The sequence below is a fragment of the Drosophila santomea genome, chromosome 3R, assembly GCF_016746245.2.
Source record: "Drosophila santomea strain STO CAGO 1482 chromosome 3R, Prin_Dsan_1.1, whole genome shotgun sequence".
NCBI classification, from domain to species: Eukaryota; Metazoa; Arthropoda; class Insecta; order Diptera; family Drosophilidae; genus Drosophila; species Drosophila santomea.
In genome coordinates, this window is record NC_053019.2 from 24862818 (window position 1) to 25768565 (window position 905748).

At 42.5% G+C, this 905748-nt stretch overlaps 147 protein-coding genes and 2 pseudogenes across 220 annotated transcripts; 73 read left to right on the forward strand and 76 right to left on the reverse strand.

The window, feature by feature from the left end:
- Positions 1–963: 963 nt before the first annotated feature.
- On the reverse strand, positions 964–3304 carry LOC120453049 (alpha-taxilin). Its single transcript, XM_039637570.2, has 4 exons — positions 3133–3304; positions 2609–3009; positions 2355–2501; positions 964–2137 (listed from the first exon to the last, which is right to left on the reverse strand). The coding sequence occupies exons 1-4, from the start codon at positions 3202–3204 to the stop codon at positions 1210–1212; spliced, it is 1548 nt and encodes a 515-aa protein (XP_039493504.1). The 5' UTR covers positions 3205–3304; the 3' UTR covers positions 964–1209.
- Positions 3305–3657: 353 nt separating this feature from the next.
- LOC120451762 lies at positions 3658–4533 on the forward strand. Its single transcript, XM_039635690.2, has 2 exons — positions 3658–3920; positions 3978–4533. The coding sequence occupies exons 1-2, from the start codon at positions 3762–3764 to the stop codon at positions 4230–4232; spliced, it is 414 nt and encodes a 137-aa protein (XP_039491624.1). The 5' UTR covers positions 3658–3761; the 3' UTR covers positions 4233–4533.
- A 6773-nt stretch (positions 4534–11306) lies between these two features.
- On the reverse strand, positions 11307–13590 carry LOC120454156 (lactosylceramide 4-alpha-galactosyltransferase). The gene is made up of 2 exons (XM_039639219.2): positions 12414–13590; positions 11307–11757 (listed from the first exon to the last, which is right to left on the reverse strand). The coding sequence occupies exons 1-2, from the start codon at positions 13583–13585 to the stop codon at positions 11715–11717; spliced, it is 1215 nt and encodes a 404-aa protein (XP_039495153.1). The 5' UTR covers positions 13586–13590; the 3' UTR covers positions 11307–11714.
- Positions 13591–14494: 904 nt separating this feature from the next.
- LOC120451812 (accessory gland-specific peptide 57Db) lies at positions 14495–14721 on the forward strand. The gene has a single exon (XM_039635770.2). It carries the CDS (start codon positions 14535–14537, stop codon positions 14655–14657), a length of 123 nt encoding a protein of 40 aa, XP_039491704.1. The 5' UTR covers positions 14495–14534; the 3' UTR covers positions 14658–14721.
- A 417-nt stretch (positions 14722–15138) lies between these two features.
- On the forward strand, positions 15139–15320 carry LOC120452840. Its single transcript, XM_039637268.2, has one exon. The coding sequence runs from the start codon at positions 15166–15168 to the stop codon at positions 15268–15270; it is 105 nt and encodes a 34-aa protein (XP_039493202.1). The 5' UTR covers positions 15139–15165; the 3' UTR covers positions 15271–15320.
- Positions 15321–29298: 13978 nt separating this feature from the next.
- On the reverse strand, positions 29299–30405 carry LOC120452136. The gene is made up of 2 exons (XM_039636222.1): positions 29862–30405; positions 29299–29798 (listed from the first exon to the last, which is right to left on the reverse strand). The coding sequence occupies exons 1-2, from the start codon at positions 30306–30308 to the stop codon at positions 29355–29357; spliced, it is 891 nt and encodes a 296-aa protein (XP_039492156.1). The 5' UTR covers positions 30309–30405; the 3' UTR covers positions 29299–29354.
- A 2372-nt stretch (positions 30406–32777) lies between these two features.
- LOC120453713 (calmodulin-related protein 97A) lies at positions 32778–33282 on the reverse strand. Its single transcript, XM_039638536.2, has one exon. The coding sequence runs from the start codon at positions 33271–33273 to the stop codon at positions 32827–32829; it is 447 nt and encodes a 148-aa protein (XP_039494470.1). The 5' UTR covers positions 33274–33282; the 3' UTR covers positions 32778–32826.
- Positions 33283–33427: 145 nt separating this feature from the next.
- Positions 33428–34043, reverse strand: LOC120453712 (calmodulin). Its single transcript, XM_039638535.2, has one exon. The coding sequence runs from the start codon at positions 33927–33929 to the stop codon at positions 33435–33437; it is 495 nt and encodes a 164-aa protein (XP_039494469.1). The 5' UTR covers positions 33930–34043; the 3' UTR covers positions 33428–33434.
- Positions 34044–34937, reverse strand: LOC120453711 (calmodulin). The gene is made up of 2 exons (XM_039638534.2): positions 34294–34937; positions 34044–34129 (listed from the first exon to the last, which is right to left on the reverse strand). Exon 1 carries the CDS (start codon positions 34814–34816, stop codon positions 34319–34321), a length of 498 nt encoding a protein of 165 aa, XP_039494468.1. The 5' UTR covers positions 34817–34937; the 3' UTR covers positions 34044–34129; positions 34294–34318.
- A 4286-nt stretch (positions 34938–39223) lies between these two features.
- On the reverse strand, positions 39224–39800 carry LOC120452452. The gene is made up of 2 exons (XM_039636682.1): positions 39704–39800; positions 39224–39521 (listed from the first exon to the last, which is right to left on the reverse strand). The coding sequence occupies exons 1-2, from the start codon at positions 39771–39773 to the stop codon at positions 39268–39270; spliced, it is 324 nt and encodes a 107-aa protein (XP_039492616.1). The 5' UTR covers positions 39774–39800; the 3' UTR covers positions 39224–39267.
- Positions 39801–56846: 17046 nt separating this feature from the next.
- Positions 56847–57590, forward strand: LOC120452287. Of its 2 annotated transcripts, none has more exons than XM_039636420.2 (2): positions 56847–56979; positions 57048–57590. In XM_039636420.2, exons 1-2 carry the CDS (start codon positions 56934–56936, stop codon positions 57467–57469), a joined length of 468 nt encoding a protein of 155 aa, XP_039492354.1. In that variant the 5' UTR covers positions 56847–56933; the 3' UTR covers positions 57470–57590. The 2 variants fall into 2 exon arrangements, with proteins under 2 accessions (XP_039492354.1, XP_039492355.1); XM_039636421.2 differs by having other exon boundaries at positions 56879–56979; positions 57054–57590.
- A 400-nt stretch (positions 57591–57990) lies between these two features.
- LOC120454055 lies at positions 57991–59474 on the forward strand. Its single transcript, XM_039639061.2, has 2 exons — positions 57991–59023; positions 59151–59474. Exons 1-2 carry the CDS (start codon positions 58018–58020, stop codon positions 59360–59362), a joined length of 1218 nt encoding a protein of 405 aa, XP_039494995.1. The 5' UTR covers positions 57991–58017; the 3' UTR covers positions 59363–59474.
- Positions 59475–60503: 1029 nt separating this feature from the next.
- LOC120452099 (receptor expression-enhancing protein 5) lies at positions 60504–61183 on the forward strand. The gene has a single exon (XM_039636175.1). It carries the CDS (start codon positions 60572–60574, stop codon positions 61097–61099), a length of 528 nt encoding a protein of 175 aa, XP_039492109.1. The 5' UTR covers positions 60504–60571; the 3' UTR covers positions 61100–61183.
- An 8317-nt stretch (positions 61184–69500) lies between these two features.
- Positions 69501–70542, forward strand: LOC120453035 (probable palmitoyltransferase ZDHHC24). The gene is given in 2 exon segments (XM_039637554.1): positions 69501–70084; positions 70087–70542. Coding segments are annotated over 2 exon segments (903 nt in total). The 5' UTR covers positions 69501–69582; the 3' UTR covers positions 70488–70542.
- Positions 70543–70566: 24 nt separating this feature from the next.
- Positions 70567–71658, forward strand: LOC120453037 (probable palmitoyltransferase ZDHHC24). Its single transcript, XM_039637556.2, has one exon. It carries the CDS (start codon positions 70639–70641, stop codon positions 71488–71490), a length of 852 nt encoding a protein of 283 aa, XP_039493490.1. The 5' UTR covers positions 70567–70638; the 3' UTR covers positions 71491–71658.
- LOC120453039 (probable palmitoyltransferase ZDHHC24) lies at positions 71658–72492 on the forward strand. Its single transcript, XM_039637559.2, has one exon. The coding sequence runs from the start codon at positions 71661–71663 to the stop codon at positions 72489–72491; it is 831 nt and encodes a 276-aa protein (XP_039493493.1). The 5' UTR covers positions 71658–71660; the 3' UTR covers position 72492.
- Positions 72493–72583: 91 nt separating this feature from the next.
- Positions 72584–73627, forward strand: LOC120453038 (probable palmitoyltransferase ZDHHC24). The gene is made up of 2 exons (XM_039637558.2): positions 72584–73418; positions 73493–73627. The coding sequence occupies exon 1, from the start codon at positions 72584–72586 to the stop codon at positions 73412–73414; it is 831 nt and encodes a 276-aa protein (XP_039493492.1). The 3' UTR covers positions 73415–73418; positions 73493–73627.
- Positions 73543–74531, forward strand: LOC120453036 (probable palmitoyltransferase ZDHHC24). Its single transcript, XM_039637555.2, has one exon. It carries the CDS (start codon positions 73543–73545, stop codon positions 74443–74445), a length of 903 nt encoding a protein of 300 aa, XP_039493489.1. The 3' UTR covers positions 74446–74531.
- A 10735-nt stretch (positions 74532–85266) lies between these two features.
- On the forward strand, positions 85267–107986 carry LOC120452386 (very low-density lipoprotein receptor). 14 transcript variants are annotated; one of them, XM_039636588.2, is made up of 12 exons: positions 85267–85448; positions 89259–89765; positions 94396–94536; positions 99739–99858; positions 100998–101120; positions 102018–102244; positions 102867–104279; positions 104380–104578; positions 104727–104903; positions 106793–106926; positions 107003–107164; positions 107307–107986. In XM_039636588.2, the coding sequence occupies exons 2-12, from the start codon at positions 89378–89380 to the stop codon at positions 107337–107339; spliced, it is 3117 nt and encodes a 1038-aa protein (XP_039492522.1). In that variant the 5' UTR covers positions 85267–85448; positions 89259–89377; the 3' UTR covers positions 107340–107986. The 14 variants fall into 14 exon arrangements, with proteins under 14 accessions (XP_039492522.1, XP_039492529.1, XP_039492533.1 ...); XM_039636589.1 differs by lacking the exon at positions 85267–85448 and adding an exon at positions 87837–88329; XM_039636590.1 differs by lacking the exon at positions 85267–85448 and adding an exon at positions 87837–88301.
- An 870-nt stretch (positions 107987–108856) lies between these two features.
- Positions 108857–142302, forward strand: LOC120452384 (very low-density lipoprotein receptor). Of its 10 annotated transcripts, XR_005616463.2 has the most exons (13): positions 108858–109093; positions 109727–110261; positions 117954–118094; positions 126805–126924; positions 130739–130861; positions 131384–131610; positions 132727–134124; positions 134189–134387; positions 134644–134748; positions 139313–139452; positions 139529–139675; positions 140999–141123; positions 141426–142302. XR_005616463.2 is itself a non-coding variant. In XM_039636579.2 (12 exons), the coding sequence occupies exons 2-12, from the start codon at positions 109739–109741 to the stop codon at positions 141038–141040; spliced, it is 3162 nt and encodes a 1053-aa protein (XP_039492513.1). In that variant the 5' UTR covers positions 108858–109093; positions 109727–109738; the 3' UTR covers positions 141041–142302. The 10 variants fall into 10 exon arrangements, 9 of the variants coding, with proteins under 9 accessions (XP_043862273.1, XP_039492513.1, XP_039492511.1 ...); XM_039636579.2 differs by lacking the exon at positions 130739–130861 and adding an exon at positions 127150–127269 and having other exon boundaries at positions 140999–142302; XM_039636577.2 differs by having other exon boundaries at positions 140999–142302.
- An 11043-nt stretch (positions 142303–153345) lies between these two features.
- On the reverse strand, positions 153346–153880 carry LOC120454308. Its single transcript, XM_039639507.1, has 2 exons — positions 153722–153880; positions 153346–153666 (listed from the first exon to the last, which is right to left on the reverse strand). The coding sequence occupies exons 1-2, from the start codon at positions 153785–153787 to the stop codon at positions 153346–153348; spliced, it is 387 nt and encodes a 128-aa protein (XP_039495441.1). The 5' UTR covers positions 153788–153880.
- A 156-nt stretch (positions 153881–154036) lies between these two features.
- On the forward strand, positions 154037–154981 carry LOC120454309 (accessory gland protein Acp29AB-like). Its single transcript, XM_039639508.1, has 2 exons — positions 154037–154304; positions 154358–154981. The coding sequence occupies exons 1-2, from the start codon at positions 154206–154208 to the stop codon at positions 154979–154981; spliced, it is 723 nt and encodes a 240-aa protein (XP_039495442.1). The 5' UTR covers positions 154037–154205.
- A 1392-nt stretch (positions 154982–156373) lies between these two features.
- Positions 156374–158288, forward strand: LOC120453570 (probable cardiolipin synthase (CMP-forming)). Its single transcript, XM_039638327.2, has 5 exons — positions 156374–156534; positions 156654–157205; positions 157570–157785; positions 157853–157988; positions 158050–158288. Exons 2-5 carry the CDS (start codon positions 156705–156707, stop codon positions 158163–158165), a joined length of 969 nt encoding a protein of 322 aa, XP_039494261.1. The 5' UTR covers positions 156374–156534; positions 156654–156704; the 3' UTR covers positions 158166–158288.
- Positions 158289–159050: 762 nt separating this feature from the next.
- Positions 159051–159584, forward strand: LOC120451730 (60S ribosomal protein L27). The gene has a single exon (XM_039635638.2). It carries the CDS (start codon positions 159088–159090, stop codon positions 159493–159495), a length of 408 nt encoding a protein of 135 aa, XP_039491572.1. The 5' UTR covers positions 159051–159087; the 3' UTR covers positions 159496–159584.
- A 192-nt stretch (positions 159585–159776) lies between these two features.
- On the reverse strand, positions 159777–162689 carry LOC120451729 (isocitrate dehydrogenase [NAD] subunit gamma, mitochondrial). Of its 2 annotated transcripts, XM_039635636.2 has the most exons (7): positions 162517–162689; positions 162342–162419; positions 161495–162274; positions 161247–161433; positions 161107–161182; positions 160159–160479; positions 159777–160071 (listed from the first exon to the last, which is right to left on the reverse strand). In XM_039635636.2, exons 1-6 carry the CDS (start codon positions 162571–162573, stop codon positions 160449–160451), a joined length of 1209 nt encoding a protein of 402 aa, XP_039491570.1. In that variant the 5' UTR covers positions 162574–162689; the 3' UTR covers positions 159777–160071; positions 160159–160448. The 2 variants fall into 2 exon arrangements, with proteins under 2 accessions (XP_039491570.1, XP_039491571.1); XM_039635637.2 differs by lacking the exon at positions 160159–160479 and having other exon boundaries at positions 162517–162688.
- Positions 162690–162934: 245 nt separating this feature from the next.
- LOC120452802 (S-adenosylmethionine mitochondrial carrier protein homolog) lies at positions 162935–164303 on the forward strand. The gene is made up of 4 exons (XM_039637201.1): positions 162935–163151; positions 163204–163470; positions 163533–163948; positions 164060–164303. The coding sequence occupies exons 1-4, from the start codon at positions 163056–163058 to the stop codon at positions 164172–164174; spliced, it is 894 nt and encodes a 297-aa protein (XP_039493135.1). The 5' UTR covers positions 162935–163055; the 3' UTR covers positions 164175–164303.
- LOC120452803 lies at positions 164185–164868 on the reverse strand. The gene is made up of 3 exons (XM_039637202.2): positions 164657–164868; positions 164382–164567; positions 164185–164326 (listed from the first exon to the last, which is right to left on the reverse strand). Exons 1-3 carry the CDS (start codon positions 164780–164782, stop codon positions 164300–164302), a joined length of 339 nt encoding a protein of 112 aa, XP_039493136.1. The 5' UTR covers positions 164783–164868; the 3' UTR covers positions 164185–164299.
- Positions 164869–164890: 22 nt separating this feature from the next.
- LOC120452801 (zinc finger protein 32) lies at positions 164891–166403 on the forward strand. The gene is made up of 2 exons (XM_039637200.1): positions 164891–166047; positions 166108–166403. The coding sequence occupies exons 1-2, from the start codon at positions 165017–165019 to the stop codon at positions 166274–166276; spliced, it is 1200 nt and encodes a 399-aa protein (XP_039493134.1). The 5' UTR covers positions 164891–165016; the 3' UTR covers positions 166277–166403.
- Positions 166404–166535: 132 nt separating this feature from the next.
- On the reverse strand, positions 166536–176902 carry LOC120452800 (relaxin receptor 2). Its single transcript, XM_039637199.2, has 10 exons — positions 176717–176902; positions 174458–174739; positions 174200–174380; positions 173738–174022; positions 172994–173065; positions 171950–172021; positions 168082–168153; positions 167475–167918; positions 167150–167424; positions 166536–167090 (listed from the first exon to the last, which is right to left on the reverse strand). Exons 1-10 carry the CDS (start codon positions 176802–176804, stop codon positions 166552–166554), a joined length of 2310 nt encoding a protein of 769 aa, XP_039493133.1. The 5' UTR covers positions 176805–176902; the 3' UTR covers positions 166536–166551.
- Positions 176903–178288: 1386 nt separating this feature from the next.
- Positions 178289–182183, reverse strand: LOC120452371 (protein kinase 4). 2 transcript variants are annotated; one of them, XM_039636562.2, is made up of 5 exons: positions 181487–182183; positions 180943–181328; positions 180074–180794; positions 179696–180006; positions 178289–179643 (listed from the first exon to the last, which is right to left on the reverse strand). In XM_039636562.2, exons 1-5 carry the CDS (start codon positions 181556–181558, stop codon positions 179289–179291), a joined length of 1845 nt encoding a protein of 614 aa, XP_039492496.1. In that variant the 5' UTR covers positions 181559–182183; the 3' UTR covers positions 178289–179288. The 2 variants fall into 2 exon arrangements, with proteins under 2 accessions (XP_039492496.1, XP_039492497.1); XM_039636563.2 differs by having other exon boundaries at positions 178289–179634; positions 181487–182182.
- Positions 182184–182682: 499 nt separating this feature from the next.
- On the forward strand, positions 182683–191032 carry LOC120451495 (poly [ADP-ribose] polymerase tankyrase). The gene is given in 7 exon segments (XM_039635246.2): positions 182683–183403; positions 185943–186725; positions 186800–188680; positions 188742–188899; positions 188964–189256; positions 189328–189484; positions 189544–191032. Coding segments are annotated over 7 exon segments (4563 nt in total). The 5' UTR covers positions 182683–183207; the 3' UTR covers positions 190639–191032.
- A 3045-nt stretch (positions 191033–194077) lies between these two features.
- LOC120452566 lies at positions 194078–206683 on the reverse strand. 3 transcript variants are annotated; one of them, XM_039636845.2, is made up of 6 exons: positions 206488–206683; positions 197665–197726; positions 196752–197071; positions 195214–195440; positions 194829–195141; positions 194078–194762 (listed from the first exon to the last, which is right to left on the reverse strand). In XM_039636845.2, the coding sequence occupies exons 4-6, from the start codon at positions 195425–195427 to the stop codon at positions 194276–194278; spliced, it is 1014 nt and encodes a 337-aa protein (XP_039492779.1). In that variant the 5' UTR covers positions 195428–195440; positions 196752–197071; positions 197665–197726; positions 206488–206683; the 3' UTR covers positions 194078–194275. The 3 variants fall into 3 exon arrangements, with proteins under 3 accessions (XP_039492779.1, XP_039492780.1, XP_039492781.1); XM_039636846.2 differs by having other exon boundaries at positions 206031–206683; XM_039636847.2 differs by having other exon boundaries at positions 206525–206678.
- An 11211-nt stretch (positions 206684–217894) lies between these two features.
- Positions 217895–220025, forward strand: LOC120453004 (succinate-semialdehyde dehydrogenase [NADP(+)] GabD). Of its 3 annotated transcripts, none has more exons than XM_039637511.1 (3): positions 217895–218072; positions 218135–218458; positions 218661–220025. In XM_039637511.1, the coding sequence occupies exons 2-3, from the start codon at positions 218165–218167 to the stop codon at positions 219894–219896; spliced, it is 1530 nt and encodes a 509-aa protein (XP_039493445.1). In that variant the 5' UTR covers positions 217895–218072; positions 218135–218164; the 3' UTR covers positions 219897–220025. The 3 variants fall into 3 exon arrangements, with proteins under 3 accessions (XP_039493445.1, XP_039493444.1, XP_039493443.1); XM_039637510.1 differs by having other exon boundaries at positions 218154–218458; XM_039637509.1 differs by having other exon boundaries at positions 218157–218458.
- A 118-nt stretch (positions 220026–220143) lies between these two features.
- On the forward strand, positions 220144–234009 carry LOC120450841 (nuclear protein localization protein 4 homolog). Of its 2 annotated transcripts, none has more exons than XM_039634032.2 (8): positions 220144–220238; positions 221455–221688; positions 221755–221912; positions 221975–222503; positions 222566–222764; positions 222825–222985; positions 233075–233490; positions 233562–234009. In XM_039634032.2, exons 1-8 carry the CDS (start codon positions 220221–220223, stop codon positions 233719–233721), a joined length of 1875 nt encoding a protein of 624 aa, XP_039489966.1. In that variant the 5' UTR covers positions 220144–220220; the 3' UTR covers positions 233722–234009. The 2 variants fall into 2 exon arrangements, with proteins under 2 accessions (XP_039489966.1, XP_039489965.1); XM_039634031.2 differs by lacking the exon at positions 220144–220238 and adding an exon at positions 221083–221380.
- On the reverse strand, positions 224278–226642 carry LOC120450840 (histone-lysine N-methyltransferase 2D). Of its 3 annotated transcripts, none has more exons than XM_039634030.2 (2): positions 224976–226642; positions 224744–224908 (listed from the first exon to the last, which is right to left on the reverse strand). In XM_039634030.2, the coding sequence occupies exons 1-2, from the start codon at positions 226527–226529 to the stop codon at positions 224885–224887; spliced, it is 1578 nt and encodes a 525-aa protein (XP_039489964.1). In that variant the 5' UTR covers positions 226530–226642; the 3' UTR covers positions 224744–224884. The 3 variants fall into 3 exon arrangements, with proteins under 3 accessions (XP_039489961.1, XP_039489964.1, XP_039489962.1); XM_039634028.2 differs by having other exon boundaries at positions 224744–224911; positions 224976–226640; XM_039634027.2 differs by having other exon boundaries at positions 224278–226641.
- On the reverse strand, positions 226773–233063 carry LOC120450843 (putative uncharacterized protein DDB_G0291608). Its single transcript, XM_039634034.1, has one exon. It carries the CDS (start codon positions 231118–231120, stop codon positions 230620–230622), a length of 501 nt encoding a protein of 166 aa, XP_039489968.1. The 5' UTR covers positions 231121–233063; the 3' UTR covers positions 226773–230619.
- Positions 234010–236131: 2122 nt separating the features above from the next.
- LOC120450842 (alcohol dehydrogenase-like) lies at positions 236132–237842 on the forward strand. Its single transcript, XM_039634033.2, has 4 exons — positions 236132–236313; positions 236381–236420; positions 236487–236557; positions 236762–237842. Exons 1-4 carry the CDS (start codon positions 236251–236253, stop codon positions 237548–237550), a joined length of 963 nt encoding a protein of 320 aa, XP_039489967.1. The 5' UTR covers positions 236132–236250; the 3' UTR covers positions 237551–237842.
- A 3005-nt stretch (positions 237843–240847) lies between these two features.
- On the forward strand, positions 240848–259162 carry LOC120454584. Of its 7 annotated transcripts, none has more exons than XM_039640016.1 (9): positions 240848–241030; positions 241098–241137; positions 241204–241274; positions 257691–257855; positions 257918–257993; positions 258190–258212; positions 258274–258664; positions 258716–258830; positions 258884–259162. In XM_039640016.1, the coding sequence occupies exons 1-6, from the start codon at positions 240968–240970 to the stop codon at positions 258192–258194; spliced, it is 420 nt and encodes a 139-aa protein (XP_039495950.1). In that variant the 5' UTR covers positions 240848–240967; the 3' UTR covers positions 258195–258212; positions 258274–258664; positions 258716–258830; positions 258884–259162. The 7 variants fall into 7 exon arrangements, with proteins under 7 accessions (XP_039495950.1, XP_039495948.1, XP_039495947.1 ...); XM_039640014.1 differs by lacking the exon at positions 258190–258212 and having other exon boundaries at positions 258274–258499; positions 258567–258664; XM_039640013.1 differs by lacking the exon at positions 258190–258212.
- On the reverse strand, positions 247805–337195 carry LOC120454583 (poly(U)-binding-splicing factor PUF60-B). Of its 4 annotated transcripts, XM_039640009.1 has the most exons (7): positions 336980–337195; positions 333551–334037; positions 287476–287523; positions 276488–276526; positions 254907–255444; positions 250144–250847; positions 247805–250072 (listed from the first exon to the last, which is right to left on the reverse strand). In XM_039640009.1, exons 2-7 carry the CDS (start codon positions 333655–333657, stop codon positions 249595–249597), a joined length of 1914 nt encoding a protein of 637 aa, XP_039495943.1. In that variant the 5' UTR covers positions 333658–334037; positions 336980–337195; the 3' UTR covers positions 247805–249594. The 4 variants fall into 4 exon arrangements, with proteins under 4 accessions (XP_039495943.1, XP_039495945.1, XP_039495944.1 ...); XM_039640011.1 differs by lacking the exon at positions 287476–287523; XM_039640010.1 differs by lacking the exon at positions 276488–276526.
- Positions 268006–269591, forward strand: LOC120453456 (lipoprotein lipase). Its single transcript, XM_039638172.1, has 2 exons — positions 268006–268605; positions 268784–269591. Exons 1-2 carry the CDS (start codon positions 268061–268063, stop codon positions 269589–269591), a joined length of 1353 nt encoding a protein of 450 aa, XP_039494106.1. The 5' UTR covers positions 268006–268060.
- Positions 337196–345297: 8102 nt separating the features above from the next.
- LOC120453946 (NEDD8 ultimate buster 1) lies at positions 345298–347328 on the reverse strand. The gene has a single exon (XM_039638891.2). The coding sequence runs from the start codon at positions 347228–347230 to the stop codon at positions 345386–345388; it is 1845 nt and encodes a 614-aa protein (XP_039494825.1). The 5' UTR covers positions 347231–347328; the 3' UTR covers positions 345298–345385.
- Positions 347329–347623: 295 nt separating this feature from the next.
- On the reverse strand, positions 347624–348394 carry LOC120451726. The gene is given in 1 exon segment (XM_039635635.2): positions 347624–348394. A coding segment is annotated over 1 exon segment (687 nt). The 5' UTR covers positions 348368–348394; the 3' UTR covers positions 347624–347680.
- Positions 348395–348698: 304 nt separating this feature from the next.
- Positions 348699–351106, reverse strand: LOC120454310 (annotated as a pseudogene).
- LOC120452110 (probable salivary secreted peptide) lies at positions 351103–351642 on the forward strand. Of its 2 annotated transcripts, none has more exons than XM_039636188.2 (2): positions 351103–351325; positions 351380–351642. In XM_039636188.2, the coding sequence occupies exons 1-2, from the start codon at positions 351131–351133 to the stop codon at positions 351548–351550; spliced, it is 366 nt and encodes a 121-aa protein (XP_039492122.1). In that variant the 5' UTR covers positions 351103–351130; the 3' UTR covers positions 351551–351642. The 2 variants fall into 2 exon arrangements, with proteins under 2 accessions (XP_039492122.1, XP_039492123.1); XM_039636189.2 differs by having other exon boundaries at positions 351383–351642.
- Positions 351643–359286: 7644 nt separating this feature from the next.
- On the forward strand, positions 359287–360393 carry LOC120454660. The gene is made up of 2 exons (XM_039640163.2): positions 359287–359669; positions 360135–360393. Exons 1-2 carry the CDS (start codon positions 359387–359389, stop codon positions 360146–360148), a joined length of 297 nt encoding a protein of 98 aa, XP_039496097.1. The 5' UTR covers positions 359287–359386; the 3' UTR covers positions 360149–360393.
- On the forward strand, positions 360251–360889 carry LOC120454658. The gene is made up of 2 exons (XM_039640161.1): positions 360251–360350; positions 360462–360889. The coding sequence occupies exons 1-2, from the start codon at positions 360335–360337 to the stop codon at positions 360785–360787; spliced, it is 342 nt and encodes a 113-aa protein (XP_039496095.1). The 5' UTR covers positions 360251–360334; the 3' UTR covers positions 360788–360889.
- A 250-nt stretch (positions 360890–361139) lies between these two features.
- Positions 361140–363045, reverse strand: LOC120454657 (fatty-acid amide hydrolase 2). The gene has a single exon (XM_039640160.2). It carries the CDS (start codon positions 362847–362849, stop codon positions 361278–361280), a length of 1572 nt encoding a protein of 523 aa, XP_039496094.1. The 5' UTR covers positions 362850–363045; the 3' UTR covers positions 361140–361277.
- Positions 363046–363450: 405 nt separating this feature from the next.
- Positions 363451–368742, forward strand: LOC120454655 (dihydroxyacetone phosphate acyltransferase). The gene is made up of 4 exons (XM_039640157.2): positions 363451–363710; positions 365313–365895; positions 366181–367457; positions 367516–368742. The coding sequence occupies exons 2-4, from the start codon at positions 365328–365330 to the stop codon at positions 367846–367848; spliced, it is 2178 nt and encodes a 725-aa protein (XP_039496091.1). The 5' UTR covers positions 363451–363710; positions 365313–365327; the 3' UTR covers positions 367849–368742.
- Positions 368743–369265: 523 nt separating this feature from the next.
- On the reverse strand, positions 369266–371034 carry LOC120454656 (putative GTP-binding protein 6). The gene is made up of 4 exons (XM_039640159.2): positions 370793–371034; positions 370288–370738; positions 369789–370229; positions 369266–369729 (listed from the first exon to the last, which is right to left on the reverse strand). Exons 1-4 carry the CDS (start codon positions 371032–371034, stop codon positions 369277–369279), a joined length of 1587 nt encoding a protein of 528 aa, XP_039496093.1. The 3' UTR covers positions 369266–369276.
- Positions 371035–371063: 29 nt separating this feature from the next.
- LOC120454659 lies at positions 371064–371509 on the reverse strand. Its single transcript, XM_039640162.2, has 2 exons — positions 371316–371509; positions 371064–371260 (listed from the first exon to the last, which is right to left on the reverse strand). Exons 1-2 carry the CDS (start codon positions 371428–371430, stop codon positions 371064–371066), a joined length of 312 nt encoding a protein of 103 aa, XP_039496096.1. The 5' UTR covers positions 371431–371509.
- Positions 371510–371854: 345 nt separating this feature from the next.
- Positions 371855–376952, forward strand: LOC120451396 (transcriptional regulator ATRX homolog). The gene is made up of 4 exons (XM_039635063.2): positions 371855–371996; positions 372337–374343; positions 374491–375372; positions 375432–376952. The coding sequence occupies exons 2-4, from the start codon at positions 372375–372377 to the stop codon at positions 376523–376525; spliced, it is 3945 nt and encodes a 1314-aa protein (XP_039490997.1). The 5' UTR covers positions 371855–371996; positions 372337–372374; the 3' UTR covers positions 376526–376952.
- A 54-nt stretch (positions 376953–377006) lies between these two features.
- Positions 377007–377810, reverse strand: LOC120453533 (mediator of RNA polymerase II transcription subunit 28). Its single transcript, XM_039638285.2, has one exon. It carries the CDS (start codon positions 377700–377702, stop codon positions 377133–377135), a length of 570 nt encoding a protein of 189 aa, XP_039494219.1. The 5' UTR covers positions 377703–377810; the 3' UTR covers positions 377007–377132.
- A 62-nt stretch (positions 377811–377872) lies between these two features.
- LOC120453531 lies at positions 377873–379186 on the forward strand. Its single transcript, XM_039638283.2, has one exon. The coding sequence runs from the start codon at positions 377961–377963 to the stop codon at positions 379050–379052; it is 1092 nt and encodes a 363-aa protein (XP_039494217.1). The 5' UTR covers positions 377873–377960; the 3' UTR covers positions 379053–379186.
- LOC120453528 (vacuolar protein sorting-associated protein 33B) lies at positions 379063–381428 on the reverse strand. The gene is made up of 4 exons (XM_039638279.1): positions 381248–381428; positions 381092–381192; positions 380716–381034; positions 379063–380652 (listed from the first exon to the last, which is right to left on the reverse strand). Exons 1-4 carry the CDS (start codon positions 381302–381304, stop codon positions 379207–379209), a joined length of 1923 nt encoding a protein of 640 aa, XP_039494213.1. The 5' UTR covers positions 381305–381428; the 3' UTR covers positions 379063–379206.
- Positions 381429–381725: 297 nt separating this feature from the next.
- Positions 381726–514754, forward strand: LOC120453524 (furin-like protease 1, isoforms 1/1-X/2). 6 transcript variants are annotated; one of them, XM_039638273.2, is made up of 14 exons: positions 381727–382371; positions 416576–416643; positions 424934–424998; positions 439184–439210; positions 459844–460726; positions 503940–504185; positions 504329–504457; positions 504523–505397; positions 505463–505636; positions 505696–505814; positions 505981–507126; positions 507716–507882; positions 509959–510034; positions 513772–514754. In XM_039638273.2, the coding sequence occupies exons 5-14, from the start codon at positions 459926–459928 to the stop codon at positions 514509–514511; spliced, it is 4473 nt and encodes a 1490-aa protein (XP_039494207.1). In that variant the 5' UTR covers positions 381727–382371; positions 416576–416643; positions 424934–424998; positions 439184–439210; positions 459844–459925; the 3' UTR covers positions 514512–514754. The 6 variants fall into 6 exon arrangements, with proteins under 6 accessions (XP_039494209.1, XP_039494207.1, XP_039494206.1 ...); XM_039638272.2 differs by lacking the exon at positions 416576–416643; XM_039638276.2 differs by lacking the exons at positions 416576–416643; positions 513772–514754 and adding an exon at positions 511018–512629 and having other exon boundaries at positions 381728–382371.
- LOC120453526 (mucin-5AC) lies at positions 457046–459569 on the forward strand. The gene is made up of 2 exons (XM_039638278.1): positions 457046–457061; positions 457123–459569. The coding sequence occupies exons 1-2, from the start codon at positions 457046–457048 to the stop codon at positions 459567–459569; spliced, it is 2463 nt and encodes an 820-aa protein (XP_039494212.1).
- LOC120453532 (collagen alpha-1(I) chain) lies at positions 473030–473887 on the reverse strand. The gene is made up of 2 exons (XM_039638284.1): positions 473863–473887; positions 473030–473793 (listed from the first exon to the last, which is right to left on the reverse strand). Exons 1-2 carry the CDS (start codon positions 473885–473887, stop codon positions 473030–473032), a joined length of 789 nt encoding a protein of 262 aa, XP_039494218.1.
- LOC120453530 (carboxypeptidase N subunit 2) lies at positions 474857–476567 on the forward strand. Its single transcript, XM_039638281.2, has one exon. The coding sequence runs from the start codon at positions 474973–474975 to the stop codon at positions 476386–476388; it is 1416 nt and encodes a 471-aa protein (XP_039494215.1). The 5' UTR covers positions 474857–474972; the 3' UTR covers positions 476389–476567.
- Positions 501998–503829, reverse strand: LOC120453529 (NADH-quinone oxidoreductase subunit D). Its single transcript, XM_039638280.2, has 2 exons — positions 503549–503829; positions 501998–503494 (listed from the first exon to the last, which is right to left on the reverse strand). Exons 1-2 carry the CDS (start codon positions 503739–503741, stop codon positions 502116–502118), a joined length of 1572 nt encoding a protein of 523 aa, XP_039494214.1. The 5' UTR covers positions 503742–503829; the 3' UTR covers positions 501998–502115.
- A 546-nt stretch (positions 514755–515300) lies between the features above and the next one.
- LOC120452215 (myogenesis-regulating glycosidase) lies at positions 515301–517475 on the forward strand. Its single transcript, XM_039636337.1, has 2 exons — positions 515301–517102; positions 517160–517475. Exons 1-2 carry the CDS (start codon positions 515329–515331, stop codon positions 517357–517359), a joined length of 1974 nt encoding a protein of 657 aa, XP_039492271.1. The 5' UTR covers positions 515301–515328; the 3' UTR covers positions 517360–517475.
- Positions 517357–522111, reverse strand: LOC120452214 (centrosomal protein of 128 kDa). The gene is made up of 6 exons (XM_039636336.1): positions 521833–522111; positions 521325–521770; positions 521202–521273; positions 520787–521135; positions 517713–520734; positions 517357–517661 (listed from the first exon to the last, which is right to left on the reverse strand). Exons 1-6 carry the CDS (start codon positions 521945–521947, stop codon positions 517493–517495), a joined length of 4173 nt encoding a protein of 1390 aa, XP_039492270.1. The 5' UTR covers positions 521948–522111; the 3' UTR covers positions 517357–517492.
- A 152-nt stretch (positions 522112–522263) lies between these two features.
- Positions 522264–526959, reverse strand: LOC120450904 (zinc finger protein 850). The gene is made up of 5 exons (XM_039634153.2): positions 526785–526959; positions 526397–526710; positions 526261–526341; positions 524687–526208; positions 522264–524633 (listed from the first exon to the last, which is right to left on the reverse strand). The coding sequence occupies exons 1-5, from the start codon at positions 526911–526913 to the stop codon at positions 522393–522395; spliced, it is 4287 nt and encodes a 1428-aa protein (XP_039490087.1). The 5' UTR covers positions 526914–526959; the 3' UTR covers positions 522264–522392.
- Positions 526960–527148: 189 nt separating this feature from the next.
- On the forward strand, positions 527149–530883 carry LOC120450905 (zinc finger protein 420). The gene is made up of 6 exons (XM_039634154.2): positions 527149–527286; positions 527369–527874; positions 527939–528196; positions 528345–529194; positions 529316–529864; positions 529930–530883. Exons 1-6 carry the CDS (start codon positions 527167–527169, stop codon positions 530461–530463), a joined length of 2817 nt encoding a protein of 938 aa, XP_039490088.1. The 5' UTR covers positions 527149–527166; the 3' UTR covers positions 530464–530883.
- Positions 530884–531017: 134 nt separating this feature from the next.
- On the forward strand, positions 531018–532689 carry LOC120450907. Its single transcript, XM_039634157.1, has 5 exons — positions 531018–531248; positions 531303–531799; positions 531850–532024; positions 532078–532269; positions 532350–532689. The coding sequence occupies exons 1-5, from the start codon at positions 531074–531076 to the stop codon at positions 532538–532540; spliced, it is 1230 nt and encodes a 409-aa protein (XP_039490091.1). The 5' UTR covers positions 531018–531073; the 3' UTR covers positions 532541–532689.
- Positions 532690–532909: 220 nt separating this feature from the next.
- On the forward strand, positions 532910–534545 carry LOC120450906. Its single transcript, XM_039634156.2, has 4 exons — positions 532910–533167; positions 533235–533728; positions 533797–534163; positions 534224–534545. Exons 1-4 carry the CDS (start codon positions 532993–532995, stop codon positions 534418–534420), a joined length of 1233 nt encoding a protein of 410 aa, XP_039490090.1. The 5' UTR covers positions 532910–532992; the 3' UTR covers positions 534421–534545.
- Positions 534546–536305: 1760 nt separating this feature from the next.
- On the forward strand, positions 536306–537957 carry LOC120453510. Its single transcript, XM_039638255.2, has 4 exons — positions 536306–536564; positions 536621–537114; positions 537183–537549; positions 537609–537957. The coding sequence occupies exons 1-4, from the start codon at positions 536390–536392 to the stop codon at positions 537800–537802; spliced, it is 1230 nt and encodes a 409-aa protein (XP_039494189.1). The 5' UTR covers positions 536306–536389; the 3' UTR covers positions 537803–537957.
- Positions 537958–538864: 907 nt separating this feature from the next.
- On the forward strand, positions 538865–540386 carry LOC120453660. Its single transcript, XM_039638454.2, has 4 exons — positions 538865–539113; positions 539172–539656; positions 539720–540086; positions 540144–540386. The coding sequence occupies exons 1-4, from the start codon at positions 538906–538908 to the stop codon at positions 540326–540328; spliced, it is 1245 nt and encodes a 414-aa protein (XP_039494388.1). The 5' UTR covers positions 538865–538905; the 3' UTR covers positions 540329–540386.
- Positions 540387–540875: 489 nt separating this feature from the next.
- Positions 540876–542496, forward strand: LOC120453780. Its single transcript, XM_039638627.1, has 4 exons — positions 540876–541124; positions 541181–541665; positions 541732–542098; positions 542159–542496. The coding sequence occupies exons 1-4, from the start codon at positions 540917–540919 to the stop codon at positions 542341–542343; spliced, it is 1245 nt and encodes a 414-aa protein (XP_039494561.1). The 5' UTR covers positions 540876–540916; the 3' UTR covers positions 542344–542496.
- Positions 542497–542847: 351 nt separating this feature from the next.
- LOC120451723 lies at positions 542848–544422 on the forward strand. The gene is made up of 4 exons (XM_039635625.2): positions 542848–543044; positions 543106–543596; positions 543664–544036; positions 544102–544422. The coding sequence occupies exons 1-4, from the start codon at positions 542855–542857 to the stop codon at positions 544293–544295; spliced, it is 1248 nt and encodes a 415-aa protein (XP_039491559.1). The 5' UTR covers positions 542848–542854; the 3' UTR covers positions 544296–544422.
- A 604-nt stretch (positions 544423–545026) lies between these two features.
- On the forward strand, positions 545027–547787 carry LOC120452826. The gene is made up of 6 exons (XM_039637231.1): positions 545027–545130; positions 546140–546351; positions 546426–546916; positions 546989–547171; positions 547243–547426; positions 547482–547787. The coding sequence occupies exons 2-6, from the start codon at positions 546147–546149 to the stop codon at positions 547667–547669; spliced, it is 1251 nt and encodes a 416-aa protein (XP_039493165.1). The 5' UTR covers positions 545027–545130; positions 546140–546146; the 3' UTR covers positions 547670–547787.
- A 73-nt stretch (positions 547788–547860) lies between these two features.
- LOC120452828 lies at positions 547861–549275 on the forward strand. Its single transcript, XM_039637234.2, has 3 exons — positions 547861–548806; positions 548868–549051; positions 549103–549275. Exons 1-3 carry the CDS (start codon positions 547961–547963, stop codon positions 549273–549275), a joined length of 1203 nt encoding a protein of 400 aa, XP_039493168.1. The 5' UTR covers positions 547861–547960.
- Positions 549276–550686: 1411 nt separating this feature from the next.
- LOC120452827 lies at positions 550687–552175 on the forward strand. The gene is made up of 3 exons (XM_039637233.2): positions 550687–550897; positions 550958–551824; positions 551882–552175. Exons 1-3 carry the CDS (start codon positions 550687–550689, stop codon positions 552076–552078), a joined length of 1275 nt encoding a protein of 424 aa, XP_039493167.1. The 3' UTR covers positions 552079–552175.
- Positions 552176–552844: 669 nt separating this feature from the next.
- On the reverse strand, positions 552845–554404 carry LOC120453724. The gene is made up of 3 exons (XM_039638552.1): positions 553841–554404; positions 553256–553781; positions 552845–553194 (listed from the first exon to the last, which is right to left on the reverse strand). Exons 1-3 carry the CDS (start codon positions 554216–554218, stop codon positions 553013–553015), a joined length of 1086 nt encoding a protein of 361 aa, XP_039494486.1. The 5' UTR covers positions 554219–554404; the 3' UTR covers positions 552845–553012.
- Positions 554405–554755: 351 nt separating this feature from the next.
- LOC120453723 lies at positions 554756–556293 on the reverse strand. The gene is made up of 3 exons (XM_039638551.2): positions 555590–556293; positions 555004–555517; positions 554756–554948 (listed from the first exon to the last, which is right to left on the reverse strand). The coding sequence occupies exons 1-3, from the start codon at positions 556109–556111 to the stop codon at positions 554791–554793; spliced, it is 1194 nt and encodes a 397-aa protein (XP_039494485.1). The 5' UTR covers positions 556112–556293; the 3' UTR covers positions 554756–554790.
- A 72-nt stretch (positions 556294–556365) lies between these two features.
- Positions 556366–560977, reverse strand: LOC120451584. 2 transcript variants are annotated; one of them, XM_039635396.1, is made up of 4 exons: positions 560866–560977; positions 557259–557332; positions 556659–557124; positions 556366–556600 (listed from the first exon to the last, which is right to left on the reverse strand). In XM_039635396.1, exons 1-4 carry the CDS (start codon positions 560906–560908, stop codon positions 556416–556418), a joined length of 768 nt encoding a protein of 255 aa, XP_039491330.1. In that variant the 5' UTR covers positions 560909–560977; the 3' UTR covers positions 556366–556415. The 2 variants fall into 2 exon arrangements, with proteins under 2 accessions (XP_039491330.1, XP_039491329.1); XM_039635395.1 differs by having other exon boundaries at positions 556659–557127.
- LOC120451580 lies at positions 558106–559822 on the forward strand. Its single transcript, XM_039635390.2, has 4 exons — positions 558106–558465; positions 558580–559082; positions 559142–559511; positions 559578–559822. The coding sequence occupies exons 1-4, from the start codon at positions 558261–558263 to the stop codon at positions 559784–559786; spliced, it is 1287 nt and encodes a 428-aa protein (XP_039491324.1). The 5' UTR covers positions 558106–558260; the 3' UTR covers positions 559787–559822.
- Positions 560978–561297: 320 nt separating the features above from the next.
- On the forward strand, positions 561298–563288 carry LOC120451581. 2 transcript variants are annotated; one of them, XM_039635391.2, is made up of 4 exons: positions 561298–561508; positions 561734–562233; positions 562300–562663; positions 562716–563288. In XM_039635391.2, the coding sequence occupies exons 1-4, from the start codon at positions 561304–561306 to the stop codon at positions 562907–562909; spliced, it is 1263 nt and encodes a 420-aa protein (XP_039491325.1). In that variant the 5' UTR covers positions 561298–561303; the 3' UTR covers positions 562910–563288. The 2 variants fall into 2 exon arrangements, with proteins under 2 accessions (XP_039491325.1, XP_039491326.1); XM_039635392.2 differs by lacking the exon at positions 562716–563288 and having other exon boundaries at positions 562300–562378; positions 562438–562612.
- A 261-nt stretch (positions 563289–563549) lies between these two features.
- Positions 563550–565192, forward strand: LOC120451582. Its single transcript, XM_039635393.2, has 3 exons — positions 563550–564503; positions 564567–564783; positions 564857–565192. The coding sequence occupies exons 1-3, from the start codon at positions 563661–563663 to the stop codon at positions 565048–565050; spliced, it is 1254 nt and encodes a 417-aa protein (XP_039491327.1). The 5' UTR covers positions 563550–563660; the 3' UTR covers positions 565051–565192.
- Positions 565178–566613, reverse strand: LOC120451583. The gene is made up of 2 exons (XM_039635394.1): positions 565504–566613; positions 565178–565439 (listed from the first exon to the last, which is right to left on the reverse strand). The coding sequence occupies exons 1-2, from the start codon at positions 566567–566569 to the stop codon at positions 565255–565257; spliced, it is 1251 nt and encodes a 416-aa protein (XP_039491328.1). The 5' UTR covers positions 566570–566613; the 3' UTR covers positions 565178–565254.
- Positions 566614–567053: 440 nt separating this feature from the next.
- On the reverse strand, positions 567054–568584 carry LOC120453870. Its single transcript, XM_039638775.2, has 3 exons — positions 567970–568584; positions 567377–567905; positions 567054–567312 (listed from the first exon to the last, which is right to left on the reverse strand). Exons 1-3 carry the CDS (start codon positions 568522–568524, stop codon positions 567128–567130), a joined length of 1269 nt encoding a protein of 422 aa, XP_039494709.1. The 5' UTR covers positions 568525–568584; the 3' UTR covers positions 567054–567127.
- Positions 568585–569048: 464 nt separating this feature from the next.
- LOC120452968 lies at positions 569049–570709 on the reverse strand. Its single transcript, XM_039637461.2, has 3 exons — positions 569967–570709; positions 569376–569904; positions 569049–569306 (listed from the first exon to the last, which is right to left on the reverse strand). Exons 1-3 carry the CDS (start codon positions 570513–570515, stop codon positions 569122–569124), a joined length of 1263 nt encoding a protein of 420 aa, XP_039493395.1. The 5' UTR covers positions 570516–570709; the 3' UTR covers positions 569049–569121.
- A 150-nt stretch (positions 570710–570859) lies between these two features.
- On the reverse strand, positions 570860–572400 carry LOC120452967. The gene is made up of 3 exons (XM_039637459.2): positions 571764–572400; positions 571175–571703; positions 570860–571096 (listed from the first exon to the last, which is right to left on the reverse strand). Exons 1-3 carry the CDS (start codon positions 572316–572318, stop codon positions 570912–570914), a joined length of 1269 nt encoding a protein of 422 aa, XP_039493393.1. The 5' UTR covers positions 572319–572400; the 3' UTR covers positions 570860–570911.
- A 298-nt stretch (positions 572401–572698) lies between these two features.
- On the reverse strand, positions 572699–574294 carry LOC120453296. Its single transcript, XM_039637926.1, has 2 exons — positions 573129–574294; positions 572699–573061 (listed from the first exon to the last, which is right to left on the reverse strand). Exons 1-2 carry the CDS (start codon positions 574246–574248, stop codon positions 572862–572864), a joined length of 1320 nt encoding a protein of 439 aa, XP_039493860.1. The 5' UTR covers positions 574249–574294; the 3' UTR covers positions 572699–572861.
- Positions 574295–576100: 1806 nt separating this feature from the next.
- LOC120453475 lies at positions 576101–577523 on the forward strand. The gene is made up of 2 exons (XM_039638208.2): positions 576101–577187; positions 577253–577523. Exons 1-2 carry the CDS (start codon positions 576152–576154, stop codon positions 577456–577458), a joined length of 1242 nt encoding a protein of 413 aa, XP_039494142.1. The 5' UTR covers positions 576101–576151; the 3' UTR covers positions 577459–577523.
- A 1155-nt stretch (positions 577524–578678) lies between these two features.
- LOC120452494 lies at positions 578679–580138 on the forward strand. Its single transcript, XM_039636743.2, has 2 exons — positions 578679–579782; positions 579872–580138. Exons 1-2 carry the CDS (start codon positions 578714–578716, stop codon positions 580069–580071), a joined length of 1269 nt encoding a protein of 422 aa, XP_039492677.1. The 5' UTR covers positions 578679–578713; the 3' UTR covers positions 580072–580138.
- Positions 580139–580323: 185 nt separating this feature from the next.
- On the reverse strand, positions 580324–582056 carry LOC120452495. 2 transcript variants are annotated; one of them, XR_006356506.1, is made up of 3 exons: positions 580963–582056; positions 580648–580907; positions 580324–580575 (listed from the first exon to the last, which is right to left on the reverse strand). XR_006356506.1 is itself a non-coding variant. In XM_039636745.2 (2 exons), exons 1-2 carry the CDS (start codon positions 582026–582028, stop codon positions 580711–580713), a joined length of 1263 nt encoding a protein of 420 aa, XP_039492679.1. In that variant the 5' UTR covers positions 582029–582056; the 3' UTR covers positions 580645–580710. The 2 variants fall into 2 exon arrangements, 1 of the variants encoding a protein (XP_039492679.1); XM_039636745.2 differs by lacking the exon at positions 580324–580575 and having other exon boundaries at positions 580645–580907.
- Positions 582057–583511: 1455 nt separating this feature from the next.
- On the reverse strand, positions 583512–585019 carry LOC120452443. Its single transcript, XM_039636673.2, has 2 exons — positions 583826–585019; positions 583512–583766 (listed from the first exon to the last, which is right to left on the reverse strand). The coding sequence occupies exons 1-2, from the start codon at positions 584880–584882 to the stop codon at positions 583570–583572; spliced, it is 1254 nt and encodes a 417-aa protein (XP_039492607.1). The 5' UTR covers positions 584883–585019; the 3' UTR covers positions 583512–583569.
- A 5-nt stretch (positions 585020–585024) lies between these two features.
- On the reverse strand, positions 585025–586522 carry LOC120452445. Its single transcript, XM_039636674.2, has 2 exons — positions 585424–586522; positions 585025–585367 (listed from the first exon to the last, which is right to left on the reverse strand). The coding sequence occupies exons 1-2, from the start codon at positions 586478–586480 to the stop codon at positions 585171–585173; spliced, it is 1254 nt and encodes a 417-aa protein (XP_039492608.1). The 5' UTR covers positions 586481–586522; the 3' UTR covers positions 585025–585170.
- Positions 586523–586608: 86 nt separating this feature from the next.
- On the reverse strand, positions 586609–587997 carry LOC120452446 (annotated as a pseudogene).
- Positions 587998–588402: 405 nt separating this feature from the next.
- Positions 588403–590348, reverse strand: LOC120450734 (serine/threonine-protein kinase RIO2). The gene is made up of 4 exons (XM_039633853.2): positions 590052–590348; positions 589617–589995; positions 589370–589561; positions 588403–589315 (listed from the first exon to the last, which is right to left on the reverse strand). The coding sequence occupies exons 1-4, from the start codon at positions 590257–590259 to the stop codon at positions 588478–588480; spliced, it is 1617 nt and encodes a 538-aa protein (XP_039489787.1). The 5' UTR covers positions 590260–590348; the 3' UTR covers positions 588403–588477.
- Positions 590349–590421: 73 nt separating this feature from the next.
- Positions 590422–592904, forward strand: LOC120450733 (probable glutamine--tRNA ligase). Its single transcript, XM_039633852.2, has one exon. It carries the CDS (start codon positions 590491–590493, stop codon positions 592825–592827), a length of 2337 nt encoding a protein of 778 aa, XP_039489786.1. The 5' UTR covers positions 590422–590490; the 3' UTR covers positions 592828–592904.
- LOC120450739 (peptidyl-prolyl cis-trans isomerase NIMA-interacting 4) lies at positions 592877–593444 on the reverse strand. Its single transcript, XM_039633857.1, has 2 exons — positions 593289–593444; positions 592877–593225 (listed from the first exon to the last, which is right to left on the reverse strand). The coding sequence occupies exons 1-2, from the start codon at positions 593362–593364 to the stop codon at positions 592909–592911; spliced, it is 393 nt and encodes a 130-aa protein (XP_039489791.1). The 5' UTR covers positions 593365–593444; the 3' UTR covers positions 592877–592908.
- A 237-nt stretch (positions 593445–593681) lies between these two features.
- LOC120450735 (3-ketodihydrosphingosine reductase) lies at positions 593682–595222 on the forward strand. Its single transcript, XM_039633854.2, has 3 exons — positions 593682–594009; positions 594081–594649; positions 594714–595222. The coding sequence occupies exons 1-3, from the start codon at positions 593793–593795 to the stop codon at positions 594936–594938; spliced, it is 1011 nt and encodes a 336-aa protein (XP_039489788.1). The 5' UTR covers positions 593682–593792; the 3' UTR covers positions 594939–595222.
- Positions 595223–595446: 224 nt separating this feature from the next.
- Positions 595447–597318, reverse strand: LOC120450737 (protein RER1). The gene is made up of 2 exons (XM_039633856.2): positions 596777–597318; positions 595447–596714 (listed from the first exon to the last, which is right to left on the reverse strand). The coding sequence occupies exons 1-2, from the start codon at positions 596843–596845 to the stop codon at positions 596172–596174; spliced, it is 612 nt and encodes a 203-aa protein (XP_039489790.1). The 5' UTR covers positions 596846–597318; the 3' UTR covers positions 595447–596171.
- A 377-nt stretch (positions 597319–597695) lies between these two features.
- LOC120450732 (E3 SUMO-protein ligase RanBP2) lies at positions 597696–607194 on the reverse strand. Its single transcript, XM_039633851.2, has 6 exons — positions 606829–607194; positions 603251–606257; positions 600152–603195; positions 599363–600092; positions 598231–599298; positions 597696–598169 (listed from the first exon to the last, which is right to left on the reverse strand). The coding sequence occupies exons 1-6, from the start codon at positions 606898–606900 to the stop codon at positions 597811–597813; spliced, it is 8280 nt and encodes a 2759-aa protein (XP_039489785.1). The 5' UTR covers positions 606901–607194; the 3' UTR covers positions 597696–597810.
- Positions 607195–607331: 137 nt separating this feature from the next.
- Positions 607332–608572, reverse strand: LOC120450736 (nucleoporin Nup37). Its single transcript, XM_039633855.2, has 3 exons — positions 608329–608572; positions 607854–608262; positions 607332–607796 (listed from the first exon to the last, which is right to left on the reverse strand). Exons 1-3 carry the CDS (start codon positions 608470–608472, stop codon positions 607387–607389), a joined length of 963 nt encoding a protein of 320 aa, XP_039489789.1. The 5' UTR covers positions 608473–608572; the 3' UTR covers positions 607332–607386.
- A 257-nt stretch (positions 608573–608829) lies between these two features.
- LOC120450740 (40S ribosomal protein S27) lies at positions 608830–610508 on the forward strand. The gene is made up of 3 exons (XM_039633858.2): positions 608830–608977; positions 609756–609975; positions 610054–610508. The coding sequence occupies exons 1-3, from the start codon at positions 608972–608974 to the stop codon at positions 610080–610082; spliced, it is 255 nt and encodes an 84-aa protein (XP_039489792.1). The 5' UTR covers positions 608830–608971; the 3' UTR covers positions 610083–610508.
- An 844-nt stretch (positions 610509–611352) lies between these two features.
- Positions 611353–613113, forward strand: LOC120454650 (protein bag-of-marbles). Its single transcript, XM_039640152.1, has 3 exons — positions 611353–611968; positions 612034–612404; positions 612467–613113. The coding sequence occupies exons 1-3, from the start codon at positions 611490–611492 to the stop codon at positions 612934–612936; spliced, it is 1320 nt and encodes a 439-aa protein (XP_039496086.1). The 5' UTR covers positions 611353–611489; the 3' UTR covers positions 612937–613113.
- Positions 613114–613200: 87 nt separating this feature from the next.
- Positions 613201–614992, reverse strand: LOC120454653 (protein takeout). Its single transcript, XM_039640155.1, has 4 exons — positions 614441–614992; positions 614136–614373; positions 613832–613971; positions 613201–613769 (listed from the first exon to the last, which is right to left on the reverse strand). Exons 1-4 carry the CDS (start codon positions 614508–614510, stop codon positions 613465–613467), a joined length of 753 nt encoding a protein of 250 aa, XP_039496089.1. The 5' UTR covers positions 614511–614992; the 3' UTR covers positions 613201–613464.
- A 137-nt stretch (positions 614993–615129) lies between these two features.
- On the reverse strand, positions 615130–616508 carry LOC120454654 (protein takeout). Its single transcript, XM_039640156.1, has 4 exons — positions 616357–616508; positions 616028–616268; positions 615827–615966; positions 615130–615769 (listed from the first exon to the last, which is right to left on the reverse strand). Exons 1-4 carry the CDS (start codon positions 616415–616417, stop codon positions 615465–615467), a joined length of 747 nt encoding a protein of 248 aa, XP_039496090.1. The 5' UTR covers positions 616418–616508; the 3' UTR covers positions 615130–615464.
- Positions 616509–617685: 1177 nt separating this feature from the next.
- Positions 617686–618982, reverse strand: LOC120454652 (protein takeout). Its single transcript, XM_039640154.2, has 4 exons — positions 618812–618982; positions 618516–618753; positions 618120–618365; positions 617686–618059 (listed from the first exon to the last, which is right to left on the reverse strand). Exons 1-4 carry the CDS (start codon positions 618876–618878, stop codon positions 617858–617860), a joined length of 753 nt encoding a protein of 250 aa, XP_039496088.1. The 5' UTR covers positions 618879–618982; the 3' UTR covers positions 617686–617857.
- Positions 618983–621011: 2029 nt separating this feature from the next.
- On the forward strand, positions 621012–622996 carry LOC120454651 (nucleotide exchange factor Sil1). The gene is made up of 2 exons (XM_039640153.2): positions 621012–621278; positions 621341–622996. Exons 1-2 carry the CDS (start codon positions 621143–621145, stop codon positions 622489–622491), a joined length of 1287 nt encoding a protein of 428 aa, XP_039496087.1. The 5' UTR covers positions 621012–621142; the 3' UTR covers positions 622492–622996.
- A 1536-nt stretch (positions 622997–624532) lies between these two features.
- LOC120454646 (protocadherin gamma-B4) lies at positions 624533–632808 on the forward strand. Of its 4 annotated transcripts, XM_039640147.1 has the most exons (7): positions 624533–624599; positions 624689–624856; positions 625878–626195; positions 628835–629136; positions 630400–631443; positions 631506–632235; positions 632422–632808. In XM_039640147.1, exons 3-7 carry the CDS (start codon positions 626135–626137, stop codon positions 632643–632645), a joined length of 2361 nt encoding a protein of 786 aa, XP_039496081.1. In that variant the 5' UTR covers positions 624533–624599; positions 624689–624856; positions 625878–626134; the 3' UTR covers positions 632646–632808. The 4 variants fall into 4 exon arrangements, 2 of the variants coding, with proteins under 2 accessions (XP_039496081.1, XP_039496082.1); XM_039640148.1 differs by having other exon boundaries at positions 624546–624856; positions 631509–632235; XR_005616642.1 differs by lacking the exons at positions 628835–629136; positions 630400–631443; positions 631506–632235; positions 632422–632808 and adding an exon at positions 626251–627695 and having other exon boundaries at positions 624546–624856.
- Positions 632809–632909: 101 nt separating this feature from the next.
- On the reverse strand, positions 632910–635434 carry LOC120454648 (alpha-1,2-mannosyltransferase ALG9). Its single transcript, XM_039640149.2, has 4 exons — positions 635187–635434; positions 634766–635128; positions 634226–634703; positions 632910–634170 (listed from the first exon to the last, which is right to left on the reverse strand). The coding sequence occupies exons 1-4, from the start codon at positions 635342–635344 to the stop codon at positions 633298–633300; spliced, it is 1872 nt and encodes a 623-aa protein (XP_039496083.1). The 5' UTR covers positions 635345–635434; the 3' UTR covers positions 632910–633297.
- Positions 635435–635572: 138 nt separating this feature from the next.
- LOC120454649 (synaptic vesicle glycoprotein 2C) lies at positions 635573–637701 on the reverse strand. Its single transcript, XM_039640150.1, has 9 exons — positions 637605–637701; positions 637369–637530; positions 637145–637307; positions 636935–637056; positions 636460–636874; positions 636274–636400; positions 635930–636213; positions 635745–635872; positions 635573–635688 (listed from the first exon to the last, which is right to left on the reverse strand). The coding sequence occupies exons 1-9, from the start codon at positions 637675–637677 to the stop codon at positions 635642–635644; spliced, it is 1521 nt and encodes a 506-aa protein (XP_039496084.1). The 5' UTR covers positions 637678–637701; the 3' UTR covers positions 635573–635641.
- Positions 637702–638300: 599 nt separating this feature from the next.
- Positions 638301–640749, reverse strand: LOC120453973 (synaptic vesicle glycoprotein 2B). The gene is made up of 9 exons (XM_039638925.2): positions 640590–640749; positions 640360–640521; positions 640080–640242; positions 639716–639837; positions 639352–639658; positions 639177–639284; positions 638981–639113; positions 638466–638877; positions 638301–638400 (listed from the first exon to the last, which is right to left on the reverse strand). The coding sequence occupies exons 1-9, from the start codon at positions 640687–640689 to the stop codon at positions 638366–638368; spliced, it is 1542 nt and encodes a 513-aa protein (XP_039494859.1). The 5' UTR covers positions 640690–640749; the 3' UTR covers positions 638301–638365.
- Positions 640750–641751: 1002 nt separating this feature from the next.
- Positions 641752–642581, forward strand: LOC120451915 (SAYSvFN domain-containing protein 1). Its single transcript, XM_039635928.2, has 2 exons — positions 641752–641974; positions 642036–642581. The coding sequence occupies exons 1-2, from the start codon at positions 641831–641833 to the stop codon at positions 642423–642425; spliced, it is 534 nt and encodes a 177-aa protein (XP_039491862.1). The 5' UTR covers positions 641752–641830; the 3' UTR covers positions 642426–642581.
- A 41-nt stretch (positions 642582–642622) lies between these two features.
- Positions 642623–657253, reverse strand: LOC120451913. 4 transcript variants are annotated; one of them, XM_039635922.1, is made up of 7 exons: positions 647346–647502; positions 647183–647284; positions 646310–646673; positions 646138–646249; positions 645943–646082; positions 644465–645692; positions 642623–644407 (listed from the first exon to the last, which is right to left on the reverse strand). In XM_039635922.1, the coding sequence occupies exons 3-7, from the start codon at positions 646623–646625 to the stop codon at positions 643294–643296; spliced, it is 2910 nt and encodes a 969-aa protein (XP_039491856.1). In that variant the 5' UTR covers positions 646626–646673; positions 647183–647284; positions 647346–647502; the 3' UTR covers positions 642623–643293. The 4 variants fall into 4 exon arrangements, with proteins under 4 accessions (XP_039491856.1, XP_039491859.1, XP_043862266.1 ...); XM_039635925.2 differs by lacking the exons at positions 647183–647284; positions 647346–647502 and adding an exon at positions 656956–657253; XM_044006331.1 differs by lacking the exons at positions 647183–647284; positions 647346–647502 and adding an exon at positions 647865–647879.
- LOC120451914 (tyrosine kinase receptor Cad96Ca) lies at positions 648876–659547 on the forward strand. 2 transcript variants are annotated; one of them, XM_039635927.2, is made up of 11 exons: positions 648876–648987; positions 650027–650207; positions 652246–652505; positions 652561–653385; positions 654454–654721; positions 655456–655544; positions 658099–658238; positions 658300–658405; positions 658476–658615; positions 658679–658820; positions 658880–659547. In XM_039635927.2, the coding sequence occupies exons 2-11, from the start codon at positions 650072–650074 to the stop codon at positions 659102–659104; spliced, it is 2331 nt and encodes a 776-aa protein (XP_039491861.1). In that variant the 5' UTR covers positions 648876–648987; positions 650027–650071; the 3' UTR covers positions 659105–659547. The 2 variants fall into 2 exon arrangements, with proteins under 2 accessions (XP_039491861.1, XP_039491860.1); XM_039635926.2 differs by having other exon boundaries at positions 648878–649038.
- A 1270-nt stretch (positions 659548–660817) lies between these two features.
- On the reverse strand, positions 660818–661765 carry LOC120452447. Its single transcript, XM_039636676.1, has 2 exons — positions 661577–661765; positions 660818–661507 (listed from the first exon to the last, which is right to left on the reverse strand). The coding sequence occupies exons 1-2, from the start codon at positions 661737–661739 to the stop codon at positions 660960–660962; spliced, it is 711 nt and encodes a 236-aa protein (XP_039492610.1). The 5' UTR covers positions 661740–661765; the 3' UTR covers positions 660818–660959.
- Positions 661766–663583: 1818 nt separating this feature from the next.
- Positions 663584–689760, forward strand: LOC120452124 (coiled-coil domain-containing protein lobo). The gene is made up of 9 exons (XM_039636206.1): positions 663584–664131; positions 664235–664363; positions 687184–687543; positions 687614–688328; positions 688390–688571; positions 688632–688847; positions 688916–689137; positions 689199–689393; positions 689453–689760. Exons 1-9 carry the CDS (start codon positions 663718–663720, stop codon positions 689708–689710), a joined length of 2691 nt encoding a protein of 896 aa, XP_039492140.1. The 5' UTR covers positions 663584–663717; the 3' UTR covers positions 689711–689760.
- Positions 664499–673262, reverse strand: LOC120452125 (protein distal antenna). Its single transcript, XM_039636207.2, is given in 2 exon segments — positions 664499–667524; positions 672396–673262. A coding segment is annotated over 1 exon segment (2373 nt). The 5' UTR covers positions 667472–667524; positions 672396–673262; the 3' UTR covers positions 664499–665098.
- Positions 689761–720463: 30703 nt separating the features above from the next.
- Positions 720464–722349, reverse strand: LOC120454038 (protein distal antenna-related). The gene has a single exon (XM_039639030.1). It carries the CDS (start codon positions 722180–722182, stop codon positions 720932–720934), a length of 1251 nt encoding a protein of 416 aa, XP_039494964.1. The 5' UTR covers positions 722183–722349; the 3' UTR covers positions 720464–720931.
- Positions 722350–724020: 1671 nt separating this feature from the next.
- Positions 724021–729137, reverse strand: LOC120453328. 2 transcript variants are annotated; one of them, XM_039637989.2, is made up of 12 exons: positions 728704–729137; positions 728017–728178; positions 727544–727908; positions 726704–727476; positions 726411–726577; positions 726003–726349; positions 725778–725939; positions 725525–725713; positions 725315–725444; positions 725144–725242; positions 724937–725087; positions 724021–724880 (listed from the first exon to the last, which is right to left on the reverse strand). In XM_039637989.2, exons 3-12 carry the CDS (start codon positions 727903–727905, stop codon positions 724750–724752), a joined length of 2511 nt encoding a protein of 836 aa, XP_039493923.1. In that variant the 5' UTR covers positions 727906–727908; positions 728017–728178; positions 728704–729137; the 3' UTR covers positions 724021–724749. The 2 variants fall into 2 exon arrangements, with proteins under 2 accessions (XP_039493923.1, XP_043862315.1); XM_044006380.1 differs by lacking the exon at positions 728704–729137 and having other exon boundaries at positions 728017–728191.
- Positions 729138–729308: 171 nt separating this feature from the next.
- Positions 729309–732888, reverse strand: LOC120452463 (nuclear export mediator factor NEMF homolog). The gene is made up of 5 exons (XM_039636694.2): positions 732654–732888; positions 731860–732589; positions 730908–731791; positions 729724–730845; positions 729309–729665 (listed from the first exon to the last, which is right to left on the reverse strand). The coding sequence occupies exons 1-5, from the start codon at positions 732707–732709 to the stop codon at positions 729467–729469; spliced, it is 2991 nt and encodes a 996-aa protein (XP_039492628.1). The 5' UTR covers positions 732710–732888; the 3' UTR covers positions 729309–729466.
- Positions 732889–733156: 268 nt separating this feature from the next.
- On the forward strand, positions 733157–733453 carry LOC120452081 (molybdopterin synthase sulfur carrier subunit). Its single transcript, XM_039636144.2, has one exon. It carries the CDS (start codon positions 733181–733183, stop codon positions 733451–733453), a length of 273 nt encoding a protein of 90 aa, XP_039492078.1. The 5' UTR covers positions 733157–733180.
- Positions 733454–733463: 10 nt separating this feature from the next.
- On the forward strand, positions 733464–734922 carry LOC120452079 (molybdopterin synthase catalytic subunit). The gene is made up of 5 exons (XM_039636143.2): positions 733464–733592; positions 733654–733960; positions 734085–734360; positions 734425–734693; positions 734753–734922. The coding sequence occupies exons 1-5, from the start codon at positions 733464–733466 to the stop codon at positions 734873–734875; spliced, it is 1104 nt and encodes a 367-aa protein (XP_039492077.1). The 3' UTR covers positions 734876–734922.
- On the reverse strand, positions 734917–737210 carry LOC120452078 (ribosome-binding protein 1). Its single transcript, XM_039636142.2, has 3 exons — positions 737154–737210; positions 736515–737001; positions 734917–736015 (listed from the first exon to the last, which is right to left on the reverse strand). The coding sequence occupies exons 2-3, from the start codon at positions 736987–736989 to the stop codon at positions 735198–735200; spliced, it is 1293 nt and encodes a 430-aa protein (XP_039492076.1). The 5' UTR covers positions 736990–737001; positions 737154–737210; the 3' UTR covers positions 734917–735197.
- Positions 737211–738039: 829 nt separating this feature from the next.
- LOC120450978 (tubulin polyglutamylase TTLL5) lies at positions 738040–747957 on the forward strand. The gene is made up of 5 exons (XM_039634274.1): positions 738040–738176; positions 744866–744911; positions 744972–745757; positions 745815–746028; positions 746089–747957. The coding sequence occupies exons 2-5, from the start codon at positions 744874–744876 to the stop codon at positions 747802–747804; spliced, it is 2754 nt and encodes a 917-aa protein (XP_039490208.1). The 5' UTR covers positions 738040–738176; positions 744866–744873; the 3' UTR covers positions 747805–747957.
- On the forward strand, positions 738043–743594 carry LOC120450977. The gene is made up of 2 exons (XM_039634273.2): positions 738043–738176; positions 739788–743594. Exon 2 carries the CDS (start codon positions 739904–739906, stop codon positions 743426–743428), a length of 3525 nt encoding a protein of 1174 aa, XP_039490207.1. The 5' UTR covers positions 738043–738176; positions 739788–739903; the 3' UTR covers positions 743429–743594.
- Positions 747958–748461: 504 nt separating the features above from the next.
- LOC120453255 lies at positions 748462–751701 on the forward strand. The gene is made up of 11 exons (XM_039637875.2): positions 748462–748632; positions 748708–749065; positions 749131–749527; positions 749585–749877; positions 749930–750097; positions 750157–750240; positions 750300–750575; positions 750637–750893; positions 750956–751011; positions 751076–751460; positions 751518–751701. The coding sequence occupies exons 2-11, from the start codon at positions 748823–748825 to the stop codon at positions 751615–751617; spliced, it is 2259 nt and encodes a 752-aa protein (XP_039493809.1). The 5' UTR covers positions 748462–748632; positions 748708–748822; the 3' UTR covers positions 751618–751701.
- A 28-nt stretch (positions 751702–751729) lies between these two features.
- Positions 751730–757403, forward strand: LOC120453253. Of its 6 annotated transcripts, XM_039637872.1 has the most exons (17): positions 751730–751811; positions 751874–752189; positions 752250–752394; positions 752453–752635; positions 752691–752905; positions 752959–753056; positions 753109–753767; positions 753843–753956; positions 754010–754712; positions 754773–754892; positions 754964–755376; positions 755443–755754; positions 755808–756179; positions 756239–756492; positions 756554–756736; positions 756786–757049; positions 757104–757334. In XM_039637872.1, the coding sequence occupies exons 2-17, from the start codon at positions 751941–751943 to the stop codon at positions 757317–757319; spliced, it is 4500 nt and encodes a 1499-aa protein (XP_039493806.1). In that variant the 5' UTR covers positions 751730–751811; positions 751874–751940; the 3' UTR covers positions 757320–757334. The 6 variants fall into 6 exon arrangements, with proteins under 6 accessions (XP_039493806.1, XP_039493803.1, XP_039493805.1 ...); XM_039637869.1 differs by having other exon boundaries at positions 753109–753956; positions 757104–757403; XM_039637871.2 differs by having other exon boundaries at positions 753109–753956; positions 754964–755373; positions 757104–757401.
- On the reverse strand, positions 757284–758696 carry LOC120453256. The gene has a single exon (XM_039637876.2). It carries the CDS (start codon positions 758424–758426, stop codon positions 757380–757382), a length of 1047 nt encoding a protein of 348 aa, XP_039493810.1. The 5' UTR covers positions 758427–758696; the 3' UTR covers positions 757284–757379.
- A 159-nt stretch (positions 758697–758855) lies between these two features.
- Positions 758856–760851, reverse strand: LOC120452075. Its single transcript, XM_039636139.2, has one exon. The coding sequence runs from the start codon at positions 760783–760785 to the stop codon at positions 759253–759255; it is 1533 nt and encodes a 510-aa protein (XP_039492073.1). The 5' UTR covers positions 760786–760851; the 3' UTR covers positions 758856–759252.
- Positions 760852–761674: 823 nt separating this feature from the next.
- LOC120452076 (alpha/beta hydrolase domain-containing protein 17B) lies at positions 761675–763440 on the reverse strand. Its single transcript, XM_039636140.1, has 5 exons — positions 763328–763440; positions 762566–763211; positions 762322–762501; positions 762118–762250; positions 761675–761815 (listed from the first exon to the last, which is right to left on the reverse strand). Exons 2-5 carry the CDS (start codon positions 763027–763029, stop codon positions 761732–761734), a joined length of 861 nt encoding a protein of 286 aa, XP_039492074.1. The 5' UTR covers positions 763030–763211; positions 763328–763440; the 3' UTR covers positions 761675–761731.
- Positions 763441–765182: 1742 nt separating this feature from the next.
- On the reverse strand, positions 765183–766261 carry LOC120452261 (fork head domain-containing protein FD5). Its single transcript, XM_039636391.1, has one exon. The coding sequence runs from the start codon at positions 766129–766131 to the stop codon at positions 765307–765309; it is 825 nt and encodes a 274-aa protein (XP_039492325.1). The 5' UTR covers positions 766132–766261; the 3' UTR covers positions 765183–765306.
- A 10604-nt stretch (positions 766262–776865) lies between these two features.
- Positions 776866–779359, reverse strand: LOC120452282 (fork head domain-containing protein FD4). The gene has a single exon (XM_039636413.1). It carries the CDS (start codon positions 778016–778018, stop codon positions 776894–776896), a length of 1125 nt encoding a protein of 374 aa, XP_039492347.1. The 5' UTR covers positions 778019–779359; the 3' UTR covers positions 776866–776893.
- Positions 779360–786146: 6787 nt separating this feature from the next.
- On the reverse strand, positions 786147–787577 carry LOC120453677 (U3 small nucleolar ribonucleoprotein protein IMP4). The gene is made up of 2 exons (XM_039638492.2): positions 787326–787577; positions 786147–786915 (listed from the first exon to the last, which is right to left on the reverse strand). The coding sequence occupies exons 1-2, from the start codon at positions 787510–787512 to the stop codon at positions 786206–786208; spliced, it is 897 nt and encodes a 298-aa protein (XP_039494426.1). The 5' UTR covers positions 787513–787577; the 3' UTR covers positions 786147–786205.
- A 233-nt stretch (positions 787578–787810) lies between these two features.
- LOC120453675 (glucoside xylosyltransferase 2) lies at positions 787811–789725 on the forward strand. Of its 2 annotated transcripts, none has more exons than XM_039638488.2 (4): positions 787811–788105; positions 788168–788286; positions 788561–788858; positions 788916–789725. In XM_039638488.2, the coding sequence occupies exons 1-4, from the start codon at positions 788091–788093 to the stop codon at positions 789582–789584; spliced, it is 1101 nt and encodes a 366-aa protein (XP_039494422.1). In that variant the 5' UTR covers positions 787811–788090; the 3' UTR covers positions 789585–789725. The 2 variants fall into 2 exon arrangements, with proteins under 2 accessions (XP_039494422.1, XP_039494423.1); XM_039638489.1 differs by having other exon boundaries at positions 787814–788093.
- Positions 789726–789778: 53 nt separating this feature from the next.
- LOC120453676 (trypsin-1) lies at positions 789779–791162 on the reverse strand. The gene is made up of 3 exons (XM_039638490.2): positions 790765–791162; positions 790307–790693; positions 789779–790250 (listed from the first exon to the last, which is right to left on the reverse strand). Exons 1-3 carry the CDS (start codon positions 791021–791023, stop codon positions 789895–789897), a joined length of 1002 nt encoding a protein of 333 aa, XP_039494424.1. The 5' UTR covers positions 791024–791162; the 3' UTR covers positions 789779–789894.
- A 385-nt stretch (positions 791163–791547) lies between these two features.
- Positions 791548–792662, reverse strand: LOC120453678 (zinc finger protein 830). The gene is made up of 2 exons (XM_039638493.2): positions 792434–792662; positions 791548–792272 (listed from the first exon to the last, which is right to left on the reverse strand). Exons 1-2 carry the CDS (start codon positions 792517–792519, stop codon positions 791594–791596), a joined length of 765 nt encoding a protein of 254 aa, XP_039494427.1. The 5' UTR covers positions 792520–792662; the 3' UTR covers positions 791548–791593.
- Positions 792663–792819: 157 nt separating this feature from the next.
- LOC120453674 (dolichyl-diphosphooligosaccharide--protein glycosyltransferase subunit STT3B) lies at positions 792820–795749 on the forward strand. The gene is made up of 5 exons (XM_039638487.2): positions 792820–794299; positions 794358–794548; positions 794605–795075; positions 795130–795328; positions 795383–795749. The coding sequence occupies exons 1-5, from the start codon at positions 792908–792910 to the stop codon at positions 795452–795454; spliced, it is 2325 nt and encodes a 774-aa protein (XP_039494421.1). The 5' UTR covers positions 792820–792907; the 3' UTR covers positions 795455–795749.
- Positions 795732–796668, reverse strand: LOC120453679. Its single transcript, XM_039638494.1, has 2 exons — positions 796510–796668; positions 795732–796445 (listed from the first exon to the last, which is right to left on the reverse strand). Exons 1-2 carry the CDS (start codon positions 796571–796573, stop codon positions 795814–795816), a joined length of 696 nt encoding a protein of 231 aa, XP_039494428.1. The 5' UTR covers positions 796574–796668; the 3' UTR covers positions 795732–795813.
- Positions 796669–796842: 174 nt separating this feature from the next.
- On the forward strand, positions 796843–798048 carry LOC120453680 (protein lin-7 homolog C). Its single transcript, XM_039638495.1, has 4 exons — positions 796843–796995; positions 797058–797324; positions 797464–797597; positions 797662–798048. The coding sequence occupies exons 1-4, from the start codon at positions 796959–796961 to the stop codon at positions 797809–797811; spliced, it is 588 nt and encodes a 195-aa protein (XP_039494429.1). The 5' UTR covers positions 796843–796958; the 3' UTR covers positions 797812–798048.
- A 62-nt stretch (positions 798049–798110) lies between these two features.
- On the reverse strand, positions 798111–806190 carry LOC120453673 (protein unc-13 homolog 4B). 3 transcript variants are annotated; one of them, XM_039638485.1, is made up of 15 exons: positions 806084–806190; positions 804644–804923; positions 801916–802256; positions 801805–801852; positions 801339–801498; positions 800460–801280; positions 800177–800391; positions 799843–800120; positions 799693–799783; positions 799561–799634; positions 799135–799500; positions 798815–799075; positions 798590–798759; positions 798348–798529; positions 798111–798288 (listed from the first exon to the last, which is right to left on the reverse strand). In XM_039638485.1, exons 1-15 carry the CDS (start codon positions 806134–806136, stop codon positions 798197–798199), a joined length of 3432 nt encoding a protein of 1143 aa, XP_039494419.1. In that variant the 5' UTR covers positions 806137–806190; the 3' UTR covers positions 798111–798196. The 3 variants fall into 3 exon arrangements, with proteins under 3 accessions (XP_039494419.1, XP_039494418.1, XP_039494420.1); XM_039638484.2 differs by lacking the exon at positions 806084–806190 and adding an exon at positions 805374–805622; XM_039638486.2 differs by lacking the exons at positions 804644–804923; positions 806084–806190 and adding an exon at positions 802946–803435.
- A 235-nt stretch (positions 806191–806425) lies between these two features.
- LOC120451722 (transforming growth factor beta regulator 1) lies at positions 806426–807519 on the forward strand. Its single transcript, XM_039635624.1, has 2 exons — positions 806426–806556; positions 806707–807519. Exons 1-2 carry the CDS (start codon positions 806494–806496, stop codon positions 807451–807453), a joined length of 810 nt encoding a protein of 269 aa, XP_039491558.1. The 5' UTR covers positions 806426–806493; the 3' UTR covers positions 807454–807519.
- Positions 807520–807947: 428 nt separating this feature from the next.
- On the forward strand, positions 807948–809175 carry LOC120451215. The gene is made up of 4 exons (XM_039634692.2): positions 807948–808250; positions 808426–808563; positions 808626–808667; positions 808729–809175. The coding sequence occupies exons 1-4, from the start codon at positions 808107–808109 to the stop codon at positions 809005–809007; spliced, it is 603 nt and encodes a 200-aa protein (XP_039490626.1). The 5' UTR covers positions 807948–808106; the 3' UTR covers positions 809008–809175.
- A 363-nt stretch (positions 809176–809538) lies between these two features.
- On the reverse strand, positions 809539–812764 carry LOC120451216 (myotubularin-related protein DDB_G0290005). Of its 3 annotated transcripts, none has more exons than XM_039634695.1 (3): positions 812352–812762; positions 811088–811517; positions 809539–810122 (listed from the first exon to the last, which is right to left on the reverse strand). In XM_039634695.1, the coding sequence occupies exons 2-3, from the start codon at positions 811352–811354 to the stop codon at positions 809970–809972; spliced, it is 420 nt and encodes a 139-aa protein (XP_039490629.1). In that variant the 5' UTR covers positions 811355–811517; positions 812352–812762; the 3' UTR covers positions 809539–809969. The 3 variants fall into 3 exon arrangements, with proteins under 3 accessions (XP_039490629.1, XP_039490628.1, XP_039490627.1); XM_039634694.1 differs by having other exon boundaries at positions 812072–812762; XM_039634693.1 differs by having other exon boundaries at positions 811088–812764.
- A 170-nt stretch (positions 812765–812934) lies between these two features.
- LOC120451213 (thioredoxin domain-containing protein) lies at positions 812935–815053 on the reverse strand. Of its 2 annotated transcripts, XM_039634688.2 has the most exons (6): positions 814843–815053; positions 814402–814726; positions 814152–814313; positions 813965–814090; positions 813845–813874; positions 813355–813480 (listed from the first exon to the last, which is right to left on the reverse strand). In XM_039634688.2, the coding sequence occupies exons 1-5, from the start codon at positions 814973–814975 to the stop codon at positions 813865–813867; spliced, it is 756 nt and encodes a 251-aa protein (XP_039490622.1). In that variant the 5' UTR covers positions 814976–815053; the 3' UTR covers positions 813355–813480; positions 813845–813864. The 2 variants fall into 2 exon arrangements, with proteins under 2 accessions (XP_039490621.1, XP_039490622.1); XM_039634687.2 differs by lacking the exon at positions 813845–813874 and having other exon boundaries at positions 812935–813480; positions 814843–815052.
- A 140-nt stretch (positions 815054–815193) lies between these two features.
- On the reverse strand, positions 815194–816966 carry LOC120451214 (extensin-1). 2 transcript variants are annotated; one of them, XM_039634689.2, is made up of 4 exons: positions 816826–816956; positions 816258–816756; positions 815512–815991; positions 815325–815450 (listed from the first exon to the last, which is right to left on the reverse strand). In XM_039634689.2, exons 2-4 carry the CDS (start codon positions 816361–816363, stop codon positions 815371–815373), a joined length of 666 nt encoding a protein of 221 aa, XP_039490623.1. In that variant the 5' UTR covers positions 816364–816756; positions 816826–816956; the 3' UTR covers positions 815325–815370. The 2 variants fall into 2 exon arrangements, with proteins under 2 accessions (XP_039490624.1, XP_039490623.1); XM_039634690.2 differs by having other exon boundaries at positions 815194–815450; positions 816189–816966.
- Positions 816967–817522: 556 nt separating this feature from the next.
- Positions 817523–822199, forward strand: LOC120450983 (inositol polyphosphate-5-phosphatase A). Of its 4 annotated transcripts, none has more exons than XM_039634282.2 (9): positions 817524–817709; positions 817924–818154; positions 818400–818579; positions 818637–818809; positions 818868–818955; positions 819010–819165; positions 819222–819461; positions 820018–820054; positions 821757–822199. In XM_039634282.2, exons 1-9 carry the CDS (start codon positions 817632–817634, stop codon positions 822032–822034), a joined length of 1461 nt encoding a protein of 486 aa, XP_039490216.1. In that variant the 5' UTR covers positions 817524–817631; the 3' UTR covers positions 822035–822199. The 4 variants fall into 4 exon arrangements, with proteins under 4 accessions (XP_039490214.1, XP_039490216.1, XP_039490215.1 ...); XM_039634281.1 differs by lacking the exon at positions 820018–820054 and adding an exon at positions 821664–821704; XM_039634280.2 differs by lacking the exon at positions 821757–822199 and having other exon boundaries at positions 817523–817709; positions 820018–821605.
- Positions 822191–823301, reverse strand: LOC120450985 (transmembrane emp24 domain-containing protein bai). Its single transcript, XM_039634286.2, has 5 exons — positions 823040–823301; positions 822854–822974; positions 822690–822760; positions 822486–822612; positions 822191–822423 (listed from the first exon to the last, which is right to left on the reverse strand). The coding sequence occupies exons 1-5, from the start codon at positions 823217–823219 to the stop codon at positions 822302–822304; spliced, it is 621 nt and encodes a 206-aa protein (XP_039490220.1). The 5' UTR covers positions 823220–823301; the 3' UTR covers positions 822191–822301.
- A 307-nt stretch (positions 823302–823608) lies between these two features.
- On the forward strand, positions 823609–828663 carry LOC120450982 (YTH domain-containing family protein). The gene is made up of 10 exons (XM_039634279.1): positions 823609–823751; positions 823817–823850; positions 824028–824049; positions 824188–824283; positions 824386–824493; positions 825984–826078; positions 826148–826291; positions 826358–827022; positions 827088–828000; positions 828062–828663. Exons 2-10 carry the CDS (start codon positions 823833–823835, stop codon positions 828101–828103), a joined length of 2103 nt encoding a protein of 700 aa, XP_039490213.1. The 5' UTR covers positions 823609–823751; positions 823817–823832; the 3' UTR covers positions 828104–828663.
- Positions 824744–825828, reverse strand: LOC120450984 (purine nucleoside phosphorylase). Its single transcript, XM_039634285.1, has 2 exons — positions 824895–825828; positions 824744–824836 (listed from the first exon to the last, which is right to left on the reverse strand). Exons 1-2 carry the CDS (start codon positions 825729–825731, stop codon positions 824801–824803), a joined length of 873 nt encoding a protein of 290 aa, XP_039490219.1. The 5' UTR covers positions 825732–825828; the 3' UTR covers positions 824744–824800.
- Positions 828664–829204: 541 nt separating the features above from the next.
- Positions 829205–833276, forward strand: LOC120452304 (telomerase-binding protein EST1A). The gene is made up of 10 exons (XM_039636446.2): positions 829205–829538; positions 829601–829980; positions 830045–830494; positions 830556–830935; positions 830996–831138; positions 831195–831330; positions 831387–831482; positions 831551–832348; positions 832587–832723; positions 832781–833276. The coding sequence occupies exons 1-10, from the start codon at positions 829328–829330 to the stop codon at positions 832921–832923; spliced, it is 2874 nt and encodes a 957-aa protein (XP_039492380.1). The 5' UTR covers positions 829205–829327; the 3' UTR covers positions 832924–833276.
- Positions 833277–833450: 174 nt separating this feature from the next.
- On the reverse strand, positions 833451–837499 carry LOC120451820 (nuclear hormone receptor HR96). The gene is made up of 6 exons (XM_039635789.2): positions 836520–837499; positions 836395–836451; positions 835521–836329; positions 834267–834476; positions 833995–834207; positions 833451–833938 (listed from the first exon to the last, which is right to left on the reverse strand). Exons 1-6 carry the CDS (start codon positions 837175–837177, stop codon positions 833738–833740), a joined length of 2148 nt encoding a protein of 715 aa, XP_039491723.1. The 5' UTR covers positions 837178–837499; the 3' UTR covers positions 833451–833737.
- A 223-nt stretch (positions 837500–837722) lies between these two features.
- On the forward strand, positions 837723–838266 carry LOC120451823 (ER membrane protein complex subunit 6). Its single transcript, XM_039635791.1, has 2 exons — positions 837723–837943; positions 837997–838266. Exons 1-2 carry the CDS (start codon positions 837811–837813, stop codon positions 838203–838205), a joined length of 342 nt encoding a protein of 113 aa, XP_039491725.1. The 5' UTR covers positions 837723–837810; the 3' UTR covers positions 838206–838266.
- LOC120451822 (beta-1,4-galactosyltransferase 7) lies at positions 838252–839475 on the reverse strand. The gene is made up of 3 exons (XM_039635790.2): positions 839268–839475; positions 838583–839204; positions 838252–838520 (listed from the first exon to the last, which is right to left on the reverse strand). Exons 1-3 carry the CDS (start codon positions 839362–839364, stop codon positions 838271–838273), a joined length of 969 nt encoding a protein of 322 aa, XP_039491724.1. The 5' UTR covers positions 839365–839475; the 3' UTR covers positions 838252–838270.
- A 348-nt stretch (positions 839476–839823) lies between these two features.
- Positions 839824–877981, reverse strand: LOC120451761 (titin homolog). Its single transcript, XM_039635689.1, has 7 exons — positions 877579–877981; positions 861675–861781; positions 850994–851032; positions 849844–850041; positions 849522–849776; positions 841652–849455; positions 839824–841569 (listed from the first exon to the last, which is right to left on the reverse strand). The coding sequence occupies exons 2-7, from the start codon at positions 861766–861768 to the stop codon at positions 841467–841469; spliced, it is 8493 nt and encodes a 2830-aa protein (XP_039491623.1). The 5' UTR covers positions 861769–861781; positions 877579–877981; the 3' UTR covers positions 839824–841466.
- Between the last annotated feature and the right edge of the window lie 27767 nt (positions 877982–905748).

Consider the following 905748-nt stretch of genomic DNA (forward strand, 5'->3'; position numbering starts at 1 on the left):
GCTGGCAAATGGGCAGCTTGGGGTGGGGACAAGTGTTTGGAGCACTTGGCGCACGCTTGCGCGGCTTTCAAATTTAGCGTATTAACTCATTAAATGTTCAAAAGCTCATTGCCTGCGAAATGTGCACACATTGCTGTGTGTGCGAGGGTGTGAAATATGCACAAGTATGACGCTTTGGCAGCGAGGGGCAGACAGTTTTAATACCGCTTAATGGGCAATCGGGCGGAAGAGGCTTTAAATAAGTAGAATTCCTAATACTCCCAACAATATCAACATTTTTAATTAAATTTATAATGACCATAGGACGCTGTGGGAACTAACAATAAACGTAACAATATATATATGTATACGTACATAAAATATCCTGTGAATAAAGGAGGTAAAAACAGTTGTTGCCTTGAGAGCTGGCATAATTAGTGCTGCTTTCGTATGCACCTCTTTATGCAATTTAAATTAATTTGTGTAATTATTTTAGTGGCTTAACTGGCCTCATTTCAACACCCTCGGCCGCACCGAGTGACCGCTGGCAGCAGTTGGCGTTACGCATACGCCACGTTGCATGCGTCTTAAATATTTGATGGCGCAAATCTGGGGCCCGGCAAAAATGACAGCTGCGTGTTGAAAATAATTAAGGCGCAATTATAATGACCCTGGCCAAGAACCACAGGCACTCACCACTGAAACCACCCCCATCCGTTCGCCTGTTGGCATTGCAATGTGTTGCATGCAACACTAGACTTTGTGGCGTCGCCAACAATGACGAAAGCAATCCATGGCCATCGAGCTTGTGCGCTCTGGTAGCTTCCCACTCCACTTCTCATGCAAATTGATGCGAAATGTGGGCTAAGATTTATGCTTGAATCTTCGGAAGGACATTTTATATTTACCCCAACAAATACTTTTAATATTCTTAAATGCTGTTTAAGAATGTCCATTAAAAGTTTAAATTAAACATCAACATAATCTGTTTGCAGGAAACACGTTTTACTCAATTTGTTGTTGAACAGCAATACACGATCACCGACGACATCCTTTTAAATAAATACAATATACAAAGTACAATAAATAACTAGTACAAAATTCTGACCATGTTGCTTTTGTAATTGATGACATTTTTCAGTTGAGACATGGATGACACAAAATGCTTTGCAGGGAAGGCTTGGTGGCCGCCCGAGATTTGGATGGGAGTATGGGCGAACAGTCAATTGTTTAGTTTGCATTGGCATCGATTAGGGGAGGCACTTCGGATATATCAACAAGTGACTTGGCGATGGAAGCGTCGCCATCACCTACCAGCTCCTGGGTGTCTGTCGCAGTGTCAACAGTCTGCTCCTCTCCGTTCTTAACGTTCGAGGCATCACCCGCTGCCTCTAGTTCGGCATTGGAGTCTGTGGCGGCTGATTCCTCAACGCCGTTCACCTCTCCGTTCGTTGTGGATGCTGCAGCCTCTGCCGCTGCTGCAGCAGCGGCCTTTGCCTTGGACTTCTTCTCCTTCTTGCGTATATTCTTCTTGGCATTGTTCGCCAATCGCTGCTCCTCGGCCTTCTTCTTTTCCTCGATGGCTGTCTTTGATTCATTCGTCGTTAGCAGCTTCATTTGGTTCTGCAGATTGGCCAGCGTTTGCTTCAGTTCCGCACAGTTGCGAGACATCATTTCCATTTTAACATTTTCCGCACTGACGGGCTTTACGTTCACTGGCTCTGGCTCGGGGGGCAATTGTGGCAGGGCGGGTATTTCGATCTCGTGGTCGCGCAGGCACTTGTGCAGTGTGGTCCTCTCCAGCTGTAGAGCACGCAGTAGCTTCTGCAGCTGCTGTATCTGCTTCTGCAGGCGCTCCGAATGCTGCGACTGCAGACTCTTCTCTGTGGCCAAATCAATCACCATGGCATTGGCTTTCTCGTACTTTTGCCGCCAGCCCAGCGCCTCCTTCTCAATCTTCTTTGTGTGCTTGGACATCTTCTCTAGCTCCACCTTGTAGCTGCCGAATACCTCATTGGACTTCTGCAGCGACTGCTGGAAGTCATCGTACTTGGCTGTGTAAATGTTCAGTTGCTCCTTCAATTGGTGCTCCCGATCGGTGAGATCCTTGATGGCACGTTGCGCTTGCAGCAGTTTCTCCAGGCCAATCTGGTTTTCCCTAAAAGAATTATGGAATTTAGATATTTTTCATGACACTGTGCTATAACAGGTGTAATATGAACGAAAAGGATTAAAATGTAATTAAATGATAGCTACTCCGCGAAGTTGAATCAAAACCAGTAATCTCAGAGTTTCCTCAATGAAAACTCGTTTTCTAATGTGTGACCATCTAAGGTGCGTTTATCGCGAGATGACCCGGCTTTTTGTGCACATACTTCTTCAGTATCTCCTTCTCCATGGCGGCCTCCACCTGGCTCTTTTGCAGCTTGGCCTGGTGCAACTGGGCCTCCAACTGAACCTGTTCATTGAGCTTCTCCAGGTGCTGCTCCCTCGTTTGGTACTGCTCGGCCAGCAGCTTTAACCTAAAACGGGAGACCAGATGGTTAGGGAAAATCAGAAAACAGAGAACGTGCGTGTGCAGTGTCTATATTTAGAACACGGATCCCCTCTGAGTTGCGGCGATGCTTACTTCTTGGTCATCTCGATGTTGTAATCGCGCAGCTTGATGTTCTCCTCGTTGTTCTTGGCGAGGGATTTCTGGACATCATTCAGGGAGCTTTGGAACTTGGTCTGGCTCTCCTTGCGTCGCTCCTCCTCCACTTTGATTTGCAGCAGGCTCTCGTTCTTCACGGACTTGATGATGCGCTGCTGTTCGCGGCACACCTCCTGCAGCTTGTCGCGCATGAGGACGCTCTTGTTGAGATCCCGCTGCACCTGCTCCTTCTCCCGCTGCTGGGACTCCATTTGGCGCTGCAGGACGCGCAGTTCCGCTGTCAGCCGGCTTACATTCTTCTCGCTGTCCACATGGCGTTGCAGCAGCAGTTTCACCTTCTCCTCGGGGGAGGGGCACTCGTCGAGGGATTTCATGACCTAAAATAGATACAATTCAGTGTTAAACTTGACTATTTATCCCCGTTTCCATGGATTCTTAAAGTTTGTGGAAATAGGGTTTTGTTGCGGTTTTGGTATTGGTTTTGGCCACCACGCTATTACCAACTCCTCCAACTTCTGGTCGCGCTGCTTCTCCTCGCGCGCCACCTTTTTCGCCTTGCTTAACTTCTCCATTGTCTATTCAGAGATCGGTGCTATATTTAACTTGTATTCTATTCCTCTTTCGAATTTTGACTATATTTGTTGTTGTTGCCTTGCTTATATTTATAAAACAGTGAGACTGCTGCGTTTTCCGGCAAATACACTGAAAGTCGGAATAAATCTTCTAACTTTTCCATTTCGTCCGTGGCTGGCCACACTGTATTTAGAGTGCTGCCAGACCGACAGCCGGCTTTTTGCGGGCTACCAATACTAGCTCGTAAAGTGACAAAACCTTTTAAGAGTTTATTAATATTTTGTAGTTTCTAAAATTTAAGAATTTTAATTGTTTAAAGGACATAAGCAAATTACCGCCAAAATACATTTGAATTGTAGCCTTGCGTGCAACAGCCCACTGTTAGGAGTTAACAGCACCAGTACCCGAGTACCAAAATCTACCGCCAGGTGCTGCAGAATGTGGAATGCAAGTGCAGCCCTAGCTATACAGTTATCCCGCGATCGCAAGTTTAATTCGTTGGAAATTTCGCAATTTGCACAATTTCTTAGCAATTTGCTCGTTTTAATTACGCAACATGTCGGAGAAAGAAGAAGAATCGATTGCGTACTTGACGGAAAACGGGATTTTCCCCCGACTCCTGGAGATTTTAAAGCAAATGGTGGAAATCGATCCGCTGCCAGCGGATCCTCTGATGCACATTTTACATTCACTGGGCTGTCCGCTGATTCCGCAGGTTGGAATTGCAATTTTCAATATATAAAAATGATAAATGTATATTCTCGATATGCAGGCCCAAATGAAGGCGCTGGAGCGGAAGGTGTCGCGTGCCCACGATGAACTGCGCCATTTGCGTCGCCTGATCATCGATTTGGATGCCGAGGATCAGCTTTACGATAGCGAGAGCGATGTGGAGGAGTATGTGGGCGATGTGTTGGAGACCAGCTCCTCGTCGCACGAAGTTTCCATGGTGGAGAGCAACGAGTCCCGGGAGGACTCGTTTCCATCCATGTTCTCGCTCAAGGACTCAAATATCTCAGATCCATAGATCCATACATCCATGTCGCAGTATCGAATCACATTAGCCGTTGAGCCTATTTTATGTACGGCATACATATCCTTGGCAACTGCATGTGAGTTTTGGACGTTTATATTACATTTCCTATTACATTTTGTTTATTCGACGCATTGTAAAATCAATTATCGACTTTTGATCAAGCAAACTTATAATTTTATATTGTGCAGAGACATCAGCCCTTATTATCCATTAAAAATTGTTATTCAGCATGAAATATTGAAAATGCTTTTTCATATTAAAGATACCTAATGCGTTTCTTTCAAAACCAAAATATTATGTCCTAGAATACGAAAACTTAACAATCCAATACCTTGTTACCAAGCTTTTCGATTTGATTGATGTATTGTTGAAAATATTTCCATTTTGAAACAACTTTTTAAAAGGTTATAAATGGGGCTTACCTTCTTAAGCTTCTCGCCATGTAAACAGTTGATTAAAACAGGGCTTCCCTTTTCACCCATTTCGAGTTGAGTGCCATTAAACCTCTCAACCTGTGGGAAATCAATAACTAATATATGCTACATGTTTGCCGGCAATATCTAGGGCCAAATAAAACAGCATTTCAATTAACTTCGACATCGTGAGGTGTGTAGCTGCAGTTTGGCTGCAAAACGGCAGAATTTCATTTGCGACTAACGCCATGGATTAGAAAATAAAGGTTGCAATTTAATTTAAGGTTCAGGGAATAAGTTAGTTCATAACTTTTGGGTGCGAAAAAGCGGCAGCTAATTAAGTCAGGCCTTTGGTAAAACGCAGCGAATATTAATATTAACATAAATATTTGCATTTGACAGCCAAGCTGTGTTTAAATGCAATTTAAATAATAATAAGTTACATAAAATAAATTAGTTACCGCACGATAGTGTTTAATTAATTAGGTTCAGCGCTTTTCTTACTTGGATATCCTTTACAACAGAAAAACAATACTTTTGTGGGTGCAAATACAAAAATATGGAAACTTAATAAATAATATGCACATCATCTTGTCTAAAATACGTGAAAGGTTATCCCAAATGTGAAAAACACCTTTCACATGCATTTAACCATTTTTACGACAAAGCCAATAAAACTTTCGTTTTTATGCTGCACGCCTGCATATTTAATGCAGCATTTCTTGCGTCAAATTCAACACGTGTGGAGCTGCCTGTAGAGGCGGGCAGCTCAATGATTTACACCGTATATTTGTCACAGTGCGATAAATCCATCTAATCCCCCGACATCTGCATGTCCGGCTTGACAAATAAACTGCTGCAGAGCTTACATAAATATTGCTGCCGAAAAGAAAACATATTTTGCCACATAAAATAAACATGAACTTTCTGGGTGGGTGGGCGTACCGGAAAATGGGGCGTGGCTGGGGCAGCAGCTGCTTTTAATTGCTTTTGCTGGTTTTTCAAACGTTTGTGCAACTTTTTAGTTGACATTGAATAATCGCTGCGGAAATTGTCGCTTAACGGCAAAAGGCAAAATTGTGGTAAAAGCAGAGTGGACTCAACTTGATAATTGATTGGAGCTCTTTAAAATTGTTTGTTTGACCGCTGCTGCAGGCTATTTTCCTGTATTCCCATTTTTTTTTCCCCTCTCTTCCCGCCGTTTAATCTGTGCACGCGTGCCAAACTGCAAAGTGGCCAACGGCCTGCTCTTTTATTTTTTTGTTTTGGGCCAAATCTGCATGTCAGTTGGCCGGGAACGTACAACTTTGACCACGTAAAAAACCATGCAAAGCAAACAGGAGGCGGAACCAAATGAAGTGCAGTATGCCAAGTTGGCTCCAAAGGACTGCAGGCGATCAGTGAAAAATCGCGAGGGATACCACGAATTTAGGAAAAGCTATGACTATTCCGGAGATTCTAAGCTTACAACAGTTAAAAATTATTTTTAATGTATATAGTAAATAGTTATAGGCTGTGTAAAACAGAACTTTCAGCGCTCGGAATTAATTCAGTTTTTTCAGTTAGTTTTTTAAGTATTTTATGTATTTGTTTTTATAGTAAATGCATTAAACATTTGACTGTTTATTTATTTCCCTCCAGGGTGCTTAACAGCCCATTATAACCTCGCAATGCTATCATCAAAAATTAATTTAACTTTCCACTTACATCAGAAATTAATGGTTCACTACAATTTGTAAAACCCGATTATATATCTTGCGCAAAAATATGAATTTATGCCTTTGCAGTGATATTTCGGTGGGGACTGCATTCGCAAGCAGATTGAATGAACTTCCACGGAAAATGCATGGGAAAATGAAGGAAGGGTGGCAAGGAGCAGCTCAGTGCCGCTTCAATTTCGTGTCGAGTAAATTTTAATTTACTGCTCTTTTGTGACCGCATGCAAGCCAACCAAACTTTGTGTTACTGGGGCGCTTCTCCTCTTTTTTTTGCCCCCTTTTTTTTTTGAGGCTTGTGTGTGAGTTTGTTTTTTTGGCTTGTTGGTCAAATGATATATCCGGTCGGTCGGTCGGTCAGTCAGTTGGTTGGTTGGTCCATTCGACCCGAGGCCAAATGTGGAATTTTTAAAGCCAGCGGATCGCCGAGCTGCCATTTGTTTTAATGACCGCAAAAGGCAGCCGAGAATAAAAAATAGAAAGTGCTTAAAAAACAAAACACAGAGGGCGAAATAGAAATTCAGCTATTGCTGGCGGGCTAATTGCAGTCTGTCTGAGAGGGCGGTGGTCTGTGTGGGGGCGTGGCAAATCTCAAAACTATGCTTCATTAGCCAAGGTCGAAGCTGTAAACTCTATTTGCCTAATGGGCCACAGCCCAACAGAAAATGCAAATAAATTGTAGACATTTCTGCAATAAAACGTGCGCGGCTTGAACAACGAATTCGCCCCCGAAAAGAATTTAAAATTTCAAACACAACAATTAAAAAGCGATTAACTATGCAAATTTGGCGCTGTTAATGAGCCGGAAAGTGTATAAACATACATATATCTTGAGTATTTTTCCGGGGTGTTTCCCTCCTTTTTTGGGCAAACGGAAAATATCCGCCCAGCTTCTGACCCAAATACATCAATGTCAGGGAAATGTTTTGGCCAAATGCCTCACTCTCACACTCACGTCCGAAAGCGTTTTATCATTTCATGTCATTTTTCATGCCACGCAAAAAAAGGGTTAAACAATTTTTATGTGTCAACAAGAATAATTTCTGTCACTAACACGGCAACAAAGCGAAGCAACTTGGCTTAAATTTCCAGTTGGCAGAGTTTCTGGGAATGTGGGTGCCAAACACAAAAGGCATTTGTCGTATTAATAATAAAAACGAGTAGAACTGGCCGCGATATAAACTAAAACCAACAAGACAACAAAGTGCCACAAATGTCAACAAGAAGTGTTGCAACGAAAAAAATAGCAGGCAAATTGGAAATTAATACTTTGCACCTGCGTTCGTGTATAAAGTGGCATAAAGGACACTTTTCCCATCCACATGCAACTGTTTGCTACGTGTCATTATCCTTGGCCATAAAGTGCTGCGATATGTGAGCCAACGATAAAAAGTTTGTTTGATTATGTTTAATTCCAAAGTAAACTAGAGTTTTGTACAAATGTATTACATCGGCTTTTCAATAATTTCCCCCTGGCCAAATTAATTGCAATAGTGATAAAAGCAACCGCTGGCTACAATTTGTAAACTTAATTTGCAGCACTTGAGAGTTCTGCAGAGTCAATAGTATTTCATCTTGGGCAGCACTTCCCTTCCTCGGCAGGGATCTCAACTTCAACAAATAAATAAGCAAATTTGCGTAGAAAGCAGCTGAAAGACTTGCGAAGTACAAAACAATGGGGGCAGCCAACAAAGAAGTCCCTCGCCTTCATTGTATTAAGTTGCTGTGAAATAAATATGCTGTGAGCTATAAAATTGCAACGTTTATCAAGGCATTTGCACTGCTGAGCATGCCAATGGCAGAACTAAACTACTTAGCGATGACCTTCACAGGTCCTGTGACACCAGCCACCCACGGGTGCACTTAGAAAAAGGGGGGATTTATTTCAAAAATAAAAAGTTAAAACATCTATTTAATATTTTTGCATGAGATTAAAATAATCCTTTCTTTGTGTTGTTAAGTTGTATATGTTTGTAAATAGCATAGAAACTGGATACATATTCTTATGCCCATTATTTATGCCGAGTGTTAAGCTAATTCCCCATCGAAGCACTGCCAACCACCCCAATTCTCAGCAGGTTGCACGGCAACAGCTCGGCTCTGGGTCCAGAATCATAATTAATACCAATTAAATGGGCTTAGGTCTGCTCTGCGATGCCGATCATTGAATGCTTATTACGCATACGCCGCGTGGCCGTGGAAGCCTAGAAATTTATTGCGTAACCATGACAAGGGCGAAACTTTTTAATTGAAAGAAGTGAGTGGAAGCATTGGCGGCTAGAAGATAAGTCATGCGGGGAATGAAGAAAACCTCTAATTATTCGGCATAACGCTTCATTGGAAAGCCGCGTTAGGAAAATGGCCTCTTAGACTGCCGCCTGATGAATGACTTAATCACCCAGAAAAGCGCCACACAAATCAACGGGGCCCGAACGAGATCGTACTTTTGTTGTCACAGAACTTTTTCCTGGCCCAAGCAACTCCGCTCAAAATTAATGGAGCAAATCAAACGAGCAAAAAGCAGACACCACCAGTTCGGCCTCAAAGTCCAGTTGAGGTTGAGTCTCAAAGCCATGGCCTTTTAATAATGACTAGATTTGTGTGGGCTGCATACCAAATTAGCGAAAAGACGCCTTTCCATCGCATCGCATTGCCTCCAACTTTAAGTTCCATGTACGGAGCTCATTTATTTTCCTCTGGACGAACATTTCACGGCTTTCGCGGGCCGCAGTTACCATTTTTACTACTTTGTTTCTCGTTTACCCTGTCAGAGGTCGAACACGGAATGTACGGATATTACATCGGGTTTAAGTAAATAATTCTAGATAATAACAAGCGTATATAAACATTTCACTGCTCTATAGTTAATCAGCTTTCATATATTTACTGAGCCACAATAAATATATTTAATATTAAAATGAGAGAGTATTTGATATTTTGAGTGGCAGCAAGAATTGGTGCGTCTTTGAAATTAAAGGCAGGCGAAATGGCAAAAATATGAACATTTTGTGCAGTCGACAGACAAACAGCCGCGAAGTCGGGTCATCAAGATTTTAAAACTTCATTTTTATGGCATACTCTGTGGCGTAGTTTAAAAATTATGGCCGCCATTTTCGGCTCAGGTCGGTGGCTTTAATTAGGCCAGGGAAAACTAAAGTTTTCGTCCGTATTCCTTGGCTGAAGCTGCGAAATGCACATGGAAAATGCGCTGAATTGGCATAAAATGTAATAATAATTTCGCGGCATCTTCTTGGGATTTCTGTGGGTCGGGGGGTTCCGGGGATTCGGGGGTCGTGTCTGTGTAAAGGAAACAGCTGTTTCCGCAGGGAAACCCACCCCCCCAACGCCCAGATGGGATAATATTCGGAAAAGCCTTTGTGGCATTGCGCGAATGAGCGTGTGCCGCAATTTGCTATTCATTTGAGTTTTCAGCTGGCTGACTGCTTGTTTCCCACTGCCGACCATAAACTGCAAGAGATTATGAAAAGTGCGCTTTTGGCCACTTCCTTGTGCTGCCAAAAAATAAAAAAAAGTATTATTTGGCTTTATATTTTCGCGCTGCACGCTTTTCTTCAGCTGGCATTGTTGTGAGCATGGCCACCGCCACCGCCACAATAATAATCATAATGCAAATACGTGCTGCATTTCGAGGCACTCATTCGTGAAATTTCAATGTGCCACAGCGTTCATTTCGTTGTGCAATCATTGTTGAAATTTAATCAACTCCTTTGCAAGTTTCATTTAAAATTTGGATTGTGTTTTCCGGTGCACAACATAAAGGTGTGGGTTCAATTTGCTGCAAATTATGATTTGGCTGTTTGTCACCATCTAGCCAATAGAAATGTGTATCCATAACATTTGGAAACATGTAATAGTTTATTATTTCGAACGAAAACCATCCCCGAGGTATTTATCCTTCAGTTTATCTTATTTAACATTTTAAAACAATAATGCTAACAGCATTTCTTAAGGCTTTCATTTATTTATAAATATTTTAAGAGATTTATTTCCTGTTATTTTCTGCTTCACTTCAAATCATCTTCCTTCCACGAAGTCCTTTTTGTGATCAAGAGCAAGTCAGACTTTCGCTTTATCCCATTTCCAGAGCTTAGGTAAAGCCAAAGGATTTCAGCCCAGAGAGCTTTTCTTGGGTATTTATACGAGTTACTCTGCCTGCTGCCAAGTACAACCAGCAGCTGAAAACTATTACAATAATTTTTTATATTTATTTATGAGCTCAAGGACCAAGAGTCCCAAGTCCTTGTGATGTTGTCGCTTTTGTGTTACATTTTTAAAACTACATTTCTATGTCTGCGTTCCGGCGAGAACAGAACTTTTCAGCTTAGTAAGCATTACTTGAACTTCGCTCGGCATTAGTTTTTGTTTTGGCCCAGTGAGGAATTCCGGTCACGTGACTGTCATTGGATATCGAAAACTACGTACTTCCCATCGGGAATTCCGTAAGACTAACGAGCGTGACAAATGCAAATGAAGTAACTGAGCCAAATTACATGTTGACCCTGTGGACAAACACAGGCGAAAAGTAAAGAGCCCGAGACTAAAAGGGAAAAATCTAATCAAGTGTTTTGATTGCTTTAGTAATTGTTATGAATGTAAGTGCTAACCTGGGATTTCCCGAGCCATCTGCAGTACTAAAATGGGTGTAAGAGGAGAAACAGTTTATGCTTGTGTGTCGTGTTTCAGATGTTTAAATAGATGCTGGATATTATATATAAAAGGTAACAGTAAACGGAATTTATTCATTTTATTTACGGATCCTAATTCGATTTTTCCAAAATTTGTTTATACATTTTATTTGTTTGTCTATACATTTTCTACATACTTTGTTATTAAAAGAAGGCGACCAAAAAATGATTGAGCATTGAATTTAGCAAAAACTAGCCAACTTTAAACTCGAAGAGCTGTGCCATTTGCTCAGTCAACGAGGTATAAACGAATGGAATTCCTTGCCTTTTCCAAATGTTTTTGCCATTTTTCACATGCCAATTTTTTGTAATTTTGTTTTTGGGCTGACTGTCGTGGTGCCCCAAGGGACCGCTGCAGTTGCAAATGCTTGAAATTACATTTTTCGCATTAATAAAAATGAAATAAAAATAAAAACCCAGCTCCTCCTGTGCACGAAATATGCAAATGTGCCGCGTGCAGTGCAGCAGATAAAACTGAGCATGGGACCCATATGTGAGTTTTGGTTCTTTTTCACCATTTTAGTTAGTTTTTTTTGTTTTTTGACTGGTTGGATTGGAGTTTTGGATGACACCCCATAATGTGGAGCAGCTGTTGCAGGCAGTGGCAAAAGTCACAATAAATTCGGGCATTAGTTCCCTTCACGTCTGTTTGCCCAATCCACAGTCCATGGTCCACTGGCATCTGGAATGTTTTGAATTTATATATACTATATATAGCCATAGACAAGGTATAAATAAATTGGAAAATTGCGTCGAGCATAAATAAAGCTTAAAGTTAATGATGCGAAAATATTTATTCAAAACTTGAAAGCGCCGCGAAACATCCTCGAAAATGCTAATAATACTCTGCCTGAAATTGCCTCCGGCTATTTACTTTGGCTTTATTTGGGAACAATTAATTAGTTCTTCATGGCGATATGACAACAAAAGTGGGAGTAGGAATTTGAATGGCCCTCGGAATTTATAATAAATATTTCAACAGACAATTAGCTCCGCCGGTTATGAATCAAAAATATAATTCGCTTTATTTCATTTTAGCATATTTAGATTTATGTCTGCTTGCCTGATCCGATTCACTTTTTGGGCCTACTTTAAAAAGTTTTAAAAGCTATTACCATTAGTTCGCTCCATTTGGGGAATTTAATAAGCTATCACTATGATAATTCAGAAAGATGAATTTGATTGCCAAATTGCATCTATAATAACTAGATATTTATATTTTACACAGCTGAATTTTATAAATTTAGTTTTTCTAAAATTTGTACTTATTAGTTACTTATTCCGAACCAACTGAAGCTTAGAATTAATCAAAAAAAACCTCCCGCTGCTGCAAATGACCTGGGGCAGTGAGTTTTGGCCAGGTTGATGTAGGCACAGCTGTCCTTCGTTTTTAGTTTCCATCCCTTCGAGAATTTGTTCCAAACATGAACCACCGGAGACTTGGATACTCTTCTCATGGTCACGTTGAGTCTGTTCGGCAGAAAGAAGTCCTTCCACTGCAACCAGGGTATGGCATAGAATGCATTTGGATCGTAGACCCTGAAGCCATTGCAGCGTTTCGGATTGTTAATCATTGCATTGACATTCTCGGTTTTGCATTGCTTCTTGGCCACGCGGGTTATGACCCCGGGTCCATTGGTGCCCCACTTATCGCCATTGTAGTTGGCCTCCAGATCCCGCAGACACATGGTGGTTATCTTATGGCCCAGACCGGCGGAGGACATTTTCATGACGCCACAGGCCAGAGATTTGTTGCTCTCCGCACCCGTGAAGTTCGGTGGCATCTTCTCCAGATTCTGCTGAACCACCACATCGAGATCCAGGTAAAGACCGCCGTATTTGTACAGGGTAACATAGCGCAGCAGATCCGAGACATGTGGAAAGAGAAATTTCGATTTAAATAGCTTGCCAGTGTTTAGCCATTTTGCGATGGGCGTTCCAGCTGCATAGCGCCACAAGTTAAGGTGCCTCAGTCGTATATTGTTGTACTTATGCAAAGCCTTGATCAGCGGATCTCCACTTAATGGACGATGAGTGGCGCCGGCGAAAAGCACAAATACAGTGAGGCCTGGATTGTGAAGGGCGGCCGATTCAATGGCACAGGCCGACCGGGCCTTCAATTGAGCCAGTGCGCTCTTTTCTAGCCGCCTGAAGTTCGTGGTTTCATGGAAGAATATACTCTGTCCACGACTTGGCTGCTTTCTGGCCGTGAGCACATCGAGCAGGGGAATGACTGGAATTTTCCTGCTAATCTTGTTCGTTTTGAACTTGGGTTGGTTGGCCACCGACTTGGCGACTTTTTTGGGTAAGGTATTCTGCACTTGCTTTTTATTCTTAACTTGTCTTTCGATGGGTTTTTTCTCAAGTGGAATTGCTTTCGTCGTTGAATTCCTCGGTTCTGTGTGTGCTTTGTGGTCAGCTCGATTGTATGCTATCCATTTGAAGATCAAAACGATGCTGAGAACCAGGAGCAGAGAACCTACAGCGCTTAGAGTTCGTGACACTTTCATTTCATTGTAATTTTAGACTGCACTTCACACTCGAAATTTACGGTTTGCTAACATTCCTTACTTTTCTCGGATGAATCATGTAAATGTCGAGCGTATCGAATGTCAAGATTGGTTTCACATTCACTTGCCGATCTCCTTTGCCTATATAAATGGATGTTGCTTTTCCCCAATGCTTTCATTTAAACTTCTAACTGGCTAATATGAAGTTCCTGGGTCTTTTCGTCACTTTGCTGGTTGTTCTGGCCATGGTCAATGGCCAACAAAAAGCCAAAAACACAAATCACAACGTCATCGTCATTGGTGGCAAGAAACCCGCAGCTGCACCCAGCGCTCCTGCTCCTGATGCTCCTGCACCCCAGTAAATGGCATGAGTCGGGACTTATTTACTTCTAATAAAATGGAACGCTAATTACAATACATGTCTTTCAATATATTTAATATATGCACTAATAATTTAAACTGCATGCGGTGCTTCACTGACTTTTAATACCACAACAAGTCGTGGAAAACTATAGTAGATAGCAATCAGACAACCTCTTCTTAGATTGTTCTGAAATGAGTATGATTATGAATGGGAATTAAAACCCTTTTATTAGGTTAGGTGAATTCCGTTTACGTTTTCGAAATATAGTTTGTATAAGAAATCCAGCAAACCATTTGCTTGTTTTTGAAAGAGACTTTGCCTTAATCCATTAAAATGTTTCTTGCATTGCCAGGATATGTCAGTTTAAAAGTATTGTTGGTTTGCAAATGGAATCAAAGGCTGATTAAATTTTATTCGGTCAGTAAAGTCTGAAGGTAAGGGAATTCGTTCCGCTTTTTCGTGCTTCATCGTGCAATGACTTTTGAAAATTGTCTGGCATTTAGATTAGATTCGCTTACGCAACCCCGGCCTTATAAAGAGTGAACCCATCTAGCTGGGCACTATTCACAATCCCAACTGGCCGACATGAAGATCATCGCTGGAATTGTTCTGCTGTTCGCCGCTACGGCTTTGGCCCAATCAGGGGATCCTAACACCAACGAAAACAAGAATGTGATTCACATCAACAATCCCAACTCTGCAAATTAGATGAACTTTTGAAATTTGCATACCCAGAATTCAATAAAACATTTACTTAATTGCTTGCATGTAATAGAGATGGGCTATTTATTTTAGTTCAAGGTTGAAAACTTATAAAAACTCTTTTATATCCAAGAAAATGCCAGTTTTTGCATAAACTATTGGCCAATTAATCATTTGTCTAATAGCTTTAAATGTATTTAAAAAACTTATGCTTAAAATGCTTATAAAAATAGTCACAGACTGCCAGTATGTCAGATATCTGTGCCTTATTTTGTATCTAATTGGTTTTTTGCTTAAAATATTTTGTTTTATATATGTTTCAAAAAGCGCTAGTACCAAAACCATTAGTACCGAAGCTAGTTTTTTAAAGTTTTGGCGAAAAATATTATTTAATGATAATGAAATCGGTCACCCTTTAAAACAATTAAACGATTCTCTTGGCTTATGCAATACTTGGCTCATAAATGATATAAAAGCCGAACTCACGTTTTATTTCTATCCTCATCTGATAGACATGAAGTTCCTTACGGGTTGCATTTTGCTGTTTATTGCCTCTGCTTTGGCCCAAGATGATGGTAATAATGTCAATCATAATATAATCAATATTGACAAATTCTAAATTATTGTGAGGCCAAAAGGATTCAATAAAATGTGTACCTTTATGATGTATTTATTTTCGTTTTATTTTTGCCCAATTAAATATATATTCATTTTTGGAATTGATTGAAAAAAGTTGTATAAATATCCTATATCTATCATTTTTCTGTATCACTGGTATAATCGTTCTATAAATTCGAAGCAGCAGAAAAATGGATGTATTTGTCATATATTAGATGATATAGTTCTTACTGGAAAAAAACCGTTTACTTTAACCAATTCAATTTGTTATGCAAATTAACGATTTGATCTCAACTTACTTAAAGCAACTACTCAGATTTAAATCGTTAGCATTCGCCAAGTTGCAGAGATGCGCGGAACACTTTTTTTAATCACACTTTTGGTGTGTGCAGTCCTGGCATCTGGCACCAATAATACTTTGGTATACATTGACAATAATTCGACACCGCCTACGAATGTAACTGTTGATGCTAAAAATATGCACAACTTTTTGCTTTGTGTAAAAAAGAACGAGCTAATTCGCGATGGCAAGATTCTATCTCTTCCGCTTGCCTGTCAACGCCATTTTCTCTTGATCCACAAGACTTGGTATCCCGGAATACTCGGGAAAAAATCGAATAACTAATGCCTAATTACACCAAAAAATGTAAAAATAAATGTTTATTAATGTGTGCCACGAACTGTATACAGAATATAATCGTTGTTAGCAATCCGCTTTTCATTACGAACTAGATTGCCATATACCTTGATGTTTTTTTCCAGTTTGGTTTAGAATGTTTATATTTTATTTTCATCTTCTTTTTTTCATAGCGGCATAGGGAGTTGTCCACGATACACGAGTATCTGTATTCAACAAACTTTTTATTGTTGTTTCAAGTGGCATTGTTGTTCCAGTTGCTGCCATAGATAACTACGTGCTAAGAAACGTATAGCAAACTGCACAGGCACAATATATATTATACAATATATACGAGTATACTCGTTCGGAAGGCGATAGGGATTCATGGAGGAGGCTGCCAGACAATGGCTGGCGCCCACGTCTCCATGGACGCATTCTAATAAAAAGCAAGCACAGAGAATGCCGTTCTGTGTTGCCGTTTTCGCCATTGCCTCGAATGTTTACACAGTTTCTTCATATTCCTGCCATAGTTCGTTATTCCCATTTCCTTCAACAGAGATGCCTAAAGTTTTTCTAGCGCTTCAATATTTTCCAGAGTGAACTATCACTGATTTAGCCAGATATAAACTATCACAAATGGTGGTACTTTTTAATTGCTTGTAATTTATTTTTTTATACCCCTTTACATAAGTATACTTGTAGTGAAACAAGTAAAATTATTCGTTTCTCATCACTAATGGCTGGCTGCAAATCCTTCTCCACACTTGAACTCCTGCCGTTGTGCTCGAGTTTTTAGGCTTTTTGTTACTTGGGCAACATTTGAGTTATAAATGCCGCACTACTTGAATGAATCTCCTGGGCGTAATAGTTTTCAAATGGCTCTACGTATATGACTGTCTTCTCCCTTCCATTCAGAGATTCGTTTCTGTCTTTGTGGCAAACGTATCGCACACAAGTGGCTCGCTGTCTTTGGGCCAAAAGCGCTTGCCAATGCGAAAAATGGCCCAATGAATCTGGCCGGAGTAAGTTGTTGCTGGCCAGCAAATTTGCCGTATTATGCCGTATTCAGTGGACGAGACTCCTTCAGGCCCATAAATAATTAAAGTTTGCCTTATTTCCTACCGATTTAATGGCGACCAGAAATTGGAAACGAAAGTTGATTGGGTTTCGTTGTTGGCGTTTGGTGGCTAATCAAATGATACAAATTCATAAACTAAGCCAACTAACGAATTTATGTTCATTGTGATTGGTAAATTTTATAACCAGAAAAAGAATATGTTTAATCTTAACGAACTAGTAGAACTCTATTTCTATTTACTAAATTTAATTTAATTTATTAAATGCTCCACTTTACTTGGCCCTTAAACACATTAATTCGGATCAAGGTCTCGACAAATTTATAAATTTCCTGGCTTACGGAAATCGCTTTTCAAACAGCCAATTGCCCTTGATTATGTGCCCAGCTTTTATCGCAATAATGAGACCAAGACGGCCCAAAGCCCAAGCAAATAAATCAATTTTTCTCGTTTCCGGTCAATTAGTGGCGTTCGATGGTTGGCAAAAGGTTGAGAAGTTAAACTAATCGCCTGATTCTATGAAGTGAGCAAACAGAGGGCAAGTGAAATGTTTACATTTCTGCTTCGGTTCATTGCTATTTATTCTATTTCTTTCAACTTGTTGCACTTTCCTTCTGCCTTGCAGTCCGTTTTTGCCGCCTTGGCTGGCCAGTTTCCCTTTTTGAAGACACTCGGGCGTATTAGCAATGTTAATGTTCATGGCCCTATGTCCCATATTAAATGCTAATTCGCATACGGCACACGATCCCAAATGGAGTACTACACTCTGGCATTTTCTCCCCTAGTTTTTTTGTTTCTTTTTTTTTTTTTGATAGAGGACACGGTTACGCTACATGACATTTACAAGTTATTATTATGCAAAGGACACGCTGCGGAGTCTCTTTTCCGTTTGCCCCCAAACGCTGCCATCCGCTTTTCTTTGCTCATATGTTGCAAAATCTGCTGTGGCGTTGGGAAATTTGCATTTATTCATGGCATAAATAAAGCATCCGCAGCGTGGACGGGATGCCGAAAAAAGGGATATATTTAATCTGGTCACCCCGCCCAGGCAGAGAGCTTGTGTGCTTCGTTCGGCAAAATCATGACAGCACTTGGTGGCCATGTGGATGGTGATGGGGATGGGGACGTCGATGTGTTTTATTTATAATTTATTTGCTGGAAAGTGCAGCTTACGAGGGCGAGGAAACACCTGCCGTTGACGGCCGCAGGTGCAGCCGCAATAGTGACGCAAATTTTGTTTGGCCAACGCTCGTCTCTATAACAATTACATGCATTTAAAATCTGGTTTCGGTTTAGAGATTCGCGGTTGGGCTGCATCGCCATTTTTCGACATTTGAATCAGGGATGTTAAAAATATTTAGTTTACAAGTTTTTAAGAGAATAAATGATTTTAATTAGGATTTATTAAGACGCTAGTACTCACTTAAATCAAAAACACTTTTAGTACATCGATTTCTTTTGGCAAAGTTTGTAAAATATTATTTTGAGCTTAAAGTTTATTTAACAGTTAAAGTTTAGTTATATAATATTTTAAATGTATTTCTGCATCCCTGGCTAAATCAGCATGTTGAGCAGTTTATTCTGCGGCCTCGAAATCACTGATTTGCATGTGCACGGCTTAAATCCCAGATTAAATCGCTGATAGTATCGAGTTGCGAATTACGCACCCATTTGTTAATGGGTCTAATCAATGTGTATTGTTGACAGCGACCACCGTTTCTATTGGAAGAGCCCCCATTATTGGGCTGTAAAATCATTAACAAGAAAATAAGGTCACAAAACGTATATACTTGTATTTTATTTGCCCACAAACCTCAAAATACACGTGGGGCAGCTGGTTCCTTGCACAGCACTCAACCCCACAACCGGAACATAATAATCGCATAATGCGAAGTTAGAGGAGCGTAAAATTAGCCCCAAACCGATGTGGGTGTTTCCCCTCCTTATGCGTGCATAAAAGAGTATTAAATCGAGGGGAGCATTAAAGTGAAGCCCATCGAAGCACCAATGTGCAAACTTATTATACCATTTATAAATTTAAATTTAATAAAATGTTACCTCAACTATTTGCTCATTTTCGCCGTGTTTATCAGCGTTGTTTACTGAGAGCGACAGTTGGTCATGTGTTGTCCTGAACTCAGTATCCTTTATAGCCTTCACTCTTTGTTTTTCACCCATTACACTTTTCCTTATCCCCCAATGCGTCTCCTTTGAGGCGGTTTATTTTCCCGGGAAAGCGTCATCTTTTGTATGGGCACCGGCACCGATTCCTTTTCCATTAGCACTTTAATATTTAATGACTTCTGTTTATCGCACATAATTGAATTCGGCGCTGTGGTTTGGGGCCCTGGAAGCTTTTTCTGCAGATGGCCTTTATTATTTGCCTTTGGCTTATTGCTCATTATAGTATTATCTTTCGTTTGTAATATCCGTAATATGGGCTTGAGCCCCGCCATTTTTATGAGGCATCATTATTTCGGTTTTGTTTCTTATAAATAATGCAAAGGAAAATCCCTCTTCTCGCATTCGTTCTCTTTGGCGTAATTCTCAATCAGAATTCAGACACACATGGCCTGGCATGATTTTCTTTATAGGTCTCATGGTTTTTACCCAGTACTTCCCGGTTTTCCCCTGATGATTACCGCTTTCAGTTCGTTAGTAAAAGTTACAGCGCCCTTTTCAGTTTCCTCTTGGCCGACGACGGGCATTACCAAAAATTTAATTAATGTATTTCCTTCGTGTTTTCGCATATTCATGCCTCAAAAATTTGGTGCATGTGTGGCACGTTTTGCTCATTAGCCATTTAGGTGGTATAAATATGCATTAAACCATCTCGCCGAATCCTTGCCATCCCGAGACGTTAGTTACGATTTATGGCCAAGACATGAAATGGACAAAAAACTCACACACACGCTCTCTCGCAAGAAAACTCTAGCGAAAATTCAAGTGCAAGGCAAACTTAAGGATGCTGGTGGCGGGTGGGGTGGCCAAGGACAGTGGCCTTTTGTCCTAATGAAAAGACAACAAAATGCGAAGGATAAACGACAGGAGAGAAAGCTCCAAGGTTGTCTTTTCGGCACCTCCAAAGCTTGGCCAAAAGCTTGGTGGTACCGCAATTGTCGAAATGTACATTTGACAGCTAAATAATTGGCCGTAAACATGGGCTCGAGACCGAAAAATAAAAATTCACAAAATTTAACCTGCATAAATTAAACGCAAAAGCGTTGTATCAAAAGGGACAAAATGCGTTCACATTTATTTATTATGCGGTGACCCGCAAGAAAATATATAAATAATAAAGCAAAAGAGTTCTGTTGAAAGCCAAAAGCGGAAAAGCAAAGGGAAAAGGTATAAGCCGCCCACAGCCATAATTCAAATTTGTATAAAAATGTTAGCTATTTCTAGAGCCACAGCGGCAACCACAAAATGGCCAGCGACACGCCGCCCCAGTTAACTTTGCCTTCAAACATCATTTGTCAAGGCAAGCGCAAGCATCACACAAGGCCAAAAAGGGAAAATGGCTCGAAGGGAAAATAACTAGCAAAGCAAAGGCGAATTTTCACGGCTCTTTAAGCTTTGGCCAGACGCCCCGACTTTGACTTCGATACAAAAATGTGTTTTGCTTATTAGATGAGCCGGGCAACCCTGACAATCCATCAGCCATGCAGCAACACTGACGCAGCCGGCCTGACGTTGATTGCCCACCCGCTGCTGCTGCTCACATACGAGTAAGTGAAAGATCACACCAAAGCAATCTAATCCGGTGCCGGGCAAATTGTCCAATGCTTTTTGTGTTGTGTCTTGCGGTTGACAGGCGGGCGAACATTTTGACAGCTACCCAAAACCAGAGGAAAAATGGAAAAGCGGCATCCACCAGAGATGCAATTCGCTTGGGTTTGCCAGTTCTTTAAATCCATCCTCCCTTGACCAGATGCCTTTCGTAGCCAATTAAAGCGCCTACAATTATTTGGAATTCAGTTTACCAAATGGTTTACATATGATATGTTATAAAATGAACCATGAATAGTTAGTAGGGAGGGAATATGATGCTATCTCATTAGTTTAACCACTTTCGGGAATTAGTTTTTAGTCGATTTCAAATCAGCATCTCTGTTGCAGACAAACTGTAGCTGTGAGCAGACTCTGAAATGTATGCTATGCTTTTTGCAATATTTTTCTTTTTTTATTCCACCTAATCAAATGCAAGTGTGGACGCCGTGAGGTAGTTGCTGCAAAACCCCATAAAGTGCACACGTGTGGATGAGAAGTCGCAAGTGCCACGCCCAGAGTTCACAGTTCAGAGTTCGGGGGGAATCCTTGACATGTTTAGCATAAATTTTGCTGATGACCTCAATTTTGGCTTTAAGGCAAATGCCGAGAACCGAGAATATGCTGTGCTGCTTATCCATCCAGAAGGCCAGAGCAATTAATGGCAAGCATTTGCTGGGGCATTTTAATAATATGATTAAAACTTATTTGCCAGCTGACAGCTCAATTTGTGACCTTTCGCTCAAAGGCATTTGCCATGAGGCTGACCTTTCGGCTCCCCGCATTCCCCGCTTTCCCCGCACTCACAACCTTTTGGATCCGTGAGCTCTTAATTTGCCCCTCGGGCGGATAACTGGCGGCAGTCAGTGCCATAAATAAGCCCCAGATCCCAGTTTCCAGTTCCCAGACCAATGCAATTATGCGCTTGAGCTGTCATTGCATTGGCCCTGCTCGTTGGTGTGAAAATTGCATATTGGCATAAATTAATCAGCAGCGACAACGCCTGCGATTGCGAGGCCATCAGCTGGCCATGATTGCACTGGCCAAAACCAGTCAGTCCATTGGTCCTTCAGTGTCCACACAGAATGCCTGAATCACGGATCCATGGAACACCTGCAGGCTTTTGCTGCTGCTGCTCCTGCTGCACCGGAATTAATATACGTATCGCCCGTGCTGCGAAATGTGGATAAGAAATGCGAATTGCCGACAGATTGAGTTGTGTTTGATTTGAATCAATCAGCAAGTTAATCACGCTCGCAGCTACGGTTTTGGCTCACGAATGTGGCACAAACTGAATATCTGTTTGATACAATTGAGGCTGAAGTCCTAGCAAGAGCCTTCTCTTGACATGGATATTTTGATTAATTAATTGAATTGGCATCTACGATTTGTATTTCTTTTTGCTAGAAGCTTAACTAACGTAAAATATAAATGCTTGGTATCCATGAGTTTGTATTTTCCACATGAATTAATTTAAATTTAAAATTGTTTATAGTTCGTGGGTTTTCTACTTTTTTTTGTGAGTTGTTTTTGCACACAATACAATTTAAAAGTTTTTTACGTCTGCAATAATGTTTATTAAATCCGTCTTAATAGCTTAATCAATGCGCACGCTTTTGCATGATTGGTTTGTTTACAATTCACAGATCGTGTGTTTTTTCCACATGAAAAATCAACTTTGTTTAAAGGGTCATCAATGCAGCGTTTAATGGCGTTGATGAGCAGCATTAAACACAATTTTATTTCAGGGTCAGAACTATTTTATTGAAATATTTACAGCATAGATAAATAGTATTGGGATACTTTAGCCTTTAATTGCATATTTCTTTTAGACAAACTCTAACATCACAGTGCATCATTTTAAATATTTTTAAGTAAAGAAAACCTTTCTTTGTGCACATGACAATATTTAAGCAAAATATTACGATCGTAACTGGCTCTTCTTTATAGGAGAAATTTCTTCTGAAGTTTCAATTTCCTCTTTGATGACAGTTACACTACGGCAGCTTGCTCTTCAATTTGCGGCTGGCTCAGCTTAATTGATTCGCTTTAAGGCTGGAACAAAAAACTAGTTGCAGTAGGCAAAAAGCAAAACTTTGCCCCAACTGAAAGAAAACGGCAGACAATTAAGCCAGGGGCTTTACTCTGTGTCTATTTGTGTGTGTTTTGTATGTGTGTGTGTGAAAAAGGGTGGAATTTTCCGGCGATTCGAAGAAGTCGGGGGAAATTGAGAACTGCAGCAATTACTTACACGAAATCTGTTGGGCGAATGGGTCCTGGGGTCTCGAGTCCCGACTCTTGTGGCTGCGGCGTGAAAGTGAAATACTTTGCCAAGGACTTTGCCATTGTTGCGGTTTGGCTGCTGCATCTGTTGTTTGTGCAAAAAGATTGTGCCATCTTCCCCCGGCCACTGCCATTTATCGTGAACTGTGTCAAGCGTTTGGTTTGGTTTCGTTTCAGTTCGTTTTGATTTGCGATTTTAATGGACTTCTTTTTTGTCAGCGTGCAAATTGCGTAAGGTTCTTCCGGAGCTTCGGTTGCTGCGGCTATCATTTATAATTACAACAATGTCACCGAAAGTGGCTGGCACTTAAAACCCTTTTACCCCTCGCAGAAAAAAGTGCTCATTGCAAAATGAACATCGAATTAACAATTTTAAAACGAGGCGTGGAAATTGCATTGGTTAAGTACACAATAACGCACAAAAAAGCGCATAAAGCCGGATGCCGGAAAAAAGACATAAAAATCACTTAAAAATGTGTGAGAAATTAATTGCAATTTCAACCCGAAATGATAACCACAAACAAAAGCGCAGAATGGTCGATTTTATTATGTGGTCACGATGGAAAAAATAACAAATGGCCTGAAAAAGTGCAGCTCAACCAGTTGAAATTATTTGAGACACTTTGATGCAGTTATTTTGATGATATGGTAGATATACATATGTATGAAACTACAAAAAACTGTGTTTACTTTTAAAGAGTTTTGCACTGTAAACAATGGTTGCTTCTCAGTATACGAAACAATTAAATGAACTGCTTGTTTGTTTTTAAAATATACCAATGTTTTTTTTTTTTGACAAACATAAATGAAATAAATGGTTTTAAGCTCAAGGCAATCGTACATAAGCTGACAAATTTAAGGCTTAGTCTTTGTTTTACTTCATCGCACGTAGGAGATTTGGCAGCAATTCAACAATGTTTATTTATGGTATCAGTGAGGCAGCGGAGGTAATTTGAGTTAACCAAACATCCAGCCCACGTTTATGCAAACGATTTCGAATCAATTTGGCCGCAGATGTTTTTAAATGGCTCGATGCCATTAGATGGCTGCCATTCCTGCCAGCTTTCGGCATCCTTTGGCATTCCGCCAAGAAGTGGCTGTCAAGTCAAGTTCCTGTCTTTTAAGCGCCTGCCGTGCAATCACTCAAAGTTGTCCGCATTTGCATAAACACTTCTAATCCTAATGCCATGCAAGCTGCAGCCGCCCGAGTGCTCAGACCCAAGTCCTGAGTCCTGAGTCCTGCGTTCTGAGTCCTTCGTCGTTTAAACATCCGGTTGCTGCCCCTGCCACAGGTCCTGCTCCTGGCTACTTACAGTCAATTGCCCCACCCGCCGGCCTTTCGAAGTTGAAGTGACATCGCCAAACTGACTGACAGCCAACCGGAGTGGTGGCCCCTGCTCCTCATCAACGGAACTGGTCTGTGGTGGGACAAATGTTGCGTGCCAGGACAGCGTTTCCTTTTTCCTTTTTGGGACCCCATCCACTCACTCAGCTGCGATTTCGTCAAACAAACGTCGAGTGGGCTGAATGGATCACGCACACAACAGCCATGCATGTCATTCATTCTCAGGCGGATGGAGCGCCTCCGCAGGACTCAAGTTCGCAGCACACTGAGATAAATCATACTTAGGCTACTCATACATATATCCCATCAATTAGCATCATCAAGATATTTATATTGTTATTCCCGTGAGCGAGAAAAGCAATTTCAAAGTTTTCATTCATATCATAAATTTCAAAATAAATTAAAGCAAATTATCACAATGCTAATACAACCGTTTAATTGAATAGAGCAGTTGGTAATTTATGTGGGTTTTTATTGTATGCTATTTTTGTTCCGTGGAAGGAGCTGGCGCACATCCTGGCCAAGGATCTGTGGTGCAAAGATGTTGGATGCTGGGGAAGCGCTTAGGCTGTCAGTCAGAGTGTCAGTTGTGCGGCATTTCATTGGTTTTGGCTCCTACACGATGGCCTCTGCACCAAAGTTGCGGACAATTGACAGCAGGGCAGGTCCCTTCCAGAAAGTGTCCTTTGTCTCTCTTCAATTTGGCCCCCCCCTCCGATGCCAAAACTCGTCTTAAAGTCAGCAACTAGCCCGGTTTTTGCCCATTAGCTGGCCTTCAGTTGCAGCTGCTGCTGTTGCAGCCATTTGTTGGCTGCTTATTAAAAACTTTTTGGGGCAGCCAAAAAAAATTTGATTAACTCTGGCAAACTGCGGCGAATTTAATGGCATGACTATACTCTAGCTGAAACTTATTTTGTGCCAAGCATGTGAATGTTAAGGTCATGGCTATAGGTTTCATTTGTTGCGCATGTTTCGCTAATATTAAAACTGACTTTTAAATGACTTTTTAAAAAATGAGTATATGTCCTAATTTCTTCTACCACATGCTCAGTTAATGATAAATTAAACTAACCCTTATCAGTATGTTGTTTGAGGGCGCCAGTGCCATTCGTTTAGCCTAATTTTTTTTTATGAAAAACTTTTGCATAATATTTCCAGTTAGTGCTCGGAATTCGCCCCCTCAACTGTCGAGCTCGCACTGAAATTACAATGCATTCGAAGTGCTTTTGGCGGGTTGGGAAGTGGGGATTGGGGATTGGGGAATGGGGGTTTCGGATGGTAGTTGGAGTACTTGTCCCCTAAACTGGCGCACTTTGCATAAATTTCAACTTGAAGCATTGCACTTACTTGACACATTTCGTTTACGAAGACCGAGTCACCCACCTGCCTAACCATGCCTAACCTTTCGACCCGCTCTCACCTCATTCAACTTTGTTGTTGTTCATTTGGGATGGAGAAAAAAGAAAGTTTTGTCTTTTGGTCTTTGGTTCTAGCAACAATTTACCGTTAAAAGCTCAACATTGTTACACTGGTTTTTCACTTTTCACTAAGTACCGGGTTTGTGTTACACATAAAAAAAAAAAGAGAAGGTAAGCGGCACGAGGAGAATATAGCCGCGGGTGGCATGAGATCCGGCCAAGTGCGTTGAGTAATCTGCTCAAGTTTTGCCGACGTCTTTTGTGCAACGTGCGAAGTTTGTCACTCCGTCAGTGAAATGGCAAAGGGAACACCCAGCAACACTTTGTCCATGTTCAGTCCAAACCCCACCTATCCTCATCTTCACTCACTCACCTTTCGTAATCCACTTGCCTGTAGAGACATCAGCATACACCTGGCGACAGCGAGGACGAAGGGTCTAAGGATGCACGGTGGGGCGTGGCAGTTGTCGTGTCAACACAAGTTTTGCATTTGGCGATGTGTTTTTCCTCGGTATGTCCCCTATATTTTCTTTTTTTTTTTTTTTTTTTTTCTATTTTATTTGTTGCACCCTGCAAGTTGTTAAATGAGTTTTCATAGTTTTTCGTGGGTGGTAAGTGCACACCCTTTCGCTGTCTCTGTTTGCTGAAAATTAATATTTTCCCTTAGCCCATTTCACTCTTTATAAAGTTCACCATTGCCACTGGGGTGCATTTGCTTAGCGTCAAAGTTTTCTGTTATAGCGGATTTTTATTAAAACCCCAGGAAGAAGTAACATTTTCCAAGCGAAAGTTTTCAAACAAAATGGAATTTATACTTACCAGAGGGGCGCTCAATTTATTAGTGGGAGAATATCTTAGTAACATGTGTTAAGTATAGTATACGCATGGGAGTGAATTATTTCTTCTTATATCCGTATATCAATTTACAATAGAGCTCTTAAAATGTACAGTGATAAATTCAGTTTACAAAACTACGATTTGTTTTGTTTTCTGTTGATCCCTTAACCGGTAACTGGGCCATTAATCAACACATTTATAAACTTTAATCAAGCTAATAGCCACCGACGGAACAACATTGGCAATAATTAATCAGTGGAAATATAATAACCGTCATTAAACTAAACAAACACACATTGTGCTATTCACTGTTCGCTGTTCGCATCAATTTCAATATGCAACCAGGTACATAACACTTAACCCATGATACCCATTATACCCACGATACCCCACCACCTGAATACATTTCCAATTAACTGGGGAGCTCCCACTTTGCCCAACTTCCGGTTGCGTTTGGTAAATAACAATGCGCGTGCAAATGTTTAATGATATGAAATGAATGCGTAAATATCCGAGGCTTCTTTGCCATTAAAGTGAATAGTAAATGGGATACAATTTCCCGGTTGGAACCGACGGGAATTTTCACAGCTGCGGTGGGCGCCGCGCCGCCAGGTGAAAATGTAAATGATATGCCATGATATCTCGGCCCCAAGCCGAGAGGAATAAATTGACTCTTTGACTATTCAAAGTATTTTTCGTTTCTGTCAGTTTGCCTGGGAGTTTTGCAACATTTCTATTTGTTCGAAAGTCAATTTAAGACCCAAAAATTGATGCCATTGTCGGGTATTCATTTGCATGTCAAGTCGCACAACTTGAAGAGCTGGTGAAATGAGTATAAATTCACAAATTATGTTGTTCCTCGAGATTTTTACGGTTCCTTGCCATACACACACACACACTTAACGCCCATTTGCCACATCTAACTCAACCATAAATACAATATTCACGCAACTTTTCGGGAAAACAACAACAGATTTGATTTTACTCAGTTTCGGTTTCGTTGCGAGGCCGAAAAATTTTTATTGTCCAGCAATAAAGGCTGGGGAAAAAGCTGGGCAAAAGCGACGGAATACGCATGAAATTTGATTTGCTTCATTGAATTGATTTCATTTCATTTGTTTTGATTTGTTTCCCCCGAAAAACGCAAGAACGCAAATTGGAAACCGGACCCCGGATAACAAAAACTGGCGCCATCTGAATTGGTGTATTCGAGTTCGAGTATCGAAATGAATACATTTCGCTTCAGTTTGAGGCGTGTCTGGGTGGCAGGCATTTGGATTTGGATTCCGATTCGGATTCAGATGCGGATGCGTGTTCGGATGAGGGGGCGTGGCATTGTGGTTTATGCTGATACTGTTGACTGACATTGGGGCTCTGGGCCTGACTTTTAGTAGTAGTTTATTTAGTTGTTGTAGCGATCAACACTTGCCAGATTGCTTTGGCATTAAAGTGTCAGCAAATATTTCGGATTCTGGTTGGCTGCAGAGTGGAATGTTGGGTCTGGTATCTGGCAGCTGGCTGCCCGGAATGGGGAAAATGGTCCGGTTCCGGTGATGATTTGGCCACATGCGGCTTAATGCTCCCTAAAAGCTTTGACTTCGGTCTGCAGTGGGAGAAATGCAATAGCTGAATCAGAATGTATACGCAAAATATACAAAACTTATTTGAAACTAAAACATTATATATCAATAATGATTTTAGAGCACTAATATAGAACTGGGTATTCTATAACAAATAAATTTTTATCTCTACAACTCTAGCGATTATTCTTTCAGTGTAGCAATAGAGTAGGCTTGAGAAAATCCCACTGTTAGAAAGACAAAACCTGGCTCTCAATTGAACCCTTTTAGTTGGCTTGTCAACGACGGATGGCGGAGCTCTTAAAACGTATCCAAACTATAAATTGGATAGTTATGTGGGCTCAGTTTGCTATCCTAGATACATTGTATTGAGCCAGATCATAAACCGAACTGGCGATGGCTTCCATCGATTGCCACTTGATGGCTGATAACTCTTGTCTCAAGTACCAATCGCTTGTTTTCTCTGCGGCATTCGTGGCCAAATGGACGCCGAATAAATAACCAAAAAAAAAAAAACCCGCATCGTAGCTTTAACCGCTCCCCGATGAGCTTTTTACGGATGGAAAAACCTTTGGCTTTCCCAACAACTTTCACGATATCCCAACTGATGACCCAATTAACCGTGACAAGCAACATTTATTTATTGCCATTTCTTCGCATGTAAGTAAGCTTTTGCAAGCCAACGAGAATCGAAAAACTTTAAACCTAATGTTCTTGGCTCATTCTTTGTCAATTCCCCAAAGAGAATACCGAAACTAATCATTATTGAAAACGTGTGGTGAAAACTTTAGTAATGCGCACCTTTTTCCACTGTCACTGTGAAAAATATAAAAATAGAAGGGGGAAAGAAAAATGTGAAAAAAAGACCGAAAAGTTATAACAAAATAGCTTTGGTCAAATTGTTTTACAAGCCAATTGGGTTTCGTGTCCCTTTTTGGCTCTGTCATTTTGCCTCTTTGGTGTCCTGTGCTTCCAAACGCTTCGATTGGCATGGCAAAATCCCCCAAGGCGTTTGGCCGAGGAAGTTTCAAAGTGCCCTCGCTTTTCACTCGCAAAATGGGCTCATGCTGCTGATGAACTTTAAAATAGAGTCTGAGTGTGGGTTCTTTTAATATTTGTTGGTTATTTAAGCAAAATAAAATGTATTGAACATGGGACATTAGTTAGAAAATATAGCTTTACCCTGCTCATTGTACTCCCATTCCTCCGCCGGTCCTTTAACTTCTTGTTGTACCTGCTGCTCGTGCTTTTGCAGCATTGGTTGCTGCTGCTGCCCGGATGTGCCAGCGATATGCTCCTCGTAGGATCTTCGATCCCTAACAGCCTTGTTCCTGGCTTCGCTGGCGGCACAGCAGGCCCTGTAGGCCGCCTTCTTCGTGTTGGTATAGTCCAGTTTGGCCGAGCGGAGTTGCTGCATCAGCATCTCGGCTCGCTGGCGCGCGGTTTCCACCAGCTGATTCTTTTCGCACAACTCCTGCTGGGCACCGGATGCAGCGGCCTCAGCATTGCTCACTGCATCCTCGGCAACTTTCACCGAACCGCGAAGCGATTTCAACAGCGTTTGACACTGCTTCGCTGTGGCCACAGCGGCATTGACATTTGACTGTAATTATAATTTAACTTATCAATAACATGTAATTGGTAGTGAAAGGCTACAGCAACATACCTGTGAGCCCACCAGTGAGTAGGTCTCCTCCTGCACGATAATCTCCGCCTCGTGCACCTCATCCTGCAGCTGCTCCATGATCTGTTGTTTCCCCGCCAGCGCCGCCTCGGCGGCCTTGGCCGCAGTAATGGCCTTCTCGGCCAGCTGGTGTTTCACCTGGCGGGCGGCGGCCAGAGCCGCAGGTGCCTGGGTGTCCGACGCCTTCTTGGCCTCCTGGGCCGCCTTCTGGGCAATGTTCGTGGCGGTCTGCTTGGAGCTGCCATGCCTAATGCTGCCCATGGTAAGGTCGTCGGTTTGGTCCAGTAGCTGGGATCTGCACGGCTGCGATTGCTGCTGGGGCTGCCGGCAATTTGGGGCACGTTGATAGCAGGCTGCAAGGCTGGACGAGATCAGGAGCAGGTGATAGAAAAGGATGTGGCACAGGATCCGTGGCAAGGCAATGCGCATAATTATGTGAACCTTCGAAAGTTGCTGCCAAGTTTGACTTTTCAACTAAGGCTCGAACATTTTTACATTTCAAGTAGTTCCGCTAAGCCAACGTGGCAAGCGTTCTAGGGAATAAAATGTTTAACAAAGTTTTTTTGTTAGAGAAAACTCTGGGTAACAGGGCCGCATAACTTTTCCGCGCAATTTAACTTAACGTTCACGAGTTTCTCATTTTTATTTTCTTTTGTACCTTATTCACTTAGTTTTTCTCCTTTTTTCTTCTCAGCCGTCGCTTTGCCTTGACATGAAAAGTAGACTAGCAATGCATGTGGCAACATTTTCTGTTTTTTTTTTTTTCGGCCTGTTGTTGAACAAGAATTAATTGGGTCGTCAAAGTCCTTCAGCCCCGATAAGCTACCAGCCTTATCGGAATGGCTGAGAAAATCAGGAAAGAAAAAACTGGGAAAACCCAAGACGATTGCTCGGGTCATTTGTGCGTTGATCTGTTAATCCGAAAAGGGTTTTTGCCGGCTTCCCATGACGAAAGCCCCGACATTTTCCTACCATTTGATTGAGGGCCCTCGAAAGCTCCGTCATTAAGCGGGCAATGTTGGTTACGGCCAACAAAAAAGGCCATGGCTAGGACCACTAGGCGTATGCGTAATAAAATCAACAACTTAAAATTTAAGCCCCCCAACACGCACACATTTCTCACTCAATTAGAGATAGCAGATAACTTTAACTGCTTAAACTGTGTATATATGTGGGACCACAGGACCACAGTCCAAATTTGACCAGAGTGCGGTTGTTCACCAAAGTCATCCCCTGGCGCAAAAGTCCGTATTTCGGACAGGACACACTCTCGGCCTTGTTCATGGACCTCGTCACTTGCATTCGCCTTTTTGCGTATCCAAGTGCCTGTGCGGAAGTGCTCCATTCTAATACCCATTCCCCCGTGTGCTCTACATACCGAGCCCACCCAAAAATGACACTCCAAGTGAGGAACATGGGCGGCAAGAGCCGCATGAAAAAAGTATCCTGGAAGAAATTCATGTGGATGCCAGCAGAATGCTTCATTTTTCGCATACACTTGGAAAAAGTTGTGTACTTCATATAAATATGAGAATATGTAATTCTAAAACTGCATTTTTCATATTAATCTTATTAAATACGAATAAGAAATTCTGTATTCCAAAGTAAAGTTAGGATAAGTTTCTCCTAGTGTACGAAATGAATCACCCAAAACGAAGTACAGATGCTCTGATAAAAAACACAAGCCATAGTTTCAGATAGGATTTTCATGGAATATGAAGTTCTAAGGACTGGCAAAATGAATGCAAACAAACACATCAATTTTCTGAGAGTCTGGTCTTCAGAAAAAACACATAGATCAAACTCAAAGAGTGCCCTCTTGTATGCGATGTGATTTCTTTCTTATTTCTGATTTACTTGCTGCCACTCAAATATCCCTCCCCGATATTGCACCACCCCCCTGCCCCGCCGCCGACGCCAGCCGATGAGCCATCATCTGAGAAGGGGGGGGAGGGGGGGGGGGAGGTCCTGCCCACAAATTCAATTTCCTCTGCAGCCAGTCCATCGAACATGTCCTGTGCCTGCTGCTAACTGAAAAGTGAAGCTGAAAACCAAACTCGTCTATGCGGCGAGGTGGCGAAGTGGCGAAGTGGCGATGTGGTTCTGCTGTTTGAACCGCATATAGACATATATATTTGCCAGCTCTCGGAGTATATATAATATTTATGCCACTGTAAGTGCTTATTGATGTCAGATCTGAAATTGGAATCTGCTTGGGCTTTTGTTCTTATTCCGTGAGGATGCACATTGCAGTTAAGGTCTCGATACGATTCAATTCAATTCGATGCAATGCAATGCTCGATGTTTTGCGGACTCTCAATTAAGCAAGTTGGCATTTTGACATGTCTGAACTGAAACCGAAACTTGTAACCCAAAAAAAAAAAAGAAATTGAAAATTCATACATGCGCGTACACCCACGAACACACACACGAAATATTTTATAAAGTCAGACACAAGCCCCAAGAACCCAAGAGGCTGCTTCCAGCAACGAGTACGAGGCGGGCCCGTTGAGACCACAGTAAAATTTAATTTTAATGCATAAGCAAATTGAATTTAAGCAACAGGAAAATTGTTCGTCTGGCCACAAAGGTGCCGCATGTGGAAGCAAAAACCACTTGCCAGGGAAACGGAAAGGCGGACTAAAACCACGTCGAGTGTTTCATGCTAAAAGTTTTCACTTAAAGGCGAGACGAAAATTCCTTAAACCAACCACAATTACGGAAATGGGGTGAACATTTTTGAAGGACATGCTTGAAAAATTCTTGGTCTCCGAATTAGGCAAAGCACAACGCAAATTTGTAATTGGCGGTGTATTACAAAATATTTGAACATTTTTAGACCGCAGAAAAGTGAAATTGTATGCTTTAAAGTGCTAGTAAGAGAAAAACACGACCCCATGCAGTGACCCCAAATATTTTATTTCAGTTTGAATAGTAGCTAGCTGTACTACTTCTGGCTTATCATCCAAACGAACTCCTCGTAGTTGATCATCCCGTCTCCATCAAAATCCGCCTCGCGAATCATCTCGTCGATCTCCTCGTCGGTGACCTTTTCGCCCAGATTTATCATCACAAAGCGCAGCTCAGCTGGCGATATAAAGCCATCGCCATCGCGATCAAAAATCTTGAATGCCTCACGCATTTCCTCCTCAGTATCCGTTTCGCGCATCTGCTTGGCCATAATGCCACAGAACTCACTGAAGTCCAGTTGGCCATTGCTGTTGTTGTCGGCCTCGGCAATCAAGTCCTGCAACTCGGCCTCCGTGGGATTCTGGCCCAGGGTGCGCATCAAAGTGCCCAGCTCACGGGTGGCTATCTTGCCGGTTCCCTCCTTGTCGAACTGCACGAAGGCATCCTTGAACTCGGCAATCTGCTCCTCCGTTAGTTCCGACATCTTGAGCAAATTTCAAGGGTTTTCCGTATTTCGGTACTATCAAGATATATCGAATAGCTTTTAAGGCTATAGACTGTTGGAATTTACGAACGGGAATGAGCCGAAAGTGTTTTGATGTAACTGATAGGTCGGTTTCCCAACCCCCCTAGCCTGCTTTTTCCTTATGTGCTGGACATCATTTTGACAAATCGCACATAGTCAATATTGCCTTCCAGATCAGAATTTGCATCCCGGATGATCTCCTCCAGCTCATCATCCGTCAATTGCTCCCCCATGTTCTGCATTATGTGACGAAACTCCGTTTCAGATATGAGACCGGTTCCTTGTTTGTCAAATACTCTGAATGCGGCTATAATCTCATCCTCGGTGGACATGTTTGCGTATCTCTGGGACATTATGTAAAGAAAATCGCTGAGATATAACTCACCGGTACCATCAGCATCGATCTCGACATAAATGTCCTGCAATTCTCCATCACTGGGATTGTGGGCCACAGTTAGCATTAGTGCCCTGAGATTTGTTATGGGAATAACCTTGGTGTCTTGGTCGTCAAATATGGCAAAGGCAATCTGCAGATCCTTGACCTGTTCCTCGCTCAGATTGTGGCTGCGAATGATCCGTTCCTCTGGCGGCGGAGTAAGGAAGTCGTAATCCATGGCCAAAAGGGGTTGGGGCTGGGAAATCTTTGGAGTCACTGAACACTCACTACAAATTTTCGAACAACTTTATTTCAAAACATTGTGATTCAAAAAGAAAAGACGCCTACTGTTATTATTTTTATTGGCTTTTTTATAATTTATTGTATATCTGCTTTTATTTTCTTGCACTATGCTATAAAGAATAGTCCAGATGAATTCTTGTTTTTGATCCAAGTATAGTTCGGCCCAAGTATAGTAGAAAAATTCATCCGAGTTGATTAAACCATGCCAAAAGGTTCATTTTTGAAATCCATGCATAAGATTTGTAAATCGGTTATAGTTCTATGCAATGAAATCTTTCAATATATTTTTAGAAGCCCACCTTATTGTTAAATTTTTCAAGAGTGTTATGTCTCCATCATCATGTTCACAAAGCGAACGTAGTCGATTTTGAGTTCCGTGTTGGCGTCGGCATCACGTATCATTTCCTCGATCTCATCCTCTTCCATTTCTTCTCCATAGTTCGTCATGATCTGACGGAACTCGTTCTCGTGGATAAAGCCAGATCCATCTTTGTCGAAGACTTTGAAAGCCAGAATAACCTCATCTTCGACAGTAGAATTCTCGTACCGTTTGGACATGATGTATAGGAAATCGCTGAGATACAGCTCCCCAGATCCATCCGTATCTATTTCGGTGATGTAATCTTGTAACTCGTTTTCCGGCGGCGTGTGGGCCACGGCTCGAAGGCAATCCCTCAGTAACTTGATCGGAATGACCTTGGCATTATCGTCGTCGAAAAGGGCAAAGGCCGCCTCACAATCTTTCTGCTGCTCTTCATTCAGCGTGTGGGTGTGAATTGTTCGTGCCTCCGGTGGTGGGGTACTGAAATCAAAGTCATCCATGGCAAATTTTAAGTAATTCGAGTTCCAAAATTTTAAGGTGTTGTTTTTCAAAATTTTGATGTTTAAATGTTGTCTTTTCACTAAGATGTTTTATTTACACTGAATTTGTGTGAAACTCAAGGCATGGACAACTAAAACTTTTCAAGTCAGTTTTTAAAAATATTTGTTAAAAAATATGATGTTTGTAAGTACTTTTCTGAGTGTATGCTAATTGCCAAATTGACATGGTTCTTTAACTTATTGTCAGTGAGATAAATTTGTGACACGGAAAAAACTGCATGTGACCACATCTCCGTAATGCAGTAACACTCCAGTAAAATATACCAGCATTTAACAATTAAATTTGCAACAATTTCCCGAATAATGTTTTTACAGCCTAAAGGCAAACGCTTCGAGCATTGTGGCTGCTGAACAGCATGGGTAATTACATTTTTAATTAAATGCGACGCAGTTTGTTTCTTTTTAATATTATTTTTATTTTTGTAGCTGCATTTATACAACTGTTCAGTATTTTTTTATTCTGCGCAGCCATTTTCTGCCATCGTTGGTCTCTTGGGGCATAAAATGTTTTTTGTTTTGGTTTTTTTTTTATTTCGTTTTTTTTTTATCGAGCATTACGGGCAAATAGGGAAATTATCCAATGCAAAATTTCGAGCAATTTGCATAATTTGGGAGCGGAGCAGCAGGCGAGTAGCAAACTGCACAAACCCATGTCCCTGGCCATCATCCTTTCTCACACGTGCGCTCCGCTCCCCAGTGGAGCCAACAATGGGGGTCTTCTTGGTAATGAGAAGCAAATCCTGGCCACGAAGGACACGAAGGATTTAGGATTGGGGCCAAAGTTGAGCCACACAACAAGGCACTGTCAAGCATTTCTCTGCATAGATTAGAGTGGACTTTTCGGGCCAGAGATGCGGGATTATATAGCTGTGTGAAAGACAATAGTTTCAGGTACTATTTAGTAATTGGGTCAACCAACTTGTTTACATATTTTATTTCCAAACTAAGTAATAACAATTTGCTTGAACTAATTGGCAGATGTGTCTTTAAATTAATTCTCGGGACTAATAGACAATTCTATTCTTATGGCCACATGTGTATATGTTTATACGATTGTCTGGCAAATGCAGCTCAGAATATGTTTGTTGTTTGACTTTAATCAGGCATAAACAGTACGATAGGGCAACAGCCGAGCCGCAATCGAAATGGCAACAGACCTTTGGGGGATTTGGATAATTTGCATTTCTGTAGTGAGACAGGACTCACATGCAAAGGATTTTCATGTGCAAATCCCCTTATGCCTTCATATAGTATTACGTATACGCTTGTGTAAGTAGTACTTAGTATTTCTTGTCTTCAACTAGATCAGTTATAAAATGAGATATTTGAAACAGTTTATTGGCATATGTGAAAATTAAAATTACAATAAAACTTACGTTTCTACGTTTTGTTATTGAAAAGCAAGCAACTCAATACAATGATTTATGGAGATGTAATAGATGATTGACGCATGAATGCCGGAATACCCATCCGATTTCGACATGCGCCGTTTCAATTAAGCATATAAAGGATGAGTCTGGCCAATGACCACTCAATGGATGCCTTTGGATGCCTTTGGAATCCAATTGAGTGGCCATTGACAGACGGACGTACAGCAGCTGCATATCGCAAATGTGGAGCCCAGTCGAACAGTTGACCAGTCGACCAGTGGCAAAGTAATGCCATTCATTCACCGCGGGACGCAATCCGGGTCGCAGATTTGTCTATGCCAAAGCATTTTCAGAATGAGAATCCGGGTCGAAGCCGAGTCGCAAGTGCAACTATGTGAATGAATTATAGCCACCGGTTGCAATCAGTTGTGGGCCACAATGAACGGAGGCATTTGTGAGAAATGAATGCCGGAGGAGTTGCGTTTTTGTTTCCGGTTTCAATCTTGTGCGTTGCAGCTGTCGCTTTTCATCAGGGGCCAACATGAAGTCCGAGTCCTAGAGGTCCTTGGTTATGGATAACAGGCAGCTTCTCACCTTGGCCATTGTATGCACTATATATACGTATGTATATATACCCAGACTCGGCGACTGGGCAAACAACGTACTTAAGCCAGATGGCAAAGAAAGAAGCGAGTAGAACAAGCCTGGCTCCTTGGGATCCCTGGGTTCCTTGGCATCCCATTGCCTATCCTGTTTGTTTCTATTTCACTTTGATGGCACGTGCGTGGAGTGGTTTTCAGACCAGGTGAGGTGGTTGTAGGAGATGGGTGGACTCGACTGGAGTGGAAAGGCAAATATGCAAGTCAATAGCAGAATGTTGCCCTGAGGCGAAGTGAAAGTGATGGTTGGGAGTACGAAAAGTAAAAGCCACAGGAAAGGTGTCTTTAAATCGGGAGTAAAAGGGAAATTTATTGACTATGTCCGCATTGCATAAAAAATTAAAAGGATTACAACCAAATTATTAGGCAGAAAGTGTAGAACATATAACAATTCACTTTAGTTTATGCCTAACTAAATAAATAATTATTTAAACTAAATACGATCTTCTTTGAAACCCTTATCCAGACTGATTATTTAAGTATGTTAAAGGGCTTACGAAACGGTTAAAATGGAAAATAAACTTGTGCAGATATTTTTCTTTCATTAAATTTTAATGAAATTTAATGGAGAAACTCTGATGGTGTAAAGAATTTTACAGCTCAGTAAACATACGCACTATCCTGTTTTGTGCCTTTCGCTCTTATTATGCTAAAAGCATCTGCCAAGCTGCAACTAATCCGAAAACTTAAAATCCAATCTGGAATATAACTTTGTTTGACTTTTGCTTGCCGCCTCGTATTTTCCCCCATTTTCTAAGATTTTCTTTGTTTGCTTTTGTGGCGCAAATTGCATTTTGTGGGTGTCGTCAACAAACGCAGCGCTCTACACCGCCTCTTCTCTTGGCCAGGACAGCATGAAACATGATTAAATTACTCATACGCCTCGTGTGTGCGCTTGGACAACAACTTCTATGGCGATTTTGTTTTAGCTTTTGTTGCGCTTGCACTCATTTAGTTAATTAAGTTTTACAACAGCTTGCCACATGCCCACCACTCGTCCCCTGCCCTTTAATTAGTTTTTAATTATTTTCGAGTTGAGCGTTTTCCAAAAATTTTCCGGTAAGCTTTTGGCCCAAACGAGAATTAAAACAACAGCAACTATGGGTGGATCCCTGTGTTGGACTTTGGCTCAGAGTTTGCTTTGAGTTTGAGTTTTTGTTAATTTTATTTGTATTTTGCCAGTTTTTGTACGCCCCCTACAAAAAAAGGAGGTGGGGCTTTGTTCATTTAGCACATTATTTCTACACGCTTTGTTTTTACTGCAGTTGGTTTGTTTGTTGGCTCGTTTGTTTTGGGCCGGCTAAAGTTTTGTGCAAGCCCATTAGGCTAATAGCCCAAACAGAAGTCACCGTCAATCTTTGTTTATTTATATAGCATAATTAACTTTTCTTGCATGTGAATACGGTCAGGAATTATTTCTATGGCACAACGTGTTTATATGGTTACTTACACTTGCTTTATGGGGATTTCAGTATGGCAACAAAGACTTCAAACTTTCTAAGTAGTTTTATAACCCAATAAATGTGCTTTTAAATATAATTAACTATATCTATTGTAATTGAATTCTTAAATAATGTCAATAGTTATATCACTACAAATATATTTGCATTGGTTTATTTTAAAATACATTCAGTTTTCCAACCAAAAACCCACGTTGCTTTAAATAAAGTATTCTGTGTGGAAATATACGAATATTACTTAGCATGCACATGGTTTTTGCCTTTTTATAGTTCGGTTATCAGCATAAAACTGATTGAAATGGGCCAGCAAACATTTCACTTTATCAACTTGTGCATATTTAAGCATGCTCCTGTATCCTGTACGAGTATCGGTGTTTGTGTCTGTTTCTGTGCCTGTGAAAATTGGCTCAAACGAAGCCCTGATGCTGGGCGAAATGCAAAGGGAATTGTGGGGGACACAGCCTAGAACAAATATTTACACGGCTCGTTGTATGGCATTTGCCATAAACTACCGTAAAACAATAAAATTCGCAATAAACCAAATGGAAAGCGGCAACTGCCGGCTCATGTGAAATGCATGCAAAGCAACAACGCAAACAAAAGCCACAATGCAGAGCAGTTCAACAACAAAGCCAAACGAAACGAAACGAAACGTTTTTCATAACTTAAATTGCAAAATGCAGTCAGCAAGGGGTTATGAGTAAAAAAAAAAAAGAAATCACAAAAAACAGTGAGGAAATAAAAGCGTGCTACTGGCTGAATCGTCAACAGAACAGTTTGGAACAAAGCCGTAAAACAATAGCTGAAGACGGAAAGAAAGACTTGACTCGAATGTATCCTGAACAAAAAACAAAGCTATTTCATTTGCAGGATCTGTGAACAGATATGCCCTAGCGCCTTTATTATTTCCAATTTATCCACATACTCAGCACCTGCCATATAAACTTGAAAATCTTTATTATGTTTCCAAATAGTGGGAACTGAACTTCCGCATTCGGGCTGACATTTTTTACCACTTTCTTTTTTGATTCCACTATAATTGGTTCATTTTCAATTGATTCAAATTCGTCACCATTCAACGAGGTTCGAGCGCAAGTTCCTTCGTCCAAGTCCGTGTCATCCTTCCATAGATCAGATGAGTCTGCTCCGCAGTCAGCTGTGAAAATTCGTTTCTTTTTTACATTTCATAGTTTAAATTACAACAAATAATATTTAAGCTGTATTAAATCATGAGAGCATGTGGATATCATTTAAAAATCCAACTCAATACTATAGTTTCTAGTTTTATTAGGTAACTTTATAACAATTTATTTAAATACAAACGGCATATGCACTCACCAACTGCCTCATGCGGCGCCAAAAAGGAAAATCCGCAAAGTACTAGAAAAGTCAATACAACTAGCGACATGACTGACAATTTTGAATAAACTGAACGACTTGGCTATTTTTGAGTTCTACTTATAGGTATGTGCTATATGTACAATTCGTTGCGCTTGCGGTGCAGACTAGAAATAATTGTGATGCCACGGTTTCGTAGTTTTCTAGTTCTAGAGTAAACTTTTTGCCAACTTTCTGTGAACTGCATAATCTTGTTAGCCTTCCGCCTGGCAACACTCTATTTTTAGCTGCTCATCTTGATGCTGATTTATCTGTAATCCAACTTACGTTTCAGCCACTTAAGGCCACAATCTGCCTTTTGCCACTTACCAACTTCCCTGACCCCCGCTGGGTTACAGGTGGCTTTTGTAGCAAACTTAGTTCAATAAAGTTCGCCCTTGTCTGGAGCCTTGCGCTTTGATCATCGCATCACATGCGTCTAAAGTGGCTTTCCCCTTCTCTCTCCCTCGAGAGCACTTTTAAGGCCTTTTTTGTGCCATCACAACCGGGGTAACATATCCCGACTTAGCGGCTCTTTTCCGGCAAAACTCTTTGAAGTGTGCTTTTGGGCTTGGATTGGAGGAGCATGCCCATCGAAAGAAGTGACTGTATCAGCTGTTTATATTTAGGTCCTTTAATTTATTGCCTGTCAGGCTGCTGGTCAGTTCGGTTGATAAACGGCCTAAGCCGTTGGCAAGCAATTCCCTCTTTCATTGGGCTCTGCCTATTTCGACATTCAGTAATTTGCCTTTGTGCAAAAGTACACAAAGGAAAATACATTAAAATATAGGTCTGTTAATAACTTATGAACCAGAAAGTTTGAAAAAGTGATTTTTAGGTCAGCAAGACTGAATTACTGTCTTCTTTGTACTGCATAAATGTGCACCCTTTTATAATTATTTTGAAATCCTGCGTTGCATATTTTATTTAATTTGTATAGGATTTGCGTTACTTTCTCTCTGTGCTAGCTGCTCATGTGAAACTCGCTTGCCTCTGCAGAAATTAAAGCCATGGAGGTGCCTCCTCTATAAGTAGGAAGTTGTTAGTTGCTCGCAACATGAGAAACAGCAGCAGCAAGTGCAACAGTAGTGCACTCGTTGTTGCTGTTGTCGAGTGCACGTCGCCGTATGCAATTATCACCCGAAAAAATACTACAGGGCCAAGAGTGCTCCTGCTGCTGGTCACAGGTAGGAAAAATAAAATGGGGGAAAAAGAAAAAAAAAAAGTAAAACTACTGGCTACAAATTCTGCCAACATTATGTGCTCAAAATGTAAATGTCATTTGTGTGCCGAGCTTGGGGCAAGACCAACGGCAATGGCAACAACCCGTTGCACAAGTGTTGCAACATTTGAGAAATGTGTGTTGCCAGTGAAGTGGCACCAGCACCAACACCAACACCAACACCAGCAGCACAGCCAGGACAACCAGGACACGGTTCACAGTCCACTTGCCCACACTCTATGAATAAATGTTAAAACACAATCGAGAGCCGTAAATTCTGAGCAGTCATCAGCTGAAATAGGTGTAAGAAAATGCAAAGGCGAGCGAAACCCAGGAATGAAAGGGCCAACACACAAAGCAGAAATGGGAAAACGAGAAAATTCCATCCGGAGGGAACAATGGACGCGGGAAATGTCTGTCACGAGACAGGAGAATGAAACAATGCAAAGGACGAAGGCCTAATTGGTATAATAAAATGTCATAAGACGAGTGAGCAATGCAGCAGGTTCAGGCATCAATAATTCGCCGGGGACAAAAGGGAATTACTCTATGATGATGTCCCCTGATGGGCCGATTCCAATTGATTGCAGCCACTATCCCCATTGATTTGGCTCCGATTAGACAGCTCCACTGAGGTAATTTTGCCCAACGAGACAAAGAGATTTCAATCAATTAAAGATAATTTCACAACAGCTACACTTTCTTCCAACATCTCACTTGACAGGCAACATAATGGAGTGGGATTAGTGAGAATAGTTGTGAGTGACGCATCCAGATACCCATTAATAAACAGTTGTGAGTGATGCACAGTTACCCAGTAGTAAAAAGCTTTTATAAAATATATTTCAAATATTTCCTGCCATATATATATACATATTTCCTAGTTAGTTGAAGTGAAATCTTTGCACCACCTCGCAATATTTTCACTTTCCATTTAATATACCCATAAAGCACTGGGTATATGCACGAAAAAACGAGAAAAGATTGCTCTAAACTGGCAGGAGCCACTAAAACCCGATGCCACGCCCCCAACCGCCCATATATCAACTGTCGATGGCTATAAAGCTTCGCATCCTCGCATCTGCTGGTGCTCCATTCCACCAGCGCGAGTGTACAATCAACAAAATTAGTTTCATTTGGGCAAATGGCATGGCTAGCAGTCGCAGCATTTCGACCCACATAACAAACTTGGCTTAGATAGGAATTTAGGGGCCACCGAGTACGGTGAGAAATTGCAAACTGAAGCCTCCTTTTATATATAGTATACATATATAGTATGTATCCCTGCTTTTGACGGCTCGCCTCGCCTTTTGATCTTCCCCCAATGCTGATAAATGATAAGATGCCGGAGCTGAAAGAAAAATGCTGAAAAGTGTGGAAAATGGCGCGGCAGGTGTGAGCCCATCATCCGTTTCATCGAGCTGCTTCAAGGATACTGCTTAGAACTGTTATACTAATTAAAAAACTTCTCAATCTTTAAAAAAGAAAAGTGAAATTCAAAGGAAAACCCCAATGAACGGCGGCCTGCCATTGCCAATTAGCGGAAAAATATACAAAAAACAAGAGAGAACGCTATAGTCGAGTTCCCCGACTATCTGATACCCGTTACTCAGCTAGTGGAAGGGAGAAGGAGAGTCTTAAACACAATTTTTGGCGGTTTGTAGGCGTTATAGTGGGCGTGGCAGAAAGTTTTTTGGCAAATCGATAGAAATTTACAAGACCAATATAAAAATGAAAAAATATCAAAACATTTTTCAAAAGTGTGGGCGTGGCAGCTTTGGGCGGTTTGTGGGCGTTAGAGTGGGCGTGGCAAAAAGTTTTTTTGCAAATCGATAAAAATTTACAAGACTAATACAAAAATGAAAAAATTTCAAAACATTTTTCAAAAGTGTGGGTGTGGCAGCTTTGGGCGGTTTGTGGGCGTTAGAGTGGGCGTGGCAAAATTTTTTTTGACAAATCGATAGAAATTTACAACACCAATACAAAAATGAAAAAATATCAAAACATTTTTCAAAAGTGTGGGCGTGGCAGTTTTGGGCGGTTTGTGGGCGTTAGAGTGGGCGTGGCAGCATGATTCGACAAACTTGCGCTGCGTCTATGTCCCTGGAGTCTGTATGCTTAATGTCAACTTTCTAGCTTTTGTAGTTCCTGAGATCTCGACGTTCATACGGACAGACGGACAGACGGACAGACGGACAGACGGACAGACAGACGGACGGACAGACGGACATGGCCAAATCGACTCGGCTATTGATCCTGATCAAGAATATATATACTTTATATGGTCGGAAACGCTTCCTTCTGCCTGTTACATACTTTTCAACGAATCTAGTATACCCTTTTACTCTACGAGTAACGGGTATAAAAAATTAGAGGACTTTGGTGAAAACTGTCTAACCTGTAGACCCCCAACGTCTGATATCCTGTCCAAACAGGACGCTGTGCAAACCAAGAGAAAACGGTTAGCGAGTAAAGGGGAAATGTCTGTCAACCCGCAGCCATAAATTATGGCCAACTGCTGGCTGCTGCTGGCAATTTATAAATCTGTTTATTGTAACATCCTGTGAGTCGCGCGCCCTTAATTTATGTATCTGGAATCTAGTTAAGTCCGGTGAAAAGCAGCTAATGAGCGTCCGATTGCAGCTGAGATGGGTTAAAGAATATATTTGCATGAAAAACCCAAATTACTACATGTGGTCAACCAAATATATATCTTCTATCTTTTTTTTTCCGCTGTCGTGTTTACACAAAGTTTTCCGTTGGCTACGTTTTGGTCAACTGGCTGTCAATATTTTATTGGCTGCATTTCGTTTTTATATTGCATCTCGTGCACGGACATAAAGAGGGAGCACATATATGTATGTATGTATATATAAATATGCGGACCCATACGAAACGAATTTTTCGCAGAACCGTCCAAATGTGCAATTTAATTTCTGTCATGCAAAAACGGCTGAAAAATCAAGAAAATGCCATATTACTCGTACATATACTTTGCTCAATGACGCGATGATACTAATAGTTCGTTGGTTGGTAATATTTCAAGATGCTTAATTAGGGTTTTTGAAAATAATATTAAATAGTAGCAAACGACACACTGGGAATACTTAATACTTAACGGGAGACTAAATTAAAACAGCTTTTCCAAACATTTCCCTTTCCCGTTTTCCTCAATTTTCCGTCTTCTTTTGTTCCCTGTTTACGTTTGCTCTCTAATTGTATATTTTTTCCGTATTTAAATGAAATATGTCTTCTCATACCCATTACTCCCGCATTTTAACCCATTTAATTTATTTTTCCATTCCGTTTTTTGCCTCAACTTTCTGGGCTTTCTTTTGGTTCTGCATTATCTTCTAGTAGTTCTCAGTTCTCGGCTTATGGCGAGTGCATTGCCACTTCGTTGTGCCTCGTTTTCTGAGTCCTGTGTCCTTGGTTTCCATCAACACTCTCATCATTTCTTTTGTTTTGGAATTTTACTTTTTCTTTTTTTTTTTTTATGTATTTTTAGTCATGTCATTCAGTAGGGTTCTTCTTTATCGCCCATTCCAGCCAGACCCTATATTTTTTATGTCCTCCCATTGTCCTTTTTTGGATGGCGGTGGTGGAAAAATAGAAGAGAAGAACTGGAGCACTTTTATATGACGGTACCCCGGCTGCAGCTCTGTTTTACATTGGCATACATATTTGCATTTTTTCGAATGCTTTACAACCCTTTAACCCTCCGCGCTTTTCCGTTCCGCTTTCTACTTCTTCCTTTTTTCCCCGGAATCCTGCTGCTTGTTTTAATTTCTTTGGCCAGAGTTTTATTCCTGGCTGCCCCATTTTTTTTCATTTGTCAAATGGGCGGGGTTTCGATGACAGCATTGCAGAACTCCATTTCAGCCCCGCCCACCGAAGTTGCATTTCAATTGAATTGTCAGCGTTTTGCAGTAAAAAATGTGTCATAAAATGTTGGCTCGTTAGGCATTCAATTTGTAGGAATTTTATTTTTCGGCCAACGTAAAGTTTTTGTAAATGAAAATTGAAATTCGCTGATTAAGTATTCCCACTGTAAGTTGACGATACAAAAAATAAAGCTGTTATGCAAATTCCACTGATCTCTCTTATTTTTTTTGTGTTTTATAAAACTCATAAATGAATTAGTTGTCCACATGTAAACAATAGTTTCAACAGTGTTATTAAGTTCTTGTTCCGCTTTTGTTTGTGGTTACTATTTCCTCGATTTTTTCCCAATTGCCCTTTAGACCCACACACAGCACAGCTCAATTAATTTATAATTTAACTGCACATTGTGCGGTTTAATTATGCTCATTATAGAGTCATCGGCGGCATTGTTTGCCGCCTGTCATGAAAGTTGGTCGGATTGGTGTTACAGCAGAAATAATTAATGTTTTCATTGGCACACTGGTAAGTGGTAAGTGGTAAGAGTGCGTATCTATGGCCCTGCATTTCGCTGTCAGCTATTGGCCAACTTTTCCGGGCAAAACTTTCAAGCAATTGAACAGCGACCAAACTTCCACACAAATCCCAAGTGCAGCTGTCAAATCTTCCTCCGAAAAATCGACAGCAAAAATGCTATCTCGCAAAAAGAGGCAAAAATACAACAAAAAAACACCGATAGCAAACCAAGTGTCAAGTTGAAATAAACTTTAAGACAGACTTGACATATTGCCAGTTGCTCGCTTCCAGTTCACAACATAATTTTCCATTAGTTGGATAACTAGCAGACGACATGCTCGAAAAAGCTGAACTGACACTTCGTGGTTTTACCAGCGTTGGCTGCTCTGACACATAAATAAGTTAATAAGCGCCAGCTGAAAAATGGTCCGGACCAGGTGATTTGGCCAGCTTCATCATGGCTAAGACGCAGACAAGTGGCGACCACAGGCGAGCTGGCCAATCGAGGTTGGCGAAAATGGCACCCTCAGCAAAACGTTATTTTCCACCTGCGCTCAGCCAGCGCCTGTCAATTTCAGATCCATGAATTTAAGATTTCATTGCAGCTGCATATTGAATAATTTCGCAAGAAAATTGAGATCAAAGTTTGTGATTTAAGATTTAAGGAATTTACAAGAATATTTCTACAGTTACTCAACTGATACAGGTATTAATACCATAAGTTAAGTTATATCTATGTTTTTTAAATATAAACTGTTTAAAGCTTTTTGCTTTAATGAGTGACTTTGTGAATTCATTCAGCTTGTCCATCAATCATAAATTATGCGTGACATTGATATCTTAAAGCCGTGCTTTAAGTGGCACGCCAATGGAAATGATTTGGAAATTTCAAACAATTGTCAGATGTAAAACAGTTATTCATGCACCGAAGCGGACATGCACACACCGCGCACGCACACAGTCGCACTCAGTGGCATAAATCACACAAGTATTTGTGCATTTCCGGTCAGCGCACGGATGTTCCGGTGATCAATTTTCAAATGCGCTGTGTCAGTTCAGTTCAGACCCCTTTTGTTTCGGTTCTGTCCTAGAACCCCACACCCAACGCAACCGAACTGAACCGGTCAGCAGGACTCGAAAGCCGGACAAGTGAACAAGTGGACAGGAACTGCTCAACCTGTCGTTGAATCCTCGCCATCCACTTGGCCACCATTTTTGCGGCTGCCCGCTTGGCAAGTTGTGCGCTACAAAATTGAAATACAAATTCACAGTTTTTGCATATTTGCCTGTCCGAGGGAACGGACATTTCCTGGATGGATCCTAACTAACCTACCACTTCGGTTTTTTTGTCGGACTTGCATGTTATGTGGCTTTTATTTGTGAATTTTAAGCACAATTTTGTTTTTCCCTCTGCGCCATAGTGAATATATATCTTTTTTATTCGCCTTGCAATTTGTATGCTCTGGGGATTACTATTTTTCTACCTCGTTTTCGATTCTCTGACTGTGCAATTTGTAGTCCGGTTTTTTGTCTATCGACTTCGATTTTTAAGGGGAGAAAAACCGCAGACATTAGGACGGTGGGTACAAAAGCTTTACAAAATTTATGGCAATCATTGTTGTGGAAATTATAAGCAAATGAATGCAAATTTCAAGAGCGAAACTAATTTGGCAATAATTGAGCAAATGAATTATGCAGCGAGTTACGGCATTTAATAGACATCAGTATCGTTTACGTTCTGGGATATTGCACTGAAAAAAGGTACTTATTACTCTATGTGATTAAAAACCATTTCAAAAGAAAAAAAAAAATATTTAATATGAGGAGATTGAAGTAATATGATAGTTTGGATATACTTTCCTTTATTTGACTTATATTCGTGCAATGCGGTTAATTTTCCCTCAGTGTGCGTATGCTCCTCACACAATTTCTAGCAATTTCCGTTCGCAGCTGTCGGAAAGTTTAGCGAACTAATTGCGATGCCCCCGCCCCCGCTGCCGCCCATCAGCCGATTCTCGATGCTTGCCTTGTCTAATAATGAAATTAATTAACGGTTAATCAAATTGGCAAGTAGAAGCATTTGGCCAACTGCCATTCGAGTAGCAGTGCCTTCCCAAGTCGTTGGCAAATTGTTTAGCTCAACTTAATTAGCCTCATTTTAGCCATTTGATATTTTTAGTTGCTTTTAAAATGTTTGCCAACGTCTTGGCCATTGATGCCGTTGGGATGCCGGCAGTGGCAATGTGTGTCAGCAGCTCCATTTGAGTTGGCTTAATGGCAATTTTCCAGGCAACCATTTAGTTAAAGTTCCGCCCTCATTTTTTTCCAAGTCCACCGGCGGCTCAGAGACCATTTGCGTGATCACCTCTGTCATTGTGCCAAATGAACCTTTTGTTTGCCCAACAGCCGTTGCATACGGGGAGTTGCAACAATTTGCCTGACAATTGTTTAATTATGCAGGACAAACATTAAGCAAAGTGCTGGTGGAGAACTGCAAGTGAACTTTGCATAGTTTCCCAGGGCATTTTGCCAACAAAGGGAAAAGGTAAATAACACTTTTGGCTGCCCTCCGGCGAGACACAGAAGCAGACGACGCAGACGCATTCCTCATTCCTCATTCCATCAGCGCCTTTTCTTCACTCTTCCACCGGCCAAAAAGATGCAAACTTTGCACTAAGGAACTTGCTCAGATTTATTTCAATGCTTCCCAAGCCCAAGGCAACGAGCAGCCAGCAAGGACCTTCGGCAGGACGAAGGAGAAGTGCATGAGTTCGCTGGAAAACTATGTCAGTCAGCTGCTGAATTTACCCTCAACGATTCCCACCCTGCGCTTCTCTTGCCAAGTCTGCCTTTATTCTGGCTAAGCGCAAAGAAAAACACATAATAAGTAAAGTGTTTGGGGAGGGGAAACGGAAATTTATGTTATTTCACCAAGTGGTTGCGCACAAAAAGCGTACCTCAAAATAAGTAAAACATAAGTCATCAAAGCGCAAAAACGTAATGCTCCTCCTATTGACATGTTTTAAAGTGCCGATAAATATTTGGTTAACTGCAAACTTTACTTCTTAAGAGACTGATAATACAATTACTTCTTTTAATTTTAATATTTAAATATTCAGTTTTCATTGAAAAATGTCGTTCATTACTTCAAGTGCATCGAGAGAGCTTTTTTGGCAGGGAAGCTAGTTTTTTGTGCAGCCAAAAATTGACTTAAAGTTGCATTCCTTGTTTGCTGCTGAAAGCGATTCCATATCTGGCAAACATTTAATTTGCAACAGGAGCCGCGAGCCGCGTGACGAGATCCTGGCAGCTTCCTCTGCAGGATGATGGGTCCCTTTGGCTTTCGCTCAACTCATTTGCATGCAACATGACAACAACATAGAGTCCCTATGACTCGCTGCTTATAAATTATGCTCTTTACTGACGCTATCACATCCATTCCCCCACTGGCACTCCACTGTTGGCCATCCCATTGGGGATTCAGAATTAAATCCAACACCATGGATCCACCAAAAAATTTGCATCTGCAGATGAAGTTACAGTTTTTTTCCGACAAATTTTCCACTTATTCAATTCTTTTTTTTTTGGTTGTTTTGCGATTTTGACAGCGGACAAAGGAATCGCCTTTTAATTAGGCAACTGTCAACAGTTTTCAGGGCGCTTTCCTCTGCAACTTCAGACCTCTCAAATTTCTATCAAAATCTCATTAGCAGAACGCGTGGCGCAAACCGCAAAATGGCTTCTGTGAATTTCCGGTCTCTGTGTATGTGTTTGTGTGTGTGTGTTTGCGTTCTGGATTCTCTGTACTTCATACTCGGTACTGTGTTTTCTATGGTATCGGTTTCGCTGTGTGTATTTATTTAGCCGAAAAATGCCGAAGCATCAAAACAGGGCCGCCTGTCGAAAGTTGGAGGGCAAAAAAGTTTTTTTAATTAGTTTGCCTGCCATGTTATTGTTTAACCTTTCCTCATTTCTTCTCCCTCCCTCTCGCACACACACACACACACACATATAGATGCCTGTCATTTTGCACCTAATTGCATTAACCAAAGAGAACAAAGTTCGGCCAGGTGTCAGCTACAATATTGCATTACTCATTCGCCCCGTTCACCCAATCTAGTTTGCTTGTGTATAATTCTCATGTTGCTTTTACGTGTGCGTTTTCCAGGATTTTGGTTGATTGTTTGTAGTAGCTCTTCTTTTGCTGATATTTAAAACGAGCAATCAACGTCAGTCGTGTAGGAAAATTTAACTGATGGCCACTGGATGCTAGAAACTAACAAAGCGGAAGACATGATTGCTTTAATTTTTGGTATGCCAATTAGAAATAAATTGGTATAAGAAATGTTTGGCATAAACTGCGCAATATGACTACCTTGCTTATATATGAATATATATTTCTGCATTTTTATATAGCTTCACCAAGTTTTCTGTGTAATATTTTGTATTTCCAGTTAACTAAAAGCCACATACTGTTAAATTAAATTCGCCTTCTTCGCGCTGATGCTGATCTCTTTGAAGGCAACTCGGCTCTGGTTTTCGCTAAAAAAAAAACTTAAGTGCGGCAGTAACAACAATCAGAGTTTTGGTAAGCAGAGGAGTTGATGGCTGGGAGAGCAGGAGTCAGAGGTCAGGGGTCGGAGGTCGCATTCCCTTGGGCGATGCGGCAGTGGGAACAGCGCAATTTGCGAGCCACAAAATGTGTAAGGTAATCACTAGCCGCAAATGGTTGTTGTTTCTGCTCGTTGCTCCGCTTGTTGTATTATTATTGTGCATTATACGGAAATTGACAATGAAATTTTCCCTTTATTGTTGCTACCAACTTGAAAGTAGGAAAAGGGAAACAGGCAAAAGGCCACACAAAATTCGACTTCGAATGCCACTTGAGAATTTAATAAAAGAACAAAAAAAACCAGCGGGGCAAGGGAATGGCAATGAAAATGGTAGATACAGAGAGAAAACTTGGAATTGTTGTGCACAAGTGCCGGTTAAATATTTTAGGCAAATGCCTCAACCTCTGAGCCCCAAAACTCCATTCTGGCCCCAAGGAAGCTGACGAGTTGCCGGGCCAAAATAAATCAGCTGGGGCGTAGGCACTTGAGTTGATTTATGGCAATGACTGGTGGCATGAGGCAGAAGTCTCATCATGGCGTAGAATCATCAGGTTAGCTGGTTCCACTTTTCCAAATTGCCTTGAGCTCAGCTTTTTGGAGCTTCCGCAGCCTTTGACAATATCTGTGGAACCCGAACAAAATTTGTTACATTGTTACATTAAGGAATGAACTATTCTTTCGTTGCCAGGCTGGTTGCCAAACACAATATTCATACAAACAAACAAAAAATAAAAAACTGTTTTAATTATTAAGTTAAATTTTGTGGTTGTCTTTAATCCACAGTGTGCTTACAAACAAAATGAAACAAAATGTTTGCTTGTTTTAAAGTTGGAGCCTCAACGCCTTTCAGATCTCAGACACAGACAATTCTCGTTTCAACTGCAGTTCATCAGTCAACTGGAAAGTTACAGACTCGGCCAGTTTGTCAGTCAAGCAATGTGACATTCAGTCAATCTCAGGCTCGCATTCTTGTTGCCACTCCAAGCCTAAAATTGTCTTTGAAATTTGTAAGCCAATTCTGCAGTGGCTTCGCATTTCACACACAGACTCATATTCCTTTCTGCTGCTCACCTTTTTTCTCATCAATTTGGCTACTTGGCCTGTCCGCATTTTAATTACACACTCATTAAAAAAATACAACGAAACAAAATAAATTCTTGCAAGAGGCTAAAAAGGTGGCCCAAATAAGCTTACAAGCTGTCGGCACGTGGACAAACTTGAGTTGAAATGGAATCGAAGATATCAGGGGGGTAGTCACGAATTGTATATACACTTCTTAAATGAAACTGGAGATTTTGCAGCAAGAAGAATTTACAGAGAAGATTAAAACTTAAAAGGTTTTAATTTTAGGAAATTCGCAATATAGTGTTATAAAAGAAAAAAAAGGATTATCAAAAAGGAGAGTGCAAAGATTATCTTCTTTAAGAAATCTGACCAAAATGTAAAAGTACCCTTTGAAAGGGCAAGCAATATATTTATGGCCGCAATTAAAGTTGAATGTCTTTGGTGGGCCACCTGAAAGTAGGCAGCACATTTTAATGAGCCCTGTGTCCCCGAAGACAGAGTCAAATATAATTAAAACAGTTAGTTGTGGACCGATTCCGGTTGGCCAGAGCCATCGGGAAATTGTGCCGGCCAGCCACTTAAACTTTTATGGGATGAAATAATGGTAGGTTTTATTTTTTGGAGTGCTAATATTAAGGTTGCAAACCTTTTTAGCAGGCGGCTGCAGACATGGAAAAATTTCATTAGTCTAATGTGTTGCATGTCACATCAATGTCAGGCGTTGCACTATGTGCAAACTGCATGTGGTAAATGTGAAAATCCCAAACAAGCTGGGATGCAGATGGCCAGGACATCCCGGAGCCACGGATATGTAGACCGGGTTGAGTGTCGTCTGTTTCTGTTTCTGTTTGTGGCTGTCGCTCAGGATTCTTCGCAGCTTGTTGTCACTGTTGTAAAAACAGGCGAATCCAACAGCTTCACCTGCTGCTCCCTTTCTATTTCTTTGGAGTACGTTCCCCTATTCTTGTAGCCATACATCTTCGTCATTTCATTGCAGTTGTCAACCCTACAATGCAATGCAAAGTGCCACAACCTCCTACCTCCGACAGCGTGATGCATTGTTGTGCTACATTTGTCATACCCTGTAGTGCATACAGTGGGTGCCATGTCCTTCTTTTACGAACCTAAAGAAATGAATTTCTTTTATTTATAAAATTAGTCATTAACAGTTGCATCAGCAATGTTTCCCAGGAATGCATGAGAAATTATAACACTTGCGATAAGCCGTGACATAAGTTTATTTTAATTCACTTTAGGTTTATTACCTTTAGGGCTTCCATACTTTATTTTCTTACTTAATTTCACTTAGCTGTTCTAGCTCGTATTTGCCCCTGTATAATAAAATGGCTTATAGAGCAGACAAGCAGGACTCGGTGGATTACAAACATATATATAGGGAGCAAAACCACCTCCAGACTGTGGTGCACTCGAAATCCCAGAAATTGCAGCCAGGATGAAAGCCAAATTTAGATTCATCTTGGTTACGAGACTGTAGATTAGTTTATAGTATTCTTATGGTTAGACATTTCAAAAATTGTGAATATATGCGGCGAAACTGATTTAATTAACAGTATGAAAATGTAATTTAAAATGGTTGTTAAGAAATACAACTAGCCATATATGTTGTTCTAAATTTATTGCAATTTGACACTTCTCGTTGCAAAACAAAACAGATTGCTGCTCTGAAAATCAAAACATAATTTTTGCTTTTAGTTGAGGTATTTGGCTTTGATCAATTTATTGCTGCCACGTTTCGACGCTAACTGACTCAAAACAATTTCGGGCACACGTGTTCTGGCTGCCATGGCGGAATTAAAAACAAAACCAATTGGATGCGGGAAAAATGGAGCAAATGGAGCAAATGGCCGCAACTAAAACAATGGCGCCTGCAGGTGGCTCGACTTTTGGGATAGAATATCTGATATCCGGGCGGGTTCGGCACTGAATCCCTGTTGTCTTTATGGAGCCACGTGCTCGCTTTGCTGGCTGCCGATGCTCACTGGCCGGGAAATTCATGGCCACTTAAATGCTGTAAAATGGACCAAGCTGCCGGCACTAAAAACCAAAAGTTGCTGTACCAAAACTTTAGTTTAGCTTTCATAGACACACAGAGGCCAGGCCCACACACCTTGGTCGCTTTTATGGCTCATAATTTTTTTTCTTTTCCTGCTTCTCGACATCATTTTTTCTGTTTGGGTCAGTCATAAAAAGTTAAAGTTGAACTTTTTCTAGCCGAACGGGTAGCCATCGGTAAATCAGTTTTTATTGTGCATAAATTAAAAATGTTCAATTAAAAGCAGATGAAAGAAGAAGTTTCTGCTTGGTTTTTAGCCAGAAAACGAAAACACGTGGCTGGTGGCTCAATTTGAGAACAGTTTTTCCCGGCAAACTTTGTCGGGCTTTGGGAAACAAAAGACTAAAATTATAACAAACTTTCGAACATACATAGATCAACAAAATTTAGTTACGCAAACATGTTGAAATTGCGTGGAAAAGCGAAATTGAGAACATATGGCTGGCGCACATGTCGTATGCGCAATATTCAAGGCACAACCAATTGTCCCAGCAATTATTTATACATTTGTTGCCGATTAATGCATAATTATTGTCAATAATTAACACAATAAAAAACATTGAATACTGCTCCGAATTACAATTGGTATTTTTTTTCAAGCTGATTCATATGTGCTGCCATAATCAGTTGCAAATACATTACGCTTTTTATTATCTTCATTAATAATGCAGGGCGAAATCCAACTCTGGCACTTAATTTTGTTTATTCTCGTTCATTAAACGTGTTAAGCTTAAAATGGCTGCCATTTTGTTGATTAACAAAAGAAGTGCTTGATCTATGATAGCTGTACAACAGAAAAGCGGATATCGCCTGAAAAAAACTACATGTGCATGCTGTTAAAAATACAATAGTTAAAGCACTATTTAATCTTGAAGAGCTTAAAAATGCTATCTTTTATGATGTCAATTTCAGATAAAATGCTGTCAGCTTGGGTAATTAGAATTTAGCTTAAAAGTCATTTTCATTTTTCAATGCTGCCTTACATTTTTTGACATTTTCAAGTCGAAACTAACAAACTATAAAATTCCAACTGAATATCTGTCAACGAGTCGAATGCATGTCCCCAAGGCGATGAAAATCAATTTGCAATGCAGCGTACTAGGAAAAAAGCCGATGGCAAAAGGAAAAATATCCAGAGACACATGCCAAGGCGCACAGCCTTTGCATCTGAATCTGATTCTGATTCTGCCCCTGCATCTGCATCTGCATCTGAATCTGAATCGGATGGAATCAAGGAGCAGGAATCAGCGAGCTGAAGGAATGCCAAGGAATGCAAATAGCTCTAAATGCATTTGACGATGCTGTGATTTGATTTCGATATCCACCCATCGTCGATGTGGGTGTCTGTGTTGACTTTCCATTTCTGTTCGCGAGCGTAAGTTTTTGCTCCGGATTTTCGCCAGTTTTCCCAAAGCCAACCTCATTATAATTCGAATGCATCGACTTCTGGCATTTGCAAAAATGTCATTCGAAAGTTGGAAAACTCAAGTCTGCTGCCTGCCAGCCAGCTTCCGCTTCCGTTTAATCATATTCCTTGCTGTTGTTATGCCGTTGGGCTGATTGTCGTCGTTCACTTAGCTGATTGCAGTAGCTATCAAAAATTCGCTGCGACAACGTGTCGTATGCGTGATATTATGCCAGGTCGTGCTCATTCGCACTTGTCTCGCTGGCATCTTCATTCATATTGTGTTCTGCACTGAAAGAAACGTTTTAAAACGTAAATGAACTGATGTTGCGCAATTAAGTATAATTTAATACAAACCATTTAATAAAATATGTGAATAATAGTATCAATGGGAGTTCCTTACCTGTTCACAGTTTTACCTGTGGTTTTTTTTAGTCCACGAATTTTTTTGAGTGCCTCAAACGAAAAAGAAACAATGAAAAGTGGAACCTGAGGAAAAACTTTGTTAATTTTCGAGCAGCTCACGCAATAAAGCAAGCGCAGGCAGCGCATCACGTGCGCATTTAAGTTGCAAGTTACAACGGCAACGTGCGGCTTCCAAAGATACACAGATACCGTACACCCGGCACAAATACACACACACACAGAGCCCAGAGATACTCACTCACACCGGCACAAAAACAGGACTAGTTAGCTCATGTCAGTGTAAATTTTACACACAGGCGAAACCTGATGCCGCATACAAAAAGCCAAGGCTCTCCGCTCCTCACCTTTTTGCGGTTTATATTCAAGCGCGCGTGTGCAATAAAAAGATATACCCAGTCGGTTATATACCCTGCATAACGGAAGTCGAGGCAAGTTTTTGGCATCCATGGCGGATGCAGGACCAGGAGGCAGGAGGCTCCACAACGGTTGGTGGCAGTCGGGCAGTGGGAAAACACATAGCTGGCTGCGCTGCATAATCAGGCAAAGGCGACGGCGACAACGACAACGACAACGACAACATTTATCAAATGAAATGCACGTGCCAAGCGTTTGCCTGGCCCGCTTCCGTGTGGCACCCCGTTCGGATGGGATAAGGTTCTTCGAGGTGCCACAACTCCGGAACTAGCTTGTGCACGAGGGGCGGCAGAGAAGTTGCGCAAAGCTGAAACATATTTACGGGGTGTTTGCGAAAATGGTACGCCGTACTTGATAGCAACACTAAATCAAATGTAACACATGAGTTTGTTTATGGTGAAGATCCAATAATTCAAATTTATGAATCACATGTGTAAAAGTAAATGACTTCTTACTATAGATAATAATCATTTGTTTATTTTAAATTCAATTTTCAACTTGCCACTTAATGAGACGCCCCTCGATCTGAAAGTATCTATTTTCAGGCTTTATATATACGCATCTATTGTATATATGTGCAAAATCAGCTGCCAAGTGCAGTGCATTTTAGTAATTATAATGAGCAAACTTTCTGGCTTCAGTTTCTTATTCGTGAATTAAATGAGAAAGGTGATATGGCTATGGATGGGTAAATGGTTTGTTGTTGAAGTCTCTCGCATTACGCAAATACGCAACCTGAGATATAAATTGAAAATTTGACTTTTATGACGCATGCGAACCGGTAAATAACGGAGAGGAATCATAGAATGTCTTTAAAATTCGTTTATAATCCCTTCGACAAGCAGCGACGTCTGCCGCCCTTCTTGGCGCCCCTCCAGAAATTGCATTCTGCTGTCGAGGCGGGTTCTGCACCTTGCAACCAAGTGGCTGCCACTGTTGCCACTGCTACTTCAGCTGCTTAAGTGCCATGCATCGAGATTGAGTTGTTTTCCTTGTTGCCACATCCCCACTTCGCATCGAGGCGCATTCCACTCGAGAAAATCGATGATGTCTTGGGTGCTTTTGTTTTTGCAGCCGCACTCCAACTTGAAAATGTTTTGATAAACTAGCTCTCTGGCTCTGGCTATGGCTATGCAAAGAAGGGAAAAGTGCTGGAAAAGTGGAAAAGAAGACGGTACCGGCAACTTTAATCTGCAACAAATGCAGCAACAATGCTGCATTTCCATCAGCAGCAGCTTTAGCAGTTGTCAAAACGTTGCTGGGTTTGGAGGATACAAACTTTTTGGCCAACTGTCGAAAAACAAGCGAGATGAAATTGGTAAAACAATTGTCAATGCGTCAATTTGAATGGCTTTCAGATGCAGCAGAAGATGCAGCCTCAGCGGATAAAAAACATCAACAAAAACAAGTGTCGAAAGTTTGGCCAAGAAACTTTACCAAAGCAATGCACAAAAAAGGTCTAAGTGCAGTCCAATTTTGTATACCCAATTTATGTGAAAGTAGTCCTTGAGCCAAAAGTCTGTAAATAAATCGGCAAAACAGTGTGAGCTATTCAACTGGCATCAAGTTAGAATATGAACTGCATATTTCTTATTTGCTCCCTGCTTTGGATCTCTTTCGGTAAGTGGCCTTGGGTGCTTTAATTAGACCTTAACAAACGCAGCTCAAACCCAAACTAATCCGAGCAGTTATAGCGATCGAGGCCAACTGTTTGCGGGGTACAGGCCACATGTGGCAGCTGAAGCCACCCACCAGCACAAACAGTTGCAATCGACCGTCATCTCTGGCCAGAAATGGAACATCAATGGGAAAACCAATGGGAAAACCAGCAACGTCTGCAGTCGACATTGCAGTTGCTACAATGGTAGCACCAGATCCGGAGGTTGGAGCAACCGTAGCTGCCCCTCCTGTGGTGTTTCTGGCCAACTACGTCTATGAGTGCGCCAGTCGTCGCACTGCAAGCAGTTGCAGTAAGCCACCAGGGACGGAGCCGTTGCCGGAGCCGGAATCGAAGCCGGAACTCGAATCCGGACGGGAGCCGGAGGTGCCTAAGCCCCGAACTGTGACACTGGCAACCGGCGAACTGGAAGGGCTTGGGCCAACTGAGTGAAAGGGGTTTTGCATGCGATTAGACCAGCTGATGGGACGGGTGATGTTAGCCCGATTTATACATTTATACATCGTATGGCAATATATTTCGTACGGCAATAAAGTTAGCCAAGCCATTCCAACTTATCTTAATCAAATTGGGAAACTCGTGGGAGTAGTGAAGATTAGTGGTATGTTCTTCTACCGGAATAGCTACAGCTTCGTCACTAATTTGTTAATGGATAAATTATATATGTTATATATTAGTAAAATTCGTAATAGTTTTCTAGCACTTGGCATTGAACTGTGCCTTTGCAAAGGGGTATGCTTACAACTAATCAAATCTGTTTTCCATGCAAACATCTGTTTGCATTTATTTGTTTTCTTTTGGTTGTTTTTAAACCAAAAATATAAACAGAGTGACTGTAATCACAGCAACAGCAAGTGTGCTTATATAGCGATAAGACCTTGTATTATTACTGGGTTGTAAACTGAAAGCTTTTGAGTTATCAGTGGCTGCTACTGATCTGTGCAGTTAAGTCTCACACTTTTAGTCGGATTAGGGCAGTCATGGCAGATTGGCTCACTTCTGAATACCTGGAAGCGGCACTGCGTCGGTATTACCAGGACAACGAACTTCGAGTGGAATCAATGGTTATAAGTCCCGCTCTAGGGAAGGGAGAAAACTATGGAGCTATCCTAACGCGTATACGCCTTGTGTACAGCAGCAAAGTCGAGGAACATCTGATTACCAAGACTCTTCTAGAGAATGAAGACGCGGAGACCAGAAAAAAGAAGGCTCCATATGATATTTACAATCGGGAACTGGAGATTTACGAGCAAGTACTGCCCAGATTGCAGGAACTTGCCGGCGAACAACTATGTCCAAAAGTACTGCACATAGATCGTGAGAGAGGAGCCCTCATAATGGAAGACTTGACCTACCAGGGATTTGTGATGGCGCCACGACTACAGAGATTGGATGAGCAGCATGTGAGTTTGGTTCTGAGGAAGCTGGCTAAAATGCAGGCAGCATCGGCGGTTTTGGAGAACAATTCTTTGGAAAATACCTTCTCCCTAACTAAATACGATAAAGGCTTCTTCAATCGTTATACAGAAAGCTATAGTGCCTACTTTCTGGGCTGCCTTAAGTCCTGTGCCGCTTACCTGAAAACTCAGCCAGGCTATGAACGCCATGCGAAACTATTAGACGAACTGGCTCCCTATTATATGGGACTGGGACTTCGCTGTTTTCAGCCCGAGGTGGCGCACATTAATGTGCTCACCCACGGCGACTTGTGGACAAACAACATGATGTTCAAATACGAGGCGGGCGTGCCAAGCGATGTCCTTCTGATTGACTTCCAGTACGCTTTCTGGGGCTCGCCCACGCTGGACATCCATCATCTGCTCAACACGTCGGCCGTGGAGCAAGTGAGGTGTGAGCTGCAAATGAAGATGAGAAGTGTCTACCACGATGTCTTCGTGGGGGAGCTGCAGAGGCATGGCTTCAAAGGTCAAAGGTTGCCCAGTCGAAAGCAGTTTCACCTGGAGTCGGAGCAAAAACGGTTTTACGGTGGGTAAACTTAATTTCCAGCGCATTAGGGAATGAAAATGGAAAAAAAAATCCTAATATATTTACACTTCCGAGCACGAAATGGTTTTTTTTTAAAGAAATAAAGTGCTTATCTATATTCCTTCAGCTGTTCATTGTGGCCTGCTGCTGCTACCTGTGTTGTTAAACACCGATGAAACGGATGCGGATTTCGCGGCCCTTCTTTCGGATCAGCCGCGTGGAATGAATATGAAAAGGCGGCTGTATCTCAACCCTGGCATCCAGGACTCAATTAAGCAAATGGTGAAGCAATTCGAGCTGGAAGGCCTCCTGGACCCGTGGCAATTCGAATGCCTCTGAACCAGGTGGAAGCGGATTTTCAGCTTCTTTTTTTTTTTCATAAACTCCCCCATTAGACATTTCAATTAGACGAGCTAATAAACATAAAGCATGGCAGCCACAGCCGCAGGAATTTTAAAGCCAGCCGTCAGAGGCTTTTGAATTATGAACCGAGTTTCGACTCGAAAAAAGAAAATAAGGAGAAAAAGGCCGAAAGGAAAACACATTCAGCTGGCCTAGACAAATGCGCAACACATTTAGCTGCTGCGAAATGGAAAAATATAAAGTCGGAGGCGGCGAATGGAAGGGCGAGAATAGTTACACACATTTTTTGAATTGTTTAGCATTTTGAATGAGTGAATGAATGGAACCCATGCGGAGCTGTGAGTGCGTGTCTGCCACAGAAAATGGGTCTGAAAAGAAATGCAAAATGTGAATGTTCATGTTCATGTTGATGTGGACGTGAATGTGGATAAACGAAAAGTCGGACAAAATGGGGTTGGGGTATTCTGCACGTGCTCCTGGCCTCAGCTTAATTAAAACTTTGGCGCGAAATGGCGGGCCAAGCTGTTGGAAAATAACCAAATTATGACGTGTCTGCCGTTGGCGCTGCTGTATTCACAACTGCATTAAAACAGAGTGCAATTAGGCTAAGCTATGCCATTTAGCCCGGCCTGCGCCAAAAACTAGGCAACAGTTTATTATAGTTAATGGATAAGAAATGAAAACGGAGGAACGAGGGGATACCATCACAAAATGGTTAACAACAATATTTTTCGTCTTTTTAAAGCTAGTTGTAGAAAGTGTTTTTTCTTAGTATGTTTCTCCCATAACTTTGCTGAAGAGTCACCTACCGTTTTCGCACACACATTTTTTTACAGCTGAAATCCTCGACAAACATAAAAAAAACATTCTCAAACTATTTCCACAAAAAAAATTTTTTTGACAAAATTTGGATTTTGAAAGGGGTACCATCATATAATTTTCAAAAAAAAAAAAAAAAATTTTTTTATTTTTTATTTAAATGCAGTTTTGTTATGGAAGTTTTTCTGAGCTCACCGAGGTATACCACTTCATATTTGTCCCATTTTCTACCATATTAAGCGCCTATTAGGCTGACTTTTAGGGCGTTTTTCTAATGCAAACAAACAAATATCGAAAGTTGGAAAGTTGGCGGCGCAATATATTTTTGTTTGACAATTTGATATATTTAAATACAATTTTTGCAAAATGGCCGCCCAGGTGACTCAGGTGCAGCGGTTCTTCAACGGGTACAAGCAGGAGGTGAGCCGATCACTGCGGGATGCGTCCAAGCCGTGGACCAAAGTCTTCGATGCCGTGGAGGAGAAGACCGGCGTGGACAGGGTCAATATTTTCGCAGGTGCTGTTGGTCTGTGCGCCCTCTACCTGACCTTTGGCTGGTGCGCCCAGATATTGTGCAACATTATTGGCGTTTTGTATCCTGCATACATTTCCATCCATGCCATCGAGTCGAGCACAAAGCAGGAAGACACCAGGTGGCTAATCTACTGGGTCACTTTTGGCATCTTCACTGTGATTGAATACTTTTCGGGTCTGCTAACCTCGCTGATTCCCTTCTACTGGCTGCTGAAGTGCACTTTCCTCATCTGGTGCATGCTGCCCAACAAACATAATGGTTCTACCATCATCTACCATAAGCTGGTGCGACCGTACTTGCTAAAACATCACGAACCCGTCGACATGACCATTGATAATGGCACGATGACGCACGACTAGGACCTCGTATTGGTTACGTTTAGCAATAAATTTAGATTTTTTTTTTTGAACCAGAAAGAAATCTCCGTTTGTTAAACATAAAAACGAAATATCTCTCTTTTTGTGGACTTGGATGAAAGCTCAAACTGGGATTCCGGATCAGAACGGCATTCCCATTCTTTAAGTGACATTCGGAAAGAAGATATATATTCTCGAGGTTTCACATTGATAATGTATGAAAAAAGAAGTATATGATGGCGGAAGACCAACTAAGCCTAATGCAAGCCATTTACCCATAGTTTTCCATTTTGTGAGTGTAAAGAGATGTCCTTGACAATGCTACATAAATGTTGCGCGTAAAAAGCATCCTGATGCCACAAATTTTTTGTTCTCACTCGAGTTTTTTTGTGTGCCAGTGCATGTTTGGTCAATATTTATAGAATGGAAAATAGTACTGTAAATATGGTAACTTATGCATCTTAAAAAAAATGCATCAATAACACCTTTGAAATATTTAACATCGCGTCATAATAATTTTTAATAAATATTGTTTTGCATATCACTTATATTGCTTTCAATATTTCATTCTCTTACATGAACACGCACTTAAAAAATGTGTAAATATGGTTTCAATTTAATGAAACCCCGAGTACTTACTTGAAACAGTTTTTTCATAATTGCCTTTTAGTTAAACTTGCAATGTGAAAATACGAGCTTGTTGCATTTTCCTCAATTTAAAATGGCAACATGTAAACATCATGCATTTTTTATAGAAAACTCGTTTTACTTTTAACCCATGTGCTCTATGTGGTATCATTTTTACGTACGATTGCATTATCCTGACTGGCAGAGTGGCAATTTTGTATTTACCTTGTTTAATTGTATTTCTGCTGAAATGACAAGTTCAGGCTGCAAGTTCTATGCCACAGAGCCGAAATTTGATTTAAGCCATTCCATAGATTAAAACTTTGGTTGGCCCAGAGCACAACTGGCAAAAAAAAAAAAAAAATGAAGCAAAATTAAAATCAAAGTTTTCTGGGCGCTGGAGGGGTGGAGTGAAAATATTAAAATTGCTGTCCAGCCATGGCCAGGATTTATTTTCTTAATCCAAATAATGTCAAAAAGCCACAAACAGGCGACAGCCACATAAAACAACTTAGCAAATGAGCACACACACTCTCGCATGAGGGGAAAACGCAAAGAAAAATGTAATTTATTGTTATTACGAAAATAAATAAGAAAGGCAAGAACACAGCAAGGACCAAAATGAATCTGTTGGCTGGAGGAGGCGTGGCCACACCCACCTCACACACACACACACACATACAGCCATAGACATAAACACACACCCAGATTCATGTGGCAATGCTGAAATTGTGGCAAATAAAAGCGAAGAAATTAAGCAACTGACCGCTGGCAAATAAACCTGCAAAAAGTGGAGCACAGAGAAAGAAAAAGCACAAGAAATGGCAAAAAGGCAGCCATTTTATATGCCATTACATTGTAAATAAAGTATTGTTTATTCCTGAACGCATTTGTGCGAGTGTGTGTCCGAGTATGTTTAGTGAACTAGAACAAGTGAATTTATGGGAAACCGAACTTGTGCCAATACCATATTTACTTAATAACCAAGCAGCCAAACTCAGGTCATGACTTACTTGTCACCAGTTGGGTGGAAAACAACTTATTTGGTATTAGCGAACTGATTTTTCGAGTGCCGGTTGGAGGTTTTAATCCAATCAACTCGATACCACACACAAGGCCGGAAAAAAGGCAGTGGCAAATGTTTTTCCGCAAATTGCATAACTTCATCAGCTGCGAATTTCAGCCGCTTGCAACATCGTAATGCATATTTGGCTTACAACTCACCGGGTGCTCTGTACAGCAAGACCGGAAAATTTCAATTTATCTGCATCCAACTTAGCCATCGAGTTGATTTCGGCCGGCAGGATAACCCTTCGGGTCAAGTGTGAGTAATTACCGCAGTTAGGCCGATCCGGCCGAAAGGAACCTGAGCAGGCAAATGAAATTTCCATGAGTACAAGGGCCATGCTTTAAAAATAGCTGCCTCCGGGGGAAAATGGGAAAAGCGCTTGTTTTCCCATGTATTTTCTGCTGCTCAGTTGAGCATGTGCTCTGTGCCAGTGTATGTGTGTGTGTCTATGTGTGTGAGTGTGAGCAGGAGGTCAGGCAACACTTGACTAAACATTTTCATTTTGGCCAAGGGTGGCCAGAAGTCAATGAATTTTGCCACATGGCGTATGCTTGATGTTGCGTGTTATGTTTTTCTGGCGCCAAATGATTTCATTAAGTGCGAGCTACAACACGCTGGGAAATCAATAAAATCGAAGTTCTAATGTCTTGAATATCAACACCATTAAATGAACATGCATTTTTAATTAAGATTTGGGATTGCTAACCTATGATTTTAATGAGGGTAAAATATATTTTAGAACCCAAATACTGCCCAAAACACGCATATGCAGTTTAATTGGCATGAAAATCGAATTACCCTTGTAATTAAATATCAAATCAAATATTGATAAAGCAATAAGTGATTTTCCCATGCCGGACAAAGTCAAAAGTCATGAACTCTCGAGGGAAAGGGCGGCGTCAATGACACACGGAATGCGACATACATTTCGAGCAAAAATGTAATTTATTCAGTGCTGGAAGCTAAAAGCTGAAAGCTGAGGCGAAAACAAAGACACTGCCACGCCCCAACAAAGCCCACATAATGAAAGACAAACAAAGCATTCTTTTAGGCGCCGCTGCAGCTGTTTGACATGGATAGCTGTCTTCGACTGTGTCCGTGTCTCTGGGCGTGTCAAAGTTCAAAGGACGAGGCGTAAGAATTAAAACGGATTAGTTGAGCAACGACACAGAGAACGACCAGCCAACGGCCCCTATCCATCATTTTGGCACCAAGGGGTTAATGTCCTAATTGTATTAACGGTGTGCGCCCGAGTCTCTAGTTAAATCCATTTTCCAGACAGTTATTGAGAACTTATTAGCCTGCAGGCCAGGAAGTTTGTGTAGGCAACAAGAACACTTCGATATTCCCTGGCTATGCCAACATGTAAGTAAGTCTACAGCACGTCAGTCAAGTGGAAGGTAGATAAATTTGATATTGACTAAATTAATGGCTACTGAATGGAATTGCGTTATTCAAAATGGATTTTAATTGCTGCCAGATAGCTTGAGGATATAATGGGAAAATGTGAATTAATAATTGAAATTGCTACATTGCTTTACAATCGCTGTAATAAGTATGCCACCTTAAGGAACTCTAAGAGCACCGGCCAGTAAACAAATTCATTCGAAGAGAGGAATTTATTATTCTCCCAGAGAGAGAGAGAGAGTGAGAGTAAATGTTTCTTCCACTTTCTCTGGCTCTCTTTGCAGGAAAGCTTAGCTCTACAGCTTTTGCCTCTCTCCGCTCACAGGATGCTGGGCAGAAAGGACTCAAGCTCTGGCCACATGAGTCCTGCCATTGAGTCCTTATTGAGTTAAGCACACTTCACACTTGATGTCCTTTTGCATTACTCTTGCTGTGCTTGTGCCATCCCACTTCGCTTAAATTTCATTTTGCCATGTCTTCAGCATTAGCCAGCACATTCCGTCTTTCTTTGCCCACAATTCTGTTTTTGTTGCCACTTCATTTTGGCCCAATGAGAGCAAAAAGGACCTTCACAGCCCGTTTGCCTTTGTTTTTTATCTTGCTGTTTGCCCTGCCTTGGATTACCCGTTTGCCTTCTGCTCCTTATCTCTGCCCCTTTTATTTTTTGCTCAGCTCTTGGATCTGTTTTTGTTTTTATTGAACAGCGCTTTCATTGTTTGATTTTTGTCAACGCTTCCCTGGCTGGGCTACACTTTGCTTACATAAGTGCTCGTCCTTTGGTCCTGCTAACTTGGCCAAGATGGGCTCGCTCGAGGATTGAGTACCATTTGTTTCAGCATCCTGCGTGTTTGATTCCTTTTTTTTTGGTTTGGTTTTTTGTTTCTTGTTATTTGGCTTAGCCAGTGGGCATTGTTAATTTCTCGGTTAGTTGGTCTTTTAATCGCCTTGCTTAGTTATCCTGCCAAATGATTTTAGCCATCTTTAGCCGGGCTTTTCATTTCAATTAGTCGAAGAGCAGTGCTTAAAGTGCCTTGCCTGTCCTGCGAGTCCTGCCGACTTAATCCTCCGTGCTGATGCCTTGCGTTTGAGTTATTAGGTTAATATTTAATTGACATTTGCGCAGCTCAAAGTCGGGGTTGGCTACTTTATTATTTTTACCTAGGCTTAGCTGCTCAACGTGCCGTGACTTTGTTTTATCGCCATTGATACGCTAATTACAAGCGATAATTTATCAAGCACAGCGCACACATGCTCACACGTTTTGCCAAGCTGCTAAAAATTCAGCTGCAGTGGCAAAAATTGCTACTTAATTATCGCATCCTTTGTGCTACATCCCTTCTACCCGCCTGTCCCTTCCACCTGCAATCCTTCGCCATCATCCTTGGCTCATCCTCGTCGTCAATGTCACGACTGCATGCCGCCGTTTTCCCCTCACTTGGGGTAACTTTACAATTAACTACTAATTGCTCATACGCCACGTTGCCCGGATAGAACAAAGTCAGGTGTGCGTGGCGGCAGCAGTTTTCCCGCCTTCTCCCCCTCTTCAGCCCCCCCTCGTATTTTTCTTTCCACGCCTTTTCCTCTAATTATCCGCGTTGTCACCCACCTGACAGCGTTGTTGTTTTTGTTGTTGTCGCCATCGCTATCTGGCATTTACTGAATTAAGTTTTAAATTTTTATTAAATGCCTTTGCGCATTTTTCGTCCCCGGCATTCAGCTACTGTAATTAGTTTTTAATTGCTTTTCAGCAGGAGTAGCGTGAATGCGAGACTACGCGACCCAAACGTAAATAGTTCAGGGCTTTCTTATGGATTTTCCCGTCTCGGCCATTTTCACAACTTTTACGCGCCATCCAGCTGGGGCAAAGTCAATCAGCAATTGGGTCTGATCCACATCCACATTCACTTGAATGCGAGAAAAATGCCATGAAAAATATGCGAACAAAAAATGAAAATATCCCCCAGCAGACGGAGGCTGCCGGGCTAAAAAGGAAAGTAATCACAAAACTTTCGCAATAAATCTATGAAAATAATGAAAAAACCCAAAGTGCTAGCCGACATTCTCCCTCACTATTAGGATTTCAATATTTTACACATATTGAAGGATGTCAATATGGAAATATATAGGTTGCACAAGAGGTCAGGACGACAGTAAAACACTCTCAGTTCAGGACTAACAATAGCAATCAGCTAGGATTGGATAGAAATAAGGAAATGCATTGAATTATTATTACAATTATTTGCATATATAACTACATTTGTTATAACTGAGTAGGCGTTGTAATAGCTAATTATATAGAACCATTCCTGTTTAATACCATTGATATTGGCCTCATTAAATTGTGAATAATTTAAATGTACAACAGACTCTTCGTAAATCAGTCACAACACCCAATTTATCAGTTTACAAGTATTTTGCATGCTAATGTTCAATCACTGCAGTCCGTATAAATCAAACCAGAGCTCAAATTCCTATCATCTGTATACTTGTAATCAAATTATGCTCTGCCAACGTTTGGTATCAGGCAGCTTTAATCACACAAGGTAAATACTTTACGCCCACAGAGTATCAATCATCAAACATTGTATCCGAAAAGGTCCTGCACACAAACACAGGACATGTTCGTTCCAATTTTTGCTGCCACCAAACCCAAACTCACCTCATGCAAATTGCAAACACATGTCGAAGGCGCAAAACATTGACAAACGAAATGAAAAATTTATGAAAACGAAAATGAAACACCAACATGAGCAGCGAAAAATATGTCGCAACTGGCTACAAAAACGTAGTAACCAAAAATATAAAAAAAAAAAACATATTTTGCAATGGCGAAATGAAAAAAGTACAATTTTCGTTTCGTTTACGTGAAACTTCCAACTCATTTCGCCCAAATGACAAGCCATTTTGTGTGCCAAGTGCCAAATATTTTACATGCCATCCAGGCAAACATATTTTGGCACCGAAACAACTCAACAAAATGGAGTTCTCGTTGGAAAACATCCACTACGAACGAGCAGAGCAGCTGGCTCGCCTTTGCAAAATCACTCATACGCAACGTTGCCGCCGAGCATTGAACAGCTTCAATTGCCGTTTGATGGTTCATTAAAATTTTGCTTGCTGCATTGGCTCGAAGCAATCGAGCACAATAAATCGAGACCAGGTGCCAACCGAGCACTCTGCTGCAATATCTCCAGAGCAGCTCAAACGTTTTTGGAGGCAGGAGGAAGCCCATTTTCCTGGGGCACATATGTTAAATGAATGTTTTGCCGCAAGCTTAGATAAATAGCAAAATAAATTAAAGTGTGCAACTTGGCCTGCACCTTAATTGCCGAGTGTGCTTGAGACTGCAAGGGATCTTAACCTAAAAAAAAAAATATTCCCAAGGTAGAATAATATTAATGGGATACTTGGCACACGTGCGCCAGTACTTACAATCATTACTTATCCCGAAATGGCACAACATTAAATGGAGTACTGAGAACGCAATGCTATACGCTTGTGACATTCGAAACTGCGCAGATTTTATTTCCCTTCTACAAATTTGAAGCCTTCTTTGTAAGTTAATTCCTCTTAGTGTAAAGTGAATGGGAGTAGTAAGTAGCATATTAGTATTTTCAATCATATTCATTTTGGTTTCAGTTATACTTATATACTTTTATACTTTTTTTTTCCTATAAACAATTCATCGCTAGAGTCAGTAATGGCCGAACTTTTAGGTATTACTGTGTACTACGCGGTATTTCCCTGTCGATGATATGTGGTTAGATCTTTTGGCTCTCCGCTTTTGGCACTCCACTCTCGCAGGTGCTTTTCCCGGCTCGAGCCACGCACATATCTAATTTTACACATTTTCCAAACTCAATTACATTCCAAGAAGTCGCGCCGTGGGATGTGGCAGATATGGGATAATGGGGGATATATTTATGTGGGTGCCCCTACCAGGTAATTGCTTGCAAATTACACAGTAATACTCCCCGTCCTAACCCCCGGAAAATAAAAAGCAGGGGAGACAAAAAGTGCGAACTCCGAACTGCGAAAAACTTTCCGGCACAGCTGTCTGAATTTGAGAGTCTTCTCTCGTAATGAAATCAAACAAAGACACCGAATGCGAGCTGACTGCCATGGGGGGCAAATCGTCTTAAATTAGCAGCAAAACTCGGCAATTATGCGAGAAGTTGGCCAAAAGCAGTTGCCAACTCCACGAACCATACTCACATTTTTTTTGTTTTTGTGTAAGTAGAGGTACAGAATACAGCCAGTAAATGCTAATGACTCGAAGTGCCCGCAGAAAGTCAAAGAAAGAGCTAAGCGAGAGTGGGTGAAAGTCAAGCCACAGGTTGACTGACAAACACATCGACATCGGCGCCGAGTGGCTGCCGGAAATGGCTGCGTCGAATGGCAGCACAAAATGGCTGTTTGTTTGCTTCCGGTCTAGGCCAAAGACGGCAAACACATTTAGCCACGAAGTGGGGAGATTCCCCGCCCTGTCGTCGTACATATTTTATGCAAACGAAAAGCAAACTGCCACTCTCTACTTTACTGCGAAAAGAAAAGAGAACTACCTCTATAGGTGTGCCGTACACTTCAGTGAACTTAAAATGAAAAACCGCGTCCTCACCACCGTTCCACTTGGGCTGGCCGCATTCAAAATGCTTAGTTCATGTTAATAATTCATAAAAATTTATGCGAAATAGACAACATTCGCTGCTGCGGTCTAAACCTGGCCGACAGCTGCCATTTTGCGGTTGGTGGGCTGATGAAGTCGACTCTAGCCAGCTGTTTCCTACATGTATTTTATATGCATTCTCCGTTGTTTTTAGTCTGCTCTTTGTTTACATAACATACAGCTGCTGCAAAATACTTTGCTCATGCTGATGCGCTTGCTCACTCCATTGTTATATTTTTTTTATTCCAATTTATTGTCTGCATATAAGCTTGCATTTATAAGCAAGGTTTCGCCTTTGCTGCAGTGTGAATGAAGTAAAAATATGAGCAACTTTAAGTTTATTTTTCTATATAATCCATTAAAAACCTAATCTTTCGAAGTGTAGATTTTATTTAGAAGAGATTAAGCTAAAGCAACACATAAGTAAAAATGTTCTTCCCCCACCTTTTAAAATGTTGCCCCATAAGCCTCAAATGAAGCCAGCAATTATAAAACGTATTTCGCATTAATCCGCTTAAAAAGGAAAAGAAATTGAAATTGAAAGCACCCACCAAAGTCCACATACAATGTCAGATTTTTCCAATTCACTGAGTGATGCGATTATGCCAGTTAGATAGACATATTTCCAAATCGTGGCAGCTCTGGTGCCCAAAGTCTATTAGGTTACAAACAATTTTTTTTTTTTGATAAATTTAACAATTTGTCTGTCATTGGTAAATGCTTCGATTTCGAGTTACACTAAGATCTGCTTGCGCTTGGGCTAGAAGAATGTGTTTTCGAGCCGAGGAAGTGTTTCATCGATACTTTCAACTGCATCGCATCAAAGTTGTCGGTCTACTTCATCCTCTTTCGGCAATATTTTTACTTTGTCTGATTGGATTCATGTTTGTATACGAATTATGCTACGTTTTGCCGGCAATAACCGATCCCCATGGGATATGGCACAAATTAAGCTGGTTTATGGGAATTTACACAGTCCTTAATATCTTGGGCAACTGGTGCCTCGGCTTTATGAGCAATACTTCAGTTGAGGGCTTGCCTCTGGATAGACAGCATCCTGCGGTGGGTGAGGCTCACCTGTGGCACTACTGCACCACCTGCCAAAAGGTGGTGCCACCGAGGTCCTGGCACTGCAGATTGTGCAACATCTGCATTCTGAAGCGCGATCACCACTGCACCTTCTTTGCAAACTGCATTGGCCATAAGAATCAGAGGTATTTCCCTTCTTGTTTCACCTGAGTTTTGGCAGTGGACAGGCGCTCGTCTACAATGGCATTTTGAACTGGAAAAACCATGCCTTTATGGCCTCCGATCCACTGTTGCTAATATCCCGAGATCGAACACAAGACGCGGATTTCAACTGGAAGTACACCATCTCCAGCCTCTTCAAACTGAATTTATTCCTTTTTGTGGTGCCCGTCGGTATGTTCGTCTTTCAAATGATAATGGTCCATCGGAACAGCACATGCTACAAGATACTCGATCGCAGCTATGATGTTGGTTATGGGAGAAATATTGATATGGTGCTGGGAAAACGGCGTTTCTGGATTTTTTTCTCGCCAACGATCGCAAGTCCTCTTTCTAACGATGGCACACAGTGGCGCCAAAATCAGATAGTGTAAATTATTCCTATAAAAACTGTGCATATAGGAAAGCAAATATATTCGAAAATAAATAGTCGGGTTGGCCTTTCTTCTTGTGTGACATGTATGTTTCTATTTAGTCTACATTTTGCAATCATAACAAACAACATAAGTTTTCAAAATCCTAAAAATGTGCTACGTAAATAGATTTTGTCAATACGTTGCCAATCGCTGCCCGAGGAGATTTGTGCAGATAGTTCACCCACTTTCGGCATTCGCTGTCTTGAGCTGCATTGCGTTCTTCTTCTCTCTGCAGATGTTTTATATTGCGCCCAAAGTGTTTAACGATTTGGGTTACAAGCTCTACTGGATATTCTTCACCTTCATAACGCACAACATCCTGGGTAACATGATGGCCTGCTATATGACCAGCTCATCAGTGAACACATTGTCCAAGGATTCCCGATGCCCAGCTCCAGAGGAGGAGCACCTGTGGCACAAGTGCGAAGTCTGTAAGAAACTGAGCCCGCCACGATCCTGGCACTGTGTTTTGTGCAACAGCTGCACTTTGAGGCGCGACCACCACTGCATATTCATTGGCAATTGCATTGGACACAATAATCAGCGATATTTCTTCTGGTTCACATTTTATTCAACGCTCGGCCTACTCATAAGCTTTGCTACCCTTTGTATGTATGTGCTGCAGAATGGCGGACACTTCAAGAAGCTATCGTTTTTGATTGTGGATTTAATAAGCCAGATTTTTTCCCAACCTCATAGTGGTAATAATTTTGAGACCCTAGCCCTGCTCCTTAGTATAAGCGCCAGCTATATGCCTGGCTTTATGTTGGCATATCAAATGCAGATTTTAAGGCAAAACTCATCGTACTACAAAATCTTCGATTGCACCTACGATCTGGGTTTCCGTAAGAACTGCCAGTCTATTATGGGCCAACGAGGACTCTGGACTTTTGTATCGCCCTTGTTGAAGAGTCCTTTGCCTCACGACGGTGCACGGTGGCAGATGAAGAAGTCGCACTAAATTAACAGACGTCTCAAAATAAATTGTAACTTATTAGTAAATATAGGAACAACTTTCCTAGCTGTGTACATTTTAACAAGCAATCGTAACTTATTTGCAACTTTTGTCAAGCTCTGTATAGTTATTGTATCCAAATTCCTACAATTAAACCTCAACTCACAACTTAAACCATGTGTATTGTTAATGATTGGTGCCGCGAATATGCCAGTCTCTATCCCAAAAAGGCCGTGAGCATAGGACATCCATTGTCAGTGACCTTTTTACTGGTGAGCACGGCTTTTTTCTTCACGCTGCAGGTCTTTTATGTGGCGCCCGATGTTCACGATGGTTTTATGTACAAGTTCTTTGTGATATCTGCGATTTTTACCACGTACAATATCCTGGGCAACTTGCTGGCCTGCCACCGTACAAGTTCTGCAGTGAAAAGTCTGCCCAAGGAGCGACAAATTCCGGAACCGGGAAAGGAGCACCTGTGGCACTATTGCGATATCTGCCAGAAACTGATGCCACCAAGATCCTGGCACTGTGCACTGTGTAAGTGCTGCATTCTGAAGCGCGACCACCACTGCATTTTCGCAGCCACTTGCATTGGGCACAATAATCATCGATATTTCTTCTGGTTTACGTTCTATTTGGCATTTGGAATTTTCATGAGCTTGCTCACCTTATTTGTTGATGTGGGTAGGAGCGTTTATCTTTTGCACAGAATGAAGGCTGGTTTCGGTAATACAGTAATCACACTGAGTTACCTTCGTTACGTGTTCTTGATTCTCAATATATTTGCACTCGGATTTCCTGCCCTCATGCTGCGATTTCAAGTGCAGATTCTTAAGTTCAATTCAACCTACTATCAAATTTCCAGTCGTCTTCACGATCTGGGCTTCCGAAAGAATTGCCAACTTATTATGGGTCAGCGGGGACTCTGGACTTTTATATCTCCCTCGCTGAAGAGTCCTTTGCTGCACGATGGAACCCACTGGCAAAATAAGCAATGCTTTTAAATTACAAAATACAAGTGTACCGAAAATTTCTACGTCATTATAGCCAAACACAAAAGTATACTGTTAAAATCTATAAAATTTTTAAAGCAAATATGTGTTTCATATGGCCCTGCACCAAATACTTGGCTAGGAGAAACCCGAAGGTTTTCGTCAGAATTTCCCATCCGATTGCAGTACTTTTCGTCATCTTGACCACCTTCTTTTTTGTGGGGCTGCAAATGTTTTACGTGATGCCACAATTGTTTGAAGTCGGAGGAATGACGTACAAGCTCGGCTGGCTACTGGCCATCTTTATAATGTACAATATCTTTGGCAATATGCTGGCCTGCCACATTACAAACACTTCGGTGGAGAGTCTGCCAAAGGATCGGCAAGTTCCGGAATCGGGAGAGGAGCCACTGTGGCACTATTGCGATATTTGCGAAAAACTAATGCCTCCAAGATCCTGGCACTGTATCTTGTGCAAGTGCTGCATTCTGAAGCGGGACAGCCACTGCCTTTTCACTGCCAGTTGCATTGGACACAATAATCAGAGATACTTTTTCTGGTGCACTTTCTTTATGGCATTGGGAACTGGTGTGGCCTGGGTAACCCATACTATTGCTACCTTGAAGTATTTCATTTATTCGGATCTGAATACGGACAACTTACCTCCATTTTGGCTTATCTTCACCCTAATACTCAATACTTACACACTGGCAGCTCCTGTATCTTCGGTGATTTTGCAAATATCGGCACTTGGATATAATGCCCCTTTGCACGACTTGAACAGTGATAACCTCGATATAGCCTTATGGGAGAATTTCAAAATGATTGTGGGCAAGAAAGACTTGTGGACCTTCCTCTCACCCACCGTTAAGAGTCCTTTGGCCCACGATGGTACCCAGTGGAAGATAAAAGAGTCTGACATCAGCGAGTATTAATAAGGTTTTGAAAACCCTACTTACCATTCATATCAAAACTGTTACATAATATAACAACCTTTTATATTCTCATCATAGTGTTCAGCACCATTCACTTAAATTTCAGTTTTTTTAAATATTTTTGATTAATGAAAATTTCCCATGAATTTATACATCTTCGGGGCATTATGGAATCAGTGGATCAAGTGGAGACCATCAGCGTCCCAAGACGTGTTGTAAAGAGCAGAAAATCGTGGGCAGATATCTTGGCCGTTTCACTAAATGTCTGCATTATCCTGTTCTTCTACTTCTTCGAAACTTTTTACGTAATGCCACAGTTTTTGGGATGGTTTGGACAGGCGGTTCATTTTTTGCTGACCACTTGGATTGCCTACAATATTCTGGGAAACTTATGGCTGTGCACCAAGACATTGAGCACCGTGGGCTCTCTGCCGCCGGAAATGCAGCAGCCGATGGAAGGTGAGGAGCATCTGTGGCACTTTTGCAACACATGTCAAAGGACAGTGCCGCCAAGGTCCTGGCACTGCAACACTTGCAATGCGTGCATTCTGAAACGCGATCATCACTGCAATTTTGTGGGCAACTGCGTGGGGCACAATAATCAGCGATACTTCATATGGTTCTCATTTCACGCGGCCATCGGTAGCGGAGTGGCCTTGTTTGATAACTTCTTGTTGGCCGATAAGCATGGTATTGGATTTTTCGATTTAATCACCGCCAATTTGATTATTTATAATGCGTTTATGAATCCTGGTACTCAGGACTTTGTGATTTTCTATCGAATAATCAGTGTCTTAGGTGTCAACATATTCGCCGTTCTGTTTCCAGCAGCTCTGTTCTGCTCTCAAGTGGTGACTGTTCGCAATAACTCGGTAATGAACAATTATTGTGATCGCACTTATGATCTTGGAATCAAGAATAACTTGACTCTGATCCTTGGAAGTCGTCGACTGTGGACTTTCCTATCGCCAAATATCAAAAGTCCACTGCCCCACAATGGCACCCAATGGAAATCGAAACGTGCCGTCTAGTCCAAAGTTTGATATCATCTATCCATTCTTGTCCACTGAGATTATATTGTATTATACCATGCCACGCAATCGTGTCTTTCACTTCATTTCATTTTGCTAATTGCCATGGGAAAACCAGTGGGTGGTGAGTGGTGGCTGTGGACAGGGATCTGCCACGTGTCCTAGTTCATCTGATGCCATCTGTGGGGCTTAGCAAAAGTTATTTTTGGCAGATTTTCCAGGAATATTCTGAATAATGATTCCTGGCATTTGGCATAAGGTAGTGCTTGTGGCGAATAAGGAATGTAATGGACTATAAATAATGTACAATTTAGTAAACTGAATGCAGACAAAGCACAATTTGTTTGCGCATAGAAAAATGAAAACCAGTCGCCCAGATAGCGAGTCCTTAATGCAAACCTTAAACTCTCCACATTTGCATAAATCTTCGGCCACGAAAATCGCTGAGGAGTACATCCTGTCCATCGAAATCAACCTCAAATCTGTCCATGGCTTGTGACACCTTCTGCCGCAAGTCGAAAACACTTGTCAAGTGTCGGAAAAAGCTGAAATCCGTTTTGAAAAATGAAAGCGGCTAGAACAACAGCACCGGTATAGACAATTCAATGGGAGCCCAGCCCAGGGGGGCTGTGGAAATGGGGAGAATTAATGACGGCGCATGCCAGTGACAAGCCCCAAAACATGGAATCAAAGTCCATGAGTGGGCGTTTCCGTGTTTCGGTGCATGAAAAATGTTCGAGGTGTGAAATCTTCTGCGAGGTCTAAACAACATAATTGCCAAATAAAAAAGTCGCCGCCGGCTCAAACCGCCTAACCATTAATCAAAACTGGCTGAAAAATGAGCAAAACCATTTGAGAGGATTCATTGAGATGCCCAGATGCCTTTGGCCTTAAGCGGGAATGTCCGCCCGGTCCACTGAGAAATGGCATTGTCAACACTTTTTGGGCCAATCGGAAAGGGCGGCGATTCTCCGTCAGCGACATTTGTTCCGGCAATCGCTTATTGCGACGGTCATATCTAAGTTCCCGATTTCGATTCTCATTCCGGCATTGCCCTCGACTCCTCCGGACAACTGATGTCTGATGACCTCTGATTCCTGATTGCAGCGCACTCAATTGGGTGACTTCCTCCCAAAAAAGCAAAAAACCAGCAAAAGTGGAGGAGAAACATAACAGCTGATACGTGTGCCTGGCCTTAAAGATGTAACCAAGACCGCAAAGCAGTTTACCACACAACTCGGAAGACCAGTAATCATACGCCGCATTTGCCTTCCCCTCGAGAGTGGGAATTTAGAGGAGAGGAGCCTGTCCTGGCATCTGTTGTGGATATTTGAATGTGCCATCAAGGAGGTCCATGGAATACGTTGGCATGGCAGCAGGCGGAATGAGTTCAGATATTCGATGTGGGTTTGAGGAACTTTAACTGCGGGCCCAACTCCAATGGAGACATGGAACTAAGTCCTTTGGTCCTCTCACACACAGATAGCAACCACTGCCAGAAGCCGGGTGCCGGGTTTGCTAACTGGTTGGCCAACTGTAAATGTCTCTCAACCCAACAACCCAAATGTTAAAACTCAGCATCGTCCTGTGTGCAGGACTAGAATTTACCGCTAGGCATTTGCCAACATTTGCGAGTGCTCAAAGGACAAAGGGGTTTTTCATCTGCGAGCAGGGGTAAGAAGAGCTGGAATGACACAGGATCATGGGGGTCATTGTAATCATAACGGCGGCTCTCCTCGCAAAAGGAAAACTTTCAATGCTCGCTAAAGAGGCGCCAAATTAGTCATGGCTTAAATACACGCTGTGTCAGCAATTCTAAACAATTTCATATGGAAATTAAATCATTTCAGCCCTGACCAGTAGCAATTTTAATCCCAAATTCCCAGCTTTTTTGGCAATCTAACGAAAGCAATCGAGTGAAGCGGTTTTTTCTGCAGATTTTCACACAGCATTTTCTCTGCTCGCTGAGCAGCTGACTGCGCTGTTGCTGCTCTGCCATGGATGTGATTTTTCTCTGCTAGTCCGCTGCTTTTCCTCTGTTTTTCCCATGCTTTTCCGCTGCCTTTGGATGATGGACAAATGGCATTGCCAAGTGAGCAGCTAAGCAGCGACAGTTTTTATGATTTTTCGGTTTCGGCGCGTTTTCCTTTTGTTTGCTTGGCAATTATTTCCCCTGACGGGAAAAGTGGACTCTAATGTTACTATAGCCATCTCTTTCGCTGCTGCCTTTTATGTTAACTCACCCCAATTTTCCACAGTGCCACAATTGTCGCATTCTTTGTTATTTTCTGGAAGGGGTTTGTCATATTTTCTTTGAAATTCGAGAACTTCTTTGGTGGCATTCTCAACATTTGCATACATTTCATGTGGCTTGCACTTAGTTTCATGTACATGCATATATGTTTCACTGTTTCTCTCGGTCTTTGGGTCTTTGGGTAATTTCATTTGCACGAAGTGCCTCACCTTTTGCCATTCAGTATTTCTTGCCTTTATTTGCATTTTCCTGTACCGTGACCCCTTGATATTATTCCCACCACCCATTTATTTGCCCGGCACTTCACACGATGCCACTTTCCCATTTCCCATTTCGCATTTTCCACATCGCACTTTCCACCACCCCCTCGCACGTACGCACATTCAGTTTCCCACCCCCTTCCCCTTTTTGCTCCTCTTTGTGGTCATTTAACTGATGTTTCTATCTCGTCCAGACTTCCTTTGTCTCCGTCTCGCTTACACAATCGCCCCATCTCGCTTGCTCTCGGCCTGCGGCCTTTTCCGGGCAGCAAACGGCAAATGCTGAAATCGTGCGAAAAATTAAATAAATGACCAGCTCTCGATTTGCCCATTCCCATTCGTATTCCCATTTGGATCGGGTTCGCCTTTATTTCCATCTTATTTATGGCTTTAATGTGCTATAATTCTGCATTGATTTCCATTTACCTTTTAAATTTATAGCCCAAGGGCACCTGAGCAGCGTTAGCCGCTTGAATATTTGATATTTCCTTTAAGGACGTTATCAATCGAAGCTTGGCCCCATTTCATTTATCACTTTATTGGTTAACTTTCGAGTTACGCTGAATAATGAAATGGATTTGGCTTATTTAAGGTGAAAGGTAGCAGAAATTCGATAGTTTGGACTTTGCCAAGTATATGTAGGGCTACATTCTTAGCCCCTTTTGCACTTTTCAAGCATCTCGTTTTGCATTCAGCAGCAAATTGGCCAACAGCCTTGCTGCTTGCAGTCCGAAATTGCCTTTCATAGCGTCAATTCCATCAGCAATTTCCGCGCCAATTAAAAAATTGTTGCAACTGGCCGTTTTCGTTTCGTTTTCTGGCCCTTGGCATTATTCGCCACTTTTCCATGCCGAGCACGCACTGAATTGGGCTGCGAAATGGTGGGAAAATTCCAAAAGGGTGTGTGGAAAATGCGTGGAGGGGGCGGAGGAGGGGGTGTATTTTCAAGCGAGGCATTGCGAATGAGCTTCATTGGGATCGCCATTCTTTCTTTTTGTTGTTCATCATAAATAAATACTGTTAATTTTTCAATTGTTCGCTTGGGCGCTTAACGCCCTCCGCTTTCCCTACCCCCCCGCTTTTCCACCCCTCACCTACGAAAGCGTGGCACGTGCAATGCCATGCACATGATGGAGGCTTCTCCCGGAAAATTTCTGCCTGGAAAATCCGATTCACCATATGCCGGAGTCAAAATATGTGCTGTCCGGAAGTTTTGGCTACGTGGCGACGAAGATTGACAGACGAGACAATCACTACACTAAAATAACTCTACTGAATATGGGATAAATGGTTATTTTGACACAGAGGCAAAACAGAATAATATTAATAATAAATTCCTAAATTGTTTTAGATGTTTTCTATGCGATTTAAGCAAGGTTCTATTCGAAATATAACAATAAAAACAAATTTCTTTTGATAAATGCTTTCTTGCTTAAAAATTGTAATTATATACATAGCATGAAAGTTAAAAATAACTATCTAAAATTACAACGCAATTCGTGCTGTGTACGAGCAATAAAGTTGACAGTTTTCCATCAGACGGGGACGTGACAGCTTGGAGGAGGAACAGAGCTGAAGGCCAAGGATCGAGGAGCCCGAATTGCGGAGCAGGACGGCGGAAGAAGTCCTGGAGGGCACGTGGTGTTGTCTGGACGACGGAAAAGTTGGAACCGGCGTCGCAGCCGGATATAAAACAGTTTTGCCTGTTTGCTGGAATGTCCTGTCCCAATATGCAATATACAATATCCAAATATGCCACACACCCACACACACATATATATACACACAGATACACACACGCACACATGCCAGCAACAGCTGTCACGCTGGGAGGTTGATCTCCTTCTCGCGCTTATCGCTCCAGAACGGAACTTGATGAGCAAAAGCCATTTTAATTTCAAACGCTCCCGCCTCGACTTAATATAAATCTGTCAGCCATGACAAGGCACATCTGTCAGCTTCCCCCACCGATTGGAATGCCTAATCGAAGTAAATTGAATCACATAAACGCGGCAATGCGCCCGAAGGATCTCGAACGCAGGGCAAGGAGCAGCGACCTTAGCGAGGTCCTTGTGCCAACGGGAAGTGAAAGCTGTTCGAATGAAAGGGAATCAGCCTTTGGCTAAAGTAACACGCTAAAAAGGATGAAAGGTTTGAGGCTAATATGGAAAATATTGGGGAGACTAAACGCTTAAATGGAAACTCACGAATTCTTTCCAATATTGCACCGTAGTAAACATTATACAAAACAGCTTGTTTATTTAAGATGCTATTTAAATGCAATTTTAAACAAATCTTTATTTATTTTTAAGCATCATTTTTAAGCACATAGTACGCAGTAGACATTTTCTCTTAGCATTTATTTAAAGCCCAATAAAGGACTTTCAGCCATTAAGCTTCAAGAAGCTTAAATGTTCGGTGCACACATGTATGCGTACAATTGCATTACAGAAATAAATCAAAGGGCCTTAAAATATATCCAATCAATAGTCGGTTGTAGCTCACACCAATAAATGCGAAAAACCATTTAAATAATTTCGCACTCGTGCCGGTAATCCGCAAATGAAAATTAGCCCTGGCCAAAAAAAAAGAAAGAAACAATTTGCATATTAAACAAATAAAATTATCAAATGAAATAATCGAAATGCAAATAACCAAACAATTTTTGGTTGAAATATTGGTCGTTTCGTTTCATTGTTTTATGTTCGCACTTTATTTTGCAGTAATTTTGGGATGGTGGGGTAATTAATTAGTTCCCAAATCCCTTTGACCTTTTGGCGTAGGTCGAGTTGTCTTGAGTTGAAACTTCCTTCTCCCCTTGTTTTTCCAACCCCTATACAATCACACAGTCACACACACTCCAACAAAATGTATCTGCTTCGCAAGAGGTGGAGAAATTAATTTACGAGGTGAAACTTATTTGCGAAACCCTTTTTGCGCTCTAACGGTTCAGTGGGGTGGGCAGTGGGTAGTGACTTGAAGGCCAGCGGGCGGCGGCAGTCCATTGAAGCGTTTAAATTGCTGTCAACAAAAGGCAAACAAATAAATAAAAGCCAACAGCCAAGGGCTGCGTGGGCGGTGGGCGCTGAACGTGGACTGCAAAGTGACAAAGTGGGCGGACCGCACGACAAATATGTCTACAAATGGACGACAACCAAGGGGCAAGGACATGGCATTGGGGAAGCACAGGGAGATCTGGCCAAAATTAACGGATTGGGGAGCATCTGAAAGGAAGACCCTCAAATGACCCAAAACAGCCAAGGCGAAACGTGCGCCAAGTGAAATGATTAACACATTCTGTAAACCTGAGGGGCACACAGAGAACAAAACTTGTCTTAAAACTTTTTACAGTATCCACAAAAGTAACTGATAATAATAATAGTAAAAATAATAATCAAAATATTTTTTGATAGAAATATAGGTGTTTACAGTTTGTGCGGACTGTTTTCTTACTGTGTAGAATACCGCACTGCAGGAATGCTGATAACTAAGATCTCGTGAGTGTCGGAGTGGCTGAGCAGCTTTGGATAACTCGCAATAAATGCAAGCTACTAACCGCAGATAGCGACAGGCTTTAATTACAAGCTAGTTGGGGGAAATAGGAAATTCCGCCCCCCGCCCCAAGGTCAATGGAAAATCTGTGAGCAGCATCAATCGAGCAGCTTCATCGGTCCGACAAACATGACAGGCACTCAAATGGCATATAAGCAGGGAAGGATTCCAAGGATGCGAAAAACGGAACACACGGAGGACATGCAAGAAAATGGTACCAAAGGTGGCCAAAGACGAAGGAATAAACTGAATATATGCATCGCCAGACTTTCGCATGCGGAAATACTCTTTCTGCTTAAAAATAAAAAAAGATTTGATCGGAAAAATGATTGTTAATTAACCAAAAAGAGAAATAAGTCTACAGTTTTTTGCCAATCAAGGACAGGAAAATTATTTATACAGTAAGCAGTCCAATGGCATCCCAAAGTGGCAGAACTCTTGCACTTAATCGTCTTGAAGTTCTCTTAGCAAGAAAAAGGGAAACATGTGGCAAGGCCAACGCAGGTGGGCGGTGGGTGTGCCTTTTTTTTATGGGTTTTCGGCCAAGGACTCTGCAATCGAGTTAACCGAAGACTATAAATAGACGAGCATGGGGCATGCATGCAAATGGGCAAACGAAAAAAAAAAAAAAAGGCAAGCGCTAAAAGCGGAATCCACTCATCAATAATGCATTCCGCATTGAATCAGATACAACAGCAGATTGAGATACAAAGGCAGATGGAGATTGGATGCTGGAGATGGCGATGGGCAACGGAGAGTTGACATTGATATGTCAACTAATCCGGCAGCACTTTCGTTTGGCGACCTGAGGTCACCTCTTCGCCGCTCACCTCCCCCCCACTGCCTCTTTCCCAGTTGCTGAGCTGGGTCCAATTGCCCAGTTTTCTCTTGGCGCCGAGTGGCTGGCAGGACATAATCGCTTGTTGATTCTTTATAAATACCGGGCGAGGACAGCAGCTGCCGCAACATCCTGCCCAAAAGTGAGTGACTACGGGACTGAGTGGCTGAGTGTTTCGAGTGTCGGGCCAGCGGGTGACATAATCAAATCAATAATTTATGAGTCCACTTCGCTGTAAGCGGATTTACATTGGCCAACACTTGGTCGAGCTCCCTGGGGGATCAGAAACTTTTTGGCCACTTGCCGCTGAAAGGGAATCGGCAACTGATATCAATTAGGTGGAAAGTGATAAGTTCGCTGCTTGTTTGTTTGTCTATTTGCCTAACTTTTGACTGGTCCTTGGGGATGGGCCACAACTACTACTTCGAAGGGCTGATAATAATGGTGCGCACACTCGGTTCAACTGGAGATAATAGTACCAGGACACCAGACACCACCAGAAAAGGATAACAGAACCGGCAAAGTACGGCAAAAGCAAGCTGTTACCGTGAGGGGAAATAATTGCAAAACAAACAACAGAAATGCGGGATGAAACCGAAAAATCATAAAAACCATCGCTGCTTAGCTGCTCACTTGGCGATGCCATTTGTCCATCATCCAAAGGCAGCGGAAAAGCAGAGGAAAAACTGCGGGAAAGCAGCGCTGTCGCAGAGCAGCAGCGGCGCAGTCGGCGTCGCAGCGAAAAATATCAAGAAAAGCCGCTCCACTCGATTGCTTTTGTTTGTCTGCCAAGTGAGTTGGGTATATATAAATGGTATAGCGCTTAATATTGGCAATGTTTGGGGAAGTAATTCGAATCACTAGCTTAACATTGCGAAGATATTATGCAGCATGCACCCTGTATGCCCATTATGCGATTTGACTAATTTGGCGCCCTTTCAGTGCACTTTTTGTGTCCTGTTTGGGAAAGTCTCAGCCGGAGGGCAGGGCCACCGTTATGATTACAATGACCTCCATGATCCCGACCAGCAGTCGCGTGTCATTCCAGTTCCTTTTTCTCCCCCCCACCCCCAGCAGCCCCTTTGTCCTTTGAACACTCGCACGTTGTTGGCAAATGCTTAGCGGTAAATTTTCGTCCTGCACACAGGACGAGGATGCGGTTGAGGGACAGCAGACTACTGGCTCCTGGCAGTGGTTGCTATCTGTATGCGAGAACGCACTCACCTCCAACCATCCAAAAGCAACCGCTCCTTTGGAGATAGGCCCGCAGTTTAAAGTTCCTCCAACCCATACCACCGATTCATTCCTCTGCCAGTCCTCTGATATTCTGATATGAAAACGTTTTCCATGGGCCCTGTGTTGATGGCACATTCAAATATCCACAACAGATGCCGTGACACATGCCTTCGCCTCCACACATACCACCAAATTCGTAGTTTGAGGACAATGCGGCGTATGATTATTTGACTGCTAATGCGAGGGAAGTCGTCGCTTTTCGGCTGGTTTGTGGTCTTGGTTAGTTCTTTGTGTCCATCGTGTGGCAGCCACAGCTTTTTTGATGCCCCACCTACCTTCAAGAAAAAAATGCTGGCCTGGCAAACGTAGGTGGTAGAGTTGGTAGCAGCTGCTGATGCCCCACCTACCTTCAAGAAAAAAATGCTGGCCTGGCAAACGTAGGTGGTAGAGTTGGTAGCAGCTGCTGATGTCCCTTTTTTCCCCATCGAACGGGCAACGGATGTGGACCAATTGAGTGCGCTGCAATCAGAGTTTCGAGATTTGAGGAAAAGTGGCAAACGGGAGAAACAAGAGGAAATCGAATTAGTGCACAGCTTTGCTTAGATATCCGTCATCAACGAAACATTACGTATCACACTTTTTCTTCCGATTTATTCCAACGTTAGGTTTTTAAAGTAATAATAACTAGACGGCTCTTTAAAATCTAAACTACAAGTAAATCGCAGGGCACACCACTCATAACCACTCATTTATTCTATGTAATCAACTAACTTATCTAAAGTGATCTGCCGCAAATGCCTGGGTAGACAATTGAATTCATCATACGCCACGTTGGCCGCAACTTTTTCGCACGGCTGCCGGAGGGGCATGCTACGTATGTGGGCCACAACACACACACAATGCATGCCACAAATACCAGCAGAATGCCCTAAACATACAGTGAGCACATTTGTTGAATAAAAATAAGAAAAAAGTTACCAACCACATACATTTAAATATTTCGAGATTGCAAGGGAAATCGAGAGCTTACTGTACGTTGTAAGTTGAAAATCCGTTTTCATTGGCGAGCTACCACTGCCAATTCATATATGTACTATATTTATTTTTAGCGATTTATGGTTGAAAATATTTTGTCCTGCTTATTGAAATTCAAAAGGGATAAACTGCTGGCACCCCTCCCGTCATCTCCCCTATGTCCTGTGGCATAACTACAAATAGTTGGGTGAGTGGAAAGTGGAAAGTAGCAGAAGCGACCAAGTCGCCGCGGGGCAAAGCAAATATACTACCAACAAATACCAGCCAGCAAAAGCCAACAGCCGACACTTGGCCAGGACTTAATACTGCTGCTGCACAGGGGGAAATGTATTATACTCGTTTTTAGAAAGAAAGCAAGAAAAATAGTATTTTTAAATAAATTATAAATAATAAATAGTGAACAGCTAAAGTTAAAACAATGGCTGTACACATGCAAAATCAAAGTTAATGAATTCAAATGTTCAGAAATGATTCATAAAGGATTTCAAAAGTACCAACTAGATCCACTTGCAGTTCACAGATACACAATGTATCTTTTGGATACAAATGCATCTTAGCAGCACATAAGTATCCTTATGGAACTCAGCCACATAACTTGCTCTTTTCGCTCAGTGCACCAACTCCTTTTGCTTCTGTTACTACTTCTGATTTTGCTGGTGGTGCTGCTCGCATGGTTGTTGCTGCCCTGCAGCGACCGCAACGCCTCCTGCCGCAACTTTTGCTGCCACACTATAAATATAACATTAATTTTTATGTTTTCATATTTAGCAACGCTTCGCTGGGCAGACAAACACACACTCGCACACACACACATAGTTGAACACCCCGAAGCAGTAGCGGCCATAAAGATATGGCCATTGAATGACGTTTATGAGCGATAACGCTGACGTCGCCGCTGCGCAACACTCGCTGTTAAGCGGTTAGCAGTGGCTTAACAGTGGCTTAACAGCGCTTTTCCAGCAGCATCCACAACTGTTTTGCTGGAGGGAAAAACCTCTGCTAATGCGCCGCGGTCGCTGCGACTGCGACTACAACGCCGACGCCGACGTCGGCTGTGGCAGAGGCTGCTGCGTCGGCGACTTCTATTGTCATTTGCCACATGTGAAATTTACCGTTACTTCTTCGCTCATTCATTCGCTGTTTACATTCCGATTCGAAGACTTTTCCCAATCTCGCGCGACTTTCGAAAATATATTCCATTTGAATTTTCGATTACAGCCGCGCCACTGTTATTTCCATACGATCATACGTTTAAGTTTGGATCGACGAAAAATATATAAGCTTGCTTAAAAAATCGTATTTCTCACAGTATTTTAAAAGTGGGAAATCTTATAAAAATTTTTAAAAACTAGTTCGAATATTCTTATTTAGAGAACGCAACAAACAAACATCGCAAAAAAAAAGGCAAAAAAAAACACGTGGAAAACTTTTCGTTGCTACCTAATGCGTTTGACGTTTTTGTAATCAAACTCACTGCACTATGCTAATTAGCTAAATATGGTAATAGATTATTTATGCAACCCTCTGTGGGGTGATGTGATTGGAAATTGTAAAGAGACAGACAATTGATATCCACTACGAAAAAAACCAACGACGAACATTCAGAACCGCGTCGATAGTCGAGTGAATCGGAACCAATAAAGTGCTAAGAAATATATTATGAAGATACAATGAATGATATGAACTGTGCAGTGCAAGGACCACACGAATTGTTCATAACCAAAATAACAAATAAACTTCAAGTTCTCGGTGTATATCAGTGCAAACAATAATAAAGAATTTCCAGGAAAAGCGCAGCAAAAGTTCAATTAGACCTACCACAATTGAGGTGTAGACGCCACTGAGTTGAGATCTTCAGATATTGTCTATGAGTAGACCAAAACGCTACTTTGGCCATAACAACAGTAAACATGGGTCATGTAATTTCCCACTGAGCGTATAATGCCCTGATATTGAAAGTGTAGAAAGGGCGTATGGATTTTAGGCTCAAATTTGATAAAGACTTAAGTCAGAATTTCCGCTGTGAAATTACTCGATCAATGCACTTAAAATATTCATTCTATTCAAGTGCAACTACAGTCCTACTTAAAGAACATTAACTTTTATTAAAGTGTAGCTACAGTCCCAGCTAATGAACATGAACTTTTATTAAAGTGTAGCTACAGTCCTACCTTATAAACATGAACTTTTAATAAACCTAAACTTGAACTGAAGACAACTACTTTTATGATCCTTTTTTCGATTAGATTAATTTATTATGCTACGTAGTGTAGTTATAGTAACTCTGCTTGAAGTTTATTATTTTTGTTAAATATTTTTTAAATTTTTATTTCAAAGCCAAGGGACTCCCATTTCGGTATCCGAAAATAGCGATTACAGTCAGGCCACTCATAGATTAAAGAACTCTGATCATTATCTGGCCCAGCGATTGATGGTATGGCCCTTCACGCCTGCCAAAACCACAAAAGACGCATATATGTATATATACGAGTATATATATATTTCTGTATTTCTAAACTCACACTCGACAAAACTTGAACACACGACACGGGGCTGCAGGGCGATAAAATGCAGTGTCAATTGAAGTGCTTGATTAGGCGATTTGCGAGCGATTCGCCAGCGATTTCCAACGCCTGCAATTAGAGACGGCGGCGCACTGCAAAATATATGGAAATGGCTGGCAGGGGCGTTGGTTTACTGAGGGGTTTTCCTCGTTTCTGTCATTCACAAGCATCGCGGGGTGGTGCTTGAAAAATGATTTACACGCGCAAATCATAAATTATGCCCATTTCAAGTGGCCCGTTATGCCGGAGAATCCATGACAAATGCAGATGACGCCCAAGCACCGATGACGATGGCGATTGCAATGCCATCTAATGGCTGATATGATGGTGATTGTCATTGCGGGTTTGATTGAGATTTTTATTGGGGATTGGGATTTGGATGCTGCTAGTGCCGATGATTGTTGTAAAAATGACGCATGTTAGCACTGACCCCAACCGAAGCCATTGTCTGCTGGCTGCGGTTTTCCGCCGCCTCTTATCAGCGACGTCAGTCAACTCTACTCTAACCAAGCCAATGAAATCAAATCCACGACACTCCAATTCAATTTCGAATTTCACACCACTTTCAATCGGACACACACACCTGGTCTGATTGAAAGCGGCGACACTTTCAATGCTAATGAGCTGCGATTCCGTTTACCAATCGCCCAAAGGCAATTCAGTTCGCATTGGTCTTCGCTGGGCATCACACCGTAAAACCTTCCGGGTCTCAAAAAAATAAAAAGAAATTAGTATTGGCAAAATACCCTATAGATACCTGGATTGAGTTTCGGTGGGCCCATGCAGAACGTCACGACTGTCGTACGATTATCGCACCATTTTCACGTCCGGTTGTCCAGCCTAATTAAAATATATCTTTGTTTTTCGCACTGATAAACGCGGTGGCAACGCAAAAAGGAAGTCTAGATAAAGTCTGAAGAACGTATTTCGGCACAGTACGATGTTTAAAAGTGATCTCTGTGTGCTGATTGTGATCTCCTTGGCGTTTTCCTTGCATTCAGGTTGGTACTGTAGAAAGTAGGATTCTTTCCGAGGTCTGTCAAGAAACTCCTTCCAATGTGGAGCCCTTAACCACTTATTTTTAATTAGCCTTTAATATCAGAATAAATGTTTGTTACATGTACTCTAAGTACACTTTGTGCAATTAACTTTTTAAAAAACCTATATAATCTTCTTTCATTCGCAAACATCATTCTCAAGTTAGCACTTGAGTCCTTATTTTGCTTTCTCTGTGGACATCTGTCCACTTTTGAGTACAAAATAACAAAAAGTATTTTATAAATTAAAGTGGCTTCTTGGCATTACGACAAGATAATTATCACTACTTATTCAATATATTTCCACGGAATTCTGTCTAGTTGTGAAATCAGTCGCAATATTCCAAAAGTAGCGTGATAAGGGATACATAAAAAGTACTTTAATTAATATTTTTTTAGTGCGTAGATGAACAACTTAAGCAAAGGTTGATCGATTCTTAATGATTTTGATTAGTTTTTAAACATTTTTTGTAGTAAGCCACACTTTTAATTGTTTCATATAAAATTTATTAGTTTTGAAATGCATTGCTTTTCTTTTAATACAAAACATGTAATTTCTAAACTAAATTCTTGTAGTTTTTAAACATATCAGCTATAATAGTTGTTTTTATAGATCGCCCAACGATTCCTTGCCCAATCTATCCATTCACATGAAAGTACGCTCCATTGATCACTGATCAACAGGTTTGCCTTAAGAGCACCTCATACATCGGTAATCTTTGAGGAACCTAAGAGTTGCAATACAGCATCGGAAAAGTCAGAGAGTGCTGCGATCTGCTGAAATCACTCTTTGTGTATCTCTTCGTCGGGGCCTGGTCGTTTTCTTGTCAGTTTTGATAAGGCCACCTTGAGACGGTGCAAAAACAAGCACAAACGCAAAACGACAGCGACTCTCGGCTCTCGAATTAAAAACGCTGGCGATTCGCTTAAATTTGCAGGCCAATTCTCTAAACGAATTCAGTTGAAAAAGGCGCGTTGTGCGAAACGGGCATCCACAGTTTTTTAGCGGTTTATTTTCAACTTAAAAAACAAAACAAAAAATAAACTAGAAAAACAAAGCTAAATAAAAACAAACCTCATGTAATTGAAACATTCTACCAATTTAAACGTAAATGCAATGATCTGTTTCTGAAGTAAATTTGGAAAGACGCGTTGAGCACGTGCCGCACATTCGCAGACACCTTGAAAATACCGCAAAAATAAATCAAAATAAAAAAGCAAAACTGATAAGAGTTTATTTATCGTAGCGAGTAAACGCGTGCTACCTAAAAATATCGGCAACTATAATATTTAATTAATTCATTTGCGCTTTGCGCGCTCGAGGGGGCGTGGCTGTTCGATCAACAAAAATTTTAATTATACTTCACCATTATTAATTGCCAACGTCAACAGAAATGCTTTTGCCCCTCCTGCCAAACACATTAGTTAAAAACTTGTTTTTCTTGCGGATTTGTATTTAATACCAAATATTTTACATTTCGTTTGAATTTCTCATATTTTACTCAACATAACTGTTTTGTTTTATCAGGTTTATATAGTGATACTCAAAGTTTAATACAAACGAATTTTCTGTGTATTTTTGTGCGTTACTTATTTTGCTCTCTTCGCATTTTTCGGCAATTTTGTTGTTGCTCGATATTTTTGCTTAAATTTGTATTCGGCCTTTTCGGTTTTGTATTTATTTCTTTTTTTTTTGGCTGCGTCGCGTTTTTGTGTGTCGCACGATTTTCAACCAGTTTCTGCGGTCTTCTCAGCTCGAAAGAAGAAATGAGAAGAGAGCCGAAAGTAAAAGAGAATTGGCCAGATCGTCTGTTTATTTTATTTTTATTTTTTGGCTGGCAAGCGATTTTTCAATGTTTTCGCGTTAATTCTTGCGTTTATTTTTACGTTGACGCTTTTTTTTCGATTTTTTTCTGTTTTGGTCATTTCTTTGATTAGATAATCTCTGGCGAAGATCTCACGCTTCCTGCTTAGATAATCTACTTAGCCAGGGTCACCAAAAATCACCCCACCTAATTTCCCCCCTTTCCAATACAGTGTAAATACAAAAATACCAACATTGTAAGATCGAAGTGAATAAAGTGTGACAAAAAGCGTAAAACAAACAGCAAACAACTAAGGCAAAAGAAGAGTAAAGACAAGTAAAATACCATACCATGGCCATAGAGTCACGCTCTACGAGCACTGCAAGTGAAACAAACACAAAAACCGCCATCAAATCCACCATAAGCTCAAAATCTCCAGTAACATTCGCTAATCTTGGCGAGAAAAGACGCGCCGAACAGCTGTTCCGCTGCGCCTGCGCCAACTTCAATCTCCTGCTGCTGACTTTGATACTCGGTTTTGGCAAATGCTGCACTGCCACGCCCACGCCGCTGAGTACGCCCTCAACGGACACGCCCACCGCAGCAGTTAGCCCACATAATGCACAGGCGCTGGACGAGGGAGGTTCGCTGAGCAAGCTGATCGATGGCAAGGCCTTCATCCACATGGGATTCAAGTTCCTCAACGTTTCCGGAAAGATTGGCACACCCCTCGGCATAGGTGAGAACGCAGGCCATTCTGCATTGGGTGTTGTTATGCGATTGAAAAACCGGCGAAAATAGCGAGAAAACCTGAATAGAAGGTGGCAAAAGGGGAGGGGGGAGTCGCAAAGTGCGAAGTTTGTTTTTAGCCTAGCTTGTGCTAATTTTAGACCACAGATGTCGACGAGGCTGCATTCGAAAATGAAGTTTGGATACCCTGCACTCGGGCATATATGTTGGGCTTCCATTTAAGTTTTGTTTCATTCTAAAGAAAAACTCATGAGATCTTTAAAAAGTATGTAAAATGAAAGGAAACTGCGTTTTAAAACCCACTTAAGTGCCTAACTTGAGCAGATAGTTTAAAGCACGTGCAATCGAACTACAGTTTAATCGCTAGAGTATTATCACCTGGGGCTAAGACGCTTTTCATTCAAACGCATTTAAGCTGATAATATTCGAGTTTTAGTTATTACGCGATTAACAAACAAATCGATCATAATCTTGAGAAACGTAAGCTATTATTTAAAAATACTACATTATCTTTGCAATTGCAACCAACCCCCGTTAAAGAAAAAACAAACAACACTGACGTAGATGAGTCAATGATAACATTTAAAATATATGACCTCTCCGTAATATTACTTAATATTGCATTTCTTCAAAGATGATTTATAGTCTGAACAATCTTGATTACAAGGGTATCATCCAAATGTCGAGTCATTCAAATAGCTTTGCTCACTTCACACATCGTGCACTTGAAATGGGCTCAGTTAAAAAGATACAGATACAAGTACCAATGCAGTTGCAGATACAGATGCAGATGCAAGCACTCTTGCACCTTCCACTTGTTGCACACACAGACAGAATGCGGTTACCGTGGTATCGAAATAGCCGAGAATTGTTTATCCACTTCCGCATTGATTTCCGCCTGGCTGACCACCGAGTATCTGTATCTGTATCTAATGGCTTCGAGATAAGAAAAGCGTTTGGCGTCTGTCTGTGACGTTTTTTTTTTAGTGGCACGGGGCATTCCAATCATAAATCTAACTTTAAATCTAACCACCTGCTTTGGCCAATACGGATTTGCGTTTAGTGCTAGCCCTGAACTGGGGATTATCTTATCGGTCAATTTTACGATTTGTTTTTATGCATTTTTCGACCGCCGGGATTTCGCAACTTAAAGATAAGTGGACTATAAAGGGCAGTCAGACAATAGAAATTTCCTTCTATAAATCAAGAATTAATGGATTGATAGTGAAACGAGCTTTCAATTGGTGCATAACGTCATTCAAATGATCTTGAAATTGTGTCAATTAAAGTACATGAAGCATGAAAACGACGTTTTTTATGAATTATTAAACGTATTAGAACAATTCTCTTAACCCAAAAAAATATTATTTTACAAATACCGTGTTCAACCTATTTTTAAATCGTTAAATCTTTTTTAAGCAATTCGCACTTTCGAAAATCAATCAACGTGTTGAGTGCCAAAAAATAAGTCTTAAGGCTAAAATTGTCCCATTTACTTGCATTTTTGTACTTTGCTCTTGGGAATCTTGGACTTTGCTCTATATATTATAATTTGTTGACAAAAAAACACATCTTTTCCTAACCAGCTCACAAAAAACAAGGCGCATTTCGAATTTATTTGTATCTGAAATTGACGTAGTCCAGAACATCGGTGCGCCATCCTACTGCGATGCCTGAGTTAAATTTAAATATTTTCTTTAGCTTTTCAGCATGCAGTGTACTAGGAAAATTCACATAAATATAGATCGAGTCGAGCCCCCAATTCTCTGTCAATTCGCGTTGTAATGCTGCCTATCGAAGTGAATTATCTCTTTGATATGCTCTTTTTCCCTGTATTTCCCTGCTTACTTATCATTAATTCCATTTGCTTTTTCACGCCTGAGAGTTGCTGTCAGATAAATCAACATATGCTTGATATGATAAATATGTTTGTGCACATATATCGCATCTATATGTGATGTGGCAAGGTCGCCGAAGAGAGGCAGAAGTTGATTCAATTTTTATTTGTACGCCCCATTTCGCTTCAGTTTTTAATTTATTCGCTGTGCCAACAGATTTCTCTAGCATATAGAACTAGTTTGTGCCAGAACCGATGGCAAACAAACAATAACAATAACAAATTAATAGTGGGCGTGTGCTCATCTTACGTAGAAAGAATGTTGATGCAGTTTAATTGTTTTGTTTGCTTACAGTAAACATGTTTTGATTGACTCAACTATTCTGGGGAAATTGTTTATGCATCAACATCATTCTAGTATAAGTCCCAAATCATTCTCAATATATGTACCGCATCCCCCAGAAATCACGTGTTTTGTCAATTCTCACACAAAATTCAATTTAATTCATTCAGGCAATTATCAATTATCAGGTAATCCATTAACCTTGATTTTGACGCAATCGGGTCGCTGTGGTTATCAAAGCATTTGCTCGCAACTGAATTAATATTAATTTGTGTTAAATCGGAAAATAGAGTATAATTAACTGATTGCAATTTTTTCCCAGCGCTTAACACCTTGCTCAGCCAATATATTCTTATCAATAACATATATGCTCATTTTTTCCCACAGTTATGATTAATTCTTAGTCTAATGTATGACCATGTGATAACTGCTTATCAGCATTTTTTTTGGCTGACAGTGTCTATTGCTTTTGCTTTTTGGTTTTTTTTTGTTATTTGGAATCGAGTCTCGAATCGTATGATGATGACAACTTGCAGTTTCTGATTTTCGAGCGGCGAAGTGAAGTTTATTGGGTTAAGCCAACCGGATTGTGAGTGGTCTTGTTTTCGCCTCTACGATTAACAAAATCATTAGCTATGCTAAGCAGTTTGCTTTTCGATATGGTTTATTTATTCATTTGGCCAAAGTTGCCGGCAGACAAACTGTTGGCCATAATGGTAATACCGATCTGGTTTTTTCAATCTGTGGGGTGTGTCTGCCTCATTACGGAACCTCTGTCATCAATAACCGACTGGTTCAGTTCAATCAAACTCAGTGGGTTAAGATTGTGACAAGGAAACAATAGAACTTAATTGCTGGAAAAACTAGCAGTTTGTTAATTGATAAGCAAGCTGACGTTTTAAATAACTTTCAAGGATTTTTTCGTATGTTCTTTTCTGTATTCATCTTGAGTTTCCTACCAATATTTTGCAGAGTTCTTTTAAGAACGACCCTTATCAAACTCAAAAAGCTATGCTAATTTATATGAAGACGCGTTTGGGGTCACAAGTTATAAATACCCCCTTCCATTTGCCTATTTATACTCGTAGAACCTACATATTATTTTTTCATTATCCTATTCAAAATCCTTCTCTGAGCCGCAAGCAAATATTTATTTTTGGACTTTTTCATTCAAACAAGCGCCGCATAAGGCAAAGGAACTCATTCATTGTCAGACTTGACGTCATCTGGAATTATTTCAACGAAATTTCCCCCATCTGCCCCATAAATACATATATGCATGCATTTGCTCGAATTATAATTTGCCATTTTGTTTACTGTCATCATGCATAATTGAAAACAATTCCCGGCCAGCCAGCGCGGCGACACCAAATCGGAATTGATTTGACCTTATTGATTGACGGCTGGAAATTGGAGATATCCCATTGTTTATTTTGCCACACGCACTCCACATTGCTGGGAACTTCAGTTACAGCAATTAGCAAATTTATGCATATGGCAATTTGGGAATTGAAATTTCAAAACAGTGCGCCATTCAAATATGCAAAAGTGTGATGGATCACGGGCGGGATAATGGAGCGGGTGGAAAGGGAGGTGGAGATGGAGGTGGAGGTCATGTGAATGGGTCAAGCGAACAGCTGTCAGCGACAGCCCGGTCGGAAAAACCCTTTTCAAAACGGCTCCACTTCAATTTCGCCTCATTCTTTATTATCGCTTTTCCAGGCCCTCTGTTTGTTCAATGGCAATCTATTACATTCATTTTTTGTATGTGTCACATTTTGTTTTAGGTTCTTACACAAAGAAAAAATAAAGAAATATTCCAACTAAAGGAAAAGAAAAGAATTTCAGAAATAAATATTTAAATTTTAAATTAAACTATGCCTGTTTATATGAATGTTTTCCCTTTAATAAGTTATTTGAGCAACGTATTATATTATAGCATATTAAGATACGAAATTGTTCTCTGTGTAATACTGTTGACATTCCTTGGGTTTTCTGGCCATCATGATGGCTTGTTTTGTTCCGAATATGTGTATTGCATATTTTCAAGGGCTCCTATGTTTTGGATTTCCCGGCGAAGAGCCCAAAAAACTTTGTGATCCATTTTGTTTGAGGCTTTTCTGTTGATTAAAAGCTCCCCCTCCCCACCCATTTGCCTCCATTTTATCGTTTAGTATGCAAATTACTTGTCACACTCACACATATGTATGTCTGTACCTACACAAGCGGATATATAAATTTGTCTGTGTCTGCAGCTGATTGTTTTTGAAGTTTTTAGCCCTAATCAATTTGAGCCTTTGTTATTTTTCCTTTAATGAGAAAAGTTTGCTCTTCTGCGGGAGAGTGGCCCGTTGAGCCAGTAAGCCCGTAACTCTGAGTCCTTATAATTGGCTTAAAGCGCTTGTTTGCCCATCTAAATCAGCTCTGTTTATGTTGCAGGCCAATCCCTGGAGGCCAAGTGCGATGAGAAGCAGTTCCAGTGCCACAGCGGCGACTGCATTCCCATTCGATTCGTTTGCGACGGCGATGCGGACTGCAAGGATCACAGCGATGAGCAGATTAAGGAGTGCAAGTTTATAGGTGAGTCCAACTGACATCTTTACTCTACTTAAAATATATACATATATGACTGCATTTGATAGATAGATATAATTAATTTTAAATGAATGTAGCATAAAAAAATTGTTTATTCTGCACTTGTGTTAATAGTATTTATTTTTGTGGCGAACAGATTAGCTTTAGCTTATTGACAATTTAGTTGACTAATATCTAATCTATTAGCCTACTTGGCCGGAAACATTCAATTGCTTTATAATTAGTTTTGCTAATAGCGTATTTCAATTAAGACTATAAATATGATATAATAATGCCAATGGCTTTCAGTGGGTTGGTAATCAATAAATGGCATTTAAAACAATAGGTAGCTTATAAAATATCATTATTTTTTAGGTATCCCTTAGAAACGTTGCAATTATTTAGCAAGAGAAGATCCATCATGATTGCAAGCAAAAACGTGAATCACTTGCAATCGTAATTTTGGCGCTGTTTTTGATTGCATACTTTGGGGCGGTCGTTGAAATAGAGCGCCCACAATGGCGTCCGCGTAATTAGGCATGGTCAGCATTTGGTCATTTGTCGGTTTTCCTTTTGTTTGAATCAAACCTGAAACTGCCATCGAAATGGAAACCGAAACTAGTTTGCAACATTTACGCATCGCAATTGTCGCTGACTGCTGACCAAAAACTGTGCCATGGCATTCGCCCTGTCGCGAGTATCTTTGTATCTGTGCATCTGCGAGCGCTTTGTATCTGCAACGCACTTTGCATTTAGCTGACTGCAACATGCCGCTCTGTTGCATCAGCAATTTTTTTTTTTTTCTTTTTTTTTGTGTGCCACTGTCTGGCGCTTTATCATCTCGACTCGCACGAGACTTTTGCGACTTATGGCGGGCCCAATGATCGTAAAAGGAAACTATGTGAGGTCGTTTGCTCTGCTTGCCGTTTATCTTCCAACTTTAACCAGCCAACTAGTGCCAGACACCGAAAACTGAGCAATCGAAATGAGTGCATCCATTTTGGGATTCTTGCGACGCATAATGCAATGTGCCTTTATGTAACTCTCGCTGCTGATGCGAAATGCAGTACCCTGCAGAGAAATTGATAATGAGCAGCAGGGATGAGGCAGCAAAAAATAATAATTGCATTTCTGTTGAACTTGGGGGGAATTCGATAAGAGAGAGCTTGGATTTCCCCAAGAATGCAACCCGTAATTATGCTAAATGCCATAAACGGAACTGCACTATCTCGGTTTATTAATGTTACTGCGACATTAAAATAGTTTTCTGGCGCAGCGCAAATTGTGTCGAGGGGGTTGGTTATTAGGTTCGAGTTTGCAACATAGTAAAAATAAATTAAAAAAATATAACTTTAATATATTAGAAAATGTTTAGTTTACTATGGCACAAGGATAAAAGGATATTAGAACTCATCATGTATTGACTCCAAATTCGCACTCATAACAACAAACGAGAGTGACTCCAATCGTTCTCATTTCGAATGCACTCAACCAGCGATGAATCCACTCAACTCGAGTCGGATTTTTGCACTCGACTCGCTGAGTTTGGCAAGCTTTCGAATTCTCGGCTGCTGCGGAGGCTGCAAACAACTTTGGGCGGAATTGTTTTTAAGGATAGCCGCTCTGCAACCAACCACTCAGTTGGCGGCGAACCTCTCAACCAAACGGATGTAAACGCGCTTAAGTGTGAAAGGACTGCCTTCTCAGCTAAAAGGGGAATTTGCATATAATATATATAAATATATATACTATATATAAATATAAAAATACGGGGAAGTCCGAAAACTCAAAGCAACGTGTGAAAAGTCAGCGAACGAAAGTGTGCCAAGTGTGTAAGTGTGTGCCAGAAAAAGAAAGGATAAAAAGCCGAGAAAGGATAAACAAATTCAGCGAAAATACTTAAGGCTAATCGGACGGCGACCAGACGTGGTCTGCGTTGCCAAGATTCGTTTTATCTTTGACAAAACGCCAGCAGCAGGACATGGAAATCCTGGATGCCACCAGGCTCCCCAAAGGATGTGCCAAGAAAGCGCTGTCTTGCTCGGCTTGTGCGGGCCAGACTTATCCTCAAAGTCAATCGGTGACAGTTGATGGGGCTCACTTCCCCAAAGCCCCCAAACAAAACAGCCGCTCCACTTGCCATTTATCATTTAGTTGAACATTAAATGAGTTTCCGCCATTTGGCCCGTCTGAACCCAAAAATGGATTATCATGTTTACAATTTCTATGCGAATGCTCGGTCCGTTTGTCAGTTTGTCCGTTTGTCCGTTTGTCCGCTCTGCTCGTAATGAACTTGAAATGTGCTGCTCGAGGGCAGTTTTTGTTTGCGGAAATTATGCAATCAATTTGTGCAAGTTGGCTGGACCACTTAAATATGTCACCCGAGTGTCCTTGCCAATTCATGGCTGCAAATTGTTGTGTTTTGTTTGTCAATCATAAGCGTCAATCGAAGTGCTCAACGTTTAATCTTCTGCAGCTCCACAAGGAAAACACATTGTGAAAGTCGCGAGAAAATCTACGGAAAATGGGGCGCATTTGGTGTTTATTCTTCGTTACCAGTTTGCTGCACACGCAAAGCCAAAGTTTTCGCGTTCTGGCCATCAACGGTACGAAAAAAATTATAGTGATTATTTCGATTGCCAAACACAATATTTAAGTTGACACTATTATAAAATAAGTGAGCTGCTTATTTATGGACATTTAATAACTAAAATAATCACAGCAATATCCGCTATACTAAAGTTATTTGAATAGAAACTACACACATAGCCAAAACACAATTTATGCATATCATGCATAATTCCAGCTTATTTGCCAAAATGAGTATTCGCCAATAAATAAACAAAGAGCTCTGTGGATTTTATAATGCAAAATATTTTAATATGCATTTAAATGTTATATATCCCTCTTGATTTTCAGCACACTGTCACTACTACCCCAAGTCTTAAGTACTCCTTAAAACTCTGTAGTGTTGCTATCATGTCCTTTTATCAACCTTCTTTAGGAGACCCAAATGGAAACTGTTGAAATGCTGAAGAACACTCGGTTAAACTAGTCGAAGTTCGTGGGGAAACTTTTAACTATTATCAGGTGGAAAAGTTTTCGACACCTTTTAACTTAAATTAAACACACCAAAATCCCAATCAGCTGGATTTACAAAAATCCCGACTCTTCCTCTGGAGTTTTACACCAATTTTTCCCGCATTTCCCGGAGCCTGTATCCTTTATGCAGGATTCCGGCTATGCCTCGCATGCAACAGAATATTTTTGCATTTGCATACAAATTGACTGAGTGCAGAGAGGGAGCGCCAAAATACACGGAAACATCAACTGCCAAAGGCCAAAGTTTTTTAATCAACTGAAAAGCCGTTTAAACTTAGTTAAAACATAAATTATGCTGCAAAATGCTGCATGACAGCGCAACTTTCATATTCTGTATATTTTTTCTATTTATTCCATTATTTTGTGCTGTTCTTTTTTTGGGACTGGCCCCACTAAAATGCAATCAATGAAGGATTCGCCCTGTAATGTCAGACATGAAGCAAAAAGTGCTGTCATTTAATTTTTAATTGGAGACCGAGGTGACATCCCAGTTTAATACGAGCGGATCAGCAGATATTACCAATTTGTCCGCTGGGCACAATTTCCAGAAAATAATGTCACATATTAGCAAAAACGAGACGCAAAGCAAAGAATAACAACATAAAACCGAATCGACAATCATTGAACCAAAAGTGGGTGGGGAAAATGTTTTTCACTCCCCTTTTATTTCACTTGTTTCCTTTTATTTCGTTTTATACATTTTACTCTCGCTCGGGTCACACATGTGGCCAATTTTTATTGTTCACTGAATGTGTATTTATATTTGCCTTTTTTGTTTTGCTTCTATTTTTTTTAACAAATATTGGCGCACATCAAAGTTTTGTTTTGCGCCAGTTCCCTGCACACACAAACCATTCATTTTTTTTTGGTTGCCACATTTCGTTGGAATTCATAAAAAGTTTAGAAAAGTAATCATATAAAATGTTATTGATATGGCCAACACAGGCCTGACAAGCATAAAAATTGATTAAACTTTAGAGGACCAAATAAACGCATTTCCTTTTTGGCGCTGGCCAAGATTTGCATAATCAACAGCAATTTTCAAAAGCCACAAGGCATTTGCCAATCATTTACAACAAAAATATGCGGAATACCATTTTATAGTGATCGTAAAATAGCACAAAAGTGCCCGAGGAATTTGTTAAATGCCAGAGTTTCGCCTGCCACAAAAAGTTGAAGGCAAGGCACATTTCTAATTGCCACGGCTGTTTCCCGAAAGTATGCAATAGAATTTTGCGACCAGCTTTTCCGGCTGCGTGGCGTTACAAAAAAAAATAGCTGCGTTTCATAGCAACAAGTCAGCGGAATCTAAAACCGACTAATCGGATTACAAGCCATACACGTAGCCTACATATATATAGTATATATATGTATGTTTATACATATATCTGTGTACACACGCGGTGTAAAATAAAAATGACACATTTTTGCTGCCCCTTGGAGTGGCATTGAAAAGCCATTGCAGCGCTCTTTTTGTTTGTGCTTGTGGGGTATTTTCCCTCCTCAGCACGTGCTCAAGTGCGTGTAAATACATATGTGTGTGTGTTTATAAACAGGGCGTGTGGGCGCGGCCACACATATACTCACAAACACGCGCATACTTCTGAGTGGCCCCCATTTCCTGTGCCGTTTGTTTGGGTTTTGTTTTTGATACGGGTCGCCTGCAGAGTTCAAAGCCAGGCAAACATACAACTGCGGTCGCAGTAAGACCTGAAATTCGTCAAATTTCAAATATTTTTGTGTGTCAATTATGCGTATTTAAATACGGCTATACCAAGTTAATCAAGTCAAGACGACATTTTACTTAATATGGTTAATTGATGAATTAAAGTGAGAAGGCAACTGTTAACTTTCGTAACTTAGCTTAGTTTAAAATCGCATTAAACTCACGATTACAAAATATGTATCTAAATAAGTTCAACAACTTTTAAAGTAGAAAGAGTATAAGTTACCAATCAAAATAAGTTAATTTTAAGCGATAAAAGCATGTGTAGTTGGAGCACCTAAAGTGCCTCAAAGTAAATCACTGAAGCGCACCTAAGTCTATTTATACACCTGCAACATCAGGAGCACCATGATTTAAGCCGACTTTTTCCGCTTTTGCAGAGGCCACTTGCTCGTCGGACCAATTCCGCTGCGGGAATGGCAACTGCATACCGAACAAATGGCGCTGCGATCAGGAGAGCGATTGTGCCGATGGCTCCGATGAAGCCAACGAATTGTGCAGTAAGTATTACCCAGCTGGGTAAACCTGGCGGCGAAGTCCTTTGAATCCGCATTCGCAAGCGGGACATCCCGCGGAGAATGCAATCCAGTCATTTAGCTAACCGACGACTATTTCGATTGTGTGTTTAGTGAACGCCTGTCCCAACAACGAGTTCAAATGCCAAACGGTCGACCAGTGCATTCCGCGCAGCTGGCTCTGCGATGGCAGCAACGATTGCCGCGACAAGTCCGATGAGGCGCACTGCAGTAAGCTCAGAACTTTCGAAATTCAGAACTAGTACCACTTCGTCCTTGCAATCGATACGAAACAAAGCAAAAGCTAAAGCAAATGCCACACACACTGTACTAAACATACAACCCACCCAAAACCACCCACTGTGTGCCGTTAAATCGCTTTCACTAACCAACTTGCCGCATAAGTCATACGCACCCTTAATGGAGTGGCGCGCTTGCATAATTTTCGCAACAATTTCCCCTTTCCCCCTTGTGCTTAGAAGTTTAATCAAGTCATTGAGAGTGAGAGTCCTGAGAATGCGTGTGTATGTGTATGCATACGTAGTTTGAGCATCGAGTGTGCTTGTGTGTGTGGGTGTGAGTGCGCGAGTGTATTGTGTACTTATTCCCAGCGGCACTTGACAACAAGTATACGACGCGTTGTCGCTGGGGCACGGCAATATCGCATGAAATTCGTTTAATACCCGCCCGCAGACAAGTGTGCTGTTGCCACAGGATGCCTGCCGCTTTCAGGGTTCAAGTACAGTCGGGCTTCTACGAAAACAACTTGATTTCTTCTTAAATAAAATAGGGTAAAGACTTGTGAGCTTGTTACCAGAAAAGCTTACTGTTCGTTAGGTAAATTCGAATGCATCTTAAGATGCTGTTGTAATTTATCTTATTGAAGTTTTTCTGTACTTAAGTGTCACTGCATAAAATCCGATGCTAGTTTTGTGACACCAAACTCTAAGTTCGAAGGCCAAAATATTTGGCCATATTTTCCCATTCCAGAAGTTAGAATAGCGCCAAATGAATGGTTATACATGGCGTATGCGTGATGCGTCGAAAGTATTGACATCTACAATCCGATGCTTTCTCTTTCCTTTCTCCCACTTTTAATAACCGCCATACATCGATATCGCCAGGAGCTCGAACCTGTTCGCCGGATGAGTACGCCTGCAAGAGTGGCGAGGGGCAATGTGTTCCTTTGGCCTGGATGTGCGACCAGAGCAAGGACTGCAGCGATGGCTCCGATGAGCACAACTGCAGTAAGAATAATCCAACCAGTTTTTCTTTCTTTAAGTTTGAGAAATTCTTCTTGAAAATTTCTTTAAGTTCTATCTGCCATTCTGACAATCTGTATTTTTTTTGCGCCAAGCTTCTTGAAAATATTTATTTTAATTTAGATTTCTTTGAAATGTTTTCCTCCACCTCAAGTGCAAATATTTTGTTTTTATAGTTGTTTTCTACCCACTGCTGCAGCTTATAGTCAGCTATTTACCTGCTTCGATTCAACTTGAGCTAAGATAAATGGCTGAAGTTCTATTTGAGCTGCTCCTGGATGTACAAACACAATTTTAGTTCCATTCCATTTTAGTTCTATTCGTTCATTCCGCAACCAACAGTGGCATCGCCCTCTGAAAACAAAACCTCATTGCTAACTTATTCCAACTATTGAGGCAACCGCACTTCATTTGGCTTTTGGTTTTTAGTTGCCTTCCATTCGTGCTTGCAGCTTGCAGCTTGCTGTGGCAAGGACTTCGATGACCCCGAATGGAGTGCGGATAATCATTTCATACCGTACTTGCAACTCAGATGTGGAAGTACGATATACGATAGAATAACACAGCATTCGTATTTGATTTGTGAATGTTTACTTTCTTTGTTAGAAGTTCAATTAAAAGGTTCCACATCATTTGAAAATACATTTTATTGTTTACTCATGCAGTCCTGCAAGTTTCTCGTTTTACAATTGCATAGCAAACTAAACTTACCTAAACTCCATCTACCAACTCCAATCCTACGCCATAAAGTAACTCCCATTTGCAAGCCATCTTAACTCACCAGTCACTTCATTTTCGCTTTGGTTTCTATTGTTTGCCTCGTACTAGTTGCAACTCCCTTTGTGGCGAAGGTAAGCTTAAATATTTTTGATAAATTCACAGACCAGACCTGTCGTGCCGACGAGTTTACCTGCGGCAATGGCCGGTGCATCCAGAAGCGCTGGAAGTGCGACCACGACGACGACTGCGGCGACGGTACCGACGAGAAGGAGTGCCCAGTGGTGCCCTGCGACTCCGTGGCGGAGCACACCTGCACGAATGGAGCCTGCATTGCCAAGCGGTGGGTCTGCGATGGTGATCCGGACTGCTCCGATGGCTCCGATGAGCGGGTGAGTGAATAATGCCAGCCATAAATTTCCATTCTCCGCCAGTCCGCAAAGAAACTTACCCTTATCCTTAGCCAAACCCAATTCCCTGCCCCCCGCCTTGCAAAACATCCTTCCGTTTTTTGGGTGCTCGCCTAAGCCACATGAATTATGGCCAAGTTGGGCATAACTCAGCGCCCTGCCAGCTTTGGCAGCTTTTGTTGTCAACGCATGGCACGCATAAAATTGCATTTTTGCATGCTTAGGGGGTGCATAATTTCCCCTGTGTACGGCCATACCCTCCACCTCCCTCTTGCATAGTTTTCTGCAGGAAAACTTCCCAAACTGAGGGCCGGAAACTTTGCCTGCTTCCGCAGCCTGACCCTTGTCTTATTTTGCACCTTGGCCGCAAATGGAAAATTTCAGCAATTTAAGCTATTTAAGTTGGAGTGCATCCTGAATTCCTCAGCCCTCAGCAGTACTATTTAAATGCTTTTGTGCAAATTGCTCTTAAATGAAATCAGCACTTCTAATAACAATAGCTTTCAGAAGGAAGTGCATACATTTTGCAGCTCTGTAATTTAATATTTCACATTGAACCACACTTCTATAAATTGCTCTCTTCTTATTATCCTTGTTATTTTAGTCCTGTGCGAATGTGACCAAGACGACCACGCCCTGTTTGTCGCACGAGTATCAGTGCAAGGATCGCATCACCTGCCTGCATCACAGCTGGCTCTGCGATGGTGACCGCGACTGTCCCGACGGCGACGATGAGCACACGGCCAACTGCAAGAACGTCACCTGCCGGGCGGACCAGTTCCAGTGCGGCGATCGCAGCTGCATTCCAGGACATCTCACCTGCAACGGCGACAAGGACTGCGCCGATGGCAGCGACGAGCGGGATTGCGGTTTGAGTCTCAGTCTGGGCGTCAACCAAGGTGGATGCAACGCAACCAGCGAATTCGACTGCGGTGGTGGTCAGTGCATCGCCATCTCGAAGGTGTGCGACAAGAGGAAGGACTGTCCGGATGGCGAGGATGAGCCGGCTGGCAAGTGCGGGATAAACGAGTGCGCCTCGAAGAACGGCGGCTGCATGCACCAGTGCATCGATCTGAAGGTGGGCCACCACTGCGAGTGCCACGAGGGCTACCAGTTGTCGCCGGACAAGCGCAACTGCCTGGACATCAATGAGTGCGATGTCCCCGGCAAGTGCTCTCAGATATGCGTGAACGAAATCGGGGGCTTCAAGTGTGAGTGCGAGGCGGGCTACATGAGGGACCCCAAAAATCACACCAGATGCAAGGCCAGCGAAGGACATGCCTCCCTGCTCCTGGCCAGACGCCATGACATCCGCAAGATAGCACTCGACCACATGGAAATGACCTCCATAGTGAATAGTACAAAGGCAGCCACCGCCCTGGACTTTGTGTTCCGCACAGGCATGATCTTCTGGAGCGATGTGACCACCCAGAGTATATACAAAGCACCGATTGATGAGGGCAACGAAAAGACAGTGGTGCTGACCAAATCCTCGGTGACCTCGGATGGCCTGGCTGTGGACTGGATCTACAACCATGTCTACTTTACGGACACCCACAAGTGCACCATCGAACTGACCAACTTCGAGGGCAGCATGGGCAAGGTCCTGGTGAAGGACTCCCTGGACATTCCGCGTTCCATCGCCTTGGATCCCATCGAGGGCTGGATGTACTGGTCCGACTGGGGCGCCTCTCCGCGCATCGAAAGGGCGGGCATGGATGGCTCCCACCGCACCACCATCATCAGCTACGACGTCAAGTGGCCCAATGGCATCACTTTGGATCTGGTGAAGAAGCGCATCTACTGGGTAGATGGCAAGCTAAACGTCATCTCGTCGGCGAACTATGATGGCTCGCAACGGAGCCAGGTGCTCTACTCCGGCGAATACCTGCGACATCCCTTCTCGATCACCACCTTCGAGGACAGCGTCTACTGGACCGACTGGGACAAGCAGGCCGTCTTCAAGGCGAACAAGTTCACTGGGGAGGATGTGGAGCCTGTCACCGCAATGCATATGGTAAGTTATATTACCAGATTTGATCAATGGCTCATATATAAAACAGCAAACGCACTTTCTAAGCTTATACTTATATTACATCAATTTATTTCCTTTTTAGCTCCAGCATCCGATGGTGGTGCATGTGTACCATCCTTACCGCCAGCCGGATGGCGTGAATCACTGCCAGTCGGTGAATGGCCACTGTTCTCATCTCTGCCTGCCAGCTCCCAGGATCAATGAGAGGAGTCCTCGCATATCCTGCGCCTGTCCCACAGGCCTGAAGCTGATGGCCGATGGCCTCATGTGCGTCGAGGATCGTAAGTACTCCGAGAACTTTCCATAACTCTTTAGCCATTTGCTTTTAACTTAACCAGCATGGCTGTGATTTTGATTTTATGCTTACTAATATAAAAATCCCTAAACCCGATTCCCCCCATATCCTGCATGACTTGCATCCGCATGTAGCACTTTATTTGCCTCCAGTCACGAGACCACCGCGAGCCCGCAAAACGAAACCGAGGGCAAAATCCCCGAGGAGGCGACTGCCCACGGGTGTCCAAGTGGGTCATGTTGACACTCGGAAAGAAATTAACGATGATCTCCAGCTGAGCACCAGGCTGCCCCTGTTGCCCGCGACTTTCGGTAGGAGTGACCAACCCGTTCTGTGTCATGTCCTTATGTGTCCTTTTGTGGTCCTCCCCAAGAAGGGGGATACCCATCTACGTGTTGTCCTTCTTTCGTTTTTATTGTGTTTGTGCCACCTTAAAATACTTGCTTATTACTTTATTCAAAGTATTACTTCATCACGTTTTCCATAGATGTTCCCTGTTATTGTTCTGTCATGTATAAAAATAAGTGGATTTGTCACTTTCATTCTAACTATAAGTTGAAGAAATAACCAGATAATTATATAAAGCTGATTTAAATTGGTTTTGACACGCCAATCAGTCATAGATGCCCCAAAAAACACATTCGACAGCCACACACATTAACCCCATACTGTCGCTCACCTTTAGATTTTCAACTGACAACACGGAAAAGCGAAGAAAACTTAATCAGCGTCATGTCAACGGAAAATTTGATTAATAAGACGCTCGTGCAGCTCGATAGTTATCCTTTCGGATGGGTTGACAACCCAGGGACTTCCTCTCAATTTATAAGTTTGACGTCTTCGCTGTCACCGTTTCTTTTTCGTTTCTCAATCCACGCACTGTTTATAAACACTTTCGTGGGATTCTGATTCAGATTTATTGCAAGCGTATTAATCAAATTGCTCCACAAGATCCCTGCACCGCACTCCACCCCTCACTCAGCCGCCTTTGTGCGGGTGCAGCCAAGCCACAACATTGGCTTTGTCATGGCCCACATTAATCATCATCAGGAGTAGTTCGGTGGGAGTGTATCCCCATATATCCTTGACAGTTTCATAAATGCCAACGCCGTTGAGCCACTTGCATTGCCGCCAACCGCAAGTAGGCCCTCGCCTGGCCCAACACTGCAATTGAAACCTCTAAAGAGAAGCCATCAAGTGCCGCCCCCAATCCTATACCATCCTGTGCCATACCTTCATCCCCAATCCCCAGCCACAAAGTATGAGGTTAATATCGGGGGACTCGAGTGACACGCCCCCCTCCCAGAGGAGAGTTTGCTTTAAAGTGCGGCTCAACTTAATGTTGATAACTTTTAATGTTTTGACTAAGAAACTGACGAGGACTTCTTCTCGCACGACGCCTGACAAAAATCCCATTAAATGCGCTGCGTTAACGATGTCATTAGGTTGCCATTCCCATTGCCATTGCCATTGCCATTTTCATTCCCAATCTAAATCGGCGGCAGGCCGCTTCTTTCGCATAAAAGTTTGCGCCATCAAAGGCGCGAGCGCGTTTAAGTGTTTATTTGCGCCTAAATGCGCACTTTGAGCGATTTGATTGAAAATTCCTTGGATTCTGTGAAGGATAGTAGGAGTTTTAGGGGGATTCTAAGCGGCTTGGATTTTGATGTTGATTCCCTTTTTCGCTCTGCTCTTTTATTGCAATGATTTCCGTTTTCCTTTTTATACACTTTTCCCTTTTGTTTATCATCGCCGAAGGTGAAGTAGCGTATACGCCCTGTCATCCTGAGACTGAATCCGTATTAAAGGGTTTGAAAAATGTCGTAGTTGCCCAAAACATTAAATTCAGCATGTTGTAGAAGGAATTGTTTAAGATACAATTTTGTTTGGTAATTTATGTCCTGATTAAATTCGCTTTTGGTATTTTTTTTTCAATTAATAACAATTTTAAACTGTGTGGCTTGTTCGCAGTTTAAACTATTTTAACTTATTTTAGTGCTGTAAAAGTTTATTAAATGCTTACGTGGTTTTTGGTTTTACGTGTTTCATCATACGTTTAAATATGTTTAAAAATTATATGTAAGTTTGTGTAAGTTGTGTGCATATTTGTAAGCTATGTTATGTTATGTGATTTATCGTTTGTTTTTTGTCCATTATTTTTTTGAACTTTTATCTAATTCCCAACTAATTATGCCCGTAGTTGCCGACCAGCGTCCAGTGAAAAACCATACTCAAATCGAAAAGACCACAACGCCCAGTGAGCAGCCGGATTCCGGCTTTATTGCACTGGTGGTCATAGCCAGTCTCAGTGGATTCGCAGTCCTGCTATCGGTGGTAAGTTGCAGAGGGGCAGAGAAGTGGGGTGAGGGGTATTCAATTAACTAATTAATTTATCCTGTGACTCTGACAGCTCCTGCTCATTGGCTACCGCTACTGCAGCAAGCGACGCATCAACTCGATGAACTTCGAGAATCCCATCTACCGCAAGACCACCACCACAGAGGATCACTTCAGTTTGCGCAAAAACCTGCCGGCGCGGATCTACGACCACACCAGTGTCATGGATGAGGAGGTGGGTTTCCAATCCAATTACTTAACTATTAATCAAGTATAATGGCAATGAGAGGTGTTAAGACAGACCTTTCTTCCTTCATATTTATAAGCTCCAAGTTACAGTTTATAATTATTATAACTTCTGTTACTTTTTCTTACAGTACTCACCTGTCATAGGCATATCCTCGTATTAGATGGATTCCTCCGGAATCGTGTGAAATGTGGATTGGATGATTGTTGCGCTTGGTCGCTGGGAAAATTGGATGACCAATGCCAAACTCGAGACCCGCGGCAGAAACACACACGCCTGAAGACTGAGCAACTCTGTGTATTGTGTAAATTAATTATTTTAAAATTTTAAGGCACGGCAAGGACGGCGGGTCACCTTGGAGCGCATCCTCAAAGGATGCTGTACAAAATACTATGTCGCAGAGTTCTATCACAAAAAAAAAAAAAAACACACAAAAAAATGAAACAGAAATAGTTACGAAAAAACGTAAAAGAAAACGAGAAATCTAATTGCTAATTATAAATTACATAGTTCCAAACTGTATATAGCTGTAAGTGTGCATTATTTTTAAATGAAAGCAAATTAATATTACTATACGTAAACATGACAAAAAGATCATTGATTGCTGATGGTCTACTATTAGAGCGAGTTGAGAAATTATATTTCTGTTGACGTGGAGCAGAGTCGTTTTATTATTATAAAATTATTACTACATACGTATTAGCCTTTTGTTAACTATATTTGTTAAGTGTACATACATATGTATATGTTTCCCCACTAAAAAGAAAATACGATGAATAATAAACTCAGAATATACTTATGTGTAGCGTACTCCTGTGATATAATTACCTGACTTTGTGGATGGGATTTTAATGCGATTTATTCCTTAATATAGGTGGTAAGTAATTCCTACGGTTGCCAGCTATTTTGCCAGTTTCTATTTGCTGATTTTGCTGAATTTATAACATTTTGTTTCATCTCCAGGTGCAAAGGTATTAAAAATGCACATATATTTGTGTTCCCTAAAGAAATCCCACTGAAAATGTTCCTATGAGGAATTATTCATCAAAGTTTGATGGTTTTATTTACACTTTGATGATTCCCAGACTTGTTAAAAGCCCTTCGTTTTTCTCGAGCAACTTTGTTATTCAAATGGCAAGCATATTATGAATTGGAATTCAGAGGCACAGGTGCTGTGCATTGATCGATTTCCGCTCAAGTAGATTGAATCAAGTGTGTCTAAGCTACAGAGCACATTACTAGTTTCAATCGCAAACCTTGACTGATTGACCCGGGCCAATAAACAATTGAGACCTATAATTTCAGAAATTGCTACCTCACTAATTGGAAGCCGAAACGACAAATAGTGGAACACACCTCCAAAATTAATTGACTTGCGTGCTAAGAGAGCGGCCGAAGAGAGAACCACCTGTTTCAATGTCAGCTTGGTTTTGGTTGCGCTCTGAATTCTCTTAGTGTTGGGGGATCGATGCTTTTGTTACTTTTTTAACTCTTTAGGGCTCCCCCGATGATGACGTCGGCGCATGTGGCGCTGTCATTTCTTCGCTCTCTTTTTTTCTCGATTTCTCGACAGGTAAGATATGGTACGCGTGGCGATCTTCGGTTCGTCGCCGAACGAAAGACGAGCACTGCCGAAGTTGCTAAAACAGTGCCATTGGTCACCGCTCACTTGGGAACCGATATTCTGCCGGCAGTTTGTACTCGCAGTGCGTGTCGCTAGGTCGTCGCTGGTCGCTTATCGCTCATCCGCCCCATGCTTTGGATATAACTTCACCGTTAAGACCGAGAAATTTCGGAATGCGAAAAAAGTTTCGGAAAGCAAAAGTTCAAAGCAAATAAAAAAAAAGTTCAAGCCGGGGCTTTAAGGCCAGCTCATCGCATTTGTCGAGCGGAAATAAGTGTTAATTGAAAAATAATGTATGAATCTATTTTGGCCGAACGTTACGTCAATATGTCATGTGAAAAAACAGCATAAATTTTTAGTCGTACATGTGTTTTGCCATGAATTAAAGTAAATAAAAGATTTGGAAAAGCAGAACCAATAACGATACCGAACTGTAATAATGGTGTCAATGGGTAGCGGCTGCGCATGACTTACCAGACCTACCTGGCTTATCGCCCGTTACTCCACTGATAGCAGATATATTCAAATAAACATTAAATGAGAGCAAACAGTAAATGAGCGAGACAGCATGAGGGCCTAACCCTCGTTTTGACCAAAGTCGTCGCCCTTAGCTTGCAGTTTTTTGTGTGTGTGTGTGTGTGTATTTCGTGTTTTCCTTGCTCTTATGCTGTTTTTTCGCAACATCGTATGATGTTTCTTCTTTCCGTCGTGGCTTTTTCCGCATGTTTATCGTACCTACGCCTCGCACTCTCTTCCCGATACATTCGCTCACATTTGTGAACTTTTTTTGGCAAACGTTGCGTGTATTCTCCTAAACTTATTATTTAATGGACGTTGTATATAAATAAGTTGGCAAATCGAACCAGAGTGAAAAGCGTGTGTGACCCACTGAGCCTAAAGTGCAATTTCTACCGTATATATTCTAGCAGCTGCAAAAGATGGCCACAGCCTGCATGCCGCAGTTCACGGAATCTTTTCAAACCACCCACTTGGAGTTACCAACAAATGAAAGTGGCAATAGGGAATCGTCCAAAACAAGTGGCTTCTTCTACAGCGCCAGCACACATTACCACAGCAAAGTGCAGCAGCTGATCAGCTTCAGCTTCACCTCATCGTTTCACCTGCTCTTCATCACCTGCATATTGAGCATCAGCAAATTCTGCAATGCGGCGGCGGTAAATGCCGCCCATGTCACCGCTGCCACGCCCACTGCCAGCGAGATAATGCACAATCTGAGCGGATCGGCGTGGCTGGAGCGTCTGAAAGCCAGTACTCTGGGACCCACCCTCGATCAGCTGAAGCACTTGGCTCCTGCGGCAGCCAACAGCATTAGTCCTGCGACAGGATCTGGCATGGGAATCGGAATGGGCCACTTTGGCAGCTCCATCAACTCGGTGCTGAACGGGAATCCCCTAAAGTTCCTGAATGTGTCGGGCAAAATCGGCACTCCTTTGGACATATGTAAGTTACTAAGCCAATTAATTTATTACTTATCATAATTGCGGAGAATTTCTTGAACGCATGTTTTTTTTTTTAGCGATAAATTGATTAGTCACGCTTTTAAAACGAATTTTTGACTCATTTACATATGTATTTTGTTTTAACATTACTATTTTACTTTGTCCTCAATTTTTTAATTTCTTAGATTTATGAGTAAAACAATACAAAAAACAGAACTGAAATACAAATATAATGACGCTCTAATGAAAATCATAATTATGTTGAAATTTCAATAACCAGTGTATGAGGTTTCCATCATAGCAAAATATATATAATTTTTGGAACTCATACTTCTAATGACGGTGTCTTTGAAAACTGTTAAAAAAGCCATCAATACAATATTATAGCTGCAGTAAAGCTGTTTAGAATTATTGACCTGAAGTCATTTGAATAACAATTTCCTTTTCAACCTTAATAAAAAGTTAAAGTCACCTTAGGTTGGCGTTCATAATCAATCTTAATTAGTTACTAATCACGATTTGACTTTATCGGATCTTCTTTGATTTCTCCGAGTGTAAGGGGAGGCGGTGTTTATAGTTGCTGCCGCCGCCTCTCGCATTTCTGGCGATCATGCCACCAGCCACGGCTCCATGTGTACATATATATGTACATATATACATATGTATGCATACCCCGTTTTCCAGTCCGACTCCGATTTTAGCTAAGGCTCGAGTTTTATTTATGTGATTTTCGTTGCCAGCCGAAAGCCAAAGCGTCTGGCAATGCCAGTAAACTCCACTTCCATTTCCATGTCTCAGCATTCCACAACGTCATACGATTTCCAGACTGCAGAGCTCTTCCCCTTTGCTCCCCCCGTTCCGTGCTCTTTTTTGTCGGCAGAAACCTTTTACTTTCCTCTGCACTCGCCTCTGCTTACACTGTAACCAAATTTCCAGTAAAACTCGTAAAATAAACTTTTAAGAGTAAAGGCTTAGGGTGATTGACGTACCGGCATAAAATATAGCATACTTTTTGGCGTGCGACATATGACATAAAATTGCACTGAAGGATAGTTCCACATTAAGGAATTTTCTTCCAGTGCACACTCTTTGCTTGTTCTGCTTCCCCTTGTAATTATTCCGTTTTATGCTTATTTTTTGTACCGGCCGGCTTCGCTACATGAAGCGAATGGAGCGCCACTTGAAGACTGAAACTCCGGCGGCTCTCGTGAAACTCAAAGAGAAAATACCGAGAAAGAGCGAAGAGGAGAGAAACCGAGTGGTAGGCGGGGGAGAAGAGAACAAAAAGAGCAACAAGTGTCCGATTCTTGGAGTTTCTTGGCCTTGCACATTGGTCAACGTTTTTTTTTTCTTCAAAACGATCCCAGCACGTGGCAGATATATGTATAACTCGTATAAAAATGGAAATATCCCAACCTATTTATAAAGATTTCTTGTTACCAAGCTGATCTTGATCTTGATATATATTTTGATTATTACCCATTCAAAAATAACTCTAGCATTTTAAAAGCTAAGCTTTTACTTACTTTGCTTTTATAGACTCCAAACTCTGAACAGGACAGAAGATTGACTAACGAAGTAATTTAGGTGCACTTCTATTATTTTGAACGCGACTGTTTGTAAATAGTATTGAATTAGCAAGTAGTTTACATAAAAACCTACGTAAAACATTTACACTTATAACTATGAGAAAGTTGCTGAATAACCAAGTTTTTGAACAAATTAAAAGTTCAGTGTAGAACATACAATACAGTAGAACTTAATTTAATTTTAGGGCACAGTATCAAAGTGCTTACCATTGTGATTAACCTTATCTCTGAATTTTAAAACTCGATATGATGAATGAATTAGAAAGAACTTTTCATTATGTTCGCAGTAGGGGAATCAGAAATCGTTGGACTCCAAGCAAGTTTGTTTTTAATCTTTAATGAAACCTTCAACTTGGCTAAAAGCGGAGGGTTAAAGCGCTTTGCGTTTATGCCAACGAATGTTAAAGGTAAAAACAAACTGAATAACGCTGGGTCATGATAATCGCCGTAACTTTAAGGTTAAAAGCAGATGATTGAAAGTGGAACTAGCGAATGATAAGCCGTTGCATCATAAGATATGTAGCTTGCCATCAATCTATGTCAAATGGATTTTAGTGCTTTTTAATGGTTTCTACCCGAGGATTACCCACTCCTGTGTCTAAATGCATTTCCGCTGTACTTTTGACAGTTTTAATACAAACCAATATCTCAGGTGCCAAATAAATGGTGAGACAGGATTTAATCCGATTTATAGGTCATGGCATGGCAGTAATTTCCGCCCAACAAAACTTGGAGCAAACCCAATCGAAATCATTGCAAACTACTCGGGAGGACAAAATTGACAACACTTATTTGGCAGCAAGTTCTGAGCACGTCCTTGACAGCTTTAATGACTGCTTTTAAGCTGCGACAACGTAAGTTTCCCAAGGCATCGACTTCCTGGCCGAGTTGATTTATTTCAAAATCGAATTTAAACAAGTTTCCAGGCGACGATGGCGAGGCAAAAAAACTCCTCGGCCAGTCCCAACTTGGCCGGGACATTTATAATTAACTTGGCTAATTACGCCTGGAATTTGCACGTGCTCTCTGGACTCAACTGTCTCTGATACAAACTTGGTCCCTTAACTGGAGTTGGTTGCATTGCAGCCAGTCCAGTCCGTCTGCCTTAATTACAAAAACATTTGCCATTATGTATAATTATGGGGCACGAAATAAAAAAAACTGATTTTCTTTTGTGCTTTTGTTTGAAAACTGGTTTCCAGCACTAGCACTAATGGAAGCCAAATAAATGCACTGCAATTGTTCGTGCTCCAGTGACAAATTTCATAAGCGATCCATGCAAAACACAATCAGACGGTGTTAACTGTATTTCAATGCTGGCCTAATGAGTACTGCCAAAAAAGTGCGAAGGTCAGACCTTCGTTAGCCATCCAATTCCCAGACAGCCCAGCAAATTTCTCTTTTCTAATTGGTTTTCTATTTTCGGGCATTCAATTGAAATATAACGCATACGCCGCGTTGGCGCGCCGAATTCAATTGCAAGGCAAAAAAAAGGTGGCGTGATTTGTTGGCTAACATTAGCTGGGCTGTCAAAAAAATCCGACAATAGATACTGCAAATGTGCATTCATTAGAAATTCAGTGGCGCTATATACAGCGCTATATCTCACAACAAACAGGTGATGACGTTGGCGAAATTCCGTACAACTGTAAGGAACATCATTCATTATTAGCAGATAGTACTGAGTCATCTTAATGCCATTTTCGACGCCCAAGCGACTTTGGCCAACAGATGTGTGAGTAATTGTTATTGTTGTTAATAATGTTGTTTGGCTGTTTTCGTCGGCTATGACGTTAGCGATCAGGCCACCTTTTTTTCCCATTAAGCAGCAACAACTGAAGCAGCCAGCAACAATAACAAGACACTCGTACTGAAGCATATCGAACGAATTCACATCTCTTGCCAACATTTAAGAGCAGTTTCAATAGTTTCTCTTATCTGTTTTTTTTTTTAACTTTTAAGAGCTCACGAAAAAAGTTCAGAGTTGACGATCCCCTACAGCGAGTGCAAACTGTACTGGTTGGTATCCAAAGCGCAGTGCTCACATGATTATACAATTATATTTGTTGATTACTCTTTATCGTTGTGCCAAAGGTAACCATTTTTATCAGCCCATATGTTATCTCCACAACAGTGGAAAAAAATCACACGAAATTATTATAATTATGAGATAATATTTATCGTGATAAAAATTCTAAGCAACTACATTTTTCAATCCCATGTCATTTGCTTAGAGTAACTCTGATTCATCTAAACTATTTTATGCTTCTCATGCTAGACTAGTACATTTATTATTAAAACCAACTACGTAGCTATGACTTGTTTACCATATGGTGATTATAAGATAAGAAAATGTATTAATCTTCCGCTTACTTCGGAATTGAATTTATGAGTAATTCGAAATCTATTTTTGCAATAAAAACTATAGTAACTAAACTATAGTATACCAAAACATTACGTGGTATAGATAAGGCGTCTGCAAAATCGTAGTACTCGTATTTGAAGATAGTGCTGTTTGGCTTTGGTTCCCCCACCCAGAAGGTTATCTGTCTTATCTGAAGTGGCTAGGCAGGCGCTTACAGATAGTCCAGATAACTAACTAATAGATAACTAGCTAATCTACACATAGTAGTTGTGATTAAAAATCGAAGACGAATCCAATTGAAGTGAAATTTGTACAACCATTAGGTAGCAATGCAATAACACTAGTCAAAAAAGACATTAAAATTAAACTGTGTACAAATTTGGGAAAATAATAAAAAAGACTTTATGTGCATACCAAGAACTTAACAGATAATAAATCTAATGTATTTGTTAGCACCTAGTTAAGTAGCAGACCCCTATTACTGAACTTCAAATAGTAGGATTAAAGATTAAGTACATGAATTCAAGCAAAGTTTTAAGACACAATTAAGTTGGCACGAGGCACAATAAAAACTTACATTTACTATACTTACGCAATTATAAGCTGTTTAATTTTGGTAACCCAGCCTGCACTAGTCGATAAAAAATGAGCAGTCACCAAATAATGATGCAACTTTTTGAACCCATGGGTAAAACAATGTTATCACTTTGAACTGCTGTTCAGGTGCAAAGTGCTCGCTATCAAAATTGGCTGGCTTCATAGTTTATCTAAACTGAAAATATTTCGGTTAATTTGCGTAATGCCATGCTGTTATTGCGGTGTAGTTGACCATGGTCGAATCAGTGATTAATCACCGACTATTAATAGGATTGCAGGCGTAATCAAATCAGAGAGGGGTGGAGTTTGTGTTAGGCACAATCGCCGACAACCTTTCGGGCCATTAATAAAGCATTTATATTGATTTGAACTCTGATTGACTTTTGCGCTGATTTCTGATTTCTGTTTATTATTTCGCCCTCTTGGCTAACCAAGACAGCCCTCCTGTCATGCCCTTTGCTGTCATTGAATTAATGGTGCGAGATTTTCATGTGAAAATATACTCTTGACCAGCATTTTCTTTCCTGATTGATTCCTGCCCCAAGAAGTAAAATAAAACTGTTCAATGAACTTCGCATTAAGCATTTAATTGGCCAGTTGCCTTTGCGCTGGACGGACATTCGTGATTCTGTCAATCAAATTGGCGGCTATTACCCACGAAGGCAGCTGCTCCATGTTTGCACTCTTTGTGGAGCACACCGCAAATTATTGCCCCACTGATTTAATTTGTATTAAATAGGTGGCTGTGAGAATTGGGTGAAATGCGCTGGAAATAAATGCCTGGAGGGGATAATGATAAGGCTTCACTAAAAGACATCAAATTGAATATTAAAAAAACCATTTTCCGTATATACTTTTCTAGAAAGCGATATTCAATATTCAACAGAGAAGATTTACAAGAGTTACAACTGTACGATGATTTCCTATAATTTGTTTGAGTATTTCAAATATTTAAAGCAGGTCTTTTCACAAACAAAAGTCATGAATTGAAACTGAAATTGAAACCAACCAATTCTAAAATTCCGTTAGCAGGTTGATTTCTCATTTTATTAAGAAAGTCGATTCAAATGCATTAAGCTGTTCAAAAGTATCCGCTTACTTAGCTTTGGGAATAAAAATAAACTTACCGCACACAGTTGAAAGCGATGATAATGAATTAGAGAAAATAATTTGTGGGTGTCCCATTTAGCAATTGCCAGCTATAAAATACATTTCTGGAAATGCAAAATAAATAGCTTGCGAAAAACGGAGATGTATAAATTTCTTTTTGGTTTATAATCCAAGCTCTGTCAAATGGATTGGATGGGGCATTCTCTTTTAATATTTATTTCAATTAAGCTACTAAACGACTCACTTAAAATGCAAATTGCATTGCACATTTACATACAGATTTGTCTACAAAAGCAATTGCAATTTCTGAGCACCAAACAAGTGCAACCCTACACACACACACACACACACACATACATTCAAACACAAACACGTACGACAGGAGCAAACAAAACTCTTTTCATAAATTCAAAATGTGTGCGCACATTTTTAATAATTTACGGGGACTAATAAAAAATTTCCACCCAGCAAAAGAATGAAAAGCTGCAGCTAAAGGCAGCAAGAAATATACATATATTTTTTGGCAAATAAATACACATGCTCGCATAAGGAAAATGCAAAATGCAGGCGCAAGTTTAAAGCAAGAGCAAAAAATGCAGTCAGCGAAAAAATTTGAGGCGATGAAAGTTGGAATTTGAAGCCAGCATGCCTTGAAGTTCCCATGGTAATGAACCACTAACACACTCGTCAAATGCGTGTCACTCGGTCTATCTATGTGTGTGTGTGTGTGAGAGAGAGTGTGAGCGTGTGACCGTGTATGTGTTAGTCCTCCTGGACATGTGTGCGTGCCGAGGGCAATGCATGACAGGTCTGATTTCGTAATTAAATGCGTGTGTGTCCAGAGGAGTGGACCAATGTCGGCTAAACTTGAAGTTCTTAACAGAAGTTGTACTATATTTTCACATTCTTAGCAAACAAAAACTGCATATTCAACAATTATTATTATTAAAACAATTTTCACAAATATTACTCATACGACCAGTGGACCAGCTCAATATTTTGTTCGTTTGTTAGCACTACACAATGTTATAGATTAATCTGGGAAAAGGGAAAATAAGTGGTTTTTATACAGAATGCACATTAGCGGGAATACTATATACATATATCTTACAATTTAATATTTTATTTATATAAGTCCTAAGTCCTAAGTCCGTTACCTAAAATTTGGGTCCACTCTTAGGAGCTCCTGTGAGTGTGCGTGACTTTTTGGGTGAGCTCGTGCGTGATTTTGACGCTGCCTAAGCAATTGTCAATTTGTGTTAAATGCGCGCAATTAAACGGTAAATGCTACGCGGATAGACCGCCTCACACACACACACACACACACGCACACAACCACAGACACACACACAATTCAAGACACTTTGGCATAATGGCGTCACATTAACCGAAGTCGGTTGACTCTAGCATATATGCTAAGCATATACTAACATACATACGTGCATATGCTAATCGGTCCAAAGACACAGAAAATGAAAGATAGATTAGGGCGGCCGAGGAAAATGTCAAGTGGCCCGTAAAACGATTGATGAAGCCATCGCATCCGAAACTTTCCAACTAGCTGCCATCAAATTCTCGCTTATTAATTTTGGCCCCCCCCAAAAACTTGCGGTCCTTCGTTTGGGATCCTTTTGCGGTCCACCACAAGGACATAGACCGCAGAAACAACACCCACTTGGCCACTTTTATATACATAGACATGTGTAAGCCTCGCCCTTCGGCTGGATTTCATTATTTACAAGTTTTTGTTTATTGTCAAGTCTCGGCTTTCATTAAAAAGGGTTTTAAGGCTTGTCAACAAACGCCTTTTCTCCACAATCCCCCCTCCGCAGTAAACCATCGCTATCTCACTTGCTCAGTGTGTGTGCTTAACGAGCCAAAGTTTTCAACTTAAATTTTAGTTATGAATTTTATTAGGCCCTCCCATTGGGATGTGCAAACTCCAACCCGTTTTTCGCTTTCCGTTTAATTATAGTCTGCGGCTAACCCGAGGATTTCAACTTAATTAATTAATATGCATTTGATTTTGCAGCGCTCGGTCTGTCCAACTACTGCGATGAGAAGCAGTTCCAGTGCTCCACCGGCGAATGTATCCCCATACGGTTCGTGTGCGATGGCTCCTCCGATTGCCCGGACCACAGTGATGAGCGGCTGGAGGAGTGCAAGTTCACAGGTGAGTGCACAGCGGGAAAAATCCCATTAAAATCCGCGCATAAATTACTTTGATTTAAATCAAAACTGGGTTGGTTATAATTGCAAATTAGCGTTTAGGCACTGACTGTCATTCAATTGTGTCAAAAGTATGTCATATTTTAGTTATTATAAATTGTAATTAGGTATCTATGAATAAATAGCTCTTTTTTTGAGTGTTTAAATGTCAAAAGTATGTCATATTTTAGTTATTATAAATTGTAATTAGGTATCTATGAATAAATAGCTCTTTTTTGTTTTGAGTGTTTAAATCAATAACACTGACATTTAAATGAAGTAACCTGTAAGTTTCGGTTGAGATTTGATTTTTTGTGTGACCAAGCCAGGGTCGAGTTCATCATGGTGCTTCCTGCATTTGTGCAAATAAATCACCCGAAATTCTATGGAGCTCTTCTGAACTTGCCATTCTCCATTTCCATTCCATACAATTTTTATCTTTCCGGCTCTGATTAGGCCTTCAATTCAGCTGTTGTCTTATACAAATACACTCGAAAGGTTGCACGGAACCTCGCACTTGAAAGAAATCAACAGCCAAAGCCGCAAAATGTATTTGCAGTCCGATTTCATTTTTTTTTCTGGCTGTATCCTTTGCTGCTGGAGCCATTTCACTAAAGGAAAGAAAGTTTTACTCGTAGCTGGTGTTGCTTTTTCGTCTTATTTACTTTCCTACATTCACGAGTGAGTGTGTGTGTGGCCATGGGCCAGAACTGGACACGGAGTATCTGCAAAGTCAAGCGCTGGCTCCGCAATTGGGTTTGGGTTTGGGTTTGGGTTTGAGTTTGGTATTGGTATTGGGATTTAAAGGATCCCTCCATCCTGGAGGTCCTGGTCCTGAAAACGCAGCTGTTGCCTGCGAACTACGTGCGCTCTCGCTCTAATCTGTTGTCAGTCATTTGTAGTTTTTCAATTTAGAAATGTCACAGAACTAACCATTTACTTCGCTCTGCGTGTGCTGTTTGCCCTCGTATTGGTTTTGGTGTTTTGGTGTTTTTGTGCTTTTCTATGTCGGCCGTTTGTTTGGCTTCGCTGTTGAGTAAGTAACAACTGGCTGTTTATTTAGTGTCATGTAGGCAGGACTAGAAATTCCCCCAAAATCCCCGTGACTCCCCAACTTTATTTTCATTTAATTTTTACACTCTGCGTGCGTGTATGTCAGTGTGTATGTGTGTGTGTATTTTTTTTATTAGCCTCACTACATTTAATTTAAGTTTGGTTAGCAGACCAGTCTGTTTCGGTCCACGGTTCGTTGGTTTCGTTTGGCCTGGGGCTTCCCAAAAAATTTAACATTGCCTACTTTTGGGCAGCAGTGCTCAAAACACTGCCGGCCGTAAATATTGGGCAAGGACTTGGGCTTGGGGCTTAGTAGTGGTCTTTAAGCACAGAAACCAGCTGAGCCGCAATTATATATAGTATAGAGGGTCTTATGTCGAGCACACGCCTCCTAAAATACCAACAACCCAGTTCCAGTTGCAGTTGCAGTGCCATTCGAGTTGAGTCTAATTGGAGGCACTGCAAGCAAGTCAAGTGCAATTTAACTAAGCCATTGCATCAGCTTTGGGTGATAAACTGGACAGCGGGCTCAAGAACTCAAACTCAAACCAAATGCATTTAATCACTCAAAGAATAAAGAGCTACTTGCAACTTGATTGCTTAAAGTATTCAATAAGTCTCGCAGGTACGAAGTCTTTATCACCAACACATATTTGTAAATATATTACACATATACTGATAAGCTGAATTTGCAAATTTATATGTCAAATCTTAGACAATATAATGCAATATAATGCAAGTACACAGAAAAAAGTGTAATATAATATTTGTAGTTAAAGATATTTTGCATAATAATTTAATATATGTCAATATTAAAATCACTGCCTCATTAAACCATATTTACACGATATTTTAGATATTAATTTTTTAATTAAAAAAAAGAATTGGTTCAATGAATACTTAATATGCGCCTTACACTTTTTATCAACCGGACAATTGAGAAACAACAAAAACACAACAAGGAAATCCAGATTAAACTTGACCCAAAAACTGGTATTGAAGTATAAGTGCTACACAAAGGCAGTTCAGACGGATCTCTAGCTTATAATCAAGAAGCTTCTGCAGTAAACGAGCGTTATCAGTGACTTATAATTCAAGTAAACTAGCAAGGCGTCACAAAAACACATTAATTTTTAGTGACATAGGGTCATTAGGCTAGCGTGCTTTTCCCATCGTGACAAATTACGCATAAAAATTTGGATTATTATTGAATACGGATTCAATTTAAATTCCGGAGCGTCCTAAACTCACTTATTATTTGAGTGCGAGCTATTTGTGAGTGAAAGCTCTCGGCGAGGCTCTCAGCGAAGTCTGCAAAATACTGGATTCTGCCACATCGGTTCAGCATCCGCTGAGGACCAAACTGCCATCAGTTTGCTTCGAGCTCTGCAAAGAAGCGGACGTGTGTGCTCTGCGGCCAGGATAACTGAGATTTCAGGACTCCGAGGCGGCAAAAATAAAATCACTCTCGTAAAACACAAGTCGAGAGGAACTAAAAAAAAATAAAGTGCATAATTCTTTCAGCTTAAAGTGATTTGTAAATGCATATTATAAGAAAATCAAAATATTTAAACAAATTGATTTAAAGAAATCTAAATAAACAGCAGTGGTCGGCTGGCAAAAATCAATGGCAAGGCCAAATTGTGCCGACAAACGCTAGCAGACAGATTGAAAACAGTTTGCTGGCGTCTCTTTGGCGGTAACATCAAAAGGCAACAGCGCTCAAAGCAACAGCAGCTTTTCCCCCAAAACGCAAGCTTTTCCGCAGGATAACTCTCTCTGTGTGTGCGTGTGTGTGTCTCCGTGTTTTTCCCTTTCCGTTTTTTTGTGTTTTGTGTTTTTTTCACGCTTCTGCGCGCCACTTTTTATTACATTTTTACTTCGCCCTCTGGCCCGCTCTTTTTGGCCGCATCTCTTACAAACGCTCTTCAGTTGAGATTCGGCCAAGATTTGGCCTTTGTTTTGCATTGCATTGCATGAACTTGACACCGAATCCGCATGCAAGTACTTTTGAACTGAAGAAGACTCTTGAATTGCAGTCCAGATGAATCATAATTAATCTTCACACATTACCCGCACTTTAATCTGTTATAATTGGTTTTAATATTTATTAATTTTCATTTCAAATTCACAGTTGTGTGTGAGTTTGCGGGCGTCATAATTCCTGTCGACACATCAAAGTACGAAATTGCTATTTAATGTAAACACTCAACTCGGCTTAACTCAACTTCCCTAAAAAAAAAATTATTCCATGCGGGGATTATGTGAAATTCTGAAAACGCAACCGCATTAATAATAATTGAACAAAAAATGTACAAGCAGACGTGAAAAAAGTGTCTTAATTATAGCATTAAATGCGTGGAATCTGTGAATGGTGGAAAAACAAAAGGGGTCACATAAAACATAATTAAGAACTTGACCATGTGAAAACCTTTAACTACATAACGTAAATATATGAAGTGCAAAATGTTCCACACTTTGACAATATTCAACTATTCATCCATTCATCATTAAAACTCGTAGCTAAAGAAGTAAAACCGAAACAAATTGCCTTTTTAAAATAGTAGAAAAACTTACAAAGCAACCGCAATTCAACTAGTTTTAAACCAAACAATTAACCATTGGAATTTCACACAATATTTACAAATATTTAAAAGCGAACCCATTGATAAAAACAGTACATAAATTCAATTTCCACGCCTGAGAGGAAAAACTTTAGTGACTTCGTTGAATATGAAACCAATTAAAATGACATTTTCGCCAGAATAAATTCGCATATTATTCGCGAGCGGGAAACAGTTGCCTACTTTTGAGTTACTGCCAATGATGTTGGCCGTTCTGATGTTATGATGATGTTTCCGCCATTTTGCTGCCATTTTTGCTGGCAGACCACTTGACTGCCATTTAAAATAATTATGATTACACGTTCGCAACAGAGCAGCCCAGTGCAAACATTCGCGCGACGACAAAACCCGAATAAACAGTAATTTAATTTAATAATTCAGCGGAGCACTTAGGCAAGAACATTAACACACTGCCCTGCATTGTACAGTAGAGCCTCCAAAGAACCAACATGGGACCAATACGCCGCATCCTGGGCGGCTCCATCCTGCTGCTCATCGCCGGATTAGTGCCGCACCACGCCTCCAGATTCGAAATAACGGGTATGATGGGAAAGTCTGTTGTGGTTATGTAACGATAATACCCGCAAATCAGATTAGCAATCAGATTAAAATGGGGAATACGCTGGTATTCGCTTACTATTATTTTGTATACTTTTCAATGCCGATCTATAAAGAACAAAGTATCACTTTTTAAACAATACGCCACAATAACTCTATTCAAACACTTGTATATCTGCATATTCCTATCGTTTTCTATAAAAATGAAATTATTAAAAGATACCAAGCCGCCCACATTCAAGTATGAATATACTTAGGGCTGATATTATTCCGAGTATTGTAGTGCAGTAAATGTCACTTGTCCATTATCTTAATAATGTAAATCCGCAATGAAGCTGAAAAAAACGCAATCGGGAAATGTTCGGTCCAAGTTTTTCCCCATTAACCGCTTCAAGTGAATTTCAATTTACTGTTATTGTCTGTTCGACGTAATCGTTGAGTGGGTGTTATCCTTTATGCATGGGCGTTGCACAGTAGGTGGGCGAAAATCGATGCCAATTCCATAGAGATGACAAAAAATAATGTCTTAGGAGGCAGTAAATAAGTAAATAACTTATAGGCAACTAAACTGGCTATGGCCATTAACAACAGAGCTGATCTGAGACATTAGAGGAGCTCTAAGTGCCCCGTTCCCTTGGCGTTGCTCATACGCCGTGTTGCCAACATACAGCACATTACCCATACGCCGCGTAAACAGAGACAAAAGACAGAAGACGAAAGACGACGCCGTAAACGCTTCCCGACTTTTAAGCAGCTTTTATGCCATGTGGTGTGGATGCCATACATATTGGGCATGAGCATGCTAGTGCTCGATATCGGGGGCATAAATATTCATGCAACGCATTTGGAAAAAGCAGACAGCTGATAAGCCTGCCACCCAACGAAGAAAAAAATCGAAGAAAAATGCGACGAAGCGCAGGAGCTGAATCCTCTATATATGTGTGTATTTTCTGTGCGCCGAGTGCGGTCCTTAGATAACTTCAGTCACATATCCTTGGCCTTGCTCCTTGCTACCCAATCCGTGTCCTTTCCCGAAAGCCATAAATTATGTATTCCGCACATTTTTAAGCGCAGCAATCCATCGAATTGGCTGGATCCTAAGTTGGCTAGGAATTCACAGAAATGGGAATTACTTTTCAAATACTTCACAGTGCCATCTATTCTTTTTCCACTCCGCGAATCAATTTGTTTGCGTCGCTTCCTGGAACAAACTTATTTAACATATAAATGGGCAAACATTTAAAGTGCAATTGCACTGTACAAAATGTAAAAATGTAGCAACAGTTGCCAAACCATGTGTAACATAAAACTTTGCCTCATTAGAGCGACTCGCAGCCAGCCTCGGTTCTGCGAATGATTTATGATGCCGACATTGTCTCATGTACACCAGACCAAAAACAAACCCTTAGCTGCCCCATTTGCCTGGCTGCTCCTTTTTTCTTTTTATTGAAATACTTGAGGCGGAGTACGACTTCAATAAAGTGGAAAAAGGTGCCATAAACAACGAGTGGCGAGCCTTTTTTTTTACGACACAACCCGCTGTGTGCGGAAGCAGATACTTCTCTAAACGAAGGCCGAAAATAAATAAATAAAAAACCGGATGGGGAAAACAATTGTAAACAGTGAAAAAGGAAAATCCCCCTAACTGTGGCACAAATTTTTCATTTATTTATTGAGACGAGACAGACGAGCGAATGGCCAGTGGGTGATGAAGGTCAGGTGGATGGAGTTTTGGGGGAAAAGTGAAATTCACTTTCGCATTTCTCGTATACATTTTGTTTTCGCTTGCCTTCCGCCGTTTAAATGAATCGGACAATTCAATTTATGCTCTGCCAGACAGACAAACTTCATTAGGACATCTTTTTTTTAGCCGCGCAACTCAGGAATCAAAAAAAGTAATTTCATGTTATATTTTTCTGTCTCTGCGGCTTTGTGTTTCTATGAAGAGGAATATTTGATTTGGAAAGTGTTTAAGTTTAGCCAACTTAATTCATGCAGTAATTTCACAAAATATATTGGCGCAGAAAGGGAACTGGAAAGGATATTGGAAAACGGCAAATATCAGAAAACTTTTAATGCGCCAAATCGATGAGTGACCGCAAAAACTTTACCCCATTTCCCGTGGACACTTCCCAAGTACAAGGCAACTTTTCTAGCACTAAGCTTTCGGCCTGTAAATGAGCTTGGGGACTGTTGTCCTGGCAGAGGAGCAGACAAAGGACCTGCATTGTTACCAAACTTTGTCGAGGTTAGTTCTCGGTGTCTGTATGGCAAGATGGAAAGTTTCCGATGTATTTGCTTTGGCTTAAGTCGGCTGACTTTGTCACTTTTGTTGTCGCCAGTTGGGAACCTCAATTTGTGATAGCCCGCTCCCCTCCCCCGCGTCACGACACCAAAGTGTTGCAGTTGGAGTTTAATAAATATGGGCGAGCCATTCAAATTCGCCACCAGGTGTGCCATTCATTATCGCACGGTCGTGTCGTCAGATTTTCTCACCTCGGCGAAAGGACTTTAAATGAATTGCACAATCTGCAGTCGGGATGCTGAGGGGCATTAAGAGCCTGTCTGGCAGTAACACCACACACACTTTCCCGCCCACTTGTAACACCCCGAATATCCCACACCCCCCACAACCTTCTGCTCCACGTTGTCGCGACGCGGCAGACTGTAAATAATGAAGTTTGCATCTGGGTGGCAAGTGGCAAAGCAGCTGCGAAAAGTGCTTTTAGGCACAGGAACAAAAAAGTGCACACATTTATTTAGATTTATGTATGTAATACAGCAAACTGTTGGCCAAATATCAAGAGCCACTATTTGCGAATATGGTATTCAGGCATAAAAGTAGCACTATTCGAAACACTATTCTACTATTTATTTTCTCGCTTGTATTGCCTATACAAATCATTAATAATTCAAGAACTTTATTTATTATGTTTATGGTTTTTTATTCTCCTTCTGTTTATTATAACATTTCTCACTGTGTAACAAAGCAAAACAAATTGCTTGTGCAAAATGTCTATTTGTGCATTAGCTCAGAATAATGTCCTTAATTCCGTGTGTAATATTCTGGCGATGACATACTATTTATGGTTTCATAAATAAATCATTCAGATATTTACATTTTGCATCAAAGACTTGTACAAAAATCAGAAAGGCACTTGAACTCACACCGCAGCCGGCCCCCAAGTCGATAATAAATATTTAATCATTGCCTTTGACTCCCGTTGATGCGTTAGCTCATTAAGCCCAGACTAAATCAAACCGAAAACCAGACTATATCCCACACCCACACCCAAAACCCTGGGAAACTAATCCCCCAACCAAACCCGTTTTAATGTACTTTTTTGGCCGCTAAATGCCGCTGTCTAGGTAAATACGCCCCAGAACGTTTTCGCCATTCCAGCTCACTGTTTCCATTTCCCAGCAGTTTCCCAGCATCGCAGCATCCCAGTTTTCGCAGTTTTCCCCACTTTTCCCGGATCCCCAAACGCAAAACGCAAAACGTGATGCGCATTTTTCGCACTGCGGCGGCTGTATGTCTGAGTCCCCTGAGTTTTGGCTTCCACTTTTGGGTGGGGCTTTCGGTTTGGGGCTACCGGGGACTACTACAGTTTGTGCCGGAGTTTGGGACTGCCACAAAAGTTGCGCTTAAGTTTATGGCAAACGACTCCCGGCAGAATGTGGGGGAAAACTTCACCCAATGGAGCAGCCAAGGATCCCCTTAAAGCCATGTCAAACCGAATGCAGATGTCATTCAGAGGAATTCGTTTGAATTAAGCGCCAAATTGTCTGCACTCTTGTAGAAGCTCACAAAAAAAACAAAGTAAAGGCAAGCCGAAGAAAAGTTTTTAAAAATCCTGAAAACATACTACATAAATTACTTTGCAAAATCCCAAGACTATTATTTCAATTCTATTGCCTTAATTGGCATTTTACGGCTGCTGAGTAATAGATAACCTCTTCAGACAGTAGCATTCATCACATTCCCGCGTCAATTGGTTAACAAGCCAAACCTAACTTGATCAGGAATTTCCTTTTATCTCTTAATTGCATTACCATCACTCAGACAGCCAAACAAATTGTTTTCCCAGCAGCAAAGCATCCTGAAATAATAGGAATATCCTTTAGACCTTTAAAAGTAAACTAAAAAGTCGAAACGAGCAAAGTCATAAAATAAAGTAAGCATAAAACGGCAGAAAAACTATTTCCACTAAAGCATAAAACAAAAGCTGATGCGGAAGCCGCAGGAGCATAGAAATCACATTTATTTTTGACACACTTAACCATTCGAGCATTAAAAGTTTTGAAAGCCATGCTCTGCGTAAATGTGTGCATATATACTCATAGTATATATATATATTTATGGCAATGGGAATATTCTATCGAAGCCATTATCTTCAGCAGTTATGTAAAATTGATTTCAAACATTTACCCTTGCAGAATCGACTTGCAACCAGGACCAATTCCGATGTGGCACCGGAAAGTGCATTCCACAGAGATGGGTCTGCGATTTGGAGAACGACTGCGCCGATGGAAGCGACGAATTGATGTCCCAGTGCCGTAAGTGTCAGCCCATTATCTTTGATATAAACAGTAGTTATCGAAGTATATGCGATTGAAAACGTTATTGAATCGGGAAATTGCGACTGTGTGGTTAATTCAACGAATTGAATCACAGCTTAAATAGTATTCCACTTGGAAATTTCTACTTTTAAGAGTAATTTTTTATTTGTAAATACTTATACTTGTAAATACTTATAACCGAAAATATGATAATGTGCACAGGGGGCATTTGTTCCGCATTCATGACTATGTGTAAAAATGGTGAGCAATGTATACACATGGAATTCACCTGCGATGGTGACAAGGACTGTCGCGACGGATCCGACGAAATGGATTGTGGCAGTAAGCTAAAAAGAATGAATTATTCCATCACACATTTGCATACTAACCGGAGGATTTGTCCATCACTAAAACGAGCGAAAAAGCGAAGTCACTTAATCGAAATTTAAATGCATGGAAGACCTTTGCGGGCCTCCGAGATCTCGGATGGTCTTTATGACTTGCCTGGGACTGACCAGGCCATAAATTAATGTCACTTCTTGCGGACAATATCGCGACGTGACCATCAGCGGAACTAATTTGTATTTATGCATTAGGCTCACTTTGGCTCACTTTTCCGTTTTGGGCGTAGTTTCCGCTTTTCATTCACTTTATTTCTCGCATTTTTTTCTTGCCGCCGAGTAACTTGTTTAGTGGTTTATTGTCTGTGACACAATTTTCCAACTATATAAAGAGAGTGCCTGGCAAAAGGAGGGAAAGCAGAAAGCAGGGAAAATGTTTTTATGTCGGGCGGAATTTCAGCGCTGTAATTGAAAAAATGATGCGATTTTTATGATGTTATCCTTGATGAAAATAAAAACCGGTAATCAAAAGCCGAACGCAGCGCCAAATTGAGCCTGTGGTTTATACGCGGGTAGTCGTGGCTCAGTGGTCGCCTACCAGGATGTACAGTGGTCGTCAAAATACTAGTGCCTTGCTTTGAATGTAATACTTTAACGCATTTCCATACATATTTCAATAAGAATAACCTGTGCTTCATTATTTAGTCTTAAATCTCTCTATAAAATTTTAAATTAAAATTTAACTTACTTATGTTCTTCAGTCGAACACTATTGAGTTGATTACAAGTGTGTGTTGTGTGAGCATAAAGCCACGTCTGCTCATGTGAATGGATATGTGTGCCTTTTTATGAGTTTTATGTACTTTAAAATTGTCATCAAACCTTGTTGACATTTCTGCTTTTACCCAGTTACCCTTGTGAATCTTAATTTAACTTGCTTTTTGAGGGGCCAAAAAAAGTTCAGCTCACTGCTGCGGATTTCTCTCTATAAAAGTGGTATTTTCAGTTATGGTGCCCGCCCCGTTTATTTAATTCCATTTAACACTCCGCTCGGACTCTTCATTTCGTTGTTTACCATTATGGCAAAAGCTCGGCTGCCCATCTCACAAAGGAGCCAAGGGGGTTGAGGGGGGCGGAGGGAGAGGGGGTTAGCTGAACAATAAACAAAACGCAAACTGCCCCACAAAAGCATTAAGCTTCATTGGCTTTCAAGTGCTCGAGAGTTGAAGGCGGGCGGGGGGCGTGGCTGCTGCACTCGACCAGGACATGTCTTGTACATGGTCCAAAAAAGCATTTTAAATAAAATTAAAATCAAATTGCAAGTATATGGGTTTTAGCGTCAGATAACAAGAAAATGCTATTGAATACAATGCCAAAGTTCTGCCAGGATGCGTTGTGTGCGTTGAGCAAGGAGCACCCAGAGCGGAGCATCCTCGGCGGTCCATTGACTGTGACCCCACCACGATAGCAAATTGATTCTGCCAGGACTCACAAAAGCCGAAGCTGAAGCCGAGATGGAAGCTGTGTCCCCATGGACACCACACACGAGAATGAAACGTCCATTCAGCCAAGTAGTTACCTTCGAATGGATAAAATGGAAAGTTCTACATATACTCACATACATATAGTTATACGTATATGAAAGGACCCCAGGCGAATATTTTCCTCACCAGCGATGGAGAATTTAATGAAGCCATAAATTATGGTGGGGCGAAATGATATTGGATAATTGAATTTATACCAGGCGAACGGTGAACGGGGCAAACGAAATAATCGAAAAGTATTTCCCACTGAATATGAACGATGCTTAACAGGAAATGATTTTAATTATGAAAAATGTAAGAGAAAGTCAACTTATCCAATAATTGTGAGGAAACCATATACCCTGAAACGTAATTCACTGGACACCCGATGGAGCAATTATAAAATAAAGCTAGAACTGCTGCTGGGGACTACAAGTATTTAAAGCCATTTAAATAGACCAATTACAACGAATACATTTACGGGAATAATAGCTATGAAATTATTGGAAAATAGCTATGAAATTACTTGGAATTAAATAGTAATTTTATTTATTTATAAAAGCGCTACATATGGAACAAAAATTACCTAAATTTGATTAAATATTTCCGTGGCTACCGAGCAATTTTAGTAAATATTCAGCCAGCGAACGACGAATAATTTCAGTAAGCTGGTCACAGTAAATTCCAATTACAAGCATATCGCGCATACGACCCGTTGTACATGCTAAGCAACCGCCAAAAATGGCGAATACCAAGAAGAGAATAATAATAAATTAATTTATTTGCAACGATGTCAGAAATTTCCGCCGAGCGTCGTGCACGTATAAACGGTAAACAAATAGACGGGATGAAGGAAGGAAAAGGGAGGGAAGGAAACGAAGGAAGGCGGAGGTAGGCAAAACGCCAAAAAGCATATTCAAATGTGCGGCTCAGCCATAAGATTTTATTGCTAACACGCACACACACACAGCAAGACACACACAGAGTTACCGCGCCGATGTATGTACATAATCATATCAGGGAAAATCACTCCCACACACACGCACACATACACACAGACACAGCGTGAAACAAAGGACCGTGTAGTAGGCAATGAAAGAGAGAAAGAAAGCGAAAGAAAGCACAAAAGCGAGGCGCCAAGAACTGGCATACTAATACGCATTAAGGGTTAAACACAAGCGTTTTAATGCGCCAGTGTGTCTGTGTGTATGTGTCTGTGTGTGTGTGCGTGTCTGTGAGAGTCTATGCGTTTGTGTGGGAGTGTTATCAGCTTTGTTTAATGTCCGTTCCTTTGGCAAGGATAACTTCAATGGAACTTTCAGAGTGTGAGTGTGTGCGATAATTGCTTTAATGCATACGCATGTGTGCGTTTTAACTTTATGGAGTGTTGGCTGATAATGTCTTGATTACTGCCTAGATAAAATGCCAACTGTTTAGCCCCCGAATGGTTGTTGGTTGTTGGTTGTGCCACTATGGTGTGGTGTCTGTGAGTGTGTGTGCTTGTGTGTGTCGGCATGACAACTATGTTTATCACTTGGAGAACGGTTGCTGCCCCACCTCCTCGTATGCGACAGCTGCTTATAAACTTAATTACAGGACATCCCTCGCTTGCCTTTAAGAAGCGCTTTCCATCTCAGCAAGACCAAGTCCCATTAGCTAGGCAATTAGTGGGTTTTTTCCGGGGTCCTTTATGATTATGGCCTTGAAGGAGGTGCTCTGGAATTTATTACATTTTTTACCCATTATAAGTGTTAATTCTAAATGGTGATATAAAACCAAAAACATAATTTATTTAATAAAAAAAATTATTTTTAAAAATTCAATCATATATTTTCTGTTTATAGGATTAACTTAGGTATGAATAAAATACCCAAAACTGTCTTATATGTTGAATATATTAAAACTTCGGCACTCATCATGAATTTCTCCTTGATCTTGATCTTTTTAGGAGGCCAAACGTGTTCGCCCGAGCAGTTTGCCTGCAAGTCGGGCGAGGGCGAGTGCATTCCCTTGTCCTGGATGTGCGATCAGAACAAGGATTGTCGCGATGGCAGCGATGAGGCGCAGTGCAGTAAGCCATAAACGAATAATTCCTAGCTACCGCTTACCTACCTGCTTTGCTTGGTCTTGGTGTTGCTTTTAGCGTAATAACCGAAATAATCGTAGATTTCTTCCTGCTTCTCTTTTTGGTGTTGGTTGATATTTATATCTAGATACTATAGTGCACTATTCCCTGCACTTGACTGTGCCATGAACACACATGTCCCTGAAGACTTGTGTTGTGCCATGGTGAAGCTCGTATGCAATAATGTACAAATATTTACGCACACACAGAGGAAACACTTTGGTTTTCTGTGTGTGTGTGTGTTGTTTCTTTTGTTGTCACTTGCACATCTCTCGCTTTCTCTATATGCTTTCTTTGTTTGTTGGCAATCTTTGTAATGGTGTTGGCTTTTCCCAAGTCTCAAAGACTTGCGACTTAGGCTTTTCCTCATCCCAACCATGCGCACACTAATCACACTCACCAAATCCTCCCAATTCCATTTAAACTAATTATATGAATTAAGCTAATCATTGGATTTGACTTTGGCAGATAAGACATGTCGCTCCGACGAGTTCACCTGCGGCAATGGACGTTGCATCCAGAACCGCTTCAAGTGCGACGGTGACGACGATTGCGGTGACGGATCGGATGAGAAGAGCTGCGGGCTCAAGGCGAAGTGCAATGCCGATTCCTTCACTTGCCGGAGCGGCAATTGCATTCCCAATCAATGGGTTTGCGATGGAGATTCAGACTGCAGTCATGGCGAGGATGAGATGGTGAGTAAACTAAACAAAAAATCCACACATTTATATTTAAAGCCAATCTTCAAGTTAATAGCAAGAGAAAAACCAACGTAATTTTTCCACAAAAATGTAATGGGCCAGCAAGGCATTTACTTTTCCGTGTAAGGTCCGGAAATCTTTTTCCCTACCTTCAACTTGCAATGAAAATTGATATAAGCACATTATCAAACCAAACACTCACATCCACGCACACATACAGATGGCAAGTTGTTTAACAGCCCTCGCATATAAATATGTATTTATATGGAGCAAGCTAGGCAGCATAAATTATGCAAGACGCGAGCATTATTCAAAACGCAACGACGACGAGGACCATGTCGGCAACTGTTTCCCATAAACATTTATATGTATGACGCATGGCTTTTGTTGTCCGTTGGGTGGTGCCCGAAATTGCATGGCTCCGAATAGCAATAAAAACACAGCACCCACTATCCGAATAGTTCGCAAAAAAAATACCCTTTCGCAATATACAAATTTAGTAAAGCAAAAATCGTATTAAATTTCTTAAGCTGTTTAAATTTCTTCAATATGGAATATTTGTTAAATTGTTTACTAGCTTACAACGCAAAAACATCAAACATAATCGAATCACTACCAATACCTTTTAAAAATCCCTTTAATTAAATTCTTAAAAATAAACTGGCTATTTACACACAAGTGTACTCCTTTTCGCAAAGCGTATAAAATGTGAAAAATGCTTTCTGGCATCTCCTGAAAGAATGCAGTACAAAAAATGCAGGCAATGCATTGCCACAGGGTCCTCCATATAAGTGTGCATGTACGTATGCTCATGTGTGTGCGTCTGCTTGTGTGTGTGTGTAAGTGTGTGTGCGTGCTGGTGCATAAGGGCTTTGCGTGTGCGAGAGTGTGTTTGTGAACCGGGCTTAGCTGCCTGAATATTTGGTTGGCACTTAACAAGAAAAGCAAACTGTTGTAGCAGCAGCAAAGTTAACTTCCTTTATCCTCGTCCCGGGTAGAGATTCATCTTTTAAGGCAATGTCTCTTAAGGGACGACCTTGTATAAAAAACTTAGCATTAAGCTCTGACTTTCAAGTATACTACATTATGTCTATAATCATTCCCCTTTAGCAAAACTGCACGGTCAATCCATTGAACTTCTGCCAAAGGGGAGAGTTCCAGTGCGCAGATAGAATCACCTGCCTGCACACATCGTGGGTTTGCGATGGCGAGGCCGATTGTCCCGATGGCGAGGACGAGTCTCCGTCCAACTGCGTGAAATCAGCATGTCGTCCCGATCAGTTCCAATGCGATGATCACACCTGCATCGCCGGCCATCTCACGTGCAACGGAGACAGGGACTGTGCGGATGGCAGTGATGAGAAGAACTGCAACATCAGTGCGCCACCGAAGACCTGCAATGCGACCAGTGAATTCGACTGCGGCGGTGGTCTGTGCATCCCGAATGCCAAGGTCTGCGACCGCAGAAAGGACTGCCCGAATGGCGAGGATGAGCCGGCCGGAAAGTGTGGCATCAACGAGTGCTCCACGAAAAACGGCGGTTGCATGCACCAGTGTGTGAATCTGGCGGTGGGCTACCGCTGCGAGTGCCACGACGGCTACAAACTGGACGCCGATCAACACACCTGTGTGGACATCGATGAGTGCCAGACTCCGGGCATCTGCTCTCAGGTGTGCGTCAACGAGATCGGAGCCTTCAAGTGCGAGTGCGAGGCGGGCTACATGAGAGTCCTGAAGAATCACACCAGGTGCAAGGCCAGCGAAGGACATGCCTCGCTGCTGCTGGCCCGGCGCCATGACATCCGGAAAATAGCACTGGATCGACCGGAAATGACCTCCATAGTGAATAGTACAAAGGCAGCCACTGCCCTGGACTTTGTGTTTCGCACAGGCATGATCTTCTGGAGCGATGTGACCACAAAGAGCATATACAAAGCACCGATTGATGAGGGTAACGAAAAGACAGTGGTGCTGACCAAATCCTCGGTGACCTCGGATGGCCTGGCTGTGGACTGGATCTACAACCATGTCTACTTCACGGACACCCAAAGGTGCACCATCGAACTGACCAACTTCGAGGGCAGCATGGGCAGGGTCCTGGTAAAGGACTCCCTGGACATTCCGCGTTCCATCGCCTTGGATCCCATCGAGGGCTGGATGTACTGGTCCGACTGGGGCGCCTCTCCGCGCATCGAAAGGGCGGGCATGGATGGCTCCCACCGCACTGCCATCATCACCTACGATGTCAAGTGGCCCAATGGCATCACCTTGGACCTGGTTCAAAAGCGCCTTTACTGGGTGGATGGCAAATTGAACTCCATCTCGTCGTCGAACTACGATGGCTCGCAAAGGCAGCAGGTGCTCTACTCCAGCGAGTATCTGAAGCATCCCTTCTCGATCACCACCTTCGAGGACTACGTCTACTGGACCGACTGGGACAAGCAGGCCGTCTTCAAGGCCAACAAGTTCAACGGTGAGGATGTGGAGCCCGTCACAGCGACGCATATGGTAAGTGTATTTCCCCATTTGCTTCCACTTAAATTAATCTGAAATTTATTTTCCCTATTTCCAGTTGGAACACCCCATGGCGGTGCACGTGTACCATCCGTATCGCCAACCAGACGGTGTCAACCACTGCCAGTCGGTGAATGGCCACTGCTCCCATCTCTGCCTGCCAGCTCCGAGGATTAACGAGCGGAGTCCTCGCATATCCTGCGCCTGTCCGACGGGCCTGAAACTGATGCCCGATGGGCTAATGTGCGTCGAAGATCGTAAGTAGATTTCACTGTGTCCTTTTTGGGAATTTTACGTCGGACTTCGTAATTGCATTGGAACATTCCGGCTCGATGGCAATGTTTTGCGGTTCAACTGGCCAACGGCGCCAAAAGCGCGAAGCGTAGAGATGCAGAACGCTTTCCCGCTGCGGTTGCGGCCTTTTAAGTGGCCAACTGCACTGCGCATTTCATTGAATTGCATTTTCACCTTTTCGAATTTCATTATACCTATGAAATAACCTTTTGTTTGTAGTGCGTATCCCAACTGTGCATCCCACTGCACCGATGCACCGGTCAACCAAACAGTCGTCCACTTCAACCACAAAACTACCTCAAGATGGGTACAGTGAAGCGCCGGGTATGCTACACTTTTCTACGAAACTTATGGTGGTGGTTGCCTAGGGTTAAGTGGGGTTCGCAATAATTCCCATAAACTAAAATTTAAATTTAATGAAAGCCGACCAAAAATTATTAATACCTTTATATTATTGGAATTCTGCGAATCCTGCGAATCTTGCGAACTAAGAAAGAATATAGATTGGTGTCGGTTTTATCTAAGCTTCTCTGTTTCATGTTCTCATGTGCTGTTATATCCCTGTGAGCATAATTTTCACCTGTGTTTTTCCATGTTTTAATTTCATTTGACATTTTTTGCGACAATTTCTCGTACAACACTCACGGGTATATATGTATGTATGTACAGCCATCGTCATCATTATAAATCAACATCAATGATATCGACGTAATCACTCAAAATGCACACGCCAACACACACACACACACACACACACACACACACACACCACACACACACACATACATTAACACATGAACTTTAACCCCAACACTCATGCAAAATGCGGAGCGTAAAACATAAATATCGGGCTCACACTCACACACACAGTGCAAAAACCACAAAAGGGACGCATTGGTGACATGTTTAATGGCAACAGGACCACCCAGATTCCCACCAACCGATTCCCGTCGCCGCCGACTCAAAACCAGCACATCACTTGCCCGAGCTCGGGACTCTGGGACTTCCAGTACCAGAACCAGGACCAGTACCAGTACCAGTACCAGTACCATAACCAGAACCAGACCCGGATCCGGGCGAATTTCTCCTTGCAATTTGCGAACTGCTCCCTGACAGGCATGACATGGATTCGGATGGGAATGGGAATGGAACGGAACGGAACGGAACGGAAGCGAATGATGAACGACTGACAACCGCAACGGCAGCAGGACAGCATGGTAGAATGGCAGCATTTCAGCGGCAGTCGTCAACAAATCGCCATGAAATTAAATTGTACATAAGCAAGCGCAAGCGAAACACGAACGCATGTGGATTGATATGGAGCCTGGCAAATAGTTTAACCAGAAATTCGTCATCCCCACTGCTATCATACCCATCATACCCATCATCCTCATCCCCATCCCCATTTTCATCATCATCATCATCATCGTCTTCATCATAGCGATGCTGATCCGGCCAGCAAATTGGCACTGTCAACACCTCGAAACTGTCGACATTGGGCCAAAAATGTTTTCGTTGGCCGTGTGGCGAAAGTGAGTTACAACCCATCTAGCCTGCGGTTTATCCCTTAAAATATGTCCCACCACAAAGTCCATTTCACAACGCCATTTCAATGCCAAAAGATACTTGTCCAGTGGCATTTTGGGTACTCGTTTCGTTGTTGCTATTGATTTGGATTAGAATGCTAGGCTCCTTTTCGAAATGCCGTATCATTATTTTTAATAATCTCACATTTAGCAGACGCACTTTGATCAGTGGCGAATGCAAAATTATACAGGCCTCGCATTTTAAAAAACGAGACCCAGCGGCACGAAATCAGATATTTTGCTATGGCAACCAGATTATTTTCTTATTTTTCGTTCAACAAATGAGGCCAATAAAGGGTATTTTACTCTGGCTCCTCGGGCACCGAAAAAATACTTGAATTTTTAACGAGTATAAATATGCTTTCTTGTTGTTATTTTGCGAAATATTTTATAAATAAGCTTTCGCGGCAATCAATTTGGTAAAAAAAAGCGTAACTCTTTATGCAATTAGTATAGCAAATTAGTTGGCCACAGAAGAAATGAAACAAATCCCCGGTTTACTGAGTTTCAATTTTTATCTCGTCCGTTGCCAGTCGTTATCCTCTTTCGTTGTCCTGCCGGCTTAGAAGTGAAAAGTGGCCAAACTTCCGGGAGCTTTAAAACGTTGTCATGCCTACGGGGTGAAATCAAGTTTCCTGGAAGTGCTTAGCGAGAAGCCCACACAATTGCGTCTAATTACGCCAATTTGAAGAAGTCATAGTGGCCCCCTCTTTGCAGATGGCCCCATGGCTCAAGACGAGGCTGAAGGTCGCGCCATCTGCGCTCTTCTTGGCCTTCTTCAGATAAAAAAAAAAAATTGCTTCAACATATTTGCGGCCAAAGAATGGCGACAAAGAGGGCTTAAGTAAACTTGGTACGAGCCCGAGAAGCGCGGGTCAGTAAATAACTATAAACTAGTTAGGGACTATTTCAATTAGATGGCCCAGTCCGGCATAACTGCAATTTCAATTAGCGGTTTGTGCTACTTTTTCTATGGCCATCTTTGCCCACTTCAAATTGCTTAATTAAGCGCAGGCAGCAGGCAGCAGGCAGACAGGCAAAGTTTCGCAAATACCCCAGAGTCCAAGAGAGACATACGTATCTATATGCGCACAGAGCAGGACTGCGAAATGCCAGGGTGAAATCCAGATGGACGGAGCCCCAGTAACCATAAACTTTGAGCCGTCGAAGTAACGACTGCGTTTTTAATAGCCAGCCACAGCAGGGAGTGGGGAAAAATCAGGGAAAATGCGAGGAAAACTGGGTGAACAGCTGCTGCTCCTTGCAGCATTTTATGACTTTCATTTGCCTGCACTTCGGTCAGTCCAGTCATTGGCAATTGTTATTGTTCGCCTCTAACTTTACTGCATATTGCCACCGAACGGAAGACAACAATGGGGGTCAAGAATTAACAGGAAAGCCGCCATTTTGTTTATTTGCATGCCACACCATTTTTGACTTGAAACTTTGAAACTTTTTTTTATTTGGTTTATCTAATCTGTTTACAACCCCTCTCGGATACCCAAAACAGGTGACGGAACATATTTTATGCGTTTTTATTTCATTTGGGAGGCGATACGGTGGCACGGCAGCCATTTTGTCGTACTTTTTATGGCACTTCCGGTGGCGGGGGATCTAGGGGTTCCGGGTTTCCTGGGAGTTCCGGGAGTTCCGGGTGTTTTGGGTTTCCCGAGCACCTGCTATGCGTTATCCTCAGTTGGAGTTTCGAAATAAATATGAGAGCACATGTGCGGGATTATAAAAATGGGCGATGAGGCATAACTCACTCTTATATGTCTGCATGTTTTCAGGGGGGTGTGTGTGCACGTGTGTGTACATATGTGTGTGTGAAGCACGGAAATTGCATTTTGTATAGATTAGAAGTAAGCAATCATATGTGACATTTATAGGCAAGCATTAAAGCAGTCGTTAGAGAAATGGATGCCATTTACCGAAGAGAAAATGCAAAGTTTGTGGAGCACTTTCCCGGTACAGAAATAAATTAATCTCTACGAATGCGAATACGAATATACGAATTCCATTCATGTATTTTAGTATAAAATAATTGCATTAAACAAAGCAAAATATCAAGAGGTCTGAGTAAATTTAAAATGTTACCGAAAAATGTAGTTTTTGATAATACATACTATAAAAATAATATAACTACGATAACTTAGTGTAGCGAATAACCATTGCTGCTTCTGAAAATAAATAGCTTAGGGAAATGAAAAAAGATTAGTAAGAAGTCTGAAAAAAATGTTTTAAACAGCTGCTGGCAATTTCATGCAGCCTTCGCCTCAGAAGAGATAAACAACCACACGCTTAAACCGTGAGAAAATCGCGCAATTAATATGCCACAGCAACGTGCAACTTTTCAAATGTTTAGATGTTTGCCATGCCATTTGACTGTCTGTTAATGCCAGCAAAATAAATTTGCAGCTTCTTAACGCGCCTACGCCGAAATTTGCCACGAATCGATGCCACACAGCTGTTGCCGCTATCAACTTTTAATAATAATTCCCTGCCACACGCTCTCGCGCGAATCAAAAAGTCCTCCTTGCGGCCACTCGTAGAGCAGAAATTAATATCAACAGCAGAAGTGGGTATCCTTGGAGGAGCAGTGGGATTTAAACGCGTGGGTGGGGGGATGGATAAAACTTGGGTAGCCTCCTAGAAGGCGACGCATATCCTTTGCCAGACGAACGCGCGCGACTCTGGCGCTTAACTTTGTGCGCGCTTTTTTCTGCTGTTGAACAAATTCTAAACGGAAAAATATGAAAACGAATTATGATGACAGCGGAAAAATCCTACAACTTCCTGCCAGAACAACAGCAAAAGGCAAAAGGCACCGAATAAAAGCGCCCAGTAGCTGACAGCAAAAAACACAGCGAAGCCCCCGAAAGCGGAAACATTCGCCACGGGATGTAGTCGTCCTCGTTGTCCTCGTCGACTCCTTCTTTTCCTATTGCCCCACAAACTCACAAAAAGACAACATTTTAATTATATTTGGCCATGGGAATTATCAAATTATGGGTAAAAGCTGAAGCTGCGGCAGGCATATTTTATTAATATTTGGCAAGAGTGCCTTTGATATTGGAAGTTGTGAAATGTTTGCGGAAGTTTTAAAATGTATCATTTATTGGTGGTAATGGTTTCATTTTTTGCAACATGTATTTAAGTTGAAAGACAACCTGAAAGCTCTGAAAAAATGTCATACTTTAAGAATAATACTTACATGCTTGTGTATATTTGGTTCTATATGTGATAGCTCACTTTTTCTATTTGTTTGACTTGCGACTAAAATTTTCTTTTATTTTCTACAGTTGCAGGAAAAACTGAAAGCAATAGCACAGACACGCCTAATAAGGACCAAGACATATCTGAAACGAAATCAGAAAAGGATTACGGCCAAATAGCGTTGATTGTGATAGCCAGTTTAACGGGCACCGCTCTACTAGCATGCGTAAGTACCGCAAAATAGTTACAATCAACTCATAATGGTATATACTAATATTAAATAATATTTTATAATACAACAGGTCATCTTTGTCGTGTACCGACGCTGCACGCGCGCCGTGAACTCGATGAACTTCGAGAATCCCGTGTACCACAAGACCACGGAGGACCACTTCAGTCTGGAGAAGAATGTGACGCCACACATGTACGCCACTGCCATGGAGGAGGAGGTAAGCGGGTCGGCCCCACCGATGGCCACGAATCCTAACGACTTTAGCTATGTCAGATTCTAGGCGGTGTTCTAAGTTCTAGGTTCTAGTAGGCAGCTAGTTGCTAAGTTAATGTTGTACATAGATGGTTTAAGTGGTCGTATCATAGTTGTATTTAGTGTTAAGTAAGTTGATGCAAATAAGTTTAGGCATAAGTACCAAAAACTGTTGTGAAAGTAGCCGCCAAGTTTTACCATTTGTAATCCACTTTAACCGAATTCATTTTTTTGCAATTACTTTTATCTGAAAATGCCGCGAGTGAAACGAAACCGCAGTCCCAATTTAGATATTGAAAACGGTAAGTTGTGGCTATAAAATCCATATAGGAACATTATTGGCGTATTGTATTACATAATTACTGTCTCGTGTGCGCAATTTAATTATGATTTTATTGGACTTTAATTTAATTTAATTTACCGTCGATTTGAGCGTGGTGTCCCGCTTTGAAATGCGTGCTCTTTGAATTCACTGCCCGTGCCCAAATGCAATCAAAATATGCATATCAATTGGCCAATTAACTAAAAGGCCAATTAAATGGCGTCAGTGGAGCGTCAAAATATCCCACAGACCGAAAGCTGCCCAACTAAAACATTAAGCGACTCAATTTTGCAGGACATTTTAGTAAAATGTTTCAATTAAATTAGTTTTTTTTTGGTTTTTGTTTCCACCTTGACGCATTTTTGCAGCTGCTTCGTTGACAATTTTAATTAAAGCGGTTAATTAATAAATAAAAAATAAGACAAATCCATGCGGAAACCGACAAACAATGCATAACAATAATTACGCAAAATTAAACAAAATGGCATTAAGAGAGATTTTCTGTGTGCCTGGCAACCAATAAATAACATCAAAATTTGCATACCAGTATAAGCAAGCAATTTTGGTGGCTGAAAATTCACAAGCCACAAGCTTAGCGGTCGGCTGTTTTCATTAAGGTTTATAATTAAAGTGTTCGGTGGAAATCTCTTTTTTATTGCCATTTAGTGGTGTTTATCGCCTGGCAATAGGTTTTCACAAAAAAACGGTTATTTGAAAAATAAACTAATAGGATTATTTTGATTTATTTCGATAAGCGCAGATTATCTTTGTTTTTTAAGTACTTTCAACAACATTGCTGATAGATTTATATTGATACACTTTTTATAGTTGCTTCCTTTATAAAAAAAACACTTTTTTATGTTAGTAATTATTAACTTTTTATTGTCTATTTTTATTTTACTTGTTGATGCAAACACGAAAGATTTCGGCTTTACTAACTAAATATTCTCTTTTAATCCCATTTAGGCCAACAATCCCCTCTTTCAACCTGGCACCGAATGTGTTTAGGGCACCGCCAAAGACCATGTTAAATGCATATCCAGCTAATACTGGCCAGCTGACCGCGAATATCCACAAAGTAACTCCTAATGGTAATTCCTTGTTGGACAAAAAGGCCCAAAAACTGAACTATTGAGTGCAAGTTTGATGTGAGAAATGCGAAGAATATGAAACTTATGTGTAGCAGTAAGAAAAGAAGAATGCCAAAAAGAAAGTAGAAAAGACAAGAACGACATCAGCATGGGGAAATTGAAAATACTCAACAAATTCAATTTGTTGCCTAGTTTAAAGTTTAATTTAAATGTAACAACACTAAACACACGCACACACACATATACACTGAACACACACACACTCACACCCATAAACTAATAACAACGTAAAACTTTTCTAGGCGCAACGTTTTGACATCAACTAACGTCGCACCCACACTCACACACAGACATCAACGCATATCCTTCCACCCACACGTATACCCTAACACACACACACACACACACACGCACACACACAGAAGCCCAGAAGAACTCAGAGAAGGAACGAGCCAGGATTCAGAGCCAGAAGTCCAACTTTCCTTTCACGTCCATGAAATCAATTGTAAAAAGTTAAGACATTTCGTTGAAGTTTTGGTATCAAAAGAAACATTTTGTGAATTCGAAAAAAAAAAAATAGGGATAATAGCTAAACTGAAACTGTTTATAGACCTAACAAATATTGTGATTAGGTATAGTATATTTTTTGTTATCAAGGAATTAATAAAAAAACAGTTATTATCTTGAAAGTAAAGTTTTTAGCACCAAGTTGGATTACTTTTTAGCAAAATATTTGAACAGAACCCCCACTGTAAATATATAAAACTAAAATATTTAGACAAAATTTATAAAAAAAAAGGAAAGATTTTTAGAGTATTTGAAATTTTATTACCTACATACGTTGCTCCTTTTTCTTTCTTGGGTATTCAAAACAATTTGCTGTGATCAGTTTAAAAGCATTAAACCTGCATTAAATCATCTAATGTGTAGTGATTTTACTATTCTTCTCATTTATTTAGTGTGTAAAGAAGCTTTCAATCATTTTAACTTATTTACAAGTTTTACACAACAAACAAACAATTTTTAATGTGTATTGGCAATTTTTGGTTCCTGTAAAATGTATTTTAATTTAGGCATGAAAAGTATTTGCTTTAATGCTTTTTTGAAACAAAAATATTTAGCTAACTATAAATGGTATGTGTGAAAATTTGAATAAAGCAGTTTACGCTAGTAACAAAACAAGAATTATATAGAATATTTTAAATTAATGTTTATTCATAGAAATAAAATGGAATTTGAAAACATGAAACAAGAGTCTATTTTATTTTTTTTTGGTTCAAAACCTGCAGGAAATATCAATTTCTGCAAAAGCTATGGAAACATAGATCACAAATCAACTGACTACGATTATCAATCAACGGCATTCGATTAGTGCAACTGAATTATCATCACGATGATAGGCGAACCGCATATCATACAAGCCAGTATCGTGAAGCCAATCGTGTTTACACACTGAGCCCGATGGCCCGAACTTAATAGCCGCAATGCCAACACACAGTTTTGACTTTTGCTGGCTCACACACACACACACACACACATAAAACACACCAACACATTGACACGCAGCCATGAATTATTAAATGCTAATGGACAACTACGGCAATTATTTCACATGAGAGGGCATCAATACGTAATGAGCTACGTCCGGCGACAAATTCGCTTCGAAGTCTGAGACCGAACAGTCATCAATGGGTCGGTTTCGGTTGCTTTTCGGTCAGGTTAATCGCCAGTCTCTGCCAGGATAGGTTTTAATTTGATATCTAACCACCCTATGTATATGTATTTAAGAGGCTCCAACTTTTGTTTGCCTAATTTATGGCTGGGAATTATCGGTATGGGGGAAAAGTGCGACGCAGCGATTTCCGGCGAATAAATAAGAGTTTTATGCCTCTCGGGGTGTCCTTAATGTTATAATTTATGTAGCTCCCTCGCAAGCAGGACGACATTATTTTCGTTTATTGCCTGCCGGACAGCTGGCTGTCAGCGAAATGTTGGCATATTGTGAGCGGATTTCGGCAGTCGCATCGATTTGAATCGATTAACGTGCAGCACGGCTCACGTTTGCCATGAAAATAAAATGTAAATAAAAGGCGACAGCAATGGCGATGGCGACACATTTGACACACGGCACCGATAACTTTTTCAATTTAGATATGATCCCGAAAGTATGTCGCAAAACGGCTGGGATAATCCCAGATCCCACATACCATATCCAAATGGGACAGGTGGCATGGCTGCTTTCCATTAGCAATATGCGAGCAAAACCAAATGGCAAAACACTGTTTCTTGGCGCCGCTCAGCTCCCCAGTTTCGCCCAGCAAAGTGAAATCAACGAGGAATCCCCCCACACCAAACATTTTGCACATAAAGGCGCACGGAATAAGCGTGTGTGTGTGTGTGTGTGTGCTTGGGGGCGCAGGGTGCCAAAGGATGAAAATCTGCAATTCAGCCGGAACATAGCATACATTTTGTCGTTTTGCCAGCCGCAGGCGGCCACCAAACAAAACTCCACACAACCCGCTCAAAGTCGTGCACTGAGCGAAACGAGCACTCATTGTCATGCAGTTTTATACAGTTTTATTAAAAATGTTTCCATGGTCAAACAAAGTATGTTTAAGTTGCAGCAGTGCAGCATTTCGCTACGTGTATTTTCGAAAAGCCAATGAGCCTCGGCAGTTGAGCAAAAGAAATAGAACGAGAAAACGTGGCCAGAATTGTGTGTGGCTCGAAGGGATGTGGATGAGGATGTGGATGAGGATGTGCATATGGAGTGAGATGCGGGGGTGCAGTGCAACTGAGCGACAACTTTGTGCAACTCCTGATGCAGGAAACATGGCTGTCATTGGTCACGGCGACGCCACTGTACTTTGTTAGCGATGCGCATCCAACGATAACTTTCCCTCTCGGTTTCATTTATGTCCTTTTTTCCCCCATTTTTCCTTTTTTTTTTTTTTTGACTGCCTCTTGGGCTTGTGTCCTTTGTCAAACGAAACTGGAAATGCAATTGCGTTTAACGTTCGAATGAGAGTGAATTTGACGTCTAAAATGGTTCTTCTATGAATGCCAGACTCGCGGTGTTCATGGTAACAGATATGAGCATACAGCTGCTCTAGAAAGGACTCTTCGCAACTTGGGTTTTCTTAATCCAATAAAGTAATTACAACGTAAGACATGCAAGTCCTGGCAAATAAGGATCTTCTGCGGCCACTGTACCTGCAGCGCCAAGCGGTTATCGAGAGTGGCAACTGAGGGAACTTTAATTACAGGCCAACTCCAGTGGCCACCAGCCCACCGATGCCCAGCGATGCCATTGCAGGCGAAAGGACCTCGCCATGTTTGCACATCCTTGCAGTTGCAGTTGCTGTTGTTGCTGTTGACGATGCTGTCGTTGTTGTTATTATTGCCAGGTTATCCTGGGGCCAATTGCATGGCACATGCACACAAGGTTAGTAGGCAAGTTCACAAGCCAAATATGCTGTGCGTATGCCATGGAATGTGAATGTGGGTGGTGGTGGTGCTGCTGCTGCAGGCGTGCTTTTCAGGACGAGAAGGTAGAGGGGGAGAAAGTGGAGGAGGAGCAGAATGCACCACTGTACCCAGTGCGTCTTACACGCAGCAGGACGTTGTTGGCTTGTCGGTCGAGTTGTTTGCACCACGTCCTGAATAATGGATACGTTTCGTGCCACATTGAATGCCCAGCTGTGAGTGACATTGGCCGACGACGACTCCGGCTTTTTCGGGGGCATGTTTTCCGAATTGTTAATGTAATTACGCCTGAGAGCCCTACGTTTCCACCTTTCCAAGTGGCGCCTAATCAAAGCCAAAGTCGATAAGCATGTGGGCGTTTAAAATGGAGCCTTACAATTTGCCTAATTGCCCTGCGAGACACGCAGCTAATCAACTGACGAATTTCATTCCAAGCTTGCGAGTTTTCCTCCAAAACAACAACCTTTCAGACGCTCGTTGAACATGAATAAAATTCATCAATTTCAAGTCGAAAAAAATCGAAAAAAGAGGGAAAAACTTAGAACAGAAGACAGAAGAAGGCCAACGGGAGGCTGTAAGCCGCTTTTGTTTGCCATGATAAAATGGCTACAAAATGGCGGCAGCTGACTTAACACTGTGTGTGTGTGTGTGTGTGTGTGGGGGGGAGTGCATGTGGCACACACTCGAGTCCCGAGTCCTTTGGCCTTGGCGCAAAACTGTCGTCTGTCTTCTGCTCTGCGTGTGTGGCTTAAATTTCACTTTTTTATTCGCTGCCCTGGAAAAAGTTGTGCGATTTTCTTCCCTGACCTTGTGGCGGGTAAAATTACTCTAGCGCAAAGGTTGCCGCTCGCTGCAGGGAACATGAAAATTGATGCTGCATCACAATGTAGAAAAAAGTTATTATGAGCGAACAAAAAAACAAAAAAGAGTTAATGTGTGGCAGCAAGCAAGCTGCAACCATATAAATTGCAATTTATATTAATTAATGAACTGGCATTTGTTTAAAACTTGGTAGAAGCGTTATAATTATGTGCTGATTTGACAATATTTAAAATATAAATTTCCAATTATAGTTTTTCACTTTTTTCCGACGTAACTAGTCTTTGTTCAACTTGAAAAAGGGTATTCAAGCAACTGCATAAAATAAATCATTTTAATTTATTCCATTTTTTATTTTCCGTAGTATGCTCGCGTCGACCACAACTTAATTTCATTTAATTTCTGTGCGTCTCTCGGCTTGTTTGCAAATTTTCAACTTGAAACGCCATCGCCAGATGTCGACTATTCGAGTTCCCAGCGCAGCGGGCAGGATTTCTTTTCGCTTTTCCATTACTTAAAGCAACAGTAAGGGCAAAAGCAAAAGCAAAAGCGAGGGAAAACTGAAAAGTTCACATTGCGGTTGGCAGCAGATTGCACTTTGTGTGTGTGTGTGCGTGTATTAGTGTGTGTGGGTGAGCGTGAGTGTAAACGAGTGTTTCCGCCATTTTGTTAACATGCTAACTAGTGTGCGTGACAGGATATGCAATGCCGATGACAGAATAGACCGAACAGGACATATGCAAGTAGCGAGTTGAATGCTTTTTCCGATAATGCATGGCTTTCAATTCAAGACCAAGAATCCAAATATAAAAAAAAACAATAGAACCCTGCACCATTCGCCATATTTTATATGGTATATTACACTCTGCCATTCAGCATTTAATTATTCTAACTCAATAAAACTGGAAATGATTAGTGTATGAAATACACAATTCAAATTAGTTCTCCATTTTTCGAAATGTAACAAAATAATGGATTTAGTGAACGAAAAATTCAATCGACCAAAATGTTATTTAATTAAGTATTATAATTGCTGACAGTGTGCATTGGTTTTGGCAAATAATGCGATATATTTTTGTACTGGTCAACCAATTAATGGCAAACAAACAAATCCGAACGCTATTAGAGAGCACATGCGAATGGACGACATGGGGAGACAAACCAATTCGCAAATCGTGGCGTTGTGCTGCGAAATTAATTAGATCTAATCGAATGCCAGTGGTCTGTCAACATTAGTTTGCCAAAGTTATTGAAGGAACTCCCTAGCAGATCCTCTTTACTCAGCTGTTGCCACAATACCCTATGTGTTGCAACTGCGCCGTAGTACACCAGACTTATGGGCGGATAGTTAAACAATAATATTGTGTATCTAAATTAAATAAGAGAGCACATACTTTGTTGCCAAATAATACTTTGTGGCATTTTATGATTGAAAATCTACCATTTGCAGTTAGGCAGTGAGTACAGGGTATATTCTAGTTGAGCCTGGCCCAACTATAATGTTGACGTGGATTTGAGTGCGTGTGGCAGCCTTTGCAAACAGCAAAAGCAGGCCAAGTCCAGTTTGCGAATGACAGTCAGACAGAAAAGAAGAGATATGGGACACTGGGAGACTTTGGAGGCTGGGAGACTGCGTGGCTGGCAGGCGGAAACAGCAGGTGAATTGGCAGCCAGCACGTTTAATACCAAAATTGACATTAAATTGCTTGTGACCCGAATAGCAACCCAGTCAGCCAGTCTCCACCCTCAACCCCACTCACACAGTGCGCCGCGCCTCCAGGCTCTGTTATCGACTTTTACGACAATTCCAATAAAGAAACATTGCAGACGTTGTCCTGCCTGCTCCTGTCCCATGCTTCTCCTGATCCTGATTGTGACAGGGCGCAGAGCGGTGTCACCTGTAGTGAGCGGAGGCTTACTCTATACAAAGTGAATTTGCTGCGAATTTATGAAGGATTTGCAGGGATACACTGGCCAGCAGATAATGAAGAAGCACAAAGGACACGCGGAAGGGGCAACTTTGCTGATGGAAACGTAATTGAAAAGGGAACTAACAATTGAGTGCAACAAAAATATATATTTAATGCAGGTAGAAATATGGTTTAATTTAAAATTCTTTTCCATTCATCAATTTTGTTTTGTGGAATAAAGCTAAGCAATCAAGTGACAGGTGCCAAAAAATGGCACGCACCACCTGGCAATATTATTTTATTATCATTTTTCTGAGCTACGTTCTCAAGAAACAGGGGGACAAGCACAAGTTGCCAACAATTGGAGGTGGCAAGCATCAGCCAACGGATCACCCGGGAGTATTGACAACCATTTTCGCCGAATGAAGTTGTTGATTATCTCGCATACCGTTACACGTGGCTCTGCAAACACTCGTACCTACACCTACCTACACCAAATACTACGAATAGCATACACACACAATGACAAGAACAGGAGGTATATGCACAGGATGAGCCAGCGATTCTGTATTGGCCCAGTCGGCATGAGTCTGGGATTTCCTCGCTCTGGCTGCTGCTCGCTTACGTGACGCAAATGTCTAACGTAATTGTCATAACGGCAGCGCCGGGACCACATGGCGTATGACTATTTTAGTCCACGGCGCTCTTACTATGTAGAGGGGTAAGTCCCGAGGCAGACGTTGTTAAAGATCTGCCAAGCGACACCGGCAAGGACTAAGCGCAGAAACACATACACACACACTCGAATCGAAGGATGCGGCAGAAAAAAATAAACACAACGAGGCAGGAGTAAAACTAATTTAAAATGACCTTCGACATGTGGGCCAGGCGGCACAATAGTCCGGTCATGTTACAATGTAGTACAATATGTCTCCCTGGATGCGTGGGCGGCTGCCTTTTCCGCCCGCAATGTATTTAACTTTATGCCGGAGGGCGAGGGCCGCTACAAGAGTATAAGATGATAACGAAATATTCTTTGATCGTATTGGTAAGTAGTATTTTAACGATAACTTAACTTGAACTTTAGGTTGGATAATAAATCCATTTTGTTGCTTACTCAGTGCTGTAGCAATATATTTAGTTAAACTTTAAACTATGTATTTGTTTCCAACTACATTTTCCACCCACTTTTGCCCTCGCTAGTTTTTGTAGCCTACTTTTTGGGGCCCAAACAGCAGGGACTGCAGTGCAGCAATTCGCATTCATAGAGCAGTGCCTTCTTGAGAACCCCCGCCTGTGGCCAAGACAAAAACAGAGTCGCCTCAAACCTGGCTTTAAGACTCATCCAGTTGCCTTTTAACATTTTTCCATTTCCCCCCATCGTTTTCGGTCTTTTTTGGCCAAGCACCGAGAACAGCGAGTGACCAAACGGATGCGCCCCCAATCCACATTTTCCGCCCAACGTTTTTTGCTTGTCCTATAATTTTTCCTGTTTTCGCCTTACTTTGCGGTGCTTTCCTCGCTGCTTTCCTCTACTTTGCTTGGCCATGCTGGCCTTAGTTATATTTTCCCTCCTTTCTGGTGGCTTGCTTTTGCTATTTTAGTTTTCTAACCAACAAAACAAATTGAATCACGTTCGCCTAGGAGGAACGTGAGTATTTTATTTTTTCCGTTAAACATTTTCATTTTTCTTCCCCAAAAATAGATGACGAATATGGGGCTGACCGAAAACGTTAATACCCTTTGGCTTATATAAGAAAATCTGATAGGATTACTGCTGTTTACGTAAGCTTAATGTTTTCTCTATACATTATATGTTCTTGATGACATTTAATACTTTTGTATACAATTAATTGCAACAGCTTCTCCAATAAAGGGAATATTGTACTACTTGGTATGTACAAATGTCTTCATATTCTTGCGAATTTTTCTTAGTAAACTGAAATACATTTTAGGTTTATAATCCTTAAATGCAATCACTTTTCGTTGAAGACAGCTGGTTTTTGTGGCATAAAAACTGTGTGGCAACTGTTTTTTAGATAACCCAAATAAACACCACTGAAGAGTAGTGCACAAAGCTAACTTTTCGTATACAAAGTCCGATCTCGTCGATGCAGGACGTTTTCCCTGATAATGATGCCGCTGAGCCATCGCCATCGCCATAGCCATAGCTTTTACTGCTGTTTTCCGACTTGCCGTTGAGTGTTGGCTGCTGGAGCATACCAAACACAATCACTTTGTTGCTGTGTGTTTTGTGTTTTCTTGCGTTGTGTTGTGCTGTGTTTATTAAAAAGAGATTGGAGTGCAGAAAGCTGCCCAGTTTTGTCATGGATGCCGAAGGATGCCTCTCTGCCACTGGTGGCCACTTGGGCCTACCGGGCGACCAGTCGACCAGTCGACCCAGCCGGCCATTCATCATCATTCCGGACTGATGATTTTATTTTGATTCCGTAACGTTTGGGGGATTACCAGGCTAATGATTTTATTATAGTTTTTCATACGGCCCTCGTCGAAATTTTGATTGATGGTTTCCCGCTGCCGATGCCTTTGCAACCATACCGATTCCAGATTCCGGTCTCATTGTCTTGACATTTAAGCGGCTTCATTATATTAAAAGCGAATTAATGTTGTCGCCATGGCAATGCGAGGACTTCAAGTTGAAACAAAATTACGCTTTTATTTTCCCCACTCGCAAGAATTTCATTTTCAGGCACCAACAGACGAGAGTTTTGCTCCTATTTTTGGGTTGGTGAAATTACATTTTTCTGTATGCGAGACGAAGTTTGAATGGGCTTCAGAGAATTGTCGACGAATGTTTGAAATGAACAATTTAGAACGAGTTGTAAGCGAGGCTAAGCTGGCTACTTGAGAGGTTTTTAAATATTGAGGAAGCCATGTTCCCTATTTAAAATATATAAAATGATTCACCTTTAAAGCGAAATATTTGGCTATAGCAAAATATGTAAACACGGCAGTACTTTGAACTTTCCCTTATCAGTAGTAGTAGCCCTTTCTTAATTTGTGTGCGGTTTCTCCTGCCCTTCTTTTGCGGTAACACCTATCATCCTGCGTGAAGGACCCGCACATTATGGCCTGTATCCCGTGGCTCCCAGCATCTGATTTTAGGCATAAACTAAAGTAGGTCCCTCGGCGGAAACCACGCCCAACTTCAGCACACTCTCTGGAGGCCCGCACTTTGCTATAATTACGCGTAACTTTCGACAAGTGTCGCCGGAAAATCGCCAAACGTTCTCATTTCAAGTGCCGCTGTCCAGGCAAAGTTGTTCGCTACCCTTGCCATAAAAATTGTAGTAGGGGAATCCCCCGGCAGCTGCGGTTTAATCTTCTTTTAAGTTGCCCGCCCCGCCTCCATTTTCATCGGGAAAAAAGATGGCGACACCGTAAAGCAAAAGTTTGCCGCCACTTGTGGGTTTATAACTTAGAACAAAGCAAAGTCGTGCTTTGGGAGGGGGAAGGAGAGGGGGGGAAGGGGTGGACGTTTGGAAAGGGATATGGCACTGGGGGGCGTGGCCGTCGAGGGAGGTCCTGAAACGAGGGCAGTCCTTTGCACTGCTTGGAAATAGTTGGAGTTTTCTGAAAAGTCATTGTTACTCTACTCTGAAGTGCTGCCTTCGTCCTTCGTCCTTCGTCCTTCGCCCTTCATCCTTCGCCTTCTGCTCTCTAATTAGTCGTCATTGGCGTGTGATTTGTGGGCGGGCCGTCGAGCATTTTCGAAATTGGAGAAGCAAACTTATTTCCCAAAACCTGAACTTCCACTGGCCACAAAACCAAACTTGTAATTGTGCTCAGATTTTTGATTTACCTCAGCATGGAAATTGGATTGCCTGCCACTGGGAAATAGCACATGCCTTGTGTTTCAATTTAGAGAATAAAATTGCATAGAAAATAATACGATTTTTCCATTAGCTTAGTTTAAAATATATACGAAAAATTGAGAAACTTTACAAATAATTTTCGTAGAAATAAGTAAATTAAAGCCGATTAGAGTAGAAAATCTTGCCTCAGTGTAGAAACACCTTTATTGAGAACCACACCTGCTTGAGAAAGCTATAAAGAGCGGTCCTTTCTCTCATTAGTAGTTGAACCAATTGGCAGTTCATGTTCATGTTCATATGGTTTATATATTCGGGCCATGGCGTTATAGCTGGCCGCAAATGATTTAAAGCCAAATGAGCTGGCCACAATTTATGCTGACCACATTAACCATTCTCTCGGCCAACAGAGAGAGTGGAGAAAGAGGTGGTGCAAAAGTGCAAAAGTGCAAAAGTCCAGGCAAGTATTTAATTAAATTAAGCACAAAGGAAAACACCAAAGTCCGAGTAGCGAGCGGCCAGATGAAGTTGGCTTCGGTTTTTATGGCCCCGGCCTTTAAAGCACTCGTAAATCATTTAAGGAAAACGCCAAAAGCGGATGGACCATATAGCAAAAGTAGTAGTACAGAGATGGCCGCTAATGGCCAGCGGTTCTTTATTGTCCGAGCCGATCACGCCCGCCAGCGACGGGAAGCGCATTAAAATAGGCTAAAATGCCCATCGTTCGGCTGCCTTTATGGCCACTTAATGTAAAACAGTTAATTAGCCCCACTCACCCACACACACACACACAAATACACTTATACACCCACACACGTATAGCAAATGTCCAGGCTTAATGCAAAATGGCTGCCATCATTTTGTTTTTTTTTCCAGCCATTTCCTTTCCGGTTTCTTGCGCCATCGCCGCTGACGTTAGACATCTTCACTAGGTAGCATTTACCAGGTGAAATCGGGGGGCTGACTGCCGTGAAAGGCGGAAAATTACTTTTGATTAATGAAGCGCAATGAGGCGCGCAGGAGAAAAAACCAATAAAAATTATAAAAAGCAGTGGAAGGACACGGGCTAAGGTCGAACATCAAGCGGGAATTCCCTTTTCAAAGGCATGCTTCGCTTGGCAGTATACATTACAACCAGCTTAGAGTGTATTTATGGAAGTTCAATAAAAAGTTGAATGATGTATCGTAACTACAAAAGCATTCAGAGTATTGTAATCTAGTTTCTAGCACAAAGCTGCACATCAGTAACAGCTTTTATTAGCAGCATTCAGTTGCAAACTGATATCAATAGTTTTGCATATTTTTTTGCGCCATACTCGTGCCCATTGAAAGGGCATCACAAAAAGTTGTCAATCTCTTATGCTGTCGCGCATTTTTCGCATTTTCCGCATTTCCCGCCCTGCTGGAGCTTCCTGTTTATGGCAGACAGCTACTGAGTGGCCATGAGTGTCATTCAGTAAAATCGGGAAAAAAGGAAGGAGATTTCTCGAAATTAACATGCGGACTGACGGTTGACATGCCAGGGACATTATTGAAGCGAACACCCCTGCATGCAGTTCATTATTAATGCCGATGCATTGTCTTGCTGCCCAATGGGCGGAAACTCCGTGTAAGCGTCATCACCTTGTCACCCCCCTTCTCCTTTAATTACTGGGTCACCCGGGAGACGTGACTCGCCCAGCTCACAAACAAGAAGATATATATTTCTAAAAGCTTTCCTCCGGCGAATGAATATGCAACCTGGCAGTCTTTCATAATTATTTGCCAGGGCTCGTCTTTATTAAGCGATGTGATGGGATGGGATGGGCATGTCCATTATGGTGACCATTAAACGTGGAACAGATTCGGCGTGGCAACTTTCGGGAAAATTCATTAGCCAGCTGATGGGGTCAGGTCATGGTCGAGCCGCTGCCAAAGTTTATATTAAGTAATAAGCGTTAAACGCGGCTTAATTTGCATATCCAAGAAGGGCGGCGAGCGGGGAGTGGCATTCTCCTGGTTTAAGTGGCAGTGTAATTAAATTAAATCCAATTAAATGACTGACAAGTCCAGAAAAGCTTGCGGTCAGCCTGATTACGGTGACTTTATTAAATATATACCCAGCCAAACTAAAAAATTGAATAAACTAATGATGATTCCCGCATAGTTTGTGAATATATTTTATTAAAATCTCCTTAAGGTTTCGGCGTGGTTAAATTATACGCATTCAGCAATTCCTTAAGTTCCATTTGCACATTGCTGAGCCTCTCTGGTAAACTGCCATATTTCGTTACAAAATCCTTCATCGATTCCTGAAGGTTGTCCCAATTCTTCTCAGTTTTTTTCAAAAACGCCAGGGTCAATTTCTCTCCTTCTAATGGTGTATGTTTTTCGCTTTCTTCGGGTTTCTTATCGATATGTGCTGCCTCACTTGTCAGTTTTGAATTGTAAAACTTTTTCATGATTTCGAAGATGACATCTTTTTTGTTTGGTTTTATTTCCTCATTTTGATCAGCCTTTGGGATTGTAGCGATAAGAAAAAGTATTTTCTTTTAAAGCAAAATAACTTACCTCCACTTCTGCGTTGCTAATTTGCACAACGATTCCCAACATAAAGAGTACAATTACCAGCTTCATAATGTCCACTATCCTTAAGTGCTAAACACCAATAAAATATGTTGACTGTGATTTCTTCGCTGCTGCCTGGAGTTCTTATAGGCCGTGAAAGGGAACTTTACAACTCGGTGATAAAACATGTGACGCAGGAATCGTAGATAACATATCATTAATCACTATGCTTTAATTGTAAAGTCACAGAAGGCTGTGAACTTGTTATAAATTAATTACTCTTATTTATTTATGGTTTATCTAGTGATTAAACAAAGAGCAAAGAAAGCGCAGAGAAAGCGCTATTCTAGCAATTCTGATAGACGCAAAACTACTTTAGATAAATAGGACGAAGTCTTGCGTCAAACTGTTATCATCAGCAAAAAGGACTTTTGCTCGTTTGCTGATTGATTGATTAGCCCAGGCTATAAATTCGCTAGCCTGCAGAATGAGAAATCAAAGTAGACATTCATCATTGAGCAAAATGAGCCGCATTCTTCTGATCATTTTGATCGCAACTTCATGTCAAAATTGCTTTACAAGAGGAGTAAGTTTATATATTCAGTAAGAAAAGAAATCTAACGCAACTTTGTTAAACAGGAAGACGTGGAACAACAACAAAATAATGATGAGAAATTCGATCAGGATCAGTTTTTAAAAAGGATTGACCATATGACGGGTCTTTATGATAAGCTAAAAGTTAAAATATACAAATTTGTGGACTATCATAGTGAGCTGTTGAAAAATATGGCAAGCACAGAAAACCAAATAGCAAAGTTACAAAGACATGCCAATATCAAAAAAGCCGCCAAGCCAACTGTGCAGTTTGAGAAGTTTGGAGCAAAGTATTACCATATTGAGAACGAGGAAAAACTAAACTGGTACGAAGCAGTCTCCAGATGCCGAAGCTTGAACAGTCACCTCATTAGCCTCCAAAACCTGAAAGAGTGGGAAATCATTACAGCCAACTTGAAATATCTTAAAACATATTGGGTGGACATCAATGACGAGGCAGCTGAGGGCGAGTTTATATCACGATTCACCGGAGAGAAAGCTCCATTCCTAAAATGGTCCACTGGAGAACCAACTAACCAAGCAGACGAGAATTGCGTTCAGATAGAAGAGGCATTTGGTCTCTTTTATATCGTTCCCCATTCTATGAACGATGTCACATGCACAAAAAAAAACTACTTCATATGCGAAGCCAAGGAAGTGGAAATGTAAGCCACTTATCACACAACAATCTTGAAAATTGTGAACTAGAAATATGAAATCAATAAAACCAATCAAATATATTACAATAGTAACACTGAAACGTTATTTATTCCCAACACTCCAGCTATTAAAATTTCTAGGATAATGACTTCCATACGGTCGTAATATATGTATCCTATAGGTTTCAACTCTTTAAATAACAGGTATAAATATGGATGAAAAACGGAAATTCATTTTTAATATATTTGGATAATGTCAAGTCAAGTTATTATAAAATAATGATATATTTTTTCTCTCGATTAAATTAAGGCCTTAAACTTTGGGTTTGGGGTACAAAGTAATTTTGTGACACGTTTCAATGATTTCTTGTCACCACTTGGAACATTAGAACTTCAGTATACATATATTTAATATGTTCCCCCTTTTAGTTGGGGTCTTATGTGCTTGAGTTTAAAAACAAATTTGTTAAATATTTTTTATGTACGCTTTTTGTTTTGTTTATTTGAGAATAGCTAGTTAAGTTTCAATCCATAATTTGAAGTAAATAAATGAATATATTAGTTTCTAATTTTTTGATTTTATTATCATTTTTAACACAACTTTCAGCAGATATTTTGTTTTTGGTGGGGTATTGTAATTGTGTCCTTGTATTTAGCCTTGTCTTCATTGTAAAGCCATTTTTAGTGCTAAAATGTCTTGTTCCATATTTTCAAGCCGGTCGGAGAGACGTTCGAACTTGGGGATCAGGTCTTTATGGAGCTTGCGTGACAATCTCGACCAAGAATCGTTTGCATCATCAATTTTCATGTTATTCAAAGTATTTCTAACGTCCAGATTCTTTAAAGTAAATAATGTAAATTTTAATTTAACAAATTTCGAAAAGACATATATTTACAGCCGCTGAGTTTTGACAAGCGATTCCGATCCAAACCACTAGAAGAAAAAGTTTTATATGTTTCATTATTATGAACTATCCAGCACAAACAGCATACAACGACTGTAATGTTTTTCCCGTTTGAACTGAGTTTTTATTACTCGGAAAAGGAGCACACAACTTGCTAATATCCTGTGTTCTTCTGCGCTTAATGTTGGCGATAAAAGGGCATTGACGCACAATTGCTTTTAAAATATCAGTCATTATCTACATATAGCATGCCTATTGCGTCAGTAATGCTGATAATATTACAAATATTAACATAAAATCCATTTCTTTAGTAAATTTACAATAAAATATGTGTAACTTGTGCTTAACAATTTGATTGACACATAAATAGTTAACTATTTTTAATTTTAGTTAGAAAATTCAAAAAACCGGTAAAAAATAATTTGGTATTTTTGGTATAAATAAGTAGCATTTTTCGGCACATTTTGTCCGTTGCAATCGCTGAAATCGATAGTCCTATCACCGTATCAGCAGTGTTATCGGAGCCGACTTGTGTAATAAAAACAAAAATTGAATTAAAAATTTCCGTAAATGCAGTGCAGTAATTTGTAATCAAATAATAATTCAGATTTCGTACTGCACCCAGGTGCCATCAGTGAGCAAGGATTCCCGACCAATGGTGGGTGTTTCAGCTGGTGATAACAAGTGGCCAAGGGTCGGTGGCCGATCAATTTGGCATCAAGGTTACGGATCTCAATGAATTGAAACTGATTGTGGGCATATTTTGTGTGATTACAGAGCCCGCGAACAAGTCTGGACTCGAGACAGGGATCGGACGTCTATTAACCCATGCTGCCCGCCATCATTTTCCGGCAGGTTCAGCGGCCACTGCACCATGGAGCCGCCACCTTGGAGCACGTTTTGGGTGGCGGTGGGAGCAGCTTCGTCAACTGCCTGAATCGCTATGCGGCCGCCACGGGATTCATACGGATCTCCTTTCTGGACATTAAGCGGCGCAGGAACTATGAACTGGCCAGGCTTCGCCTCTTTGCCGATGAGAAGAAGCAGTCGCTCCACTTGCGCACCTTGCAGGGACGACATCTGCTGCAGGGCGTCATCGAGAGGAAGAACTTCCTGGTAGATGACATCCGGGAGGCCAGGCACAAGGTTCAGGAGCGGGTGCGCGAGAAGATCGACGAGATACGGGAGGAGCGAGAGAACATTATGACCATACCCAACATGCTGACCATCAGTCGCGCCGTCCTCTCGCCCTACATCGGATATGTAATAGTCCAGGGCGACTTCACTCTAGGCATGAGTCTTCTCGCCTTTGCCGGCATCACAGATCTGGTGAGTTTCCCAGGACCATCACTTTAAACAAAAATCCTATACACTTAAAGTGAGAATAGGTGCTCTAGTATTCAAGCAAAACAAAAAAGATGTGATGTGTTCTATTGCATTATTTATTGTCTTGTTTTCCCGGTCTGTGTTTTGTTTTTCTCTACATACATAGTACCTTTCAAAATCGAAATATCTATATATACTGTTGCATTTTTTACCCGAATTGCTCAGACGAATCCCAAAAATAGTTCGTTTATCTAAACAATACATGCGCGTTTCATTTCTGCATTTGTATGCCAACCAAGCTACCTAAAAACATCTTTTGAGCATTCTACTTAATATTTATTTAATATTTGTGTTCCTGTTCCTTTAGTTGGATGGACAGATCGCCCGACGGTGGCCTTCGCAGGCGAGCAAGTTCGGCTCTTTCCTGGACCCCATGGCCGATAAGTTGCTGATGGGCTCGCTGGTCATCTCGCTGTGCTACACGGATCTGCTGCCCATGTGGCTCATGGGCATCGTGGTGTTCCGGGATGTATTCCTCCTAGGAGCTGGATTCGTTATACGCTACATAAGTCTGCCACCGCCGGTGAGTTTATCAACATTTTTATGCTACTGGTTGGTATAATCACAATTTAATTATCATTCTTCGATAGAAAACCTTTTCGCGCTACTTCGACGCCACCCATGTTACTGCCCAACTGGAGCCCACGCTGCTCAGCAAGATCAACACGGGTGTCCAGTTGGCCACCATTGGACTGAGCCTGGGTGCTCCCATTTGGAACTATTTGGGTAAGCTTTGAGAGCACACTTTTCAAGATGGATTAATCACATCTATATCATTCCATTCCAGATCATCCAGCCTTGCAGGGCCTTTGGTATCTGACTGGCCTGACTACGGCTGCCACTGCCCTCAGCTACGTCATGAATCGGCATAATACCTTTAAGATTATCCAGAAAAAGACGTAGAGTCGGGCATTTCCGCTAAATATCTGAGTACTATGAAGAAGTAGTAGCTCTCCTTAAGCAATGATTAGTATGTATTGTGTTTTCTAAATGATTACCATAAAATAAATCTATTTTGTTAATAAATTTTAAGTGTTGTTCCACAACTATTCGTGTTATAAAATTACAAACGGAAATATTCAAAATTGAGGTGCTAAAAAAAAATACATGTGCCAGTGTGACCAGATATGCGAAAACACCGCCACACTGTAGAGTGACCGCACCAAAAATACCGGAAATGTTGCCACTAAGTATCGATAAAAAGACGACGTCTTGCCATCTCTAAAATCTCCCCTTCTTTTCTTTTCGCCCGTTTCCGGTGAGTGGTGTGTTCCGCGTGTAATTTTAGTTAAATTTTAGCCAAAATATTATTTTCTGCGATTCGGTAGGACTGCGAGTGGTGTGCACTGTAAAGGCTATGCCCCCTCAAAATGGATAATGTTTTTAAAAGAAGTGAAACGACGTTTTCAGTCGCACAAAGCAGAAAAAACGATTCTATGGAGGCTCTGCCTCCATCTCTTCTATGAAAAAAAACACAATATCTGGTTATAACTTACCACATGGTTTAGGCGACTAGATCTTTTAAGTTGCTTACAACTTGTGTATTCCAGTTGGCTTATATTAATTGTGTTAACAGATAATAAGTGAATTCAAGACATCCGGCAACCTGTGGTACTATAACACTTCCTCCACAGTGGCCAAAAACGTGTTACTTGGAACACTTATTTTGGTTTCTTTCTTTTGTGCCGTGATGTCTTCTAAAAGATACTAGCAGATAATACCATGAACTTACCCGCCAAATAGTTATAAATAAAAGTTATGAGATCTGACAAATTTACTAACGTTCTTTTACATTTTCGCCTAATTTACAGAGCAAGCCGCCAAGATGAGGAAAATCATGAAGCAGGGCAAGATCGTAATCGTCCTTAGCGGACGTTACGCCGGTCGCAAGGCCATCATCGTCAAGACCCACGACGATGGTACCCCGGAGAAGCCCTTCGGACACGCCCTCGTTGCCGGCATCGATCGCTACCCGCGCAAGGTGACCAAGAAGATGGGCAAGAACAAGCTGAAGAAGAAGTCCAAGGTCAAGCCCTTCCTGAAGAGCCTGAACTACAACCATCTGATGCCCACCCGCTACACGGCGCACGACATCAGCTTCGAGAAGCTGTCGCCCAAGGACCTGAAGGATCCCGTCAAGCGCAAGACGCACCGCTTCCAGACCCGCGTCAAGTTCGAGTCCGTCTACAAGGAGGGCAAGAACAAGTGGTTCTTCCAGAAGCTGCGTTTCTAAGCTGCCCATTCGCTACTTGTGGTTACTGGATTGTCGCTCTTTTTTAAGGTTTAATAAACAAAGAAGTAATTCTGATAAAACTGACCGAAGTGGAACCTCCGCCTTCTTATTGAGTGTTCAAGTGGGGCAAATATGCCTACGGTGATGATAGTTAATGCCATACATTGAATAGGATGTGCACAACAGGAATTTTCGGAAAGTTTGGAATGAAGCTACACCTGTTCTTCGTAATATAGTGCAATTCCCGAGCCTTTAACCGCCAAAATCCAAAACAAGATAGATACAGTGTCTTTTTTTACTTTTTCCTTTACTAATAAATATTCGAACAGAATAATACATTTTCAATATTACAAATCTTTTGGAAAATTTACAATTTAATATCGCTTTGATTGACTACTTGTGGAACTTGCTAGGCTTTTGAAGAGCGCAAAGTGTGTTATTCTTGTTGTTCATGTACTGTTGCCTTAGGGTATTTTGCATAAAAAGTTAAATAAAAGAAAATATACAGCTTTCCAGTAGGAAATTTAGAAGAAAGAATCAGAGTGCAGAAACATTGGATAGGGCCGGCAAGAAAATCTGTGGAATATAAGATAAAACCGTATTAGTACCTTCTCAAACAGAGCTGGAGAAATGAAGCTGAAAAATATTTGGAGTTTGTATTACCTGAATTATCACACTTGGACATCGAATGAACACACAATGGACATTTAGCCGGGGTAACATATTTTGTTTGGGTTAAGCAGCGGAATATTTCAATCTCGATTTGATTACACCGATTTTTCTGGGCATCACATTTAACGCTGAATGCATTGGCTTGGGGTACAAGATGTCTCAAATTGGCTTAGTTGTGGGGTTAATATAATTTTGACTGGTTTTGGTATTAGACTTGGTTCGATTTGGCTTATCTTGCTGAGTTTGTTAGCAGTTGGTTGAGTTCGGTAGTGCGATAGTGCCTAAAATTGGCTAAAATAGTTTCCATGTGGCCTGCGGAGCGGTAAAGCGTTTCGGATATTCGGGGAGAGGAGAAAAAACAGAATTTCTTTCATTAGAGCTGCACGAGGACAATTTGGTTACACGTTCAAAACGAAAATACTACATACTTGTGTACTGAATGTGTGTGGTGGTGTGTTCTACTAAGGGCACTACTTAGGACAAATATACAACAGAAAATAGTTCAACGAAGCAATTGCTAAACAGTTGTCGAAAAATTATATAAACACATTTTAAGTGGCCTCTTATAGGTAACCAACTAGCATGTGTTACCCATAATGAAGTACTTAAAACTAAAAGATATAATTAAACTAAAAAGTTAGTGGTTAAGTGGAGTCTGTGGTGTGCTGGTTGGTTAGGACACAGTTAGGCCAATTCGGCAATATCACTTACAGTTTTGCTGAAGTAATAAGTAAGTAATTAAAATAATACATACAATAACAGCATGAAATTATAATACAAGAAGGCCCGCCTAGGCTGGGCTTATCGCGACAGTGAAGTAAAAGGGGACAAGCGATAGATGTTTGTTTGCTTAAAACGTAATAGAAAATACAACACTTGGTTGTGACAGCGAAATAATAGAACAAATAGAGCTACTCTAAATGCAGACGATTATTTTACCAATTCACGCGCTTGGCACTCAAGATCTTGAGTATATTTTCAACCACATCGGTACTGGAGTTGGTGCCGCCAATATCTGCAAGAGTTTGAGATGATAAAGTTGATTCTGTTTATTGAATAACTATGGGGGTCGTGATCACCTGGCGTGCGAATGGCATCGTTGACAATGGTCTGGTAGACGGCCTCCTGGATGACGTTGGCGTGCTCCTTGTGACCCAGATGGTTCAACATGTCGATACTGGCACTGATCATGGCCACAGGGTTGGCGATGTTCTTGCCGGCAATGGCGGTTCCGGTGTTACGGGTGCCCGGCTCAAAGATGGCGTACTGAAATTAATATCGAAAAAATTGAGGATAATGCGTTAAGTAAATGGGCAAAGAGACTTACATGGTCACCGTAGTTCCTGCCGGAAATGAGGCCAGCTCCGCCCATCAGGCCGCAAAGAACGTTGGACACAATGGTGCCGTACAGGTTGGTCATGTTCATGACATCGAACTGGTGGGGATTCGACACGGACTGCATGCAGGTGTTGTCGATAATCATGTTGTTGTGCTCCAGTTCGGGATAGTCCTTGTGCACACGGTTGGCGACCTCAAGGAAGAGGCCATCGGACAGCTTCATGATGTTCGCCTTGTGGATGGTGGTAACCTTCTTGCGATTGTTTTGGCGGGCGAACTCAAAGGCATAGCGAGCCACACGCTCGGCATTCTCGACGGTCACCACTTTCATGCTTTCAACGATTCCGGGCACGGACTCGTGCTCCAACATGGCGTACTCGCCATCGGTGTTCTGGCGGATGAGCACCACGTCGATGTCGTGATGGCGGGCCGGAATGCCCGGATACGACTTGCAGTGCACCACATTGACGTACAGATCCAGTTCGTTACGGATGGCCACGTTGCGCGAAACTTCGGTCAAGGTTTGCGACTTGGTCTCGATGTTGCCCTTGAGTGCCACTCCGTTCCTCTTGATGGATGTGATGGCGTAGTCCAGATCATCGTTGCCCTCGGTGGAGGGATCGATATCGATCACCTCGAAATCGATGGGTGCACCGCAGTACCGGAAGATCTCGCGCACATAGCCCATCAGTTCGGGACCAATGCCGCCGCCCGGCAGCATGGTGACGGCATGACGACCTCCGTACTGTGCCGAGGGAATATCGGTGCCCTGTTCTCGAAGATATAAACGGATGCTATAACCTCAATTGCGGATGAACTCCAGCGGTTGGACTCACCGTGACTTTCTTTTGCAGCGCCGATTTGGTGTGGGCCACATCCTCGGTCTTCTCCTTGGTCACCAGCAAGGGATAGCCCTACAATTGGAATAGATATGTACGATCAATAGGATCTCGCAGGCGCGCATTATGTAATTTGCATTTGTGGGCCAATTTTCCGGCCGAGAAAACTTACGCGAGTGAGGAACGGCGTCTGCGTCTGCAGCAATCTCTGGGTCAAGCGAAGGGCCATGATTTGATCCTTGGATTATTGTTTTCTACCGCTGCAGTTGGGATTCTACTATCAGTTAAATCACGGCCAATTTTATTCCACTTGGCCAAAATGGTGCTGCTGCTTCTTGCCAAGAACCACGGCTTTTTAGGGTTGTCAAGCCATTATTACTGGTCTTAAAATAATTACTTTGGTTTTTAAAAAGGATAATGTTAATGTGTTCAAATTAAAACTCTAATATTTCAGTACCACACATAGTTTTTAAAAAAAAACCTTTTGACAAAATAATAATTAGTTTTTTGAAAACAATTTTATTGATTTGGCTTCCAGCATCTTGACAACTCTTCAGCAAGCAGCTGTTATTTGCAGCCTTGCCAGATCTGCAATAAGCAGCTGACTGTTACGTTAACAACCACATTTTATGTTTTTGTTTACTAAAATAATTTTAGCTAATATTCTGAAGGGATGACTTAAAGTGAATGTACCAACAGCATTTATAGGACATGGCAGCGGAATTGGATCTGGACTCGGCCGCGGGGTCCTTGGAAATCAACATGCAAGAGCCGGTCAATAAATTAAAGTTCCTTCATGCACTTGTTGTAAGTATTTTAAATCAAAATGAGGATTCAGTTCTTAAATAATGATTTTTAGGCTGGAGGCGTGGCTGGCATGGTGGTGGACATTGCGCTCTTTCCCATAGACACGGTAAAGACCCGACTGCAAAGCGAGCTGGGCTTTTGGCGGGCAGGAGGATTCAGGGGCATCTACAAAGGACTCGCTCCAGCGGCTGCAGGAAGTGCACCCACGGCGGCTCTGTTTTTCTGCACCTACGAGTGCGGGAAGCAGTTCCTTAGCTCGGTCACCCAAACCAAAGATTCACCCTATGTTCACATGGCTGCGGCTTCAGCAGCAGAAGTGGTAGGATTCCATTTAAAACTGTGCACCTAATATGTAAATTGACGAATCTCTGTATTCCTTAGTTGGCTTGCTTGATCCGTGTTCCCGTGGAGATTGCCAAGCAACGCTCCCAAACATTGCTGGGCAACAAACAGTCCGGCCTGCAAATCCTGCTGCGGGCCTATCGCACTGAGGGATTGAAACGCGGTCTGTACCGCGGATTCGGTTCCACTATCATGCGGGAGATTCCATTCAGCCTGATTCAGTTCCCCCTCTGGGAGTACTTTAAGCTGCAGTGGACTCCCCTGACCGGCTTCGAATCCTCTCCTTTTTCGGTGGCTCTCTGTGGAGCAGTCGCTGGTGGCATTTCGGCGGGATTAACCACGCCGCTGGATGTGGTCAAGACCCGAATTATGCTGGCTGAAAGGGAGAGTCTCAACCGGCGTCGCAGTGCCCGAAGAATCTTGCATGGCATTTATCTGGAGCGAGGCTTCAGCGGGTAAATATTTCAATTTTTGACTAGACTGGAGTTGATCCTAATAGTTTAACCCACGTGAACTTTATAAATTGTTTATTACATTTATTAATGTACATCTATATTACATTTCAGTCTGTTTGCTGGCTTTGTGCCGCGGGTGCTGTGGATCACACTGGGCGGTGCATTCTTCTTTGGCTTCTACGACCTGACGACGCGAGTCCTTGGCGCCACCAGTACGGATAATTAAAATTAGGGCTATTTTCGTTGTACTTGTAGTAGAGGCACGTAGTTTGCAGTAGTAACTTAACCGATGACAACCACCGTTTGAAGACAACGTGGACAATAAAGTGTATGGAATACTTTTGAGAATCACTAAGCATTGGATGCGTTATTGGCTCCCTGTGGAAGAAGTAAAACTATAATTGGAATGGGACATTGTCATGACCTCACTGACATCCTGAATGTGAAGACGACCAGTGAGCAAACTAGCTGTAGTCCGTTGATCTCCTAGCTCATCTCCGCAGGCCATGGGCACATCGGAATCCTCCTCATCCACGTTGATGTATCCACTTCGCTGGGCCTTTCTGCATCTAAGGCAATCCCAGGAAATCCGGCAGCGACTACGTGACATGGCGTAGACCTGGGGAGACCCAAATGCATAAATTAAACAAATGTTCATTCATTCACTTGAACAAACAGACGGCGGCGGCGATAAGGAATGTAACGCACCAAAGCAGCGAGAACAAAAATGCCAGCAAGCACCAAAATTGGCAGCCATATGTACTGAGCGTCGTCCGGATGCAGTATGTCCGCTTCAGGACTCATGGTTGTCTCGGGCTCAAGAACCGGCTTCATTTTTAGGGGATGTACAAAGAAATCACAACAACTGCGAAGCAATAAAGTTCTTAAAAATTTAAGCGCTATCAAGTGATGCCAGATCCCTCGAAGAATAGGTGGCAACTCCATAGCAGCTATGTTTAGTTTTTCTTCGCATTTAATGTTTTGAGCGGGGAGTTTCAACTGTAAACAAAGAACTATTAAGTAATTAGAGTAAAATTTACAAAGTTGGTCAAAATCAGTTTGCCACAGATGGATCTCCAAACGTCAAAAGCGTGCAAAACGCTTAATTTTACAATAGGAAGAAGAACTGCAGAAGCTCCCGTGAAACTTGTGTCCCAAGAAGTCTCATTTTCAGGCAGTGCTACTTCCTTGGAGCTGACCAATTGCTGCCGCTTGTGTTTGGAGGAGCCGCATCCTAACCAAATGCTGGACATGACCGTCATCTATGATCAGGATGCGGTACTGAGTTACTACGACTGCTACGAGATCTGCACCAAGGAGGACCTGCGACAAAATCCCAAAAACGAACCACAAACCCTGTGCAAACGATGTGCGGTGGAACTTCAATGGGCCTACGACTTCCATAAGAAAGTGGCCATTGCCAATCAGCAGCTGAGGGAGATTTTTGGGGCGACCGAATTCAATGGCGATACGGAGCAGGAAGAAGACGAGGAGGATGAGGCGGATATGAGTGAGGAGTTCTTTGTGGAGGATATTGAGGAGGGGCAGGATGAGCAGGAGATGGTGGAAACCCCCGATACTGCCCAAAGCTTAGAGGACATCATGCCTCGCCATCGGCACTCGGGTAAATTCAACTGCAATTTCTGCTACAAGGAGTTCAGAAACCATTCTCGCATGGCCAAGCACCAGTTGATTCATTTGGCCAATCGTCCCAGCTTTCCGTGCAGTCAGTGCGACAGGGTTTACCTTACGAAGCAGGCGCTCAAAGTCCACGTCGATTCGAAGCACAGGCAATCCGGAGTCCACTGCGACACTTGCGGCAAGGTGTTTGCCATTGCCAAAGCCCTAGAGATTCATAAACGCTATCATACCAGAGACTTTCCCTATTCCTGTGATCTCTGCGATCGTCGATTCGCACAGCGATCCCATTTGACTGTCCACCAGCAGGTGAAGCACTCTGGATCCCGTTTCATTTGCGAGTTTCCCGGCTGCCAGAAGTCCTTTACCTCGTCTTCATCCCTCAGGAATCACGAGTGCACACACACGGCCATGCCATTCGAGTGCGCCTACTGCCAGCAGAGCTATCCAGCTCGTAACAAGTTAGTTATCTGGATAAACGTGTACATAATTTAAAAGTAACACTTGTTTTCATATTTTAGACTACGCCTGCACCTGGAACGTAAGCACAACATGGTGGTGCAGATGGAGGACCTGGAAGAAATGCGCAAGTTTCACGTAGTGCGCTCCAAGTTGGTGATGGCAAAGATTTACGATGAGCAAAATGAATCAGACAAGGCCAGGAATGATAGCGCTGCTGTTTCTAAATGAAAAGTATTTAAAGACATTATCCAAAGTTAGAAAACAATATTTATAGTTGAGAAAAGTGAAAGTTATTGCAAACATTAGTTTAAGTAGCATCCATTATAAAACCGGTTAAATTGCCTTACAAATATCACATTCAATTTATTTCACACTTTCCTTTGGTTATCTTACACGGATAGGAATAGATATTCACATACATATATAGATATTCGATATCATAGACAAAATAAATGCTGTTAAATCTGATGGTATACAAGTTCGATCTCCGCCACAAGAATCCTTCAGTTCGACAGCGTAAGGGCTAATGGCATGGCTTTGGCCAAGGTCGTGGAGTCATCCGGATGCTGAGAGGAACCTGTTGCCGTGCCTGTCGTGGTGGTGGCCACATTCCCATTGCCCGCCTCCGCACGCTTTCTAGAAGTAATCTTCTTCCAGCCCCGCAGGAAGATTTGATTTCGATACTTGGGCGTGGTGAAGGTGTACAAGAGAGGATTAACCGCCGAGTTCAGTGGCAGCACAAAGACCACCAACCAGGCGTAGATGTCATCGGAGATGTTGTAGTTGAAGAAAACCCAAATCTTCATAACGATAATGGGCACCCAGCACAGAAAGTCGGTCAGCACGATGAAAAAGAATCGCACAGCGAATTCGCAATCCAACAAAGTGAGCGGAGTGGCACTCCGCGTCTGCCATATCGAAATGAGGAGTGCCGTGTAGAGCATCGCAATCATCACCAGCAGCAGCAGATTGACGCCCAGGAACACAAACGCCGAGTAAAGCCAGCCCATCGGAAAGGCCTCGTGGATGTGCAATGGAAAGCCTGTTAAGTTTAAATTTCTTATGAGTAAACTTACTTTTTATCATAAACATTGTGCTTACAGGTTCCGGAGTAGGATCCGTAGTAGGGTAGGGTGCTGGTCCGCCACAGAAGCACTGGTGCCACAGCCAAACCCACGCCCGTTATCCAAATGCAGATCAGAGCCAGCCACATCACACGACTGCCAATGCTGCGGTGGCCGCGGAAGGGATCGGCGATCAAGAGAAATCGCTCCAGCGACATGAAAGCCAGGATGAGCATCGAAACCTCCGAGGAGCTGACGGCCAGGGTGCCAATCAGTGTGCACTGCCACGAGGTTATCCAGTCCAGCACAACCCTGCACGATTGGGGATTAGCAAATGCCATAATCAATCGGATGTACCTTACTTGTAATACTCGTTGCGGTAGCGGTAGTCCTGCACACCGATGGTGACCAGATAGAAACCCATCAGCATATCAGCCAGAGCTAAATTCCGAATCACCATTGTCACAGCCACATTCTCATCCCGGTAGATGAAGCGTCCCCACAGCACCAAAACATTCCCGGCTATTGTCAGAGTGGCCATCACCCAGGCGGAGTAACGTAGTACTGGTTTGCTCAGCAGATCCTGAAAGGAGCTGACTCCATCGGTGGATGGTTTGCACATTTTCACTCGCGGCGTCATCGAGCAGTAGAAGAATCGATCGTAGATGATGTACGTCAGGTTGCGCATTGAGTTGATGGCCTCGAAGTCGATGTGATCATACCGAATCCCCGTGAGATTCAGGAACGAGATGTTCAGCGGCTCCATCAAACTGCGGCTGATGTGGATCGGCATTAGGGCCAGCGAGCTGAAAAATTGGTGAGTGCTCAAATAAATTATCATTAAATTATTAATTAAAGGAAACCATAAAATATTTCAACACTAATTAAGCTTAAGCCCCTTTTACTACTTGATGATATATTTTGTGATTTTTAGGAATTAAAACAAGCAAATGTTTTGAGTATACTCACAGTGCCTCCAGTCGAGTGTTGTGCAAAAATGTTTCGCCAGATAACTCCTTAATGGGATTACCGACAAGGCGGCTGTAAAAAGAAACGCACGTCTAAGAATTATTCGCAGATTTAACGTTGCTCATACGCCGCGTGTGCCACGCATAATGGCCCTGCATTTGTTGCTGATAAAGCCAAAGCAGTTGCGTTCGCGACTTTAAAAGTTGAATGGCGCGGCTTTAAGTCAAAGCCACAACAAGTTGGCCGGGGGCTTTTGAAAGTCACATAATAAAATTCTGGGCAGCGTAATAACGAAAAATCTTATTTAATAGCTGGCTGAGTATAAATCAGTGCGCAAACATTGTCTATCAGTGTGTGGCATAGATGCAACTGGCCGGGGCTTTATGTGCTCGCAGGAAAGGTCGCATCATTCATGGAAGACAGGATGCGGCACAGTGGATCCGAAACCACAACTTCTGTTTTGATATAAACTTCCTTCCTTTTTACTTCCTTTTAAACTCCGCAGGAAACAACCCATTTAATGACACACACTCCGTGTGGAGAAAGTTATCCTGCGTTATTATAATGCTCATCGCGTAGGGGCATAATAACTTTAATGTTTTCCATGGTTCGCAATTGGTGTGTTGGCTCCACCGTGTCACGTCCATGGGAATCGCCGCAGCTGATGTGAGATCTAAGGAACTGAATCTGATGGAGATGATGTTGTGAGTGAGGATGAGGATGTGGATACTGACGTTGAGCTCCATTGCTTGCACTTGTCTGGTCAATCAATGGACGAGCGCCAACTGTTAACAGTTTGTTTTTATGGTTTGTCGCCCAAAGACAATGGCCACGCCCCCCTTCCAACAACCACCCACCCACGCCCACCAGGAGCCACCACACAGATTGCTGGTAATTGTTGGCTGGCTATAAAGTTGCAGCGCGGGTAAAAGCTTCAACTAAATATTTAACTTGGCCACAAATTGAGCCGTCGAAAAATTGGTTTCTACCCTGATATTTATTATGTAAATTTCTAATTAATTATTGAGGGACAGGCCTCTTGGATCGACTGGCCTCATGATTTTGTCCAGCTGAAAGCAGGACGCTCAAAAGACCGCACTTAATAACTTCATAAATATCCGGACCGAGCCAGACGACACACACGAGCACAATTAACATATTTCCCTGGCAGGGCAACAAGTTGCAGTGCCTCGATTGTGGGCTTTCGTCCCCCTCCAAAATAAGCCCCCAGTAATGCCCATTGTTCATGGACGAGCACATCCTCCGGTGGCCACATTCACGTGGCCCATTTCGGCGAGCATCGCAAGTGCGTCAGCATCAAAAGGCCTGAGTAAACGTTGGAGGGCCGGATGGCGGTCATTGCGCATTTAAGAAAATGACAAATAAATGCCCCTAGTTGTGTTTCTGTGCTACGTGCAAGAAGCAAAAACCATGACGCTGAAATATCTCCAAGTATTACATTTGCTAGCTTCAAACAGGTGGATCTATGGTATACACTTTCTCCAAAGTTTTGGTTTACACAAAAATCCAAGTACTTATTTTTTAGAGTCGAAGAACTCTTACAGAAGCTAGTCCTGTATGAAAGTAGTTAATATTAGTATTTTATACTTTACTATTAGGGAGAGTATTTTAACTCTTATATATCCCCGCAATTTTCTCCACCTGTTAACTCATTCAACGCACCCCATTTCCAGCCAAGTGCATATTAACCAAATGATGCCATTTGCGCTTTCCTTGCAAATGACACGTTTCAGTTTGTGGATTCTTTTGGGGCAATGTGCTTCACAGAGCAACTGCCGCATTTGTTGCACTGCTGCGGGGGGGGCGGAGGCGGAGGCGGTGGCCAAGGGCTTATGTTGACCATAATTAACGTCACGGCCGTGTCCAGTGGACAATGCAGCAGTGGTGGGTCTTTAAAGCCAATGGAGCATTCGAATATCTCTGTAATGACCTGTCAGTGGCTCAGTGGCGTGACAGCAGGAATCAAATTAGTGCAGCGATTTCTCAAATATTTTCGCATTCGTTTGTTTTATGGCCACGTTCCCCCCTCCCTCCTGCCACACTTCCGAAAGCCCTGGGGGATGCTATACCAAAGACAAAACAAATCAGCAGAAATTGCTGAAGGAAGACAGATACATGAGCAGCATTTAGATGCGTATCCGATAGATACTATACACATACACGGATACACGGATACGCTGGCCAAAAGTAATTTTCGTGCAGTTTATTCTAGTCGATGCACAAAACAAAAATTGAAAACAATGCATTAATGTTTCAAATTTAACTAAGAATATAAATAAATAAAGAACTTTAAGTTATATCAACGCAGCAACACAAAGCTATTTTCCATAAGTATTAAACCCAAATCGACAGTTATTAAGTTGCACATTTTCTTTCCGTGTAGCTACAAAAGTGCTACTTCTCGCTGGAATGCTGAGAAATTCCTAGCACGCCAACAAAGGGCAAATTATTTGCATGGCTGAGGGGCGGGCAGGCTACCATGTGGGTGGTATGTTAGGTTGGCAGAAAGATGGTTAGATGGTTAGATGGTCAGATGGTAAGATGGTAAGAGGTGTCATCAACAGGCGTAAAGGATTTGCAGCTCGGATGGGGGGGAATGGCTAGATCTAATGAAGCAATGACGATTGGGGAATAGCGCCCCGAGTCGATTTCAATAAACTCCTTCATTATTGGCCCACAACTTGGCCCGGAGTTGCTTACTGGTAGTGGCCAAGGCTTTGGCGAAATTGTTTTCACATAAAATACAAATTTATTTGCATTTTTATTTGGTCGTAATAATGTTTGTTTATTTGTTGCGCTGGCTGCGCTGTGTTCGCCAGAAGTCAAAGTCCCAAAAGATACAAAAATGCCAAAGCCAAAAGTTCGCTTTCCATTCTAGCCAATCTGGTCAAGAGTGGTGTGTGTGTGTGCGGTGTATGTGGTGTGTGTGGTGTGTCCGTTATAATCCTTGATATGCTGATGTATGTATGTATATATGCTGGATGGGTTTTGGTTAAATTTATTAAGGCCACAGCTTGATGCTAGACGATGGATGCTGAGTAGCCCGAGACATTTATTGAATATGCCATTGATATATGGTTATGAAAGCAACCAGAAAGCAACATTCCATTCCTATTCCAACCACACACATTCTACACAAATCCACGCTTAAAGCTCTCTTCAATATTGAGCATACGCCATGTTGTCTGAGGCCCATCAAATTCCTTCCTCAAAGCGTTAAACAATTTGTTTTCGTTTTTACGACTGCCGTTTATAGATTTACCCCTCTTACTTTACAGTTTGCTATTACTTTCATCAAAATAAACTATGACTATAAAGGTTAGATTAGTTGGCCCAAGGGGTAAACTTTTTTATAGAGTGGGCGTGGTCAAGTTCATAAAAATATTTCTATCCTCGCAATTGTAGGGCAGTTCCTTGGTTAAGCAGCCAGCAGCCAACTTTCCTATCCCTTGTGATTATTTATCTGTCTGTGGGCTCGAAAAGTTTTCAACTTTAATATTTCATAAACAGAGTGAGAGTCGTATCGTATTTCGTATATGTAATTGCGCATTAATGAACTCAAAATTAATATCATTGACTACGATTTGGAATCACAAAGCAAATGTCCACTGAGGGATGGGAATTTCTGGCTTGGCTGCTTGAAATCCTTTGCCAAATTAGGATTTACTCTGGTGGCATTCCTGCGGCTTTGTGCTCGGTGCTGATTCTTTGACCAGAGCGCGAGTTCATTAGCTTCTGTCCCAGCATTATTCGTATTATTATGCTAATTAGCTCTGTGCGCCATAACTCATGCTTAGTGTCGGTGTTAAACTTTCAGAAATCCACCCAAACCATTCGGCATACTCACATATCTCGCATATTCTCTAGATTCGCAAAGGCTCGTCCATGGATGTGTGTGATGAGGTTGTGCTGCAGATCTCTGCGAATAAATAATGATAATGGTAAATACTGAGCGTAGAATACAACTAACTAAGCTTCTCTAACAAAACTAACTAACATCACCCACTAATATCCTTGTACATCTTTAGTATCTTTTCTTGAACTTCCCATATGCTCCAAATCACCAGATAAATTGCCAACACATATGATGTGATGATGGGCACAAATATTGCGACACAATTTATCCCATCTAAATCTCATCGCTCCCACTCGTTTGCACTGTCTGTAAAGGTTAACACATTTATTTACGTTGGCCAATTTGGGTAACTGATTTATTTTCAGTTAGCAGCAAGGCGTCGGCCACCCAGACGACCCATTGACTTATATTGTCAGCTATTGATGCATAAATTAATGATTATGTATGCTCCGTCAGTCGGGGATTTTGAGGGCGAAGCCTATAGTCTATGACCCCCGAATTCAACTCTCTTTTTCTCTTTTTTCACAAAAAATAAAGACTGGATAGGAAACCACCTTAGAAGAGTATATCTATCGTCGGCCATTCACTTTACTTTTTCGCCTTGTCACTCTTCGTTTAAATATTTGTTTAGCATATGTTACGGGCGTACACAATAAAAGTGCCAATTTATGGTTATTTGTGCATAAATTCCATTGTTTTTGGTGTTTCTTTTGCCGGTAAGAAGGTGTCGTAGTATCGAGTATCCACCTCAGTGTCATGTCAACAGTGCGTATACGCAATGCTCCATTCCTCTTTTTCGACTGCCTCAGCAACAATGTAACCCACATAAATCTCTCGAAATAAACAAGTAAAAAAACATCCGACTGAAAACGAACGAAAGCAAAATGCAACGAAGAGTAAAAATTACGCATACGCACCATAAAATCTAAGTACAACATATTTCAATAGACTTTTCGACACTTGCTGGCATCTTTTCCAATTTTTTTTTTTGCTTTTGTTGTTGCTGGTGGGTGAAAAGTTGATTGTTTTACTTACAGCAAATGTAAATTATCCAATTGGGAAAAAGTTTCCTCGCCAATGTATTCGATTCGATTGAAATCCAAATAGCTGTAAAAGTAAAGAGATATTTATGCAGGCATCCAGCAATCTGGCTAAGCTCTAGGCCTAGTTTTTCCCTATACATATATATATTTTCGGATCCGTGTACTAAGACTTCCCTAAGCTTTTTGTGTGTGCTTGTGTGGGCAAGTGAGGAATGTTTGCTTGGGGCAGACGGCAGATAATCAAAGTTGATGCAGGGCAACTAGGAATGGCTTTAAGAATTGATATAAAAATGTTCCTTAGTAGTAAAATGAATGAGTTAAATGGTACCAGTTCTAAAACTAGATGAAGAGCACTTTATGAGAGCGACAAACTTCAATGTTGCAGCCTTAAAGGGTGAACTTCAGAACGCGAGTAAACACCACTAAAGGACATCAAACGAACACTTTGGGAACAAAGTGAGTGCAGCCACGTTGACAACATTGTGTGAGTCCTTAACGGAATGAGCTTATGGCGAACTAGCTATCCAGGAGTCCACAGGAGGACACCCAATACCCGAGTAACCCAATGAGCGGTTGCAACAGCAGCTTTTAGCAGCATTTTACGCTTGAATACATCAGCAGAGCTGCTTCTCCGCAAACCAAACCAAACTGATTCCCTTTCTGTTGCTGTTTCAGTTTCAGTTGCTGTTTTTAATCTAGCAAATAGAAGAGCGACTATACAATTCGATTTACTCACACTTCGTAGAGCGACGGGATTTTCGGCAGCTGCACATTTCGCAGAGTGAGGCGATTCCTGCTCAGCACCAGCCACTCCAATCGTCTGAAGAAGCGCAGCTGCTCCATGGGCAGGTGGTGCAGGTGGTTGTTCACCAGGAACAGCCACTGGAGGCTGTGCAGCCCCACAAAGACGCCGTGTGCCAGGTGGCTGACATTGTTGTGGCTCAGCTCCAGGCGCTCCAGGTGAAAGAGGCCACTGAAGCTGCCCAGCGGCACACGTGATATGTTGTTGTACTTGAGCGTTCTGAGGGAGAAGGGAAAGTCAGGTGTTTCTACACAATTTAACTAAATTACTGCCTAGATTGATTTCACTTTCCTCAGCAGAAGAGTGAAACTAGTTTAGATTATTCTACTGCTTATATTTGTTAACTGTTTAAAGTGCAGTTTTCTTTAAATTGTATCTATATATTGCTTAACTTACAGCTTCTGCAGACGCGTCAAGTTGGCAAAGATATTGTCCCGCAGGGTCAGATTGTTGCGGATGATGATCAGATTGGTGACCTCCGAGCTGAGACGCGGAAAGCGACGCAGTTTCGCATAGCGACCGCAGTAGAGGATGGTTCGTTGGCCGCACTGACAGCCCTTCGGATATGTGACAATATCTACGGGATCACAAGTAAGTTATTGCTCAACTAAATAGAAATTTTGCGAGTGTAATTAAATTGGGACAACCACTCACCACAAGTCATGTTTAGAGTTAGGCTCTGATTCCGTGGCACCATCGGCGTGGACAAGTCCGCACCACTCGCATTCGCAGCGCTGGAGATTAGGCGCTGTTGCTTCTTTTCAATCGCATTACGCACAATCTTGTCGGCAATCTCCTTGCTGCCATAGAGGAGTCCGCACTCCACCGGATTCTCGTCGCTGCTGTCGGCGCAGTCCAGCCGACTGTCGCACATCTGGCGCCTTGGAACGCACAGCGTGCCGTTGTCGCAGGCGAAGCTGGCCGCGGGGCAGGGTCCTGGGAAAAGGACAACGCAGCGAACAGATCCCAAATTAATTATCACTCAAGGACAGCTGAGCATATTGCATTTGAGTCGCACACAGAGTTTAGTGATTTTATCCAAAACATATGTATTTCCTACGAATGCTTTGTCTTTAAGAAACCATCTTCACCTTTGCTTGAACCTCTGATAATTTCCATGCCCACATTGCGTATGAGTAATTATTTTAATCTCTAACAAACAAACTTTAAGCTCCAGCTGACAACTTAATTGTCATAAACTCTATCAAACAAAGTACTTCAGTTTATGGTTCGCCTTTTTGTCAACACATGGCAATTAAACTTAATGTGCAAAAAAGTTGTGCCTTCTTTGATTTTTGAGAGCTTTGCTTTGTTAACAATATGTGTTTTCAAGCGTTTAAATCCAGTACTTGTATCGAAATAAATTAATGTGCCATTGTAGCTAATTTAACTTCAAAAGTTAAGCTAAGTTTCTATTCAATTGAAATTTCTTATGCTTGGAATTAATTTATACCGAGATTTTTTCTGCCTGAATGCCTACAACTTTTTTTGGGGTAATTGTCGTAAAACGAAATGACATTCTTGTTTTGCATTTTATCATTTTTACGATTTGTTTGGGTACCACGCGTTGCGAGTGCTTCCAAAAATTGAGCAATTCAAATTACTAGATTATGGAACATAGTTCGTTAGACAAATGAGCAAATAAAACTGGAAGTGGAGCACCTTGAGCAGCTTTTAATCCGATTGCACGGATTGCGTCAGAAACGTATTTTTTTCGGCTGCTTTCATATTTAGCTCATAAAAACTTTTCGCCTTACACGGTAAATGGTATAAATGGTTTTAATTAAACAGAAGACATTCTGATAATCTTAGCATTTTCAAGGAATTTGATTTGATTTACAGCCTTTTAAACAAATTAAATCCTTCATGTGTTAAGCCTGAAGTCGAAATGCATTTCCTCCGGCATAATAGCCATATGAAGCTGCACAAATATATTTTCTCATATCCTTTTCCATAGACTCATACATGCATATGTGTAACTTCATTAGGAAGGACTCGGCCACACACAAAAGCATTGTGCATTAGGCGAGACTTTCAATTGCATTGTGTCCAAGACAAGGACACATGTTCACACACAAATCCTGGCTGCTAAAGGCATCCATCTCCCCAGTTGCCCGCTTTAAGTTTCCTGCTCCTTCTGGCTGATTTAAACCTAAGCCGGACAAATTGTATCTGGCAGATAAATAATTTGTCGTGATGCATGTACTCGGAATGCGAGGCGACAAAAGGGCATAAATCAAACATGTTTCGCCTATATTCCATGGCTGCCTATGGCAAATCAATACGCAAATTGGCATAAAAAAAATATATAATATTCTGGCAGCAAAGAGCAGCGCGAATTTCTCGATATTGATACTCGTAAAACAAGATAAAAGCCTCGAACGAGGAAGCAAAACATTCAGCACCCAAAAGGCCTCAGATATATATTTATTTATACTCATACTTCGATGGTTCCATCGATGTGCGAAAATTGTTTTGCGCTCAAGACAAAGTTTGTGCCGTACTCGTATTTATTTTTTTATGGTCAGCCGTTTGTTGTTCTTTTTGCCACTGCTTTTTTTTTTGCCTGATTTTTTATCGTATTATACAACAAATTACTTTCAAATACTTTTGAGTATAAAATTTATGGCCGCTTTGCAGTTTGGAATTTGATTTTGGTTTTTGCTCGAAGGCCCAAAGGAACCCTTTAAGGATATACAAATATATTCACAGCAGCTGAAGAATGTTGAGCTAAATAGTTTTGAAAGAACTTTAAGTAATACCATAAATTGTATTAGTAAGTAACTAGAGTTTAGTCTGAAAGCCAAGATATATACGAATTACAATGGGAGCTACAATCTGCATTTAAAAGTTATACAGATAGGTGTGCGAATGATGAAGTTTTTGGAAGGATATCATATGAGAAGGACTCACCCAGACTCAAGTAGAATATCACGGCGGCCAGCAGAAGGACGACGGTCATCAGACAGACGCCTACGGCGATGCTCCTCCCGTAGACCATTGCGATTTATCGGTTCGCTCCTGTTTATCCTGCACGCTCGCTTATCTAATTACTTGGCCACCATGGCTGCACTGGCTCCTTGACCGAGTTCATCATTAGGAGCACTCAATTCCCACTCCGGCCACGCCCCCATTCACCAGAAACAACAACACCAGCAGTCGTTGCGGTGCTGACTCATTGAGTTTTTATATTATTATTTCTTATATCGCAGCGTTCCTTTTTTTTTGTTTTCGCGTTAATTTCTTGTCACTTCATTTGGCTAATGTTCACAGCTCGGCGAGAAGAGTTTTAAGTGCCAGGATTACACAGCAGATGAAGCGGAAGGATGAGGATCTGGAGTTGGGGCTCAAAATTAATATTTTGAATGGCAAGTGCTTTCCACTTGGTGAGGTTTCGATTTCAGCGCTGGATAAAATTGATTTGGTGTCCATAAAAAATATGCACAATGTGCCACTTTGACAGACGCCGCGCTAAAGTTTCACAGGCGGTTTTAAGTTATTGGGTATTTAAATGTTACAAAAATATGCATTTAAGCAACTGAAAGCTGCTTTAATGAGTCGAGTTTGTATTAAATAATGCTTATTTGTGTTACAAAAAAAGAAATAGATATAAGTTGAGAGGAAGTCATAAAGCTTGCCCCGCTGAGTCTAGCAAATCGAAATGAATAATTTCAGTTGGCTCCAGTCGCAAGGTTCTATTTTTAAGCAGCCACTTTATTCCCCGATTTATGCAAGACATTAAGCCAAACTCAAGGTTACGAGTTTTGCCAAATGTACTACGAAATGGAAGTGCAATATGTGACCCCCCATTTTTCTGATTAAATTCCGCTTAATTGAGGCGGCGGCGGGGAGGTAAGGATTCAAGGGCTCAAGGTCAGCCGGAGACAAATCATAATTTCCGCAAAAGGTCACATTGTCTCTGCGATGCATGATCCCCAAAGCAAAACTGAAACTGGGCCTCTCATTATCGCAATCATCGCAATTGAACATCATTTGGTGTGGAAAAGGGGCCATAAAAACGGAGCGGTTCCTTCTTTGCTTCGTTTGCTGCCGGGCCACTTAATGCTCCCTTGACCACTTTGCAGATTGTGTCAATGGGATAGGATGCGCCCCAAAAAACCAAACAAAATACAGACCATTCAAATGTGTGTTCCTTTGCCACTTTATTTCCAAACGAGCCACTTTCACTGACCCTTTCACGGGGCAGACACTTTTTGAAAATCGAAAGTCGCGCGCGCCTCGCCAGGAAGTCGCCTTTTAAGGATGCAACGGAAATCGACAAGGACAAAAAAGGACCAAACGCGTTCGAGCACAGCGGCCAACTGAAGCTGTTGGCAGCATGTGTTGCTGATTTTGTTTTCCACCGCCAAAAGAAAAGCGGCCGAGCAGCTTCGTGAGCCACAGGACTTCGGCTGACCGTGCGGAAAATTCGTGGTGCTTCAAAAAAGAAAATCCCACAAGTAAATACAGACGGCTAGTTTCGAGTTTTAAAGAGAAAATCATAAAAATGCATTTATTAGCTAATTAGATGTAATGCAATTAGAATTTGTTCTAAATCGTTTGTTTAGTTTAAAGTTAATAGTAATGTATAATATTCGATAAATTGCATTTCCGTTGGTGTTTCTTGTAGTTCACTATCAGTTTGTGTAAATATATTAAATATTGCTAATTAAAAACATAATACATCGAAGCGACTTGTGTGTTGTCTTTTAGTTTTACGCTAGTAATCATATACTACTGCGTGATACCTTTGCAATTGTTTATGTTTCTGTCTTTTTCTGTTTCGATATCCGGTGGCTAAGGCTAAGCACTTTAGAAGTGAAACTTTTCAACAAAGCATTGCTAATTTGTTTTTTTTTAAAGCTGCGCTAATTGCTAAGTACAATAAGTTTTGTGTAATTCGAATTGTGAATTCTATAATGAATAATTCTGTGGGAGACAAATCACTAAGTGCACTACTTAAACGTTAGAAAGGCGTTTTTAAACTACGATACTCTCGAATTATTGCAACAATTAAAATTCATTGTCAAATTAACAACTAATGGCGAATTGTAGAGATTGGAAAGGGTTTTTTGTTAACATGTAGACTAGCAGCAAAAATTAAACAAAAGTATAGCACACAAAATTAAGATTAGGACATGTGAATATGGACTCATTAACTAATTTAAAATACAAAGTACAGTGCTGAATGTGGATACATAAATGGGCTGTGTTTTCAAATCTGTAACACATATCATTGCATTGAGAGATCCATAGATTGTGATTGGAATGTAAACATACTAAAACAATAATCAAGCACGTTAATCATTGTAAATTTTGTAAGAATATTGTTTTAAATTGTGATATTCATAAGGAATCCATTTCGTGTCAACTCCATTATGCATTCAAGATATGTTCATCAATTTGTTCCCAAAAAACATTATTTTGTTGGAGAGGAGAAATACGTTTAGAAAAATATTTTCAAGCCCTAAGGCGTGTGTGTGACTTAAACCCACACGCCATGAGGATTTTTACTGGTTGGAACCGCCGTTTCAAGTTGCCTGGGCGAACCGATGATCCGCCGGCTGCTGCCCTGCTTGTTGGGTCCCTCCAACAGATGCTTGATCTCCTCCGTTGTGGTTACAGTCAGACTCTGCAAATTCACCTCCTTCATCTCGTTTACCAGCTGTTCCACCTGTCGCTTCTTGTCGGCAATAGCGTGCTCGATCATCAGTAGTTCCTTTTTCAAACTATCTGCTGTTTTGTTTGAAGTGTCAGTGTTGTGCAGGGCCTGGTCGATTTCGCTCTGAATGCGCTCCATTTCCATTAGGAAGTCACGCTCCACAGTTTGCCTGAGACAACTAAGAAGCGTAAGCAAACACACATGAAGCAAATATCTTGGCAAGCACTCACCTATTGGTCTGCTGCTGCTGTTGCTGCTCCAGCTCAATGTCATCCATCAGCAAGCGCATTTTATTCTTGCATTGCAGCAGCTCTGTTTCGCAATTGGCCAGCTTGGATCGCAGTAGAGCAATTTCCGATTTCAACGTCTTCTCCTGCTGTTTGACCAGTTCGTTTTCCTCCTCCACATACTGCAGTGTCTGCAGCTGTTCGCTTCCTTGCCGAAAGATTTGATCCGCCTTGGAAATCTCACGCGAAATGGCATCCAGTTCATGGGCGTGGTCGCGTTCTTTGCTTTCCAAATATACTATTTCCGTATCGAACTAGGCAGTTAAATTAAAAATGAAATGTTAGCATTGCAAATCAATTTAGAAACTTGTATATTTATACCTTTTGCAATTCCATTTGCTGGGCTGTGATCTTTTCCCGCTGAAACTTGATGAGCTGCAGCAAATCGTTGTACTGCGTGCTCTGGAACATGGGCTCACCCTCCTCCATGGCCTGGCTATTGTTGTTCAGGTTGTTACTGTTGTGGCTGCTGTGCTGATCGTAGTCGCTGAGGAACGGATTCGTCGAGGAGGAGGCGTTGGACATGGTGTCCGCATTGCTGCTGGCCAAACGCTGGCCCTGGCACATGGGGCTGTTTCTCGGGGGCGGCGGGTCACGATATGGAGGTGGCACTAGGGCTCCATTCGCGGAAATCGTCGGCGTTTGCTTGTACAGCTCCGGTGAGTTATTATTGTTATTGATATTATTGTTATTATTGTTGTAGTACATCTCGTTGGGACTGGAGCGTCGGAGTTCATTGCTGGATTTGCTCAGCTGGCTGTAGATATGCTGATTACTGCTGCTGTTATTGTTGTAGAAGTCATTGTAGCCACTTGCAGGTGCGGGTGCATTGCTACCCGTGCTGCTCATGTCCAGCGGATTCGACAGCGATTTCTCATGCTTCGGCACTAGTGGCGCTACATTATTGTTATCCTGCGGTGTCAGCTGCTCCTGTGGTGGACTCGCCGGTGCTCCAACGGCCGTTTGTTGTGACTGCAATTGCTGCTGCTGCGGAATCCCCTTGACTATGCCTATGTTGTCGAACTGCTTGGCATCGTAGCCCCTGAAAGAGAGAGAAACTTTGTCAGTGGAGGGTAACCACACAGGTGAATATTAGAACGCAGTTTGCTAGCTTATTAACAATTAGGGCTAGGTAAGCGCTTTAAGGGTTAGTTTTCAAACTAACTGACATACATATAAAATGCACCCACCCAAAACTTTTTTTCAATTCCTTTGTGCGGTAGCTGAGTTCGACGTTCGACTTTTGCTTTTGCAAAGTGGGCGCTGGCTTATTATTATTATTGTTATTGTTGTTCGGCCCCAGCGGCTTTTTTGTTGTCATCACAGCATAGTTGTTGTTGTTATTATTATTGTTCTGCTGCTGCTGCTGATGTTGTTGCTGCTGCTGCTGCTGTTGCGTTTTGTTTTCCGAACGTTGTAATATAAACTGCACATCATTTGCATACTCGCCCCATTTGAGCAGCAGCTTCATTGGATTCTCATTGGGGGCCAAGTGGCGTTCGTTATTGCGCCACCTCTCGATTAAAGTGAATCTTCCCACTTTCCCAGTGGCATGGGCCAAAGCAAAAACCACATCCTGCGGAAAATAAAATTATAATTAGACCAAAATGAAAACCAAACAGAGAGCATACAGTTCGTGTCACAATAACAGCACTGCCGCAATATAAAATTGCTGTAGCATTTAGCTAATAATATCGGTTGCTATTGTGTTGACCTCGCCTGTAGCACACATACCTGACATGTGGTGTTTACTGTAACGCCGCAAACTATTCGCTGGATGCCCTCGACCCAAACTTTCAGCTCCATTCCGGCTAATTGTCGTCGAGTCTCTGAAGATCGGCCAATTAGTTTCGTTTCTTGGTGTTTCTGCTACCAGAAAATTGCTTTCTTGTGCCGCTCCAGCAGCAAATGGGGTTCTACTAATGGTTTTTGGCGCTTGACTGGCGTTCTGCTGTCGCGCGGCCAGCGAAGCGTGTTAGCTGCACTCCGCCTTTCCACTTTTCCGTCTGCTTTTCCCCAACCCCACTTTTCCAAGCTCCCCTTTTTCTTTTTTGCTTAATTTTCCGATCACAGCTCCTGCTTCTTCTTCACTTGCACTTATTCATGGCAACAGCAGCAAAAACAACAACAACACGACTGGTTCCATACGCTTGCATGTGTGTTTGCTGGGCGTGCGGGAATGCGCGTGTGTGTGTGTGAGCTGGAAAAATTCTGATTCACTTTTCGGATGTCCGATTTTGTGTTTACTTTTGTACTTCCGGCGGGGTACTCTCGTGGTTATTCACTTTACAGTAGGCACGATGCTCTTGTTATGAAGCAGCTACACTGCTTTTGATTTAATTTCACAGATTTGCAACGGATTTAAACTAAATATTAAAGGCAAACATTGTTGTTGGCATGGGCATCCAGTCGATGCCAAAAATCGATTGCAGCACCAGCCAACCAGGGATGGCCAAACAGGTGTTTTCGGGGATATCGATAACAATGCTGATTGGGAATGCATTTTGTTGTAACAGGTATTTGTTCTTATTTGAAAAAGGTTTGGTTTACTTAGTAAAAGGTGCTTGTTACTATTATTAAAAAATGGGAATTGTAATATTTTATCTTCTTTAATTATCACATAAAAGCAATGAACTAAGTTTTGGACTACCAATTTTCTCTTTTGTAAGCAAGTTAGTTTTTCTTAACACAATTGTGATGTACAAGTCATGTTGTTTCAATGAATTACATTCTAGTTTACAATCCCTTACCAGATAGTAAGTGCATATTGAAGTACAAAAATTAAAAAAACCATGTGAGGACACAAGTTTATTAATTTTAAAAATATAGTTAAAAGAAAAGCTCACTTGATTTGTCGACTTTAGTATTTTTCTAGAATGGCCTGTCCCGTCGACTGGTCACACCGCTCTACTCAAACTGGAATATGCGACCACCCCGCGAACGGTCACTCTTATTCGGTCACAAAACAATGCAATATTTCGCGGAGCAGTGAATTAATCCGGAAATAATCGCCCGTGCCCAGAGCTTTGGAGGCCAAGTACCAGGGAGCTAGTCCCAGAGTTGGTCCGCGTCCCAGTGCAAACGAATCGAAGCCAACCGCGATCCTTGCAAGCGTGCAGTGTCTAACCATAGAAATCCTATTGATTTTGGGTCTGCAATTGTGCATTAAATATTAAGCAAAAACGAGGGCTGGTCGCGTGGCAGCCAGTGGCAAATTGTTGCTCCTGCGGCACAGGACACCTGGGACACAGGATGCGGCCAAGTCAGCGACGGCCAACAGCGAGGCTTGTGTAGGACGGGCAGAGCAACTGCTGGAGGAGCAACTGGACTACTGGGTGTAGTGGAAAACCCGAAAGCCCACTGAATATTGCGCTTGTTTTTTCGGTTTTTTTTTTTGGTTTTGTTTTGGGGCGTGTGTGTGTGTGTGTGCCAAAGCGTAGCAAACAAGCACAACAATGGCCAACAGCAGCCGAAGTCGAGCCATTTTGAGTGTTAATCTCGATGCGGTCATGGCCAACGATCCGCTGCGGGAGCTCTTCGAGGCCTGCAAAACGGGCGAGATCGCCAAGGTGAAGAAGCTAATAACGCCGCAGACCGTGAACGCCAGGGATACGGCGGGACGCAAGTCCACGCCATTGCATTTCGCAGCGGGTAAGTTGTGATGCGATGGGATGTGATGTGATGCCATCCATTCTCTATTCTCTATTGTCCCCCCTCAAAAATCCCTTCCAAGGACGGGCTAAAAACGGCTGGGTATCCCCTCGATACTTACACCCACCCCCATCCCCCATTCGCTACTCTGAAAGGTTGAAGGACTCGCCCAAACCGCCCCGCTGCAGTGCGGATTTGGCCTTGAGCTAGTTGCGCCTGGGTGTGACGGGCGTCATTGTCGTCGCTCTCGGTCGGACACTCGCCTGCTCCAATGGCGTCGAGAGTTGACCTAGTTTCCATGTCGCTGCTGCTTCTGCTTCTGCTTCGGCTTCTGCTTTTGGCTTCCACCTCTGCCTGTTCTGCGTTCTATGTGTTCTATATGTTCGGCTTGTTTCCGGAAGACCCCCTCACCATGAAGGGGAAGGGGAGCTACCCCTCCTTTAACACTGCATGTGTGTGCGTGCTGCATTTAAGCATTTTCTATTTTCAAAAAAGCATTCATACACCTGCGGTCGAGATAATAGCACTCAGAGCCAACGTAATTAGCCATTTCAATGAGAGCTTTCACTGTCTCAGCACTGGAATTCGAATGTTTAACATACGAGTATAGCCAATGGTAAACAATGTTTCTGATTAGCTGTGTTTACTCACCCGTAGAATCGCCATGATAAAGGTTTGCAGCATATGGTCTGATTATATGGCTAACCTGTTTCACAGGTTTCACTTAAATGTTTGGCCTTTAAACACTATATTAGGTAAACAATAATACTTCATATCAGTGATTAATCTTGCAAAGTCCTGCCAGCCTTTTAACTATTGTCTCGACTGCTATTGTAAGTGTCTGTTTTCGAGGGGGTTGACAGTGATAGTGGTTTCTGGGCGGTGTCGGCTGTGGGCGGGGCAGTGGGTGGTGGGGCGACTTGTTGTGGCTGCTGCGTTATATGCGCCATCCTGCTGACGTCTTTGGCTCAATATTTTCGCTTCTTTTGTTGTGACTTTGGCCTAGTTAGCATTTTATGCATTGCGATTTATTTAGTCACTCGGCAGCATCAAATCAAAAGTGGTAAGAAACGTCTTCCCCTTTCCCTTTCCCCTTGCCCCTCCAACACAGCCAAAAAAATAACAAAAAAAAACACCATCAAGCTTTTCTAACCGTTTCACTCGACGCCCCTTGCATATCAATTTCGCCTTTTGGCCATTTGTGACTTCTTTTTAACTTGAGCACTTTTTATTATCTGACTATCTATGATTCACTCGCTGGGTCTTTCTTTCTATAAACTGGTTTCCCATTATTATTATTTTCGTCTGTCTGTCTCTTTGTCTTTTTGTCACGTTCTGTGCACCAAAAGTGAGATCTTCGAGGGGTCTGTGTTATTGTCCGGTTGCCGTTTAAGTTATATTTTATTGTGGCTTGCTTTTCACCTCGTCGAGTGTATGACATTTTTTTGGGCACTCGAATTTTTACAATACCTGTTGCGATGGAAACCAAATCGGAGCTCACGTTTCTTCCTTCCTTTCCTCGCAATCGTGACACATAGTAAAACGCAATCGCTTATCTTCGCCCCTTTGCTTCTTTGGCGACTATCAGATTTTCTGACATTGGCCCGTTATCATGGTTGTTTTTTTTATACATACATATATAGTCGATAAACCCGAAGAGACCTTCCCCATCATATCTTGGCCATATGCGAGATACTTAAAACGTACTTTTATCGCTGACCAAAAAGTTAAACAAATTAACCTTCGGGCCAGTAGTTGCAAATCAACTTGGTATTGCATATATGTACATATTTCTCAGGTTTTATTCATATATTGTTCACAGTCCCAAGGATCACAAGCGAGCAATTGACGCTTGGCGGCTCCAAGTGCAACAGTTGGAATTAAGTTTTCCATTCTATTAATTTTTAATGCAAAACTTTCGTAATTGTTTGCCCACAGAAAAGTGAACGGCACAAACGTTTCGCAAACCACTCTTTGGTGTGGTGGGTGGCTCAAGCTTTTGTTTGCCCAGATTTGTAATTCGATCCGGTTCTCCCTTGCAGTTCATTATAAACGTAGCTATAAGTACGACCATAAACATTTATGTTGATCATCTCCAATCTCCAGCGTGACTAATTCCGGTGCCCAATTAAGATGACTCACATTTCTGGCATAGACAATGCAAGAGTTGCCAAAAGTATGTTTATAAGTCGGGCGCTTCGGATAGATCACATAAATAATTACAGTTGTCATTCGCTTACATTGATTATAATGCGATTTATGGTTTATTTTTCATTTGATTGTGCTGTTTACTTACAACTGATAGTTGAACATAAGCCGATAGAAAAGTTATTTATGATTTTCTTGGGTAACAGTTCTGCAAATGCGGAAACCACATCTTTCTCGCCCTTTTCACTTATCGTATGCCATGGGCAAGGTTGAAATATCCGAAGGCTAGACCTTTCCGTTCATTTGTAGGGCTTTCCAATCGACCGAAACATGCCTACAAAAGTGACATTCATTTAATAACCTTTTCTTTGTTACACTTGTATTTTACCAGGTTATGGACGCCGGGAAGTGGTTGAATTCCTGCTGAACAGCGGCGCCTCCATCCAGGCGTGCGACGAGGGTGGGCTGCATCCGCTGCACAACTGTTGCTCCTTTGGCCACGCCGAGGTGGTTCGATTGTTGCTGAAGGCGGGCGCCAGTCCGAACACCACCGACAACTGGAACTACACGCCACTGCACGAGGCGGCCAGCAAGGGCAAGGTGGATGTGTGCCTGGCCTTGTTGCAGCATGGCGCCAATCACACGATCCGAAACTCGGAGCAGAAGACACCACTGGAGCTGGCGGACGAGGCGACGCGTCCCGTACTGACCGGCGAGTATCGCAAGGATGAGCTGCTGGAAGCTGCTCGCTCGGGGGCCGAGGATCGCCTGCTGGCCCTGCTCACGCCACTCAATGTCAACTGTCATGCCAGCGATGGACGACGCTCGACGCCGCTTCATCTCGCAGCCGGCTACAATCGCATTGGCATCGTGGAGATCCTGCTGGCCAACGGAGCGGATGTCCATGCTAAGGACAAGGGTGGATTGGTGCCCCTGCACAATGCCTGCTCCTACGGACACTTCGATGTGACCAAGCTGCTCATCCAGGCGGGCGCCAATGTCAACGCCAACGATCTATGGGCCTTTACGCCGCTCCACGAGGCCGCCTCCAAGAGTCGCGTCGAGGTCTGCAGCCTGCTGCTCAGTCGCGGAGCGGATCCCACTCTTCTAAACTGCCACAGCAAGTCGGCCATCGATGCGGCGCCCACCAGGGAGCTGAGAGAGCGAATTGCCTGTGAGTAGTCATTGGAATGGAAGCGCTTTAAAAAAGATCTTCCGTAATCTAACATTATTCATTCTATTTTGCAGTTGAATACAAGGGCCACTGCCTGCTGGACGCCTGTCGAAAGTGTGATGTGTCCCGTGCCAAGAAGCTGGTGTGCGCAGAGATTGTGAACTTTGTGCATCCATATACAGGAGACACACCGCTCCACCTGGCCGTCGTCTGTCCGGATGGCAAGCGCAAGCAGTTGATGGAGCTGCTGACCCGAAAGGGATCACTGCTGAACGAGAAAAACAAGGCTTTCCTCACGCCTCTGCACTTGGCTGCCGAGCTGCTTCACTACGATGCCATGGAGGTGCTGCTGAAGCAAGGCGCCAAGGTAAATGCATTGGACAGTCTGGGACAAACGCCTCTGCATCGGTGTGCACGCGATGAGCAAGCGGTGCGGCTGCTGCTCTCGTATGCCGCGGATACGAATATCGTTTCGCTTGAGGGACTTACGGCCGCTCAATTGGCCTCGGACAGCGTGCTGAAGCTGCTCAAGAATCCGCCGGACAGTGAGACACATTTACTGGAGGCGGCTAAGGCGGGAGATCTGGACACTGTGCGCCGAATAGTGCTCAACAATCCGATTTCGGTCAACTGCCGGGACTTGGACGGACGACATTCCACACCCTTGCACTTTGCTGCTGGGTTCAATAGAGTGCCAGTGGTTCAGTTTCTTTTGGAGCACGGCGCCGAGGTTTATGCGGCTGACAAGGGCGGACTGGTGCCCCTGCACAATGCCTGCTCTTACGGGCACTATGAAGTAACCGAGTTGCTGGTCAAGCACGGAGCCAATGTAAATGTGTCGGATTTGTGGAAGTTTACTCCGCTTCACGAAGCCGCCGCCAAGGGAAAGTATGATATTTGCAAGCTGCTCTTGAAGCATGGCGCTGATCCAATGAAGAAGAATCGGGATGGCGCAACGCCAGCTGATTTGGTTAAGGAATCCGATCACGATGTTGCAGAGCTCTTGCGAGGACCATCAGCTCTGCTGGATGCAGCAAAGAAAGGGAACCTGGCACGGGTACAGCGATTGGTGACGCCGGAATCAATCAATTGCCGGGATGCGCAGGGCAGGAATTCCACACCACTTCACCTGGCCGCTGGATACAACAACTTTGAGTGTGCCGAGTACCTGCTGGAGAACGGAGCGGATGTTAATGCACAGGACAAGGGTGGACTAATACCCCTGCACAATGCCAGCAGCTATGGGCATTTGGATATTGCGGCCCTACTAATCAAGCACAAAACGGTTGTCAATGCCACAGATAAATGGGGATTCACACCGCTCCACGAGGCTGCACAGAAGGGACGCACTCAATTGTGCTCGCTCCTGTTGGCCCACGGTGCCGATGCCTACATGAAAAACCAGGAGGGTCAGACGCCCATCGAGTTGGCCACGGCGGATGATGTTAAGTGCTTGCTCCAGGACGCGATGGCCACCTCGTTGAGTCAGCAGGCGTTGAGTGCTTCCACGCAATCGCTGACAAGCAGTTCGCCGGCACCCGATGCAGCTGCTGCTGCGGCACCGGGCACGTCTTCGTCGTCCTCATCCGCAATCCTATCGCCCACCACAGAGACGGTGTTGCTGCCCACCGGTGCCTCCATGATACTGAGTGTTCCTGTACCACTTCCAATCTCTAGTAGCACGCGCATCAGTCCCGCCCAAGGAGCAGAGGCCAATGGGGCTGAGGGCGCCTCGTCGGATGATCTACTGCCGGATGCGGATACCATAACAAATGTATCCGGATTCCTGGGCAGCCAGCAGCTTCATCATCTAATCGAACTGTTCGAGCGCGAACAAATCACCTTGGACATTCTAGCCGAGATGGGCCACGACGATCTCAAGCAGGTGGGCGTCTCCGCCTACGGCTTCCGCCACAAGATACTCAAGGGAATCTCCCAGCTGAGATCCACCACAGGTGAATATTTGAAAACATTTATAAGTGAGTTGCATTAAGGATAATTTTATTTCACCCCAAGGCATTGGTAACAACGTGAATCTATGCACTTTGTTGGTGGACCTGCTGCCGGACGATAAAGAGTTTGTGGCCGTCGAGGAGGAGATGCAGGCCACAATACGTGAACATCGCGATAATGGACAGGCTGGAGGTTACTTCACGCGATACAACATCATACGGGTAAGTCTTTATCATTGTGCATGAATGAATTCGAATCTAAAACATTTGTTTGTTTTGGAAACAGGTGCAAAAGGTACAGAATCGAAAGCTGTGGGAGCGGTATGCTCATCGGCGGCAGGAGATCGCCGAGGAGAACTTCCTGCAGTCCAACGAGCGTATGCTCTTCCACGGTAGTCCCTTCATCAACGCAATCGTGCAGCGTGGATTCGATGAGCGCCACGCCTACATTGGCGGCATGTTTGGGGCTGGTATTTACTTCGCCGAGCACAGCTCAAAAAGCAACCAGTATGTGTACGGAATTGGCGGCGGCATTGGTTGCCCCTCGCACAAGGATAAGTCCTGCTACGTGTGTCCTAGGTAAAGATATTGTAATCATTTTGAGAAGAACTTCCGAGTTACACAACCCTTTCTTCTTTTAACAATTGCAGACAATTGCTGCTGTGCCGCGTGGCGCTAGGCAAATCCTTCTTGCAGTACAGCGCCATGAAGATGGCCCATGCGCCGCCGGGCCACCATTCGGTGGTGGGAAGACCCTCGGCGGGAGGCCTGCATTTCGCCGAATACGTTGTCTATCGGGGCGAACAGGTAATTACACACAATCAACAAGTGTTCAGTAATGCTACAAATATATTATGGTTTTGCAGTCTTATCCGGAGTACTTGATAACCTACCAAATCGTGAAGCCCGATGACAGCAGTAGTGGAACGGAGGATACGAGATGATGGATGCCCTCTGTCGGGTCCACGCCCACAACCACGTCGCCAGCGCTGCACCAGCCGCAACCGCAACAACAACAGCCGCCGCAGCAGCAGCAGCAGCCGCAACCACAACAACAGCAGAAGCCACCACTGCCGTTGCCACCGCCACAACAGCAGACCTCAGCTCCAGTTGCCAAGAGGCGGCCCAAACATGCCAAACCATCGCTGCAGTTGCAGTATCAGCCCTATCAGCCCCAGCACCACCGCCCGGTTGTTGCATCCACAGCTGCTGTCACCACCACCCAACCTTCGCCCGCTGGCGTTTTTGCGCACAGCAATAACAACAACAATACGAGCAGCGGAAATGTGAATAATAACAACAATGACATGTCGCCGGTGTCGAACAGCAATAGCTACTCCTCGGTGGACACCAACCAGACGCTGCTCAACTCGCTGGCCAATCAGCAGCGTAACCATCGACAGCAACAGAATCATCAACAGCAACAGCAGCAGCAGGCGAATCGCAGCCAAAAGTATAGTCAATTTATGATCATCACACCCGCCGTTTCCATTGATCGCGACTTCGAGTACGAGTCGCATTTGGATTTTGAGGATTTCGCCAATGCGGCGCACAACAATGGGAATCTCTTTCGGCTTGGATTGCGGCGGAGTGATAGCAGCAGCGACGACAGCGGCCACAGCAGCGATAGCAGCAGTTTCCGCTCGAATTACAATCCCTATTTGCACCACAGTCGCCAGCATTTGCTATCCAAAGGTGGCAATGGTGGTGGCGGTGCTAGCCGTCACTTTTACGCCTTCACCTCGTCGTGGCGCTGGTGCAGTCTTCTCTGCGCCGCCATGCGTTGCTTTGGGGCCGGTGGAGCCGGACATGGGAATGCTCCGTACAGCAGCTCGCTGCAACATCACCGACTAAGACGCTGTTCGTCGTACAATGCAGAGAATGCCTACGAGCACTTTGCGGCCCCCTTTAAGGCGCGCAAGACGCGCGACCACATGAACAACATCACCTACGAGTTGTGACGGTGGTACGACATGCTGGTGGTTATTGATCTCTATGTCTCCGTTGGCCTCCCGTCTATTTTATTACAATTACTAGCTATAGATGTCGTGTCCTGTGTGTCTCTCTCTCTCTCGTTGTTTATTATATTACTCTATAATATATCACGTAAGGGCGAGCTAGCGAGATTGGTTCGGATCGAATTGGGATTGAATTGGATTGGGTTAATCAAAAGTGAGAAGCACAGTTTTTGAGTGATTTTAATTCGAAATACGAAAAATGCGATTATACGAGGTTAAAAGTTCTTTGCCGATGAATGCATTACATTACATTACATTACGCTCGCGCGTTTATTTAAGTGTTTAAGCTTAGTTAATTTAAACAATAATTAAAACTCCAATTAAATTTAAATATACAAATACATATACATCAATCGAAAAATGAGTTTCTCTTCGAAATTTTCTTTTTCTGTGCTTGGTAAGCTATTCTAATTTGGAAATTCACAAATTTTGTTTCCCTATCACTGGAATTTAACTGTTTTGAATAATAAATATTAATTTAATAATAAGTACAATAGGTTCACGAAAATGATAATGACGCCTAAACATTTTCAGCAGGCAATCCGTGAAGAGCAAGGTTCAGAAACTATATACGCTGTTCTATTTATAATCCGACCATATGGAAAAAGACTCCCAGTCATGGTAGCATTGTATAAATGTGTAAACATATGTTTATAAATTTTAAACCTAGCAATCTGCTTGACATTGAACTTTTAGTTGAACAATTTCGGACTCTTCAATTTGTTTAAAATTTTGCTTTTATGATTACCTGATAATTTGACCTTTCATCTCTTCACCTTTGTATATACATGTACATGTATACGCGCAAGATTTACAAATCTCAAGGAACATTTTTGCTTTTTCATAATAATAGTTCTACACATTATATTATGCAGCTTTATCCATACGCCCTCTATTATATTCATCTTTATTCCTTTGCTAGTTTATTTAATTATCTCTTAATAATTTAAATACCATTTAATAACTACCTTTATATTTCATTTAGTAACGCTAGACAGACGAGATTACTAGGCTATTAACTTTGAACCTAATTGATGGTAATGAAAGCTCCTTCCTAACGATTATTACGCTTGTACTTAACGATTGCTGTCATTCTTAATTCCATTTTAGAATGCCAGTATATTTAATTAACTTAATAACTATTTATTTAACTTAGTAACGCTACTTAGGCGCAATTACTGGGTTATTAACTGTGAACCCAATAGATGGTAAGGTAACGAAAGCTCCTTCGTAACGACTGTTGCGTGCGTAGCAGTTAGCTTTTGACCGCCTGCAGCTGTGCTTGCAATTTGCAACTGTCAAGTCGACCGACACGTTAAGAGCTGCGCCTAAAAATTTAAAATGCAACCGCAACGGAAGAATAATGATGATGAATGCTAAAATGCTAAAGTACGCAAATATCTTTCTTTAACCCCCCTTTCTCTACATTTTCTCAGCTGCAAAAAAACGCACGCAGGCACATTTCACTGTCAAAAATGCGGCTATAAACCATTTTGGAGCCGCCAGGAGCTGCTGTCGCAGGCATTTATTTTTATTTTTATTCTCATTCTCATTTCGGTTGCCACTTATGTTGGCCCGCATTTGGCCATTTCTCAAGCCTTTCGGCCCGCTCGAGTGCGTCTCTTTTTCGGGTCTTAGTTGTTTTTTGGCATTTCCTCCTTCTGCTGCTTCTTTTTTTTATTTTGGCAACATATGCAAGTAATTTGATTAAATTATATAATTACAGGGCCAGACATTCGAGATGGCGAGATGAGAAGACGGCATGACGGTCCTGACTTTGACGAACAGCAGCACGCAAAACGCCGCACAATCGCACCACTGCACCACCGCACCACATTATGGCCATGGTGGTTAGCATTAAGTTCAAGTTAGGCTTAATGGCAAGCTGCTACGCAGCACCGCAAAAAATGGGCCTCATTTTGGCGTTGATAAGATCCACTTTAAAATATGTAGATCATTTTGAAAATTTGTTGAAAGATCAGAAAGATCAAAAGTAATAAACATAAAAGTAATAGTCACCACTACCGAGTTTGATATAAGACACAAACTTTAATTATAGTACAATTTAGAGTACAATTATGAACCTATAACTTTTAATTCTTCGCACTAATCATTTCGCACTGTGCAGATCGCTGACTGCGACACTCACTGCAGGCCGGGACTAGTGCAATTTGTATTTCTAAAAGGCAACAAATAAGCACTGGGCACGGCCTACATCAGGTGACGTTTTAATGTACCACTGCACTCTCATCTCGGATGCACTCCACTCCACTCCACTCCACTGCACTCCACTACCCACTCCACACAGCACTCACCTTTCGCGGTCCGTGGGCCTTGGCCATATCAATAAGCCAAGTCAGCTCCAGCTCCAGCTGGAAAGTGAGGAGCCAGGAATGTCCAAGTGCCACATAAACACTGTAATTACACACACACACTCACTTCCAAATGCGAGGAGCTGTAATTTAATTAAGAAATATAGACGCATTATTAAGGAAAAAAGGAGTAAACAAGGGGGCAACGCACATAGAACTGGCCTAAAGGCCCCACCCAGTTTTGGCCAAATGGAGTTGTGCCTACTCAGACGGCATTCGACTCCAGGTCCAGTTATCCCGGCACACATTCTGGCCATATGCCGTGAATGGAGGGAGGTGCATTGGACGTCCCACGACATCGATCAGCATCCGAAATGGAAACACCTCCAGTGATTCTGGGTGGCCTTAAAGACAGGCGTGAATTTTAGGTGCTAGATATCTTATAAGCATGGCCAGCTATCTATTGCATTCTTCATGGCCTCCAGTTCAACTGGCTGGAATAGGTGTTCCTCTAAGGAACTATTTCCTTGGGTTAGTAATCAAAGTTTAGCTTGAGTTGTAGCTTCAAGAACCGAAGGAGGAAGCTTTTAGAAGCTTTTGGGTTGGTTCTGGCATACAGAAAGTAATAAAACTTAAGGACCTTTTTGTTTGCTTTAAGTTGGCCAAGGGAAAAATATATGTGTATATTATCATAGGCGTTATTCTCGAGCCCTAAAGCGGGCAGATTACCATTGTGTAAGACAATGAAAGCATACTATGACCCTTTGGAGCTCGGAGATGAGCAAGGGGCTCGCAAACTTAAAGACGTTCATTTCCGTGGCAACGTCATAATTGCGTCTCATCCCATAGAATTATATATGCTTTTGCATTTGAGTTGACGCCTTAATGAAACCATGAAGTGAATTATTGTTTAAAATATGTATGGTCCTTTATGTAGGATTTATAGGATTCTATACCATTACAGATGTGCATCTTACAGATAGAGTATTATGCGTTTGCCGAATCTGAAAATTAATCAATTTTGGATTAGTCGACCCGTTCCCCTGCCTTTAAAACAAAGCAAATGTGTGTATTTTTCCATTATGTTAATAAATGAAATGCTTGTATCTTCCACCCCGGTTACTGCGAGGCTAGAAGACTTAAAAGAGTATAATTAAATCATAAATGGAGTAATCGAATTTGTCATTAATGCGGCTATTATGCTATATGCATAGATGTAGACACGCGTGCCAATATCCCTACCCGTAATTTAAAAGTGCAACTTAAATCTACTCGTCCTCCTCCTGCGACTCGCTGCTCTGATCAACCGGATCAACCTGATCCGTCTTTCGTTTGCTGCCGCTTTCCTCGTTGCGAAGTGAGGACTGGACCAGTTCGCGGGTGAACTTCTGGACCAGTCGCAAGGCAGTGGGCGCTGGCATATCGCAGAGGGAGTGGCACATGAACTCGCCGAATCCCCGGAATTTGGCGTACGCTGCTGGCAAGGGGGCTAGAGGTGGTGTTGGATAGAATCCCGATATCGACAGACCGTCGTCGACTCGACGCTTCGACGGATGATCGTCCAACGGCTGTGCTCCACGCTTATTGCTCTTCATGGGATTAACAATCGGACTACTGATGATGTATTCCGGCTGGTGGTTTCGTTGTTGTCGGTGATAGCTTTCCGCAAAGTGATTGTAGCCCTTGCCATTGGCCATTTCTCCATTCGCGGACCGCTGGCTCTTGTTGGCTTCGTCAGAGGTATTCAGGGGAATCCTATAAAGAAATGACGTCTTGTCATTAGGAAATGGTGTTAAGCAATAATGGGTGTTATGAACTCACCCCAGCACTGTGGTCACGGGAAGTGCTTGCTCGCAATCAAAGATCTCGCTGTCGTCCTCCAGTTCGTCCTTAATGCTGGTCAATTGCCCGTTGCTGTCGCTCTGGCAATCGTCACCCTCGTAGGTCTCCTCATCATCCTCCTTAATGCTCATGTTCTTAAAGCTGCGCCTGGGCCGTATGTGATCCCCCAGAAACTGGAGGCTTTCGAATAGAGGCCATTGTGAAGACTGTGTGGAAAGGCCATTCTCGAAGCGTCGCTTCTCGATGTTATAGCGATTCCTCAACGTGGTCATGCGTTCCCTTATACTGGTGGCTAAGAATCAAGTTGGGAATATATCTAGAATTATTTCCTGCCATCTGAAACCGAATGAATCCGCTTGCTCACCATCGTAGCCCAGTTTGTGGGCTATCTCTTCCCATATTTGGGCCACATACAGCTTGTCCTTGAATCGCTTGTTGGTCCTATCGTAGAGCACTGAGTGCGATCGGTATTCCCGGATCAGACTCAAATCGAACTCGCCCGTTTGGGCGTATGTGGCTCGAGGGCGGCCACGCCCCTTTGGCAACTGCGGTGGATACAAGTGCGACATGTGCTCCATTCCTCCTCCAGCCCTGTATGTATTATTTTGAGCAGAGAATAAGTTGTTATTTTCCATTTAAATAGATTTTTTTGTGATTTGTTCAACTTTTGATTATTCAGTTTTCTCCCTTTTTTTAAAGTTAAATACTGCATAATGCGATACTAACGAAATATTTCAGGCGAACTGACTTAAAAAACTACAAACTAAAAATATATATGTTTCACAAGAAAAGTTTAATGATCATATTCTTTATTTTTGACCACTCTTTTTCTAAACAATATTTGACGCAGCACAAAGGTCTAAAAAAAAGTTAATCGATCCAGCGAAAGAAAAGAACACAAGAAAGAAGGCACCGTTTTGAGGATATACATACACACTTACGTAGTTACCGGTTTTTCAACAAAAGGGAGCATAAACAATTAAAAAACAACGTCCGGCAAAGAAGAAGAAGAAGTCTATACAACGAAGCATTGGCGCGTTGAGAACTACTGGATTTTCGATAGGCAGCTGGATCTTTTTTTGCTGGGTGGATCGTATCCTTTATCGTAATCACTTCGATAAATCGATGGTTCGTTAAGAATACGTAAGCCAGTTTCCGGCATTTCAATACACAATAATATGTCTACACAATGAGGTGCCTATAAAGATTGGAGCAGCATAATAGCTAAGCAACATACTAATTTGGACTTCGGTCGGGTATTACAACAACTCACAAATTCTAGGCTAGTTAGTAATTGATTTTAACGATAAACGACCGATAAATCGATGCTTGCCATCCCTAATCTGCATCCGCTTTCACGACATGTACAGGCATTTTACACAGCCGCAGCCGTTTACATGTATATATACGCGTGCGTAGGTGTGTATATAAAACAAAACTGCATCTTCAGTACGCTCCATCTCTCTCTAACGCTCATCTGTGGTGCTAAGCGAACGACGCGCACTGTCGGCGTCGACGCCAGCAGCGCAATAAAAACAAAGCCAGCGAATACCGTAAAAATATCAAACTACCCAAATAAAAAAAAAAAAGTACAGAAGCGCTCGCAACTGCTTGATTTTAATTTTAAGCGACGCCAGCTGCGCTGCTCCGCTCTCCTCACACAGATAAACATAAAGAGTCGCCTTATAAACTTTAAATAAACAATTGCAGACTACCACTAATTTACGTTGTGCGAACGGAATAAATAAATAACAAAACAAAAAACAAAAAAAAGAGAAATAATAAAACTAAAATAAAAAGTAAGCAGACATTACTGAGTAATTGAGAAACTGGCATTATTTTTGGCTGCCTGGCAATATCGAATTAACAAATATCTTAATTTATTTTTATAGATTTACTCACCTCGGGAAAAACAATTTAGATTCGCCTCAGGTTGGTTTTAGTGTGTATTTTTATTTTTATACCTATTAAAACGCGCGCTCTTTGCTCTGCCTTACGCTTGGGTTTGCCTCTGCTTTCTAGTAGCTGGCTATTATTGCTAACTGTAGCTGTGGCTGTTACTTTAAAAAATCAATATAGACGTAAATAAATTAATTAAGATTGCCTGCGCAACACACGACGCTCCGCCAGTGCGATGTTCGCCGCTCTCTTTCGCTCGCGATGCTCTGTCTTTTTGCCTGCACGCACAACTAGTCGCTGTGAGAATATTTTTTAAACTGAAACTGAAAAAATTTTTTATTTTTATATTTTACGAATTATGGACGAGGCAAGCCGCAAGAGAGCGGCACTCACACAGAGACAAGCACTCACACAGACACACAGCCACACGCACACGCGCGCACCCACCCTCTCGCTCACACAGGCGCCGAACCCCATGTAGTAGAGATGCGAGCGTGAGGCGATTTCTTTCGCGCGTGACCGCCGACTTTGAACATGTAGTCAAACCAGTTAGCATCACTCGTATTTCTGCTACGTTCGGTTGGTATTATTGTATTTATCAGTTATAACTTTTTATTTTCATTCATTTTGAACTGCATTGCACCATTGCGACACTTTTTACGCGTTGCACAGACCAATCAATTGCACATCTCTAGCAGATAGCCAACCGGGTGGCAGCGCTGTCAACTCCAATAAAAGTGGCAACCACGAGTCGGACATTTTCATAACGGAAAAGGGTTGAAAAGTACCAGAATAGCGCGCGCGTTTGGGACATTTTTAAATATCGTATGTAACTATGAATTCTAGGAATAATGAGCACGGATTGAAGATGAAGAAATACATATAAGAACATAGAACAAACAGGAAGTAAACTCACCTGGATATATACTAATATATAAATAAAATTTCACACATGTTCTGGTATTGCAAAATTGAGATCTGAAACAACAGAAAATATTTCATAAGTAAATATTCAAGGCATGGCTTTAGTAATAATATATTAATAAAATTCATTCTAGTTGTTTATTACAAACCGCCCATAGGCCGGGACAAGTGCAATGTTTATTCAAAATGCAAAACGTTGACACCTTCCCGTCCTACGGGAAATTCATATTCATATTCGACCGAAAACAAGATCACGAATATTGAGTTTCAGCAAGTACAGGGAACATCTTGATAAAGACTCAAAAATAATACCATCAACAGGTAGGCAGGTAGGCAAACAATAGGAGCACTGATCAAAGCGCAAAATATCTCAAAATCTCGAATTTCAAAAGCAAAGTACAAAAAATAAGCAGCAGTTCATATTAAATTTCCGCCCCTACTTGAGTGTCCTTTGTGCGGGTCTGTGAAATGTCCAACAATAGTCCTGGTTTGGGTCCTCGAGGAAGGAGTGGGAGTTTCGAATAGCATTGGATCGGGGATCGGAGATCGGGAGCAGGTAAAACTAAACCCTGGACAAAATCAAGCGTTAAATGCCTTTTACTTACGCCTCACATCATTTCGCAAGAGGAAGCTTGTATGTATGTGAAAGTATGCTGCGGGGTCCATTAACAGTTGGCTAACATCAACAAAATTTGAAATCCAAAGCGTGACAAATTCGTAGAAACCAGAACCACTCGGAGGCGGACAAAACAAAAAAAAAAACAACAGAATGAACAAATCTGCTGAGCGGGGAAGAATTGCCAGGGCAGCAAAAAGAAGTCTACCGAAACACACCCGCGCTACCCCCTTTTTCCGGACTTTTCCAGAGATTCTTTACGACTCCAACGGTTTCGGAGCCTCAGCGTATTTTGCTTATCTGCCCCAAATGAAAACTACCATATAATAATACTAATAATATCTCTTGCGGGGTGGAGAAGCGGAGTAGAGAAGCGGAGCTTTGCTCGGTATTTGTTTATTTGATCGCTGCTGGCGGCGCTTTTCGTGGCCCAAGACGGCATTAGGTTTTAATGTTGTTACCCTGCGACACAAAAACGAATTCCGCACTGAACAAGCGCTGCAATAAATTCATATTTATTTATTTTTGTTAGGCAAATACGCCCCCAACGGCACGAAGACTCTCTTCAGTCTTCGGGCGCTTCTGCCCTCGCCTTCTCCATTCAGCAAACGAAAGGAAAGGCCCACCAGAGACCCCAAGTCCGAGTCTTGGAGATCGGAAAGCGGAAACGCAAATAGTAGACGCACGATAAAAAGAAAAAAAAAGAGCTGAGGCAGTAGAATGAGGAGCAGAACATAAACAGCACGGCACATAAATTTGAAATAACTAATAATTCATTGAAAAAGCTGCCAGGGAATGGGGCAGGCATTGGGGGAAAAACTGGAGTGACTCCGGCGGTGGGGATCAAGTAATAATATTTGCTCAAGCCAACAGCTGACAAGTCAGCAATAACACACTCTCCTCTCGATATCGCGATCAGAAATCCCCGAGAGAATCGAAGGCGCGCGAGTTTGGAAAGAGGAGGCCTTTCGGTTTTGGGCGATGGAAATGTAAGTTGGGGGCTGGGAGGAGACGCAAAATAATAGCCAGTTTGCAATTCGCCTTGATGTAGGAAAAGGTAGATTAATTGCAGAGGTTTTCAAACACATCCCATTTGGATATCTATTATTTGAATTCATCTACTATGGTGTAATTGTCCATGGCTACTCATTGCTTGTGTATATCTTCTCCTTTTCTCACATTTATTTTAAATGCCCATTTGTCTTTTCCATGTGATTTCTCTTTGCACATCTGCGCTCATTAAGGGCATTCAGAGTTCGGTTAGCGGGCCTTTCTCCTGCACATTTATGATGGCCATTTCTCCGCCTCTGCGAAAGACTTGCCAGCTTCTTTCGTTGCTCGTTGGTCTGTTCTAGTTCGAGTAGAATCATTTTTAATGACTCGAGAGCAGGAGCCGCAGTGGCAAACCAAACCAAACCAAACTTAGGAAAGCATCGAAGCCTTCGATGGCAGCCAGGGATAAGTGAACGGGAATGGTCATGGATGGCCATGACTTCCAGCCAAAAACCGTTTGCATTTCCCATTGTTGATGTACTTGTTGCTTCTTCGAGGGAAAGAGCTACAGTGGACGCAACTGGAGTTGATCAAACTCCTAAAAGCCAAATAATGTTCGCAATTACAATTATTTTATGAGGCGTTTCAGTATCTATAGACCCGCGATAGGATGTGCAATGGTTTAATGTGCTAATAAGACATCGGTATGCTATAAAAAACAAACTAATTATTTTACAGACCACAGTTTAAGAGCTGAATGAAAGAAATGAACAAAAATATAAAATATTAGGTTAATACCTGCTGATAAGTTAAGAAATCTGATCATAAAATGAAGTCAGCTTCAAGATAATAATTAAATTTTTTTCCAGGCTAATATTTATTTCTTTTCTTTTTTTTTTTTAAACCATAAATGTCTAATAAGCAAAAAAAGTTGCTCCCATAGAGTTTCCACTGTAGATCGAGCGAGGGCCGCGAATAAAAATAACTGTATTAAATGGGCGCAGGACCAGTGAGAAAGGTCTGCCGCCTGAGAAGCGAACCTCCGCTCTTGGTTGTTACAATTTCTAGGCTCCGGCCGAGGCACTTGGGTCGCCAGACTTGGCCATCGTTTTGGCCATGGTCGAAGGAACCTGTTCCTCCTGTTCGAGGGGGGAGGGAGAGGGGGCCCAGCAGCAGATCGCGCATAAGGCGTTCCAGAGATGCGGACTGGGCCGTGCCTGGCTGTCTCATCTGTTGTCTATTTGGCAGGCTCCAACTTCTACCAATTGCTGGGGGCCTGTTCGCAAGTGCAACATGTTGCCAGCAACATTTGTTGCCTCGGCAAACACTCACAGATTTGATTTGCTCTTGCTTCCAATTCTTCTACATTTGCTAAGCTATTTTTTTTGGTTGGTTTGTTTTTGCAACAGCAGCGTAATCGAAATGCAATTAAGATGCGGCCACAGAGTGCTGCAGAATTTTTGACTCGCACTCACCAAAGGAGCGAGAACGTGGCTGCAATTTATATTCCCGGACAGATTTTTAGAAAGTAGCAGAGGAGTTATACTCGAGTCCAGACCAAAGTCAAAGTCAAAGCCAATGCTAAGACCAAGACCAAGACCAACCCATAGTGCCATTCTAAAGGCGTTGACGTGGAGAGGTGAGCCCGATCCCGATCCCGATCCCGAAATGCGGCTTAGAACGATCTCGGTGGATTGTAGACTCACTCTGTTGGTATTCGTATGTGGCATAATTAAAGGGTTACGCCACGGCCACGCCAATCTTCATTCGATATGTGGCGATCTGTTCCCCTGCTTTCTTCTCTTCTCTGCTCTGCTCTGCTCTGCTGTAGAATTCAGTTCTGTAGAATTGTGTGGCTGATATGCATAACGGTGGTTTAATATGAGTTGGCGCACTAAGAGCGACTGCGCTACAAGTGGGCATGTCTCCGGTGATCCAACCCCTTTTTTTTTTGTTTTTCTATTCCATCCTTGCACTGGGAAAAAGTCTCATTTGACTTGCAGAGAGAACTATCTCAAAGAATTTGATTCGGAAGTAACGCTTAGGATGATAAATTCAAGTGAAAAGAATTGTAATTGAAGACGCTGACTAAAGAATTGGCGAAAAAAGAAATGTAAACGGAAGAATGGTTAGATTCGGTTTAAAAATAAAGCAGAAAACAAGCCTGGGAACAGCGAACTTGATTTTTCGTAACCCTGAGCCAATTAATTTCCTGAAACTACCCTGAATAATTTATGAAATTTTCCCTCAATGTAAGAGGCTTCTCTTGTAAGTCGAAGCACATTCATTTCGTTGATATCGTTATGGCATAATATGGGCCACTCTCCCTGGACGTGTGCAGTCATCAGTCCAAATGGTCGGCCATCAGCGCATCGTTTATTGGGGTTTGCTCCACGAGTTCTCCAATTGATTGCCCACATCTGTGGTGGCTGTGGAAATCTAAAGGAATCTTCGCCAGACGCACGAGGATGACCAGAAATTATTGTTCATTGGGAGAACGTGGTTTCGAGTGGTAGTCTCTGTTTAATGGCATCAAACTTTAAAAGCAGCCAGTGTCTTAAGGCAAATAACCACACTCAACTGGAATTTTGACTTGATTCAATTACGCTGGATTGCAAAATAAAAATGATCTCATTTAATTTCCTACTAGACAGGTGCAGATTTGCCAACAAACTCTAATAGCCAACTATCTTTATCTTTTTGCTGGCTGGTGCGATATCCTGCTTCTCTAAAATGAGTGTGTTTTCCGCAGCTTATGGACTCTGGTTTTTTCTAAGAACTATGATTTCTCAATTTGTAGTTTCATTCATATCAAGAATATGATTTCTTTAAGAATTGTTTCACTTCATATAGTTCCACTGGGGAATTGTCTTTGGAGAATTGGGAATAAACCGGACATGGCATTTAAATGTTGCATGTGAATTGGCAATTTCGCATTCAACTTGTATACATTCGATTAACTGAACTTTTTGCGATAACCAAGTAAGAGCTCTAAAAAGCTGTCTTCACTTTACGCTATAGCAGAATGTCAGAATCGTGTCATAAAACCATACACCTTTTACAGGACGCAACGCGTAATGCGTAATCTTTTCATGGCATCTCCCCAGAAAGTTTCTCATTATTTCGCGAATGTGTAACCAAATGTTATTATCCGCTAATTGCCAAATAGTTTGGCGTATCTCGTTAGCAATGGCAGGCAGATTGCCGACTGAAGCCTAGAGACTAGAGACTAGAGACTGAAGACTGAAGACTGGGCCTGGACGAGGCTACAGCTACAACGGCTCAATTACTCCGCGTCTTCAGTGGCTCACAATCGGGGCGCTGAAGAAATCGGGCTTGTTGCCAAGGAGTCTTCGCTCTAATAGCTAATGATCGGCGGTAAATATGCGCCATCTTAATCCCCCCGTCGTACCCTGATCATCAGCATCTTTAAAGTGAACGAAATCCCGAAGACCGAATGGGGCCAAGTTCTCACACAAATTAAAATTGCTATTCTCTTTTATTTTCGGGCTGTTTCTACGCAAATGTGTAGGGTATGGATTGCGGTATGGGTTGTTCTCATCTCATGGGCATCTCTTCGAGAAGAATTTAAGCCTCGAATTTCGCGGTGTGGAGACCGAGCTAAGCAAAATTTTAAGCTTGTGCTTCATAGTTATATGGGGCATTGCCTATACATACATACATACATATGTATGTTGGCCCGTGTTAGGTATTCGATAGCGCCAATTTGATATGGCGGCCAGGAGCACAAATTAAGTTTCCCAGAAACGAAGAATACTACCTGAACAGCGTAGAATCCCCATCCTCCATTCTTTTGGCACTGGCACTGGCCATGGCAGTGGAGTGTTATCTTCCTTGGCTGCGAGTTTTATGTCTGCTCAGATCGTAAAGCAGTTAGCGACGCTATAAGGAAGAGAATCTCTCAAAAAGAAAGTTGGCAACAACGCAAATAAACTGTGTAAAGTGGCTTATCCCATGGAGAGAAAGAAGCCAAAGCGAATAAGATGTGTTGCGGCAGGAACTTCATTTTGCTCAGCGGTGTGTTTTTAATGTCCCCCCCCCAAAGATAGTTAAAGGAAATTAATGAGTAGTAAAAGCGAAACGAACGGGCCAAGTTGCCAAAGAGAGACGATCCACTCAGAGCAGAGGCCGCAAAAGCGAAATCAATATCCAATCATTAATCGTTAACTAATTCCATGAATTCTGCCCGACTTTGGGATCCCATTCCCGGGTCCAGCATTTTTTGGTCAGGTCCGTCTGTTTGCCGGTCTGCCTTTGCCCCATTTACCAAGTTCCAAAAACGCAACCAGACATGCCACACTAAAGACATATATTTATGCCCCGAAAGCAACTTTTGGCGTATTTAGAACAGCAACAACAACAAACAACAGCGGCGCAAAAAAAAAAAACAGAAATATCAAGATAAAAATATTTTTCGGGCGGCCCTTTGTGGCTCTTCGATGGGACAGTGGCTACACTGCAAAATACCACGTTCAGTCATAACGTTCAAATAAGTTTTTTTTAACAACCTAAAATATTGTCAATAGTCTAGAACCTCTCAAAGTGCTTTTAGTTAAGGTGGCATGCCATGTCAATGTTAGTCTTGATTGTTTCCGGTGTATTGGTCCGCCTAAACCAAGTATTTGCTGATTGCTGCTTTGTTGTTGTTATCGCCGTGGCGCGTCTCAAGTCTGGAGTCGTCTCTTTGGGCCCTCTTCAGGGATCTTCTTCTGGGATCTGGGATCTGGGATTTCCTCCCTCCACACACACGCGTTTTGAATTCGATTTGCCGATTGCCGGATTGCCGTTTGCTTCTTGGCGAGATTTCGATTTCGTCGGCAACAACGGCAAACGGGCCTCGACCATGAAACAATTTTATATTTTTGTGCAGAAAAAACGAAGATCAATAAAATTTTACCGACAACTGTATTTCGTTCAGACAGAGTAGAGTAGAGGGCCCTAAAATTAGTGACCAAATTGTCAAAGTGTGGACCCATGAGAGGGGGTGTGTAGCAGGGGGGGAGGTCACATTTTTGGTTACAGTAATCTGGCCAAAATCGAACAAAAAGAAATTGAAATGAAGCAGCTGGTAAAAATTTGAACTTCATTTTTTGTGTGCTTCGGTTTCGTAGAAGTCGAAAGTGATACAATAAAATGTTGAAATTATTTATTTGGGAAATGGGGAGCTATGTTGCGTATGGAGGTTATGTTGCGTCTGTGGGAAATTAATGCGGCATAAGGCAGATTGTGACCGATTGATATGGAATACGATAAATGCTTACATGACCCAGAAAAATGTTTTAATTGTGTGTGTAAAAAAAATACATTTCACAGCAGGAAAGTTTTTTGTTTTCTGTAGCATTTTCCTTGATTTTCTATTATCTGCATTAAAGTTGAAAAGGTCCAGAAGTTTTGCCTATCAACTGTGAACCGAAAACACACACAAAAAGAAAGTTGCCCCAAAGCCTGGTGCATAATTCTGTAGAAAAGCGAAGAACACGAAGGCTTTGAAGGAAGAGGGGGTGAGAAGAGAGGGCGCCGTGTGAGTTCCTGCAGAATCCGCTGCAAGAAAGGTGCTCCAGCAACAACGACAACAACAAGAACAAGAACGATTCCCAGAAACGAGAGTGTGTGGGAGGTGGAGAAGGTGGAGTTGGAGTTGGAGAATTCTTCCAAAGGAGCAAGAAGAGCGAAGAATACGGGCCGTCACTAATGAATTTGTATGCAGAGACCGCAATGATTTGGCACAAAAACAAAAGCAACAGTAACGGAAATGCGAGGATTAAAAAAAAAAGGAAACGCGGGTCCAACGCGAACAACATTTTGTGAAATTAGTGCAGACAGTCGAAAAACGCACCTTTTATGTTTTGTAGCCTCTCTTCACATTTTACGATTGCCAGTTGTTTCTTTTTCCATGATTTTTGATTTATGCAAAAGCAATAAAAATTATTATAATGAAGGCGCTGACATGGCTGATGGCCAGAGCAAAAAGCATGCACAGAGAGAAATAGCTTATACGAATGGCAACAACATCAACGTACGATCGTGTGATTCTTTTTAAAAAGCAGTAGTCAATGTTTAGTCTATTACGGCAGATAACGCAATTATTCTACTTTTTAAAAACTATAACTGCGTGGGAAAAGAATTAATTAAGATCCTCCTATTTTATGTCTGTGTAGGCGAAGAACAGAGTTGGCGACACGTGATGATTGTGGGGATAAGGAGAAGAACTGGGGGCGATGACGATGCTGATGTTCCTTGTCCGTTACTTTAACTTTACTTGCTCTTTCTCCCGCGCTGGGGCTCATGTTAAAAAAATAAAAACACAAATAAAAGTACAACAAAAAAGAGCGCGAAGAGCATGAGTCAGAATGTTTGTTTGACTTCTGCACAAAGAATGGCTTCTTATTTCTTTGTGCTTCTGGCCCCCCCTATTTCAAAATGCAAAGGCAAAAGCACATGTATGTAAATAAATCAAAAAGGCGACAGGGAAAATCGCCATTTTCCCCGCCTATATGCACAATCATTTGGGCGCAAAAAGCCTTTTTAGCGGAGCGCTTTAGTTTAACTCCTAACTCCATAACTATGAACTATTTTGATGGTCAGCATAAATTCTTCACCTTTTTGCCGTAATTATCTACAAGGGAAGGAGAGAGAGTCACTCGTTGCGGCTGCGCCCAAAAACAGTTAAACATAAAAAAACTAACGGCAGTTTTATAACGCTGCTCTTGGGAACTGGGAAAGATTACCTTTTGGGAGGCTGCGCCAAAAATGAGCGAAAAATGCCCGCAAAAAGAGTGGGCGCAGAGAGATCCCCGAAGATGATACACAAGCAATCAAAAGAAATGCAACGGCCTCTTCGCGTTCCTCATCCTTCTTCTTCCTCCTCTATTCCAACTTCACCCATTTCTTCCTGCACTTGCCGATGCACCGTTACGCGGAGTTGAGCCCGGGTTCAAGATCACCGCACCCAGCCAAATGTTTTTTCTGTTTTTTTTTTCTCCTTGGATTTTTCGGGCGCATTCTCCGCCTTGTCTCTTTGCACTTTTACACAGATTCTTTGGGGGATATTTCGTCGGTTTATGATGTTTCTTTTCCTTTAGTTGGTTATATTTTTATCTCTTTTTTTTTATTTGGAGTGCACTTGGGGACTAACGGTTCTGTTCTGCAGTTAACAAATAAAAATAGCGCGCGCACTCAACTCACCGACAAACAAACACGAGCACAGAAATGTTTAACACACCATCGTCGTGCCGGAGGCTCAAGGCTTTAACTTCCTCGATCCGCAGTAACTTGGTCACTATTTACTTTAAATTTTTTTTTATGGTCAATAGTAGTCAGGAGTTGGAAGGGTTTTTGAGCCACAACCGTCGCCGCCGATGGATTGCGCGCAATTGAATTTCCTCCACAGCGGCGACTCAGCTCATCGCCTCAACGAACTCAACTTCAGAACTCAAACTCGACTCTCTGCTCTCACTCCTGAATTTCTCTGCCGACGCGGGCAGAAGCAGCGGCTGCAAAAAGGAACGCAGCTCGCAAGGGTGGCAACATTTAGATACCCACTACTTGCCGTCTTAGGGGCATAGATCGTTTGAAGTGACTCTTGAAGTAAGCTAAGCATAAAACGTAGGTGTGTCGGCGTTACTTTAAATATATATGAAAATAGGAAGTTACGTTTATTTAAATATTATTATTATTTGTAATAGTGATCGTTTTATCTAGTTGTTAGCAATATTTAAATTTATTAGCAAGTTACCTAAATTCACAAGAAACAATATACCCTTACTTCCAAAAATACAAAGGGTAGCACAAGGCAGCAGCAGCTACAAGGCGACAGCGACAAGCTCGATCTTTGTTCTCTCTCTGCGCCGAATCGCTTGATACTCTCCCAGAAAGGACCAAAGGTTTCCTTAATACGAACAAGGCTTCTGGAATGTCGTAGAACAGAGGGATGTTATGTCATACAAGAAAGGGATTGTCTAAATAAGGATGCAGCCATTGATTTAAAGAATTACAAAAGCCTCACTTAATGGATTTTATATATACGGAAGTTTATACATTTTTTTAGTTTATGAGATGCATATTGATACGTATACGATGGTTTTGCGTAGAGGATCTTCTTTATATGAGGTGAAGCATGTATATTTAAGAGAGCTAAATGATTGCTTAGCCTCAACATCACCCTTAGCTAATTCAACTCCAAATTTGAAAAAATGTTTTGTATCCTTTCGAAATGCCTAGAAGATCCACTAACTTATAACGTTTAAACTAAGACATAACGCCCGAAAAATTTGGTCCATCGAGTGAGGCCTTCTGCCAGCTAATGATCGCCCAGAGCGGGCTGGTAAAAGTTGTGAACCTTGGGCCCGGGGACAACTCCATTAGGGCGGCCCACATTCGGGGGCCAGTTGGTTTTGGTTTTCGTTTTGGTAGATGAGCAGGTGCATCGGCGGCAAGCCCTCTCGATCGACCGAGAGTCGCAAGGAAAGTTACGGCGCGTGGCTAGAGATCGATGAAGCAGCCAGAAGACCCGCGCTGCCCGCATATCGCATCAGGACAATCGCCGAGGCACGAGGCATGTCCGGACACATCTGGAGTGGCACAGAGTCTCATAGTCACACCTTGAGCAGCGCTGATCGCTTGGCTATTAAAAAGTTACATTCAAATTTATTGCATTCCACTCAAGTGGGTCCTTTTTAGGATCCTTTCTTCAGGCGGTCCTTACAGTTAAGGATATTTGGATAAAAGTGAGTACTATAAATACATTGATACCATTTATTCATATCATTTACAAAAATGTAACAAATAAAGACTTTACATTTACTATCTTCCTATTCGACTTGTATCTTATGTTTTTAAAATTATCTTCAAAGTGTTTTCCTCACTTATATAAGAAGCACTGGAAATTTTTCAGCTTTTTGGCAGCACTGCATAAGAGTTGGAGCCGCAATTTAGCATAAATGAAAACTGAACTGAGATCGCCGATGGCCAGGGCATCATTAAACACATTAACAGACAACAGACGATGGCGATGGCAGGTGATGCCAAACAGAGACAGGTTGGCAAACTGACTGAGTGGCTAAATGACTGACTATATGACTGGCTGACTGGCTGACTGAGTGACTGACTGACGTACTGAATGACTGACCAACTGAAGGAGCGACTAAGAGAGCGACTGAACGATCCCAATGGCAACTGTACACACAAACGGGCTCGAGTCGTTGGGGACTTTTAATGGGCTTAACCCGTGCCTCGAGGTCTCCTCACTCCGCCGACTCCACCGCACTCCTTTGTTAATTACAAAGGATGCGCCACAGGACAACATCTGCCGAATGCCAATTGATTCCCCAGCCCCTGGCTTCTTAACCCTTTGTGTTAGCAAATGAGCCGGATAAGTATAGAGATGCACTACATTTTTCACATAAATTAAACATAACATTTGGACATAAATACAGTTGTTTGATATACTTTACTTTTATGAGTACTTCAAAACATACTCGTGTTTATTAATATCCCATCATAGGCTTCACAAGTATTGTATCTTAAGTAACCAAGAGGTCAAAGTTTATTTGCAAAGGAACCCCTATCCTGTGCTTAGTGGGTTAAGCTTTGGTCATGAACGGCGCAGCTGTACCACAATTTCCAGATCCTTCTGATCCTTGCGGCTTACGCACTCTCCTGCTTCCTCTTTTTCCCCTCGGTCCCTTTCCACTGCTGCTCCTGTTTTTGCCTGAATTTTCCACTTCTATTGTCAGGACGAAGGTAGCGCAGAACATTGCCATCGAAGGCCAACTATCCAGCGGCGAAACTAGTTTGCCACCTTTTGCGTCTTTGAGAACCGGTAACGGTACAAAGGTGCTGCCCCACCCACTTTCCTTACGCCCATTTGCGAAGCGTTGGCAATGATGTTTTGATATGTTCTCCGTTTTGGCCAAGCCGAAACAAACCATACCAAATGGTCTTAACTCAGCCATTCTGACGAGTGCTTGTGCCTGGAAAGGAAAATTCGGAAACTCCATGGCATGGCATTTTCCTCCCCATTACATTATCGTTTACATGCCACCACCCCGATCATGAGATATATGTTTATGTGTGCTCCGTACCATAAACGGCGATCCCCTCTTCTACGGTTTGCCCTCTGGCCCATTAAACAACCGTCGAACGGCTTTATTAATTCGCTGTAATTTGTTTATGTTTTCTAAGCAATTTGTTTTCCACATGCGGCTGCCACAGTAGCACCCAAGGGGGAACAAGGGGTTAAGGTTAACTATGGGACACACACACAAACGATCGTTGCAACTTATCACCTAACATTTTCGAATCAGCACCTAGGGTAATATCAGTAGTACATATATCAGAATAGATGATTTAACAAAAATTACAATCTTTACTTCTCAATAAAACTAACATAAATTGGAGAAACCGAGTTGGCTTAGTTGCTCGATATAATTTATTCCTAGCAATAAACCGCTTTATAGGCTCGTTAATTTAATTTGCATTTCGTTTATTTGTATTACACACTTTGATTGCTAAATGTGCCTTTTGGCCAAACAGCGAAATGCGTAATTCAAAGTGTCAGCAAACATGGTCATAAACGTAGGTCCTCTGGCATGTTTTTAATAAAGTTATAAATCTGAAATCAGAACATAAATGTGACATTGATCTACAACTGGTGAAAAGGGCTCTGTGGTGTGTGAACCACTTCTTGTTTCTTGCCAAAAAAAAATCGGCGAACAGAAGGCGATTTTTCAATACATATTTTTGGCAATCGTTTTCCTTTTGGCTTTCGTCGTGGAAGGCAGATAAACTTTATGACCACAAGAGAGCATCTAAAATAAAGCAAAGCAAATAAAATCGGACAAGAACAGCATGTGAACGATTGCAAATTACAAGCCCAAGCTCAATTCTGCTGGGAAGCATCTTTGTCTGCGTCTTTCGAAGACTGAAGACTGCAGACTGCAAACTGCAGAGTGCAGATACATCCGAGTATCTGGGGATCAGGACCAGGCCATTTCGCTGCTGTTGTCTTGGCCATGTTTTTGGAACGGCAGCTGCTTCTTTCGGCTTTCTGTCGTCATTACCAAAAGGAAGCTAAAGACAAACGGATATGCGCTGCACATCAAGCAACTGCTTTTTGCTGCCCCGTTTTTTGTTTTTTTATATTTTTGTATTTTTTCGGTGGTTATTGCATTGCTTTTTGGGCTTTTATTTTGTTTTTTGGTTTCTTGGGCGAAAAATAAATTGTGCGACAGGTGCGACAACGACAGCCGTCGAAGAAGAAGAGCGGTCCCAAAACACAGAGATGCATCTTCGGACCAGAAGAGAGTCTTCCACACTGTAGAAAGGCTTTATACTAGTTTTTAAACTGCATCCATAAGGTACAAGTCCTGCCTTCGAATTCAGCACTCTAAGAACCAAGTATACTTCGAAGTAGCTAGACTTTTTGTGACAGTGCACCGGAACGATCGTAGCCGCAGGAAGCTTTTTGTGTGGGAGCGAAGCTTTGGCAGTGATTTCGGCTTTATGGGTCGCTTGTTTTTCGGCCATTTTACAGCTGCAGCATCGATAATTGCCAGCCCGTCTTACAAGGAACCAAAGAGATGGTGATCACCAAATCACCAGATCACAAGAGCCAGGAGCAGCTGTTACTTCCGCCCGAATGGATTGCAATGGACCAACGCTGTGTAAGGGCTTCCACTTCGATTGGCGATCGGCAAGATCCTTGGCGCATTCATCGATCCTTTTTTCTAACGCTAATCCTGTAGACGAGCGGCAGACAGAGGATTTTGGACTACCTGTACCTGTTTTTAGGCCTGTTTCCAAAGCCCTCCAGTCTGCAGTTCGATCTTTATTTTGATCCGCTGCGGTGATCTACATGCATGAGCGAACCCACGATCCTCCTTCGTGGCCTATTGAATTAATGTGCGGCATTAGGCGGACCAACAGGTTTGGCTTAAGCCTTTTCGCTATATATACATATATATATATATATATACATATAAATGATCCTATGTGGTCTTGGCATTTCTTGAGTGAAGACTGCGCGGTGCGCTCACGTAGCTAATAGTGTCCTAAATAACAGGTGTGGAGTGATCGGTTCCACTATGATCCTTGCACCGATTCCTGGTAGATCACGTAGCAAATTGATGAGAAATGAGTGCGATCTCTCTCTCTTTCTCTCTGTGAAATCCTCGGTACAGTTGCGTTCAGCGGTGTGGAGTGGTCGTGGTCGAAAGGCAAGTAAACAGGGCCAATGGCAGATGTTTGCATATCGCCAAAAGATCGTTGAGCATTTCTCCTCCTCAGCCTCTTGCTCATATTTTGCATTTCGAAATGCAAACAGTAGAGGGTACAAAATAAAAGCCGAAAGAAAAACAACATTTCGAGCACAATGCCAGCGCAAAGACAAAAGGACACTGGTCCTGCACATCCTGTCGTGATTTACGGTCCCTCAAAATGATCGATCTCGAGCGGCAAACAAATTTTTGCTCTTGCGGCTTAGCCCAAAAAAGGACAATAGTTGCAGCAGCAAACTATGCGATGGAAATCCCTCTGTGGCAAATTGCATTTACAGGATTCTTCTTGCGCAAAAGCGAATTTCACGACTCATTTGAGCCAAGGTGAAAGTATTTTTGATCGATCTTTTCGCAATTTGCAATCTTGTCCGTGGCGCAATGAAGTTGTTAGCGCGAATAACGCTCCCCAGGCAACTGGCCCATCATCCATCCGATCGATGGTGTGCAAATTTGGCATTATCACCCATATGGCGGTGAAGCGATCTAAGCCCGCCATCTTCCAGTTGTGAGGCAGTCGAGCATTGAATCTTGATGGATTTGCATTCTCAGCTGGGGGATAAGCCGCCAGATGAGCGGGAACATCAGCTTAGTAGCGGGATTTATAACTCATTTAAAGGATTGCAACAAATGAACAATCCTTTTAGCTGTAGAAAGTAAGTTAGAGGATGAAAAGCGTCATTTTAGTACACAAGATACCAGGAAGGGCGTCAATGAACTTGACCCACGCTTGGAGTTGAAGGTATTCCCAACTCGCAGCGAAGATGCCGCCGATCTCAGGCGATCTCAGCCAATCTTCCACTGAACTCCAATGATCGCCGTTGTTTTACGAGTGCTGATTTATTTGTTTGCAGTGCGATCACCTCTGTTTGCCCAATAACAACAGATGCCAACTTGAGCTGGACAAAAATGTAACAGAAATCGTATTTGCAGCGACTTGAAAGCAAATCAAGCGATCGCCAATCGAAATGGCACGCAAAGTTCAAGATCGCCAGAGAGTAGATCCTTTTTTTTTTGGTCCACTCAAGGGCGTCGTGTGAGATGATCTTGCAGTGCAAAAATGTTAAGAAATTTATGAGGATTTGCGTGTAAATTAAAATAATAATAAGAAAATGAAAAGAAAATGCCGCCTGTGAGCTGGGCTTTTGTCTTTCGCGTTTCAAAAAGCCTCAAAAACTTCCGGTTTTTACAAAAATTCGATCGTCGTAATTTGATATGTTTATGCGTTTCGGGCGATTCGCATAAACTTGGCGAAAATAAGAGACAACAGCTGCCGTAAGCTTTTCGAATGATGATCGCGATCATCTCGTCCTTCCCCGCTCCTCCCCGCTTCCTTTCCATTATATTCCCCATCCTTGTTGGCCAGTTACAAACGCAGACAATTAAGCGGAAATGCGATGCGAGAAATGCGAATTGAGAAATGTTGCACTGCACCGGATTTGAATGTGAATGTGAATGCAACGGAGGCATAATTATGCCTACCCAAATCAGAAACACAACAAGCCAGCGAGGAAAAATGCTAAATCCCTGAGCAAACGGTCCAGGGATCAGGGATCAGGGACAAGGACAAGGACAAGAATAAGGACACGGATGAGGGCAGGGCCAAGGACAGAAACTGGGAAAATCCAGCGTGAGAATCCCTCGGCGACGCAATTGAGCCAGGACTACGCAACGGAGTTTTCTGGTATCCAACAGAAGCAGCAGCAGGCATGCACTCAGAAAAACTGACTACTTAAACTCAAGAAATGTCCTTAAATAAACATGGTATTATAGTAAAGCGTTGCCCAAGTAAGGCGTATTCTATAGCATTTATTGTAGTGAAAGGAAGTATGCTTGGATTTACTTTTCTTTGGCATATCTTCTTTTCTTCCTGTGTAGCATCCTGCCAGCGAACTACCCCATAGATGGAGATGCTGCAGGGCCACCCCATTTCCGCCCTGCGAATGGCATTGTGCGTTGGGGTTGGGGTTGCATAAATTATACAAAACAATGCTGACACACATGTATGATTCATGCCAGGATCGAATCCCAATGCGTAGTTCATTCGATTGCTACTCAAACTAGGTTTTACGCGCTTTTGAGTGATTTTCGGTACAGTTTTTCCAATCCTAGCAGTTGGTGAAGAGCTCATGTCTTTCATTTGATGTTGATTTGCTTTTACACTGCAAGAAAATAATAGACAACTGCATGACAGTACGTAACTCGAATGTATGTACTTTAGTTTTAGGAAATTTTATTTTAAAACTCATTAATCTTCTTTGATAGTAAACACCAACCTTCTGTTGATAAATAAGTTCAGTGGCAGTAAACAACTAGAATTACAGTGTAATTTTATTTTCTAGTTCAAAATCCACCCCGAAATTTTGAGATCCACGGACCAGGTTTCGCGATGAGTAAGTCGCAATAAATGTACCAAGTTTTCGGATGTTTTGGGGAAGGAGAAGCGAACGGAATGCGCAATTTAATATTTCCTATCCACAGACAACAGAAGGACGAACCAAAGGATTATGCGCAGATATGAATGAGAATGCTCGAAAGGAAGTTCGCAATTAAAATGGCCTAAGATAAGAGTATCTATTAAACATCCTGTATTCAGGATAATAGATCCCAAACAGTAGCAAAAAAATAACTTTTAATGGTAAACTGATATGCTACCAGGACTTGAAACATAGCACTCAACTTCTCTGCGGGATGCCATTATCCCACCAGAATCAATCAAATTATGGGAAATGAGAAACTTTTTGACTTGAGAAATTTCCAAATATTTCGTTCACATAACAATTTTCATTGGATGCGACTGAAAGAAAGGTATTTTCACAAAAGCACTCGTTAGGAAAGCAATTTTCACTTCATTTCGAAGGGTATTATGTATGATACGCCTAGATTTTGGGAATCTTGAATATTCCGGTGTTCGGATACTCGGGTGTTCGCTTTGTGTGCATTTTATGGGGTTGGCGAGGCGTATTTTCGTACATCGAAGGACAACAATGGATACGGATAAGGGATCGCTTTGTGCGGCCCAAGGACAACGAGATCGGGTTCCAGTGCATGCCAGGACACGCCGGGGAAAGTGGAGAGGTGAGAGGTAAGAGGTAAGAGGCACACACAATGGGCGGCGGAATTATGAAATAATAATCAAGTAGGGCATAATCATAATGCCGTAACCTTGATGCCAAGGTAAACAATAATTAAGCTAGGCTGCGGGAACCTTCTACTTAACAAAAAAAAAAAAGGATATAGGCTCGTCATAGGGGAATGGATAGGGTATCCTGTGCTGGGATCGCAATCGAAATCGCACACGTGTTGCTTCCACCCGGACAGAGCTAATCTGCTGACGCATTGAGGACGCCTCGTTCAGTTGCGGGATGGGACATTCGAAATTAAGGTATCCTGGCAGCTGCTCCGTCTTCATCCACATCTTCGTCCTCGTCTTCAGCGACGTCTCCATGCGCGTCCTGCTTCGATTTCCCTGCGACTTGACTTGCCAGCAGCTGGCGATGCGATCGTTAAGCACACGTGCCAAGGTGAGTCAGCAGGATCTCCACCAGGATCCGAATCCGAACCGGTCAGAGGGACAGGAGCAACAGGAGCGGCTGAAGCCCACATGCATATCTGGAAAGCTGTTATCCTGCCAGCAGCGGCCATTTGCGATGGTTAACCCTACAAAAGCTTTAGCTTTGCCCTCTTTAAAAAGATATCTATAAAGTGAATATTAAGACCAAACCTCTTCTATCATGTTACAGATATATAGACGAACCCTAGGTAAATAAATATATAATACTTATAATAATAGATAATAATATTAAAAGTAATAAACCATTCATTTATAAGTTCATCAATAGAACTTGAGGCATACAACTGAGCACCAAGTAAGGAAATTGCTGTTTAGTATATAGTTTGAAATACAGTTCGAAATGGGTTTGGTTTGGGTTTCAAAGTCCTCAATGGGTTAATTTGTAACCCATCCTCAGATGGTTAATTCCGAGGAGCAGCTGCCGCTGTTGCGTGAGTCGATCACGACATTTATCTGTTCGGCGGCTGTTTTGTTTTCGTGCCACATCTTGCCACATTGCCAGGACAATTGGCAACCAGTTTGCGCCCTAAGCTTGCGAGTCCTTTCCTTTGTCCTCGCAAGAAAGCTGCCAGGCAACTCAACCAGATCAGATCCGATCCCAAAGCGACAGAAACAGAAACCGAAACAACAGATGTTTTATTCTTATTCTTATTCTCGCGTTAAGGAACGTGTTTCCAAACATGATTTATGGCTCGACTGCTTTTGCGTTAGAGAGTGCCTTGGTATCCTCCCGAAATCTGAAAGAGATGGCGTTCTTTGCAACGAAAGAGAGAGAGAGAGCGCTACTGCCACACATCATTGTTCCCATTGACCAGCTGCCAGGGCGGCGTCTTGGTTTTGGGCTTCCACAGGGCCGCCGCCTCGAAAAGACATAGAAAACAGCTAAACAGCAAATAGGGACCGGTTTCAAGACCAAGATCCTCTACGATGCGATCCCATCTCTCCAGCTTTGTGTCGTTTTTATGGCGTGTTATGATTTCGTATTACAATTAGCCGGCACAAAAGGCACACGGCTGCCTTATTTTCTATTTCTGGGTTGTCAATTGTTTGCATTCTATAATAAAAACGTGGGCCCCATAAATTCGCCGGCCATGGCAGCGCATTAAAGCTGTCAAAATTGTGCAGTTAAGTAGACATTAGATTGGTTTCCACTGCCAACGAACCAACTGACTGACTGACTGCTTCATTAGATGGCTTGCTGATGAGCCTTCGCTGAAAAGGCAACACTGACAAAATGTTCAACTAATAATCAGCGCCTTTACATTACTAATCAATGATTAACTTTGAAAAATTCATATATATATATGGCTTGTTAAATCATAAGGGATCTATGGGTTAGAAAAAAGAGAAGCTCCTAGTCAATAGTTACAAATAGTAACTCTATTAACAGTAGAATTGAGGCTATATCTCAAAGGGAAAATTCCTAATTCATATCCAGTATAAGTTTCTATGATATATTTGTGACTGACTGAAATATTTCTCGCTGTGCATCCCGATCTCGATCAGTCTGGAATGGGACATGGAAGCACACCTCCCGGCAGCACTTAAGACAAATAACTTAAACACCTATCGACAGGAGCCGGCAGCATTCACGATTGCTTCCGAGCTAGACGCATTTTCAATTAGTTTTAAATCACAACTAATTGAATTCATTTCGAAGCAGCACTACTTCTGGTTGCCGGGATGCTGGGATCCCGGGATCGCCGATCTAGGCAATCTTATCTTAACAGTTATGATGTCCGTGTGGTGGCCGCCTGTTTTGGCATTCTTAGCCAAAATTTATTGACAAAATTTGCAACACAGATTGCGAGCAACTTGGGCGAAGGGAAGCGGCAACCAGGTGAGTCGCCGGAGGAGGAAGCTGCATGACCAGTAGCCCAGTAGGCAGAACCTGCCGCCGTCTAATGCTAAGTGGCACTCAGCAAAAAAAAAGTATTACAAAAAAGGTGCATGCAACTCATATTCCATTAAAAAATATTCCAGTAAAATATAGAAAGTTCCTAAAAATACAAACACTTTCTGACATCCTTAAAACTAAATTAGATATAGTTAGATTTAACTTAATGTTGCCAGAATATATGGATATTTGTACAAACTGGAGCCGTTTTTCTAAGTGCTTTGGTTGGGTTGGGAGACCCACCTTCTGCCAGAACCGCTGCCGGCATATGTGAAATCTATGGTCGTGATGCCTGGCTACAAAGTCATAATAAATGGAGCACAGTGCTCCACGTTGGCGGCGCATGCAAAAAAGATCGGGCAGATCGGGCGAAAGGCAGCGATTGTCCAGAGATTGCTTGGGACAAGTGGCGCTGCCTTAAAATCGCTGAATAGCAACGACTTAAAATGGGAATCAGGAAGCTTACTTCAAATGGACTTTCTTTTTCTTGTCGTTCCCTTTTTCTTTTTGAAAGTCAAACGGCTGCCGCCTAGTCACCTGACAGAAGGTGATTGCTGCATAACTGCAGATCGAAAGAACGAAATGAAATCGATAACAGCAGGGGAAATATTTATGGCAAATGTTTATAGCATGGCGCATATATTTTTTCATATTTAACAGCTTTGAATGTCCTTTAATGTAGCAATTATTAACATTTAATAAAAGTTTGCTATAACAGTTTCCCATCCGCTGCTAGAAAATCGGCACATAAATGTCACTAAGCTGTTTTGTTATTTAAATGGTACATTTTTCGCGCTTTGTCAGCAGTTGGCAGTTCTCAGTTGGGGAACAGCTGCTGCTGATAACGTGAAAACAAGTTGGCAGTTTCAAGGCTCTGCTGGTTCGGAGCGCATCAAATTAAAATCAATTAAATCCAATCAAAGCGCCCAATAGAAGCTATATCTACAGCTGTGGACAGCAGAGCGACTTCCCGATAACGTCACAGATAAGATAAACACCTCACACTCCCCCCACAGGTGAAAAAAAGGTGATAAAGAGAGCGGCTACAAGCCGGTCAATAATCGATTAGTAGCCAATTGTTAATTGCAGTTCATTTGTTTATTTGTAGCAGCCGGCAGAATGTGGCGACAGCTCAGCGGAGTCGCACGAACAGGAAGCAGCCTAAGCCTCTGCAGAATGCGAGGATTCTCGGCACTGGTGCAGGATAAGGCGCTGGTGGATGGCGCCTGGGTGGACTCCAGCAATGCCAAGGCGACCTTCGAGGTGCGGAATCCAGCCAATGGTGCTGTCATCGGCAAGGTGCCCAACATGACGGTGGCGGACGCCCAGAAGGCCATAGACGCCGCCAAGCAGGCGTACGAGTCCAAGGAGTGGCGATCCCTCACGGCCAAAGATCGCTCCAACCTGCTCAAGGTGAGTGCCCGGGATCATTTCTTATCAGAGGAAATCTGTGGGTCAACCATTAGCACCCATTTACTATATTATAATCCCAAAAGTTTCAAGTTCCACTTATCATAATGCATTATACTTAGAGTTCGACTGTGGGTCATTGTCACCATTTCTCCCTCCAGTCTCCAAATAACCTCTGCTGATCTTATCTAATCCCGCCTTGCAGAAGTGGCACAAGCTGATCGAGCAGCACACACAGGAGATAGCCGAGATAATGACGGCCGAGTCGGGCAAGCCGATCAACGAGTCCAAGGGAGAGGTGGCCTACGGCAACGCTTTTGTCGAGTGGTTTGCGGAGGAGGCACGTCGCATCTACGGCGAGATTGTGCCCAGCGGTTTGCCCAATCGCGAGATCATTGTGATGAAGCAGCCCATCGGAGTGGCGGCCCTCATCACGCCCTGGAACTTCCCATTGGCCATGATAACGAGGAAAGCTGGAGCCGCGTTGGCCGCAGGATGTACGGTCGTGGTGAAACCTTCAGAGGATACTCCTCTGACTGCTTTGGCGGTGGCCAAGTTGGCAGTTGATGCGGGCATTCCGAAAGGCGTGATAAATGTGGTCACCACAAACAAAGCGGCTCCCATTGGCGAACTCTTTTGCAAGAGTCCCGATGTGAGGGGCATATCCTTCACGGGCTCCACTGAAGTGGGCAAACTGCTGTTCCGCAGCTCTGCTGATGGCATCAAACGAGTTTGTCTCGAACTCGGCGGCAATGCTCCCTTTATTGTCTTCGATTCGGCAGACATTGAGAAAGCAGTGGACGGCGCCATGGCCTCAAAGTTCAGGAACTGCGGACAGACCTGCGTCTCTGCCAATAGATTCTTTGTGCAGGATGGCGTCTACGATAAGTTTGTTGGGCAGCTGAAGAAACGCGTGGAGGCTTTGAAGATCGGAGATGGTCAAGGATGCGATGTGCAAATCGGACCACTGATCAACGAAATGCAATTCAACAAAGTCAGTGGCTTCGTAGAGGACGCCAGGTCCAAGAACGCGAACATTGTCCTGGGCGGAGCGCCATTGCCCGATAAGGGATCCCTCTTCTACGCACCCACAATCATCACAGATGTGCCGCCCTCGGCTCGACTCTACACCGAGGAGGTCTTTGGTCCAGTGGTCAGCATCATTCGGTTCCGAGACGAAGAGGAGGCGGTGAAGAAGGCAAACGACACCAGGAGAGGCCTGGCCGGTTACTTCTACAGCGAGAATCTGCAGCAGGTGTTCCGGGTGGCCAAGCGACTGGAGGTGGGCATGGTCGGTGTAAACGAAGGCATCATCTCCGCTGCCGAGGCACCATTCGGTGGCGTCAAGGAGTCCGGTGTCGGACGGGAGGGCTCCAAGCACGGCATCGACGACTATGTGGACATCAAGTACATTTGCATGGGCAACCTCAAGTACGACTGAAGTCCGATGGAGGAGTCACTCCCGCTGCTTTCATACGCTGTCTTCCACTAGAATGCGATTGGTTTATTGTTGTCTAATTGTAGAATAACACGCCGCTACTTTAATAAATGTGCACAAAGTCTACCTGAAGCTGATGAATAATTCCCATTTTTTTAAAAAGCGCGCCACACTCATCGATTAGTTGGGACTTTTAGCAATCGCCCTAAATGGACAACAAACCCATCATAGAGACATCGATATCTTGGATTAATCGATTTTTCTCCACCTCTAAGCAGACTATCGCCATCCCCACAGCTGTGCGAAAGAGACAGAGACAAAATTACAATGCCAAATGACAAAATTGTAAGTAAATTGTTGATAACAAATTGAAAAGTGCATTTAAGGTGCAAACTAAACGTATGTCTTGTTGGTGCAGTGCGTGCAGTGAAAAGATTCAAGTGTTTCCCCCCATGTACCCATAAAAAAAGCCGGCAAACAAAGTTGGTTGCCCATTTCGATGGCGTTTGTTGTTGTTGCCTTATGTGTGGAAAATATATTTAAAGTGCATTTAAGCCGGCAAAAGTGCAGCATATAATGCATAATACACCCATTTGGAAACACTGGTGGAAGTGCACATCCACTGCAAGTCCCGAATTGCGGCCAAAAGTGCTGGCCGTGAAATTAAATGGTACCATGACTTGTAGATTTTCTACTGAACCAGTGCAGTCTAGGCGGAAAGTGGACAGGGGGGAGTGTGCGGGGGTTTTGTGTCCAATAAACTATCTAAAAACCAAATAAATTATTAACAATTGTTGGCTGCAGCATGCTAAGGGAGATGCATTTGAGGACATGTCTGGTCAATTAGGCCATTTCTGCTTGAAGGGGTGCTACACTCAGAGAAATGTCTCAAGCACTTTTACTTGCAAAATACATGGCGAAATATATAAAAAATATAAAGAACTGCAGATAGCAGTGAAAAACACAAAAATAATTTCAAATAAAAACTAAAGTTCATTTTACATTCTTTTGCAAGTGCATGTAAATAATGGGATAAAAAAGCTGTTTTCTTTTTTATTTAGATCCCACACAATAACAGATCCTAATAGTACATATATGTACATGCATAGGTTCTCTTTTAACTATGCACTCATTTTGGCAACGAATTGCATTTCCTTTTAATTGCGATGCCAGCTAAATTTTCGCAGTCAAGTTCGCGCCTTCATGACGTACAGTTCGAAACACTAAGCAAAAAGCCCTACAGGCTTTGGTAGCTCATAGCTACACTTGACAACCCCCCTCATCCAGTCTACCAGCACCCACCACCGCCCACTCAAGCGCCCACCCAACCGCCCACCCAAAGACCCCTCCACACACAAAAAAAAGAAGAAAGAAAAGTCCATAAAATGGCCTGTGCACCACTGCTGCTCGAGCAATTCATCTACAAGAAGCGCAATTTCGCCTACGCCTTTGTGCGCCATCGTCTGTTTGTGTTATGCAAACAATCGGTTGGACCAGAAATTGCCAGCATTCACCAGGCCCAATACTAATTGCAAACTGATATCCATTCTGTGCATTCCAGTTGATACGCGTTCAGTCGGCGGAGGGCATCAAACGCATCGAGATCTCGCCCAAGTCGAATCTGAAGCATCTGTACGACAGCGTTCAGAATGCCCTCAAGGTGGATGGCTTTGGTCTCTTCAAGGAGCGCAACTTCCTCACAGAGCTGCAGGCCAGTGGCACCCAGCTGGTGGGCACTTCCTTGAAGCATGGCGACATGGTCTTCTTAAAACAGATGGCTGGCACATCATCGCGCGTAAGTTGATCATACATCATAGCAGATCGATCGGGGACTTAACTGCATAATTTAACTCTTTTTCAGCGCACTAGCACCACTGTTCTGGACAGCCAGGCGTTCAAGACCAGCACCGTTAGCAATCCGAACAGCGCTCGTCCATCCATCAACGTGGTCGAAGATGACGTGGACCAGGCTCTGAGCAAAGCTGATGGCACCATTAAGCGCGAACGTGATAGCAAGCTGTAGGCTTTGATTATAGTATTCAGTGTATCATTTAACTCATCAAGCAATATCATCTTTGTAGGTGCCACCACAATGCCAACGGCCGTTGCGTGCACTGCTCCGCACTGGAGCCCTATGATGAGTCCTATCTGAAGGAGCACAATATCAAGCACTTGTCCTTCCACTCGTACATACGCAAGCAGACATCCGGCATGGATCAGGGAAAGTACTTTGTCTTCGACGATATCAACTGTCGCATCAAGCCGGGATGTCGCGAGCATCCACCATGGCCCAAGGGCATCTGCTCCAAGTGCCAGCCGTCGGCCATTACGCTGAATCGTCAGACATATCGTCACGTGGACAACGTCATGTTCGAGAACACCAAGATCGTGGAGCGCTTCCTCAACTACTGGCGCACCACAGGACACCAGCGCATGGGATATCTGTATGGCACGTACGAGCAGCACACTGATGTTCCGTTGGGCATCAGGGCCAAGGTGGCTGCCATTTACGAGCCGCCACAAGAGTCTACCAGGGATTCGATCAACATCCAGCCGGATGAGTTCGCCGACGATGTGGATGCCGTGGCCAGTGCGCTAGGACTGAAGAAGGTTAGTTAAAACTATTATGCGAGTTATGTTGTTTGATTGTTGACATTTGTTTGTTTCATTAGATTGGTTGGATTTTCACTGATCTCATCACGGAGGATGCGAGCATTGGCACTGTCAAACAGATCCGTGGCATCGAGTCGCACTTTATTACGGCCCAGGAGTGCATCACAGCCGGCGAGCTGCAGAATCGCCATCCCAATCCGTGTAAATATGCCTCCAATGGCGTCTTTGGCTCAAAGTTTGTCACCATTTGTGTAACAGGTAAGATTCACATTGATTCCGCTTAATGATTTAGTACCAAAACGGTTTTGAACATTTCAGGAGACAAAACCAAACAAGTGCACATGGAAGGCTATGCGGTCTCGGCTCAGTGCATGGCTCTGGTGCGAGATAATTGTCTGATACCCACTAAGGATGCGCCCGAGCTGGGCTACGTGCGTGAATCCACGGACAAGCAGTATGTTCCAGACGTCTTCTATAAGGTAAGTTTTGTCACTCCTCCTTTAAACAAGTTGATGAGTTTAAAAATCGCAGATAGGATGAGAAAGCTTGTCCGTATATCCCACAAACAAGTAAACTCAGTTAGTGGGCAACCTTTATTGAATTACGTTCACACATTTACACAAACAACTTCCATATTTAGACATCGATTCGAATGCGATATAATTTTTTTTTAGTTGGATACATGCAAAGAATATCTGGGTTTCACGAGCAACGCCAACTCAAACATTTCGACATCAAGAGGCTTACATTATCTTGAATTACTTTGATTTATTTATGCAATAACTTCATTATATTCCTTTATCCTTCTCGTTTTGTACTTCTCATCATTGCTCTGGGTACGCCTTCAAAATTTCATAATATTTATCGTATACCTAGGACATTCATAAACGATGCTATTATTCAATGCATATTCCATTGTTAAAGTAACAACTTTCTGAGCAGCTGCCAGCCAATCACAATTTTCCTCTTATTCTTTTTACTTGGCGCCTATGTGCCAAACTCTTTCGTTCTATCTAATGGTTATTTGTGATACGAATTTGCATTGTTTTGGAAAATATAAGATTTCGATTTCAATTCGCTAAACCTAAAACCTAAAACATAAACTTTTCGCCTGAAGTCATTAGGGTTTTTCTAAATTCCTAAACATAATTTAAACTATAATGTGGCAATTTTCTATAGTTTACAGATTTCGTATAACTTAGTTCGATTTGTTCTTAATTCGATTCCATGCCTTCCTTTACTTCGCTAAGGTGCTATTATTACTTGATTCCCTTATTTTATGGATGGCTACTCTTGGCGTTCACTGTTTCTTCCATCACAAACATAGCCTCAGTTATGATCACATCAAATGCATATGTAGACACCAAAAACTAGCTCGTTTTTTTGACTTAAAGCTAGTAGATTTATTTCGTATATTATTAACTGAATTGACCGCAATTACATGTCAGCTGTGTATTGGGATTTCACCTTTTTCTTGGTTTCAAATTTAAGTTTTTATTGTAGCTAATTTACTATCTCCAGGTAACATCGTAGCGCTTCAACGCACATTTAGTGTCGTTTTCTTATGGCTAAACTTAATTTAAATATGCAAGGTCTGTTACAATTTCCACCTTGTCCATGAATCTGAAATGTTTATAGATCATTGATAGTCTTGTTTTTGTTTTATTTAAAATAGCATCCAAAACGTTTGTTTGAGTTGTAAATTGTTTATAAAAATTCTTTCTGTTTTAAAAAATTGGCTTCGGTTGCGTACTTCAACTGTCTGTTGTCGTTTGATCGTTTAAAGTAGTGCGTTTATTTCTACAAAATTCGTACCAAGATTTGCATACCAAGAATTATGTATATAGATAGATATAGATATCGGGTGGAGTTGTACATTCGAAGTGTGTAGGAGCTTTTGGTTTAGATCTGTTGGATCAGTCGGACTTGTTATCGGTTTAAATGGTACTCGCCACAATTCCGGATGCTGCTCCTCAGAGCCGGTCGTCCCAAGGCATTGCCACTGGCCGCAATCCGGTCCACCAGCTCAATGCCCTGCACAATGTAACCGAAAATGGCGGTGAAGGAACGCATCTCGTTGAGCACCAAGCGGAACTGGCTGCCCACGAATCCACTTCTATCCTGTCGCCGCTGACCCCGGCGCATGCCAACTGTTCCCCGATGTGCCGGCAAACCGGTGTCATCTGGCAAAAAGTATCTGCTCTCGAAGGCCGAGTGTCCACCGCGTCCGCTCTGCGACTCAAAGTCGCCGGTGATGATGCTCTCGCCACCCCAGGCCTGGAAGACGGCGCAGCCTCGATAGCCGTAGCCCCGCTCGTGCCGCACCAGCGCCCCAAAGTTGTCCGCCATCCGGGGAGCGGCATCCGATCTCACCTCGATTAGTACCCGGCCGGCCAGTTCTCCTGCTATTTCCATGTCCAGAAAGTAGATGGGGTAACAGTGAACGGTGGGCTGGCGCACAATGCTTACCGAGGAGGAACTGGTACCGCCATCCTGCTGATGCTGCTCCTGCACCGGTTGACCCATTAGCGGCGACTGCACTTGGTCCACTGCGTTGATAAAGATCGCTTCTGCCTGGTACATTGTGTACGCCAGCTGCTGCTGCTGCTGGTGCTGCTGCTGCTGCTGCTGCTGCTGCATTTGCTGCTGCACTTGTTGCGGCTGCTGTAGATCCGCTTGCCACTGGAGCACCAGTTCACGAAGTCCATGGTCCAAGTCCGGAGCAATCATATTGCTTTGGCTGTTGCTACTGCTGCTGCTGCTGCCCGGCGACGAGGAGGATTCGGGAGAGCCATCATACGGAGGACGACTGAGCGCTTGATCATGTACCTGTTCGATCTGCTGCATATAATCCCTGACCTCCGCCTCCCGCAGGCGATGATTGAAATGCGGCGGGACCACAGCTCGTCGGGATTGCGGCAGTAAGTCCGGCTCCGGTCTCTGGTTGCAGGTGCGTGGTGGTGTCATTTCGCGCTGCACCTCGCACCAGTAGGCGAACACACAGTAGTTGGTGAGGATGAGCGCCTGCGGTGGTTCCACATTGGCCGGAATAGCGCCAGGACGCGGATGACTGCGTAGCCGCGCGATCCTATTGTTTAGTGTCTCGAAGTCCAGCACCTGCATGCCGTTCTCCTGGACAGCGGCACGCATTCGACACTGGAAGTGCACCTCGCCCAACTGGCGCTCGTATTGCCGCCGCTGTTTGGCCAAATGGGCGAGCAACTGCAGCATTTCAGCACCACTCAAATTCACGGCTCGACTCAGATCCCGCTCGGCGCGTCGATGCCAGCCCATCATCGTGGCGGCCACCATGCTGGGATGGTGCTCCAGCAGCACACGCTTCACATGCAACTGGACGTAGTAGCAGGCCTCGCACAGCTCGCGTAGTAGTTCCATTTCGCGGGTGGCCAACTCGGTGGCATGCACGGCTGTGCCCTTGATCTTTGCCATCTCGGAGTTGAGCAGATGGCGTATGAGGTCATGGTAATCCACTTGACGCACCAAGATGTGATCCTGGTGCAGCGGAACATCCGAGCAGGCGCGGCACAACAGACGCTGGCAAGTGTGACACCACGTGGAGTTCGGCATGGCATGGATGAAGCAGTGCTCCACGCTGGTGGCCAAAAAGCTGTCCACGCTGATCTCTTCCAGCCAGTTCTTCGCTGCAGCATTGGGCACATCGTCACTGGAAATTTCAATAGTGCTGCTGTTGCTGCTCTTCTTGTCCGAGAAATCCAGCATGGCTCTGCCGAGCATCAAAGCTGGCAGCTCACGTAGCAGATACATGATGGCCATGGATTCCGGCAGCTTCTGGCCATGCAGCTGGGTGCGATAGCCGCACAGATAGCAGATGCACTCGGATGAATTGCGATCGGTGTTCCTGTACACGCACTCCTCGCAGAAGCTGTGCTGGCAGACGAGCTCCTGGGGCAGCAGGCCGGTGGCCAGGTCATAGGGACGATGACAGAGGCCGCAACTCAGCAGCGTTTTCAGCTCCTTTGGCACCTGGATGGACTTCTCCATTTTTGTCAGTACTGAAAAGTATAAAATTTGAACACAAATATGTAGAAATTGAACTGTTTGTTCGGTGTTTTCTACTTCTAAGCTACTAATGTGTACGACAGTGCAAAACCATTGACAATTTCCTAGTTTACTCTGATCATTTGGTTGGCACGAAAATCTGTTCTACAAATTAGGCAACCATTCGAGTTTAATTTGCGGTTCTACACAAATCAGCAACAGACGTCGTTAACTTTGTTTGCACTTAACTTGAGCATCTTGGGCGCCATAAATAAATACGCCAACTAAACGCAATTGAAAAGTTCCAGTTTTGCCAAATAAATAAATATGACCTTTTCACCTACTCTCGTTAAAAGTTGAAAGAGACTTTAAATTATTATTGGATTTGGCAGTCTCATCATTGCGTCATTGCGTTTTTTGTCGAATACATCTTACTGAATTCCCTGCTTTGATTCTTGATTTTTAATCCGCAAAAAAACTTTGTAAATTTTCAAATTGTTTATACTTTGCTGTTTGAGATTAACCCTCCCTACTCAGAAAAAAAAACGAAATCAAAGTTGTTAGTAAGACTGGGCCTAATTCTTTGGGCGACCCCTTGAGAAAGTTTTTGCCGTGTGGCAGCTATTGGGACTTTGTTCTAAGCTGTGTAATCAAACTTTCTTTGGCGTAGGACTTCCAACAGTGGAAACCCCAATTTAATAAGTAACAAGCGGTTCGGGCTCCCAGCATTTTGGCCCTAGCAACCCACAAAATTCTGGCCATTGGCCAGTGGAAATAGCATTTGGATAAAGTGTTGCCCTAAGGCCAAAACTTTGCTCTATTTATGTGCAGTATTTTGGCTTCAACTAGGCCAAACAAATTAATTAATATTCAAAAGAGATAATTGCGACTGCTGCTTAGCCAGATTTTGTGCAAATCACTGGTTTGATTGAGTCCGTTGAGGCAATTTTATTAATCGCTTGGAAACAGAGTAGAAAAAGCTTTGCATTAAAATTAACATATGCAAGAAGTATGTATGTGAGCAAATTACTTTAACTGCGCATCATGTATTATGAAAAATGTGAGCCTATTAATATGAAGGGAGTAAAAAATCACATGTTGAATTAGCGCCCTTTTTTCTGTTGTCCGGCAATTTGTCCTGTCCGGCAGCTAAAACAAACAGAAACCAACTGGCAAACATTGTTGAAAAATGAGTTGTGAAGTGACCTTCTGTGTTATTTGTTTCCTCATTTGCAGTGCCACCTGCCCAAGGTGAAGGCTTCAAAGCGTTTTGCTTTTCTTGTCCATCTGGAATTCTATTTTCTTCCATGCCATTGGACAGCCAGGAACACGTTTCTGGCATTCTTTACGCTTATTTTGCTTTCTGTTTATTATTCACTCTTGGTCGTATGTTTGCCTTTCACTTTTCACTCCACTCTCTCCCGCCCTTTACTTTCGCCCTTTCTCCGAAATTATGCAAATTCCTTAAGCTGCCTGCGAATTCAGCTACAGCTCCAATTACAGGCGCAACTTCCTTTTGCATCGACAAATAAAACATTGCCTACTTTTTGGGGTCGTCTGTCTTTTTTACTTTTTTTGTCGAACATTTTCGCCGTCGCAGCGAATTTTGAAAGGGAAAAAGCAAATTGCTTGGCAGACTGTCGCATAAATTCATATCTTGCTGGTGTGCTGTGTGTTTAGAATAAAAATGCAAAAAAGTGCGCAAATTCGTTTCGGTAATTGTTAACTGTAGCGAAAATGATGTGGAAGTTGAAAATTTGGTGTAAAATGCTTTGCGCTGTATTCATGACAATTGTTCATGAGACATTTGTGTGTTGTCTTTTGTTTTTAAATAGGGGAAAGTAAAGCCACTGGCAGCCGGTGGAAGACAATGACAGATTTCAGTCCACAACAAATTAACGGCCCCACGTCCATTATTCAGGCTTAACTCACATTTAGCCACATTTAGTAACATTTAGCCACGTTTAGATGGGTGTAAACCCACCAACCCGCAGTCGACACCTTGGATGAACTAATTAGAGTAGCAGTGCGTTTGACATATTTTGATCCTAAATTTTATTTGTGGGGCTTAATTCAGCAAAAACAGCTGTAATTGTCCCTTTATTCTTCCATTATTGTCTTCGTTTGTGTAAGCCTGGCTTAATTGGTTAACTTTTACGCAAACCTATTGGCTATCAAGTGTCATTGGTGGGAAATATCATTTAAGTTTCCGATTCAGTGCACTTATATTGGTCGAAAAAACTATAGTTTATTATGCAGCATTTAAATAGTTATTTATAAAACTTTCGTGGGCGCCCTAACTTGGTATATTTGTTAACTCTTTAGCTCTGAAAGCAATCCGCTTTATTTATTAAAATTGCCAGCCTGTGACCGCATTAATTTATAAAGAGTTCCATGTTTGTCGGGTTGTTTGCCTTGGGGATTTCGCCGAAATTGTCATTTGTCTGAGATGAAATAAATGTACGTGGGAATACACCTATGTGTGCCACTTGTTGAGGCCTCCCTCGCTTAGCATACGCAATTCCCCAACGAAATTAAAACTTCTCCATGGCACATAAAACACCAGCTTTGTGTTTAATGCAACAGTAGTCACAGTTGGCTTAATTCATTCACAGCGAATTGAAATGCCTTGGTCACAGTTTTGCCCTTTGATGGAATTCCGGGAAAATCATTGGCAGCGAATCTTATGTTTCGCAATGAACTAAATAACCGAGAATTTTCCATTCCACTGTCGGTTGAATCAATTTGCCAACTGCGTCAGCGAATTCGGGCCAAGCATTCGGCTTAAAATCATAAAAAGTGGCGAAGGCAAATCTGCGAATCGATAAGCAATTTGCGGCCTGGTTCGCCTCCATTTGGCCCACTTCCTCTTCTCCTTGGGCTCATTGTCAGTGCCGCTGGGCGTTGGTCTGACCCATTGGATATTGGACATTGGACATTGGACTTTGGCCTGGCTTTTCGCTTTTATGCCGGGCAATAAAAATTTATTGCGTGCCTGTGTGTCACCTTCGATGTGGTGCAGGATGGTTGGTGGCAGGAGGAGGAGTACTCTATTCCTGGACGAACTAAACCGCACATTTCCCTTTGCTAATTGCCATAAGCGGACTTGGGCCAGGACGATAATTGGTTTCTCCACTTTAATGGCGGCTTCAAACGTGCTGAGAATATCCACAGCCATATGGTAAAGTGTGCAATTCATATTTGCAGGCAAGTGGCACTGCGATTACTGGACTCTAGTTAAACAACAGACAACGCTTCCCATCGACTCAATGCCAAGTTTTTACCTTCCTCGGCTTCCTATAAATTCCTAATGCACTTCAACTTTGAGCGGGCTTAGGTTACTTTTCTTGCAGCGCAATTCAAAGAACCAATTATAATGCTGTTAAGAGCAAAAGTTTTCTAAAAGCCGAATGAAGCGAAAATCAAAAGGGCAAGCAAATTGCTTTCCCAAAGTTCGCTTAAAGTTGAAAAGAAGCTAGAAAAAGTTACTATTTATCCAAAGGTGCAACTCAACTAGTAAACCAAGTACCTCTCCAAAAGTAATGAAGAATTTATAGGCAAATATGTAACATGCGAGGGTTGCGAGCAGAGTTGACAAATAATTATCATACTTTGGCCGGAAATCGTCCTTTTTTGATTGATGGCCTCTGCCCCGCCGGCCAAAAAGCCTTTCTGGCCAACTTCAATCATGCAAATTAACCTTCGGCATGTCAAATCATGTGCTAATCAAAGCCAAACTTTGATGGATGCGAAATGGAATGTGGCGAATATCTGACAAATGTGTGAGACTGAAGGTCTGCTTCCGCTGAGATATGATAATAAGCTTACCATAGAAAGTATGTTTTATTCCTTAAAACTGGCGCACATTACATGTATTCAATGTTACTTTGCTTCTCTTAAATATGCACAGGAACTTGTACGTTCTTACTTGTTATTTGAGTGCCTTTTGCTTTGTTTGGTTTTAGTTTTGCAATGTTTCTACCTTGAAAATGCATCAAAAAATATGTCATATCAGTTTCGATTTGTTCTTGGGTTTTTCAGTTGTTTGGTTGTTATTCTTTTGTCATTTGTACACTGGCACGTGAACCAACTCCTACTTTTGGGTGCACTTGCAGGAGGTGAACGCTTTGAATATTTTACTCTCACTCTTGGGACTGATTTTCTTTTTGATGTTCGCTGTCTGAAGCTTGGTCTTTTGCCCCACCGCCCGTCTGTTGTCCTCCCTACTCGGTTGCACTTCCTGCTGGGATGCGTTCTCCTGTTGCTGCTGCTGCTGCAGTTGCTGCTGCTGTTGTTGCTGCAGCTCCTGTTGCTGCTGCTCCTGTTGCTGATGCTCCTGTTGCTGTTGCTGCTGCTGCTCGTGCTGCTGCTGATGCTGCTGCTGTATCTGTTGCTGGTGCTGCTGCAGTAGCTGTTGCTGTTGCAGGCGCGACTTGAATGCTGCATTGCTAAGCTGCCAGCTGCTGGCGGATGCTCGCAGTGGCGATGGCTTCGTGTGCTGCTGCTGGTAGCTGGGCGCCGCACTGGCCAATCCCGCCGAGCTCTCGGCGCTGTTGGAGGAGAGTGTGGAGGAGGCTACCGCCGTCCAGAACATGGTGTGTTAGCTGGCTAATGGGTCTACGCATCGGATGGGGCTGCTCCTTCTGGCCAGGCATGTTAGCCAACACTGGGTTAAAACTACATGGGTATATTCGGAACACAAATAACCGAGAATGAAACGCGTGCCGTTTGGACTCGAAGCTCGAAGCTGGGCTCGTCCTGCCCCTTTCGCGATTTGTTGGCAAATGCAGCCTGGACTCGCCAGGACGTGGCTTTTATATCGCTCCGAGAGAGAGAGAGATAAAGAGAGAGAGAGCTTGCAAAGCTTCGATGTCCTGGCTGCGACTCACTCTTTTTTCGCTGCCTTTGGCTCTTCCAATGTCAATGTCAAGCTGTTTTTCCTCTCGTTTAAGCGTCTTTTTCCTGCTCCACAGGACATGCAAATATTTTCGCATACCATCTTCTGTTCCTTCCTACTACTCCAACATTGTTACACAAGAATCAGCATATGCCTGCTCTTAAATGGAAAAGTGACCTATATACATGTAGTAGAATATTTAAACACAACCACTATCTTAACAATAATATTGCAGTATTTGTTTTATGTTTAAAGCGCTCGTGTAAGTTACCATTTGGTTTCCAATTTGCATATATTGAGTGCATATATTGAGCGCACTTTAAAGTCAAATCGTGTGTGTGTCCTTTGTTGGCATTTCGCACAATTGATAAATAGATTTGTAATTGTTCGTGTGACATTCAACAAACAATCTGATGACAAACTGCAGTGGCTCTGGCTTGCAGGTCGAGTAATTTTGCATTGTGCCAAAGGGCAATCTGAATTCAACCCACATGCAATTATCCTGCCTCCGGCTTGTTAATTGACAAAAGATTGACAAGCATGCCGTAGTATTTGTGCTGCAGTATTTGAGTATTTGTGGAAAGAGGCACTTGGCTGGCTGTAGACCAACTTTAGCTGCAAACTTAATTTGCCACCGCTGCTGACGGAAATTCACTCGTAATGCAACACATTTTGAGTGGCTCTGAAAGTTTAACATCGTTAAAGCGGCCAAAGGACCTCGTCCAACATCCTGCTCAACCTCTATTATGTACGTTCATTGATTTTGTTTGTCCAGCTTCTGCTCCATCACACATTCCGCCACCCGACGTTCGCCACCTGCCACCTGCGATAGGTGTGCACTTTCTGGATGCCGGAGCTAATTAACTTATGCATGTCCTGGATGTGCGAGAGCTATGTCCTTCCAATTGGATGCACTGCTGCTGGGTGGGAAGGAATTGTTGTCATGATGACGCCTCTGCGCGTGAAACGCACCCACGACATGCATAGCCACCCAACCTAATTGCGTTTGTCGCGGAACTAAAGCCATGAAGCCAGTGGGGGCGTGGTACGTGCACCGCCTTTATTCCCGAAATCCGGAGTCCCTTTTTCGATTTTATCATGATTTTTTCGCTACAAAGAAGGATTTCCTCATCAGCCACTCATGCATTTTGTTGAATGTCGACATTCGTTTGCCAATTAAAATCGAAATCGAAATAAACCATGTATGTATAAACCCGTGACCTTTTTCGCAGTCAGGGGAATCCCGGAACGAGTTTCCACTTTCGCAGCATACTTTCAGGGATGCAGAGGCTTGTGCTGGCTTTGCGGGCTCAGTGGAAGCCATGTCGTCTCACGTCTTCACTGGCGCCCCTCTGCGTCCAAGACCAAAGACCAAAGACGAGCACCGTACCGCCGGCCTTGATGGCTGTGGGCAAGGTCATTGCCGAGCTAACAGGTTGCTCGCCAGCGAGCTTTTATACCAAGAGAGAGTATAGAACAGAAGTCGGGGGTACAAGAAGCAGAGAGGAGCATGTCAGACGTCAGCAAACGGTTTTTGTCTTGCTTTGTGGCCCATATCTAATGTAGGTCACTGGGCCAAGTCTAACTAGGCTAATCTTGGTAAAACCCAATTTCTAACCTTCTGCCGTTCCCCTTGATTTCTCGCCACCAGGAGAAGGATCAGTACGGCAACGAGGTGCAGCGGCTGGCTCGCCCACTGCCCGTGGAGTATCTGCTGGTGGACGTGCCCGCATCCACACCGCTGCAACCCATTTACACCTTCACCGAGTACGACAAGCGCCAGCCATTCCCCATCGAGAACCGCTACATTGATGGCCACCTGCAGGATTTCAATGCGCTCAGCTGCTATCTGTCCGCTTGGGGCGATGAGGAGTTCCTGGAGGCCATCTCCGACTTCCACCTGCTGGTCTACCTGTACAAGATGGACATGCTTCCGCTGCGACAGCACATGGGTCCGCTGCTGGAGGCGGTGCGCACCAAGAATCCTAACCAGGCCGCCCAGTTCAAGGTCGTCGATGTGTGGAAGCTGCTCGAGTCGCTTATCCAGGCCAGTTCCGGCGGCAGTGGGTGAGTTTTCTTTCAACCAAAAGCATTATCTCACCGAGAAATGTTTCTAATTGATTATTAATCCTTTGCAGTGGGACCACCAGCTATCCCAGTGGCGGGGCTTCGGCCAGTGCCGGAGCCGCTGGATCGGAGGCGATGGACCTGGACGCCAACACCTGGACGTGCAACCACTGCACCTTCATCAATCGCGGCGAGCTCACATCCTGCGAGATCTGCTCGCTACCCAGATAAGAATCGCAGACACGAAAATTCCACAATTTGCAGCCTAGATGAACCATTCGAAATTCCGGTGTAAAACAAACTAAAGATTCAATCATACTTACTTAGAGCAGCGGCTGGCAGGCAGACAGGCAGACAGGCGTGTCCTGCGAACACACGTACACATGCACACTTAGAGGCGGTTCGTGCGAATGTCGCGCATTCTCTATATGTAATCCTTGTGTAAGAATTTTATAAAATAAAACGAAATGATGGAAGGAAAATTTAATTTATTTTTAAATAAATTTCAATTGTTGTGCACATGTTCATGTTCTATGATTTTAATTTTATTATCCTCTTCTGGTGGCGAAGGATTTTGTTGCAGAAAACTCTGTGGGTCAAATGATTGCAAGACTTCCATCAATGGCATCCCTTTCCCTGGAAAGAAAACAAAACATTTTTGTATTTAATATCAAATATTTCTAGGCTTGAATGATTATTTTAAGCAGAAAATCGGTTCTTTCATAATACGAAGTTTAGGGGGTTTTTATACCCGTTACTCGTAGAGTAAAAGGGTATACTAGATTCGTTGAAAAGTATGTAACAGGCAGAAGGAAGCGTTTCCGACCATATAAAGTATATATATTTTTGATCAGGATCAACAGCCGAGTCGATCTGGCCATGTCCGTCTGTCCGTCCGTCTGTCCGTCCGTCTGTCCGTCTGTCTGTCCGTATGAACGTCGAGATCTCAGGAACTACAAAAGCTAAAAAGTTGAGATTAAGCATACAGACTCCAGAGACATAGAAGCAGCGCAAGTTTGTCGATTCATGTTGCCACGCCCACTCTAACGCCCACAAACCGCCCAAAACTGCCACGCCCACACTTTTGAAAAATGTTTTGATATTTTTTCATTTTTGTATTGGTCTTGTAAATTTCTATCGTTTTGCCAAAAAACATGTATTTAATCATATGAACTCCGCACCCAGCACCCCGCACCCCGCACCATGTACCACGGACCCTGCACCACGGACCCCGCACCACGGACCGCGCACCCCGGACCCCGCACCCCGGACCACGCACCCCGGACCCCGCACCCCGGACCACGCACCCAGCACCCCGCACCCCGCACCACGCACCCCGGACCCCGCACCATGGACCCCGGACCCAGCACCCCGGACCACGCACCACGCACCCCGGACCACGCACCCCGCACCCCGGACCACGCACCCCGGACCCGGACCCAGCACCCCGGACCCCGCACCCAGGACCCCGCACCCCGCACACCGGACACCGGACCCCGGACCACGCACCACGGACCACGCACTCCGGACCCCGGACCACGCACCCCGGACACCGCACCATGGACCACGCACCCCAGACCACGCACCCCGGACCCCGCACACCGGATCCCGCACCCCGCACCCCGCACCACGCAGCCCGCACCCCGGACCCCGGACCCCGGACCCCGCACCACGGACCCCGCACCACGGACCCCGCACCACGCACCCCGGACCCCGCACCCCGGACCCCACACCCCGGACCCGGACCACGGACCCCGCACCACGCACCCCGGACCCCGCACCCCGGACCCCACACCCCGGACCCGGACCACACCCCGGACCCCGCACCTCGCACCCCGGACCCCGCACCCCGCACCCAGGACCCCGGACCCCGCACCCCGGACCCCCCACCTTGTTTTGCTTAAATTTTTGTTACATGTACTTCATTACACCCCGCACCCCGGACCCCGCACCCCGCACCCCGCACCCAGCAACCACGCATCCAGCACACCGCACCCCGCACAGAAATTGATAAAAAACAAGAGAGTACGCTATAGTCGAGTTCCCAGACTATCTGATACCCGTTACTCAGCTAGTGGAAGTGCAAAGGAGAAATTTCCACACTGACAGTTTTTGGTGCGGTAGCACCCCGCTGAGTAACAAGTATCAGATAGTCGAGAAACTCGACTACAGCGTTCTCTCTTGTTTTTATTAAAGCTGGCTTAAAAATCATCACAGAGATATAAAAAGAACTGAAATTTCCAATTTTTTTAATTTTTTGTAAGGGGTAAGTACGATTTTTTGCGAAAAATGTCATAAATTTGACATTTTAAACAATAAATGCCATTCGATAGGAAATTTTATTGCGAGTTCAACGGGGTATGACATTCCATATTTAAACGATTTCTTCTATTTTTTGTGATTATGATACCATCATAATTTTTTGCAAAAAATGTGAGAAAGTAAATATTTTCAGCCTTGAATGCCATCTTTTGTGCAATTTAATTACGAGTCCAACGATGTAGAACATTCCATATTTAAACGATTTCTTCCATTTTTTGCGAAAAAAAACTTTTTTTTTTTGGGTAGAAAAGGAACTTTTGGTTGCAGCCTATGAAAATGTTGTCAAGAGACTTCAGTATCAAAATTTCAATATCAAGAGACTTCAGTATCAAAATTTCATTTGTATTAGAACAAACATTTCAAATTCGGCAAACATTACAAAATAAAAAAAATAAAAAATTCAAAATTTACTGTATTGTGTTAACCAATTTGATTATAATGCCGCTTCGTCTTACGACCATTGCTCTTCTAAAACGCACTCCTTTATTACTCGTGCAAAAGGTGAGGCCAAAAATCCCTATTAGATCCTGTTCATATGGTAATTCACTATTAACAATGCCATTCGCAGTTAAAAGCAGCTCCGCCAACACGCACTCTACTTTTAAGAAGTAAGTAACTCGTTGGCAAAAGTCCAAGTCAGGATTGCTAATGTGCAAACCCATGTCCTTTTGCAGGGAATCTGGTACCGTTTTTAGATGATGATTCTTGTGTTTTCTCAAATAAGGCCATCATCCGCCATGGGGGGGTAAGTAGTCTAGAACACCAAAACTTACCACATTTGCCTAATAAGCGATTCAAATGAGACAAATACATAACTATCCAGGAGCATCTGCTCCGGGTTCTCTTCTCTTCATATCGATCATATGGTTATTGTCTCAGTGCAGTTGTCAGTTGCAGTTCAGCGAGTAATTGCATCTCTTTAAATTTACTTATTTGATCAAATCGACAGAGCCAGTGCAACCAAAAAGAAGCGTTTACCTTGAGCAACAAGAACGTAATTTTCGTAGCCGGTCTGGGAGGCATTGGTCTGGACACCAGCAAGGAGCTGGTCAAGCGGGACCTGAAGAACCTGGTGATCCTCGACCGCATTAAGAACCCGGCTGCCATCGCCGAGCTGAAGAAAATAAATCCAAAGGTGGCTGTCACCTTCTACCCCTACGATGTGACCGTTCCCATTGCCGAGACCACCGAGCTGCTGAAGTGCATCTTCTCCCGGCTGAAGACCATCGATGTCCTGATCAACGGAGCTGGCATCCTGGACGATCACCAGATCGAGGCCACCATCGCCGTCAACTACACCGGCTTGGTGAACACCACGACGGCCATCATGGAATTCTGGGACAAGCGCAAGTGTGGACCCGGTGGTATCATCTGCAACATTGGATCCGTGACTGGATTCAACGCTATCTACCAGGTGCCCGTTTACTCCGGCACCAAGGCTGCCGTGGTCAACTTCACCAGCTCCCTGGCAAAACTGGCCCCCATCACCGGCGTGACCGCTTACACCGTGAACCCCGGCATCACCCGCACCACACTGGTGCAGAAGTTCAACTCCTGGCTGGACGTTGAGCCCCAGGTGGCCAAGAAGCTCCTGGCTCACCCCACCCAGCCCCCGTTGGCCTGCGCCGAGAACTTTGTGAAGGCCATCGAGCTGAACCAGAACGGTGCCCTCTGGAAACTGGACTTGGGCACACTGGAGGCCATCAAGTGGACCAAGCACTGGGATTCCGGCATCTAAAGAAGTGATACTCCCAAGAATCTGGAAACTGGACTTGGGCCCTTGGTGGCCATCCAGTGGTCCAAGCACTGGGACTCCGGCATCTAAGGATGTGATACTCCCATGAAACACCACACATATTCTTGGTTTCAATGGGTGAAGTATTTGCCGAATGCAAAATCAAATGCAAATAATTACAAAATAATATTCAATATGCTACAGTAGAGTAATGTTAACTGGTTCATAAGCTGTTTGGATGGTTATGCAAATAAAAGATTCTTGGTGATTCGGAAATAAAGTAAAAGATCTAAAATATGAGTAGTGCCCTTAGGACTCGTTCTCGGTATAATATCTTAAGAACTATAAATGAAGCCGCTAGTCTTGAGTTAACTTATAGGATTCATTCCTTGCTCTTGCATTTTATAAATATGTATGCATATTTATATATTTACGTTTTGTTTTTATTTAGGTTTATTTTAATTTAGGTTCAGGTTTAATGGTTTTCTTTTATGCACTAAAAATTATATATTAACGGCTACATTTAAACCCAATCACAATCGGTGGTTTTTTAATGTGTTTTCCTTCCTTCTTTTGCTTCTCTAACGCTCCGTAATTTTTGTGTGTGTGCTGCTGTATCTGGAACATGGTGTGTTAGCTGGCTAATGGGTCTACGCATCGGATGGGGCTGCTCCTTCTGGCCAGGCATGTTAGCCAACATTGGGTTTAAACTACATGGGTATATTCGGAACACAAATAACCGAGAATGAAACGCGTGCCGTTTGGACTCGAAGCTCGAAGCTCGAAGCTGGGCTCGTCCTGCCCCTTTCGCGATTTGTTGGCAAATGCAGCCTGGACTCGCCAGGATGTGGCTTTTATATCGCTCCGAGAGAGAGAAATAAAGAGAGAGAGAGCTTGCAAAGCTTCGATGTCCTGGCTGCGACTACCTCTCTTTCCTTGCCTTCTTTTGGCTCTTCCAATGTCAATGTCAAGCTGTTTTTCCTCTCGTTTAAGCGTATTTTTCCTGCTCCACAGGACATGCAAATATTTTCGCATACCATCTTCTGTTACTTCCTACTACTCCAACATTGTTACACAAGAATCAACATATGCCTGCTCTTAAATGGAGAAGTGACCTACATACATGTAGTATATTATTTAAACACAACCACTGTCTTAATAATAATATTGCACTTCTCTAAACTTGCGTATTTGTTTTATGTTTAAAGTTACCATTTGGTTTCCAATTTGCATATATTGAGTGCATATATTGAGCGCACTTTAAAGTCAAATCGTGTGTGTGTCCTTTGTTGGCATTTCGCACAATTGATAAATAGATTTGTAATTGTTCGTGTGACATTCAACAAACTCCAGTGGCTCTGGCTTGCAGGTCGAGTAATTTTGCATTGTGCCAAAGGGCAATCTTATTTCAACCCACATGCAATTATCCTGCCTCCGGCTTGTTAATTGACAAAAGATTGACAATCATGCCGTAGTATTTGTGCTGCAGTATTTGAGTATTTGTGGAAAGAGGCACTTGGCTGGCTGTAGACCAACTTTAGCTGCAAACTTAATTTGCCACCGCTGCTGACGGAAATTCACTCGTAATGCAACACATTTTGAGTGGCTCTGAAAGTTTAACATCGTTAAAGCGGCCAAAGGACCTCGTCCAACATCCTGCTCAACCTCTATTATGTACGTTCATTGATTTTGTTTGTCCAGCTTCTGCTCCATCACACATTCCGCCACCCGACTTTTGCCACCTGCCACCTGCGATAGGTGTGCACTTTCTGGATGCCGGAGCTAATTAACTTATGCATGTCCTGGATGTGCGAGAGCTATGTCCTTCCAATTGGATGCACTGCTGCTGGGTGGGAAGGAATTGTTGTCATGATGACGCCTCTGCGCGTGAAACGCACCCACGACATGCATAGCCACCCAACCTAATTGCGTTTGTCGCGGAACTAAAGCTATGAAGCCAGTGGGGGCGTGGTACGTGTACCGCCCTTATTCCCGAAATCCGGAGTCCCTTTTTCGATTTTATCATGATTTTTTCGCTACTAAAGAAGGATTTCCTCACCAGCCACTCATGCATTTTGTTGAATGTCGACATTCGTTTGACAATTAAAATCGAAATCGGAATATACTGAAAGTGCGCTCTTAGCCAACATAAACTATGTATGTATAAACCCGTGACCTTTTTCGCAGTCAGGGGAATCCCGGAACGAGTTTCCATTTTCGCAGCATACTTTCAGGGATGCAGTGGTTTGTGCTGGCTTTGCGGGCTCAGTGGAAGCCATGTCGTCTCACGTCTCCACTGGCGACCCTCTGCGTCCAAGACCAAAGACCAAAGACGAGCACCGTACCGCCGGCCTTGATGGCTGTGGGCAAGGTCATTGCCGAGCTAACAGGTTGCTCGCCAGCGAGCTTTTATACCAAGAGAGAGTATAGAACAGAATGCGGGGGGTTAAAAGGAGCAGAGAGGAGCATGTCAGACGTCAGCAAACGGTTTTTGTCTTGCTTTGTGGCCCATATCTAATGTAGGTCACTGGGCCAAGTCTAACTAGGCTAATCTTGGTAAAACCCAATTTCTAACCTTCTGTCGTTCCTCTTGATCTCTCGCCCCTTTTCCGCAACCAGCTGGCCTACAAATCATCACAGAGATATAATAAGTACTGATTTTTGCAGCTAATGATCCCAGCTAAAAAGTCCTATCAATTTCCTAATAATTTTGAAAAAAAAATTTTTTTGGAATTTTTTGTAAGGGGTAACATTATGATTTTTGGCGAACAATGGCAAAAATTTGACATTGTAAACCTTGAATGCCATTCTATAGGAAATTTTATTGCGAGTTCAACGAGGTATGACATTCCATATTTAAACGATTTCTTCTATTTTTTGTGATAAAAAATCTGATTATTTTTGGGTAAAAAATAGGGATTAAGCCAAAATTCGTATTTATTGGAGGGGTTTTCATCATAAGATGCTTGAAAAACGTCATACAGGCATAAAAACTACAGTTTTGTGTAGCTTATGATCCCAACTAACGATGTCTATCAATATTTTACTGCTAAACAGAAATAATTTTTTTGCCGAATTTTGAAATTTTTACAAGGGGTACCATCATAATTTTTTGCAAAAAATGTGAGAAAGTAAATATTTTCAGCCTTGAATGCCATCTTTTGTGCAATTTAATTACGAGTCCAACGATGTAGAACATTCCATATTTAAACGATTTCTTCAATTTTTTGTAAACAAAAAACTGATTTTTTTTGGGGTAGAAAAGGAACTTTTGGTCGAAACCTATGAAAATTTTGTCAAGAGACTTCAGTATCAAAATTTCATTTGTATTAGAACAAACATTTCAAATTCGGCAAACATTACAAAATTAAAAAAAATATATAAAAAATTTAGTGTATTGTATTAACCAATTTGATTATAATGGCGCTTCGTCTTTCGACCATTGCTCTTCTAAAACGCACTCCTTTATTACTCGTGCCAAAGGTGAGTCTAAAAATCCCTATTAGATCCTGTTCATATGGTAATTCATTATTAACAATGCCATTCGCAGTTAAAAGCAGCTCCGCCAACACGCACTCTACTATTAAGAAGTAAGTAAGTCGTTGGCAAAAGTCCAAGTCAGGATTGCTAATGTGCAAACCTATGTCCTTTTGCAGGGAATCTGGTACCGTTTTTAGACGATGATCCTTGTGTGTTCTCAAAGAAGGCCATCATGCACCATTGGGGGGTAAGTAGTCTGAAACACCAAATCCCAAGACTTACCACATTTGCCATTAACCTATAAACGGAATTTAAAAGTTGAGATGTAGATATTTAAAATGTTCTATCTTACTTTTAGTGCCTCTAATGGACTATTAGAGCAGTTCTATGTAGGTTTGTTTAAGGGTCTATAGAAGTTTTCAGAGGTTAAGGAGTGCCAAATGTATAGACAGTTCTTAGTTTGTGTGTTTGTTAAAAAATATCAAAAAAAGTTCAATTTTACCGAACTAACTACGCGCAAGATTCATAGATACAAAATTAACATGTATAATAATTTGTGTGGGGTGTGGAAAATGCACGGAAATAGAGTTGGTTGAAACTACAGAACAAATTATTTTATGTGAAACATTTATTGTGGTATATATGTATATAGTATATATATATATATACATATATATATAATTAATTATATTAATACGCTGCAACATTTAAGATGAGTTTGGTTTTGTGTTTCGTGTGGGTCAAACAGCAAATTTTTACGCAAATTCAAGTTTACACATTACCAACTGATGTTTTGTCTTTTTGTGTGAATGAGTGTGCATGTATGTATGTATGTACTACGGTCTAATCAAATCTATACTTTATCTATGAATACTTTATATAATATTTGATTTTCAATAATATATTTATACTGCATAAGAAGCGAAGGGCAACCAAGTTTTGGAAACAGCAATTCGAAAACTTCTCGAAATCCTACTTTCTTTTTGTTTTATATAATTTTGTATTGCACAAACACGGGCAACGTAAAACATTAAATTTGTTTTTGAGATTCGAAATACTCTTTTCATATACGCTACTACTTTCTTTGCTTAAAACGACCAACACAACAACACAGTGTGCATCAGTGTATCTTTAAATTGGTTCATCTTTCAACTCGGCGCTTAGGGTTCTAATGTTAGCTTTTCGGGTCATCGTTTTAAGTTCAAGATTGCGCTTTATGTGGCGCATCTTTAAAATACAAATATATATGTATTTATATGTATCTATTACTTGAGTTTGCCTCAACAGTAACACATCGGTATCAAAGTTATATATGTATGTATATATATATTGCTTATATGTTGTCCTCTCTCCAACTAACTACTATACCTATAATATCTGACTGTTAATTGTTGAATCATATGATTTACCTTTCGCTTAGAGAATACTCTCTAACAAACTTTTACTTCACACAAATAGGGTATTGTCGCATATATATTTTCTTAAAAAGAGTTTTCTTAGCTTCTTGCTTGCTGATCATCGGTTTCGATTCAGATATCTTCGTTTATCAAAAACCATGCATTGCCTAAGATAAAGCAAAAAAATGGAATCAAAGGTAGAATTGGATACCACTTGTGTATGTACAACTTAGAATGACGGAAATCATAAAGCTGGCATTACTAAAAGCATCAATATTGTACACTATAACTAAAGCTAAGAACTAAATTAAATTTGGTATCCTTGAATGGAGTGTTGAGTACTTAAATAAAAATTTGAATCAACTTTCAAAAGGCTGCAACTCAAATAATATTTGTAAGGAAGCGGAAAAACTAGACTGACTAATTCAAATTACATTGAGCACCGGAGGTATGAAAAGAAAACAAACTAAAGTAAATAATCTACAAAGAAAGAGTGAATTTATGTATAATCAATATCGATATTGCTAAGTATCAATCTTTTACCATTACTTTTACGATTACGTGGTAACAAGTTCGAAAACGGAGAGTACGTTATACGAGTACATTTTACAAAGTCTAATATGACGGTGGTTTCTAAGTCAACTATGAACTAATTAGTACCATACGAATGTAAGAGTATTTATGTTTAATTACAGCTAATCTTATGCTAAACATTAACAATACAATATGTTGTACAAACATTATTTTCAATTTTTCGCTTTGTGCATTGTACAAGAAAAAATTATTATTTCGTGCAACTACTTTCAAATTACAGATATACTTTTCCAGAGGTTACTTTACTCGTATGCCACTTAATTCAAATGAAGTACAAAGGTTCTATGTGTAAAATGGTTTTTTTTTCCACATTTCATTTATTCATTTCAATTCAATTCAAAAAGGGATTTATGCCAAGAAGTATTTCAATAGGAAAATTACACAAAGGGTTCACATTACATTTTTGTCAGCAATTGGTTTGATTTTCGGATATCTCGGTTTGGATTCTGGGGGGTTTTTTTTATAGGCTAAAAGAGTAAATACCGTTTACATGTCCATTGTATATATCGAAAGAATTATATATGGTGTTTCAGTATATATATGTTAGTGTCTAAACATCGCTACAAGTATAGAGCGAGAAGTAGAGCGACAGCAGTTACGTGTTACAGTTACAAGATACAGGTGTTGTATATAATATATCCGTTTCTCGTTACAGGCTAAACAAATAATAACCATTTCGGAAACAAATGTATACAAGGTTGGCTGTCATACTTTTTGATCTATGGATACGTTTCTCAGCCCAAGCCAAACTCAATTCAAAGAGTTTTATACTGGTTTGCTTATGGCCTAAAAGTTATATCGTTATATATATATATATATATATATATATATATATGTATATATATTTATATGAAAACTTATGGCTAACCTTCGTGTTTACCAAATCGTTCAATATAATGCACTTGCTTATCGTTTACATAGTTTGTTTTAATCCTTTCGCGACCTTTGTTCCAATCCTTGCAGAAACAAATGTACAACAGTTAGTGAGAAGAGCTCTTAACACGTCTGCGATTTTTTCTTATGAATAGGTCGAAACGATCTGTAGTTTGGGAACCATAATCAAATAATTAAAACTCAAAACAGGGTTCTAAGCCATTTACTCTCCAAATGGGCGAGATTTCGTTTAAAATTCCTCGTTGCAAAAATTGTACTGATTGATTACGTGTAACAAGTATAGCCAAAAGCTGAGCTCGGTCTGCCCAATGAGGTGGTTTTGAAATCATCGGGGGCTTTAGACACAAAACATAACCGAATTTTATTAACCCATTAACCCTAAAATTTCTGCCGTTGCCACTATTGGTGTAAGAACTTTTTTCATGTCAATTAGTTGCTGGAAGACGAGTCTAAGTTATGTTTTTCGTTTAGGAAAGTCTTAGCAAGGCTTTCTGCTAAAATTTCGTTAGCGAATTTACTCACCTCAGTTTTTGGAGTATTTACTTCACAATGTTTATCGTATTTAGCCTTAATAAAAAAACCACGTTTGTATCAATTGAACTTGGTGTTGAATTCGTTCGTTTCGATTCCATTTTCTTTTTTTTTTTTCTTTTCAAAATACAGCTCAGTAGAATTGATATGTTACGAGCCAATAGAAGTAATCATCCTTCCTTGCTATATAAGAAAACATGTTCCTTTTTTCAATATATATATGTATATATTTGTTTGTGTTTTAGTATATTTGAATTTTTTTTTGCTTAACACTTAAATTAGGTTTGAATCCGACTTTTGTTGTCTTTGATCTTAGCATTTTGTTAAGCATTTGAAATGAGCAAAAGTAGCCATTCACTGTTTCTTAATTAATATGTGTTATGCATTTAAATATAATTTTAGCAATTGATAAATATATAGCTTGTTCGTCAAAAGTATCTCTTGAATACTTTTACGCATTGCTTCGAAATTATTTAACACCTTGACTTAAGTTTAAGCTTAAATTAATGTTTTTCTTAGAGCATTTTCAATGTGATTTATATGTTTTGTTGTTTTTTATATTTCCCAGAATTAATCAAAGGAAATAATTGCTTTTAGATTTTATTGTGTACGTTCGATTTTTGGTTTGCATTTTCACTTAAACATTTATTGTTTGGTTTGGTTTTTCGCTGCGTACTTACCACCATTTTCATTTTCATTTGTTTATAAAGAATTAGTTTGTGCCTATGCACATCAATTGACTAGCTTGTTGAGAGTGTGTTGGTGTGTGTTTGGTTGTATTAGTGTCGGTGTTTTTTTTTGATAGCGCTTGGTTGATAAGAAAACATATTGGTACGCCAAACAATAAGCAAGAAGCCAAAAAATGCCAGGTCTCGAAATAAAAATACTTTAAGTAAATTAATTAACTTTGGGTTTCACTTTCATTTTGTTAGGATCTAATAACCTGATTTCGGAATTTTGCTACAAATTTGGTCCTCATTAGTCACTCAAATCAACAATATTGGATGCACTTGTATGTTCGGTTATCTAAAACCATATCCAAAATGAAAACTACTTGCTTGCGCTGTTTTCAGGATATCGATGATCGGTTCAAAATATATTTTCTGGAGAATTCTTCAGCAAACCGATTTTCAAAAAATGCAGTTTGGTTTTCTTGGGTAAATCTCGAAAACTCTTGGATCTGACACCATCAAAGTGATATGCGTTGTTTTGTAGCCTTCACAACAACAGTTGATGAAATGTTTAACTTGTTTTTCTTCCCTGGTTTTCTCTGGGTATACCAAAAATTCTACTCTAAGTATGCAATTTGACACATTTTGAGAGACGCGCCTCAATCAATATACTCGTATAATTGATATATACATATAATATATAATTTTTTGGTTTCGGTTTTACTAATTGAATATATCACGGTCTTGCTAAATATCATCGTATATGTTCTATCTGTATATATGCATGTAAATATCTATAAAGTTTTCGCCACTATATGTCGTTCTGCGGTAGAACCTGTTTCAAAGGCTATCTAATCCAACTATTTCAATTTCTAAAACGCTGCTCGATCCGAATCCAAATCCAAAAGGTTCCCTAGGATTGGTTTCCACGTCGATTGCATAGTAGTATAAGTACTTTTCTCAGTTTGTTAGGTAATTTGGTTTACGAATACTGACACTTGAATGCTGAAACACAGTTGATCTTATTGTCATATGATGTATGTTGTGTGTATGATGTAGGTATGTAAGTAGTTAATATGCTAATGTCTTCCTAATGGGGGGAACTTCGAGGGAATCTCGGCTGGGTTTTCAACTGTGACAGATGATATGAGATTGCCGTTGTATATATAAAGGTTTTTACTCAATTGACTACTGTACATGTTTCATCATGCGTTTGGTTTTATAAATGGGTGTATATGTATATCTATTAAAAAGGTTTAAGTAACTATGGTTATCTAAACATGTTGTATGTCAAAAAGTTGGTTGTAAACCTACAAGTAGAACGAAATGATAATGCCCAATTCGGGGTGTCTAATGTTGTTACTATATTACAGCAAGTTCTTATGTAGTTTTTGGCCCGATAAATAATGCTTAAAAACTGCGAATATTATTTGCACAGAATATGAAAACTCTTGATGAGACTAACCACACGAAAACAAGTCAAAAATACAGATATTTTAATTTGTTTATAAATGTTCGAGGACTGGTGGATAAAAAGTTCAATTTATGAAAGATAAAACTTGTAAAAAGTGAATTATAATTTTTGTTTGACATGACATACATATCAACCAGTCCTTCATTTTGAGCAATTTGTTGTATTCTATTAATATTGGTAACAAAAAAAAAGATATATGTATATGTATATATTTTATAGAGAGCTACGAATGTTCGATCTGTTTACTATATATCAAAATTAGCAAGCTACTACTTTGGGTATATATCTTTGGTACGAGTATGGGAAATAAAACATTTCATTGGATATATAATATATCGAATTCAGACTGTTGAAACTGTAACGAGTACAAATATCTAAGTAGTTCGCCGACACTTTGTCGCTCTGAATGAATATTGAAGCATACGGATAAGTGAATAAAAACTATAAGTTATTCGAAAGGAACTACAATGAACATAGGCAACTATGGGAGCATTTTTTGACTTCTTGCTTAATCGGCTAATAGAAATAAATGGAAAATGCAGTAATCAAATATAAATATTTTTATTTGGTTTTGTTTATAAATTATGTCAATAGAACAAAGTGTGTGTAGTCATTAAAAAAAAAGGAATTCGTATTAATCATCTTGGATTGGCAGGGTAAAATCAACCTTATGCTAAAAGCAATTGTTCTGAGATCGAGATCTGACAGACGAGTTACAAAAATTATAAATATTAATATGGTTAAGTAAATGGCACCGTAGCATGTCTGGAATGTGTTATTAGAGTCTTAGGCGTAAACAATAAATAAATAAATTAGTTTCTGCAAATGGAGATGGGGTAATTGTTGAGCCTCGACTTTGGCCCAGGCAAATGTAAAATGAATTTTGGTTAATATGCATTATCTTTGGTATACGAAACAATATTACATCATACTCACCCCCCGAGTCGAAATCGAAAATCTACAGGAATTAAAAACAATTCTCCACAATCGCACAATCGTTAACTTTTTTGGTACTGGCAAATGCATCGAAATGTAATAAGTTCTACACATGGCTAAGAGGAGCAGATAACAGATAGTAGAGAGAAAGACAGCACAGCACAACAACAGATACAAAAGTGTGTGGATTATACGAGGTAAATCAAATCAAATAAAAAAATACAGATAATTGTGGTCAAGTATGTACAATCAAATTAATCAAATCATAAGAAAACACAAATGTTTGCTCAACTCATGGCAAAGTTGCTTGTTGTTTTGTTCGTTGGTTTTTATTAAACACAAAAATTACTTCAAATGTTTCATTGTTTTCCATATAATGTGTGTGTGGTGTTTGTGTGTGCTTGTTTGTGTATAATGTATATAAACTAGATATTTACATACGCAAAATATTACTTTCCAAATGATAACTAGTAACTAAAATTAAACTTCAAGCATGCAAGCGATTCAAATGAGACAAATACATAACTATCCAGGAGCATCTGCTCCGGGTTCTCTTCTTATTTCGATCATATTCTTGGTTTCAATGGGTGAAGTATTTGCCGAATGCAAAATCAAATGCAAATGCTACAGATAAGGGTAATTACAAAATAATATTAATAACTAAGATTGTGCCATTTAAAACAATAAGCTACAGTAGAGTAATGTTACCTGGTTCATGAGCTGTTTGGATGGTTATGCAAATGAAAGATTCTTGGTGATTCGGAAATAGGGTAAAAGATCTAAAATATTAGTAGTGCCCTAAGGACTCGTTCTCGGTATAATATCTTAAGAACTATAAATGAAGCCGCTAGTCTTGAGGACTTTTCGTCGCTCGAAAGTATAATAATAAGAATATGCAAATGCCAAAATGTTCAACAAATGTTATTTAGTTACTTGCTACAAATGGTTGAGATTGAGTGCAGACTAAACTAGTTATAAAACTAAATCAAATAAGAGTCGCACACATAAAACACAACGAAATTTTGTTCAGTTCGTTGTTGTATTTGTAATTGTTATTATAATTAAGTACACAGAACAGATTTGGGAAAAGATAGAAGGTTGGATATAGGAGTAGAGAGTTTTCGTGTTGGTGAGTTTGGTGATGTTCGTTAGTGATTGGTTAACTCTGTTGTTGTATCCTATGCTGGGTGAATTAAATTCGAACTCAACTAAACGTCTAAAATAATAGTCTAATTTAGGGTTTCATCGCTGATTTAAACAATAATTAATAATTCTTTGTCTTGAGCAAAACGTTTTCCTTCGCTGTTTCATTCAATTAATTAATACTGCCCTTGCAGGAGTTTCTCATTCATTTCAGCTGAGTTTAGGGCTCCAGAAAAATGAACAATTTTTCGATCTTTAATTAGTGAGCGCCATTCTTGAGTTAACTTATAAGATTCATTCCTTGCTCTTGCATTTTATAAATATGTATGTATATTTATATATTTACGTTTTGTTTTTATTTAGGTTTATTTTAATTTAGGTTTAGGTTTAATGGTTTTCTTTTATGCACTAAAAATTATATATTAACGGCTACATTTAAACGCAATCACAATCGGTGGTTTTTTAATGTGTTTTCCTTTCTTCTTTTGCTTCTCTAACGCTCCGTAATTTTTGCTTTTTGGTTTTGAATTTTGTTTTTCCTTGATTTCGCTTTGCTTTGCTTCCGTTTTTGTTCTTTTTTTTCTCGCTTATATTGCTTATGATTTGTTATATTTATATATATATATTAGTTAGTATTTATTGAACTCGCCCGGGGGCGCCTTAAATATAATACTTAATTTGCCTTCCGTGTATCGGACTACTAACTTAGCCAAACTCAAAGGAAAACCAACTTCGTATGAGTGTTTTTCTGTGTGGTTCTATGAATATTAATGGATTTGGGGCCATGTGGATTTCGTATGGATCTATTACTAGGGGTGGTGTTCACATGTGGATGTGGTAGGGTGGTTGTGGTGGTGTGTGGTGTATGGTGTATGGTGTATGCATGGTGAGAGTGTTTCATTCAAATTACCAAACAAAACGCGCGTCTTAGACGTACATGCCCATGCCGTACATGGTGCTCCAATCGACGCCCTGGAAGCTGGACATGTCCACGTTGGCCAGCGCATAGTTCGAGTAGGCAGACGCCGGATTGGCAGCAGCGGCGGCGGCGGCAGCAGCGGCATTCAGGGGATTGCCGGCCATTAGGCCAGCTTGCTGGGCGGCAGCGGCCAGGCTGTGAGCTCCAGCGGCACCTGCCCCATTCGCAGCATTGGCCGCCAGGGCGGCAGCCGCTGCTGCCGAGTGCGCCTGCGAAGCGGGATTCGAGACGGCGCTGTGGTGGCTCTGCTGCTGCTGCTGGGCGGCGGCCACATGGGCATTGTGGGTCTGCTGCTGGTGATGATGCTGCTGCTGTTGCTGCTGCTGGTGATGATGGGCAGCGGCGGCCACGCTTTGCGCCTGATGAGCCTGCATCAAGGCGGCGTTGGCAGTGGCGGCGCTGGCGGGGATCGAGTAGGGTGCGTATCTATATTGGGAATTAATCAGACTTTAGTTCGCTTCTAAAAAGTCTCCAGATTATCTAGCCCTTTTACTCACCTGACGCTGTGCAGCGCAGTCTGCGGATATGTGGTCAACAGCTTCCCGAAGCCAGCCTGATTGGCCATCGAGGCTGCTGCGGCGGCGTTTTGTACTTGAAATGGATTCTGTGATATGAGGGCGGCCTGCTGGGCAGCAGCGGCTGCTGCCGGCGATTGCAGTAGCTGTGTGGGATTCTGGAGCATGGCCAGGGGGTTCATGGTGGCCACGCCGGCACCACGGGCTCCAATCAGCTGGCCAGGAGCTGTAGGCAGCTGAACGCCCAGGGTGCCCAACATAATGCGCTTCTGGAGGAGCTGGGCAGCCGGAGTGACCGCTTCCTTGGGCTGTGCTTTCTTGCACTCGACCTTCTTGTTCTTGATGGTGTGGAAGTGAATCTCACAGACGCGGTCGACCACATCCTCGTTCTCGAAGGTGACAAATCCGAAGCCGCGGTGGCGCTTCGTCTGCTGGTCCATCAGCATAACCGTCTCCTCGACGGGTCCGAACTGGCTGAAGTAGGCCTTGACCTCCTCGGCGGAGGTGTCCTGCGAGACGCCGCCCACGAAGATCTTCTTGGTCTTGTTGGCCTGGCGAGGTCGGTTCTTTGGGGTGGCATGCTTGGGATCGATCTTCTTGCCATCGAGTGTGTGAATGGGCACCTTGAGGACCTTCTCCACGGTGCAGGGTTCTTGGAATGTGATGAAACCAAAGCCGCGACTGCGCTGTTGGTGTGAAGGTTGAGGTTCGTGTGTGTTTTGTGGGTGGGGAAGAGAAACAAATAGGGACGGATACATTAGTTTGGTGAAGTCATTTGATTTGAGAGAGAGAAAGAGCTTCGGTTAGAGGCGACTAGGTCTAAGTTGCAAATGTTGTAGTTATATAACTAGGATTAATAATCGTAAAATGTCCTACGAAACGTTAGCAAAAGTCCAACAAAGTAAGAATCAATCAAGTCGATCGGAACTCGATCTTCCACAAGTATATAAAAATGATATATATAGATATATGTAAACACAGATACGGATACAGTTTATATGCATGTATGTAGATGGCTTTATTGACTGAATTGGGCGTGCCATTTTTACGCTTTTTGCTCATCAAATTTGCATCGTTCGTTTTTTTTTTGTTCTTTCGTGGAGTAAACACAAACAAGTTTTAATTAAAATCCAAACAACACAAAATATGTTTCAACTAAAAACTAAAATTCGTCTAAGGATACATTTGCTGTGTTAACAGAATACCAATATTTATACGCAAGTATAAATCGATCGTAATATATATGGTCATTTGCTAAACTGGAACATACATATATCATAGAAACATTACGAAATATATGCATTCAACGTGTTCTCCATACTGATGCGACACCCCACTAGATCCCAGATATATGTAGTATACGGGAGGCATAGATATATTATATACACGATAACTGGAGGATACCAAAAACATTCGTTCACTCTGCTGCGAATGCGAACTCAAGGATACAAATGTGGCAATTACATATGGTGTATGTGATAGTAAGGCTTTAACAAATAGAGTAGTACGAGTAGTGCGTTTCAGAGCTATAATACAATTGTAGCAATTTTAAATCTACTTGGCACAATATTTGTTTCAAATACAATATATATGTAAGCTATTAAATATTACTGCTAGTAGTTATGTTGTCAAATAGCTATAAAACGCACTATTGGAAAAGTTGGGAATGCTTTAGATGTGCGTCTTTTTTTAATGATTACACCATCTTTTGTTTGGTTTTCTTTCAAGTTAAGTTAAACCCCCTTATACCATACAATTCGTTTTTTTGGTTAGTTTTGCTTAATAACTACTTAAGTTGTTTTTACAAATAATGAGATTCGAATGTGTGACTTTTGTTGCTTAGTCTAGTTAATTATTCTCGTACCAGTTACATATATTACAGTAATGGGGAATACAATTTTGTCTTAAGCCTAGGGCAAAGAAGAGTCAAATGGCCCAGATACAATTTATGGTACATTATTCGAGATAGAAATATAGAGAAACTATGAGACTACCTACCTAAAGAGAAAAGTATATAGTTGCTAGTGTATGATTTAAACCTTTCGTATACGATTCCTTTAAAAGACGAGCTTTATTTATGGGCTTTGGGATTGGTGGGTTAACACAACTAGCTACTTCCATTTACCGGGCCTAGGATATTTCCTATGAGTTGAAATCTATAATGTATGCCGATTTCGGGAGATGTTCTAATGCGATTACAAACAGGGTAAAAAAAAAAGAAAATTACGACGCAACACAACAGAAAAAACTTGATTTCTTGACATATTTAAAAACTACTAAAATCAAAATATATGGTTTACGTATTTGGTTGGTTAATTTAAGTGATTCGGTATGCGAAATGAAATTAAGAAGCATTAACTAAACACACATAAACAGAATGTCGCATAGTGGTTACTTATAAGGACTAAAATTTACGGGGTCTCGTAAAATGGTAATAAATACGTTATGTATTGGGTACATTATGCTAAGCTAAGGTTCTTATTTATGTTACACAATCAATTCAACAGTTGCCAGGACGATTTTCGGATCCATATTACGCTAAAGTGGGAACATGGGCATTTGGATAGTATTATTTGTGGGGTTAAAGCACGCCTCTTTAAAATATATAAGTTTTAATTGAGTTCTAGATCTAACAACTGTGTACGATATATGGCAGGAAAACTCGTTAGTTTAATTTGCTTTTTGAGGCTTGCTTTTTTTGATATCAATGCGTGGAGTTTTAAGTTCATTGAATACGTTTTTGGTTTTTTTTTGTTTTTTGTTGGGTGAAAAACGCTAAGGTAAACCAAGTACACAATACGAAGTACGAGTACAAGAACGAGTACATTCAATTAGAGATACGAATACAATTATGCAGCTGTTATTATTGCTCAGAGTTATACGATATACGAGAGTTACGATGCGCCAGTATTGGTATTGAGTAAGTCAAGTACGCTAAACGTTCTCTTTTTTTATACAGTAGTTAAAATTACTTGGCGATTGCTTTTTTGTTTAATTTGTTTTGGGTTTTTTTTTGTATAAAATGTACCTAAGCCGTCGCTGGTTCGTCATCCTGTGGTTGCCATCGTGGTCATGGTTACCTGGGCCAGGTATTCGCTGATTCCTTTATCGGCTGCTTTGGCTTCCGGTCTTGTCCTTGACTCGAGATTCCTCACTTTTGTGGTCGTGGTCGTGGTTTTGTGTTCATTAAAATTATGTTATGTTTAGTAGTAGTTTTGTACATTCGGTTGACTACATACATATGACTAGCTATATAATTGACTGATCGATCCTAGGTGCTTATGGACTACAGTACTCCCCAGATCATCGCAAGGATCGTCTTCACAGGCGATCTGCGCACCGAAGACAGTTGGTAAACCAGTTTTCTTCTCGCTTCTGTTGTTTTTCTTCATTCTTTTGTTTGTTTCTGGTTTCTTGTATACTCTTTTTTTTCTTTCTTCTTCTTGTTTTTTTTTTTTTTTTGAAGGGGGGACGGAACAAAGGTGTTTTGTGTGTTTCTGTGTGTGTGTACATCTTTCGGCGTCTACTTGAGGGGCAAGGGGCAAGGGGCGAGGGGGAAGGGGCCAGGACACAACCCCGTTAGTCGATCGCCGCGAATATAACTGCCCTATCATGCAGCCGTAATTGCGCAATTGGCTCGGAAACAACCCCAGGTGCACACACGTATGTACGTACGAACAGCTATAGAATTTGTCCTGTGCCGCATCCATCCACATCGAACCCTAGTGGCTGCAGAGGTCGCAGGAACAGCTGCGCCGAGGGACCAGGACTCGGAACAATGCGCCAGTCAGCATATCAGCCTATCAGCTTGCCAGCCAGCGAGCAGCTGCTGTTTTATAGCCCGAAAGCGGCGCGCGCGCTCTTTTCCGCTGGGGAGCAGCCAACTCAAACATTGTATGTAGAGTCAGTCGCATTGATATACATAAATGACTATAAATTACTAAATACTAGTACATGTAGGATGTGTGCTTATCAAGCGGACAAATTGCTCGAAGCATTAAGCATTGGGGAAAAAGTCCATTTCCGCTGCAATAGGGAAAAACTCCTATCGATGGGTATTGGTAATGTTTCATTACTTTTTCCTCTCTCTTAGAGGAAAGGTCAACTAAAAGGTGGTTTGAAAAGCCATTTGTCTTGATGATAAAATAGTTTGGAATCTAGTTTTGGGTAATAGTAATCCCCTGCTGAAGTTCTTCAAGCGAAATTCTACCAAATTCTGTGGAGAACGGTGGACAAAGTAGTGGCCATCATGCTTATAAGAAAACTGATACAGCCTGCATACAAATTATGACAGGGAAATTGGTACTCGAATTCGTGTCTCAATAAACAGTTCCGAGTGGATCAACCCCGGCTCAACAAGCTGATCTGCATTTTAAACCTGATTAAATTCAATTTGGGTTCGGTGGTCCCTCGTCCTCGTCCTCTTCGTTCTCCTCCTCCCTTCCGATTTTCTTACGCCGATTCTTTTGTTTTTGGCACGTAACGCCGAAAGAACTGTAATTCTAAACCTCGGCTGGAAGAAGAAGACGATGAAGAAGAGGATGCCAAAAGGGCGACAAAACCTGCAGTTCTGCAGCTGTGCAAAAGGTAAATCACAAAATGGTAGCTGTAAACCCGAAGGGCAGGCGGCGGATTATGGAGGTACATCATCATGTGCGACAGATACATAGATATACATATACCATGATGTACATTGTACAAATGGTTTGGTGATGGAAATGAAAATAGAGGATATTTCGGCTTACCTGGGTGACGGGATCCTTCATGATGAGCACATCGGTGACGGTGCCAAACATGTTGAAGTATTCCTTCAGCTTGTCGGACGACGTCTGCCAGCTGAGGCCGCCGACAAAGAGTTTGCCGGGTGCCGGATCGGAGCCACTGCCTCCGCTCAGGCTGGGCGTGGATCTGCCAGAGGAGCCGCTCTTGTTGCTGCCCCCCATGGCCGGCTGGCCGTTATTCTGTCCCGCACCGGCGGAGGCATTGACATTCTCCTTGAGCAGCGCCAATGCCGCCTGTTGGGCCTGCTCCTGTTTGGGCTGCTGATCCTGTCCAGATGGCACCACCACCACGGCGTTCTGGTTCTGTTGCACCGCCTGCTGTTGTGACTGCTGGGCGGCACTCTTCAAGACCGCCGCCGTGGTCAGGCCACCACCGATGGCGGCCACACCATTGTTGGCTATCGATGCCACCAGCGCCTGGTGGAGATCGCGATTGTGGTGCGGATCAATCAGGCCCGCTGCTGCGGCGGCTGCTGCTGCGGCCGCATTCTCCATGGGATTGCTGCGTGCGTAAAAGAAACTATCAGCGGTGAGCAGGTGATCCTCGCCAGAAGTGGGCGGCGGTGGCTGCTGGCGGTGCAGCATGGTGGCGCCTTCCTGAAGCGCGTGCATTTCCTGCTTTATCTGAATCTTGAGGGCTTTTCCGCAACGGTTTCTTCACTCAAAAGTTTTTTCTTCGCCCTTTTGCTTCTAATATTTCGCAGAATTTGTTTTTAGCTGTTTTCCTTGGGTTTGCGCGGTTTTTATTCTTATATTTTTATTTAAGCGGAAATCACTTGCATGGCTTCCAAAAAAAAAGCATAGACTTTTGTGCTTCCTGTTAATTTTCGGACTGCCTTTCGTCGTTTTTTCGTTTTTTTTTTTTGCCACTTGCTTTTACTACGCTTCCTTTTTTTCGGCTCTACTTTGTTGTTGCCAATGGCAATGAATTGCGTTTTCTTTGTTTTTTTTGTTTTTTGTTGCTGCTCAACAAGCTCGTGAATTATTGCAAAGCCATAAATAAATGCCCAAAAACGTTTACGGAAATGTTCTAGTTACACGACACTATATTTATATAAAATTTCGCTCTCGATTTGTTTCTTGTTTAATTTGCGGTTGCGACTGCGCAGTTTGAAAACTGAAATTCGAATGTTGTCGTGTTCGCTGCTTTGGTGCTGCCCTTCCTCTGCCCGCGCCGACGTCAGGACTGCGGAAGCAGCGTGCGCAGGGAAATGACAAAAAAGAGGGTTGCCGAGCAGCTGGCAAGTGACAGCTGATACTCACAGTTTCTTTGCGCAGTGTGAACGTTTGCCAACACTACCGCATTACCACTAAAGCGGCATCTACTTCTTGAGTTTGGGATATGGGAGTCTGACCTAATTACATCCTAATAGATTGTTTTATATATTTAGCTCTTTTTCCATAAATAGTCGCAAAGAGTGAGAGAGAGAGGGAGGGCAAGAGGGGTAATAAACAAGATAGTGCAAAGTGATGTCGAGAATTGTATCATCCACTTGAAGTGTTAGGATATAACCAATTCGAATGATTTACGATAGAAGGGACAAACCACTTGAAAATGTATTGGGTTAATTGGAAGATTGAGTTTTTAACACCTCACATTCTATTATTTGCCTGACCCAGACCACTATATCAAGCCCTAACCGCAAAAATACGATAAGCGATATAATTAATTTTTTTTTTTAATAATTGTTAAAATGAATTATGATGTACATTTGCAAAAATACTTTTGCTATCGCATTTAGATGCGGTTAGGACTCGAAACGGTTGGTTTCTCACACGATCGCTTACGAATTATTGCGAGTATGGCTCAATATAGTTGTCTGCAAGGATATTTTAGTATTTTAAATCCTGTGCAAGACTATTATTTTGAGTTCCATTCCACAGGCAGTACCCATTATTGCGATTTCGGTCTTCTCGTTTACCGCCGAAGTGATAACCTGGTTGGTGCTCGCGTTAACCAGACATGATGTTTCCTACACCGCCAATTCGGCGCACTGCGAACGCCTCGAGACCCGCAGTAGTTTGCATTACCCAGCGAAGTACCTCAAGGTGAGTCCAGTTCTTGACCCACTCAGAGCCACCTAAAGCCATCCTTCCCAAACAGTTCATGAGGTTCAATCAGAAGTGCGAGGTGCCACAAGGTTTGATTCAGGCCTATCAAGGCGACACAGCAGGACCATCATGTATGTTTTCTTGATTATAAAAAGGATCTATGCATGTAGCTTATGTAATGACCCACTTATTTACATTTGTCTTCCGCAGTTGAAGATAAGAAAAAGAAGTAGTCTGCATAGCCAATCCCAATCTGGTGTAGAATTACACCCCGGTTACTTGATATGGATTCATAGGGGTTCGAGTCGACTAAGCTCGACATATTTAACACTTGCTGGCCGGAAGGAAATGAAAGCCCAGGGAAAACCCTGTAGCCACTTTAGGTAGGAGACCACAAAATCGGAATAGGATATTCTATGCTCTCACTGCAGGATCTTACTGGGTATTATGTTTGTACTATATATCATTTTACAATCCAAGTGAATCATTTAATGTGACAGGCGCTGCGGAAAGTCAACGATAATGCTCAATGGAAATACAAGTTTCAGTTTTCTTTTCTTTGCAAATGGAGTGGACAGTATAATAAAAAAAAAATAATAAAATAAACCAAAAGCTGTTTTTTTCTAAGATTTTCTTTTTAGTTTGCTGACAATTGGAGTGCCTAATGTGAAGTCACTCCTCTACTGTATTCCACAGGTCCTTCCGATTTTGTTCATATCAATCGTTGGAGGTATACTTAAAGTGGGCGCCATGATTCGCCTGGCTTTGGTCAAGGACGATGTGTTCTTCACCAAGGATTCGGCTTACTATGAGTACTTGGAGACGCGCAAAGGACCCTGGTACAGGCAGAAGAGTCGCAAGGTAAGTAACTTAATCAAAAAACCAAGATTACTATTCTATAATTCATATTTCCTTTACTACAGTGGGGTGGTCGCGATGAGTATCCTATGCCTCCCGAATTGCTCCTGGCCAAACAGGGTGATGTCAATGGTCCCTCATGTAAGTTTCTAATTACAAATTGCAGAGGGACATGTCAAAAAATTGATCTTTAAGAATTAAGTTTTAAGCTTTTGACGGTGTACAAGTTTTTAGCGCTTCCCAGAAACTATTTTCTAAAATTGTGTTTAAATATTTTTAATTTAATGTACTATTTGGCCGGACCTTCGTTCGCTTTTGTCACTTGCCAAACTTGCAGTCTAGGAGGCGTTGAAAATTCTGGTAATTACCACAAGTTACCACTGCTAAAACCAACTTAATGACAACTTTCCATTTATTGCAGTTGCCGAGGACAAGAAGCCAAAAAGTGACGAGGGTCCGGATATCAAAACCATTGCAGGACATGCAGTGATCACAGGAGTAGCTTTGGGTTTGGCAACAATGCTGTAGAAAGTCGTAGGACGCAGCAGATTGACAATCTCAGGATAGAGCTGTTTTAGTTATAGTGAAGACGCATGTTTCAGTTTTACTACGATCTGTAGTACACAGTTGAAAAGGACGACAGAAGGGTAAAGGAACAAATAGCTTGGATTGGACGTGGTGGTCAGATTAGCATCGAAACTATGTATTTTATAGACTTGACTCTACGTCTTCCGTCTGTTCGTCTGGCCTTGAGTTTTCGGATCCGCTGAGGAGGATTCCCAACTAGACTGATGGTAGAGATCTTAGACAAGGTAAGTTTGTATGCCTGCAATTAACGTTGATTGATTGAGTTCTATTCCTAGGTTTACTATCTGAGGTATTTGAGCACAGATTTCGGAGTGCAGGATACTGGGCTATTTAAGCTGGCACGAAGAAGGGCGATCCTTGCTGTTTTTCTTAAATAGTGAACAAACATACGTATGCTATCAATCAATTTCTATGTTCATCAGTTAATTTCATACTTTTGACAGCATTTTTTGCACGCAATTTCATTAGAGGCGCCCCCAAGTGGCGAGTAGCTACTCCTTTCGTATGGAAAGTAAAGAGGTCCTCGATGTAAAATTTTCTACGCTGTGTAGAATGCAAATGGTGGATGTAAAATGGAAGCCTGTTTTTCGTAACTGCCGTTTTGAACCTACTTTGATCAATAACGAATTTTTACATCTCTAGCGCCCCAAATTCCTCAAGTTTAAATCATACATTTTTAAAAACAATTTGTACAATAAAACGATTAAGCTTTTTATGAACAATTCCTACGTGTTTAGGCTTTTAAAGCGAAGAAGAGCAAACAAATATTTGGTAAAATAAAGGGCATAAGTTATAAATGAAAGCAATTTGTGGACACTGAGAGAGTCCTTCAGGGCAGCAATGACATGTAGCAGGATGCACGACGACAACCGGTTGTAACTAAGTAAAACAAAATAAATAACTCGCTTAAATATGAATATGTTTTGATAATGCCCCTAGCAAATTGCTGTACCTTTTGTGCGGACATCCCCCGAATCGAATGTCCTTTCTTCTCATTGTCCTTCCAGCCCATTTTCCAGCGCGCCTGCGCCTGACGTCAAAAGCCCAAAAAGGAGGAGAGTTTTGTCGAAAAGAAAAATCCCCAAATAAAAAAAAATTTGTCGCTGCTTGGGACAATTTTCAGTCTTAAATTGGGACCATGTTTTTTTTCTTTGTGTGCCAAATGAAACGCATGTGTGTGTGTGTGTGTGAGAGTGGGTGGGTGGGCAATGTGCGTTATTGATTTTTGGCCCAGGAAATGGGAAATAATGCCAAAGGATATGAAATTTATTAAAATAGATTGCAAAATAATTCAATGAAGATGTTGAAAGGCGAACTTTGACACGGGCAGGGAAGGCAGCGCAAGTAGCTTGTATTTTGGGGGTGGGTGGGGTTTTTCATCAGCACGTGTGTATTTGTGTGGCTTTTCCGCCGTCGGTTGTTGAACTTTCCGAAGCGACGTCGTCTGCAGGATTTTTTTTTTTTTTTTTGCCGTGTGAAAGACGTCTGTCAATTTTATGGCTACTGACCCAGAAAAATGGAATGCTAAGGAAACCTTTCGATGGCAGCAGGACGTCCCAAAAATACAGCAAGGATTTGCTCGTGTGGGAAAACCCCGAATATGATGTTGGCGATGACATCAGCAGTCGTCGTCGCCGCGATATGTAATTCGATTAGGCGCACTTAACGTTCGCCCTCCTCCTGTGGAAAGCCCTACACTTCCCCCTCCTCTCACCATCAGTGCCACGCATTTTAATTGCGTCAAATAAACGGAATAAACAGCAGGGAAGGTGCTTGGTCACGAGCCATCATCCAACTTTTTATGGCCTCCCCTCGGACTGATGGCGCACACATTAAGTTAAGCACTCGGAGGTGACTTGATATATATACTTAGGGACTCAATAAACTGTGGAAGTCAGCCCATCGGCCACTGGCATAGTTTGTACTAGAAACGAAAGTGATATAAATATAATAAATCTGGTTTTTACATAAATATATGATTTATGATTAGAGAGAGGCTAACGTAAGCTTCATCTGTGAGTTAGTTAGTGTATGTTACACCATATCATAGTATTACCAAACATTCAACCAAATTATCCTAAGAGAAACACTAGCTAAAATCATCAATCCATTTCCCAATCGTCCTTTAACGACTCCCTGGCTCAAAGCAGCTTGTCAGGCAAAAGTAATTTCTAATCCGCAAGGGCTATCCGATGACAAACTGCAATCTGAAAACCGTAGTCGTTTGAGCCTTTTCCCCCGGGGGCCAAAAATTGCAATGCAATTTACCGGGATCCATTGCCAGAAACAACAATAACAATCGGGTGAAAAAACATGAGAATGAACGAAAAACAAATTGCTCGGCTTTGCTTTTTCAAAAGCCTCCCAACAATTTCCCACTCTCTCTCACCTGTCGTTTGTCCTTTGCCCTGCATTTTCCACCCACCAACCCCCCCTCAAGTGCATCAAATTTATGTAGACACAAAACTGCAGTTGGGTGAAAAGCATCAGCGAGAGAGAGAGCGAGAGAGAGAGAGTGGTATTTTCATTGAGAAAAATGCCACAAAATGAAAATGACGGCAACTCTTTTCGAGCTAAAAGCATATGGCGCAACTTTATTGTTTTTACATTTGATTTTTCCACAACCATGGAAGCGAAGGCAGCGGCGTGTTGAGCTGGGCAAAATGAAATGCACTTGCACACGGGCAAAGTGCAGGGGGCCACGGAAAAACGCCGCATAAACTCGGCTCTGGGAAAAGTCTATATATCATATATGTGCGATTTACGGGGTGGGTGGCATTCGTTCATCGCTTTTCGGAGAACTGGAAGCAGCGTTGGCAGCGTTGGCAGCGACTGGAAGTAACCACCCTCGAATGTGAAGCGTCGACCCGACGTACACCGAGCGAAAATGTGCCCCCAGTCAGATGCATTTCCACCGGCGGCATATGTATAAATTAAAAGAGATAGAGAGAGAGAGAGAGATGGGCGAGTGAAAGAGACGGCTGGCAGCAACCCCCTGAAATCGGGGGAGATATATTTCGTATTTCGTATTTCGTATTTTGCAATTGGAATGCGCGCGCAACCCTCGGAAAGCCGACGAAAATCGAAAATCGAGACGATGGTGGCCGCTACCCTGGGCTGCCTTTCAGTCAACTTTGGGTATCCGTACGTGCAATTTATCCCGGACCGATGACGGATGACGGATCACACGTACCTCGAGAAAGCGGGCCACAAACTAACCCAAATCCCCCATTGGATAGTCCCCATCTACTGCAAACTATAGAGCACCCCCGCCCCGAATAATGTGTTTCAGCCAGTGAACAAACTAACTAACAAAGCAACTAACTAGGAGTTCTAAAAAGGATATACGATTTGGGACGCTTGCCATTGATATTGTCCTGTCACAGCAGTATTGTAACACTATATTATAGCTTACTGCTGGGTCGGGGCATTAACATTGTTGAGCGTCATTAGCAACGAGAGGCGGCCAGGAAAAAAGGCGAGAAAAACGCAGCAAGCTTTCTTTTCCGGCTTTGTGGAAAACACACATGCACACACCCACACACACATGCACGCACGCAGGAGCTCGTCCATTGCGATTGTGTGTGTATATGAGCGACCGGAAAAATCAATTTTCCATTTTTAATTCAGAGCTCACACAGCACAGGACACTCGCACACACACACTTACACACACGCACACAACGCACGTGCATGTATATATGAAATGTACTTATATATATGTGTATGTGTGTGTGTATCGGGCCAAAAAGGGATAAGCAGGATGCTGCAAATTCTGCAGGACGAGCGAGAGGGACTGCGCGTGAGAAAGGGACAGCAGCATCCAGAGAAAGAGAGTGAAGAGAGAGAGATTCCGCATACAGGGATAAATCGCATTTTGTGTAGACAAAAGCTGAGAAATTAATCAAAATCAGTTTTAAAAATTAAACAAAATTATAGTTATTAATCTAAGGAGTAGAGAGCTTGCTAGGACTTTTAAGGACTTCCAACTATTATTTGTATAAAAGGATTTTTTAAATAGCAGGCAACGACCACTCCCTGATTTTTCGTGGGAGTTTCTGGGTGGGCTTAAGAAAGGCATTACGGGGGATGCAGAGGCGTAGCATCCGTTCTTCTTTTTTCTTTCCGCCCGGAAAATTGTTGCCAACCCGAAAAGCCGTAAAAGTTGGGAGAAATGCCCAAAAAGTTGCACCAAAAAGAAAAAAACATCAGAGCAGAGCAGCGCAGCCGAGCAGCATCTTCATCAACAACCCCTAAATATAATCCCACTGCATTATCTGGGCAAAAGGGGCCTGCATAAGGATACCAAAGCAAACAACTAAATCCACAAGGATGACAAAGAACCATGATGAATTGCGATATTGAGGGCAGGCCATAGCAGAGCAGAGCAGAGTAGAGCAGAGCAGGGACAGCTGAAAAATGCGATTTAAATGCAGTTTCAGTTCAGAAAAGGTCCTGGGGGGCACCTGGGAATCTCTCGCTAGGGGTGGCTCTCGCTCTCTCTTTCTTTCTCTCGAGAATCTCACGTTTCTGCAGTTCGCTGGCAATGATGATGATGGCCTAGCTATATGTGATTTAATCCGCAAGTTAGGGGGTGAGATGCGATACTTGCCGGCGTGCTATGCACATGCTGTTGCTATTTCATCATTGCTGTTCTGCCGTTTTGGGCTTATGCCCCTGTCAGCGAGGATCAAAGCAGTTTTTGGGCGTTTCTCGGCAGCTGTGTGGCTGTATGCGTGTGTATGCGTGTGTATCTGTGTCCTGTGCCCTGTGTCCTTTGCCTAAATACTTCGAAATTGGCCAAGCGTTTGTTGTGCACATTCAATTGACAACGCTTAGCTGTGCTTGAGGTAGCCAAACTGTTTCCACATGCGAAAAGGGTTCAGGCCATCATCCTGTTCTGTGCATCCTTGCCGTGCCATGATTAAGGATTAAGGGTTGCTGCATTTAATATGCACCGACGGATGTGAAGTGCTTTCGTTTGAAGCGAAAATGTCACAGTTGACATGCAAGCCATATGAGTTGGAATACTTAATTCGTAGAGGATTACTCATCTACATTTTGCAGCATTTCATAATAAACATGTTTATTGGTACACAAATGATCAGTATTTTCATATAAAGTGCCCTTTATTAAGAACGACGTCATTTCACCAAAATAAACTTGTCAATGAGTTGATTTATTTTTAGTCTTAAATCTTTTCTATGTTGCCTCACAACCTATATATGTAGAGAACCCTCCATTAGCCCCTTTAAATAATTAATTGCCACAACAAAATAATAAAAAAAAAACCAGGAGCAAGTCTCGTACACGAAAAAAACAATAAACGGAAGCTGGTGATAAAAAGTGCGGAAATTACGTTGACCTAAAAATAAAATTGCCAACCAAGTTTGCCGGCATTGCCACCTAGACCCACACACACCCATATATAAAAGGGTACAAGAGAAAAAGAGGGAGAAAAGGGTACAGAGAGAGAAAGATAGAGAGAGGGCAGGATACGCACTTGCACTCGTGCACCTCAAAAATGATGAAAAAAAAGGTAAACGCTGAACTCACACAAACGCACACGACATCAAAAGACCCGGCGTAAGTGGCAGTGGATTCGTCAGGGATAAGAAGGATATATGTATGTGGACAAGGGTCCTTTCGAGGCTGGCTGTGCACGTAAATGCGTGGAAGAGCTAAAGAGCTGAAGAGCCGAAGGGTTAAGGTAAGTGCTTCCCAGTAACCACCAACGACGTGTCCTCCACCCACAGCCATATGCAAATTGTCGGTGCTTTTGTGAGCTTATTAAGTGCTTGAAAGTGCATTACAAAAAAAAAAATCATACACCCACACGCAGTGCAGAGGAGGGGCTGCACGGGGAAATGGGGGTATGGGGGATCAAGGACCTGCAGCCGGAAAAATGCTTTCAAGTCAAGCCACTCGGAAATGAGAACCCGGCGACGGCTGCTCCCTTTTCTCGCTCTCTTACGCCGAATGACAGCATCGAAATGAGCGACTACATGGAGAGAAAATTCAAGTCAAATGTTGTATCTTCAACAAGAAAAAACCAAACTATAAGTTAGTAAAGTATTCTTAAAAGAACTGTCAATTTACACCATTTAGTATATGTTAAAATTATGCAAATTAGGTTGTGTCCTGAATCCAACATATCAAACACAATAGCCGAACACACACGAGTGTCGCTTTCAAAACTTACAACTTGGGTGTAATTTGCTAATTAAAAGGTGTGACAAAAGTGGGACCAGCGCCCACAAAAAGTCTCAAATTACCGAAAGCATCCTTCAACAAGTAAGTGACAAGGACAGTTGGCCAGGAGTCATAGACCACAACCCAGATGCTTGCTCATTTGCATACAATATCCTCTCAGGTGAAACGGCGAGTCCTTCGTGGTGAAGCAAGAGATGGGGGAGGGGGGAAAGCGCCATTGAAGACGCCACTTGAGGATGTCAGACAAGCCAGACATCGCTGGCAAGTGGCCACTTAGGCGACTGAAGGACTCTGCAGAGCCGGAAATTCCTCTTGGCTCCCTGATTCTCTCAGGGAAATTAACAAACAGGATGCTTGTACTAACAACTTGCAAATAGAAGTATTTACCGAAAGTCCGCAGAGCTGTATAGTACTTGTCTTAATTACAGCTACAGCAATAATTAGCATTTCGGAGAAGAGTACTAACTCAGATAAAAAAAAAATATTTAGTTCTTCCAAGAAATGATGAACAAATAATAAGACATCTAAGTAACCAACAGAAAAACATCGTTAAATATGTTGAATAAAGGACACCCAGAAAACTTATAGAAAAGCTCCAAACCTTGCGAGCTTATTTGGAGAGCTTTTTCCTGATAGGGAAGTTTACTTCCAGCAAGGATAACAAATATCCAGGACACCTAACAAATCAAAGTTCAGATGCTTTTGAAAAAGCTTTTAGTAGAGCTTTGCTATCCGTCGTTGGATAAAAGGATACAAAATGTAAGCTTTAACAGAAGCTGATAAGAGTTGCTACATAAATTTAACATTTGCAACATTATTTTTGTTTTATATAAAACTAAATAATTTTGGGGGAATTTAAAATTGAAATATTGCTTACATATATCTCCAATTTCTAGGTCAGCTTTTTCGTCTCTGCCTTGTTTATTTTTAATGCAAAATATTCTAATTATAATTTTAAGCAACGGTTATCATTTGAATTTCTGCTCCAAAACTAACAATGATGGATTTATTGATAGAAATTTAAATAGCCACTATAGTTCCCATTTTAATAAACAATTTGAAGAGGCACTTCCGTTGCTAGTCATCAAATTTGATGTCAGAAGCCTCACTCAGCCCTAACTGATGTAACAAATTCGTTTATGCCGCTCATTGTTTGCCCACAAGAGCAACAAAGCCACAAAGGGCGTGTGCATGGGGAATATCTCGCTGAGTCAGCATCTTTGAGCCGACGCATCCTGCTTATGCTCGCAGGATGCACTGCGACAAGTGCCACTTGAGAAAATGCTTCTTTTTTTAGCGATGGGTTAGGGGTACCAAAGAACCCAACCCAACCGGCGGCATGAAGGGTGCACGGCACACTCGACTGGTAAATGCTGACACCAAAGAGCGGCTCAAGTATTTTGCGGGCAAATAGTCCAGAGGACGGGACACTACACCCATGGACACCCATCCGGCTCCATCCACACCCATGGACACCCATCCACATCCTTAACCAGTCTGAATATGCTCGTAATAAAAGTCACTCGAGTGACATTTTTGAGCTTGCGGCCATAAAGCAAAAGGCAAACAAAGCTCAGACTGCCGGCGTTCCTTTTCCAGTTCGCTGTTTTTAATCGATTATTGTCGCGTTATTGTTTTTTATCCCCCCGCCCATCTCGGCGATGGAAAACAAATCCTGTCTGAGTGTCGCATTGCAACAACAATGGGCATGCTGCGAAAAAAATGCAAATGCAAAAGTCCCAGCACAAAAGATTGTACATTGAACTTGTGTCGTATCATCATCATCTCTTTTGGGGGCGGAAGTGATTTCACAGGACGAATTGAAATGTCCTCGCATGCTCCGTGACATCATATTCAATATACTCGCACATAATCCCGATAAGAACGGGGTCTGAGATATGGTTACCTTCGTTTATCTTTCCCTGCTCCTGGGGGCTTGTTTTTTTTTGTTGTTTTTATACCCTACAACACGCTGTTCTCGTTGTTTTCGTCACGTTTTGCGATCGGCGATAAACCCAATGGAAAACAGCTATGTCCTGCAGCAGGTCCTTCGTCGACGCTCCTTACTTTGCAGGCAAGAAATGCACGCGCCGGATGTCGTTAAAATGGCGACCGCCACTTCCGGTGGGCGGAATTCGCGGAAATATGTGAACTTACCTGGAAAGTAAACAAGCAGAAATGTGCAAATTTTCGATTAGTATGTTTATGCCGCAGGCTTAGGAAAATATTTTTTTTTGTGGGGAAACGCAATCACGAGATTGAGATACATAGTGTCTTAAATAAGAATGAATAAGAGAATGTTTAAGCCAACGTACAATGTATTTAGTTCCATGAAATCAAAAAAGTTAAGAGCACGTGTTAAAACGATTTATTTTATCATCAGTCAATGGCGAAATGGACTTTTAAAGACTTTGGTTATTTACTGCCGTAATGAACGAGTATTTGTGTTATTTAACAATACTTTCGGAAATACTTTAGGCCAGTTTATTGACCTATCCCAAAAAAGATTGAACTCCCATCGCCGTGTGCTAAATGGTAAAATAACTTGGTCAGTGGCACAGATGCCTCTCTTGCACCTGCTCTCCCCTTTTTTATGTCCACTTGCTACCAGAACTTTTGTTGACCCAACAGATTAGCAGCTAATGGGAAGGCACTCTTCCAGTAATTCCCGTCCACTCAGGCATTAACAATTACCTCTCGTTAAGAGAAATTGAAGAAATTGAAGATGAGAGTGAGAAAAAGTGTGAAGTTCTGCATATTAATAAGCCGAAAAATGAAACTGGTCATAATATGCTGCTAAATGCCTGACTTTCGTTCAGTTCGATTCAGTTCTGCATGCCAGTTGGTGGAGCAAAGATCAGATTTTGAAAATATGGCAAATGCTGGACATTTGGCAGTCGTTTTGCAGGCAGGTGACTATCATCATCTTCACGAACTGCTGGAGCATCAGTAATGTACACAGCCAGAAAATATCAGAAATTATATTGTTATGTGGTGAAAGATTAGAAACATTTTTATTTGTTGCAATTAAACAGTAGAAAATGTGAAAAATGTGTCTTTAAAACCACCCTTTTGTGTGCGACTACAGCTCCTTAATAACAATGATTTCTGGTGTTTTTCTTTGTGTGCCTTACTCATTTGCGGATTGGTCTAGTTGCACAGTTTCGAGCCTAATGCACTTTCATTCCGTTGACACCAGTTTGTTTGTGGCTCGCTGCAGCAAAGCTGAAAGCGTCTGATTACAGGCCAGGTTCTGAGGACTATAATGTCGCTGCAGACAACAATCAATTGCAGCCGGAGGAGGAGCTGATGACTATGGCGATGAGTATGGCGATGGATATGGCGATGGCGAATCGAAGACCCGCAGTGCAAGTAAAAGTGGCAAATGAAGTGGAAAGTGCCCTCAGAATGGGAACAATGATGATGCGGATGAGAAATCGGGGCGGTGAGCGGTGGCAGACGAACTACTTTGACACACAAATGCCACTGCTGTCGTCTGGCCTAATGAGTCCCGGCCTGCTGCCAATATTGAATGAACAGTCGGTGCAGCTGGGGCAGCCTGGGCAGCCTGGGCAGCAGGAGCAGTCAAAGAGGCATTACTTGGCCCACGGGCCCAGTTCGGTTGAACAGCAATTACTCCGCCTGCAGCCGGACTACAAATTGCTGTACAGCGCCGAGCACCACACCTATTTCCATCTACACACCCAGATCCCGCAGGACAATGCCAGCCGCCAGACAGTAGCATCGAAACATAGGACATCGGAGAAGGCATCGCCAAATCGCAGGCTTTTCCAGCAAATTGTGGGCAACACGCTGACCGCCGCCTTTGGCCTGAATGTGATGAACAAGGGCCAGGACCAGGAGCAGAGCCAGCAGTTCACCAGCGAACCGGTGCAGCTCTACGATGCCGCCTCGTTGCGTCGGTCTCGCTTCAGTCCCTTCAATCCCACCAGGTGAGTGCAGCCGGTTAAAAGCTACCCGACCATTATCTACCAGTTTGGAGTGCCATTTCGATGGCCATTTTTGATTTCTGAAAGCCCTACGGCAAATGGAAGCTGGTCGTACTTCTTTAAAATCTATTTGGGTTGTAGTCAAGAATTTGACTAAAACTCCTAATCTTATACCTTTTAGAATCCTCATTCACGGCTGGCTGGGCAACGAGAATGCCAATATGTACAACGAACTGTTGCCAGCTTATTTTGGGCTCAGGAATGGCAACTACAACATCTTCACCGTGGACTGGGGACGTGGTGCCATAGCGGACTATATAACGGCCAGCTATAGGGTCAAGCCGGTGGGTCAGATTGTGGCCAAGTTCGTGGACTTTCTGCATGAGGAGGCGGGTATGCGTTTCGAGGATCTCCAGCTCATCGGATTCAGCATGGGCGCACATGTGGCGGGACTGGCTGGAAAGCATGTGCAGACCGGTCGCCTACGGATGATCCGAGCTTTGGATCCGGCACTGCCCTTCTTCCGGTATGCCAAGCCAAAGGAGCGACTGACCCGCGAGGATGCCGACTATGTGGAGGTGCTGCACACCAGTGTGGGCAGCTATGGATTTGATCGACCTGTGGGTCATGTGGATTTCTATGCCAACTGGGGCAGCCAGCAGCCAGGTTGCTTTTGGCATGAATGCAGCCATTGGAGGGCATTTATGCTGTTTGCCGAGAGTCTCGCTGGGGATCAGGAGACGGGCTTCTTAGCCCAGGGCTGTCCAGCTGCTGAATGGCAGCAGTTGACCCGATTCCATCGCTGCCCAAAGGACACCGGAGTGCTGCAGACCATGGGCGGGGATTTGGCCAATGTGACGGCGGAGTTCTTGGCCCAAAGACAGGGTGTCTATTATTTCCAAACAAACGAGCAGCCACCCTATGTTTTAGCACAAAATGCCAGCACACACATGGAAAAAATAAATAGCGAAATGGCTGAGAGAACGTAATGAGCAAAATGCAAGTGCAGTTCGCGTTTTTATTTCTAATTAGTAAGTGCATGTGTACTATACACACACACACACGTGCGATTGTGTGTGTATGTGTGCTGTCCCATTTCTAAAAGCCGGCTGGCAAAATTAAAAAATGCTGCCATGTGTAAAATGCTTTTCATGCCAGTCGCAGGCAGTAAAAATAGCAAAAAAAAAGGTAGTAAAATTTATGAAAACATCCGTGCCGGAAAAGGGAGGAATAACACAAAAACTAAGCTTAGTTCAGTCTGGAAAATCAACTAGAAATATGCGCGCCCAACGAAAAATTCGAACCGAAAAATCTTGTCTGTCAGACAGCTTGGAAAATTAAAAAATTTCATTCCAAAACTTAAGCTCGTGTTAAGTCTTTTCTTGTAAAAAAAATTAAGAGAAAATATAACAAAGGTACTATGCTGAATTTGACTAGCATTTCTTTCACTAATGAAGCTGTATCTCAGATGAGTTAGAAGTGATAAGTAAACAAGCCGCATAACCCCGAGCAAAACAAAGAACAACTTCTCGTGAGTGCCATTAATGTTTCAGCCTGCATGCTGGCATTATAAATTCAAAAAACTTGGCTTAGCTGGCGAGTCAAGGTTTTAAATGGCCAAGGTAACACACTCCGCCAAAAGATATAGCACACTTTTGGGGCCTTGAGACCTTGGTTCTGGCCAAATTGTCGCACGGCTGCCGCTAATGTGATTTTTACGCATCATTTGAGTGAACAGCAGGCCATTGGCCAAAGGGCACAGAAACGTTGAAAACTTGGCAGCTGCGGATGGATGCCATAGGAAATTACGAGTATAAATATTGGCAAAAGCAAGACAAATATTGCGCACAACATTCCCTGGAGTTGATAAGAGGAATGGGAATGGCAAGGGTATTTTTTTTTCTCAACATTTTTGTAATTTGTCAAGTGTATTTGAATTATTCAACCAGAGGTTGCATATAAAATGTACTTGTTGAAATTTCACCAAACTTCACTGACCAAGAAAAGGCTATGAAAATATTTAAATAATTTGTATAAGCCTTGCACAAGTTTACCAATTGAAATGTATGTGAAAACTTTGATGAATTTTCCAGCAGATTTCTTTCTTAACCGCATTGTAGTTGATAGGTACAAGACGTAAACATATTTTCAAATTATTCATCTGTACTAATTCTATACGTTCTTACCACAGAAAGGGCTCTAAATAATTCATTTTCAGCTGGCTTGGATTACGTTTAACTTAGTTAACAATCTTTGCACTGAATTTAATATTTTCCCTTCCACTGACTGCCCAAACCGAATTTGCAATCATTCGTTTAAACTTGATCTCTTTTCCAGCAGCAGCACTAATAATTAAATTAGCTTGAGCGTAGCCAAGATATTCACTTTGTGACTGGAGAATTCAACTTTTTTCCTTGTTTAACTGCTCGAATTATTTCCTTCGGGGCAGTCCAAACGAATCGAGTGCAAAAACGAATCGAATAAAACGAATAAAACCCGCCGACTGTTGCCAGTTGTGCACTGCAAAGCAAACTGAAAATGTTCTCAGCCAAATGGAAAAACTACAAAAAAAAAGAAGGCAAAAAAGATGGCTAATTTGTGTCGCGTCTTCCAGCGAAGGGTTGTCAAGCGGGGAGGGGGAAGTGCTTGGAAGTGGGTGATTGGAGGTGGAGGTGGTTGGAGGTTTAGTCGGAGGTGGAGGTTACTCTGGGAAGCCTATGAAATGTGGCCCGCACTTGAGCCAAAGAGTTGACGCACAAACTGCAGCAACACTGAGCTGAAAACCCGAACGGAAAACTGAGCTGAGCGCTGAGACAATGCATTCCTAATTCCCGCTAAAGGGTGGCAAATCGACAGGAGATGGGGCTGGCAGCCACGCCCACCAGTGCACTGGAAACAAAACTATAGTTGTAAGAATGCTATATGAATGCTACATGAATACAGTATGAATGCAATATAAATACAGTATGAATGCAATATAATTACAGTCTGAATGCGAGCGCAAGAACATAACCTGTTGCAACATGATCTTTATTATCATATAATTAAAATAAATTTAAAGTCTTATTTTATTGCCAAATGATTGGAGATCTTTCAATTTGAATTGTAAAATGTTTTCGCTGTAGTAAGAGTTTAGTGCTTGTTCCTTTTTGGCACTGGCAGCACATCAAACCGAACTGAGTGCAGGTCCCCAAGAAGCCGTCATAAAGTGTCGCGTTCCGGGCTTCCGTTCCGTTCCGCTTGCCTCCTTCCGATCACCACTTCCACTTCCAACCACCCACTTTGAACCACCCACCCACTGTCCCACCTGCCAGCCAGAGTCCACCCTTTAACCCGCCTTGGCTTCCGGCGCACGCACCCAAACGGAGGGATAAGTTTGCCAGCTGTTTGTCTGCGGCAGAAAGCGCATATTACTTTGCCCGCAGGCAGCACTGCTCACGGTAATAAGCAGGCGGATTAGCCGGGCTATTCAACTGCTCATCTCTGCGGGGAAAGACCGGGAGCACTCTCGCATCCTGGGCATCTGTCGTGCATTGGCAGCTTAGTACACACAAAAGCCATCGTTGGAGCACTTGGGAAATCTCAAGTCTAGGCCTGTAATACGTCTGAGCCCAGTAATGCCCACCCAGCGCCTCAAACTAAACTATTTATTTGACTTCTACTACTTGTCGTTGTGCTCAAGCTTAAACCTTAGCAACCTCATATGCATGGCATTTTAAGTTATTAAATTGTAAACCATTTTCACTATTGTTTTTAGCACAAAGAATTAACCTGGCAAAAAACCAGCATTTGTCTTGTAACTTGCAACTGAAAAAACTGCATGTGAAACTAGGGGGAAATGTCCGGTTGAATGGGGCGCAACCAATGTTTGACAAGATTGTGGCAAAAACAAAAAAAAAGAGGGGGGAAGAGACCCCTCTTCCATGTGGGTGTGAAAAGATGCCCGACAACAGCAACTGCAGGTGGCCTTGAGAGGTGGAAAATTGTGGGTGCGAGTGGGTGGGTGGAGCTCCGTTGTCAACACACACAGTTGGAGGTCCTCTCGGCCAGGTGACCAACGGAACGTTTATTTAATTGAAAGGTCAGTCGGTGGGATACAGTTGCCTAAACCATTTAGGGGAGCAGAACGAACAAAAGGTTGATTAAGGGCAAAATGAAGAGCACAATGGGATGGTGGAATAGGATTAGTTGCTAGAAAGGATTTCAATGGCTGTGGAAATAGCTGAGCGCACTCAATTCAATCGCTCGAAATATGGCCAGCAAGAAGACTACATAAGTGGAAATGCTGTAAGCCAGCTAATGAAAAGAAAATAGTTTCAAGCCAAGCATATTCAGTATTCACTTAAAATAGTTGCACTTACAAAGTGGGTCAACTTATTACATGTAAGAGAAAAATTCCCAAAAAGGGGGTCGCCTCATAAATCTAAAAGCTAAGCTGAAAACAAGCCCAAACCACTTGCAGCTAACTATGAAATCAAACTAGCTGGTAACAATTACATCACTTTGCAGACAATTACGAGGGGAACAAGGACTTTTGAATTTTCGTGGGGGGAGGCAGGACGCTGTACTTATAGCCAAAACTCACTCAAACAATTAGCGCAAAAGGTGAGGTTGAGGTCGATGGGTGGGTGTGACTCACAACGCGGCGTCGTCAACTGAAGCCCTATGAAAAAGTTTCAGTTTTTGCGCAAACAAATTGGATTATTCGATTACGTGTTTGTACAAGCGCAGTGGAATAACGTTCACGGGGGTTGTCGACGGGTTTTTGGGGGGCGGGGGTTGGCTGAGGTGGGGAAAACCAGGTGAGTTTCAGGTGGAAGTGGGGTGTGAGGGGTGGCTACAAGGTGGACTGAGGTTGGATTGTAAAGCGGCCAAGGGAACAAGTTTTTAAGGGCACCTCTGGGGTTCGGTTTCTTTCATTGTACGTAGGGGTTGCAGCGCTCTTGTTTGATTTTGATTTATTTGGCATTTGTTTGCCAATTGGCAAATGTTTGCCAATCTATAGAGAGCAGAAATGTAATCTATTATGGATGGACTTCATCTTTGCTAGACGGGTAAACGGAATTTCAAATTCGATTTCAAAACATTGTAACACATTTTTAAGGTTTTCAAAGCGATATGCTAATCATTTTGTTAGCTGATAAAAGATAAATTTATTCAAACATTTTAATCGCCAAAAATATCAGTTGTAACTTTTAAAACCAATGCAGATATCACCTTTCCCATACGACTTTAGGCCACTGCATTGTTGGCCCAGAAGGGTGGCTAAAAATAAAGTCTAACCAACTGAGCGGCGCCCAAATTGAAAGTCAATATAGTGAACAGTTGGCAAACACCTCGTGCTGCCAGCAACTGAAATTTATTGTTACAAACTGGCTTAATTGCTGGCCAACTGGTGGAAGGGGCTTTTCAAATTCTGCCCAACTCTTTTCTAAGCTTTTATATTGAACGTGGTGTAGCTGGGTTGAATTGAGTGTGTGGGATGTGCGGGGCACTTTGATTGCTTGCTTTTAAAATGAATTTTATATACTCGTATAGTGGTCTTGGCCAGGTGTTTGACACTTGTGCCATATGTGTGTGGATAGTGCTCTTATTTATTTTGCTTTTAATTTCTTGTTCGCCATTGAGCGGCCCGCAGCTGTCGGTGTTCACCAGTCAGATGGTGCGTATGAGTGATTTTTAATTTAAATTTAAATCAAACATAAGGCAAAAGGCCAGCACGCAAGTGTGCCGCACATCCTTGCTGTAATGAAACTCAAGGCAGGCAGCCCGCAGCTAAGAAGAACACCAAAATCAACAAACTAGTGGGAAAATGGCGCAAAATGGACGTCCGAGCAAAGTGTGAATGGTGTAGCACCAAAGTTTGGGGCACTGGGTAGCTGAGAAAAATACATGAACAACATGTGCGAGTTATGTACAATCGATAAACTCGAGCGGAGCTTATTTTGCTGACGGCTGACAATTAACCCCTTACGTGCCAATTGGTAGCTAAATAAATTAACCCCCCCACACACAGGCACACTCACACACATACACACGCATACAAACACTGACGCATCGTTGCCAACAACGAAGTCAGCAAAAATCTTGGCATTTTAATTGGCCCTGCCGACGCCTTGAAGTTGGCCATAAAAAAGTTTACTCACAGCCAACTTGAAAGGCTTTAACGGGAGCATAACCTTAATGCAAAGCGCCTTGAAAGTTGGCTAAACTTGAATGGCTATGCAGAAGTAAGGTAATTAAATTAGGCCCTTTGTTTACATTTGCCACAGCACCCTTCTCATGTATTTTGCCCGTAAACTAATGTAAATTTATCAAGCATACGCCATGTGTGACACGGGCAAAGGTCAGAAAACTTTGAAGGCACTTAAATTTAAATACTAATGGTTATTGCAGAAAATGTGTTGGTAATATAAATGCCAGTTTTTTTTTTAAGAGGAATATAAAACTATACCGACACTCAGCAAGATGATTGCTTACCGCACAGAAAACTTCTGATATCCCAATAAAAATGTATAAATCGCCCCAGAAAAATCCACACAAGAGTCGGAAAAGTTACTTTACTTACCATTAAGCTTGACAGTCAATTCCGGGCACTCTTACACTCACATGTGCTCGGTCCTTTTCCCTTTGTATTAAGCAAAGATCCTGGCTAGCAAACCCAGTGAATTTTCCGCCCATCGCCTGACACAATACGGATTGAACGATTCTACATTATAATTCATGGAACGAGCAGCGCGATTTTTGGCATTCCTTAACAGAGCTACACAATTCCCCGGAAAGTAAAGTAAAGTGAAGTAAAAAATGGAGGGAATGGCGGGAGATGGAGGGAACCCCCATCACTTTTAACAATGACATTCGGTGACCCCACAACGGCCCCACCCATTTCCCCCTCTGAGGGCAAACATTGTGCAAAATGTGCATATGCCAGAGGGCTGCTGTGAGTTTTCCTGAGCTCCACAAACTTTCCCCACCGCAATTTTTGTCGTTTGTTGGCATTTTACTCCCCAGTCTCACTCACTGGCTTTCTCTGTCACTTTTTTATTTACTCTGATTTTTATACATGAGTTTGTATTTCATTTCATGTCATACGCACACTACGGTAACGAACAAAGCACTTGGGAAAAAAATTAAGCAATTTAAAGCGGCATCGCTTTTTCTCGATTGCTTGCACAAAAACATATGCGCGAAGTAAGCAAATAAACCCATCGATTTACACTAATTGTTTGATTGTTTTCACTATGAAATGGTAGTTTAATTGCTTGCCTTTTAAATCCGTGAAATATTTTAAATGCTCAATGCATTAATGTGTCTCTTTTTCAGCTGATAATCCAGTCAGTTTTAAAAATGGTAGGAAGTCTGCAAAATCTATCTTTCTTGCTGATAATTTATTTAGAGTTCATTGAAGCGAGACATTTAAGCATTAGAAATGTAATGGCCACTCGAGTTTTAAACAAAGTTGAGCTCAACTTCAATGCTTCCACTTTCCCCGGGGAGTTGGGCCAAACTTTTGTTTCGGTTTTTATTTTGTATGCCAATTATAAAGGCCGCACGAGCTGCCAAAGGCGAGAGCCAAGTTAAAGCGGGGTTTTTGGATTTTGGAAGCCACTTCACTCCACGCCACTCCACGGCGAAAGTTTGATTAAATTTGTATTTGAATTTTTGCTCCTGAAGTTTGCTTTTAAAGTTTCGCGCCCACAGCCCACATAATGAATCGATAATGAATTTAATCCGTGTGGGCGAAAGGATACATTATGGCAGCGAGTCAATCACAATGTAAGGATAATACGGTCAGGGCTTAAAGCCCTCTGTGTGGCGCACCCTTTACTTGCTACTATTATTAAATAATATATGGGCATAATTAAGCGTAAGTCCCACGGCTTACCCGGCATATAGAGAAGTGGCGTTCATCTCCGATACTGACCTGCAAAAGACAAAGAGCAGAGCGGAAAAGAAAACTTGATTATAGTACGGTCAATTATAAGTTTTCAGTTCATCTAGGGTCTAGAGTACGGGTAAAAGCTAAAGATAATGAAAAACAGCAACACGAGCAACAATTTCAACTACGTTTAACTAGGAAATTAACTTATCTGTTTATCTATTTTTATTTTTGTTTTTTTTTGTTGTTTTTGTTTTTTCTTTGCGAGTGAAAGGGAGTCCTGCATCAACAGCTTACGGGCTAAAGTCAATTTTTGCTGTAAATTGCATTTCCCTTCGAGGGTTAGACGATATCCCCGGCGATTTCAAAGAGACAAGAGTGAGTGGAAAATCTGCACAGCTGATAGGTAAAGCGCAGCAACAAAAGTGCGAAGCCAAAAGGACGAGTATAAAATGTAAAAGCGGAAGTTTAAGTTCTTCCATTTCAGCGACGGATAAAAGTTGATCAACATCAAGGGTCAGACGGCTGCCTACCTGATGTCCATCAAAAAGTCGTAGCGATAGCTACATAAAACCATATGAAATGCCAAGTTGAAGTGGTAGTTTTCACGGAAATATATCAATCAGTCAAGTCCACAAATGGGGGCAATTCATTAACAGGATGTGAATCCAATAATAAACATTACTTTGCTCAAATATTTATAAAGAGAAACTTTATCAAACTAGCAAATGAATAATCACAACTTTCAATTGTCACTGCGGATTAGCTTTGTGATAAGTACTTACTAATTAGATTAAGTTATTACTTATATTTTTTTTATTAGGCGCCATCTTACTTCTCAATTGAGATAGCAAACTATATACTTAAAACTTGGCCAAATCTGACAGTCTACGGCAAGATTTCCACGACTTTTCCAGCACAAACTTCTATAGGGCTGTGAAATTGTGTTTCAGATAATCTCTGTACTCCGTCGTTTCTTTCCTTTTCTACAAATCAATATCGCACTTTGACACAAGTTTCATTAGAGAACATATTGAGCCTGGGAAAGCAGAAGTTACCCTTCGGCCCAACGAGATGAACAAGAAGCTGAGCTGGCCAAGTGACGAGATGCACGTGCCAAAAGTCTCAAGTTTAGCTGTTGCTGTGGCTACTCACAAAAAATTCGCCCAAGGCGCTTGCAGGGAAAACGGCAAGGTGGTATGTGGAAAATTGAGGAAAAGCCGAGTGGGATGAGCAAAAAGATGACGACAGCTTGGGCTTGTCATGGTAAACGCGATGTGAGCGTTTGCTTGGCCTTTGGCAAAGTTTCTTATTGCATGCATGTGGTGCTGAAAAAAAGTGGAAAATGGGAAAAACTGGGTGGCGGCGAAAAATAGTGTTGCATATTTATGTGCACACCGACCAACGGACCGTTTGAAGGCTTTTGTAATTAAAAAAAGCAAAATCTTCACCCCAACCGAGCACCTGGCCGTTTACAGTGGAACTGCAGTAGCCGGAACTTCAAACTTGAATAATTTTATCAAAGTGGATTTATTAGATCATAGCTAGATGTTAAATATAGTACTTTTTAATCGTTATTGAATCATCATAGATTTTTGACTAACTAAAACTAAAAAATATACAATATATATTCATTTCAGTTTCTTATAGACAGAACTCATACTAAAGACTTAGCTGGACTCTACTGTAAATCTTGCGCCTTTTATGTGGATGAGTTTCCAGTTTGCAGTGGCGCTGGAAGGGGGCGGTGGGCGTGGACTGAAGGATGGAAGAGTCGCAACGCTTAAGGATACTTGTGCAAGATTTATGATGTGTTAGTTTTTTTCGAGTGGAGTTCCTCGCCCAACATGCATATGCATATGCTCAAGCATGCAATTTCTGTTTTCCACTGTTTCACCCTCGGTTTTTTTTTTTTTTCCCCTCAGTTCTCTCACGCTGTTTCCTCGCATTTGGCAAATGGCGCTCAATTTTTTAATGAGCGCGCCGGAAATGTGGAAAATGTCTGCGTGCCTGTGTTGGTAAGTATGTGTGTGTGTGTGGGTGTGTGAGCGTATGGGTGTCACTTTGATTTATGAACATCGGCCTGGCATCCGACAGATTTTGTCATTTTCAGCTGTCGCTCTTTGTGGTGGAAAGTGCGCTTTTAGCGGGACGCAAAAGAAAATTATTTTTAATGGTCACATGAAGGCGTTGGAGTGTCCTCCAACTCGTCCTTCCATTTTGGATATTGATACGTAAGCCCTTCGCCGCAGCACTTAAACAGTATTTACGCACATGCGTCCATTAATCAAACAATTTATCAAAACATGTCATTTGACGCAGCGCAGAGGAGTGTAATAATGTGCGAATACTTCTACTATTATCGCTCAACCAAACCGGAAGGATGCGACTTGTGGGCTCAGATTGCTGCCATCGTGTTGGGGCTGTCAATCATGATGGCGACAAGGATCGTTTATTGTCATACTCCCCGGGGCCAATTATCTGCAGTCAGGGAAATATAAATAATCACGTACATAGCAAAAAAAAAGTATTCTGTACTTATTTAAATTGAAAAAATGAACCAAAACATAGGGAATGTGCGAGCAAAAACATTTTAAGTTGATATCATTAATCAAAAATATATATTACCACTTAAAGTCTTAAAGTATCTCAGGCATATATGCATATCTACACAACCGATGGGACTTGAGCTTAGCAAGAGGGGCAAACAGGATTCACCAAGTCGAAAGGAGGTTAATAACAAGGCGTTCCACACACACACTCACACACGCAGGATGGGAAATGTGGAGAGATCTTTAGTGGGGCCACTCTTGTGTGCTCTGTGCTCTCACTTACAGCAGGATAATGCAAAGTTTGTGATAATGTTTGAACAAAAAGAGCACGCAAACAAGTCGAACGAAGGACTAGTCGCATAAAAGGATATGGCAGTGTAAGCAGGCATTTAACCTCTCACAAGTCGAGCCATCCATCAAAAGATTGGCTTTCACTCCATTGATAGTGCGGCAAATATTTAAAGTGCACGTAAGTGTGTCAATTAGCTTAAGGGGAAATGGATCAAATGACGCACAAGCTATAATATTGCTTGTATTAACTTGGAATATATCAAAAACTGTGACACATTTTTCATTTCAATTTACAACCGCCAAAGATGCATTTAATTTAACTTTAAATGGGGGAAAACTCAACTGTGTTTACTTGTCTTCACCCACGCATTTGTATGACATCTTCAACTTTTGGCTTCATTTTCATAAGAGTATTTGTGGAATGTTGCCAGTCTCTTCTCGTTTCCCGCTTTCCTGGCTGCCTTTTAGTAAACCTTTTTCCGTCAGCGCCGCCGGATGGTGCTTCGCATTTTCCTATTTTCCATCTCTCAGCATCCGTTTTGCATAGTGGGGGAAATTTAAAGCGCACTTCTTGTGGGGCTGCTCAAGAGTTTTCCTACATTTTGGCAATTCTTGTAACGCATTTGGCATGGTTGAGAGGATGTGCGTGCTCCTTACTTACTTACTTATGCATGTGTGTCAAAGCCATGCAAAATAAAAATGAGTAAAAAGTTGCGATGGCATACTTTTGGGATCGCACTCAGACACACTCCTTTTAAATCAGGATTCATTCGTTTTTACGGTCTCTCAGGTTTTTTCTTCCATGTGCTTCCTACATCTTGTGCCAGCACGCCTTCTTCACCTAATTGAATTTTTATGACCCAGGCGACAAGCCGAGAAACCAAGAAGCCGAGGAACAATGAGGTAAGGAAACGCCGGAAGAAAGTATGAACAATAAACCAAACAGCCATAAAATAACCATAAATCCACAATTTTGAACGCGCCTAGGCCGCGTAGCACAATGTTTTTTTTATTAGCTGCCATAATCGAAGTTCGGTGTTCGAGGCTCAAAGTTATCCATGTGTCGGCTTACTGCGACCAAACATGCGACATTTTCGATCCGCCATTGCCACACAAATTGCAACTGCAATTGCAATTCGAGATTTCGATAGTTGCACACAGGAAGAAATGCCAGTATATCATGGATGAATATTTTATATATCCCAAAACAAAAATGGTCAAAATAATGCAAATCGGATATGAAGTCTGTAACGAAATATATTTCTTTCGAAGAAATTTTTATCTATGCAAGTATTACACGATTTTTCCATGTTTGCCTTAACTGGTTCTCTAGCGATTTTTTTTTCAGAACCAGAACTTTAACCGTCTAGCCCGAAAAAGGCATTTCCGGGCAATAAGAGAGCGGCGCGTTGCAATTTCCATGGCACAGCACTGCAGTGCAATGAACCGGAGACCCGGAGACAACAGTACGGCCAACTTTTTGAACATGGCGTGATTTGCGCCTAAAAGTATGCACCAAACTGCAAGAACAAAGCAGTCCGATAAGCAGGAAGCCCAGACAGTCGGAGAGGATTGGAGGTGAAATGCTGCAAGGATAACGGGCAGGGGGAGCAGATGGTGGGAGGAGCAGGATGAGCAGGAGGTGCGGACACCGGGACAGATGCCCAACTGACAGCCGTCGGAAAGAAGGGCTTTGTTTTGTCCAAAAATGCCCAACGAAATGTCTGGTTTATGTTTCTGATTGTTGCAATTCATTGTGCAGAAACAGCATGATGAATAGGCACAGATGCAAAAATGCAAAAGCTTTTAAAATGATTTTTAAGCAGTATAATTTTTTAAGATTTTCAACGTTTAGTTCTAAACTGCACTTGCTAGCAAATCTAGCATAGTATCCTTTTATCTATTCCTTTAATTCCTCACAGTTTCTGTTTTTTTTCCAGCAACCTTCTTAATTTATGCTGAACCCCAACGCTGAGTTTCCGGTTTTGGTAAAAAATTTATTTTCATTTCTCTCAAAGTGGGAAAAAATGTATCACGTTGGGTTTTTTGTTGCCTGTTGTTGCTTAATGCTATCTCTTTCCCGCCAGCTTTCTGTCCCTCTTCCTCTCTGCGAAACATTTGCGAGTGTGTGCGTGTGCGAATATGTATGTGCATATTTGTCTGTTTTGTGCAGCTTGTTAAATATTTATCTGCCCTTTTTTTGGCTTTTCTAACACCAAGCGAGAGGGCAAAGAGAATGTCGAATTTTCCGAATTTTCATACTAACAAACGCTTGTGAAAGTCGTTTTATTTATTAGGCTTGGCCTAAATCTAAAATGTTATTAAGCGTTATCAAAGAGTTCTTTAAATTCGGACGAAAACTAGAATTTTCACAGCCCCAATGCTATTTTGCCACTTTTGGTATGTGCTTTATATTCCGTTTTGATGCGTTTTTTTAATTAGCTGCAATTAAAAATTTAAGTGGCCTTCTCAGACCAACGAAAAAGCGCATGGTCAAGGAGCTTAAAGTGAGAGTTAAAGCGTTGATAGACACATCTGCTGGTATTTCAGTAAAATTTCATAACCTAATTAACTTGGAGGGCCGCCCGTGGTGCTCTTGTAATATAACTTCTTAAATTTGGACAAAGAAATTTCCATTTCACCGGCGAACTGGAATGAGAGCTTCAAAACTTTGGAAAGTTGTTCTCATTCGGACTCTTCTCGCTGGACTCTGCTAATTGCACTTTCGAGTTTCCAATTATAGTACGTTAAATATTTATTTAAAGCCAAATTGTGGAGTAAGCTGCAAATGTGAAACGTGGCCAGAGCTCCGCCCACAGAAAATGGACTAACGTGACTTGCTATTTGTGTAACCTGGCCAAGGATTGCGGTGGCTATTCTCTCTTCCATCCTCCACCATCCTCTATAGTGTTAAACAAGGATGCGGGTGGATTGCTTGGTTCCAGGGGGCTGTGTGGCTGGAACAAAAGTTTAATTGAATTTCCTTAGCCTGTTCAACGGGACTGACTGACGTCAAATGGTCCACCTTTCCGCTATATATGTATGTCTTTGAGTTATATCGAGCTGTTCTGGGGCTTTGCTAAAGACTCCCATCGTAACTTTAATTTAGAGTAGTTACAGCTGAAAATGTGACAAATTTAAATTTTTTTGTAGAAGTTTTTGAAGTTACAGATACTAGTATGAAAGTCAGTTAATGTGGGCAACCTGCTCCTCTGCTGTTATACGGCATGGAGATAGGTATAATCGCATTAATCGCAAAGCTGCACATCCTGCACGTCCTCGTTGTTAACGTTAAGTTAATTGAGTCCACATTAGCTGCTCAGCCTATGCATTAAATTCCCCCCAGCAAATGCAAATGGCAGGCTGCTTAAAGCGCTTCCGTCAAATTACGCCGCCAATATGAAATGGTTATAGTTATCGCTTATCGTGCGTGTGCGCCTTTGGGTCATCGAATCCATCCGCCATGTCCTTGATCGCTCCACTCTGACCCACCACCTATCACTCCACCCCAAATATCGCCCAATACCGCCCATTTGCAACGTTGCCTGCATATTAAACGCTTGACTTGTGGCTGCGTGTATCCGTATCTCGTATATGTATCTGGAGCTATGCATTTGTATCTGGCTGCGTGTTTTCGTTTTCTCGGTTCGTTTTTGCATCGCAAAATTTATTCATAGCTTCCGCTTGCTGACTCATTATCATTGACTTGCCATGCATCCTTGAATATCTGTGGGCGTGCTTGGCGTATCTGTAAGATACGCGTATAGCTTTAGCTATTGATCTTTGATTTTGGTAGTCATACATACATATATACATTTTTAATAACACTTTCTTGAAAATTGTTTTCAAAAGAAGTGCTCAATCTAAAGATTTCTGCAGAATTTTTGAACATTCATAAAATTCATTCATGATTTATCGATTGAAGAACGCATTAAATGCTTAAATCATGAAATTTGCTCACTCGTTATGGCGGCACAGATTTACTTTGCGACTTGGGCCTGTTTGTCCACTTTCGAATAGATAAACGCATTTAAATTGCAAGGAAGTGCAAACTTTGCCACCGCCGCTGGCAGTTCATGGCTGCTGCCCCGAAAATTTATGTTGACAACGTGCTGGGCCACCACGTCACCACTGCACCACCACCCCGCATTACCCCGCCCACCCAAAAACCGCCCCCATTTTCCCACTATTTTCCACGACGCCCAGCTGTGAAAGTCGAATGAAATGACCAAGCCAAACCAGAAAGTGCCGTGCGCTTATTAATGGGTCATGTGTGCAGGGCAAAAGTTGTTCTTAGTCCCACTCTACACTTGAAAACTAGTTTGGCTAGAATATCGAATTTAATATTTTTTCAATATTTTTTTAGTTTTATATTTTTAAAACGAAGGTGGCTTTGAAAAATTTAAGTAAACTATTAGCAATTTTTATTGAAGCATTTTTCGCCTACAATAAAATTAAGTATTTGCTTTAGGGAATAAAGATTTTGAATTAGATTTTGAAGAATTTTCAAAATATTTATTAATATTTAAAAAAATATGTGTCTTTATTATTTTTTTGAGTGTTCCAAGAGCTGCATCGTGAGAAATCATAGGGCATGGAGCTCCACGAAGTGGAAAGGGATGAGCATCCTATCTTTCACTACTTGGTCCGAAGAGTTTGCACTCAAAGCTTCTCTGTTCTTTTGTGGAAAGTTTTTTTGGGGTGGAGATCCCTTTACGTTCTCAGCCTGTTTCACATTCGCCAGCTATCCATTCTTCTGGTCGTAGTTCATTTTTGGTAATTTCCCGCCTTTGGCTTAAGCAAATTATGAGCTTCATTTGCATATTCGCATATCCAACAAAGAGCTGAAATTGAAAACGCGATTTGCACGAATTTACAATCCCAATTTACATAAACCCCAACCGCGTTCCCTTTTCAAAAGGTGTTGCCGAATGCATAAATCATCAGAGTAAACTCACACACACACACACCTAAATCAAGGACTATTGTACAACGGTGCGTATTGTTGATTTGAATTCGAAACTCCATCGGCAAGTGGATCAAAAATGGAAAATGCCGATGTAATTCTAATGAAGACAGCCGCCGGAGCTGCTGTCGTTTCGCTGCAAACAATAAATTCTGTTTGCCATCGAAGGAGAGGAAATTAAGCCAATATTGCGTATACGCAGAGTAGGAAATTAAGTGGTTTGACTTTGGCGTAGTTGAGTCTCTGAGTGCTTCGGGTGAAAACAACTTTTTATTTAGAGTTTTCATGGTAAATTCTGCCTCCGCCATAGTAATTCAATTCAGCGAAATCACCAATCCTACACAACTTGGCCCAAAACGTAGTCAAGTGCGAACTGGAAACGCAACAGAGAAGATTTTAGCCAAACTGAAAAAAGGAAGAAAAAAAACCGCTCGGTCCCTGACGTAATTAAACCTTAGGTCCAGGCGGAAGTTGCTTAACAAAAAAAAAAGGAGGATCTGACAAAAAATTTAGGATGCGTCGCTCTACCGTAACAATACACATCCTGTTGCAGGATGGCAGCAGCTCCTTGCTGCTTGTTCGACTGGGAAATTAAAAGTACCACAGCAACACTACGTAACAGAGCTGAAAAACAAGCCGAAAAAAAAGGGAAGCGAATCAGGTAAAAGGGCGACAATAATTGGAACAGTAGAACGAAGCCCTTCAAATGTTTTCGCATCTGTGCAATATCGCAGCAATGTGTGCTGCAACATGGCGGCAACATCGCAGCAGCAGCAACAACGCAGCAGCAACAACAATGATTGCAGCTGCTGCCGCGCCACAATAACCGACTCGCGATGGCGACAGCCGCAGAGCAATTTTAATTGATTGTGGTCTTGAATGGCGAAAGTGTGCTCCCAATCGAGCAGCCGAATTAAACGTCGAAATTGTGGTGTAAATAACAGAAAATTTGGTTGGAAAACCTTCCTACTTTAAATCTTTATTGTCCTTTTTATTTCGCTTGAATTTATGATAGTATTTTATTAATGCTAATTGAGATTTACTAACTGAATTATTTTTTAACCATTGCAAGTGTGCGAGTAAGAGCCGTGTCCAATTTCCATTTAATTAAGCCCGTAGTTTATGTAGCATACTTATCCGCGCTGCGGTTGCATTTGCAGCCAAAAAGGACACGAATGCCCGCTGCCAGCTTCAATTTCTAAACGTAAATTCCACTGCAATTAATTTTCCACAGTTCTTATTGTTGTTGTTGTTGCGTGTATCACGCCATTATTTTTTGGCGTATATATGTATGTTTTCTTCTATTTGTGCAACTTTTTGTACAACTTTTTCGAGTGATACAATTTTTAGCACCTTGCTTCACGATTTTCCGGCTTGTTTCGTATATATCGCAATATCGCATATCGCGTATCGTTTGTCAGTTTTGGAATGTGGCAAATGTGCTGGACTCACGCATTCCGTCGACATTTTTCAAATCCCTTTGCCACGCCCACCGCTTCAGCCACCCCACACCCCCCCGCTTGCACTTGGAACAATTTTCCGGCGATTGTTATCGCGAGTCGTTTGTTAAAATTGCACCCGCACAACGCGAAAACACAATGGCTGAAATAATAATGCTTGCACAATTACATAGACAGACGGCTTAGTTTTTCCCGCTGCCATTTTTCCATTTCATTTCCATTTTTTTTTTTCAGCCGCCCACTGCGCTATTATAAATAACAAACAAGAAAATTGTTTATAATTACACATTAGCAGATAAAATATTGCATGTTGCCGATGTTGGCAGCCATTTGCAGTGCACTTGTATGTGAGTGCATGTGTGTGTGACCAATTTGTTGGCCCGACTTCCAAAACATGGTTCTGTCGTTTTTTTTTCTGGCCGTGATAATTGTTTCAGTTTCTAGTCCACTCAATTCCTTTTTTTATGATGTGTTATATTGCGCTAAAGTGTTGTCATTATCGTTGATTACGAATGCGATTATATAATAATAGCTTTGAGTTGCGCCCAGGAGGCGAAAACGATTACGACAAATTGCAGGCCGGAGGACTCAAAGAGTTTATCCTTGCATCGAAATGTGCACTTATGATTGAGAAATATATGTGCAGTTAAGTTATGGCAATTAAATATTTCACAAACGGCAGTTAATTCGCTCCTGTCGAATGTTAAATACCTGCATGAATGATTTTCAGGTGCAAATAACTCAAATGTGTGCACTGAAAATTATAAAATTGTAACAAGTAGAATGCACTTTAATGTTAAGTTGGAGATTCAATATCAAGCATTTATTGAATACAATATTATGCAGAATATTTTCCCTGTAGAAGTCATACAGACCATAAACACGTACGCTAAAGGTTCCGTTTCTCCCCATTTAATGTTTAGCAAATTGTGGAGCAAATTTATCCAAAATACCCACATGTACATGTGTGTGTGTGAGCAATAAAATTATAACAAACATGGACAAGAAAACAATATAATTGCAGCCCAGAGCACAGCAGGCCCACATTGAGGGTCCTTCGCCTGGCGAAAGCAGCCAAATGCAACAGGATTATCCTTGGCTTCCAAACTCTCTCGACCCCCAAAAACACCACAGGCCATTGTTTTGACCATAAATACTTATATGTTTCCGTAATATGTTTCTAATTGTTGCGTTCGACAAGCAACAAGAGCTACCATGTGCAACCAGAGATTTAAGATATTGAAATAGGCCGGAAATGGTATTCTCATTATCTTTGATAGCATTTCATCACATTTATTTACTGTAAAATATTGAAGTGGTTAATAAATACGAAATTATAATTACACATTACTAAGGCTAAGTGTACTGCACATTTTACTGCTACTAAACAAACTAAAGTATCTACGAGCTGACAGGAAGATAGATAATTCAATAAAATTATAACAACTTTAGTATGCAGTAATAGCCAATTTGGAAGATAATCACATGAAATACCAACAATAATATTTGCTAATTATAACGATTACACTTTGTTATTATTTTTAGCCAATTAAATAGTGGTGGGAATTTAGTACGCTTTTTTTTTGGAAGAGGACACACACACACACACCGAATGCAACACAACAAACACAATTGAATTGGGCTTTTGGGGTTTCATTGGGATGGTCGTTATAATATGGGCATATGCTGGGTATGGGTGGGGTCGATCAGCTGGTTAGAGCTTACCTTGTGGCTGCTGTCAGGCAGGCAAACGCTTTAATGGGTGTCTGAAACCTGCAATGTAAAAGAAAACCGGAAAAGAAAAGAAGAAAAGTTCGCCACTGGTAAGCAAATGTTTCAAATCGATCTCGCAAAAAGCTGCTCTCGCATTATTTTTTGGTATTTTGTGTTTTTTTTTCCTGCTTGGTTATTGAGTAAACACACTGGTTATGGGTTTTAGAGTTTGTTTTGCTTTTTCTGTTACTACAAATGGTTGCATCAAAACTAGGTATGTATATGGGAGTAAAAACGAGTTGAAAACAGTAGTTGTAGTAATAGTAGTAGTGGATTTTTGTTTTTGATGGCCGACCACGTGTCAATTAAAATGCATGGGTCGTTATTTGGTGGTTTACTCAAGTGGGATGTGGGTCTGGTGTTTGTAAAATATTTTTGTATTTACAAAATGCACAAAACGCTTTTAATGGCCAGTCAGAAGCACGCAGAAAATTATTTACATGGGTTTTCGCAAATACTTCTGTGACCTGTCAAGTGGATTATCATTGAATTTGATTTGTTTAGGAGCTCAACTGTTTTCCGATTGTATAGATTAAAATACGCATTCAATGTCCACTGTGACAGGTTGAGAAAAATATAAACAAATGCAACCTGAAAAGTGGTTTCATCTACGTCTCCAACAACAACTACATTTTAAGCTATAGGTAATTTACCGATGACTATGATGTTCAATGCAATATTATATAGTTCTTTTTTTTTTTAAATGCGAAAATTATCTTATTACACATACCAAAACCATTGAATCGGGAAAGTTATGTACAGCACAACTGGGGACCATGTTAAAATGCATAAATGGAATAAAATACATATAATTAAATGCGCACGAAATTAATAAACCAATGTAAGCCACACGAACAACAAGGACAACGGGTTTCTGGGGAATGGAGAGGTTTACACAGAAAATTCCGATGATGCCAACCAACCAACTGGACTCTGATTTACGCAAAATAACAAACTTTGCTCGAATTATTTTTAATTATTAACGGCATGTTTTGGGTTATTTATTTATGCTGCGACAGGAAAAATAACAAATAAAATAAACAGCAGATCGTACAAGTACAAGTATTTTGCTAGAGGCACACGACATAAATTACACAGCACTACGACACACCGGAAGATAAACAATAAATTAAAATACATCAACCAAATATCATTTGTAAACATATGAATTGTTTATTATTTATTCGAAACTACGCTTTCCATGTTTGTGTTTCTCGTGTGGGTGATAAAGTTTGGGCGCCGCGGGCTTTTCTGCAGTTCTAGAAAAATGTAATTTGTGTAATTGGAGCTGATAGGAGTTCAATATATAAAATGGCATTATTTATTCATGTATTTGGCCTCTATTTTGTTATTTTTGCATTATTAGCCCTGAAGCTGTTTTGCTGTTTATATAGTCGTTAGCCTCAGTTTCTATCAGTTCCTGTGTTTCTCGGGACCCTTACGTTTTCTATTTAGCATCGTTTCGAAATTTTACACTTTAAATTGAAATGAGGTATCCTTCAGCCATTTAATGTATCCAAACAGCACCTTTACTTCCCACAGGCTCTTCCTCCTTCACCTTTCACTTGTGTATATGTGTGTGTTTGTGCTGGCATTTCAGTTCTCTGCCCACGAATCTAGGCCAAAATGCAAGTTTTGCTCCTCTAGATGTGACACCAAAATGTCAACAAGTCGACGAGGCGTGGAGGCTCGACTGAAAAGGCTAATGAGAGAACGCATCAGGCGGAATGGCCCGAGGGACGTACTCATTTGTAATTAAGAGCAGAGGCATTCAACCCCCCGCCCATATCCCATATATAATATGTAGGATGGAAAAATATTCCACACTAATATATATAGAGAGAGAAATGTAGATTTTTAGCCACACCTAATTAAGCTACTTTCTCCTGGCCATTCTAATTAAATACAATTCAGAGGCAAAGTTAAATGAATAAGTGATAAGCCGCCAGAAGGCGAGTTATGCACACTGGCACCCAAAAGTCTATATCCAGTCTATATCTCATTGCCCCCAAAATGTGGGGGGATATTCAAAACAGACAGCGACAATCGGACGGAAAGAATCTTTGGCAAATTGTCAAAACAACAGGCACGAGAAGGAAAACATTTTTAATTTCCTGCTATAAATTGTATGCAAATGGAATAGATTTTTCACTGATAAAAACTTGCACACAAAATGCCACAAAATGCTGTTTTTCAATTTGGATTTTCTGATATGTTAATTTCGTTTTCGTAATCGTGGTTGGATGTGGCTGATGGGTTAAAATGGTTGTTAAAACTACTAAATACGAACACAAACATGTATAGTGAATCGATTACAAGTTGGTAGTGTGAAGAGAATATGGTGGGTTAAGCTTAGAGAAGTATATGCTAATACATAAGGGGAGTACATAATTACGCAATTGGTGGATCTACATGGGGTTAGGGCTTACACGCACACACAGACACTACGATGGCATCTATGACTATCCCTTAATCACGATGTTTTCGAGCTATATGTCTGATGTCTAGCCAGGTTGCTTACCTGAAAGATAGAAAATAAGTTAAATTAGTTTAAATAGTTTGAAAATATATATAATCTTTAAAGTAAAAGGTTAATATTTATTAACCTTTAGGTAAGCACTCCTAAATCTTAGATATGCACTAGCGTTTTTGCATATACCAACACTCTCTCAACATTTGCATATCCTGAAGCACTTCCTTTGCCCCCCTTGCCCCCTTGCACCCCGCAAATTGGCACAAAAAATGTACACGCAAGACTTTTAATCGATTTAAGCGTGAAGGAAGGGAAAGCAAAGGGCTGCAAACCGGAGTCTCTGGGTTACCAGGTGCTTTATAAAGCGTTAGCTAAACGTTTTTGTCGGTTTGTGCATCAAATATGCATATGCAAGTAGCTGTATGTTCACGGGGCTTCCCCGAGATGTCGTGGTTAATTTCCCGTGGTTTCAGCATTTTACTGTGGCAGGTGATTAAGCGCCCTAATTGCCATGATAAATTTACTCAAAACTTAACTCATTTGAGGGATTTATTAGTTTTAGTTACCTGCTTGAGCTAAAGAGTAAGCAACTATTATAGGAATAAGTGGAAGTACATTTTTTAAAGTTTCAAGAAACACGAGATATTTATGGCATATAATAAAACACTTTCCTCTACGTTCTCATATATTACTTCCAATTAACAATGACAGTTACCGCAATCTATTTAAGCCGTTTGGCATGCAGATTAAAACAAAAAGTTATCCACTCTTTTGACCAACTTTTTTTTATGACACAAATCGGATTTAGTAGATTTTTGCGCACCGCATATGCGAGTTTTTGGGCATCAGCATCTCACTCACTTTCGTTTTTGGGCCGTCGCTGAATTTGACAACTTTGGCGGGCCATATAAAAGCCGTTGCAAATGTCGGTCTATTACAATTTTTCGCTTTCAATTTTTGTGGCACGGCTGGCAGAGCTGGCAGGGCTTAACTCATAAATCTGACACTCGGACTGGGAAAGAGCATGGCCCAAACCGATCTATAAAATACATCGATATGACGAATTGTAACTGCCACGACTTCCGCCCTCTCCTTTTACCACATTGCATTTTAATTGTATTTTTTTATGTTTTTTTATGTTCACTCTTCGTTAAACTACACCTCACGGTCACCTTGGGGTTAAAATTCGAGGCCCAGCTCCACTGTAGGCTGGAAAAAAATTTGCATTTTAAAAAATACGCAGGCATCGGTCATATACAGTTTATAAATTATATAGAGTGTGTATATATTTCGCTCTCGAAACGGAAACACATTTATAATTGCGCATAAAACCAAAGCCGTTTACAGTGCCTTTTGGGTGTGGATGGGTGTTTCGCTTTTCCGCCTGACTTTAATGTTTTAATGATTCACTCACATCGAGCCCCGATATGCATACGTAATTTCCTGCTCGATTTTAACGCGATGTGAGGGACCGACACTCTCGACTGGCTGTCCATTTTAATGGTGACATTTAATATGCGTTAATTATGCCATTTATGGGCCGTTTCGTTTGGTTTTCGGGGCATATGCGCTAAATGGTTTGTCGTTAAAAGGCCTCATCCATTTTTTATCACACAGCTACCCAATGTTACACCCAAATCAAACGAAATTGTCTTCGACTGGTTTTCATTCTTTTGCAATTTAGCTCAAAGCATTTGAATAAACTTCGCTTGAGGTAGGTATTATAACGTAAAACTTTTTAGATTGGCAGGGGGAATCCCTTTTTCCAACAGGGCTTATGCAAATTGCTAGCCGCTTGTGACGTGTGTATCTTTTATTCAACTAAGCCGAAAAAGCTGCGTGACAAAAATTGTGTCAATGGATCAAAGTGCTATAATAAGTTGTAAAAGTTCACACTCTCCTAAAACATGTTAACGTTTGAACTCTGACTAAGAAACTCTTATCGTACACCAATTACGGCAGCAATAGTGGCAAATAATCGAAGTCATGGTAGAAATTGAACATATCAGCCACACACAGAATGCGAGTATAAGACAACCCCCTTGCACAAATAGGTATGGTATAGTCTACTTTTTGGGCAAAGCTTTCACGCTGTCGAAGCTCAGCAAATTTTTATCCCATGCTGAGATTTTACAAATACGAAAATAGTTTCATTTTCCCCCAGCACACACACACAAATATTTTTCTACATACTTATATGTACGTATTTTGGAGGATAAGGGAACACTGTGGGTCAGACGAAAAAGAAAAACCTAAAACGGAAACGGAGGGTGTTTGCCTGTGTGTGTATCCGAGTATCTGTGTATCTGAGTATCTGAGTGTCTGAGTATCTGTGTGTCTGTGTATCTATGTATCTGCTTGTGGGGGCAGATATGCGAGGCGTAACGAATTGCCGCTGTGCTTTTCTGCTGTTGGTGCTCCCATTGCCATTATATTTGCGGCAGGAGAATAACTGAAACGGCAGTCCCAGGCACAAAAGTTGGCAACAACCGCAGGGGAAGTGGCGAAAACCAAATGTGAACTACAAGTAAAATAAAACAAAAATGCGGCGGAATTTCCACGAACTGTTGATACTTTGGAGGATTTTTATAAATATTATAAATTCAATGAAGCTTATCGATTAAGTTAGCTTTTTGCAAGATTGATTCTTACCAATTTTTGAGGATAAATATTTTAATATTCTGAATTTTGACTTTTTTCATTTAAAAGTACAATTTTGATACCTATTCTATTGGGGTTGCTGGGTATCCCATCAAAATGAAGTTGCAAACATACGTACATACGTGTGCTTTTGTCTCAATTTTCAGGACTAGACCCCTCATTAACCTTAACTGTTAGGCATTTCTCTATGCCACAAAAATCCTATCAAATGGCCAAAAGAGAACAGGCGCAAACTGTTCAGACATTAGAGGGTGCCCGAAAACACAAAAAAAAATCGAAAAGGGTTCTTCACACACACATGCAAGTGGGGCCGCATTCTGATACACTGTAAATATAATATTTTATTGTGTAATAAATACAGCAACAAAAACGAAGAAGGAAACACAACAAAAAATACTAAGTAAAATGGCGCGCTACTTTGCCTTGGCCAAAAACGGATTCATAACATGAAATTGCTTTTCATGATGGGGCGCACACACAAAGAAAATCCGCAGCACATGAGGGAATTTGGGGGAATGGGGGGGTTGTGTCTATGTTAATGGTTATATTTTTACTGCATCTACATTTCATAGCTATTACATTTCCTTACCCAAAGCGACCCTCTCAAAACACGAAATTGGGTTTGCATCATTCCAACGCGTCATATTACAACAGAGGTCACGAGTTTCTGCATATGTGGATATGCGTGTTTCTATAAACAAAATGTATTGCAAGTTGTTAGATGCAACCAACTTTGCTTATTAAATTTCTTTATTACAAACTTTAGATTTGTTTCCAAATTGAAAAGCAGAACTTGCGAGACATGCAATCTTGTACTTGTACAAGGAAAAATTCAATTAAATGGAAATGCAGTTGAGCAAAATTTCTGCCAGAACATCGAAAATATTTAAACTATAAAAAAGGATTTATGATTTACTGAAATTTTTTAAAAATTATTTTTACTAATAACTGCACCCTACAAACACCACAAACATACCAGAACATAAAATACATCTACACAAGTATTTCAGTTTTTCAATGCCCTTGACTGCTGTCATATTCGTTTAGTTCAGTAAACAAAACTTGTGGGAATATAAATTTTTCTATTTGCGAATATTTTGCACAAGCATCGTCTAAATATTGGCAAATCTAAACTAAACAGGAAAGTAAAATATATTCAAATATTCAATGATAGATTTCTTATGAAAAACAGAAATACGAGCTGAATTAATTCAAAACCATAATGGAAAAACTGCAACAATTTCTGACTTCCCAAGCTGTGATAGGAGATAAAAAATATGCCAGCTATTAACAAATGCAGATTGTTGGGGCAAAACAAAACCCAATTTTCTTGGCTCTTGTCGAGCTGCTTTCATTTTCATTTTGAATCCACAGCTGCTCTACACGAATTACAGTGTTTATTGGTTTCGTATCAAGTTGACTGCACTGTGTCATGCGTTACGGTTGCTTTCATTATTGAGCAAGACAACGGGGCGAATGAGTAACGGCGATAAACACTGTTGCCTCGCTTAACTATGGGCAAACACTTTGCCCACTTAATTGACTATTTGCGGTGGTTTATGGCATCGTCTCGCGCTCTCGCTCTCGCTTTAAACACTTTTAATTAATATTGTTACACACAACTGCACACCCTGCATCGCTGGTGCGTTGAAAAGTTTAATTGAAATTTAATTACACGTGCGAGCATGTGTGAGCGATATTGTATAGCATCTGTTCCTTGCTGCTTGGGCCTCCAATTCCACCAATCCCTCCAACTCCTCCAATTCCCGATACCCAGATACCCAGATACTTAATTCCCATTGGGCAAAGGCGTCCATCCAGAGCATCGGCCCCACGAACATAAGCCAATTGAGCGTAAACAACAAATTGTTGATTTGTTTTGTTTGCCCCTTCCGATTTGATTCGACTCAACTAAACTCAACTAAACTCAACTTGACTCGACTCTCGAATCAATTCGATACGATGCGATACGGATTGTGTTGGTTTTTGGACGTTGCCACTTGAAATTTTATGCCATTATTTGGCTTTGCGCACGATTGATTGATTGATTTACGAGTATATGAATGAAACAGACTCGCTGAGTGAAGACTAGATGGCCATTTGATTGCATTACTCTACCAAAAGGTTTCACATGCAAATTGAGGCCGTTACTACAAGTTATAGATGCTCAGATAACTATGGGCCATAAATATTGAATATATATTGTTTTCACCCGCTTTAAAGTTGGGCTGATTTCCACGCACCTTTGTGACCTTCTTGTGTGCAAACATTTTTTATGTTAATACGCTTAGGTGAACAACACTCGCATCGCATCGCATCGCATCGCCTCACTGAACTCAACTTCAAACTTCAGCAGTCTGCACATAAAATCGAGAGATGAGTCGAGGTGTGCAAAGTTGAACAAAAGGCTTCGCATTTAAACTTGTGATTTATGGAGCATACTACCCTTGAGGGCAGCGAATGATCTCATATATCTATCGCAAACATTATGCGACCTATTATTATCTATGAAGTTCATTTCGAAATGTGTCTAATCCACAGTTTGCATTTCGCAGAACTCAGCCGAACATTGGGCATGATTTAATAAGTCTTTATTTCTGAGAAACGCAATTTGTTGCAATTTGATGTCTGATGAGACACATCAAATGATTCACTTTGAGTAAATTATTAATTTGCCACTTGTAATGGAAATGAGTTCTTTGAGGGCAGCATTTAGAATTCCTTACTGATTATCTAAAACAGTAGCTTCAAATTACCCATGCTAATTGAATTTACTATTTAATGCGTACAGGATGCGTAATTTGTTTAATTTACTTATCTTATGCATTAACTTCAAGCAACGTGCCCCAAAATATCTCAGTACGTTTGCCTAGAATACAGCATTAATTATCATGCATTATTTGTCTTCTGCTCGCAATCATTTTTCACTCCCCAACTCATTTGGGACTTCATTTCTTTTATTTTCTTTGGTTTTTTTCTTAAGGAAAGAGGAGTCGTGTAATTATGTGCCACTAAAGATGGCAACGAAGCAAATGGGGCCAGGCACATAAAGAATGAAAGGGAATATAAGGAAGCCACAGATCCAAACCAAAAACAGGGCGAGTTAAAGGCAGTGACATACGCAAAAAAAACGAAGGAATATATAAAGAATCTGGGGAAAATGCGACCACAAGATGGAGCTGGCAAGGGAACTGCCTGTGGCCGATTCACCTTGAACTCGAAAAATGAACTTATCGAGACTGCTCTCCACTCCAACTCCAGCTCCTTTACCATTTACCATTTTTTCAGTTCCGCCGTCTTGCGCTCACAGAGTCTCCACTCGTTGGGGCGTTGGAGCGTTATAGCCGGGTGAGCGGAACGGGGGGGAGGAGTCCCGGGGAGCAGGAACTGGTAACAGGTAACTGGTAAGGTAACCTGGTGCTCCACACCCGTACAATCGCATACACATGCCTTTGTACGCTTCCACCGACTGACGGACGGACGTCGAATGGCAGCCAGTTCTGCCTTTTCAGCTGGCTTCCTTCCACTCGTTTGTGATACCCTTCTCTTGAAGGGTCTTCTTAGCTGCACGGCCAGTTGGTAAAGTTCTCAAGATAGCTTGGGAAAGTTAAGGAGTGTCAGCAGAATCGAAAAGGTAGTACACTACAAAAAGATGTGATGATAATACATACACATATGTATGTATGCAAATATCTCCATTAATGTTTTATAACATAAAATAACGTCATTAAAAGAAACTGTGCCGAACATTTTATTTCAAGTAATTTATTGCATCTTTTAGATTCATTTTTGTTGAAATAAATTCAAGTGCATTTCAAGTTTCGGTCTGCACGACTTCCTTTGCAGTTTTTTGTGATCATTTTTCAACTGGAAGTTTTGTGCGTGGTTCCTTCGGTTTTTTCGCCTCTACCACTTTTCCCCACCCAACTGCTTCCTCTCGTCTTTTTTCTCTGCCTTTAACAGGTTTTCATTTAAAGTTGGCAAAAGCCACTTCTGCGGAAATTGTGTGTGCATGTGTGTGAACCTTTAGATTTCACTTGTCAAGGTTAGTTCACATACAAAAAAGGGGGGCGGGGGCGTGGTTGGAGGCGACCCAGTTAGTGGCCTTGGTTCCTTTCGCGAAAAGCTCTCATATTTGTGCCAGCGATTTCCGATTGACTTTATTTCACCTCCCAAGGTGAGAGAAAATTTGTTATTTAATTAACATTTATTCCACGCCCCATAATGAATAATGAAGCCAAAAAAAAAAAAACAATATATGTGCCTCTGTATATTGAAATAATATTTATTGTAGCAGGTTCCGCGAGGTGACGACATGTTAACAAGTTACCCAAGGGGAAAGTATCCACAATGACAATTTAAATTTGCTTTTAAACGTTTTTATGGCTTCATCTGCACTTAATTGCAGTTTAATTTGCCATAAAGCAATTGCCCAAAAGGGTTTCAGCCAAATTGAAAACGTGCCAAGCATCCTTAAGATGACGCCCCATGGCATAAACCAGAAAAAATGTCATCCTGTCTGGCACTCATACTCAAGCTCCTTGATCTATTCCCTTTATACCAAGCAGATGTTACTCCGTGTTTTCTTTTCTTTTTTTTTGTAGCCAAAGTTTGTTGACCTGAATTAGGGGTAACGCATGCAAAATGAGTTTATTTGTTTAACTTAAAAAATAAAGCACGCAACTGCTGTTGCGTTTTGCTTTTCGCTCTTTGAATATTTATTTGCGGAATTGGAGTATGAATAATATTTACGAGCTCATAATGAAAGGCTTGAACCTGAAGTTCAACAGCCGAACGAGGCAAACGCAAACTGCAATCGCCGCTTGAATTGATAAAGATGATAAATGGCGTTGACAGTATAGGATTGTCTGTCAGGTATTACAGGCTCGCCTTGAGTCAATGGAGCAAACTCAATCAAGGTTCTTGCAACGTGATTTACAGCTAAACAAAACCGAAAACCGAAAAAACCAACAAGAGCAGTAATAATAATAATAATAACCATCATAGTCAATGTTGTTGGGGCAACTGCATGTTGTGAAGTTTTCGGTTCCCATCATCGAATATGTATGCCCACAAAAAAAATGCATTATTTATGAGCGAAAAATTGTACGGCGAACGCCAACAACTTTTGATCAATTGAAAAGAAATATTCAAAGAACACACAAATGCAGTTTGAATACTAAGAGCTTTGTACACCTTACACCTTACACTTTTCAACAGGATTGTATTTATGTGATGGTCAAAGTAAGAAAGAGTACACTGATATATACTGCAAACTGAAGATACGTTTCTAGAGTATCGAAAATTCCGCTGGTGAAGCAAAAGAAAAACCCGTAAATATAGATTGCATAATGGCGAAAACACGATGATGATTGGCCATATATGGCGGCTACTCCTCAAAACCTCGCCGCATTCATTTCATTTATACATTTATACAGATATCAGATGTGCAACTGTGGCACGATTGAACGAGTGGTTCCGCCTTAAAGCAGACATTTTGCGATGTTTGCTGGCAAATCGTTTTTCGACTCTTATGGAAATGCCATTGCACAATACTATACCATATCTGTTGTTTGTTATTGTGCAGCTGCGGCTAATAAACATTTGGCGGCATATTAGCCGTGGCAATAAGTACTCTTCGATTTGGTTTCTATTTTTTTTGCATTTTTTTTTAGCATTTTATGCTTTTCTGTTTCAACGGATAATAAAAGTGCTGGCCCAATGGGTTCGGTGGTTCGGTTTGCATTCAGCCTTTGTGTTACTGTGTGCAGCTGAATGCTGATTTCTGCCTTGGCATTGTTTATTTTGCAATCATAATGCCGCAGAACAACAACCAAAGCCCCACACTTTCCACCCAGCTACTTGGCTTGCGTACAATGGAATATGCATGTTTCAATTATGGCGCTCAGAAGCCAAAACACCCGCCGCCGCCACCCGACCGATGAACAATAGATTTCTACATTTGCAGTGCAAATGGAAATTTATATACATACATACTCGTACATCGAAATGGAAAGCACAAAAGGCGCTAGAAAAATGTTTTCCTAATGCATTTTCCACTTTTTTGCTCTTTATTTCATACACTTGTGCTCAAAAGAATAGCGAAATGGCTACAGTATATGCAAAAGAATTTCTCTTTTTGCTTGTGCTCACAAACTAAACAGCTTTTTCATCAAACTTCATTGCTGCCTAAACAGTTGCTAAACAAGAAGTGTAAAAGTATTTTTGAAAATCTTTTCAACATTTTAACTTCTTTTCTACTTTCTGTTTGCTATTGCTGTATATTTCAGCACTCTTGACATGGAAACAAGAAAAATGCGAATGCATTTGGCTGAAGATATTAATGTATCTGCCCAAGTGTTGAACAAGGGAATGACTTCACAAAGTATGCTATAAGAAATCGTTGGCCATCAAGCGAAAAATCGATTCTCAGCTCAATCGATGGGATTTGCTTTCAACTTAAGCTGTTTTCGGCACAACTGGTCACCACCTGGTCAAGTCCACCCTCATATCCGCTACAGTGAATTGCCTTCTCTTCCAAATAACTGGCCAAGTAAGTCCATTTACGCACGACCTACACAGAATATGTCCAAAAGAAGGAAAGGGTCAGCCCATGCAAACGGAAGTCATTAATTTCGGCTCACGACATAACAATGAAATTGGCATAACAATTGTTTGGCCAAAGCGGGCGAAGTGGAAAGAAACCGTAGAAATGTAAAAGGAGCCATTGCAGGAGCAACAAACTCGGCTAAAATCAGACATCATTATGTTGACGTGCACTCGAAATAATATTTATTTCAGTTTGAGATTTTAATTCCCATTATAGATTATCTTAAAATATGAATTTGGTTTAAATCATTTTATTTCTTTTCGCAAGCTTTTGACACATTTTATTACATTTTTCTCTCAGTGCATTTACATTTATTTCTTTGGCTCACTTCCTGAGCTCCAGCTAGTTGTTATCTAATTTTGCTTAAAAGCCAAAGTCACTCAGAGCGGCCTGGTTTTCAACATTCCCTTTTTTGCTTTTTGTTTCCAGCTAAATATTTCCGACTGCAGCAACCGTTATTGTTTGGGCCACAAAAACATAATTGCAATTGGGGGGGAAAAGGAGAAACAGGATGGGCTGGGTCGAAATTAGTTTGGATACAACAACTATTTCCAGTCATTAATTATGCAAATGTTTTTTAATATTGCTAAAAACCCGAAAGTGTCAGTGCCCAAAGAACTGCACACTGTCTATTTGTCTAATGGTTACCAGAAGTAATTTCGATATTGAGGCCATTCAAGGAAGCGAGTTTCGGTCTTTGATGAAATAAATAATTAATAATACCAAATACTGAAAACATCAATTAACCCACTTAATATTGGTTCATTCCTTTTGTTTTTGCTGGTACATTAACCTTTAAAGCCAGCGAATTCCGATGCCAAAACAAAAGCGAAATCCGTAATATGATTCATGCCAACAATATTCGTAATACCTTTGAACAAACCGTGTCTTCAGTTTCAGTTTCATATTTAAATGCATAAACAATAAATATGTCTTTTATTATTTTCCCTTTTTTGTTCATCTTGTAATTTATTGCATGCGAAATGCGGGTTGAGGGGGTGTTATGGCCATTAATACGATTTTGGCCAATTGTGCAAACCTGAAACTGAATGGATCGACTCATATCCGATTTTTGCTTTGACTTTTTATATAAACTTATTTTTGATTTACAAAGCTTTGACAATCGCGAAAAAGACGATTTTGATGGCTCTTGACGCGACGTCATTGTCGAATCATCATTGACAGTTTTTTTGCGAATCCGTTTGCAAAAAATGTAAATTTGGTTTAACACGTTTTTTTGCGGACTGCTGACAAGAGGAAATTAAGCGCATTGAATTTTAATTGGCGATTACTTTATTTTGGAAAAGAAATAATACAGCATGTGGGTGGAGTTTATAATAAAGTTTAAGAATACGGCTGGGTAATAAAAATGCTGCTTTTAAACATTGTTCCATAAAAGAAAGACCTTTAAAACGCAATTAAAAAGTTTAAAGCAAATGTTCATTAAAGTTTACAGCCATTTGCTCAACATCTCTTGCCAATAATCGCAAATTAAGCCAAGCTATGTTTTCAGGAAAATAATTCCGTTCGACACTTTTATGCAAGCCAATATGAACTGTGAAAAGTGCATGAATGGACAAAGAGTTCACAAAACGATTTTCCTAGCTGTAAAACTGTTGGCACCATTTTCCTACCGTAATTTATGCAGCAAATCGGGACTTCAATGCGGAAAACAAGAAAGTGCATTACCATTTGTAGAAAAAGTCGACAATAAATAACGTATTGCGTATATCTTATGACTTAATCTTAAAGACACCGTTTTATATGAAAATGATAAATGGTGTGAACAAAGCTTTGAGCAAAGATGGGAAACTCTTGACATTTATCAAAATGAACTCTCATTGGGCCCTATATCTCAACACAAACTTGTTGACCAAATACAAAAACGAATTATAACTAATAAGCGTGCTTAATGCCATTGTTAGGCAAATCATCAGCCACAGGGCAGGCGAAGAAAAATATAGTTTTTATTCGATTCGCCTTCATTACGGGCTTTATGTATATTTTTTATCTTTCCACGGTTGGATATCGCATTGAGAAAATAAATATCACTGGCTACTTTATACGCCACAGAATGTGCAGAAGAGTGAATGGAAAATAAATTTGAAAATTATGCAAATTAGCGCATTAATATTTGTGAGCCAAAGCATTTGTTTAAGGCTGTCGCTTTTAGTTAATGATGATTCTCCTTTGGGATAAGCCAGCCCAAAACCACTTTAATAAGAAAGCCAAAAATAGCAAAAAGTAAAGCAGAAAATAAGGTTACTGAAAAGGAAAGTGCTGAAATTTATTGCTGATCTATAAATTAAAATTTAAGGCATACGACTTTTTAAAAGGTTAGTTTCAACTAAGACAGTGCATTTTTTAATGGATGGAAGTTATTTCTTAAACTGGATATTTAAAGTTAAAAATGTTTATTTAATTATTAAAAACGTTATATTTTAGAATAAATTGATAGACGATTTAATGCCATTCAGCACTAAAGCCAACATATTTTATAAAAAAGTTAAAAAATACCACCAACGTTTTTGAGAATTTTCATTAAATTGGTTTTCAGCAAGAGTTCGTTCAGTGGGAAAAATGGAAAATAACTTCGGACAGGGCTGCATATGGCGTTGTCAATTAACCCAATTAACTTGATATATGCATAGCATGCATATATAATTTGTTGGTCCAATAAGCCAACTCCATAAGAAGAATCAGAGCTGGCTCACAATGAAATTACTTTAAGGTTTTTCTCCGAGCGTTTTGTTTTTCCACCAATCATTTGCATAAGAGTATCATAAATTATGCTATGATTTTGTTTATGACAGGTGCGCGTGTTGTGTATTTTGTTGCTACGATTTCAACTTTGATGATTTTGGCTCTACTGACAAATGTTTATACCCGTTACTCGTAGAGTAAAAGGGTATACTAGATTCGTTGAAAAGTATGTAACAGGCAGAAGGAAGCGTTTCCGACCATATAAAGTATATATATTCTTGATCAGGATCAATAGCCGAGTCGATTTGGCCATGTCCGTCTGTCCGTCCGTCTGTCCGTCTGTCCGTCTGTCCGTCTGTCCGTCTGTCCGTCCGTATGAACGTCGAGATCTCAGGAACTACAAAAGCTAGAAAGTTGAGACTAAGCATACAGACTCCAGGGACATAGACGCAGCGCAAGTTTGTCGAATCATGCTGCCACGCCCACTCTAACGCCCACAAACCGCCCAAAACTGCCACGCCCACACTTTTGAAAAATGTTTTAATATTTTTTCATTTTTGTATTGGTCTTATAAATTTCTATCAATTTGCAAAAAAACTTTTTGCCACGCCCACTCTAACGCCTACAAACCGCCCAAAGCTGCCACGCCCACACTTTTGAAAAATGTTTCGATATTTTTTCATTTTTGTATTAGTCTTGTAAATTTCTATCTATTTGCCAAAAAACTTTTGGCCACGCCCACTCTAACGCCCACAAACCGCCAAAAACTGTTCTTCGCACTTATGTACACTAGCTGAGTAACGGGTATCAGATAGTCGGGGAACTCGACTATAGCGTTCTCTCTTGTTTTATTTGGTGTCCGATAGTTTACACTTCCCCGCCTAATTTGGTCTTTTCAGACTTTGTGGTTTTGTGCTGGTCAGCCGCAAAGCCTTGGATTGATTGAAAGATTACGCAAATGAATGTCAGGTTGTGAGATGATCTTGTTAGGTGTAATTGCCGGGTCTTTGAAGCGCCATTAAACCGAAACTTGGTGGTAGAAAGTGGCCGTCAATCAAAACTAATTAGCTTTTGGGCGGAAGTAGGGCGGGAAAATCTATTTCTAAGGTGAAATGCAAACTGTTGGGGAAATGTGTAAGTGTTGGTCGGTGGCAAATGGTTTTCGTTCCAGCTGTCAAAGTCGTCTTGGCGATAGCGTCAAAATGTTTGAGTTTGTCTATTATTGACAAGGAGAGTTTGAGCCGAAAGTCGCCGGCAATAGACTGCAACTTTCAGTAATAGTAGTAAAACAATTAGGTAATGCACTTTGAAATGAAGTGAATCTGAGTTTTTTGATTTCATTTTTTAACTGATGGAAGACGAAACCGGGTGACGCCTTGGAACCCATTAAATCAGCTTTCAAGACAGTTTACTTTCAGAGCCAGCCTGCAATCTTTGACCCATAACTTTCAGAGCACCATCTCGGTTTCATTCTCTCAGTTGAGGATGATGAAAATGGGAATGGGAATGGGAATGGGAATGAGAATGATTTTGCTGCTGCTCCCTGGAGTATGTTTGGCATTCACTTTATTGCTTCCACTTCACTTTACCCGCACAGCCGCTTGACAACATTTTTCCACCCATCCTAAACTCACTTGCGCAAAAAAAAATCCAGGCTCTTGGCGGTACAAATATTTTATAGTTTTTTCCGTAGCTCAGTTGTGATGGAAGTTATGCGTGCCATAAGCGCCCCCGGCACCCGCAACTGGCAGCTTTCAACGATGCACCACGCCTCAAACAACTTGCAACCAGCAACCTGCAACCGTTGACAAATCCATCCCCAGTGGGTGGAAAAGTCGGTGGCGAGTGGGTGGTGGCGCTGGTAGCCCGATGGCAGTTGCGGTGGCTCTGACGCCGTTGCAGCTTCACTGGTTTACTTTCCTTTTTTTTCTGGGTCAGAGATTGCAATATTTTTGTGTGTTTATTTGCCTTTGGCAGCGGCATTTAAATACAGGTGCTGCCAGGAAAGTGTTGCCCAATTGACCATTTTTCAGTCCAATATTCTACTATTTCAAGTAGAGTATTATACATTTTTAGCTTTATTTCTGTGGACAACACCGATCATGGGTGAAAAAAAAAGTGGGTGGCTTGGCGCCTGTGGGTGATGGTCAATTTGCTTCTAGCTGATGTGAAAATTCCGCAGCACTGATTTATGCCACCTCAAGTGCGAGTCTTTCCACATTTGCACTCTCAAATTTGTACTAACAAATTAAAATTCGTGCGTATTTTCCATAGATTTCCGTGTGAGAGCAGAGGAGACGAAAAATTATTTAGCTCGCACTTTTCCAAGATTTATTTTACTTGTCATTAGACAAGAGGAAATCGGAAGGGGAAAATCGAAGAAGAAAATCTCTTTGGTCGCTCGGTTAACCATGAAAATTGATTGCGACCAGCAGCTGTAGATGGCTCTTCCTCATTTTCATTCCTCATCTCTTTTTTCTTTTCGGTTTTTAATGCTTATTCCATTTTCCATTTTCATGTTTTGCCGGAAGCATTATGTGTATTCAGTTTTTTTTTTTTCGTTTGCGTTCAATAACGTTTTGCGTACATGCAGCTTAATATATCAAACGAAGAAAATACAAAAGCAGAAAAGTTGTTTTTTCCATCGCTTTGCGGGGCAACAAAAGTGAGTTGATGTATGACACTCGGCTGCTTAAATTAGTTCATTGTTGTCCAAAAGCTGTCAACTGTCAGCTCCTCCTGTATTTTCCCTTCTCAGAACACGCATGGTGAAATGTGCTTATAAATAGCCATTGAGAATATTTGAAAAGTCGAAAGTAACGAAACACTTTAATGCCCATTGAGGATTTAATCTCTTCAAAGATCGAACGCACTAATTTCAAGGTTTGTGGTTGTATCACTGTAGATTTTACATGTTCTTTTATTTCTTGCCTTAGCCTTTAAATTTGGCAAGTTATTCTTTCTTAAATCCCACAAATGGAGGCAAAATTAGTAATTGCATTTGTGCATTAAATCAATTAAGAGCTCTACAAATAATACATACAATTATTCATGAGACCGTGAGTGCTTTGAGTTAAAGATTTAAAAGTCTTTGTGCACAAACATTTCAATGCACATTAAACACTTGAGAAATGAAAGCAATGTTTGTCACAGACACAGCAAAGCACTTTCCGAATTGAAAAAGCGTCTTAATCACTTGTTTTCTTGATTGCAAAGATTGGTCGCGTTTATGAAAATATCTTCCGCATAACGCCAGCATTACGTGACCGCTCGAAAAATGTCAGTAATTAAAGTCGAGCATCTTGGGAGGCAAACCAATTAAATGCAATCGACACAAACAAATGCCACTTTGAGCTGTAAGCTAAAGCAAAAGTATGACAGTATGTGTTCAAAAAATAATTAAAAAGTATCTGTAGGTTTTATTATACTCAAACTTCAAATAACATCTGGCATGAGATTCAACTTTCTTGAGTAAAAACATCGGAAGTAGAGCAGGTCCCCTAGCAATAAATCAAATTGTGGCGCATTCAAATACCCTTTCTCGCAGCAATGCGATCCCATTAAAATGGGAAATTAATACAAATAAATGTGTTTCGGGATCAGCTCGGTCTCAATAAAAAAAACAGACTTTCCCAGCACTTTTCCCTCATTCGTGAATGCACTTTCGAGTGCATGAACTTATGGCCACTTGAATATTCAAAGAGGGCAAATTGACACCGAGAGGGGTTCCCCTCCACTCGAAATAAAACATGATAAACGACATTCACAGCAGCGGATATTTTTCAAGTCGCCCGAATGGACGGCAAATTAATTTAAATGCGTTGAACAAATTGTTTTTGGTGGGCATTTCGTCTGAATTTGGTAACGATTTCAAGTAGCCGCGACGTCATTAACAGCCTTCGGAAATCACATTCCCAAATCGAATGGCATCCGACTAGTGAAGACAGCAGCCCAAAGCCCACACTTGCCACCAAAATCACAGACCCTCCATTTAGTCGGTCTGTGTGTTTTCGATTTGATTTGATTCGATTTCGTGCGGTTCGTTTGATTGAAAGTCTGTCAGTCAATTGAAAGGAAAGAAAATCTCAGCATCTCAGCATCAGTCGCAAAAGAAAAAATTGTTGCCGGTCAAATATTTAATTGCTCGCCAAGAAGTCATCAAAATCATGAGCCACTGGGGCGCAGAGGAAGCAGAAAAATTCAAAAATCAATATAAATCTTAGGCAAATAGCAAATATAAATAACTTTTGAATATGCATGAGCTACTGGCCATATTTGGCCCATAAAAGCACTCCAACTGGTTTACCTTGGCTGTGGATCGGAGAAAACGGGAACGGAATTCGGTATCTGTTTCAATTTAAATTGTATTAGATTAATCCACACTTTTACTTTAACCTTTCATCAAATCGAATGGTGAATTCGATATTCTGTCGGTCAAGGTTGAGTAGGAAATAAATCATGAAGGAAGTTGAAAGACAGTTTAAAGAGTAGACTAATTTAATTAATATGAAAGTACACCCTATACTTATCCGTAAGTTATTTATCTATTTTCCAGCTTAATTTAAATTCAAGCACATATTTGAATTCAAATTCAGTACTCATTCCAGTAAAACTCGATCTAAGAATTGATGAATGTAGATCGCTTACCTGAAAGAAAACAAGTAGAAATGATTTTATTAGCTAAACGCCCATTAAAACGATATCAAAAAATGCAAATAAAGTTATATAATAAACACAAATAATTTCAAAGGCAACATACTACTGTTAATAGTTAAATAACTTGATTGTTGGTAATTCCAAGCAAATGCTGATTATTCAAAGTGTTATATACATATATAAATTTGAACTTTTCAATGTGATTCTCTATCAATAAAATCTGCCCTTGTTGAGCAAATATCTTAATTTCAATGTTTCGTCTTTCGGCAAACAACCAGTTCATCAAATTTTAGATCTGTGCTCTTAGATTAAAATTAAGCTGGCTTTGTTTTCGGGCATTTAAATGTCAAAACTAGATTGCCCAACTTATCACTAGCTTCAATTTAATCTGAAATGGCAAAACCAGTTAAATGAAAATGTAATACAATTTAGAAAAAATAAGGGTTTGCTGACCGAAACCCACGGCTCTAATTGCACATCAATAAATTGTACATTAATTTTCCTATGTGGTATTTTCAATTAAAACGTCAACAGAGCACCTCATTAATTACAAATTTATCGCTAATTTGGCCGTTTGTATAAAATATCTTTAACATAAGCTAACGTGTATGTGTTTTATCCCAAGCAAATTCGCTCACATAACTCAGTGTCTATATTTATGTGAGGTTCAAACTTGCGGTTCGCCTACACTAAGAACAAAGCAATGGCACTTTAATTAATACATAAGGCTGTTTCTAACATCTAGCACAAGTTGTGGGCGTGTCCGCTCTGAAGAACGCTGGAAAAACGTTCTTAGCCACTCAAAATCAATTAAAGATACATTTAAGATAAATATTTATATACAGAAAACTGGGTTACGAAGTTGACGAACCGCTTTTGGCATTGTTCAATTTTATTGCCTTTGTCTTGAGCTCGAGAACACATATAAAAGAACCTATTTTGCAAGGAAAACACTGAATATTATATACCCTGTTACTAAAAATATATTAAAAAAGCTCTTCTTAATAATTTATTAGTCGTGCTCAGAACAGTTCCTTAAATTTGCTTATATTGCTCATTCAAAACTTGATTGAAGGAACCTTCTGCTCCGATATGCATATCTACTTGTATGTAGCAGTATTATGTATCAGGTCTTACCCATAAAAAGTTGATAAACTTTTCGCCAGCGCCATAAAAACTTTAGTGATCAGGTATATAAATAATGCATAAACGAGACTAGACACAAACGCTAATTTGACTGTTTTGTGACGCAAAAAAACGGCTGATACGTGAAAAAAGAAGCTTATACAACAGCGGAATAAATTAAGCAATTTAGTTCGAAGCTCAGATTTCAATGTTATTTAATTGAAATAACAAAATATTAATGACACTTAATCGAGAACAGATTAACATCTAGCATTCAGACTCTTAACACAGACACAATAGCACTCCATTCAGTCAAATTATGCGTATTTCAATTGTCCATTTTATTCGCTTCAAACTATTGCAATTTGAGTCGCTTCGTAATTGGCGTTTTATTGTGGAAACTATTCTTTCACGAAGCGTCGGTGAAATAAATGCGATAAAATGGATTTTCCCTTGCGACCGCATTTCAATTAAACTATCAAACTCAATCAACCGAATCAAAGTAGATTAGGTTTGCATTTATAGTTTCGACTCGATTGAAAGTATTAAAAAAGTAATTTACTTAAAAGTCATCATGTTGAAAAGAAATGACAGCTTGGCACGGGACTTAATTTCCGGATGATCTGGTGTGAATTTTGAATTACAAATAAATTCAATTGAAGGCTTAAAACAGATGCGATGTAGTTAAATACTACATTGTTGATTTTCGTATTTTCATAAATAGTAACTGCAGTGAATATACGCACTATAAAAAGTTATAAATGTAGCTCGAAATGCCTGTTTTTTGCTACCAGAAACGCCAGTAAAGTGATTGCATTATAGCCCCCTCCATAAAGATAAGCCTCCAAAGTTGAGAGACAGTTGATTGACAAATAAAACTTCACACAAGGTGGCGGAAAACAATCCACACTTGGAGGTGTCGTTGATGGGCTTTAAATATTGAGTGCGTAAATAATAAATATTAATCATTAGAGCCCGCACTCATTGACTTTAATAATTGAATTGAATTGAGTCGACTTCAGGCCGAAATAGGCAAAGTTAAACCCGGACCTGGCACGCAACTTTACTTTTTGTGTGCCTTCAAGCTGTCAAAAGTGGCGTTGGATACCTTATAATTTTCAAATTTATAGTTGTTACCCTTTTTCACTGGCACACACTCGTATTTTTGGCTAAATGGTTTGGTAATGTTCTAATTACGTGGGCGCGTGTCTGCTTTTCTGTTTTATCATGCCGCCGAATCAGTTGCTATTATTTATGGTGGTGCCTAGGGTTCAGTTGGTTGTCAGTTATATTGGGACAGTTATTGTTGGGCATGACAATGGTTCATGTTCATATCGGGCATTAGTAGTTGGAACATGTTCTCTATTTGATTACCAGGTTGTGTGGCGCATTCATAATTGCTGTATGTTTTGGTACTTTACTCACTTTGGGTGATAAATGGACTACAGATTGGATGGAATGTTTTTTAACGATGGGTTAATCAACGAAATCGAACAGGAGGAAGTGTAAAAAATGTCATGTTATAATTGTGCTTAATAAAACTATCAAAAGGAATTAACAAACCTCGAGTTTCTTAAGAAATACACATAAAACGTGTTTTCTTTAATCGTGCTGATTACGTATATGAATTTTTATGATTATTTTAATCAACTATGTCACAGAGCTGGTTTAAATACTTAAAAAAAGGGAACTTTTATAATGGTTCAAACCATTCATATCTAACAACTTAACGAGGTACTTGAAAATCTTTTAAGGCAGGAATTCCGCAACTTATGTATTGTTGTGCCTAATAGCTTGCGATTCGTACAACCCACTACCATTTCACATGTATCCGACAGATACATTATCCGCTCGGCAGCAAAAAGCTCTCACGTGGCCAAATCCACCGTCAAATGAAATGCGATACTTATAGCGAAAAAAAGGGGAAAAATAGCGCGAGCCTCAGACTAAGTCTAGCAAATGCTCAAAGACAATAGCACGCCATGTCACATATCATAAAGAAGTCGGACCCAAATATTTCCATAGAAATAACAGAATGGGTGAAAAAACAAGGGGAGAAAACAAAAGTGAAATTTAATAGGATGCCACAGTTTACACGCCACAAAATGAGCTACTTTCGACTCGAATTACAAAACTAAAAGTGCAACATCTGCTGACGAGTGCTGAATTCCGCAAGCCATCCATCAAATGCGTGAGGAATGAATCCGAATTACAGGTTTCGTTGATGAATGTGCAAACAAACCGAATGCAAACTAAGATTTTCCACTCAATTGCCAGCCGAATGCCAAATGCCAAAGTGCCACGCCAAGCCTTGATTGCAGCATTCAAGCTCTTTGGCGGCTGCCAATCTGGGCACACAAAAAACTATCAAAGATAAACGAATACTTCAAACTGTCAACGCCGAAAGCATGTCGAGTGCCATGGGAAATGAATGAATAAATAATAAATAAATACACTATGCTCCGTCCGAGCAGAAGATTATAATTGCTTATGAAAATATTTTTCAGCTTCATCTGGATCCTCTGAAAACATTTTTCCCACTGCCTGCCTTCTTTCCCTTGGCCATCGGATCAAATAACGCCATCTCAGAAATTAGCATAACAAAGCTAACAAAAGTTGATTTATTAATTGGCTTCAAAGTCGCACACTTCTTGGCAAATTAAGTTCAAATTAAAAGATACATAAAATACTACAAAAGTAGAACAAAATATCAGACAAACAATGATATCAATCAAGCTGAAATACATTAAAAACAAAACTAAATAAACATCAACCACTGCTGAAGGCAAACTAAAATATCCAGTTTTTCACGCGCCAGTTGAAAGTTGAAATAAATAAAAATTAAAAGTAATGCCGACAAAATTGTTTTACACACAGCCCAAAGCACACAAAACATAAATTGTGGATACAAAAAATCGTGTAAAAAACAAACAAGTTGTTTTGCACTAATTGATTGTTGAATTTTTTTTCAATTTCGGGATGGCAAAGAAAAAAGCTACAAGCAAACCAATTAGTTACTTTTATGGGGTCAAGGGTTAACATCGACCACATACTCCTCCATCTCAGTAATGGGAAACTGTAGCTATTGAAATGTTTTCAAAGGACTGTGGCCAATCAGGTGAAGTTAAATAAAAACCAGGTCAAATAAACATATTTTTTCACAAACTTCATCAAATTGTACAACTCATTTAAAGCTTTTGTAAACTCATGAATGCTTAAAATCGATTACAAATACCTCGGTTTTAATTAAAACACGTACGCATTGTCCTAAAATTGCCATATTATAAAGGTTTAAGTTCAAAACTATCAAACTTTACTATTTATTCAACTAAACAGCTTGCATAAATTGGCATTAATTAACACGGTTAAATGTGTTGATCCTAAGCAAATATTTACTTAAATCAATAAACCGTATTTGTTTGCAATTTATTGCAATTTAATAATGCACATATTTCGCCTAAAATATAAAGAAAACACAATTTGCATAAACAAATGTGAGACGAGCCGTTTGGAAAATAAAAAATGCCAAATTAAATCATATAAACCAAACCGACATGAAGGAACGCATGTAAATATATACAAAAATACGAACGAATTCCAAGGGGGATGGTAACTGGGACCCAGATAAAGCCGCCAAACTAAATTGAAAGTGTTGTCAAAAAAAAAACAACCGACGGCGGAATAAGAACAACAATTCGAATCCCCATAGAAGATAGGTGGATATGTCAGGATGATGGAGGCCCCCTGAACTCCGCCCATTACGTGCCGACAGGGCAATAAATATTTATATATATATATATATGTGGGCATATACGTATAACGTATACGTATATATGAGGGCTTTTGAAAAGCCGTAAGGCATTGAAATTTAAATGCACAACGCATAGCTGCTAAAAGGAAAATGGATGGGGATTTGGCAGGGGTTTGGCCAAATAACACATGGAAAATGAGTGAGCACACGCAGGAAATGTAGCCACCACCCGCCACCCCTTTTTTTCCGCTCCCCCAAGCAGGAAGTGGGGTATGAAAGGTAAGTCAACGCGGCGTATTAGCAATGTAATTTAACCCAAGGGCAGCCATTTCCACATATAAATGTTTCTCTTTTCCAAATGGCAAATGCAAATTGCGTACATTTTGTAAAATTTATGCCAACACTTGTATTTATTTTTAATTTTATAACCGAATCGATCAAGCGGCTCGCTTGATGGCTCCCAAATGGGATTGCTTTCTGATCCTGAGATGTGGTGGCTCACATAACACCCCGCACGAATTATGTATCTTTACAGTACTAAGCCGCCTTGGGACCCACACAAACACATAAGTTTTAATTATAAGCCTGCCAGGATGCATAAGAAATCCTGCTGGAAAAAGAAAACGGAAACAAGGCAAACGCGAAGTAAGATTGGCAGGCAGCTGAAGTCTTGGCTCAGGTAGCACTTGGCAAATCCCTCTAAGCACACCATAAGTACTACATAATACTCAATACATATGGGCATAAACATATTTAAGCACTGCAAGAAAACAGATATGCATATTGCCCAAAAAAAATATATAGAAAAATGATAGAGTGTCCTGACAAAACTTTAAATTTTATCTGGATATATAATGCTATTGAATAATTTATTTAATATTTTTCCATCATGTATTTACTAAGCTTGGCGGTGGTTACTCCCATTTCCTTTCTATTTTTAGCGAAAATTTCCCCAAAGATTTCGGTCCAAAGGATCAAAAAGGAGCAGCTGACGTCAGAGCGCCAGACAAAAGCCGTCGCGGCTTAAGCAAAACTTTGTGCTTAATGTGCTTGCCCAACCTGAAAGAAATAAAAACCCATAAAAAGAATGGATAAGCAATTCCGGGGATCAGAAATCTGAAAACTAGCAGAAGCCAAAAGACGCATCAACAAAAAGCTGAAACACATACAGTGGCCCACAACAAAACTAGCAGCTGACAAACAACTGGAGTTCCATTTTACGACTTGTTATGATGCCTAAATATGGCCAACAACAGCGACAGCAACTGTTACGTTGCGAAATTGCGTCGCCAATAAGTCTGGACACTCTCCCAGGGACTCGGATGTCTCCTCATCCGAGTGGTTGGAAATTTATTTGGTTTTTGGCTTGTTCTTGCTGTTGGCGTTGTTGTCATCAAGTCTGAGCGCCTTGAAGTAGGCAAAAGAAAAGGTCCTTTCAAAGCGAAAAACTAGTTCATCGACGGCGGAAAATACTCAATGTGGTTTACCAAAACATATTAATTAAAAATATACTTTAGCCTATACTAATATTGTTATCTTATCTAACTTAAAAAAGAGGAGAGGGTTATAAATAAATTATAAACAAATTTTAAATAAATTGTGACTTTAACAAAAACCAAAATGTTATGACGCATAAAATCTAGCAAAATACAAAACATTCTCATGACAAGACTCCAATTTCAACAAAACCGATGGGAATGGCGTGTTTCCCAAACGAAAAGAGGACTGCGCGGAGTTTTTCCAGCTCAAACAGAAAAAAAACGGAAAATCCCCCAAAAATCAACCCCCTAGCGACGATGCCGACGAAGACTACGACGCCACACGCAATCCCCACAACGGGGAGTGCTCCATCCATCCCCAGTTGGGTGGGGGCCATCGCAAGACCCACCGCCCATCCTTGTGCTGATTACCTTGGCGTTCGATGGCGACGCCGTAACAGTTGCCGCTTGGTATTTTGGTATTTTAAGAGATTTACGGCGGCGGCGCTGCTCCCAAAATGTATGCTAGCTAATTTTTATTCAAATATATATGAAAGTGGCTGAATGTGTGCTGGTGTGTGTGTGCTGGTCTGTGTGTGTGTGTCTTTCGCTTTTGGGAATATTTCGTGTGCGCAATAAAAATTAATGGCGCTTCTCTTATCCTTCGGTTTTGGCTCGTTCACTGCCGTTGACGTTGATTTTAGTTTCATTCCCCTGACTCCCTGAATTCAAATGGACTTTTATGACCGGCTTCTTGAGGTTTAAGTGCAGATAGATAGATACGAATACATGGTTACCGATTTCTCAATGCCGAACGTTAATTGCTCTGGTTATGGCGATCCCAGGAGGATGCGGCCAAATCACAGGACATGCAAACAGACAAAGCGAATCTGGGTTCATTCCGGTTTTCTGTGTTTTTCGAAATCAATCAATGCACCAGGGATGTGGCCACAGCTCCTGAAAAGCCTTTTTGTGTGCCCGATTGACCATCAAATGGTTAACAAAGCCCTCGGGCAGGGACTCTTCCTGTGGCCCAAAAAAAAAATAACCAAAAATAGTTGAACCCTTTTCTTTTCGGCTTTTCGTCGTTTACGGCCACCTGAGCAGGTGTGTGTGAGTGTAGGAAGGCATTTAAAGCTGGTTATTATTGAATGTTATCCGGTTACCAACACAGGTTCGCCGCACGTGATACGGTTTTATGTGCCATAAGACATCTCCGCCATAAATTGTGGTTTGAGGTCGACTTCATATTTAGATTGCACACTCGTCTATCCAGCAATAATATGGTTTTAGCTTACAAAGCCGTTGTAATGGGTAGCAGGGTAAGTTTACTAATATTTTAAGTGGATAAAAATACTTTAGGTAAAATTATATAGAGCACAAAATTACTTAGTATTGGTGCATATTGCATCATATCTAACTTTGTGAGAAATCATTTAAGGAATATTGGTCAATTGTATGATCATAAAGGTTAATGCTTCCGAAATAGAGTATGTCATAGTTGGATAATAAAAATGCGTGCTTCTTGCGCTTTTTATTTGACATATAAAAAGCAGCCATTGCCGCTTTCTAAGCCAAGAGCACACGGCAAACATTTTATGGCTTGTTTATTGTTCAGCAAAGGACCTTGGAGTGGGGTTGGAAGGGGAAAGCTCTGCTCGGGAAAGGATCAGGCGACTTTTGTATTTATACGCATTTTCTATGCTAAACCAACATCCCAGTACTTATTTGTCGGGGCTTTTTATGCTTTTGTTGATTTTTTATATATGTATTTTTTTTATGTCAACGGAATTTGTTTATTGTTTATTTCTTTGCCCTCACATATAATCACATATGGCGGGTTTTTTTTTCTATACTCGTATTTTGTTTTTGACGGTTTCTAGGCAACCCCACTCGGCCGAGTCCTTGGAAATGGAAAATGGAAATGGAAAATCCTTTAAGTCGGGCGTCAGTAAATGAAGCTAAAAACACGCCAGTCAGGCAAAAGTTTTGACCCGCCACTGCAGCGCAGATATGCGGAGTTGAAACTCATTAAAAAGAACTTAGACAAGGTCTAAGTGGAGAATAAAAACAAAATCCATTTAAAACTCACCCGCTGCTACAATAAAAATATGCTTGCAAGCCAACAACTGAGGACCTTGTAGGCGTGTTTCTTACCAGGCGTGTTTCTTACCAGGCCCGAAGTGCCTTAGGCCATCTAAACTGCGCCAAAAGCCACTCGAACGCCCGACTTTGGGCCACTCGAGAGTTGCTGCTGTTTGCGGCTTACAAGTCCCACTGTAGTGGCCACAAGATATGCTGCCAAGATATGTTTTTGGACCACGGCGTGGGAAACAATTCCAAACCACTGCACCACAAAACGATCGAAATGTCAAAGGTAGCCAAAAATTGTTTGAACAAACACTATACTTTGGATCATTTCGATGAGATTTTCGATTTACATTTAACATTTATATATGTAAAACGTAAGAAGTCTTTAAGTAAGGCTGTTTAGGTGGTACACACATCTTAATAATTTACAATCAGGCTGTGAAACTTTTCACCACTGCCAACTAGTACTTGATCAAAATTATAAGAAAAACTAACCTTTAGATTCTTCCTTCCTCCCACTCATATTCTGCAAACTTTATGCTCCATCCTGACAGCAAGTTGGGCGAAGATTTTGTTTTAGTTTTAAAGCGTTTCTCATTACATGAATGGCAAAGAGCTAAAAGTTTACAAGATTTCAAGTGGTTGCCCCACCCAAAAAGGGAAAAACTTGTCGCCTGGTCAGGCAGATGTTCTGTGTGAAAAATAATAAACTTGCTTGCTAATAAGAAAACTTCGAAGGGCAAAATCTTGCAGCAAACTTGCGAACAAAACCAGCAAACCGCAATTGCTTCAACCAATTTTAGAAAGCATACAAAATAGTATTATCGATGTGGACAGTTCTGTTTTTTTCTTTGCTTTATGGCCGCGACCAAGCAAATGGCTTAAAGCAAACTGACCTTTGTTAAGAGTGTCAACGCCCACACAATGCCACTCATTAGGGCTCTACTTCATTTGACTAACTACAAATGCCGGAGACTGCTCACATTTATTTATGTATGTGTTAGCCGCTTTTTTTGTAGACACTGTCTTATTTTTTTCCACCGCAGTTTCGGCTGCAATTACGCAGCTGGCAAATATTTAGGCAGACAGCAGCCAAAGCTGCTGACAGCTGATGGTCGCCGACGCCTTAATGTCTCCGCGCGAAGCAGAAAGAAATAAATAAAAATAATAACTGAAAAATATCAGCCAGCTGACAAACAGTCGAAGGTGCAAAACCGCCCCAGCGACCCAACAACACGCTCCTCGGGCGATCATTAATGGCTGATAAAAGGCGAAAGACCCCAGATCCGAAACACAACCATATATCATTTAAAACGAGATAAGAAACCTTTTTTGATATTTATGTTTGGGTTTGGCAAAGTTAAATGTTGGCCATACAGCTGGCCATAACTCATTTGGAGCGGGTCAAGTAATGTAATGCAACGCATAAGGGGAAATTATTAAAAAATTTAAAAAAGTTATTGTAATAAATAAAAATAAGATGAATAAAAATATATATGTTTTTAGGGACCCCAATAATGTTTTACTATGTTAAATATATCCTATAAAGTACCTTCATTTCAAAAAATAATAATAACTTTTCACTTGAATAGCTTTAATTACAAATCTGTATGCCCGCCAGCACAGCACTGCGTATACGTAATATGACCTTAATCGATGGCTCGCATTTGCTTTTGATTTATTTGAATAGCATACCTGCAAAGAGAGAAAGAAAAAATGTTCGCATTAATTAAATGTTTCAAAAGGTTTGTGTGTTTTTAAGAGTGCCACGCACTTTGCTAATTAACTAACTGCAGATATCCTTATACAAGTCCATTACCCCAAAATGTGCCTCTTTTTGGCCATTTCAGCTGCTTTTGTGCCCATTACGTCAAGCTGCCAAAATGCCAAAACTGTACATTTTGGAGAGTTTTGCAACATTCTTGGCCACCAATCCAAACGATATGCAAATGAAAATTGACCAATTGACCAGATGCCAGTTGCCCGATGCCCGATGCCTGATGCCCAGATGGCCAGCTCACCGCATTTCCATTTGGCTTGGTTTTGGCATCAAAGATGCAAACTGCAAACTGCAGATGCGGCTACTTTGCACCGGCCTGCTGGACAGGATTAGGCCAAGTGTCTGAGCCAGAGTTCGCAAATGGTAATTGATTCGCCGCACTTGAATCTGTCAAATCTGGGCGGTTTCTGCCATGTCCTGCCTGCTCCTTGGCATCCTGTTCGCTGTGGGACAATTCAATTAAGAATTTTGTGTCTCTGGCCCGCAAGTGTAATTAAATTTTTATATTTTCAAATGACCTGCCTAAGCGCCACCGGGGAGTGGTGCTCAAATAATTTTACGATGCCAACTCAACTCGAAAGATTTTCTGTACTCTGAATAATTAAAATGAAATCTCATAACTTTAAGTCGTTACAAGCAGCCAATCGCATTTAAGTCTATAAATATTGCAAAAAGTACCTACAAGAAAGAGAATTGATTTGTATGCAGCTGAAGCCTTTGTAAAATATGTGTACTTGTACTTATTACTCATAAGCATTAATCAACGATCTTAATGTATATATAACAGCATTGAAGTGTATTTTTAAAACAATATGCCCCGGATTTATCTTAAAATGCAGTCGCCTTTAAAGCAGAGATTCTCGAAGAGCATTCAATTTTCGTTGGTTTATCCGAAATGCCATCCATATTTAAAAGCCTGCCTTACCCTTTTGTTCACCTGGGGGAATTTGCCAAGCAGGCGCTGGGCCAGGTGGGCGGCTGATTGTTCGGCTGGGCGTGGGCGTGGCCGTGGCAGGACATTATGAAAAGACGTCACCTGCCTGGGGGACATTTTGCCTGATTGAGTTCCGTTCTCTCCATTCTGCGCTCCTTTCTCCTTTCTTCGCCGCCCAAGAGAAGCTCTTTCTGATGGCGGGGGGCTTTGCATATTTAATTAAAATTGTAATTGATTTTGTGTTATGCACGAAATTGTGGGCCAAAATGCGTCTGTTTTTAATTTAATGCCAGCCCAAATGTCCCAGTGTGCCTCATAATTTTTGCAGCTAGCTGCTAGCTGGCACAGAATTGAGCACACTCTTTTGCCCGCCATCGTTGTGGCTTTCCTAATTTGACTTTAGCTACAGCATTTCATGGCAATCTCAGGTGAGATTGGCCTCGTTGCGGTTGGCTAATGGTGGTGGCCAAAAAGGCAAAACGGAAAAGGGGTGACAAAAATTCGGAGGGGTATTATTACGTCAATGTTTTGCATATGGCAAATGGCAAATGTATGTAATCGCTGCAGCTTAGAACGAGTTTCATATTGATTTTGTCAGACTGAGAAATTTACTTTCATTCTCGGATTCTCGGATATTACTCATCCGCCACCGGGGCCCACGCCACCAAAAACTCCTTTTTTTTCGTGCAACAGCTGCCGAGGCTTTCGTTGGTGGAAATCAATTTTCATGTCGCCTGTCAAAAGCAGGTTTTTCGGTTTTTCTCTTTCGTGTGTTTGTTTGCGCTGGAAAAGTTGAGGGTTCGGTGTTTCGTAGGTGTGTGTAAAAATAGCAGCCAAGTTGCTCATTTTTTTGGGTTCATTTCTGTCGCGTCACGACTTGTGAGTTTTCCACTCGAATCCATTTCTTTTATTAATAATTAAAAGAATAGATTTCGGGCCACGCCAAGCTGACCCACTGAGGCCCAAAGAAACGCGAAACTAATTAGCTCTGCCATAAATTCTGTTAATTAAACTTTTATAGCATAATTACATATCATCTTCCAGCATCTAAGCTCGAAAAATTATACACGAAACACACCCAAATACGAAATAACATTGTTTTTGGCCACCACTGACCTTTCCCATAAAGTATGCAATGATGCAGAGAGACCACCAGGTAAGCAAAATAACTAAAATAAAATACAAGATAAATACAGCACAAACATATTTGTTTATATTTTACAAAACTAGAAAAGAAGCAACAATAGCAAAAAAAAACATACACAAACGCAAACAACATGGGTATTATCAACAGATTTGGGTTTGGGTTGTTCGAAATGTTAAATTGAAAGCCGAAAAAGAGCGACCAACATGTTGATTTTCGGTTGATTTTTAGTACTTTAAGCAGAAAATTTGTTTTTTACCGAAGGTTGACATTGTTTTTATATTAACACTTTCTGGCATTGCTTTTCCAAAAAGGCTTATATGTGCGGGTGTGCCAAACGCATTGGTAAGTGGTTTTAAAAGAGGCTTAACCAACAATCATGAAGGCTATCACAGATAACCACGAAATAATCCTTAACCTTTTATTAAATTGTTGCTTGTCTAGAAAAATGTTTATACATAGCAAATATTGTCATAGCAAGCACAAACAAATATATTTAATTTTACTGAAGGTTTTTAAAAATTCAGCATTGTGTGTAAAACACAACTTGCTCAACTTGATCATCATAAAAAGCAAACAGCTTGTGAAATTAAATTTTCATATGAATCACTGAAAGTAAAAACCAGAAACTCCAATCCCATATAAGTTTATTAAGCCATAAACAAATTCTTTCAACTCCCACACACTGAACGCGAAAACGCCGCACATCAATGCATTTATTTTTTGCAGGAAATGAAAGTCACTTTATGTAAGTACATTTCTACATATGTATGTACATACATATATACCAACGAAAAGACCAACGATGTGAAATTATTTATTTAATGTGACATTATTTTTGCCACCAAATAAAGACAACGCAAACGGCGGCAATAACAATAACAATAATAAACTGCCAACATTTTCGGCCAGCTTCCCATTTATATAACTCTGCGAGCCGAGTCAATTGGTCGTCGTTGTAATGCTATTAGATTCGAACCGATATACCCTGGTATTTTTCATGATCCGGCAAACGCAGGAAGAGATTTAGCCCCCGGGCAGCGGACCACATTTCAAGATCTCCGACTTAAAGCCGGGCCAAGAAACAATAACAACCAGGGCAGTTCGCTGCTCCACTCATTTGGTTTTAATTTTGCGCTCGTAAATCGAAATGAAAACGAAACGAAATGGAGAGCTTTGCCCTGCGAGTGGCTGAAACCGGTTGAGTCGTGGCCAACAGAGCTAAAGAGCCAAGCCAGGCCAGCAACTCAAGTACAGTGGTGCTTCCCTAAAGCACACAGTTGATTCTGTATCTATTTCTAGTTTTCTAAGATTATTAAACGCTCTCTAAACATATCAATTATGTGAGTTCCTTAGGAAGTGATTTTCTTTTTATATCTAAAAAATTATGAAGGAATTTTTAGTTTCTGTACTATATAAAATTTTAAGTTTTAGTGTATGTAATTTGCCATGATTTAATGACAGTTGTATAACAACAGGATCGTTTATTTTTTAAGGCATTTTTAGGCATTGCAACAACTATTTTAAGAGTTGTCAAATATGTCCAATTTTAAACTATTTTAAAAACCACACACAGAAAAGAAATAATAAACGATAAAGTTTGTTCAGCGGTTCAATATTTTTTCAAGGGTTTTCTATCAAAGAAAACTTTACTGTGGAAAAAAAATCTATAAAGCCTGAACCAGCGACCGGAGATACAGATAAAGATCAACTTCAACGTTGTGGCAGACAGCCAGCAACAACAACAACAATGGCAGCGGACACGTTTTGTGGCACAGCCGGTAAAACAAAAACAAAGCCAAAGTCTCAGCGGTAAAAAATACAAAAAGGCAAACAAAAAAAAAAAGAGAAGGAAAAAGTAGAAGTAGACTGGCAGCAAAAACTGAAACCAGAAACCTGAAATTGTAACGCAATCAATGCGAAAAGGGGGCGGCGCCACGCCCCCATCGCCCAGTCGTGCTGAAAATGAAAATCAACACAGCTGGCCGTCTGCAGATACACAGTACAAAAAAAAGTGCACCTAGTCATTAATAACGATATTAACTTAAATACCTGGCCATATTATTCAAAATGTACCTTTCATTTTTAAGCTTGCCCATAATTAATAACCATTTTTTTTTGCCGTGCAGTGGCTCACCAAAAGGGGGGCCTGTGAGTGGGGCTCATGGGCTTGGTGTTCGGGGTCAGTTGGGGCCAGCAGCAGTCGGTTATAAGTTGCAGCGGTTTTTCGCTCATTTTATTTCACCCATTTTTCTGTGGCGTTTTGTTTTTTGTTAGATTACCACACGCAATCGGCGGATTACATTTTATTCACACTCCATGGCAGGCGGGTGGGCAAAGTGCGAGGGGGTTGGCTAGTGAGATGTGGGGAAAAGGTGTGGAATCGGGATGCATCTGTCGATATGTCGGAAATTGTCCAAGCTCGAAAGGCGACACGTAATTTTCCTGCAAAAACGCTTTTTTTGTGCGGTCAACAAAGAGCAGTTTTTAATGAGAAGAAAAGGGAAGATTAAGTTAAGCTTAATATATATCTTAAAGTGACTAAAAGACTTACTAACAAATTTGATTCATTTCGGTGATTTTATTTAAACAAGCTTTAGGCTCGGAGTTTTCACAAGCGACTTCAATTGAAACGTAATTCATGCAAAATACTATTTTTCAGCTGTATCTTTAATGACTTTATTAAAAGCCCTAAGGGCACTGCAATTAAAGATACATTCTTAGCGTTAGGCATTCCACCTTAATCGGTTTCATGGGAATCCGTTGACTATAATTTCAGTAAAGAACTCGTTAATAGGCAGCAACTTGTGTTCTGTCTTGTGTAAAAGCCTTGAAAATTATTAGAAATTTGCCTGCTTATAAATGCTATTATTAAACTCAGTGCTTATGGTTTTAGCAATTTAAATTTGCCATTTTGCTCTTACTATAAATGTGTTACTTTCCATAGAATTTTAAAATTTCAACATTATGTTTTGTGACCTCATAAAAAATCAGCTTCGCTGACCAACTTCAAAAGCGAAAATTTCGTTGAAACACAATTTTCTCCCGCTTCAATTTGAAAAGCGCCCCTCCTAACAAAAAAAAAAAAATACGTATGAAAAGCCAACAGAAAATGGGATTTGACTTGGCAAAAGGAGCCACACCGAAAATATAAAAGCAAACAGCCCGCCATTGCCCACTTTGGGAGCCTTTGTCTACGTGTTTTTCGAGTGCTCGTGTGTTTTTCACGCTACACCGAGTTTTTTGGCAATTTTTTTCCAGCCCGGGCCGCTTTGTTTTGCTTTTGCGTTTGCCATTTACCAATTTCTTTGTTTATGGCCGCAACACGTGTTTTCATTTCGATACACACGCAATGGGGGACTGGGAAAAGCGGTGGGTGGAAATGGGCAAGTTTTATGTCTATGCTAATGAAATGGTAATGGAGCTTTTGCCCACTGGCGGACTCTCTTCCCAGGCTCCACATAATTAAAAACTAAAGCTACTAGGCAATTGCCATAGCTTTCCAACTGACCAACAAAACAGCCGAAGGTCGTTGACTGTTTACACTCGGAATTGTTTACAGATGCAAAAGGCGATCTTCAACTCGAACTTCGGCGCGTTCTCAAGTCCCCAAAAGCCTATCGTCGTCGAGGCATCAAGTTTTGATTACCACTGGGTAACATTATTCTCTTCCGCCGAAAAGAGCCAACTGCTCGGAAATTAAGTAAGCAAATAAAACTTGTGTGGAATCTACGATTGCGATTGGAAAGGTTTTCTGTTCCCATAAGAAAAAAGTTCATATGGCAGGGGAATTTGCAGAGTTGGATCTTTAAGATGCACGAACTTAAATGTTTACCAGAAAATGTGAGTTGTGCATCGTAAATTGCACTTCAGGATATAAAAAAACGACTGTTTTAATCTAGTTTTTATTGCAACCTATAATTCAGTAGGTTTTATCCCGTTACCAATTAGGAAAACAACCAGCATGCAGTGACCAAGTAAGTCACTCAAGTCAATTGCGGCCAACTTTTCACTTTCACATGAAAGGCCTGAGCTACGGCCAACAAAAACAAGTTATTCAGCAGCTCTATACAAACACGAGGCTAAAATGATGTGGCAATTATGTGAAAGTGAGACCCATTGTTGGTTGTTGCACTTAAAATACTTTGCGATAAGCAGTTCAATTGCCTTTAATCATAGCAGAGTGTGGGATACAAATTGCAAATATAGATGCATCGTTTCCTGAGTACCGAGTATAAGTAGCATTAAATATATAAATATAATCATATTGAGCATTGCATTCCAGCACCTGCTGCAAAACATTCAAATTCTGCCAACTCTGAATTGGACCCGAACTAATTGCATTTACCATTTGCCATTGCCTATTGACATCTTTTGGCCAGTTGTCAGTTGGCCATCGATTGCGTTCTCCTCGCGCCATTATACAAGTTGGATATTTGGCCACTATTCATGCCGTTTTGCCAATGGGCCAGGCATGCAAAATAATGTATTTCGCACTCGTTGGCTGAGATGCCAGCAAGTCTCATAAATCCCAATCCGTTCAGGCGAAACGAATCAGATACAATCCGTAGAGAAGGAACACAAAATCACTATCCACCGATGCCAAGTAAGGCGTTCAGCCTGGGCTTGATTTTGCTATAGACCAAGTTCTTTGTTTTCGTTATTCTCGTTTTTATTTTTTTCCTTTTTCTTCATCCATTTTTCAAGCGTGTGGCTTGGATTCGAAGGGAAACTGAAAACTGGTTTTCACTGCTCCACTCTTTCTGCATTTTTTCGATTTTTCGAGATCAGGGGGAGGGCGGAGATTTGCTAAGCAGATATCTTCTATTTTTAAGCTCTTCGGTTTCTGAATCTGACACAGTTGAGTGGCGGCGATTGCATAATGGCCGAAAAGAAGATTTCAATTATGATTAGGCCATGGTTAAGTGACTCGATTGATTTCCCACGGAGCCGCAAAAAAGATTCGATTTTATGGCAAGTTCTTGATTATTATTCTCTGGTTTTGATGGATGTTCCAAGTGTCTTTTGATTGGCTTTCTATCATTTGTTACAGTCAACTTAATGTTTTGCCACTCGAGAATATTGTTAAATTAAAGCTTAATTGTGGTGTCCATTTGACAAATTTCCATAAGTTAATTGGATTTCGCATGAGTAATACATATTTTTAATTCTTGTTATTTTATTTCAGCAATATTTTAAAGGGGAAGGGGTATTTATGCCGAAAATTTCACACAGACATTTTCAATGTCAACTCGATTAAATTTACATAAAAAACCCTGAGGAAAAAGCATTGCCCAATAAGATATACATCTTCTTGCTGATAAGCAGACAAATCTGCACGTATTATTTTTCATAAACTGATGCCGGAAACTCGAAAAAAAATAAATAAAAACATAGCGCGAAAAAACACTAGCAGAAGCCCCGGGTTTTGTCACTTATTTATGCATCCGCTCGCCAGAGGAATATACATATATATATGTACAAGAAATACAAAAAAAAAGATAAGCAGATGATGTATACCGGGTATGACATGATAATATGGCTGAGCTGAGATTTTCTCAGCATGAGCAGCACGAAAGTTTCGCGGGAATGTCAAAGTTAAAGTGAATATTACAAAAATATTTGCTTGACGAAAAAAGTTTTGCAGGAATTTTATTTGCACTGCGTAAGATGAGTATTTGCGCATATAATATTTATGTTATATCCAAGGATATTTGTGCAGAACAACTTTTCTGCATCGAAGGTAATAGATACATTTGGCATGCGATTCCAAGCAACTCCTTCTAGTCATGTCGATTAAAACATTTTCTTGGTACTTTACTCAGTACATTCCAGACATAATTATCTGAGAATTCTCCCACAAAGACAGTAATCAACCGCAAGAAAAAAAAAGGTGGAAAGCAAACGGAACATTTTCCAACTGTCATGCAAATCGGCACGACAAGCAGCCGGGCAAAAGTTGATCTATCTCACAGATACATTCCCATACTGGCTTACAGGATCTGGCATTTCTGTGGTGCTTTTGGGTATTGCATGTTTCACAATTTTACGGCTGTTTAGATACTCAAATTGTGCAAAAATTTTGCACAATGGCAAGTGGCTGACTTTCCGTTCTGGTCTGGTCTGGTCTGGTCTGGTCTGCATATTTGTTTGCCCAAGCGAAATTGAGTTCGTCTTTGATAGTTGTAATGGCATGAGAATGGACACCATACCATCCTCGTTTTGGTTCGTGATATTTGATTACAAATTATCTATGAAATGGAGGAAAAAATACTGCTCAATTCTTTGGTGGTTGGCTCGAGTTCATTGCATTTGACATGCCAAGCCGACTTATTTGTGTGGCCACAAAAAAATAAAAATAAGAGCTCAACTTTTGGTTTGATAAATTCTATCTGAAATGTCTGCATTGTATTTTATTCTGTTGATTGATTTTGCGGTTTTGGTTAGAGTAAGCCATGTCAAAATTAAATTATTGGCAGATAAATTGGGAATAAAATAAATAACAGTTCGATTTGAAGAGTACTAGTCGCATTTAGAATGCAATTTTCAAGAATAAAATACTTGCAGTACTTAAAATAAATGCATACATATATACCACTTAAAATTTGCATCTTTGCATTGCGTCGAAGAAAAATGAAAACCTTTTCCATCTTGATCCATTTTCAGCATACATTTTTCATCCCTCGCCAATGGCGATTCCCAAATCCAAAGCAATCTGAATTGAGATTTATCATCATTAAAATAATTGCACACAGGCGGCGAGCATCAAAGAGTAGAAAAAAGATTTCAGGGCACAGCAGCCTTCAAACGATAGGTGTATAGAGAAAAAAAGGTTATTTACGAAAACTATATACGCTCATGACAAAATAAATTGCCATAAAATGTGTGGCTATTGCAAAAACATTTTGCACGGCTTTTAGTACGATCAACGCGAATGCCAAAACAGAGATTCAAACAAAATGAAAGCGAAATATATACAAAGTATTTCAGAAGGTGTAGGTGACAAATCGCATTGGCACCAATAAACTGTATATGTATAGAAATGGAAAACTATGTTTGCCAAAAGCAACAAATTTGAAATTTAAATATGCATCATAAATAATGTTCAGCGATCGATAAAAGGGGGCGAACTAAATAGAATAGAAATCTAGTCATTCTTTGCGACAACCGCATAACGTTGGCATATCTTACATGACACAACAAAAAAAAAAAAACAAATACAAATAGGAATGGCTCAAGAACCGGTCTTGAAAATTGAGCTATTTAAAATGTAATTATAGGTTTTCTCCTCCGCATCTAGAATCTAGAATCCAATCCCAATGCAGTTCGAGTGCGCACACAAACGGGGTCAAAGTATTGCAGCAAATGCCTAACGAAGCACACCCAACACCCAGATGCCATAATAATGCCCCCTATCCCCCCCTGTTCCCCATCCCAGCCAGTCGCCTCCACAGACGTCTCAGAAATGCCAATCAATTGATTTCATTGTCTTCAATTTATAACCTATCGATAATATAAATTCCTTCAGTCAGCCAGAAACCAGCAGCAGCAGCAGCCGCCGTCGAACCCGTTGCGACTTATGATAAATTTATATATCTATTTTTCCACATATATAGTCGCATGTGTAGATATATGCAAGTATATACAAATATATACAAGTACGTATCTGGGCAATATGCATATATAAACTTGAAATATATCTGTGCGCACTAATGTAACTGATAGATACGCATGCCAATAATCAGATACTGTCACAGCACATACATCAAACTCAGATATACTCGGTCATATCTATACAATGGTATGCATGGTCTATGGTGTGTGTGGTGTGTGCGCTTGTTCTTGACATTAATTATTTGGAATTGTTTTGTCACAGTTATTTGAATGGTTAGCAGGAAGTGGAGAAACGACTGTTTGCATGGGAAACCCTCATTGATACTTTAGTTTTGAATAAACAAATTGCTAGTGAATAATACTTTCCTACAAGGAGTAAGCCAGCTAATTATGGAATAAATGCCTTAATTAAGTCTACTTCACAGCGCGCGAATAAGAAACATTTTCTATTCAAGAGGATAAACTTGTTACCGCCCCCGAGAAAACTTGAGTTTTATCAGACTGATTTTTATGGCCGTTGCCCGGCTACTGGCAGCTAATTTTAAGTAATTGTTAGCCGTAACCTCGAACCAGGCTAACAAAAGCAGCGAGATCCAGCCGCTTTGGGGGAAAGCACACGCCCCCAACAAGAAAGAGAGAAGACGTCGAGGGCCCAGCGCTCGGTCGCACTTTAATTGGCATATCGGGCCATGGGTAGCAAACAATTTAGTACTTTTTATAACCATTTTGTTAGGCCAACTTGCGGCCAGGCCAAGTTAGCCAAGTCAGCCAGGCCAGCCAGTCAGCCAAGTCAGGCAGTCGGCTTTCTTGGGGGCCCAACAATGAACTCGCCGAGCGAAAAATTTACAACAATTGTAGTTGGAGAGGTTAATGAACTAAATGCGCAATGGGCCAAACTTATTTACCAGCCAAACGGGCCACCACCACCAACTACCAACTCGTCCAAAAATACAATAGACCATGGACAAAAAAATACGTCTAATGAGACTCATTACCCGTTTCTTGAGAGTTTTATGCGGGATGCTTAGGCCAGAAGATTGATAGAAAATCGCGGAGGAGCGGACGAAAATGATGGCTTTATTTAATTTGGCTTGGCAATTCGATTCGCTCATTTATTGCTGTTCTCTGCAGCATTCGCAATTGACACATTAATGGGAAAGTTTTATTGTAAACTGGATAAAAACTGCGACAATTTTACAGCCTTTTTGCCACAAATCAACATTATTAATTGTCGCACACACGCCAAGTGCGAAAAATAAATTTACAGCATAAACAAAAATATTTCATACATAAAAATACTTGTTCAATTTGTTTGGGGCACATCAGTAATAAAAACAGAAAATTGCAAATATCTTGTCGCTAAATTTCGTTTTACAAATGCCTCACAAAAACATTTAACAAATTGACAGCGACAAGCGGTCCCCAAAAATGTTTTAAGATTGACCCAGTTGGAAACGAAATTATATCTTTCAGAGGGCGATTGGAAAAGGAAATTGATTCTAATTGATTATGAAAATGTAGGGCAAGTCTTTGAGTTTAATTGCAATATGTTCCACTTTTTGCACTCATTAATGCAAGGTGAAATTAGGTGAGTCATGCTATTTGATCTTAGGGATTGCAAATGTCTCTGGCAATCTTTGATATTAATCAATCTATTTTTGCAGAATGCGATTCGAAAGAAATCAGTTTGTTTTTCCTCAGCATTGCTGCATTTTTATGGCTGGGAAGAGCATTTCGCATAATGTCATATTTAAAACCATCACTTGATGTAAATTCATTTCGTTTTCACTTGGTGCCGCCTTTCTGCGCTCGGTGCTAAAAATCTTGAGAATGTCATGCTCGGAATTTTCTGAAATGTTCCATTTCAAAGGGAAAGGCGCCCTTCGTTTGTGCATAATTTAATGCGGCCCTGCACTTGAGAAAATGCAATTTTCCCCCATTCGCATGGCAAATAACAAACGAAAGAGTTTTCTCCGCACATATGTATGTACATATGTACTTGTATGCACATATGTACATTTATTCACCCATATCCATCCTGTAGTTCCACTATTTATCGCTACTCAAAGACATCATACCGCACCACGGTTATATAAATAATTTTAATAGTTTGCCATTTTAAAGTTAATCAGTCATGTGGAAAAAATTTAACCTTTAAGTTGAGACGATTTTGTGCTGTTTTTGTGGTCATTTCAGTGTTTAAATCACTAGATTTCATACTACTTGGTGATTCAGTGCTGAAAACGAAGTGAATGGAACTGCAGGGCAAGTACATATTTGTACGCATTTGTACATAAGTGGACTGCTTCTTGTACATGAAACGAATTTACATATAAACCTCTTGAAGTTGAATATGTACTCGTATGAAAGAAATTGAGTGAGGACTTGGATGCATAAGTCGAGAAATATATGCGAGTTTACTGGGGGAAATTTCTGAAAAAGCAAACACAACAAAATAAACAAGTGCCCAAGCACCTAATGATATCATTTCACATAACGGTTGAGTTAAATCAAAATGTAATAATATTAAGTATAAAAGTTCACATACAACTGGTGTTCACCATACTGCGTACACATAACTCGGTCATCAAATCACATGCAACTCATTAGACATTAAAATGTAGATAACAAAAACAAATAATCTACTGAAATTCAAATTGAAAAGCTACCCAAGATACACACTATCTGCAATGTATACGAATCTCTAATCTTGGGGAAAATATTTACGCGGCATGCGTTTCGAGTGCCTTCAACTTTCAAGTTGTGCGATGATGGCTTTTCAATTAAAGTGCAAAAACACACGCAGTTTTGAACCCGGGATCATTTCCCATCATTCGGCGTGCAATTCGTGCAAATAATTGAAACACGCCCACATCGTGGAAAACCGAGATAACAGAGGGGTGCGGAAAATACTCAAAAGTTGCCGACTGCATAGAGGAAAATTCCACGTCGGCGGCAGCTTGACAGTAAAAGCAAACTAGACAACTTTTACAATTTTATCTGCTGCGAGGAAAAAAAACACAATCTAGATAAAATCATGTGTGCATTCATTCATTCAGCACTATTCATCCACAATTTTAAGTGGAATGCGAGCTGCAAGCAAATGCTTTCCACATATATCATGTTCCAAGCATGCAACGCAATCAAAAGCAACTTTATCTAGGAATTTTTCACATTCGGCATCACTTCAATAATGAGTCAAGTCACTTGAAGAACTGCCGACAATCAGCGGAATTTTAATAAATTATTCAACATATTCTTCCAAAATATTAGATATATATAAAAATTATTCTTTAATAACCATTGTAATAATATTTTTAAGTTTCTTTCTCTGCAACCTAAATCGAATATATATGGCATCGAAGTCAAGGAACTTTAAGCTGCTTTTTACCCGCACTTTTTTTTTGTTGCCGTCTATGTTTTCTTATTTTCATTTCGGCTTGTCATGGCCAATCTAAATGAGAGATGAGTTGTCCATTTGTACATTTTCTGGCTGGTCAATTTGTTGCGGCCATTCAAAAGGCGAACATGTGAGAACAATTGAATCGAGACTCACAGTTATAACTGCCAACGCAGTGCGTGTGGGTAGATAAATTACGATGACCGGATAATGAGTTTGTTGGATACGTTCGTAGAAAGCCAGAAAAAACGGGAAATTAGCACACAAACTTGGTTTGGCTTACAGGCAAACATTGGTGAAATTTATATAGAAGTATAAATACTTAAACATGCAGCTTGTTTCATTGCAGAAGCAAAGATTTTAAGAGATAAGTTACTTAGATACAAACTGCAGAGCTGTGCTTTAATATATCTTCTCTAACTCAGTTTAAATGATATAAGAACAAATTATTTCCCAAGGCCAGTAAAAAGGCAAGTAATATCCCAAAGAAACCCTGAAGAGCCGTCGGATTGGAAAATTCCCGGCCAAAGAAACCCGCCAGATGTAATCAGCTTAAGTAAGTACCCAAAAAGAGAGCGCTTGGGATACGCAGTTAAATAAATCTGAGATGTGGGTGGTTGCTGCCACTATCGTCACTGGTGGTGCTCTGCTCGGTGGTGCGGTGGCTCGGTGGTGCTACCTTAATAAGAACAGCCGTTGTAGCTGTCAGTCAAACGCCCCGGCGCAAATCTCTCAGCGAAGTCTTATGAATAATCACTTGGCGGCAGTGTAAAAACTTGGCAAAAGTGCGAGCATACCAAATAAAACGAAACCAGAAAAGAAAAATTTATTTCGAATGCGCAAAACTAAAATAACAAAAAAAAATAAAATAAGTCAAGTATAAGACCATGAGGAAAAGTGTCTTTCAGGCAACATCTTAATAATGATGGGAAATCGAGGGAAGAAAGCGTGAAAGGGTTGTGGCAAGAGAGGCGGCAAATACTGCTCACATGTCTGCCCCGAAAAGATTGGCATTTTTAATTTCTAATTCATGTGGCATTTCATTTATACACGAGCGCAAAAAGTGTGGCATTAAATTGTGATACCTCAAGCTGGGCACTTAACTAATTCTATCGAGTAGGAAGGAAGGTCATTTGCCGACCACGTATGTCAGCTTACTTGGAGATAAAGATACAAATTACAAGGGGGATTTGGAGGGGCTTGCCTCGATTAATATGCAAGCAGTGCAGCGAATAAAATATATATAATTGCTGTCTGATTCTTATGGTATTTACCAGCCTGTCTGATGCATAAAAAGCGAATGAAATGATCGACCTGGGCTTTGACTAATTAAGGCGGAACTTGAGCTTGGCTTTACTTCAATGTCAACGGCAGTGACGGTAAATTAAAAATTAATATATTAAGTATACGTTAAAATATAATGTATATTTGATTTTTAATTGCAGAGCCCACTGTGAGACGCTTAGATGTCTATAATTCACAGCCATTTGCAAAGCAAACTGTGCGTAAGATGCCAAAAATAATTAAGTTAACAATTTGGCTAATTACGCCTGCACTAAATGCAGTTAAAACAACGCACAATTAAGCCGCCACAACGAGAAGGGACGAGAGCCAAGAATTTGTGCATTTTTCAATGCCTCATATTACAGTGGGCCCCGAATACGAGGAAATCAATTTGCCTGCTCAGGGAAAATGAGCGGGGCATCTCGAGTTCTAGTTTTCCCGGGTACGCTGTCATTTGTTTTTCCTGTCAGTGTGTTAAATCGAAAATGTGGCGACGATGTCTGTTTATTTAGCACGTTCTTTGGCTTCTCGCTTCCCTCGGATTTCATCTGGTGCAAGTTCAGTCAGCCAGCCAAGTTCTTCTTCCATTTTTTTTTTCTAGCCACATATTTTTTTCTACCATTTGCTACAAGTATTTTTAAAAGAAACTTGCCTTTCTTGTCATTTATTACTGTCACTTTAAATCCAATCAACGCTTTGTCTATGCTCTCTGACCATCGATGAGCGATTTTCGCTGGCGTTTTCTGTTTTTCTTACGATTTTTGCCTCTAGTTGTGGTTCTCTGTCAAGTGTCATGGGGATAATTTTAAATTTCATAATCTATTTTGGCACTGCTGGACGATGAAAATAGGTACACAATTGTTCTTCCAAGTAATTCAATATGGCAGAGTATTACATAAGCTATAATATCGAGAAAATGTATCAGCAAAACACTTAAAGAATGCCAGAGTTTTGCCATGTGCCTCAGATAATTTTAATAGTTTCCCAAAGCAAAAGAAAAAAATGCACACACGCTGAGAGAAATAATTATGAAATGATAAATAAATTGCTAATTGAAAAGCAAACACTGAGGAAGCGAATAATAAAAACTTAAAACTCTTAATTGCCTGGCGCCAGACGATCGTTTTTTAATATCAAAAGTAAAGCAAGTTCCAATGACGCTGATGAACTTGAATGTCGGCTTTAATTTTTTCGCCAGAAAAGTTCACTTTTCGCAGAAAGGCTCCCTTTAAAAGTGTTTACTCTCACTTTTTCGTCACGAAATGGTTCATTAAAAACGTCACTTAGGGCAAAAACAGGGCATTAATAAAAACGACCAAGCCTACAATCATTTATTACCGGACTCAGGAAAATTACGAAAAAATACAAATTTACAAAACTTGACAATGACTCATAATGGAAAAATATTGCGGACATTCTGGAGTGCAGTGCAATTCATTAATTTTCATTTATTTGTAGAGTGCTTGAAATTAAGGACAATAAGTTCGCATAATGAGCGCAGACTTTATAAATGTAATTGCATCATTTCTTTAAGGTTTTTTAAAACCTTCCTAAAATAGTGACTTTGTCTAGATTTATTTACTGTAATATTTAAAAGATCTCACCAAAATTACGCAGGCCTAAGTGAATATTAACAATTCAAACTTAAACATCGCCCTAAATCTTATATAATAAATGAATGCAATTTACGGACAGCAACTTAGTGAAATTATAGGTTGGAAAATGTGTCCGCGTCTCAAACGGCGGCTGAGTGTCTGATGAAAAATTTAAAAACAAGCAAAGAGCAAAACAATTTTCATAAATATGCCACAGAGGCAAAAGTTGGAGAAAAGCTGGGCGAAAAAAAAAACACAGAAAGTAAAAAACCTCAAAGCGCATTAACGCCTTTAATGGCCTTGAGACGCGCAGAGTTCTTACTTTTCAACTGCACGTAGAAAAAATATTTCTAGCTTTTCTTTGTATTACACATATTCGACCAAAGCAGTCCCATAAATATTTGCCCAATTTCACTTTTTTGTGGAATTATTCTATCTATTGAACTCATTTAAAGGCCTTTGCCAAAATCACTCTTTTGGAAATCCATACTGGTGCGCCTAAAAGTATGCAATTAAATATCGAGTTTTCTTGAAAGAAATCTGCTGTCTTAAAAGGAATTTGCTACATATATAAATAAGTGTGTATAGATATGCAAAGATTTTTCAGATACATCTAATCTCGTATCTATGATAAATGACAACGCAAGCAACGCAGACGTGTTACTCTTCAAAATTAGTTTTTACTGTAATATCTCAGGCTTTGCCGTCGTGGAAAGTGGAAAACTCACCTTAGATTTGGGACAGCCGCCGCTGCTGCCGCCGCCGCCTGAAGGGGCGGGGGCACGTTGTACGGAAAGGGCAACTTGGCCGCAACCGCCGGATTCTCGAACAGCATTCTCGCACTGTTTTGGGGGTGGTGCTGCGCCTGGTGGTGCTGTGTCTGGAAGTGGGTGGTGCTGCTGCCGCCGGGGGGGTTGATGGTGTTGTTGTTGTTGGTGTTTATGTTGAGAGCCGAGTTTCCAAAGCAGTAAATTTTGCTGGTTTTTTCGCTTATACCAAAAACACACGCTGAGAAAATCACTTTAGCTCGCACCAAATACTTTGTTTTTTTTTTCTCGGTTTTCTTGATATTTTTACTTTGCACTTTTCTGTTGACTTTTTGCCACTATTTTGTTAAATATTTCGTATTTTATAACCGCACTGATTTATTTTTGTTTTTCTTAGGTAATACTCATTTTTATAACACCAATATTAGCTGGCAAGGTTTTAGATTTTCTAGAAAAAAAAATGTAAGTATGATTAGACTCTTCATAAAACATTTTAAATATATAATTACTAACTATTTACTATAAATTAATGAAGTTATTTTATTAGTCATGCAATATTTTTATACTGATTCATATAATTAAATTAAATAAATGTGCGGATATATAGCTTGTGTTTTTATCTTTATTTGTAGCACTTTTTAAGCGCTTTTCCATTTCCCATAACATTGATTTTCATTATTACAGCATTATGCTTATTATTTTTTCGATTTCTCGGTTTTCTTTGGCATTTCTTTGTTTTTGGTTTTTCGCTTTTACTTTCGCTGTTTGGCATTCGCTTTTGCCTTTTGCTTCTCGCCTTTCAATGCTGAATTCTGAATTCTCTTTTGCCATTGCCGGCTTTTTCGACATATACACACACGCCACTGCACACGCACACACACACACTAACACTCAAGCACTCACACACGTGCGTGCTGCTCTCAAAATGGTGATAAAATATTGTTGTTTTTGCGTTGCGGTTTGATAAAATTTCACACACGGCTTTTAATTAAAAACATTTGAGTCTTGGACCGTTCGCATAGTTTTGGTATAGTTCGCTGCCGGTTTTCGTATTAATTTTTCATAAATTAAATCGATTTGCTTGAACAAAAACACATGCACACGCATACACATAAACATAGATTCATGGCATAAAAACAAATTTCTGCGACGTCATTGAATTCGCCGCAAAAGAATATGCGAATATGTGAAAAAGAAATATAAACCAAAGAAGCGTCCCTCGAACAAAAGAAACAAAAATGTCTTCGAGTTGAGTCACTTACACACACACACACTCATACTAATACGTAATACACACACTCACACAAACTGGCTGGTGCAAATAAACGACGCGTGACGAGAATTACACGGGAAATACTCGCAAAAATCCACGAAATTCGACAATCCGTCCGCTTCGAGCAAGGAATTTTTTTTAACTAACGGTGAAGGAGCGGCTGCGAACTGTTTAAGGCGAGCTCCGTGAATTTCGCCGAGCTGCGCTGAAGCTCTCACGCTCTCTTTCGCGCTCCCACTCTCTCTCGCTCTCTTGGTTTTGAAACTCTCCTTGCAGGACTTGAATAGTGAGCAGAAAAAGGAGCAACAAAAAAAGCTTGGATGCAACATGCGGCTGAGTCAGTTAATGACGTACCAACCTCTTTTCTCCCCCCTTTTGTGCGTCTTTTATCACGTCGCTACCTCTCCATCTCCCTTTCGCCATGCTGGTAGTCCCCCCATAATCATTTCCGATATGCAGTTCCATGCAGTTTCCCCAGACAATAGGCCTACAATATAGCCATATAGTCGCATATAGCCAGCAGACTGAGTCGCCGAACGAGCGTCTTTATAGCCCGCTTTGTTCTGCCCCCAGTTTACAGTGGGCACTCGAATAGTGGAACACCATCAAGGATGACTCCTTTATCTACCATTCAAGCATAAGAAGTTTTAAAAGTGTTCTAAACAACTTTGCAGATCTTTATAACATACGTACTCTAATAAACAACAAATACTACGCTGAAATAACAGATTTGAAAACTAAATTCAGTATCTCATAGTAATTGTTATTTACAGATTCTAACTTACTGACATAATTTTGAAGTTAAAAGCACAGAAACAATCGACTTTAGATTTTGAAAAAAAAAATTTATGACTTATTTGTAAGCTGTCGTTTTAAGCAATTTGCACTTTACTTTATTGGGAAAATCCCAAAATATATTTGTGGGTTACAAAATTGGAGCACTGACTGTACTTGACTTTCTGTGTTTATCTTATTCTGTTTGCTCAGCTCGTATTTCTTTTAAAGCTCAGCTCGCAGCTGACGCATTTTGTTGATTTTGATTGCTTAAAGCTGCGAAACAAAGAGTAATTGTTTAATTCAGTTGAATGGAAGGATTGCCAGCTATTTCGCTTTGATTTATGTGAAATTTACAAATCAAATTTATTTCGGTTGCAAAGTGTGCAGTAATTGTATCTGTTATTTAAGCCCAATTAATTTAATTGTAACATATTCCATGGGTTTTTGAACTGCAAACGGGGTTTGGATTTTTTATTTTTGTCGATAATATTCATGTACCCACATCGTCAGTTTCCTAGAACAATTTTCTTCAAGTGTTATGTCGTCTTTTATTTCTTATCGTACACAACTCGTTGAGAAATTCACAAAACCAAAACGCAAAATTGTTATTGATAAAACCGAGCTAGTCACCGACGACAACCACAGTAAACATTAACCACAGCTTGTAGTTTGATAATGGATTTTTCCGCCTTAAACATTGAAAGTAGTTCTGTTTTTTTTTTTTTTTTGTAATTGTAAGGTTTCCCAAGTGCACGAATGTTCACCAAGCTCAAATCGAGTCGAATATTTATTTTAATTTATTCCAGTTGAATTGAGTATTGTATCCATTTATTAGCAAAGCACTTATTTAATTACACATGTTTTATTTAGTCAATTTACTGGACATTTTATCTTGAGCTGAGAGTTCATTGTTTCATATTATTCATATACACATATCTTAAACTCGTCTTTTGTGTGGATTATGGGTCTCTTAGTCATATCCAAATAAATTGCCTTATGTTTTTGGATTCATTAGTTAAACATATCATTAGTTAATAAACCATGAAAGTTGATATTAGATTTAATGATAAATATGGTTTATAATCTTAATAGCCATGAAATACATATTTTATTTAGTCGCTCAAGTCATTGATTTGAATAAAGCTTGATGGGTTTTGCATGCATGTGTAGAGAGATTTCGAATCGTATTTTTAATTAATTTGCATGCACTCGCATCCGTTTTATGGATGCGGTTTGTTCATTTAGCTTAACAATTTAACACGTAATTTAATTCAGTCATGCAACATCCCAGAAACAGACTTTCTTATTATTATTTTCTATGGGCGAGATATAGGAATTACTTTTAATGCGCGGCAAACAAAATTCGAGCTTTGTTTGTTTGTTTACTTTCCATTAGCCCACTTCTCGGTTTCGATTTCGATTTTGGGCCCAGTCCAGAATCAAGTCAAGACCTGGCTTTATCTGCATGCACAAACGGAAATCAACGACAAAACGACGACGACACGATGAAAACGAATTCACGAATCGCTCCGCTTCGAATCAACTGGCTGTTGTAACGGTCGCAGGCAAACTGAATCCGAAAGATATGCCTGAACCGAACCGAAAGATACAGATACAAGTACAAGCGGCCCCCGCGAAAAAGTTCTCTCGCCGCCTCTCGTTTTTTATACCTCTTCCTCTCTTTGTCGCCTTGCCTCTCTCGGTTGTTTGACGTTTGCGGCAAGCATAATAAAATAAAACAAGTGGTCGAGTTTTGCAACTTGAAGATACCCGGTTCTTAGATACAATAAGTTTGAGATACATTGAGCTCACTTTGCAATAATTATTGCAATTATTATTATAATATAATATAAATATAAAACTATATTATAAGTGGAATATTTTATTAATAAATCATTATTATTAGATTAAAGTCAAAAAGTAATTCCTGACTTGAGAATTATAAAATGATTCTTTTTTAAACATTAAATGTTAAAAAAAAATTGTTTTTAAAAATTCATTTTTCTAAGTTTACTTTTAACTTTTTTTTTACTTTACAACACGACGAACACAATATACTCCAGAAAATTGCGAAGTACAGGGTAATATGAAAGGAGAGCGGAATCGTTCTGTATGTCTCTCTCTTGCAATGCGATGGCAACAACCACCCACAACATAAACGGTTTCCGCGCCCCACCACACCTCCTGCCCAGCAACAAAAACAAACCTAAATGCTTGCTGGCTCTCCTAAAAACTGAGAGAGCGTTGTTGTTTTGCGGCGAAGTCGCTCAAAAAACGCCATTTGGGGAGACGGCAACAACTTTTGGGGCTCATACTGTTGTCCCGTTCGCACTTGAGCGCTCTCTTACTTCCGGTCTCGTATGCTGCTGCGTAGTGTTGTTGCTGTTGCTTTTTGCAGTGGGGAAATGGAAATGAGCATCATTCGGTATTTACTTGGTATTTTTCGGTAGTTTAAACAGTTATATTTTAATTTTAATTAAAATAAAATTTAATTTTATGATTAAACAAACGGAAAATGGTTTGCAAAAGTAATTTCCAAAAGTAATTTGAATTTAACAGGCACTTTATTAGTAATATTTTATGCCATTTGACCATAATTGTTAGTTTATACATAAAACATCAACAACGACTTAATCCCAGCTTATATCTTATTTTATGGCACTTTTGTCGCCTGTTGCACACACAGCAAATTACCAATTGCCAGCACGCCCCCACAATATCCAAAATTTACACAAATTAATTTTTGTTTTTTTGCAAAATCGCAGACTGGCGCTCCCAAATCTGCAGAAAAAAAGATCTAAAACAATAACCTCAGCGGCTTATTAGACGGCCTAAAAACATCAAAGGCCTACCCATTCCTAAGCAATATTTCATGTAATTTGCTCCCTTTTTATTTTCTTTATAATTCACAACAAAACGCGCAACAAGCGCAACGAGTTTTCTGCAATCGAGCAGCTGACGGCGAAAAGAGTTTTTTTTCTGTAATATATTTTCCCTTATTTTGTTTGGTTCATTTTTTCATGTTGGTTCCTTTTTTGTCGGGACACAAGAAACTTGTTTGCAGCGCTTCGGGCGATAAAGAAGGAGAAATATATAACAATAGCAATAGCAACAGCAACAGCCACAGTGACTGAGGCAGACAGGTCAAAGGAGCAGTTCTTGCCCCTGCCACGCCCCCTCTCCGTCTACATCTCAGCCGCCCACCGTGTGCCACGCCCCCGCAGAAGCAGCAATAAATTCTGCCAGAAAGCGTCTTCGATTAGTTCGGAAATGGCGAGAGAAGTGACTGAAACGAATAAAAAGAAAATGCTCTAAGAAAAAAGAGTCATTCATATTCCCAACTAAAAGATACCTCTTATTTCTTAATAGAACATTTTCTAATAGGTTATTTGAAGCTTAAAATTAAAGAACAAGTATGTAAATACATCTTAGTTTGTTGACACTAAGCAACTTTGTCATTACTAAATTTGATTACAGTGTAATAATAGCAATACATTTAGTTGTACACAGTAGACCCCAAGATCCAACAGGAATATAGGGTATTAACAGGACAAAATCACTGACCGAACCATTGATGGCAATATCTAGTCTGCAACTGATGTTCTCGGAGTTTATTACCGCTCAAAGGTGGAAATTTATAGCAAACTGCGCATTCAGCAAATTTGGGTCATAAAAGTAATTAGTGAAATCTGTTTCATTACAGATTGGTATTGTGGGTGGATTTTAATTACCGGCCAGAAGTTCATGAAAGTGCCAAGAAGTTTCCCAGACCACCGCCATTGGCTAATTGATTTAGCTTCCATTTTATTGATCAGCAGAAAGGAGTGAAACCCTTGGCCGGCGGCAGTAAAGTCGAACACGTGGGGCTCTCTGGGGTTAAGGGCGGAGTAGGGTGTTAACCAGCAGCGGGCAACATCGGTTATTGGCCTAATAATGAAACAGCCATAAAATTAAACAGCGATTTCAGAGATTTAAGGCTCAATAGAAGAAATATATGCGGCTTTCATGCAAGATTTATTAGCAATATTTTAATGGGTTTAAGTTTTAAGATAATTAGTTATTTTACAAATACTCATACTCATTCCTTTTCAACTAAATTTTAGTTTATTCAAAGCATGGACTATTCCTCAACGGTGTATAGTTATGAGCACATTTTCATCTCAAGTGCTTAGTCATACAAGGATCCCTACAATTTCATTAATGCTTACGCTAGCAAATTTTAGTCAGGACACTTTCAGCTTCATTCCTCACGGAGATTAATGTCCTCGGCGAGCCCTTAAGTCCGATTTGAGTCGTTAAAACTACTGCCAAATGAAAATTTTATGACTCTGCCATGGTCTTTGGTCCTATATGGTCTCTGGTCCTTGGTGTGTGTGGTATGGTGCTTGTAGGTCTGCAAATCACAGTGCTGTTTATGCTCGTTGCCTGTGCGAATTGTGCGCATAACAATTAGGCAGCTTAGGCTGCTCCTCCTTTTGCCACCGAGAAACTGAGAGCCCGACTGCATGTATCCAATGCCATAAAAATATCAGGAACACATGTTGCCTGCCGCTGATTTTCTGCAGCTCCAAGAGGGGGTTGGCAGATGATATGGGGGCGGTCGGCATTATACGGTGGGGCAGGCGATACGCTGTCGTCTGCCAGGCATGCCACGTCTAGTTAATGAGCACGTTGCATTCGTGGGAAAGAGGCGCACAGCCCATATACAGGATTTTTTGGGAATGATTGTTCGTTTGATGATGTCAGACTGTTTCTGAAAATGCCTCTTAACACTTTAATTTTAATTTTTTTACTTTCTAGGTAGATTAAGAGGAATTAAATTATTTTCTTTTAAATTTATTTAAATAAAATGTATTATCAAAGCTAAATAAAACATCTTTTAAACCAACTTCCTCCCAAAACGCTGCAATACAAAAGTATCTTTTACCCTGCAGCCGCAAAGTATGCAACTCTTTTCACTGTGCTTTTATTCCCTGCCACTTTGAAATTCATTTCCCGTATGGAAGAGCCATGAAAACGGAAGAAGTGCGAAAGTAGAGGGGCGACTTTGGCAAAGTGTGGGAGTTGACCTTAACAAGCGTAATATCATCAATCAGTGCACAAATTTGCATTCCATTTTAGCCTATTTCTGGCGGACAAGGGGTAACACACATGCTGCCCCTGCCATAGCTATCTCTAGCTATATCTGTATCTGTATCTTGTCGCCGATGTCCGCCTGGCGGTGACGCCGCAGCAACGCGCTTCACTGGCCAGCGGACTGATATGTAAATCTCATAAATCATGCACACCTGTCGTCGATGGCAGCGACAGTTCAGCTCGGTTTTGCTCAGGTCAGTCAGGACGACAAGGACATTGTCAGCAGCCGAACAGAGAGTGGGCGCAAGTGTCCTTCATGTCCAGTTTTTGCAGTGGCCAAGCCTTTTCATCGAGCAGATGCACCATCATTTGGATAGTCTTTGTAATAAAAATGTATTTTTTAAAAAATTTATAACAAGAGCTTAATAAATTTAAATGCCAACAAAAAGCCCCTAAGCTCCCATTCCCCATTCTTAAGATGGCCATCGAAAAAGCGATTCTGGTCGGAACTCCCACTAATTGGTCGGCCACAACACCTGCTGCCTGCCGCTTTTTAAGGTGGCCTTTTTTAGCCAGGCTCTGAAGAGAAGTTCAACTGGCGGCAGTGGGTAAAAACCACAAATTTACATAAATATGCCACAAATCATAGAGCTGCGTCGTTACAGCAACTTGTGGTCCATGTGACAGTGTCTCTGGTTATTATGAATGCATAAAAAGCGCTCATAAGTTCATTTTTTTCAACCACACTTTCATTGCAATTAAAATGCCGAAAATAAAAAGGCTAAAAACAGCTTCGAAATATATACCTAGCCCATAAAAAAATACCAAGGAAAATTTATGTGCTGCACATGCCACGCCTGAAACTAAAGGGTTTTCCCTTAGATTTTGCATGATTTTTTGTTTTGTTTGGCGGGTTTTTGCGGTGTGAAACGCACGTTGCATAATAATAAAAGCTGGAGTGGTGTGGCAGTAGTGGGTGTGGCACTTTGGTTCTTAACTCCCACCGCCACAGTGGCAAACTGCTGCAATTGTTTGTCATTAGCAAATGTTGCCTCTTCCGGGGACTTTACGAGCTCATTCCCACACCCCAAAAAATATCCTTATAGGCCTTGTCCAACAGCAGACAAAATTTGTGACTGCGACAGTTTGTCCGGTTGCCTGTTGTCCTCTTCCCCAATGAAATTTGATTCTGCCCCCCGAAACGAAGGTCTCCTCTCATTTTTAACGCATCATTTAGCCATTGTATGTAGGTGCAACATTGCAACACAAAACACAACGAAACATAACCTCAGGCTGTTGCCCGAATGAATGCATAAATGTGGGAGGTTGCAAGTGAACAAGACCGCAAAAAATCCCAAAACTACACGGAACACAGGGAATGAGTGGAGCTCAGATATTACAAGCTGAACATGGGGATAATTAATGAATATTTGTAAAGTATACATATGTATGTAAATAAATATGTAAAATAGAAAAAATAATTGTTTCATATGGACTAGGAATTATTTACAATTTTCCATTCAGTTGACAATGTAGTCAACTAATTTTCCTCACCTTAACTAACTTTTCATGGTCTCCGCTTGATGGAATTTCATTAAAAGTCCGTTTAACTTTTCACTTAAAACAATTTGTGAACACACATCAATTGGAGTGAACTCAAATCAGTTTGCCAAATAAAACCCCAACCCCAAACACAACCATTTTAACAACCATTTTCACAACCCCTTTGGCTCAACCCCTTCTACATTTCCAGTTTTTTTTATTTGACAAAATAACGAACTCGTTGACTGAGCGTATCCAACAACTGTGTTTATTTTTTCGTCCTTTGGCGACAAATTAATTTTAGTCTTCGGAGGGATAAATACTTATAGCACCAGAGGCGACAAAATAAAAGCTACATGTTTCGCAATCCATCCATCCAACAGGAGTGTCTATAAAGTGAGGTTCGCTTTTAATTTGTGCATTTTTTAAACACACTGCTCAGTGCTAAACGGTTCACATAATGAAATGGTAAATTACGGAAAAGTTATGTACTCATTTTGGAGCTCCAATACGCGATGCGAATGGCGATGGAACTTGGCTTTATGAGCACATAAAGTTCGCCTGTTGCCACATGAGACTTCGGCCTCATCTCATTAGGAAAGCTTTGCCGAGGACCCAGTGAAACGTAAATAGATTTCAACTCAAATTGCATAGGCCCTAGTACAGCTGAGCATTATGGGATTGCATGGAATTTAATAAAAGAACAAGGGAAAAACACGCTTGACTATTAAACACTCTTAGCTTAGATGAGATAATCCCGAATATTAAAAAATATATACGAAATACGCTTTGCTTAATACCCAAAAATTCCCAATATTAAAAAATATATACAAAATCCGCCTTGCTTATTACCCAAAAATTCCCAATTTTAAAAAAATATATACAAAATCCGCCTTGCTTAATACCCAAAAATGCGCAATATAAAAAAATATATACGAAATCAAGGTCAGGAATATATAAACATGTAATAGCAATTTAGTCAACTAAATAGCTTTGATTAAACGGGAATAAAAGCCAAAAAAATGTGAGGCAAGTATTTTTGGCAGCGATTATTTGTCCTTTGCTTATCAACGCACTTCCGCATCATTAAATAATTTTATCATTTGCATTATTTTCACTTTCCTAAGCACAGCAGATAATGTTGGCCATAATGATGAAGCTGCCTGGTGGTAGAAGGTTACAAAGTTCACTGGGAAAGTTATGAGGGATGGTTGGTTGTGGTGTTGTTCGCAGGCTGAATTAACTAATTTGTAATTTATGCGGCACTTCTTGCGGCTAAGTTGATGAGCAATCTTTTTTTAATTAACTTTGGAATAATGCTAAGCAATTTAGAGTTTTTAGCAATTCGAAAACTTTTTGTTTTCGGTGGAAAAGCACTTGAGACAAAACATTTAAAAGCATGGCTTACATTTTTAGTGCAGTTCTCAAGTCTTTTAAGATCCAAATCGGAGGCATATATTTTCCACAAAAGGACAGCCAGAGTTGAGTTCACTTCAGCTACATTACAAACCCATTAAAGTTGCCGCGAAAACACGAAAAAAGTTTCTTATTATTATGGAAATGCAAATGCCAAAAGACATGAGAGGGAAAGAAGAACATGGGACAAACGATAATGAGGACAAACAGCAGTGGCAGCAACAACTGCCACTTGCAGCTACAATGATAATGTTGCTGGCTGTTGATGACAACAACATCTAGCAACGCCAACAACAGCCAGCAACAACCGCCAAAGCAACTGCACTGAGAGAAAAGCAATCTAAATCACATGTGGTACTATGGCTATGCAAATCTATCAGTTTGTAGCAATATTGCTTGTAGAACGCTATACTTGTTGCAACACTTGATTACCTTTAAAACATTTAGCCCTGGATAACATTTACTTGTAATATCCCTCATATTTTCAGTGTAGTTGCAACCTCTACTAACAACCAGCGGAAATCAGCCAAAGAATGCGCGCCCCAGTGAAGCATTCCCTTGCCCCTTTTTTTCGTTTTTCCTCAGCCCCTTTTCCACATTTTGAGTCCCTGGGCAAAGGAACAGAATCTAAACGGTGTCCTCCGTCTGCCAAACCCACTTCTTCTTTTTTTTCCCATCAAGGATATGCCTGCCGCTGCTCATTTTCGCTACTAAATAAGACAGACCGCCGCGTCCTCGAACAATATTTTGACGTTTCTTACTCTTTGTCGCGATTTTTTGTGTGATTTTTGCTTCAACATTTTTTGCACTTTCGTGCTACATGGCGAGGTCGCATTGAAAAAGAAACATGTGGAAAAATACATCAGCCGAACTCTTCAGTAAACTTATTAATTTTATATATACCTCAGTTTAGAGAGTCCTTCTAATAAAATACACTGCCACATTAAATTCATTATTTATTATTAAAAAGTTGGTTACAAAGATTAATATTACCAGACAGCTGTTCACCTATAAAAGTAAAAAAAACCATCTGGAAAATGTCTTTTCGATGCGGTTATATTTTTGTGGAACCACTGAATGCTCCATTTAGTAGAAGAAAAGCGAAAGAAATCGCAGTCAAGTGAAAATGTCAGCCACTCAAAATGTGTGCGCCATTTCGCATATATAATAAATCTACGTAAAGAATGGAATGGAAGAGTGAAGAGCGAAATAAGCTGAACGGAGTTTATTTTAGGTTTAACGATTTGGAAATAACGCCACAAAACAGGACGACAAATTATTTGGCCATCATCTGCAGAACTTTCGCATGGCATTGGCAGATTGGCGAGGGTCTGAAAACTTATTAATTTTCACAAAGTCAGCCACACGCAAACAGTACACACACACACATAAACACACCCACAAAATTGTGAAAAACTGTGACGTTATGCACATGAGTGAGCAAATAGCAGCAGCCACATCAGCAACCAAAATGCATAGCATACTTTGTCGGGCATTAAGTAGTTGAGTTTCTGACAGGGTGGATATGAAATTAAATGGTTCCCAAGCGGAACAAAAAATATATTAAAATATAATATAAGCTAATAAATCAATTTTTTAATGTAACATATTTGAACCATACAAATAATTATTATTATGTATTTATTGATTACCTGTGACTTACAAATATATTTTTTTAAAAGCATATATTTGCATTTTCTGATTAGCTTATCTTAGCGCTCCAGCAGCCGCTTATACTCGATCAGGATTTGCTCCTCCTGCTCCAAAGGCAAGTCCAAGTAGTGCAAGCTGTTTTCGGCGAGGTTCTCGTTGAATCTCTTGAAGGCATTGTAGGACTCCATCTCCGTCTTGGCCTGGCCAAGAACGGACTTGAGCATGTTCATCTTGCTGGTGGATAAGCTTACGAGGGGTGTGGTGCTATTTGTGGATGCACTAGCTGAGCTCGAAGGTCCTTGGACCTCCAGAATCTTTGTCATGGTTTCAATAACAGCAAGTAATTCCGCTTCGGTGGCGAAACTTTTCAAAAGATATTTTACGGATTTGCGGAAACTGTTGCCCGTAGTTTCCAATGCATCGCGAGCGGAAGTTTCCGAAAATCCAAGTTGTTGCAGAGTGGTGAGTAACGATTCATCGACAGGCGGAGTTGGGGCCAGATTAGCCCTGAGTTCATCCGAATGACGCTGCAGTAGATCCAAACTGCGATCGAGATTATTTTTGGTCCTTTTCAGAGCTTCCACAACCAAACACCTTTCGTAGCCCATTTCCATGAGGCGGCAAACGCTGCGCGGATTCACCCATTGCTCTCCGGGATTGGCGTCCATCATCTCCTGGTTAACTTGCCTCTCGGCAGCCGAGCTCTTGCGCTCCTCACGTACTTTCTCCCTGCGCTCCTGGATAAATTGAACAGCTCTATCCACTTGCCCGGCACAGGATCTCAGGGCCAACCTGGCATCCGATTCCTCATAGCCCATTTCCACGAGAGTGGTCAGCTCAGTGTCATTCACCTTCAGCTCATGGAAGTCCTTAGTCGCCTCCTCCAGTTTTTCGTAGGACTCATCCCGGCGATTTTGGTGAAAGAAGAGCACACCTTGCAGCAGGTGCAGCCTCATGATCAGAGCTCTTTCCGGGCAACTGGGACCCTTCATCGCATACAATCGCATGAACTCCTCGCCGTAGCTCCGGAAAAAACCCCTCTCACAGATATCCAAACGTCGCTGGGCATCCGTAAGTTGGGTGATGTTCTTGAGGCGCAGATAGCACCACACAATATCCAGATTGATTAGAGCATAGTTATCCACTGTTTCCAGCAGCTTTGAGTTACACAAGTTGAAGAGTTCATCGCACTCGAGCAGCAAGAGTAGAGCCTCATCGAAGTTCTCCTTACGAATGGCAACTTTGGCCACTTCGTACATGCTCATGGCCATCAATAGCGAGCGATTTTCCTCGGGCGGCAGGAAAATCGGTCGTCCATCCTGGTCCTCCATTTCCATAAAGCGATTATCTGCATCCGCAACTATCTCCAAGTCCGCCCGTATCTTTTGGATACGTTCGTGCAACTGACCATCATTCGCTCCGCCCACAACCACCATGAGCTGTTGATTGGTTTTCAGCCCCTGCGAGGCCAGTGTCTTCTGCCCATTGATGATGCGTCCGCCGGAGATGCACTTAACATGACTGGCATCACCCAGGTCCAGCTTCTTGGCCACCTCCGCCTGCAGATCCGAGCCCAGTCCACCCAGCGAACACTTGATCTCCAGCATCTGCGAGGTGCCACCCTTGCGATCCACACAACGCACATTGAACGTGGCCAAGCCGGTGTCATTGAACTCCCGGCGAGCAGCCAGCTTCCTCAAGGCACCATCCTGCAATTCGGTTAGGGCAATCCTGCAGTCCGATACGCTGATGCCCAGGTCACCACTGATGTCCCTGGCCAGGCGCTCCATCTCCGCCTCGATGCTGCCCACCTCCTCGAAGTAGTACGGCTCCTCCCACAACTTGATATCGCGCTCCCGCAGACGGGCTCGCAGCTTAATGAATGTATTGTTTATCTGGGACATGTTCCGTGCGGTCAGCTACCGAATCGAACTAAATAATTTCTAAATTTATCACAAACATTTTTGACGTATTTCTCTGGGTTTGCTCCTTCTGTATTCCAAGTAAAGCTCTCAAGTTTCAGCTCCCTAAAAATTATAAAGCTAAGCCTATCGAAAAAGTATTTACCATATACATTGAGTTACCATACAATGAGTTAGATATTTCTAATAGCAATTAAGCTTTGATTGATACTTCACTTCCCATATCAGTAAATAGTGCTTCAAAAAACCTATCTAAACATCTCAAGATATAGATTAGATTGTTTAAAGTACCACTTACGGAAACTTAATTAAAACAGCTTCAGCTATCTAATCATACATGTATAATATAACACTATTAAATAGAATTAAATCACGAACTCTCAGATTTTTTGTTTATTATAATACTTCTTTTAGTTAGCAATTATAAAAAATTTACATAGACTCGATGCAGACATCGATGTTGGGCAGAAAAGAGTTAAAGGAAGCCGTGACTTTATTGGTGGCACTTACGAAGCAGGAACTGGTATCAGCTGGCAACTTGGCAATCAGTTTCAGGGTCTTATTAATCTTTCGGGTCAGCTTCATCGATGCCTTGAACAATTTCCAAAAGCATTTGGAAGAGTTTTTGATGAACGAGCCACCGGATTCATCTGTGGCACAAAGTTTCGAATGCAGGTGCAGAATATCGTCGCTGATTTTGATGATCTGCTTAACAGAGTCCACGATCTTGGCCACATCCTTGGGAATGGCAGTGCCACAGTCATCGATGGCATCCACATAGCTGGTGCACGCACTCAGGATGTTAGTCACTTCCTTGATAATGCAGTTGGTTCCGCGCACCGTTTTCAAAGCCTTGCGAAGGATTTTGCGGCAGGTTGTAATAAAGCCCTGTGCCTCCACATCCATGTAGTCGGTGTCATTGTCCAATGCATCCAGCAGCTGCTCCAATTCCGATTCAAAGTCCAGTTCATAGTCCAGGTTTTCGTCCAGTAAATCTATGGTATAAATAGTATATAAAGTATATAAAAGTTAAATTTATTTATTCTGCAAACCTACCCGAGTAGTCAGCAGACAGGTGGCCGAAACCAGAACCAGAAGGCAAACGGTGATGGCTTTCATTTTAGTGTTCAATCAACGAATTTTTTCTGCGCCACTATCCACGATCAGTTTATATACCCACGGAAAACTATGTCTTATCAGTACTTAACATAATCAAATTGGCCCCTTAAACTATCTCATACTTTTAAATGGTTATCATCTGGACATTTTGAATCACCTACCTTAAATACCTACCTCAAAAGTACTTGTTTCTACCTATCAACAAGTGTCAATAAGTGTCAAGGCCATGAAGAAAAAAATATATATATTAAAATAAAAAAAAATATATATATATTTTTAAATATACACCTCTTATCACTTCATTTATGTATTTATAGCTCAACGGAAGTATATTTAATGAATACAAATCCAAAATGATTTATTGTATACCCCATTTAAATGCAAACGAAATGTTCGATCGCAAAATGTCGAATTTTTCTGTTGGCAATTAGCACACAATATCCGGTATTGTCAGTGCGAAATCCACTTGGGCACCCTTAAGAATCGAGGCTCAGAACGAATTAAAGGCCATAAACCGCAGACAAAGAGGAAAAAGTACCACCACAATTGAATGGTGGCTGCCACCAGATTCCGGGCACAAAAGACGACAAAAACGAAGAAAAAATTTGTTGCCATTGTCAGCTTAACGCGCTCGGTTCACTTTGTTCCGGTTATAAATGGTAACGTGTGGTTAAGGGTTAATAACTCCCACTAGGGGTGTGTGGTGAAAATAAGACACTGCGACCAGATCCAAGACATTTTCCGGATACAAAAGAAAGTTTCTGGCTCCCCGCGACAACGGCAAGTGTGGCTGCTAATGAAAAGTGCCGTAAAAGTCTGTCGTAATATCGTTTGTATGGCCATTGGTAGGGTGTTCGGGTGGTCGGTTTGTCATTAGTTTGGCACGCGGGTTCTTTCCAATTTGGGGGAAGGCAATATCTCTCTGGGTGATAAAGTAGCTGACTGAGTTATTTAGGGTGTCGATTGCGCATCCTTAATTTGTTCTTCCGGAATGGCTTATTTGCTCGGGAAATGCGTTTTGGCACGAAGGAAGTATTTTTAATCCGAGGATGATTCATTTGGAAAATGGTGGCTCATTCTATGATTCATTCTATAAAATTCATTCTATGATTTCCTTAAATCGTAAACGCTACTTTTTCAACCTAACTATAAGTATAACTAACTAGTTGGTCGCAATTCATTATGCTCAGAACCTCAGCCTTTCTGTTAGAGAATTACATCCTTTCACATCCTGGCTTCCAGTTTTCCTGCTCGTGTCCGTCGTCTTCATCGCATCTGCACTTGGCATAAGTTAAATGTCGAGTAAATGTGGCTGACAACCATGATGATGCATCGTTGCCTGCATGCGGCACTTTTTAAGATCCTTGTCCTGTCCTTTTTGTGTCCTGAGTTCTGAGTCCTGAGCTCTGAGTCCCTAAGTCCTCAGTCCTGGGCATGCAGCGTGTATGAAATCAATGACATGTTGTCGGCAAACTTTTCTCGGCACTAAGTGAGTTTTATCCCACCCTCGGGGCATTAGACTAATATGAACTGATTTACCCCCTCGGCCAGGTTCCGACCAAAAAGTTGACAAGTGACAAGTCACATTGTTGTACATTAAATTAATGAAATCATTCCGCAAGTTTTACAGGTCATGGCCGTGCTCATTGCTCTTCTTCGATTACGGGAAACTTGAAGTGTCTCTCCGGATCTGCGGCTCATAAATATCGAGCACATTATGTCAGGAGCAGGAGCAGGCAAACAAAAAAAAAAAGATACAAAAAAAAAAAACGGAGGGCGGAAGGATGCGGGCCTGCAGTCAATTGTTGGTCATCAATCTTTTAAACAAATGCGGTTCAATGGCAGTGACAGCAGCCAAGAGGGTTGAAATGTAATGAAGAAAAGGGGGCGGAACTGCGATGCTGAAAAGCTGACAAAAGGCCAGCAAAAGCCAGATAAAGATGAGTGGTAAAAATCAAGTAGAGCTCGACTAACACATACCCAATTTGTGTATACAGCGTAATTTTATAACAATCTTTTTAAGCGTTAAATAAAATTATCAACGGTTCAGCTTGCCGATTACTGAAAACTAAACTGGAATTAACTAAAGAAAGCGTTTGGTTCTAAAAATGTAAATTTAAATTTCTGAAATTTCTTTATAAATTTTAAAAGTTATAAAATGATATTTCAAAAGTCTCTATGGCACTTTACTATTGGTTTGATATTTCTCCTTTGCTTGAAACTTAATTTGGGAAATGCCGAGCACGTTGCAACTATTGGACACTGGAAGAAATCGGATATTCTCCTGCTCAACCAGGACATATTCGTTCAAGGACGAAAAAGAGCCAAAGTGTCGCACAAGTTTCATTACACACAAAAAGTGACTAGCAGTCAATTGGTGATTCAATTGATGATGATTAATATATTTTTTCAGAGCGATCCGAGAGTTATTAGTGCCATTGTACTAACAAACTATGATAAATCCACGTTTGGCACCGAGGGAAGTCTACTCGAAGGTGGCCCGAATAATGTCTACTGCTCCATTCGATTGTCAGCTAGAAGTAACCATAACATAAACTTTAATCTCAAAATTTATAGCAATAACAAAGTTTTAAAGTAAACACAAAAGTCTCTGTCTTCATCACTAAACCAAACTTAAATTTTAAAATGATGACCAATAGGGTTAAACTGTGACTAACATGATTATTGTTTGTGACAAAGCGTTACTAGAAATAGAACAGCTAGTTCGACTTTACTCATTTCTCGATCAGCCTCTGAGTAATCATGCCGCATTCTATTAATAGCATTTTTGTGGCAATTGCAATTGTGGCAGCGGTAAATGTGGTATTTGCTGGCCACGATGGCACTACCACCTTTGGGGTATTGAAACCAGGTGCCAAATTAATACACAAGGAGGAAATTGTGGAGGCCAAAAAGTTTTTGCGCGTCGTCACAAGAAAAGTTCACTTTAAGCCTCAGGTAACAGCACTCAATAAATAATTTAGTTCATTAGTTATTCATTAGTTTTCCCAGCAGCCCTACAAATTGAGCGCAATTGTGATCACCGATCACAGTGAATCGAAAGGAGGAACAGCTTCGCTGCTCGAAGGAGGACCACCTGGCAAGTTTGCCGTGATTGGTTTCAGATCCGATCGAAATCACGGTCTGAATTTCACACTGGAGATATACAGCGCTGCATTTTGAGTCTCAAATGATAAAATCGAGTGAAAATCTATCAACCTTTTCTGTGCTACTATGAGATACCGTAAAATGCTGTAATAAATTGTTTTCTGGCATATCTGTTTTATTTAAATATTTTTCGCTGTGCACTTGACTCGCAGCGGGACGAACCATCCCTCGTCTGGTTTTGATGGCCATGGCGGCGACATATTACTTCCTTATTTTTGTGGGCCGGCGACCTTTCACCTTTCACCGTCACGCTCCGAAAAGTGAAACATTAGGCCCACCAATCGCATTGTGTGTTGTTGGTTGAGTGTGTTGTGTGTGTGTGTGCTGTGTGAGTGTGCGTGTGTTTTGTGTTTCGCATTAAAACAATGACGAGGCGCAAACATTTTTAGCGCTGACAGCGAGCCAAACATCCGCCAGATAAAAATGCCCGCGAGCAAGCACACAAATTTGATTGAATCAACGGCGGCGCATCGTCCTGTTCCGTCTGTATCCATCGTCCTGGCCATTGTTTCCCCCACACCCACTCCCCCGCCTCCTAGCTGGAGTCCTGGCCGTTGGAGTCCTAGTCGTTCGTGGGATGATAATGATAAGCGCATAAAACCATTAAGTGATTCCACTCAAATGAGCACGTTAGCAGGACTGCGAAGCTTGTTGGGACCGAATTATTCGCTTACTGGCTGATCTACCATCGCGTACACTCAAAAAAAAGCATAAACTCATTGCTAAAGTATTAAAATATTATAGGGTAGAAAATGGTTCGGGCAACAGAACTAAGTTTGTAATTAAAAACATACTTTTTATATCAATTAAAAGTCTATGATTGCTAGTGCTTACTTTGTTGCATCCACTTGATTACATGAGATACATTTTGCACTTTGTAACTACAGTGAAGCCCACATGGGTTCACTGTAGTCGCATCCACTAATTGAATAGCTCACAAGGGCAAAATCCTCGCTCTGAACCCACGGAAAGTGAATCTATCGAAAAAAGAAACAAGCGAATCGAGGTTTTTTTTACTTTCTGCCAGAACAACCCGACATGGGAGGTCGGAAAATGGGAAAATGGGGGAGTGGCCGTAACTGTAACGATGACAGCGATGTCCTTAAACCGCCGGTAAAGCGGAATACGAGGGGGGAGGGCGGGGCCAGGACTCGGAATTGGAAAGGAAAGGACGCCCCGTTCATGTTAAATGGCCAACAAGGTGACAATGCAGATATAATGCTCATAAGCAGACGCCATAAAGCGACAAACGTGATGCCGACCAACGACCATTATGCTGATGATTTCGCAGGACATTTCGCGATTGATAACGCTCACTTACTGGTGAAAAACAAGAAAAAAAAGTTCGCTTATCGGTTGACTTTACGCACAATATAACAGACAGATGTCAGTGAATTGCTGAGTGATGTCGCGTAATGCTATTAAATGACAAATGAGGAACTTCCATGAAGTGGCACTTTATCACCGAATAACGAGTATAAGTTTATTATATTGCATTAAAAGTGTAAGCTGTACTAAGAAATAGTTTGTTACATTTTGAAATGTTAAAAACTCCACAATCAATACTATTTATGATTTCATTTGAGTTGAGTTACATTTCTTTCTTGTTTTTGCAATTTCCAAATGAAGTAACACAGAGTCATAAGTCCAAAAGCCACCCACATCTCCGAACGAAACTTTGTGCGGCTGACATTAGTTAATTGTCAGCCGCTTCAGTTTGCAAACATGCATTTGGCCAAAAGCCAACAGGGCCAACAAAAAAAAGAAAACGAACACGCCGACAGTGTGGAAAAAGCTGTGACAACGATAGTCGACTATCAGATACCCGTTACTCAACTGAAGGCAAATGCAGAAGTTCATTTACCCATTTTACTAGTCTAACGATTCAGATTTATGCAGTAAATAGAATCGAAAAACCCACTAACTGCTTTCCAACGTTTCGAGCATACCCTATTAATCAGCGCGTAGGGGGTGTAAAAAATGGAGAAACGGTTACAATTTAATTAAGTTCTTGGAAGGCAATTTGCGCCAACACTTAAAGTTGTTCCCTCGACTTGTTTTCACGAAGCTCCCAGGACTTTTTTTATGTGGCTATATGGTGTTGCACCTTCGGGCTGGCAGCAAACTAACCAGCGAACGGAAAAGTCGCCTGCTAATTACGCAAATGTTTCAACTTTAAAACGGCGATGCCATTTCACGCGCCCTGCGTGTGAAATTTATAAATGTCAACTGCAGGAGCCACCCGCCTTCACTTTGCACTTTGTTTTGTCTGTTTAACTTTTGTTCATAGCTGGGTGACTTTTGCTGATTGTGCAGAGGCTGGTGGAAGTGGTGGTAAAATCCACTCGAACCTTTATCTCCGTCTATTTTTTCTTTTTTTTTGTTGCACCGCACTTGCAATTTGTTATATTTGCTAGTTTTTGAAATTAAAAAACTCTTCTTATCCGGCAGAAAGCAAGTGAGTAGGGACTAAAGACATTATGCTTTATGCGAGTGCAACAGTGCGTATGCGTGCTAAAAGTCCTTGTACTTCACAGATGCAATGGCAGATGCAGGAAAAGCGCATTTTTATGCATGAATATTAAATTGCTGGTGTGCAGACATTTCGCTTTAAATTATTTTTCTCTATTTTCTACCTTTTTTTTACAGCCAACTTTTAGTATGAACACTTAACTCAACAACTTAAATTTTAATATAAAACAATTCTTTACTCTTACAAATTTTTATAAAATAATAATAGTATGCAATAGAATCGCTTTCGAAAGGTGAAAAATTAAATTTGACTCAAGGTCTTGCCAAACTTTTCCAATTCAATTTGAGACGTCGGACATGTCAACACACGGCTTTTCCAAGCAGTTATTTCCAAAGGAAAAACTCAACAGACTTAGATTTGCAAAAGGGTAAAGCCCACACACACTCACACACACACGCCCACACACGACCACACACGAGCCAATATATACATATATAATATACACGAGTACACATAAAATTGCATTACAAACACAAATACGGGTAGTACGCGTATAAAGCTCCGGAACACATTTGGCAGTTACTGTCACTCAATCTCCATTAAGTCCATCCCCAACACCTTATTGAATTTTATTGTAAATTGGAAAGAAAAAAAAATTGCACCGACTGCAAAAGGCCAAATGGGAGCTGGAAAAACCAGGCAAAACGAACAGCAAACGTGGTGCAAAGATTTGTGGAAAAAAAAGAATGGAAAATGGAAAAGAAAAGGAGAATGTATGGCTGGTGTTTGCATTGGGACTGAAGTTTTCAATTAATTTGCATAAACGGCCAAACGATTATGTAATTTGTATTCGCCACATAAATTATCACGCAATGCAAATAGTTCTCAAATATGCGCCCCCACAGACAGCAAGGACTCAAATGGGCGGAGGTCCTGCGAGAGGGAAGGTCGGCTTATTAGAAGCGCATGAAACGGCCAACTATCAATAAATTACCAACTGGGGCGTGGTAACTCTAGTGTCCCAAAAACCACAAAAGGCACTCGCATTAGAGTTGTAACTTTGCTGGCTCTTTTGAACTAGAGATAAATTAGTAAATTTAATGTAATATTTTAATTAAATTTATTAAACATTATCCTGCCATTTAGCTAGGTACATAAAGTAGTAAAGTAGTTTATTAGGAACATAAAATTTTGATATTTTATATAAATAATTTGTAAATAAGATTTACATTTGATAGTATATTTTTATATTAAATTCATAATTGTTGCATACAAAAACTAGCCATTTAAGGCTAACTAACTTTATAAATCATTTTTAAACATGATTTTTAGTATATATTTTATTAAATTCATCTGGTTGCATACAAGAGCTAGCCTTATATGGCGAAAGGAAATGAATATGTTACCTCCAATCCCAATCAGTTTATCAACCACGAACCGAACTAGCTCCTTTGGGGGCCTCAGCTCCATTCGTGATGCCCTTTGACAAATTTTTGGGGCTCTGGCATTTGGGTTGGTTAGGTGCTTTGCCAGGGACCGCAAATTTTATGCACGTTATAAATCACGGCCAAACAACGACGACAGCGCCGACGACGACTGCAAAACTGTTCGCATTAATTGTTGCAACGTCATTTTCGGGCCTATTGTGTTTTGGCCAGCACCACACCCATTGCCATTGCCATCGCCACCACCAGGCCAAAAACCCATCGCAGCCAAATCCCCAACTCACATTCGGTGGAGCTGGCCAATAAAAGGCGCATTCTGTATGTGCTCCAGACGCCTTTGTGTCACGTGGCAATTTTCGCAAAAGGAATGCCAACAATGTAGACGTTTTCCCTACAGCAAATAATCTGGGGGCCAAAAAAATTGAAAGTCCAACTACTTTATACTCGTTTTTTTTTTTTGACTTTCCGGAGTGCATAAAAAACTGCTGTTTAGTAGCTGGATTTGTGGATTTGTCAAAGGCTCGTCGACGAAACGCGATACTGAAATTCTGCTCATTACATTATAACAATGAGTTTTAAGCAGATGATTCAGAATCTAATCAATTTCAAAACAGGAAACGTCACTTTCTATTAAAGACTCACACTATTTCACAATTTTGTTTGCCAGACATTACATTATAACAATGAGTTTTAAGCAGATGATTCAGAATCTAATCAATTTCAAAACAGAAAACGTCACTTTCTATTAAAGACTCACACTATTTCACAATTTTGTTTGCCAGAGATTTATCTTTAGTGCATTCATTTTCATTCGTCGGCATATATAAGTCGCAAAAATATATTTTTTCTTAGAATTATTTGGTTATTCGCTCATAATGTTCGTCTGCCGCTATTCTGCCGCTATTATTGGGATCTTTATCCTGCTCCTTGGATATATTTCAAGCCAACCCATCGTGCCCTCATGGATATTCGATCCTGAAAAACTGGAAAATACTTCCCGAGAGAAACGCTCCGTTATCTTTTATCAATATCCATGGGCACATAATTACAACTCGAACGAACAGTAGTATGACATCTGGAAGTATATAGTTTAAGATATTTTCTGAATGTGTAAATCCCTTAAATTAAATGTATATTATATAATTGATACAAAAATTATCATTTAACGATTCGTTGTTCATTTGTGCCCAGAAAGGAATAATATATAATATGTAAAAATAAAATAAATAAAATATGCAGACGTCTTAGCAACTCGATATTCGCAGATGGTCAAACAAACAGAGGAAAAAGTTAAACAATTTCGTCTTTAATTGCTTAATGACGAAGCGATAAGAAACATATGATTTAAACTAATAATAAACATCGACTTGGTATAATTTTAAATACAAAAATCGCATGTGAGAAGGCGTAACTGATTTCGCCTTTGTGTCACGTGGCAATTTTCGCAAAAAGAATTTCAACAATGTAGACGTTTTCCCAACAGCAGAGATAATCAAGGGCCAAAAAATACAAAGTCCAACTACTCTATACTCACTTTTTTTGTTTGTGCTCCGCATAGGCAAATGGTTACTTGCCGGGGTGCATAAAAAACTGCTGTTTAGGTGCTGGATTTGAGGATTTGTCAAAGGCTCGGCGACGAAACGCGGATACTGAAAATCTGCCACGGTTTTTCCTGCCCATACTCGTAATTTCACATTTGCGGCACAAAAGAGCAAAGTACGGCAAAGGAATGCCTGAGTTAATGGGACTGGGATTTTGCTTTGGGCAATATACAAAATATTGAAAAAAATGAGCAAAATTTTAAAAAATATTTGGATATTAACTTAAAAATCTTAGTACATATAGAAACGGTTTAGATAATACTCGAATCAGCTAGAAATATGATTTTCGTATATCTAACGAAGTGAAGTAAAAGTATTAACCATTTAACAGCTTTGCTATCTTTTGCAGCCCAGTCTGTACGCATATGTCCATATTTACATACCAAATTTCGTAGCGTACGGATGCGTATCCATTGTTAAAAGATAATACCGGCAAATACATAAAATGCAGGCCCAAACACTTGAAAGCAAAGTTATGAACTGAGGTGCTGGGGGGCCAGGCGGGTGGCCCAAAAAAACAGCAAAAGGGCGTCGTTAATATTTCAAAAACAGAAACACAACCGAAACGAAACGAAACGAAAACACGACAGAGACATAAACACAGGCAGAAGCGACAAACAACAGGAGCAGCAGGAAATGGGAGTTGTAATCTCGAAATACTTGGGCAATTGCACAAGGAGCCCACACACTTGAGTTTTCCGGGTCCATTCGGAATATTAAGGCATATTTGCCGCTTGGTCAGCGATTCCGGGCGGAAAGGTAAATGAGTAAGTGAGACACAGCCAAGCAGACGAGACGAGGTGAAAAGTCACCTTCGTGTGGCACTGAATTTATGGCCAACAAGGACACCTTTGGTTAATCAGGCTAGGGATACCCTGGAGGACTTGTAGGTTGCATGCCAACCAGTCAAGTTACCAAGAAGTCACATACACTATACAATAATTATTTTATTAAATAATATCTCCGAGCTCAAATCTTAGAATATGAACAAACAAGTTTCACCAAAAAATGGCATTAAAAACAAGTTGTTATTTTCAAAGCTTAGTCCATTGCATAGTTTATTAATCTCTATTATGAGTTGTTATTTTCAAAGCTTAGTCCATTGCATAGTTTATTTATCTCTATTATTAGTTCTCGAAACAGTCGGTTGTATCTATGAGTGCGGTGCAAGCTTCCAATCGAAATTAAAATACCTTATGGCAAGTGTCTTAGGAATGGGTGTTCAGGATTGCAACTCCTGGAAAAGGATGCCCAGGATGTCAAGGATGTGTGCGTGTGTGAGGACAAATTAATTGTTGACAGCGCGACATCTTCGAACCCCCCAAACTGCGTTCCATACAGGAAGTTGTGGGTTAAGTGTTTCCTGACACCAAACGCATTTATCACCGCCCGAGCAACAAAGTTCAGAGGTCCCACCAGAGCTATGGATTGACCATGATGGCTCCGATTTGTCTAGGCTGAAATTCATTTCTTTCAATTTAAAAATCTCTTTCAAGTTCCCATGCAGATTAAAAAAAATATATAGAATTTCGCAATGGCATCATAGCAATGAGTTTGAAGCTGATGATTCAGAATCAAATCAATTTTAAAACAGGAAACGAGCATCCATTTAATGATTCAAACTATTTCTTACAACTTTTTTTGTTAAAGTATTAATTTTAGAGCATTCATTTTCTTTCGTTGGCATATATAAGTAGGAAAATATATATTTTGCTCAGAATCAATTGGTTTTTCGCTCAGAATGTGCGCCTGCTACTTTTCTGCCGCTGTTATTGGGATCATTATCCTGCTACTTGGATATATTTTAAGCCACCCTATCGTAAACTTAAGTATATTCAACCCTGAACTACTAAATCTCACCCAAGAGGAACCCAGCGCTTTGGGCGCTCTTAATAATTTTCCATGGTCACAAAATACAGGATAAGATTAAACCGATCGAAGTTAAAGTAATTAAAATTAGTGCAAGAGTAATGGCATCTTTAAATGTACATTAAATGTATTAATATAAAAAATGATCGTTTATGGTGTATGATGATTGTGTACTGTGATTGTGCTCAAAAAGGATTAACATTTAAAATGTACAAATAAAATAAGCAGATAAGATGGAAAAATTGACTGAATAATATGACTGCCTAATAATTAACATATACGAATAATATGCGAATAATTTAAAATACAAAAACAGAATGTGAGAAGGCCAACTGATTACCAGACATCACTCCCAAAATAAAAAGCCTCGAGTGCTCTTTCTCTCTCCAATAAAAGCAGATTTGTTTACGATTTCATAAACAAGCAGATCATACGAACAGAATCACTTAGTTGGCGTTCCAGAATGCACGCGACTTTCATCTCGGCTCTTGGGACAGTATATCTGCTCTACGTGTTCCTGTTCCAGGTACACCTCACGGCACAAGCCACCGTGAGTCCTTCGGTGTACGATCCTTCGAAGGTTGACAGCACCCCGGAAATAGGGTGCGGAAAGGGTGCTGTAAGTACTCCAAAACGGCCAATAAAATTTACAATTCAAGGAAAACCGACCAGCACCAGAAAGAATTCAACAAATACAAAAACCACAAAATGCGACCACAAAAATGTTTACTACAACTATTTAAACGGTAAGGACTCTTTGGTTATAATCAAATACATATGCAACCGAGAAACAATATACGAGTATATACATATATCCAGCATCAATTAAGCAAAGCACTTATATAGTTGCAATATTATTCTTTTCAATGTGTACGCACTCGTCGTCTAATTACAACTAACTCAACTACAGCGCCGTAAAGCTAACGCAGGCAGTAAAGACAATCCCCAGATCAGACAATCCCAGATTAGATTGCCCCAATCTAATTTCCGCTAATCAATGAGGCTTTTGCATATGTCCATATATGTAAGGTCATGTTAAATCCATTATCATGTATACAATTATACCACAGACTTATACAAATTGAATGCATGTATGTTCCATTTGTCGACGTATGTCCATCAGAGAACGTAAAGTATTATATAGGAGCGGCAATGTTTTGTTTTCTTTTTTAATCAATATGTATGAATATATTTTCTTTTTTATTCGATAGGCTACCAGTACTGATTACGAGGCCAGACGAGTCCACGATGTCCCCCTGCACAATCGCAAAGTCCACTGACTGACTCTTCGTTCTCGAATCGCTTATCACGGAGCCGTAAGCAACAGGTTTTGAGGTGCTGAACGCATGCCCCCCATAGGGCACTAGTTCTGTAGACTAAAACTTGTTTAAAATCAAGGTCCTTGCACAGCATGCTCTTATCAAAATGTATGCATTAAAAGTGTTTAATAACATTAAAATGTAAAATGTACGATGCCTTTTTGAGTGTGTTTTGTATGTGAATAAGGCGCCATAAAAATGCGCCGTCATCTGTTTCAGCACACAGTCTGCCTTCTGGAGTCACCATGATCACTCGCATCGCGTTTTGTATTCTCCCTGTCTTGATCATTTGGAGTCTGGTGGCGATTGAGGGACTGCCGAGCACAGAGGATTCCCGGAAGAACCTGCTCCGCCAGGACGACCTGTTGATCAACTGCTGTCGCAGCCTCAGGATAACTGATCCCAGCAACAATTGCATGTCCTGTGAGGACCAATTTAAGGCCATGGATCCAGTCACCGAGGACTCGGGCGATGTGCCCAAAACCCCACTGGGAGTTCCGTGTTCTCTCACTCATAGAGGATGCATTGGAAAACAAATTGCTTAGGCAGCCGGTAACAATCAATCATGAATTTAATTTGGACCAATACAATACAAATATCAATAAATATTTACTCCATAATAAAGCATAAAGCAAAAATAATTATATTCATAATTTTTGCAATTTTGTGTACTATAAATTATTTTGTTTAAAAAATTTATATGTAGCGTGGACTATTTGGCGGCTTAATTTGAATATGTTTATCGATTAGGCAGCACTGTGCAATTCGAAAGAGCTGCCACATCAACGCACAGCTGATTTTGTTATGGTTTGAAAAGTGATAGATTTGAATTAATTTAAAAGATTGTTGTAAACTGCTTTTAACCACCCAAAAGCAAGTAAGCTCAAAAAACCACGATTAAACGATTAAAAATGAGAGCCACATTTATTTATTTCCTGTAACAAAGGCCACAAGCGACAGTCTCCAGCGTTACCGACACCCTAAGTTCTCCAATAATAACATATCATACCAATGATCATACATCTAAAACATATACTAGTTCTTTAGCGGAAATGGAGGCACCCAGCCGCCAAAAGTGCGCTCCAGTTCCTCGGCGACCGCCAGGCAAAGGCGATCGTTGTTTGGATTGGCCACCACTTGGATGCCCAGCGGCATGCCCTTGGAGTCCAGACCCATGGGCACCTGCGTGGCCGGCAAGTGGAGCACATTGAAGAGGCTGAAGTACGCGAAATCATTGAACTTGATCAGCGGATAGTAATGGAATGGCGCTGTCCGCGGGGAACTGTGAAAAAACAGCACACCATCGTCGCCGAGCAGCTCCTGGACAGACTTCCGGCACTTGGCCGTGGCTTCCCTCATCAGCTTCTCCTTTTCCTTGGGCAGCACACTGTCAATCAGGCCATAAATGGCCGCCATGCTGTAGTCACTTTGTCCCAGTATCTTCTTGAAGAGCTCCATGAATGGATTGAGTTCGGCGCCGTTGCCCAGCAACAGATTAAAGTTGGCCGGCTCCTGGGTCATCCAATAGCGCCACATCTTGCCGGTCAGCTTGGTATGGGGTAGGTCGGCGTGTCGCACGTCCTTTCCGCTCACGCCCTCGAAATGTTTGCGTATCTTGTACATAACTCGTTCGGTTTCCCGGCTGATGGGATTGCACTGAGCCATGCCATTGGAGGGCACATAGAAGTAGCGCAGTCGCTTCAGATCCACCTTCTCATCCAGTCTCAGCTGGGATTTCAGCGATGACTCCACCAAAACCCGCATCATGGGCAGTAGATCCCGCGCAGAACGACTCATTGGGCCGGCACACACCATTGTTTCCTTTTCCTTGCCGGTTCTGAACGTGCAACCGGCCATGTTGACCGCACCGGAAGTTGGTTTGTGCCCGAAGATGCCGCAATTGAAGGCCGGTATGCGTATGGAACCGCCAATGTCTGTGCCCAAACCGAAGCCCGTACAGCAGGCGGCGATCAGTGCGGCCTCACCACCCGATGAACCGCCCACGGAACGCCGCAGATCGTAGGGATTGTTGGTGCAGCCAATTAGCATGTTCCTCGACTCAATCCACTTGTTGACCTCCGGCACATTGCTGGTGGCAATGATGATGGCGCCACTTTCCCGCATCAGGCGCACGCATTCCGCATCCGTGGTCGAACGTTCCGATTTCCGGCTCAGCAGGCCCAAAGTGTGTAGCTTGCCAGCAACAGCGGTGCTATCCTTGGTGGAGAAGGGCACGCCCAGGAAGGGCAGACGGCGGAGCTTCTCATCGCTGTACTCCTTCTCGTCCAGCTTGCGATCGATTTCGCGTGCCTGGTCCAAGGCCTCCGGAAATGGACCGTCGACCACCGCATTCAGATCCCGATTAACGCTCTCGATCCGCTCACAGTAGGCCTTGACTATGTCGTAACTGCGCAGCCTGCGTTCCCGTATCTGTTGCGCCAACTCCACGGCGCTCTTCGTAATCAACGACTGCTGTTCCAAACTTGGTGGACCCGCCACCCGTTTGTGCTCGCCCAGATACCAGCCCAGCACGAGCTCCAGCAGGCGATCGCTCAGGATGTGGACCAGTGCCAGCAGGGCAGACAGTACGTGGCTCCAAAATGACATGATGACGCCCTTTTCAATTTCCGCTGAGTTTTGCACTTTGCGCAATGCATATGCAAACCGAAACCGAGCCAATGACCAAAACCACTGTGGTTGCGATAAACCCAAGACGTCGGGTTGCCACCCGATATGGTGGAAAGCTGGCGCGGCGAGCTTTGCCGCCAAACCAGTTTCAGTAGCAGGTAAGGTGGATTTTTTATCTTGCACACTGGTTGGAATGTTGTAGAAACCCAAAAACTATTTGTTTCCTTAAGCTTGCAAAATCAATTTGGAAAATAAGCCGGAAATGAATACTTGTAATACTTAGTTATATAAACATTACATAAATAGAAAAAATAAATACATTTTCATTTCTAAATAGTTACTCCAATTTCATTAAATATTCCGATATCCGTTATCCGCCTACCAAAAAAAAGTTTTTATAAACAAATTTATGTTTTTTTCTCTGTTGCTGCTGCAAAAACTGAAACCGATAACTTATAACGGTAATCGAGCGTCCTTGCTGGAATACCACGCACATCGCCCCGGCTCGCGCGCATGAACAGCTGAGCGCGGAGGCCCCCCAACGCCCCGGTCGCAACGTGCAGAGGCCGCCGCGCACTCACCCAGCCGTCAAATCGTCGAATATCGATTCGCAGCTGCTGCAGATGTTTTTTGGTCAACAAAACAAATCAGCCGCCGCTGCGCCGCCGAGCAAGCAAAAATACGTGAAAGTCGGTCAGAGAGAACCCGAAATAATCGCGAATTGTGAATTAAATGCTCTAAAATCGCGGTGGCCCAGTGCAGTGCGGAAATAACGTGTAATAGCCATTCAACTAGCAGCCCCAGCAGCGCGTATTGAATTTTCGTATTTGAGAGTGCAGTGTACGTAGACCGGTAGCTCGAATAGCAGATACCCTGCGTTCGGTGTTCGCTCACCCCGATAAGAGAGGCGGCCGCAACTAATCAAAAAAGTTACGCTGTTATATGTACAGTGAATCATTTCTTAATTGGCATTGCTCATAGAAAACGACCTTTCTTGATAATTCGATAGTGTGTGCCATACGTAACGCATTAGTCAGCATGCTCTTGCTACCCTGCCCCGTCGGCGGGTAAATAGAAAGTTAGCGAACATACATAACATAAATGTGCATTTGCCCAGTTATTTACCATTTTTGCGTTATTTACCACTTGCAGCCTATTTACAGCGAAAACCAAACAAAAAGCGCATTTACAAGCCGTGTAAAATGGCAATTACCGGTTAAAAGGCTGAAAAAAAGCAAGTGTTAAATGCTACCTACTAAAAAAATAAAATGTGGAGTGTGCGTTTGTTTGTTTGCCTGGGAATCGGCGCAAATGCTCATTTTCCAACGCATTTCTTATTAATTCGACTGCCCAGTTGCCATGCACATTTATTTCTATTTTTTTTGCCAATTATTTTTCTTGGCATTATCTTTGCCACTCGAATTTAGAGGGTGTGTGGTTTTATGGCTTAGCCAGTGTTGTTATTTTTGCCTTTTTTATGCCCGCCCAGGTGTTTTGGGCTCACCTGATGAGTGACGTTATCAGTAGAACTGCGAACGTGTCGTGACACGAGCGAGCGTGTCTTTATTTGCGTAGTGTATCTTTGAGATAGGTCAGCAATCTTTACAATCCCAGCCCCAGTTTTACGGCCACCACTTAAAGAAAAGTCGGGTACTGTGTAGCGACCCGAAAATGCCTTAAAATTCTTTTATTTGTTTTATGTACATTTAAGTATCTTAGCTGAGAGTAAAACTGAATTTAAAAGGCCAAAAAAACCATTACAACCTTATTGGCATACAACTAAGTTCATCATGCCACCGAAAATGACAACCATTTAGAAAATTCACAGACTCGGCTTTGAGTTAAGCGTTGTTTTCCTTTTTTTTTATTAACTTAAGGCTTTATCTGAGGGTAAACACGCGCTCACCTTTAACACGCAACATTCGCGGCTAGCCGCTGATTGCCTTAACTGCTTATGAATCCGCCAGATAATCAACCTTTGGGATAGCAAGGCACTCAGAAAAACTTAAACCTTTCATGCACACGATCCCTTGGAGCAATGAACCTGTAATCTATCAGATACAAAACTTCAGCTGCACTGCACATTTCAAAATGCCCACTGAATTTTTTTTCAAAACAATTCATTTTAGTTTTAGAGTAAATAGGTATTGCGAACGTAGTTATACTTAAATGGCCAATTGTGAAAATTAAAAAAATGTATATTCTTATTGCTGCGACACTTTGGGGCACACATTTTCTTTCAGTGCACGCGATATCTCAGCAAACAGCGAGTTTATGGCAGTGTGTTTGTGTGTCATGTCTGTTAAGTGGGGCCGCCTGCTTGACAGTTGATTCGTCAAATAGCAGCGCACTCGACGCTGTTTTCCCCTTATTTTTTTGGTCAGTCAGCTACCTCTAGAGATTCTCATTGGATCCGACGCACGTTCTTTTCCATTTCCACAGGTGAAGCGCAGCGCGATGGACAGGAATCCAGTGAGGCGGTCGGCAAACGGCGCCGTAGCAGGTGCAGGTGAATCCAGTGAACAGGAGGAGCAGACGACGTCCAGTGCCGCCGAGTACATGAGGAACTTCAAGAACATCATAGCGCCGGGAAATGAGGCATCCATGACCAGGGAGTTCAATCCGCAGGTGGCATACGAATTCGAAAAGTATCTCAATCCGCAGAAGCTCAAGCAGCACGTCCTCAAGAGCGAGAAACTGCGCTCCATACTGGAGCACTATGCCAAGGAGTCGGGCACGCCGTTGAAGCAGATGGAGCGACAGGCCAGGGCGATCATCGATGAAATTGGTTTGGACCGGAATATGGCCATCATCCGGTGGTGCGGCATAGCCATCACGGCGATCGGCAAGCGCATCTGCGATGGATTCTATGTCAACTCGGCCAGCATGGCCAATGTGCGCAAGGATATGGGCAAGTGCCCGGTGCTCTACCTGCCAAGTCATCGCAGCTACATGGACTTTATCCTGATGTCCTACATCTGCTACTACTACGACATCGAGATACCAGGCATAGCAGCCGGCATGGGTATGTATCCAAAGCTATGAGAAGATACGTACAATCTTGCGGAAAATGTGTTAAAAATATTTAACGCGTTTATGTGTTACGCTAAATATACGCTACTTCACAACTGTGCTTGCCAAGTAATTAGCATGAATTAGCAATTTTGAGTGTCCACGGATTTGTTAATTTTTGTGTGCCATTTCTAAAATAGTCGTTTACATTCTTAACTGCCCAATAATATTAATTGTTATTAGCAGGTTAATTGTAAAGTTACTAATTATATCCGTTATTTATCGTTTATTTTTATAGATTTCCACTCCATGTTTGGCATGGGCACCATGTTGAGGAAAACGGGAGCCTTCTTCATGCGCCGCAGCTTCTCGAACGATGAGCTGTACTGGGACATATTCCGGGAGTACATGTACGCACTGGTGGCTAACTACCACATCGGCGTGGAGTTCTTCATCGAGGGCACGCGCTCCAGGAACTTCAAAGCCCTAGTGCCCAAAATTGGACTGCTATCGATGGCTCTGTTGCCCTACTTCACCGGCGAGGTTCCGGATGTGATGATTGTGCCAGTGAGTGTGGCCTATGAGCGTGTCCTGGAGGAGCAGCTCTTCGTCTATGAGCTGCTGGGCGTGCCCAAGCCCAAGGAGTCCACAAAGGGCTTTTTCAAGGCCCTCAAAATCATCGACGAGCGATTCGGCAAGATGTTCCTCGACTTCGGTGAGCCCATCTCCGTCAAGGAGTTCTTCGGACACGACAGTGCGCAGCGAATGCAGCGGGCAGGCGTGGGCGGTCACCTGCAGAAGCTGAACCGCCAGGAGGTGGAACTAGTCAAGCAGCTGGCCAATGAGATCATCTACCAGCAGCAGCGACGCATTGTCATCTCCACGTTCAACCTGCTCAGCCTCTACTACGCCAGTCAATTGTATGCCCAAAAGAGTGTTACCCTCGACGAGCTATCACGCGGTGTTCTGCATCTAAAGCGCATCTTCGAGCAGCTGGGCGCCCATGTCAGCACGACTCCCAGCAGCATTAAAGCGGATGTGATCGATGCTGTGGAGATACACTCGAATATTTTATATTTCGCGGCGGGGCGATTGCAGTTTACGCCAATGGCAGCCAAGCAATTGGCGGAACAGATCGATGTTAAGCGCCTGAAAGCACATGCCCTGTGTCCACAAACCATGGCGGTGGCTGTGCCCATGCTGGCACTGCAGCTCTACATCAATCCCTGCATGTTCTGGCTGGCCAGACCCGCCTACCTGCTGCTGGCGGCGCTCAAGGAGCAGAGGAAACAGGAGAGGCAATCGACGGACATCTCATACGATGCCAGCTTAGGTGCCCTGCATGCGCACGTGTCCACCATGGACGCACTTTTCCAGCACGAGTTCATCATTGAATCGAATCGCGAGGCAGCCGAGTTTGAGACGCATCTGCAGCTGCTCCTGGACGAACGGGTTGTGGAGGTGGAGAGCAGTGGCCGAATCAAGGTGCAGGACAATGAATGCTCCCACGTCATTCTGGCCGCCCTGGCGCCATTCCTGTGCCTCTACTACCAGCTGGTGGTCACGTTAAGAAAGGTGCTTAACTTCTCATATCTGCGATAAATACATATTTAAAATACATACTTTCTTGCAGATCCCTTTGGAGCTGGAGTTCAGCAACAAGGATCTGCTGGTGCGCGTGCAGCAGCATGTGGAGCAGCTCCTGCAGCAACCCGGCGCTTCTGCATCTCATGTGCACCCGTATTGCCTGGCCCTGGACAATCTGAACATTGCTATCTATGCTCTGATCCAGCGGGGCTACCTGGCGAAGTGTAGAGAATCGGGACAAATGAAGATCGCATCCAATCCAGGAAAGTGCCTGCGAGAACTGGAAAATCAGCTTCTGGAGTACTGTCAACTAATGCCATTTGCTCAATACTCGACGGCGGCCAATCAGCAGGCCCAGTTCCACATAGCCAAGTTATAACTGGCAAACGGAAAGAGGCCGGCGGGGGAGGCGACAAGGGAGCGGGACAGCGATTCGAGCACCGATCCCCAGTTGAGTCCCAAACAGTGTAGTACAATTACAATTTCATTGCCCATGCAGTTCATCCAGTTTGTTGTCGGCCTGCTCAAGAATTGTCGCATCATCTGCATCCTTTTCTTCATTGTGGTGGTGGCGCCGCTTTGGCAGCTGCTCCACTGGATCATCGTATCCACTCACTCATTCACTTAGGTTTATGGGGTGTCTGGTTAGGATGGGTCGATTCTAATAGCATCCTCTTATTAACCCGTCTGATGATTATTTATATTGGCATCATTATTTTTAACATTCCCCATTTTCCACCTGCTATTTAAGATTTTTGGATAATGTACATAACGATTGCCATTAATGAAAAGTCAAAAGGGCTCATCAAAATATAAATATAGAAAATCAATGCTAGGATAAGATTACCCTAAAGTTTTTTGACTAGCGAAATCGATCCATCCTTGAGTGTGAGTGTATCTGAGTGCTAAGAGAATCTTGAAGCCTAACAACTGATATTTTATGTCCAGTTCGCCATTAAGCAAACGAAATTCACCAAACCGCCAAGACATACATTTGCAAAAAAGTAGAATTTCTAGCTAAAAATGTTGTATAGATAAGCCGGTTAGTGGTAGATCCCATCGAAATATATATCCCATATATTTTTAGCCGCGAAATTCGAAGAAATGTTGCCAACAAAACATAACATTGAAAGCACACTCACATTTTTGAACGATGTTTAAACAAGCAAGTCACTGTTTATTACTTAGTTGAGATTTCAAAAATGCTTCTTTAACTAGCTTCGCAGTTTTGTAAAATTCACCTGACATAAATGGGTTTAAACTTTTTAATTTTTGCATTAGAGTGATGAACGCATTTTTGTTTAATTTTAAGGCATTTTATCGTATAGGTTTCTCTTAGTTTAAGCTGGTGTTAAGTTTGTTTCAGTTTTGTATCTTAAGTTGGTTAAGCTCATCAGCCATGCACTATTGTTTAAATATTCCATTGTGCCAATATAAAAGTCAGCACCACACAAAGAAAAATAAATAAAAAACTTGCCCTAGTTATAAACAACAACGGTTGATACGAAATCTAATCCCACAAGGATTTAGTTTCGATTATTTCTAGAGAAAATAACACAGCACAAAAATGTCAGAGAAGTGCAATACCAATATTATGCTTAAATATATTTTTAGAGATTGTTTCGTTTTTAGTTTTTGGTAGATACTTTTATATTTGTATAGAATTTTAAACAAGAAAAGAAAACCAGTCCTAACTACACCCGCTAATAAACCAACAAAAACGAGAGCAATAATAAACATTTAGTCGGTGCCAGTTGCGCCTCAGAAATTTATACGTAGGCCTTCGAATTCCAACGACTTGTGTGTGTCAGCGGCAGAACTGTCGCTTGAACTGATCCAGTGTGCGTTGGCTGATGACCACGTGCATCATGAGGCGTTCGGGATTCTCCGCATCCGCTGTCGTTTCCACCACGGCTGCGTTTTTATAGAGCCAGGCCATTTCTGGTCCGCCGCTGGGCACTCGCATCTGAAGTTTTCTTCGCCCGGTGGCGCTCAATATCTGCTGCTCGATGTCAACCAGCAGCGGTTCCAATCCAGTCTGTGCTCTAGCTGATATTTGATGCACTGGGTCTGCAGAAGACGTATCCTCTAGGGAAACAAGATCGCATTTGTTGCACACATTAATGATCGGCGGCAACTGGCTGGTCGTGGAATCTCCGCCAGCCACGTTGAAAGCCAGGGAACGAAGCGTGGCCTCCACATGGCTGCGCTGAGCAGCGTGACACGGGTGTGAAAGGTCCTGGACGTGCACTATTACGTCCTGCGGGGATAATAGGTTGTTATATATAATACTTTTAATACCTAAAGATGTTTACGTACCGCCAGCATGGCGTCCTCTAAAGTGGCCACAAAGCACTCGAACAGACCCGTTGGCAAATCGGACATAAAGCCAACCGTGTCCATGTAGATCACTTCCAGATTGCATGGTAAACAACCGGCATGAGCAGTTACATCAAGGGTGGCGAACAACTGATTCCTGGGCTGCAGTGCATCCTCGACTGTGAGGGCCTTAATCAAGGAGGTCTTGCCAGCATTTGTGTAGCCCACCACGGCAACAATGGGATAATTTTGCTGCTTTCGTTTCTGCCGTAGCAACTGCCTCTGCCGCCGGACACGATCCAGTTCCGCTCGCAATTTTCGCTCCCTGGTGCGCAGAATCTCCTTTTGCAGATCGGTCAAGGCGTATCCTTGTCGACGCGTCTGCGTCACACTGGCATCCTTAGCCTGCGCCCAAATGTAAGGCAGCTCAGCCATGGCTACCTATAAAGCACGATAAGTGTTTAATTGGTTCTAGCGCTTATTTAATAATTGCAGTAACCTGTAGTTTGGCTTCAGCGCTGGTGGCATGCAGTCTTAGTATCTGTATAACAACGGAATAGCGATCCATTACTGGCAACCGAAACTCCGCCTCCAGGAATCGTTTTTGGGCGAACGATAGTGTTCCCTTGCTGACGAACAGGCAAGTTAGCTGCCGTTCCTGTCGCAGTTCAGCGACCAGTTCTTTGAGTTCCACCAGTTTTCCGCTGCCAAAGAGGGTCTTCTTTTCGAGGCTTTCCAGGGGAACCTTAAGAGCCCTGGCCACCTGCCAGTTGGGCAGGGAGTGGATCAGAGCAGAGGCCTCCGCAAGTTGATCCTCTGGCCGGACATCGACGGGTGTGTTCTGCCGTTTTGCTGCCCATTTTACGTAAGGTTGAAGGATGAGCACTTGCTGGGAGCTGGCTATGTCACGGGTGATTCTCATAGCTCCTCCAGCCACCTCGTCGTAGGCCCTGAAGTAATAGGTAGCTATTATCTTATAATTTTGTATTGGTTTTCAGACCTACCGATCATCTAAGAACCGCATATCCGCCAGATCGCTACTGGCTGTCCGCTCCAAGTCAGCATCCTCATCCTCCTCACTTCTTTGACCTGCCTGTATTTGGGCCTCGAAGAAGCTCTTCCTGTTGCGGATGCCCTTAACTCCTTGATGTTGGGTGTACTTGCAGCGTGCGGGCATCTCCACAATCGGACGTATTTGCAGAATCCTGGTGCTGGCCAATCGGGAAAATAGTCGAAGAGCAGACATGACTAAAGCTAATTGGGATTTTGAAGGTGTTAAAAGGTTTCCTCTTTGAGCACGGAATGCTTGTCCTCAAAGGCCATAAACGCCGCTTGGCAGGCTTTGGTGCGAGTTGATGTGGTTTGGTAGGACACCGCGGTGGCCACCAGTGAGGAGATGAGAATGTTGTACTTGCTCGGGTAGCGAATTCGGGACTGCACGATCTTCTGGGCGAAATAGGTGCCGGAAAAACCTGTAATATGCGCAATTATTATGCAATTATCGAAAAACTAAAGCTAAGTACGCACTTAAACAAAATGTGGCGAGCCCTGTGAAAAGGGAACGGGTCATGCAGTCCATGTAACCATCGAATCCGGGATGCTTCTCGCGCTGCTGATCCTTCAATCGCTTAATATCGTTCATAATAAACAATCAGAAAAATAATTAAACTTTTATTTTCATTAGCTTTTTGCCGGTGCGCGGAAATCAGCTGTTTGCCAGAGGTGGGTAATACCGTTTGAAAATAGTATCGATTTTAAGTTTTAAGTCGATTGTTATTAAAATTTCTAATACGTTAAAATTGTAATTTTTAAAAGCGCATTGATATTAATAAATATTGCATTTGCAAAATAAATAGATTGTCATGCTTTCTTCGTAATAAGAGCCTTCTAAAAAATAATTAAAATAAATAATTCTGATTTTAGTAACGTTTATATTGTATTTACTTTCTATATTCTGTTTATAGGAAATTTATAATACGAATAATTAACAATTTGATTTAAACCGCCACAGCCCGATAGCGTGAGTCAAGCCACCGATAACAGGCCGCATCGATAACTCGTCCGGCGGCCTGGCAACCCTAAAGAGTTTAGTATACCCAACTTGCAATTGCGGCGGCTTCACGCTGAAAAATAACAATTAAAGGGTCGCGAAAAGGAGCAGAAATCGAGTGGCAGGACGCAATGAAGCGCCCACGCAACCAGTAGCAGGTGAAAACAGCTGAAAAAACCGATCTAGTGCTTATATCCATGTGTAAATTGAAGGGTAATCGGATAAATAATAGATGTATCACTGGTGCCGAAGCGACACACAAAAAAAAAAGAGAGACAGACGCAGATTGCAAAAAAAAAGGCGAAGAGAGCGAAAAGAGGAAGAGCGATAGGTGGAAAGAAGCAGAGGAAGCGAAGCGAAGAACGCGCGGCAAATGCTGACAATAAAAATATCAGAACGAACGAAAAAAAACAAGAACATTACCTTTTGCAGGGTTAAAAAGCTCAAAAACACAAAAACACAAAAACCAGTAACGCAACAAAATCGCCTTTCTTGCAGATCTTTGCAGTGCTGGGCGGACAAACAGCCGGTTACCTATGGGAAAGAAAAACCCCAACGCCCGTCACACAGATGCCGCAACACCTTTGACCACAGACGACTCCAACTGCTCATCCGTATCTGGGCGCGAATCCGCAACAGAATCGAAATCGAAATCAAAATCGGAATCTGAATCTGAAACTGGGACCGAGTCCTTGTCGGCTAGATCGAAAACCAAGCAGTCCAGAACGCATCAACATCAAAATGTCAAAGCATCCAGAAAGGCCACAATCAGTAGCTCCAGTGATTCCGATTCCGATCAGGCAGTAGCCAACAGTTCAGCCAACGACGAGGATAAGGAGCACGTTTGCAAAATACGCATTGTGCCGCTGGAGAAGCTGCTGGCCAGTCCCAAAACCAAGGAGAGGCCTTCCCGCAGCAGCCAACAGAAGAACATTACGATCAACGATTCCAGTGACGAAAAGCCTGTGAAAGGAAGCAGTAAGCTTGTGTTGCCGCCTCGCAAAAGTCGCAACAAGAACGCTTCTATTATAGAACTAAGCGACAGCGAGGAAGAATCCGAAGACGAGGAGCCAACACTGGTGGTCAATCCTTTGCGCAAAGAAGCACAACAGACGAAGCCAGAGAAGAATAGCAGGAGGGCAACCAAGGAAGCCACCTCATCAGCCAGGGCAGGCAGAAGCGTCAACGGCGGACGAAGAGGATCCCTGTCTAGCGAAAGATCGTCCAGAGCCAGCTCCTCCCGAGCAAAATCACCGCCGAGGCCAAAACGCTGTGTTGTGCGCTTAAAGCGAGTCAGTCTGCCCAAAACGAAACCCGCCCAGAAGTCAAAAACAATGAGCACGGATTCGGAAGAGGCGGCCACCACCTCGAAGAAGAGCAGGCAAAGGCGCTCCAAAAGCGAAAGTGAGGCTGATTCAGACTATGAAGCACCAGCAGCGGAGGAGGAGGAGGAGGACAGAAAGTCGTCTGGGGATGAGGAGGAGGCCGAGGAGGCGCCCAACAGCAGCGACAGCGAGGTGATGCCCCAAAGGAAGCGGCGACGAAAGAAGAGCGAATCCGACAAGGGTTCCTCCGACTTTGAGCCCGATGAGAAGCAGAAGAAGAAGGGTCGCAAGCGCATCAAGAAGAACTCAAGCGGGGAGAGCGATGGCGACGGGGATGATGACAAGCAGAAGAACAAGCGCAAGCACATTCGCAAGATCATCAAGACCAAGGACTTGGATCTGACAACCAAGGAGGCGGCCAAAGAGGAGGATGACCGAAGGAAACGTATCGAGGATCGTCAGAAGCTCTACAATCGCATCTTTGTGAAGTCCGAGAGCATCGAGATCAATGAACTGGTGCTAGACTTTGACGAGGATTCCAAGAAGGCCCTGTTGCAGGTGGACAAGGGACTGCTGAAGAAGCTGAAGCCCCATCAGGTGGCTGGCGTGAAGTTCATGTGGGACGCGTGCTTTGAGACGCTCAAGGAAAGCCAGGAGAAGCCCGGTTCCGGTTGCATTCTGGCCCATTGCATGGGTCTGGGCAAGACCCTGCAGGTGGTTACCTTGTCGCACACGCTGCTGGTCAACACAAGGCGAACCGGCGTGGATCGGGTACTGATCATTTCGCCTCTGAGTACGGTCAACAACTGGGCACGGGAGTTTACCAGCTGGATGAAGTTCGCCAACCGCAACGACATCGAGGTGTACGACATCTCGCGCTACAAGGACAAGCCCACGCGCATCTTTAAGCTCAATGAATGGTTTAACGAGGGCGGCGTCTGCATCCTCGGCTACGACATGTACCGCATTCTGGCCAACGAGAAGGCCAAGGGTCTGCGCAAAAAGCAGCGTGAGCAGCTCATGCAGGCCCTGGTCGATCCCGGCCCGGACCTGGTTGTCTGCGACGAGGGACATCTGCTCAAGAACGAGAAGACGTCCATCAGCAAGGCTGTCACCAGAATGCGCACCAAGCGCCGGATTGTCCTTACTGGCACCCCACTCCAAAACAATCTCAGAGAATGTAAGTATGAAGGGCAACGACAGACTGCTTATCAGTTTCAATACTTTTGAGCATAAATGGGCCACAAGAGGTTACTCTTGTGAGTCAGTAGGGATTTTCCCAAACGAACTTAACACGAATTGTTATGAAATCTATGTTTCCCCTTAGATTACTGCATGATCCAGTTTGTTAAGCCAAATCTGTTGGGCACGTACAAGGAGTACATGAACCGTTTCGTCAACCCGATCACCAATGGTCAGTACACCGACTCCACGGAGAGGGATCTTCGCTTAATGAAGCACCGCTCACACATTCTGCACAAGCTGCTCGAGGGCTGCATCCAGCGGAGGGACTACTCGGTTCTCGCACCTTATCTGCCGCCAAAGCACGAGTACGTGGTCTACACGACGTTGTCGGAGTTGCAACAGAAGCTGTATGGCTACTACATGACCACACATCGGGAGCAGAGTGGCGGCGATGTGGTCGGCAAGGGCGCAAGGCTGTTTCAGGACTTTCAGGATCTGCGGCGCATCTGGACGCATCCGATGAATCTGCGGGTGAACAGTGACAACGTAATTGCCAAACGGTTGCTCAGCAACGACGACTCCGATATCGAGGGCTTTATTTGCGACGAAACCGACGAGGATGAGGCTGTCTCCAACTCTTCGGACAGCTGCGAATCCTTCAAGTCGGATGCCAGTATGTCGGGACTGGCGGCAAGTTCGGGAAAGGTGAAAAAGCGCAAGACTCGCAATGGTAACGCTGGTGGCGGTGATAGCGATTCGGATCTGGAGCTGCTGAGCGGATTGGGTGGAGGACCCAGTGTCCAGAAGGACGACCCTTCGGAGTGGTGGAAACCCTTTGTCGAAGAACGAGAGCTGAACAACGTGCACCATTCCCCAAAGCTACTCATCCTTTTGCGGCTACTGCAGCAGTGCGAGGCCATTGGTGACAAGCTGCTCGTGTTCTCACAGTCCTTGCAATCCCTGGACGTCATCGAGCACTTTCTTTCGCTGGTGGACAGCAACACCAAGAACTACGAGTTCGAAGGTAAAGTCGTTATCACTTTCCATTCATAGGAAGTAATATAATTTGGTTTACTTTCGCAGGCGATGTGGGTGACTTCAAAGGTTGCTGGACGAGCGGAAAGGATTACTTCCGATTGGACGGCAGCTGCAGCGTGGAGCAGCGCGAGGCCATGTGCAAGCAGTTTAACAACGTGACCAACTTGCGCGCCCGCCTATTCCTCATCTCCACACGGGCCGGTGGACTGGGCATCAATCTGGTGGCGGCCAACAGAGTTGTCATCTTTGATGTCTCCTGGAATCCCTCGCACGACACCCAGAGCATATTCCGAGTATATCGCTTTGGCCAGATCAAGCCGTGCTATATTTATCGTCTGATTGCCATGGGCACCATGGAGCAGAAGGTGTACGAGCGCCAAGTGGCCAAGCAGGCTACAGCTAAGCGTGTGATCGATGAGCAGCAGATTTCACGGCACTACAATCAGACGGACCTTATGGAATTGTACTCGTACGAGCTGAAACCCAGCACCGAGCGTGAGATGCCCATTCTGCCCAAGGATCGATTGTTTGCCGAGATTCTTACCGAGCACGACAAACTGATCTTCAAGTACCACGAGCACGATTCGCTGCTGGAGCAGGAGGAGCACGAGAATCTGACGGAGGAGGAGCGCAAGTCGGCTTGGGCCGAGTACGAGGCGGAGAAGACGCGTACCGTTCAGGCGTCACAGTACATGAGCTACGATAGGAATGCCTTTGGCAACCAGGTGATGGGCCAGTTTGGCAATGCCTCCGGCAGCGTGACCTCCAACAAGATCTTCGGCTTCCGGTCGGACATACTGCTGCAGCTGCTGAACATGAAGATATCGAAGGATCATCAGGAGCTCAACCAGAACCAGGTCATTCAGCTGGTGCCCACCTATCTGCAGCAGCTGTACAATGAGATGAACAACGGCGATCCCACCATGTACAAGGATCTCCTCAACCTGCACTCAAATATTGTCCATCCCAGCGGGATGTACATGAATCCCCTGCTCTACGCCAACCAGAATCCCAACGCGGCTGGCTACAACCAGGGCACTGGTGGTCCACCAATGGCGGCCGGATCGGTGGCTCATGGGCCACCAGCAGCAACACCTGCTCCGGGCTTTGAACCGGATAAGGTATACGAGATCGACTAAATTACAAAATACCCGAATCGAACCAATGCAGTGGTTACACTCTTTAATTTAATCGTAGGTAATTCGTCGACCTTGTCGATATTTCCTTTGGACTAAAGTTACAAATGTGGTTTATCCTATCTAATTACAATTACCAATTACCCATAACCGAGCGCATAAGATTATACTTTCGTCAACTCAGTTAAGTTCAAAACTGTCCTAATTCATGTGTAGACTTACATTAGATACAAGTAAAGCAAACAGTAAAACAAAATATACAGCATCTGATTTAAATGCATATTTACACGATATAGATCATGGCTATATACAAAACACTCTGCGGATCCGGCTAGGAGATGCGGACATCTATTTAACACGCGACATAAAGATAACAAAAATAAATGGCACAGATATTACAATAAATGCGTAACCATTTTTCTCCTCCAAACTTCATGTTTTGCAGATAATGGGATGGATTAATGATAATAAAGGAACCAGTATCTTTCTTCATATAGGGATTATAAAATCGTTAAGTGATATATAATCAGTTTATTTAACTACACGAGATACAAGTAGACTAATCCAGGTCTATACAAAATTACAAGCTAAAAGGAATGCATTCCCCAGTTCATTTGGGTGGCATTTGTCTGCCCATCATGCGGAGCTGCATTTGCTGCGCCTGCAGCATGTGCTGTGGACTGGGTTGCATGGGTCCGCCGGGCTGCATTGCACCCGGTGGCATTCCGGGCATCATTCCTGGTCGCGGCGGAGTACCGCCCATGGGTGGCATTCCGCCACCGGGACCCTGCAACATGCCAGCGCCAATGGGCGGCGTGGGGCGACTGTGGACGCCCTGTTGGATGTCCGACAGGCAGGCCTTCCACTCCTCGAGGCGATTATAGTGCTTCTGGAGAAGCGTCTCCTTGCGCTGAATCTCGATGCTCAGGTCCTGATTCTCGTCCTTGATCAGCATGTAGGGCTTCAGCGTGGAGACGAGGAAGCGCTTCTGCAGGAAGAACGCCTCCATTTGGCGGGCCACGTCTATGAAGCGATTGGTGGTCTTCTGTACCTCCAGGTCGATTTCCTCCTTGTTTGTCCCAGAGTTCGGTTCCTGTTTGGTCAGCGACAGCAGGCACGACTGGAAGGCCTCCTCGAACTCGTCCATTAGGTTACCGCCGCCGGGCTCGTTGCTGGCCATGATTTCAAGAGCTTTGACAGTCGAATAAACAATTAAATACAAAGAACTTTGCCGGTTCAGCGGGAACAACAAAAAATCAGCAACACAATTTCGGCAGGGTTGCTACGTTTTGCAAAATGATAAAGTGAAATCTTATCGATAATAAATGATAGTCTACGATAAACGGACATCTATCGATAGTCACAATCGCGGCTTGCATGCGGCTGTTTATGTAAACAAAAAGTTTCAAAACTAAATGACTACAAATTGTGCACCAAGATGACTGCCCGAATGATGCAACGCGGCCTGCACACCGCTCGCTCCTGTCTGTTGGCCAGAGTTCCACGTCGCGCCAATCCCGGACTGGGATACCAGCTGGAGCAGCTGCAGGAGCATCCAGCAAAGAGCGGCGAAGCTAGCGAGGATTACGCCGACCTGGAGTCGGATTTCATGGACGTGCAGAAGACGCACCGCCAATACGAGAAGGAACAGCAGCAGCACCGCGATCGCATCCGTCAGTTTATGATAAAGCACAAGTATTTCCGGGACGCCAAGTTGCCCAACCTCTTGCTCCATGCCGAAAAAGAGCAGATGCGCCTGCTACACGAGCGAGATCCCGAGGAATGGAGCGAGGAGCGTTTGGCCGAAAGTTTTCCCGCCACTCCGGACATTGTGGAGAAAATTCTGAGGGCCAAGTGGCGACCAAGAAGTGTGCAAAGGATACGCTCCCACGATGAAACTGTTATTAAAAACTGGAAGCTTTTAAAGACGGGAAAGGGTGACTTCAGTATCCCACCTGCTCTCCTCCAGCATCTGCAAAAGTTCGCCGAGCGAAGGCGACAGGATCTGCGGGAACTAAAGACGCAGGATTGGCCCACAAAATCACAGTTACCCACTCCGCAAGTCAACGAATTTCGCAAGCTGCTGGGCAGCAGTAGTTCCACCCCAGAAGAGACGCCTCCACCACAAATCCCATCCGGCTATGTGGCACAACCCTCTGCTGCCGAAGATGAAACCTATTTGCTCGATAAAATCCGTAATAAAAAGAAGATGCGCCTGCAGGAGCTTAAAGAGCTGCAGCTAGTTAAGTCTGTGCCCACCGTTCCAGAGGAACTGAAGCGACCCATCGAGAATCCCAGTGGCACCGGATTCCTGCCCAGCTTCGTGCCCAAGTTTGCGAGTAGCGAGATTGTGATCAGTGCCGCGGATCAGCGCAAGTATGAAATAACCCAGGTGAAAACACGCATCGTTATACCCCGAAAACTGCATCGCGAAGGAGCCACTTACCGGGTGGAGGATGCCTACTATGACGACGACGGAGAGCTGCTCTACCGAGTGCCTGGAATGACCAGAGCCGGTGGTGATAAGTAACCAGATGGTGTCGCTTTTAAGAAATATTTATTCGAAACAAGAGCATTGTTTAAGTTGTAAATTTCAAAAATTGTTAATCACTAGCTTTGTCATCATTGCTGGTATAAAAATATATATAAAACATTTGATACACAGATTCTTAGTTACTTCATGGTCAGTGGTTAAAGGCGGTGGCGATCAAATCGCTGCCCGCCATTAGGGAGTCGGATGCCACGGTTATTTGGGCACCTGTTAGCTTCGCCACAAAATCGCAGGCGGCGATTTCCGCATAACTGGCTCCGCCCACAATAAAAACAAAGAGATTCCTGAGACGCAGGGGGAAAACATCGTGATCTGCAACTCCGTTTGCCTTCAGTTGGCTGGCAAAGGCCTTGGGCGTGGTTCTGCCGCTGTCCAGATGAAGCTGCAGCCCTTCAATCATGCCCAGCTTCGAGGACAACTCCTCGGCACTATTGGTTTTCAGCAAAATGGAGCAGAGCTGCGCCGCCAATGGGATGTAGGTGCCGTTGAACACAAAACTTGGACACGACTGCAAGCCACTAGCTTGGCTTCTGGACGAGGAACCTCCATCCTGACCATCTCCGCTGGAGGTGAGCAGCTTTAGCCGATTAGCATTCGCCTGGAACTCGGTTTGCTGGAACTTGGGCAGAGGTAGATTTGAGAGCAGCTTGGTTGGCGCCTTCTTCTCCGCCACAATTGGTGGCAATAAGCCCGCCTGCGACAGCTGCTGGAACACACCCAGTTCCTGGTGTCCAAACAGATTGCAGTAGTTCCTCGCAAATATCTGCAGCTCCTCGGGCGCCACGCCAACGCAGTGATGCAATAGGCACAGCAGTCGCAGAGTGTTAAATCTCTGTCCGTCTGTGGTCAACAGCTCGTCGATCTCGCTCAGCAATCGCTTCCTTGAATCGTTGTTAAGTATGTCCTCCTCCAGGGTTTGCAGCTTCCTGAAGTTTCCCATCATTTGGATCACAATCTCGCTGGCATTCAGATGCCTGAGGACTTTGCTTTTGAGCTCTGTTAGTTTGGGCAGCTTTCTGGCCACATAGTCGTGCATCTCGTCCAGCTGCATGTCATTGAGTTTCTGCAGTTCCAATCCCAGAGCTTTAACTTGTGCGTGAATCAAACTGCTGACCTGTGCGAACCGCTTGTAGCGATTATCGCCGTAGATCTCATCGGAGGTGGAGTTAAGACGAATGGAACAGGGCTTGCTGGCTGGGTTTACGCCTGTCTTGGGCTTCTTTCCCTGGAGCAATTCAACACGCTGGCTGCTGATCTTGTTCTTGGAATTGTCTACCAGAATCTCGCCGGAACGTTGCTCGAAAACTTCTGAAAGAAGACCTGCATAAATGGCCGGAGTGAGCAAGCTGGCGGGGTAATCCTTATCCCGATCGATAACCAGCCAGCCGCCATAGTCCGGAGGATTTGTGGGTGCCGGGAGTTTGCCGAGAGTCTTCAACATTTGCATTAGCTGCGACGAGTGATTACCAAAGCTGAGAATCAAAGACGGTTGCCCGCAAATCATCTGAAGCAATCGCAGGCTCTGGGCCACCGAAGGCAATGGAGACGTGTTTCTCTGGAGGTAGAGGCACTCGTACAACTGAATAATAAGGATGTCCAATATAGAAACCTCTTTGTGACTGTTAAAGGTGCATCTACTTACATTGGGCAGCTCCAAGCTAAGAACTCCCTGATCAAAGTAGATAAAGTCCCAGTTGAAGTGATGCAGTTGCACCAGTCCGTAGAGACCAGCTTGTTCCAGCAGCGTTTGGAAATAGGAGTAGCAACTGGGCACACAGACTATGTGGTACATCTTCATGGCTATGTCCGGCATTTCCTCCAAGGCCACTGGTTGCAGTTGCTTGAGTAGAGTCTGAAATGTGCCCAAAACGCTGCGGATCATGTAGATGTGCACCTGATCCGCGGATCGGGGTAAAGGTTGTACGGCATCATGTTTGTAGATCCTTTGAATGCCCTTCAGTCTGTTAAGGGGTATATATAAGTCGTATATGTATATAAAATATGAATTAAACACCTACTTCAACCAGGAGGCAGTGACAACATGTTCCAGTGGCTTTATCAAGTCGGGCTCCAAAATCAACTCCTTTTTCCCAGGTATCGAACATAGTATGGAACAAAGCTGCAGTTGAATTACAGATAGTTAGTAGTTTTCCTCTTCTGACGCACTATTTCACCTTTTCCTGGGCCACCAACTGGAATCCCTGCAGCTTTTTGTCCAGCGTCAAATCCATTCTTCGCCGAACAACACGAACAGCTGATGCAGCAGGGTAGCAAAATGTAAGGTGACGCACGCAAAATGTAAGGTGACGCACGCAATATGCAATAAGGTGGTCATAAATCAAATATATTAAATTTTGAATTTGTTAATAATCTTCATAGTTAAATGAGCAGTTTTAATAGTTATTCTATACAATATTTAAGGCAAAATCTGAAATAAGTAAATTAAATATGCAGATTTAATAATAGTAATTTGGAGTTACTTTAAAAATTATTAATTGCGCACAGTTTGAATTCCTGCCGAATTGCAGACTAATTTCAAAGTTTATGTCTTACGACTTATTAAACAAAAACACTTAATATGTGTTTACTGCTTTGTTCGATTGTACACCTCTCACGCTTTTGCCCCAATGTGCGAAGGCTGTTCGCTCACGAACTATCGAACCGGTTCGCGGTGCGCTCCCATCTCTAGTCGGGTATTTAAGCGCGTTTCGCTGCAAAAGTGTCAGTTTCGTTCCAAATTCCGAAGCGAGAGATTGTCGTGGGAGGTTGTTGCGCGCGCCCTGTTCGCATTTATGTGTTTTTATCGTGATTCTGTCAACCGAAATCATATGTTTTTAGCCAGGAGAGAGACGATTGCCAGAACAGCAGCAAAACGGGCGGTGTACTGCGTTGAAAAATTGAAAATTAGCAAGCGCACGGCACACGCAGTGATTGGGGCGAATTAAATCGGAATTAAAATATGGTTAGCCATTCGAATTGCGTGAAATAAAATCGTGAAGAAAAACCAGAAAACAAATTTGTTATCGCTCTCCGTCTCTTTCTCTCTCCCATTCTCGCTGCGATTTGCTCTCCGTGTGTTTATGTCTCAGCTGTCCAAGTGTGTGTGCGTCCCGTGTGTGTGTGCGGGTGTGTGTGACGTATGTGCGTGCAAGTGTTTGTGATTTTATGTTGTTGTTTTGCCTGCTTTCGCGTGAAATTCAACAACAACATAAGCAGTAGCAGCAACAGCCAACAACAAATTTAAATTGAGATTTTCCATACAATCCAAAGTTACAGGCGCCTATTTTCCAGTCATCAGGTGAGCTAGCACTTACTTTGTTTATAAATAAATTGGTTTTGGCGAATGTGGGTGAAACTGTGCGAAAATAGGTGCGAAAATATCTTAAATATTTAATCTAATGACAAAAATAGCCGTGCGGTCTGGTTTGTTGTTGTTATTTTTTTTTGGGGAATTGCAGCTTGTTGCATGTACTCGGCTTCTCTTTTGTGCCGCAGATTCGTCTCTTTTTTTACCGCTCTCTCCTTTTTGCTCTGTCCTGGTTGCAGTTTTACATTGTTGCTTTGTCAATCATTATCTTTGTGATTTCGTTTCGTTTCATTTCGTTCTGTTTTTGTTTTAGAGGCTAACATTATTTTCTTATAGTCTGTGTGTGTGTCTTCTTCGCGTTTTCTTTGCGGTTCAATTGTTGTTGCGATACCGGTTTGTGCAGCTATCTCGCTCTGGTTCTCTGCACAGGTTGCCGTTTAGTTTACTTTTAGTTTTTCTATTCTTTGCGCTCCCGTGCCGTCTAATCGCATTTTCTTCTTCGCGCTCATCTTTCTAATGTCCGTGTGTTGTTGTTGCCCCTCCCAATTATGTTTTATTTGTTTGTGTCTCCCTCTCTCCCATTAAAAATAAGTTTTGCTCTCGGATTTATAATTTATTGGCCTTTCGATTTATTTAAAAGTTTAATTTTTGCCCAGACTGTTCAACTTTTGTTAATTGCCAAAAAGTTTTAAAAGGTTTTTAAGTAGTTTAGCTTAGAACAGGTTTTTCAACAGTACGTTTTGTTAGGCGAGTCATGTTAGAATGTTTTAAGAAAATCAGATTTATAATTTATTGCTTGAAATCCCAAATATTGTAGTACTTGTAGCACTTACGCTCATATTCTTTTTCTATTTATTATTCATTATTGTAAGTTTGCTCTCGAAAGTGCGAGAAAGTTGTAAAAATGAATCATCACAAAGTTGCAGCAAGCAATTTAGACTAAACAAATTTAAAAAGAATTGCTTGTAATTTCCTGTATAAATAAGCATAAATTAAGTACTTCTTATTTTCAGTGAAAGTATTACTTTTTAAAGTAATAATTACATTCATATTGCAAATGATACATTTTATTAATCATAAGTGTGGTTAATCCTTAGTTTGTTTAAAAAAAGAGATTCATGCGAATTGGAAATTTCGCTGAATTTTCGAGGCCGTCGGGGTTTCTCAATTCGATTTCTAGTGCGAGATGCACTTGCCCAATAAAAACAACAATAAGCAGCCAGCAAAACAAATCGAAATAATTCATTTGCATTTACTTGGGTAAATAAACAACACCATCGCCCGAAGGTGATTCCAATCCCAATCCAAATCCAAATCGCACCTCCCCCATAAATTCTCTTGCCAAAGTTCGGCACTAATTAAAACCTGAAACAAATTACGCATCTACGGGGGTGAAAGAAACGGAACAAGAACTTGTGCAAACAGCAATGATTTTGAAAAAGAAAGCAGAAAGCATTTTTGCAACGTGCGTTGCTCTTGGATATTTTTTCCTTTTATTATTCCAAACCCCCTAAACCCCCTATCCCTCCAATCTTCCATTTGCTCCCCCCAAAAAGATTCTCGTTTTTGTTCGCCGTGTGGAGGCGTGTGAATTTTTGTCGGTTTGATGTCTGTTTTTGCTCTGCTCATTTCCACGCTCACACATCAAACCCAATTAGTATTGTTCTTCTGTTGGCATATGGCAAATATTTCCATTTGTCTGTTTGTGCACATATGTACATATAAATTGCTTTGTATTAGCTTCGTTTCACTCGATTTCGATCTCTGGTGTTTGGCGTAAGTCTGTTTAAAAATGTAATTATTCCCTTACTTTGCGGTTCTATTTTTGGGCAGCTTTTTTCGGCACTTTTGAACACAGGTGTTGGAAAAATGTGATTGAAGTTTGTTAGCTGATTTGTGCTTTTGCTTGGTAACGAATTTCTTTAAAGAACACATCCATTACGTGTTTGTGTATTACAATTGCATTATTTTTAGTCCCAAAAAGGGACACATGTACATAAATATATATATATGTAAAAAGTGAGCGTTTTATTTTAGCACACTCATCAAAAAACCGCAAACAATCGCGGCAAGTCGCACTCATGCGTTTCTTCCCATTAGGGTGACTCACTCGATCCACGAAGACAAGGGGAGTAACAAAGAATTGTTCATTCTACGGCATTCTTCGTTCTTCATTCTTCGTTCTTCGCTCTTCAGCTTTCATCATTTCTTTGGGGCGGGAGCACTGAGCCATGTTTGTTTTTCTTTCGCCGAACCAGAATGGCGAAAGTGAGCCCACCTCGAGTTGGGACATATGTATGTATGTACATATAAATGGATATATGTTGAGGATATAGAATCTGGGATGGATGGCTGGGCAGCACCTATCCATCCGAACGACCGACTGACTGCCTTGGGCAAAGTATTTTGGCGCGTGTCCAAGTAGCAACAAAGAAAAGCAACGAAAGGTGCGGCAGATATAGCGAATAAATCAGCAAATCGTTATTTTGGCACTATATTCGTGGAACTGAATTTACTTTGAAAAGTGCCTACGTCTCAACGCTCCAGATGAATTAATACATGCAATATATTCTCTATACTTGATTTGTATATTTTAGGAAAATGGTTCTTTTAATAAGACAGATGTGTCGGAGAAACCAGTTTCGGAACAACTTTTATTTATGCATAAATTTTCAATTTCAGCTGATAAATAGCAAAATGTTTGATTTTACGTTTTGCCCAAAATCAACTTTGCACCTATTTTTAGAATACAGTAAATATAAACAGGCGATAAGATAAACAGCTCTAATCAGAGGTCATTGAAAATTTTCGACTTTGGCCGCTGGAAAATTGGAAAATTGCTAACTTAATTGGAAATTCGAGGAAAAAATTTATGCAAAGCAGCTAGTCAGCCATTAGGTTAACTTCTTTCGACACAGCCAATTCATTTGGAAAACCTATCCACCTGCCCACCAGCCCACCATTTCACACCGACGGCTTTCACAAGTCCGGGGTTTTCACATCCTCGTCTTAAACGCTGCGTAGCCGAAAAATGACGGCACTCAAGCGCAGAAGGAAAATCGGTTTTCCTCTCTGGTCTGGATTGCTTTGGTCGTGCAATCTCCAGTTTAGTTCCCTCGAATTTTCTCACCTTTCTCAGCAATTTGAACGCGCGGCAACGTGCCACGCATAGCTGAGAAGGCGGAAAAGCGTTTGACGCGACTCCGTCTCAGCGTTTTTCCCACTTTCCCTCGATCTGCCTGCCTCGCACCCCCACCCCCATCCTTTGTTTATTCGGTTCAGTTTGAATTTCCCGCGATGTCGCCGGCCAAAAAAAAAAAGGAAGGCAAAAACCAAACAAAAGCGGAACCAACTAGTTAGGTTAACTCTCTTAGAAACTGCCGACGTACATAGAAGGCCAGAGTGGTCGGATCTTTAAAACCACACCTCAAGTTTCAAAACCTCGATTCTAAACAATTTATACCATTTTAGAAACAAGCCAAAAAATTTTCATTTATATACATTTTTGCGTTTTTGCAGCTATTTAGTTTACGAACTTTCAGAAAAAAGCTTTATTATTATAAAAATCAAATTTCTAGATATTATGACAGAAAATCTCAAGTGTCAACACTATTTGCCAGTTTTTTTTCCTTTTTTTTTGCTAAATGAACGAGGCGATGAAGACAAAAGGCTAGATTTGAGCAATTGAAACGAGCTGAACTCTTTATTTTGCACTTTGACTCAGCAGAAATTTCTTTTGTTTTTCGTTTGGGTAGTTCCTGGAGTAGACACCACAAAAAAGATACAAAAATACTTTAAGTCAAATCCACCGGATATTGCAAATTTTGCGTTTCTTCTGGTTCAATGGTCACTCGTGATCTTATTTCTTTTTCTTGAGCAATTCTTCGTTGGTTCTTCCTCTGATTATATTAGTTACCTTTAGGGGGTGAATATAAATGTTCACTTACCAACAAAAAAAAAAGAAATATAGTTCTAACTTATATTTATTTTCGCAAAAATCAAGTATATTACTAGTGGTAAAAGTAAAAAAAAGTCACCAAAAATCACGTTTACTCGTTTTATGATCCAAAACTCCTTTTTATGCTCAGGATATTTTGCGATAATACAAAAATCTTTGGGATAAAAATGCAAAAAGCTCGAGAATCAGGCAAAACTATCGATGCATTCTGTGCAGTCAACCAAGTTGACATTTGCTAACAAAATACGCTAGAAATATGAACAAGGAAAACTGTTTATATGTTTGTTTACCAACAAAGTCAGTATTCCCAACTCTGCCCCCTTATCTCCCCGTCCACTTTCTTCAATGTCGAAGAAATGTTGCACACGAAAATATATTCAAAAAGCTTCTGCATTTTAACACATGATTTCATATGCAAATATGAACAATGCAAAGAATATGGGGAGTAGAAACGAGATGCCGAGACGAAAATTTATGGGAAATCACAAAATTTATGGCATTTCTTGGTGGCAGCGAGTGGGACAGAGAATGCGACAGAGAGAGAGAGAGAGGTGGATATATAATATCTGGGAAAACTCCGTGCAGAGTTGGCAAGAAGTTGATGTTGTCTAAGCTATTTTCCCCGTTCATTTTCCGCTCTCTCGCTCGTTTTTCACTTACTTTTCTTGTTTGCCAAAGTTATACAATTTTTTGAGTGTATAAGTGTGGGTTTTTGTGTGTGTGTGTGTGTGTGTTTGTACTTTTTGGCACGTGACAATAAATTGTTGTTTGTTGTCTCCCGCCGTATTTGTTGTTCGCTGTTCGTTGTCGTTGTCTTGTAAGAAAGCCCGTAGAGAAGTGTGTCATAAATGTCATAGTTAATATTTGCTGCTCTGTAAATTTTTTGGCTCTTTTTGCCAAGTTGGGAAGCTCACTGCTTTATAAATAAAAAGTACAAAAAAAGCATAAAAGCATATATCGCAGCGCTCTGTCAACCTTGACCCAGCAAAAAAAACAAAGGCGTTCGCGTCGAAGTGAGATGGGGATGTTCCATGCGAGGCGATATAAATTGCACAGCCAGCAAATTTATGGATTTAACTCAGTACCCCAACCAATAACCCACAAAAGTTTCAGACGCAGTTACTCGTATTTTCAATTAGAGAAGCACTGCCAAAGACAGGAAATCAGTGCAAAAAAATTGTAGTGCTAATGAAACTTGATTTAAAATAGAGCGAAAATTGGAAAGCAAAAACCCAGAGAACGCTTTCAGCCTTGAACTCACAAACTTATTATTATTTTTCAAACGAACTGGTTTTTATTTTACTAATAAATTTATCCAATATGTGCCGTGAAAAACAATAGTGCTATTTACTTTTTTATAAGCTTAACATTCATCACGGTAAAGCTGAATAAATTTATTAAGCAATCGCACTGCATTTTCATTTTCTATTATTTATAGTGCGGTTTCGGTAGAAACTGAAGTTCCATAAATAAAAAATACTTGAAAACTTTCCAAACCCAACTTGGCAATGAAACTTGGTTAATTTTTTATAAGCCGACCATTTCTGCTAATGGTTTTGGATTTCGCACATCCATGTCTATTTGTAGTGCTAAATTAAGGGATTTCTAATTCACTGAACTACGAGTACACCTTTAAAACACACTTCGCTTCCGAGTTGTTTGCTCCGCCGGCTACAATCATGCAATCAACTTAACCCTGAAACTTGTTCGCAACAATTTGCGTCGATAAAAACCACAAAGCTGAAATTCAATCGACATATTGCAGTGGCTTTCGGTTGCCTTGAACAATCGCAATCAGAACGAGCAGGTCAGAGCGAACGAGCTGATAATACGCATTAATCTCTCATCTGCCGAGCACCTGAAGAGCACCAGCTAGAATCTACAGAACTATGAAAATGAAATGCGGGAAAAGCGTGAGGGAAAACTGTAAAATTGTTCACCTTGCAAGCTCGGAAAAGCAGCAAAGCACTCACATAAAAACAAAAACAAAATGTTCATTATTGTTTTTGTTTCTCCTGTTGCTCTTCCGATGGCTTTAGTTTTCTGATTGCAGCTCAGTTCTTCTGCTCGTTGGCTGTATTTTATTTTTTATTGTTGGCTGGCTGCTCTTGGTCTAAAGTTGATTGCATGACATTGTTCTTAGCCAGCTTCCTTTTGTGTGTGTGTGTGTTTGTGTATGTTTTGTTGTAGTTTTTTTCAGTGCGGTTTGTTTACATTTATTTTGTTGCTCACAATCAGAATTCTTTGCTGGAACCCACCGTCCGAGCAAACCACTCACCATTTGCAATATTATCGAAAAACCACTTGAATCGACCACCTACCTACCACCACCCTTTTTGTTTGCCGTTCAACTTTGATTTCTATTTAGTTTTTCCTCTGTTTTCGTTTTTTGTGTAGCTTTATTGTTAAGGCATTTTTTGGTTGAAAATACTTGAAGTGCATTTTCATTTCGTGTTGCAATTGATGAATGCCCGCGTAATAAACTTGAAAAATGCCCATTTCGGTAGATTGTCGGCAGTTTCTAAGGAGCCAGATTTTTCCAACTTAGTCGGTTTTTCCTCACGTATTCAGGGGGTCGTTTTGGGTGTAAACTTCTGGAAGCCGTCAATCCCGATGGACAAGACAAATCGCTTTTTTTTTTGGCTTTGGCGGTGTGGGGTCGTTAAAAATAGTTGAAATATTGAATATAATTTGGGCCAGCGGAAAGGAAATAGGAAAAAGACTTCACACAGTGATTGGCAGCCGCTTAACAGATGTTTTTCGCTCCGAAATGAGGTGATTTCAAATGTGAGGATGTTTGAGTTTTATTCGGGTTGGTATTTTAAAAAATTAACCTGTCAGCTGTAATTTAGAAAATTCGGTTTGTTCAACAACTTGTTATTTGAGTTAGGTTTCATAAATTATTTAGTTAGGCTTCATAAATTATTTAGTTAGGCTTCATAAATTATTTAGTTAGACTACATGAGTTATTAAATAACTGTAAATAATTTTGTATAACTATTTTCTGTGTATGCTGTAATGCATTCAATAAATATACAACCTTCGGTGAAACCGCTTTGGCTAATAAAAATCTTAAAGGCCGTCAAGAAACCTAATACCAAACCAAAATATTTAAAAGCTAATTGGATTTTACTCAAAGTATGCTAAAGAATATAAAAATTTTTATGGTTCGTCTTTGACATTTGGTGGCACCCAATGGAGTGTCCATAATGCAGCAACCACTGAGATGCATTTTAACTACACTTTAATGCGGACATTGATAGCATCGTAAAAATCGCAGAGTGTTCGCAGCACATTGTGCGAATCGAATTATTGACAATAATGCGACAAGTCAGGACAAACATTTTCGAAAAGGCGTTTATAATAATAATCGTTATTATTCGCTGATGGAAGGCGATGAACATAAAGATGCCAGGAAGTGAAAGAAGGCGAGTGGCGAAAGAGGATATCATCGCCATCAGCACTCGACTTGCATTTTATGCTCGAATTATAATAAATGAAGAGGTTGATGGAAGTCAAATTGTGTGACAAAGAATACGCTTTTAAAAAGAGTATCTTTAAGAATTTCAAACATCATTTCTCGTTCCTTTCAATATTATTATTTTAATTTTTTGTAGTAAAACTGTTAATTTTTAAGTGCGAAAAAAATATCTTTATTTTGCTGGCCTGCTTAAAAATACATTAACCCTCTGGGCAAAAAACTTTTTGCAACTTTTGTGACATTTTGGCACGCCCCCGCCCACAGCGGTGTCAAAAGAGTTGTCAGCTTCAACTCGGCAGACACAGCACATGCTATTTTATAGATACACATGTATATAAAGTGTATATACATCCGCTGGGTGAATCCTCTTTGCAGTCGATGGTTGCTGGGTAAAATGGCATAATTGTTGGCTTTTTGGAGGCTGTCCTTTGACACTGTCGTCTCTTTTAATTATGCTATACAGTATGCACTTGATATAAAGTTCTTAAATACATAGCTGAAATAATTTGCGAAGCACCTACCTTTGATAGGGTAGCATGCTAATTTAGTTAACATTTTTCTATTAATTGAAGTATTTTGGAAGTGTACAAATATGCTCGACTTAAATTTCTTCACCCATTGTTTCTTTAACATTATGCATAAATTCCATGGGTTTTGATGCTCCTGCTTTTAAAGTTATTTCCTCTTCTGCGAAATTGCGTATGTCCGCTTTTAATGCGTTATTGTCGTGGCTTTTTTCCGTTTTATTGAAGTGCCATTAATTTGTATGCATCATTATAATTAAGCATAATTACGATTAAAAAAACCAGACAGCAATTTCAGATGATTCAAACTTGATGAGCATTTTCTTGGGCATCATGACATGACGAAAATTAAATGCAAGAGTTACCAAACCGAAATTGAACCGGTCCGTTGACCCTCGGTCTCAATCTACTTAACTGAATGGAAAATTCACTCAGTTTTCCTGTTTTTTTCCCCCCTGTTTGTTGCGCTTTGCTGATTTACATGGCTTTTCACAGTTTTCGGTAGCTTTATCTTTAACCCCTTGCTAGATGAGTATACTTTTTGGTCAGCTGAGTAAAACGAATAGTGTTTGGATATTACCTTATCTTTCATGGAGCTTACCTCACCTTCGGCAATGACATAATGAGTTTTTTGGTTCAGTTTGTGTGTTGCTTTAATTTTATGATCATTTTCTGTTCTGTGTGTGTTTAAAAAAACATAATTTCGTTTGTTGAACTTCCTGTTTTTGGGGTTTTGGTTTTCATGCATTGATTAATGCGGCCACGAACTTGGCTTTGGTTTTTTTCAGAGCTGGAAGCCGGGTGTTAAATAATGAGTTGAATTTGGCACTCCGAAATAAATTTGTAAAGTTAATTGCTTTGAAAGCATCACACGGGTAATAATGTTATTGATATAAATCGTGCTTGCCTTATTTAAAAGCTATATTTATTGAGGCTGATTGTTTTATACTTCCTCTGCTGGAAATTCGCGTGCATCACAGCTCCTCCTTTAGTTTGCGCCATATTATACCAACTCCAGTTCGAAGTCACGCACACCAAAACTCAAAAAAGGACGGCAATACAAATTGATTTCGTGGCTGCTGTCTGTCGGTCAGCGAATAATCAAATCAAACCAGCTAAATTCATCTCAGCCAAGAAACACATATTCATTCAGCGTTTGCTCCACGAAAATATACATATACAGGCGTATATACATATGTATGTATGTATGTATGCAAGTCATATACCAAAAATCAATCTTTCAGTGAAGAAGAACGCCCCGAAAATTGTGGTCATTAGTTTTTGGCAAAGGAATCAAATTGGAATTTTTGTGTATGGGGGGCCTTCCCGAAAAAGTTCATGACCAAAACGCCAGCAAACTACTTAGCCAAGTTGGCAGTGGCCGTTTTTTTTTTTGGCCATGGCTTTTGTTCAAACATCCAGAGCGCCACAATTCCGCTCTCTCTTGCCGACTTTTGATGCGCGGCATCAATCAGCTTGGCTCTCAACTACCCATTGTCTGAACTTGAAATCGACTTTTAAGCAGCCACAAAAGGCTGCCGGAGACAGGCCAGTCTGACCGCAACATAAAAGCCTAATGATCTCAGCCAGCGATTGAGTTACATGCATCGAATCTCTGCCGATCTCTGTCGATCTCTGGCTCCTCGGAGCCCCAGTCGAAATCCCTGCCGATTTGTTGGCCCTCCACCTCTCAACAGTTAATCACGAACTGGCCAAAAGAATGCCGGATTAAGGCGGCGTCACTTTTTTTCAAGGGGGCCACAGTGGAACCAGTTTTACGGAGCGCCGGCTTTAAAGTTGTCGATTGTTTGTATTGTGGACGTAGCTTCATACTAAAGGTATATGGATTTTTCATTACAGCCATGTACGTCTTAAATGAAATAGTAATTGCAAATTATAATCTTTATTTGCTGTTTAGAAATTTATTTTTGATAAATTCAGATCAAAATATGCGATTTTTTATGTGAGGAACATATGTTTCATTTAAAAAACCAAATTATTTTTCTCAGACTGTTCGCATCCTGTTCTTATGTAATTATATATTTCCCAAAATCACTTTATCAGCGATTTGGTTTCGGCTTATTTGCCGTGTCTACCTTGTCGTAGAGCATCTGCAGTTTTTATTGTTTGCCTGAGCAGAGCATTCTTCTTGTTTTTGTAAATCAAGTTTTGCAGTTTTTGAAGTCGGGGTCTGGCTTTTTGAAATGTTTGTTATTCCGCCAGAGTTGGGGAGCAACTCGTTTATGGCCAAAAGGGCGAAGGGTCTAAACGGCGGAGGAGGCAGTGGAGTCCTTGCTGGATGAGCCGGGGCTCTGGATGATTGTGTCTGGGGTCGCTTTAACTTCTTCGCCTCGCGGGCTCTGGCTTTTGGCATATTTACTGTGCGGGCTGTGAAGCAGCAAAGGCAAACGCAATGCTAACAGCAACAAGCAAAACGTGCAACGCCAAAATATGCAACAAGATCTTGAGCTTGCAATGCAGCAGCAACATCGTCGTCATCGCGTCTAGCTTGGGTTATTTTCTTGTTAGCTTCCTTGGCTCTGGAGGGTTCGACTTTTGGTCTCTCCGTTGGCCTGGCTATCTGCCAATTGTTTGGCAAATTAACAGCCCAAAAGGAGTTGCCAGTTGCGAGCTATTCGTGGTTGTTGCTGCATTGCTGCTGTTGCAGTTGCAAGTGCCCCAGTGGCTCGCACACTGGCACGCTGTCTCTCCAAATGTTTGGCCAGAATAACATTTAAATATGCCTTTGTTTGGCCAAGTCTTTGGCCTTTCTTTCTCGGCCAAATCCCGCTTGCAGTCGTTTGCCGTATGATAATCTTTTCGGTTGTCCTCGTTTCATGTGCGTTGCTAAATATACTCTTACTTCAGGGCACTATGAGTATCAAAGATGTTAAATTCCGTGGTAAAATATTTTCAAATTTAACTAAGCATTTATTAACTGCGATATGTATATATTTCAATGCTGCGTTATTAATTCATTATTTAATTGTGTCTTTAATAGAGCATTCCAAGTTCGGTTTAGGTATTTAGTTATGCATGCATCGCCGACATTATCTGGGTTTTTGTAGCCATTGAATTTATTCATGCATCTATATTTGGTTAAATTACATGTTGGCGAAACGCAAAAAGCCACAAGAAAAGCTACTTCGTCGAGATCGTATAATCCTTAAGTGCCCCCTTTCAACCTAATTAGTGGAGAGAGTGTGTGTGTGTGTGTTTGTGTGCGAGTTAGTTTTCTTTGCCGAGAAAAGTTTTTCTTGCATTTCTGGGATACATAATTAGCCAAGCAGTCACTGCTTTTGCGGTGGTTTTTGCATCTGTTTTCGTTTTAGCCTCATTTCTAAACTCTCTTTTATGCGACTGCTTTTTTAATTCACTTTTCCACTCTATTTCATTGCAGGTAAGCTCATCATTTGCATCCAACGATAAATTGCATCAGAATTGCAGCATTTGCGGGTAAATATTTTGGGTCTTTGGCAGTTGAAGTGAGTGAGAGCTAGTTAGGGGATTAATTGGGATTATAAAGTAGTTTTCAAACTTATCACGAAAATTGTGGTTAAAGCTGACCAAGATGTTTTGCAATATGCAAATTAAATCTTATTAAAAAACAGGCTTCTAAAGTGCCTAAGGATGGATGCAAATGTGCTGTTAAATCAAGATTTTATTGGTGGGTATTATTATTCAATGGTTTTACGATACTTATCGCAGTAAAATAGTTTAATTTAAGCGCTCTTCTCATATGTCTCACATAAATAGCACATCTTAAGCATATGGAGCTATATGGTGCATTCCTTCCCATTCTCCGCACTAAATTTTTTGACTTGAAGTCATAAAACAAGACTTGGATGAGCAACGAGCTATGGTCGCTGGTATAAATTACATAAATATAGAAGAAGAACGCCAACTGCCATTGCAAGTGCAACTGCCACCACAAGTGCAACTACAACTTGCAGCGTCAACTGGTCCAAACTAAATGTCAGCAAGTTTAGCTCGGCTTCTCTGAGCGTTTTTCTTTTATGACTCTGCCGTGTGCACTCGGCTATCGGGCTATATATCTGCAATTGTACAGATAGCAGTCTACGTTTTATAGGCTAACTGCTTTTCGCTCTGCGCCTTTGGCTGACTTCACCTTTTTGCGCTCAATCGGGCCAAAAGATACAAAAATCGAACAATTATACTAGCTGCTGCAGGTTCAAAAGTGCAATGAGAAAAATTATAAATTCAAATATATTTGAAAATAAAGTTTTAGTCATAAAATAGACAAGTTATAACGGGTGTTTTTTTTAGAGGTATAGAACTTTAAGTTGGCATTACTGTTCAAGATGGCGACCGATTTAACAGCTGTCAAGTGATTTATTCTCAGTTTGGTTTGGCAATTCGTCATGCGTGCTTACAAAATCCAACTCGTGCAAGAATTGAAACCAAACGATCATCAAGCAAGGCGTAGATTCGTCGAATGGGCCCAAAACGAGATTGCTGTTGTTCCCGATTTTTCATAAGCCTCCAAGATCTTGTGATTTAACACCGCTAGACTACTTTTTGTGGGGCTATGTAAAGTCATTGGTCTATGCGGATAAGCCACAAACGCTAAACCATTTGGAAGACAACATTCGCCGTGTTATTGCCGATATACGGCCAAATATTGGAAAAAGTCATTGCAAATTGGACGTCCAGATTGGACTACATCCGAGCCAGCCGTGGCGGTCATATGCCAGAAATCATATTTAAAATGTAATGCCACAAGATTATCTTTCATGTCAATAAAATTCATGTCAATCGAATAATCCATCGTTGTTTTATTGCAATTTAAAGTTCTATACCTCTAAAAAAAACACCCTATATAAGTAGTTTATACAACTATAAATGATGTATTATTTAACGTTTTCGGTTTCTTAGACTGAAGATTAGGGTTCGTTGGCTACTTCTTGAAATAATTCTTACTCAACCAATCTAAGCCGGAAGTCAGTTGAAAGTGAATGGCAATCGTTGGCCAGTTTCGTTGTGTTTTCTCCACCACTTCGTGGTCATTTTTGCAGTCGGCCAAAGTTTCGCAATTAAAATGCCATTGAAGTGTTTGAGTTCTGCCTTTGCCTTTGCCTTTGCCAGCCCTAAGCCAGTAATCAGTTAACGAGGAGAGCCTTTCCTTTCCCTTGAGCTTCTGATAACCGGAATCGGCTTGATGGATGCGTGCAGAAATCGTCGTCTGATTGGCCGCCACGCCCCTAATTGAACAGGTGTGTGCTCAGTGGATCTGATTCACTTAGGCGATTAATTAATTCGCAACAACTGCTGTTGCACCTGGACTGTCGTCGATAATTGCTGCTGGTTGTTTTTTTTTTTTGTGTCACAATCCCAAAGTGTTTTTGTGCCTCACTTTGAAATTAAATAAATTGCAATTGTCAAGCGGCCGGGCATCAATAAAAATTGCTCCATTTTCAGTTTCAGTTTCATTTCCATTCCAATCCCCCCACTTCCATTCCCATTTCCCATTCTCGTTGGCCGCCTTCCCATTGCCATTTCCTTGGCGACTTCTGCGTGTGCGGTGTGTGAAAAATGTAACAATAATTGAAATTTAATAGCCACGCCGACAGCCCGCAACCAAATGTCGTCAGCAGCCAGCGGCAGTGGCAGGCAGCAAAAAACTGTTGTAAACCGCGTCGCAACGTCGTTTCCCCATCATCAGGACTTGGTTTCCTCCTCAGCATAAATGCATAAAGATCGCTGGCAACGAGGGGAAGTCGGGGGACAAGGGGCGAAAAATCGCATTCACTTTTACTATTATATTCATAGGCGAGCAAAGTGGAGAATCGCGTTCAAAACGGTCCAGGCTAGGCGGTACCCTGCTAAAATAATTATTAAAAAGTTTGCATTTATAAAAAACATAATATAATTTGAACACTTTAACTATATATTTTAAGAATATTGTTTTTATTAGTTTAGTTGGACAAATTAAATAAATGTTTTTAAATATAATTCTCTAACCATTTTAAAATTGTTATATTCTTATAGCTATCTTATTTACATTGTCGAATTATAAACACATCATTAATTTCTAGTAACTCGTTCACAAACCTTAAGGTCCTTAAAGGAATATACCCCACAAGCACTGGGTATCGAAATGCATACGTTGCTGACGTTGTCGTCATCGCCGTTGGCGGTTCATAAAAAGGAGCTGAAATAAAAGTGGGTCAAAAACTGTAAATGATATTTGTTCTACTTGGTTTAAGATGTTGTTGGACAAACTCCCTGGCGGTGGCTCCCACTTTGCATCCCGCGATTTCGCGCACATATCACATTATAGTGGGAATGCATTTGGTAAAACGATTTGTTGGCCAAAGTTCATGGAACCAGGGAACAGGAAAAGGGGACATTTGAACCATTAAAATGCTAAAATCATTCCCATACATAGCTGGCAACAAAAATGAAGTGTAAAATTCAACACCAACCAAATCTCACACTCGACTGCCAGTAGTGTCGTCACAGAAAATGATGTCGAAGTCGATGAACTTTGTTTGCTGCCGATGCGCAGATACAGATACAAATTCGAATACAGTGGCAGATTGAGATACGTAAGTATGAAGCGAAGATTGAGAGAGCCGCAAATCTGTGAAGGGCGATAACGTTCACTGGTTGTCACTTGATCGGTTTGGGCACAGACTCCACTGGGAATTAGCATACATGCGCTAACTGGTGATCAGTTTCCAAGGTGCATAAAAAACCAAAAAACCTGACCAGTGCCCCAAAAATACCGGAATTTCTATAGAACATTTACACGATGGCTACCGAGAAAATATTCTGATAAATGACTCAAATTAAAGCCATAAGAGCGAACAAATAAAGCAAGCTACTATAAAGATACGATTTATTTTGTGTCAACAAATAATAACTCTAAGAAGAAAATATTAAGTGGTAAAATGATACACAAATTTTCTTGAGAAGCTTGAATAAATAAACAAGATTATAAAAATATGTCTAGAAACTGGTTTTATGGGGCACTTTACCATTTTGAATAAATTTATTTGCAGACTGAACACAATCTTTTATTCTTATCAAAGACACTTTTTAATGTCGGCTTCTTTAAAACGATTTATCTAAATTTTTTAATTGCTTGAAGTGATGGTAAAAAATTATTTTTTTTCTTTCTCAGAGCAAAAATAAGTATGTATCTCATTAAATTATGCCAATTTACGCTTGGAAAATAAGAAAAGCCATACAAAATGTTCATCAAACGGAAAATTGTCCATCAATATGGCAAAAAGGGGAATTCAGCTTTTTAAAGCAACGGAAAAGCTTCCGTCATAATTTGCCGGCATAAATTCGAAATTCAAAGTGAAGATTTTACTGAAAGCAGAAGCAAATAAAAACAAATTGGAATTTCCTGTTAGGGCCTTTGGCTCCTGGCCAAAATCATCATCATAATCATATTCATTAGGTTAATGATTCTAACAGACATTAACATCATTATCAGCGGTTGTCTGGCATTCTCATATTGTGCACAAAACCAAATAAAGTTAGCACTGAGAATTTGAATGAGAGCCTAATTAGGGACCACTACGTTGCCCTTAGCGGGTATTTTAGTACTGTTGAATTGTTTGTATAACATTTAAATGTGAAATAAATTTATTCAATATTTAATACTTTATGTATATTTCTTCTTATAACTTGCATCAGTAAAATCTATTCAATTAAATTAAATTTAATTAAATGGCAGCTAAGAGGATATCAGTTTTATAATATCCTCCATTCGACCCTTCTCGCCTCATCCCCAATGAAATCATTAACTGGTCCACCTTAACCCCTTGCCGCCCGAAGGCTTAGGCTCCAGCTAACTAATTCCTTTGTGGTTTGGGTATTCTAAAAGGATCCAAGGAGTGGGTCAGTCTGGAGCCCCGGGGCATGTCTGTAAATCATATCAAAAAGGGGTCGGGTTCACTGCTTGCCGCTTAATTTATGTGGTTTCACATTGTTTGTTTTCCCGGTTATGTTTTTGATTTTTTTTTAACCGGAAGTTTTTCCTTGCCTTAACTTAATTAATGAACTGATGAATTTTTGCTGCATTTAATGATAAGCTTTTAAAATAAAGCCATTGCCCGTTTTTTTACAGCTGTATTTTTTTTAGTTAATCAATTGCATTATTTTGCAAGTTTATGGACATTGATTAATCGACTCTTCAATTTGTTAATCTCTTTTTTGTTTTTAATTTTGCATAATTGATTAGATTTACGTTGCATGCAAATATGGAAATTTAAAAAGAGCACATCAGCATTTCTTAATGGCTTAACGTTTATTTGTAATTTGGTCTTAGGTCTTAGCAGTCTGATAAGTGTGTATACTTAGCAGATAACTAAGAAGCCTTAATCATGAAAGACCGACCATAAACTCTGAAATAAAAAGGCATTTTGTATTTTGGAAAAGTACTAAGATAACAAAAAACGTGGCCAACCACCGAAATTGTTTTAGTTTTTCTGGGAAATGTTCCTGTGCTCCGCACCCTGTGCTCAAATTTCTAATTTTAATTAAAGGACCTTATTATCAGTATGCTGCATTAGGGGCACCAAGCCTCGTTTTCCCAAGAAAACCCATTAAATTTATGTTGAAATCCAATTAACTATCGATTTCTGATAAGAGTTTATGAAATGACACCGAAAGTTCATCAGCCTTCCAGCGGACTAATTTAGCAATAACGACGGGCCGCTGCAAATTAAGTAGTTTGATCATACAAAGTCAGTGGGGAGTATTTGGTGAAAGGAAATCCAGCCGAGCAGCCACCCTTAGGAAATTTACCCAAAAACCCAGAAGGGACGATAACAGATGACCGGCGGTAAGGTGACAAAAACCGGGGGGAGTTACTCAAATACAGGGTAGAGGGTGGGACGAACGCAACGCGATGTCCGTTGCTTTTGGACTCGGACAATACGTGCGAAAAATGTGGCAAAAAGAAAAGTGAGGAAAAACTGTGGACAGCTGGTTGACAACCGAAAGCAATTGTTCGTCCTGATGAAGAGGGTGCTGGCTGGTGCCCGTCTCCTTGCCATTGATGATGATGAGGAGCAGGGCAGAGCAGAGTAGAGTAGAGCAGAGTTGAGTTGAGTCAAGGAGGTGGCGGCACATACCCACATCACATTGCAACGTGACTGGAGAAGTTGCCGCCCGTGCACTGCGGTTCACTTGGCCACGTGTTTTTCCCTGTGGTTTTTCCAGCAGAACTATGGTCTATCCATACTATCCTCGAATTCGTACTCCCTCCGAAAGGACCGTGAAATCCCCGGCCTCTGCGCCGGATACACGCGCAGACAGAAAACGGATGTAATTAAGGATTTTGCGTGTGCCCATTGCAAAATTTTCCAAGTCTGTGTATGGGTGAGTGTCGGTGTGAGTGTGGCTCGAGTTCCCCGGGGCGAGAGCATTTTCCACTAAAGAAGCACACTTCGAATAATCGTTTGCCATGTCCCTAACTCGATGTCTCTCAGTGTTTGATTAGCCGCCATCACAAGAGTCGGTCGGTCTTAATTGCTTTTGTTCGGAGGGACAGGACGAGGGAGTTGGAGATGGGCCTCTGATTTGCTTATCCTGGTAAATTACATGCATAGTTGCCTCCGTCGCAGGTAGAGCTAATTATGGCACAGTAATGAGTTGTCTTAAAAAAAAAGAAAGAAGGGAATTTCAGCTACGCGACTAAACTGCTTGACAAAAGCCTACGATGAACCCAAGCAGAGCGGGCTAAAACTAAATTAAAATTTCTCGCCCACAGCCGAAACTCATTTCCTATGCGATCCCAAACTAACCCAAAGCAAAATCCTCGCCTAAATTAATTTCGCACATAAAACATGCCGAAACCCTAAGCATATTTTCTCCTTTTTCCGGTTAGGATGCCCATAAAGAATCACAAAATCAAGGCGAAACAAAACCAGAATTAATTTTCCCAGTTCTGCAAACCATAAAAAAGGTTAGACCTTAAATCCCGAAAATCCTTTGAGCGGACTAAGGGATAGCTAAGAAAATTTTCAATCTTTTAGAGAGTAAACAGAAAATTGATATATACACACGCAAGTAAAAAAAGGGAGAATATAATAAGAAATAAAACTAAACGACGTTATCAATTATATCATTTTAAAAACTTCTCGCACACTAATTAGGAAACAATGAAATGGGAAATATATATAATTTTGGCGAAGGCGAACCAATAAAATTCATTGACCACACTTTGGTTAGAATAACAAGCCGCAACCCCCTTGCCGAAAAGCTCAAAAAAGGGACAGATGACAAGAAGGTCTAATAAAATAAAAATCAACAACATGCATATCATAAAATAAATAAACTATGGAAAGGGAATGGGGACTGGTTACTCGACGCGACTTGAATTTCTACGCAATTTAACTTTCTTATGTAACAACAGCAAGGCGAACTCTGCCAAAATTGGCATAATAAATGCGATAACAACGCCGAAGCATCAGCAAACTTAAGCGGACCGAAAAAAAAAGTTTGGCTAACAAGCGCCTAACAAGTATATAAGTATATGGGCATACACACATAAATATGAATGGATTCCCCGAGAAGTATATCTTTGATGACATATAGAGAGCAGAACGGCTGGCGCAACCAACTCCAGCGAATACTGAACCAATAAAGGCCAAGATTTACTCGTCCTCTTCGGCGGATGGCAGTCTTTCAGCGGGTTCTTCTGGCCTTTTCTCCTTGTGGCCGAAAACTCATTTATTTGGCCGAATGATAACAACAGCTGAAAAAAGGAGCAGCAAACTGTCAACGGCCAACGACCAAGTCAAAACACTTCTCAATTTTGAGATGGCTATAGACGAGCTTGGTACTTCTTAATATCAGTCATAAGTTCTTTAGTTTTCCACAATTGTGTTATTTAAAAGCATTAGTTATATATCTATTATAATTTATATAGTGGAATATTTTCCCTACTATATTAAATAGGTATTACATATCGCATAACCAATTTAAATTATTAACTTGCTCATTCCTACTTAATTCTGTTTTGGCGTTTTTCCCAACATTTGGCACATCATATGGCACATAGTTAACGATTTTGTTGCTGCTTGTCGCCATTGTTATGGTCACAGCATGTTTTATATGCATCGCCTCAGTATAGAAATACAAATACATATATTGGCAGCCAAGTATGTAATGTAATCATGATTTTAAGCAGCTTTAATATTGTATCCCGGCCCCAACATCCTTACCAAACATTCGACCCACAACCCCAAGAAGTCTGGAAACGTTAAGAGGTTCGACATATAGGGGGTATAAATATAAGGAGATATCGAGGGAGAAAGTGAAGAAGAGGAGTGCCGAATGGGGTGAGATTCAAGGGGCCTCGCAGGCATGACATTTTTATTGTTATGTTGAAAGTTTTTCTTTTGGCATTGAGAAAAACAGCAAAAAAAAAAAAGGGAGACTTCAGCTCATGTTATTTTTGTGTTACTCGAGAAAGATGAACTGGTCAAGCAGTAGGGGAAAAAAACTCGGGAATAAAAGCATATAGCTCAAAAAATTGAACAATAATCTCAGACTTTTTCTCGAGGATTTTTTTACACCACTTATCGTAATGTGCTGCATTTAATCTTTTGAATTGCGTGTCCTCAAGTTGCTGTGATTTTGCTCCGGTTTCATTCGAGTCTGTTTTGTTTGGATTTCCTCTTTTATGCTCGTCAAAATGTGACAACAAATTGCCTTTTGACGTGCTTAATGAGCGGCATTTTCCCCGTTTACTTCCCGTGGCTCCCTTTCGCTTTTCCGGCCAAAGTTTTTACGAGAACATTTGGCTTCGTTATCGGATTTTTGCATGAAAATCGCTGGCGAAAATAGCCAAATAAAGTGACAGCTCTCTGAATTGTTCGCAAAGATCAAAGTTATTTCGAGGAATTTAGGCATTTTGAGGTACCGGATACGGAAGTATGGGTATAAAATGAAGAAAATTGGTAATCAAGAGGTTTTAGTTTTTTAAATATGGCAAAATATATAATAAAAGATACCACAAAAAGTGTTATGTGTAAATTTCATTCACTTTTTCCAATTTAGAAGCGATTTATTTGCAGTCAAGTTGGCAAGACCTTAAGTGACTTTCTTTTGAATTCCTTTTATAGACACACCTGCGTGCGTTTTATTTACTAATGCAATATGTTGGTCACATCGTTCGCCTTTTAACAAGATTAAACATAATTCAAGCTCACCGCCCCACAATTTCCGCTGCGAACTTTCCTTTGATTGTGGCAAAAAGTGAGTTTTTAGGGCTTTCAATGAAAATGTACTTTCTTCCAACTGAACACACCGCTGAGCAGATCAGGTGCAATTGCAGTCCAGTCAGTTGGTGCCCCACTTAGTTCGTTCATTTATTTATTTATGATTTATTACAAAATTCTCTCTTAGCGGCGACGTCATGTAAATGCCACAAAGTGCAAACAGCTAAATGGGTAAACAACCGAAAACAGACACACGTACTTATCGAAAATTCATTTCGTTTCGTTTTCCCCATATCATTAATAATTATGCATTTGTTTTGGTCGCCACACCGGCGTTGCCGCAAAATGTAATTAAATGCCATCGCTTATCAAAAGCCAAACACAAACTGAACAAATGGAGGGACAGATAAGCTTCGTTTTGCGAGTGATCCGTAAGCCTTGACATTATTTCCGTGAACGCATTTGACCAATAAACATTTATCGTAACTTGATTTCTTTTCATCAAAATGTTGAATAAATTTTATTCAAGTCTTTTCTCGTGTTTTTCTTTTTCTTTCTGTTTACTTAGCTCTGTTTGCGACCACCTGTTTATTTGCTTTTTTATAATTTCAGTTGTCAGGGCGCCACAATTTTATTTGTTTTGGTTATTTCTTTTTTCCAAATTTGTTGTTTAATATTGATATGTCGGTTTGTTGACAAACGATAAGAGGACTAGATATATTATTTCAAGGGATTTGAGCGGCGGCAACTCAAACAGAAAATCCCTAGATTTCCCCCTTCACTAAACTGTATGTAATTTTTACACACCTTTTAAAATGGCACTTCATTAAACACTCACTATATTATTTCCACTAATTGAATGTAATGAAAAGTGTTTGAGCATTATTAAGTGGCCATTTCCTCTTTTTCTTCAATTTCCGCTCCCCTTGCCCTAAAAACGTATGGCACAATATAAGTATTTATGATTGATGTGAAAAACTCATTAAAGCGAAATTCCTCATTTTGCTAATGGCCCGATCAATTAAACTTACATTCCCATATTGATGGAACACAATAAGCTAATTACCTGGCAATCATACAAATTGTGTTAAATAATTAGCAAAAATTGTGTACATGTGTATGCGTTTGTTTGCGTCCAATACTGATAAGATAACAATTGATTGCAAAATAAAAAAATGTGAAAAGGAAATTCATTTAGCAGCAAACAATGACTAAGAGTAAATAGAAAACAGGGAGTGGGAGGGCCAGACACATAAAATAACATAAAAGTTGGCGTGACAGGAAAACACTCAGGAATCACTCGAGACATGGTTCCTGTATGAACAACCCCTTTAAGGTGAAATAGCCATGATAGCCAGGATTAAATGCATGCGGGGCCAACTTAATTAGAGTGGAAAAGCCTCGGGTGGAGAGTGAAAACTCTAGGAATGACAATGAATACATTCATAATGGCCAGGGAAAACCTCAAGTGGCAACAACACACGGACCTGGCCACGTAAGGATCATTAATCAAATGTCCAGACAGGTGTAAAGTATGAAAGAAGCCCCCAGCCATCAACTGCTGGAAAGTCTTGAAAATAAAATGAAGTGTGCTCCTCGAAGGCTGTGCGGAAGTACAGTGGGTAATCGACGGGAATACCTTGGGGGTGAATAGGATAAAGAATTAAAAGGGCATTATGTTATATTAAGTCCAAGCTATTAGGCAATCCATAAAATATTTAAAGTTCTGAAATTTCAATTTTCTTAGCTGCTTGTAATCCAAAGCATAAGCTCGCCTATTAATATCTAGATTGGCTTAATGCGGATGACAGAACTGCATCTTACAAATTGAAGTGATTTTCTTATTGTTCACCTTATCAATGCCGCACTGTAAACTCCATTGCCTCTGGCTGGAAACTCGAAGATGGCGCCTGGCGCTCCTGAACACGTACTCTTCTGAAGAGCTTGCCAGGGCCGTAGGCCCAAACAAGGCGACAGACACTCCCCTGATGCCCCAACTAACTGTCCTATTGCTTCCCCAGTGGAAAGTGCCACTTGAGGCACCTTTGGCTGTTGACAATAAACATTGCGATTTACCGACGACACCGAATAACGCAGAAAACACAGACAACGCACTTTGTCAACCAGTGCGCTGTGGAATATTATGGCTGGATGTTGGATGTTGCCGGCGTTAGTGGGACCAAAATGGGGGGGAAAAATCTAATAAGCGGCTGTTGAAAACAATATTAAGCGTCTAGGGCGAGGGACCCAGCCAAACCAGCTCGCCATTCTGCCTGCAACTCTCTGTGGCGTTCTGAAAACAGACGCACAAACACGCACACTGGAAATCTAGTCAGGGCCAGGAGGTTCAGACCCGCACCGCATTGTTGACATGGATGACATTTTAGTGTCCCAGGTGTGATTAATTCCCGTATTGTTTGTGGTCGCACGCAATTCTGCTCAGCACACTAGAAGAAACTAGTATTTACTAAGTTTAGTTTGGAGACTATTATTTCCCTTCTACGTCCACTTAATTTTCATAAAATTATTAAAACAGGATACAAGAAAAGTGTTTCTGCTCTTATTGCATTCAGTAAGGCAATTACCTTAAGTTGCACATGCAATTCATATTAATATTTTTTTTGGTGCCTAGAATGAGTTGGTAATGTTGTTTTCATTCCGCTTCCATGGTTTCCGAGATATAATCGCTTTCTGCCTTAAATTGTGTTGATAAATAGTGAAAAAGTGCGATGAAAGCTTGAATTTCTGGCATATGATGCTAATGAAATCTTTCTAAAGCAAATAACTTCATATTTGTAAACGTTTTAAAATCATAGCAAGGAAAATCAGACCATTAAAAAAACTGGTGTGTTACATTTTCATGTAGAACTCGCGGATAATGTTTCCCCTAAACTTTTTACCACCATTTTACGCCCTCATGGTATTGCTAAATGTACCCCGATAACCACTCTGAACCAACATATTTATACCAATCTCCCTTCTGTCGAAAGTTCAATTAAATGCTATTTTAAGCAGCGTTATTAGTTGTACTGCATGGCAGGCAATCATTATTTTAGCGCGTAATTACTAATTTCATGCAATTTGCGAGTGATGAGTGAGAGTGGAATTGTATGTACGTAATTCCCATGCCTGCAAATTCACGCTGCACTTGAACTGCACTGCACATTTTATACACATTTATACGCGGAGATCAACTGTCGCTGTACTTTGTGAAAATGGAAAATAATTAAACTGGAAATTAGTAGAGCGTAACGCGGCTTGGCCCAAAACTCAGCTAAACTGGCTTTTGCACCTTTTTGTCCCGACTTTTCATTTATCTGGGCCCGCATTTCCATCGTGGGGTGTGTGGTGTGTGGAAATGGGAGCAAGGTTGTTAGAGGTGTTGCCTTAATTAGATGCCCATGTTTTTCCTTTGTCTTTGTCAAAATTTTGTAGCTTGCTGTTTGCCCAGCTCTCGCCCGCTATTCACGTTCATTATCTTTATCGCATTTCGGTTTAAAGTGCTGCAAATCCCCTGAGAACATCGTAATGAATTGATTTTGAAGAAACTTTGACAACCTCCATGAGCCGAAAGGATTTGCCACATGAAAACATTTATGTCCAAACTTTATTGGACCATGAAAACGCATTTAAGGCGCCATTAAGAATTAAATGCTGACAGCCTAAGTCGCTTTTTGGGGTTTATTTTCAAGTGGTTTCGAGAACGATTATAATTTTCTGTTCTTCGTTAAGCGTTGTTGGTATTAAGTTGTTATACGTTTGAGGCAACATCTGTGCCATTTCTTTTGGCCTTGGTAATAATATTTAAATGAATTGAGAGAAAGAAATAAATATAACAATTTAAAGTTTAAATTTTAAATTTATATAGAATTCAATTCCGGATTTCTTTTTGTGTATTTGCGTCCAGTTTAATAACAATATTTGCAGTATTAGCAACATGTGCCGCTAATTGCCGTTTGCAGTGTTGCTGCAGCTTTTTATGATGTTGTCTCTAAATGTGCCATAGCCTCTTGATACAAATGGTTACTGCCATATTGCTTTTGCAGTGCTGTTGCTTTTGCTGTGCTACTGCTTTGCTTTTCCAATTGCTGTTGCTGGCACGTGTTGCTGCTGTCGATGTTGTTGCAGCCGCTGCTGTTGCTGTTGCCAGATGCGATTGCATGTGACATGCTTTCTGCTCGCCACGCGTTCTAATTTCCGAGCTGCGAACGTCGCATTTAAGCTTATTGGGCCGCATTCATGGGTTTTGTTGCTGCACCCATTTTAATTGATTTTACCGTTCGAAAACACCTCTCAATCGGCCAACCGATTCGAATTGAGAATTGCAGTTAATGCAGCTGCAACAGGAACACGATTAGTTGCCATCGTTAGACGCTGTTCCAGCCCTGGCCTCTTAATTTGGCCAATTCCAGAGTAGTTGATTGCTTTTCGGGATTACCTCTGCATTACTTTCGATTGAGCTACGCGCAGAGAGTGTGTGGCAAAAGTATAATTAGAAGTGGGATAAAAGCCAGCGAAGTTAATGGAGGTGACACTGAGTACTTTGCGCAAGGATTCAAAACCTTAATCTTTTAAGATCACGAATTTAATTTGATTCACACACAAAAGCCAATCATTCGATTTAACCACAAATCATTAGGTTCTTGATTCGTGACCCCAAACATCTATGCAAACTTCCCTTTCCTCCAAAATAATTCAAGGCAAACAAAACTAGATAAACACAACTCGGTTGACTTTCAATTATTTGCAATTAAATTAGGAAAACCTCTTTTTGTGCAAACATTTGCGCAGCAATTAAATATTATTTACTCACCATGCCATTCATTCTATTTACTTGCAGGTACGAGTGTTTTATTTTTGCCATAAGACTCTGAATAATACTTAACTACTCTCTGCCATTTGGGCAAATAAATAATAAAATTTTATATTTGAGATAAATTCAACTGACAAGACAGCAACAAAAGACAGTGCTTGAATATGCAAACAAAATATTTCTCCCGCTTCGATTTAAGTTTATACAAATGTAAATGTAAATGTGAATGTGAATGTGAACGTGAATGTGAGTTGAATAAATAGCATTCGCTGTGTGTGCGAAGTGTGCTGGGTTGGGAAAAATGCTTACACTCTGTGTATTTCGTATTTGACTTTTGATAGCCAGCCAATCGTCGCATTGTGAACTTGACACACAATCGAAAGCGCCACACTTGTTCATTATGAAATGGCAGCAGAATTTCTTAAGAACACTCTTTCCAAAAGCGTATTCACTTATGTATCTGTAGTGAGTTATAACGAAAAGGGAAACATCTGGTTTGAATTCTTCACTTAAAAGGCAAGTGTCATTTTGATTATATGTAATTGACAGATTTTAAACATCTTCTGTAAGGGTATTCACAAATGTATTCACTGTTCGTCAAACTCCATTTCATTAACTCACTGTGCAGTGGTCAAATTTCCAATTCAGAACGTGTGAAAAGGGTCCGTCGAGAATGCAGTGAATCAGCCAAGTTTTTATATTTATTTATTTATTTTTTTTAATGTGTTATTATCAAAACGTAAAACAGCAAATAGTATAGTAGCTACGTGTTAAGCTAGTTAATCTTCAGTTAATCGCCGCTGGATGGGATTGGCTTCAGAATATTACAGATTGTTGTTTTTTTTTGAGTGCATTGTTGCACGAAATTTTGCAACTTGAGCAGAGTTTGTTGATTTAGAGTCCATCTGTTGGACACAAATACGGAATGTTTTCTCGTTTGCATATCGAATGATGCAACAGATGTGTCATCGCAGGGAGTTGCTCGGAATAAATGAAAAGCTAAAAGCACGTTTTATAAATAGATGCCGATTGAGTGTACTTTAAAAGTGCTCTTATAAAACGGTTTCAACACAAGTGCTGCTTGTTATATTTCACGATATTATTTCTACTTGAAATGAGTGGTTTCAATAGTTTTTTATAATATGCAGCATAGTATTTTACCAACCTGTTTGCCAGGCAATCATCCCACTGAATTGTGTTCTTCCCACGCAAATCTGATACCAAATTATATGAAGAATACACCAGAGATTACATATTTATGACACCGTCTCAGGCTGCAAACAAAACACACTTCACCCAAATCGATTATAAAGGTCTGGGATTTATGCGTTTTGAAAGTCACAAGAATATGAAGTGATTCACACAGCTAAACGGTGGCTGGCTGCCTCTTCAAAGTTGAAAAGCCTAACTAATTTCCATAACAAACACACAAAAGATAAGTTTTGGTTGCTGGTCTCTGTGGAAGTGCTAAAAATATGTAGTTCAAGTCCGTAGAGTTGGACAATCTATTATACATCAGCCATACAATCTCGCATTTCTTGGTTGACAAAATTGAAAACAAATTTAAATGTTAATGTGTGCTCCCAATTTAATATATGCCACAATGCGACGCCGCCTTGGAGATTAATGAAAACCCATGCTGTTTCCCCAAGGAGCGCCTGTTTTTGTTGTTTCGTTTGCATTTTCCAGTCCGAGGGTGAGTTCTAAGCACTCGAGGCTTTATACAGATATCTGACTTGCTGCACGCAATTTGCATATAATATTTCATATAAATAGAAATTTCAAGTAGCTTCGTGGCAGCTACACTCGTGACTGGAAAATTGATTATGCGGAACAGGGAATAATACAAACGAAGTGCAGATCAAAAGATAATGAACTCATTTTAATACCATGTAATTAAACATTTATTTAGATTTATCTGATTTATTCTGGTTTACAAATGTGAAACCTCCATATGCTTTAAAACAATTCAATTATTAAATATATAACTGACAAATCTTTATTCAAAATGTAAGTCCGTCTGTGTATAATAACAATCAAACCAACTGTTTTAAACTTCATGGTCAGATGTGCAATATCAATGGACTAGCATCGCTTTTATGGACCACCACTGTAGTTAATCGATGTAGTGTTCAATAAAACGCAGTGTGTGCATGTGTGGATGCACACTGTAAACAAATCAGCAGTTAGACTGCATCTTTCTGTGTGTAGAGGCATTTGTTTTTGTGTTCTTTTTGGGTCATCCAACCAAATAAAAAAAAAGGGTAACATCAAATATAGTAGCACTGGCCATGGCGGTCGCACAGGAGACCCGAAAGAGATGGCAGTACGGAAGTTGAAAGAGATGGCTATATGGGAACCCATTGAACTGTGCACCCAAGCGCCGGCATTGATGTGGAATTAATAAAGCATAGCCCCACGCTTAGAACAAACAAAAGGCAGGGAACTACAAGCACACATACATGTATAGCAAACACGGCACAAAGGCGGGATTCTCGAATGGAGAAAGTGAAAAGGAAAAGAGAAAGAGCATGAGCAAGAGCAAGAGAGACGGCAATAATTGCAGTCAGCGGCGCGACGGTTCAGCTGCAGTTTGGGTTACTCCGCAGACAGCCCCTGAGCCTGGATGCTATAAAAGCGATTTATTAATGTCAGCCAGACAAGTGCCTGCTGGCGTCAGTGGGTGCGGAGCCGGAGCTCCGGGCGGCGGAGTGAACGCGCAGCAGCACATAGTAGCTGCAACTGCAACAGCACTAGCACCACCAGATCCAGCTTCAGTATCAGCATCAGCTGCACCACTGCTGTGGTTACAGCCCCGCTCACAGTGACATTCATCACTTTAATTAGCCAGCGGGGTGAAACTATGAGTCCAGGAGTGTGTTTCAATTAAAGTATTTTGTTTATCAATAAAAGTTAATCGTTAGTGTAGTAAAAAGGTTATGAAATTCCCTTTCTTACACTTAATACAACAACAAATTTAATATATGTGAAAGAAGTATTTTTGCGGTGTTTATTTTTTGGCTTTTCGCCACAGTTTTTTTTTTTATGAAAAGTTTGTTAACTGCATACGCATTTAATTGATTGTCCCCTTTTGATGCTATCTTGCCCCACTGTGCAGTGCATCAAGCATGTTTGTAATAATGTTGCTAGTGATGAGCATCGGCTCATGTTGCTGCTGCTGCTGTTGATGTTGATGTTGATGTTGCTGTTGTGGCGGCAACGCAGCTGCAGTTGCTTACCCTGTCTCCCTCCCGCACCCGCAGGCCATCTCTTTCGCACTGCGTGTGTGGAAGTGCAGTGTGTTCGAGTCGTGGACAAAGTGATTCATTCATTCATTCGCCTGGCAACTGCTCGCTGGCAACATTAATGTTGATTACATGCCGACAGTTTGTACATAGACTTGTCATTTGCACCATAAACGGCACCAAAGGCCCCATTTTACCTCATCGACTTGCATATGCTGCACACAGCACCAATTCGGTTCGTAAATCAGAATTTATTTATCAAAATTGTAAAAAAAAAAAAAAAAAAATTTTAGATGATTACTAACTTTCTCCATCTAGAACATAATTATTTGGTAAATCTTTCAAGTTCAACATTATGGCTTGGCTTTTTCTCAGTGTATCCAAAATACACAGACACAGCCAATTGTCAAGTTGTTTTAATTTGAATTTCTTTTCTCGCTTCTCTTTTTTTTTCTTTATTAAATTGTTGCATTGAGTGAGATGCTGGATTTTGGGGGAACTGGTACCGGAATGCGGTAATTTCTTTCTTGCAATTATTTACTTAGCTGCCCCACGCACTTAACAGCCGTTTCCCACACAAAATTTTGGGGTAGGTTCCACCCTTTGGGATCGTCTTGTAGGAGTTTTGTTTGTGTTATGTTTGGTAATTACACTAATTATTATGGCAGCATTATGAGTAGCAGTGGTGTGTCAATTGGGAACTTGATTTTACCCATTTCTGTGTGCGTTACGCTTGGTTAACCCTTTAGCAACGCCATCAAAGGCTGCCGAGATGTATCTCTCAGATACTTGAGAGTGCCTTTCAACCGAGTTGAGTGCAATCGAAAAGTTTGCATCGTTTCAATTGCATAGTTTTGCCCCAGCCTCCACCCCCCCTCCTTCTTCACTGGTATTAATTAACCAAAGCGGAAGCAAGTTGATCCAGTTGCTGAGTGGCGAGCGGCGCAATGCAGGTACTCCAGTGCTATTAACAGACCGAAAATAAAGTTTTAGGCAAAGTTCGGCTTTGGCTAAATGCATTACCCAGCTCAAAGTTGAAGATGCATTCAATTCGCTGGTTAAATTTCACAACTTTCGCTCAGAAATTATCATAGTGTTATTAAATTAGGGACACCATCGAAAAACTGAACAAAACCCTAGTTTAGAATAGTAATTTATGGTAATTTATTAATAACCCTAGTACATTTGCGATATTAATAATGGAAACAGTAAGAAACATAAATCTTGCACCACGACCCAAGCAATGGTATCGTTGAAATAAAATATAAACCTAAAAAATCCTTGATGTGGGTTAACCCACAAGGAAAAACGAAATCAAATTAACAATGTTTTTGGGGACAAAGCCACAGAACGCATATTTCACGCCAAAACCGGAGAAACGACCCAAATTCTGCTGTTTAGTGTAACTGAAAAAGAAATCACGAAATTATGTGAAAAATGTGCAATTTCATGTTGAACCCGTTTTTCCTTTTCCCCTTTTCTCCTAGTGGATTTAGTCCTTAAGCCCCCCAGGATCCAATTCACTGTGCTCCACTCACCATTCTTTATACGTCTTTTTCGGGTTTCTGTTTCATATTTCTAGTCATACAGTTGAGTGAATTTGACAAATTATAAAATGGCCCACAACCCAAAAATCCAAGGACTACAACGAAAACATCAAGGCGAATAACATGCAAGTTTTTGCCCATACATATATACATACATACGTATTATGTTGGCCATGTTACTCAGTGTATACTAATGATTATTAATGTTCATAAGGATTTGGCCAAAAGTTCTCGTTTCGCATTTTCTTTGTTCGCCTCGAGGGGTTATCCTCGTACGAGTTAAATTGCCTGAGAGATGGACCTACTGTTGCCCCTTTTTGTGTTTTGAAGCGAAAAGTGCCATGTAATTGAATAGGAATTTAATACGGTTTTTACAATCGAAAATGTTTGATTTGCTGGAAAAACAAAATATAAACAAAGGCAAAAGCGCAAAATGTAAACAAATTGTATCTGATGGGGATAAAATTTAGAAATTGAATTAATGCTTCCCAAAAATAAAGGAGAAAATAATGCAAATCGGAAATGACTGTTTTTTGTAGTACAAATTACGCGCAACTGCACGCATAATTATTTGCTAATTAAATCACTTTCACAGTGTCGATTGCACAACCGCAAAAACAATGCCATCAAAATTTGTTTAATTATACAGATATTACAAATATATTGTGTTTGCGCCACTATAAAATTAAACAGACTCACGCAGATAACACAACATTTAAAAAGTCCACAACATTTCACAATTAGGAATTCATAATTTTACGACGATCAATTTCTAATTGTCCACAAAGCAAAATCATACAATTGATAATTGCTGCCCCCTGGAAATCGAACCAAAATTAAATTATAAATGCAATTTGACCGGCTGACTTTAAAATCCGTGTGTGGAAGGCTAACGACACATCTGATAGTCAAAATAAATTTACGGCGCTTAAAATCAGAGTTGTAAATTAAAAAGTCATGACAACAAAGTATTAATGAGTGCTTCTCACGAATAAAGCTCTTTACGCTCTGAAGGCAAAGGTTATTAGCGAATGATAATTTTTAAAAAATTTTAATTTAATCAGAAAATAAGTTCTATAATCCTCAATAGAATGAATTTGATAGCTTTTTCTTTTCGACTTGACAGCGAACTAAACTAGTTGCGCTTTTAAATTGATAAACTTTGGTCTGATGCCACCATGTCCTGCACAATTTCTGCACATCTACCACCGAGGGGTGTAATTACTAACAAAATCAAGAAACTTTTCCTCTGCTTTTGGCCAGCTAATGATTGTTTGATAAGCTCTCCCGGGGCAACAGGGGGATTGCATTGAAAGAATGGAGTGCTGCTCGAAGGAACAGAATGCGGCAGATTATTTATATATACTTGTATACGGTGCAAAAGGGGGGAAATGGACTTGATGAAGGACCCTGAATGGCGGTGCAACGAGGCATAAATAAATAAAACAAAAAGCCGTGGAAAGTGCCGAACAAGTTGCACTTGTCGTCGACCATTGGCCATTGGCCATCCGTTTCATCCTTGCGCGTTGCTAGTTTGCCATTATACATATATATGTATATACATATATATAGACCATTTCTTTTTGGGCTGTCCTGCTGTGCAGATATGCAAGTTGCATTACAAAAGTTTCACAATTAAAACGGCAACAAGAGCTACATTTTAAAGAGAGACTTGTGGCTGGAACGTTAAATTTTATATGCTGGCCGAGTGAAATTCATAGCCAAAGTCTATTTTATAGCTGCAACACAAGTTTTTCCACCCATTCCGCACTGCCCACTGCCCTTTGCGGAAAAGTTTTCCATTTTTCTTGTTGGCTTTTTATATGTTTTTGTTTTACAGCCTTCTTTTTCATTTTGGGTTTTTTTGTGTTGTCTGTGTTGGCTAGCCGGAAGTTGTTAGCATGAAATCTGATTTGGGAAGGCAGCGACAGGGAATTTCTGGCTTTTTGGATTTTGTGCATTGTGTCGGCTTAGTACTCGGAAAGTTAAGGGCTGGCAGATAGTTGAATGAACTGTGAAAGGGTTCTGCATTAATATAGATTTGCTCGATGATTTGCTCAACAATAAGTTGGCGAACTTTATGATCGCCCAAAAGATGTCTGCATTAATGTGGTTTATTGTGAAAGTTGAAGTCAACATTTAAAGTCAAAAATGTTGGCATAAAACACAGTAACTCCGGACTATTAGTCATCAGAAACACACATAGAAAAGCCATAAAATTAGTTTTAATGGAATTCCAAACAACACTCAAATAATTTCTATTCAACTTTTGACATCTCTTAAACTACAAATGTCAAAAGCATCAACATTTTGTGGTTTTCGACAGGAGACCCAAAAATGCAAAGTTATTAACACTTAGCACACATTTAACCCTCTGACTTCAGCATTGTAAAATCCATGGAAATGTTTTTTAATGACCACAGAAACGTAACTTAACTTTCGTATATGTCGATTACACAAATTTGTAGAACAAAACACAACAAAGTCGGTTTGGGGCGAAGAAGCTTGAAGGGTGTTTTAATTAAAAGTTTTTCCCTTTTGGGACTTCATAACTCTTTTCTCCTCCCCTATCCATGAGTATTCAAACTCTTCTTCAGAGTACAATATTACAATATTACTATAATTTGGCCAAAGGGAATTTCGGTAGCCGGAATGCAGATAAACATATCCTAAAGGACATATTTAACTTTTAAACATAACTTTCTCGTAAAACTGACATTGAATTATCGAAAGGGTAATTATAAAAAAGTAATAGTCCAATACTTGTTTCATGCTTCAATAATTTGATATATCCATTCCATATTAACACCATAACGTAAACCGATTTTCATAAAGCTTTGCCACCTCAATGACCACAAATTAGAACTTAAATAAAATCGAAATGGTTTTGATTGAATTGCTCTCCATGAAATATATGCACATACATGCGGATGCAATTGTATAGATATGGATTTATTGTGGAATTTTAAGTTCCTTTTTCCCCACCACAACAGAACTGGCCGCCATTTCGAAACTAATATGAAATGCAACAATTCCGTTGCCCAAAGCACTCCCTATGGGGGCGTGGCACTGCGGACTAAAAATTTCTCGGCTTATGAGTTTTACATGGTGTAGTATAAACCGCAAAACACGTTCGAATCAGATCAATTAAATCAACTAATATATAGATATTTCTTAGGATGAGAATAATTTCCAATAACTGTCGATTTGGAAATGGATTGGTTTAGTTTTGAAAATAATATATATGAATGCTGACAGAAAAGTGTATTTGGTTTATTATTTACGCTCTAGATGAGTCAACAAATTCATAAAGAATAAGCATCTGTTTTATAAATCCCGCTAGTACATATTCCTGGAATTTGTGTTTAATCTACCACTAATCTTAAAGGTTTTATAGTTCATGGCGATAGGAATTAGTAATTATACATTTCCGGCCATTATTTATAAGGCACGTTTCTACTTAATTCTACTGTTTACCCAATAAAAATGGATTGCTTTGTGTTGCCCCACAAAAGGAATAATGTGCACAAGCCAATTACTTGTCGAGCAAAAATCTTAGAGAAAAACAAATTCCAGAAAAGTGCACAAATTCTATAAAGAAATTAAATTCCAAGACAAATTAAAATAAAATATGGTGGCAGTGAAAGCGCGAAAAGATCAGCAAAGAAACTAATTTGCATGCAAGAAATTTCAAATTGAGTGGGCAGACTTATTTTATTTTACTTAAAGTATCCTAAACCGAAGGCCAAAGGTGTCCATGTTTAAATCAGTTGCATTTATAACTAGGATAAGGACAAACCGAAGGCGGAATCAGCACAATTATGTAAGTCAACATACAAACATTGCACATTTAGATAGAATTTGGTTGTTGCTGCTTCTGCCGGTTGTCAAGTCAATTGCGTAATTAACATTCGTAAGCAAGTTGCAGGCAATTTGGGGGAAGGGACCAACTCGAACCCCAGGCACTACTCAACCTAATTGAAAATTTGGGCCAAAGCCAAATAGAAACAAGTAGCAGCCAAACTGTTTTGCCTTTCAATTGGCATCTCTAGGCGTGTATGGGAGTCATAATTCTACAAGGACTTCGGTCGTCGGCTTAAGATGTCCTTCCAGGTTACTTGACATTAGAATATGCTACTTATGTGGGTCCTCGATTTGGCCAGTTGGACAACAAAGCAGCAACATCATCATTGTATAAGATGTTGCACAGTTTCAATATGTGTTTAATGCCCTGCTGCAAGTGGACCTAATGAGCATTCATAATACATGAAATGTTACATTCACAATTCATATAGCATTCTATTAGTTCGTATTTACAGTGACTTTAAATTGCTTGTTAAAATTGAATTTGTCACCGCTTATAATGCTTCAATTAATTTAGTTAAATTAAATTACTTAATACTCCACTTCTCTCTTTGCAGGTAAACCAAAATTAGGCGAAGGCATCAATTATGCTAACAGAAATAACCCATATACCTCATTTTAATGTGTGAGTACAATGATCTGAATCAAAAATTCTAAAACGATGAAATATTGTTGATAAAAACAAACATATAATTCCCAAGAGGACATCACTCGTTTTGCAGTAGAGAGCACTTATATTATTTGTTAATTATTTTTATGGTGATGAATTTGCAGTTGTAACCAAATGTTGTGCTACAGTCACGCTCAAAAGTGCTTAGTGGCATCGTGATAATTTTTAGCCCAGCTCAACGACGCCCACTTAGTTTTCCCCGTGGTAATTACTAAAAAATCTAAACCGCACTTCGTGTTCGAGTGATTTTTTAGCAGGTATAAGGAGGGAAATGATAAACATTTCGATTAGCGGTTCAATTGAGTGCACATAACTGTAGAGGAACCTGCAAAACGGGCACCTGTCACAGTGGGAAAACTGTTAATTGAATTGCCCTAGAAAATCGAAGCCTACCTAGGTTCATTAGGGAAGAAGTCGAGCATCGGTATTTCTGTAAACAACGTTCTTATTCACAAATTACACCAAAAGAAATTTATGATAGTAATGTCTAAGAAACGAAGTACATTTTTATATCACATAAAATATTTATATTATATTTAAAAAATTTATTTCATAAAATGAATATGAAATTGAAACACATTTTTTAGTCATCTCAATTTCGTTCAGTGCAATATTCTTCGGATGAAATTCGAATTTGCTTTTGATTAGCACTCCGTAAATTCGTTGGGCAAAGCCCGTGAGTCTGCGTAACTGTATCTCGTATCTTGTATCTTGTATCTGCTAATTGCTCCGATTACCGCATTCGCTGGCAATTCAGGCAAAAGTTCAGTAAACTCATGCATGCCATAAGCGCAATTATATTATAATTTATTATATTTGTTATAATTTGCTGCTTGTGGAGGTACTGATAGTACAGAATCCCTCGAGTCTTATCACTTCGACCTGTTCCACCTAACCTTCAGTCTCTGTAAATCCCCAAAGTAAGCAGATAAGATAGAAAGTATATATTCTAAATAATAATATATTACTTTTAGCATTTTTAGCTGTTCTGTAGTTATAAAATACTGCATCTGTTTCGGCTTTTGTTTGCTTCGTAATTGCAATGCTTTGTTTTTCGAGTTTTATAACCTGCCATTAAATGTAGATTTTAATTTCGAAAAACATTTTTTACATTTACACGAGCATTGCATTAATATCAGCCCCTCATCATCATTATAAGCCCGCAATTGATTATCAGCAATTATTTGAAATTCTGTGTGTTTATTTCGACCGCTCGCATTTCCCCTCGAAATCGCCGAGAGAATTTCCCCCAAATAAGTGATAAGCCAAACACGTTCTCATGGGGTTCAGTTGTGTTTAGACCTTGTGCTTAGCCGGTTCGACTTTGAAGAGCGAGCGATAAGTTCAGTGCAATTGTTCGGGTATGTTAGCATTATTTATCAGATTGTTTACAATTACTAGTATTGTGAAATGATTTAGCAGTGCGTTAATATCTGAATAATTACAAGGGCTCTTGAAAAATGTTTACTTGCTATCAAACAAAAAGTGAATATAAAAAATTGCTTTCTCGCTGCTTAAAAGCAAATGAATCAAATATTTCGAAGCAAGATAAGAGTTTTCAAGTGTTCCAAATAATATTATGGAATTTCAAGAACTCAATTATTAAACTATATATATTTATTAAGAAATTATTTATGGGCTTTCTCGTCATGTTGATTCGTATAAATGTTGAACACATTTAAAAGCTGCCACACTCAAGTGTGGCATATATTCTTTAGTCAACAGGCAATAAATCAAAGTTAATTCGATTAGCAGCCTTGAAGATGATCGCCCACTTGAGAGCCAAATAAATAAATAATTCTGTAGTGTTGTGAGACTACATAGCTTTTATTAAGAATAGCTAAATCTTTAGCTTGCTAATATCTTGTCAGAAAATCACTCAGCATGAAGCAAAAAATTGGCTATAAATAAAGACAAGATGTGAACTTCCGCTTGAGACACGAGCCACTCGACATTCAATTGCAGAAATCTTCAAACCCCGTTTTTGTACACTCATAGCCGGTTGCCAAGGTCGAGATGTTGTTATATTTTTGGCATTTGAGATAGTTTTGGTTGTGCATATACATATATAATTTCAATTTACATTCGATGCGCTTCACGGAGACAGACAGCTAAACAGATAGAGCGTCAGACTCAAGACACCAATTAAGTGTCTCAAGAAGTGAACGGACCATGAAGCACTTTTCAATGTCAGCACGGAGATAAAAAAGCTCCAGCAAAAGGTCAGCCAGTCAGAAGTCAGTTTGGGGGCTCACTCAATTGAATTGTGTAACTTGAAATGTTTAAGTATAATTAAAGCAGCCCCAAGGCGGCGACCAGCGATGCCGAAGATTGAAGTCCCAACAGATCGCTTTTGAAGTTCGTATTTTGAGTGGAGTGAGTGATGAGTGTGCGGAGCGGAGCCAGCTGTTAATCAGTAAGCTTTGATCTCTTACTACTCTGACTAATAGCAGAAGTACACTTAAATAAAATAGTAAAAAGAAGAACTAAAACTGCCTTGTGTTAGATGAACAAATTATATCAACATAACCCGGCTATTGCATGTCTAAAAATGACTCCATGCTTGAAGGCATCAGTATTCCGCATTAATAAACATCACTTTGAACGTATTTCCATTTGACCTGTTTTTTCCAAGATTTTTCACCTATTTTTCCTAGTTTTTCCCCCACCTTCCTTTTTTTTCTTCTTGTAAACGCCCTGAAACGAGCATGTGAGATGGCATCTTCTTCAACACTCTTGAGTTCCAAGTCCTGTTCAAGTTTTCTACTGCAGCATAATTTTCAATTGCTTTGGGGAAAGGCAGAGCCTTCGGTTCAATTCGATTCGATTTTTGCCCAATCCACCGCAAACTGTCAGGTGAGAAGGTAAATGGGCAAATGGGGAAAATTCTCCATTGAAACGTATCCTGCACTGATTTTGCTGCACAAATGAGCAGACCTCGATGTGTCTGAGTTGTCATGTAGAATGGTTGTCAAATCGATGCCATGCAAAATTCCATTTTTGCCTGAACGAAGAGGTTGAAAAGCATTTCTACCTTTTCGGTTTTCGGTCAGAATATTTAATTAGGACAATTGACTTGGCTCTGACTCTGATTCTGACTCCGAGCCCTGCCATTTTGTGACTCAAAATTTGATAAACTCGTTGACGTTTAATTGTTGGGAAATGGTTTTGCATACTAAACACTAACAAATTGAGGTCGTCTTAGAAGTGAAAGAAATGAAAGAACTTCGTGTTTGACACGGAAGAGTATAGATAAACAATACATATATCTTTACTTTAAAGAGTCTTGTCGAAATTTGTCATATAACGGGTGTTTTTTTTAGAGGTATAGAACTTTAAGTTGGCATTACTGTTCAAGATGGCGACCGATTTAACAGCTGTCAAGTGATTTATTCTCAGTTTGGTTTGGCAATTCGTCATGCGTGCTTACAAAATCCAACTCGTGCAAGAATTGAAACCAAACGATCATCAAGCAAGGCGTAGATTCGTCGAATGGGCCCAAAACGAGATTGCTGTTGTTCCCGATTTTTCATAAGCCTCCAAGATCTTGTGATTTAACACCGCTAGACTACTTTTTGTGGGGCTATGTAAAGTCATTGGTCTATGCGGATAAGCCACAAACGCTAAACCATTTGGAAGACAACATTCGCCGTGTTATTGCCGATATACGGCCAAATGTTGGAAAAAGTCATTGCAAATTGGACGTCCAGATTGGACTACATCCGAGCCAGCCGTGGCGGTCATATGCCAGAAATCATATTTAAAATGTAATGCCACAAGATTATCTTTCATGTCAATAAAATTCATGTCAATCGAATAATCCATCGTTGTTTTATTGCAATTTAAAGTTCTATACCTCTAAAAAAAACACCCTATACAATCCATTTAGTAATTAAACCATTTAGTTATGATAATTTAAAGAAAACCCTTGTATATGGCCGCAGAATAAATCATAATTGTGGTTAATTTTCTTCCCACTTACAAACCAAAGGCACAGGCAACACACAAACCCTGTCATCCCCAAAAACAGGCAGAAAAAACCATTTCACATGAAAGCCGCAAACAGATGAAACCAACAGGGAAAGCCAAAAATGAAAGCCAGAAATGAGAGGAAGACCAAAGCCAGCCACAGATTCATTCAGGCATATGAAAAATAATGCGTGTCGTACCAATTTCATTGCACTTTTCCAGACAGCCCTTCATCTCTGTCCTAAAATTGCAGAGAAAAATATATATATTTTTTGTTATATTCTAAATATATATTTTAAATATTTGAGATGCACTTTATCATACGGCATTGCCTCACGCTTAATGATTAATATATTAGTTTGGATTTTTTTGCATATCTCTAAATACATTCATTTTAACCATCAAGCGATGTTTAATTAAAACTTCCTTATAATGTATTGTGCTGTAGGCAATGTTCTGTCTACAATCTGTTTACAAAATACCATGATACATTTTTGTTTACTGTGTGAGGGATTTGATGGACACAGGGCATTGCACAAAAATCTCATTCGGCATTGTAGACTCGACCAGAAACTGGGTTTTGTGACGGATTCCGGGCCAGTTGAAATTAGCATGCATGTGGATATGTGTGAGCGTAATTACCAAAGGCAACAGACGCTCACTCACTCACTTCCCGCTTGACAGACACCAACCACCACCCATACGAGCCAACCACTGACATTTGACCCACCTAAATCAGTGCTGGCATTGCATTATCTTTCTGGGGCGTGGCGCTATCACTTGGCATTAAAATGGCTTGCAGGCTTTCGGGCCAAAAGCTCAATCGCTTGTCAATCATATAATCATAATAATAAAAAAAAAAATCGTGAAAAAGAAACAAAAATTAAGCAAAAAACAACAACCCGGGGCGAGTGGACTTAATTGTTTTTGCTTGTTTTGGCTTTTGTGGTTTTGCATTATTCATGAGAAGGAAGTGGAACAACCCTTTAATCCTCCTCAAATTCACGGGGGAATTCGGTGGGTGCAATTTCCGAGCCCCATCGTCTGTCAACTGCAGTCGGTTTAATGTTTAAGAATAATTCCCCCACTTTTGTTGTCGCCCGGAATTAAGTGAATTGTCAATTTGCTTGTCAATTGCGCATTTACCCCTTGAGGTTGGTCTCGTGGTTTTAAATTTGCGGATACCGCCGCGGCGGTTTCGATGGGTCAGTGTCGGGTCGTAAGGATTGGCTTAAGGGTCGTTTACTTTCGGTTGAATTAGGTCAAAGTTGAAAGAACCTTTTACCGCATATTAGGGGTTGAATTGAAGGCTTAAAAATAATGAGGACTAATCATAACATTTTGGAGAATATCCAGTTTATTAAGAGGTGGGCTAGAAATTTCCTTGATTCGTGCAAATTAGTTAATGAATTATTCGAATTGTATTGATTTCATTTGATATTCGTCATGTATCACATAGCGTGCATTTAATTTGGTTTGTCAATACACATATATATTACATATGAACCACATGCTGTAATCTAATAACCTTTAAAATTATTTTCAACCGCAGACTGCAATTAGTTTGCACTTATACATACATTATTATCTGCTGTCTCTCACCCGAAAATTCTCGGAAAAAAAACAAAGCCAAAACCATGAATGTAGACCGCAAAAATTCCAATTCGCATCCCGTGAACACTTTGCACTATAATCCGTTTAGCCCAGGTATTTGTTTATACAATGGCGGAGGTGAAAAATATAGGAAATATCCAGGCGAACTAAAACCACACATACCAGCCAACTGCCTATGCCGATAACAAATCCCTGTCATATTTATGCTGGGCGTGGAGGTCCTTGCCTGTCGGGAGTGATGCTAGTTGTTTGGGGCAAGTCCTTTGTCAAAATGCGGCTTAAAATATTTTGCGCAAATATTTTCATGACAGGTGCATGAAGCAAATACACCCACAAGCATGCAACCAGAACTGTATTAGTGTCAGGACTTGTGTGGGTATATATACATATATGTATATATATACATATATAGCATACCGCACATCCTGTTTTAGTTTCATAAAATCCGTTAATGAAAGCCAGCTCAACCTAATGGAGATTTATTGTTTTTTCACTTTCTGCCATACGAACTGACTGTCACATTTATTAGATTACGTTACCTGTCTTCTCCTGTCATCATTGTTGAGTTACTTTTCTGGGTTTTGGGTCCACGTTTTTTATCCGACATCATGTGCATGATGTTAATGCGCTAAGTGCAATGCGAATCAAGTGAAAAACCCAAATGATTTATGGCAAGGGGATCACGTGAGCCAAATTTTTATAAATGTATCCAAAATTTAAATAACTTGTGCTTTATTTGGGGATAACGTCCGTGAGTGGCTTTTTAGTTATTGATATTTTTAGAAGGTGACTTAAGTAAAGTTGCATTTATTTAAACGACAAGTCTGTATTTATCAATCAACCTGGGTTTGTTTTGAAATGCTAATCATCTTTGCAAACTACGTGTAAGTAAATTGCTGCTTGTAACTTACTTGCTACACTCCGAAATGTTATCATTCATGGGTGCTTATTATGTATTCAACTTTGATATCTCATTATTGATCGGCAAGTCTGTGTAGACACAAGAAACATGGAGTATGCAAAACCTTTCAAACTAATTAGTATAGCCGGCAATGAGCAGTAATTAAATCATATTCCAAAGACGGCAGCCAAACGAATCTCTACTTTCGCTTCAGTTTGTGCCTGTGTCATCTGCCTCTATCCTTCCATCCTTTGCTATCCTTTCTCTGTTTATTTAAGCCCATCGACAAGGACTTAACCACGCACAGAGACAGAGACAGCTTCAACGATTTGCCTCTGACCTGCTGCAGGAAGATCCAAATGAATGGTTGCCTTCCACCAGGTGAAGAAAGTGGCGAAAGGGGCCTACCACTTGACACACATACACCTACATCCACACATACACATACTGATACAGTTACAGTTACACCAGCGGCCAAGACGGCAAAGTCGACAATGCGCCAAAGTAGAAAAGAGGGTTTGAGGTTAATGGGTGCTCAGTGCTGTCAGGTTTAAGATAGCTATAAAACAAAGTCAAATGAAGAATACATTAGTATATAACTGAGAATATTAAAGGTTTTCCAGATAAATATTTACGTGTCTTTTAAAATGTAAGATTTTCTTTTTATGGTAAAACTGCATTCTGTGTCAGTGTTTGCCTGGATGTCTTTTCTAGCTTTGTTTGCAGATTATTTGGTGCTGCCTTTTTTCGTTTTGTTTGTGACCAACCCCGTTGGCCAAAGGACTTTACCTAATGCTGCGAATAAGACCTGTGCACCAAGCGACTCAGTGATATTTCTTAAATGTTAGGGAAAGTATGTAGAATAGAATGTAGAATCATAAGGAAAAAAATATATATATTAAATAAAAAATTATCTTTAAAATGCTTTTTAGAGAACATAGGCTTATGTAGGTAATATTTCTGCATAGAAAATATAAATTCATATTTTAATATAGATTTTTTTTTTATTCATTTCATAGAGCATGAAAGTCTCGACTTGTTTCAAAAGTAGAATTTGTTTGTGGCAATTGTTGTTGCTTATGTTTGGCATTTAAATTCTAAGCGCCTGTCAGCTTATTGAGTGTGAAAAATCCGGGCAACGGAGCAGAGTTTTCCCTGGATATTGACAAAGAATGGCGAAAAGAGAGTGAAAACTGCAACTCTGTTATTTGATTTGCTTTTGGCTTTCGATTTCAGCTGTCACGTCTTGTCTCCGTGTGGACTTGACTTCCATCGACACCATTCCAATCTACATGGGAGTGTTGCAGTACACTTTATATCGATTGCAGTGGACTTTTCGAATTTAGTTTTTTTTTCCCATGAACTTTGCGTCATTTTTGGTTGGGTTGATGTCACCTTTTAAGTTTTGTACATTACCCCGAAACTTTTTCCTGCACAGAAAGTTTAATGCAAACTGTCGACGAGCACACAAAACTAGGCAACATAATGTTCACATAAAATGATGTGCAAACTACTTTGACACAGGCACGATTAAACAGCAAATGTTAATTTCTGCCGAAAAATATCTGGCTTATCACATTCTAAATAATCATTGGGGAAGAGAATTTTCCCAGTGGTTGCCGTGGGGTCAGAATGTATGCCTTTCCACAAGCTAAACTAATTGAGTCTGCCTTTTCTTTCCCCATCTCGCACTCAAGCTGCCCTGATAATGCCTAAACTTTTTCTCATATACAAATTTTCTCCTTCTGTATTATTTTCTAGTCTGAAGTCGGTCTGAAGTGCTATCCTGGACATTTCGTTTTAGCCGCCGCCTGGCTTCATCTAACGTAAGTCTTAATTTATGCTTAAGAGTGGCCTCAGTTGGGCCAAAATGTCTGGGCTGAAATGAATGAATAACTTTTTAGTCAATGCCATCGAAAAGTTATTTGTTTAGGACAGACAGGCTGTGGCACTGGGGCGGAAAAGACGACCCTAAAGGAAATCAAGAAAACAAAAGCAAAATGATGACAAATGATCAATGATTTTATCGCAGTCAGGAGCGAGTGTCTATGACAGGCCAAAAAGAAAGGAAATATAGTAAAAAAAGGTTAAATAAGATTTGGGAACGGCTAAGAAAAATAATTTTCAAATGACTTTGTCAAAAAGAGCTATGTTATGCAGCTATGCAGCTATGTTATTAAAATTGTACATTTTTGGAAATTTAATTACATAAAAAGAAGGAGGAGTAAAAGAAAAATATACATAAAAGAAATATATTAAATAGTGGAAAATGTCAAAATATATTTTTTGCTCTTGCCACTTCCAGTTTTCTGCTCATTCCACATCGAAGCCGAATATTTGTAAAAAGACCATGAAGAAAAAAGCAAGGAAGTTGTGGGGAATTAGATTTGAATTTTAAGCTTGCCGAAAGCCGAATGCCTTGTTCAACTATCTTTGATGAGCTGCTGCGATGACTGCAAAACAAAAATTATTTTTATTATGCCACCAGAAAGTGATGGCAAATGTAAACAAAGTTCCGGCAGCAGAACAATAAGCGAAGATACTTTGCATAATGAAATGGATTTTGAAATGGAATTGTGTACATAACAAATCCATTCAAATAAATGTTTATTTAAAGTCACGAAATGTCTTTGAGTATCTTTGAGTTTTAGTCAATGTTGGTCAAAAATTAAATCAGCATAGTATAATGCACCTTTCAATCAACACCTGTTTAGATCAAACGTTGAGTCCATTTAATTGTATAACGTTGAAATCGTTTGCTTATGCTGTACCACCCTGCGTATGCGCAATATATTTGTTTTCGGCAATTTTAAAACCATTAAACTAACATTACATAGCCCCGAGTACAGCCACTGAATTATGGCCAATGATTAGAAATAAGGTTGCAAAAAAGTGTACGAAAATAAAAAACAGAAAAAAGAAACCCGGAAAATCCTAGCTCTTAGCCCGAAGTCATAAATTAGTTGTAACCGGAGAGCAAAAAGAAGTGGCGTGGGGGGACTGTAACATAAAAACGTCTGCTTTTGCTATAATTGGCCACATATTTCGCTCGACCCGACCAGGCCCAAAACAAACCAAAAACCAAAGTCAGGTAACGTTAGTCCTGGCTTTTGCCAGTACCCGACATACGGGGATTTGTTACCATTACCAGAGGGGGAAAGGAGGAGAAGGGTGCGCGGTCCTTTTTGGGTTATGCATCCTGTAAACTAGTGCTCTGTTTTCGGCCATATCAATATATGTTTTCCAGAGCATGGACATGCCAACGAGACCCAAACCAAAAATAAAATACAAGCAAATAAAATGGCAACAACTATCCCAGGTTGATGTTTGTTATGGAAATCCGGCCAGGATGGCTGAATGGTAATAATTTTGTAGATAGTTCCGTTGGGTTTCGCCTGTGAATGGAGATTTCGGGATATCACGTAAATGGAAATGAGCCCAAAAGAGATTTTGCTGGATGGCGATGTGACTCGATGAATAAAGATGTGATATTTGAGGCGGAAAAACTAGGGGAAATGAAATGTTTATGTACCTGGAAATATTACTCTTTTTTCAATTCTTTAGAAAATATTTGAACTTTATTTGTTATATACAGTTGCCCATAATTGCGTAATGCTCTTTTATAAATGCCTGACAAAACACATTTGCAAAGTTTGTTTTTCTTGTTCACAACTTCACGTTGGAAAAGCAAAAGTTATGGGAAAAGCAATCAAGGTATAACTTATTGGTTGCAATCCCATGCTTAACCAAGTCAGCACTGAACCTCCTGCTAAAGCAATCAAAGAAAGGGGCCTAGAGCAGATGCAGTGAAAAAGTGACTGCAAGACACACAAATTGGCAAATGCCGATGAGTTTGTTGGTCCTGCAAAGGATCTCGCAGCTGCAGAAAAGCTGGCCCAACTAAAATGCCAATTCAATCGCTCGCAAAAGGAGACACACACGAAAAACACATACAAATTGATAGAGCTTTTTTATTTTACCCCAATATCCATCCTTCTCCATTTTCTTTAAAACATATTGGCAAATGTCATTCGGTAGTCGTTATAAAACAAACACAGACACACAAGTGCAGTTATAAAGACGCATAGACGGCATACACAATGCTCTCTAGTATGCCATTCTAATAATATAAACTTTACATAAATGTTTTCCTTGCAAATAGAAGCGAGCAGCGAAACAGAATGGCTTGAGTGGGTTGCCAGCAAGGGAGAGGGGGTGGTTTATGTGGGGGAGTGGGTGTGTCTGTGTGTGTGTCTTTGTGTGTGTGTGTTTGAGTGTGTTTGCACTGGACGCATCTGCTGAGCTGGCAATCGCATTGCAGTTTGTCAGGCGGCGAGACAGTCAGTCGACACAGTCAAAAAGGCTTTTTATCTCAGAAATAGTTTTGCCATTTCCACGGTATCTACATGGCACAGGAAAATAGTAGACACAGGCTACAGAGAATTGGTTATAAAAGAAGTTATCAAAAAATGTTTTTATTTAACTTTGTCAATACCCTGTCTGTAAACGAACTTCCTAGAACTTCCTTAAAGGCTTCACCTAGTTGTATTATTTTTTTCCACTTTTAGTAACAGGTATCAATCTAAAATGTTTCCCTTTTCTTTCCGAAAATTTGCCGTAGACAAATATTTGGCTTTATTTGCTTTCGGCTTGATGTGTCACACATGTCGTATGATTGATTTATATTACAAAACTCACATTCGGAATTTGTTTCAGTTTTGTGATTTGTGCCTATGCTCTCTATCTATGCTTGCCACAGTTACCATTTCTTTTTTTGTTTAAAATGGAAAAAACTGAAAACTGAACATGGAACCAACCGGAAGTTTGTGACTTATCTTGTTTTCGGCTGTTGCGCTTTTTGATGGTTCTTCCTGAAAAGAAACCAAAATTGAATAATTAATCGGGATTGATTGGATGTTTGATGCGATGTGCAGGGATGTTGAGAGCGGCCGAGCTCTGAAGTTGAGACCACACAATGCAAGTGTCCTTGTGATTGGCCCCCAACATCCGTTCGCCCAACTAATTGAACAGGCTTGAGCTGCTGTCAGACACAGAGCACACACCCAGTCACATAAATAAACATGGCCCAAACAACTCAGGCCACACCTGACCAGTCCTGGCCAATCCCTTGCCTTCCGTTGCCGCATCCACATCCTTGCAATCGCTTCATGTGGGTCATGCCGTATATTGACCACGAAATGGCAAACATTCCCGTGGTTATTTCATAGTTCAAATGTGTGTGGCTTGGGCAAATAAATAATATATAGTATTGTACTGGGACTCCTTCTACATATATACATATGAATTTATGTTCGTAGGTACGTGTGTTGGACGTGGGGAATATGCGGTTTAAATGACAAACTAAATAAAATGAAATACAAAATGGCGCATGGCCAAGTGAAGTCAATGATGCACAACCACATCTTCGAAAAAAAGGGTTTCGAAGGGTATATGTGCTAAAGGAATTAGTAAAGTGGAATTATAAAAAAGCCTGCGTATTTCCTTTAAAGATTAAATATTTGCAGAAGCTTTTATCATTCTAAAAAACCGACATATATAGATATAAATATAGTTAGTGTATTTACCCGAAATGCATAAGTTTTGATTTATCAAGGCAAGGCTTAGAATAATGAAAAATCCTCAAAACAAAACAAATATTTTATTTTATTATTTTTTGTTAAAGAACTCTGAGTGCCTGCCACAAATTGAGGTTTTTCGTGCTGGTTCCCTTGAAAGGCATTTAAAAAAGAAAATATTACACTGTAGCTGAGATGGCTCAATTTATTTTGCAAAAAATAAATAGCATATATCTCCGGAACGATATATTTCCTTTGGTTACATAAATCGCAAATGTGAACCCCTTATTATCCCACAATCTGGGCATTACTTACACCCAACTTTTACTCTAATTGACCACGCCCCTTGCCATTTTTTTGTTGTCAGTGGGTGGCAGTTTGTATTTAACTTCTCGGCTGAGTAATATTTCAGCCATGCTTGAACTGTCCGGTTGATTTATGTCGTGTATGAAGTTGTGTTTTTATTGTTCGCCTTTATATATATATAGGAGCATTGCTATATATATTTTATTGCCAGAGGTAGGCGACGCCAGGTGGCGCCATCTAAAGTGGAACATAAATCTACGGAGTTGAAAGGGTTATAAAAACGAGGCGGAAAGTAATTTGAGGAAAGATCGAGTTCATCTGGGCGGAAAAACTGCGTAATTTCTTTCCGTATGTAACTTAAACTGTTGTACGAATAAAAACACATAATTCTCATAATAGTTGCGCCTGAAAAGGGAAACCAATTAAATGTAAACCCAGCACGAATGGTTGATCACACGGTTTATTATATTGCTGCATACGTTGTGGCGAGTGTCATATATAAAAATGGGGCCCTTTTTCTATTTTTCTTCAGTCCAATTGAGGAACAGATGTGTGAAATTGTCCCTATACCAGGAAGGTGAAAAAATTGAGCAAATAAGACGAAAAGTTGGGGGGAAAAGCAGAAAAGAGTGCCGATGGCGCGAAAAATTCCTGTTCATTATTTATTTTATGTTTTCGCTGGAGGGGCTGGTTTTATTTATTTACCTGTGCATTGGTATTTATTTAGTTTTTCAATTCAATTGAATTTCCATTAACAAATTGCGCACTCTGCTCCTCGTCAGTTCCGCATCAACGTCACCGTCATCGCCAACGCCATTGCCATTGCCATTGCCAAACGAAGTTTCCACATTTTTCTGCTTGTCCAATTTATGGTCAGGTTTTGTTTCCTCTTATTTATTCTGCCGTGTGATCCATATAAAAAACGCTATAAAAATAAATCAACACGTTGTGGATGATCGTTGTGTGTGTGTGTGTGAGTGGAGCAGAATTTTAGATTTTCCCCGAGTCTAAATTATAAATTTAGAAAATAATTGAGAGCAGCTCTTTGTTATGGTTGTATAACAAATTGATGTGAAGTTAAGATTTATTTATTAGTGAATGAATCAGCAATGAATTTCAACTGTCCACTGGTATTTTATTATTTTAAACGTTTACCTACCTAATACTTAAAATAGTTGAACTATGAATTGTCAATAGTAACTTTTACTCACACTACTAACTGGTGAAACTAAGGTTCTGCCTAAGTGTTTGACACATTTTCCATTTGGAAAGTGAAATTCCATTAGCAGCCCGGGAAACCAAATTTCAACACTTTGTGGTGTGGCCAAAGTACTTCACTATCAGTCCTCTGATATCTGACACATACTTCCCCATACTCCGAAGTTCCAGGCCCAAACAAAACCACACCACATCCTCCCACTTTTGAGGACTCTTGAATTATATATTGGCTTCATTACCCATCCAGCCTTGGCCGCCTTACAATCTGGCAAATGTTGTGTTGAGTAGTGGTTATCCTGAGACCAGAAAGGGCGGACTCTTTGACATTCCCATTCAGGCCAGTCGGTTCAAGTCGTTTCCGTTCCATGGAGAGTGAAAATAAATGGCGTGCAACTTGCAAACCAATTAACCCACAAATTTTGCACTCAATTAGCTGTCCTCCTGCCTGCTGCATATATTACACAGTTGAAATAATTTATTTATTACCACGCCCTGACATTTTATCAAGTTTTACTACTGGTGGCCAATGCACTTCCTCTTCTTCCGCCAATTAGCCTGGGCAAAAGCAAATTATTTTCCGCTCTGGCGGAGAAAAAATAATAAATAATTGAATAAGTTACTCATTAGTGTGCCGACTGGCAGTGACTTCTGGGTGGCTGGTTGGTTGGGCACCAAACAAAAGCGGGTGGAGGTGCAAAAGTACAAAAAAAAAAAAAACATTGAAAGCAGTAAAGTACTCACAATATCCTGGTAACTGTCTGCGTGGGTGTCTCTTATCTAACCTTAGCATGCACATTTAGTTGCCTCATCCGCCTTCCCTACTTAACTTCCTTTACCACCCCACTCCACCCCCTGCAAACAAGCAACTCCGGGTCTTCTTGTCTGTCTGTCTGGCTGCGTGAATTTGTCACCATTTTGCTGGCAACCTAAGTTGCACAAACTTGTCGCTGTATCTTTTTCTCTGCCATGGGGTATTATCATATTTTTTATAACAGTAAATGAGCTTTTAAATGGGATATTACAAATGAAGATTTCAAGTGTCTTACAATATATTGCCTCTGAGATAATTTTCTTCTGATAGTTTTGTGATACTTGAAGTTAAGACTACCTTAAGAGTATCTAAATAAACTACTATCTTTTCTGTGTTTTTTTGGTCTGATTTGTTCTCCTTCCTTTGTCCTCGTTTGCTCCGTCATTTATCAATCATAATGCTGAGTAGACTCATTACTGTTTTGCGCTTAGCACTTTGCCTTTGCCCGGCAACGCAACTGCTTTCCCTTGCCATTTTCCTTAAGTTTTCGCTTAACATCTATTCATCTGCCCCCTGCTGTTGCCTTCCCTTCGCCTTCGCCTTTGCGTAATTGCTTTATGCCCTGATTTATGCTTATCTTTAGTCATATTTTTACATTTACCTTTATCACACCATCGTGGATGGTGGGCTGGTAAGGGGGGCGGGAGGAGGCTGCTGGGTCTGGACTGCAAAACGGAGGTTGACCTAATTTCATTGAACTTAATTTTTCCGCTCATGTCTCTGTCAGCAAAAAGCATTTGGTGTGAGGTACATATATATACAGGGGGTTTCTTAATTTAATAAAAGATCCTTAAAACATAAAAACCAAACACCACAATCAAATTAACCCGACTGCACTTTAAATGTTAAAAGTATCGGCTTTTAAAAATAAAGTTTATTAATTTTAGCGGGTACATTACTTAAAGCTTTACAATTTTATAACAAAATATAGTAATTTTTTGATAGTTCTAAAGACCGTACTGGCCACCTTGCACTTACCCTGCAACAATCATCATAAAACAAGCATTAGATAAACTTCAACGAGTCACATCTGTATCCTGTCTTCTACTCACGTTTTTGTGCGAACATTTTGCGAATGAAGAGATTTTTATCAATCAAAGTGACCATCAGGATGCTCATTTTTTCCCCGCCCAAGCTAAATGGGCTGTGTGAACTTCTCAAGATCTCCATCGTTTCAATGCTGAAGCTGGAAAAAAGTTTCCCATGCCCTGCACGTAATGAGGAAGTCACAGCGCAATTAATGTGGCTCATTATTCGTTTTGTTTTGTTTTTGCTTCTCTGCCACATTTCCGCTCTTATCAGTGGGGATACCATGGGAAATATACGCTCACAAGGCGTGAGGAAAGGACATTAGATAACAGCAGAAGTAGCCGAGTTAACATATAGGTTCGTCCAAAGTTGAATATAAATACAATTAAGCCCTACAACCAGTCCTCCCACTCGTTTTTCTTTTCTCTGATATCTATTTCACAGACTGGTATTTGTTTTGTGATGCAGGTCTCAGCATTAATCTGCAGGAATTTAGCTCGAAATTTGTTTTGGCCCAAACTGTGTTACTTTTTAGCTCCATTAAAGCGTGAGAAAGCTGGGTACAGCAGTGAATACAATTGTAACTTGGACAAACTTTAATGCTTTTCTTCCTTTAAGCAGATAAAATAAAGCAATTGTAATGCTTCGAGTGATTTTAAGGCCAAGTGCTGCTCCCTTAGCTTACAAAAGTCTTGTACATCTGTTCAATTTTTCAAATCCAGCCACTAAAATTTTGACTGCAGCTGTACGTGTGCAGCAAGTACATGTGTGAGTGTGTGGGTGTGTGTGTGTGCAGGGTATTGCCGCATACGTGCCTGCAACACCTAAATACATGCAACAATGGCTTACAGCAGCGAAAGAGACAGGAAATGAGGATGAAAGAGCAGCACAGAGATAGAGAGTCAGACAATGCACGATGCTTAAATTGAAATTCTTTGTTTCTTTAAACGTCCCTGGCCCTGACTATCCCAAAGTTTCTATAGCTAAATCTCCTCCTGTCTGACTGACTTGTACGTCGTCGTAACAAAAAGTTCTACGCTGAGCCTTAAAGTATGCTCGGGATTTTTTATATTTAAATAGTTTTTCCCCCATCTGGGGGGAGTGGGTTTGAGTGAATGTGCTGCAGACAAAACAGAAACTTGATGGGCATGTGAGCGTTTGTTGCACATACAATGCGTGCTATGCAGAGGAATTAGAAATGTCGGAGGTAAAACAGAAAATGGAATTGCGAATGCACTTTTTCTTTGCTGTCAGTTGATTATTTTTGAAGAATTGTATGTCCTTTTCTATATAATAAAACAATTATTTCGGGGTATAAACTAACTAGCATATATTGAATAATAACAAGAACTGCAGCCTAATGAAGGTAATTTAGTAATTCAACAAATTTATATTAATATTTCACCAGTTTGCCTAACTTATGAAAATGCAAGAATTTCAGTGATTTTCATTAATTCTCCATAGCTGACAGCAACTGTCTGTCAATTAAAATTTGACAAGTGAAAACTGCACTCAACGCATACAAATTAAGTGACATGCCATGTTTTTGTAATTGGTGTTGTCATTGTCATTGAAATGCATTATTTTGCCATTGCCTGCATTTCAATGACCAAAGAGCTTTTTCCTGCACTCAAAAAACAATGATTGTTCCCACTTTGATTGACAGCTAACACGTCCGAGTATCTAACAAAAACGAATTGAAATTGCCTTGCATATGGTTAAAAATGCATTCAGCTTTGGTAATCATGCAGATTTCCACATATTTTGATGATCCATCCGACAGGAAAACAAAAACTTTTTAATTAAAAGGAATGGAGAGGCGGCACCAAAGTTAAAACAAAAAAAATTTCAAAATTTGCATTTGGATGGCATATAGTATAGCCAAAGGGCACCTGACACTTGTGTCGCTCGGGTGGAAAAACCCTTTTTCCCTCACTTTCTGCTGCATATTAGTCTACTCACTCCGGCAGTTTACGAACACACACGCACACACACTGCTATACATTCTCCTGGCAATTCAATTAGAATCTAGAATCTAGGCAGAGTGCACGTCACATATACACACATTTTAATTAAATAAATTCAGTGTTTGCCCGATGCTTGGGCGCCATAAACATTTTGGCGAAGAAGCATGAAAATGAAAACATTTAACTGCCGGTTATGTTAGTTTGTCCCTTGGGTGGAAGGGCGTATCCGGTATCCGGCTGCTGCTCTGGTTTTGTTTGCATAAAAGCAAGAAAATTGCCCAGCCTGCAGTTTTCCCGAGAAGTAGAAGATGTAGAAGAAGAAATAGCAGCTGGAGGAGGAACTGGAAAAGCAACACATCGTTTTGGAAAACGTCAACAGATTTGCTGTTCAGCCATCATGCAAGTTTTCCCTGCTCACTACTCCACATAATCAAATTTAACCTGTCTGCCAGGAATGAAGGAGCTCCAAATGATGATGATGTGGCATTTGGAAAGTGGTGAAAACCCAACAAAACTCATCCCACTGCAGTATGTCCGAATGCTGCAGTATTTAATTGAACTTCCTACGTACTTACACCTCATGCATTCCGATCTGCAGAACATGCACATCGTAATGAACTGAACCAATTTGCATGTGCTATTCGGGTAATATGAAACCCATGGTAGAGCATAAATTTCTCAGCCCTTGGGCTTAATACTCAGACTTTGCTTGGGTATTTAGAAAACTATTTTCCCAGCAATGTGCATTTACCTACAGCATAATCAAGTTCCTACGTTGCCAGAAGTATGGCAGAAAGTTGAGGTGAGGTATAACTTGCGTAGGCGATTCCATTTCACGATAATTCACTTCCCAAAATTGCTATTTCATATTTCTCATGTATAAAATTCAGCAGAACTCGAATGCTCATCTAAATTTCTCCAGGAATTTTGGCACTTTACCCACCTTTTCCCCCCCAGATGACTGAATTTTGAGTTCTCAAATATTTGCAAAACCCAACAACTTCAATATTTATCCTGCCATCCAGCAATGGCAACTAATTAAGCCATTTTTTATGGCCCACTCTATCGGTTAGCCAACTCAGTGCTGCAGCTGGCCAACACACCATCATCCCAACTGTCTGAAACACCGGAAAATCCACCCGCACCACCGCAGACTACAATGAACGCTAGAATGCGGGTTTTGGGTCTTCATGTTATCCTGCGGCTTTCGGTTTCATAGTAAATTATTATTATTATTATTTTACGGGGTTGAAGGAGGTGGAGTGCCAGTGCCAGTGCCAGCTGCAGTTTCAGTGTTGTGGTTGCGGACAGTGTTGAAATTAAACACTGTAAGCAGATTTCCTAAGCTCGTCCTTTTGCGAATGAAATCAAGTTTCTGGCGAATGGTTTTGTGGCTTCGGTCTTTCAACAAAATTAGTCAACAGCAGATAATTATTTATATTTTGCTGCAAAGGAACAATAACCCAGGCATAATTGCCCGTGGTTGAAGCGTCTAAATTTGTCAATGGTTTCGCCCAAACTTTTTGGAAATTCTTGTGGTCTACAGTCCAAAATATTGATGCTGTTCAGCACTTGCACTGCTGAATACGATATATTTGCATTAGTTTAAATTGCACTGCGCAACTGTGTAGGTTGGTTTTTTCGACGAAATCCGGCTTAAACTTTTGGCTCATTTAAACTTTTGTTTCCACCTGTAGATCGTTTATAAAAATCCCGCCCAGCGCAAACAAAATAGTAATAACGCTTAGTGCTCGCAAAAGTTTACGCGATTAAAATGCGAGAAACGGACTTCAGACCCAAAACGATGGTTTAGCGGACTTCCCTAAAATCCAAAAAAAAGAGAAACTTTGTTAAAGTCTTTAATTTACTGCTTGGTTACCTTTTCATTTCTCCAGTTTGGTTTTTTTTTGTTGTTGTTAGGGCAACCAATCTCGAAATTGCTCAAGTGGCCCCCTGGAACACTTGAGCAAAGGAATAAGTTTAAAGTGTGCTCACAGCACTGCCAAAATGAACGAAATTGAGACCCAGCCGCTTACCTTTATTGTAAGGGATTTACGCCTGAAAGCATGTTAAAAAACAATAACTAGAAGATTTATTGTATGGGCCACCCGGCTGCCGTTGCCTCTGTTTTCATTAATATATGCCCAAAATGGGGCCCTTCGTCTTTCATAAATTTTCGAGGTCAACTGTACCTCTCTGCATGCGAAATGTTTGCAGAGGCCTCTTTCTTAAACGGTGTTTTTTCCTTACCCTTATGATTATTGTCAGTTAGTCGGTGGACTAATTCGTATTTATAACTTACGAACAGGAGAGAAATATGGCCGATTATCTGCGCCAATTGCCCTTTAGCTAAGATGAAACTGCAATTAAAATTAAATGGATTTCTTTTTCGGCAAATAAAAAACCTTCATATAAATGTTCTCAACCAACACTGAAATTTATATAAGCGTTGCTACCACTGGTGATAAATAGCTTTTACCAACACTGGTTAAATAAATCCGCATTCACACTGCTCATATATCTCTGTCGGTTTAATTGTTATCCATCTAAAGCAAAATGATTAAATCTGGCAAACACCGTACAGCTAAATTGAAGAGGTAGTAACTTTTCCGCAAGTCAACTTCGAGCTTAATCATCCGTGCTTAAGTGGGGGAGATTTAGATGCTGTGGTCTATCAGCTAGACAAATCCCTGAGGCAAATATCATTTTAACAATGGCATTAAATGAATTTGCATAATTAGCTGCAGCTTAGTCAAGTGCTAGGACACCCCACGACCAACTTCCATTTATCCACGCTTTTCGCTCCCCTTGTGGCTTCGGTTGGTCCTGTGGCTATGATGCATGTGTGACATTAGCTTAGACACGTTATGCCAAATGTATTCACAGTGGGTGTGCCAGGACTGGGGGGAAATCCAGAGTAACTGGGGATGCTTAAGTTGAATTGTGAGATTTATGTGGTCCAAGGGATCTACTTCAATGTGAGGGAAAAATAATTAAACCGGCATGATTATTGTGCCATCTATAATGCGCATAGCTATGCTTTGTTGCCAAGGATCGATTTTAGTGATTTCCGATTATGTTTACAGTCAACTGCGCACTTTGCATCAATTGGAAATGCATTTAACGAGAAAAATCCAGCTAAATCTGCATCTTAATTTATAAATCAAGCTTAAGCGAATCAAGTGAACAGCAATTTGCGAACTAATTAATTATGGAAAAGCAGCAAAACGCATGCAAATAGAATGCGCTTAAGATGAAATCGCCGGCAGTTAAATGAGATTGCCATAAATCTCTCAACGGCAATGGGGGGAAGCGAAAGGACTTTGGACCAAGTTGGTCGAGTGAAAGTGAGATGTGAAAAGTTTAAAGGCCAAGTTAAGTCAACTCCTTGGCCAAGCATGTTTAGCAAAGTTCATTAAGCACTTAACAAACAGAGCGCACCAAGGGAACTTAATGTGCTTTGGCGTAATTCAACTAAACAAAGTACCAAAGTTCTTAGCCCAGTTTTCCTCGGTAGAGGGGAAACGAGATGGCCTGCTGCATAGATGAAAATCAAATGCGGTCATATCCCCACACACACTCTCTTCCCGAAAAGGACACCCCCATACCCACACACACACACACACAATCACACACTCTAACCTATGTGTGCACATTCCACCCATACATGCAGGTTGAATGTTTTGGTCATTCAGCAGCGTCCTGGCATTTTTGCATTTACCGTCATCGTCCTCCGTCAGTGGCTGTAAAACTGCCACAGGACAATGTTGTGGATGCGACGGTGGATCCTCCTAGTTTGGACACTTTAAAAACAGGTTTACGAAGATAATAATAATATTATTTGGAGTTTGTAATTATCAAACTAAAGAAACTGGGATGTTGAACAAACCCTAGTTATTTCGCTTATTCTTTTATATGTAGTAAAACAAATATTTCAAAGGCTAAATATTATTGACCCAATTGCTGGGTTACTTCATATGCTTTCGGATTCGAAAAGTTTATTTTCGAGTGCACAAGGATGGCAGATTGTAGCCAGCGAGAAGGTTCAGGGGACACAGTTTGTTCAAGCGAACATTGTTAGCCTGCGGCCAAAAGGCTTTCAAAGTTTTCGTGGTTTGGCTGCCAAAGGGTGGTAAAGGGTGGCAAGATGGGCCAAGGGGTAAGGGGCAAGGGGTGAGGGGTAAAGGGAAGCTGCTCTGAATTATTGCCAAACATGGTGGGTGGGCTGGTCCTGGCCCCGCAGAAAGGGGCAACCAATCGGCCGATGGTCTTTTGCCAAAGGATAAAAAAAAAAAGTTAATTGGCAAATGGCCAAATGAGTTCAAATTGAAGTTGGCTCAAAAGACAGGAAAAGCGGGTGAGCAAACTTGATTCATTCCGAATGAATTCAGTTCGAATGAAAGAAATAGTTGAAACTGCTGAAACTTCTGAAGAGGTTGAAGTTCGGAATTTATTTTTTAATTTTAAATGGCTTTACATTACTAACTTACTATATGAATACAGAAACCTTAGGTGAAACAAGAAATCTATTTTAATACATTAATACAAATATGACTGACATAAGGCATCAACATCAGAAAACCCCGAACCCCAAATTGTCATTGATAAATTTAGCCCGGCTGTCAACGCCTTTTTGTGGATTTCCCCGTTTGTCTTGTTGCTATTTTTAATATGCATCCCATTTGGATTTCGTTTACCCAGATACAGATACTTAGATACTGATCTATATATACATATATATATGTATATGTATCTTTTTGCCTACTTCTCTTTGTTACTTTGAGCGACATATTTTACTGCTTTTGCCCTCTTTTTCTACCTTTTCATTCTGTTTTTTTCTCTGCCATCTTGGCCATTACCATTAGCATAAAATTGCTGCTGTTTCGCTGTCCATTTTGGGTATCCTGCACTTGGAAAGCTTCTCTAATTACGCTCTTAAAACAAAAAAGTTAATGCATTAAAAATAGCTCGTTAAATGTTTCCCCCCAGCAGCTCAATGACAACTTTCTTGAATTTATTATTTCTAAGCATTTTGCTCATGCAACAGACTCATAGCATAAGTATTCAAAAATCTTTAATAATTTCTATATTTATTTCTTTGCAGATCCAATTAATTGAAATAGTACATTTGGTAAGTTTTGCAACTTTGCTTCAATTGGATTTGAATTTCAGCCTTGGTTGTATGCAAAAATATTTCTCTCAAGGACACAACTAACTAAATTGTACTGGTATTTCTCATAAACCTTTGGGCTTAAATTTAATTTGGACAATGTATAAAGAAAGTTCAAGCTCTTAAAGTGTGAATAAAACTTCCTAAGAATTTAGCTGCTTCAACAAAATGCAGGAAATGGTTTGGCAAATGATTTGAACTTTTGCATCGTGCATTATGCTGACCTCAAAACTCATTAACTATGCTTTTTTGGGGGCGAATTCGAGCAATTTAGCGCCACAGAATATGCATTCCTTTTCGGGCTCTAATTGCTGGCATTTGGCATCCGAAAATTTGCCTGCCCAATGAAGCATGCCACCCAAATCCCCTTTCCACCACGATTAAGCAAAAGATGAAGGAAAATGCAGTCGAAGCGCTGGGAAAAATGTAATTTAAAACTTTGTGCGACGTTGGCGCGAAAATACTTTTCTCTTTGCTTCGTTTTTTTCTATGATTAAACGACATTAGGTGTGCTTATCTCAGCTCAAAATCAGTGGCACCCGCCAACCCGCATCTATGTGAAATGCCAAATTAGAGCGCCAACTTTTGATGCAACAGTGCGATTGGATGTTTGGCATTTGGGGTTGATTTGAACATGTACTCGCTTTGAAAATTGCATTCGGAAAATGCCTTTGGTTCGAAATTTCGGCGTTTGCTTAATTAACTGCTCTTATTGATTCTGGACGTGGCTTAAACCACGCACACAAGCTGGCTAATTGCCATTTGGTTTGAACCATTTCGTAGCATACTTTTGTGGGTCGCAAATATTGATCTACCTTTCTAGCATCAGTTTATTATATTTTCAAAATGAAATTACTTGCTACTTTACCATTAAATTAATTTAATAAAAAAGTTATTAAGAACCATTTTATGTGCCTCAGTAATTAGTTAAACCACAAAAAATGGTCCACATTTCATTTGTATTTGCATTTGGCTACAGTTTAATCAACATTTAGTTATGCTGGCATTATGACTGTTTTCCTATAGACAGGAAATCAAATTAACCACATCTTGCCCAAGCACTCAATACTAACTCAATTAATTAATATCGGACCGTGACCCCTTCACCAATTATTCACCCATCAAACATGCTGAACAAAACCGCACGAATATGGCTGATGAAAGCGTTGGTAAGTGGGCTAATGGCTTGATTGTCCAAGGTACCGGCCACTCAAACTCGTCCGGCTTCGGATATTGGTCCACCTAAACAATTGTCAATTAAATTTTGCTCCTGCTGCCCGGTGGTGGTTATAAATGCCAAGACACGTTCGATGCGGTGGTGGAATTTTCAATCGGTTAACACCCCCAAACCCCAGCCCCATACCCCCAGCCCACTCGCCAGGACCTTCCACCCACCAGAGGTCTGTAGACGCGTCCCTAATTTGCATTAAAAGGTGCGCCATCTGGTTGCACCCCTTTTGGCCACCGGCAACTGGAAGCTGGAAGCTAAAAGCTGGCAACCAACTGTTGCTCAACCGGGTAATCAGTGGCAAAGAGGGGGCGAGGGTTGTGGCACGCATAACAGGCATTCGGGCATTGCAACCCTTCAGCAGTTGTTGATTTAATTTTATAATTTTAACGCACAATTTCCACAATAAATTTCCATTGTGGGGAGCCATGATTTGCGGGTAAATGCCTGTTGTCCTGGGAAATCATTTCGCAAATGGAATAAATTACTCACTGATCGGTGCTTGCAGCTAGAAAATAGTTTTCACCAAAATGAATTTATTATTTGACACGATTTCCAATCAACGTGAACGGCCATCAAATTGGCTAATTAAAGATGTGCGGTAACTACTTTTTTTTTAGATTTACACCAAAGCCACTTTCTATGTAGATTATCACGTGTGGGTGCTGCATAAAAATATTTAGTCAAGTGTTCGATTTCGAATTGAATGGGCAAAAATTGTGACACACTTGAGGTCTGAGCACAGAACCCATTGGAACATTTGTTTTTTCCTTTTATTTTGACAAAAATTGAAATTTAATTTCCTAATTGAACGGTTTTGCCATGTGCTTGCTTCTTCTCCCCCCGCCCACCACTGGCAATTCCAATTTAATTGAAAATTTATCGGTTGCATTTGCATATGCTACGTTCGCTGTCTCTCTCTCTGAAATTGACATTCCCAACATGCACTTGTGGACCTTTCAAAGCCAAAAAATTGTTACGAATTGGATTTCTTCCTTTTTCCGACTTTCTTGTAAAGTGGAAAGGAAACTTGTTTCTTTTATAGCCAGATATTCAAACAATTTTGTACTAGAGAACAAATTAAATGGGATACGACATATCTAAATCTTAGGAAACTGGCTTGTAAAAAGAATTTCCATACTGAAGAAGGGTTTTTTATATTTTGTTTAGAGAAATCAAGTAAAAATGGTCCATATAAAAGCGTCTGAAGAACGTTTAACTTATGGTCTCTGCCTTTCAATTTTCGACTGCAGCTGCATATGCTGGTCTTAATAATACATTCGGCTTATTGCGGTGCCCTTTTTCACTCCGCCCCCCTGCGCATTTAATTTGCCATTGACAACGTGAAAAACTTCACATGGCATCGCTGAAATATTTGCGTGGCTCTCACCCTGCCATTTCCTCCGACGCTTTCATCAACATTAAATGACTGCGGCGCTTAATTGAGATGGTCGTGGGTGTGGGTGTTGGTGTGAGTGCGGGTTTGGCTCGCTTATTAATTTATTTTTTATGTTTAATAACAGGCGCAAGGCAGTGGCGCCATTGCAGAGTGTGACGCCAAAAAAAACAGAAAAATCGCATAAAAAACGAGACAAAAATGTGGTTCGATAAAGCAGCAAGCCAATGACAATGACATTGTGAAGAGGTTGTAAATTAATACATCAACAGCAAACCGAGCTGGCATGCGCCACCCACCAGGTCATCATTATCTATCGCGTTTGTTTATCGTTGTTTATGTCCAGAGAGCCGAGTAATAGGTTCATAAATTTCCCCCCCATTTTCACGGAATAATTTCCGAATTGCGGCGTCGCAGGTTTCCTGTTTTTAAATGCAAGGCAGCACTTAAAGCCCTTTCGGGTGCAAAGAGCCACTTCTGTGTGGATTATGGATATCGTTAGCTTGCCTGTGTTCCCTCGCCTCATTTGGCGGTCGTTTAATTAATAGCAAGCTGATTAATTAGTGTTTGTGTGCGATATCCTTGGCCGCTGGGGAGCTGCAGGCAGCTGTGGGGGGAGTCACTCCGGAGTTGCTGGGGAATGCATTTCCGGGCTTAAACTGCACGAAATTGCATTATTTGCATCTACTGCCATGTAAAAGCTTATACTGGCAATGCAAATTGCCATTAATTTCATTAGTTGATTGTCGTCATGGCAATTCCCTTTGTGGATTTTATAATTGCCCGAACCGCAGCGAAACGATGGTGGAAAAATTGTAAAGTATGGGAACATGAACATGAACTAAGTGGAAATATGCATATGGTGCCGGCTAATAAATTAATTGGAGTGGGTGTGAAAATGGCGAAATTCTGTTTGTTTTGCGGTGGCTGATAAGTGCATATTCCCTTTGCACTTCAAACCATTGATTGCATTTAATTAAATAACGTTAGTTGTACATTTTACTCAGCCAGTTATAGAATAAATAAACATTTATATACTCGTTACTCGTAGGGTAAAAAGGTATACTAGATTCCCTCAAAAATATATAAAATATTGATATGACATTTCAAAAATATTTTATGATTATAAATATTTCGTAAACAAATTCATCAAATAAATGCCATTTTTTTCAAACTCAACAGAGCCCGTAAAACTTCTTCTTTGCCTTTCGTTTTTCGCGTTATTTTCCTTCTTTCCCTTATTTCATTATCCTTCAGCAATCGCTTTGCTGCAATCGAAACTTTTCAGATTACCCTAGACCAAAGCGAAGGAGCAAACAAATTTTTATATGGAATTATATTGCATTTTTATTACCTACCGCACATAAATTTTGTTTGTCACAGCAGCCGCCGGGCACGTAACATTTTAAAAAACAATTTTGCCTTGATACAATTTCTTGTATTATCACCAAAAATGTATGCAAACACACGAACTTGGCCAAAAGCAGGCGGCAGCGGAAAAGAAGACCGTTCAAAGGGGCGTATGGGCAATTTTATTTGCATGCTTGCGTTTCAACCGTTGCCCTGCGGCTCCTTATCACTTTATATACGACTGGGTGTGAGTGCGAGTGTGTGTGTCAGTGAGTGAGTGTGTGTGTGTGTGTGCCGGAAGAGAGCCTCGATGGTGTGTGTAAGATATGGATTTGCTGGGAACGGGGACTCCCAATCGCGCAGGCAATCAAACTCGATGTTCCGGAACACGTATACGCCACCGTTAACTCAAATGTAATGAAAATGAGAAAAGGGTAAATTGATATAATCCGTTTTTGAGCTATGAGCATCACAAATAAATAATATCAATACAAAAACCGGTTGCTTTAAATTCTAATTTGGTTAGTTTAAATTTCGAATGAAATGCCATTTCTCAATTAAAAAAGCTGGTAAGAAAAGCTGTAGATATTGTGCATAATTTACATTCCTTACCTTTCTACTCGCACATAAAATACACAAAACAGACAGGAACGTAAATAATGCCAGACTTTTTTTTTTATCGTATATCAGCGTAAAATGGAGGGAAATCGGAGTGAGTGTGTGTGCGTTTAAAATTATATACATATTATACAGCCTGGGGAAAGTTGTTGTTTATTGTCTGACAAGGTGGCGCCGCTTTAATGCGTTTTCATGCCTTATTTAAAATGATTTTCCGTTTACCACTCATGAAATTACTTTCATTTATTGCTTTTGTTTGTTTTTTATTTCGTACATGAAATACAGTGTCGCATAAAATTCCTCTATCCTCCCACCTGTTGCCAAGTTACATTTTTGAAAAAATTCATTATTAAATTTCCGAAGAATGTGATGTGAGAGAAAGTAACCGCAAAATAAAAACTCAATATGTGCGAAAGGGGCGGGACATTCAATTAATGGACTGGAATGGCACACACACACACACACTTACACAGAGTAACCGAGTTGAATTAGTGGCAAACGGCAAAAGACAAACATCAATGTGTGAGTGTGCTGAGCGAGGGAGGGCGATGGCAGATGAATGGAGTGAGCGAGAGAGGACGATGGCCAATTCCCAGGACTCAAAGGAAGCCAAAGCCCCAGAAAAACGCCCTCGAGGCTCTTGAAGACAAAAGCGTAAAAGGAAAAACTCGAACATCTCAAAAGGAAGCCGAGCTATAGGGAGTGGCAGGAAAAGCATGACAGCTCAGCATATTCTGAAATGGGTAGAGTCGTTAGGTTGGTTCTTGGCAGGTCTACGAAATGGACACACACTAATGAGCGATACATATGCAGATTTGGTCAACATAATAGAAATATACTGCATAAAACAAAAAACTTTGTGTTGCCTTAAAAAATCATTTAACACTCTAAAAGATGTTTCGTATATCTAAAGTATTTTTATATTTCCTTAAGGTTCATGCCTGCACATATACTAACATTCCCCTTGAATAGAACTTTCAATGCACTGCTACTGCATAAGCATATAAAGTATATTTGTATATCATTAAGGTTCAAGTCTACACATAAATTAATATTCCCATTGAATACTCATAGTCCTTCAAATGCACTGGTATTGCATAAGCAAACGATTAAGGATAAGACATTGCGGCTGATATCACAGACATATACAATTGCTTCAATAGCCGGAGAGAGAAATCAATGTCAGTATGACGCCCTTTGATGTTGTGGGCGTGCCCGGGGCGAAAGTAAACTGAATCTTATGTGTAATTGAATGTGTGCCTGTGTTTGCTGGGGGTTTTCCACTAAGCTCCCTAAAACCGCCCTCGACTGTGTATGGGATTGTTTAGCATAAGTTTCTTACATCCCATTTCCGGCCCCGCCTTCCATCTCTTTATGCAAATGCGTTGGCACTTTATTGCTTTTATTTATGTAATTTGTAGCATCTTCTTGTCATTTACGAAGACAAACATTTGCATTTTCCAACTTAGTTCGAGTGGGAATTCCGCAAAATAGCAAAAAGTTTGCGCTTGCTTTTTAATGTCATTTTGCTGGCAACTTGGAGAGAGCTTTGGAATTTATTGTTGCAGCCAAAAACCCGCGGAAAGTATTTGAGATATTTTTAAGATGCCATTTTATTGACATCAAATTATTCTCTTTAATAGTTCTTAAGTATTTTTTTATTCTAATGGCAACTTTCTAAAGTACTCAGATCTAAATTTATAAGAGAAGCTTTCTTCAGAATAGAATACTGAGTCAATTAGACGCCCCTTTTTATTTTCCACACACTGAAAATGTCTGCCGCAAACATATTTATGCTAGTCAGCAAACTCCTTAAAATGGAGCAAAGGAAAACTGGGAAAAGGAAAACATACTGATAGAAAGAAGAGCTTGAGGAAAAACGGAAAAGAACAGATGGCAGTCAGACAAGAAGGCAGGCAGGACCTTCCTATGTTTTATTGTTATGGCGATGTGTGTTATCCTTTTGTGTCGCCAAGCCTTTTCCTCGTTCGTCTGGCTTCCAATCGAGTTGTGGATCCGGATTCTCAGACACAATCTGAAACAGAATCAACGCCAGAATCTGAAACTGAACCTTAGCCTCTGGGCTCCTCACTCCGGCGGCATCAATCACATTTTTTCACAGACTTTTGGGGGCCCAGCACTTTTGTATTTCCACTTCATTTTTGTCGATTTCGTGGGCAATCAGGCGCAAATGCCCACGGTAAGCTTGATTCTATAGCGCGAGAACCTGGGTGATTCACGTATTTATTAAGTTCATGACATGGCGTGAAAACAATCCCCACCCTCTGGTCATCATCATCATCATGACGTTGGCAATTTTGTAGTATTTTTCAGCCATTTTTTAAGCTTTAGATATCTCTTTCCCCTTTTATTCGCTTTCCTTACCATTGGCAATCAAATTTTCGCCATTTGATGTCCTACTTATGCTTCATTGGAGACGTTTTAACCGCGCTTGTTCATATTGTAGAGTGCTATGAGTTCTTGGAAAATCCTTCAAGAGTTTACTTAGACTCCTACATTTTGTGGTATTAAATATCTCAATATCTCAAATCAATATACCATACATGATTGATTTGTTTGGCGGATGTGTTGAAAACAAGAGATATAACTTCTGGGAGAGATGGAAAGTTGTATATACCATTACGGCTAAATTTAAATTAAACATAGCCAGTTTTATAAATTTAACTTGATATATATTTCGGCTAATGATTCATTTTAACTTTTTGTAGGGGGAAAATTACAACGACGCAAAGCCGAGTGAACGTGGACGCGAAAATTTCCGCCACATTTGCCCCCATGATAAAAGAACATTTTTCCAACTGACCGAAGGCATTTAAAGTTTTCGTTTGCATTTTCCAGTTCTTTCCCTGCCTTTTTTTTATGATTGTCACGACTTTTGCCCGGCTCATCTGGCTTGTCCATCAGAATGAGGACCCGAGGCGAAGCTGCGACTCTCATTAGTTGAACAACTGAATTTGCCAGAGGCCAACTTTTCGGAGATCGGGGGAATACAGATATATACGGACGGATACATGCCTTAGCATTTCAATCGATGAGGTGGCTGAGGGGGAAAAGTTGTTCCTGCACTCGAACGCATACTAAAAAGGCCGCCAGCTGATGATGGGGAAAAAAGATGATTGTGGAAAAAAAAAAAATTAGAAAGCGAGAAAGTTGGGGCAAATTCAATTTTGTGCAAAAAAAAAGTTGGTCGTTCCAGCAACGAAAGAAAATCTTTTAATTCAATCGGCGCAGCGTTGGGAACTCTAGAGTTGTGTTAAGTTATTGACGTCTTGTTGTACTAGGCGTATACTTGATATTTCTCATAAATTTCTTTTCACCATTTCGTTGTATTAGGCGTATACTTAACATTTTTTCACATTTTTTTTTTGTCGGTCCTTTCTCATCTTTCTCGTTGGACCGGAAGACGCAGATTTGCCTGCCAGATGCAGCTGCTGCTGCTTCTGGCGAAAACGGAAATGAGAAGTCATGGAGCATTTATCCAAGGATCTAACCGCCATGGAGAACCCCTTGCCGCCCCTCATTTTATTACTTTATTTTATTATTACGTTTTTGGGTCTGGGTCTGCTACTCACATTTGCATATCAATTTGTTGGCATTCGTTCGTGCTGCCTCCCCCCTTTTTTCCCCATTTTCCTATCTCGGCCCGCCCCATTTCATTGCATACTTTTGGGAGTCACTACCGAAGTGCATTTCCCATTGTTGTGTTTGGGGTGGAAATACTAGAAGTGAATGCTGCGCGTAATCAGGCAAAAATCTGTCTAGCTTTTAGTTTTGTTTTCGCTTGGGGAGTGTCCCTACGGTTTTCGGGTCTCCGGCTTTGAAATCAGGATTTGGCATTGGGTTTCTTTGGTCCGCATTCTAATATTTTAGTGCCTTGTTTATTTGCCATTTGCTGCTACGTTTGCTTATCGCTTCTGACAAATGGCATCTGGTTAGAGGATTTCTGCTGCTTGGCTTTTATGGAGATTCTTGCGCTGAATGATTCTCATCTAAAATTTGTCTAGTATTTATGATGAATAAATCTCCAGGGACTTAGCTTGATTAAATGTGACTGTCGAGCCATGATTAATGTCGCCAATGGTTCTTGACAAATATTGCTTAGCCATTTTCGCCTTATACAAATTAAATAAATAGTATTTAGACTTTGCTGTCTCTACTTAATTGGAAGCTACCATTTTGAAAATAAAACTTACAGAACTAATTTGTATTTTGCTTACATTTTTAATCAATTTAAGTGTCATGCTGTGACCCCAATTCAGTGAAAAACTTCGTCGTTTTATTACCAATTTAACAGTCCAAATTGTTACACAACATATATGATTGTCATCAAGAAGAGAAAAACCCCGCTGGGAAATTCCACAACTGCTAAATGGAAGCTGTCGTTTGTTTTGACATTTCGCTAATAACTGAAAATTAGTGTTTTTGCAGTCAGTGGAATTGCAATTCGCAACAAAAAAATAGAGTAACAAAATTGAACTGAATGTAAAAAGGTAGTTAAAAATGGGCACGGATAAATGCAAGCAAATTAAGAGTCAGCGAAAGCTAAAAAATTTAGGTGTAATTTGACTGCGAATATAGAAAAAAATTAAAAAAAAGGTATACATTTTATATAGTATTGGTTTGTCCGGAAAAAAGTGCTTGTAATTACTACATTTTCCGGACACCGAATCGTTTGCAAGTGTAGTACGGACAGCGCTTTTTTGTTCTCATTTTTGACTTAAACCGGAACAAAGCTGCATCAAAAAATTGTTTACTTGTGCAATTTAACCACTTATAGTGGGTTTTACCACTGGATATTTGCATATGCATGAGCCCCTGCTCCATGTAGTAAAAGTCCTTGGCTGCGAGTCCCGGGTGGCTCGACAATATGGCGACACTAAGCTCTGCACTCGAGCAACACAATTGGCGCATTGAAGAGGAATTGGCGCGTTCGCGGTTTTTTGCTGCATAAGCATCCAAAAGGGAGGAAAAGGCAAAATCCAGCCACTGATTATGAAGTATTGTGCCAATATTAAACTGCTAAGCCATCGTGGCTGTAGACATTGGTGCAACTAAGCACGTTGAGTTCCCTAACGAGCAATACCAGAACATGGTCAACTTTCGGCATCCCCATTTGTCATGCAAATAACAAGGACAAAAACAAGCGAAAAAGTTTCGTGCAACAACAAGATGCAGGAAATGGTTACAGGCGCAAACTTTCTAATTGTCTAAATTACATAGACACCGCACAAACTACACCTACTACGACCTAATGAAATGGGGGTACTGGGGCTTCTTTTACCTTGGGTTGGGGTGGCCCAAAGTGGGTGGCACAGTGCGGCGATGTCTGTTTGTTGTTGCGGCCAGCGGTGGGCTTTGGCGCAGCTTTTCAGCTTTTCGCAGTTAATTTTTATTGACTATGTGCGCTTGGTTCGCTTTGGCCAAGTCCTTGTTTGCTTTACTTTTGTGCAGCCACTTTTGGGGATTTTCATTTAATTTAATTTCTTAAAAATTTCCCAACTGTATGCAGGCAAAAAGGAGATTTCTTATTAGCAAATAGGTTTGGACAGCGTGATTACTTTTAATATAGAATATGAAAACTAAGTACTAAACATTATGTTGGGCCTTACATGTGACTACTGTTCAAACGAAAAAGCTGCATAGAAACATGGGTGATCTACCCATTTGCTTGTACCCAATTTCCATGAAATTCTCGTAAAATAGAATCGTCTGCTTGGCAGGCTCCGCAAACAAATGTTCTGCATATTTTTTGGAGCGTGAAAAAATTATTAGCGCATTGAGTTCCATTGCCAATGTGTGAGAAAGGCTGTATATTTATTTCTATATATCTGTATTGTGGCCCTGTCATTTGCCACTTTTGGCACATTTGTTGTGCGTAAAATGTGCTGTCTCACTCTTTGGCCTTTCGGTCATATCCCCCTCTCGCTTTCCCTCCTCTCGCATGCAATGGCATCTCCCCTGCGAGCACTTGGCATAATAATGAAAAATTAATCGGTAAAAATCCGCAGGAAAAGCATCCATTGCATACATTTTGGCGCCGGGCTTAATTGAAATGACGACAATCGGCAAACGGGCGCCATTCCGCCAAAAAAGAGGTATAAGTGAGAAAGAGAGGGGTGTCGGTTGAGAGGAAAGAGAACGAAAGTTGTTGAAAGAGAAAGAGGGAGCCACCAGCATGAGCGAATAGACACGCATAAATTTTGCACAAACAGGCGAACAAGGTCCCTGAAAGTATGCAGCAAGCTGTGCATACTAATAACCTGCATTTCGGTGGTTGGCTCTGGATTTTTCGGTGGTGCCGCCACCGAAACCATTACATTGCCTCGCCCCTGGGTAACTGATGCCATTGCCATCAGCAGCACTAGGTCCCCAGACCTCAGACCCCAGACCCCAATCCCCGATTCCCAATCCCCAATCCCTGATCCCTGATACCCCATACCCAACCACCGTCACCAGACTCCATGCGGATTACACGCCGTTTTCTTGTTGCTATTGCTGTTTGCGTTTTTGTGTTTGGCGTCCTGCTACTGCAGTTGGCATCAAAATTGTGCGCATATTAAGTTGTTGATTTGTTGATTTACACTTGGCCTCGCCGCTTACCAACTCCACGAAATTCCCACAGAAATTCAACCGCAAAAACGCCGATTTAGCCAGAGATGGGTATCAGATGTGCACACTGAATGTGCTGTGAAGTAAAAATTGGGAAGCAGATGCAGGACTTTTATAATGTTCTCATTAATTTCGGCTTCAACTTTTGTGCATTAAACACAGAAACAAACAAACATTTACAGATTCAAGATAAACTAATTACATCCTTGGAACTTTTCTCTGCTGTAACTGTTGCTAGTTGATATACTGTCCTTAAAACAATTTCATTATCATTGTCAACGTTAATGCAGTCCATCAAGAGACACAAAGCAACAAGAAGTGCACTTTGCCCACCTTAACTTCTTTTTTTTTGTTTCGCCCCCTTTTACCCACAACGAGTCGCATCTTCATCAGCCTTCGGATCATCTTCACCTCCTTTCACAATATCATCGTCATCGTAGTGGGCAACATCATAATCATCGGGCTGCTCACCTTTCTCGGTGTTGCGTTACCCATCTGCATTTCCGTCGTGAGCATTGCAACTTGCAACTGTTGCAAGAAATGGCTGCTGCACCATCCTGAAGAAGACCCTGACTTTTCTGGATGGCTTAATAGCCTTTCCCGGGGTACAAAGGAGTTCTCTTGCGACTTGTTGAGTGTAGAGGAAATATGAAATTTTCTAAATTCCGGTAGTGCAGCATAACAGCATAAGTTTGTGGTAGCTTGGAATTTTGCTGTACGCAACTAGATCTTTTACACTATGTCAATTGTTGAACGAAGTGAATAATGTAATTCTTGAGGCTTTCAGTAATTATAATTTTACAATTTATAATTATTACATCCCACATTTATTTAGAGTATGCAAACTTTCGTGTACCTCCTGGGCATTGAAATTGTTTAAGAAAGAGAAGTCATAATTGCGCTTTATGTTATATGAGCAGCAAAGTGATGTTGAAAATTCAGTTGTGTTGGGGGAGTCTTTGAGTTTATGGAATGAAGAGCTGTCAGAAAGGGTCCTTTTCACTCCTTTTTTTTTTTTTTGTTGTGCAAACCCTTCTACTGTCGGATTGCACTTCAGGTAGGTGCTGTTGTTGTACGCTCTTGCCCTGAGGCGTCTTTTGTTTGGAATGAAATTTGTATGGACTTTTTTATATTCGCATACTTTTAGGAGCTCCTCCTTTCCGTTTCCCAGGTGGTGCTTACATTAAGCGGTATTCAGGGCCCACTGAATGGAGTACGCCCAGCCACGATTTCCACCTGGAGAGTTAATTTCGCAAATGTAGCGGCGAAGAAAAGCAAGTGAAACAAAAGCTGAAGGAAAATCTCTTGCATCGCCATGACACATGTTGGTATTGGCGGCATTCTTGTCTTTGCTTTTCTTTTCCTTTTTCCCCACTTTTCGCCATCCTTGGTCATTTATCTTACGCCTCGGCCGCTGCAAGTGACCATGCAAAATCAATTAATGCCGGCGAGGCACTCAAATTGCATTGCATACCGCAGGGTTTTTTCACCGGCTATTTCCACCCATCCCACCAACTTTCCTGGGCCTCACTTAATACGCATCGTTGTTTGCACATTAAGAAGCAATCCGATACTCAAGCCGACTCGAAATGGAAAATACCGAGCGGTGGATATATATATATATATATTCGTACGGTGTACAAACAATGCAAAATAATTAAGAATTCGTTGGTCCGAAAAGCACACGATACCATTATCCTTTAAGTCGTCGCAGCGAACGTTCGAGGGATTTCATTACCGCATGGATGTCGGCATTAACATAACTTTAATTTTATTGTAGATCAGGTAAATTTGCACGCCGGCGAAATGATTGATTGACACCCGAGATTTTATCGAAATACGCATCGTTGATTTTGCATTCAATTTTTCCTTTGACTTTTTAATTAATGCGGGCTCATCTTTAAGCATTCTTAATTATTTTTATACATTTCTTATAACAGTTTAAAGTATTGGCAATTTCATAGTCTGCTTAAATCTGAAAAATATTGTAGTACAATTTAAATTCTGCTTTCAATTGTTATTACACTTCGTACACCAACTAGCAATTTGTGGCACAACTGTACGTCTTTGACATCCCTTGACATCAGAGGAAATCCTCGAAAGTCCTGTTGATTTGGTCAAAACTAACATGACCGCTTTTGGCCAGTTCCCGATGCAAATTCTCACACCGTCATCTGTCACAGCCATTTGGGTTTGCATTGCTCGACCAACTTGGTACAGTCACCATCACATTCCGCATTCCGTGCGCTGTAGCAGGTGCAAGTGGCAAATGGCGTTTCCATGCATTTAGCTGGCCGCAAAAACGCATGCAACACCTTTTGTTTGGCGATCGTGTGCTAATACGCTATGAAAAAAAATGGCTCACCCCTCCTCACGTCTCCTTACCTGACACTTTGGCGTGGCTTTTTGTTTGGCCAGGCTCCTTCCTTTCTAGCCTTCTTTTGGGCCTTCAGCCGCTTTTCTGCGGGCGTTAACCGAGGCTGTTTGGTTGTTGACTTTGCGCTCCAGTTGCTGGTCGCGAAAAAAAAAAGAAAGAAAGGATGCTGTGGGCTGGGCCTGGGCCAAGGGGTTGAGTGGGATGATGAGTGCGGTGGCCGGAGTAAAAGCCAAACGAGTGTTAGAGAGTGCATATTTGCCTTTGTGGAACTATCATTAAACAAGTGAAGCCACCAGCAGAAACTGCGGAAAACTACTATGCACGAGCCACCACACAAGCAGCTCACCTCAATCCACCACACGAAACACATTAAAAGCGAGGCCAAAAGACAAATGCACCAACACAAACAAAGCAACAAAGGAGCCCAGACTGCACTGAAACAAAAATGATGTTAGAAAGTTTAGCTTAATGTTTACTCAGATGAGTTTATCCATTAAAGCAACCAATCGTTTGAGACTCAACAAATAACAGTGCGAGCATATTGGTAACTAAATGTGCATCAATTAGGGTTCAACAATTAATTGAATCGTTCCTTGTTTTTTCTCAGTGCAGGTGCTGCTTTTTGACTTCTCGCCTGCAGTTTTGTAGCCCGTTTAAGCTTCTAACAGGCGCTGCTTCAACTGCAGCTTCATTTTTCCCACCGACGGCGCAGGAGCCTCTTTCTTGGCTTAACTTCTCCCACATTCGAGAATGTCGGTATACCGGTGTCCTGGTATTCTGGTGTTCTGTTATCCTAGCTATCGCTTTTAGCCCTTTCAGTCCTGTTTTTGACACGACATTTTGCATAGAACGGCGATCCCCAGGACCTACAACACTTGCAGGGCAGGAGCCACCACAAAGGATACCAAAGGAGCAGGCAAGTGTCGGTCTGTTTGCCGAAAAAATGCCTCGAGGACTGTTAAACCGATGCCTGGCATTGTCATCTCCCTATGATGTGCTCTTTTATTCTCTGGCGTTTGTTTTTCTTGTGGTTTAAGCAATTTAAGGATTTCTGTTGGGCATTTGAGTGATTTCTGATTGCACAGTTTTTCTACGGAATACCCAAGCCGTGTTTGCTGAGTGCAAATAGATCAGATTATGATGCGAAAGCCTAAGGGATGTTAGCCAGGCTTAGGTATTTGCTACGAATAGTCGTTAGTTTCGGGTTGAAAAAGTTGGGGCCACAACAAAGCAAAGAATAATGGGTTTCGATGAAATTATACGAATGGGAAATTCCCATGATTAAAGTCTTCATTAAAGGACATATATTTACTCACAATTTAAGACACTTCCGTGAGTGTCAACCACTTTGTTTGCAAATTCATGAACTGAAACCTAACTAGTTTTAGCACTTTATTGGTTGTCAAGCGCTTTCGACCCCAAAAAGCCACTGCATGGGTCCTTCCTATAAAGAGAAACAACGCTTCAATTTGTCTCAAGTTGTCAGGTCGCGTTGTTAGTGTTGTTGGTGTTGTTGGTGTTGTTCCACCGTACACTTTCAACTCATCGCTGCCACTTTTCTCGCCCTGCAACTTTCATCAGCCAGTTAGTGCTGCTCTTGTCGGTGACTTTGACACCGTTTTCCACTTTTCGTTAGCATATGAGCGTCGCGTTGAAGCCAACCAGTCCCTCCTGCCACGCCTACGTTGACATGGCACTTATTTTCTTATTATTAAGTATACGCTTAGTGGGCCGACGAGGAGATGCCGAAGCTGCAGCTGCGGAAGTGCGCCAAGTAATGATTACTTTGTGTCTGCCACTGACAAATGCCGTCAGTCAAAGTCAAAGTTGGTGATGAAGGACTGAGGACGGAGGAAGCGTGAACCGGGTACCAGGACGCAGGACGCAGGACGCTGCTAAGGAACAGGGTGCTGGGAAGGATGGTGGCGACGACGACTCAATGCGGAAGGAAGTTCAAGCACAAAAGGTGCACAGTCAATGTAACGGAGTCCTTTGGCCTGTGCATTCATGTGCATCGGCTTTCGATGGGATCAGAGAGGTGGAGCAGTACGTTGACAGTCCATTTCAATGCCCAGAAAGTAAGCTGTAACAAGGCAACGGAAAAAATGCACATCTTCATTTTTGAAATTCTAATAAGAGTTTCACTTTTTCATCCCCCGCAATTCATTGTTGCAATTCCAATAAGAGTTTCATGAAAATGGAAATAACGCTTTCACATTTTAAGTGAGTTTGACGGAACGAGGGGACTTTCAATATCGAATAGTAAACAAAAATTTACGTTGATTTTGATAAGATAAGAATAGTGAAAATGGAAATTAAAGGACGGCAAGTCGCAAGACCTCGTCTGGAGATAAAAACTTTGAAACATTGGCGGTGCAAAAACATGTCTATGTTAAGTATACAGCATTCAAAGCTTTAGACTTCAAACCCTTTATTCTAAAACTTAAAAATTCTATTTGAAATGCCATTAACCAGCTTTAAACGTATTGAGAGGGCGAGAAGAAGATCTTGTGTAGATAGCGAAAAATCGTTTGGCTTTAGGCCACTGCCGATTCAAAGCCAACCCCCAAACAAAATTCAATTTCCTATCCACTTAGCCAATGATTACCATGGCCCGAACACTACACACCAAGCGCTTCCGTCGCCACCCGTCAAATCCGTCCAAACAACACATCGCCATCGCCATCGCCATCGCTGTCTCTACTTCAACAGGGCTCCCCCTCCAAAAACGATCCATCTCCTTGTGCTTGGCATTTCCGCTGTCACTCGCTTTAATTACGCCCCCCACTTCAGTCGACTTTCTGGCCGAGTGACTGGCCAAATCCAGAAATCCTCTATCAATAGATGAAATATGCCCGTCAATGCACTGGCCTCTGGCCATCATCAGTCATGGGCATATTTTGACAGTGGCATTAGTCGGAAGCTTCGAATCTTCTATCGGGTGTAGTTAGCTCCGCGCTGATTCTCATTTGCAATCGAAACTTGTCTACGGGTGACAATCAATGCGCTACTGGCTTTTGGCCAGCAGTTCCCCTTTGGGCCATAATCCATTCTGGACACTGGCTTCGCTCTGGGTTTCCTCGCTAACGATGCAAAGTGGCAATCAATATTTCCTTTGTTGCCCTCCCCAATTAATGGCAGATAAAAGTTCTTGTGTGCATATTTGGTCTTTTATAGGTTTTTGTCTGGCCTATTTGGACTTTGTGTAATAAGCGAAAAGTTTTATATGGTCGACTGAAATTGGATGTGTCACATGCAGGCGATTTGTTAGCTTGATTGGATACAGCAAAGAAATGACAACATGGCTTGCAAATTTCGGGTAATTATTCAGTGATATGTTGATTTATTGCGGCAGGCCGGGGTTTTTTTTTTATATTTTTGATAGCGCATCATATTTGGAAACCACTACTGTTAAAAATTAAAAATAACTTTTGTGCCCTTCCATCAATTACCATTTTGCTTAATATCTTATCTGCTTATTAAAGCATGAAGTGCCAAATAAAAACCAACGAAATTTTATAGATAACGTGAGGACCATGAAAAGTGTGTCCGGAAGCTGTAGACACATTGAAAACTATTAATAGCCTACCATTGTAATTTATACGGTTAATAGATTTTACTTTGACAAATATTCTTCTCTGGAATATGCAATAAATTTCTCCAGAATTTTGATAAGATGTCAATCAACCATGCTAACAAACAACAACCACTTACCTTTACTTACCTTTAATTTTGTAAAATGCTTAAATATATAAACAACTGCAAAATAAATAAGTGTGATAACAAACACTTTGTTTTTCGGTATATCAGAAATATATAATATTTATAAAAATATTTTTTACTTTCCAAACTTAATTGTATAAAAATATGTTATCTTCAAAAATTATACCGGAAAATTTGTATTTAAATTGGTAGATGAACAAAAAAAGGTAATACAAAATAGAAATAAGATATTTAAAAAGCAAATGGAGAAAAATCTTGATTCTTGATTGAAGACGCGTGTGCTGATTGTGATAACAATGAGTGAGATAGAGATCTTGCTAGTATTACAGTTTCGCGAAAATTTCGTTAACCAATTTGTTAATGAGAAATTTGGCAATTGGAAAATTTTTGCGGTATAAATACTGTCGCCATCAGCGTTAAGTGCCCACAGTACCTTCCCAGTCTGAGAAACGTAAACTTGAACCAACTGCAGACATGAGGAATATATACGGTAAACGCATCCACAAAGTAGCCAAATGGTTCTGTAATGCAACCCTTTTTTGGTTCCACAGCTTTTGCCCTGCTGCTTATTGCAGTTTTTGCAAGCACCACCAGCGGTGCCAGCGTTTCCGACCTTCTGTGTCGCAACAAGGCCAACGGCATTCGGGCTCTGGTACCCGGCAGTTGCTCCAGGTTCTATGAGTGCCAAAATGGCGTTGCCAAGGAATACTCCTGTCCCAAGTTCTACGACTTCAAGATCCGCAGCTGCGTAACCTATAATCCTGGTTGTGTCGAGGGCGTTATCGTTGAGCCAGAGGTCCATCAATCGGTCCGTGACACGGCCCAACCGTGCAATGGAGCGACAACCACTCCACCGCCTTGTACCAAGACCACTACACAAACTCCGTGCTCAGGACTAACTACAACTCCTACGGCTACACCAGCTTCAACAACAACAACATGTGCTCCAACAACAACCACAACCACAACTACTACAACGACAACGACAACCACAACTACTACAACGACAACAACCACTACAACAACTTGTGCCCCTACGACAACCACAACTACTACAACCACAACCACCACAACTACTACAACCACAACCACCACAACCACTACAACAACGACTTGTGCCCCAACGACAACCACAACTACTACAACCACCACAACTACTACAACGACAACAACCACTACAACAACGACTTGTGCCCCAACGACAACCACAACTACAACGACCACCACAACTACAACGACCACCACAACTACAACGACCACCACAACTACTACAACCACAACCACCACAACTACTACAACTACAACAACGACTTGTGCCCCAACGACAACCACAACTACTACAACCACAACCACCACTACAACTACTACAACTACAACCACTACCACTACAACGACAACAACTTGCGCCCCTACAACGACGACAACAACAACGACGACCACAGCAACGACAACCACAACTACTACGACCACCACAACTACTACAACGACAACAACCACTACAACAACGACTTGTGCCCCAACGACAACCACAACTACAACAACCACCACAACTACTACAACCACAACTACTACGACCACCACAACTACTACAACGACAACAACCACTACAACAACGACTTGTGCCCCAACGACAACCACAACTACAACAACCACCACAACTACTACAACCACAACCACCACTACAACTACAACCACTACAACGACAACAACTTGCGCCCCTACAACGACGACAACAACAACGACGACCACAACAACGACAACCGCAACTACTACGACCACCACAACTACTACAACGACAACAACCACCACAACAACGACTTGTGCCCCAACGACAACCACAACTACAACAACCACCACAACTACTACAACCACAACCACCACAACTACTACAACGACAACAACCACTACAACAACGACTTGTGCCCCAACGACAACCACAACTACAACAACCACCACAACTACTACAACCACAACCACCACAACTACTACAACCACTACAACAACGACTTGTGCCCCAACGACAACGACAACCACAACTACTACAACCACAACCACCACTACAACGACAACAACTTGCGCCCCTACAACAACGACAACCACAACTACTACGACCACCACAACTACTACAACGACAACAACCACTACAACAACCACTACAACAACGACTTGTGCCCCAACGACAACCACAACTACAACAACCACCACAACAACTACAACCACCACAACTACTACAACTACAACCACTACAACAACGACTTGTGCCCCAACGACAACCACAACTACAACAACCACTACAACTACAACAACCACTACAACTACAACCACTACCACTACAACGACAACAACTTGCGCCCCTACAACGACGACCACAACAACGACAACCACAACTACCACGACCACCACAACTTGTACAACTACCACAACTACAACCACTACCACTACCACTACGACGACAACAACTTGCGCCCCTACAACGACGACCACAACAACGACAACCACAACTACTACAACCACAACCACCACAACTTGTACAACTACAACCACTACAACAACAACCACTACGACGACAACAACTTGCGCCCCTACAAAAACGACGACAACAACTTGCATCCCTGAAACGACAACAACAACATGCCCAGAAGCCGCTACGACCACCACCACTTGCCCTGGCGTGACAACAACTGTCTGCCCCACTGTGGTAAAGGCGATGGCTGCTAGCCAGTCGAAGCGTAATCCTGTCCGCCAGAACCCCGTCCAAAAGCTACTTTGGGAAGTAGCCGAATGGGCCGGTTTGTCGTCCGCTAGTTCGGAAGGTAAGATAAAGGTTTTATGCTTGGGAAAACCCGACGGATTCCTGATGGCATCTCCTGAGCGGTGCAACGACTACTATATCTGTCGTCACCAGCGCGCCCTGAAGGTCAGCTGTGGTGACAGGTATTTCAACGGAATGAAGGGCATCTGCGATCTCCCCGAAAACACCAGCTGTGTTCAGTCTTAAGTGAAAACTACCCCTGCTGAGACCAACATCATTTTGAAAATGTGACAAGAATCTATGGATCGGAACTTTAATTAATTATAACGACACTATTTGATCATGCACGTAAGAAAAAGCAAGAGCTTATAAAAGGCAATCGAAAAAATTACTTCAATGTTGTTTTATTTTCTTGGGCGTAAAAATTAAAAATTATTTTTCGAAAATTTCTAAAAACTGTAATTAAACAAAATTAAGAATTACTTAAAATAACATTGTTTTTGCTATTTTTCAATTGCAGCATCTCAGCAGCACGTTGAGCCCATAAAATCCAGTATCCCGAGCAACGCGCACAGAAACCATTGGAGAAACCCTCACGCACAATGAAAAACGACGTCGTGCGATGGAGCAGGCAGCCAACTAGCAACACCAACAATAACAACAACAACAGCAGCAGCAGCAGAAGCAGCAGCAGTAGAAGCGGCAGCAACAGCAGTAGCACTCACAAGCACAGAAGCAAAAGCAACCAATTAAATGCTCGCCAATTAGGGCCACATGCAGCCAGAAGTTGTCAGCAGAGAGCCGAAGCCGCAACGCAGCTACAAGATGAACAACAAACAATCATTGAATGTGATATAGGAAATTTCAATTTCGATTGCAATTTATTCAAAACTAGTTTTTTAACGCAACACAAACCGAAACTTAGTGGCAAGAGCAGCAGCAAAAGCAAATGCAACAGAAACAGACCCTTGGCGAAAACGAAAGCGGTGTTGCTGTTAGCTCTGCAATTTAGTGCCGTAGTTTTTTTATGTAATTTTAATGTCGGTTTCGTGGCCGGAAGTGTGGCAACGGCGGCATCATCGGCAGGCGGCACAGCGCCACCATCATCTGCGCCCTCATCCACGCCCACAGCTGCTGCACCACCGCCACCTTCGTCGCCACTCAAAGTGCATCCAAATGGCCAGTCGCCAGTGCTGCCGCCCTACATCCTCGACTATGAGACGGGTGGCAGGGCGAAGCTAACGCCCAACAATGGCAAGTTCGCCCAGTCGGGCAGTTCCGGTGGCAATAACAACCAAATCGTCGGACACTATACCCACACCTGGGCGGTGCACATACCGAACGGCGATAATGGCATGGCCGATGCGGTTGCCAAGGATCACGGTTTCGTCAATTTGGGCAAGGTAAGCCACGCATTTCGCTAAATATTAAATCTATCAAATTCCATATATAGCTTTCCAACACAATAGAGAATAAGTGTGATAGCTAGTCTAATGGCAACCAGCTTCGTTCGCTTCATTTGACAAAGAAGTTCTGGGAAAACACCTAAAGCAATATCCGTTGAGACTCGTTAGCCAGTTTAGCATATGATTAGAACGCTCAAATGTGAGACTATTAAAAGTTTGTACCGCTGGAGGGAAGCTATTCGTTATGGAAAGAAGCACTTTGCTCCGGCGTAGCCATATCAGTTGATATGGAGGAGCACTGCTGGACAAAGTTTCTACTGCTCAAATCTGTGCTTTCTCCCTTTTGCATTCACTGCACCCGTGCTTGCCAGCTTAGCTTGGTTGCCTGTCAGTCACTGGGTAAGCATCGTGGATGCGATGGGGGAGGGGGCAATGTGGGTTTGAAATGCGGGCACAGGTGCTGCCATCGGACAAGTTTAATCTGAAAGCATTTCGACCGTGTACTTTCAACTGCTACTTTGATACACACACCTCCGGCTACCGGCTACCGGCTCCGATTTCTACACTCCACTTCTACTCTATACTTGCCGGCACAGACGCGAACCCGCTAAGTGACTGTCAAGTAATCCTGGCAATGGGAATGGCCAGCACAAATGGAGCTCAAATCGCCTTGTAATGGCATCGTTTGCGATAAAACAAGGCAGTTGGTGGATAGATGTTGGCGCGGGAGTATAAGTGCCTCTAAGTATGGATTTACAGTTGCTTGCTGTAAACTGCACAGGCAGAAATCATTTTCTTCATCGAAATGAAGGTGTATAAAATTAAATATTTGGTTAATGCGGAATTTACATGCATTCCCTCCAAATGTTGGCGTTTGAGAGTAGAACAGGTGGTTCTTAGACCATACTGATTTGTCTAAATTATAATAATTATAATTTGTATGTTGGAGATCTCGACCTCTCTTTTTTTATAAGTGTATAGCACAACCATCAAGAACATCTACCATCAGTTGGGGCATTTGAAAGTAAAATGCATGCCAAACAGTTATTTTTGCGGGTGCCAAGGGTTAAGTCCTGCTCCCGCTGTTTGAGCCCCAAATGGATCCCGGCTTTTGTGTTTTCAATTGAGAAACGGAGTCCGACACGCGCAGGTGGCTGGCGCAAAAAAAGACCGAGCCACGAAAAGCTCAACTGTGGCGATTTCCATTGTACGGCTCTCTTTGGCGGATCGAACGATAGAACTGGGAGAAATCGGGGATTGGGTGGTGGTGGAGGTGGAGGTGGCGACTTAAGTAGCATCCGCCATTGGGTCGGTGGAAATTAGTATCACTCACAATGGCGCCCGTACTCTTTCGACCATCGACTTAATTGGCAGAAACAAAAAGCGGAAAATTCAATTTATGAAGGCGGGCACACCAAACTTTTGTTAGCACTCCCAACTAGTTGAAATGGACGAAACGCGGCAGATGGCCAACCGGACGGCAGAGGGAGCTTCGCGAAAGTTAATTGAAAATTAATTTTAAATGGCATTGTTAAAATGAATCCAACTTAAGGCCAACCTGAATGCGAACAGACACCGCCGACTCTCTGCAAATGAAATGTGCCGTTTTGCATAATTAGATGACGCCCGAAACGGCTGTAAAACTGTAATAAGATGAGCGCCAGGCGGAAGGGGAAATGAATTCTAGACGTTCTGCCTTACTTACCTTTATTAATTGCCAACTTGATTGCTGGGGAATGAAAAATGAGCAAGTAGTTGGGCAAAGAAATGGCTCTTAGTGGGAAGTGGTAACATCAATTTAAACGGCTTCTTCTGAGACTGTGAAACTACCTTTAAAAATCTTTATACAATATATATTCTTCAATAATTATTTATTATTAATATATTTACCATCTTATGTTGCTGGGCAACTGCACTTAGGGTCCAAAAGATATCTTAAGAACCATCTTTAGTTATTTCCTATTACATCATTCTAAATGGCCTTATTTGATACCCCCAAATTGGTTCATATATCAAACGCACCTCGCGCCAAGTGAAATTGTTATTCCCGCTGCCCACCTATACAATTGAAATCAAATGCCTTGGTAACCCTTCAACCTGAACCCTGTTACGCTTTGCTTCATCCAACACGAACTTTCAACCCCACGAACTTTCAGTCCGCCTCCAAACATTTGAAACATAACTCGTCGAGAGTGTTGCCAAACATTTCGCACTTGTTCGTGTTGCTGCTTTTGCTTCTGCTTTCTGTTTCTCATGTTGTAATTTCTTTTTTTGAGGGGGCGTGCCAGCTAGCGTTATAAACTAAAAACTAAATTCGCAGCACAAACAAGTTACAAGTGCCAAACAGCAGTAGCAGCAGCAGCAGCAACCTAGAGCAAAAACAATTAATAAAACCATAAAGATGAAGTAGTGGGACGCGAGACTTTTTGCCATTTGCTGTAACAACTCTGGCTGTTGCGATTTCAAATTGCAGCTTGCAGGATCGTGATGTTTGTTTCCCTGAAGAAGAAAGGAGTGGCTTCCGAATGCGGGGCACATCAACAAATTCGGTGTGTCAGAAGTTTTAATGAAAACGATGCTCTATATATATGTACGTATATACCTCTCTCTTGTTTCAGCCAGTTCCTTGGCTTTCGCCCATCAAGTTTTCAACGCAGAAAACTTTTTGGCACCGAAATTATGATGATAAAATAGAGAAAATAAAGTTTTCTGGACAACGAGAGTTGGTCGGAGATATTCGGAGACAAGAATGGCAGGAAATTGTAAAGGAATGCTCATTAAGTGCACTTTTAATTCCATTTTTCTGTTTGCTACGCAGGGCGGAATTTCATGTAGATAAATACGGGAAAATTCCAATTATAAAATTTGTATAAAACGGTGCAATGTCATTTTGATAGATATATATATGCTTATATTCAAATAGAATTTCACACTTTGGGGATCTATAAATGTGCCATGTTCCTATTTGATTAGGGACCACTGTCTTTACATTTAGAAAATTCGTGGAATTTATATAAAAGGATCCATGATAAGAAGTCCTACATGTTGGTCCTTTAGCTTCCTTTCCCTGCTGTTTGTCATTTGCTTATCTGACTTTAGTCTTCCGGTCCCGCCCTTTTTTTCACCATTTTCCCACCTTTGTTCTTCTTTTGTATGGCGTCATTTACATAATACTCAGTCTGTGTCCGTCTGCTGCAGTCCTTTGAAATCCTTGGTCCTTCTTAAGCTCCTATTGTTTGTCCTGCTGGATTGCCGCTGATAAATGTTATCCCTCGGCCTTGGCCACTCATCAATTTAATTGGAAAGCAAGAGCCGCCCAAAAGATTTAACCGACTCCACTTTACCGAAATTATTTGCCTTTTCGGGCTGATTTTTGCTTTTTTAATTAATTTACCTTTTTTCTTGAGCCACCAGCCGGGTCAATTAAATTATTGATCGACTGACGGATTGATTGATTTTGTGGCTGCCGCAGGCACACGATTGCAACGCACGCTTATTGCATTCGCGTAATTAAAATCACTGCCAGTCGCTCGCCCTTTGAGGACATTCATTTTCCACCTGGCAGCCATATACCCTTAATGCCCTACTGCGGGTCATCTTTGACAAAGGTCAACGGCTTTTTAATAAGGGTTTGCCGGGCTTCAGAATCCGGGTTCAAAGAAGCTGCCAGGGGCGTACCTTCATAACCTTAAGCCAAGCTGGAGATTGTCCTTTTTGCCATTTCTTTCTTTTTGTCTCAAGGGAAACGTCATCACGGATAAGTAAACTTTTCAAAAAGGCTTAATTGGTTAACAATTTGACAAGTTGTCGGCCACTCAAAGGTGACACATTCGGGTCTAAGCTCTTTTTAAGCTGCAACTCCACAAAAAAAGGCACTTTTCATTAATTAGTTTTTAGAAGTATGTATATGTATATAACAATCTTTCTTATAATATACCTCTCGAAGTGTGTTTTAAACCTCTTAACTTTTTAATAGCTTAGACGAAATTCTTTTATACTGTGACCAACTTTTTAAACTTTACGCCATGGAGGGCTAAGTAGTTTGAGCAGCACTGCAACAACCTTAACCCCAGCTGACAAATTTTTGAAATATATTTTTGCACTTTTGCATGTCGCAAAGTTTGCCAACTAAAGCTAAATATTGTAGGTGTTCATGTGACTGTGTGTTGTCTGTGTACACATTTGAACGTACATATGTGTGTGTGTGTCCTGGCGTGTCCTTTGTTCGGATTTCGCGTGGCTGCAAGGCGGATATCGTTGATAAATTTTAAGTCAAAAACTCGGAAAATATTTATGACTTAACTTTTGTTTAGTAACAAAGCAACACGCTGGCGCACTCGTATCTAGGAATTCCACCCGGTGTCCCTTGGCAGGATTTCACAATTGTCACTAAAGTTGGATCCCTATGCAAATAGCAAATAAAAAAGAGGTCGGGAGGCGGGGGATATGCCTTGAGCTTGTTTTTGAGAACTTGTACAACTTTAATCACATGACATGGGAAATACCAGAAGTTTACATAATTTTCTGCTTTTTCGCCATTGATCCTTGGGACTTGGGGAAACTTTTTGGGTGCAATTTGCCTGCAGCAGACAGCGGTAGGTATATCGAAACGGAGTGCTGCTCCTAATTGAATATGTAAAACCGAAATGCGATTGAGTGTGAAATGAGTAAGCCAACCGACTGCCAATCGAAGTAACTGCCTTTATTGCTCGTACAACCTCGCAAAGTTTCTGCAACGCAATTGAACAGACAAGTTTTGGGGCAACATATTTTATTCCACTTCTTGCTTTTTTCCGTTGCATCGAGTAGAATTAAGTTTACTACTTTTGTGCCGCAAATGAATCAATGATTGAAATAGTGTGGAATGAGCGCGTGAGTGTGTGTGAAAAGTTTTTGTGCAATTGCCAATACTGCAGAAAAGTTGAAATGAAGCTAATAAATATTTCGCAATTCATTGCAAACTTTTGCGCCGAAAATTTGCATCGCTACCGATTCAATTGGCCTGAAAATTGTGCCAACGAATTTAGCTGCAGCAATTGTTAGTTCTTTTAGCTTCGACACTGTTCTTTTCATTGGCAGTTCAGTGGTTAAGTTGTCTTACGGACAGACACCAACAAAAGTGGCGACTTTAAGGACTCCAATCAACTTGGCCATGCTCCTTTTGATGACCCATCCGTAATTTCCCAATCTTGTAACAGTGGGAATAAAATTTAACAACCACCTGACCTGCCACAATGTTCAGTGGCTGGCCAAGGAGCAACTTTGTGCGTAATGGTGATGAAGCTGAGATGTTTATGCTTCACGGCTGGCAGTTAAATTAATTAGGTAAATTTATGGGACAGACGCGTGGTAGCTTTTCACAAACCAGATCTTGATATGGCGATAATTTTTCAAATTTTAGCTAATTGAAAAGTATGTTCTTCACAAGCCATCTTCCACAAAATAAAGAGAAATAGCAGTTTTTTCTGGCTATTTCTGAACATTTTTCAACGAACTTACCCATTTTGCATTCTTTTTTTTTTTGCACTTATCAGCTCACTCAAGTAGGGGCTTTCCATCAAAATATTCCTTATCCTTTGGCTATGCATGGACTGCATAAATATTATAGATCTCCTCTCCATCGAAAGTTCAATCATCTGCTCCATCATCAAGTTTTGAAGGGAGCACTTCACTTGACTGAACTGACCCGCCTCAAAGGAAAGTTTACTCTTTCGCACTTCATCCTCCACCCATTGCAAATGATTCTCGCATATTTTAATGCATATTTTGGGGGCGTCCTTTCCGTTTTTTCCCTTTCTATGTTGGTATTAACAAGAAATCGCTGGCAAAACATGAATAACGAGACGAAGACGTTGGAAAACCTTGCGTAAAACTTTTTCCCAACCACTCGACCAGTGTTGCTGTTGTTGTTAACGCCCAATCGCATCGTGTTTGCTTAGCTTATCTTTTTGGGCTGCCGACGGTTTTTGTTCTCGCAGCTCCTTAGGAAAAGCTGGGGGGAAAATGTGAAAATAAAAATATTTGTAAATAGGCATCCCAGGGAGAGAAGAGGAGAGTAGACAAGCCAAAGTAAACGGGCGTTCTTAGCCTCGGCTTTGCCACGCCTCTAACTCCGAAAATGCTTTCAGCATGGGGTGTGCCATTCTTTTTGGCATCTTCAGTATCTGCCATCCATTGTCGTTTATATGCAGCCTGAAAAATCATTAGAGAGTCGCGTTTTCCCTTTGTCCGGTTGTGGATCTCTTTTCTTTTTTCCTTTTTTTTTCCCGTTTCTCGGCCGTCTGGACACGCCCTGGCTTTTCGCGATGATCTCCTCCCTTTTGCTGTACGGCAATTGGCGTTTGGGCCTCAGTCGAGTGGAAAATTGCTAATGGCTCAGCGAGACCCTAAGCAATACAACAAAAAAAAAAGTAAAAAAATTGAAAAGAAGAATAAAAAAACCAAACTGTGACTCCTTGCAAATGGCCGCTGTGATTTTAATTAAAAGTCCTGGGGGAAGTAACAGTCACTGGGGACAATCGACATTGGCCAAAAGTCAAAGTTGACTTGATTTTAGGGTCCTTTTAATTGCCCTCGAAAGCGGGCAATGAAAAATGTGAACGAAAAATAAAACGAAACTCGTAAATTTATACATTGCTCAATCAAGTGTAACGATTGTATTGCAAGTGCAAAAGGGAGAGCGGAACCAACTGGTGTGGGCGGAAAAGTTGGGGAAAATCACGGTAAATATTTCCAAAGCATAAATATTGAAATTTTCCCGGTCGGTCGGTATATATGGAATTTTTAGCCCTCACTCCACGCAGAGAGCTTGGTCAAATAAATCGTTAACAATTGCAGGTCACGGGGTGACGGTGGATTGGAATCAAATCAACACTTTCCGCTTGATTAGACCAATATGGAAATTTGATATTTGACCGATGTCAGTTCGGGGGCCAATTAGAAAATATTGCTCAAATATCTGGAAAAGCTTTTGTTTTAATTTGTTTTATCGTGTTTAAGCCCATCGGGATTTTGCCTAGAACAATATAAATTTGTATTAACGGCACACTATGCGTATACTTTATGTGAAATCACTCATACGCCTGGTTGTCGCATGGACATTAACTATGGTTATTTATTTTCGAAGATTTAAACGATAATTAACAAAGTGGAAAATGCCATTAGAAAGCATAGATAAATTGCGTTTCCTGTGTATGTGTTTCCTCAGTGTGTTTAATTAATGCGTACCCCTTTCCCATGTCGCAATAAATTATTGATCGCCCCGTTGACCTGACCCACCTATTCCATTGCCTCCTCCTACCATCCACTTGGCCCGCATCCCAAATGACAATTTGAGTTATTAGTGCCACATTCATATATCACGATTGTGTCTGTGGGGATGGATTGGCATTTTAATTGCCACCGACACATTCAAGTGCCATTTAACATTGATCCCATCTAAATGGCTTCATGATTTAGATGGATTCTTATGGAAGTCTATGGCCAAATTGCAATAGAAACTAGCACAAGGCCATGTCTTTATATTTTTGGCTTACAATAAATCGTACTTTTCTATAGTTTCCTTTTTTCTTGGCACTGACAAGCTCAAAATTAAATATGAAAACTTTAAATTTACGTTTCGTTGTTATTGATCCAGAATTGATGGCTTTCATTCTCGTTTTTAATTAACTTGACGACGGCACTTGCAAGTTGACACACTGGCTATAAAACTAGCAGCGATTATTCCTTTGTGCTGTCCAAAAAATTACCAAGCCATTTCCCTCCCTCCTCTCTGTCAACCAGTGAACTGTGTCCTCGTTGTGATTTGGCATGCATTCAAAAAGTTTTACACGATACAAAAGCATTTTGTTCTGCCTGCCAACTGACATTGAAAAAAGACGCATATAACGAATGGCAATCAACGCTGCAATTATGTAAGTGTATGTGTCTGTGCCTGCACATGTGTGTGTGTGGATTGTTTGTATGTGGACTGTATATTGAACTTGCATGCTGACCTTAGCCTGCTTTTCAGCCACATTTCAGTTGCTTAGTCACTTTGGCACTCGAAGTATAGGATGTACATGCATTGGGTTCCCAAAAGAATGAAATACTGTGTAATATAATATACATAGTTAAATAAGAAAGCACATGTCTCATTCTCCTAACAAATATATAGAAAATACATGTTCTAAAAAATATTAGTATATCATACTACTCGAGTTGAACTTACAGAAGTTCTACTGTACTTTTGGGCAAATGTGTTGCCTACTTTTAGGCAGTCGCCGCACATGCAATCCCCTCCACGAATCCCCACCATTCCACCATTCCACCATCCCACCGCCCATCCCGATGCAGCCCTCGTTCATGGCCACATCAGCATGGGCTTGAGCCTTAGCTTTGGCCATAGCTTTTGCTATAGCTTTACCATCGGCAGCGGCTTCAAAGTCGCGTTCAACGTCAAGTGGCCCACTCGGCATGCCACTTGAAGCGTAATGAAAGCATTTTTGCCACTAACACATGTGAAGAGGCTGTTGGCCAGAGAGGGAAAGGGCTACATTGAGTGAATGAGCCAGAAATGCACATATATAGAGGAAGAGAGAAAGCGACAGACACTAGCACTTGCTTAGCATTAGAGTGTGCGACATCAGATTGACACTTGTCAGAATCATTTCTGTCTACACCACAGCAAATTGTGGCCCAAAAGAAGGACAGAAAATTAGCCAAAGGAGCAAAATAAGAGAGAATTACCCGGCCATTCCTTTTTCGTGCTGGCCCAACTCGGCCAACTCGATTACAGCAAGTTCGAGATCTGTAATTCCATTAAGATTTCTGTCTCATTGCACAGCGGTGTCAAGTTCATTTGTTTTCACAGACTCGGCAGGTTGTGTGCCACCTGGCTGCCCAAGAACAATAAAACACATTAACACCTATTAGAGCGTTGTGTGTGTGGGGGTGAGATTGGGGTGAAAGGGAGCGGGGGGTGAAAGGATGGCTCCTGGCCATTGTGCAAATGGGAGCATAAATAAAAGCGACTGTCTGCCAAGTTATGAATAATAATGACAACAACAATGAAAGCGACGCAGAGAGAACAGGAAAGCCAGGCTAAACTGATTTAACTACGCACAGATGTGGTCATAAGAAAAGGTCATATACATTTTCTATAATTGGATTTTAAAACCTCATTTCATTACACAATTTTTCTTGAGTTTGGATAGTTGGGATGGCTGTCATTTGCTTACATAGCACAACACCCTATTACCTTGACCTGCACTGTACATGTACACGAGTGTGTGGAATGGTAATTAAGGATTTGGTCTTTGCCAAGGCAGTCCAGTTAAAATGGCCCGCCGCTTTGGGCCATTTTTATGGTCATTGTGCAATGGAATGGAAGGACTAAAGAGGAAAAAATAGAATCGTGCCGAGACAAAACCACACCTGGCTTTGCACCCCAGTCTGAGTCGGAGGAAATGGCAGGCAGGACATGGCCACAGATAAGGCCAAGTCCAGTATGTGTGTGTGTGTGTGTGTGTTTGTGTGCTTACAAATCTCTGCGCTAATTAAAAGTCATTAGAGTGTGGTATAATTGCATCTAAATGAAATGGCCGGGGAAAGCCGTTTTCCCTCACAGTTTAACCCTCAGCTAAATCTGTGGGAACTTTCAGTTGATCCAAGGCGATAGTACAACCTTATCTGATTGCGTTCTTTTTCTCCTTCCTCTTTCAGGTAAGCAACCAGTGAAACATGAAAGTGAATTGCCAAAAAAAAAGAGGTGTAAGTAAAAAACTGTCGGACTGTAGCAATTTGAATGCAATGCCGACTAATGAATATGGAAGTAAAGTTCAAAAAGGACATTTTGTTGGCACATGAATATTTTACGAGCCAGTTTCATTAGCACTTAAGCCGCTCGAGTTGTGACCTGTGTCTCCGCGCTGCGGTTGCCATAAAATATTAATCTGTTCGAGCCGCATTACAGATGCAAATGCAAAGCGAATGAATAAATAATAGTCGAGTGTGCGAATTATTAGAGGGAATTCGGCGCACTAAGTGTTTGCCCGAAAGTTGCCACGGGTAAGCTCGATCGAATCCGCTGTTCTGTTCTGTTCGCTTCTTCATAAATTTTTTGCCTCATGAAATATGCAAGTGCCAAGCTGGCATGAAAATGGCGGAGCTTCCGCTGCAGCCGCTCATCCTGTCCCGCCCAGAGTCCTGCCTTATCCTATTATCTCTGGCCAAGTTCCTTTTCAAAATCTCCTTTCAGCAGGAGCCCTCTGTACTCAACTGCTCTCTGTTCACTGTCGTCCTTCTGCTGTTTTGTTTAAATTGTCAGTTTGCACGCAAAACGGCGTACTTCCGGCCAGCGTTCATTTCGCTGACTTGGCCTGCAAATTACAGCCAAGTTTCGTAGCCGGCATTTCCACGCATTTCCCTTTGGCCATTTAGTTTCGCTAAAAATATCTTTGAATTCATGGCAAATATTTTGCTGCAATTTTTTAATAAACTTTCCATGCTGGCGCGCTGATTTTATGGTGTTGGATGATTGAAACACTTGTTTATTTTAGTTTCTCTCCACGCCCTTTTCGTACGATGGAATTTTATTGACTGCATTTTGATCACTACAACTATAGTTTTTATGAAAAAAGCATATTTAAACGCGTTGATTTTATGAGTGTGTTTTGATTGGACGATAACTTTTGGTTGCATAAAAAACGGTGTAATTACTTTTACTTGTTGACTTTCACTTACTAAAAACAGCATTTATTTTTCAAAGTCAACAGTTTCAATAACGGCATAAATATAATTTCTATTGCTAGGGAAATATGTTACATCGTTTGGTAATAAAAAGTAATTTAACTTTTCATTTATAACACTTCCGGCTATTACAGAGATACAGATAAAATTAAGAATACGCCACGTGTCTTCCGATTTATGATACACATTTGGCAATATTTCTTCTGCCACCGGGACACGCAATGGACCCCCACAACACTTTATTATTTACTGGCATAATCATTTTAATGGCAAAAAGCCAAGCAACGGTTATAACGAACACAGCACGATAATCACATTTATTAACATTTTAACTTAATCAACTTGGTGTCTTTTGATGTATACGCAATGGAGAGGAGAGGAAATCATGACTTCGGGAAGACGTCCGCATCAGTCAGGTGTCGTCAGGAGCCCAAGTAGCAAAACAAACATTTTAATTCAAATTTTATTCAGCTTCCACTCAGTTAAGTGCAATATTTTCACCCAAACATGTGTTGGCAATTTTCCTTTTCCCTTCTCAACCGCCACAATCTTGTTTGTCATGCTGTCTTGACATTAGCTTTGTCTGGGTTTTTCTTGGAAATTTACAGATAAGAAAGTTGTTGTCAAACGTTATGAGAAACGAGAACGAGAATGGAATGGAGCTTTCTGCGAAGGCATCCATCATTTTGTGGCCCCCGTAAACTGCAGCTGCTGTGAGTGAGACAAACACTAAACGTATAAAACATTTTCATTTAATTGAAACAAATGCGTGCTGCGTATCAATTGAAGCAAATGTGTTGGTTTTTCGGATACTACAACTCGAGAGCAATAAAAACTAAAACTGCCAGCCAAATGGGTTGAACTAGTGTGGCGGTTGTGTGTTTTCACGACATCATTTACCAAATGAGCAACAGAGATGGCAATCATTTCAGGTGGCGACACGTCGATGGGGCCACAAAAAAAAAAAATAATAAAAAGCGAAATACAAATAACAAAAAGCGAGCGAGCGTATAAAAAGCGTTCCATATTCCAACCCCAGGTTTCGGTGCCAAGTGATATTAAAATCCATGTAAATTACACACAATCATCATCGTGCTTACGTCTGCATGTGTGCAGAACTAGCCTGCCATAAACTGACACCAAACACGAGCATTCCGCCAGACCTTTTATGGTCTGACCACAACGCCAGCGTTTGACACACTCGTTACGATAGATACAAAGATACGTAGATATTATATATATATATATATATATATATATAACATATCATACTGCAGATAATGCCAGCGACGTGCTCTCCGAAGTACAAGTGTACTGGCCGCATGGATACTACACACTGTAATCACAGATAAGAGGATGCCGTAATGGAGCATAAAGTAAAGCCAAATGGCATACATGCGATTAGACCACACACACACCACCATCATAGATATAATAGCTCGACTACATCCTGTGAGACTCGTACTATTGCTGATATCGCCTGAAAAATAAATACTTTTAATGCGAATTTGCCTTTAATTAAAAAACATTGGTACTTTTCGCCATTCACTGCAATTTATTTATGCTTGCTGTTCAGCTTTGATAGCCACCGGAAAAGGGCTGGTTGTACTGGGGCTTGCTATTAAGATTATTATTGCTGGTACCAGCTTGGGTGTACCAAATGCTCTGAGGTTTCTGGGCCGAAATAATGCCAGACTCGCCGGCAGGACCGCGTGGACCCCGAGGACCTGGCGGACCTGCAGGTCCCCGCTGGCCTGGTGGACCTGGCGGACCAGGAGGACCGGGCACTGGAATGGGTATGTAGGCGGTGGGTGCTTGGGGTTCCTCCTTCTCGGCAACGGCGGCATCACCGGCCAGATTCGTTGGCAGCAGATTCAGACCAGGCCAATTGAAGCCCGACTGGCCCTGAACATTGAAACCCAATTGGACTCGAGGCACCACAACGTAGGAAAGACCATTTCCTTGGTTGGAGCCAATGGCATTCTTGTTGGAGATTAACTGAGGGCCATAGGCCACTGGGAAGGCGGCCACTTGGGGAACCACATACTTCAGATTCTGATCGTTCACCATGGGAATGGCATTCGAGTAGAGGTAGTCGGGCACTTTGCGACTGTCCTTATCCAGTTCGGTGTCCGGTGCTTCTTCCCTGATTTGTGGTTCGTGGAAGGTGGGCTCCTGGTCATCGGATCTGGCCATGGCTTCGCCTGGGGAATAGATGAGAATTTGAGGACCAATCGGTTCCTCGACGTCTATATCCAAATTACTGCGTCCCGATCCGACAACGCGTCGCAGGTTGGGAATGCGAGCGTGACTGCCAATAACCAGGCCAAAGATCACTAAAAATATAAGAATAGGTATAGGATTTTGTAGTCTAGCAGAAGTTTGTTAAATTCTTCTTTCCTTACCTAATATTTGCACTCTGTGATTCATTTTGTTGAAGTGTTGGTTCTTCAACTTGCGCTGGCCACTTTTATACCCAAGTCTTTGACTAAGATAAAATCTCAAGAAAGGTTCTGGGTAATGGGTAAGTTCAGTCAACTTGTCGGCATCTCGTTGCTAATCAATTTTAACTGCCCATTTTAACTGGGTCAACGTGCTAAACTGGTTCGTCTAATCGAGGGATCTCCGCCATTGAGTCACTGGGTGCGGTTTCGCACAGCGAACTGTATTAGAAGGGCAGACCAGAACCCTTGGGATATTGATATATTACAATTACTCTTTTACATGCTGGTTTTTTGGCCTTTATTAATAAGAAATTTGGTATGCAAAAAGATTGGATTTCTTCTGCTTATCAATTTTTAGGCATCAGTTAGTTTACCAGCTTTTCTTTTATGAAATAATATTAGTTGAAGAATAGAACTTGCAAAAGACACATATTACTGGGGAACTTGTAACCAATAGTTGAGGAATTGACGATAATTATTCAACCCTTGATGCATTCCCACTCGTTTTTGTTTGTTTACCATTTCCTACTTTAAAAAACATTCATTTTCATCAGTCAGATGTGGGTTGCCCAGATACAGAGACCTGCTTTGAAATCCAAATAATGGATTGCAATAAAACAAGAGTGCAGAAAAGCGTACGCGTAATAGGTGTATTTATATACATAGTTATATGTATGTACATATATCTGTAGTGTAATGGAATGTCGCCCGAGAACGAAATTGAAAGTTCAGCATGAAACAGTTTTGGAATAGAAACCAGGCAGGGGTTTAATTGAATTAAATCAAAAACAACTGCCATGCCGACCCCTTCGACGTTGCTACATATGTATCTGCTTAGCTGGCTTAGCTGGCAGCGCAGAACGGATTGAATTGAAGCACCCGCATCCGCATTTGGGGTCGCATGGAACATCTGAATTTGGATTTCAGATTTTAGATCTACGGATAGCTGGATCGAATGGTCAAAGCAGTAGAGCCAGTTGCGCCGTGGCGAGCGCTTCGTTGGCGGCTCCCGAGCGAAAGGATCGCCACTCGGGCGTCCTGAGAAATCGGTAATCGCGTAATCCGTACACTATGGCGGTACTCTGGTGGCTGCTTTCGATGCTGGTGGTGCTGATCTTACCGCCCAGCTATCACCTGGCCACGCCCTCCTCCGGGAGCGGCCAGTTGCGTCGTCTTTGGCTGCAGGATCATTGCAGTGCGGGTATTTGCACGAATGTGGTGATTGGACGCAGTGATTATGTGATCCTATCACAGGCGCCCATCGCAGGCACCACCATGCTCACCTTTCTGAACTCGAGCATTGCCAAGATACCGCATTTGCTGTTCGACACCTTTCCGGATCTGCAGGTTCTGCGCATGGAGAACTGTTCGCTGGAAACGTTCGAGAAACCGCAGTTCGAAGGTGCCAGCAATTTGATGAGCTTGTTTCTGGGACATAATCGCCTGAAGGATATACCTAAGAATATATTCTTGGGCGCCGACAATCTGGCTACATTGCATCTGCAAGGAAATCTGTTGAAGCAGCTCGGCAATCATAGTTTCCATGCTCTGAAAGAAGTTAAGGAACTTTCGCTGGCGGAAAATCAATTGGAGCAAATCTCTCTTGGCGTCTTCAGCGGCATGAGGAAACTGATAGATCTAAATCTGGCTGGCAATCGATTGGATGCCCTGCCCAGAGGCGTCTTCGATCGGAATTTAAACCTAACCAAACTAAATCTGGCCAGAAACCGCTTTACCGCCTTCGAATCGGAACTGTTGAAGCTGCAGCCGGTATTCACCCAGTTGGATATTTCTGGAAATATCTTCCAGGAGCTAACACTGAACTTCACCTTGCTGGATGTGGCTATAGCTCATAGTTGCGATTTGAGGAGGTTGACTGTTTACGGAGTGATCCATGAACTTGATTTGCACAACAACTCGCTGAGGGAAATGCCACACATTCCACTGGCCGCCAACGTGAGCAGTTTGGATTTGTCGCACAACCCGTTGGGAAATCTGCAGGGTAATCCGTTGCGTAGATTCACATCGCTGTTGCGATTGAATCTTTCTGCCACCGGTGCCCACGAGCTGCCAGAGGGATTGTTCAAGAAACAGAGCCATCTGCAAATGCTGGATATATCAGGAAATTCCATATACTCGTTGAAAATCACAATCTTCGACAGTTTGAAGGCGCTGCAGTATTTCTACTTTCAGCAGAACAACTGGAACTGCGATTTTCTGCAACTGCTGATGAGTTCGTTTGTGAAACGCAAGGACATATCCTTCATGGAGGACATAACAGCACCCGAATTGGTGGACGATTATGTGGATGGCATTGCCTGTTGGTATGAGAGTGACAAGCAGTCCAAGAAGTGTGACTCTGGTGGATCGGATGCAGCCATGGAACTCTCAGTTGTGCGAAATGAAATCAAGACCTTCACCGAGTTGGTAGAGAAGAAGTTCGTCAAAGTGTACCGCATGTTGGAGGAGCTGAAGATGAAGCTATAACCGGCATTGGATTTAAGTCTTTCCTATATTACTCAAATCATATTTAATCCCCATATTTAGCCAACTATATAATCAAATCAAGCAATGTTACTCGTATTTTAAGTTATTTGACACACAAAAGCAACATATGGATATTTTAGGACATTTTACCAGAACCAATAAAGCACATTTTGGAACTCTAGGGAAAACTAAGTGTTTGACACATTATTTATATTTATTGGTATTGGAGCTATTTATTTGCGGTACTATGCAACTTTAACTACAAAGGCATTAAAACAACGAATTTAATTAACTTTAGTCTCCTCGAAAGACTATACAAATTTATTTTCATCTAACACTTCTTTTATAAAACTATCTCTTCGTAATCATATTTCATAATCACTTCACCTGAAATATTTTATGCTGCACATATTTAAAATTCTTTTGTGCATAAACGTGAAAACAGTTTATCAGGCGATAAATCCCAGGATTCGTGGGGAGCTTAAAATTCGCATTAAAAAAAATCGCTAACGCTCAATTTAATGCCATAAATATTTTATGCAAAACACGAGCGAGCCAGAAAAAATATTTGTGGCATAAACACAATTTTTTCTTTTATAAAATGAAACTTATCAGCGTAATCGCGCACAACGGAGGCAGACACACTTAAAAACCGACAAAACTTAATTAAATGCAGGCGCACAGAAATATCCACAAATAAACACACGCGAATGGAGTTTTTTATGCGGTCTGGCAACGTCAACGGTACATTGCAATGATAAAAATAAATACATTTCGTAAATATTTTTTCTTTTCGAACGATTTTTAAGTGTGTGCGTGTGTGGTACTGTGGCAAATAAACAAAAACAGTAGCACGTGGAAATATTATTAAAATATGGCTTACACTTGATTGGGCTTAAAAATGTAACGCAAAGTTTTTTTTCAATGCCAAAGATAAAGAATATCCAGTGTCGTTCGAACTTTTGGCCAAGAATGCCAACGCCAAAGCGCTGGGTTTATGATGATTTATAGATGGCGTAACCTTAACGTTATCGAAGCTATTCCGTTTCGTGACCGGAAGAGTGAAATTCCAATAAGCATCATTTGCATTTTCAATGCTTTCCGCTTGCCATTTAGGTTTTGGGCCCATTCGCAGAGATAGATAGCGTCTATGCAAAAATGCTGCGAAAGATGAAAGACGCCATAAAGTATGCAGCACATCTTAAAGCTAGCGCCATTAATACACACCAGAGAACTGCAAGAGTGGCATTTTTTGCCACCCTGATCACACTCAACAATTTTGAGTGCGGGTGCCACTCACACCGGTTTTCGTGGGTACATACAAACACCCGCTCAAAATATTCGGGTGTCTGCAAACACCCTGGTGCCTGCGCACCCGAATCAATGCGGCACCCTACGTCGCGGGTACCGATCACACTCGCCACTCATAACGAAGGGTAGAGAAGGCAAACATGCAGAAAAAGGCAAGTGCCTTTTTCTCGGAAACACCCGGGTGTCTGGCAAAACACCCGGGTGTTTTGGTAAACACCCGGGTGTTTTGGTGAACACCCGGGTGTCTGGTAGACATTTGAGTGCCTGTGGTAGGTAACATACGAAAAAGAAAAGTACATTAAGTACTGAAAAACGAAATATATTATGCCGAAAATCTGTAGAATTATGCATTCTATTTACAGAAATTTAACCAACACGAAATAGACATTTCTATTTTATATCTTATATTATTTGCTTTGTTAAAATTTTTAATATTTAATTACCATATTTAACTTTGTATGTATAATTTTTCTTTTTAAAATTATAAAAAAAAACAAAAAAATAGAATTGTGTTAATTAAGTATAAATACTATTTAATAATATACATAATATATTATTTAATAATACATAAGTTGGTTTTTTGTTAAGACATTAGATACATCAAAACGCAAAAACATGTGCACGACCTTTTTCTTGGGTGTTTCCATTCACCCTAAATTTTTTGGACCGTGTCTCGCTTCCACCCATACAATTTTTATGCATACAGAAAAGTACCTGCGGCCGATCCTTGCTTGCGCGTCACCCACCCTAAACTTCTTTGCACTGCAGACACCCGGGTGTTTTTGTGCAAGTACAAAAAACACCCTGGTGGCAAAACACCCGGGTGTTTGTCATTGCTAAATTTAGGGTGTCTCCAAACACCCGGGTGCGGAGACTCCCGGTGTTTAGCGGGTACACTTAGGGTGCCGGTGGCTTGCTGCAGTTCTCTGATACACACTCGTATCATCCCATCTCCCTCTATTGTGCGCCACTTCCTCCCGCCCTCTCTGTCGCTCCTGCAGCCTTACTACGCTTGTAAGCAACTTCCGTTTCCGTTATCCGAGGCGCCATTTGTTCTGCCATTGTTGCCATTGGAGCTGCTGCTGTTGCCTCCTTGCATCGTGCCCCTGGATTCCTGTGCCGTAACTGTGCACTAAAAGAAATGTTCAGAAATTTCTACAAATCATAATAACAAATTTTTCAGGTTTCTCCAAGTACGAAACTCTTAATAAGAAGAAAGTTATAATTTTATAAACTATTTATGTAATTTTTCCCTGTGTAACAACGTTAACGCACTAGCTGTGTGCAACATATGCAGAAAACTCTTAATAGTCCTCCACTTCGGTTCGCCTGACTTTGTCCTGTCTTGGGCTCAAATGCTTTTCGGCCAAGTTTATGAAATTGTTGTTGGCAGCTTGTTGCTAATGTTGTTGCTGTTCCGATGCCGCAACTCATTAAGAAAACAAAAGCAAAGTACAAAAGTTGCTCGTTACCTAAGCGCCTCCACCATCGGCTTACCACTTTGTTGTAATTAAGTTGACTTTATTACCCAACAATGTTGTACAAATGCATTTAGCCGTAGTTTTTAGTGCTTTCGAGGTTACCCGCCTTAACCTGTAACCTTCATCGAACTTTTTAGCCCGTAATATTTATTATTTTATGGTGCAATTTCCTTATTACCTTTATTGGAAGGTGGCCAGCTGCCGAAGAAAAGTTTTCGGACAAACTTTGGTTAATGGGTCAAGGTTTCTGGAGGCGGCGAGCAAATCAAATGGGTGGGAGCGATTTCCTACCGAATTTCCTGTCCATCATTCCTGTGTATCATTTTCCACTCTGTCATATATGTGTTCTTTTATCGCCCACCTCATTTACTTAATTTCCTGGCTATGCTCACGTACCTTCACTCAAATTCCCTTTACGTGCCACAAGTGAAATGCGTGCTTATTTGATTTGCGCAAGTGACTGGCTCACAAAACAAGAAAAAAAAAGAGCAGATAAACATACGTGTGCTCTAGGGACTCGTTATATTTGCATGCTCCACTCGAAACTTAATTTCGCCAGCTTTATTTCGTACTGAAAGCGAGCAAATCATTCAATTGCTTATTTGCCATTAGCCATAAACAATGCACACGCTCCACTGCGATTATGTGCGCAATTAGGCGTTGAGGCTAATTTTTATCAAATTTTTTTTTTTTTTCGCGAAAAACACATATAATATACATATATTCGCTGGGAGATGGCCGGCAGCAGGCTCATAAATAAAGCTTAATGGCAAAAACAGTTGGTCAGCCTTCTGGCGGCAAGAAGTGGGTGTGGGTAGAATGCTGTTTGGGGGGTGGCATTAAATTAAAAATGCGGAAGAACGAAAGGAGGGAGCGAAAAAAATATGTTGCCTACTTTTGTGGCCTGTGCATAATTGGACAGCATGAATAATACTCGAGCGAGTGGTTGTGTGTGTGTGTGTGAGCATGTGTGTGTGTATGGGTAAGTTGCTAGTTTGGCAAACGAGGCGTATGCACAACATGCGTTTGCATAAATTCACGCTTAATTAGCTCCCGCTTCCTCACGCCTCTCTCTCTCTCTCCCTCGCTCTATCTCACTCGCTCACCAACAAAACAGGCGGCCAAGCAAGTTGTAACGCTTCTAATTAGCGGCTGCCAAACGGGCTTAAATTTAATTTAATATAATATGTTCAAGCTGCAGCTTTAGCTGCTAAATCTGCTTGCGCAGCTGCAATCAATTTGTAGAAATCGGATTATCAGGTTCGGAAAAGGTTTAACAATTTATTTTGTGGGTAATCAATGCTAAAAAACAGGTAATTGCAAGCTGAGTTCGTTTTTGAAATGGAGGAGCACCAAATATAATCTCGCCCAAATTCAATTACATTTGCCATTCATTGTTTGCGTTTTGCTACCATTATTAACTGCCTTTTTGGCGCAATTAAGCTGCCACGCCCCCCTCTCCACACCACACCTGGTCGGCTGGGCGTACGTGTCTTTGGCGCAGTTACGTTTAATTTGCAACCGGCGGTGTGGGGGTGGTGAAGGGGGGAGGGGTAGCAGGAGCAGGAGTTGCAGGAAGTGCGGCAGGAAGGCTGGCGCAACAGGAACAGAAGCGGAAAGTTGCCAAGTATTTGACTGCTAATGCACGCACGTTTTATCCTCGCCGGAGCACCGAGTGGTTTCCTGTTTGTGTGTGTGTGTGTGCACCCGTTGTGTTTTACAACTTTTAACCAAATTTTTTAACTAAGTAGTAAAAGCGCATAAAAGCACGTAAGACAAATGTACACACAAAACGGCGAAAAGAAACATAAATTCAGGAAGAAAGTAGTTAAAATGAGTTGATACAAAGAGGCAAAGTTTTCGCAATGAATTATAAATTGTTTGCAAAGGCAAAAACATTTGCTCTTTAATTTAAATTAAGAAAAATATTTGTAACTTGTTCTCTGTTTTCGCTAAGGTGTGTGAGCACCACTTTCGATTTTAAATCCTTTTTCAATTGAAAAATCATGAGCGTGCTTCGAAGAAATATTCGTTACTTCCGCTGAGAACAAAATTCCAATTGATTGATTCAAGCAAATAATCCTGGTAATTGAGCACTAAACAAGATACAAAAGGACGCCAAGAGAAATGACATGAATTCTGGAATCTCAACCAGCTATTTGAATCTCCATTTACCAGTGCATTTAGTTTCCCCCTCCGTCGAACAAGTGCATTTTGCCATGGCCATGGCCAGCTTCAGAGGAGCATTTGTCATGGCAAATTGAATTCAGCAGAAGAGGAAACGGAGCTAACATGACAAATCATTTGCTTATTATTCCCAGGTCGCTACAGCCGTCTAAAGAGGATAATGGTATGCATCTGACAAGGATAGGATAGCCCAGGGAAAACAGAGGAAAAATCAGGAAAAGGCAGAGAGATTAGATAATGGTTCGGTCCGGTTCGGTTCGGTTTGGATTTCAGATTTCAGATTTAGCAGCAACTTTGCTTAAAGCCACGTAACATGATATTGGCAGTTGACCAAGAGGTGGCTTTTTAGGTGGCACTGCGGTGCTGCCTGCCGCTGGAATCTCAGTTGCCAGTACATGCATTCCACTTCAGTGGACAATGTGCCACCTCCACCACCACCACCACCACCTCAACCACCATCTCCATTTCCAGCTCCACTTCCACTTCCACCTCCACACCCACCCATCCATCCGTCCATTGCATTGAGCGTTACTCGCATGGAATGCGCAGCTGCACAATTTATAGGATATCTGTAGGAGGCCAACTTAACTGGGTGTCAGAGGGTGTAAAAGGGGTCCAGCCCGATAACAAGCTTACTCTGTCTACAGCCCTCCCCCCATTCGCCACTCTCATCTTCTGTTCTCCTTCGATTGCGTATAAAATCTTATAAATTGCAAATTGAATTTAACGATAAACATCGTTGGGGGCAGCCAGAGGCAGCAGAACAGCAGAACAGCAGAAGAGCTGCAAACGGCATTGGGCATATTGGAAGGACTCGGTACCGGAATCGGAATTGGAATCGGTTCATTGTTGGCTCACTTACCCCACTTGTTCGACTGCTGGGATGGACATGCAATTGATCCTGATTCGGATTGTCTTGTGCCGCTTGTGCAGATACACAAACCACTTAGGATAATGCAGGATTGGCCATCGACATGATTTCGTTTGTTATTAACCCTTCATTGGGGCAACAATCTACTATACATATCCATTAGGCAATACTTTAATTCTATTGATTTCGACATAATATAAATTGTACTCTTTTTAAACGCCTAACTAATTCATGGTCACTTAACTCTCTTCTCTTTTCAGGTAAACTAAATCTCTATCGAATGCATTAAAGTTCTTAAACATGTAAGAAACGGACAACTATATATTTTCCATTCAATCATCATCCGTCTGCCAGACTTCATCATCTGAGCCCGTGTCTAGACTCTCTTAACTCATTTGCCACTCAAAGTGTGGTGCGTGGATTCCCCAGCTACGCATTATGTGTTCAACTTTTACAGCTCCCACATGAAACTTCCTCTTTTTTGCTTTCTCTGCCGCCCAGTCTGTCGCTTCCACTTTGCAATTATGTAGCAGGAAACACACAGCTCACAGCCCAAACCCCACAAAACTTGCTTCATAATTTATAAGTGAGTCGAAAAAATACAAGAACACAACACAAAGGTCCAAAGAGCAGACAGCGTGGCGACGACAATGACGACGGCAAACGTTTTCCAACAGCTGGAAAAAAGGGGTAACAGCTACAAAACGAGGTATACGAGAGGGGATAACTAAAGTACGGACTTTGTTATACCCTAGGGCATACATTTAGCAAACAAAGTGATTATATGTTCCAGCTATTTAACAGCCAACATGTGGTATACGTAATATTGAAAACAAAAAGTAGTTGTTCACGCCTGCAGCTTACATTTGAAATATTTCAAAATATATAAAGCTCGCTAAATAGTACGAAATAATATAACATTTGTTGAGATAGCATATTTTGAAATTCATTTAAAAACATTGCCGAAAATGCTCGTTTTTTACCCTTTAGCTACATGTTCAAGGGAAAAACGCTTTCTGGCTGTGAAAAGCCAAAAACTAACTGCCTTTTGTTTGAGTCCAATGCGCCATGTGTCCTTTACGGTTAGGAGTTTGTTGCTCTGTGTCCGCGTGAGTGTGTGCGTGTGTATGTTTGCCTGTGTGTGTAACCATCTATCGGTGTGTTGGTGACTTCTGCTTTCGTCCTCTTGGTTTTTGTCTCAGTGCATGCTGTACGATTTAACCTTTTTTCTCCCCCTTGGCCATATTGTTGCTGGCCATTTTCTTGTTCCCGTTGTGTTGTAGCTGTTCTTATTGTTACGAGGATTGTTGTTGTCGTGCGGGCATAAATAATTCTGCACACAGACAGACGGACACCGATACAGTTGCCCGTTCATTGTTGCCTCTGGCTTTTTTCATGCCTATTTTTATGGCGCTTTTGTTAAACAAAAGAAAGGCCAATTGTTGACAGAGAAGGAAGTAAGTTAAATGATTTGTAGACTGCTTCGATTTTGGCCTTTTATTCTTATTCATGTTCTTAATCACTGCAATCAACTTTCCAACTTGAATCAGCTTTTAAAAACTCTGTGCAAACATTATGTATCTTAAACTCTAAAACAAACTGCAGAACAACTTTCAAACTCTTCTTAACTACGTATCTTAAATTTGTATATCAAATTTATATAATACATGAAAGCATGTTCTTTAAATTCTCGGAAACTCTTTAAGCTGCTTGTGCACTTTTTCTTAGAAATGCAAAATGAAAGAAAATTCATTTTCACATTTTTGAAATACTTGGTGAAATTCATCCGAAGTTGCTCAACCAACTTGGCTGCCACATAAATTTTCGCCATATGATTTATGCACTCTAACGTGGGAGCACCTTCCCCACCTTCCCCTTTCACCGAACCTCTTGTTCTACACAGCAATTATTTGGAAGCCAGTTTTTGGCACTCGCACATCCACATCCACACCAACACCACCAACACCCACCACCCACACATGCTTGCCTAAGCGATTTCTCAATTTGCATATGTTTCACACACACACACACACATACACGCCGGCACGCTGAAGGACTCTCTCGCTCTCTCGTGGGATCCTTGAGTTGGCCAGGCTGTGGCAGTCAATTTGTTAAATAAATTGAATTATGTTACAGTTTCGCCATATTTTTTTTTTGTTCTTTTGGGTTTTGGCTCTCGTGTTTCGACCCTCGAGTTGACCTTTTTGGGGACTCTAATAGAATTACATATGCGACAAGTTTGATGACCAAATTCGAAACGATATCTCCTGGGCATCATGGCGTTTGCTGCTGCAAGTTTATAACTAATTAAAGAGCTACCATTGCTATACTTTCCTTTCAAACCCGTCAACCGGAAACAAATAAATAAAAAAAAAGGGTGGAGACAACAGAAAGCGGAAATTCTTATCGTTCAAATAATTCATTTGGCAAAGAAAGAAAAAATAATTTTGAAAAAACATAAAAGCGGAAACTGCGGGCCGACCCAAAATAAATACCCAGAGATATTAAAATTCGGGCAAACCATTTTTGTGTGAATGCCCCCCTCACTCGCGGCTTTTGCTTCGTAAGCCAACACATGCAGAGCATAATTAATAATGAGAGCGTAGTAGCAACGCGAAGCAGAAAGCGGAAATCCAATTAACATTTTTTCGGTTACTTCCGTTTCCTGTCCAAAATTTAATTCCGCGACGTTCGCCAAACACAACAGAGTAACAAAATTAATTAAATTGTATTTTTTATTCCTACGGCACAACGTGTGGTATACTTATACTTAATGCCACTCATTTCCCTGGCATTTTAGTGCATAGGTGGGTCGTAAAAATCTATCCCATTTTCACATTCTCTCCCTCAGCGATAAAGCCAATTGACAAACTTGGTCCTCGTTGTCGTCTACTATTTTTTATTACCACTTCAGGACTATTAACGCTTCATGGGCCGCTTGCAGTAAGGTTTGACTAATTAGATTTGTGAGCGAGAATATAGTATATATTTTCTTATATGTGGGTAGTCAAGTGTCCTTCCATTTTCTGGATACCCAGTTGTGTTCATAAAATGTCAGCGTAATAAACCCTTATTCTATTTTAGCGTCCCTTCAGTTTGGCTGACTTTTGGGGAAAGTGAAGGCTAATGGAAATTTATGTAGGAAAAAGGAAGGGACTCGGAAAGTCCTTGTGCTAGTAGCGTAGTTAGAAGCTGGCTTGGCCAGGCGGTAAATGTTGGACAGTTGAGTAAACTTGGCCTATTCGTAAGTTACTTAATTAGCGGCAGGTGGAAAATCAGGAGAATCAGTAATGTACCTTCTTAATTAGTACTTTTATGGAAAACATATTAACAGTTCCATGAAAAGCATGTTCGAAGAAATGGTGCACACAAAAACCATCGGAATAAAATGGAACCGAACTCGAAAACATTTTTTTATTTCACCCTGTTATCTTTGAAAATGTTGAACAATGCAAAGATTCGGCTTGATAAAACATTGATGCAGAAACAAAGCAATATTTATTCTTTTGAGAGAGGTCTTCATCCACTTATAATACCAGCCAAAGCTAGCCACACAATTCCGCTTGATATGTTTGCCTTTCATCGAATACACCATGAATACAACCAGCCCCCCAAAAAAAAAGGAAAATAACCACCGAAAAAATACAGCAGAGACCGGAACAGAAAAGTGGGAGCAGGATTGTTAAAACCGCTGCTGAAAAGCGACTTTCAATTAATATACAGTCATGGGTGGGGGAAAAATTCGCAGACATTTTCCCGCTCTCACATTCCGCCGCTTTTGGCGGCTCAATTCGGTGAACCTTAACGGCCAATAACGAGCAAAAGCCACAGGGCCAACACGCACTTGGATATGGTCGTACACTTCAAGAAAAATCAACATGCATCAAAAATATAAAAATTGCTTTATTTGTGTTAAGAAAAAAAACCCGTTGGAACTTTAATTAGTAATTTTTTCAAGTGCATAGTTCCCATTCTAAAGTTTTCGCTTCGTTTTGTTCAATGCCCAGCAGACATTTTTTGAAAACACAATCCATGAAGAATGTAAAATACTTTGTCTCGCCCTCACACGCACTCTTGACCCGTGGGACTCGTAAATTGTGCAATTTTCTCATTGTTGCTAATTTATATGACACGCCCGAGAGCCGGCGAGCATTAAATAAGGAGAACGGGGCAGTTTGAGGGGGGCAATTGAGACAGGACGAGCAGAGAGAGGAGTTCGACAGGACGAGCGCTAATTCAAGGCAAATAATGCGTTGCAGGCGTCAGGCGGCGGACCAAAATGGTTTCATGGCCAAAAGCCAAAGCCAAAGCCAGTCGGAACAGAATACAAGTGTGAGTGGGTGTAGAGTACAAAAAAAAAATAGAAGAAAAACCCAATAGGAAAAAAAGAAAGCCGAGCAAACAAAAGGAAATAAACCGAAGCACGTAACTTTTGGTTAACCAAATGGAATATGACGGCTTTGGTTGCTCTGACCCACTCACAGCACATCCTGCGCGGGACGAGGAGTGAGGGGAGGAGTGTGGGTGCGGGGGCGGTGTGGATACATCCTTATCCCCAGACACAGAGACAGACCCTCGACCTGGCAACCCACCAACCCAGCAACTCAGCTCCAGCAAACCCCACTGGCCTGTTGTGTTAGTTCAAATTACCTGAAAGTCCTTTTGGGCTTTTGAGTTGCTACACCCAGCTGCATGGCCAAATGGAATGCGCAGGATGAGCCAAGTAGACCACTGCAATTTGCTGATTTTTGCCAGGAATATGAGATTCATACATATACATGGTCTTAAATGGAATTAGAGATATCCAGGTGGTGTTAGAATTTTCTTTGTAACTGTTAGATTTCATAACGCACACGGAATTAAGAATTTAGTTTGCCACAATTAAAGGCAATATTTGTGTGTTATAGAATTTCGTGCTATTATTATTGCCAACTTTGAGATAATTATACGTGTAAGCTATGTTTTGATGTCGTATTAACTTACAGCTTTTAATTGGAAAAGGTAGCTTTGCAATTGCACATAAAAATGTGCAAAAAGATCTTAAAGTTTAACAAGAGAACTTAATTTAGCTCACATTTCCAGCAGCTTGTGCCGGTCGCTTAACCGCAATTATCCTGACCACTGAAACGCAGCCACGTATGCGAAACTAATTACTAAGTAGGAGAATCTAATAACTTTATGGCATTCGCTGGCCACTCACTTTTTCCAAGTCAGTTGGTCGGACAATCCGCTTAGCTCCAGTGAAATTTTGTGTGAATTAAGACATTTTTTATGCTGCTTGTGTGTCTGATAAGAGGCAGCTAAAGGAGGAAAAAAAAACCTAAAACTCATTTGGCCATTACATCCGGTGGGTGCATCGCTCCTGCTAATCCTGGCCCAACTTTGTTGCATTATTTCAAGCCAAGTTTGGAAACAAAACGATGTGGAAATAGCCAAGTTTTTTGCACCCAGCTAGATGGATTTAGAGTGGGTAGTGGGGCGAAGGCTGCTGGCACATTGTATGCGAAATATATTTTGCATGGAGCCCATCTCTGCTCTTTCACAGTCGAAAGTTGAAAGAATATTTAGTGCCTGGCTATAAACTGAACAATTTGCTGTCAAATTATGCCTTTGAAAGGCACAAGTTGGGCATGGCTGCGTTGGCAGGAGGTACAAAGTGTCGTAAAAAGCGCATGAAACTGTGGCAAACACTTGAGGCAACACACAGGAGCTCCCCAGAAAGTATGCAACATTTTCGGGCGTTTTTATGGCTGACAAAGGAAAATGCTGGTCGTGAGGAGGGGGGAGAGGGGAGAGGACAGGCGGAAATGAGATGAAAACTGGACACCATGTTGCAAGCTATTTATTGAACAACAGAGGGACGGGGCAGGGGACAGATGCATCTACAGAGAGGGGCAGAGATGCACTTAACATGTGTGAAAAATGCGTTCAAGGCAAAAGCGCCCAGAGAAGCTAGCTCGACCAGGTATTAGTGTGTGTTCTCCTTATTCAGCCTTTGCACTGCAAGAAATTTGTTATAAGTTATATACTAATTCAAAAACAAAATGTAACCTACCGGCGAAAAATATATTTCAGTTAGATAGCAATAAAAGTAGTTGTTCAAAAGAGGAATGTCATACCTCGTTGAATTCGTAACAAAATTCACTATTCTCTTGTGCTGAAAAAAATGTTCAAATTTTTTTCAAATTTTCGCAAATTTTGATGATGGTTAGTATTGGTATTAGGAGTGCAAAAATGTAATTCTTTTAACTTTCTGACCATTTTCAGCTAAATTATACCGAAAATACCAATCGAAAAATATTGAAATTTTGGCGAAAATCGATTTTCTGTTTTGTTGCGTAAATAATTATCAGTATTTTGATCACATCATTCGAAATTCTGGTCCAAATATGGAATGTCATACCTCGTTGAGTTCGTAATTAAATTTCCAATCGAACTGTGTTTTCAAAAAAAAATTCTATTTGTTTCACATTTTTTGCAAATTTTGATGATGATTTAACATCAAATTTTGGCGAAAATCGATTTTCTGTTTTTTTTTCAAAAATTATAAAAATAGTGATTGGGATAGTTAGCTATGTTTACAACACGGACTTCATTTTACCTGTGCCACCTCTTAGCAGTTTCTTCAACGTAATAATTAATTGGAGTCCAAGGAAACAGTTTCCATGATAAGAGCATAACATTTTGTGCAGTGTACCTTCTTGCCTCCTTGTTTTACCGCATCAATGCGTTCATGTGTACGTTGAGGGTATTTCGGTTCTGTTGTTTCCTCGGGCTTCGTTCGCCTGGCAAATTGCCATAAAAAAATGTTTTCAAGCGCCACAAAATATGCAACACTCACTCTGCACATCAGAGAACTGCAAGAGTGGCATTTTTTGCCACCCTGATCACACTCAACAATTTTGAGTGCGGGTGCCACTCACACCGGTTCTCGCGGGTACATACAAACACCCGCTCAAAATATTCGGGTGTCTGCAAACACCCTGGTGCCTGCGCACCCGAATCAATGCGGCACCCTATGTCGCGGGTACCGATCACACTCGCCACTCATAACGAAGGGTAGAGAAGGCAAACATGCAGAAAAAGGCAAGTGCCTTTTTTTGGTAAACACCCGGGTGTTTTGGTAAACACCCGGGTGTTTTGGTAAACACCCGGGTGTTTTGGTGAACACCCGGGTGTCTGGTAGACATTTGAGTGCCTGTGGTAGGTAACATACGAAAAAGAAAAGTACATTAAGTACTGAAAAACGAAATATATTATGCCGAAAATCTGTAGATTTATGCATTCTTTTTACAGAAATTTCACCAACACGAAATAGACATTTCTTTTTTATATCTTATATTATTTGCTTTGTTACAATTTTTAATATTTAATTACCATATTTAACTTTGTATGTATAATTTTTCTTTTTAAAATGATAAAAAAAAAACAATAGAATTGTGCTAATTAAGTATAAATACTATTTAATAATATACCTAATATATTATTTAATAATACATAAGTTTGTTTTTTGTAAAGACATTAGATGCATCAAAACGCAAAAACATGTGCACGACCTTTTTCTTGGGTGTTTCCATTCACCCTAAATTTTTTGGACCGTGTCTCGCTTCCACCCATACAATTTTTATGCATACAGAAAAGTACCTGCGGCCGATTCTTGCTTGCGCGTCACCCACCCTAAACTTCTTTGCACAGCAGACACCCGGGTGTTTTTGTGCAAGTACAGAAAAACACCCTGGTGGCAAAACACCCGGGTGTTTGTCATTGCTAAATTTAGGGTGTCTCCAAACACCCGGGTGCGGAGACTCCCGGTGTTTAGCGGGTACACTTAGGGTGCCGGTGGCTTGCTGCAGTTCTCTGCTGCACATGCACTTGTGAATGCGAGTGTGCCAGTCTCTGTGCGTTTCTGTATACTTGTGTGTGTGTGCCCCATAAACTATGTTAAAATGTTGCGCATTGCATTTTCTTCGCGAATGGAACTTTTCGGGTTTGAATTAAACAACGCACGTATTTCACACCTGCCAAGCATCATTCACTCCAGTGAGGCGATATGATGGAAATGTGGAAGGCTGGATCAAAAGCTTCAGCCTTGGGGGCTGGGAAAACGCGTTTATCCATATGAGTGACAGACAATCACGAGTGCCAGAGTGATAAATGAGCGATAATTTGGCTTTGCGAGAAATGCGGGCACTGAATTTAAATTAAAAAAAAACTTTAAACTTAACTGAAATTCAAACCAATTGGGCATTCGGTTATTTAATGATTTAAGTCAACTGCTTAACACTTGCGTGCTGTGTTTACCAAACACTTCAAACTGGTAGTTTTCAAGCGCGGCGTCTTCAGGCTATTAACTGCCATCTAGCAAATTGAAATCCTTGTTAACACACACACACACAAACGCACATGTTGAATTCACCTAACTGCAACTGTGCTTGTGGGGATTTATTTCCAGTTTCCCGTTTTTGTTGCCTCCGATGGAGTGGAGTGAAGTGAAGTGCAATGAAATTGAAGCAAGGAACCCAAGTTCCTGCACTGCCTGCATTTTTCCACCCTGCCCCATCTGGTTTTTGCACTTTTCACCCAACACACGCACAACTTTCACTGATTGTTTAGACTGCCAACGCGTCGCCTCTAACTATGCAACAAATTGTTGATGCAGTTGGTGCAAAAGGGGTGTAGAATCCCATCCGGGCTTACTCACTTTTTTGGCACTTGACTTGACAGTTCACCCCTGCACTTTCCCTTCTGCACTTTCACCTTATGCAGCTTTACTTGTGTTTTAGTTTTCCAAATAGGGCTGCTGCTGCTGCATCGCTGCATCGAGGGCAAAACACTGGGGAGCTGGGCCCATGAAGTGGGCGGTTGGCTAAGGAGTTTGTATAGTTTGTATAGAGAGCAACCGCCAAAACCGAAAGCCGTTAACTCGAAGAGACTGCGATGGTGTTGACAATGTTTTAAGTGCTTGTGTGGCAGCTTCGCTCGATTTTTGCTTCATTAAATTCCACCCCAGCCCCGTTTTGCGCACAGACTTACCATACACCATACTTACTCACTTGGTCTATCTATTTTCCAGCTTTTGAAGCCTTCTTCTTCTTCTTGGGTTTTCCACATTGCTGCGCCGCGTCTGTGCTTATTTACGCAAACATAAATTTCCGGCTTAATACCGGAAAACTTTGCTCATCTTTCATACTCGCCTATTTTTTCCGCATTCTCGGCTATTCAAGAAGTTTGCTTTTAGCTCAGTTTTATTTCCGTTTATCTGAACTGTGTTATTTTCGAGGCAGCTTTTCGTCTAGACGATAGAATAGATAAGAAGGGAAAATACTTGCAACAAAGGGTATTATTTGCACTCAGAAATACGAAGTCTCCTGAGAATAGGCTTTTCTCCATTGTTACCAAAATTATATCTCTTCACATTGTACTTGTTTGGCAATCAAAATTTACTTGTAGCTTTTCGTACATCCTAATGCTTTTTTGTTTCAGTGTAATGCTTACCTGCCTCGTATGCAATGTGTACTTAAAGCTCTAATTTCTCTTATCGCCGCTGGACAGAGTGTGACTTAGACACTTTTGTGGTTACATAAATCTGAACCTTTCTTTTGTAGCCTCAGTATCTGGATTTTGCTCTTGTTTTAAAGGACCGAAGGACATGCTGCAGGATTGGGTGGTCTTTGTGTTGGCCAAAATTTAATTAATGTATAAAAAGTAATGGATCTGGATAAGCCGTGCATTGTATTTTACCTATAAATTGTGATGTCTCACTCCATAAATCATCTCATATTCCCTTAAAAGCATAGAATAGACAAAATTATGGTTCCCCACTGGGTTCATAAGGGAAAAGTAAACATTTTCACTAGCTCGCATTTCTCCATTAGAAGGCCACCCCCTGCAAAGCAAATTGATATCTCATCTCATACCTCACCACCACCGAGCAAAAAAAAAATATGGAAAGGAAAAGAAAAACAATTTCATACTTTTTCCTTGACGTTGCATTATTGGAAACTGTTCCACCACTGCACAAACTACAAACTACCCCGAAATATGAAATGAAATGTGAAACAAAAAGATGCGAAGCACCTCGACAAATTTTGATTAATGCATTTCAATAATAATAGTACCCCTTCCCCCTCCCCTTCCCCTCCCCTCCCATACACTTTCATCTGCCAGCTGCCAATTTGCAATTTGTTTCGCATTTGCACTTTGATGGTTTCATTTTATGGTACCGGGGGTGTGCCACTGATGATTTGCAATATGCCACAGAGTTGAGGGCGACTAAAAGGGGAGTGCAATTGCTGAAATTTGTTACGCAGTTACTTGCGAATTCTGCCAGCCAAAAAAAAAAGTTTTTCAATCATGACACGAGATTGAATCTGGCATATTTTCTTGAACTGAACGGGATGGCTACAAAACTCTTTAACGCTTTGCAGCGCATTTTCTTTCGATCTTCAGCCGCATCCCCGTTTTGCCCATCATTAATTGTTCCTTTGTTGGCAAAGTTTTTGGCTTTTCCCTTCACTAACAATTACATTCTTTGCCATGCATAAGTTTAAAGTAATTTAACTTCTGACGAGCTTTCCCCGCCTTCCATCCCCAAAACAAGTCGAAGAAGTAAAGAACGCGAACTTGGCCAACTCTTTTCTTTGTTCTTTTGGCTCTTAAGCGTTTTAAAATTGCAGGCCAACTAAAAAACAAAGAATTCCAAAGTTCAGTGAAGTGTGAATTGATTTTTCAAGACATAGTTTTTGCAGCAAAAGGGAAAATTATTAAAATATATAAACTTTTTTCTATGAAGATAGTGTAAAGTGGGCTAAAAACTTTCCGCAGAGAAAAATGGCAAAACAAAAATTAATTAAGTTCTTGTACTCATGGCTGAAACAAATGGCTTTGTACTCTCGTTTGGGCCACTTGACGGCCTCTTAAGAGCGAAACATATCACCCCCTCTTTGCCAGCGAAATACCCCTTAAAACCCCATTAGCCATCGTAGCAACTCGCAGAAAGCACAGCGAATTCCCATGGGCGCCAATTGAAGTTGAGGAAACATCAGAGCCAAAAGCCCACTCAGACCAAAGTGCCCAGAAGGGGGGAAGTGCAAGGGGAGTCGAGTGGATACCTCAGATCTGAACATGCGTTATGCCATATAAATATGGGGGACCTATGACCTGCATTGACACGTGCTGGCATCCCAACGCAACCCATTCCGCATTGTGTATTTATGATTATTGTTATTGCGCCGGTGTATGTGTCTGTGTGTGTGTTTGTGTGGGTGTATGGGCAATACATACGTATGTGTATATATTTATTTGCCACCCGCAATTCCTGCCCCACCACCCACCTTTTGCGCCCCCCTATTTTGCGCACCTGATGTTGTTTTTCCTGCTGTCGAAGTCAATTTGTGTCACGGCCCCCGTCGAAGGCGGCTACGAAAATAGTTCAAGACGGGAGGCGGGTAAATTCAAGGAAACACCGGAAAACAGTGGAAAAAATTCTAGGGATAATTATAATATATAACTTTAGCTGTGTAGATAGATTAAGATTTAAATTTTAGACAGTAGTGGTTACACAATAACTAGCAATGCATTCTATGTTCATGAGAACTTTCTTATCGCAATGCTAGTCAGTGATACCAGTTTTCCTGTGCAAATTATTTGCTAAATTTCGAGTTATTTATCCTGCTCTCTTGCTTTTTTCATTTGCACACTTGGGTGTGTCTCGTCCATTGCCAAGCATTTCAGACGTGCAAGGTGCAATAATAGCGCCCAACTGCACCGATACCTCCTGTAAATCACCAATGAGCCCAGAAGTCATGCGGACGAGCTTTGAGGTATGCAGCATAACTGGAATATGTTTCCCATATTGCAAAGCTCAGTTTTGTGGTGCAATCAGGGGTATAGATTGCGTTCCTTTTGAGCGCCTTTAATGAGAGCAAACTGCAGGGGAAAGCGATGCGAAACCAATTACCAGGCTAGGAATTCAAGACAAAACCCCATTGGAATCAGCATCCAGAAGGAGGAGGACGGGGAGCCGAAACCTAATTTCAATCAATTTGGCCTAACAAGCGACAGATTGCCAACCTAACGAATCAATTTGATTTCCCAAACGAGACAAAAGAACTCGATGTCGTCGTACGGCAAACGGCAACAAATTTCGCATTTCGCATTTCATTACAAAACTAAAAGGCTGCGCAAGGATACGGGCGAGCATCAAAGGATTAAGGGGGCAGCTTCCTAAATGCTGCTCCGATTCGGTATCTCGAAAATAAAGCAGCGGTAGCAAGTGGCATCATTACTCAAGCAAATGGGACCATCATCAGTCGATGGCCGGCGAAGTTCCATCTCCATCCCAGACAACAAGTGCAATCAATTTTCAACAAAGGGCGATGCAATGCAATGCAATGTGAATGCAACTACATTCGTCTATACCCCCGCGCCCTTATTTTGCCACCCAACTACCCTTAATCCAAGCGCTCATCTGCATACAACTGCCTTGTGCCGCAAATGCTGATGCTGCCACTTGAAATGCAAAAATATTTGGAAATTCCCCGATTGCATTTGGGGCGCAGTCGACTCAACTCCATTCGAACAACAGCAGAAGCAGCAGATATCTTGATGGGGCTGTGAATGGAATCCGAGTGCGGTTAATGAGCCACTGCTGAGTCTCAAAAATGAAACACCTAAACTGTAGAAGCCCGCTGCATTATACTCTTTTTGGTGGGTTTTGGTCTGGTTCACCACTTCAAAGTGCTGGAATTCTGGCTTGTGGTTTTGGTTCAAACCATACGATAATTTCGCAGTTGAAGTGCACAGCTCAGCAAGCTGCATTTACACACTCATTAAGTGGAAAGTAATCCTATAATCTGTATAAAATAATATCATGTACTGGGTGCTCTAATATTTAATACTATGTATTGTATATCTTGGTTCTGTAGGCGCAGTAAGGAAATAACAGATTGTAATTATAAACTTTTTTCCATTATTGGTAAGAAACAGAACCGAAAAAATGGAGCAAAAGGACCCTTGGACCTGTTAACTCTCCTCCGAAAGCCAATAAATTTCGTTTGCTGTGCGTCGACTGTTTGCCAAAGGACATGCAGGCTTATCCAAGACTGCGAATGACCAAAGGACCCCCGTTTTTTTTTATTAAACAGCCAGCTCACGTCGTTTCCCCTTCCGCCAATGCAAACGAAGGCCTTTTATTTGTCCTTGCTCCTTGGCCATACAAGGAATCCGCTTTAAAACATGAAACTCTTTTTTTTCTGATTTTCGGAGTGCAGCGGCCATGGAAGTGATTCGTCAAATTCCGCATGGCCATATATTGCGAAAGGACATTTTTGGGAGAAAGGATGTCGTTTGTTTGCAGGACTCTCGTGTTTTGTTCAACGACTTTCGGCGCGAAGTGGCCTCTCGGTGGCCATCCATCTGGAGTGATGCTTCTTTTATTGGACATCGGATTGGAAATCGCATTCAAGGACTGCGATGCACGATTTAATCCACCTTTCAGCATTTAACAGCTGCAATGAATAGTAATGCCTGGTTGTTGTCAATTCAATTTGAATATTAATTTTCACCTGTGCAACCGGTAAATGGCAAAGTGATTCGATCCCATCGGTGACTACTGAATGTGGCATCAATTAATATAAATACACACACTTTTCGCCACTGGGTGCTGTCCTGGCAATGTGATTAATATTCCGCAGCCAGGTTTTGCCGCATAATTTAAAACCAAAATGATTTTTATATTTTCAATTAATTTGAAACAATAAATCGAGATGCGAGGTTTGCCTACGAGAATGCATACAATTAAATTGCTGCATTAATTTGACAAAGGTTTCGTATGCAAGTGAATCGTTAATCACGGATATGATTAATCAAATAAATTGCATTTCGCATGCAGTGGCTACTAAAATTGTAAGAGCCCAGTGCAAATAATCCAGGAAATATAATATTACCCAGTCATTATGAACCAAATTATAAGAAGGGTATTTTAAATTACCATTGACAACTTGAGAGATTATTTCTAAGACATTTTGGGTACCATTTGCAATCGAATATTCTGCCATCGCCATTAGGACATTTTGTAGTTTGAGGCTATGGTCGAAGATTTCACAAAGGGTAAGTATCCTGGATCAACCCCCGTAAGATACAGATTTGCGAAAAGATATGTATTGCTCCCCCAATTGGCATAAAAGCCGAGAAATTGTGAGGGGAACTGCAACTTCATGCCAGGAATTTACAACAGCTGATCTCCTGCTTTATTACATTTTTTCCTTTCCTTTCCTTTTGCTACCCTGAAAGGCCAGATTCGGTTTTGTAGCTCACATTTAGCTACCCACAGGGGACAGTTTCGGCAATCCGAAGGGTTGGCTGTCCCACCTCATTGGAACTTCCAATTTCGAAGTGCAAAAATAAGAGGAAAAAACACTGAGGGAAACCATGTCATAGTGTATGTAGTTACAATCTCTCCCATGGAAACAATTATGTATTTTCGGGGTCCACAAGTTGGCCGAACGGTGGTAGATTTTTCCTTGGCCAGCCCTTGGGGTATATATCACCAGCACCTTGTGGAAAGCTGGCATATGCGTGGGTGTGGGTGTGGGTGTGGATTCGACTTTTTGTTTATCCACCCATAAGTATGGCCCAGAGCTACAATACCCATTTCAGTCTTAATGCATGGAAGATCATAATGAGGTTTGACCTATGGATAAAGTGGTTTCGCCACTCATAAACAAAGCGAATACACCGGGAGGCAAATAAAACCCATAAACATGGCACGTTGAAGTGCGTGGAGGCTGACCCGCAATTGTTTGTCGCAAATTGTCGCCATTTTCTATAAATATTTTAACAAAAGGCTGGCAAAGGAAAACTTACAGCCGCCAACCGGAAAAGCATACATATACGTTTTTATGGCATCGTTGTGCTGATGAGGGAAACAAAAGCCAGCCAGGTAACCAATGTGCATATGCAAATGGCAACGTTGGTGCCCAAATGATTGGCAAACAACTCGACATGGTTGTGGGATTTCCAGACGAGTGTGTTTTGTGCCGAAAGCCAGGGATATACTTAAAAACCGAACATTTAACGAGCTTTATAAGCCATTTCTTTTTGTTGGCTTATATTTGTTATGACCATTTTTTGGCCAAATATGGCAGTTAAAATTTATTGTTAAGTTTGTAAAAATTCACACAGATGCCTTTTTTGATGGCCAGTACTATTTTAATTCATCTTTTATTATATTACTTATTAATTATCCTTTTACGAGGGTCGTTTGATAAGTCCGTGACTTTTTGTATTTGCCGCGCACCTGCTCTAAATACAACACTGCTCCTGTCAGCAGTTATCGATTAACAGCTGACTGTAAAATTTTGAGAAAGCTGCGTTTTCTGGTTTGCGTTTTATAGGCATTGAAAGCAGACGATCTCGTGAATTTTAACGAAAATGGAAAAAAGTGAATTTCGTGTGCTAATTAAGCATTATTTTTTGCGTAAAAAATCCATCACCGAAACCAAGGAAAGACTTGATAAATATTATGGGGACTCTGCACCATCAATTTCAATGGTTAAGAAATGGTTTACTGAGTTCCGTTGTGGTCGTACCAGTACAAGTGATGCCGAACGTTCAGGTCGCCCAAAAGAGGTCGTCATGCCAGAAATCGTCGACAAAATCCATGGAATGATATTGGATGATCGGAGAATGAAAGTGCGTGAGGTAGCTGAGGCTGTAGGCATCTCAACTGAACGGGTACATCACATTTTACATGAATATTTGGACATGAAAAAGCTTTCCGCGCGATGGGTGCCGCGATTGCTCACACACGACCATAAGCGCAACCGTGTGACCATTTCAAAGGAGTGTTTGGCGATGTTCAACCGCAATCCAAACGAATTTTTGCGCCGTTTCGTTACCGTAGACGAAACATGGATCCACCACACCACACCAGAGACCAAAGAACAATCAAGACAGTGGGTTTCTCCGGGTGAACGTGCACCAAAGAAGGCCAAGGTGGGTCTGTCGGCCAACAAGGTCATGGCCACAGTTTTTTGGGATGCACAAGGTATCATTCACATCGATTACCTTGAAAAGGGTAAAACGATCACCGGCGAATATTATTCAGAGCTTTTGGACAGATTCGATATTGATTTGAAGCAGAAACGACCGCATTTGGCGAAAAAAAAAGTGCTGTTCCATCAGGACAATGCACGGGTGCACACGTGTGTAGTCAGCATGGCAAAATTTCATAAATTGGGCTACGAACTGCTACCCCATCCAGCATATTCTCCAGATTTAGCCCCCTGTGACTATTTTTTGTTTCCAAACATGAAGAAATGGCTCGGCGGTAAGAGATTCGGGTCAAATGAAGAGGTCATCACAGAAACAAACGACTATTTTGAGGGCCTTGAGAAAACCTATTATTTGGAAGGAATAAAAAAATTGGAAAAACGCTGGACTAAATGTATAGAGCTAAAAGGAGATTATGTTGAGAAATAAAACGCTTCTTTGACGAAAAAAATATATTTTATTCAAAAAGTCACGGACTTATCAAACGACCCTCGTACTCGAACCTGCCGAGTGCACAAAAGGAGGATCAAGTAACCTACAATGCATGCACACATATGCATCGCGTTGGAAAAAATAACAAACAACAAATTGTTAAGTCCTCATTTTGTCTGGGAATGATGTTTAACCTTTTCGGATGGTGATCCCCAGCAGGGGGTGGTCGTCTTACCCCTCCTCCCCCCTTCAACAACCCACCGAGAAACGCCCACTCGCGCTGCTTTTGACATCTTTCACAGCTCCTGTGTGACAGTTTACAGCTCTCGCAGTTCTCGTAGTTTGCAGCTCAGCCCATGGGCTTGGGGCTCCGTTCCCAGCACCTGTCATCGCTTTTAACACTGTTTAATATTTTCCAGCATGCAAGCGGTGGAAACCTCACCACCCCTCCGCCCCCTCAGCTTGCCCACTTCCGACTTCCTTGGCCCGCCCACTTAATTGAAAATCCAAACTGCATTTCCTTCTTGACGCGATGGGGCGTTGGATTGCTTGGTTGGTTGGTTGGTTGGTTGGTTGGGTGGTTTTGTTGGCGGTGAGTGCTTGTGTGCGAGCTAAATTAATTAGTAGCTAATGAAACGGGGCACATATTTATACAGGGCAGCATCCTGTCTGGCTGTCACCAGGTGCAGGTCCCTGTCCCACTTCCAACGCCCCTCATCTGACATCCCATCGATGCCCCAAGGCATCCACTGGCGACGGCGAAAAATTAACCATTTTCAATGGCAATTGAACACATTGAGGTTCTTGTTCTCTTTAAATACAGTGGGGGAAAAGACATGGTTTCATTTTTCATGAATTTTATTTAGCTGCTCCGCCTCATGCGAAACTTTCTCCCAGTGTACGTATTAATTTAAAACCACACTCAGCTCACATAGCTGCCAATGGCTAAGCCAATGTCCCTGCTCCTTCTACGCTCGTTTTTTCACTCGCTCCAAACAGCCATTTATCAGGGAGTTCCCCGAGGTGGCCTGCACCAGCGAGTTGATTAATTAAATTGTTGACAATTTTAAGAGCTGCCATGGAGTGGGCATTATTCACAGCTTAACATATCCCTCTTTGCCTCTAAACGATTTGTTGCTGGCAATGTTTGCCATCGTTTTATTGCCTTTTCTGTGTCATCTATGTCGTTGGCGTCATTGCACTAGAAAATAAGCTTCATGCGGTTAAGATCGCTTAACTTGGCCAACAAAGTATTTATTTTGTATGCTGTTATGATGGCTGTTTTCTTCAAGATTATGTATTGAATTTATACCATTTATTTATACAAACCACGTATTAAGCAGCTTAATAACAGTGAATCCTTTCATTGCCAACATAAAATCTTATTATTTGCTTAATATTATATTTATTTATGGCTAAGGAAAGTAGTATCCTGGTGAGAGTCCTTGATTGAAGTGTGGGCAGCTTGACTGCCATAAGTCACTTTTAATTGAAACCGCATCAAAACAATTAAAACTAAGCCAATTGCCAGTCTAGCCCTAAGAGCACTCAGAACTCGTCCTATATACGTATATCCTTTTTTTTTTTTTTTTCAAAAATGCGGATACCCAGTGGACTGCGTGTTTGTGAGCGTGTGCGAGGTATTAACTTAACTTTTCCACCCAACTCAATTAAAATGTTAGACAAAATTGCATATGCACAAGAGCAGGCAGCAAGTAAACAAATCCAAGTGTACATATGTATGTGTGTGTGTGAGTGAGTGTGTGTGTGCTGCATAAATTAATAAACTTGATAGTGGGCGCGCGAGCCGGGGGCGTGGCACCACTCGTCGGACATAAAAACTAAACGAGCTTTGAGCGCCGGGCGACACGTACGCAGCGAGTAGCAGCAATTAAAATTTTAGTAGTTGCCCAGCCGTGCCAACAGGGGGTTAAGGGTGGGGCATAGTTGGGGGTTAAGGGTGGGGCATAGTTGGGGGTTAAGGGTGGGCACAAGTTGGGGGTTGGGGTCTCAGTCTGCTGCTGTGGGCGCATATGTATGCCTCACCTATCATCCTGTGCGATTCAATAGCTCGAATTTTTCAACAAACACTGCAAAACATAGGGGGATAGTCTGGAAGCATCCTTGCTCCTGCTTTTACTTAGTTTAAAGCTTGGGAATTTCATGTATATGCCTCTTACTCTTAACAACTTTAAAATTATATTTATTCATATATATGCCAATAAATATAAAATAGTATTTAATACATTAGCGAAACTTCTAAGTTATGCAACTTGTTCAGACCTTCAACTACATAGCCCAACGAAAATGAAAAGTGGAACGTGTTTGCAAGGATAAAGAAGTGTGAGAAAGTGGCGGCCGGAAGGAGAAAGCCTCTTCCGCTGTTAACCAAATCAACGACGACATCCTGCTGTGAGCCTAAATAAATTGTGTTGCATACTTTTATGCGTTTACCCGAGGTAGCAAACTTTGTGATGGTTTTGGCCTAGTCCTTAATGATGTGCCAGTATTATGTTTGAGGTGGGTGTACATAGATGCCTGGGAATTCAGAAATTCGCTTACAATTAAGTCCAACTTAAAACACACTTATTCACACACTTATGGAAAACATAAGTGTGGCAAAGAGAATGGCGGCAGGAATGCATGACAATCACCTCCCAAATTGGTCGAGTTCTTGTGGCTGGCCATAACAATGTGGGCCAACTTTATGGCCCAGTAGTTGCCATAACTAATGCTGTCAACGTTTCTGCACAACTAATTGTAATTGTAATTGCAAAATAGTTTGACTCACAGTCGGCTTCGTGTGCAGCCCTTAAATTGCAATTTGCCAAAGAATTTAGCACAATGAAATTCAATTAACAACAAAGCGCACACATTCCCACATACACACAAAGCTCTCAAAACTGCGGCAAAATCCCAGCTACTATTTTATCTCACTTACACAGGAGCTGCGAGGAAGAGAGATGGCAAATAGCGAGGGAAAGGGACGCAGCAGCTTATGTCATGCGTCACTAAATCAGAACAATTTTGCACAAATTTCAAAAATAATAAAAGCCCATTTTAATTACACTCATGCTCTGGCCTAAAATTGTGGTATTTTTTACACTTGCAGAAAAAATTGGTTTAGATATACATATATAAAGCAGGGTTCCTTTTCAGAAGCAAACTAAATTAACGATTTGTATTTTGTGTATAATGAATTTATGAAATATTATATTGTCAAGCCTTTTTCGGCCAATATTTCTCTATACAAAAAAGTGTACATTTTTCCGAGTGCATTTGAAATGACACGCTGCATAAATAGCTTTCTGTTTTATTCATGTTTTGGGCATTTGATGTTCTCACACATAATAGGGATTATAATAAAAGTAATGGAAATTTCCAAACCCTGACTAACGGTCTATTTCGCCAAAAACGATGTCCAGCGATCCAATAATGGCCACAACATCGGCCAAAAGATGGGCGGGTGCCATTTTGGCCATGAGCGCCAGATGAGCATAGGAAGCTGGACGAATCTTGCAGCGATAGGGACGCGATGAGCCGTCGGAGATGAGGAATGCTCCAAATTCGCCTTTGGGCGATTCAACGGCACAGTACGTTTGGCCCGGTGGCACACGGAATCCCTGCGAGAAGTGCTTGAAGTGATGGATGAGATCCTCCATGCCCTCCTTCATTCTGCTCCGCTGCGGTGGACAGATCTTCAGATCATCCACCTTGATCTCACCCGGTGGCATGCGATCGATGCACTGCTTGATGATATTCACCGACTCGCGCATCTCACGCATGCGCACCAAGTAGCGATCATAGCAGTCACCATTCGAACCCACCACCACATCGAAATCCATCTCATCATAGGCATCGTATGGCTGTTGCTTGCGCAAGTCCCACTTGACGCCAGTGGCCCGCAGAACGGGTCCAGTGCATCCATAATTCAGGGCATCGTGTGCGGATATGACGCCAATGCCAATATTACGCATACGCCAGATGCGATTGTCGGTCACGACGTCCTCCACCTCGTCCAAGCGATGGTTGAACTGATTGATAAACTGGTACAGATCGTGCATAAAGCCCAGTGGTATATCACTGGCCACGCCCCCCGGTCGAATGTAGGCGGCATGGAGACGAGCGCCCGAAGCTCGTTCCGAAAACTCATACAACTTTTCACGTTCCTCGAACAACCAAAAGAGTGGCGTTATGGCACCACAATCGAGCACCGACGAGCCTATGGCCATCGTGTGATTGGTGAGTCGCATTATCTCCGAGAACATGGTGCGTATGTACTTGGCCCTGGGTGGAACCTCCACATTCAGCAACTTCTCCACCGCCAGACAGTAGGCCAACTCATTGGCCATGCAGGAAACGTAGTCCAGACGATCGAAATAGGGCAATGCCTGCGTATACGTCTTGTACTCGATCAGTTTCTCGGTGCCGCGATGCAGCAGTCCAATGTGGGGATCGGCATTGAGTACCGTTTCATTGTCCAGCTCGAGGATCATGCGGAGTACTCCGTGTGCCGCCGGATGAGCGGGTCCAAAGTTGATGAGCTTGGTGCGAAAGGTGCGATCGACGGGTGGAATCTTTTTACCCGTAAAATTGGGACGCTTCTTCCACTCGTCACCCTCGGGATACCAAACAATGTATTGCTGCTTATTCAGATACTCGGGATCTGGATACCAGAAGTGTGTGTTATAGGGCTTGTACGGCGGTCCGGGTGGATACAGCTCATCCCAGCTGGGGTCACATTCCTTAGCTTTCGGCTCCTCGTGGCAACCTTAAAAGTAGTGCACCTTATATTGAGTTTACCAGAGTGATCTACGTTGCTTACCAGCTTTGCTCGATGAGAAGACGCGGCGATTGAATAGTTTTCCCAAATCCGGTCTCTTGAAGGTGGACTTCAAGCCCTCAATGGTCAGATACTTCTCACTGAAACGATTCTTGTACGCCTGGAAACGTCGAATTTCGTTGGGCGTGAAGAGCTTGTCGGCCAACTTGCGCATTCCTTGCATTCCGCCAGACATGATGACCAGAGTATAAAGAACTTAACTTCTTTGGAAAATTAAAAATTTAAACAAATATGCTCTCCTCAGCTTACTGAGATGTTAACAGCAACGATTGCTATCTCCCAACATACAGATTACTATTTTATTTATTTCGTTATTTCGTTATTTCGTAAACAACCCATTAACGCATTTATGATGCTTGTTCACTCCTTGCAGATCTTCGATGATCACTACCACTTCGCACATCACAAGGTCTCGAAGCGGTCGCTCACCCCCGCCACGCATCACCAAACTCGCCTGGATGACGACGACCGCGTCCACTGGGCGAAGCAGCAGCGGGCCAAGTCGCGATCCAAGCGGGACTTCATCCGCATGCGACCCTCAAGGACCTCCTCGCGGGCCATGTCCATGGTGGACGCCATGTCCTTTGACGACTCCAAGTGGCCGCAGATGTGGTATCTGGTAAGTGATCGCAACTGCAAGCGAACTATTCATAAAAAATATAATGATGTTTGCACTGTTTAAATGTTCCAAGAACACAACAATAAGTATAATTAATATTATTATATTATATATAATTTATTATAATATATAACTATTCTCAGAATCGTGGTGGTGGCCTGGACATGAATGTGATACCCGCCTGGAAGCAGGGCATTACCGGCAGGGGCGTGGTGGTGACCATTCTGGACGATGGCCTGGAATCCGATCATCCGGACATACAGGATAACTACGTAAGCAGTGAGATTGGTTAACAACATTAAACCCATACTAAATGAGCATTCAATAACCCAAACAGGATCCCAAAGCCTCGTACGATGTGAACAGCCACGACGACGATCCGATGCCGCACTACGACATGACGGACTCGAATCGCCATGGAACCCGCTGTGCCGGCGAGGTGGCAGCCGTCGCCAACAACTCCTTCTGTGCGGTGGGCATTGCGTACGGCGCCAGTGTGGGCGGAGTCAGGATGCTGGACGGAGATGTCACGGATGCAGTTGAGGCGCGCTCGTTGTCGCTGAATCCGCAGCACATCGACATATACAGTGCGTCCTGGGGACCCGATGACGATGGCAAGACGGTGGACGGACCCGGAGAGCTGGCATCGCGCGCCTTCATCGAGGGCACAACGAAGGGACGTGGCGGCAAGGGCAGCATCTTCATTTGGGCATCGGGCAATGGCGGACGGGAGCAGGATAACTGCAACTGCGACGGCTACACGAACTCCATCTGGACGCTGTCCATCTCCAGTGCCACGGAGGAGGGACATGTGCCCTGGTACTCGGAGAAGTGCAGCTCCACGCTGGCCACCACCTACAGCAGCGGCGGGCAGGGCGAGAAGCAGGTGGTCACCACGGACCTGCACCACTCGTGCACTGTCTCCCACACGGGCACCTCGGCGTCGGCCCCGCTCGCCGCTGGCATAGCCGCCCTGGTGCTGCAGTCCAACCAGAATCTCACCTGGCGCGATCTGCAGCACATTGTTGTGCGCACCGCCAAGCCGGCGAACCTCAAGGATTCCAGCTGGTCCCGCAACGGGGTGGGGCGGCGGGTGAGCCACTCCTTTGGCTACGGATTGATGGACGCCGCCGAGATGGTGCGCGTGGCCCGCACCTGGAAGTCGGTGCCGGAGCAGCAGCGGTGCGAAATCAACGCTCCCCACGTCGACAAGTAGGAGATACAAATTGATTCACCCCTTCCCGTTCTTGTACTCATTTCCATTCTCCATTTGCCAGGGTCATTCCACCGCGTACCCACATCACCCTGCAACTGACGGTTAACCACTGTCGATCGGTCAATTATCTGGAGCACGTCCAGGCCAAGATTACGCTTACGTCGCAGAGACGCGGAGACATTCAGCTCTTTTTGAGATCGCCCGCCAACACCAGTGTCACGCTCCTAACGCCTAGGTAAGTGGAGCAGATGGTAGCCACCGCACCGAACTCCTGCTAATCCACTTCTTCACCAGGGTACATGACAACTCCCGTTCCGGATTCAACCAATGGCCCTTCATGTCTGTGCACACGTGGGGAGAGTCGCCACAAGGCAACTGGCAGCTGGAGATCCACAACGAGGGACGCTACATGGGTAAGTCGGAGTACTTTTTCCAGGATACCGCACATTGTGCCGTCAGATCGATGCTTTAAACCTGTACCGTTTTACATGCTGCGCTTTTGTGGAACTCAACCACCGACTCATCCACCTAACACCCCATAAACCCACCCACCGCCCATTGACCCACCGGCTTTTGTAGGCCATGCTCTGCTCAGGGAATGGTCGCTGATCTTTTATGGCACCACTCAGAGCATTGGTCCCAACGATCCGATCTCGGTGCCCAAGCCAAGTGGCTCGGAGGCAACCACCCCGAATAGCAGCAGCACCACCAGCAATCTGCATCAAGCCTATTCACCCCAGTATCCCCGCATTCCACCCAATAACTTTGGTAGCTCACCCTCGGGCGGGTCCAAGTTGCCACTGGGCAAAGTGCCGCCACCCAATAAATCCAGCTATGTGACCAACAATCCGCTGCTGAACTCTGCACCACCCAAGCAGGGCTACCAACAGATTTCCGCCACCTACGGCGTGATATTGGGCAAAGCCAATGGAAAGACTAACAATAACAGCAAGGAGAAGACCAACAACAACAAGGGAAACAAGGGCAGCAATGGTAACAAGGGAAAATCAGGCGGATCGGGCGGCAATCGCAAGGAGCAGACCACCCAGAGCACCATCATTCTGACGAGCACCAGCAAGAACAAGTACTACCGCATCTCGCAACAGCAGCAGCAGCAGCAGCAAAAGAGCAACAAGCAGGACAGGAATGGAGTGCAGACACAGAGACCCAAGGCCAACTCCGGCGAGAAATCCTACGATGAGAAGAATCGCAAAGTGGTGGGTGAGATCACGACGACTTCCGGCAACGGATCCATCAAGGCAGCCAAGCAGGTGAAAGAGAGCACCACCTCCACGTCGAATTCCCGCATACCCAAGCTTTTCGAGCGCTACGAGAAGATCCAGGCCATTTTCCCCGAACTAGAACCCTATGAGAACAGTTCGCCCAAGGGAAAACCGAAGCAGGCCAAGCAGGGCAAGCAATTCGAGGTGGATCTGTTTAGGCCCACCACTGGGGGAAATAGTCGGCAGGGCAATACGAAGAAATCGCCATCGGTGCCGCCGCCCTCGCAAACGATGGCCACCCTCTCCATATTGCCCATACTGCCCGCCGGCGGAAGTAGCTTCCTGCCGGATCAGAAGATCCTCAAGAAACAACAGCTGCTGATGGCCGCCGCCGGGGTCATGGCTTCTGCCCAGGAGGTGGAGGTGGAAATGGAGGAGGTGCCGGCGACTCCTGATTACGAGGCACGCAAGGACCACCGAAAGGAGGTCAACGGACCAAATGGTAGCCAACCACATTTCGGAACCACATCTGTTGCTTTTTAGTTTCATTTAAAAGCATTATTTCAGGAATTCTCAATACGACACCTTTTAATTTTCAACTTTTTGAATTTTAGTGCTCGTTTTCCGCGTTAAAATTCGTAATATTTCACTTTCTATTTTATGATTTTCAACATCTCGCCGTCAATGAAAGTTTGACAGCCACTGAGTGGCACTTTCTTGTTACTTTCATCAATCAAAGTGCAACTTTAAAATGTTTTTTTTTGTTCGGTTTGTTGGCCATTTGGCTGACGTTGCTATGGCAGTCAGTTTGGCAATTTTTCATTTTTTATCCCTTTTTGCCGGATTGTGATGGAAGTTGCGATTAGCTTTTCGTATAGTACGTATATCGTTCATATGGTAGATATATATTGGCCCTTCACTTGACTTGTTTGCCCGCCTGCAATCTGCAATATATCATACATTTTATAACATTTTGCGTTTGTCGTTCGCTGTTGATTTTGTATATGTGTTTCGATTTTATTTGGATTATTGAGCCCTTGGCTAGTCAGCAATAACTAAAAGCATTTGATTTCTCTACTCTGCGCTTTCAGCACAAATCACACAATGGGATATGATATTCTACGGCACCGAAACGCCCGCCCAACCCGAGGACGTGGCCAATCCCAGCCAGTCGAACCAGTTCAATCTGTATGGCAACGATATGGCCCACAACGACGTCGAGTACGATTCCACTGGCCAGTGGAGGAATATGCAGCAGGTGAGTCACACATCCCATTGTCTAGCTGTGAAAAACCCCTGGTTGCATGAGTAGCATATAAACTTTGGATACAGTGAACGTTTGCCCACTAGAAGATATCAAATCTGGCCTGATTTTGTATTCTAATGAATTGCTTCTAGTTTAATTCAAGAGTTAAATTTAATTTCTAGGAATAATGCTTGCCAAAAAAGTGCGTATCAGAGCATATAAGCTTCTAGTGCGGCTTTGTGAGCCTTGACTGTACTCATACGCCCCGTTGCCCTTCGTGTCCTGTTTATTTCTCGGTCTTGCGTCTTGCAGTGCCTTGTAGATGCTTTGTCCGGGAGCGAGGAGATAGGTAGTGATCTGAACCCGCATCAGAATCGCGGCACAATGCTGCGTGCTTGCATGTGGCTAGCTTGATTAAACCTTCAGTCAGACAGTCAGACAGTCAGACAGTCGCAGTGGCTTGCAAACTGTGCTGCCTGGCAGGACACTAGTCCTTTGGCAGGTAGCCTGTTTCTCGAGTTCGCTCGAGTTCCAGTTTGTTTATTATGATTTTTTTTCTCCATTTTTTTTGCCCCCAGCATGCCTTTTGTTGTTAATGTACGAAGTTGCCCAGCACGCGCCAATGCACAGCAGCCAAAGTATGCAAAGTACTCGCCCAATAGCGCTCATAAATTTGCAAATACTTGGGCATACACTGTCAGCAGCTATCTTTTGGGCCTGTTTGCCGCACTCCGCTCTGCTACCCTCCTCACCCCTCTATAACCAAGTCACCATCCGCCAGCATCTTAATTCCACTTTTGGCAGCCGTTTTTAAGCCTCGTCTTTGGCGGTGGGCCAGGAGGCAGTGCCTCTGTCAGGGACACCAGGACATCGAGGGGCACAGCGAAAAACTATAGCCAGCATTAAGTAGCAAACCTTCTTGTTTAAAGCTCCTTTCACTACAGCTGACCAAAGCTAACTTTCTCTATTGCGTTTGACCAAAAACGCGTAACATTCATTTTGGATAATATTTCGATATGTACTATATGTTGAAAGTATCATTGCTCTGCCATTTTTCTCCGTGTGCGGCGGGCATCAGCATTTTTCTAAACTTTGCCTACGTTTTGCCAGCCCATGGCTGCCTGGGCTTTATTCAAGTGCACTTTTGCCCCGGGCAGCCAGCAATTTTTAACCTTTTGGCACCTATTGTGCTTTAAAAGCGTTGCTGTTTCCCGCTGCCAGTGGCAGCCAATGGCAGAAAGGGATGTGCGGTAATAAAGGCGAGTGCAGTGACCTTAGTTTTTTGCGCCTCACCGCTCGTCCTGGCTGCAAAGGAAAAAAAACAAAAAAAACTTTTTGCATAACAAACACTTTTCCAGGCAGAAAAAGGGGTTGGGAGTGCCTCGTCCCTAGGATTTTCGTACGCCTAGCACAACTAGCACGCGACGTCATTGCATGTGAACTTAGATAGACTTGGACAGACCTTTTTCGGATTCGGATGGGGCAGCTATAAATAAGGCCAGACGGAGCCACATACATAAGTGCTTAAAATGCCAGACAGAGCGGCAACATGCAATGAACTACAACAACTCGAATCGGAGGGTTCAAAACTTTCAGCCACTTCTGGCTGGCCGAAAAAAACAAAACCAAAGGCACCGACTTTCGACTTTAAGCAGGAGTGATGGCCATAAATGTACCCAAATCCTCGACTTAAATGTATTTAATGTGCTTTTATTCACTGTTGATGACTTCAATTTTTGTGAATCTCTAACTCGAGCTCAACCTAATCTGCTTTTTATTAGTAAATCGCATTAGATTTAGTTTTGCTTGCCAGTCATTTAAACTGGACTTAGGCAAGTTCTTACCTCAGCTGTATTTTTCAGATGTGCATTTAGTTATTCTACTTGTTATTAATAATAATATTCTGATAGCGTTTTGATTGAACTTAACTGTTATGTGTTTAAAGAAGTTGAAACATCCCGAGAAAAATATTTTTAAAAAGCTCTAACTACAATTGAAGGTATCCTAACAGCTTGTGCCATCTTATACACCATCTTTAAGATTATATAATTCCCAATCTAAGCCCAGTGATATCCTTTTCCATTCCAGGTGGGCGATGTGGGCATGACCCGAGATCACAGCAACACCGCCGCGTGCCTTAAGTGGAGCGATCGCAAGTGCTTAGGTTTGTCCTTACTCTTTTTTATGATCATGCAAGTCTTCTTTCTAAACTTTAAACATGCCAACGACAACAACAACAAGAACAAGAACAACATTATCAAATGCATTAGATAATTTAGTAACAAATGACGGAAAAAAGAAAACAGAAAATTGGCAACAGAAAAGAAACAAAATTGAACTGTGTAAAGAACGAAAAAAATACCGAAATGAGATGAAAAGCGAACAAAGAATTTCCATTTAAAAGTTTGATGGCAAACAGTACGAGAAAAAGTAAAAGTAAAAAAAAATAAACAAAAATACAAGTAATTTAGAGGAGGCGTGCTGTGGAGAAGGAAGGAATCACTACAAGTCCAAAAAAATATACATACTAAAAATTTTGTAGTTAAATTTAAATGTAAGCCTAGTTGTACACAACAAACACAAGCAACACACACACGCACACATATGAGGGGGCGTGGCAGGATAAAAACAAAGGTTGTTCTCCATTGAGTATCCTTTACATTTTGTTTGTCGAGAAAATGGGACGCACAAAGCAAATTTTTGTTTTATTTTAGTCGAAATGCAATTCTATGCAGCTATATACAAACGTATCCTAAAATATATATATATATATATATTATACACATTATGTTTAAGAGTTTAGTTGAAATTTATTTGTACGATTCGTTTTTATTGTTTTCGTTTAGTCTGTTTGTGTTTGTTCTAAGCCTGTTTAGTTTGATTTGTTTTTCCCATGTTTTTTTGTCCAACTGCCTGCTTCCCATGTACACAGGAAAAAAATAAGATCACTTTCGATCGCTCAAACTTCCTTATGCCAAGTCAAACTCTTCATGTCATTCTAATCCTTTTACTTCTTCAAACTTACATTGTTTTGTTGTAATTATTAATAGCAGGTTTTTGTTTGATCTGGAAAATGCTGCATATATTTTCCTGTGTAACGATCTGTGTGTATATATGTGTACATGTAAACTAAATGCATTATTTCAGATATTGCCAAGCCAGCCAAGTAGTCGCGCCACAGTTTGAAAGGCACTGTACGCAAGCTTAAGCTTTTTAATTGTATTTTTTGCCTATTATTTGAGTCCCCTTCTTGTTTATCTGGTTTTGGATAAGAAATATTGTTTAATGCCATGCAGCCAAACGAAAGGAATGTTCAACACACAACACAACAACCACTGCAGTTTAGAGTTCATAGTAAAAGACTGTTTCTTAAAATTAAATCTTAAAAACTAAATCTTGGACAGCGGTAAATGATTGAAATGGGTCGATGGCGTGAAAGGATGCGAAAAATAAAAACCAAATCTAAGTAATTAATGGAAATATTTCTAGAGTTTAAGGCGCTAAGCAAAGCAAACCACTTTTGTATCAAAAATAAACGAAAACAAAACGAGAAATGGTCATGAACATAAACATGACCAAGTAAATAATATCCTAAGGTGTAGGGGTGAAGCATAGCGTAATAATTGAAAAGTAGGCAGCAACCACTAAACAATTAAATCGTATTTATATTAAACAATTTATAAAAAGTTCCTGCAGTTTTCAACATAAATCTAAAACGCGAAACACACTAATTACTACAAATTTTACACTTAATTGCCGGTTTATTTTGTCCACAATGCAAACAAAAACACAAACAAAACATATCTCTGTTACAAATTTGTTGCTTACTTAAATCATTATTATTAAACACAAATCAAAAGCAAATTGAGTGCAATAATTATTATTAAATCTTTAAAACTGTATTAAGCAGCAGCAAAATCTTCAAATGATTTCGTTTCTTATCAAACCGACAAACAAAAACATATCATTTAATATTTGTTTGATTTCGGAACTAAGTACAAAAACTATGTGTTTACTTAACAAATTTTATCCAAATTTACTTATCTCCTTTTGTGATTTATATTTCTATTCTATTGGTTTTGATTTAGATAAATATTCCCAATATCTATGCATTTTCGTTGTATGAATAATCATATCGTAACTGCACAATAAACAATACAAATATAAATGTTAATTTAATAAACAAGTTAATAGCGATGTAACGAACAAGAGGTGGAGTATCTTTTTGTTGTTGTTGTAATTAGCAAACATAAACACACCCACACACATACTTAGCCAGAGCATAAGATATAAACAAACTAAAGCTAGCATTTCTCTATCTGCATTGACAAGCAATCGAAAATAGTTGAATTAACCCCCCAATTCCTCAGTATACATGTACTTTACGCACTAGCAGCGAACAAAGCCGAAAATATTAACCAAGCCAATACACCGCAACACAAAACACAAACACTTACCAGTATTTGCCGAAAACTTAGGCAAGTACCCACATAAATTATGTTGAACAAATTTCCAAGTGAGTTTGGTTAGGAACACAACAAAATTCTGCTCCGTTTCCAAGTATTCTGTTGTTCTTTAACGCACACGCAGTTTTGGTACTTATTTATCTTCGAGGGCCAGAATACACTGGAAACAAAACTCTGAAGCATTAATTAGAGAGAAAGCCAAATTAATCTTTAAGCTTATACTAAACAAAATAAAACAAAAAAATTCGAAAGAGAAAAACAAACAAAACAAAAAAAAATGAGTAAAGAAAAACTGGTACTAGGGCATGGGGTAGAAACTAGAATTAAAACGTATTAACTTTAATGCCACGAAATTGTAAAAAAAAACATTGGAACAAAAACAGTAAATTAATGCTTGCAATTAGTGAGAGGAAACGAGATAAAATTAAACTTTTTTAAATGTAAAGAAAGCGAAACTGAAATTAAACACTTAAATTTAGTGACACAACCTCGTAGGGATGGTGGAAATTGAGAATGACGCAAATTCGAAACTCAATACAATTTTTTATGTATGTTTGTGTATATATCTATCTATATAATATCTATATGAGTAATAAATAAATGCATTGACAACGTAAAAACCAAAACTCCTTGAAGCCAATTTATTTACAACAATTAACTCGAAAACAGCAAGCGAAACATGCTCAAAAAATTTAATGAATATGAAGAAAGGAGCGCTCACAATTTGCCATTGAGGTTTTCAGATTGCAGACAAGGTGAGTGTGGCTTCAACCTAAGTATTGTTTTGTTCTACTTTTTGGTTTCAACGGAAAGTTCAATTTCTCCCTAATTTCTGTAATTCGTTTAATGCGTTACGTTGCCTTTTTAACACAATAAAAACCCACATTTTCATGTCCATGATTAGTGTTTTTGCTGGTGAAGGTTATACAAATATGCCTACACTGCCATCTTCAATCGCACACCGGTCTTTATGATTTGTTCTATTATTTTTTGAGCATGTTTTTCTTGCTGAGCTTGCTTGCAAAAAAAAACTTACATTTTTGGTTGCAAGGAATATGTTTCAGTTTCGAAGATTTTACGTACGCTTGTATAAGTTTGTTTTAAAAATACTTTAATTTAATTTGACATAAATTATTATAACTAATATTAAAACACTACAGCATTAGTAGTATTGGTTTAAAAAATACTCAATAATTAAAAACATATTACTCATTTAATTGCTTGTGTATTTACTTGGCTTTCCTTTTCAATCTCAACACGCACAAACATTGCTCAATTTCATTTCGTTTAAGTTTCACTAAGCTTTTGTAACCACATTCTAACCAACTATTTTCCACTTTCCTTTTCGCCAAATCTGTCGCTGAGGTAAATCTCATTCTAGCCACTTTGGATTATAAGTAAATATCTAACATTATTCCTCTCTAACTTTCCACAGAGTGCAATGACTCCGCGTATATGTATGAGGACCTGTGCTACGAAGTCTGTCCGGCGCACACATATCCGCTGGACAAGTTCCAAGCGGAGGAGGATGAACTGGAGGAGGAGGAGACGACGGCTCCGGTTAATCCCTACAGCAAGCCCACCACGGATCATTCCCCGTTGATGTCGAACAGCATTGATGACAAGCAGGATCCTCTGCAGGCGGAGGATCGGCGTCGTCGCACTCCCCTCGCCCAGCTGGTGGAGGTACCTTCTCGGGTCTGTGCCCCCTGCGATCGGAGCTGTTTGGAGTGCTACGGTGCCCTGGCCTCCCAGTGCAGCACCTGCTCCCCGGGCAGCCAACTGCGTAAGATCCTGAACGAGACCTTCTGCTATGCGTATGTGGTGCGCAGCACGGGAATGGCCAGTGTGGTGGATATATCTAAAATGGACGATCGGAATGCCCAGCAGTACATGACGGGCACAACTGTGCTGCTCCTGGTGTCGGTGATTTTCACCCTGATGGGCATAGCTGTGGCCGGTGGCATCGTGTATCATCGCAGGGCAATGGCTCGATCCAACGACCTCTACTCGCGAGTTTCCCTAATTCCCGGTGACTTAAGTGACTCTGACAATGAGGACGAACTGTTCACGGCGCACTTCCCAGGAAGAAAGAAGGAGGTCATTGAATATCACGATGAGGCGCCCAGCAAAAAGATCTCAACGGAAGATGAGAACAGCCACCTGGTACCCTGAATAATCAAATTAATTTATTAGTTAGGTCATGCATTTAGCCATCCCCATAACCACCAGAAATTTATATATATATACATCCTAAGCGACGGACAACCACATTTTTGTCTATATTTTCTTACATTCGACGGCATTACTGCTCCTTTATTTCAAGCCAAAATAGATTAAAGTATTAAAAGTAAAAGAAAAAAAAATCAAAACTAATTATATGTAATTTGTATGCCTTAATAAAATGATTTTAACTTAGCTCAAAATGTTTAATCAGTCAATGAAATACAAGTGAGTCACTGTAAAATCGATGACGAGAATGATCGCGACTTTTGTTATTTAACAACTACTGCTCGAAACTTATTTAAGAGGTATAATTCATCGATTTAACGATGCAACACTTGAGGTAATTCTCAATATGTTGATGTAAAGATAAGAATCTGTTGCATATCATGATTTTTTAGATTGCTTCTGAAGCCGTCCTTGACTTTCAGAAGGCACTTGTTGAGATACAGATACAGCTATATTGTTTTTATTGATGACTGTGTAAGTAGGTGAACTGCAATCTCAGCAGCGGTGACAACAATCAATTAGCTAATGGAAAAAATAGGAATTCAGGTGGAACCCGGCCAGGGCTTATCGGACGGGTTATCACGGAGCTGTCTGAAGTGTTCTCCCCCAGTGAGAACTGTGTTGACATCGCTCAAGAGCTTTATTTGTATAATACGCTGACCGAAGCCCCAACGAAATTTCCTCGATTTTCTTATCGCGACTATATTAGGTGGATCAACCAGTGCCTGACCGGCAGTTGTGTCTTGAGAAACGCACGACAATGAGGTTTATTTTACTATCCCTGCTGCTGGCATCCTGCTGCCTCTGGGAGGCGGTTCACACTTGTGCCAGCATCGAGCAGCGCTACAAGTTCGCCAACAGTAATGTCTACGTGCGACTTCGGCGCGGCGATAAGTTGCAGTATGAGCTGATGAAGGGCGACAAATCGCTGCAGACGGTGACCTTCGACAACTTTGACAGCAGCGCCAATCTGGTGGCCACCAGCAGTGGTAGCTACCAGCTCACCGATGGCCAAAGCATCGTGGAGTTCACCCTGGTCACAAGCGCAGTGGTTGCCGGCACTGGCAGCGAGATAACCCATGTGAAAGTATCCCGAGATCAGGTGCCGCAAGGCAGCCAACCCCGGGATTGTTTCCCCCTGAAGACCGGCACGACGCACTGGTTCAGTGGTCCGGAGCAGAAGCAACACTACTGGCCAGTGGAGCGACAGCGGCACAGCAACTACTCCTACCTGCCCAAGGAGCTGGACAACTTTGGTGTGGGCGAACGATATTGGTTGAACGGCGACGGTGTCTTTTTGTATGTGGAGAGCAATACTCCGCTGTTTATTGACCAGAATACGGCTGTCTATCCGGACCAGCTGTGTCTGAGTGCCATCAGTGCTCTGCCCTATGATCCTCGAGTGACCTCCGCCAAATTCGTTTACCACGTGGCTGTGGCCAAGGATGCCAAGGCAGCCCATAGGTATGCCGTAAAAACATTCCTCGGACAACCCACTGGCTACCCCGATGAGCGAATGGTCATGCATCCTGTGTGGTCCACTTGGGCTCTGTACAAGGCCGAGGTATCTGACGATGTGGTCCGTGAGTTTGCCCAACAGATCCTGGATAACGGGTTCAATAACAGCCAATTGGAAATCGACGATGATTGGGAGGATTGCTATGGCGCTTTGACCTTCAGAAAGAATAAGTTCCCCAATAGCAAGAACCTAACGGATGACCTCAAGGCCTTGGGTTTCCGTGTGACCCTGTGGATTCATCCATTCATCAACAACAACTGCACTGCCATTTACGATGAGGCCAAGTCTAAGGGGTATCTGGTGCTCGATCACGACGGAAGCTCCGACACGCAATGGTGGAACAGCCAGCCCAAAGATGCAGCCATTCTGGACTTTACCAAAACGGAGGTACAGGAGTGGTTCAGCACGCGTTTGAAGCGCCTGCAGGATGAGGATGGCATTGATAGCTTCAAGTTTGATGCCGGTGAGACCAGTTGGCTGCCCAGTGATCCCGTGCTCCAGGCCAGCAGTTCCATGGTGACACCACTGCAGGCGGTGGGCGACTACGTGCGCACTGTAGCGGCATTCGGAGACATGGTCGAGGTGCGATCTGCCCAGAACACTCAGGATCAGCCAATCTTCGTGCGCATCGTGGACAAGGACTCCGAGTGGGGATGGAACAACGGTCTGCTCACACTGATCTCTTCCATGCTGCAAATGAACCTCAACGGCTATCCCTTCGTGCTGCCCGATATGATTGGTGGTAATGGCTACTACGAGAAGCCACCAAACAAGGAGCTCTTCCTGCGTTGGCTGCAGGCCAATGTCTTCATGCCCGCCCTGCAGTTCTCCTTCGTCCCCTGGAACTTTGACGACGAGGCCATTGCGATCAGCAAGAACTTCACCGCTCTCCACGCCACCTACACGCCCTACATCATGAAGCTCTTCAAGCGGGCAGTGGATTCTGGTGAACCCGTGAATGTGCCGCTCTGGTGGATCGCACCCACTGACGAGGTGGCGCAGTCTATCTATGATGGTAATCCTATTATTTAACCTTAAATTTAAACAACTATAGCTAACTTATCTCTCGCAGAGTTCCTTTTGGGCGAAGACATCATCGCGGCGCCCGTTGTGGTTGAGGGCGCCATCAAGCGAGACATTTACCTGCCGGAGGGCGAGTGGAAGGATGGCAACAGCGACCAGGTGTACACTGGACCCACCTGGGTGATGGACTATGCCGCACCCCTGGACACCCTTCCCTACTTTTTGCGCGTGGGCTTCACACTGGAGTAGTGAGGAAATCAGTTTATATGTTTAATCTTTTAGCGTGTATATTACAAAAAACTAAACGAACAAACTCGATAAAGTTAAATAAATGAAACAAAGTTCATACAGATAATTTGGTTAAATCGAATGGATCGTATCTTTAAATCTTATTGGCCGCCATTCGCTTTCTGCTTGGAGGCGAAAAGTCACCCGATCCGGACATCGAATTAAGCGGATATCTGGGAGACATGCTATTCTGGCGAAATTGTCCGTACTCTCGCTCGAATTCCGCAGCATCCTTGGTCAGGATCTTTCGCAGGTCAATGGGTCTGCAAGTAAATAGGTTATATAATGTTTTAAATAAAGTATAAAGTAAATACTCGAATTTAATATTGTTTTGCTCCCTCTCCAAGCTCCTCTCGTACATGGCCAGTTTTAGGGCGTGCACCCGCTTGGCCGATCTGCGCCACCGCTTCCTATAGAGTTCCTTTTCGCGTGCCAGATTATTGTACCGATAATGCTGCGATCTTAGTTCTCCAAGAACTTGCTTGAGATCTCCTCCTTCGTCGGAGCCGTGCGCCTTGAGGTCCCCAATCTGCTGTTCCATGGCCGCAATGCGCACCTTTAGCTCAGTTTTTTCGGTGTACAGCTGCAGGTTCTCCTGCCGCAACTCTCCACTGCGATCCTCGAAAAGCCTAACCTGCTCCTCCATCTCCGATTTCAGTAGGGCTATGTGCTCCTCCAGCTCTGTAAACTTCGCCTCATAGTCAACGCCCGGAACATTACTTTTTTTGCTTATGAAGGTCTCGTCCAGATTCGCCTCCCCCTTGTGTAGTTGATGTAATCTGGCCTCCTGGCTTTCCATCTCCTCCAACTGTTTGATGTACTGCATTTCTTTGCGCGCCAATTCCTGCTCAAAGAGGTCTATTTGTTGCCTCCGCCAGGACTTGATTTTTTGTCCTATTGAGTCAATGGTATTTAAAGGTTGTTCCATGCTAAAATCATCCTCAGAGGTGCCAACATTTTTTAACTCTCCTTTTTTAGTTTTCGTAGATTCCTCAACTGATGGAGGCTTGGCCTTTTTTTTAACAATTTTTTTAGTCTGAATAGAAACCACTTCATCGGCTGGTTTTCTGTTTTCGGTGTCTTCTATGCTATCCAAAATAATTGATTTTTTCCTGATTATTTTCTTTTTTACAGGCTTTACTGTTTTCTCTTCTACAGTTTCGTAGTCCAGAGCCACAGCAGTATCCGTAACCAAAGTCTTCTTAACCTTTTTCTTTTTCACGACTTGCACATCCGTCTGTTCAATATCTGGATTTATTATCTCTAAACATTTTACATCCACCTCCGCCATGGAGATCCTTCTTTGGCTCTCCTGTCGTAGGCCTCTTCCTTTTTTTACTAATTTAGTTCTTTCGGTTATTGAATTTGCTTTCTCGATCCCTCGGGATTCCGACTGCAAAGAGAGTTCCTCGGTGGGTGTAATCTCTGCATGCTTCTCCTGATCCTCCTGTATCGCACTCCTTGTCTTTTTCCTAACACAATTTGTTTTGGAACGAGCAGAGGATCTTAAATTGCCCTCGGACATAGAGATATATTCTTCGGAGTTCCTCACCTCAACCAGAAGATCGTCCTTTGACAAAGCTCTCACTTTTTGCTTTTCCTGTTTGGTATGGGCAAAAGTAACCCGCTGTTCTGATTCGGTGTAAACCATTTCTGCTGGTAATGAATTGCCTTCCGACAGAGAGATATACTCCTCCGAGCTCGGCAACTCGTTCAGATCCATGGGATTTTCACTTAGCATTGTCACAGGATCCATTTCAGGCTGACTGAAAGTGATTTCCTCCTCAAAAGTGCTTTCATAATCGATTCTCTTGACTTTGTCCTCTTCGGGTTTTCTAAGTTTCTTTTTTGGCTTGACAGATTTTGCCTGACTGAGCGCCAACTGATCCTCGTAGAGAACCTCGTCGAGCTCGGCACGGCAAGTCTCCTGAAGAAACTTTTCCGTTTCAACCAAGGCTTGAGTCTGCACCTTATTAACCTCCACCCAACGAGCTCGAAGGTTTAGATCGCCCCTCGAGGTCTTAGGTCTTCTTTTTCCCAGCGTACTGGTGGATGAGTCTTCACAGATATCGAGTTCATCGGAAACTACTAGTTTCGATTTGGTTTTGCATTTCTTTCGGATACTAAGAACACTTATGTCTGTATCTAAATCAGTATCCATGTGCTCAGCTGGTTTTACAGTTTTTGAAGTTTTTATTTTTTTTGGGGAACTCTGTTTTTTAGGAAGAGCATGCTCGTAACTTAAATCCTCGTCATTCACTTCGTAGTTATCCTTTTCTAATCTTCTCATTTCAGATTGCTTAGTTAATATAGGAAGATTTTCTTGGATTAGCGGGACATTGCTTGTTTCAGTTTTAGAAACCGGCTTAAATTTTCTTGAAGGTTTTGGTAGGTCCTCATTAATAGTTTCTAGTTGGCTTTTATTTCCCTGCACTTCAGGGTCCACCTTGGGTTTTCTTACTTTGAGTTTCGATTGCACCAAGGATTCGCTTTGACCTGCCTTTAGTATTTCCAACTCAGCTATCTTCGCTTGTCTTTTCTCCTCCAGCTCAAACAAGTCTAAGGAAGTGAGCTCTTCAACATTCTCGAAATTCTCCGTAGGATTTCTTGTACTTCTTGATGATCTAGTTGTCAAATGGGAAGATTCCCTGACTAATTTGTTTGATTCCTGCAACGAATTCTTGGACTTGCTTGGTGAAGATGTATTGCGTTTTAATTTTTTGGTATTCGATTTCGTTTCGATTGCTTCCGTTTCTGAAGTATATAATGGAGCAAGTTCAGCTGCCTCTTCACCTTCATTCAAATTCAAGCCAGAGCGAACTACTGAAGCGGAAAACGTCTTTACCAAATGCTGCTCATCTTCGCTGTCCAAGTTAACCTCTTCAGTACTCAATCGGGTGAATTTCTTTCTCCTGTTCTGAGGCTTTTGCAAATCCGACGGACCATCCGAGTCGGACACATCCTCGTGAGGCAATGATCGATAGGATCCTTCCGAGGTTGACAGCTCGGCACCTACATTCAGACTTTCCGAGGATGCGTTGTTTTGTGACTGCAAGGTTACTTCGGGGTCCTTGCGACCCTTTGGCACATCCCGGATGACGCCGCTGGCGATCGATGGTGTTGGTTCCGGCTCCTCCTGCTCCTGCTCCTGCCGTGAAAATATCGTCTTCAGGTCCACACTAAAAGTGTACTCCATTAGTGGCGGCTTGGGCTCCCTGCCGCTGTCGGTGCGTCCAAATCGGTTAAAGGAAAAGGAGCCGTTGGCGCTGTACTTTCGGTTGTCGGAGAAGAAGTCATCCGCAGGCAGTAGATTAGTGAAGTCCATGCGGTAATGAGCTATAAAGCAATGGTCTTAGTATATAGTACTTTAATAGAGAGTATGGCTCACCTATGGCCGTGCCATTCATGTACATGTTGATGGGCAAGTAGAAGATGCGCTGAAAGTACAGCCTCATGCTGCGCAAGGATGTTTTGAAACGCAGTCCAAGGACATCGTTGAGAGTATAGATGTCGGATTCGTTTAGCTTCAACTCGATGTTGGTTACATTGCCCACAAAGTCGAACACCAGGATCACCGAGCTGGGTGGCTTGCCATGGTTAAGTGACTTTACTAACCCAGTCACGTTTCTCAGCTGCTTCAACTGCAGCACCACCTCGATGATGTCGCAATCGACCAGCGGATCATTGCCCACCTGCAGCAGGCCCAGTTGCACCAACGACTGCACATAGACGTTGGCCTGAGATAATCCGAGAGAAATTAGATTCATTTCGTAGCTGTGTTATTTCCAAGACCAGGAACTCACCTGCGACTGGAGCATGCTGGCAGTTATCGAGTGTCCGGGCGACTGCATCGGCGGTGTGGGTGGCGATTTGACCTAACAAACATATTAATATACAGTATACACCACTTACACTCTAGCACTTACTTCGGTGAACTGCATAAAGTGTTCAAAGTCCTTGGTGTGGAGAATGGACTTCTTAATAATGGCCAGCATGAGCAGAACCTCCGGCTTGTGGGAACGGAACTCACTGCTGGTGCAGATGAGTTTGTGCCAGAGCATCTTCAAATGCGGACTATTCTCGCTGCCCACCGTGCCGAGCACCGGCAATCCTCGGACGGGCAGGAGCAGCGTTCCAATGGTTTTGCGTTCCGTTCCGCCGCCACGGCAGGCATAGAAGGTCATTTTGACGGGACGGTGATCGGTCTTAATCCGCTTGATCCCAGCCAGGTCGCACTCCCAGACGCAGTTGCTGTTGAAGATGATGTTCTCGTCCGACTGGGTGCCCTCCACCTCGAAGTCCACACCGTTCAGCGCGGCATTCATCACTATCTGCTCCCGTTCGGTGGCATCGCGGCCAATGAAGTTGATCGCTGGACAGGACAGAAGGTAAGCTATAAGCTTTAAGGAGGTCAGGTGCAATACTTTTACCCACCCTCGACCACGTGGAGCAGTACGCAATAGACCTGGTCGGATTCCTTGGAGGTGACACTTCCGCTTCGGCCGCCGCTGGCTGTCATCGAACGAGGTGCCTTGAATGGCTTGACCATCTTTGTGTACGGGGATCAAATGTCGGTATGGAGAGTGTTTAACTATCAAAGCAAAATTTAAACGTGGATGCCAGCGAGTTGGTGCATCTGAGTTCCGCTGCGATCCTCCTTTTCCGTAGTTACCTCTGCTTTTATGTAGTTTTGTATGTGACTGCTCATTCACTTTGAACGGAGGGTCAAAAGCCACTTGGATTGGTAGTCAAGGTTACGCCAGGCGATTAGTATCGAGTGTGGAAAGCAGCTGGAACTAGCGCACTTTAAACAACCCCCGAGGAGTTCGAAAGACGGGGTGGTTAGCGGGATCATTAATTTTTTATCATTTTTTATTATAGCTCTAGTAATTTTATTTTGATCTTTACATTAACAAAATAAATGTATAAAATGGTTAAAATGTATGTTAATACCGCGTTATTTGTCTTATATTATCGCTTAACAACATAGGTTTTCATAGAGTAAACTGCTCCAGAACCGTGCGCCTCGTGGGCTCCTGTCCTGTTTCCTGACCCTCCTCGTAGTGGCTCTGCTGCATGCGGTGGTTCTTTAGAGCAGTGCCCTGAATAAAACGCTCTCCGCAGACGCCGCATTGGTAGGGACGCTCGCCGGTGTGCCGCCGGATGTGCAGTGTCAGGTCGTTGGATTGCGTGAAGCTCTTCTCGCAGTAGGTGCACTTGTAGGGCCTCTCCCCGCTGTGGATTCGCATGTGCTGCTGCAGCTTGTAGGAGCGGGCGAATCCCTTTTGACACACCGTGCATACATGTGGACGTTCGCCGGTGTGCGTCCGTCGGTGGCACTGGAGATCGGAGGATCGGGGAAAGGCCATGGTGCAGTACTCGCACTTGAAGGGCTTCTCACCGGTATGGCGACGCATGTGGATGATTAAGTTGGAGGAAGAGCTGACCGCCTTGCCGCAGAAAGCACACAGAAAACGCTTTGGTTCCTTAGGGGATATCGGTCTGTTTGAAGTCTTCGCTGGATTCGGTTTGCAGTCGGGCCCATGGAACTTTTTCAAGTGCGCACTTAACCGATCCTTGCGGTTGTATTTCCTTGTGCAAAGTCCACACTGAAAGACCTGACCTTCGGCTTTTGGCTCGTCACCAGACGCTTCCTTCGACTCATCCAGCTCCAGATCCCCGGGCTTTTCATGCTGCAACTCCATGTGCTGCAAAAGGTTTGACTCCCACATGAACTTGTAGCCGCAGCGTGTGCATTTGAACTGCTTTTCTCGGTTTTCGCACTGAGTTCTTTTGTGGTGGGAAATAATTTCCGGACAGACGCTCTTGAATAAGCAACTATTACAGCCGTCGGAGATCTTCTCCATCCGGTGCATAGCCTGCTGATGTTGATACAACTCGAATTTCCGCAAACACCTCAGTTGGCACATATTGCAGGTATAGGAGGCAGGAGCTCCTGGTGGTTTTGTGTGTGTCCTAGCCTCATCATCATCAGTCTCGGAATCATCCAAATCCATCTCAAAGCCCATTTGGTTGGTAATCGAGTAGTTTTGAAGCGAGGAGTAGTCGTGGTGACTACCGGCGGGCATGGTTTCCAGATGCAGTCGCAAAGCCGCGATGGTGGGAAAGCTCACGTTGCACACTCGGCACTCCACCTTTTTTCGGCCTCCAGGATTCACATATGAGTCTAGTATAGCCTCAGCGTACGGCAACTGGTTAACACTTATTCCATGACGTGCGATATGCTGTAAAAGATTGGCTTTGCGATAAAAGCGACGAGCACACCAACGGCATCGGAAGATGTTTGATTCCTGACCGTGCATTAATGTATGACGCGTGAGATCCTTTTGCATCCTAAAACTGCGCTGACACTTTCCGCACTGCAGATCGCCATCTGCTTTGGGTGAATCATTCTGGATTGACAGCTCATCTAGCTGATGGAATACTTCCATGTGGAGCTTCAGATTGTCCCGCCAGCGGTAACGAAGCGGACACTTGCGGCACTGGAAGAGTTTTTGCGGATTGTGGCAAAGGGTTCTGGAGTGGTGATCGAGCAAAGATTCATTGACAAATCTAGCCTGGCAGTTGGAACATACCAGGAGCGCCTCCTCCCACTTGTGCTCCTCCAGTTGGTGGGCATACAGCTGATGCTTCCTCTTTACAACCACCGTACAGAGGTTGCAAGGATAGTTTGAAGATGACTGATCCTCCTCCTGCTCGGCCTCAGTATCAGTTTCGCTGCTATCGAGACTCAGCTCCAGGCCGGCCTCGTTTGTGATGGAAATAAAGCGGTCTAAGTTAAACTCCTTTTGCACATCAGCCATAATCCTTCCGGCCAGTTCATCTCGCTCTAAGGTACTTTCCACATCTGGGTAAAAGGCTCTCGAGGCACTTGGAATATCTCTGTCTTCAGTAAAACTTAGTTCATATTGATGGGAGCTCATGTGAGACCTGAGATCATTGATCTTTGAGTGACGTGAGAGGCAGATCATGCACTGAATTAGCTTGCAACCGTGAGGACGACTTAGCCGGGCCAGAGTCATTTCCTGGTTAGCGTCAGGTACGACAGGCTGATTATTTACGTAATCTGAATTTCCGGCGTGAACTTTTAGGTGGGACTTTAAGCCATCCTTGCGGTGGAATCTACGATGGCAATGGGGACAGTCGAACTGGGCAGCCGACTGAGGTTGATGCAGACGTTTGTGACGATTAAGATCTTTGTGCCAGATGAATACCTACAAAATAAATTGTCAGGATTATTGTGGCTAATTTTGAAAATATCGTTTACCTTTTCGCACTGGTCGCACTTCAACTTTGTGGGTTCTTCTTCTCCATCTTTCGTTTTGTTATGGTGAGTCAGTTGGTGTTTCTCATAGTTCGACTCCCATATGAACCAGATATTGCATACTCGGCAGTGAAATCGGGAGTGTTTCTTTTCGCAGCGGTGCCTACGGTGTTGTTGAAGAAGGGCTTTGCTTACGAAGCCAGATCCACAGTACTCGCAGTGACAAGGAAGCTCAGTCACCCCATCGGAATGTGCGCTTATTTGGTGCTGCATCAGGATCTTCAGGGAACTCGAAACTTCTCCACATAAAAGACAGATGTGCGATGGTTTTGAAGTCTCCACGTCGCTCAACTCTGACTCGGATTCAAAAAGATCGAGCTCCTGTCCACTTTCGGTGCTGGCGTTATAATAGCGATCAAAGTCTTGAACCTCGAAGTCCTCAGCTATACGCACGGCAAGATCCGAGATAGTGCACTTCAAACCGTCAGGATAAAACGACCGAAAGAACATGGAATTGTACGCCGGATTAATGCCATTCAAATCATGTTGGTGTGTGAGTAGGTGAAGGCGAAGTTGCGATAAGCTAGTTAGCGAGGTTTCGCACAAGGAGCACATTATTTGGCTGGCAATCGTTTTCTCCTCGTGGTGCGAGCACGCGTGTCTTTGAAGGTTTTCCGGCCACATAAACCTCCCGGAACATTTACGACAGCGATATCTACGTATTTTGCTGAGGCAATGCGTGTTCAAATGTTTGTTGTAGATCGTTAGGCATAGGAAACCAACTTTGCAGGAACTGCAGCGCTGCCAGGGAAGCGTTGTCGCAGATTGGGAGTGGTCCTCCAGGGTGTGTCTCATCAGACGATGTTTGCGATTGAAAGACATATTGCACACCAAGCAATGGTATTTAGACTCTTTGCTGTCACAGTCCTCATCGGAATCACTGAGTCCCAGCTCGTATCCGTGGAAATTCACAACACATGCATACTTCTCCAAATGGCCTTCTGCTATGTCACCGCAGATCTGTTGCCTAATATTGTCCAAGTCACAAGGCAAGCCAGGAAAATGCTCCCTTACAACGTCACTATCCCTTCTTAAGTTGGCTAAGGTCTCCACATCTGCATGACTCCTTAGGTGAATTCTAAGCTCCTCCATTTGTTGGAAAATCGACCCGCATAGCTTACACTCGACTCTTTTCAACCTTCCTGAGCTGTAGAGACGCTCAGCAAAACGCCACTCTTTTCCGAGTTGGAGAGCCTTCCATTTCGCCTCCCGCTTCTTGTGGCATCGTAAATGGAATATATACTTGTCCTTGCGCAGAAATCCCTTGCCACAGGTATCGCACACGTAGGAAGCGTTATCGAAGTGGATCCTGGCGTGGCGCTGCATGTCGCGGTACCAGGAGAATGTCTTTCCGCACACCTCACATGCGTGGCGGCCATCAGTGGTCATCGCCTGGCTTTTCGCTGGACCAGGTGGACGTCCTCGACGGCGCTTAACGGGCGATGGTTCTTCAGATGGCTTACATCTAGGAGGGAAAAACACGATTAGGTATTAGAGTATTGTTGCACTTCACTTACTCCTCATTTTCGCTTTCCACTGGCTGCTTTACTTTTCGGGAGCTTCGACGCAGATGATAGGACTTCTTTCCCACTTGATCTCTTCAAGAAAAACTAATGTAGTACTGCCTAGCATTTAACTGTGGAGTACACTTACTCATCACTTTCCGGCGCAGCACCAAATTCCTGATCGCTGTCACTCTCCGGTTGCCACTTCAGCTCCAAAGCCGCCGTTTCGGTGGCGTCCACCTCGACTCCGGGCTTGTTGCCGCCATCATCGAGGTCCACTTCCGTTTTAATGTTCTGCTCCGCGGGAATATCAATGGGCATTTCATCCAGACATTCCCTCAGCCGCGCCAACAGCTCTCCATTGACTTTTTTGGCCTGCTGCACAAAGGCGTAGGCACCTTCCATTCGCGTCCAGCACTCGGGGCATAGATGTTGCGGCAGGTTGTCATCGGAGCTCTCCAGCTGGGTGTAAGGATCGGGATTGTGGTCAGGGTTAGCAGGTAATTCATAAGTCTAAAATCTGGTAACAAACTCACATCGATTTGCGTCAGTTCCTGGAGCACCGCATAGTAGCTTTTGGAGGCGTCTCTGTCCAGGCGAGTGGACAAGGGCAGCAATTGGTTGTTCTGCACCGCACAAGTGCGGCAAATATCCGACGGAAGCATTTTTGCCGTGGTGAGCTCACTTAGCTCATGATCTTCGACCAGAATGTTTATGAAAATCACTGAAAAACAAATTAATACTTGTAAATGCAACAAGAGCCCTTTTGCAGTATGACCGTTGCAGGCGAACAGCTGTTTCGCAATGCAAGCCGCGTTTTCCAGCACTACTCACTCAGCTGTTTTTATCAGTTGGCAGGACAGACACTTTTTGCTATTTGAACTTTTAAGCAAAAAAGTTAGTTAAATGCTTTAGGAGATGACCAGGACGTGCAGAGTATGTGGCTGCGACGACGGACGCTACTGGATTGAAACGCCCGTGGAGAAGTACGCGGAGAAGACCTTCGTCCAGCTGCTGGTCGAGCTAACGCGAATCGAGGTGGGTCAATTGTCCTTTTGTCATCCAATTGGCGCCCGCATCTATATTAATTCACTTTAAATGATACAAATTATACTTAAAGGTGGCCATGGCGCAGGCTGAGAAGTTTCCACAGTGGCTGTGCAACGCGTGTGCGGATAAGCTGGAGAACACCTACGATTTTGTGCTGCAGGCACGCCAAACTCACGAGCTGTGGTTGCGGAAAATCGGGAATTCGGTGAATGGGGATGACGAGATGGAGGGCATCGGGGCCTTGGAGTGCCTGCGCGAGACACCCATCCACCTGTTCGAAATAGAGGGTGTGACCATCAAGACGGAGGAACTGGCTCCAACGCAACATACGCCCAAGGTAGATCCTTTAGTGCGGCCGCGCATCGTCAAACGAAGCATTGTGCATTTTAGCGACTCAGATGACGACGACCTGGATGATGTGCCTCTGCGGCAGCGTAAGATGGCCGCCTCGGTTTGCGGCTCTGACACGCCAAAGCAAAATGTTTGCGAGCTGTGCAACAAGGCCTTCAGATATGTCACCAATCTGTATCGCCACAAGCAGAGGGACCACGGCATTCTGGGCAAAAACGGAGAGGAGTATGATTCAATTCTCTGCTAGCTAGTTTGCCATCTAAAAGTTACATATGTTTTCTTTTGACAGCTATGAAGAAGACTATTACAAGTGCGATCTGTGCGACAAGACCTACAAGTACGTTATGGCTCTGGTGAAGCACAAACACAACGAGCATGGAACCAGTCTTCTGCCCACCAAAATGTCCAGGCGAAAGATGCCCGGCAGGCCGTCAACTGTGCCCGAAGATGCCAGTCCAACCAGTCCAGCATCCACATCTGAAACAAGCACAAATCGAAGCAGAACAAACAACGACTCCCTGGTACACAGCATCATTAAGACAGTGCAGTGAGTTTATTGTTATTATATATTATGCGGGTGCCAAAGAATCCAATAAATTCCCTGGGAACGGAAGTCTTTTGTATCGCAAAATGTGTCTAATAATTATTTTCTAGTCCATTTATTGAACTGACATTTCCTCAATTCTTTTTTCCAGACTCTCAGATGAGGATGGCCACAGTGGTGATGATTGCTACTACAAGTGCGATCAGTGCAGTAAAACCTACAAGTATATAGTCAGCTTGATCAAGCACAAGCACAAAGAGCACTTGGACAGGCAGTCAGACAAGCAGTCGGACGACGATGACGATCGCCCACTGGCCTCCACATCCGCCTCAGCAAGTGCATTAGCCGCGAGGCCATCTAGAATCAATCGACGAGTCGACGGGTTCGACTTCCATCGCAGCGAGCCAAATGGCGCCAAGGAAATTATGTGCATGATATGCTTGCGAAGGTTTACAAAACTGCGGGAGCTAAGGAATCATCTACAGAATCATCCCACCGATTTCGACTTCGAGGCGCATGGCGAGCCCATCGAGCGCATTGCGGAAGGATTTTTCAAAACAGCCGTCGAGTCCACGGCAGAGGGCTTAAAGCGGCGAATATTCAGAGATCTCAGGATGGGCGTGTATGGTCGCTACTACTCCATCACGAATCAAGCGCGTTATGAAATGACCCTAGATAGTTCGGACACCGACAGCGATGGTGATGGCGACGACGATGTCGTCATCCGGCGAAGTTATTCCTGCGAACTGTGCGACTCCCCGGAAGCCAGGTGGCCGCGCAAGTACCTGCTACACCAGCACCATCAAATGGAGCACACCTGGCTAGACGCCCCTCACGTCTGCCAGCGCTGCGACTCGCGGTTCCTCAATCTCCAGCTCCTGGAGCACCACACCAGTCAATTGTGCCAAAACACTTTAAAGCGCTTTATGTGCGACAAGTGCCCTCAGCGATTCTTTTGGCGTCGCAATCTGCGTGCACATCTTGTCGAGCACAAGAGCAAGGTGAGAGAATCTGTAGATCATGGGTTCTTAGATAACTTACATTCATTTTCAGTTATTTTGTTCATTATTTATCTTTATATTATTAAATTTAAACTTATTTTACTATTTTGTATGCTTTCAGCAAGAATCGTATCCGTGCGACCAGTGCTCTCGTAGCTTTCAAGACAAGAGCGCCGTGACCAAACATAAGCTCATGATGCATCGGGATAGTAACATGCAGCTCCTTCCCTGCCGCTGGTGCACGCGTACCTTCTACCGACCTGCCCTGCTGTACAAGCATTTACAGAGACACGGATTCACTGGTCAGGATCTACCCCTGGCCGAAACCTTGCTAGCGGATGCGTCGAAACCAGCGGGCCCAAAAAGCGTACAGTGCAAGATTTGTGACATCCAGTTTGTCAGCGTGGCGGACCTGCGGAGGCACATATCTATGCAGGGCCACAGCGATCAACCTTCGGCATACATGATCAGCACAGCAACTGGCTTTGAGCTCCTGCTGGACGATACGGACGACAGTGATGAGGAAACAGCGGGCAGGACGTACACTTGCGACCTTTGTGATCTGAACTTCCGCCGCCGACGGGAGATGAGTGAGCATCAGTACTCGCTCCATAGCTTCGATAAACTGCCACATAACTGCGAGCACTGCATTTTTAAGACGGTAGATAAGGTAAATGTCATATTAATGTTATTTTAAGATATTTGTTTAATTCGTTTGCTTTAATCTACTCTTAGAACATGCTGCATCAGCATCTGCGCACCCAGTGTATGAACACGGAGAAGAAGTTTGTCTGCACGCGCTGTAGCTACAAGTTCATGTGGGAAGAGAACTTGGCCCAGCACCTTGCCACCCAGCATTCCAAGCAACCCACTGTTCCGGAACAGCAGCCACCGATGAGGAGAAAGAGGCGCTTCCGCTACCAGTGCCCACATTGCTGGCGTTCCTTTGTCGTTCAGCCCAGCCTGGATAAGCACATTCGCGACATGCACGTGGCCAAGAAAAATCCAGGCAAAAAGTATCTCTGCTCGCTGTGCGGCCTGGAGTCGCTGACCCCCAACAAACTTAACATCCACATGCGGCGCCACATGGGCGAGAAGCCCTTCAAGTGCGATCTCTGCGACATGCGCTTTACGGTCCACTACGAGTTGAAGGTGCACCGCCGGAAGCACACTGGCGAGCGACCTTTCCAATGCACCTTTTGCGCCAAGGACTTCGCACGACCAGACAAACTAAGGCGACATGTCTTCATGCACAACGTCAAGTCGTAGAGTCATGAGTTTTGAGACTAACTTAATAGTAAGGCATAATGTAGATTGATTTTGTTTGAATTTAATACTTTTAACTGCAAATTTTCTATTCATAAGCCAAAAATTTTAAAAATTTGTATATAAACTAAGTATGTATAGGAATGCTTCAAAGGTGAAGATGTTGATTCAACTAATCGAACACAATATTCTATAGAACATTGAGTTTAGTGCAGCCTACGAGGAAATTACTTTATAAAAGATTTTTCAATAAATACAAGCAATACTGTGTGAATAAGAGGGTATGGTTAGTTGTCCTAGAATTGGTTTAATTAATATCTTAATATTTATTTAATGTAAGATCTCTTAGCTAAGCGTATTTTGAATAACCTGAAAAATCATAATACAAGCCATTGAAAACATGTATAAGGTGTGAACCAAAAATGATGATAAAAAACTTTAATTCCAAATGCAATTCCCTCTCTTAAAAGCTCAGTATCTTCTAAGCAAAGTATGATGTCACGGAATTTAAGAGAATAATATATCAAGCTTTTATTCAGCGAATCATTTTGTGGTGCAGTAACTACTTGGAAGGCATTAATATCAGACGCTAGCGCATCTAAGCAAATTTAAAATGACTGACCAACCAACTCCAAAGTGGGTGACCAAGGAGCGTTTCAGCAGCCTGCTGGAACATAGTAATCAAGACTTCAAGGCGATAGTTCAATTTGTTTCAACATCGGCGATTAGCAAGGGCGAAAATTATTTGACAATCGTGCTGCGAATACAAATTGAAATGCAGCTAAAAGGTGAGCGGAAACCTCAAAAATATCTCTTCCTATAATGCACGACACAATATTCAGATGATAGCTTAGAAGATATCAGCTACATACTGAAGATTCCCTTGGTACCGGAAGATCAGGAAAACGACTTCCACGACATGTTCGATGCCGAACAGGAAATGTACGATCATCTGATACCTGAATTGGAGGACCTTTATGCCAAGAATACTTCCATCTCACCGAAGTTCAAGCCAGTGCATTTGAGGTTTCCGGGTGAGCCGATAAAGAGCGACTACATTCTGCTGGAGGATCTGCGACAGAAGGGCTATAGGAATGCCGACCGGACACAGGGATTGGAGCAGTTTGAAGTGGAGGCGGTCCTCAAGAAGTTGGCCCAGTGGCATGCAGCCTCTGCAAAAAGAGTTGTCGAGCTGGGGGAATACGAGAAGGAAATCCGCGATAGTTACTTTACCACTGAGCACCAGAAATTGCTGGATGAATTCAACATCAATTTCTGTATGCCCTTCCTGGAGTGTATGCAGCAATATAATCTGGAGCCAGGACAGCTCGTCCTCATAGTGAGTTTGTTTTACATCAGTTTATATACATTGTAATGCTTTCTATTCAGAGCGACTACACTTCCCAATTGACGGATCTGAATATCGAGTTTGGCAAGAACGATCCTCTGGAGTTGAGTGTGTTAAACCACGGAGATTTTTGGTGCAACAACTTTATGTTCAAATACAAGAACGCCTCAGAGGTGGAGGACGTTTGCTTTGTGGACTTTCAGCTACCGAAATATGGTAATCAAAAGAATAGCTCCAGAAGATGCTATTATTATAATACTCCCTTTCAGGTACACCCGCCCAAGATCTTCTGTGCATGCTGATGACCTCCCCGAAGTTTTCGATCAAGCTGGAAAAGTTTGACTATTTCATAGAGTATTATCACCAGCAGCTGGTTGAACACCTCGCCATGCTCGATTACAATCGGAATGCACCGACACTGGCTCAGTTCCACGCCCATTTACACCGATATAGTCTCTGGGGTAACGTCGCTATCCGAAGCTGCTTTCAGAGGCGTTCTATAGAACCTATACTTACAAGTTGAAACCTCATCCACTTGCAGCTTTTATTTGCGCCCAGCGAATGCTGCCCATAGTTCTTCTCCCGCCCGATGCTGGTTCGCATATAGGCAATATAATGGGAAACACGGAGGAGGCGATCGCGTTCAAGCGCAAGATGTTCCTCCTGCCGGCTTACGTGGATCAGATAAAGGTCATTTTGCCATGGCTCATTAACCGGGGTTACATAAGATAGACGGCGTGCAATGGATAAACAGGTTTCAAGAGAACGCATAGTGCAATAAAAATATTCTATTCAATTAAGACAAAGAACTTGTGCACAAAATAGCTCAAAGTGCTACATACCTTAGGGTGTTAGTAAATAAAAGAGCTTTTTATTAATAACTTTTTATAGTTTTACGAATAATTTATATGCATTTATATGCAGGCTCAATCAAAAGAATTACATTGTGAAATAGACAAAGGCAAAACGCTCTTTCTGCTGCCGAAATATTTTAAATGCTATTCGCAGAGCTTTTCAGAGAAGATCGAGAGAAAACGGCCGTGCACTACGAAGCCACGAAATTAGAAAGCTCCACTGATATTTAGAATCTAATGCTCAGTTTTCATCAGTCTACGCAAGACCGTCAAACTGGACGTATACGTGTTTTTTCTTCGCTTTACAAATAGTAATCCCGATTATCTACAATGACAGCTGGCAAAATACCCGATTGGGTCACCGCTGAACTGTTTGAAGATGTTCTCAAATCGAGTGTGGATGGTTACTCGAATGTGAGGAATTTCAAACCGGAAATTGGATCCGCGGCAGGTGACAACTACGCCACTGTTATGTTGCGAGTTAAAATCGAAGTGGAGCTTCAGGGTGAGTTGGTTGGTTGGATGAACTGGCATGGGTGGAGCACTGTTGACCACGGATTTCTGCCTTCCAGATGGCACCACCAAAGAGGTGTCCTACATGGTCAAGTTGCCACATCAGCAGGAGATCTACAAAGAAATGATGAAGCACACCGACATCTTCGAAATCGAACGCACCATGTACAACCTGGTCGTTCCGGAGATGGAGGCCCTTTATAAGGCGGCTGGTGTGGAGGTCACGTTTGGAGCCAAGAGCTACGAGCTGAAGAATGCCCAGACCGATTACATAGCTCTGGAGGATCTGTGCATCAAAGGATTCAAGAACGCCAATCGCCTCGAGGGCCTCGACCAGGCGCACACGGAGCGGGTTCTCCGGAAGTTGGCCCAGTGGCATGCTGCAACGGCCGTAAGGGTGGCCACCAAGGGGCAGTATCCGGAAATCGTGCTGAGGGGATTCTTCAAGGAGGAAAACAGGGCGATGATGAACGACATGATTGACGGCATGGGACAGGTGTTTCTCAAATGCTGTGCCACCTACGAAGGCAACGAGGCCTACATAGAAAAAATCGTAAGTTTTATCCCATACTGCGCTATAAAAATAAAGTTTACGATCTTTCTTTTATCGAATCCCACTAGAAAGCTCTTAAGCCCGCGATAATAGACGAGTTGTTCAAGATGTGCGTTATCGATCACACAGAGTTCAATGCCCTGAACCACGGCGATTCGTGGTCGAATAACATTATGTTCCAGTACGATGAGTCTGGCAAAATCAAGGAGGTGTATATGGTCGACTTCCAGGTCTCCAAGTACGGCACTGTTGCGCAGGATCTGTTTTACTTCCTGATCTCTTCCACAAAGCTGGAGGACAAGCTGAGCAAATTCGATTACTACATTAAGGTGTACCATGATAACCTAGTGGAGCACCTGAAAATCCTCAATTACTCCAAACCATTGCCAAGCCTGCGAGATATCCATAAGTCTCTGCTCAAGTACGGCGCTTTTGGTATGCATAACTCAGAAGAATTGTAGAATATATTTACACCATGTATTCATAATTTTTCAGCATACTCCGTGGCCACAGGTGTAATGGCAGCCGTTCTCTTAGATCCAACTGAAAACGCCAGTTTGGAGAACTTTGTTGGCGATTCCGCCGAGGGAGTGGACTTCCAGACGAAAATGTACAATAATCCCCGCTACCGGAAGCACATGCAGGTCATCCTGCCCTGGCTGCTCAATCGAGGTGCTCTAGATGTCAATTAGGAATACAATGATTCTATTTTCCATTGCTGAGTTCGATAAAACAACTCTATTCCGCTAGCTTAACTTGGTGCAGCATACGCTTAAAGTATTGTATATGTATTAAAATAAAAAAAGAATATACATAATTTGTAAAATTATTAAAGTGCTTTTAAAATTGGTATTAAAATTACGAGGGTCGTTTGATAAGTCCGTGACTTTTTGTATTTGCCGCGCACCTGCTCTAAATACAACACTGCTCCTGTCAGCAGTTATCGATTAACAGCTGACTGTAAAATTTTGAGAAAGCTGCGTTTTTTGGTTTGCGTTTTATAGGCATTGAAAGCAGACGATCTCGTGAATTTTAACGAAAATGGAAAAAAGTGAATTTCGTGTGCTAATTAAGCATTATTTTTTGCGTAAAAAATCCATCACCGAAACCAAGGAAAGACTTGATAAATATTATGGGGACTCTGCACCATCAATTTCAATGGTTAAGAAATGGTTTACTGAGTTCCGTTGTGGTCGTACCAGTACAAGTGATGCCGAACGTTCAGGTCGCCCAAAAGAGGTCGTCATGCCAGAAATCGTCGACAAAATCCATGGAATGATATTGGATGATCGGAGAATGAAAGTGCGTGAGGTAGCTGAGGCTGTAGGCATCTCAACTGAACGGGTACATCACATTTTACATGAATATTTGGACATGAAAAAGCTTTCCGCGCGATGGGTGCCGCGATTGCTCACACACGACCATAAGCGCAACCGTGTGACCATTTCAAAGGAGTGTTTGGCGATGTTCAACCGCAATCCAAACGAATTTTTGCGCCGTTTCGTTACCGTAGACGAAACATGGATCCACCACACCACACCAGAGACCAAAGAACAATCAAGACAGTGGGTTTCTCCGGGTGAACGTGCACCAAAGAAGGCCAAGGTGGGTCTGTCGGCCAACAAGGTCATGGCCACAGTTTTTTGGGATGCACAAGGTATCATTCACATCGATTACCTTGAAAAGGGTAAAACGATCACCGGCGAATATTATTCAGAGCTTTTGGACAGATTCGATATTGATTTGAAGCAGAAACGACCGCATTTGGCGAAAAAAAAAGTGCTGTTCCATCAGGACAATGCACGGGTGCACACGTGTGTAGTCAGCATGGCAAAATTTCATAAATTGGGCTACGAACTGCTACCCCATCCAGCATATTCTCCAGATTTAGCCCCCTGTGACTATTTTTTGTTTCCAAACATGAAGAAATGGCTCGGCGGTAAGAGATTCGGGTCAAATGAAGAGGTCATCACAGAAACAAACGACTATTTTGAGGGCCTTGAGAAAACCTATTATTTGGAAGGAATAAAAAAATTGGAAAAACGCTGGACTAAATGTATAGAGCTAAAAGGAGATTATGTTGAGAAATAAAACGCTTCTTTGACGAAAAAAATATATTTTATTCAAAAAGTCACGGACTTATCAAACGACCCTCGTACTACGGCGGCAAACACGATTACTGCTATACATATTTCTGCGATAAGATCTTTTACTACCGAGCGGAATGACTGTCCCAAATTTGGTAAACCATTGAACTAAGGTTCTTATAACCTGAGTTATCGCAGGTTGCGTCCCATGTGATTTCAGCTCCAACTCTAAATATGACCAATTCATCTGGTCATCTCCCAGAACCATTGTTAAATTAGTGATATATAGCTTAAGCCATTTACAAGTATGTAATATGTTTGTGTACCCATAACAATCTAAAGTAAAATAGACAAAAAAAAACTTGTCCGATAGATAATTAATTCAAGTTTACTCAGAAAAGCTCGTACGGCAGACGGTGAAAAGCCCATTTGTTCTACGAACTGAGTTAGGAAAGCTCCCCCCCAACGATATAAAACTATTGATCCTCCCTGCCGGTTCTCAGTGCAGTAACTGCAGAGCAACGGGGCGTATACTTGTTTTCCGCTACTGAGTACAAAGCAACTATTATCTACAATGGCGGCCAGCAAAATCCCCGATTGGGTAACTGCAGAGATATTTGAAGATGTGCTCAAGGCAACTGTGAACGGATACTCAAAAGTCAAGAGCTTTAAGGCGGACACTGGATCAGCAGCAGGTGAAAATTATGCCACCGTCATGCTGCGAGTCAAAATCGAAGTTGAGTTGCAAGGTAAGTAACTGGGGGCAATCCAAGTGCAAGAACACTGTCTCATTTGCCAATTGTAGATGGCAAATCGAAATCGTTATCCTACATGGTGAAGTTGCCCCACCAACTGGAAATTTTCCAGGAGATGATGAAACGAAACAACATCTTCGACACCGAGCGTACCATGTACAACGAGGTAGTGCCGGAACTGGAGGCCATTTACAAAGCCGTGGGAGTCGACATCACTTTCGGCGCCAAAAGCTACGATCTCAAAAATGCCAAAACCGACTACGTGGCCCTGGAGGACTTGGGACTGAAAGGCTTCAAGAATGCCAACCGCCTCGAAGGACTGGACCAAACGCACACGGAGAGAGTCCTTCGAAAACTATCCCAATGGCATGCGGCATCTGCTGTGCGTGTGGCCACCAAAGGACCATATTCCGAAATTCTGCTGCATGGTTTCTTCAAGGAGGAAGGCAAGCCCATGATGACTAAAATGATTAAGGGAAAGGCCGCAAATTTCATCAAGAGCTGTGTCACCTATGAGGGTCACGAGCTCTATTTGGACAAAATCGTAAGTAGTAAATACTTCAATCGCTCAATTAGTCGCGTTAAACATGTTATGGTACCCTCTTCTATCAGAAAGCGTTGCAGCCTGTTGCTGTCGATAAGATTTTTGAGTTGGCCAAGGTCGATCCAACGGAATTTAATGTTCTGAACCACGGCGATTTCTGGTCGAACAACGTTATGTTCCAGTACGATGCCTTCGGAAAGATCAAGGAGGTGTATCTGGTCGACTATCAGCTACCCAAATACGGAACCGTGGCACAGGATCTGCTCTACTTCTTGCTCTCCTCCACAAAGCTGGAGGATAAGCTGGCTAAATTCGATTATTATATCAAGTTCTATCACGATAATCTGGTGGAACACCTGAAGATTCTGAAATACTCCAAGCCCATTCCCAGCCTTCGGGACATTCATTTGGCCCTTTTCAAATTCGGTCATTTTGGTAAGCATTTGAATGGGTGCTTTTCAAGAATTAAAGGATACTAATGTTTATTTCCTTAGGGTATACGGTTGCTACTGGTGTAATGTCTGCCGTGCTTCTGGACCCCACGGACACTGCCAGTTTCGAGAACTTCCTTGGGGACAATAAAGCGGGAGTGGACTTCCAGATGCAGCTCTACAATAGTCCCCGGTACCGCAAACACATCCAAGTCGTCCTGCCCTGGCTGCTGAATCGTGGCGCCTTGGAGCTCTAAAACCACCAACAAATTGTCTTCCAATTTTCACAATAAACAATCGATATTGAGTCAGAACCATGTGGGGCAGTATGACAAGCTATCAGTATCTGTGTGTGATAATGGCAACGTGCATAAATAAATGTGGAACTTTCAAAGATAAAGGACTTTACTAAGTTCACTATGAATCGGTCATTTTTGGAGGGAATGTGGGTACGATAATGATAACCGATTACTAAAAATGCCTGAATCACTAACTCCTCATGCTAATTCAAATCGATAGTATCAAAGTTGTTCAACAGGGTAACAGGTACATATTACTAAAAAGATTATCAAGAAGTTCATAGACATTCAGTTGGTAAGGTATATAAAGAGTAGAGTAGAATAGTAGAGTAAAAGCCCCATATATGGTCATGGTCTCAACAGAAATCTTCAAAAACAGTCTTTATAAGCTTTCAAGTCGTAGTCATTCGATTTTTATGTTTGGGAAACACCTTTTTGGGCATCAACAAATAAACGTATCAAAACAAAACGAATGAAGACAACTCTCCTCTGATATCAGAAAAGCAATCTGCGAAAGAGCAAACTGCGGAAGCAAATCCCATTTCCCATATAAGGCATGTGAACAGGGTAGCAAAACAAAACTGAAATAAATGCCATTAGGCGTATTAAAATGTTCTAGCTGCTTATCTACCTTGATTATATGGCTCACATACACAGAGAAATTTGTTTGCAGGTGGTCGTTTTTATTGCCAATTCACTATGATTAGTTTGCTTGGAGGCACGTAATTTATAGTGTTTGTCTTGGCTTGTCATAATACATATTATAGACTTTGGGGAACAAACAGAGTGTATTGTATTTTAAATAAAATCTTAAATTTTTTTTTTTATTTTATATATTCTAAATTGCAATGTCACGCCCAATAAGAGCTTATGGGATGGTCTGCGCCATCTTTTTTTCTTAATTCAATTTGCAATGTCATGTTTCAATTACAGCTGTCTGTGGGGATCGAGATAATGATAATCTCACCCAGCTTTGATTAAAACCAACCCTATTTAAATGGAGAGACTTGCATAGGCACATCTCAGTACGCGCGATCAAGTGTAGTAGAGATATTTCAAAAATGCCACCCCAAAGAAAGGATGAGAATGCTGTGGAGACGGAGGTTCCAATTCCGGCCTGGGTGAAACCAGAGGCCTTCGAGGACCTGCTCAAGGATAATGTCAAGGATTATAAGAAGACGACGGCTCTGAGGGCCAAGGCGGGAGTTGCTGCTGGCGAAAACTATGCCACCATAATGCTGAGACTGGAACTGGATGTGGAAACGAAGGGTAAATTCAATTTGCTGTAAATGTTCTAAAAATCAAGCTAAGGAAACCATCATTTTAGATAAATCGCAAGTGACCAAAGTATTTATGCTGAAAACTCCCCACGACACTGAGGCATATCGCAAGCTTCTTGAGGAAAACAACATCTTCGATGTGGAGCGCGGCATGTATGTGGAAGTGGTGCCCGAGCTGGAGCAGATGTACCGAGATGTGGGCTTGGAGGTCAAGTTTGGGGCTGTGGCCTACGAAATCAAGGTTAGCGAGAACTATGTTCTGTTGGAGGACCTGAGGCCACGTGGATTCAGAAATGTAGATCGCCGGCAGGGCTTAGATCAGGTCCACACTGAAAGTGTCCTGAAGAAGTTCGCCCAATGGCATGCGGCCTCCGCAGTTCGCGTGGATCTCAAAGGACCTTACGACGTCAAGTATACTCCTGGTTTCTTTGACTCGGAACAAATCAGGAATTTCTTCTGTGATCGCAGCGCTAACGTTTTGCTGAAACATATTGATCAGTATGAGGGACATGCAAATTACGTAGAGGATTTGGTAAGTAAATCGCTATTTAAATATCAACAAATGCGTTGCTAATCCTCGGATCTCCGAATACAGCAATGCGTTTCGAAGAAGTTATTTGATGTATATAATGACTTAAAAGAAGCCAAATCCGACGACTTCAATGCCCTCAACCACGGCGATGGTTGGTCCAACAACATTATGTTCCAGTACAACGACAAAAACGAGATAACAAATACCTATTTTGTCGATCTTCAATTGCCAAAATGGGGATCAGTTGCACAGGACCTGTATTATTTCTTGCTCTCCTCAACTAAGCTGGACATTAAAACGGCGAAATTCGACTATTTCATCTGGTTCTACCACTCAGAGTTGGTAAAGCACCTGAAACTTTTGAATTACTCCAAGAAACTGCCAACTTTAAGGAGCCTTCGCAATGAGCTTAACAAGTACAGTGGATGGGGTAAGTTGGGGTATTTAACTATTGGATAATCTTCCTATGAATTCATTTTTATTGTAGCCTTCATATGCTCTGTTTCCGTGATGGGAGTTGTGCTGCTGGACCCTACAGATAATTCTGATTTTGATAAAATCCTTTCCAGTGAGCATCCCAGCTTTATGAATTCCATCTACACCAATCCCAGATACCGCAGACATGCGGAAGTTGTATTGCCTTGGCTGCAGCACCGAGGGGCCATGGAGTAAAGTATCTAAAACAATCTGTGCTCTAATTTTTAATTGAAAATAAATTATATGACTCTTGCATGCCAGTTTTTCTAACTCAATATTTTGACACGAAAGGTTTTTCCTATCTGTACATGGGTTACGTAAGCTCAAACTTTGTTTTGCATAAGATAGACCTCGAATAACAGATGATTTATTGCTAGAAATTCGAAATTATTTTTAAATCATTTTTCAAAATGACGAAATAAGTTTAGAAGGTTGTTACGTGATTTAATCCCAACAAAATCCCAGTAACAACATATAGGTATAAACATTTTGATCTTACTTTGGACTTAGATATATTATATAGCGCCAACCAATATCGCGGAAACTGCGAACTCACCATGAGAATCTAATCCGCGGGATGGGGGATTGTTTAAATGATTCCGGACGCACCCCTCTAGCACAGTCACTTCTCACAAATTAATATAAAAAAGTTGACTGATTGTTAGGTAAGAGATAAGGTTTATCGCTGACATGAAGGCTAATTCCTCCCGAGAGTATTTAAGGGATTCGCCGAGTGCTCCCAGCTTCCAGTTAGTGCGCCCAAGTCGAACAGATTATTACAAAATGCCTCCCCAGACGAAAGATGAAGATGTTAGCGAAAGGCAGGTCGCCATTCCGGATTGGGTTGTGCCAAAGGTATTTGAGGATCTGCTTAAGAGGAAGGTCAAGGACTACAGGAAAACGAAGTCCTTGAGGGCTAAGGCAGGAGTCGCTGCTGGCGAGAACTATGCCACCATAATGCTAAGAATTGAACTGGACGTAGAAAAAGAAGGTTCGTACTTTATAGAAATATTGTACATCTATTTTAAAGTATTGTAAACTCTCCAGATAACACTCAAACAACCGAGGCCTTCATGCTTAAAACCCCCCACCAGTCAGAGCAGTATCGCAAAATAATCGAGAAGACAGATATCTTCGATGTGGAGCGTGGAATGTATCTGGAAGTAGTGCCCGAACTGGAGCAAATGTATCGCGATGTGGGCTTGGAGGTCAAGTTTGGAGCAGAGCTCTACGAGATAGAGGCCAGCGATTACTATGTCCTGCTGGAGGACCTCCGGCCACGCGGTTTCAGGAACATAGATCGCCTCAAAGGCATGGACCAGGCTCACACCGAATGTGTGCTCAAGAAATTCGCCCAGTGGCATGCGGCATCTGCGGTACGATTTGAGACAAAGGGTCCTTATCAGGAGAAGTACACGAAGGGTTTCCTAAAGAACGAGGAAATCGTAGATGCATTTTGCAATCGGAGTATAAAAGTTTTTCTGGATAACGTCCATCTGTGCAAAGATGTGGAGTCTTATCTAAATGATTTGGTGGGTACTTGTCGTGTGATATCCCTATCTTCAAATCTTATACGAGTATCTTATCATCTATTGCAGCGTATTGCCTCCGGCAAGACCTTCGACATTGTTGACCAACTGAACAATCCGAGTCCTGATGAATTCATTGCGTTGAACCATGGCGATGGTTGGGCCAATAACATTATGTTCCAGTACAATACAAAAGGCGAGATACAGGATACCTATTTTGTCGATCTGCAAGTTCCCAAGTGGGGATCTGTGGCTCAGGATCTGTACTACTTCCTTATGTCTTCTACAAGCTTAGACATCAAAACATCAAAGTTTGATTACTTCATTTGGTTTTACCACTCCGAACTGGTGAAGCACCTGAAACTGCTTCGTTACTCGAAAACTCTTCCCTCTTTAAGAAGTATTTACGACGCTCTCAGCAAATACAGTGGATGGGGTGAGTTTACAATCGTTACCCATTCATTAGTTCAGATCTTATAAAAGATCAAATTTTCAGCGTTCATCTGTGCCGCGACTATAATGGCATTTGTCCTTCTGGATCCCACAGACGGAGCTGATTTCGATAAGGTCCTTGGTGATGAGGACGGCACCTTTAAGAAATCGCTCTACACAAATCCCAGATTTCGCAAGCATATGGAGGTTCTATTACCTTGGCTTCAGCAACGAGGAGCTATGGAGTAGAATAAAATATTAAATCGTATAAATACCTGTTATTATATAAAATATAGAAACCCAACTGTGAAATTTTTGTTTAGAAATTTTGCTATTCATTAGAGGAGTAGAACTAACTAGTGCTTAGCAAATATTGTTGACCATAATAAAGGAACTTTAACACAAAGTTTTCATATGTGAATATAATTATAACTATAGTTATTAATTTATTGTTTTTTGACATACAATCATTTTAGTTATCTTTAAATCCCTATATGACAGCCTTTATATAGGTATATATATATATATATAGGTATAAGTATTTGTTTTGGTTTGTATGCATCGTTTGAGACTTTGTAAACAAGTTGTTTTGAGAACTCTCTACAGCCGGCACTCTTTGTTTTTCGACCAGCTGTGGAGCTTTTGGAGCTTTCGGATCGGCACTTGTTTTGGTAGCAAACAAAAGATACAAAGGGAAAAAGTTGAAAGCTAAAACATTAGTGCAGCACCAGACTTCATATAAACACTTAGTTTGCTCACCATGACAGAGGAGACGGGAACAGTGCCCTTGCCCACCTGGCTGAATGCGAACCTATTTGAAGAGGTGCTGAGTAAGCGTTACGGCGACAATTATGCCGGAATCAAGAGCTTCAAGCCGGAAGCCGGTCTCAAGCCGGGAGAAAACTACTCCACAATTATGCTGCGCCTCAAGTTTGAAGTCGCACTGAAGGGTGAGTGTGAGTCATTGTTGCGGCAAACAATGGAAGTTCAAATCGAAAACTTCATCACCAGATCATACCACCGAAAATGTGAGCTATATGCTCAAGACCCCACATGATTTCGAAATGTACCGCGAGATTCTGAGGAAGAACAACATGTTTGCGGTGGAGCGCGATGTCTTCCTGCACGTGGTTCCCGAGCTGGAGCAGATGTACAAGGACGTGGGCTTGGAGGTGACGTTTGGGGCCAAGGCCTATGAAATCGACGCGCCCGATGAGTACGTACTGCTGCAGGATCTTGGTCCTTTGGGTTTCAGGAACATCGATCGCCTGGAGGGTCTGGACATGGCACACACCAAGAGTGTTCTGAGGAAGATGGCCCAGTGGCATGCGGTCTCGGCCACCAGGTTGCATTTGAAGGGTCCGTATGCCCAGAACTACTTGCAACCCACCTACGCCGATACCATGAAGGAGAACATCGAACAGGTGGCCGAAACCTTGGGTAAATATTTCATCAAGTGCCTGCCACTCTACGATGGTCACGCTGAGTACAGCGAAGCGGTTGTAAGTTTCCTTAGCTATATGCACCAATTGTTTGCATGGGTAATCACTATATAATCTATCTGTGCAGCACAAGATACAGCCCCATATCGTCGACCTTATGTACGCCATGAACACACCCGATCCGCAGGACTTCAATGCCCTGAATCACGGCGACTGCTGGACCAACAACATCATGTTCAGATACGATGGTGAATCCAACAAACCAGTCGAGACCTATTTCGTGGATCTGCAACTGCCGAAGGTGACGAGCGTGGCCCACGATCTGATCTATTTCCTCCTGGGTTCGACCAAATTCGAAATCCAGTTGAGTCAGTTCGATTACTTTATCAAGTACTACCATGATCACCTGGTCGAGCACTTGAGATTGCTGAACTACCCCGCTGCAAAGACCCCCACGCTGAGGTTCCTTCACACTCAGCTGTTAAAATATGGACGAGTTGGTAAGTGGAAAGCTCGCTCTGCAAAGCTGTAGATAACCAAGTTCTGATTTGTTTTCCAATCGTAGGGTATCACACTGTCCTGATGCTCTGCCCACCTGTGCTGCTCGATCGCACTGAAGATGCAAATCTGACCGATTTCATCGCCGAGTCGGATAATGGCGATGGTCTCAAGATGGCCATGTACTCCAATGCCCGCTACAAGAAGCACGTTAGCGCCATCCTCACCTGGATGAACAATCGGGGTGCCTTCCAGTGCTAGTGCACATCACATTTGGATTTAAGGATATATGTGTATACTGTAATACTACTGCTAAAGTGATTCCTAACATTAAAGACCGATTTTGAGATTTTTAACAACATACCACATGAATTGTACTGTTCTTAATAAAATACTTATACAATGATTCATTCTCATAAAGTAATGATTAAATAAAAATATTTACAAATTCTAATTACTAGTTGACCATGGCTAAAAATAAAAAAGGCTTAACTGCCCCATTAAACCCCAATCAAAGGTACTCAAAAGGCCATGTAGACCAGCATTTTGTTGGATTACTAATATTCTAATAATGGTTTATTGAGTGCGCGGTGCTCGTGCAGAAGTCGCTGGTGAACTGTCTAACTACCCGTCACATGTCACGCCCGCAAACAGCAATTAATGAGGAATCACGAAATAATTAGAGCGAATGGCGAACGCAAAGAGGAACTGGGGTGCGTGATCCCGATAAGGAAGTCGAATCGGGAGCGGGAACAAGAAACAGTTTTCGTTATTAATCAAACAATTGACGGTGTTTGCGTCTCTATATCATATATCACTCACCTCTCTCTCTCGCTCTGGCACACTAGCTCGCACCCACTCGCACCCACTCGCACCCACTTGCGCCAAAGGCAATTGCCACTCTTTTGCCGGTTTTGGCGAACTGAATTACAAAATAAACTTCAATCGAATGCAGGCGATAAGGAATTTCTTGGCCCATACCCAAATCGGGCCAATATCGCGCTTCCCGAGCACAGCGACTCGTATTTCCCACTCGACAGTTGGCCGGATTGCAGTCGATCTATTAGCCCGCTCCGTTTACCAATTAAGGAAAAAGGTTTGCTGCCATTCCCAGAACGGGGGATCCAATCTGCCAGTTTTGACCAACAACTATCGGGAACAAAGTGCTATAAAAACATGGATCAGATGGGGCTAACATCTAGTATTCAAACTGTTATTGTGGTGGAATGAGCGACTAGAAGTGAAATTAGTTTATAAGCAAAAAAAGTGCATGGAAAATTGTTAAATATCCTAAACTAACATTTTATTTCGAGTAGGTAGGTTGCCCCAACTCGTGTTTCGTAATGCACTCAAAACTCAAAGCAGGTGTTTCATTTGGTGGCATGTGACCTGATTTACGATTTTTGCTCATTAATTTGCGATAATTCTGATAATTGCCTAATCAATAAAAGCCCCACAAAGGTTCGGTAATTACCCGAATTGGAATGACCACAAATCGCCAAATCACGATTCCACAAAAAAATATATGTCTAAAAAAGGGTGCACTTCCCATGGAATTGTTAGTAATATCGTTAACTGTATACTTCAAAAAATAATACAATATCAGGTAGTGCAGCAATACTCCTCAAGTATTAAGGAAAACACTTGAAAGTGGCCTAAGCAGCTCTGAGTATTAGCTTCAGTCATAGCCCTACTTATTTTTCATACTGTGGAATAAGAAAAAGTTCCACAAATTGAGGTAATATGCAGAGATAACATCAAGGGAAATCATTCAAAAGTTATTGCACTTAATGGTTAATTATACTGCAGCAATTATGATAATTTTTCGCAAACACTCTAGGCCCCAATTTCAAGATACTCAATTCGTCGGCCCCATTTGATATAATTCTCTAAAAATACGCAAATCTTGAGAGGTTCTTTGCTCAGTGGGTTGGGCTGAACGCATTTTATTATTCAAATATTCCGCGCCTTTGGAGAAAATGGATTAGTGGCGCCACCTATGTTTGATATAGTTCAACAACCATTTCGTATACGACCTGTTAGCCATGCTAACAGTGGAGTTAACGTTTGCGTTGGCTAAACATTTTAAATTCATTTAATGGCAGATTCAAAATGTCTGAGGCCACCAATGGACACAGTGAGGTGCCAGCCAGTAATCTTCCACCTTGGCTGTCGAAAATCACTCTGGAGAAGGCGGTTCAGGCCCAGATCGGAGACTTTGAGAAGATCATCTCGATTAGCCCACAAAAGGGCAGCAGCGATGGCGATAACTACTCCACACAGTTCCTTCGTTTGCTGGTGGAAGTGGAGCTGCTTGGTGAGTGCAGATCTATAAAATAAAAAACTTTTTAATGGATGGGACTTACAATAGCGCATAAATATTGTTCGCAGACCACAGCACAAAGGATCTTTCCTTCGTTCTGAAGGCGCAGCACAACAACGAAATGATGGCTGCTATTCTGGCCAGGTTGAAGCTCTTCCAAAAAGAGGATCAAATGTACCATAGCATTCTGCCCAAATTCGAGAAGCTCTACGCGGATGCCGGCAAACCCATTCAGTTCGCCCCCAAAGCCTTCAAGTTGGATCGCGACCTCGGAGTGGACTACATTCTGCTGGAGGATCTGCATCGCAAGAACTTCAAGAATGCCAATCGCCTGGCCGGCCTCGATCTCGATCACATGCACAAGGTTCTCGAGAAACTGGCCGCCTTCCATGCTGCATCCGCCTGCTACGTGGAGCACCATGGTCTTTTTGGCGAGGAGTTCACCGTGGGCGTTTTCAGCGAGGCTAATCGTCAGCTTCTTCAGGAGTTCAATGCCTCCGGCGCATTTTTGGCCCAGCTCAAGAAGTGGAAGAATGCGCAGAAAATTTATGAGAAGTTGGTGGGTATCTGTGGCACAAATCAGTTGAAAGATGAGGTAGTATCCGATTAAAAATCTATTTCACTTTTTTAGGCTGATAGCGACGATTACTTGGTGGATCGTCTGCTGCAGGATCAGCAATACAATGCCAGAGAATTCAACGTGCTCAACCACGGAGATTGCTGGGCCAATAATGTGATGTTCCAACACGATGCATTTGGAACTATTAAGGAGACACTTTTCGTGGACTTTCAAGTGGGAAAGTACGGAAGTCCGGTATGTCCCGCAAAAATAGGATAAATTTGGATATACCATTCTAATAATTATTTCCAACGTTTTATTTGCAGGCCAATGATCTGTACTACTTGATATTGTCGTCGGCTGCTCCAGAGCTGAAGACTGCCAAGTTTGACTACTTGGTGCGCTACTATTTCGATAATCTTATCGAGAATCTAAAGCTACTGCAATACCACCGACCACTGCCCAAGCTGAAGAACCTGCATGCTTCGCTTTTCCGCAACGGATTGGCTGGTGAGTAATCCTATATCGATATTAAGATAGCACAATTATAACTATTTATCAACAGCCTATATGGTGGTATCCAAGGTGCTGCCTGTCGTCATGCTGGACAAGACCAGCGATGCCAATCTGGAAAGCTACATAAGCGACGAGTCCAAAATGAAGAACGCCATGTTCACCAACCCAAAGTATGTCCAGGTGATGACCGAGGTGCTGCCATGGTTGGACAATCGCGGTCTGCTCGACTGGAAGTGATTACCTTTCAAATGCTGTGGAGTAATGATGGATTTGTACTTTAATAATGACTATTTAATTGAGTCATTTACAAATTGCGTTGAAAGTCAAATAAAATGATAATAATATTCTAAATGAACGTTGACTGTTGCTTCGAAATGGAATTTGAACGTCATGCATGAAAAATTGCTTATTCCCAATTGCAAGTTTATCTTTCATCTTTCGGGTTCTTTTTGCATTAGAAATTTCACTCAATTGTTACACTTCCCAACAAAATTCAGAAATTAAAATTATAAAAGTATTCTTATAGCCATGAAAGTACCGAAAATTCCCGTCTGGGTTTCCGCTCTCTCCTTGAACCAGGCAGTCCATTCCGTCCTGGAGGATGTGGACCAGATCATGTCCGTCATCCCAGGTGTCCACCTCATCCAGTTCCGCAACTGCACTGTGCTTCTGCCCATCCGGGTGAAGGTCCAGTTGCAGGACTCCACAGTAAAGAATTTGTTCTTTCTACTGAAGGCGCAACATGGCAGCGACCTGCAGGCCATGGTGATGAACCAGCTGAAGATGTTCCAAAGGGAGCAACAGGTTTACCACAATGTCCTGCCCAAGTTCGAGGCACTCTACAAGGAGGTGGGCAAGGAGGTGTCCTTTGGTCCGAGGGCATTTAAGCTGGACTACAACATCGGTGTTCAGTACGTGCTGCTGGAGGATCTCAAGTCCAAACATTACAAAAACGTTGAACGGCAGGATGGCTTCAACAAATTGTGCCTGAAGCAGGTGCTCAAGAAACTGGCCCAGTTCCATGCCGCCTCCGTCGTGTGTGTGGAAAAGCATGGTGCTTTCAGCAAACTACTTGCCAACGGAGTCTACACAAAGGCCAACCAATCAATCCTGCAGGATCTGAACGATCCGGAGACCTTTCTCTCCCAGCTGCGTCGCTGGCGTTTGGGCGATCATTTCCACAAACGGTTCGTGGAAAAGGAGAAGGACCTCGTCGATGGGCTGTTGAAGCTCCATGCCACCGACTCCAATGAATTTAATGTCCTGAATCACTGCGACTGCTGGGTGAACAACGTGATGTTCAAGTTTGACGACACCGGCCATGTGGAGGACACCGCCCTGCTCGATTTCCAGTTGGTCAAATATGGATCTCCTGTAGGTTTTCTGATCACTTGGCCTTTTAGTATTTCCACGTTTACTTAATTACATTTTTCAGGCCCTTGATCTGTACTACACCATCCTGTCGTCGGCTGAAAAGGACGTAAAACTAGCCCAGTTTGACAATATGGTTCAGTACTACTTTTACCATTTGCTGGAAAACCTCAGAGCCCTGAAATTCCAAGGCAGTCTGCCGCAGCTGCAGCATATTCGCGATGCCCTCAACAAAAACGGACTGGCTGGTGGGTAAGAAATATTAACTACATTGAATCTAATCAGTGAAGTGGTTTCAGCCTATGTGGTGGTCACTCGGGCGCTGCCCATAACGATGATGAATCAGTTTGAGGACGAGGTAAACGAACGATATGCCTCCAAAATGAAGTGCGCCATGTTCACCAGCCGGAAATACATCCAGGCGATGAAGGATATCCTGCCCTGGATGGAGGAGCGCTCCCTGCTCAATTAGCAGAGACAATTTATTGAATGAAAGAGGTATGCACAGGCTGTCAATTAATTCAGGTACAATGCTCAATAAACTTGATTAGCCGCCTTATCAACTTTGTTTGGATTGATTTCGATTTTAATTGCCAGTCATGTTGGTAAGGCTTTTTAAACACATTTTCGCATGCTCTTGCGTTTGCTATTAATAAAACATAATCAGAAACTAACTTTAATTAGGCTTCAATCAAAATTGATATTATTCCTTATCGAACGACCACGAGCCAATGACACACATTCCCAACTCGGACAATCCCCCATTTTTTCGACACGGGATGACTTTTTAATAGACCACAATGTGTTTATATAAGTATTGAAAGATGAGTGGCGACAATGAACTGAACTATTTGTGTGGAATTTAAATGAATTTGTTGGACAACAATTAAGTTCTATGTCAAAATTACTTCCACAGAGAGATGTACATATCTACAAAGCTTAAACAGGGGTTGTTTCATCAATTACAGTACTCAAACTTATCTAAATCAATAAATCAGGCAATAAATTCTGCTTATTCCTTTTTCTATAATAGTTTGCTCTAATTGCTTGCCTACAATTTAATAATTACAGTGTGGTGAAAACTTATTCTGAAGTGAGTAGGTAAGAACTAAATCCATTGCCAAAAATTACGACTTTGGTTGTATTGGTTTGATAATAAATGTGTGTCAAAAACTTCTGAGAAAATAGATTTCGTTGGTGAATGTCGATAATTTACATACGTAGTGATAAGATAACTTAGAAATTTGGAACCTGACAATACCATTGAAAATGGGTTTTTGCAGGCCAATTATGGTGTGAGAGATATAGGAACCCATTACATGGTCTAGTCTTAACCTTTGCTCTGCATCATATGTAGTCTCGATAGTACGGGTATAGGTACGCCTAAACCAAAACCCGTTTACGCTATCAGTTCGGCCCAAACACAGATACGCATGCACACACACACCAGTACACGTGCCTGCGGGGTTACTATTAGTATAAAAGTTTGTGAATCGGACGGAGAGTTCAGTATTTGCTTGTCGTTGGAAATCGTCGGACACAGCAGAAGTGTTTTCTCCGAGCGGGAATTTAAATTGGAATTAGAAATCCGCAAAGTCGGTCAGTAATAAATAGCAATTGTATCAAATAAGATGGGCCGTTCGCAGGCAATCAAATAATCAAAATAATCAAAAACTAAATATTTAAGCTGTGATATTTATGCTCTGTGCAAACCAAAAGTGCAAATATTTTAGACTTTGCTCAGGCATACACTTTCGCTAACTGTAATTAAAACAAATGAGAAATGCAACGTAACTATTTTGATTGCTTTGAACTTGAACCGCTGATCATTTCCGCCGCGAAAGTCAATTAATTGATCTACCGTTTTTAGCATCAGCATTGAAATGTCGCCAAACAGCTCGGAAAAGCCCGTCAATCCCAACGAGCACCTGCACATACCGAAGTGGGTGAATGAGGACTACTTCCTGCCGATCATCCAAAAGGATGTGGACACCTTTGACAAGATCGTGAACTTTGTGACCATTGCGGCCACTGCGCCCGGCGACAACTACACTTCCATTATGATCCGAGTCATTGTGGATATGCTGCTGAAAGGTCAGTAACTTAGCAAGTAAGATAGTTCACGACTTATTCAAGTTTATTCCCATTTTTTAGATGGCAGCGAGCAGAAGGTGTCGTACATTTTGAAAACCATGCTGGAGGCGGACAGTGGAGCGGAAGTGGTCAACAACATGGGGCTGTTTCCCAAGGAGAGGAAGATGTACGAGGTGCACATTCCGCAGTTCGTAAAGCTCTACAAGGAGGCGGGCGTGGAAATCGAGTTGGCACCCAAGTGTCTCCATGTCGAGGCCACCGCCGAGTTGATTACCCTGGTTTTCGAGGATCTGAGTCAGCAGAAATTCAAGAATATCGATCGAATAAAGGGATTTGATCTGCCGCACATGCGCCAGGTGCTCCGGAAACTGGCCGAACTGCATGCTGCATCCGTGGTGGCCAAGGAAATAAATGGCCCCTACGATCCCCTGTACTATATGTCCATGTACAACGAGCAGAGTCGGGATCTCTTTGAGGCTCTGGGTAAGCTGCGACAGGAACAGTACATCAAGGCAATGCGCACCTGGGAGCTCGAGAATGTCGAAAGTTTCATCTCCCGGATGTGGAGCCCCATGGAGGGGTTCGAGATGGCTATGAGTATCAACCAGGTGGACGAGAACGAGTTCAATGTGCTAAACCACGGGGACTGTTGGGCCAACAACATAATGTTCAATTACAAGGACAATGGCGAGATCGATAGGACCTTGTTCGTCGATCTGCAGATAGGCAAGTGGGGCAGTCCGGCCCAAGATCTTTGGTACCTGATCACAACATCCGCCTCGCTGGATATCAAAGTCAAGGAATTCGATCACTTTATTTACATCTATCACCAGCGCCTGGCGGAATGCCTAAAGCTGCTAAACTACTCGAAACCCATTCCCACGCTCAGGGATTTGCACATCATGATGCTGAAGTATGGATTCTGGGGTTAGTATACTTTTGGTTATATATTTAATGAGCTGGAATGAGTAATTCAATTGATAGGACCCCTAACCTCCATGGGTGTGATGGTGGCCACACTTCTGCCCACGGACAAGGACGCCAACATAAAAATGATGATGGCCCCAGGACCCGAGGCCGACGCTGTGCGATACAAGTCCTTTATCAATCCCTACTACGGCAATGCCATGAAGCTGCTTCTACCTTTCTTCGATAACAAGGGACTCCTGAAGTCCAACTAGCTTTAATGCCGTTTTTCAATTGTGGTGTAGCCAATTTGCTGTGATATCATATATCATAAGCACATGCAATAAATAAGAACTTTATTTAACTAACACACACTTCGTTTGGTTGCATTATTAAAGTGCTTTTCCAGACTTAGCCTGGTAACAAAACCCCCAACGAAGCGTAAAAAACAGTCATCATGACTGGCTAAAAATGGTTTTATGTGCGTTGAGCTTGAAATGGGCCCAAATGACGTCGTCTTCAAACTTTGGTTCCGTATGAAAAATCTTTGACTGTTTGTGCGAGTTTGTGAGCTTTGGGTTCATCAACTAGTGACGTACAGCTATAAACAGGTGTTAATAAACTTTTCGCCCTTAATGCTTATCAATTAATTAACGAAAATCAGCCTTGACGATAACTATTTTTTCTTGATAAACAAAAAGATTGGAATCGACCTCAGACTTTTCTGTAATCGTCTAACAATCTATTGACTTCTTTGAACCAAAAACCGCACTTGTTTGCCACACTGCATAAGATCGTAAATCCATTTAATCAGCCGGAAACATTCTATAAAATAATAGCACACCCAGCAGTTGACATTGGTGGCAAAAACTGCGTCACAATGAGGTCTTAATTGCCCGAGCCATTCTATATATGTAATTAGGAACACGCAAATAATTCTCATTCATTCGGCTCTCAGATGAGCAGCCATAAAATGATGTAAATTAGCGATTCAAATGAGGCAAACATTTAAATTGTTTTTTATTCAAATTTTAGCTGGGGTTGACATGTGTTGTTTGCAAACACGTGCTTAGCATACCGCAGAAAATGTAGATAGATTATATGATTCTATCAAATAAGAAAGTTAAAAGATAGTGAAAGTGCTGGGCTGATTTATACACCTTACTGGACATTTTAACAACCATTTTATTATATATTATTTGAATACTTTTAGGCACTGAGTAAGCCCAACTGATCCAATCGGGCCAGCACTACTTTGACATCTTTAATGTAACCCACAGAAAAAGAGCATTTCCATCGCTTTTCCTCATTTTGAAGCAGATCGCCAAAGTCGACAGACTTATCCTTCAACGCCCACATCAGCGGTAGAAAGGTGCTGATAAGGAAGAACTCTGTGGTGATTGTACACAAATTTGGTCATTAATTTAATCTTAATGAAAGCGTTTAACTCACCGTAGTACTTGTGCTGATGCAGACGCTGCCAAAGACCAGATTGAGTAGGCATGTCCCCCTCATAGCCAATCTTTTTTAAAACATCCTCCAGAACGGCAAAGTAATAGTTGATGAGTTCATCCCAGTTTTGCCACCGATGCTCTGGCTCCAGAAGCATGTATATCGAATAAACCAGATCGAATGCCGAGGGAAACAAATTACTGATTTGAAAGTCCAGCAGCATGCAGTCCTCAAAGGATCCAGAATCCTTATACTTGAACATAATGTTGCGCAGGTGCAGGTCTCCGTGGCAAAGCACCCAGTACTCGTCCTTCTGCTGGTTTCTTCGAATATCCTTCCACTCCTGAACGAGTAGCTCCAGGAAATTGTCCTTGATGCTTTCGAAGTATGGCTTGTACTTATGCAGCTCCGGCTCCTTACCCAAAAGTTCCACAAAGAACTGCATTCCAGTTTTCAAAAAGGGCTCGTTCAGGACGTGTGGCATCTCAAACAGTCCGTGGGTGTACGGCTCTAGGAACTCTGGTTGCTGATAACAATTCATATTAGAAAAGGATTCCTTCCTTATAATTACTTTGAAGAACTTACCTCTTGCTGCACTTTTAAGCTGGCCGCATGCCACTTGGCCAGTTTGAAGAAGACGCGGCGTATCTCGTCTAAGCTGGCGTCCCTATCCCGCAGCACAAAGTAGCCCATCTCGACCAGATCCTCGAAGATCAGGACCTGATGCGGCACCAGACTGTGGTATATGCAATTCACGTATAGCTTGGTGCTATCGCCGACCTGGCGAAGAATCCTCTCGAACTCGGGCAGCACCTTTGTGTACAATCCCATCTCGGTTTTGAAAATCGGCGATCCTCCGAGCATATCCTTCTTGTGTCCCTCTGCCTCTGGCATTGTCTTGATGATCAGCGACTTCTGGAACTCCCCTCTCCGGTTGGTGTACTTCACCCTGGCCCGGAACATGATGCTGGCATAGTGATCACCCTTCGCACTCGCCGGGGAGAAGCTCAAATCGATTACCTTGACCACGGACTCCGACTCCGATTCATGGGCTTACAGAACGCGGGCTATGAACTCGGAGTTGAGCCACTCAGGTGGCACCAATTTGTCATCATTATACTGATTGTTATCGGGATTCCCGGACATATTGTTTACTAACTTCTATAGCGATTTCGAGCTAAGTGCTATCTGAACAAAAGCTCAATTTCAATGGCACCTAAATTGAATTTCAGAGAGAATTTCGCTTTGAATGAAATTGTTTAGCATTCAAAAAGCTTTTTCCTCCAGATAAAGAAGAGCTTTTTGTTTTGTTTTGAAATAAATTTGTGTTGTTTCTCTCACTTGGAGCACCGAAAGAGAACTAAGAGAAAGAACGTGCTCATTCAAACGTTGCCAAAACACCAGCCTTATATACATACATTACTAAACATAGCCACTAAACTTTAACTTTAAAACTTTATTGTCGATTATCGGATTAATATACTGCTCTCATAATACTGCTCTCATAAATATGAACAAAAGTTCAGTATATATTTTTACAAATCCTCAAAATATCCAGACCTTTCAAATCGGGCCAGCATTACTTTACATTCTTCAATAAAATCACGTAATTTTTCATCAGTTTCGTCGTTAGATGCTGTTTCAAGGCTAAGACCTACTGACATGGGCAAGTAGGTGCTGATAAATAGGAACTCTGAAATAGGAACTATAAATTTATGACCGTAATCTATAAAGAGATATAAACATACCGTAATATTTTCCACGGCTCATTTCCTTCCAAAAGGCAATAGGATCGGGTAATACTCCGTGGTAGCCAATCTTTTTGAGGGTTTCGCGCAATACTGAAAAGTAGTAGTTCAGTAAGGTCTCAAATTGCTCAATGCGCTGTTCTCGGTCCATTATCATGTAAATGGAATACATCAGGTCCACGGCAAGAGGAGTAACATAGCATCCTTGGTAGTCGAGCTGCATGCAATCCTCGAAGCTTCCGGTTTCCTCATTGTGCTTGAACAATAAGTTCCGCATGTGGTAGTCTCCATGGCAGAGAACGTAGTATCCAGGCTGGGGATTGGTTTGGTACTCCTTCATGATATCACGAATTCGGTCTTTAAAATCGACTTCTATCTTCTCAAAGTGCGGCTTGTATCTTTTTAACTCAGGAATGCGGCCTAAGAAGTCCTTAAACGTACCCATGCCCGAGGTCATAAAGGGAAGATCAACAAGACAGAGGCCATCCTTGAATTCCTTAACGAACTCCGGTCGCTAATTAAGAAATAATTTACTTGACAGTTGTAAAATTTGATATTTTTCTGATAATAATCTCGTTAGTAATACCTCGTTAATAATCTTCATTCCAAGTGCATGAAATTTGGCCAACTTTAAGTAGGCACCACAGATCTCCTCATGCGTGAGCGTGCGATTTCGCACCATGGCATAACCCATCTCGGCCAGATCCTCGAAGATCATAACTTGACGTGGCTCCAGACTATAATATATACAGTCTGCGTACAGCCTGGATGTATCATTGTTTTCTTGCAATATTCTCGCGTACTCTGGCAGGACCTTCGTATACATGCCTATTTCCGTTTTAAATATAGCTGATTCGGCAAACATTTCCAAACCATTTTTGATAATCAGAGACTTGGAAAAGGATCCCTTCTGGGTTGTGTATTCCACTCGAGCACGAATTATAGCACTGGCATAGTTATCCCCTTTGGCACTTCCTGGATTGGAATCCAGTTTGGTAACCTTGAGGTCCGGTTCTTTTTCGTAGCTACTCAGAACTTCTGTCACAAACTGCACATTCAACCATTCTGGTGCACTCCACTGATCAGCCGCTTCAACCGCTTGAGCCATGTTCTAGTCCGCAAGGCAATATAACTAGTACTGATAGTAACTTTTTCCGGTAATGCCGTATAAATTTGATATAAAGATACGTAGGGCTATAGAGAAGCGTGATGACTAAACGCCCGAGGGAAACTAAAAACATTCACGCTCGCTACATTTTTTCATCGAGCTTTCAAGCTCTTTGAAACTCACTAAAATTCATAGATGGTCTTGTTTTCTATTGTTTCGACGACAAAAAGCTCACAAATTATTAACAAATTTCATATCAAACTTCATTTTTTTCTCCTTCATTTATTTCTCCTTCAAAAATTCTTTACAAATCGTCAAAATATCCCGATTTCTCGAATCTGGCCAACACAGATTTGGTCTCTTCTACAAAATCTTCCAGTTGGTATAGTTTCAGACGTGCTTCTTCGTTGTGCAGCATATCCGCTACATCAAACTTGTGAATTCGCAACCCATTGGAAACTGGCAAGAAAGTGCTCAGCAGTAGAAACTCTGAAATTAATACAATGTCATTATTAAATCCTTTAGCCAGAGGACGACTTGAGATTACCGTAATATCTATGGCGTTTCATTTCCGCCCAAAATCCCTGGGGCGTGGGCATTGATCCTTGGTAGCCAATCTTCTTGAGAGTCTCTTGGAGGACGGATAGGTAGTAGTTCAGCAAAGTCTCCAGCTCGTCTCTTCGCTGTGCCGGCCCCATCAACATGTAAATGGAGTACATGAGATCAACGGCCATTGGAGCCACATTGCAGCCCTGATAATCCAGCAGCATGCAGTCCTCCAAACATCCAGTTTCCCTATTGTGCTTAAACATCATGTTGCGGGAATGGTAATCCGCATGGCAGAGTACATTGTATCCTGGCTGTGGGTGGTTTCGATACTCATGCATGGTCGCCCGCAATCGGTCCTTGATGTGCAGACTTATCTTCTCGAAATGCGGCTGGTATTTGTTCAGTTCGGGCATTGAAACTTTCCTCAGCCATGTTGTCGCACCTTTTTTTATATATTTTTTATACTGCTTTCAAATTGGTAAAGAGAGAGCTCTATATATGTGAATTCGATTTGTTAAAGCTTTTGGTGTAAGCGTATGTCAATGTTATGAACGAAGTTGTGAAATTGTTATCAGTTTGATTTTGGCTCGCAAGTTACCTGAAAGCTAACTAAAGTCTCTCTGTTAAGTTTCTTGTTCGTTTGCATGGCTCCAAATGCATGGCTAATTGGATCTGGAAAAATTTTGAAAACTATGTAAGACAGCTCTGAACATTTCCAACTTGCCAATTGATAAATCATGGAGCTTATTCCACTTGCAAAACCCAACTATATATGGCTATCCTGACATCTACCCATTCATTAACAACTCCTTAACAGCTCTGAACTAAACTAAACTTTTAGTGTTCCCCCGGCATAAAATTGTATAAATATTTGACTATTACTAAACTCGACTCTGTAGTTATGATCTGATTACTATAAGTTTACAGTGCTCATCAAAACTAATCTCGCAACTCACAGGTGACGTCTCAAACAATATCAAAACTTCATGATGACTAGCTAGGTAAAAAAAAAGCAAACAAAAATAAATGCTATTTTGTGTGCCTATGATAATGAGTTAGCAAAAAATGCCTAATTAATAATTATACAAGCACGCGTGCTACGAATTATTTTACTGCAAAAACAAACGAGCTATCTATATACGATTGTTGTTAAATAATTAAAACAACAAATACTTTATTTGTATCGGTAAAACCCGGTAATCGGTTGGCTATCACCAAACCATCTATCAATTGATTGTCAAGGCCTGATAAGTTTTGCTAGCCAAGCTAATTTTTCAAATACTCTTTAAAAAATGCGAAAAAAAAGAGAGGAAAGAACAAGTAATTTAAAACATGTAACTACAAATAAAACAAAAAAAATGTGTATGAGCAAAAAAAGTTTAGAGAATTTAGCAATTGATACGCAATTGATACGACTGAGATGATGTTCTCGTATAGGATTCATAAATTCGTATTACCCCTAAACACGAAATGGGTTTAATGATAAGGGCCGCTAGAGAGACCCGATTTAAAGTTCTACTGAAAGAGTCTAAAATCTCAGTTCCAAACTAGCAGTTGCCGGAGAAGGTTGTGCTGGCCAAATATAAAAACTAACATCATTATGTCCGACAGCGATGAGATCGTGAATCCCAATGAGCATCTGATCATTCCCGATTGGATCAATGAAAAGTATTTCGAAGGTGTACTGGCCAAAGACGAACCCGACCATGTCAAAGTCTTGAAGTTCACCGTAGTGGCGGCGATTCCGCCTGGCGAGAATTTCACTTCGACTATGCTGAGGGTTTATATCAAACTGGAAATGAAAGGTGAGCGAGAAAGGCGATAAGCGTGTGCCAATCAGCATGTTGGCTGATGAAAGATACACGGTCACGGATAAAGTTTAGGACCATTATAATAAACTGGCAACCTCATTTTTGAAGATGGAAGCGTCAAGACCAAAACTTACATTTTCAAAACAATGCTGCCCGAGGAGCGAGGAGGCAGCGACATCACGGAGTTCGGTCTCTTTCCCAAGGAGGCCATGATGTACAGGACATACCTTCCTGCATTCGAGGCCCTCTACAAGGATGTCGGCTGGGACATTCAGCTAACGCCCAAGTGCCTGCACACCGAGGAGCGCGAAGGAGACATCCACTTCATCTTCGAGGACCTGTGCGTACAGGGTTACAAGAATATGGAGCGCACGAAAGGTCTGGACATGGAGCACATGACCAAGTGCCTGCACAAACTGGCCGAGTACCATGCGGCCAGTGCGGTTTACGAGGAGCGCCATGGTGCCTATCCCAGTGAATTCAGTGAGGGATTCGTTAAGAAGGAGGTGAAGAAATTCCACGTTGATGGGTTCCTGCTGAAGGAGAAGGCCTACAAGAAGGCAATGCTCTCGTGGGGCTTGAAAGACGTCGAAAAATATATAAAGGCATTTGTAGGTTTAAAATTATTCTAATTCCAAGTTCTGAACTAACAACCATATATTTATTTTAGCCCACTGTTGACCAATATTGGGCGCAATGCCTGAGTACTTTGGACTTGAATCCCGATGAGTTCCATGTACTTAACCACGGCGACTTTTGGTCGAGCAATCTAATGAGCAGATATCTGCCGGACGGAACTCTCGAGAAGCTGCTTCTAATCGACTTCCAGATTGTCATGTGGGGCAGTCCGGCAGTGGATCTGCTATTCTTTCTCACCCTCTCGCCCAACAACGAGTTGCGCATCAAGGAGTTTGATCACTTCGTAAGGATATACTGGGAACGCCTCATCGAGTGCTTAAAGGTCTTGAAACTGAAGAAGCCCTTGCCAAAACTCCGTGATCTTCAAAACTCCATGAACAACAAGAACCATTCGTTTTACGGTAGGTTTCAAATGCAATCTATTTTGCCATGGATACCTAAGAGATTTAAATGCAACTCCTTCGCAGCTTTCTTCAGCATCACAAACCACCTGCCCATTATCGTTTTCCCCACCGACAAGGATAGCAACATTCACAACATGTCCGCCCAAACGGAGGAAGGCGAAAACTTTAGACTACGTTTGCTCTCAAATCCCGCCTTTGGAAACGTTATGAAGGATCTGTACCCCTTTTTGTATAACCGTGGAATTCTGAACTTTGAGGACTACGATGTCTGATTTGTTGTGCGGCAATAAAAAAGTGGGAAGTATTACGAAATCTTGTTTATCTAGGAGTATCTCAAAAGTGTGCTGATAAGCAGTATAAATTGACAGTCATCGAGTTAATCGTCGGTTACCTAGGATACAAAAATTATCTCAGGAGACGATAAGATCATTTGATAAGCTCAAATGAAGTTGTCATCATGTCGCGTTCCATGAAGATCGAGAATCTCGTTGTTCCCCAATGGTTGAATAAGTCAAAGTTGGAGTCCTTGATCGCGAAGGATGAACCTGATGAATTCGATAACTGTGTGAGAATCTACTGGGAATACCTCATCGACTGCTTGAGAGTCTTGAAGTACGATAAGCCGCTTCCCCAGCTGAGGAAAATGCAATCTGACATCTACGAGGTGGGCAGGAGTTTCCGCACCAAGGTGTACACCAATCCCACCTTTGTGGAGGTCGTCAAGGAGCTGTATCCCATTTGCTGCAACCGCGGTCTCTTCAACTTCGAAGACTTCGAGTGATCGTAAGTTTTTGTATCTGTCAGTGAAGCTTTCATTCGAACCTATTAAGCAAATTGTGTGCGAATATTGATTCTGGATTTTTCAAGTTCTCCACGGCGAATGTCGGGGCTGCAACGCAATTGAATGTCGAGGACCATGAAATAGTGTCCCAACTAGTACGCCTGTATATTAAAAAAAAATTCCTAACAATAAAAAATTCCAGCAATTAACGCGTTGCATTATTTGTTTAAATATACGCGTAAGTATATGTGCATATTTAACTCTTGAGATAACACAAAATTGCTGTCTACTTATCACGTACTCACCGTATCTACATCAGAAAGCTGATAAAAGCTATTAAGCGATAGTCTAGTAAAATAATCATGCCTTGAAGAGATAGATATTTACTAAGTTCTCAAGGTAACGCCAGAAAATGTTAATGATTATTTATTTCCAGTTCAAGCAACAGCTTTTTCACCAACTCAAATCTTAAAATTTTTTCAAAATATACATTTTGTACTCTTACTGCTCCCTGGATTCCAAAATGGTTTAAGTTCACATTTATATACATATTCAGCACTAGATACGTACGCATGGGTGCAGCTACGTATGTCAGGTTATCAGGTATTCCCATCACCACGCTGCTACCGCTGATAAGCCCGGCGCCCAGTGAGAATGCCAAAGCTCTGGCAATTATCACCCACTGCCTCCGTCTCCCGGTGGAGAGTGAGACTTTGGGCCAACATGACCGGCGCACGGATGCTCAGTGTTCGCACTGCGGACGAACCAGTTAGACGGGCAGTTGGCATTGCTTTTGGGGCGTTGATAAGTGCGCACCTCAACTCACCCACCTCGAGTGAAATAAAAATAACATCGCGATTCTGAAATAAGAAAAACACGCTCGATAAGGAAAGGCGACGCAAAACAGTTGCGTCGCACACTTCGTACCGGGCACAACGCCAATTCGCAGCCAATCCGCTTCGAAACGTTCACCGCAGAGTGAGCTCACTCCGGCGGAATCCCAGCGCCATGCCCGATAACAGCAATAAGTTCAGCGCCTCCAGCGATGTCCGCATTCCGGCCTGGATCAATGAGACCTACTTCAAGCGGCTGCTCAAGCGCGAGTTTCGCGAGTTCCGTCGCATCCTCAACCTATCCATCATCCCGGCCACGCCGCCCGGGGAAACCTACACCTCGCTGCTGATGCGCATCGTCATCGACATCGAGTTGAAAGGTAAACAAGTCAAAGTTCTCCATATAAAAACATTAAAAGGAATAGTAAACAGATACCTTGTTATCACGCATACGCACTGTTGCCTTGTTACAAAAGTCATAAACAAACGCTGCCAGCCTATAAGTAAATATAGAAAGTAATTACTATTCGATTCAAATCAACTTGCTTTACTGTATATTATTTTCTATAATATTTCAATATAACACATATTTAATCACTCCATAGATGGATTCTCACAGCAAAAGTCGTACATAGTAAAGACCATGCTGGACGACGCCCAGGGAAATGGTGGATTCGTGAATACCCTCAACATATTTCCCAAGGAGAAGATGATGTACGAGACGATTATACCCAACTTGGAACAGCTCTACGAGGAGGCTGGACTGAGTGTTAAGTTTGCACCAAAGTGCCACCATGCGGAGGACATCAAGGGAAGGATCTGCCTGGTGCAGGAGGACTTGCAAACGAAAAAGTATCGAAATATCAATCGCCTTAAGGGCTTCGACATGGCGCACATGCAACGAGTGCTGGAAAAATTGGCGGAATTCCATGCAGCTGGTGCCGTTTGGCGTCAGCGTAAAGGACCATTTCCCGATGATTTTCAGAGGATATACCTACCCGCCAACTACCAGAAATCCAAGTCGTATCAGGCGAGGCTCCAGAGCTACAAAACTGCGATGGCCAGTTGGGGTCTCGCCGATCACGAGCAGTATGTGAGTCGCATTGTAAGTAGAACAATCTCATAGCTCATGTTTACATTCAATAACAACGATTTGATGATGTATTCAAAGCCAACGGCCGATCAATTTGTGCAATCCTACGCCCGCTGCTTCAGCAACAATCCGCAGGAGTTTAAAGTGCTAAATCACGGTGATTTTTGGTCCAGCAACATAATGCTAAGCTATACTCAATCTGGTGATATCAACCAGGTGCGTTTCGTGGACTTTCAACTGTGCAAGTGGGGTAGTCCGGCTCAGGATCTCTGGGAACTTATCATATGTTCGGCACGGCATAGTATACGAATACAGAACTTTGACTACTTCATCAGGATTTACCACACACATCTGGTGCGATGCCTAAAGATCCTCAAATACGGCGAACGAATGCCGATGTTGAGGGAGATGCATATGAGCATGATCAAGTACGGATTTTGGGGTAAGACCTTAACTTATTTATATCCATAAATTATGAAAAACTTCCATTTCAGGTTACTTTACCACATTCACGCACCTGGTGTTCATCCTGCTGCCACCGGATACGGAAGCCAGCTTGGTAAAGCTCACGCAGCCGGGGGAGGAGGGGGATCGCTTCCGGTCCAAGGTCTACACAAATCCACTCTACGTTCGCTCTGCCCTCAGCATATTCCCCTTTTTGTATAGACGCGGTATCCTAGACTTTTGAAGCTGTTCAAGTCAGTAACTAGTAAAATCGAAAATAAGTCTTTGAACTTTTGTTAAAGACTAAAAAAGTTATTAAGCAATGAGATTTATTTATACTTTCATTACTTACTCAATCTCGCTTAGACTGTTACTCCCTTTAGATTACTAAAGATGATTTCAACTATCAAAACTATTAAGAGAATAAAGCATGTATGTCTTCAACACGTAAAAATCTAAAAATAAATACTTAACAAAGTTGATCCGTTCTAGAAAATTTGTTGCTGTAAAACCTATAGAATGAACACCTTGGATAAAAGCCAACTCATGCTTATCACAACAGGTGCCTGTATTCAGATCACGTTTTATTTATTCCACATACATAGCAAAACAAGTAAAACATCACTGACATAAACGTTAAATATAATTATATCTCTTTTTCCCCACATAAGGCTATTGACAAAAATGATTTTCGCTTTGTTGTTATCAGCCATAAGTTCCACATTTCTCTATAAACCGGTTTCAGTGCCATGGATTCCACATGTATATACAAATGTACATATATTTAGTATTATGTATACATAAATCAGCTGATAAGCCAGCGCAAAGCTGACAACAGAGAGAGCTTTGCAGAAGCTCTATCTTTCTCCCAGCCGTCACATGTTTCGCCCCACATTCTTGATTCGATAGCCCCCAGCGCAAGTTGCCGCTCAGCTCTCTGTTTTTTATTCGGTGCGGTCAGGTGACTTGGAAAGAAAAAAAAAGAAAAAACTACAATGGGAACCGGGAGCAAGAACTACCAGGCTCCGGAATGGCTAACCGCCGAATTCCTGCAGGATGTGCTGAAGGAGCACTTCAAGGAGGAGCAGCTGGCGGTCACCGAGTTGCTGGTGAAGAGCGCCCAAGTGGGCGACCAGGCGGTGGGATTTGCCAGCGAAATGCATCGGGCCAGCTTCAATCTACAGCGGGGCACTGCACCAAAGAGCAAGTTTTCGGTGATTGTGAAGGATCATCCCAAGGGACAAACGGGTGCTGTGGCCCAGAGGAGTAAGCTCTTCAAGCGCGAGATTTTGGCATACAAGGAGGTGCTTCCACGTGTTCAGGCCCTGCTCCAATCGATTGGAGATCAAACGAAAATTGCACCCACCTGTTACTACACCACGGAAGCGCCGGAGCCATTCCTGATTCTGGAGGACATGCAGCTGTCCGGCTTCGAGAACTTCGAGCGCGGTCGCCTGCTGAATCTGGACTATGTACTGCCCACCATCGAGAAGGTCGCCAAGCTGCACGCCTGCAGCGCCCTCATCGCCCAGGAGAGCCCCGAGGTGCTGGAGTTCTTCGACGAGGCGCCCATCTCCCGGAATCCCGACCGTCGTGACTTCCTCACCTTCTTCCCCGTCAACATCCGATGCGTGGCCGAGGAAGTGGCTCACTGGAAGGGCTACGAGGAGATCACCGAGAAGATGTTCAAGCTGGCCGAGAATGTCCTGCAGAGAGCGCTGTCCATGTTCGAGAGCTCTGGCAAGGACTTCCGCGTCTTCAATCTCACCGATCTGTGGATCAACAATCTCTTGTTCCACATCAACAACGAGACCAAGGAGCCAGACGATGTGGTCACTGTATGTTATTTATATCATTGAATCTATATCAACACCACTGTAATTTATCTCTTTGTTTACCAGTTGGACTTTCAGTTGGCCTATGTGGGATCCCCAACCATTGATCTCAATTACTTCCTCTACGGATCCTTGAACGAGAATGTACGTAAGGTCCACTTTAAGTATATAGTGCGGGAATACCAGAGAGTGCTGCAGCAGACCCTGGAGAAGCTCAACTTCAAGGGACACATTCCCACTCTTAAGGAAATCCACATCGAGTTGATCAATACCAGTCTTATGGGTATGAGCATTGATATCCCTTACATACGTAAATATACTATGAATTTTTTATACTTTACTATGGTTTTTTTCAGGTGTCATTGGCGCCACTTGCCTGACTCCCCTGATTTTCCGGGAGGGTGCTGGTTTCGAGAACCTCGAGGATCTGAACTCGCGCACTGAGAGCGGTGATCGTTTCCGCCGGGAAAATGTCGAAAACCCCAAGTACCGCGCTTTCCTACAGCGAACTATTAAGGAGTTCGAGCTCTCAGGATTCCTGGATGAATAATATGCACAAGGAGAACAAAGATTACGTTACATTCGATCAAAAGTATTTGGGCTTCCACATATGTAGAGTAAGCTTTCCAGACAAATATTCCATGAGTATTTTTACACCCAAATTAAAGACAAATATGTTGATTTTAAAAAAAGGAATTCTAAATTGGAATGGTACGCATGTTTATAAAAGCATGAGGAATATCAATGCAAAAATTCAGAGATTGTTAAAGTATCCAAGTTCTTCGTATTTGGGCAAAAGCTTTTTGACATCTCGAACATAAATTTCACTTAGATAGGATTTTTGTCTGACCTTCGGATCTTGAAGTATTTCGTTTACTTTAAACTCATTCGCCTTAATGGCCACAAATAGTGGCAGGAAAGTGGTTAGAAGGAAAAAGTCTGTAAAAATATTAAAAAACGTTAGACTTATTGAAACAAGCTCATAATTACTGTAGACACTTACCATAAAACTTGTGTCGGTAAATTTGCTTCCATAGGCCATCATTGGTGGGCATCTCGCCCTTGTAGCCCACTTTCTTTAAGGTGTCCTCCAGAACCGAGAAGTAATAGTTAATAAGATCCTTTCCGAGATCCCATCGCTGCTCCGGCTCCATGAGCATGTACAACGAATATTTCAAGTCGATTGTAATGGGACACAGGTTACAGGCTTGGAAATCAATGAACATGACCTCCCTATCATTCTTGAACATCATATTCCGCAGATGGAAATCGCCGTGACACATCACATAGTATCCATCGGGTTGAATGTTCTTTCGATGCTCCAGCATCACGTTCCCCATGCGCTCTATGAGGTCCCCTTTTATTTTCTCAAAGTGTGGCTTGTACTTTGTAAGTTCAGGTATCTGGTCCAGCATTTTCAAGAAATTGTCCATTCCAGTAGTAACCATTGGATCATTCAAAATAGTTGGCATTTCCATCATTCCATACTTGAAGTCCTTCAAGAGATCCGGCTGCTCATTCAAGAGCTTCATGCTAACAGCGTGCCATTTGGCCAGTTTGGCATAAACTGTTTCTAATTCGGTCTGGGTGATTGGACGCTTTCGGATGACGGAGTATCCCTGCGGCACCAAATCCTCGAATATCATCACCTGCCTTGGCTCCACACTGTGATAGATACAGGGCACAAATAGCTTGGTATCGTCCCCTGCCTCCCGAAGGATTCTCTCAAACTCTGGCAGAGCTGTGGTGTAGGATCTAACCTCGGTGTCAAATAAGTGTGAGCCGCTGAGCAATTCCTTCTTGTGTCCTTCCTCCTCGGGCATCGTCTTAATGATGAGGGGCTTGGAGAACTCTCCCTTCGAAGTGGTGTACTCAGCGGTAGTGCGGAACATTATGCTGGCGTAGTGATCTCCTTGGGCACTCGCGGGCGTGATTTTAATATCGGTTACCTCCAGTTCCGGGCACTTTTCGCTGGTCCTCAGAACTTCAGCAATAAACTGGGCATTCAGCCATGCCGGAGCCTCCAACTCATCGGCATTGAATTGTTCTGTATCTAGGCTATCGGGCATTTTAAGTTCGCGGTCTCGCAATCGACGACTATTCGGAATACTTTACGATCTGGTCTTAGTAAAACCTCCTAAGTTGTCACTCAATTTAAAGGTTGGGTAAATGAGCTTTCGAAAGCGGTTTGTAGCTTTTTACACGAAACTTTTCGATTTTGTGTGAAATACTTCTATTGATCTGCTATCTTATCAATGAGCATTGAAATCTCTTGTACAGGATACATACGCTTATTCAATAGTCGCTTACAAATCAGATAGCATTTCAAGGTTACAAAAATTGTATAGAATCGTAATTAAATATATTTTTAATATGCCAGTTTTTCGAATTATTTTTTTTTTTGCCGGGTTCCCAAATAAGTCTTCCATTCTGAAAAGCTTTCTTCAACCAAGAACAGGTATTGCATATAAATGATGTTATGCCACTAAATGTTTAAACTTTAAGCTTATATGAAAAGTTTCTGTGGCTGTCTGATAATAAGGAGTGTATTTATTTAGGTAAATGTAAAGAAATATTATTTATTCACTTGGTTTTTAAATCGTTTTTTTTAATTTAAAACAATTGGATTAAAGATTTTCAAAATACCCCAGTTCTTCGAACTTAGGCAGCAGCCTCTTGACATCCCTGAGGTATTCATCCAGAAAATAAGTCTTTTGTTTCGTTTCCGGATCCAGCAATACATATATCAGTTTAAAAGCATTCGCTTTCATGGCAGCTATCATCGGCAGCATGCTGGTCATCATAAAAAACGCTAAACGAAGCACCAAAGAATAAGTTTAAAAGTCAACAGGAGTTGTTAAATTTTAGTCCCTTACCGTAATCCCTATGGCCGTGGATATGCTCCCAGATCCCCTTCAAAGTGGGCATAACACCCTTGAAGCCCACTTTTCTCAGAGTCTCCGCCAGAACAGAGAAATAATAATCGATATATTCCTTTCCGAGATCCAAACGCTCCTCCGAATCCATTAGCATGAAGATGGAGTAGATTAGGTCAATGGTAATGGGGCAAGTATTACTGATCTGGAAATCCACCAGCATCACGTCCTCGAAGTCACCTGTTTCCTTGTTATTTTTAAACATCATGTTACGGACATGAAAATCACCGTGACACAGCACATAATATCTATTTGGCTGCGGATCAGTGCGGTATTCTTCCATAACTTTGCCCATCTGCTGCATGTAGTTGTTCCTTATATTTTCGAAATACGGCTTATACTTCGTGAGTTCCGGCACCTTGTCCAGCATTTTCAAGAAGCAGGTTATTCCAGTGGTCACCATGGGATCGTTCAAGAAGTTGGTCATGCCCCACATACCATGCTTGAGTTCCTTAAGGAAGTCAGGTTGCTAGAAAGAAGAGATAACAGCGCACTTAGTTGGTATTTATTTCGTGAATGGGGCCATAAATTACCTCATTTAAGACCTTCATGCTGGCCGCATGCCATTTAGCCAACTTGAAGAAGGATTTCTTTAGTTCCTCTTTGGTGGCAAGGCGATCTCGGATGACCGAGTATCCCTGTGGCACTAGATCCTCGAAGATCATCACCTGCCGCGGCTCCAAGCTGTGATATATGCAGGGCGCATACAGCTTGGTCGTATCTCCCGCCTCCCGGAGAATTCTCTCGAATTCCGGCAGTGCTTTGCTGTACATGAGGATCTCCGTTTTGAAGATGGGCGACTGTGAGAGCATATCCTTTTTGTGACCTTCCTGCTCCGGCATTGTTTTAACAATCAGTGACTTGCTGAACTTGCCCTTGACGGTGGAGTACTCGCAAACAGCTCGGAACATGATGCTGGCATAATGATCACCCTGGAAAGTCGCTGGACTTATTTTCAGATCGGTTATATGCAATTCTGGATGCTTTTCAGATCCTCTTAGAGCGCCTTCGATGAACTCGGCATTTAGCCAAGCTGGTGGATCCAGCTCATCCGCATTAAATTGCGATGAATCTACGTTTTCCGTCATTTTTCCAGCAATATTGCAAGCTTTTACTCGACTGACTACTGATCGATTGAGTTTAGGCGAACGTTAATGCAACGGGCTCATTTCTTTCCATCCTGATTACAGATATCAAATCGCGAAAGCTTTGTTTGACAAATACATTTTTATTACAAGAGCCAAGTTAATATACGAAAGCTATATCTGCGTAATCATCACAGTCTTTTCTTTAAATTATCTAAAGCTTAACAAGTTAGAAAGCTCCTAACAAAACCCATGCACAATAACGTCAAGTCATGATGTTAGGCAAAATTTTTAACAATTATACACAATCAATACGTGCTTGCATATAAAAGCCAAACAATAATAAACTACTTATTTATATCAAAATCGCGTAAGTTGTGGCAAAAACTTACCGTTAATTGCCACTTAAGAACATTTTACAATCGGTACTTAAAAATATAATAAAAGATAGTGATGAGTTGTGTGCAAACATCAGAATCAATTCTTAGTTAAGCATCGATATTATTATTATATATGAATTTTACACATTAATCTGTAGTGCTGATTTATTGGTATTGCTATTACATAAATCAAACATAGAACTTATATTAGTTTATTAAGTTATAGATCATTAAAGTATCCTAATTTTTCGAATTTGGGCAAAAGCTTAGTGACATCTTTAACATAGGCGTCTAGGAAGTAGGACTTCTGTCGGGCATTTGGGTCTTGGATAGCTTCATGCATTTTGATATCGTTTGATTTTACGCCCACCATCAGAGGAAGAAATGTGCTTATTAAAAAGAAATCTGAAATGAATTAGTATAATATGGTGTTACTGCTACAGCTTTGAATTCTGACTTGACCGACTCTCTTACCATAATACTTGTTATTCTGTATCTGCTCCCACAAACCGCTTTGGGTAGGCATTTCCCCCTTGTATCCAATTTTCCTGAGAGTGGCGACCAAGACCGAAAAATAATCGTTAATCAGGTCCTTTCCCATTTCGCAGCGCTGCTCCGGCTCCATCAGCATATAGATGGAGTAGGTCAAGTCCACTGTGATGGGACACAGATTACTGAACTGGAAGTCCACCAGCATCACGTCATCGAAGGCACCCAACTCCTTGTTGTGCCGAAACATCATATTGCGAAGATGGAAGTCGCCGTGGCACAGGACGTAGTACCGATCGTTTCGCCGATACTTGAGATATTCGTGCATCTCAACTTTCAGGCGTTCGAGATAAGTATCTTTTATCTTTTCGAAGTGAGGTTTATACTTCCTTAGCTCCGGCATTTTGTCCAGCATTTCAATAAAGCTTGCCATGCCAGTTGTTGCAAAGGGATCAGTATCGATAGTGGGCAATTCGAACAAGCCATACTTGAATTCGCTCAGGAAATTTGGTTGCTGATGAAAAATAAGTTGTTAAAAGGATATTTAGGATATATTCTATAAACAATGAAGCTTACCTCATTGATGACTTTCATGCTGACCGCATGCCACTTGGCCAGCTTGTCAAAGGCCAATTTCAGATCGCCCAGTGAGGGAGGACTATCGCGAATGACAGTGTATCCTTGCGGCACCAGATCCTCGAAGATCATCACTTGTCGCGGCTTCAGGCTGTGATAAATGCAGGGCACAAACAGTTTGGTATTATCTCCCGCCTCTCGGAGAATCCGTTCGAACTCTGGAAGGGCATGGCAGTACATGCCGATTTCCGTTGCGAATAAATGCGATTCGGACAGCATGTCCTTCTTATGTCCTTCCTGCTCCGGCATCGTTTTGATGATCAGCGGCTTGGAGAACTTTCCCTTCGGAGTTGTGTACTCCACTTTGGTGCGGAACATAACGCTGGCATAGTGATCTCCCTGGGCACTTGCTGGTGATACCTGCAGATCGGTTACTTTCAGATCCGGGAGTTGCTCATACTCCCTCAGAATTTCACCGATGAACTGAGCATTTAGCCAAGCTGGCGCCTGAAGTTCGTCCGCATTGAATTCAATATTTTCGCTCTCCATTTTATTGATTCTATAGGTTTTGTTGGAGCTGTGGTACAACCGTTCAGTGAGGTCTCCCAACTATAAGTAAAATAAATTTGCCAAGCGACGATCATTTTAAGCAAAACCTGAGAAGCTTTTATTGAGCTTTTGAAGTAGTTAGCGAAATCGTTATTAAGGTATATTTTCACAATATTCAGTTGCTTGTCAAACATCTTAATCTTTTCTATTGAACTTTCCAGAACAGTTTGTAGGCTTTCAACTAGGTGGGCCAAACAAAAGTTGAGGTAGTAAACAAAGTTGTTATGTCCTTGCTGAAAAAAGCACTTCCGTTTCCTGTTTGAGTAACAATAAAAAACAATTTAAAAAAACATCAACATATACTTAAATATGTATAAAACAATAACAAAATCAAAGCTATAGACCCTTAAAGTAGCCCAGTTGCTCGAATTTGGGCAATAGTTTGGAAACATCTTTTACGTATGTATCCAAAAAGTAGGTTTTTGGTCGGATTTCCGGATCCTGGATAAGGTCTTTCATTTTGAAACTATTCGATTTGATGGCCAAAATCAAGGGCAGAAATGTGCTCAACAAGAAGAAATCTAAAAGCAAATGAAGAAACACATTATGATAATGTTCACATTTTTTACAATTAATTTTTGGTTGAGTGCCTAACTTACCATAATACTTGTTCCGATGCATCTGCTCCCAGAGTTTCGCTTGGGTGGGCATCTCACCTTTGTATCCAATTTTCTTGAGAGTGGCTACCAGTTCTGTAAAATAGTGATTAATCAAGTCCTTTCCCATTTCCCTGCGTTGTTCCGGCTCCATCAGCATATAGATGGAATATGTTAGATCAATTGTGATAGAACAGAGGTTGCTAATCTGGAAGTCCACCAGCATGGTATCCTCGTGGGCACCCGTCTCCTTGTTGTTCTTGAACATCATATTGCGAAGATGGAAGTCACCATGACACAGGACATAGTAGGCATCACTCCTCCGATTTTCATGGTATTCTCGCAAATCAGCCTGCAGTCGTTCCAAGTAACTATCCTTTATCTTTTCGAAATGAGGCTTATACCTTCGCAGCTCTGGTAATCTGTCCAGCATTTCGATGAAACTCTGCATGCCAGTCGTTATAAAGGGGTCGTTTTGTATGTTGGGCATGTCGAATAGGCCATACTTATACTTCTTGAGAAAGTCAGGTTGCTGGTGGGTAAAAAAACGGTTAGGAATATGAAACTCTCATAATTATTGAGTAAAACTCACCTCATTAATGAATTTCATGCTAACTGCATGCCATTTGGCCAGTTTGGTGAATGTGGTTTTGAGTTCCTCCTGAGCAACTGGACGATCTCGAATGACATAGTAGCCCTGCGGCACCAGGTCCTCGAATATCATCACCTTGCGCGGCTCCAGGCTGTGGTAAATGCAGGGAACAAAGAGTTTGGTGTGATCACCTGCTTCTTGGAGAATCTTTTCGAATTCCGGAAGAACCTGGCAGTACATCCCGATCTCGGTTTCGAACAGATGCGATTCGCTGAGCATGTCCTTCTTGTGTCCTTCCTGCTCGGGCATCGTCTTGATGATCAGCGGCTTGGAGAACTTTCCCTTCGAAGTGGTATACTCAGCAGTAGTACGGAACATGACGCTGGCGTAGTGATCTCCTTGGGCACTCGCGGGTGTGATCTTTAGATCGATCACTTTTAGTTCCGGGGCATCTTCGTACGTGCTCAGAATTTTCTCTATAAATAGAGGATTCAGCCAAGTCGGTGCCTCCAGTTCGTCGTCGTTGAATTGTTCCGCATCTAACTTGTCGGTCATTTTGCTTGTTATTGTAGTTGTTCTACAATCTACTAGATAAGTGCTCCACGACTGGTCTGAGTGGCGTTGTAGTTTATTATGGAAAACCCGATCACGGACTTGTCGCATTTTAAGCAAAATGCTTGAGCTTTTAAAAGGCTTTTCAATAATCAGACTAACTTCCTATACAAGGTGGGGCTGATCTATTGATAACGCTATAAAAGTTATAATTAGTTTTTATTTATAAGCAAGTGTATCTATCTGATGCTGATACTGGCTAAAAAAGAAAAATTAAACAAAATCAATGTTCTGTAAGCAATACAATAATGAATCTTTTTGATTATTATAGTTTTTGCTGATTAGAACGCTTTCCAATGAAGTAACGAAAGGTAAACAAAAGCTTTGATATTGATATAAGTTTATTTTTATTATAAGTGGTATATAGATTGTACTTTAGAATTGTGACTAACATATCTTAACCTAATATATAATTCTTCTAATTTCTTTGCATACAATTTGTCTAGTTAATACTACATAACACAGGTGATAATAAGTGAAGCATTCTCATTGATCGATATCAAGTAGACCCTCTGCCTCGAAAGTAGGCAAAAGTTCGTGCAGAACCCTCTGGGCAATCGGATTCCTGTAGCAGGCATCCTTGAAATTTATGGCCCGCTGGTTGGTTTCCATTAGGGCATTAAAATCGGCATCAGCAGTCTCCACATTTCGCTGAATTGGAAACACTGAAATGGATGTGTGAGCAGCTGGAAATCAGAAGAGGAATTGGCCAGTTAGCACTCGCAGTTTATAAATTGTTTCATCTTCACTTACCGTAGAATTTCTTCTGGTGCAATTGCTGGTGGAACTGATGCAAACTTGGAATTGTAGATTGGTACTGCAGTTTTCTCAATGTGTCCACGAAATAGCCGAAATAGTATGCAATCAGCTGCTCCTGTTGGTTCTGGTGAAGATCGAACTCCAGCGAGCTGTTCAGGAAGTAGAACAGATCCAGGGCCGGCGATCCCCAGGCCGTGTATTGGAAATCAATGATAACCACGTCAATTGGCTCCCCGGTCTGCTCATCGTACTTAACCAGCACATTATTGGTCCAAAGATCTCCATGGGCCAGCACATTAATGTGTCCGGGACTAATGTCAAAGATTTTTTTGCCCAATTCCATGTAGATGGGCACCAGGGCCTCCATCTTCTCCGCGTACTTCTCGTATCCTGGCCACTGGGCAACACGGCGAGTGGCCGCCTGGAACATGCCCACAAATGCCGGTTCATAGTTGTCGGTGTACCGATTGAAGAACCCGCGATCGTAGCTCTCCAGGATGTGATTCTCGCGTTCGTTCAGCACCGCCGAAGTGGCATGCATCTTGGCCAGCTTGCGGAGCACAATTCGAGCTAGCTTTTCATCCAATCCGACCAAGCGATCCGGCATCACAAAGCCACGTGCATTAAGATCCTCAAAGATCAGCGCCGAATTGTCTACATCCACCGCCATGGTTTCTGCAAAGATCTGCTCCGCATCGCCGATCTCCCGGAGGAGTGCCTTCTGCTTGGGCAAGACCTGCTCGTAGATAACCATCTCGCGGTTGAAGATGTCGTAGGGCTCCATGGCGTTCTGGGCAAACTCATTGCCCTCGAAGGTGGACTTTACAATGTAGTGTCCCAGTTGGGAGCTACCATCGCTCCGGGTGAACTGTGCCTTCACACGGGTGAGGACGCCACCGTAGTTTTCACCCTTGCCCAGGGCAGGATTCACCTGGACCCAATTGATCCTGAGGCGTTGATCCTTGTAGTATTTGCGCAGTGCATCCTGCAAATAGCTCTCCGTTAACCATTCAGGAGCATCCAGGAAGACCGAACTTTGTTCCTGCACAGGAGACTCGGAAACGCTGAGCTTGGGAATGGCATCAAGGGCACTAATCAGATCCGAAACCGACATATTGAAAGTGATCTTTTACTGTAGGACTTGTGAATGAGATTGTGCCTAAAACTGAGAGCACCGCCGCTTTTATGGCGAAAATTTTGGACGCCGTGAACTGTTCCCACAGCTCCTAGATATGAAACCGTATATATCCGAGGGCCCTCCGTCACAACTGTGATTAATATAACCATAAAACGGCAGATCTTGAGGCTGTGAACGTGTGTGCCTACGGGCGTACAGATTACACTTTTTATTGCCTCCAGTCCAGCAATCTGAATACCCAGATTCACCTCTCGCGCCATGGCTACCGCCTAATTGTGAATTGTTTGAGTTTGCCAAAGGCAAGCCAGTTAATCTTTATGGCACCTTATGTGAGTTTAGGGATGCAGCCGTACTCGTATGTGCTTTTTTTGTAATTAAGCTGGCTCGCAAATGCTAAACGATTCACAGCCATATCATTCCAAAAGCGAGTGATTTGTTCGAATGCTAACGTCAAACGCTGCGAGAAATCCAAGGGATATACGCCAAAAAGTACTTATTGTAAATGATAGACTGAACTCATAATCTTTTTTGGAAAGTTCATTAGACTCAGAGCTTAGGTTACCAAGTGTTCGGATTTCCTCTCTGCTTAAATAATATTAAATACTATACTATATCAAATCACTTTTGTTATCTAATAATTTTTAGTTTTTTTGGACCTTTATTAAAATACAAATTGAAAATGAAAATAAAGTATGTTCCATTTTGTCTGTATAATAAGTTTATATATGCATTTCCCACAACCTTATTAAACATTTTTATTCAGTCCGATTATCATAATTAGGCTTGGTAAACTTTGTAGGCCTTATACTGATAAACTCAGTTTACTTTGTCTAGGTAAATGCAAATGATTTTTTAAACTTTTTCTCAATGGTTTATAGCTTCCTTAAAAAATTCGTTTATTACTAAAGTGAGTCCAAGTAGGAGCTATTAACATACATTTACAAATGTTTTAATATTTATTTTAAACCATGCTTTTTTACAAGTTCATCATCAGACTTGTACTAAAATGTTCTGTAAAAATGTAACAATTTGACGTATACTTTCGGTTAAATATTTAAATAGTTACTAAGGCAGTCTAGGCAAACATGTAAGTAAGATGTCTCAGTAGTTGAATACACAATGTAATTCGTAAGCTCTGCGATAAAAAGTCATCTCAAGTGGAACGTGTGTAAATTGCCCCTTTAAAAACGGCTTACATAAGTCAATGAATGTCGTCGATTGCTAAATTATGATCATGAATGGGTCGACGCGTGATAAGTAGAGCGCAAAAATTAAAACGGAATAAAAAGATGAGCCTTAATCCTACAATTTGGATGCCTCAAGCCTCAAGCGAAGTGGGAACTTTCCTGGGATTTCGAATATCTTAACGATGTGAACGCACATAAATCCAAAAGATACTATATCTGCGCCAGGCGCAGTGTTGAGCAATTGCACGATTCTTGGCACACGATACCCATATTTGAGGCCTGTTGCCAAACGGAGCTAATCCCAGGCCAAACATCAAGTTTGTTTGCTCATAAAAGTCCAGAGCGTCAACCAAAAGTCAGAAGATATTGGATGTGAAAAAAACGCAGATAGGAGCCCACTACACTTAAAGAAATTAAATAAAATATGGTAAAGAGAAATAGATCACTATTAAATCAAGCAAAGTAAAAGCTAACTGTTGACATCTAAAAGACACATTCAGGATTAAAGCGTGCTTAAGATATTTATTATTACTTCAGACAGAAGTATTTCTCCAAGTGCAGCACAAGATCACACACAAGGCGAGAGTTAAGTGCACTGCGACTAGTGTGCGTCACTTGGAGGTAGTATAAAAGCAGGCAGCCTAGGGTTGGTCATCACGGTTCAGTCGGAAAACTAGAAGCAAATTAACAAGATGGCAGCGGCACCGGAATGGCTGACCCACGACTATATTGAGCATGCACTTCGCTCCCACTACAAGGATCAAGGACTAACTATAACTCAGCTGCAGATTAATCCCGCTTTGGGACCTGGTGAAAACTACGGCGGTGTTCTGACCCGTGCTCGAGTGGAGTTCACACTGACGAACAAGGAGAAAAATGTGCAGAACCTGATTGTGAAGACGGAAATCGATGATGACGAGTTGACCCAGGAGCTGATGGCTCCGTATGATATCTACAACCGCGAGATGACCATCTACCAGGATGTGCTGCCCAAGTGCAGGGAGCTGCTTAATGAAATCGGAGATACCGAAAGACTATTCCCTACCGCCATCTATGTGGATCGCGAGCGTATGGCCATTATCTTCGAAGATCTTTCCGTGGCGGGTTATGTAATGGCCGATCGAGTGCGTCGCCTCAACGAGGAGCACACCCACCTCATCCTGCGGAAGTTGGCCAAATTGCATGCCGCCACAGCGGTATTAAACGAGAGGGAAAACGGGTGTCTCGAAAGCTACGATCGCGGCTTCTTTAATCGCTATACAAACGCGTATAGTGGCTACTTTGTGGGTGGTCTGCTGGCCGCCGCCCGCTGGATGAGCAAGGTGCCCACGTTGGCCCACTACGGAGAGAAGCTGTTTGCCTTGGCCCCGCACTACATGGACATCGGCAGGGAGTGCTTCGCACCCACGCCGGGTCAGGTGAATGTCCTGGCCCATGGCGATGTGTGGACCAACAATGTGATGTTCAAGTACGATCCGACTACGGGACGACCCGTCGATGTGCTGCTCATTGACTTCCAGTACTCCTTTTGGGGCTCCCCCTGCATCGATCTCCATCACCTGTTCAATACTTCTCTGAAGGAGCCACTCCGCAGAGATCAGCAGAATGGGCTGTTCCAGTTCTACCACAAGATATTCACTGACTCGTTACGGAAGCTTAACTACCGTCAAAATCCGATTCCCAGTTTGCAGCAATTCAAGTTGCAGGTGGAGCAAAAGAGATTCTTCGGTAGGTGGCATCAAAATTTAATCAGAAAATTGAAATATTTTTTAATAATTATATATTCTTCACAGCTTTGCATTCTACGGTAGTGGTGCAGCCAGTTATGATCAGCCAGGATCCCACGGATGCCTGTTTCAATGCCTTGATGAACGACGATGAGCGTGGCACTCGGTTTAAGAACCGATTATATAACAATCCTACAGTGCAACAAAATTTACATTCGCTGGTTCCCTTCTTCGATAGAAAGGGACTGCTGGAGGTTAATCAAACCTGCTAAGAGGTTACAGGGATATCTTTATGTGTTTTAGGTTTAATTGTAATAAACGTTCTCATTTTAAATTACATTTTTGTCTATATTTTTTGGCCGGGGAACTAGTGTAATGCTGTTGAGACACTTTTAAAGAAAACATAAATGGGCCGACATGTCGTATACGCTATTTTTAATGCTTCGAGATAAGATTAACGTTTGTACGCCTAACTGCGTTTTAACTATTTTTAGTTAAAAACGGGAAAGATATTAATGTGTGCGGTGCCATCACAAACTCGAAATCAAATTTAAAAGAAATTAAAATTATTATTGTTTTGCTACAATACAACCATTTTATTTGTTTGCTCACAGAATAATACTCGATTTAATACATCTTCCAGTTTTCAAATTTAAGAAGTGTATATGCATCGTTGGATACCTAATTAAATCAACAAAAGATTCTCAAGTTTTGGGATATGTTACAGAACACATTAAGGAATCAAGAAAAGGCACTCGCCCAAAAGTAGGCAATACTACATTCAGAACTCCTCTTGAAAATAAACAGCTCGTAAATCCTCTAACAGATGAAAATAAACAGACTGTAGGAGATAAAGAAGGAACACATATATATATAAAAGTATATTTAATATTGTTATAGGCTACACCTGAAAGTATGCAGGGTAATCCTTATCTCGTCCACCCATTATCTTTGCACTTGAAAGCTTGTTTAACTAATTTCCTTCTGGGCTATTCTGACGTGAAAATCCTTGTGAAATTCATAGATTCCCCGACTGGGTATTATACAAACGTAGAAAGAGCACTACCAGGAAATAAAAAAAGCTATTGTGAGTCCGTAAATAGCTTAACTATATGAATGGACAGATGGATTTATGGGCTGTGAAGCAGATTACGTGAGAACGAGAGCGATCTGCGATCTTTAGACGCCACGTCAGCGACATTCGCCATGAATTACGGCGGGCACACTTACATCACATATAGAAGCGTGCACCGATTCCCGAGATCTGGCGGCTGTTATCTCACCCTGTCAAGTGTCGCGCTCCGAGCTCTGCGGCCTATCTAGTCAGCTTTAGATACTCGCGAGTCACTGGTGTACGAATGCGAAACTACGGAATCTACGGGAAGCTGCTACGTAATTGTCTGAGCCGGTTTGCTTTACGGCTACCATATTGTGGGATCTATTGTCGGCGAGATTGCCTCTTCCGGCTGCCTATAAATGGGGCCTCCGACTGGGGCAAGCGGTCCAGTACACAAGTTGAACATCATCATGGTGGAGCAGGGCAAGGAAGATGCTACCGATTTTCATCCGGCGCCAGAGTGGCTAGATGAAGCCTACTTGGAGCGCCTGCTCAGGGATCTGAAGAGCGATCCGGGACTGAAGATCACCGATTTGTTGATTAAACCCGCCACTGCCAAGGGTGACAACTATGCCAGTGTGATGACACGCTTACGGATTTTGTATCTGAAAAGTGGCGCAAAAGCTCCCGAGACTGAATACTATATTGTGAAGACCACCTATGAGAACGATGCCTTTGCCGCTGGAATATTCTCGCAGTACCAGGTCAGCACCACGGAAATGCGAATGTACGAGAAGATCCTGCCCCAGTTGAGTGCCTTCATCGAGAAGACACGCCAGCCGGAGAAGATATTCGCCAAGACGCTGCATGTGGACTACGAGCATGAGGCCATCATCTTTGAGGATCTTGCTGTGACCAAACATGTCCTGGCCGATCGTCTGATCGGTTTCGATCTGGAGCACACCCACTTGGGACTCCGAAAGCTGGCGAAGATGCATGCTGCCGCCGCTGTGCTGAACGAACGTCAACCCGGATTGCTGACCAAGTTCGATCACGGCATCTTCAATCGTCACACCCAGGCCTTTGCGCCCTTCTTTGTGAACACGGTGGGCGTGGCCGCTGACTTTGCCAGCCAGTGCCCCGAATTGGGTGAGCGCTATGCCACCAAACTGAAGAAGCTGCAAGAGCGAGTGATGGAGTACTCCACGCGGGTTTACGATCCCCAGCCGGGGGATTTCAACACATTGGTGCACGGCGACTACTGGGTGAACAATGTGATGTTGCGCTACGGCGAGAATAAGCAGCCTCTGGACATGGTCCTGATCGACTTCCAGTTCTGCAGCTGGTCCTCGCCGGCGGTGGATCTGCACTACTTCATCAATACCTCGGTGCAGGCCCCCATTCGTTACGAGCAGCAGGACGCCCTGTTTCAGTATTATCACACGGTGCTCGTGGAAACGCTCAGGGATCTCAACTTTGGTGGCTACATTCCCACTCTGAGGCAGTTCGTCCTGCAGCTCGAAAGGGGCAGATTCTTTGGTGAGTCAAGATAAACTGTTCCCATCTGGAATGAGTTTCAAGTGCACATTAATATTGTTATTAATATTTATTTGTATCGTGTTGAATAGCTGTCACTGTTGCTCTGGTCTGCCAGGCCATATTGACCAACGACCAAAACGCCGATGCCGACTTCAATGCTTTGATGAAGGATGACGAACGAGGACGAAACTTCCGGAAGGTTTTGTACACCAATAAAAGATTGCAGGACAATCTCAAACGCGAGCTGCCACGCTTCGAGCGAAGCGGTCTACTAGATGTACTCGACTGAATGGAGTCCATCATTTACTCTTTGATATCAAATAAAAATAAATACAAGTTTAATTTTGAAAACAAAATGTTATGATTAGTTGTTAATTTTCAACTTCCATAATGACTATGGAGCTTCCGTAAATGTTTGCTTTCATAAAACAATATTAAATGTGACGTTTAAAGGCAGCAGATAATCAGGGCAACGGTGCGTATGAGTTATAAATGCGGCGCCATCTTCCTTTTATAACTTTTAGCCAAAGTACACAGTGTATTATTATTACGTAGGTTCTTTTATTTGCTGAAACATCTGTGTTTATCGTGTGCCGCATCGTACTTGTTTCTATTTCACCACGATTCAAGGGCTTGTAATTGTTATCTCCTAAGACTTTTACAATTGTTGGCACCTTTTGTTTATCAAGAGTTTAGCACTATCTTGTCAAAATCAAGTCCAAAGCGTTATTATCAGTCATGAACACTGTATTTCATATAAAAAGGTCAGTTATGGCCGAATGAAATACATCAACTGCAATTAAGAGTGTTGATAAGTGTTTTACCAGGAAATTATAGGCAACGACGTAGTTGGGCCAATACGTACTAGAACTTAACAATTTGTTTATTTTAACTATTTACATATTGTTAAAATGTGATTCTCATCACATCACATCTCATCCAGCAAACCAAACTGATCCAGAAAAGGGAGTGTGACACTCAGTTTCTTTTTTATGTTTTCCGGTTCGTAAACGGAGTTCTTGAATCGCATTCCACTTTCGGAGCTGGACAGAACCTGCTCAATAGAAGCATCCTCCTTGCCCTCGTACTGCATGACTGGCTCGAAAATCAGGGAGCAAAAGATGGCTGTAAATCACACAATTTAAAACAATTTTGATAAAAATTAGAGAACTGTACCCACCATAGAAACCTCTTGAGCGGAACTGCAGTTGGAAGTCGAACAAACTGGGTATCCGACCAGCAAACTTAAGCTTCCTCAGTGCCTCCACCAGTCTATAGTAATAGAACTGAACCAATTCCGTTTGATGTTCCAAGCGAAGATCATCCTGCAACGACGTGGAGAAGAAGTAATGCAGATCGATGGCCGGCGAGTTCCACACGCTGAACTGAAAGTCAATGAAAATCGCATTGGTGGGATGATCCTTTGCATCGTACTGGAACATAAAGTTTGTGGTCCAAAGATCTCCATGTGCCAGCGTCAAAAAGTCGCCTGGATTATTTGTCGTCGATCTTTCGCCATAGTCCATCAAACGTTCGACCAGCCTATCGATCTTGGCCTTGTACCGCGGGCCCAACTGCTCATCCGAGGTAAGGGAGCGGGACAGAGCCTCGAGAAGATTGGTCATGATCGGTGCATATGCCCGGGTGTGTTTGTTGAAAAAGCCACGATCATAGTTCTTGGCAAAGATTCCCGGCTGCCGCTCGGCGAGAACCGATGAAGCTGCATGAAAGAGGGCCAGTTTCTCCAGCACCAGGTGGGTGTGCTCCAGATCCAGTTTCTTCCGGCGGCAGGCCACCTTGTACTGATCCAACGACATGTCCTCGAAGATAATCGAGTCCCGCTCGCGGTCCACATTCATGGTGGCCGCAAAGAGCTTCCTTGCGTCCTTGAGCTCCTTCCTCACCATATCCGACAGTTGGGGCAGGATGTGCTCGTATATGTCCATCTCACGGGTGTAGACACCATAGTGAATGAGCACATCGCCGGCTGGATCCCGGTCAGCGAAAGTCGTCTTGACCAAGAACGTGGTGTCCTGTTTGCCTTTTGATGCCTTGGTCGTGTACTCCACATTGATGCGGGTCATCACGCTGCCGTAGTTTCCTCCATTGGCGACGGCTGGCTTTGTGTGCAACTTCTCCAGCTTCAGGGTGTTATCCTTGTAGTATGTGCGCAACTTATCCTGCACGTATTCCGTGGTGAGCCAAACTGGCGCTGGATGAACTTTATGGGTCGGTTTCTCGGACATGATCCTATCCGTAACTCAGGGCTTTCGCTTCTGCGACTTTGCGGACGGTTTCCGGCCACTTTTATAGCAATCTGTAGTGTATATGATAAGTATAGTGCAAGTATCTCGTGGCAACTAAGTGCGTCATGGTCAAACAACACTTAAACGATTTCGAGTCTAGACGAATGCTCACGTTTTTTGCAATGCACTTTTGATTAGCTATTCTAGATGTATTTAATGTTCCTGGTAACCCAAACGCAACAAATAGGTATACATACTTGATTTTTTCGAAAAATTAATAATACTTTTTGTTATACTTATATGTGCTAAGAAAGGGAAATGCAACATGGGATTTGGTATTATCTGTTATCAAATATCGTAAAAGAGAAGTGAATTAATATTGTTGTTTGCCTTGATAGTTTTTCCGAGAATTCTCCCTTATCGACTGCAGCTAATTTCAAAGTCAATATCTACAAAAACAATTAGAAAACTATTTAAAACGGAATTTGTGCTGTTTTCATCGTTTTTACACCCCTACAAATACCTGCATATAGCACCTATTAACTATACATATTCAATTAATAAAAGTTAGTAATAGTAGGGGTAAGTAATCGTATTTTTCTGGTGATAATGTAACATATGTTACATATTTATTTTGCTTGTAAACTTATTTAAGACAATAAGATTAAAGCTATATTTTTCCCTTTTTTAACTTTACATCACGTCCAGTAACCCCAAATGATCTAGGAAAGGCAAAGTGAGACGCATATTCTTCCTTATTTCCTCCGCCTGAAATGCGTCATCCTTGAAGATAAAGATGGCATTGATTGGATGTCCTCCGTCGTCGTTTTGGAACATTATATTCGTGGTTCAGAGATCCCCGTACATCTTCAGTTCCCTGTCGTACACGCCGTAACTCAAGAGAACCTGCGCCGCAGGACCTGCGTCGGCAAAACTCTCCTTCACCAGGAATCTGGTAGATTGCTTGTCCTTTGATTTATCCGTGGTGTACTCGACATGGATGCGCGTTATCACGCTGGAGTAGTTCTCCGCGTTGCCGAGTGATGGCTTAAGGTCCAGTTTTTTAGGAGAAGAGTGTCATTTTTGTAGTAGGATCGCAGCTTTTGCTCCACATAATCGCGGGTGAGCCAAGCGGGCACCACTGGTGGGCTTTTGTTGCCTTCCTGGGACATGATACTGACCGAATAGCGAGGTGATTGATACTTTGGTTTTTCATCGTAGGGGTTCCGCTATTATACCTCGTCTATTACACAAGATAAGTGCACATTTAGTATTCCAGTCTTATCTATCATTCTATCTCACTTATCTGACATTCACCTTATTATTCGAATCAACCATTTGAATTAGCTATTGGAAAATCTCTTATTCCATTTCAATTTTATGCCAGCGAACTACTAGATAATTCCGAACAAACGAACTGCCGTATACAACGAAACTATTTTGAAGCTCAGAAGCCAATAGCAGTCGCAATTAGAGTCAATAATTTTATTAGTTGACTTTAACTGATTTGTATTTATTTATTTATTGAGTGGCACATATTCTTACATTTCGTCTAGTAAGCCCTGCTGATCAAGGAACGGTAGAATCAGGTGCAACTTCTTAAGGTTCGCCTCCGTCTGGTACACGGCATCCCTTATCCGCAATCCTTGCTCATCGCTGCTGATGAACTGCTCAATGGTGGGCTCCTCCTTGCCATTGTAGACCATGGCGGGCTCGAAAATCAACGACGAAAACACAGCTGCGTAAAATAATCAGTTAAAAATTTTATAAAATTGCATAATTACCATGGAAACTCACCATAAAAAGCTTTGGCTCGAAACTGTTGTTGGAACGCAAATAAAGTGGGTACCTTACCCGTATACTTCACCCTATTTAGAGCCTCCACTAACTTATAGTAGTAAAACTGGACCAGCTCGGTCTGGTGCTCCAGACGAAGGTTTTCTTGGATTGAGGTTGAGAAGAAGTAGTGCAGGTCAATGGCCGGAGAATTCCAAACGCTGAACTGGAAGTCGATGAAGATGGCATTAACTGGATGACCCTCGTCATCGTACTGGAACATGACATTGGTAGTCCAAATATCTCCGTGAGCCAGAGTCACAAAGTCGCCGGGAGCGAAGCAAGTCGACCTCTCGCCGTAGTCCATTACGTTTTCAATTAACCTGTCGATCTTCGCCTGGTAACGCTGCTTAAGATCCTGACTCAACTCGAGGGTGCGCGACAAGGCTTTAAGGATATTTTTCATGACGGGTTCGTAGCCTCGCACATGTTTGTTGAAAAATCCACGGTCGTAGTTCTTTTCAAAAATACCAGGCTGTCGCTCAGCCAGAGCTGCTCCAGCTGCATGGAAGTCAGCCAGTTTCTCAAGAACCAGATGAGTGTGCTCCAGATCCAGTTTGCTTACCCTGCAGGCAACCTTATACCTCTCCAGCGAAAGGTCCTCGAACATAATCGAGTCCCGCTCACGATCAGCACTCACAGTAGCTGCAAACAACTTCCGGGAATCGTGGAGCTCATTCCTCACAATATCCGCCAATCGGGGCAGTACCACCTCGTACATGTCGATCTCCCTGGTGTAGATGCCGTAGTTGATGAGCAAATGCGCCGCAGGATCTTTGTCGGCGAAGGTCGTCTTCAGCAGAAAGGTTGCGGGCTGGATATCCTTTGAATCCCTGGTCGTGTACTCCACATTGATGCGGGTCATCACGCTGGCGTAGTTCTCTCCATTTGCTGTACCCGGCTTAATCGCCAGTTTCTTCAGACTTAGGGTGTCATTCTTGAAGTAGACTCTTAACTTTTTCTCCACGTATTCCTCGGTCAGCCACGCAGGCGCCTTGTGGCTCGTATTCTCCGGCATAATGTTCAGATTCTGCTAGATTTCGTCAGAGGTGCTTGGCTTTTATACACGGGCGAGATGCTCACGATTAGAATTCATCTGGATGATTCTGACGACGTATTTCGTGAGTCGTAAGCTCCTAAATTGCATGCAATTGTAAAGATAGGCGACAGCACATCCGAGAACATTTATTAAGATAGGGCTTTGCACTGTGTAAAAGTAGTACTGCCACGATCATAGAAACGCGACTGTTGTTAGAAATGCGCCTGTGGCTAGACGTTAAGCTAACTTATAAGTACAAATACAACTTTACATATCGTCCAGCAATCCCTGCTGATCAAGAAACGGCAGAGTTAGAACCATTTTATCTCGAATGTGATCAGCATGATAAACCGAATCTCTGAATCGAACTCCACTCTCGGCTGTGGACAATCCTTGTGCAATGGAGGCTTCCTCAGTTCCGGTGTACAGCATGCAGGGCTCGGAAATCAGCGAACAGAAAACAGCTAAGGAAAATTCGTTTAATGGAAATTTATTTACATAATCATTTTTATGCGCTTACCATAGAAGGATCTAGCCCTAAACTGCAGCTGAAATTCAAATAAACTCGGAATAGTACGCGAATTCTTTAGCTTCTTCAAGGATTCCACCAGCTGGTAGTAGTAAAACTGAACCAATTCAGTCTGGTGTTTCCAGCGAAGATGGTCCTGTATCGAAGTGGTGAAGAAATAGTGGAGATCGATGGCCGGAGAGTTCCACACACTGAACTGAAAATCAATTAGTACGGCGTTGGTGGGATGACCCTGTTCATCGTACTGAAACAACATATTTGTTGTCCAAAGATCCCCATGGGCTAGGGTCAGGAAGTCTCCTGGATTTGTCGACGTCGATCGCTCGCCGTAATCCATTATAGTATCCACCAGGCGGTCTATTTTGCTCTGATAACGATGTTTTAAATCTGAATTCAACTCTAGGGAGCGGGATAGGGCCTGTAGAAGGTTCCGGAAGATTGGCTGAAACCCTCGAAAATGTTTGTTGAAAAATCCTCGATCGTAGTTTTTCTCAAAGATTCCGGGCTTCCGCTCGGCAAGAACTGCTGCAGCTGCATGGAAATCAGCCAGTTTCCCCAGGACCAGATGTGTGTGCTCCAAGTCCAGTTTTTTCAACCGGCAAGCGAGCTTGTAATTCTCCAACGACAGGTCCTCAAAGAGGATTGAGTCCCGCTCGCGATCTACAGCGACAGTAGCTGCGAACATCTTGCGGGAATCCTCGAGCTCGCTCCTCACCATTTTCGCCAGGTGGGGCAGTATCTCCTGGTATATGTCCATTTCTCTGGTGTAAGCCCCGTAGCCGGCTAGCAAATTGGCCGCCGGATCCTTGGCGGCAAAGGTGGTTTTCAGTAGGAAAGTGGAGCTCTGAGTGTCCTTTGAATCCTTTGTGGTGTACTCCAGATTGATGCGGGTCATCACACTGGCGTAGTTATCTCCTTTGGCTGTCGCCGGCTCAGTCCCCAGTTTCTTCAACTGTAGAGAGCCGTCTTCAAAATATCTGCATAACTTGTTCACCACATATTCCTTTGTGAGCCATTCAGGTTCGATATGGGTATTTTTCTCAGACATTATGAATCCTAACGTTAGCGCTTTAGTTTGAGCAGTGAAGCCATTTTGTGCGAATTTCCACCGTTTTATCTTCTTAATTACGACTAACTACACTATAACTTACTAATCCTTTTGGTTATGGCCCCCAATAAAGTCGTAAAGTGCATTTTATTATGAGTGTTAACTTTCTTCTCACTTCTGTAATGTAATTATTTGATCACGGGTACAACTTTAAATGTCATCCAGCAATCCCCACTGATCAAGATAGGGAAGTGTATGGTGGAGCCTTTGCCTGACGCACTCCTGCTGATATACGTCGTCCTTGAATCTTATTCCTCCTTTGCACTCCGAAATGACGTGCTCCAGGGAAACCTTCTCTTCTCCATCATAGACCATAAACGGTTCAAAAATTAATGAAGCAAACACGGCTAATAAATTAGATTTTGTATCAGATCTAAAACATATAATGACAATCTACCCACCATAAAAGGCTCTAGTTCGGAACTGTTGTTGGAAGTCGAACAAAGTCGGAATACAACCAGCATACTTTAATTGTTTCAGTGCATCCTTCAGTTTGTAGTGGTAAAATTGGACCAGCTCTGGTTGATTGTTTAGACGGAGCTCGTCCCGAATGGAAGTGGAGAAGAAGTAGTGAAGATCGATTGCTGGGGAGTTCCACACGCTGAACTGGAAATCGATGAAGACAGCATTGATGGGCTGTCCCTTTGCATCGTACTGGAACATAAGATTGGTGGTCCACAGATCTCCGTGGTTGAGGGTTAGGAAATCGCCAGGATTATTGGTGGTCGAGCGCTCACCGTAGACCATTATGCGATCAACAAGTCGGTCAATCTTCGCCTGGTATCGCTGACGCAGCTCCTGATCTGAGTTAAGGGAACGGGACAGGGTCTTCAGAAGACTCTTCATGATCGGCTCATAGCCACGGGTATGTCTGTTAAAGAATCCACGATCATAGTTATTCTTAAAGATGCCAAGCTCTCTCTCGGCCAGCGCTGCTCCAGCGGCATGAAAGTTGGCCAGCCTTTCCAGCACGAGATGTGTGTGCGCCAGATCCAACTTTTTGATCCTGCAGGCCACTTTGTAATGCTCTAACGCAAGGTCCTCGAAAATAATAAAATCTCTATCCTTGTCGACGTATACAGTGCCGCCACAAATTCGCCGAGGATCTGGATCTCCCTCTTCACCAGATCCGCGATCTTGGGCAGAATCCGCTGGTACATGTCCATTTCGCGGGTGTAGATGCCATATTTGATGAACACATGGGCAGCCGGATTCTTTTCGGCAAAGGTGGTCTTTATCATGAATTTGGTGGCCTGTTTGTCCTCCGATTCGTCCGTGGTGTACTCCACATTGATGCGAGTCATTAAGCTGGAATAGTTGTTTTTCTTGAGAATGGCAGGCTTGATATCCAGTTTCTCCAGCTTCAAGGAATCCGCTTTGAAGTAGGCACGCAGCTTATCCTGGACGTAGTCCGCGGAGAGGTGCAGCGGCATCGGATGAGATCTTTCCTCGTGCATTTTGCGATCTGAACTGCTTCTCGCACAACCCGTCAGTGCTATCATTTCGTCAGGAGATTAGCTTATATTTGTTGCACTGCTGGGAGCTATGATAGCAACGATAGCCTGAAGCTCTTCTCTCTCCGACTTACTGAAGTTACCTAAAGAAATAATTAACAATTAAAACTCAGTTATGGTCACTTTAAATATTTTTTCTTGTATAAGTGTAAACCCTTTTCTTTTATACTTCTATAAACATCCCATTTATAAAACGTATCATTTTAATACAGCATTTCGCTGACTCATGAAAACGTTCTTATTTACAATGCACTACACGTCGGAATTGTGACTTTTATTTACCTAGGGATTACACTAGATAAAGAAATCAAGTTCAGAGCACGACCGAATTACCAAAACGCCATTTGACCGATGTCTTGATGAAATGTTTTAATGTTAAATATACATATCACTATTTTTATTTAAACAATAGATTAACGGCATCTAGAAGTCCCAGCCAGCATATTCCTTAACCACATCCTTGTTCTCCTTGCGATGACGATGCACAGCACTAGCTTCTCCCTTGGCCACGCATTTCTTTCGCTGCTCCCGCTTCTCCTTGATGTCCATGTTCCGGCGTATTCGGTCGGTAATCACAGACGGGGCTATTGTGCTGGTTGTGGTAGAGTAAGAGCGCTGACTTCTCGCATCATTTAGCATTTGCTCAACCATTTTAAGACGATACATGCGTGAGTTAGGATCCAGGCCAACTAGCTCGGGAACTTCATCTGTATCTAAATCATTGGAACTGATAGACCTGGCGTCTTCCTCGGCGGTATTTGCTACCGGAGCTTCAGCTTCGACTGGAATAACTTCCGGAGTTTTAACCGGCAGGGAAATGTCCAACTTTTTGGGCATTGTTTGATCGGGAACTTCTGGACCCACGCTGAGATTACCCAGATATTGCGTACACGATTCAATGTACCGACGCACTGCGTCGTCCGACTTTTGGGTGGGCTTGGCTTCGCTATAAATGACCTCGTTCTCCACCTGGCGTCGACACTCGTCAATCTCTACAGCTGCTGCGGTAACCAAGGTGGGAGGCTCTTCCTCCTCTTCCAACTCGTCTGCTTCATCCTCCTCATCTGCCTGCTCCACCATGCCGTACTCCTCAAGAAGATCCTGCTCCATCTCCTTAGTGAAACCATAGCCTGTACAGTGTACTTCAGCATCCAAATCATCCTCACGCACCAGGTCGCTGAACTTGGGATAGTCTTCGCTTTCGTAACCAAATTTGCGACGGAACATTTCACGCACGCAGTTAACATCGCGTTCGAAGAAACTAGAAAATATTTTGCTATTAATACTTGAATGCTATAATCACTAAGAAGCTTACAATTCTGCATTTTCATGCGAGGTGGACATCATCTGAGGGAAATCAATCAGTATGGGCTTGCCGGCGTCCGTCACCATTAAATTAAACTCATTAAAATCGCCATGAATAACTCCAGAATTACCCAGTCGGACAATCAGGTTCATTAGATCATCGTAAACCTGTGGAGCGTCTAGAAGTTCGTGTACTTGGGTCCTATAAAAAAAATTATTAAAAAAAACGTGCACAATAATACAAATAGGTATTTTACATTGGCCAGCCCTTGACGAGGTCCATTAAGACGCAGTGGCGATTGAAATCGATGGGTTTTGGCACCGGAAAACCACGATCATAGAGCGCCGACATGTAGGCAAACTCGCGGGTGGCCGAGATGCGAGATAAGTACAACCAGGAGGCCTTGTGCCGGCGACCGTGGTAGTCTCGTTTGGCTTTCACATTCCTAAAACAAGTTCGACCCAATCGGTGTAGTTTGAGGCAAATGGGGGTGCCCTCCTCATCAGCTACTACGTAGATGTTTGACTCCTTGCCAATTCCAATCTGGTTGCCAAAGGAACTAACCGATCCACGCAATGTGAGGGACTTCAGAGCCAGGTAATCGTAGCCCGTGTTCGTCAAGCGGTAGCCATCATCTGTGGGCCAAAAAATGTTATTGGCTGAAGGTACTTCAATCTGCAGTCATACATACATTTCTTTCCCCGCTCGTAGGCCAACAGCTTGTGCTTGCACAGCTCCTTGAGCAGCTTGTGGACTCCACCTGTCTTTAGATTCGCAATAGCAGCCGCCAAAGGCCCGGGAACCAGCTCGTGGTTCTTCATGCCCATCTCGATGGCGGTGAGCACGCGGAAGTCCTCCTTGGTGAGGTATCGCAGCACTGTCACGTTTAATTTACCCATTTTCGTTTTATTTTGGCAGTTTAGCAACGCATTTAACAATGTTTTCGTTTCACACGTGCGGACACGATAGGTGGGCGGAAATCGATATGCGTCGATTGTACCGGACTATCGATTATATTTGAATCAGGTCCCAGGAATCGAACACTGCAATGCAACTGGTGTCTTATATCCCGGTCCAGAACGGTCACACTGACTTGCACTTCGTCATCAGGGAGAGACAAAAACGGGGACATGGCTGGAGATGATCTGATTGCGAAATTTCAGGCGCTCGGCATGAGCGAGCAGAAGGCGAAGGAGACATTGAAGAATGCCAACGTGACAAAGAACCTCCAGCTGGCGCTGGCGGCAGCGGGAAGCGCCACCCTCTCCGACGGCACTGGCATGCTGATCTACCACATGGCCACCAAGCTGAAGCCGCAGACAGCGGACCATCTGCCTCTTCTGGTGCGCTACATTGTGGAGCACAAGCTGGACAACACTCAGCGCGTTGATGCCGCACTGGAGTTCCTGCTCAAGTGCGGTCAGAGTCTGAATGCCAACGTTGACGTGAAGGCCCTTGAAAAGGAGTGCGGCGTGGGAGTGGTGGTCACTCCAGAGCAGATTGAGCGCACTGTGCAGGCCAAGATCAAGGCCAGCTACAAGGAGGCCTTGTTGGAGCAGCGCTACCACTTTAACTCGTTCAAAATCCTGCAGGATGTCCGGGGAGAGCTAAAGTGGGCGGATGCAAAGTCTGTGAAGGCCGCCATCGATGTGGAGATCTTCGATCTGTTGGGTCCCAAAACCGAAGCAGACTTGAAACCTCCCACAAAAGCAAGCGAAAAGCCAAAGGCTGCAAAACCGAAAGCAGAAGTAACCCCTGCCGCTCAAACCGCTGAAGCAGCTTCCGATGGAGCCACCACCATTTCGGAACTCATGAAAACCAAGGTGCACTTCCATGCCCCCGGCGAGAACTTTAAGGCAGATGGCTACGTGGTCACCGAGCACACGGAGCGGCTACTGAAAGAGCACTTGGCCAGGACTGGAGGGAAAGTGCACACGCGATTCCCACCAGAACCGAATGGCATTCTGCACATCGGTCATGCAAAGGCCATAAACATTAACTTTGGCTACGCGGCTGCCCACGATGGAGTTTGTTACTTGCGATACGACGACACCAATCCCGAGAAGGAGGAGGAGAAGTTCTTTTTGGCCATAAAGGAGATGGTGGAATGGCTGGGCTACAAGCCCTTCAAGATCACCTACTCCTCGGACAACTTCCAGCAGCTGTACGAGTGGGCTGTTGTGCTGATCAACAAAGGATTGGCCTATGTGTGTCACCAGAAGGCGGAGGAACTGAAGGGTTTCAACCCGAAGCCCAGCCCCTGGAGGGAGCGTCCCATTGAGGAGTCACTGCGGTTGTTCGAAGACATGAAGCGTGGAAAGATCGACGAGGGAGCGGCCACACTGCGCATGAAGGTCACCCTGGAGGAGGGCAAGATGGACCCGGTGGCGTATCGCATCAAGTTTATCTCTCATCACCGAACGGGCTCTGACTGGTGCATTTACCCCACGTACGATTATACTCATTGCCTTTGCGATTCTCTGGAGGATATCACTCACTCACTGTGCACCAAGGAGTTCCAGTCAAGGCGATCCTCCTACTACTGGCTGTGCAACGCTCTGGGTATCTACTGCCCGGTGCAGTGGGAGTACGGCAGGCTGAACATGAACTACGCACTGGTGTCAAAGCGCAAGATTGCAAAGCTGATCACGGAGCAGATTGTCCACGACTGGGACGATCCCAGGCTGTTTACTCTTACGGCTCTGAGACGTAGAGGCTTCCCAGCAGAGGCCATCAACAACTTCTGCGCCCAGATGGGCGTAACGGGTGCCCAGATCGCCGTCGACCCCGCCATGTTGGAGGCAGCAGTGCGGGATGTACTCAATGTTACGGCTCCTCGTCGGTTGGTTGTCCTGGAACCGCTCAAAGTAACCATAAAGAACTTTCCTCATGCAGCGCCCGTGCAGCTAGAAGTGCCTGATTTTCCGCAGAACCCGCAGCAAGGATCTCATAAGATCACTCTGGATAAGGTGATCTATATTGAGCAGGGAGACTTCAAGTTGGAGCCCGAGAAGGGATACCGCCGTCTGGCACCCAAGCAATCTGTGGGTCTCCGCCACGCAGGTCTCGTTATCAGCGTGGATGAGATAGTTAAGGATCCGGCGACCGGAGAGGTGGTGGAACTCATCTGCACTAGCCAAAATGCCGAGCAGGCCGAGAAGCCCAAAGCTTTTGTCCAGTGGGTATCGCAGCCGATACAGCTGGAAGTGCGTCTGTACGAGCAACTCTTTAAGCACAAGAATCCCGAGGATCCCAATGAGGTGCCCGGCGGCTTCCTGAGCGACATCAGCGAACAGTCTATTTCAGTGGTGGTGGCATTCGCAGATCGTGCGCTTAACCAGGCCAAGGTCTACGACAAGTTCCAGTTCGAGAGGATTGGTTTCTTCTCCGTAGATCCAGACACCAGCGCAAACCACCTAGTGTTCAACCGCACCGTGGGACTGAAGGAGGATGCGGGCAAGAAGTGATAAGCGCACGATTTTGGAAACCCACAGAGAAAATGAGACAAGATCCGTATCACATTAAAATTCGATTTATAAAATCAGCTCTCATTTCTTTCCCTCCACCATGATGATGTGGTAGCCAAACTTGGTCTTGATCGGGGGATCTGTGTACACGGGATTATTGACGGTGGAGATGGGCAATGCAAAGGCGGCGTCCTGGAAGGGACCCACCATCGATCCGCGGATCTGCCATCCGAGATCGCCGCCTTGTCGCGCCTTGTCCTCGCTGTATGCTGCCGCTACCTCGGGAAACTTTTGGCCCGCCTTCAGCTTCTCCATCGCCTCGGTGATCTTGCCCTGCTTTTCACACAGGATGTGACGAACCTTTACGGCGTTGCCTCCTTTTTTCTCCTTACCGGCAGCTGTATGCAGATGGGAAAAGTCATTTAAGGGCCAGGATTTCTAGGTTTTTCGGGAGCACTTACACTTGTCCTCGGCGGCTGGCTTTTTGCCACCTTTCCCCGCATCCTTTCCGCCCTTTGCATCTTTTTTCGGTGGCATTTTCGTTAAATATTGCTAAATGGCAATTCCAATCAAGTAAACAGTTCGGTTGGAGCAGACACATGGGGTCAGTGCTGCGCGCCAAAATCTAGCCTAATTTATCAAACCATTTAATTTAAAGATATTTAACTGTAATTGGGTCGGCCATTTCTAATGTTCAGTTAATTTGTATTATTATAGAAACAAATTGTATAAATTAATAGTATATTTTTTTTTGGTAAAAATTATTTGCTTAGCCTTTCATAGCCACATTCGCATCCCTAACGCGCATCGAAAGCTATCGATAGAAATCCAGTTCCACCTGTTTGCGTAAAACGGTCACACTTCGATGCACTTTCTAATCAGACGTTTAACTTCGCGGTGCAGATAAACCAGCGAAAGAGATTAAAAATCCAGGTGTATTATCTCACCCTCTCGGAAATATCACCATGGAACTGAGCTGGGAGATAGTGCTCTGCGTGGCCATTGCGGTGCTGGTTCATGTTCTGGTCTACCTATTCGTCATGGCCAAGAAACCGAAGAGCATAGTGGGTCGTCATGTGGTGGTCACCGGCGGCTCCAAGGGAATCGGACTCTGTCTGGCGGTGGAGTGCGCCATGAAGGGCGCTAATGTGACGGTGATAGCGCGCGACGAGAAAATGCTAAGTGAGTAATGTGCTGGCAAGGAAACCCCACCCAAAATACTCTTATCTCTGATATCCGATCTTTTTTACCAGGCGGAGCTGTGGCTCTGATGGAAGTGATTCGCCAGCGTCCAGATCAAAAGTTCCAGTTCAGGAGTCTGGACATTGGCGGCGACTACGACCAGGTGGCCAAGGTGCTCGGCGAGATCGAGGATAGCTTCGGTCCCATATACACCTTAATCAACTGTGCCGGAATGGCCATTTGCGGTGTGTTCGAGGAAGTCTCTGTCCAGGATGTCCACAAGCTGATGAACGTTAACTTCTTCGGCACCTATAACTGCACCCGTTATGTCCTGCCCAAGATGAAGAAGGCGGGCGATGGCATTATTGTCATCACTGCCTCGCAGGCAGCTATGTTTGGCATCTATGGATACGGACCGTATTCAGCCACCAAGTACGCGCTGAGAGCGATGGCTGAAACGATTGCAATGGAGTCTCGGGAGCACGGGGTCAGCGTGACACTGGCCATGCCCTGCGATACGAATACACCCGGATTCGAGGAGGAAGAGAAGTCCAAACCCAGGGAGACAAAAATAATTTCTGGTGGCGGAGGTCTCATAGAGCCGGAAGTTATGGCCAAAGCTATACTCAAGGATGCCTTGGTGAGTCGGTAACCTATAGTTGATATTCACCCAAAGTAACTAAAGAACTTTTATTTATTTACAGAAGGGAAATTTCACATCAACTGTTGGAGCAGAAAGCTGGGTGATCACCACTTTGGGTGGAGCGTTGCTTCCTTGGGATGGCTTCTTCACCAATCTTCTCCACGCCATGGTTTTGGGTCCACTGCGACTAATTAGCTACGCCCTGCACAAGTACTTCAATAGTGTTATACGCAAATGCGCTCGAGAGGATAAGGCCAAGGTCGGCTCGAAAGTGGAAACCAAGTGAAATCTCTTGTCTTGCTGCCCTTAAAGTATTCCAAGTGCCCATTACATTAAATCACATTTTCATGATAAATCAACATGTGCGATTATTTCGCATGTTTAGCGACTATTCCAAATATTACGATTCCTGTATTCATTTATATATATGTGTGCATTTTAACTTTTTTATTATTGCCTTGCTAAAGTTTAAACTATTTGCATTGCGTTTTGTAGTCAAAATGACGTGTGCCTGTTCTGTTGGTGTGTGCTTCATTTAAATAAAAACAAAATGTATTTGTTGTTCAGAAAGCAAGTCGTTTTTAAATTATTCCGATTTCCACAGAAGGGCACTTGGGGATTGTACTAATCGCCAAAGTAATTTCACGCATTGCCCTTATCAAAATTGGGTTTGTATCTTAAAAGCGAACAGCAAACTACATGTAGAACTCGATGTCATAAGCGATTAGATAAACACGAAAACCACGCCACGAAAGCCATCCACCTTTCCAAATGGGTCAAAATTCAACGATAAATTCTTTGGTTTTCTTTTGTCTTTCTTTATTCATAAGACGCACCCAGTGTACACTTCCTATAGTTTCAGTTTTCAATTCGCCTTTTTTTTAACATTTTGTATAGTTAACGCTAACAAAAATTGTATAATCATAATGCAAAATATATATATGTTTGTATACATATTTAGGCATATATTTATAGCTTCTAAGCATGATAATCAAAAATAATTGGATTCAAATACAGTAAGTCTACTTTTTGGATAGAAGAATCATTAAATTATCGTTAGGATTAGGATGAAAAATTAAATTAGTGCTGATCTGCTGTATTTCGGTATCGTTGGGGATTTACAATAGATAGAAAGCATTGTAAATAAATATAAATTTAAACAAGCAGTTAGATTAAACAATAAACAAGGTATTTTGCACAAAACGCCGTACGACAACTCAACAGTGAAACGAAAAATGCTACACAAACCGAAAAGGAAAATCATATTATAAGCTTGGTTCTGGTTGATGTTATGCTTCTGGTTCCCATTCCGGGCTGCTCTCGGTAGCTTTCTCTAGTAGTCCTCAATTGCAATGATTTGCGGTGGTTTGATGGACGATGCTGTTGGCGACCCCACATCCTTGGTCGCTGCGCTGTCGCTGGTTGTTGATGGTGGCGCTGCAGCTGCAGAAGAGGCGTTCGAAGGATCACCTGTTCCCGCTGGCGTCGCCCGTGTGTCCGGCGTCTGTGCGGCTAATTGTCACTTTGAGTTGCCAGCCACGGAGCCGGGTCCGGAACCCGCCAAATCGTTGACTCGCTGGTAGCGCGGCTTGTTGCGGGTAAACGGCAAGTACTTGTACTTGATCATATGCTTAATCTGGCGCTTCATCGTGATGCAGAAGAGCGTGATGAAGTACATGACCAGGATGGGCCAGAATACCGGCACGTTGAAGAAATCGAAGAACGTACATATCAGTCCAATAAGCGTGCTCTTGGCCACCGACAGCCAGAACTTGAACTCCGGCAGACGACGAATGAATGGCCGGAACTCCTCGTTGCTGCGCGTGGGCAGATTGGGTCCCTCGTCCTCATCGTCCTGCGAATACGGATCGAACTCCGGGTCGATCTTGGGCGTTAAAAAAGCGATAAACAGGTTCAAGTGGTAAATGCCAAGCGCATAGCACACGATGTACCAGCCTTGATAGATGAAGATGCGCAGCACGAAGAGCAGGAGCAGGAAGCCGGCGAACACCCAGCGCATACGTGTGTGCGGTGTGCTCCGGTCCAATGTGGATTGGTAGGTCTGCGGAGGCAAAGGATGCGGGTTAGATCGTTTCCTGGCTGGCCATTTCCAGAATCCCTTACCTGTGAGAGGCGCTGAAAGAACTTCTTAACCCCGCCGCCGCTCGCAGCACTGCTGTCCTCGTTCATCATGGTCGTTGCTAGTCTCTCATTAATCTCCGGCCCTCGACTTTTATTGTTGACTTTGACGCTGTCGTTGCTCTCGCTGCACACGTGTATCGATTCGGGATTTGTGTAATTTTCGAGGACGGGAGGACAGGGGCTACCGGAAAGCGGCTAACAAAACACAAAATGGGCCAACTGGCAAACTAGGCGCGCTCCATTCGCTAATTATTCTCTAATTCATATTCTACACCGCCCGTCGTCGCCGTCTTCTTCTTACTCCTTGTTGTAGGGCTGTTGCGACTGTCAGTTTGTTGAGATTGCTTTTCGCAGAGCCTGCTCGCCAGTTTTTCGTGATTCGTGGAGTTTTGACCACAGTGAAGTGCGTTTCTATGCGGTAACTAATTTAATTACACTAGAGATTTGTCGGCAATTTATTGTTCTTTTTTCACACAGAGTTCACCACGTCATTATGCTCTCTCAGTGGCAGGGCTGTCAAACTATCGGCTAGGGATGGAACAATCGATGGTCGAGCGACTATCGCCAATGGTAAATGTTAGTTTAATTTTTAAGGAAAATTTTTATTTATCCGCTTTTATTATTTTGAAAATATGTCGGCCGTCATTTAATTTATATACATTAGGACAGTTTTCTTGTGCTGATGGTGGTACTGCTTAATTTGCCTCCTCCCTAATATATCGATTGCTTTATCGGTTTCAATATTCAAATTTATTTCGCTAAAAACTTAACTCAAATTTTAATGCAGAACTCTTTTTTTCTTATTTCTATAATTGTGACTTAAAAATAAAATCCATAATTTGATGTGAACAAAATGGTTTTCGGATTTGCTGTCAAATTCTTAGGGCTTTCAAAAGTGATATTAATGTTTATCAAAGTTTTATTAGGAAAATGTGAAATAGCAATTTCCGCTACTATTTAGGAGGAATATTCTAACACAATCCTAGACATGCTACATATATTTAGATCCGGTTTGCTTATGAGCTCTCCTGCTCCTCCGGCGCGTCATCATTCTCGTCCTCCTCATCACCGTGCAAGGCCTTGGTACGTTCTATGCACGAATTGACCGTTTTGATGAACTCATCGGCGATCTCCTCCTTGCCAAATCGACAGGCAAGGCGTTCCAGGACGCCCTCGGTGCCCACCTTACCCTCTTCGTCCACCGCATAGTTGTAACCGGCCCACAGGAAGCTATTTTTCTGATCTTTCATGTTATCCATTTGCAGGGAGGCGAAGATATTCATATTAAGCACCAGCTTGTGGATCTGCTCCTGCCGCATGACCAGTCGGAATGTCTGCAGCTTCGGGTGCTCCAGCACCTTTATCTCACCGACGCCTATTTTTTTGTTTAATAAAATTGTAGTGTGATTAAGAAAGCGACTGTTAGTACAACTTACCTCGTTCCTTCCATTGTTTGGATTCGGGGTCATACCGATATAGCTTCGCCCGCTCGCCATACAGTTTAGTCTCGTTCTCCTCTCCCGTGGTGACTACAATCTCATCCGGCAGCTCGACAATGGGATCATAGTGCGGATCATAGTTGTCATCAGTGGTGGCGTCGCCATCATCATCGCCGCCTTCTGCGGTGCCAGACTCGTTTTTGCCTGTTTGCGGCGAGGACTGGAAGTTCTTGAATGCGTTCTGATGCGTGAGGTTATAGAATCCGCCCCCGGCGGACTTGTTGAATCCCACGGTAGTGCCCGGGCTATTGGCCGCAAGGTTGGCAAAGTCATTGCCCGCCTTGTTCGCTAAGTCAGCAAAAGTGCCGCCCGGTTTGCTTGCCAAATCAGCAAATGTGCTGCCGGCCTTGTTGGCCAAATCGGCAAATGTGCTGGTTTCCGGCACCGCTTCCGTCTTGTCCTTACTCTTTTCTTCAACGCCGGCGGTTTTATTCGAGGTTATGTCCTTTTCCTTCTCATTGTCAGCGGCTGCCTGTTTGCCCAAGTCCGTGAATGAGACGACGGGTTGCTTTTGTCCAAAAACGGGTGCACTGATGGCACTACCAAACACAAAGCCACCGGCAGGTGCACCTCCAAAACCTTCGGTTTTGGTGCTTCCAAAAGCGTTAGAGGATCCAAAAATCGATGGGGATCCGCCGAAGATAGACTTTGGTGCTTCCTTGCCATCTGATTTTTGTAAATCAACTTTGGGGCCTCCAAATGGGTTGGCGTCTCCGAATACAGGTGCGGCAATTCCACCGAAGATCGGCTTCGGAACGTCTTGGATCGCTGGTGATTGGGAATCCACTTTAGCGCCTCCGAATATAGACTTTGACGAATCTTTCTTCTGCTGCTCAGCGGATTTATCTCCACCGCCGAAAATTGACTTCGCAGAATCGTCAACCGAATTTTCGTTTGACAAGCCGCTGCGGAATATAGATCCCAATACGTTTCCCTGTCCTTCGCCTGATGCTAATTTTTGAAGATTGGCTAGGGGGTCGGCATCTTTTCTAGGCTCCGATTTATCTAAATTGAATGTAGTAGGCGGTAAGTTAATTTCATCTTAAGATTAATGTAGATCTGTACATACCCGTGCTACCGAACTGGAATGCCGAACTAGACGTTTTGCTTGCCTCCGACACAGATAAATTACCGAATCCCGAGAACGAGGAGTTACTTGCGCCCAGCGAACTGGCTTTGAATATAGAGGTGGTGGATGATAGGGAATCGTTAGGCTTGTTAGGCTGGGGGAGAGTTAGTAGGGGAAGGGTCATGGGAAGTGGAGGGATCACATCGTGTGTGGTTGGCCTTACAGTCGAGGTTTTGCCGACAAGTACTTCCGGTTCACCTCTGCTGCTGTTTGCCTCACCACCTTTCTCTTTGAGCGGTTCATTTGAGGAACTATTTGCTTTCGTTGCTTCCGCTGATTTGGAATCTGGGGCATCTTCTATCGCCTTTGCTGTTCCATTAAGGGCATTCTTTACCGCTTCGTGGAAGCCTTGTGCCACCTCCTTGTTTTTGAAACGCAGAGTAAATCGCTCAAGGACACTCTCGCCCTCACTAAAATCGTGTACAGCAAACATCCACGATGTTTCAGTCTTTTCCCTGTACACCACATTCTCGTTGAGCACATGGTTAAGACAGATCTTGAAGACCTGCTCCCGACGCATGACCACGCGCAGCTTTTTGGTCTGCCTATGGCGCAGGATCTTCACATCTCCCAAGCCGCGCTCCTTCCACTCGCCCTCGGTCAGACGGTACAGCTTGGCCCTTTGCACATACAATGTCTCCTCGTCCTCCTCACCTGTTTTCACATCGATCTGCAATACACATGTGTTAAATAAAAATACATACGGTTTTTGGTATTAAATAATTGTACCTTATCGGGTAATGGGATTACTGGTGCAAAGTAAGTGTTGTTCTCCTCCTCCTCCACGTGCAACTCGTTATCGTCGCCCTCATTAGCTGCTGGACTCTTTGGCTGCTGCTGGCCGGGCTTGGGCATGGAGAAGCTGAAGCTGCTGGAGCCAATTGAGGTGGCCGGAGCGACAGCTGCGGGCATTGCCGGAGCCGCAAAGTTGAAGGTGGCGGATCCAAAGACATTGCTGGTCTTGTTGGCGCCATCAGCAGTCTTATCCTTGTTACTAGCTGCTGGAGCTCCAAAACCAAAGCTATACTGGGTGGAAGCGGGCAGATTAAGTCCCGTTCCTAGTGAGTTTTCCTTCTTTGGTACCGTGTCATTCTTGGGCGCTTGACAGGCGCTGCAGTAAAGAGATTCTCCAGGATTGTTCACATAGCATTCGTTACATGACCAACTACCGACAGCGGGCTTGAAGGCGTCTCCGAATCCAGAAGTGGTTGAAGGTTTTCCAAAGCCAAGGGCTGCCGCTTGAGCTGGAGCAACAGCCGTAGGAGCTGAAACCGAGGCGGTCACAACTGCCACAACCGGTTTTTCATTTTGCTGGGTAGCGGCTCCAAAGCTAAATCCACCTGTGGCGGGAAGAGCTGCTGGGGCAAAGCCAAATGAAAACTTGTTTGAGGAGCCAGTGGTAAGGTTTAAGGCGTTCCCTTGGTCCAGTCCCGATTGCTTGGGGGGAACAGTGGCATCTTTGGGCTCCTGGCAGGCCAAGCAGTAAAGCTGATCCTGGCCATTGCTGGTATAGCAGGCCTGGCAGTCCCAACTGCCTGCCTTGGGCTTGAAGGCATCTCCAAAGCCCTTTATTGGCTTCTCCTTCTCCTTAACATTTTCTCCAGCGGCAGAAGCGGCCTTCTCCTTCTTTGGTTCCTTTCCAATACTTTGTTGCGCCTTTTGCACGGCTTCGAAGAATTCCTGACAGACGTCTTGCGACTTGAAGCGCACAGCGAGCAATGCGGTGGTTAACTCCTCATCGGAATAATCCTGACCACCCCATGTGACGGCTGCCTTAATGTTCGATGCATAGCTGAACTTGATCTCGGGCAGCAGACGCTGATTGCAGCACAGCTTATGGACCTGCTCGCGCCGCATCAGCAACCGAATCTGGCTGGGATCAGTGCGATCCCGAAGGAGCTTCATATTACCAAGGCCGCGCTCCTTCCACTCATTCGCTTCCCTATCCCAAAGCAGAAGCTTGGCACGGTGCTCGAAGAGCACATCCTCGTTCTCTTCGCCGGTGACCACCTCCACTAGTTCGGGCAGGGCAATAACCGGCGCAAACTGGGCGGTGGGCACATACTCGTCATCAGCGTCCGAGGCGTTAGACTTGTTCAATTGAGACTGCTGAGGCGTTTGGCCTTGAACTGTATTGTCCTTGATCAATGCCGTGGTAAAGAGGGTAGTGTTGTTGCCGCTGCCCACCGCAGAAGCGCTGCCAAAGGAAAGGTTTGCAAAAGGAGAGGCGTTGGATGTTCCAAATCCTGACGTTCCATTCGCCCCGAAGCTAAAGCTGGCAAATGGTGCAGCAGAGGCAGGCGCAGCTGTTGCAGGAGCTGCAAACAATGACTTGGCTGCCGTTGCTGCTGGGTCTGGCTTTGGCTGCGGTTTCGTTTGCTCCTGGGGCTTGTTGAATAGCGAATTGGCTGCTGGGGTGCTGGTTACAAAGCTCTTGGGTAAACTGAATGCCGCAGGAGCTGTCGCCGTTGATTCCTTGTCGGTTTTTGGGAGCTCCGCTGTCTTTTCCGTCGATTTCACGGTCTCCTTTGACTTTGCGGCCTCGCTTGCATTTGTAAAAGCCACTCTGAACTCTTCAGCCAACTCCCCTGTTTTGAAACGCACCAGGAATTTCTCCAATGTAACTTGCTCATCTGCAAAGTCATTTGCTGCCCACAGAAGGGATTTCTTATCCTTGTCCTGGCTGGCAACATTTATCGTAATGTCTGCAGTGATTTTGTGATTAGCACACACTTTGTGGGTTTGATCGCGCCGCATCAAAACTCGAGAAACGCCGGTGGCTTTGTCGCATAAAATTTTGATTACCCCCGTACCGCGCTCTTTCCACTCCTTGTCCGCATACCGGAAGAGCTTGGCTCGGTTGGTAAACTTGACCTCCTCGCCCTCCTCGCCGGTTCGAACCTCCACTTCATCGGGCAGTGGGATGATGGGCTTGAAATCGGGACGAGGATCGTAATCATCTGCTGAAGTATCTTGTGGCAGAGTTTTGTTAAGATCACTAACCGCACTTTGGTTCAGCTCAGCTTCCTCCTGTTCCTTTTGTTTTTCGGCTGCTGCCTTAGCCACCTGTGTCTTGAACGAAAAAGGACTTTCGGAGGTCTTACTGCCAAAGTTAAAGCTGAATGCTCCTACTGCTGGAACCGATGGCTGTGCCGCTTGTGCCGGTTGTGCCGGCTGTTCCGGTGCCTGAACCAAACTTGGCTTGATATGCTGTGCTGGAATGGTCACGCTTAAAGTGGGCTGGACACTGGCAGTCGTGGGTTTCGGCAATGGGTCTGAGCTGGTTATGACCACATTGGCTGGCGGCTCCTTTTCCACGGGCTGATTGTTCAACGCACGGTTAAACATAGACGGCACACTAACAGGGGCGGGTACGGGTGCGGGAACAGAAGGCGCCACTTGAGGTACATGAATAGGAGGCGGGACAGCAGTTGTTGCCGCAGGATTCACAGCAGCAGCATTTGGTGGAGCAGGAGCAGTGCCGGGAATTGGCCCCGTTGGTACACTTAATGGCTTTGACTGCGGCACTTGAATGGGCGACACTCCAAAGCCCGGCGTTGACGTGTTAAAGAATCCGGGTGTTGGCAGTGCACCCACAGGCTTGGACTCCAGGATGTTCAAGGGAGGCGCAGGCGCTGCTGGCTGAGCGGGAGGAGGTATCAGACTTGGCGGAGGTTGGGTAAAGTTGCCCATGGCGTCGATGTAAGGTGCTACCGAAGGCACAGTCGGCGGGGGGAACATACTCGGCAGGCCAAAGTTTGGATTTCGAGGACCTACATCAAATTGAACATTAGCATTTTGAAAATCTAATTTAAAACGTGTGCTTACCAAACATATTGGGGGGTGGAATTGATCCTGGAGCTGGAGGAGTCCGCAAGAACTGCGCTTGCGCTTGAGCCTGAGCCTGAGCAGCGTAGTAGTTGTACATCTGGTTTTGGTTAAACATGGGGCTCCCGTATGGTCCCGGCAGAAAACGATCTTGGGCGGATGGCGTGTTTGGTACCCCGTTGTAGAAGCCAGGAGTATACGGATTTGGAACGACTGGGTGGACTGCACCTTGGTTCTGGCTCTGCTGTTGTTGTTGTTGCTGCTGCTGCTGATGCTCCGCCAGTGCATCCTCAATGATGAAGAGGTCATCCAAACCTAAGGCTGCTGCAGGATCTACATCCCGCGTTGGCGTGTCTCGACTGCTGATCTTTATCTTCTTAAGCAGTTCCTCCAGCCCAGTGAACTTCTCAGTGAGGGCTTTGATTTCCTGCCGCATGGCTTCCATTCCCACACTCACATCGTCCTTGAGCACACACAGAGACTTGCTGATCTGCTTGACAGTCTGCTCCATCTCCTGACTGGGTTGTGCCACAACAATGGGAGTGACTGGGGTGACTTCCACTTGGCGACGTGAACGGTTAGCAGGGAAAGCTGCGATGGAATAGAAGTCATCTTCTGCATCCTCGTAGGCGGATGAATTGTTATGCACATCCGGACTGCCGAAGCTATCATCGATGCCCCGACTATTGCGTTCCTGTTGGGATCTACGTATCTCCCGTTGAATGGCCGAGGTGAGTGGGTGCTTAACATCATTTCTGATTAACTTTTGCGTTTGCTGCAGGCACTCCTGCCTTCGCTCCGAGTACCGAACTCGGGAGCTTCGCGGCAACTTGGAAGAATCCTCAAGGTGACGACACGCCTCCGATTGCATATAGAGGGCCATGGGCAGATCAAGTCCTCGGACCTCGTCCAAAAACTGCTCATACTGTCCTATCTTGAACATTTTTGCGCTAAAATAGGTGACGGCTTCCTCAGCCAACGATTGAAGATCTTGCCATGCTGCCGTTGAGTTGGCGGATCCGTACTTAAAGACGCGGATATAGGAATCCAGCTGCTGAGTGTGCTGGCGGCGTAAAATTGAGAATCCATGCCTGTACAGGGTATCGATACGTGTCTCCAGAGAAGAACTATCCGAGCGAGAATTCAAAATCTTTCCCAACTGAAAAATGATGATGGGATCTGTTTTGGGGCCATTCACGCCGCGCACTGCCTCCAATCCAGTTTGCAGTTGAGCTCGTTGCTCGGCGCGATTACCTTCACCAGTGAGCTGGTTCGAGTTAAGTCGCACCACTAGATCCCACCAATTACTTTGCTCCGGTGCGGCTAGTTGGCCCACCAGATTGGCAAATGGCATCATATGCGGCCGGGCCGCAGCATTGCGGTTTCCCAAATGGGTGCTGTCATACGCTTCACGCTGCAGCTGCAATTTCCGTCTGGTCTGAATGACTGCGGCATAGAGGTAGAGGTCCACGTCCACCTGGCTGATTGAATCGTGCCCACAGTAGTTAAGATTCTGCTTAACATCCCGCCGGAGACCCTCATAAAAGACCACGCGTGGCGCATCTCCTAGATTGTTGGGATCGGTGCCCAGGGCCAGGTAGACATGATGGGCCAAGGACTGTGGCGGCAGCACCAACGCCTGCTGTTCGTAGGTCTCGATGTGCGCCAGATTGGGCCACTCGAATATTGGCAACTGCAGACGCGGGTTTCGCACCAGATGCGAAGACGTATCCTTTAGTTTGTGTTCGCCGTGGGTAAAGAGCTGTTGGTAAAGTTGACTGCGCCAGCTCTTGTCCGAGCACTGCTGGTGAGCGCTGGCCAACAGCTCTTCGGAGTCGCCAAATAGTCCTGGCAATAAATTGCCCGACATTTTTTCCTCATTAATGTTGTCATTATCCCTGTGGCTTTCAATTTCCATTCGTGACCGGTCCAAGCAACCCAAAAGGGTTCGTCCAAGCTGGGCACATCGGAAGGCGCCATGCGGTCGCCAAATCTGTATAATTTGCTTCTGCTCCGCGTCGCAATGCTTCATCCAGTGGTGGACACTTGAATCCTCGAGCGGTCGCACCTGGTAACCAAGGAGCAATAGCGGCAAGGCGGAGCGTAGCGTGCTCATCCATTTGTTTTTGTTTGCCACCACTTCACGTTTGAAAATCAGTGTCACCGCGTGAAGCAGAAGCTGGCCGGTGTAGTGGTCAGCGCAGGATTGGTGGAACTCCCGCTGCGGGGCATCCATCTCTATCGTATGGCTAAACTTGTATAGATATTGATCAAGTCTAAACAACTGATTGCTGACCTCTGCCAGACCACTGCCCTTCTCCAGGATGAGCTGCACGAGGCGATCGAGGGCGTGCAACGCGAGGTGCCAAAATCGCCAGTTCTTCTTCACATCCTTGGCCATTTCCAGCTTGACAATGACCATCCAGACCATTTCGTACCAGTCAATGGACTGGCTCGTGCAGCCTTTGGACTCCAGTTCCGTTTTCAATGCGTAGTTAAAGGCCTGTTCGAATTTCTTTTTTTCCACATAGCTGCGCAACAGTTGAACGCGCACATTCACATCCTGTGGACGGGCCTGCAGTTCTTTGTGCATGAGCATCTCCAGGGTGTTGTCCTCGCCGTCTGCGGCATTGCCGTTGCTCTCCATCAGATTTACCCGCATTCGCAGGCTGAAAACATATTGGTTGTCGCCCAAATCAAGGCTAGTAGCCTGATCTAACCAGAATTTGGCTGACTCCGTGCTTAGTGCGTTGTTCTCCTTTAGCAATAGTTCGCAGGCGTCCACGACCACCTCTGCCTGCCGCGGATTGATTTGAATGGAACGTTGGTAGTGCTGCAGCGCCTTTTTTTCATCCGGCGGGTTCTGCCTACTGTAGCAGGTGGCAATCAAATTATGGCCTACTGCGTCGTCCCTCGTCCGGAGATAGCCGTTCAAGTATTCGATTGCCTTTGGGTATTCCTGGACTTTATTGTACAGTCGAGCTATCGCCAAGCCTTTGACGTCGCGCTACAAGAAGTTTTATTGATTAGTAATTTTTTATAAAGTATTCGTTTAAAACAGTTAAAAGGATTTTTGAACAAGCATTTTGAGCGGGATTTGAAAACCATTGTAGAAGTAGGCTTAAACTTCAAACCTCTATTCGCTTTAATTTTTAGATAGATCAATAAAAGATCGCCAAAGATAATTTAAATTTTCCCTTGTGGATGTTTAATCTCCCCACATATTGAGTGCGCACTGTAGATGCTGAATGATATGAGCGGCCGCTGGCCACCAACACATAACCTCAAATATCTATTTTGATTTACGAAGAGAAGAGCAATACCATGCAGTTGAGGGAGAAGCGATGAATTTGGCAAGTATACGAAATGCAGCCGTTGAAAGAAAAGCGCGCAATTTCCTATTCAATCACAAAAACGACGGCCAAGTGACGCCGACTCACACACACAAACACACCTAAACACACGCAGACGCCGCACGCACACAAAGGCGCGCTTTCAATGGCGGCGACTGAAGATTTCGCAACTGATTTTCCTTATGCCTTTGGAAATTCCGATGGACATTGTGAGCGTTTATTTACCTCACTTCCCGGCTGGAGCTTTCCCAATATCTTGTGAACATGTGCGTCCACCTCTTTTCGCGTTTGAAACATATCTGTACTATTTTAAAACACGTTCAATTCGCTGTGGACGAGACCTCGCAAAAATGTGCTTCGCGCTTGAGTCTTCCCTCAATCGTCATCCGATCGACGCGGATTACTCGAACGGTTAAGTGCCACGGCCGGAAAATCACGTAGCTCCGTATGGGCAATTTCAGTCGCAACAAGCCGCACTCGTTTGCGGTGCAGATCAGAACGTATATATCACTGAAATTGAATTTAAACTTAAGCTGAAGAGCACCGAAACCAACAAAATACGTGCAGACTTAGCGCTGGAACAAAAAACGATGATTGCGCATTGCCATCGATGGGCGCGAAAGTATCGCGGTACTGGTGGCTCGACCGCGAGTATCGATTGCTTCGGTTGTCTTTTATCGAATTAAGAAACAGAACGGTTTTAATTAAAAAATGAATGAATGCGAAACTTGAAATTCTATACACTAACGACTTTTCTTTATTAATTAACATTTTTTAAATAATTTATTTCATTTGCACTTTCCAGAAGAGCAGCTTTCTATCAGAGACCGCGCTAATGTACGGCAATCGCTGGTGCCAGGCCATTCCGCCGTAGGATTTCAGGGAAGCCTCCAGCAGAGGAACCGTCGACTTGGCCGCGAATACCTTTAGAGTTAACCCGATTACCATGGCGATGACCATCTCGGAGCTGCCTGGCGCAAAGCGCACTACTCGGCCGCAATCCTCGTGAACCTGCTTGATATCCGCGGGCACATAGGGTCTGTTCAGATCCCAGGTGACCACATCCCCGCCGGCCAGCGAGGTGATGAAGAGCCTGTTGCTGTGGGCCCAGTCGGCCGACATTAGGGGGAATTTGGGCGACTCCACGGAGATGATGGTCTGCTTGATCGTCACGTTGTATAGATGAATGATGCCTGCAAGGAGATTCCTTAGTTACACAGCAGGATAAACACTAGTCGTAGCAAGCACACCTTTTTTCTCCGCCACAAGCACCTTGTTGGGATCCTCGGGGTGACTCTTGACGGACATGCCAGCGGAGGACAGGCCAAAGGTTATGACATTCTCACCGCCGCCAGCCGTCGTCCAGAATCGGCAGGTGAAGTCATCGCTGACGGAGGCCAGCAGCTCGCCCTCGCAAACCCAGGACACATCGTTGACGTAGTCCGCATGCCCACGGAGCACCTGGAGCGTGTTGTACTGGGCCAGATCGGTGCGGAATAGTTTTAGCTGGTTGCCGATGGCCGCGCACAAAGTCACATTGTTGGGCGTGCAGTTGAGCGAGGTGTCCGGTGAAAAGGCCAGTGCACTCACGCACAGCTGTTCCTTATCGCCCAGATCGAGGTCCTGGAGGTGTGTGTACCCGAACTCGCCGCTCTCCTCCTGCGAATTAAGGGGTAACCATTCAGAAACATTCCACTTTCACTAGTTCTATGTATAAACACCCACCGGCAGTCCAACGAGCAGCAGACTCAAGTGTTTTCTGAAGGCCACTGCTATAAGATTGTAGGCAAAGTCATTGGTGCAGATCTCGTAGCAGTAGATGGCTTCATTGAGCTGGATGCTGTGATCGGGATCGGTAACAGATCGCATTTTTCTATTTATTGTTTGTTATTCCCGGGATAAATGCAACAATTAGCCGGCGCCAAAAAATGTTTATTTTAGTATGACCAAAATGGAGTTGAAGAATTTTCCAATATCTCACGCTGTTGATAAGCAGAAAATGAAAAGAAATTTTAAATACTCGCTATTATGTTTAATGCTTATCTGCAAAGTTTTGAAAAAAGTTTTAAACAATCTTCAAGTTAAGAGATACAAGTAAGCGAACCATTTATTGATAGAATACTAGTTTATTTCTAATATCGACTGAGCAGCGCTTGCTTACTATCAAATATTTGCCATTTTTCCTATTATACAAATGAATTTAGCATAAATTTTGAACTCAATCAGCACACGTACCAGTGTTGGGTAGTGTGCGCGGTAGAGTTGCCACCGCTCAGCTGTTCAGCATTATTTAGTGCATTTTCGGCCAAGTTAAGTTGGCTGCGATTTACCCCACTTCCTTTTCCGTGTTAGCTGTGAAAGAAAAAACATGCCGGTGGGTTCCGAATTGCCTTAAAATTGATTTTAAACACAGAAAACTCAACCAAATGATAACCAAAAGCGGGTGGTTATCACCGCCAAAGTGTCCAGTGTGAATGGAGCGAGTGTGGGCCGATATAAACCGTCCAAAAAGGCAGTAAAACAAATGTCTGGCCCGCTGCCATTGAATGTGTGCGTTACAAGCCACGCATGGCGTGCGCCAGTGAATTTGCAAACAGTTGTGAAATGGCCAAGTTAAACTGAATGGAATTCTTGGGACCTTCGCAAGGAATTGATTGCACTGCCATGTGAAATGGACGGGGATCCTTGCACATAACCTAGAACACGCGTTGGCGAATTTATGTTGTTGTTGCCTGGAGTCTGTGCTCTGCATTTGTTGATGCACCGCGAGAAAATGTGCCAATTGGCTGCCTTGAAAGTCTCAAGTGGCCTGACAACACTGTATTCAGTTCTAACTTTAGTTTGTAAACTACTTGCCAAATTTATTGTTAATCCCCAACTTGAAGATCAAAGTGTTTTAAATCTAATAAAACTTAATAATAGATTGCAAGTTTTTAATTGAGTTAATAACTAATAACTGAGTTAATAATTAAAGAATCGGTTTAAAGTTGGACCAACCGCTTTGGCGCCAAAGTAACTTCGACTTGTAACTAGGATTTGAAAAGGGTTTTGCTCCATCACACTGGACCGCACTCATCTATATGATTATATTATAATAAACACTTAAATCGCATTTATTCTAATCCTGAAACTGTTGATTTACCCACTTGCAGCTAGCAAAAGATCTTCTGCACCCTCTGCCCGCCGAGGAGAAGCGCAAGCACAAGCTGAAGCGCCTGGTCCAGCACCCCAACTCGTACTTCATGGACGTGAAGTGCCCCGGCTGCTACAGGATCACCACCGTCTTCAGCCACGCCCAGGGCGTCGTGGTCTGCGCCGGATGCGCAACCATTCTGTGCCAGCCAACTGGAGGACGCGCCAAGCTGACAGAAGGTATGTGCTCCATTCCACATGCTCCACTTTTCCAATGTTTACTTCTCAATTAACTGAATTTCTTCGTCTTTCTTGCAGGCTGCTCCTTCCGCAGGAAGCCACAGTAAAATGGGACTCGCGATGAACCACAAATTATTAATTTTTTAATAAAAACTATAAAACGTAAAGAAACCACAGAACCCAAAACGAGAGAAAGCTTGTAATTCAATTGCTGCGGTCCTTTGGTTCAATGTGCTTTGTGAATTAAAGAATTAACGATGTTGTGGTCGGCTAAGTGAAAAAAAAACACAGCTCTTGTCGTATTTGTTTATAGAAAGTGGATAATTGCCAACAGGATAGATAGTGGAGCTCGATCGCTTGGGTTTCCCGATAACAACAACCGCCCACAATGCAACTCATGTGGAAGCTCTTGTGTGTGCAAATACTCTTTTGTGCGGCAGAACTTCAGGAATTTTTCACTAGTGCTCACTAATGCTAAGATCTAACGATTGATTGACTTCACAACAATAAAGAATGTTTCATAGGCTTTAAAATCGGGATTTTGTGCAAGTACAAGGCTTCTGCTGATTGGGCTTCAACAGGCATTTCTTCAAGAATTTGGTATTAGGCATAATTTTTATTAGAAAGCCTTATTCTGCTTGGATATTGAGTTCTTATAAACTTGATTTGATTAAGTTATATTTATTTGGAAGAGTGCCAAAAATTTTAGTGTGTGCAATTATATAGTTAAGGCTTAGGAGCGAGGTTCGTTGTTGCTTAAAATGGCTATTAAAAAAAACTTCGTGGTCCGAAATTTATTTATACTAAATAGTCACGTTGTTCTTTAGCGAGCCAACCTTCGAACCAGAAAATGTAAAATTTACATTGGTGGGTGTATGCGCTATGTATGTCTAATGAACGGAGTTGCCAGATTTTTCCAGTGGGGCTTTTGAACAAGCCCTCAATTTCAAAAGCTTAGCGTCAAAAATAAAAAATCAATTTTAAAATTAAAATTAAGAAGAGTTATTGCTTATTGACTATTGTCAAGCTAAAACATAATTATTGGAAAATGTAAAAATTTTAAATTGTTAAATAATTTTTTGGCTTTACGAAAGCGAAGAGATACTAATAAAGTAGGTGGCATAAATTGTTGCAATTTATCACAAAATCATGTGATTTTACTTTCTTAAGATTGAGTTTTACTGTGATTGTAATTATGAAATTAATGTGGAAGTAAAGTTCGTAATGGTTTATTGCTTCTCATATCAAACTTCTTTAAAGCGACCGGGTCATTGACCTTTTGAGGTGACCATAACATGAAAACTCCTTGCTGCGAAGGCAGCCCTGTGCTGCTGTTCGATATGTTATCGATAAGCCAACAACAAAGCGTCTGGACGCCACAATTCTTCCTCTTCCTTCTGAAATCGCAGACTGCGTGGCGTCGCGCCATTTTAAACGGTAAAAAGAACCTGCCAAAAAGTACACATTGCAAAAGTCGAAAAATCGCGAGAATTTAGTGATTTTGCTTGGAAAGGATGTTTAATGCACGTGACGTGGGTCCTGTGGGCAACGATGAGCAGCAATTGGATCGCAATTTCAAGCAAATGGAGGAGCATTTGGCCTTCATGCTGGATTGCAACGAAAACGAAGCCCCGACGCAGGCCACTTGGGACATCGAGGAGTCGGACGAAGATGGTGCCAGCTGCTCGTCCAGCGTGCTGTCCGAAATGCAAGAGAACTTCGGTAGACTCCGGTTGTATGACATCTCAGCACCGCGCCTCGAATTCCACGGCCTGGGTTGCATGCAACAGCTGCAGAAGCGTTCGCGTCAATTCGGATTTGGAGGTGCTCCGGCCAAGAAATCGCGGGCTGGAGCAGTTACAGCCTTCGTATTGGTCCCCGGGCCAAAGCAGGAGCAGCTGCAGAAGGAGAACGTGTGGAACCAAGAGGGCACGTCCGCGGTGCAGCCCATAACTATGGAGAAACTGCGTTTGATTGGTCTGCGCGGCGATTGGTGAGTTTTCTTACAGTGTACCCAAAAATGTAGCTTATATGAAAAGCGCCTTTTGTAACCAATAGCCTAGAGCACAACGCCGTGCTGCGTTTGATGAATCTGTTCAGATCCTTGCATGATCACCTAACCGCCGACTTGGGCTTCTCGCGCCAAAATTCCATGCCCTCGGATTACCTGTTCGATATGCCGGTCAAGAGCATGATGCCCAAGAGCCTGAATGTGCGCTACCAACTGCAGGTGCTGTGCACCAAAGTGGAGCGCTTCCTTGGTCAGCAGCGGCGCACCCTGGAGACCAATCGCCACTTTGATTTCGAGAAGTACGACGAGTGTGACAAGTTGCTAAAGGGTTCTGCATCCTATTTGAACACCTTCAAGCAGTTTCTAAACATCGAAATGCGCCATCGAAACGGAAACTTTGCGAGCAGCTCCGCTAAGTGTAAGCTAATAACATTTTAAGCCACCTATCAGTTATTTATGCAATGATTTCATTATGTATAGTCAATGCGCAGCGACTGGAGAGTTTGCTGATTGGTCTGCGCGAGTGGCTCAAGGCTGCGCATCTCAGTGTGCACGTGTTTAACTGGGAAATGGATCTGGAGCATCGCTATTCCGCGGCCATGACCGAAAGCCATAAGTCATTGACCGAGAGAGCCATCCTGTTGGCCGGTGCCGAACAGAGGTCGGCAAAACCACGTGGGATCAGTTTGGAGGAGCTGTTCATCGCCAAGAGATATAATCTGGATGGCGCGGTCTGTTGCGCCCTGGAGCAGGATGAGTTCCTCACCGCTCTGCTCGCCAGTCCGGAAACCTATTTCCCGCCAAGCGTGGTCGCCATTTGCGGGCCACACAAGTTTGGCGCAGTGAACATGCAGGAGCAGTCAGAGTCGGAGGAGGAGATGGAGGAGTTTGAGGAAGCGCCATCATCGCCGCCTCGTTACATCGGACGTGTGCCTCGCTTCAGAAGCTAAACTGCAGCTGGTACTCGATAAAAGATTGGTTACAAATGGGCAATTTAAAAACTTTCCATATTCATGGACAGCATATCTATAATTTAAAAGTGTAACAAACATTCAAACGAAATCGATTTCGTACATATCTTGTAATTTATATTTGTCCATTTAAACGGACTACATATTTGTATTCTTGAACATATTTTATAGATTTTTAAGAAGTATTTGTAATATCGATACAACCAAAATCAAAATCCAAACTTATGTTTTAAGATTGATTACAATTTTGTACAATCCAATTCGATATATTTTAAATGTGTTCACATTTATTTGGCAATGTTACAAACGATGCTAGTTTTCTCTTTTATAAATCTGTATTTTACTTATAGTCTAGCAATAAGATTGAGTGCCTGAATTTATTTTGAAACTACGTTTTATTTGTATGAGGAACTTAACAGTGAACTATTTGCTTTGCATTTGTATTTTGAAAGTCAAATAAATATTCACGACTGTGTTTCGACTAATTATTGTATTTGTACTAAGGTCTTAGACCACAAAGAGCTGTTCCAGCGTCAGTTTACCGAAGATCCTGTCCAGCACAGACTTGGCTATCAGTCCGAAGGCCTCTCCAATGCCCGGCTTCAGTTCATTGAAGATGTCCTGCCAGTTCTCGTTGATGAGGGCGTGCATGTTCTCGCTCAGATCCTTCTGCCCGTTAAACAGATTCTCCAGATGGTAAGTCACATGGGCGGGATACAGCTCCACCTTGATGTCCACCACCTCGGCGTACGTTTGATGATCGCCCTTGGAGACGCGCTTCAATTTGATCAGTGCACGTACCTTCGTTTTAGCTGTGGATTCGGGAAATACACTTAAGATCGTAGATTACCAAGCATTTGTGGGCAAATCTTACTTAGGCGAATGTCGGCATTGCCTTTGCCGGTAATGGGCAGTATGAGTATTCTTCCGTCCACTGAGTAGGGTCCGCGGACTGCAATTTCTGGCACATCCATGACCAGTTCAATGGAGCGGCTGAGATCAGTGGTGAATCCGCTGAAACAGGAGGAAGTAGTAAGCACTGAGATCATGAAATGAGTACCAATTGTGGAAAAAGTAGTGAGCATGGAGATCATGGGATCAGTACCAATTGTGGAGAATGTAGTGAGCATGGAGATCTTAGAATAAGCTCCAATTGATGTAAATGAAGATCAGCTCACCTCACGCGCTTGGCGACGCCCTGGTGAAGACCCACGATGTCCATCTCGTGGAAGCTCAGATCAATGTTAACCGGACTGTGCGGATTACGGCCAATTTTGAACTTCTTCACGTGCAGCGGATCGAGTGGAATCAAACCGAGTTCCTTGATGCCGCTCTGCGCGTAGTTCCTCAGCACGTGGTTCACTCCGTTCTCCAGGCACTGCTCGTCGCTGATGGCGCACCTCTGGATGCCCGAGGCTGTTAATTGTGGTTTCAGGATTGTTCAGGAATATTCACATATAAGGAAAAGGGGTGTGCTACTTACGTAAATCGGGGGCGTGTCCATAGGTGGCGGCACATCCGAAGAGCAGGACGAGGGCGAGAGTTAGCTCCATAATTGCTGGCGGCGAACACAATTGAGTACTGATCCATTTAGCCGCGCACGATGCCACTTATATAGTCACTTTCGTCAATTGAAATGTATCATGTTTTTGTTGCCGTAAACCGCTTTTGCGTCTCAGCCTGACAGAATTTGACTTTAGACCGTCAGCAGTTGAGTCAGTTAAATGGATTATAAACCAAAAACCGGCAGGCTGCCTGTCCGACAAAGTGGCTTGTTATAGCCGGCGAATTTACTTTACGATTCCCTTTAATGAACTCCCAATTAGAACTTGAACCCGTTCGCTTACAATCGCACCAGGCCAGGCATCGACCCCCAACCAAGCCATCTCTCCTAATCACGTTTTGGATGCAGTTGCTCGATATATGCAAATTGGATCGGCCTTCCCCAAAAACGCACATTAATTCCCGTTTCTGCCTTTTTCGACACATTTAATTAATGGCTACGTCAACAGAGGTTGTTTGTAAAGAGGTTCGACAAGCTTTTTAATGTAACTGCCCTTGCCAGATAGAGATTCTCTGAGTGATCGGGTGAATATAGCACATACTTTCAGGCTGTCCTTGATCTACAAAGTTTCAGTTTCATTCTGTAACTTGTGGCACTAAATAAATCAACATTTGGAATGGATTTATATTTGCACGAGTATGGTATTTTACAGAACGATTCCATGAAGCAATTATAATTTACAATGTGCTTACTACTATATATAATTTTTATTGCCACACAACACTTACAGAGTATTTCGCCAAGATGATTTGATAGTAGTTACTTGCTCTCACATATTTGAATGCTTTGATAGTAGTTACTTGTGTTCTCACACATTTGAATGCCACTCACGAACTCCATTAAATCTATTTAATTAAACTTCTATCTGTCAGTAAGCAAACTTGAACTAGAGCTGGCGATCAGTATCTTCGAGTGGACTGAACCCACTTTCAACAGCAGACTACTACTCATCGGCAAAGAACTTGGCATAGGGCAGTTTGGAGAACACTCCTTTGACGACGCCCAGGTAAAGTTTGCTGAAGGATCGGTCGATTGCCTTGGCCGTCTCCTTGTAAATGGCCTCCGAGTTTTCGTTGAGGAAGACATTCATGTTGTCGCCCAGCGCCTTGTCCCCGTTGAACAGATTGCTGAAGTGGTAGTGGCTGGACTCCGGCTTCATTGTTATCTTCAAGTCCGTAACGTCCAAGTAGGTCTCCCCGTTCTTCTCCAGCGGCTTGCCCGAGAAGCCGATGATTGCCCTGACATTAACTGGAGTGGATTTGTAGTACCTCGAAGTGTGGAATATAGGCAAATAGCACAGCTTACCCATAGTCATGTTACTCTGGCCAGTACCGCTGATTGGTAGAATCAGTACCTTGCCCTGGATGTTATAGGGTCCAACCAGTGAGAAGGTTTTCGCGACAATTTTCACCTCGTGCTCGGCCGTGAGATCTCTTCCGAATCCCCTGCAAAGATCAAGGTAATACCTATAGCCTTTACAGCCGTATGAGGTGTGCCTGCACCTACTTCACTTTCACGATCCTTTGGTCCTTGATGCCGTACAGCAAATTGTCGGTGAAGGTTAGTGTAATGCCCACGGGACTGGAGCTCTCTCCCTGGCTGATGACCATCCTGTCCACCTTAAGCGGATCCAACTGCTCCAGGTTCAGGCCAGGATCCCCCTCCGCAGCATTTTCGCTGAACAAGGTGTTGCACAGCTTCATGATGCATTCGCCATCGCCGTACTTACATGGCTTTGGATCTTCGGCTGCGGGGAACACAAAGGATTATTTATTTAAGTTTGATAGGGATTTGTTCCGTCATATATCCGTGTGGTGGGTGCAATCGAATCTTACGGAATTTGGCTTGCACCGAGACAAGGAGACACAAGACGACTGCCAAAGCGATTCGGAGCATGCTAACACGTCTATAACTTCAAGTTACTGAATACGAACGGGATTTTCATCTAGTATTTATAGTGGTCCACTAAGTGCAACTCAAATAACGTCTAATGGCAACCTTTGATATTGCTTTTATCTGTGGCGTAACCGTCTGCTGTCAATTCCAGAGCTCGTTTCAGAATCATCAAATAATAACGAAAAGCAACTGACTCATTAGATTGTATTATGTAAAGCAAGCTCTGTTCAAATTTCACTAAATATTTCACTTATAGTTTATAACATTTAATGGGGTCAGTTAGCTGCACTTCACACAGTAAGCAGACCAATTGGCCAAACTTCTTACTCAGTTCTTTATTTATCAATAAGTTACATGAGAAGTTTGATACTTAAATTGAAGCATCAGACAGATTACATTCCCTCCAATTAAAAGTCGCGCTATTAAGTTGGGAGAACTTAATAACAAAGTTAAGTGGCTACTTACAAAAGGGCCAGTTCCAAATATAGCCGAATTAAGCTGCGAAAACAACGCAGTCATCGTGACCACCAGTTCTCTAGTTAGTTCTCCCTTGTGAATCGAAGGGAAGGCGGAGTAGTATAGGTGGATATTGGAACAGGTCCTGGACTTCAGTTAACTTAATGAGCAAGTGTCCCGCTTTGGGGCCCAGCCCCCGTGGAGAACAAAAGCAACTTGTTTCGCTCGGATTCGCTGCAGTTGATTGACTCGTGGAAGATTTTCACTGACCCAAGGCCAACTGGGTGTCCGATTGCCTGGGATTGGGAGTGCAGCTTTACCGTTGGCTACTCTTGAACTTGGCCACTGCCACCGCAATGAGTTCGAAGGGCGATATCACAGTTGTGTTCACACTGATAGCACTGCCATTTGGATACATATTTATTTAAATCTTTCTCTTTAATAAACTCAAATAAATCAGTGCAAAAGTCAGAATTATATAAATATATGAATAGATCTTGGGTAGTATGAATGTATCTCCATCTTTCATATTATAAAGATAATATAAATATTCCTACTTTGAGCACATGTGTAACTACACTTCTGCCCACAACTGTAGTGAGTATAGCTAGTAGTAATGCCTTTGTCATGCTAATTCCCAATCAATCGTTCAATCACGTGAGCTGCCTGCTAATAGATGATTGCTGATAGCTGATGGCTGATGGCTGATTGCCGATTTGCTGGCCAAAAAGTGTATGCGACAGTTGTGCGGAAATAGTGAGATCCACGCTGGAACTAACAATGGAACCCCCAAATGGCAGAAGCACAACCAGTTTTCTTAGATATTTGTTTATTCTACAAGTTAAAGCTTAGCTTAGCAGTTATGCTGATGATGATGTGTCAATGGCCGGAATGCAACGCCCCATGTGTGTGAATAGCTGAGTAGCTGAATAGCTGGTGAGGAAATACTCGTACACTTAAACTAATGCCCATGCCGGATGACGACTAGTTCTCCAGGAAGAGATCCTCGTAGGCGAAACGCTTGAAGAGCTGCGAGAGGACGCTCTTCATGATCTCGGCGATGGCCACGTGAATGGAGGGATGCAGCTCGTTCCACACCTCCGTCCAGTTGTCGTTGAGGAACTGATTGAGGTTGCTGCCCAATGCCTGGTCGCCATTGAACAGATTCTCCAGCCGAATGTTCATCCTGGTGGGGATTACAAATCACGTTAGAGCCAACCTTGAAAGGATACGAATCCACACTTACTTTTGTGGCTCCACCAGCACCTTGAGCTTATCCACGCTCAGGTAGGTGCGTCCATTGCGCAACTGGGTGCCTGGCTTGAACTTCACGGAGAACTTGGGATTGTGCAGCACGATCTCGGCATCGCCATCGCCGCGAATCGGCAGGATCAGGATGCGTCCATCCGCCACGTACTTGCCCTTCAGCACAATCTTGGGGAATGAGCCGTACATCTCGAACTTGCTCGTTGTAGGATCAGCTCCAAAGCCACTGGAAACACACGGAAATGATTATAACTTTGTATTGATGGGATATGCTTTAGTTTAATCAGAGAACTTCTTATAGGCACTCTTTGCTTAGCAAAGGAGCACTACAATCCTTGTAGAGAATCACTTGGTATTTCAAACACTTGATACTCACACAGCTCTATCGAACTTCACGCTGGACAGACCCTCCACATTCACGTCCTTAAAGTTGAGCTTGAGATTCAGGGAGCCAGTGCGTCCGTCGGAGATGTCGAAACGCTTGATCAGGAAGGGCTCCACCTGGGGGAATCCAGCGGAGGGATAGCCGGTCCTCGCGTGCTGTCGGATGAGCATGTGGGCCACGTTGATGATGCAGCTGGTGTCGCCCGTGTGGCAGCGCGGCAGTTCGGGAGCTGCAAGGATAAGCAGCCAGTTAGCAAGGCACTGGATTGGTTGAATCGAAGGACTCACGGAAATTGGAGGCACCGCTGGCCAAGCAGCAGAGGAGGGCCAAGCAGCTCAGCTGGAGCAGCATCATTTCTGGATTTTGGATATGGAGCACCACGCAAATTTGACCGCTCGATGATTTGGCGAACGCACGACCAGGTTCAATGGCAAACTGTAAATCGGCTCTGGACAGACGGCGGCATTTATAAAATTTCTGATCGGCCAGAACGATGGAGCGGCTACATATGTGGCCACCAACAACAACAACCAGTACACTTCATAGTTTATTCATTCCTGACTTGTCTTGGCTGGGTGTCTTGTTGTTATTGTTGTTGCTGCCTGATTGGTGGCTATTTATATTTATTCGTATTCGAGTATCTCTTTCGCTTCGTGTTATGGATTCTCCTCATCATCATAAACGACATGGTGATCATTTCCATTATCATTATCATTATCATTGTCTTTATCTTTAGCGCAGCTACCCCTAGCCCCTTATTATTAATTAATATTATTAGCATGTGCCAGCAACAAATAACAAAAAAGAAATAACAAATAACAATAAACAATAACAATAACAATGGCAGCGCACAAAAGGCAGCGAAAAATCAAAAGTGATTCAATCAATTTTAATGTTCAACTCAGCCAGTTTTCGAGCAAATATCCAATATATTTCTACTACACCTACAATGCATCACATATAATTTAGACTATTTCGGCATTTTGTGTACTTTTTATGGATGCAAACTCCGTGAAATGGAATTTGCGCATTGTTCGCACTTCTAATGAAATGCAAATATCAATAGTAATAAACATATGTATATTATTCATACCATGTTTGCTTTGAGATCAGCGCTTGGGATGGGGAACCTTTGGGGGATTTCCTAAGTGTGCTAAATGGCCAAGCAGTCTGAAAGTGCAGTCCACTACTACAGTTAATGGTATAAAATTGTATTAATAATTTCTGCACAGAATATAGTTATAGGAATGCACGCCAAGGCTCCTAACTACAGAATTTCCGTTTTGGCCATGCGAAGATAAATCTTTTTGTGGCCGAACACAACTCAATTCCGACCATAAACCAATTAGACATCGTCGGGCATTTTGGACGACAGCAAACAGGTTCCAACGGCATCTATAATGGATTCGCCGGATAAAAGTTGCTCGGCGAGGTGGCTTCACTTCACTTTCAAAACTATTGGACAGGCGACGTTTGAATTTAATTTGGCAAGTTCTTGTTAAAGACTCCTGGCGTTCGTCATCGGCAATTAGCATACGCGTTGCGATTGCTTTATATAGTATATAGAAATATATTTGGTGTGCGATTGGCATGAAACCGGCATTCTGTTTATTTACCCATCCAATTGGCGCCAGGTGAGTCCACATATTTCACTTTTGGCCACTTTGATGTGTTTGCGCAGCCAATTCCTAGACGCTGTCGTAGACATCGAGATTACAGCACATTTTTTGGGGGCGCCAGGGAATGGTAATCCGATGTTGAAAATATGTTAATATATGCAAACACACTTTTATGTTCTTACGTCGTGCTGCCCTGCGAATTAATTTGGCACCTCTATTTCTCTATTTCAGTTGGTTGATTCATCTGGCGTAAACATGATTCTGTTTTTGTAAGCTTAAATACTTTTAGTTTAGTTTTTGTAAATTCGTTTAGTTTATAACTAGTTTAGCTGCTTTGTAACGTCGTGGAAAGCTTGTGAGTGACGGTTACTTTTCAATTTTAAGAAACTCACGATGAGTTTGGGAATTTTTTGTGGCATTCTGGTTTAATGTGGATCGTTTTAAATGGCATTAACTTTTTCTGGTTCTCGATTCCACTTCCCAAATATTAATTTCAAAGCGGAAATTTCTTGCAATGCTTGTTTTTAAACACAAAATTAGGTTTATGACGTAGATGTATAAATATTAATATTTGCGTTCGTTGATTAAATAAAATGTATGTTTTATTTGTTAATAAATGGATGTTTGTCTTATAGCTAAAGAATATTTGAATAAATTAAATAAACAGAAAATATCTATAAAAAAATAAAAATAAAATATATATATAATTCAGTTGCGGATTTTTGCGTGTATTAAATGTTAATAACGGTTTTTGTTATTAGAAATATTTTCAAATTTGAAATTAAGTTGTAACGGTCATCGACTGGTTCCAAATCACTGGTTCCCCACGGAACTCATCACCCGATGTGGCATTATCAATGGAACTGGCTACGGGCACACTATTAACCACATCCACATCAGAAGTCTAGAAGTTTGATTTGAAAACTCTCACGAAACTTATTTATACCCGGGTGAAATAGAGTTTGCACACATTCTGGAGGCGAGACAAGCTGACGCAGTATGAGTGGCAAGCACGTAGTCGTCCTGCTGGGCAGTGTCCTGATCCTGGGATGCCTGCAAGTGGCAGCGGCAACGGAAACGGACAACAAGACCAGTGAATTCGTGGCCACCGACGAGTGGCAGACGATTGGGGAAGGTAACGGCTGGACGGATTAACTCTTGGATGACGTGTACTAAGTGGGCATTCCATACTTGCAGGTCAAGCTATTCCCCGGGGCCTCCACGTGCGCATCAACCTGCAAACTGGACTGAAGGAAGCCAAGCTCTTGGACGAAAGCGAACGTGGCACGGCGCTACAGAGTCAACCGGATGATCAGAAGACTCGGCAAGATGATGACAACGAACCGCTGGCTCTGGACTACAAGCCGGACATCATCGAGGAGTCCATACGCCGCGTCAAGGAGCAGAAGAAGAGCTATGCCGAGCTGCGCAAAGCGTACAAGGAGTTCCAGAAGAACTTTCGCACGGACGGAGAGCTCATCGTTCAGTTGATCGATCAGTACCGGAACTTCAGCAGGACGCCGCTGGAGTCGGAGATGCGCTCCAAGCTGGACTGCCTGGAGAATCTGGAGTATTTGCTCCATCAGATAGACAATGCTCTGATGTTCATTGATAATGGCGGATTGGAAGATGTACTGCTGCCCATTGTGGTCAACGATACCAATACCTCACTGCGGGTGTCGGCCATGCGTGTGCTGGGCTCGCTGGCGAGCAACAATCCCAAGGCGCAGATCAAGGTGTTCGAGAAGAACTTCGGCTCCCATCTGGCCCAGATTCTGACCAGCTCCGGAAATGCCGCTGAGATCTCCGCCGCTTTGCACGCCTTCGGAGCTCTGCTCCGCAAATTTCCGCTAGCTCAGCAGCGAGTGCTTTCCACCTCGGGTACACAAGCTCTGATCAAGGTGCTCCAGAGTCCAGATGTGGAGCTGCGTAGCAAGGCGAAGGTTGTGACCCTCATAAGCGACCTGGTGCTGGAGAAGCGGTCAGTGCTGGAGGCCGGCAAAGATGATCCCGAAGCCACATCCACGATGGCGCAGTATGTGCTCCTGGAGTTCGAGCCGTGGCTGAAAACGCAGGGCTTCTGCTTGGCGTTGGACACTGTGCTGGCCAAGGAGTTTCTGCAGCTGCTGGAGCAACCGGAGGTGGTGGAACAGTTTGCCACAGCACTGGAAACCACCGAGCAGATGTGCATCAGCACGTGGTCGCAAAGTTCCGGTCTCAGGCATGCCCTGTTAACCGTACGCAATCGGTTTGCCAACAGCACGGACGAATACCGACTGGAGGTGTCCCAGATGCTGGCCAAACTGTGCGAAAGATTGTTCAACAAGTCCAAGCACACCGAACTGTAATCCTAGCCAATTTACTACGTTAATGTTTCATTTAATTGTAAGCTGAGTTCGAATGAAATTCGCAGCCAAACCATAGAATACGATAGCTAAGATGCCAAGTACTTGTGATGCAGAAATAATGCTCTTTGCGTAAAGCATACACTTTGTCATTATTGTAGGATAGCAACCACAAAGATCCTATGAAGGTTTCTTAACGAGACTGCAGCATAGTCATGCCAAACTAAGAATCCATCTACCAGAGTTTCGTTATTAAATACAGTCTCCTAAGATAATTTGTAGGGTAATTTTTTTTAAAAGACAGAGGCTTGAATGCTGAGCAGAGCAATATGGTTCTGTTGTTACACGTCATTCAACTAGGAAATCTTTTCTTTTTTTATGTTACAGAATAGATCCTCCACAACGCTGTTATCTGTTTCACCAGATAGATTAGGTTTTTGAGTCCTGAAACCTTTTAGTTCTTGTCTACTATCTAGTTACAATAATAAAGCAACGATTTAATGTTTAATTTAAAAATGGTGTAATATAATACTTTTACTCTCTAAAATATTCAGTTTACTCCCCTAAATCAGTGATTTATTCTTGAGAAGTTATTCTTGTAGTTTTAAAAGTTACTATCTTAATCAAGAAAGGAAATGTATTTCCAATCTAGAAATCGCATTAGCAGATTCAACCCCTATGGAACTACAAACCCATTTAAAGTCGGATAAGACGAGCATAATCGACCGGGCCATAAAGTAAGTCAAAAGTGTCGGAAGGAAAGGAAAAACGCCAAGGAAAGCATGTCCCAAAAAACCACTCGAAGTTTGAATGTGAGCAAAGGAAGCCACCAGAACAAGGAAAGCCTGGCACGAAACTGTACAGGAGGCGAAAGGACATCGGAGCAGGAGAGTGCAATTATGTGCCGGCGAAGTGGAAGTCGAAGTCGAAGTCCAGCGCGGGAATTACAGCAATTAGCGGCAGTCACATGCAAATGCAATGTCACTGGGGCTGACTCACAAAGGTGGATGGTTGGACAGGTGGAGGTGGATAGTTGGTCAGGTGTAGTGGCTGGAGGAGCGCCTGGAAGGGCGCCGGCTAGGACGCCGCCTTGGTTCCCATGGCTACGCCGCACAATGTAAACAGAGAGAGGCGCTCCGAAGCGAGCGAAAGGGGTTGCACAGCCGGCTCAGTGGAGCACAACGCAGAGAGGCAGGAGAGGATTCCTGCCCTGGAAGCCCTGGAAGCCACTCATCACTTCCAGCTGGGGCGCGTGCGCAGTGGCAGCTAGCTGTTGTTGTTGTCATGGCACTGCCCCACCGCTTGCTGCTTCTTGCTGCTTTCCAGCCGAAACGCTTGACGAGTGATGTGGAAACATTTTCGACACAAGTAAAAGAGAGGCTTCCACCGTTTAGCCACAGCAGCGGTCGAAGTACTAGGTGCTTGACCAAGTCAGCCTGCTTCCTCAGCTTAAATTGTAGTTGTACGCGAATTTAAAACATAATTAAACATTAAGTTAAGGAAGTATTTTGCATTTTCTAGATTTTCTTTAAGAAAGGATTATAAAGTTAAGCTCCCCATTTTCTTTTTATCTCCCGTTCTGGAGGCTTTTCCACACTTGTGATGGTTTCTCCCACAACCTTATGAAGCATCACCATTATTGTGACCTACTATTGCGACCCGGACTGTCCGCATGTGTGCTTGCATGTTGATAGTGAGCACAAGTCCAACGCTCACCGGCTTCACAGGCTGTTGCTGCTTTTATTGCCGTCGGTTGTTAGGGGCGCGACTTTGGCAACATTATGGAAAATCAGTTTGTGTTTGAATCGCGATGCGAGGAGCTCGTTCAGCGCAGCGGAGTACTAACTGAAAGCGTTTCGGCCAACTTTGTTCTTTGTCCGTTTGCAATCGCGGTCATAACAATGAAATAACTTACACTCAGGATCAGTGGATTAAGTGCGTGTTTGTAAAACATCAAATACTGTGAAGCAAATAGTTTGAAGTTTTAAAATCATGAATCTTTAAAAAGGATTCAGGATATACTAAGCAGCTCAGTTGTTGATAAGTTTCTATAAACACTAGACTTTAGTAGGCTTTTTTAGTATATCTCAAAAACAGTTTTCCAAAAAAGTGTAAATATTGGTTTCGTTTTGAATGTTGGTTAATGTTTTCAAGTTAACACCTTTATTGAAGTGCATTCCTTTTCATCTTATTTAAACAGCGCAGCTTGCAGTCATTACCGGAATTAATTTTTTGTCCCCAATTAAATCTTCCTTGTGCCATAAATCAGTTTACCAGTTTAATAAAATAAAAAAAAGTCGCCAGGGGAAAACAAGTTCACAGTCTGCGGCCCAGGCGAATATTGGAAAATGTAACCGTTTTTACACAGGTGAATGACTTTTTTGTGCGCTTCCGCGGGTTTCCGGTCAAAAAAGCGTTTTGCGTTTTCATTTTCGCCATTCGGCCAACGGCCAGCGGCCGATTTGTATGCAAATGTTTGTCTGTCCCCCCGAACCTCTGGATTCAGCTACAGGCCATGCAACACGCCTCCCACTCCCTGCACTTTCCTCAACCAAACACCCACTGAAACACCCACCCACCTGCTGTGGTATGCCATAAATCCTGGCCAGGAGGAAGCTCCTTTGGGCCGTGTAAATGTAACCGGGCGTTTGAAATTCTTGCACTGGTTCAAAAATACCGGAACCAAGGAAACAACAACAAAAACAAAAGCATTGCCACCGTCTTCAGTGGCTGCTGTTGTCTATATGCTCTTTGAATCCATAGAGGTATGCTAGACCGATCTGCATACCCATTTTATATGGAAGAACTTGATCTATGTTATCTCAGGATTTGCAGTTCAAAGTATTAGATTGCTGCTTATTTTTTTATATGACTGTCTAGGTAGATGGAATATATAAGGTTTCTAGAGAATAGATAGTTATAGCAGAGAACATATCTGAATAAGATTACATATTATGAAAAAATAGTTTCTAATTCGATAGAGTATCCTAAGCTTCGGTTTGGCAATAGAATCATCCCCTGTTCGCTTGTGTTATTCTTGGAGTTTCTGGCGGAATAGAATGCCGCCAATTCCGTTGGTGACAACAATGTGGCAACCGAGGAAGCGACCCAACCGCCGACTTCCACCTCCAAACGCGCCACTTGGAGGTGACATGTGTGCGACATTTGCCCCACAACCAGAAGACAATGGGGCAAAGGAAGCGCTCGGGTTGGGTGTTGGTGTATGCTAAAGATGAAGAACTACTTTCAGTTGCTGGAAGGTTGGGGGCTAATGTTCCAGTTGCTTTGGTTTCTGTGCCAGAGTGTTTTGTCTATCTAATAATCTTGTAATAATCTAGAAGACTCTAGCAGACATTATCCATTTCAAATTGCCATTTTGCCAATTACAGGGCTAAACAAAGGAAAAGTTGCACATAAATTCAATTGGCGAACGTTTATGGCACATCGCAGATAAACGCAAGTTATTGCTTAAATAACAAAACAAGAGCATTACAAATGGAGTATGGAAAGTGTTAAAGAACATCGCGTGAAGTGACTGAGTTGAATCTTATTTTCATGATTTGTGCGCAAGTGTTGTGTGGCTCTGAAAAGCTGAGATACTATCAACTAACTTAATTGCTGATCCTGTATAATAACGCTGTACAAAATGCGGATAAATCACCAATGGATATGCTATGCGATCTGCGCTCTCTGCTGTTTGAATAAAGGTAAATATATTTACTAATATAATGAATAATATATTCGTCAGCTTTGTAGATACAGTATCTCAACAATGGGCGGAATGGGTTGGGTTTGGTAACTGTGGCTCCAAGTGTCGTCTTTGATAATCGAAAACAAACAAAGCAATTAACCGCATGTAACCCTCGAAAAGTAAAAACTGAAAAATAGTGAAATTCCTAGCGAGACTCCTCGATAAGCCAAAGAGAAAAGTCGGCGAGCAAAGCAAACGGAGACGTCAACGTCGTTCTGGTCCAACGATTTATGACGGATACAAGTTTTTAACTGACTGGGGTTTACTGGGGTTTTGGCCCACCCCCAAATCCCCAAGTTTCCATGCCCCATGCCCCATCGAAATCCCGCCCCATGGGGCAGCTGTCAAATGGTTTACCTTTTCTGGATATGGATACGCAGGCCGATTGTGGTCTTAAAGTTGCTCCAGTTTCAAGTTCCATTTGGCGCATTAATTTCGGTTCATTACGTTGTCATACTCGAGTGCTATCGTTACTCCACTTGGTCTATGCCTATATATGCATATATATATATTCTTTATATGTGTCTTAATGGCTCTGTCACAGTTCAAGTTCTTCCTTAACGGGTTTGCCATACTTGCAGCTGACATGGCTTGACCTGTGCCACAAAATTGATTGCGAAATACTTATGTCGATGCTTACGATGTTTAACCAGACAGAACTCGCATCAGGCATGGAGCCACAAGTTGCTGTTTGGAATCGGAATTCCAAAAATAATAAAAGCCCTATACCTCTATACCGCTCATGTACCTCTAGCTATATAACGATATAGCTTTGGCCAAAGTCAGTGGCCCAGACCGAGGAGTTTGTCGTTTTCATGAAAATCACCAAGCTGAACGGACACTTTTTCTCTTTTTGGGCTTTCATGCTGTTGTTTTATCAAAAACAACCAAAACAAACCGAATGAAAATTTGTTTTCTGAACTTTTTGATTGTTGAAACTTTTCTCCACCACATCCACATCTACATTCACATCCATATCCCATATGCACATTCACGTATTTTGGCCAAATTTGTTCAGCCGCCAACTCACTTTCATTTGTCTTACACTCTCCCAGTTGGCAAAAGAAAAAATAAATAAATAAAAATAAAAGTAGAACTTATGTAATCTTTAGGTGGGTTATGGTTTGCTATTTAATCTGCACTCCATTTGGGTGAAGCTTCGCGGATTTACGCTTCAGGTATTTGCGGCTTATGGATGAGTTTTGGAATCCAATGACTCTAATTAGTCTTGGTTTTTAAATAAAGCGGATTGCATACATGCATTCGTTTACTAATTAGTAGGATAGTTGGGCAATTTCTCGAATTTCTGCGGAATGGATTCCAGTGCGTAGTCCCGATTGCAGATTACGATGGTAAAACTTTCCATTTTCTCCAGAAAGTAGTGCATGTACATTGTACATACGTGAGCTATCAGCACACATCTGAGAGATTTTGTAATAAATCCACAGCAATTAGACTAATTTTCAAAACACACGTATTTTACTGTCGAAGAAAGTCCACGAACGGAGCTCTTCATTGCCATGTGCATTGCCCAATGTCACAACAATTAACCTACAACGAAGATCTTGAAAACACTGCCAGAAGATTTCACTCTGCCACATCTCAGTTGTATCCGTAACTCGCATGGAGAAAATCCCGCCGGAGATGAGATGACTGCTGGTGACCCACAGTCAGGGTCATTCCAAGTCGTTAGTAAACCGACAACCGTTTACCAGAACAATATTAAACAAAGAAAAGATACAAACTGAAGTTGTACTGTTAACACATAGTTAGAACTTGTTCTTAAGCTGGTCAAGGGGTTGGAGGTATAAACCGGAACCTTTCAGGGGAGATACTTTATACTTTAGTTTATAATTGCAGTGCCCAAAAAATAGGTGTTATGTCACGCTGCCATGGGAGTTGAGTAATTGGTTGTGGTTTGGAACCCTAACTGCCATATAAATATGCCATCTAATATACACAAATGTGTAGTTAGGAAAATGGGTTGAAAATTAGAGACTTTCTTTTAGTTTTATCCGAATGAACTTATAGCAATTTGCATACGAGGAGCGCAAGTGTTTGCAACCATTTGCATGACCATCCCAAGTTTAAGCATTGCACACTAACACAATTAGATATCAGAGCTTGTCCGGAAACGCAAATCAGCTGCGAAGCGGCCCAAGAGTGGTTCCATGTGGCCAGTTACCCACATGGATATCCATCCACTGGGACCCACGGTGGTGGTTGCTCTTCGCCTCTGCAGCACTGGCCCAAAATTGCAGCACATCGAAATGAAAGAAAACGGAAGCTTAGTAGAGCGTATCCGAGGTACGAGCAAACATGTCTGCTGATTCGGACAGGTGGGCTCACTGGAACACAAACACTGGACCGTCCGGTCTGGTCCGGTCCATCCATGTGGTGGCTTCCTCTGCCTGTCGCTGCAATTTACTTTTAATTTGCAATTATCTAGATGGACCTCGAAAGTAAGCCCGAAAGGGAGAGAGTCCAATTTGCAGACCGATACTCGAACATGGTACCTCTTACACCACTTTTTAGGTCACAGATACTATAGCCTATAGATGCCTACTAACACATACAATTTCCCCCACTTCGCAGCTACTCTGGGTGCCATTCTGGACTCACGTTGCTATCTGGAGGGCGGAGGTTCCGCGGAGAGTTTTCTTGCCACCGAGGATCTGGCGGTAGGCTCCATCATCGGCAAGCTGAGGATCAACGGCGATGCCAATGCGGAAACGGGCGACATTAATCTCTCATTGAGGGAGAAGAATGCTCCCGTTGAGATTCATCCTGGCACCAAGGAGCTGGCCCTATCGGTGGAGCTGGACAAGGAGGGCGTGAGAGGTCCTTCGTCCATCTACGTGAATGTGATCTGCATACGACGGCATTCCACGGATCCGGTAAGCATTTCATCCCTCTCTCCCAGTGATATATGCTAATGGTCTTTCCTTAAGAGAAAACCGCAAGAAACTAGGGTGAATGGTTATTAGTTGGGGGAATCATAATGGGAAGCCATATAGCCGGCAAGTGGAATTAAACCACAGAAAGTGGTGGCTAAGGACTTGTCGATCAGGCTAACGCCGCAATTAATCAGACGTCCTGGTCGTTGACCCACATCGAACCCACATTTCCTTGGAGCTCTTCCTGCCGGCCACTTCAGAATCGCATTCCGCACCTGCTAGCCACTCGTTCGTGCCATTCAATGGGCAACCAATTAACCTATATAGAGCAAGTGGCCGCCACCTTCTTGAACCCATGCCACCATGCCTCCTCCAGGAGAAGGTGCGTGTTTCCTTGGGCTAGCTAAGCTTTGTTAAATTTCGGTAAACACGATTCCCCGCGTTGCGGCTATTCGAGACACTCTATAAACAATTGAAAACTTTGCCAGACACAACGCCCATTTCAATTTTAGAATCAACAAAGCGCTAGTTCCTACTTCAAACAGCAACTTCTGCTGCAAGTCCATTTAAACGCGAAGGAGCCATCGAAGGTGGCATCAAGATTTTATATAGATTAGCAATGCTTCTAATGCATGGTGGTTTTCGGTGAAGCCAATACATATATTTGTCATCAAATAGGTTTTAACTCACCTTTTGCCACTCGAAGGATCATCTTGAGATCGCAGACTTTGCTCTAACCACCACTGGTTTCCAGGTCCTGCAGGCACACGGGAATCCTTCTGGCAGTCAACCCCTTTGGCGCCTGCGGTTAGCCCCAACTTCGTGGCCATAAATTAGCCATTAAGGCTTCCGTTTGCGGGTAGAAATCTAGCTGGGGGGCTGAAGGTGGCGGGGATGTCCTGGTTTGGGTAGCGAGGTCCGCTAAACATGCAAATGTATGCAGGACATTCGGCGGCGTGGTTGGGCTTTGAACTCCTGCGAGGTCAGTGACCAGCACATGTGCTAAAAGTGAGGTGTTTGTCTTGAAGTGCACACACTCGAAAATGGCTGGTTCTACACAGGCAGAAAAGGGGCACTTGTTCGTTAAAATTACTAAACATATGCAAAATGTCGAACTACTACTCAAAATTCCTAATATCATAATTACTATGCACTTAATACGATGATTTTGGTTTTGAATTTTTAAGAAGTAAAAGAAGTTGGCATTTTTTTTGAGTGTAGATATTCCTTGCTTAATTTCCACCTCAATCAATTTCTCCACAGAGCTTCGTCATTCCCGTGAATGTGCGCGTAACTGATGTGAATGACAATGCGCCCCAGTGGATCGGTACGCCCTACACTTTAACCCTTTCGGAGGTGACCGTTCCGGGCACTAGAATCCTGCAGGGAGCCCGTGCCGAGGACGCCGACCAGCCGGGTCCCTTCTCTACGGTGGAGTATCAGGTGCTGCCCGGACCGTACTCGGAGTACGTGCAGTTCCTCAATCCGCTGGAGGGCACGCTGGTGCTGAAGAAGGCCCTCGATTACGAGCAACTGCAGAACTTCACGGTGAAGTTGCGGGCACAGGATCAGGGCACACCGCCGCGTCACTCGGACACGCTGCTGCGGGTGGTCATCACGGATGCGGATGACCAGAACCCAAAGTTCCAGCGGGAGTCCTACAGCGCTGAGATACCAGCGGATGGCAGGCCAGGTGAGCTGCGCATGCGACCGGAGCCACTGAAGGCGGTGGATCAGGACGAAGGGATTTGTGCGCCCATTCAGTACACGATAGTCCAGTCGCAGGATGCCAAGTACTTCCGCATCCATCCGCACAATGGTGCCATTAGCCTGCTAACACCCATTGGCTATGCGGATGTGGCCAATGGAGCCACGTTGGTGGTGAAGGCCACGCAGATCGACAATCCGGATCGCTATGCCCTGACCACTGTCCAGTTGACGCGACCTGGCAGTCACAGTGACTTGAGCACTCTGGCCTTCGTCCAGAAGAGATTCGTGATGCGCATTCGCGAGGACACGGCAGTGGGCAATCGGATTCTAGCACTGCCCACCAATAAGCCCGGCAAACACCTTAAGTACATCATTCCCGATCCGGTGAATTCACAGTTCTTCAGCGTTGGATCGCTGGGAGAACTGGTCCTGGCCAAGCCACTCGACTACGAGAAGATGACCAAGCACGAGTTCCAGGTGCTGGCCACCGATGGCATGACCAACAGCACCGCGGAACTTACACTGGAGGTAATCGACGTGAATGACTGGGAGCCGCGGTTCCGGGAAACGCACTACGAGTTCATGGTGCCCAAGAGCGTAAGTGTTTGAGAAGCGTTCTCTTACTTCCTAATCTTACCTTCACAATTTCTCCTCTCCAGCAGGCGCTGCAATCCCGCGCGGATTCCTTCGAGGGCGTGCTCATCGGCAAGGTGGAGGCAGCTGACGGGGATCGCAACGACAAACTGGAGCTCTCGTTGCGTGGTCAGCACGCCGGACTGTTCGAAATCGATTCCACTGGAAACATCTACATGCGACCGGAGCAACTGCAGAGCCTCAACGAGTCCACGGTCCATCTGATAGCCATTGCCACGGACACGGGCGTGCCACCCAGGAGCACTTCCGTGCCGGTGAGTGTCACCATGGAGGGTCTGACCCTGGCGCGGTCCGGATGGAACAGCAACATGTTGGGCATGTTCGGCATGATTATGGGCCTCTTTCTGATGATCATAGTGGCGCTCAGCTGCTACATTGTGCGATCGAAGAAGCAGGGCAAGAGCGCGTCCAGCGGATTGGGACTCGGTCGGAATCGGGTGCACAGCCAGGCGCACAGCAGCGTGTCGTCTGCCAATCTGGTTACCCACGAGAAGCTGGCGGGGAATGGCAACGGCAACGGAGCCAGCGTCACCAGCGGCGGAGTCTCCGTGCTGCACATGAAGCACGGCGGCAACATCACCATGGCCAATCCGATGAACAATGGCCTGCATCACGTGGCCAGTGGAGCCAGCAGTAGCATGGCCCTCGGCAGTTCCGCCGCCCTGTTGGAGCGGGAACGCGAGAGGGAGCGGGATCGGGAGCGCCAGCGGGAGAGCTATGCGGCCACAGTGCGCAGTAAGTGCAAGTCAATCCTTATCACTACCAAGGGCGCCAGTCGATTCATTCAAATTCCAAATAGAACTCAAAACTAATAACGTGGAAATTAAAAAATTAATAAACAAGACTGGCATCTTTGATCCTTCCCAGCATTCTGCCCCCATTCTCACCAGACACATTCACTATTAAAAGTCTTCTTGCCAGGCATAGTGTCGCGCGCCTCCGCCAATGGCCAGCTCTTCGAGGAGGATGAGATCGAGCACGACTCACTGCAGACGGAGAACAACAACCGGAAGGTGACAGCCACGGGAGCGGCAAGCGGCGGGGTCACCACCATCAGCACCACGCCCGCCAATGTGGGCTCCAATCTGCTATCCGCCACCGATGCCATGGGCTCCTCGGAGAACAACTTGACGGTCTACTTTTAGAGCGCAGGAGGGGGAGCCAGTTACTCCCGGAGAGCTTGTAAATATCGCTGCTAAGTCAGTTTAGGATTAGGTTTAGGCCCCGCACACGTGTATGTACATTGAGTAGACCAAATATAGCATTGTAAACAGACTCGGCACCAGATCTAGACTAAGTCCAAGCGATTTCCATTGTAAAGTTTTGCTTCCCAGTTTGTAAGAGGATGCGTCCAAATAAAGTTTTCGACTATTCAAGCATGTTGGCCCCTTCCATGCAAACAGTTTACCTTACGAATCTCGTTGTTTATATTCTTGACGCTTATGTTCTACTTCGTTTCTGGTGATCTTCACAACTTTGGCATGGACAAAACAAAAATAACTAGAATTAAAAACGCTTCACTGACTTAGAACAGATACTAGGGTATTACGAATTCAATGCTGGGTAAGAAAGATTAAGTGTAATACGGAAAATAGCTCTCTGGGGTGGAAAGTTACTTTAAAATCACTATAAATTCAATATGAATTGAAGTTATAGTTTCTTAAGCATAATTGCCTGGAATTATTTTAGGATTAATGCGTTTTTTGTATGAAAAGAATTAGAGAGCCACCCCATATGCTAAGGATACATTGCAGTTTTAGTGGCATGACTCCAGACTCCTTCTATCTGGGCCTGCCTTTACCTGCCATTTCGTTTCGTCTTTCGCTTGAGCAGGTTGAAGTCTCCGTACTGAATGTGATTGTCGGTCAGGAATGGCACATAGAAGGCACGCAACACCTTGTGCGACTTCTCCGGAATCAGGAAGGGCAGGCTTTTCATCACCGACCAATCTTTGGATCGTTTCGAATAGTTGGGTTCCAGAGCCGTGTACTTTCCTTCATCAAAATCGACAAGGAAATCGCAACGGTCGTAATCAAAGTACATGTGTTCATTCTCCTGGTTGAGATCGTTAAAATACGGTTGCACTACTTTAGTAGCATTTTGGCCTTCGTCGTAGTACGCAGGGAGCATGCCCCGGAACTCGGATTTCAGAAAACGAAGCCGGAAGTTTTTGGCGGGAAAGAAGAAGCTGCCCGGATATCGATGCCAGTCTTTGCCAATGCACACGTTGTATATCACATCCGGATCGTACTGCGGTGTCGCCTTAAACTGGTTCAGCTCCAGCATCAAATCCATCGGAGCATGGTAGTTCCTATACAGGGCAAACACCCTGGAAAGTCCTAACAATGTGCTGGTCACCATTACCAGGATGGCAATGAACATACTGTGGTCCAGATAGTGAACTCCCGCCTTAATTTTGAATACCAGCGATTTGAAGCGGAAGAAAATGCGCTGATACACATCAACAGTGATGGCTCCACAAAGCGAGATTAGAGGGTATACCGGAAACAGAAAGCGCTCCTCCTTATGCGGTTGGGCAAAGAAGACGAGGAGCCACAGGTACAGTGGAGCCAGCGAGATGTAGTGGGGGAAATTTAACGTCGACTTTGATTTGGCTGGCACAATCAAATAGTCCATGACCAGCATTATGGGTAGTTGAAGTGCCAGGAGCTGCAAGGGAAAAAGTTTTAATTAAATGAAAAGGTTAATAAATACAATAGCTCACCCAAATAATATTGAAGTTAAGGAAACCATTGATGATGTAGTAACTTAGTGGTTCCGTGCCAAATATGTTTGGTCCGTGGCTGGTGAACACATTGTACCAAACAATATTTAAAGGTGCAAATGTCAGTTTGCCAAAGTAGCTGGTATCAATGGCAATCATGGGAATGGCAACCGTGGCGCCCGATATCAGGGTCCACTGAACAAAAGTCTTCCAGTCCCGCTGTCTTAGCAGCATCTCCAGCACCAGCGGAATGCCAATAAGTGCAGCAAATGGCCAACCCAGCAATGCGGATATTGCTGTTAGGAATATGGCAAAACAGTAGTTTTGTTGCCACCAGGCGGCCAGGGCAGCACAACCGAAGTACATGGAAAACGAGGAGGGCAGTAGAGCGGTGCTGGACACAAACATGCCCACACTGAAGAGCTGGAATATCAGCCACAGACGACCGATGTGAATTCCGAACTCCTGGCAAATGGACCTAAAATAAAGTTAAATAAATAATTGAATTCCGCGCAGGTTACTAATGGTACTAATGCTTACTTGTACATATATCGCTCCATTACGGCACAACCGAAACCCAACATACATCTCACCATGTAGAAGATGAGAATGGGACTGGGATTGAACAGCTTTTGGTAAAGGTATCCGGGCACGCCCTGCAGCAATAGGTACGTGTACGATCGGAGTCCAAACTGCGGGCTGTACTCCCACGTCTGGAGGCCATGGCCATTGATGATGTAGTGGAGCGGCTCCCAGTAGTTGAAGGTCTCGTCGCAGTCGGCTATGTACGCCCAAATGGCGCTGCACAAGCGGGCACTCACGAAGGTTTTGAAGGCGGTCTGGACACTGGGCATTATGGGATTGGAAATCCCCTTCTCCTGGCCACCACTAGTAGGTTGGTTGCTGTGGCAAAGAATTAAATGCAATTAGTAAGAGTTAGGATATGCAGACCAATACTTACCGCTTTTTGGCATCCTTATCCTTCTTTTTGCCGGCCGGTGCGGCTTCCTTGGCCTTGTTGTTGCCATTTAGGCCTGGTCTTTTGGGCGGCTTCTTCGAGAGAATCTGGTTGTCCGCCTTGTTGGCTATGTAGCGGGCGCGCGCAGACGGAGGCGCCATTATCCGGACTTATTGCGAAAATTGCCGGCGGAAAAGTTGCAAAGTATTGTATATTATCAATATTATGTGGCGCAGGTTATCGATAGCATCGAAGCTATCGTGAGAACATGCATTTCAGTTGGGGTATTCTTGCCCTAGCTCAGTTTTGTTATCGATATGTGAGCGTTCGTGAGCGATAGTAACGACTTTTTGAACTTGAAGTGAGGTCACCATATAAAAAAGATCAAGTATTTAAGTAAAAATTTAATAATAAACATTAAAGAAGAAAACTGTAGAAATACAAAATTAAACAATCAATTAAGCTGAATTCCGAATCGGCAGGTAATGAACAATAACAATGCACACTGAAAGTAAAGGAATTAAAACTAGTTAAAGTTATTTAAGTACTTGAATAACTTACCAATTAGAGTGCACGTAAACATGGCAAATGTTGTGTTGCAGTAAGGTTGCAGCATAACACCCATTAAGTTCGTAGCTGCAATGATCCCAAGTCTTCCCAGCGACATGCAGAAGCTAACTGCCTTGGACCTGATCGGAAAAGTAAATATAGTTTTTTCAACAAAAATAATAGTATTCAACATTTACCTCAAATGTGTAGGTACCAAATCAACAATGGCGCCAATCATAATTGAAATCGAAAGCCCAGGCAGAAGAATGTAAAGGCAGAAGAGAACAAGGACTCCTGTGGGACTTTCCATGAAGTGCAAAAGGACTCCACTTAATGTCGCAACTGCTAGGGCAGCTAAAAGTACGTTTTTGCGACCCAAAGGATTAAGTATCAGTCCTTGAATCGAGAATCCAATAAGAAATGCAAACCCTACAATGAGGTTGTCTATATAGGTTTTGCTACTAATAGTATCGGTGCAGTCCTAAAATGAAAAGTTGGTATTAAATTAGGGGACTTAATTTTAAAATATTTTCATATTCACCAAAGTTTCTGTTACATTGGGTTGTTCAACGGGTACGCTGAGAATTTCGCAAACTGTAGAAGAATTATTTTCAGCACCCGATGAGCGATTTACAATTTCGGGAAACCAAAGCTGCATTCCATTTGAACTAAAAAAAAATTTATTATTTTAAGGAGCTACTAAAAGTCAAACACCATTAAAGATTACCCGAAAAACATTCCGAAAAGTGCCAAGTTGCAAAGAATAAAATTAAATCCATGGGGTTTGTGGAAAAGTGGAATGGCAGCCCTGCAAATTTTGGATAAAATACCACATCCTTGGCTTTCGGCCAACAAGTTTTCGCCAACTGGATCCTCGGACTTCAGTGTAAATTCATCGCAGTTCAGAACTTGATGTATGGGTTTGCCCCTGTTAAATCTACTGATCCAAGCCACAGCTTCTTTGGCTTCGTTGTTCTTTTCTTGGGACAGCAGGAGCTTTGGGCTTTCAGGATAATAAAGTAATATCAAGCCGCCAATGAATCCTGGTAGCAGACTAACTAGCAACAGCAAACGCCATGGCCGGAACACAAAATCTCCCAAGGTGATGGCCCAGTTCGAGGAGAGAACCAACCAAGCAGTAGCTGTAGGGTCAAGAAATTTAGTTAATAAATCTATTGTATGTATTGAATAAGTATGCATACCTGGAACATATATGGCCGTAACACTGACAAACATTGTCGAATAGTTAATCGCCACGGCGCGATGTCGCGGTATATTGAATTCACTTAGATATGCATAGAGTGCTGCTGACACCGCGCCGAAACTGTATTCATATGACAATCGAGTGTGAGAATTCCAACATGGAAGAGTCAAAGATTTGTGCCATAAATTACGTTTTAGTTCGTACTCACCTAATGCCAACGAGAAGGTTTATAATGTTGAACAGCCACACGCTGGTGACGAACATCAGCACGAACTGCAGGGCATTGCTAGCGAAGTTGCCATAGAGTAAAACCTTGCGGCGCCCTATATCATCGCTGATGTAACCCCATATGTAGGTCGATAGGAAGATGCCTGGCAGACACCCATAGTGAATTTCCATTGTTTTTCCACTCACATATGTAGTATGTCTCACCTGTCACACTAGCCGCCATCATCACGCCCTTCTCCGCCTGTGTGGTCTCGAACTCGCACTGCGAGGCGATGACAATGATACTCATCGCTTGCTGGGCTGCAACGGATGTGATGGTCAGCAGTCCGCTGACGAGCAGCAGCACCCATTGCGTTTTGCCATAGCCTAGGTTTTCCGCCAAATTCCCATTAATAGCATCAGTTTGAAGTACGACATTTGATTTGATTTGAGTTAGTTACCTATCTTCTCCAGCACCATGTCGTAGTCCCACACATTGGCGCCGAGGGTATTGCTCTCCAGTGAGCTGTGCATCTTGACATACCTGAGATTGCTGGCGACGACTGGTCAGTCGGTTAGTGCAACACTTGCTTTTAAGCATTGTATTCTAATAACCCCCCTGTGGAACAAATGAGCGACATGTGAACCGCAAACCAGTTTTGAGATTAAGGCATTTGCGATTTTGACTCAATTTAAACATTTTGCTGAGATCTCTCAGGCACATCAATGAATTCGATTTTATATGCAAACTGGTTGAGAAAATACAAAGCCAAATGCAGTGGGCGTAGTTCATCTTCATCTTGCTATCTAAGCATAAAAACACTCATGGAAATTGAAAAATTCTTCGAATTAAATGAAAATTATTTGAATATTTTGGGAAGAATATACATATATTCTCTCAGCAAACCAAAAGTATCAGGTTCTTATAAACAGTTTGCTCCGCGTGAATTTCCATTGTAAAATGGTTTTGACTTTTGTCCGGTTTTGTAGAGGGAGTGGCAGTCTCTTTTTTATTGTGTTTCTTAGAAAACAAGGTTATAGCATAAACTGGCTTAAAGAATTATAGCATTTAATTAAAGTCTAGACAACATAAGATGGTAACCGTACTTACTTGACTTGGTTATATGCTAAAGCTACTAAAAACAGAAATGTTTTCCTTAATCATTTTAATTTATTGTGGTACTTAAACTAAAATTAGCTACTTAAAATTAAATGGCAAATCTTAGATTGGTAACAGCAACGTCAGACTTGCACATACTGCAAAGGAAATGGGTATTAATAATTACCATAGTTACATTCAGTTACTGAATAAGGTTTCTTACCCAGAACAAATCCGGAGAAGACCCCGAAAGTAAGAGAGCAATAGGATTCCAGCAGCACTCCGATGATATTACTACCGAAAACACTTCCCGTGCGACCCAACATCAAACAAATGCAGACCGCTTTTCCGCGCAGATGGGTGGGCACCAGATCCACGACTGCGCCACTCAGAATGGAGACACAAAGTCCTGGCAGCACCAGATACAAGCAGAAACACACCACTATGGCCACCTCGTCCTTTATGAAGATCAGTGCAATGGCACAGGCTCCGGCCAACGTTAGTCCAATGGAAATCGATGCCTTGCGACCAATCGTGTTGATAACTAGACCCATCAGGATATAGCCAACGATCAGGGCCGATCCATAGGTGATGGTGTCTATATAGCTCTTGGTGTTTATGTGGTCATCGCAAATCTGCAACATGCATTCAAGAGAAATTATGAAAGATATGCCAGAACTGTGGCCTACTTATGAGCTGCTCACTCATCTAATTCCTAGTAAATTTCTTTTTACTCACTTTATTAGTTGCATTTGCTTGCATTTGATCAATTGACGCATCAATCACTTGGCAAACAGTCATTGAATCGTCGGCTGTATTTGAGCCCAAACGATTTTGAATTTCCGGATACCAAAGACCCATGCCCGAAGAACTGTTTGCAAAAGTTAAGCCTGATTATTGAAAGCAAACTGGGTCTCAAGTGAATATCACTCACCTGAAAAATAGACCACACATAATGGTACAGCTGATGACGAAGTTCAGCAGGTGAGGTTTCCTCAAAAGCGGCAAAGTTTCCTTCCACATTTTCTTGATTGTTGTAAATCTACATTGTTAGTAAATTGTTAGTTTCTCAACTCACTGTTTGCCAAGCAATAAAAATAAACACTTACGCTGACTTGGATATGAGCAGTATATTTTCACCATTCGCGTTATCTTCTGTTTTCAGTTTATGCACCTTGAATTCGTGCAAGTGTTTACCCGAATTCGTCACTGCAATCCAATCGACGGCCGCAAAGGCCTCTTCGGTTTTGTGCAAGGACATCAGGATCTTGGGACTCTCCGGAAGTGACCACAACATCAATGTGCCCACCACACCAGGCAGCAAATAGCAAATTGTCAGCAATCGCCAAGGACGCAGTGCAAAGCCATCGGTTACACCAACACTCCAGTCCATCGAAAGTATCAGCCAGGCGGTAGCTGCATTGACCAATCTCTAGTCTTGAAAGGTAACAGTAAGTGTAGGATAGTTATTACCTGGTACATAGACGGTTGATATTCCCACGAAGAGACTGGCGTAGTTGATGGCGATGGGTCGATGGCGGGGAGTGAAGAATTCCCCGAGATACGCATAGGTTGTTGACGATGCTCCCGCAATGCTGTTTGGATTGATAATATTGTTAGAGGGAGACACATGTTTCCGATGGTGAAAAGATAACGTAGTTATCTATTCACTTTAATTAACGGAATAGCAGTTATATTCAGAATATTGTGCTGTATACTAGTAAAAGGCTGTACCTTTCGATTATTACTATATAATATCTAATACCAGGTTATAGTAATAAGACCTAATGTTTGCGTAAGTAGATCAATTTAACACCTTGAGTTCTGAAGTACTTACAAAAATCCAACTCCGAAGCGGACAAAGACATACAGCCAGTAGTTCGGAATGACAGTGGAGCATAGGGATAAGAAATTGCCGGCAATCGTCGTATAGATGAGCACTGGTCTGCGACCTATGGTATCACTCAGGTAACCCCAAAAGTAGGATGAGCAGAATATGCCTGTGAAATAGATTAAGCCCACGTGAAATATGCCTCAATGAAAACGTGAAAGATAAGGTTTTACTAATGCTAATTAAAATACTTTAAGTGATGTGCATGTGAAAGGCGAAAGCTCACCGATAAAACTGGCAGCACTCATGACCGCCTTATCCATTGAATTCATCTCAAAGTCGCACTGGGATACTATGGTGATGTAGGACATTCCCATGGTCTCGTTAATGACCATCATCAGCAGAAGTCCTGCGGCAAAAAGGACGATCCATTGCACTCGCCCAAAGCCTGCGATACAGGTAATTGAAAATAGCATTTTATAAGGATACAAAGGGGTGCCAGGACATTTGGAGTACCAATTATTTGAAGCACATCCTCATATTCGTGACCAGCACTGGGACTTCCAACCGATTTGGGCTTCGACTCAACGTCCTGTTGACCCGATTCTGAACTCATGGTGATTGCTTAGATTGACTTCTGAGATATCTGGCATTCCCGAACCTGCGACAAACTAAAACTGACGGAAAGCCCAAGTTGAAGTGGGTATAAAAGCAGTGGCAGTGGCAGCAGCCAAGAGGTTGGGTTATCAGACGGCACAATAAAGATAAATGGGGGTCTAGATGATATTCTGTTTGTCTATAAAATGTGTATCACTCATTTACTACGACTGAAAATCTTGGAGCAGCCCTTCTTCGCCCACCGTTTTCTCAATTCATTAGAGCAAATAATGCAAAGGTTCGTTTCATTCTTTCTGTCATAATCTCACGTGTTTTAACACTCTTCAACATATTTTTAATATCAGAAACCAATCTAACTCTATTTGGGCCGATGGAAATCTATGATATAGAAAACTATTTTATCTGGCCTTACTACACTAATTTATTACTCAAAACTAGTGAGCAAGGTATTTAAAAAAATTCCGCAAGTAAACACCTATTTTGCGAGGGAGTGATACCAGTGGGGCAATAACAGTGGCTAAATACAATTAAGTGCAAGCTTGGGTACAGTGGTTACAGTTCTTTCACATAAAATATTATGTTTGATTGTTTACCCCTTAATGCTTACTATCATTAAAAGTGTGAAAACGGAACGCCACTTGGGGATTACCACCATAAATCCACCCACACAAGGCGACATACATATGTAGATGTTCTCCTGTGGGTAAGACGACACCTTGAAGCGACCCCATGACATCCACATAGAGATAGATCATTTTACATCTGCCTTCTAAGTGGAAAGTGATTCATTTTAAAGTTGGATATAACTTGGATATGATATGACTTATGATATGATTATAGGAATATTTACAAGTGGCCTTTTTTCCAACTCTTTGTATGGTTGTTAGTTCAAAAGATAAAGAATTCAGCTTTAAAATGTTTTAGTAAATATAAATTTTAAGTTAACCCTTAAATAACAAAAAACTATTTATATTTAATTTTAAAATGAAGAAAATAACCTGTTCACTTTATCGAGCGTTTCCGGTTGCATGTATCGATAAGACTACGTGGACTTATCGCCCGCTGCCTATCGATATGTTGTTGACACGTCCAGCTTAGTTTATTTACAATTCGGCCAAAAATCAGTAAAGTTGCGATTTATGGCTGATTTCCAAGAACAGCTGCGACAGTATCGCGCTCAGAAAAGGAGGAAGGAAACGGTGGACAACTTCAAGGACAAACTACGGAGATTCTGGATGTTGGGCACCGGGACTAACAAAGATACCACAATAGAGGTACAACAGGTAAGATGTACACTTAACATATGTGTTATATTTACTTTAATGTTGTATATGATTCATTAAGGTACCTACCAAGTTTGAAGCTATCGCGGAAAACTCACATGATGAGGCTGCCAGCTCCAGTGAAGGTGAACTGCAGCCGGAGGAGCAGCCCAGCAGGTCCACCGATCACCACCACAGGGAAAACAACTGCCTGAAGTACACCCTCTGGGCTGTCTATCTGCTGTTCTGGATAACTCTCTACGTGATTGCCATAAAGCTGAGCTTCGGTTTGGTTTTCCTCATGTTCTCCGCCCTCTTTGGCATCTACTTCAACACCCGGACGGAGCCAAAGAAACGGAACGAGATGAGTGCCTACAGTGTCTTCAACAAGAACTGCGAAAGTATAGACGGCACCTTGAAAGCCGAGCAGTTCGAAAGGGAAATCCGCTACGGATCGGGAAGTGTACGATAGTCATAGTTCATGAGGTCCCCTAACCACTGTAGTCTAGACAAATAATTAATGTAATCCATAACTAATAGCTTTTTGTAGCTCTTTGGCTGTAAAAATATGTATATTTTACCCTAATCTTCTCAAGAGATCTTTATTAAACATGACATGCTGACCTTACCTTTTGTTAAGCACACAATGATACTACTGCATAATGTTCTAGGGTTTGTATCTTTTTATTGGTAAAGTATAAATTTATCAATTCTGTTCAAACGTTTTCCACACAAAACACAAACGTAAGTCTCGGGTTTTGCTCAACAACTGTCACAATTTTCATCAATAAATTGTTTAATTTAAATAAGTGCAGACAATATTCAGATAAGGTCCTATTTATTAGCTAATCTTACAGTCTGCGATGTACCTCACAACAGGTATTTATGTACACATTAAGATATTGGATACACATTTCCATGCGTGCTTCTCATTAAATTTAGTAAGGCTGTTGAAATATGTTCTAGATAGTTAGTGTTTGTAGGCCTTAGTGCATAGATTTGTGTGGCAAAGGATAGGAAAACCAACATCATAACGATTAAGTAACTATATCCGCTTATTTATCCGTGCATGCTTTAGTGAACATTCAGTGCTCGGTTGATCAATTCCAGGATCTCTTCAGTTTATCAACTACATCTATGAGTATTGCTATGTACAAACTAAAGTAGGGATTATTCTACCATACTAGATGGGGTCCTGTAACGTTGTTCCTCGCCGCGGGGGGAGCGAGGAAAAGCTTTGGAGTAACCTATTTCCAGCCACGAAGCCACCAGTCTCACATGTGAAACTCCTGATCCTGAGCCAGCAGGAGCTCCCTGGCATGGGAACAGTACTCCGCGTGCTAGCACTTCGGCAGGAAGGACTTTCTGGAGGGCAGCAGGCACAGGATGCTCAACGCCATCACCATGTGCCAGATGGAGTGGACGATGTGATAGTTTTGCTTGGTCTGCAGAAAGGCATAGCACACCAGACCGGCGATGACGAGGGTCAGTCCGAAGGGCAGCCACATGGAGAGGTATCTCCTCGAAGGGAACAGCTTGCGAGACTTGGCACATCGAAGGCCCCAGCTGGTCGAGATCAGGCAGATCCCCGTTAGAGCCGGTGCCAAAAACACCCACAAGCTTTGCTTATTCAGCTCCGTGCCGAAGGCCAGCAGGATGGCTCCAAACATGTGCAGCAGTGAGACGAACTCCGAGCGGACATGGGCCATGGCCACCAGGGTCACCCAGATGCTCAGCAAGCCGCAGTAGAAGTCGCAGAACTGCAGCACACCGATCTTCACCAGACAGAAGCTGTACTCATCCTCGCCAGCGTCGCAGGCGTGATAGAAGATCGAGAAGAACATGGCGAAGAAGTAGATGACGCCCTCGGTGTAGTAGCGTCTCTTGACCGCCATGTAGATGCTCGGAAAGAAGAGCAGGTTGCTCAGCGTAAGCAGCAGTGTGGCCAACAGGATGGACATGTTGGTGGGCACCTGCGAGTCCTCCGTGCAATCCCAGCCGCGATAGCCCTTCGAGCAGACGCACGTGGAGAAGACGAATCCGCCAGACATGTAATGATAGCACCTGCCGAAGCGTCCACATCTGCCGGCCACGCACGGACTGGAGGACACCGAGAAGACCACCGAAGTGTTGCAGTTCTCCACCGCCACATGCTGCTCCATCGCCGCCTTGTGGTGTTCCACGAAGAGCCGTGTCATCTGCTTGGAGTTGGTGCTGCATTTGTCGTCCATCATGCACTCCTTTACCTTGAGAGTTTCGGTTTCGTTCATCGCCTCCAGGCAATCTGGAGACTTCAAGCAGCTGCTGTACCGGGGTACGGATTCAGCACAGTCACATGGGGAACGCATGTCCGCCAACATGTGCTGGTGCTTTCTGATGAACTCCTTGACGCTGTCCATGATGGACACCCGTGCGGTTCCGGATCCGTGGCAGAACAGTCCCATGGTCACATACCTGCGGTTGGTAAAGGTGTATAGTGTAAAGATATGATTTCAAGTCTTTCTAACTCACCATCGTCCGCTCTCGGGGAATGGCACGTGGACCAGACCCATGCTCTCCGTGTTGTTCACAACAATGGAGGCCTGCATCAGTCGTTGTCCGTAGCGACACTTGTCCGGATACAGCGGCTCACCCGGTTCACCCAACTGCATGCAGACCACAATCTGCATGCTCTGATTGCTGCTGGCCGAGACGACGGTCACCACCTCCTCCTTGGGATCTCCGATCAGGCGCTCTGCCAGGATGCCGCCCAAGTCCGGCGACTGTGTGGGCGGACTCATCTTCAGGCTGGCGCGGTGCGCCTCCTTCATGGAAAGGGCGAAGGTTAGAGTGCCGCCGATGTCGGACACCTCGCCCAGATCGAAGGCGAATCCCGAATGGGTTTGGGCCGTAAGATTGAGCGTTTCGGGCACCGTACCATTCACATCCGGCCGTAGATCGTAGTCGAACATGAAGAATTCGCGGTACGTTTGCCGCAACAGCGAGTAGAAGTTCATTTCACGGAACTTGCTGGGCGCCCAGGGATTTGCACTGGAACTGTTGGTGTTGTTTTGCACGCTCTTGGGCTTCCGCATCAGGCTATCCGCATCCTCGGTAAGGTAATCAATTTGCAGGACATACGATAGGCTATGATTTGCTTGGCTATTGTCGCGCTGAGAAGGCAATTCCGATTCATCCGCCCCGTTGGCAAAGGTCAATAGGGCATAGTGCCACGAATTGGGCTGCACGCCAAAGGGAATCGAGATTTCCGTCGTCTGGTTTGGCCGGATAATGGTGCCGTGACCATGATTGTGATCCGTACCGCCCAGTGGATAACCATTGGCACGCACATGGAAGCCCACCGGCGGACACTCGTCGCACACCTGGTCGAATATTATCCGTGCGGTAGCATCGCCTATATTGTCTGGCACGTAGAATCTGTAAATGATTTCATTGTTTGCGGTCGGTGTGCTGTTGTGGTTTTCCGTGATATTTCCAAGCTGAGCAGCTCTGCTGGATTTGCCCTCCGAATGGGATTTGGATGCGGCTTTCGGTTGCGGCTGCTTGGGCGGAATGGAGCGCAGCGGTCTGGAGGTGTTAATGGCTTCCTTTAAACTGGTCGTATTGGCACCATTGAGTTTGGGTAGCACATGACTGGTTAGGTTGTCCTGGTGCTCCTGACCGCTGTTTATGATTATCGGACGGAATCGGGAAACGGACATCTCGGCGGAGAGCAGAGTGTCACATGAGGCAGCGAGTCCTGCAACACAGAAATTAAATTCATAAATATGCATGCGTCTAAACACAATGCCGAAATCATCGCAATCGGATTTTTGCATATGCAAAAGGCTTTTATCTCTGGGGTAACAAAGTCAATTTTTAAAAATAGACAAAATGCTAAATAAAATTAATTTTTTTTTGTAGGCAGTCTATTAAATATTTGCATACTTTGAAAGTAATCAATAGTTTAGCTGAATTAGTAAAAGACTGAAAATGAAATAGAGATATACCTTGCTGTTCAATGCGGTCATTATTGGGATCTGACCAACTCACAAACGCCACCGCAAACCAGTTGCCTATTTGAGGTCCTTCAATGGTAATGCGCTGCTGCTGCTCATCGGACAGGAACTGCAGGTCATATACCTTGAATCTGAAGCAAATTTAATTGAGTTCGATATGTGTGCTGTGAGTATGTACAACATTACCTCTGATCCTTGGTGAAGAAGTTCTTGGGAAAGGTGATGTTCTCAGGACTTATCACTGGATAGCTGCTCGCCTTCAGATGCAGCGTGACATCCTTCGGCTTGCACTTGCGTTCTAACAAATGGGTACTACTAAGTTTTCAGTTGCTCATACTTCTGTATTTGTAGTACTCACGAAAGGCACTTTTGGGATCCTCGAACGCCTTGAATGTGAAGTAGGCAGTGCGCGAATCGGGTGGAACATCAAAATGCAGAATGGACACATCCTTGTAGGATGTGTATTTGAGCAGCGAGTTCGACGGCAGCCGGACGACCAGTTCCTGATCCTCTGGCAATTTGAGCTCCTCAATCGGCACATACTTAGTGTATTCATCCGAGGGATTTTGCAGTACTGGCACACTGGAGTCCACGATTAGCCGCTGATCGATTAGTAGTAACATGAAGACCACCAGAGGACTGAAGTTGATACGATGTGCGAGTTTTTGAATCATTCTGTGCTGGTTAACTCAATGCACGTGCGCTACAAGTAGTGATTACGCCTGGAATAAAATGAATTTGAATTAATGGGGCTTTAATTAGTTGCGTATAACGTATATTTGCTTTATGTATGATTTAAAGACCAAGCCTGCTTAAAGTTTTGAGTTTCATCGCAGTAATTTGTTTTTATTTCGCGTGCCATTTCCAGGAGCAAGTTGGCTCAACTAGAATGGGCCACATGGAGGCCATGGTTTTGTGCCCCGCCCGACAAACACAAACGCTGCGGACATGGATATAATGCTGGGCCTATACGGATGAGCATAAATGTACATATAGTATTCCCACACCCGAAAACTTTTTGGCACAAGTACAGACATAAAGCCCTTTTGTTAGCTTGTGCAAGTAAAATTGCACCGTTGCAAAAATGCCAAATTCCGGCCCATTTATGTGGCGCGACCAAAAACCAATGTGCATTCAGTGCCGTGGCGAACTTGTCCGGCACAAAAACCGAAAATAAAAAAGAAACTTCTGCACTCGATGCCTGAACTGTGCATTGTTGGCTAACACCTACTTTAATTTATGGCCGACTTGTAGCCCCAAAAGCACTCAAGAGCTATCTCCACTATCTCCACCAGACTGCAGACTATCCGTGGGCTAACCTCGACCACATAATCTGTCGCATAAAAAAGCTTATTGAACACAATCAGCTATCAGCTAGATTTATTTATCCATACCTGTTGCAGTCAGTTACACAGGCAATTTATTTATTTAACAAGCAGAATATTAGGACCGAATTCTATACTGTTTATGAGCTATATGATGCATCTATATTATACATCGTTTTCAGCGAGCTTTTAATTAGCCAGCGTATGTGTTTTCTGATTGAGAGATGCGAAGCAACTGAATGAAACTGCTGTTTCGGTTTGTAGAATTCGTGTTTGACCCAAGTTCTTATCAATGGCACTCAATGCTCTTATCAAATTGTTGTGGAAACATGCTCTTATCACTTTGAGCTCACCCAGTGTGTCAAAATAATGTGCTTTTCACTCGAATATTTTGTGGAATGTGTATTATTGATGTGTAAATGATGCAAAAATTTGGCTCAGTTTAAAACACATGATTTTGCCGCTAATATAAAACTCCATACTTAATCATAAAGCTGCGATTTATATATCAAACTAAATATGTGCCACCGAGAAATGACAACCAACTTTGCTGACAGCCCATAGACTAAAAGCATGAGCTCAGCTTACCTGTTTTTTTTGGTTATACTGTTTGCATATTGCCTGTTTTTAAATGGCCAAGATTTTGGAATGTGTCTTAAGAGATGTTTTGCACTTTTTTGGCTAGCACTGGTCCGTGGGGAAAATCCGCGTGACGCATTCGCGTTTACAATGCATTTGGGCAAACAAGTCAGTGTGCTGGCACTTAGGTAAATAAGCTGTCGCGGAAAAGCTTTGTGGACTTGTTTTGGAACTTCCTCGGCGTTTCCATTGACGACGCTGCTACTGCCATCGACCGTAGCCCAGATATTGGATGGTCGCAAAACAGATAAGCGCTTTGATTAATGAATGTGACGCGGAGCACTAAGCTTTATTGTTCCAGGGAAATGGGGGAAATCCCAAGGCGAATGCCTGATGAGCTTGGGCTGAGTGCTTAGTAACAGGAACATATGATTATGCCTGCTTTTAATTTATAATATTTACACAAGAAATTAGGCTTAAATGTAAGTTAAGCAATTTTTACAAGAGAACTTAGGTTTAAATGTAGGTTAAACAATATTTACATGAAAACTTGGGCTTAAATGTAAATTAAACAATATTTATATGAGAACTTAGGCTTAAATGTAAATTAAACAATATTTATATGAGAACTTAGGCTTAAATGTAAGTTAAACAATATTTACATGGGAACTTGAGCTCATGAGCAAGTGAAACATATTTCTCAATAATATTAAAAATGATTATTTATTCTTATCTATAAACGATTAAGTGTCTAATTTGTGTTCAAGTACACATTACTACTGATAACTCAATTAATACTAATTCCCCGATCCACAAACATAATTCCAAGAGAGAGAGAGAGGAAGATTAACAGAGAGCGCAGAGAGAGGCTCTGAGCAAATGCGATCCACAAGAGAGCAAGTTCAAGTTCGTTTCTTGTGGCGGCTAAACAAGTTTTTCGTTTTTCAGCGCTAGTGAGGAGCGGATATTTTTTTAGGAGAGGTCTTTGGAACTGGGCTGGGGCGATCCACGGCTTCAGTTGTCAGTTGTCAGTGCGCAGAGTGGTTAAACGCATCGCCGATCGAGTCCCGCTCTGGGATCGCCCCATACGCAACCCGTGAAAGTTTGTGGATACCAGTTTCAGTGGCTTTGTGTACGATCTATATATGTGAAATTCAGCGAAAATCCCACCCTAAAATAAAAAGTAATAATGGCTGCAAATGAAAATCAAATTTAAATTATACATTATGTGCGACTGGGTGACTCACTGTTACCAAAAATAAATAAAAAGCATCCGTGTGAACTGAATAATTAGCATATTGGAATGGCCTCTTTTGTTGGCTCTAAGTGGATGTTTATATAATTAAATGATGAGCTTTTATTTTGTCGTCTTCTTATGGAGTGCGAACACAGCTCACCGCGGGTTTTTCTTCAGTTTCTTAGCTTCCTTTTAAATCATTTGAATACACAAAGCATTCCCAAGCCGCTCTCTTTCGCCCCAATCTATCTGTCTGCGATCTTAAACTATGTGAACGTGTGCATATACAGTTGCGGACAAGTAAATAGAGGATTTGAATTGTGTGCAAATTAACAACATATCCAGTTCATAAGTATTTATCAAAGTTTTAAGGCTGAGCAGTTTCAAATGCCGCCAGCTATATGAGTTCCCTTCAATATAGTTGACTATTTTGTAGATTCTTTCCCAGTGTTAAATGCGCTGTCGCTCCTATTACTTTGGCCGCCGCTGTTCGTACATATATTGGGGTTGTGCTCGGTTGCCCAGTTTGTTTTGCTATTGCGCCATGCACCCGATGCCGTATACGTCAAAAAGAGAAATCGCCGACCCGCTTCATGACGCGCAGCGTCTTGAGTTATATTTTCTTTTAGTTGGGCGTGATGTGTGCCCTTCACTTAAATATTTCGACTATCATATATATATATATATGTACATATTTGCTGGTTCATTGCAACAACCAGTTGGCAGAGGCATTTGGCGTACAATATTTCCGGGCTTAAACAAAAGCCTGTTTCCTCTTTGTTAATTTAATAAAATCCATTTCTATGGCGGAATCTGCAGAATGTGAACGACACAAACTCCCACGCGTTGATACGTTTTTATTTTCTTTTTTTTTCGATTTATTTGAACACGTTGCGCAGCAGATTTTAATTAAAATTTCATCACCTTGTCTCAGTCCTCGGACATCTGGCAGGCTGCCTTTTAGGCGGTTGATTGCGCAATGGTTTATCACCATCACAACCACGAAAGTCGGATAATACACTGCGGAAAACAATTAACTACCTTACCGAGAAGGAGTCTGCTGTTGACCAGCATTGTGGTCACAGCAGCAGTGCTCTCACTGATTTCACAAGAAGGTAAGACTTATTATTTGCTTCTTCTCATATGCCAGTTATATAAAATGAATATTCTGTAGGGCCTTATTACGTAGGTAATCAATATATTGACACCAACACCCTTAACACGTCCATCTAGATTATCCATAAGATTAACTACATGAGGGTAGCGGGTCAATAGTCTACGCCTATCTTGATGTCGCAACACGTTAATGACCACAATATTGATGCGTAATTGGTGCCCGAAACAATGCGAATCGCTCTTGAAGCCCCACAATGGTCCAATTGTCCCCGTGGGCGAGAAAAACAAATGGATTCGAGCTCCGGTACATTCAGCCTTGACCGTGAATGTTTCACCAGCTCAAAAGGCGACATTTTAGCGAAGGCGTTTAATTCCCGGTGTTTGAACTCTTAATTTGCCTAATGGGCCAGGAAATAGATTGAATTTTACTTTCATTCCAAATAAATATCAATCAATTACGTATGCAAATCTGAGTTCAACAACTTATTTGCAAATGTTTTCGGTGCACAAAAGTATAAACATTGCTCCAGCATTTTTCGCGATTTGGCAATATTTTGATTAGTTTCGCAAAATAACCATTTTAGCAAATCAAGTTTTAATAATTTAATTGAATTTTTGCTTCTTTATTTCTGCAAAAAGCGGTAGCAAATAATAATAATCAATTATCATTAGAAAAATAAAATGGAATCAATAGTTTTGACTCGTTCCCTGGTGATAAATCTTTAGAAATGAATGTTATTTAAAATTCTTCGTATGAATATGACTGTTAAGCGTGAGTTTCACACAACTCATCAGCATATTGTGCAACATTTAGCCGAAACGGAACACTTCTGCGAGCATCGTAATAAATGGCAGTCGTGTATATCTGGATGTGGATGGGCTTACACGCGGACAGAGTTAAATCCGCCCGAGACAGTGTTCCAAGACCTCAGACCTGTTTGGCCACGCAATCCGCAGTGCAAAAACATGCTGCTCACTTAAGCGGCGCCGTCAGACACGCTGTTGCCCAAAAAATACAAAATAAAACCAAAGAAAAAAAATCTGAGACTCTCCTTTAGCCGTTCTCCGGGTTACAGACGCACACCACGCCGTGTGGATGTGGCCATATAGCCATATAGCAGCTATATATGTAGCCATATATCACGTATACGTATTCGTTACATGTGTGCGCATTTGTATCTGAAGGTCGAGCCAGCCAGCCAGCCAGCAGAAGAGATACAAGTGCAAACAACTCAACCGGTTATCACGTCACGTCGCTTAGGTCCATTCAATGATGCTTATGTCTGACTTATGGAGCGCCAAGAAATCAACTGAATATGCGAATATTTCACGGACATTCTCGGTGGACAATCAACCGATTGATATTCGCTAGAAAAACCACCACTTACACACACACTTTTTTCCCCAGATGTAGCAATCTGGCCAGCAACCAAAAGGATGGGTTATGGGTAGCCATTGTCTGCACTTGGCTCTCGTTCAAAGTTTCGATTCCCAAGTGGTAGACATCCGGGTCAATAGCTGGCACTCGCGGTATCCAAATGAACTTGGCTGCCAACTGTTGGCCCATGGCATGGCATATGAAAACCCGAGTAAAGTCGCTGTCTTAATCAATTAATCGCTGTGTCGTCATCGGTTGCGACGACGGCTTTGAATGGATTTAATAGCTGCCTGCTGTGGAATTACAAAACAAGTTAATTGCTTCACGTGAGCGCTCTGCTTTTAAATGATATTACGTTTCTAGGAAGGGGTTTTCTGGGAAAAACTGCACTTCTTATATATTTTTGCATTTAAATGTTTTTCTAAGTGGACAGTTAGCAAGTTTTACAGTAGTACAAATTCTATGTGTTAAGCCAGAGCTTATCGAGCTAATCCCTAACTTTTTATGCAAACAAATTGTGGGATTCCGTTGTAGTAACTAAATAAAATACTTAAAAAAAACCGGTACTGTAACATCAAAGCATCTGGCTTATGTACAATAACCTGTTGTTCATGAGTATGCCATAAAAATGCATATTAATTTTTAATGTTAATTTTCAGCTGAGGCTCACAATCAGAATGCACCGCCGATTCTGTATGTTCGCGAACGCAACTGGCGCATTTCGGAGACCGAGAAAGTTGGCCAGATAATCGATAGAGTGCGGGCGGAGGATCCGGATGGCGATGATCTGATATTCGGAATAGAGCCGCGATTCAGTCTGCCTGGCGGTGAGAACGATGCTAGTCCGCCGGAGAAAATCCCCTTTCAAATCGATCGAGAAACGGGAGTGGTCACCCTCAACGAAAGTTTGGTGGGAAGGGTAAGTCAAATGAATATACATCCATTCCGATACCATTTTCAATTTGATTTCGTAGGCTGGTCAGAACTTTCTCATCTATATAACTGTCACCGATGGCTCCTATACGGCAAAGAATGAGGTCTTCATCAATATCCTGGGCGAGCGGGAGAATAGCTCCGGCTATCGACCGCAGACATCAATTTCGAACGTGGTGCACAATATATCGCAATTCCTACCACGTTTCGACCAGCTGCCCGGTGTTCAATCCATCCGGAATGGCCTGCCAAACAGCCGACCAGGAGGCATTGGATATCCACCGGTGCCCCAGAACAATATATTCGGTTCGCCGCCATTCCACAACTTCTATCCACCGCCACCGCCACCGAATATAAACGGCGTGCGGGAGGAGCAGAGTGCAGAAGAGGAGCAGCCGGAGGAGGAGGAGGTGACCCATACAACACCGGGCAGAACCAGCTCCACCACGCCGAAGAGTCGCACCAAACTGACGCCGATAGCTGGCAATAATTCAACGAGGGTCGAGTCCGCCAATCCCGCAGAGACAACGACACCGAGTGGCGGCCATCACAGTAACAGCACCAGTTCCATCAACATTTTCTCCCTCAAGTCCGGCACAATTCCGATTGTGGTGACCGTGGGCGGTTTCTTTGCCGCCATCGCCGTGCTGCTGGCGTACTTGTGCCGCCGACGCCTGTGCGCCATCAGCAGGACACTCAAGACGAGCAAGGAGAAGGAGGAGCTGGCCAAGAAGTCCAACCAGAGCCAGCTGAGCAGCACGCTGACCGACGACAGCCGCAACTCGATGGTCATGCAGCAGTGGCAAGGACCTGTGGCCTTCGCCAATCGCTATGTTCCTTGGGAGCGGGATCAGCAGATGGGCATTGTGAGTGTGGAGTGCTACTGATATTTACTAACAAATTCCTAGGCAGGGCATCTCTTTTATATTTGATCATTACTCGGCAGCCAAACAGTTATTCAAAAGAAGTAAAAGGAAGTTAACTTAAGTAAAAGGAGTAAGAGGAAGTAAAACAAAGAGCGATTTAGCTGGCAAAGTGAAGAGCACGAGTGCTGGCAACGCAATCTAAAATTCATATTTCACAGAAGGTCCATTTGAAATGATTGCATAAAATTAGTGGGCGATGCACAAGAGCTTATGCAAATATCGATTGAGTTTTCCCCATTTCCCATTTCCCGCTCCTCCTTCACCGTTCTGGGCACTTCTGGGCGTGATTGGGGCTTAGGGCACGGCGTCCCTAATCGACAGCTACTCCAGCGCAGATTTCAACCTCAGTTTGGCTCACTCAACGCCTCCGCAGAGGAGTGGCCCTCGTCCTGTGCTCCTTGGCTCCTTTTGGTCCTTTGGCCCCCAGTCACACACACACACAATCATAGAGGCAGGCAGTGTAATTGACAGGAAAAAGTAGCTCAATGCAGCTGCCTGTTAGATGGGCGCCCTGTGGAGTCTGCTGGGAATGTCCTTTCATTCGATTCCCATTTATTGACAGCGAATGCCAAAACTTCAGCAGGCTCTCGCGTCAGCGACGTAAACCGATCCGCGCGTACAAATTTTGACATTTTGTGGTGCTGACAGTTAAGCTTTCTTTTGAAATTCAACATTTCAGACTGCGTTGTGGCAATGGAATTTTGCATACCATTTATTGCATTTTTTTTTCTATTTTTATATGTATTTTTAAAGCTATAGATTTCAAAGTTCCGCTCTCATTTGCTGAAACTTAAGTGTCAATCAAAGTTTAACCTAGATTCTATGGCATCAACATTTTAACGTGCTGACAACCAGCAGGGGATCCCAACTAATCAAAGTGTTTTCTCTTGTTTTTCTGAATCCTGTACGCGACACAAATGTCAACATCGCTGCCACTTCCGCTCACCTGGACATTGGACACTGGACATTGGACATTGCACAACTGCCATCGATGCTGCCGCTGAAAAGGCAACGTCCCAGTTATCAACAGGTGTCACCAGTGGCGCGGACTCCTCCGCCGGAGTGCCCAGTGCCGGGACAGGTGAGCCGGGCACCAATCTGGGTCCGGGCTGCCTGACAGGTGGAGCAGGAAGTTCCGGCGCCACGGAGAACGCTTTTGCCGGCGAGGCCAACGGCGACCGCTGGGAATTCCCCAGATACCGATTGAAGTTCTTCAATATTTTGGGCGAGGGAGCCTTCGGACAAGTTTGGCGCTGCGAGGCCACCAACATAAATGGTAAGTTTGGGTGGGATGCAAACTATTCGAGTTATACAAGTTACAAGTTCGGATAAATCTATATCCTTTGGGATAGATTAGGATCATTACTCTTTGCAAAACAAAACAGTAGCAGCCAATCGATTTGGATGAAATATATTAGGATATATTAGGACTACTATACTGTGGAAAGCGTATCTTTGCTCTGATTAAATTCCCATTAGGTGCAGCCCTTAAATTGCACGAGATCCATAATTTCAGCAGAGTAATTTCATCAATTTCGGCGTGATGCCGAATGGAATTTAAAATGGAGCAGATTGTGCATTCAATCAGCGGAGTTGCACAAAGCAACTGGCTCATGCAATTCGCCAGTTGTTGGCCCAAATTCAAGTGCTCAGGTGCTGCAAAATTGTGCATGTAGTGGGAGTAAAAGTGGGAGTGGCAGTGGGAGTAAAAGTGGGAGTGGCAGTGGATGTGGAAGGACGTATGTACTCCACCCACTCGATATACCGCATTCCAGAGCTCCAGAGCTGCACACTGAGCTCTTTTTTATGAGCACGTAGAGTGGACTACAAAACGAGAGGCAAGTGATTTCTGGATTTCTATAAAGGCAGACAAATAGCCTCGCCTGCTATGCGAAAACCAAGTGTAATGGGTAAGCTTTAAATATTGAACAGCTAACGAGTGTAGGGGCATTGTGTGATTTGAAAATTTAAAAAGAACACATCTGACCAGTAATAATTATTACTTTGCAGGCACCGAAGGCATTACAACAGTGGCTGTGAAGACTCTAAAGGAAAGTGCCACCGAAGTGGATCGCAAGGACCTTCTATCCGAACTGGAGGTAAGTTGGCTGTTCGATGGCTAATCGCATAAGGCTGGCCCAATCAGCATTTACAATTTCTTAAGTCAACCGAAAAGGGTATGCAAAACAGCGACAAAATCGTTACAACATCCCAAGTTGGCTCGATTTCCCTGCTGCCTTTTCCTCTGTCACTTTTCATTCAATTGGTCGCTCCTTCGCCTTTCCCGCTCAGCAGAAAAAAAATGGGGGAAAAAGGAGGAAAATATCCTGACAGACTCGCTAACTCGACGACTGAGTACTGAGAAAACTGAGAACTGAAAACTGGGAGGGCTGTCGGGGCAAATCTTGCGAGTTGGTTTTTCTGGTTAGATGAAAAAGTTTTGTAAATTGAAAATTAACGATGCTGAAAAGTTTCGAAAGAATTTCTTTCCTGCTCCCGCTGCTAGCAGCTATTTCCCCTCGAGTTTGGATTTAATGTTTGCCTTTTTAATGAAAACGCAAAGGAGTCCACTCCACTTATGTGTCTCACTCCAGAAACTTTCAACATGTTTCGCTACCTGCTGCCAAGTTCGCAATTGCACCTGTATTTAGCTAAATTCAGGAATATCATTTGGCTAAGTGGTTCTGTGATTCTGATTCTAAGAATATACATGTTTTTTGTCGAGTAGTTACTGTTACAGTTTCTTCCCTTTGGTCATTGTCAAAAAGTCCACCATTCAAGAGTTTTCTAATTTTAAGTTTGCCAATGCTTCTCGCCACTTTACTTTGCCTGTCATTTGTTTATTGTAAATTCTATTTGGTAATAAGCTTTGTAGGAAACTGTTATTTACTCAATTTAATTTAAAGCCCAACTGGGCAAATGCATTTGTTGCCCGGTCACGATGTGGGTTAAATGCCAATTCGAATATGGTCTGCCCCATTGCAAATTCATGGTCGCCAAAAATACTGCGACAAAATCATTAATTTATGCCCTTGTAAGTAGCCCGGTGTCAGACTTGCATATTTAATGAGCTGGATCCTTGTGGGCTTACATATGCGAATACTCCGAAAAGTCCTCACAATCCAGTTCGCTGGATATACATACATATATATATCAGAATTTTAAGGCTTAAACGCCTTAAATCCAAATGCGCTGAGCTGCACAATTGGCCGCAATCAGTGGGCTAAAATATTTTCATTTCGTGGCGAATCAATAAATTTGACTGTAGTGGTCGAAGGTCCTTTGTTGCGGGCGCATTTATGCTCCTTTAATGGCATCAACGCTCTCAGCCATTTGCATACGCGTGCAAATCAGAGTGTGAGGCAATCACAGAAGTGTTGTCATCGCAATTATTCACTACTATCCCATGTACATATATATATGAAATTCAACAATAGTAAGACATTTTCCGTATCGATTAGCATTTACATACTACATACTACATATAGTACTTGGGTGCATTATGATTACCTCTGGTCTCGCCGCGTTGGAAAAGTCGATGGCTAGCTAATGAGTTCAGCATTTGGGGGCACTGAGGAGCATTAATTCAACGCACACACAACAACACACACGCACCACACTCATTTTGGGGGGCAAAACTATTTCGACAGCAGTTGCGGGCTGTAAACACGCAGGATACTAGGGAACTGCCGCAGCCTTGCAAAAATACGACTAGAAAAAAAGCACGTCCTTTACCGGATACCAAACACAAGCCGAACTGTGCGCTCCGGCGCCTTGAAACAAACTGATTCCTGTTGCTGTTCCTGCCCGCAACACAATAATGAGCAAATAGAAACAAAAAGCAGCACAGCATCCTCTCGCCTGGAGGAGACCTCCACCCCACATCACAGATGCGAATCTACTCTCTGCATTCGAGTGTGAGCATCTCGCAGGACCTCCAAACTCTCGACCTGCGCAGTGCAACTTTCGGACTTCGAGACCTTTTGTGGCCTGGCCTTGCCCTCCTGCAATCTGACTCTGTGACTCTGACTCCGTGACTCTGACTCTGACTCTGAATCTGACTCTGAATCTGACTCTGAATCTGAACTCTGGATCTGGACAGGAATGCGCTGCTATAGAGCCACTCTAGGGTTGCCGTCGTGTGGGTCGCGTCCTTCATCATTAAAGTCGCATTTGGTTCTCGTTTTCATTCTCGTTTTGGTTTTGGTTTTGGTCCTGCAGCAACGGCGCTCTGCGGCGGCAGTATATCATGTTCTGCGGATTACCCCAGAAACGAGAATAATTGCACTTTAATTTTAGAACAATGAAAAATTATGAATGGCCCTCGGCTAGGCAGCAGACTCATTCCTCATTCCTCATTCCTCAAGTTGCCGCCGCCATTGTGAAGGCGTTAGAGACCTGGAAAATTACCGGGCTTTATTGTTTTTTTTCCTTAGTTGTTCAAAGTTTGAATTTGAAATGGGAAAGCAGAGGGTTGGCGATATTAACTGAAATGAATGGCGGCTACTTGGCGTAATCGGATAGGCCAATAAATCAACAGCAAAGTGGCCTAATAAAACACTTATTAATAGGACTTCGCCTCGTTAATCAAACACAGCAGCTTGATTGCGATATTTATAAGGCAATTTGTTGTTAATTACTACTGTACTATAGGTAATGAAGTCGCTGGAGCCACACATCAATGTTGTGCACTTGCTGGGCTGCTGCACGGACAAGGATCCCACATTCGTGATTCTGGAGTACGTGAATCGGGGAAAACTACAAACCTATCTACGCAGCTCACGCGCCGAAAGGTAGGCAACACTTTTTGAACTATTGTAAACAGATTATAAAGAATTCTTTCTTCCTTCATAGGCACTATGGAAATACTCATGGAAAGTCAAATGTACTAACGTCCTGCGACCTAACATCCTTTATGTACCAAGTAGCCAAGGGAATGGAATACCTAACATCTCGTGGGGTAAGTTCAGTAGGAAAATATCTAATATAAATTAGTAGATATGTGTGAACATTTAAACTTGTTCATACAGATTATCCATCGCGACTTGGCTGCCCGGAATATTCTCATCACCGATGATCACACGTGCAAAGTGGCGGACTTTGGCTTCGCCAGAGATGTAATCACCTCGAAGATTTATGAAAGGAAAAGCGAGGGCAAGCTGCCCATCAGGTAATGAATATTTCAATAAATCACTGTAAACAGAGGTGTGCAAGGAAAGCCTTGATTTTGCAGATGGATGGCTACAGAGTCACTATACGACAATATATTCTCCGTAAAGTCGGATATCTGGAGCTTCGGCATACTGATGTGGGAAATTGTGACCCTGGGATCGACGCCCTATCCTGGCATATCCGCAGCAGATGTGATGCGAAAGGTTAGCATAGCTATGAAGTATATCAAATATATTCATATATATATTAATTATTTTTGTAGGTAAGGGATGGGTATCGCTTGGAGAAGCCGGAGCACTGTCGTCGCGAGCTGTACAACATCATGTACTACTGCTGGTCCCACGATCCCCAGGAGCGTCCTTTGTTTGCGGAAATAATCCAGATGCTGGACAAGCTGCTGCACACGGAGATGGATTACATCGAACTCGAGCGCTTCCCCGATCACAACTACTACAACATCGTTAGTCTAAGTGGTGAAAAGTTGTAGGTCTACTCAATTCACTGAACCCGAACCCCAAGAGCTTTATTACCTCCAAATGACTTTGAGATCCCCTTTGGGATCTAATTGCAGTCCTGGCTCAGTAAGTTGATACTCTTACTTGCGAGAAAGGGGTTTACACTGCCATTACGAGTCGCACTGCAAGTGAATGTGAGTGCAACTGTATCTTTTGGATATCTGACAAGTCTGAGTGCCAAAGTGTGAGCTTCGGATGTGAGATGTACTTGTACCATACGAAAGGGTTGAATTCAAAGGCAGTTGTAATTCCTCTTAAATTCCAAGTTGATTGCACATGCATGAGTGTGTGCGTTCGCGTTTTATTTATTTGACTTGTATTATGTACTTAATTTATCGACCGTGTATAGAGTTATATGTGTAATTTATATTATTGTTAAACCGAAAGTGAACTATAAATATATACCTAAAACAGATATTCCCTCAGCACTCTTAGAATCTCTTCCATATCCTTAAGCATACTTTCTCCCATATCTTTAAACATACTTCCTTCCATATCCTTAAACATACATGTAGCCTAAGCCGAATTCGTTGACGTTATTTAGAGACTTATTGGCGTGGCAAACTTGGCAGCTCCTGCGAACTGAGTACGTGCATAAATGAAGCTGATACCCAAAAGAACGAAAGACTGACTACGTGACGTGCATCCTGAAATTTAGCATACTCGCATTGAACGTATCGATTTCTGCTCACTGCGGTAGAGAAGCACCTTCTATATGGCAGCTATATAATGGCTTTAAAATCTCTCTGTTTCAAAACTGCAGCTATTAGTCAACGGAAAGTGCAACAGGTTGGCTTGCATCAAAAACACATCAAAGGGACTATTTGCAGCCCCTTAAAGTGCCTTGCAAAATACGCGAACTGGGGGAGTGCAAGGAAAGTATTTCATTTGAGTGCGATTTTATTTTTATTACCGAGCGGCAACAGCAACAGACTAATTGTGGCTTAAACCGAGCACGGCTTTTATATGCTCCCAGAATATGTTCCAAGTGGCGCAATACGGCGCATGGTCCGCTCTTCTGGAGCACGTGTTTCAGTTGCTGGATGGATGGGAAGTAGGAGCCAACTATTGTGGCACCATATGTCCGCCTATTGTGGGGATATTTGTTGTCTGGCTGCCAGAGAGAAGCATCAATTGGAGGAGCGAGCGGATCGCACTAGTCAGCTGTTTTATATAATCGAATGAATAATATAATGCACAATTTATGTTCAAATGCATCACTATACAGATGCGTTTGTTAATAAAATAAAATCAACTAGCTGTAAGCCACTGTTTTGTCATTAGCAAGTTTGCCAAATGATTTCAAATATTTAAGATGAGCATATTTACCAGTTTCGTTGCACAAAGCTCTTTGTGCTGAGAGGACATGCGCAGGATTGTTTGTACCAAAAGCTCGAAGGACTCCGAATTCCTAGACATCTAAGACACCAACTAGGGAACTCCCAATTCCTTAAAATATAAGACACCAACTAGGAAACTCCAAATTCCTTGATATATAAAGACACCAACTAGGAAACTCCAAATTCCTTAACATATAAGAAACCAACTAGGAAACTCCAAATTTGCAACAATTATAAACCATTTACGTTTCACTTCAAATCTCAACTTTTAAGTAAATTTATTTCACTGTAACTTTATTTATAATTTCATTTTCAAAAAAAATACGAAAGTTATATTACATGCTATGCTAATAAATACAACACTAATCGTTTGAATTAAAGCGCGTTTGTGGCATTACAAACTACTCTAGCCTAAAGAAAAGTCCAATGCCAGCATATGAACCTCTATTGCACAGCCCACCATCAACGTGGATACCCCTAGACGGACTTAGATGTAATCATCACTGTCTGGGCCGTGCAACTTGGTTTCCTCCTCCTCCCGCTCCCACTCGTTCATCTTGGCCTGCATAATGAGGTCCTGGAACGAGCCATACTCGGTGTTCTGTCGCGTCTTGGCCGTTAGGCCCACATCGCCCTCGTCGTCGTAGAAGTTATCGGAGTCGTAATCAGTGTCCCGGGCCATGTCCTGGTCGGGATAATCGTGCTCCTCGGCATTGCGGGGAATGCCGTGCTTCAGATAGAACGAGTTCAGCAGACTCTCGATCTTCCACGACGGCATATCGGAGACCATCTTCACGGCTATCTTGCGACGCGGCCTTTTCAGTGTCTTGTGCGGCCTGTCGGCCAGTTCAAAGTTCAGCGAGGTCTTCAGCAGGCGCTTGGATGCCGTCAGCTTCTTGAGGATGGATCTGTAGAGGCCCATGAACTGATCCGGTTGCTGCTTGGCCTTGGGCAGTGCCTTTGGATTCTCCAGAATGAAGCGATTCAGCAGCTCCTTGGTGCCCTGCTGATCCTTTTGCGATTTGAGCAGTTCAACTGGAGTGGCAAAAAGTGTTCAAGTTAGTGAAGAGTTCGAGAGCAGCTTGAATGAAGTAAACAACCAACCTTTTTCTTGGCTTAGTCCGAGTGTGTTCTTGAACACGCCCCAATCGTCCTTGGGTCCTTGGCTCTTGGCAGGAGTCTTCTCCACGCCCTTGATGTAGAGTGCCAGGCAGCTTTGCTGGATGGCCAGCAAAATGAGTATGATTATAGCTTTTCCCAACTGCATCTTTGCGTTCGATGTGCTGCGTTCGGTGGCTGAGGCGAATGTGATGTCCTCTGCACCGTGAAGCTACGCTTATATACCACGATCCTTTCGGACTGATCCGCATCCGCGTTAATTGACATAACCGCACATCAGCGTTGCGTGGCTGCGATAATCAGACAAAGGCTGCAAAGGCGCTTGACACTCGAGACATCCGGGGCGCCTGTGCAAGGACCAAGGACCAAGGAGTCAGCCCAGAACGACATGTGCTTGATTGAACCAACGCCGCGCAGCGTTGCCCTTTGTTTTTCTAGGGAACACTTAGCGCGAGCCGCGGCAATTAAACGGCAAACTGAGCGCACACAAAAATTAGTGCTTACGCATCTTGCCTCAGACGGCGGCCAGGTAGCCAGTGTCCTTTGAGTCCTTGCCACAGGACGAGGCAGAGCGAGGCGACACCCAACGACAGGCGACTAGAGCGGCCAATGTGGGAATCAAAGTGCGTAATTGAGTCGCTTAAAAGCGCCAAATGGTTTCATGAATGTAGCGGCACTCATCGGGCTCACCAGGTAGACGCTCGCCTTTCAAATGCGAAAGGAAGTACAAATAAATCCTAGCGCCAGCCATAAACGGATCAACTGCGCCGATCTCAATCCGCTGGTCTCCGCACTCCGCTTCTCCGTCGACAAGCTCTGCGTTCGTTCGCTAATTATTCCTGAATGCGCGTTTTATTGACGCAATATAAATAATGCAAATGCAATTTGCGGTGCATGCAGACAAGGAGCTGGCTCCTAAAAAATGTCCCATCTAAGCCACTGCCACTGTCGCATCCATTGCCACTGCCACTGCAGCTGCGGAAGACGGGTAATTATGTAATATGCAAAGTGACAATAAATAAAGTTGGTCCAAATATAATATATAATATATAGGTAGCCAGCCAGGCGGGAGTTGCAATTGAACAATCTAAAGTGATTAGGTGAGACATGGAATTATCTTGCTAGCCTCTCGTTTTTATTAAAAGGAAATACACATCCCAAAGTGATCAATTTTTATATTTAATACGTAATTTTCACAATACAAATTTTGTCTTATCTGTAGTTCATAAAAATAAGCAAATACATATTTATATAAATATTTGTCCGTTTTTTCCTGCATATATTACAAATAACAATTTTAATACTGTTCACCATAAAATCATATAATATTAAATAAATTATTATAATATATTAAATTATTATATATTATTATAATTTATATATTATTACAATTTCTCAATTCCTTATCGCATTTTTCATGTAGCTCATGCTTTTTGAATTTATCTAAACCTTACAAATCAGAGGCTGCAAAATACATGGTTACTCACTATCATAATTATATTATTGGCATTTTTACAATAAATCTTTTCAGAGCTTGAAGTTTACTACGACTTTTTCGGCTATCGTTGATTTTTTTAATACATTTTAAACCTTTATATCAATTTTAAAAATGTTCGTTACAAAAATTAGTTGTGTAAAATGATTAACGTACATACATTTTACATATAGAAACATAACCGACGGAAAAGCAGTAAAACTGAAATGCAAAGCAGGGTAAGCAGTTAAATACAGCGCTAAAGCAGCACACAAGCAGCTAGAAAGCAGTACATTTGTAAGTTAGCTAAGATGCAAGCCGGGAATAGAAAGTAAAAAGTTATTTCAAAAAGCAAAGACTCGAACCGGAACAAGGAAATAAACGAAACGTTCTTATAAGAAGTTATTTCAATAGAAATCCACTAAAATCAAATTGGATTAAGGAATTACGAAATTTCTATTACCAAATTAGATATAAATATTCTTAGCTACAATGAGCAGTCTAGTACAAGTCTAGTACACATATTCCCATTCCTGTCACATCTGGCCGCCTGAAAATATATTTTTTTCTACAAACACCGTAGTTATAGAAACGAAGTTTCCTGTTTATTATTCTAAAAAGCCGGCAAACGTAACCACGCCAAAACGCCAAAATGCCGAAAGTAATATTCCAGAAGTACAAGAAGGTGGTGAGCAACATCGACCCGACTCGCTACAGTGCCAAATTCAAGGAGATCGACGACCAGCGGCGCTCGCAATCGGAATCGGATTTCGTGGATGAAATGGAGGGCGAGTACGAGCCGGAAATGGAGGAAATGCATACCAGTGAATTCAGTTTATCCGAAGGCGAACCCTCGCTGAATATCGGCAAGATCGATTTATCCTTTCCCGAAACAGCCGAGGAGTTCGAGAACAGTCCGCAGTGCTATCCACCCAGCTACTACACCCTCTCGCCCAAGGAGCGGCTGCTCCTGCTGTATGCCGAGAACTTCCGCAAGCAATTGGTGCTCAGCTATCCAAAGAGACGAGCCATGGTCCTGGCTCTGCCCAACGAATGCAAAGTACAGGTAAAGTTGAAGTGCCCACCATCTGCGACCTTTCGTTGGAAGGCGTTGTGATAAAATGGTAAATGGATAAATTGATAAATTGCCCCTCTTAACCAACTGACAGAAATTCGTTTGCACCAGCATCAGGCCAACGGCGTTTATTTACACGCAACTCATATCGAGTGTTGAGGAAATTGCCAAGTTTGTCGCCGATTTCATTCAGTATGAGCCACTGGAGGACCCCATCAATTTGGTGAGTTTATTATGCCCATCGTATGCATCCTTCTTGGCTGGAAATAGATTACAAAGTTTATGGCTTCTAAACAGGCCAATCACAGCTTTTAAAACCATATATTAAATACTAGCTATGAATAAAAAAGAACAGCAGTTTTAAGAGTTTCATAAAAATTATCTAATTACTTTTTATTGAACATGTATTTAAAATTACATTTAAATTTGTAAATGTTTTTATTTAAATATCGCATTAATTTCGAATTAAGAAAATTCTTTTTGAGCACATTTCCATAGTTTTATAATATACGAAATTTAAAAACGTTTGATATCAAATGCATGCCATCATTCGCGACTCTTTCCAACACACCTTGCAGTTCGAAATGTTTGTTTCGTAACAAAAAACTAAAGACTATAACATTTTTCCTATAATGCGAATGCATTGCGATGAACAAAACAAACGTAACTAATGTTTTTTCCATTTTCAAATGTTCAAATCAAATGCATAATAGCTACAAATAGAGTTTCTCAATATATATACACGTTAACCGTACGATTAATTAAGACAATGCAATGGAGTGGATTTGTATTGAATTGAATGGAAGTGAGTTGAATTGAATTGAATGGTGTTGAATTGAATGAAATTTAGTTGAATGGAATTGAGACTGAAAGTATGCTCGATAGGTTTCACAGCTAGGAGATAAATTCAGTGGAGTCCTGCGCGGAGGAGGAGGCGTGCAGCCATGTGGTCTGTGGTCTAACTGCTGGAGCTCAGTTCGTCGTACTGCTGGTACTCGCCCGTGATCTGGCAGTCGTCGGGGTCATCGTCGAGGTCACAATGTACAAATTCGTAGGGGGGGAAGAAGAGGGAGCTGAGTAGGGTGGCCGACGATCGGTAGACGGCCGGCGCATACACGTGGCACCTCGTCGATGCCTCGCCGGAATCCGCAACTGCATCCACATCTGCATCCGCTTCTGCATCTCCATCTGCATCTGCAGCAAGGACACCAGGTCCTGGTTCTGCGCCGCTTGGGCTATCCTCTAACTCTGTATCCGTGGCTGGCTCCGTGGGCGCCAACTTTGGCTTTTCCTATTTGCGACGGCGACTCTTGCCCCGCCCACTGCCCTCCTCCTCGGCGACGTGCTCCTCGCTGTCCTCCGGCAGACAGCGCGCACCTGGCTTCTCGATCTTCTCCAGCGGCGTCTCGTTGCCCGACTTGATGGCGGCTATGAGGAAGCGCAGTTGCATCAGCTGCACGGCCGTCACGCGGGGATTGCTGCAGTTCTCCAGCCACTGCAGGAACTTCTCGCCATGCCGGATGGCCTCGATGTCCTCGTCCGCCGTGCAGTCAAGATACTTGGCCTTCTCCTCCTCGTCCGTTTTGTTGGAGTTATTATTGTTATTATTGTTATTGCTGGCACTCACATCGTTGTTGTTCGTGTGCGGATTGCTGGTGTCCTGGAAGCTGCCCTCCGATTCGGAGCCAGTGGCCTCCATGCCGCCCATCTTGAACAGCATATTGTCTAGGATCTTTTTGCATTCGCTTGTGGGATTCGTGGCCTCCGGCGTTTTGGTCTTCTTCGCCTTTGGCACGGGACTCCGGCTGCCCGATGAATGGGCAATGGGACTTTGCGATGGGGTCATCACCTTGCCGGCGGCCGAGAGATCCTCCGGTTTGCCGGACGCCTCCGTCTCCACTTCGCCGTCGAGATCGGGCTCGGTGGCCTCGTCCGCCTCGGGATTCTGCTCGTTGGAGGACAGACTTCGCACCGACGGCGTCTCAGTCTCTTTCGTGAGATGGGAGTACAGGATGTTCGAGGGATCTCCCAAGGATCCGCCCTCCGCAGTCGTGGTGGCCACCTGCTGCTGCAGCTGATTGGCTTGCAGGGCGGCCAAGGTGGCGGCATTGGGATTCAGGGTGTGCAGACTGGCGCCGAACGCCTTGCACCAGTTGTACCACGCCGCGTTCTTCTCGTCCAGACTGCCCGACGGCGTGGACGAGGGTGTCAGTGGTGCCGAAGGAATCGGCGGCGTCTGCGCCAGCTGGCTCATGTGCTGTGGCGTGGATGATCTGATGGGTGGACTGGTCACGCCCATGGGTATGGTGGGCGGATAGAGGGGATTCAGGCCCAACATGGTCTGCTGCGACTTCAGCCAGTAAAGCAAGGGATCTTCGGCCAGATTGGAGAGCGTCATGGGCCCGCCCATTTGCGATGGCGCAAGCGAAGGACTCGGACTCTTGATGGTGTCGCCAGCCTTGCCCTCGTTCTTGATGCTCAGATTGAGGCTGCCCTGCCCCTCCGCTGGCTTCTGTTTGGCCCAGTTCTTCACCGACAATCCCTGTGCCGAGCGATCGCCACTATCGCTCCTGGGACTCTGCACCTGCAGCGGCGTCTGGGCGCTGGGCTTGGGTGTCCTCAGGTTACCAGCGCCGGCGGGAAAGCTGCTCAGACCGGACATGGCAGCCAGGCCGGGATTCAGCTGGGCCAGCAAGTTGAGGTTTGTGGTCAGCTCGTTGAAACTGATCGCCAGCGGGGACTGTGAGATGCCCGTGAGACCCGATAGGTGCGTCAAGCTCGAGAGCGGACTGATGGCGTTCAGGGAGGGATCGGCGGCTGGTCGATTGATATCGGCACCAAACACCTTGGCCTTGACCCCGCCATTGAACGCCGCATAGTCCACGGGCAGCCCATTGTAGCCCAGCTCGGCCAGATTCTTGTTTGTACTGTAGTCCAGGCCATTCAGCGGCGATCGCTTGAAGGCCAGCTCATCGAACTTCAGTTTGTTGGAGAAGTTCAGGGGCAGGGCGCCATCCAAACGCTGGCGTTTCTCCGGCGGACCCAACAGACCACCACCACCTCCGCCACCAGCTCCACCGCCACCAACGCCATCCATCTTGTCGCCCAGGGCGTCGGCGCAGAGGTTATCCGTGGCGGACTGGCGGGACATGAAGCGCAGCTTGTCCTCGTTCTTGCACCAGCCGCGCAGCGTGGACTCGGGCACGCCGATGTCCCTGGCCACCGATGCCTTGGACTCGCCATCGTGTATGCGCTGGATGGCATGGATCTTGTCGCGGGGCGTCAGGCTCCGCAGCGGACGCTTGCCCTTGGTGCCCATGCGGATGTTCATGTGGGGGTAGCTGGAAATATCCAACTTGAGGCCGTTGTCGAACAGCTTGGCGTCTGCAAGAGAGAGAGAGAAGAACAAGCGTTTCTTAATTAATTACCGTGACACACTTGGCATATCGCATATTGCATATCGCATAACGCAGCGATGCGTTCCCATTCGCCAGCGGAGTAGCACATAGCGATATATATGTACTCGCCCGAATGGCGAATGCCGTGTGCGCGCGTCCATGTACTTTCGAAAGTGAGGGGATTGGGGCTTAAAAACGGACAAGGGTGTTAGGGGGGAGGGGGTGCCAGGTTGTACCAGGCTGTGCCAGGATGTGCCAGCAGGATGTTCAGGGGGTGGCGGTGGCTGGTGTTTCGCATGTTCGCACGCTGCTCCAATAAAATCGCCGCGCGCTTTAAAATTTTACAGACAAGTCGCGGTGTAAATAAACCGCACAACCGGGCGTATGCGCTATATTGCGTATACGTGTAGGTGGTAGCATCGTATCTACGTGTATATACGTACATAGTTACACACTACAGACACACACTACAGGATGACAAAATCTCTCTCTCTATGCTCTTGCAGGCAAATGAGCTGCGTCACGCCCCTTGCCTCTTTTTCGCTCGGCGCACGAAGGATGCCAAATTTGCAAAAAGGACTCGAAAGTCCTATGCCTGTGTGTGTGTGTGTGTTCGTTCGTTAGTTTGTGTGTGTGTACACGGGGAGACAATGGAATATGCTAATTGGTGCGTTGCCTTCGCGCCGCGACGCGCCTGCTCCAAAATGCAGCGCGCAACGCGAGCTACGAATAAGCAACAAGAACAAGCCATTCGTCGGCCGAACTTCGAGCCGAGTCCGCAAATTTATAACTTGTTTACCTGTCTCGTGCCACTTGGCGCTGCAGCGCAGAACATCCCCCAACTTGCGATGAGATACTATGCCCTGCTGTGGAGATGGATGTAGAGGTGGATCCATGCCAATGCCAAGCACGCCTGTTGCGCCTTCCTGTCCATCCTAGCTCTTCTGCCTCGCTGCTTTCCTTCTTCTAGATCTGAAATGTTGCCAAAGGCAACGGCAGGTGCAGCAGCAAAAGCAGCAGAAACAACAACAGCAGCAGCAGTGGCAGCAGGAGCAGTGGCAGTGGCAGCGTCTTTTGGGCCAGCTCTCAAGTCTTTTTCGGCCTGGCCAAAAGTCGAAGTTGAAGGCAGAAAACAGAAACCTGAGCGAGCAACAATATGCTCCGCCTCCATCTCTCCAGAAAGTGAGGCATGCAAAAGAGCTCGCCCCATGGTGCAATTTTAAAATGAAAAACACGTTTTGCGCATGACTGACACATGATTTCTTTCCCTGCATATACATACATATATACGTACGTATATCTCTATATATACATATCTATATATATATATATTTGTATGGCATTCAAATATACTGGCCAAGTCCCAGTTGTGTGTGTGTGTGTGTGTGCCTTCGCAGAGCGAACTTCTCGAGGAAGAGAAACTTTCGAGAACTAAGAGAGCGCTGATGAGCAAACTGAAGGAGTCTTTCGTTTGGCTTTGGCCATCCATCGCAATGCTGTTTACAAATCTTGGCTGGCTTTCGACTTGCCACTTGAAATGGAGTTTACACGTTGCCAGCTATTAATTTGTGGCTCCTGAATCACTGGACTTATCTCCTTCACTTGCTTCTTTTGGCCAACTCGAGCTTATGTCTTGCAATGAGCAGTTGGTAGGAACCAGGAGGTGTGAGGTACATCGTTATGCCAAAGGTTTAATCTGAAGCTAGGATTTGCTGCTCTATTATGTGATTTATATAAAAAGTACACTTTGTAATTGGAGTATTGGAATTAAAGCTTAGACTAAAGCATAATCAAGCTTACAAAGAAGATAATCTAACTTGGTTATGAACACATAAATGATGATTTGCGTTGGTAATCACTGCTAATAGGTATGCGTTTGTCACCTGGCCAAGTCTGCGGTTTAATGCATACCCATCTAGTTGCTGCCTCCATTTCCCTGCCCACTTGACACCCAATCCACAAACTTGGACACTCTGGACTGCTCATAACCAATAGAGCAGCAAATAACTGGGTCGACGGTGGCCAGCTAAACACCAAACACAAAACACCTAATACCAAACAGTAAACACCAAACACCATACAACTAACACCAAACACCAAACACCATACAACTAACACCTTACACCATACACCTAACTCCATTCAACTAACACCACCCACAGATCCCGGAGCGGCGGAGATGCAGAGAAGCAGCGACCTGCCAACAACCTGCACCCAAACACATATCGAATAAAACTTTTACAGCTGTATAAAAATTACAAGGTCTTTGGCCATTCAGCAGCGGAGTCGAATGGGAAATGTGAATGGGAATGGGAGAGGGATTGGGATTGGGGATGGGTGGGGTTGAGATGGGGTGGAGATGGGGTGGTGTGGTGTGGAAGGAAAAGAATTTTTACTTTCGCTTTCTGCAGTGGGTCCGTCCTTGTCCTAGCCGGCTCGCCATTAAACTTTTCACGAACCGAACTGGGACAGTGGGAAGTGTGTAAAAAATCTAGTAACAACAGAAAAAGATGAAAGAAATAAATATAAAAGAATTACACCAAGTTTGTCAGTGTGTGTGTGTGTTAGTAAGTGTGGAGGGGGCTAGTCTGTGTCTGGTGTTGCTGCTGTGCACACATGCACACTCATACTCACACACCCATACACTTACACACAAACACACACACCTAGCCGGGACAGGACATATGTATGCCGGAATGGCCATACCCGTCAGTATGTCTGTAATGGCCAACCGTCTGGCCATTTCATCCTACACGTGTGTGTTTCTGTGTGTGAGTGTGTGTATGTGTGTGTGGGCTAAGAGCTTCTGATTTTCCTATATACAATTATAATTTTATTGTATTTACTATTTTTTCGTTTCTTTGGCTTCGTATTGAACTCACTCGCAGACACAGAGGGGCAATGCATGTGGCAAGGACACCAAGGAGGGTCAAATGGTATGGATGTGGGGTGTGTGGTGTGTGTAGAGGGGCAAAAGGCAGGAGTCTGGCGAATGGAGGTCAACGACTGAAACTAGTACTAATATGTGCAAGTGTTTGATAGCTCCATTCGTTTGTGCTAATGCAGAAAGAAATAAAACACAAAAAAGAGGCAACACATAAAAATAAGAATTCCGTAGATAAAAGAAAAAGTTGCTTTGCTCCAAACCCAATCGCTTGTTAGTGTGTGTGTGTCTCTGGGTATTAGTGTGTGTTTGTGTGTGTGACTGTCTGGGATGCTTTCCTCACCGCAGTTATGTGTGTGCAAATAAACCATGTGTCTGCTGTAATGTTGGACCTGTTGGCACCAATGATCTATGTGGCTTTAAGCACTATTGCACCTTTTATTGTGTGTTTTGGTTTATGATTAGCCCGATTAATGTTGTGCCGGGCTTTCGCAGTGGAACGAGATGATTTGTTGGGGGAATCGCCTTGAACTCTATGAAGATTTCTAGGGATAATTTATGGACAGTACCATTTTAATTAACTAATCCTGCATAAGCATTTAGTTATATAAATAATTATTTAAGTCTAATGAAATATAAAACTATGAATTAAAGCCGTGGTATTAAAATGGCTTTCTTAGATCTTTTCATTAGATTCCTAAATTTGAAGTACCGGTCGCACTTACTTCCCTTTTTATGATGTAATGAACTTGTTTTGCGGTAATGAAGTACTAACTCTCCGTACAATTGTACTAGAAAATATAATTATAATACAATAATATTACAACAATACCAAATAATATTATTTTTAAATTCTTATCTTAAAAGATATCGAATAATAAGAGACATTTTCGTGGTATAAAATAGTGAAACAGATTCTGACCATCCGGAACTTTTTCAAAATCATAATTTTAGGGGTTATCTTAACAAAACGGATTATAAGAAAGTCTGCGATAAAAAAATGTCTTTTTAACATACGCGCCTCGTAATCGTATAAAATCGCAATTAATAAATTGCAACCAAAAAGTATTGCATACATTAAGGGGCCCCTAAAACCGGTTTCCTGTGTAAGTTAATATTGCATTTCAATAGATAAAATGTAAACATTTTACTGGTAAAAGTCTATAGAGTATAACTATAGTTATACTAGCATTTATTTTACAAACTATAACTATAACTATAGGTATACTAGTATTTATTTTACTAATCATAGATTCATAGATTGACAATCATAGATTGGAAGATAAGCTCGAAGTTAAAAAATCAAACTGTTTATAAAGAATAATAAAATCTTGACCTAGCCAATATAAGTATATATAGTATGTTTAAAAACACAAGTATTCAATAGCAAACTAAATGGTTACTAATAATAATATTGAAGATGTTCTTGGAATTCTCGAGATCTTTCACTTCTAAATATTATCAAGCAAAATACTTAAACGGCGGATTTACTGTAAACATAAAGGAACTTTCATGTATATCTCCTTATTTGAATTTTGCATAAAATATACATATATGTATATACATATGTTGACAACAATTTCCGTTGTTGCAAAATGTTGTCACTTTATCGCTTTTTGAAAGACCTATTAAGATTTGTATTTATAATGCCATATAAAAATGCCTAGGATAATAGCTATGCAAATACACAAAGTAATACTTGTATTGTTTTCAAAATATTAATGTTTAAAAATATTACGTTCTTGCAGTTTTGAAATTAAAAATATTTACAATAGTTCGTCAAACTAAAGTTGGTTTCCGATTTCTATAAATAATTTAATAAACATGTTGCAAATATGTCTGCTGTTACCAATAACTAAAATCATTCTTCAAGTTGTGTGTTTAGATCACTCGGTTAACTATTATTAATTAATTCATAACTGACAATGACACTTTGCTAATTGCTCAATACACCGATTTATGCAAATACTGACCTTTTAGTTAACTTCCGGGGGCGAAATGTGATCGGTGCCTTCTTCCAGCGAAGGCGGGATAAATTCGGTGATAGCGCAGCTATTTATATTTGCTTTGTTTATTATTATCTCGACCGGCGATGTTTACGGTTCACGTTACATATAGTTCACATGGATTGCAGTTGCAGTTTTTAGTTGGAGTTTTTAGTTTTCAGTATGCAGTGAATGTTTTTGTTCATTTGCAAGGATAACATAACATCACTCGGACAATCACAATCGAACACTGTGCTCGCGATGCGGCGTGATGTTTACCGCTGCTGTGGCGTGCGAAATTCAGCGGCAGGACATGCGGTGCGGTGCGATGCGATGCGATGCGAAGCGACCTCTCTCTCGCGCTCGTCGAAGGATATTGTGATATTGTGACGCTGCGTCGCTGTGACGTGGATGTGCGAACCTGAGCGGCTAGCGTGCGGCGACAAACTACCGCGACGGACTTGAGTGAATTTTGATTTTAGCGCGGCGAATTTCCGCACGGCGACGACGGCGGCGACGTCACGGGAAATTTAAAGTCGCACGTCCACGAAATGCGGCGTTTCGTTCTCACTCACACACATATGTGCCCTGCAGTGGTGGTTGTGTGCTGGTCAGTCTGTCCGTCTTGGTATTAGTAGTTTTGTAGTTGCCGTTGTCGTTTTTGTTTCTTTTACGTGTGCGTGAGTACACGCTCTCGCTCTCTTTCGTGCGCTCTCTTTCGCTCTCACTGCTTGCGAATTTCGCGGCCTTTTTCGGTGACAGCCAAATGTACAATGATTAATAACGGTCAAGACGGCGGCGAAGAAGTCCTCTCGCTTTGGCTGCCCCGTTCGCAATATTCGCATTTTGGCATTTTCGCATTTCGGCCGGCCCAACCACAGGCCAGTGTCCACTCACACACACACACCTACACACATATCTGGCACACATACCAACACCAGCACACCCCCACACAAACACACGCGTGGACACACAGCTGTGTGCAACGAAGACGACGCAATACTCGTGCTAGGCTTTTTGAGATTGAGAGACGCACATCCTTTTCGGCCTCCTTTCTTGCGCCCACGTGTGTGTGTGACACAGAGAGAAAAAACGTATTCTAGAGGTATTAGCAAGAACAATATTATAATTTGCGAAAAATGGGAAATTCAGTATAATAATTTGGCAATGGTTTTATCCTTATATATATATAATATATAATTTAATACAAAAAACTTCGTTTCTGCTTAAAGTGTTTACTATTCTTCTTAATTATATTAAACTGACTTATTCAGTATTAGTTTTAGTTAACATTTCAAAACTGCATTTCTTTCAGTGTAAGACTGTGTGTAACCTCAGGAGGCATTTGCTTGCGTTTAGCTAAGCCATTTTCTGCTTCCTTAAACGCTCCGCAACAACTATCAAACGAGCAAAAGGATCTGCGAGAAGAACGTGAAAAACCTAGCCGAAATCCGTGTCTAATTTTCGCAGTAGGGGGTGCGATTTCCATCGTCACTGATAATTCTGTTAGTTTTCGTTTTCCCGCTGTCATGTGCTGCAGTTGTTGCTGTTTTTGCTGTTGTTGCTGTTGTGATTGTGCGGCCAGTTTTCCTCGCTTTGTTTTGATACATGCCTTCATCGCAGATTACGTGGGCTCGCCTCTCTTTCGCGCCTCCGTTTTGCAAAGAGCCGTGTTCTGAGAGTCCTTAAGAGAGAGAGAGAGAGAGAGCGAGAGGGAGAGAGCCAGTGAGAGAGCAGCTTTTCGTGCTCGTCTTCGGCTTTTTGCCGCCCGAACCGAACGAAGTTTTTTGGGGGCAGAGGGGGTGGTGACCCCACGGGGAAACCCCCCTCTTGGAAAACCCCCGTTCTTGAGAACAAGGCGAATCCACAGAGCGGCTTTCTTGGCTCTTTTCGTCGCTCTTTTCGCTGAAGCGTGACCGGCGATCGCCGAAGGAACCGGAATTCTCCAACGGACACTCGATCGCCACTGCGGACACCAAAGATAGGGGTATTGTGGTGGTTTCTCCATCGACTTTTGCTGGCAAATTGCTGCGGTTTCGAAATGTCAGTTGGCGAAATAATTGAACTCAAATTATGGGACAAGAAACTATTTATCTGCGAATATCATGTGATAGCGAACTGTTGTAAATGTTCCTGCATTTAGCCAACAAAGTTGATATAATATTTTAAATAGTTGTGTTTGCCATTAAATGGTAATCTATGTTATTTATAAATTGCACACTCTTTTGATAACTAGTGCACAATGTAGTCAATGCATTATAATGTAATACATGTAAGACGTGTTACGCATTAAGAAGTTTAGGATTCTTGTAATATTTATTGACAAGCTGCTAAATTCAAGTTATAAATGGAAAACCATATCGCATATATAGTTGTTATCAATGCACAGCAATCTTAGACTATCAATTTAAAGGCAAGTGTATTTTAACTAGTTAGTGCGAGATGAAAAACCTGACAAGTATTTGCAGCATCGTGGGATAGCCCCGAGATTACGATCTTATATAATGCGTGTACATATAGGCATTTGAGGTCGTAGACTTAGTAGTTGCTATGCAAAACATTTGCGCAGCGCACACACACAATCGCACATACATAGCTCCCTATATTTCCCTATTGTATCTGGCCAACGAAGGCGGCCACTGACCATAATAACAACAACGGCAACGAAAAAGACAGCAGCAGTGTCGCCAGAGTTGCTAGTTGCTGCCTTTCGGGAAATCGCTAAGAAAGGTTTTTGAATCCATGTCCGAAACGCACAAGCACAATCGCACGCACACGTACACGTACACGCACACGAAAACACAGGCCCAAGGATATAGTATAGTCGTACATATAAGTAGAGGCGTATACACAACAAGGAGCAACAATAACGCAGGACTACGGAATACGGACAGCGGACAGCGGACAACGGACGGCGGACTACGGACTACGGACTACGGACGACCACGAGTACAGATGGCCGGCATGGGGCCGCATTGGCAAGAAACATATCCTTGCCACTAAAAAGCCAAGCAGCCTGCCCGGGTCGCTTCATTTCGTCATACACACACACACACACTCACACACACAGGCTCACTCACTGGACACACACTGGAGCAGTTTGGCAACACGCTACCCACACAGACGCACATTCTTCTTAGCATCCGCAGGCACATCAGCATCTTTAGCGTAAATTTTGCTGCTGCGAAAATTTAGAGTTGTTGCTTTATGCCAATGTGCGTGCTAGAGTGTGTGTGTGCTTGTGTGTGTTTTCGGGTATATATACTTCAGATTTTCATCGGCCAACCTAAAACCCCCCCCGCCCCCTTAGCCAGCGGTGCCCAACCCGACCGATTGTCCATTGTCCATTGTGTCCACCAAGGCAACATTTTCCATTTTCGTTCGTCCTCTCTTTGGCCGCCGGACTTTCTCTCATATCTGCAGCTCCTTGCCAGCCGCCTTCGTCCTAGCCACCAAGCCACCAAAACCGCCCAACCGCCCACCTCACCACCCCTTCAGATGGTCAAAACCCCCTTTTTCGAATGTGTGTGTGTACGTGTGTGTATGTGTGTGTGTGCGGGATGCCTTAATGTTGCTGCGTGTGTGTGTACAATTACGAATTCGTCGTCCTCGACTAAACTCAATTCACTTTCTCCCTAACTCTGGCAAACCCGCGTCGTTGTCACCGTCGTCCTGCGATGTCCTTTCACCCAACCCAACCCAGCCTCCCCCCTCCACCCTCCACCCTCCATCAACTGAATCAACCCAACCCCTCATGTCACACCTCCGGATGGCGAAGGAAATTTTCGCGTGAATTGAAAGATGAAGGCGCACTGGGCTGGATGCTGGACGCTGGACGCTGGTCACCCCCGATGGTTGGTTATATGTACACGCATAGGTCCTTGCTGATTTCCGTTCAAACGTGTGCCAGTGTATGTGTGTGTGTGTGTGTGTGTGTGTCGTTGTGTTGGTGTGTGTACATATGCTAGAAGACGTGTGCGCTTGATTTTCAGCACCCATCTACCATCTACCATCTAGCAACACCCACCCGGCCAGGGAATCTGCATCCTCTCACATTGTCTTTGTATAACTGTTCCTAAAACAAAATTTTCAGTTTTGCCTTCGAAAAGATAAATGTGTGTACACGAGTTTTCTATGTGTGTATGCATGTATGTGCTTCTGCATGCTTGTGTGCGTTTCTCCCGGCTACATGTACACTGGGATCTACTGAAAATATATCCCTAGATGCGCATACTTGTTTGCACCTTGCCTTAAACTCGATTTGTCGCTGCCCATTTCAATCAACTCATCGATCATTTATTTCTATTTCGATCACTATCAATTGCGTTGGGGAATTCAATTCGTTACCGGGATGGATCAGAATTGACATTGATGGTTACCAAAGATTAACAAAGATTGAAATATGCATCACCTGGAATCGAAATTTATCGAGATTTCAAAAATATCTACCATTTTATTTTTAAGAATTTTTCTTTTCTTACGTAAGACAAATAATTTAGTCCTGTGCAAAGGCTGAATTTGGTAAAAAGTTGTTGCCTACTTTTAGGGGTATAATAGAACATACATATGTATTATTATTATATAATATAATATTATTAAAAAATTTTTTTTTATTTCGAGTATTTGCGTTACAAGATGATATGTGTATGAAATAGAATTAAGAAAATATTAAGAGCACTTGCTGCAAATGTACATATTGTATGCGTAACTATTTGGTAGCTGTAAGCGATGAGGTTCCCTTCACATACACCTGATTTCATGTAGTGCAGATATATTTGCGATGGTCAAGTAGAGCCGAGCATCGTCGCCTGGAGACAGTCTAATCCGTTGTCCGCAATTGTGCTGACCTGGGCGGTCCAATCCGGTCCGGTTCGGTTCGGTTTGGTCCGGCAAGATGCCCATGCTGGCAGTTCTTTGCTACCTAGAAACCCGAGCGAAACACCCTCCGCCTCCTTGGCCATTATCTGCAGTTTTGTCTAAGCTAAGGCGATTTGAGCAGACAAAACCGCAGCTCTCGCAAGTTGTTTGGACCCAGTTCGTCCATTCGTCCTGCACTTCCATGCCCTTCCTATCCTTAAAATGAGCTGGCCATGCACTACTCGTGGTATTCTATTTTGTGTGCTGCTGGCATAGCTGCTGCCTTCTATGTTCCTATGATTTGCATATTCGAGCTCGTAGCTCCTTTGTTTTAATGCGCCTCCACCCCTTTGCTCCTGCGTTCCGAGTCCCGAGTCCTGAGTCCTGGCTCCTTTGTCAGGCAGCATTTACCTGGTAGTGTGTGTGTGCGAGTGTGTGTGTGTGACACTGGTCTTTGGCCAGGATGCCGCGTAAGAAGAAGGCAAACGGCCAGGCTGGAATTTGTCCTTCCAATCTAAGCCAAATGCTGGCCGCCTTGGTCTCCTTTGCTTTTCCAGCAAGCAGGGAAATTGAAACAATTGAAGAGGTAGCCATGGATGGAGCCTTTGCTGCCCGGCAGCCCAACAGTCCAACAGTCCAACAGTCCGGCATCCTGGCAGTCAGGACAACCAGACGCAGCATTTTCGACCATCAACTACTGGCCACTTACGGACTCGCCTCCACCGCATCGCATCGGCAAATGTCCTGCTGCGGAAGCCAGTGCGAGCGGGACAGCGAGCTTGAGGATGCAATGCCCACTCGCAAGTGCGAGCGAGATGTCCTTTTTGGCCAGAGAGCTCTAGCAACGGCAGACGAATCCTTTTCAAAATTAAACTATATGCAGCAAGTGGAAGAGCAAGGCAAGAAATGCGCACACACAAACACACACACATTCACTAGCATACCACAACCGCCCAGTTTTCGTATCCTGGTCCGAGAATCAGTCGAGTGCGAGCCACATGCAAATAGCGCAGACACATGCACTTTTTCTCGTATCCTTGGTCCGTCCGCATCTTATGTATTCGGCAGAGCTTTGTTAAGATATTCTTTGCACCTAAGATGGACGACGTTAGATACGGGCAGCAGCTAGCCAGCCCGGCTCTTATATACAGGTTCAATCAGTTGCTAATTGCTATAGGTCCGAAAACAGTCATGTGCACCCACACACACACTCACACACACACACTCGCCACTATTTGTTTATACTCATATGCCAGGATATATAAATGAGTGTGCACACACACACACACATATGTATGCTTATGCGGCGAAAATATGTAAGTGCAAAGCTGCACACTCAAGTGTTCAAACAGCGCGCCAGATTAGTTATAACTACATAGCTCAAGATGCCAAAAAGTCGACTTTTTCCTACGAACCGATGAATTCTGGAATCCGCAACACCTAACTATATAGTTTATATGGCTTATAGGTCCCGGAAAACCCGATCGTAATACTTGACCTTTATATGCCAAACGCTCGAATTCGATTTCATTCTTGACACTCCTACGAAAATAATCACACAATTTGTTTGGCACAGTTTTTTCTACTTTCTTGTCTGCATTCTTTTACTTGTTCTAAACCAAAAAGGGTTTGGCCAGAGTACGAGAAAAAGTTTGTCTGAGTTTTTGCCCTTTTTTCTTCTCCTTTGTATGTTACAACAAGAGAGAACGCTATAGTCGAGTTCCCCGACTATCTGATACCCGTTACTCAGCTAGTGGAAGAGAGAAGGAGAGTCTTAAACGCAGTTTTTGGCGATTTGTAGGCGTTATAGTGGGCGTGGCAGAAAGTTTTTTGGCAAATCGATAGAAATTTACAAAACCAATATAAAAATGAAAAAATATCTAAACATTTTTCAAAAGTGTGGGCGTGGCAGCTTTGGGCGATTTGTGGGCGTTAGAGTGGGCGTGGCAAAAAGTGTTTTTGGCAAATCGATAGAAATTTACAATACCAATACAAAAATGAAAAAATATCAAAACATTTTTCAAAAGTGTGGGCGTGGCAGATTTGGGCGGTTTGTGGGCGTTAGAGTGGGCGTGGCAACATGAATCGACAAACTTGCGCTGCTTCTATGTCCCTGGAGTCTGTATGCTTAATCTCAACTTTCTAGCTTTTGTAGTTCCTGAGATCTCGACGTTCATACGGACGGACAGACGGACAGACGGACAGACGGACGGACAGACGGACGGACAGACGGACATGGCCAAATCGACTCGGCTATTGATCCTGATCAAGAATATATATACTTTATATGGTCGGAAACGCTTCCTTCTGCCTGTTACATACTTTTCAACGAATCTAGTATACCCTTTTACTCTACGAGTAACGGGTATAAAAAGTAATTATTTTCATTTTATTTTTATGTGCCAGTCTAGCCGGTTTACTTTTACTCGTATCAATTGCAAGGGGGACACATGGGTGCTTTAAAAATGCATTAAGTCACCAACTGAGTTTTGAGCAAGTGTATTGAGAAGTATTTAAAACTTACTTACGTAATATGGCATAGTGTATTAAGAAGTATTTAAAACATAATATGGGATAGTAGATTAAGCCTAAAACTGATGTTTTAAGAGTTGCCTTAGTTGGCAACCGGAACATAATTTCCTTGCACACCTTAGATCCTTTGAGAAGGATAATTTCAATACGCACACCCATGTGAACTGGCACTTCCTAGCCGCGCATATCCATTCATATGAACTCACGCCAGCACTTCAAAAAAGGCTTTCTTTTGCGCCTTTTTTCAAACGTGTTCGACGTTTCCCGCACTGCAGCACAAGAGATGGAGTGGGGAGTACTCTACTACCAGATACCCAGTACCAAGTTTTATACAAAAAAAAGGTATTCACTTGAATCCGCATACAATCCTTATACAATATATCTTAAATAAAAAAACTTAGAAATAATTTATTTACTTGAATGGTGTTCATACCCGCTGTAAAACCAATAAGCCCCTTTGGAATAAGTGCCAAAGGGTATGGACGCCACAATGCGGTTAAATGATGGCGATATGCGCTGACGCTGTAAACTCAAGAGCGATGTCCTTTGGCATTCACTCGTCGCTAAGAAATACGAGTGCCCGCAAACGCAAAAGGATGCGACGGCGTCGAAAAGCGATAAAACGCGATTTTATGCACGTGTTGAGTGGCTGCCAAAATGGGCAGGTTCTAGAATAGAACAGATTATTATCTTATGGATTGAACTACATATTAGAAAAACGTATTTTTCTAATTGTTGTCCAAATCGATTTCAAATAATAATGTCTCGCAATTCCACAGAATTCATTTAGCTGATAAGAAAACGAGGGTTAGCGAAGCTTACAAAAACGGCTGAAAATAAAAGCAAATGGACATTGCATTAACCGAACTCTGGACAACAGATGTCTGGACTTTGGTCCCCTGACAATATAATATAAGGAGGCGTTACATTCCGGCTGAACTACAGATGTCACTAAAATTCGCCTACAGTCCAATAAATCGATATGATATCTAGGCCACAATGATTATGGCACTAGATGCGTACCTTCTTCCGGAAATGAGAGCTGCCTTTTGATCTTGTAATATTCCGTTTTGGTTCCCGACTTGCCAGCCATGCATTCATCATTTTTCGATTTTGATTTCGATTTTGTAGCAGGACATTCCAAGTCGCTGGGCGAAACCAAATACGATGCGATACAGCGCGATGTTCCCTTTTCTCGAGGGGATGAAATCGCTGTCGCTTCCGGTTGAGTGCACAGAGTCGCGGAGTTCCAGCGATGTAGAATGGCATAGCGTGTCGTGTCGCGTTGCTTGGTCAGTTCGCAGTTGCGAACCTTGTCGTCTTGTTTCGACTTCAGTGACAAAAAGCAGCAGTGGCGCTGTTTTAGCGAAAATAAGTGGCCAGGGTGGTATTGTAGTCACTGCGACGCGGGCATACCCTTTAATGTGGTGGGAAACGTGATGAGAATATAACAAATTTAGCATAAGTTCTAATGAAACAAAGCCAACAAAGAGGAGGAGCACCCAAAAACAATAATTTTCTTGGCTAATCTTACTCTTTAAAGGAATGCACTGCTAAGTATGAAATGTATGAACATTGATTTGACACCAAGCAGCAGCTGAAAAAAGGGAACCAACAATGCGGCAAGACATCTTCCAGATACACGTCGTTCGCCATTCCCCCCGCTGACTATGCGCATATCGATTTCCTTCGGCTCGAGAGCAATTCACTCGAGATCGGGCCAAGTGCCACCGGCAAAAAAGACCCAACGACGAAAAGGTGGCCCCAAACTGCGAACGGCGAACAGCGAACTGCAATCCCTATCTCATTTGCAACCCTTTGACAAAGAAAAGCGTCTCCCTCACGGAAAACTGGCAGCGGGTCTTCGCGTCCAGACGTTCGCAGGACGTTGGCTGCAGGACGCAGGACGCAGAAGGCAGGACGCAGGACGCAGAAGGCAGAACTTGGCCATATATGGTCAGACTGCCTGCCTACCTCCAGCTACCAGGACCTTTCAGCCCCGCGGCTGCTGTTTACCATGCCACGGTCGGTTTAAGTCGCAGAACATCCGCAACCACCGCTGACCCACCCATCTTCCACCACCGCCTATCTTCCACCACCCATCTTCCATCGCCGCCCATCTCTTGCCACCCACCACGTCCCACCGCCAAAGGTGCTCCGGCAATGGCCAACAGCCTTCGTGGCTACAATAAACTAGACGCCAATTTCGCTGTCGCTGACACGGCCATTGCCGCGGCCATTGAGCGTCGACCATCTACACATCTACACGGCGAACAATAAAGTGCTGCTTCTTACGAGCGCATAATTTGAATATATAAAGTATGAAACTTATGTTTATACTGCATGGCAAGGATGTGCCACATTCAAAGGGTTGCCAGTGGATAAAGAACGTTTTTTGTGGCAAGTGCTGAAGGAAGTTAGTTTGTATACCCCTACACATACGAGTATGTGGCAATAATTTCTCACTGTGCAGCATCTAGCCTCCACCGTCGACCATTGTCGACTGCAGGACTCTCGTCGGGTCCACTTACTCGCCTTGCCCGCGACGGAGTGGCGTATTCCTTTGCTCGAAAAGCAGACCAAAACCAAACCAAACACACATCGACTTTGTGTCCGAGTCCTCGCATCAGTGTCCGCATCTGTCTGGGATTCGCGACCCCCGTCACATCACTCGAGTTCGCAGTCCGCAGTCCTCCGTTCGCAGTCCTCCGTCCGCAGTCCTCCGTCCGGAGTTCCGAGTTCCAGTCCCGATGGCCGCGACCTCATCCCACATTGGTTCTTAGCGACGTCGTCTGTCCGTCGCATTTATCCTCGCTGTGGGCAACGCCATGTGACTTGGATCGAATCTGTGATTGTAAGTTGTGCGCCGTCGTTAGGTTGCCGCATTGGCAGTCGGTGGGTGCCACTCCAGCACATCCACATCCACATTCACAGCCACATGCACATCCACATCCACATCCATATCCTCTCCAATGCCCTCAACCATCTACCAGCCACTCCATCACTTGGCTGGCCTCTGTCCACCGGCTGTACACACGGGCTCTGTATCCCAAAGACAACGGCGGAGTTTAAAACCATCATCGTCGTATACACACTCGCTTGGCTCAGACAGCGCGATATTGAATAAGAATGCCTCCCGATGGCCGATGGCAGGACTCAAATTTAATGTACAGCTGCTCATATGTGGAGTGATGTGCTATTGATTAGAAAAGAATGCCAGTTTATGAGCTTTATGATTTATTAAATATCATAAGCCATGCATTTGTTTTAATATCACGGCATTCCTGTTTCCATATCATGATTATCTTGAAAGTTGCGAGCTTTAGAAGGTATTGGGCACTTTCAAAACTGGGCTAATGCCGCGTGTCCCATATTAATAAATCCTGTATGTAATTCCTTCGAGGATATGAGTGAAACTATGATGGCATTTCAACCCAAACCTCTATTAAGCTCCAGCTGAAAGGCAGCGACTTTGACTGACGATTCGGGGGAATCAAATGTCTTAATTTCGCGTGTTTATATCTTAATCTTGGCCGTTTTTAAGAGCGTCTATTGGCCGGGACTTTTATGTGCCCCGGGGTCCTGGGTCGCGGAAGCCGGGAAGATGGGAAGCTGGGCAAATAATAAAACCCCAGCGTGGTGAATGGGGAATGGCGCCATAGACATCCACGTACATCCAGGGGCGCAATATCAACGAAGACGCGCAAATAGTGAGCGGATTTTGGACGGGATGGGATGACATGGCATGGTTTGGATTGGGTTGGGATGGGTTAGCTGGGCTTGGACGGTTAAATGGGTCCGGAAGATGGTGGTGGGGGTGTGTGGTGTGTGGTGCTTTGGTGCTGTGTGGTGGCATTGCGCGTATTATGGCGACACTAGCGGCGCCGTGTGTCCTTTTGTCCCCAGGACAATAACACTTCCGTGCAGTACATTATCATAAAGGGGTTAAGTCGCTGATTTTCATCGTGTGTGCTCATTTAAAAACTTACACACGCTGCTCGCCCGCAAAAGGCCCGGCTTGGGGATTTCCTGGAGGAGGCGCACACCCACAACCCGACTCCTGGCTGACGTCTTATGGCCATCATCAAGCAGGACGCCAGAACGGCAGAGCGCGCAAGGACTCGACTCGACTCGACGGCCGAAGGAATCGCGCTGAATTTCACCGCTTTGTTTCAGCGCTCTTGTGGAAAAGATGGCAGCGGCTCATTATGCATCCCGATAAGCGATGTGCCTCCCCAGCGAGTCCTTCGCCCCCAGGTTAGTCTAACGAGGACGATGCCGACATGGTGGTGTGGGTGTATGCTACGTATGAGGCGTCTTTCTGGTGGGTGTGGGGCTACTGCATTGTGTCAACGAGGGAAGGCCGCCCATGTGTGTGTGCGTTGTGTGTGTTTTGGTGTGTGTGTGAGTCCGCCTGACAACCCCGTCTTGAGCCGCATTGTTTTTTGTTGTGAGTTGTGACCCGCGAGCGGTGGCAGTGGCAGCCATTCAGCAGGGTGGCAACTGAAAGTGATTCTGTCTCGGCAGACTCTGTTACTTGCCACCCTTTTTCGCAATTTTTCGCCGCTTTTGGCGCAGTTTTTTTCGCTTTTTTTTTTATTTTGTGCTTCTTCCTTCAGATGGACGTTGTCGTGTTGTACCCAGTGGTCTTGGTGCAGTGGGGTATATCAGCGAGGCGGAAGGAAGAGAGTTAGCAGCATAATATGGTTTAAGGGTCTGCTTATACAAATTAATAAATCTTTGAATCTAAATACTAATGCTAAGCAATTTTGAACAGAAGTAAACAAAACGAACTAACTAGTAAGAGTATGGAGTATTTTCTTGCATGTGTTACGATCGTCTTCATAGTCAGAGGTAACTGCCAGTCGATCATCGCGACACATTATCCCTTTCGCCGACTGTAATTTGAGCCTGAGCCCCTGTTCGAGCAACCGGGCGCCCGTTGCTCCATTCTCGCTGTGCATTCGTCCCTTTGTTTTCGTCATGTTCGCTCCTCCATTGTTGCGACTGCTCTACCGGGCTCTACCAGGCCCGATCCTAATTTAACACGTTCGAATAACCTTGAAGCGTTTCTTATTACGCGCGACCGCAGTGATAGCGGCTCTGCCAGCGAGTCCAGGGTAGCTGGGGTAGCCTTGGCAGCCGTGGCATCTGGCTAGGAAGAACTGAGTAGAAAGCAAGAGGAGGAGGACTCAATCGGCTGGCCAGGTAATGCCGCTTGCATCGAATTCAATTAGACGCCGCTGACTGACTGGTTTGCTGACTAATCGATTCGCAAGAGCGTGAGCCAGAATGTATTTGACCTCGAATGGTGTGAGTGTGAGTGCGAGTGTGAGTGCGAGTGTGAGTGCGACTTGGTTCGGTTCAACCCGCTGATAGCTGATGACTCCGGGCCTCATTGTGATTCTTATGGCTTCACACGGCGATTTTGCATTTTAATGGCCTTCTGCGAAGCGACGGGGCGTAGCTGCGCAGGGTGGAAAGGTGCAGGACCCTCCACACGTCGAGAATCCTGTTTAGCTCCTTGCTTGCGTGCAACTCTCCCGCGAAGAAGTATGTGTTCTCAAGGAAATACTTTCAAATACTATTACTATTACTATCTATATCTTATATCTTACCATTTATCAATGTCATACATCATATCAATGTGCTAGCATCACAATCCTACACCTAGATCCTGATAGATCTAGGCTTATACCAAATCCAAAGCCGAAAGCAGAGCTCAGTGCATTTGAATTTTTTCGAGTGCAATGCTGCCGCTGCTGCAATGACAATTGCAATCACGAAGTGCGTATGTGTCAACGACTGGAGAGGCAGGATGAATCGAGGAATTGAGGAACCAGGAACAAGGAACCCCAGGCCCACAATAATTGGCAGCGTTTCCCGCGTTAATGGCCGCTTCGCTACGCTTCACAGATTCGGACGCACATGCACAGAATTCCTGGCAACGGCGGGATTGTCTCCTAAGTCTTCGCGGAACGGCAAGGAAGATGAATGGCACGGGGTCACGCAGCCACCTACGGGGCAGTCGCAGATGTGCAGGTAAACAATATCGGGACAAAGGATCAGCCGAAGGCGGATTAAATGGGAGTGGGTCTCAGCGATGCTACCTCGATGCCAAGATGCTGAGATGCCGAAATGCCCAAATGTCGAGATGCAATGAAAACAGACCGCTGATTGTTTTGGGCAACTGAATGACATCCGAAAATAGGGAAGAAAAACTGAAGAAAAAAAGAGAAAAACACATCGCAATGAACGGGCGGGCATGAGTAAACACTATATGGTAAATACCCTCTTTAGAAAACAGCCAAGAAGTTACAGTTTCCTGGTGGGTTTTAAACGATTCTGCAGAATTCGGATGCGGAATACGAAAATAAATAGAATATAAATAAACAAGTTAGATATAAAGATTAAAACACTATAAGATTAAGGTACAACTTTGAGATACTTTTTGTCCTATATTTCAATATTGAGATACTTTTAGATATGGAGATACATTTAGATATTGAAATACATTTGAGATACATTTTATCCTATATTTCAATAATGAGATACAGTTACATATTGAGATACATTTTATGCGTTATTAAAATATTGAGATACATTTAAATATTAAGATACACTTGAGATGCATTTTATCCTATATTTCAATATTGGGATACATTTGAGATACATTTTATCCTATATTTTAATATTGAACTTCTGCGATACCCTAACGAATTCACACCGCTCAACAGGTTCACTTCCCAACTCTGGGTTCTTCCCATTCTCTATGCAAAGCGGATGTAACTTTTCCAAGGTTGTAAAATCGTATGGGACATACGATCTTGACTCCTGCTGTTTTTACAGGGCCATATATAAGGGTACATGTACATATAAATTTTCCTCGGGCAGGTAAAACGCTGCTAAAGGTAATCGAAGATTTCCTTTTTGTCTCGTGCTGCGCAATAGTTTGTGCCAAATTTCGTGGAAACTCACATGCTGTTTCCTCAGTTTCGGTCTATATACTTCTACATATTTATGGGCAGCTAATAAACTCTTGTTTTGCAATTGCATATTGGCTTCCAATGACTTTTATCGGGGGATGATTTCAAGATATCGCATTCTTAGGCTAATGAGGGGAAATCATATGCTAGCCAAGGTCGTTGATAATTATTCTTAACACAAGTATTAAACTATTGATTTCACAATAAAAGAATCAAATTAATGTATGTATTTTGCACTCAGAAAGATTATTCCTGAAGTGCTCTTTTAATTTATGACTCTATACCAAAATAACTAGAATGAACAAAAGCAGTTGTGTAGTTAAATCAAGTTCTGTATTTCTACCTTATAAAAACAAAGTTAATTATTTTATACCACGCCCATTTGCCATGTTATCCTTCAGCCAAAGCGCCTGATTTCGCCGGAAACCTTGCTGCGCAGGCGGAAGGGCAACTCCTACGAGATGGCCACTCTGCTGGTCAGCATGCTGATTGGAGCTGGACACCCGGCGCTGGTGGTTTCCGGCGTGGCCCGCGAGGAGACGATACTCAACGACCAGCTGGCCATTCCGTACCCGTATCCCATTGTCGAGGTGGAGGCCGAGGAGGTGAAGCCAAAGGTGGAGAAGCAGGGCCAGAAGTATAAGCTGCGCGGATTACCCGATTTGAAGAGTCATCTCGACGAGGACATGGCCGAGGTGCACAGGCAAAAGGAGGCAGAGGAGAAGCGGATTCAGGACGAGATTATACGCAAGCAAATGGAGGTGAGGATAAACATGCACTTGCACTTGCGCATTCGCAGCGTGGATTAACGCACTGGCTAATCCCGCACAGGATCTTGAGCTGCTGGCCGTGGATCGACATCATTATCGACGCAGTCATGCCTGGGTGGTGATCATAAACAATGCGCCATGGAGCATCAAGCCCAAGACCACCTACACGGATGTCAACGGGGACGTGGTGGAGGCACCGCCCACGGCCATTTTCATCGAGCCCTCGACGGGATTCATCTGCGAAACGGGCTGCAAGCAGTACATCCTAGTGGATAGCATCTGGAATGAGTACAACTACTATGTGTGCAAGCAGAAGCACCAGCGGGTGAGTGAACTGCGTTGGGATCTGCGCGACACCCGGGACTGGGAGCACATGCTGCCAGGTGAGCCGCCCGAGATGCGCATCTACAAGATGGCCTCCGATGAGAATGTGGCCGATGAGGAGCGCGACATCAGCGAGGAGAAGCACCTGGACTGCATTGGCTCCTGGGTGGAGCGACTGCACATCGGACTGGCCGACTTCGAGCAACGTTTTCCCAGCTCCGAGAAGAAGATCCAATACAAGGGCGCCATCCACGAGCGTTTCTCTCCGTACTCCCAGCGCGATGGCAAGGTGATGCAGCTGACCATTTTCAACAACGACGAGTGCACCATTCCCAAGGTCAGATATGAGTACTATGAGAATCGATCTGACCTCATGCGCCACGTGAAGTACACCTATGCCACGGATCAGTTTGAGGAGATATTCAACAAAGGGCGCAATGACAGTCTAAAGTGTGGGTGTACATGGATATTCTAAGTAGCTAGTAAATATCCTAATCTTTAATACTTCTTTAGCCATGGAATATTTCTCGGACACCTCGCAGCAGCGAAGAGTGCACTTTTATTCGGCTTCCAGAATCGATTCCTTGGAACTGTTGGTGGTGGAACCGGGTTCGCTGATACTGCACTACAAGGATCGCAGTGACAAGTGTTGGTACAAGGAATTCGAATTCACCCCAGCTGGCAACGTTCTCAAAGTGAGTAATATATATAACATGGTTAGTAACTAAACAATTAATTTGGCCAACTCCCAACAGAAAGTCACTGAGAAGTTTCTGAAAGCCAGTGCTAATGATGTGGGCGCAAATGATATTGCAACACGCACGTTTCTCTTTCAACAAAATAAAATTGTTTTGAAATTTCATTACACATTTGGAGCACTCACCGCTACGGTAGTGGAATTTACAAAGCCACCAAGACCGGATTATGGCAAAGAGCTCGTCTACGATGAGAAACTAACGAAAATATACAAGGCAAGTGGCTGCATAATTATTGTTATTATTATGTTGGCTTCACATAGTTATTTTTAAAACTCCTGCAGGCAAATCCTCTAGATCCAACGCGCACTAATCTGCAACTCTATCGTTTGCTGTGTGAGCAACTGCAGTACGAGGACCATTTGAGGAAGAACTTTGAAAAAATCTTCGAGGACATAAACAACATATTCGACTTGCGGCGATGCGAAAAGGCTGATCCAAAACTAAAGTTCAGCATATTTGATTCACTGCGCAATGGCGCAGCCAGAGCCATCAGAATGAGACAGGTAACTTAAGGTACTCAATCATAAAGTATGTACTTTGATTCCTTATTTTTATACCATTTAGTTTGAGGAGGAGGAGGAGCTGAAGAAGGAAATTGCCAGCAAGCCCGCCGATTTCCTGGCCCCATATCTGGTGCCCTATAAGCACCAGGAGGAACTTACTCCCGAGCAGTCCCAAAATGCATATAATGCCTGTCTGAACGATCTCAAGTCGCGGTTTGTCAGCCTGCTCAACAACTTGCAACGGCACTATGAAGATGTAAGTCTCCATGTTTTATGCTTCTAAGCTAAAATATTTAATATTATTATATATACCAGTTAACATCCGAGTCCAAGTCGCTGAATCGATTCCTTAACAAGTTCGAAAATCAGTTTAATAACTACGATTACAAGCGATTGGTGCAACAGTCGAAGGATCTGGAGCTCAACAAGCGGATGGTGCAACAGCGCTTGACACTTACCCACGAAGAGTCCCAGAAGAAATACGAGGTGGTCAAGAGCTCCTTGCTGAAGGATCCACGGCTCAACTTCAAGAAGGAGGACGTGGCGAAAAGAGCCTCGGAGAATTCAAAATAACTTTGTTTGCTGAGAATGCAAGAAATAAATGAAGTAAATTTAAAATATAACAAAATGAAGATTTATTTATGAGTTGTAAGGGTTCAAGATGTGCTGCTATCATATTGATTATTTATAAATTTAACTCATACATTGCTTGATGGTAATCTTGATGGCAATTATCCACTTTGAAATAAGCGATGGCCAAGGAAATTCAATTCAGCTGCACAGACGACTTTCAGATTAAATCAAAATCAAAGGTTGGCCTTTAAGATGCAGATAGTGGATTTCTGAGATTCTCCTGCGCCGGCGGTTAAGTGGATTCCAAAATGCGAATGTCGATTTCATGGCCTAGAATCATTGCCACCGCGCGAACAATTTCGCTAAGGGCGGTTCGCTGGTATGGGTGGTGTGTGAGTGGTGTGAGTAGTATGAGTGGTGTGAGTGAGTGGTTTGGGTGGAGGGAGGTGGGCGATGCTGGCGACGCTGGCGACGGCGAGGAAAATTCGTTTCAAAAAGTGACCGTTTGGAAATTGGACAAAGTGGCTGATGCTGCTGCCGTGTATGGACCCGCGCCCAAGGCACACAAGCCGCACAGCCGAAGAGTCGTGTTTGGAGGCCACACACACACACATACAGTCACAGTGAAATATCCTGGAAAACACACACTCGCGTGTCTAGGTGTGTGTGTGTGTGTGCGAATGTCTGAGCTGGGCGGCTGTCCATTTAGCGCGATACCCACACCCCTGAAAAGCGCTCACACAATCGTTCAGGACCAACGCACACACACACACCATACACACACACTTACACTCACACACACACACTTACACTTACACTCACAACGAACTCATATGATGTCCGTGACCCCCACCCACTAAACCATGGCCACCCCTCGTCCTGATGGGACGGCGAAATTGGGTTCGTCCCTTGAAAGAATCGTCCTAAGATGAAAGTGCTGTCCCTTGTCCGCCTACCGTACGTTAGCTTCGCTGAAAATTTGCTCGTGGCATGAACACATGTGGCGTAATTTCGTCGCAGATTTTTGTTCGCTAACTGGACAAGGAGATTTCGTGCACTGCGCGAAACGGGGTGGCACTTTAGCAAGAAAATGATTGGAATGCGAAAAGTAGCTTAAGCTTAAGCTAAGTTTGAAGTAGCAGCTTTGTTTTCAGGCACATTAAATATGATATGATATGTAATGTGCCATGATAATATCATGATGATGATATCATAGTGATGATGATATATGACGATGATAATCATATGATATGATGCTATATGATATGAGCACTACTAAATCTATAAGGCAATACATTTTTCGATCTAACTCATATTTAATTATGATTATATGTGCATTACAAAGAGGTATATCATTTATTCCTTATCAAATGACTACTTAAACTTCTTGTGAGTTTTAGATCTCAGCTTGAGCTGAACCCCAGAAGGTGTCCCACTTTTCGCGCAGTGTCCTTTTTGGACTTCCGAGTCGCGGGACCCCGTAATAGCGGCTAGTCAATGTTGTGCGCCAAGGCGTGGGCCGTGGGCCGTGGGTCGTGGGCCGTGTTGTCGTTCCCCGCGGTGGTGGTGGACTTCCTTTTCGTCCTTTCGCCGAAATCTCCCCCCTCCGGGCAAGCACCCCCCCTCGCATTGCCATCGTGAGCATCCCATCCGTGGTTGCCTCGGACTTGGGCAGTGACCGGCTTGGCTGGGCTGGGCATAAGTACAGTTGTGTAAATACACTAGCGGCCAACGCCGCGGCCCAAGAATTTGTATTTTATCAGCATCATTCACATCGCGTAGTCAAGGACTCCCAATATTTACGCGAAGTATACACATACAAGCACGTGTGTTAGCATCTGTGTGTGAGTGTGAGTATGTGTGGGTGTCTGTGTGTGTGTAAGTGGGTTCTTGCCGTAGCAAACAGGACATGTGATGGGATGGTGGTGGTGGTGATGGTGGTGGGGCAACGCGAGGGTTTTGCACACGGGTTGCCGACTCTGTTCGTGTGTGAGTGTGCCTCCACGCGAAAAAACTAAGACAGGCGACTGCAAATTACAAAATCAATCGATTTTTGGCAGTTCTCACAAGTTATTTGCAAGTGCTCCATATCCTAAGATGCGATCTAGAAGAGCATTTTGTTTTTAAGACTAATTTCAAAGTATAAAACTTGGCTGTTAAAATTTAAAATTAAAAACTTTGTAAGCATCTATTCACAATCAGTGCTAACAGAGTTTTATATGAATGACTCCTCATCAACGTTTGTTATCGTGACTTATTTAAATATTTTTTGTTTTAAATATGCTTACCTTTCGATTGTAAAATTAAAAAAAAAACCCCAAGTTTTCTGCATGTGTGGCGCGAGGACACACGTTTGCGCGACGGGTGTAGTGGTGTGGTGTGGTGTGTGCGATCCTTTCATTTTATTCCTAAATGTCCTTCCTTCAATATTTCAAACGTGCTTCGTGACGCGTCCGTTTTGCAAAGGCCGGGGCGACTTGCAAGTGGGCCTTCGCCTTTTGTCGCGCTCCGTTCTTCAGCTTGTTGTTATTGTTCGCCGCTGACATGTTGCTGCTGCGCCGCGGTGAATTGAACGCCGGACGGGGAGTGGGCGCAATGGGACATGGGTGAACGGACATACGGACACAGCGGACACGGCGGACAAACGGACAGACGGCGGGTCGAGTGGGTGGGTTTGGGTTTGGGTTGGGTTTGAGTTTTTTGGCGAGCAGACGGCGGGCTGTGGGGGGGAAAACTTTTATCTCGGCGCATTTATTTTTCTATTCCACTTATAATATATGCCAGAAACAGGATACACACCCACATGGGCATATATTGGATATTTATTTTGTATTCGAACGCCCGGCGACGGACAGCGAACGTGTCAGCATCAGCAGCAGAAGCAGCAGGATGAGGAGCAGGAGCAGGAGCAGGAGGAGGAGCAGGAGGAGGAGCGGGAGTAGAATCGGCGGCATCGCCGGGTCGCCGGACGGTTAAGTGGGGTAGCCCGTTATAGGACTTGTAGGACTGGACCAGGACTCATGGGGGAGCAAGTAATGTGTGTGTGTGCATGCATGTGTGTGAGTGAGGAGTGTGTGTGTGTGTGTGCGTTTGGGCCTTCGCCCGGACAAAGCGACGGACGCTGAAAAATGGCGTGAATTCACTTGGGTGATTTGCGCGACGTCCTGCACGATACACACATTTAAGGATGATGGAAAAATGCTCCTTCACCTTTTCATTTTCTGCGCTTAGAAGTTCGTCTTGGCATATAGCAAACAAAAACGGAAAAAAATAACCCAAGAAGGTTTTGAGGATGGGACAGGCGGACATATGACAAAAAAATATTCTACTCATATGCTGGGCTCATATTTGTGTGATTCTGTGAACGCTGATGTATTTTAATATATGAAATTCAATAGCAATTAAAATTGGTCTTTGTACTTTATTTGCCTGTAAATATGTCCTAATCAAATACAATCAAATTAAGTGCTCTTTATTGGACATAGAAATATTGTGTGTCATTCTAAAAACTGTCTTATTCGCTTATCAGTGCTTTATAGATATTGATTATCCGTCGATTTATTGGGCCACAGTTTGTGCAACTATTATTTTATAATTGGTGTTCATACTAATAGTAATTAAAATTAACTCCGTTTAATACGTATGTATATCATGTGCAAGATATTCATGCTAATCCCTGGCAGTTAGTTGAGAAGCCGTTTAGCAAAGCTGCCGCAATCCATGTATCACTTCATGGTCCAGATTTTATGGGACCATCAAAAGGAAGTGTGTAACATTCGGAAGCGGTCAGTAGTCAGTAGTCAGTAGTGAGTAGTGAGTATGATCCGGTCGTGATAAACCGCTGAAAAGCGGAGAAAGTACACCTGGCGTTGCTGATTGTTATGGCCGTAGCCATTTCCATTTCCATCAAGTGCTAATATAGCGACGTGCCCGTTGACGCCTCTTCCGCGTTCAGAGCCCAGTTTATGACTCTAATTGCCCCCAACTTGGGGCAAGTTGATACTGGTAACTGCTTATCTGTGTGGCCAGTTGATATGTTGATGACGTGTTTACTGCAGCATAAAGTCCCTTTTACGACCCATTTTATTTATATCCAAGCTCTGCTCATGAGCCTGTCCTGGCGCCAATAAATTTTTATTAGCCATGATGTGGCCGCTCTTGTTCCTTAAGACTGCCAGCAAACTGATTCCGATGTTTTATTGCCCATATTGTGGCCATTCGCATGTAATTCGCGTTTTATTTCCCACACAAACACACGCAGAGGCGGTGGGCGTGTGAGGAAATTAGTTTTCAATTAGGTTTCGCCTATTTACTTGAGATAAACGAAGCAGCGCACTTTTCAGTTGAGCTAATTTCCCAACTTCGAAGGTCAAATGTGAAGTTATATGTGTGTTATATGTGTGTTATGTATATGTGCCACATAATGCATTTCGGTGCGCTCTAATTGAGGGATTAGTTAGCCTGATTATCGGGTTCATTAAACTTTCACCAGACAATGCAATGGGCTGCCCATTTGCCATAATGCATTTAGCCCAGCAGGTGCGCCCACTTTAGTACATTATGTACTTGCATCATTATTGTGCAACCATGTACAACAACGCTCTGGCTTTCAGGTGCCCACTGCATTGACATTGACTTTCATCTCATTATAATGGCAACAAATGTTTATTTATGATTGTACTTGCCGACACATGACTGCATGCCATGTGTGTGTGTGTGTGTGTAAGTGTGTGTTAGTGTGTGTGTAAGTGTGTGTGTTAATAGAGCAAATTCCAGTCAAACAGCCCCCGGCAGTGGGTTAAACAACTTGTTTTCCTAATTTAATGATAATGAGCTATTTATGGCTGGATATGTGGATATGTGGATACTTTGGCATCGTGGCATGTGGTGTGGGTGCCCAGCTACTTATGAGGCTTTCAGGGAAAGTGTTCTATGTGTTTCGTTTCCCAAGTGACGTCACGTGTCTGAGGCATATCTGAATGCGAAGGTGTTTCTGCATTCTGCATTCTGCATTCGGGAATGTAAGCCAACTGCATTATTTATATTAAATCGGTTAAGTGCCAATTGGCGTTAATTGTTTCGCAGGCCCTCATTTGTCAGCCATCAATTAGATATTAGGTTCCGGTAATGAGGGCACTTTCGGAATTGATATCCTTGATTAAAGGATATCATTATTTAATCCGTAAATATAAGCAAACTTAACTTAAACTTGATGTTTCTTATTTTCTTAATGAAAATTAATCACAAGCTGATACAAAATAACAAGTAGTTCTCAATTTCAAATATAACTGATTTCTAAACATAAATTAAGTTCTATATTTTATTAAAATAGTGCCTGATTTAAAGTTATCAATCTATTAAATAAAATGCTTGTGACTTCTGAAAAATATTGTATAAAATGGGTAGCTAAATTATTATTTCTATATAAATATCTATAGCTTATGTTCAATATTTGCTTTGTCTTATTAACATCAGAATTCTAACGCTTTAATTATAATTTCTATTTCGCATAAAGTAAGTGGTTAAAGAATGACTTCGTAAGTCTTAGTTAAGATGAAATTTACTGACATAAAATGCAATATGGCCACAACCACAGCTGCGATGGCCAGAGATAAGGCAAACATGATGGAAATTTGCCTAATGACAGTCACTAAGGTATTAATTATTTAGCTCAGAATTATCGGTAGCGCATATCTGGGGAAAAAGGCGAATGCTCGTCTTTTGATTTTCCTTCTGGCCTCCAGCCTCCAGTCTCCAATCTTCAGTATTTATGTCTTCTTGCACCGCAGTACAATATACGCAGCATGCATTTATGCAAATGCATATTGCACACACACATGCACACGCTCACACACACGCTCATGTAATTGCAGGCACGCGCAATTTCTTCAACTTACGCACACGTGTGCATGTGTGTGTGTGTGTGATTTTCTGGCAAATGAAAGTTATATACTCGCAGAATATGCATATTCCAGAGGAGGCATGCGCTAGTGTGCGTTCTCGTTCTAATTCTAATGTCCAGCGTTTGAAAGTCTTCAGGATGCGGATGCTGCTGCTTTTGCTGCAGCTTCTGCTTCTGCTGCTGATGCCAATGCGAATATGTGTATGTATGTGTGCACACACACACACACACACACATACAACTGTGCGTCGGCTGTGGAGTCGAGGCGATTCGAGTCCTGGCCTGGTCGTCAGATGGCTAGGATGCAGTCTTGATACATGAGCGGCCATCCAGTCGGGCATCCGTTCAGGCGCAAAATCTGATGTGGCTGCTCCTACGTTGCTGCTACGTTGCTTCCCTCCCCGTTGCCTCGTATCCTTTCGCATCCTTTCGCAGCCTTTTGCATCCATTCCTTGCCTTGCGAGCCACGCTCGAAACTTTCTGCCCAGGAAGAAGTAAGCATGTGCATATACCGCATACATACACGTATATATCGCTGCTAGGTAGGTGTGCTTTGCATCATTGGCCGTCCACCTCCACGTCCACATCCACATCCAAGTCCACATCCACAACCACATCCACATCCACGTCCACATCCACGGATGACCAGCAGTAACCGAAATGTACGATAAGATTTGGCACAGTGGTTCTGGAGGTCCACATCCAACTTCTTTCTTTTAGGAACTTACTTTTATAAAATTAGCATCTAGCTTTTATTTGTATATTTAAATATATGGAGTATAGGAAAATAAGGATTACTACTAACCAAACTAATGTTTTTTATTGGTGTAGTATTTATTTATAAGATACTTTCTTTTGAGCCACTCATATATTTAATATCTCACTCTAATAAACACATTGCACTATTAAATATGTTCCTTTATCATTAAGTAATGATTCAATCTATCTATCTTATTTTGATTCCAATGACCTAGTTATTTTCTTTAACAGAAACAAGTTACCTTTTTAAATGAATAACCAACATAATTTAGAGACTTAATATTAAGCAGTAATTAACTAACTCGAGGCCTTTGCAAATATTTTGTTAAAAAGGTAGTAACACCGCGTATTAAGTCCATGAGGAATATATACCAATCCGTGAGATGGCAAATGGCACTTCGTAATTTTATTATCTATTCTCGAGCGGAGTTCTAGCAGTTCGCTCCTTGGACGACTGTATATACCGCTCTGCTGTGCAAGTATATGCAAATGCCAGTTCCCGAGCCTCAAGTGTCCGAATGGGAGTCCTCCCAAATCTCCAACCCCAAATCCTCCGCTGGAGAAGCTAGTTGGGATGGAGATGGTGACTCCCTCTTGGTCAATTGCGACGTCGGCGGCATTCGTGAAATAGCCAACTTTCGTACATACTGCGTTGCTGAATTTTTGCTGCTGCTCCTCCTGCTGATGCGTCTCCATCTCCATCTCCATCTCCGACTCCAGCTTCAGCTTCAGCTCCATCTCCAGCTCCATCTACATCTACATCTGCAGCTCCGTCTTGCTCCGTCTTTCATCTCTGGCTCTTTCGCACTGCCGAGATGCACATGTGTGTTTGTGTATTAATTTGCCCACCCACCAATGGCTATATGCAAGCTGGATACGGCCAAGCTGGCCATGGCAACTTGAAAAGTCGAATTTTCGCCATCTCGTTCGGACGTCTCGCGCAGCTACCTCAGCCAACAGAGTTTGCTTTTGCTTTTGCTGTTTCTGTTGTTGCTTTTGCTGCTTTTGCTGCTGCTGCTGCTTCTGCTTCCACTTGGACTTCGGCTTTAGCATCAGGATGCCCAACACCAGCATCAGCATCAGCATGAGCCTCAACCTCAATTTTAGTCCTGGCGATGACGATGGCGATGGCGACGCAGCAAAACGTGACCTAGCCCGGTTAGAAACGTACCCCATATAGACTCCATAGCTCCATCGCTCCATCGCCAGTGGAGCAGAGAAAATCTCCACCCCCCTGAAATGAATGGACCACCAACCACTCCACTTGCTGCACAGCTCACCCCTTCCTTTGCCCCTCCTTGCCCCGCCTTACCCCTTTTCGGATCCAGCCTCCTTGCTGGCCGGACGACACGGAGCCATCATCCTCATCAGCTCCGGCCGCCGATGTAGCAAGCAATCGCAAGCCGTATGCAAACAATATTTTACATAGCTACTGTCTGGAGGTTCTTGCTGCCCGACTTCGTTGGCCTTCCTTCGTGCCGAGGCCTTCTTGCTCCTTGCTCCTTGCATCCCGATCCCGATGGCCGCTCGATGTCCGAGCAATCGCACTCACACACTCACGAACCATGGCACTGAGAAAAATAACTATCTTACAGATATCACACTATTCTAAAATATATCTAAGCATTTTGTAATATTGTACAATATTTCCACATATTTCCAAATGAAACTTAAGCTAACTTTTGTCCTTTTTAAGACCAACATATCCTGATAGATGGACTCACATTTTTCCGGGTGTAAGGATATGGGGGATACGGCTGCGAAGGGTCCACGGAGTGCTACGTATGCTGCGATGTTTGTGTTTGTGTAAATGTCCGCATCTAAATTCGCATATACAGCAGCGGTCAACTATGGAAATTATCGATCGACTTGTTTTTGGTGTCAGGTGGTCGGGCGATGGATGCGGTGGCAAGTGGCAAGGCAGCAAAGGCAGCCGAGGCAGTCGAGGCAGCAAGGCAGCAAGGCAGCATGATGGACACGCGGCTGAACGGTAGTTTGGGAAATGCGAGACGGAGGAGGTCCTGGGAGGAGGTCCTGTGTGTGTGCCAACGAACTGGATTTCGGGGGCGGCCGATATGCCAAGGCGCAACATGGGCGCAGAGCAGAGCGCGTAGATTGAGATGGCAGTGGCCAAGTGGCAGGAGTGGCAGGAGTTGGATGGCTGGAAGGAGCTTGTCACATCCTCGGCCCGGTTGCCCAGAAGTTGCCTGCGAATTACCACTGCTTGTTCGTCGTGGTAGAAGTGGTAGTTGTAGTTGTAGAACTGCCTCCCCTACCACACACTACTTCTAGCTGCCATTGCAACGGACACTGGGCCTCCAGGACAACGGACACAGGACACAGGACACTGGACACTGGAGAACGGCGACAGCGAACGGCCAACGACAACGACAACGACAACGACAACGGCAACGGCAACGACATCGTAGTCGGCCCAACGACTAGGAGATGACGATGGACGCCAAAGGAATGGGTGAATGCTCTGCATTTGCGAAGCATTCAGCGGAAATATTCATCCTAGCTCGTCTTTTCAGCCAAGGACCCCACATCCTTTCACCCCGTTCTCGATTCGACTCGCCCCGACTCACACAGGCACACACATCAAAAGGTTGTTGGTTGGGTAGCAGCAGCAGGAGCAGCAGGAGCAACAGCAACAGCCATGTCCTTTTGGAACGACCGCGGACCAACTCGAATGGCTGGAATTCATCGAAGGCGAAGGGAGCTGCGAGGGCACGAAGGCCAGAAATTGCTTATGCGACATCCACATCCACAGCCCCAACCTCATCCTCATCCTTATCCTCATCCACATCCCTGGCATCGCCTGCAGTATTAGTTATGGCAGAGCAGCAAAGGCAAAGACTGAAGAAGAAGGCTGTCCAGACGCATGGCATCGCATGGAAATGGTTCGTACCCAGGTCCGTTGGATCGCTGGGCTCCCTTGAGCCAAGTCCGCAAGTCCGAGAACTGAAATATGTATTCCAAAGTGTGTGTGTATGTGTTTATTTAAATGGGGTTTCGACTGGACAAGTTGTGGGTCGCAGTCGGAGTTGGAGTTGGAGTTCTCCTTCGGAATCTAGTGGGGGGATTAGCAAATGTTCGTTAGTTGCTGCGGCGGTTGGCCAGCCACGTTGCGTTGATAGTCGCTTTTTCCGACAACTTGATCTGGACATGTTCTCAAGTTGGGAAACACAACCGCGCCACACAGCTCCGCTCCGCTCCATACCATTCCGCCGGAATCTCGGCACTCCGGCGGTCTTTTGAAGGTGGCAACGGAGCAGCCGGGGCCGTATCCTGATCAGCGAACCATTAACTTGACCGTCAGATGTTGATGGACCACCTCCACTCTTTTTTACCATTTATTTTCTACTATTTTCAGCAAGGACGCGAGTACTCCATTGGTTTTTATTGAATTGCGCCCTGCGTTTTGCAAAACCGTATTTGTGTATCAAGCGATTCGCTAAACCGAGTCCAGGTGCTACCAACTCAAGGTCCACTGGGCACAGAATTGAGTTTCAGACTCGACCATTAAATGGAATTTAGCCGTTTCCCATGGCTTTAGGTCCAAGGGATCTATACGAGTATGAATCAAATGAAGCTTGGGAAGAATAAAACGAAGCTTAACTAAAAAACATATAATCAATCAAGCCACTCAATATGCTTAAACTTTCTTCAACTTTCGCCTGAAACCTTCAATAAACTGCCAGCCCATTTCCATTTCTTTTAAACAAGAACTGGGAAACCCTCACAAATCCTTTAAAAAGTGACCTTCTGACTGGGCTGATTGTTTTATTCTAATGCCATAAATGTGCATAAGCGATATCCTTGCTGGTGCGATAGGTCAGTTCAGGGAGTTGGTTATCAGTCGGTCAAAAGGACCTGCCTGCCTGCCTTACTGCCTGCCTGCCAGGTTTTTAAAGCCAAAAGCAACAGATATCTGTTTGTATTCACCCATTCAGATTTTTATTCATGAACTTTTATTATTTCTGCTCGCTCATGAGCTTACTTCTGTTCCCTTCTGTCGGGGAATCCCCATCGCTGCTGCTGCTCCTGGTGGCGGTGGAGGAGAAAGTGGGACAGTGGGAACAGGATGGCTAGATAGAGGGAAGGACTGTGTGTGGTGCTAAAGCTTTTTTATGTTGCTCTGTATGTATTTTATTTTTTTATCCGTTTCCCTACTGCTGCTGCTTGCTTGCTTGCTGTGTCAACGGTGCAAGTGCTGATGCGGTCCTTTTTATTTTGTGCCCCACTCAAAGTTACAACTTAACTGTTATTTTATTACAACATTTAATAAAAATCAACAAGTGCATGAGTCGGCGAGAAAGGAGTTGGTCCTTCGAGCCGAGGACTCCAGGACTCCTCTGCTCCTCTTCCTTTCGTTTCCTTTTTTTTTTCTTTTTTGTTCGCCACTCGTCTTTGCCAGCCAGAGATGCTATGTATGCCCTGCACTTGCCCGAACAAATGGAGCGTGATTTTGTGGCTCCATGAGGTTTATATTAAGTGTCGGTATTAAAATAAAAATGCTTGTTATTTGTCTTGGCTTTTATTTAGTCGCCGATGCCGTTGCTGTTGCCGCTGCCGTCGCTCTTCTTCCTCGTTTTTTATTGCTCTTCCTGCAAACAGATATTGCCAATGTGAAGGAATACTATACTGCACACGCATTGGAGCCCAGCAGGTTGGAGCCACGGTAGCGCCAGCGGCAATTCAACCGTGGGCTAATTACCCGACGGCCTCAGGAAGCGACAAAGTATCGGGTTTCGATTAGGGCCAGCATGTCGCTAAAACAGTTCGCTTAATTTGGCGCCGCTGACCGTAACGGTATTGTCTCCATCCTGCGATGCGAGTCCTGTTTTCTCATCCTCATCCTCAGCTCAGTATTTAATTACGCCGATGCCCACGGCGTCGCAGCTGGATCGCATCTTAGGATTGGCGAAATCAGTGGCGAAAATCCACGGGAGCAATCGGTAACGAAAAATTACAAAAGATATTTTCATAAAAATGAAACAAGAGCACCAGAAAAGTTAACAAAAAGTTTTCTTTAATAAAAACTCAGGCAAACGTAGAGACATTCAAAATAGTTTTTATTTTATAATTAAGCATACAAAAACAAGTGCACATACAGTTTGCACATCAAAGATTTAATTGAACTTGAGCAAATGCATGCTTTAAATTAAGCATGCTTTGCTAGCAAATTAACCCATAACTAAACTCCTAACAAAGGCAATGCAAATCAAGTCGCAAATATTATTTTGCAATTTACTAAGCAATTTCAGTTATTTGCTCTTTGTCAATTTACCTTTCTACTTCAAAGGCCAAAAAATATTTGTGCTCAAACAATTTTATTGAAAGCATGTATGTTATTTATATTTACAGCTTTTGAAAAGAAATTAGACTAAAAGCAAAGTCTGTCCACGCTTATTGCATTAAATAACCAGTTTCAATAAAGATATTTCAACGCAAACCAATGGAAACCAAGCCAAATGCGATAAGTTGGCCATGCAGTGTAATGGAATTAATTTCCAAACAAAAGGCGTTAAGCTACGGTTAATTGCATTATCCTTCGACTCGGCAAGCTCAATAGAAATGGGTGGCAGGCGCATTTGTAACCCCGTCAACTTTCACTATTTTACTATTTTCCTTTTTGCGACTTTCACTATTTTCTTTTGGGGGGGGGCATTGGCCTTGGAAAAAGTTTCTTTCGCAAAAGTTGAGCACAGGAATTCGCATTAAATAAAGCAAGGCATAACAAATTTTTCTTTAAGTAGTCTGGCACCGACCTACCCTAATGTCTTTCATGTTTGCCCATACATGGCAGAAGCGAAATAAAAACTCGGACAGCATCCTTGCCCCCCCCTCCAATCCCCCACCCCCCGCTCATCTTCCCCCACTACTAACACAATCAAATATACACATAGATTTCATCACATATACCCATAAGTATGTGTTTAGAGAGGAAAACGAACAAAGCGAAAAAAAATAGAAGTATAAATGTGGATGCACACATGGAAACGAACGTATCCTGGCCATATGTGGATATGTGCAAAGAGTTGGACTCTCGTACATCTCCGAATGTCTGGGTGAAGGGCACACAAACACAATGGGCCGACTGTCTGCCAAGATCCTCCAAGTTGGCAAATATTACGGCCGTAAACGTGCATGCATTAATGGGGATTCTGTATCAAATAATCGGAAAAAATCCCACTAAGTATGCAAACCCATCAGGACGATTGTGCGTGTGTCTGTATTTGTTTATGTGTGTGTTTGAGTGTATTGGTGTTTGTGAGAAGCAACAGATATGTAACTGAGAGCGGCGAGTCCTTTTTTTTGGGCGACTGAGGGTGTTTGGAACTTCTGAATTGAATATAAAAACAAATATAAAAGTTTGATGCCTTGCTCCAGTGCCGACACACACACACATACATGCTCGTATGGGGGGCACACAGAGGAGTGAGGACTGAGCATTGGACCATTCGACTGGCATTGAGTCACCTAAATGGATATTGCCGGTTTCGTCTAGCCCAGATCCAGTGGCCCCGGCGATAGCCAGCCGGCTGTCTGGCATTGGAGCTGGCATTGGAGCACTGTGCCGCTCCACACACCCAACGATGACATGGAATATATATTTTTATATAGACAACGTCTGCTCAAAAAAAAGTGCAAACAAACAAAACCGAAGAAGGAAGGAAAAAAATAAGGAGTCCGGCACACACACACACACACATTCGCACCCAAAACTCACACTCACTAACTGGCACACTCACACACAAAAGGCGAGCAGGAGGCGGAGTTGTGGGGGGGAGAAAAAAAATTGGTTTTATGATTCAAGGACATGAATCACATTATTTTTCCAACAGCATGAAGCACACATAGACAGTGGGAGTAGGTTACAAAAAGGTGGTGCCGCCTTGGTCCTTGCTCCTATGCTCCTATGCTCCTAGTTCTGGTCCTCGTCTTGGTCCTAGTCCTGATCCTGTCCCACTTATTCAGCCAGACATCCTCCTGCGGTCGTCCACTGTTCTCTTTCGGTTCGCTGTGAAGCAATAATTTAAATCCAACATTTTTATTGCTGCACTTGCACACACAAACAGTAAGTATATGGTTTACTCGGTCCACTTGGAGTACTAAGGATACTGAGGGAACTGGGGGAACTGGGGGTAGTCCTCTGCTGAATGCATGGATGATGGGGCCTTTTATGTACAGTTAGTTGGCCATATAAGTGTAAGCAAGAACACACATAAAATGAAAAATGTAAAAAAAACTTTCGATTTCGTTCAATTGTACTTTGAACCCGGACAAATAGAATAAAAAAAAAAAAAAAAAACATTTGCGGAATTGGCAAAGAGTGAAAACTTGAAAAGAAAACGCTTTCCTTTTTACCGTACGCTTATAATGCTTTAGTTCGTAAGTAAGTCGGTCGGTGTATCACATTTAAAGAAAAACTCACTTTGCACTCGAGTGTTTGCCATTTTCAAGGTAAATGTGTCAAAGTTTGGCTGGTTATTCTTAAACAAATATCAATCTTTAATCATTCAGTATATACTCCTCTCTTTAAAACTTAATTATGCCTGAGACATTTTTGTGATAATCAAAAGCTGGATTTATTCACCTCTCTTATGAGTGTATTCACACTCTATTTCATTCAGCTTTATTATATACAGCTCATTTAGGTAGAAATCAAAAGGCATTCGTAGTATGAGCTGTGCTAATTAAGCACGACACAATTGTTTAACTGACTTATTATGTGGGAAAAGCCCCTATGTGCAATGCATTTAAATCGCAAGGCCATTGAGCTCTCGATTGGCAATGAAATCAAACGAACTCATTCCGTTAAGTATGTACATACATGAATGCATTTATTTACTCGCCAGAGTGAACAAGTATTTACTATAATTCGGACTTCCTGTAAGGACAACCGAATTGTGCTATGTGGCTAGACGTTATAATGTGCATTATAATTATGTACACATTTATGTCCCTATAATTGCGTTTATGTATTAGCCGGTACATGCCATGGCATGTGCTTGAGTGGAGCAGGTTTGTTGCTTCTGGCTCATAAATAGTCAAGTCAACACCAACACACATCCACTCACACGCACACGAAGACATTCCTGCAAATTAGGCCAACACACTGCGTATTTAAATGATAATGAGCTGCATTCAGCTGCATTTATGCCGTTTGCCGGCCTTCCGCCAGCGGGGTCCATAAGTAGGTACTTAGTTATAAATGGGCATGTGCATGCAAGGACCTCAATCTGTGTGCATGTGTGCTTATGTGCTTCTGAACATACGAGTATATGGCCGGCAATCATGTACGGAAGTACATACTTTGTCGTAAATAATCATAACCTTGAACCTCAAATGAGGATGTTACACATGCATGGCGTCAACGGCCCCCATTCAAGGCCACCGAACCGATTAGGAAGCACTTTTTCGCAACAGGTTTGTGTTGCTGGAAAAAGAATACTCATTTCATTGAATAAATAACCCATTACTTAGCTAATGTTCAACTGGCATTGGAGCTCAGCTTCATTCATGAGAGAGAACGCTGTACGAAACTATCAATAAATATATTTTTTAGAAAAGCAATGCTTTATAAATTTACAGATCTTAACAGCTGTTAACTAAGTTGCCTGGGCTAACATGTCGTATACGCAATTTCATAAGTTCCTTAAAAAAGCTTGTAAGAAAGCAACGAGTGTTAGTTAACTAATTTGTTTTTAAAATTTGTACTACTGCTAGTTTGCAGTTCTGTGCCGTAATCAAAGTTAATAGAAACTGAAGCGATTATGTTCATCAGGTCGTATACGTGATTTTTTCAACAAAGTGTAAGAAAATCATTTACATGGTACAGAAACTTACAAATATAGTAGTTTTTTGCTTCCTTCATATACACACATAAACGAAACACTTAATCACTTATAAAATATTTACGCAGTACTGTGCTAATTCGATTTATTCGGCCAAATGCTGGGCTTTATTAATAACTTAATGCCCCAATAAATATCTGCACTTGATAAATCTACTATCAACATAAATGCCAAATCGATGCGATTAGGGCAGTTAATATGTACACCTATTTTACTATGTGAGAGATGGCGTGTCAGACTCGTAAATATATGTAAATACGGTCATCTTGTGTGTAAAAACCATCATAAAATTGTTACGACAGCTCTCCAAGTATCAGATTTTGTGTTTTATTTTTTTTGTGCGATGCGAAGGGTGCGTCTTACATTGACAGACTGACGGAAATGTTATTACCTTGTGAACTTTAAGGGCGACTTGTTCGACCTTCGAGAATCGATAAAATGTACATAAAAATCCAAGATCTGTTGCCTTTTGTTTGGCTTGATTTTATATGCTTATAACTATCAGTTAATCGCATAACGTTAAAGCTAAAATTTCAGTTTATATGTAATATTAAACATAAATCAAGGAATATCCTGAGAATCCTGGGTCGATTGTTCCTGCGTCTTTCCAATTAAGAGCAACCTAAGCAAAATAGAATTCGATGCACCAGGATGCGTTTTGCAGCGGGAGAAATAGCGCATACTGAAATTAATTGGGGATTCGGGCAGCCACAAGGAGAAGGTACATTAGACTAATTACAAACGTATTACGGCTGCAGGACGACTAGATGGCTTGCCTTGCAGGATTGCAAGATGGCAAGATGGCAATATTGCAATATGGGAAAATGCAGGCAAGATGCAGGCGACGTCTGCCTAAAATCTTAAATATACAACAATCAGAAAATATTAAAACCGACCATAAGCTCGATACTTGCACATACACACATATGCATGTTTGGTTGGCTGTGTATCGCCGTGTACTTGCTGGCAAATTAATGTCTAGGCAAAATTTTGATATTTTATACATGGCCGAAAGGCAGTGGCATCTACTACTTATATACAAGATTCCAAACTTTTGCAGAGCCGGAGCCAAACCCAAAAATACATGTACATATACATATGCCAACGAAGAACCCTCAAACTCACGTATATTGTTCACAGGTTGCGTACATACAAACGAATACATATATACACATTCTTAAATTTAAGCAATAGATGACCGGACATGTGTGTGTGAGTGTCTGTGTGTGAGTCTCTGTGCATGTATGTGTTCGTGTGTGGGAGTGTGTTTGTATCCCAGTAAACGTCTAATTCTCTAAAATGTGAAATTTTACAATCGCCTAGCGTACATCTTTGCGTCGTCCACTCACCACCCAACCACCCAAACCACCCACTCACTCACTCGCTGGGCAGTCAAGCATTCGAAAGGCCACCCAAGCCACCCACTCCGCCGCCAAAAGCTGCTCGAGAACCAGAACCGTAGCCGTTGCTCTGGAAAACCTTCGCCTTCCTCCGCCGCCGCCCCATCTAAGCATCTCCGCATCGCCACATCTCCATGCCACGCCACGGCATGCCACTTCACTCCGCTCCACTCCACTCCACTCCACTCCATGCCGCTCCATCCACATTCGAACCATCAAGTCGTCTATCCCAGCCGCGTGGCTTGACCAGGCCCATTCCGCACCGCCCTGAACCAGCAAGGACCACCACCACCACCACCACCACCACCACCCACACCGGTGGTCGTGGCAATTGCCCACGACGAGTCCGAGGTCCCCAAACGCGCCGGACTCCCACTCACGTATTTGCCGCCAACGTCCGCTTTCCCGTCCATCCAAATGCACGTATACATACAGCCAACCACCCATCTACTCACTCACACACACACCCCCGCCCATCTCCTTCCACACGCACACACCCACACACACACACACACATATTCACTCTTATCCTTTTCACATGTCGCAAGTCGTATGCAAACAACATTTTGCAGAAACAGTTCGTTCCTTGGTCTTCGTTTTATCTTCATGGCAGACCCTTACTTATTGTGGGCCCGGCTGACCAGCACGGCTGCCTTTGCTTTTGCTATTGCTTTTGCTTTTCCCGTTGCCAACGAACCACCCAAACCCAAACCCAAACCCAACCCAACCCACCCCACTTGGCTGCCCGCCCATCCGCTCGGATCCCTGATAGCCAGAGCCTGATGTCCATGCTGGCCAGGACCGTTGACGTAGATGCTACATACAGCAGGTGGCGCAATGCTGTGTCAAAGGATGCTGATGCAAAGCATAATAGGTAGGTGATTGGGAAAGCAGATATCAAAAAATAGTTACTAAAATGTTACACATATGTTATAAGTAACTAATATCTCTAATATAATGTCATATATTTATTGCTTACCATTTAAATGACTTTAAGGTATTCTAATCTTAATGCTTAAGCCTAGTAATTTCCATTTTATTTTTAATTATGCGTATACAAATCTCATAGTCTCAGTGCTAGTCTTGTGGCCGCTGCTGTGCGTGTGTGCTACTAGAAAGCTTGGCTCTGCCTTCAGCTCGCTGCTGTAACGTCTAAGAGTGTGCGCTAGTATGTGTGCCGGTGGGCGGACATGGACGTGAACGTGGTCGTGGACGTGGATGTGGATGTGGATATGGATGTGCGGTGGGTGGCGGTGGTGCGATGGTGCGATGGCCAAAGGATGCCTCCGTCCGCCGGCCATGTGTTTGTGTAGATGTCCGCTTCAAAATTCGCATACACAGCAGTGGTCAACTATGGAAATTATCGATCGACTTGCCTTTGGCGCCAGGTGGTTGGGTGCTATGATGGAAAAGTGGTGACGAAGGCAGCGGCAGCGCCAGCAGAAGCAATCTCCGCTGCTCTGCGCCTTCGTAGTCGTAGTCGTAGTCGCAGTCCGGCGATTTGCGCCGTAACGATGGAGGGAGTGAGTAAGGAGATGGAGATGGAGATGGTGGAGCTAGAGGTGGAGCAGGAGGAGGAGATGGTGGCCACATGCCCGTACTCGTATTCGATGCCCAGTCTAAATGGCAAGAACGCAGCGGCAGCTAAGAGATGCCCAAAAAGAAATTGCGGACATTTACATTATGTGTCCATGTATGAGTATGCCCACCGACTCCAAGTGTGTCCGGGGTTTTTGGGTCTGCTCATATTGAGGACACGGCGGGGCGGGGTTTGAGAGGGTATCAGAGATTGGGGACCGCAGTTAGGAGCCTGAAGCCTGGAGCACAGGAGCACGGAGGATGGAGGATGGAGGATGGTATGTGCCGTTGAAGCAAGCACACATGCAAACGGCATGCGGCGGTGGAATATACGTGAGCTTAGGAGTTGTCGTCGTCGAGATGTCCTCTGGTTGCTAGTCCAGACGTCGTGGTCCGAGCGAAGGACCTCCTCCAGCTGCCCAGCATTCGCCCGGGCGGGCAGCTTTTGCATCAAAGTGAAACGGGCTAATGGGACGGGCCCAAATTCGCAGCACTGACTGAACGGTGGGAGCCATAACAACAAGGCGGAGATGTGAGTTGTGAGATGTGAGATGCGAGGAAACGAATGACTAACGAAGGAAATTGCTGATATTGTATGGAGCGAAAGTTGTGCATGTCTGGACGCAGGACTAAGGACTCAGAACGCAGGACGCAGGACTCAGGACTCAGGACTCAGGGCTCTGGTCTCTGGCAGCGGGCGCGTTTTAGTTTTGACAGGACCTGGAATGGCAGCAAGACGGAGTCAGGACGACTGACCCCACTCACTGGGATATATGCCATATATGCCCAGCGCCAGGAGAAAATTCAAATATACTCGAATACACACACAAGCGCACAGCCTGAAAAACACACACACACACCACACACACACGCGCGCGCATAGAAACACACACATGCGAACAATGGCAGATGTCCTGCCGTGTCCGGCATCTTTCCTTACTTCAGATTTCTATTTCCAGCTCACCATCTCACCATCTCATCCTGCCAGCAGGCTGCACCGTAAGCAATTATGCATCCACAGCGGTTGGAAATGAAGGAGCGGCCATCCATGTACAAGAATGCAAAATGTGATTGTAGATGTGTATGTCGATGTGGATATGAATGCGAATGTGGATGTGGATGAGGATGTGGATGAGGATATGACCAGGACGAAAGACCAAGGATGAAGACGATGCAGAACCTGCGGATGCAGGTCTTTGAGAAAATGCATTTGCAATACACACACATTGGCACACACATGCACACACACTCACACACACAATCGTCTCTCCAATTAACACACAGCACTTGCCCAACAATAGATAAGCTATATCACAAAATAGTATAATAATAGTGCAGACTTAGCAAAAACAATAAAACTTGGTGGCTAGCAGCAAGCTGTAATTGCAGCCTTATGAATTTCAAATTTCACATATGAAAACCATCCATTTGGTGGATATAAATGGTGACCTGCCAATGCAGTTGCAGAAACTATATCATCCTTGGTCATGAACTAAACAATTCCGAAGCTTCCTAAAAGATTGCTAAGATCGAAGTTGAGCCACGAAGATTGTAAGAAAAAAGGATATAGTACCTGGAAATGAATTATGGAAATCTAATTAATTGGGGTGCTATCATAGAAGTCAAATTAACTTGTGATATTTTTTCAGCAAGCGGACAAACGCCAGAAAGTATGCTATCATTTTTTAAGTCTACTTATTCTCATGTTCTCAAGAAAATCAACAATCGTATTTACTTTGAAAACATGGAAGAGCTTAACTAAAATATTTGAATATACCTAACTTAACTTTACTTATATTTATACTTAACTTATAGATTTAAACACTAACAAATAATTCCCTTGAAGTACTAAATCTAAGCGATAAACTGCCACTATTGGCACCTAATTGCAAAACTAGCAACTGCATTTAATAAACAATCCGAAGAAAAAAACACTTGTTATGACTAGTTTGCTGGTTGTTTATGATGCCCCCGTCACATGAATGGAGTGTTAGGGAACAATGTTCACCAATTAAGCCGTCAGAGTGCAGAAAAAGTGACCGAAAAATTGAGGTTGCAGCCTTGCTGGCCAGGCAGCGCGGAAAAAAAGCACAGTCTAGTGGAAAAAAATGCGCTTTTTACGCGGCGCCGCGTCAAAAACCAACAAACATCGAGGAGAACACACGCCCAAAACACTTTTCCCGTCTATAGCCGCCTAATCGGCGACAGTATCGCATGGCAAACGATGGCATGTCCTGGACTGGACTGGCCCATGGCTCCATGCAGGAGGAGGATCCCTATTCCCGATTCCTCCACTTTTTACCACGCATCCAGCCGGGGCATAAAGAACTGCACGCCGCACTCCAGAGTGGCGGCAGCAAAATGGTGAAAAAACGGGTCAAGTGCATCAAGCTGCATGCCACCGGGCAAACAAGCAAGCGGTTTCCAACTGACTGCCTAATCCCCTTAAACGGCGCGTTTTTTTCGCCGAATCACTCGCAATTCTGAATTCTGCACCCTGCACTCTGTACTCTGTACTCTAGATGCTGGATTCTGCACTCCAAGGGGCGTTTTGTTTTACCGCAGCAATCGGCGCATCGGCGAAAGGTGAAAGAGGTAGTGAAATGGCAGTGAAATGGCGGTGAAATGCCACCGGCTTGACCTTTGCACACACGACTGCAGATGGGTTTTTTGCGCGACTTTCTCGCATCGCATCGCATCGCAGTGGCACGGTATCACGGCAGTTGCCAACTTAATTTCCATATGGTGCAATTTTGATGGCTCCGACCGTAATTCAATGCCGTGCGCCTTTTTTTTTACCCCCACGTTGTTTGCAACTCGTTCGCGATGGAGTGTCATGTGCAGCAGAAAAAATGGAAAATGCAGGGAAAAAACGCGGTGGTCGCCAACAGCTGGCAACAACAAGAAACAACGGCGATTTGGCCAACAGCATCAGCATCAGCACCTGCCAATTGGTGGAAGATGGTCAATAAAGGCGCCCAAAGGCAAGTCACTTATGCAGGATGCCCAAAAGGGCGGCAATTATGCATATCCTTTCCAACAATGTTGCCATTAAATACATTTATTAAATAAGTTAATCCTTGTTCAATTAATCTGAACTTTAAGTTGAGGAATATGTAAATAGTACTTAGTTTAATGTTCTAAATACTCTGCCTTTTGGTGGGACTAAAACTTATAGTTAATCGTAATAATTAAATGATGGTTGTTCTAGTCTTTAAATCCCTAAAAATCCTAGACATCCCAAAGTTTTAAACTGAGCTCTTAAGAAAATCTTGAATGGCATCTTGCTTTTTTTAGAAAGCAAACAAATGTTTCTATGCAAAGAGCAAACGAATGGCAAATTTAATTAAGTTTTTTCCATATTTCTTTCGTTTGTGCTCCTCTGTTTGCTGCTACAAAATAATGAAAACTATTTGGCAATAATACAACACATATGCCTAAACACCCATTTTGGCACTTAAGTGATTATAATCCATCGATAACGAGGGTGATTAAGAGTTATAATGAAATTGCCATTGACTTTGTAGCCAATTTGCCAGCTCGAAGAAATCTTCTCAAGAGTGTTGCTGTAATGACAGGTTAAATTGACTCTTTGTCCCACTTGTTGGGCAAAGTTCTTGGCTAGACTCCTTGGCTCAATGATACTAAACTAAAGTAAAACTTTCCTCAAACGTCTGGCATCAGTTAAATTCTTTTTTAAGACCAAAGTTCACAAGGTCGCCCAGCAAATTCGTGACTTGGAAATTTCCTTATGCAAGTGTTATTAAATTTGCGACCAGACCGAAGGATATGTGTACATTTTTTCTTTTTTATTGAGAACAAATCGAAAAGGCAAGTCGCATATGAATGAACTGCAAAACTGGGTTTTTTGTCTTACCACCCACCCAGCTTAAGAAAGTGGCAAATAAAAAACAATGGCATTGTGTGGATCCAGATGGACATCTTTTATCGCCACGTGTAAGCTGTAAAATGTATAAGTATGTCAATTTTTAATTCGCCACTGAGCACTTTACGGCTAACACTACTAGCCCGATTTCGTCCTGGACGGTTTAGGTAACTAAACAAAAGGGTTTCTGTGGCCGGGGTAAATGGACTCACGCCTTTATCACCGGCCCCTGGTGTCCTCCGTAATAACCTCATTTCAGGACATTCGTAGGCTGTGCCGGTCATCCAAATCTGTTGACCACTGCCCGCACACAAAAATATATACAAAATGGTTACATATATACATATATCCATATATTCAAAGGTATATATAATCTGCGGCCATGTGGCTGAAACTATGTGCACGCGCTTGTAACACATATAATTTTGAATATATAACCAAGGTCTATACATATACATATATGTACAAAAGTAAAAGTTTACTTATATATGTATGTGTGTGTGTGTGTGTGTGTTTGGCAGTTGGTATGTGCGCATAATATATTCGTAATAACATTTTCGAAACCCGGCGTAAGCATTTTTCAGCCGTTTCATCCCTTTTCTGGACACTTAGGGGTTAAGGCTACAAAAGGTCCTGTCCACTCGCCCTGTCCGTGTGTCTCTGCGAGTGTGTGTTTGTGTGTCTATGTGTGTGTGCCACACCTCGCGCCCCATCGCCCAGCCTCCGCAAACCGCATCTATCACAAATTTCAACTGCCAGCGGTCCAGGGAAAGGTCCCGGGAAGGTCCTGCCAAGGGTATGGGTATGGGTATGGGTATGGGTTAGTGGTCCTGTCCGGTTTGTCCCGGGTCCGGTTAAGTCCACAGCCCGTTACGGGCCTGTCCCGTACGACAGGCCTAGCGACACGGTTGACGTAGACCCAATTCGACCCCCAACTCAACTTTCCACCAACTCCACATCCCAAACCGCACGCACTCTGAGCAATTATTAAACGAGTCTCTGGAACGTTAAATTCTGTCCACTTTGGAGGCGGACCAGAGCCATCTGCGGCACCAATTTTCGAGTAGTGAGAGTGACCGACCGGTCCCGGCGATGAAAAATAGAAATCGCAAGAGTTTGTTTAACAACAAGTGAAGGGGTTCGCTTTTTTATGCCCCCCAACCCAACTTCTGACACTGGGCTTAGTGCCCACATTTAGTATGCCCACTCACACACTCAAATATATCTTACATGGACTTAGCTGGCAGGATATATGAAGTATATAGCTATATACTTAGCCTTAGCGTGTATAGGTGTGTGTTTCGTGATTATAATAACGACTGTGGAGGAATACAATGTCGGTCGTTAAAAAGTGCCAGAACTCATTAGGTATTTCAGCATTTCCCATGGACAGTGCCAAAACTAACCCCCGATGTTCTTACGTGGGCTGCATACCCTTGGATTCAGATCACAGATTCCGTCGCACGTCTTTCAGTCAAAGAAAAGATTCCGATTTAGCAATTAATAGCACTTAAAAGAGTTAATTGCATATATTTTTATTTGATACACGCAATTTATCTTGCTTAGATAAGTAATTACCTAAGTAAAACCACTATACTGTATGAGGTATACATACCATTCAAGGTGCCAAACAGGAAGCGCTGCGAATTCGTCCTGCAATCGGGCATCCTGGTGGGTCCATGTGTCATTTGTCAGGACTGCGAACCGAAAAGTTTGACACTAATACCCGCCAGATAAATACCTTGGCGTAAAAACTTTATTTGCATGTCCTGCACGGTTAACAGCGGTGACGAAGACATCAAGTCATTTGTTAAGATTAGATAAATACCCACACGGCTGCTTAATATTCATATCCGACCATCCATCCATCCATTCGTACATCCGTACATTCACGGTTATGGGAACCCGTTCCCGGGACATCTCGGAACAAGTAATTGCAGATATGGTGTAAGATGGTGTTGGTTCTCGGCACAACCGGTATTTCGATTAGAATTCCAATGCCCTACTGTCATTTAACCGGACATCAGTATAGATGTGGAAGGACATAACACAAAAAAAAAAACAACTTCGCTTTGGGAAATTATACGACGTTTTCTCACGAATCCCGTGTCCTGTAACGGAATTTTCAACTGGGCTGATTTATTGACGATGGCTGGAACGTTGACAGGGCCCAAAAGTCCGGCGACCTTTAATCCAGTTTTGCATTGAGGCGCCGTGATAATTTCCACTCTTACCGCAGACAAGAATAAGGGTTACATAAACATCACAAATCGCACCGTGTCTTTCTAGCCCACCGATTTCAATGCTAAATAAAGAGTTTGTTTTCTATATGCAAACACTAAATGGCTTATGGGACATACGGGTTTTCCTCTCTCTCTCTCTTTCTTTGTTTGTTAATATAAATAAGGTCAGAGGTCATCTTGTTACGACTGTGCCGATCTTGCAGCTTGCTTTGCCTATCTAAATACAGGACTCTTGTAAAATGCTAGCTATAGGTTGTAAGTTCTGATAACCTTCATATGTTTTAGGGTAAGTATATAGGGTAAGTATAATAGTTAAGTCCAGAGATAGTTGAAAAATTTCAACAATATTAACTTATAGAACTTAACAAAAACGGCATTTTACTGGTAATATCATAAATATCTTCTTACAAAAACAGCACGTAACCATTTGGAACTGATTTCGCCAAGATTTTTGCGGACATGGTTTGCCTTTTTGGCTTTAAAGTACTATACAAAAAAAGGCCTTTGCGTGTCAGAATGTATGCAACATAATAAGCCCAGAAAGCCAACTGAAATCCGGTTTGTGTTTTTTTTTCGTTTTTAGAAATCAAGTAGCTGCATGGAAAACAATGCGAATGCCAAATCGTCCGTCTTGGGAATCCCTTGGCCCAAAACTCTAAGCCTCTTATCGCCGCACATTCCACGTTTCGATCAACTCAAGTCGTCGTGTTAATAACGAGACAATTCTGACAATAAAGTGAAAACTTTATCGCGCACAATGACATATTCATTAGGATGTCCTTTCTCAGGATGACATCGGTCTGCACAGCAAAAAAAGAACACCAAACAAAACAAAACAATCCAGCCTTTCCGACTTACACGCGCTAATCAAAGGGGATGGATATCCTTCCGGCATTTCACATCGTGGTTGCGATAAGTTGCTGTGGTAAATGCAGTGGCACTGCCAAGGATGCTTTCACGACATCCTTCAGGTAGCAATCATAATATTGTGCTAATCGTTATTCTTTGGCAAACGGGACAACAAACTTTTGCCCATTTCAAATTTCACAGCTGACTAATAACATCTTGATGTGATTCAATTCCCCGAGGGCTTCTACAAGTTGTAATCTAAAAACAATAGTGTCTATGAACCTTCTCCCTTTAAAAAATATACATCAGTTTCAGTTGCTAGTGCGTCCATCCTAATATATTATATTAAACACATAAATTTCTAATCATTTCCCAGTGTTAAATCAGGACTTTTTCAAGAATAACGCCAGGACGCGAACCGGTTGGCAAAAACAAAAAGGCAAAGAGAAGGATGATGACAAAGTCTCTGGTTCAGCTTTGATGTTCACAAGGACAAAAAAAGCAGAAAGGAGAACAATGCTGAAATAGGGGGAGAAAAAAATAACTATTGAAACAAAAACACTTTTTTTCCACCCAGAAGACACAATAAATTGCAATTTATACCAAAAGTTGTATTCATCATCATCATTCCGAGCCAAAAATTATGCAGTATCTGCAAAGCACAATTCGGTACAAAAGCACAGAAATCCTTGTTACTTATTTACAAGGCTTGCACATACATCGCTTGATAACATACATCTCATCGAAATGAAAACTCAAAAGTAATTCCGGCCGTAGAGCCTACATTTTACGGTATTGTAAGGCGTTAATTAAGGACACAGTCGCTTGATAACAATATTCGAGTGGGTGGTGACTGAAATAGGAAATAAATAAATAAGTTATCTTTTAAAACATTTAAGTGATTCAAGGTTCTTTGTCCTTAGAACCAACAGTTCTTTGAAAATAAACTGTATGCCGCCAAAGATATCATAGTTTAGCTGAAATATATAGTAAATATACTGTTTATGTCTTTGCTGAAAATTTCTATGCTTACTACATGGTTTTTCATCATAACTTGGCTAGAAATGATCATACAACCAAAATAAAAACTGTTTTGGACAGCTTATTACCAATACTTAAAACCCCCATCAAAATTTGTGGAACTCCGAAAAAAATAATTTTTTCACCAATTTTGCATTTTTTGTAAGCGGTAACATCATAAAAAAAAATCAATATTTTTGAAGGATTTTTCATCATAGTTCGGCTAAAAATGGTCATACAACCATAATAAAAGCTGTTTTGTGCTGCTAATTCTCAATATTTTCGATCCCCATCACTTTTTGCAGGACTTGGAGAAAATTTTTTTTTTTTTAATTTTTGCATTTTTTGTAAGGGGTAACATCATCAAATTTTGCAAAAATTTTAAAAAAATAAAATTATTTAATTGGGTCACCAATTGATTGGGAATTTAATTACGAGTTCAACGACATATCACATTCCACATTTGGGCCATTATTTCCAATGTTTTGGCCATAAATCGTATAAACTTTTATAGAAAAGTAAGAAAAACGTCCTTTGGCAAAAATGCAATATTTTTGAAGGAATTTTCATCATAACTCGGCTAAAAATGGTCATACAACCAAAGTAAAAGCTTTTTTGTGTTGCTAATTATCAATATTTTCGATCCCCAACACTTTTTTTAGTGGTTGGAGAAAAGTTTTTTTTTTCCAATTTTTGCATTTTTTGTAAGGGGTAACATCATCAAATTTTGCAAAAAATTACAAAAAATAAAATTTTTAAATTGGGACACCAATCGATTGGGAATTGAAATACGAGTTCAGCGTGATATGACATTCCACATTTGGACGATTAATTTCAATGTTTTGGCCATAAAGTATCATTATACCCGTTACTCGTAGAGTAAAAGGGTATACTAGATTCGTTGAAAAGTATGTAACAGGCAGAAGGAAGCGTTTCCGACCATATAAAGTATATATATTCTTGATCAGGATCAGTAGCCGAGTCGATCTGGCCATGTCCGTCTGTCCGTCCGTCTGTCTGTCCGTCTGTCCGTCTGTCCGTCTGTCCGTCTGTCCGTATGAACGTCGAGATCTCAGGAACTACAAAAGCTAGAAAGTTGAGATTAAGTATACAGACTCCAGGGACATAGACGCAGCGCAAGTTTGTCGATTCAGGTTGCCACGCCCACTCTAACGCCCACAAACCGCCCAAAACTGCCACGCCCACATTTTTGAAAAATGTTTTAATATTTTTTCATTTTTGTATTGGTCTTGTAAATTTCTATCGATTTGCCAACAAACTTTTTGCCACGCCCACTCTAACGCCCACAAACCGCCCAAAGCTGTCACGCCCACACTTTTGAAAAATGTTTTGATATTTTTTCATTTTTGTATTGGTCTTGTAAACTTCTATCGATTTGCCAAAAAACTTTTGGCCACGCCCACTATAACGCCTACAAACCAGCAAAAACTGTGTTTAAGACTCTCCTTCTCCCTTCCACTAGCTGAGTAACGGGTATCAGATAGTCGGGGAACTCGACTATAGCGTTCTCTCTTGTTTTTTAAACAAAAACGTGTGAAAAAACGTTAAAAAAGGTCTATAAAGATGTATATGTATAATTTGTACTATTTTTCTATAGCAAAAGGTTGAAATATGCTTTTTTCTTCTCATCCTTTTTGGGATCTATTGACTGCATTTCAAAATCTAGGTTAAGATTATTATGAGTTCTGACCCAAAAGCAAGTAAACGAAGCTCCAGTGCTGGCTTAGCAGAAAAAAACCTTTTTTGCCGGCCAAATTGGTGCCAGAAGTTTAATGGATCTCCAATACACACAGTGAGTCCAGTCCAGTCTCTGTACAGTCCAGCTCAGTCCTCTTCACTCCACTTCATCCCATTCCATGCCAGCCACTCCAAGTGATCCACCAGCTTCGAGGAGGCCGAGATTCGTGTTGAGACTGGAGAAGAATGGCCAGTCAGTTAGTCCACCGTTCGGTTTGGATCGGTTCGCGACTTAATCTGGCGCGATCGTTTTCCATCAAAGGGTTCCTGCTCACATGCAACTAATCTGATTGTAATTGATGCATGCTAGAGAACGTGAATGCGAATGCGAATGTGGATGTGGATGTGGAAGGTCCATGGTGGCTCCACACGCAAAATGCAGAAGGTTCGCTTCGATCTCGTAAAGGTAACTTGGTAGCCAATTATTCAAACGCGAGGATAAGAAAGCAAATAAATTGACTTCAAGCTACATGGGCATTTCGGCGGGAATATCAAAAATGCATATGCACTTACTGCCCACATGCATCATGTGCCTTCTGTGTCTTGTGTGCCTTCTGTGTCTTGTGTGCTGCTGTAAAGTTTAAAATATTGTGATTATCCTTACAGCAACTGCGCCTCCTCCCAAAAAATGTCGAACGAGCTGCGCATTAAGCTCACGCAAATTCCTCGCCATTTTCATGAACGCCCCAACCATCGGCCACCGGTGCGGATGTGGTATCGATATTCCTCAATTCCTCGGGTAATTTCATACCCGTTTCCATTGTCAATCATTGGACAATATGCTGGAGGAATGTCAGTCATCCTGCGCTTCACTTTGGGCTCGGCGGTGCATTGAACTCTTTGGCAATATTTATATTGTCATCTCAATGGGTTCTTGAAAAGTAGCAGTCGAAGTAGTAAACCTCTTCGTAAACCTCTTTATATATATAAAGCCTGAACTTGCTAAGATATTACTTTATTACTTTAAGGACATTCAAGATGAAAGTAATATATCTCAGATCAGTTCTTCTGCTCATTCTTATTATATGTAGCATATATACCTATAGATCCAACCTCAAACGCATTCATTTGCGGCTTTGCATATGCATAGAGTGCACCATACCTCCTGGTAGTGGAACAATACCTGTCCATGGGAATGGCCACTTATTTTGGGGCACTTGTGTGATGTGTGCTGGGTACTGGGTGCTGGGTGCTGGTCCTAGTACCGCGATCGGATCCGCAACGGATCGTGCGGGTTACGAGGCGACACAATATTGACAGCGGCTGGATCCGTCGATATGCCCAGGGGATTGGCTCGGGTAATTTAATCCTCGCCCAGAACCAGACCAGAATGCCACGAAGATGTCCACAAAACGCTGCGCGCCACACATGCAATGCGAAATGCGAAAATGCGAAAATGCGAGTTGCGGGCTGCGAATTGCGAGTTGCGAGTTGCAAGTTGCGAAATGCGGAGCAAAACATGCATACAGATCACGGCTGGCAGGCCGGATGGTCGACATGGACATGGACATGGATGTGGACATGGATGTGGATATGGATGTCGATGTGGATGTGGCTGTGTATGTGTATGTGGCTGTGGATGCCGATGCCTGGGAGCACTGTCAGTCGCCTAATCATCGTAATAATTCGCCTCAACTTCACCCGATGGCAGCGGCAATGGGAAGCCAAGCGGAAATTACCAACACGCGATATTTAATTTTTCCAAAAGGTGAACCAATAATTCGTCTTCATGCCGCTGGATGGCCATCCGTGGCGGCTGCTCTTTCTGCTCTTTCTGCTCCTTCTGCTCTTGCTGCTCCTCTAGCTGCTCCTCTGGCCATGGTGCCATTTTTTCGTGTTCGACTTGACCGATGCCGATGATGAAAACGCTTTCCAGGCACAGGAGTGGGGGACCAGGAGGTGGACTCATTAACGCACAGCCCAGATGCCAGGAGCTGACCTCCATCTATGGCACCTATAATAATGATCCCCCTTTAGGAATATATATTAAATACAAAATCCGCTCCGACACTTCAGTTAATTACGAGTATTTATTTCCATGCGAAATGCAATTATTTGTATAATAAATTAAAAGTTTTTTCTGCCAAAGGGAAATTCAAAAGTATCTCAAATTTTCTGCCTTAGTATACTGCATTTCATTTGTTTCAAGCGTAAAGTTTTAATAAAATTATATTTAATTTGCATAATGAATCCAAAAATAGTTTAATGAAAGCTGATTCAAAAATCTGATAAAACGTTGTGCACTATTTGTTATTCATGAAAATGCCCGTCAGTTTGATATAACTTTGGAATGTTTTCAAATAAAAACAACATGAATTTATATCATTTTGGTTCTAATTAAATTCCATAATTCCAGATACTTTAATTCCATAACAAATTCCTGTTTTTCAATGGCCCATTCGGTTCAGAAGACAATCATTTTCTTCGGATGTAGAAGATTGACCCATTTTTCTAACCGCTGAAATTAAAACCCCATTAAGTAAAAGAATGCTCGTTTAGATCTTGAGAGATTGACGCTTTAATTTTATTTTGTTTTGTTTTGTTGTTAATAAATATGTATTCGTTTCATTAGTAATTAGTTTATATGCTTAGTCAAGAGTTACGCAGATTACACAGTACGAAAACAAATCGATTGGAATGGCTGACAAAATGTGCCAACTAATTAAGCTACTTAACACAATTAGTATTTGTTATTATATGTACGTGTAGATGAATTGAATTTGGCTTTTCAAACAAGTAGTAGTCACACAGTCGACGATATTCCTAGTTAATACTAGCTGCTATAGTATGCTGATCTATTAATACCTGTTGCATTGATATTAATACGTTAATTGATAAGTACAAATGGCATTTGCATTGCGAAATGATTCCGAGTTTCATTAATACTAAAGGTGGCTAATAACAATAAAAATGGATGTATTTACACTATGAACTACAACTACAACTATGCCATAATGGGTGTCTACTGTTCGGCATCGCTGGACCCGATGCTCTTGTCCGGAGTGTGGGATCTGCTGGACGCCTTGGAGGCGCACGAGCGCACGGACAGATCCTCCGGCTCGCTGTCGCAGTAGCTTTCATTAGAGGCCTCACTGTGGGCCAGTGGACTGAGGCGTTTCAGCAGCGCCTCATTGAAGGGATATGTCTCGAGATCCGGCTCCGATCCGCCGCTGGCCATTTGGTTGGGATTGTAGCTGGGTGCACTAGGTCCTCCTCCTCCGCCGCCGCCGGGCTGCATGGAAGCTGCGGCCGCGGCGAAGGCCAGGAAGTTCAAGCTGGCATTGAAGAGCTTGCACCAGTCCAGCAGAGCCGCACCCTGGTTGTCGGTTGCAGTGGGCGGGGCGTTGGCCGGAGTCACTGGTGCTATCACAGGCGCTAGATCCGCTGGATTCGGGAAGGGGGCTGGCAGTAGGGGCATTGTGGTGTCCGGAAACATGGGAGTCTTCGCCTGCTCCGTGGCACTGTTGGCCTCCAGGGCATTGTTGTTCTTATCGTTCACTTGCTCCGACTGATTGGATGCGGTCACCCGCTTGGCCGGATCCTTGGCCCAGTTCTTAACACTCAGTAAGGGGTAATTGTTTTTGCTGTAATCCTCGGAGGCTGCGGGCGAATCCATCGCTTTGTTGTCCTCGGCTTTGGCTGGTGCATCCACCAGTATATCGGCAGTCTGGGGTGTGAGCTTGGAGTTGAGCAGGGCCAGAAGATTCAGCTGGTGCAGCATGTTGTTGGAGTAGTCCATCACGCCGGCCTGACCCGGATGCACTGCACCCTCCGGATGCAAACCGCCGTTCTTTTTCACAAATTCCACCAGGCTCAGTTTCTCCAGCAGGGATTCATTTTGGACTGGATAATCGGCTGGACTGTAGGGCAGTGCTCCGAAGCCCAGCTCCTCGTAGTTTGGAGGCAGTGCCACGAACTTTGGTGGCAGCTGGAGCTGCAGCTCGAACTTGGCGCGCTTTTCCGGTGGCGTATCGAGTCCCAGGTGATCGGGGCCCAGCTGGCGGCACATGAAGCGCAGCTTCTGCTCGTTCTTGCACCAGCCACGCAGCGTGGACTCCGGCACGCCGATGTCCCGCGACACACTGGCCTTGGTTTCGCCATTGTGGATGCGCTGGATGGCACGCACCTTGTCGTTGGGCGTGAGGTTCCTCAGCGGACGCTTGCCGCGCGTGCTCATCCGGATGTTCATGTGCTGGTAGGCGGAGATATCCATGGTTCTATTACTGCTTGCGATGGCGATTGCGATTGCGATTACGATAGCGGTTTCGAAGCGCGGACTTTGCGGATGCGAATGCGACCACCGGTGTGCACTCCTCGAACTCGCAGAAGGATGTGATTGTGAATCCGATTCCGCGAAAGGCGAGCTGCGAACTGCGAAATGCGAACGGCGACAGGCGAACGGCGACCGCCGAACGCCGAACGCCGAGATGAGCCGATGATTTTGCGGCGAAGAGAACGGCGTGCCGTTGTTGTTTTCAACTCGACCAATCGAGTGAGGCGCCACTCTCTCCTTTCACTCTCTCTCGCTCTCGCTATCTCTCCCCACCACCACCACCAGTGCAACAACTTGTTACTCATGTCCCGCTCACGAAATTCGCTCTGCTGCGCTCTCTTAACGGTATGATATCCTGACCATCATCCGCGTTCCTCTTCGCGGCCTGCGTATGTGTTTGTGTGTGTGTGGTGGTGCTATGGATCTACATATCCAACATGCTGGATGCACATTTCCGAATCGTCTCCTGCACGTGGCTGTATGTGTGTCAGTGTGTGTGAGTGCCCGTGTGTTTATATAAAAACCAGTTATTTACCTCCCATAAACATTGCCTCCTGCGAGAATGTGTTTGTGTGTGTTTGGCCAACCTTCTCGCAACCGCATCCGCATGTTCGTGAGCGGATCTGATACGGACGTGGACCTGGTTGCACTTTTGGGTCGCGAATCTGCCGAGAATAACAGAATTCAACTCTGCATTCTAAGCACTCTTCATCTGTGTGTTTGCACAAATTTCCATGAGTAACTCTTTGCCCGCTATTTATGGTAAATATTTTCATTGCACCCTTATCTTGTGCACAACTTAGAAAATATATGGTCAAAAAAGTGATCACTTGTGCAACTTTTGATTTTACTTGGTTGTATTTAAAACATCATCAAGAAAAGATTCTCATTTGACCATGAAGCTATATACATAAATGAATAGCACGTACCTTATCTGAAGAATATTCATTGCACTTTGCTGACGGTTATTCGCACACAAAATGATTTTGAACTTTTCCTTTAGAACACTTCTAATTATTTGACTACCACTGTATGCCACAATAAAACCTTTGTAGGAACACCTTGGTAATAACTATGATTTTACCCCTAACCCAAAAAACACACTTCTTGTTATTGTAAAGAAAATCTAATAAAAGCTTTCAGCCTCGGGAAAATATCAGCAACCTAAAAGAAAATATGCAATTAAAGCTTTCTGCCTGGTAAATATACTAAATTATGTTATCAGTTTCAAAAATTGATATAGTAGAAAAAATATTTCTATAGAGACTATTACAAAATACACTTTAAAATGATGGACATCATTAATATATCACAATGAAACTATAGAATATTTGGAACCTTTATAATATAATCCTTGAATAAAATCACACTTCGCTTTTTTAATATTTTTTTTTATTGTGTTATTAAAAGACACATTTTAGAAAGTAAGTAGCCTTTAGTATTATGTTTGATTTACACATATTTAAATAAATTTTCTATTAACTATAATTTATTAGATTACATCTACTTGTTGTGATTAATTTCCGTGTTGCTTTATGTTATAACTATATCATTATTTATTATTAAACAATTTTTCCTTCATGTTTATTTGTCACAGAATTGTATTTCAAAATTAACCGATTATTTTAAATGAAATACAGAACTTACACAGGAAATAAATGTTTGCAAGCAGATTCAAATCGAAAATATCAAGTAAAATGAACAATTTGTTGAAATACCGCTTTGAGAAACTTCTTGTGATAAATAAAATCAATAAAAATAAGTGCACACTTAAAGAACAAATCAAATTGCATTAGATTTTTAAGTATTTGCTGTATAAATATGAGGAAACGGTATTTATTTTAAGTCTCAATTTATACATACATACAAATTTAAATATATACATAACCTATGTTGGCAGTTAGCCCTTACATTTTGTACATACACTTTATTGTTATTATATACATAATTTGTTTCAGTCGAAGGCTTATTAAACTAATTCTGAACGCATACGTCAAATGCACATACCCATATATGTATATACCTTAATATATACTGCATGCCTTATCTTAACTTTAAATTAAAAAGAGATAACTATTCGGGGTCTTCAATTGGAATACATGCAATAATTGCAAACAATTACATGTGCTTAATGAAATGCAACTATTTTTGTAAATAATACATAATCTTGGGCACAAAAATAAAGTATCTGATGGGTGCGGATATTATGGAATCTTCGTTTGCCAGTGCCATTTAGCAATATATTCTGTAACTTAGTGTAAGTCTTAAATAACTTATTGTACCATTCGTTAAAATTCGAATAATGATCACCGATATTTTGTAAAATTAGAAAACAACTTTGGTTAAATGGAATGCATTATGTAGGTGACTGTGAGTATGAAGATTCCGTTTGCTAAAAATTTACTTGTGAGTATATTTATGGAAATTGATCAACAATTCGTGAATATATGCGTGAACTTTATTCAACACCCCTTAACTTAAATTTACTTTATCGTTAGTAACAAATGTTAATAGCTTATTGATAATGATCCCATTTGCCCAATGCAACGACCCCCCTCCTCATCGAAGGTGGCCAAAGTTAATCGAGACAGCTTATTGCACAAGACTCCGTTTCCATTATTTTGAATAGGATTTGGCTCTGCAAAGGAATTGATTAATAAATGGAAGAAATATGTCAGCTAACAAGTAGCTCACCATCGTGAAAAGGTTCTTGGGTGGCACCCTCCTGCTTTTTGTTTCTGATCTGATCCGTAAAATGTGATATAAGTGCGTCTATCATGGCAGCTTGCTTTGAAAATATTTGCATCAGCTTGGACACTTGTATTCCGTTCTCGACAGCATCGAACTGCAAAGTAAATGATTCTACAAGCTTGTTTTTATAACAGCGAAAATGCGAATTACCTGCAGGAAGATACAAGTGAGGCATTCGGGATCATCACTTGCACTTGGCTTTGCGTAATCCCAGGACAAATCCTCGTATCGCAATCCCAGCAAGAGGGTCTGCATCGAAAGCGATGTGGTTCATTTAACAGTGGGGATTACAACTATAAGCTGCATTCTAATATAACTTACGCATTCGTACGGATCTATTACGAAAACACCTCTCTCATTGACGGCGACCAAAACCTCCATGTCCTTCTGGTTGACCAGTGCCATGATGCCCCGAACAGGTTGCTCAATTTGACCATGAAAGTAGGCGGCACTGCAAGCAAACATTTTGAATGTTCAATATTTAGTCATTAAATATTTATTAGATGTATTATATATAGATTTAGTATATACCCATAGAAGGGCAGTGCCCAGCAGAATTCCAGGTATTTCCTCATCAACTTTCGGGTGGTGGCAGTCTGGGGCACCCGCTTGAACTGCTCCAGAAGCTTCACCTCCGCGGAATTCTTCTGGCTAATCGGTAACCACAGCCAAGTGGAGCTCTTGGCCACGTGAGGGGGCAGAAACCTGGCTTGGTTCTCCCTAAATGGTAGAGGTGGCATACAAAGTTAGTATCTAGCATGTTTTATTAGTTGAGGAAACTTGCCTGAAGAATCCTATTGTATGGGTGTGGGAGTTGTAGGGACCCAGTTCGATGCGCGCCTGAATGCCACCCAACATGAGCGAATGCACGGGTTCCATGATATATCTGCCTGTCAGCACATTGTTCCTGGCCTCCTCATAGAGCAGCTCCAAGATCCGATGATCCCTGCAAATAGTATGTTATCAAGTTTAAAATGGGTTTATCTAGCAGCTAACTGATAAGTAGTACTTTATCTTCTCCTCATCTCGCTTGGAGAAGAAGACGTTGCGCTTCAAAACGATCATGGGCTCATCGAACTTGCGATCACTGGGACTGCTGTTGCTGAACTTCTGGAGCAGATTGGGCCACGCAACTCGCACTATATAGGGGCAGTGGTGGGCCTTCAGCTGCATCTCCAGTAAAGCACTTGTCATCCACAATCCGAACACGCTCTGTGCCAGCAGCTTGTTGGAGATGCCCAGCTCCTCGCAGCCCAAGGCAGCTGCCAGCATCACTTGCGATGGACACTGGGCGGTGCCCTCGATCTCCATGTGCACCGCCACCCGGGACATAAGATAAACGCATGTGGGTATTACCTATGGAGTAAAGAATCCATATAAAGTTGCTGAAAGTTCAAGGATTGTGGTGGTATCTCACATTTTGGAGAGCACGGGTTAGATTGGAAGCAGCTTTGCCGGCAGTCGCGAAATTCGAAGTTGAGCTGGTTGCCATGAGACGTTTTTGGATTGCGGGATTGGATTGGGCATCGTTGCCATTGTTGCACTTGTGATGTTGTGGCATGAATGAGCTATTGGTGAGCACTCCTAAAAATGTCACAAAAGAGCAGAAAACATGATACAAAACATACAAACTTAGCCTCTCTTACTAACACAAAATTTTCAATAAACTTATTAAAAACTTAGTTTTTAAGTGGAGCTAGTATCTCTTACCGGATGGGCTCCTCAGGTCGGAAAGGGGACAAAGTGCACTTGCATTGCTCATCATGTTGGCGCCCATGTCGGGTAGTCCACCCAAACAGGGAGCATTGCCAGAGGCGGCCATGGCGGAGGACACCTGTGCCGGCGACAGGCAATCGCCATCATTCTGACCCGTGCTGACCACACTGGACACACTGGCCGATGAGGCGAAGGTGCTGCCCACCGCCGTTTGGATCTGGGCTGTGGTCACCACACGGTGCACGGTGTACATGATGGGGGGCACTGGCATATTCACCGAGCCCAGGGACACGGGCACCTGCTGGTCGCACGTGACCACACCGGATGGGTTCTGATGGGTTTGAGTGGCTGCCACGCGTCCACTTCCGGTGCCGTTGCCGCCGGCGCTCGGGAAGATCGCACAGTTGTCGAAGGCATCTGGTGGATCGGCCACCGGACCCTGTAATTGGGGCAACTGATGGATTGGTTCTGGGTGGCTCAGTTGGTGGTTGTGCTGCAGCGACTGCTGGATGTGGAGAAAGTTGGCCTGTTGCTGCTGCTGGTGCAGATGTTGCTGATGCTGCTGGTGCTGTTGGTGTTGCTGGTGCTGGTGCAGCTGATGCTGCTGCTGCTGATGCTGTTGATGTTGGTGCTGATGCGGCTGCTGGTGCAGGTGCTGCTGTTGCGGTTGATGAGCTTGGTGCTGCGGTATTGCTGCTGCGGCATTGTTGGCTATATAGTAATCATCGCGACACTTCACATCCGCAGTGTTGTAATATAAATGCGATCTGAAAAGTATTTACGTATATTAGTTGCACAAATATAGTATAGTATAGTATAGTATAGCAAACGCACTCGTAGTCTTGAGTAGATAGCTTCTTTCGATTATACTGCAGTGTTCCCAGTGGAACAGTCATTATGTTGATATAGTTCCCAGCGTTGGCAGTATTCTTGCTGCATTGCCCACTACTGTTGCTGCACACAGATCCTCCATACGGACTACCCATGTTGCCATTCCCGCCCAGCGTTTTGCCGTTCCCACTGCGCGGCACCAAATCCTTGGAGCTGTAGCCCGTTTGCGGTTGGCCGGAGCTACATGTCACATAATCCTGGCCAGCGTTCATCCCATAGTTGAGTTTGTTCGCCGCATGCTGGGGAATGGAAGTCGAGGGATTCTGCTGCATGGCGCTCCGGCAGTAATAATGATTTGGCTCCATGTTCTTGAAAATTCAAATAATATCATAGGATAAAGTGGGTTTAGAAATGTGCACTTTACATATAAACATGTATTTTATATACATTTTTTAAGTATGTTAAGTGAAACTTACTGCTGTTTTTAGTAGATCTGCTGCTAACAAATATGTTTAGTTACTGTCGACGCCTTTTTGGGGTTCGCTTGAGCAATCAGGATAGCCCTCATTTTATCTGGCAGTTGTGAATAGTTCTCAAAAGTCCATTATAAGCGAGATATTAGCTTTCAGTTGGCATTTCTGAAAGGTAAACCTTGTTTCATTTGTTTATTTTAACTTCTGAAATATATACATATATCTAAGCTAGTGGGGTAGTAGGCAGGATATCTACAGGATATCTGTGGGTGCAAATACTTTTTATTGACATGGTCAAATATGCCATCACATATTTCATTTCTGTTTGCCTTGCCGTTCTGTGTAGAATGTTTCAAAACCACAGAAAATGGAACTCAGTTCGGATATTTGATTTTTCGAGCAGGTGCAATAGAGTGTATGCTGTATACACACATGTTCGCACATACATACCTACACGAAGGTCTGTATGTGCGAATGTGACTGCGAATATGGGTACTTTTTTGTACGTCATGCTAGCTCTAGTGCTTGGAAGTATGTCAGCTGGGGCATAACTTGTAACTTTATAATTGGTGGCACGTAAACACTGTATGTTAATTCAGTTCAGTTCACACGGCTGACGAAAAAAAAGGTCCTGCTTCCTTAATCAATACATGCCTTCATATGTATGCATACACACACACACACACTTACAGACACACACGCACATATCCTAACTGGGTGGGACTTTGAAGGCCATAGTTTTTCACCGAACCATAGCCTCTGCACTTTAATTTTATTCCTTCGCTAAGGATTCCTTTTCGTTGGGAAGCACTCCGTCACTGCCCAAATGTATCTACATATCGGCGAAATCCTCCACAGCGCACAAACGGATGGCTTGGAAAAAGTGTGTTACACGGATTTCGCACGAAAGATACATTTTCCGCTGTATTGTCTTTACGTTGCGATGAGCTCTGTGATTTACTGGCTTGTTTGCCTTTTCATCGGATTTTTTTTTATCATTCAACTATTTTGGTCAGGCTCGTGTAGATTTTTTTACTGTGACGATTCACGTATCGAACGATGACGAGAAGTTCGCGAAGTTTTTAGTACACAAAATGCCAAAACAGGCGACTTAGCACCAAAATATCTACTTATACAACACCACTTTTGAACACAGCCAACCGAAGTAAACAAACACATGCAAACTCGGGCCTCATATGAGGCGCATGCGCCCCAAAATTCCAGCTTAAAGTTCGCCCAGCAACAAGACTATCGATAAAAGCCAGTTTCAACCGTTAACAAAATCAATATATATATCTTTTTGATAAGGAACCCAAGTATATATTTACTAGGCCAACATCAACAGCCACTTCTGTATACATCCTCTTTTATTTTTATCAACTGACATTACTTTTTTAAAGCATTTTTAACCGCCTTTCGTTATGGCTCAACATTTTGCATACATTTGATTTACTTATTTGTGATACTTCTGAAGTTGTGGGGCCGAGAGCTTGACCTTTCCTGGTATATTCCTGGCCAGCGACTCTTCCTTTATACTCTTCAGCAAGTCCTTCTCCCGAGCACTGCAGCCTTTTTCCTTTGCGAAGATATTGAGTGCTAGTTTCGCCGCCTTTCCTCTTTTTCCCGTTCCTGGGGTGAGCTTTACTTTAAACCTAGAAGGAAATAACATTTAGTAGGAAACATTTTTTAGGGAACTTGCGTATAGCTTACTTGTAGTTTTGCAAAGCCTGATAGGGAGCCACAACTGGTATCGCAAAGAGCAGCTCATCTCCTTCGTGCGGCTGTCCAGTCAGACTGTTGAGTACATCCACATCTCCGCCGACGGGCACTTCATCCCCATCGTCCAGTTCCACTGGGTTTTTGGGTGCTGCACTTTTCTCTGACTTCACGTACTCCTTAGTTGACTCACTTTTCTCCACAGCCTTATCGGCGTTGGCCAGTGGCTTTTCTTTACCCGATGACTTGAGAATCATCATGCGAATTTCCCGCTCCTCATCATCCTGATCTTTGTATTTTTGCTTCATTTTCTTGAGTTTTCCCTTTTGGCCTCTCTTAACTTGGGATGGATTTTTGGGTTCAGTACTCACAGGAGCAACTTCCTGTTTGGCAGCCTCCTGTTTTGCTCGTGCCTTGTCTTCCTTGGTCTTCTTGGCACTTACTTGCTTCTTTCGACTTGGACCAGCCAAAATAATGGTCGTTTCTTCGTCGTCGGTTTTCTTCAGAATCTTATCCAAGACAACTTCGTTTTCTTTAGTCGCTTCGAGATCTGGATTTAGTGAGTCGGATCTCACTATAATGCGACCTGTATCGTGCTCAATCTTAACTTCTGTGTTGGGGAAAGCCGTAATTTCGGTATTGGAACTTTGTTCCGATAGATTTGCATTAGGATTGGTATCAGCATCTTCATTATCTGACAAAAGGTCATGTTCAACTTCGGTTTCTTTAACATTTTGATCTATTTGTTCATCATCCAGGCTTCTAACTTTACGCTCTCCCAAATGGCGCTCAATAAAACTGTCCTCCAACTTGAAAAGTAGACTTAGACCCATGGTCAGGTGGCAGGAGGGTAGGAAGTTCTTCTTTCCTCTAATCATAAAGCTTCCCGTGGCCAAGTACTCTCCAGTTGGTGCAGTTTTGCTGACCTGATCGCTTGTTACCCAGTACGAGTTGGTCACCACTTTGGCATCCCAAGCAACACTGTATGAAATAGCCATGGATCCAGCCTCCAACAACGTTTTGGGAGGTATTTCTTCTCCTGTGGGATTTTGAATTATAACACTCGAGGCGCCCTGAATCTCAGCGTGGACATAAATGTCTTTTGGACGCATATATCTGCAATAACAACATTTTTTAGTAACAAAAACTGCAATCTATAAAAGTAAGTCAGAATATACCTCTTTACAATAAGCTCGTTCTGCTGCGCATCTCTTCCTCCAATAACCAAATAATTTTCAGAGCTGATGAACCAGTAAAACTTTTCAAACCAGAAAACTTTCCGTGCCTTTACTATATTGGATATAGTCCTTACTTCCTTTAGTGTCTGCTGAGTCTTGCGCTCCGCTGACTTGAGAGCTTTTTGGGAAGCGTCCACAGTTTTCTTTTCCTTTTGAGCAGCCGAACGCTTCATGTCGTAATACCGCCGCGCATTGGCCCAAGCAGACAGAGCCAAATCGACATCGACAACAGTAAGCTCTGGAGCCTTAAGATCGTCATCGTCATCTTCATCATTGTCATAAGGGTCACTGAGCATAAGGGAAATATGATTAGTCTCCAGTTTGAGCTGCTTTATGGAACTAGCTACAGCATCGCCATTAGCTTGCGCCTCCTTCACAAGCTCATGAATATCCGGCCAGGATAATTGACTGGCGATAGCTGACTGAACAGCCCGAATCGCATTATCCACCAGACTTTGATTGGACGTAATAAGCTCAGCTTTCTTTCTGTCCACATCCTGAACTTTTGTCAACTCCTCAAGACGCTTTGCGTGATCATTCTTGACATTAGACAGCTTTTTTAGTGCCTCACGCTCTTGTTGCAGCGTCTTCATGTCAATCTTTTGTGACTCTTGCGTTGAGTAAAATTCATCAACAGCTTCCATAAAGGACTCAAATGTGACCGTTTCAAAGTTCTTGAACTGGGTGAAGAGGTAGGGATGAAATTCGATGTTTCTAAAGAAAAACTCCACTTTTCCATTCTCTGTCGGCTTTTCCTCTTTCACTTGAATGATGTAGCCTTTACTTTTTCCACTACTTCCCTCTGCTATGAGCTCTTGAGCATCCTAAAAGATTGTAGAGAACAATTACATTCTACATTTAATAATAAATTATTGCACCAAAGTGTTCTTACCTTAACTGCCTGCTGAAGAATTGGCAGATCTTTAACCATATCAAATGGCTTCTGTTTCAGTTTCGTATTCTGTTGCTTCTTACGTTGCTTCTTACCGCCTTTCTCCGGCTTGTCCTCCGCCTCCGGCGTTTCTTCCGTTGCTTCCTTTTTGATTACGTGATTGTCCAAGCCGTGCGAGAGGAGGACATGCTCTATAACTGCCGGACCGCAGTCCAAGTTGGGTGTTAGAATCTGACGCAAATAATCGCCATTCCTAGCATTTTCCAACAGTTTAACTAGTGCCTCCGGTTCCAGTTCCTTCGTAGGCTGTTTGGCCCGTTCTACGGGATATTTTTCGCGCATAGCGAAGCGCAGATTCTCGCCCTCCGTATGCGGACGCAGTATGTATAACGTGGTCAACTCGTAGTCGGTGAGGATCACATTACCGCGATCGTAAAGCTCCAAAATAACATGGTAGGCGGCATCGCCGGTACCGAACTGGAGGTCAACAATACGGTCGCTGCCCAGCTGTTGAATCTTTTCCAGGCGCTTGTTCTTCAAGTGCTTCCTCAGCTTCATGCTGAAACCAGACGGGGCCATGTTTTTGGGCCATTCGAACCTAGTGGTATGGAATCTAGTGCCAGATTCTATCAGCAGAGTGACCTTCTCCACAGCGCCGGTCCCCTGCATCCGGAAGAGGTACGTCTTGTTATCCACGTCATAGATCTGATTCACTCTCCAGCCGACCAGCCTGGAATGTAAATATAGATGTGCCATTATTCCTGGGCATCGGGATTATCTGATTTGTTACATACTTTTGCAGTTCCGCCACTCCGCAGATTATATCGAAGGTATTGAAACGTGTCTTCATGGTTCTAATTGGAAAGTTGACGATGTCAACACGGAAAGCGAAGAAAAAATGAATCAATCTAGCCACCTAACTTATCATTAAATATTCACAAGTTTGCTATCTACGTTAGATAAGTTGAATTCTTAACGTAAAGTATAATGAAAACAATTATATTCCCTTGCGAAATTAAATATCGGTGTAAATAGGGATGGACGTACTTCAAATAAAATATATCGATTGTGTGCTGTCGATGATTCGAATTGCCAAAAATAAATTCGCGCCCGTATTATATTGTATAAACTACTTATATTCCGTTATCTAGGAGGTCCTTTGATTTATTTATTAATCTTTAAGCTATCATTTGATTAAGTTTCAGTCAGCTGATTCCCGTTCCATGGACCATTCCATTCCACTTCGTACCGATATCAAATGGAGAGCATTAGTAATCGGAATGTCGAACTGCTTTGTCATCGCCAATCTTCATTTGTAAATATGAATGCGGATGGACCTGTTGTCAACGTGCACGTGTTGTTTTTTGCTAAATCCCGTGAATTAGCGAACACTCCCCGATCGAAAGTGGATCTGCCCACTGAAATTACTGCCTCCGATTTGCTGGAGCTACTGGTGTCCAAATTTGGCCTGACCCCCATTCGGGATAACTTGATTTTGGCCCACAACGAGTCGTATATTGATAACCTGAGTGAAAGAATTCTGTTTAAGGAAGGAGACGAACTCGCCATCATACCGCCACTAAGTGGAGGCTAACAAGTCCGCCATGGATCACGTGAAATTGGTAAACGACCCCATTGACATCGCCCATATCCACCAGTTGCTGGCCGATGAAGGCTGTGGAGCCTCATCGGTATTTGTGGGCACTACGCGCGATAATTTTCAGGGAAAAAAGGTAGGTTCACTATCTCAGCCAATTGATTCCATTGATTAATTTGTACTTTTCAACCTTTCAGGTGGTGTCATTGGCATACGAGGCCTACGATAGCATGGCACTCAAGGAAATGAATAAAATATGCTCAGATCTCCGATCTAAGTGGGCCGATCTAAAGCACATAGTCATCTATCACCGATTGGGAACAGTGCCCGTCTGCGAAGCCAGTGTAGTTATAGCCGCCTCGTCACCACACCGATCAGAGGCCTTAGAATCAGTATCTTTTGCAATAGACCAGCTAAAAACTCGGGTTCCCATTTGGAAAAAGGAAATTTACGAGGGCGATCACGACAGCGAATGGAAGGAGAACAAGGAGTCCATCAGACCCAGTAAGATCTTATGAGTAACCACCGTGACATGTATTCTTATTATTTGTACACTTGTAAATATAACTAACAATCCAGCATTAACAATATTATTGGATTCGCTTCTGTGCATGTATGTACATTGCAGAGAAATCGCAAAGTGCCTTCAATTATGCAGCTTGTCCCTGCAAAGTGGAGGAGTCACATGACGTCCCACGAACTCTGGTGCAAATTAGAGTTAATGACGCTGAGTTAACCAAGCGTTTAGAATGTTTTGTCAACAGAAAACGCGACGAAATCAACTCACAAAATGTAATTGACTTCAAATCGTCTTTTGTTAATTCAGACAAAGACTTGAGCGATTCCTGCGCTCGAACGCAGAGCACAATTATCAAGCAGGAGCAGTCAAATTGCCATTTAAAAGGTGGGTAAACGATTCTCTATTTTCATAATTATAGCCACTTTGTTATACAAACAACTTATCACAGTTCGACGAGTAAACAATCGCTGCGGACCTCAGCAAATGGAAATGCGACCCAACTACGAACTCGAACTGAATAAACTAATGGGATCGCGTGACGGCCAAACGGATCCAAGCAAAGAAATGAGGAAATCGCTACCCAATCCACGACTGCAGGCAATTGAATCGTACATGTGCCTAACCACCGATAACGAGGAAAACATTTTCAGTAGAATCAAAAAGGTGGAAAATAGACTTCTGCAACTGGAGTCCATTTCACCCGAGTACAGACACTTCGTAAGTTCTTAAAACATTTCCTTTTATTGCAGTTCTTTAAAAATTCAATATTTTCCTAGACTAAACTGGAACCGTCTTCTATGGAACCCCCGCCGCCGAAAAAGATCAGAAAGAAATCGTATTCGGTCCAAGAGTTAAATGCGTTCATTCAAAAGATTAAGGATGGCAGCGAATTTACCTAGTAATAAAATCCTTTTGGCAAATAAAATGGTTATAAGCGTAATTATTATTCCTTGGTTTGTAAATGAAGTAAATTTATTTCAACATTCCAACTATTTGTAATAGTTATTTTAAATGCGTAAATGATGAGAGTGAAAAATTCAAAAATTTTTGTTTATAACTAAGGAATATGAATAAGCGTGGCTGATTTGTTTCTGTTTGTTAATCGGTCGTCAAGCTTCATAGATTACGCCCGAAAATCTAATGGTTATTCGTTAACCGAAGGACCAGCTTACTAATTATGTAATACGTGAAATTGTTAAACCTTATTGTTGTTTTCAACTCCTAGCACAGAGTAGGGAATTGAGCTTCATCGTCAACCTTCAGTGGCTTCTGGGCGGAGCGGCGTTTCTCTCCGAATCTGTTGTTGTTTTCCTGTCTGTTTTCATAGCCGTTGCTGGGTCCGTTGTTAAAGCGCGGACCACGGAATCCCTCTCCACGTGGTCCATCATTGCGGTATCCTTCACCACGAGGTCCCTCGTTGCGATAGCCTTCTCCGCGGGGTCCCTCACTGCGAGGACCCTCACCGCGAGGTCCGTCGTTGCGATAGCCACCCTCTCCACGAGGTCCGTCATTGCGGAAGCCACCCTCTCCACGAGGTCCGTCATTGCGGAAGCCACCCTCGCCGCGGAATCCCTCTCCACGAGGACCGGCTCCGGGACGCGGTCCCTTGCGGAAACCACCCTTGCGGCCATCATTGAAGTTGAACTGGATGTCCACGATGCGCTGAAGGCGGCCCACGCGCTGGGGATACAGCGATGGATCGTACTCCAACTCGTCCTCGCTGTTGCTCTCCTTCTTCTTGCTCAGCACCACCATCTTCTTCCACTCCGCATTGTCGACGGCACCTTCTCCCGCTTTGCGCAAGTTGTAGTTGGGCTTGGCACGCTGGTCTCGCAGAGCCTTCCACTCATCGAGGGTCATCTGCTTGGACTCATCCTCCTCGGGGGCGACCGCGGGATCAGCCGACTGTTCGTTGGCCGAGTCCTCTTTTTCCGCCTGCGGTGAAGTCTCCCCGACCGTCTTTAAGTCCTCAATGTCCTGCTTCGGGGAACCCCAGTTGTGGGCACCACCGCCTTCGCGTTTGTCAATTGACTTGACGCCTGTAAAGAATAAGCCAACTATTAATAGATTCCAATTGATATGAAGGAGTAAAACGATTTTCGGGAAAACGTGTTCTCAAGTTAAAGAAATACATGAATTTATGAAACAAATGACAAGTTAACCTATAATATTTAATTAAAAATTAGTAGACCTTAAAGAATTTTTCAGAAAACACATGTGTTTACAAATGCAAAGCAGCAATTTCAGCACACAAATTGTGGTTGGAAACTTAATATTTACAAACACGTTTTCAAACGTTTTGCGTATTACAAATTCAACACATTTTATTGCCGTCAATGCTAGAAAGTCACGTGAGAAATATGTGCTGGAGTAAGCGATATGTAATCTTGTTGCCAAGGCTTCCATTTTCTCTATATTTTGCAGCATGCCGCCATTGTAGGCAAGCATTTTCCACACAGGAAAATAGAGAACTTCGCACTTTTTAGCCCACTCGAGGAGTAAACACGAGAACAAAGAACAGAATGTAGGCATAATTACCGGTTTTATCGGATCCAGACTGGCGATCGAACTCGCGCTTTCCGAATTTCTCGCCGGTGCGGGCGCGTGGTGGTCCCCTGTTATCACGATTGTTGAACTGGCGCTGCGGCAGCTCGTTTCCAAATTCTCCGGTCGATTCCTTGTTTCCGTAGCGCTGGTTGTTGTTATGGTTGTTGAACCTGCTCTGGTTGTTGGCTCCGTTTATGGCTGCGTTCCTGGGACGGCCCACATCCCCGCCAGCGGGACCCTTGCCACCCTTCACTGGACTTGCGTTCTTGGCCGCCGGAACGTTGGCTTTGCGAGCTGACGCTACCGGCTTGTTCTCCTTCTCGGACTTGCCCTTCGGCGCCTTCGCCGGTTCCGGCTTCTTAGGCGCCGCGACTACGGCGGGAATCTGTGGCTGGGCGGGCGCGGCGGAGGAGTCATCGTCGTCCATGAACAACAGCTCGTAGCGGTTATTTCCAGAATTGTCCATGATGTAAAATTTCTACGAATTAAAAGTGAACCAGATTTGGGGATTACTTTGGTTTCGGTGGCAACGATATGCTTTGCTGATAAATTATTAGCACATGGCCGGCCTAGTGCTCAATCGTAGTGATAATCGGTTAAAATTGCGAAAACGCGGAGCAAATTACGCACCTCGCCGGAAACGAAAGTGAAGGTAGAAACATCGATGGAAGGACCATCGAGGCATCGATGGCTTCCTTTTTTCAGTATATCGATAGTATGACATGACTATCGATAGTTGCCGGTTCAATATGAGAATTCAATAAACCATTGTATATATTCGAAACAATATATTAATTGTTAATTTAAAAGGGATTTGACTGTGAATTACTTGTTAAATAAAGTTTAATTTAAATTTGCATCCAAAAATGAAATATGTATATCCTTCAATAAGCAAAATATGTATATTTAAATTAATTTATAAACAGTTGTAACTTAAAATTATCCTTTAAATTTAAACTGTATTCAGAGATGTAGTAATTGTTTAATATAACTCATTATTAATTTTAATTTATAACCGATAGATACCACATTGTCAGTAACGGCCAATATATACCATTAGTAATTATCGATTGTTCTGATTTCACGTAAAATATGACTGTCATTTATTGGCTTAAAATGAAGATTTTATATTTTAAATAATTCAATTGATTACACATTGGATTTTAATTTTCCTTTAATAGAAATGCAAAACACAGTTAATTTATTGTTGAGCCCCTGATTATATCCCATAAAAATACCGAAAAATGCTCGATAGATGTATCGATTGCAGGCCGACGATTTGTCCATCTCTAGCAGTCGGTCCATCGCCATAACGAGAACAACTTTTGGGCCCGTAGAGACAAATGTGACATTTGTTTCTTTGATGCGTTGCCATCGAAATTCTCTGTCCTCTTCGGCCTGATGCAAGTAATAAATTCAAGTAAAAGCAAATTGTCCTTGTAATCGAAAGCGAGTACTTCGTGAATTGTGGCCATTGCGTACCGAACCGCGCGAGAGCAGACGAGCGAAGGAGCGACTGTCAGCGAATTGGAATATTGGAAGCGAAGAAGAGGAGAGGGATCTCGAGCACCCATTAGCCCCCATCCACATTCACGTCCAACGGGCCCCCAAAGTATTCGCAAGTGGTAACAGGGCCGCGTTTGCGTTTCGCCGGTGAGTCCCCAAATAAGAATGCAATCCACACACATCCGTTCCGATATTCATAAGTTATTCATAAGACTAAGTCTTAAGTGCGTGTGTTCCAGTTGGTTTCCCCATTTCCTCATGTGAGCGCGGGACATGCATAAACAAAAAAAATCAATATCTTTGCCTGCTATATGCAGTTTTTGTGATTTTTTTTTTTTTTTTTTTTTTGGAGCTCGGGTTTTCTACTGTTCTGTATTTGGATTTCACCTTGACCTCTTCAGTTGCGCAAAACTGCATTTGGCAGGCGTGTTTCTATAACACCCCAAAAGTTTTTAAGTAAAAAAAAAACCAATTTGGTTTAAAAAAAACTTGGCAAAAATATCGTGATGTCATTTTCGAACTTTTTTGTTTCACCTTTTTTGGAGTTCTGTCGCACGGAAATCGACATTATTATCATATTCGGTCAGGCAATGGGGCTCCAAATGCTTTTATGCATATGTCGACTTTTGGTTTCTATTCCGAGTTTTTCCAGGGGTGGTTCCTACCCCTTCTCATAGATAACGTCTGGCCTAACAGTTATTTTTGCACCCTCAATAGGTATGTTCCTTATATGGTGGCATATCGAAAATGGAAACAAGTGATGTGAAACATTTCATACTCTTTGGTAGAAATAAAAAATGGATCTTGGATTTTCAAGCTGACAAAGAAGGATTCATTCACATAAACACTTCTACTCTGCAAAAAAGAGCACTAGCTTGCAGAATTACTTGAATAATCTCAACCGTCAGCAATAATTATGCCAATTGGACAGATACTTCTTTGGGAATTTGTATTTGAATACAAATGCAAAGAGGTTTTACTTAATATGATACTTATGTTATGTTATACTTATGTTAATATTTATGAGCTCATAGCATTGCACTAATATCATTGTAGATTTCCACTTTCTGCAAAAGTGGAATCAAGATACGAATTAACCATTTCGCTGAAGTCACCAATCATTTTCAGTATCAAACATTTAATGTTTGGTTCAAGATTGTATTCAGCAAAGATCGTAATCTATTAGAACTTACTATGCTTACTTATATTCATTTATTGAATTTAAATGTGGCTCGTCATCGGCTAAATTACGCAAAATTTGGGTTTAAGAAGCAGCAATTATCAAGACCTTTTTTTGAAGTTCGATGTGTTAGGACTATACCCCCGCATAGTATGTTTAATTCAAGCAAAGGCAACATACACCCCCTCTATAAATACGTAATGTTTCAATTAAATTCAATGCTTTTCATAACCGCGTTGCGGAGCTGTCATTGTATTCCAATAAGTTCCAATAGCTATGATAAGTGTTCTATTGCTGGCTCATAATTTAAGCATATGTAGTCATAGAATTATATTGCTACAATGTTATTACGCTATTTAGTTGTCTATATGTTGTGGGAATCGAAAGATTTCTATATCAATTCTATGCAATCGCATATTCCTAAATTTTAACGACGATTCGAATTGCTTTAGTTTAAGAAACTTAGTATTTAATGATTGCGTAGATCAATAGAAAAACTGCTTATTAGTGTAAGACTATTTTTTTGTTATTACTGCTTAAATTCTATATAAAAAACATTTTTTCCTTCAATTTTATAGCATCACAATATCTGAAATCAAAAGAAAAATCAAATTTGTATCAAACCGAAAGAAAAATCAATTTTCTCCGAGCCACATGAAAATCAATTGATGTTTAAGGGTATTACAACCACAAAATGAATACCAAAAACATTGAAAACAAACCCATGGATGGGACAAAATTTCTTGATATGTTGTCAACAATATCATTGGAGGAAATATTACAATTCGAGTTTCGTCTCAATCCAACAAGCAAATGGGAAACATTGATAACGCCATCACCCCCGCTTCGGAAATACAATTGTAATATTTGCCATGTTGTCCAATTCGGCGACAAGAATTTGTTTGGCCACCTAAGTGGCAAAAAACATAACGTTGCAATGACAGCTGAACAGCAATTGCAATTCAGAAACAAGCCCATTGGAGCTCCACAAAAACCAGTTTCAAAGGGTCCAAACACCATTGCAAATAATAACAAAAACAGCACCTCTCCTGTTGTAAAAAATTTGCCTACTCCAAACAAAAATTCACCAAACAAAAATAATACAAATACAAACACTACCGTTGTTAAGCAGGCAGCTGGAAATGAAGTGGCAAAAGCACAGCCGCCTCAAAAGAAAACTCCAGCCATTGGCGCTAACACGCCTAACATTGCTAGCCCTAAGGCGGCAAATAATCAAACTACTGCAAAGAATATTCAGGGTAATAATCCAAACACTAAAAAGAATATTCAGGGCACTAATTCAAACATTCAAAAGAATGCTGCAGTAAACAATGCACCCAATCTAAAGAATACATTTGCTAATAGTACACCTATTAAAAAAAATACAGGGAATAATACACCCGTACAAAAAAATATCTCTGTTATTGGTGCAAGCGCACAGAAAAGACCCAACCCGAACCCGGGAAATATTCCAGCGAAGAAGGCTAACATGAATGCGGCCAACGCCACTAACACTGCTAATAAAAAGACTCCACAGCCTGCAACGGCTACAGCGAACAAATCCCAGAATTCTGGAGGTCCTGCTACAAAAACTACTGTAGGCAATACTACTTCGCAGCAGCCAGCGAATGTTCAGACCCAAAAGCAACCACAAGCGCAAACAAAACCACCTGTTCCAAATCCAAATCCCGCACAGACGCAAACAAAGCAACAGGCGACCAAAGCTGTGCAGAATGCTAAATCGAATAACAAGACTAGTAATCCAGATTTAGTCAAAAATCCGCTTGCCACGAAAATATCTTGTGTTCCGCTGGCCAAGCTTATCAACTCTGCACCAGAGCCCGATAACGATGTCATAGTTATTGACGAACTGCCAAAAGAGGCTGCTAAGCCGCCAGAAACACCGAAAAACCCCATACCAGTTCAAACAACAACCCCGAACTCTACGATTGCCCCCAAGACGCCAGCCAATATTGCTGCGCCACCTGTGCGCCCAGCCACTATCAATAAGGTGGTAAAGCCTACCTACGTTGCTCCCAAGGATTACCCAGCAGCCAAGACTGGTGGCACATTTGAGTCCAGGAGCCAGAATCATGTTATGGGTCTCGTTGGAGTGGAGTACGTTTTGAAAATAGTTAGGAACTTGGCTGATAAGAATGCCAGATACCAATGTTGCCTGTGCGAGATCACTGCCGATGAGCAATCGATGCACAACCATTTGCTGGGCTATAACCACCGTTTAAAGTATTTTGACAAGCATTTCCCAACGGCAATGCGTCTGTACCGTCAGTATGTGTCCCAAGTACCGGAGAGCGAGGTCTGCAAAATAATGATGCCCATTTTCGATAAACTGGCGCATGCCATTGAAACGCATCATGGTCGAAAATCCGCCCATCTGTGCTATGACCATGTATATTCCAAAGATCGCCAGAGTTTGTTTTCCCAGGTGTACAATAGAAAGCACTCGTCGGAAAAGATTGGGCCCTCCTTCACGCACGTCGTTGATGCCAAAGAGGTGGATGAGTTGATCAAGAAGGTTAGAAACAACGTTCAGCCCTTGATGAACGTTGAAAATCCGAATCCTTACTACGTCCCACCATACGTACCGCATTATGTGGGCTATCAGAATGTGCCCGAAAAGAATACAGAACCGCCCATTGATGACGAAACGCACAAGCGAATGGTCGACAACTTTCTCAGGGACACCAGGCAAAGTTCGGGCGATGCCCAGAAGTCCCGCAATCCAAAGCGAAACCGCTCCAGATCCATCTCGCCTGATGAAAGGAAGCGAGTCGCCCACAAAAGGCACTGGAATGTGGAGCGCAGGTCAGTGTCGCCTTTGCGCGATGGTGATATTTGGCAGGCGTACCGCCACATGGTGGATCTTAAGGTGCGCGAGCTAAATGTGTCCTTCGACACATACAAATCTGACCCCGAACAGCATCCAAACTATCAGGCTGAGTGGCAAATGTTTTGGAAGCGCCGCAAGGATGAACTTATACAGGCTGGCATTAATCATCGCACGTACAACTTTCAAAACGAGTGGATTCACTTCTTTAATGCTCGCATCGAAGAATTGTACAATCAAGATATTGAAAACATTAAAATCAAATGCCGCGAACGACTGTGTTTGCCAATGACCAATAACGAACTGGCCGACGAAAAGTATCACGTTCATTTGGGCAAATCAGATGAGCCCGATTTGCGCAAACCGGAAACCAGAAATGAACCGCAGAAGATGTCAGTTGATGTGGAGCCTTCGGTTGTGGAGCCACCGAATGTGATCCATGTCCTACGTCTTTTAACCGCTTTGGAGAATTACCTGGGAAGTTTGGGTTCTTTTGTTACCGACATGCTAGTGAAAGCCTTGCAAACGCAAAAGATTTATCCGGAAAAGGTCCACACTTCAATTTTAACAGCCGAAAATTGTGCTATTTTGGAGACCGTTAAAGAAAAGTTTACGGGTCTCTTGATCTCCCAAATTTATGAGCCCGCTAAAGAAAGGGCGTTGAAAAGAGCTATTAATGACACCGAACTGCTGCTTCAAAGCGCCAGTAAAATTAACAATTCCAAAGATAACGCTCAGCGCGTTGAGAAACCAGAGATGGCCAACAAATCGCAGTATAGCCCCGATAAGCCATTGGATAAAACTGAGCTTGCGGCAAAGCTGGCTTCTTCATTGGTGTCCCAAGGCAAAACATCTATAAACCGAGAGGAACTTCAGAAGATACTTCAAGTATATACGATGATTGAGCAAAAGAAACGCCACGAGATTCCCTCCTCTGGCAGTTCCTTAAATACAGTTCCCAGCACTTCCACTAACTTGATTCCAAATTCCAATAACAATGGTAACCTGTTGACACAACATACATCTAGAAATTTAAACATTGCAAACAATCCAATTGCAAAGCAACCTAACAATCCGACCAGTATGTTGTATACTGGTCAAAACTACTCCGGAAATGTGGCTCGCTTTAACAACCAACAACAAAGCACTAACATAGCTAACACCTTTAACTCGAACGCGTATCCGACTGATCGTGGATTTGGCGGATCCGGCGTTTCCGGCGGATATAATAGTCAATTCGGCTCTGCACTACCGGCAATCAACCCGAGCAGCGTTTTGCGAAACGATCTGACTACGTCGTCACTCTTCAACTTCAACACCAATTTGAATCCATCTTATAACAACCTTAACCGGAGGAATCCTAATTTTTAGTTGATAGTACGTAATGCGGATAGATTGATAACGAATACTTACATTAAACACACAATAATGTAATCACATTTTCAAATTAGCTACATTCAATGAAAATTTGTACAACATTTGAAGAATGTAACTTAAATGTAAATAAATCGATTTTATAATGGCAGTTAGTTGTTGTTAATTATTTTAGAAAAAGGAAGAAGTTAGTTAAGTTACTAAATTAGTTATCAATTTGATGTGATTGTTTTTTAAATATAATATCGATAACTTCTTATAATTACATTTTATGGCACACGTTTTTGTATAGTGTGTATATAAATTACTTTCATCAAATAAATTGTATATTCGACAATTATAAACATTAAATAATATGGAATTTAAAACAATTGACATCACTGTTGTATTCTACAAAACTTCAATAGAATATTCTGACTACCTCGAAACCAGATTACACATTTTACTAAGTCACGTCCAGTTTAATGGAAAAGATGATAAATTAGAACTGTGTGTATGGTGGAGAGGTGTTCTATGTTATAATAGAATAGTAAGCACAAACGTACAGCGCATGGATCATCTATGGATCATACAATATATTTCGCACATCAGGATGAATGCCATACCAGCACGTTTCACCCAATAGGTTAATGGATATAGAACCTAAAAATATGAAGTACGGGTGACGATGACCACTTCGATTGATAACGTTCCGTAATTAGGAAGCTATACTCTTCCAAAACTATGACCATGAGGCTTTTTATCTCGTCGCTGGAAAAATATCACCCAAAAACAACAGGGAATCGCTGGAAATCCGCAATTTTGTTCACGCCGAATAGCTATATCAGTAGTTATAATTAGATCAATCTTCTTTAAATAGGCCAAACAAACCATCTGGTACTCTACGTTGTTAAAGGTACGAAATAATTATACAGTAATTACAACACCTTTTAAAAATGAATTTAATACTTAATATATCTCTAGCGAACTTGACATGCAAATTTATTTAATTTGTAATGTGATTAACGTTAAAAACCTCTGGAAACAATGCAAATTTTCATTTGAGGTTGTCGGTTGATGATTAGATATGGCATTTTATATTTCCTGTGCCATACAAAATCGAGTAAACGACTGGCAAATGATAATTTTAATTGTTTTAAATTTTTTTTGTACTTTTGAAGAGGGCCTTTCTTAAGTTTTTGTTTAATCTTGATAAACATAAATCGAAAAAGCCAAGTGAAAATATATTGTGGCGAACTACTTATTTAAATGTAAGTGATTAATATCCGCCTAAGAATTACCAAAGTTTTTTTTCCATATATTTAATTGTTATTTAATTTAAATGAATTGTTAATTTAAAAGCAGCTTAGTCATCTCCCGAAATACGAGTATAAAAAGTTATCTTAACATAATCATGGATATATTAACTTATAATTTTACATTCTACTATTTCAGAAGTCGCTATGCCTTCTTCATTGTGTGAAGCTCTCACAAATTCTTCGTAAGTTAGACAACAGCTTTAAATAACCATTTAGTAATATATTTTGGGTTTTTATTGCAGAATCAGCTTCGATTACCAAAAAGAAGATGATTGGATTACGAGTGGAAAGCTTGGGTCGCGAGAAGCAGTTTTGGTGTTTAGAACGAATATTCTCAATCCGAAAATCCGGAAAACATTGTCCGAAAAGTCCTCTGCACAAGTGTTAACGGACACGAAGGATAATGAGGAAGAGACCGTTCAATGCCAAGAAAAACTGGAGCAAAAAGAATCCACTTCTTCAGAACCGAGTAGTAAGGATTCTCTTAGCGGTTCAACGCAACAAAAGATATTCTTATTGAAGAAACCGCAACAATGTGATAAATCGGATAAATTAACTTTTTCTAGCCCTTTTAAGAAGATACTTAACCGATATTCCTCGAGTGATACGTCCATTTCAAGTGAAGGTGAAGAGCCTGCAAGTAGTAGTGAAAACAAATCGCGTGTACTTAAAACCAGTCAGAATACCATTAATATTAAACTAGCTGCCGACTTATCGAAGGAGAGTGGATACGAATCCATAGCACCTGCCAAATCAATTTCAAATACTGTAGTAAGCGAAGAAGATCCGGAGGTGACAAGCGAAGATGATAATGAAAGTGGGACTAACATGCCTGCCTCTAAACTAAAAATTACCTACAAATTCCATCAAACGGAAACCAAGTTGCTTAGAAAGCTCTTTAATGTCCATGGCCTTACAGAAGTTCAGGGTGAAAATAATAACTTTAATTTACTCTGGACGGGTGTTCATATGAAATTAGATATTGTTAGAAATTTGGCGCCGTATCAGAGGGTAAATCATTTCCCAAGGTGAGTTATTTTTGTACTTATCTAACTGGATTGAATACATTTATTTCGTATGCTCAGATCCTACGAAATGACCCGAAAGGATAGACTATATAAAAACATCGAACGCATGCAACATCTAAGGGGTATGAAGCATTTTGACATTGTGCCACAAACATTCGTTCTGCCGATCGAATCCCGGGATTTGGTTGTAGCCCACAACAAGCATCGCGGACCATGGATAGTTAAGCCAGCGGCCTCCAGTCGAGGAAGGGGAATATTTATTGTTAATTCGGTAACTATAAAGACAGCTTTATACAATTTTAAACTAACGTGTATATGTGCTTGCTTTTAGCCAGATCAAATACCTCAAGATGAACAGGCGGTGGTGTCGAAATATATAGTGGATCCGCTGTGCATTGATGGTCACAAATGTGATTTGAGGGTATACGTCCTAGTGACGTCCTTCGATCCCCTAATTATTTATTTATATGAAGAGGGCATTGTGAGGTTGGCCACAGTCAAGTACGACAGACATGCCGATAACCTGTGGAACCCGTGCATGCACCTCTGCAATTACAGCATTAACAAATACCATTCTGATTACATAAGGAGCTCCGATGCTCAGGATGAGGATGTAGGCCATAAGTGGACGTTGTCTGCTCTCTTAAGGCACCTGAAACTCCAGAGTTGTGATACACGTCAGCTAATGCTGAATATTGAAGATTTAATTATAAAAGCAGTGCTAGCCTGTGCTCAATCCATTATTTCGGCCTGCAGAATGTTCGTTCCCAACGGAAATAACTGCTTTGAGCTGTATGGATTTGATATATTAATAGACAACGCACTAAAGCCATGGCTACTGGAAATCAACCTATCGCCGTCAATGGGTGTGGATAGTCCTTTGGACACCAAGGTGAAGTCATGCCTGATGGCAGACCTATTGACGTGTGTGGGCATTCCAGCCTATAGTCCAGAAATGAGATCTCATTATGACCAGAAGTGGTCACGTTTCCGCAGCTCAAGCTGCCAAAGGCAAGCCACTTTTCCCAGTGCCTCGCAAAAGACAAAAAAGTCAAAGAAAAAAGGACCTGCCATTAATCTTAATCTAACCGGCGAAGAGCAGCGCATATTGCGCAATGCACGCCTACAGTATTCTCGTCGTGGAGGATTCGTACGCATCTTTCCTACGGATGACTCAATGCAGCGGTATGGTAATTTCCTTGATTCCGCTAATGGCATTCCAATTTCAACACCGAATGTGCAAAGTCAGACATTCCAAACGCCGATTATTCAGCACAACTACAACCAGATGCTTCACCAAAACTTATACTCCAAGGATGGCCGGCAAAAGCAGGAGGATAATTCTGAAGCTGACCGGATTTGGCAGTACGAAAGGGCCTTAGAAACCGATTCGGAAATTCCATTTGTCAAGAAGCCAACAGTTGAGAAGTGCGAAGTGGAGGGGAGACGGTTACGGAAGGTGATGCTAAAGAAAATATCCAATGGATCCGAGCTGACGCCATTTCAAGCGCGTCAAACGTTCAGCATATACTTGGAATCGGTTCTCCGGCGGCTTACCGAAGATCCCAAAGACAATCACGAGAAAATAATACTTAAGTTTCTGAACAAGTTCGGCGGGTCTGTAAAGCCGCCAGTCATGTTCCGAAATATGCAAAACATCAAGGTGGCCAGCAAAGCCCGATCGGCGATGGTGGCGAAACTACTGGGTGACTTCCTGGAGAACTACAAACGAGATACAGAGGCCTACGTGGACTCGTTCGATCACTTCGGAATGATACCCTCCAGTGCGTACAATCAGTTTCTAATGCACGCCCAAGAGTCCGATTTGGAGGCAGTGCTGACACTTCACACCAACGTAACCGGAATCATGCCCTTCCTGTACAACCGATGTGGACTGTCAGTGCCACCCACTCCCCCCATTCCGTCTGGATTGCACGGCTTTCTGCGAGCCCTGCCCTCCATGGTGTCCTCCACTGGCATTAACAGGGAACTCAGCAAATACGATGGTTACTTCAAGAGCTTCGACAAGGAGAAGATATTTCTATGAGGCTCGAAATCGATGGGAGTTATAAATCTAAATAGCTAATTTGTCAAGCTTTTGTCCAGTCATCCTATTGTAGTAAGTCTAATTATTTTTGTATTCAAATTTTCGCATTAAGGCAGAGGCTTACACAAATAAATATTTATCGATAAACAACGATTACTTAAATGTAATTTTTGAAACGCTTTATTAAAAATGAAATAGCTTTTATATATTTAAAAAAAAGGTCAAATTTTTCTGCCTACACAACTCATAGCTTTAAAAATATAATATACATTCTACGCCAAAGATATATGAAATCGATACTTCGAAAATAAAATGTGAAATGCACAAAACTGAGAAACTGAGTTTTTGTTTAAAAAATTTAATTTTTGCAAATGGACTTTTCAGTTTTTCTATGTTGAGTACCACAACTTGACAACAGGTGGCGATGGAAAGAGTGTTGAGAATGGAATATGGCGCATAGAACTGATTTGGAGCACTTTGTTTGGGCATCGCTTAGTAACAAACACTAACATAATAGTCGGGGGGTACTTCCTTCCTCCCCCACCGAAAAGTGCTCCAAAATGCAAAATGGACATATGTACAAATATGGAAAAGCTTTCGCAGGAACCCCAGATGCTTCGAAAGCTCCTGCTGGAGCTTTTCCGAGCACAACCGAGAGTTGCCAGTGGTCATTTCCTTTTTTGGCAGAAAAGTGATTATATTCTTAAGTAAATTCAATCGGATAAACATATATTCCCTTGATTCTTAAACAACACACGTAGGTGCGCCGATTGTTTGATCGAGTGCATAGCTCATCCCTGTATATAGGTCTCTGGAGGCAAATGTGCGGTGAGCAAGCAATTGATATTGATTAGTAACCCCATCGATAAATGACTATATCTTTCGAACCCTTTGGTTGCGCAGTGCTTATCACAAGTCCCCGAACACCCGCAGTACAAATTGATGTAAATGCGTGAAAACTTATGCCCAGCAGCGAGTCAGCCGAAAGTAATAACATTTTCAGAGTCAAAACCAAACAATGACAGCTGATTCCAGTGCACGTAATGTTTTTCGAAAGAACGGCGTTGCCGGCTTGGGCAACAACGGTCATGGCCGGAATCTTATTACGACCGCCAATCCATCCGGTGGGAGTAGCGCCTCGCTGCTCCAGAAGCAGTTGTCCTTCAAGACGCCCGTTGGCTCCAAGCAGATGGGCAAATCCGATGAGATCGAAATGATCGACAGCGCGAACATCGAAAACTTCAATACGCGATATAATAAGGTGGGGCAACAGTGCGTATACTTGATATTCAAGACGTTAAGTTCTATTTTAAATGCGATTTACAGAACAGCATCATAGGATGGATATGCTGTGCCCCGTGCATTTGGCTGCGCACCTCGGCAGCAGTGCACAAAATGGCCATCACATCAGCCACCTTGCTGGTGACCACATTGCTGGTAGCATCGCCCATATTATTTTTGATAAGCACGGCACCCTCGCCTCTGCCCAGAGATTGCTACATGGACGGAGATCGGTGCTCGCCCGCCGTTTCAGCACCGCCGGAGTGCTCGGATCCCATCTGCGAGGCGGTGGCCTCCAGCATTCAGGCCAGGCTCAATTGGAACAAGGATCCGTGCACGGACTTCAAGAAGTTTAGCTGTTGGCGCAATACGCCCAATAAAAATATCACAAACCTCATCGAAATGGGCAACTCCCAGAAGAGCGTCGATGCACAAATGCTGTGTAAGAAACACCCTTCTCACCATTAGTTACAGATATAAAATATGAGTTTTCTGGCAGATCTGTTCCAGAACAAGATTATGAACGGCAGCTTTGGTACATTGCACAATTTGTTCGAGAGCTGCTTGCAGCAGACAACCAACTCAACTGTCATGCACAGGATATTCGATTCCCTAGGCGGATATCTACCTGTTGGTTCGGTGGGACCATTGAGTATAGCACCCTTAATAGCCAAGATCTATGATCTCGGTCCCAGTCCGTTGGTAGACTTGTATTATGACCTCAGCTACGGAAGACGACCGCACATTCTACTTATTATTAGTGGACCCAGCACATCTTCGACTATTCTTGAGGTAGGTCGGTGGTCTTCTATGTGAAGGTATAATGATATGAAAATTCATTTAGCGAAAAATACGTTGGATGAGTCCGAAAGCCCCGCCTAGTCGTATTCGACAAGGGCTACCCAAACTGTTAGCCGATCTAATCGAGAATTTCCTACCCCACTTCGTGTCATATGCTCAAAGGGTCTCTGAGAAGGATACCATTTTTGAATTTATTAAGGACCTAAACAAGGTTGGTTTCAATACTAAAGAGAACAGAATAGAACATAAGCATTCGAACTTCTTTTTCAGCTCCAAGTTGAGCACTCTCGCCGAGGATTCTGGGACAGCACTGTTTTATATAATGTATCCAGTCTACAAGACTTGTACCCAGTTGTAAGTACACCTAACTTAAGGCTAATGAAATATATTCTATTAAATATATATTATTTCAGTTAAATTGGACATTGCTTATACCACAGAACTGGAGCGGACCCATCGTTGTTAGGAATAGTGATTATCTGAAAGCCTTAGAATACTTTCTCACCAAGTACCCAACTAGAGTTGCACATAATTCGCTGTTATTGCTAAGTGCTTTACAAGTATTGCCACGGGACTATCCAAGTCCCGAAGTGTGCACCCGATCTACTATGTGGGCTATGCCCGAATTGTCCTCAGCCCTATATATTGCTCAACACTCATCTGAAGACCTTAAGGACACCACAAAACGAGTAGTTACTAACCGTGCTCAAGCTGAAACTTTGATTCATTTTTTATACATTTTTCCTACAGGCTGAGATAATTTTTAAGTCATTAAAAGCGCACTTGAAGAGGGCACCTTCCCTGAAAGGAGCTGCCTTAGTGAAGCTATCGGCATTGAAGATCCAATCACAGACCTGGGAGGGATTCTCAAACACAACGGACCTACTGAAGAGTCTTCAACCTCTGGATATTACGACCGAGTGCTGGTTTCAAAATATTCTGGAGATATACAAGAAGAACAAACTGGAGCCGCATGATATAAGTTTGAACGGAGGCTCCCATGATGCGTATGTGATTTACTACAAATTTAGTTAAGTTAGTTTCTAATCATACAAAACTTTCTTTGCAGTTGGGCATACCCCATTGTGTCCACCATTTTCTATGATACGCTGAGCCATTCAATCGGTCGGTATACATTCTTAGTTCATTAACTTAAAGTAAACTATAATATTTCTGTAAATACTTGCAGTTGTCCCATTATCTGTCATACTCATACCGTACTTTAATGCTGTATTGCCTCCATATTTGCACTATGCTTCTGTTGGTGTTTCCATTGCCAAAGAGATTTTGCGATCCATCACAAAATCGTTCGACGAGAAGGCAATGCGCTGTGTGCCGCATTCTGTGAATATATTCTCGAACTATAGCCGAATGGACATACTGATACACTCGGGAGGAATGCAGATATCATACCACTCGATGCTTTCCCTAACTGGTCCCATCAAGGGAATGGCCAGATTGCCTGGCCTGAATTTAACGCCCACACAAATCTTCTTTTTAGTTTCCGCCCAGGAACTTTGTGCTGAATCGAACTACTTGGGCATCGATACAAACGCTCCCGAATTCGACAATATGTGAGTTACAAAATATGAATATGAGCAGTAATCGAATATTGTTTACCCTGTTTTCAGATTGGGTTGGCTCGTTGCCCAGGGCGGGAGTGCGACTGAAGTTTTCAAATGTCCATCGGGATCCATGATCAATGTACAGAAGACCTGCAATGTGCTTTAAATATGATTTCACCGTCAACTTGGACTATCTACTTTGTCTACGATCCGAATTGAGTTTAGAATTAGTAGCTTTAGAGACTTACCTACTAGTATTGTTTTCTATTTTAAATGTAAAATGTATATTTTCAATAAATATACTGTTAATAAATTGTTGGTTTATATTTAAATACAAGTTTATTTCGAAAACGTGATCAGGTTAGTCGCTAACTTTTTTTCAAAATATAAAAAATAACTAAAAATATTGATAAAATGAAAAGGCGAATTGCTGCTGCTCTACTACATGGATTTGTAATAAATCTACTGATTCCTGTAGCTAAAAGTGAAATGCCCGATAGTATGAACGCAATTCTCATCAAATGCCCCGAAAACAATTCAAACCAATCCTGCGAGACGCAATTGATTGTCAATATTCACATGAACCCAAGCTTCGATTTGGAAAACACGGAAAAGTTTTGGGTGGTCGACAAGGTCTATGATCCCTCGAAAGGAAGCACTTCCAAAATAATATCTCCGTATCTGATTGTGGTTAGCAGGGGTGAGCCTGTTGTTATGTACCCACTTCGGTTTCTAAAAGTCAGTACATTTTTATGATACTAATTTAGAGCAATAATAAGTGTGGCACTTTTACTTTAGTCAATAGATAATGAGAAAATAAACATGAAGCCCTCAGAAGAAGTCAATAATAGTGCGGAACTTGGTGGTTCCCCATCCTGTACGACTAATGAAGGCCAACTTGAAACGAATATAAAAAGACAGGAGTTGAAAAACACGACCAGATGTGAGTGATTAGTTATTGCTATTTGTGGTATTATTATTTATATTATTTATTATTTTAGCGAAAAGAAATCACTTTCCACTCTTTGCCGCAGGAAAATCGATGATTTCAAACATTTTCGGTACGAATAGGGACAAGAAAAACATAAAACCTCGTCGCAGGGATAAAAGAATCAATGATCACCAGCAAAAGGACCTTTCAAGCCTTGGACTTGTTCAAGTTTTGGATACTGCTGTAACAAAAAGTAGTTCTATTCTTTCCGATTCATAATTGTGCCGTTTAAAGTGTTATTTTTGCAGATTACCTAGATTCCCCTTACGATTTTTTACACCCATTAAAGGATACACAGAGTAAAGAACTGGATAAACATAACTTACTTAAATGGCACGATCACTATATTCCTAAATCGAAGTCTGAAGACCTTTCAAGAAATAGTCAAATGAAAAACAATCAAAAAGACAGTTTAAAGAGTTTGAACATCGCAGAGGATAATGATAAACTATTTTCCCATGAGGTAAATTAAAGTAGCAATAAGTTATTTATTGCTTAGGCAATTTTATATTTCAGAACTCAAAAAGCCGCAAGTTACAAAATAATGAAGGCAAGCTTAAGATGTACACAAATTACGAAAAATCTGAGGAAGAATCAGTGCCCGATTATGTTTTGTAAGTAATTCATATTGAAAACGCAAGAATTATATAAATAGTTTATACTTAGATATGATCGAATGGCGCAGGAATCTAGAAGAAAACAAATAAAAGAAAGTTTTGATAAGATCTATGTACCACCAAGGAAAAGTATGTTTAAATCGAATGAATTTTCCAACGGGGAAGATCACGAAAGTAATAAGTACAAGTCACCTCCCAAAAATGTAAATGATGCACAAGAGTTCCCATATGAAAGTGTAGATAATCATTTTCCGAGTAGGAAAAGTGTTCCACATAAAATGGAAAATGAAAAATATAATTTTATAACATCTGGTGATCGGAAAACAAATAATCGTGAATTTCCAAATGAGAGGGACACTAATTACTTAAGATCGCCTTCTATTGGTAAAGTTTATGATTTTCCACAGGGAAGTAAAAACCACAATAAAAATAATAAGCCACTTTTGGATGACAGCTATATACCGCAGGAAAGGAAATATAAAAAGAAAAACTTTAAAGGATCTAATAGACAATATAATAAACTCGATATGCCATTGGATGCTGAAAAGGATCTCTATTATTACAGGACTCCAGTCGAAGGTCAATCGAGTGTTATGGATTTTCCTGGTGAAATAGAAAATAAGATAAATAATTATATGGATCCAAACGGATTTTCACAGGAAAAGGCTTATGATAATAGCATTTCCTTTGGAAATGATTTCGAAAGTGGTAATGAAAACCTAAATTTGAACGCACCCAATAGAAATTTGTACAACCAGAATTTTAACTTTGATACAAAATTAGAGTATCCAAGTTTGCCTGAAAACAATGTTAATGACTTTTCATGGAGCCATGGAAACATTGGAGACGAAAGCCTTAATTCTATTGTAAACCGTCATATGAAACAAAAACTTCCAGGTGAGCTTAAATTCTATTACACTCAAGTAGAATCCGAAAATTTCAAATTTCAGACAACTTTGAGGTCAGAAATAGTTTGAATGCGCCAAATGATTTGCATTTGGATTACTTTAAGCCAGTTAGTAGCCAGAAATATTTGGACTTCGGTTCCAAGCAGAAGATAAATCCCTATCTGACGTACCCGAATACCAATTCCTACAAGACGTTTCCACGTTCAAGAAACCTGAGAAGGATGAAACGAGGTGGGCTTCAAGATCGTCATAGGGAAAATGGTGAAGATTCGCGTTTGGATCCAAAGTATGATAGCGATCTTGAATCTTTGAAAGCGCTGAACTTGAAGCACTTGGATGATAATGGGGAGATTCCATGTGACACGTGTGGGGGCAAGAATAAAAAGAAGGATGAAAAGCCCCGAACAGTATATAGTATTGCCTTGGCAGAACCGAAAAGTTTAGAAAGTAAAATTGAGAATGGGAACCCCAAAATTGATGATGCCGTTCCTTGCGATACGTGTGGTGGTAAAAATAAGAAGCCAGGAGGGAAACCCTTGCCTGGTGGATTGCCCCCTGAAATCAACAGCTTAAATGCTGCAAGTGAGGAGCGACGGTTACCCGACTATATGATACCCTGCGAAAGCTGCAAGACAAGCAATAGGTATACAGAAGGCAACCTGGACTCCGCATCCTGCGGCTGTGTTACCAACCCAAAAGTGTGCAGTTGTGAATCCTCTAAGTTATCCCGGGCCTTAAACGATAGGTAATAGTTTAAAAGAAATACTTACCTTTTGATCATTAATAATTTTGTTTAAAAATTTAGTTTAAAGGAATGGAGCTATACGGTCTTTAATATGAAAAATCCAGTTCCCTTTTTAAGCACCAAGCTGCGTGTTTTTAGAAGGCGTCACAACACGTGGTGGCTGGTTGTTCCGATAGTAACGTAAGTTAAACTTTTAGTTTGGTTAACTTAATAACTTTAAATTATTTAATTATTATTGATCTGTGAACAAGGCTTGATAGTGTATCAGGCATATTTGCAAATGCTGACTTTTCGGCCGTGTTTACCTCCCACATCGATATGCTTCGCCTGGAAAAGTCAACAGGCTTTTCTAATCGAAATTTAGCTGTTCCTAAGGAAAATGAGAATACATTTGCTAGAAAACGACATGCGATTACCTTAAAAGATCTACAAAAAAATATTGGGAATAGTGTTCTGCTCGATGAGTCAAATAAGGACGTATCAATTCGGGAAATAAAAAACTCTTGCAACTTAAAGATTCAAAATGAAGAAAGTATTAAAGGCCAAGAACCTAGAAGCATCAAAGGATTGGGATATTTTCCAGTTTTTATGAATGCGCTGGATAATTGTCCACATAAGGACAAAACCCTATGCCTAAATATTCGGGAAGATAAAGTACCAGGTGGTAGTCTTAATAACACTAGAGAATATATGATTTGAACTGGTTTAAAGTAACAATTTATTTATGTAGAATTTAGTATAAAAGTGAAGATACCTTTTCGGGAAAATGCTCTTGTGATGCGAAATCAGCATATGGTGAAAATATCAAGGATCATAACCGATGCAACGACGAAAGATGCACTACAGATTTCGATCGATGTTATAAACAAGGGATTTGAAGCACAGGAATTCACCATATTTGTTTGCAATTGCGACATTTTAAAAAGTGGATCCACATCGAACAGTGCCAGAAGATTACTTCAACCGGATATTGGACAAACCGTCACTTTTTTGGTGCCTTTGATAGTGGGCTCGAAGAAAAACAAGAAATACAGCTGCGATGGTAGGTTTGTAATATAGTTTGAGCTTTTCTAAAGTGTTATCTTAACTTTGAAGTGATGGTTAAGGCCAGTACAGATTACGATGAGAGTGATATGAATCTGCGGAAACCCGTTGACCCAAAAGTAGGAGTTGTGGCCAAAAGAACTATGGACATTAAATGCCACTCGAGGTGCTTTTGTGTTTGGCGTTGTCGATGTCACTGCATTGGAAAGCTGGAAACGTTCATAAACTACAATGCCTGTGAAAGAATGGATCCCAAGTCCGAAAAGGACGCTGGACTCATCTACAACTGTCCACCTGGCAACGAGCCAAATGATGTGTGCATCAAGGATGTTTGTAGCGATCGAAATGATGAGATCACTTGCAATCTCACCTGTAAAGTCATTGCAATTACACTGCTCATTTTGTTCTTGCTGTTTTTATTGGGTAAAAATATTACATGGACTAAGCTTACTTCAATCTAAAATATATCCTTTCTTTTACAGGACTTTTAAAGGCCATCTTTGGCATCTGCATTACTTGCATAGGACGTTGTGGCTTCGATACAGTGCAGCCTGGCAGGAAATACGAATGCACATCCTGCATAAGGATCTTCTTGGTCAACTGTTTCTTCTTCATCATATATCCCTTTGCCTGTTGGTGTAAGTGCTTCCGACCAAAGGCGAAGGACCTCATAGAAGCTAGCTCCGATTGGGACTGCATTTCTCAAAGCGACGAAACACCCGAATGCTCCTGTGATGTAAGCACTATAATAGGGCTAAAAATTTTACAAATTTGTATATACCAGAACCATTGTTTAGAAAAGGGAGTCCAATTCGAGTTGCCGACTTCATGGTGGCCAGGATCTACAAAATAATTTAATGCTAGCCTTTGCTCCAATGCATGAAAATGGTCTCTTCAAGGACGAAAAGTCCGACGACGAGGAGAGCCATCTGTTTATCCTAGAAGTGTTGGAGGAGAGCAAGAGTTCCCTGACCAAAATGGTAATTAACAAACGTTTCTTTACAGAAAATGAAGAGTCCTTCCTTGCAGATGAGTCAGGTCCTGGATCCTGTTCAGAATGTTGAGCAAGCCACTGAAAGTAATGCCGATGATTTAGCGGCCGATGAGTTTGTGGAATGCCTGAGGAACTCGCAGGTGGCTTATAGGACATTGAGTTCGCCAGTGGGCGGAGTAGTCGACATCCCGGACAACTATCAGTATTGCGTGAAAGGATTCTTTGTGCAAACTATAAGCTCGAACTTTGAATTCATGAGCTATCATCCATTGTCACAGTTTGTGGGAGTCACAGAAGAGGTACTTGTTACTAATATTATTTAACTTTAGAAGCATACTAAACATATTCTTTAGAACGAAGTCAGGCCTCTGTCGCATCCTCGATACATCCACTCTGATGAATTCTCCAGAGTTTACGCTAATAAAATGGAGGTTCACAAGGCAGCAGATCTCTCAGTGGTTCCTCCAATGAATGTTCCTTGTATCAACATCGACCACGGAAACCACTTGGAGAGTTCCTTTGTTAAACTCGCAGCGCAACAGGAAAAAATGAAAGCAAATCAGACCTAAGCATTATAGTCGTAGCTTATTTTATTAAATTTTTAATAATTTACATTCTTAAGTTGTACGTTAATTCAGTGGAACGTTGTATGCTGAGTATTCATTGTATGGAGTGGTAGTCTCTATTTGACTATCCAGAATTTCAGAAACGGCTAACCTAATGTCTATTAAGCCACTGCCGTCTGAAACCTCACTTGAAGTATTACTTTTGGTCTGGGATTCAGGTGAAGTAGTCGTTTTGTTAAGGTCATCGTAGTACTTTATAAAGTAAACTTCCGTCTGATTCGGAACTGGGCTAACTACGTCCACTGGATGGTTTGAAATTGGCGGGTTTATGGCAATCTCCGAACTGGTTTTCAGTAAAGCCTCCGCCCCTTGGAGTTCATCCTTCAAAGTCTCGCAGGGATCTCTGAATTCGTACACCGATGTATTCTCAGACGCCTGACCCTGGTGCTCATCCGGGGAATCGTAAAGGAATCCACTATTATCCACCGCTGAGTATAAAGGGTTGACTGGCACAACTTCTCGATTGATGCTATGCTGCAGATTGTTTTCAATGATATGTGATGGCCGAGGGTCGATTGAAGAGTATGCTTGACCTTCTGAATTTGCATTGTGGGCGTTGAGATTCAATTGAGATGGAGCCACATAACTTATGGTCGGTTTTGGTGTCGTGTTGGGCACAATGTAATGGTAATGTATGTGCTGAACTGGTCGTGGGTTTTGTATTTGCAATTGAAAATCTGTTGAGTATGTGGAATGTGTGTTTATTTGTGATCCGTACTTTATATGCGTCGCTGATGGATTCCCATTGATCTGCGGCTCTGGAGCAGCATTCATTTGGTGCAAATCAAGGGGAGAGGGGTTTTCTTGATCAGCAGACGATGTGCGAGTTATATCACCTATATAACTTGGCGGTGGCAGGATATTTTGATTAATTTCTTTCTGACTTGAGCGGTTGACGATTCTCCCAATCGATTGAGCTTGAATAAGGGAGTTTTTTGTAGCTTCATCTGTAGAATTGAATGTATTATCGTTGTGTATGGCAGCACACTCGCCATGGAAACTTCCATATAAAAGTATATTATACGCCACAAGCACTCTTATCCCAAGCATTTTCTTATAAAGTGGACAAATGTATTCACAAGAGACTATCAACAACTGTCTTTAATCCGCTTTGCATACGGACTTTATATGGATTCCCGATTACATAAACACACTTCGAATTGCTTGGATTATGTCAACGAATCCCAACTATGTATGGGCCTTATCCAAAACGAGCTTTATTTGCTTATTTTTGGTGAAAGTCAAATCGAATGCAATTAATAGAGGCTTGATTTGCGTGGGTTGTCGAATTAATACGTTCATAAAACCACCCAATTGTATAAAAGTCGGTCTCTGAAAAGTATAAATATAAACGAATTTGTTGCGGTTATATAAACTAAACAAACAGCAGAGAAAGCGGGATATTTTTTATAACTTTAAGAGTTGAAAACTTTTTAAACACCCCACAGCAGGCCAATGAAAAATAACTAGATGCATTACTTAGCTCTTTATAAAGATTTTATTACTATAAAATGTATTACAACAAATATGTAAAATGACAATAAAATGAGGAAAAAATACACTATTACACACATATATATGCTTGCGAATGTAGTTAAGCCTAGAACTCAGCCCCATATTGTTGGCAGGGCATTATAGTGTTACTTAATATAAATGCAAAATCACTGTAAAAATTTCAAACTTAAGGTACTACTAAAAATATTATTTATTACTTGTTTATTAATCATATTTAGATTCGATTGATATATAAGACATATATGTATATGTATGCTTTCTTGTGGTTTTATATTTTTTGTAAATTTTCATGACCTATGAATGAACTATGCAGAGACACTTTAATATCGGCTTTCAGTTTTCGGCTTCCTAGCAAATGGTTTTAACAGGTGGTTTCTAAAAGTGGATCAGGCTTATAAGTACTCGTAAAGGGGTTTACATTATTAACAGTTGTGGAATCTTTGGGGACTCGTTTGAGGGAGATAAAGTCTTCAAGGTGGCTGGTACTCTGCACTGCGGCATCCCGACTCACATAAAATTTATCCGTCTTGTGAGGAGCAACCAGGTGAGCCTCAGCCACGCCATCAGATGTGGGAATTTTACTTACATTACGATCGCTGAGGGACAAAGAGATGTTCTTCTCCAAAGGCGGTTCACGGATCTGCTCGGACAGTCGGCGGATATTCAGGGGGAGTTCCTCCTTTGATTGAGTGGGAATCGATAGGGAGCTATGTCTAGAATGCAATTTCTCTACTTGAAGCAATGATCTTGCTTGATCGTTTGGACAAAGCAAATTACTATGGTTTTGTTGTACAGATTTTCTAATATGGTTCGGCAATGGACTGGTTATCTCCTTCACCTTGTCCGGTAAAAAACTAGCTGATTTGCTTTGAATGTTGGCTCTCAGATCATTAGAAGGCTGGTCGAGTGACCAAATTTTATGCGGCGTATTGCGATATTGTGGAGAGAATGGAGCAAAAAGCAATCCTGGCTCATTTAAAAATACTTGATCGTCGTCCTGCTCCGTTTTAGAATGCTTCAACTGCGGCTTTGCACACTTTGATTTCTCAGTTCTGGTCGAAATTAATTTGTTGTTTATGGAAGAAAGGGATTTCTCGCGGTAAATATTTTTTTTGGGAAGCCGTGAGACTTCCACAGCAGCGTCTGTTTGTCTCTTGACCCACGGATCGATATTGTGATGCATGTTGTTTGAATACTTTTCCATTTTGGGGGACAAGCTGTTCTTAATGTGCGAATTCTTTATCCATGGATCCGAAGGATACACCAAACAGCCCGTACTCCTATTGTTTGTATCATAAAGAAAGTTAGCTTTGTCTAACTCCAAGTTGTTGGGGGAAGTTTGCTCCGATTTGCTAATTTTATGGGTAAGCTGTCGATAGAATTGATTGTCTGAATTACTGGAGAGCTGTCGTGCCTTTTGGGAATCTAATCGAGAAGACTTCGTGATCTCACTGTCGTCGGAGATTATGATGGCCTGTTGAAAACCACTCTTGTGTAACGTCAGTCTCGGGGACAGCGATTTTGCATCCTTTCCAATTACACTTTTCAATTGCAAGCACCCATCGTTTGAATTATCTATTGTGTTTTTTTCCAATGCTGATGACAGTTTCGGGTCTTTGAATTTACTAATGGTAGACTTGTTACCAGTATCTGAACTCAGCTTAATTTTGATTTCTTCATTTGTTTCGGATTCTGAACCATTCGATTTGTGGCCCTTCTCACAGTTGCATATTAGAGTTGATGAAATGGATAAGACGTTTTGACAGTCCTTTAGAGATCTGTTGGATGCCACTCTTTTTATACTTTCAGCGTCGAGTTGTTGGGACACTTTGTTATTTAGATATCGACCGGAAAGTTGGGTATGCTGGCTATTTAGATGTATGTTAGCATTCATGGGTGAATGTGGAGAGAGTACTGGAAGTGTTGGAGCAATATTTGGTTGTTTTAATCGAGAAACAAAAAAGCCATTCGACTTTATATCAGTTAATGGTGGGGGGTCTTCTTTCCTATTTTGTTTGCTATGTCTGTTTCCGCACGATTTGCTTGATAATTCCCTGCTTGGGAACTGTGGTGAGAAGGGTTGGGCTTTTGAATACGAGCCCGACTGTTTTTGCTAAAGAAACTTCTGCTCGAGAGCTTTAGTAGAACTCTGGCTGGAATTTGAGGCACCTGTAAGAAGAGCGAACACACACATTAGATGTTATCAGGTAGCTGATTAGAAAAGAGAGAGAAAGTTAGAAATTAAAAATAGCAAAAATATATTCACTGTTTTTCCTAAAAGCGCTGAAGCCAAACAATAAAGTGGTTGCAAGTAGAAAACGGTTTACTTTCAAAGTATCAAAAAATTACTTTATTCAAACTTTTTGTCCTTACATTTTAAAACCATATTACTGAAGCATATTGCTTATAGATCGTTTTAGAACTTAATGCGGTTACGTGTTTAATTTGCCTACCAATATGGTTAAGTATAAGATGATAAGATGACCTATGCTTATTCAATTAATACGGGGACCAGGATCACAATGCTGTAAGAATGGGGATCGATCTTGGTGCAAGTCTCCTGATAACTATTTATAATCTTTGTTAAAATGCAATTCTCGAATGTATTGATGCAGCTGGATAAATAATTACATTTCAATACTTATAGTTAATTACAAACCATCGTTTTCAATCCGTTTGACATTTGTTTCCACATTCTTTTTACTTGTTTCGCTTCCTGCTGCCGGGGCAGGGTTTGGGTGTTTTGAACTTAGGGACGTACTACCGGCGGCAGGGTTTGAATTAGATATTACACCCGATGTAGTGTCGCTAACGCCTCCGTCCACATTATTCTTTAATTGTCATTTGACGAGTTCCACCGAAAGAAACTTGCGCAGTCGCTCGTAATAATGCGGATGCAGTTCCACATCATTATGCCCAGCACCCTGAAATAAAAGTTTTTCATGAGTTTGCAAATTAGGCTAAGTTTCAAGACGTATCATTAAATAAATAAATAAAAATCGATACGATGAGATCCCATTGCTGTTATGTTAAGTTTTGCATTGCAACGACGAGATCCCATTGCTAAATGTTTATGAAAAGCTTTAAGCCCGATACGAGACACAATCGATATCAGGTAAAATGCTAGACTATTATAAATGAATAAAAGCAATAATTATTCCGGTTACAATGCTGATTAACAAGTGCATAACCTGCTCTAGGCAGGTAATCAATCAAGAGTAATTACCTCCACCCAAAACGGCTCGACAGTCTTAGGACACCGCTCGTAGATTCCGATGCCATGGGAAAAGTCAATGACCTCATCATCGGTGCCGTGAATAACCAGAACCGGAGCCTTTACCTTAGCCACCTTATCAATGCTGCGTGGAAATCCGATAACATCAGAATTGGTTACGATCGCAAATCAGCGAATTATCGCAAATTATCTTACCTGGGGAAGGCGTCAAAGAACCAGGTTCTCTTTGTGTTCCTAAAGACGACCCTTAGGCCGGACATCAGCGGCGAATGGAGTATCACAGCGCCGACCTCGTGACGCGAGGCCAGGTCCACAGTGGGCACAGTGCCAATGCTCTGCCCATACAAGATGATTGTCTCCGGGCTGATGTTGAATCTGGTTAAAGGGTACATGACGGTTTAGCAAAGCGGAATCAGCGGGGCAAATTAGAAGTGCTTACCTGGTTCTCATTGCCTGCCAGGCAGCCTCTATGTCCGCATACAGATTCTTCTCGGATGGCTTGCCGCCACTCATTCCGTAGCCGGAGTAGTCGTACCCAAATATGTTGCAATTGATTTGGGAGCCCAGTGTTAGGTAGAAACTGCTCATCTGGCCCAAATCCACTGCATTCCCGTGGGAGAAGAGCAGCGTGTACTTGGCATTCTTGCTGCACCTGACATAGATGCAGGTGATCAGGTTGCCACGCGAGGTGCGCGTAAAGAAGGCTTCCACTTTTGATTTCTCACGTTCGGAGTACTGCCATTCGGCGCGGTCGAACAACTGCAGGTTATAGCGGATATTGGTATCGTCCGCCGGGGTCAATTTGTACGTGGGCTCCGGCGGCTGGAAGGCCAACTTGGCCGCAATGGGACCCGGACACGGGGGGCAGCAAAACATGCAACAGAGCTCGCTGATACTGAACATGCTCGCTCCGTGCCTCGAATGCCTCTACGGAATGCTAACGATTTCGATTTTGATTTCGATTTCTCTCCTCCAATGCACGATTACCATCAACAAAGGACTAACGGAGTTTTGGGTTCAGACTTCGGGTTCGGGCCAATTCGCGTCTATATCATCTATCCGTGGACGTGCAAGTGGTCAATGGGCTAGGCGAGGCGGGTGACGAGACAAACATAACATTTTGGGCTCAGTTCGCACACAGAATTCAACATAATCGAACGGTTAATGGATAAATTGTCTTACAGAAATTTGGTACACTCACATTTACAAAATGGCAATGTAGATAGGCAAACAACCACAAAGAAGTAAGGTGGCTAAAACGCCCTAAAAAACAACGGCGCTTTTGGTATTTACAGTGTGACCGCCTGCTCAGCGAGTGCAAAAGGCCAGCGAATCGAATCTCTTTTTTTTATCAGGGAACGAACTGGAAACGGGACGAGGGAAATATGTATATGAAAGTTCTGAAGTAAAGTTTAACAAAAATATTTCAAATAATAATTAATTACTATTGTACTTTATGAGAGCGAAGTGAAGATGATTTGAGCCTTAAGACGATTTAAAATGTCATGAAATTTGTCTGCAAATCGAATTGGTTTTTAAAAATTTAAAAAAATACTCATTTTGGCATGCTTGAACTTTGATCTGGTAATTAATTGATCATTTATCCGGAACAAACCGATTGCCTATCGACTTTCGATATCTAAAAAAAGTATATCGACGCGGATCACAACGTTCTGAATTTATATTTGGATTCTTAATAATTAACGACTTTTAAAACGAACTAAGTGCATTGAAAGTACGCAAACCAATATTACACGTTAAATATTGTTCAATATCATCTAAATCAATATGAGTGCACAGTTTCTGAATCCAAAATGATGCCAATTACTAGGATCCAGGTATGTACATATGCAAGTACATAGATAACTGTTAATGTTTATTAAACGATTACATAAGCACAAATTTTTAGTTGTAGGCACAAAATTTTTTTAACTGACTGATACTAGTGCTAAACTAAAGGATTACCAATATTAACACTAAAAGGATCAACCTGCTCTAAATGGAGTTCACCAGGGTTCATTAGAAGGAACCTGGTTTGGCAGGTATGGTTCTGCTGCAGGAAGAGGTCCATATATAAACTGAATCTTTAAGTGATTATTAGAAGGTCCTAGCAGAAAGGAGTTCCCGAACTTTTGAATAAGTTACTTCTATGTTAATATTTCAAGTATTTAAGACGTGGGAAATTGTTTTTAGAAAGATCGTTTCTTTCTTTAAAAGGATAGACATATTTAAATTAGCTGAATATAGCCTGATGTATTGAAGAGTACGTTTTATTTGCAAGATAAAATAAGAACCCTGTGACCCAGGACCTTAGATCATAGCCACTACCAACTATCTTTGCTTTAAATGTTTTCTGTAGATCTATATGGGAAGAAGCATGCACTGTCGCAGAGTATTTCAGAATTCGGCTTCCAAGTCGGGGCCACCTTTCTTGTAAGACATAACAAACTACATTCCGCGCCGTATCGACCGACGACCCCGCTCTTCCTTCCTTCAAATGGGTGTTTTATAATGTATGTGGAAGTGGACGTGGATGTGGATGTGGATGTGGATGTGGATATGGATGTGGGTATGGATGGAGGCGAAAGCGAGGTGTTTCGACTAGGGTTGAAGTCAAACATATGTAAGGATGATTGACAGCTAATGGAAACAAAAGCAATTCGAATACGTGGTGCATGTGTAAGATGCAAATGATTTGCAAAACAAGGTAGGAAGGCAAGTTAACCATTGCGGACCTATTTTCGACCTGTAATCGAATTAATCGGCGTTTATTTATGTATTTACAACCTGTAGTTTGTTTTCGAGCTGCAATTATCTAGGGAAACAAATAGATTAGATGTTAGTTACGTATCTTCCATGTGGCAGCAGGAACTGCAAATAAACACAGTTTTGGCTTCACGACGGAGATAATAACAATTGTTTTTACACATTTTTTTTAATGGGGGAACTAATATGAAATCTAAACTTGACAAACCTCCGTTTGAACAATACGATTAATACGATTATGGGCAGTTCTTTATTGACTTTAGAGATCTTCCAAACTCAACTGATTACAATACGGTTTTGTTTAAATACGATGAGTACACAAGTAAATAACATAAGATTACAATAATAGGACCACTAGTGAGTATGTTTTAGACATAGCATGCTTTAACTCTAGTTTAACTATAACTTTTTGAATCAAAAGACGGGCAACGGGCCATTATGAAAAAGCGGCGGTGTTTTCTGGTAGCAAGGTATGTTGCCATATTGGCCGTTGTAGAAAAAACTTGGCAAGTACAACTGATAATGCGCGGCGAGTTCGTTGAAATTGAAGGGCAAGTTGAACGGCGGCTTTTCCAATGCGACGGCATCTGCACTGCCGTACTCCATGGGCACTAATCCCTCACTTGGCGAACTCGCCGGATCCGGAGCCATCAGACTCTCGATGGTGAAGGCACGCTTTGGTCGCACCGGAAGTTGGGTCACAGTCGTCGGCAGGATCGGCGGCGCAGCCTCGTAGGGCGACATTTGAGCAGCAGCAGCAGCAGCAGTTGCATTGCCAAGCACATGACCATGCCGCACTGGATCGGCCAGTGCCAGCTGCGTTAGCTGGTCGTCCAGGTAGTGGGTCACCATCTCTGTATTGGCGGCGGCTAATTTCCAGTTTGATATATCCTTCTCGAGCTGCTTGACACGGAAACGCTTTCGCCGCCGCAGCAGGCTGCCATTCTCGAACATATCGAAGGCCATGGGATGGAGCGTCCAGTAGGAGCCCTTGCCGGCCTTGGTCACATTCCTTGGTACCTTGATGAAGCAATCGTTGAAGCTGAGATTGTGCCGCAATGAGTTTTGCCATTTTTGCGTATTCTTCCGGTAGTAGGGGAACTGATCCATTATAAATCGATATATCTCACTGAGCGGCAGAAGTCGTTGCGGCGAGTGTATTATGGCCATGGCCGTTAATGATATGTACGAGTATGGGGGCTTCTGATCACCGTAGCTCATTTTCAATGGGCGTGGCATTGCAGAGTCGTTTCAAAATCGTTCACACAATCGTTTTGTTTCTCCGTCCGCACCGAATAGTTCCCTAATTCCCTATTGTTTTGTTGTACTTCAAATTGCAGTTTATTTCAGTTTTAGAGCGATGTTTTCTCGGCGACAGCAGCGTTCAGACTAATACGAGGGGCAGCAAAACTTCATGTTTTATGGAACACAAAACTGGCTGCTCGCAAAGAGCAAGACCGGATCGGAGAGCTGGCTCTCGCACACATGCCCAACCCGCTTGGTGGTGGTATATCCAGTATCCACAATCTAGTGTGCTGAGGGAGAAGGCATTGTTGCCCAAAAACAGGTCTCGGATCTGGTTGTCCTTGTCTGCGCGGCGTGCCAATGGGAAGCGAAGGTGTTGTTTACGGCGAATTTCGAAATGGGTTGCCCGGCCAGTTTGGACCAATCATCGCGGATGCGATTACCCACACAATATAGCCTAACACCAGGAGCAGCGTGGCGGAAAAGCGTTTGGTTCCAGCGACAAGGCAACCAGGCCCCATTTTTTCCCTTCGCCATTTTCAATTTTCGAAGAGATAGCATGCGATTCACATGTGAATGTGAGTTGTGAATTGTGAATTGTGCTGCAAAAGCACAATTTGCTATGGGGGAAAGCCCTTGATTTGCAAGCTTTTGTCAATACCTGTTTATTTTATATGAATTGTGGGCGGGCCAGAACATGAAATAATAAAGGAAACGCTCGTATTTCACTTCCCATCGCATTACTCCGCTTCAGAAAATGATTTAAATTGTTTTGGCTTTTGCATGAAATTGAAAAATAAATTATGAGCACCAGCGTATTTGCTTTATGTTGTACGTTTACCAGCTTTAGTTGAACATATCCGTACAAATAAATTGAGGTGCTTTCCGTTTTGCCGGCCATCTAGAGATAACCTATGCTCTCGATCCTTAAATTTGGCTATTTAAGGTAGCACATAGTACCTATTTTACTCTATAATGTTTTTAATGGAACTATTCATATATTAAAATCAAATTATTTTAATAGTAATAGGGAAAATTAACCTTTTACGCTGTTTTGCAGTGATCATGGTTATGGGCACTATTAGCGGATTGGATGAATTATGTTTACTTTCTAGTCCAATAAAACGCAATAAAATATTCGTTTTAATTATCAAATTTTCCTAATTTTCATTTATTACATTTTCCGGACGGACTTCTTCAATTGGTTTTCGATTATTAGTATAGTAGCCTTTTAAAAGCAATCGTCCGGTTGAATTGTTACAAACTATTTTACATTATTTTTGTTACATACTAATGTTGATTTTGGTTAATCATATAATAATTTAAAATCATGATCTTGAAAGTCATTCTTATTCATTTGATTTAGGCGTTACTGTTTTAAGTTTAACAAAAATATCAGCAGTTTGATGATGCTTGCAAGGCTTATAAAAACACTCTTATTTATTTAAGAAAAATAATTAATAATTCCTTACTCCTTTAACGGAAAGTCTGCAGTCGTACAAAAATCAAAAGAATACAAATCACAAAAACATTGGTTTTTAACGTGTTCCACAGTCTTCTTTCGTGTAACGATCCCCTTCATTTCCCGCAGTGTATTTACCATAATAACGTGGTATAATCACCATGATTAGCAGTGTAAGCAGAAATACAAGGCTTATGGTAAATATTAATATAATATAATAGTAGCTAATATTTTTTACACAATTAGTTTGTTATAAGTATCGGAATAAAATAAACATTTTCCCTTTAATAATTTATCTGTTTCTCAATAACTTAATTCGTCAAATTATTCTGTTGACTCGGGAAATAAAAATTGAATAGGAGTGAGGAGTTTGTTTGCAGATTAAGTTAAGCTCGTAAGATCCCATTTCAAAGCAAGGTAAAATATCAAATACACCGACTTCTTGGATTGTATAATACATTATTACAATTACCATTTCTTCAACTGCCCAAAGAAAACGCCATGCTATTTAAACAACGAGCAATAATGAATAAGGCAATAAATTATTATGATTTAGAAGCAACGCTCTACTAACTCAAAGATCCCTCCAGGCTGCCAATGAGATAATTAAGGTGTGAGCAGAAGGTAAGAAGGGGTCTTCTTTTTATTCGTTCGTTAATTAGAGAACTTGGTATCTAGTTTCCTTAGTTAATCCCAGCGTTTAGATAGAAGTGCGGGCTAATTGAAGTAATCTGTATGCATTAAGGTACACAATTAAGTATTTAAAGCATCGCAATGAAATATAGCTTATTTCATATAAAATATGCAGTTCAGTAAACGAAACTGCAATCGTATCTAGCATATGTATATTTATAGTTTTGTGGGCTAAATGCCGGAAAGAGGTGTGCAAATATTTAAAAAAGAGTTGATCCAAATGCATTTTGGAAATGGTAATGATGTGCAATGACTCTTTATTGATCTTCATCACGTTGGAGTGGTAAAAACTTGAGCCGAACACGATCCTTGCGGTCGTTTTAGTGTCAAAGATGCCAGCCAGCCAGCATTCGAGTATTCGAGTATTGGAGTCGACAGATGGCCAAGATCGGCTGTTAAGGCCAAGTGAAAAAGTGTTCTTCTGTGCCATTAACGCGAAGAGCTGAGCTGAGCTGTTGAAATCGTTGTATGTGCCATGTATCAGCCTTTCAGTCAAAACAACTACTCGGTAATCACCAATCGATAAGTTTTTCTCCTCTTTTTCCATTTTGCTGTCGACTCTTTTTTAGCACACCGAAATTCGCAGCGCTGAGATGAAAGCTGCTCGACCCATAAACTAAATCAATTTAGTTATTTCCGTCCTACGGCTGCTCACCTCGTTAATGAAGATTAGCGCTGATGAAGATCGGAGCTGGGAGTTGGGAATGGTGTTGGAATTGGAGTTGGAGTTGAAGTTGGAGTCGCGTAGAGAGTTGGCTATAATGCGATTCCAAAGTGGCAGTAATGCTACCAGCACTCGCAATGAAATACTCGCTGTATGTAAATGCGCGGATAATTCCCATCAAATAACATATTTAGCCATATTATATCGATTTAGGGCACTGTACGTCTCAAAAAAAAATCAAAAAAAAAAGGAGTTCGGTGCGAAGACAAGATCTCTGTTGGTGTCGGGATAATAACCGTCAGTATTTATTTTTCCTATGTGTTGGGGATTTTGTCTGCTTTGTATTGCTTTATACTCGCCAGGAATAAATGTTTGAACACAACAGGCCGCCAATTTATTGAAGGCTAACACACTAATTTGAGGAGTTGAGTTGTGTTTACCCCGAGGATGTCTGCTTGTATCGCCTGGCTTGTATGTTTGTATGTTAGAGTATGTATATCCAAGCGAGTGAATCTTCCCGACAAAGCTTAAGTGCAGTGTTCATGCTTCTACCTGCAATATGGGAAAGCTGAGCAATCCTGCCCGGTTGGAATTTTGCTGCCAACAAGCTCGCGATTTTTTATGTCCGCTCATTTGTTTTATTGGTATGAAATAACACATATAACATGTAACACATAGGTTCTAAAAAATTGAAACTCAAACCCATTAGGTTTCTAAGTTTACTGGAACCATAGATCGTAACTATACCATATTGGTATGTTCCCTTTCTTATGCAAGTTAAGGAATTAAAGTATTTTATAAACTTAGTAATATGATCTGACAAGAAATATATAATGTCTAATATATATTTGATTAGAAAAAAGCCCGTGTAAATAATAGGACTACTATGATCTTAAAGAAAGTAAAAACGTGGATATAAGTTGCTTGGCATTTTCTTACCTTCCACGTATTTATGATCAAAAGAAGTGCCATAAGCTGATGAAATGAGCCTTCTTTCGCTCAGATAATGAACGCAAAAAAACGGTTGAGAGGAGATGCCATGGATAGTGCAGCCAGCAGCCCAGAGGCGGATTCGGATTTCCTACTGCCCCTATTAAATGGGCATCGGTCGGCTCAATCGTTAGTGTCGACGAGGTGAGAATGAACATCGTCAGCTCCTTCGCCTGGCTTATATCATTCACACAACACCCATCGCAGCGCATTTAAATCATAACCTTATTCATGACAGAGGGGCCTGCATGTTTGTGAATGTTCCTGGCCGATGCTGCACACTGGATATGGAGCTGGAGCTGGAGCTATGGAGCTGGGTAAATGATTAGGCCGCCTGGCAGGCCAGAGATTCCAGATTCCCGATGCTGAAGCTAAAGCGCTGAATCGAAATCAAATTAAACTCGGTGGTGTTTGGTGTTTGCTGTTTCTCCCAGTTGCGTGGATGTGGATGTGGACTGGACTGGAGGACTGGAGGGACTGGACGATGACGATGAAGGAGGAGGAACGCATTGTATATTTTGCAATTTGAACAGCCGCTAGTTGCCGGCACACAGACGTTTATAATTCGCAGAGGTGTGCGTGGTGGTGTGGTAAGTATAATAAGAGGTGTGCTCAGACATCAGGCTAACAAACAGGCCGCGCACAAGCAGCCACAGTAAAAATCACTTCGATGGAAGCCATAATGGCCCGGGCTCGAGCTCCTTTCTACGAACCGAGAAACTGAGATCTGACTACCAATTTAAAAATGCCGCTTTTGACTTGCGAGACAGAGTGGCGGTGCGGTATTCTTATACCATCCTCTTCTGCCGGTCTTTTCCTCTTTTCCCCCAACTTTAGGCCCGACTTTGGCCCGGTCCGCTTTCGATCAAGAAATACATTTAGATGGTGATGCTGCGATGGTCGTTTGCTTTTGGTCTTTGGTGGTAGGCTGGTGATTTTCGCACAGTTCGTGCTTAAATACAAAGTAAGCTGTTAGAACCATTTGCTTTTCGGCCCCATCTTTGCACCTACCATTCGCTCGATTTAGTTAATACAATTTTATAATAACCAGCATAATATGGGGTTTAGGCCAACGTAACTCAGTTCTCAGTCTGCACCGCTGTCTGTCATCAAAGCTTTGGATTTTAATCGATCTGTATCTGTATATGCATCTGTATCTGCATTTGTATCTGTATCTGCATTTGTATCTGCAGCCGCATCTGGTATCTAACATCAACAATTACTCGCCTATTTTGGTAGCGCTCAATCAGTAGAGGGTATCTGCAAATTGGTCAACACTTGCCGGGCCACTTAAAAACCCTTTTCAATTTTTTAAGTATAAATATGGTTAATCAGCATCAACACCCGAGCCGAGCCAAGCTCGAGTGCAAACTAGTCTGTGTGTGAAACTAGTTTTCGGTGTTGAAGCTACTTAGCTTCGCTGCGATGCCTTGCCCACCTCAACTCGTGTGTCTTGTGCTCCGTGCCCGGTGATCGGTGCTCGGTGCTCTGCTCCACTGATGGATAAGTCGGAGCCGCAGGGGCCAGATACTTCAACATATGCCTGCACCGAGTCTTAAGATCGATCGCATGGGAACTTCAGACGATCAAAGCGGGCTGCGGACTGAAGACTGCGGACTCCAGACTGCGAACTGCTCTAATAAAGTCAGATAAAGCCTACTTTGCACATTTTCATCATGCCGCATCGGATGATTGCGGGGGGATGGGATGTTGGGCGAAATTGGAGCTTTATAAACACTTTGGCTAACTGGCAAACTGATGCTGAATGCATTTCAACTACTCAGCGTACAACCATTTGAAATTATTCCATTCAATTGTTTTATTAGGCGTAGCCGTCGCAAAACGCTTGCCTTGAAACGCTTGCGAGTCGTGCAAAACATTTTATTGCCTAATAATTCAAAATCGTACAAATAACTTGCCCGCTTCCAACTCTTTGTAAAAAAGAAAAAAAAAACAAAAATAGCAAATAATGCTGCAGCCAAATTGCCTCAATCAAGTGGACACGTGACACTTGTGGTAATAAATACAATGGCGATGGGCGAATTGCCCAATTGCTATTGCGGCTCATTAGCTTTCTGTGGCAAGTGGGTGCCATAAAACCCATTCTGGCCTATACTCTCATACTCTGTGGCCACAAGATGTGTTTGCCAAATCCGACGGCAACCCCATCAATCCGTGGGTATAGGTATTGCAGCTCAGCATCCCCTATCGTAAAGGCAACAGTCATTTTGTTAATGCTGGCCTACAACACCATGACGATCCTTTTAGGAAGTGATGTTTTACGCTCCGTGTTGATTTATTGTATCATTACTGTTTATGAGTTCGTGCCCCTTTTCCCACGCGATGACTTTGCAGCCTTCTTCTGGGTGTATGCTTTGTATGCTTCGTTTAATGAAATCAAAATCAGGTCTAATAAATTATATATTCGTTATATTGCCCAAATAGTTCAACTCCCTTGCCGAGATAAACGGCAAAAAATGCCACAAAAATGAAGTGTTTTGTAGCTTAAAAGAAAATCCATAGCCTCGGGCTGACCAAGTGAGCATTTCTTTTGAAGTCGCAGCGCTCTTTTATATGTAATTATGCCTTCACCCTTTTATTTACAGATACAAATTAATATCCGCTTAACTGCTACAAATATCATTAGCCATCTTGTGCACACAAAAGCACACGTAACAACACACTAATTTGAATCGAACGAATGAACGAAATACAGATGGGCTCGTGACAAAGTACCGATTACTATTCGTTCCGATCACTCTCGAGTATTCACAACCTTTGAAATGCGCCTTTGATGTGCCGGCAATAACAAAAAACATGATGGTTTTGTTAATGGATTTCTATAAAGGCTTCCGACTGCTAAGAGAGCCGACTGCTGGAACACCCGTGGCGATAATTTAAAGCCACTGTCTAAGCCAGCATACCTTTTTATACCCTTGCGTGGGGCATGCTCGTTTTGGCCAACTGTGCAGTCGCCACAAGTGAAGTCACTCGGACTCCATGGAGCTTGTGACCTGATCTGGATTCGCTTCGGGTATCCTTTGTCAATTCCAAAGGTTTCAGCTGAGCAAGCAAAGTTGTCTATATAAACATCATTTGCTATACATCTAGTGAGCACTTGTTACCAAAAGATGCCTATTATGTGGAATATATCCTTAACACCAGTTAAATTTTTTAAAAGTTTTAGTTGGCCTAATAAACTGCATAAGTGTGCATAAGTATGTATGCATATAAGTCGTTCTGAAAGCAAATTAAGTGTATCGAATTTTATAATTTCAACACAGACCCCTGCGATCGTACCTGTAATTTTATTCTGCCCCGATCTCTGAAAGCCGTTTACCGATCTTCTTTTGGAGGCAACAGCGATTATGCAAATGAATCTGCTTTGGCTCCAATCTACAAAGGATTATGAGCACAACTTTTGCCACGCCATAAAGTAAACAACCGATGGAAAATCAGTGGCTAGCATGGCGACCATCTGAAATCAAAGATAATCTGTATGGTAGTCTATGGAAACAAATCAATTCAAGTTGACCAATATGGTTAGTTTCAGTTTCTCAGCTATAAAAATAGTTAAGTACACCTTTGAACCAACAATTTTGTTATACCCTAGCAGAGGGTATATTCATTTCATTCAGAACTGTGCAACGCAGAAAGGGAAATACTTGCGACCATATAAAGCATATATATTCTTGATCGGCATCGAAATTCGCTTCTAAGCGAACTTGTTTCTCAGTTTTATATATAACTTTCCCAAAAGTATTGTCTTTATTGCTGTATATTTGTCGGAATGGGCTAATCAACTGGTGTAATCAACACCACTTATCATAAAGCTGTCTAAGAAATAATCGAAAAAAAATGGAATAAATGCGCCTACATTGTTCGTGCTCAATAGATGTCTAATTTGGTATACACCAGTTTTTAACAATATATAATTTTGATTTTAATTTGATCAACGTTTTTTGTCTTCTATACTTGTTTAGCTTTGTTTACTTTTTAGTTGCAAAATTTCTATAGGAATATAAATTTGATGCTGTGTCTTAAAAACATTTTAAAACGAACACAGAAACTTTGGTATATTTTTGTATTTTCCAAAAGCCCTGTTTTGGTGCTGATTTATAGCTGATCTTTTCTGTTAAAAAAATGTTGCCTACTTAATGGCGTCTTCATTGGAAAATTAAAAATCGATTTAAATTGATAAAACTACGTTTTACTGATTTTACACCTTTAAAACGTAAAGTGCGAAGCAAAAGTAATCAGAAATCGAATGAAAAATTTAATCATTTTACTGTGTTCTTTTATTTTTTTGTAGACCATTTGTTGGCTTACCAAATATTTCTATGTGGCTGTCTAAATATAAATAGCTACTATTTTTAAAACGCATCGCCCCCATTGAAAGAAAAATAGTAAAGATCGACAGTAATAGTAGCTTGCTATGTTTGAAGTGAATTTAAGTTTCCACTAAATTGTTAATGATTAACTAAAATCTAAATATGGCTCATAGCTTAATGATCATGAATGAAAGAGCCCAAATATTTTTAATTTCATGGTAAATATTTAGGTAAATAATAGTGACAGAACCAAGAAGCCATTTATAGCACTGAAGCACATTGTTAGGCTTGTAACTAATTATTACAGCATAATTCATCTCGCAGCTGGAGTTGAAAAGAGTACAGATTGGACTACACCTTTGAAAATACAAATTGGACTACACCTTTCATGTGGCCGCTAATTCTCCTTCTCCACTAATTTCACTTAAGCAAATATAATTAAACCGGGCAAACCGCTGGTTGGCGTTTTCCGACGGCCCTGTACCACCATAAAGATTAGTTTTTGTTTAATGGAACGTGATATGATGGTCATCATATGCGATGCTTTTGCACCATTTGAAAAAGGCGGCGCTCATCTTACAAGAAAATTGCTCAAATTTTAAGTCAGATTTAAGCATCCATAAGACTAGCGGATTTTACTTTGTTTCTGGAAACAATGGGTACTAAAATATTTCCGAATTTTGTTTTTAGTTAATCTACTTTTGAATAGATAATACGAATTGCACCCAAATATTTTAAACTAATGTCTGTTGCCAATAAATTTTACAAACTTACCTTATTTCAAGCTAATTTCCCCATTAGTAATTTGATTTTGTCCACGCATGATAATCGAGCTTCGAAAATTGTTTGATTACTTAGTGTCTCGCTTAACTAATTCATGTAAATATGTACTTGTTATTCGCTAAAGTTTAAACTTGCGTCACGCAAGTAACAAATTCCCTGTAAATGTGTTAATTTTCAGAAGATGCAAATTGAACAAATTGGCAGCGACATAATCGTATTTCCGCAGTTTTTAAGTCATCGTTAAGTAGAATATAACTTGTTGGTGAATAGAATTTGTTTGTTAATTACTAATTTACTACTTCATTGTCTGATCTTACATAGTAACTGCATTGGAAATCATATAATTTAGTTTCAAAAACAAAAAAAAGTTTTTCGTTTTTCATTCTCCTAAATCTTTTCGTATGTAGAACGATGGCAGAACGGAGGGTAAATAATATCTGGTTTTTTTTTGCTAAGAATATGAATGCCGAGCGGAAGAAGGACTAGAAGGATGGCTAATAAGAAGGCTAAGAAACGCTAAACGGCTCGAAGCCATTATGTGCATGTGTGTATTTATGGCCAAATAACTCAGCTGTTGTATTCATTAGCCTCGTTCCCTGCTCTCCTCATTATTATTGCTGCCTTCATGTTAATAACCTGAAAGTGTTTTAAATTTCACGCGTCCTGCTTGTTAAATGCAGACATGTGTTTATTTCAACAAGAAAGGAAGGACCGACGCGTTCCACAAAATTATCACAAGACGAGTGAGGCGATAGTGGTGATATTTTTCCAGAATTAGGGGATCTGCCAGTTATTAGAGACTGAAAAGGAAATCTTGATACCACGGATCACTCGCCAAATTAGATCGTTTTCAAGCCGTTATTAAAAAAAAACTTAGTAAAAGTTAAAGTGTGTAGATAAAACTCTCTCAACAAGTTTGTGTTTTATGTTTCGAATAAGAAATATCCAAAACTTAAATGAAAGGAAATCATATAGTCCATTTCGAACATGAAATAACCAAACTTTAATGAAAGGAAATCATATAGTACTTGTTTTTGGAACAAAAATTACCCCAAATTTTTAAATTATATTGCTATAAGCTTTCTAAAGAGCATGAAGAATATATACAATTTCCTGTACATTTTTTGATTTTACAAAACTCTAAAGATTTAATCAAATAGGTTTCCTTTTTTTTCTTTTTAAAGGATGCGATATGAAAAATGTCTAAAATGTTATTTTGTGTTATAAAAGAATGCAATTAAAACACCCCATTTTCAAAATATAATGTTTATGAAATAAATCAATCAAACAATGATTGAAATATATAAAAAAAATGTTCCCGCTGTAAGCAAATGTTGTGCATTCAACTCCTAGTTATATTAATCTATATATATCCATATATGGATATGGATACTTGGATCATTGGATCTTTACCTGATCTTAAAGTTGGAAAGAAGACTGATCACTAAACTTTACTTACGCTCACAACATTCACTGTTTCCACTCGACATTTCTTGTAGATCAACACTTCCCTTTAGTTGTTTAAATGTTTATATTCTTCACAAAAGGATCGATTTATGCACTAGGTTCGATACAAATAAAATAAATAATTTACTAGTACGGATATGTGGATACAAGCTAATAAAATTGTATTTACAAGCCCTTCTACGCCTATGAATGTATACCATATGTTTTGGTCCTATTACAATTAACCTTAATACAAAAGGAACTACGTTTGGATGGATATACATATACATACACAAATATATATATATATATATATATCGTTAATAAATAATGCTATATAGTACAATAGGTGTGTGTTCGTTACTGCCCCTGTTTGTTGCCACTTATCTATATCGTACGCATATCGTTGTCTATTCTATTCTGCACCTCGGGACTCCGATATTGCTGCGCCGGAGCGACGAGGGTGACGTTGTTGTAGTAGATGTTGTGCATGTTGGCAATGGGGGCCGCCATCATGAAGAGCGGATGCGAGATGGCCAGCTCGTAGGTGGTGGGGCTACTGGGCATACCCGTGGCTGGCAGCCCGGCCACATTGGCGCCGGTGGCGTAGTGCAGGAAGGGCACGTGGGCACCGGCGTTGATCGTGTGCATCGGCGGCAGGGGATCCTCGGTGCGGCTAGATCGGCTGGCGGACAGATACTCCTCGGAGGCGGCGGGCGTAGTGGGATAGCGGCTGATGCCGCTGCTGCACTCAACCACATCGATGTCGACGCGATCATCGTCGTCGTCCTCGTCCTCCGACGGATGTTCGGGCTTGTCGGGCGTGATCAGGCTCTCTATCGTGAAGGATCGCTTGGGTCGCAGGCTCAGCGGTCCCTCGATCTCGGAGCTGGTTAGCGCGGGCAGATTGGTCAGTCCCATGTCCGTTAGATTCGTGTGATCCGCACCGGACATGGCTGCGGCGGGCATTACGTGCGGCAGCGGCACACCTGGACCCAAAGAGTTCGGCATGTGTGCCGTGCTCCTGGGCAGAGGATCCAGCCTCATGGCGGCCGCACTGTTCATGTCCAGCGGCGACATGTGCGCTGCACTGCCTCCGTTGCGGGTGGTGAAGAAGAACCTATTGAGATTCGCGAGTGCAGTCAGCTCCTCGTTGAGCAGATCCTTGTCGTTCTTGTGCAGCTTGAAGCGCTTCCTCCGCCGCAGCAGACTGCCGTTCTCGAACATGTCGAAGGCCTGCGGATGGAGTGCCCAGTAGGCTCCTTTGCCGGGTCTGTCCGGCCGTCGGGGCACCTTGATGAAGCAGTCGTTGAAGCTGAGATTGTGCCGCAACGAATTCTGCCAGCGCTGGGTGTTCTTGCGGTAGTACGGAAAACGGTCCGTGATAAACTTGTAGATATCGCTGAGCGGTAGCATTTTCTCCGGCGAACTCCAGATGGCCATGGCCGTCAGCGAAATGTACGAATAGGGGGGCTTCTGTTCGCCGTAGGATTCTCGCGAGGGCCGGGGCATTATTACACAATGTTTTGGGCCTAATTTGCTCCACACATCACATCACAAACAGTGTTACATATTTGCGCGCTAACTTGATTTATGAATACACTCAAGCACTTTCTTCGTCACAGGTATTAGCGTATTGTGTGAAATCCTAAATGCATGCGGCGTATTGTGCACTTTTGCCGCGTACCGTCGCAGAAACAGGAGCAGGAGCAGCAGCAGCAGCAGGAGCTGGAACAGGAACTGCTAGCAAGGAACAGCCATTGGGGGCTAGGTGGCGATGCGACATGGCGGCGTGATAGTGTGATATGGACGAGATACCGGATAGCGACAAGAAGCGACGGCAAACAAGATCGCGCCAACTGTCGGCAATAAACTCTGCGCAAGAACTACGCTCGTTATAAGCTCCGGCGACGACACTGGCTTCGCCACCACCACTACCACTGGAGCAGCTCTGCTCTGCCACTGCCACTGCCACTGGCACTGGCACTGGCACTCTGGCACTCTGACTTTGGCTCTGGCTCTGGATGGAAAAGCACTCTCACTGAGGTTTCCCCATCCGATGGTTCGCCCTGCCGCCCTCCGCCTGCCTGGCAAATTACCATCAAAAGCTGAATGCGAATCCGTGAGAGGTGGTGGTGCTAGTGGTGGTGCTGGTGGTGGTGCTGATGGTGGTGGTGATGAAGGTGGTGGGCAATGGGGGCCTATAAAGCTGGAGCGAACTTGGGGCGAAGATAGCGATAGAGCGGGAACAAAACAAACGACAACAAACGAAGAACACGGCACACTAAAAATTACTGTTTCAGCAGACTGGCAGACGACGTGCCGGTTATTGTACTAAGTGAGCAATGCCGTCCGTGGTCCCCAGTCCTCCAGTTCACCAGTTCTGCAGTTCTCCAGCTCTTCTACAGCTCTACAGCTCTGCAGTCATCCAGGGCCTCCGCGGTCCGTACGTACAACCAACCACAGTGAGCAATGCAATCAAAATATAATCACTCACATCATTGCCCCCGTGCTCTCTCCCAATCACCGCGATGCGAACATGCATCATCCCTCCGCCACGGCGAAACTTCAAAGCGGCGAGGAGAGCCAAAGCAAAGAGTCTGAGATTTACTAAACGAATAAACCAGTCTGACCAGACCGCACTGCGCCGCTCGGGCGGAGAGCTCAAGCCCCTTACCCTCCCCCTCTGCCTTCCTCCTCCGGTGGTTGCGGCGCGGCGGTACACTCGTCGAAAACCCACCCCCTTTCGCCATCGGAAAGCGCCGATGGAAAGTTCAAATGAGCCTATGAGTTGTACATCCCCTACGAAGGACTATGATTTCTCTACCCTATGCTGTACAAAGGTCCTGTATCATATATGAGTCCTGTATCGTATATTGTACAAAGAACTATGACCATATCATATCATATATTATATATGTATCATTGTTGTTAAAAGAGCAATGATCATATCATATATATTATTTGTATCATATATTGTACACAGAACTATGATTATATTATATTATTTATTTTATATGTATCATATATTGTACAAAGAACTATTTAATTATATCATATATTATTTATGTATCATATATTGTTCAAAGAGCTTTTAGTCCTGTGGCATATCTAAGCACCATTGAATCCTGCAGCATATTACTAGAAATGCCTGTAAAGGTACAAACTTTTTCAAGGGTTTTTCTTTTCCGTACTACTATATCTTTGTTAAAACTTCCTTCGATTGGGGATCTTTATAAAAGTTCATACATGTAAATCGAACTTTGCATACAAAGCTGTCCTGAAAAACTAGGTTTCAGGATTTCCCAATTCAGAGGCCCCTCATAAAAGTCAGATAGTTCGATATATAAATAATAACAAAAAAGAATAATGTTTAGGCTTGTGTGTATTCTATTAATGAAACTATTACGTTTGTTTATTACTAGCAGTAACACAATATAAGACGTTTCCCCATTCAACTAGGCAGTTTTTTGAAATTAAAGTTTTTAAAACACTTGTAAATTCGCATAAAACTTTCGAACATATATCTTTGAGTGAACATTAATGGACGCGAGGGTTGGGCGCAAGTGATTTCTTGCCGTGTACGAGGGGAGTATCTCGTCGGTTTTATTTAGCTTTGCCTTTGCCGCTGCCTTTGCCTCAGCTCTGGTGCTGCTCCTACTCCTGCTGCTGCTGCTGCTGCTTGTGGTGCTGCTGCTGCTCCGGACAAAAGAGCAGCCGCCCTGGCAGCTGGTTCTGGCCATGGCTGGGACTGAGACTGGGAGTGGGACTCTGGCCAGGCCGCGACTGGGACTCTGGCTGTGGCTCTGGCTAACGGCCCAATGCGAGAGAGGTGTTGAAAAAGAAAATTACAACCACTTTACCGATTTACTGATTTTACGTTTTCATAATCTTGTTAGTTAATTTGCCTGCTTGCGACTCGGCCATGATTCCACAGAACGTAAAAGCCAAAGCACATTGCCACCGCATTCGGCGAACGTGTGGGTTTGGGCCTGTATTTTGTGTTTGGTGATTTCTGTTTTGTGTTTTGTATTTTGTGTTTTGTGTTTTGTATGTTGTGTGTTGTGTTTTGTGTGTTGTGTGTTTCGGTGTGGGCATGGGCTATGAGCCATCGGGGGATTATGGGGCTTATGGAGCTTGTGGGGCTCATGGAGCTCATGGGGCAGCAGCGCGATTTGGCGAGACTCGATTTAACACTAGGATGGATAATTGTCTTTAATAGTGCGCCCGATAGAGCAGCAAATCGCAATTGCAATGCAACCTGGATGGGTGTATTAAATCGCATTAGCTATTAATGAGTCTGCATTCTTCCTGTTTTCCAAGTGCAAATTAATGATATCTGGCTAACACGAAGGCAAATGAGTAGTTAAGCAGTGGCAAATAGCTGCTCGGCGGTATAATTGAATTTTTATTACGTGAACTATTGGCCTGCTTTTTGTTTTTAGTTGGGCTTAGAACTAGCATATACTATAAATAATGGAAATAATATATTTAAATTATTATTATTTATTTATCATTTATATGAAATCTCTGATGGGAAGTATTCCACATATTTTTAATCACTTGCCTGCTTTTTGTTTCTAGTTAAGCATGAAATATAAATAATAGTAATAATTTATTTGTAATATTTTTAAAGTATTTTTATCAATTTTTATCATTTTTATGAATATTTTTAATCACTTGCCTGCTTTTTGTTTCCAGTTAAGATAAGCCCAGAATAAGCATGTAGTATTAATAGTAGTAATATTTTCTAATTTATTATTAACAGCATTAATCCATATTTATGCAATCTCTGGTAGAATTATGCTCTATATTTTTAATCGTTTCATAAACTCAGCATAATACTCCCACCCCAATTACTGCCATTAAAATTGGTTTATAAAATATGGAAAAAAAATACTTCCTGCAACGCATGCCCTAGTTAATTAGTAATTTATTTATCTGCTTATAAACAACAATCGCATTAGGCCATAATTGTGCCGTTCATAGCGATAATTAGGTGCTCGGCGAGCGAAGGTTAACAGCGAAGTGGCCCGGAGAGAGAGAATGGACTTGGACTTGGGCTTCGGCATGGGCATGGGCATGGATATGGACATGGGATGGGATGGGATGGGATGGGTATGTGGCATGGCACTGCGAGTGGGAATGGGGTGAGAGCCAGTGCCGGCAAAGCGGGATGGCACGACGACCACGGCGACGACGATGGTATCTGGCATCTCGCTCCGCTGCTTGTCTATACGAATGGGAAACCTAGGACGGGATTGGCCATCGCCGGAGTTGGCTGGTTGGGCGTGGTGGGCGTGGCCTGGCATTGGCGCATTGTAATGAAATTGTGTATTTTAATTTAAGTGGACATATGAATATGGCGACGGTAGCACTTCTGATTAACCATTAACGTGTTTTGAATATCTACACAAAAAATTCAATCAGCCCGTTAAATTACACGTTATAAATAATCAAGTTAACGCAAATTACCGCAGTTCCACACAACCAGATTACATATAAATATGTGCCTACTTAATTTATATAATTTGAAATGTACATATTGCCAGTATTTCACCACTTAATAGCTTCATTATTACCCATACATGTGTGGAATTAATTGAGCCACGCGGCCATTTGTATTATATTAATAATAATGGAGTGTCCTCCATTGCCAGTTTTGTTCATATGATATTCGTACTTCATCCCCGGCGAAGAATGAGCTTTTGCAAGCATTCTCTTTTTATAACTTTTCTGGTTACCATCTTCAGTAATTAAAGTCTATTAAGAGATTTGCATTCCATACTATTTTATATCATAAATGTCTGCAAAATTAAGCAATTCAGTTTTACATAAATATACTTTGATGGCCTAAGTTAACAAAAAGAAAGGATTTCAGATTTTCAGTTGGCAGGAAAACAATTAATCTGCGGCCTTTTATGACTTGAAATCTTCTTAACTCTAAAATCTTTGTCGAAGGTAGTGTCTTGATTTCTGGCCAATAAATCCTTTGTGAATCGTTTTAGAGTATCCTAGAGTGAATAAAGGTGAATGAATACATTTCTAAAGATTCTGAGAATAGTAAGTAAAATCCAATTGCCCAGTCTAAATATTTACTAGGGGATAGCAAAACCGTTGACAATAAGAAATGTGGTAAAAACAGGCTCTGAAGTCCAGAAACAAAATAGATTGTAAAGAACTATAATCCCAGGATCATAAGAACCATATCATTATAATGTGTCATCTAACAGACATTATGAAAATAAAAGTTTATTATGGGTTTTGATCCCTAACGTCTTTGAAAATTAATAACACAGTGTTATATTTAAATAACAGTTTGCTAAAGGTAAAAACTCAGAAAAGAAATGAAAAAACTCAATTCAATATTATAGATATAATATTAGGTATATTAGTAATAATAATATGCCTTTTTGTAATATAACACAATGAAATTATAATTGAATGTATTTCTCAGAAGCAAAAGTATTTATACTAGCTAGTAGTGGCCAATCTGTTACTTTTTATTAGTTAAACTATTTCTTTTTAAGGTAGACTAATTCTACAACATCTGTGGGATCCGTACAACCAAAGACATGCGAATTATTCTCCAACCCTATGAGATTCATATAAATGTGGTTCATTTGCATTCATAAATTAAATCAAGTAATTCTTCTGGTTGTGTTTGCATGAGAACTAGCAGCTTTTCCCATCAGTCAGGACATTTCGTCCTAATTTCATTCAGCAACACCCAAGCTATTCAATTTAGGCGTGAATCATATTTAAAATTATATTTAAAAAGCATTTGCCGAAACATGAATAGGCATTCAAAATGCGCTAGCGTGACGAAAGCGAAACATAAATTTACATTTCACCCAGAACCATATTTTTAATGAAATTATAGCCGCCGAGGTTTGCTCAATCAAATGGGCATGCGTACACACAAATCCGATGTAGCAAACAGATACAAAGATACAATCACAACAAATTTCACGCCAAACAATTACAAGGCATTACGGCAATTCTGTTGGCAGAGGGATGGTCAAGCTATTTAACCCGCGACCATAAATCTTTTCAAATTTGTTGCTGGCTCAGTACAACCAGGGTACCCAGGGTACGCAGTGCACCCAGCATACCCATTCCCACCCAGCAGGCTTGACATTTGCCTTGTAAATGCGTAATAATCAGGACATCCGACAAACAGAAAGTTACGCTTTAACTCCATTCGATGCGGTATACGGTTAACAGTTGTTACCATTATCCATTTGAGGCTGAATAGCACCGAAACGGAAACCAATGAAAATAAACACAAAATAACATACCCCCCGACCCAAAATGAAAATTGTCAAAAATTGCTCTTTCGAAATCCATTTCGCCAGCTGCAACTCGATCTTAATAATGAACTCCTAGCCGTTTTTATTGCAAATTTATATTGCGAATTTCACCAAAGACTATTATCGAAATGAGTAAATTTTTTGGCCGCCTTGGTGGGCCTTCTTCATCTTTGAACAGTCATCATTCACGAATCGGAAAATGATTATTCATTCATTTGAAATCGTTTTGTAAGAAACACAATCATTAGTCTATAAACTCAAAGAAGGCACAAGCATCATTTGGCAAATTAAAACTTTGTTGTTAATATTGATGGGTGGAACTAATCAATTTGTTAATAAGTTACTTAGATAATTTGCCTTGCGTGTCTAATAGCGAACTTAAATTAATTTTTTTCCTAATATTTGGAATCACCCACGAAGCCCTAAAATGCTATGTTTTCTTTAAGATTAACGTTGATTTTAGAATGAAAAAAAGGAAGAAATAAATATTAAAAAAAAGACAAGATTGAAAAATCTTTTTTATTTAAAAAACACTGATTCATAAAATCTAAGAGATAAAAAAAGATAGATGTCATAAAATTTATTTTAGTAGAAATGGTTTCCAAATTTATTTACTTTAAAATGTAAATGTGGATGTTCGAAAATATTTCAACTATGCTTTGTATATATGTTATAGTTTTTAAAGTAAACAAAAAAGGCTTATTTTGATCCTTTTATTCCTTTCCATTTTAACACGCTTAAGCGGCAGTAAAAGGACTGATCAATTAAAAGGGAATAAGCCCATGTTTATTATGTTTATTGAGAAGCGTTTACAAGTAATAGTGTGAAACAGGCAGTCATATTTTATTTAATATCCGACGCTGGGCGGCCAATGCACCGCACCACCTGTCCAACAAAGCGTAACAATGGCCCAAGAAGTAGTTTACATTAAATGAAAGCCATAAATTAAAAATGGAAACTGCTGTGCGATGTGTCAGAACCGTAATTAGAGATATTGGCTTTAAATAATCGAGCGGCACTCATTTGTTCACTTTTTACTCGCCGACAACGCAGCGGCACGCCTGTGTTTAAGATCGAACCACAGCCACAGAAAAGGTGTTAGAAAAGGGCGATCGGCAAAAAGGTAAGAAGGTAAAAAGGCAAGGGCAAAGGCACACACGAATTCTCCTCTCTGTCATGTGAATCCGTGGGTTTGGGTTTGGGTATGGCTATGGGTATGGGTATGGGTTCGGTTTTTGGTTGTGTGTCCGAGTGCTCATCCCCTTTTATTGTTCCATGGCAGTGGGATCAAGTTGTATGTGGTCCAAGTCCACAACGGACGCGAAATCGTATGTTGGTGAAGTGGACGAGTTTCCATGCTCTCCATGCTGCGGCCTGCTGACCATCGGCATTACCAGTAATAGGTGCCAGATCCAACAGCCTGTGCAGGCAGGCTATTTAGGCGAATGCGTTCCATCATTAGCATCGGACAGCTGCTAAATGATAGACGGAATTAGTATAAACACATTTAATTATATGGCTGGTGTTGTCAGGTGTTTTACACCTTATTAGATCGTGTTAGCCTTTGATCTAACTAACTGATATGGAGCAGCGGATGCGGACCCACTGCGATCCCTGCGAATCGCATACAATGCCCTGCCACTTTGTCTTCATTAATTTCCTAGTACTTATTACATTTGAACACTGTAAGCCTTGAAAAATGCGTAATGCATTTCATATTTAAAGGACACACGAAAAAGTTGGCAAATATACTGCCATTTAAGTACTCTAAAATTATGCATTACCATATATATTCATCTAAACAATAGGTATTTAGTTCACACGAAAGATCCATTTATTCCTTTCATAAGTAAAAAATATTGACGTAGGCGGCAGAAAATATTTTCAATTTTTCGTAGAAGTTGTTTAGCGCATCTGTTGGGTTCGCCTGCCACAGAAATTCCTGACCTGAAGAGGCAAAAGGGGGCGTGACCCAGATTTGAAATGCCCTTTTTCTGCAGCATCTTTTGGTTTCTCCTTAGACAGATTCTGGTATTCATAACTTGAGAGTCAAACGGTCATCGCCAAATGTTCACGACTACTGTTCGAATGTTCTTTAAAAGGTCGGTCCTTCAATAATTGTCCGTTTTTCTTTTAGAGCCTCTAATTTTTGGTTTAATTTCAATTTTAGTGCATTCTCTAGCACATTAAAAAATTTGAAGATTGAAAAAGGATTGAATCTTGAATTTATAAAAAGAAGTTACGAATAGTCAGCACAGAATATTGAATAAATATTGAATATTGCACAAATACTGAATAAATTTGCCATACAAAAATTAAAGAAGTAGTTACATTATAAGAATACAAAACATTTATTTTTCATAAATTTTTTCGTATCTCACTTAGTCTAAGCCTCAGTGTCCTTATTTATTATTCCCGGATCGTTAGAAAAGATGAGCCTCTTCTGCGAGGTATTCATATAAGGACGGTTAATCCATTCTGTGTCAGCTGCCTTGATGTTCTCCAAAGTACCAAGCTTAATTTGGTACAGCTTCAGCGAGAATCTCGGCCCCACTTCGCTGAGCTCCAACTCCTTGTTCACATATTTATACTGATGATGTCTGAATATAATCGAGTCATTGTGGTTAAGGAACGACATAACTCTTTGGGAGTTCTCCTTTGGCACTGGGAACAAGTGTTTGAGTATCTTTACTGTTCTCAGACCAATTGGCGTTTTAAAGTTATTAAATATTAAGTGTGGCTTCTGCTCGCTCATGTGTCCGATGTCGGGTATATCATGTCGCATGACCACATCGGATATATTGAAGAAGGCAGTTGGCCCATACGGAAGATGACAGACCACAAGGCTGTCCGGGATGCCACGATGCTCATGGACAATTAGGAAATCGGTTACATTATTCGCACGACAGGCGTGCATTAGTGTAGTCAGCTGGTAGTTTCCTCTGTTCATCTGCTGCGCATTTGGGATTATCAGCCGCAGCTCCTTCATGAACATTTTCAATCTCGACGAGGGGTTGTGCGAGGTGGTCAGCATTATTTTCGGATCCTCGCATCCGGCATAGTGGTACTCATCATTGACAGTGCGGTCGTCGACACCTGAAATGTATAGATTCTTTTTAGTTTTAATTCATCAAAGTGAACTTTAAGAGATAAGAATATTTTATAATATAAGTTTGAGGGTTCACTTTAAAAGTCAATGTTTCTCAATAACAACGTGTAACTCAATATATAGTAAAAGAAGGATCTTATAAAAGAAAACATGTTTCGTCTGATCAAACCTCAGGATAATCGTGTATAATTGCACACTAATAAACATTTAATATGTGGCATCGCTGTCTGCCGTCTAAACACGCATAGCAATTTACTATTTACTGATTGTAATTGTAAGTTCTACCGATAAAATCTCGAAGTGACACGAATGCTAAAGTTCTTGGGATTTTGGAGTCACAATTACACTATCTTTGGATTATTAAAACATTATTCAATAGATGTTATATTAATATTACCCTCATCCGCGTATTTCAGCGACTTGTAGGCGGTGAGACTCTTCTTCACATTTTTGGAGCCAATTGACTTGTTTTCATTGATGCTTTGCACGACGGTCTCCTGGATTTTTTGTTTGGACTTTAGGCGCTCAGTGAGGGCTTTATTATACAGGTATTCCCTTCGTTGTCTGGCTTGTTTTCGCAGCATTTTTATTTGTTATTATATTTCTGCTTGCACGTGTGCGGTTGAAAATAAATGAAAACAATACCCATACCACTCGATCACAGTCGATAACTTATCGATAGCTGTTGCTGAAACGAGTGGAAAAGAAACACGGTGTATAAATCTGTACCATATGTTAATGCTTAAATCTAAATAACAATACAGTTAATAATCACTTGTTGGCTCTAAACATGTAGTCATATTATTTATAAAATGCTTTTAAGTTATCTGCGCACTGAAAAATAAAATAGTTATCAGTGACACTCCAGAAAATGTTAATTGTTCTTTACTTTGCCGCTATCTTGACTAACACAAATATTTACGACTGCAAAATGTGCTAGTTGCAAGGTGTTTTTGCGCATTGTTTAAACAAAAATGCATTTATCTTGGATTTCAATGTAGCCGAATCGCAAGACCAAGCAATATCAATTGCTTCAACAGGTTAAATTAGGAGCTGTGCACATATCCCACTCGTTGCGGTGAAAAATAATGGCATCGTCGGTTGGCGGCCTAAAAAACATAAACAATTTGCGGCGAAAACATTGTTTACGCAAACCCTCAAAATGGTAAATAAAAAAGTCGGTTTGAAAGAGTGTCGCAGTAATATTAAGTGTAAATACTAATTCTGGCACTATTTCAGCAACATCTTCACATGTGTTTGCTTTGCTTAATTGCATTAGCGATACTTTCATATTTCGTCCATCAGCGACCTTCCTGGGCAACCGAATCCAAGGGAAAGGTGGTCGGTTATAATGCAGTGTAAGTGGAGATCAGAATATATAGCCCTTGCTACAGATGCTTCCAGAAATCTATAAAAATAATTATATTGTATTGGCGTGGGCAGGAATGTAAAACGTTTGCTTTCACCTCGGTTTTTTATGACCCCTTTCATTTTGGCCATACCGGTTGTTATAGTTTCCCTGTTGCCAAACAATAACCCATTAGGGAAGAGCAAATATACAAGGCGTGTTTGCTCTTCAGCAGATGATTCACTTTAACTTTCCAAGTAAACTAAGCTAATATTACCTTGCAGGCAGACTGGGAAACCCCCGCTTTACATCGTGGTGGTCTGTTGCGGTCAGAGGGTCCAGGAGACTCTGGTGATGATCAAGTCGGCCATTCTGTTTAACTACGACGAGGAGTACCTCAAGTTTGTGATCTTCACGGAGGACGGGAAGGGTGATGAGTTCAGGGAAAAGTTAACCGACTGGCGCGATATCAAGCCATTTACATTTGACTTTGAGATTTTGCCACTAAAGTTTCCCAGTGGCAATGAAGTCGAGTGGAGGAATCTCTTCAAGCCATGTGCAGCTCAACGTCTCTTTTTGCCGGTAAGTTAAATAATTCACATGTGTATTTTAATTAGTAACACACCCTTACTTTTCTAGTCATTGCTAACACATGTCGACTCATTGTTGTATGTTGACACGGACATATTGTTTTTGTCGCCCATCTCGGATATCTGGCGATTCTTTAAGAAGTTCAATGAGACGCAAATGTCCGCATTGACGCCCGAGCACGAGAACGAAAACATTGGGTGGTACAATCGCTTTGCACGACATCCATTCTATGGCCGGCTTGGCGTTAATTCCGGTGTTATGCTAATGAATCTCACACGGATGAGAGAAATGAAATGGGAGCAACATATCGTGTCTATTCATAAGGAGTACAAGCTACGTATTATTTGGGGGGATCAAGACATTATCAATATACTATTTTACTATCATCCTGATAAGCTGTACATCATGCCATGCGAATACAACTACCGTCCAGATCACTGCATGTATATGAGCATATGCAACATGACCCACGCTGGCGTTAAGGTAATCCACGGAAATCGTGGCTATTTCCACTCAGACAGGCAGCCACTCTTTAAGAGCATCTACGAGGCCATGGAGAATTACCAACTGGGCTCCAATGCCAACACCGACTTCCTAATGCCCTTGCATGCAGCACTCAGTATACCATCCGTTAATAATTCAAGCTGTGGAAAAGTATCAAATGAAGTCTTAAAAGTGGCGAACGCAGTTATAAGTAAAAGGTACAGGGAAGTCTAGAAGTAATTGTAATATAATAAACTAGATTATAATTAGAAAGTGTAGCGGTAGCCTTTATATTCGGATATACATTAGTCATAGGTTTTATAGAGCTTCAAGGTTTTTATATACGCAATAAAAATGTATATGATAAAAAGCATAGTACACTGTGCATCTTGATGGTAATATCTACACCCAGATGAATATGTGAAGAGTTCAAATGAAACAATTATTTTATTTTCGATGGATTGGTGTAATAACAAAGACACTTTGCATTAAAACGGACTTAGCTAGGCAATAAATAAGGTCGTGTATTTGCATACAGCATTGACTAAGAACACAGGCAGGTATTTTCTAAATTAGATTTGATCCAGGGAATGAATTTGCTCACTCTGGAGTAAACACCCGGATATCCTTCGCGGCCGCATCCGACGCCCCAGGACACAATTCCGACGATGAAATATTTAACGCCATTGGATAGCAACAGCGGTCCTCCACTGTCGCCCTGGCAGGAGTCCATTGAAGGCCTACCCGCACACAACATGGATGAGGTAATTCGAGTACTTTTGTATCTTTGATTTCGGCATTCCGTGATGGACATTATTGGCACCTTAACTTGATTAACTATGGACGGTAACTCTCCTCCTTCGGACGTCCGTCCCCAGCCCACAACTGTTCCAATGCGACCTGAATAAATTCAATATTAATATGCATATAATATTCTATAGGCTAGAAATAATTACCTGCGGGGTCGTAGTTGTACCGCGGAAGACAAACAGGCTTGATGATTTTAGAAAACGATATAGGCTTGCGAAGTCTCAGCAGGGCAATGTCATTGTTGTATGTATCGGGGTCAAAGCTCTTGTGCTTTATCACGGCCGTGACCGCACGTTGGATGGCCTGTGACTCCGAGGTAATCTCTTGATCGTGGTCTCCGAAAATGATTCTGATTTTGGATTTGCGCAGTTTCTTCACACAGTGAGCGGCAGATAGAACGTAGTCCTTCGTCAGCAAGGAGCCGCCACAATGGAACTTGCCGTCGTACACGATGCGGGCCATCCAAGGATATTGATTGACGCCAGTTGGCTTTCCCCCCACAATGCGGTTTTCTTCATTCGAGAAGCCACAATCTGCGCGAGTGAAATTTAAACGGGGTTATCACACAAATTTGAATATCACCAACAACATCACATGCACATACCACAATCACAATTCTTTAGGCTGGAATTTTCGGCATACTCAGTCTCGTCTTCGGTATCCGAAAGTCCAAAGGCATTGGATACTCCTGAACTTATGCGAAAAATTGTGTCAAATAGAAATTTACTGGTTCGTTTACTTTGGCCCGTATAAATGGTGTTAATAGCGTCCGACTCATTGAAACCTTTTGAATATTCCAAGCTCAAGAGACTGGAATAGTTCATCATCAACATCCAAAAAAAGATTATATATTTTAAGCTCATGTTCACGAAGTAGATATCATTGTAACAAATGGGATATGCTTGTTTTTATGGCAAACTTGATCAAAAACTAACAAAATCAAAACATTTTTAATATACAACAAAACAATTGCAGAACAAAAACGTAATGCTTAACACGAAATTAACAAGGTTTCGGTTTCTATAAATACGGCCTAAGAATAAATAAAAGTCTGTAACTAATTAATGTAACATAAAATATGTACTACGTTTGATCGTAATGTAGCGTACGGATCGCTTAGCGCTAATACAAAATGTGAGAGTTAGTCGCAGTGTGGCCACGTTCCACTTTCTCCCTGTTGGCCACTTTCATGGCCAAGATGTATCAGCTGATCCACCAACTTTCTCATGTTCATTTTACAAAAACCTTGAAAATAAGTGTTGTATTAAAAATGTAGCACATAAAATACATTTTTAAAATTTTGTAACCCGCTTCCTTTTTGAATTTTGTGCCGTTTGGCCAACTTCTTGTTTCAAATTATCTTACCAATTTGGGTATAAAAAGGCGATTTTTGGAGTTTTGTAACAGTAACATTTTAATATCATATGTGCTTTCTATCTATGCAAGTTTTTCGTTCTCCAGTCAAACAAATCGTCCACGCTACAATCTTCCTCGCTTGAACTCAGTTCTGGATCGATATCCACCTTGGGGTTAACTTTTCGCTTTTTACTAAGTAGCAGTGTTTTCTGGTCGTTTATTTTAATGAATCTCTTCCAGTTATCGATCTGCTCGTCGATCTCCTTGATGTGCCGCTTGAGATTGATGTCCTCCTGCTCGTCGGCCACAATTACACTGGATTCCGTGTCAGCCCGCTTGATCTCCTGCTGGAATTTCTGCCATTCCTCGTCCTGCAGTCGAGCGGCTTCGGATTTATTGGTCTTATCCTCGTCGAAGAACTTTTCTGGCAGTTTTTCGGCAGTAGTTTCATTCACGGGCTTGCTGCTCGCATTTGCCTGGGAGGTTTTCTCTTGAATGATGGGAGGATGCTTCTCCTGGCTGCTCTGTGGAGTTTTATCGGGCAGGGTGCTGCTGTTCGTGGCAGGAGTTGGAGTCTTGGTAGACGGAGCTGCTGGGTCCTTGGGGGCAGTGGTGGTGACGGGTTTCTCTACCTTATTCTGCTTCGCCTGATCCACATTCAGTTTGTGCTGCTTGGAGTTGATGTGCACCTTCCAGACGTTGGGTTTGATGGGTATCCTGCAAATAATGCAGGTCAAGGTGCCTGAGGAGTCATACGTATAGTTCTGTTAAGGAAATCAAGTGGCTTGACGTTTAATTGAAAATATTTTTATTTAAGAACTATATAAAAAAACATTTTTAGTTTGTTTTGGTAAACGCCGGCTTATAACGTGAATTACAATTCACAATTGTGGGTTCTTTGCTTTTGTAAAGGATATTTTGCCAATGGGGAATCGACTGTAACTGCTGGCTTCTTGGAAACGCTTAGTTTTTTTTGAAGGCGTTTAATATTCCCATTATTCATGTTGATTTTCTATATTTTTATGTTTTTATGCGGCGTCTGTCACTTAAGGGAATTTAACTAGAGATGAGCGCACCAGCAATTATTTTGAAATGGGCACAGAACAAACGGAATGAAGATTATTTATATTGAAATGCTCTAAATAAAAGAAAAAATTGTTTCAATGTATTTTAAATTATTTTTTTAATAAAACAAATAAAGTAAATACAAATTTAGAAACACACACAGTTAGGTTGCCCTGGTCTCGTTATCGATTGCACTATCGATAGCAAATCCGAAAACGAGTTGGCAGTCTACCCGGCAATTTTTTTAGACTACGTGTCTAAGCGAAGAATGTGTCGTTGCATTTCAGATCGGTTATAATTTTCAAGTTACTGGCTGGAATAGGGACATGAATCGGACGCCGAAGATGCTCAACAGCAAGGTGGCTGGCTACAGCAGCCTGATCACCTTCGCCATCCTGCTAATCGCCTGGCTGGCCGGATTTTCCTCTCGCCTCTTCGCCGTCATCCGCTTCGAGTCGATTATCCATGAGTTTGATCCGTGGTTCAACTACCGGGCCACCGCCTACATGGTGCAGAATGGTTGGTACAACTTCCTCAACTGGTTCGACGAGCGTGCCTGGTATCCCCTCGGCAGGATTGTGGGCGGCACCGTGTACCCCGGCCTGATGATTACGTCCGGCGGAATCCACTGGCTTCTGCACGTACTCAACATACCGGTCCACATTCGCGACATCTGCGTGTTCCTGGCACCGATCTTCAGTGGCCTGACCTCCATCTCCACCTACCTGCTGACCAAGGAGCTGTGGTCCGCGGGCGCCGGCCTCTTCGCCGCCAGCTTCATCGCCATCGTGCCTGGCTACATCAGTAGGTCAGTGGCTGGATCGTACGATAACGAGGGCATTGCCATATTCGCCCTGCAGTTCACCTACTTCCTGTGGGTGCGCTCCGTGAAGACTGGATCCGTGTTCTGGTCCGCCGCCGCCGCTTTGTCCTACTTCTACATGGTGTCCGCCTGGGGAGGCTACGTGTTCATCATCAACCTGATCCCCCTGCACGTCTTTGTGCTGCTCATCATGGGCAGGTACTCGCCGCGCCTGCTGACAAGCTACAGCACCTTCTACATCCTGGGACTGTTGTTCTCTATGCAGATCCCCTTCGTGGGATTCCAGCCGATTCGCACCAGTGAACATATGGCTGCGCTGGGAGTGTTTGTGCTCCTAATGGCCGTGGCCACTCTGCGCCATCTGCAGTCCGTGCTGTCGCGCAACGAGTTCCGAAAGCTGTTCATCGTCGGCGGATTGCTGGTAGGCGTTGGAGTCTTTGTGGCCGTCGTGGTGCTCACCATGCTGGGCGTTGTGGCCCCGTGGAGTGGACGTTTCTACTCGCTGTGGGATACTGGCTACGCCAAGATTCACATTCCCATCATTGCATCCGTGTCGGAGCATCAGCCCACCACTTGGTTCTCCTTCTTCTTCGATCTGCACATCCTGGTGTGCGCCTTCCCAGTGGGACTGTGGTACTGCATCAAGCAGATCAACGACGAGCGCGTGTTTGTGGTGCTGTACGCCATCAGTGCGGTTTACTTCGCTGGAGTGATGGTGCGCTTGATGCTTACCCTCACGCCGGTGGTGTGCATGTTGGCCGGAGTGGCATTTTCGGGACTGTTGGATGTGTTCCTACAAGAGGATTCGTCAAAGCGAATGGGCACAGCCGTAAGCACAGCCACCGAAGTGGATGAGGCTGAGGATTCCATTGAGAAGAAGACTCTGTACGACAAGGTGAGGTTTTATTGCTACACATCCCTTGGATTTGGTTTTAAAAGCATCGTACTTGCAGGCTGGTAAGCTGAAGCACCGTACTAAGCATGATGCCCAGCAGGATATTGGCATCAGCTCTAACCTGAAGAGTATTGTTATTTTGGCCGTTCTAATGCTGTTGATGATGTTCGCTGTCCACTGCACGTGGGTGACCAGCAATGCCTACTCCAGTCCCTCCATTGTCTTGGCTTTCCACAACAGTCAAGATGGGTAAGCATAAACAAATCCCCCTATCGTTTAATCTTTCTAACCCTTTTCTCCGCTAGATCTCGCAACATTTTGGACGATTTCAGGGAGGCTTACTACTGGCTTTCGCAGAACACTGCTGACGATGCCCGCGTTATGTCCTGGTGGGATTACGGATACCAGATAGCGGGAATGGCAAACAGAACAACGCTGGTAGATAATAATACTTGGAACAATAGTCACATAGCGCTGGTTGGCAAGGCGATGTCTTCAACCGAGGAGAAATCCTACGAAATTATGACATCTCTTGACGTGGACTACGTTCTGGTGATCTTTGGCGGTGTGATCGGCTACTCTGGTGATGACATCAACAAGTTCCTGTGGATGGTCCGAATTGCCGAGGGAGAGCATCCCAAGGACATTAAGGAAAGCGATTACTTTACCGACCGCGGTGAATTCAGGGTAGATGCCGAAGGTGCTCCGGCCCTACTCAACTGCCTTATGTACAAATTAAGCTACTACAGATTCGGGGAATTGAAGCTGGACTACAGGTAAGCGGAGAAATGTTTTGTCAGGTAGCGATGCACACTAATTGCCTGTTTCAGAGGCCCATCTGGATATGATCGCACACGTAACGCCGTCATTGGAAATAAGGACTTCGATCTGACCTACCTGGAAGAGGCCTACACCACAGAGCACTGGCTTGTTCGCATCTATAGGGTAAAGAAGCCACATGAGTTCAACAGGCCTTCTCTGAAAACCAAGGAGAGAACGATTCCACCAGCAAACTTCATCTCGAGAAAGGTAGGGTACTTTGCATGCCTAAATGAACTTTAGTAACAATTTTATGCTTTGCAGAACTCGAAGCGTCGCAAGGGCTACATACGAAACCGACCGGTTGTTGTTAAAGGAAAGCGAACCTTGAAATAAACCCAAATAATAACTGTATTGATCTTTCACCAATATATATATAACTTGGTTAAAACACTTTACACATAGCACATGGTTTGGTGAAAGTGTGTCCACCGCATCCTCATGTTGAGGGCTTTAAATGCCGCCTCAAAATCAACTTTCGCATACTTCCCGACTCGTGTGACACAATTTTATCGAGTTGCTGCTTTGATGAAATTTCCCGTTCCTTCGATTTAAAACTGTTCGCGGCTCCACCATTCATTGTCTTAAGCTAGCAATTCAATAAAGCAGAGTGTACATTTTTAAACCTTAATATCATAGTTATTCATTTTTATTCGAACAGTAGCGAACTACAGCTCATAGGTCAAATAGTGCTACTAGTTATCATTGCGGCGACGTCGCTGAATTTTTCGTTCCAGGTCCCTGGACTTTTGCTTCTTGGGCGGAATGAAAACATCGGGCTCATCGAGTTCATTTTGGTTAGAAGACTTGGGCAGTACCATGTTGGTATCAAAGTTGAACTCATCGTTGGAATTGGCCAGTTGTCTGCGAAACACGGCCGCGCTGTTCGTGACCCGTGCTTTGGGATGGGAAGGAGGTAGCCACGAAACAGTTTGGGTGGTCGAGTTATAGAAGTAGTACGCCCTGCAGCCCTTATCGTAGATATCCTTCCAGCCCGCCTCCAGTGGATATTTCCGCAGTAATCTCTTGTAGCGCTTGAGATACCTATGGCCGGGTTGCGAGTGCGGGGCGCTGTTGAACTTATTCACGCAGTACAGCGAGCATTTGTGGTATATGTTGTACTTGTTGGGACACAGCTTGTATCCATGGTAGGACTCGTTCACGCCGATCCGCTCCTTGATGCGGTGCGACCAGAACTGCTCCTCCACGCTCCTGCGCTTGGGCTCCGGCGATATGTCCTCCTTGTACGGGTACGGACCGCTCTTGTCATCGTCGTCGTAGTTTTCGGCTATAATCTCCTCTATAGCTTCTGAAATCGGTGTGGTTCCTGCGGATAGATGATGTTGGTTATCTTCTTGGTATTATATACCTATCCTGATCCTATTACATACCCGATTGTTTCGTCACAAGACCGCGCTTCTTCAGGCGCTGCAACAGTGCAGCTGGTAGGCTCATTTTTTTATTATTCTTCTCCTTTTAAAGTTTAAATAAATACGGTCCAGAAAAATAATGTCAATATAAAACAATAATATGACCATGCGAGTACATGTATAAAATACCACATTTTCAAAAAAATTTGATTCTCAAAAAGAAGGGTTTCTTAAATGAAAATGATAAAGATTTTAATATAATTATATTATAGGTTGCTAAATGTAAAATATACATATACTTTGTGTAATTTTTGTATTATTTTATTAATCCACTTCTTTAAAATTTTTTTTAAAATTCCATCGAATGGTATTTTGAGCCCCAGGCCCGTACGGTCATATTATTTTCAGCTGCTCGAATAATATTTCAGGTCATATAAATTTGACTGAATATTATTAAATACAACCACAATATGGCCGATAACGCAGAACCACTGACTTTGTCCAGAGGTAAGGATGCATGCTAACAACGCCCAGTTGGAGGAAACTCACCGCAATGCCCCAACTTTCAGATGTCAAAAGATCGATAGAGCTGCTGGAAAAGCTGCAAGCGAGTGGAGACTTCCCCACGACAAAACTGGCCGCCCTGCAGAAGGTGCTCAACTCCGACTTCATGACCTCCGTGCGGGAGGTGTACGAGCACGTCTACGAGACGGTGGACATCCAGGGATCCCACGACGTGAGGGCATCCGCCACTGCCAAGGCCACTGTGGCAGCTTTCGCGGCCAGCGAAGGGCACGCTCATCCCAGAGTCGTTGAGCTGCCCAAAACGGAGGAGGGTAAGCCACGCCCTTATCATCTAAGAAACTGGGGGATTCTGCTTTATTATAGAACCATTCACTAGATCTGATATATTATACATCTTATATGGAATATTTTCCAAATGTTGCTACTATAAAACTGATTTCTGTTTTTCAGGCTTGGGTTTCAATGTAATGGGAGGCAAGGAGCAAAACTCGCCCATCTATATATCCCGAATAATACCTGGAGGCGTGGCTGACAGGCATGGAGGGCTGAAAAGAGGCGATCAACTTCTTTCTGTGAATGGTGTGGTAAGTCATAAACTCTTTTGCCTTAACTCTGAGATTACGAACTTACAAAATTTCAACACTTCAGTCTGTTGAAGGAGAAAACCACGAGAAGGCCGTGGAGCTGTTAAAGCAAGCTGTCGGATCTGTGAAGCTGGTGGTGCGCTACACACCAAAGGTACTCGAGGAAATGGAAATGCGATTTGATAAGCAACGCAACACACGTCGTCGCCAATAAGGCACATCGGCAAAAACTTGTGCCATAGTAGTTTTTGCCATTAGACCATACTGTTATGCACGTATGCGTAAATCAAGCCCTTACGAATAACATAATTTAACACAAATACCATTTAAATATTATTTATTACAAAGAAACTCTGAAAAATTACTCTTTAATCGTAAAAAGTGAGTGTTATGTATTTGTAACTTATTACCGTGTTGGTTTTTGTTCCAATAAATGTAATTTAAATTGTCAGACAATGTGAATCTTTTCTTTATAAATTTCGGTCCAAACAAAGTGCCCCAGTTATACAATTATTTTGTAGTTTTTAGTACGACTGGCGTAGAAAATATAAAAATACATTTTTATTGCTTTTCTTTACAACGTATTACTTTTGCACAACTCAGGAGAAGGATCGGTTCTTCAACTTTTTAAGGAACTCCTTGGCCTGCTTATCACCTAGTCTGTATTCCAAGGCACGCAGTGAATCGGAATCTATAAGCACAAAACATGTATTAATTTGCAGTTTGAAGCTGATTAGCTATATGAGGTACCTGTGTATTCTGGCCTGGATAGATTCATCATGATTTGCTCGCCCGATGGTGTCGCTGCTAAATCTTCGAAGGATATATAGCTCTCTGCTATATACTGGCTCGACATTCCGAACAAATCTTTATCTTTGATACTGAATACAATAAGACTATTTCCTTCACTTCGCTGGTGCTCACTTAAGATTCTGTTTAAGAAATAAATAAATATACGCAACACGTTTATAAAATCAATAGTGATTACTTACATACGAAACTCCTGATCGTAAAGCGGAAAACAACTTTTGTTGTGCACGTTGGTCTTCACAGTTTGTACATCGTTGAATCGACTTGTGGGCATAAAACTGGCTTTAACAAATGAGTCCACCGTACCATTTGAATCCATGGGCAGCAGATTGCGAGCATTTAAGATATTTAACTAAAAAAAACAAATCAGTGAGTGGATTTTAGGTTTTAAATGATTGTGAGCCTACCAATAAACCGGAATCAGTTAACTGAGCCGTCACGGTGAGTTGTCCATATGGAGATGAGTCTTGGCTCTTTTGGTTCTCTAGACGCTCCAAGTAATACTGATGAATAAGATCTGCTGTCTCCAGCGAATAAAGCCTGAGCCGACTTTGAATTGAAGACAGTATTTTTACGTCCGAAGCTTGAAGGTTGCCCATTTTAAAACAGTCCATCATTGTCTGAAGAGTATTATTCAAATTTTGGAAGAAAGCTGGTGGTCGACGTTTCTAAAAAGATAATTATGCTATTTTTTAAACTGTTTCATACTTGAGAAGTCAGGACTTACGTCAAGATTTGATTGAATTAGGTCATACATTATAATGGATAACTCAGACCAAATGCCATCCAGTATCCTTTGGAAGTTAATCTCATTGAGTGTATCGTAAAGCGTGGCCAACGAGGATTCCAGGTACATCATTAACTGGTCCATAGAGTTGGAGTCCTTTGCGAGCACCTCGGCACCTTCGGCCAAGTATCGCCTAATTGGCGGTGCCATTTTTCGGGCCACAATCTCTATGAGCTCAACAATCTGGTTGCGTTCGGTGTCCAATGCATTTTCAATTACAGTTTTAATGGTGCTCGCGCACCTTTCAGCCTCTAAGTTAGTTCGGTACTCCCCCAATCTCTTGATGATATCATCGATACTAAGTTCCTGTAATAAAATACATGCTATTAATATTTCTGGTTTGATTTCTGTGAATATAACTTTTACCTTAATGAATGAAGGTAAGCTCTGGCGGATGTAATCCATGTTGTTTATAGCTATGCACCACTCCTCCGACAGAACTAAAAAATATGAATTAATTACAAAAGACAGTGAAAAATAGTTGCAAATAGTACTTACTGAAATTTTTATTGTTATCATCAGCAATGAAAATGTTTTCGACTCTGCGGGACATCTGCTGGGCATAAAATATGCAACACCGACACAGATCCTGTAAAAAATTTAGTTATCAGAAAAGAGAACTTAATTATAAAAATTATTCAATCTTACATTGACAATTTTGGCTACAAAAATGTAGGAACCCTCGACCTCTGGCCAGTCAAGTTGCTGCCAAAATATCTTAATTTGGTAGAATATTGAGAGTGTGTCCACTGCTGAGGAGCTGTATTTCACTGTTTCGTCGACGGCTTTCAGCTGATCCAAATCGATTGCTTTCTGGATACGACCTAATGCCTTAATTATTGAAATATCCAGCCAGTGGGTAACGCCCCTCTCGAACCAGGGGTAAAAGTTGGCCAGTTCCAGGGGCTCGGAACAAAGAGATTCTCCTGTAAACAGAAAGTTCAATTAGTGTTTTGCTAAGATCAATAATTGACTACTTTACCTAGTTGGACGTAACGCTTGAGTATTAAATAGACTTCAAACAAAGTCGTGCCCATGTTTACATTCTCAAGGTTGGGCAAATATTCGAATTGATCGTCTGGCACATCCAATCTCTTAATATTATTGCACACTTCTATTATAATCGATTTACAGATTTCAGCAAGTTTTGAGTCATAAAATAAATAAAGTACAGCGGAATAGTTAAGCTGAATTTTGCTGCAAGTAAACAAGGTAATTAAGTTTCACAAGCAAAATAGTGATTAATGCACAATGGTGAAACTTACTGGTAAAAGATTTTATCAAAGTATTCCATTGCACGTTGCAGATCGGACCGCACCATCTGTATCAGTTTAATGACGTACTGCAGCTTTTCGTCATCGGTTTCGGTGTTTTTAGATTGCCTGCTGCCCTCCACTATGTGCTCCAACCATTCCCGTGTCCCTGTGTTGATAGCATCCTCAATGGCAGTGTCGATATTGCACGTTTCATCAGTGTCGTTTGTGTGTAGCCATCCGTACACCGATTTGGGGAATATGTCCACACTCTCCGGCACTTCCAGCTCCTTAATCTTCTTCAGAATATCCAGCACTTCATTGAGAGCTCGAACTATATTCTTATCACTGGTATTTTTGGATCTAAGTTTCCTTAGCACTGAGAAGCACGACGGAAGCAGCCGTCTCACTCCATCCCAGAATGTTTTCACATCCTCGGAATCGTTCTGCATGTAGGTGATCACTGGCACCACCACGTCCAGAATAGAATTGAAGAGCGTAAAATTGAGTTTGTGCGTCTCATGGATGGTGCTGTAGGCATGCCACTGGCTCAAAGCGCAATCGAAGGGAGTTAGCCCGCTCTGAGCAGCATGCTGGGATCGAATGAGTTCGGCATTGGGACTGAACTTTCCGCTCCACCAGTAGTTGGCCACCTGCGAGGTTTCCAGCTCGTACATCAGCAGCAGTTTCAGTAGGTTCTTGTGCTCCTGAACGGCGACACTCTTGTTCTTCTCCGCACTCAGGGCCAGATTCACCAGAAGTGATCCTCGACTGCGGCCCTTGCTACCCTTTTCCAGGTTATACCAAACGGTTAGGCCAGAAACTGGAATAGACTAAAGAACATTTGGGTTTCAGTGGTAAGATCTTTGATAACATAAGATGTACTCTTACCTTTAACGTGATAGCAGCTCTTCCAATCAATTCATTATCGTGTTTTCCCGAAGAAGCTGTTACTGCTATTTCCTTCATCAACTTGCTAAGTCCTTTCACGCCTTTCACATCCAGGATTTTGTTGACTTTTTCCTTCACGGTTTCCGCAGCATCAAAGTCCCTGATAAAATGTAATACATTAAATGGAAATTTAGCATATAAATGTATGAATGAGAAGTTAACATAAAAATGCAAATTTATAACAAATCTACTACTACGTACTTAACATATGTATCTACTCAACCGATTTTTAAACAAAATGATGATTTCTTAGGATGCCATACCTTCGAGTTAGTTCGAGTCAGACCATAATAAACCTATTAGTCCGCGATTAGTGCTTTTTAGAGTTCAAGAAGCGTTATCAACCAGATAACTTAAGTTCAATGAGTGCTGTTTATGTGTTCAATACAAACAAAGTCACACTTACCACACTTCAACGATTAAAACTTCGTCACGAGCATTTTCCGTAATCGGCCTGCAAAGATAATAAAAATTAATAAATTGATATCAGATATAGTAGAAGATAATTAAGACTCACAGTGAAAAGTGCTCCTCCCATATGGGATTCAATGTGGCAGGCTTCACAGATGAGTTGTAACGATGGGAGCCATTCGATTCCAAGTACAGGGTAACAAAGGGATCGGACAAGCCATTTGAATCCTTGGACATAAGGTTCTCGGCCTTTATAATCTCGACATTTAGTCGAACATTGGGCGGTTCTTTCAGACGCGCCGCCTCATAAATTTCCTCGTGAGTGGCGTTCGGAATTTTGAATGCGTCCTGCACAAATTCGACCAAACTGTTTGTGCACTCTTCGTTGTTTTCACAGCCAATGTTGTTGAAAATTTCAAATAATATCTCTTCATACAGATCTGTAACCTGCAAAAGCAAAAGCAACAATTAGTTGAGTCAAAAAAAGGGTACAATTAAACACATGCGACATTTATAACCCACCAAATCAGTGGGGTATTTTAATTTAGTTTGAGCAAAAATAGAAAAATCACTTCTCTAAAGGTCAAAGCCTAAGTAAATATCGGCAAATTCCAGAATACGGAAATATAAACAAATCGTCACAGGGAAATTGGAAAAATAGACCCAGTTGAGGTCATGTTTGCTCAGATACATTCTAAATAAGTATCTACTGGATGCTTTCCGCAATAAAATGTTTAATGTTTCCAATAAATTACAATACAATACAATACCATATTGATATTAAGCTCCACAAATCAATAAACTTCTTAGTATGTTCTTGTTTTATATGATTTTTCTGCTATCTTGTGGCTACATTTTACATAATTCTCAATTATGGTGTGCTCTATGTTTGGCAAAAAACAAGTACATAAATATATTTAAAAACTGAAATACCCTGTGCACTTAACTCGAGTGACTCAACAATTATCCCAAATCAATGAACTTATACAATCGCTTTTGTTTACCGACGCACTGCGAGTAAACGATGAACCGATTCCCGCAGATATACTTAAGATCAGTACATTATGAGTGGCAGATATACAGCTATAGATATGGATATAGCACCTGCAATCATCCAAACTTCAGGCTCTACTTACGGTCATCGCATGGCAGACCGCCTTGGCGTGGGAATCGAGTAAATGCTTGTGGACACCGCGAAAGTGTCGACAGGAAATGCTTCCATTTCGATTCAGTATGCTCATCCGGCGCTCGAATGGCTTATTCAGCGACTGGGTGGAGCAGGCTTTCCTCGGGATCCGGAGCCTGATCTCGTCGCATCCGGTGCGCGTACTGGATCGGGTTAGGCTATTGGTTTTCGAACTGTGGTTAGACGAACTGTGGCTTTGGTTTTGGGAGCCGAACTTGCTCAGCACACGTGGTAGTGATAGGTAGCTCATGATTGATCCGTACAACTGACCGATCACTCAATCACTCCACTATTTAATGTTTTTCTCTAGATGCAAGCGAAATATTTGGCAAAAACTCTCTTGCGAATATACAATTCGAAATAGACGCACATATTATCGAGTACGAGCGGATTCGGATTCGGATGCGGGTGGTGGACGAATCGTGGACACCCACGGACTCGGGAACACCGGACTGGACACAACCGCTTCGGAGAAGAGTCTGTAGCTAAGTACGTACAATAGCGTCCGGTGTGGAGGAAAATCTTTGCGATATCCGAAATATCTTGACGTTGACCATGAGATAAAAAGTGTATGCGCTCAATTCGATTCAGATTGTTTGCTGTATTTGTGCATATGTACACGTTGGTGGCAAAGTGTTTGTGAGCAATAATAAAGCAATCTTAAGAGAAAATGGTTTATTTTTGGATACAAAAAGGAAAAGCTCAAGGTGGTAATGAAAAATGTATTTTCTAAAGTACATTAAGCTTTCCCCCCGCCGTTCAATTGGCCGCCGTCTTCATGTTTGCATGTTCTGTAGTGCTTGTTTATGTTGTCAGTATACATTATTCAGTTTTGTTTATACTGTCCGACTATATAGCCAAGTTCTTTTGTTTATTGTGCAACCGTTTCTATGGACACGACTTCATTTTCGGGCTTCTGTTCAATTAAACTACACCTTCCCAGACGGCAAACATGCGAACAGCAAAATGTTGGTATAAGATAAAACATCGAATTAACTCTGGGCGATCGTTACGCCTCGCTGCAAACTGGAAAACTGACCTATGTCGAAACTTCCTCGCTAGTCGGGCCTAGAAATTATGACGCGAATGTGACCAGGCTCAAAAGCCATCCATATTCACCAATACCACCAATGGTGGATAGCTAGTTTGGTAGTCGACCTGGTAAAACCCAAAGTGAATGACGAGCTTTATCTTGATGCACTTTCACTGAAATCCTAAAAGCTATAGTGCATACTAATCCATCAAGCGAAAACGAGTTCATAAAGCGGAGTTTACCATTACTATATAATTAGTATATATATATTAGGGAGGGCTTAAGCCATAAATCATCCTTAAAGTCCGTTTTACAAATTTGCAAGATTGTGATTCGTATGAATCACCTGTATACAAATGCAATTGCGGTTCCCATAAAAATCACCTAGGAATATGTTAAGTACTACTTAATAATCATTTTCTTTTAAATGTAATAATCGTGTGATAATACTATAGGCTACGTTTGGTATAAGCTGTAGTTCTATTAGTTGCACCAGTTGGAATGTAGTTTCATTTTCCGATTCGTTGTGACCTTTTAATGGCTTTGTCAACCTGATTCATAGCTCTGATTTCTCTATTACAAAACGTACATTCATTACATTATTAAAAAACTTACATTCATTACAGGCGCCGAGTCCAGAACGGAAGTGCTGATATCCTTATCAGAGCTTGAGGCCAGGGTACTTTCGGTGGCGAAGGTATCGATGCTGATGCACTCCGGATCCTGGCTGTGTTGGATGGTGCCATCGGGACTCTCGTCCGATTCTTCTTCCCCGGCACTGCCATTTTCCTCCAGGGGAGCCAGTGAACTTTTGAGGACACCCTCGTCGATTTGAGACTTCTGTCGCAGTAGGGATCCAAATTTTTCAAAGAATCCATCATCTCCATCTTGCAGTCTGTGGGTAAAGTGCAATTAGTAAGGAATATGAAATAAGTCATTAAATGTTATCTGCTTTGGGTAGTCATAGGGAAATGGGGGTTTCATTTAGATTAGGGACAAAATAGCAAATGTAGATTTGTAGTCACCACTATATGTATTTGAAAGCCCAGTGAAAAATACCCCAAAACTGAGTCATGTTCGAGTTACGAGTAGGTGGTAAAATCGATGTGTGGGGAAGCCACACTCCCTTACATCACTTTTCATTTCTCACACACACAAATGATAATTCCAGTTGATAATCTTTAATTTATCTGATGACACAGTTCCAGTTCTCCAAAATGTTCATATTCGTCTAAAGAAACACACATTGTCGATGCGAACAAATGTTTATCTGTCGGTGAGTTTTCAAGTTTTCTACAGGTGTGCGTGAGTCTGTATTTGGGATCGATTTATTCATCCGACTTACTGGTGTTCATGCTCCGTGGGTGGATTCATTTTGAGCTCCTGCAACTTGAAGAAGAAGCCCTTCCACATCTGCTCCTCGTCCATTTTGAAGATGTTTGGTTTCTGGAGGATACTTTCGCCGGATGCTTCAGAGGAGGCACTGAATCGGAATCCAACAAGTGTCACCGGAGTGTAGAAACATACTAACGGCTTATTTGCACCGAAACCGAACCGAACAAGCGATGTGATTCATTGCCAAAGCTGCTCTCCGACGTAGATTTTTCTCAGTGGCAATAGCATTGTTGGTATTCACACGCTCTTCCGTACACTATCACACATTATAATGAGGTATGGATGTTTGTAACGTCTAACATTGGGCGAAAGTGGGGAAATGGGAAGGAACGGGATGATACACGCATACATACATACAGACACTTGTTGCCATGGTGATCGGCCGTTTTTTCTAGCTATTTAAGTTATGATTTTGAAAACATGTATACTCTATAACTCTTGAAATTGATGAATGAAAACTCATTAAGAGGTTACCAATGAATGGTTCTAACGCTGTATTGGCTCACGCACACCTATACCATCAGAGGGCTAGGTGTTAGTATTCTTGTAACTACCTTTGCAGACTGGGGCTTCCGTGGTCAAACTACGCATTTTACCATCCGATTTTTAGTTGCAAAGCTTAGTTATATACATAACTATTGATCTAATTTAATAACTTACCTTATTTTATCGAACATCCTTAATTCCGAGCGCCGGAAGTAACCTTTTAACATGATTAAGTCCTTTGCCAGTTTAAAAAGTTTGATTCAATTAGCCAAAGGGAACTTTAAAATCCATAAAGCATTTCGATAATGCCAATCTAAATTATCGTGGATATTTTTTTACACACTTTAAAGTTTTTTTTATAACTATATAGTCTAAAATAAACAAAGATAAGATTAGATTTGTTTTGTTTATGTATTTGGTATTAAAATGAAATACTAATATAAATAAATCTACCGAATAAATCTACCGCGTTTCGATAACTTACGAATGGCAGCCCTGCAGTCCGATAATCAAAACAAACCCTCGGCAATAACAACAAACTAATCGCATCTCTTGTTTTTGTGGAAATTATAAATTAAAAAGCCATGAATTTAAAGTATAAGCGCCGCTACGATAGTTTAAAACGATCCGTCAAGAGTTATCTGCTGGTAAGATCTTAAAACCTTGGGCGAAGGTATGCTAACTTGAGTGCATTGACTAGAAACCTTTGGATTTCTACTCACATATATGGTTGCATTATATCGTGAACCATTTACAGGGAGTTATATGATCTATTAACACCAGAATACCAATTTTAGGAGAATGCTGCACTCACGGACGAGATCTGTCGCCTACAAGCCGAACTATCTGTGACCCGATCTCAGAGACTATATCTGATAGAGCGACTCATGTTTCACGAGGGCTTAGAGAAATCCAATAGTGGTCGTCCCAGTGTATCGAATGGGAAAGCAGACGCCTCTGACACACAGAAGAAATACAGTCCTGTAGTTATGCATAAAAACCCCAACGAAGATAAGCCAAAAAGTGTCACCATTGTTCGGAAAAAGAAACCCATGTTTCCGATGAATCTGAATAATGTATTACTCCACTCACTGGGCGAGATAATATCAGTGAATCCCAATTTCCATTCCGAGAGTTGGATATACCCAGTGGGATATGTGGCCACACGAATATACGCCCATCCCAAGGATCCACGCAAAAAGTGTGTGTTTACCTGTAAAATTTTAAATAACGCCGGGATCCCCCAGTTCCAAATAATACCCGACAATGATCTGGATGGCGTTTTCTTCGGAGAAAGCGCCAATATGTGTCACATGGACCTTCTGAACTCCATTCAGCAGTCTCCCTGTGTGAAAGTTAAAATACCCTTCGACGTACAGGGCGAGGTCTTCTTTGGCTTGTCAAACCAGAAAACACAATCGCTTCTTATGATGGACCCCGCTTTTAATCAGTGCACAAATTTCAAGGGATTCGCCGTGCAGAATGTTCAGTCCCTGAATAGCGTCTCACTATCCTTTGAGACGCTTCAAGGATTTCTATCTTGATAGGATTTTTAGATCTGCTCTTACTATTAGATTCTCGCGGATAAATAAATAAATGTATAAGAATAATAAGTTTGTAAAATAATGTCAGGTTTAATTTCTCTGATACATCCGTTCGGAAAGGTATATATGTACCTAAGGGGTACAATGGTACATGTTGTCGTAAAACGTAAACAATAAAAACCAGAAACAGCTGATGTTCCTGTTTCAATTCCATTTCGTCCGTGACCATATATACTTTCTAGCGGTATTATGGATTCGTCGCCTATCAAAATATTACATTTTAACGAGTGTTTCGGGCAGATTGGTGAAGAGCAAGAGTTAAATGGATTCTGGAAACACTTTGTTCCTATTCCGCATTAATTCATGTACCATAAATCATATGTTTTATTTGTGCATTCGTGATAGTTTCAAATGAAACAGTGCATTTGTGCAATTGCTGTCATTTATCGACTTTTCTATGGAAAAAGCGAAAAAACAAGCTGGCAACCTGCCGAGGCAATCGAAAATACAACCCTTGGACAGAAACATATGTACACAACACCTATCTGAAAAGTATTAAAACAATATTTTTGGAAAGTTGTTTTGGCTGGCGTTGAACTAAGCGACATTGCAATAGCAGCTGAGGATAAAGCCAACCACCGGAATCGGTCGAGATGGGGAGCATCGAAAAGGCGTGCATATCCGGATTTCTGTGCCGACTGTGTTCAGAGATGCACCGCACAGTAATACATATTTATAGTGATCATGGCCAGCGTTTGTGTCTTGTTGAGAAAATCAACGGTTACCTACCAATTACAGTGAGTATCAGCAACTGATGTACGATGCCGATAGCTAGAGCTTCTCACTATGCACGCCACCATCGTCAAGGATGTTTGTGTGTACCCAATTACAGCCATTCGACTAGTTTTTCCCAACTTGCAGCATCATGTGAAATAATTTATTGATTTATCACTTCCTGCTCCATTGCACCAGATATCTCCGACTGATCCATTGCCAAAAACCATATGCAAAACATGTCTACATCGCGTGGAGCAGCATTACTCGCTGCTGATGCGGCTGACACGGATGCGGGAGGAGCGCAAGTTTAAGTTAATAAATTACAAAGCAGAAGTGAGTAGTAGTGACCCCCTATAAGAATTTTGCACCCAATACCTATACCATTGATTATCCAGAGAAATCCCTCGATATCCAGCGTGGAATCGGATGAGGACGTGGTGAGTTGTACACTTCAAACAAATGATGCATTACTTTACCCACTCCGTTCGGATTTTCCAGATAAATTCAGGCCCTGCTCACGAATTTCCCAATGAGGAGGATCAAGCGAGCCGCCGCAGCGGGTCGGCGAGTACCGAAGCCGAAACTGATCAACAGACCCAGGAATCCCAATCCCAAACCCAATCCCCCAAGTCAACAGAGACTGCAGTGCCCACACCAAACAGCAGCGAAAGCCACGATGCTAGTGGTGCTGGCCCCAGCAATAGAGACCCAAAAGAGACTGGCACAGGCAACTCGGGCACGGGTAGCGCCACTCAGGAAAGAACCCATGCAGATTAATGACTGCTAACCTCGTCTCTGGTCGGTGGAACTATATATACGAGTACTTGACTATGTACATATATATAGACGCGTTTGTGTGTACGTACGTTTAGATTGGAATAAAATAAGCATTTTATTTAATTATCTAGTTAATTTCGAATACAGATTATAAGTGAACCATTTAAACGGGATTCTTACTGCGGATGTCGGGGTAAATTTTACTAAGATAGCGTATTTGATGGTTGCCAACGCCTAGTCCGACGAATGCCTCCTGTCACTTCTCTCAACGTGGCATATCCACTATGCTTACCTCAATCTTATCGCAGCACCACTTTAGTGGCTAAATTCTTTTCGCATGATAGCAGCAAGTTCTTTGTGTTCCTTAGTTTGCATGGTTAGAGCTTTCAATTGTATGTTCCTTGATAATGAAAGTACTCCTTGTATCCCATGTATCTTGTTAATTGGAGTGTGGTTAGGATTGTTTCCCCTTTGATCCTTCGCTGTCCACAGAAACCAGAGAAACTACCAACACAAGAATTTGTTCAGCAGTTTGGTAATTAAACTATTTCTTTAATCGTAATTAATGAACATGTAGGGATAGTAGGTTCATTTAACTTAATTGAAAAAGAAGCAAATACATAGATTCGTATCGGTGCCTGTAATACCAGCAAATGTTTGAACATTTATATATTTTCTTGATATGTATAACTTGAACCCCGGCGACTCTTGTTCCAATTCATTGTAAACCTCGTCTGTCTTTGAAATGTTCGTTTTTATTGAGCCTAACAATACGCACGAGTCGCTGAATACTTAAAATTGTCAATCAGAATGGTATTATGATAACTTAGTTTATCTTGCTTTTCCTATCACTAATGTTTCCTGCCATATATGAATGTATACGCAAACCGATCAGGTGCATACGTATGTACAATATATAGTGGGGAAAACACTTGTGCTTGCAATTGTCGTTACATCTTAAGTTAGTAAACGTATATTGTTTTTAGTTGCGGCTTCAATTCTGGAGGTATCACTGGAGTGTGTTCCACTTTTCGAGTAACTAAGCGCTTAAACCGTCCACTGAATTGCTTGCGAAATCCCTTAAAGCTGTTTTTATCACTTGAGGCCATCATGTCCTGAAAGAATGAAACGTATTTGATAAGTACACATGTAGTTTCATTAATATCTTAAAAACTCCGCAATAAATTGAATAAAAACAGCTGGTTTTTACTTATTATATATAATATGTACTTAGTTACAAGCTGATCGTGAGTCATATTCTGGTTTTGCCTTATCGCTAATGCAAATTTCAAAACTGCATATTCCTAGAACGTGCTCAGGTTTTTTTGTCGATTCATTGAATAGGTTTTTTCCTGAATGAAGCACTGTAAGTGCTTCCCCCCAAAAAGTCCTTGTCCGCTTTATGCATACTTGAGATGTGCAAATGTGCAAAACGCGAAAGTGAAAACCGGAAAACAAAAGTGGCTTAGCCCTTTCTTTAAGTGAAAACATACGATCCGGGTAAATTTGTAATTTATTAACCCAAGCTGACCTGCGCTTGTACAAACATACAAACATATGTGCGATCCTCTAATCTTATCTTTGAAATTCCGCGAAATGGATCTATTTATTGCCGAGCGTGCCAAAGCTAAAGCCTATAATAAATTGCCAAATGTCCGTATGTCGGTATGTTCATACCGCCGTACATACTAATGACTTAAATGGCAATTGCTGAAGTGCAAACAATTTGTTTCCCCTTTATCTTCCGCCAACACACGAGCACAAAGACTAGGAACTAAATATACTACGAATAAATGGTCGCCCGTGGAGTATCTAATAATCGTTACGTCATGATAATCTGCACTGCGGCGAAAACTTGTGCGAATGGCTGGTGGGCGGGCTATCTATTACACAGGAACTATGCAGGCAAACAAAAGTACAAAAAAAACAACGCCATATCACAAAGATATATCTCTTTATGGTCTTCATGCGCTCGTTTTTGGTATCTGATTCGAAAGTAATATGTTATATCGTAGAATATATCATACTCGTAATATACCCTATCGTAAAGTTGTATCTTTTACTTTCAGTGTGCACGTACCGGACTCAGGCAATTGTAGATGTGCGGAGTGGGCGCCTTTGGGGGGAATGTCCACTCCGTTGGGATGGAGCTCCCATTCCCAATGCCGTTCCCGTTCCCGTTGGCGTCGCAAACAGCTGCTGCATTACTGGTCCTCACGAACGTGACGCTCTGGGTTTGTTTGGCAGGTGCTGAAGATGTAGATGATGTGGCGGATGCAGTAGCTGATACGGAGACGGATGCGGATGAGGCCTTGGCCCTGGACTTTCCCTCGCTCGATTCCTTCATTCTTATGTGGTCGTCCCAGTAGCGTGTGAATATATTTTTGGTGTGCTGGACGTCGGTGGACGATGGATGGTGCTGGTTGTGCTGGTGGTGTTGGTGTTGTTGGTGGTGCGGATGGGGGGTGTTCAGATAGTCGGTTACAGAAACATCACGTTGACAACATTTACTGCGGACAAGACGCATCGTTAATTTCCCACTGATACCCTCGATCGGTGCAAAGTTAGTTCATTTTTAAGGTACACGCGTATCACAGATGGTTTCTCTATCGGTATGATATGTAAGACATTTGCTATTATTCGCTATACATGCTAGCTAAATGTCGATGGCGATGTCGACCGTTGGCGGAAGTGGTTTTCAGTTTTCAATTTTCGCTTTTCGGTATACTAATGTCTCGCCTGACTGTTGTTGGTATTGTTTTCTTTTGGTTTGCAGGTAGGAGCAGCTATGTATTTAGCGGCTACCCAGCGTTACAGCGCGACTAGAATATCGATTTTCTGTACTTGGGCTGGCGTTTTGGGTGGTGAGTTAGTCATGATGGCTGCGCACTATACTTTTTTGGCTCAGCCCTACTCCGAAGTTTGGTTATATTCGGCGGTTCCTTTGTTTGTTGTGTTTGGGTTTTTGGCCAGCTCTCTATTGCGACTGTTTTGCCCGAGGTGGTGTATTTATAGGAATGACACTTTTCATCTTTTCATTATTTCAATGCTAGACATAACTTACACAATATCAATTTGCTGTTGTTTTATGTTTTTTTTTTTTGGTTTTTCACTAGGCCAAGCGGAGGAAAACCGAAACCGAAACGGAAAAGCAGAGAAGAGAAGCAGAAAAGCAGAAAACAGAAAAAACAGACAGACGTGTCGAGTATTTTCTAGTCGTGGTGCTCGTGCAGGGGAAAAATGCGATTAATGCTGGCACTCTTCACTACAACCACACATCCACACAAATGCGACTGCTGTATGTCTGCACATTTTCTTGAACTGCTCTACACGTAAGTACGCACATTTGATTCGACTTGGACTTCAGTTCGGTTCGGATGGCAGCGAGTGTCTGAATGTGAATCTGAATCTGAATTGCACAGAACGCGACTGAACAAAACAAAAGCTACGAATCTGACTCATGTGCGCTTGACTACAGCCAAAATATCAATCGAAAGTCGCTGCGAATCGACTGCGAATGCGAGAGTGAGTCGCTCGTCGCTCTCTCGATCTCTCTCATTTACCGTATGTACCGCACTATACATAATACTCCGTTTCCCATTCCCACTCGGTTTCGTATTCGTGTTCGCTTTCGTATTCGTGTTCGTGTGTACTTCTGCTCGCTCTTTTTTCAAGACCTTCTGACGTCAGCTGACATTTAGCAAGCACTGTGTTTTCACCAACTCGGGCCCATTTGCGTGTATTAGGGTATCGGCGGGTGTATAAATAGCGTGTTTTGAGTGATTTACCCCAAGATACGAAAAATCCAGGTTCCGAGGAATACGTTTACGCCAATGGAAACGGTTACGCTGGCTGCGAAACAATTAAAAAAAACTCCCCAAACACGATCGCGAATCTCACGCCTTACGAAACGAAACGCTGCTTTAATTTGAGCGTACCACGCCAAACTATCATCGCACTTAAGCAATTGGCTAGATTGCTAGCCGAGTTAGCCCCTGAACTGCGAGCCCAGTTGCTAAATGGGCCGATCTAAATATTTTTGTTTGCTTGCGCGCTAATTAATTGAAAGCAATCAAGAGATAGATAGGATAGGTATTGTCTGCGATGTGCGCCAGTGAACAATGGATCTTCTGCGATATTAGGTATATGTATCTGCATGTTCCATTGCCAGCGTTCCACCCAAAAGAGCTGCCACTTTTCGAGGCATTAGGAATTGCTGTAGTTGAATTTTCGCGCTCACTTCTCCACTAATTGTTACCATCCAACTGCTTTAAAAACTGCATGTTTTTTTTGTGTTGTTAATATTAGTTTTATTTCGACTTGTTTTTCGTTTTCGCCGGCTCTGAACTGAATATTTTGGCCACCTTTTTGCCAACAAAGAAGAGAACAACTAATGCAAAGATACCCAAAGTCGTCAGCGATGTTATGTTTTCAGCTGCAAAATAACTCTGCAGAGGGCCCAAAAATTCGTTTCTGAAAAGCACGAAAGTTTAAACATTAGCTCATTTGTTTATTGTTACTAGGATAAACGTTTTGTAGTATTAAATTCGATCTTCTCAAACCAGGAACTGTTTTAGCGAGGGTAACATTGATTATTGTAATATTGTTTATGTACAAACTGGATATTATACAACGGTTACGATTAACATTTGGTTCGATATTAATCAACGGAGTAATATTAACAATTGTTTAAAGCTCGATGGTGGAATCAGTGTCTTTGTTGAATACCCTCAAACTTTGCGTTATATGCAACCTTGTACCGGGGACTAAGAATCAGTATTTGTTAACTAATTATAATTATTAATAGGTTTAACAAGTTTTATCTGGGCTCACTTACTAAACACATGTATCAGTTTCTCACAAATCCCTATAAGAAGGTCATAATCGGACTTTGAGTTTAAAATTCGATCGATGGATAAATTAAAAAATACATTTTAGCTTTGAGAGGGATACTTACACGGCACTGGGGATCGCCGGCACTGGCTGAGGATAGCTCTGGGTATACCCCTTCTCGGCAAACTGGACAAAGGCCTCGGGACTGTATTGCTTGGCTGAGTATTTGTACATCTTTCCCTGTCGCAAGCTGAAATGATAATAGTTTATATTATCATTGCTCCAAAACAACCAAATCAATTAGTACTTACAAAATAAAGGCCGGTGATTCCAGCACTCCCAGTCGTTTAGCAGTTGAGATTCCAGACTCCAAGCTGTTCATGCGAGCAATATTCAGCTTTCGCTTCAGCTTTCCGCCCACGGATTCCCAGACGGCATAGAGTCGCTGACAGACGGTACACTCGGCCGAAGAGCTGGAAGTGGGTGTAGGTGAGCATATGTGCACATATACATCTCATGACGCTTAGATGGCGACCTCAACGCATGACTAATATAGCTTACAAGAAGATAAACCAGTCCCCGGTGGTGGCACCCGACGAGGCTTGAGTCAGGTGCTCAAAGTTATCGTCGGAAAGCTCTTTGACCGCTGGCTCCAAGTTGTCATTGAAGAAGTCTAGGATTTCGTCATCGTTGATCTCGCCGTGATAGAGAATGGGTATTCCGCGCCTGAAGAAGACCAGAGCGGGCTCCTTGCTGGGGTCGTAGATGGACACCAGGTTGCTGTCCACCGACTGCACCACAATGGCCGACAAGGTCTCCTCCAGCTGGGCACGTATCTTGGTGACCATATTCTCATATTCCACGCAGCGCTGGCAATTGTTTTTGTCTGCAATTAAGTGCGCTCTTTAGCCAGTGTAACCGGTGTAACATCCTCCATATGCACAGTGGACACGTAAGCTGGATTTCTCTGGCACATATGTACATATATGTACCAATACTCACTGAATAGGACAACCACATTGCTGCTGCCGGTCAGGAGTTGAATCAACTCGGTGTCGTCCACACGCCGCAAATCCTGGCCTGCAGCACATCCCAGACTCAGGGCTATAACAACAAGCGATATTAGGTGCAGCATTATCTGGCTGTGGATCTGGAGGAGCGGAGTGGATCACTGGCGAATGAATCCGAATCCGATCGGAACTTGGATGCCGACGGTCAGTGGCCCGGCTATCGATAGTCGGCGAAATGTATCGTCGCCAGTGATGCGTAAGGTGACAGCTTTCGTACCTAGGTAAGGCTGTGTACCTAGGTTGATATTTTGGTGGGAAAGAAACAAACGAACTTGAAAATGTTGAATCGCTTAAAAACCTAATTGTGCTGAGTTAATGATAAGTCCCCAGTTCAAATCAATTTGAGAGACAAGCACAAGAGTACAATACGAAATACTTTTATTCATAAGATTTTAACAAATAAATAATCAAGTGTAATACAATTTGTAACAATGCATTTATAACTAATTTTGGTATTGGTCTACGAACTTCTTCCTTCAAAATTTTCTATAGAATTTATTACAAAATCGTAGAGGTCTTCAATTTGTTGCGCTACTTTATCTGGAAAATGCCAAAAAAATAGTAATTATTTAGGTTGAAAGATCCATAGAAAAACACGTACCCTTATCGGTTTCTACAAGTTTGCTTTCCATTCCATCGCTCTCACCCGATCCAGACATCATATCATCCTTGAAAATGTTTTTCAGCTTCGGCAGCACCAAGAGCAGGAAAATCAACCCGATGAACTTGACGATTTTCTTGAATATCAACAGTTTGAGCAATATCTTTCCGAGCGTATACAAGTTGATCTTGGACTTTAGCTTCTCCAGAATGGATTCGTGCGACTGGTAGGGAATGAATGGAGCTGGCTTATAAAAGGGAGGAGGTGGTGGTCCATAGGATGGATAGCCAGCTGGCGGTCCATATTCCGGCGGAGGAGGCAGATAGTTGTTGTTGGGCGGTGGCAGGTAGTTGTTGTTTGGCGGCGGATTGTACTGGTATCCATTGTTCGGCGGAGGCAGGTACTCCGGAGCAGGAGTGGCTGGAGGTAGGTAGCTGTTGCTGGGTGGGGAGCTGTAGCTGTAGCCCCCACTGTCGTTGCCTAGTAAATGCAAAAGAATCAAGTAAGTCTAGCTTTCAACTCAGGTTTCAAGGCATAATTCAAAACAGTATTCCAAAGAGTTCTGTTATAAGGGCTTTAATAGTTTTTTTGTTTTTTTTTAAATTATATTTTGAAGCACTTCATCTTAACAAACTGTAGAGAGTCACATATATTTGGAATTAATTTTTTAACTTCACTTAGTTTTGAGAGATGGCTTTTTTGCAGCACTTGAGGATCTCTTTGTATCCTTTTCATGGTTCACACACCGAAATCCAATGAGTTCGAGTTCTGGATATCCCCGGAATAGCTATCTCCAGCACAAACGCAGATGCAGGAAGTGCATATGAGAACGACAAGGTATGCGGTACGCATTTTTCGATCGCGTTGAGATATGAGTTAAGCGGTTCCTAAAAGTACAATAAACGTTTTTCTTGCCGTCCGTCGCTTTATAAATTTGTGGCCGAATACATTGTTGCAAAGAAAATATCAGGTGGACGACGGACGTGTGTGCAAGTATTTATAACTGCCATCGCATTTCCCCCGAAAGGCTTGGCCCCCACTTATAGGGCATATATGCAGCGTGGAGTCGAAGTCGAATTGGAATCACTTGGAATCACTTGTGTATTCTTGCAAGAAATGTGGCTACCGTCCGGCTCACGTGCTGTTCAGTATTCATGCTACGTGCAATCGCTTGGATTGTGTTGGAGATTTCGAAAGAGACGCACAGAGTTCAATACAACTTTCACTAGCCAACTTTCAAAAAGCCTGAAAATAGCAAACCGCCTATATTATATAGTGTTTGCCACTTTGTGTTTCATTCCGGCATTTGCGTACATTTTTTGACAAATTGTTAAACCCGTTTTGTGGGAATTTCGGATTTGCATAAGTGACACAAATTGATGACATTCCCGACAAGTGTTGCGAATGTAATACTTTTGAAGATACTTAGGAATTCTGCCAAGGACTGCACCGTCGTATGTACGCAGTAACTACTGTGAGCTGTTTCAATGAAAATATGATGTAGTGGCTACGCACCGTAGCTCTTAATGGGCCTTAATAGCTTTATGTCGGCGGATATGCTTCTAATATATATGACGGCTGTACAACTTGGTTAATGTGCCATCACACCGCTTGAATTCTTAATTTCGAACTGCATTTATGCGCATTTAATTGCAGTTACACTGAGATTTTAAAAACTAAATCGAGATAATAAGGTACATAATACTATTTTTATTTTCTTTACTGTCTAATTGTTTATATCTTTGTTTAACTGATCATTGTACACATTATATTTCCGTTACTTTTTATCTCGGTCAGCACCGGAAGTGACCTAATTACGATTCAAAAACCTAAAGTTAGCTAAGTATGGAAGAAAATAAGCTATTGTATTTATTGTATTGAAGTTATTAGACCACTCAATTTAAGCGATATAGATAAGTTACATTTAGGTACTACATATATAAATACAATATATATTTGAAATATAAACGAGTACGGTCACTCGAAAGCTGATAATCGAAATGGCCTAGTTTTCGCCAGGCCGTACGGTCACACTGCGCCTTGACTCAATTAGTATTTACAATTGGAACGCTGATAAAAAGTGAATAAAATTGTTGCATCGCAGGCGAAAGTGGGATCAAATGGACTCAGCACAGGAAGACGCGTCCAGCACGGATGTCTTTCTGGTCACGGCGAACGTTGGCAGCCTGTTCGAGGACGTAAGTGGACGTTGAAACGGATGCGATATGTCCACTGGGCTAGGAAGTATACATGTTTACGTACGGCCCATACATACACGATGCGTAAATCGCATATTTATGTATGGACCCACTGACATACATAGATATGTATAACCGAATCCGAGCTCCCAAACAAATTGGTATTCAGCACATTAGCGACCGCCGATAATCGAATTTCCAATCCACTTTGCAGCCGGAGAGGCTACTGCAGCTATGGCTAAGCGAATTTCTCGCCAAGATCGCCCGCGCCCAGCCCCGTTTCCTGGCCCTCCACCTCCAGGAAGTGGGCGGCAAGACGTACGAGAAGTCAATGGAGTACGTGCAGGAGTTCATCAGGTGCCTCTGCGATGCCCCCGAAATGGGCGACTTCACCTGCGTACACATCTTCATGGACGAGGACTTCAAGTCAGCCGAGCACTTTACGGTGGGTGAATCGTGTTTCTAGGTCAATCGGCAAATCAAAAACCAATTCAGATGAACTCAGGCGTTAACGCACTTATTGTTCAATTACAATTTCGCCGAAAGCATCATAAAAATATGAATTAAATCACTGGGCTTAGTCATGACGAATGGGTCTTGAATTCCTATATCAACAGATACGCGTATTATTTCCGTTCAAGCCCAAAAACAACATTTTATTTATTTTATTGTATTATATTTTATTTGTAGGCCCTTGGAAGTCTCTACTTTGTGCATAAGGATGTTGATTCTCTGAAGATATGGAATTTCCTAACCCACAGCTGGGAAGAAAGTCTTCAGGACATTAAAGATAAACATATCTATTCCGGAAATATTGAAACTATTGCCACCAAAGAAAAGTCCAAGTTCCCACAGCATTTCTTTCCGGAGGTAGGTTAATATGAAAACTATGAAGTAATATTATTAATTTTACTATATTCGTTTTAGTGTAAATGGTCCCGAAAAGGTTTTATGCGAACCCGATGGGAAATCAATGGCACCGTCATCGATCTAGTCAATATTCACTTATTCCACGATGCATCCAATTTGGCTGCATGCGAAAATTTCCCCTCCGTTTATTGCAAGACGCGCAGAAGAGCCCTAGTTCATACAATTGAAAGGTGACTGTTGCTGCTGCCTCATCTTAAGCCTAATAATAAGTTAATATACTCAAAATAGGTTCCATTTGGACGAACAGAATGGCACTGTGCCATTTTTCCTCTTTGGGGATTTTAATTTTAGGTGTGACACTGAAGGCGTTGTGAAAGTAAGTTAAACCTTTTAATCATTTTGAACATAAATGTAATGACTTTTCTATTAGGAATTAACCGAAAACTTGACCCCTCATCGCGTTCAAAATGTGAAGAATGAGAACGATAAGATCCATTATCGCAACTCAACTGGAAACAACGTACTTACCGTTGGAAAGAAAGAATTTAGTCATGCCGACCATCAACTTAAGTTCAAAGAAGACTGGGTAAGTAAACACATTCCCAGCACTAAACTTAATGGCTAAGTTTTCCTCAATTTTAGCTAAAGAAATTTGACAGAGAACTGGAGCCACTTAAAGACGTCCTAGTCGAATATCCAATTAAGTTCGTGCCCTCGTATCCCTTCGAAGAAGACCCAGAAATGCCCACCGACTACATGTCTACTCGCTGTCCGGCCTGGTGCGACAGGATTTTGATGAGTCCCCAAGTCAATGAGATTATCCAGGGCGATAACTGGACATATGGAATGATAGGAGAAGCTGTGTGCATGGGCGACCACAAGGTAAAGTTAATTAGTACTTCTCTTCAACTTTTTACTACATTTTAGTTACTACAGGGGCAATCTAAAATTACATACAAATCCCGATTGCCTTTAGCTCTTGCACCAATTTTGACAAATATTCTTGCTCCTCGCTATTAGAGGCTTCATATGCTTCATATACTCTTTCCAAACGTCTTACACAACCAGGCTGTTTCTAATTCTGCTTCCATTTCTAACAACTATGTTTACCTTCGGCATGGTGTCGCTTAGTCCTCTTGTAGTGCGCTTACTATATCCTTTAAAATACAAATTTTAACTGAAAGAAACTAGAATCTGTGATGGAACTCACTTCGTTTTAATATCAGCACTTTACAATTTTAGATGATCTGCAAGGATATTTAAGAGCTTCGGTTTATCGAAGTAAGTTTGAATAACGTTATCAATTTCGTAGCATAGATTATAAATCTGAACTTAGGTCAGGCAAAAATGCAGGGATTCATATGTATATAACATTTCTAAAGACACTTTCTACTTCAATCGGTCTAATAATTATTATCTCTTCTTTTTTGTCATGTAGCCTGTTTACTTAACTGTCCGTCTTAAACCAAACAAAGGTACTTATAGATCTTGTGATTGCAACTACACGAATACTTACGCCAAGCCCAACAAAATCTCAACATCACCTCTGCCCGCAGTCAAACTGAAATACTGTCCCTATGCAAATAAGCTCTTTGAGGATATAGCCACCAGTTCAAAGTTAATTGTTGACACGGAAGCTCGCAATATGTACAATTCTCTTAAAATTAGTCAAGACGAGGAGGCAAGCAGAACGACTACCTCGAATTTCCCGAATATTAGTATTAACATAATTGATTCCGACAATATCTGCATGTGCCTGTGCGCACACCTTTCTAGTAATAGTCTGTTGCAGTTTGACGACTGCAATCGAACTGGCGAGGCCATTTGCCCCATGTGCCGGAACATAATCAAAAGGCAGCCGGTGGCACACCGCTATAAGCTGCTATCCAAGCGCCTGATGATATCGCAGGATATCATAATTAACCGCATAGATACACAGCATCTAAGCACGGACCCTGAGCGACAATACGAGGATCCGTACACTCCGGAGAGCACCGAATCGCATTCGCCCTACCCGGAGATCACTAGCTCCTTCACCTCCACCTCGAGCAGTTCGCGCAGTCCATTCGAACGCAGACTAGCGACGGACAGATTGGCAGAGAGCAAAGATGGCGAATCGGATATATCGCCCTGTCCCGAGGTGGGCGATCCGGTAGCAGAGAAACCCGCCAGAGGCACTGTAACTCCTGGTCAACTGAAATCGCGGCTAGAGACTTTAAAGCGCTTATCCATCAAAGACGAAGAAGAGGACGAGAGCGAAGACGCAGTTGATGAGGCGGGAGCGGGTGATGTTGAACATGTTGGCGCTGTTTGCCTTCCAAACGCTGCTCCAAAGCGCCCAAAACGCCGCTCTAAAGTTATTCCTATGTGTTGTACCATCAACTAATTGCAGTTTTTGTTATTTTGATTTATATTTTGTTGTTAAGAATAGTATTTTAAAGCTGGAGATTGAACTACCGCTTGTTAAAACGCTATGCATTATTTTATACTTATTTTATAATAATTTATGTAGTAAGCAAGATTCAAAGATTTCTTAGCATCTGCATGCACTAAATCCATTTATCAATACTTTTTTTTTTACTTATCTGAAGTAATGAAATCTCTATATGCTCCTTTTTCGAAACTCATTTTTCTACATTAATTACTACCTAATTGTACCAAGTCAGAAGGTAAAAACTTTAAACAGTTTTATTAGTTTTACTGTGACCTGCACCTGAAGCTTTAATAGCCAAGGTGCACGAGAGATCTTTGAATTTACTTTGTGTAAATATAATTGTAGACCCCATGGAATCGTATGTAAATATGTCGAGCGATTGTAGTTATAATTTGAAACTCATGTGCATTTAAACGCCATACCGAAATCTCTTAAAACGTTTTATATCTTATGTACCCTGTTCCTTTTCGCAGAAAAGCGATTCAGCCTAAGCCCGTATTAAACTATTTCTTTGAATCTGTGTTTTAAGTATGTACATTGTTTATTATGTGTTCGTCTTCTTTAAGAAAATAAATTACTTTTTTATACCTCACTTGTCTTCTTTTTCTTTTCATTTATAGTTTATATTTTTTAACGCAATTCTTTTTCAGTTTTCTATCACTAATCAAAGTTGCCAGCGGATTGAGAAAATGTTCGTTTATAATTTCTTCATGTGCCATAATCATATATTTATACTTTTCTAGGCCCTGCGGATCCCACAGCTATCTCGAAGCTACCGGAGGGCTTGGCGAACCTGGTGAATCAAGCGCTGAACGACGAGAGCCTGTGGATGGAGCAGTCCGTGGTGGACGATTCGAGTGCATCGCACAGCTCCGCGGCCAAGTCGCGCTATATCTTGATGAAGAAGGGAACCACCGCCAGTTCGTGCAAGGAAGAGCCCGACGAGGCTGGGGCTTTGGCCGCCAAGAGCGATGGATTGGATACCGAAAGTGCTATGCTGCTGAAGGAAACAACCGTCTAAGTGCTTCGCAACTTTTAACTTATGCCAGCTGAGCCAATAACTTGTACCGTGTGGTTTTGTGTTATGTACCTGTTATGTTAAACGCGTCCAATACGAGCTATTTATTTGTCACACCGCCAAGAAATGTGGAGAGCAGTCGCAGTAATAAAATATACGTACGTGGTAGTTGCATTTATTTCAGAAAAACGTTCAAAAGATGAAAGGATGAAATCTAAACCAGGCATTTAAACACAGTTCCACGCACGCATTAAGACTACGGCTAGGCGACTATTCGATGAGTTTTTTGGCTTTGAAATATCTGCGGAGGTACAGAACTTGCCACGTCGCCAAGCCGAGCAGGCAGCACATACTGAAGATGCTGAAGAACAGGACGCGACTGTTGGTTTTCTCTGCAAGCATATCGGGAACCATAATTAGACGTTATTTTAGGGAATTTTGATATCAGCCTTACCATTGGTATCGCGCATTTCCTCCTCCCGCTTGCGCATGAGAACGAAGTCACGCACAATGGAGTCGGAGAGGTCCTCCAGACGCTTAAGATCAACTTCCAGGGGCTTCAGCTTGGAGGCCTCGCCAATCTGAATTGTCGTAGAAAGAATACACGTCATTTAAGTGATGCAAAAATGGGGTATAATGCCATGACGTTTATACTTACGCCTTCGTAGCTTTTGGTCTCCACTCCCTTTTTGGTCAAGAGCGATACTTCCTGTACAATGCCGCGTTGATCTGCTTACAAAATAAAACGTTTATATTATAATATGAACTATTTTACATACATATGGGAGTTTGGTGCAAAGCAGTTCGCCGGTTTTGACTTACGTGCAGGAACTTTGGATATGAAGCAGATCTCGTAGGCATCGTACACCTCGGACATGAAACTGAATTTGCCCTTGGTGATGTGCTCCTTTTGCGACAGGATGTGTCCCTTGGTATCGCGAGCCTGTGGGACGCAAATTTAGCCGGTTAAGTGCGTGAAAAAGGACGTGTACTGAGCGGAAAACTCACAATGTAGTCGATGATCTGGCCGGGCACGTCAGAAACTTCGTACTCGCCCATTACCAGTTGGTTCGCCTGGATGTCTTCCTTGAGGCACTTCTGGGTGTTTGGCGACAGCTTGAACATCACCGCATGGCTGCTCCAAGCACAGGCCATCAGTAGGCACACAATTAAAGCCGCCCTCGCCATAGCTAACAATTTAAATCTAACAAAATCTACGGCTGACAAAGATGAGGTGGCTATTTTATAGAGCTGGCACAAGACCGATGTGTTTGCGATGATATCGAAGTGTCCAGAATTTTGGCAACTTCAAATCGATAGTTCGGCGATGCAGCCCTGTCTATTCTGTACTAAATGCTGGAAAATACTGCAGCTTAAATATTATCCCAAAATGATATATTTAACTATATTCGAATAGGATTTAATCTTAATTTAAGCTTATATGCTGTGTATGGGGTTCAATTCTTAATATTCCACAAATGTACATTTTATTCGGACAGCCGTTAAATTAGTGTTGCTAATATCGCTTTTGTCTGCGCAACGCCGTTCGTGCAAACAGACGGCTTCGGAAGCGTTAAGAATCCTGTCAGTGTATTGGTTAATGTGCGTGTGGTGTCAGTGTATGTGGTTCTTTAAGTAAAAAATATATCGGAGTTTATAAAAACTTTTAAGCAACAAACTCTGCCTGCCTTGTGTTTTTATATCATTTATTTTAAAAGGGGTAATATAGCCAAGGGCCAGCCAACCGAATCGGCGTCGCAATACTAAGCCATTTCCTATTTGCAGGCAAAAAGTGCAGCAAATGTCAGGCGTGGATCAGGTAATTGTATTTTGCATACACACATATGTACATATGCTCGATTCGATTTATGTCGGGATTTCGCAGGAAGTTTTTCCATTGTACATAAATCAATGATTGTTTGCGGATATAAAGGATGCCTGGTAAACAAAACCGATAATTGCATTAACCTGCGGTGTGTTTCTGTTTCGATTGCAGATGAAAATACCAGGAAACACAGGTATATAACCTACCACCACAGACAGAGCGTTTTCCTATAGACAGGAACTACTCGACGACGGCCGAGTTTCGATCGTATTTCTTGCTTAATGTGCGGTTTTAATGCGATTTTCTCTGTTTACCATGCCCCATAATGCAGCTAAATCGGTCGAGGAGCGCAACATACCATGGAGTCAGCAAGTCGATGAGGCCTCTTACGAAAATCTATCCTCTCCCACTCACGATGAAGTCTCTGGTGAGTTCTTCGACTATAGTATATATGGATTCCGTCTAACCATCTCCTTTGATTCGAAATCCCCAACCCTCCATCTCCCACCTCCATATCTCACCCACAAAGGCAACGACAACTCCATGCAATTCCAATATCCGCCGTTCAACTTCAAGGAGAATTGCAACACTCCATGGAATAATATGAACAAGGGCCGAAAGGCGAACGCCAACCATGGTATGTATAGCAGTTTTCATCCAGCACTTGACTTGCACTCGGCTAGCCAGCAATCGTTCTCACTAACTGGTTTTTCGACTCGGCGAATATGCATAAGTCGGTGCACCGGGAAGTCGGGATTAGGCCGATTAGCTTCCGATTGGATTCACTTGGGTCTTGTGGCCGATAATCTCGCTTAACTATCACAGTATGCCAGATCAGGATAAGTAGCTTTGTACCATTGAAATTCTGATTTGCAAAGGACTCCAAATATTTCTTACATAATATAATTTATTTTTGAAACAATACCTATAACAAGATTTTAACACTATTTACTATTAGCAAAGTTACTGCACACCAGAATCTAAGGGAGATATTTTTTAGAATCAAAAGTATATAAGTTATATTAGAATCAACACTACCTTTGCCTTTAGGATGTCCTCGGCCCAATCCTCGGCAGCCATATTCCTAATAGCCGTGGTCAGGACCTTCTGGAGGTTTTCGGATTGATTCTTGAAGATGTAGATTATTTCGTGGGTGGTTGCGTTCGGCTGCTTGCCGCACCAGCACTCCATGTTGGTGACCAGACCCAGCGAGGCGTACGGAATGCCTGCCTCCTTGGCCAATGTGGCCTCGGGACACAGGGTCATGCTCAGCAGATCGGCGCCCCACTTGCGGAACATGTTGTTCTCGGCGACGGTGGAGTAACGCGGTCCTTCGAGTGTGAGGACGGTGCCGCTGGATTTTGTGGGGAACTGCAGTTCTGCGGCGGCATTCAGGAGGTGCTGCCTGGTGCGTTCGCAAAAGGTGGGATTCATGGGCACGTGACAGACGCCCAAGGGACTACCCACAGCGCCGTCATAGAAGGTCTGAGCCCGCCGCGACGTATAATCTATCACATCGTTGGGCACCACCAAGTGTCCCGGCTGGATGGTGTCCCTCAGAGAACTGAACGTGTTCGTTACCAGGATGTGGGTGCAGCCCATTTTGCGCATGGCCCACACATTCGCCCTGTAGTTAATGTTGCTCGGCATGATGTCGTGGTTTCGGCCATTTCGCGACAGCAGACACACATTGACGCCTTCTATCTGGCCATCGATGAGCACATCGGATGGTTTTCCAAACGGCGTGCATACTGCATACTCCATGCGCTCTGCCAAATAGATGGGCTTGTCCAGATTGGCCTCGCCAATTATGCCAATTTTGATGGGGATGGTGTCCTTCTCAAGATCGCTCTGCACTTCCAAATCCGCCTCCATTGGATATGTAAATTTGGATAAATTTCGTAAAATCTGTTGGCCCGAAAGTAAAACAAAATCGAAATGTAATTCAAGTTGCTGGGCCTCCTTAAATCTGTAAAAATGCAATTCAAGCCACAGATACCGCAAGTTTCTTTGGGTGTTTCAAGAAATCACTAACTTTAAGGTGTGAGGATGTGGCGTATGTTTATAAATAATGTAATATTTGTATAAAAAGGGATTTTAATACGTAGTCTTCCACAATATTTTTAGATTCGTATAAAAGACATGGACATAGTATTCCCAATAACACACGACGCAACGAGCACCAAGTAAATCCTTGGAATTCCAGGAAGCCAGCAGCACAGGTACTTAAGAATAAAACTTAATAATACATGTTGCATTCGAAAGATATTTACTTATCCTACATTTTTCAGTCGATTCGAAATGAAAACGATCAGCCGTCTACAAAGCTGGACAACAGAACAAGCGATGAAGCACAAAATCAAGAAGTTGTCGCCGCTCCCAAGAAGACAACCTGGGCCTCAATTGCCTCTCAGCCAGCCAAACTAACATCCAGAGTGAGTATCTGACTCCCTTCCATCCACCATCAAGCAAACGCACTCATATCCTTGTTACTTTCACAGGCAGCGTCCACCACTTCCAACAGCAAGAAGAAGGGTCCTGGCATGCCACCACCGCCAATGGTTCCGGGAAAGCACAATTTAGATGTTAACGTATGGGATTTGCCGAACAATAAACCCCCTCCTGTACCATCTCCACCCTCGCCGATCGACTTGGGCTATTCTGACTTGAGCTCTGACTTTTCCATATCGAGCAACACAGCACCGCCATTGGGCGCACGGGCCGAGAAGGTGCACAAGGACACGGAGAACTTCCTGAAGTACGAGCACAAGGGCTTGGGAAATAACAATAATTTCAGCAGAGCCAAGGTTTCGCCCACGGGTCCAGTTCGCAGGAATCTGGGACCCCAGCAGCCTGTCCACCATGCCGCCCCACGTCCAGCTACCAATGCCGGTCCATTTGGGCCACCAAACGCCAGACGACACGACGGCGGGCCGCATCCAAACCGCAACTCAGAGCGCTCAGGCAACTATTCCAGTTTCCGCAGCAGCGAGTTTGAAAATGCTTCTAAGTTCGAGTACCGGGACGAGAACCAATCACGACCGGTGGAAGCCACATCTACAACCGAGGAGGTGCCTGTCGATCCCCAACTCCTGTTGGACGAATTAAAAGACAAAAACAATTACAACCCGAAAGTGTTGGACTTGAAAAAAGCCGGTTCAGCCAGGTGAATTTACTATATAAGTTTATATTTGTGTTATTCAAATACTGATTCGTACTTTCCTCTCTCAGATTCTTTGTCATCAAATCGTATTCGGAAGATGACATCCACCGCAGTATAAAGTATGAGATTTGGTGCTCAACCGATCACGGCAATAAGAGATTGGACGATGCATTCAAGGAGCGACACCACGAGGGCGGCAACATCATGCTGTTCTTCTCGGTGAATGGATCTGGCCATTTCTGCGGCATGGCACAAATGATGACGGCGGTCGATTACAACTCAACGTCGAGCGTTTGGTCGCAGGACAAGTGGAGGGGCAAGTTCAAGGTGAAGTGGATATATGTTAAAGATGTGCCTAACCCAACACTGCGCCACATTCGACTGGAGAACAATGACAATAAGTCGGTGACGAACTCAAGGGACACCCAGGAAGTACCTAACGACAAAGGCATCGAGGTGCTCCAGATCTTGCACTCGTACAACCATTCAACGTCCATATTCGATGACTTCTTCCACTACGAAAAGAAGCAGGAGGAAGAGGTCTCCTCGAAGCGTCCGCCAATGCATGTTCCCGATGGAAACAACCAAGCGCCGGCCCCGCTTGCCCGCAGCTTCAACCGCCAGGCGGACGACAAGGACAGGGATCGCGATGGGCGCGGTGGCATGTCACAAAAGCACTTTAACTCTGGAGGAGGAGCCGGTTTCCGTAATCCAGGTCACAGGGGCGGCGCCGAACGGGGCGGATCACACAATAATTACAGCGAGTATCGTCGAGGCTTCGACATTCAGAAATCAAGCAGCGACTATCAGTTCAAGGACCGTGATGGCCCGGACTTTGACAGAGAAAATGACTTTGGCTCCCACTACGGGTCCAATAATCGAAAAAATGAATATCAACAGAATAATACGAACAAGGCCAGGTTAAAAACCCGTGATCGTGATTTTAGTACTGAACAAATGAAAATCGGCGTGCGCTTTAAGGTGAGTTTCTTCGCATCTTAAGATTTGCAAATTAATTAATTTGAATAAATTTTTATTGCAGGACACGGACAAGGATAAAATGCGAAGCAATGAATATTCATAAATTTACTGATGCTGCGGTAGAATTCTTTTTTAAATGATATTGAATGGACTCCCACAATCCGTTGAATTGCTTAGAGACGTTAAATTATAATTTTTAGATTTTTTAACCATTGCGTGTACAAGATAAAATCCCGATTCATGGAGAGCATATAAAACCAACATGTGGGAACTAGGATTAACGATTAAAATATGATAACATTTTTACGTAATTATTTATTACAATATTTATATAAATCTATTGACGCTCACATTGAACAGTTCATAAAAAATTAATGATCGATTTTGCCGATATATACAACATTTATAAACACCAAGGAGTCTGCTTCAGCCATTCCTTGTAGTTGCACTGTAACAATTTATACAACTTATTTGAATCTAAAGTGTACACGACTTATGTATGTATAATATAATTAAAGTAACCAATCCATCAATTACTCATTGACTAATCTACCAACATCTCTCGATATAAATGCGCTATTTGTAAGAGATTGAGATCAAAAATATTCCTTTCCAACAAGCTTAAAATAGTATTCTCTAAATAATACCTACACGTAAAAGCAATATGGGCCGAATATTATTACTTTCACAGCGCTATCCAATAATTATACGTTAGTGGAAGACTGAAACAGTATAATAAATGAAGTCATGTACGTAACAAAATTAAACCCAACAAAACATGCGAACATAAAGCGAACTCATACTCAAACAGCAACGCATTTTCTGATTAAAAACTATTATTATTAGTTTAAAATTTAAAAAATAGGATGCTAAATGAAAGGAAGGAACCAATGGAGTATAGAGGATCTTGATTTTGTAATATGTGCAAAGCAAAGTGGTAAGTAAAGTTTAAAATAGAAATTAGGGAATTCTTCATGTTCAAATCTACCCATATATTACCATTTTTTCCTGGCTAATGTTTAATTTTGTGGCAAAGGTACAAGTGCAGGTTAATTCTCTCAATTGTATTGTAAAATCAAGCATTCCGGTCACTAAAAATCAATTCTGTAACCAATGCGCAAAAATATTTGGAATTCAAATCTAGCGCCAAAGGAATGCGAGTGCCAGCCGTCAAAATAGCATTGAGCGCGGTCTGGTCACACTGAAGCGACCCAGCAACGGGTCACACTGCTGATCTAGAGATTTTTCGAGGCGTAATTTACACTCTACACATTTGACAAACTTCCAACAAAGGGATAAATGCAACAGCAAAAGCATCGTTTGAAATATGAGTCGAAAGGGAACGCGAGAACAAAATGATATATCGCTGATAATTGGGACGCTGCCGAAACGTCTGCAGAATAAAATCGCTGCCAGCTGCAGCCACGCAGCAGCAGCAGCAGGAACAACAGCAACAACAACAAAAGCGTTTGCGACGGAGACGGAAAACGCAGAGAATGCGGAGCCAGTGGCTACGATAGCGAATGCTTCAAGGCCAGGTGAGTGTTTGCATGACGCATCACTATAGACACGTCCATGTCATCTCCCTATTTCGCCACAGTCGCCATCCTGAGCAATGCGGCCGCAGGAAAGGGTAAAACCGATGCCCAGGTCAAACAACCCGTTTTGGATACCAGCGGGAAAGTGGCGCGAGAAGGCGGGATTCCGGGCATTCTGCGCGTGGCCACCTCGGTGGCGGGAGAGGGTAATAGGAATGGACAGGGTCAGGGCAAGAGCGGACACAGTGCTCGGCGCAGGGGTCGCAACTCGCACTTTGGCAAGGACAAGGAGCACGCTCCGCAGTCGCCAGTGACGCGCACTCGTTTGACCACCGAACATCCGGATTGGTTTGAGCCGCTGTTGAGCCTGCCCCATGCCAAGAACATAGTCCACCTGTACGATCAGCTCATGGTCCTCAATCAGCGAAATCTTGTACTGATAGTAAGTATATATAGCTGACCTCCAAAAGATCCACCATTAAAAAAATCATTAAAATCTCCCCCAGAACTGGAAGAACTTTTGCTACATTCATGGTCAGCTGCAGGACGCTTTCAAACAACTTTGTTTAGAGCAATTGAAATTCGTGTGCGAGCACAAGGTTGATGTCTTCTTTTGGAAACTGCTCTTCTACAATGTGCGGGATTACCTGAAGCGTCAGCAAACGGACCAGGCGCATACCCATACGCTCCTGTTGATTGAGCAGGCCACAAAGTTCTATCGCATGCTCTACGACAAGCTGATGGCCAAGTGCGTGGCATCGTCGCGCTGCGAGAGCGCTCTTAAAGTGGTGGCCCAGAGGCTGCTCATCTGTCTAGGTGATCTGTCGCGCTACCGGGTTAACCATGTCAAGGCAACGGATTACCTGGAGGCGGCCAGATACTATCAGCGGGCGCAGGAGCTGGTACCTGGCAATGGGGCACCTTACAACCAGCTGGCGGTCATATCCATTTATCATGTAAGTGATAAACGACACAGTATTTTTGACAATGGTTCTAAGCTTCATATTTTCTGTTCAGCACAAGCGCTTCGATGCCGTTTATTACTATGTGCGCAGCTTGTTGACATCGAACTCCATTCAGACTGCCAAGGAAAGCCTGTTGGATCTGTTCGATGAGATTCGGCGCAAGTACGAGGAGACCGAGATGAAACAATCTCCCATGCACTATGCAGCTGCATCAAAGAATCAAAAGTCGAAGCAAATGCGCAAGGAGGTATGGATCTATCCGGATGGCATCAGACGCCTACATCGCACCGATGACAAGGGAAACAAGGCGAAGGGCAACAAGGCCACCATGGCGGAGGTCAATCGTTACGAGGAGATGGCGCCGGAGGAGCTTCTGCCCCGTATTATGTCCCTTTATCTGTACTTGATAGGCAAACTCTACACAGGCACAGAGTGAGTACATTTTACTTTCATCTTAAAGTGAAAGTTGAATAGCGGTGTTTTCGATTACAGTGTGGACTCGTTATATCCGCTGCTAAGGAAACTGCAAATCCAAATAGGCGTCGCACTGAAGCACGACAACCTGTTGTCACGCTCCAAACTGCTGAAAATAGTGGCACTCAACTTGTTCGTCGTCGAGCACAACAAACGGAAAAGTATGAATGATAAGGCACAATCGTGGTAAAACTTAATGCTTTCTATTATTGTATAGCGTCACGCCGTGAGATGCGTTATCACAGCTTCAATTTTGCCAACTCATTCTTTGGGCTCATGGTGAAGAAAACAAACCAGCTGCTGGCTGGTTTTGTGGAAGACTCTACAAACATCCAGTGTCTCCCAGAAGAAGAGTAAGCTTATATTCCCCTTGCTGATTTTATCTTTGCTAATTTATGTGCTATTCCAGTTTTACGACTGTAAACACATATCTTCTGTACGTAAATGTTTATGTACATTGGTTGGGCATCAATTCGGACGTGTGGGAACCTGTCAGATCGGAAGAGTATGTATCATTATTACTACTACTTTATAATTTGTTGGAACCACTTTTCATGAACTCTTATATTTCAGACACTCTTTCATCGATTGCTGGGCTGAGCTAACCACCCTTTTTGATTACATTGAATGCTTGATGGGAAAGCACAAACTGGAGAAAAAAGAAATACTGTTGGATGAGGATGTTGCCCTCAGCGGTTTCAATCCGTTGGGCCGTGAAACGCTAAGCAAGGATTGCCTTAAACGAGGAGCCGAGCGTCTTCAGTTTTTCGAACGTGTTCGTAGGATTGGTCAGTTCCAAGCATACTACGTCGAGCATCAAGAGGCTCTCCAGCAGCCGTTGGAATCGAGCTTCATTATTGAGCATTTAAACGCAGCGATGAAGAACGCATTGGAAAGCTTTGATGCCGAAAGTTGTGGTCTTACGGCGAACGTTTCAAAGATTCACAGTCCGGCCGTTGAGGAATTGTTGTGTCGTTCAACTGATAGCGATGTTTCTGAGCTGTGCAAGCTGAAGAAGGAACTGGAGGCCAAGGCTAGAGTTAAGCAGATATGCACCAGCAAGCTGGAGGACATTCTCAAGTTCGTGGACACGAAAATATACATCGAGGTGCGACCGCGCTACCTTCTACCGGATACCAACTGCTTTATCGACTGCCTTGAAGACTTCGAGAAACTGTCCACAGAGTTTAAACGCTATACTCTCATTATACCGCTGACAGTGGTAAAGGAACTGGATGGTCTCTCCAAGGGCGTTAAGTTGGACTCTTACCGCAGCTCGAAGCAGACGCAGCGCATCCACCACTTTGACGAGGTGTCGTCGCGGGCCAAAAAGTCGTTAGAGTTTATCAAGTCGGCCAAAAGCAATGTGAAGTAAGCTATTGTTCATTTAGTTTCGCGCGTCAGCTAATAGTTCCTTACTACTGATTTTTGATAATGGGTTTATTAGCGATTAGCTAATTTTGTAATTCTGTCTAGGCCATTGATTTCTATTGTGATGGAAAAATCGTTTCCTAATAATGTATTGAAATTGTATTTTTACATTAATAGGCATCGTTGTTGGGGAATTTTTTCCTGCAAATCAATAAATCCCTTTCAATTTCTTTTTAAGGTGTGCTACCACGAAGGGCTCGTTTGTCAATGCTTCGGTGTTTGCTCTAGTTGAGGAGGAGTATCTCTCCAACGACGACAAGATTCTGGCAACGGCAATGGCTGTCTCGAAAACATCGAAATCCGAACAATGCACAGGTGAGCTGGCCTAAAGTTTCCTTCTTAACAGGTTTTCTAACTAAAAATCGTTCACAGATGGCAAGTGTTTCATTCAAACGGAATTGGTGCTCATTACCACCGATCGAAATTTGCGTGTGAAGGCTCTTTCTCGCAACTTGGCTGTCAGCGCGTTGGATGAGTTCCTGCAGTGGGCCAAGGACTGCCGCGAATCAACCTGAAAGCCGACTTGCGCTGCGAGTGGACCGGCTAACAATTGGAATGGACTTGCACATCGCACAGTGGTGGTGCGGAGCGAGCTCGAGATATTATATTACCTACATTATACATAAATGACTATGTAAGTCGGGGTCGGAAGATGCAGACACATACGCTGACTGCGGATACGTACACGACGTGGATTCCTGAGGACTGGTCACGGGTACACAGGCGCGGATGTTGTGGTGTTTCCCCGGGTTGATGCTTTGATGAAGCACATCTCGTTGGTTTCCAATCATCTAATTTGTTTTTTCTCACTTCTTCAAATTTATATTTTGTGACTTTCGGAATTAAATCATTTTGGATTGTTGTTCAATCGCATGGCTTATTAATTTTGCCTTAAGGGGTGGGAAATAAGAACAATGCATTTTATTAGCAATGGTTCAGTGCTGACTGCGGTTTATTTGTTGTACATTTGTTTTAAAGAAGTTAAAAGCCTTTGTGATAGGGAAGAAAGGTTTTGTTATTCCAGAGACACCACGCTTTCATATTAATTATTGCATTATTGTTTAGTTTATTTGAAACTAGGTAAACGGTGTACATTACATATAGATTGTGTTGCTTTGCACTTGGTATCCTAAATATGCTCTCTTTGATGTAGAAATATAAAATCTATGCAGTATATGCAAATCTAACAATCACATTCGATTAAAATCTAACATTACAAGCGACAGATAAAACAGACATCAACAACAACAACAACTACAGCTTGTTGATCATTCATCATTGGGCATCGGCGTCGACATGGGCATTAAATGCCCGACACGCATCGGTTCTCTAGTGATTTTTCAAATCGAATATTTCACGCAGCAAGGGCTCCACCTGGGATGGGTTAACATTCAAATAGACATTAATTATGAACTTGTTCAGACGCTCCACATCTGAAATCTTTTGGATTAGCTTGATAAACGCGTTTCTCGCCTCACAGCCAGAATAAACACTCTCCAGATATCTTCGCAGAAGATAATAGTAGGAATTCTATGGGGTGAAAGAAAGTTAGCTCTGTAAACTAGAGGTATAAAGAGCTCACCCACCTGTTCCAATCTAATCACGTCTTTGTGTATCACTCGCGATCGAGCCGAAGTAAAAAGGACAATGGCGCACATAATCAGGATTATGTTCTCGTCCATGCGCCACTTCTCGTCAAACGTTGTGATGAACTTCTGGTGCTCCTCGTAGATATTGCCTTCGGCGAACTTGAGCAGGTCAGTGCGTATGTTGCCCATGTTCTCTTTGGTATGGGGTACCTGCAAAGCACATTATCATATCAGTCTTATAAATTATGTAGTTATTTAAATAATGGTACCTTCCAGGCGGCGCGATCGTCGTCGTAAATCATGACGGAGCGCATTATCATCATTTCTGTGCAGCCACCTTTGAGTAGGGCCACCTGGTCCTCCTGGCACATGTCACGGAATGCTGTAATCTTCTTGGCCATTTTGATAAGCCGCTTGATGGCCACCGCCGTCAGATTGATCAGCTGCAGTAGCTTTGGGTTGTGGCGAGTATCGTCGGGCTGTGGTTGACAAAACAAACAAACAAAATGGAAAAGAACGCACAGGTGGCCATTATTATCGGCATAATCGTAAAGGCTTCTCCCTGGAAGGTGACTCAATCGAATGGTGGAGCACTGCTTATCATAGCGTCCAACACCTGGCTGCTCCATATTTCGTCAAAAAAATGGTATCGTTTTTCCTAATTAACAATACCGAAATGTGCTAATTGCGATGAGGCGAAACAGGCAAACAGCCTAAGCGACAATAAACGCCCAAATCGACGGTTGGAGACTCATGAGCGCCTGCTGGCGCTCTTGATAATGGTTGATAATGTCACAATTGGCACGCCCAGAGGCTGATAAAGCCACTGTCTGCTCGTTCTTGGCAGAGCAGACGTTCTGATTGCGCGAAAACTAGGGTGGCTCGATCAATGGGACAACAGTTCGTGGAGTTGATGAATCATGATTGGATAATTCTAAGTAATTTCTCCTGGGCAACTAAAGGTCAAGTGAAAGTGTTGACACATCTTAGTTTGAAAAGGTGTGTCTGGTTTGATCCGAGAAGCCATATTTTTTAACTACTCAGTGGGAATATAAAGTTTATATTGAATGGAAGTTTTTGTGGCTTAGGGTCTTAGTTTAAGGCCAATTTTTGTAATCAAATGTACATATAGAAACACTTGCTCGCCAACTAGACCTTAACTAGACCCAGTGGCATGACTTGAAACTCTTTAACCCTCTGTGGTAAAACGGGGTAAATCGAAGCCGAGATCAGTATTCTTTGCTCCACCAAAGCATCTTGAAATACAAAATCCGAGCCACCCCATTGAAAAGTGTGTTTACATTTGGTAGGTGAGCATGGCTGGGACCCCAGAAACGGGCTGGCGGAGATACGGCCCATAGGCACACATCGAGAGACGCACTGAATCACCGAATGGCTAAGAGCTGCCAGGTGCCGAATGTACATATATCGCCGCTCGTTCACTCTGATTAGATAAGCCATGGTGTTGGAGCTATAAATGTAGGAAGACCGATAGGCTAATGCCTTGGGCTGTTGGTTGTTACCTTAATGCGATCATCGCCCATCATCAGGGCGCTGAGGTCCTCGTCCACGGGATCATAGAGAGCCTCGCTGGCCAGTCGCAGCTCCCGCAGTTTCATTTGCTCCGCCTCGTTCAGCTCGCGATCCAACTGCAGGGTGGAGGGTGCGCAAATGGGTTGCTGCAGGTGCGACTGATTGTTGTTTCCGGCCGCATTGCATCCACCGTACGCGGACATTTCCTCCTTGACGCGTGATGCCGGGTGCTGTATGCTATTGAAGGCCTGGTACTCAATGCGGATCACCTCGGATAGCACCGATTCGATTGAGTTAATGCTAAAGTCGCTGTCCAGACTGGGCTCGTCGTTGTAGTTGGTCTGCATGAAGGTCTTCAGATCGAAGTCCGGCGAGTTGGCTATGTAAGGCAAGGGGTGGCTACTCGATGTACTTGGCTGCTCCCCGACAGCGGGCGAGTTGTACTGCAGATCCACGGCAGCGTCAGGTGGAGAAATTGGCGGGCTGTTGCCCAGCATGCTTTGTATGACAGTATCAGCTCGCTCCGCCGGCGCTGGAGGCTTCATCGCCGGCTCCTTGTCCAGCAATGGCTTGCGGTCTGCTGTCTGCTGGGCTGCGTTCGCTCCTCCGCCGCTTAGGATTCGGTTAAGGATGCGCAGTGCCTCGGCAGGCGTATTCATGAACTTGTTCATTATATCTATGGCGTCCTCCGGCGAGTGCATCAAGTTCTGCATAAACTCCACCACGTCCGCCGGCGAGTCAACTATCTTGGAGATAATTTCAACGCCGTCCGTGGGCGAGCTCATGAATTTCGTAAATACTGCATATTTAAATAGACAACGATTGTAAAAATAAGTTTAAAACCACAACTTCTAAAACTCTAACCTGTCAGCGCGTTGAAGGGCGAGTTCATAAACTTTGAAATGATCTTGAGCGCATCGCCTGTAAAGATTCAAGTGGTTCATGGGTCAGCGGAGAAGGCCACACGACAAAATCCTCGAAGTACCCACCTGGATAGTCTATCAAATGCGACACCAGCCTTAAGGCGTCCTTTTGTGAGCTGATTACCTTCTCCATAACCGAAATAGCCTCCTTCTGGGTGCGCATCAGCCGGTTGATGGCCTGCGAGGCCCGATCCGGGTCGGATACGATCTGGTCGACGATCTTCTCGGCCGTCATCTGCAGCGGATTCACCTGTGTGCCCGGGGAACTGGCCTGTCCACCGTTGGCACCGCTGTCCGCTGAGCCGCAGCTCTGCGAATCCTGTGACCCCGAGTAGTGATCCAGGTTGCTGCTGCTGCTGTCCGCCGGCGCTTTGTGATCCGTCTCTTCGCCGCCATCGGCGTCGCAGGCATCCGTTCCGTTCTCCATGAGGCGGCGCTTGGCCCGATTGGTCTCGATCTTGCGCCGCTTGATCAGCTTGTCCTCCTCGGACATAATGTTCTCGCTCTTCATCCCGATATCCAGGCACTTGCGCAGGCGGCATTTCTGGCAGAAGCGTCGGGTGACCACTGTGATGTCGCAGTTCTGGTTGAAGGGGCAGGTGAACTGCTTCTTGGCCAGCGCGTTTCGTCGGAAGAATGCCTTGCAGCTCTCGCAGGTGACCGCATTGAAGTTGTAGCCCAGCGCCTTGTCTCCGCACACCGCGCAGTTCTTTGGCGGCGACATTTCGACGGAGGCAGCTTTCAATTAGGGGCCCTCTGATTGATTTTTTAATTGCCCCTCTCCCGGTGGTGCGGTGGAGCAGCTGCTGGCGGAGGAGGAGCAGGCGCTGGGTGGGTGGCTGTGTTGGTGGTGGTGGTCGTGTGTTGTGGGGGCAGGAACTCCGCGTATCAGAACAACTGTCCGCGCGACAGCATAGCAGTTAGTACCCACGTCAAACGCACGAATTGCACGCAGATTCGGCAGCTCGCGTTATCACCACATATTTTAATGAATTACTGTCCGTCCGAGCGCTCCAGCCCAATCCCAATAACAACAATCTGCGTGCCCGGGCGAATGGCAAACGCAAATATGAGCCATTGTATGGCAATCGTAGCACCATGCAGTGAGAACAGAGATCCACTGTTGCAAAATATGCAAATCTATTTAATATTTCATTAAACTCAATTCTCTAACGTAAAACAGCTCTTCAAGGTTATTTAGTTTATCTCACAAAATTATATGTCATGCAAAAGCAGCGAGTGAATTTTCTCAGTGCATAACTATCGACACCAATCGATAACACCTTCGACATACAATCGAAGTTTACCGTCTGAGAAGATTTTTGCTAGAAATTAAATTAGAATTTAATCAAATAAAATGAATCGTGTAAAGACCACGCAGTCCAAGACAGGCGAAATCATCGCCTACAGCGAGAGCGCCATCCGGAACAACATATCCGCCGTGGAGTACTGCCGCACATCGATGGCCGCTATCTCCGGCTGTGCTGCGGGTAATTGCCTCCAATTGATGGTGCACCAACTTAGTTAATGTCCCAATTCGCAGGTATTCTGGGTCTGAGTGGCACGCTGGGATTCCTCTTCTACTTCCTGTCCGTGTTCGTGCTCTGGATTCTGGTGCTCGCAAAGTCGGGCACGCAGTGGCGCAAGTTCTTCATTAACCGCAGAAATCTGCTGACCAATCAGTTCATGGGCGGCCTTTGCACCTACGTGCTCTTCTGGACATTCTTGTATGGCATGGTGCACGTGTATTAGCGCATTTACAAATCAAACACATATATAGCGAAATAAACATAGGATCTTTGGTTTAACACAACCCATCAGGTTTGTACCGCCGATGCAGCCGCTGCCGTTCCGGAGCAGTCGCACCAAGGCGTTTTATTAACATCACAATCGAGCAAAATGTTGAGGATGGTCACCGGCACCTGGTCAATGAGCATCTCATGCACCTTGAGTATTTTGTACTTCACGTTGTCCAGGCCCGTGTTATGGTCCCGCTTGCGGGTCATCTCCTTCTGGTTGAAGCACTTCTGGGTGTCACGCTTACGGTGATAGCGGTTGTGAATATGGCTAAATATGAATGACCAAAATTATTACACACGTCGACTTGCTTTGCGGAGCACTGATCTCACCTGAATGTATCATTAGTGCCAGTCTTAATGTTCTGCGGCCGCGTCACCTGTAGTCCTGCATCCCGGATGCGCACAAAGAATTCGTCGTCCTCCAATCCCCAGCCCCAGTACTGGTTGGACATGCCGTTCATCTGCTTAAAGTGCTCCCTTCGCACCAGCAAGATCCCACCGACGAAGTTGTCGTAGTGATAATTGGGATGCAGCTTGGGCCCGGCGATGTGCAGTGGTCCCAAACCGCTGGGATACTCATAGTGTAGATTGTCATTCAAGGGCAACAAGTCCACGTCGTGCATGGCAATGTAATCGTACACATCGCTGGCAAACTGGAAGCCCACGTTGATGAGGGAGGCACGGTTGAAGCGGAACCTGTCCACCTGGTTCAGCACAAAGATGTGGTGGGCCACGTCCTGCCGCTTCAAAAAGGCGGTCATGTGCGGCACGAACTGAAGGAGTTCCTCAAAACGGTCCCGAAACGGCACCAGCAGTGCCATCTTGTGCACAGACGCACCATGGTCATGAGGCTGTGGTGGCTTTACATCCGCTGGCTCTTTCTTTATGACGGTTACTCCTTCGCCCGCACCGCCAAGCTTGGCCAGCGGATTGGACAGCGGGCACACGCAGTCTATTAAAAGAGCGGTTCCGGGATCAGTATTTATAGCAAGGAGTTCATGTTTCGCATACCCACCTGATCCCAATGGCATGAAACTGAGCACCGCAATCCCGCCCAGGCAGAAGCACAGGCCACAGACGAAGACCCAGTTTATGGTGGATATATTCACCATTTGGAGCCGCTTTTATACAGAAGTCCAGTGGCTTGAACGAATTCGGGCCATAGGCGGAATATGTTATAAACTTTTTAGCTGCCGGTTGGAAGTGTGACCGCTGCTGGACCGCTTAAAAATACCACAACGTGAAAAAAATATTCGATTACTCGATTGGAAAACATCGAATTTCCCGCTCAACAAGGTAAGCTGTAACGTATTTTTAAATTTTCAAAATAACCCTGTGTAATTGTTCATTAATGCTTAAAAGTTCCTTGCAAAATGCATTGCGAGCAACCTATTATAACGATACTAGTATATACTATATGCATTTGGGTTTTAACTTTTATTTATCAAACTGCCATAGAAAAACCTGCTCTTCCTAAGAACATTATATATAATTTATAAAAAATATCCGAAATGACCAATTGAATTGAAAAACACTCGCCCAATATACATTTCAATAAAAAGCGTTGTATTTATTTATTAGATTACAAAGAATAGCTGCATATAAATTATGATAAGGTATGGAAACACAAGAGCTGTTCTTAAAAGACATATCAAATAAATAGGATCTAAATTAAAATTTATTTATTTATTTTTAAAATTAAATACTTAGGGCTACAACTATAGTTAGAGATTATATAAAACTAATTGATGTTCGTATTCATTCAGCGCGATTCAAACGCTTGAAGAATTCGGCGCATTGCTAAGGCTCAAGTGACTGAAGATCCGATCCAGGCTTTTCGTTCTATTCTACGACCAATAAAGTAATGACCAGCGCGGCAGCTGGTAGTTAAAAAAAATAGTTTACAAAGATAGCTCCTCTCTACGAACTTCGGCGCGATTTTCAGTCAGTCGAGCAGTAGCGATGGCCGAGAGTGTGTTTCCGGTGCCGTAATCGGTTTCCGTTTCCGTTTCAGTTTCAGTTGATCTAAAAATTCTATGTAGACTACGGTTTGGCCACCTCATTTGCACCTGACACGGGTGCCTGTGCAGGTGCAGCGGGCGAAGTACAAATTCAATCCGTTAAAACTATGCAATTCGTGCGTTCGTTTGTAAAATTGCTATAAAAACTAGTTCGTTCGTTTCTCCACTCTACACGTATTCTGTATATAAAAGTATAAAAGCTTGGAATAGTTCATAGAAGATACAGTTTTTCAACTCAACTCAACTCAACTCAATTTGATTCAACTTGATACGATCCAATCTGATTCGATCTACATTAATTTAATCTGATCTGATGTAATGTGATAAGATCGAACGATCGATCGGGTTGTGCGCGTGTTACAGGCGGATTCCGTTGCTCTTGCAACAAAAGAAGACTAGAAGCAACAATTATACACAAAAATAATAATGTTTAAAATAAGGTGACTAAAATACTATAAAAGCGCATTGGAGAAGAGTGAGCCGCCGGCTGGGGGGCAAGTGTAGAAACCCAACCGGCGGCCGAATGCCGTGGCTTCGTAACGCCATTGATTGCGATCCGTGTCCGGAATATCTTCGCTCTACCTATGTGTGGTGTGGTGTTGTGTGGTGTGGGGTGCTGAGAGTCTCCTGAAAGCGATTGTATGGCGGCGGGCACAATGAACGACCTTACAAGGCACGCGCTACGTCGGCTGCTGTGGTGGCTATATGTCCTGTCACTAGGGTCACAAGCCCAAAAATACTAGTACACATACAAATACAAATAAGTAATCGATTTAAGTGAGCGCGTCTAAATTAATTGCACCTATACTATGTATACAGTACAATATCACTGGTTGCTTCGTCACCGTAACCTAATCCGAAACAAGTGGGCATAATCCAATTGATAGAGTGCGTATGTCGTATGTAACCCAAAATTAACACTATTGCATCTGGTTCTCTGTTACACTATTGCATTTGGCCTGGCTTGTCGCCTATTCTTTTCCGGACTTTCTGTTTCGGATTTCCGGTTTCAAGATTTCTGTTTCTATTTCTGTTCTTTATCTGGTTGCTGATTCCTGGCTCTATGATTGCTATTGCTATTGCTGCTAGTTGGCGAGTGGTGCTATCTGGGCTGGTTGGTTCGTCGGTTCGTGATTGTTGTCTGCAGTGCTTAAGAATTAGTTAAATTATATTTAGTGAGCATGGCTGGTGGTTCATCTCTTGCGTCCCGACGCCACGGCGGCCATCACCTGCTGCATGGTGGGTTCGGGAACGCACTGCTGGGGATCGCACTTCATCTTGCCGTCTCCACCGCAACTGAAAACGATATAAGATCCACGTTAGTTATGGGGATATACCACATACCTAGTGCTAGGTGGCTTCATTGTATTGTACTTACGTGCAGCTGATGCAGGGACCGCTCGTGGACTCGATCTGCTCGCCCACGCGGTAGGAACGGCCGTTGATCAGGCAGCCGGTGTGCTTCACCGCCTCGCCGTGCGAATAGTGCAGGAAGTGGGGCGGCAGGGTGGTGCTGGTGGTGGTGGTGCTCGTGGTGATGTTCAGCACGGCGGCCATGGACACGGGGCACTCGTAGCGCGGACAGCAGAAGCCGGAGATGGGCTCCTCGTGGCAGCCGGCGATTGGCGGCGGGCACGATTGCTGCAAGCAGATGATGTCGCTTCGGAAGCAGAAGCAGAAGTCGCAGGGATCGTCACGTGGAATCTGCTGGGCGGACACGTACAGCTTGCCGGCGTAGCGGCAGGTACCGGGTCCGAACACCTCCTCCTCGTCGTACTCATCCTCGTACTCGGGGGCGTGGCCGTAGGGCGGCGGGGTAATCGGCTGTTGCTGTTGGCTGGCCACCGTCGTCGTGGATGGTGCGCTGGTTACAGGAGCCTCTGTGGTGCTGGTGGTGGTAGAGCTACTCAATTTGACAGTGGTGTTCTCCTCATCCTCCTCGCCCACGCGGTCGACAATGGCTGGCGCCGTGGTGGTGCTGCTGGCCAGGTGCGGGAACAGTGGGTGACCAGTGGTGGGAACGGCCTCTTCACTTGGCTGAGTAATCTCCGAAACTACAGCGGGCACCTCAGGCTCCTCTGTCTTCTTGTCAACGGATTCCTCCTCGGACTCAACGGACTCTTCATCCTCCTCCGTGGAATCCAAGCTGGGCTTCACGACTGGCTCCTGAGTGGTCTTCTCATCGATCGATTCCGGTTGCTCTGTTACCTTCTCTGGGGTCTCCTTCTCCAGCTCCGGCAGCTCTGTTACCTTCTCTGGGACCTCCTTCTCCAGCTCTGGCTGCTCGGTGGCCTTCTCTGGCGTCTCCTTCGCTGCCTGCTCGGTGTCCTTCTCTGGAGTTTCCTTCTCCAGCTCGGGTTGTTCCGTGGCCTTCTCTGGGGTATCCTTCTCCAGCTCGGGTTGTTCAGTGGCCTTCTCTGGCACCTCCTTTTCAACCTCTGGAGCTGCAGTTTCTGGCACAATCTCCGCCTCTGTGGCTGGGGATTCCGATGGAATGGCAGGCGCAGAAGTGGGTGGCTTCAGTTTGGCATCACCAGTGGGCTCATCAGTGCTAGTCTGCTCATCATGGTCAGCTGGTTCGGTGCTCTCTTCAGCAGCATCCTCAGATACAGCAGGCTTCTCGCTGCTTGGCTCCACATCGAAAACAACGGGGCTAACTGGAGCAGAAATCTTTTCATCATCAAGAGGAGCAGCTGTGGATGGAATCTTCTCCTCATCAAGAGCAGCCTCAGTAGCTGGGATCTTGTCTTCATCGAGAGGAGCTGCGGTAGCTGGAACCTCATCATCAGTCTGAGGAGCCACAGTGGCTGGAATCTTGTCGTCGTCAAGAGGTGCAGCTGTAGCTGGGATTTCGTCGGCGTCCTGGGGAGCCTCTGAGATCGGAGTCTTATCAGAATCCTGGGGAGCCGCGGAAACTGGAGTCTTGTCAGCATCCTGAGGAGACACAGTAACGGGAGACTGGTCTTCATCTTCAGCGGACGTGGACGCAGACTCATCGGCGGTATGAGGAGCAATAGTCTGGGACATGAATTCATCCATTGGCTTCGTGTCGATTTCGACAGCAGATGGAACCTCCACTGAAGGAGTAGTAGAATCAACAGCAGAATCAGCGGCTGGCGATGCAACAGTGGTGGGTGCAACTGGAGACTCGGTTTTGTCTTGCTCCTCATCCTCTGGGGCGATGGGAGTATCGGTGGACAGATCAATGGATGTCTTTGTATCGTCCTGAGGAGCAGCCACTTCCTTCTCATCGGCAACTGGTTGCACAGTGGTGACATCCTCGTGAACAGCAGGTGAAGCTGGGCTAGCAGTGGTGGTAGATTCCTCCTTGGTAGGAGCGACTGTGGATGCTTCATCAATGGGTACCGAAGTCGCAGAGACAGTCTCATCAATGGGCTGCTCGTCAGACTCTGCAGTGGTGGCCTTAGTTCCGGACTCCACTTCTTGCTCTTCCTCGGTCTCCTTTTCGGATGATTGAGGAATTTCGGCAGCTGGGGCGATAGTTGGCTTGATCTCTTCTTCCTCCTCCTCCTCGACAGGTGAGGCTGTGGTGGCTTGTTCCTCCTTCTCAATGTCTCCACCAGCAACTGGGGCCGCTGTGGATGACGCCACATCAGACACTTCGGTTGCAGACTCAGGGGTCTCATCAGCCTTCTTCTCGTCCTCGGGCTTCTGGTCTTCAGTTTCTGGTGTCTTGTCAGTGGAAGAGGGTTCAGCAGACGCGGGAGTCTTGATTTCGTCATCTTCGCCAGCTTGTGGGTAGGAAGTTGTGACTTCTGGGCTTTCGACTTCCTCGCCGGAAACGGAGGGAATCTTTTCGTCGGACGGAGCGGAGGTTTCTTCTTCGGCGACAACAGGAGACACGCTTGTGGGCTTGTCGGCATCTTCAGCTGGCAGCTCAGTGGAGATTTCGGGAACTGTTTCAACAGGAGCTTGGGCAGTCGAAGAGGGCTGCTTGTCCTCAGGCTGCTTGGCAACATCTCCTTCAGTCGACGGCTTAACTTCTTCAGAAGATTCGGTAGAACCCTCTTCAATAGCTTCAGTAGATGCTGATCCCTCAGTGGATACATCCTGTCCTGTGGGTTGCTCCTTCTCTTCGTCCTCAGATGGCTCTTCTCCAGTTGGTTTCTGGACCACTGGTTTCTCCTCATCAGTTGGCTTCTCATCCTTCTCGGCGATAGGAGCGACTGTGGTGGCTTCTTGATCGATTTCATTAACAGAGGGTTCAACACTTGGAGCAGCTGTTGTTTCGTCTTGCTGCTTAATTCCAGTCTCAGTCGAGGGTTGCGGGATCTCGGCAAGGACATCCTCAGGCAGTTCCTGAATAGGGGGCACTTCATCGGAGGTTGTTGGAGCAGTAGTGGCACCAACAGTTTCCTCTTCCTCTTCTGGAGTCTGGGCAGGAGCTTCAGGTTTCTTTTCGGGCACCTCAGATGGAGTTTGAGCAGTAGAGGTATCTTCATCCTCCTCCGAAGAAGCAGGAGTTTCAGTGCTGGTTTCCTTCTCTATATCTTCATCAGGCTTGGCAACAGGAGCAGAAGTGGCAGTTGGTTCCTCATCGGGAGTGATGCCGCTTGTTGGAATCTTCTCATCAGCAGGAGCAACGGTTGTGGCCACTTCGGACTCAGGCGTTTCCTTGCTCTCGTCAGATTCGGGAGCACCAGTGGATGGTTCGGCAGCTTCTTCCTTAGTAGGAGCAGTAGTGGTGGCACGATCAGATTCAGGCTCAATCTCATTTTCAGCTGAAGCGGATGTAGAGGTTTCGTCCTCAATAGGCTTTTGACCATCTTCGACCTGTTTCTCTCCATCGTCGACGGGTTTCTGTTCATCCTCGACCTTCGATGGAGCAGCGGTGGTAACCGCGGCTGGCAATTCCTCTTCAAAGATATCTTGTGGTAGCTTGGGCAAATTGGCCTCCTCTTCATCACCAGCAACTGGCGCAACAGTGGTGACCTTCTCTTCGGCCTCGACAGTCTTATCAGTGCTTGGAGTCTTGTCCTCCTCCTCTTCAGCAGCAACAGGAGCAGCAGTAGTAGGAGACTCGATTTTGGTGTCGGACTCGGATGTTTCACCAGAGGTTTCTTTTTCAACTTCGGCGCTTGGTTCAGTGCTGATCTCAGCCTCAGTGGAGTCCTCTTCATCGACTGGTTTCTTCTCTGGCTGAGCTGGGGCAAGAGTGGGCAGTGGTGGTCCTTGCACGGCTGGCTTCTTGGTGCTAACTTCAAATTCGCTTTCCACGGGCTCAAAGGTTGCGGGCACGAGATCTTCCTCACCAGCGGGCTCGGTTTCGTCAGAAGCAGAAGTCTTTGGTGGAGCAACAGTCGTGAATTTGTCGGATTCCTCAATCTCATCTTCAGCTGGAGCACTGGTGGGAACTTCAGGAACCTTATCAGACTCAGGCGCCTCAGTGGCCTTGGTTGAATCCTCTTCTGGTTTCTTGTCAAGATCAGCAGCAGGCAGCTCAGTCGAGAACTCGGGCTCAGTGCTGCTGGCAGGAATTTCGGCATCTGGGATTTGCGCTTCATCAGTGGGTTTCTTTTCATCGGCAGGCTTGAGCTCATCCTCGCTAGAAATGGGAGCGAATGTGGTGGCCAGTTTATCATCAACCTCCTTCTCAGCAGTGTCGGCAAACTGGGCGGGAGTTGAAGCCTCTGGCTGTTCAGTGGGTCCAGCGTATTCACCCTCAGTCTTCTTCTCGTCCTCGGGCTGGGATTCCATTTCAATCTCACCCGCTGGAGTGACAGCAGGCGATGGTTTCTCCTTCTCCTCGGAATCTTCAGCTGGTTTCTTATCCTCTTCAGATTCTGCGACTGGTTTCTTATCCTCTTCAGATTCTGCGACTGGTTTCTTGTCCTCCTCAGACTCATCGATTGGTTTCTTGTCCTCAGCGAATTCATCGATTGGTTTCGAGTCCTCAGCGGATTCATCAATTGGTTTCTTATCAACCTTAGCAGTCGTAGATTCATCAACCTGTGGCGGAATGGAGGTCACTGGCTGGATCTCTTCATCGGGCTTGACATGAGAAAGAGGCTGCTCAGTGATGCCAGTAGGCATGATGACATCCTTGGGAATCTCCTCAGTGCTGATCTCTGAGACATCCTCGTCGATCTTATCGTCTGGCTTGGCGGTGGATTCCTGATCCTGTTCAGCACTTTCAGGGCTCTCATCGCAGATGTAAGTGGGACAGCAACCATCAACAAGATCGGCTGCCACGGTACATTTCTCCAGGTTGGCGGGCTTCTTGCACTCCATCTGCTCGCAGGCCACGAGGCTGCTGATACATCTGCAGGACACGTCGCAGGGTGCGGTGGCGGGAACGATGGTGTTGTTGGCGTAGGTCTTGCCCTCCACCAGACAGTCACCTTCGCCAGGAATAGCAGCGGGCAGATCCATGGCGGGCAGGGGCTCGGAGCTCTGATCCTCGGCACTTGGTGGCAGGGTTGGTTTCTCCGTTTCGAAGTCGTTGCGAGTGTCAACTTTAGCAGTGGTGGATGGAGTCTCGTGGGACACTGGAGTGTCCACAGGCTTAGATGGTTCCTCTTGGACAGAGGACTCCGTAGCAGTTCCCTCTTCCTTCTCAGAATCCTTCTCCTCACCAGGAGGCAGATAAACAGTTGGTGGCTTATCGGTAGCGGTATCATCACCGGTTTCAGGCTCACTGGTGGTAGCTTCGGTATCGACAACAGGTGGCACAACATCAGATTTGGTGGGCAGATCAGTGGCGGTCTGTACATCTTCCTCGTCCTTGTGATCCTTGTCTGCTGGTTCAGCTTCTGGCACCTCTTGTTTATCGACGGGACTACTGGTGGTGACTTCGATTTCAGCCTCCTCAGCTTCAGTAGAGGACTCCTCCTTGGGCTGCTCGGTGGTGGTGGTGGTTGTGGTCTTTGCAGTTGTGCTCTGGACAGCATCTTCGACTGGCAAGTCTGTGGCATCCTGTTCCACCTCCTCAGCATAGTCTTTGTCGTCGGCAATGGGCGCAGCGGTGCCTGCTTCCTCCTTGTATCCAGCTCGGGCAGGAGCACTGGAAGTCGTTTCAATTGCAACATCCTGGACACCTTCGGTCGAGGTGGCAATTCCTGGGGCACTGGTCGAGCTCGAAAGATCCTCCTCAGCGACGGGCACCTCGGTGGACTCTTCGCTAATTTCAGGCTGCTCTTCCAGGGTCTTTGGAGTGGTGACCTTAACGAACTCCTCTTCGCCACTGACACCGTCAGTTGGAATGTGTGTTCCGGCAATGGGTTCTTCCTCAGCCTCAGCAATTGGAGTTGTGGCGAAGTCCTCGCCTTCTCCTGCTGCAACTTCTGTGGCTGTCTCAGGTTCCTTGACGCCTTCAAAGTCGGATTTGGGAGCAGAAGTGGTGGCCTTAATGACATCCTCTTCGCCCTCACTGATGGGTTCTCCGGCAGGGGTGGTTGCCTTGGCGATCTCTTCTTCTCCAGCAATGCTGGGTTCTCCGGCAGGGGTGGTTTCCTTAACGATCTCTTCTTCTCCTTCACTGCTAGATTCTCCAGCAGGAGTGGTTGCCTTGGCGATCTCTTCTTCTCCAGCAATGCTGGGTTCTCCAGCTGGGGTGGTGGCCTTAACGATCTCATCCTCGGCTTCACTGCTAGATTCTCCAGCAGGGGTGGTGGCCTTAACGATCTCTTCTTCTCCTTCACTGCTAGGTTCTCCAGCAGGGGTGGTGGCCTTAACAATCTCTTCTTCTCCAGCAATGCTAGATTCTCCGGCAGGAGTGGTTGCCTTGGCGATCTCTTCCTCACCTTCACTACTGGATTCTTCGGCAGGGGTGGTTCCCTTAACGATCTCCTCTTCGCCTTCAGTGCTAAGTTCGCCAGCTGGTGTGGTTGCCTTGACGATCTCTTCCTCTCCAGCAATGCCGGCTTCTCCAGCGGGTGTGGTTTCCTTGGCAACATCTTCTCCTTCTCCGCTGGCTTCCTCGGAGGATTCAGTTGGCTTGGGTGGCTCAACGTCGTCGATGGAGGTTGGCGCTTCAGTAGACTTGCCTTCATCCTGCTCCTCACTTTCTTCAGGAGCTGGAGTAGCATCCTTATCTGCATCACCTTCCGTTGGAGCTGTTGTTGTAGGTTTGAGATCCAGCTCTTCTTCACCACTGCCCTCACTTGGCATGGGCTCCTGTTCCTTTTCATCGCTCGCCACTGGGGCGGAAGTGGGCTTGGCTTCATCTTCGCTTGCCTCTGGAGCAGCAGTGACCTGGACATCCTTCTTCTCGTCACCGCTTCCTTCCTCTGCAGGTGTGGGTTTGCCCTCTTCCTCTTCCTCGCTGGTTGTGCCGGCGGTTGTTGCCTTAACATCTTCCTCTGAAGGCGCTGAAGTGGTGGCCTTGACCACTTCATCTTCAGGACTGGCCTTGGCTGGAGCAGCAGTGCTGACCTTAATGAGTTCCTCTTCAGTGACTTCCTTTTCGGGAATGTCGTCAGGCTTAGGCACATCCTCTTCGCCGCTACCCTCGGGCTCTGGAGTGGTGACGATCTTGGCGATATCTTCCTCGGCAGCTTCAGTGGACGATTCCTTCGACTCCTCGGTGGACGATGGTAAATCGATTCTGGAATCGGATGGAATGCCGGCGGTGGAGGATTCGGGCTCGAAGGAGAAGTCCTTCTCGTCCGTGACGTGCACTGGTGCAACCGTGGTGATCTTGTCCTCTTCCTCCTCCTCAACCTCACCGCTGCCCAGCTCGGCGGAGGGAATGGTGGCGGTCTCCTTATCCTTATCCTCGTCATCGATGTGCTCCTGCAGATCGACATCCTCCTTGGGAATCTCGGCATGAATGCCCTTGGTCGGAGCGGATGTGGCACTCTCTGGCGTGGTGAGCTCAACAATTTCGGTGGTGGCACTGTCGTCCTCGCAGACGTAGTTGCTCGGACAGCACTCGCCCTCGGCGGCTGGCATTGCGCGACAGGACTTTCCATTGGCCGCCATCATGGGCACCTCGCACTCCTGCACGGCGCACACGATATCACCACGCATGCAGTAGCAGTGCTCGCAGGCATTCTTGCCCTTCAGGGAGGCACCATCCGCATAGATCTCGCCATCGTGGATGCAGTCCATGGTGGTGGCTGGTGTCATGGTGCTCTCCAGGATGAAGCCAGTGGTGGGTCGCACGGTGGTGGTGGTCGTCGTGGTCGACTGGTCCACAAAGTCCAACTCGTTTTCATGGTCTGAATGCAAGATTTAAACAAAGATTTAAGTAAAGTTCTTAGCTGGGATATCCTTTCGAAACTTACCGCAACTGTAACGCACTGGGCAACAGGATCCCTTGTTGTAGATGGGCAGGCAGCCGTCCACGTGCAGAGTGCACTCCTGCATGACGCACTTGGTCTGGTTGTTGATGCAGTAGCACAGTTCGCATGGCTTATTGGGATTCGATGGCACCTGGGCGCCCTCCGGGTAGAACTTCTCCTCGATGCTGCAGCCGAACTTCTCGGGAATGCTCAATTCGGTGCCGGGTTCCGGCGAGTGATACGGCACGTCCACGGGTACTAAATTGAAAGGAGTGCCATTTAGTATGGTGCAAACTCAAAGGGATTCTCCTGCTGGGCGACTCACCTTCGGGGCAGGTGATGATGGGGCAGCACTGGTCCTCCCGCTTCTCCACGATGCAGTCGTGGCCAATGGGCTTGGTGAAGGGGCAGACGCGCAGGTAGCACATCAGCATGCGGTTGTGGCAGGTGCAGTTCAGACATGGCTCATTGGTCATGATGCGGTCGCCCTCCTGGTAATGCGCATAGTTGTAGTAGCAGCCCTCTGCAAGAACAAGAGATGTACATGATTCGAGAGTGAGACCAACTGGTTATCGGGGCCACAGCCTGGGAGTGTGTGCTCCAGCTCCAACAAACAATGCCAGCTCTGTGTAGCTAATAAATTCCAGTGATTTGTTATGCAAGCGGGCCATCCATACTACTTAGTATAGTATACATGGTATGTGTGATTGGTGCTACTGTGTCGTTTGGGCCATAAATCGCGGCTTAGCGCCAGTTGGCTGTCATAATACACGAAGCTATTGACAATTTTTATAGCTCATCAGTGTCGTTAGGCAAAAGTCAACTGTCTTAAAATATGCGCACGTCCACTCAGTCAGTGTTTTTCGCTTTTTTTTCTATTTCGTTTTGACTGACTGGCTGTCTAATTTAGTGGCTGCCACCCGCAATAAATTTCACATCACATCATTAACACGTTAAGCGCCGCAGTTTCCCCGACTTCTGTGAACCGGCTAGACCATTTTTTGATTGAAATCTCGGTTTGGGCTTGGTTTGGGGTATGGGTATGTGGGTATGGGTATGGAGCTCAGCTCACGTTTTTCAGCGTGTCTCATAAAAAGGCAGCGCTTATTTCTTTATGTTTCCATTTGTCTTCGCCATGCGGTGTGCCTCTTCACACCTCGGCTAATGCGGCTTTATGACAGCGATTGGCTCGATAATTGGACACCGATTAGCGGCTTACGACAATTATAATTAGCCACTTTGGGCACCGGATCAATCACATTATAATATCGATTTATGATCAAAGAAAAGGGTGCACTCTGTGTAAATATGAAAATAGCAGGCTGGCTGGTAAATCGCTCACATCCGCATTGTTTGGCGAATTGGTAATCACCATAAAACACGAATGGGGAACAGATCCGAATGCATTTTTATTAGGCTCCTGTTCCTGGGACGGCGGTTATGGCCGCCAGTTAATCAGCTTCTTTCCGACTTACCCGAATACTGTTGGATCTCCGTGTACTCCTGGACCGGGGCTGCAATGAGAAGAAGGTAGACGGAATGTTTATTATTTAATGAAATGCCATAGTTGCAGTTCCCCCCATTACGGCGGGAATTTTACGATGGCCATATCCGTTAGCCATCGCCATCGCCATCGCCATGACCATAATAAATTAATTTATCGTTTGCCCCGCGAATGCCGAACTCTAATTGTGGCAGCATGCAATTGAAATTGGCCAGGGAGCTACGTAGGCCGAGTTTGGCCCCCTTTGCCCAGTTTGATAGCCTTGGCCGTGGCATGATAACAGGGTCCAAAAGCCAAGAGCAACACCAACAGCAACACAAACAGCAACACCAACAGCAACACCAAGACCAACACCAACACCAAATTGCAGCAGCAACATCTTGGCTCTGTATGCGTGCAACGTGTTATTACCACATAATCAAAATGCAGCCTGGCTAGCTGCAGCACTGCATCCAGCTGGCAACTTGGCACGTAGCGGCCATTCTGGCCAAGAAACGCTGGCTGCGTGTGTCCCACACTTGGCCAACTGCATACTGGCCCCCTCGCAAAAATGGCTCAAACAAATTGTCTAAGCTGACAGTTGGCCAGGAAGGCCAAGTTGTTGCTGCTGCTGTTGCTGTTGCTGCTGCCACTTGTTGCAGCAGAAATGATTTGACAAATTGCTGTTTTATGAATTGCTGCTGGCGGCAGCACGACTTTGATTAATTGCGTCCAGTTGAAGGGTTGACAATTTCTCGAATATTTCACATTTTAATTTCCGCATACCTGTGGGGTGGCCAGTTGGCCCAATGACTCGGCTCTTTGCCCAGCTCCACATTTAAATCGAAGGCGGAAGGCAGCAGGCAGAAGGCCAAGAATTGGCCCATACAATTTGGCAACAAATTGCTGGCGAAACAACAATGAAAATCCTAACGGCAAGTGCTCATAAGCATGAATTTGGCCGCGAAGTTGCCTCGAATCCAGAATCCAGAATACAGTCTACTGAATCTCGACTAGCCTCCGAACGGCAGCCACAAATCAGAGTAGCAATTTCGAGCTGGAGAAGATGGAGGCACCAGCTCCACAACTCCAACTCACTCGAAGCTAACGGATGTAAATTACATTTTATGCGGTAAGAACAACAACACGACTTCGGAGCCTGGCAACGCATAAAAATTCACACATTAACTGTTAAGGATTGCCGACGAGGGATCCCCCTCCAAAAAAAAAAGGGGAGTGGAGGAAGTGTTTCCCCCATTTTTGTCCCCACTTGACCGAACTTGAAGAGAATTTGGCCGCGGACTTGGCGGCAATGGGAGTCAATCATGTGGCCGGTGTGGCAGCAACTGGTAGGCCAAGACAATCCCCCAGTTGCACGGGGCAAGCTTATGCAACAATTTTGCACTGCGCAAGTGCAACAAGTAAAACAAGCCGCATATACATCATCATTACGATGGGGACGCCTCAGTTGCTCGGCAACTGGCGGCTGGCGAGGATGAGGATGATGATGATAATGATAATGATGGCTATGGTACACATCAAACATGGTCGTGTCGGTCCAACAAACAGAAGTCAGTCAGTCAGTTAGTCAGCCAAGTTGCTGCTGTTGCTGCCTGTGCTGTTTGTGCTGTTTTGTGCTGCATGTGGCTGGTGTTGATGTGGATGCCACAGCAGCGCACACTGTGCCAAAAAGTTGCTACTCAACTTGTGCTAAAGTTCGGAGTAAAAGAGTGTTTGACCTAAACAATTAAAGGTACTAATTTCGACACTTATTTGGCATGTTGCCAGTAAATTAAACTATTATTTGTATATAATATCGATTGCCTGATTGATAACTAGTGATTTGTCGCAGTGCAACGCGGCTTCTTCGTGTGCTCAAGCAAAAGCCAAAGTTGTTGGCGGCTCTCGGCCAAGTCGTGCATTTTGTTTATTCTAGGAAAGCGCGCGCGCACCGCCTCCGCTCCTCCATCTCCTCCAGCTCCACCACTGCCTCCTGCTCTCTCCATGATGGCCCCGTTACCCCCACCCACCTGACCATGGCCATGGATTGTGCTGCTACAACAAGTTGAATGACCCGGCGCGCATGTGTGCAAAAATGTGTACACAAACCATAAAATACGAGCCACAAGCACTGGCAGCCTTACTTACATAAGTAGGCCTAGGTGCTCCGGCTCTGGGACTCTGGGATTCGGACCAAAGTCGCTCTTGCTCCCATGGTCTCCATGGTCTTAACCCAAACCCAAACCCGACTCCCAAAACCCAAACTGAGAACCCAAGTTAGAGGCACGCCTTTTGCTGGTTACGCTTTATTATTGAGTGCTGTAGGTGGACTCGCTTGCCTCGGGGCAGATGCGAAAAAGTGGAAGTTTTCCCAAATAGACCCGTGTTGATAGCCGTATACTTTCCCCACCGAACAACCACCAACTGCTGGGGCTATGCGGAAATGCAGGCGAGTGAAAATATTTGCCATGCCACAAATATTTCAAAGATTACAAAATAAACACAAATCTCTTTGCCGGCTTGTTGTCCCCAAATGCGTTTTTACCGCTATTCCGCAGCTGCAACATCAGCAACTTCTTGACCACACCCACCTCCATCCAACTCCAAGCATCTCCATCCAGGAATGAGAAGAGTAATAGGAATGGGTGGAGTACGACTGGATCCTATAGCAATTTCTCACCCAGCCAGCCTGCGTTTATCTGCCTTCTAATTAGATGCAACCAAAAAAATAAAGGAACACAAAAAAGTTGGCAAGAAATAACAATGCCTGTGGCAGAGGAGCAATAAATCGATCTGTAATTGCCAGACTCCTCTGGCTAGCAAAATTTCCATTGCAGAAACAATTTCCATTTTCCCTGGCCTTGATCACATAATTTCCATAATGCCGAGCAGATCAATATGGAGTGAGCGACAAGCTAACAACCGAGCTGCCTTCGAGACCCGCAGCTCGGGCTCTCCATCCCCGTATCATGTCCATGCATCAATGCTGAAAGCAGCCGCCAGGCAGCAGCATCACCAGCAACTTGCAACTAGCAGCAGGCAGCAGCAGCATCAGCAGCAGCATCATCAACAGCAGCAGCAGCAGCAGCAGCAGCAGCAGCAGCAACTAGCAACATCAGCAGGCGCCCTAACAATGCAACTGCAACTGCAACTGCAACAGGAAGGCGGCGGTGGAGGCCTTCCAAGCAAATGAATTTGCGAGTAATTTAACATGATTATGTCGGCGACAAGGTAGCAATGTAGACATCGAAGCTCCTGCTCCTGCTGATGCTGATGCTGATGCTATTGCTGCTGCTGTTGCTGCTGCTGCTGCTGCATCTTTTGCTGCTCGATTGCGACCAAATTGGACGCAGTTGCGCAAGGCTAAGAAGAACTAGAAGGTTGGCTAGGGCGCTACCTTGGCGTGACGCTGTGTTTTATTACCAAACTGGAGGAGGCTGTGGCTGCTGTGGCCCAGGCCATGATTCCTTCTAAGTAAATTATGCCCGATGGTCATGATGCCGCGAATGGAGATGAGGCTTGAGGATTGGGGTTTGGGACTGAGAATGCCATAAAATTGCACCAGTCGAAGGCTGTTCTTGCTCCATCTGCTGCCGGCGTGCATATGAAACAATTACCAAGGCTAAGGCTAAGGCTATGGCTATGGCTATGGCTATGGCAATGGCTAGGGCAATATCGGCGGAGTCTGGGCCTATTTGGCCCGTCTATATGTGGACATTGTAATTGCAGGCGGTCCCATGGGCTTGTGGTCCTCCGAACCCATCTCATATGCATATTTATGGCTGGCTGGCTGGTTGGGTTGCTCGGTTACCCGATGTCATTAGAGAGTCAGGGCTTGGTATGCTTGTCAGTTTGTCAGTTAGTCAGTTAGCCAGCTAGTCAGTGGAGCTGCAACTAGTATTCCTGACTGCTTAATAGATAATAATGAGTCTGGCCTTGGGCGCTGTAATTAAGCAGTTAAGGGAGGAGCCCAGCATTCTTTCCCACAGTTCCTGGGTTCCCAGTTTCCTTGGGTACCCACAAACCCCAAGCCCAGAGTGCTCGAGTGTCCTGGCTTTGATTTGTTTTGATGGCTTTTGCATGGCTTTAATGAAGACTCCTCCCCCTTCTGCCAGCAATCAATCCATCCGCCTGTCAGTGCTCCCCAGACTTTGACTTTGGCTAATCACTGCGCTCGTTCTCTGGAGGATTGGGTAGTGGTGCGCTTGAATATATCATAATTTTTGTTTGCGCAATCTTGCTTAGACAAATTCTGATGGCCCCAATCCGCCAGTTGGGTGGAGTAGTCATTGCTGCGCGGTCAATTATTACACCGCTAGCTGTTATTGATAACAGCGCATTGATTACAGCAATTGCCGAAATAATAGACCCGACCAACGGGAGATTCCGATGCAGATCCAGATACTGCTGCTGCAGATGCAGCTGGAGTTGGGAAGCTGGAGTTGAGCTGAAGCTGGAGCTGGACAGGTGATGGATGCCCATGAATCTCCTGAGCCCGGCAATCAGCTAGCAACAAGTTTTCCCGCCGCGCATGCGTAACTGTTTATTAATTTGCACTGGAAAAACTCTCACGACTTGGTGTCCTTCCTGGACGCTGGAAAAAGCCGCGATTCAATTAAGTGCCACTCGAGGAGCTAATTGCTCGCTGACTTTTGTTTCCCGGTTGTGTGGCTCCCCCAGTCGATTTGTATCTAGCATTCAGTTTCTAGATGGCATAGTATCTAGTATCTCCTCCCACGCTGGCACGGCATTTAGCTAATGATCGGACACCGAAGATAGTGCAGGTTCTATGTTCTAAGTTCTCAGTTCTCTGGTCTCTTGGTTCCACATTGCAGAAAGCTGCGTGTCCCACAGCCAGCCGAAAGCCATAAAACTCAATGGCCCAGCTAGCTCGCACGGGCACTCCATACATCATACGCCATGTGCAGAGGAGATCAGCAAAGCGATAATTATACAAAGTATTAGTTCAAGCGAGAGCGTCTGACTTGGCATGACCCGTCGTCTCGAAGTTGTGGACGGGATCGGATCGGATCGCAGATGGAGCTGGTGCTTTGAAGCCATGTAGCCATGGAGCTGTGGAGCTGGCGGTTGCCATGCGTAAAGGTGCCAGCCAGCTTGGCGAGTTGACTGAACCCCGCCAGGCGTTAGAATAGGGCTAGTACGGAGGCTAGTACGGGGCTCTAGGGCTAGATGGCTGGGCTAGGGTTACACAATTGAAAGAGAACGCTCCCAGGCGACCAAGTCATTGCACCTGCCAGCGAGATCTCCCCTTTTCCAGGCAGTAGATCTGGTTGTGGTGCTCTATCTTTGCTAATTACCATCAGCTAGCCGAGAAGCCTTTGTCTTAATAGTGTCAAAATGAATTCTAACACGCCAACTTAGCTCGTCTTTTCTGCTAACTAGCCTTCTGCTACACGCCGATTTATTTCACTTGGCAATTAAGTAATATTTGGAAATTAAATATTTATAATTTAACCATTGACCAATTGTGCTAGTATGCCACATAATCTCAAATGTTGAACTTTGAATATGTTGCTAAAGATTCAATGCTTTAGTAGATTGCGATTGAATCAAAACTTCTTTTCTAAGTGTAGCTTCTGGGCAGCCAGCGAACCGAAAACTTCACCTCCCTGGACACCTCTCCTGTCAGGAGTTCCATTGCATCACCATCAGCCAGTTGGCCATCATTGTCTTGTCTTTGGGCTTGTTAGCGTGCTGACCAGCTTAGACGGCGATGATTAGCAACTGGCGCCAGGCAGAATGTCTAATTGAGTGCCCAGCCGAGGTGCATCTATGGGCCAGTGCCCAACTAATCTCAACCGAATCCGTCCGGTTCTCCAGCACCACGCTCTCGTCATAAACGGCAATTAGCAGAGACAAAATGGCAAATTGGGTCAGGGGGCTGCTAATTGCCATAAATATGAATAAAAGCCACCAGTGTTGGCCGTTTAATTAACATTTTGAACACGTTTTTGCTTCGACAACGTGTTATACAAAATCCGAATTAGCATATTCACGCCGAGAAATAAATGCATAAAATGCCAAAACAGAAATAGCCAACTGGCGACCACGACAAGTTCAAGTTCAATGACATCAAACAATAATAGGGAAATACACTCATAGCAGCAGCAGCATACATAATATGAGCCATGATTATGGCATCCAACTTATAAGTAAGTATAGCTATATACCCCTATACCATTCAGATTGGAGGTGTCTGTATCGTGCGGTATCGCCCTGAGAAATCCCAACTGGTATTGTATTACGTATATGTAGCTTGAGCTCCGGCCGGCGTTTTGCTCTACTAAACACAACAGCAGCAGCAAGATATTCATTTGCATTTCCAGCTGCCATTGTGGGTTTCTCCAAGCCAAATGGAAATTACAGCAATCATTGGAAACCATTTCATTGTCAAGGTGAAAGGTGCACGAGGGGCATAGACTTCCAGAGTCGAGGCGTTAATGGCCAAATTGTGTAATTGCAATTGTAATTTCAGCATGACTTTGGTCTTGGATTATTCGGTTTTCAGTTGTCGGTTTTCGGTTTTTGGTTTTTGGAACTTCAATCTGAATGTAGCCAGGTTACCGTTACACATCAAATTGCCGCCAGTTAACCGCAAGCCTATTTACTTAAGTGAAATTAGCCCCCGACCTTGGCGCAGGAAGTCGGGAATTTAGATGCTGATAAAATCGGAACGAAGAACAATCTGAACTTGCAAGTTTCCGCCTCCGATTCTGGTTCACACGCTGCTCCAACTGCTGGCCATTTAATTGGAGAGTCAAGTGCAGCGAGGCACTTGTGTAGCTTGGAGCTCAGAACATGGAACTTGGAACTTGGATGTCGGAACTCGGCGGCCCTTTGGCGGCGTGGTCATTGCCCTCGCCCCCTCGAAATTATGCGGGAATTGCGTGGGTCAGATCAGCGCAAACTAAGTGGCTCTGTGTACGGGCATTTAAGCCGAACAAATGTGTCTTTTATGAGTGTCTCGAGCCCATGGTCAATTTATCATATCAACTCGGCAGACCGGCTTACCAGCTGCACTCGAAAAAATGGTCAACTTGGATTTAAAATTCCACTTTAATGGTTGCACACTTCAATATGCACACTATGGCCCACTGGGTTTGTTAACCTTTTATACACTTTTGTAGAAGAAGTGTATTTTCTCCCAGTGCACCGCATCAGTCACAGCTCAGATTTGGCTTCACACCAGCGCGATTTTGACAAATAGTTGGACATCTGGGGGAGGCTACGTTGGTGGGCCGAGCGAGGCGAAATGAAAGGAAAGTCGTCTGGCCGCTTAGCATAAATGCTTATTTATGGCCAATAGTCAATTGGACTTGGAGCTGAAGTTGGAGCTGGAGCTGGGGGATCTGGCGATGGGCGGTAGTCTCTAATTGTGTCACTGTCGAAAGTTTCTCCGCATCCCATTGGCGAATCTCACGTTCGGCAGAAGCCACCAGTGGGCAGTCGGCGATATTGGTTATTGGGGATCCCAAAAGCCCCAATCTTCAAGTCCCAAATCCCAAATCCCAAATCCCAGACATAGCCGTTCTTTTGGGGTTCGTGCGGGTTGGCCCGCAAGTTCGTGATCTCCGGCTCGCGTACTTGTTCTCTAAGTGGCTACGAAATTCCACAGCCACGCAGGCAACACATCTTCGGCATCGCCATCAACGCCATCATCGCCATCATTGCCATATCGGTCAATGGTCAGCGACTTTGGCCGGTTTTTGTTTGACCAGCGAGAATAGTAAACAGCAAACAAAACTCACAAACTCGGACTCGTACAATGTATGGATGGAATGGGATGGGTTGGCCCCCGGTGTCGTCGGGGTGTTTGCATATATGAAATATTTACGAGGAGGTGGAGTAGGAAGCTGTGGGTCCCCATTCCGTTGGAATGGCATGGCATGGTGTATGGCCAATGGAGTGGTGTGGTATATGCCACCTTACCATTTTACCATTTTACCATTTGACCATTTTACCATTTACCATCACCTGGTGCTATCAACGGCGATAAGCCCGATAAGCCGGATCCGCCGGGCCACTTGACATTGAACCTGGTCCGTGGCAGAAATGTTAATTATATGCGCGTGGCTAAGACGATGACTGGATCTTGATTAACGCTTATGCTCGAGGGCCCGATGATGACGATGCTGCTGATGACATCAGCGGGTCGTGCAATTAATATCAAACCATGCTGTACCTGGGCTCGAGCCACAGCCTCATCCACAGAGTTAACCTCAGCTGGAGCTGGAGTTTCTTGAAGCCTGGCTAGAAGTTAATACAAGCTAATTAGGCACATCATCGGCGAGCATCATCAGCAGGGTTCTCTGAAAGTTAGATGCTTCCGCAAAACTGCCATAAAGATGGCAGTGCCCGTAAAGCGGCGATTTATATGCGCAATAAACAAAAGTATTGAAGATCTTCGTGCGGCGCACTAATGCCTTTGTAATTGGCCATAAATTAAGAAATCACAAAAACTGGCAATGGGCCACATAAAACATATTTGAGTGCCGAAATCGGATAGCAGCTAGATCGCTGCAAAGGATGGATGAACTAGGTTCGATGACCATCATCGCAGTGGTGTAGGTGTCAATTGCCACGGCCAGAGCAAAAGTAAGCAAAAGTATCTGGAAGATCAGAAGATCGGAAGATTGAAAGAGCCGCAGAGCAGGTGTTCTTGCCATGATTCTTTAATAAGCATGAGAAAAACAAGAAACGAACTCACGTTCGAAGTTGATTGATGAAAACGCCCCACCGAGCAAAAACGGCAACAAAAAATATAAAAAAAAAAATGGAAAGAAAAAGCCAGAGCCAAATTGAAATTGCCGTCTTTACTTCGTGGCTTATAAAATAATGATAATGTGTGGCGGCTACCGTACCACTTGGGAAGATGGTCGCTCGTTTTTATCGACCTTGAGCTTGAGCTTGAGCTTGAATTAAGGCTCCAAGCTGATGGCCAGTTCAAATTGCATAAGTTGGCTCAACAAACTCTCGAAACGATTTGGATATCCAACCCGATGGCTGTGCAAACAATTGGCATGGATAAATCGTTCGATTGATCGATCCATCGATCGATGTACTACAGCTTTTGTTATGACGCAAATGCCACTTGTTGTGAAGTATACATGCTATATGTATATCATATCATATCGGAATAGCTATAACATCTGACATTTGCGCTAGTACCATTGATTTATGGCTCGCAGCTGTCGGCGGCGGAGTTAGAACTACACACATATACCTCTGTACGTATGTAAACGTAGCCGAAAGATACAAATGTATCTGTTGAGTCATGCTCGTATCTATAATGGAACAATTCAATTACCAGGCCCTGCTGGGAAACTCTGCACGTCGGCGGAGTTCATCAAACTCGCCATGGAGTCCGAGTCTCGAGTCCGAGTCCATTAGGCCGTTTTGTTGGCCCGGCTTGTTAGTGTTACCGATTTGTGACTGTGTGTAATAATCAATAAGTAGGTGAGAAACCCTGGCGGAGCAATCTATACTTAAAACAGCTTTCCCCCTTTCTGCTCGCCCATTCACAAAACCGTATCCAAATTCTTTTCCACTTTATTTCCCTCGTTGTCAGACAGATCCATTTCCATATGCACCTCGGACATGTGTTAATGAAAATTCCAAGAATTCTGAATGCCCAATGCAGGCGAGTGTGGAGTGTGTTGTGTGTTGTGTGTTGTGTGCTGTGTGGAGTATGGAGTACCCACGAATGTGGGTCAACGAGCTGACTATTGTCGCCTATCGTTTTGACTGGGCCAAATCAGTCAGTCAGCCATTCAGTCAGTCAGTCAGTCTTTGGTCCATGGAGCTGGCAAGCCGAAGTTCTCAGTTCGACGGGACTGTCGAAACCATTGCCATTGCCATTGCCTGTTTATTGAAAGCCCATTAAACAATGGCTCTGACTTTGGTTCTGACTTTGGTTCTGACTTTGGTTCTGGCTGTGGGCCTTCTCCGGTTATGGACCGGATGATTGGTGGCTATACCCTCGAGTGGCAGTAACTACGTTTCGGTTTTGGCATTCGTTGACCGATATTTGGTATATTCTGAAGGAATATCGAAAACCCAGCCCATGGAAAACCTATTTTTTTTTCTTTTTGGGTTTTATTTGACTGTTAGTTCTGTTTAAACAAGTCGTTAAATCGAACACGCCCAAAAGAGCCAGGAAGACACCGTTGAATCGCCTCTTATTGCCCGGGTAAATGTGAAAGTTAACACATTTTTCTTCATTTTTTTTTTTTTTGGCCAGATGAGCTGGGATAATGCAGATCGCCAGTTGGCTGTTAATGATGATGGTCGAGGCCATTAGCACTTGCTTTTAATTATGTGCCCGAATTTCAGTTCCACTCGATTTCAATTAAACACATTTCCATTTGGGACACCCTAATTCGATTTTCGCCCTCTGGCCGAAATGCAACAGACTTTCATTCACTTGGCTGACCCCTAACCCCTAACCCCTGACCCCTGACCCTGGACAATTGCAAAAGGGCAGCTGTTGCCAGCTGATGGCAATTTGCCACAATGGCTTTAATTAGTGCGAAAATCCATGGATTCGCTGGATTTATGGCAAAATAATAATCAAAACAGATAGCACAGATGGGCTAAGTACGGGGTACTTAGCTGGCTAAACATAATTTACGTTGACATAATAAACCACTTACCGGCTTGTGTGGGTATCAAAGCCATGGCCAGCAGGACGAGCGACAGATACAGCAGCTCCTCGAGTCCCGGCGGACTCGAACGTCTTCTAGTCATCTTGTGGTTGTAACTGCAATGGAAAAGGATTCGAAGTGGACGTGTTTAGTACGGGTTAACAAAGGCGTTCGGGGTGTGGGTGTGGATGTTTGACATTCTTGCGGACAGGCCATTTAACCCTTAAAAAAAGCAAACAATCAAATCGGGCGGCAATATGTTCCTTAAACGACTGGCACTTCATTAAAAAAGCATGACAAGGCGCATGCCGCCCTCGAAAGCGGCGTGTCTCAATTTATTTCCTTGCTTCTTTCACTCATTTTTATTTTCATCCTTTCTTTTTGGGTTTTCGAATACAATTTTCAATGGCCGCACAAAAGCAATTTACGTGCACAAACAGCAGAAAAGCAGAAATTTTCGGGGGCGGCTGGGAGAGTTGACATGTGAGCCACCAAATACCAAAACCACCACTAGCATCCCTCCTCGCATGTCCTGTACTATGATGCGTTGTGTCCTGTCCCATTTCGTTTGGTCTCCGTTCGTTTCGTTGTCGTCCTGACTGGCTGTTTTTCTTCAATTGTTTGCGGAAATCACTTGTTTGCCGATTTGACAGATGTGCAATTTTCCCTGACATGCCCTCGCTGTCCCTCAAAAACTCAACCCTCCTCCGGCAATTCTCCTCCTCGTGCAGAGGTCAAAAAATCGCTGGATTTGTATCTGTATCTCGAGTTCCTGCGCTGCTGATTGAAAATGTCAGGCGCACGCAAAAGAAAAGTTCCCAAAATTGGACAACACTCCACCCCACCAACTACTTTGATTTCATTTCCTTTTTCCCCGCACCTCAAAGATCCGGTGATCCAGTCGTTATAATTAGCTGGCGACCAACGCCACATATCCAACTAAAGGTATAACATATCCAGCATAGTTGGATTTATTTTATTGTCGCCCTATAATGGCATCCACACATACGCTTCATATTTTCATTTATTAGCCCAGTTCGCTTGTCGGCTTTTATTTGCTTTATGTTACTTTAATCAAGTCCCAGGAGATGCAACACGTGATTCCATCGAGGGGTTGCTCCCCTCCTCCTGCGAAGGTTTCCATGTCCCAAAAGTTGGGGGGAATGGAGTGTGCTGAGTGCTTGTTTGTTTCGGGGGGCGTGGCTGGTGGGTGTGTTATGCAATTTTATACATTCCATAAAGCAATAAAACTTCCACCTAAGCACAATGGGGTCGCAAATGGCGGAGTGTTGAAATTAATGCCAGGATTTTTAATACAAATAGTAAGGGATACAGTCTACTTTTGGTTACATTTGGAACTGTTTTCTTATTTGTTTCCTATTACAAAATAAAAGGTCAAGTTATTTCCTATTACAAAATAAATGCCAAGTTATTATACTTTTTAAAATTCTTGACCATTAGCATTTTATAGAATATGATCATACATGATTCATGCTGTGTGGCACAATGGATATCAGATTAATAGATGGCTATCCGTTGAATTGCGAATCCCATAGTACCGAACTTGTCGCAGGGGGCATACGAACAGGGCTGCTCCTCGGTGGGCTCCCCATCCCAGCTGGAAATCTGAGTGGCTTCGGTTTCCCCTCCCCGCCACTCCACTCCTCTTAGCTCAGTTCGCTAACGAAACAGGCAAATAAAAATCGGCTAATGCTCGACTGAGGCTGGGGCTCATCATAAATGCGCGAATTGTGCTCATTAAAATGCAGGCAGGTCGGGTGGCGGTATGTGAGATGGGAGGATGGGGGATGTGGGATGGGGGATGGGGGCTTCCCCGGGAGCCACAAATAGCACTGCTGCGTGCCGTGGCAACAGCGAAAATAACAAGGGGTATGCAACACACGAAGCTGCCACGGTCAGGTTGAAAGATTGCTCCATGGAGCTGGGCTGCTGCATGTTGAATGTTGGATGCTGTGTGCTGAATGCTGTGCTGGCTGATTCCGATGCCAAGACAGAAGACAGAAGACAGAAGACACCAGCATCCTCGTCTGCTTTGCAGCCGGAGAAGCGGCATGTTGATGACGAGTTGACATGACGAGCGACAATAACAATAATGATAATCTCACACCGCGCTGCGATGCTAAAGATGATGATGATGATGATGATTGGGATGAGGTTGTGGATGAGGATGAGGATGAGGATGGTGAGCCCGACTGACTGACAACGGAAGCGACACAAACTGGCTATTAGTTGCCGGCCAAAATGGCACTTGTTCTAAAGCTATTAGCAACACACGAGCAACATGTTGCTGCTTGCCAACTAGCAACTACCAACTAGCAACTAGCAACAGTTGCAAGCATCAGAAAAGCAAGCAGCAACTTGTTGCGGTAATTATTCTGCTGCGGCTAAATGGTAAACAATTTTTATTCTTTCGTATTTCTGCAGCATTTCAGTATTTGGGTTAAGACCAAATAAAGGGGTGGTCACCAAGCCAGCTGCCTGGCTGGCCATATAGCCATCTAGCAGCCATGTGTGTGACACAAATTCAATTTGTGAATGAAGTGACCAAAAGCCGCTGCACTCGGAAGATGGAAACTTTTACCCAAAAAGAGGCAGGCGCTTGTTAACTTGGCCAACTTGGCCCGGGGCGTATATCGGTCATGGGAAATTTGCAAGATTTTTTGTTTTTTTTTCATATTCTTTGTTTTTTTTTTGTGTTTTTTTTTTTGGAAAACTGCTGGCAAGGGCAAGGCGAGCAATGCATCTTCATCCAACAAAGGAAATGGCCAAGTGCGTTATGAAAAATGTATTCAGGTCCAGGCGAAGTCTTCATGCGTGAAGAGTGCCGGTCGCTATTTGCATAAGGAATATGCCATCGTATGGCATAGTATGGTACGAAATGGTATGGTATGGAATGGAGAACTCCTCCTCCTTGACCGGGTCGCAATGCCCACAAAGGGTAGCCAGCGGACAGGCTGGGAAATTGCCAGGGGAGCTGCAGCGGCAACTGCGCATGCGTGGAGTTGCAGTTGCAGTTGCAACTCCCCGTTTCTAGTTACCATTTCTCATCTGTGCAGCTGCAACTGCAACTCAGCCCAGTTCAGCTCTAATATAAATGTGTGGCAAACAAACGAAAAAATTTACATTTTACCAAGGCAGCAGCAGACGGCCTCAATGGAGGGTGGGAAAATTTCCCAGCTAGGCCATCCATGGGCAGCATTTTGACAGTCGGAGCACGAGTACTCAACCGGAGGGCAGAGAGAGGAAGAGGGAGAAAGAGGAGAAGGTGGCTCCAATGGATGAAATGGAAGAGCCTTCGTTAGCATATCAAAAGGTGTCTCTTGTCAGAGAGCTATCTTGTGTCGGCTGTCGTGTCCAATGTCTGTTGTCCGTGTCTCCACGAGATTGGTACCACGGTACCATGACCCACAAATACACTTTGGCGCACGCATCTAACGACGACCCATCGACATCGACCAGAGATCCCAGCCAGAAGATCGATGGCAATTTGCAATTTGCAGTTTGCTGCTTGCTGCTTGCAAGTTGCTAGTTGCAACTGTGCGGCCTGCAGCTTTAATTGGATTCTGGCCTCAGTATCAAATTGACATTTAGCACACAGACTTTGGCTCGAAATCGAAGCGATGCGATGCAATGCAATGCGATCCGATCCATTGCGAAGCGAGGCGATCCTGGAGATCCCCATTCCAGGTTCCAATGCCGCAGCTTTGACCCCAACCTCACGCGTCCATCTGGCGATGGTGGCCCCCATCCCGATGCCAATCCCCATCTCCATCTCCTTCCCAATCCCAATCCCACCAAGCTTATCGCATTACACTTCTTCGATTGCAATTGCAATTGCAATTGGATGTTGCATTGGATGTTGCTGTTGCATTTGCTGCTGAATGGCGTTAATTTGGTTTTGTGTTCTTTCGATCGCCGCAGTGCCACACATTTAACGGTGCAGCATCGGCAGCAATTGCAAATTGCATTTTTTGTTATTTTATAGTTATTTCGTTCTGTGCACTGACAAATTAGCCATGTCGTTTCATTAGGGTTTTATAAATTAAAATGGTTAATTGTTAGAAAATTCATCAGAATCGCCTTCTGTAAGAACCCATTTATTTTTGGGTGTTACTAGAAGCCACTGCCCTATTTCTCCCAGTGTGCCGTACTGTTCTCTTGCTTGTGCACGTCATCCTCATAAATCTCGTGTCGCTGCTGCAAATGTTGCTGCTGCAATTGTTGCTGCTGCAGTTGCTGCTGCGGATGGTGGACCCTAACACGTGGGCCTATTGCCAATCGAGTACATCGCATAGTTGTGGCCAATTGTCGGCCAAATTGTTGCGGCTTGAACCCCGGAAAACAGCCAATTTGCCGTTGGCCTTTGGGAATGTGCGACCTTGCAATTGCATCAGCATTTCGATGATGTCCGTTGATTTTCTCGGCGACAATTACAGAAAGCGCGGTGTTAGTGGTAACAGAAATGAGGTCTGATTGGCAGATTGCCAAATTGTTAGATTGTTAGATTGGCAGATCGTTAGATGCAAATCATCGACCCCATGCAAATTTGCGCTTGGCCTTAGCAGCGATCGACCTTGTGGCACTTGCGGCACCATCTTCATCTTCAGCGGCCAAATTGAAGGAGCTGGCTCGAGATTAATAAAGCTCACTTGGCCAACAAGCACGATCTGCAAACATAACGGTGCCGAGTGTTGGCCAACAAACCGAGCAAACAAACAAGCAAACGCGCCAAAACCAAAACCGAACTTCTTTGGAGACCGACTTGTGAGTCACTTGTCGGCATGCGGAAGCTGCCCAGCACGACTCCACGGCTTGCCACTCCTACACTCGCCGAAAAGGGGGCACCTAGTCTTGGAAAATTACCAAAAATGTAGGTTTTGCTTTCTAAAAAGTGCTATATACATATGATTTTTAAGCACAAAAGTTTCGTGAGTTTCCAAAAACAGCCTTTTGATTTGTTCAAGTGTATGGCTGCTGGTTGGTGGAACGCCAACGCCGACTTGCCACTGCAACTGGCAACTGGCAACTGGCAACAGCAACTCCTTATCCACGGCCAGCAGCGCGACGGCAATTTGCCATTTTCGCTGTGTCGGAGGCAGCACTTGAACTGGATTAGTGGCCTGCCCGCCTTGATTTGTGACAAATCTTGATGACGCTGGCTACCGAGTGCTCGCTTGCAGCTTGCAGCATGCGGCATGCAACCAGAAGCCAGCAGTCAGTAGCCAGTGGATACCAGTAGCTGAAAGCTGGTAGCTGGAAGCTGGTAGCCATATGTGGACTGACCCAGCAACAGCAGAAACAGCAGCAGCAAGCACCAACTGAACTGAAACTGCGGAAGATCGTGAGCTGATTTTGTTTCGAGCCTCATTTTTTCGCTTGCCACAAATTTCTCTTTTTCTTGGGGTCAAGTTTGTTGCCGAAGAAGCGTTCTGATTTCCCTCCGTTTGTTGCAAGTTGCAAATGCAGCTGCATGCGATTTCTAGCTCGCCACTGACTAATGAGCTTCCCCATTTTTTTTTTTTTTTGCGCGCGGTTTGCTTAATTAAAATCAACATCACAATTAGGCATTTTTGCCCCGGGGGCACTCTGGTTTTCGGGGTCACTTTTCAGCGCGATTTTCCAAACGTGATTATGAATTCGAGAGCAGCACATTTGGTTCTTGGCCATTTGAAGCCGTTTGGCCCAAAAAACTTAACGACGCCTACACGTGTCAATCGACCAGGTTATACAATATTCAAATCGATGCGCAAAATTTGAGTCATAAAACAAAGAAACAGGTGAATCAAGGTGCTCAATTGTCAGACGCTCGGCGAATTTAAATGAAACTCAAGCGGAACGAAATGGTTAAGTAACTGCAGTCGAGTTATGTACCATATCTAAATATATAACTATCACTTAAGTTGTGATTTCAAAGAGAGTTACGCCTTCTATCTTAGAAAACTGGTTCTAATTATGCCACAAATTCAATTTCGAATTCAGCCAGGCCAAAAACAGTTAGCCAAATAAACGTAAGCAAAAAGCTATTTTTTGACTACGTGATTGGGGAGTAGATTTTGCGAAAAGTGGATCAATGAGCGCGCGTTTTTGGCGCGTTTTTCGTATTGAGACTCGAGACTCCAGACTGGTTAAGGTGATTACTCATGGCCATGTAATTTGGCATGTGAAGTGCTGGCCAAAAATGATTATTAGAGCCAGGGGATGCTACCTACCAAAAAGACAGGCATGGGAATGGCCCGGATGCGACTCTATTTCGCCAGTGATCAGTGATGTCATGGAGCTGATCTCGCATTGTTTTGCCACTGCCTCTATCTGCAAGTCAGCATCGATCATTCCCAGTGACTCATTGGCCAGTTGGATAATTACAAATGCCCAGGGCGAACTTGCTCAAAGTCGATGCAGCGAATATATATGTCCCCTTCCCCCTTCTTTAAAGTGAAGTAAAAAACAACCAAGTCTGGAGTTCTGGAGCTGTGGAGCTGGAGTTGTGGAGTTGTGGGCCTCATCCTTGGTCTTGGCCGCTTCGAGGAATTCACTTGACTTGGCCAGTCTAATGCTGCCAACCAGGAAATGCCAATCAATGAGGAATACATGCGTTGTCCGCCGATAGAGAGCTGCAGTTGGACTCGGAGCTGCAGCTCTGGAGGCTCTGAGACTCTGAGACTCTGAGACTCTGGAGTTGGAGCTGGAGCTGTGGAGTCGCTGTCCCTGTCTGTGTCGCTGCCTCGACAAAACAAATAAATTAAAAATTGCATTAAAATGTAGAAAATGAAAAACGTTGCCTTTTCCAGCTGATTTCAGGTAGGCAGACAGGCGGAGTACCACCACTACCACCAGCTCCACCAGGTGAAGAGAGACAGAGGATGGGAGATGGGGATGGGCTCGGGTTCAAGCCACATAGCATATGGGATATGGCATAGCTGTGCTGTCAACTTGAAATCGCACGTTTTCCTACGCGCTACAAAGTCGCGTCGCGATCGCCGATCGAGGAGAGCTTTGGAGCTTCGAGTTGGACAGGGCAAAATGTGCTAAAATATGCGCAAACAGCCGAACAGGCGAGGGAAGCGTCTTGTGGTCTTAACCTGGCCCAGACCAGGCCAGACCAGACCAGGCCAAGCTACAACCAACGACCTGGCCAGACTGCAGCATAAAGTCATGGCACTCACACTGCAGCTGCAAACAGCAAACTGCAAACTGCAAACTGAAAACTGCAAATGCGAACTGAAACTCGAAGAAGAACCAATGCCGCCGACGCCGCCGCATATGAGTGAGTGTTTTAAATCATGCTGCCTGCCAAAGTCATGATTCATATACCGTTAGCTGCTCATTTCCACACAAATAAATCCCGAAAAGCACATCCCATTCTGGCCAGGCCAAAAGGCGATACCCGGCCCATTCCCACTTGATAGTCAGATGGGCCATCGAACGGCGCCCCAAGCGCAGTCTGCAATCGGTATCAGAATCGAGATTGGGATTGCGATTGGGATTGGGATCTCTGGGATCTCGGGGATCTTGGGGATCTTGGGGATCTGCCGAGGTGCTATGACCAATTTCACAGGTGCTCCAGGCCAGCTAGATGCGATTTATCAGTAGAAACGAAGGAGTAGTAGGTTTGAGAGGTTATTGCATAGAAAATGTGCCCTTTCCTCGCATTTTCTTGGCATTGCTACACGTGCATTCGAATAATTAAAATGATGTACCGTCATTAAGAGATGAACGTGAGATTTGGACCAGCAGCAAAACTATGCGCATTGAGAAAACAAATTTGCCCCGGCAATTTCACTTTTATTTGGCCAGGTTCAGTTCAGTCCAGTTTACTTTTTGTTTGTTCGGTAACAAAGGAAAGTGTTCTCTGCGAGCGATATAAAAACCTATTAAGAGACCGCCATGGAAAGTGGTTGTCGGTTTTCGGTTGTCGGTTGTCTCGGTAAAAGTTATGCAGGTGTGTGTTGAGCTTGGGCCTGGGCAAACATTTAGTTTACTTATTTCGGGTTCTTTTCGGGTTCCTTTAACTGGCCTATTCAGTTCTAGTAGCTATGTAGCAGCGGCGGTTAATGCACTTTACACTTTGGCTAAACCCATCATAAACCAAACTAACTTCCGAGAATGTTCCGTAAAACATAAAAAAATAGAAAAAAGTAACCGAATGAGAGATGAAATGAAATTGAATTTCATGGCTGGTCAACTTGGCTATTACGCTGGCAGAAGAATCAGCCAGTGGGGGGCTATTAAACCCCAACCAGTTTTTATTCTTATTAACAGAGGCGGGTTCTTAGAAACCGACCGCCACTGCGAGGCATTTCGGGTAAGAGTTTCCGCATTATGATGTTCGTATAAGTATAAATACTTGCCATAACACTTGACGGCCTGCTGTTCTGTTCTCCACTCTTCTAGCCTGGTCGGCATCGAATGGCTTAGAATAGAATGGAATGGGTTGGAATGAGTGTGCCATCGAGCACACGTATGCCCAATTAGAAGCGCCCACAGCGGACTCTGGCCGGCTGATAAACGATCTTAACCAGCCACTCGAAAAAAAGCATAATAAATTCGAGAATTATTAGCCAGAAAAACATTTCTGTGGAGCGCTAAAAAAAACTGAATCTGAATTGGAAACTTGATTATATTTTTTCTCAAATTTTCCTGGGGGTTATAAAGTGCACCCCGAAATGTGGCAAACACTCTGCCAAGTAGAAATTTATATTTCCAAATTTTTAACTCAATTTATTAGCGCCTGCAAATTGGCTTCAAATTGATTTTGCCATCGCGACGTGGCTTTCCACCCCCCGCCAAATGCTAGATAATTGCATGAGCCAAAATAAATTGACTGCTCGATATATGGATTTTGATGGCGCGCAAAGTGAGTGCACAATAAATTATGCAGCGACATTTAAAACACGAATTTCAACTTTGCCATCAATTTCATGGCCATTGTTCGGCCAACTGCAAGTGTCACACCACAAAAGCCGCTGACCCGTCGTTCTGTCCACTCCGAAATGGCAAAACATTTATTTTGCATTTCAATTAGAAGCCACTGTGTATTGTTTTCAAGCTCCATTCAAGCTGCTGCCGAACTGCGGCTTAAAGCCAACTGAAATGGCAAAAAAATATATAGAAAAAAAAGGGTTGCAAAAGGCCAAAGGAAGGGGCATGTGGCACTTGAAGGCAATGAAGTCAAGTGGCAAAGGCAAAACAATGCAGAAGCGTTGGAATTTCCCTCCGCACAAGGATATGCCGGGCCATAAGGATGTGCCGGATGGGATAGTCAACCTGTGTGCCCGTAACCTCTTCAATAATGAGCGCCATGTCTAAGGATGAAAGCACTGGTGTATTGCCTCATCAGGAGGACTCAAAGCCCATGTCCCGACTTTTTTGTCGTCTGTTGTCGAGGCACGCACCTTACTCCTGGCCACCCACTGCTCCTACTGCTCCCACTGCTCCTCCTGTGGAAAGGAGCTGCTCTGATTGCTTTCCAGCTGCATAAATTAGATGGATACCTGGAGCTTCTGTCCGCCCCTTTTTCCTGCCTTTACCCCCGTTTTTTTTTTATCATACTGCTTCATTTCGCGACTCAATTTGCTGACTTTTATTGTTTCAGCGCCGAACGAATGCACTGCTAAATTATTTATTTATGCAAATTGAAGCAGTTAAGCAGCGCAGCGGCACAAAAAGTGCAGCCATTTGTTTGCCGTCCAATTTATCATTGCATACTTCTGCGCGCGCCGACAGACTGACGTCTCAATTACCTTGTGCTTGTGCCCATCCGGATTCTTGGATAAAGTGTCATCCGGAATGGAGTTTACATACCTGAAAGCAGACGGAGAGTGGGGAAATCGATTAGCCAAGCTGTGATGGATCATTAGAATCGGTGTGTGTGTGTGTGTTGGAATGTAAATCAGAAGAAAACAAGAGTCAAAGCCACGAATTTGGGTCACTCAGCAGCTAGCGACACAAAAGACCCCACACCAAAAAAAATAAAAAACCAGATCTATATCTGTAGTATTCACATGTGTCAGACCATCGAAATGCAAAAGCCGACAACTCGCGTGCTGTCGTCATCGGTGGGGTGGGCAAACTGTTTATTATTCGAACGCTCCTCGTTTAATTGAACTGATTTAAATTTATTCGCGCGGTTTATGCTGTCTGACTAAGCCGGGTGAAATGATTAAACAGAAACTGAGTTTCTACAGAAAGCTGATGATGATTCGGAATTTATATGGCAGTGGCCACAATAAAAATCCCACCAGAAGCTTCCAGCTCATTAGGGATTTCAACCAGCTTCTATGCGAACCGCAATAAGAATTCAGCATAGGCTCATAATGAGCTCAATTTTATGGACTGTTCGAGTGATCAATCTCCATATCATCAACCGATTCTCACATCTATTTTCATGTGCATTATTTTTTCGCCGCCTTGAAACGTAACTGTATTTCTTTTATGGCTCACTTACTTATTTACTCCCTCCCGAAATACAATGGAAATTAATTTCATTCACGAATCGCAGAAACATCTTCGCGTCAACGCAGCCCCTTCACCTTCACCACCGCTATCTATTTTGCCATCCAAGAGCCGCGGGGCTCACAACTAGTTTTTTCTATAGCTATCTATATTTTTTTGGGGTTTTTGCTTTCGGCCAGCCGATTTCTTTTGGCCATTCAAACGCAGGCGAAGACTTTTCGCATATTTTCTCACAAAAGAAAGGAATTTCTTCGATCTTCAGCCAGAAAGAAGAGAAGAAATGGTCGAACTTGATTTGCCTATTTGGGTTTCTTGGGTTTTGGGTTTCTCGAGTTTTGGTTTTTGATTTTTGGTTTCTGGCCTTAGGGTAATTGAATTAATTTATTGGCTCTGGGCCCTGATATTTGCTGGCGCGCACCGTTGGTTTAATTGTGCTGGCCGCATAACAGTTAAGTTTTTGGATATTTGGTAGACCCGTTTGCCCAGCAATAATAACCAGAGAAAAACATATTTAATTTGTGCAGTAGTTTTGGCCATCGTGCGCGTTGACACCTTGACCGCATTGGATTTTGTGGGCCCTACTTTGCTATTGGCCTCATTGGCCATTATGCTCGCCATTTGAAATTGAATCAAATTGGGTTTTCTAATGCTCTAAGAGCCATGCCAAAATGCCTGTCAGGGTTTTGTATTCGCATTAATGGACTGCGGAATGGCTTTAATGAGGGGCCAGGAACTCGCCCCCATCCCGTGGCCAAAATGGAAATGGCCACTTGCATTAACACCCCGCGAAATGGCCATTAACAGCCACTTGCCAAATGCATTTTGCGGCTGATAATACCCATTACGCATACGCCAGGTGGGCAGCTACGCTCCTCGAGGCCACTGGCCACTCCAATGCATTGGGTTTGGCCAATGGAATCTATGTCGCCATTTGGTTCCACTCGCTCCGCACACACTTTTTCTTTCTACCGCCCGACACTTTCTTTGGCTATTGAACTCGAAAAGCATCGGTGGCTGCAAACCAGATCGCAGCCACTTCAGACAGAAACTTCCGAGACTTCCGAGCAAATCCAGCGGCAACAACAATTTGGGTTAGAGAAATTCGCGCCCCACCACGACACACTTTAAAGTCGCAGTTCTTGCCACAAGCTCCCTGGTTCTAGACCACGATTTAACCTTGGCTCTACGGCTGCTTGGCTACTTGGACATTTTGCTACTTGGTTACTTGGATACTTGGCTACTTGGATACTTGAATACTTGGCTACTTGGGCGTAATGCGAGACAAGTGTCGTCGCTTAGTCGTAATGTGCTTAGTTGCGCTTACTTTCTTTGGGCCCATAGAAACACGTTGGAAAATACACAGAGTCACAATGCTAATGCCGCACATAAACCGATTTACTCAATTAAACTTTAAAATCACAAGAAATCGCTGGCGGGAATGATGTTCAGTTTGGTTTTGGTTTGCTTTGGTTTGGTTTAGTTTCGTTTTTTCTCAAGTGTCTTTGAAATGCGCAGAAATGATGCCCAAGGTGAAAATAGGCGAAAAACTGCCAGCGTCACAATTTAATTTGTTCGAGCTCTTGAACATGCAGCTTTGGTTATCTCAAGTCGATGGATAATATTTCAAAAACAGCTAATGGATTGATATATACGTATTAATCAGAGCTAAATCCATTAGGAATACATCTGTCATTTGTCTAATTTTAAATGTTAACTAACTCACAAAGCAAATAGCTATGGGTGGTCTTTAAATCTAAAAATAACTATTTTATTAAAGATTGCTACAAATTCATGAGTGAGAACCATAGTTGTTGCACCTTTAAAGCCATAATACCTCGCGCAAATCCCATGATATTGGCCATCGACAGGGACTGTTTTTGTTTTTGTGTGTTATGGGTTCAGAGACACCGTCGTAATCGGATTAACTGATAACCGAGTGTGGCAGTCACGCCGGAGCGGCTTGCATCCGGCAGATACGAAAAGCACGAGATACCCGCACCAGATGGAAGATACCAGATACCAGATACGAGATGCATGACCCGGCCTCGGCTCATTAGGCTTTCGCACAGCTTTTCACTCAATTAGCGCAGCATATCATTTGCATACACTGGGTCTAATTAAGTTATGCGATGTGATGTGACGTGGTGCTCCTCCTCCTCCTACTCCTCCTCCTCCTGCTGTCACGATGGCTTCTCTTCTGGTTCTCGGTTCTGGCCATGGCTGTGGTCCATCTCCACTTGCCTAACGGCAAAATGGGAGCCCTAACAATGGGACATTAGCCTGGGCCAGCCTATCATTATGTAATTTGTCGGCATTCTCGACGGCTCCTTTCTTTGGTATGTGATATTATGATATTATGATCTTGTGATCTTGCGATGTTCTGATGGTATTCTTATACTCGTATTATGATATTCTGGTGTGCTGATGTCAGAGCCCGCATCATAACTTAAAATAGTAGCTTCATGGCAGCCAATTAAATATTTTAAAGACTTTTTTTTCTGCGCATTTCGGCAGAACGCGGAGGGAGCTGTCCTCCGCAGTTGCTTTAATCTTTCTTTTCAAGAAACGAAAATTAAAATAAATTAACATAAAAGTTAGCAAGCCCATGGAGCCGAATAAAGTTTCAGCCACTTGGCTGCAGCGTCTTTTAATTGTTATGATAATGCCGCCCAACTCAGTACAAGATATGTGTGTAAACATCACACAAGAAAAGAGTGTCTAAACAAAAGACTTGGAATTATTATTGAAAGTGACTATGGAAAGTCGCTACAGATCTGCTACAGTTCATCCAACCCGCAGGTGGATTAAGTTACGCATACGCAGCGTTAGCCGGCGATAAGCTCGTAAACTTGGCAAAGTGTCGAACTTTGCGATTCGGTCCCCTGAGTGATGGAGTTCTAAGAAAGTTTGTGGCTATCTATCTTTCTATTTCAGCCAGAGGCAGCGGAAGTTCGCCACATTGAAGACTCCGTTCCTTTTTCAATCCGCAACCGCAGTCGAAACCACACGACTTAAAGTGCCCTAAGTCGAGGCATTTATGTCATTATAGCCACTGCCTGACTTCACTATACACTCTATACACTAGATATATATATATAAATGGGGAGACATTTGAGGCATTTTTAATTAAAATGCTGCAGCAGATGTGCCGAGGAATCTCGAAAAAAAAAGCTGAAACCACAGAATGAAATCGGATTGGGAATGGGATAGCCGCAGCAACAACTACAACTAGACTCCGTTTCCGATATCCGTATTGGCCATGTTTCCTGTTGGCTCATCAATAAATCTGTATTCCTGCTGGCGCCGCTGCAGACAAAAACCCAATGTCAAAATTTGCTCTGCTCCCTTTTCCCTCCCCTCTTAGAACTTGTCTATAAATCACACTATTTCCAACCAGGACATGGCTTCCCCCCCAAAAAAAAAAGGGAGACACAACCAAACACCTGCTGCTCCTGCCCTGAATGCTGGAAGCTGGATGCCGGATGCTCTGGAGTCCAGTCATGGTCAGGGCCCTTAATGTCAGGCTCAAACGCTCTGGCCAGCTGCCAATGAAATCTCTGGCCAACCAAATAACACTCAAAGTCATTTCAGGTTGCAAATGTTTGCCAGCCAGTGGGACCAAAAAAAAAAGCAACAGCTAAATGGGAGTGGGTTCGATGGTCACATATTGCGGCAGCGTTTTATTTGCATTTTTTATTGGGCCCCCGGCCAAAGGAACCGGGATTCGGGACTCGGAATTTGGGCAGCAGGAGCAGCAGCCATGGAACATGGTCCAAACCAGGTCCTGGATCCAGACCAGTGCACTTGTAACTACTATAAATATATCGTTTTGGCTTTTATTTCATGTGGGAATGTGGTGGAGGGCAGATGGGGTTCCCTTTTTCATGGCGCGTCTCGTCGGACTCGCTGTTCGGCCATAGTTTCTATTATTTATGGCTAACTAAAAGCTTTTACATTCGGGCTATTTTAGTTTTTACGAGTTTGACAAATGTCGACGCTACTTTGGCCTGTGCCTGTTGGCCATTTAAAGCTGCGCGCCAGTTGGTGTGGGCATAAATTCTAATTAGAGCTGCTCTCTCGGAAAATTTTCGGCCTGGAAGCAGGCTTTTCATAAATTATGCCAAAGCACACGGTGAAAGTGTCCATTGAAATGCATTCGAACGAATAACAATAAGAATTTCTAAGAAATTATGATGTGTAACTAGACGTAGGGTTCTTAGTTTTAAAAATGTTCTGGAAGAGATTCTTTCTAGTGAGCGAAAGAAAATTATCAGAGTTTTTCCGAAAGTATTTCCCATTTTCCTAAGCTATAATTTGCTTTAAAAATGAATTGCTTAAAGTCATAATTAAACAAAGATTCGAAATATGTTATTAATTTCTGCCTGTGCATGCCGCAACTATTTGCACAATGGCCGTGGCCAAGAGACCAAAAGGCCAAAAGGCAGTCTGGGCCGCGGCGCGTGGCAGTTACGTTAGCGGTGCAGTGGTGCATTGGTGCAGTGGTGCAGCGGTGGGGCAGTGGTGCGGTGGGGCAGCCAGTTGTGGATGAATGAGCCAGCCACCGACTGAATGGCTGCAATTTGCACCAGCAGCCGTCGAGCCGAACCGAACCTCTTTTTTGTTTATGAATGAATAACTTTGTGGCCGTTTTAACGCCTGGCTGACTTTCGCTTTAATTTGGTTGTAAGCAAATTAATTTTTATTAATTGGCAGCCGTTAAGATTAAAGCGGCTTATGCAGGCGCTGGACTCTCCTCCTCCCTCCGCTGGCCAGCACTTTGAAAATGGCCTTAATGGGAGGTCTGGTTTTTGCCCTACAAAGAGTTGACACCCCAGTTCGATGGGACTTTTCGATCGGGTGGTAAGAACCCCATGGGGGAAAATGTCGCGGAAATGAATAATTACGAGTATTATTGAATCGGGCTTCAAACAATTGCGCAACGCGTCACACATGTGCATAACACCGGTTTAAATTGCCCGTAAATTAATTATTATTAGCCATAGAAGTTGGCGCTGCATTAATTTTAATTTACAGATATAATATTGGAAAATTTATTGGAATAAAAGCAACAAGTCTTGGGAAAAGTTACACAGCTTTACTTTAAGTAAATATTGAAATAGGATTATAAATTGAATCATTTTCTTGATTCGAAAAATGCTTTCACTGGACAAAGTTTAGTTGAAAAAATTAAATAATAAATTCAACTATTAGAATAGAAGTAACAAATTGTGTAATTTGTAAAAGTAACATTTTAAATTTATCAAAAGCGTGTGCAAATTCTAAGCACTTAAAATCATTTCAAAATTTAAAATAAAATTTAATCAAAAATCTTTCAGCACAGCAAACCACTTGAAACTTCTGGAAGTTCTTGAATCTTCTGAACCACCAAACACCACAATGTCCTTTGCGAAGGACTCACGCTGCTCGAAACGAAACTCACCTTTTTCACGCAAGTAACAGAACGGATTTCGTCGTTTAGAACTCTGCGAAGAATTCTGGGGGATCACTAGCCACTTTCTTTCTGCTTTCGATTTGTATCTTTGATTTGTATCTAAGTATCTCACAGAGTTATAAGATCCTTTTAAATCGCTTTTACACGTAGCTCAACATTTCGCGCACTTCATGGGTTTTGTTCAACTCGATGTTTGTGTGTTCACTTGGACAGTTTTATCTGCGTTGCTTGTTGCTTTCGATTTATATTTCGATTTCTTTAGGGCAAAGGTAATCCACTGGAGGTAAAAGGCAAAAGAATGGTTTTTGGCCAACTGAGTATGGTGATGTTCTCTGTTGGCGGTTCGGTTCGTTTCGGCTGCTTGGGGCACCACCAAGATACAACCGCTTCATAAAATTCAAAGAGACTCGGACCCAATAGCTTCTCGCTGCTTATTTATATAGCCTACGTAGCGCGGCGGTTTTTTTTCCACTTTTTTTCTTTTTATTTTAAATCAAAGGTATGAGCTGTGCTGGCAGCGACGCCGACAGCGACGCGGGCAGCGGCAGCAAAAGCAACAACTTGCAGCGGAGAGAGAGAGCTACGCCGCAACGCGGAGAGAGCGCCGCCTAAGAACCCAAACGCAGCTACAAATACAAACACACTCAAATGGTGTGCGAGCAAAGGCAAAGACAAAAGCAAAAGCAAAAGCAAACTGCTCATCAATTGGATCTCACTGCGTCGCAGTCGCAGTCGCCGTCGCCGTCGCTGTTGGCGTCGCCGAAGCCCGGCTTTCAGCGCAGCGTCACTGCGCTGCTGCTGTGACGGCGACGTCGACTGCGCGGCGAGCATGTAACTTTGGCCAAAAGCAAAAGCAAAAGACTCTCGGCTCACACGCTCTGCAGCTCGGCAAGTTCTTGGTCTTCGGTTGGCAACTTCGTGGTCGCGGTCTTGGCCATGGCCAAAACGGGCAGAAGAAGAATTGGCCAAGACGCCAACGAAGATGATGATGCTGATGCTGATGATGATGGTGACGATGATGACGACGATGATGGTGATGCTGTAGTGGATGCTGCTGCTTTTGCTGCTGCTGCTGCTGCTCTTGCCGCTTCAGTCAGTCAGTTGGCCATCAAGCGGCTCTTTGCGGTTTGGTTTGGTTTGGGCCAAGCGTAGAAACGTGAAGTAAAACGTGAAGTAAAGAAAAAACACAGTCTGAAGGAACCCAGTCAAAATGCAAAGTAAAGGTGTTGACTTCTAATTAAACAAGGGGCGACAAATATGGTTTGGTTTTGGCTGCTTTGGACCAACCGGTTCTTTGGTTTTAGCCAACTACAAATAGCATCCCCGGTGGAAAGAAAAGGAAAAATAAAAAGGAAAAAAGTGCGTGACTCCCGTCTGCGTAGTATTGACCTTTCCTACAATTAAAGCCAGTTAATTGTTTCTGGCTTTGCGCATTTCTTGGCTTTTGCCTTGCGAAATTCCTTTGTTCGGTTCAATTAATTATTTAATTACTCGACGCCAAGTTGGCAATTTCGCACTTGGCTTTTGTCTCGTCTCCCCGCATTTTCTATTTTACTTTGAATTTTTGTGTTGGTTTTTTTCGTTGGTTCTTTTTTGGCCAAAATATAAGTTGCAAGTCGCGCGCGCGCTCTCCTCACTCACTCACTCACTTTAGCCACTTTTTGCACGCGATAGTATGTAGTATAAGATGGCCAAAAGCGAGTTCGAGTTCTACCAACCGTTTGAACTGGGGAATTTGGCTTGTTTCCGAGCCGGTGGCACGTCCATTACACGACGCGCACGTTTCGCTAATGAACTGAACATTTCCGCTTTGCCGGCATCCTTTGGCCGCGCTCAGCATCTTTTGGTCCTTTTCGTCGGCGGCGGCTCGCCAGATTGTGATTTGCGCCACTGCGCCGGCGCGTGTCGAACATTTGAGCGTGGAATTTGTCGCATTGCCACCATGGAACAGCAATCAACACAACAACAACTACAAAAGGAACAGCAGCAACAACAACAACAACAAAGGCAACAAGAACAACAGCAGCAACAAGGGGCAGCATCTCCGAAAGTGGCATAAAGAAAAGCCGGGAACAAAAACCACCCGCTCCCGGCACTCGAACTGCTGTCCAATACCAATCGCAATCGGTGCACTGAAAGAAATGCGTGCAAAGTTATCAATTATTATAAATTAAATCAAAGCTACAGAGAGATCTTAAACTTTATTAAGCATTTGAAATTTATAGGAGTAAGTTTATCGTTCATAATGTAAGAACTAACCAAGTCCTTTTCCAAATATGTAAATATTATACCAATAAAGTATTACAAAATTAAAACAACTTAGCAGAGTTTCCTTTGGATATCCAAGATAAAGTATAACTTTCCTCTGAATAGTTGTACAGACTTTTTCTCAGTGCACAGAAGGCAATCCCGACTACGTGTTGCCAACTTTTGTCGATTGTCGCCTGTTGTTGTTGTTGCTGCTGCGTAGTGTGTGTGCTTGTGTTTGTTTGTGCTTGTGTGTTTGTTGTGTTTGCTCTTGTTGTGTGACTCCAGTTGTTGTTGTTGTTGCTGGGATGTTGCCGCTGTTTCTGATGTTCCTGCCGTCTCGTTGTCGTGAAATATTTTTGGCATTTTCGCTTTATACGTGCAAATTTAATGGCAATTGGTGCGAAATGCCGGACATGCAAAGCTTTTTTCCGAGGGAAAGGAGGAGAAAGCGGACTGGAATGACAGGCGACGTCCAGGGGGCGGTGGGTGGTGCTGGGAGGTCGGGAGGTCACCCGGGGGGCCATAGTGACATTGTGGGTGGCACAGCTTCAATTGTACAGGGTGCAAAGGCAAACAAAACTTGGCTCATTCTTCGACTGCGAGTTCTTTGTGCGCTCAATTCAAGATATTTAAAATCGTGTCTCAGAGAAAGAGCTGTTGCGAAAAATTACCGAACGCAGATTGGGTTTTTTCTTTGGTATTAATGAATCATGATTCATATATAGAATACCTGTCGCCGACTGCTGAGTGCCATTAAAATCATTAACCATTAAGGCTGTGCATTCACTTGAAAGAGGATTTAAATCAACTGGCGATGAACTCACATTTGGGGGCTTCCATGGCATTCAGCTAACCACACCTTGTGTTTATTTGTCTCATTTGGTAGTGGAGCAACCGCAGAGGCGACCCTCGCTAAGTGCCATCCATCAGGAGCACAAAACCAGACCGAAAAAACCAGGACAACTCAGTGCAAACGCTTGAGTAAATAAATAGCCAGCGACAGTTTTCGATGGCCACAATCCAGTAGGAGTGACTCGTTTGGGGGGCAAATGCCAAGCGACAACGTCGACTGATTTCCATTGTGTGATGTGACAGGTGTCAAGCCGCGTGGACAGGTGGGTGGACCGGAGGACAGGAAGCCAGGAGGAGCTGGGAAAAAAACAGGATCTCTGACCAGGGCCAAGACCAACAGAGAGTTACGAGTCGAATGTCGCAAGCGGCGAGCGAAGAGGCTTCATGACCAATTAGCCTTGTTAGCGGGATGAGCTGCGGGCATTGGGCCATGCCACGCCATGCGGCACTAACGGTATCTGTGTCTGTATCTGTATCTGTATATGTATCTGTTTCTGGCCAACAAGAATTTCCAACATTTCAGAATTTCCGAACTTCAGAATGCCAGCGAACTGACACTCCACGCACGCCTGAGTTCAATTGATTTAACATGAAAGTGTAGCTCGGTAAATTGATTTCCAGAAAATGTTTAACTTCGCCATGGCCAATTTCGCTGGACTTTGTTGTTATTGTCTTCTCGACCATCAAAGTTTTACGCTGTTGCCACGCCAGCGGGGTTGGGGGGTTTTTAGTGCTGCTGTTGCCAGCCAACGTCCAACTGGAAATAGCCGGCAATTTTAGCAAATAAGCTTAAAGACCATTTAAGAGAGGCGAGAAAACAGTTTAAATTAGTAATACTGATTTGGGGAATTTACACCCATTTAATGAGTGCTTTTTTAATAATAAAAGTATTCTGTAAATGTAAGCAATTGTGACTGCTATGTATTATATAGCCAAGAGTCTGTAGTTTCCGGTTCTTGACCTTTGGAACATAGCTTTTAACCAGAACTAGAGGGGCTGACAAACCCTTCGTAGACATCTCTATAGTCTCTATATGGTATTCACTTGTTTATACACATGTAGAACCCCCAGCACTTTGTCTTCGTCTAGTTGCTGCCTATCAGTACAAGTATCTGTAGCTGACCGTAACGAATTGCGTCTGTTTCAGTTGCTGTTGTTGTTTGCCAAAAATGTTATAAAGTATCTTTGGCTGGCGTTCTATTTTGGCGACTGAATCCCGTTTGCAACCCTCGAAAAACCGAGAATCGAGAATCGAGAACTGAACACTGAGCACTGAGAACCGAGAACGGATAGCAGTCGTCGCCTTTCAGCGAGGGTGATGACTGATGATGCTGGCGCGACTCGTCCTCCGCCGACCTCCTTTCTTTCGACTTGGTCCTGCGAAGTAGTCTGCGTATCCTGCGTATCCTGCTTCTTTTTTGTTGTCTACTTTCTGGGCGCTTTAAAAGTTCATTTGCACCGCCGTCCGCCGTCGCAAATTCTCTGGGCAAATTAAATAATAGGCTTACGGTGGCTTAGTGTCGCAATTGTGGCTGCCATCGCATTTAGCATGCCATAAAGGCAAACATTTTTAATAATATTTATTGCCGGGCCATTCATGTGTCTTTAATGTGCCCCAGACAAGAACGCAGCTCGTGCATAACAAGCGGCTTGTCATTCTGTTAGCCAAGTTAGTAGTCGAACGCCAAGCTCCAAGCTCTCTTTTGTCGTGTTGCCCAAACCACGCTCCATCTAACTTGGCCTACGCCAGCTGCATTGCGAATGAGCCTCCATCTAGCGCCTATGCGAATTCAATCAAGTCATCAGCCGCCTGACCCTCGCCCCCATATCATGGTGCCCCAAAGTCCAGCTTGCTGAACCCAGAGCTCCAGTCCCCAGACCTCCAGTCCCAGACCCTTTAAGTATCCCAGAGCACCGATGGTTCATTCGTGATTAGGATCGTTCAACTACAGAGATGCTCATATACATGTTAATCGAAGAAATATAGTAGGGATAATATCTGCATACAACAATCTTCTAATCACAAGGTTTATGGTAAAGGAGTTCACTTGTTAAATTAACATTTAAATTGTGAATATATCGAGGGATTTATAACCTATTACTATCTCCCCATGCAATAACTCTTCAATTCAAAGACGTGGCACCATTTTCAATTGGTTAAGCTCTTCCTTAGACATTCCTCAAATGATCTGGCTGAAAAGTAACAATACTATTACGTGATCAGCTCCAGATTTGCTCCATAATACGGAGAACCCCCAGACGGTCGTTGGCAATTACGGTTAAGTGTAAGTGCCTTTCCCATGGCTAAGTACACGAAATGCCATTCATGAATCATTGTGGAGTTCGGGCTAAGTATGGAAAATCAATCGGTTTTCGCCATGATTGCTTGTTTTGGCGCCACGTTCCTTCGGTTCTTGGCCAGCTTTTGTTGTTGGCGCCTCGAATGTGCAACGAATTAGCAAAAGTGATCGGATAAGCGAATTACAAATTGCAAATTGCAACTGCAACAGTAGCAAAAACAGCCAATATGCCAGTTGCATATGCAATGAGCTGAGCTCCGTCAGTTATGCAGTTCTGCAGCTCTGCAGTTTTTAATGAATGGCTCGGCTAAGTAAGTTCGAGATCTACTCAACTCAACTGAACCACAGGACTTGGCCCTGAAGTCGGCGCCAGGAAAATCGTCCTCATGCATATGCAGGGCCATATATCATTCCGCACATATGCATATGCAAATACCATTTGTCACACAGCCAGCTCGCTTGGTTTGCTGTCTCAGTTTTCTGTTTCTGTTTCGGATTTGGAGTTGGATTTGGATTTGGGTTTTGGGGGGAGTTACTGTTGCTTTTCGTTGCAGTTAAAATGGCACCACGCCTCGCCCTGCAAATCACAATTTTAAGTGCCCGATTTTACTGCAGTTTAACGAAATTAAACAAGCCTTTTTATGGAGCATAAATCCACAGACAAAGTTAAGTTAAACATCAGCTACGGCATTAGCTACACGCAGAAAAAGAAATAAAACTGAAATAGATAAAAATTAATTATTAATTTTTGCCTGGCAAAAATCCAAATATGAAACAGTCGAAAATCATGTTTTTGCTTAACTTAATTAATAAGCGAAAACAAGATAGCAACTATATATATTTATCTCTGTGTAGCGCTGTAGCCTCATGAAATTAGCATCTTTGATTTGAGAATATCCACCGTATTCCGTATTCCGATGTCCGAGTATTTGGTTTGGAGTTGACCCAATTAGTTTGGGTGAGTAACTCATAAAACCGACATGCGATTGCTTATCAGCACCACGACCCTTTGGGTTTTTGGTCTCTGTTCTCTGGTATTTGGTATTTGCTTTCTCTCGGACTTAAATTTGGCGTGGCTTCTTTTGAGTTTGGATTTGGGATTGGGACGCGGACTTGGATTTGGATTTGCGCTTTGAGAATGGAATTGGAATTGGAGCATTCACACACAGATATACAAGTAGATAGAAGTGCTAGAATCTTCCACTTCCACTGCGATTGTGCGAGTAAGTGCGCTTCACTTCTTTTAAGCCCCAAATAAGTTTTGGCCATTGTTTGCCAGCTGGGTGTGGGATGTGCGACTTGGATGACCTGGGGAGGGGTCCAAATTGGAAGCCTGGAGAAGGGATGATGACAAGTGTAGCAATCGCAGCGAAAACTGCGGAAATTGCTAGAATAAACAGAGTCAGAACGACAAAATGAAATAATTTCGGACACTATTTGATAATCTTTAATAATATTCTCACGCTTTTTTACACGGCTCGTTGACTCCCAGTTCGAGTTAGATGCCAAAGCCCAGATAAACACCAGCGAAGTGTTAAAGCCCATCAGTGGAGCAAAAAGAGCTGGCAACAAATAGAAAAAAAGAAACCAAAATTAATATAAATGCCAACCGGCACGTTTCAGTTTGCGGCTCAAAGAAATCGAAAAAAATGTAATGAAAGCGCAACAATTACTACGTTTTTTGGGGGTCAAATGCAAATTGCAACATATCTGTGACAGCTGTGTTTTATTCCCCTTTTTTTTTTTGTGGGTGGCTTTCATGGTCAAGTTTGGGGACCCACTGAAAGTGATCGAAAATCTATTAAAATCGAATTCAAAAAGGGCTGAAAGCGAAAAATCGGGCTAACGGTTAACATAGTGGGTATTATTTAGCCGTGATTGATGATCGTCTCGTGTTTCGAGCGAACACACAATGGCTCAGAAAATCGGTGATTATGGGCTTGTAAATTTTGTCCCCTTTCGATTTCGACGCAGTTCGCCTAACGGCCAGTGATTTTTTGTTCAAACACTGAGCTTATTGTTGTACAATTTAACACATTTGGTGGCTTTTTATACTTACCACCTGACTGGGTGTATATATAAATATCGTGCCCCCTGCGGCTATTCGACTATTTGCCTAACAATTAGAAGTTATTTAGCCAATTCATTGTCTTATTTTGGCTGCAGTCGCATGAATTTTAATGTTAAGCAAACATTTGTCAAAGGCACACAATCGACTCCAAAAAATTCGTGTTTGACTCCAAATTGGCATTCATAATTGGCGGCAAAGTATTTGCACTATGTGCATAATGCTTATAATGTGCCAAAAAAGTTCTCAAGGACGCTGAATCGCAAATATATGACTCAAAATAATCCACAAACATCAGCGCATTATTCAAGCGAATCGATCCTTTAACAAGAACGCACAGTTAATTAAATTTACATTAATTTTGCAACGCTAACGATGCCCGGTATCAGCATTCTCAACGGGTAAACATCATTTACACCGGGATTTCAACTCAGATTGGGATTCGGATTCGTATTGGGATTGGGGATTGGTATTGGGATGGATACTCGGATTGTCTCGTTAAAGTCAACGGCTGGGCTGTGGACTCGACAAATATGTGTGCAGACAGAAGTTGACAGTTGGCAAAAAGAGCGAAAAAGATGATTATGTTCGTGGCACACAGCAAACAGAACCGAATTTCAATTGCAAACTCAATGGCAGTGCATAAATGCTCTGCAGTAGCGCATTCAAGGTTATAGCGAATTCTGAGAAATATATTTGAAAATTTACCCAGACCCTGATAAATACAAAAAACAACATTGCAACCAAATCAAATGTACGAAAATCCTCTTTTTCCCAAATGTCAGTGGTTAATCCCAGCAGCGATGACTGCAAATATTTTGAATGATTCGGAATTCCGTTGGCAATCATCATCTTTGACAGGCGTTACTTAAATGTTGACTATAACTTTATAACTTTTTACTTATCATGCCAACTATGTAATTTCAATTAGCGACAATGACCCACGCGAAATACATTAATTATGTTCCAATTTGGTTCGACTAATCATCGAGGCTCGTGAATAAAGTTATTTCCCAATACATCTTTTTAAGTGAGTACTCAACGTCAAAGTAGTCTATAACTTGAGATATATGTCTTTAAAAAGGTGTCTTCCTTTTTTACAATGAAACTAAAAATCTAAATAAACAACTTCCATCAAGTATTTAAATGTTTGCAAACCTACTTTGTGAATAAATTTAGGATGGCCCTAAATCATGTTTATAATGAGGTGTGGGAATCGTCTGTCCATCCACATTAAAGCTGAAACTCACTCGGCCGAAGTGCGTATGGCTTTAGGAAATAGAAACGATAAATAAAAGAGGTCACTCTGTCTGTGGCAAATCGCCTGCCCAAACCACCATTGCCGTTTCGTTCGGGAGTGAGCTGTCGCACTCAATCCGCCGGATTCGGTGTCCACATGGGCACGTCTGGCCGGGTTCACCCGCAAACAGCAAAGAGCACAGTGGAGCAGAGCAGAGCAGTGCAGAGCAGACACCCAGCCATCCAGACACCCATCCAGTCCATGGAGCAGCCCCAGCAACAATAATCATCGCACTCGCAAACAAAATCGCAACAACACATCGACAATGGGCGGCAACAAATAAATTCAAACAATGTGCCGAACGAAATGTAAAGCATAAATATTTGCCAAAGGGCCCGGGACACTGCCAGCTGAGACCCGATACCCCAATCCCCCAAATCCCCCCAATCCTCCTCCAATCCCGCCCAGCAAGAGACGCGTCGGACGACAGTCACGTTTCCAGTGCACGCACATTGCGCATACGCCGTGTTGGCCGTACATATCTACGCATCGAGCATTTCGCACATTTGCCGGCAAGTCTGGGCAAGGGCATCATTCATATTTTAGCCCAGCCAAAAACGGTTACGATAGCAGCCAGTGAACATCATCATCACCGCGATTGCAGTCGACCTGGTGGTGCGGTGGTGCGAGGTGGTTGAGGTGCTTAAAGTGGTGCAGGAGGTGCAGGAGGTGCAGGCGGTGCCAGCGGTTTTCATGTCATCGCAGGCGGGAATTGAATTTCGCGCCAAATGACTGGCGGCAGTTTTTCAACTGCTTCATTTTGGGCCATGCCATATCTGTCAGTCCGCATATCTATATAACCATCGCAGGTACATACCTATATACCTCTATATATATATATGTATATACCTTTATATATATTTGTTCCCGAACTGCATCTACATATATTAACGTGCGTGTGCGCTTCCCTCTTGTCTGAGCAACTTACATTTAATGCTTACATTTTTGGCTTTTTCACGCTCACAGTCTGACGCGCCTCAAAAGCCAAACAAGGCTGAAATGCACTCAGAGAAAATATATATTCCTATTTTACATAAATATTATTTATATTACCATTTAAGCTTTTTACCATTGATTGACTCATTGGCACCCATTCATTTATTTTTAGAACGCCTTTCCAGTTAACTCATTGGTTTTAGCACTATTTTATTAACAGCAGCATTTAGATTGAGCTTATTCACCAAGCTCATGAATATTAATGTCTAGATGGGTCTTAAAGCATTTTTATGGCCCAGCTAACAGACTATTTCAGTTGAGCCAAGTAAAGTACTAATGAGCACTTAAAATGTACTAACATAAATAAGTTAATTGACAAAGCTTTACGTTTAATTAAGGAAGACATCATATTAATTATCTAATCATTCCATTGGGACTTGTTAATTCAAAGTGCTGTGCTTGTACGACTTTAAATTATTGCAATAAATGAGTTTCCATGCGTTTCTCGCAGTGCAGACTATGCACACTTCACTTCACTTTACTTGGCTGGCTGAAATGACTGCTGTGACTGGAATGACTGCGATGGCAGGCAGGTCCCATTAACAATTTTGGGGCTGGCTAGGATCTGTCTGCTGCTTAAGTGCGTCTCGTTCTCGTGCGCTGCCTTTGACAGCTTTTGTTAGCTGGATTTTTGGCATTTTGGCGCGACTTTAAGTCCAGGTCCATCTTCATCTCCATCTCCGTCTCCAGCTTCGACTACATGCCAGGCTGACTTATGATGCGATGCCCAAGTTGAGCGGAGAACTTTAATTGAAATTTCGCCGGCAATGGAGCTGGCGACAAGTTGATTTTCCACTTGGCCAGCAGCTATTGGAGCAGCGAAACGAATTGGACATTAAACGCTACCGTTGGCCAAATTGCCAGCGGGCCAACAGATCCAACAGATTCAACAGAACAGCCAGTGCGATTGGCGTTAACAAGCGCATTAGATTGGCCGCATCCCGGGATTCCACAGTGATCCCAGATCGCAGAGATCCAAGATCCCCGATCCCCAGTCTCCAATCCCCAATCCCCAATCCCAGCTAGCCAGTCAGTCAGTCAAGCTAGTCGGTGGCCAATTTGGCAAGGCTGTTTGGGGAATTGCTTGGACCAGGTCTTAACCAACTGCCAAGGCAATTTGCTTGCTGTTTGTCAAGAACGTGTCCCTGTTTGGACTCCTAGTCCAGCGTGCGATTGCGATTCAGATACTCAGTTCGGGGTGTGGAAGTCCAGGAAGCACTCTCCACAAGAAAGCATCTCTCGAATCTGTTGACTGCTTCTGATTCCGATTTTGTTGTAACTGGAACCACTTCAAAACAAAAAAAAGCAAAAAAAAAAACCAGACCAGCCACGACAGGCAACAAAGTAGCTGCCGCAGTGCAAATAAAAACTGCGCTTCAACACGCACATCGGGGAAAAACCCAACTCCCAACTCCCAACTCCAAGTCCAACTACAACTCCACCTCCATTTGCTTTTCCTTTTCCACCCAGCAGTCTGTTTGTAGTTTGCAAATTGTAACTAGATACAATTTGTAGCGTGGCTTTGTTTGCTGCCCGCTGACTTATTGCAGGAAGGAAAGCAGCGCAGAAAGATGGAAAGATGCAAGAAGAACGATCTGCTATGCTCATTCCTCGATGTCGCCTATCCAATACTCTTTATACGTATTCAATCCATGCCTTTGCAGCATGTTATCATCCGCTAGATGTATACCCTTTGTTAGGGTATGCAAAAGCGCTGCCGGCAACTCGATGCAGACGGTCGCAATTGTTGGTTGCACTCAAAGTGCGTACTCGTATGTCTGGTTTTGGCCGTGGTTCTGGTTGCAGTTGCTCTTGCTCTTCCACTTCCACTTCCTTCTACTCCGCCGGTGGAAACCATGAGCCAGTGCAGCACCACCTGCCCCGCGTGCACCGCCAGCACCGCCGAGCCCAGTGATTTGTTGCATTTCTAATGCGACTGGGCTCGCTGTGTGCCCGCTGCACTTGTCGGCCCATGATATGTTTGTGTTTGCATTTTGGCCTGGCCCACACCCCCCCACCCCTGGCCACACCCTTCTGTCCTGGCCAATTTCCATTCTCGCCGAGGGAACTCACTTACGCTGGGATTTCAATTTCGAGCGGAAGGCAGAAAGCCAGAAGTGTGCGAAGTTTCAATTGCCCCGCGGCAGCTGCCGGAGCAGCTGAAGAAAAAAGATGGAGGGAAGATGAAGGGCGCTGGACCAGGAACCAGCGATGTCTATCTGCCTCCTAGTGGTTAACTGGTCGCGGGTTATGGAAAATAGCGTTAGAAAGTATTCGATATGCCTTCTTAAAGGCTTCAAGGCATAAATGCATAAAGGCACAAAGACTACGCATAAAATCGGTTAGTCGTAAAGGAACTCAGCTTACATGCTTATCATAGCCAAGCTTACTAAAACTGTATTCACACCATGTGATTCTAACATATACAAGTTTTTTAATAAGAACTGAACTGCACGTTTTTCGCTGTGTAGAAAAGGGGAGAGAGTGTCAATGCAGATTTCACATCCACTTATAGTGTCATCAGCACAAAAAGATTTAAGCGCTGATTAATCCAATCGAATCCAATCCCTAATAGATGCAAATTAACGACAAATCATTTGCAGATTGCCCGCAGATAGCAAACTTATAGCTTAGCTCCAGGGAACTATATGGTATATGGTATATGGCATGGGTTGGTATGGCATCTGATGCCCCTCAATTAGCCGCTGCTGACTGGCATGCCGTCCAATTTACAATTCAATTAACTTTCCAGCAGAGCTGTCAACACAATTCCATCTGGCGAAAAGTAAAACGCTCGCTTCATTAGCAAATTCTCGGAAAATTGCACTGACCTGCTAAAAAGCTGTAGAAGCTTACCCGAAAATCTCGTAGGATGCACCCAACCCAGTGGACGACAGACCAGACCCACTTTGCAGCAATCAATTGCAACCGAGGCAGGAGACAAACCCCCCAAGAAAAAAAAAGGAAGCAAAAAAACAATAAACAAAAAAAACAAAAAAGAACGAGGAAAGGACACACCCCCAGTGAAAAGCGAGTTGGGTGAAAGCTTTTGCACTAGCAAGCATTAACTGCGGATTACTTAAATGCTTTTTAATTGAAATTTTTCCTAATTTCACTTTGGGGGGATCAAGTGCAACCAGCACACTAAGGCTACGCAAACACACACACACACACACACAGAGACACCCAGGAACACCCAGGGACACCCAATCTGCAGACGACCAGGGGCAGGAATCTCAATCTCCGACAGCAGCACGCTCTGGCGCCTTGCTACCCCAATTTGGAATGGGTATATGCTGGTGGATTTGGATGTGGATGTGGGCATGGGCATGGGTATGGGTGTGGGTGGAGGCCACAGACTCTAGACCAGGGAAAAGGGAAGTTTTTGCTTGTCTAGCCATGGCAGCATGGCAACATGGAGGAACTTTGCTCCGCTCCAGCAAAAAGTGAAAGCCATAAAAACTATATAGTATACAGTAGCGCCAGCCAGCGGAGGCAGCAGCACGTCATCAATTTCAATGCCGCGCGAGAGTCGCCAACTGGCGGAGGTTTTTTTTTTTTGTTTTTTTTGCCTCCTGCCGTTCTCGTTTTTCTCCGTTTTTCCTCGCTTTTCCACGACATTGTTGGCACTCGGCTTTGGCTGGATATCTGTGCCTCCGTCTGGCCATGCACTCAGGAAAAACCACCGAAAATCGCGTCTCTTGTAAGCGGAGAAACCACTTTTAGTAGCTGCAACCACAGAGCTCTTTTTCCTTTAAAGTATTATTACTAAATAGGGTATTTGGTTATTTGCAATCTTAATGAATTAATAAAATATATGGGTTATTTCCAGTCTAAATAATTTAATAAAATATATGCGTTATTTCTACTCCAAATGAATTAATAAAATCGATGGTTTATTTTCCATCCAAATAAAGTAAATAAAATATTTAGGCAAAGTTTAAAAACTGTATGTTATTTCCATAAAATTTTGAATAAAATGCCTTTAATTTTTCCATAACCTATAGCTTAAGCTTATAAAATATTGTATGATTATTTAACAAATTCATATTTACAAGAATATTTGCACTGAAGCATTGAGTATACAGCGATTTTTCGTGAATAAAGAAAGGCAAGGCCGTTATTTTTGTGAGTGTTGTTGACGAGACGCCCTAACTTGAGCTGCAAATCCTTGGTAAAAGCATTTAGCACTGCACTGCATTAAGGCCGAAAGCACTTTCTTGCCAACTTTGCCCATGTGCTGCTCATGCATGTGTTTGTGTTGTCTCACGAGTGTGGTGTTTGCAGGGCGACTTTGGATTTCAATTTATCGCCTGATATTTGCCTATGGCACTCACCCCACAATATGTGCATAACAGTAATTTGCAGCTTCGCTGGCAGTCCATCAGTTCATCTGCAGCTGAAATCAAAAGAAAAGGGAGCAGGACTGCGACGAAGATTAAGATTGAGATACTTTTTAGCACACACTTGCCAAGTGGCTGGCCGGCCGGCTCTGCGGCTGGCTGACTAACCGAGTGGCGTCATTAGCTTATCGCCATGGTCCCATCTACGGATGAGAAGTGCGGCACCGAAAAATCCCAATCCCATTCCCAATCCCAATCCCAAAAGTGGAGGGCACTTTGAAAGTGCAACGACACTTGCAGGGGTAACCAAGTCAGAAAGCAAACGGTTCCTTTTGTTTGCTCATTCGGCCGTTCAACGTTCGCCGTCTTCAATTTTTCGCATCAGTTGTAATCCAAGCCGCTTCCACGAAATTTGCCAGCTTTGCCGACTTGAAATTAACATGTTGCCGCTGTTTCTTCCGCCGCTGCAGCGATTTAGGATTTCAGAACGGTTCTTCTCTGCTTCATTTCAGCACACGTCGCCGCACTCCACTTGTGCCCGTTCCCGTTCCCGTTCCCGTTCCCATTACCACCACCGATCCCGATCCCTTGCCCAATTCCGCTTAATTAGCGTGGCCAAAGTGGTGGCTCTTCCTCCTCCTGCTCCCCCTCTTCCTCCTCCTCCTCCTCCTGGCTGCTGTGGAACGGACTTCGCGGCTCCGGTGGCTGCGCACGCGCAATTAGCCAAAGCAAACGCCAGTCCAGTCCCCAGGTACTTGACCGCTGGTTAGAGCTCTGTGCCTTCAACTCGCCACTGAAAACATTCCCACTTGAGTGGACATTCTGGAAGTCTAGATCTACCGACAAGTCTAGAAATCTCCGCTTATCCTTAAGACAAATCTAAGACCATTTTCTTCATGCTATTAATATTGGTATTCATTTTTCAACGAGCCCATGTCCTAATAAAAGCTGAGCAAATAGTTTAGTTTTGGTCTGCAAACGCAGAATACATTGAATGCAAATGGAAATTCCTTGAGGCATTTCATCGCATTACCACAAATCCGCCCAGAGACGTGGAACCAGTTGGAAGCCCAATAAAACCGCCTCGGATTGCAGGAGGCAGGAGGAGCTATATATAGAAGATGCCAGCTAAAAATAGCCGCGTCTTAAATGATTTTTGCTCATTAGAGCGTGCGTGTTGCAAGTTGCCGAGTGGCCGCGTTGCCGCCTTGCCGCGTTGCAATGGTGCAGTATTGCTGGTCGGGACACCAAACAAAAAGTGACAAGAAGTGAACTAAAACAAAAGCAAAGTCGAGCCTGTTGCAGTCGGGTCCACATTTTCTACATGACGCTGCGAATGCCAGGAACATAATAAAATCATGTAATGGACTGCGCATGAAAAACAATGCAAAAAGCGTTGACAACATGGCCATAACTGCCCCCTCCAATTTATTGACGGGGTGTGTGTGTATCTGTGTTGTTACTATTTTGCAGAATAATGTAATAAAAATAGCATGCCAGGCATTGGCCAGCTAGCCATTCGGTTACACTCGAAGAAGGAGATTAAATTAAGTAATAACTTTATGACATTCCCAAGCAAATTCTTTAGTTTATAAAAAGGCGAAAGTTCAAGAATGGAATGAGTGTCTTTAATAATTCTTCGAATCAAAACGTATTGGCGCGTCACAAATAAAATTGGGAAAATCAATCTGTGGAAACTGTTTTTTATTCATAAGATACATGGCACAAATCGGCGTAATTATTTTCTGCTAGTGTGGCCAAGCAGCCAGCCATGATGACGATCATGCCGATCGATAGCCGGCAGACGAAGATGGCACAACAAAAGACTTTGGACACAAACTCACGCAGGCAACTGGAAACTGGCAACTAGAAGCAGCAACAGCAGCAGCAGCAGAAACTGCAACTGCAACTGCCTGGAATGCCAAGTATCGTGTGTTGAATGCATGCCAAGCATAGTCTGCCCCATCCGATGCCAAGCAGCCCTTGGCCCCCCTGGTTTTGGCCATCCTGGGAGTTGGCCGCCTTTGGGCCCTTCTGGCCTTCTAGCCTTCTAGCCGGCAGCATTGAAAACGAAAACTGTTGTGCGACATGAGCACGACAAAGCCATGGCCTCGACTTTGGCCAGAGTGCCTCTCAGGATCGGGATTGGTTTTGGGTTCGGGTTTGGGTTCAGGATGTGGGATAGGGGCAGCCTAATGGCTAGAGTATTGTGCTGCCTCCGATACGGATACCCAGATACACGCGCCAGATACAGATACATCCATGGGCCAAGCTGCTGCTGTTGGCCCTGTTGGTTTATGAGTTGCCCACTGCCTAAGTGACACAAAACGGCGGCTAAATGATGTGCAGATAGTTGGCGAGTTCTATAAATAAACAGATGTCGAGTCACTCCCGGCCAGACGGCTAATTAAAATGAAAGTTTTACCTGAGATTTATTTCGTGTTTGCCAGAATGGCCAAGAAGTGACCATAGAGTATATATTATAATTTAGTAGTGAGGGCCAAGATTTAGATAAGGGAACCCCACAAAATTTATGTTACTACATGCGAATACTAAGATGTGTGATTAAAAATGCGAAAATTGGGCGGAGCTTAGCAACAACGATTTGTGTTACCTGAATAGCTTTAGCTGTACGGGATATTTAGAAGTTATTATATCATATTATCCAAAGGTAGATAAACTGGTGAAATTCAAATGAAAAGCATAAAATCCAGTTTCAGCTTGGAAATTATAATTTTAGAATGATGACAGCAAAAGGCTTCTGGTTATTAGCATAATTTAATTGCTGAAGAAAAAAGCCCCTACAATTTAAAAGTTGAAGAAAAAATCATAGACTGTCAGTCTCAATTCAAAGAGAAGATGTCATTAAAAGCTAGTTTTGACAAAACAAAATTAAATGCTTACCAATATACTAAGTAAACAATACCAAAATTAACAATGATTTGCATGATAAAATATATGAGAAAAGCATTGCAAAGATTAGTTACCCAAGAACCCGAGACACGCTGATGATGACCCATGAGATAAACCCGAATATAAATTGTATCTCGGTTTCACTGGATCACTGATCCCATGAAATATCCGCATCGCACTGATCACCGTGGCAGAAAAAGTAAAGTAACCCCAGCTTGAAAAACCCGTGAGTAAGCCTGGTCAAAGCCCAGAACCAGCGAGCCATTAGTCATCATCAGGTCGATCGGGGGCCGTAATCGGAATCCGAAAAGGTTCTCTCCAACTTTCTGGCTTCTTTCGCTTGGGCTTTTATTTTCTTTTATTTTCTTTCCATTTTCTTTTATTTTCTTTCAACCTTTTGTAGTTTTTTTTTTGCAACGCACCCTGCGAGATTGCGGAGTGTCCGACATTTATCTTGATTATTGCTGCAGACGCCGCATTTTGCGGGCCAATGTTCTGAATGCGACATAATTTATGCTGCCGATGCTCGGATGCTTTTGCTGTAGATGCGGGGAGAAAGTGTGATTCACCTCATTGATACGGGCACGAGCCGCATTTTCTTGGGTCAGAAGAGTTCACATCGCCGGAATCTTGCCATCTCTCAGATACTTTTGCGAATGCGAGCATGCTGCTGTGTATAAGTTGTACATATATGTTGTGTATAGCAAATGCCAATTTAGAAAGTAAAAACAAATGATTAACCGAAAATGGCCCTGGCCAGCATTACTTTCATTCACTTCTTTTCGCGGCTTTATAACTGTAATAAAGCGGCTACTACCTGACCGAAGACTGAAAGCCAACTAGCCAACTAGCGACACGGGCTTTTTGGGGTTCAAGGTTTTCGGCCACATCTCGCATAAAAGAATCGGCCATTCTTCGCGCCCGGTTCTTCCAATCTTCATTGTCTTTTCGCCCTGCTGGACATTCTTTTTTATTATTATGTGTCTCTCTTTAACTGAAGGAAGGGGTTCATTGCACCCCCTGAGTTGTGAAGTTCCAGCTCTTCTCAGCAAACTCTTCTTCTCACGCAATGGGCGCAGCTTTCTGGACCCACAATGTCTTACACAAAGCCCATCATTAAAACAAGAGGTTCGGTTCTGATAAATGATTAATGGACCAGCAGACCTGCAGACCTGTAGAGCGTCTTCTCGTCTAGGGTTACGGCATAAACAAATGAGACGATGATGGCCGTTGTGATGGGTTGACTTTCTCCGATTTACGATTTACTTTCTGTTTCGCACTCTTGTAAACTTAAGTTTAGAATCTGAACTTGGCCGGCCCGAGAGTTATATGTTTTGCCGCTATTTTTGGCACTGCATTTTGCGACTTCAACTTCACTTTCGCTGCACTAAAACAAAAACTTTACGAACGAACCGGTGCCATCAAACAAAAGCCGAAACTAATCTGTATCTGTATATCTGTGTATCTGTATCTGTTTCAGTTTCAGTTTTAGTGCTATGCATATGCAAATGACTTTCACTTCACTTTCATTCATTAGCGGGGGGCTCCTTCATTCTTATTCTAATTGGTGAAAGGTGATGGTGGATAGTTGATGGGTTGATTTCTGATGGATGGACGCCACTCCTCCTTACTATTTTTTTTGGTGGGTAGATTCTTTGGCAAGTGCGCAATTATTATTCAAATTTTTGGAAACGTGGTAAAAACTTGTTTGGCACCGCACAATTAATTTGAAATAATAAACCAAATGCCGCATAATGTTTATTACGGCTCGTTTGCCATGCAATTTGCATAACATCCAAATTAAAATGGCCAAAGACTGCGCCAATCCTCCCCAGAAACTCCTTCTCTTCGCAGAGTATGCAATTAAATGCTGACATTCTACGACGAATATGAAGTCTATGAATACTGGCACTGGCACTGGCACTTCGCCCCCCGAGCAATGCTTTCAATCAATGCCAAAATTTGCCATTTGATTTCCTATTGATTGATGTGCAAACATGGTGCTACATCGCCCAGAAGAAGGAAGCGAATACCTATGCACCCTGCTGCTAATTAGCTGGCTGCAGCGAAAGCCGAAAGCCATCCTCTGAATTGGCAGCTGCGTGCTAAAATTGACACCTTTATGCAGCGCTGGCCACGCAGCTCATCAAAGTCCGCCACTCCGGCCAGATGACTTGGCAGATTCTGCACTTGCCACATGGATAGTGTGGCATGGTATCGTATGGATGGCATGTATGGCCATGTTGGCCAGCAAATGCAGCAAGTTGTGGCCAACAATCGCCGTCGTTTGTGGTCGGTTCTAATCGATTTCTCCAACAAACACAGGGCGGGAACAAACAAGCGACTCAAATAGCAACTTTAACTTTAACTTCAACTGCAACTGCAATAGCAATAGCAACAAGTGTGGCTGCGGGAAAATTCTAAAACTTATACGCGTTTTTCACAGCTTTCCAGTGGGTGCAGCACGAAAGATGCGTTTTTTGTTCGTCTTTTATTAATCATTTGTTCTAGGAATTTACTGCATTTTTATTGAGGCTAAACCAAAGGCTGTGGCTCTGGCTCTGTGACTCCCCGACTCCGACTCCGACTCTGACTCGAACTTGGCCCGAAAGCGGCCCCGGTATCTGGCTTCTCTCTTTGGGCCATGTGCTAAACTCATCGGCAAACAGGTTGCCCCCGGCCCGCCCTGTGTTCCTGCCGTTTTTGTTTGCCAAATTCAAACAACAACAAGGTGGCACAGGTTAAGACGAGAGTTGGCCGAATATGGAACACCTTAACCAAGTTGTGTTAACTTACAAACATCTGTTTACTAGTATTCCAAATGGAACTCCTTATACGACATGTAAGCAATCGATTGAAAGAATAAACTTTAAATTAAAACCATTTTAACTTGGGAAATATCTTGCTCATCATACAAAGTCATAAAACATAATTAGGTGAAACTGCTTCATCACTTGGAAAATACAGATAAAACTTAATTAAGTGATACTGCCTCATCTAAATGTTTAACAGGTAATCAAAAACCATTTTATTTATATCACTTTGTGTTACGACTCAGCAGTTAATATTAGTAAAATAGAGAGATATTAGAAAATACAAGTACTAACGAATTTTCTCCCATATCTCTATATGGAAACTCTTAGCAACTCCATAGTTTCCATGGCCAGTTGTAAGCGTATCAAGTTGTCCATCTTCTTTGCTTCTCGCCCATCGGTGCAGCTGTTTGCACTGCAATTTGGGTCATTTGAATCATATGCATAAAGTTCCCGATGCGTCGTCAGCCCACAGTTCCCACAATTGCCTTTGCCATACGATTTCGATACGTTTCGATTGGGGGCCCTGGTGGCGTGGAAATGGGGAGAAAGGTTCTATTAACCATAAACCAGGCTCATCAGCATAAACAGGAAATAGAGACCATATATCAAAATGGCCGCCTCAACAAATTCGCAGCTTGTTGCTGTCAACGGACTGCGACTATCAGCTTGCGGCGCTCTGCTGGATTCTCCAGCTTCTCCAGCTTCTCTGCTTCCCAGCAGCCCAGCTTCTCCAGCTTCTCCAGCTTCACTAGCTTCACTAGCTTCTTGGTTATCAGATACGCCAGGCCGGGCAAAGAGATGTTTCTAATTTATGTGCAACAACAGCGTTACATCTTATCAACAACTAAATGACACAGCCGCTTAAATTACAAACACGCAAAAACCAAGCTGCGAGCTCCCAACTCACGGAACCCATTCCAAATCCCGAACCCAAACCCAATCTGGTCAAGGAAGTGGACTTGGTGACATTGACACTGAGGCCTTCAATTGTGGCGCTCGCATATCGAATGGCAAATGCGAGTGCGAGTGCGAGTGCGAGTGCCGAATGGCAGCTGAGCCGGTAAGACAAGTTTCGCGAATTGCATCAGAGTTTGGCCAGAACGGTTTGGATCGCTGGACACGGAGGCCAGCCCAAGATCCAATATGATGTAATAAGCGCTTAGCCTGCAGCGAGGGGCGATCAAAAGCACATTAAAAATGTGGCAAAAGTAAACAGATGCATGGTCAGTGCCACGGACTTTGGCTGAGAACTGCAGTCTTACACTGGAAAAAAAGTCACTCAAAATACCCCATTTATAAGGGTGTGTGCTCTATAACAGCCAAAACAGGGCCCACAGACCCGGGAAATACCTTTTTATGCTTCTAACAACCTAAGCAATTTATTTTATAACTCTTTGGATGATTTCCAAAAAATAATTTTTGAGTCCATTTTTCACATTTTTGATAAGGGGTACCATCACATTTTTTTGCAAAATTTTGTACATTTTTTTTTTTTTAATTTGGAATGCAATTTGATTGGAAATGCAATTACGAGCATAACAAATTATAACATTACACTTTTTGGCCATTATTTTCGTTGTTTTGACCGAAAAACCTGATTTACAAATGGTATTTTTGCTGTTAGTAAGTTAAATTAAGACCCACAGACTTTTTAGACTTTTTTTTATACTGCTTATGACCTAAGGAATCCATTTTATAACTTTTTGGATGATCCCAAAAAAATTTTTTTTTATCAAAATTTTTCATTTTTGGTAAGGGGTACCATCACATTTTTTTGTAAAATTTGGTAAAATTTTTTTTTTTCAAAATTTGAACACAAATCGATTGGGATTGCAATTACGAGCATAACAATATATGACATTCCATATTCTGGCCATTATTTCTGTTGTTATGACCAAAATTTGATGTTTTTGGTTACAATTTCATTAAATTTGTATTATTTATTTATATTTTAAGTAGTAAGTAAGGAGTATACATTTTCTGCGTGTAAAATTCCTGGGCCGGCAACATAATTTGCCATTTTAATAAATGCAACAGCGTCTAAAAATAGCCAAGGCGAGGTAACATGAGGACTGGTTAGCATGTTACCATGGTTCCATTTGCCGGTTGCCATCCGCCAGTTCCGCATCTGAATCAGCGGCCGCAGGAATCCGGAGGAGATGGAGAAATGTTTGCCACGATGCGGCGGAAGTATTAGGAGCAACCTGTTGCCCGCCATTCGGACCCATGAGCAATTACTTCAATTCGAGAATGAGAATGCTGTCTGCACTTTAGATAACAAATAACTGGATTCGATTCGCGTTTCGAGTGCTGCTGGGACTTGGGACTCATGTTTATAAATAGCAAATGCGCTGCAGCTGAATCAGACGACCGGCGATTGTCGATGGCGAAGCCAGCCAGCCTTCCATTCATGATGCCTGTGATGGGATCAAAGGTACTAGATTACCCACTACATCCGCCAAGTCAAACTGAGTGGGTAATTAATGATGGAACTTAGAATGGAGAGCCGCAGAATGAAAATAGCAAAAGCGTGATTCAATTAGGCGGCCAATTGCTGATGAACTGTTAATTGAGTTTGCTGATTTTTTCGCCATTCGCCAGTTGTTTTCTCGCCTGATTGTTTGCATTTAAATTGTCTCATTTGCTCATTTGCTCATTTGCCCAGTTTTCAGTATTCAGTTTCCAGACCCAATATCTGGAACTGGATTGCCCCGAGGGGCAAGTCGAGCGGCAGCAATTGACACAGAAAGCTGGCCAAAAGCCGCCTAAGCGCCACTTGAATGACCAGCTTTTGGCCACAAATACAATGTGCTGTTGCCCGTTCCACAACAAACACTTGTCGACGCCATCGACCTGAAGAGTGTTGCTGACCAGACGACTGGCTCATCCATTCCTCGCGTGCACTTCGCAAATGGGTCAGGCCCCCCGAATTGAAAATGTGTGCCGTATCTCGAACGGTTCAATTGCCCCCTGCCCAATGAGATAACTAATGAAAATCTTTGATTATCTGGCCGGGGCACGTTGCGTGTTTTATGCCTGCTGGCTGCCAGCAGGTTGCACAACTCCACATTAATCTGCTCAAGTTTTTTTTGAGTGACTTTCGGCTGACTTTTCGGTCACATAGTTCATTAGACGTGCGTGAAAAGCAAAATCTTCGATTGCAAATTTGAATCGCAAATTTTGTGCGATAATCAATCAACATTATATTGTTTACCAATCCAGTGCAAATTCCCAGCATCCGAATTTACCCATCGTAATCAGGCGACAAATTACAGTACAAGGTGAGTTGGCAATTAAGTAATATTTGCAAGACTGTAGAAGTGGCATTGCAAACTTAAAGTAAAAGTAGATATACATATGTACACGCAAAGTAAAACTTATTTATGTATATATTTTTTATAAACTTCCCTTGTACAAATAAAGATATTGGCGATCCAAATTCATCTCTGAACTGTTCTGATTAAGCGGCAAAAAACTCGACTAACCGTTATTACGATTTAATTGCGAAAACGTTTGGCTAATTGGAGTGCACTAAATCAAAAATTCTAACGCCATTTGTTTGAATTCTTTGGACTTGGCCAGACAATTGCCGCGAGAAATGGCCATGTGGAAACGTTCTGTGCCATTCGATAGCTTCGCCATTTAATCATTCTCCATGGGAGTTCAGCACAAAAGAAATTCGACCTTCAGCGGAGCGATGGGCGAAAGCTAAGGCCGCTTTCCATGGAGCCATGGAGCCATGGAGCCATGAAGCTATGGAACCATCAGTTCATAAGCCCATAAGCCTTTTAGCTTTGCAATTGTCCGCGAGCGCTTGCGCCCAATTCTCCAGAGATTCTGACAAAACACTCGCGAGGCGGTCTAGATGTGAAAGGCTTTTGAATTTGGCTAAAATATGTATGTTTGGCCGCTCCAATCGGGCGATGAAGAAGCTTTCACGCCGCCCAAAACAAAAGGCACCAAATCGCTTCAGCTTCGGCCAGCTATCTAATTTATCTCAATCGCATTTTATTTAAATTGAAAAACTCAATTCGGTTTTGGCAAACGAATCACTCGGGGCAGCATAAACGGCCGGCACCAAAACGATTCGAATTGAAATGTATGCAAATATACTCTGTTTTGATAAATTTCACGCGATTAGCATCTGAATTGGCGCGAGGCAGGCGACAACACTTGCTGTACGGCTGACTGGATGTTTTCGGGTATCTCCCGCAGCCTCAGCACTCAGAAAAATAATTTTAAATATTTTTATATCGTTGCGGGCATTAATAATAGCTCTTAACAGTTGGCTGCCTAGATTTTTGTCAGTGCTCACGGCGGGTCATTTAATTTGTGACCCTTATCAATGTGGGCAATGTTGTGCATATGTTTTCGGCTTGTTTAGGTGGCCAATTTTATGCATTCATTAATTAAGGCGGAGCGGTCAGTTCGTTAACCCAAACAGAAACACAAAATTGGCAGCAGCAGCAGCAGAAGTCCGAGCAGCGTCATCATCCATATAAATTGATGACATTTTTAAGGCATTGCTTTAGGTTTAAGGTTTGTTGTTTGCTGTAAATTCGGTTTTATTGACACTAAAAGTATGATCGGGGCATTAAGGGTGCCGTTTGATGGTTATTGGTTATTCTGGGGTGTTAAGTACCCGGTCGAGTTGTAAAAGCCTCGTTTTAAAACAAAAGACTTAGAACACGAACTCGATTTGGGTTTTATTGCAATTGTTATGACTCAGTTGGCATATGAAGGCGCTGCTGCTTTATGAATCGTGTTAAATATAAATCGATAATATTTAAACATATTTGCCATTATTAAAAATGTTTTCAATTAAATTTAACCACTAACTAATATATCTTTTTTCACCATAACAATGCCTTTGGGGATTTTTATTAGTTGAATCCGTGCAGTTAAAAGAAGTTCCCAAACTTTTTTTGCAGGTCGTTAGCCCGCCCGTCCGCTTGCGATTATCAGTAAATTGTACCCATTGGTGTACCCATGGGTCTGCGGATGTGGATGTGGATGTAGATGTGGATCTGGCGGTGCTTCTGCACAACTCGGATAAGAATCGGCAAAACGGTGCTTGACCATCGCTCAAGTCAACGACTTGCCATTCTGTTCTTCTTTCAATTTTTTTTTTTGTTTTTTTTTGGGGCGTGTCAGCGATCTAGAAGTGTCGTTTGGGCCAGTCCCCCGGCCAGCGGCGTTTTGTAATGCAAATTAATTATGTAATCAGACTATAAATAGACGCTGGGTGGGAAATAAACGTAGCAGACTGCTTCTGCTCCGCTGACTCATGAACTTGGCGACGACCTCCTGCTCGGTGATCTATGCAAATCCACCGGATAGGTCGATGCGGCAAAGATAATTTGAGACGCGAAGTAAACATAATAGCAATTAAGGAACTTTGAAAACAAATATCTTCATAAGCAGCTGATAAATGGAGGCTGAAAACCAGATTCTGCGCGTTCTTAGTTTTGCGTTCGGCTTACGGACAGCTTACAAGGAATTCATTAATTTCTTCTGTTTCCATATTTTGTCATCAATCAGAAATAACTTTCAACGCACGCCAATTCCGGTGCTCAATGAGCCAACCATTTGTGGATTCTTATGATTTTTTGTTTGGCTGGGTCTTTGTTGGAGAGCTCTTCAAACTAATGACTCGCCTGCGCCAACTAACTGACTGAATGCTCTGCGAACTTCATTAATTGTTTTATAAATATGCCGCATTAATTAATTTAAAATGTCATTAATTACGTTTTAATAACGCATTCAAAGACAAAGAAAGCAATAAATTCCAACAGTTGCTTGAAATTACCAGAAAAACGCAAATAGAAAAGCCAAAGAGAATTGAGAAAGTTCTGGCTAAAGAATAAAATTATTTCAGCATCCCAATAATGTTGCTAATGCGCCGCTTAAATGTGAATTTATTGCAGCTTTTAATTAGCTGTCAGGAATATTTTAAGTTACTTTTAGAAGCATTGCGCAGAAGGATTTTTAAAACCGCACATTAACAAAATGTGATATTTATAAATCCGAGATTTCTGATGAAAGACGATCAGCAGCCAGAGGAAATTAATTCCATTGTGTCGCATAAGAAACCACACTTTTGAGTGCCGAACAAATGCAATTATTTACCAACTCTACGATATGTAAATTCCATTTCACACTCTGACTAAATCCGGAATTCCCCATAAATCATGGGAGAAATTTTCTGTCCAGTTTCTGAGAACTAGCCACGAATAAGCAGCCAAGCTGCCGAGAAGAAAATTGAAACATAATTTCTTTGACAAATCCAAAACCATGCTCATTCTCCACAGTCTTCACAGCCCAACGACAACGACAACGAAAACAAACCCAGATGATGATCTTGGCTATATTTTCTTAATTGCTTGGACCATGTCTGCCTGGCCAGTAACGCCCACATTTGTGGGATGCTGAATGCTGGATGCAATTCGTCTACGTCAGACGAGCACTAAAAATAAAATGCCCCCGGCTGGATTCGAAGTTGATTCATTCCGTTCTGTTTTCTGTTCTGGGGAATTTCATTTGCGGAACATGAGGATGCGCTTGGGAAGTAAAGTGGCCACGACACGCATCATTTTATGCGACGTTGGGTTCGGGTTAATTAAGCGCCCGACTTGGCCAGGTGTTGGATGTTGGATGTAGTTGCGATGGACAGTGGTGAGATCCAGTGCAGATCCAGATCCACATCCAGATCCAGACCGACCCAGTTTCCCACTGCAGAACAAAGCCACGAAATGGGTTCACTGAAGGCACGACGACTACGCCCAAATTGTAAACGTGTCTGTCACTTTAAGCCCGACAAATGGATGGTTTTCTTTTTTTTTGGTTTTTTTGCCGCCTTTTTCCATTTTGTGCTGCGGGGGAGGCGACAAATGTTGTCAAGCATTTGGCGAAAAATTGGCAAATAGATTCGCGCAGAGAGGCCGCCGCACAAAACAAAAGAACGTTTGCCAAGTGCGCGTGGGTCAACCAAGAAGTCAAGTCAGCCGGAAGATACAAAGATACAAATGTATCTGCGCATGCGTGGCGGCGAGTGAGCGAGTGAGCGAGCGAGACTGACTGCTCGCACTTAGCCGCGTTCTAATTAGCCATGCCGAGCACAGTTTGGTATTTGCTCTGAGCCCAGGCAAAAATGTCAGCTGTCTGGTGAGCAGCTCTATACCCCGGTCCCCACTTGCCGGGCGCCCACCCCCTTCGCCCATTGGTAACATACAAATTAGAGCAAATACAAACGAATACAAATAACAAATTGCTTGGCGCATGGCAACAAAAGTACCGTTACACTTGAACTTGTTCGCCAAGAGCGAGGGATCGATGGGGAGAATATTTGAGTACACTGGCAGAAATGTATGTACATCAAGTAGGATTTTTATGTAATACATACTCTGAGGTTATACCTTAATAAACACTTGATTTCTGCTCAATAAAAGACCAAAACTTATTTCTTTCTTCTGATACATAATCACATCTTGTCTTAAAAATGATAAGCATTTTATTAACATTTACTGGTCATTGTAAAAATTAGAAACGAAAAGGCAAGTACCCAAGCTCCTTAATAGAATTGGTCTTAAAAAATCCACATAAACAGATTATCAAGCTCAAACTATTTAATCGAAAGTAGGGCAAACACTTCTTTTCTATTCGGAAATTTACTGCAGGGCCTTGTTTAAGGTCTGGATTCGATTTTAACGATTTGAACGATTTTTACGATTGTTTGAAAGTCTTGTACGTCTGGGTGAAAAGTGAATGGTGGTGGCCGAAGCGTGGCTCAAAATCGAAACTATTTTCGGCCCGTCGATTCTAAAGCTCGAGCGTGAGCAAATTGACAAAACGGGCCACAATGCATTTGGCCAGTTTTGAATGAAAATCGGAGCGCGGCTTCCAGGTAAACTAACGCGATTATTATGAAATTAATGCAATTGGCCTTGACAGGCGCAAAAATGCGAGTGCCGCCGTTGGGCATGGACATAGATTTTATTTTTGTTTTATATTGTATAATATAATTTGGGATCTTTTATTTTCAAATGCGCCTGCGTGCGTAGCAATCATGTGAATAGGAAAGCCATTAATAATTGCGGCGTGAGCCAAACGGCGAGTGTTGTGGGTGATTTGGCCGGCATGTCCGTCATTTGTTTGGATTCGGTTTTGCTGTTGGCCAATTAGCGGCTGTCAAATGTTGTTGACTCTTGTCTCGTTCCACTTGTTTATGGTGTGTATATTTTTTGATTTGCAGGCGAGGGCGACCCTGACACTGAAGATGGCCCATCATCCCGAACTTGACAGCGGCACTTCAGGGGGATTT

Coding starts and splice junctions, on each gene's coding strand:
- LOC120453680 (XM_039638495.1), top strand. CDS start 796,959: ATGGCCGATAACGCAGAACCACTGACTTTGTCCAGAG. Junction 796,996..797,057: donor ACCACTGACTTTGTCCAGAG/GTAAGGATGCAT, acceptor CCCAACTTTCAG/ATGTCAAAAGATCGATAGAG. Junction 797,598..797,661: donor TTCTTTCTGTGAATGGTGTG/GTAAGTCATAAA, acceptor TCAACACTTCAG/TCTGTTGAAGGAGAAAACCA.
- LOC120453531 (XM_039638283.2), top strand. CDS start 377,961: ATGACTGCCCGAATGATGCAACGCGGCCTGCACACCGCTCGCTCCTGT.
- LOC120452282 (XM_039636413.1), bottom strand. CDS start 778,018: ATGCCCCGGCCCTCGCGAGAATCCTACGGCGAACAGAAGCCCCCCTAT.
- LOC120453780 (XM_039638627.1), top strand. CDS start 540,917: ATGCCTCCCCAGACGAAAGATGAAGATGTTAGCGAAAGGCAGGTCGCC. Junction 541,125..541,180: donor ACTGGACGTAGAAAAAGAAG/GTTCGTACTTTA, acceptor TAAACTCTCCAG/ATAACACTCAAACAACCGAG. Junction 541,666..541,731: donor AGTCTTATCTAAATGATTTG/GTGGGTACTTGT, acceptor CATCTATTGCAG/CGTATTGCCTCCGGCAAGAC.
- LOC120450842 (XM_039634033.2), top strand. CDS start 236,251: ATGCCGCTTCGTCTTACGACCATTGCTCTTCTAAAACGCACTCCTTTA. Junction 236,314..236,380: donor CTTTATTACTCGTGCAAAAG/GTGAGGCCAAAA, acceptor TGCCATTCGCAG/TTAAAAGCAGCTCCGCCAAC. Junction 236,421..236,486: donor ACGCACTCTACTTTTAAGAA/GTAAGTAACTCG, acceptor GTCCTTTTGCAG/GGAATCTGGTACCGTTTTTA.
- LOC120451823 (XM_039635791.1), top strand. CDS start 837,811: ATGAATCGTGTAAAGACCACGCAGTCCAAGACAGGCGAAATCATCGCC. Junction 837,944..837,996: donor TATCTCCGGCTGTGCTGCGG/GTAATTGCCTCC, acceptor CCCAATTCGCAG/GTATTCTGGGTCTGAGTGGC.
- LOC120452443 (XM_039636673.2), bottom strand. CDS start 584,882: ATGCCGGAGAATACGAGCCACAAGGCGCCTGCGTGGCTGACCGAGGAA. Junction 583,767..583,825: donor TCGAGCCAAAGCTTTTTATG/GTGAGTTTCCAT, acceptor TATTTTACGCAG/CTGTGTTTTCGTCGTTGATT.
- LOC120452802 (XM_039637201.1), top strand. CDS start 163,056: ATGGCAGCGGAATTGGATCTGGACTCGGCCGCGGGGTCCTTGGAAATC. Junction 163,152..163,203: donor AGTTCCTTCATGCACTTGTT/GTAAGTATTTTA, acceptor AATGATTTTTAG/GCTGGAGGCGTGGCTGGCAT. Junction 163,949..164,059: donor CTGGAGCGAGGCTTCAGCGG/GTAAATATTTCA, acceptor ATTACATTTCAG/TCTGTTTGCTGGCTTTGTGC.
- LOC120452214 (XM_039636336.1), bottom strand. CDS start 521,947: ATGGTCAAGCCATTCAAGGCACCTCGTTCGATGACAGCCAGCGGCGGC. Junction 521,771..521,832: donor ACTGCTCCACGTGGTCGAGG/GTGGGTAAAAGT, acceptor TGTCCTGTCCAG/CGATCAACTTCATTGGCCGC. Junction 521,136..521,201: donor CCAGCATGCTCCAGTCGCAG/GTGAGTTCCTGG, acceptor GGATTATCTCAG/GCCAACGTCTATGTGCAGTC.
- LOC120452566 (XM_039636845.2), bottom strand. CDS start 195,427: ATGGAGCACATGTCGCACTTGTATCCACCGCAGTTGCCAAAGGGGCGT. Junction 195,142..195,213: donor CCACAAACTGGGCTACGATG/GTGAGCAAGCGG, acceptor CTTGATTCTTAG/CCACCAGTATAAGGGAACGC. Junction 194,763..194,828: donor CCCGTGACCACAGTGCTGGG/GTGAGTTCATAA, acceptor ATTTCTTTATAG/GATTCCCCTGAATACCTCTG.
- LOC120451583 (XM_039635394.1), bottom strand. CDS start 566,569: ATGCCCGATAGCCTAGATACAGAACAATTCAATGCCGATGAGTTGGAG. Junction 565,440..565,503: donor TTACCGACACAAGTTTTATG/GTAAGTGTCTAC, acceptor ATATTTTTACAG/ACTTTTTCCTTCTAACCACT.
- LOC120454657 (XM_039640160.2), bottom strand. CDS start 362,849: ATGTCATTTTGGAGCCACGTACTGTCTGCCCTGCTGGCACTGGTCCAC.
- LOC120452287 (XM_039636420.2), top strand. CDS start 56,934: ATGAACTGCATATTTCTTATTTGCTCCCTGCTTTGGATCTCTTTCG. Junction 56,980..57,047: donor CCTGCTTTGGATCTCTTTCG/GTAAGTGGCCTT, acceptor TAATCCGAGCAG/TTATAGCGATCGAGGCCAAC.
- LOC120451396 (XM_039635063.2), top strand. CDS start 372,375: ATGGGAAAGAAAAACCCCAACGCCCGTCACACAGATGCCGCAACACCT. Junction 374,344..374,490: donor CCAAAACAATCTCAGAGAAT/GTAAGTATGAAG, acceptor GTTTCCCCTTAG/ATTACTGCATGATCCAGTTT. Junction 375,373..375,431: donor CAAGAACTACGAGTTCGAAG/GTAAAGTCGTTA, acceptor TTACTTTCGCAG/GCGATGTGGGTGACTTCAAA.
- LOC120451581 (XM_039635391.2), top strand. CDS start 561,304: ATGCCCGATAACAGCAATAAGTTCAGCGCCTCCAGCGATGTCCGCATT. Junction 562,234..562,299: donor AGCAGTATGTGAGTCGCATT/GTAAGTAGAACA, acceptor ATGTATTCAAAG/CCAACGGCCGATCAATTTGT. Junction 562,664..562,715: donor GATCAAGTACGGATTTTGGG/GTAAGACCTTAA, acceptor CTTCCATTTCAG/GTTACTTTACCACATTCACG.
- LOC120453724 (XM_039638552.1), bottom strand. CDS start 554,218: ATGTTCCGGGCCAGGGTGAAGTACACCAACCGGAGAGGGGAGTTCCAG. Junction 553,782..553,840: donor GCTTAAAAGTGCAGCAAGAG/GTAAGTTCTTCA, acceptor AATTGTTATCAG/CAACCAGAGTTCCTAGAGCC. Junction 553,195..553,255: donor GCATCAGCACAAGTACTACG/GTGAGTTAAACG, acceptor CAATCACCACAG/AGTTCTTCCTTATCAGCACC.
- LOC120454055 (XM_039639061.2), top strand. CDS start 58,018: ATGGCAGATTGGCTCACTTCTGAATACCTGGAAGCGGCACTGCGTCGG. Junction 59,024..59,150: donor GGAGCAAAAACGGTTTTACG/GTGGGTAAACTT, acceptor ATATTCCTTCAG/CTGTTCATTGTGGCCTGCTG.
- LOC120453510 (XM_039638255.2), top strand. CDS start 536,390: ATGGCGGCCAGCAAAATCCCCGATTGGGTAACTGCAGAGATATTTGAA. Junction 536,565..536,620: donor AATCGAAGTTGAGTTGCAAG/GTAAGTAACTGG, acceptor TGCCAATTGTAG/ATGGCAAATCGAAATCGTTA. Junction 537,550..537,608: donor TTTCAAATTCGGTCATTTTG/GTAAGCATTTGA, acceptor TTATTTCCTTAG/GGTATACGGTTGCTACTGGT.
- LOC120451580 (XM_039635390.2), top strand. CDS start 558,261: ATGTCCGACAGCGATGAGATCGTGAATCCCAATGAGCATCTGATCATT. Junction 558,466..558,579: donor TATCAAACTGGAAATGAAAG/GTGAGCGAGAAA, acceptor TCATTTTTGAAG/ATGGAAGCGTCAAGACCAAA. Junction 559,083..559,141: donor AAAAATATATAAAGGCATTT/GTAGGTTTAAAA, acceptor TATTTATTTTAG/CCCACTGTTGACCAATATTG.
- LOC120450904 (XM_039634153.2), bottom strand. CDS start 526,913: ATGCTTCCGTCGGATATTTGCCGCACTTGTGCGGTGCAGAACAACCAA. Junction 526,711..526,784: donor AGGAACTGACGCAAATCGAT/GTGAGTTTGTTA, acceptor CCTTACACCCAG/CTGGAGAGCTCCGATGACAA. Junction 526,342..526,396: donor GCTGCGCCGGAAAGTGATGA/GTAAGTGTACTC, acceptor TTTTTCTTGAAG/AGATCAAGTGGGAAAGAAGT.
- LOC120452445 (XM_039636674.2), bottom strand. CDS start 586,480: ATGTCTGAGAAAAATACCCATATCGAACCTGAATGGCTCACAAAGGAA. Junction 585,368..585,423: donor TAGGGCTAGATCCTTCTATG/GTAAGCGCATAA, acceptor AATTTTCCTTAG/CTGTTTTCTGTTCGCTGATT.
- LOC120452136 (XM_039636222.1), bottom strand. CDS start 30,308: ATGCGCATTGCCTTGCCACGGATCCTGTGCCACATCCTTTTCTATCAC. Junction 29,799..29,861: donor ACTCACTGGTGGGCTCACAG/GTATGTTGCTGT, acceptor TTATAATTACAG/TCAAATGTCAATGCCGCTGT.
- LOC120451730 (XM_039635638.2), top strand. CDS start 159,088: ATGAGGAAAATCATGAAGCAGGGCAAGATCGTAATCGTCCTTAGCGGA.
- LOC120453674 (XM_039638487.2), top strand. CDS start 792,908: ATGAATCGGACGCCGAAGATGCTCAACAGCAAGGTGGCTGGCTACAGC. Junction 794,300..794,357: donor AGAAGACTCTGTACGACAAG/GTGAGGTTTTAT, acceptor TCGTACTTGCAG/GCTGGTAAGCTGAAGCACCG. Junction 795,329..795,382: donor CAAACTTCATCTCGAGAAAG/GTAGGGTACTTT, acceptor TATGCTTTGCAG/AACTCGAAGCGTCGCAAGGG.
- LOC120454655 (XM_039640157.2), top strand. CDS start 365,328: ATGGACAGGAATCCAGTGAGGCGGTCGGCAAACGGCGCCGTAGCAGGT. Junction 365,896..366,180: donor AGGCATAGCAGCCGGCATGG/GTATGTATCCAA, acceptor TTATTTTTATAG/ATTTCCACTCCATGTTTGGC. Junction 367,458..367,515: donor TGGTGGTCACGTTAAGAAAG/GTGCTTAACTTC, acceptor ACTTTCTTGCAG/ATCCCTTTGGAGCTGGAGTT.
- LOC120453037 (XM_039637556.2), top strand. CDS start 70,639: ATGTGCTACGTAAATAGATTTTGTCAATACGTTGCCAATCGCTGCCCG.
- LOC120452304 (XM_039636446.2), top strand. CDS start 829,328: ATGAGTCGAAAGGGAACGCGAGAACAAAATGATATATCGCTGATAATT. Junction 829,539..829,600: donor AGCGAATGCTTCAAGGCCAG/GTGAGTGTTTGC, acceptor ATTTCGCCACAG/TCGCCATCCTGAGCAATGCG. Junction 831,483..831,550: donor GAACCTGTCAGATCGGAAGA/GTATGTATCATT, acceptor CTTATATTTCAG/ACACTCTTTCATCGATTGCT.
- LOC120451812 (XM_039635770.2), top strand. CDS start 14,535: ATGAAGATCATCGCTGGAATTGTTCTGCTGTTCGCCGCTACGGCTTTG.
- LOC120453296 (XM_039637926.1), bottom strand. CDS start 574,248: ATGTCGGTTTCGGATCTGATTAGTGCCCTTGATGCCATTCCCAAGCTC. Junction 573,062..573,128: donor GCACCAGAAGAAATTCTACG/GTAAGTGAAGAT, acceptor TCTGATTTCCAG/CTGCTCACACATCCATTTCA.
- LOC120451213 (XM_039634687.2), bottom strand. CDS start 814,975: ATGCTGCACCTAATATCGCTTGTTGTTATAGCCCTGAGTCTGGGATGT. Junction 814,314..814,401: donor GGGGACTGGTTTATCTTCTT/GTAAGCTATATT, acceptor ACCCACTTCCAG/CTCTTCGGCCGAGTGTACCG. Junction 814,091..814,151: donor GAATCACCGGCCTTTATTTT/GTAAGTACTAAT, acceptor TTATCATTTCAG/CTTGCGACAGGGAAAGATGT.
- LOC120450982 (XM_039634279.1), top strand. Junction 824,284..824,385: donor CACTCACGATGAAGTCTCTG/GTGAGTTCTTCG, acceptor TCACCCACAAAG/GCAACGACAACTCCATGCAA. Junction 826,079..826,147: donor CCAGGAAGCCAGCAGCACAG/GTACTTAAGAAT, acceptor TACATTTTTCAG/TCGATTCGAAATGAAAACGA.
- LOC120451822 (XM_039635790.2), bottom strand. CDS start 839,364: ATGGTGAATATATCCACCATAAACTGGGTCTTCGTCTGTGGCCTGTGC. Junction 839,205..839,267: donor TTTCATGCCATTGGGATCAG/GTGGGTATGCGA, acceptor CTCTTTTAATAG/ACTGCGTGTGCCCGCTGTCC. Junction 838,521..838,582: donor GGCACTAATGATACATTCAG/GTGAGATCAGTG, acceptor ATTCATATTTAG/CCATATTCACAACCGCTATC.
- LOC120454652 (XM_039640154.2), bottom strand. CDS start 618,878: ATGATGCTGCTCCAGCTGAGCTGCTTGGCCCTCCTCTGCTGCTTGGCC. Junction 618,754..618,811: donor CAGCGGTGCCTCCAATTTCC/GTGAGTCCTTCG, acceptor TTATCCTTGCAG/CTCCCGAACTGCCGCGCTGC. Junction 618,366..618,515: donor GTGAAGTTCGATAGAGCTGT/GTGAGTATCAAG, acceptor GTGTGTTTCCAG/TGGCTTTGGAGCTGATCCTA.
- LOC120453533 (XM_039638285.2), bottom strand. CDS start 377,702: ATGGCCAGCAACGAGCCCGGCGGCGGTAACCTAATGGACGAGTTCGAG.
- LOC120452261 (XM_039636391.1), bottom strand. CDS start 766,131: ATGCCACGCCCATTGAAAATGAGCTACGGTGATCAGAAGCCCCCATAC.
- LOC120453570 (XM_039638327.2), top strand. CDS start 156,705: ATGCTGCCCGCCATCATTTTCCGGCAGGTTCAGCGGCCACTGCACCAT. Junction 157,206..157,569: donor TTGCCGGCATCACAGATCTG/GTGAGTTTCCCA, acceptor CTGTTCCTTTAG/TTGGATGGACAGATCGCCCG. Junction 157,786..157,852: donor ACATAAGTCTGCCACCGCCG/GTGAGTTTATCA, acceptor ATTCTTCGATAG/AAAACCTTTTCGCGCTACTT.
- LOC120454654 (XM_039640156.1), bottom strand. CDS start 616,417: ATGCTCCGAATCGCTTTGGCAGTCGTCTTGTGTCTCCTTGTCTCGGTG. Junction 616,269..616,356: donor CTCGGTGCAAGCCAAATTCC/GTAAGATTCGAT, acceptor TGTTCCCCGCAG/CCGAAGATCCAAAGCCATGT. Junction 615,967..616,027: donor CAAAGGATCGTGAAAGTGAA/GTAGGTGCAGGC, acceptor TGATCTTTGCAG/GGGATTCGGAAGAGATCTCA.
- LOC120453256 (XM_039637876.2), bottom strand. CDS start 758,426: ATGCTTGGGATAAGAGTGCTTGTGGCGTATAATATACTTTTATATGGA.
- LOC120451820 (XM_039635789.2), bottom strand. CDS start 837,177: ATGTCGCCGCCAAAGAACTGCGCGGTGTGCGGAGACAAGGCGCTGGGC. Junction 836,330..836,394: donor GCCCTTCAACGCGCTGACAG/GTTAGAGTTTTA, acceptor TTAAATATGCAG/TATTTACGAAATTCATGAGC. Junction 834,477..835,520: donor TGGGCGATGATCGCATTAAG/GTAACAACCAAC, acceptor TGTCAACCACAG/CCCGACGATACTCGCCACAA.
- LOC120452110 (XM_039636188.2), top strand. CDS start 351,131: ATGCCGCATTCTATTAATAGCATTTTTGTGGCAATTGCAATTGTGGCA. Junction 351,326..351,379: donor AAGTTCACTTTAAGCCTCAG/GTAACAGCACTC, acceptor TAGTTTTCCCAG/CAGCCCTACAAATTGAGCGC.
- LOC120452494 (XM_039636743.2), top strand. CDS start 578,714: ATGGTGGAGCAGGGCAAGGAAGATGCTACCGATTTTCATCCGGCGCCA. Junction 579,783..579,871: donor CGAAAGGGGCAGATTCTTTG/GTGAGTCAAGAT, acceptor CGTGTTGAATAG/CTGTCACTGTTGCTCTGGTC.
- LOC120452215 (XM_039636337.1), top strand. CDS start 515,329: ATGAGGTTTATTTTACTATCCCTGCTGCTGGCATCCTGCTGCCTCTGG. Junction 517,103..517,159: donor GGCGCAGTCTATCTATGATG/GTAATCCTATTA, acceptor TATCTCTCGCAG/AGTTCCTTTTGGGCGAAGAC.
- LOC120452827 (XM_039637233.2), top strand. CDS start 550,687: ATGTCGCCAAACAGCTCGGAAAAGCCCGTCAATCCCAACGAGCACCTG. Junction 550,898..550,957: donor TGTGGATATGCTGCTGAAAG/GTCAGTAACTTA, acceptor CCCATTTTTTAG/ATGGCAGCGAGCAGAAGGTG. Junction 551,825..551,881: donor GCTGAAGTATGGATTCTGGG/GTTAGTATACTT, acceptor TTCAATTGATAG/GACCCCTAACCTCCATGGGT.
- LOC120453528 (XM_039638279.1), bottom strand. CDS start 381,304: ATGGATTTGACGCTGGACAAAAAGCTGCAGGGATTCCAGTTGGTGGCC. Junction 381,193..381,247: donor AGTTGGTGGCCCAGGAAAAG/GTGAAATAGTGC, acceptor ATTCAACTGCAG/CTTTGTTCCATACTATGTTC. Junction 380,653..380,715: donor TTAGCTTGGAGCTGCCCAAT/GTAAGTAGATGC, acceptor CTTATTATTCAG/TTGTACGAGTGCCTCTACCT.
- LOC120450843 (XM_039634034.1), bottom strand. CDS start 231,120: ATGTTCTGGACGGCGGTAGCCTCCTCCACACTCTCCTCCAACAGCGCC.
- LOC120452447 (XM_039636676.1), bottom strand. CDS start 661,739: ATGCAGTTGGGAAAAGCTATAATCATACTCATTTTGCTGGCCATCCAG. Junction 661,508..661,576: donor CGGACTAAGCCAAGAAAAAG/GTTGGTTGTTTA, acceptor TTGCCACTCCAG/TTGAACTGCTCAAATCGCAA.
- LOC120453870 (XM_039638775.2), bottom strand. CDS start 568,524: ATGACGGAAAACGTAGATTCATCGCAATTTAATGCGGATGAGCTGGAT. Junction 567,906..567,969: donor GCATGAAGGTCTTAAATGAG/GTAATTTATGGC, acceptor TCTTCTTTCTAG/CAACCTGACTTCCTTAAGGA. Junction 567,313..567,376: donor CCACGGCCATAGGGATTACG/GTAAGGGACTAA, acceptor TGCTTCGTTTAG/CGTTTTTTATGATGACCAGC.
- LOC120450978 (XM_039634274.1), top strand. CDS start 744,874: ATGCCTTCTTCATTGTGTGAAGCTCTCACAAATTCTTC. Junction 745,758..745,814: donor AGGGTAAATCATTTCCCAAG/GTGAGTTATTTT, acceptor TCGTATGCTCAG/ATCCTACGAAATGACCCGAA. Junction 746,029..746,088: donor GAATATTTATTGTTAATTCG/GTAACTATAAAG, acceptor GCTTGCTTTTAG/CCAGATCAAATACCTCAAGA.
- LOC120451584 (XM_039635395.1), bottom strand. CDS start 560,908: ATGGGAATACCTGATAACCTGACATACGTAGCTGCACCCATGC. Junction 557,333..560,865: donor ATACGTAGCTGCACCCATGC/GTACGTATCTAG, acceptor AAATTTTTCCAG/ATCCAATTAGCCATGCATTT. Junction 556,601..556,658: donor GAAACGCCATAGATATTACG/GTAATCTCAAGT, acceptor TATTAATTTCAG/AGTTTCTACTGCTGAGCACT.
- LOC120450732 (XM_039633851.2), bottom strand. CDS start 606,900: ATGTTTCAAACGCGAAAAGAGGTGGACGCACATGTTCACAAGATATTG. Junction 606,258..606,828: donor AGCTCCAGCCGGGAAGTGAG/GTAAATAAACGC, acceptor AACTTCTTGTAG/CGCGACGTCAAAGGCTTGGC. Junction 599,299..599,362: donor ATTCCAGTTCGGTAGCACGG/GTATGTACAGAT, acceptor CATTCAATTTAG/ATAAATCGGAGCCTAGAAAA.
- LOC120450977 (XM_039634273.2), top strand. CDS start 739,904: ATGAATACCAAAAACATTGAAAACAAACCCATGGATGGGACAAAATTT.
- LOC120453039 (XM_039637559.2), top strand. CDS start 71,661: ATGTGTATTGTTAATGATTGGTGCCGCGAATATGCCAGTCTCTATCCC.
- LOC120452076 (XM_039636140.1), bottom strand. CDS start 763,029: ATGTTCAGTATCAGCGAGCTCTGTTGCATGTTTTGCTGCCCCCCGTGT. Junction 762,251..762,321: donor TTCTTTGACGCCTTCCCCAG/GTAAGATAATTT, acceptor ATTTCCACGCAG/CATTGATAAGGTGGCTAAGG. Junction 761,816..762,117: donor TCGAGCCGTTTTGGGTGGAG/GTAATTACTCTT, acceptor CTTTTATTTCAG/GGTGCTGGGCATAATGATGT.
- LOC120453673 (XM_039638484.2), bottom strand. CDS start 805,456: ATGGACGAGGAGCAGATGTGGAAGGGCTTCTTCTTCAAGTTGCAGGAG. Junction 804,924..805,373: donor CCCACGGAGCATGAACACCA/GTAAGTCGGATG, acceptor CTTTACCCACAG/ACTGCAAGATGGAGATGATG. Junction 801,853..801,915: donor TGGGAGGAGCACTTTTCACT/GTGAGTCTTAAT, acceptor TTATCTTTGCAG/GCCGATTACGGAAAATGCTC.
- LOC120451729 (XM_039635636.2), bottom strand. CDS start 162,573: ATGGCCCTTCGCTTGACCCAGAGATTGCTGCAGACGCAGACGCCGTTC. Junction 161,434..161,494: donor GCAGGAACTACGGTGACCAT/GTAAGTCTCTTT, acceptor TATTAATTTCAG/TACGCCATCTTTGAGCCGGG. Junction 160,480..161,106: donor AGTGCCAAGCGCGTGAATTG/GTAAAATAATCG, acceptor ACCGCTCCGCAG/GCCACATGGAAACTATTTTA.
- LOC120450905 (XM_039634154.2), top strand. CDS start 527,167: ATGACCAGGACGTGCAGAGTATGTGGCTGCGACGACGGACGCTACTGG. Junction 527,875..527,938: donor CTGGGCAAAAACGGAGAGGA/GTATGATTCAAT, acceptor TTCTTTTGACAG/CTATGAAGAAGACTATTACA. Junction 529,865..529,929: donor TTTTTAAGACGGTAGATAAG/GTAAATGTCATA, acceptor ATCTACTCTTAG/AACATGCTGCATCAGCATCT.
- LOC120453456 (XM_039638172.1), top strand. CDS start 268,061: ATGGGAACAATGATGATGCGGATGAGAAATCGGGGCGGTGAGCGGTGG. Junction 268,606..268,783: donor AGTCCCTTCAATCCCACCAG/GTGAGTGCAGCC, acceptor TATACCTTTTAG/AATCCTCATTCACGGCTGGC.
- LOC120451214 (XM_039634689.2), bottom strand. CDS start 816,363: ATGCGTACCGCATACCTTGTCGTTCTCATATGCACTTCCTGCATCTGC. Junction 815,992..816,257: donor CTCGAACTCATTGGATTTCG/GTGTGTGAACCA, acceptor TGCATTTACTAG/GCAACGACAGTGGGGGCTAC. Junction 815,451..815,511: donor ACTTGTAGAAACCGATAAGG/GTACGTGTTTTT, acceptor GGCATTTTCCAG/ATAAAGTAGCGCAACAAATT.
- LOC120451216 (XM_039634693.1), bottom strand. CDS start 811,534: ATGCGTCTTGTCCGCAGTAAATGTTGTCAACGTGATGTTTCTGTAACC. Junction 810,123..811,087: donor TCTACAATTGCCTGAGTCCG/GTACGTGCACAC, acceptor TCATTCTTTCAG/GACATGATGGCCTCAAGTGA.
- LOC120450907 (XM_039634157.1), top strand. CDS start 531,074: ATGACTGACCAACCAACTCCAAAGTGGGTGACCAAGGAGCGTTTCAGC. Junction 531,249..531,302: donor AATTGAAATGCAGCTAAAAG/GTGAGCGGAAAC, acceptor CACAATATTCAG/ATGATAGCTTAGAAGATATC. Junction 532,025..532,077: donor CTTTCAGCTACCGAAATATG/GTAATCAAAAGA, acceptor ACTCCCTTTCAG/GTACACCCGCCCAAGATCTT.
- LOC120453676 (XM_039638490.2), bottom strand. CDS start 791,023: ATGAGCTTAAAATATATAATCTTTTTTTGGATGTTGATGATGAACTAT. Junction 790,694..790,764: donor CCTAAAGAATTGTGATTGTG/GTATGTGCATGT, acceptor TCACTCGCGCAG/ATTGTGGCTTCTCGAATGAA. Junction 790,251..790,306: donor GTACAACTACGACCCCGCAG/GTAATTATTTCT, acceptor GAATTTATTCAG/GTCGCATTGGAACAGTTGTG.
- LOC120452124 (XM_039636206.1), top strand. CDS start 663,718: ATGCCGAAAGTAATATTCCAGAAGTACAAGAAGGTGGTGAGCAACATC. Junction 664,364..687,183: donor TGGAGGACCCCATCAATTTG/GTGAGTTTATTA, acceptor GTTATCCTTCAG/CCAAAGCGCCTGATTTCGCC. Junction 689,394..689,452: donor TGCAACGGCACTATGAAGAT/GTAAGTCTCCAT, acceptor TATATATACCAG/TTAACATCCGAGTCCAAGTC.
- LOC120450985 (XM_039634286.2), bottom strand. CDS start 823,219: ATGGCGAGGGCGGCTTTAATTGTGTGCCTACTGATGGCCTGTGCTTGG. Junction 822,975..823,039: donor GCCAGATCATCGACTACATT/GTGAGTTTTCCG, acceptor TGCGTCCCACAG/GCTCGCGATACCAAGGGACA. Junction 822,613..822,689: donor AGACCAAAAGCTACGAAGGC/GTAAGTATAAAC, acceptor ACGACAATTCAG/ATTGGCGAGGCCTCCAAGCT.
- LOC120454653 (XM_039640155.1), bottom strand. CDS start 614,510: ATGGAGCTAACTCTCGCCCTCGTCCTGCTCTTCGGATGTGCCGCCACC. Junction 613,972..614,135: donor GGCGTCGCCAAGCGCGTGAG/GTGAGCTGATCT, acceptor CTCCTGTTTCAG/CGGATTCACCACTGATCTCA. Junction 613,770..613,831: donor CAATGCCGACATTCGCCTAA/GTAAGATTTGCC, acceptor CCGAATCCACAG/CTAAAACGAAGGTACGTGCA.
- LOC120452078 (XM_039636142.2), bottom strand. CDS start 736,989: ATGGACAATTCTGGAAATAACCGCTACGAGCTGTTGTTCATGGACGAC. Junction 736,016..736,514: donor GTCTGGATCCGATAAAACCG/GTAATTATGCCT, acceptor TATTCTTTACAG/GCGTCAAGTCAATTGACAAA.
- LOC120453253 (XM_039637869.1), top strand. CDS start 751,941: ATGCCCGATAGTATGAACGCAATTCTCATCAAATGCCCCGAAAACAAT. Junction 752,395..752,452: donor GTTGAAAAACACGACCAGAT/GTGAGTGATTAG, acceptor TTATTATTTTAG/CGAAAAGAAATCACTTTCCA. Junction 756,737..756,785: donor AGAGTTCCCTGACCAAAATG/GTAATTAACAAA, acceptor CCTTCCTTGCAG/ATGAGTCAGGTCCTGGATCC.
- LOC120450906 (XM_039634156.2), top strand. CDS start 532,993: ATGACAGCTGGCAAAATACCCGATTGGGTCACCGCTGAACTGTTTGAA. Junction 533,168..533,234: donor AATCGAAGTGGAGCTTCAGG/GTGAGTTGGTTG, acceptor TCTGCCTTCCAG/ATGGCACCACCAAAGAGGTG. Junction 533,729..533,796: donor AGGCCTACATAGAAAAAATC/GTAAGTTTTATC, acceptor GAATCCCACTAG/AAAGCTCTTAAGCCCGCGAT.
- LOC120453675 (XM_039638488.2), top strand. Junction 788,287..788,560: donor GTGGTCGGTTATAATGCAGT/GTAAGTGGAGAT, acceptor ATTACCTTGCAG/GCAGACTGGGAAACCCCCGC. Junction 788,859..788,915: donor CTCAACGTCTCTTTTTGCCG/GTAAGTTAAATA, acceptor TTACTTTTCTAG/TCATTGCTAACACATGTCGA.
- LOC120452967 (XM_039637459.2), bottom strand. CDS start 572,318: ATGACCGACAAGTTAGATGCGGAACAATTCAACGACGACGAACTGGAG. Junction 571,704..571,763: donor GCATGAAATTCATTAATGAG/GTGAGTTTTACT, acceptor TTTACCCACCAG/CAACCTGACTTTCTCAAGAA. Junction 571,097..571,174: donor GCATCGGAACAAGTATTATG/GTAAGTTAGGCA, acceptor ATTTGCTTTTAG/ATTTCTTCTTGTTGAGCACA.
- LOC120450740 (XM_039633858.2), top strand. Junction 609,976..610,053: donor ACGCGCCAAGCTGACAGAAG/GTATGTGCTCCA, acceptor TCTTTCTTGCAG/GCTGCTCCTTCCGCAGGAAG.
- LOC120453036 (XM_039637555.2), top strand. CDS start 73,543: ATGAAAATTTCCCATGAATTTATACATCTTCGGGGCATTATGGAATCA.
- LOC120452463 (XM_039636694.2), bottom strand. CDS start 732,709: ATGAAGACACGTTTCAATACCTTCGATATAATCTGCGGAGTGGCGGAA. Junction 732,590..732,653: donor GGAGTGGCGGAACTGCAAAA/GTATGTAACAAA, acceptor TTTACATTCCAG/GCTGGTCGGCTGGAGAGTGA. Junction 730,846..730,907: donor AACGAGCTTATTGTAAAGAG/GTATATTCTGAC, acceptor TTGTTATTGCAG/ATATATGCGTCCAAAAGACA.
- LOC120451582 (XM_039635393.2), top strand. CDS start 563,661: ATGGGAACCGGGAGCAAGAACTACCAGGCTCCGGAATGGCTAACCGCC. Junction 564,504..564,566: donor AGCCAGACGATGTGGTCACT/GTATGTTATTTA, acceptor TTTGTTTACCAG/TTGGACTTTCAGTTGGCCTA. Junction 564,784..564,856: donor GATCAATACCAGTCTTATGG/GTATGAGCATTG, acceptor GGTTTTTTTCAG/GTGTCATTGGCGCCACTTGC.
- LOC120452452 (XM_039636682.1), bottom strand. CDS start 39,773: ATGTCGCTAGTTGTATTGACTTTTCTAGTACTTTGCGGATTTTCCTTT. Junction 39,522..39,703: donor GGCGCCGCATGAGGCAGTTG/GTGAGTGCATAT, acceptor GAATTTTCACAG/CTGACTGCGGAGCAGACTCA.
- LOC120453530 (XM_039638281.2), top strand. CDS start 474,973: ATGGCGGTACTCTGGTGGCTGCTTTCGATGCTGGTGGTGCTGATCTTA.
- LOC120452081 (XM_039636144.2), top strand. CDS start 733,181: ATGAATGCGGATGGACCTGTTGTCAACGTGCACGTGTTGTTTTTTGCT.
- LOC120450734 (XM_039633853.2), bottom strand. CDS start 590,259: ATGGGTAAATTAAACGTGACAGTGCTGCGATACCTCACCAAGGAGGAC. Junction 589,562..589,616: donor CTCGTCAAGGGCTGGCCAAT/GTAAAATACCTA, acceptor TTTTTTTTATAG/GACCCAAGTACACGAACTTC. Junction 589,316..589,369: donor TCGCATGAAAATGCAGAATT/GTAAGCTTCTTA, acceptor AATATTTTCTAG/TTTCTTCGAACGCGATGTTA.
- LOC120451762 (XM_039635690.2), top strand. CDS start 3,762: ATGTCGGAGAAAGAAGAAGAATCGATTGCGTACTTGACGGAAAACGGG. Junction 3,921..3,977: donor GCTGTCCGCTGATTCCGCAG/GTTGGAATTGCA, acceptor CTCGATATGCAG/GCCCAAATGAAGGCGCTGGA.
- LOC120453660 (XM_039638454.2), top strand. CDS start 538,906: ATGCCACCCCAAAGAAAGGATGAGAATGCTGTGGAGACGGAGGTTCCA. Junction 539,114..539,171: donor ACTGGATGTGGAAACGAAGG/GTAAATTCAATT, acceptor CCATCATTTTAG/ATAAATCGCAAGTGACCAAA. Junction 540,087..540,143: donor TAACAAGTACAGTGGATGGG/GTAAGTTGGGGT, acceptor TTTTTATTGTAG/CCTTCATATGCTCTGTTTCC.
- LOC120454656 (XM_039640159.2), bottom strand. CDS start 371,034: ATGTCTGCTCTTCGACTATTTTCCCGATTGGCCAGCACCAGGATTCTG. Junction 370,739..370,792: donor ATGCGGTTCTTAGATGATCG/GTAGGTCTGAAA, acceptor CTATTACTTCAG/GGCCTACGACGAGGTGGCTG. Junction 369,730..369,788: donor TAGAGGACGCCATGCTGGCG/GTACGTAAACAT, acceptor TTATCCCCGCAG/GACGTAATAGTGCACGTCCA.
- LOC120452099 (XM_039636175.1), top strand. CDS start 60,572: ATGGCCGCCCAGGTGACTCAGGTGCAGCGGTTCTTCAACGGGTACAAG.
- LOC120454038 (XM_039639030.1), bottom strand. CDS start 722,182: ATGGATATCTCCGCCTACCAGCACATGAACATCCGGATGAGCACGCGC.
- LOC120453049 (XM_039637570.2), bottom strand. CDS start 3,204: ATGGAGAAGTTAAGCAAGGCGAAAAAGGTGGCGCGCGAGGAGAAGCAG. Junction 3,010..3,132: donor ACCAGAAGTTGGAGGAGTTG/GTAATAGCGTGG, acceptor TATCTATTTTAG/GTCATGAAATCCCTCGACGA. Junction 2,138..2,354: donor GAGAAGGAGATACTGAAGAA/GTATGTGCACAA, acceptor TAATTCTTTTAG/GGAAAACCAGATTGGCCTGG.
- LOC120453532 (XM_039638284.1), bottom strand. CDS start 473,887: ATGAATCACAGAGTGCAAATATTAG. Junction 473,794..473,862: donor TCACAGAGTGCAAATATTAG/GTAAGGAAAGAA, acceptor TTATATTTTTAG/TGATCTTTGGCCTGGTTATT.
- LOC120453524 (XM_039638275.2), top strand. CDS start 459,926: ATGAAAAACGACGTCGTGCGATGGAGCAGGCAGCCAACTAGCAACACC. Junction 504,458..504,522: donor CGGACATACAGGATAACTAC/GTAAGCAGTGAG, acceptor TAACCCAAACAG/GATCCCAAAGCCTCGTACGA. Junction 510,035..513,771: donor GAGCGATCGCAAGTGCTTAG/GTTTGTCCTTAC, acceptor AACTTTCCACAG/AGTGCAATGACTCCGCGTAT.
- LOC120451913 (XM_039635925.2), bottom strand. CDS start 646,625: ATGATTCAAAAACTCGCACATCGTATCAACTTCAGTCCTCTGGTGGTC. Junction 646,083..646,137: donor TTCTTCACCAAGGATCAGAG/GTAATGTTGTAC, acceptor AATTTGCTTCAG/ATTCAAGGTATATGACCTGC. Junction 644,408..644,464: donor TTCCCCGAGAGCGGACGATG/GTGAGTTAGAAA, acceptor TACCAACCGCAG/GTATGTGACCATGGGACTGT.
- LOC120453475 (XM_039638208.2), top strand. CDS start 576,152: ATGGCAGCGGCACCGGAATGGCTGACCCACGACTATATTGAGCATGCA. Junction 577,188..577,252: donor GGAGCAAAAGAGATTCTTCG/GTAGGTGGCATC, acceptor TATTCTTCACAG/CTTTGCATTCTACGGTAGTG.
- LOC120454583 (XM_039640009.1), bottom strand. CDS start 333,657: ATGCTGTTCGAGAATCCGGCGGTTGCGGCCAAGTTGCCCTTTCCGTAC. Junction 287,524..333,550: donor GCGGCTGTCCCAAATCTAAG/GTGAGTTTTCCA, acceptor TTTACATTGCAG/GTTTCAGACACCCATTAAAG. Junction 250,073..250,143: donor ACTGCGCTGCACAGCGTCAG/GTGAGTAAAAGG, acceptor TTCCCAATATAG/ATACGCACCCTACTCGATCC.
- LOC120454649 (XM_039640150.1), bottom strand. CDS start 637,677: ATGCACAGCTCACTGGAGAGCAATACCCTCGGCGCCAATGTGTGGGAC. Junction 637,531..637,604: donor CATGGTGCTGGAGAAGATAG/GTAACTAACTCA, acceptor CGGAAAACCTAG/GCTATGGCAAAACGCAATGG. Junction 635,689..635,744: donor GTTTACGTGCACTCTAATTG/GTAAGTTATTCA, acceptor CTTTACTTTCAG/TGTGCATTGTTATTGTTCAT.
- LOC120450736 (XM_039633855.2), bottom strand. CDS start 608,472: ATGCGATCTGTTACCGATCCCGATCACAGCATCCAGCTCAATGAAGCC. Junction 608,263..608,328: donor TGCTGCTCGTTGGACTGCCG/GTGGGTGTTTAT, acceptor CTTAATTCGCAG/GAGGAGAGCGGCGAGTTCGG. Junction 607,797..607,853: donor GCTTGTGGCGGAGAAAAAAG/GTGTGCTTGCTA, acceptor ATCTCCTTGCAG/GCATCATTCATCTATACAAC.
- LOC120450840 (XM_039634027.2), bottom strand. CDS start 226,529: ATGGAGAAGTCCATCCAGGTGCCAAAGGAGCTGAAAACGCTGCTGAGT.
- LOC120454309 (XM_039639508.1), top strand. CDS start 154,206: ATGAGAAATCAAAGTAGACATTCATCATTGAGCAAAATGAGCCGCATT. Junction 154,305..154,357: donor AAAATTGCTTTACAAGAGGA/GTAAGTTTATAT, acceptor TTTGTTAAACAG/GAAGACGTGGAACAACAACA.
- LOC120454584 (XM_039640013.1), top strand. CDS start 240,968: ATGGCGCTTCGTCTTTCGACCATTGCTCTTCTAAAACGCACTCCTTTA. Junction 257,856..257,917: donor ACAGGCAGAAGAGTCGCAAG/GTAAGTAACTTA, acceptor CCTTTACTACAG/TGGGGTGGTCGCGATGAGTA. Junction 257,994..258,273: donor TGATGTCAATGGTCCCTCAT/GTAAGTTTCTAA, acceptor CATTTATTGCAG/TTGCCGAGGACAAGAAGCCA.
- LOC120451723 (XM_039635625.2), top strand. CDS start 542,855: ATGACAGAGGAGACGGGAACAGTGCCCTTGCCCACCTGGCTGAATGCG. Junction 543,045..543,105: donor GTTTGAAGTCGCACTGAAGG/GTGAGTGTGAGT, acceptor CTTCATCACCAG/ATCATACCACCGAAAATGTG. Junction 544,037..544,101: donor GTTAAAATATGGACGAGTTG/GTAAGTGGAAAG, acceptor TTCCAATCGTAG/GGTATCACACTGTCCTGATG.
- LOC120451215 (XM_039634692.2), top strand. CDS start 808,107: ATGGGGAGCATCGAAAAGGCGTGCATATCCGGATTTCTGTGCCGACTG. Junction 808,564..808,625: donor TAATAAATTACAAAGCAGAA/GTGAGTAGTAGT, acceptor TTGATTATCCAG/AGAAATCCCTCGATATCCAG. Junction 808,668..808,728: donor TGGAATCGGATGAGGACGTG/GTGAGTTGTACA, acceptor CGGATTTTCCAG/ATAAATTCAGGCCCTGCTCA.
- LOC120451761 (XM_039635689.1), bottom strand. CDS start 861,768: ATGACTAGAAGACGTTCGAGTCCGCCGGGACTCGAGGAGCTGCTGTAT. Junction 851,033..861,674: donor TTTGATACCCACACAAGCCG/GTAAGTGGTTTA, acceptor TTCTCATTGCAG/CCCCGGTCCAGGAGTACACG. Junction 849,777..849,843: donor CATCATCACCTGCCCCGAAG/GTGAGTCGCCCA, acceptor CTTTCAATTTAG/TACCCGTGGACGTGCCGTAT.
- LOC120454648 (XM_039640149.2), bottom strand. CDS start 635,344: ATGGCGCCTCCGTCTGCGCGCGCCCGCTACATAGCCAACAAGGCGGAC. Junction 635,129..635,186: donor GATAAGGATGCCAAAAAGCG/GTAAGTATTGGT, acceptor TCTTTGCCACAG/CAACCAACCTACTAGTGGTG. Junction 634,704..634,765: donor ATGGAGCGATATATGTACAA/GTAAGCATTAGT, acceptor ACTTTATTTTAG/GTCCATTTGCCAGGAGTTCG.
- LOC120453946 (XM_039638891.2), bottom strand. CDS start 347,230: ATGTCCCAGATAAACAATACATTCATTAAGCTGCGAGCCCGTCTGCGG.
- LOC120453328 (XM_039637989.2), bottom strand. CDS start 727,905: ATGGAGCCAAATCATTATTACTGCCGGAGCGCCATGCAGCAGAATCCC. Junction 727,477..727,543: donor CTATCTACTCAAGACTACGA/GTGCGTTTGCTA, acceptor AATACTTTTCAG/ATCGCATTTATATTACAACA. Junction 725,088..725,143: donor TCACTTGTATCTTCCTGCAG/GTAATTCGCATT, acceptor TTTACTTTGCAG/TTCGATGCTGTCGAGAACGG.
- LOC120453713 (XM_039638536.2), bottom strand. CDS start 33,273: ATGTCGGAACTAACGGAGGAGCAGATTGCCGAGTTCAAGGATGCCTTC.
- LOC120452386 (XM_039636601.2), top strand. CDS start 89,378: ATGGCCATAGAGTCACGCTCTACGAGCACTGCAAGTGAAACAAACACA. Junction 102,245..102,866: donor CCGATGGCTCCGATGAGCGG/GTGAGTGAATAA, acceptor TTGTTATTTTAG/TCCTGTGCGAATGTGACCAA. Junction 106,927..107,002: donor TCGCAGTCCTGCTATCGGTG/GTAAGTTGCAGA, acceptor TGACTCTGACAG/CTCCTGCTCATTGGCTACCG.
- LOC120453529 (XM_039638280.2), bottom strand. CDS start 503,741: ATGTCTGGCGGAATGCAAGGAATGCGCAAGTTGGCCGACAAGCTCTTC. Junction 503,495..503,548: donor CTTCTCATCGAGCAAAGCTG/GTAAGCAACGTA, acceptor ACTACTTTTAAG/GTTGCCACGAGGAGCCGAAA.
- LOC120453004 (XM_039637511.1), top strand. CDS start 218,165: ATGTGGCGACAGCTCAGCGGAGTCGCACGAACAGGAAGCAGCCTAAGC. Junction 218,459..218,660: donor ATCGCTCCAACCTGCTCAAG/GTGAGTGCCCGG, acceptor CCCGCCTTGCAG/AAGTGGCACAAGCTGATCGA.
- LOC120454651 (XM_039640153.2), top strand. CDS start 621,143: ATGAGTGGCAAGCACGTAGTCGTCCTGCTGGGCAGTGTCCTGATCCTG. Junction 621,279..621,340: donor GTGGCAGACGATTGGGGAAG/GTAACGGCTGGA, acceptor CCATACTTGCAG/GTCAAGCTATTCCCCGGGGC.
- LOC120452803 (XM_039637202.2), bottom strand. CDS start 164,782: ATGAAGCCGGTTCTTGAGCCCGAGACAACCATGAGTCCTGAAGCGGAC. Junction 164,568..164,656: donor TTTTTGTTCTCGCTGCTTTG/GTGCGTTACATT, acceptor GGGTCTCCCCAG/GTCTACGCCATGTCACGTAG. Junction 164,327..164,381: donor GTCGTCTTCACATTCAGGAT/GTCAGTGAGGTC, acceptor CTTCTTCCACAG/GGAGCCAATAACGCATCCAA.
- LOC120453723 (XM_039638551.2), bottom strand. CDS start 556,111: ATGGCTCAAGCGGTTGAAGCGGCTGATCAGTGGAGTGCACCAGAATGG. Junction 555,518..555,589: donor GAATGAAGATTATTAACGAG/GTATTACTAACG, acceptor TTTCTTAATTAG/CGACCGGAGTTCGTTAAGGA. Junction 554,949..555,003: donor GAGCCGTGGAAAATATTACG/GTATGTTTATAT, acceptor TTCCTATTTCAG/AGTTCCTATTTATCAGCACC.
- LOC120452079 (XM_039636143.2), top strand. CDS start 733,464: ATGGATCACGTGAAATTGGTAAACGACCCCATTGACATCGCCCATATC. Junction 733,593..733,653: donor ATAATTTTCAGGGAAAAAAG/GTAGGTTCACTA, acceptor TCAACCTTTCAG/GTGGTGTCATTGGCATACGA. Junction 734,361..734,424: donor GTCAAATTGCCATTTAAAAG/GTGGGTAAACGA, acceptor AACTTATCACAG/TTCGACGAGTAAACAATCGC.
- LOC120452840 (XM_039637268.2), top strand. CDS start 15,166: ATGAAGTTCCTTACGGGTTGCATTTTGCTGTTTATTGCCTCTGCTTTG.
- LOC120450733 (XM_039633852.2), top strand. CDS start 590,491: ATGGCTGGAGATGATCTGATTGCGAAATTTCAGGCGCTCGGCATGAGC.
- LOC120450983 (XM_039634280.2), top strand. CDS start 817,632: ATGGACTCAGCACAGGAAGACGCGTCCAGCACGGATGTCTTTCTGGTC. Junction 818,155..818,399: donor AGTCAGCCGAGCACTTTACG/GTGGGTGAATCG, acceptor TTTTATTTGTAG/GCCCTTGGAAGTCTCTACTT. Junction 819,462..820,017: donor TGTGCATGGGCGACCACAAG/GTAAAGTTAATT, acceptor TTTGTCATGTAG/CCTGTTTACTTAACTGTCCG.
- LOC120453973 (XM_039638925.2), bottom strand. CDS start 640,689: ATGAGTTCAGAATCGGGTCAACAGGACGTTGAGTCGAAGCCCAAATCG. Junction 639,659..639,715: donor ATCAACCGTCTATGTACCAG/GTAATAACTATC, acceptor TGGTCAATGCAG/CTACCGCCTGGCTGATACTT. Junction 639,285..639,351: donor CTGCTCATATCCAAGTCAGC/GTAAGTGTTTAT, acceptor CTAACAATGTAG/ATTTACAACAATCAAGAAAA.
- LOC120452800 (XM_039637199.2), bottom strand. CDS start 176,804: ATGGTCTACGGGAGGAGCATCGCCGTAGGCGTCTGTCTGATGACCGTC. Junction 167,425..167,474: donor TACCGCAACGAGTATTACAA/GTAAGGTACATC, acceptor CCAATCGTGCAG/GGTTGTGCTGGACTGGATAA. Junction 167,091..167,149: donor CGGATCCTACTCCGGAACCT/GTAAGCACAATG, acceptor TAAACTTAACAG/GCTTTCCATTGCACATCCAC.
- LOC120454650 (XM_039640152.1), top strand. CDS start 611,490: ATGTTTAATGCACGTGACGTGGGTCCTGTGGGCAACGATGAGCAGCAA. Junction 611,969..612,033: donor ATTGGTCTGCGCGGCGATTG/GTGAGTTTTCTT, acceptor TGTAACCAATAG/CCTAGAGCACAACGCCGTGC. Junction 612,405..612,466: donor TGCGAGCAGCTCCGCTAAGT/GTAAGCTAATAA, acceptor CATTATGTATAG/TCAATGCGCAGCGACTGGAG.
- LOC120451722 (XM_039635624.1), top strand. CDS start 806,494: ATGAATTTAAAGTATAAGCGCCGCTACGATAGTTTAAAACGATCCGTC. Junction 806,557..806,706: donor CCGTCAAGAGTTATCTGCTG/GTAAGATCTTAA, acceptor TACCAATTTTAG/GAGAATGCTGCACTCACGGA.
- LOC120450739 (XM_039633857.1), bottom strand. CDS start 593,364: ATGCCACCGAAAAAAGATGCAAAGGGCGGAAAGGATGCGGGGAAAGGT. Junction 593,226..593,288: donor GCCAGCCGCCGAGGACAAGT/GTAAGTGCTCCC, acceptor ATCTGCATACAG/CTGCCGGTAAGGAGAAAAAA.
- LOC120453712 (XM_039638535.2), bottom strand. CDS start 33,929: ATGGATTACGACTTCCTTACTCCGCCGCCAGAGGAACGGATCATTCGC.
- LOC120453678 (XM_039638493.2), bottom strand. CDS start 792,519: ATGAATAATGGGAATATTAAACGCCTTCAAAAAAAACTAAGCGTTTCC. Junction 792,273..792,433: donor GTCGATTCCCCATTGGCAAA/ATATCCTTTACA, acceptor ACAGAACTATAC/GTATGACTCCTCAGGCACCT.
- LOC120454659 (XM_039640162.2), bottom strand. CDS start 371,430: ATGAACGATATTAAGCGATTGAAGGATCAGCAGCGCGAGAAGCATCCC. Junction 371,261..371,315: donor GCTCGCCACATTTTGTTTAA/GTGCGTACTTAG, acceptor CGCATATTACAG/GTTTTTCCGGCACCTATTTC.
- LOC120452828 (XM_039637234.2), top strand. CDS start 547,961: ATGAAAGTACCGAAAATTCCCGTCTGGGTTTCCGCTCTCTCCTTGAAC. Junction 548,807..548,867: donor TGGTCAAATATGGATCTCCT/GTAGGTTTTCTG, acceptor TACATTTTTCAG/GCCCTTGATCTGTACTACAC. Junction 549,052..549,102: donor CAACAAAAACGGACTGGCTG/GTGGGTAAGAAA, acceptor AAGTGGTTTCAG/CCTATGTGGTGGTCACTCGG.
- LOC120453711 (XM_039638534.2), bottom strand. CDS start 34,816: ATGGATGACTTTGATTTCAGTACCCCACCACCGGAGGCACGAACAATT.
- LOC120450984 (XM_039634285.1), bottom strand. CDS start 825,731: ATGGAGGCGGATTTGGAAGTGCAGAGCGATCTTGAGAAGGACACCATC. Junction 824,837..824,894: donor AGGACATCCTAAAGGCAAAG/GTAGTGTTGATT, acceptor TATCTCCCTTAG/ATTCTGGTGTGCAGTAACTT.
- LOC120453677 (XM_039638492.2), bottom strand. CDS start 787,512: ATGCTGCGAAAACAAGCCAGACAACGAAGGGAATACCTGTATAATAAA. Junction 786,916..787,325: donor GCTGAAATACGCGGATGAGG/GTAATATTAATA, acceptor TATACATTTCAG/GTGTCGACGACCGCACTGTC.
- LOC120454156 (XM_039639219.2), bottom strand. CDS start 13,585: ATGAAAGTGTCACGAACTCTAAGCGCTGTAGGTTCTCTGCTCCTGGTT. Junction 11,758..12,413: donor GCCAAAACTCACTGCCCCAG/GTCATTTGCAGC, acceptor AAAACATTCCAG/ATGCCAGTGGACCATGGACT.
- LOC120453038 (XM_039637558.2), top strand. CDS start 72,584: ATGTGTTTCATATGGCCCTGCACCAAATACTTGGCTAGGAGAAACCCG.
- LOC120450841 (XM_039634031.2), top strand. CDS start 221,279: ATGGCCTGTGCACCACTGCTGCTCGAGCAATTCATCTACAAGAAGCGC. Junction 221,689..221,754: donor TGGCTGGCACATCATCGCGC/GTAAGTTGATCA, acceptor ACTCTTTTTCAG/CGCACTAGCACCACTGTTCT. Junction 222,986..233,074: donor TTCCAGACGTCTTCTATAAG/GTAAGTTTTGTC, acceptor TCTCGCCACCAG/GAGAAGGATCAGTACGGCAA.
- LOC120452495 (XM_039636745.2), bottom strand. CDS start 582,028: ATGTCCGAGAAACCGACCCATAAAGTTCATCCAGCGCCAGTTTGGCTC. Junction 580,908..580,962: donor CCGCTCAAGAGGTTTCTATG/GTGGGTACAGTT, acceptor TGTGATTTACAG/CCATCTTTTGCTCCCTGATT.
- LOC120450735 (XM_039633854.2), top strand. CDS start 593,793: ATGGAACTGAGCTGGGAGATAGTGCTCTGCGTGGCCATTGCGGTGCTG. Junction 594,010..594,080: donor GCGCGACGAGAAAATGCTAA/GTGAGTAATGTG, acceptor CTTTTTTACCAG/GCGGAGCTGTGGCTCTGATG. Junction 594,650..594,713: donor CTATACTCAAGGATGCCTTG/GTGAGTCGGTAA, acceptor ATTTATTTACAG/AAGGGAAATTTCACATCAAC.
- LOC120453679 (XM_039638494.1), bottom strand. CDS start 796,573: ATGAGCCTACCAGCTGCACTGTTGCAGCGCCTGAAGAAGCGCGGTCTT. Junction 796,446..796,509: donor TCTTGTGACGAAACAATCGG/GTATGTAATAGG, acceptor ATCTATCCGCAG/GAACCACACCGATTTCAGAA.
- LOC120450737 (XM_039633856.2), bottom strand. CDS start 596,845: ATGATGAACGAGGACAGCAGTGCTGCGAGCGGCGGCGGGGTTAAGAAG. Junction 596,715..596,776: donor TCTTTCAGCGCCTCTCACAG/GTAAGGGATTCT, acceptor TTGCCTCCGCAG/ACCTACCAATCCACATTGGA.
- LOC120452371 (XM_039636562.2), bottom strand. CDS start 181,558: ATGGAGCTGAAAGTTTGGGTCGAGGGCATCCAGCGAATAGTTTGCGGC. Junction 181,329..181,486: donor CAGTAAACACCACATGTCAG/GTATGTGTGCTA, acceptor TATTTTCCGCAG/GATGTGGTTTTTGCTTTGGC. Junction 179,644..179,695: donor CAGCAGCAGCAGACCAATAG/GTGAGTGCTTGC, acceptor TACGCTTCTTAG/TTGTCTCAGGCAAACTGTGG.
- LOC120452801 (XM_039637200.1), top strand. CDS start 165,017: ATGGATCTCCAAACGTCAAAAGCGTGCAAAACGCTTAATTTTACAATA. Junction 166,048..166,107: donor AGCTATCCAGCTCGTAACAA/GTTAGTTATCTG, acceptor TTCATATTTTAG/ACTACGCCTGCACCTGGAAC.
- LOC120453255 (XM_039637875.2), top strand. CDS start 748,823: ATGACAGCTGATTCCAGTGCACGTAATGTTTTTCGAAAGAACGGCGTT. Junction 749,878..749,929: donor CATCTTCGACTATTCTTGAG/GTAGGTCGGTGG, acceptor AAATTCATTTAG/CGAAAAATACGTTGGATGAG. Junction 751,012..751,075: donor TACGCTGAGCCATTCAATCG/GTCGGTATACAT, acceptor AAATACTTGCAG/TTGTCCCATTATCTGTCATA.
- LOC120454660 (XM_039640163.2), top strand. CDS start 359,387: ATGCACGCGACTTTCATCTCGGCTCTTGGGACAGTATATCTGCTCTAC.
- LOC120451915 (XM_039635928.2), top strand. CDS start 641,831: ATGGCTGATTTCCAAGAACAGCTGCGACAGTATCGCGCTCAGAAAAGG. Junction 641,975..642,035: donor CCACAATAGAGGTACAACAG/GTAAGATGTACA, acceptor TGATTCATTAAG/GTACCTACCAAGTTTGAAGC.
- LOC120454646 (XM_039640147.1), top strand. CDS start 626,135: ATGCGGATAAATCACCAATGGATATGCTATGCGATCTGCGCTCTCTGC. Junction 631,444..631,505: donor AGTTCATGGTGCCCAAGAGC/GTAAGTGTTTGA, acceptor TCTCCTCTCCAG/CAGGCGCTGCAATCCCGCGC. Junction 632,236..632,421: donor CTATGCGGCCACAGTGCGCA/GTAAGTGCAAGT, acceptor TCTTCTTGCCAG/GCATAGTGTCGCGCGCCTCC.
- LOC120452075 (XM_039636139.2), bottom strand. CDS start 760,785: ATGAATGCTAACATACATCTAAATAGCCAGCATACCCAACTTTCCGGT.
- LOC120451914 (XM_039635927.2), top strand. CDS start 650,072: ATGGTTTATCACCATCACAACCACGAAAGTCGGATAATACACTGCGGA. Junction 652,506..652,560: donor ACGAAAGTTTGGTGGGAAGG/GTAAGTCAAATG, acceptor TTGATTTCGTAG/GCTGGTCAGAACTTTCTCAT. Junction 655,545..658,098: donor ACCTTCTATCCGAACTGGAG/GTAAGTTGGCTG, acceptor ACTGTACTATAG/GTAATGAAGTCGCTGGAGCC.
- LOC120454308 (XM_039639507.1), bottom strand. CDS start 153,787: ATGAAGCTGGTAATTGTACTCTTTATGTTGGGAATCGTTGTGCAAATT. Junction 153,667..153,721: donor TTAGCAACGCAGAAGTGGAG/GTAAGTTATTTT, acceptor ACAATCCCAAAG/GCTGATCAAAATGAGGAAAT.
- LOC120452384 (XM_039636577.2), top strand. CDS start 109,739: ATGGCCACAGCCTGCATGCCGCAGTTCACGGAATCTTTTCAAACCACC. Junction 118,095..126,804: donor GGAGGAGTGCAAGTTCACAG/GTGAGTGCACAG, acceptor TTACCCTTGCAG/AATCGACTTGCAACCAGGAC. Junction 130,862..131,383: donor CAGCGATGAGGCGCAGTGCA/GTAAGCCATAAA, acceptor TGACTTTGGCAG/ATAAGACATGTCGCTCCGAC.
- LOC120452826 (XM_039637231.1), top strand. CDS start 546,147: ATGTCTGAGGCCACCAATGGACACAGTGAGGTGCCAGCCAGTAATCTT. Junction 546,917..546,988: donor AGAAAATTTATGAGAAGTTG/GTGGGTATCTGT, acceptor TCACTTTTTTAG/GCTGATAGCGACGATTACTT. Junction 547,427..547,481: donor TTTCCGCAACGGATTGGCTG/GTGAGTAATCCT, acceptor ATTTATCAACAG/CCTATATGGTGGTATCCAAG.
- LOC120452968 (XM_039637461.2), bottom strand. CDS start 570,515: ATGGAGAGCGAAAATATTGAATTCAATGCGGACGAACTTCAGGCGCCA. Junction 569,905..569,966: donor GCATGAAAGTCATCAATGAG/GTAAGCTTCATT, acceptor ATTTTTCATCAG/CAACCAAATTTCCTGAGCGA. Junction 569,307..569,375: donor ACAGAATAACAAGTATTATG/GTAAGAGAGTCG, acceptor AATTCATTTCAG/ATTTCTTTTTAATAAGCACA.